The following is a 1,057,400-nucleotide window of genomic DNA, read 5'->3' as shown; positions in this document are numbered from 1 at the left end:
CAGGCAAGAAGGGGCTGGAAAGAAGTATTCCAAGTCATGAAATCCAAAGACCTACAGCCAAGATTGCTTTATCCAGCAAAACTTTCATTTAGAATGGAAGGACAGATAAAGTGCTTCTCAGATAAGGTCAAGTTCAAGGAGTTCATCATCACCAAGCCCTTATTATATGAAATGCTAAAGGGACTTATATAAGAAAAAGAAGATGAAAAAGATGAACAGTGAAAGGACAGCAAACACACAGTTATTAACAACCACACCTAAAACAAAAGCAAACCAAGAAGACAGCTAGATCAGGAGTGGAACCATAGAAATGAAGAACACATGGAGGGTTAGAAACAGGGGGGTGGGAGGGGGAGAAGAGGGGAGAAGGCACAGAAAATAGCATAGATGGTAGGCAGAAAATAGATGGGGGGAGGGCGAGAATAGTGGGGGAAATATAGAATCCAAAGAACTTGAGACACGTGGTTATAAACTAAGGGGGGGAGAATGGTGGGGGAGGGAGGATGTGGGTGGAGGGGATTGAAGGGGGGGAATAGAACAACTGTAATGGTATAATCAATAAAATATATATATATATAAAAAAGAAAATAAAAGTAAAGTGAAGATGTAAAAATAAATAAAATAAAAATACCATTAATGCCAATATGCAGAAAAGTTTAAGACAAAATGGACCTTATTTATTTATTTATTTTCAGAGAGAGGGGAAGGGAAGGAGAGAAATATCAATGTGTGGCTGCCTCTCATGTGTCCCCCACTGGGAACTGGCTTGCAACCCAGGCATGTGCCCTGACTGGGAATCGAACCTCAATCCTTTGCTTCACAGGCCTGCGCTCAATCCACTGAGCTACAACAGCCAGGGCAAAATAGACTTCTTAAAAATACAATTTACCAAAACAAATTAAAGAATAAGACTTATAACTAAAAAAGTTTAATCAACAATTATAAATCCACTCCAAACAAAAAGCCACCAGGCTCATATAGTTTTACAGGTGCATTTGATTAATTGTCCCAGAATTGATAATTAGGTAGTTCTAAACTTACACCTGTTCCAGAAATAAGAAAAGAGCAACTATATCCTAACATATTTTGAGGTTAGCAATACTTTGATACTAACACTGTCAAGAAAAGCAGGAAAAAAGTAAGTCCAGTCTCACTTGTCACCAAGGCCCTCTTACCAGCTGTTCTGTTGATAACAGAGTGTAGATGAGCATAGGGGAGCAAGAAGGCCAGTAAGAAGGCTGGCACAGAAGTAGCACCTCCTAGACTGGGATGAAAATGCAGTTAGCGGAAGTGCTTGGAATTGGGGTACATTTTAACAGTGGAGTCAATGAAAGTTATTGACAGAGTGATTAGATATGGGTAAAAAAGAAAAGTATTAAGAACAAAGAATGAGTCCAGTAGTCATTCCCTAAACAACTGGAGGAACAATAGTACCCTCTATATGATGAAAACAAAGAAATGAGTTCTATTAAATTTAAGATACTTATTAGACAACTCAGTGAAGTTATCCAGCAGGCAATTGGATACATGAATCTGGAGGTAAGAGGCAAAGTCCAAGATGAATATACAAATTCGACAGTCTTCAAGTACAAAAATATCCATCAACAAACCTCAAGTATTCTGGAAGTCTATGGTTAATATCATGGCTTTAGAAAAATTTTTTTATCTTCACCCAAAGACATATTTTCATAGCTTTTTAAAGGGTAGAGAGGGAAACATTGATACAAGACAGGAATTGGTTGCCTTCTGAATTGGGGACCGAACCTGCAAGCTGGGTGGTTATGTGCCCTGACCAGAAATCAAATCCATGACCTTTCAGTCTACAGGACAACACTCCAACCAACTGAACCACACCAGCCAGGGCAATATTGCTGCTTCGTAACAGGTGTATTACATAGCCAACTTCATAATTACACCTCTTGCTGTATTGTTGGTAACACCAGAACGGAAAGCTGACCTACACAAAAGGAGCCATAGTCCTGTATACCTGGTGAAGGACTAAGCCTTCTGATGATTCAGAACTGGCACTTCAAACATGTACAGGTCTTTACGATACAGTTTCCAAAGTACTTCAGAGAACTCAATGTTTCTTTTAATAATGACAATTCAAAAAAGCAATTTGCAGAGGGACCATTTTTCATTAATAGAGCTAGGCCTAACAAAGACAGATTGAGATTTAAGTGCTTTTGATGAGAGTCTCTGGCATAGTGCTTCTTCCTCACCCTGAGCTGAGCAGAGGCACTGGAGACCAACATACGATCCCAAGGATGAGACCCAGAAACTGAAACTGGCCTGTGGAAGTAAACTCCAGAAGGAAGTTCACTTGCCAACCAACATGTTTATTTTTCTTTCTTTTTTTTTTTTGACAGAGCTTATTAACAGGTGAGCAAACAAGAGCCAGAAAAAAAAATTTTCCTCAGTGTCTTCAGAGAGGCCAACAGCTTGCCCTTAACATTACAGATAAAAACAACATATTCCTTTAATCAACAGTAGGTTTATTACCATTAGCAAAATTTCAGTTTTCATTAACCAAGACCTGGTCACAAATGAGCCACCAGGGAAAAGGTTAACTTGTTTCTAAGAAAACAAACCACAAGAAAGATGAGAATTAGCACTCAAAACCATACAACAGAACTGCTAGAGGAGGAAGTGAAAATTTGGGGAGAAAACGACAAAGCAAAAGCAAGCACTTGAGACCTAAATGTCACAAAGACCTTAGCTTCTTTAGAAGTTAACATTTGACATGTAACATGTCGAATTACAAATTTTAATAAATAAATTAAAGGGAAAATGGTCACTGCCTCATTTGGGAAGTAGAATATTAGGTGCAAGAATTATGCCAAATTACAGAGCAGGGAAAAAATAGATGGAAATCACACATATACAAAAATTAGAGAACTGAAGAATAGATCCAATACAAAATGAATATTCTGTAAGTAGAAAAAAGAACAAATGGAAGTGTTAAATAAAAAATCCACAAATTCTTTGACACACCTCCCTGCATAAGGTAGGGCTTAATTTTCTTCCTCTGGAGTGCGGGCTGGACGTACTGACCGACTGCTTCAAAGAATAGAGTATGCAAAGAGGAAAAACAGACATTTACTTTAGAGAATCCCAGCAAACACAAACTGAACAAAGTAATCAAAGTCAGTATCACCAGCGTAAGTTACGTATGATCAGATGAGAAAGAACTTAAGTGGCATTCTTCCCAAAATCCCACCACCTCGGTCTGCACAAGGAAAGACAGAGAAACTGTCATAGCATTAAGAAGACATGACAACGAAATGCAAAGCTGTTGCAAACCTTGGAACATTTACATAACTTCATCAGTTATATAAATGTCTAATTACTATGTCCTACACCTAAAACTAATATATGTCAACTAAAAAACTGTTTAAGTCTGTAGTTTAAACATTATTGCGCCAAAGTTAATTTCTTAGTTTGGATAAGTGTACTATGATTATGTAACATGTTAATATTAGAAAAACTATAAATATAGGACATGCAGAAACTCACTACATTCTATTTGCAATAAAGTTTTAGAAAATCCTAATGAAGTTAGAAAAATACAACTCCCAAATATCACATTGCTGCAGAAATATGAAATATGTATATGTCCTACATGTAGATGTTCTACAGGGTATGGTTATTTTAATGGCTGCCCTGCCTCTCTTTTTATTGTTAATGATATGTGTTAAGTTCTGCCCAAGGTAAAACCAGTGAAGTATCAGATTATATATTTAAAGTTTAAAAGAGAAAGGTGTGCATGTCTCAAAAAGACTAAGTCTATAGATGAACAAGTGACAAAAAAGTTAAAACATACAATAAATTCAATTCTTCAGGAAAATTAATGACTTACCAGAACTGCAATCTGCATAAGCTGGCTGACACGACTGGAGAAATTCGTGCTAGAGAACTGAACTAAGGCCGTATCGGATGGATAAAACCTCTAGCTGTTCAAAAGCCTATATATTTGTCAGGATCCACTAAAGCGCTATAATGCTGAGACAAAGGCGGCATGCACTGTCCCAGCAACATGATAGATCCCTTTCCATCGAGAGCAAAATACAAAAACTGTAAAGAAAGCATACCAATTCGGTACTACAAAATTTAAACTAAAAAATAATCAAAGGAACAGACAATTATGCTTTAGAGGTTGTTTTTGGAAGTCAACTCTTTAAACTTTGAACTTAGGCTTCCATTTAATTGAGTGTCGCATTCTTGATCCTCAGCGTGCTTTAAAAGATTCTAGTTCTTAAGTGTGTATTTATAAAATAAAGTATTATTTCACGTTTGAGAAAATAGATGTAGTCGAGTAATATATACTATCAACTGAAGATCAAATAGCCTCCAAAGGTACTACAAAATGCGAGAGTTGGAAAGACGTTCAAACAGTGAAGACGGGACACAGTCACTGCACATGTTAGTCTGAGTGCTCCAGATGAGAGTAAGAATATACTTGCAAAGGCTTAGGACCAACTCATGATTTCGGCTGTGATTTAGTTTCTGCAAAATAATATCACTTAACACACTAATTCTTTTTAATGTGTAGTTTTATTTCGGTTTTAGAGTTTACACCTAATTTCACATTTAAGTAACACTGTATTTAAAAAAATTGCAAGAAAAAATAGAAAAGCACAAAGATCAAAAAGAAATCAATGGTCTCTACTTGCAGACACAATTGTCAGGTACAAAATCCTAGATGTTCTATTAGGACTACTAGACTTATTAAGTGAATTTAGCAAAGTCACATGATACAGGACATTTCTATAAACCAACTGGGAAGTAAAACTGAAAATGCCATTACAGTAATAATCAAAATACACTTAGCAATAAATTCAGCAAGACCCATGCTGGCCCTCAACACCACACACTACAAAAATGAAAGAAATGTCTGTCTGTCTAAGCAGACTGAGTTTTAAAAAGGAGGGGGGCTGTTTATCTTTAGTAACATTTAACATTTATCTGTTGAATAAATAAGGGAACCCTATATATGGCACTACAGGTTAACTAGACATGTGCTAAAATTCTCAAGGGGAAAAAAAACTGATCTGGGACCTGGTACACACACATAGGCGTTTGGAGCCAAAGCAAAGGAATCCATATGTAATTCTATTTTAAAGCCAGATTTCTGGAGTCTTTACAATAAAATTAAAATGATAAAATGATTACATTCCAGATTGTTGTTCACAAGCGAAACTGTCCACTAGTTGCTTTTATATCCTAGTTCTTTTATTATGTATCTGATAATATTATGTTGTTTCAATATTGACTGTCAACAAGTATAAGATACTTGAGTTAACACACCTGTCAAGTTTTCTACCAAGAGACAATGAAGTCAGTTTCACTCAGAAATTAGACTGTAATATATACACAATTCAGTGGAGATAAGTTCTGAGAAGCGCATCATGAAGTGAACTTGTCATGGTATATCAGAATGCATGTTATACAAACCTAGATGGTATAGCCCAGTGGTCCCCAATCTTTCACGAGCAGGGACAAAGCAGAATTCAGGTGGGGACTGCCAAAAGGCAGAGCTCAGGTGAGTTTCCCTCCCAGCCCAGTTCCCAACAGGCCACAGACTGGTACCATCCAGGTCCCAAGGGCAGAGGACCCCTGATATAGCCTACTACTATACACCTAAGCTATGTGGTATATAACCTACTGGTCCTAGGCTACAAACCTGTCCAGCACATTACTGTATTGAACACTGCAGGCAATTATTACACAAGGGTGTGTATTTGTATATCCAAACACAGAAAAGGTATTTGATATAAAAGGTAAAAGATGGTATACCTAGGCAGGGCACTTACTATGAATGGAACTTGCTCTGGGCAAGTCAGTGACTGAGCAATAAGTGAATGTGAAGGTCTAGGGTATTACTATACACTGCTGTGGACATTATAAACACCCTTCCACAAGCCCTCCACCTGCTTCCTCTGACAGAGCCAGAAATTAAAACACTGAAGCTGTCTATGCTGCTGCTCCATGAACAACAGGAGATATGGACTGGATTGATTAGCAGTATCAAGAAACCAAATAAAGCATACATCACCATAATAGTGACCATCAGGAGGAAGTGAAAGGTGGTCTGAGGATGAATAAGAAATCCAAGTTCAAGATGGAGAGATAAAGGAACACAGGGGATTGCCATGGCAATGCAGTTCTGGGTATTGCATGCTGGAGGAGTGGTCAAATTAAGGAACAAGCTCTGTGATATTCATAAAAAAGAGGGGAGGAGGTGTCTTAACATGGAAAGGACACAGAACTAAGAATTCAACAGCCTGACTTTGGAAATTTGTTTTTGGTTCCACTGACTCTGGCACAAAGGGGTTTCTCTAGAATTAAACTGATGTTAAAAATAAAATTTACCTATGCTTTACATCATTACAGTCTCAAAATACTTCCAAAGTATGAAGACACGCTGGCTCCACACTACAACAGGAAATGCAGCTGTTCTATAATCTCATGACAGCACTGTTATATATGCAGTCCACTGTTGATCGAAACACATGCACATGACTGGCTAGTAAACTTCTAAATTAAGAATTGTATGTCAAACTTCTAAAATAAACTATTAATGGGGAAGATAATTCAATAATGTAAACTGATTCCTGAAACAAAACTATTTCATATTACTTACAGTTAAATATATACGTATGTTCCTGGAGTGATCGTGTATTGTCTGCTGAAGAAAAATAAATGAAATAATTGAAACACCATCAGTTTAATGACTGTTCATACCACAGTAGGTATGAAATATCTCCCCAAAATATATAATTAATCCAGTAAACAGCTGGGTAGTTCATTTACTAAAAACCTCATAAAATTCTTTATCAACACTGGAACATAACACAGATACCATTAACTCTCCTATGGGTCAACAAAATTAATCTGAGAAAAGAAAAAAGAAACATTATAAATGTTAATTGAAGCACCTCCTCTTTTCCCACACCTGGCTCATCAAAAATATTTACCAAGTTCAGAATACAGTACCACTGCAATAAAAATGAAATTTTCTGGACTATTCAAAATATCACTCAATGTATTATCAAAGCTCACTTAAACATGTAATGAAAAAGCTAATGGTAGCAAGTGTGAGACATCCTGGACCAAAACCTATTTTAAAGAGAAATGTTTTTCAAAGTTTACAATAAAGATCAAAGGAAAAGCAAGATTTTATATACTGAATTTGTTTCTGTATGTCATAATCAATTTTTTAACTGAGAAATACAACCACAGAAAAGTTTACCAAAGGGCAATCGAATAAAGACTTCAACCTAAGAACTACAATGATTAACAGGAAAGCATTCTACTACATGTCCTACTTGAGAAAAAGGAAGTACAGATGGTCTCTAACAATGTTTGAGTTATAATTTTTTGATTTTACAAAGATAAAAAGCAATATGCATACTAAGTTATACTGAGTAGTATTTATTATTATAAAATAGGCTTTGCTTTAGATAATTCTGCCCAACTCTAGGCTAACATTCAGTGTTTGAGCACATTTAAGGTGGGCAGGCTATGACGCTGTGTCGGTTAGGTGTTTAAATGCATTTGCAACTTACAGTAGGTTAACTGGGATGAAACCCCACTGTACGTCAAGGAATATCTGTACCTACAGAACTGCTGCCACAGGTGTAATTGCTGTTGAAGTAATTTCTTATACATCAACAAAAACTTGCTAAGTTTGAGATAGACAACATCATCTCATCTCAGAATCAAAGTTATTACAATTATGGGAAAAATTCTATCAGGTGCTAAAATTTACTCTTTGGAAATACCCAACAATATAAAATCACATACATGACCAATATACCTAGAATATCCTAGAATTAAAACTATTTAATAGAGATGTTATTGTAATTATGCCTTGTCTGTCCCTGAGTAAGTTACAGGGTTTCCTCTCTTTCTGACAGAACAGGTATAGGTAAATGCCATATTTTGGAAGTTCATCTCAAAATTACAGGCAAGTGGAAACTTTATTCCTATATAAAATTAAAAGAGCTAAAAAATTCACCTCAGATTCTGTTTTCTGATTAATAAGGATTCATGAAAATCAAATAATACAATAGGATCTAAATGACTCATTCAGTACAACAAAAAGTGCAATTTCAGAGAACGGATAATTAGTCAAAAGTAGAATCTAATGCTACTTTGATTACTTGAATTTATAATGGACAAATACACCCAGGACATTATCAATTCTTTGTTTTTCCTTCATTTTCCAATTAAACCAGCTCTATCATCAGACACAATACAACATAAACATCAAGCTGAGGTTAAAAAAAAAAGCCCCCCCCCCAATCCCCCACTAACCTTTTCTATTTTACGTTCCTGTGCTGGGCTGCCACTGACTTGAAGTAGTACACTAACACATAAATTTCTTGATTTAACAATTCAGACACTATCAGTTCCCACTGTAGATAATGTGTAATTTATCCCAGCTGAATGTTTTATTCTCCTCTTCCTCCTCTCTACATTAGAAGCCATACTTAGTTTTAATGACTGTTCTTATGACTTTAAATATGCTTAATGCACAACTGCTTCTATCTGAAGAGATACATCATCTCTGTAAACAATTATGTTATCTCCAGAACAATGAGAAAGTTAGTGCATTAATTTACCATTCCTCACATCTTTCCTTCCTGCTCTCATAACATTCTATCTCCCTGTAATTAAATCTCTGACACACTATTGTCCATTTCTACCAGTGGAAAAACCCTTTATTTAACTTGAATGATCAAGCACATAGTTCCTAAATAAAGAAGTATGGCAACTAAACCAATAAAGAAAAATTCTATGGCATTCAAACATCCCCCTAAAAAAGATTTTTCTAAGCTTTTACTCATTTAACAAATGTTTATAAAACATCCATTATGTGCCGAGCATTAGGTTCTAGGGCTTCACCAGTAAAAAAAAAAAAAAGCAAGTCTTGCTCTCATAGGGATAGCTTATGGTCCAATGAGAAGATCAGACATTTTTCTTTTAAGCTCTCTTCACATCTCCAAGGTCAGTGGTTCCCAAGAAGGAAGCTCATTTCATTTGTCAGGCATCAAAGACCACAGTGCCTTTTTAACAGAAAGAACAGAGATGCTTACAGTATTGATACATACTACACTCACAATAAAGACCCATCTGATGCAAAATGCACCTGGAGCCGCCATTGAGAAATTTGTTCTAGTATAATCAGCCACCAGGTCTTATCTTTCTTGAATTTCTTTTTCACTCTGTTGAAATAGCTCAAGTGACTTTCTCATAAAAGACCTCTGGCTAAGCTCTCATACATCTGAAATCTTTATTTTGCATTGCTCTCAATCACAGACTTTGACACTCATCTTTAACAAAATAATGTACTCCATCCCCTCTGCTCCACAACAGATTTTACATGTGAGTATCCAGACCTGTAGATGAGAATTCCCATGAAGTCTGATTCTTTCTTTCTATTGCTCCACATTTTTAAATTTCATTGGTTCAATATCCTGGATGATCAACTAGATCTAAAATATGAGCATCTTTATTAATCTGCTTGTTCACTGCCTTTTCATTTTGAGAATCACAGTTCTCATTTCCAAGAATATTTTCTGGCTTTCTTTTCCTTTTACATATGAATTCTCCCTAAAGTCTTTGTACTTTAAATTAACTTCTGCTGTCTGAATTAAATATTTTAGTGGGTTTATCATGGTTGTTCTTTCAACAAGCTTGATATGTTCTCTTATCAAACATATCAAAACTACATGTTCAAATCTAAATGTGAAGAACCACTCAAATACTACAAAAACTGGTATGGATTTCTCCTACAGTTTTAAGTTTCCCCTATTCCCCTCACTATAAAACAGACAGCCTGACTTTGTACGTTTTATATAACAAGACAGGATATGTCTGGTGGGCTCCCCTACAGGGTGCTTTCCTGGCAAGGCAAGCTGGGGAATTCCTCTATTGCCCAAGTAACCAGAACAAAAAAGAAAAAGTCAATAGAAGACTCAGCAATGACAAGACAGAATTAGCTTTTTAACGTCCTCATCTATCATGAGTAAGCTTAAGAATTTACAAAGAAAAACATGAACACAGTAAAAAGAAATGTGAGAAAACTATAGTTAACCTTAATGTAAAATGTTAAAGTACAAAACTTCTAAGAAAACGCATAGGAAATAAATCTCCCCAAATTTGAGGAAGGCGATTATTTGAAGTCAGATTAGTATAAGCCTTCTAAAAATGTTATTATTCAAAACTGTTTTAGCTATTCTAGGCCCTACACTGGACCTTAGCTTGGAACCAACACACAAACAAAGAAAAAAATAAACAAACAACAAAAACACAGCTTGCAGGACATTTTGGATCAGCTAACAGAATACTGCAGTTATGTTAGGACATAAACAGTATACTTTTGGGGTATAAAGAGCCATGATGTACAAAACTCTCACATTGTTAAAAAATAATCATAAAGCAAACAAGGAAGAATGTTAACAGGTGAACCCGGATAAAAGGCATACTAGTATTTTACAGACTATCCTTATTCTTAAAAATAAATTATAAATTATATCCAGATAAAAAGATTAAAAACAGAGATTCACTCATATTGCCGCATGTCACTATAGTTCAATCATTCTACCATATTACTATAGTACCAATGTGTTTTGACCATTTTCCTGCTCACAGACACTTGTGGTTGTTCCTTTTTTAAAAAAATCATTATTGCCTGTGCTTTTAAGAACATTCTTGTTCATCTTCTGGGTACATGGAAAATTTTTCTTAGTTTTCTATCCTAAAGGAAAACTGCTGAATTACAGCGTCTATGAAACGTCCAGCTTCGTAAGAATACACAAAAGTGCTTCCACACATGGCTTTGTCAATTCAACATCCCCATCTGCGATTTTATAAAAGATTGTGTTAATCTGCAGTCTTCCAATACTACTGGATACTATCAAATTTCTTAATTTTGCCAAATAAATGAATATAAAATATTTTTTCATTATAGTCTTGACTTGCATTTTTCTAATTATTATTAAAACTGAGTATCTTTTTATATACACGTATCGGCCATTTTTGTTTCTCATGAAATGACTTGGCCCACTTTTCAACTAGATTATCTTAAACTGACTTATAGAAGTTCCTCATTATTTTTATTCTCGATACCAATCTTTGGTCAGTTGTGTTCAAATTTTTCCCAGTTCCTAATGTCTTTAAAAATCTTTTGATGAATAGGTTTCAATGTAGTTAAATTTTATCAATCTATTCTTTTATGATTACTGTTGTTGTCTTGTTTAGGAAACCTTCTTTATCCAAGATCTGAAGAATATGCATCTGAGAGAATGTAATCTTCACATACCAGAAGCTTTAAGGAATTTCAGCTACAATAAGACCAAAGGGGTCATGTTAAAAGAGAAGGCTAAAAAATAACTTTTATTTAAAAAATTAAAAAGCATAACAAGTAAAGAGAATCCTACCAAAACACCACTAATTTGTCCTTCGGATAGTGCCAAAGAGAATCTAGAATACATACCTTTCCTTCATCAATGGGATATCAAGAGTATTTTGAAAGCAGTTTTGCTGGAAAGCCAAAGTGCATGTATACCAAAAACCTATGAATAAAAATCTACAAATTCTACCTGGACAAGAGGTAACAGCCCACTGAAAAAAACTGGGCAAAGACACATTATAGATAACCCAAGTGTTTTAAATGCATGGCAAACTTTCCTGATATGGTGATTTCAAACTCAAAAGAGTGTCAAAATTCACCTTCCGGCTTATCCATTGTGCTGGTTTTCCCTGCATAGGCTGATGAATTGCTTATCTGGTGAAGTCACTCACATCATGCCTCTCCCATCTTATGCAACTAACAACAAGCATTAAAGTGCAAAACAAACACCAAGACCAACAAAACAAAACAAAACACCCGCACTACTTTGGGGCAAATATCTGACCTGGACGACCGATCCTCTTCTTTGTTCAGTGATGAGAAGGAGGAAAAAAGCCAAAATGAGTTAAAAGGATACTAACAAAACTATCATGAGTCCAGGTGATGGCTGCCAGATATTAGACTTGGGGGAAGAATGTAAATACAAAGGAATAGTACAAGACAGTTTTGAAAGAATAATGGAACCCATCTGTATCCTGGTTGTGGTGGTTATACAAATATACAAATGTGTTAAAATTCATAGAACTGTACAGGAACTACTCTGTATCCTGACTGTGGTTATTACACAAATACAAATGTGTTACATTTCACAGAACAGTACACACCCAGAATAGTGATTTTTACCCTATGATTAAAAAATTTTTTTAAAGATTTATAAAAAATATTTATAGAAGCTTTATTTACATGTTTCAAAAAACTGGAAACAATCCAGGTGTCCTTCAAAGAACTGGTGAATAAACTGGTAAATCCATATAATGAAATAGTACTTAGTGATAATTAAAAGGAAGAATTGATATACAAAAAAAACCACAAATAAAGAGATATCACTCTGAGTAAAAGAAGCCAGTCTTAAAAGATAACACACTGTAATTTCATTCATCTGACATTATGGAAAATGCCTTCTAGAGACATGACAGATCAGTGAATTAGGGGAAGGGGAAAGGGGGGCACTGGACTACAGAGCAGCAGCAAAAGGAAATTAACAATTTTACTGTATGCAAATATAATAAAAGAAACAAGTTTCAAGAATGTGAAAGAGAAAGAAGTTTCTAAAAGCCATCATTATAGGAAACAAAAACAAGCTGTGAACAGTCATCTTTGTACCCCGCCAAATCAAATGGACTCTGGATCAAGGAATTCAGTTAAGAAAACAACCAACAGATGTAAATGGGAGCTAAACTGATAACATAAGCAAACATGTCACACTGTAGAATTCAAAACCTCACAAATCACAGAATACAAAGAAAATTACATCAATACCATGGAAATTCAAATTTAAGAAATTCCCCAAATGCAGAAAATAATGAAGAACCAATGACACTGAAGGACAAATATTCAACATATTTTCATATTAGAAAAACTAAAACAAAAATAAAATCCTGGATTATAGACAAAAAATTTTAATAGAGACTCATATTGGACACATTCTACATACAGCTCTACATTGCAAGAATAAAGAAAAATCTTTTATGGACACAAACAGAAACAGCTATTTCAAAAGAAAGAAAACTTAGGCTGACCTCAGACATCTCCATAATAAAAAACTATAAATATACTTATACATGTAATAGAAATACAAAACTATAAAGCAAAACCTAAACGAAAAGACTGTGACCCCAAAATTCTATAGCCAGGTAAACTGTTGTTCACATATTGTGGCTAAAGAAAGATTTCTTTTTTTTGCACTAAGGGCTTAATAAATATATTATCAAATTATTCTCCCTAAAAAAAGTTAGTTAAATTAAGATTCAAAATAAATATGCGAAAGGTGGATTAGACATAAAAAACCGGCAGTAAACAAGTAATTTAAATGTCAAATTACTCTTATTTTAAAGTTTAAATCACTGTTGAATGTATGATTACAAAACAGTAATGTAATGGTCACAATTCCTAAAACATTTATATAATAAAAAATAAGAGTAGGATTAAATTTTTACATTGGGTGAAGAAACGTGGAGAGACATAAAAGGATGACCTCTTCTTAGCAGTGAGAAAGTAAAGTTAATAAGTATTTCCCTGCCTTGCATCTTTCGCCCTGACTAATCTCATCCCACTTCCACTGAATCATCTGTTGAAGAACAAGCAGCACCCAATCTGTGACTCCCACATCTAGCTACCTAATCAAAGAGATCTCAGTCTGTATTTCTCAAAGGCATTTTAAAATCAGCATATCCTAAAACAAAATCTTTATCTGTATCCCACCTTTCATATCCCAAATCATTTTTCTTGATCCACTATTTGTAATGGCAGTTACAAAAGGTTGAATGGGGACTTAAATATTAAATAGTCATTTGTTTAATTCCAAAGCAAAGTTTCTAATAATTCAGTTCAGGAATCACCAGCAGCAAAATCACCAAGGTACTTGACTAACAATGTACTCTACCAGATCCCTTATCAAATATATCAGTTTATCCTGGAGTGGGCCTCAAGAATCTGCATTTTCAAGAAGTACCCTGGTTGATGTTTTATGTGTCTTAAAATTTGGGAATTACTGCTCCAGGACCATTATATTCCAACATTATTCATCATTAACTGAAATAGTTCCCTTTCTATAAAGATCAAGAAGCCACAAGATGCTTATGCTCACACACACATATAGAAATCTACTTGAGTTCCTGTTTTACTTTAATTTCTACATACAAGCTTTCCACAGCAACTGCCATAATTTATTGGAGAAGCTTCTACTAACTTCACACCTTATTCACTTGAAAATAACTTTAAATGTATCACCTATGGAAAAACCTACTAGTAGCCTACTCTGTCGTTTCTCTCCTTTTCTCCTAAAAATAGCACCCTCTCCCCAAGTCCACACCAATTATCTTTTGAAGTTTGAAAAAAATAACATTCCCCAGCCTGTCTTGTTGTATGCTTTATGATCGAATCTGACCAGTGAGATGCAGGCATGAACAGTGAGTAAGTAACTTCTTGCGAAGTTTCCCTTCAAATCTCACTGAGGTAAATTAAGTGTCAGAAATCAAATCCTACAGTCTACATCTAAAGCCCGTCTTTCCAACTCTTGCATTGGCTGCCTTCCTAAGAGTCAAATCTTTACTGTATTTTGTACAAGTACTCTAACTACACAATTATAAAAATGCTTCAGGAGTTTTAGAGAAAAATATTTTATTTCTCATAAATACAAAATGAGTAATAGTCAAACATTGATTCAAAAGCTGTTTCAAACTCCAGACACATTTTCCCATAAAATTAATGTTTGAGATTGGAGTTCTTTGCCAGTTCTTAAGCCTGCTTAATTACAAATGCAGAATTCACTGAGCTTTGATGAACAGGACTCAATGATCTTTATCACCTGAGGAGTATGAAGAATAGGCAGGAAGCAAATTCAGAGTAAGAGTTACCCTTGGGAAGGAAAGAGGAAATGTTTCAAATATGGCATCATTGGCTTTCAAGGATGTTTATAAAGTTGTTTCTTAAAGAGTAAAGTTCTTAAACTCAGAATGTAGTATTAAAAGGCATTAAAGAACACTACCCATCCATGCACAGCACCCCAATAAAGACCCTACACACAAAAATTACTGTACTCTTACCCTACGCATGGCTTCCTCCTCTTCTTGACGCTTTTCATAATGTGCAAAGTCATCAAAGATTGAGGTGGTATGCTTGAAAGTAGCAATTATTTTAAGCACTTGCTTAGCTTTTTCTAGGGGTACCTCTTGAGTGTCCCTTGAATTGGTAACTGGTTTGTTGTCATTATTTTCTAAGCGAATATGCCGTAATTGGTTATTGGGAACATCTTTGACAAAGATCCACTTAACTTCAAATTTGCCCTTCCACTTATCCTGAGACCAGACACCAGCATATGCATTATAGTCCACAACAGACTTCATTTCAGCCACTCCACAAAAATGTCCACTGCCATTCACACTGAAGAGTAAATAGAGTGGGCCTTTCCCATTCAGGGAACGGTAAGCTGCATCCAAACGCTTATTACCATGCTCAGTACTACACCAGATAGAGTACTTAATGGAACGGTGAATGTCATCCTCAGAATAGCTTTTAATTATAAACACACGTCCATTCTTCAGGTTCCAGTCAAAGTCTTTGGGATTATAGTTGTTTATGGCCTTTAGCTTTTCCAGCACTGGATGCACTTCTACATTAGAAGGTGAAGCGCTGACAGGAACAACACCCAAACCAAAACTTTCACCGCCCGCTCCATTGTTCTGGTTGAAGCCAGCTCCCCTATTCCGAGGAGCTACCCAGCGGTTCTGCAGCTGTTGCTGTTGGGGCTGCACTTGGTGAGGCTGGGCCTGTGGCTGAGGTCCTTGTTGCTGCTGCGGTTGTGGTGGCTGAGGCTGCTGTTGAGGCAGTTGGCTTTGCACCAATGGTGGTGGTTGAATTAATGGCTGAGGCTGCTGGATTATAGTTTGAGGAGGCAGAACCGGTTGGGTTGGTGGAGCCTTTACCACAGACCCCTTTTCATCCCAAGTTCCAATATTCATGTTGTGTTTTATAGGAGGTGGTGGCACAGCAGAACCCCCAATTCCCACATTGCCCTTGGGTTTAAGTTTCGGTTGAGGTTTGGCAGGCTTTCTAGCAATGGCGGCCCAGGAGGTTGGTTTAGGTGCTGCACTGCTAACTGGGACACTATTGGTCGCAATGCTAGTCATACCACTGCTGCTCAAGGCTGTACCTACAGTTTTTGTCACTGCAGCTGTCAGGTCACCACCAATTTTCAGTCCAGTCATGCCTTGCTCAATACTGTTAATGCCGGGCACCTTACTCAAAGTATCATTGCCAAATCCAGCCTGTCCATCAGTAATAGCTCTCCCAAGAGAACTAGGTGGATAGCCGTAACTGCTACTATAAGCAGAACTTTGCGTTGATTGTCCCTGAGATCCACTTGTCCCCCATGTAGAGAAATCAGCATTACCAGGAAAAAAGTTAAATCCATGCTGACCAAGAAATGGAGGGGTATTTCCTAATGCCCCAGGTTGACTGAACACACCATCTGGTATATAATGATGTTCTCCATTACTCATTTGTCCATAGGTTGTCAGATATGGCATAGGCTGGTCTCCCGCCGTGGACCATGCTGCTTCCCCAAGAGAATATGGAAATCCAATGGATGGAGCATAGTAACTAGGCATGTATGGATCTGACATTGGTGGATAGCTGTTACTCTGGAAAACAAAAGATCATAATCAAGAGCGAAATTTCCTCTGAAGGGTAGGGGATAAAAGACATGTGAAAGATTAAAATCAAATAGTTTTAAGTAAATGAAAAACAAATCTACCTGTTCCAAATAGCTAAATTAAAATTTCACATCTAATCTTATCAACCAGAGAAAAAAAAAGGCTGATGACTATTTTTGTTTTAAAGTATTATATATAAAATCACAGGATTTTTATTTCAGAGCAGAGGGTAGTGGTAAGTTGATTATTTTTGTTTAAAGGGCCTGGTCCTGTACCACAATTTTAAAATACTGTAGTTTCAGTGTATCAAAGTTGATTTATACATTCTGCAGACAAGAAATGATCACTTACAGCCAGCTTTATTTTAAGTAATTGATGTATCCAAAAATTCATAAGCAAGAATTAAATTTGGAAATCATGCCATTAGGAGAGAAATTAGTCTATCTATATTATGGAATCCACTTCAGCAATTAAGTTTTCTATCTTTATTAAGAAAAAAACAGAGAAATACAGTCAAATAAAAAAAGATTCAAGATTGTAACTACAGCGTGATTCAAATCTGTTTTTGTTATTCCTTGCTCATTTTGAAAAATAAACAAAACCAAATCCTTACTATGGCTTCTTAATGGTGAGATAATAATTGCCTCTTCTTTGTACTAGGTTTTCCAAATTTTACACAATAAACTTATCACCCTCCTGATCAGAATTTTCATTTGAAAACAAATTCCTGTATTTTTTCCAGAATTACTGCAATTATATCAATGTTTATTTTGAATATTAACTACTCACTTAGTTATGTGCCAAAACCAAGGCATCAAATTCCATTTTAAAAACTCAAACTGTTACTACACAACATGAAAAATAAAGTATTATGAAGACTGCTTTGAAAAATGCATTTCTTATGTCAAAAACAGGTCTGACAGATTTTCACTCTTCGATATAGGTATGATTTTTAAAGCCTCAGACAGAGCTTTAGAATTGGGAGAATTAATAAGATAATATCCAGTTAGCACAACTAGTGTTCCCTTTGCAAGGGTCAAATTTTGAAGGCAATTATTCACTAAATTTCTAACAATATTAATATTCTAAATTCTCCAAAGTATGTAATCCACTTTTATTTTGCCATTACTCTCTCTTGGGACTATTCTAATACTGCTTTCTCACTCAAGAAAGTACATTAGTACAAATATGTGCCAAACATCAGTCATACTACTTAAGTTTCTTGTAACACACGCTACAACTGTTATAAGTACACTGAGAAGGCTAGTATTTTGTCTTTTAAAATGATTTTGATATAACTAAAATAAAAACAAGATAATCAAACAAAGGCTGCATTTAAATTAGTAATTATGACATAGTGTTATGGAATATTTCCAGTAAAGCCTGGACTTAACTCTCACTTCACACTACTTAAAGAAAAATAAGACTTTAAATACACTTGACATTAAGTATATTTTACTGCATTTAAAACTGAAACTATGTTACTATTTGTTAATTCAGCTGAAGATATTCTTTAACTATAATGGATAATTACTAACTATATTTGAAAATATATTAGTATAAAGGAAATGAAGAGCATCTTTGAATCAACCACAGTAGTGCCATCATTACAGAGATGAACAGTGTAAATATTGACAAATATATAAAGACAAATACTGGAAGAACTTGAGAAGTTCAAAGTAACAAACAATGGTTTCCAAGAACAACAAAAAAAAATTTAAAGAAATTGAGTAAACTTTACTAGCCACGAAGATGACTTACATACAAGTATAATCCAAGCATTAAATTATCTACTAAAAATTAAATGCCATAGTGTTTAAAGTCAATATAACTTTGAAAAGCTTTATGAAAATTAATAGACGTTCAGCCAGTATAATAGACAATAGATTAAAAGATTTTAGAAACTGTCTTTTTTTAGTTTAAAATTACTGAAGTATTCATTCCTCATTCATTCATTCGAACCTAACACTTACTGAACACCTACATCGTGAAAAACACTGGTAAGAGGTACTCTTTCTACAAGAAAACCTACAGCTAAAGACACATTAACACAGGAAAGTAAATAAATTCTACATGAGGAAAGAGTAGGAGAGCTGGGGTAAGCATGGAAACATTAAGTTTCAAAGTTTTAATTTAGAATGTTGGCAAGGAAATCTAGACTCAGTAAGTACTTATCAGGCTGTAGGAGAAGAAAAGCAGACCAGGTATAAAGTTTTACCCTTTTTCATAATGAAGTGTTTGCAAAACTATACCCATAACTTATTCTCAGTATTCTTATTTCATCACCACAAATGCTGAATTCTGTACAATAGTTACACATCAAGTTCCTAATTAATCTATACCCATTGTGCTAATTCAGGGGTCAGCCAACAAAAGACCAAAAAACAAATGCAGGGGTGGTAAAAGGAGGCTTAAAGTTGTTCATGTGGAAAAAAAGACATGTGGGTTATGATTATTATAACAGCCTCGTTCTTTATTTAATGTATTCATGACTGTAAACATACTTTTGCCTTCCATTATATTTTAAGCTTGCAAGCCAAATAGTCTCTTGGTTGCTGCCAATCTTTTTTTTTTCTTTTTTTTTAAACCCTTTTTGAAAAGGCTGCTAACTCAAGGGTTTTCTCAAAGTAAATGGCATGGACTGGATTTGGTCCCTGGGCCACAGTTTCTCAACTCTGTTTTAACTGGTTTGGTTACCTGTACCAATTCCTAAAAATAAAAAAATTCCCAACCTGTACCATTAGATTAATGGGGAACAAATTTCTGCCACTTCCATCTCCTCTGGGGCTGAAATAGGCCCAAACCCTTTTGGGTATGAAGGCTTTGATTATAGTTATCTTTTCAATTATTTTTTAAAATCATGATCTTTACTACTTCCCTGTACATTAGTGATTTTGTCAAGAGTAAGTTTAAATTACTTTAAAATGTGCTGCACTAGTCACACCTGCCTATCAGACAGACGGCTCAGGCCAACAAAGACGTGTTACTGCACACGTTGGACGGCACAGCTGGCCACAGTACTACCACCTAGAGCCCTGGAGTATACTGGATAAATGGCCTTTCTCTAGTTTATCAAATGCTAGCCATTTATTTCCCAGTTCTCTCAGGAGTTTTAGCTGAATGAGATATTTTGTTTCCTTAGCTCTATAAAAGCAACTTAAGCAATTTCCTTTCAAAAGACAATACTTCAGTTTGGATCCTAATAAAAACAAAATGGTGAAAAGGTAAAGGTAAAAAAGGTAAGGTAAAAAAAAGGTAAAAGGTAAAGGTAAAAAAAAAGATATGATCAACACATTTTGAATTGGTAGAGCTTTGATTATAATTGGAAATATGTTTAGATGTTTTGCTAAATTTTTAATCGCTAGCTAAGTGGCGTATCAATTAGAGAAATGCACTTTGGTAGTGGAGAAAACAGAATTTCCACCTACTGATAATGGAAAATAACTCAAAACTTACTTTCACCTTTTACTTAAAACTTGGTTATAATGAGACATAATCAATTTCAGTCTATGCAAAGTAATCACTTTAAATAGCTCATTTCATAATTTAGAAAGTGTTCAGTAATAGTGAAATCCTACCATGTTCTCTGAAATGCTACAACCTTTAAACAAAGCAATGTAAAGCTTTTATTTCCTCACATTCAAACTAATTGGAAGGGAAAATAATATATGCATAAAAAAGTGGTACAATAATCAATGGATATAATAAACATACTGGTGAAAACATGCAAAAACCCCTTTACCTACAGTGTAAACTTGAAAAAAACAACTGAATAGGTCATTGATAAAAGGCTGAAGTGAAACCATGAGGCAACTAAATTCTCATTCTAGCCCAGGCACTTACCATCATGAAGGTAACCAAGTTACAACTCTGAATTGTTTTTTCCTCTATTAAAAGAAAATAAAGATACACGCCTGGGACCTACAAAGTGTTCAATTAACAAGTTATATGTATTAATACAGCTTAACCTGTTTCTTTAAAATGTATCTTAACCATAACACACATCTGTATAATTTCAAAGCTAGTCCAGGCCTAAAAAGTATAGTCATCAATGATGTGATGTAGTAGGCAAGGGCTCAATCTTGTACTCTCACTTTCTATGTCAGTGAATTCTTCAGATCACTTAGTTTCTCTAACCCTGTTATTACTTCACTGGTAAATTGGGGATAACACTTGACACTCTAATTAATTGTAAAAACTTAGCGCTACATGGAAATACAGTTATGCATTTACCTTAATTTTTTATTTGGAAACTAAAATACAGAATATTAAAAGTTCTTCCTTAAAATTTTGAAACCATTTATAAATGTTATCCCTTAGCTGGTAGGTCAATTGTTTTTCTATTACTTCAAAGAAAACCTGAGGGATAATAAAATGTTTACGATCACTGTTCTGACCTCAGGGCATTTTAATACAAGTCAATTATAACTGAACCTTCCAGTTAAGGTAACTTAATATCCATTTTTCCTTCATATATATCCCAACTTCCATGAAATAACATTGTACAATGTTTCAGAAGTTCAATAAAAAGGTTGAGACATTATCCACCAATAGCACAGAGAAAAACAAAACTACTTTCCCTTAAGAGTTAGGTACTTCAGTCTCCAGAACTCACTTCTGAATTTTAAAAAAGTAAAGTTTAGTCTACTTTTAACGCTTATCTGTACATTCCTCTAATATTTTAAAATTACTGTACTTTTAAAAAACATGATTCATTCACACCTAATCATAAGAATGTCATAAGAACAATGTATATTATACTCAATGAACGTGGTGTTTCATCGACCATAATTCGTAATTCTCTAATTCTGAGGATAATCTAATCTATTCATTCAATAAGTACTTAATGAATGTCTCCTGTGTTAAAGTGCTAGTCATTGGAGACCATGAAAAACATGGTCTCTGACCTAGAGGACTTCACAGGTCTAGTAGAGAAGACATATTTACCCTACAATTTGGTAAGTACTGTAATGGAAGTATAAACAAACTGCCATTTGTTTGTACTTCCAAACAAAGCAAAACAAGCTACTCTAGCATAAAGAGAACAGTGCAAGTAACTGGGGAAGTCAGTAAAAACATTAGAAGTAACAGACACCTGAATGTGTCTGTGTGTGAAAATCATATATACTGAGATCATGAAATATTTATATTTTTAGAAAATAGTAATAAGCCCTTTTTCTTTGAATAATTAGACAGAGAAAGGTAACCAAAGTTGAGGCAGGAAGGAATGTGTTGTGAAGCTGAGGTAAAGCCTTTAATGTAACAATGCTACAGCCAAACTCCAACTATGATTAGAGACTCCTGAATGTAGAACTACCTATTAGGCAATCACTGGAACAGGCAGAGATAATGAAAACCTTAATTAGGGGCAGGGACAGAAAATAACAAAATTCAAAATATATTACTTTCTTAGTTGTTTACACCTCTTCCCTGATAAAACATGGCTAGGAATTTTTTCCCCCATATACACAAGCAGACAAATACAAACTTCATTTTTCTAATTTATTCTTAAACTTTATATGGCACCTTTAATAGTATCAAACGTGAATTTTCCAATCAACTTAATTGCCTCGTTATTCTGAGAAATTATAGAGAACTATTTTTTTTGTATTGCTAGACCTTTATTTTTACTTAAACGTAGTCATCTTTTGCCCTGGCTGGTGTGGCTCAGTGGATAAAGTGCTGGGCCTGCGAACCAAAGGGTTGTGAGTTTGATCCCCAGTCAGGGCACGTGCCTGGGTTGCAGGCCAGGTCGAAGGTAGAGGGAGTGGGAGAGGGAGGTACACACTGATGTTTTTCTCCCTTTCATTTTCCCTCCCTTCCCCTCTCTCTAAAAATAAATAAATAAAATCTTTAAATATATATAGTGATCTTTTAAGAGAACAAACAAAAAACGTTTACACAGCAAATATTTTACATTAGTGTAAACATGCACGGCTCCTTAATAATTAAGCAAAATAAATTTAATTTTAAGCACAAAAGTCTAAAAATCATTAAAGAATGACACATTAAACCCAAGATAGAATTAACAGAAGCAACAAAAACACACTTTTTGCCCTGGTTGGTGTAGCTCAGTGGATTAAGCACGGGCCTATGACCCAAACCACCACGGTTTGATTCCCAGTCAGGGCACATGCCTGGGTTGCAGGCCAGTTCCCAGCAGGGGACAAAAGAGAGGCAACCATGCATTGATATTTCTCTCCCTTTCACCTTCCCTTCCCCTCTAAAGATAAATAAATAAAATCTTACAAAAAAAAACCCTACACATTTTATAAAGCTTCAATTGGTCTTATCTTTCCAACTAACTGGTTAAGGCCTGAGTTTCAAAAATCCTACCTTCCTTGTCAAACAGAAACATCCAATATGGCTGTGCCTATTATATGAGAGGTAATTTTCAGACCTGAAGAACAGATATTCACTTGTAAATTACTATAAGAATTATTTCCTAGGGAAGTGAACAGTAGAAAATATAAGAAATATGCTGCGTCAGAAGCTCAATAACCTGGTTTGAAGTATCCCTGGGTTTGGTGTGAATAAGTAACAAAGCATTTTAACCAAAAACCTTAAATACCTTTTCAGGCAAAGGATTCATTTTTCTGATTTATAATACTAAAATCAGATGATGGCATTTAATTATAAAGTCATATTATGTGTTTTATTGAAATTTTAAAAAATCAAACAATTACTTCAACTAGGTCAGTACAAGGACCTACAACTACTTGCAGAACTTTAAATCTGCAAATAATTACCTGATATATTTCACCAGTAAATCCAGTTTCACTAATCTGCTTAAAAAGGTCAATTTTTATAAATTGTTCTATTTCAGCTAAATGATTATAAGTAACTTAAAGTCTTATAAAACTTAAAGATTAAGATAATTTTCCATAATCTCCAAAAGAGCCAGTTTTCAATATTTTTATAATTGTAGTGCTCTTTAAAAAGTAATTATGTACCCTGAGTACACCTAACTATTTTTAGTATTACAGAAAGGTAACTTCTGAAAACCTACTGGTCAGTACTCACAAGAAAAGAGAAGTAAAACACAGCCTTACTGGTATCAAATTTTAAAACCTCCCATTAGGGCATAAATATATTGATTCAAATATCATGAATCAAAATAATGGTTTGATTACTATATAGCACAAGACCTTCCATTTAAATAACACATTAAAACAAGTCTTTTACAGATGTTTCTCACAACATAAGGAAGTTTTTATGACACAATTTAAAAATCAGGTTCATTAAGATAAATGCACTTCTGTTCTTAAAAAATAACTTTCCGACCCTTAAAAATATTTCATTTTTTAAGTGAAATTCTGCAAAATCCCAATAAAAAAAAACAACAGATAAGCAGCAGAGCACAGCTCTGGCTGCACAAGGGTGGGGTCAAAGGCAGCACCCCCCCCCCCAAGTCTTCCCTAGGCAGACCTGAAACACCTCTGCGGAATGCCAAATAACCCATCTTCTATGCCCCTGTGACAAATGAATTATAAAATATCTGTTACCAAGTAAAACTAAGATTCTTACACAACAATTTTCAAACATCTACAATCCACTAAAATCCCCTGAAAACAGTTTGAACAATTAAGACAGAAGATCTATACTCTATATTCTTGTCTTAGAAATTCATTTACATTTTAATGAAGTATGAAATCAAGTAGCAAAAAAAACATTTTAATTATTTAGACCAAAAAACTCCTCAAACTAATCTGTTCATAAAGACCTTGTGGGGGGAATACCTACTATACTTTGTAATATCAGAATTTCTCAAAAGAAAAATTAGAAAACATCGCCAAAAGGAATAACTGACCCAAAGAGAATACTGTATTACTTTTAAATCTTGCATATACATCACACAACAAATGATCTTTCCCTATTTTCCAATGACACATTTTTTCACAATCTCTAGGTGGCAAGTAAATTTATTGAGATCATGAAGTAGATTATATAAATGTGAAATGAACTTTTCATTCTTAAGATTAGCCAAACTTTCTCAGAATTTATCATCGATTTTCCTTCTTTCTCATGTGTTTATTCCCTCTCAATATATTCTAGGAATGTAGATCAACAGATAGAAAGAGGGGTTCATAGAAATTACCAAGAGATTAATCAGTCTGAACATAACCATGGCTCTCCACAATCCTAAAAATAATTCTACATCCCACAAATGGAAAATACTTTTTCATCATATTTGCTCTAAAACTGTGAAGTTGTGTGATAACTTTTGGTTCCTTATACTTTTATAGTTTAAAAAAATAGAGGTTAAGATTTCAAGATATATTTTTTCATATTTTTTAAGCAAAGCAACAAAAGCGGATTTATTCCAGAATGTTCTCCTAAAGAAACTAGTTAATAATAAAACTTTATTTTTAAAATTTATTTCAAGTAGCAACATTTTTATTAAGCAGACACAAATGGTATGGAGACAAAATATTATTTTTTATATCTAAATCTTAATATTCCTGTATACAAATTCACAAGATTTATAAAAATCCAAATACACAAGAACCTCAAAAACCACCAATTTTATTGGATGAAATTCTCCATGGCTACAATATATACACAAGTGTTTATAAAGTATTTCATGTTTCTAGGTTACATTAAAACTTTACCAGTGAAATTCAAATTGGAATGCCTTATAAAGAAAACACTACACTGAATGAAAAATTTCAGGCACAAAGTAGTCCTCTCCCACAAATTTCTAGCTAATAAAACCTTGTAATTTGCTTTGGCTATGAAGATACGAGAGTGACACGAAAAGATTAAATTCGTTCAACATTAAAAAAAACTAACTACAACATAAACAAATAACGTTCAGCTTCAAATCTTTATATTTCATAATTTAGTTTCAGCTGTTTATAATTTTTAAGAACTCTCCTGTTCCATAAACCTGCAATTACCATTCACTATTATGCAGCTACACTAGATTTATTCATGTTATGGTTAGTCTCATTAGATTAAAATTTATATCTATTTGAAAAATCAAGTAATACTAATATATGCTAAATTTCCTAAATATGAAACTATCAAACTTACCTGATTTGTCTGGCTGCTTAAGTATGGCTCAAAATCATCATCATTTACAGCATCTTTTTGATGAATGGAACCGTTTTGTACTGAAACTAAAAAATACATTTGTATTAGATGTGGTGTAATTATCACTATGAGAATTACAGAACAATCTAACATTTTCAGCATTCTTCAAACCAAGTCACAAAAAGTTATCCCTGAGCTCTTTAGTCTTTTCACTTAAAAACTTTTTAAAAGATTAACTTAATTTAGGATAGAAATATTTGTGTCACCCAAAACTTACAAATCTTGTATAGATAAGGCCAAGATATTAGAGAAATACAAATTATACATATACTTTCCATTACCAAAAACATATGGTCAATATCTCAATTTCATAACTGTAGTAAGCAATTAAATAAAGATGTGCAAAGGATTCACTGTTATATTTGAATCTAAAATACTGTTTCAAATAGTGTTGCACACAGATTTCTGTGTGTTCTCTTTGTTAAATCTATGACTTAGTCCAATAAAGGTAAATAAAGTAACTTTGTGTAACTAAAGTTACAATAAGTATCTTAAATGTCTCCAGTTAAAGTGACTAAAATTAACTAGAACCAACATCACAGCGAATAAATTATGAAAAAAATCTAAATAAAAGGGGCCTTTATTCTAAACCAAAAGATTATGAAGACTTTCACGTGAAAGTACAAATAAAATTCAGACACTAAAGATAACCATGATTATTTTTGAAACACACAAGAAAACCAGTAAGAACAATTTACAATGCCGTATTTGTTCAGAGATAGTTTCCATAAATGCTCTACACCTACTATTCTCTTGACACTGTCTTAGGGTGCTCTGAACAGACTTGAAGTAAGAAGGTCTTGGGTTTGAATCCCAAGTCCAACACTGAGAAGCTGGGTGAGCCATCTCTAGTTAGTGACAGCCTCTGTAACTACTTCTCTGTTCAAGGAGGATATCAATAAGTACCTATCTACACATCAGGAGACGTATCAAAGGTTTCACTGATAACATGCAATTATCTTGAATATTATTACATAAAGTACTACAAGATCTAAGTAGGACTAAAAATTACTTTAGGACCCACAAGTTTTACTAGGCTGAAACTTGACGTGCTAGCACTATCTATGTAAATATACTGATAGGTAAGAAGATGAAACTTTCTGATGACTAATCTCAGCAACAACAACAACAAAAAACCCCTTAACATCTGGGATTCATTATTTAAAAAGTGTCATGAAATATTATAAATTAAGGCTGGGGGTCATGGATTTAAGTTGTGTTCCTTTATAGTAGCATACCATTTTTATTTCCCTAATGAGTTTAGATCATCTACTATGTAATACTGAGTTGACAATGACATGGGAGCAAAAATAGGCAATGTGCCTTAGTTCTTTGCATCCCACTAACAGCATGATCACTCAAAGAAATGATGATAGACTGTGAAGGCTTCAAAGTAAAACCTTAAAGACTACAAGAAAAACACAGTCAACTTGATCTGAATTGGTTTAACTCTGTATGATAAAGACAGCATCATCGCCAAGGTTGAGCTAAATGGACTCCCCAGTATTTAAATGTTAATAGCCACTAGAAATGTAAATAAAGAGGTGGGCATCCCAGGTTGTCTGGTGGGCTAATCATGTCACCCCAAGAGATTCTAGCATACCTGTTCTCCTTTACCACTGGGTTTACCTCTCCCTTATGGAAGAGAGTTATGCATAGTCTATTACCTCTTGAAAAAGAGTTCTTCACTACACTTTTGGATTATTACTCGAGTATATATTTGAAACAGCTACCCATTTCAAAATCACAACTCTCTATTTCTTGTATTTGTTAGATTCTCACAAATGTAATATATATTCCTAGTATAGTAAGAAGTGCCTACTTAAAATTTATTTAAATATATATTACACTGCTATTCTTATTTCCTGTTCTATCCTTTCCTTTCTTGTAAGGGTCACTGAGACTAAAAACAAAACATTCACACAAAGTTAATAGTCTACAGTCATTTATAAGTGATGCATTGTCTAAGAAATCCTAAAAAAAACTATTCAAGGAGTATGTCAATCTAAGGAAATGTTTAATTAAAAGTATTTTATGNTTTAAATATATATTACACTGCTATTCTTATTTCCTGTTCTATCCTTTCCTTTCTTGTAAGGGTCACTGAGACTAAAAACAAAACATTCACACAAAGTTAATAGTCTACAGTCATTTATAAGTGATGCATTGTCTAAGAAATCCTAAAAAAAAACTATTCAAGGAGTATGTCAATCTAAGGAAATGTTTAATTAAAAGTATTTTATGCATACTGACAGGTAATTTGCATTCAATTAAAATTTGAATAAGCAGCTAGCTCTTGATTTTCAGAACCACACATTTAAGAAATTCAACTGTCTTAGAAAAAGACTTTAGTTTTTGAACATTACTTAACGACAATCTAATGTCTTGGAGACTGAGAGCCATTAAACAGTAATGAAATCCAAGCCCGTTCCATAGTCTGTACAAGTTCTTCAGGGAAAAAAGAACAGATGACTTACATGATTCTTCGCCTGTTTCCTCTGCTCTATGAAGCAGAGTCAAATCAAGATAGAACATGGGCCTTAGGAGCCAGATGATTCTTTGCTCTGGTCTGACTACATCAAGTTAGGAAAGTCAACAGATCTGTGCATCATGTTTTCCCACCTACAAAAACAGCGACAATACCATATACCCTCTATCTCCTTATAGGAATGTTTTGAGGATTAATAATAAAATAAAACCTAAAATGACAGTTAGGTGCTTTGCAATCATTTCCAGAGGGGAGGTGGGAGAGGTTACAAAAGAATATTGCCAAAATACAAGGCATTTTCAACTACTTTTCTTGAAACACTGAAAGAGAGCCAAATTTAACCTAATTCTTTGAAACTGCAGTTGTACCAAGGCTGGGAGGGGAGGAGCAAAAAGATAAATTCCTTTCCATACACTTATCTATCTATAAACTTAAGGGATAGGAGGAAGCAAGCAACAAGGCCTAAGGCTACCTGGAGTGTAAGATCTGACACTTTTCTCTGTGATGCCTGCAGGAAAAGGAACAATACACTGATTCCTGCAAGTAAAAACTCTCATTAACAAACAAAAGTGATATAAAGTCATTTTTAAATTATGGATCAATGAGAAAACAATTAACCCTTAAATTTCTACTACCCGTCAGTACTACCTCGGCCAACAATATTAAAAATAATTCTAACAATTAACATAAAGACAACAGATGAATTTTTAAAAATGCAAACTTCTAAACAAGTAAACCAGGTACTATTTATATTACAAAAGCATTTTTGCCCTCCCAAGATACTGCTTTAGAAGTTTCTTTAAATTTTTGTTCCTTTGGTGCATTTATGTTATTAATGCAGAAAATCAAAGACACTAAAGCCAGGTATAAAGCCAATGCTGTCAACTAATGATAATTCAGGAAAGAAACACAGCATCTCTGAAATTACATTAACTGAACAGAATCCTGCTTTCAAAACTCTGACAACTGCTCAGACATGTATTTTTCCTAAGTTTGATAAGTTCTGAATTCAAGTTTAATATTCATGTTCTTACAATACTGAGGCCGTAGTTGAAGAAAACTTTTCTTTCTGCTTCATAAGTAAACAGAATAATTGTAAAACAATTTCGCTAGCTTGAAAACTGAGTCGGCTAAGGCAGAGTAGTTTTTCTCAAACACAAACATAGCTATTGGTATCAGTTCACTGGAGGTGTTCCCTTGTCCTTGCAATTCTCCCTGCACACGCATACAAATATAAGTAATGTATATGTATATTTGTGCACTTGTAGTATGACTTCCAATACTTTTAGGGCAGTAGAGTTTTTCCCTATCAACACATCTTAGGCAATAGTCTTCTGGCATCCTAAAAATAGATGAGGCAAAGGAAGGTGATAAGAAACCAGCAAATCCAGTGATTCCTGAAGTAGTGGACTATTGTAATCACAACAATCCTCATAACATAGAATAGGATTTACAATCAGAATTACCACTTTTGTCTAATAGATAGAAGGGAAATTCTGATCAAAAGAGGCACTGTGTTCAAGCTCACTTGGCAAGTCAGTGGCCACAAGCAGTATTAGAATACAGATCACCTAGGAATCCCAGTCCATCATTCTCTCCATGAATGAGATTACGAACTGAATAAAGGAGAAAGGAAAACTGCTGTAATGAAGAACCATCCAAATACATACTCTGTATGTGTATCTAAATACATCTAACAAACAAAAGTGATACTGATAAAACAATTTTAATGACCAAGAAGTATTTATGGCCAATATGCAGTATTATTTATATACAACTTACAATATCAAAGACTATATCATATATCAAGATTATATTAATGGCTTACTAAACAGATGCTTCTATTTTGTTTTGTCTAACAGTTACTTCATAGAACTTGCATACTTACCTTAAAGCAGGTAACACAAAACACTTAGCATTTCAAATAGCCTTGCAAAGTGCCACCTCCCCACAGATCTAGGATAAAATAATTTATGCTAGGCAATAGTAAGCACAAATTTTACATATCTCAAAGTCTGTATACTTCCTAACAGACTAGCAAAAAAGTAATAGATCATTCTTTTTAAATTTACAAGTTAGTTTATAAAAACTCAGTTAAAATCAACAATGCCAACTTCAGAGGTTTATGCTGACAACATAGAAAATGATTCTAAAATCAAAAAAATAACTCTAAAAATTAAATTCTAGAATTTAAAATTTGTGTGTACATACTCCAAGAAAATACATCTTTAACCAAAACAAAGCAATGTTACTTAAACAGTGCCATATACCTGGTATTCGTGAGTTCTCAAATAAATTGTACAACTCAATGAAAATTAACGAAGCTGTGTATACACTACCTATTCTTTTCAAATTTGCTATAGTGTATAAAAACCTGAAGATAAAAAAAACCCTGAAGAAACATTTTGCTACTGAAATAAAAAACAGGAAGCATTATTCTATTTCATCTAATTTCAAGCCCTATTTACAAACTTATAAATACATAATTCGCTGTAATGTTATTTAATTGGCATTGTCCCAAGAAAGCAGTTATTATTCTACGCTCACTCATGTCACATGATCAATGTCATGTTTCAGTCAGCTGACTGTACTACTCCAGACTTAGTAAACACAAAATACACTTATTTTAAAAAATGTTTTACCTTTAGTAGAACTTCTCTCTCTTTTTAACTAAATAGTAAATCACATAATCCTGGCAGGAAATTAGCCCTTTCTAAAATACCAAATTGAGTCTCACCTTGCCATCATAAATACATAACAAGATGGCATGCCTGGTCAGTCTTGATCTCTAATGTGAAAGACTTCAGCAGCATCAATGATTAACAGTACAATTTGCACTAGTATAACATAGACCACTATGGGATTTGCACGTTCCAGTGTAACCCAGACATGTCAGACAAAGTATCTACTTATCTACATCCGTCCAGAAGATTTCTTGTGGCAGAAGTTACATAATACAGATAAGATGCAAAATTAAAGAAATGTCACTGTATTCATAATAATAGTTCCTGAACTGAAATCTACTGTAAGTAGAAAACTATTTCGCGCACCAGTGTTCTTTCTATAAAAGTGGCATCAAAGCAAGGAGCTACCTAAGTTTTGGAGAGCATTTGGTTGCCTTAGCCATGATGAATGTTTCTCAAATCCTACATTTCAAAAAAATAAAAATAGAAAAGGAACAAAAACAAACAAAAAGGCCCTCACAGTTTAACAAATAACATCAAACCAACCTTGGTGAATTAGAGAAAGTTATCCAAACTCACCCTTATTTCCTTGCCCTTTAGGTCTCTGTGTAGCAAGACGAAAGGTGTCGTAATGAGAAGGGAAAAAAAAAAAGAAAAGGGAAAGTGTGTTAATCAAAGGCGTTATCGAAGACAAGTTATTTTAAACAATCCGCGTAGGAGTAAAAGCCACCATATCCTCCATAGCCACCGACTTCCCAACCACCCCCAGTCTTTAAACCTCCTACCGCCAGTCGGGTTCCGTCTACCGACCTCGCCCCGGGGTCAGCCCCACGTCTGCCGCCCTCAGGATGCGTCCTAAGGCCCGAAGAGCAGTCCTTCCCCCACCAGCCGCGGCCACCCGCCTCCACCCCAGACTGGGCCAGGGCGCGAGTCCCGGCCCGGGCGGCAGGACCGCAACTTGCGCCGGGGACACCGTTATGGGGCCGGCAGCGGCGGCGACGGGGAGGAGCCGAAGCCCCACGCGAGGGTGAAGCTCCGGGGCTCGGGCCTTCGCCGAGCCTGAAGCCTCGGCTCCCTCACCTGATCCACGCTAGTGGCTGACATTCTTCACCGCAACCCGAGAGCTGCCGCCGCCGCCGCTGCCGCCTGGGCCTCTCCCCGTGCACTCACAGCAGTTGGAAGCCGCCCGCGGCCGAGTTGACCGTTCCAGCCGCCGCCGCTGCCGCTGCTCGCTGAGAAGCCAGAGAGAGGGCCTCGCGCTCGGGAGCCGGTGGAGGAGGCCCGTCTCTTCCGCCTGCACGCTCGTCTTCCCCTCTTCCTCTCTGCTTCTCGGGTCCACAATGGCGGACAGACTCCCTAGTCTCACTTCCGCTCCGAGCCTCCCTGACCTTCCGCTCTCCACTCTGACGTCCGCGCTCACCTCGCTCTTCCTCCCCCACCCACCCGCCGCCGGTAGGGGCTCCGCCCCGCACGCCACGTCATCGGAGACGGGAGCCGCGTGGCCAACCCCCGGGCGCGAGCGCTGACGGGGACCTTGTGTGCTGGTGCGAGTGCCGAAGTTCAGAGTCGCTAGGTTCTTTCCTCCCGTCCAGCGCCAGGCGGTAGAACTCTTTTGGCGGGGGCGGGGGCGGCGGCGGGAATCGGGGCCACAGCGGGATTCGGGGCATTCTAGGCAGGAAGTGGGCCTGGGAGGGAGGCGCGGCTGCTGGGAATTGTAGTAGACAATTCCCGGGCGGCGGCGACCCCCCGGGCGGCGGAGTGGACGTTGGCCGTTTGGCACGCCTTAGCCGCGCCCTCCGACGATGGGCGAGCTGCGGTGGCCGGGCCTCCGCTGGAGCCTCCGGAGACTGTCTAAAGCCACGTGTGTGGCTTAGGAATTCAGCCACCCTCGCCCTCGGGACAGACTTGCTGGGTCGTCCGCACCGGGGAGCACGTGCAGCGAAAGTTACTGGGTTGGAGCTCTGGGCAATGCCATCTAAAAGCAAGTAGGAGGTGAGCTGGTAAATGTTTGTTCTCTCCAAGCCCCAGCTACGTGACAGGAATGTTTCACAAATCACCTGTAACCTGCGGGACAGACTTTGCCAGCCAATTCATGGATTTGTGTCCCCCTCCTGAGATGTTGATTTTGATGAATGAATAATTTGATGAAGATAAGTGTAGTTGCAAGACGTTGTTTTTCAACCCTTAAAGGACAGATGCTTGAACTAACTGGTCAAGTTACTTTTCTGCGAATTGGCAAAAGCAAAGCGCCAACAGTTTGAAATTTGTTGAAATAACATTTGTAATAAGAGCAAAGATTCCTTGCTTAACAGGCATGATGGGGATTCTATATAAAGTAATCATTTAAATGACCGACCAAATTCTTTCAAATTCATCAAATAGGTGATTATAAAGTATAAAGTTGCTAAATTGTAGGATTAATTCTGTGGTATACAATGCAACAAGATTTTAGAAGCACTGAATAATAGAACTGGAACTTAGGAGTCCGCTATTTCATATCTATCACCAAGAGATATTCTTCAGATCTGGTCAGCTTCCCATGCATTCCCATTTTGCTCATGTCCCAGGGACTCACTAAGTTTCAGTTCAGGCTGAGCTCTCTTTCCATTTCCCAAGAAATGGAAAAGAAATGGAACCTATAAATTCTCTTACTGACCTGAATGGACCTTCCAGTTGTTTCTTAATCTCCCCAGTCTACCCTCCTCCACTCCCATACAGACCTTTTTCGTTTGACAGAATTTGCTACTACATGTTATGAGTGGGGGAATTGAGAAAGGAAGCTTGTGAAACTTTTCAGGCCTTTGATCCTTAATTATCTGAGGTAAAAGGGGGGGCTTTGGAATCCAACCAGTCTAAGTTTGAATTCTGGCTTGGCTGGAATTAGTTGTAAAACCTGGGGAAAGGCACTGAAATTTTCTAAGCCTTAGTTTGCTCATGAGAACAGTAAGGTCAGGTATGTATACTTTCTGGCGCAGAGTAAGTTTTCAACCAGCAGTGGCCATGCAGGGCTAGTTTCTGGTTCCTTTGCTAAATCGCAGAAAGGTGATAATAGCTTGCATTTGCTCAGTGTTCATTATATGTTAGGCACTGTAGTAATCATTTAAGTCCTCGTAGCACCTTTGCGTGTTAAGTGCTATTTAAAAAAACTGGCACGCAGGGAAGTTAGCAAGATGCCCAAAATAACACAGCTAGTTCCTGTGAGAGCAAGGATTTGAACACAGACCACCTGGCTCTAGAGTTTGTAGCCCACACCACATTATGCTGCCTAATGGCATAATGCCCTGATAACTTTGTTTGCTTTCATTCCTGTCCCTCCCAAAACTCCTTATTTATTGTCCTTCCTAGCACTGAGGTCTGAACTGGTGCAATAGAGTGCTAACTATCATGAGATATAAAGCCACTTAATTTAATTTAATATTAAATACTTTTTCAAAGTATGTTTGGGAACTACCTAAAATCATCTCCGCTGCTTCCAGTAGTATGCAAGTGATATTCTGGAAAATGCTGATCTAGAGTCTATACAAAATTTCACTCTTTTATAGGGTCACTGATATACCAGCCTCCCCTGGTGAGCACAGCACTGTTCAAACCTTGGAAAGGAGTGGGCAAGCTGAGTTTCAGCCCCCTTTACCTTTCAGCCATCTTGGTTCCTTTATCCAATGAAGACCCTCCACAACTCTACACAATGACTCTGTACTTCTGCATGACTCCTTGTATCAGTTCAAATTAGGTTCAGCTGCAGGTCACATTGATTCCAAAATAATAGGAACTCAAGATAGAGATCTGTTTTGCTCTCATGCAGAAGAAGTCTAGTCAGTCTAGGGCTTGGGCTGCTGTCACAGTATAAGGTGGCTTCTAGCCTCTTGCTCTACCATCCTCACCTCCCCCAGTACAAGGTGACTTTCCTACTTGCAGCCATCATGATCATATTCCTACCTTCAAAAAGAGGTGAAAAAAGACACATCACTTCCCTTTATGGACATTTTATAGAAATTGCATTTCCTGCTTCTGCCTACCACCTACTAACTAAAAGACAGTCTCAAGAAAATACTTAGTTGAAGGAAACCTGGAAATATACCCTGGTATATTCTAGGTTGTCATGTACTCAGCTAAAAATCAAAGTTTACCACTAATGAAGACCGGGACAATGGGTAGTGAGAGATAAATATTAAAGTGATGTTTTCTCATGACTTAGATTGGGGTTACAGATTTTGGAAAGGCACAGATAAGGTACCTTTCTCACTGCATCATCGTATTGGGGCCATTTGGTTAAGGTGGTGTCTACCAGCAAAGTTACTATTTTCCACTTTACATAAGCTGGCCTTAAAAGGAGAGTCATCAAATTGAGCCCACAATCAACAGGAGAATTAAAATTACACTCCCTGGAGTAGCTACATGTATTTTTTTGGAATTCATGTACAAAGAAGATTTGTCACTTCTCCCATATTTGTATTATTCTCTGGGTTATATAACCCAATACTCTTGTTATTTATTGCTCACATCGGTCCAGGAGACTCCAGTTGGCTAACTGGAGATCATTTTGACATGCTTCCATTCTTTTTTTTTCAGCACCCCACTTTGAAGCACAACATTTCATTCATTCTCATGTTTAAGGAAATTTACAAAGACAGGGAAAATACAGCAAAAAAACATCAAGTGCCTCTTAAGTTTTCCCTAAAACAATGTAGATCAAAGTGTGGTCCTGGGAGGAGAGCATCAGGGCTGCCTGGGAATTTGTTAGAAACATAAAATCGCTAGGGCCCCAACCCAGAGTCACACAATGGAAAATGTTGCTGGTTTGTCAAGACCAACAGGTGATTCTGATGAACACTAACATTTTAGAACCATGTACTTAAGTTTCCTCAAAGATGCAGTTCAAAAATCTACCCAAAGAACCCATAAATTCTCTTACCTGAATGAAAGTATTTTTGAAGAACTGGTTATTTGCATTAAAAGCAAAGGTGACAAAACGTAGACAGATAATTTCACCAAGATACGCAGGTGGCAAATAAACACATGAAAAGATGCTCAACATCTTTAGTGATTAGAGAAATGGGAATTAAAGCCACAACGAGATATCCCTACACGCCTATTAGAATAGCTAAAATAAAGTGGCAGCACCGAGTGCTGATGAGGTTGAAGAGAAACTGCATCACTGACACATTGCCGGCGGGATTGTACACTAGTACAGCCACGATGGAAAACAGTTGGATGGTTTTCAATCAACTTGAACATGCTTCTACCAATGGTAGTTACACTCTTGGGCACTTACCCCATGGAAATGAAAACTTACGATTGGCCATATAATGGCCTGGCCATGATATCCGCATCCTAATCTTCAGAACTTGTGAATGTGTTACCTGCCTGACGTGGCATAAGGGTCTTTGCAGCTGTGATTGAATTCAGCATGTGCAGATTGTTAACTTAGAATTCAAAAGCCCAAATGAGAGGCAATAAGGGTTTATTTGGTATCAAAAAATTGGAATTTGGGAAGCACAAATTAACACAGAAACCTGAGCAATGACCTAACACTGAGTAAAGGTGTCGGCTTTTATGAGAAAAGGAAAGAAGTAATCATACAAAAGGAAAAATTCTTACTGGTACCGCAAGTTGAGTTACTCTTAAGCAATACAGGATTGGTTACTGATTCTGTCTTCAGATAGAGTCCACAGTCATCAGTCCTTGTGGTCAGGGTGTCTGCTTTCCTGCTTACTTCATAAAATAAGTGTTAGACAATTTTGGTTTGGCCCAGACCAAAGGTCTGGTTCAGTTCAAACAGTCCAAAGATTCAAGAAACAAAACACAAACTCGTGTTTAATAGGAGGGCAGGCTCCAGAGCAGGACCACCTGCGCGTGCATCCTGGCTTTAGCACTTACTAGCTGTGTGAGCTTGGGCTAGCACTTCACCATCTCTGGGCTTCTGGGTTGTATCTGCCTCCTAGAGTTCTTGGAAAGATTAAGGGAAGGATAATTATGTGAAGTGCTTGCACTCTCCTTGGCAAATCATAAATATTCAATAAAAATTAACAAGTATTACCATCATTTTCATCATCAGGTAAGTGTTACGATGTACCAAGATGTGTGACCAAAGCTCCAGAATTTTCCCCCAAAAATCTGGGTTTGTGTCCCAGGTCTGCCTCTTCAGAAGGCATGTCTTGAACAAGTATTTGACACTCTTAATTCCAATCTCTGAATTTTTTAAATACATAAAAAGATACTTGTTTTGAAGGTTAAATGAAAAATTACATCAAAAGAATAGTTTGTGAAACTTAAGTGCTTTACAAATATGCTGTATAAAGTGACTAAGAGGACACAACATGGAGGATAAATGAGTTTCATCTCAGCATCTTGGTTTTATGTAAATACTAGAGAGAAAGAGGAGAAGATACTAAATTAACCGAGACAAAATTGTTTCCATCCTGGTAGAATGATGTCTGGAAATAAAGTTGAATTTTGCAAGTTCAATTAAGTTTCTTACAAATGAGTTTGTAGGTGGAGATTGTAGCCTAATATACCTGATTTATGGGTTTGGCCTAAAAAGTTCAATATAATCCAATTAAAATGTATTGATGTCAATCAAGTACCAGACAATGCACTTGGCCGCATGATGTCTACCGTCCAGTGACATAGTGGGTGCTAAGAAAGAATTGTAAGTCAAATAAATGTTACCAAAGGGGAAGTATATGAGATCATATAACAAAACTACTTAAACTATATGGATAGTGGTGCTATAAATTCCTCCTTGAGAAAATTATGTTTAAGTTCAAACACCTCCTTGAGAAAATTATGAAAAATAAGGAATACACAACAGTAGGCTGTAATTAGGAGAAGAGTAAGAGAGGGAAAAGGGGGAAGAGTGTGTTTCGGAATCGACAGTGAAATCCAATACAATTGAAACATAGAGGACAAGACTGTCAGTTCCTAGGGCTTGAATAAGTTTTTAGACTTTTTAAAAATATTATTTTGGTTGCTAAATTGGCTGGAAAAATAAGATAATGTAGCATATTTAGGTCTAAAATGGAGGGCACAGAGTAGTGAAGTCTATTGAACATTCTATTACAATTTTCCAATTAACTTTCAACAACTGATAGTTTTAGAGTAAAAATATTTTCACTCCTGCACCTCATACCTAATTTTGGACATTATCTGTGCGTAGCTTTCTGTTGTGTCCAGATGGGAGTTTACTTAACATTTTAGACGGTACAAAGTATAAACTGAAGTACTCTTAAAACTATGTTACTGTCTCTCACAACATTTCATGATGTTTACAAGTATAAATGAATTCAGAACTTTCGATCACTTTTATTAGTCAACCATATTTTTTATAAAAAACCTACTTTTTTAGTTCATTACATTGTAAATGTTCTTTTGATCAGAATATTATAATTTGCTTTATTTCCGGGTTGGCAATGTCCAACTGCGTATTTGCTGTGTTACATGTGGGTGCACTGGACCATTGGAACTGAAAATGCGTTCTTGTGTTAAACCAATATTCTAAACAGTGGCTAACACAGGGGCATGCATCCTGCAATATTGCTGAATTAATTTATTCTGTATTTGACTTTTGATTTTGTACATCTGCTCTTGCTTCACAAGGCATTGATCTTTTTCATTCTGCCTGCATCCTCTTATTTCTATTCATTTTTCCTCTGGATTGCACAAATTGTCAGTTCACCAAGCCCTATCTATTTTACCTTCTAAATATCCCTTTCTTCCATTCCCATGGTTACATCCTACTCTAGCTCTTACCATTTCTCACTTTGACTAATGCCCCCTGAACTCCTTGCTTGCTCTCTCCTGTCCACCATCCTCCACTCTGATGCCAAAGGTTAGATCTTGTTGCAAAACTTGCCTCCTTCAAGCCCTTCAGTTTTCCTTTTCCTTTTCCTTTTCCTTTTCCTGGAGCGGTTGTCTCCAAATGTCCTTGAACTCATACCCTTAACCAGAAAAGCAATTCTGGGCATCACCTCCAATACAGCCAATTTTATTTTCTTACAGTTTATGATTTGCATTATTTCACTAATGTTAGGCCAATATAAATTCAATCATAACAAGAAATTTTAAAATACAAAATAAAATAGAAATAAAAATTACAATTTTTTACACTGGACCATATTGAGCACACTATCGAGCACATATTTGTAGACCATTATCTTATGTTCTTCCCTCCAAACCCCACATACAATACATATGCCACTACTTTCTGGCTTCAATATATCACTTAGAATTCTCTCAATGTACCAAACTCATTTTCGACTGTATCTTTGCATAGGTCATTGCCTCTGCCTGGAAATCCTTTTACACTTCCATCTCCCCACCCCCAGCCCTTTCTTTGCATAACTCATACTCATCCTCCAGGGCTCACTTACATTACTATCCTCCAGGATACCTTCCTGGCTCCTCTCAGGGGCAGATACCTTTCTCTGTGTTCCCATAGCAACCTGGGCATCCTTTCTGTTGCCTATGTCCTTTAGTAGTTTTTACACTCTCTAAGGATAAGGATCAGGTATTTCATTTTTATGTCAGTTGTTGCCTAGCATAGTGCTCAGTGCATGCTATAATATTACTATTCAGGTGAAAATAACATGACTAAAAGTAGTTTGGTGGAAAACAAGCTGGACAACCTGTCGTTTGGGTCATGTGGGTGGGTTTATAATATTTTATGCATCTACAAAAGAATTGATGCCCGCCCCACCAGACAGGATTGTACTTGTTTTGTACTAATTTATTTTCATCTAATTTTAACTGCTCTGCACTATTCATCATTTCAAAAATTTGGTATAACCTAGGTCTCCAATAATTGATAAATTGAAAAAGATGTGCATGATGCTAGATTGCAGAAAAAATAACCCTTATGTAAAACAATCTCAGAGGATTTAAGCTAAGGTATCAATAAAGATTTTATTACACTCATAAGTTTGCATTATTAAAACATTTTCTTCTCATTACAGAAAATCAGAAACTACAAACAAGGAAGTAAATATAAGAACAGTCAAGATAAGATTTCACCATCCTGAAGACAACTTCTGTGTGGGAGACAATGGGAGGAAAGGAGGTATGTACAGGAATTGATTAGTGACTGATTAGGAACAGGGTAGTCTTGATCAGATTCTTGGAGGGACACAAAAGAAGGTCAAACGAATTTAATGGAAACCTTGGAGGGTTAGACTGCAATAAATGAGGGATTCTTTTGAAGTAGGTAAACTCAAATTAAGCTTCAAATTAAAGTGCAGTATATTTAATTTTTTAGTCCAAAATCTGGATAAGTTAAGCATATATTCCTAAGACTTCATTTCCAGCTTTATTTTCTTCTACTGCTGTATTGCAACTCATTGGTACTCCTGATGTTTTCCCTAAATGTCTCTAACATTCTCTTGACTTTATGTCTATGTTCAAGTTGTTTATTATAACAAATGATACCAACATTGTCTGTTGAAATATGTCCACCTTTCAAAGCTCATCTGAAATGCCTCCTTCTCCATGAAGTCTTCACTTCTTCCCCCACCCACCCCTACCACCCAGCTACAAGAAACGTCTTCCTTTGGAACCTCCATAGCACTTTGTGTTTTGCCAATGGCCTCTTCATTCTGGTGGTGCAGAAACCAGTCAGAGCAGCAAATTTGAAACGTGACAATACTTTGTAAACTGAAAATTACTGAATATGTGCAAATATATGATGTTACTTTTGTCTCATTTTCAGAACTAGATTTTAACCTCCTAATTTAGGACAGAACCTATATTTTATTCAACTTTTTGTCCCCATTGTCTAACATGTTAGTCAGTGCACAGTTATTTAACAAATTCTGTTAAGTAACATATAGTAATTTTTTGGTTTCCTTTTTCTGTTTTCAAGGTGGCCATGGGTCTTAAAGAAGTGCTTCTTGTCCTTGTTTACCATAATCCACAAACTTTGCAAAAGCCTCTGTGCTGGTCATGGAGGAAGTTAAGACATGCATCTTCCCCATTGAGTTTGTGAGGTGTTGGAATATGGTTGTTTATTTCCAGGCAGAATACTCTTTGTTGAGTAGACATGAGTAATTTTCCTGGGCTTGGAGCAGGGTACACATTTGTGCTTGTCATATATAAGGGACTCTCCTGTGGTAAGAGGCAAGGCCTTCTATGACGCCCTCAGAATACAGGTAGAGCTACCCTAACTAGAAGTACACTGGTCCTCAGTGACACATTTCAGACATCTGCACTCACTTTGGAATAGCAGATTAGATCTTGAAGGCGATGAATGTCTTCCATGCCAGCATTTCAGATTATCTTATTGCTTACACTGGTTATGGATAGGCAGTGAGCAACTTTTCATGTGTTTATGTGGCATCCTCATTTCTCTTTTAGTGATGTGTCCAAGTCTTTTATGCCTGTACCCCTCCCCTTTTTAGATTGTCTGTCTTATTATTGACTTGTTAGGGTTCTTTATACACTCAGCATACAAGGCTTTAATTAGGTATGTGGTTTGGAAATATTTTTTCTCGGTTTGTGGCTTTTCTTTTAATTTTCATGGTAGTATCTTTGAGAGACCAGAAATTTCAATTTTTTATTGTCTCATTTATTAATTTTGTCTTTTATGGTTCATACTTATTTTATCTTAAGAAATCTTTACCTAAGTTGAGGTCATAAAGATTGTCTCCTATGTTTTCTCTATAAGTTTTATAGCTTTAGTTCTAACAATTAGATTAATTATCCTTATGGAGTTAATTATTTGTAAAAGGTGTATGTGTTAATTTTCAATAAAGTTTTTTATCCACTTCCAAGTGTGCTGACCTTTCTTTGGTAAGTGACTATTAGAATTACTCCACCTAGTGGATTCTTAAAAACACTCACATTTAATCTGTCCAGAGAATGAATGACGTTTTAACAATAAATTAAAAAGCATTTTTTAAAAAAAGTAAAAATATTTTGCAAAAAGTTTGGAAATAATAAGTTTATTTTATTTTTGAAACAAGCATAAATATATCACCTATAAAAGTTGTATCTCCACATTTAGAGACAAATTTTTCTAACTTATTTTAGAGTCATCGCTTTAAAAATGAAGTACTTCATCAGAATTCAAACTTTTTTTTTTAATTTGGAAGGATAGACCTTCCAATTACTTGTCAAGAACAATTAATTGACAATAGAAAAGGGGCATTTACTGAACATTTACAATTTTTCAATAAAAACTTTTAATATGTGGATGGAATTGGAAAATGAATATTGGAGCTACATACCCCTGTGAGTTATTTATTTTAACCAAATTTCAAGATAAGCTAAACTTAAAAGTCAACTTTTGGATTGCTGTATTAAAAAGTGATAAGCCAAGATTTAAAAAAATAATTATACATATTTATTTCGTACTCACCCAAAATATTAGTAATAGTAAAAGTAAAGAGGATTTTTGTACCATTAATAAAATAAAATGATTTTTAAATTATTCATTTCTAAATGCTTATCTATATTTTATAATGTATATGTTATAATTATATGACTATATAATAATTGGATATACTCTTGAACATATTACTTAACCTTTCTGGGTTTCTGCATTCTCATCTTTAAAATGAATGGTTTTGATTATTGAATCTCTTCAGCCTACTTGAAAATTCTTTGATTTTGTAATTCAATACGTAGAGACTTTTTTGGTTTGTATTTCTACATTTTTTAAAAGATACCATCGTAGAGTTTCTGTCGATATGTTTTAAAAAACATGTAAAACATGCATTTTCTTTATAATTCAGACAGCTTGTATTCATTCCCTCGCTTGATGTCAGTCCCAAAGTTATACGAATATCATTTGAGATAAAAATTAATGTTTTTCATACTGAAGACTCGGTTGATAGCTCTACTATGACTGAGTAATGAGAAGAGGGATTTATTTAAGACACTGGGGACTAAAAAACAGATGTGGAAATGAGAGGAATTTATTTTGAAGAAAGAAATCACAGAATCTGTTGATAGGTTGATATAAAAAGAATTTTGTAGAGAGAAGAGAGAAACAATTTAGAGGATTGTAGCTTTTGAGATTAGGAGAAGGGTGATATTATAGATAGATTTATGAGCATATTAAAATAACGCCAGTTTGTGATTAAAAAATGTTGAGCTCAGTTGCAAAAGTTGAATTTGAAGTAATTTTGGTACATCCAGTTATGATTTTTCTCCACATATTTATTTAAAAGTAAGTCACAGGTTAGGGGAAAATAAATTAATATCCCTCACAAATAAAGATAATGTACAAATCAATAGGAAAAAATATATATTTCCAATAGAAAAATGGGCAAAGACAATGGCCAGAAATTCACCAAAGCAGACACGTAAATGACCAATAAACATGAAATATGCTTAACCTCATAAATAATTTAAGAAGTGTAAGTTTAAATAATAATAATTTTTAATATCAGGATAGGCTTTAGCCATAATTATGCTGCTCCTTTGGAGGAATTGTTCTTCTCTTTTCTACAATTAAACTTGAACGTGCCTAGAATGTACTTGGAAGCTGTGACATGTATGTTAGCTTATGGCAATGAGAACCCGAGGGAGAGAGTAGGCAGGGAGCCTGGCTGGAGCACAGCAGGCTATCTCTTGTAACAGGTGGGGCAAGCAGGTTCTGAGAAGTGCTGACAATTGCAGGAAGTAATGATGACTACATGAAGTGCAAAAGACAGTCTTTTGTAAATTAAGTGATACAACTCATTTCCGAAGAAAAAGTGAGATACAGCTCTTTAAACCAGCTAGCCAGGATTCATTGAGGTAGTAATTCCAGAGTATCTTGAGAAGTTGAGAAAGCACCAGATAAGTATTGAAAAGAAGCAAAGGTGCAGAATCTTAGGTATATCAGTATAGAATGTAAAGTTTGTCATGTACATTCTAACGAACAGAATTGTTGTTTGGGATCCTAGAGCCTGCCCTAGGAATTCAGGGGAGAACGATAGATCCTGTTAGAGGAAAAACCAGAGAAACAGCAGAATTTGTCCAACTCCATTTGAAGTTGAAATCTATAGAAGAAATTATGGAACAAAACAATGATGAACAAACTTCATTTCACTTCACGAAAGCTTCATGACTCTACGGTGTATTTTATGACAAATGTTAACTCTTATAGTATTAATGAGTTAATTTTCTAATCTCCTGTATGTAATACTGCTGACTATGTATATGCCTTTCATGTCTATCTGCTATTCTAACTGAGTAAAGCTTAGAATCCTAGAAGTGCCTTCTCGTTTTGCAGGCTGAAATTTTTGAAGCCATATTACCATGCTAAGTAGAATAAAATTCCAGGGCCTACTTAGGCTCCCACTTATGCTTTAGAAAGAAATTTAGAAAGAAATAAACCTCCCACTTACACTTTAGAAAGAAATTTAAAAAAAAATTCTAAGGAGAGTCTGAACCTTCAATGTACTTTTTTAGATCCATCTTTCTCCTGGGAGAGGGAGTGGCCTTCATTCAGGAGCAATTTTTTTTTGTTAGGCTTCTCAATTTTCACAGAGCACATCATGAGTCTATACTTAAGTGACCACACAGAAAAGCTTGTAGTTGAGGTAATGTCGAAGCATAAAATATTAACTGATTACTGAGATGTTATCAGTGTCTTAGCTGAGAGAAAAAGTGTGTTTGGAAGCCCAGAAAATTTATGCTCTGCAGTGGACACTGCGGTGTGCTGCCCTGACCCCCCAGCAGGACCGAGGCCCTCATTCTCCTAGCTGCTCATGCTCACTGCCATGAATGACTCACAGTCCATTTCCCGGGATTGTCCTCAGTAACAGTTGCCTTCCCACAGATGGCTGGCTTCTAGTTACTGGCGGGGGTGGGACACAGGACCAGTCTATTTCCCTCCTCTATGAAGGGTGATCCAGTTCCAGAACTGTCTCTGCAATTGATTGATGTCTCTGAAGCAGCATTGCAATTCATCTGCTGCCCACTTTTACTTCTCTGATGCCCCTCATAAACCTCCAGCATGCAAATCACCATCTCAGAGAACATAGACTAAAACATACTCCAAATATTCTTTCAGATATTAACAATAACCTTTCCAACATTGTCAACTCAATTCTTGGGCCTCGTTAGATCATAAAACAGGCAGCTTTCTAGGTAAGTTAATATTGGACATCATCATAGATGACTATATTTTAATCTGAAGAAGATATGATAGACAATGAAGAACCTAGAAAAACCCATTTGACCAAAGTCCTCTCTGTCCAATTGCTTCAAGATGGCCCAATATACATCTTAGTGAAAACCTCAGTTACTTACTAAACATTAATTCCTTTCATTTCCCTGTGATTTGTCTTCTCCCTCCTTAGTTCTGAATGACATATATACCTCATTTTGCCTTACCATCTTTGGAATTTTTATGTTCATATGAATTCCCCATGTACATGTGTTAAAGCTGGATTCTCTCTTGCTAATCTGCTATGTGACATTTGAATTCTTCAACCACTCAGAAGAACTAAGAGGGAAATGGGAAAACTTCCCCATCCCTGATTAAAGGGTGGGGAGCAGGTGCATCATGGATTCATGTCCCCAGCAGGATAGCCTGGGACTCTACCGTGCTGCTCAGAGTGGCATGCACTTAAAAACTTAGGAATAATGGTATATTTCTGGAGTCTCCCAATGAATATTTTTGGACAATGGTTGACTACATGTAACTGCAACTGCAAAAAGGAAAATCTCAGCTAAGGGGGAGCTACTATAAAATGTTAAAAAACAAAATTCAACCAAGTAAATCTGAGGATCTAATTGACTTTAAGTGATTCACGACAGGCAGCATCCGACCCAGGAACCAGGAAAGTGCTGGAGGAGTTGTGCAAAATGGAATGTTTTTGTAGTCAGAGAGAGGGTGGAACTGAGAAGTAAAAAGAGTGAATTATTTCAGGCGAGGTCACCTTGTCTTAGGGGAAGGGAGGGGTGCTCTCAGGAAGGTTTTTATAGGAAGCAGGATGGGGCTAGAGAACTATTAGTGAAATAAAAGAAAGGATTATCTTGGGGCCAGGACACCTTTTCTTTGGGGAGAAGGGATTGGGAAGGATTTTCATCATGCAGGTTGGCTTTTCTTTCTATGGAGATGGACAAGACCCATGTGATAGATTATTTTACTGGTGCTTGACCAAAAAATTCCAGTCTGGTTGATGGAGATTACATTTCTGGAAGAAATTGAAACTGCAATTAGATCAGGTATTAAATCTGGGTTTGGTGTCTGGGCTCGCAGCCCAGAATGAGTGAAACCATTTGGGGCCTTTGGTTTTGTATTTAACGATATTAATTACCTACTTAGAGGCGAAAGTTGAAGCCACATCATTCTACAACTTCATAAAACTATATATACCTGAATTTTTAAAATTTAATTTCAGGAAGATTCTAATAAAATGTATATAAAAATTTAACATTTTAAGAATAGATAATGGAGCTCTCCCAGATGGCAGCCTAGGTAAACATGGCTCACTTCCTTATACAACAAGATCAAAATTACAACTAAAGTATAGAACAGCCATCACTCAGAACCAGCAGAAATCAAGTTAAATGGAGGTCCTGCAACCACAAAATTAAAGAAGAAACCACATCCATTTGGACTGGGAGGAGAGGTACTGATGTAGAACAGGCTGGTCCCTCACCCACATGTGGCAGATAAAAATGGAAGGTTTATCTCAGGAGCAAGAGGCTCCAGCTCCAAAGGAGACCCCCAAGCCCAGGGTTTCAGTGCCAGGAAGATAAGTCCTTATGGCTTCTGGCTGTAAAAACCAGTGGAGATTGAGTTGGTTGAAGAAACAGCTGGATTCCCAGGCAGTTCCTCCTAAAGGCCTGCAGACAGACTCACTCAAATTCAATCCCACTGAGGTCCAGCACCACAGTAGCAGCTTGAAAGACATGGGGAGGAACTAAAGCATGTGGTGGCATCAAGTTGAGAGCTGGGGGACAGCTTTCTCCAAGACAGAACAGCTGGCAGAGGCCATTGCTTCTCTTCTGAGCCCTCCAACCTACAGAGCCACAGAGCATGTGGGCACCATATCTGAGACTCCAACCTGGTTCACACTGTTTGCCATGCCCTGGTGACTCCCTGAGACTATGCCCTACCCAACTTATGATTCCAATCAAGTGGTTAACAGTGGCTTTTCCATATGAATGACTTGTCTTGGGACATGCTTTTGATCTTCCTAAATCCTCTCAAGAAACCGAAGCTGGTCTCAGCAAACCTCTGTACCTTGCAAAGTGGCCCCAGGCCTGGCATTAGCAATGGTTGGCCTTGGTTCACAACCTGGCCTCACTAGGGCACCCCCAAGCCAAGCACAAGAAGCAGCTAGCTGCAGATTGCTTTATAGCTTATGTCAAGTGGCCCCAGACAGAACTCAAGTGGGAAACAGAGCCCTGCTGAAGTAAGCCTTCCTCTGTGGAATGGGCTGCTGCACAGCTGATTCTCCATGGTGGGCAGAAGTTGGTGGTCAGTGGTCACAGCCAGTCCTTGCAGCTGACTGACGTGGGCAGATCCCTCCCAATGACATGCCAACAGCAATCAAGGCTCAACTGCAAGAGGTGGGTGCACTCAGGACACCTGGAGGGCACACCTCGAGAACCCAGCTTGGATGAGAGGGGAGGCTGTGCCACTGGACCCTATAGGACACCTACTACATTAGGGCTGTGCTACCAGGGACTCAACACAGGGACTCACAGCAGCTCTACCTAATACATAGAAACAAACACAAAGAGGCTGCCAAAATGAGGAGACAAAGAAACATGGCCCAAATAAAAGAACAAATCAAAACTCCAGAAAAAGAGCTGAACAAAATGGAGATAAGCAATCTTTCAGATGCGGAGTTCAAAACACTGGTTATAAATAAGTATGCTCAAGGAACTTAGTGAACACCTCAACAGCATAAAAAAGATCCAGTCAGAAACAAAGGATTCACTAATTGAAATAAAGAATAGTCTTGGCAGATGTGGCTCAGTGGATTGAGTGCCAGCCTATGAACCAAAGGGTCACCAGTTCAATTCCTAGTCAGGTCACATGCCTGGGTTGTGGGCCAGGTCCCCAGGAAGGGGTGTATGAGAGGCAATCACACATTGTTGTTTCTCTCCTCTTTCTTCCACCCTTCCCCTCTCTCTAAAAGTAAATAAATAAAATCTTAAAAAATAATTTACAGGGAAGCAACAGTAGAGTGGATGAAGCTGAAAATTAAATCAATGATTTGGGAAACAAGGGAGCAAAAAATAACCAACCAGAAAAGCAAGAAGAAAAAAGAATCCAAAAAATTAAGGATAATATAAGGAGCATCTGGGACATCCTCAAGCACTCCAAAATTTGCATCACAGGGATGCCAGAAGAAGAACAGAAAAAGCAAGAAACTGGAAATCTATTTGAAAAAATAATGAAAGAAAACTTCCCTAATTTGGTGAAAGAAATAGACAAGCAAGTCCAACACCAAGACATGTTATAATTAAAATGCCAAAGGTTAAAGATAAAGAGAAAATCTTAAAAGCAGCAAGAGAAAAATAGTTAATTAAGCACAAGGGAGCTCCCATAAAACTGTCAGCTGATTACTCAACAGAAACTTCTACAGGCTAGAAGGGACTGGCAAGGAATATTCATAGTAATGAAAAGCAAGGATCTACAGCAAGATTACTCTGTCTGGCAAAGCTATCATATAGAATCAAAGGGCAAATAAAAAGCTTCCCAGACAAGAAAAAGCCTAAAGAGTTCATTATCACCAAACCATTATTATATGAAATGTTAAAGGGACTTATTTAAGAAAAAGAAGAAGATCAACACTATGAACAATAAAATGGCAATAAATACATAACTATCAACAATTGAATCTAAAAACCAAACTAAGCAAACAGATTAGACTTCTAGCCAAGATGGAGGCATAGGTGGAAACACTGTGCCTCCTCACACAACCAAGTTTAAAGACAACAAAGTTTTAGTAACAAAAGCGCAACCAAAACACAGAAAATTTAACTGTATGGAAGTCCGACAACAACAAACCGTTCAACCAGACTGGTAAAAGGGGTGGAGCCAGTGGCTGGTGGAGCAGGTTTGCACAGAAAAAAGCAGCCAGACCGACCCAGGCACACAGGCGGCAGTTGGCAGAGTCCAGGCACAGGGTGACAACAGGTGGACCCAGTCAGGGCGCAAGGTGGCTGGCTGACCACAATCACACATTCACACTCAGATAAACCAGGCGCAGGAGCAAGCAGTGAGACAGACCACGCAGGCTAGGGCCCCAGCGATGGGAATTAAAACCTAAAAGCACCAACTGGAAAAACTTTTGGGGTCGAGGTGCTGGGAGAAGTTCCCAGGCTCACAGAGAGTTCATTGGAGAGACCCACAGGGTCCTGGAGGGTGCACAGGACCACACACTTGGGGGCCAGCACCGGTTTGCTTGCGGGAAGCAGCAGAGGGGACCGAAATCCAAGAGAGAATGGAACAAACTCCACTGCCCCTCTCTGACCCCACCCCCACATACAGCATCATAACCCAGCAACTGGGTTGCCACACCCTGGTGAACACCTGAGGCTCCACCCCCCATATATAACAGGTGCAAACACACCAAAACATTGTGGCTCAAGAAGAACAGCTCAAAGCCCCAGAGCCAGTACTTCTAAGCGACCAAGAGATAGCCAACCTGTCAGATGCACAGTTCAAAATACTGGTGATCGGGATGCTCACAGAACTGGTTGATTTTAGTCACAAATTAGAGGAACAAATGAAGGTTAAACTAAGTGAAATGAAGAAAAATGCACAGGAAATCAATAGTGATGGAAAAGAAACTGGGACTCAAATCAAGGGAGTGGACCAGAAAGAAGAAAAAAATGACCAAATAGAAAAGAATGAAGAAACAATAACTTTAAAAAATGAGGAGAGGCTTAGGAACCTCCAGGACATCTTTAAACATTTCAACATCCGAATTATAGGGGTACAAAAAGGGGAAGAGGAAGAGCAGCAAGTGTAAAACTTATTTGAACAAATAATAAAGGAGAACTTCCCCAATCTGGTAAAGGCAATAGACTTCCAGGAAGTCCAGGAAGCTCAGAGAGTCCCAAAGAAGTTGGACCCAAGGAGGAACACACCAAGGCACATCATAATTACATTAGCCAATATTAAAATGAAGGAGAGAATCCTAGAAGCAACAAGAGATAAGGGGACAGTCACATATAAAGGACTTCCCATCAGACTGTCAGCTGATTTCTCAAAAGAGACCTTACAGTCAAGAAGGGGTTGGAAAGAAGTATTCCGAGTCATGAAAGGCAAGGACCTCCATCCAAGATTGCTCTATCCAGCAGAGCTTTCATTTAGAATGGAAGGGCAGATAAAGTGCTTCTCAGATAAGGTCAAATTCAAGGAGGTCATCATCACCAAGCCCTTATTATATGAAATAAGTCCCTTTAACTTAACTTTAGATAAGTTACAAGGACTTATCTAAGAAAAAGAAGATGAAAAATATCAACAGTGAAAGGACAGCAAACTCACAGTTATTAACAACCACACCTAAAACAAAAGCAAACCAAGAGGAGAGCTAGATCAGGAGTGGAACCATAGAAATGGAGATCACATGGAAGGTTAGCAACAGGGGAGTGGGAGGAGAAGGGGGGAGAAGGTACAGAGAATAAGTAGCATAGATGGTAGGTAGAGAATAGACTGTGGAGAGGGCAAGAATAGTATGGGAAATATAGAATCTAAAGAACTTGTGACACATGGACATAAACTAAAGAGGGTGATGGTGGGGGAGGGGGTGTGCAGGGTGGAGGGGAATGAGGGGGAGAAATGAGACAACTGTAATGGCATAATCAATAAAATATATTAAAAAGAAAAAACAAACTAAGCAAACAGGCAGAACAGAAACAGAGTCATAGGTATAGAGAACAGTTTGATGGCAGCCAGACAGGAGGGAGTTTGGAGGAATAGGTGAAAAGGTGAAAGGATTAAAAGCATAAATTGGTAGTTATAGAATAGTAATGGGGGTGTAAAGTACAGTGTAGGAAATGAAGAAGCCAAAGAACTTACGTGCATGACCCATGGACATGAACAAAAGTGTGGGGATTGCTTGAGGAAGTGAGGGATGCTGGGTGGAGGGGGGCACAGGAGAAAAATTGTGACAACTTAATAATGTAATATATAAAATATAATTTAAAAATGAAGAAAGAAGAATAGATAAGGCTTTCACCAATTCTTGCATAATAAAAAGCCTTCTCAGAAGCATTACAAAAAAAAAACCCTTAACAATGTATTGAGTTTATATAATTTTTAAGCAAATTCTACTGATGTTATTTGTAATAAAGGAGTTTTGTCTTAGCTGTGATAGGCAGCTTGATTCCAATAACCATAAAACGAATTTTCAGCATAACTAAGTGACTCATACCTATTTAGTTTTCAGCAACAAACTTGTCATTGTTACTGACCCCACGTTTGTGTGCCTGATGCTTTGTAAGGCAAAAACTCAAAATACCAATTTGGAGTAAAGAAGCATTTATTGATTGAGAAGGTGCCAACCAAGAAGATGGGAGACCTAATGGTACCTCAAATCTACTTTGTTCACTGAACTAGGTTAGGGTATTTAAAGGGTTAGTGGGGGAAAAGCAGGCAGAAGTACGGGTGGGGCAAGTTTCCGTTAGAGGGCCTTCGAACTTGACCATTTATGGTAAAACGGTGTCAACACCAGATCTTCCTGGGAAACAAATCTTTGTCTTCTGAAAGGATTCTGGTGTCGAGCTCTGGTTGTGTCCTGGTCCTCTGGTTTCATGGGAGGATTAAGACTTTGGTTGCAGGTGCGGTTGGAGGTCAAAGTTACCTCCCTTGCACATGCTTTAGCTGGATGCCTTACAGATTTAGTCCATTGTCTCTGAGAAGCAACTCAGTATCTCATAAAACAGAATAAGACCATTTTGAACTGGTTTTTCAGTTGCACAGTCATTATTTACTGATCATCCCTCTGTACTAGTTATTATATTTTCACTATGTGTAATTTACTCCTATCAACATTATGAAGTCAACTGTGTTCTCATTTTATTGAGAAAAATGTATTTAAATTTTGGTACTAGTATCAGGTTGAATAAGTAATTCACGGAGTTTTCAGTCTGAAACTGAAGGCTGCCTTTTTCAAATTGTTTACTTCTAATTTTTCAAAGTATGTGTTCAATTCATATGTATTTTAGTGGACTCATTCATGAAATATTATTATAGATTGTGATACTGTGATTTGTAGTAAATATATATTTTAGACTTTGTTTACAGTTCTTGGTTCACAGCTACCAAAACTGTTTAGATTTCCTGAGTGATAAGAGCTTTGTAATCATCTTTAGGTATAACATTTGGTTTCTTGTCATCAGTTCCTGAAATCATGTCTAAGCCAGTAATCTAGTGAGTAAATTTTCCTGAATTTACTAGTTTCCTGAATTCTGTGAACTGCTCTAGAAAATTAATGGAACCCAAGGAGGGGAGTCACTGTAACCTGACTTACAGTGGTACTTCAGTACTCATTGTTAATTCTTTCCAGAACTGATGAGTGGTGAACCATAAAGCATTTTCTCTCTCAGGGTGGAATTGCGACTCATACAAGTTCTAGCAAGTGTGCTGAGTCCTGAACAACCACTGAGTGCTGAAAACATTTTTTTCTCAGCAGAACGCGACAAGTTTGTCGCTTTCTGACGCCAAGGAGTACCGAGGTATGAATGTATGTATAGCCAATTGGTCAGGAGCTCAGAAAACAGCAAAGGTTGGGCTTGCAATTTGCATCTGAAGTCGGGACAGTCTTGTTTGACTGAGCCTCTAACCTGTGAAACGTGGTCCTATATCATGTAGTTTGAGTTAGAATTAAGTTGAATTGTAGGGAAACTCAGCTGGGAGGGAAATCTCACACATCAGAATTGGTGACCACAGTTGTATATATATATAAATATTCAAAAGTTTGGTGTAACCAAAGAAGTGTTAAATGAAAACAAAACTACAACATAAACTCCATAAAATAAAAAAACAACATAAACATAGGAAAAATGTTTTAAATGATATACATTCCTGCAATAGCAGAATTATGAATGACTTTTACCCTAGTATGCCTTTTCTTATTTTGTAAAGTACACAAGATGAATATATCTCAATTTATAACCAAAATATTGAATTTTTTACAAATACAAAGTTGCTTCTTATTTTTAAATGGAGCATATTAGTGCCCTTGATCATTTAGAAAGTACAGTTTATATTGGGCTTACTTTTAAATGAATTTGGGTTCACTTTTCTTACTTCCTTGTTTTCCAGACTGATAGAAAACTGAACTGATTTCTTCTGAAGATCCACTAGGTGGTGTTATAGTGGAACTAATGAATTGTTTTGTTTTCTTTTGTTTCTACATCCACTAGTTCCTCAAACTTCTGATCATATTGTAGAGTTCAAGGTGTCATTTATTCCCCTCAATCAATCTGTTCATTGTGTTACTACAAATGAACAAAAACAGATCACCTCATTGCACCTCTAGTGCTGATTTAATGCAATATTTAAAAAGTGACATCTTTTAAGTGATAGAAAATTAACTGATTTATGCTACGTGATAATATAGACAATGATCCATTGTAAACATGAAATAGACATACATCCAAACCTGACAACCCTGAGAGCTTTAGAGATAACTGGAGGTGACTGGATCATATTTTGTGAACCACTAATTGACAGTATTTTAAGAAATTTGGCTCAGCCATTTTCTGATTACCAGTGGTTCTCAGCTTTCAGATATTCAGCTACTGTAACCCCAAACTGTGGTATGCTGATGATCACCGTCACGTTATCGCGTATGGCATTCAGCATGGTCTGCGTGAACATGGTCACCGAGCGCGCCCAGAGGCTCGGTGCAGTTTCCTCCTCTGCTGCACATTTATCCCCTGTCATCCCTCTGGCTCCTGGCTTCCTACTTTGCCTTCCATCAATTGGTTTTTCAGCTATTGTCCTGATAATGTTGTCAATAAATGCAAATGAACTTTAATTCCATTAATTGTAGTATTGTGTAGGCAACCGCTACACAAGGCATGGAAATGTAGCTCAGCACTTAGGTGGAAAAACAGAGCGGAGTGAGTCAGCTCACAGGGCCATGCCCGTGAAGAAGTTCTTCCGTGGGAAATCAGGCCTGCATTACACCTAGGCTGCTTTGTGACTTGCTCTTGCTAACACTCTCTCACCCTGAGTTCAGGCAGAAAATGCTTGGTGCATATCTTTAAAGTAACTTCCTGAATGAAGTGTAATCAGATCTGTTACTCTAATAATTCCCTTGCATTTGCAACAGTTTTTCCTTGTTAATCTGTGAGAAGTAATCAGTAATATCTCTTCCCTTGCTATCCATAAAAAGTAATTACCTAAAGCAAACCTAAGTATAATGAATGAAAACCTTCTTAGATGTATGCTATTAGAAAGCCAATAAAAGCTTGTCAAGTCAAGGGAGGGGGCACTCTCCTCTTGAGAGAGTGGCTAGGCTGCTCTGAGGCTTTTCTCCTCTTGAGAGAGTAGCTGTGCCGTCCCTTTTCCTCCACAGGACTTGGTAGTCCATGTGAATTTATCTCCTCTCATACAAAATGACGCAGACACTGCTGGCTGGTGCCTGAGTCAGTATTGTGCCTTTAGATAGATTTAGCAACTAAAAAACACATCCAAATTGATTACCTGGGAATAAATTCATGCAGTGTCTATAAAAGGTTGAAGTGGTAGGCTACATTATGACCTCCAAACACCCATGCCCAAATGCCTGGAATCTGTGAATGTTAACTAATACGACAAAAGGGACATTGCAGTTGTGATTCAAGGTTTTGAGATGGACCACTATGCTGGATGATCTGGGAAGGCCTGATGTAGTTACAACAGTCACTACAAGAGACCCAGGAGGAATCTAGATCAGAGGGGAAGTCAGTGTGCTGATGAGAGCAGAGATTAGAGTGATCTGCTTTGAAGACTAAGAAAGAGATCACAAACTGGAGAATATAGGCTAGGAGTTGAAAAATGCAAGGAAGTGAATTCTCTTTAAGAGCTTCCAGAATAAAGTAGCCCTGTAAACACTTTGACTTTAGCCCAGTAAAACTGATTTTGAACTTCTGGCCTCCAGAACTGTCAGTGAATAAATTTGTGTTGTTCTATGCCATTAAATTTGTGGCAATTTGTTAAAATGACTACAGGAAACTAACGTAGATTCCTGTCTGATTTTTGCTCAGTTACCTACCCCTATTAACCTAGCACTCATTCCTGTCTGTATTTTGAAATTCTAACCTACTTATTTTGTTACAGAAAACAACTCAGCCGCTTTCGGGTGTACAGAGTGGAACTTTATTTTACACACGCGGACCCAGAGGAGTCAGTCTCCAAATTCTGGGCCCTGAGCAGTGGGGGAGCAGTTATTTTTTTAGCGCAAGGGAAGGCCCATCCTTCAGACCATTACTTCTGGCGCGAAAGCAGGAGGTAGCTTACAGAAGCAGAAGGAGCAGAGTGTTATCTCTGGCATGCAGACGATAAACAGTCCAGAGAAGCCAAAAGAAAAACAAGCCACTGGGCTGCAAAACAAAAAAAAAAACTGGGCGGCAAAAACAAATCACTCTCTAGTCACTGTGTTGTGTCTTAAAATAGTTATCAGTTTCCCCCAATATTCCCCCCTTTGATGCTTGACAGTACTGTTAGCTGGTCTAGCATCACTATAAGGCTGGCCTATTAATCTTGGGGTATCTTCTGATAATGATATCTCTGGAGGGACAGGATCTTGGCAGTTTTCCTGCCAGTCACTGTGGCCTCTAGATTCTGGACTATGGTCTGTAGTATACAGGGGCCAAAATCAGGCCTAAGAAAATGATGATTAGGGGTCCCAGGAAAGGGAGCAACCACTGGAACCAGGCTTGAGGGTTTATTCCACAGTTCTCTAATTCTAACTTTCTGTTTCTTTGGTGTGGTGGTTTATATTCTCTCTGATTTCTTTAACTTTCTTTGCTATGATCTCTGACTGATTTACATAGTAACAACATTTCTCTCCTAGGAACGTACAGGTCCTCCCCCTTTCCCTGCATTCAGAGCATTAATGAGGTTTCTTTCCTCATCATTTTTCTCCTCCTGTGATTTACTATTAGGGAGGGGTTCTGAGATTTCTTTCTCCTTCTGGAATCATATAAAGGACAATGGATGAAGGTCTCATCTTCTTGTAATTACTTTCGGCTGGACATGGACATCATCCTACCTACCCTTGGGTCAGGGGTACCCTGAAAGAGGAGCGGGGGTGCAGCACGGAAGGAGTCCTTCCTGCAAGGGGAAGGACCTTACACGGTCCACCAGGAAGTCGCAGGCTTGGTGTTCAAAGGCTGGCATTACTGGACCATTGGCCTTCTGGTCAGGTCATATTCTGGAGGTGACAGATTAGGCAAGAAACTGGAAGCACAATTAAATCATAACTATTAAATGACAAAGACAAGGACTTCAGTAAAGAATGGCTTATCTAGAGGAAGGTGTACAAGGCATGCTACACCTATCCAAGACTCTTGTGGCCTGCTATACTTCATTTGGGCTGAGGGGAATACATAAAGATTTCCCTCCTTTCAGATTTCTGAGCCCTTTCTGTCTAAGCTATCAAGACAGAAAAGGGAAAATCAGTTCTAAAGTGAAGCCCACAGACCACTCCAACCCTTTATCAACCTAACTACCTAGTTCAATCAAACCACTGAGTCTCAGGGGGCAATGACAAAGATGGGCTCCTTAAGAGAGGCCTATATTGTAACTAATCATCCATAGGCATAGGCAGGTCATAGGCATACGCCCTGTGAAAACAGAAGAACACACTGGTGGATTCACACAATAATCCCCAAACCAGCCTCTGTGCCTGTGAGACTGTCTTTTGGGATGACATTCCATTGCAAGGTCCTTCCTGCAATGACATTTAACAGTGGCAATTTTACAGGTCCTTTGCCCCTGTAAATTGTACATCTTTGGTGCCATCACAAACCTGATTTCAACTCTTAAATGAAAATAAACTTTTAAGACAGTTAGCTGCGCCATTCTGATGTCCAATACTGAGCATAGTGATTTTCCTTGAACTATAATTTTTCCCCTTAAGATCACCCTTAATGTTATTACAGGGACTACTTTGAGTCCTGCTTTTGATTTTGACTGTTCATTTGCATAAACACACCAAGAGCAGCCTGGATCACTTATGATCCTTAAGTCCGCTTTGCTGGAACTCACACAGGGAACCTTCAGATTGACTTCTCACTCCACCCCTCAGGGCACAGAAGCAGAGCCACACATCTGCCATCTGGCTTCACCTGTGCCAGTCATTTCACTCAAATTCTTGAGCCTCCATTGTGCCTACAGGTTCCTTTTTAGCCATCTTTCAGGAAAGCAACCTTTGTTCCTTCCCTGGAAAGGCTGGCTGGAACCACACAACCAACCAAAGTACCAGGCTTTTCTCGTGGGCTTTCGCTAGCTTCACAGGTCAATCCCAGATCTTCTGAGCTTTCTGGTAATGACCAGAACCCATACATGCCTCCTTCAGGCGTGACATTCCAGTCAAAGTTCTGGTTAACAAAACCACTATTAATGACTGGTCTTATTGGTTTTATGCAACTAAACCTTACGTCATTATTCATTCCCTCAGAATGCCAAATTCTGGAGGGATCAGGTAGGGAGAAAAACAGAAAGCTTGAAGGAAAATCTTTCTCCTTCTAATACCCATCAAGATGCATCTCCATGCCTTATACCTTCTATTACTAACACCACATAATTTCTTTCCAAAACTTTCACATTTCCATTTATTTTTATAGCTTCCCACAGACTTTCTGCAATATTCCCAAACCTTCTATAGCCTTTTTACCTGTCCAGATTTATCCATAATTCACTTTTAATCCCTGTTCCTTTCCCACACTGGGAAGGAATATACTTAAACTCAGTATATGGCAGCTAAAAGTCCCTAGCACTATAGGCATCTTCTACTAAAAGTCCCTAGATTTGCAGGGACATGTTTCATCTTTCTGAAGCTTAGACCTTGCAAACACCCTATAAATCAGATGGTCACCCTTGGACCTCAGTTCATGACCTTCAAAACCAGAGCCATTCCTATCAGAACCAGTTGCACAGAGAACTTGACTGCTGCAGTGTCCACACAGCAGCAGCATACAGCTCATAATCTGAAAAGATTATGAAGCCTTAGCCAGTCCCAGAAGCCTTAGCCAGTTCCAAAATGGTGACACCCATGAATGCTCTGTCCTCCATGGTGGGGCATTCACGTAGCTCATCCATTTCACCCAAAATGGCAGCACCCTGACTCTGGTTCTGCCCACCTGCGTTGGCAGCCCTGAGACTCTGGCTCCAGTCTCCAGAGCTAAGGAGGCCCCAGAGGCCCCCAAGAGCCCTGGTGCAGCAGGTGAGCAGAGCGCACTCGCAGAGGCTGCGAATTCGTGGTGGATACTTCTCCCACTTGCAGGGTGGGAGAAACCACAGTGGGCCTCACCTCCCCAGAAGGTAACATCACCACAGGAGTTCCTGCTGTCTGGGGTCTCCCTCTATCTATTCTGAGGATGGAAGGAGGTCTCCCAAAGACTAACTCATATGGGGTATAGCCTGAAGGATTAGGGGCATTCCTAACCCTAAGTAGTGCCAGCAGCAGCAAATCAGTCCAAGGTAGTCCAGTCTCCTGGTAGAACTTAGCTAGAGTTTCCTTGAGAGTCTGGTTCATGCACTCTACTTTTCCCGAGCTCTGGGGTCAGTATGCAGTGTGCCCACTCTGTTTCAATTTGTGCCCCTTCTTTAAGGACATCCAGTACCCTGTCTTGGTTAGCAGTTCGAACAGCTGGCAAGGGCCCTCCCAGCACCCATCTCGTGTTGGTGTGGCTGAAAGGAGGTCATCTACACACAGAAGTAACACTGGGTCAGTCTCCTTCTCAGTGAATGATTTTAGATCTCTGGCCAGGGCCTCTCTGAGGGGAGTGGGAGAGTTTCTGAAGCTCTTTGACTGTCTGGTCTGGGTCTGAGCCAGATAGGCTGAGGACTGTAGGTGCCTGAAATCCTGGTCTTTGTCACCTGCCAGTGGGCTTTTTCTTTTTCCTTTTCAGAGCTGATACAGAGCAAAATCTGAAACACAGAGTTCCGAAACAATACACAGGTAGAGGCATTCTCTTACACCAATGCGTCCACTGGTGCCTTGCAGAGACATGCTCCTTCTGGCCCCGTCTCGTGGCAGAGACATGCTGCTTTGCCTCAGGCTGAAGCCCCTTCCTGGGTCCTGGGTAGCAAAGGCATTCTTTCCAACCGGCTACAGGTGACCTTTCCTAGGTCTTACAACACAGGTTTCTGATCAGAAACAGAACCACATGTGAGAAATTTGCTCTTTTCCCATGAAACCGGAAAACAAGTAGTTGAGGTTTCCTTTACTCCAGGTTTAAAACTTTCACATTCTTTATACACATTTCTACTTATCTAGATTTATCTATTATCCTTTTTACTCTTGGTTCCTCTGCTTAGGCAATCTGGTGGCTCCCTGCTCCCGGGAAGTATCTGGTTTCCCAAAGGATCCACTGCTGGGGCCACCAGCACAGGCCCAGGAGGTCTTCACAGCTCGCTCCCAGCTCAATCAAGGGGGCTCAGCTGGGGTAGCCCTGCTTGTCTCCTTGGTGACCCATTTAGCAGGACCAGGTGCAGGGGGCCATGCCAGCCTCAGCCGCCTCCCGTCCCTCCAGCAGGAAGGGGTCACTGCCTGCCGCCTCGCTGGGTGACTGCTCTGTCATACTGGGGCATATTTTACAGAGGCCAACCCTTTTGAACAGGGTCTCTACTCTGCCACCAGAGACCAGCAGGAGCCGGAATCTAGGCCGCAGATAAGGGTCTTTGCTTCCCTGGGTCTGGCAGAGAGTTTCCAGAGCATATAGGGGAGGCAGACCGAGGAACCGCAGGTTGGGGCCCACTCTTGCTCCATAGGTTTTTCACCCATGGAGCCACAAACACAGTCACTCCCAGAAATACACAAACATCCAAGAGTTTATACAGTCCCGCCCGAGTAAACCTGCCCAGGTGGGGATACATTTCTCTTTCCTGATGGCCAATTGACCTCCAGAGGTCTTGTGGCCAATTGCCTGAGAGATGATCAGTCTCCTTCCACCAAAAGCGGTGGCCCTGGTCTCCGGCTCTGGTCCCCAGGGCACTTACTGATCAGTGCCTTCTCAGGTCCACATAGTTCCAGTCTGCACCCCACCTGCCCAGGTGGAAGAGCGATCTGGAGGAGGACTTCCATGGAGCCCGGGGTGTCCGGGACCCGAAATCACCAGGACGAGCACTTCCCTTTGGCTGCCAGACTCCCTCTGGGTCACTCCCCTGTCGCCTTCACTGGAGGCAAAAAAAAAGAGGCCTGCTTGCATGAGTAGGTTTCTCCGTCAGGGAACCAAAATGTTACAGAAAACAACTCAGCCATTTTTGGGTATACGAAGTGGAACTTTATTTTATGCAGCAGACCCAGAGGAGTCAGTCTCCAAATTCTGGGACCTGAGCAGTGGGGGAGCAGTTATTTTTATAGAGCAAGGGAGGGCCCGTCCTTCAGACCCTTACTTCTGGTGTGAAAGCAGGAGGCAGTTACAGAAGCAGAATAAGCAGAATGTTATCTCTGGCATGCAGATGATAAGCAGTCCAAGAAAGCCAAAAGAAAAACAAGCCACTGGGCTGCAAAAAAAAAAAAAAAAAAAAATTGGGCTGCAAAAAACAAGTCACTCTCTAGTCACTGTGTTGTGTCTTAAAATAGCTATCTATTCCCCTCAACAATTTTATTGTATTATAAAACCTGTAATCCATTGGAAAAGTATGTGCTACTTCTGGTGTATTTATTAAATTGTTCAGTGTTTCTGGAAGAAGGTTTAGTAACATGTAACAATATTTCGAAGTGATCATACTCTTTGCACATAATTACATAGAAAGACCTCGATACAAGAATGGGCATTACAAGAAAATGATAAAGATTAAAGGAAATAATAGTCCAGTAGAAAAATAAAAGAGAAAATAAACAAATGATCCTTTTTCAATAATGAATACGATAGTGATGAATGTGTTAATTCACTAGAGGAGAGAAGTCCTTTCACAAGTTGTATGTATATAAAATTATCACAATGTACATTCTAAATATCTTACAATTTTATTTATGAATTATAACTCAATAAAGCTGATTTAAAAAAATTACAGAACATCTTTCAAAGGAACTGAAGACCTAAGTAAGTGGAACGACAGCCCATGATTATGTATCCAAAAACTTACATTGTTAAGAGGGTAATATTCTCCAAACTGGTCTGCAGAGTCAATGCAATCCTTATGAAAATCTTAACAGCACTTTTTGTAGAAGTTACAAATGATCTTAATTTAAAACTCACATGGAAATGTAAGGGACCCAGAATAGTCAAAACACTCTGAAAAAAGAAGGACAAAGTTGGAGGACTCATGCTTCCAAGTGTTAAAATGTAATATGGAGCCACAGCAGTCAAGGCAGTGCAGTGCTAACATGAGGTCAGATGTAGAGCTCAATGGAATAAAGTCCATAGTCCAGAAATAAACCCTTTAATTTATGGTCAATGGGTTTTCAACAAGGGTGTCAAGACAGTTCAATGGGAAAAAGGATAATCTTTCAACAAATGGTACTAAGACAACTGGATATCCACATGCAAAAGAATGACATTTGAGGATGGAGGAAGATGGGGGCTAGGTGAGAGGGAGCAGATTCCACTTCCCCCTACACACGGGAGAGAAACCTGGCTAATCTATGGAGGAACAGAGCAGACAGCCAACAATACTACAGCATATATGAAAATAGAAGATCAAAAATTGTAGCGGACATTGAAAAACCAGGCAGTAAGGACAGTGCTTCAGGACAATAAGGGCCCAGGGATCAGCTCGGGGACCAGGGAGGCTGCAGCTCCAGGCCCGGGCCAGCTGGGAGCTGTGTCAGTGCTCCCCCCTCAGCCCAGCAGGGTTTGAGCAGCACCAGGAGAGACCTTGTTGATTGAAGCCGAAGAGAGGGGAGTAAGGGCTGAGTGGCAAACACACATGGGCTGTGAGCATCCACTCATAACCCAGCGAAGAGTGTGTGCTGGAGCCGGTGTGACTGGAGGCAGCCTGATTGGGCATGCAATCACAACCCAGGGAGAGAGAGCTTTGTGGAACACCCAGGGACCACACCCGAGGACAGGAGAGTGCGCAGCCTCCAGAGAGCCGCCCACATCTGTAACCTGCCCCTCAGCCTGCCACAGCCAGCAAGAACAGAAAAACCAGTTTGGCCGGTTTGAAACCAGCAAGAGGGTTTGTGTGTGTGTGTGTGTGTGTGTGTGTGTGTGTGTGTGTGTGTGTGTTTTGTTTGTTTAATTTTCTAAAGTAATTTTTAATTTTTAAATTTTTATTATTTTTATCTCTCAATTCCTTTTGCTTCTCTTTCCTTCTTTCTTGTTTTATTCCTTCTTCCTTTCTTTCCAGTTTGATCTCTTATACCTTCCTAAGTCTCCTTTTTTTTTTAAATACCCACAAATGAAACAAAAAACCCGTAAATGTGAAAAGACCACAGTTAGACCCAAAGAGCAGGCATCCCAACAGCTGAGACACAGAGACAAATTTCACTTTTCTATTACAGAGAACCTGCAATGTATTGCATATTTGTATTATTTTTCAATATTCTTACATCTTTTATTTGAATAATATTTTTGTATTCCTCTTCCTTCTGTTTAGTTTTCTTTGCTTGGCTGGTTATATTGTATCATATGACAGGTTTCCCCTGTTCTCTCTTTCACAATGTATTGCTAATTTACTGTTCTTCATGTCACCTGTGTTCCTTCAGCACACTACTGAAGATCTGACACTCCCTATTCTTGGTATCTAGATCTCATAGATTCTGTCATACGATTGTTGCTCTAATATTATTGTAAATACTAGCTGTTCCATACTATTGTAAATATTACACAACAGTCCTCCCAGATCTCAGCCCACTTTATGGTTTCCCGAATTATATTACTGTAGTGGTTAACTCTACTCTCTCACACTACACCTATTTACTATCCTTTACTCTCACCTTACCTCAGAATCTGACCTCTAACAACCTCACTGCTTTCTAGATCCAACTCACAATCCTCCCCTCCACAGCAAGAGTCTTATCTTCTTTCCATTCTTTCTAAAAAGTGGCTAGTTGAGTGGAATATAGCGGTTAACACTATACGTAACCAAAGGATCTCCTATCTCTTCCTTATCAGCTGCTACTGTAAATAGCATAGAATACCCTCTTGCTGTCTTAAATGATTTTGCCTCCCCCTCCCCAAATGATTACAAAAAAAGAGTAGGTGGAAGCAGTGAACACCAGGATACCCAAAGGAGACTGCACCACTGAATCTCACAGGTATTCTACCACAGAAGTTCACGCCATAAACCCGGTGAGTCAGAACAGATCAATTTAAGAAGCTGAGGCCAACAAGAAGAGTCTCACAAACAATGGGGAGACAGAGAAACAATCCCCAAATGAAAGGAAAGGATGAAACCTCAGAACGAATGCTGAATGAAATAGAGGCACCTCAACTATCAGATAATGAGTTCAAAGCAATGGTTATCAGGAAGCTCCATGAGCTCACAATGAATTACCAGAAACTACAGGGAAACTACAATGAACTCGCTACAAACTATATCAACATGAAAAAGAAAATAGAAAATATCAACAAGGGTCAAGAGGAAATGGGAAATACAATATCTGAACTGAAGAACACAGTAGAAGGAGTCAAAAGTAGGATAGATGAAGCAGAAGATCGGATCAGGGAGCTGGAAGACAAAGTAGGAAAAAACACCCAGAAAGAGCAAGAAAAGGAAAAGAGACTCAGAAAGAATGATGAGGGATTAAGAGAAATGCAAGACAATCTGAAATGTAACAATATCTGAATAATAGGGATACCAGAAGAAGAAGAAGAAGAAGAGCAAGGGATAGCAAATGTATTTGAAAAAGTAGTGATGGAAAACTTCCCTAATCTGATGAGACAAAAAGTCACACAAAGCCAGGAAACACATAGTCCTAATTAAGAGGAACCCAAAGAGGCCCACTTCAAGGCACATTATAATTAAAATGACAAAATTCCAAGACAAATAGAGAATAATAAAGGCAGCAAGGGAGAAACAGGAAGTAACAAACAAGAGAGCCCTGATAAGGTTAGCAGCTGACTTTTCAGTGGAAATGCTCCAAGCCAGAAGAGAATGGCAAGAAATATTCCAAGTAATGAGAACCAGAGGCCTGCAACCAAGGCTACTTTACCCAGCAAGGCTCTCAATCAAGATAGAAGGCCAAATAAGGAGCTTTCCAGACAAAAGAACTCTAAAAGAATACACCGTCACCAAACCAGCTCTGCAAGACATGCTAAAGGGATTGCTTTAAGGAAAAGTAGGAAGAGAGAGAGAGAGAGAGAGAGAGGAACACAGGTACAAAAATGGCAATGAATAAGTACCCATCAATAATAACCTTAAAAATAAATGGAATAAATGCTCCAATTAAAAGACAAAGACATGCTAAAGGGATTGCTTTAAGGAAAAGTAGGAAGAGAGAGAGAGAGAGAGGAACACCGGTACAAAAATGGCAATGAATAAGTACCCATCAATAATAACCTTAAAAATAAATGGAATAAATGCTCCAATTAAAAGACATAGACTAGCTGAATGGATAAGAAGGCATAACCCACACATATGCTGCTTACAAGAGACCCACCTCAAGACAAAAGGCCTACACAGATTGAAAGTAAAGGGCTGGAAACAAATTTTCCAAGCCAATGGGCAAAAAAAAAAAGCCAGGGTAGCAATACTCATATCAGACAAAATAGACTTCAAAAAAGGGCCATAAAGAGAGACCCAGGAGGTCATGTCATAATACTCAAAGGAAGAATCCACCAAGAACACATAAATATTATAAATATATATGCACCCAACATAGGAGCACCCAAATACATAAAGAAAATCTTAGAGGACTTCAAGAAAGATATTGACAGCAACACAATTATAGTAGGGGATTTTAACACCCCACTGTCAAAAATGGACAGATCTTCCAAACAAAATATCAACAAAGATATAGCTGCACTAAACAACACCCTAGATGAAATGGACTTGACTGATATATATAGAGCGCTTCATCCCAAAGAAGCTAAATACACATTCTTTTCAAGTGGACATAGAACATTGTCAAAGATAGACCACATGATAGGACACAAAACAAGCCTCAACAAATTCAAGAAAATTGAAATCATACCAACCATTTTCTCCAGCCACAAGGGACTGAAACTAGAAACCAACCCCAAGGGAAAAAAACCCAAAACACTCAAAATCATGGAGATTGAATAGCATGCTATTAAATAATGAATGGGTCAAGAATGAAATTAGAGAAGAAATCAAAAAGTTTCTGGAAACAAATGAAAATGAACTAACAACAACTCAAAATTTATGGGACACAGTGAAGGCAGTCCTGAGAGGGAAGTTCATAGCAATACAGGCCTACCTAAAAATGATAGAAACATTTCAAACAAACAACCTAACCCTGCACCTACAGGTACTTGAGGAAAAACAACAAAGACAGCCCAGAGCAAGTAGGAGGAAGGAAATAACCAAGATCAGAGCAGAATTAGATGACATAGAGACTAAAAGCACAATTCTAAAAATCAATGAATCCAGGAGCTGGTTATTTGAAAAGATAAACAAAATCAACAAGTCTTTAAGCAGGCTCATCAAGAAAAAAGAGGGAGAAGACCCAAATAAACACAATCAGAAATGAAAGAGGAGAGATTACAACTGATACCACAGAAATAGAAGGGATTGTAAGGAACAGAACCTATGCACCCCAATGTTCATAGCAACACAATTTACAATAGCCAAGAGCTGGAAGCAACCTAGGTGCCCATCAGTACATGAATGGATCCAAAAACTATGGTACATTTACACAATGGAATTCTATGCAGCAGAAAGAAAGAAGGAGCTCCTACCCTTTGGACAACATGGATGGAACTAGAAAACATTATGCTAAGTGAAATAAGCCAGGTGGTAAAAGACAAATACCATATAACCTCACCTTTAACAGGAAGCTAAACAACAAAACAAACAAGGAAGCAAAATATAACCAAAGATACTGAAATTGAGAACAGGCTGACAGTGTGCAGAGGAGAGAGGAGAGGGAATCTCAGGGGAAAAGGGGAAGGGTTTACAGGAACAAGTATAAAAGACACATGGACAAAAACTAGGGGGGTGGAAATGGGAAGGAGTGGGGAGGACTGGGTGGGTGGGCTGGGATGGGAGTAAAAGACAGCAAACTGTACTTGAACAACAATTTAAAAAAATAAATAAAATAAAGTCTATTTTGCTAGGGGAAAAAAAGAATGACATTTGACACCTTTCTCACACCATATACAAAATTAGCTCAAAATGGACAGTAGGCCCAAATATAAAGGCTAGAAATATGTATAACTCTTAGAAGAAAATATGGGAGTAAATCTTGATGACCTCACACTAGACAAAGCCTTCTTAAATACAATACAGAAATCACGAGTGCCAAAATAAAATAGTAAATTGAATTTCAACAAAATCCATTACAAACTTTTGTGCTTCAAATGACACTATCAAGAGAGTAAAGAGACACTCAGAGAGTGGGACAAAATATTTGTAAATCATTTATCTGGTGAGGGACTTACATCTAGAATGTTTAAAGAACTCTTACACCTCACTAATAAAAAGACAACTCAATTTAAAAGTGGGCAAAGAATACACATAGACATTTTCCCAAAGAAGAGGTACAAATAACTAATAAGCACATGAAAATATCTTCAACATAGTTGGTCATTAAGGAAATGAAAATCAAAATTATAATAAGTCACCATTTCACACCCATTAAGAAGGTTATAATGAAACATCATATAATCAGTGTTGGCAAGGATGAAGAGACATTAGAATCCTTCTGCATTGCTTGTGAGAATATAAAATGTTGCACACACCATGCAGTAGTTCCATAGAAGTTAATTAGATGCAAACATGACATTGAATCAGTACCAATCCAGTGAGATTTTTCCTGCCTTCCTTACCTCACCCTTCAATGCTCCTCTCTTTCTGGCCCCCTTGAACTTTGGGCTGTAAAGAAGATGGTGTGGGGTGGGTGAAATTATCAGCTCATTCCCATCTCCCTGCCTGCCGAAAGGCCCAGCTGGTTTTTTTTTTTTAAGTCAAATTCACAATTTTGATTACTATATAAAATGAAACATTGTAATTGATAAGTTGACAGTGTTCTGGTGAAATTAAGCTATCATAGGAACTTTACTATCTGAGAATGATCAAAAAGTCTTCTAGAGGTTGAGGAAGGATTCTACCAATGGCCGTACTGTAAAGTCACAATGGGACACAGAAATGAAATTTCCTTTTGAATGTCTTCCTTGAGCCTTTCTATTCAATACATTGCGTACAATCATTACAGTTTTTCTATTGTGAGTTTAGTTCTATAATGTTGCAGTGCCCATCATTTTCTAATAGGTTTATTGAGATATAATTTGCATATAATCACCCATTTAAAGCATACAATGTTTTTAGTGTGCTGGTATACTCACAGTTGTGAGACCATCTCACAGTCATTATTTGGGCATACATTTAACACTGACTTTTTCCCTTTACTCCATGATATATACCAGGGTTTCTCAGCTTAGCACTCTTGCTATTTTGGGTCAGACAATTATTTGTTGTCCCGTGCATTGTAGGATGGAGGATATTTAACAGCACACCCAGCCTGTACCCAACAGTGCCAGTAACACACCGCTCATGTCCTATTGGGACAACCAAAAAAATCTTCAGACATTACCAAATGTCCCCAGAGGTATGAAATCATTCCTGGTTGAGAAACTGCTGACATGGATGATGTATTTTTCTCTAGTTGAACTCTGCCCTCTTAGCTCCTGTTCTCATCTTTATAGTCTGTATTACATGCAAAGCAGGTACAAGACACACTCACAGGTCCTAGGAGAGGCCCTCACTGCATCTCTATTAGTTCAAACCTGACAAGCACTGCGGCTTCAGCTACTCTTCCTGAGCATCTGCTGCCACAGCGGTGCTGCACCCGGATGTTGTTTATGGCCAAGGGCCTTCCCAGCCTTCTCAAGGATAATGCAACATGGCCAGCTCTCCTGGAGCTGGAGCCGGGAGAATGCCTCCCCTCCCACTTGTTATACTCAGTTAGGGGGAATCCCACGGCAGAAATCTCAGGCCTTGACTCTTAAATAAATGTTCGCCATGAAATCTTTGAGTTCATCCCCCGGTCCCACAATGAACAGTCTTGTGTGTTGCTCCTTGAATTCTTAACCAGTTATTTCCTCAGGATAAATCTCTGGGTCTAATAACACGTAGTTTTTTACCCAGTGGGTCTGAATGTAGATTGCCAAATCATCTGAAAATGTTGTCCCAATTTACACTCCCACCAGCGGTATGTGACAGTATTGATAACTAACTCAAAGGGCAAGACTCAGTAAACACAGGCCAGAGTTGGTCTTTGGATATTTACAACACTGGGTAATGGACTAAAGGCCACTTTGGAATAAACAGCAGATGCCTGATTGCCTCATTCCTTCTAAAAACTTTATATACAGACATTTATTCCTATTCCCAGAATAAGACAGTCTATACAAATGATTTTTATATAACAGGAGAATTATATATTAACATGTATCTATAAAACAAGACAAATGGGCATTTTTCCCCAATCTTAATCTGATGTTACATAATAACTGTAGCACAGGGTTTGCCCTCCCTCATGTAAAAAGATTTCTCAAGAAGATTGGTTGAAATTAGAATCTCAGTGTTAGCCACCCATTTATAATTATTTATCATAATTATAATTTGAGCCTGAAATTGAGCAATGTGGGCCAAAGTTATAAGCCAGCATTCCTAAGCAATTTGATGGTTCCTTTAACCCACTGTGGCTTGCAAGCACTTTCTTGTAGCTCTCTTTGATGAAATGAGCTCTAGGGTAACATCAACAGCCCCCCCAAAAAACCCAATTATGTATCTAAAGCCTTACAAAACAAGTTTATGTGCCTATATGAACAAAATTCAGGCTACCATATATTATGTTATGTTAACAGATGTAGATATAGGCTATTCTTATAGTCTCTTGTTCCTTAACCTGAGAGCATTTTAACAGAATTAAAAACTACCCACTGAGGATGTCAGTTCCTAGATTTAAGCCAAGAGGAACTTAGAAAAGCTAAACTTAATTTTTAAAGACAAGATTATTGAGCAAATCTCTTTTGAATAATTCAGACAGCTCCATGCTATCACCTTAATCAAAATGACAGCTCATCGTCCTGGCTGGTGTAGCTCAGTGGATTGAGCGCGGGCCTGCGAACCAGAGGATCGCGGTTCGATTCCCAGTCAGGGCACATGCCTGGGTTGCAGGCCACTTCCCGGCAGGGGACACACGATACATTGTGTGTCCTCAGCAGAGGCAACCATACATTGATATTTCTCTCCCTCTCTCCTTTCCTTCCCCTCTAAAGACAAATAAATAAAATATTTTAAAAAAATGACAGCTCATCAAGATGAGGGACAGATACTATGCCAATTTCATACTTACAAAGTCTGTAGGTGAGGGAGATAAAATAGACTTCGGTTTAGTGGTTCTCAAGCCCCCTGCAGTGTCTGTTACAAACCCAGTTTCTAGCCTTCTTCCCTGGAGATTTTGATTAATATGTCGGAAAGGGACTGGACATCTCCGTCTGTGGTCAAGTTTGGGAAATGCTGTCTTGTTCATCATCTGTTAGGTGGAAAAGCTGGACAAAAACTCCTGGCTGGGTCAGAAATCACCAGCGTTTGCAAAAAAAATTAGGTGACATCTAAACCTGAGCAGCAAAATATAGAGCTTGCATGGCCACCCCCAACCAGTGAAATGAAAGATTTAGTTGGTTCAGGCTATCAGGACTTCATGTTATACCTCTTAAGTAAAAGATCAAAACAGGAATAGATATCCTGGCGAGCAGGAGCTAAACTCATAATTTAGGAAGTGAGCAGAATCCAAAGTACAGATAAAGGAAATGGTACCATTAGTTTATATACCATTTATAAAGAAAAACAGTATAATATTCTGCTTTCTTATGATCCAAATACTTTATTTTACATTTATAGAAAGAGTGCTTTTAGACTTAATTAAAGACTTTTATTATAACAACTCACACACACTCTGCAGTCCTCATGCTTGCCTTTTCGATGTGTGCAAACAAAATCAACTATGTCCCCACTGGGGCCTGACTGAGAGCAATGACAGGAAGCCATTTAGGTGCAGTGCAAGTTCAGAGATCTCAAAGGTGAGAAGAGTGTATCTCAGAAGCAATAAAACAAGGTTCGTGTTACTTGGGTTAGAGTTAGATTTCACTATTTCAGATTAGACAAGGATAGCAATCAGAATACACTCCATGTGATCCTATGATAAATTCTTCTGAAGGCATGGGTAGCAAAGGAACAGACAATATTAGCTGATTTAAACTGGAAGTCAGGTAAATTAGAACTCAGTGCCAGAATCACAAAACAAAGACTACATGTGAGTATTTGGCACATTGAAGCAAAATATATATTATGAATCTCTCTGACAGGGAGTAGATATGAGCAAACAGACAGATGCTTGTTAGCCTACATTTGTATTTCCTACAGCACACTTTTACATATGTTTATCTCCTTTGATTTGACCCTGGCAACATCCCCGTGTGGTAAAGGAAGGAGCCCCATTCAGCAAAGAGGAAGCTGAGCTTCCACCATGAGGCACTTCATCCTAGAGTCACACATCTGGTGAGAATCCGAATCAGATTCCAGCCCTGGCTTTCTGACTCCACCGCCCAATGCATTTTGGCATTGCCACAGGAACAACTGTATCATCTGTTATCACTGAATATGACAACCAGCATGTGATTTGGTTCTGTGAGACCAGATGAGCTGAAGTTGTGCCCTTGAGGGAGCAGAGGCATTCTCAGATTCCTTCTTAGGTGTTGGGTTTTATGTGTAATCAGGGTCAAATACCATGTCCCAGAGGGAGTGGCCTACACAATCATCATGTTCCTAACAAGCCAGCAACCCAGGTAGGCAGACACTCAATGCCAAGAACTGGATTTAGGTTTCTTGCCCAGCACTCAAAGGCTGAGTGACATTAGGTTTCACAGCAACAGGCTCAAGATACCTAGTTTCCTCATTTCTAAACAGGGTGTGATCCACATTGCAGCACTGCTGTGAGATTAGAGATGATGTATGTAAAATATCTAGCACAGTATCCAACAAAGTGGTAGGTATTAGTAATACTAATATTTACTCAATGGTTTTACTTATAATGATAGCTACATTGATTCAGTGTACATTAATTCAATGTACGTCAATTCTATGTTAAACTAATAAAAATAATTGCACATTTGAGGCAACATAGAATGGTGATTAAGTACATGCACTTATAATCGCAAACAATTGTAACACACTGATTACCAGCTGTGTAATATTAGACAAGCTATATAACTTCTCTATTCCACCCTTTCCTAATTTATAACAGGGGAGTAATAGAATCTACTTTCTAGGATTATGGTGAAAATTAAATGACATGATATAAATAGCTTAGAATATTCCTTGGCACATAATAGGGATACCTGAGTCTTTGTTTAAGTGACTCAACTTTTATATAGGCTTTAACACACTTCATTTTCAAATGAATGATTGATAGCAATACGGGCCATTCCTCACCTATCGCGGGAGTTACGTTCCAGAGACCCCTGCAATAGGTGAGAATTCATGAAGTAGCGGTGTTATATTTGTTTTATTATTTATATATATTTTAAGGCTTTATAAACCCTTCCCACATTCCTATAAACCTTTCCCACTCTCTTATTAACCTTTCCCACACTCTTATAAACGCTCCATATGCTCTTAAACACTTTCTACACTTTCAAACCTACGTAATTTTAAGAACATATAAAATTCCATGTAGGTACTCACCAGTGAGGTATACAGTTATCCCTCACTATAGTGAGGTTCACTTATTGCAGCTTCACTGTATCGCAGGTGAATAGACTAGGTGAATAGGTATGTAGACTGGGACGACTACATACCTAACAGGGACAATTTTTACTTTTAGTAGCACACATGATTCTTAATGCATAGCTAAAGAAAAGAATGGGTGGAAATGGGAGGGAGGGGGGAGGATGGGGGGTGGGATGGGATGGGAGTAATAGACAGAAAACTGTACTTGAAAAATAATTAAATAAATTAAAAAAAAAAGAAAACTAGCAACATCTACTAAAGCTGATTATATATGTATTACTTGACCCAGCATTTCACTCCTTGTCAAAATAATACCACAATTCATGGTGGTATTATTTTTAATAACAAAAAAGCAGCCCTAATATCCATCAACAATACAATGGATACATTTTTGATAAACCCAAGCAATTGGAAACTATACAGTAATAAGAGTGAATTTGCTCCATGAAAAAACATGGATAAAACTCATGCATATGAAACTGATCAGAAGAAACCAGACACAAAAATCATACTATGTAATCCTGTTTATGTTATTTCCAAAAACGGACAAAAATTGATGATGATAGAGGCCAGAAGAGTCATTACCTTTGGAGAAGGACTGAATGGAGAAGTTACTAAGGGGTCTTCTAGGTGCACATAATGTTCTGCTTCCTGCAGTGGTCCTTAAATGGAGATGTTCACAATGGGAAAATTGGGCTGTACATTTATCATGTTTCACTTTTCTGCCTGAATGTTATACCTGAATAAAAACTTTAAATGAAAATAAAATAAAATAAAATAAAATAAAAAGAAAAGAAAAGAATGGTATGTGTGGTTCAAAAGTAGACAGATAAGTACCCAGTCTATACATCTAAATAAAGACCCAGTTCACAGACAGGTTGGGGCGCCTTCACTGAGGGGGAAGCTAGGTCCTTTAGGGGACAGTTTTGTTCTGTAGCAGATGTACCGCGTGAAGCTTTCCCCAAATCAAGCCCAGAAGGACCTAGATCCACTGCTAATAACATGATTGCCATCAGAGTAACAGAGCGATGGGCAAAGCTTCCAGGGGTTACCAGATACTACAAACCTAACCTGCAGAGTCCCCAACACCACTATGGCCTCCAGGCAGAATGGGGCTTATGGAGATCACCTGATAGGTAGATTATAGACCTGAGTTTATCTTCCAGTGGATCTGGTGGGAGGGAAGATTGGTCATTTCCTCTCACACCAAATATATTAAAGGAATAAACATACTTAGTATCTGGCAGAATCCACATACTGGTTTCCTGACCCATTAAGTAAATTATCTTTTAGTAGAAAGAGCCAAACAGTAGAGGCCCTTGAAACTGACTACCCTGCTCCTCCTTCCCCTTCCACATCTGTTCGCCTACTATCTCCCAGATAGTAAACCAAAAGCTGTACCACATTTCTAGATAACTGCAGAGATTAGGGCTATTTAACTCACCTCTTTGTTTAGCAATAGCCAGATGGGTTATAGAATATGACTGAATTTATTATAAACTTAATCAGGTGGGGAGGTCCATTGCAGCTAAGGTTCTAGATGTGATTTTCCCACCGGAGTAAATAAGCACTGAGCTATTGATCTAAATAAGGCTTCCTCATCCCTGTCAGTAATGATAGTCAGGGGCATGTTGCCTTCCTGCTGCAGAGATTACCCTCCGACCTCAGGTCTGTGCGACCTCTTCTGCTTTATGATACAACATAGCCTGGAGACCATGGCCACCCTGTAGGCCACAGTGGTTGGCCAGGCAGAATCCTGACCAGAAACAGGGTCCTGATCAGAAAACTACTCAGGCTGGCTAACTTAGGACAGTTTCACAGAAGGACTATTTACAGTGAAGGGACTGGAAACACAAGAGCATCACCATCCTTAGATGCACTGGGATGAATGGTGTCCCTCCAGAATTCATGTCCTTCCCAGAACCTCAGAACGCGACCTTATTTCGAAGTAGGGGTTTTGTAGATGTAATCAAGTTACGGTGAGGTCATATTTCTTAGAACGATTGTAATCCAATGGGACTGGTGTTTGTATAAGAAGAAGAAGATGGAAACACAAGGACGGAGACATAGGGAGAACTCCATGCGATGATGGAGGCAGAGACTGGAGGGATGTAGCCACCCAGCAAGGAGTGCCTAGGACGGCCGGCAGAGACCTGAAGCTGGGCACAGGCGTGGAGCAGGTTCTCCCTTGGATCCTCCAACAAAGGAACCAGTCCTTCCTATGTTTTAACTTTGACTTCTCTCAGAACTATGAAAATACATTTCTGGTGTTTAATCCACCTGATTGTGGTACTTTGGTACAGCAGTCCCAGAAAACTAATACAGACCGGAATGGACAAAGTAGTTATGGAAACCCAGAGAGAACAACCTTGGCTGCAAGGGAAGGCTGCCTGATGAACACTGGAGCCTTCAGCAGAGTGGTATGGCCAGTCAGCTGCAACCCCATGGTGAGGGCGCCAGGGGAATATAACTCTGACCCCAAACGTTCCTCAGCTCTGGCCACTGCATCCCATTGACCAAACACGAGTAGGAGCCAGAGGGCAAGGATCATACTGAGGAAATCAATCAATCAACCTCATGGCGCAAAGAATGAGATACAAGAGTGTAGGGTAAATCTGGGGTGAAAATGGGAAATTTTCAGCGTGGGGGTCCGTTATATTCTTAGGTGTTAATTGGGCCTGCCGAGAGAGCATAGTCGACAAACACTTTTATAAGAATGCTGCACTGCAGAGGACAGGAGATAAGCCCCATATCACTTCAGGTGCTGCCACATGGCTGACATCTCTAGTCGGAGGCACCTTGAGATGTTTCCCTCTTAAGTGAGAGACAAGTTCCTGCACCTGCTTTTCCCCCTGCAAAGAGAGAGGCGCACAATTTGATTGGCCCCTATGGATTTTGGAGGCTGCGTGTTACCCCGTTTGCCCATGCTACTCCAATTCATTTAGCATTCAGCTGGCAGGCTGCTGGTGTTGAGTGGGGCTTGAAGTAAGAAAAGCCTTGGCAGTAGGCTGAGGCTACATTGCCAACTGTCCTGACGTTTGGGCCATACGCCTACACAGGGTCTGGAAATGTCTACAGTAGTGAGCGATGCCCCATTAAGAGAATCACAGTGCAGACCTCTAGGGGTTTTTGTTAGGCAATGCCTTGTTCTGCTCACAACACGTCTTCATTCAACAAGCAGCTCCTGGTTTGCTGTTGGGCCTGGGTGAATTCAGTAGCCAACCATAGAATACTAAGTAATTGTGTAACTTGAATTGCCCATTGTCAACTGTGTGTTATATGATCTACTGAGTTATAAAGCTGGATGTGTGCTGCAGCATTCTATCTCGGTGAAAAGAATATAGTCACAGCTGGGCCCTTGCAGGTCAGGAAGCACAGGGAGATTTCATAAGCATGTAACCCACACTCCCATAGCACCTGCCCCTACCACCTTGCCACCTTTCCTGGAACTCACGTCTATGGTCTTACGGAAACTCCCTGTGCCCAGTTACCAGGGGAGGGAAAGCATGGCTTAGTTTGAGTGGGCTGAGCCTCAGAGGGCACCGGCTGGATGTGGACAAGTGCTTCACAACAGCAGTTGTGAACAACAGTGGCAAAGGACATCTTTTCAGAGGTCAGAACTTCAGATGGCACGTCTGGTTGTCAACCTCATGCTGGAGGAGAGAGGGCCTGAAATCCGCATCTACCCTGATTTATGGGAAGTGACAAAGGGGACCTGGAAAGAACAGCACTGAAGAACTTTCCCAGCAGGCCACGGGAAAGATAATGTGGATGTACCTCTTGAGATGGGCACAGACTGTGAATATAAATTCCCTTTGATAACAAACTTCACACGGGGTGTTTTGGGTCAGAGGCAAAGTTCTTATTGAATACTCTACAGTAAATAATAAGTCAGAGGCAAAGTTCTTATTGAATACTCTACAGTAAATAATACTCTATCAGTTCCCCTTGCCCCAGTCCCTAACTCCAGGGTAACTTATGTGAGCTAAAGGGAAATTCTCTTACAACAGTGACTGAACACCCCCACTGGAGAGGAAAAATAATGTGTAAAGAGAAAGTATAAAGTGTAAAGAGAAAATTTTTCTCTTTACATAAAGGGGGAAAAGGCAGCTGTCATTCTTACGTAATTCCATATTCTGGTAAGTAAATACAAACTGTCTGCCCTGGCTGGTGTGGTTCAATTGGTTGGAGTGTCATTCTTTAGGCCAAAAGTTCAATTCCTGGTCAGGGCACATACCCAGGTTGCGGGTTCAATACCTAATCTGGGTGCATACAAGAAGGCAACCAATGGATGTTTCTCTCTCACACTGATGCTGCTCTTTTTGTCTTTGTCCTACCCCTTCTTCCTCTCTATCTAAAACTGATAAAAATGTTTTTAAAAAAACTCTCTAGGAGCCAAATAGACTCACTAGTCTCTCTAGTCTCTCTCATTCCATCTCCTCTTTTCCTATTTAGAGACTCAGATATTAACCCCTTGATTACTTGGAACCTCTTCCTTCAGGAAGACAGGTATATGTCCTCAGAGAAAAGTTACGTATTTCATACATGGATACCTCCCAGTTCCCAAGCCTCTCCCCTTGAAAAAATAAATTCCTAGGAGGAAGTTCCAGTCTTGCTGGCACAGTGGGGACTTCACTTAGGAACTCAGACGTAGCCATTTGACTTTCTCCAGGAGGTAAGAGTTTTACTAGCTCTTCAGGTCAGGGCAATTAACTGGACACATGGCTCCATATCGAATTCTCATGGTATATGGAGATGTTTTTGGAGGTCTAGGACTTCTTATAGGAATGCTGAGCAATCTGGAAAAGTTTTATTTACCTATGGACATACCGTAAGGTCAAAAAGTATCACAAAGAAATCTTTAACATCATTCAATAGCCTTATTTTGGGTAGTATTATTGATATTGCCAATTTTAAATGTTTACATAAAATTATGTGATTAAAACAAGTAAGTAATTATGTTAATATCAATAGGTGCTACATTTTCAGTGTACAAAAGCAGAGATACAAGTATAACATCAACAATTAGTAATAACATGGCAATTCTAATTTGATTGGGAAAATTATTATGAACTCGTGATGTATTTTCTGCTTAAAAAAGCATTTTCTGTCTCTCTCCACTAACAACACCCAGTGACTAGGACAATCCAGCAGAAACAAGCAATCGTGGGAGTCCCTTTACCCCTCTAATCACTGCTCACACCCACAGGGACCCACCACCCAGATCTCTAACACACAGTAGCTCTGCTAGGTCTTGAGCTTGTTGTCCCAGGAGTGACATGGTACAAGTGCTTCTGTGCCTGTCTTCCTCACCTCCACCGTGTTTCTGAGATGCACGCATTTGCTGTGTCCACTTCCAGTTTGTCCATTCTCACTGTGCACATTCCTTGACTGTATCGACACACCACAAGCAGTTTATCCCTTCAACTCTTGGTGGGCTGTTTCGTTGTTTCCGATCCGGACTATAACAAATAGAGCGCCTATTTTTTATGTCTTTTATTGAATATATAATATATTTTGGCTGAACATGCATGTTCTATGCAGATTTCCACACATATTTGTTGTATACGCATCATACATGTGGAAGTACATTCATATATGTAGGAGAGACACAGCTGGTTATAGGCATGAATATTTTCTATTTTCAGCTTTAATAAATACTGCCAACCAGTTCATGAAAACAACCAAGCATTTATATTACCTTTCCTATAAAAACTGAATTTCAGGTTAGCAAAATAGTTCATAAGGGAAAGTTTCTATTCATAGAAAAACTCCTTCTAATAAATGAGCAGAGAATGATGAGTTAGGAGATGACTATTTTGCAATCCCTAGTAAAATCGTGGGCCTAAGCAACAATTGTCCTCAGGAAACACGGAAACCGTTGGGTTGAAGGGAAGATGGATTAGGGCAACAGCATTCAAACCAATCAGTATGAGCTCATGAATGGGGAGAACACAGATACGATGTCTGTTCTCGTGTGATATACAAAGAAGAGTCACCTCATGAAATAATCTTTCCAAAGATTGAACTCAAAGCTTATCAAAACTCTAGATCTAACTATTGTTTATAGAAAATGCAGGAAAAAAAGGGAAGGATTTAATGATATCACAAAAAAGCAATCAGCCAAATCTACAACATGGTAAATCCTAAGGAAAATTGACCCAGTTCCTTCAATGAATTAATGATATATATATAAAAAAGAGGGGGTTATTCTTAGCACTTCGGCTTACCACTCAGATATAATGTATAGATTAATGTGAATCTTACTTTGAATAACTTAAAAGAAATGTTTTTGAGACATTCAGGGAAATTTGAATACAGACTGGGTATTAGAGGATATTAGAGAATTGTTGCTAATATTTTTAGTTGTAAGAATGGTATTGTGGAGTGTTAAAAATGTACATTAAAGTATTTACATGAAAAATGATATGATACATAGGTATTCTTTAAAATATTTTATCTTATTAAAGAAGCAGGAGGGGCAGACAAATAAGATTGGCAAAATAACATTGATTGCTGAAGCAAGCTGTACGTTAGTTCTCATTATTATTCTCTATGTACGTTTTAAATTTTTTGTGATAAATATGACTTTAAAATGAGTTTCCTTAGTGATATAAGATGGAATCTGTACGTCACTAGAAAACTGTGCATTATGTAGACTCTAGCCAATCCCTTTGGATTACCTGACTGTGATTCTACCTGAGCTATAGCACAAGTCTGTAACTGTAGGTAACCAATAACAATGGTGAACAGCTCTTGTCTAAGAGCCTACAATTTCGTCCTACCTGGTACAGTTTCAACTGACCTCCCTCTCTTCCTACAGAGGTTACTTTCACCACCATTTGCAAATTTGTTTCAACATCCTCTGCTCCATATAAATGTGTGCTATCCTTATTTCTCCTTTATGACATCTGCCTGATTATTTGCTTATATTATATAAAATCTTTAACATGTGTTAACTTTTATATCTGTCCTAATTTACTCCCTTTTAAAAGTTATCTCCTAATAACATTAAATAGTATTTTTGTCTTTCTTGTAAAGCTTAAAGTAAATTTATTGGTATATTTATGAATTATTATGTGCTAATGATTAATAAACAATTTCAGCATAAATTGTAGGCTAGCTGAAATTTATAGCTGTACAAATATGAACCAACTTTTCCTTCCATTTTTTTATTTATTTATCTTTTTAGAGGGGAAGGGAAGGAGAGAGGAAAGAAACATCAATGTATGGTTGCTTCTCATGCATCCCCTTCAGGGAACTGGCCCCTGCCGGAAACTGGCCTGCAACCCAAGCATGTGCCCTGACTGGGAATTGAACCCCGATCATCTGGTTCGCAGGCCCACGCTCAATCCACTGAGCTACACAAGCCAGGGTCCATTTTTGTTTTTATTTCTTCATACCATTAGTTCCAGAAACCCCTTTGGAACCTTTGTACCAGAGGTCTGCTGGATGCATTTGCATTGAGCAGGAGAATTCAACAGAATAAAATATGAGCAGAGCAAAATTGAAAACACTACAAAACAACAACAGAGTAGTAACATCTCCTGAAAACTCATGCCAAGAATTCTAAACATTTTATGTATGCAGATCCAAGATACACTGTTGGAACACGCAAGCATGGTCTGCATTATTTAACAAAAAGTGATCACTCTTTTCAGTGCCTCTAACCGCAGGCGCTGGAATTGCTTCCCATTTTTGTGACAGGTGTCTGTGGCTACTGCTGCCGCCTCGGGGTGCATTTAGGAGCCATCTGTCCTGGCGGCCTGGGCTCCGTGTTGGCTCTATTTTCGTCAAGTTCAAAGGCAATTAGCTCAAAGGGCAATCAATTAGTAAACACTGTTTTCTGTTTCCACAAATGCAGAATAACAAATCTGGACTCTTTATGCACAGATAGCTCACTTCCATAAAAGGCTACTGTAACTGATATTATAGCTGTGTAAATGAGCTCTCACTGAACTTTCTGTCCAGCTTAAAAAAAAAAACACACTAGATGCTAATTGCTAAGAACAAGTAGAAGAATATGCTGGGAAAAATTAGAAGGAAAGAAAATATGCGATATATATGCTGTCCTGTTAATTTACTTTTAAACACTTTAAACTGCTAGAGAAGACTGGCTGCCCCTCTCTCTTTCACAGGGCCAGCTTCCCCAGCGCATCCCCCAAGGCCGAGTAAGTGTCCTCTCACTGCGAAGCCTGGAGGATGTCCTACCTACGCAGGGTCAGTCTTCCTCTGTGCTCTCGAAGCACTTCCCCCATGCCTCCTTCACAACAGGTTTCACGTTGAATTGTCAACTTCTGCCCCAACAGCTTTCCGGGTCATTCCAAGCAAAGATCAAAGCTCTTGCCCTCATTTGCAATAGGCTTTCTCATTGGACTCTATGTATCCTACTGGCTTCCTAGCTGCCCCAGAATAGGGCCAGGCATCCCAGGTGTCCCTGGGCCAGCTTCCGCAGCTCTTTCGGGTGTTTATTTAATCACCACTGTCGGTGTTATCAGGGAAAGGGGGAGGGAAGAGGAGAAAATGAAAAGAAAAAAAACAACAACTCCCTAGCAGATTTATTTGAAACATGCCAATCAACGTAGGCAAACTTTTTGACATCTTCCCTTGGCGTTGATAGCCAGTGAATTAATTCCCTTTGAGGTAGGTTCAAGTGAGTACTTATACTTTCGAAATTATTAGCACCCGTGGGGACACCACGTGGCTTCTTCGTGAGGCAGTGGCCAGGCGGGGCCGGAGGGTGGGCAAGCGCTGGGCAGTCGCCGCCGGGGGAGGGGCTGGAGGGTGGCGCGCAGCCCAAGCTCTTCCGGACAGCCAAGGCCACCCCAGCCGACGCGGCGGCGGCGGCGGGCATGGCAGAGGCGCGGCCGGGGCGGGCGACGGCGACCGGGCTGCAGCTGAGCGCGCTGCCCGACCACTCGCCGCTGCTGCAGCCCAGCCTGGCGGAGCTGCGGCGCAGGGCGCGGGCCGTGGGCTCTCGGCTAGCGACGCTGCCGCTCACCGACTCTTTCCTGCTGCGCTTCCTGCGCGCCCGGGACTTCGACCTCGACCTGGCCTGGAGGGTAAGCGTGCCTCGCCGCTGCGCTCCACCCTACGGACAGGGCTGCGTAACGCCGGTTGTGCTGTCCCGAGCCGGGGAAAGCCGAAGTGGCGAGACGGATCCCCGTGGGAACGCGCCCCTGGCGCGCTGGGCAGCGGGCTCGGTGGCTCTGGGTGTTCTGAGAAATCCAGCGCTGGCTCATTCACTTTCTCTGGGTCTTGGAAACGGAAAATCTGGCAAAGCCAGGGCTCTCTGGGGTGATGGCCCCTTTCACACTGGAACTCTGTCCTTGATGAGTTTCTGGAATTCCTTTGGGAAATTTCTCTGGAAAGAAATTCCTTGCTTCTCTAGAAGAAAGCTGGTGATGAGAGCGTGGGGAAACAGCTGAGAAGTTAGAAGCTTAGATTTATTACATTACATTTTAGCAGGTAACTCCACGTGTGGAGGGGAGAATGAAATTGCCAATAAGATAGAAGGTCTAAAGCCAAATTCTAGCGAAATAGTGTTATTATTAGTAATCCTAAGTGTCAAGACAGTAAAGTAGTCCAGTATATTTTGAGTGTAAGAATGAGGCTGTTCTTTTGTGTTTCCAGGTTGGGTAAGAGAAGAGGTGGTGGGAAGACAGGAATCAGAGAGATGCGGCCTTTAGTTTTGTGACTTTGAACTCAGCATTCTCACCTGTTAAATGATGGTGAGAATGCCTACCTCCTGGACTCCTTTCCACGACTGACCAGTTGAACCGAGTCAGACGTGCGCAGCGCAGAACAAGCAAGCACTGAGCAGCTGAACGCCCTTTCTCTGAGTGGCTTCTTCCACGTCAGGCAGCGGCGGCTAGAAAGGCAAGAGCAGTGTGGTAATAGCACAGAATCTCAACGTTTCTCCGTGTGAGGGTGTTGGGTTGCTGGTAACTAATTTTTAATTGAAACAGTAAAGACTACAGGTGGTAAGAATAATCCATAAATAATAAAAGAGTACAAAGGAAGTTTCTAAAAGTAACTTTCTAAAGGAAAAAAGTTCCCCATCCTATTCCTTAGTTTGTCAAGCCGTCTACCCAGGTAGTTACCTGTCTTGTTCCTGTTTCCAGGTAGAGCCGACTTGCACACAAGCATATGTATGTATTTTACACTGTGCCTTTTTAAAACCTAATGTATCATAGAGAGCATCGTATGTCAGCGTAGACGCATCTGTTGAAATGTGTATATACATTTGTTCTTTTGTGGGCCTTGTGCTCTTCCTTGTATGAATATACTGTGTTAACATTTATTGAGCAATCCCTGTTGTTGGACGTGGACGTGTCATCAGACAAGGGCAGAGATGCCATGCATGCTCATCATTCCGCGCTCAGTGGTTGGTTTTTGAACACTGACAATTTGCCTGGCCGTACACGAAATGCAGTGCACAAGACGAGTGGGATGTCTTCCATCACCAACCGAATATTCTGGTCTGTCTGCCCATTTGTCTTTGTGCAAAAATGGGACTATCTCCTTGTAAGACAAGGTCTACCTGCAGAATTGCCAGATGAAGTGAGATGTGTACTGGTGCTAATTCTGTCAATTTCGTGGTACACAATGGTGCCTTTTCCCACATATCACCACACACGCTCTGTTAACCAACTTTATGATCTGTGTGCCAACCTGCTGGGTGAGAAACTGGTTCTCATTATTGTAACGTGCATGTATGTAATTACAAGTGAGGTTAATTGTCTTCTATACATTTAAATGTTAAAATTCTTTTCTCAGTAACTCCTTGTTTTTGCCATTTATTTTTCCAGTTTGTTTATATAACATAACATACATACAATATCATATTTTTATTCATAAAACATCTTTATGTATAAAAGCAAATAGGCTGTTGTCCTAGTTTGTTGTGTCGATATTGCTGTTTTCTTTCTGTGCAGAATTTTAGTTTTCATGTAACAAATGTACTGGTGTGATTGTTCTCTTATTACCTCTGGGTTTTATGAGCTCTTCTTTCCAAAATTTTCTTAAGTAATTTACTACTTCTCTTTTTTTTTTTCTGATGTTGGACTTGTTGCTCTGCTAGGAATTCCTTGATGTCAGGAATGAACTAGGAATTTGACTTTATTTGTTTTCTTTTGTTAAATGGCTACCCAGGTGTCTCCACGTCATAAGTAATAAATTAATAATCATTCAGCAGATGCCAAATATTAGGGCACAATCTCAGGTCCTAGGGAGAGTACAGTTTGAGGCACTAAACATATATGAGGGGGACCCAAAATCATGCCCAGAATTTATTTATAAAACATTGTGTATTCTTACATCTTTAAACTTCAGACACCTTCACAATACTCTCCATTTGATGCAATACCCCATCAAGACCTTTTTTCTACTGCTCAGAACAGTTTTTTAATTCATCAATTTTGATGCCTTGTTGTGCTTCTGCCATTTTTGTTTCACCTCTTCCACATGGTAAAACATTTCCCTTTGAGGGCCTTTTTTCCTTTTGGGGAAAAAAGTTGTTTGGAGTGAGATTGAGTGAGTAAGGAGGGTGGGGCACAGGGTCATGTCATTTTTAGTTAAAAACTGCCAAACACTCAGCATGGGGTTGGCAGGAGCTCTTGTAAATCATGCCTCACGAAGATGTGTTGAAAAGAGTCTTTAAAAAAATTGACTGAAGCAGAACGTTGCCTCTTATAACCACAGCAGTTGGCACACTGATACAGATGGGTTCCTGGAACACTCACCTAGTGGGGGAAGCCTGTATTATAAGGGGGTCTCCCCTCCAGAAGATAATTCTGGTTTTTTGAGGGTCCCCCCTCATATGTTGTAGAGGTAACTAACTACAAAACGTTTACGGTTTGTTGTTGATTTCCTTTTGTTTGCTTTTTAAGAGGAATATCTTAAACACAGACAAATGTGGTACCAGTGCAAAGGAGTTGAGGGGGCTGAAGAGGGTAAAGGGGGTCAGATTTATAGTGACAGGGAGATGAGACTTTTGGCAGCGAGCACACACAATGCAATACACAGGTGATGTGCAGTTATAAAATTGTACACTTGAAACTTATACAGTGTTATGAATCACTGTCACCCCAATAATTTATAAATAAAAAAGACAAAAACAAAAACAACAAAATAGAAGAATAAAATTTACCTCCAGCCTTTGCATCATATATATATATATATATATATATATATATATATATATATTCTTTATGTTCCTGGATTGTTTTCATTGCACCCTATCCTTGAAGAATTTGCTGGTAAGGCTGTGTCTAAATCTACTGAAGAGAGTGGATCAAGTTCAGTTAATTCAACTCGAATTTCCTTGTTTATAATATAAAAGCCCTGTCGTTTTATTGTACAAAGAAACTTCAATAAGTCCCTCAGCTGTAATGTAATTTCTCATTTTCTCTGGTTTTTATATTTGAAGTGATAATGAATTAATGAGGTTTTTAGCACTTGAGTAGTTTTCAGAGTGCTGGTTACTTTGTAGGTAGTATTTGCTAGGGTTATCTCATTATTTTCTCATTTTAGAATAAACTGAGATGCAAAGAGTTAAGTGACTTGTCTGAAATCACAGTAAAGTGGTAGAGCCAGAATTTGAACTTGTGTTAAACTCAGGACAGACTGTGATCTCAGGTATACTACACTTGTCTGTTTTAAAAAAATGAACATAAAAACATGACTTAAGTTTTGTCTGTTCTACATATTCTCATGAATTTCTGCCTTTCACAAGTAAATAGTCCAGTTCCTTATATTTTTGCTCTATGTGGTAAGTTTTTTATCCTCTAGTTAGTTATGGTTTTCCCAAAGACTTGGACACTTTCAAGGCACCATTGACTCTCCCTGCTAATGTCCCACTAAATGTAGCTTCTTTTATAAATGTATCATATCATGGGAGTTTCAGTCTCCATTCTGCTCCTGTAGTTATTGCCCTTAAACTAATATATAACTAACTTCTCTGAGCTTTAGTCTTTTTAATACATAAAATGGGGTAACAATAGTTACCTCTCAGGCTGCTTGTGAGGACGAATCGGGAGTGATGCCAATAAAGGCTATGAAATCTTCACAAATATGGTTGTTATTTTGTTTGTACATGAAAATGTAAGAGGAAAGCTACTCTATTATAAAGCACAGTTAAAAGAAACCATAACTTTTTAATTTACTCATTCCTAATTGTGGTACAAATTGTGGTCCTTTTCAACAATGATATTTACTTGCACCCAGTTGTTTTGTTGTTGTGAGCTTTGGGTCATTTGTTCAATAGTTGCGTTGTAGCATTTTGTCATTTACATTATTTGCTATGTCAGTTGGATCTTTGAATTTATTTGTCAGTGGAAAAGTAATAATCAAAGATCCAGGTATAAGTATTTTAATTTTGCAAAAATTATAGGTCAAAGGCATGCAAGTTAATTGTGAGTCTTTACAAAAATCATCTTCTCAAGTGTGTGGATCCTGCTGGTTTCCTCAGGCAATACAGGGGTTCCCTTATGCTCAAGGGTACTTTTGGGGAACCCCAGGGATGCCTGAAAGTGTGGACTGTACCGAACCCTATATATATAGTACATTTTTCCATATGTATATGTTCCATATACATACTCCATATATATTCTATATATATTTTATATAAATATACATATTTATATATTTATGTATGATAAAGTTATTGTATAGGAAAATAAAATTGTTATTTCTATATAGGAGCTAATAGGCTGCTTCTAGCATTTTGCTTACATCAGAATTTAAGGAACTATTTTTATGCCTGTGAGAGCTATGAGAAATGTAATGAGCATTACCAAATGCTAGTAACACTTATTTTGATCCCCCCTAAGGGAGCATGAGAGTAGGTGTTACGTAAAGGAGGAGGGAGAGAAATTCATCTCATAGTACTAGGATGACTGTACCACAACCATCTACAAAGTGCCTTTCATTCATTCACTGCTTTAGGAGACTGCTATTTAGGTCACCAGTTATTTCTTGGTTGGCAAATTTATTGACTTTTTTTTTCTTACCTCTGTTGCATTTAACTCTTAGAAAGATACTCTTTTTAAAATTAGTTAAGAAAAGTTAATTAAGTGTAGAAATGAAAGAGAGGGAGGAAAAGATAGGGAGACAATATCAGAGAACGTGAATGAAAGGGGAAGATAGAGAGAGACACACACACACACACACACACAGGTGTCTTTTCCTCCCTTCTGTGCACCATAGCAATGTTTCTCCTAAAATCCAACCAGCTTCTCTCTTCTTCTTCTGGCCATTGGCATTTCCTGTGGCTTGGACTTTCACTCTCTAGTTGTTTTTTAGAATTTATATTTGTGGAATTCTGGCTAAGATAGAGGTGTAGGTAGAACTGCTTTGCTTCCTTGCACAACCAAAAGAAGGATAATAACCAACTAGAAACATTCATCCACACTGGTAGGAGGGTGGAGATGGGCAGCCTGGGAAGAGAGGACATAAGACAAGGTGGTGGACCCCATAGGTGAGGCTGTGGGTGATTGACTGAGTGGTCCCACATTTGCACAAAGATAAGCTGGGAAGAACAATTGAGGAGTAAAACCATGGAACCCAGGGTTTCAGAGTGGGAAACTAAAGACTCAAAACCTCTGGCTGTAAAAATCTAAGAGGGTTGTGGGGAGAGAAACTCCCAGTCTTACCGGAGAGGCCCACAGGGTCCTAGAATGTACATAAGCCAACCCACGTGGGAATCAGCACCCAGGGCACAATCTTCTTGTGGGAAGCACCCTGGGTGCTGACACTGGTAATCAGGATGCTCACAGAATTTATGGGAGTTCAGTCGAAAAATGAAGGGATAAATGAAGGCTATCCAAAATGAAAGAAAGGAAATAAACAGGGAACCAACAGGGAAGAGAAGGAAACTGGGACTCGAATCAATAATTTTGAACAAAAGGAAGGAATAAACATTCAACCAGAACAGAATAAAAAGACAAGAATTCAAAAATATGAGAAGAGGCTGAGGAACCTATGAAACAACTTCAAACATTCCAACATCTAAATCATAAGGGTGCCAGAAAGAGAAGAAAACGAGCAAGAAATTGAAGTTATTTGATCAAGTAATGAAATAAAACCTCTCCAATCTGACAAAGGAAATAGACTCCCAGGGAAGTCCAGGAAGCTGAGAAAGTCCCAAAGAAACTGGATCCAAGAAGAAACACACCAAGACACACCATAATTACATTACCCAAGATTAAAGATAAGGAGAGAATCTTAAAAGAAGCAAGAGGAGAGGAGAGAGTTACCTACAAAGGAGTTTCCATATGACTCTCAGCTGATTTCTCAAAAGAAACCTCACAGACAAGAAGGAGTTGGAAAGAAGTATTCCAAGTCATGAAAGGTAAGGACCTACATCCAAGATTGCTCTATTCAGCAAAACTATCATTTAGAATGGAAGGGCAGATAAAGTGCTTCCCAGATAAGGTCAAGTTAAAGGAGTTCATCATCACCAAATTCTTATTATATAAAATGTTAAAGGGACTTATCTAAGAAATAGAATAAGATCAAAGCTACGAACGGTTAAATGACAACAAACTCACAACTAGCAACAACTGAACCTAATAAACAAGTACAAAAAAATAACTAAGCAAACAACTAGAACAAGAACAGAATCGCCAAAATGGAGATCCCATGGAGGGTTATCAACAGGGAGGGGAGCGGGGAATGAGAGAAAAGGTACAGGGAGTAAGAAGCATAATTGTAGGTACAAACTAGACAGCAGGTGGTTAATAATAGTGTAGGAAACGAAGAAGCCAAAATCTTATGTGTACGACCCATGGATGTGAACTAAGGTGAGGGAATGCTGGTGGGAGGGGGAGTACAGGGCAGAGGGGGGTAAAGAGAAGGAAAAAAATGGGACAACTGTAATAGCATAATCAATAAAATATACTTTAAAAAATTTATATTTGTAATTTCTCCTCTGGTCATTTACTACTTTGTTATTACAGTTATAATGTTTATTCCAGTGACTCTGAAAAACTCTCAAATATAAAAATGTGTCCTTTCCTTTCATCTGAACTTTAGTTTCACATTTCTAATAGATCTTTTTAAATTCAAATACAGGGTCCAGCAGAAGTAATGCCTACTTGAGTGTGGTTGGTAGGGTAATAATATAAGTGTAATAATTTATCATTTTAATTTGGACATTTTACCCAAAATGTCATATTATGTACGTGCATGTGATATTATTATGACACATAATTACATGCTTATGATATTATAATAAAAGATTTTGTAATAAAAGGGGCATTATTGTGCCAGACCCTGTATATTGCCATTTTAGAAAAATTGAGAATGCTGAAAATCATAAAAAAGAAAATTAAAATAAAGTAAGTGTAATTTCATTTTAGTATTCTCCACAATATGCTGGCAATGTTTGTATTATTTGTAAATGTGGAGTAGCCATTATTGGTGGTTCTTTTAGAAAAAAAAAGGAGAAAACAGGATTCCTTCACACAATATTTTGTCAAGACCTAATATCCAGGCATAGAGTTTCATAGTCCCTCTGAATGAATACTACTATTAACGAAATTGATTTTTGTTTTTTTTCTATTAGTTGAAAGTATAGCAGTGGTATAGAGATGTTCCTTTGCATCTTTGATTGAGCTTTTTTTGTGGGAAAGAAAATAAAAAACAAAAAATTCTAGTTATCTTTAATGTAAACCTGCACTAAATACTTGGCTGAGCCAATGAACCCAAATAACTTTCCCTATTATAACAGAACTAACCACCACTCATTCTGCCTATGTATGCTTTCCACACACCATATTCTTTTGGACCATAAGATGCACCTAAGTTTTAGAGGAGGAAAATAGGGAAAAAATTTTTTGAAGTGTAAAATATTTAATAACATAAATAACATAATATTTCACCAATGTAAATGTAAACAGAACTCCACAGCAGCACTAACAATCATTATTCCTCCCAAATTTGGGGGGGGGGGAATATGCATCTTATAGTCCAAAAAATACAGTAACTCTAGAAAACAAGACTCATCAGTGTTAAATACTGAAGATCACACAGGTAATAAGTGGCAGTACCAAGGTTCTACTGAAGGGGCATCCTGGGAACTGAACCTTTCACTGTACGGCACGGCCCATGTGATCCAGTTGTCATCAGTATGTCACTTCCAATGAGATCAGGGGTTCACTGTGGTTGCTGCTTTAACTCAAGTGCCAAACACAGTGCGCGGAACACTGTAGATACTCAAAACGTATTTGTAGAGTTAATTTATTTGATCGATTTCTATTCTTCTCACAAAGACTAAATAAAGGTAGATGTTTCAGTTACCCATTGCCAGGTAACAAATCTCCCCAGAATCTGGCGGCACAGACCACAGCTTTGTCTGTGATTCTTTGTCTGTGGGCAAGGCTGAGTAGGGATGTTTGTCTCCGCTCCACAGAGCATCTAAGTAAGACAGCCTCTCTTCACAGACTTTGCATTGCATAACCTTATATGGTATCTGGATCCTGGATAGTAAGAACAGAAAGTCCCAGACTTCTCACACACCTAGAGGGTGTCATGTCAGGCCAAACTCTGTTAGTCAAAGCAAAATGTGAGGCCAGCATAGATTCAAGGGGAAGGAATCAAATGGATCCCACCCTTTGATGACACGTGTGCACCAGGGTGAGGGGTCGTTGGCAGCCATCTTTGGAGGCCATCCATCCATCACAGGAGACAAATAAGTGTTACTCAACTTTGAATTTTTGATGGACTTCTATCACTTGAAGTCCTTGATGAAAGAAACTTTTATTTTTTATGCTAAAAGGAAAACGGCAGATTAAGATCTTGACATGATGGGTGGCAGGGGCCACATTCAACGCCAAGGCTTTCCTACCATGTTTACAAAATGCCTACCAAGTATGCTGTCTGCTGACACTTTTTATTTTGTTTTTCAGTTACTGAAGAACTATTACAAGTGGAGAGAAGAGTGTCCAGAAATAAGTGCAGATCTACACCCTAGCAGTGTTCTTGGCCTCCTGAGGGCTGGCTACCTTGGGGTCCTGAGAGCCAGGGATCCCACCGGCAGCAGAGTTCTCATTTACAGAATCAGTAAGTCAGACAAAGCACTTCCACTCGATTTTCCTTGATTGCCATACAGAGGGCTCTGGTGAGACCATGTGTAAGCATATTTAGGTTTTTCAGGTTTAAATTTAGGTTTAACTCATATTTTAACGTCCCATAAGAGTAATAAAACTGGCAGTTGTGAGAAAATCAACAAAAACCAATGAAAATCCCACTTCTATTTTTCCACACCATCAACTGTATAAAATAGGAGAAAAAGAAAACACAGAAGAGAAACAGTAGGGGAACGATGAAAAAGATCAAGGGAAAATGTTGTAAAAACGTGTAGTGGGAAATGGAAATCAAAGTTCTGAACTGTAACAAAGTGGTAGACAAATTCTAAGTTGTCTACGTTTAGAAGCTCTGAACTTCTACCACATAGAAGCTGTCCATTCTGTTCCCTGACATACATACCAAGCACTGAATTAGGGCAGGTGGTAGGTGTTTATTAAGTATTTTAGAGTGAGTGAGTGAATGCGTAGTTGGATAGCACCCAAGCTGCAGAGCGAGGTGCTCATTCCCCCGGATGGAGAAAGAGGCAGTGGGGAAGCAGAAGACACTGTATTCCACGTGCTCTGCCTGCTCTTTACTGCTTCCCCTGCTCACTCTCAGGCCTCCCTAGTAGTTCCTGTAGTCTGGCAACCTACAATTCCTGCCCCTTCCTTCGACCTGCGTGGGATGAAAAATGGCACTCAAGGGAGAAGGGCACGCACCACCTGCAGCGTGTTCCCGTGGCCCAACATTTTATGATCAGAATCTTATGCATTATAATCTCACAGAAACTTGTATATTTTTAAAAATTTTAGGGAACTTTAAATTATGTACAGATTCTCTTTTCCTACCTGCTTATAGATAAGATGGGTGCCTGTTATTAGCTGTTTGATTTCTTGCAAGAAGACACTGCATTTAATCCTTGAAAAAGGGTCAGAAAACTGAGTAGAATGATTCTGTTTTGTTTTTTTTTTTTTGCTCCAGCTTCTGTGTGTCAAATGCAGCTGAGTTAGTCATGAAGTCACTGGACATCTGTTCAGAGACAATAATAGACATCGCTGTCTTATTGCTCCAGTGGCAGTACGGGATGTTGAATGAAGTTCTTTGAGTTCCTTGGGGCAGGGTTGCCAGATTTAGCATAGTACCTATGTTTTATATAGCAACTAAACCTTTATTTTATGAAAATAGAAAGTGTGCATTTACATTTGAACTTCAGATAAACAACAAGTAATTTTTGGTATGCATGAGGCATACTTAGACTAAATATATATATTCTGTTTACTGGACATTCAGCTTTAACTGGGCACCTTATATTTTACTGGCAACCCTGCACGGGGATTCCAGGAACGTAACACTAAAATCAACAGATGATTCTTTCTGCATGCATCTTGGCTCTGCACTGCCTGGCCGAAGTCTTCCTCGTTTGTCCATAAAGTAACTGGGGCAAATTAAGTCATAAAAATGACACCTTAATAATGAAAAAGCAAATGTGCTACTTTGATCATAAATGCCTTGGCACTGAATAAAGTCTTTTATTGTTAAGCAAGGGTCTCTTATAGTATGCTCATTTCTAAGTATACTGTTTAACTCCAGGAGATTTTAGAATCAGGAAAAACATGCAGGCGTACTGGTGGTCAGAGAGGGTATGCAGCAAATCTCCTGTGTGTCCTGTAGAATAATGTGTCATGTAGAATTACATGTTATTCTAGGGTAAGAAGGAGAAACTCAGAAGAGTGTTACAAATAAAATGAAAGGATGCAATAAAGATTTATAAATTTTCTAAATTTAATTGCATTAGTGGGAGGAACTGAAAAAGGGAATCTGTGGTAGAGCTTTTGGACAGAACGTTAGCCTAACTACTTTCCGACCAGGTACCAGTAAAAGCAGTGAAAAAGTGCCCAGAGCCTTTCCGCAGTTTGACAGGGCACCCCAAGACTACAGTTTTGCCATTTCTAGCATGAGAGGGTACACAGCTGACCCTCGGACAACATGGGTTTGAACTATGTGGAGCCACTTATACACGGATTTTTTTTCAATAAATATGTGCAGTACTGTAAATGTGTTTTCTTTTCCTCATGATTTTCTTAGGAACATTTTCTTTCCACTAGCTTACGTAGTAAGAAAACAGTGTATACTACTTATACCATACAAAATATGTGTTACTGGGCTGTTTATGCTAGTAGTAAGGCTTTCGGTCAATAGTAGCCTATTAGCGGTTAAATTGAGGGGGAATGAAAAGTTATACTCGAATTTTTGACTGCCTGAGGGTCAACACCCCTAACCCCTGTTTTTCAAGGGTCGGCTGTAATTCTAAGCCTTTTGAGACTCACTACTATACTAAAGCAGCAAAAGTAAAATTTAACATTAAGCTTTGATGATGGCTTAGTTCTTCTGAATACAGATTCTTAGGGATGCGTTGCCTGGTTGAAATCTCAGCTCTGCTGTGTTCTAGCTCCATGGAGAGCCATGTAGCCATAACACCAGTTTCTCATCTATCAAGTAGCACAGTATGAACCTAGCTCATAGGGTGACTGTGAGCATTAGTCCTGTGAGATATAGGATTACTGTGAGATATAAAAAAACATAATTAATGTATACTGCCATTACCTAGTATACAATAATGACCCGGTAAATGTTAGATACATGTTCGAGAAGGAATTAATATTTTAAGGCATGTTTTTCTTGTGCATTCAAAAAAAGTTGAGTCCAGACCAGAGCTATCCAATGTGACTATGACGATGAAATGTTCTACAGTAGCCACTAGACACCACAGGCTTTTGAGTACTTGAAATGTGGCTATTGCAACAGAGAAACTGAATTTTTAATTTTGTTTAATGTTAACTAATTTAAATTTAAATAGCCACATGCGATTAATGGCTACCATATTGGACAGCACAGGTCTTACCATGCTGGCTGGCGGAGAAATTCAGGAATATAACTATTTTCTGAACTGCAGACTTTCAGTTATTCTGTTTATGGGTTTCACCCTTGTCGTTGTCAGCCAGTGTCTGAAGCAGTATAGGACATATGAGTTGGACTGAGTACTCGAATTCAAATTACAGGAATCCGAGGCTTTTAAAACAAGGGGCAATTCTATTGGGCCTTCGTAGGAATATTTCTGATGATCCCTGTTCTTTCAACATCTTTACATTTTCAACATCCTTTACGTTTTCCCAATGGGTAGACCCTACCCATGGACATTTACATCTGTTCCGGGTCAGCCATCCAAAACGAAGCAAAAGGTCCTAGTCATTCCCTGGGGATCCTCCAGCCCCAGCCATCCCCCCACTCCCGTCACTCTCAGCCAAATCCGTGAGTTCCTGAGGTTCAGCATCCACATTTCCTCACAGTTCCTCTCAGCCGACCCTGGTTTCACTGGTTCCACTCCCACCTCTCTGCTGAAATGACCTCAACAAATTGTCAGTGACCTTCTTTTCACCAAATCCAGTGGACATTAAGGGGCATCCTGTTTTACTTGACCTCTCAACACATCAACATAGCAAACCAGTTCCTCTCTCTCTCTCTCTTTTTTAGCAAACAGATTTTACTTTAAGGGAAGTTTCATGTAAAGGATATTTTAAATCTAGTAATTTAAAAAAGGAGAAAATGAGGAGAGACAACTGATTTAAAAAAAAAAGAAGGTGTGTTTACACTCAGGCATCAAAAGAATAACATTATTATAATTCCTGGAAAAATTCAACAATGTCTCAAATTTGAAATAGTCTAGTACTTCTATAGAATTGTAAAATAGATATGTAATAACATGCAAATGTGAAATTTCTTACTCTGATTTAAATGAACAATGGATGTTTTAAGACTATTTTACCTGAATCTTTTATTTTGGGAATACAGTGTAGTTACATGAGTATTAGAACAGATATAGTAAAATTTTGTTGATTATAATCCTAAGGGGAGGAAAGGCTTTTATGAGAAAAAATTCATAATTACAAAAATTAAAAGAAAACATTTCCAAACTACTGATAGTAGCATTAAAACATCACAAAACTAAGTTTTAGTTTCAGTTTGGAGTAGATTTATTTTTGTTTAGGAGATCATTATCATTTAGATTTTATTCAAATTTAAAAATGTGTTATAAAAACTTTAATTTATGTTCTTACAATTATTGCAATCACAAGTATTATGTGTTTTAGAAGAATTACTACTGCATACACACCAATAACCATACTTTCTAGATCATTCCTCAGCATGCCCTCACTTTATATAATTTAGGTTGGTTCAGCGCTTTCTCTTTCTCGAGATACCCTCTTCTCGTGGCTTCTTTGACGCCAGGTTCTCCTGGTGGTGTTCTCCGATTTAACTGCCTCTTCTTAGTCTCCTTTGCTGGCGTCCCCTATTCTATTCACCCTTTAAATTCTGAAGTTCCTTAGGACACTGGACTCAGCCTTTTTTTCTCAGGCTACTTTTTCTCTCGACCACAGCAAAGATAAACATAAATCAAAGATAATCCCTGTCATAAGCTCTTATATAAATACAAACAATGCCCCAATATTTAACTACCCCCGTTACCTTTGTTCCCAAGGATTCATACAACCGACTCCCCGGTCTAGGTGCATCCAATCAGACATCACACAGCCACCATTTTAATATGTCCAAAATGACGTATCATTTTTCCAACCAAAATATTTTTTCCATTGTTTCCTATCTCAATAAGTGTTACCACCATTCCACCCAGTTGTCCAAGACAGACAATTTGGTATTTTGAAATTTTACTATTACTTAGTCATGAATTTTTTTCTCTTTTCTTTCACCCTGTTAGGCACTCCGTGGACCCTTCAGTCTGAAGACTCTCATATTTTTTTGGCTTTGGAAAATTTTTCCCTACTGCTATTCTTCCTCTCTCCTCTGTGTCACATTCTATGTAATATTGATTCCCAGAACTCCAGTTGGTTGGGTTTTCAAACTTCTGGATCTAGCTGCATGCTTCTCAGTTTGCTTCCTCTCTTTTTTGTGTGCCTGTGTTTCAAAAAATGTTACAATTCTTAGCTGATGCATGTTTGTTTGTTTTTAAGATTACCCGCTTGCCTGTCAGTCACTGTCCTTTCTGCATGCCATCCCAGGAATGCCGGGGCAGGGGAGAGGAGGAGAATGTCAGTAATTTCTCCTCTTAGCTTAGGCATTCCCTGTTTCTCCCAGGTGTGGGCAGCTACGTGAGCGCTTCTCTGACTTTGCTTTCCAAAGCCCACACTTACTGTTCTAGCCTGTCAGGGCATGACTCTGCTACATGCTGCTTGTCAGTGAGTGGTGTCAGAGACATCAGCCAGCCAGCCTGTCCTACTCCTCAGGGATTTCCTTTTGCAACCTCTCTGGTTACTATAGGGCCCCAGTCGCTCCTCGTGATGCAGGCCATGCTTTTCCCATTTGCAATATGTCTGAGTTCGGAGCTCAGCAAGAGGCATTGCCATCTTTAGCCACCACCGTCTCCTGCATGATTTGGGCTGTGGTTTCCTCTGGCAAACAAATGCAGCCTGCATTTATTCTTTTCTTTTTTTTAGTCACGTGCTTTTAAAAATCTGTTCTGTGCTAGAAGCAGGCACATGTTTTGAGGCCACCAGTTAGATGTGCTATTTAATTCATGATCTTTGTACATGTTCTTATTTTTATAGGTTAAGTCTAAAAAGAATTAGTTTCCTTTTGCTTTCTGATTTTTTACACAATGCTGAGACATGATCTTTTTTATTCTATTTTTTTAGCATACTGGGACCCCAAAGTTTTTACAGCTTATGATGTATTTCGTTTAAGTCTAATCACATCCGAGCTGATTGTGCAGGAGGTGGAAACCCAGCGGAACGGAATCAAGGTTGTCTTTGACCTGGAAGGCTGGCACTTCTCTCACGCTTTTCAAATTACCCCAAGTGTAGCCAAGAAGATTGCTGCTGTTCTGACAGTAAGTGCACAGTTGAACCTGTTGGGATTACGCGTCCGATCGATTTTAACTTAGTTATGTGTTATGTAAAGAGAAGAGTTAGTACATTTATTAGAAAATCAAATGAAATTTTAGAAATGATACATAGAATGCAATAATGCTAAGAGAAAGTAAAGTGTTTTTAATTCATAAAAGAAAGAATGTTGCAACACATTGTAAGAATATATTCAAATTTGTAATCACAGTATTTAAACATTCAAACAATAATTTGTGTGGTGACTTTTTCTTTCTGTCATTAAAGTTCTCTTTCTAAATTTTAAAAATTGAATAAAAGGTAATATTTATAGCAGTGATACAACAAAATGTCATAAGTCTGGTAGGTATAAATTGATACAGTTTTTATTTTTTTGATTGTTTTAGAAATCAAAAGCTTTTTTAAGTGGCCGTGATTTTTGACCTAGTAATCCTGTTTTGGTGAACAGAGCCGAGGAATCATCTTAAATGCAGGAAAGACCTTGTATATAATAATAATACTTGCGTACCGGTACTTGGCTAAATCCTCGGATGAATCACCATTCAATGGTCACACAGTCCTATGTTGTGTGACTATTACTTTCCCATTCTACAAATTAGCTAACTATAGCACAGAGGTGATAGCAATGCCCAAGCACATTCGTTTTGTCGGCAGGGAAGCAAAGGTTCCAGTCCCAACCATGTGAATTAAAAGCTGTGCTGGCAGCCAGCGTTGCCTCCTTTATGTAAAGATAGGTGCTATGGCATCAGTTCTTATAGGATAAAATTAGAAATAGCTTATTTGTTCAGAAATAGGAAAATGGCCACTTAAGTTATGGTACATCCATCTGATGGATTATTGCAATGCATTAAAACTCATGTTGTTTCTATAAATTATATCAGTGGGGTAAAACAGGATACAAGTTATTTAGAGAGCATGTTAGCAATTCTGTTTAAAATAAAATTATGCATAGGAAGAATCTGGAAGGAAAATTCTCCAATAGATAACACATCTCTAAAGGCTTTTCATAAAGGAAAAAAAAAAGAATTTTGTGTGAAAGAACCTTGGCAGGAAATGTTTGTATATACACTGTATATCTTTGGGTAGGGAAACTATTGACGAGATTTTTGTCTTTCAACTCTCAACCTTTTAAACCTTCTGAATAAGCCTATATTACTTTTATATTGAAGACTTATACCGGTGTCAAAAATTTAAGACTGTGTGTTTGTTGTACTATTCTTTAACTTTTATGAAACTTTAATTTTTTTCAAAATAAAAATTTGAGGGAAAAGTTTTCTTATTAACATCTAAATAACTCATTGATTTAAGTTGAACATTTGTATGTGATTGGGAAGAAATGTTTATGTCTTTTTAATGAAAAAATGCAGGTATTTCTTAAAGCACTTTGCCTAAACTACAAAATAAATACTTTTTAGGGAACTTTTCTTAATCTAGTGACAGTGAACTATAAAGCAGGCTATGTCGTGCTGATGGGATAAATAATTTGGGAAATGAAACACATGTAGGTGATGTTGTAAGTTTAGAAAATGTTCAAAGAAGGGACTTGTCAATAGAAATATATATTTATTCATGCTTTCTTATTAATAAGATTTTTCTTTATTTTCCAAAGGACTCCTTTCCATTAAAAGTTCGTGGTATCCACTTGGTAAATGCACCAATAATTTTTCATGCTGTCTTTTCCATGATTAAACCATTCCTGACTGAAAAAATTAAGAAACGGGTGAGTGAAGCATACTCAAGTAACGATTCCTCTCTACCAAATGTTCCAGTCCTTTCTCATTTAAGAACTACTTTATTAACCATCACATTGCCATTGGACTAATATTTTCTATTTATCTAACAAGCCAACTATGCTTATAAATTAAAATTTCTTTTCAATTTTGAAAAATCAAGTTAGTGATTCTAAGGGGTACTAACCTCCTGCACATAGCTGGTCAGAGTGCAGTATGGTATATTCCCCATAGAGGGCAGTGTAGTAATAGTTATCAAAATGACAGCCTTTGTGCTTCTGGGAATTCATCCTATTCACACATAAACAAAATTGTGTGTGTGTGTGTGTGTGTGTGTGTGGATTTATTGTAGCAAGAGACTGGAAATCACTATGTGTTCATTATCCAGGGACTGGTTAAATGAACTGTGAGATGTCGACACAATGCAATACAAGATTTTCAGGATTTATTGTAAAGTAAAACAAGCAAAATGCAGAAGAGTTTATGGTATCCTGCCTTTCGTATAAAAAGAGAAAAAATCAGGAGCTGTAGTTATAGATGCATTGAAAGTTCATTAAAAGGCTTAACAAGAAAGCAACCTCAGTGGTTATCTATGTAGAACAGAGGTGTGGACAGGGTGGATGAGGATAAGGTTGAGGAAAGATACACCTCATTGTGTATCTTTTATCTTGTTTTGATTTCTAGCCATGTGAATGTATTATCTATGCAAATAAAAAATAAGCATTTTAAATGATACATTTTAACTGAAAACCACAGTACCTGAAGTATGTGACTTAATGTCATGTTAGTTAAAGAAAAGAGGCTTGATTTTTTTAACCTACCTTGTTGAGCCTAATCTCAGGTGAAAATATAGTATCCTTAGGGTATTCATTAATCTTTAAAAGAGAATTTTTAAAGCATTTATCAAGAAAAACACTGGCAACATCTAATGCCTACAACCCCCCCCCCCCCCAGTTTTTAAAAGCTTCAACAATTTAAATCTCAAACATTATTTAAATACAAATGGTGATCATATAAGTTATAATACTATTTGGAATTTTCCTTATAAGTAAAATCATAGGTTATAATGCTTATTTAGAATTTTAAAAAGTAGTTTTTTATATTACAATGTAACATCTTACATGTGGTTAGAAAACTGTGACCCTAGAGATTTTTTGAGGTTATCCACTAGGTATTTGCATTTGTCTTCAACGAGAACCACATTTCTAAAGACAGCCCCTTTTCATTCTAGTATTTTTATAAAAGTTGATTCTTAAAATTTTTTTTTAATCTCTTCAATGTAGCCTGATAAAAGCTGGCTAACCTCTTTTTAACTCTGAAAGATCTAAAATTAGATACTTCTATTTGGGGTTATACTCTCGACAAAGAAAAACAAAAACAATAATAAACTGAACCTAATAAATAGGAGAAGATGAGCAAAAAAGAAGGAAAAATAAAAAATTGAGAAGTTAAGTAAAGCATTTCAGTAAGTCAATTGGTATGAAACAGACTTGCCAAAATGCAGGGGTTGGGGAGGATCCTAGTCCAGTCACTTTTCTCCTTTTCAATATTTTGGCAACACTCTACGAATGTTCTTATTTCCCACCCCCTGAGGAGAGGGTGGACTTTCTTCTCTATTAGCTGATGATATTCTAAACATTTCAGAACAAACCCAGGATCGAGGGCTGTGTGGCTCCTGAGGGCAGGAAGCTTGTTTCATTCACTTTTCAGTCCTCATGTCCTAGCACAGTGACTTTCAACTCCTCTGCCACAAGCATTTTTAAAACAAGCAACATCTGACTATTTAGTCAGGGACACTGACCTCTTTTCTCTTAGAGTGTCAAATAAAAAAATGGCAACAGCCAACACAACAATAGCTGGCTGATGTGAATGTCCTGTCCTACATGACCTATATATTTATATGAACATAAAAATTATGGTCATATAATAGAATTGCATCTTATTGGTCACATCACATAATAAAGTTGCATCTGATTGGTTAATTCTTGGTACCAGAAATCCTTATACACAAGTATAGGCACCTGATTTTTTAAGAAGTCACTTTGGAGCAAACAGGGTGGATAATTACTATTATTATTTTTCTAAATCTGTCCAAATTATACCTATTTTGTAGCAGATTAGCAAATAATATAATTCTTGGTGTGTGGCAGAATTTAAGTAATTAGTTTATGTGTGCCATGAGATGGAAATGGTTCGGAACCGCTCCCCCAGCACGTAATAGGCACTCACTAAATGATTGTTGAATGTTTTGGTGAACATTTTGCCCTGGCAGATGGAGAAAGGTTTTTTAAAAATATTTATATTTTAACAAGCTATGCTTTTAAGGTTGTAAATCTTTAATTTTGAGCACTATATGATTGATATTTATAGTTTAAAATATTTGAAAGTTTAAGGTTCTTTTTTTTATTTTAATTGTTGTTCAAGTACAGTTTTCTGCCTTTCACTCCCATCCCAGCCCACCCAGCCATCCCTCTCCCTTCCCCCCCATTTCCACCCTCCTCCTAGTTTTTGTCCATGTGTCCTTTATCCTTGTTCCTGCAAACCCTTCCCCTTTTCCCCTGAAATTCCCTCCCCTCTTTCCTCTGGTCACTGTCAGCCTGTTCTCTTAAGCAACATAATTGTCTCCTCATTTTGTACTAGCAAAGAATGTCCATCAAATGTACCATATAAATTATTTGCTATATACCTAATTTTGTGTGTAATATGTGCTTTTATCTCATATGACATAATATCAGTGGGACATGTTTATGATCTACAGAAAAGTCCTAGGATATCTGATATTTTGCTAATAATCACTTGTACATCAGGGAATAGAATATATAAACTATTTTTATTTAGACTTTTAAAAATCTACTTGTGAAAGAGGATAATAACTTTTTAAATAAATCTTATATAGTTGTAAGAATACAAATATAAGAAAACAGTAAGATGATCAGATTCATAAACAGCACAATCCAGACAAGTAAAATTCATAAGCAGAGGAATAAAGGATGTAGTATCTATACGTGCTCTCCTATCTTGCAAGTTTTTAGAGTACCTCATTTTATGGTGTTGATTTTCCATTGAAAATTCGCCTAATGTATCAAAAAGGCAGAGGACAAACCTCCTAAAACATTTTGGCTATTTCAGATTCATATGCATGGGGCCCATTACAAACAAAGCTTACTTCAGCATTTCCCGGCCATTCTTCCTCTGGAATATGGCGGCGAAGGATTCTCCATGGAGGACATTTGTCAAGAGTGGACACATTTTGTAATGAAGTCTGAAAATTATCTCAGCAGTATTTCGCAGACCACTTAATGAGAAGAGGTTATTTAATGTGAGTGCCTTGAGTGCCTTCTTAATTAAATGAGATCCTACCTGGTAACATGAATGAAAGAAGAAAAGTCTGTTTTAACTAATTAATGCTTGTCTGGCTGATCTTTTGTAATGAGCAACATAGGTATTTAGGAAACTACTTTTTAAGTGTATTTGCCTTTGAAGTAATTAAATGTTAATATACTTAAAAGCATAGAAGAGATTTCCTGATTTTTACACTTGAAAGTTCTCTGTAAAGTAGCTATTCATGGGTGCCTTTTTATGTTTCCAGAAAGTTTCATTTCAAACAAGTTCTTTTAGGACATTTGTTCAAAAACAAATGTATAAATAGTCCACTAAAAAGAATTATTAGCACAAATCAACTGATAATGAAAATCTATTAACAGCCATTTTGGGTAGGTGTCAGATTAGATTATAATTCAGATTAAAACCTGAATATGGTTTTACTATATTTACTTTTCTGTGAGCCAGCAGGATAGTTCATCTCAGGGAAATTCTATTTTAGCATATTTGCACAAAGAAACTCTTGATGGTAGAGTCTGTATATTATACATGGTTGCGTGTGAAATATATGGGCCTCTATGAAATGACTCGTGTTTATACAATTTTGAAAATATTCCAGGCAGAGTTAATGACTTTGTAATACAGTGTCTGCATTTTTATACAAATCAAGAATGTAATTTTGACTTCTGTTTTTGGTGATTCTTATCATGATTGCATAGATATTTAGAGACAGAACATTGTTTGGTAGTATGTATGGACTCTCTTTCTAATGGAACAATAACATGACAACAAAAGGAAAATCATATGTCTCCATTTTTTAAGTCGCTGTCACATACATCTGGAATTTTGGGGATTATGTATGAAATGATTTGAGTTTTATTATTATCTCAGAATATTCAAGCCAAATCATACAATTCACATTTACTTCAAAAAAATAAGTACTTGAGTTATAATGTATGTACCGCAGCTTATAACAAAAAATATTTCATTAATTGAGAAAGATATAAAGGTATGGCTTTCAACTTATGACAGTCTTTATAGTGTTTAATAATTTTAAATTCAAAAATCAAAGAACATACTGAAAATTTTGTTAGGCATTTGTTCAGCTTAGTTGGGTTTCTACATAAATCATAGAATAGTATCTTTGTGAAAGAGTATATAAAGGATGTTTTTCTTTATAAGAAAATTATTCTAATCAGGTCAGCTGATATTTATTTTTTGTACAGATATCTATGATAAAATTGAGAGTAATTGTGAATGTTCTTTAGAGAATGTGTTTTATTTTGATTTAGCTTTGGGAAATCTGACTTTACATTACAATTTTCATTAAAAATTAGGTGGTGCCTATTTTCTAAAGACAAAAGTTTTTCTTTGTTACAATAAAACCCTTTTAAAAGAGTAAAGAATAACTACAAAAAACTCGGGTTTACGCAGCTTTTATTCCTAGAAGGAGGTTCACATAGTAAAGTATCTTATCATTTATTCTGGGTTACTTAATACACTGACAAATAGCTCTGTAAAAGAATGATTATGTTAGCAGGTAAATAATGGACAACATTTAAGAATGTCTTTTAAATGGGATTCATTAGTGATGTCATTAGCAGTAAATAGTAATAAGTCAGTCAATAGAAGGACATTTTATTGTGGGACCTTGACATTTCTACAAAATGCAGCAATTCACTGAAGAACATTGGAAGAACAATGTGAAATGAGCAGGCAGTTTTGTGACGTGGGAAGGTAAACAGCCATCGAACTGTCCGTGTTACTTAACTGTAGAGGCACCACAGTACCTTTTGAAGATTATCACCACTTGCTCATTGTGTTACTGAACTGCATAATAATTTATGTTTTAATATTGTTCAAAAGAAAATAAAGATTTTTCACATAAACTATAGCTGTTTATTTTTTTATTTAAAATATAAATATTAGGCGTTTTTTTCCAAAACTGCTTTTCCTGAGAGAAGAGTTTAAGAAAAACCTACCACACCTAGTTGTCCACTATACAGAGTCCAGTTTTTTCTTCATCAGTTCTCATTTGCAGGCTGGTTTCCCCAACGGCTCTGTTCCACGCTACCTGCCACACTTTTGCTGTGCTTATCGGGACCACAAACTAATTTTATAAAACCGAGCCATGCGTACTCACTAAGTTAAAGCTTCTAGTGACAAAAGCCAGAATGTGCGACTTAATCAGATAATTTGATTTGGACACAATTTGCCCCTTAGCCTAGATTATGGTTTTACTTATCAAACTATATATTTTTCTTACACTGAAGTTCTAGAGCAAATATCTTTGTCACTCACCTAAATTAAGCCACAAAAGAGGTCAAACATACAAAAACACCAAAAACTCAGGAAACTGGTAAGGTGGTGTTGTCTGAAACACTCCTTATTGACCTGTATATGTTGAATTTTGCTATATTCAATACTCTGGAGGAACCATGAATTACAAAGACAGAACTAGAAATGATTGGATATAATCAGGGCTGACATCCCCACTACTTCTCTGGTTAGCAAGGACGCGGACGGGGGGGGGGGGGGGGGGGGGGGGGGAAGCACTCCAGTAACTGCTCTTTTCTATCCAAGTCAATTACATCAGTCTGATTTTACATACCAGTTGATATCTACTTTTGATATCACTGTTCATTGAAATAAGGACTATAGTGACTAGCAAAATTAACCAGATGCTACTTTGAAGAGTGAAAAAGATACTTCAATGTTAAATATACTTGGGCTGTCATAAAGAATAGAAAGCATGTATCTGAGCAAAGGAGGGATTGCAATGCAGGGCACAACTGAGGTAGCAACCTAAATTGTGGTCCAGGGAAGACAAAGAAAGGCGGGGCTTCTAATGGTTCGGGCGGCACTGCTGCCCTCTTTATGTAAAGAAAGGATTCTGGCTGAATTAATAGGGGCTGGCTTACCCCCATACACAAATGAAGGACGCTGGTTGGCAAAATGTGTTGCACCTTCCAGAGTAAGAAACAGATGATCTGGTTACCACATCGAGGGGGAGATGAAGTGTGGGCACAGCTGAAAAGTGCAAAAAGTTCATGGAAAAACATGCTGTTTGGAACGCAAGACAAACTTCTTCATGGTTTCCGAGCTCCATGGCAGTTCCTTGGACATAAATGACTCCACCTTGGCCATCTCTGTTCACAATATGCAAAATGGACAGGTAATATGCAGTGTAGTACCAAGTGCATTAGGATGGTTCCAATAAAGTGTTTTGGGTGGGTAACAGAAGGAAAGATCATTTCTACCTAAGAAAAAGGAGGAAGTGTCCTTAAAGGAAGTACACTTTAAAGCAGAGCCTTTAAAGAGAACTGACTTCCCCAGAGACCCATGAGAACTGAGGAGAAGAAGGATAGTCCAGGAAAAGAAATAGCATGAACAAAGACTTAGAGGTGAGGAATAAAAGGTCATATCCGAGAGACAGTAAACTTGTTGCCAATGGAAATCGGGCTCTTCCGTAGGTTCACAAGGAAAGCCTTCCAAAGACCTAGGCATGGGAGACTGTGGTGTGGCAAGGTTTATTTAGGTAGAAATCTGCCCCTGTATCCCATCTCCATCCATCATGCCCTGGAATAAGTCCAACTGTGTCCTCAGGAGGCAAACACAAAGGCCAGTGTCCAGAGTTTCTGTTTCACATTACAGCCTGGTCCTTTGGAGCCTGTGTGTCTACTGCAGGCCCACAGGCTACTAGACCCACGTGGTTGTGCATGTTCCCAGATGAGAGAGAGAACAAAACGAACAAATGGGGTGTGCAGATCACTGAGAGAGAGAGAGAAAGAGAGAGAGAAGGAGCTTCTTTGTTCTCCTGGGGTTACACCTAGGAGCTTTGTCAAAATAACCAAATAACTTCCCAAGCTTTTGTGGGCTTAGGATGGGTCCACTCCTAGTTAGACTGATAAGCCTCTATATTTGGTTCCAAAGCAGGGAAGGGAGTGTTAATCCTCCCGGTGGAGAAATGTTGAAATCCCCCGCAGTGTGTGGATCTGCAGCTTCCTGGCTAAGCAAACAGGCTCATGCTGCCCAGTGTATTAAGGTCAATGTGCAATTCTCTTTGCTCTCTTTCTTATTAACAATTAGCTAACTACCTATGGTAGCATAGAGTCCTCTATTTTTGAAGAGAAGGTGTGTGTACAGGAGTTTGGGCCTCTTGCCCAGAAAGAAGGCCCATGTATTTGCTCCACGTGGAACAAAATACAGGAGGTCTTGAATGCCAGCTGAAGGATACTCAAATACATGGATTTCTGGTTCTGTGCCAGCACTATATTAAATTCAATACATTGTTATACAATCTTGGTGGAAATAAAGGAGGTAGCATTACGTCTATTTTTACATAAGAGGACTGAACTCAAGAAATGTTCATGCTTTGCTCAGAGTCACGGAGCTAGTAAATGCCAGGGTCAGACCGAACCCGACAGGCCAGGCTGTGAAGTCCATATGCTCCACCACACCAACACCATCTTGTTCCCAATACACCCAATTCCACAGACCATCGGGATTGATGGCCATCAGATTCTGTCAGTCCTACATGGAAATGCCCAGTCCTGACCCATTTCTAAGGCTAATCATCTCTCAGCTAACCTGCTGCTGTAGCCTCCTCAACACACTAGCAGTTTCTCATTGTTCCTACCTGTTCACACCTCTTTCACTGCTACATAGTCATCTATCTGCAAGATTTTATTCCCAGAACTTCAGGAGAACAGCCTTGTGTGCAGGATAAACTGCTAATTGTCACCGAGGCCTTTCACAACCAGGCCCGACCTGTTTTTCCATCCTTACTTCGAGAACTCTTAACCCCACCCACACTCTAGGCACACCAACATTTCACCACTTAGAAAAATATTGCCTCTTCCACACAAGAAACCTCAGAATCAGTAGCAAGGAGGAGTGAGGGGCGAGAGATCAGAGATGTGTGAATTTTGTACTTCGAACATTTGCTCTTACAGTTTTCTCTGCTCCAGGCCCTCTGCTGCTGTATTTGTTCTTCTTCAAAGTCTCATTGTCACTAAGTTACTATGTCACTTCTGTAAAACAGTATCTGACCCTCCCAGTGAGAATTATTTGCTCCCACTCCTGTGGTTCTCTCTAGGAAGGTCAGACTTTATGACACTGAATTGAATGCTATTTACCTGCCAGCCTAGTCTTCCTGCTGAAAAGTGCTTCAAATGCAGACACTATCTTTTTCGTCTTTGTATACTCAGTACACAGCAGCCAGCATCAAGCACAGGCCCCATACTCACAGCACACAGACCTGCAGGAGGGATGTTTCTCATGGCAAAGCTAGGCAACAGCCACAGGGCCTGTGTTAAACAGAGTTCCGTTAGGGGAAGTTGGGATGACCTCAGCCGCCTCCTTAAAAAAGCCTTCGGAGTTGACCTCCCTTTGTTTTCTATCTTATCCTAAATATTAACTGTCTTACAGTGAACATATTGGCTTCATTTTTGTCTCAAACTTCATTTCTCAGTTTTAAGGATCTTAAGTAACTGAATTTCATTTTTCAGTTGGCTTTAAATGTCACTTATTTTTTGCCCTTATCATTTCCTTCTTGCCTGTTCCTCATTTTACCTACTCAAAACCTTTGGATGGCTTTTGTGGAGCTGATTACTCAATCTTAAAATCTTTCTTCAGACTGTTGCTTTAAAATTTTTTAAAATTATTATTATTGTTATTTTTGATTTTCACCTGAGGACATTTTTTCATTGCTTTTAGCCAGAGAGGAAGGGAGACAGAGAAAGATTGATGGGAGAGAGAAGTTTGCTCATCAGTTTGTTGCCTCCCAAATGCGCCCATACCAGGGGCAATCGGACGCACCCAGATGGGGGATCGAACCCAAAACCCAGGTAACTGTCCTGACTGGGAATCAAACCACAACCCTTTGGTTACAGGATGGTGCTCCAACCAGCTGAGCCACACTGGTTGGGGCTAAATTATTTTTTAAATTTAGTTTTCAATAGCCGTTGCCATATAATATTATATATTAGTTTCATGTGTACAACATAGTGATTAGACATTATATAGCTTACAAAGCAATCAATCATATTGAATAAGTCTAGTACCCATCTGTCACCATGGAGTTATTACAATGTCACAGAATTGTTGCTTTTGTTTACACTTTCCATTCAGCTCAACCCTCCTAAATTTTTCTTCCCATCCTTAAAACTTGCACAGTTTACTTTATTTCCCACACAGTGCTAGGGAATTTTCCTGTATTTTATACCAGCTAAATAATTATCCAAATCCAATCTGGAACACTTTTATAAAAAATCACGTTTATTTCTTTGGCAATTTCACAGGAATTTTTGTAGGTTTCAGGTTCCGTAAAGGCTGGTGACAATTCATATAACTATTCATCATTTTCCCAGAGAAAATGGAATTCTTAGTTATATTCGATAACTCCACCATGGGATGCTGCCACCTGAGGGGACTAAAGTTTTACATAAGGAAAAGTCCTAATCAGGACCCCCCCTTACAGCCACACCCTCTTCTCAGCGTCTGTGTGGTAGAAAGGACAACCCTCTGTGCAGAATTACTCACTCTTTCCAGTTGCCTAGAATGACAACTGTGTTTTTCACTTGTCAAAGCTGAGCCTACTGACAGCTCCTAGCACATTAGACAGACTCAGGTTACCTCACCGTCTTCTCAGTTCTTCCTGGATATGTCGTCTAACCAGCTTCTTAAACTATTTAAATTCCTCTCTGACCTCTTCAATGCCTATCGTTTGTCCCGACGGTCCACCAGTAACTGTCCTCCAAACTCCTGGAGACCTACACCAAGACGCTACCGAATTCTGGATCTAACAGCACCATTAAAGGGAAGCGAGAGCTTGGTGGGGGATTTTAAGGACTTCATCGCTGCATCTGATCACATCTGAGCCACCTTTTGCCCGAGGCACCTGAAGTATGGCTACTGGAGAATGAGTCAAAACTCTCACATCTCCCAGGAGATGACCGTTACTGTAAACCAGTGATTTTCAACCACTGTGCTGCAAGAATTTTTAAAACAGGCAACACCTGACTATTTAGTCGGGGGCCCTGACCTCTTTTCCCTCAGTTTGTCAAGTGAAAAAAGACAACAACCAACACAATAGCCATAAATGAATCAAAATGATATCTATGTTTTTGGTCAAATCAGCAAAAAATACATTTTCTGGTGTGCCACAGAACTTTAAGAATTAGTTCGTGTGTGCAATTGAAATCAAATGCGTGGGTTTGACCGCCTATGCCAGCGAAAGTCAAACTCGTGAGGCAGGTACTGGTGCAAAAGGAAAAAGGTTTATTTAGGTGCCCATGTAGGAGAATGGTGGACTCCTCTCTCAGAGACCATCAGCCCTTCTGGCTCAAGTCTGTGGTTCCTACAGGGGTAAGGAGGGGAGGGCTTTTTTCCTATCTAATTACCTTGCCAGCTTTTGCGTTGTATGTGGGTCTTGCCCATTCATTTCTAGCCTCTGGTGCGTTCAGTGTAAGAACTTCCCCCCTCACCATCCTGTCCAATGGGGGGGACTCTCAAGTGCCCTTTGGAATCTGGGTCAGTGGGCAGAGGGACTGCATGACCAGCATTAAGGAAGCCTGGAGATGCTGCAGCCCTCAGCCCACTTCCCAATGCTGGACACATGCCCACACATTTGGGGAAGCCGGGTAGAGTCCGGGGCTACCTTTAGATCCTGGCCCCTGCTCTGGATGACTGTCTATGGTAGCACCCTTAGGTGAGAAATGTTGAAAATTGTTGCTGCAAATGATGTCATGGAGAAGAACATTCTCACCCAAGAACTTCAAAAGGCTCAACATGAAGTGTTCCTTACTTAACTCACTGGCGATCTTACCTTGGAGCCCAGAGTGGGGACGTGTGCTGTGTTTGGAGGCAACTTCTGGACCCTGTTCCCCCAGATTTCTCTGACCTCTACATATAAACCAGAACANGGTGAGAAATGTTGAAAATTGTTGCTGCAAATGATGTCATGGAGAAGAACATTCTCACCCAAGAACTTCAAAAGGCTCAACATGAAGTGTTCCTTACTTAACTCACTGGCGATCTTATCTTGGAGCCCAGAGTGGGGACGTGTGCTGTGTTTGGAGGCAACTTCTGGACCCTGTTCCCCCAGATTTCTCTGACCTCTACATATAAACCAGAACACCAAGTTGCTAAAAAAAAATTCACCCTGTTTCCGCTGTAGTCCTAATCCCATTATGGAAGGACCTTTTCTGTACTAATTTCCTGGACTCCACTAGACTGGTTGCTGTATGGCCCGCAGTCTAGGTTTTATTCCTTATTACAGCCTCTAATAATCATTCCGCTGCTTGATCTCGAATGTATCCCCCGATCCAATGCCTTGTCTCCAGAACTCTTCTCAGTTCCAGAACACCGTCAGAGCACAGCAGATGGCTCAGCTGTTTCTCCAAGAACAGCATCAACAAGAAATGCTGACTCTGTGGGCTCTTTTGAGGGGCCTTCATCAGAATTCCACAGAAGTTCCTGGAATCTCAAAGACTGTTCTAAGGCAAACTATGTTTGTTGGAAAAGACCAACGGCAAACTCTCTCTTTTGCTCAAACTTGCTGGGAGAGCCATGCACAGACCCTCCCATTTCCCACTCTTAACCTTATCATTGACTAGGTAAGATTAAAACTGTTTGTCATGATTGATTAGCTAAGATTAGAAATTTTTGCCTTTATGAAACTTGCCAACTAGAGAGCACAACATTTCCTGTGTCAGATATCTGATTGAGACATCTCCTGCTTACAAAACAACCCGTACTCGAAGTTCCTAATGGGTTGCATGCTCATTCCTCTCCACAAGAGTCTAAGACAAAACCACCCTATTGAGAAACTCTGATACTCAGATCTGGGGTACTTTCCATATTGCAACAGCTGAAATAACATCCACCTCTTTACTTGTCCAGTTTCCGTCTTTGATTGAAGCCACCCAAGTATTCTCTGACAATTAGGTAGGTGTCTGGAATCAACAGACGATTTCTAGAAAAGGTTGTGAGCTACCAGTTAACCTCAACTTTTTTCAGCCCTTTGCTACAGGAATGTTTTATATAGATACACATAGGTATGTAACAGGGCCACCTTTAGCTGACTCTGCCCTAACCCTGTTACTGTGTTGAGGTATATTTCCCATCTGGAACACACATACAATATACATTTATGTATATATATACACAATAAAACATTAATAAATAGTGTAGACTTCTAGTATAGCTTTCATGTAGAAATGGAAAGGGATAAACTGCAGACCACCCAGCAAAACCTCAGTGTAACTTTTAATAGTCTTTTTCTTTTGCCCAAGTTCATTCCACCTTCCCCTCCTTTCTTTTCTCTCTTCCCTCATTATATCCCAGTTCAAGGTTCCTTTGGGGTATCTCTAAATGGCAGGAGGAATATCTCCAAGAAAGGAGGATAACCACCCTCCTGCCTTGGCAAAGAAAAGATTCCTTCTAGAACCCACTCTCCTTAAAAATTATGGAAATAGGGTGGGATGGATTGATAACTCTACATTATTTTTTGTTTTAATTCTACTCTTATGCTTTATTAAAAGGTTGGGGACAGTTTAGCTTGTGTTAATCCTTATTTTTGTTTATTTTAATTTGCATTAAATATGACACAACTTCAAATTAAAGTTTTGTTTTCCATTGTTCAAATACTTTAAATCATTTTCTTCTTTTACATATGTTCCCACTGGACTCTGGGCAAGCCACACTAGTTTTCTACCGTCTAGGGACTGACATAATAAGTGGAGGACTTTCAGAGCAATGCCTCTTCCTGACTTCTGTGAGGGAATGCTTGGCTTCAGGCATTCTGGTACACCTTCATAGGCAGTGACAGAGTAGAGACTCTGGTCAAATTCCAGCCACTTCCTTTGCTCTCATTTTACTAACTGCCAGGATGGTTTACTTCACCTTCCCAGCAGGGCCAGGAGAGAAAACCCCTGAGGTTTGCTTCTGTGAGCTTCTCTCCACCCTCCTGTGAACCAAGGGTAACTATCTAGAACAAGGTTAGGCTAAGGAATGCTGAAGTTATTCCTCTTGGTTGTGGTTTTCCAAAGCCTTTGGGCCCCCTTTTTAGTGACTAGAGCCCTGCCTGGGTAGGTACAAGAGATGGGCCCTTTCTTTTGTGGTTAATAAGCCACTGCCTGTCCCCAGAAATAAATGTCCTGTTTCACTAAACTTACTGGTTTCACTAAATGGAAACAGATGTCTAAAGAGTGACTTGATTGAACTTCTGGATGTCTGCCACATTTGCTCAGTTATCCTATCTTTATTCAGTTATCTCCTCCTCCTCCTCCTCTTCCTCGGTGGCCTCCTGAGTTCTAAGTAGGTTCTAAGTGGATTGCTCTCCCTTTGAAGAGATGAGTCATCTGAAATCTCCAACCCTCTTCCAACTACAGAGTGAGACCAGAGCAGTGGTAGGACGGTGCATTTGCTACTTCCCATTCCTATCCAAGGACTAATGCTCAAGCACTCCTTGCCATACCCCCACTACTGTTCTGGGTGGTAAGGGTTATGAAGAACGTGGGCAGAAAGGGGAAGTCAATGTCTAAACGGGGCAGTTGAGGTTGCCAGGTGAATCCTAGGGTGCAGCTAGACACCCTTTTGCTAGTTAAGCCATGAGTGATCTGCAAGCAGTGGATGACTAGAGACCTATATGTTATACCATTTAAAAGAATGGCACCCAGATCGCTGCTTGTGTGATAGCTGGCGGTGCTTCCAACAACAACTGGCCTGCAGGCATGTGGAGTCAAATACTGTTGCTGGCGGGTTTCTTTCAGGCAATGAAGAATATAAAAGTGGCCAGTTTTGAAAACCCTGGCCTGACCCTTAAGTAAAACATTGGCTTGAGGAACTCAGATATAAAAATTTTTAGGCCAATAATTGATGTAAAATTAGAATTGGAATGTCCAGCTAACTAATAGGTCTATACACAGAGGGGAATAAAGGGGTGCCTTTTTTTGAAGGTGGGAATATATATCTTAGGCCCAGTCAGAGGTGATCATACTATTATATTAGAATTATTTATAGAAAACAAGTTAGTAAAACATGATCATTTTAAGAGGTCCATAAACAGATCACCTTTAAATACCCACATGGTGGGAAGGAGAAGGTGAGGTTTTGTTTTGTGTGTTAGTTCTAGCAGTCTGTGTTTCTTTCTTTAGATTCCAATGGTAAGTTGTCTTTTGCTTTCTGAAAAATGTTTCTCTCATTTTTAAATGTATATTCTTTCTAGTTAGCAGAACATATGATGTTTATATTTATTCTTCGACGCATGTTGCTACCCTTATTTTAGTCTTAGCTCTACTATTAAATATATTACATGCTCACCGTCAGCTATTTTGATAAAATTTCCCAGTCATTGCTTGTTTAGATGAATTTAATTTTCTAGTCAGTTTTCCAGGAAGGTCATGTGGGAACATTATTCCCTCAGGTACACCATGTTCAAAAAACTGTGTTTCTGTGGCCATCATATTTGAAGTATAGCTTGGCTGCATATACTTGACTTAGAATTTACTTGAATTTTTCTTGAAATGGTGTTCCATTGCTGCCTTAATTTTATGTTGCTCTTGAAGTTTTTTTACCTTATTAAGTAAGTCAATTATTTGTTACTATGGCCTTAATTATTTTTTATTTTTCCTTAATGTCCAATAATTTTACTAAGTCAATAAGTTCAGGTCAATGTTTACCATTTTTCTTATTTACACAAAGTTCTGGAACTATAGCTATAAAGGCTGGTCCTGTTTCAGTACTTTCATTTCTTCTTCTTCCAGAACTCAAATAAGACGTATGTTGAAATTTTTTTTTGCCTATTTTCTTTTTTTTTAAGATTTTATTTATTTATCTTTAGAGGGGAAGGGAAGGAGAGAGGGAGAGAAATATCAATGTATGGTTGCCTCTCGTGAGTCCCCTGCTGGGAACTGGCCTGCAACCCAGGTATGTGCCCTGACTGGGAATCGAACGGCGATGCTCTGGTTCGCAGGCTTGTGCTCAATCCACTGAGCTACACCAGCCAGAGCTCCTTGTTCAGTGATTTTTATCAATATTCCCCTTGAATGTTGGGGACAGACAGTGGTAATCTAACCTTCATTTCTGAGATTGTTTTTTCTTCTCCTTTAAGTTGTTTTCTGATTTCACCACCATCTGTGACATTCCTTCCTCTTGTTGTCCATTTCTGTTCTTAGGCTTTGAACTTCTGACCTATATTTGGTAGGTATATATATATACACGCACATTTATCCTATGCTTGTTTGAGCATATTTAATTTTAATTTGGAACTTCTTGGGGTTTTTTTGAGGAAACATTTCCATTAAGTAAAAGTTTTTAATTTACTTTGTCTGTTTTCTTCTTGAAATAGTTTGGTATTGTATTGATTTGATTTTTTTTCAAAATAGGCCTTTTGTGGACCACTTCTTCATTGAGAAATGTGTTTATTCTGTCAGTATAGTGAAGTGCAAAGTCTTGGGATGTTTTTGAGGTGCTAGTGGTGTGTATACAGGATGAGGAGGGGTGGCTGGCATGACTTTTGTCTCGTACAGGATCCTTCATTTCCTCTGTGTATCCTTCTTTCCCTTCAGTGCCGTATCTTTAATAGACACTACTCCCTTGTCAGTGAAGCTGATTCTTCCTCAGAAGCAATACTTATCTGAAGCTGCCAATTCTGGTCCCATTTGCAAGCCTCTTTCCTGTCATTAGCACTGTAACCTACCTAGGTCCAGACTGTGTTCAGTATTTTAGCTTTTAATGTTTGACTTTTTTCTTTCAGGGTTTGATTTTTGCCCATGCTTTGTCTATATCTTCCCCTCACCTTTTCTCTTTATCAAAGATCTTTGAAGACTCGCCTCTCCAACTCTCAGTATCCAGGCTTCCAGCAGCGGAGGACTCCTTGTTGCAATGTGATACTTACCAATTTTCTAGTTATTTGATATTTGTGGTGTCCTCTTTTTCCTAGTATTGCTAAAGGCATGGATCATGTGTAAGTTCACTTGTACTACTTTTACATTTAATGATTTTTTGAAGATGTGTGGAGGGATTCTAGTTTAAGCAGATGCCATTATCCTCTCCTCATGCATAACTTACCTCTGCACCTCTTATTAATAGAACTGTATCTCTGTTGATAAGCAGTTCCGATTATTTCATTTCCATGCTTTCTAATAGTCTATTAATTATACAGTTTATTTATTCATTCTCTTATGGATGGCCATTTACATTGCATTTAGTATTTCACTATTACAAAAAATTCTGCCAAGAACATTTCTGTATAAATCTGTTCACGCGTGTAAGCATTTCTCTAGGGTAATACCTATACATACCAATAGGTGCTGAGTTACAGAATATATGCATATTCTGTAAGGCAACCTTTAACAGAAGTTGCCTAACTGCTATAAAAATGGTTGTAATAATTTACAATTCTACGAGCAGTGTCAAGACAGTTCTCATTTTTCTACACCCTTATTATTATAATCAAGGCTTACACTTTTGTCAATAGGATGGATGTGACATATTATCTTATCTTAATGTGCATTTTCCTGAAGACTAGTGAAGGTTTGTTTTGTCTTTTTATATTCTATTCCCATTTTCATACTGGGTTGTTGTGTTTTCTTAGTTCTTTGCATATACTAGAAAAGAGCACTTAAAATTATTGTTGTTCAGTTACAACAATAATTGTCCTGCCTTTTCCCCCATTGCTCACTGCAACCCAGTCACCCCCAACTCCCACAGTCAATCCTCCCATTGTCCTTGCCCATGAATCCTCTTTTCACATTCCTTTGTTTGCCCCTTCCCCTTCTTTCCTCCACTGTCCTCCTTCCTCCCCCCCTCTGGTCACTGTCAGTTCATTCTTTAGTTCCATGTCTCTGGTTCTATTTTGCTCATTTGTTTGATCAGGTTCCACTCATAGGTGATATCATGGTATTTGTCTTTCACAACCTGGCTTATATCATTTAGCATAATGCTCTGCAGTTCCCTCCATGCTGTCACGAGGGTAGGAATTCCTTCTTTCCTTCTGCATAGTATTCCGTTGTATAAGTGTACCATCGTTTTTGGATCCACTCTTTTACTAATGGGCACTTAGGTTGCTTCTAGTACTTGGTTATTGTAAATTGTGCTGCTGTGAACATTGGGGTGCATAGGTTCTTTTGAATTGGTGTTTCAGGGTTATTAGGGTATAGTCCCAGCAGTGGGATTGCTGTATTGCGGGGCAGCTCCATTTTTAGTCTTTTGAGGAAATTCCATACTGTTTTCCACAGTGGCTGCGCCAGTCTGCATTCCCACCAACAGTGCACTAGGGTTCCCTTTAGAAATGAACACTTTTGAAATTCTATATTTTGTAAACATATTTTCCAAGTTTGTGCTTTAGTTTTAATTTGCTCAAAGTTACATAGAAGTTTTAAAATTATATCATTAAATCTATCACTTTTTTCCAGTAACATTTGTATTTTTAATCCTTTGACTACCAAAGTCATGAATATATACTTTTGTATTTTTTTTATTAAAGTATATTATTTTGCCTTTCACACTTACCTGGAGTTTATTTTTGTGTATAATACCAGGTAATAATTTAATTTTTCCTCTGTGGACTTGACCTCCATAATCTCGAATTCATATGTACAAAGGCTCCTTGTCCAATTATGTTCAAAACCAGGTGATTAGGTAAGGCCTTTTGCAGTATCTTTCATCACACATTCTTTGGCCTTGTTTCTAACCACACCCTTCTACAGCAGCATTATTTTCTTGTCAAACCAGACTACTTACTACATTCACTCTTATTGAAACAGGCAAAAACTATGCTCTTTTTTATTCTTCTCGTAAGTCATGTTCTCTTCCTGTCTTTTTTCCTACTGAACTGTAAACTGCTTGTGAAAAAGACATGGTCTAATTCATTTTTGCATCTTCAGTACTTTGCAGTGATTGAGTAGATTTTCAAATCCAATTCAATTTTATGCTTCAGTTTTATTCTGAATTTATTTTGGGCCGTATTGGTGGAAACTTCCACCTAATGCTATCCATCTATACATTTAGGTTTTCACACAGAGAGAGAAAAAGGTTCCTACTCCCCATGAAAAGAGTGATTCCAAATCTCTTAACATTTTAAACAGAACTCTCTAAATACTTTTAATGAACTGGAACCAAAGCTGTCATGTCTGTCTCCCATTTATAGGACAAAGTCTGTGGTTGGGGTTAACAGTGACGACAGTAAGCACCTTTTGAGGGCTTGGCCTGGACTGGCCACTTTGCAGGGGATACAAGGAGTGGGTCCCTTCTTGACCCAGTTCTGAAGTGAGACAATGCTCCTTGGAACACATGCAAGGCCATCTACTTTCCCTTCCGCGGAGCTTCTTTCCTCCACATGCCTGAACCCTGAAAAGAAATAGCAGGATGTGGGAATCACTTCCGAAGTCACTGCCTATCCTTCCTTACATCCAAGGCTGGAGTGTCCATGTAGCTGTCAGCGTTGCTAACAACAGAGCTCTGGCCTTTTGGGCAGGAGCTGCAGTTGGCACAGAGGTCTCAGGCACTTTGTAGAATCTCTCTCCAGCCTCCCCTGCTGCCGGGTTAGCAATCGGGTTAGGCAAGGACCAGGATCCTCTTCAAAGTCTTGGCTTGGGCGCCCCAGCTCAATTGCGCGTGACCTCATCACATTGATTCACAGTTGAAAGGGAAGAGCTGAGGGTGCAGAGACCACTCCGCGCCCACCCAGCCGATTTCGCGGTCTCTGCAAGGGTTGTGGAGCCGGTGTGGGTCACTGGATCTCTAGAACGCATGGAGCAGAGCCACAGGCGCTGTGAGCGCGTTTCCTGAGCTGCACGCCCCCGCCCCACCAGCAGCGCACGCGCGCCGGGACTGCATTTCCCATAGGGCCCCGCGGTGGAGCGCCACAGCGCTGCAGGCGGCCTTTGGGACTTGTCAGCAGCTGTTGTGTCTTTGAAAGGCGGCGGGAGGCTGCCGGCGCCATGGCAAGCCTCGGCAGCCTGCTATGCTTGCTGGGCCTGCTGCAGTGCGTGGCGGCGAGCCCCCGGCTGTCTACTTCCTCTCCCTCCGAGGCCAAGAAGCCCATCATCGGTAAGAAGGAGGGGAGCTGGCCGGTATCCTCCTTGGCACCTCCGGCTGGGACCTCCAGCCGGTGCTCGGGTCTGGGAAACACCTAGGAGCAAGAGTGAGACTTGTACCCACAGGCACAGGAGAGAAGCGCACCGCGACACGGTCCTGCTGGAACGTAGCTTCTGCCTCAGTGATTTGACATGGCTTTAAAGTTGGGAGGGAGGAGGGAGCTCTGAAGAACCTTGTGGATTTTTTTGTTCTGTGTACACAGCGAGGAATTTCTTCTAATTAAACAGATTGTGTGCATGCATTATATTCATTGGAATTTCACTTTGGGGGCATATTTCAAGATACAATGCATTGTACATGTAAAAATCGAGTTGACCAGGTACTCAAGAAATTATGGTATGTGCCTTGGACTTTGTCATCTTGAGCAGTGGAGGGCAGCAGTAGGTAGTATGATGCTAATGTCCGTTCTCTTTGGTGTTAAAATGAAGCATGTAAATTTTCGTTGCCAACAAATTTATGATTTAAAAGGAGTAAAATCCGTTTGCATTGCCAAAACAGACATTTGAGACAGGGCAGGGGAAAGCTACCTAGGGGAAGTGAACCTGGAATTAAAATTTGCCAGAAGTAATTTATGTTGACAGTTACGATTGGTTTTATTGTAGCTTTAATAGTATGCCATTTATACTGTTTCTTTCCTTCCATTAAGCAGCGCACTGTGTTTTGTAACTAAATATGAAGTAAATGAGAATGTTTTCATTTATATTGGTAGTGCCCAATTTTCAAATGGGTTGTGTATCAATATTTGGAAATTGGAATGCCTTATGTCTTAGCTATTTAAAATAGAAGTTAAATTCTCCAAGGAGAATTAACTCAAAATATAATTCTATGTAGTGTTCTGGAAATTGTAGGTGCAGAGACGGGGAAATAAGGAAAGAGGAGAGAATTTCTTTTTCTAGAAATAGTGGTCGTCCAGGGTCAAATATAGAAAAAATGAGTATGTTTTTGGGCATCTTGATCCGTTAAGACAAAATAGTTCACTGAATACCTACTATGTGCAGAGCATTAAGTTAGGAAGAGCAAATTATTCAAAAAAAAGGAAGCCAGAAAAGTTGTGACATGGCTTTAAAGTACAGGTGACATTTTGGTCATATTTTGAGGGGCTGGGAATATAGTCTGAGCTCTTTGCCCAAGATGGAAAAGTGAGTATGTGTGGGCAATGGAATGGGGGATAAGTTGGTGGAACTTACCTGCTGTCTCTCATGTATGTATTTTTCTCCTTTCTTGTACCTTGTATTCACATGTCCCAAGCCTCCTTTGTGGCCCCTGATCTTTGCCTGTCCTATATCACTCCATGTCCTATGACACTCCCTAAATCTTTCCCTACCAAAATTTATTTTCTGTAATGAAGGTGATCCTATGCACAGGGAGGAAAACAGTTTGACTGAAGACATTGTGACCTTTGGTCTGTGTTAGCGCCATGCCCGATAAAATGCCAGCTGCTATAAGAAGTTTGGAATATGGAAACGATGTCTCATGCGGCCTACAGAGTCATAGAAAGCATTCCAAATGGTGGAGTAGTGATTGGTATGGGCACAGGTGTATTGTTGGAATAAACACGTTTTGATGTGACCGAGTACTCTGATGAGGGTGAGGTTTCAGGTATAAGACGAAGCCAGGGAGACAGGTGGGACAGAGCACACATGGGGTCTTGTAATGTTTATGAAAAGTTTCAGAACCCATTGAAGTGCTTAAGCAAGGAGGTACGCCCAGCCAATTTGTTATCTCTCGTTTTCTATGATCTCATTTTGTATTGCTTCTTCCCCTTGCTCACACAGAGCTCAGGGCTTTCAGACTCCTTGCAATGTGGCAGGCACACATCTGACTCAGAGCCTTTGCACTTGCTGTTTCCTCATCCCGGATCTCTCTTCCTCCAGACATCTGCATTTGGCTAGTTACTTCACCACCCTGAAGTTCTGGATCAAATGTCATGTTCTACCTTCTCAAGGATCTGGCAAACATATTTAAAAGAGGCTCTTCTTACCTATAGTTGGGACACCCTCTACCCGCAAACACACACTTTCTTCCTCTGCATTACTTTTCTCCCTAGCACTTAACCACCAGCCAACACACTATATATTTTACTTTTTTAATCTTGTTCATTTTCTCTTCATTCCCTCCCACACACTATCATTAAAGCTCACAGGACAGTGATTTTTGTTTTATTCATTTATGTGTCTGCAACACCTAGTTCAGTGCCCGGTATATAATATGATTCAGTAATAAGTGAATGAATGGATGAATGTTGAATGAATGTTGATATGATCAGATTTCTTTCCATGCAGAGAACTGGTTGGAGATGGTGGGGGTCGTTTAAGAAGGAATGTAGAGAGACCTTTTAAGAAGCTGTTGTAATAGCCTGGAGGGATGCTGCTTGGACTGAGGTAGTTTTGCTGATGGTGTTGGAAAGATGTGGATGGAAGATATTTCCAGTCTTGCTTTCTTGTCAAGGAAACAGTGTGTCTTTGAGTGTATGGGGCAAGGGAGAGGCCTCCTACCAGATTTAAGGATCTGTATGTACTGAGATCCATTTTAGGTCTAAAGCTGTGTGAAGGAGGCTGGTGCTATTGTAAACCTGCTTTGGGGGCTTGTTTAGCCTCCTGGATGAGGGCAGAGAGAGGAGGCTACTTAACACTCAGATTGGTCTCCACTACTTCTTTTCTAAAGTCTGTGGGTGTACTTGTGGGAGAAGCTTCATATATAATTCTGTGAGTTAAGTGAATAAAGCACAGTAGTCCCGCTGTATCCATGGGAGATACATTACAAGACATTATCATGTATGTATATATATATATACACATATAGACCTGAATATGTATATATATATGTGTGTTAAACTTTGTACATGATAAAGTTTAATTTATAAGTTAGGCCCAGTAAGAGATTAGCAACAATAACTCATAATAAAATAGAATAGTTATAAACAATACAGTTGTCCCATGCAGTTGGAAATTCACATGTAACTTAAGTTAACCCTTTGCATCTGTGGATTCCCAACCCTGGATTAAAAATACTGTTTTTGATCCGTGGTTGGTTGGATCTGTGAGTGTGAGAATACAGAGGGTCAAGTATATATTTATTGAAAAAAATCCATATATATAAGTGGACCCATGCAGTTGAAATCCACATTTAAGAGTCAATATGTGCTCTAATAGAAGTTACGTGAATGTGGTGTCTCTCTGAATATCGTTTTGTATACCCCTCAGCTTTATTTTTACTTAAGGAAGCACTTCGGAGCTTCTCTCAGCAGTGTTTGAATTGCCAGCAGGGTTTTCGCACTTTGGGGCCATTATTAGGGAAAGTAAGCATTACCTGAACACGGGTCCTGCAGGACCGTACAGTCGATCTGCGAACTGAGACGGCTACTAAGTGACAAGGTGGTCGGGGGGCATCTGCAGCGTGGAGATGCTGGACTGAGGGACGGATTCAGGTCTGGGGTGGGATGAGGTGGGACAGCTTGAGATTTCAGCACACCTCTCAGAATGGTAGGCAGTATAAAACTTATGAATTGTTTATTTCTAGAATTTTCCATTTACTGGTTGAGACCACAGGTGATCATGGGTAGCTAAAACCTCACAAAGTTAAATCTTGAAGAAGGGGTAACTACTGTAGTGATATTTTTACCATGGTAGCTTTCAGTTTCTGAGCGGGGTGGGGAGGAAAGGAAATTGATTGAAGCTTCTCCCCCCCCTTTTGTAATTTAGGTGTATTAATGCAAGGCTGCCTTTCTAAGGAAATGAAAAAGCTGGGAAGATATTATATTGCTGCATCCTATATAAAGTATCTGGAGTCTGCAGGTGCAAGGGTTGTACCAATAAGGTATGATTCAATATTTTTTACACTGTATAAATAAAAACTGTTTTACCTCTAAAATTAGCTTTTCTCTCTAGAATTAATGCTTTCCCTTTTGATTGCATCATGTAAGTGTGGTAACATTGCATGTGATTTTTGCCACAGCTCTGATGCTCAAAGTCTCTCTCTCTATATTGTTTAAAGTATGAAGTTATGTTTATCTATAATATCATTAGAGATATGTCATATCTTAGGTAGAGAAGAAGTGATAATTTCCTTTACCCCGAAAAAGGCGGTCCTCATTAGACGTCAGGAAAGTAACAGAGTGAAAAAATCTTCACCTTTACCAGCTTTGTTCTGTAATATTAGGATAATGGTACACTTAGGGCACGAAGGAGATTTAGAAGATGTCTTGAAATACCTTCACACTCTGTTTTAAAAACCTGCCCTGGCTGGTGTAGCTCAGTGGATTGAGCTTGGGCCTGTGAAGCAAAGGGTTGCTGGTGTGATTCCCAGTCAGGGCACGTGCCTGGGTTGCAGGCCAGGTCCCCAGTAGGGGACAAGAAGGGCACAGTAGGGCACAAGAAGCAACCATACACTGATGTTTCCCTCTCTTTCTCCTTACCTTCCCCTCTCTCTAGAAATAAATAAATAAATAAGTAAAACATTAAAAAAATAAAATAAAAATAACTTGTAAATGACTAACATAGCAGTGTTGCTTCAGTATCAATCACAGGTATTGTAGTTTTAAAAGAGATATATTAGTTTTGTTATATAATGGCCTATTAAAAATAAAATGATTAATGTCATATTGATTTGGAAAAAGTTGAATTTTTTAACACACAAAACCTTGTAAGTATTAATGATATCATCCAAAATAAGTGTATTTTAAAAGCTTCCAGTACCACTATCTAATCCATTATGGGTGATTTCATACACAGAATGCAACTTTTTGCTCAGGGCAACATGCTTTTGTAAATAGTTCTGCATTAAGAAAACTATAACCAAAAGTACTGTCCAAATGGGACATGCGCAATCAAAATTCAAATGCTACACTTTAGAGAATTACACCACAAAATGGTTTTATGTTTCTCTTCATAAGGATTGTCTTCTTGCTTGTTTGTTTGCATTTAACGGGTCTGTATCCCAAGATGAACATTTACTTTTGACGTTTGTCTTTAATTCTTTAGTAGCAGATCTAATTTTTCAAAGGAAATCTTACTTGGAACCGAGGTAACGCCAGAGCTTTAGAGCCGAGGAAGCATTTTGTGCAAGCCGTTCTTTTAGGACATGAGTGCCAATAGCATGGATGGGAAGTAGGAGAGACAGAAGGCAGGTGTACCAGTTCAGAGGTTGTTGCAGTAGGTTAACTGTGGAGTGATGAGGCCTTGTCTTAGATCATTGGTTGTGGGATTGATAGGTAAATGTTATTCAAGAGAAGAGAAATCAGCCCAAGTTGATGACTAATTGAAAAAAGGACATGGGGAGAAATAGGCAAGAAAGACAGAAGTGTTGAAACCGGGGAAGTTTTGACATCAGTGATTCACCAAATACTGCTCTGGATGACAGAGACACTGAAATTGTGACTGCCAACATAGAGGTTAATTTTCAGCTCGGTTTCCCAAAGTGCATTTTTTTTTAAAGATTTTATTTATTTATTTATTTTTAGAGGGGAAGGAAAGAGGGAGAGAAACATCAATGTATGGTTGCCTTTTGTGCGTCCTCTGCTGGTAGTTAGCCTGCAAGGAACCGGCCTGCAACCCAGGCATGTGCCCTGACTGGGAATCGAACCGCGATCGTCTGGTTCTCAGGCCCGTGCTCAATCCACTGAGCTACGCCAGCCAGGGCCCAAAGTGCATTTTAAGTGAATTGCTAAGAATTAGAACCATATGATCCTATAAAAACAACGTAGTATGTAGCAACTAAACCCCCAGGGTAACCTGCAAGGATTACCTAATGTAGAATGAGACAGAGGATCGCACTGATAATGTGGGGTTCGTTTCTGCATTTTGGATGCTGGGAGCCAACTGCTATAGTTTAGAAGGGAAAAGGAGGAGGATGGGAGATGTAGGCAAAACTCTGGAATAGGCAGAACAGTTTGTCTGTGGTCTCCTGCCTTCTTTCTGCCGCCTTGCTGTCAGGCGCCTGGTGCTCTCAGGCCATCAGAAATTCCTCCCGTGGGACTCGGGGACCCACAGAGCACCCCACCCTGAGAGGCAGCATGTGGCGCCCCCTGGGCTGCTTTTGGTTCAAGAATGTGTTTTGTTCATGCAGCATTTTAAAACATTTTAATCATTTACAAATCAGACAACTTCACAAAAGTCTGGATTTCTGGTCTCTCTCTCTCTCTCTCTCTCTCTCTCTTTTTAAAAGATAGTTGTCTGGAGCTGATTTGAAATGGAGCAAGTGCTCTTCAGTGGCATCCATGCCTGTCACTCCTTTTCATGCTGTGTCGTTTGTCATCATTACCAGGCTTCTCTGTTCTTCTAGTTAAAGAGAGAGCAAATTATTGAGAGGTTCTTTTGCTTCAGGAAAGTCTGACAAATGCAAATCACATCTGCATTCGAAGTATGGTTTTCCCTGGCAGGTCTCTGAGGCTCTTGAGTTTGTGACAATCCCCTCCACCAGCATTCAACAACTAAGGCCCTTAATAGTGCTAAGCAGGGGTCAGAAATTCAGTCATGGACAACACAGGAGGCATTTATTCAGAATTAATGAAATGAGTGAGGCTGGCCTGCATGGCTAGCTGTTAGAAGTCCCTGGGGTGCAGCTGAGTGACCCAAATCCATGGTTTCCTGATGGTGGTGGCTGTCCATCCTGGTTTAAATATCCACGGGGAAGATTCTGGGCCCCGAATGGTTCCCTTTTCCATTGGCACAATTTGGGCAGATTGAACTGGCAGAGCAGTGGGAACAGGCAAACTCGCATTTCTCCCCTGACCACTTCCCAGGTCTAGGCCACTGCCCATCATTCCTCCATGTGAGATGGTGGGAAGAATCCTTGCAGTGGTCTGTGCCTCTCTGCCAGAAAATGACTCTCAATTTCAAACACAGCTGATCTTGCAGAGCTCATTTGGACTTAGAGGAGAGCCCAGAGGGGTTTGCTGGCTTAGCAGTCAAGTTCAGGACAGCAGAGGTGTCTACTTAGTAATGTCAGACATTCTCTGACTCCCCCTAAAGCTTCCCTGGGGCCAAAATGGACTGTAGTTGGTATTTGATCACCAACTTACTTCTTCTGTGTCAGAGTGAGGGGGAATTATGCCTTCTGACTTTTTTACAGAACCACAAGACTGCCAAATGGAGGGATTTCATGAACAGGATGCCTTCTTCCCTCGTTCTTACATTTTTTTTTTGACCTTCTAGAAGAGAAAGTCCACCTTGCTGTGATTTAATTAAAGGTTGTCACTAATTGTCACAGATTACTCCCCTCCATATTTGCTAGAGAAGGGGATAAAATCATCAGTAACACAGTGATTGGTTAGGAGGTCTTCACGAGGTGTTTGCTGTAGGAACCTGAGAGTAGTTGCCCAGGCAGATGAGGCCAGTCTGCAGTGAGGCGTGTAGTCCGTCCCTAGTGCTCAGCTCCTCTGTCTTTTGAACACACAGCAGTCTGCAGACCTTTGCGGCTGGTGGTGAGGCGGGGACGAGTCAGGGCTTCGCTGTGCCTTGTTTTTATCTGCCGAGGCTGCCTGTGGTTCAGATAGGTGTATTTAGAAATCTCTTTATTTAAACTTCACATGAAAATACTAATTGATGAGCAGAGATATTTCTGGTGCTTAAATCCCTTTTTAAAAAAATTTGTTTTTCATTTTAACTACCGTTGATATATAAAATATTATATTAGTTTCAAGTGTACAACAACATAGTGATTCGGCATTTATGTAACTTAGAAGTGATCCCTGAGAAGCCTAGTTAGTGCCCGTCTGACACCATGTATAGTTAGTGCAGTATTGTTGACTCTGCTCCCTGTGCTGGACTTTCCATCCCGTGACTGTTTGTGTGTATGGCAGTGTGTACACGGTCTCACCCAGCCTCCCAGGCCCCTCCTGTTTGGCACCCGTCAGTGTGTCCTCTGTATCTCCAAGTTTCACGGCCTTTAATATTTTGCATACGAATACATCACAATATTAAATTATATTAGACCACAGACAAACATGCCTACTCCTCTGATAAGCAAAACAAGGATGTAATTATGTGACTGTTGTTTGAAAAGACTCCTCTAGGAAGGTAGAATGGTAATATTATCTAGAATTTAAGAATTATTTTTTCATCTGGCTTTTAAAAATTAATGTGATAACTTCCTTTAGAGCCTGACTGTTTTCTTAGGTTTGGGAAATAAGTGTTTTGTTACTGTTTTTCTCGTTTTCAGGCCTGATCTTACAAAGGCAAAGTACGAAAGACTTTTCCGGTCTATTAATGGGTAAGTTGGCAGCCCTGGCTAGACGCTGGTGTGAGGCCTGTGTAGTCTGCTCTTGCAAAGAAGAACATGTAAATATTCCACGTGTTTCTGTGTAACTATCTTATAGTGCTGTACCATTGGTTTCCTGAGTTCTTTTATAAGAATTATTTTGTTGAGAGAGAGATGCAGAAGTCCTAGAGAGAGGGAAGGTGAAGAAATAAATGTTACAAAGTGGACATATATGATTTCTTTTAATGTGTGACAAAGTCTTTCTTCTTTTAATGCCTGTCTTAACTATTTTGGAGACACTTAAACGGCGCGGCGCATACTGCTCGTCTAGGGGATTTATGTTGTCCTAAGCTAAAGGATGTTAATCGGTTCTCTTCCAGAAGCTAGTTTGCATAGAACTTGGAAAAAAGTTATCTATTCTCTGATATCGCCACAAAAGATATGATTGGTTAGCGCACAGAAAAAAAACTTCTAATAATATGAAAAAATGCTCACCATTACTCATAATAAAAAAACCTTTTTTAAAACTATCAAGTTGGCAAAGATCAGAAAATTTGCTGATATTGTTTGGTGAAGGTGTGAAGGAACCAATACTCTCATACTTTTCTTGTGGATGTGTAAATTGTATAGTCTTCTGGGGGACGGTTTTGCAATGTCTATTGAAATTACAAATGCATATACCTTTGGGCCAGGAAATCTTTTGCAAGTAATTGTATTTTACAAATATACTCCCACATGTGAAGTGTTGCACCCAAACATAAGCATTGTAGTATTGTTTGCAGTACACTCAATTTCCAAGTCAGCCATAAGTCCATCGGTTGGGAATTGAGTAAATAAAGGAGGCAGCGTATGATAGAATGTTGTGCCAGATTAAGGAGGAGGCTGTCTGTAGCTGCTGCTTTGAACCACTGCTGTTACCTGGACAATGTGACCTTGTTAGACAAAGGAGCAGGGCACGTAATGGCGTGTGCAGTGTGCTCCCATTTACTTTGGCTCACAGGTAGTGGCAAGGAGGTAAGTGTGACCTGTGTCCCTGGGTCAACACAGCCCACCTCAGCAGTGGCTGTTTCTGATTGGGAGTGGGATGGAGGGAACCTATCTCACTGTAAAGCTTTTATAAAAAGAGCTTCTTAAAAACTTTTTATAGCTTTTTAAAATTACTATCTTTTTAAAGAGGCCATGATTAAAACAATCGTGCCTTCAGTCTTCAGTTTGATTCAGTAAAATGTTTACTATAAAATCAGTTAAATTTAGTAAAACATTAAAAATGCCCATTATGTGCAGTGACCTTTGGCACAAAGATAAACAAGCGCAGATGAGAATGTGTGAGACGACCTCAGCACTTCACCAGGACTCAGCAGGGCTCTCTGCAGCCTCAGAGCGCCCTCTCTGAGCCCTGGGACGCAGTAGCCCCGTCCTGTTGCCATCCTGTTGCTGTCCTGTTGCCGGGGCGCACGGAGGGGAAGGGGCAGAGCCTGGCTTCACTGCAGTTGTCAACTGAGAGGGGCAGTTGAGTTGTGCTTTATGAAATTACTAAATTTCATGCTGAAAATACTAGATGTGATCAGATGAAGCTTTTTAAGTAATGAGTCAATGAGAAGGAAGATCTGCTGAGTCTTCATCAATCCACTTGGAATTGTAGGGTTTTCGGCACAGGGTCGTGGCAGGTGTTCTGCCGCCTTGTTTATATGTTTTCTACTAGACTGTGATTTTACTAACAGCACAAATTACTCATCTTTGGCCCTGCAGGCTAATACTGAGCCTGGCTCATGCAGGAAGTTCAATAGAGTAGAGCCAACAATCTCAAAAGCATTATGTCACGTATCTTGAATTCAAATTTAAGTGTTTTCAAAATGTCAGTACATTTAATCTGACTTTTATAATCTCTTCTGACCATCCTTGCTTATTTTAAACCCTGTTATAATGTTTAAAATGTATAGTTAATTTAAAAAGTTGATATGAAAACATAGTAGATATTTTTCTATATCTCACCTTTATGGGTAGAGTAAAATAAAATCAGATGTCTGTTACTCCTCCTTTTTGTCCCCTGTACTTTTTCTAGGTCTGCGATTGTGCTCTTTTCAAAATTCCCTAATCTCACGCCTGTTTCTGAAGAGATTACAGGGTGGTAATGAAAAATTGAATTCTCATGGATATATAATTCTAACCTACATGTAATTTTAGGATCAGGTTAGGAAAAACACCTGTGTGAACCAAAACTGACTCAGGATTATGGACTTTAATTGATTTTTGGCATCATGGATCACCTTAATTTAAACTTTCCTGTGCTTGCAATTTTGTCTCTACTTGATTTTTAGCTCTGTGTACTCTCTCCCCCTCCCCCGTTTATTTACCTTTAAGATATCCATATGAAAAATAAGCTTGTTTATCAAAGAAGTTTTGGAAGAATATGCACCAAATATTCTTAAGTACGGTAATTGACAAAGGGGTAGGATTATAAATATTTCATTTTTTGGCCATAGCTTTTTCATTTTCTGTAATGATCTTGCTGCTATGTCATAAGGAAAAAGTTGTTTTAAGTTCAGAAGGTTGGTGTCTGTGGGGGCAGGGTTGAAGTGTGCCCCCGTCTGGTGTTGTTTCAGGATCCTTTTCCCTGGAGGAAGTGCTGACCTCAGGAAGTCAGGCTATGCCCAAGCAGCCCAAATATTTTACAACCTTAGCATAAAGGTAAATATGAGTTGTTGCTTATTATTTCAGATGGGTTTTTTTGTAATTTTCCATGGGGATAGTTCCTTTATCGAGCATATGGTAATGCTTCTCTCACGGTTAACCCTGGCCTCCTCCCCCTTGCTTGCCCTTGGAGGTGCCTCTCTTAAGCAGCCAGTGGTGGCTATCACTGATTTTCTACTTAACTGAATCCTGGGCTCCAGGGGACCTTCAGAGCCCTGCTGACGGCCACTTGCTATTTGTGCTCACTAATATAAACCAGGTCCTCCAGGTGGCTTAATAAGCTGTTTTTGTTATGTACCAGGCATTGTTCATATGTTATTAATTTTCATCTCCTCTTGAAAGCTGCCGTTTCTCCGACTCATTCCAGCCTACTTGATGTTTCTTCACAGTTACCTTAACGTCACTTTCAGTTTCCAAGCAGAGCCTCTTGACTCCTTTGTAATGTCTCGCCTTTGCACCATCGCTCAGACCCTCACTATTTCTCCCCTGAACTATTAATAGGGGAGAGGCTCTATTAATAGTTAGAGCTCTATTAATAGAGCTCTATTAATTAGTTTTCTAATTAATAATGCTGGACCTAGTGTCTCCCCACTCCCCCATAAATATTTTCCTGAAGAACTGCATATTAGCATATGAAATACTTGTTTGAAAACTTTTTCATGGCTAGTCCCAATTACCAGTAGTCCTTCCGAGCCTTTTGCTGAAGACCGACAGTGTGTCCACAGCCCGCCTTTCTCAGCCTTTCCTTCTGTAGGTCACTGGAGCCAGGTTGGTATTTGCAGCACAGACTCTTTGTCCTCCTGCAATACTTTCCACCCTTGTTAGTCTGTTTCTACTCCATCCTCGATGTACATCCCCGTCGTCTCTCAAGGCTGAGGCTCTGTCCTTCTTTAGAGATTGCTCTGCCTCCTCCAGCCTCAGGCGCCCCACTCCCTCCTCACTTTTAGACTACTTTGTTGCAGAATTGTTCAAACACTTTTGTCTCCTACGCTGCACTATGACTGGGTCCATGACCTTATTAAGAGGCTTCTAGTTCAGAAGACAGACTATCTTGAAGTTGGCTCTTCATGTCTCATCTGATTTCGTGGTTCTGACACCCTTTGAGGTGTTCCTCATTTCATATTGTGTGGTTCGTGTGCTTAGTGCTTGCTCAAGATTTAAAAAAAAAGTGAACAAAATTGAAATTTTATAATATGATTTAAAATGAATCTGAGAAATATATAGCAACATTACAAATTAGTCATTTTTTGTTTTCCTTCTAGAGATTCATATAACTAGCTTGCTCAATTAAAAAAAGCCACATAACCTATAAGACACGAAGATCTATTTTAAAAAACCTTATCAGCTACTTGAAGATTTCAAAACAAAGGAAAAAGCTTGGCCACACCGAACTCCTTGGTTAGCACTGGTCACTGAGGGCCACCAGGCCCTCATTGCAGAGGCCCTGGGAAGTGGGCTCTCTGTTGGGTCTACTCAGTTCCCCTCTGGGCCCTCTGTCCTGCTAGGCTGTGCAGAGAATCAGGGCAAACAAAAGATGTGCTTCCAGTGAGCAGAGACTTTACGTTTAGTTGAGAAATTGTATCTGGTACATATGGAAACAGAGAACAGTCAAACCCTCTCTTGTGTTTATTATATGTAAATGCAGTAAAACCCTTCAATTTAACATATACAATTTTAACTTCTAGAAATAAAATTTTCCAGACCTGTAGATAAAATGTTAAAAATCCTACCTTGGGGCCCTGGTTGGATGACTTGGTTGTTTGGAGCATCGTACTGTACAGCAAAAGTTGTGGGTTCAATTCCTGGTCAGGGTACATACCTGGGTTGCAGGTTTGATCCCTGATCAAGGTGTGTCAGTTGTACACCGGATGTTGCTCACATTGATGTTTCTGTCTCCTCTTTCTCCCTTCCTCTCTCGCTAAACAAACAAACAAACAAACAAACAAATGAACAAACCCATATCCTCAAGTGAAGATTAAAAAATAATCCTACCTCGGAATGGAAAGTATAGGAATTAATGTAATTCTCTATTTCTGTCAGTGAGGAACAGAAAAAAAACCCCAACATTTTCCTCATTTGAAATGAGTTATCAGTAGGTTATATTGTATAGTTTATGCAGGAAAATAGCTGTTTTTAGAAAAGTTACAAAACTCATTTTTGTAACTATCAGTGCATGTGGTTTTAATCCGGTTAACCAGAACACTCAGGGGCTACAGTACTTTTTCCCCAGTCATGCTAGTTGTTGTGACCTCCTTTGAAGAAACCCAGTGCCAATAAGAAGCATAAGTGGTAGGTACAAGATAGACAGGGGGAGGTTAAGAATAGTATAGGAAATGGAGAAGCCAGAGAACTTATGTGTATGACCCATGGACATGGACTAAGGTGGGAAGGGGAGGACAGGCCAGAGGGGAATAAAGGGAAGAAAATAAATGGGACAACTGTAATAGCGTAATCAATAAAATATATTTTTAGAAAGAGAAGAAGAAAAACCTCCCTTGTTTAGGGAGGTTTTTGCACTTGTTTAGTTGACAACTTTTATTCTATAAAATTTTATTTTATTTTTGTTCAGCTTTTTCCTTCCTTACTGTGCCTTTCCTTTCAGATCATGAATTTCACCTAAGTTAAATCTAATTAGCTGAAGGTGGTATAATGCAGCTATTAGTATATATTCTGAAATAATGGAGGAAAGAGTGTGTTTAATACCAGACAACTATCCAGGCAACAAGATTTATAGGAGATTGAAAAATAGGCATTTATCAACCATCATCTTTGATATCTATAGCCCCTAATTATTACTTGTATTACTTGGTAGTGGACTGGCAGATGCCAGTCTCTTTCCTAGGACAGCTGAGGTTGGATAGTTTGGTTGATTAAAACTGAATTATTATGTGGGAGGCTGGCCTGAAGAGAGATGGTGATAGCCTACTTATGGAACCTGGAAAATTTTTGAGAAATCCATATATAACTCCGGTGCTTCCCTCGTAATGACATACCAAATGTATAATTTTTGTTTTGAAAAGTTTGAGTAAGATTCGTTTTCTCTTCCAAAGAGTTTTGATAGTGGAGACTATTTTCCTGTGTGGGGTACATGCCTTGGATTACAAGAGCTTTCATATCTGACCAGTGGAGAGTACTTATTAATCCACACAAATACTGATGGATTTGCAATGCCCCTGAACTTCACTGGAGGTAAGAATTGTCTTCTTGACCCTTTAACAATATTAATAGGGCAAGATTAGTAAGTGGTATATGTCAAGTAAAAAATGCTCATGCTCTTGCCCTGGTTGGGTGGCTCAGTCAGTTAGAGCATCATCCCATCCATACACCAAAAGGTTGTTGGTTTGATTCCCAGTCAGGGCACATACCCTGTCCAAGCACATTCGGGAAGCAACCTGTCAATGTGTCTTTCTCCTCTTTCTCACAATAATGTTTCTCTTTGTCTCTCTCTCACTCTTCCTCTCTCTCTAAAGTCAATAAACATATCTTTGGTTGAGGATTTAAAAAACACTCATAACACTTACTAATTTTAAATTATTTACATAGACTGAAAATGTGAATGGTCACCTTTGTACTCAAGTTATGAGGGTGGTTTTTAAGGAATTTCGAATTTTGAGAACTCATTGCTTCTAGTGTTATCAGGACAGGGCATGAATAAAACTAAAGTTGGACCTGGTTTCGAGTTCTAGCTTTGTTACTGTTACTGTGGGGAATCCCTTAACCAATCTTAACTTTAATTTCATGATTTATAACAAAGTTTTCCTCTTGAGTTTTTTTTTGGGTGGGGGTGGTGAGTATTAAATAAAGTTTATGTTTTCTGATACTGTGCTAAGCACTTTAAATACAATTCTCATAAATGTTAGCTGTTATTATTATAGTGCACCACTTCCCCCTTGGCTGCGTGCTCTACTTCAGCCCAGCCAGGGTGTACTGCAGTTCAGTACCAGCACTAAGCACCTGGAGCTATGGCAGACTCCACGGTTGAAGGGTATCTCCCCAACTAAACTGCCCTTATTTCAGACACTAGCCTCAGTTTATGCCACCCACACTTCTGATCAACTGGCCAAAGATTTGGGAATTCCCACGAACCTTCTAGGTCCCACAATTCATTAGAATGACTTGCAGAACTCAGGAAAGCACTGTATTTATGGTCAGTTTCGTTATAAAGGATACACCCGGGATGAGGTGTGGGGAGAGAATGCAGAGCTTCCAGGCCCTTTCCGTGTTGAGTCAGTGCCCTTCTGGCATAACAATGTATTCATTCACTGGGAAGCTCATGGCAGTGGGCTTCAGTGTTAAGAGTGCTTATTTGTGTTTCATTGCAATGATTTTGATTAAATCACTGGCTATGGGATTGAACTCAGTCTTTAGTCCCCCCTCTCATCCCTGGCTCAGATTCCTAACCTTTTCTAATCCTGGGATTAGTCTTTCTGGTGACCAGCCTCGTTCTGACTCTCTCAGGGGCTTACTGTGAGCCTCCGCATCAGCAAACATTACAGATACTGCTACCCCTCAGGAAAGCCCTAGGTTTAGGAAGCTCCCTGTCAGGAACTCAAGAAGCCAGACAAATTCTTTATTATACTACACTGTAAAAAGATAATGATTCTTGTAGGTTACTTGATCAGCACATCCTCAAAATTTAATACTACCAGCTGTTCTGTTCTCATAAGCATTTTGGATGGAAAGCGGTAGTAGTTATACATGGAACCTATAGAACGCTCTATACTTTTCAAAGCTCCTCCTCCCACCATCTCCCTTAAATCATTGTGAGAACCCTGTGGGAAGTGTATGTATTAGGTCAGTTAGTTTTGGTTGTGCGTGGTAAAAACCCAGATTTTACCGAAAAAGACATAAATTCCACTGAAGGGAGGTTTTTTCATTATCTGAGGTACTGGGATGCTGATGGAAGCCTTTAGCTTCCTGAATGAGGGCCTTGTTCAGGCGCAGCTGGCCTCAGCACCTTCAACACCGTCAGGAACTTTTTATCCCTTTGGTGGTACTTGTGTCTGGGTGTCAGACTCCAGAGGCTTCAGAGAGGTACATTGCTGTTTTTAATCTATTTACTGAATAGACATTTCTTGGCCTGGTAATTAGAAGAATATTATCTTTCTTTCAGTGTTGGTATAGTTAACCTTTTAAGTCCCAGGTGCCTTTGAAAATTTGTTGAAAGTTCTGGATAATTTCCTGGGAAAAGAAATACATAACAAATACATAAAATCTTCCCCGTTTTTCAGTGCTATCTACAGAACTCAGGATTCCTTTGCTCACTCTATGGCTAGCCTGATGTTTAGTATATCAGAACAGTTTTAGTTATTAATGTTGAATTTTTAGAAGAAAAGTACTTAAATATGAAGCATATTTGAATTGGTATGTTGAACTAACTCTATAATTGACTAGCATACCGCTGTGGAAATGATGTGTTTTGCTTAGTTATCTTGATTATATCTTAATGATGACCTGTCTTTGGCAATTAGTGACTTCAGTGGATTTAATTTTTTCTATGTTTAAATTGTACTTAAATTATTGTACTTAAATTATTCCCTTGTATTTAAATTATTTTAGATGCGTTGAAGAGCAGAATGTTCCAGAATTTTCCTGCTGACTTGTTGCAGTCATTAGCAGAAGAACCTCTGACTGCGAATTTCCACAACTGGAGCCTCTCCATGAAGGTAGCACATTAATTATATAATAAAAGTAATGCAGGGGATCCAAGATGGCAGAGCAGTAAGTGGAAGCTACACTAACCTCCTCCCAGGACCAGTGTGGAATTAACTAAATTGTAGAGCAAGCATCCTGAATAACCAACTGAACTTCTCTAAGGGAGCGAAACCTTCTAACCATGGGTAGACAGAAGAAACCACTTCACCACAGTGAGACTGGTAGGAAGTATGGCGACGTGAGAGGGCTAGCTGGGCTCCCAAGGGTGGCAGCTGAAGATCTGGAGCAATATTTTAATGGCCGGGAGCTTCCTCTGAGAAGTGTAAGGTCTAAACACCAAGCTGGGCTTTTAAGCCTATAGCACCAGAGCCAGAAAGGAACCCAGATAACATCCACCTGTGAAAAGCAACAGGGTTTCGGTCTACTAAAGAGAGATGTCTGGAGACTCAGAGTCTCTTAAAGGGCCAGTGCACAAAATTTCATTTGCAACTACTCACTGTGAGTTTCAGCAGTGAGAGGGCAGAGTGGACTAGAGACACTTGAGAAGAATTGGGGGTTGGTGGCTCTGGGGAGAGAACTGAAGGAACAGCCACCAGGATCCCTGTGCTGAGTCATTCCTCATACTGCAGGAGCCATCTTTCTCAGGCAGAGCTCTTGTCTCCAAGTGGCATCAACCTGAGGGGAAGCAATATCCCTGTTCACAGGAATTAGGCTGCCTCACCATGTGGTGCTTAAACCGGCTGTCAATTACATCTTGATTAGTTTAATGATTAACCAGTTTAAGGACTGATTAGTTTAACAACTCAGTCAGAAAATAGGAAGCAGCCAAAATGGGAAGACAAATAAATGGACTCCAAATGAAAGAACCAGAGAATCTCCAGTAGGACTAGATGAAATAGAGGCAAGCAATTTATCAGAGAGTTCAGTGATTATAAGGATACTAAAAGGCATGAGAAAGAACATAGAAACCATAAAAAATGACAAGTCAAAGAATGCAACATCTGAAAAAAATAATACACTGGAAGGAATAAACAGGTTAGGTGAAACAGAGGATCACATTAGTGATTTGGAAGACAGGGTATAAAAAAAACACACAGGCAGAGCAGCAAAAAAGAAAAAGAATTAAAAAAAACTGAAGCGGAACAACATCCTCATGATGAGAATACCAGAAGGAGAAGGGAGTAAGCAAGGGATCGAAACCTGTTTGAAGAAATAATAACCCCCAAACTTCCCTAACATGGTGAAGGAAAAGAACACACAAGCCCAGGAAGCTCAGAGAGTCCCAAACAAGTTGGACTCAAAGAGGCTAACACTGAGACACATCATAATTAAAATGGCAAAGCTTAAAGAAAGGGGAGAATCCTAAAAGCCTCAAGAGGAAAGCAGATAGTTATCTATAAAGGAGCACTGATTAGGCTGTCATCTGATTACTCACCAGAAACATTTCAGGCCAGAAAGGAGTGGCATGAAATATTCAAGGTGATGAAAAGCAAGGACCTACAGCCAAGGCTACTTTACCCAGCAAGGTTATCATTTAAAATTGAAGGAAAAATAAGGAGCTTCCCAGAAAAGAAAAAGCTGAAGAAGTTAACACCAAACCAGCACTGCAACAAATGTTAGAGGGGTGGCTTGAAGAAGAAGAAGAAAAGAGGAAAACAGTCTAACAATAAAATGGCACTACATACATATCTATCAATAATCACCTTAAATGTTAATGGCTTAAATGCTCCGACCAAAAGACAAAGGGTAGCTGAATGGATAAGAAAACAAGACATATATATGCTGCCTCCAAGAGACCCAGGTAAGATTGAACTTTACAGGGGCTAAAAGTAAAGGGTTGGAAAAAGATATTTCATGCTAATGAAGAAGGAAAAACACTGTGGTAGCAGTACTTTTATCAGACAAAGTAGACCTGAAAACCAAGGCTTTAGTAAGAGGCAAAGAAGAACAATACAAAATGATAAAGGGAACAATCCAAGAAGAGGATATTACCCTAGTATACATGTATGTACCCAACACAGGAGCACCTAAATATATAAAGCAAATCTTGTGGGTATAAAGGGAGAGCTCAACAGAAATACAGTCATAGTTAGGGATTTTAACACCCCATTGACTTCAATGGATGCATCTTCTGGGCAAAAAATCAACAGGGATACAGAGGCCTTAAACAGCACACTAGACCAAATGGATTTAATTTATGTCTTCAGAGCATTCCGCGCCACGGCAGCAAAACATATATACTTTCCAGGTGCACATGGAATGTTTCCTAGGATAGACCATATGTTAGGACACAAAGCAAGTGTCAATAAATTGAAGAGGACTGAAATCTATCAAACATCCTCTCTGGCCATAATGGTATGAAACTGGAAATCAATCACATGAAGAACACTGGAAAACACTCAAAGACATGGAATCTAAATAACATGTTATTAAACAGTGAGTAGGTCAACAGTGAGATCAAGGAAGAAACCTATAGAAACAAATGAAAATGAGGACACAACAATCCAAAATCTGTGGGACATGGGGAAAACAATCCTAAGAGGGAAATTCATAGCATTGGAGGCCTGTCTCAAAAAAACGAGAAAGAGCTCAAATAATCTAACTTTACACTTAAAGGAGCTTGAAAAAGAACAACAAACAAAGCCCAGAGTAAGTAAAAGGAAGGAAATGATGAAGATTAGAACAAAGATAAACAAAATAGAGTACACAAAACAATACAAAAGATCAGTGACGCCAAAAACTGATTCTTTGGAAAGATAAGCAAGATGGACAAAACTTTAACCAGACTCATCAAGAAAAGAAAGGACCCAAATAAATAAAATCAGAAATGAAAGACAAGAGATAACAATTGACACTGAAAAGATGCAGAGGATTGTAAGAAACTGTTATGAATAACTATATGCCACCAACTGGACAACCTGGATGAGATGGATGAATTCCTAGAAACATACAATATTCCAAATCTAAATCAGGAAGAATCAGAGAATCTGAACAAACAGATCATACCTAATGAAATTGAAGTGATATTGAAAAAAACTCCCAACGAACAAAAGCCCTGGACCAGATCACAGGGAATTTACCGAACATTCCAAGAACTAACTTCTCTGCTTCTCAAACTATTTCATAAAATTCAAGAGGAGAGAAGGCTTCCAAGGTCATTTATGAGACCAGCATTATCCTAATTCCAAAACCAGATAAAGACACCACAAAGAAAATTACAGTCCAATATCTGATGAACATAGATGCTAAAATCCTTAACAGAATATTAGCAAACTGTGTACAGTGATGCATCAAGAAGATCATACACCATGATCAAGTGGATTTTATTCTGGAAATGCAAGGTTCGTACAACATTCACAAATCAATAAATGTGACTCATCACATAAATAAAATGAAGGGTAAAACCCACATGATCATATTAATAAATACAGAAAAAGTGTTTAATAAAACCCAGCAACCATTTATGATAAAACTGTCAGCAAAGTGGGAATAGAAGGAACACACCTGAACATAATAAATGCCATATATGACCTTTAAGAAGCATTTCCTTAAGATCAGGAACAAGACAGGGATGTCCTCTTTCACCTCTTATTCAATACAGTACTGGAAGTCGTAGCCACAGCCAGACAAGAAGAAATGAAAGACATCCAAATTGGAAAGGAAGTAGTGAAACTGTCTATATGCAGATGACGTGATTCTGTACATAGAGAACCACAGGGATTCCACCAAGAATTTATCAGAACTGATAAATGAATTCAGCAAAGTATCAGGATACAAAATTAATATCCACAACTCAGTTGCATTTTTGTATGCCAATAACAAACTAACAGAAAGGGAAATTAAGAAAACAGTCCCATTCACAATTGCTTCAAAAAGAATAAAATACCTAGGAATAAGCCTAACCAAGGATGTAAAAGACGTGTATTCAGAAAATTATAAGACACTGAAGAAAGAAATTGAAGAGGATACAAATAAATGGAAGCACATACCGTGTTCATGGATAGGAAGAATTAATGTCATTAAAATGTCCATACTACTCAAAGCAATCTATAGATTCAACACAATTTTGATGAAGATTCCAATGATGTATTTCACAGAACTAGAATAAATATTCCACAGATTTATATAGAAGCACACAGGGCCCCATGTAGCAACAGAGATTCCGAGAAAGAACCAAGTTGAAAGAATCATGCTACCTAATATCAAACTGTATTATAAGACCATAGTAATCAAAACAGCATGGTACTGGCATAAAAATAGTCCCATAAAGCAATGGAACAGAATGTAGGGCCCAGAAATAACCCACACCTTTATAGTCAATTAATATTCAACAGAGGGAGCAAGCACATACAATAGACTAAAGATAGTTTATTCTATAAATGGTATTGGGAAAATTGGACAGATACATGCAGAAAAATGAAACTAGGCCACCTTCTTATACAAGAATAAATTCAAAATGGATCAAAGACTTAAATGTTACATCTGAAACCATAAAAATCCTAGAAGAAAACATAGGCAGCAAAATCTAGGACATTGCTCAGAGCAATTTTTTATGGGTTGTATCTCCCCAGGCAAGGGAAACAAAAGAAAAAAATAAACAAATGGGACTCTGTTAAACTCAAAAGTTTTTGCACAGCTAAGAAAATCATTAACAAAATATAAAGACAACCCACAGAATGGAGAACATATTCACCAATATATCTGTTAAGGGGTTAATATCCAAAATTTACAAAGTACTTGCAAAACCCAACACCAGAAAAACAAACAGCCCAATTACAAAATGGGCAAAGGACCTGAATAGACACGTTTCCCAAGAGGACATACATGTGGCTCATAGACATAGGAAAAGATTCTGAACATCATTAATTATCAGAGAAATGAAAATTAAAACCACAATGAAATACCATCTCACACCTGTCAGAATGGCTTATCATCAATAAATCAACAAACAACAGGTGCTGGTGAGGATGTGGAGAAGGGGGAACTCTTTTGCACTGCTGGTGGGAATGCAGACTGGTGCAGCCACTGTGGAAGACGGTATGGAGATACATGGAAAAATTAAAAAAGGATCTGCCTTTTGACCCAGCCCTCCCACTTCTTGAAATATATCTTAAGGAACCCAAAACACTAATTTGAAAGACATAAGCACCCCTGTGTTCATTGCAGCATAATTACAATCGCCAAGATATGGAAGCAGCCCAAATGTCCATCAGTGTATGAGAGGATAAAACAGCTATGGGATGTTTACACAATGGAATAAGCAGTAAAAAAGAAAAAAAATTACCGTTTCGAACAGCATGGATGGACCTGGCGAACATTATGCTAAGTGAAATAAGCCAGTCAGAGAAAGACAAATACCATGCAATTTCACTTATATGTGGAACCTAATGAACAGACTGAACTAACAAGAAAAATGGGGTCTAACAGACTCAGATGGAGAGCAGGATGACAGCTAGCTGGGGGTGGGGTGAGGGGGTGGAAGGATTGAGTGAAAGAGAAGGACTCATCGACATGGACAACAGCGTGGTGGTTGCGGGCACAGAGGGGTATAGGGGACTAAATTGTAATGTAAAAAAATAGAATAAATGTTAAGTTAAAAAAAGATATTAAAGCACTTAGATTAATTAAAGGAGTAATTATTTTTGTTTTATTTTTGTACTCCAGAATTTTACAATGAATGAAAAGTTGAAGGAGTTTTTCCATGTATTAACTACAAATACTGATGGCAAGATTGAGTTTATTTCTACAATGGAAGGTATGTATCACCCTACACAGACATTTTTTTCACATATTATGTTTATATTAATCTTGATTTTACAGTTGTCTTTTTTGTGAATAAAACCACATTAACTTTTGGGTCTTAAGAGAGAAGCAAAGACACTTTTGGAGATAGGAATTGTGTTTTCCTGTGTTTCAAAGCACGTGGTTTACCTGGGTCATCTTCCGGTGTGGGGTGGGGAAGAAGGGAAGCAGAGAGAGTGGTGAAGAGATAAATGGAGAAAGTGGCTTCTCCTTTTATTTTTATTGAATGTATTGGGATGACATTGGTCAATACAGTTATATAGGTTTTGAGTGTACAGTTCTCTAGTACATCATCTGTATTATGGCTTACGTGTTCACCACCCAAAGTCAAGTCCCCTTCTATTACCATTCACCCCGCCTTTACCCTCTAATACCTCCCCACACCCACTTTTCCCTCTTGTAGTTATCGTACTGTTGTGTGTGTCTGAGTTTTTCTCAATCTCCTCACCTTTTTCACCCAGTGGTATTGTGGATTCAGTGCCCTGACCGATTCTTCTCCAGACAGCAACAAAAGAAATGTTTAATGTTTATGTAACTGACGTACAGAAAAACATTTTCCTAAGTACATTGGTGGAGTGGCAAGACATAAAGAATACTTAGGCCTAAACCTCCAAGAGCTGAATGGAGTATTTAGGTAGGGCCGCCTAGAAGGAGATGGTGGGGTGATTTCTCCTGGAATCTGGAAGGCAGAGAGCACCAAATGTATGTCTCTCCTTGGTTTGAACCAAGGAGCTCTCAGGGGTTAGGCGAGCAAGACAACCACTACACCACAGAGCCCTGGCCCTGTGGGAGTGGGGTGCCTGAAGCATTCCTAGTGACAGGCTCGAGTGTGGCCTGTGTTGTACTGACTGGGAAGTTCGAGAAATCTCAAGTCAAACATTTTGTTTCTCAGACCGATAGTGACCCACCTCCTCTCACCTGTTGGCAGAAGCAAATAGTAAATACTTCTCTGTGGGGAACTTAGTTTTATCCCAGACTGTAAGGAATTACCATATTCTGAGGTTTTAAGAAAATGAGCAACTCATAGCCAGAAAATCACAAATGAATAAGGACGCAACATACCATGAATAAGAATTTGCAGAAACAATTGGCAGGCAGCCTTTGAGTTGTTGAGCCTGGTGAGTGCTAATGAGAGGCCAGGGTACTGGAGCAGAATAACCTGGAATAGATTGGAGGTACCTTGGGTTATTCAAAGATTGGCCACATCACTGTCTCAATTCTGTGGGNGCAGAAGCAAATAGTAAATACTTCTCTGTGGGGAACTTAGTTTTATCCCAGACTGTAAGGAATTACCATATTCTGAGGTTTTAAGAAAATGAGCAACTCATAGCCAGAAAATCACAAATGAATAAGGAAGCAACATACCATGAATGAGAATTTGCAGAAACAATTGGCAGGCAGCCTTTGAGTTGTTGAGCCTGGTGAGTGCTAATGAGAGGCCAGGGTACTGGAGCAGAATAACCTGGAATAGATTAGAGGTACCTTGGGTTATTCAAAGATTGGCCACATCACTGTCTCGATTCTGTGGGGAGGTCAGATAAGGGTTTAGATACAATATCTGGGGAATCCTGGGGAAGGTTGGTCAATCCAATCTGAAGTGGATGTATCACCTGAGTTTATCATCTTCTCTTTAGCTGTGTTTCCCCTCCTGTATTTGTTTGTTTGTTTGTTTGTTTCAATCAATAGCATTGGCATTCAGCAAATCATCCCAAATTAGAACCTGGGAGCTGTCTCTGACTTCTGCTCTCATTCCCCAAATCTAGAAAATTCACGCCATCTTCACTCCCCAAATTCTTCTTGGATATATGAAGAAGATATATTCTCCTCTGTCTCTGGTCCTCCCCATCCAACCTCGGCATTAACCACCTTGCACCTGGATCATCGCATTGGCCTCCTCACTAACTGCTCCACATTCCGCCTTCCAGCCCGCCGCTGCGGACACCCCCGAAGTGTCCATCTGATCACACTGCTTGGCGAGCACTCCGCAGTGGCTCCTCAGCTCTTGGAGGACAAAGTCTAGATTTCCCACGTCGTTTACTCCATGATGCCTCCCTGCCTGCATCACTAGGCTGTATTCCTGTTTGGCGAATGGCCCTCCACATAGCAGTGTTTCTTGCCCCTGCGTTTTTCCTTATGTCTATCCTCTCTGAAAAGCTTCCCTTCCTTCCTGCTCCCAATGAACTCTTGGCTGTCCTTGAAGGCTCAGGTCTGGTTTATCTCCTAGAGACTGCTTGTACCCATTATTCTCCCTCTCCACATATTCAGTACCCCTGCTTTCTACTTGCTCCATGCTACCTAGGAATATCTGGTTTTGCATTTATTTGCTGATGGTCTGTCTTTCCCCGGAGACTAAAAAGCTCACTGACGGCTTGGACTGTGTCTTACTATTCTGTGTACTTCCAGGACTTTGTATAAACCTCAGTAGATGTTGAATGAATGGCCGATCATTTAAATGAAGGGGTATTGGGTCAGCAGGCAGGGAATCCGGCTCCATGATGCTTCTGCTCCTGGCCGGGCCATCGTGCCGAGCTCCTCTGGACGTTTTATCATCTGAAAAATACCCGCACACCTGCTACATGGGAACACCCGAGATGCTCTATTATTTGCATATTTTCTTTTCATTCTTTACACTTTTGTTCTTGATTAGTGAGGTTAGGGCGTGATTCCTACAGTTTTCAGGAACCTACACTCTTCTTTTAATAATGCAGTTGACTAGAGTAACCCTCGCCTGTTTCTGTCAGTATATATCTGTAGCCATTCATTTATCACCCATTTGTCTGTCTGTCTGATAAATCCTTGTTACAATTTACTACTTAAGACATTTCTTATTCCTAATAATACACTTTATGTCTCAAAGAAATACATTAGGCCATCTTCCAGTTAACTGTGTGTAACCATTAATTTTCTAATCATCTCCCCTGTGGGTCACCCGCTGGTAGCTTCACATGTGGTCCTGGACAAGACAGAAAGAACGTGCAGTCACAAGGAGAGAGAGAGAGAGAGGAAGAGGGGTGGATGGACTGACCAGAGCTGCTGACCGGTGGGTGGTTTTCTCGTGTGAACCCCGAGAAGGCGAGGATAGAATGGGTTTCCTTCTTGTGACATGAGGTGCAGGGGTAGAACCTGTACTATGTGAGAAGACAGTGCTCTTTTCCCTGCGTTGTTCTGCTTTCAGCTAATTCTCTTCGTTTCTGCAAGTTTTCCCCCATGGTGGTCATAGTTATGATTTCAAAGCAAAAATAATAGATGAAAGGGTTTTTTTCAATTAAAATGAGAAAAGGAGTATGTGCAGAAGAAAAGATGAGCATATAAATTTTTCAGAAGGTAAATATTCATACTCATATTTTTTAAAAAATCATGGACTTTTTAAGACGTATAAAAATAGAGCCAGTAATATAATGACCCCCCCCCCACCAGGTACGTACCTTAGGTTTCAATGACTATCATCACTTATGTGGCTATTCTTGTTTCATACCTACTTTTTCCCCATTCTAGATTGCTTTTTTAAAAATATTTTATTTATTTATCTTTAGAGGGGAAGGGAAGCAGAGAGGGAGAGAAATATCAATGTATGGTTGCCTCTGCCGAGGACACGCAATGTATCGTGTGTCCCCTGCCGGGAACTGGCTTGCAACCCAAGCACGTGCCCTGACTGGGAATCGAACCACGATCCTCTGGTTCGCAGACCCGTGCTCAATCCACTGAGCTATACCAGCCAGGGCAGATTGCTTTTTGAAGTAAATGCTAGGGAAACATCATTTTTATCATGAAGATATTTAAGAGTCCTAAAAATAATTGAGCTATATCACCAAAAATCTTTCACACCAATTTTAACCTTTTACAAACTACTTTAACATTGCACCGTGAAGTCGTGAACTGAGAGAAAGCCACAGTTCAGACTGAGATGAGCTGGCTTGCATGAAAGGTACCAAACGTGCTGTTGTAGTTCATTCTCCCAGGAGTAAGGCATTATGGGAGGGGATGAAAATGCGGTATGAAGTCCGGGGAGACGAGACCCTTCAGGGAAGAAACTCAGTCACCACATGTGCAACTTGACTGGTGAACTAGGATATATTCAGAGGCACAACTGTTTCACGCTACTCTGGTTATCTAGTAAAATGAATAATATTACAAATTGCAAAAGGTTGAAAATCAGCAGAGTACTGTGTTGTGAATTTTCACATTGACTGTGAATGCACGTTCTTTATTTTGTGTCTGAGAGTGAGCACAGTTTTACTTTGTCTGATGTAGTGAGTTACAGTATTTTTACATCGGACAGAAAACATAAGTAACACTGTAGACATTCTCACCACTTAATTACCTACTAGTTTGTGTTCTTCATGCAGGGTACAAGTATCCAGTATATGGTGTCCAGTGGCATCCAGAGAAACCTCCTTACGAGTGGAAGAAATTAAAGGGCATTTCCCATGCACCTAATGCTGTGAAGGCTGCATTTTATTTTGCACAGTTCTTTGTTTCTGAAGGTAATATGTGGGTATATATTTTTATCACTCTACTGGCGTGGTTTTGAAGGTGTGGTTTTTCATCTGAACTTTTGTGTACTCTTGCTCCATAAATGCTGTGTTTTGAACTAAAAAAATCACGTGAAAGCCCTGAAATTGAGTTATTAGGCATTCAGGGAAAACCAGAACAGTGATTTCAATTCACAGAATTGTACACTCTAAAGTGGGCTGAATTCTTCAACAATAGCATGAGGAGTGTTGACTTGTTTTTTCTTTTTTCAATACTTTTTAAGATTCTCTCTCCCCAACTAGTCTTCTTTTTTTAATGCTTTAATTATAACATTTTCTGAGAATCAGATATTTTTTCGAGGCCATTATATGAACAGAGTATATATTCATGCTTCTGTGATTTTAAGGCTGCCTACCCATAGGCCTTGGCACGTTGGAAAAGTTAATAAGCTTTGCTTGTTTTTTTCATGATGAAAACAGACATTTTTATGCTGTTTGTGGGTAAAATTAAGAACTTACTTGTGAATGCTTATGTTTTAGCTGAGCGAGCCTGGAATAAGACAGAGCTATAAACAGAACTTTTGAGGGTCGGGCCTCACCCTGGCAAGGCATAGCCATTGAAAACATCCGCGAGCCTTGCTGGCGTCTATCCCCAAGCTTGGCCGAAGGTTTTAGCAACTCTCCTGCTGCACTGGCAAGCAAAGCACAATGCTTCTTCCAGAGTTCACTCTGGATTAGACCCCATATTAAAAAAAAGTTCTCCCACATGTAGCATTAGCCCCAAGAATCATTTTCATGCCCTGCGTGTTGGGGTAAAGGAGATCAGGGTGGAGCAGTTGGCTGTGGTATTTTCCCTTCTCAGGCTGCTACTTGGTCTTTGTTTTCCAATATCCTTTTTAAACCTGCCGTAAAAGCCTGTAGTTACTTTATCCTGACCTTAGGGTAAAACCTGAGCCTTTGCCTCCTTACACCCAAACTTGACCCTGTCCACTTCTGCGTGCCGCCGTGCCTCTCCTGTTTCTGCCTGATCTCTGCGAATTGCTGCAACTTTGCCCATTTCCCCATCCTCTTTACTCTTGAGACATCTCAGTGGAGATAGACTATAAAAACATTCCTATCTATGGCTCCGTGTGGTAAGTGGACCAGTGAGCATTGGGACCTTGCCCTATTTACAGGAGTACTTCCATCCCTAGGGAATGCATCAAATTTTACGTGCAGTAGGCACTTCGTAAGTGTTTGATGAATGGGGCGTGAGCAGCACCCCGTTGACTCTAGGACAGGGCCGGTGAGCTGCAGCGCCAGCGGGTGACTCCTCTACTTCAGGTGCCGCTTTCTCTGGGGGAGGTTCTTTCATAAGGCGTGTTTCCTCTTTGGTGGTATTTTCCAACTTAGTGCCAAGGATAGGACAAGACGTAGTAAAGTAGCCTTTTGAAAATTATGCTGGGGGACCCCTCACAGTGTGGAACTTATTTATAAAACATTGTGTATTCATTCTTACACGTTTGAACTTCAGCCACCTTCCAAGCTCTCTCCATTTGTTACAATGCCTATCAAGACGTTTTTCCACTGCTCAAACCAGTTTTTGAACTCATCGATTTTGGTGCCTTTTTGTGCTTCTGCTGTTTTTTGTTTCATCTCTTCCACACTGGCAAAACGTTTCTCTTTGAGGGCTTTTTTTCATCCAGGGAAACAAAAAAAAAAGTCACTCAGGGTGAGGTCAGGTGAATAGGGAGGGTGGCACATGGGAGTCATGCCTTTTCTGGTCAAAAACTGCCCAACACTCAGCATGGTGTACTTAGATGTGCTTGCAAGTCACCCATCATGAAATGGGCAAACGCTTTGAGGGTCTTCAAAAAAAATTCACTGAAGCCAAACGCAGCTTCGCACAATAGTGCCAACTGGTACGCCGATACAGGTAGGTTCCTAGGATGCTGACCTAGTGGGGGAAGCCTAGTACTACAAGGGGCCTGCCCTCCAGAAGATAATTCTATTTTGGGGGGGTCCCCTAGTATATCCCGACTTTAAAAAAACTCACATTTTCTTTCTCTTGCAGCTCAGAAAAACAGTCATCATTTTAAATCTGATGTTGAAGAGAAAAAAGCACTGATTTATCAGTTCCGTCCAGTTTACACTGGAAATATTTCTTCATTTCAACAAAGTTACATATTTGATTGAGAGCTTTCTGAATGTTAACAGAAATTTTCAATAATTCTATGATGAAATTGTTTTCCTAACTTGATACTTATGACAGTAATAGAAAGCCACATGAGATCTCTTTTCTGTGATTTTACTGGTTCTGAAGTGTCATTCAACATATTTTATTATTTATATCACATTTGATAATCAGTGAGGCAGATAATCATAATGTATTTCATGTAAAAGCTTATATCTCAAAATTAGAAAAAATGTATCAAAAATACAAATATTTTATTTTTTCCGATTGATTCTAGAAATAAATACCACCGCCTAACTAGCCAAACCATTCTTGCTGAAGCCTCGTTGAATCTCGCCTGCAGTGTGCCGTGTCTCCCTGAGTCTCAGGGGTATTCCGTGCGGTGCGTGTGCTGGGTGTGTATGTGTCTGTACATGTACCTGTGGTTCCCTTCCTGCTGTGGGCCCCACAGGGAAGGCAGAGTCTGCATCTTGAACTGTTTGATCTCCCACAATGTCCAGCCCAGTGGGCCCTCCGTGAGCACTTGTGACTGTCTGTGAATGAACTTTCTTCCATGGAAAATAATTTCCATTTGGTCATACATGTATTTGGGTAAATTTAAATAAATTTGTCAGTCTTTGCTTTCCTCTCTCACTGTTCACTATCCCATATACTCTCACAAATTCTGAGATTTAGGAATTCCTTGGGCCCAGCCAAGCAGTTGGAAGAGAGAGAGGAGTTTGGAGCCGTTTCTTTTTTTTAAATTTAATTTAAATTTTTAAATTTATTTAAGTTTTTAAAAATATATTTTATTGATTAGGCCATTACAGTTGTCCCATTGCCCCCTTCACTCTCCTCCACCCTGCACACCCCTCCCCCACCATCCCCCCCTTTATTCATGTCCATGAGTCACAAGTTCTTTAGATTCTGTATTTTCCATAGTATTCCTGCCCTCCCCCATCTATTTTCTACCTACCGTCTATGCTACTTATTCTCTGTACCTTCTCCCCCCTTCTCCTCCTCCCACTCCCCTGTTGCTGACCCTCCATGTGGTCTCCATTTCTATGTTTCCGCTCCTGATCTAGCTGTCCTCTTAGTTTGCTTTTGTTTTAGGTGTGGTTGTTAATAACTGTGTGTTTGCTGTCCTTTCACTGTTCATATTTTTTATCTTCTTTTTCTTAGATAAGTCCCTTTAACATTTTATATAATAAGGGCTTGGTGATGATGACCTCCTTGAATTTGACCTTATCTGAGAAGCACTTTATCTGTCCTTCCATTCTAAATGAAAGCTTTGCTGGATAGAGCAATCTTGGATGTAGGTCTTTGGATTTCATGACTTGGAATACTTCTTTCCAGCTCCTTCTTGCCTGTAAGGTCTCTTTTGAGAAATCCGCTGACAGTCTGATGGGTACTCCTTTGTAGGTGACTGTCCCCTTATCCCTTGCTGCTTCTAGGATTCTCTCCTTCATTTTGGTCTTGGCTAATGTAATTATGATGTGCCTTGGTGTGTTCCTTCTTGGGTCCAACTTCTTTGGGACTCTCTGAGCTTCCTGGATTTCCTGGAAGTCTATTTCCTTTGCCAGACTGGGGAAGTTCTCCTTTATTATTTGTTCAAATAAGTTTTCCACTCGTGGCTGTTTCTTTTCCCCTTCTGGTACCCCTATAATTCGGATGTTGGGACATTTAAAGATGTCCTGGAGGTTCCTAAGCCTCTCCTCATCTTTTTGAATTCTTGTTTCCTCCTCCTTTTCTGTTTGGTTGTTTTTTCTTCTTTCTGGTCCACTCCCTTGATTTGAGTCCCAGTTTCCTTTCCATCACTATTGGTTTCCTGTGCATTTCCCTTCTTTTCAATCAGTTTAGCATCCATATGTTTCTCTAATTTGTAGCTAAAATCTACCAATTCTGTGAGCATCCTGATCACCAGTGTTTTGAACTATGCACCTGAAAGTTTGGCTATTTCTTGGTCACTTAGAATTATAGGCTCTGGGGCTTTGAGCTGTTCTTGAGTCATAATGTTTGGTCTGTTTGCACCTGTTATGTATGAGGGGCAGAGCCTTAGGTGTTCACCAGGGCCAGGGGACCCAGTGACGCTGGGTTGTGACGCTGTATGTGGGGGCAGGGTTAGAGAGGGAAAAAAAATGGCACTTTGCTCCGCTCTGCTCTCTCCCAGATTTCTGTCCCCTCTGTGGCTTCCCACAAGCAAATTAGGCCCCTCTGGTGCTAGTTCCTGGGTGTGTGGGCCCATGTACTCTCCAGGACCCTGTGGGTCTCTCCAACGAACTCTCTGTGAGCCTGGGAGCCTCTCCCAGCCCCTCGACCCCGAGAAAGTCTTTCCAGTTGGTGCTTTCAGGCTCTAATTCACGTCGCTGGGGCCCTAGCCTGAGCGGTCTGTCTCACTGTTTGCTCTTTCGCTTCGTTTATCTGCGCGCGAATGTGTGACCACAGTCAGCCAGCCGCCCTGTGCCCTCATTGGGTCTGCCGGTCGCCACCCCACAGCTGGGATCCACCAACCGCCTCCGCCTCTGCTCCTGGGTCAGTTGGAGGGAACGATCTTTCCAGCCCGACCCTGCTCTGCCACTGACTCCGCCCCTCTTACCCGTCTGGCTGGGTGGGAGGGGGCACAGTGTTTCTATCTACACCTCCATCTTGGCCGGAAGTCCTGGAGCCATTTCTGAGAGACAGTGTTTGTGCACCTGTTCTCCTTGCTCCATCACCTCTCCATCACGCTGTCACAACTGCTGCTGGAGAGGTGGAAAGATGAGCAACAGAGAGGGATTGGGCAGGAGGTTCGAGGAGATTAGGAATGTTTTATGACGGAAAGGTAAGAACATAAAGCTTTGCTCTTAAGATAAACCATAGCTTTGACAATAAGGTGGGCAGAACATAGAAATTAAAAGGCATTAACACATTCAGCTAATACGGACTTTGGTAAAAGCATGGTGCATTTAGTTGGGTTTTTTTTCATAAGCATGACAAGTATTATTGTCAAGTGTGTCATTTCTGACTAGTTTCATGCCTTCCCCACTAGAAAAAGGTAGCAACACTATTATTATTCATACTGACTTGAGATATTATAGATCCGCTTGTCTCCGAAATTCCCTAATAACATACAATGCTGCCGATGCTGTGTCATCCATCCTTGGCCCAGGAGTCCTGGCTTCTAATTGCTCCCAGAGTTCTCACTGTGCTGTTGGTGATGGCCACAAGTGTGAGAAAACCTGAACCATTGTTTATCTTTCACTCATGTCAACTTTTCCATTTTTCCAACCATGTACATTTTTGAAGTCTTTATGCTGGAATCGCTTTATTCCAAGAGTGGAGTCTCTTTCAGAGTGGGCAGCACCGCCATCTGCCACACACTGCCACCTGCCAGAAGGCTGCGAAGAGGCCCGAGGGCAAGTGGGATGAGCAGTCCCATTCAGGCCAGGGACAGCGGCCCTCTGTCCCTCATCCGACTTGGCTGAACACTGACCCAAGGCAGACTGACATTGCTACGTCAGTGCAGGCAAGAGAGGATGTGGACTAGAGATGCTGGCTTATGTTACTGAGCCCTCGGAGATGGTGACAGCCACCACTGGAGGGACTGCCTGACACATCGTGTGGAGCCTGTGGAAGGAGTGGAGTGACTACTTTGGGTGCTGGTGGCTGGGGGCATGGAGGCTAAAAGATGGATGTTGCCACACCGCTGCCTTTGTGTGCTGTAAACCAGGGGTGGTGCCACCGCTGGGAATTGAGTAACAACTAACACATGGGCCCACGTCTGTTGCTCGAGCCTGGGGGTCATGGTAGCTCTCCCGTAGCCCAGATTCCTGAACTTGTCTGTGTCCATCATGAAAGTCACTTCAAATCAGCATATCAACACCATTCTGGCTGCCCAGTGTCATGCAATCCCATGAGAGAGAAATACTGTGCCTGCCAGGAGGCTTTTCTGGAACTAGAGTCTGGTCACAGGACCTGGCACAGTCCTGTAGGCAGGAATTCTGGAGCTGCTCAAGGCATCTTGCAGACCTTGAAGGGGAGACATGGGAATCAGGGCCCCTGGTGGTCTGGCTAGGCTCTGCCATGGTTGGCTTCTCACCACTGGGGGGCACTAAGGACATACTGAAGTGCTTCTTGTGACCAGGCCCCATGCAGGACCAGGTCCAAGCATGGTGTATCTAACACAGTTGCACTTCTGGCCTCCCCAGTCCCAGGCACTAGAAAGGGCCTCAGAGCACTTTGAGAGAGGCACTCCAACATGTGGGGACCCCTGATGGGCAAGATCTGGAGCGGGGGCTCCACTCGCCTAATTCTAAGGGGGGGCATACTGCTTAGTCCCTTAGTAGGGACCCAATGACACCTGCTGCTTGGAGAAGGAAACACTTAAGAGGTAGGTATTGGAAGGTTTGTTTCCGAACACCAAGTTTGGATGCCACAGTTTATACTCTCTGCTCGTAGAAGATGTCCCTTAAGTCCCAGGACTCTTGCATTAAGACAGTTCATGGCTCTAGACAGCCTGCTCCTGGAGTTGGTGTGTCAGCTGAAACTTATTTGCCACCGCTTCTGCTCTAGAGTGGCACTTTAACGACTTACGTGCATAGGAATCACCTAGGATCTTGTTAACATGCAGATTGATTCAGTAGCCTGGGTGGGGCCTGAGATCTGCACATGTAACCAGCTCCCAGACGCTGCTGATGCCGCTGGCCAGCGGGCCATGCTGAGTGTCAGGGAGCAGACTTGGTCAGCAGGGCAGGAGCAGAGGTTGGAAGACAGTGCGAGGGAGGGAACCTGTGGATTAGGAGAAGGAAAAGGAAGAAAGAAAAAGAGGAAGAAGGACTGGGTAAGGGTGGGGGCTTCCTTCTACTTGGAAGAGATAATGTGACTCATTCCCTTGGCCTTTTCTCTTACCTACCTGGAACACCTCAGATAGAATGGGAGGCAGATCTCTTCCTTCCTTCCTTCCTTCCTTCCTTCCTTCCTTCCTTTCCCTCCCTCCCTTCCTTCCTCTTTCTTTTCTTTCTCTTTCTTCCTTCCTCCCTCCTTTCCTTCCTTTTCTTTTTTCTTTTCTTTCTTCCTTTCCTTTCCTTTCTTTCCCCCTTTTTCCTTTTATAGAGAGAGGGAAAGAAACACTGATGTTCAAGAGAATGGTCACCTCTCACACGCCCCAAACTGGGGACCTGGCCTGCAACCCAGGCATGCACCCTGACTGGGAATCAAACCAGCAACCCTTTGGTTTGTAGGCTATCACTCAGTCCATTGAGCCACACCAGCCAGGGCTTAGCCAGGTATTTCTGAATACCCATAAGTGTTGTGACTGGTCTGGCAAGAGACATTTTATGAAGGAGATGTGGGCTGTGTCCATTTCCACACTGCAGAACAGGAAAATCTCAATACCTTGTCAGGCTGCGTTTCCATGGTTGGGATGGGGTTAGGATGGTCCTGTAGCTTCTAAAAGTACAGTGGTACATCATGCTAAAGTACTCAGGCCCAGAACTCTGCAATAATGGAACAACCCGACATACATGCTGTGTGAGTTATCAGAACAGGAAGGAAATATACCACTTTGCTCATATGGGAAGAATTACGAAACAAAGGTCTTTTGCTAATTAGAGACAGAGGCTTTGTTCTTATTTTGCTTGTAATTTTATTCCACTTCACTTTCTAAAATGAATTAAGTTTTTATTCTATACAACATTTTTCACCCTAATAGTGGTTTAAAATAAAGTTACTTTGCAGTAATAAGGCAGGAACACTAGATGTCAGGAGAGAACCAGCTGACAATGTTTAATAGGCTGTGTTTACATCCAAACATTTAAAACAGGAGATTTTAGGAGGTTGACAGAAACCTAAAGGAAATTGAGTAGTATAATTACTACATTTATTTAAATACTAATGGTATCTTGCATCATTATATTGTACACCAGAAGCTAATATGTGCCAATTATATCTCAATTACAAGATGCTAATGATTGTATAAATATAAATTTATACCTAGTGCCAGATGTTTTCTAGTCTGATTTATGAAGAGGCCCCAAAGGACTTGATTTTAAAAAAGCAAACACAATTTTAATAACTATTTAGGGTCAGGTACTCTTCGGTACATGAATTTGTGAACTGCCCACAAAATTCAAGTCCCCCTTCCCTGCTGTCTAACTGGGCAACTGCTAGGCTAGAGTAGTAATCTTTTGGATGAGTAAAGAACCAAAGTGTCATATAATGCAAGATGCCCTGGGGACACCCACAGGAGAGGCACTCTCCTGTGGCTTGGGAACATCTACTGTAAGCAAAACACAGGTGGACGTGCTCTGACCAAACACTGACCTGGCTGGAGATTTTCCCCTGTTAAGTTTCTCCACGGAATGTTCTCTAAATATCATCAAAATTTCACTTTCAAATTTAAGGAAAGTCTTTAATCATGAGTTTTTCTATCGGACGTGTTCATGTTCACATACATTGAGCGCACTTTTAGAGTTTCACTTTGTTCCCTTTCAATTCTCTGACATTTATTTTAATCTCATAATTCATCATAACCAAATTGTGCGCCAGCCTGTTCCACGGTGGAGACACTCTTCAGAAGCTCACCGTGGCCCTGGAAAATCTCCTTGTGTGGTTCTCGATTCAGATGCCCCGCTGCTGGCAGATGCCGGGTTTGCTCAGGTCTGTGAGCTCATGGTGCTCGCCCATCCTCTGCCTCTCCCCTTCCCTGCCTCTGTCTCCACCTCGCAGAAAACTGTCCGATGTAATTTTACTCACTTGCTCTTGTAATTATTCTCTGCCTCCTCACGGGAACATAATTCACGTGGAGGCGGAGACTTGACTTTGGCCTGCGTGTGTGGCTACTGCCGCTGAAGTAACTGCTGGGAGCTGTGTGCTCAGTGCCAAGAAACGCCTGACTGGCGGAACTTGAGTGTACAATTGGGTACTGTACTTTAGGGATGAATTACAGTATTTTAAATGGAAATTTTGACTACACTTGACTTTTGCTTTATGCAGTCTCTTTACAACGTAATCCCCTGAGTCAGATTTGACTCTAAGTTGTAGAAGGTGGTGCCCGTGAGGCCACGTTCATAAAATAAATAACAAAAACCTGGCAACCTGAAGGTCTTTAAAGCCTCTGATCACAATTAAAGTGCTGATGTCAACAACTTCTAACATCAAATATACTGAAAAAATGTACTGGGCTCACCATTTCAATTTTAATAATTCAGCCCAAATAACACGAGGCTTTCTTGCTTCCAATTCAAAACCCTTGTCAGCTCAGCATCATACACAGAAAAAACATGAATCTAACTCCAAGAAGCACTGAAGAATAAAATAGGTATTGAGTTGAAGCTTTGATTTTACTTTTGTATGAGGCTATGGGGGAGAAAGCGATTGCATTGCCACAGATACGCTCAGATTTCCTACTGAAGACATCTTTATTTGTAAATTCCTCGGTCGCTTTGGTCTCCTTTCCTTTCCGCCTTTCTAGCTCTCACCTAACCTTGCCTTTTCCCTCCTTTTTCCCATCTCCGCAGTCTTCTTTCTTTCATGACATTTCTAACATAGGTCAGTGTAGCTTTTCTTGGCTTTTAGTTGGGAAACAACCGTGCTTCCACCCTCTGGGCAGCAAGGCTGGGAAGTGTCCACCAGGAGTTCCTTTCTCTTTCAGGCTCAGGCTGAGCAGCCTCCCTCCGTGGGAGCCCTTGTCTGTGCCACATGGGAGCCCCCTCTGCTGTCTGGCTTCTCAGACTTGTCTCCTCCCCTTGGCTCCTGCCCTGCACGTGTGCCGCCATTGAAGGAACTGAAGGGTAGCGAGGACAAACATCTGAAATACCCGCCCCCCCAACACTGTGATTAAGCATGCCACATCCATCTGCTTGTGGTTTATTTGTTTAATATTAAAATGCTCTCAGATCTACATGAGCCTGCTGCTTCTCCTCCATGTTCACCAAGCCCCGTTGCACTGAGCACCTAGAATGCTATTTTTCTGTATGTCATTGAGGAGGGGAATGCACGGATGTAAATACCAATTAGAAAGGTTGAGTAGTTTTTCAATCATGCTGTTAGCTGCATTATTATTCTGGATCAGTCTACTCTTGGAACAGTTTTACAGTATCATCAAAGGCCTGCTCCAATATTTAGATCCCAAAGGACAGATTTAATGGCCTTAGTTAACACCCCAATGATGTAGGCTTAATTTTATGGCTCACCTGTTTTTGCTGTTTACTTTCCTGAGAAACTATGAAAACAGAGGTCGATTGTCCATGAAAGAAAATGGCATCTTCCCTAGTAAAAAGAAAACCTAGGGTCTCCTAACCTGGCACCTGAAAAGGACTCTCCACAGAGGGGTGGAGGAAATAAAGACCCCACGAGCACCATTCCCAAGCCCAGCCTCTAACAACCTCCCCACGAGATCACTTCTGCCGCTTCTTTCTCCCTCTGTTCACCTGGAGGCAGAGACTCCAAGGCTGTAGGGGAAGCCAGAGCACAGCAGGAGGCTGGGCCCCGAGTTCTGCTTGAGGAGAGCATCTCACGAGGGTCCGAGTTTGATGCTCTCACTGACTGGATGTTCGTTCTCGCCTCAAGTGGTGCCTGCCGGCAGGTGGCTGTCATACCCAGCTACGTACGTGCTTCTGGGCAAGAAGGTATAGGGTTCAACTTCACGACATAGCTTTCCCCTACTTTAAATAAAAATCCTGTCCTTAATTAGGTCAGAGGATTCTTTGTGAGACCTTGAAATGCAAGAAATAAAACAGAAGTTGGCTCTGCATGCTAGAGTGCACTTCCAAGTGCATTGAACTCTGTGTCCAAGGCCTCCAGCCCTTGGACCCCAGGTCAGGGGAGCCATGGCTAGAAGAACTGGTGTGGGCCTTTCGCATTGGCGAGGGTGGGGGAAGTAGGAAACACGGAGGGTCAAAGGAGGCTGGCGGAGTGAAGGAGACTAACATCAGTAGGGCACTTCCTAATATTCCGGGGCCTGTGCTATCTATCTGCTTCACTCGTATTGATATTTTCTCACCAACCCAATGGGACAGATGTCATCCTCCTCCTGTGGATGAGGAAACTCCGGCTCCGAGAAACGAAGGTGAGGAAGGCAAGTCAGAGAAGAGAGAGGAGGGGAGCGGTGGCTGAAGTGAAATCTGCTGTTACCCTAAGTCGTACCTCCTTCCCAACTACTCACTCCTCTTCCCTCTGAAGACATCTGCTCTGCAACAGCGCCTGCAACTCCAGGAAATCGCTCCAGCTGCTTTTATTCCCCAGGACACTTTGTCCTTTAAGAAACTGTTCAATTGAAGAGCCTAAAAGGATGGCCCTGGGTGCAGATATCCAGTTTCTTCCCATCCCAAGGACGGCAAAAGCTGTGCCAGGCATCATGAGTTCTGACGCTTCAGTTCATGTAGGTCTTCACAAGGCCCTTTCACAACGGCCACTAAACGAGACACAGGCTTCCGGGGAAATTCTTTTTGAAAGCAAACTTGCTGACTTTATTTCTGCACAATCTGGAAGCACAAATGTCTTTTATGATCGAATTTTCCTTTTCAACATATTGACTGATGTCAGGGGTTATTATGTATTACGGTGAGCTGAATAAGCACATGCTTCTCTCAGTGTTGGCGTATTCTTGAAGGATTAAGAAGGTAAAGGCAGGGAGGAGTAAAGTTAAATTCATGCTTAAGTACGAGGAATAGTTCAGTTCCCTCATTCGTTGCAGACAGTTCTGGTGTTCAAAGAGGCACCCAGTTTCTGGAATGTGCTGGGTTTTGTTACCCAAAGGCATTAGCATTAGAGGCGATTTGACTTCCCTCCCCACTTCCAATCAGGGCCCAATGCACCCCCCAGTGGATTCCCATTGAATAAAATCTCAACTTGCATTGCCTAAGCAACACCCTGAATCTATCACTCCCTACGTCCACCTCCTAACCTTTTCTTGGACCTCTCTTTCGCACTCACTCCAGTCATGCACTACAGAAGAACATTTCATCCAATGACAAGCCACATACAATGGAGGAGAAAATTTTCTATCATCCAGGGATGCTGTAGGCTTGGTAAGGTCGTAGGGCAGGGCAGGAGATTAAGATGAGGGCCGAAAAACACCACCTATGAGGGTGAATTCAGAATGGCTTCAAGCCCACTGGTACGATACATGAAGGGTACTTTCAAGCTTTTCTTTCTAAGATGTAATCCTTTTATTTATCATCAAACCCTACTAAAATCTAGTGGTTCCCAAAGTTTGTTTCAGCTTGGCATAGGTAATAAAGAGCACAAATTCCTGCTTTGGGAAGACGTTGTCTGGAGTGGGCTGCAAGGACAAGAAGCAGTGATGAAAATGTCATTACCTACCCCAGGACCCCTGGGTGGACTGTGCCGTCTCTGAAGTCCCCTCAGAGATGCTTTGAAATTCGTGGGGAAGACACGGGGCTTTCCCTGGACACGTGGCCTGAGACTTAATTTTTATTTGTGTGTGAAATAGAGGGGTCATCCCCCTTGAAATCAGAAGAAGGAAAGGAGCCTCAAGATGCATAGCTTTTCCAGGCTTCATATAATAAGTGCATCCTGTAATGTCGGAAACATCAAAAACAAAGGCCATCTTTTACTTCAATGTACATTTTTATTCATAACTGAAAAGAATATTATACTGCTAACTTATTGTAAATGCACCCAGAATCACAGGGTCCATAGTGACATAAAAACTGTGTGTCATTTCTATGAAAGAACACTCCCTGGTCACTTTAGAATGAGTATAATATACAGGTATTATATGCACAAAAATGTAAAAAAGAATTGTGAAAACATCTTGTTACCAGTTTGTATAAGAAAAAAGACGTCCATTTTTCACAGGCTATCGATATCATATAGGGTGGTTCCTAACAGGATTTGACTTTTTAAATTAATTCACCTGGTAGCTCAAAAATCTGTAGAAAAGAAGTTAATATACAGTGAAGCCACAACACAGTTATGGGGCAGTAGAAATTCATAGTGGTACAAAATATCATTCAGGATTTTTTACATTAAGTTGCAGTATCAAGATTGAGACGCATCTTGGTTGGCAAGCAATGTAAGAATTGTTCAAGACTGAAAGTTTATCTTTAATGACTTTTGCTGGTAAAATGTTAAAGGTTAAAAACACGTGGAAAACGACAGGCGGTGCCATGTCCTTGCCTTTCTGTCCTTACCAGCAGTTCCTTGCCATTGAAATAGAGTGAAATGCTATAGGTATTTCCAGTATTTTCCATCAGATGGCAGAGTTGGTAGTACAAACAGGAGCGCAAACCGAGTTCCATTCTGTTGGTCATGGCAGCAAGGAGACTTAAAGTCATTCTCTCCGTTTAAATACCGCTGTTGTGCTTTCAATAACAATACAACATAATGTCTAGTATGTTAGAAACAATGTCAAGAAGCAGTTATGTGTTGCATAAACCTTTGCGATTATGCTATAGTTGTGTGGGAACGGCTTTTAGCATTGCTTCTGCTCCTTGAGAGCATGGGTGGGGAACACGCGGCCGGCGGGTCGAACCGGGCCCTCCACCTTGTTTTATCCAGCCCGCACCTTGCTTAACTGTTAAGGAGCAGTTGCATTTATCCAGTCCTAATATTACATTTGGCCCTTTGAAGGCAACCTCGAGGCTAATGTGGCCCTCGGTGAAAATGAGTTTGACACCCCTGCTTTAGAGAGTCCCCTGACCTGTCTGGGCTTCATGTAAACACCAGCCCATCAAACAGGCCCTACAGCACCACCCTCAGATCACACAGGTGTGACTAGGAAATGTCTGTCAGTATCACCGACGCGCGAGGCAGCTTTTGGCTACTAGGAGCTTAGACTTGGTATTTTTAATGCCTACTCAGCGGTCCTTCAGACTTGCTTTTTGGTTTGTTGGTCATGGATGACTACAGTTCTGGCATCTATTATTAAGGTCCCAAGGCACAGGGGGCTCATTTGCTCAATTTGCCCTTTCATACGCAGTCACAACAGACGGTGGCACACATCTGCCCAGACGGACGTTGCGGTCTATGATCTGGGGTCAGTTCTATAGAGGAAACAGGTGTGGTATCCAGAGGTTGAAGTTAAGGGAAGTCATTTGTTGACCACCTGAAAGCTACTAGGATTGCTTCCGTAACTTTCTCAAGGCAAAGATATGTATCTGATCTGTTTTTGTCACTCCCCTAGCTTCTTGCACAAAGTGGATTCTCACTGAGTATTTGTTGAGTGCGTAGGGAGACAGAAGGAGTTGTGAATGGGCTCTTCATTCTCTTGGGGTTGCTGGGACTCAGACTTTGGAAGGAAGAAAGCCCAGCATCTCCCATCAGGGCCTGGCTGTGCAGAGCACTAGCCGGCATTGGCTTAGGAGCAGGAAGTTAATACTCCTCTCTACAACGGTGAGCTTTGTGTGGACAGACTCTCACACATGACTTGGCTTTGCATCTCTAGTGCCTGCGCAGTGCCTCACACACAGCCAGCTCTCAGCAGGGATGCACAGAAAAAAGGAGCAGCAGCCACAGCTTGCAGCCAATGGACACTGGCACATGGTGTGACTTGAAGGAAGTCCTCTAATCCCGTCTCGCCCACGAAACTCGTTTATCAACGATACTGTGGTAACTAGATTCAGAGGGACTTCAAGACTGGTTAGCATCTTCTGGGTATTGTCAGTTGTACACACCAAATAGCAAATCAGACTTAGCTGTGAATGAAGAAGAAACTATGTATCCCAATGTAGTATACGCTGCTACTCTGAAGTGAGAAGATTCCCCTTTATACAGTGATAATAGGCCAAGAATGCACCCGGAAAGAAGTTTGTTTTGGTAAATGTAGGCAGGGGGGTAACTACTTCCCAAGGAAAAAGCATGACACACTCACGCTTTCTACAAAGGCTTTCTTTTGCTGTGAAATATCCCGGGGCTTTGATGTCTTTGCAACTGGAAAAAAATCAGAGCATGCCACCAGAAGAGAAAATACGGCAACAAAAAAGCGGAGGAAAAGTTATCATAGGGGAACATTCCAGAGAACAATACCAAGGCCCTCGGTCTTGAAAGTCTAATCTAATTCCTTCCAGAGATAGTTTCTCACTTGAACATGTCTCCTATTCAGAACGTTCAGGGAATATCTTTGGTATTATTGATACTTTAACTTTTTAAATATCTACACATCTTTATTTTAATGATTTTGGATGGAGAGATTTCCGTATTGCTCACAGGGCAACATGATGTTGTGCAGGTTATGTGGGCACAGCAATGCCACGTTAAAAGGTTTGCCATTCACAATTCAGAAGAACCTAAGCACCCCAGTGTTCATAGCAGCAGCGTTTATACTAGCCAAGCGCTGCAAACAGTCTAAGTGTCCATCAGTAATATGAGTGGGTCAAAAAACTGTGGTACATATACCCAATGGAATTCTATGCAGCAGAAAGAAAAAAGGAGCTTCTACCCTTCGAGACAGCAAGGATGGAACAAGAGAACATTATGCTAAGTGAAATAAACCAGGTGGTGAAAGACAAATACCATATGATCTCACCTATAAGTGGAACCTAATCAACAAAACAAACAACTAAGCAAAATAGAACCAAAGACATAAAGAAAATAAAGAACAAATGAGAGTAACCAGAGGGGACGGAGGAGAAGAATAATTGGGGGAAAGAAGTAGAAGGGTGATCAAGAAACATGAATAAAGGACTCATGGACAAAGCCAAAGGGGGAGATGATTAAAAGTGGAGGGTGGGGGTAGGTAGGGCAGGGGAGAGTAATGGGGGGGGGATGGATACAACTGTAATTGAACAACAGTAAAAAAAATTTAAAGAAAATAAAAGGATTCCCATTCAAATTGTAGTCACTGAAGGTCCATATGGTTATTTGAACCATAGATAAGTTTTCATAGATAAAAGTAAAGTGTCTTATTTAAATAAAAATCAACAATTAACATAATTTGGGGACAGATGAAAGAAAAGTATCTTGAGTAAGGGGTTCCTGTTCCTAATTCACACAAGTGTTTTTTATTGATAATCTGGATTCACCAGAATACAAATAATATACTTTCCTTTCAAGCACCACAGTGTTGCCCACAGACTCTAAGGATGTTCATTCTCATCTTAAATGCCCCTGGACAACTGTGTGACAGAGCGTTCCACTAGTTTTCTATTTCTGTTCTTTTAGTTTGAGTGTGTTCAGTTGCTGCCTGTACTTTGCTTATCGTATAACATTACCTGCTTTTCTAATTTTCTGCTTGTAATGTGTCCTGTGATTGAAAACTATGTTTTAAAGATAATTATAAGTGTGAATAAATTAACAGTAAGTAGGACTAAAATAAAGGATGGAAAAGCTTTTCGATGGGGAGACACACCTCAGGAGTTTGAGTGTGGATTTTATAGAACTGATTGGGGTGGTCAGAGACCCGTTTTGTGCCTTGGCTCTTAGTTCTGCTGTGGACAGATGGGGGTGCCAGGCAGCAGAGTCCTTGTCACATGCAGGGGGTCTCAGAAAAATTGGAAAGGTAAGCACAACTGAGAAGACTTTTTTTTTTGTCTTTTTACTCACAAGGGCAGAGATTCCTCAGTGTTTTCAGATCAGAAGGTCTCAGTGGGAGTTCTCACCTTTGCATTTCTACCACAGGATGAGAAATAACTTTGTCCGAGGCAGGCATTTTGCTTTAGGAACTGATTTGTAAATTAGTACTTTTCACTTCGGATTTCCCCCTAAGGACTTACAAGCATTTTGAAATGCTAACACCAAATTCCCTTCCAGTTACACAGGATAAAATTGGGATATCTATGTCTTTTAAAGGAAATGAGACCTCGGCTTAGTGCAGTCATCGCTGACGCTCATAATCTTCCCTGCTGCCAGCGTTTTTCACATGGCAGCTTAGATGTTCAGGGAACCTTGAATGAAAGGTCCGTTTCTTAAGCGGCTGTAATTGTCATGAGGTCCCATATTTCTAGACACAGAAATGTGAAGTTCAGACAGAATGAAACTGAGGAGGGTGGGCGGCTTGGGCCCTGAAAGTAAGGAAAGAATCAAACAAGATCAGGAGTTCACCTTCTGAACCCTCCCCCTAAACTTCCTTTGACAAAGATTAATGGGACCAATGCGACCCAAGTTCAGAGACTTTAGACCAAAGACTCTGCAGGCCTAGGAGCACAAAGAGAAGTCCGCCGAGGGCCGAGCGATTTTGCTTTCTGGGTGAACTTTAGATATTTGAGTTTTGTAATCAATGATTTTCCCTGCGATGTTAAAAAATCCAAAGATCAACCAATGGACTTGTTAAAAAAATTCACCACACTAAACAAGAGGTATGAAAATAATAAACAAAATGGATTTAATGAGTACATTTGCTCTATAAAAGCAAGTTAAGCATGCCACATGAATTGCCCCAAATTCCATTCTTTAAAGTCACTTGACTTGGTCCTCTACACATTCTGTTCTGCCTAGAAATGTCTTGCACTGGAAACTATTTTTCTTGTTTAGAATGGTGGAAAAAATAAAAGCCGTAGAAGAACTTAGATACGTGTGTACAGCTGTTGGTTGAATGAATGGGTCTAACGTGACATTGTGCACCAGTAAAAAGCCTGGCTGGGCAAACAGGCAGCGGCAGGACACAAGTTCTGCGGGAGGAATCGCAAAGCTGACTGACATCCGCACACAACACTCCATTTGCATCACAGGATCTGAAGGTAACGGGACACACCGCACTCCCTAGACTCTTGGTTTCACGTTACATCAGTACCCAAGCGAACTCTTTTGTAAAACTGCATTCAACAACTGCCCTTCAAAGTTTAGAATAGATTCAAAAAGCCAGAAAGGGAAGGGATCAATTCCCTTTTAAAAAGAGGTTTCAAAGAAATGAAATATGCGAGGCAGTTAAAAAGTTACTTTCGACAATCATTCGTGAAATCATTTTGTGTTTCTCAGAAACTAAAGTCTTTAGAAAGACTGGCACCCAGCAGTTGAAAGTAAACTGTCTCTCTGCTGGTTGACAAAGAATCATGAGAAAGCTTGAGCTGGGCAGGAGGATAACGTTTAAACCATGAGTAAAGACAGAGGAAGGCAGGCAAGGTTGAGCTGTTTTGCCTTTTGGGAAGGAAGCAAGGAGCAGACATCTGAGACCTGGGGCTTCTCATTTGCCCCAGAAGACAGCATGGCATGACAAACGCCCACCAGAAGAGGAGTACACGACCATCTGACGCTCAGATCCCAGCGTGAGGGGAGGAGCCAACGGCAGGGGTCCTCCTCTGCGTCCCAAGCCTTGATAACCAGGGCCCGGAGCCCAGGTGAAGAAAGCATCTGACTACACAGTCAACAGCCAGCCCCCGGTTCAGTTGGAACTTGTGACAGCTGATGTAGAGGAAAGAAGTCTGGACTGAAGGCTTGCCTAGCAGAGCCAACGGGACACGGGCAAGCCACTGCAGCTACCCCCAGCCTCAGTCATCTCCTCTGCCAACTCAGCAAATGAATTGCTGAGGTCCCTTTCAACTCTGCATTCGACCCAGCAGAGAAACAGCATGTGGCCCTAGGCATCGTAGTTCTTTTACCTTTCCTTCCCTAAAATAATCTTATATTATTTATTGTTTAGAGAAGTGGGTGTGTGGCCCCCTCTAACAAAGTGATTGTTTGGAAAGGGCACGTCCCAGGGTTGAAGTGTGTGCACATGTGTGTGCACAACATGAGTAAGTCAGTCAGTCTTATCTCAGTCATCAGTGACAGCTGCCAGATTGGCAGGCAGAAGGTATTGGGAGAATGTAATCAACACTTTTCGGCGATTGAAATCCCTTCCTGGGATGTTTTAAATAAGTAGTGCCTGGAAGATTTTGAGATTTCTCTGTCTCTCTGCGGTTCTCTGATTCTTTGCCTCTGTTCCCCTCTGACTCTGTGTCTCTCTGACTATCACACACACACACACACACACACACACACACACACACCCTAGGAAGAATATATGATAAAACCTGATTACAAAAAAATTCCATGATTTCCCTCAATTGAATTTTTTCTTAGAGAAGCAGGCTTTGTGTCGGTGGTTTAAAATACTCATTCCACTCTAACTAACATTATGTTTTTGAAGAAAAACAGGTGATGGGAAACACAGGCCCAACTTTCACAAACAGAAAGCAACAGGAAGGCAGGATCACAAGATCTTTTCATGGATCTGTCCTGCCCCACCCTCCTAGGCAGCTGTGCCCACTGCGTATTTGTTGAGTTGCATAAAAAAGAAAATGCTGACACTACTTATCAATTCAGAAAAAAGGTGCTGCCGAGATAAAATAGCTAAAGAGTTATGACCATGGAAGGATTTATTTTTGTATCAGCACAGTGAGAACCAATTCTATTGGTTCTCCAGTTTAAAATTCAATTTTAAGTAAGGGAAAGCTAAAATATTCTCTGAAGAATTACAGAAACATAGAAGAATCTTGCATCATAATTTTTTTCTTTCTAAGAAAAAGGCTAGAAATTCTCATTTCACAAGGTTGATGATTAATTATTCATAGCATTGAAAAATATATGTATTTTTCTATAATGTATTATAATTGAAGTAGGTGAAAATATTCCAAAATTCACGTCAACTAGTTTGAAGTGTGTGACAAAAACTGCTAAGCAGTTTTTAATTTACATTTCCCACTCTTACTGAGAAACAACGCCTCTAACTTTTAGGTGGGCCTAAGGCCACCAAAATGAAGACTATAATTCTGGACTTTCCTTGCAGCTAAATTTGAGATGGAACAAATTTGTGCTAATGGAATATAAACAAAAATAGTGTGTGCAACTTCTGAGACATGGCCTTAAATGAAAGAAGGTCCTTCTGTGCCTCTTTTCTCCTTTTTGCCTGGAATACAAAAGCAATGGCTGGAACTTTGGCAGCTATGTTGACTCGTTATGACTTTGAGAATGTCAGGACACATAATGAAGCAACAAGAGGGAAGGAGCCTGGGTCCCTGTCTCTAGGGAGCCCAAGTTCAGCTCTTAGCTGATCATCTCCAAAATTTTGAAATATGAGGAAATAGAGACCCCTATCTTATTTAAACCACTGCCATTCCTCTCTTCTTTCTTTCTTTCTTTCTCTCTTTCTTTCCCTTCTTCCCCCCTTCCTTCCTTCCTTCCTTCCTCCCTCCCTCCCTCCCTTCCTTCCTTCCTTCTTTCCTTCCTTCTTTCATCAGTTTTATCCATCTACTAAAAATGGCATTTTTATCTTAACCCACAATAAAGTTTTTTTCAGGATGTAGAGAGAGATGCTCCCCACAAACTGTAAAAATTTTGAGAATTCTGTTTTTTGGAGCACTCCTTCCAATAAGTACCTTCTAATATTTAAAATAGATCTGCTCTCTTCCTGCACTGCACATCGTGCCACTACACAAGAAGTGTTTTCCTTTGCTAGTTCTCCTCTGCGGTCACAACACCCTTAAGTTGTGGGCCTGTTTATTGTGAACATCTGCACAGGGTATGTGGATACTGCCACAGACCTTCTATCTAGCAGAAATGACAGATGACTCTTCCATGGGAAGGAAGTGTGAAAAAACACAGATATTCAAAGTTTCTAAGTTTAAAAAGATCAGTTATTTGTATTTTTCTTACTTAATTCAGTGATCCTTTGAAAACAGCTACTACTACCTTGGGCTAAAATATCAAGTTAGAACATTTGAATTCTAATCAACTGTAAGGATTTGCCTAGTTACTTACTAAGGTAAATCAGAAATGATAAATTAGTGTTTGCTTTAAGAAATAATTAGCCAGAATATTCATTTTATAGTGAGTCCATATTTTAGGATACTATAATTTTTAAAATTAGGTCTGAAATGAAGATGTGTTAATTCTTGGCAAGATTCCTTTCTAATTTGCAAAGGTTGAAAAGAGCAATTTTGGTCTCTATTTGATAATCAGCTCAGCAGAGTCATGATAGTTTTCCTCAGCTTTGCAACCTACATTTTAGCTGATTCTAATGAAGACAAATTCCTCTCAATCATGAGTGTCCCATTCATTAAGTGAGACAGATGGCAGCCTTGCTATATTTTGTTAGATCCAGCCTCTTGAAGCTGTCTGCCTCCCTTATTTAGAAAATAGCAGGGCTTGTTTTTCTGAAGTAAAAAAAGAAAGAAGTCAATATTTTGCTAGGGCAAGATGTCAAGTAGTCTTCAAAACAAGTGAGCCAACAGCCTCTCATATTTAGAGTGGTACGAACATATGCTTTTGTTTCTGGGACACGTGCGCTCATATTGCACGGCAGGTGGAAGCCTAAGATACTTGGGGGCACGCTAACTTCCGAGTTTTGCCGAAAAGAGATGTTGGAGATTTGTCTGATGTAGACTGTAATCCACCCCTTACTCCCTGGGAATTCTCTAGCCAACCTCTTCCCCTGTGACCCTCCTGCTTAACTTTTGCTGCTTTAAAACATGACTGGGAGTGGAAATAGATGTCAGGTAAACTGGAGAGCATCCCAGCTGCCTGTGGCTCCACACAGTGTCAGCAGGAGTCACTTTAAGAAAGGACAGGTCATTGACACAAGATAGAAGACACAGCCTGGGGCAGAGTTGGCCAAGGTTTATAAGACACATAGCCAAGGAGGTTCAAAGAGCAAAGGAAACAGTTCTAATTTTTTTCTTCTGCACTCCAGTCAGCCCTAGGGGTTCCCAGGCAGTGCATGTCCTGTCTTCAGCTTTACCAGGACCACTTCTGAGGAGAGCACGAGTCTGGAGGTGCCTGTTTCAGGATGCTGAGAGGCTCTGACAAATGAGTACAGGCTAGGGGACATGTTCATTTCCCTTTCCTCTGACCACGTGCACACTTCCAATATGGCGAGAACATGGATGCAGGGAACATGTTTTTGTTGAAAGCCCTACTGCATGAGGTACAGTTTAGAGTGGATTCCCTGGAACACAGGCAAAAGCTGCAAGAACTGGAGATGCTCGTTCTGAAGTGAGCCTCGTGACATGTGACAGTACTGGTCCCAGGGGGGACCTGCGGCGTGTGACTGTACACTTCTACACTCTTTTTGTTCTTTTGTCTTTAGTAAGCAGGACCTCCAAGGAGTAGCCTGGATGAGGAGAGGTGTGGGGGAGAAAAGAGAGCCAGAGAGGGGGAGAAACCTAACTTGTTTCTGATGAGTGGCAAATGTTTCGGAAGTTCAGAATTACCATTATTGATTCCTGAAATTGGGGATTGAAACAGGTGTAACTTAATTATTCAAGTTATATTAAGTATTAAAGACCAAAATACACACACCATCTTAAGTAGTGCCTGTGTTGAGTTTCCATTGAAAAGTCACAAATGGAAGGATTCCTTCTCCCGTCTCCTGCCTGCACTTAGACAGGCTCCATGACTCCGTGGTGCACCTTAGAGGAATGTGCAAGTTTATAGGAAGACAGAACAGCAACAATATTTGTCCGGTGCTATTTCGTGAAATGTGAACTGGGTCTTGTTTGTGGGTGGAGGGCATAACAAAATAACAGTTTAGGATATTTAAGTATTATTTTTATTCTTCTGACTGACTTTCTATGTTTTTGACGTTCTATTAGCTTTCTCTACAATAATAATATGTATTCATCTTGGAATTTGAATATCAAAGTTATTTTTTAATTAAGAAGTGCAATTTCTACTCTGCACTATTTCTAATCACTCAGACACGGCAAATTTTTCCAGCGACTTTGTAGAAGATGTGGACGAGTTTGGCATTTCCATGGGCTTTGCACAGCACTTGGGCACATAGCAGGAGCGCCAGACAGGGTCCAGCCTACTGTTAGGCATTATAATAATGACTGCCTTTTCCGGTTGTGAGCACTTCACAGTTTACAGGGCATTTCGTACATTTTCATCTAACCGTCACCTCAACCTGGGGAGGTAGGCATTAGAGCATCACTTTACAGATGAGGAAAGCTCCAGGGCTGAGGTGTCCCATGCTGCCCGAGACCACAGTGGTGGACCTGGGATCCAAACCCCACCCTGTGTCTTCCAAGTTCTCTTTCCTTTGGCCATAGCTCTTGCTCCTCTGTGTACACACAGAACCCTGGACAAGTCCCCAGAGTTCCCTAGGCTTCAGCTTCCTCTACTGCACAACGACAACTTGGATTTGACCATCTCTCAGGTCCCTGCTAGCTCCTCTTCACTTTGGATTGGAGGCTATTCAGTAGGATGAAAAGTGAAGGGATTCAGTGGGACTCAGGGGACTGAAGGGGCACTGTCCAGAGGCCTCCCCAAAGCCCACCATGGTTGTCATGAACTTGGAGGAACCAGGGAAGAATTTGTTTCATAAGTTCTGATTCTTATGGGGTCTCATAAAATATATGGACTCCGCAGAAAAGAAGAAAAAACCTCTGCACACAAAACATTTTCATACAATTTTAGATGGTGTATAGACTGTCTTAGAAATATATAGGCCAAGTTAACAACTCCTGGATTAAATAGTGCACATACACCCCTTCTGGGGCCCTACAGGAGGACTCATCTTAGTATTCACACAAAGTGAGCCCAACTTATTTTCGCATGGGAAATAGTAGGTGAAAGACATGAATAGAAAAAAAACTGTGGTGTATTTTCAACATATATTTTCCCTCATGGGAAATTATGACTCCAACACTAATTTCTTGGTTTTGGGGATGGGGTAGGAGAAAGAAAAGTTGGTGCAGTACAAATACAAGTATCTCCTTGAGAGGTATTTATAGACAATTCCACATCATTTTAATGTCCCTTTTGACTATCTTCAGAGCAACATGGCTGATTACAGAGTTATGGCTGCCGAATACTCACAGGCTGTAGGTGTAGGGCCTACACCAGTGTTGGGACTGGGATAAAAAGTGGAAAAAGTGATCTTCAGAGATACTCATATTCCCTCCAAAGGGAAAAAGGTGTTTAACTATCATTTCACTCTTCCACACACCCGTAACATATATTTTTAGAACACAGGAAGAACAAAGTATCATGCAATGGGTATCTGAAATTTTTGATTGCCATAATATTGGGAAGTCTGGGTTTTGGGAAGTCTAGAACACAGGGGAACTTCATGCTAGTCTTGTGGTGTTGAAAAACAGGATCTACATTCGGTCTGAAAGCTGGGTTCACTATTTGTACCCATTTTCATCTGTTCCAGCATCTCACTTCCTGTCTGCTAACCCCGAGCAGTGTCTGCTAATGCCAACTCCATCAGGCCTAGGATAACCACGGCTGTCAGCAGCCCTGACTTAACATCTCCACAACACAAACTGGTATTTCTCACAGAACTGTCTGTAGGTTTTCACAGCATTTTTTTTTCATTTTGCATGCCTCATGTTAAATACTGTTAAAAAATTAAAAACCATTTTTTTTTACATTTTACAAGTATTCATATAAGAAAGAAACGACTAAAAAAATACCCACCCAAGCTCCTACAACTCATCTAGCGCACAATGCTAACAATACATAGGCTGTGACCGAAGAACTCCGTGATCGGTGGGAAAGCAGGGAAGCGCAGTCCATCCTCTGGAAGAAAGTGAGACATGATGCAGAGAGGAGCTGTCAACGGTGCTTTGCTTCCTAGGTCAAGTTCAGCAGCCGCATTTCAGAGTCAGTGTCATTACTTATTTCGACCTAAAACAGATAATAGGTATTGCTTTAAAGAACGTCAAAACCAACAGCGAAATATCAGAGTGACCATCAGAGTGCAGAACAGGTTTCTTGGGTTCAATGTGCCCACCACACAGTGATTGAGGAGTGTTATGAAGGTACTGCCTTCGGTTGCTGTGAGGTAAGGATGACAGAGTAGTAGTATGTCTCCAATCCACTAGCATACAGCCTTCGCCTCATCTTCCTACAGCATTGTGTTGGTTGGCTGATCAAGAAGAGTCCTGGTCTGGCTTTCACACCACCTGGCCACTGATCCCTGCATACACCCCATCCTGCGATGGGTCATTTTATGTGTCAGCTTGGCTGGACCACAGAACCCAAATATTTGGTCAAATACCGGTATGATGTCACTGTGATGGGGTTTTTATTTTTTTTAGATGCTATTAACTTTTAAATCAGTAGACTTTGAAGAAAGCAGTTTCCTACCATAATGCGAGTGGGTTTTATTCAATCAATTGAAGGCCTTCAGAGCAAAGACTGAGGTCACTTGGGGAAGAAGGAATTCTGCCTGGGTACTCAAGACACCAACATGAGCTCTTTCGTGGGTCTCTTAGTCTGCCAATTTTCCATGCCGGTTTCAGACTTGCCAGTCTCTGCAAACACTGCCTGTCTGTCTGTCTCCCCCCCTCCCTTCCTCTATACACATCCTATAGGTTCAGTTTCTCTGAAACACACACTGTCATCCCCGGTCACTCTTGTCCCTACATGTTTGACAAAGATCCTGTGCATATTCCTGATTTTATACCAGAAAGTCGCCTTTGCACGATACAAACCTCAACGCTCTGTCAGCCACATAGCTGGCACTTAATAAATATTTATTGAATACTTCTGTTCTCTTAGGCAGTCTAAATCTTATTTATCTTTGAGGTTCAGTTGACATTTCTTCTTCTCTGTCAAGACTTTGGCTTTGACCTCAGCCGCTTTGCTTTCTCATCCTGCTCACAGCAACTCTTACCCAACAGCTGAACCCCAGGCGGAGCTAATGGCATGCCACTTCACCATTAACTGTGCTCTGCTTGTCTCACTCAGGGAAGTGAACCTCCTCCTTCCCACTAAATTATGAGCCTCATACCTGCAGAGACTGTGTTTTACACCTATGCTATATCCCCACCTAGCAATTGTCTTCCATTAACTCAGTTCAGCGACGCTCTCTCTATGGCGTAGAATGGACTTTTAGTCATAAATCGAAACAGCTGAGAAAACGTCCAGCTTTCCAGTTTCCCTTTGGGTAGTGTTTCTCCCTGTAAATTCTGTTCCGTCCTGCACACCTTAGGAGCAAGAGTCCTTCATTCTCTCCCTCTCTTCCTATCCATACCCCCATGCTTTTATTTCTCTGTATTCTGGAAGATGTAGCCCAGTGTGCATCCTTTTCAGCTTTTTTTAGTTTAAAATAAATTTTTTTTGCCTTTTAAAAAATTTGTAATATATCTGCACCATCTTTTAAAAAACTTTAAAAAAATTTTTCAATCACAATTGACATACAATATTACATTAGTTTTGGACGAATACCCAGAGATTGGACATTATGTAACTTACCAAGTGATCACCCTGATAAAACTAGTACCCATCCGACACCATACATAGTTATTACAATATTATTGACTATATTCCCTATGTTGTACTTTACATCCCCATAACTATTCTGTACATACCAACTTGTACTTCTTAATCCCTTCACCTTTCCACCCATCTCCCCAACCCCCTCCCGTTTTCACCCAGTCTCCTAATCCCCCTTCTCTCTGGCAACCACCATTAACAGGGATTTGAACTAAAGGATACAAATATGAGATTAGGGTGGTGGAATTTTTGTACTTTTATACAACCCTCCAGTTAGCAGGCAGATTCAGAGTCCTTAAGTTTACTTATCCATCCACCAGGTGAACCTTTTCTACAATGGGGATAAGGCAGCAGGGGAAGGTATCTCTCTTTGTTAGGGATAGTATTGGTGAATGGTTGGAGGAACTTCTGGGTATCCACTGCTCTGTTCATAGATAATATTTTCTGCCTTGGGGCTTTAGCAACATGGGTTGGTAAAGCAGTGAAGTAGACTGGGTGTGTTCCTACGATGCCAGGTAGGAATTCTGGAGCATACTCCAGGCTTTGGGAAATGCACCTGCAAGGAGTTTCCCACGAAGACAGTGAAGCAACTTTGAGAGAAGGCATTAAAAGGAACCTATTAGCAATCCTGCCTTAGGCTTTAGCAACAGCTTGATATTTAAAAATAAAACCTACATAGAAGTAGAGAGAATGGTATTGTGAATCCCTATGTACTCACCATCCAGCTTCGACTGAAATAAAAACTATGCTAATCAAGTTTCATTTATCTACAACTATTTTTTTTGCTAGAGTATTTAAAAGCAAGTCCAGACATTATATATCACTTCATTCATCAACACATCTCTGTGATTTTCTAACCTAATGATTCTTAACCAGGGGACATTTACCAGCTGGTTATTGCCATTTGGCCAGGTGTGTGTGAGGGGGGTTCCACACTAAATGCCTTCTCCCCACTAAATGAGGGCATTTAGTGGGGAGAAGGCAACGATGCTGGTAGATATTCCCAAGCGCATGGGGCAGCCCTGACCACAAAGCAAGATCTGGCCCAGAGTTAACAGCACAGAGTTTGAGAAACACTGCTCAACTTACGAGAATTTCTTTTTTCTTTTGTTACCCATTCATTAACATACCTGTCAAAATAGGAAACAATTTCTTAATAGCTTTTACTATCTAGTCCGTATTTACATTTCTCCAATTGTCTAAAAACATCTCATTAGTCAGCTTGTTGAAATCAGAATCCAAAGAAGGTGTACATATTGTGCGTGACTAATACATCTCTCAAATCTCTTTGGATCAGTGGTACTCCCCTTCCCTCATTTCCACCTGCGCTACACTAGTTCCCACACTCTAGACTAGGCTGATCCCTTCTCTGTGGGGAAATTTAACTTATCCTGTTATTCTTATGTTTTCTACACTTCCAGTCCAAGGTCAGGCTTGACTCTGTGGCATGATAGTCATAGGTGGTCCTGTGTCTTCTTATTGTGCCACATCCAGAGACACATAATATCTAGTCGCCACTCTTTTAGGGATGCTTTGATTGATCAATAAGCCTAAATAGAGAAGAGTTTGAGTTTGGGGATCCTTAAGACCACTTTTTTTCAGGTTTTTCACTTTCTGCAGATCTTTGCAGATATGTTAGCAGTTACTTGAGATTCCTACCCTCAAGGGAAAATTAATGTAATAATGAGACAGTTACGTTATTTCAAAGCATGTCTCTTGGTAAGCCTGTCATTGTCTCTTTCTATTGCTTCTCCAAGTCTGTGTCACTTCTGATGTGTGCCTGAGTGTGTGTGTGTGTGTGCTTTTCTCTGTGTTTTTTATGTTCCTTCTTGTGTCTCATTTCTTCCCAGAACCTGTCATAACATAGAGTATAAATATTTTTTGATGTGAATATAAAACTTAAAACTATATAGGCAGCATAAAATTTGGTTTATATTCACTGCCTTAAGTTTTAACATCAGAGAATACTTTCCTTAGAAATGGGACAAAATGAAGTTTTTACTTATGCTGATTCCTTGTTCTGGTGGGGGAGTGCTCTCGACCACCACTCCACTACACATATCTGTCTCCTTGCCGCTGACATCAATGACAAGTGCAAGAAGAGAATTCTGGAAAGGACAGGAACCACCGCTTCCCTGGAGAAGCCCATTCGGACCCAGGATTTCTCTCTTTGGAAAAGGCCTCACGGGCTTCGTGTGGCAGCATGAAAAACAGACCAGGATGGACAAGGCTCTGGGGACAGTGTGTGAGGTCACACGTCAACTGAGGTCTCCGTGTTCCAATGACCACTGGTCATGGCAGACCGTCTCGCATGTGGCCGGCTGCACTACTGGGGCCATCGTTCCTGCCTAGGAAGGACTGTGGTGCCTGACTTAACTACTAGTACAGTCATGAGACTGAACTTCATGAGCCATATACACACAGCCATTTCACTGCTACCTAGTCAATGGGGTACATTCTTACATAGTCCCTAAAATGGTATAATCTTTTCCTATGATGGATCAAAAGTTACTAATACCAGTGACAAAGGGAAAGTACTCCACAGCTAGGCAAAGCTGGGGCCCTAAGAGCTGCCCCCCTTTGTGCTAAGTAAGGCCATGTGCAGGGAGGCCCCTCTCCCTTCAGGATAACCAGGAGGGAGCTGAGTCCATTCCAGTCCTGGCGCTCTGCACCCTTGAGACAGCCCAGAGAGTTCATGTGCCGTAAGTGCCTGCCATTTCCAGGGACCGATGCAAGCCCCCAGGCAACAGGACTCCACCCTCGGTGAAGGGAAAAGTGAGCCAGTTTGGCCGTGAGCAGGTTACAGACACCCTGCTCTGCATGTGACAGGGGACAGACAGCACCGGTAAATAAATGTGGAAGTGGGAAAGCCAGTCAAGACAAACAGAAACAGGGGAAAGACAGAGACCTATCGTTTTATTAGTGTTTAGGCACTTGGTCAAGAGGTGGAGGCATGATGGGTTAGATGCAGACGGCAGGCTCCTCCAGCTGGGGTGTGCTGATACATCGCTGGTGGTTCCTGGTGTTTAAATCAGGGTTGGAAAGCACATCATTCTCACCTCCTCGCCTCCTCCACACACAGCCCTGATTTGCCCTTCTCATTTTTACTCTAGATGCTATAAATGCAAAATGGCCTGACACCAAATTACAGGGACCCTGCGACAAAACAGCTGTTCTTAGGAAAGAGCAGATGGACAGGGCGACCTCCGGCTCTGCCTAGCAGCTGGCCATCAGAGGTCGATTTCCTCTGGGCCTGGACTATTGGAGCAGAGGACAGGAGTGAAGGTCCACGTGGGAGCTGACTGCAGAGCCGCCTAGAATGAGGGCCAGCCTCGCGTGCCTCCCAGTGCTTAGATGCAGCAGAGGGCCCCCAGCCTCTGAGCTGCAGACCCTCACTGGTCCAGACCTAATCGGAACTGGGCCGTACAACAGGAGGTGAGCTTGAATGTCATGCCCTTGAATCATCCCGAAACCATCCTTCATCCCCTGGTGCATGGAAAAATTGTCTTCCATGAAATCTGTCCCTGGTGCCAAAAAGGTTGAGGACCACTGAAATAGCAGAGACTTTACTCAGCAGTGGCCACAGAACGTGTAACATTAGCTGTGTGTGTGTATGTGTGTGTGTGTGTGTGTGTGTGTGTGAAGAAAAATTAGCCTCTAGCAAAGGTAATCAGAGAAGTCCAGATACCAGAAAAAAGTCAAGTGGTCATTGGAAACCTTAGCAAAAGATAGGTTAACAGTGACGGGAGAAGCTTTTCCCACCAGCGCTTTCTGCATGGCAGTCAGGCACTGTCCTCATGGACATTTCCAGCGCCACCGGGTCTCTTTGCCTCTACAGGGGAACTCAGTTCCGAAATTCCACAGCTGTCTTTCTTTGATAAACTGCCTTGGTCTAATTATTTCTAGGTGAAGAATCGCTGGTATATGAAGCATAGTTTTCCCACTACCTAGTTGCTACTCAGTTTGCTGATTTTGACAAACTTTAAAGTAATTTAGCCGCTCACAGTGATGCTCCCTGCTGTTCCGCGACTCTTTCAGAGCTGCATGGGTTTGAACCAAGCTATTGTTCTTCCTGAGTTGTAAATCTGTTTTTGCCAGCCCTCCCCTACTGGGGTCTCCCCCATAAGCTAGTTGCAGGGTAGGTGGTCCTTCAAAGCCACCGCTGACCACGTGGCTGTGTGCTCTAATGACAACTCTAATGAGCAGCCCTGGCTTCCCACACCCTCCTCTTAAATTGGGTATCAGTGTGTGGTGGCAGCAAATGGAGGAGATCCTGGTGAAGACCTAGGTTGTAGCTATGTTGAGAGTCCCAGCCCGTTACTGGAGGTGGTGGCAAGGTGATGGCCCTTAGCACAGGCTGTCACATATCCCCAAGCCAGCCCCAGAAGACAGTCACTGAAAGCATTGCTATAGTTTTACACAAAAAGACTGACATTGTTCCAGGGGTGTCCAACCTTTTGGCATCTCTGGGCCGCACTGGAAGAAGAGCTGTCTGGGGCCACACATTAAATACATTGCAACATGTAATCACAAAGAAATCTCATAAAGGTTTAAGTAAATTTACAATTTCAGGTTGGGCCACATTCACAGCCACCCTGGGCCACATGTATCCCCGGGCCAAGACAGCCCTGGGCCTTTAGATGGAGGGGCAATGGCTGCTGAGGAGCTCTGGGCCTCCCCACCCAGAGCCTTCGAGATTCCTATCCTGCTTAAACACCCGCTTTCTCATAGCTTTGCTCAGTTTATGGGAGATCTATGGCAAACCCCAGATTGGATAGTCACAAATTTCTTTATCCTCTCACAGAATGGCCAAGCAGATTAGCCTCTATGCAGAAGACACACATTTTCTTCTGCTTTTGACAAATTCCTCATCATCTTTCCAAAGTCAGTGCAGCCATCATCTCCCAGTAAAGCCTTCTCTCCCCAAGTGAGAAGTCCTTATTCCCCCTTGTGCAAAAGATTGAGGTGGGGACATTTTTTTTGCATCTGCATATTCTGTGAAGGTCTCTTCTTCTGGGTCATTGGCCACTGGAGGTCAAAGCTCAAGTATTATTCATTTTTATGTCTGCAGCATCCAGCTCAGGGTCTAATGTGCACTCTATAAATAATCAATAAATGTAAATGGAACTAAATCAATTTATTTAATCAGTTGTCCTTGATAGGTTGATATCATTACCGTAAAGAGAGAGAAAGCATGAAAGACTAATTTCATATGCGAACTGCCTTACTCCTATCCTATCACCCACCCCCCTGTATACACACTCTGACTGCGGGCCCTGGAAAGAAACTTCATGGCTATGAGCAATGACACAATCAAACACAAGAACCAAGACTTTCTGCACAAGTCTGCAGCATTGCCTGTGAATGGGCTTTCTGTCTGTACCTACCCACGTAGCGCTGAAAGTTACCCATCCACACTCACATGCCTGGGAATATGCTAAAGATTCTCCCGATCCCCTTAGTAAAGTGGCTTCCTCATAAAAGTGGCTTTGTCCTCTATGGAGATTACAGATTGAAAGAAAGTTACAAACCAGAGTTCACTCCCCTCTCTAACAATCGAGTACCGAGGACTGGCTTTTTCTCGGTCTGTTGCTGGGTGGTGATATGACACCACTGAACTGCGAACAACAGAATCCAACATAAAGGCCTTGTTAAAAGAAGTCAAGCAGCTGAGTGATGCCAACTGGATAAACTGGGCAATATTTGCATACCTGTGGGGGACACACATACTGACCTCTGAAATTGTTCCATGCATCATGATTTTTAATTCAGGTTTAGTTTGATCTTTCAGATTTCTGCTCCCTTCATGGTTGAAAGGCATTCCATATTCATCTGACATAATAATATGCATAATCTGTCAAAGCATAAACTTGTTCCATTATTTTATGCAGCCTGTAGTTTATGCTACATTCAGCTAAAAAGTGTGACGGTTCAGCAGTGAGCTGGGTGGTTGAGAAAGCCGTCTGAGGAGGTAGTGGAGTCGATCGAAGCCTTTTAGGTCATCTTAACAGGCTATTTTATGTGTTCCTGATGCACAGAGAAGGAATGGACCTTAGGAAACATAGATGGCAGTCACTTGCCTCTGGGCCACGACAGAGAACACTCTTCGAGCTACATGGATGCGCATTTGTCGTTCAAGAAAGGAGATTCTGGATCAACATTAATCAGCTGCAGTTTTTAACAACTTTCCTTAAAAGAAAGATCTTCATATGTCTGACCAACATTTTTTCCATATTGCAGTTTCTCTGCTGAGTTATTTTTTTTCACAGTGGAGATGAAAGAAATCATTCATCACCTTCTTACTGCATTACAAGTAGGTACAAGACTCTCCTCATCACCACCAGGCATTGTTTTACTTTGGTTTTTCCCTTCCAATGCACTGATCATCTTTATTATTGTCTCAGTCCTGGCCAAGTTCCCCAGATCCACAAATATCAGCCTTTGGAGTACGCCCTTTATGATCACTTGGTAGTATGAACAGTGAGGTGGTGACTGCTTTGTCCCGGAGTGTTATGCAGGGTGAATATTTTTCCAAATTGAATTTGCTTTAAAAAACCCAACATTTATTTCAACATCTATCATGTGACAAGTACAGTGCTGATTTATGGGGTACGTTTCCTTCAGGTCATTCTGCCAGAATACAATGAACTCAGCCTGGAGAGGCGGAGGAGGCTTCTCGGGGCTGCAGTCCCCAAAAGAGAGCTGAGGGCTGCAGACTTGGGAAAAACCACCACGGCCAAGAGGCAGCACGTGAAGACTTTCATACGGTTTCTTACACCATGGACTGTTTTACATACTTTCCTCTACTGCCATGGAATTATGGGACATTGGGCTGACATAATCAGAAGGTCACCAGAGCAAGTCCACAATATCAGGCTTGGTGATAGCTCACTACCATCCAGGAGAGATTTCAGTTCATCCACTTACTACTGGTGGGACTTTGGGAAAGTTATCTAATGTCTATGAACCTCAGTTTCCTTCCTTGTGAAGTAGGGACAAAATAGTACATTAGTGCATCATAGTACTTCCATGAGGATTATGTGAGATAATATATGTAAAGGCTTAACACAAGATAGCTGTTATTTTATACAGCTGTCTATTTGCTAGGTAGAGTTTTCTAGGAGTGGAGTCACTGTAACTATTTCCTTGTTTTCTAGCAAGTTATCAAGCAGGCGACTATGATTTCTTCCTTATACTCAACTGAAATCAGCCCAGTTTGAGGAGGCTTTTGTTGTAGTTGTTGACTTCCTTCCATGTCCTGTAGCAAGGGTTAGTCCAATATTTGAGTACTGGACACAGTCGTAGGGAGCTTTCCATATGTATTCATGCTTTATCCCATACAATCCATCCTCTGTCCTCTCTTATGAAACAGTGCTCCCTCAGTGCACCTATGTGACCTGGCTAGAGCCTTACCTTGCCTCAATTCTGTTTATCTCTGAGAGTTTGGCCTGTGGTTAATAGAAGGAGTCAGTTAACACCAGCCTAGACCAAGATGGCCATGGATTTGGCCTTCCAGAAGACCTCAAACCTCTTTGTAATTTATAACTAAATGGCACACCCAGCACCAGGACAGTTGACCATCACTATAATGACAACTGGAGGGGACCATAGAAACACACACACACACACACACAAAAGCCATGACCCTGTTTCTGAGAGGACTACCACCCATTCCCCCTTATCTGCCTAGGCCACCCCTTTGTTTCTGCCCTCCTATATCCACAGCTTCTAGTCCCAAACCCAGGCAAGGTTGATCTGAGAGCTACTTGTCTGCCACTTCTCCATTCTCTGGCCATTGAGTCACCAAAGAAAGCTTATGCTATTAATGCTCACTTTTGGTTTTGTATCTGGCTTTGCATCACCTAACGGAGCAAGAATCTCCTTGGGGTCCCAGAAAGGGGGATTTTGCCTCTTGGGCAATGAAACCACATTACAGGTGAGAGAACCAAGGCTCAGAGATGCCAAGGAAGGCTCCTGAGACTACACACGTGGAGCCCGGATTCTAACCTGACCCTTCTCCCTTTTCCCCCAGCCATGCTGCTCCTAAGATACAGATTTTGTCTCTTTCTGGTAGGCTAAATAATTTCTCATTTTCCTAATTGGCAATCAGGTACTGATGAAAAAAATATATAGCATTTTAGAAATATAAATCATGTTACCCATTTCAAATACTTTTTAGAATGAATAATAATGGTGATGTTGGGTTACAGGTGAAAGGTGTGTTTTAAATATGAGTGGAAAATTAAACCAATGATTAGTAGTAGCAGGTCAGTTTGTTCTCGTTAGTTTTGACCAAGTTAGAAGGATTAATGTTTTCCATCTCATGACACCTTTACTTACAGGTTAACTGGCTTTAACTCAACATGATCCTGGTAGTAGGAGTGCGCGTCAAGTCCGCCTATGAAATCAACTGGAAATATAACAGCCCAATGTGAATAAAGGTGTAGGTAAAGCACACATCACAGTAGGTGTTTAAAATAGAACACACACAAATAATACGAACAAAAATGTCTGCCTATCGCAAAATGGAAAAACACGTGTTTACTATAAAGGGCAGCTCAAAATATTATTGATGGTCAAAAATGGGAAAATTTTCAGGAATACAAAGAAGTTGGCATCTTAGGGACTAAAAATCACAGTTGTTATTGGTTTTAGTGAAAAATGAAGTCACATTAGATAACCTTAGATTTAAAATAATGAGTTTGTCCTTAGGCATACAGCTATGCATTTTTCCTCTATATATCAAAAGACATATCTTCTGATTTTATTGCTAGGATCCATTTTTATTCTTAAGAATATTTATTGCATCATTAGAAAGACCTTGGAGAAGTCACATAATCTATGTCCATGCTTTCTGTCCCCAGACCTTCCCTGACAAATGGGCGTCTGCCTGTTGCAAAGAAGGTTTTATCTCCTCTCTGGTAGTGCCACACTTGTCTCATAGCCTGTACAGAATCACTGTTCTGGGCGATAGTCATTCTAAGTTTTTCCTGTCTTGATCACAGCCTCTGTCTTTCTTTTCCAACCCTAATGTCCAAAGCTAATCTTAGTTTATTTTCTCCATTTTGGGGGTCCGTTACAATATTAATTACCTTATACCAAGCTTTGGTTTTATTATGGCACTTTAACATTAGCAGGTACATCAGCCTATAGGGACACTGGACTTGTGTGTGTGTGCGTGTGTGTGTGTAGGTTCACAGTATGAGAAGGATATATTATATCCTCAGCTCAACACAGGCATTTCAGTGAACACTGATTTAGAGAAGAGATGACTTAGCCTAGAAGCTCGACTCCATGATCCACTTAAGCTTCTAGCCACTCTTCTCAATCCCTGACCTGCTCTCTCCTCTGCATCTGCTGGAGAAGCAGGGGTAAGACCAGGTCAATCAAAGCTTCACCAGATCACCGTGTGGACAGAAGCCTTGGAGTCCCATGGGGTACATAACAACCAAGCTGAAAGAACCATCTCCAGATCATCACCCTGGAGACCAGAGAAGCCTGAAGCTGATCTTTTCCCTACCAGTACTGGACACTACCCTGGGCGAGAAGCAGTGAGAGGGGAGTCAAATAAAGGGGCTGAAAAGATTTTCCCTGGGGAGAGTAAGCAGTGCGTAAAGGGGCCACTTAAAGGGCCAGATTAGACCATGGTTGTTTTAATTATTTTTATTTTTGATCAGGTTAGATATTTAATCAAACATTTGTTCCTTCACTCTGCTGACCAATGGGTGAGAATTTAGAAGGAAGATAACACTGACTAAAAGTTGAATGAGTGTATCATTGACAAAGACACATTCAAAAATTAAAGGGGGTGTTAAAAATAAACACTTTTATAAATATGTAAATTTGTGAATAAGATGGTTGAGCTAAAAATTATATCCAAAATAAAATTATAAAAATAAAGGGAGGATATATATGTATGCTTTAAGCCAAAATAAAAACAGAATTTTCATTGATGATTTGAACATTAAAATGCAACATTAACAAAATCATTACTTTGGGTATAGATTCATGTAGCTGTTGAGTCTGCTCCTTAGCCATCCATGCCTTTCATCCACCATATCACCGGCATTTTTAGGGAAGGATATACATATAATATATTTGTCAATATGGTTCTATTTTCATAAATTTATTTATAATATTATTCAAAATTTGTTTTTATGATTATTAAATTTAAAATTATTGATACCTTAATGAACTGTAAATCATAGTATCTTTAATTGAGGAAATATTTTCCAAATAGATAAAAAAGTAAGTTTGCTAAAGAATGGAGACCATATATATATGGTCTGCCCAGAAGGTATCCAGCCATGTAATATGAAAAATAGAGACATTTATCGAAGAAGATACAAGAAACATTGTACAGAAGACAACGACACCTCAGTTTCCTTCAAAGTAGGCACCTTGGGACCTCACAGAGCTCTCCCAATTGCCATTAGCTGCCTGTCATATTTTCCTGAATCTCATCCATGCTCTGAAATCTCTTCCCTTTCAAAGCTGATTTTAGTTTTGGGAAAAACCAGAAGGCACAGAGCACCAAATCTGGGCTGGAGTGGGTGCTGAGTCACCTGCGGGATTTGATGTTTCACCAAAAGACTCTGCATGAGATGTGAGGCATGAGTAGGAGTGTTGTCATGAAGAAGCTGCCAATCACTAGTTGCCCATAGCTCTGGCCTTCTGAATCATCCATATAGTTTCCATGGAGAAATGTTCAAGCTTAATGCAAAATTTGATGCAGATTGGTTGCTCTACTCACTCAGTCATTTTTAATGCGATGGCCACAAGTACACAGGCTCATTCAATGGTGTCTACCGTTCCCACTGGCCAGTACAATGAAGTCATCCAGCCATTCTTGTTATACTAACAATGGCTGGACTTTTTCCAGAAAGTCCATATATATATATATATATATATATATGCACACACACACACACACACACATATATAATGTAGTTTAGCCCNATATATATATATGTGTGTATATATATATATATATATATATATATATATGCACACACGCATATATATAATGTAGTTTAGCCTAAATACTTTCCCAGGCACTGTTATTTTACTTCCATTCAGTGTACCTTTCTTTGCCAAAAGCTTTATGAGAAAAAACATAAATTATATCTATTTATTATTCTTTTCACCAAATATAGCTGCAAAATTTTTAGACCTTATCACAAATCAGTTTCTTTCTATTCTGATGCAGGATAGAATCTCTTCTTGAGTCAAGATAACTATTTCAAAGAGAATTATAAAATTGGCAATGGAATCTTGTGTAACATTTGAGTTCTCATTATTTCACGTGTCCAGTTCTCCTGCTTTCATGAGCATGGATTTGTAGGTTCTCCTTCTCCCAAGCTTTCAATTATTGCCATTTACTAAAAGCTGCAAAAGATGATTTTGAGGATGCTTCATTAGTTGAATAATTCAACTTAAATTTTTCATCTGATCTCGAATACCAAGCAACTAACATGGAGAAGTCTTCCTTATAAAAGTGCTCACAGCCATCGTAGGAAACTCAGATTAATTCACCAACGAGTTCTTTAAGGCTGAAGTGTTCCCAACTCTGACTGAAGGAGAGAAGCAAAGAGAGTAAGTGCATTTTCTCATCCCAAAGGCCTTTTTGTTTGTTTTCAGCACCAACCTCATTACAAAAGTATTCCCAGGGAAATGCAAATCAAAACCGCAGTGAAGCTCGACCTTTTCCCCACTAAGCCAGGTTTCAAAGAACAAAAACCAGATAATAACAAATGTTGGTGAAGAAGTGGAGAAGTTAGAACCTCACACGCTGCTGGTGGGAGTGGAGATGGTGCAGCAACTCGGGAACAGAGGCAGTGCCTCTGGTTAAACACAGCGCTGCCAGAGGACCCAGTCCTTTCACTCCTAGTGTATACCCAGGAGAAATGAAAACCTGTGTCCGCACAGACTTGTTCACAGTGTTATAGCAGCATTATTCATAATAGCCAAAAGGTGAAAAAATTTCATTTTATTTTTATTTTACCTTAGCATGCATGCGTGTATAGATAGATATAAATCTTGAAAACTTGAGTTTCTATTTTCATTGTTCTAATATTGCATACAGCTTTATTGGGAATCAATTATAAATTACCTGTGCACCTGAATTCCAGATGCATTTTTTTGTTTCACAAATTCTTAATTTAATAGGAAGTCTATGTTTTTTTAAACCCACAATATCATGCTCCACTAAAATTTGTATTAGGATCACAAAATAAATGATTTTATCTTTAGTATTCACTTCTTAACTGAATTAGCACACCATTTAAAGTAAAATTAGAAGTGTTAGCCTAGACAGAATGAATATCAAAAAGTTTTACTTTGATTCTATGAATTGGATTAAAAAATCAATCCATATTTGAAAAGTTCATTGGTTTTCTGCTGCAAGCATCTGGTGAACTGGTAAAATATTGTGTTTACCATTGGGGTTTTAGCTCTGTGAGAAATTCCCTCCCACGGTTGGTTGGAGGCAGCCCAGTGCCCTCCACTGACCCACATACCAGCCCTGGTCTGGGCCATTGGGATGCGGGTAGGAGCCTAAGCTTCCAGCACTTCCCCCACCTCCACTGGACGCAGGAAAGAATTAGCCATCTCTGCCACCCTGTCCTGGTTTCTACCTTTTTAATCCATTGTCCTACCCACTGTGCTTGAAGGGAAGGTGCTAATTACATTGTTCACTTAAAGATTTGGGAAGAAGAGGGTGGTGGTGTGGGTCTTCTCACAGATTTAACTATGCTCTAAAAAGAGAATTCTACTCATTGCATTAACATCTCACACACCTTGAGGAAACTAGTGCAGAAGCCTGAAGTACTGTCAGTTTAGCTGTCTTAGATCATCTTAATATAGCTATTCATAATAAAGCTTCATGCGTAAACTAAATAATCTAGCCCCAAATCTAAACCAGATAGTATGCCAGGGCAACTGGTGCAAACGGAGACTGTTTCAACCAAACCAGGACGTGTGGTCACCCCTGTGGACGGCACTGTGAATGAGCCACATTTTCTCTGCATGTCAGAATTCTAGTGTGATGTAAAATTTGCAAAAATCTAAAAACAAAACATTACGTATTGGTAAAAGTTACATTATCAAGCTTCTGGAAGCAGATAAGACTATAAAAATATGCTATTTTTAAAAGGAGGAATTAAGGAGCAATCATTGAAAAGTGGGCAATTAAGAAACTGAGAACATTAAGAACCTCTTATGGAAGGGACACAACAATGTGGCTTTTTTGGCAACAGAAACTTCTAAGTCCATGAGATCATGATGTTTAAATATTTTAAAAAAGAGTTTTTTTTTAATGCATATGCAAACACGTCTCATTTGCCAGAGTGGGAAGACAATTCAAGTAGAGTGGGAAATTGAAGTGTAAATGGGGGGCAAGTTTACAGATTCTGAAAGCTTTTTTTAACGACGTCAAGTGCTTTAAAAATATTGAAGACATTTTTTAAAAAGATGACAACAAAAGACTTCAAAACAACTCAGTAGGGAAGTCCTTCAGCTTGGAAGTTTGCAGGAAGGTAGTCATGCTTCACTGTTAAGGAAGTAAAGCAACTATGCATTCTAAAACTCGCTTAAATGCAAAAGATGCGAGATGACAAGGTGCTGAATTAAGCGATTTCTCCAGTCATAGGGTAAGGAGATGAATTCCAATAAATCACAAAAAGTAACAAAGAAGGCACGGTTGCATTTTAGAGGTACTCAGGAAGGACAGTTAGAAAGAAAGCACCCACCATACACGGACCTTTGGCACAAGAGTGGCCACGGAAGAGATGGGAAAACAGAACACCCAGGCAGGGTGCGGTGGGGGTTGGGGGACGGCTTGTTGGGTGGCCTGTAGGAAAATCAAGTTGAATTCCATATTCTCTGGCTATTAAATCTTGATTATTGTCAGGTGGGAGAGGGGTGCGAGGACGACTGAAAAGGTGAAGGAGATTAAGAAGTACAAACTGCCAATTAGAAAAACAGTCACAGGGATGTAAAGCATAGCATGGGGAATACAGTCAGTAATAGTGTAGTCACTGTGTACGGTGCCAGATGGGCACTAGACTCATTGGGATGCTCATTGTGTAAGTTACATAAATGTCTAATCGCTATGTTGCACACCAGAAACAAATATCATATGTCAACTGCAACTGAAAAGTAAAATTGAAAACAAGTCTTGAAATTTAGAACGAAAGATTTAGCACAATTAAGAGGTTACACCAATTGTGCACAAAAGTCAGTTATACAGAACATTACTCTTCACTCATTTCCCGAAACTGCGTGAGTATGAAAGACCCCACAGGGAGGGCCTGCAGCCAGGAAACCCCCGCTGTTTGCAATCCTTTCAAATGTATTTCCTGTGCCAGCTTCCAACAGCTCAGCCAAGCAACTTCTTGGAAGAAATTTATGCTACTTGTTACCAAATACCCTGATGAGGATTCTCACTGACCTGAAAGGATTAATTACAAAGCTACTTGGGATTTAAAGCAACATCTACCATACAAAAACAGACTTATTTTTCACTTGTAAAAGATACACAAGCAATTGCAACTGTTCCAGTTGAATACAGGGAACTTTCCGGTCATCAATAAAGTTTCCAATAGATAACTCAGTGCTAGTGGCCCTATTCTTTACTCAGATATTGCAAACCTGATGGACTTAATACACCAAAGCAAGAACCTGAGGCCCTTCCCAGTGAACCCTCAAGCTACCACTTCTGTCCCAGGTTTCAGTGTGTTCACTGAATATCTAATCAGATTGGAGGTGTTTGATTTCTGATCCAGCTGTGTTGCATGCTGCCTTGTCGCTGAACTGAGGAACACCGAGCCCCTGGAACACTGCCTTCAGCTCAGAATAATGAAAAGACTCAGGGCAATGGGGACCAATTAACATACTTACTCTGAATTTGCTTGCTTGTCTATCGTTGCTCCTGTTCTGTAGTTATTAGAGTGTTCTAATAAACATTTATTTTGCAAGTTGCCAGCAAAAATGTTTTAAGGAAGCATTGTTGATGTCTTAAATAACTCAAGTATTGGGGCTACCTTGAGATTTGCTTGTTCTGTGATATGATTTCCTGAGAGAAAAACCAGGGTGGAGGCTCAACACCAACTGAGTTCATGCAGAGAGACCGTAAAAGCCTGTAGGGAGGATTTTGCAGCACCCCACAGGTAATGAGGGCTTTCGGAGAGACTCGTTATTACAGAAAGGGCTGGCAACTAACCTGTGTCCATGTTACTAGGGTACGAGCTATGACTGGAAGAATCTGGGCTTTCAGAGAGCATGGTCCAGGCCATTGGGATGTTTCTGTGGCTTTCAGAGGGCATGGTCCAGTTGGGATGTTTCCAGGAGCGCAGTGATGGGTGCACTGGGCACGGCGAACTTGACAGTGCCCCGAAATACCCTTGCTGCCCAGAGAGGGTGGTTGGGGCTGTGTTGCTGCTTTCCCATGAGCACTTCGGGAACCCTAAGGGCCATTCACACGGCAGATGATACCCAAGTGCAAGTTTTATGGCTGTTCATTGCTGTTCTCTTTATCATGCTGAAAGTTTAAGATCTCCACCTTTTAGAATGCACAGGAAATTGAAGAAGGGAAGCACATGGGACCAAGGAGATGCTCCAGGAAAAGTTCTCCTGTGCAAGGGCAGAGTTTCTAGTCCTGTAGGTCAGGTTGTCCGGATCACAGCTTTCCAACAATTTTGCCTCTTCTGTATGGTAACATTCACGCAAAATGGACTCTCTTATTCTGTCTTGCTCCCCTCAGTCCCAGGACTGATAGCACTCAATTGTCCCTCATGACAGTTTGATCTGGAAAACACTGAAAATTGTCACTGGGAGGGTGTGGAGGGTCTGGAAGCAACTCCAGGACTCCTAGCCCCTCCTTGTACTGGGAAGAGAGGGGGGAGGCTGTAGATGGCAGTGGTTTTCAGCCTGGGGAAGGTACGCCCCGGCTGTGTGTGCACACTCCCCAAATGGTGTGTAGGTGCGCATAGTTTAAAGGAGTTAATTCCAAGGGCCTTCATTTCATAATTTATGTGTCCTGAGAAAGTCCGTGTGTCCCTTCTGGTTCTTGGTTCCCTCATTCTCTTCCACATTTGTATTCTCTCCATTTTGCAAGGAAAGGCATTAACCTCGGCCACTCAGAAAAGTTATCTTGGCACACTACCCTGGGGGAGTGTCCTCCAGGGCCTTAACCAAGGTGGCAGTTTTAATCTTCTGTAATGACAAAATAATAGCTACTCAGGACAATGTGGCTAGTTTCTGATTTTTTGTTTCCAAAATAATTGGAGCACCTACCTGATTTATTAGCTGTAGTACGTTCAAAATAATTTTTCATAATACATCATTGTGCACTTTTTAACCTAAATCTCAGCCACTTGATCTGTAATTTCACTCCTCCTACTTCTCCTTTCTCCTTCCCTGCTTCATTTTTCTCTCTCGTACTCACCACTCTTTAGCATACTATATATTTTACTTTAAAAATCTCATTTGTTGTCTGACTCCTCCACGACAATTTCAGCTTTATCACATGAGAAGTTTTGTTTGAGCTTTTCTGATTTTTTTCTCTGCCAGAACAGTGCTGGGCACAACACAAGCCCCCAAAGCTTACCGGGAACACAGGGAGCTGCAATGATTGAGCAAGACTGCTGTAACCAAATGTCTCTCACTCTCACATTGGTTTTCACATTGGTTTTCTCTCACTCTCACATTGGTTTTCCTTTCAGAGGGCATGGTCCAGTTGGGATGGACCAACTGGTCCATGGGATGGACCGTGTAGACACAACATCAGGGTCAAGTATNACTCCTCCACGACAATTTCAGCTTTATCACATGAGAAGTTTTGTTTGAGCTTTTCTGATTTTTTTCTCTGCCAGAACAGTGCTGGGCACAACACAAGCCCCCAAAGCTTACCGGGAACACAGGGAGCTGCAATGATTGAGCAAGACTGCTGTAACCAAATGTCTCTCACTCTCACATTGGTTTTCCTGCGAACAAGGTTCGTGTAGACACAACATCAGGGTCAAGTATTTGAAGGTAACTTGGGTGACCTATTCAGTCTAGCAATAACTAGCATTCACCCACAAACACGTGAGCTCATTGAAACAAAACTCTCCATTTCATTAAAAGGCGCCCTTCTTAGAAATGTTTCACTTTCTGTTTAAGTGTTTATTTGGATGGGGTTATAATTCCAAGTAGTGGAATTATCCACATGTGTGAGCAAACATAAATGTATTACATGTCTGGATGAATGGATTTATGTTTGCTCAGTCATGTCACTGGTCAATAACTATACAGCTGACCTTGCAGCAACATGGGTGCGGACTGTGTGGGTCCATTATATGCTGATGTTTTAAAATATAACTGTAAATGTATTTTCTTTTTCTTTTGATTTTCTTTTTTTTTAGACTTTATTTATTTATCTTTAGAGGGGAGGGGAAGGAGAGAAGGAGAGAAATGTCAATGGATGGTTGCCTCTCGTGAGTCCCCTGCTGGGAATTGGCCTGCAACCCAGGCATGTGCCCTGACTGGGAATCGAACCGCGATTGTATGGTTCACAGGCCCGCGCTCAATCCACTGAGCTACATTAGCCAGGCCTGATTTTCTTAATAATATTTTATTTCCTCTAGCTTACTCTATTGTAAGAATACCATTTATAATATATATAACACATACAATATCTGTTAATCGACAATCTGTGCAGGACATCTGGTCAACGATAGGCTATTAGGAGTTAAGTTTTGGGGGAGTCAAAAGTTGGAAGTAGATATTTAACTGTGCAGAGTGTTCAAGGGCCAACATTCATTATAAACTCATCCAAAGAAAAAAGTTTACCACAACATCTGGTCACAGGAAAAAAATTAAGTTTTATCCATAAAACTAAATAAAAATACTTGCAGATCTTCTAAACTGAATATAAAAAGATATACTGAGAGAAATTAGAGATATTGTAAGCAAATGGAAGAACATAAAAACACTTATAGATGGTGAAACTCAGTATTATAAAGATATAACTTGATCTGTAGATTAACTCGTCTATGGATTCAAAGCAAGCCCCATAAAACCTTGGCAATTTAATCAAAATGCTGCTTTTGATGCAAAGGCTCAAGTTTAGTTCAGACAATTTTGAAGAAGAGCAAACCATGAGAATTCCTAATTTAAGATTTAAGGTTGATAACTGGGTTACAGAATTAACAAGCTTTATTTATTAAAAATGAAATTGTAATTTATAAATAATTTCTCATTTAAGAAATGTATGATAGATTAAAAACTTAAGAATAAACATATGACATTAGGAAATAGTTCTATGGGTGAAGTGTAATGGCAGTATTAGTTCAAAAAGAAAAAAACCCCACAATTTACAGTTCCAACTGTTTGTAAATCTTTTTAAATGTATGATAATGATTATTAAATTGTTATGGCATTTAGATTCTATGGGATACATTCAAATGAGCAATGCCTTAGTTTTATGGTTACATATTATAGTGATTTTGCCGTGTGTCAATTTATCTCAGCTGGAGTTGTGTTTCCTGAATTCCCCTCTCAGTATGGTTCTGAGTCGGGATTGGTACAAGAGACACCTGTGTGATCTGGAAGACAGGTGTGAAGCAGAGTTGGTCCGGGGCTCCAGGCCCCACTGCAGCTTGACCTGGAGAGCTGACAGCCAAGAACAACCACTGAGACTGTGGGGGGCCACTCCCCAGCTCGGGGGTTGCCACCGGGAGAGATGGGGGAAATGTGGGTGGCCAGCCCTGCCCCGCACACCGTGCATCACTACATCACCTTGGCCTCAGAATCAGTGCGGGGACAAGGACAACCCTCTTGAACCAAACACCTGATACGGCTGAGAAATTGTTGACATGGTTGAGTTTTCCTGGAAGTGGCTACCATGAGGAAGAAATGCTAAGTCTGGTTTCGTGAAAATATGGGAAGTTACATTTTTACTTTTTTATAATCATACCCATGACATCTGTCTCGTATCAAATTCTCTTACATGTTCCTGAGCCTGATTTTAATAATGATGGATTCTTCCAGTTTCACTGTACGGTCATAGCGAATTTTACAGTTGTTAAAATTAAACACAGTTTGTGTGTGGGGGGGAGAAGCAGATGGGAAAGGTTTGTTTTCACAATTTTGTGGTATTTGAATTGGATCCTGAGATTCTGTTATTCTAATGATAAACTTTGCATATTGAGAATTTTGTGTTAAAACAAAGGCAATTGATTTGGAGCAAAATCATTGAGTATATTACATTACATGGGACTCCCATATTCACTTAAATTTCAGTGGGCTAGCCCATTCTTTTTCTCCACATTGTGCAAGTAATTTATATTCTCAATAATTAAACATGAACATTCTGGTATTAATTTAGTGAGTGATCAATATCTCTTTCTTTACCTATTTATAAAGAATTTAGTTCTTGTTGGGAAGGCACAACTGTATGTGGGAAACCGTATTGGCCTTTGGTACCTGACCAAGATGGATCACATATTCGTTCCACTTCTTCTAGGCCATGTGAGCTGGGACAAACCTCAGGGTACTGTGTACAGAATGAGGACAGTGACTGCCTCGCAGAGTGTGGCTGTCTAGATGAGCTAATGACCTTGGAGTATGGGGACACAAAAGCACAGAGCAAACAGCAAGCTGTTATTGATATTATTGACACATTTATCTTATTCTGACAACACATTCCCATGAACTATAGATTTCAAAAATTTCAAAAGCTTTGTTTGGCTGAGGATAACAATGATTTGCCAGAATTCCTGCACTTCCTTCCCCCTGGTTCCCAGAAGACTGTCTGTCCTTGAGAAACCTGTATTGAATTTGTGTCTAGTTGGATTTTCTCATATTGGGAAAGAGTAGCTACTTTGGAGGAGGGGAAATTGATCAGTGTGCCACATTTCGAAGCCTGAAGTTTCATCATTTATGAGCGCAAGTGAGAAAATAAAGCTGAGTGGAAGCAGAATGTGTGGGGTTAAATGTCAAGTGGAAGCGGGGGTCTCCCTCCGTCCGGGGCTGGTGCTGGGGATCGAGTCCTGGGCCAGTGACTCACCCAGTGCGCGTGTGACCAGGCTGAGTGCACGTGTGACACTCCCATCACCACTCGTTTAACTTTGACCAGCACTGCTTTTATTCTCTATTCCTTTCCCCCGACAATAGCACAAACACTGAGGGGAGATGTCTCTCTCTCTCTCCCCCCCACCCCCGCCCCTTGGTCTTTTAAGCCACTACATAGGATTCTTTGTAGGTAATACACACCCTTTGTGCACCTTTTCCCTAATGTTTTCAGTTCTCTTCTTTTAGATGCAGTGATGTGGCCATTCTAGTTATTCCGCAAGGATCCCTGGACTACCTTTAGTATTTCGTCTTTGATTCTTATCGGGGGGGGGGGGGAAGGCATTGGTTTGTATAGTGTCCCTACAGAGTGCTTTGGTGATAAGCAACTACTATTGTGACTGTATTCCAGGCTCTGAATTGCAAGTCATATCGCATTTCTAAGGACACTTGTAACATAGTGGTTCCCACCATCCTACCTCTTCAACACACACACATGTCTTAGTTTCTATTTTCCCGTATTTGTCATGAAAGTAGCTAGTTCCCCCCCTGCCCCTTTCTTATTTTGCTCATCTTTTACAGTACATTTTATATTCTCTTTAAAGTTACCCAGGTATTTTAAACCCATTCAAATTGTGCTCCCTCTTCCTACAGTGGCAGATCAATCCTTCAGTTAATCCTCATCAGTGATTGGATGGAACAGCTGTTGTCAGCTACAGCTTGCCTTTGAAAGTTTTTGTAATTTTTCAGTTAGCCTGTTCAGGATCACTGGTGGCTGAAGGCCATTTTGTCCCTACTGCTGGGCCTATTAGGAAGAACATTTTATTCTGGAAAAAACAAGATTTAAAAGAAATCATGAACACAACTCCCTTTTCATTTTTATTTGGCAACATTTCCAGCTTTTGTTCCTCTCGTGGGTTCAGATCTCTGGAATCAAATGTTCCCATAATCAGTGCTGACACTTTTTTCCCACTTAAAATTTTCTAACAGTGGATAATACTTAAATAGTGGAATAATAAATTTATAAAAAATCTCTTCAGGGTCAATAAACCAGAATGGCATGGCTCGGAGGAAAAATAATAGAAAGGTAAGCGCTAAAACCAGTTCTATGAATTTGTCTCAATAGTTATAACTTTCCACCTATGTAATACATTTTTTCTTGGTTATCCAGTTGTTTTCCCCAATACATTTGTATCATTCTCAGTTAAATATAGCCAATGTTTTACTTTGCTCTATAAATCAAGCGACAAACACTTCGAAATTTTCCTATATATAATTCCTTTTTTACTGTTTGCTTCTACAATTTCATATATTTCCTCTTTGACTATTATTTTATTTTTTAATGGCCTCTATTATTACTTTTGGAGTTCCCTTTCCTATTACAATCTTCATCCAAAAAATACTATTTCTTCTGAGATCACTACTACATTTTTCCTTTTCTGTGAATTACTAGTCAAAGAAAATTGAATCTACCATATTCTTCCCAAGATTAAATCCATTCATTGACTCCACATGATCTAGCAAAGCAACCCAACTGCTGTGACCTGAGTGGGTACAGATGCAGCAAGATATGGAGTCCCTCATTCCCTGGTGTTTGTGTGTTTTTGTTGGTGTGTGTGTGTGTGTGTGTGTGTGTGTGTGTGTGTGAGGCTTAGGGTAACTAGCCCTCTGTGCCAGTCAGTTCTTGCTGGGAAAAAAGTAATGTATTCACCACAGAGCGCTTTATGAATGTTAGCTCTCTGTGAGGGCCAAGACATGAAATAGGTTGGGAACCAGTGTTGTAGGACAGAACCCAAGGTCCCTGAAAGACTGATCTCACCACTCATTTAGTGAACCGAGCATACCATGACTCATTACTTCTTGTGTAATCCAAGCTTCTCTCAGGCCTTCTGAATATTCCATGGTTTTCCCAAGCTCTTTTGACACATTTCCCCCAGTATTTAAAATGCATTTTTTTGTTCTTTCTAGTGTGATCACATGTTCTTCATATAAGACCATGTTCACAGACTCTGAGCAGCCATGCTTGGTGTCCGGAGACACAGTCAGCCTCTGCTTACTTTTTCTGTGCACCCAATTCACTTTGCACAGCCCATTATCTGCACTCCCTTCTTCTGTAGTTATTTACATGCTTGGCTCACTTAATAGAGCGTAAGGTCTCCTGGGAAAGGGACCAAGTCTTATTTTGTCTGTACCCTTGTGGTCTAACACATAAACGTCTTTCGATAACTGCATCTTGAATAAGTGAATGAATTAATCAGTAAAAGATTGGTTATTTAAGCTTGTTTAAACACTACTAAAATTAAGCACTACTAGGCTAGATGTAGACTGTAAATACTTTTGGATCTGACCAGGTCACTGACTTCAGAACAAGAAGAGATATGAGAGAAATGCAGAATCCAATCAAACATTTAAATGTCTATGAGGATTGACAACATATCTAGAATGCAGAAAGAACAGAATTCTGAGCCAATGTGGTTGGAAGAAGCAAACAGAATGTCAACAAGGTGTTGAAAAGCAGGATGATAAGTATCTTTGAGGCACATGGAAGATATTAAAATGTTTTGAAGAGTTACTAAGTGTAAAACCAACCAAAAAGAAACTCTTAATAGGAGTAAATTCTTCTTTCTACTCAAATCTTTTTTAAATCCTCACCTAAGAATATGTTGATTCATTTTATTTATCTAGAACTATATATTTAATGTTACTGAATTTTATCAAATTATATATTATAATTTTATTACAAATTATATTTTATTGTTTATGCTATTATAGTTGTCCCAGTTTTTTCCACTTCGCCCCCTTCTACCCAGCCCCACCTTCCACTACCTGAGGCAATCCCCACACTATTGTCCATGTCCATGGGTCATGCATATATGGTCTTTGGCTACTCTATTCCCCATGCTGTACTTTACATCCCCATGACTATTCAGTAACAACCAATTTATCCTTCTTAATCCCTTCACCTTTTTCACCCATCCCCCTGGCCTCTCTCCCATCTGGCAACCATCAAAATGGTTTCTGTATCTATGATTCTGTTTCTGTTCTGCTTGTTTGTTCGTTTTGCTTTTTAGAATCACTTGCCAATAAATATGCATTTATTGACATTTTATTGTTCATATTTTCGATCTTCTTAAAGAAAACCTTTTGACATTACACATAATACTGATTTGGTGATGATGAACTCCTTTAGCTTTTTCTTGTCTGGGAAGCCCTTTATCTGTCCTTTAATTCTAAATGATGGCTTTGCTGGGTTTGTCATTTGAGTCCTTGTGTTGTAGGCTGCTGAATTAGTCACATTTGAAGGGTGTAGAAGGAGATTGCATCTTGTTCCACCAACTATTAAAAAAAGCTGTTAAATTTGTTAAAATAGTGGAAGTTAGAATCCCCTTGAAATTTAGGCTCTGCTTCCCAGCTGAAAATCCCCAAACATGTAGTGACCACGGATTGTTTGAGATGCTTATTTATTGGAGAAATGCATTTTCAACACAGGGAGCTGATAATAGAACAAAGTAAGCCAGTTCCACAATTTTAATATTCTTTTTTATGAAGTACAGATTAGGGCCTTGTAATCATTGGGATAATCTGTGTTTACCTGCTATGTAAAATCTTTCTGATTCTTAACATAATCAGAGAGATTACGTTAGACCTGGCAGATTCACGTTGTAAAACCAATTCACAATTTGAATGGGGTCATTAAATTTGCACTTGTGATTTTTAAGTTGAAAGACATGGGGAAAGTTCATTAAAGTTGTATACTCTCAAAGAAAATATTTAGATGATTGAGTTTAAGTAGATCATAATGTTACTGAAAGTTCAATAGAATACTGTTCAGTACATGCAGCTGTTTCAGAACTCTGAAACCACAGATGGCCTCTGTGAGATGAGTTATACACAAAAGGACAAACACTGTAGAAGGCCATCATCCGAGGTGCCCAGAGTTGGTAAATACACACAGGCGAACAGGAACTTCAGGGATGTGGAGAGGGGCCTGAGAAGTCCTGGTTCAGGGTCACAGAGCTTTTGTTCAGGAAGAAGTGGACAGTGCTGATGCTTGTACAAATTTTGAGTGCACTTAATGCTATTTAATTGCACACTTAAAAATGTTCAAAAGATTAATTTTACATTATGTATATTTTATCACAGTAAAAAGAAACAAGAAATTCTGAAGAAGCAGTTATTAAAATTTACTGGACTTTAAAATGAATACTGAAAGTCCTGTTTAGCACTTAAGGCTTAAGAAAACACAGGTTTGAAGAAAATTTGTCACTTGAAGAAATTGCATAGTGATTTCAACCCAGAGTAGCTATGAATAGAATGTTTTTTCTTCATGGGCATCGAAAATGTGCAGCGACACCTGAAAAAGGTTATCTGTGTGCAGTGTGCACTACAGACTCCTGTTGCTGAAGTTTCTGTCTTCTTCTCCTCCTCCCTCTCCCCCTTTCCTTCCCCCTTCTTCTTCTCCTCCTTCAGCATTCACAGCTGGTCTTATCAGGAAGGCTCATTTTACTTAGAATTAGTGGCACTTGCTTTTATTACAGAACAATTTTAAGAGCTGTAACTTTCTGAAATAACATGGCCTTTAGGGCATGAAGACAGATACTCATTGCAAGGACACCAGAAGCAATAAATTAGAAGGCTTCCTACCACCTGCTATTCAGGAATGTTTGCTGGGGATGGAGGAATAACCCATCAAAATGCAGTGTCTCACAAGAACATGGCCTTTGCTTGAAAAAAAATACCAAGGAATAGAAAACCGATTGTTGAAGCCTGACTTTGCTTTCAAAACGTGGAGAAAAAATGTGCAGTGACAAAGTGCTAAAGGAACTTGGCCCTTCGCCTGTTCTCTTGTGTCTTTGTTGTCTCAATTAGGAGGAAAACACAGTCAGTGTGACACCCATCCGGGCTTCAACCATAGGACCAGTGACTAAGAAGGGTCTGTATTTCCCTTACGTAAAAAAGGAACATTTAATTTACTTCTGCAAATAAATGTGTAGGAGAACGAATAGAAAATGAGGCAACTGTAGAATGATGAATAGAAAATATTTAAGTCTAAGCTGTGCACTTTTTGCCACTATGTGTAGAAATGGCCTATTCTTCATCACTTTCGCATGGCCTTCCTGGTGAACGAAGGGGTTAAAAGCTACATCCCAGACACAATCTGCCTTTTGATTCACCTCTCTTGTGAGAGTCAACAGGCCAGGAAAGTCCAGGTTACCTTTTGACCCTGCAGAACGCCCAGGAGGAAGCTGCTCTTGAAGTGAAAGCCTTTGTTTTGTCTGGAAGCTTCTTCCGGAAGGAAGCGATTCTTGCAGCCCCTTCAAGAAGGCTCTCCTCTTGCACCTCCCTCCCAGGCTCTCTTTTGTCCTCTTTGTCTGAGCTGCAGTGCCATCTCCTCCAAGAGACCTTCCCAGGACCCCAGGAGGCACCTGCGTGTTAAGTGGAAGGCTGGAGATGCTCCACCCCTTCAGTGGTAGGAAAACCGTGCGTGTTTCTACCGTAGGAGCTCCACCTCAGGGAGGGCCCTGACACACTGGTGGGTGTGCCTCAGCGCCTTGCACCTCAGAGGCACTATCCTCATATCCCAAGTTATGTGGCCACCTCTCCTCCAAGCAGGGGCTCAGCGACCAAGGTCCCTTCAATATTGTGGTTCCACCACTTCAACACGTGTCTACCAAAGCTTCTACGCTTGTCTGTGTCCTACAGGTAGAAAGGGGAAGAACATGGAGGATCACATGGGGAAGTCATTTAGGGATCAGGCCTGGCAGTGCACACATGTCTTCTGCTCACTGCCAGGATCTAGATGCAGTTTCATGGGAGCTGTACGAGGAGAATGAACAAGTGGGGTTAGTGACTAGCCGGCTAGTCTCTGACACAGGGGCGACACGCAGTTATTACACGATTGGTGAAGGTGGTATTGAGGAATAAGGACTAGGAAGCATTACACATTTTGCAATTGATTGAACTATATGTGACAAAGAAAACTGTCTTTGGGATGCACCACGAACTCCAGTGTAGGCTCTCTGTTCTTACAATCAAACGAAGAGCAAGAATAAGAAAGGACAAGAGAAGGGAGAGAGATTCTGCCACGAGGAAAAATGTGGACAAAACAAAAAGCCTATTAGGTATAATTTAGAATTAGTTTACTTTGTACCTCAAAAACTCAGAAGGAGAGAAATACCTTTTACTTTTCTCCAGCTTTATTTGCATGTCGGCAATGCTGACACTCAAGTTACGTGAGCACTCCCAAACAGTTCACTCAGATTCCAGGTTCAATTGTTGTTCCCAGGAACAAGACTACGTTATTTCTTTTCTCTTGGTTAATAGAGTACTTACTATAGAACACATAAAAATGTGTTCACACTTTTTTATTTATTTATTTTCTTTCTTTTTAAATTTTTGTTCATTTATTGTTGGTTGCTCGTGGGGCATTTCTTAAAGGAATTACAAAATCAGATTTCTATTAAATATTTGATCCAAGAATATATCTCTTATATCTAAAAGAAATAAATATCTGTTTTATTAGCTAATTTTACTTAAAATGCTTCACTGTAACACTGTGAGTATAAGCTATATACTGAGGAGGGCAAGTTAACATTTTTAGGACTTAATGAAAAACATCATCCCAAAAGTAGCCAGGGCAAGTATTCAAAATTTGTTACCATAGGTGCATCAGAAATCTGCTTCATTTGCATAAGGACATTAGAAATAATTTCTAATTGGTAAAATAAACACTATCTAGAGGTAGGATTGCCTGGCAAAACTCAAAAGGATGGAATTGCCTGGAAATCGTAGAAAAATTTTTTAAAGAGAGGGGAGTCAACAGTGACCAAAGCCACCTATTATAATGAAGCACGATAAGATCTAAGTAATTTTGACAATTAAAAGGTCATTGCTGGCTGCTGAGAGAGTATTTTCAGTGATAATATAGGACAGGAGGCCAGACGGCTGCGGACTAACAGTGGATGGGTGGTGAGAAAGTGAGCACTGAGCCTGGACTATGTTGCAAAAAGGTGAAGGGATTAAGCCATATAGACTGGCAATTAGTAAAATAGTCACAGGGATGTTAAGTACAGCATAAGGAACACAGCCGATGATATTGCAGTAATTATGCATGGTGTCAGATGGATGCTAGGCTTGTTGGGGAGGTTACTCTGTAAGTTATGTAAATGTCTAATCACTGTGCTCTATACCTGAAACTAATATAATATCGTAGGTTAACTGTAATGGAACAAAATTATTAAAAAAAGACCTGGCTGGTGTAGCTCAGTGGATTGAGCATGGGCCTGCAAACCAGAGGATCGCGGTTCAATTCCCAGTCAGGGCACATGCCTGGGTTGTAGTCCAGTTCCCTGCAGGCCAACTCCCAGCAGGGGACGCACAAAAGGCAACCATACATTGATGTTTCTCTCCCTCTCTCCTTCCCCTCTAAAGATAAATAAATAAATAAAATCTTTAAAAAAGAGAGAGAGAAAGGTCTGGATGTGGGAGGAAGAAAAGCACAAGAGACGGGGAAGCTAAATGCATTCTAGGAGGGGAGTCAGGGTAATTTCTTTTATTTTGTGACTTTATTTGTAAACTGAGGAAAAGGATTCCGTGGGAGGAAGAAGCTGGGCAGGGAGAAGGGAGACAGAGGGATCACTAAGGGAGTGGGAAGGAGAGAGAGAGAGAGAGAGAATAGTTAATGGAGCAAGGTGCCGGAATATGTGGGAGGGATGGACATAAAAGCCACAAAAGCCACCGGCAGAATGAAGGCCTCTTTTTCTACATGGGGAGATAATTACATGCAACTCATCAGAGTTACCAAAAGAAAAACTGTTTGAGAACCAGCAGATTTTTAATGGTTTATTGGATAAATACTGTGACTCCTTGGAAATGTTGGCTATGGCTACAGGATCAGCCTTAGCTGACTCGCGGGTATTTCTCCATCTTTGACTCAGAAAATTCCTCTGAACCTCCACTGTTAAATATGCAAATATCACAAGGCTCACAAGACGACCAACTGGTTTTCTACTCCGAAGATTATTTAGGCCTTTGCTGCTCTCACTGCTTCCCCTCCTGCCTGACCTTTGGGTCATTCTACATCTCTATGTCTTCTCCATACATTACAAAGCTAAGTTATTAGAAGGAGATTGAAGTTATTTTTATCTCCAATTCACATCATTTCTATGGTAATACCACCTTATCCTTTTAAAAAGCGGGCATGGGCAGACAGGCAAATGCATGAACACTAGCCTGCAGGAAGCCGGAAGAAACAGCAGATGCGTGGGATATTTTTCCAACAGTGACACTTCCTTCTACTGAAAAGTTCCCATAAAGTACTCTAGCAAGGGCCAGATGCCTGCACAAAGAGCTACTTGGAGCTGTTCAATGTGAAATATTGAACCACATGTGGGGGGTTCATTTCCTTTTAAAAATCGTTAGTGTCTTTAACATACTTTCCTGCCACCATTCAACATATATGTCCCAGACTGGCCTTTGTGCGTCCAAACAGATGTCCCAGGTGTAACTGGCAAGCTAATGTCACGAGTAGTGACAGCAACAGATTCTCTGGAAAATTCTGGCAACATTTGTATAAATCAATACTATTTTCATCATCTCTTGCCTCACCTTCACACTTCCCTGAATTAAAACACTCTTTTTAGTAAATTTGACGAGATAGTAACAAGCCCACCAGTTCATTTTCAGCAGTAGATGATTCACAAACAAGACGTTGACAGGCTTTTATGATTACACATTCCAAGTATCCTGCTCTCACCAAAGTGCTCATAGATATTGATAGATATTGCAGAAAGAAACAAAGAGACACAAACGAGCTTTTTCATTAGAATGAGCGATAGAGAGTATAGACCCCCACCTACCAGTATGCTTCCTTTTGTGAGCTTTTTATTTCATTGTCTCTGACCTACAGTCATGGTTTTTATAGGAAATGGTGAGCAAAAGAGGCTGAGAAGTAGTAACTAGGAAGATGGGCGGATGGAAATAAATATTTCCTCAAGCATTTAGTACCCTTCTGAAATGTCCATCACTGAAATGTTAGTCCCACAGAACTACTTAGAGGGGAAAAGCAGGTAGCTGCTATTAATTTTTAAGGCTGGCTGACAGCTTTCAGTCCAAGTACAAGGCTTAACTTTGCATTCTGAATAATACAGAGATTTTCATTAGTTAGAATAGGATTCAAAATGATAAATGATACATCGTCTGCCAAAATACTGTGACATTGCATTATACATTTGCAGTTACCTTTCAGAATAAGCTTTCCAGAAGTATACCCAGACAAATTGGAAAGCTAGCAGTATTGTTTCCTTATTTTATGTTTTGCGTTTAGAAAAACAATTCAAAAGACATGTCTTCTTGGCTGTGGGTTGGTAATATCTCATCCAAAGGGCAGTTCATTATTGCACCTAAAAGCTAAGTGTTGGCACAAATTGTACTAGTCCATGAGATCATTGCAATTGGTTTCATAGATTCCTTTTTGCGCACATCTGCCTTCTGAAGACTCTGAGACAATTCAATTACAAGTGCACTTTTGATTCCTACTTCTATCAATAAAAATATAAAATTACCCTTGCTTGAGAACTATCAGACTAAAAGGTTTCTGATTGCTTTCCACTGTCATCTCTCTTCCATCAGATTATCATGTCAGGTTTGTCTAGGGCGTATTTACTTTGTTTTGAGCATCCCAGACTCTTTCTGACTCTGAGTATTATTTGAACTGATGGCAACACAACTACTGTATCCAGATGTCTCTCGGTAACGTAATGGATGGCCCCAGTAAAAAACACTAGAATTAAACTGATAACGGAATAGGTTGTAACAGCTGCTTCAATCCTAGTTTGATGGGCATTAAAATAGCTGATTCAGAGATTTCTATAGAGAAACTTAAGCTAATTAAAGACACCAAAGTCATGGAACTACAGTATCTGCCAGTGGTATATAATCCATACACATTGACATTAATATTCTAAAAGAAGGCTAGTACAAGGTCAAAAAATGTTTACCTAATTTAGATGAGCCTTTTATTTTGCATGTCATTTTGCATTTCCCAGTTTTGCTTAAAATCACAGGCCTCAAAGAAAAGTCCTTTCTATATTTATGCTAATAGATAAAGAAGACTATTGATTATTCTATCTTTTCTCACACAATAAGGCAGGAAAGAGCATTTGCATCATTTGAGAGCCTTCAACTAATTCATTGAGGAGGAAAAGAAAGGATTCTTTTGGTGTTTACTCAAAAGTACCTCACAGGATTTAGTTGAGGTTTATCATTCATTGTCACAATTTTTTGAAGTATTTATTCATCCTCCATTCTAATCATTCCTGTTAGGTCCCGAGTCCAGTTAAAACTGCTCGTATTCAATCAATTGCTTTTGGCTGTGCAGCCTGTTTTAGCTGTGGGTCGGAGGCAGGCTGCTTTTTGTACATTAACATTGTCAGATTGTGGAAATAACTACTAATGGAACTCCCGAAAACAGGCTTTTTCATGTTAACCTCATAGTGGGAAGTATGTCATTACAGCTGCACTTTTGAAATGTCAGAAACTTTCCGGCTCATCTAGCATTAAAAAAAAAATACCCCCAAGCAAGCATGAAATATGTGGGGCAGTGTGTTTGCATGTTTTCATTGCCCGATGAATTTCATCTCAGGTCTAATAGTTATTCCACTCGGTCAAATAAATGGAGATGAGAGCTTATTGTCAACTGGATCCCAGTTTACGCATCATACACCACATCTGTTTGAAGGGAAGCATTCATCAGACCGCTTTGGAGTTGTATTCTAGAAAGTTACAATGGCTAGCTGGAGGTGGACCCTCGCTGCTGAGCCAACTTTGCGGCTCAGACCGTAACTGCAGTGATATAACTAAATCTCTGATATGGTTGTGTGTGATTGTTTACCCGATATTATTACTTTAAAATACATTAAAATTCCTTTTAGTATTACATGAGCCCATAACAGAGGTGTGCCAAGAAGTGCCTTGTACATTAGCAGGTAGGTGCTTAATAAATGCCAGTTGTTGGCCTATGTTGCAAAATCTCTACCTATGTAAGTTCAGGCTGTATATGTCTTTTCTGTTGTTTTTTTACTTTTAAAAAAGTTGTTGTATTATTCCATTACCATTTAGCTTCCTTATATGCCTCTCCCCCTGCAAACATGTATATGTCTCTTTTTTTGGGGTGTTCTGCTAAAATGTGATTACTTAGCTTCTTTAGCATCTCATTGTTTTTTACATCTTGCCTTGAAGGTTATTCAGTTTTAGTTTTCTCAGAGCACTTTATATAGTTTATATACATGTAGATCTTGCTATAATGTGTACTGCTTTTGCTATTAGTCAGATTTCAAAATTCTGCAGCCAGCGTGCTTACAGTTGGTGAAGGACAAAGCAGCCCAGAATCCTCTACTCAACAACCTGTTTAGGTCTCTGGTGAAGTTACTAAGATGCAATAGGACATCGACCTGTGGGCTTCTGCGTCTCTGGGAAGCTCCCCACACAACCGGGACTGTGAGTCTCAGCAATCAGTGCTATCTTATCTGAGTGCAGTTTGGTTTGTAAATGTGTGATTGTGACTTTACTACGGGGAGTTCAGTCACTTTAAATTCCAAATAGGAATGGCTTCAGAGCCCTGTAATGATTCGTTTTGGAAGCTGTATCTCAGGGACCATCAACCTGCAGGGAGACATAGCAGTGATACTTACAGGTGTCCTCTTCTTCCATGAAAATGCTGATCACATAACAGGCATACACAAAACCGACCAACTGCGAAGGAGAGAAGAAACATGCTTTAAGAATCTAGGCCCAATGTCCATAATTAAAGAGCATACACAATCCAAAAGATAAAGAATATATAAGAGTAACATCTAGAATTTGTGACAGCAAAAAATCTTGTTTTTGAACAATACCTGTGATTTTTAAGCAGGTTTTCCATTTCTACTCAACTTTAATAGCTTTCTAAAAAAGTATACAGGAATAGTGAAAAAAAAACACAATTCTTAGATAGTTTAAGTAAACTATAAAGAATCAAAATTTAAGTAATTTTGATTTGGGAAATACAGATCTTACATTTTAAGGTCACAGATTATTCAGAACATGTATTTTTAAATGTTAACTACTGATAGAGCAATTTGTAGCTGCAGTCATTATTACTACAACTATTTTAATGTTTAATAACCAAAAAGGAATAAAAAATATATTAATTACACATCAAACACCAATCATTTACTTAATTATTTAAAATGCTCAGAGAATATAAATTCTATTTAAATACCATGGTGTTTTTTTAATTATAGCACAAAAATGCATTGACTTTCAGGTGTTAGTCATAAAATCAAACAGGTGCGATGACTAGTACTTCGGATACTAGTGGTTAAAAGAATAAATGCAGGTGCTTATAGGCTTTCTAGCTTTTCACATTTTTTTTCACTTATACTGAGAAGACAATTTTTATTCTATGGAGCCAGCGACACTGTAATTCTTGGAGGACAAAACTGTCATTGAATCTAGTTGAGTCTAAAATTACTCCGATAAGTACTTTGATGAAAAAGACATTCCTCAATAGCTGTTATAGTCTGCCTTCTTACCTTTGTCTCCATTGTTAAAGTTCATTCCTCCTTCTTCTTTATAAAATAACATGGGCAAGGAAACTTTCCTGATAGTCCAGTGTGAGCAGCTGAATGAAGGGAATAATATATCTGGTGGTTGTGACTGCCCAGGTAGATGAGGACTCTGAACTCATAGCCCACTTCAGACTATCTAGACTAAGGCCAAGAAGTCCCTCAGAGGGTGAGAGGTTAGAGTGAGAAGGACTTACACAGAGAGAGTTGCTTGGGTACAGGAAGGTTCTCTCACCCCAAGTGAAGGGGTGTTTCAGGGAACCAGAAACATGGGGGAACATGGGTGCTTGGTACCTAACTCCCACTTGGAAAACTCAAAAGTTGGGAGGCTGTGGATAAATGGGCTTTTGGTGACAGAGTATGAAGAGATGGGGCTGAGCAGTCATGGCCAGTTGGGTGTATGGGTCCCCTCAGCCTGACAGGTAGAGCCTTTTGGAGAGAACCGGCTGTGCTCTTCTGGAGCGGGACCCCACTCAGAGGACTTCCTGCCATGGGCAGGTGGCCTCAGAAGAGTGATGCTGCTACTTGGTATATATATAGAAGATGCACCAGCAAGAGAGGCTGATCACCCAGAGAAATAGCCGAGAGGATCCTAAAAGATGGTTGGTGTGGGTTTTTGAAGAACTGGCAAAAGCCCCTACAGAAGGAGGAGTTGCAGTTGCAATCTGTTACACCCAGAGAGCACTTCCTGCTAGGTTACAACTGAACCAGCTGAGTGAGACCTGGTTCCTTCTCCCATGAGTCCTCCTCTCACTGCATCCCTGGACTGACCAGAAAGAGGGAAGTGGAGTGAGAAAAGGGAAAGCAGCGATCGGTCCCTTCCCCGCTGGTGTCTCCAAGTTGAGGTCAGACCCAGGCCTCAACCCAGGCCTGAGGAGGAAAGTTTAAATAGAGAAAAGTTTGTACTGGCCTGGGCTGGATTTTTTTAAATTGAGGTAAAATTGACATACAATATTGTAGAAGCTTTAGGTGTACAATGTTATAATTTGACATATATATGCATTACAAGTGATCACTGCCAAAAGTCCAGTCACCACCCATCACCATGCAATGACCCCTTTACCCATTTTTCACCCTCCTATGAAGCCCCTCCCCTCTGGCAACCACCCGTCTGTCCTCGGCATCTATGTTTGTTTTTGCTTCTTAGATTCCACATACGAATAAAAAGTCATAAGATATTGGTCTTTCTCCATCTGACTTATTTCACTTAGCATAACAGTCCTTGCACCCATGTTCTTCCAAATGGCAAGGTTTTGTTTTGTTATTTGTGTAGTATTTTAGTTTGTTATTTGTGTTATTTGAGTAGTATTGTTTATATACATTCACAGGTTCTTTATCCATTCTTCCATCATGGACACTTAGACTGTTTCCATATCTTGGCTTTTGTAAATAATGCTGCAGCGGATATGGGGCTGCACATATATTTTCAAATTAGTGTTATGGCATTCTTTGGATAAATACCCAGAAGAGAAATAGCTGGATCATATGATAGTTCTAGTTTTACGCTTTTGGAAAAATTTCCATATTGGTTTTGATAGTGCCTATACCAATTTACACTCCCACCAATAGTGTATGAGGGTTCCCTTTTCTTCATAACCTCTGCAACATTTTTATTTCTTATCTTTTTGATTGTTATGAGTTGAATTTTTAATATCCATGAGGAACCAAAAGAGCTGTAAGTTCAGCCTGAAATGGGATACAAAGGGTGGGATAGATTGAGGCTAAAAAGTGTGTTTGTGGGGCCAGTGGGAGAAGAAATAGAATGTCTTTAACTGTGTTTTACCTTGTCCAGCTCATTCAGTAAAGCAGCTACATGCAGAAGAGAGAAATGGCCTATGATCCTATTACAAAAAACTTCCTAATGGACTTCTTCCCGTCCTTTTTCTAATAGTTGCCGTATGCTATGGTTATATTCTTACGACTCATGTCAATACTTATCATAAACTGAATTATTAATAACTATATAAATTTGCATAATTTAAACATACTGTAATATATTTAGGCAATATACTATTATTGAACATTGTTTTCAAATTAAACATACTATTATAATTAATATGAATGCTTTTTCTATGTTTTGGATTATCCGATTCTCAGAAGTGACATAAGTAACACATTTCATCCTACTACAGCAGCGAATGACAATGCTTGCTTTGTCACGCCCTTAAAAATATATGCCCGTATAATAGATAAAATGGCATCTTTTCACTTATTTAATTTGCAATAGTTTTATTTCATCTGAAACATTTTCATATTTTATTAGACATTGATACATTTTTCCAAATTATTTGCAGAAAAGTTACTGTAATATATTTGCAAGAAAAGTTACTGTAATATATTTACAGTTACTGTAATAAGCCACCTGGTCATTTTGTGAGCATTAGTTTTCTTAAACAATAGGCAACATAGTGTGTAAACTTACTTAAATCAGCACAAAAAANAAATATATGCCCGTATAATAGATAAAATGGCATCTTTTCACTTATTTAATTTGCAATAGTTTTATTTCATCTGAAACATTTTCATATTTTATTAGACATTGATACATTTTTCCAAATTATTTGCAGAAGTCCTTTACCCACTTATTAACTTGCTGTCATTTTCATTAATTTGTGTGAGACCTTATGGTGTGTATATACAAGCTTTTGCTGTATTTATTGCATTTATTCCTTTATGTCACCAGGTGATAGTGATGGCTCCATAATTGTATAATATTATCCTAGTAAATCATATACTAGAAGGTATCTGCCTAGAAATAATTTTCGTATTTTCTTGGTGAGCTTTCTCTTAGTGCGGGTTTCTCTTAGGGCTTTTTCTTGTGTGTGTATGTGTACATGTAACTCAAGAGCCTTCTTGTGTTAATTTTCAGTTGGTGGTGCACAAATGAATACAAATGTGTGGGTTAACACAACATTTGTGTTCATTGATTACCCTACAGTTCTGGAGATCGGAAGCCCGAAGTGGGTCTCTGTAGGCTACAACAAAGGCATCAGCATGGCTGCACTCCTGGAAAATCTGGAAGATGTTTTGCAGCCTTTTTCAGTATCAAGAGGTGCCTCCATTCCTAGGCTTGGGGCCCCATTTCTTCATCCGTAAGGCCAGCAACAGCGAACTGATCCTTCGTTGCTGCCATGTCCCTGGTGCCCCTCTTCTGCCAGCCTGTTTCACTTTTAAGGACCTTTGTGATTCCACTGGACCCACCTGGATAATCCAGGATAATATCCTCATTTAAAGTCACCCGATTACCACTTTAATTCTGTCTGCAACCTCAGTTCATTTCTTTTTAAAGGTTAGTTCATGGACATCTTTGAGGGGCCATTATTCTGCCCATCACATCTGTGAACTTGTATTTTAAGTTCTCAGCTCCCTGCATGGTGGGCTACAACGGGAAGAAAAAAAGTGATATTGATGCAATTACTTAAATTTTAATGTATGAAGTAAAATCATATCTTGATTAAAAAAAAGACTTGAAAGGAAACTTTGAAAAGTCATCTTTTATATCAATTCATTCCCCTCAGGAAGTACCATTCTTTTCACTGGAGAAACCACTGCCAGCATCTATTTGGTGTTTGTGCATTAGTGTCTGCTTTCACACCTTTTCTATAAATATGTATCTATAAGCGGAACATAATTAATTTAAACAGCATTTATTTCTAATAGTTTTCTTGACAACTTAAATTCTGAAAATATTATGTTTTTAATTTGTTTAGGTCATCACTGTTCTTTATTTTGTATTACGGCTGACGGAGAGCATATACTTGGCTGAGGAGACCCGTCTGCTCTCTCTTTTCAAATTTTTTCATTCATGTGTTGATAACTAGTTTTATCTTCAATCCATGGATTCTTGCAAGAAAAGTTACAAGCCACCTGGTCATTTTGTGAGCATTAGTTTTCTTAAACAATAGGCAACATAGTGTGTAAACTTACTTAAATCAGCACAAAAAATGTAATTCAGCTCAATGTACTTGACATGCCTATCCCCATCAATCCCATCATGCAGTGGAGCTCCCGCCCCTCACAGGATAGTCTAGAAATTCAGTGACACACACCATTTCCTTACTTGTAGTCCTCGCGAGGCTGCCAGTTCTGAACCTCATGTTAGATATTGTTGAATGCCATTGTTTAGGTTATTGAATAAAAATAAATAGATATAGAAGCAATATTGTCTCCCTATACTCCCATGGATTATCTCCTTTCAACACACGTGTTCCATTTTGGACTACTTTATGTGCTTCTTTGCATGCATTTGCCCTCCTTTGGAGACTTACTTTGAAAATGACCCTTTTGGCTGAAAAACAGTTCAGTGAGTTTAGATAACATGAGTTTTAGTGACATAAACATAGGCAAACCAGATATCTTTTGAAGCCTACAGAGCCAGACCACGTGACAACTGAACAGATTAAGGTCTCCTGTCCAGTGTGACTGAGTGACTGGTACCAAGGGTCTCTTCCAGGGACTTTGCAAAGAGCAGGGCAGTAGAAAATTGAGTGAATGATATTATAATAGACACATTTCTGAACTAGCTTTGTTGCTTTGGTTACAGACTGAAATTTAGATGCTATATTTCGTATTTTACCTTGGAAGTTGCTTATTGAATACTTAGCCCAGTTACTTGATAGTTTTTTTTATTACGATAATATTTTTTACAGCAAACCCAGGTAAGTGAAATTCCACAAATCATTATTTTTTTCATTTGTATTAGTGTGAGGTAGGTAAAGATAAATAAAATATTTTGATTAAGTGCTATAGAACTCTTTTTAGTATAAGGCTAGGTCCTTGATGATAGCTAAACACTGTAATGAATATTATTTTTCTACTTTCATTATAGAGTACAATTCTTTAGAAAAAAATAACACATCTACCTACACCTTTATGTTGATTTAAATTAAGCTAAATTATTTTGTCTTCTCTGATATCTTTTGAGATGACAATGATACCTGAAGCATATATTAGTGTATTAGTAGCCTTTTTGACAGAGACTATCTTTTGGTGTCTTCGAACAGCAGCTCATGCTATTTGGCATGCTTGGCCCATCAGCATTTACTGGTTGGTTCATTGGCATTTACTGGAAGAAAGGGGGATTGATGAGCCAGAGGACTGATGAGAAGGCCCCTTGAGAGCCTACTCAGTGAACTTAATGCTGAAACACTGTTTTCACATGTCAATATGTAGAGTTGATTTGATGGGGTTGAAAAAATTCTATCCTGATAAAAAAACTCTGACCGAAAACAAAATCCACCCCACCAACCTCTGGTTTGCCTTCCAGCTGTTACAAGAGGCCTGGAAAATATTGACTACTAATGGGTATACCATACATTGTTCTGTTGCATTATTTATACATTTAAGGATACAAACCTAAGAACCCTCTAAGAAATCTTCATAATATAAAATACATTTTTATTTTTTTTAAGGAAACTTTTTAACAATCCCAGTGCAAGTTCCTTTCTAGGCTAAACAGAAAGAGGTTTGCCAGGTGGCTAACAATAAAAAGCAAGTGTAAGTCTGACTTTATCACTTTTGTAAGCGAAGTGATAGCATTAGGGTGAGACATTGAGCAAGTTAAAAGGATTGCATAAGATGATGACCATAAAAGTGTCGGTACTTTTCTAAAGGCAAAGGAGAGCAAACTCCTTTAAATGTTTTTTTAAAAGAAATACATTACTACTTATTTCATACAAGTATGTTACTTGTTTTTTCTCTGTAGTTTTAAGTCATGGGTTGTTCTAAAAATATTGGGTTACTGTGTTTTCTGAAAAGATTCATAATCTACATACTGAAGAGAACTGGTCAATATATTTATTTCTCCTTTGCCAAATAATTCTTTTGACTGACAAAAAGATCGAGTTCTTTATTGCAATGCTGCCACACTATCTTTTTGTATCCAGTGAGTTTTTTTATTAATGAAATGTGATAACACCCAGTTTTAAAAAACAACACTGCATAGCAAGAGAACATTTATCTGATCCAATGGTTCACTAATGGGCTTTAATAATCTCTTGAATAGATGACAAGAAAGGAATTCTGGCTAGGGAATTGAAATATATGGTACCATTAGCTGGAAACAGTAAGACAACACCATGCTATACTAGAAATATTAGATCACACTGTAGGTCCTCAAACAAATTTTGCCAACTGTAATCTCTGTAGCATAACAAACAAGTTAATTAAAACACATCCTTTTACTTTGCTTTATCGATAGGCACACTAATAAAATATTTATCCCCCAAATTACTTGGCTACCATGATTAACCAAACTGCTATTTAATTAATAACGTTATTCTCATGAGAACCTGTCCAAACATTGTGTTGATCACCAGTCTGTAGATGGCTGCGTGCTGCGTTGTGCTCTGGGTTTCCTAGGACACAAGCGGAAATAGTCCCTGTGGCTCTCTGTTCACGTTCAAGAAATGTAACATAATGCATTTTTGTTAGTAGCAAAGACACACAACATAGTAAATATACTAGGACAATAATCTTGATCATTTCTGCTTTTCATAAAGTTTTGAAAGTCATTTATTTTAGGGACACTTTTTTCCTCTTCCATTAAAGCCATCCATCTCTACAGTTATAACATTTACTTTTTTTCTTCTCTATTATAAATTCTGACTGCATAAAATTCTGACTGCATAAATTTCATCCTTCGGACATATTAAATGAATGCAAATGACATAAGAGCAGATTCCAACACCACTTTTTGTGTAAGGGATGGATTAACTTTTGCAAGTAGGACTCATATATAAGATTGATTTGTTTTGGCCTGCAAACCTCGTGTGAGGACTGGCAGGCTAAAGTTTCACACCTGTAGACATGAGGATGAGGACACTGGCTGTCTGTCCTAATTGTGGATGCTAGTAAGAATGAATCAAAGAAATGAGTCATCTCTAAAAGCCTGAGTGTCTTAGGGGAACACTTTAAGGTGAAACAGATGATGAGAAAAGCTCATCCAGGGAACTCGGAGAGAAAAGCTTGTTCACGTCTAGCCTTAGGGTGAGAGAATTGCTGAGTTTGAGGGAAGCATGAAGGATTCTTAAAGAAAAACAATTGCCCATCTACCTTCCTAAATTTTCCAGCATTCACACCAACATTTATTTATTTTTTAAATTCTTACCTGAGGACATTTTCCCATTGCTTTTTAGAGAGATAGGAAGGGAAGAGAGAAAAACATCAATGAGAGACAGAAGCATCTATTGGTTGCCTCCAATAGCACCTGGACAGGGTATGGAACCTATATCTCAGGCATGTGCCCTGACCAGGAATTGAACCTGCAACCTTTCAGTTACAGGATGGCATGCCAGCTGAGCCACACCAGCCAGGGCCACACCAACATTTAAACCTTAAAGTTTAAGAGAACCCATAAGGAATGACAGAATTTTCTCTATTTGGCACGCAGCTTCTAAAATGCTCTCTTAGTCGATTTTTCCTCAACTTCAAAATAACTCTATAAAAAGCCTTGGCCAAAACTGCCTGTGGGCGGCAGGCAGAGGAGGACACATTTTGTTCTGTGTAAAGCTTTATTCCTGTGAAAACATTAAGTTGAACATCTGTGAGTAGGAAGCTTCTGTAGGTGATTTCTTTGGGCTAAGGTATTAAGTTCTTCATAAAAGAAAGCATACTGCCTAATGTCAAGAACTGGGCCTGGTCTGAGACTTTACTTTTATATGCTAACAAGTTAGCCTGTTCTTGTTTCCTGGGTGCTGGTCAGAGACATAAGGCAAGCTACAGCTCCTTGTCTGTGCTGTATTCCCTGCCCTCCCAGGGGCCACGGTGGGCCCCTGCTCACACAGCGGGCTGTGCTTCAGGAGAGGGTGCCAGGCCACCGTCACAGCAAGGAAAGCAAGCCCACTCTGTGCCAAGGATGGGGTAGGGGTGGGGGGGGGGAAGAAGTAACCTTATCCCTAAAATTTGTTCACTAAAAATATAAACCTGAGAAATCGCTCAGAGCAGTTATAATTTTGGAGGTGATTAGTGTATCTATAGGTGGTATTTGAAGCCGTATGACTGCATTCAATCACCAAGGAAATGAATGAAGTCAGAGAAGGGACCCAGGGATGAATGAAGTCCTGAAACATTATGGTGTTTGGGGGTTGGAGAGAAGCAAAAAGGCTGAAAAGGACTGACCAGAGAGGTACAGTGATACAAGAAAGTGAGAGCCATCAGCTGTGCCCAAGACGGCTGAAAGGTCAAGGGCACTGAGCACTAAGCACTGACCACTGGACTGGGTCGTGGGAGGACATGAGTGACCTTGATGGGAATTGTTTTGGTGGAGGGTGGAGCCAAAACGTGGTCAGAGTGGGTTCAGGAGAAGAGAGGATTTCAACAGTGCTTTCAAGGAGATTTGCAGGAAAAGACAACGGGGAAAGGGAGAGGAGCTGGAAAAAAGATGCCAGGTCACTGAGGTGGTTTTGTTTGTCCTTGTTTTTATTTTAAGGTGGACATTACTACATCTTTGTATTCTGAGGGAATAAGCTCTTCCTTAAACCATGACTCACAATTTGGAGTAATGGAGGACAAAGATTATTTTGTCTGTCTAATCACATGCGAGCTTTCTGTCTACTTCTTTCTATAATCCTACCTCACCCGGGCTTTCAAGGCTCATCTTCCACCTTCTCTGCTGTGAACTTGCACCCCAGCTCCCTGAGCACATCCCGTCTTTCACCTGCCCAAGACCTGCTAACCCCTTCTCACAGCTCAGTCTCCAAAAACCTTCTCATCCTTTAAGCCATGTTGTAAAGGTCACTTCCTTTGATCTCTCCAGTGGCTACACTGCTCGTCTGAAATGTCTCAGCACTCCGTCCTTATATCTCTAATGGCATTTCCCAGTACTGCTTTGTATCATAGCTATATGTGCATTTGCTACCTCCAGGTAGTTCCTTAAAGACACGAACTTTTGAGAGAGTAAATAGAAAGGCCATGTCTTCTGAGAGTCCTGCCCTGGTTCTGTCAAGACCAGGATCTGCTCCCCCCAAACTTTGGCACAGCCTCATGTCCTGTGATTAAGGCACATTTTGCATGATTATACCCATTTATTTAGACCTCTGTCTCCATCACCAAACTTTCAAGGTGAGAACTTTTTCTCAACTCAGCTTTGCATTTCTGACACTCAGCACTTTGCCTGCTACAAAGAAGGTACTCATTAAATGTTTTTGACTGAACAAATGATGAGAAGCACTGTATTTCAAAGTGAAGTGTGGGAGGGGAACCAGTATGCCTGGGATAAAGTGGATGAATTTCAGAACTTCGGCATGCTAGCAACCATGAAATTCCTACACGGGTCACTCAGTCAAAGTAAAAGCCAGCTCTGCGAGTGTGCAATGATAACTATTGTCTTGCTTTGATAACTTGATAGATTTTTCTGCTTTGCTTTGATACTGTCTGAACCATGCAATAAACATGAGAACAGCCAAAGATTGTACCATCTTAGGCAGATGGAGGAAACAAACATGTAGACAGAAAAGAGATACTGGGCTATTTTCACTTGCGCAGAAACTATGAGCCAGGTTTACATGAAAACAAACAAATTTCCAGCCACTTTATTGAAGTGATAGGAGGTTTTTTACAAGAATTAGCAGTCTTCCTACTCTTGTGGCAAGCCTGCACTTGGCATGCCCTTTTGTCGGGTCAGGAGGGTAGACACCAAAACGTCCAGACACACAATACACAGTTTTTAATTTGAGATTCTTCTGACTCTTCTAGAAGGGGTAGGGTTCATCTTTGTGCCATGGCTCCCAGTGAGTTTGGGATTGGACAGCAGGCGAATCTTCGTGGGAAGTTATTGCAAACTCTGAGACTGAAGAACAGGCAGCAGGTGGACAATCTCCTGGCACCAGGCTGTGTGGACACATTTCTTTCTCTATGGCTCTCAGGAGGGCCTTTTCGGGCAACTGTCACCCATGCCCATCTGTTTTCTCTCGTGTGCCCAGTAAAACAGAAGTCCAGGATCTCAGGGCCCTCAGGGGAAGAAGTCCTAAGAGGAATTGGCCTTTTCTTTGTTTGGATCACTCTGGGAAGAGTGTGAATCCTGGTTAGCCCTAATCTATTTGTTTTTAATCAAGCAGCTCATACTTCTCCTTCAGGAATCCCAAATTAGAGTTATGTCTGTTTATGGAAGTGTCCTTTGCCAAGTGAAGCCTGAAATTATTTGAAGACATTTGGATCAATCTCTTAAGGGTCCCCCTGGCACCCTAGGCTCCAAATGAATCTATGAATATGGAAATAAGTTGTTTTCTCCCTGATGACCATAAAAATGCACAAGAGCAACACCATCACATTTAGTCAGGCTTTGGGATTTATTGCTGTTCCGTGTATGGGAAGCGCTTGTGTAGACAGTCAAAATGGAAAACAAATAGTTTTGGGCTTCTACCAAGGAAGATTCATCTTTTAACAACATGCTTTTGTGCTGCAGACATTCTGCACCGGCCAGCTCAGCACTATCGCAGGGGACACACACGTTACTCTAACTCACAGCTTTGTTCTCAGACAATGCACTTCCGGTGGCAATGATTTGAGGACTAAGAGCATTATTCAAGAATAAAAAAATAAAGGTACCTATTTAAATAGCTCATTGTATGTAGAACTTTTCTAAGTGTCCACTGCCAAATTTAATAATTTTTCAATAGTATCATTTGACTAGCTTGGTAGGATCATAGTATCTGAGTGTTATGAGGTAATTTGAAGGAAACTATTTCTCTTAAGAAAAATTTCATTTAGCTTTTACCTATTTTACAATACTAAATGTAAACTAAAACAGAATTTGTAAATGTGTGAGGTTAGCATAAACGTAGTTTGGGAGTAAAGAGTTGTTTTTATGACAGTGTCAGGGTGTCACAGGTGCGGTCTTGGGTGAACACACCTGTCTTTGTGCACATGGAGACCCATGAACAAGCTGGGTTACACAGAGCTCTGCCTCTCCCACACCTGACCCTCTGTGTGGAGTCAGGCCCAGGAAACTGGGGTGAAAGTTGGGCTAGGTTGGGAACCCTCTGCCTGTGTCCATTCAGGTTGGTCTCAGACTTCCTTGTCCCCATCTTCAGGTGTTGACTTCACTCTCTAGAAGCTCACACCTCCTGTCTTTATGACTCATTTTGGAATCTGCTCTCTGGCATGCTATAGCAGATTTACTCTGTGACTCTTTCATGTTGGGCACTCTTAGTGACTCCAGAGAGACGTTTCTGCCAATATACCCTCAAATCCAGCTTGCCACTGGGCCACGTGATACAACAGCTGGATGTTCCTCTCCAAATTTTATGTGTTAGAACTGAGATCCCAGAGCATCCATTGGAAGGCGGTGGATGGCAGAGCTGCTTGGCTCCAAGCTCTGAGCTTAGGCAGCCAGGCACTGCCCCAAGGGCATACGAATCCACCTGTCTATCCACTGCCTGTCTGCTTGTCAGTGAGGAGCTGGCTCTGCCAGTAATGGAGCTATTGAGGAGACATTTACAAAGGGCAATGTCTGGGGCCGTGACTATTGTGGACCCTGCTCTTGTTATCCAGGGACAGGCAGGTAACCGCCGCAGACTGCTCAGGCCCTTGTTGCAATGGAATTGTATGAAAATACATAGAATTTGTGGATCTCAGGAGAACTCAAGAGAAAGAGAGGCTTTCCTCTGCTCATACGTGTCCATGGAATTTGAGAGGATGTATTTTGCAATACACAACTAGAAGTCTACTTCTCTGTGATTAAGTGGGGTTTTCACAGGCTTTTTAATTTGTTTGGAAGATGCATTTGAGCCACCTAGCACAGTATGGCAGATATTGTAATTTTCTGGATTGGGTTAGCAGATGGAGCCAATTCTGCCTTAGTCCTATCGACTTGAACAGGAGTCAGAATGAGAGCGATGATGCTGTGACCCTGGTTTGAGAAGACCACAGGGAATTCTATGTGAGAAACTGGCCACAGTAGCAAAGTGTTCCAGCCTTTGTAACTAATGGACCTTTGAGTGAAGCCAGGTGCATAGCCTAAGACCTGCCTATACTGTCATTGCTGCAGCAGATCACTGACCCTCTCTGACAGTTGAGAATGGGAGGATCTCATATCATGAACCACCTGACCTTTCCTAAAGGTCAAGGTAAAATAAATGCTGATCACTACCACTTTATCTGTCTGGTATTCCCATCTTCTCCTTGATTATGAGCCTCTGTGTCTCTGCTCTTCCAACTGATGAAACCACTTCACCTTGTTCCTGGGGACTAATGATTTTCTTGGACACGGAAATTCAAGGAGTTCCACCTAGTGCCTGGGGAAGTAACAGGAGGCCACTCTTGCTGCTAGCCTTGCTCTGATGTGCCCAGGTCTCAGGATGGTTTCAGCTTTTTTTCCCCTGGGATCTGGTGCTTTCCTTACAGTTAATTGTTAGGGTCGTCAGGAGGCTAGCTTTGTGGTTGGAGAGATTTCAGTTCAAATTTTGGCTTTGCCAATACTATGTAAGTGAGCTTGGACAAAAGTATTTAACCTCTCTGTGCCTCATTTGTAAAATGGAAATAATGATCATATTACTTCATTGATTATTGTGGGAGTTACTGAGATAACGAACATTTAGTGCTTAGCACAGGGCTTTGCTGGACAGTAGTCTGGCACTGTATGGCCATTACTTCATTTAGTCATAATGTTACTAGAGCTAAGTTCTATTATTAACTCCATTCTATGGATGAGAAATTGAGGCACACAGTTTAATTAACTTGTCCCCAAGTCACTTCGGGAGGAAGTGACACTCTGGCTCTTTAGCTCATGGTGTTAACCCACGTCCTTACTGCCACTCCATATGCAGTTCTACAACCCAAAGCTGCATTCACTTCACAAAACAATGACAAACTCCCTCATATTATAATCTCCCAAGAAGACAATATAATTTTTCATAGCAATCTTTACTTAGAATTAAGCGCTATTCACCTATCCACTGAACACATTACTTACCACATACTGCATACTTTTTAAATGATGGTTTAAAATTTTAATAGCATGACAAGTACAAAGTTTGAGGCAAAAGCATGAAACAGCTCCACCATGCTTGTGTCTAATAATCTGGAATTTTTAGATTTGATCTTTGATTTTATTGGATGATTTTTCAATCCAATGGGCAACGACCATCTTTATTCTGAATAATATGTTGCAATCAATAAAAAGGAGGAACGTTTCACTAATGATACTCAACCCGAACACTCCTTTTCGAAGATAGCTTTGGCACGATGCCCGAACTTTATGGCTGTGATATTTCCTTTCAAATACTAGTGCCTTTCTGGGTCCAGGCACATTCATTATTATTGGAGTTTAAATGATTGCTAAAGGCTTTGTTGAAATTCAAGTGCACCATGTATTTGGATCTAAGCACAGTCTATTAACCACGACAAAAATAAAGTGAGGTTAATCTACTATGACTTACTCTCAGAGTCTATGTTGACTTCCAGGGGTTCTATCATCTTTGTTATTTATAGTTCTTATATAATGAGTTTAATAATTAATTCCATTTTGGGGTGGTGGAAAGATGGTGCTATGTTTTCTGCTCTATAATTGTATAATTCTTTTCTTTTTGAAAAATGGGGACAGTTGGCCAGGTCCAGGAAAGAAACTTAAAGAACCACCTTGGTAGCAATCTGGGTTCCCTGCTGTTGATGCAAGCCAGTTGTGCGATTCACGGAAGAGGGAGATGAGCTCTGGGTTGTGCAAGCCACAACAAAACTGTTACAATATAAATAGCTCAAATAGAGCCACACACTTCAGTGCAGAGGCAGCTGTGTCCCTGTGGTGCCAGAGCCTGCTCTTGGCGACCTTGGTTGCCCCGAGTTAGCCTTTTCAAGGTAGACATCCCAGTTGCCAACCTCCATCAGCCTGAAGAATGTTCATACCTAATGAAATTCTAGAAGGGACCTCCGGAAGGGATTTTATGGTGGGAGCCTTACTCAGAAAAGATATTTGAGCTGCTAAGGAGGGTCAGGGTAATGAAAAGAAATTTAACACCTTTTTGCAATTAATTTTTGGGGGAATTAAATATTTTACCCCAGGGACCAGTGAAAGTTAGAGACATCTTAAAGATCTAATTTATACTTTAAAATCTTTGTAGATATCCTGGACTCATACAAATCCTAAATAAAAATAGGTTATATTTTATGGAGTGTGAGTAAAAATAAGTGTCACCTCTGCTTCTAATTCAGGTGTTTAAAAGTGAAAAAAAAAGCTGACAATGGTCTGACTACTAGTTTCTTGTTTCAGTTCTGATTTATAAGTTATCAGACCCAAACTGGCCTGCTGGCTGGACAATGCAGGAGGAAGGCAAGGGTGTTCGTTCGGTATTGGTTGGAGCTGTGTGTCCCGACTCTGCCCTCACAGGTGGACATTGTGAGGGAAGAAGTTTTGGTGTCATGTAAACTCAGTGGGAGAGAACAGTGTTCAATGAGCTTTATAAATATGGCATCTAGAAATGGTATGACATTTCAAAGTCCCCCAAGCCTCTCCTCCTCAGAATCATTGACAGAAAGGGCCTGCTGCCTACCAAGTTTTCTGCTTTTCTACATGGTGGGAACTGAGTTGAAGGAATACTTAGATTCATTATAGAGAATTTAAAGAAGATCTTAATGGGAGTATATTAAATTTCTGGTTTTTATAGTAATAATTTGACACTTTGAGACAGATTATATTTCCTTAATACATTATGAGGCATGTTTATATCTGACTAGAAAAAGAGACCTATGGATACAACCATTTATGGCTACATTTTGAGTATGTTTGTCAGGCTAGTTATTTAGTGCTAAATTCTGGGTAATTTGCTTTTCACAACATATTTGTGAAGTGACTATTATTATCTCTCTTTTGCAGATGAGGAAACCAAGGATCGGAATAACTTATTTCTGATTACATAGCTAGTTAGTAGTGGAATTAAGACTCAACAACAAGTCTTCAGTTTACAAGGACCTATGACTTTGACACTCTTCTAACTGTCTTCACACTGGGCAAGACCTCAGAAGGCAAGAATTGGGTTCTATTAGAGATTCCCCGCTGATTGAGGTGCCATGCCCTCCCTACAGCCCTAGGCTCCCATTCATTCTTGCTCGTTCATGGACCACACTAAGTCCCAGCCCTGTATCACTTTTGTGCTCATTTCTTTGTCCCTGCTCTTGGGTCATAAGGTAGAACAGAAGCATAATACTCAGGCCCCATAAATAACAAATTAAATTTAACTTTTTTAGCCTCAGTGTTGGCCTCCATCTCTATGGTTTCATCTCTTCAGCTTCCCGTTGGCCTCAACCTTCACTTTAGCTTCACTTCTGATACTTGGCAAATTCTGTCCTCATCTCTCAGTGATGATCTTCTAGATAGTATTCAATCATGACAGCTACCATATTCCTTTAAACACATCTTGGGAAATCAGGTTACCTTATTCATTCATTATTCGTCGTCTCTTCAAATGAAGAGAATATATCAATAGGCTAATTGATAAGTTTTTCCTATAATAAAAATCTTTAACTTAAAGCCCCACATTCAACACAAACATTCCTTATCCTTACCTATGACTTTGTTGACCAAAAGACCATTGTGAAATAATTGTATATGCACAGAATACCTTACTGTACTTCCTTTATACACCCATTTCTTCATTCTTTCTTAATATGTCTGAGGATAAAGAGTCTTTCCTGTTTAAAGATAATCCCTCTCTCTTGAATGTTTTTTCCTTATCTTGATTTTCAAGATTTTTCTTTTGCTCTTTTGAGTTTGTCTCTAAATATCTCTTTTTCACAGACTCTTTTTCTTCTGCCTTCAAAAATGTTTAATTCCCCCTTATCTTATAAAGATGTCACTGGATTCTGTCTCACAGCTTCTTCTTTCTGCTCGCAAATGTCTAAAATGAATGTGTTATCAGCTGCCTCCTTCCCCTGATTTTCATTCCTTCCTTAATTCATGGCAAATTGGCTTCTGGCCCTACTTTTCTGCTGAGATTGCTCTTTTAAAGGTTAACAGCCTACATTTTGTCAAATGTAATAGCTGTTTTATCCATCCAAATTCACACGGTATTGACACTATGTTCCAACTAGACTGTGTTCCGTCCTGCCAGGCTCCCACCTGTCTGCCTGTCCCTCTCGGGCCACTTATTCTACTTCTGTGCTTCAGCCCGGTCCCAGCATCCAGAAGTGATTCTTGCTATGGCACCAGTGGACCGAAAGAGTCTAAGTCAATGGTGGGTCACTTTTTGCCATGAGCAGCATGGTCCTGTGTTGGTGCTATGTGGATTTCCACCCAGGTAGAAGAGAACAAGCAGGGACAATCTGGGCTTGGCAAAAACTTAGGGTGGTGACATATTCTCAGATTTCTTGGTTTTAAAGATTATTTAAGAAAGGAGGTCCATTGAAGAAGAGTTCAGGAAACTGGAGCTAAGGACAGATCTGTGAGTGAAGGTAGCACAGAAACCAGGGAAAGAGACAGCTAGAGTGGAAAGCTACTCTCCTTCCAGTTTAGGAGAGAGGGGGCAAGGAAAGGAGGAAGAAATGCAGCCCAAGGGATTAAAGCAGAAGGACCAGAACAGCTGACTGATGGCACAATTAGGAACAGATTACTGACTATACAGCTTGATGCTCACACTGGCCCTTGTTCACACCAGGGTTCTCACAGAACCTGGCTTAGGACACAAAAATACTTTCCCATTCTGACAGCTGGTTGGGAGATGGCTTCAATTAGACAAGCAGGCTTGGCTGTCACTCAGCTGAGACCTTAGAAGGACGAGGGGTACACTGCTTCTCAAACTCAAATGCTTGTGCTCATTATCTGGGATCTTGCTAAGCTGAAAATTCTGATGTACTAGGTTCCAGGTGGGGCCTGGATTCTGCATTTCTAGCATGCTCCCAGTGACAATGCTGGCTTGGGTCTTTGAGCAGCAAGGGGTTCAGGTCACAACTGTGTTATTAGTGTCTGGAGTTAGGTGGAACTTATGTTTAAGAGGAGTCAGCCCCAGGTTTTGTCCTTGGGATTTGGTCCAGATACAATCTAATGACTGGCAAATAGAGTCAAAAGCAATGTGACTTTGTGTAATATGCCACCACTTGTCTAAAAACATGGGTAAAGGAACACACATACATAAAATCTTGTATGCTGTGACAGATTGCTAGTTGCCTATTCACCACTTACCTTCCTTTTTAATATTTTTCCCCAATAGAACACCTATATTTGGCAGTGGCAAACTACCCATCTTAAAATTTACCCCCTCAGCCCTGGCTGGTGTGGCTCAGTGGATTGGGCACGGGCCCGCTAGCCTGGGGATCGAGGTTCGATTCCCAGTCAGGGCACATGCCTGGGTTGTAGGCCAGTTCCCGGCAGCAGACGCATGAGAGGCAACCATACATTGATGTTTCTCTCCCTCTCTCCTTCCCTTCCCCTCTAAAAATAAATGAATAAAATCTTTAAAAAAATTTACCCCCTCAGACAGGTCTAGTCAATTACATATGGTGTGGGAGTTTTGAGGAAAGCTCTTTAAAGAGAGCTGACTTTAGGGAGGCATGCCCTTCTGTTCTTCCTTCTTGGCTGGAACATTGATGTGATAAATTTCAACCTAGCCACCGTATTCTGATCACGAGAATGAAAATTGTGTCCCAAGACTGGTGAGGAAGAGAGATTAAAAAAGCCAGAGTCTCTCATGATGATGGAGTCACCATTATAGTCACCCTGCAGGGCCTGTCTCCAGATCCCACCAGATGAGAGAAAAATAGACCTCTGCCTTCTAAATAACTGTTGTATGGAGCTGAATTCAATTACTAACTGGTATGAAGTGCACATAATGTTTTTGGGAATTTAGCTATAGAACTGATGTCAGCGGTTGCCTTTGAGGAGGGGAACTGCTGATACACCCCAGTTTGGGGACTGGGAGGCAACTTTAAATTTTATAGTATTCCCTTCTGTCCTTTTTGGAGTTTCACTCTAAGGGTCAATAACAGTCACAGATGACAAGAAAAACAAACAGCAACAAAAGAGAAGCAAAGAAAGCACACGGTGAATCAGAAGCCACAGTTATATGAAAACCTTCGGTTCTTGGGAGTGCTCATGAAAAAAAACACTACAATTTTCAATCCCTGTTTTCACATCCTTTGAGCGATATTTTCTTTTCATTAAAGATGAAAATGGATCCAGCTGTGTTGAGGGAGTTTCACCAGGTATTTGTACATACATGGAAATTGTATGCGTATTTGACGTTCAACTCAGTGCTGATTTCCTACCTTGTCTTCTGCAGAATTTTACATTAGGATCACCACCCAAATAACTAAAGCCCCGGCATTTTCACCACTGAAATCAGATCTTCAGTATTCTGAATTCCTATTTATGACTGATAGTGAGTAATTGGCTAAGAAGGAAATGTCTTTTGAAATACGTGTCTTCGTTTGTTGGACTTGATGCATTTAATCTATCTAATTTTCATTGGTAGTGTCATTTTATGGCAAATATCCTAACTGGCATAAATCTTTCTATCTGGTCAAAATGCTGTTAATCAACGTTGTTCAGGAATTTTCTGTTTACACAAACATCTCCACTTGCCTTCAAGCTTTGTTTTACTACAAATTCAATCTTCTTTCTCCTCTAGCTGAAAGAAACCCCTGCTCTTTCAACCAAAGATTGCATACTTTCTCATTGTTCCGGCATTTGATTATAGGTCTTTCTAGTGTTTGAATGACTGCTTACCTACAAAACTTCCCCAGGTGTATATATCATTATGTATACATGGATGTGTATGCAAAAACACATCTCAATCTTTGTACATAATATTTTCTTCTCTTAATATTTGCACTTATTTTCACTTGAATGAATGATGGATAGATTTTGTTTATTTATTTTCTTTGGCGGTACATTCACATCTATATTTTCAAACATACAATTTGAGCATTTCACTAGGGGGGCTAATAAACACAGCCTGGAAAGTGTAAAGATAAATCTTCTTCACACTTCATTAGATCAAGGAACATTTTTTTTCACATCAGTTAATATTATAATACTTTTTAGAATGTCTGCCTTCTTCTCCCCGTGGTGTTGATGTGAAGTTAATCTAAGACCAGTCTGGAAGCAGATTTTAAAAGAGACTTTGCAGATGCCATTTGGAATGTTAACCCTTCTATATCAGGCTCTGGATATGATACTCTTGAGTACTGTGCCATTTCCTTTCTTTTTTAAAAATGTTTTTGAAAGGTTTTATCTCACACGATACCTAAAGATGTCTTTTCTCAAAAAAGTAAGTAAGTAATTGCAAAACAAAAAACTATTAAAATATAGTTAAGCCTTGCTAAAATGAGTAAAGTAGCCTATGAAATCTGTTGTAACTTCGACCTCACACATATTCATCAGTCCTGGTCTTGCTATTTTTAAAATAATTTTATTTCTTTATTTTTAGAGAGAGGGAGGGGAATGAGAAAGAGGGGGAGCGAAACATCAATGTGTGGTTGCCTCTTGCACACCCCCTACCGGGGACCTGGCCTGCAACCCAGACATATGCCCTGACTGGGAATTGGACTGGTGACTCTTTGGTTCACAGGCTATCACTCAATACATTGAGCCACCAGCCAGGGTATGGTCTTGCTATTTTTGATTTTGCTACTAGTTTTAATCCTGTGAATGGAAGGAATTTAAATTTCATTCCACTTGGATGAATGAATGGATTGATGGATTCTCAAATAAGTTTCATCAGGGACTTTCCTGACATCCTTTCTCTGCTCATTCCATTCAACTAATAATATTTATGTGTGATCTAATGAAGATGGAAGGGGAAAGGAGAAGAAAGGAAGAGGAAGAAGAAGAGGAAGAGGAAGCAACAGAAAAGGAAGAGCAAGATGTAGAGAAAGAGAGGAAGCCATATGCTTAAGGCTGGAACCACATCACAGGGCTTTGTAAGAATCGCATCTGCGTTTTAGAAAGAGCAGTCACCATGCGAATTGCTGAAGAATGGAGAAATTTTGTCTCTGCTCAAAAGGCTAATTAGGAACAGTGTTTCAATAGTTAATGGTGAAGTCAAACGGGCTCTGTTTCTTCTGAACTCCACTCTCTCCTCTGCTCGTTGTCCTCCAGGGGGGTCCATGTCACCATATTCTTCCATAATGCTCCTTTTAGATATTCTCAGATGCCTCGTTGGCATTAAAGAGTAAAATCACAGCCATCTGGCCCTGGCTGGTGTAGCTCAGTGGATTGAGCACGGGCCTTCGAACCAGAATATCATGGTTCAATTCCTAGTCAGGGCACATGCCTGGGAGGGGACAGTTCCCAGCAGGGGACGCACGGGAGGCAACCATACATTGATATTTCTCTCCCTCTCTCCTTCCCTTCCCCTCTAAAGATAAATAAATAAAATGTTTTTAAAAAGAAGGACTTTACTCTTCAGAAAAATCACAGCCATCTGGTAAAATATTGAAGGGATGAACCTGTCTGAAAGGAATGGAGGTTGTGAAATGGCATGTGAACTAGTGAGTGGGGAAGGACTTTATCTAGTGATGAGAGGTGATGAGCAATAGACATCACACCCAAAGGAGGTGGCACCCACTCCCCTTCTGGAAGGGGAGCCCTGAAACCTGTCTCACTTGTTGGCGAGAGGCTGTGTGTGAGTGTGCAAGCCTGTACATGCTGAGAACACAGACATCTAAGGGCACTCCAGTTAGAGTAGAAAAACCTCAACTAACGAGTTTAGAATGCTAATTATTCCTGTTTGAATACATTTTATACCTGGTTGTTTTTTTCTCTGTTATTCTACAAGGGATACATAAAAAATTAAATACTTTATTTGTGGGCAGACAAATTACCTTTCAATAAATTAGAAAATAGGTCCTGGGACTAGCTAGTATGAATAGTAAGTTTTTACCTGCATTGTGCATATAGGAGGTGGGTTTGAATGAAGAAACTACCTACATGACATATTCTTTCATCACCGTTCAAATAAACTAACAAAAAGAAAACTAGGAAAAAAGACACAGCTATTAATGCTCATTTGCTAAAGATCTATTTGGTGGTCAGCATACTTATTTGCTGTTAGAGCACTGAGGTGTTCCAGTAATCCCCTCGAAGGGCAGTGTTTTTAGAAGTCAAGAAATGTGGGCCTGCTCTCTTTCAAAGGGGCCTTATTAAAACATTTTATTGCTGCTTCAGACCAACTGACTCAAGAAGAGTAATGTGGATTACAATGGCTGGAACTGTCGGCTAAACTGAAAGACCTATTCAGCTGAAGAACATGTTTAAAATAAACTATTCCTATAGGCATCAAAACATACCATACTTTAATTGGGAAGGTGAATATACAGTGCATATTAATACATATTTCCAACCAAAATCCTATTGAAAGGAATTTTATTTGAGCTTTCCTCATGTTACTCCATTATGGTTTCTCAGCACGGAACTAGAAATATTAATAAGATGCATTTTCTTACTTTTCAAATCCAAGCCCAATTAAAATATCACACCATACTCAAAGCAATGCCAGGTCTCTGCTCATCAACTTCTCCTCTCTGGATTCTGGCCACTGCTCAAGGTTTATGCCAAGTGCTCTGGTAGAAGGCACTAAGATTTCCCTGAAATTCCATGTCATGTCTCTTCTGTCTCTACGAATTCTGGCACCAACTCCAACGTGTGGAGGTCTTCTCCCACACCACCAAGCAATTCTATGATATCAGCCGGGTGTCCTATACTTCAACTCGACTCTGACATCTGTACCTAGGGATAGCATCAAATCACACAGGTTAAGGGTTCAGTCCCCAAAGAGTGTCCCCACCTTCCCTTCAGATGCCAATTGCAAGTCCAGGTTTAATTTGCTACAGTGACTCACAGAACTCAGAGAAACATTTTGCATACCAGATAACTGGGCTAATGGATATATAGGATATAACTCAGGTACAGCTACATGGAAGAGATGCAGAGGAAAAGGGGTGGGGAAAGGGTGCAAAGGTTCCAGGCCCCTTCAGAGAGCACCACTCTCCTCAAATCTCCACATGTTCAAAACCTGGAAGTTCTTCTAACCCCATTTTTTCTTCAGGATTTCATGGAGGTTTCATTACATACACACATTTGATCAAGTGACTGGCCAATGTGGGGGTGCAGAGGTGGGGCTGAAAGTTCCAACCCTCTGATCACAGGGTTGCTTTCCCTGGCAACCAGCTCTCATCCTTAGGTGAGGTCCAAAAGTCACCCACTAACATACTAAAAAACGTTTTTAATCCTTTTCACCACTTTGGAAGTTCCAAGCATTAAGAACTCTGTGTCAGCAACGGGGTGGAGACCAAATGTCTATACATAAAATAAATCACAATATCCCAGTCTCTAAATGACATATCACCTTATTTGGTTTTCTTAATTTTAGGAAACCAGAACAAATTCTACCTCTTCTTTGGTTACTTTTTAATCATTAAAAAGATATTTAAACAATAACACATAACAGAGCTCAATAGTGGTTAGATGTTTTTTATCAGTAGAAAGTGGTGGTTTTCTCTTAGATAGAACCATAAGATTTACTATTTGGGTCCCTAGCTTGCTACCATTACATTATCATGGGGGTCTTTTGAAGGATGGCTTCTTTTTTAAAAAAATTTAATATATTTTATTGATTATACCATTACAGTTGTTCTATTCCCCCCCTTCATTCCCCTGCACCCGCACACTCCCTCCCCCACCATTCTCCCCCCCTTAGTTTATAACCACGTGTCTCAAGTTCTTTAGATTCTATATTTCCCCCACTATTCTCGCCCTCCCCCCTATCTATTTTCTACCTACCATCTATGCTATTTTCTGTGCCTTCTCCCCCCTTCTCCCCCTCCCACCCCCCTGTTTCTAACCCTCCATGTGTTCTTCATTTCTATGGTTCCACTCCTGATCTAGCTGTCCTCTTGGTTTGCTTTTGTTTTAGGTGTGGTTGTTAATAACTGTGTGTTTGCTGTCCTTTCACTGTTCATATTTTTCATCTTCTTTTTCTTATATAAGTCCCTTTAGCATTTCATATAATAAGGGCTTGGTGATGATGAACTCCTTGAACTTGACCTTATCTGAGAAGCACTTTATCTGTCCTTCCATTCTAAATGAAAGTTTTGCTGGATAAAGCAATCTTGGCTGTAGGTCTTTGGATTTCATGACTTGGAATACTTCTTTCCAGCCCCTTCTTGCCTGTAAGGTCTCTTTTGAGAAATCCGCTGACAGTCTGATGGGTACTCCTTTGTAGGTGACTGTCCCCTTATCCCTTGCTGCTTCTAGGATTCTCTCCTTCATTTTGGTCTTGGCTAATGTAATTATGATGTGCCTTGGTGTGTTCCTTCTTGGGTCCAACTTCTTTGGCACTCTCTGAGCTTCCTGGATTTCCTGGAAGTCTATTTCCTTTGCCAGACTGGGGAAGTTCTCCTTTATTATTTGTTCAAATACATTTTCCACTCGTGGCTGTTTCTTTTCCCCTTCTGGTACCCCTATAATCTGGATGTTGGAACGTTTAAAGATGTCCTGGAGGTTCCTAAGCCTCTCCTCATTTTTTTGAATTCTCATTTCTTCATTCCTTTCTGGTCGTTTGTTTCGTTCTTCCTTCTGGTCCATTCCATTGATTTGAGTCCCAGTTTCCTTTCCATCACTATTGGTTTCCTGGACATCTCCCTTCATTTCAATTAGTTTAGCCTTCATATGTTTCTCTAATTTGTGACTGTACTCTACCAATTCTGTGAGCATCCTAATAAATAGAGTTTTAAATTGGGCTTCTGAGAGCCTGGCAATCTGTTGGTCGCTTAGAGTTATTGGCTCTGGGACTTTGAGCTCTTCTTCAGCCATCCTTTGGGCTATTTGTGCCTGTTAAGTAGCAGGATCGGAGCCCTAGGTTTTCACTGGAGCAGGGCAACTCAGTCGCTGGGTTGTGACGTTGTATGTGGGGGCGGGGTCAAAGAGGGACAATGGCTTCTCTCCAGCGTCCGCCGCCGCCGCCTCCTCCGCCGCCGCCGAGACCCCCACCAGCACCGCAGCCACAACCGTCACCAGGGCCACGCGCCCCGCTCCTCGGCACGCGGGTGTGCCACCGCTGTCAGCCCTCCACCACTGGGTTTGCCCCCTGGGGCCTGCGTGGTCTCTCTCACTGTGCGCGAATGTGCCACCGCGGTCAGTCTGCCCCGCACCCCAACTGGTTCTGGGCTGCCTGCATGCCTAGGTCGGGGGATCTGTCCTGCCCGACCCTGCTCCGCTGCTGGCTCCGCCCCTCTTACCATCCCCGTTGAAGGGTTCGTAGTTGTCGGTCTTCCGTATAATTCCGTTTTCTGGTCTTTGGGTGTGTCCTATTTCTCCAAACCTTTGTTGTATTCAAACTTGGTTGTGGGAGAAGGCACAGTGTTTCCACCTATGCCTCCATCTTGGCGGAAGTCTGAAGGATGGCTTCTAAAGTTCAAAGGATTCTAACTTTTTATTCTGTAGTTACTTTTTCTTGGTAACTTTGTGACTAGTGCATTGCTGTTACACAGCATTTATTTAATAACCCACAATAAACAATTGAATATAGTTTTTAAATCCCTTGGATAAGTAGACATAAGAATAGACAAATAAATCAATGGAACAAATAGCCTAGAAATAAACCCACATAAATATAATCAATTCAATTTTTTAATCCTCATGTGAGGATTTTATAGATTTTAGAGAGAGGAAGGGAGGAAGAGAAAGAGAAACTTTGATGTTAGAGAAAACCTTTGACTGGTTGCCTCCTGTATATGCCCTGACAGGGAACTAAACCCACAACTTAGGAATGTACCCTGAAAAGGGATCGAACCCACAGCCTTTCGGTGTATGTGATGATGCTCCAACCAACTGAGCTGCCTGGCCAGGGTAATAGTCCATTGATGTTTTTATAAATATATGTTATTGATTATGCTGTTACAGTTGTCCCAATTCTTCCCCATTTTCCCCCTGCTGCCTGGTACTCCAATTCTCTCTGGCAAATCCCCATCCTTAGTTCATGTCCATGGGTAATGCATGTAAGTTCTTTCGCTTCTCTATTTCCTCTACTATTCTTAACCTCCCTCTGTCTATTTTGTACCTACAAATTTATGCTTCTTAATCCCTGTACCTTTTTCCCCACTCTCCCCCTTCTCCATCTCAGCTGATAACCCTCCAATGATCTCCATATCTATGATTCTGCTCCTGTTATGGTTGTTTGCTTAGTTTGTTCTTGTTTTTTAGATTCAGCTGTTGATAGTTGTGAATTTGTTGCTTTTTAATATTTTGGTTTTGATCTTCTTTTTCTTAAATAAGTCTCTTTAACACTTCATATAATAATGGCTGGGTGATGATGAACTTCTTTAGCTTTGCCTTGTTTGGAAAACACTTTATCTGTCCTTCCACTCTAAATGATAGCTTTGCTGGATAGAATAATTTAGGTTGAGGACCTTGCTTTTCATCACTTTGAATACTTCTTGCCAGCTCCTTCTTGCCTGCAAAACTTCTTTGAAGAAATCAGCCGACAGTCTTATGGGACTGTCTTCATAGGTAAATCTCTGCTTTTCTCTCTCTGCTTTAAGATTCTACCTTTATCTTTTACATTTGGCATTTTACTTGTGATGTCTCTTGGGGCGGTCCTCTATGGGTCCATCTTGTTTGGTCCTCTCTGTATGTCTATTGGACTTATATGCCTATTTCACCAAATTAAGGGAGTTTCCTTTCATTATTTTTTCAAATAAGTTCAATTTCCTGCTCTTCTTCTTCTCCTTCTGGCACCCCTATGATTCAGATGTTGGTGTGTTTGGAGATGCCCCAGAAGCTCCTTATTAAATCCTTATTTTTTTTAGTTCTTTTTTCTTTTTGCTGTTTTGGTTGAATGCTTATTTCTTCTTATGTTCCAAATTGTTGGTTTGAATCTAGGCTTCATCCCCTCCACTATGGCTCCCTGTAGATTTTTCATTATTTCACTTAATGCAACCTTCATTTCTGGATGGGTCTTTTTTATGGTGTTACTGTACTCAGTGAGTTCTTTGGACATCCGTATGACCAGTGTTTTGAACTCTGCATCTGATAGGTTGGTTATCTCTGCTTCATTGAGTTATTTTTCTTGGGCTTTGTTTTGTTCTTTCTTTTGTGCCATATTTCTTTGTCTCCTCAATTTGGCAGCCTCCCTGTGTTTGTTTCTGTATATTAGGTAGAGTTGCTTTGACTCCCTTGTAGTGTGGCCTATTGTACAAAAGGCACTTGTAAATTGTGTGGAGCAAGGCCTTAGGTAACCACCAGAACAGAGTAACCCATTTCCCTGCTCTGTGGCTGTCTGTGGCTCTCTGTGGGGGTAGGGCTCAGAGAGTGGACAGTGCTGCTGCCTCGCTTCTGGAGATTTGCCTTTCGCTCACTGTGTTTCCAGTCACTTCATTTTTTCCCTGTATGTGACTGATGCCCTTCCAGCTGTGGCTCTGGTGCAGAAGGGGTGGGTCTGTGTAAGTTCTAAGTCTCTACAGGCCCTTGAAGAGGAGTCCCCTGAAAATCTGGCAGTTTCTTCCACAGCCTCAAGCCCCACTGGTTTTTATAGGCAGAAGTCTTAGGGATTTGTCTTCCTGGCACTGGAAATCTCAGCTGGGTGGTCTAGTATGGGGCTGGGATCCCTTGCTCCAGAGTTATCCCTCCCAATTTTTGTTCACCTTGTGTAAATGTGGGACAGCCCATTCTGTTGCCTCTCTGTACCACATGGTGTCTCTGTGCCCCTCTGCTCATCTCTGTAGCTCGTTCCCTTCTACCCATCTAGATGAATGTGGCTTCTTAAACCCTCAGTCATCAGACTTCCACACAGCTCAATTTTCTGATGGTTCTGGGTGATATTTGTTTTGAGCTCTAGTTGTAATTTTTTTTGTAGTTGTGTGAGGAGATGAAGTGTGTTTACCTACAACTCCATTTTGACTAGAAGTCCTCAACTGATCTTCGACAGAGGAGCAAAGGTGATATAATAGATCAACGATAGCTTTTTCAACAAATGATGCCGAAACTACTAGCCAACCCCTGCAAACAAACTAATAGACCCTTCACACAAATTACTCAAAATAGATCATAGATCTAAGTGTGAAACTCAAAACTGTAACAGTCTTAGAAGATAACATAGAAGACAATCTGGGTGACTGTGGCTACGGTCATATTTCATTGGATATAACATCAAAGATAAAGAATTGATAAAATGGAACCCTGAGGGAGCCTGCACCTTCTCTCTAGACCCTGTTTTATACCAACACAGTAACTGAGTAAAGGCTTGACTATCACTTTCAGTTTGGCTTCTTGTCTAATCTACCACATAGACACCTGGCTGCCCAGCTCTCACTGTTTCTTGACAGGGAGCACATATGGACTCCCAGGTTACAACCCTTCCTCTCTGAGAAATATGCCACAATGCCATTTGGCAGGTTATTCCTTTCTTACCTACTCAGAAGACAAACAAAAAACACAGTATGATCGCAAATATTCAAATGTAGCTGTCAGGTCTGCTTCCTAATACTTGGGCAGGAAGGGGACCTGAACCTGAGTGTCAGCTTGGATGTTCCTATGTTTGCATTTCCAGCCATGCTGGTGTGAGTAGATCCCTGCCTGTTGTGCCTCACACACCCCAGCAGTGACTGGGGTCTCCCTGCCTCTCAGAGGTTTCAGATACCAGGCTCACTGCGAGCCCTAAGTCCTCCCGAGATCTACATGCGTTCCTTGTCCTACATCTCACACAGGGAGTTAGTTCTCTGTTCTATGCTGGCAGGTGCAAATTTTGCTCTATTTCAAATCCTTAAGTGGATTCTACTTATATTTTTCTAAAGTTAGATGTCATTAATTTCCCTTTTTTAATTAATTTGCCTCTTGGATAAAACACAGCTCAGCTTAGACATCCTATATGGAATGCAGATCTCTGATTCCTCGTCATTTTCCAGAAGAAAACTAGTAAAAAATGATCATGTTATTGAAGACACAAAGGGTTACAGGAAAAAGTCCCATCCTGAGCCTTCCACCACTTCCAGCTGTTCCCACGCCCTGATGCTGTCCTGGGACATGCTCTCCGGGGCTTGGCCCAAGGAAGGGCAGCCCATGTCTTCACTCCAACTGCCCCTGCAGAGCAGCCCTGCCCCCGCAGGCTGCACATTCCTTTATCTACGAAGGCTGGGAAAGGCATTTCTTCATCTAGTTATGTTTATTTTCTGAGATCTACCTAGGCCACTGCTTGACAGAGAAAAAGTAGACAGCAGGCCAGTCATGCAGAGTGAGTCTCCTGTTGCCTGTGTGTAGAATCATTCCAAAGCAGAGAGCTATACTGGAGAAATTCTCTCTGTGGATGATTGTTCAAATAAAAGTCAGTCTCTGACTCCAGTTCTCCCGGCATGGTTTTTGTTGTGCTACAGAAGTCATATCGAAAACCAACCTTTTCCTGCAACCACTTTCCAAAGATAAACAGGAATAGCAGATGGTGATTCCTAGTCTTCCTGATCTCAAATGAATAGTGGCTTCTCTTTAAAATCCTATTTAATTTTTGCATTATTTTTACTTTATTATCCGAAAATAATTTGCTACTCTTCCTTCATCCATTTTTAATTCAAAGGACTCTGTTTGATTTCAGTTCCCTCAATGACTTCTTACTTTATTCCACAGGTTAGTTACCATTAATCTTCCTTCTGAATTAATTTTCCCAATGAGAAAACACCACCACAAACTAACAGTTTTTCCCCTTTGATATTTTATCTTAAAAATATTTTTATAAGAAGTTTCCACATTTTTAGCCAAGGCCAATTCAGAGGCCATACACACAGACACATTCCACTCTCCCCCTCCACATTTCCAAGGTCGAATTTTTGTTTCTCTGCTTCTCACTCATTTCTTTCCCAGGCCCTGTTCCCATCAATAAAGTCTGTTTTCAGAATACTGCCAGGGCAAGAACAGATGTAATCTTTTAGATCTTTTTACTTTTTGCTCCATTCTGTTTACTTTTCTCCCCTGCCTCTTCTGTGAGCAACAGTGGGGAAGGTCTGAATATTAACTCAGGAGATATCTTTATTCAGGTACAGATCCATCACGTGAAGTCCACTGGCAGGCTATACAAATGTTACACACAATGTAATCATAAGGAGCACACCCAACAGCCTTTCTATTCGACACTCACTCGAGTATTTAGAAGCTGGGCTTATCAGGGCTTATACACATCGAATGCAAGCAGCTTTCCTTTGCTTTTTCAGAATGTATGAGTTGAGTAATCATGTTCAAAAGTAAATGTTCACAGAAATGATAACACTGTCATCATCACAAAGGGGTCCCAAAGCATAGATGGGACTCAGTGCACCAAATGGATCAAAGTCACAGGCCTGTGCCATCATCAATACACGATTTCATGTTGGACACCAAACCAGCTCTGCAGTTAATCCGAGCAAAAATTCTCTTCTGTCTAAAACATCTCACTAGTTCAGATATAAATCATTTCTGCCTGAATTATGGAAATAAAACCTCCTTGATCCATTTCTCTTTGCTAGCATAGTCTTAGCTTGTAATAGAAGCAAATACCAGGTCATGGGGAAAAATGAAAATAAAGCAAGAAAGAATGTGAAGGAAACACTAAGAAAAAAGAAAAGAATAGAAAAGGTACAGTATTTTCCATTTTTCATGAAGAAAAGGAAAATACTATGCCATTATTATGATAAAATGACTTTTTTGCTTTCATTACAGTTTAAAACTCTTATGCTGCACCACAGAAGTTTATTTAAAACTATTATAAAGCTTAAATGTTTCATAAGGTGGCTCTTTATTCTAGTGAGAACATCTGCTTCCTTTCTGATGGTCAAACTTCTCTTGTTTTTTCCCTTTAAAGATGTTTTTCAAACTCCAGACACCCTGGTCTCCTAATACATCCCAGTCAGATCCAATATATCCATTTCAGATTAACATGAAAATTGTGTACCTTGTTTCTTGTCAGTTAAATGACTTAGTTCCTAGTTTGCTATGTCTTAAAGTCATCTTATTCTTACACAGCTGGGTGTAGTACACTTTTCTGTGCACTTGTTTGTGAATATATGTATATATTTTCAGTGTAAATATACTCATACATATACAACTGAGTGTTCTATTTTGTTTTGAGAGATGGCGCAAAGGGAGGATTTTATTGTGTTTTTAGACTGCTAGTGAGTAGTTATTAAAAGTAGATAATAAGCTATGTTAAATATCTAAATTAAAAACTAGGGTATTGGATTCATCACCCTCAACTAATATTTCTTACTACTGGGCCGTGTGCTTTTGTACGCAATTTATTATGACAACTCACTATTCCTGGCCTCTGAGAAGATCATGTTTTTAACCATCAATCAGCTCTTTCTCCTCCTTTCTAAGTAAACAAACAAAAAAGGCTTTGTTATTTACTATTTCTTTGCTTTGCCCCTTCTTTGATTTCAGATATGTATGCTGTGAAGGATTGAGTTGTCCAGATTCTCCAGTATCTTGTGTACATACACATGCACATGTACATACAAGCATGTGCTTTCAGGCACACCTGTGGACACACCTACACATGTGCACAAAACACAAGCCCCCCATGCACATATACACAAAATAGACACTCAGACCAGGGATGTACCACTCCTGCAGTGTGGGATTACAAAAATCTCTTTTTATAGTTTATGAAAAAATAACTCCTTCTGCTTTTCCTCTGAGACACCAAAGCCATACTTGTATCTAACTCTCTTGGAATAGTCTTATTCTTTCTGCCGACTGTGTTATTTCTGTGTCTTTACTCTTCCTACTTCTTCAAGCCACGGACTTGTATCTTATCTCTCTTAAGAGCTATAAATCACCAATACTATTTTCTTTAATTCCAACATGATTTGCAGTGACCTTTATGAATTCTTGAGTGTATTTTACTTAGAACTAAGAATTTTTCATGATTTTCAGCACCCTTTGGCCTGATGAAAAGAAAACTCAGATATTATAATAAATGAAAAAAATTCCCTTCTTTTTTCTTCAAAAATGTTTAAATTATTTTTCAATTGCACCATTTTTTCAGGTTTTTAATATCTGATTCCCTTTCCAATAAACCAGTTTTCTTCTCTTTAAATTAAATTTAAAATTTTAATGGCATTTCTCCCATTACCATTTATTCCCTTTATACCCCCTCCTCCCATAATCACCACACTGTTGCCCATGTCCTAGGGTCCTCTTCCCTGTTTGCTCGATTCCTCCACCCCCTACTCCCTGCCCCAGAGCTGTCCACCAACTCTATGGGTCTGTTTCTGTTTTTCTTGTTAGTTCAGTTTGTTCATTAGGTCAGTTTTCTTCAATCTTGTTAACTTTAATATTAAAATATTTTAATCTTGATTTATTCTTAACTACAGGAATCACAATTTCCAATGTGACTTTATGACTGCATTCATCGGTTCCATAGCACATGTTTTTTTTTGCAAATTACTCACTACTTTCTGTCTAGGACCTGCTTTATTCCCTGTCACCTACATGAGCAGTTTCTTCTTCCCTTTGACCATATTTTACATGATGCATCGGGTCTGCCTTACAAATTGGAAGTCAAATCATTTTTTCCTGACTTAAAATATAAAGGCAGTCTAGTTTTATTAATATTGTTTTTATAATTGGATTCCTGGTGGTAAATTCACTTTTGGGCAATCAATATCATAGACAAACTGAACTGCAGATCAAACAGATTGTAATAAATGTAATATGGTAAATGTATAATATTGTCAGGACAAGCACAACCTTAAAAGACAAGAAAACCACTGGACTCCTAAACACACAACATGGGTATCAAGAGAGTCAATTTGTTTCACAAGTAATACCAGGGAAAGTTGAAGCAAGTCCTGTGCCAGCTCCTTTGTATTGCATTGAGATGAATCTACCTTCAGTATTCTTTCATTCATTTAAATTTATTTTAGAATAGAAACATAAGGCTGCTGATGCAAACCTGTCCATGGTGTAAACCTAAAATCACTCACAATACCAAACATTAATTAAATGCCAAACTACTACTAATAATAACAATATAGTTTGTAAGTAACAGATATGCTAATACCCTAGCATAATACAAACTACAAAATAGCATTAAAATTACACTAGCTGGAAAGAATGACTACGCTGTATTTTTCTGGGCAGTCAGTAAGTCAACTCTTTAAATAAACAATGAATTCTCACAGTATTTTGAAATTGATATAAACTGACAGCTCGTACGAGGTTGTTCTCATGCTAACAGACATGGGTGAACTTCCTGTGGGTCCTAACCCAGGGAAATGCCCCTTTCTGTGATCTTACTGTTGGCTCATCCGATCTTACCAAGGCAGATGCAGTTTGAGGTGGAGTAGAAGGGCAACAGGATTTGAGTCTGTGGTGAGGGAAGGGGAACTGAATCCCAACAGACTGATTGTGGAAAATGGGGCTTTGACAGAGTGAATAAGATGTAGTAGAGGGTGGGGCTCATCATGGTTCCTGGCAAGAGTAGGGGGTCAGAATCAGCCCGCATTGTCGGGGGTCAGGGCAGAGTACAAAGGTCCAGCAATGAAGAAGCTGGGACATTAGCTTTGGTCCAGGGAAGGAGGAAGGATCAAGAGGCAAAAGGGCTGAAGCTCAAGGTGAGCACCCAGAGAGCTGTAGGACAAGAGAGAGAACATAGGACGAGATCTAAAGCAAGATCTAAAACACATTTCTTCTCTTTGCAGGCAGCCCAAAGATCTACCCAACTGAACCTACCCTAGCATCTGTCAGAGTTGATCTAGTTCTGCAGAGTCAGGGATACGCCCTCAACTTCCTTGTGTCGGTGCTTAAGTTATGTCTGAGCAAATTTGGGGCTTTCATGGCAGGGGGCTTTTGTGTGTGTGCGTGTGTGTGCATGTTACATTGGATAACATAATGATCTGTGCTGCTCCCCAGTGCCCCCCAATAACCCACTTTCTCTGTGTTGTTTACATGAATTAAAATGTTGAATGGAAAATGAATTAAAATTCATTTCTATGGCCCTTCTGTGCCATAAAACAAGAAATGGAAAGCACGAAATGGACCATCAGGTTACCTGGGAGCTGCCTTTTGTATTTTCGAAATAGGCAATTTTTGAACCCCCCTAAAAGTTTGATGAAGTTGGCCTCCTATCAGCTTTGAGCAAGGTAGTCCAACATAGACCCGGAATGAACAGCCACATCCAGTGTCCTGTCTCAAGGATGTCCTCATGTTCACTGTTTGCATCATTCAGATGTGCTTGTTCCCTGGGCCTTAATGAATATTCTAAATGGCCATAAGTCCAATAAAGACGTACATCTTTTTTCATGACTAGGACTAGTTAGAGGCGTTCAGAAATCCCTGTTTGGTACACACTGTGGTACACCTGTGTTAACACAATAAGCCAGGAGTCAGTGGGAAAGTATTGACTCTAGGTAACGATTTTATTTAACACCTGGGGCTCACTGCACATATGTGCACCCTCGCTTCTCCTCTTGATGAGCAGGAGAGATGCAAGATGGGCAGATGGGACCTTTCTGTGGATTTCTTTCAATAAATTCTCTGTGGGATGCTATCACTGATTGACCATGAATACATGTGCCCCACTGAAGATCAATAGATCAAGCAGAGGAGTAGAAGGCATGCAGGATTTTGGAAAGTCTGAATACATTTTAGAGTCCTGTGGTTTCTGTGTTAGGAACGGTGCATTTTGTTTTCTTTTGTACTCCAATCTGTACGTTGCTGAAGGAGTCTGCTGGAAATGATGGTGAAGCTAACCTTGGCTTTGATGATTTTAAGTGATACTAGACAAGCCCTTGTATCTCTGGGATTAAAGATTCTGAGGGAGCAGGTAGTATTTAGGAATGTCTATTCTTGGTGACATTCAAAATTAGAGTGGATTTGGAACCTTTTCCAGTGCTGACCATACACCAAGACTGTCTTTGGATGCTGGGTTCACAGTGATATCACCCAACTGAAGGAATGACTCACCATGATAGAGCTCAGTGTGTGTGGATGTGACCATCTCCTGAATGACAGTCTGTGTCCATATTGCACTAAAGAAGCATTTTTAGGATTGTCCAAGAATGATTTTCAGTGCTGACATGTGTGCCCTCAATAACCTTCTCCAGTATCTGCTTGAATCCTCAGTGACAGAACATACATTTACACTGAGCCCAGAAGAGGCCTTGAAAGTCCATGCATAGCTCTCTAGGCAGCCACGACCACTAGCTGAGTTGTCTCACAGCATGAAACGGATTTGCTTTGCCTATAGTAGGCCTTGAGTAAGCCTCAGCAGTCCCACGAGGTAGGTGGTGTGATTATATTTTACAGATGACGAGAAGTGGAATTTCGAGGGTCTGCACACACTGCCTGAGGTCACAGTGGGAAGAGGCACATGAGATCACGTGTAGGTCTGTCCAGCATTCCTCCTTATTCTGTGTGGTACCGCTGCTACCACACCATATGGCCTATGCTGGGAAAGGAACATCTCCTGTTTCTTGAAAAATTTAAAAACTTCTTATTTCAGGTCCCCACCCTGGAGTTAGAGTTTAAACAGACTGATGAAACACTATCGTCCACCTGTCCAAACTTATAACCTGCCATTCATAATAATTCTGACATTTCTGAGGTCATCTCTCTTCCTCCCTTCAACAGACAGATGAGTCGGTTCCGTGATTCAAAATGAAAAAGCAAAATGGCAACAAATGTCAAATGCAACAGTGATTTTTTTCCAGACAAAGCACCAAGAGAGCAAAGCTATTAAAAATTTCATTTTCCTCTGCCCTTCCATTTACTGGCTGTACCCCCGTGCTCCTGAAGTCTGCACCATCCAAAGCAACATGGGCTGCCAGCACCTGGGACACAGCACTGTCTCTGTACATGTGAATCCCAGCAGAATGAGAACCACACACAGGCTGTTTCGTAGCAGGGGTTTGTAGGAGGGATTGAGTAAACCCTGTGTTATTATTTGTAAAAAATGGGGCAGGGATAGAGAAACAAGAGCTCATTATTTTAAAAAGCAATTTGAACTTTTATGTATTTATTTGATTTGGGCTAAATATAACTAGGCCCATTCCATTAAATATTGTTTTACTTGAAGGATATAAAAACGTTAACTGCAATAAGAAAATCTTGCTACTTTAAACGGGAACTAAATTTCCATTTAACAGGAAAAAGCAAGAAAATAATGCCTTCTTATATGCAATTTACATTTCATCATTGGCATCATTATTTCCTAAACTATGCATACTAAAATGTAATTAAGTTGTACCATGAGTACTAAAAAATAGCATAAGACTGAAACTGTTTTTAAAAAATTTGAATGTAATGTGAAGTAAATCAACTCTTCATGTTTACAAATAAAAAAGAGCTGAACCACTTTGTCACTTACACTTTTGTTAATGTTGCCCTGGTTGTCTCGTTATTGATTTGTACAAACATCCATTTGTCAAAGCTGCTTTAGTTCATGCCTCTCTTACACATTCATCATTTACCAGACTGAGAACACACAAGCTTTCTCTCCTTGCCCTTTATACATCACTTTAGTGTTTCTGATCTTCATTCTTCTTCGATAGCTGTGGGATTGATTATGTATAGATTTTGAAACACTCAAGTACTGAGTGAGATTTTTCTAGCTTCTGTGTTACCAGCAAGCCTTACAGATTTGACATGCTGAATTCAACCTATATCTTCCGAAAGAACTGGAGGCCCTGGTGAGTTGTGTGTTGATGAGAATCCCAAAGCAGGTGTATTTTCATAAAATAAAATAATATGATACAGAAAAACAGGGTGGAAATTGTATTTAGAAAAATTAAATCCACTCTGGTAGCATGTTGGGTGTATAGTAAACAAAACCAGTGTTTTTCTTCACCTGGGTGACTTTTTTTTCTGAACATATTGCCCAGTTCTTTTCAAAATCAGGCCAGTGTCCTCTTACTTCCAGGCCTGACCAGCACATATGTCTGTGTGGCCTATTATGTGAGTGTCTGCTTAAAATGTCCTTGTATTAGATTTTATTCCCCATCTTCTGGGGTAACTGTGATAAGCAAAGGCAGTAGATACAAATGCTAGACAATTCACTTAGAAAGTTTGCTATCTTATCACTCACTGTGTCCCTGCCCAGAGCTTCACTTCTGCGTAGGACTTGGATTCAGGGCTCATGGGATGGGGACCTAAAGAAGTGCTGGATCCCTTTGGTTGAACTTATTGTGGGGGAAAGAGAGATGGGGTTTGAGGTAGAGGAAGTAAATACATATAGGACAATGAATCAGTTGTGTTAGGTACAGGAATGAATTTATCAATTGAGTAGCAGGCCTACAAACCTGTGTTATGAAGAAGATTTGTAAAACATAACCAGTGTGGGGAAAAGAGAATTGAAACCATGTAAGTACAGAAGGCATCCCTGACCTTGGACAGCTGCTTTTACAGTAATTCTAAAAACTCTAGCACATAACAAAATATTTCTTCTTTATTTCTGATCAGATCCAAACATGTTCTAGGTCTAGGTTCTTGGATGGTTTATGGTTGTATACAACATACTTTGTGGGTAAAATTCATGTTACTTTACCCAAACTTCCTTTCAGATGTGGAACATGAGAGTCAGTGGCCCTGCCCAGAAGGACACAAAGTGCCACATGACCTCTTGTATCACGTCGCTCTGTGGGTTAAGGGTAGAGTCATGTGGATACATCCCCTAGAGCAAGGGACATAAAGGAAAGAATAAACAAATGGGATCTCATCAAAATTAAAAGCTTCTGCATGGCTAAGGCAAACAGTATCAAGATAAAAAGAGAAGCAACAGCTTGGGAAAACATATTTGCCAATGATACCTCAGATAAGGGTTTAATCTCCAAAATATACAAAGAACTCACTCGACTCCACTCAAAGAAGACAAGCAACCCAATTAAAAAATGGGCAGAGGACTTGAACAGACATTTCTCCAAGGAGGACATACAGAGAATCCAGAGACACATGAAAAGATGCTCGATATCGCTAGCTATCAGAGAGATGCAAATTAAAACCACAATGAGATACCACTTAACACCAGTCAGAATGGCTATCATAAACAAAGAAACAAACAACAAGTGCTGGAGAGGTTGTGGGGAAAAGGGGACCCTAGTTCACTGTTGGTGGGATTGCAGACTGGTACAACCACTATGGAAAACAGTATGGAATTTTCTAAGAAAGCTAAAAATGAACGTGCCTTTTGACCCAGCAATTCCACTGTTAGGAGTATATCCTAAGAACCCCGAAACACCAATCCAAAAGAACCTATGCACCCCGATGTTCATAGCAGCACAATTTACAATAGCCAAGAGTTGGAAGCAACCTAGGGGCCCATCAGTCAATGACTGGATCAAAAAGCTATGGTACATTTACACAATGGAATTCTATGCTGCAGAAAGGAAGAAGGAGCTCCTATCCTTTGCAACATCATGGATGGAACTGGAAAGCATTATGCTGAGTGAAATAAGCCAGGCGGTGAAAGACAAATACCATATGATATCACCGTTAACGGGAATCTAAACAACAAAACAAACAAGCAAGCAAAATGTGACCCAAGACACTGAAATACAGAATGTGCTGACAATGTCCAGAGGGGTGAGGGGAGAGAATCACAGGGGAAAAGGGGATGGACTCACATGAACAACTATAAAGGACACATTGACAATAATAAAGGTGGAGGGTGGAAATGGGAGGGAGGTGGGGAGCTCTGGTGGGGGCAGGGCTGGGAATATAAGACAGAAAACTGTACTTGAACAAGAATTAAATAAAGAAAAAAAATGCGGGGCGTGTCAGGGCGCTGTCACTCATCAACTTCCCAGCCCAATGCTTCCGTCTCCTGACAGACCACACAGTGACCTTTCACTGGTGCTTTTCTCTCTCATTCTTGTCTTTTTCCTTAATCTCTCTTTCACCTGCACTTCAAGACTGCATTCAATTTGAATGCACCAGCACTTAGGATTGATAAACTTAGAACAAGGAAACAAAGTGTTCCCATTAAGGCCCAGCTACTCATGCCTGATAATATTGAAGTCAGAGGCAATTAAATAGTATCTGGTGAGGGCAATGGTGTGAGGAGCTTCTTAGAAAATGAAAGGTTCTCTACTTCATTCTTGGATTAAAAATAAAAATTTCCTTTACCTTGATTTCATGTTTTGTTGTAAGCACTAACCAAAAGATATTATCATGGAAACACTTTTTTTTACACTAAAAATGTAGAGAGCAGGGTAAAAGGACAAGAGCCAGAAGAAGGAAAATCTTACTTTCTCTTTGAGTGCTTTTTTCTCTGACCCTCCATATTTAAGTAAGGCAAGCCCTAGAGACAAGGTAAAATCATGTTTCACAATGGAAAATTAATTTCTTAGAGAGTCTGATGAATATGTCTATGGCAGAACTAAGCAGATTTCATTAAACAGTGCTATATGCATTACAAACAGTAAGCATATAACCAGGCCACTAAATAAATCTGCATTCTTTTGAAATCTCTTTTTTCACGTGGAATAACAATTGAAAGATAATGTGGCTTAGGGAAGAGGTATGTCAGAAACATTCCTTCTCCACCCCAACCCCATGATAAAAGTGAGGCTTGGCTTACATTTATAAAAGCCATTCATTCATTCAAAAATACTTATTAAATGTAGCCTAAGAACAACGCTGTGAGGGAGTATGTACGTGGCTGTGAATACATGAGTGTGAAAATAAAATCCATCTGTTCTCTATCTAGTTTACAGTCTAGAGATAAAACACTGTCACTTGTGAGTGAGTCCTGGGCACAGGGAGGATGTTTCCTGTCTTAGCTCTCCTACACTTTGAAGCCCACTTCTGACTTCATTTATCTGATCCACACCAAGACATCAAAAAGAGGTCTCTAAAAACAGATCTATTTCCTTTATTTATAATTTTCATAGCCTGAAACCTCACCACTTGGAATATAAGTATTTTTTTTCTACTGATATGCAAGAGATTCTGCAGGAAAGCCAAATCCATTTGATAGAGCCGCAAGGCCATACCTATCACTCTGTGGTGGTGCAAAAGTCTATTTTTTCATAGAGGTGAAGAACCCTACCTACTTTAAACAAGATATGCTGTCAGGCTTAGCATATTTTAGGTTATTAAAAAAGGAAACTGTGCATAAATAAGAGAGGTAAAGTTAATGATAGATGAAGAATTCCCATTATTATGCCTTCAGGAGGAAAGAAGTGGAGTTGACAACCATGTGACACAGAAACTGTTTCGCTGTCGGACTTCTCTGCCTGCGAGAGAGCTGGGTTTGAATCTGATTTAGAAGCGGAATGAACTATGGCAGAAACATCCGCATTCCGTGGTGCTTGGGTGTGGAGCTCAGGCGTGGAGCCAAACCCTTACACCTCTTGCACTCCGGAGTGAGAAGATGCCCCCGTGCACATAGAAATCTCTCCCCTAGTTATCCAAACCTAAGAATGTTAATAAAAAGTCACTCATTTCCTTCCCATTTGAAGAGTCCAAGTTATCCTGGTAACCCCAGGGAGACGAATATCAGTTGAAGGATTTCAAATGAATATTTACATTTTACTCAAATGATTAGAAACTGGTATCTCAAATGCAAAGAAGTTTATTCTCTTGGATATAATCCTGATTATTCGTGTAAATTAAAATAAACACGAGATGGTGTTTCTAGCTCTCATACCTAAGGATTGTACCTCACTGATGTGACACCTTCCATATATGTAGTCAATAGCTCCCCCACCAACCAATAACCCGATCTGCTGGACCCGAAAGATGGGTTTTCTCCAGTTAAAACTTATGTAGACCACACTTGGGGGCAAAATAACATTTAAACACCTACTAGGAACAATTATGGAATAACTTGAGAGCTATTTTAGCTTCATGATTTTTCTTGATTACATCTTACATTTCTCAGTGTTTTCATCAAATTCCCAAGTCCCTTTGTACATACATGTCCCAGCTGTCTCCTCTGGTATTCAGAGAAGCATTCTGAGCTCTGCCTTCCCCATGTTTTCATTCCATAACACATTTGAAAAACTAGGATTTAATGACTTCCTCCATATACATTTTATTTTCCTAACAAAATTTTAAGAGTCAGGAGAGTTTATCCTTACTTTTATCGCTCTCATTAGTTTTTAGCGTATACTTTACATATAGTAGACGTTTAATAAACAAGTATACTACACAAACAAACCAATTTAAACAAAATGTAAGTTCAAGGTCTCTATTGATGACAGGATTCTTTTTGGTGGGAGGACATATTGGGTCTTGGGTAAGGTAAAGGGCATTTGTAATTTCAAATTGTTTTTGGCACAAAAGACAAGATGAATTGGTTCAGTGTCTTTTGTTTCTCATTAACCCCCAAGCATACTGAATTTAGAAAAAATAGTTAGACTATTATTTGATAGTGCATCCGTCTGTCAAATCTAGCTACCCCCAAAGTTATTCTGTTACAAATCAGCAGACAGATGGCCGATGCACACTCCTGAGGCATAGCGTTTGTATTGAAACACAAATACAATTCTCTGGTCATTAAAAACACCAGTTATATCTGACTATTATAATACAAAGTCATACACATAATTTTCATATTCAGAATTAACATTTTCCACTGAATAATTAAATATCACTTTAACATAACTCTAAAATCTCGTTAGAACGTTCAGTCACAACGACGAGATTCTTTTTAATGCCTGATATCAATCGTGGGGGTCTTTCCTTTACTGACTGTGTGACTCAATATCCAATACTTAGTTCAGCGGTTGTGTTCATTATTACATCATTAATCTCTGATTTTAAAATATTATGAAGTATAATGTTTTAACCTTAAGTTGAGATGGTGTTACCTTTTCTACCTTATAAAGATGTATAGAATCAACTGAGTTCAAACATCTCAATAAATTGCTAGTTTATGAAGACAGAAAGAAGATAACAGTCATTAAAAATAAATGGCAGTTTGTCATACATAATGACATTTACCAGGTCCTTACCCTGAGACAGCTGGTTACTTTTTGTTAATATTTTCTTAGAAAACAAATAGTGGAAACTTACAAAAATTTCAAACAGAGACGAGACTGCAAGTCTAGACTTCTCCGTGAGTGAATTTAACAGAAATTGCATGTACTACCTTTAGTGATAAATGTACCTATCACATTTTAACTTTCCAGGCAAACTTATCTTTTGTTAAAAGGTTTAGATTTCACTCTCTGCTCAACTCCTCATACAGGGATTTGTGTCTTTAAGTCCTTGAATTGAGTAAATGCTGCTTTAGTTCTTATGCTGTCCCCTGAATCCTGTTTCTTAATGATCTCTGGACGCTGTGCCCTGGCAGAGTTTTCTTCAGTGTGAATCACCATGGAGATCGGGAAGCTATCGGAGCTAAAGAATAGGAAGAAGACACAGGAAAAGGCCCTGCCCACTCCATCTGTGAGCAGGGTCTGCCCATGGCCCTGGCCTGGACCCATGCTGGGGTCTTTGCTCTCTGTTCTCATTGCTGTCAGAAAAAAATCAATGGAATTCTAGGCATTTGACAAGAGCAGCTGCTGCTTTGCATTTTTGTTTTACCAAAAGGGAATCTTGAAAACAGTCAGAGAAGGCCAAACTTACATTATGGGACTCAAAGTCCTGACGCTTAGAAGGAAAGATAAAATGATCCTTAACTTTGCTAAATATTTCTTATATTTCCCATCACAGGATATATGTATCATGCTAGAAATCTAGAGAGAAGGATATGTTACATGAAAACATTCCTTTTAGAGATGGGGGTGGAGTGGGAATTTTATGCTCTATTTTTCTAGCACAATGTTTCCAGCAATACTTTCATAGTTGTATGTACTGCTACGTCTATGGTTGTACCAAGTGAGGAAGGTGAAGATACATTCAAAAATCAGAAAAATGAATGATGGAGAGTGGGAGACACAAAAACAATTAACTTTAGAAGGATTTCAGGTGAATTACATTACTCAAGCCTTTGTTATAAGCCTTTGTTAAACTGAGTGTGGTCAGGTGTTTTTTTTTTTTTGATTATGCCATCCCTTAGTGTCACTAAGGGATAACCGACTGTTAGGGGTGTCCGATCTGCGGCCACAGGCCTCATGTGGCTCAGGATGGCTGTGAATGTGGCAACACAAAATCATAAGTTTACTTAACACATTATGAGATTTTTTTGTCATTATGTGTTGCAGTGTATTTAACGTGTGGCCCAAGACAACTCTTCTTCCAGTGTGGCCCAGAGACGCCAAAAGGCTGGGCACCCCTTGTACATTAACCCCAGAGTTTAATATTAAAACTCAGATTTAATTCTAGTACATGCACTTTAATTTACCAAGTACAGAGAAAAACTTTTGTATCTATTTATTTCGTCATGGTAGAAATCAGTAATAAATACGAATATTAGACATTACCTGATAAGGAATGACCAGAAGAACACTCAACTATTGAAAATGTTGTGCTAGGTAACTTATAGCCAGGACAGTCAATAAATAATCAATGAATAAATACATATAAAAATAAAAAAATGTTTTATAAAGTTATCTTTAGATTTTTGTCATAGATTTCAGATTTGTTCCAATTTTGTCCATTGACGCCTACTATGAGCACCTTGACGTTGAAATATATATCTGCAGTAGAAATCTGGCCCCTCCTTCGATAGATACTTTGCTTTAACTGCAACACAATGAGAATTTCTTCAAATGGTTCATTTCTCACTTCATTTTGAAGATCAATTTGGAGCAGATGTAGCGATTAAAAAGTCTCTCTCTCTAGCTTTCATTTTGTGATGGAGAGTGGAACGCATATTGTCTAGGAGTATACTTTAGACACAAATGGCTTTAATGACCAAACGTTAGTTTTTCTTTTTCTAAAGACTTTACTTATTTTTAGAGAATGGGGAAGGGAGAAAGAAAGAGAGGAAGGGAAGCATCGATGTGTGAGAGAAATATCAACTGGTTTGTTGCTGCTAACATGAACCCAAAAAGGGGCCTGGACCACAACCCGGGCATGTGTCCTGACTGGGAATTGAACTGGCGACCTTTCAGCTTCCAGGACGATGCTCAACCCACTGAGCCATATCAGTCAGGGCTGGTTATGATTTGTAAATGGATTTATTTTATTTACATATAGTATACATAGACATATAAATTATATAATTTTTTATATATTACACATATGTAAACACTAAACTACAGAACAAAGAACAAAACATTAGCCTTGTTACTTTGCCATATTTAGTCATTCTTAATTTATCAAAAATCATAAAATGATAGGACTTAGATACCCTATTCATACTACATGACTATTTGACAAACATCAGTGTTCCTAGCCATTCTCTGCAATGCACCTGGGTTATTACCTTTTGTCTCCATGCCCATTTGGACTCTATGCTCTGCTGTGCTCTATTTTCTCTCGTAGAACTAGCTTACTTCAGGAACGTCTCTCTACCCAGCTTGCTTGTAGCATTATTTTCTTCATGAATTTCTTTATCTTTGCTGGTAGAGGCATTTGATGTCACCTCCCTAGTCCAGCTATTTTCTTTCTTTATTTCTGTTTTCACTTTCAGCATCGCTTTTATTACAGTTAATTTACAATTCCCATTTTCTGTTATAGCCAAGCTTATTCAGAAAAACAATTAAGAAGGGCAAGAATCATTGCAAATACTGTATCTCACATGATATTCACAACTGAATAACCATCAAATCACATTTAAGAAGCTGATGATATGAACTTTAGCAGTTTTCAAGAAACATTGATCAAACCATAATAAATCTTCACGCATCAGTTAAGATCCACTGAGGACCTCCTCTTGTAGTCGGCATTATATCAGGTGCTTAGGATGGGTCGTTTGACTCGGTAAGTTTAAGAAGTATACGTTTACGATATAATACAATTCACAGAGTTGTATTTTGAGATTTCTATCAGTAGAAATATGAGGTTTGTGTTGTCTCTGGTTTAGTTCCCAAAGCTGTTTCTTTTTCTTTTCTTTTTTTAAAAATCTTCAACCAAAGATATGTCTATCAATTTTAGAGGAAGGAGGGGAGGGAGGGTGGGAGGAAGAGAGAGAGAGACAGACATGAGTTGGTTGCCTCCCATATGTGCCCCAATTGGGGATTACCCTGTAACCTAGTTACCTGCCCTAACCTGTGATCAAACATGCAACCATTTGGTGTATGGGAAAATGTTCCTGAGCCACATAGTAAGGCCCCAAAAGCTTTGCTTTGAATTCTCCAGGCTTTGGTGGCCAGGTGGTTGGTGGCACCCATCTTCCTGCAGCTGGTCCAGGACACCCCCATGGGCACGGTTGGTGGGTGCACGCCCACTGGCTCCATAGGTGCCCCAGATGAGACTGTCCCACGGAGTGCCTGGTCCAGCTGTTTCCAATGAATCTTTTCAGTGTGTCTGAAATGCTGGGGGTCAAAGCTTGGGATGCATGTGAATTACGTGGGCAACTTGCTAAAAGGTGGGTTTTTGAATCCCCACGTCAAGAGATTTTTATTCACTAGACTTGACAAAGAGGTGGGAGTTTGCTTTGTTTACAACACTGCAGACTGTGCTCATGCAGGTTTTTGAGGTTGACACATTAAAAAAACTTCAGTGAAGCAATGACTCAGGACTCGGACCCACAGCATTGTCCCAGGTACAACGGGGACACAGAACAGGTAGCACCTCAAAAAGCCTCTCTTGAGCCACCCCTTCATAATCAGACCCTTCCTCAGCCCATAACTCATGACAAATGCCGATTGATCTTCCATGACAATAGTTTTGTCTTTTGGGGAACGTCAAATAAATGGAATTACAGAGTATGTTACCTTTTGAGACTGGCTTCTCACACGTCTCTACATTCATTGTTGTTGTTGCGTTTATCGAGAGTTTGTGAGAACTCAAAGTCCTCACTCTCTTTGCCTTGCGTGTGAAAAGACCCTACTTCTTCTCAGCCTTTTCTTACTAAGGTCAGCAAATTGTAGAAAAACAATGGATAGAGACTTCAGAGTGGGTACGATTGTGCAATGCTGATGAAAGCAGCGGGTGACAATTTGCTCTCTTTGTCAGTGGCCCCTTGGTTTGGATCGGGAAATTATTTATTTACTACTTACTGTTATTTATTTATCTCTGACTTAACCTCTGTAAAAGAGAAATTAAACCTCCTAGATCAGCTTGGTTTGGCTTAAGTCTGCCAGGTGACACAGTTCTTTCCCTCTCACAATACTTGACCTTGATGGCCTATCGGAGACAAAGAGGAGAGACTGAGATTTGGGGTATAAAGGTGTCTCCACACCGGCCAAGGCACCAGATATGAAGCAAATGCTTCCAGTTTGTTACAATTTAGCACTTCTCAGCTATTTAAATTCTCACTCCCTCTGTTTTCCTAGCCTCAGTGCATGGAGAGCATTGTATTTCCAATAAATAATGTAAATTAATTAACATTTCCAAAAGCATAGTACCCTTCACATATAATTGTCTTCTGTCTCCCAAAACAGCAGGCACTAATGAGATCGGATTTTTGTCTTGGAGCAATCAGTTCCTGTTATTTGGCAATTATGGCGTGCTTAGGGAGTGGAACTCAATTTCTCTGGGTTCATCCATTTAAAATCAACCTTGCTGCTATGGAATGGATAGAATTCTTCTACACAGGAAATCTTAGGTAACAAAGTTAGACAGAAAGGACACTTGCTCTAAGGAAATTTAAATGTATACTGCCTCAGAGAACTTAATAATTCTGAATAAATAGAATAGAGAAGTCAGTAGAGACGCTGATCACATCCTTGAGTATGTCTTTGCCTGCTATTGTCATAAATATTTAGCTTTACTCAAGCGAGTTTAAATTAATAAAATTTGTTCATTGTATTTCTTAGATTGGATTTTTAAGTTCACACACACACACACACTTGTTAGAGATAAATAAACTCTCACTGTAATACCTATTTTATTTATGACCTCAAGGTCTAGAATTACCTTCAAGACGTATTGTTTCCTGAGGTGAGGAAATGAGACTGAAGCAACATAGGTCACTGACATGCAGGGGCGAGGCAATTTTAGACTGATAATTAGAGATGAGAGGAGGGGTTTGGGTGAGTGGCATGGTGATGACCACGGAGGGCCCCCCGAACCGGGAGCAGTATGTATTAACCTACAGGGTGAGAAGCATTTGTTATCATTCACCCTCCATGGTGTTGATGATACGGCATGTAAAATGTGTCCTTTGTTGTTTTTTGAGGCATGGCTGCTGCTGTGGCCTTCATTCTCTTACCCCTGGCCTCTCTGTGACGAGTGCAGCTGCCCGAAGCTGACGGCCGGTCGGGGCCAGAAGCGACCTGCAGCCACTTCATCCCCCGTGCTGGTACTCGGAGTGACTGAGCTCCGTCACCGCTCACCTTCCAAACCCGGCTGCACGTGAGGATCACCTGGGGACTGTTCATAGGTAGCTCTCTGAACCTATTTCATACAGTCACGGAAGGTCTCCAGAGAGTGGGACTCAGGGATCTTAACACAACCCTGCGCAATTCTGACTCAGCTCTGTCTGAGGGCCCAGTGTTTTACTCAGTTGGTTTAACTGGTTTGTTAGAGGAATGTATAAAGATACACACACACATTTAATCTAGTGGATTTTATCTCATGATGGCATAGAACCCAGGCACTGTTGGAGGCAGACTGCAGAGGTTAGAGAGAGAAAAATATTCTCAGTTCTCCATAATAGCTCAATTGGATATGCACACTGTTATTGTGGATTTCCCCAACCCCCCATTAAATCCATAATAAAAGACACATGTAGTAAAAGTGAAAAAGGCATAGGAATTATAAGGAAGATCACTAAGCTTGATAAAATTTGCCTATCATTTTGGGAAAAATTTACTTCTTAATGTGTACTTCAAAGTTTCTTTAAATTCGCTAAGACTGACAGTCATGAAATGTTTCATTCAGTGTAAGTCGGGGAATGGGAGTCCACTGACTTTGCCTTGGCAGCTGGGAGACTTCAAAAAAGTCACAATTTCCTTTCTTGGCTCCTCTCTACCCCCCATTTCGATACTTAGTCAAGACAGTCTCTAATGTCCCTTTGGGCTCTCTATTCTATGATGGTAATCATACACAGAGTAACTGCAAGGTGCTGGCCACTGTCGTATTGGTGTTTATCATTTAGGTGGGGCAACAGGACAACTCCATGAAATGGTAGGTGGTGTGTGGCATAGGAAGTAGCTGGTATATTGCAGAACAGAAGTCTCTAAGGTCCGAGGTGGGCTTGTGAAGAATGGCCTTGTGGTAGAGTTAGAACTGGGCCAGGGCCATAGAGAAGAGGATTTAAATGGGGGAATGGAGTCGGGGGCATTCTGGGTGGAGACAGAATCACGGAAGTCAGAATACACCTGCATTGAGCCAAGCTTTCCATCCCCTACAAAAGAATCTACAAACTGAATCTCCCCATAAAGTAAAACTTCTCTTCTGCATTCCCAAAGCTCGTTGCAATGATCATTATCATGGCACGCAATACTGTTTTTTTTTCCCTGTGTTTTTTGACTGCCAGACTGTGGAATCATTTTCCATTCACCTTTAGATTGCTAAGTCCCAGCAGATACCTTGTATCCAGAAAATGGAGTACCTCATAAATATAGGTTTCATTAATGGCTAAAAAGTGATGAGAATACAGGGTAGGTCAGGTTGGTATAGTGAATGTCGTGGCACATCACTCAAGTCCTACATGAGGTACCAACTCTGCATCCCTCCAGCTATGGGGAGAGTTGATAGAGTTGAGTCTCTGCTCAGTTACTTTCTGGGAATGGCTCTCAGCTAAAGAAAGCTGTCTCACCCTAGGTCAGGTTCTTTCCCCAGGAGGGGTCTATATCCAATGGCTGCTCAGTATAGCAGAATAAAACCTAGGCCTTTTCCCCTCAATGCAAATAATTTTGCAGGGCAACCCCAGCCCCAGCACTCCTTGGGGAATCGCTTAATATCTTTGCTGAGTGTGCATTGCAGTAAATTCTCTCCTTTGCTCAATCCTACTTCCTTCACTTCCTCCTGGTGTTTATCCTGAAGGCACACTCCATTAAATTTCTGGTTCACAAATATCCACCTCAGAGTCAGTTTCTCAGAGAAGCCAATTTAAGATAGCTGGTGTGAGAGTTTAATTTTGGATAAAATAGAGGATAAGTTTGTAACACGCCAGCCTTGAACCCAAATGACACCTTAATGAGAATTAGAAGAGTTTGCCCTTATTCGCCTGTTAGAGAATTATTGCCCTAAATACACAAAGCCGCAGTGATGGTAGAGGTGGAAGGCACTGCCCCAAGCTGAGCAGTGCTTAACCATCGAGCTATACAATGGAACACGACAACCTGAAGTGGAAAGGTAGATTTATATCAGGCTAGGAAGGGCTATGCTAATCAATCTGGGGATTTTATCTTCTCAAAGCTACACTCTCATTTTTGCACATGTGTAAGGGCCTTAGTGCCATGTTAGCTTTTAGACCAAACTAAAGAAATGATTCTTTCCATAGATGCTATACATGACTTTGCTTTCAGGCTTCAACTCCCTAACATCCTTGAAATATATCCCTGTGAATATTCTGTTTAGTGTTATATGCACTTTATGTATATTTAGCATTACTGTGTCAAGGGGAGGGAAATGATCTATGATTTCTCGTGTATATTTGTTCATGAAATTATCTTTAGCAGAAGAGAAAGTCTCCTAAATATGGTCTATGGGACTTCTCAGGCTACACATTACATCGTACGTAAGTTGAACACTTAGCCCAAGTGTGGCAAGTGTAACATAACACCAGCACCCACCAAGTCTGTGCAGAAAATGATAGTTGAGAATCGTTTCTCATATTTGGTTCCAGCATAAGTCTTCCTTAGATTTCCCTAGATGTGTTAACTTCAGCATATAGGCATCATCTGTGATTCTTTCCTTACAATATTAAACCACAAAAAATGTGTATGTATGTTAGGCACCTACAAGTCAACTGATAAGGGCACATGCTTTAAAGGTTGAATAGCACAGATTTTTACCCTATATTAATGCTTTTACTGAATACACTTGTCATATTCAGAACTTTTCAACTGTTTTCTACTTTTGTACTTTTATTAATAGAATATTCTCTTTACTCTGAATGCTTCAAGTCTCCCATTCCAGTGAGAGGGAATAAATATGCCCCAGTGCCCAGAAGATAAAATCAGCAATAGAACAACCAGTATAGATCAGTTGGTGACTTTTCCTTTTGACAATATGCTTCATTTTGATAACAGAAGGATTTGGCCACCTTGCTTAACCCAACGTAAACTTCACAGAGGGCCATCAACCAGTAATGAGAAACTGGGATTTTCACAATCACATCCTGGAGAGAATTTTTTCCAGCTCTAATCTGTTCCTTTGGTCATCAGCCTCTGTATAGTGGCTTTTCAATAGCCCACCTATAGGTGCATTGCATTAAAAAGTAGAGCTTCTGTGGGTTTCCTTTTCTAATGTGCAACAAATAAGAATTTTATTATCATCCCACCCTGACTGGTATGACTCAGTGGATTGAGCATGGACCTGCAAACCAGAAGGCTGATGGTTCAATTGCCCATCAGGGCACATGCGTGGGTATTGAGTTAGGTCCATAGTGGGAGGGTGTGAGAAGCAACCTGTCGATGTATCTCACACATGGATGTTTCCCTCCCTCTTTTTCTCCCACTCTTCCCATGTCTCTAAAAACAAACAAATAAATAAATAAATAAGAATTTTATTATCATCTCAAGTTTCCCTTTTCAATGACATTGTGTCACATAGTAAGGCACCTTTATGGGTACATGTTGTGTCCTCCAAATGAAGCAAAAATGAAAACTCAGGAGAAATATATTGTCTTTTATAATCTCAACTAACTAATATTTAAGTTTATGTGCTGAATATGTGGATCAGGACCTATAGGTACTTGTCCTTCATTTTATTATATGATTTTTAGAAATTCATGACCATTTCAAACATAATGAAATAGGAAGCAGTATTCTCTCTCTGTTTCTTGCTCAAAAAGTTCTCCTTATTCCCCTTGAAATCACCTATTATATGGATGGAAGGCATAGTCAGTGATCAACTGCTCTTTCTTCCTCTAAGGGTAGAATCTTTCTGGACAGAAACTTTTCTAGTGATGAGAAAGACATTTAATTGAGTATTAAAGCTGAACTTTGGTATGGAGACTGGACTTTAATCTTGGTATAGTAAAAGAGGAAATAAATAAACAATAAACAAAAAATAATAACCACCACTACCCTTTCTTTGTCCTGATTGTGCACTGTGAAACTTTGCCACAGATTGTCACCTGTTCAGCAGTTAGATATCTGAGAGTTGACCTTGTCAGTACACCAAGAAACGAAACATTTCCTACCAACGATGAGGGGAAAGATATAGGCAATAATTGTCACCATCCCTACTTCAGCTCATTTGCATAGAGACCAAAAGCTCAGGATCTGTAGTTGATTATTACAAAAGATAATTTAGCTTTTGAATTTTGCAGGTGTCTCAGGTAAAACGCAAACTGCATTAATTAAAATACTGCTTATAATCACGCCTATGATGAGTTCAGGAGAACAAAAACTACCATGAAACAACTACTGCAAATATCACGGAATGGAAAGCAGAGGCCCTGTAGACTCAGATTGCTTCAAACTATTTAGCTAAATATGCACATTCATGTTTATGTTTGTTTACTTAGAGTTTCTTGCTCATGGATTGTTACAGCTTCCTAGTGTGGCATTCTTCCATCATCGAGCAGTTCCGTAAATCTCAACTATCTCCTGAAGCTTTTCAGAAGCTGGCGATATGTCTACCATGTTCTCCTCGTGCCCATGGCCATGGCTTCTTAACCTGCACCTCCTTTATTCACACAGCAGTTTGTCGTTTTAACCAGAGTTCTTCCTCTGATCTTGTCCTCTTGTTTACAATGTTTTCCCTGGGTGATACCTTTTACTTCAATAAAGGAGCACTACCCTCTAGTCCTAAATTGTCATCCTCTGCTCTGCTTGGATGTCCTCGGACCATCAAACTGAACATGTCGGATGCTGTACGCATGACATCTGTCCTCACCAAATCTGCTCCAAATTTTGTATTCTCAACCTTGCGTATCATGTAATTATGAATTGAACCATTCTTCCTTTTCTTCTACTGAGCTTCCAAATCTTCATTCTGTCTCAGAGAAAGGATGCGCTTCCATTCCCAGTATCGCAGTTCAGTGCAGCCTCTCATCATCCCTGGTCTGGACCATTTCAGAAGCTTCCTCTTTTATATATTTCTGTCGCCAGATCATTCCCCCTTTATTCCACTTCTTAGTATTACTCCTCTTGCCTGGAATGCCTTTCTTTTTCTTCCTTCATTTAGTAGGTTTTAAACATAAATGTGATATTGAGACTATACGAAGTTTGTTATGTACATTATGTTTTATTTTTATAAGCTTTTTGGTAGAAAATTTAAAATCCTATAAGCTTGTTTTCAGAGTCAAAAGTGGGGGCTTACAATTTCAGAACTGATAAAATAATTTACAAGTCCAACAGTAATGGAGACAAAGAGATATTTCCCCTGGTATTTTTCTCTGAAAAAAATTTCCATCTTCCTCCAGTCCACAGAGGAAACACAAATGGCTCCAATAATTTCTTTTTCTCCCTCATGCCATGGCTGGTACCTAATTAGAATACAGAAGACTGTGACTCTGAAGAAAATATTACTATGGTGACTAAAAATTAATCAGTGCTGTCTATGATTCAGAATAGATTAAAATAAAGATTAGGTGTTAAATGTTCTGAAGCCGTTAGGTAAACCATTGATGATTAAGAAATACATTTTACTTTTTATTATGAAAATTACCAAGTATAGAATTTGCATAGAGAGAATAGTAGAAATGAATTCCCATTCACCAATCATCCAGCTTAAACAACTAGTGAATTTTTTCAATCATGTGTCACCTGTCACTCACAATTTTATTTTCCTAAAGTATTTGAAGGCAAATCCCACTCATTACGCCATTTTACTTGTGAATACCTCATTCAGTTTGTAACTTTGAAATAAAGGATTATTTTCAACTTAATAACAATGTAATTATATCACCCAATAAAATTAACAACAATTCCTTAGTTACCATGATTATTAACACATTACATATATATCCATATTAATTTATAATTAAATCATTAACAATTCCTTTCTACCCCATCCAATCTATTTTCAAATTTCTTTGATTATCTCATACATTTTTTACAGTTGTTTTATTCAAATGAGGTCTGATATATTTTATTTGGTATCTTTTAACCTATAACAATTCATTCAATTCCCTTTCAGTTGATACCACCTATTTGTTGAAAAATTAGGCCATTTATCCCACAGAATCTTCGGCATTCTGAAAAATCTCTACTTTTCCTTTAAGATTGAGCTTATATGTTCATTCCAAAATGACATCACTGATCCCCACCTCTGTATTCCTGATGCATTCAGCTAATGAAATCCTCAGGTTCTTTTATGGTTGTTTACCTGTCTTTATGTTCCAACAGATTAGAAGACCCTTGAAGACAAGAATATTACCTTATTCGTTTTGTATTTTCAGGGCTTACAGTCATACATAATACATAAATGGTTCTTCACACATTTTTGTTAAGCAAATTAGTAAATTAACAAATAAAAGAGAAGACAGGTGAAATTTGGAAAGAAAAGTTGGCATAGAAATACGATCACTAAGAATGGAGACAAATTTAGACTGCTAAAAATGTGAAGTTATATATATATATGTATGTATAAAAATTAAGGGTAGTAAAAAGCATATGGATTAGAAAAGAAGAAATAAAACTGGCTCCATTTGCAAATCATCTAATGGTCTTCATTTTATAAATCCCAAGGAATATATCACAAAACAAAACAAAAACAAATAACTCCTCCTAGAATTAATAAGGTAGCAGCATGTTCACAGATACTATGCACAAAAATCAATCATGTTTTTACGTACTAATATTGAACATGTGAAAACAAAACTGGAAAGCACAATATATGCACATATATATATATTATATATAATATATATATATAAATATGATCATCCAAAGGAAAATAAAATGCTTAGGTGTAAACTTAACAAGCAAGCACAGTGACCTGTATATAGCAAATTACAAGATGCTGAGGAAAGAACCATGTTTATACACACATGCTATTGGAATACTCAACAAAGATATCATTTCTCCCCAAATTAACATACAAATTTAATGTGATTCCCCCAAAGATCCTAGCAATTATTCTGCAGTTAAACAATTTATATTAACATTTATACAGAAATATATGGGCCCCAGAATAGGTAAATAATCCCCCCCCAGAGAAGAATCACTGTAATATGATATGCTAAGTCAGATGCTGCTGCAGTAATCAAGTCAGTGTGGTGTTGGTGGAGAAACTTATTCATAGATTGGTGGGAAAGAATATAGAATCCAGAAATAGACCCACACTCATATGCCCAAGTGATCTTTGGCAAAGATGCAAAAGCAATTCAAAGGAGGAAGACAGCCTTTGTACAAATGTTGTTAGAGCTACAGGCAAACAATGAAACTTTGACCTAAATCTCATACTTCATTCGAGAATTAACTCAACAGGAATGTACACTCGAATCTAAAATGTAAAAACTGTAAAACTTTTAGAAAAAAAGCATAGAAAAAAGTCTTTGGAGTTTACAGTTAGGCAAATACTTCTTAAACTTGATATGAAATGCATGATTCATAAAGGGAAAAATTGATAAACTGGACCTCATGGACATCAAAAGCTTTGTTCTGTGAAAGACTCTGTCAGAAGGATGAAAAGGTAAGTTATAGAGTTGGAGAAAATATTTGAAAGCCACATATTAAACAAAGAAGCAGTATCTGGAATATACAAAGAACTGTCTAAATTTGACAGTTAAAAAAAAGCAAACAATCCAGTTAAAGAAGGACAAAAGACAGGAAAAAACATTTCACTGCAGAGGATATATCAATGGCAAATACACCACAAAAAACTATTCAACATCATTAGTCATGAGGGATATGCAAATTAAAACCACAATAAGAATGGTAAAATAAAAAATAGTGACCATACCAAATGCTGGTGAGGATGTAGAGAAAGTAAATCATACATACATTGCTGGTCAGAATGTACAATGGTTCAGCCATTCTGGAAAACAGTTTGTTGGTTCCATTTAATATTATATATGAAACTACCACACCCAGCAATTACACTATGGAGGATTTATCCCAGAGAAATAAAAATTATATTTACATAAAAACTTATACAGAAAACTAGATATTAACTAAAATAAAAAACCTCAAAAACATAGAAGCTAAATTGCATGTTATTAAACAATGAATGGGTTAACAATGAGATCAAGGAAGAAACAAAAAATTACCTGAGACAAATGAAAATGAACACACAATAACCTAAATCTATGGCAAACAGTGAAAGCAGTCCTAAGATAGAAATTCATAGTATTACAGTCATACCTTAAGAAGAAAGAAAAATCTCAAATTAAAAAAAAATAACACTACACTTAAAAGAATTAGTAAAAGAATAACAAGCAAAGCCCAGAGTAAGTAGAGAGAAGGAAATAATGAAGATCAGAGCAGAAATGAATGGCATAGAGATTAACAGACAATACAAAAGATCAATGAAACCAAGAGCTGGTTCTTTGGAAAGAAGGAAGGTAACCAAGATTGACCAACTTTTAACCAGACTCAACAAGAAAAAATGAAAGAGAGAGAGATCGATCCCAGATAAATAAAATCATAAATTAAAGAGAGGTAACAACTGACATCACGGAAATACAAAAGACTAAAAAAATAATGTGAACAACTATACACCCACCAATTGGACAAAGTGGGTGGAAGGAACAAATTTCTAGAACATACAATTTTCCAAATTTCAAGCAGAAAGAATCAGAAACCTGAAGAGGCTGTATACAACTAATAAAATTGAGCCATAATAAAAAAAATCCCAGCAAACAAAAGTCCTAGATTGGATGGCTTCACAGGCAAGTTTTACCAAACATTCAAAGAAGAACAAACACATCTCCTCCTCAAACTATTCCAAAAAGTTTCAGAGGAGGGAAGCCTTCCAAGCTCTTTTTATGAGGCCAGCAATTTATCCTAATTCTAAAATCAGACAAACACACTACACAGAAAGAAAATTATAGGCCAATATCCCTGATGACACAGATGCTAAAATCCTCAACAAAATATTAGCAAACTGGATCCAGAAATATATTAAAAAGATCATACACTATGATCAAGTGGGAATTATTCTGGGGATGCAAGGCTGGTACAATATTTGCAAATTGATAAATGTGATATGTCACATAAGTAAAATGAAGGATAAAAATTACATGATCATATTAATAGATGGAGAAAGATAATTTGATAAAATCCAGCACCCATTTATGATAAAAACTTTCAGCCAAATGGGAAAGAGGGATTATACCTGAAAATAATGAAGGCCATATGTGAAAAACCTACTGCCAACATCATAATCAATGGGCAAAAACTGAAAGCATTTCTCTTAAGATCAGAACAAGACATGGATATCCACTTACGCCATCTTATTCACCATAGTACTGGAAGTTCTCACAGTGATCACATAAGAAGAAATAAAAGGCACCCAAATTGGAAAGGAAGAAGTAAAACTGTCATTGTTTGCAGATGACTTGATACTGTATGTACAAACATCAATTGCATTTGTATACACCAATAATGAACTACAGAAAGAGAAACTAAGAAAACAATCCTATTTACCATTGCAACAAAAAATATAAGATACTTAGGAATAAATTTAACCAAGGAGGTAAAAGACCTGTATCAATGTTTGGAAAACTATAGGTCATTGAAGAAAGAAACTGAGGGAGATACAAATGAGTGGAAGTGCCACGTCCAGTCCCAGCGCCAACCAAGCTGTCTGACAAAGTCCGAGCGTGGGGAGGACGACTTCAAAGAAGCGTGTTCCGGCTTGGCGGACATAGCATGAATGGATATGTGGTGTTGATCTTAGTCTTGCTGTCTCTTGGTGTTCTAACCTCTACTTTTCTGATAGTTTGGAATCTCCTAGAAATGCTGACCATTCTCAGAGCTGAACAGCAACCAAGTCAGGCTGAGAACAATATCACTTTGGCCTTTCCCCAAAATAACACCTCCTTCTCTGACCTGATTAAGCAGCTGTAGGATATGATAATATCAGCTAGTAGGGGGCCTGGAATACCCAAGGCAGGCCCCTTAAGTAAGTCCTGAGGCAAATCCCCTTTAATGAAATAGCCCCTGAATGTTTAAAGTTGTTAGAATAACAGCCCCTCCTTTACCTTGAATAGGGATATATATCTATGGTCAAAATAACTTTTGTTTAATATAATTGAAACTATGGGAACTTTCGTATTTTTCCTAATTACCTTTGTATTGATTTTTTCTGTTTAACTGATTATACTATGTATCTGTAAATGTTAATTATTACCAGAAATGAAAATATAAAAAACCTGCTTGTACTTGCAATAAACGGAACAGTGCTTCACCTGCCTTTGAGCTGTGTAGTTGCCTCTTACCCATTGCCGACGCCTATCCTTACCTCGAGGGACCCCTGGACCCTGCTGCGGCCGGACCCCGGCATAGAAGCATATATTATATGCATGGATTAAAAGAATTAATGTAATTAAACTGTCTATACTAACCAAAGCAATTTATAGATTCAATGCAATTCCTATGAAAAGAACAATGACATATCTCCCAGATCTAGAACAAATATCCCAAAAATTTATATGAAACCAGAAATAACCCTGAATAGCCTCAGCAATCTTGAGAAAGAAGAACAAAGTTGGAGGAATCACAATGCCTGATACCAAACTATTCTACAAGTCTTCTGTAATCAAAGCAGCCTGGTACTGGCATAAGAACAGGCATATAAATTGATGGAACAGAACAGAGAGCCTATAAATAAACACAAAACTTCATGGTCAATTAATATTTAACAAAGGAGGCTGGAGCATGCAATGGAATAAAGACAGTATCTTCCACAAATGATACTGGGAAAATTGGACAGGTATATGCAAAAAAATAAAATTAGGCCACCAACTTACACTATACACAAGAATAAACTCAAAATGGATAAAAGACTTAAACATAAGCCACAAAACCATAAAAGTCCTAGAAGAAAACATAGGCAGTAAAATCTCAGACATCTTTCATAGCAATGTTTTTGCTGATTTTTGTCCTAGGACAAGGAAAGTAAAGTAAAAAGTAAACAAATAGGACTAAAAACAGACAAAGATATCAACAAAAAAAGGGAACCCATATTTGTCAATGTTACATTTGATAAGGGGTTAGTTTTTTAAAAATATTTTATTTATTTATCTTTAGAGGGGGGGAAGGAGAGAGGAAGAGAAACATTAATGTATGGTTGCTTTTTGTGCATCCCCTGCTGGGAACTGGCCCCTGCCGGGAACTGGCCTTCAACCCAGGCATGTGCCCTGACTGGGAATCGAACTGCGATCGTCTGGCTCACAGGCCCGTGCTCAATTTACTGAGCTACACCAGCCAGGGCCTAGGGGTTAGTTTTCAAAAAATATTAAGAATTGATACAATTTAACACCATAAAGACAAACAATCCAGTTAAAAATTGGCAAAGGACATAAACACTTCTCCAAAGAGGATATACAGATAGCCAGTAGACATATGAAAATATGCTCAACGTCACTAATCACCAATGAGATGCAAATCAAAACCACAATGAGATATCACCTCACATCTATTAGAATGGCTATCATCAATAAATCGATGAATGAGTGCTTGTGAGGATGTGGAGAAAGGGGAACCCTAGTGCACAGTTGGTGTGAATGCAGAATGTTACAGACAGTGTGGGAAGCAGTAAAAAGTTTCCTCAAAAATTCAAAAATGGAACTTCCTTTTGATGCAGCAATCTCACTTCTGGGAATATATCCTAAGAACCCTGAAACACAATTTGAAAGAATACATGCATCCCTATGTTCATAGCAGCGCTATTTACGATAGCCAAGATTTGGGAACAACCTAAGTGTCCATCAGTAGATGAGTGCATGAAATAGTTGTGGTACATTTACACAACGCAATATTACTCAGCTGTGAAAAAGAAGAAACTCTTACCTTTTGTGACAGCATAGATGGACCTGGGGATTATTACGCTAAGTGAAATAAGCCAGTCAGAGAAAGATAAATACCATATGATCTCACCTGTATGTGGAATCTGTTGTACAAAATAAATTGATGGGCAAAATAGAAACAGAAGCATGGATACATGGAACAGACTGACAGGTGTCAGAGCGTGGGGGGTGGGGGACTGAATGAAAGAAGGTGAAGGGATAATCCAGAGAACACATACGCATACCTCATAGACACAGAAAACAGGTGGTGATGCCAGAGCGAAGGGTGGCAGGGACTGGGTGAAGGTGGGCAAATGGAGGGGAATGGAGTATCTGTAAGAGTGTCAACAATGAAAATAGAGTTATAAAAATACTATGCGCAAATGTTCATAAGAGTTTTATTTGTAATAGCCCCAAACTGGAAACAACCCACATGTTCTTCCACAGGCAAATGGTTAGACAAACTGTGGTATATCCTTATCAAAAAATACTACCAGTACAGCAATAAAAAGGAATAATTGGTATATGCAGCCACTGGATTACACCGAGTATGGGAATTATGCCCAGTAAAATGAAGCCAGTCCCAAACCTTTATATCCTGCGTGAGTCCATTTATAGAGAATTTTGAAATAACAAGATTATAGAAAGGGAGAACAGATTAGTAACTGTCAGAGATCAAGGATAAAGTGGGGGAGAGGAGTGGGGGAGGGTGGAAGGTGGGTGTGGCTTATAAAAGAGCTGTAGAGGCAGCCTGTAGTGGCTGGAGCTGCTCTGTGACTTCATTGCAACAATGTCAATATCCTGGTTGAGATTCTGGGCTACAGTTTTGCAAGATATAGTTACCACTGGGAGAAACTGGTAAAGTTATACAGGCTTGCTGTTCATGATTTCTTATAACTGTGTGTAAATCTACACTTATCTTAAAATACAAATTTAATTTAAAAAGTAGAAAAAATCCTAAGGGTAATATTTAATAGAAGAAAATATACGTGCAATTTCCAAGTGAACAGCAAATACTTACACAAGACCAAGAATATTTAAACCTTTATCAATCTAAGGGAAGTTAGGGTGGAAAAAGCAAAAATAAATGCCTACCTTCCCATGTATAGACATCTACCTACATACCTGCATACACAAATACCATGCTGAAGAAAAATATAAAGTGAAAAATCAAAGTTTGCCTGATAAATAGAAATGTATTCAGCTCACATACTCAAGGACAGACAGCTCCTTCAGAAATCACATTTTATAAAGGAGAAAACCAGCTCGTGGAGCCCAACTGACTTGGGGTGTTCCAAAGAAAATTGGATCCAGGGTTCAGACTGAAACCCAGTGCCCCTAATTCCCATGCTCGCATATTGTAAATAAAACAAAAACCAAAAAAACTTTTACTCCAGAAACGAACTACTCCACCAAATATATCCCAGTAGACTCACTGGCATGACTTGTGATATCCTCAAACCATAAAAGAAGTGAAATGCACCTGAAAATAGAATTACATTTTTCTCCAGAGTAAAAGGCTCTTCAGTATTTCAAAGGTCGTTTATTTTTCAATTTTGCCGGTTTTTCGATTTCTTAACATGTGGCTGAGGGAACCGATCCTGAATCTAACGCTGGCCCATGATTACTCAAGCAAGCAGCATGTTCTTAGCTTTCAGCCTTCAAAAGCAGAGTGGCTTCCCCAGCCCGCAGGCTGGTAGTGTCTGATCCTGGAGTTGACTACCACCGTCGACCCGTGAGGAAGGCGACATCATGAATGCCGTGATCATTAAATAAGAGTGACCAAGGGACCTATATCTTAGTTAGTATAATAGATCTACCTCGTTTTATTTTACTTCAGAAATCGCTTTTAAAAAACAACAAATTGAAGATATATGGCAATCTTGAATTTTTCCCAATAGCACGGTGCTTCATGTCTCCATGTCACATTCGGGTAATTCTTGCAATATTTCAAGCCTTTTCATTATTAGAACTTTTGTTATCGTGATTTGTGATCTTTGAGAACTTTTTCATGAAAGGAAGAGTCAATGGCAGCTGACTTCCCCATTGTCTTACAGGAAATGGCCCAGCCACGCTGCTGTTTAACCACCGGTCCTTCCGAAGCCATCCTCTCAAGGCAGGAGCCTAGCCAGCAAAAAGATTGCAGTTCACTGAGGGCTTAGATAATGGTTAGTATTTTTCAGTAATTGGTGTTTTGAAATTAAAGTAGGGGACTTTTTTTAGATACAACGCTATTGCACACTTAATAGAAACATAATATTTATAAACATTGGGAAACTGATATATTTGTGTGCCTTGCTTTATTGTGACGCTCACTTTATTTATATTTTTAAATTTATTTAATTCTTTTTCAAGTACAGTTTTCTGTCTATTACTCCCATCCCATCCCCCCCCCCTGTGCACCCCCCTCCCTCCTATTTCCACCCTTCTCAGTTGTTGTCCATGTATCCTTTATATATGTTCCTTTAAATCCCTCCCCTATTTCCCCTGAAATTCCCTCCCCTCTTCCCTCTGGTCACTGTCAGCCTTTTCTCTATTTCAGTGTCTTTGGTTATATTTTGCTTGCTTGTTTGTTTTGTTGTTTAGCTTCCTGTTAAAGGTGAGATCATATGGTATTTGTCCTTCAACACCTGGCTTATTTCACTCAGCATAATGCTTTCTAGTTCCATCCATGTTGTTGCAAAAGGTAGTCACTTTAATGTGGTAGTCTGGAACCGCTCCCTCACTATCTCTGAAGTGTGCCTGTATTTTATGTCTCCCACTGTCTTGACAGTAAGTGCAGGGATAGAAATAAATATTATCAATTCTAGAGGCAACCAGACAGATGTGGAACCTGAAGACCTAGGTTTGCATCCCATAATTGCCATTTCTTAGCTGTGGGATCAGGAGGAAATCATTTCTTCATCTGCAAAATGTGGAGCTATTAAAATTTCTAAGATTGTGAGATTCAATGAGATTTGAAAGCCTGTGACCTTCAATAGGCACTTAATACATTAAAAATTTAATTTGTGTTAATTTGAAAAGATAAATGTAGCAGTAGTGGAACTACCTGAATACTCTAAAATCATTTTCCCATGAAAATATCAAGTGATTCTGGGAATGCTTACCTCATTAGTGTGATTAACAATATTTGACAGTTTTAATAGATGCCAGAAGGTGATATGCTGAGTGAAAGAGCTGTTGACCTAGAATAACTGTTGAGCCAAAGTATTATTATAGAATGAGCAGAAATGAAGACGTGCAGGCCATGGCAGGGTGGCTCCGTTGGTTGGACATTGGTGTCCCTGTACAGCAAAAGGCTGAGGCTGGGGTATGATTCCTGGTTGGGGTGTGTATGGGAGGCAGCTAATGGGTATTTGCCTCTCACATTGATGTCTCTCCCTCTCTCTCTCTCAAAATCAAATAACATATCCTTGGATGACAATTAACAACAACAAAAAAGAAAGACATTCAGACCAACAAACACAGAGTTTACGGTTCACGAGTCCCATGAAAGTACTATTAAAGTACTTGAAGCATACACTTCAAGAACAGGATAATACTGAAACCAAAAAAATGGGTGCTATACAAGAAGCAAGAGTGAGCAAAAAAATTGATCAGTATGTCATCCAAATAAACAGTGGCTCAAAAAATTGTTAAATTGCGGTCACTATAAACAAGGCGCAACTAAAATACCAGACCAAGTTATATGGCAAATGGGGGAGGGATGATTTGCAGTAAAGTATAAAGGATTGTATGTCCTTTTTGTGTTTGAAGGGAAGATAAACATATAAATTAGGTTTAGATTTTAAAAATCAAGTACATATGTAAAACTTTAAGGGTAACTACTAAAAGACCAGAAATAGATACATAATTCCTTACCTAGCAGAAGGGGAATGATGAGAATAAAGAAAATTAATGAATCTCACCGAAAGCAGATAATGAAAAGATGGAAATAAAGGAAAAGACATGGTAAATAGGAGCCATTAAAAGAAACTATCATTTTTATGTGATGAGTAATTCCATACCCATTGGTAAGATAAGGGTATGAAGGAAAGGCTGCTCACCCACATTAGGATAATGACTACTTCTGAGGGGGCATGAAGAAAGTATGGTGCAACGGCACTTTAGTGATATCAATAATGTTTTCTTTAAAAACATGATGCCCTTTTCTTTAAAAACCTGATGCCCTGATGGTGTTCCTCAGTGGGTTGGGCGTCACCTCATAAACCCAAAGGTTAATGGTTTGATTCCCTGTCAGGGCACATGCCTGGGTTGTGGGCCAGGTCCCCAGTTGGGGGCGCTGCAAGAGACAAACACTCAATGTTTCTCTCTCACATCAATGTTTCTCTCCCTCTCTTTCTACCTTCCTTTCTCTCCATGTAAAAATAAATAGATACAATGTTTAAGAAAACTAAAAAATAGAAAATACCTGACACAAAATGACAAAGGGTTAGCATTTATTCTATCTTGGTACAAGGGTATCTGTTATATTATTTTCTGTTAACTTGAAATATATGATAATAAAAAATCCAGAAACTGTAAGTATTCAGAAGGGCATGTGTGTAATTAACAAAAAGAAAATGAACAAAATTAACAAATTCACAAAAAGAAAATCTATCCTTTGTTGTAACAGAGTTAAACAAAATAAATATCGGATTCATACCAGAGTAAAAAAAGTATAACGGGCACTTTGGGGAAAGTTCCAGTGCTAAGTTCACATAGCATCATCTGTTTCATTTTGCTTGTCACCAGGCCCCCATCCTGCAGAGGCCAGGCATTTGCCCCCAGAGCAACTTCTGCCTCGGCTAGTGTAGACAATTGGAAATAAGCATGCCATTGGTTTCCGGTGATTTTTGAAAGAATTAGGGCAGGTTTCCTGGAATTCTCGATGGTGAATTGATGGTAGAGAAAAATCCTTGAAAGCCCGACACTGCATGTCTTTTGACTGAAGGCATGATTTTTCGTTCAGTTTTCTGGGATTTCTTTTAGGAAAACACCTGAGCTTAAACAATAAAATCAGACACTTAAGTAGAACCCCATCACAATACTTCAGTGGCAGGGTAGTAGGCTTGGTCTTTGTTGAGTGAAGCTTGGTCTTCCTTCATAGTCCACTGCGCTAGACTCCTCCATATTACAAACAGAACCTACCAGAGGGCCTCACACAAACTCCTTCCCATATGCAGATGTGTCATTGCAAAAATGAATGGCTGAAACAACAGAAATTCATTGTCTCACAGTTCTGGAGGCTAGAGATCTGAGATCTCTGGGTCTGAGATCAAGGGGACTCTAGGGCTAAGCTCCCTCTAAAGGCGCCTGGGAAGGATCTGTTCCAGGTCCTTAGCTTCTGGCACTCCAATCTTCATGTGACATTCTTCTTGTGTGACTCCAGAGTTCCCTTTTTTTATAGTAACACTCGTCATATGACATCACAGGCCCATGCTACTCCAATTTTCCCTCATTATAATTGTATCAGCCTGGCTCTATTTCCAAATAAGGTCACACTCTGAGGTCCTGGAGGTTAGAACTTCAACATCAAGTTTTGGAGGACACAACCCAACCCATTGCACTATGGTTACTTTAACTGTTGGGACACTGTTACTCATTTAAAATATTTTTAATTCATTCTTTGTTTATTCATTCAATGGATATTTATTGAAAGCTACCCATATGTCAGACACTCTGCTAGACATTGGAAGAAACCAGGCAATGAGAGTGAAGGAACTAACTGTCATCAGGAGACGCAGGTGAACTACAGACGAACTCAGTTTGGATTCTCTCTTAATAATTTAACAAGGATGATGAAGTTTTCCCAAGAATTTTTAAAAAAAATAGTTGCAAAATTTCATTGTTAAGGAGATTTGGTCAAACATTAGACCGATGGTTGATTAGTGAAGATGTTCCAGGACAGAGGAACTTTAAGCCAAAATTGCGTAAGGAGGAAGCCTCATGTTCTAATGACGAAGGGAAACTATCCTTGCACAGGGACAGATTAGGCAAAGACTCAGAAGATACAGCTGAGGAGCACAGTGTCAGTTACAGAGCAGGGGTGATTTAATCCTCTTGCTGTGTGTTGTGGGCCCCTTTTTGAGTATTGATTATTGTCTATCATTAGATTCTGCAAGTAGTTCTTGTACGTTTCTTCTATATGCATAGTCTTTGTGTTCCTTCTTCTATCTTTTTTACAAATTTTATTTATTATCCCCCTTATATCCTCTCCCCACTACAATCACCATACCTGTCCACGAGGCCTTTTTCCTTTTTGCCTGATTCCTCCACCCTCTCACTTCCCCACCAGAGCCATCGGTCTGCTCACTATTTATGAGATGGCCTCTATCTTGCTTATTAGTTCAGTTTGTTCATTAGATTCCACATGTACATGCAATCGTATGGCATTTATCTTTCTCTGACTGGCTTATTTCATTCAGCATAATGTTCTCCAGGTCCCTCCATGCTATCTCAGAGTAAAATTTTCTTCTTCTTCTTTTTTTTACAGCGGAGTAGTATTCCATTGTGTAAATGTCCCATAGTTGTTTTATCCACTCATCTATTGATGGACACTTAGGCTGCTTCCATATCTTGGTGATTGTAAATAATGCTGCAATGAACATAGGGCTGCTGCCGATAAATTCTCAGAAGTGAGATCACTGGGTCAAAAAGCAGATCCATTTTTAATTTTTTGAGGCATCTCCAGACTGCTTTCCACCGTGGCTGCACCAGCCACCAGCATTGTAAAAGGGTTCCCCTTTCTTCACATCCTTGCCATCACTTGTTTTTTGTTGATTTATTGATGGCAGCCATTCTGCCAGGTGTGAAGTGATATCTTGTGATTTTAATTTGCATTTCTCTGATGATCAATGACGATGAACATTTTTTCACCTGTCTATTGACCATCTGCATGTCTTCTTTGGAGACATCTCTATTCAGGACCTTTGCCTGACTATTTTAACTGATGATAATTTGCCAGATTTTGATAGAATCATTTGTCATCTAACTTACATGCCCACAAATTTCCTTAAAGTGCCTGCTACTAAATTTACTTTTGAGCAAGGAATCTATTACACTGATTTCACCATTTGTTATTTGTAAACTGTATTTTCCTGACAAGAGGGCTCATTCATTTAAGTTTGGGGCCTGGAAAATCCATTTAGCATGCTATTGTTCATGGTAAAAGTGATTTTTGATAAGGAAAGAATTTTAAGCCTCTTGAACAGGGATCCTTCTGTGAAAGAAAACATTATGCCTGTTCCAGAGGACGAATTAAAAAGCAAGTCAGATGAAAAATATAGAAGAAGCAATAGAGAAGGTATTTTCATTCACCTCTTGTTATGCCAGCACGGAGCTTCCAGTCTCTAAACAAATTGCACTGGAGAGTACAGTATTCTCCTTTTAAACAGCCCCGAGTGAACTTCTGAGATAAACTGTTCCTTTGTTGGGGGGACCAGAATGTCCGGCCAAAGTGACACAAGGTGTCCAAGGGTGCTGGTCAGAATGGAAGCCTCTGCAGAGCAATTCCCTTCTAGTCTTGTTAGGTTCAGTGTGTGTGTTTGTGTGTGTGTGCATGCACACGTGTGTGTCAAATAAGGACTAATTTTCTCTCATAAAAATTAGGGGAGGTGGGGTGTTGGGTAGAGAAGGGGAGAGTAATGGGGGAAAATGGGGACAACTGTAATTGAGCAACAATAAAAAATACAGTACAGTATTGTTTGTTTGTTTATTTATTTATTTATTTATTTTTAAGTTGTTGTTCAATTACAGTTTTCTGTCTTTTACTCCCATCCTAGCCCAACCACCCAGCCCTTCCCCTTCTCTCCCATTTCCACCCTTCTTAGTTGTTCTCCATGTATCCTTTATATTTGTTCCTCTAAATCCCTCCCCTATTTCCCCTGAAATTCCCTCCCCTCTCCCCTCTGGTCACTGTCCCCCTGTTCTCTATTTCAGTGTCTTTGGTTATATTTTGCTTGTTTGATTGTTTTGTTGTTTAGGTTCCTGTTAAAGGTGAGATCATGTGGTATTTGTCTTTCACCACCTGACTTATTTCCCATGATGGAAAAGTGGAATATACATAAAAAACTATGCTTCCCTTCTACTAAATTAAATTACATAGTGCTCAGTAACCTGAACATACCTGTTTCTCGGCACAGTACCAGATAGTCTGGGGCTGAGGCCCTGGCTCAACCCTTTGAGATTCAAGTGGTGAGAGAAAACACTCTCTGCAAGTCCGGATCCCTGGATACATCAGGCATCATTGGCCTCCATATCAGGAATTCGGATGGGCTTTCTGCTGCTGGATAAATGCTGAGCTTCATGCATGTTTGCAGTGTAACCCAGTCTAATCATGCAGTTTTGTCCACTCTGCAGAGACTGGAGGCAGTATCTGTTGTCCACTGCTGACTTTAAAATCACCAGTAACTTCTGACTTGGTGAGCCTCAAACTAAAGGTGGAGAATTAAAGACTGTCATCTTGTTGCCCAAATTAGTGCACTTCTGAAATGGTCTTTGAAAGATTCGGAAGCTTGGTTGGGAACTGAACATTTGGTGGATTTATAAGGAATCACGAATTTCAGGAATGGGCTCAAACACACACACACACTTGCACGCACACATTTTAAAAATGCAATTAATGAACAGAAATTTCAACCGAATGCAGGACTTTCTGATGCAGTTAAAGTGAACTTATATAATATACATTTTCTGGGCCTAAGGATGTTGTAGGTAACTACTATTAACACGGAACAGATCGACAGATATACATTGAACATCCACAGCATCCCAGACTACTGTCTGTGTCATCTAATTAAATTTTAAAAGTATGAACTACTAGTATATAAAGTATTCATTTCATTTTAAATGAGTTTGAGAGCTGTAAAAAAACCTAAGACTTAGAGAAGTGAAGTCACTTCTAGATGAAGGTCCTAAAGCTAGTGGATTCTGAAGCGAGATCCAAACTTAAGACCGCTTGATTCTAAAATAGGTCAGTGCCTTTTCCACTCCATAACACTGCTTTAAAGTCTGTGTTTCCACTGTTAGGAGTATATCCTAAGAACCCTGAAACACCAATCCAAAAGAACCTATGCACCCGGATGTTCATAGCAGCACAATTTACAATAGCCAAGAGTTGGAAGCAACCTAGATGCCCGTCAGTAAATGAATGGATCAAAAAACTATGGTACATTTACACAATGAAATTCTATGCTGCAGAAAGGAAGAAGGAACTCCTACCCTTTGCAACATCATGGATGGAACTGGAAAGCATTATGCTAAGTGAAATAAGCCAGGCAGTGAAAGACAAATACCATATGATCTCACCTTTAACAGGAACCTAAACAACAAAACAAACAAGCAAGCAAAATATGACCAAAGACATTGAAATACAGAACAGCTGACAGGGACCAGAGGGGAGAGTGGAGAGAATCACGGAAAAAAAGGGGAAGGATTCACAGGAACAAGTATAAAGGACACATGGGCAATAACTAAGGTGGAAGGTGGAAATGGGAGGGATGTGAGGAGCACTTGGGGGTGGGGAGGGCTGGGAATATAGGACAAAAAACTGTACTTGAACAATAATTAAATTAAAAAATAAACAACACACACACACACACACACACACTCACACAAATAAAGTCTGTGTTTCGAGGTCTTTTCAATGTGAGGTCCAAAGACACTCAAGAGGTGTGTGGATGGAGCCCAGGGAAGTCCATGAACATGATGGGAAAATGACATCATTCTTTTAATTAACATTTAACTGAATTTTAGCATTCGTTTCAATGATAAATGTTAGAAACAAACCTTAGAAGTACTGGCTCTTGTTGTGGTTTGGTTTTGCACTTTGAAGGAGGCAGAGAATAGGGGTAGGATTTTAATAGGGAACAGGGAAAAGCAAAAGGGTGATACCCTTGGTGATAGGAATCCAGGTTGTACATATTTGTAATCTCTAAATAAGGTATACTCACACATGTCCAAGACTTGGAATTATCTGTAGAGTTTGTTAAATGGACTTTGTTCTCCAGGAGTTTTGATATGGCTGGTGTTGAGGCAAATCCTGGTCTTCTACACCATGATATACACACAGAAGGTATATAATAAGGGCCCTGAATGGGACGGATGAATGGATAGGTGGGCAGACACTTGAATGAATGAAATAGAAGGAAAAACAGACAGGAAAAGAAGAAGCAGGTACTAAGAGACAATGAGTGAAACTTCTGGCTTCGGCGAGGTGCTGTGTTCTGAAGGTCAGACACCACTGTGCCGGGGACCTCGTCTCCATTTCCACCAAGTTAGACCCTCCTTTAAGGCTGGAGACACATTATAGACAGTATCTGAGGGATGCCAGCAACTGTCAGGAAGTCTCACATTCCTGGCAACCCTCCTCTAAACAAATAAAATGTAGAAGATGAAGAGGAAAGAAAACGAGGCTAAGAGAACTCTAGCTCTCCTGCTTACCACCTTTCAACTTCTCTTCCTGGCTCCTCAGTGCAAGGAACAATTTAATAGATGTGAAAATAGCCTTTTAGGTAGATTTGCTGAGGAAGGAGACTATAGATTTCTCTGAGAGTAGCTTCAGGGATGAGGGCTATTTTGTAAAAACCGATACCAAGTTCTGATTTTGTCTGATGACATTTCATTTATTAAGAGCATTTATTAGTGACAGTTGAATGGATTTTTCTTGTACTTATACGCCACACAGGAAGTGAAAAAGAGTCTTCTATGACATTTATCTCATGCTCTATTTGATATTTATTGGAGCCAGACCAGAGTCTACACATGTTAACATAATCACTTCATTATGAGGCCATTTATTGCTAGTCAAGCCACCTTACTTCCTGCACAGAAATAACAGGCTCTGTGTGTAAAGGCTACTAATGGTGGCAAAAAATGACAAAGTTAATAAGAAGAAGCCACCGCCAGCTCTGCAGCTCACTTGTTTTTCTAGTAGCTACCGGCATTGTAAGAGAGACTTTTTTTATTTTACAAAACCAAAAAGCAGATATTCAAGTATGTCTAGTATGGTATATATAATAAGACAGGGCATGATACTGTTGCTACCTAATTAGTGCCTTTTCCTCATCCTTTGGGCTCAAACTTGAGCAATGATAGGAATTATTTAACCCAGAAATGTCAGGTTTGATGAGGATTTTAGAGTTCTGGGTGAGGATATTAAGCACACATTTCTTAGATGATCTTAGAGCTGAAAATGAAATGTTAGAGATTAGGACCTCCCAGACCTCTGGAACGCACCCCAAGGCCCTTATCTTAGCCTTACTGGGGGATGGGAGCCTGCCTGCCACATCCTCTTCTTAGGGAAGTGGTCTCACCCACACTTCTCACCACTGAATAGCCGATCTATTCCCATACCACAGATAACGGACCTGGCAGTGAGTAGTGGACCCAAAGGGAGATGGTCAGCTTAACTGGCCTGTGATCCTTAGCCTAGTACCCAAAGATGAGCTGGGCCAATCAGATTGACCCTCACAGGGTTTCAAGACATATGTGCACATTCTCAGCTGATGGAGAAAGCTGAGGCCACAAGGTCATGATTTGGAGAAGGGCTGGGGATGTCTTGTCTGCAGTAAGTTGAAGGCATGAAGGAGCGGACACCACGAGGAAGGCAAGGAAATCAACTGACAGAAAAGAACTGGAATAGATCAACAGGGAAAAAGCTGTGGTGAGGGCCGAGTGGAGGACATTTCTGTTTATTTTCCATGATGTTCAGCTGGATCCAGTTCTTGCTCCTGGACGTTTGGGAAAGCTATTTTCATTTGCTTTCAGTAAAAGCAAATTCTTTTACCATTCTTTACCTGAAAAATGTTAAGCAGGCTTCTTTTTCTCCCAAGCAAATGTGTCAGATTAGACAAAGCCACTTCAAAATGCCAGAGTTGAAGTTAGTTTAAGAGTCCAGCTGAATTTTAGTAGTTTGAACCCCTGAAATTCCAATACTTGATTCTTTTGATCTATTGAAGTAGTAGTTTCATGTGGTTCAACATGATATTGTGCCTTACGTGTGCCCTCTGGGGCATGCATAGAATAGGGGGCTCAGCGCCTTTCAGTCCCTCACCGTCTGCCATCTTTCCTGTTGAGTCTTCAGCTGAGCTGTGTCATTACACAGCCCCGGATCCTGCTGTTTCGCGTCTCCGTAAAATCCTGTGTGCTCTTCTCTCTGACGAGAGTGCTAGTCCCTAACTCACACATTTCTATTTATTTTTCAAGATTTATTTCAAATGCCAGCTCATTTGTGAAACGTTCCCTGGTTTCACCAGATTTAACCAATAGCTTCTCCATTTCCAGTTTCTTTGCGATCCAGCCCTCTTATTTGTCTCAGCAGGTACCATACTAAATTACTCTTACCTGTTAACGTCTGTCTGACAGACTACCTAAATGCCATGAGGTCCTTGAGAGCAAGGACCATGGTTTTAATTTTTTCCATCTCTGGAACAAGTCAGTGCTTGGTGTATGTGTGCTTTTAATTTACCTAAACACCTTGAATTTTAAAAGATGATCCCAAACAACTGGAAACTTCAAAATTTGAAAGGCACTCATCACATGGTAACATCACATATATTACTACCCACCACTAACATGAGGAATGAAATAGCTCAGAAAAAATAGAAATAAGCTCTAGTACCTTAAAATTTAAGACTCTAGGCACAACTTATATCCAATATTCCCACTGAAATAATTGTTGAACATGCTGTTTGAATTATAGCCAAGAAAATGAATAGTCTGGCCTTTGGAATAAAAATCAATTTCCTTTTAAATGTATCCTTCCTTCTACTGAAAATAATTTTAATTAATCTGTTAATTTTAAAATAAGTCATGGGGATGTAATAAACAGCATAGAGAAAATAGTCAATACTATCAGAATAACTTTGTAGGTGATGGATAGTTACTATATTTGTTTTGGTGAAAACACTGTAAAGAATATAATTTTTAAAAATATTTTATTTTAATATTTTATTAAATATTTTAATATTTTATTTAATATTTTTTAATATTTTATTTTTTACTTTAATCCTCATTTGAGGATATGTTTTTACTGATTTTTAGAGAGAGGAAGTGTAAGAGAGGGAAACGTTGATGTGAGAGAGATACACTGATTGGTTGCTTCCCGCATGTGCCCCCACTGGGGCTGAAATGAGAAACCTAAGTGGGTGCCCTGACCAAGAATCCAACCCACAGCCCTCTGGTGTACCAGGCGATTCTCCAACCAACTGAGCCACCTAGCCAGGGTCAGGAATATAATCTTCTTTTTTCTTTTTTAAAGATTTTATTTATTTATCTTTAGAGAAGAAAGGAAGGAGAGAGGGAGAGAAGTAACAATGTGTGGTTGCCTCTCGTGAGTCCCCTGCTGGGAACTGGCCTGCAACCCAGGCATGTGCCCTGGCTGGGAATCCAACCGCGATCCTCTGGGTTGCAGGCCTGCGCTCAATCCACTGAGCTATACTAGCCAGGGCAGGAATATAATCTTGAATCACTATATTGTATACCCGAAACTAATAAGATATTGTATGCCAAGTAGCCTTTAATAAAAATAAATTAGTTAATTTATTCTGAAATTCATTAAAATATTGTTTTGAAATGGACTCTGTGCACTCTGTAGAGATACTGACTTTTTTTAAGTGGAGAAATTCATAATGTGATTTGCATTAAAAAACATGTAGAGAATAGCACAAAGAGGGAGATACTATCGGTGTGAAGACCTATTAAGGAACTGTTCAGAGTGTAAATTAGGTCAGTGACTGTGGAGATAGAGAAAGACAGGAAGAGATACGTAGAAGTCACCATAGTAAAGCCACACAATTTTTACCTACATAGATATATATTCAATAATACTTACTTTCAAAGCCATTTGGAAAGTTAATACTCTAATTTGAAAAAATATTTTATTTATTTGTTTTTAGACAGAAGGGAAGGGAGGGAGAAAGAAAGAGGAGAGAAACATCAACGTGTGGTTGCCTTTCACATGCTCCCTACTAGAGACCTGGCCTGCAACCCAGGCATGTGCCCTGACTGGGAATCCAAGCAGCGACTCTTTGGTTCACAGGCCAGTACTCAATCCACTGAGCTACACCAGCCAGGGTGTTTTTGTTTTTTTTCTGGAATTTGTTTTATGAGTATGTACATCAGTTTTCTCACAGGGAAGCCATTAATCCATACACAAGTGTAATTCAAAACACCTACTTGAAATGAGCTAATTCTCACACATGAGGAATGGGCTCATTACACTTTCAGGCATGCCCCATTAAGAGAAGATGCCAACAGATTTTCCACCGCAGTTGCTAGGGAACTGGGGACACATGGAGAGTACCGAGAATCATTCATTTAGATACAGCTTTGTTGTATCTATTTCCTAGAAAGCCAAACATTCATGCTTTGTTCATAAACAAGAAGACAATTGGTATAAATCAGGGTATATGTGAGGCTCATTCTAATGGACCTAGTGTAACAGGTCTTAGTCTGCACACCGAGGAATACATTTTTAGCCCTGAGATAGAGTCAAAGCAAATTTGACAATATTTAAAAGCACCAAGGATTATGATTCTCAAAACAACTAAAGTTTCTGGTTAGTACTTTTGAAAAACCCTAGAATTTTGAAACTGTAGTAGAATTCGTGGGCTGATTCTCAATTCAGCACCAAGTGATTTGCAAAAATATCCACCTAGTGACTCGGGACAGGAAACTTGGAGTCCCCATTGGTTCCTTTCTTTTTTTCCCTTACATCCAAACAAACATTTGGATCTGTTGATTCTACATTCTAAATAGTCTTTTCACCCTGACTGCCATGCGGAAGTCTGTAAAAATGGCCACAGTGCTTCCCAACTCCTTTGATTAAGAAGTGGAATCCATTTCCCCATCCCTTCCATCTGGTTTGGTGTTTGTGATTAGCTTTGACTGGTGACATGCTGAGGAAGTGAAGTTCAAAAAATTCTAAGACTAGGACTCAAGAGACCGTGCAGCTTTTGCTAGCATGTTCTTGGAACTGTGTGACTGCCTCGAGAAGACTCCTCACTTTAATCCTCACAATAGTGTATTATCTAGGAGGTAGGTAATACCATTATCTCTATATTCATGATGAGGAACCTGGAACCGAGAGAGGCTAAGAAACTTGGCTGATGTTTAGAGCTAATTATTGGTCACATAGGCTAATTGTTGCCTGGGATTCAAACCCAGGCATTCTGATGCAGAACCTGCACTCTTAACTACCACACACTTAGTCAGAAATCAGTGTTCTCATTAACCAGGGACCGGTAGAATCTCTGCTCTTGGTGACAGGAATATGCATCCATCTCTTTAGGTAACATTCATCAGAGTTGCAATTATTTGGTCAAAAATGTCTTTCACAATAGCTTGTGTCTTGTCCTCTGAGTATCCTCAGTGTAGGGAAAGGTACCCGACATAGAGTAATTGTTTAAGAGAGAATTATTTCCCTTTTATAGCATTCCTGCATTAAAAATCCCAATCTTTAAATTCATAAGTATATTCTGAGTTTTCAGCTCAACTGTTAAACATGTTCATGTACCACACACACACCACACATGTGCTCACACATGAAGACAGTGAATTCATTTCCATTGCCCACTGGTACACAAGCCACCAAACACAGTGAGAGAGACAAGTGGTGTATTGATGTACGGTTCTAAGAGGGTGCCACAGCTTTTTAAAAGATGAGGATGGCAATATTTATTCATGGGTTTTCCTCTTTGTTCTGGTTGCAAAAGAAGTTCATAATGAAATATCTTATTTAGTTATCATAGATTTGGTCTTTTTTACTTTTGTGCTTTATTATTAGAAGCCTAAATTTTCTGGGGAGTAAACAGGATATGAAACCATCTGCAAACCCATCAGTGATATATTTTTATTTTTGTTTATTCAACAGTTACAGAATATAGAATTAGAAATAAAATGTATTTATTGCTTAAGTGATGCCATCCCTTTCAAAGGAAGTGTCAGTTTATTTCCTCCAAGCCACAGTGGAGGATTAACAACATGCAATGTGCACGCATACAGAATTATCCCGAGGAGAGGGCCCCACCCCCACCCACTTCTTTCTTCTTCGGTTCCTATGTTCGGTCTATTCATAAAGGATTAATCTTTATTCCAACAACTCAAGGTTAAATCTGCTAATCGGTGGCTTCCACATTGTCCCGCTTCAGGCTGGGGTTGAGAGCAGCTGGGACTGATAGCTGGCTGCCTGAAGCATATGTTCACCATTGCCCTCCGGGAGCGTGTCTCCAACTGGACTGCATTCAGTGTTTCCTTGCGCCAAGAGCAGTCTAGCCTTTAATATATTAAGAAGTAACCAAATCACCGGGTTTCATACTTCACTGCCATTGCATGGGTTATAAACCTTTCTCAAAGGGTAAAAGCTTATGCTGCTTTCTTTAGTTCAACAATAAATATTTATAGGATTACTAGCCCATTGTAAATGGGATAACCAAATGCATTCTAATGCAAAACTGCTGGCTGCTTATCTGTTGGACAGAATGAAATCACACGACCAATTCTCTTTCTTGTGCCCTTCTGCTACTGATCTTGGATCACCCATGATGGTGTTTTTTCTTTTTTCTTTTTTTAACTTTTGCAAACATTTGCTTAGAAACTATGTTACCTATCTCATAAGTACTGGGATATACATCATTCTGTTAATCTCTTGATATTTTCTCTGTCACAGAAAATTGTATTTAAAATCTATTGCTACTTAGTTCTTTGTTGCCAGGGAGAGACATCGCCTTTGCTGTTCTGTGTAGAATAATGTTATATGTAATGTCTACATTTAGGTAACGCTTTTCTGAGAGTAGTTCCATACAGCTTGTGAATTTTGGGCTAATTTTTCTGTATGGGCATACTGGTGCTTGTGACATCATTACTAATAACTAAAACTTATTGAATGCATATTATGTGCCAATCACTATGCTTGGTTCCTTACATGTATCATCTCCAAGTTTTGCAACACGCAGGAAAGGAACTTCTGAAAAGTTTGGCCAGGTTACAGCAGAGCAGGGATTCCACCCAGTACAAGTGTGTCTCATTCTACCGCTGACAAAAACGGATATGATGAGGGTTGAATTAACTCCCATAAGATCCAGCGGCAGAGATTATCTTTAAGTAACTAACTCATCATGCGTCCTTCTGAGTGATGAGAAGTGAGGCAGAACTTGGCCACTCTCTGCGATCCCATTTAACACTACACATCCCGAGAAGCAGGGGTTCACCTTTTAGGGATGTTGGGGTGAGGTAGGGTTTTATTACAAAGTCTTAATCACCTCCAAGCTGCCGCTCCATCAATATACAGAAATGGAGGGTATTTAAAAACTATCCCAGATGGGATAAAAACAACTCAGTACTACATTGTTAAATGCAATTATTCTTAATCACTTATGTATTCCATAAATATTTTTTTATGAAAATAAGAAAGATTCACTATGATTTTCCTGAGTCCAGCGGAAGGAGCTCTGCAAAACTACCTGAGTTTGTGGCACCTATCTCCGTTTCTTGTGGATACATTTCGAGGGATGAGCTTTTCTCTAGTGAGTTTTAGGAGCACTCGAGTTCAGTCCTTTTCCCTCGTTTCGAGGAGGGGTTTGGAGGTGGGGACGAGAGCCAGCCTCCCGGTAGAAAGCAGGCAGTGTGTGCTTTCTGCCGCTTATCTCAGTGTGGCCTGGTGGGCAGGAAGGCCTGGCTGTCCAGAACCGAGGGCGCCTCGTCTGGGAACAGGAGTTAGAGGGCACACTTAGCTGCCTGTCGAAAGCCACGGTCTTCAATTGGATTTATGAGCAACGAAGCTCACATTCCAATTTGCTTTTGTCTGTTTTCTGTATTATTTTCCTGTTGGACTTTTAAATCAAAAAGAAAAGAGAGGAATGATGTATTGTCTCTTAAAATATTTCTAAGATGATGATATCATTTCTATTTATCGCCATTAATTTTGGCAGAAGAACGCAGGGAAAGAGTATATTTTTGGATATTAACTAACTTGGCATTCCTGGGATTAACCCACCTCGGTCATAGTATATGGTACTTTTTAAAATAAAAAAAAATGGCTTTATTGTGACATAATTCACACAGCATTAAACTTCCCCATTTGGAGCGCAAAAGTCGGTGGTTTGGGTGTGTGACTACGGAACTGTGCCAACACCACCACAACCCAACTTCAGAGCCTTCACTTTGCTCCAATAGTCACTCCCTCCTCTTCTTGCTTCATCCTCCCACTGTCCGAAGGGCCACCAATCTACTTTCTCACTCTTGAAATTGACCTGTGGTGGACGATTTATATAAATAAAATATTTATATAATATGTGGTCTTTCGTGGCTGGCTCCCTAAACTTCGCATAATGTTTTTGACATTCGTCCATGGTGTATTGTCCATCACTTCAGTTCTCCGTATGGCTGAGTAATAGTCCATTGTGCTGTATGCAGTTCGTCAGTTGGTGGACATTACAGTTGATTCTGCTTTGTTGGCTCCTATAAGTAAGCTGCTATGAACACTTGTGTACAAGTTTTGTGTGGATGTGTGTACTATTTTTGGATATATACCTGAAATGCAAATGGTGGGTTTATATAGACACTCTACGCTTTATTGTGTGAAAAACTGACTGCTTTTCAAGCAGCTGCATCATTCACATTTCTACCAGTGCATAGGAAGGTTCCAGTTTCTTCACATCTTCACCAGCATTTATTGTTGTCTGTCTTTAAAAAAACAACCACGTTAGTTGAGGTGAAGTGCATATCTTACTGTGTTTTTCATTTGAAAATAATACTGTTAAATGTTGCTGGATTCATCACGCCAATATCTAACCGAGGATTTATGTGTCTATGTTCAGAGGAGATATTGGTCTGCAATTTTATTTTTTTGTGATATCTTTGTGTGGTTTGGGTGTCTTAGTAGTAGACTAATAGAACAAAAAGACAGTACTCCTTCCTATTCTATTTTCTGAAAACTTTTGTGAAGGATTGGTATTATATATTTTTTAAATATTTGATAGAATTTACCAGTAAAGCTGTCTAGGCCTAAGCCTAGATTGGGAGATTTTAAATTATTAACTCATTTTACTTATTCCTTCTTGGTTGGGCTACTCAGATTTTATAGTCCTTCTTGAGTCAATTTTGGTATTTTGTACATTTTATGTAAGTTATCTAAATTGTTTCCGTAAAGTTATTCATAGAATTCTCTTTTAATCCTTTTCATTTTTATAAGGTCAGAAGGAGAATCACTTTTTTTATTTCTAATTTTGGTAATTTGCACATTCTTTTACTTTTCTCCTAATCAATATATCTAATGGTTTATACATTTTGTAGATTTTTTTTAAGTACCAACGTTTGGTTATATTGATTTTTCCCTATTGTTTTTCTATTATTATTTCTTCTTTTATGCTTTGATCTTTGTTATCGCCTCACTTTTGCTTGCTTTGGGGTAGTCTGCTCTTCCTTTTCTAGTTTCTTCAGGTGAACACTTAAAGTGTTTGTTTAAATTGTTCTTAATTTTCGATGTGTCCATTTGTAGCTCTAAACTCCCTAGAATTTGTTGGCTGTCTACCATGATTTATAATATGTTATGAATTTGTTTCCATTACATTCAATTATCTGATGTTCAGAGAACATACTTTTAATAATTTCTTTTTTTTGTCATTCTGACCAGTTTTTTTATTTTAATATTTTTTATTTTATTTAATTCTTATTCAAGTACAGTTTTCTGTTTTATATTCCCTGCCCTGCCCCACCCCAAGTGCTCCCCACCTCCCTCCCATTTTACTTTTAATAATTTCAATGGAGACTTGTTTTATGGCCTAGCATATGGTCTGTCTTGCAAGATGTTCCATGTGCTCTTGCGAAGAATGGGCACACTGCTATGATGCGGGATGCTCTCTAAATGTCAGCTGGGTACAGTTGTGCTGGCCTTCTAGATGCTTGCTAATTCTCTGTGTGTTTGACCACTATTTTTGAGTAAGGTATTAAAATATCCAACCATATTTTCAGATTTTCTATTTGTCCTTTTAAGTCCTTCTGTTTTTACATATGTCTTTTGTGTTGTTTTGTTAGATGCGCATATATTGTCCCAATTTATTGATCTCTTTATCATTACAAAATTCCTTCATACTAATTATATATTTTTCTTAAAGTCTATTTCTTTCTGATATTAATTATAGCTCTATTATTATTACTATTTGGTTGGACTATCCTTTCCTCTTATTACTTTCAACTAATTTATCTTTTAATCTGAAGTGTGTCCCTCTAAGTTAGCATGTAGGTGGATCTTGTTCCTTTAAGAAAAAAGTCAATCTAGGCCTGGCTGGTATAGCTCAGTGGATTGAACGCAGGCCTGCGAACCACACGATTGTGGTTCGATTCCCAGCCAGGGCACATGCCTGGGTTGCAGGCCAGTTCCTGGTTCCTGGCAGGGGACCCACGAGAGGCAACCATACATTGATATTTCTCTCCCTCTCTCCTTCCCTTCCCCTCTACAGATAAATAAATAAATAAATTAATTAATTAATATCTTAAAAAAAAGAAAAAAGTCAATCTATTGATTAGATTGATTAGTGTTTCATCCATTCAAATTTACTATAATTTTTCACATACTTGGATTTACATATGCAATTTTTCCATTTTCCATATGTTTAACGTCATTTTGTTTATTTTTCCTCTTTAAGACCTTCTTTTGTGTTAAACAAGTATTTTATTTGTTTAGAAATCTTGTACCATCTAAAATTTTATATTGAATTTTTGACTATGTTTTAAAGGTAATTTTCTTCATGGTTCTTTTAAGGATTATGATATGCATCTTTACCACAGTCTACTTAACCTTCAAGTTAATATTGGCTCAACTCTGGTAAACTATAGAAACTTTGCTCCTGTATAGCTCTATTTCCTTTTTCCTCTCTTCTTGCTGTTATTGTCATACATTTTACATGGACACATCTTAAATGCCTAACAATGTAATGTTACAATTATTATTTATACAATCTCATGTTTTTAAAATAAATTAGGGGAAGAAATACATTTAGTCAGTCTTTTACATTTACTCACATATTTATCATTTCCGGTGCTCTTTGTTTCTTCCTTTAAATTCAAGTTACTATCTGGTGTTATTTTCTTTCAGTATGAAGAATTTTCTTTATTATCTCTTGTTGGAAATAGAATTCTTAGTTTACATTTTTCTTTTAGCACTTTTTAAAAAACAGTTTATTTATTTAGTTTTGAGAAAGAGGGGAAGGAAGAGAGAGAGAGAGGGGGAGAGAAACATCACTGTGAGAGAGAAATATACATCAATTGCCTCTTGTACATGCCCTGGATGGGGGACCAAACCCGCAACCCAGGCATGTGCCCTGACCAGGAATCACACCAGTGACCATTTGCTTTGTGGGATGACACCAAACCAACTGAACCATGCTGGTCAGGGCTCTTTTAGCACTTTAAATACACTGTTTCATTGCCTTCTGGCTTCCATTGCTCCTAATGGGAGGTCAGCAGTTAATTTTTAATGATTTCTCTGTACAGATGAGTTGTTTGTCTTTCACTGCTTTCAGGGCTTTGTCTTTGACTCTCAGCAGTTTGACTATGGTGCATCTAATGTGGATCTTCCTGTTTATTGTTTATCCCAGTTGGAGTTCTTTCAGCTTCTTAAGCCTGTAGAACATTTTTTATATTTAATTTGAGAAGTTGTGAGTCATTATTTTTTTTAAATTGCCATTATTTCTCTTATCTTTTCTTTTAGGACCCTAAGTAACATTTATGTTATGTTATGTTGTCTCCAGATCTCTGAGGTTCTGCCCATGTTTTCCCCCTGTGTTCATCAGATTGGGATAATGTCTATTTGTTTCTTGAAGCTTACTTAGTATTACTTCTGCCATTGCAAACCTCTGATTAAATACATTTAGTGAACTTTTCATTTATTATTATTCTTTTCAATTATTGAATATCTACTTGGTTGTTTTTATAATTTGTTTCCTTGAAATATCCCCTTGTTGAATCATTCCCACCACATTTTTTATGATTTAAACGTGATTTCTTTTAATTTTGAACAGTTTTATAATTAGTGCTTTGAAGCCTTTGTCTGCTAAATACATCCAAATGCAGTCAGAGAAAATTTTTCCTGGAGTTTGAGTCAAATTTTCCTGTTTTTTCGCATGACTTAATTTTTTAAATAAAACTGGTCATTTTAGATGATATATCATAGAAACTCTTAGTTCCACCTGAGGGTTATTTTGTTTTGTTTTAAATAACTTGTCTGGGATTAATCTTAATACATGGCTTTTAAAGCCTCTGCTCAGAAAGAGGAGAAGATGATGGAGGAGTCACACCAACCTCCTCCCAGGGCCAAATTGGAATTACAACTCATTGTGGAGAAACCACCCAGAACAAACAACTGAGTGATAGCATGAGAGAAGCCTTATAATCTCAGACAAACAGAAGAATCAGCTTTGGCACAACCTGTCTGCACCTGTACAACAGCACACAAGACATGGTGGGTGGAGTGACCCTCACTCAACCTGCTGAAGGGAAGGACCCACCAAAGAAAGACCCAACAACAATAAAAACCCAATTACATCCAGAGAACCAGCATAAACAACACAAAGGCATCCCAAAAGCATCAAGTTCAGGTGATCAAGGGTACTGCACCACTGAATCTCACATACCATACCGTACCAAATGCCTTGTACCATAGAAGTTCACACCACAGTCAGGGAGTCAAAACAGATCAATTTAAGAAGCAGACACAAACAAGAAGAGTCTTACAAATAATGGGAAGACAAAGAAACAACCCCCAAGTGAAAGGAAAGGAGGAATCCTCAGAAATAATGCCTAACAAAGCCTCTGCCCAGTTTTCTGAAAGCCAGAATTGTTCATTCTGGGGTCCTAGAGTACAGCACTGCACCTTCAAAGCCTAGCGGCTGGTCAATGATTGATTAAACATTTGCTTAGATACGTAATGCTAGGAATCTTCTACACTCTGTGGATGCATGTATGTATGAGTTGTGGAGTACATTAAAAATTGAGGCAATTTTCAGTTCTTGCCAGACTTTTACTTTCCTCTATGCCCTCCGATCTTTCTTTCACATATGTGAAGCCACTCAGTCAGCCAGGAATGTTTAGAGAGCTTGTACCCCTTGATTCTTTCCTGAACATGTGCAGTAGCCTGGTTTTATATAACATGACACAATCATGGGTGTGCCATCTCATCGCTTTTGTCATAGAATATAATGTATCATGAAACGGACATCTCATCATCTTTGCCATATTTCATTGGTTAGAAGTAGGTCCCAGGTGCTGCCCACACCTAAGGGGAGGGATTTATGTAAGGGCACAAGCACTGGAGGGAAAGAATTATTAGGGGTTCCTCAGGATTATCTATCACATAGAGAAAGGTCGTTGGGGACCTCAGTGCTTACCTGCTTTCTGGTGTAAAATAGTAGGATTTTTAGAGGATTACTGATCTTTAAATTTAGAGGAATGACTTTAACTCTTAATTCACTAGTCCAGAGACAACAATATTTTAGAAACTGGATTGGATGATGTAGATAAGGTTCATTGCACTGGGGTAAGAAAGAAACTATAGGATGCTGAAGGTGACTTTTTTAAGTGGAAGGAAGCAGTACAACTTATTGAAGGAATCATGGAATAAGATCAAAGCACTAGCTTCGCAGATTGTCTATACGACTGTCTTAGGTTGAACTATTTTAATTACTTTGGAAAAGTTAGCTTGTCAATTTGTTGATGACTATTTTTTTATCTTGAATTAACTGGGTTGAATAAATTGAACTAACTGAATGTTTCAGGCATCATGTAGACAGACTTTTAACCCATGGATATTGATAGAAATTGAAACAGGACAAATATAAGAATGGAAAGGGCACTGAAGTGCCTTAGCATTTATTGCTATTTTCATTAGATTCATCCCCACACAATTTATTACTTCTTAAGTTACTTGTTTGGGTAATCAAGCTATATTAATGTGTCCACAAGGCTGAATGCTCTAATTAGTGCCCATCACTAACTTGTCTCATTTAATCACCCTTAGACAAGAAAAACTTCAATTCAATCATTAGACTAAGATGTGGATTCTAGAGGTTAGTGATTAAAAATAAGAAATGTAAAAAGAGTTCGTTTTAAACAGATAAATATGTTTTTGTTTTTGAATGTCAGTATCCTGAATTAAAATAAATTTCATTATGATTTAATTTATCAGGGTTGCCCAAATGTTTTCAATAAATATACTTTGAAGGTGTTAAAATCACAGACAATAATAATATATAAACAATGATGTTTTATCTTGAAATATTTGAAATTTATATGATGGTAAAAAACAGGCATCGAGAACTTGAAACTTGAAATCTGCATGACATACTTAGCAATCTGCAGCCTCTTACCTACTTTTTGGATTTTTTTGAATTTAATAGGGAAATTACATTCCTTGATACTTCTTTATGGACAAGGAGGACAGAGAAAACATCTCGTCTCTTCTTACCACCAATCTGCCGTCAGGAAGCCTGGGTCGGAGCCTGCTGGCACAGTCTCTTGTCTGCCGAGGATGGACCGGCCAATCCCTTTTGACAGCTTCCCTCTCCTCAGCCCAAAGTCCACGTGCATTTCCCACAGCAGAACTCAGGGCAGGGAAAGCATTCCTGCTGGATGACTCAGCTTCTGCTTTTCTCCGGGTCACAGTTCGTGGGGCAGAGAGAGCTTCCCAGGTGGGGCAGAATTCCTTTCCGGGGCAGAATTCTATACCTTGTCTGTGGCTTCACAAGAAGGAGCAGGAGCCAGGTGTTGCATGAGGCAGAGAATGGTTGTGACTGAATAACTCATAGATCACCACCCAGCCCATTTCTCACTTTCCCATTTCCTGTGACATCACAGACGTTTTTGACTGGTGTCTGTTCATTAGCCACCGCTGCAAGTTTATTAAGTACACATGGTTATATATATAAACATATGTAGTTACATATGTATGTATAACTCTATGTACATATAGCTATGAATAGATGCAACTCTCTATACAATTTATATATATTTATATATTGGCAATTTGCTCATTTCTTACTACGTGAAAGTTGTCAAATTTTTAACTCCTCCTTTCTTACAGTGTAACTCCTGTACAAGTGAAAATCCTGACTCAATGGTCAGTAAGGAAAATAAAAATGAAATATACTACAACTACTCCGGGAAGGAAAGGATCACATGAAAGCACGTTTCTGAGTAGAGGTGGGTGATCTGTGCGCACAGGTCTTCCCAGCAACCCGAGAGCTACGGAGGCTGAAGAAATTCCTGACAGGCTGAGAAGGGTTCCAAGTTAAGAGACTGAAGTCTTTCTGCAAATTGAATCCTTACTCTCTGATCTCCCTATTTATTTTCATACAGTTCCAGACCTGGCATATTTTCATATTCACATGTAATCATAGAAAGTTCTTCCAAAGTTTGGCCTAAAATAATTATCTAGCAGTTTGGATTTTTGTCCTGATAATTCACTCCATGTATGGGAATCATTTGGAACAGCATTTGTTTCCTCTGTCCAGTTCATGTGGGACACAGATATCTCACATTTGAAGATTTTGATTTGCATGAAGTAACAAAATTTGCAAACAGACTCCTTAGAGCTCTAGTATCTTTACAAAGTATATACAAAAAGATACATTTATACCTATCTTGCTTTTTGTCCAATGTGTTCACACAGTATCCTCAGTAAGCACAGTAGTTTTGGGATCCACCCATCATGCTGAGTTTGAGGTCCCTTCCTGATCCCTCACCACAGGACCTTGGACAAGATACTGATTTTATGTCCCAGCTTCTTCCTATGTAAACCAAATCAATAAAACCTCACTTGCATTAAATACTTCAAAGGAAGATGCCAGCCACATAGTCTACACCTGGTAAATGTCAATTATAATTTTTTAAAATATTTTATTTATTTATTTTTAGAGATAGGGGAAGGGAAAGAGAAAGAGAGGGAAAGAAACATCAATGTGTGGTTGCCTCTCAAGTGTCCCCTACTGGGGACCTGGCCTGCAACCCAGGCATGTGCTCTGACTGGGAATCAAACCAGCGACCCTTTGCTTCATAGGCCCGTGCTCAATCCACTGCACTACACCAGTAAGGGCAATATAATTTTAAAAATTATTATCATTGGCTCTAAAGTCATTTACAGCCAATCCTTACAACAGTTTTCTATTTATTTGGATAACTTTAGCCAATGGGCAGGATACATAAACGTTTTTATGTATCCTGAAGATTTTAATTGTTTATATTTCATCATTTGCATGCCTTCCTGATTATTTTTGCATTTTGTGGAATTTCATGTAAATGCATTTGAAATGAAAGAGCTATTCATATTGATTTTATCTCAAACTTCCCTTTTCCAGCCAGTTATTGCATTGGAGAGGCCATACCAATTGAAAGAGCAAGAGAGGATAGTCTTTATCACAAACAGATAATTAGGTTTTAAAAGTAAATATGCAACTAAAAATGGCAAGAGCAATAATGGAGTCGAGATGCATTATGGGTCCAAATCTAAACTCATTTCTTCTCTCTGTGAACCCAGATCTCTCCCCCAGCTGCTGCAGGTTCCTCCTCAGCCACGTGGGCTGATGGGGACTCTCATCTCCCTCACCTCCCCTCACAGTCACACGCCCAGTCTCACCCATATTTCGGGGGACTATCCTCGCTATGCATCCTTAATTCTTAAATTACTTTTCCATTGAAAATATTCTTTTAAGCTCCATTTTGAAATAACTTCAGACTTACAGAAAATTTGAAAAAAATAGTTTGAAGATTCCTGTGTATCATTTATCCAGTCACCCTGAAATGTTAACACCTTACATTGCCACAGTAAAACAATAAAATCCAGGAACTCAACACTGGTACAATAATACTATCTAATTCACCAACTTTATTCAGTTTTCAACAACTATTCCATAATTGTCTTGGTTACTTTCTGGTCCAATATTACATGTTTTATTTAGTTGTCACGTCTCGTCAGTCGTCAGTCTCCCTTAATCTGGATGAGTCCTCAGCCTTTGTTTTTGACTAGATTTTTAACAGAGATTTCTTGGAAACTTTAATATGCTAATTCACATACTGAATCTCCAAGGAGTGAATATACCATGACATCAGTCAAACTTAAGTCATCAAAGAATCCTTCCTGGGGTTTAATTTGTAGGAGAGGTATTCCCAGGACATTCTGGGGCAGACGGCCCAGACTATTGTAAGAATATCCCTATAACATATTCTTCCGTATCTGATCCATCCATCTTTCACACACCTATCAGAATAGCCTTCTGAAATCAGAGTTCTGTGTATGCCATTTTCTTGCTTACAAACTAAAAACAGGCCTTTGTTTCTTTGAGGGCACAGACCCAAAGCTTTAACTTGGCATTCAATTGCCTCCATTAACCTTTGTTTTTCCATGTTAAGCCACTATTTCTGTGCATATCTCTGCTTAAGCCAAAGTGAACTACTCACTCTTCCCCTGGTTTATTTTTATTTCTCTGCTTATGCTGTTCCTTCCGTATAGAACACATGTGAGAAGGAACCAAAGGTTCTCTCTGTTGCAACTGCAGCCATGGGAAATCTGAGCCTCAGTGTTCTCTGAACTTGTCTCTGACTAATTGTAATGAGTTGTCTCAAAACCATGTCCAGACCTCTCTTTGGCCAAGGCAGCTCTTTTTCCTGGGACTATGAACCCCACCCAGAAAGCATCTATCTGACCTCTCGTTAGGACAATCAGCCTGTTGCTTAGTTTTGCTCTGCTGAATGCCTCCTTCTTTGCCCCTTGTGATATGCTTTAATATGTTGCATTTATAAACCCAAAGAAATAAGTGCTTTGACTTTCAGAATTGTTGATTCTCATTGTGCCAGCACGAATGTAAGCTTCTGCAATCCATTTGAGGTGTTCTTGAAATATTACAGTTTGGTCCATGAGGAGAAGTTCACTTCCTAGAGTAAACTCTTTAGGACTAAGTTAAATATCACGGCTTCCATGAACACTGCTTCCGGGATCCCGTGAGCTCCGGGGGCACTTAGAATATTAATTATGGACCTTTCATTTTCTGTCCATCCTATGGCACTTTGAGGGCCTGTCTGATCTCCCCTAGTAGACTGAAAGAAACCACGGGGTAGATCATGTCAAATTCAGCTTTGTTTAGTTTAATTCCATCCTCTCATCCCCAAAGCTCCTAGCACAGCAATTTGCACAGAGTAGGGACTTCCTGAGTACTTTTTTCTGAATGAATATTAATCTGCTTGTTTTCATTTAGAAAGAATGCAAAAATGACATAAGATTTTCTTTATGGAACTTATACAAAATTTGCCCTGGTTGGTGTGGATCAGTAGATTGAGTGCTGGCCTGCAAACCAAAGGGTCACTGGTTCAATTCCCAGTCAGGGCACATGCCTGGGTTGCAGGACAGGTCCCCGGCGGGGTGTACATGAGAGGCAACCACACAATGATGTTTCCTTCTTTCTCTCTCCCTTCCCCTCTCTTCAAAAATAAATTAATAAAGTCTTTAAAAAAGAATTTCTACAAAATTTGGTTAAAAGAAGAGTGGAAATGTTTTTGAATTAATTCTTGGTATTTTGAAAGCTAGTTTTTTCCAACCTAATCATTATTCCTACTTAGGGCTAAAGATAAAATGTCTGCCAGAATCTGAATGACATTAAATTACCCTAAATAAAGCATCAATAAAATTAACTTTCTTACTTCTAGTATCTTCATAAGCCTACGGTCACCATGTTTGTCCTGATTAATTATTAAACATTTCTCATATTTTCTATATTAATGTTTTTGTGCTAGATATTTCAAATTAAGCTTTGCATTTCTCTGATGAAATTGTATTTAAGTCTACTAAATGCCATAGTTCACTTTTGCATAGCATAGTCAATGTTTAGTAGATTATTTGAAAATAGTAGGGCAGTAATAATTTATGAAGCCCTGCAAACACGTGTGGGATAATTATGAGCATTTGGACCTTGGAAGACCTAATTCTGTTATTTGGAAATGGTATGGAATTTGTAGTTCGGACACAAATGTCTGTGATAAGTGATTAACATACAGAATAAAATCCACTGATACATGTACTATTAAAGAGAATATTATGGTATAAAAGGAACATGAATTTTAAATGCTAACATTTCAAGTTATTAAATCCCATAGATGCGATTTAGTGAACTTTTGTGACAAGTTCACTAAAAGTTGTACACAACTTTTGTGTACAAGTGACAGACATTAGCATTAGGTTTACATAAGACCAAAGACCTATGTAAGAGCTGGGAACAGGCCCTGGCTGGCGTAGCTCAGTGGATTGAGCACGAGCCTGCGAACCAGACGATCGAGGTTCGATTCCCAGTCAGGGTACATGCCTGGGTTTGCAGGCTGGTTCCCTGCAGGCCAACTCCCAGCAGGGGACGCACGAAAGGCAACGATACATTGATGTTTCTCTTCCTCTCTCCTTCCCCTCTAAAGATAAATAAATAAATTAAAAATCTAAAAAATTAAAAAAAAAAGAGCTGGGAACTGCTGTCCATAACTCATGTTACCAAAACATGGATCTGTATATAGACAAAATATATGGTGGATTGTCTAAATTCCCCTTAGGGTTTTTATTAGTGGCCAGGTAAGAGCTTTATACAATTGAATTGTAGTCCTAAAAATTTTGCTAAACTTTGCATGTGTATCTATAAGAGACAAAGTATTAAAATTATATATATGATAAAATGTTATTCAGTCATAAAAATCAGAAAAGCCCTGATACATGCTACATGAGTGAACCTTCAAAACATACTAAGTAAAAAAAAAAAACAGGCACAAAATCCTACATATTATATGAATTCTTTTACGTGGAATGTCCAGAAGAGGCAAGTCTATAGAGACAGAAAGCAGATTAGTTTTTGCTTACGGCTGGGGAGGAAGAGGAGGGTAAGTAGTGATAACTAAAGGGTTTAAGTTGCTTTATAAGGTGAATAATATGTTCTAAAATTGACTGTGGTGGTGGTGGTTGAAGATATCTGTGAATATACTGAAAACTATTGAATTGTGCACTTTCACTGGATGAATTGTATGGTGTGTGTATTGTATCTCAATGAAGCCTTTAAAAATGTATGTACATTTCAAAGACAGAATACACTGCATGGACATGACTGCTGAGAAAGAAATGACTGAAAATCAGTTCCCCAAACAAACACTTTCAAGTCCAGACAATTGTACTGACCAGGTATGCTTTGAACACAAATGTCTGTGCCAAAGGCTAATCAATATTATTGACATGGCAATTCTTCCCCTACAACCACACTCTCTTCTCAATGTTTTGATGGTTTAATAAATGGTTCCTTTATGGAACCTGAGGTAATCGGTCGATCAGTTTTCTGATGATGGAATTGAATACAGAGACCAGAGATGGTATAGGAAGTAACTGATCTAAATACTTAAGGGTCCTAGGTAGAACTTAGAAATTGCTTGAAATTTGGAACAGGGAGCAAACATCTATTTCACATATCAATAAACTCTCTGGGAAAAGGGTGATTCTGGGGAGAATTTCGGACAGGAGTTGGTTGACCATGATTGCTTTCCTCTTCCTCACCACTAGAAATCCCCAGCAAATAAGCAAGAACAAATAAATCTGGTAAACTTAACATTTTACAAATGTTGAAATCCTTTCTTTTCTAACAAGAAGGTGGTTAGGGAGTTTTTCAAGAGTGAAAGAAAACATTTTGAACTATTCACTCCACCGACCTTTAATCTATCAATTGCTCTCTGTGACTTTCAAATACTGGAGTGAGGAAGGCCCATCAGGGCAACAGGACTTTGCAGCCTTGCAGTTCTGGGAGGGTTTACCACTGAGGTCAGCTAGGAGCTGCAAGGAGGCTGGAGGTTCTCCTGATGTCAAATGAAAGTTCAGTGAGGTGGTTAAGACCATGGACTCTGGAGTCCAGCTGAAGTCCATTTGAGGACCAGCTTTACTCACTCACAGGCTCATGTGACCTCAGGCAAGCAATTTCACCTCTCTCTGTGTCTCAGTTTTCGCATTAAAAAAATAATACCTACTTCTTGGGTCACTTTGAGGATTAAATGAATTCTTATTTGCAAAGCACTCAGAGTGCTTGCAAGCACATACGAACAGTTTGTTAAATAAATGCAAATATTTACATAAAAATCAACTCTTCCCAAACACCACTTGCACTATATTTCCACTTTTGGAGCCGTATAATTAGCAGCATTGAAACTTATTTTAAAATCTTACCTTTGACTTTCATTCTTACACTGTGTGAGCTTGTTACTCAATGAGCAATAGTATTATCTGCTCCCACAGGCAGATGGAAGAGATACCCATTTTGGATAAAGATTCCAGAGGATACCTCGTGGTCTAATGTTACTTTTTGCTCTTTTCTGTTGAGATTTAATTTATCTTTAAGTTGAATGTGTCTGATATGAAGAGCAGAGAACAACGGTGGTGAATATTGATGTGACCAGACAGATGAAATTCAAAGAGCATGAGATGAGAGAAACCAATTCTCTGAGTTCTCTGATTTCCAGCACTGACTGTTGTGACAACCTCCAAAAACACTAAATACAACTTGTCACCTATCAGATATGAAGGAGAATATCTTGACGGTGAGAGTTCAAGGAAATGCAAAAGTGAAATTAGCTCAAAAAACTGGCAGAAGCATGAGTTGTAAAGACCTCTGCCAGGTTTAGTGATTAGAATTTGTCAGCTGGTTATAAAAATGAGCTCCTTTAAAATATATGTATGTTGCTTAATAGTTAACATGAGAATATGGATCTGTTTACCTACAAATAACTAACCTTGAAAAATTAAAAAGGGCTATAAAATACATATTCATTATTTACTTATTAATCTCAGAACTGGCAGTCCACTAAAATGGAATATCTAGTAATAACAAAGATTTAAGAGTATGTCTGATGTTCAAATAAATATTATGAGATTTGGGAATGTTTAATAATCTAAGAAAAACAATGATAATATCTCTTCTACTTGTCTACATAAATTATATGATGATTAAATGATATTGAAAATGTGATACAACATTTAAAAACCTTTTTGGGAAAAACACACATAATTCTACATCTTACTTTTGGCATCTTATCTTTCTTTCTTGACTGCTTATTTAAATTAAATTCCTTTCCATGTTTTATATATGCTCTTAAAATTAACATAGTTATTGCTATCTACATAGTGATCATGTTGATGTATTTTAAATTGTTAGTTATACCATGTGTTTAACAGTATGTTTTAGATATACTTAGGTTTGCTACTATAATAAACATGAACATAATTCAGGTAGTTCTTTGTTCCTGCCGAAACATTCTCCTGGGAGATATTCCACTGAGTAGGGTTATAGGGCCAAAAGGAACATTTTTTAAAAAGATTTTATTTACTTATTTTTAGAGAGAGGGGAAGGGAAGGAGAAAGAGGAAGAGAAACATCAATGTGGGGTCGCCTCTTGAGCGCCATGTCCTGGGGACCTGGCCCACAACCCAGGCATGTGCCCTAATAGAAATCGAACTGGCAACCCTTTGGTTTGCAAGTGGGTGCTCAAACCACCGAGCCACACCAGCCAGGGCCTAAAGGTACATTTGTAATGGTCCTTGCAGTAAAGAATGCTTTTTTGCCAATAACTTAGTGACAATTTACTCTAAATATTATTTGCTATTATTTTTAAAAGCTGTTAAATTAATAAAAATAATTTTACAATTTAATGTGCACATATTGAGTTACTATCAAGAATAACCATATTTCATACCTTTGTTTACAATTTGGATTCTCTTATGTGATTACATTTGTTCATATTTTTCATTGATTTAATTATTAAATTTTTATGTTATTATTCATTTAAATGATTTTATCACATGTTATGGATAATGAGCATTTGTCTGCCATATACGATGCTAATATAACCTTTAGATACTTGTTTTATTTTAGTTTTGTAAGACTTCACATTCAGGTGTTTGGGAATTAAATGAGTAAAATATAGCACAGTAGAATAAGATTAAAGGTCAAAGAGATTCTTTCCATTAGAAATATTTAATGCACACACTCTAGTAGAATAAGAACATGCTGTATTTGGGGTTGTAGTATTAATTTCAACACATGTTTCTTTAAACCTGTGGTGTTAAATTTCCAGAGGGAGTATCTGATTTGAAAATATGTTCAGCATAGTGCTTGGAATTTAAGTGGTCATAGTTTAAAATTTTCACCAGAAACTGTTTTGGTACTCCCCTTAATGGGAGCCAAGTTTAGCAATTAAGATAGGCTCAGCTTGTGAAGTCATTCTCAAAACAAAGAGTCTATGGATATGGAAGAAGAAATTCAGAGGTGCAGTCGAAGTCTTAAAGCAGCCTGACTTTCCTTCTGCCCGCACCTGGGCACCCTCACTGACCCAAAGAAACGGCATCTGCACCAGAAATAAAGTGGAGGCCTGTGTTCTAGATCGGCTGTCTTTACCAGAAGGTATGAAACAAAATCAAGTCATTGCTGTATTAAATTACAGGCAGTGTTTAGAAATTGTGCGCTTTGTGTTTGTAAATCTAAAATCCAGAAAATTACACAGCAGCTGACTCAAAAACTCTGAATGAGTGGCCACTGTGAGCGAAGCACAGCCCTCGGCCCTGGGGATAAGGGGGAAGTCAGAGTCACAGCCCTCAGTGGTTTCCTACCGACTTTGCTAACTGGCTGCTTCAGTCCTTGATCCCCTGTAGTAATTCCGCAAATTTTCATGAAAATATAAAATATATTCAGTCAGTCGAATGTACTTTAGAGAGGCAGATGTATGAAAGAATTCTAGGAAGCCAGAATGAGAAAAATAGATACATATTAAACAAAAGTTTGGCCTTCAGAATAGAGGTTTATGATGGCATGTCTTATGAAGACCATAGAAATGGCATTTTTCATGCAGGAAATGAATGTAAGGTGTATGATTAAAAACTGAGAGTTCAACAGATAGAGCACCACCAGGATGGAGCCCCTTAGCCTTTGAAGAAAGACCAGCCCAGCTGGAGAGAGACAGACAGAGAGCAGTTGGCGCAATAACAGCAGTCAGGACATACGCTCCAAGACCCTCAGTGGATGCCTGAAATAATGATACAGGGTGCAGCCAGGAGGGGGCCCAGAGAAGCTCTGGAATGGTGTCCAGAACTCAAAGTGTATAGGAATATTGGAGAGACATATAAGATGTCTTCAACCCCTCCCCCCACAGGTGTGAGTTGGGGGAAGGGACACATAGACCAGGAACATGCAGGGCTATTTTGTACAGCCACAACCCTGCAGCTAATCTATGGCATGGCCATTTAACATATCTATAGCCTTTGGCGGGTCCCTTGGATATGTTAAATGGCTGTGGCCAGGCTTGGAGCCAGGGGAATGAAGTCGCTTCCCTCCAAGATGTGACTTGGGGGCAGATCCCCTGAGTTACAGAGCCTGCGTGGGAGCTTGGAGATTGGCTCTAGGACATGGGGCCGTACCTGCCCAGCCTAACAATGGCAGCCCAGTAAACTTGTAATAATACAGAAATACTGGCAGGTGTAACTGATTGTGGGAAGAATCAGAAATAGGGGTACAGAGGAAGATGGGCACAGGGGGATTTAAACCCAGACACGGCAGCCATTGGGGAGAGAGACACGCGGTTTCAGCAGAGTTAGGACTCCCTCTTTCCCAGACAGAAAAGAGAAAACCATGCAGCTTTGCCGGAATGGAGATCCCTGCGGCCAGGTGAAGAAGAAAGACACGCGCTTTTGGTGGAGTGCGGCTTTGGTAGAAGCCCACTTGGCTTTGGTAGAAGAGGCCCACGCGGCTTTGGGGTGCTCTCTTTGGCCGAGTGGCCTGGAAAACAGGCGAGACTTTGACTGGAACTTGGTACAAAGAACTCTTGCCAGGGGAAGGTGCCACATGACTTTGGATTAATTGGAAATCCTGCCTGGACAGGCGACACAGCCCACAGTGCCAGTGGCCTGAAAAACGGACGTGTGCTCTTTTCCTGATTTACGGTACCCGGAGTTGGGACAGTGGGAGGAGGGACCGTTGTGAGTGTGTGTGTGTGTGTGTGTGTGTGTCTGTGTAGGTGTATACCCTAAAGGACTTCGATATTTTAAGGAAGGCATTAGGCCTGAATAGCATTAAATAAACATTTTGTTTCCTTTTCACAAATCTCTGGCATTGAGAGATGTCTTTCCAATTGGCAGCGGTGGACAGAAGAGCCCAATAGATATTAGTTTTCTGTAGCAGTTTTTTTGGCGTCCCTCGGTGGGCCAAGTATTGCCCCCCCTGGACCCCTTGTTTGGTAACAATAACAGATAGTATCAAATTCTGTTTATACTATGTTTTTTTTCCTACACATACCTCTGGTGAAGTTTATAAATTAGGCACAATAAGATATTAGCAATAACTAATAATAAAATAGAAAAATTATAATACTGTACTGCAGTGCAAGTTATGTAAATATGCTCTGTCTCTCAAAGTATTTTTTGTACTGTTCTCTCCCTTCTTCTTGTGATGATGTGAAATAAGATGCCAAACTATACGTAAAGCTGTGTCACCATTCCTCACAGTAAATGGCTTGGTGTCACTTGCCTCAGGGGATCCCTTGCTGAAGTTTTCCACGGGCTCAATACTTTCAGGAGACACACATGTGGTCAATCAGAACATGTTTTCTGTCCAAATCTTCCACCCTCAAATTAATGCCTTTCATCTCAGCTAAGCATTTATCAATGCACTGTGGCCCTGACTTTTGTACTTTGAGGTGCAACAGTGAAACTAGCATGAGTCTCTTTTCTTCTTCACAATTTTATATATAGAAGATTTGTTTTTTACTGTAAATCTTAGCAACCTCATCATACAATTTTTTCCCATTCCTTATTATGTCAAAAGCGTACACTTTTTCACTTAAAGGAAGAAATTTATGGCTTCTCTTTGGCGTATCGTAATTGCCAGCCTCACTTCTCTTGTGCTTTGGTGCCATTGTTAAGTAAAATAAGGGTGGCTGGAACACAAGCAGTGAGATACCCAGGCAGTCAATCTGATAACCCAGACAGCTACTAAGTGACTGAAGATGGTGAGTGTCTACAGCGTGAAGATGTCAGACAAAAAGATGATTCACGTTCCAAGCCGGATGGAGAGAAATCTCATCATTCTACTCAGAATACTGTGCAATGTTAAAACTTTGCACACTATTGTTTATTTCTGGAATTATCCATTTAATACTTTCAGACTTTGGTTGACTGCAGGTAACTGAAACTGGAGAAAGCAAAACCTCTGCTAAGGAGCTACAATGTACCAGCAGTACACTACTATTGAGTGTTTCTGTGCTACACACCATGCAGAATTTCACCTACAGTCCCTTCATTTCCCAGCGAAGGGCATCTTCTTTCTGATTGGTCTGCGCATTCATTCCAGCTGGTTTTTGATCAATGGATTTGTTCTTTTGTTTTTATCCACTTCTGACTTTGGAATCCCTGTTTTCTGGTCATTTATTCATTCAACAAATTTTATGTGCTAGTCACTAGGACTACAGAAATGAACAAATAACAAAAGAGTTCCAACTTTCAAGGAGCTTTCATTCTGATAGAGCAGAGGCTCAATCATAAAATGTTCCGTATAATAGTTTTATATATATATATATAATTATAATAGATAACTAATATCATGTTACACTATGTGCTATAGATTATGATATATAAATATATCTTTTATATAAATATGCAGGAGACCATTCTGCGCGGTGTGGGCTCAACCCCAGTGGCAAACATTTACTGCAAAGTTACTTCCTAAAATCCATGCTAAACTTTCGAAGGACAAGTGTAACCAGTTTAACCACTTTTGCCTTTTCATTTGCAAATATCCCTCTTCTATGATGTGATTAGTGGCATTGGCTCCTTTGTTTTCAGTAAAAGGTAACCACCTAAAGCAACCTGTGCATAGTAAATGAGGGCCATCAGGTAGAAACCCAATAGAAACCAGTCATAGCAAGGACCTCAGCTTTTGACCCTCTTGAGAGAAAAGCCATGCCTGCCCTTTACCTCCACAAAACTCTGTAGTCCTTGTGAATGTCTCATTTTATGCATAATGACATGGACACTGCGGGCTGGTGTCTGCATCATAAAATATATATATATATTTTTTGTGTATATATATATATATATATGTACACACACAAAATCATTGTTATATTTGGATGAGGCTAACAGTCCAAATATCCATCAATAAGGGATCATTAAATAAACAATGAAACACCGAGGTGCTGATATGAAAATAGCTCCAACATATATAAGTAAAAAGGGAGATTTTAGAAGTGTGCATATCATATGCTATCTTTTGTTGGGGGCAAATAACCATAAAAAGTCCTATTTTCCTGTATTTGCATAGAGATACTTAGATTCTCTGTAGTCACACACATAATGCTGAAGAACAAACAAAACACCACTGGTTGCCTGCTGGGGAGCAGAGATCGGGGAACCAGGTGAAAAGGTGGATGGGAGCTTTTCACTCAACAATTTTTTTTAATGTTTTTGAACAAAACGAACATATTATCTATTTAACAATTAATAATATTATTAAACCAGAATGAATGAAATCTTGCTATTTGCAACAACATGGATGGACCCTGAGGGCATTATGCTAAGTGAAATAGGTCAGACAGAGTAAGACAATACTGGATGATCTCACTTATGTGCGAAATCTAAAAACAGGTACAAACAAACAAAACCCCCTAAAACCCAAAATGAAGCTAAGAGATACAGATTGGTGGTTGGGCCCTGGCGCCCAAGGTGGTGATGAATAGGGTAAAGGGGGTCAAAGGTACAAACTCCCAGTTACAAAGTGCATAAGTGATACAGGGTGCAGCCAGGGGGGCCAGAAAAAGGATTTGGAATGGGGTCCAGAACTCAGGGTATCCAGGAAATATTATTAAAATGTCCTCACTCCCCACCCAGGTGTCAGTTGGAGGAAGGGACAAATGGAGCAGGGCCATTGAGAGTTGTTTTGCATAGCAACAGTTTTGCAGCTAACCTCTGGAATAGTCATTTAACATATCTAGAACCTTTAACTGGTTTCATAGATATGTTAAAAAGCTGTGGCCAAGCTCTGAGCCAGGGAGAAGCGAGTGGCTGCTACCCAGGATGTAACTGGGGGCTGATGCTCTGAGAGACGGTGCCTGCGTGAGAGCTTGGAATGGATTGGCTCTAGGACATGGGGCCATACTTGCCCAGGTGAAAAAGGGAGGGCCACGCGGTTTCGGAAGAAGGCAGACGCAGCAGCCATTAGAGAGAGAGAGCCACGTGGTTTCAACAGAGTTAGGACCCCCTTTTTCCCAGGTGAAAAGGGAAAACCACACAGTTTTGCCAGAATGGAGATCCCTGCAGCCAGGTGAAGAAGAAAGACACGCGCTTTTGGTGGAGTGCAGACCCCTGCAGCTTTGGTAGAAGAGGCCCACGCGGCTTTGGCGTGCTCCCTTTGGCCGAGTGGCCTGGAAAACAGGAAAGACTTTGACTGGAACTTGGTACAAAGAACTCTTGCCAGTGGAAGGTGCTGCATGACTTTGGATTAATTGGAGATCATGTGGACAGGCGACACAGCTCACAGTGCCAGTGGACTGAAAAAGGGACGTATGCTCTCTTCCTGATTTACGGTACCTGGAGTTGGGACAGTGGGAGAAAGGAGCGCTGTGTGTGTGTGTGTGTGTGTGTGTATAAGTGTATACCCTTAAACACTTTGATATTTTAATGAAGGCATTAAGCCTGAATAGCATTAAATAAACATTTTGTTTCCTTTTCACAAATCTCTGGCATTGAGAGATGTCTTTCCGATTGGCGGTGGTGGACAGAAGAGCCCAGTAGGTATTGGTATACCATCCTTGGGAGGGGCCCCTGTTGTTCTGTAGCAGTTTTTTGCATCCCTCGGTGGGCCAAGTATTGCCCTCCCCTTGGACCTCTGTTCGGTAACTTCAGTATGGTGACTATGGTCCATAATACTACATTACATATTTGAAAGTTCCTAGGAGAGTAATGGCCAGGTGGATGAAGAACTGAGAACCGGGAAGAGAGAGATAAGAGATGAATCCAAGAACCCATTCCAAGCAAAGGAGGTGGGGCGTGCTTCTGAAACATGCCTTGTTCTGTAGGGTGGGCGGATGGGCTCATCTGGGGCAATGTCAGGACTTGAGGGTGGGAGTCAGGCAGGGAGCAGTTTGATGAGAATCTCACATGTCAAGGTAAGAATTTGGATTTCAACTTGAAGGTGATGGAAATCACAGAAGGGCAATGAGAGGAAAGTGGGCGATGAGATGTGTATTTGTGACCATTTTCCCACAAAGAAAGTAAGTGCCTGTGTCATGGTGGACAGGGCAGAGCTGGGGTGGGGGAGACTGATTAGGAGGCTATTGGTCGTCCTTGGGGTGAGAAATGAGCAGATGAGGATGAGAGGAGGTCCTGATATCACCCTATAGCCTACTACTGGCTACGGTCTTTGATTTCTCATCTTCTCCCTGAGTTAAATTTTGTTCATCCCCTCAGACAGTCCACAGCATTTCTTTTGGATTTCATCCTGAACTTCAGCTGGGTGTTAATGATAATATTCAGGTCAACAAAAACATTCAGCTGCTGACAACGAAGGCAACGCGAACCTTCTCTGCTTTCCACTCTCCCTCTCAACCTGAGCGCCTGTGAAGGAAGCTCAGGTTGGGGCCATGGCGCCTGTGCTGGTGCCCATTGAGTGGGATGCAAAAGCATCTCCTCCTTTCTGAGTTCAATTTCCCCCCCTCCTTATTTCCACCAAGCTTGTACACAGATTCTACAGAAGGCTTATGTCGGGGGTTATGTTTCTGTCAGTTCAAACTCTTGTCCAAGTTGGGACAATGGTGTAGGCAGTATTAACCAGCATGGCTGCATCCGCAGTAAATAACTCAAACATTTCTCTTTCATTTGCTAGACAGCTGCTGCCCTGAAACCCCAAGGGGCCCCCTCCACTATCCTGGCCACCTCCCTCGCTCCCTTCCTTACAAACTTCTGGATATTATTGGGCCTCCAGCAATGAAAGGCATCTGGGACTTGCCCATCTCAAAGCCCGTTGTTTGCTAAGTTATAGCCCATGCAGCACAGGCAGTTAACTATTGCAGTCATCGCCCATGTTTTTCAGTAGTAAGGCTGGCATCTCATCCCATCATACACAAAGTGTTCCCTTATAAGGTTTAAAAACACAATTTTAATAATTGTGAATATCATATGAAGTAGAAAATATAAGAAACCCATATAAAATCAAAGACAACAATACATCATTTGAAGGTTGTCAAACATTCAGTATATATTTCATTTTAATATAAAAATGTCTTGGACATCTTGTCTCATAGGTATACTACATGAGAAAAGCCAGACATGAGCAACTAATCTCTTTTTTTTTTTGCCAGAAAACTGAACAATGTAGTCCTGACTATGTAAGCTTTGAGTGGACAGCTTTGAGTGTGGGCAGGTACTTTTAGGTGGTAACATACACTTCACTTAGTATTGCTCCAGTATAGGTTTTTATGTGACAGTTCAGCTCCTTATTAAAATGAATACTTCCACCTTGCTATTCTAGTGAATTGGAATTACTATGGGTAAATGACTTTTTGATTCATAGCAGTCTGCTGCATTATAAAGATTTGGACATCATGCCATCGTTCCTTTGAAATGGTTTAGCAACTCAATATGAATAATTTTTTAAAAGGAGGAGTATCTGTCCACATATGAAAGATTCTAGAAAAAAATGTTTCTATAAGAACCTTTAGAGTCAAGTATATGATAATAGAGTACTCTTTTTACCATGAAATAAACGGAAAATTTAAGAAAAAAAGTTGCTTCCACATTAAAAAAATACTATATATTATATACACACACATAGAAGGTGGGCAAAAGTAAGTTTACAGTTGTGAGTGACATTCCTTTGAGTGAATACAGTCATTGTAATAATCATAACCTGAATGTCCTTTTCTGTGTAAACAATTGTAAATCTACTTTTGCCCCACGTGTCTAACTATCTAGTATTAAAGGAAGACCAGAGAATAGAAAAATTTGATAAATATATATTAGCAAAAATAAACATTCCCTGTTGTTGCTCTGAATGAAAATTCCTTAGCACTGAGGTACAATCTGCTTTTTTGAACTCAGGGTCAAATTCAGCTTCTATTGAACGGAAACACTAACATATTTAATTAAAAAATTTTTTTGAATTGTTAGTCTTTCTAAAAATATTCTAATTAAAATGTGATCTAAAAAACACTGTCTTAAAACTGGACACATGCAGGTTGAAGACCAACAATTAACAGAGTAAGGAAATGAGGTGAGACAACTACACAAGTGGCCCCGAATAAGCCATGCTTCCCAATATCCTCACCTTTCCATAACCCCCTTCCAAAATGACTCCAGGCTTGGTCATATCAGTCATATGAGGGCTCGTAGCTAAATGGACCATAATAAGCATTACTCAAACACAGGAATATCTCAGAGATACTGGGGGTTTGTTCCAGACCACTGCACTAAAACAAGTCATGAAATGCTTGGTTTCCTACTACTTACAAAATTCATCTTTATACTATACGGTCACCTTTTAGGTATGCGATAGAATTCTGTCTAAAGAGATATTGTACATACCTTAACAAAAAAAGATTTTACTGTTAAAAAATTCTAACCAACCTCTGAGCCTATTAGAAAAAGGGTGCTGATAAACTTGCTCAGCGCAAGGTTGTCACAACTTTCGATTAGTAGAACATGGTATCTGCAAAGTGCAATAAGGTGGAATACAATAAAATGAGGTATGCTCAGAAAGGCTTGAAAAATGTTTGCATGCTGGGCTCCTCTCAGAACTCAGGTACCCGGCTGTAAGAAAGCTTGTCAAGTTTTCTGCAAAAAGAGAAGCTGTGTGTAGGAGAATTTTTCCAACAGCCAGCACCAGACATCCAAGTGAGGTTGTCCTGGATCTTCTATTCCCAGGAGAGCTCTTGGTCGAAAGGTTCACATGAGTGACTCTAGCCAATATCAGATGGAACAGAACTACTCAGCTGAGCCCTGCCCAAATTCTTGACCCACGGAACTCTAAGAAATGAACTGGTATTATTTTAAACAATTACATTTTGTAGTGTTTCATTACACAGCAGTAGATAACAAACACAGTAAATGATATCAAGGATTTCTCAAAATTTTTTTCTAGAAAGAATTCCATGGCACATTCTTCACTGACATATACCTCCTATATTTCTGTCATCTATTAATTTATTATTGAGCCTCTGTCTTTCATTCTGACTTTAACCAGATGGATAGGACTGAGGTGGTTAGTTTATGTGAAAAGCATGGTTAAGAATGGCTTTATTATATACTGACTCAAACGAATGCCTAGTATTTGCTGGATCACAAAGAAATAGCCTTCTCGATGATGGCATATATCTTAATTCTACTCCTCACTGTGAGCAAACTGTGGGTGGGACAGCATGATGGAAAGAAGTCAACTTTAAGGAACTTCAAGCACATAAACCTTCTGTGATCCAATCAAGCCATTATCTCTGCATTGCCCTATATGGAATTGTATCCTAACCCCAAAAGTTAGGTACTAGAATGTGTAAGAGTCTCTGGAAGAATTTTTTTTCTTAAGGAATAATTTTTTCAAAATATGAAGTTTATTAGACTGACCAAACCATTGGGTGTGTTTCCATCGTCTTCTTCTGGAACTAATGTTCATTAGTGAAAGAATGCATGAGAGGAGAAACTGTGATAGAAGTAGAAGACTCTGGGGCAGTGGGTGGCTAACACACTCTCCTGGGAAAACTATTTCATTGGTAGATTTTATCTCACGTAAGAAACTACAGCAACTAACTGGCTCTAAAGACAAAGCGGATATCAATTAGAAAAGATCTTACCTGCCAGTAAGTGTAACTAATTTTAGCATAAATTGCTGCTATTTCCATTGCTTAAAGCATGTTCTCTGTGTGCTTATTGATAGACTCACCTCCCAGGGGGGTGTGGACAAAAGGTTCAGATATAAAATGCCAATAGAAGAGCGACCTGATCAGACAATGGCACAAATGTGACACTTACGGAGAGTAGTATCTGGATGGCACTGTGGATGACCTCCAGGTACTGGAAGTCGACGATGCAGCCTGTGACAGAGACGTACGTGTAATCGTCCATCGCGCCATGGGCAGAAGGGGGCAGCACTCTCCGAACGCAGCCAGGCCCGTGTTCTCGCCACCATGACCGGTGCACGGAGATGTTGAATGTCATCAGATCTGTGTCCTAGGTGGGCAGGAGACAAAAGATCCAAAGCAAACAGTCACGTCACATCGAATCTTTGATTTTTACCTTTGGAGAATTCAGGATGGATGATATTATTGAAAGGATGACTTAAATTTCAAGTGAAAAGTAACAAAGATAACATAAGAAATAGTATGTGTATCATATGCCTAAAGTATGGGTAATATACTTGTTCGATGCAGAGATACAATGTTTTGCATGAGAACATTTTAAGGTTAGTTTACATCAACAACCCAGGGATGACCCCCTTCCACATATGTCCATGTTAAAAATTGTTTGGTTCATTTTGAGACTTTTTGTCTTCATTTTCTTGTTTCATCATCAATATCACCACAATGTGCCAACATTTATTGAGTGCTTGATAGTATGTAGACACTTTTCTAAGCATTTTCATATATTACGTCCTTTAATTTTTCTGTATATACTATGATCAACCCAATTTACAGCAGGCTAAATAATAGTCCTCCCAATACAAACGGAAGTCCTACTCCCTGGAACCTATGAATTTGACCTTCGATGGCAGTACTTTGCAAATGCCCTCGAGTTTTTAAAAACACTTTTGTTGTATTTTCTCCACTACCATTTAACCCCCTTACAGCCATCTCCCTACTGTAATCACCACATTGTTGTCCTTGTCCATGAGTCCTTTGCCATTGAGTTTTAAAGATCATGACACGGGGGGATTATCCTGGATTACCCGAGTAGGGCCCAAATGCAATACATATATCCTTACAAGAGGGAGGTAGAGGGAGTTTGGATGCAAGAAAGAAGAGGAGGAGGTAACGTAGCCATGGGAGCAGAGATTGGAGTGATGCAGGCAGAGCCCAGGAGTGCTGGCTGTCACCAGAAGCTGGGGAGACAAGAAAGAATTCTCCCCTAAAGCTTCAGAGGGAGCATGGCCCTGCCAACACCTGGATTTCCGCCCTGCGAAACTGACTTCAGACTCCTGGCCTACTGAACGGTGGGAGAATGAATTTCTGTTGATACACCAGGTTTGCGGTAATTTATAATAGGGAAGTCATAAGAAATTACTGCATATGAGGAAAGTAAGTCACAGGAAGGTAAAATAAAGTGCCCAATTTAGTTAATGCATAAATTAAATAAACTGACCAATTTAGTCAATGAATAAATTACATGAGTTGCTTATTTAGTGGCTGGCCCAGAAGTTGCTCCTGTGCAGCCCGTACCTGTTGGTATAGCCTGGCATTGTTCCACTGCTTACTGTGTACTCCTCTCAAACCCTTACAATCCTCCATACTCTGAAGGGAGCTGCGCCTTTCCTCCCCAGTTGTTTCCAGAAAATTCCATCACGGCCACAGTGAAAGAACAAAGAAGGCAATCCTCAACACATACCTGTCAAAATAAACTTTCAGAGCTCTTAGCAGAGACAACAGCACATCCTTGAGAGATGCCCTTTAGTGCTTGTGGAGTGTCAGACATGAAAGACTAAGACCATTGCGATTTTGTCACAATAATAGATGGAAAAGAATAGATATGGAACCAGGCTGTAGACCCCCAACATAAACTAAAGATGACCACTTCTTGCCCGAGCAGAGCAGGAGAGGAGCTGTGATGATAGAGACAGGGCAGGGGGACCTGGGGATCAGGACACCGGACCTGCAGGGAGGCTGTGCACATAGGAGCAGGGTCCACTTAAGTTGATTTCCCAGCCACCACTCGGTGCTAGCTCTGTTGTCACTAGTGCCCTGTGAACAGGTTGGAGTGGGCACCACCCATGGTTTTCACTCAGAGGCCGTGGCTGTCCAATGACAGTGGGATGCGAATGACATGTATGCCCACCTCAGGAGGGAGAGGACTGTCCCAACCTCAGTGCGTAGGGTGCTTCCAAGTGCCAGAAATTTGAGTTTGGAACTCAGAAAACATAGGGAAAGCCGGTATGAAATGCAAAGCCCTTTAACTTTACATGTGGCCAGGACTGAAAACTACCAGATGAGAGCTCTCTGAACAAGGACAGTGGGGAAACCCTTTCCTGTCATTCTCTGCTGTATATGCACGAGACTCATGAGGTTAGAAGCATTTCCAGTTCTCATCAGTAGGCAGTTACTCTACAGTTTTACATTTTCCTCAACTCAGAAATTCAAAGTGCCATTAAAGCATGCCTCAATTACATCAAGAATAAAACACTTTACCTCTTCTTTCTTTTTTTGGTTGTCGGTTTGCTACACATATCATTCAATTACTTTTCCAGTTACAGCACTTTATTGATAATAAAACATTTTATATCATTTTTGGTTGTTGGCTTGCTACATGAGTCATTTGCAGGAACCCTCTAAAGGGAAAATATTATAGAAAAATAATTGCTTTAGTTAGTGAATTAAGTTTAACACAAGGCAATTTACCTGCAGGCAAACTGTTCACTGACTGTCCCCTTTCCTGGTCATCAAGTTTAATCTCTTGCAGTTAGTCTTGATGACTACGGAAGAACTCTTATTTTCCATTTTAATAGAATTCATTGGATTCAGGATGAACTAGCATAATCTCAAAATTTACAGCAATTTCTATGGCATAACTGTAGGTTCCTTTCACTGTGAGTTGGATAAATTTAAATTATACAAATGAAACGAAAGTGAAATTTATGAACTAATAATATGTATTTGTTGCACTCATTAAATCTCTCAGTGTGGTTCTCACTTAATTTGTTGGCACTATAACATATTTATTAGCTGCACTATTCTTTGCAATGATTCTATAAAAATGTGAATGAGAACAACATTATGTTGGGGTTATGGGCAGGCCACCCCAAAACACGACAAATCAGCACATTGTTTTGAATTAAAGTTACTTGAGTAACAGTCAGTACAAGAAAAACATTCTGACCCTTCTCTCTGTCCTTTGAATGCAGAAAAGAAATCCCCCACGTGGAAGGTACCCTCAGCAAAGGTACTTCCTTATCAGCAAAGACAGGGAAGGAAGGGCCCAAAGTCTATGTAAACAAACCTGGCTACTTCTTTACTTACCACCCTAAGGTCAAACCCTGCTTAGATACTCCACTAGTTAAGCACCCATGCCTAAGTTTCTTTGCCCTGTCAATTCCTCACAAATTTATTTTTTCTTTGTCTAAAAGGTATAAAATGTACTTTATTTCAATGTCTTTAGTTGTATTTTGCTCACTTGTTTGTTTTGTTGATTAGGTTCCACTTACAGGTGAGAATGCTTGCTTCGGACATTTCTTTAGGTCCCATTTCTGGGGGACCTCCATATGTACGATTAAATTGTTTTTTCCCCTCCCGTTAATGTCTTGTGCCAATTTAATTACATAAGCCAAAAGAAAGAAGGGGTGTGGGGGAGTGATTTTTCCACCCCTACAACAGTATCCTATCTACTTACCATTCAAACTTCTTACTTAAGTTTGGTATAGAATTATATCATAAGTTTAGGTTTGATTTCTAACCTCTTCAAACACTAAAAAAACCCTTGACACATGATAACTGAGTTTCATATATAAGGCACATCAGAGGAAATATAACACAGAAAATGACAGCGAATTTTATTTTTTTTGTGTGTGTTTTATTTCTTTTTTAACTTTTTTATTGTTGTTCAAGTACAGTTGTATCCATTTTCACCCACCCATCCCTGCTTCCCACCCTCGAATCTTTTCCCCTTTGTCCATGTGTCCTTTATATATGTTCCTTGATGGCCCTTCCATGTTCTTTATTTCAATGAAGAACCAATTGACAGTAACCTAAGTAACCTAAGTGCCCATTGGTAAATGAGTGGAAGAAAAAACTGTGCTACCTTTACACAGTTTTTTTGTAATGAAATACTACACAGCAGAAAGAAAGAAGGAACTCCTACCCTTTGCAACAGCATGGATGGAACTGGAGAGCATTATGCTATTTGAAATAATCCAGGAGGTGAAAGACAAGTACCATATAATCTCACCTGTAAGTGGAACCTAATCAAGAAAACAAACAAGTGAGCAAAATACAACTAAAGACATTGAAATAAAGTACAACAAATTTTTATAAAGAAAACAAATAAATACAGATTACTTATTTTGTGGGAGCTTTTCATTACCACATCAATGCATGTACTTTGGAAATACATAGGTTGATACTTAACTATAGATCCACAAAGTAGTCTTAAAAATAATTTCGAGTAATTCAAATGTCATTTCTCTTACACTTCTTGGAATTAGACTATTATGTGATGACTTAAGCACACCATGGTTAAGAAATTCACAACTGATGTCCCATCCACTTTCTTTATAACTTAAATGATGGAACTGTACTTATAGAGGATATGTGATTACTAAGGGGACAGTTTGTAGAATAAGGAAGAAGAAAGTGAGGAGAGAGAAGAAAAACATGAAACAAAAACAGAAGGGCTGGAAGGTATGAGGGTAGCCTGGAGAGAGAGAGAGCACATCAAGGCCAACAGAAGAGAGAATTTCAGGGAAGATAGTTATACCATAGACTCAAAGCCTCCTAAAAAGGGAACATTGAATTTACTGATTGGTGGGGGAGTAGTGGCCTTACAAAATGCAAAGCCAGGAGTGTATTGGGAGTGAAAAACTGGGTTACAAGAGGAGGAAACTGAGAAGACGGGATTTTTTTTCTCATGAAATTTTTGAGTCAAGGTAGTGAGAATGTAGCAAGGTGTCTTCCAGGGTGGTCAAGGAGAACAGGAGTCAATATGCAGAGAAGCAGGTATTAGCTATGTCTGCTCACGTTTACTAAGCTCTGACTTCGCAGAATATCAGCTTTGCATCTAATGCATATTCCAGTAAATAGTAAATGTATAAAATTATTTTATCTCATNGTATTGGGAGTGAAAAACTGGGTTACAAGAGGAGGAAACTGAGAAGACGGGATTTTTTTTCTCATGAAATTTTTGAGTCAAGGTAGTGAGAATGTAGCAAGGTGTCTTCCAGGGTGGTCAAGGAGAACAGGAGTCAATATGCAGAGAAGCAGGTATTAGCTATGTCTGCTCACGTTTACTAAGCTCTGACTTCGCAGAATATCAGCTTTGCACCTAATGCATATTCCAGTAAATAGTAAATGTATAAAATTATTTTAGCTCATTAATGTAAATTACAAAGTTGTTCCTATTATATTTAAATGCTTGAATTTTAAAACAAGAATTTCCATATTTTTTCAAAAATGTTGTTCATTAGCCCTGGCTGGTGTGGCTCAATGGATTGAATGCCAGCCTGTGAGTGAAAGGTCGCTGGTTGGATTTCCAGTCAGAGCACATGTTTGGGTTGCAGGTTGGGTCTCCAGAAGGGGGCGTGCAAGAGACAATGGATTAATGTATCTCTCACACATTGGATATTTCTCTCTTTTGCCCTCCTTTCCCATCTCTGTAAAAATAAATAAATAAAATATTTTTAAAAAGAAATGCTGTTCATTGACTGTGTATGTACACAGGTCTGTCCATATTCTACTCATAAGGCGCAGCCACAGTATTGGAATCAGCTCACATCCTAAAAAAATTCAATAGTTTTTTCATAGTATACTGCTATATAATTTATCATTAATCAAGGAGCTACTCTCTTTCCCTTATTCTTCTTTGTTCTTTTAATCATCTGCTTTTTCATTATGAGTCTAATTTAACTTTAGCTAATCCTTTCTATTTCTCTGAATGGAGTACTAACTACTCATAATATTCACCTTTTTTCCTTTCTTTTTAATTGTGGCTCAAAGAGTTAAATTTGTTTTTCTATGGCTATCTATTTCCTTTGTCTTTTCACTTTCTTTTATTATAAGCCAGCCCACCTGGAAGTGAAAATGTGACCTTAAAGAGAAGTCTACCCGTATTTAAGAAAATAGATTTTGCTTAATTTGAAAATTAGCTTTCGGTTTATATTTATACAACAGAATTTATGACAGTTTACACTTCTTTTGAAATACTTGGTCATCTCTGAATATGAATTAGAAAAGTTAAAACAATCTTCTCATATTTCTAATTGTTTTCCTTCACTAAACATTTCAGAAAATACTGTAGATCTATATAATGAAGGACAAACACAGGACTTTGTAGTGAGGTCTAAGTGTTTGGAGCCCATAGGACAAAGATTTAGCACCAGTTCAAATACGCCAACAACTGAATGTTATTACAAGCAGCTTTTACAGACAGGCATAGAGGGTGGTCAAGCTCCCATTAGGAAGCATCTGTCATTTGCTCTTGCTTTCCGAAGGCCATGAAAGTTCCTGCAAGTAGAGAGCAGTCAGAGTGAGGAGTGGCCACTGATGGTTTTGGTTTCCTGTTTCTCTTTCTACAGCTAGGTCTTGCTGGGATTTTTCCACCTTCTACCACTTATCATAGCCCAGGGCCAGAGCTAAAAGTTACCAAGTTTTTTTGTCTTCCTTTTGGGGCTTAATTCCCCACACTGTCCCACTTTAGAAAGCAACAAAGTCTTATCAATCTATCCAACAGATACTTATGGAGTTTCTAATATGAGCTATGCAGTGGGATTTATGAGTGAACATAAAGTATTCTCCCAGCCCCCATGAAACATGTATTCTAGTGGAGAAGAAGGTAATGAAGTAAACGAGTAGACAAAAATAATGGCGCATTGCAGAAACTAGTATAAAGAGAGTGATGTGATGGAGAGTGGTCAAAGAAGGCTTCTCTAAGGCTGATACTTGGGCTAAGAGCTGTTAGATGAGTGAGAACTAGACATACGAAGACGTGGGAAGAGGGTTTTGCACACAGAGAGACTACAAGTGAAAAGACCATGAGACGGCAAAGAGGCCCGTATATTCCGAGAAACAACTGAAGGCCCACACAGCAGCGTGAAGCTGAGGTGAGTGCAGGAGTTGTGTAAGAGGTGGAGGACATAGGAAACAACACACGCAGAAGGGACTGGATTTTACCCAAAGTCACTTGGGAAATGAAACATGAGTATCACTTCTCGTGCATTTTTTACATCATCTGCTGGAAGGAACCAAACACAAACTCCCAGGCTTCTAATAATGGCTTTAGAAATGATTAGTCCCATTAGAGCAAATGATGTAAATGAAGCCTGCTTTTACTGAAGGGCCACCTTGAAGGTGAGCAGAGAAAGCACAGTGAGAAGTTAACAAAAACTTTCAATATTCAGGAAAACTTTTTTTCTCATATATGTCAATCTCCCCTTCTCTTACCATGTTTATTTTTTAGTTGTTTATTCACTAGTCATGTCCCCTTCTATGCTGGTCTGTCTACTTTCAATGCTTATCAGGTTCAAAGGGCAGAATCAGGAATGTACCTGGGACAACAGCCTTCTAAACGCTGAGCACTTGAGCACTGACATCATTTCTTGCCAGTGCTGTCTCAAATATTATTTGTGAAAGTATAACATACAGATAGTGACATTTATGGTATGTAATTGCCATAACTGAACACACTAAGATTTGCCTACAGATGATTTTTTAAAAATTAGTACATTTTACTTGTACTCTATGAATTTTAAACACCTGTAGTTTACTTAGTTCGTTACCACGCCCATTCAACACATCTGGCTTCTCTGTCTCTGTGTCAATCAATAATTATTTAATTACAGTGTTATGCTTTTTATGCTGATTAGAATTTGGGGACCATAAAAATATGCTACCTTTGTGTTTCATGCTGGCACTAATGGGTTGTATTTATAGTTCAATGTATTCATAAGTCATGCATGCATATACATGTAGCACACAGTTTGCTTCATTTGCACAACAGAAATTTTTCTATTGTCTTTTTGTTTTGTTTTGTTTTGTTTTGCTAAGTTTAATACTTGGAAGGAATTACCTTGATCCCCCCCCACACACACACACACAGTTTTGGTAGGAAAAGATTCCTTGTTTGACAAAAAACATTTTGGTTTTAATGAAATATAATTCTTTACAAAAAAGCATATAATTCTTTTAGCTGTTCCCTTTTTGAAAAGTAATTGGATAAATAGAGCGATGTTGGTCTTTTTTGACCTATGGATGTGGCTGCTCATGTGGTTTAAAACTGCAAAAAGACTGTTTTTCTTAATTGCTTCCTTTGCTAAAATCATTGTGAAGGCAGGAAATAGGTCCAATTAACTGCAGACTTGGATGTGGTAAAAACCTCTCTGGTAGGTTCTCATCTGTTGTCATCCATCTCAAGCTGGATGGCTTTCAGGAGGCAGCGTCTCGGGATCTGGACGTTTCACAGACAGTGACTCAAATGCAAGTCTCTGGGTGGGTTTTCACTGCAGAAGTGGGATGTGCATTAGCCCGTTCTCACTGCTTGACTCGTCATTAGAAACCCTAGGGTTCCATACAGATTTCAGCCTATATACATGAGTGAATGTGGGTGCTACTCCCTTTGCTGTGGGGAGGAGCTGAACTGAAAATAAAAGCCCACATCTATCCATGGTAGCTATCGATATTCACTCTGAAACTGTTCTCTCTTCAAGGACCACTTGATATGACTATAAGGAATCACACCAAATTTGTAGATGCTTTTTGCAAACATTGCTCTATACCCTTCCTCTAAATAAAATTAAATAACCACTAGCCACGTATTCAAAACTGCATAAAGTCCAATGGCCATGAAGGAATTACCTAACAATGAACAATGTTTTATTTTATTACTATTTAATTATTTTTAGAGCATGATAATGAGGGTCATTTTCTTTTCTTTTCTTTTTTAACCCATGTGGCTGAATCATGGGGTTATGTTTCACAGTGTTGTAAGGGGCTCAGGGTTCCTCCTCAAGTGTAAGGAGCTTCTAAGTTATTAATTAATTCATATTAGAAAGTAATTTCATTCTTACTAGGGATGATTAATCTCAATAATTTTAATTTCCTTTAGTGAAGGAAAGACCACTTTTAGCTCTTCCTCAATTAAAGTTGAATTTGAAGTTTTCCAAACAATACTCGGATCCTTTTCAATGGGCAGATCACGAGGGTTCCATTTCTTTTCATGGATCAATGGTCAATTTCCAGTTATTCTCTTTCCAGACAGTGGCTGCTCTGACGTCAAAACATCCAGTTTGTCCAAAAGCACACTTAACCATCCTTTCCATAAGCTCCTAGATGAACACACATGCTATTATACAACTGCCCTTCCCTTTCACAGACCCGCCTCTAGCCTCCAAACAGTCCTTCCACCGTGAGCTGCCATTATTTCCATGAGGAGAACTTGCCTGCTGGGCTCTTCCATGGACGTGGGGCAGTTTATTGTGGTTTCATCTTTGCATCTTTGTCTGAGGGACAGCAGGAGCAAGGCACAAGTTCCTGTCCATGCTCTGTCCTATTTCCCCTCCGCCAGAACATAAGGAGCCCTCAAACAGGACAGGTTCCCTCCTTATGAACAGAATAATCTCACTACACAGAGAGATCATTACAAATTTTAAAATCTTATTAGGTCCTGAAATTGTCTCTGACAATGAGGGCGTGAGTTTTTCCTTGCTCGTCTTTTGAACAGAAAAGCTGTTTAGAGTCATTATTCTCTATTCATCACAGTACAAAATTTTTGGATTTCCTTAATTAGCACTTTATAATCTAAAATATATATTCTATATCGACTAAAACATATTGGTGAATGAAGAACAAAGGTACTTAGAACTACTTTAATTCAGACCTGCTTATGTAGAAAGTTGCTCTTACAGTCTGATATAGCTTTCTTATCAAGATGCTTCAAGCACATTGATAACCAACAATGAGGCCTGGAGGCATCTTACTTGATATTTGGAACTAATATTGTTCATCAGGAGCTCTGTGCACACTGAAAAGCCAGTGCGGGGGCCAAAGGTAGGCAAAGTGGAGGGTGGACCAGTCAGTAAGCAGATATGATACCACATCTCACCAACCAAGCATCCAACTCTTTTTTTCTGAGTCTGGGAATGGAATAGACAGTTTTGGAGGAAGTCTAGCACTTTATAAGTTAGTATGGAGACTCTCCAGAAATGGATCAAACAGGAGATGATTTTTTCTCTTTCATGGTCACAACTATCATTCCTTGAAAGATCTGTTTTTTTCAGAGAAAGGCTCTGTATTTAAGGGTCTTTTTCTGTCTGAGGGGGAGGAAACCTGTAGCCCTGAAAGTCAGTAGGTGCAGCAGAGCCCGGCAAGTCAGGCTGAAAACGTAGAGTTTGCCTGGAAGTCTAATCAGAGTCTCATCATTAAGGAAAAAAAAAACCCTCAATCCGAGTAGGCTATTGGCTGATTTTTAAAAAACCTTTAATTAAGTTAGAAATGAAATAGTGGGCCTGGCACTGGCACTTTCCCCACATGCCGAAGGAGTTTAATTTTCATTCACCTGGTTAACACTCTAATTTTAGGCCATGTGCCAAGTAGCAGTACTGTCATGCTTTAGGGAAATTATATAAGAATTAAATTTCAATTTAGAAGTCCAGGCAGTCCCCTTATGTTTTAAAACCGAGGCATTCTTCAGCAAAAGATTATGCTATTTGGTACATCTACCTCTTTTTTTGGAAAAGTTATCTATTTAAATTTCCAGTTTCTAGATGTGATTCTGAGAAGAGATCTATTAGTCCAGGGCAGAAGGGGCCGTGTAGAAAGGCACTGCAATTAGCCTTTTTGTGTGACATAAATTCTATGAGGGCAGAAATCTTCCCGATCATCCCCTCCCATAATCTCATTTTATCAGAGACCAGTATGGGCTATTACCTGGTGCTCAGCAAAGATACATGAAAAAGAGAAGGGGTAAGACAGATGAATAGTATATACCAGATGCATTTTGGGTAAGGATGAATTGGTATCATGTAACTGTGATGTGAAATGAAGGCTGCTGCCATTCTCAGGGAAGAATTGACTGCCTGGACCCAGGAGAAAAGAGAAATTTATGGGAGCATTCAGTTAACTTGGAATCCACAGTCAGATCCATTAAATTACATACAATTAATGAAAGACAGAATCTGAATTACAAGTAATAATTCCATTGAGAATTTTTATAGCTATGTAATAATTCACGCTGTTCTTTAGTCATTTGTTTTCCTTATGGCTGTGAATACTGCTCTTGAATTCAGATAGCTATCACACACAATGCATATTATATATTTATTTATTAACATTTAGAAATAAAGCTGTTCCTGTAATTTAATGTAAATGCATAAATATGTGAGGGCTATTGTTTCATCGTAAAACACCAGGGATTATTATGGAAACATGCTAGGCCATTTATATAAGTATTCTTAGTATTGAAAAAAGTTGTCCTTTGGGGATATATAAATACACATGTTAGTCTGGTAGATACTCAATTTGGTCATAATTTCACATAAAACAAAGTCTTTGGTTTGTTGTTTTGTGTGGATTGTAATTTTTTTGCTAGGCTGTTTCTTGCCTTGGATAGATTTGTATGCAGAGGATTAGAGAGTGTCAACCAACCTACAGGACAGTGTTGGTGATGTTCAAAACTTACTTCTCAGTCAAAACATAAGACAAATGGATAATTTGTGGACATTTTGCTGAGAATCAATTGAGAACAAAGCCAGATGCTCAGAGAAAAAAAAGATTCCAGTTGATTGTAGGACAATGATTCAAACGGTAGCTATCCCAGAAATTCTTATAGCTCTCTCTGTGAACTAATATCTCAAAGACTAGCTCCCAAGAGAATCTGGCCAGGCTCCTAGTTAATGAAAGGAGTTGACAATGAACAAAACTAAGAACTTTAGCATCAAGAATGGGATCCATTCTTAGCAGGCTATTCGCTCCTGATGGCTTTTAGATTTGGGATGAAGTGAAGGCAGGCCCTCTGTGCCTTTCTTCTTCACCCGTGCTCCCTCTTCAACCATCTTCCCCACATGCCTCTGGTTCCACAACTGGGGCAAGCAGAATGGCGTGGGGGAGACTGTCAGGAGCTTGACTTGCACAGAAAAGGGGAAGGAGAGAAGGATTCCAAACAAGCCTTCTCTGATCTAAGTTTCCACATCATGCACAGGTTATTCATAGCATTGCAAAAGTTTTGAGGACCATTCTACACCTCCTATTTACCTGGATATCACTCATTATATTCTAATCTTTCTGAACTGTTGAGATAGGAGTAACAGCAGCAGCACCTACCCTAGGACATTTGTCTATTGTCTTTGTCTAGCTGAGACTGAGCGAGTTTGTAGTCAACATAACACCTGTTTTGTTTTTTTTTTTCTGCTAAAGGGAGTCCAGCTTTTTAATGAGAGTACTCATGAACTCAGCATCTGGTGCACCAAGAAGCAGAAACCTAGTCAATGGAGAAGCTACCACTATTGGCATAGCTGTCTCCTCTTGTTCTATAGCTCCTCTACACTGGGGTATAATGTATCTGTCTACAGCTTGCCTTGCCATTGAATTTATTTTTCTCTAAGCTGGCATGGATTCATTTTGTATACACAGTGCCTAGAACAGAGCCAAACTCATGGTGTGTATGTAATTAATGTTCATCAAATGGATTTACTGTTTTATTTATTTTTTAATTACTTTATTGTTTCCATTTACAGTTGTCTTGGAAAACTAAAAATGGAACTGCCTTTTGACCCAGCAGTTCCATTGCTGGGATTATACCCTAACAGCTCTGAAACACCTATTCAAAAGAACCTATGCACCCCAATGTTCATAGCAGCACAATTTACAATAGCCAAGTGCTGGAAGCAACCTAAATGTCCATCAGCAAATGAATGGATTAAAAAACTGTGGTACATTTACACAATGGAATTCTATGCAGCAGAGAGAAAGAAGGAGCTCCTACCCTTTGCAACAGCATGGATGGAACTAGAGAGCATTATGCTAAGTGAAATAAACCAGGCAGTGAGGGACACGTACCATATGATCTCATCTTTAACTGGAACATAATCAACAAAAGAAAAAAACAAACAAAATACCATCAGAGATACTGAAGTTAAGAGTAATCTAACAATAGCCAGAGGGGAGGAGGGACAGTGGGGAGAAGGTTTTTCAGGAACCACTATAAAGGACACATGGATAAAACCAAGGGGGAGGGTGGAAGCAAGGTGGGGAGAGGTGGGAATTATTAGTTTTTAATATAAAATAAATAGCATGCCCACTTTAAAATCAAATGATCAGTTCCATATGTATTAAAGAATTAAATGTAACATAGGTTATAAAAGAATTAGAGAAAACAACAACAAAATATTTATCTTAGAGTACTATATAAACAAAAGGTACTATGTAAACAAAAATAGTCAAGAAAGAAAACAAAGAAAATGGTTGTAATGCATATGATTAATTTGCTTTAAATGACAGCAATAAGAAGAGGAATTAGCATTGAAATACAAAGTTGACTGCCTCCTAGCATGTTAAGCTATGTTACTCTGAAAAATAGTTTTATCACAATTGAATATTGTCAACCACATGTTAATGGACAATATTCATGTAAATAACACTGTGTTTGCACAGATGCATCGGTTTAACTCATTAAGGAAAACGGTACATGAATTAAATAAGACATATTAAAATGTCTTTTATGAACATCAATGAATAATTGGATCAACTGCATTTTTCAGAGTTTAGTCAATTAACCTGGAGTCCCTTAGGTCTGATCCCAGAATTAAAATACTAAGGAATGGCTACATATTTAGTTTTAAAATATGTACAATTTTACAACTCCACAAAGGATATCACAAATAATGGCCTTTCTATTTACCACAGCCTTTTTGGCTGAGATTTTTTTTACAAGTGTTATTCCTATACCTACCAAGAAATTCCATGATTGTAAGTTAAGGAGCCTAAGAGAAAATCGGAAAAAGTCATAAACTTTATTCTTACACTTGGAATTATTGCTATCTGATTCACCATTACAAAAAAAAAATTGTGGGGCAGAAGTAAACAATTATTTCTGTAGCAAATTTAAAAGGTTTGAAATTTTACTTGCAAAGCTTATTTCTTATACTCACTCACAAACACATACTTATCACAAATTAAGAGAACTCTTTGTTCTTTAATAAGAATCTCAATCTAGCATATAAATATTGGACACCTAAAAATAATCAACTTAGAATTCAAACTTATCACGTGATCAAATCAGCTGGCTGATGATTATTCATTATTTGGTCTTGTAAAAATACAACTTGGATTACAATAAAGCATGCAACAAAAAATAAAACACACCACTTTGGTTTTATTAAAAGACTTGCATTCCAATGACAGACTTTTAACATATTTTAAATTACGGTTGACACAATGTTTATATTAGTTTCAGATGTACAGCACACTGAATAGACATTTAAATACCTTAAGAAATGATGTCAGTGTGGATAGGCAGAAATCATTAATTGATGAAGCAAAGAGTAAAGCATAAGTAGATACATATAAAAAATCAGCTTCCAAATTTGAGAAGCTTAATGCGCTATAGGATTGTCTGATGCTCTAGGAAAAAGACTGAGTAAAGTATATACAAAATGGAATAAAATACTTTAGCTAGAAAGTGAATATTTTTTCTATAGGTAAGTAGGACCATTTAGCAACACGAGTCACAGGATGATGGAACTGTGGTGGCTTCGCCTTTCACATCCTGCATGTGAAACTGCTCTCAGTTACAGTCACACCCCCATTTGTAGTACAATTCCGTGCTCGCTCTTGATCAAGTGCCCTTCTGCTGGGGAAATTTTTGAAGTAGCATTAAAACAATGATAATTTAACTGTTGGTATAGCCTCCTTGTTGATTTTGTGTATCACACATAGCTTCAGTTGCAGGTGTTAATTTCTAGGTAAATTTTATTTGGGCTTCTTACAACTGCTATTACCTAAATTTTTTTTCCTGAGAATTCCAGTTTCCAGGCCAAAGGGAGCAAATTCCCACGTGTTTACTGGTGTTCTGAGCCAGTTCATTAGAATGATATTAATCTCTATGCCACAGATTCCTGTGTTTTTTAGATCTACCTCAAGAACAAAAAGGATATAATGGCCCATTAGGAAACATTAAATCCTGATCATTTTGTGAATGTTCTTGCTAATATGTGTTCTATAAAGTTGCTCACTTTTATAACTAAGATTCTAGTGTCATGGGTTAATGAGCCACATAGCTTCTAATGTGGTACATTTGCCATTAATCCATTATCAGGAAGGGACTAATCTATCACTTTTAGCAAATGGATCAGAAGTCCTGTAAGGGTAAATCAACCCCCATCCTTTATTGCTGTGTCTTTCAGATTTATAGAACATTTTTGCACACTATTGTATTTGATTTTTAAAACCATTCTCTAAAGTCAGGAGGATTTTTATTATCATTCTCATTTGTTTGAGGGGCCTGGCAGGGAAGCGCAGCATCTTGTGTATTATTGACCAAAAAGGGCTGTGGGAGGAAGTCTCTTTTTATTGGGACACCCGACTGTGCAGCTTCCGGGCCCTAAGGGAGGAAGAGAACAGATACTCAGTAAGTCAAAGTGGCCCTGGTGGCCCAGCTAGGATTGTTGGATGACAGGTGAGTGTTTCCGCCCAACAGCAGTCACAGGGCAGAGGAAGGAGGCGAACTTGGGCTTCTTTGCTCTTTTTCTCCTTTGCCTTTTGTTTTGCTTGCCTTTTCTTAATTAACCCTCACCTGAGGATACTCTTAATGATTTTTTAGAGTAAGGAGGAAAGGTGGAAAGAGAGAGAGACAGAGAAACACTGATTGGTTGCCCCCCATACACCTTAACCAGGGATTGAACCTGTAATCTAGAGTATGTGCCCTTTCCAGGGATTTAACTGCCAACATTTGGTGTATGGGACATTGCTGCAATCAATGAGCAACCTGACCAGGGCAGCTCCTTGCCTTTTCCATTACAGCTTTGGTCAAGTTCTTTGGATGAACCAGTGCTAATAGCTTTTGCATCACTAAGTTCATGGTAGATGAGATCTGTTATTAAGGCTTGTTCCATTATCTCCATCCTTGCATGGCCCGGTGCCTCAGGAACAGTGATTCTGCCCTCAGCTCCAGGCTGTCCTGACTGTTAGTCTAAGAGTAAACCTGCTATGTTATCAGGTGATTGTTTCAGGAAAGGGCCTGAAACGCAACTCCCACAGGTAGGTAAGGAAACCTGCTGCAAGGACCAAATATGTTCATAACTAAGATGGCACCATCATTTCTCTTTCTGGACATTGTCACAACAGCATATATGAGAAACAGCAATGACATCTAACACATATGTAGTACTTATCATGCGCCAGCCATAATTCTTAGCACTGTATGCATTTTAACTGACTTTATCTTTGCAACCACCCCTGGAGGAGATGATATCATTTTCCTGACCTTGTAGATGAGGAAGCGGGTATCAATGTATGAAGTGGCAATATTCTTGCTTCCGGGTCTAAATCCACACTGCAAGGTGTCATTCTCAGTTACATTGAATATACTTGTGCTTAGTGAGGTTAAATAGCTTGCTTCAATCAATAGCCAGTAGGCGTATATCTGATTTTGCAAGCAGACTGATGTGGCAAAATAAAGACATGGTGATAACTTGGGTCCTTGATGACATCACTGCATCAACCAACCTTGAAACCTGCTTTGCTTTGAAGCTTTGGGATGTGAGATGCTAAATGCTCTTAACATCTGCAGCGCTTTGAGTCAGTTTTATTTTCTACTGGCAGCATAAAACTTCCCGAGTGATCCCAGAGTCATATTTTAGCACCAACGATGGATACAACTACTTGTTTTGGGTTTTGGCCTCATGATTTTGAGGTCACTTTTCATTTGTAAACAGGAATGATAACGGCACCCACTTCATATGCATGTGAATCAAAGGATAGAGCACGTGCAAAGCTCTTAAAAAAGTGCTCCAGATATGGTTTGTATTCACTGATATTTAGTGAGTGTTCAAGTGTTTTTTATTTTTGTTATCAATATTATTATTTTATGTTTTATTATTAAGTTTTGGCATTTTTTCTAATCTGTAAAATGTGAATTGCAATAAATGTATAGGATTATAAGGATTAAATGAAACCTATATAAAGTATTTAGAAGAACATCTGGCATATAGAAAATACTCAATAGAATTTGGTATATTCTTTCTAATTAATTTTTATTTAAATAGAAATAATCTACATAAGATGTAAAATAAATGCTACAGCCTGCAACCAAGAAAAGTGGTTCTTTCTATTTTGAGTTAAAGCTATGCTAATGTGTGATTTTCCTTTTAAAAAACCCTATACATGAAAAAATAGTACTGTCACCTTCTATGTCAAGGTTTACTCCTCAATAAACCAGTTTGAATACAAACTTCATATTTTCTTTTTATAAATGAAAACCAATTACAGTCTGTGCAAACTGTTACATGAGAAAGTCCATACTAGTGTGCTGGTATATCCAAAATGAAAAATGGACACATGTCTGGCAAATCATATTGCTTGGTGATCCATAAAATTGTACAGATCAGATATCCAAGTACAAAAATTAAATATCTAATCTTATACCAATAAGGAAATATTGTACTATCTGAATAAACCAAAACACTAATTTTTCAAAGCCCAGTGATTTAACTATAATTCTGGTTGAAGAAAATATTAGCAAAAGCAACCTGACTCTAAAAAAATTTCTAAATGCAGTACAATTAGTTTTCTAGCCCCCCTCAGAAGAGGCTGGAACTTTATACGGAAGCAATAAGCTAAAATTCCACTTGTATTAATAAATTTAGTAACAGAATGATGGCTCCTATATATCAGAGTTGTATATAGTTCCACAAATCATTGAAATATTTACTTCAATATTACAACATATCTTAACCTATAAAAACCCATTTAGAGGATCCTTCCACTAATTAAATGGTGTCCCTTTTATGATAGACATGCTGTGCAACAAAATGCAAACATTAATCTCAGTGATTGCTAGTAACATTGTGGCTTCTCAATAAATATCTTTAGAATAGATAAAACATAGGGCCCAGCCAGGTAGCTCAGTTGATTAGAGCATTATTCTGATATACCAAGGCTGTGGGTTCAATCCCCCATCAGGGCATATATAAGAATGAACCAGCAAATGTATAAGTAAGTGGTGCAACAAATCTGTCTCTGTCTCTCCCAAATCAATCAATAAAAAATAGATAAAACACAGGAGTAAATTATGTGACCATTCAAAGTTTTGATAACTTTTTCCAATGTAGATTTTTTACTTATAGAGTTTTATACATGTTGCATTGTTGGAGGGGAGAAGTATATGTGGCTTTACTAATTTGTCAAATACCTACATCTGTACCGTGTGAAGATTCTGTAGTACTATGTTTTGGATTGTTTAAAGTATTCATATATTCAATTTTACCACAGCAGTTTAGTGTCTACTATATGCAAGACATCGTTTTGTCTGAAGAGAGAGTCAAAATGTAAACTCTATCATCTTAGTTTCTTATTAAGATAGGGTACTGACAACACACTGACACAGACTATAGAGAAGTGCATATATTTAAAGACATAATCCATAAAAACAAGAGAAGGAAAAGACACTCAATTTTGAAAGATGGAAGTAAATGGATGAGAGGGAACAGATGTCAGTAGGGAGAGAGAGGGACAGACCTAAGTTACATTAGCAGAATCACAAAAAGCACTAGTTGCTTCTGAAGCGGAGCTGAAGAGGGTGGGTGTGAAATCAGGCATCCAGTGTAGAGCCTGTCAGAGAAGCAGTTAGATCTCTGCTATCTTCTGCTCCTCACTGCTACGTGCTCTGCTTCCCCAAAAGCCTGCCAATGCATAAGTTAGAGTGAGAAAACAGGATACTGACTGGCCAGTGCTGCACACAGCCGAGATGGTATGCGCCATGCTGAGGACATGGGGATAAATGATGGGATGCATTCCAGAGAATGAGTGCAAAGACCCTCACCTCTGACCCTGAATGGCTCTCAGTGTGCTGATGCCCGGATCCCGCCCCTTGAGGTAGACATTGGGAGATTGTTTTCTGGGGAATTTAATCTACTCCAAAGCAGAAAAGTCAAAGACACTTGACACTTGGAATTCCCCCCAAAATCGTTCCCATGGGTCAACTCACAGTGTAGTCCACAGTTGAAAAGCCCCTTTATGTGCTTAGCAGGGCTGGGGCAGTTTTAAAGCCCTCATTCACAATCATGCTCAGAAAACCAAGGATGAGAAAAATTTGAGGAAAGGCTCATAGATAAAGACCCAAACTTACAAGCAGAAAAACAACAAAGAAACTTCAAGGAAATAGATTACACAAAAAGGATAAAAACTTTAAAGACAAAAATCCCAAATGATTAGGAACATGTACAGACCTCAAATAGTATGCTATTAATGCAGAGTTCTTCTCTAGTGGCTAAGACTGTACAGAAATAAATTCTTGGTCAAGATGATCGTTTAAACAAACATATATATTTTAGTTCCCTTCTTGAACCTCACTAAAATAACAGTAAACATTTTAAGAAAAGTGTATACGTGGGCAAGGTGGAGCCAGGCTTTGCCTTTTAGGTGGGAAGCTAGAAGACCCTTTCTGGGTCATCAGACCTGCTGGAGGGTCAAGACATACCTATGACCTTGAGAGGAAGGAAGGAGACAGGAAGACTCATAGTCTACATTCAGAGGTTTTGAGAAATGTCTCCCCCACCTATTAAATATAAGCCTACAACTAAGAATTACTGGATATTTGAATTAAGCCACTAAGATGGGAGACAGAAACCACAGCAATCAGGGAAAAACAAAGGACATATCTGGAAGAAACAGACATGTAATGGCAAAGATAATTCTACTGTCATCCACATGCAGAAAAAGCAAAGAGAAAATATCGGAACTATGAAGTAAGATTAAGATTTCATAAAAAGGGAAAATTTGTGGAGAATAATCTTTGGGCTATTAAAATATTATGGTGTAAACAAAAGGGTCATTTAGAAGTGTTAAAAAATAAACCTGAAGAAATCTTCTAGAAGGTATATATTGTTAAAAGTGAAAATTGGGAAAAGATAAGGAAATTAGAGAGTCGGTAAGGCGGATACCCAAATATCAGTGTTCCTGAAATACAGAAGTGGAAAAATGGACCAGTGTCAAATCAAAACATCCAGACTTCAGAATCTGTGAACAGAAGACGCCACAAACTTCCAGGGTGAGTAGACCAGCCACAGAATACAGATTGGGATACAAAATGGCCTTGGCCTTCTCACGGGCAGCATTGCATGCTGAAGAATATGGAAAGAATATAAAAGAAACATGACTTCCTCTCTAGAATTTTATGTCCAGACAAATAATAGATCAAGTGCAAAATCTGAGTAAGATATTTCAGACAAGAAAGTTCTGTGAGCATTTACTCAGTATACTTGCAGTTGTGCTAACCAAGACATGATCCACTAAAATGAGAGAGTGAAGGAAGAAAGGGAGGGAGACATGGGTGGTGGAACAGAGAAGGAAAGACAACCTGCAAGATGCCTTTGAAAGGAGGTCCCGTCATGAAGAACCGGGCGTACAGGTTTCACACGTGCAGACTGAAGTGCATCAGAAGATTAGAGAAGAAGATTATGAGGAAATACAATTGAGAATTAGTTTCTGATTAACCAGTTAATGGCTGAATAATAATTGGTTAAATAGCTAAGGTTTCTAAATATGCCGAAATGCTACTTAGACAATTCGAGAAGAGTTTGGGAATAATTTAATGGTAAAGACAAGAAAAATTCAGCAACCAAAACCAATTGGAAACACTAAAGAAGTTTAAAAAGTTATTCAGGAAAAAAAAAGTACCCACATTTTACCATATTTTGGCTCTGAATACCATTTTTATAGTGATTATAAAACTAACATTGAATAATAAGAGTAAATTAAGATAAAATATAAAAAATTCATCATAATTTGCAAGAATAGATGCAGAAGCCTATAATTCAATGCTTCTTTTGTTGAAATGGTCTGTTGATCTTAAAAAGCCAGATTATAAAATATTATTAAAATGAAAATAAGAACTTGCTTCAGAGAATACCTAGTGAAAGATGACCAAAATGGTGGGTATTATGAGATTAAACAATGGTATGACTTGGTTAACTATGATTTCAGGTAATATATTTTTAACAAATTAAGGTAATGAATGTATGCACCGCTTGCAAGGTAGAGGCAATTAAACTTAGTAGCTCTGTCATGGAACAATAACCCTGTGCTCTAAGCCCGGAAATAATGAGCTCCTGCGGAATATATTATCCTAATGGTGCTCATTGCCGTGATGCTACAGAATAAAACATTGGTGAATATGGAAGTCATTATTAATGCTGACAGTTTGATTCAGTGCAGCATAATTCCCTTAGTTTTTATTTTGAATTCTTCTGTTATTATACGGCTTCATTGAAGTTTACGGGGTCTTGTAGTGGGGTCTTAATATGTCTTAAATGGGGCTTAGGAAGAAACATAAAACAACTAGCCACAATTTCTCCGTACAAAATTCTGGAAACAAAGCCTTAAATGTTGCTAAGTGGGGTATCAAATGACAGAACTATTTAAGAGATAAATTTAAAATCAAACCATCTAAAATTTTCAAAAATAGATCTGAGAATAATCCTAGAATATTGGTGACACTATACAAGTCATTAATATAAATTGCTAGTTCCTGACATCTAATTTGCAAAATGTAAACCATCTACAAGATGCCAAAAAAACATGTTTGGCTTAGTCACTTGTGTTCATCCTCAGTAATACAAATAAAATAATTAGTTAGAATAGAATATGAATTTTCCAGAGAGGTTTTCTATACAAACTTTCTGCATGAGAATCTAACTATGAAAATCCAAAATGGCAGTAGAGTTGCTAGATGTTACACTCACCTCCTCCCAGGACCAAACTTGAATTGCAAGTGAAATATAGGGCAATCAACCTGAATAACCAGCTAAATAGCGAGAGAGAAGTGTCATAACTAAGGACTTACAAGAAGCTATATCAAGACTGGTATAGGAAGGGCAGAAACAAAAGAAGGGCTGGCTTCTGTTCCCCTGGGGAGACTGAGATTCCAGAGTAATATCTCAGGTGCAAAGGTTCTTCCTGAGGAGCCTGGAGCCTGGGGTCTGAACTCCATGCCAGGGTCCCCTGCCCAGAGTACCAGAGCCAGGAAGAGATGTCCACAAAACATTTGGCTATGAAAACAAGGAAGGTTCTGCCCGATAGGGAGAGACAAGAGTCTGTTAGAGATACAGGCACCCTGGGAAAGGGCCAGTGCACAAAATCTCACTCACAGCTATTACTGTGGGCTCCAGCAGAGGGAGGGTGGATCAGACGAGAGTCACGTGAAAAGAGACTGGGGTTTGTTGCTCTCGGGAGAGAACTAAAGGGACAGCTGCCAGGATCATTCTGTTGATTCCCTTTCCCACTCTAAAGATGCCATCTTTCTTGGGTGGAGCACACCCCTCCATAAAATATTAGCCTGGAGAAATGCTATAGTTCCACCTCTGTACTCCCCCTTGTCCCAGCCAGGGGAGCTAGCTCGCATCCTGCTGAGGAGTCAGGTACCTGAGCTGGGATGCAGAGGACTGGGCAGACTCAGCAGGTGTCAATGATTGTGTTGTGTGGTTTGGGGGTGGGGACAATTTTTCCTACTTTCCAGTGAACCTGACTGGTGCCAGCCCCATATAGGACGTCTGCTACCTCCATTCTTCAGGCTCTAGGAATCCTGCCCTCCCGATTCCTGATGGCTCCACCCTGCCAAGGTTTGGGCAGAATCCCAGACAGACTGACTTCTGTGACTCTGGGGTTGAGGCCACTGCTCTCCCCTTCCAACCTGACAGCACCTCCTCCTCACAGGAGATACACTAGCCCTCTCTTTCCAACTCCCAGTGGCCCTTCCCTGTTGAGATCAGTCTCCTGACAAAATCCAGGACAGGCTGAGTTAGGTGGCCCCAGGATGGGGGACAATTTTCTCTCACAGCCTGACTGGTGCAGAGCCCACCCTTTTCATAGTCAAATCTTGGTCTGTTTGACTGTGAAAAAACTCTGCTGGCCTCACCCTGATTACTCCCTGAGACCTCATCCCACCAGAAAGGCCTGTAGGCAGCCGGTGGGTGACAGCTAGACTTGGTATATCCTGGAACATTTGCCAAGTGGCCTCAGACTCAATATTGGCTGGGACTTTGAACATGTATCAATCTGGTGAACATCACTAGCCCCTACCTGCTAGCCCCATCACTAGCCCCTACTTGCAACTCAAGTACCACACGTGCTCTTTCAGTGACTGAACCTAACAGGTAGCTTGCAGGTGGAAGCAGGCGATGGTGGACATCAGCATGCCTTGGAACTTTTGCTGAATTTCCCCCAGGCCCAGTGCTCATAAAAGCCAGTGTTGGTGCCCAGCTTGGCCTTTCCCATGCTTATCCAGGCCCAGCAGAGGCAGCAAAAAGTGGCAGATCACTCTGAGTTCTAGAGAACTTGTCCAAGGCCAGTCACAGGCAGTTTCTGACTTTAGTATGCACCAGAGTCCTTCCCAAGAAACTGCAAAACTAACATACCCAGTGGCCAGATTCAGAAAACATCAGGACAGGATTCAATTAGCTTCACAAGTAGCATGTCCAAAGGTAGATCTTGGCAGGCACCAGATCCTGCTAAAGTGAATTCCATTTTGTGTAGGGTCAGCATGTATACTATGGTACAGGCCAATCCTCACTTTCAGCCAGCCTGAGTGTCGACCCCACACGTGAAAGAGCTAATAGAAATCAACACTCAATTACAATAGGAGGACCCACATAGCACATACAAGAGACACTGCTGGAGCAGTAAGCTCAGGTGATCAAAGTAACTGAGGCACTGGGTCTCATAGGACAACTACTACACAAAGCAACCCTACAAAGACCAGGAGTCATGGAAGATCTACCTAACACATAGAAACAAATGTAAAGAGGCAGCCAAAATGGGGAGACAAAAAATGCTCTAAATTGAAAAAACCAGGAATAATCTCCAGAAAAAGAGCTAAAAGCAATGGAGGCAAGCAATTTACCAAATATAGAGTTCAAAAAATGGTTTTAAGAATGCTCAAGGAACTTAGTGAGATCTTCAATAAAGAGAGAGCATGCACATAAAAGTTAAAAAACCATAAAAACAGTCAGAAGTGAAGAACACAACATCTGAAATGAAGAATATACTAGAAAGAATAAACAGTGGGTTGGATGAAGCAGAGGATCAAATCAGAAATTTGGAAGGCAAGATAGCAGAAAACACCGAAACAGAGCAGCAAAAAGAAAAACAAAATTTCAATAATGAGGACAATTTAAAGGATCTTTAGGACAACAAAAGTATAACAATATCTGCATCATAGGGGCACCAGAAGGAGAAGAGAGAGAGTAAGGGATTGAGAACCTAACTGAAGAAATAATGGCTGAAAACGTCCTTAACCTGGCAAAAAATAAAAGACACAAAACTTCACGAAGTGCAGATTCCCAAAAGAGATGAAACCAAAGAGGGCCACATGAAGACACATTATAGTTAAAATGACAAAAGTTAAAGACAAAGAGAGAATCTTATAAGCAGCAGGTAACTATCTACTATCTAGTAGTTATCTACTAGAGACCTTCCATAAGACTGTTTTCCCAACAGAAACATTTTAGGCCAGAAGAGAGTGGCAGGAAATATTCAAGGTGATGAAAAGCAAGAACCTACAACCAAGACTACTACCTTACCCAGCAAGGTCACCATTAAAAAATTGGAGGAGAAATAGTTTCTCAGACCTCCCAAAAAGACTAAATAAGTTTATTACCATGAAATCAGTATTATAAGAAATGTTAAATGGTCTTGTTTAAGTAGGAAGAGAAGGAGAACCAGAAGCAGAGGGGGAAGGGGAAGAGATAGAGAAGGAGGAGGAGGAGGAGGAGGAAGAGAGAGACAAACAGAGGAACATATTTAAAAGAATAAAATGGCAATATATATGTACCTATCAATAATAGCTTTAAATGTAAATTGCTTCAATACTCCAATCAAAAGGCATAGGGTATTTGAGTGTATTTAAAAAAATAAGATTGATATAAATGCTATCTACAAGTTACCCACCCCAGAACAAGAAATACACCCATCCTAAAAATAAAGGGATAGGAAAAGATATGTCATGCAAATAGATATAGAAAAAAAGCTGGAGTGTCTATAATAATATCTGACAAAATAGTTCTTAAAACAAAGGCCATAGTAAGACACAAAGAGGAGTACTACATAATGATAAAGAGAATAATTCAACAAGAGGATACAACCCTTGTAAACATTTATGCACCTGACATAGGAATGCCTAAATATGTAAAGCAAATATTGATGAACATAAAGGGAGAAATCAACACTTATACAGTCACTGTAGGAGATTTTACTACCCTATTGACATTAATGGATAGATCTTCCAGACAGAAAGTCAACAAGGAAACAGTGGTCTTAAATTACACACTAGATCAGATGGATTTAATAGATATTTTCAGAGTATTTAATTTAGCCCTGGCTGGTGTAGTGGATTGAGTGCGGGCCTGCGAACCACACGATTGTGGTTTGATTCCCAGTCAGGGCACATGCCTGGGTTGCAGGCCAGTTCCCAGCAGGGGACTCATGAGAGGCAACCATACATTGATATTTCTCTCCTTTCCTTCCTTTCCTCTCTAAAGATAAATAAATAAATAAACAATTTAATTCCAGAGCAGCAGATGCACAATCTTTTCAAGTGCACATGGAACATTTTCTAGGATAGATCACCTGGTAAAACATAAAACATCTCAATAAATTTAAGGAAGAGAACCAACTGTATGGGAAAACATATTTGCCAATGATACCTCAGACAAGGGTTTAATCTCCAAAATATACAAAGAACTTATACAACTCCACTCTAAGAAGACAAGCAACCCAATTGAAAAGTGGGTGAAGGACTTGAACAGACACTTCTCCAAGGAGGACATACAGAGGATCCAGAGACACATGAAAAGATGCTCAATATCGCTAGCTATCAGAGAGATGCAAATTAAAATCACAATGAGATACCACTTTACACCAGTCAGAATGGCCATCATAAACAAAGCAACAAAGAACAAGTGTTGGAGAGGGTGTGGGGAAAAGGGGACCCTAGTTCACTGTTGGTGGGATTGCAGACTGGTACAATCACTATGGAAAACAGTATGGAATTTTCTAAGAAAGCTAAAAATGGATCTGCCTTTTGACCCAGCAATTCCACTGCTAGGATTATATCCTAACAGCCCCGAAACACCAATCCAAAAGACCCTATGCACCCCAATGTTCAAAGCAGCACAATTTACAATAGCTAAACTATGGTACATTTACACAATGGAATTCTGTGCAACAGAAAGGAAGGAGCTCCTACCCTTTGCAACAGCATGGATGGAACTGGAAAGCATTATGCTGAGTGAAATAAGCCAGGTGGTAAAAGACAAATACCATATGATCTCACCTTTAACAGGAACCTAAACAACAATACAAACAAGCAAGCAAAATATAACCAGAGACACTGAAATAGAGAACAGGTTGACAGTGACCAGAGAGGAGAGGGGAGGGAATTTCAGGGGGAAAGGGGTATGATTTACAGGAACAAGTATAAAGGACACATGGACAAAAACTAAGGAGGGCAGAAATGGGAGGGAGGTGGGGAGCACTAGGGGGGTGGGCTGGGATGGAAGTAAAAGTCAGAAAACTGTACTTGAAGAACAAATAAATAAATAAATAAATAAATAAATAAATAGAAATAAATTTAAGGAAATTGAAATCATATCAAGCATCTTCTCTGATTATAACGGTAGAAAACTAGAAATCAATCACAAGAAAAAAAACAAAAGCACACAAAGACATAGAGGCTAAATAATGTGTTACTAAATAATAAACAGACTAACAGTGAGATCAATGCAGACAGCAAAATATATGTTGAAACAAATGAAAATGACAAAAACAACCCCAAACTTGTGAAACACAGAGAAAGCTGTCCTGAAAGAAAACTTCATAGCATTCCAGGTCTGTCTCAAAAACAAATAACTGTAAGTATAGGCCAAGATATTGGACAATCTGGAAAAAATGGATAAATTCCTAGCATAAACAGTCTTCTAAAATTGAATCAGGAAGAATTAAACAATCAGAATACATTGAATACAACTAATGAAACTGAAGCAGTAATTAAAAAACTCCCAACACACAAAAGTCCTGGACCAAAGATTCAAAGGATAAGTGACATCTATCTTTCTCAAACTATTCCAAACCATTCAAGAGGTTGGAAGGTTCTCAAGCTCAATGAACAAAGCCAGCATTATCCTAATTCCAAAACCAGATGAAGACACTACACAGAAAGAAAAGTATAGGCCAATATCCCTGATGCTAAAATCCCCAACAAAGTATTAGCAAACCGGATCCCATAATATATTAAAAAGATCATATACCATGATCAAGTGGGATTTATCCTGGTGATGCAAGGTTGGTACAATATTCACAAATCAATAAATGTGATATATCACATAAAAAAAGATAAGAATCACATGATCATATCAATAGATGTAGAAAAAGCACCCAATAAAATCCAGCATCCATTTATAATAAAAATATTCAGCAAAGTGGGAATAGGAGGATTATATCTCAACATAATGAAGGCCATATATGACAAACCTATAGCTGACATCATTCTCAATGTACAAAAATTAAAAGTATTTCCCTTAAGATCAGTAATAAGACAAGGATGTCTCCTTTCACCACTCTTATTCAACATAGTACTGGAAGTCCTAGCCACAGCCATCAGACAAGAAGAGGAAATAATATGCATCCAAATTGGAAAGGAGGAAATAAAACTGTTTTTATTCATAGATGACTTGATATTGCACAGAGAAAGCAATAAAGACTCCACCAAAAAAGTACTAGATCGAATAAATGAACTTGGCAAAATAGAAGGACACAAAATTAATTTTCAGAAATCAGTGCCATTTTTAAACCCCAATAACAAACTATCAGAAAGAGAAACTAAGGAAACAATCCTATTCATTTACTATTGCAACAAAAAATAAATAAGGTACCAAGGAATGTAACTAAGGAGGTAAAAAAACCTTGTACTTCGAAAACTATGGGACACTGAAGAAAGAAATTGAGGAAGATACAAATAAGTGGAAGCATATACCATATTCCATGAGTTGGAATAATGAACATCATTAACATGTCCATACTACCCAAAGCAAGCTATAGATTCAATGTAATTCCTAGTAAGATACCAAAGGCTTATTTCAAAGAACTAGAACCAGTATTTCAACAATTTATATAGAACCACAAAAATCCCTGAGTAATCACAGCAATATTGAGAAAGAAGAACAAAGTTGGAGAAATTATGCCAGCTAATACCAAACTATACTATAAGGCCATATGAATCAAAACAGCATGGTACTGGCATAAAAACAGACTTACAGATCAATGGAACAGAATAGACAGCCCAGAAATACACCCATGTCTTTATGATTAATTAATATTTGACAAAGGAGCCAAGAACTTCAATGGGGTAAAACAGTCTATTCAATAAATGGTGTTGGAAATATTGGAGATATATGCAAAAAATAAAACTAGACTACCTACTTATGGTCTAGTTGTGTACAACATGCACATGAATAAACTTAAAATGAATTAAAAATTTAAATGTTAGATTTAAAACCATAACAGTCCTAAAAGAAAATAACAGTAGCAAAATCTCAGACATTTCCCATGGCATTATTTTTTTCTGATAAATCTACTTGAGCAAGGGAAACAAAAGAAAAAGTAAACAAATGGGACTCCATCAAACTAAAAAAGGTTTTGCACAGCAAAGGAAACAATCAGCAAAATGAAAAGCATCCCTGAATGAAAGAACATGTTAGCCAATGATACATCTCTGATAAGTGATTATATTCAAAGGTTATAAAGAACTTATATAGCAACTCAATACCAAAGAAACAAGCAATCCAATTTTTCCAAAAAAAAAATGGGCAAAGAACAGGAGTACATCCTTCTCCAAAAAGAACATACAGATGGCCAATAGACATAAAAAAAATGCTCAATGTCACTAATCATCAGAAAAATGCAAATTAAAATCACAACAAGGTATCGCCTCACACCTGTCAAAATGTCTGTCATCAATAAAACAACAAAAAACAAGTGTTGGTGAGGACGTGGAGAAAAGGGACCCTTTGTGCCCAGGTGATGGAAATGCAGACTGGTGCAGCCCCTGTGGAAAGCAGTATACCTCAAAAAATTAAAAGTGGAACTGCCTTATGACCTACCAATTCCACTTATGGGAACATATTCCAAGAAACCTAACACACTAATTTGAAAGAATCTGTGCATCCCTATGTTCACTGCAGCACTATTTACAAGAGCCAAGATCTGGAAGCAACCAAGTGCCCATACATAAATGAGTGGATAAAAATTGTGGTACTTGCAGGAAGTCTTACCTTTGGCAACAGCATGGATGGACCTAGAGAGTATTATGCTTAGTGAAATAAGTCAAATTAAGACAAATACCATATGACTTCACTTATGTATGGAATATAATGAACATAATAAACTAACAAACAAAATAGAAACAGACTCAGAGGTACAGAGAACAGACTGACAGATGTCGGAGGTGAGTGGTTTTGGGGGCTGGGTGAAAAAGGTAAATGAATGAAGCAAAAACAAAACAAAACAAAAAAACCAATAAACCTCATATACACAGACAATAGTATTTTGATTACTAGATAGAAATGGGGGTGGAAGAGGCAGAAGAGGGTAAAGGAGGATAAATGGTGACTGAATGGAGACGTGACTTGGGGTGGTGAACACACAATACAATATACAGATGATGTATTATAGAATTGTACACCTGGAATCCGTGGCTGGTGTAGCTCAGTGGATTGAGTGCCAGCCTGTGAACCAAAGAGTCACTGGTTCTGTTCCCAAGCAGGCCACATGCCTGGGTTGCTGCCGGCCAAGTTCCCTGGTACAGGGTACTGGGGTGAGCAAGAGGCAACCACAAGTTGCTGTTTCTCTGCCTCTCTTTCTCCCCATCTTCCCTTCTCTCTAAAAGTAAGTAAATAAAAATTTTTTAGAAAATGAATTGTACACCTGGAACCTATATAATTTTATTAACCAATGAGTTAATAACCATTGAGAAGCAGCTGACTTCTCAATGGAAATGCTCCAAGCCAGAAGAGAATGCAAGAAATGTTTCAAGTAATGAGAACCAGAGGCCTGCAACCAAGGCCACTTTCCCCAGCAAGGCTCTCAATCAAGATAGAAGGCCAAATAAGGAGCTTCCCAGACAAAAGAAGTCTAAAAGAATACACCTCCACCAAACCAGCTCTGCAAGAGATGCTAAAGGGATTGCTTTAAGGAAAGGAAGAAAAAGAGAGAGAGAGGAACACAGGTACGAAAATGTCCATTAATAAGTACCTATCAATAATAACCTTAAATGTAAATGGATTAAATGCTCCAATCAAAGGACACAGAATAGCTGAATGGATAAGAAAGCATGACCCACACATATGCTGCCTACCAGAGACCCACCTCAGGACAAAATATCCACACAGACTAAAAAGGAAAGGCTGGAAACAAATTTTCCAAGCAAATGGACAAGAAAAAAGAGCCAGGGTAGCAATACTCATATCAGACAAAATAGACTTTAAAAAAGGGCCATAAAGAGAGGCCCAGAAGGTCACTTCATAACAGTCAAGGGAAGATTCCACCAAGAAGACATAAACATTGTAAATATATATGCACCCAACATAAGAACACCCAAATACATAAAGAAAATCTTAGAGGACTTCAAGAAAGATATTGACAGCAACACAATTATAGTAGGGGATTTTAATACCCCACTGTCAAAAATGGACAGATCTTCTGAACAAAATATCAACAAAGATGTTGTGGCATTGAACAATGCCCTAGATGAAATGGACTTCACTACAATAAATTAAATAAATAAAATTGAAAAATAATCTAACTTTCAAGACCATAATAACAAAACTTTATTTTTAATGAATGTCTACAATTCCACATTTAAATATTTTCCCAATGCACTTGACACTTACCTCTCATTTTTAAAAGATATTGTATGTGTATACTCTAATGTCTTAAACTGAGAAGTTTTTGAGTGGAATGATACCACTAATATTAGTTTAGGAGTTTTATTGTTACGTTAAATACAATACACAATTAACATTTTTAATTTTTTAATTTTTAGTTTTTACATTTATTTATTTAATTGATGTTCAAGTAGTTTTCTGTCTTTTATTTCCATCCCAGACCACTCCTCCAGTGCTCCCACCTCCCTCCCATTTCCACCCCCCTTAGTTTTTGTCCATGTGTCCTTTATTACTAGTTCCTGTAAACCCTACCCCCTTTCCCCTGAAATTCCCTGCCCTCTCTCCTCTGGTCACTGTCAGCCTATTCTCTATTTCAGTGTCTTTGGTTATATTTTGCTTGCTTATTTGTTTTGTTGTTTAGGTTCCTGTCAAAGGTGAGATCATACGGTATCCTACCCTTTGCAACAGCATGGATGGAACTGGAAAGCATTATGCTGAGTGAAATAAGTCAAGTGGTGAAAGACAACTGACATTTTTAAAATCTAAAGTGAGCATGTGCAGCCATGGTGGAACTGAAAATTGCATAGTTTTTATTGGATATTCTACATTCATTGAACTTTTAACATTCTCTGTGGCAAAGTTTCAAGTGTAAAGACATTGTGAGGGTCACCTAGAGAAGTAAGGTATGGCCACTGACCTGAAGATGGCTGCTAATCTAGACCTGAAGGCAGGCACATAAAAGAAGGAGATCACCCAACAGAAGAATGAAGGAAGTGCTCACCAGATCCAGGAACATCCTTGGCTGCTGTTAGCCCATTGGGTGCCTGAGCAGGAGCTGCTGTGGATGGCTGCAGCCCTGTGCATCCCGTGCACAGGGGGCAAGTTGTTAGTGAAGGCTTTGGGACTACAACAGAAAAATTAGTTCCAAATGGGCAAGGTTCCAGGAAGGCTTCCAGGAAGAGGTGGCATTTGGATTTGGAAGAGTGTGTGGCATCTCAGCAAGTAGAGAAACCTGGGAAATACAGTCTGTTTTTCATGCTGGCCTGTCTCTAACTGATGAAATAGGGGTCCAGAGACTCATTTTGAAGGAAGATAACTTGAACAGCTGAGGTATTATATACCTTTCACATCAATTTGCCACACAGGACCCTGCTGCCTGTGACTCAGCACATTTAGTGTTCCCCATTTACTCAATGGCAAAAATAGGATTTTGCTTTTCTTTCAACAGAGACTGAACACGGGCATGATAGAAAATCACTGACCTGTGGGGAGTATCACTTGATGGGCATTTAACAGCCCACCAAGTTTTTCAACTCTCTGTCCATTTGAAGGAACCCCCATGTTTCCACAAGCCATAAAATATGTAATGGCTAAATTTGAGATTTTTCTAATTGGGAGTTACAAAGCATGACTGAAGCGTATGTGGTCCCAGTAAACTGTTGGATACAGGCTGTGAGATTCTGACAAATGGCTGGCTATATGTAATAAAGAGGGGGACATCAGACACTGCACCAAACTGAGACTCCACCTGTCTGAGGCCATGTTTTAAAACACCCAGATGGCCAAATTCATCGCTGCATGGAGTGGCATTGTGAATCCAATTGGGAGAAAAGATTCTACGGCCAAAAAGTGGTTCTAATACAATCAGATGAAAAGTTTACAATCTCACAGAGATTAATAAAAGGTAAATCTGGCTGGACTTAATGCTGACCTTTAATGAAATACTTTACCTTTCAGCAACCACAGATAAGCTATAGGAGAAAAGACTAGCTGTGTATAATATTACAGCTAAGATTAAGGATCAAAATGCAAATGTAATATTTAGAAATAAATTGTTTCTGGCCAGGAGCACCATGGAACTATTCGGGCCTATAAAGTAGATGGGTGGGAGACAGTGGTACAAAAATATAACATTTTTTTCAGTTTAGAAAACATGGCCTGATGATGATTTATTTTATTTTGTCTATAATTGAGAAAGTGCAGCATTTTCAAACTATAGTTGTTGAAAATCAATCAACTAAACGGCACAAAGCATTAATCTATTATACAGTTTTTAAAATATGCTAAGTTTATTTTTCAAAAAACTGGATAAATAAAAATGTGCTTTAGATCATGCATTTGAGCTTTTTATATAGGACTCATTATCTTTGCATCTCCAGTTGCTTGGCCAAATGTGACAATTAATGAGTGATTCCAGGTTTATTGATACATGTCCATTCAATTGACCATTTTGATTGAATTAGGGAATGATGGGAAAATATATTTTATCTGGGAGTCTGTGCAGTATTTCATAGTTCATAAAACACTTCCACATTTGAGTGAAATTATCCTGGGGCAACGCTGGAAAAATGCCACTTCTTCATTTTTTTAGCTTAGAAAACTGCCGTGCAGAGTCGGGACAACCTGACCCACAGCATCGGTGTTTAGGCTGTAGACCTGGGATTGGCTGGGTGTTCTGGTCTCCTGACTGGCACAGCTTCCCTGCACAGCTCCTCTGAATTATCAAGGAAATTCAAGCCAAAAAAGTTGCTTCAGAGATTTCTTCCCCTTTCCCTCAACTTCCTCAAATTGACTGTTTTAGTAGTAGAGAAGTAGCCTAAACGAACCTAGAGTCTTTCTGACTTTCAAAGCCATCACCAAGCAATTAAATAACTACATTTAAAACAAATCTTATTTTAAAAATATAAGAGTCTAAATCATAATTCATAGGTTATCTATTTTCCCCACTCTGCATGGTGGCTAAGTGTGAGGAGCATAAAGTACTGTGAGTGAGCTTTCTGTGGTATTCTACCACAAAGACCACAGTTCCTGACTAATCGTAATTTCAGGGAAGTTAATCACAGCAAACAGTTTAAAGACCTTCCTTTAGCAACAGCAAATGACAGACAAAGAAGAATAAATCATGGAAAAGGGAGGTTAGGCTTTTGAAGATCTTAAGTTCAACTAACAGATTCCTCATCTTCCCTGCCTTCTCCCCATTCAGTATGGAAAAGGAGGTAGAAAACAAGCAGATATTTAGAAGCATTCAGTATACAGTTTTCCAATTTGTTACAGCAGCAATAAGTTAATCCGAATGTCCACAGTATTAAAAGCAGTTTAACTCATTAGCACTAATTCCCTGTTGAAGGGTAATACCAATTAAAGATGCTTTTAATTGTTCATCACTCATAATTGAATATAGATTCTCAATGTAACTATTTAGAATTAGAAATATATTTATAGAGAAACCTAGCAATGTGCTTTAGAATAATGCAGCATGTCATTCTAATTTCCTTGAACTTGTTTGATCTTTTTAAAACAGATTTTGTGGGGTTATATCAAATTAATTTTCCAATTTTCAAAAAGTAGGAAGTGAAATGATACAAATTATTGGTAGTATTTTGAAAATATTTCAGTACAAATGAATAAGAAATGATGTGTCGCTATCCCGAGGAAGGTCATAAGGAATCCAGTCTGTGTCCAATGAGAATAACAGGGTATTTACTTCTCTGATGCGGTCGGGTTAGCAGACGGAGAATGCAGAGAAACAGTTGTGCAGGACTGGTTCTTAAATTGGCACAAACTTAGGCAATCTTCTTCGGGTAGAAAATTATGAAATTTGAACAACAGATAACCGACTTAATAACTACTTACAACATCCGCCCTCACCGGTGCTTATTAATAAATTATAAATAAATAAATAAAATCGATCACAAGAGAGGTTTTCAGAGTCCATCTCTTCACCTGTCTTCTTCGGTATTTTTCCAATCACTTATGTTTCTTAAGTAAAGAAATAAAGGGCATTCTTTCCCTCGATTAGTAATTAACTGCATGACTAATAAATACACTGAAATCAAAATTATCTTGACATGATGTAACCATCGGCTGAAATCTACCAAATTGCAGTTTAACTGGAAAACTGCAAGGTCCTACACTTGATTGTAAATGGTGGGGGAAGATGTAGACTAATAGTTTTAGGAATTAAATTTGATAGGAGCTACACATGAATCATGAATATAGCCTTTAAAAAGGCAAACATCTTAAACTGAATAAATACGAGCAAAACATCTGGAAGTGACAGGGTGGTTGTACTCTGCCCTGTGCTTCAGGGGCCTCCCAACTCTGAGTGTTGCTCTTGAAGAGGAGACAGAAAGGACTCAGATGGTAGATGAACTCGAACTTGTATCATATGTGCAACAACTCAATATTCACCCTTTCAGAATAGACTAAGCACTGGAGTGGAGCAGGACAACTCTTTTCAAGTATTTGAAGGCCTGTTATTTAGAAGCAAGGTTTATGCACAAGTAAGTAAGCGTTCTTCCCACTCCAGGGCAGGCATCATTTAAAACAATGTATGTTCTATTGACCGCATCTGTGGAAAAGGAAAACTGATTTGCAGCATTTTACTTTGTCCTTTCTATTTTCTTTGTGTTACTCAGTTTTCACTGATTTCATCTGCTTTTAGATCCAATTTATAATTAGTTTCATTATATGATGTTGGGTGTTGAGATGAATTAGTGAACAAAACAGACAAGGACCCCTTCCCTAAAGACTGTGTTCTAGTATGTGAGAGGTCCCGGAGGCTGGGAGGAGGACAGAGACAAGCAACAAAAAACTTAATACAATTAATAAGCAAGTTATTTAGTTTGTTAGAAAGTGACAGATTCTATTAAGAAAGAAACAATAGAGTTTATTAGGAGTGCAGGAAGTCTGCAATTTTAAATAGGGGGTGATAAGGACGGTCTTATTGAGAAAGTGATATATGAGAAAAATCTTAAAGAGGAGGGGGCAAGAAGTCATGAGAATAACTCATGGAAGAGAATACTAGGCAGAGGGAACAACATGTGCAAAGGTCCTGAGACCTTTTCCAGCAGAAGGCGTCCAGTGTGGCTAGAGCAGGGTGGGCAAATAGTAGGATAGAGGATGAGGATGAAGTGGTAATAGGGGGGTTGGGGAGGATGTTTCCATAGGTTACATAGTGCCTGTAGGCTGGTGTAAAACTTCGCTTTTACTCCAAGCAGAATAAGGACCCATGCAGAGTATGAAACAGAGGGCTGCTATGGTCTGATGTGTGTCTTAAAAACATCACTCTCGTTATGGCTTTGAAAATAGACTGTACAGGGGCTAGCACAAAGAAATTCAAGTCGAGTCTCAGCCTTCTTTTCCACAGTAAAATAAAAAGGAAGCAATTTAACAGTGTCATCTCCTATTTATTGGATACTTTATTAGCGTTTTACTGAGGAAAAATGTAACAGGGCAGATCACAGAGAAATCATTGAACTATATTACTGGAAAAAACCTTGAGAAATAATCTATTCCACCTTGCCTCAGTCAGACAGCATTCCAATAAGTGATTTCAGACATATATGAATCTGCTTTATGTTAGAACACTTCTAGTAAGATAAATTTAATAGCTCCTTATAATCCACACTCCAAAGCTTTACAGATGTCTCTATTGGAATTCTTCATTTTGTGCATTACAATGTATTCTTTTTTAGTTTCTTTATTTATTTAAATGAACACGTAGAACAAAGAGGACTAAATGTAGCACCAAAACTCCAGATTTCTAATCACATGGTATTCTCATCACACTGGCATCCTGTGTAACCTTTGTCACACCATCCCGTCCCCATGGACGATTAAAGGAACAGATGCAGACCCTTCCTCTAGCTCCTAGGAAGAAATGAGCTCCATAAATCCAAGATATAATTAGAATCATTGTTGGTATTATTCTATTCTCATTAGAAGTGAAGAATTAATCCAAACCCTCACTAGGATTTTAACTCAGCAAGACGGTGTGTGTTGCCTGCAGATATGAAGTCCTCAGGAAGCACTTAGTTGTGAATTCTGAGTCAGGAAGAAAACACTCAGAATTCACCATAAGCTTTTAATCCTGATTTAGATCCATTCTTACTCTATTACAACGAGTAAACGTTAAGGGAAAAAATCATGACAGTAATTTAAAAAATGTTTAACCGAACAGTTTAATATAGCTAACATAAAGTCCCTTGGAAAATACACTTTAGCTGTTCAATCACAGGGTTGAAATTAGATACTTATCTGAATGAAAATTTACTAGAAGACCATTAAAAACTAGGAGTCAACAGCTTAGGTTCTCAGTTTAAACACGAGATTGTGTGTGTGCATTGGGAGCTGGGAAACAATGTGATTTATAAAAATTCAAATCTCATGTGGCCTCGGATTCAGAGGAGTGATGGCAGAAACGGCAGCATTGGCCGTGATAATTCTAAGTGTCCTAGACAGGGTCATATAGTCAGCAATTCTGAAGCCTTCACTGTCCCTGAGTTCAGCTTTCAAAACTAAGAAGAGTCCAAAAAAAAAACAACAACCCAAACACCTGTGAACAATAGCTAACATTGTGCACAACATTGAGTCCATGTTGACCGTATGTGAAGTGGAGTTCTTCATCTTTGCTCCTTTATTCCCTAGGCTTGTTATTAAAACCATTCATAAAAACCATTCATTCTTAGATCCAGGCTCAATTTTGGATTTATTGTCCATTACTCCTCTGCCCTTTCAAGCCCACATCGAGTACTGGACATTCCATTCTTGGACATGCCCAATATTCTTCTCTGCTCTGTCCATTGACAATTTCTTGCTGCACCTTAATATTATTATTATTATTATAATTATTATTATTATCATCATCATCAACATCATCACCAGCCTAGATCTAGACAATCCCAGGACCTTCCCAACTGGTCATCTGTTGCAAAGGCTTTCCTCTAATGAATTCTCCATGCTGTTCCTGTCCTTATTTTCCTAAAGCTTTGCCTCTGTTGTTTGTTGGTCAAGTATCACTGAGCCAGAGCCAGATGTATGCACTGTGCTAGGTACTGGCAATGGGGAGGCAAATAAGACTTGGCCTTTTCACTTGTGGAAATTGCAATCAAGCTTGGCAGAGAGACATGGAATTAAATGATTATAATACAATATAATTAGTGACTCATTATGAGCATGCACAAAGTGCCATTGCCATAGAAGGAGGGGATCAAGGCCACCTAAGGTCATTAGGAAAATCTTGCACAGGAGAAGGTGATATGAAATCTGTGTACTGAGGGAGAGGTGGGCTTCCACCAGGCAGACACAAGGGAAATGCTGATTCTAGGCAGAGAGAACAATATTTGCAGAGACATAGAGATATGAAATATAGCAAGTTGGAAGAGCTTGAACTTTTCCAATATTTCTAAAGGGTAGGATGTGAATTTTAAAAAAGCAGAAAAATTGAAAACAGTGTCTGGGATGGGTTTCATGTGGAAGACTATGTGACTTTATTCCATATTTCATAGATAATGGAAGTGTGGAGCAATATTTAGGAAGATGGCTGTAGAACGTGTTTGTTGACTGGATGGGTCATGGACCATCAGGAAGGAGGCCAGCTACTCTCGTGCAGGAGTCCAGGGAAGAAACGATTAAGGCAGTCCAGGTCAGGGAAGAAATGGCAGGGGCTAGGCCCCATTCTAGAGTTGGTAACGTTGAGGCTTTTTACTGGAATTGGGGCAAATCTTCTGTCTCTTCACTTGCTTGGTCAAAGTTTAGTTATTGCAACTTTTTCTATTTGTTGTCCAGGACTGATCGGATATGGCCCACGTCCTTGTGTATTTCCATGTACATGACAGTTGCTCTTTTCCTAGATTATACATGTCCCATGTCTCCCCTTGGGTCATGGTTTTCACACTGGGTTCTTCAAGGCCTTAGGACTAGTTAGGGGTGACTCAGGGTCCTTACAAGAGGTGCTCAGACAGGACAGAGGGGAGATCAAAGGGCATTTTCTCATACCTCCACCCCACACTTTACAGAGCCAGTTCTGCTTTTATTTGTTTTGTGTGAGGTTCCCCATAAGATTTTGTTTGAAGAAAGCTGTTTAAACAACTTCTGCTCAAGGAAGTGGGTAAGATTTATGCATTTCAGTATTCCCTTAGCATTGATATCAGACTTGGAGGAATAGCTCAATCCATTTCATGCCAAGATGTAGAAAAAGGCTGGGCTGAGCCTTTGGTATGACCATGGAGAAATACTATATATCATATGACTGCAAGTCACACGATGATGCTATTCCTGATGCCAGATGTATAGAAAGGTCAAAAGTCCCATGGAGAAGCTTGCTCTTTCCAATGTTTCCAGATAAGAAAATGCCTCTTGTAATGGGGCACAGATTCTTAGGTCGTGGGGAACATAGTATAGAATGCTTCAAAGAGGAGATCGGGGAAGATGGCGGCGGAGTAGGACAAAGGATTTCGCTTCTCTCCACGCACCGGAGAAGGACCTGGCTGATCTGCGGAAGAGCACAGCAGATGCCAAACTGGGACCCAGCATATAAGAAGGCAGGACTCCAGAGACTGTAGCGGACACTGAATGACCAGAGGTTGAGGAGAGGAGCGACCGCAGATCAACAAGGGCGCAGATTGGAAAACACCATAAGAGATCGGTCTTCCAGTAGTGGCAGAGAGAGGAGTGAGCATTCGGAAGCAAGCTCCGATAACCCGTGGAGTCAGGTTGCTGGCTTGGGAGAACTGAGAGTTGCCAAAGCACTCCCTGCTTCGAGGGGCCCGTGCATGCCTGTGAGCAGTCCCGGGGAATCTCCGGCTGCTGTCAGGGCCTCCAGAAGTGGGTCAATGGCGAGCTCCATCCCTACTCAGCCGGCACAGACCACCTCCATCCCCGCTTGCCCGGCGGCTTGGCGGCTCGGGCCAGCTCCAGCCCTGCTCAGCTGGCGAAGACTAGGAGACACTGTGAGTCAAGCATTGATCTTCCGCTTGACCGGCTGCTAGACCCGCGCCATCGCCGGTGCCTGCTCCCTCAGCTGCGCGCACCTTCCCAGCCCCCCCCCGCCCNCCCTCCCCCCCCCCCCCCCCCCCCCCCCCCCCCCCCAGTTTCGTTGACCACCAGTCTCGAGGGCCTTCCGGGCCCCCGGTTTCGTCAACCGCTGGTCCCCCGCACCTTCCCGGCCCCCGAGGGGCCCCGAGCAGGCCGTCTACCCTCTACTCGGGGAACTTCCAGTCGCCCGTGCTTTTCCGGTGGGGCGGGGTCTGCGGCAACCCTCGGCTTGGGGAATTGAGAGTCGCCCAGGTGATCCCTGTGGCACAGGACCTGCACAGGCTGGCGAATAAATTCGGGGAGTCTCTGGCTGCTGGCTGGGCCCCTGGAAGAGGGCCAGTCACCAGCTTCACCCCTACTCAGTCGGCGCAGACAGGGAAACACAGGGAGTCAGGCTGTTGCTGTTGGTTTGGGAGAATTGTGAGTTGCCCTGTGTATTCAGCCACAACACAGGGAAAGGTCCACACCCAAGCCTACGAGAACAAGAAAGCCAGGCTGGGAGCTTGCACCCTCATTTCAGACCAGGGCTGGGAAGCCTGGGAGAAAATCTGCTCTCAGTAGGGTGCAGGTGAGAGGCGCCAGTCTGGATCTTGGGGGGTACTGGCAAGACCAGTTGAGTGTACCAAGGCGCGAGAAGAACCACAATAACAGCCCCTCGGGCTGCTGCAGTTAGTGAGACCAGACGGTTTGACTCGCTGGACACCAACCGGAGGAGTAGTGGGAGCAGAGAAGACCAAGATACCTACAGGAGACTGCACCGCTGAATTCCACAGGTATCCTCCACAGAAGTTCACGCCATAAACTCAGGGTACCAGAACAGATCAATCTAAGAAGCTGAGGCCAACGAGAAGAGCAGCACAAACAATGGGGAGACAAAGAAACAATCCCCAAATGAAAGAAAAGGAGGAAGCCACAGAAAGAATGTTAGATGAAATAGAGGCCAGTCAACTATCAGATGTGGAATTCAAAGCACTGGTTATCAGGAAATTCAAAGAGCTTACAACGAACTACCAGAAACTACAGGGGAGCTACAATGAACTCTCCACAAACTATACCAGCATGAAAAAGGAAATAGAAGCCATCAGCAAAGGCCAAGAGGAAATGAAAAATACAATTTCTGAATTGAAGAACACAGTAGAAGGTATGAAGAGTAGGATTGATGAGGCGGAGGACCGCATAAGCGAGCTCGAAGACAAGGTGGAAAGAATCTCCCAGACAGACGAGGTAATGGAAAAGAGAATCAGAAAAAATGAGGAGAGTCTAAGAGAAATACAAGACAATATGAAACGTAATAATATCCGAATAATAGGAATACCAGAAGGGGAAGAAGAAGAACAAGGGATAGAAAACCTACTTGAAAGAGTAATAACAGAAAATTTTCCTAAGATGAGGGGAGAGAAAGTCACACGAATCCAGGAATCGCAGAGAGTCCCAGGCAGGTGGAACCCAAAGAGGCCTACTGCAAGACACATCATCATTAAAATGGCAAAACTCCAGGACAAAGAGAGAATCCTAAAGGCAGCAAGGGAGAAAAAGGAAGTAACATACAAGGGGGTCCCAATAAGGTTGGCTAATGACTTCTCAACGGAAACATTCCAAGCAAGAAAAGAATGGCAGGAAATATTCCAAGTAATGAGAAACAGAGGCCTACAACCGAGACTGCTTTATCCAGCAAGGCTCTCAATCAAGATAGAAGGCCAAATAAAGAGCTTCCAAGACAAAAGAAGTCTAAAAGAATACGCCTCCACAAAACCTGCTCTACAAGAATTACTAAAAGGGCTGCTTTAAGGAAAGGAAGGAAAAGAGAGAGACAGAGAGGAACACAGGTACATAAATGGCAATGAATAAGTACCTTTCGATAATAACTTTAAACGTAAATGGATTAAATGCACCAATTAAGAGACATAGAATAGCTGAATGGATAAGAAAGCATGACCCACACATATGCTGCCTACAAGAGACTCACCTGAGGACAAAAGACCACCACAGACTGAAAGTGAAAGGATGGAAACAAATTTTCCAAGCAAATGGACATGAAAAAAAAGCCGGGGTAGCAATCCTCATATCAGACAAAATAGACTTCAAAAAAAAGGCTATAAAGAGAGACCCAGAAGGTCACTTCATAATACTCAAGGGAAGAATCCACCAAGAAGACATTAACATCATAAATATATATGCACCCAACACAGGAGCACCCAAATATATAAAGAAAATCCTAGAGGACCTCAAGAAAGATATTGACAGCAACACAATTATAGTAGGGGATTTTAACACCCCACTGTCAAAAATGGACAGATCTTCCAAACAAAATATCAACAAAGATATAGCAGCATTAAACGACACTCTAGAAGAAATGGACCTAATTGATATATATAGAGCCATCCATCCCAAAGAAACTAAATACACTTTCTTTTCAAACGCACATGGAACATTTTCAAAGATAGATCACATGATAGGACACAAAACCAGTCTCAACAACTTCAGGAAAATAGAAATCATACCAAGCATCTTCTCTGATCACAAGGGACTGAAATTGGAAACCAACCCCACAGGAAAAAACCCAAAACACCCAAAATCATGGAGACTGAATGGTAGGCTATTGAACAATGAATGGGTCAAGATTGAAATTAGGGAGGAAATCAAAAAACTCCTTGAAACAAATGAAAATGAACTCACCACAACCCAAAATTTATGGGACACAGTGAAGGCAGTCCTGAGAGGGAAGTTCATAGCGATACAGGCTCACCTAAAGAGGATAGAAACATTTCAAACAAACAACCTAACCCAACGCCTGCAAGAACTCGAGGAACAACAACAAAGACAGCCCAGAGCAAGTAGAAGGAAGGAAATAACCAAGATCAAAGCAGAATTAAATGACATAGAGACTAAAAGCACAATTCTAAAGATCAATGAATCCAGGAGTTGGTTTTTTGAAAAGATAAACAAAATAGACAAACCTTTAAGTAGGCTCATTAAGAAAAGAAGAGAGAGGACACAAATAAACACAATCAGAAATGAAAGAGGAGAGATTACAACTGATACCACAGAAATAGAAAGGATTGTAAGAAATTACTATGCGGAACTGTATGCCAAGAAATTTGAAAACCTGGGTGAAATGGACAAATTTCTAGAAAAATATAATCTTCCAAAACTCAATGAAAAAGAAGCAGAAAACCTGAACAGGCCAATAACAGCAAATGAAATTGAAGAAGTAATCAAAAAACTCCCATCACACAAAAGCCCTGGGCCAGATGGTTTCACAGGAGAATTCTACAAAGCTTTTAAGGAAGAGCTAACCCCTATTCTTCACAGACTATTCCAAAAAATCCAAAAGGAGGGAAAACTCCCCAACTCTTTCTATGAAGCCAGCATCACCCTAATCCCAAAGCCAGATAGAGACACAACAAAGAAAGAAAATTACAGACCAATATCACTGATGAACATAGATGCTAAAATCCTCAACAAAATATTGGCAAATCGCATCCAACAATACATCAAAAAGATCATACACCATGACCAAGTGGGATTCATCCCGGGGATGCAAGGATGGTTCAATATACGCAAATCAATAAATGTAATACACGAAATAAACAAAAGCAAAGACAAAAACCACATGGTCATATCAATAGATGCGGAAAAAGCTTTTGATAAGGTACAACACCCATTTATGATAAAGGTACTCAGCAAGGTGGGAATAGAGGGAACATTCCTCAATATAATAAAGGCCATATATGAAAGACCTACAGCCAACATCATACTCAATGGGCAAAAACTAAAAGCTTTTCCACTAAGATCAGGTACAAGACAAGGTTGCCCACTTTCACCACTTCTATTCAATATAGTATTAGAAGTTCTAGCTGCAGCGATCAGACAAGAAAAGGAAATAAAAGGCATCCAAATCGGAAAGGAGGAAACAAAACTGGCATTGTTTGCAGATGACATGATAGTGTACATGGAAAACCCTATAGCCTCTACCAAAAAACTGCTGGAACTAATAAATGAATTTGGCATAACAGCGGGATACAAAGTTAATATCCAGAAATCAAAGGCATTTTTGTATACCAACAATGAAGCAGCAGAAGCAGAAATCAGGAAAAAAATCCCATTCGATATAGCAAAAAGAAAAATAAAATATCTGGGAATAAACCTAACCAAGGAGGTAAAAGACCTGTATGCAGAAAACTACACAACACTGAAGAAAGAAATCAAGGAAGACACAAATAAATGGAAACATATACCGTGTTCATGGATTGGAAGAATTAACATCATCAAAATGTCCATACTACCCAAAGCAATTTACAGATTCAATGCAATACCTATTAAAGTACCAATGGCGTATTTCACAGACATAGAACAAACACTTCAAAAATTTATATGGAACCAGAAAAGACCCCGAATAGCTGCTGCAATTTTGAGAAAGAAGAACAAAGTAGGAGGGATCACAATACCTGATATCAAACTGTATTACAAGGCCACTGTAATCAAAACAGCCTGGTACTGGCACAAAAACAGGCACATAGACCAATGGAATAGAACAGAGAGCCCAGAAATAAACCCAACTCTCTACAGTCAATTAATATTCGACAAAGGGGGCAATAACATAAAATGGAGTAAAGACAGCCTTTTCAACAAATGGTGTTGGGAGAACTGGACAGCTACATGCAAAAAAATGAAACTTGAGCACCAACTTACACCATACACCAAAATAAATTCAAGGTGGATAAAAGACTTAAATATAAGCCGTGAAACCATTAAAACCCTAGAGGAGAGCCTTGGCAAGAAAATCTCAGATATTCCACGCAGCAATATTTTTACTGATACGTCCCCTAGAGCAAGGAACATAAAGGAAAGAATAAACAAATGGGATCTCATCAAAATTAAAAGCTTCTGCATGGCTAAGGAAAACAGTATCAAGATACAAAGAGAAGCAACAGCTTGGGAAAACATATTTGCCAATGATACCTCAGATAAGGGTTTAATCTCCAAAATATACAAAGAACTCATTCGGCTCCACTCAAAGAAGACAAGCAACCCAATCAAAAAATGGGCAGAGGACTTGAACAGACATTTCTCCAAGGAGGACATACAGAGAATCCAGAGACACATGAAAAGATGCTCGATATCACTAGCTATCAGAGAGATGCAAATTAAAACCGCAATGAGATACCACTTAACACCAGTCAGATTGGCTATCATAAACAAAGAAACAAACAACAAGTGCTGGAGAGGTTGTGGGGAAAAGGGGACTCTAGTTCACTGTTGGTGGGATTGCAGACTGGTACAACCACTATGGAAAACAGTATGGAATTTTCTAAGAAAACTAAAAATGAACGTACCTTTTGACCCAGCAATTCCACTCTTGGGAGTATATCCTAAGAACCCTGAAACACCAATCCAAAAGAACCTATGCACCCCGATGTTCATAGCAGCACAATTTACGATAGCCAAGAGTTGGAAGCAGCCTAGATGCCCATCGGTAAATGACTGGATCAAAAAACTATGGTACATTTACACAATGGAATTCTATGCTGCAGAAAGGAAGAAGGAACTACTACCCTTTGCAACATCATGGATGGAACTGGAAAGCATTATGCTGAGCGAAATAAGCCAGGCGGTGAAAGACAAATATCATATGATCTCACCGTTAACAGGAATCTAAACAAACAAAACAAGCAAGCAAAATACGACCAATGACACTCAAATATGGAACAGGCTGTCAGGGCCCAGAGGGGAGAGGGGAGAGAATCATAGGGGAAAAGGGAATGGACTCACATGAACAAGTATAAAAGACACATGGACAATAACAAAGGTGGGGGGTGGAAAGGGGAGGGAGGCGGGGAGCATGGGGTGGGGGGCGGCGGGCAGGGTTGGGAATATAAGACAGAAACCTGTACTTGAACAAGAATTAAATAAAAATTATATTAAAAAAAGAATGCTTCAAAGAGATATAAAGTGTTTTACTGAAATATGACTTGGTCAAGATACCATTGTGATATAGATGAAATCATCTCTCAGTTAAAATCAGGTAAGCTGAATTATCTCTGACCTTCTTACATAACACAAAGAACCCAAGGAACCACAGCCACAGCTCATAAATGGAGCATTCTAATAACACATTTGGTACTAGCAATGTAACAGGGTGCAGCCAGGGAGCCGCCCAAAGAGGGATTTGTACTGGGGTCCAGAACTCAGGGTGTCCAGGAAATATTAAAACTATGGGATGCCCTCATCCCCACAAGTTTGAACTGGGGGCTGGGACACATGGAGCAGGGCCACTGAGAGCTGTTTTGTGCAGCAAGTTTTGCAGCTAACCTCTGGCATGGTCATTTAACATATCTAAAACTTTTAACTGGTTTCATAGATACATCAAATAATTGTGGCTGTGCTTTGAAGCAGGGAGATGGGAGTGAGAACAACCCATGACCTAACTAGGAGACAACTCTCCATGGTTACAATGCCTGCGTGAGAGCTTGGAGATGATAGACTTCAAGCCATGGGGCCATGACTGCTTGGACTTATTATGGCAGCCCAGAAAGATGGAAAAATACGAGAATGCTGGCCAGTGTAGCTGATTGTGGGAGGAATCGGAAGTGGGGCTGCAGGGGAAGACTGGCACTGGGATTTAAACCCAGGCGCAGCAGCCCTGTGGGTCCAACCCACACAGCTTTGACGAGAAGAGAGAGCCATGGAACTTTGGGACTCTCTTTGCTTCCAAAAATGTAGCAGCGATGCAGATCTCTCTCTTAGCAGTTTGGAAGACTGCAGGAGTGATGCTGCGGGGAGGAAAGGGGTGAGAGGACTCTTGCTGGTGGGCCATGAGAAGGTTTTGGATGGAGAACTGGAGATTGTAGCGGTGACACAGCTGATGGTGCTGGGAGCCGAGGGAGGCCTGCCAGCTGAGCACGGATTACTGGGAAGAACTGGGTCTACTGGAGCCATAAACCTCTATTTCTTTTCCTGATATATGGTACCCCAGAATGGGATAAGGGGTGAAGGAAGGACTGTGTGGGTTTGTGGGTGTTTTAAGGGACTTTGGGATTTTAACAAAGACATTAAGTCATTACTCTTAAGTCTGTGTAACTTTTGAATAAATAATTCCTTTCCTTTTCACCAATCTCTGACATGGAGAGCTATAATTCCCTGGTGGCAGGCAAGGCAAACCTAGCACAGGGCGACGCCGGCAGAAGGGGGTCCACTTGATAACAGCATTTTGTCTTCCCCGTGTCTGTTCTGTAACAGTAACATATTAGGAAATAATAACTGACTTTTAGATTCATGTGGCTTGTTATGCAACAAAGCTAACTGATCCAGCAGTGTAACTCATATGCCATCAATTCCGTGCACTCTTCCCGGATGAATCTTGCTAGGAAAACAAAATAAAACACAATGCAAAGTCACTCTTTCCTTTTGTAGAGGAGAGTGACCTAAGATGAGGCAATAGAGAAAGACAGGGCCCAGAACAGGCAGGGCCTGAGGGGCCTTGTTAAGGATTTTTACATTTAACACTCTCAAACGTACCATTTTTTTCTCCCGTGGAGATTTCTCAAAATTATGTTTACAGTCACAACATTTTGAAATCTGGGGACAATTGAAAATCTCTGCGAAAACATTCCAGCGCCCTGGGTTTACGTGAACTCAGGCAGCACACACCCACCACCGGACTCCGCCTCCACTGGCCCCATTCTGCTTGTCATGCAAACTACACATTTGAAACCGGGCTTAGAATCCCAGACGACGGAGTGACTCTCTTTCTTGGGTCACATTCCAGAACGGAGGCACTTAAGACCCTCCCAGATCCACTGGAGTAGCCGCTCTCCAATAACACCTGCTTTGATAATCACTTCCACGAAGGAGGAGGTAAGGGGCAATGCCAGACGGGAAAGCACAGGTTGCTACTTTGCCTCAAGGACTTCTTTTTAAGGGAACTGAACTACTCACTTGAAACTGTGAAACTCTAAGAGATGTAAACGTTTTCAAAGGCCCCTGGGGGTCAGGCAACTTGATCCTCTATTATGGATGGCAAGGATCAGGAGTCTCGTGACAGCAGGAAAACAAATTGTTATCTTCGCAATGTATTCCATCGCTTTTGGTTTGGATCCAAAGCATCAGGGAAGACAATGGAAACCCGTGAAGCAGTTAACAAACGTAGTGTCTCCCTCCACCTGTGCGGAGCAATAACAAGGATAATTGCTTTTACATCTCCTGCCCCACAGACACTGTGCAGTGAGGTTCATGACTTTGCACCTTGCCCTGAGTGCAGCTTATTCAGACAATCTCAGGCTGCTGCCTCATCAGTGGAACGTTTTGTTTGTGTGAAATGTGTGCAGCTGTCGGGGGAAACCTAATCAGCTCTGTAAACTGAGAAACTGGTTGAGAGTCCCTCCGTCACCATGGTCGGCTTCCTACCCACCCGGCGTCTGGACAACTGTCTATACTCTCCAGGGCTGCCGGCCAGGCAGACGGAGACAGAGACAGAAGCTTCCGTGGAGGCGCTGAGGCTGAATACCTCGTGCTTTTCAGTGATGAATTTGGAAAACATCCCAGACTGTGCATCTGCCTTGGCATAATAGCTTGTACTTCAGAGAATGAGGCTTTCAAGGGAGACAGTGAGAACAAGCACTTCTATTCACAGAGGGAGGGTGACATTTCTTCCTTCTTTCAGGGACAAGTGCCTGCCTTGTTACGCTCTGCCCCCATCGTTGTAGCTGCTGGTGAATGTGTGGAGTCAGGAAGTGCCCACTTGGTGCACAAGCCCCGCTGAGGGGAGCCCCGCCAGCTCGTCCAAAGGAGGCTGCTTAGGCTGGGTGGGTGGGTCTCGAAGTGAGACCCCTGGATTCATGCAGCAAGGTCAAAGAGCTTGTTTCACTCTTACCCCTCTGGTCAGCTCGGAGTGCCAGTTTTTCCATTTTTGTTTTTTATTTTCTTGTTTGTTTTTCAGTGTGGGAGCCAGATACCAGATGCTAATGAGCTTCTTTTGATACCCCGGGAAGAAATTGAGATCTGGTGCGTTGTAGCTTTCCTGAGGGAATACAGAGACGCCCGTGGTACTGTGGAAATAAATCTCTTTACTGGGTTAGTCATCCTACTTCACGATCAAATCTCACATCCATGTTCAAACATGTATCATTTCAGGTTCAAAGAGTCATAAACACAGAAGAGGAAATCTTGTTATGGGCATAAGAATTCTGGCCACCCAAATGGGATTGGTAGAAAAAGCTGAACATACTTCAAAATGTGCTCTTCTGATAGAAAGGTATAGTGACATCCAAAGAGAAAGACATCCTTTGATAAAGACAGAGAAAGAGTCTTTTACAAACCAGCATATAACCTTCTAAGATTTTAAAACCAGGTTTATCAGGACAACACTGGCTGCTGAATGTACATTGACAGGGAAAATGGTCTAATGTAATTGTTTAGGAACATCTAATGGGGTCAAATCCTGAAAGGCAAAGTGTACCTGCAACGTCCAAGTGTAAATTCTTCTTGGAACCAGAAGAAAATGAATGATGTGTGATGAAATCAGACAGATGAGTTAAATACTGGAGTGAGTGGGAGGAAGGACAAAAAGGACCGGGTTTCTGCAGGGCATGTTTTATGACCAGAAGTACATAGTCAGCTAGACAGAATATTCATAAGACTAACAACTTTTATTTCAGGCATCTCATTAAAGGTATATACACACTTTTGGTCAATCTACAATAACACTAGGTCTAGGGATAAGTACACACTTACAAACTCTATCTACCTATCTTATAAGTAACTTATTAAAATAAGTTACCAAAAGGAAATGGATTATAGTTTCACTTAAGACTTATTTTCCTCTCAACATTACAAATGCAAATATAATAGCATATTAAAATTAATACATAGAATATGTGAGCTATAAAAAGAATGCATACTTACAGTTATTTACATGTTGAAAAGGACTTAAAAACATGAAAAAGAATTTTAAGGAATAGAAACTGTTTGTTATTAACCTAGAGGTTACTTAAGGAAAGATCTTTTAGTATCCCATATTTTATAAGGAAAAACTAAGCCACCCACAGCCATGCTGTCTGAAGAATGCATGAAAACATAGGAATGCTTATTATTGAGATAAGAAGACTTTGTAGAGAGAGATGATCACCTTGTTCCTGTGTGTGTGTGTGTGACAGAAAGTGGCCTTGTGTTTATGACTCCCCTTGTATGAGCTCTCTCAGGACCCCGGTGCTTTCTTTCTTACAACTTCTAAGATTTGTAATTCAATGCTGCTTTTGGACTCACTGTATATCCCCTTGAGACAAAGCACACATTTGCTGCACTCTCTGCTAGAATGCCAGGGTTTATTCCAAGGTTTGGAATGACATAAATGCTACCTCGATATTTTATGAGTGAATGAATGAATGAGTTTGGATCTATATGAGACAAACAAAATTTAGCAAACATTTACCATGAAACTACTATCTCATTATTTGTTTCATGTAATCTGCCCTGTAACTCTGACAGATATTTCTGTAGATGAAGCAGTGGAAGCTCACAGTGACTATCTGAACCACCTCTGTCTGTTTAGGTGCATGGCCACTATCTCTTGGACAATGAGGGCCATTCCCTGCTGTCCAAAAGAGACTCAGGTGCCAACTCAGTAGAAGATGGACTTCCGAAGAAGTCTAACAATTTGGGAATGCACCGTCTTGTGAGGAACTGAATTATCTGTGGCTGGAATTGTGGAGTCGGCTTGACCACATCAGGAACATAATAATAGAGAAGGAGGTTGGGAAAGGAGGTTGAATTAGAAAACCTGTAATGTTCCTTTCAATGTTAAAACTTTAATTTATTGTCTAGCCATATGCTGAAGTGGCAGAAAAATACAGTTCTCCCCCTCTCTGGGTATTTCCTGCTTTCTCTTTTCCTCTTCAAGCAGATGGTTGCTATTGTGTTCATTGCCCCAGGAGGAGAATGCACAGAAAAACAATTGGAAATCTGCTGTCTTTTGGCTTTTCTGTTTTGGAGGCCTAAACCTTCAGGGGAAGCTGGAGGCTCAGGGGCACAGCTGAAATATTGAAGAAAAATATAAAAAATGAGGACATGGTCCCTTATCTGTTTGAAAGAGATAATTCAAACTAGTGAATTAGAATTGGAAGAATTAAGCACAGAGCACTTAATGATAAGCAAGGTGCTGATGCTTCAAAGAAAGAGACACCCTCAAGCATCCTTTTTGGGTAGAGCCATGTGAGAGCAGAACTACCCCAGGAAGGGTGTGAGGGGCTTGGGAGCACAACAGATCATACATGTTCTCGGGTGAAACTCTACAGAGATACAAGAACCCAGGCAGGCGTTGTCTGAGAGGGGTATCTACAGCCACGAGAGCTCCCAGTGACCCTAGGATGAAACGAACACAACTGACCAAGGACCTTGGCCCTTTAAGTGACGTCCCAAGCTGAGACACTGCTCTGGGGAAGGAACTTTGTAGGAACAAATACAGTAGGGTAGGGGCCAAATACAGTAGGATTTGTTCTGAATCCTGAAGACTTTTCAAACCAAAAATCGAGGATTTCTTTGAATCCCTTGTCATTCCTGTGTTTTTCTCCTGCATTTACCAAGTTGAGATGAAACACACATTCTTCCAATGAGAAGTTTAATGTGTGTGTTCTGAATAATTCAAATGTGCTCTTGTGATGGAATTCACACTTTAACAGGGTTAACGTGATTGAAAGTCTGTTTTCATCACTTTTCCATTAATTCTCCTAGTCTTAAGTAGATATATAAAATAAAGATATATAATTATATTGAATAGATATAATCCTAAGAGGATATGGATATTAAATGTATATTCTCTAGGTTTAGGGCCCTATATAAAATCACACCCTTCTGTTTTCTGCAGAGGTAATGGTTTGGTGAAGTAGGAGAGGTGGTGGATACCATCTCTCCCTTCCTCTAATAACATGCTTTTTACATAGGTTGTACAGAGTTTGTCATGTCAGTCAGAGTCTTCATGAAACAGACACTAAAAGTGCAAGAGATTAAGCAGGGGGCATACTCATGAAGGGTAAGGTGCAGAGGGAGCAAGAATATGCAGGGTGAGCTTTCAGTCCACAATGAATATTGTAGTGCAGTTCCGAACAGAGGCTGACAAGGAGCCCCAGAGTAAAGACCGTGAAAGCAGTACTCTGTCTGGCAGAAATGGCTCAGCTCCAGTACCTCTACTGTGCTTAGCGATCAGCTGGGAGCAACCTCAGGAGATTGTGGTCTTGGCAAGAAAGCCGTGGTGGACCCTGATGGACAGCTGGAGGCTGTCAGCTAACTGGCTTATGTAAAGTGCACTTTCTCTTGTCTTGGCTGGGTTGCTCAGTTACTGAGCATGGCCCTGTACACCAAAAGGATGCAGGTTTGATTTGTGGACGAGGCACATACCTAGGTTTCTGGTTCAATCCTAGCCATGACTGTGGTGTGTGTGGGACCGATCAATGTCTCTCTTTCTCTCACATCAGTGTTTCTCCCTTCCTCTCTCTCTCTCCATCTTCCTCTCTCAGATCAATAAAAACATGTACTTGGGTAAAATTTTTTTAAAAAGTGGACTCTCTATTGAAAGGAGATCTGAGAGGCACAGATCTATGTAAGAACTATGGCTTCCACAATCACCACTGTTCATGTTTTAGAATGTAATTAATTTTTAGAATTGTATGGATACAGATATGGAGTATGCTCATGGGAGAATATTGGAGAGAAAAACAGAAAAGGCAATGGGTTAAACTATAGACAAGAAATGTGTGGCCTAAATAACCAACCAATCACCTGAGAACACTTTAAGTCTGAACGGTCACACTGTGGGAATGAGCCATTTTCCTTGTCCTCACTAGAGAGGGGACCTTAACACTTCATATATACAGTGGGCAGATGGCCTTTATATGGAGTCCTTTAGCATCCCAATTAAAGTTTTGGGGCAAGCATTTGAATGCCACTCTGATCACAAGTAGCAATAGAGCTTAGAAAATATAAAATTCTCCATTCGACTCAAAGGATAAGCAAAGAAAAATTAATGTTTGTGAACTTGCTTTGCTAAAAGGAAAGAACAAAGTCTTAGTGATTTATTTAAAATGATTGTTATTGATTAATTTTCAAAAGGGAGTGAACCAAGAAGGTGTTTTTGAATTAAAGAATTACAGCTTATTAAATTCAATCTTCTCAGTTGTAAGCGATAAAAAGGTAATGCAACTGAATAAAAGGGAGAGTGCTATACAAGTTAGTGACTAAAAATGAGAAATGAAGTCTTTTTCATATGATTTTTTTTCTAAACCAAATAGCATGATAGTAGAGACTGACTAGAAACTTTCACCTGTGTCCCAGTGTCCACGAGATCAATTCAATCCCTTGAGCTTTGGTGATTTTAAGCCATATGCTCTCCAGAGAGAGAGGATATGAAAAACCTTTTCCATCTGTTTTCTTATCCTAAATCTCACCAATGATGGACCTAGGCCTCCCTGGAAGGAAAACCATCCCCAGAGGTAAGAGCCTTTACAAAATCTCATCATACAGTCTTTTTTTGTAAAAAAAAATTATTGTATTTTTTCTATTACCATTTCATCCCCTATACACCTTCCCCAGCAATCGCCACACTGTTGTCCATGTCCGTATGTTCCTTTGCACTTTTGCTCAGTCCAGGCACCCCCTAACCTCCCCTGCCTTACTGTCATCCTGCTTTCATCTATGAGCATGGCCCCATTTTCCATGTTAGTTCAGCCTGTTCATTAAATTCAACACATGAGTGAAATCATATGGTATTTACCTTTCTCTGACTGGCTTATTTCACTTAGCATAATGTTCTTAGGATCCATCTATACTGACCCAAAAAGTAAATTTTTCTTCTTTTGTACAGCTGAATAGGATTCCATTCTGTAAATGTGCCACAGTTGTTTTATCCATTCATCTACTGATGGACACTTGGGCTGCTTCCTTATCTTGGTGATTTTAAGTAATTCTGCAATGAACATAGGGGTGCTTATGTTCTTTTGAATTAGTGTTTCGGATTCCTTTGGCTATATTCCAGAAGTGGGAGAGCTAGGTTGAAAGGCTAATCCATTATTAAGTTTTTGAGATATCTCCATACCGCTTTCCACAGAGGCTGCACCAATATGCATTCCTACCAACAGCGCAAAATAGTGCTCCTTTCTCCACATCCTTGCCAGCACTTGTTTGTTGACTTATTGATGATAGCCATTCTCATGGTGTCTCATCTCTACAGGTGTGAGATGATATCTAATTGTGGTTTTAATTTGCATTTCTCTAATAATCAGTGAGGTTGAACACCATTTCGTATGTCTGTTGGCTATCTATATGTTCTTTTTGGGTAAGTGCCTATTCAGGTCCTTTGCCCACTTTGCAGTTACGTTGTTTGTTTTTTGGTGTTGAGTTTTTTAGTATTTTGTAAATTTTGGTTATTAACCCCTTATCAGATATATTGGTTAATATATTCTCTCTTGTCTGTGGATTGGCTTTTCATTTTATTGATAATATTTTTTGCTGTGCAAAACCTTTTTAGTTAGATGTAGTCTCATTTGTTTATTTTTTTCTTTTGTTTCCCTTGCCTTGGGAGATATATCTGGTAAAATATTGCTATGGGCAATGTCTGAGATTTTGCTGCCAATATTTTCTTCTACAATTATCATGGTATTGGGCCTAATATTTAGGTCTTTAACCCATTTTGAATTTACTCTTGTGTATGGTATAAGGGGGTCTAGTTTCATTTTTCTGCATGTATCAGTCTGATCTTCCCAACACCATTTGTTGAATAAACTATCTTTAGCCCATGGTATATGCTTGCTTTCTCTCTTGAATATAAGTTGACTCTAAAAGTGTGGGTTTATTTCTGGGGACGTCTATTCTGTTCCACTGATCTAGATGGCCCAGCAGAAGTAAGGCCTGCTTGAGTGTGGTTGGTAGGGTAATAATATGGGTGTAATAATTTATAGTTTTAATTCAAACATTTCACCTAAAATGTTACATAGTATGTTTGAGTGTGATATTGTTGTTACAGAATTACATGCTTACATTTTTGTAACAAAAGATTTTGTAATAAAAATGGGGAATTATTTGTCCTGGACCCTGTGTTTGTGAGTTTGTGCCAATATCACACTTTCTTGATTACTATGGCTTTATAGTATATTTTGATATTAGGTAGTGTGATTCCTCCAATTTTGTTCCTCTTTCTCAGGATCACTGTTGCCATGTGGGACCTTTTGTAGTTCCATATAAGGTTTTGAAATATTTGTTCTAGTTCTGTGAAATACATCATTGGAATCTGGATAGGAATCATTGAATCTATAGAATGCTTTAGGTAGTATGAATATTTTAGGGATGTTAATTCTTCCCATCCACTAACATGGTATATGCTTCCACTTATTTGTATCTTCTTTAATGTCTTTCTTTTGTGCCTTATATATTTCCAAGTACAGGTCTTTTACATACTTGGTTCAGTTTATTCCTAGGTATTTATTCTTTTCATAGCAATTGTGAATGGGATTGTTTTCTTAATTTCCCTTTCTGTTAGTTCTTAATTGGCATATAAAATGAAACTGGTTTCTGGATATTAATTTTGTGTTCTGCTACCTTGCTGAATTAATTTACCAGTTCTAGGAGTTTCTTGCTGGAATCTTTGTGATGCTATACACAGTATCATGTTGTCTTCAAATACTGTCAGTTTTACTTCTCCTTTCCAATTTGGATGCCTTTTATTTCTTCTTGTCTGATTGCTTCTTGGCTAGGACTTCCAGTACTATGTTGACTAAGAGTGGTGAAAGTGACATCCTTGTCTTGTTTTAAGGGGAACACTTATAAGTCTTAAGGGGAACACTTATAGTTTTTGCTTGTTAAGTGCTATGCAAGCAGTGGGTTTGTCATATATGGCCTTTATTATGTTTAGGTGTGTTCCCTCTAATCCCACTTATGTCAGCAGTGTGACCATGCAAAATAAGCCCTGGCTACTGAGTCTCTTCTCCCTATGTCAGCACCCGTGTGACACATGTGGAGAGAGTCTTGTGAGAGCCAGACAAACTCCATGCTCTCCCCTCCATGCTCTCAAGGGCAGGACAGAATGGAGAAAGGAATTATGAAATGTTTATGAGACTCTGAAGCTTAACAACTCTGAGTGATATTTAATGACTGAATGAAAGTGAAAAGTTAAGGATCTAACTATGATTTTATTATGAGAGCTTGACCAATAAGTGCAAAAGGAAGATTCAACAGAGCACACTTGGAAGAGTTACTGACAAATATCTGCTTATTTTTATAGCCCAATACATTACTTCTCAATGAACCAGCTCCTCATGTAGATAAGGGGTTAATGATACCTACTGTCCTGCTGCATGAGAATATGACCTCTGGCAACTCTCTCTCTGTTATCCTGAGACTTAGTAAAGATAATATGTACCAACTGTATTATAAAATCACACTGAGTATGAATAAAAAGTGACCCATGACTGGAAAAGTACATCTGGATCAATATTATCTATTATAAATGCTAATAGGAAGTCATGATTTTTAGCTTTTCTAAGTAATTGTCATGGCCTTGATGGGGACTCTAGAAGCTATGCCTCTGGGGGTGCTAAAAAGATGTGGGCTCTTCTGACATATGTGCACCTCCTGAACCTGTTTGATGTAAAACTCATCTCAGATCTGACCTGCTGCATGGATTGTTTCAAAAACTCAGGGAAAAAGAGTACCTGACACCACTCTGTTGGCAAGCTCTTGTTCCTGTCTACGTCTTCTGAGTGCTGCTGCCAAGTGTGATCTATGATGGTCTTGAGTCTCAATGTTCACTCTAACGCAACAAGACTGCCCATGGGTATTGCTCCCATATAAAAGTGGTTGAAAAAACTGCAGCCACAACGGAGCAATTGGGAGAATGTTTATAAGTACCACCATCTACGTCTTGAGGTTATCCTTGGGGAATCAAATGTACTGCTTAGTGATTTTTCCAACATTATCAGTGGGGATAGCAATTCTCCCTTCCTCTCCACAACCTCCCACAAATAACCCAGCATTTTCTTGTGTGGATTCCTAATCTTTGTTCATTTTTCTTTTATTATCCATTGCAATTCTTACTAAAAAAATTGCTAATATTTTGGGGGGGAGCTAGCTACATTCCAGATACTTAAGTACTTTATCTAACATTATTTCATTTAATCCTCACAACAAAACAAGGTGGGTTTTATTCATTATAAAGACCAGGTAAATTTAAATAACTTCTCAAGATCAGAGAATTATTAAACCATATAACTATAATTCAAACATGTCATTAAGGAAGTGACTTAAAAATCATATTCTAATGATACAGAAAACCTTTCATCTTCTTTTTGGTATCTTATAAGAGTAAACTTATAGAGCAAATAGGTAAAGATAGATATTCTAATACTATTTTTTTGAAAACCTATTTCTTCCAACTTTAACCCTCCTGATTACTTACAGTGAAAAAGTAAAAAAGGTTGTTTTCCATATAATGTGTTTTTACTTACATTATTACTAAATAATTTTAATGGCAAAACACTATTGGGAAGGTGAAAGAGATTGAATTGAAAGTCCATGGCTATACAAATCACAGGTAAATTAACTGAATAGCAACTTTATGTCTAGACAGCCCTAGAGGAGACCATTCACTTTGAAGGAAGTCCAACTACATGAATTGAAACTTTTTTCTTGGTAAGGGAAGGGGAATGTGAAAGTTTATGTGCTAGAATTTCTCATCCAGTAATTTCAAAGTTTTCAAAATATAGCTGATCCAGATGAGATATCATTTAGTAATACTGTTAATAGAAAAAATACAATAATGATTAAATCAAAAAAGAAAAAAAAAACACTAGGGTTCCCTTTTCTCCACAACCTCTTCAACACTTGCTTTTTTGTTGATTTGTTTATTTACACAATGGAATACTGCACAGCTCCTACCCTTTGCAATAGCATGGATGGAAATGGAAAGCATTACGCTGAGTGAAGTAAGCCAGGCGGTGAAAGACAAATGCCATATGATTTCACCTATAAGTGGAACTTAATCAACAAAACAAACAAGCAAGCAAAATATAAACAGGGACACTGAAATAAAGAATAAACTGTAACCAGTAACCAGAGGGGACAGAGGAAGGGGATAACAGGGGAAAGAGTGGAAGAGTCATCAAAGAACAAGTATAAATATCCCATGGACAAAGCCAAAGATAGGTATGATTGAGGGTGGGGGGTAGGGGTGGATGGGAGGAAAGTGAAGACAACTGTGCTTGAACAACAATAAAAATATGCATACAAATAAAAAGAGTGAAAGAAAAACAAATGCAGTCTTGAAAGTATCAGCATTTCGTCCACTTCTTAAATGGACACTCAGAGAAAGTAATACCAATTTTTGATATAAAAATACAGGATGAGGCAAAAGTAGATTTACGGTGGTGAGTACATGAAGCACAGTTTATTCTTGTATTATTATTTATTATTTTATTATTTTCCATATAAAAAACTGTATACCTACTTTTGTGCCACCCTGTATGGTGAAGCATTTTTGCAAAGAAAGAATAAGGCAGGCAAAAAATCCAGCCATCACAAGTTTTAGTTCAGATCACATGTTGTATGTTACTTTACTAAATTTCAGGATTTAAGAGATCAGAAAATTCTATCACGAAATTTCAAAATTCTACAAAATATGCCCAATTAAAGTCATGTTTGACCCACTTCAGGTACTGGGTTTGCTGAATTCCCCAGCATCTTGAAAATTTGACCTTCCTTCCTTCCTTCCTTCCTTTTTCTCTCTCTCCTTCCTTCCTTCCTTTCTTTTTTTTTTTTTTTTGCCTACATAGAGAAATGAAGAGAAAAAATAGCCAAAATCCTTTCTAAGACTTTCATGTCTCTTGACAAATATAGGGTGTCTTTTGATATGTGTTTTAATTTCCTATGTCTCCCATAACAAATTACCTCAATTTGAGTGGTTTAAAACAACACAAATTTATTGTCTCACAATTCTGTAGTCCAGAAGACCAGGCGGACTCAGCTGGGAACTCAACTTAGAGACTGACAGGCTGAAATCAAAGCATTAGCAGGGCTGCATTTCTTATTAGTGGTTCTGAGTGGAATCCACTTCCAAACTCCTTCAGGTTGAGGGCAGAATTCAGTTCCATGTGGTTGTAGGACTGAGGTCCAGGTTTCCTTGATGGCTGCTGTGATTCTCAGCTTCTAAAGGCTACTGTATACCCTGGCTTGTAGTCTCCTTCATCGTCTAAGTCAGCAATGGTGGGTCAAGTCTCTTTTCTGCTTGAATCTTTCTGACCTCCCCTTCTGCCTTATTTCACTGACTGCCCTTCCCAGCAGAAGACAGCCCTGTGCTTTTCAGGGCTCATGTGGTTAACTAAGGCCCACCAGGATTACCCACCTATTTTAAGAACTTTTAACTTTTATTACATCTGAAAAGTCCCTTTTACTATGTAAGGTAATATATTTACAGGTTCTAAGGATTAGGGTCTGGACATCTTTGAGGGCTAGTTTGCTTACTGTGCTATTAAGAGCTGGCCGTAGCTCAGTCCTACTATACGCCATTCCTACCAGATGCATCCACCTACAGACCTTGGGTGTGTCCCCTAACTTACTTCTGTACAGGAAGCATGCAGTGATCTTCTCAGACGCGGCCTGTTTCCAAGATCCCATTCTTACCGAGTCCTCAAATCTAGTCTTCTGCAAGCTTTATCCTGCCCCTTCAATTCTGACAGGTAATCTCTTCCCTGCTATTTGTCTGGATGTCGGAGTATCTGATTTTTCTCTGTCCCATGGAAGGTCTGGATTGGTGAGCATGGCTTCCAAATTTGTCAGTCCCAAACTGGGATTTCCAAATATGTCTTTTTGGAAGGTTTCAAATCTTTCCATATTTTTTTTTTCATTCTTGCCTGGGTTACTCATCCTTACCCATGAGGTACTGTGGCTCTCATTTTTTATATTTACTGATAGCTATCATGACATATGGAATGTTAGTCAAATGTCTAGCACTTATTCACTAGAAATATGATACATTTATTAGTTATGGCTTGAGCTAGTATCCATGTGTTATGTGGTAAATCACAACACAAACACAATTATTTTCAAAAATCTATATACCTAGGTTAATTAAAAATTTATACAGTATATTCATCTTGGTCATTTGAGTCATTTAAATAACTGAACTGTATTAATGTTGTAGCAATCTAATAAGCTACTTGGCAATTGGTTATTTTACATCTGGAACCTATCTGTGGGTATTGGGTAGAATTGAGTAGTTACTGTCAAAATTCTTACTAGGCTATTTCAAATTTTATGTCACTTCAGAGGCTCAAATTACAAATATTTATTTTATGTCTACTGAGTGCAATTCACTACAATACAAATGAGACAGACATGGATTCTTCCCTCAAGGCACTTAAAGCCTATTAGAGGATAGCAAGTCCCCTGGTTCCTGGAATTCAAGATAGAAAGTAATAAATGCTCTTGCAATGGCACAGGTGAAGCATTAAAGACACTGAGAAGAGAAAAAATGACTCTACTATCAAGAAACACATATAGTACTTAGTCGAGGGCAGGTATTTAATATTATTCAATGTATTGAGCCCCTCATTTGATTTGGATCTTGATACGTTTGGACTCAGAAGGAAGATGAAACCAGCAGTTGTGTATCGAATGAAGAAATGCAAACCAGGCACAGAGATGTGAAAGTTCTCATGTGACAGCTTTAACCTCTGTTATTTAGGTCTCTGTCAACTAGCCATTCTCATCCTGGTTTCTATTACCTAGTCTTACCATCTCTCTCCTCTCCCCTCCCCACCCTGCACCCGTGGATGCATGAAATGTTACGTATCAAGAGCAGGAAACAGAATGTTGGCCATTCTCATCTTCCATCATCCCAGATAAGCAACCAGTCCCTATGCCTGGTTCATGTAATTGCTTCCCAGGTGGGGTTTTGTCTTTCCTGTTTTACATTTCTAAAACCCCCAGCTGCCACTTACACTTTCCATAGCATGACTCTGACCCTGTCATTCACTGCATCACAACTATTTGATATTTCCTGAATACAGTCTGATCCTTACCCTGGCTGTTAAACCCATGGTCTTCCAGTATTCCCCCCAGTTACCTATTACAATCCCTCTCCGTCTGCCAGCTAGCCTCCTTACCTTTTCCTCCTACCTGGAAGTCATTTTTGTTCACATCTGTCCATTTTAACTTTTTCTGTACTTTTCCTAGATCCATTACACACTGTCTCATGGTATAGTTAAAACCAGGTCTTAAGCCCCTTTGGGGAAGAGTATGCAATTTTTTCATTTTATGTCCTCATGATGGTTGCTTAACAAATGATCAGCAATGGTTTAATAAATGCAGGGTTGTCCCTTGGTCTTTGCGTGTTTTATTTCTCTGCAGAACATTCATTTACAATTTGATATTTTCTAGTTGGTTGCCAAGCCGATTAAATGAATCTCCTGACACTGGAAAGTAAGATTTATCCGAGAGAGCTTGTTTAATTTTTTTTCAACATGAAACCTCATTGTCTAGGATAGAGCCCAGCATACTCTAAGCACTCATCCAAAAAGTGTTGAATAAGTGAATGAATGGATAAAACTAAAAATTTAGGAAATAATATTGGTGTCTTCGTACAGTTTTTTTGTGATTCATTATCATTTTTATGCACCAGAAAGACACTTCCAAAGTAATATTTGCAGGCTGCATATAATATTTCCAGGCTCCTAAATACTTGTATGGAAAACACTAGGTAAACAGTCATTACCTCTAAAACATACTTACTATTGACATGAAGGAAAGTATAGAATTCTTCACAGTTAATTATTATGAAACATGGACATTTTGAAGCTTTCTTGGCACTAAAGTTTTTGAGATAGGAGAGCTAAGAAACTATCTACTAATATTTCTATTGCCTGAAACACTGTAATAGGACAATTGCTAACATACTCCTTTGTTATTCTCAACAATAAGACATTCCTCTTGGAAGAGAGGACTTGGATACCTCCTGTGTGGCACAGAGGACACTTAGAATCTACACTGAAATAATGAATCTTAAAATTGTAAAAGTGACTTCCGCTGGCAGGCAGAAAGGATAGAGCTCTCAGACTGTAACATCAGACAGGCTTGGACTTGCGAAAACGCTCGCTGGGTGTACTTGAACCATTCATCCCAACTCTTGTCTGTAAAATGAGGGTGATGACAGTAGCAATTTCAGAGAGCTGTGGCGAGGACAGAGTGCAACACTGCACAGAGGTACTAATCAGAGCTTGTGCTTCTTACGTGCTTCGCAATGTGCTAAGTGCTTAAAGTGAATTATCCCCACTTCATTCTCACAATAGTCCTTTAACATCCGTATCACTAGTATTCTTATTTTTTTCAGATGAAGAAAATGGGGCATAGAGCATTGTCTGGGAATTAGTAAGCCCTTATTAAATTATAGCCGACTTAAGAATTTGTATTAATCAATATATGCTATTGGCATATATTTTAATCAAATTGTATATGCCCAAATATACAATTTGATTAAAATGTATGCTAAACAAAGAAGAGTTCATGTTTAATCAGCATCACATTGCAGCTGATGCACTAACACTTTACATTGTCATCTAATTTAACCCTCGCAGTATGTCTCTGCAGTATGATTATTATCCCATTTTGTAGAAGAGGAAGCTGAGGTTTAAAAAGGTCAGGTCATGCATCTGGGGTCACACAGCTGGAAACTGTTAGAGCCAATATTTAAATCCAGGTTGTCTGACACCAGAACTCGTGTGAGAAACCCTACTTCTCCTATTCAATCTCCAGCCCAACTCCTAATATTTCTAGAGGTTTCATACATAAGTATAAAAAAGGAGGTGAAGTCAGTGGAGAGTTGGGTCTTGGGAGGAGCACTGTGCGTGCATTAGTCTCCTGTAGTTGCTATAACAAGTCACCACAAATTAGATGTCTTGAAACAATAAGAGTTTATTCTCTCAAAGTTCCAGAGGTAGATGAGTGATATCAAGGTGTCGGCAAGTTTATGCTCCCTCCAGAGGCCCTACGAGATGACCCACTGCTTGCCTCTCTGACTTTTGGCTGCTGCCAACATTTCTTGGCTTATGACCACTTCACTCTGATCTTAAGATCAATATATTCAAATCCATCTCTGCTCTGTTTTCACATAAGCTTCTCTTCTATGAGTGTGTAACCTTCCTCTGCCTGCCTCTTTTATGGACATTTGTGAAGAAATCTGGCACCCACCTGGATAACCCAGGATAATGCCTGGTTTCAAGGTCATTATTGTAACCACATTTGTAAAAACTTTACTATGTAACAGTCAAAGGTTCCTGTGATTAGGACATGGTATCAATGGGACACCATTTAACCCACTGCAGTGAGGAATATTTCATTAAATCCATAGCTTTATAGGTTGTGACACACAGTATTATTTTATATATCAAACACAGGAAAAATCTCCAACATGAGCAGTCTACTAGGAGACCCTTCACTGTAATGTAGACAAGGACTATACACTCAGGGTAGATATGATCCAGGAAAAAACCCACCACACAGAAAGAAAGAGACAGGCATCTTGCGCATGTTTAGGGGGAAAAGAAATTTCTGAGAATTTGAGCCCAGTTGATGCCCGGCTGGGGTCTGGTGCCCTGTAGTCATCCTCAGGTCATCCTATTGATGATACATTTCCAAGTGTGGCGTCATGGCCTGAAGAGGAGTCCAGAGATGCAAGTCTGGACTCTAATGGGTAAGCAGTTTGGGGGCAGAATGCTGGCTGGGGCAAGAGCTGCTTAGCAGGAAGAATAACTAGTGTCTGCTGTGGCACCAAGATCAGCACAGCAGTGGGGACTACAGTTTCCATCAACAGCTTTTCTTCTACAAATCATCCCAGGAAAGGAGACCGTCCAGAATCCTGGAGGAGCTGCTCCCATATCGGGTAGACTTTTGCAAATCAGCGGGCCCTGAGCACACAGGCGGGGCCCCCTTAATGACCAGGGCAATCTCATCTTTGTTGGGCCAGATGGCTCCCATTTCAGTCCTCTCCCAGGAGCAGCTGCCCTCTCTGGATGCTGCAAGGCCTCTATTGCACCTGTAACTCCTCTGAACAGCCCTCAGCTAGGCCTGCCTCTAGTCCATTTTACATGTTCCAATAGCCGTCCTTCATCCGATAATGTCCATCTCAGAGGTTGTTTCCTGGGGAATTCTACTTATGGGATATTTGGAAAATAAAAAAAAAACAGTAAAACAGAAAAAAACAAAAATATTACAGCCGCAGGGTTTGTCAGCTGTGTACCATCCTTAAAGGCCGTTACACACTGAACTGCCCCATTATTGGGTTATGGATATATACACTGTGTGCAACTCCATCATAAAGTTAGAGACATTACCAGCTTTAAAAACCTTTTGGTAATTTCATCGGGTCTACAAAATTGCGTATATTTAAGTATCTGCTCTGTTCTAATCTAGCAGGCATGTTTGTCGCAGTCCGACCAGGACATAAATTCCTGTCCTCTTACTGATGATGCAGCTTAGCACAAATGACTTGGTCTCTTTGAGCTTCTGTAAAGTAGGGATCATGTTACCTTCCTACCTCACAAGATTGTTGGTGACTGTTAAATTAAATACCCACCACGTAAAAACCTAGCATTATGATGGCCATGGAGAAGACAATTTATGAATGTCAGTTCCTCTTACTGTACCCATGGGGGTATCTGAAAACTTCCTCTCTTGCTCGTAGTCCTCTTTAAAGAACAACTGCAATAGGATAGCAGGAAATGCATTCTCTGTGGCTGAGTACTTTAAATAAACAAAGCTAATATACAGAGTAATAGGAAAAACGATGTCAAATAAATCCTCTCTTTTCTAACTTAAAAACACACTCGAAATAACAGAGCCCATATGTGGTCACCACAAGACATGGCTGGTTTGACTGTGCACTGTGCACTGCGGTAGGAGGATTCGACCAGCCTAAGATGACGCATCCCCTTGCCTCTGTGGGAACTTCCACCAGGCCAGTGTCACTTCCTGCCCCAGCAGCACCCCTTTGCCCGGGCGTCTAGGTTCATCTGGACACTGTGATGAGGGAGGGAGGGGAACAAAGCTGCTGCCCCACTTCACTGCCTTTCTAGCTCAGGCTGAAATCTTAGAATCCCTGACCATCATAAGTAATTTGTATTGTCTCAGTTATTAAAATAAAAATTCTGAAAAGAATACATCAAATGATAAACTGAATAACATCTTGGTATTAATATTTCTCAGAAAAATTAATATTGTTGTGCTTCCCAAATGAGCCCTCTCCATTCTTAAGTGACTTTCTGGTGTCATTAGGAAGAGATGCTTCTGGTACTCGCTTATTTGTGTTCTAAAGCCAATAAAATCTTGGCACTGACTTTTCAGTTTTAAGCTGCTAAATCTTCAACTATTGTCAAGAGAACCTGAAGAGTGTAACAGAATGTTCTTGGACCTGAATAGATTTTTTAGAAGAAAAAAGTTGCCAGGCAGCCTCGTAAAAGTCTCAAGTCATAAGAGACGTAAGATGCGTTCTCACCAGTCTCCTCTCCGGTGATCTTACTCCCACACAGGCCTAAAAGTTTCAAGTGTGTGAGCACGAGGTGGCACACCAAAACATTCTAAAAGAGGTGAGAGTCTAGAAGAAAGCAACATGAATCACTGACAGTCACTAAATATAGCTTCCTTTTTCATGAAAACATCTACTGTACCACTCTTCACACAAATACATGTTCAACGTTCAGGAACTGGGACAAATACACACCTCACTAGGGTTTTGCTTATCTGAATTTTTTTTAAATATGAGATTCAGAATCATGGCATCACTGTAATTAAGGTCTTTGCTGATAAGCATGAGAAAGCAACTCTAGCTACTTGAATAAAAAAGATTTACTGGGGAGGATATTAGGGTGGGGATGTACATAAGCAGACATGGGGCCTCGCAGAAATGGTCGGAGACTAGGGACCAGTCTTAGAAACAGGGGAAACCAAGGGAGCTATGGAGGGACAGAAACCAGGGGACAGGAACCACAGTGCCCTTGTTTTAATCTGCCCAGACCCCCCCCACAAACTGGCATTAGAATATCTGCACTCACTCCGTGAAGCCTTCGGTTGCTTGTTTTGAAGTCCCAGAAGAGAATTCCTTTTGGTCGCAAGCTTGCTAGTGGGTAGTGGGCACCTGGAATTGCCCACCTAAGAGGACCATACACAATATCAGAAAGACCCATTTCCAAAAGAAAATTAGGGCACTGGTAGGAAGGCATAAGCTCATGGCCAACCAATGAAGAGCACATTTTTATTAAGGTATGCACAGGTGTAGGGGTCTTGAGGCAAATTCCGGCCTCAGGCATAAGCCGAAGCAGTTAATAACACAATAAGTGCTTTGTGCAAGAATTCTAAAGCACTGGGGCTAGTAATATATTTCTCAAGGGTAAAATGCCAACACTTTTCAAGGTGCAAAGACTAAATGGAAGCAGTTTTAAAGGAAATGCCTATGGTTAGATGTTCTTTCTTTTGCAAGTGGAGGAAAATGGCATTGTGTGGAAGCCCTTTAAAGACAGTGAGCCCCCCCACCCCAATCGCACACAAACAACATAAAGTATAGCTCTCCTAAAGGAAAAGGGCTGGCTTCTTTAGTCCTTGGGCAAGAAATGGGGTAGAGGGTTTTTGCAAGTCTTCATTCTCTATGTCTGTCCTCAGCACAGGCAGTTTATTTTTTCCACGTATATTACAGACCCTGATTCTATTTGTGTTGCCTTTGGTAGTGGGTTATTCGAGGCTAGATGGCAAATACAGATTTTATTTAGACTAAAACTTTTGCGGACAAAAGCATTAGGAGTTTGCTTCCATTATAATTGAGTAGCACAAAACTGGCGATAAGAGGAAACGCACATACAACATTGTTTTTCTGTAAAGTGACTCTCCAGTAGCTGATTTCTTTAATATGCAGGGGAGCACACAGAAGAAGAGGCAATCACACCCTCCTTCAGTGCAGCTATTTGTATATGTAATACACTAGTGCAAAGTCTAAATACGCCATGAGATTCTCACAGCCCTTCCACCACAGTCCAGCTCTCACCATGTCACCAGTGCCCAGCTGTCCTAAGGAGCCAAAGGGAGGGAGAGGTGAACAGAATGTGAAACCACTGAAGTCCTTTGATATACCTTTGCAATGTGTGCCTTTTGTTCTCCTTTTCCTTTTGCTGGGTAGCCTGATGGGGAACATGCCAGCATGATTAGATACTATGTGAAACTGCATGTGATGAAATACCCTCCCCTGAAATGGAAGGAAAAGGGAATTTCAAAAATGTATTATTTTGGTTCTGGTGCAAACAGGTCCTTAGATAAAGGTAAGAATGCAAGAGGTTTATTAGGCATTAATGTTTGTGGGGATAAAAAAGGGAGGAAGGAGGAGTTAGCAGGGAAAGGGGTCAGGAGGAAATGCAGATCTCATAAAGTCTGGGCCAATCAAAAAGGGAGTTCCCAAGCGAGACTTGCCTATGACACTCTGCGTAGGGGAGAAATGGCCAGTGCTAGTATTCCAATCACGCTCATTCATTGGCAGGATGCTGCTGCGGTGAGTGAGGCCTTGGCTCTAATGATGAAGCAAACCTTGCAGAGCACTGTTTAGCTTATAGCCCTCCTTGAAGATAAACAGCAGGTGCCTGCTCGAAGGGAATTCCAAATGGTAAACTGTCCTGATTGCCATGAATAGGAGATGATTAGTCTAGAATTAGATACAGCTTTAGCTTCAGGATTAAAGTTAAAGAATGTGACACCTTCTAACTTTGTCATTTTTATAATTACTATCACAGGAGCACAGTCCTAAATGTGTAGGCAGAGGGAGTGAAGACATAACATTTAATTATAACAAGTAGTCTATTAAAGGAAAGCATTTAGGATTTGATGTAAACCAATTAAAAGTGACAAAAACACTGACATAGTTTGGGATGCTGTGACAGAATGTTACAGACCGAGTGCCCCAAATGACAAACATGTATCTCTCATAGTTCTGGAGATTAGGAAGTACAAATTGCCAGCGGGTCCTGTGTCTGGTGAGGACACTCTTCCTGGTTGGTGGTTGGCTGTCTTCTTGCTGTATCCTCACATGGCAAACAGAAGACAGATAATTTATCTCAGGTCTCCTCTTATAAGAGGCTAATCCCACTCATGAGGGCTCCTTCCTTATGACCTCCAAATACCATCACATTAGGGATTAGGCTTCAACACAGGAATCATGGGGGTGGGGGACCAGCACTGCACTGACAGCAAACATCTTTTTTAAGTAAAAAAATACAAATAAAAAATAAAATGTATAACCTAATAATCTCTTCTTTCCTCACCTGCCCTTTCATGGGTTTACTTTTAAGTAAATTGCTTTCAGTATAACAATAGTGTTGTCTGATATTGATTTAGTAGTTTTATCCCAGATATCTTATTACAGAGCATTAAACTAATGTGTGAAATCTTAAATAAATGTCTTTTTACTTACCATGTTGTCTAGGAAGTCAGCATGTATAGTGAAATAAATGTAATGCTGGCAGGAAGTGAGAAGACTTGAGCTCTGGTCTTGAATTCTTCTCAATGGCCAATTAATATTTAAATTCCAAATTTTCAAAAATTAATTTATTTTCTATTTCTTTGGTTACATTTTGCTTGGTTTTTTATGTTGTTGATTAGGTTCCAGTTAAAGGTGAGATCATATGGTATTTATCTTTCATTGCCTGACTTACTTCACTTAGCATAATGCTCTCCAATTCTATCCATGCTGTCACAAAGGGTAGGAGCTCCTTCTTTCTTTCTGCTGCGTAGAATTCCACTGTGTAAATGTACCATAGTTTTTTTGATCCATTCATTTACCGATGGTGCTTAGGTTGCTTCTAGCACTTGGCTATTGTAAATTGTGCTACTATGAACATTGGGGCACATAGGTTCTTTTGGATTGAAAACAAGCTGACAGTGAGCAGAAGGGAGAGGGGAGGAGATGATCGGGGAAAAGGGTAAAGGGTTTATAGGAACAATTATAAAGGATACATAGAAAATAACAAGGTGTGGGGTGGAAACAGGGGAAAGAGGTGGGGAGGGCTGGGTGGTAGGGAGGGGTAGAATTTGGAGAAGGCAGAAAACTGTACTTGAACAACAATAAAAATGTTAAAAATGAATTAATAAATAAATTAATTAACTTACTTTCTATTAATAATTACATTGTGAGTTTTACCTTATCAGTATTATAATAGACATTGCTAAAAATTTTTAAAGGCTATAAGGACATCCTTCCATTCACTCATCAAACAATTACTGAGTGCAGAACCCAGGTTAGGCACAGTCCAAGACACTGAGGATACAAAACAGTCTGTATCCTCCTGTAGTTTATGCTATAGTTGTAGAAACAAACAATCATCAAGGAAATGCAAATATAATTTGTGATATAAGTGTTGTGAACAAAGACAAGAGACAGAGAATGCCAGGGTGACTGTCTACCTGTGTGTGAGGGGTGGAAATCCTCCCATAAGGATTCACACAGGGTGGCCAAAGTCATCTACTTCCAACAAAGATGATGGAGTAGAAATGTGGACTACATGAAAGGGAAAGACAGAAGGAACAGCAAGGCTAAAACTCTAGGGCAGGGATGAGCTGTGAAAGAGTTGGGGGTGTGAGGTGGGGTAGGAAAGACAGGAACTGTTCAGGAGGAAATGCAGATCTCATAAAGTCTGGGCCAATCAAAAAGGGAGTTCCCAAGCAAGGTATATGAAATATACCTTTTCATACAAGGTATATGAAATATATCTTTTTGTATATTACATATACATATGTAAAGGTATATGTATTACATATACCTTTTCCAAGCACACACTTTTCTATGTGTGCTTGGAAAAGGTAAAGGCAAGGTAAGGAGTTTGAGGTTCATTATAAGCCTGAAGGGAAGTCCCAGGTGTTTTTAGGCAGAATGAGCTGATCTGATGCATGTTTCACACAGATGGCTATGACCTCTGAAGGGAAAACACCTGTAGGGTGGTGAGAATGGAAGCCAGAAGCTAATACATTAGCCTGGGTGAGCAATGAAGTAGGTTTAGACACTGAAGGTGGCAGTTGGTCTGCTTCATAATACCTTCTGAAGGTAGAGTTGCCTTGAGTTGCTACTGGAGCAGATGTTGGGTGTCTTATCCAAGAGAGGAGTGAAGAATGACTTCTAACCAGAGCTACTGCGTAAGTGTGCAGTTCAAATCTGGTATCAGGCATTTGACCAAAATCAGGGGTAATTGCCTTCTGTGGGCTAAGCCTAATTTTATGGTTCTATTAACATACATAAGTGGAAATTTCAGGATGTTGAAAGGGGTCTGCTTGTCCTCTACTTTTCACTCACTACTTTATTCTCTACTCACTAACAACTCAGCGATTGACTTTTTGTATGAATTAAATTTTTTATGTATCTGAATGGATCATTTTTTGGAGAGGTGGACTGGAGGCATTCAGACCATTATTGAGTATCTGCATCAGAGGAGAGGCTTTCTGATCCTCCCAATAACCCCTCTTAGGATGGAAGTGATTGGCAGTAATGACACCAATTAAATCCAATGCTGCTCATTGTGTGTGTTTAATGAGGAAGTCCCTTTCTGTTCCTTGGTATAATATAGAAGCACGAGTTGACACAGTGTTTAGATAAGGGTTTCTCAAGTTACTCAGTAGCATTACAAGTCCTAGTTGATATCATATTGTAAAAGATGCTTTTCTGAGAAGGGCAAATGGAAATAGTGGTGGGATTTGCAACAGAATAATAACTTAGAAAGACAACCAGCTTCTTTGTGGCCTGAAGCTTAAAAGGCTTAGGACACATTTTTAGTTCAGAAACAAATGACTACTAATAGCAAAATTAGAATGAGAACTTATTTAATATGAGAAGAAAGTTTACAAAATGATAAATATTTAAAGCTGATAATGCCAAATATCACATAGTACACATAGGCAACATTTTAAATAAATCGATTGCCTGACACCCCTCTGTAATAGTTTCCCTACCTTTCTTCAGGTTGCATAAACTTTGACTGCATTAACACAAAACGAAAATTACATTATTTTAAAATGGAGGGTATATCAAGATAATTGTTTTTACTCTGGCATGGATGGTGAGAGTTTCAAAAGTTTATACTTGGGATGCACAAAACATGTGTCTTATATAGATGTATTCACTCTTGTGAAAATTACGCCCCACAAACACAGAATTCTAATTAATTATATTTCACACCATTTTGGGGTAAAAATATCTTGTTTTAATGATTGAGACAATTTCAAAACACTAGCTTTGGGCTCCATACACTTCCAACATTATTCTTCCTCCCCTGCTTGTGCACACTTAGTGTCGGGCACACAAATACCATTGCATCATGGTACAGCCCTGCCCCTGCCCCTCTATGTTAGGTTAACATGTTGGGGGAGAAGGCACAGTGAGCCATCCAAGTACCCTTGGGAGCCATTCCTACCCTGGGAAGGCTTCACCAAGAATGATCTATGCAACTCATAAACACACTCCACTACATTAAAACAGTGTATTCTCAACTGAGTTTTCTGGTAGCCTAATGACCAAAATGCCCCTGTCCACTCCAATGCCTTCCTGTCACCCAGAAGTTTGATTAAACTGGATGTAAAACAAGACAGTTATATTAAACAATTTGCACAAACTACTTTGGGAAATTTTACTGAAACATACCGTGAACACATCACCAAGACCATCACCTTAGAAGAGGCCTGTGCAGTGAAGGGCTCTTATACTTAAGCGTTGTTTCCTCTATGGTAAGTCCTCTTTTAGTCAAGAGTCATGATTTGGTGTGCCCTTTTTTTAAACGAGTGACAGAGAAAATAACAAATAAGTGGTAAGCTATAAAAGAGCCCCAGACTCATAGAAGAGAAATTAGTTCAAGAATCTCTGAGCACAGTGAGGAGGAGCAAGGAGAAAATAAAGGATCTGTTTTTAGGGCATGTTAGGCTTTAAATATTGTAATCCAGTTTCTCTCAAACTTACATGTGAATCCTGGGGTTCCTGCTAAAATTCAGATTTTGACTGAATAATTTTGGAGCAGAGCCTGAGATTCTGCATTTCTGACAAGTTCCTCAGTTTTCCTAGTGCCCTCAGATCACAGTCTGAGTAATGAGATCTGAATAGTAGTTCAAGTGGTGATTTCAAGTCTGTAGAATGAAAAAGAGAGTTGGGGTCTAGAGACTGAGATTTTGGGTGTCATCACACGAGATCATCTTAGTAGTAAGGTAGTCAGAGATGAGAAAAGGGCCTGGAACTGGACTTTAGGGCACAGTGACCTTTAGAGCAGCTTTTCCCAACTGTGGTTCCTCATCCAACCCACAGAACAGGGCACAGGATTTCAGTGGTTCTCCATGGCAAGGATGGCACCTCATTAACCCATTCTACAACAGATGTGGAAGGAGAGCTAACCTCAGTGGATGCCTTTGACCATCGGAGCTTTATTTTCTGGTTGACAAAAGCTGACTTAAAATATAGTAAAAGGAGAAATGGCTCATCAGAGTAGACTCAGATAGACTGGCTGGGAAGTTAGAGTAATATCAGAAGCCTGACTTCATGGAAACTCAGTAAGAAAAATGTATCAAAAACGAAGGAGTGACCAAGTACATGAAGAGTTAAGATACCAAATAAAACCAAGACAGACTACTGCTAACTGTCCTCTACTCCCAAAAGCCAGCTTGCATTGACCTTGACAAGAGCAGTTTCAGAGAGTGGGACAGAAGGTTTCATATGAGTGGGTTCAGGAAAGAATGGAATGTAAGGAAGTTTGGATGCTGAGTATAAACACTCTCTTTTATAAAGGAGGGAGAAATGAATCTTAGTTGTACCCCCCAAAAGAAGGGGTTGGGAATATTTTTTGTTAAAAGATGGGAGCTAGTGTACCTTTATTTTGTATGCTCATCAAAATGATCTAGTTTAGAGGAACAATTGGGGATTTTGAAGGAAACAAGTGCCAATCTCGGGAGTAAAAGTTTCTACTAGGTTAAAGGCAATGGGGTCTACCAGGAGACAGAGCAGCTGGCTTCACAGAAGAGCACAGAACATGCAACAGGGAGGCAGAATACATGGACTTTGGTTTAGGGCCCAGGCACATGAAGAGATCAGTAAAAATATCAGCCAAGGGCAGGTATCCTCACCAAGACCCAATTTTCCTACTCTCTGCAATACTCCTTTGGGCTGTGTATGCAGCTCCCTACAACCACAGGGATTATCTTGTATTGTCTCAATCCATGCATTTAGCAAATACTCATAGAGGACCTGTCATCTGGGCATCAAACACTGTTGTCTCACATGGCTGACTGGATTTATCCACAAAGCCTCTTCTTCCTCTTCTATGGATGTCCTACCACACTCACTGAGGCTATTTTGTGAGCTTATTGGAAAAGAGTGGGCAGGTAAGTTCACATGGAAGACCCTGGTGAAGATTAAGATGTGTGAGACAGAGTTCTAGCATCGATGCAGAACTATAGCAAACCCTTTCCTGTGTGGGTGAATAACCCGAGAACTGTCGGTACTATATGATATCCTGTGAATGGGCTATCTGGAGGTGGTCATCTATTTCATAATCTCCCCTGTCCCAATACCATCTAACTCCCAGACAGTCCGGTTGGGACAATTCTGGACAACCCTGGCCCTTCCTTTAGCTGCTCACTAAAGTAACCATCCCATACTGTCAGCTCAACGTTTCCCAATGGCTCTTGCCTCTGGACCCTCGTTTTCATTTCTATACCTATATCTTCATCTCAGCCTCTTAGAATCAATCCATTGCCTAAACTGCCACCATAGGTAGTTCATCGGTCCCTGCTACTTCAAACCACTTCTGACTCTGCTCCCTAAACCACAGGCCAGGTCCACCACTCTCCTTCTCGGAAACTGCCATTTAAGGGGAGCCTGAACTGCAGATGGCATTTGGAGCTTCTGCATCTGACATTTCAACTTCATTCCTTCTTCCATTCATCAAGTCACACTCCGCTGGAACCATACAGGGCTGCTTGCCCCTCCTGAACTTTCTTGTGCCTTTTTGTGCACTTTCTGCCTTCTTCACGACTCCTACTCTGTTTTTCAAGTCTGAAATATAGTACTTATCTTGGCCTTTCAAATCATTTCAAGGATTCATCAAAAATTCTACATTCTTCAGAAAGCCTTCTGCACTATTTCATACAATAATGAATAATTCTTTTTTCTACACCTCCATAACAGTTAACTTATGCAGCCATTCTAGTACTTACCAATGCCTTTTGTAGCAGGTGTTTGCTTTTCTATGTTTCCGTGCCATAGTTGATTATCAGTTCTTTACAGAAAGGAAAAGTTTATTCATCACTGAATAGTCTCCCAAACACGTTTATACAATGTCTCCCAAAGTGCTTTGTACATAGTAGGTGTCCAAAGAATTTTGCTTGAATACATCAATCTACTAAGCTATTGAGTATTTCATAAAAAGTGGAATGAAAACAATTTTGGGCTATTCACCAGATTGTAAGTGCTGCAAGGGCAGAACCTTTTATTAACTTTTTTTATCCCCAGAACCAAGGACAAAGCTCAAGTCAACAAAAACGTGTTGCATCAATAATTCAAATGATTCTAAGGATCAATATATAGTGGGCCCATTTGATGGTTAAGGGGAAAGTAATATAACAAGAATAACTTCCAAACAAAAAGAACAGAAAAGGGGAGAACTGTGGAGTCTGTCACAGCTGGATTAGCAATGGTTGGGATGGACAGGAGAGATATACTTTCGAAAGAAGCTTAGAAAGATGCTATGATGTCATCTCTGGCTGAGGATGAGCACGAGAGAATGTTGACAGAAAATTTAAGTTGAGATGCTTCTGTTCACCCTTGTTTTGGACTGTCTGGAGAGACTGAGAGGCAAGGCTGTGATTTGTAGAAACCACAGCAAGTAACCGTGGTAGCTCTGTGTGCCTGGGCAGGAAGGGGCTGGATTGGCATTCCTAAGCCCGTCTGGGCTCTTGTGTAGCATAGAAGGGAGTAGAAAATACTGTTTCCTGTAGGACAAAGGACGGTCGTGAGGGCTGGGGAGCCTTCAAAGGCTCATTTTGGCATGAGCTAAATGACCTGAACCCAAAGGCTCCAGGCAAATTGTATACGTCAGAGCTGGAGAGGAGCCTGCTTCAGCAGTGGGGTGCTGGGCTCCCCAGGAGCATGGCCTGGTTGAGTGAATGCGCTGGGTGTTACACCAGTCAGGGCTGCAAAGGACACACAGGTAGGACCTCATAGTTAAGAAAAAATCCACCTCATCTCAGCAGAGACCAACCAGAAAGCAGCCAGGACTAAAACTGGTACATGGGAACCAGCTTAAGACCTTGCTCGCATGAGGCCAGGCCCGTCCCCCATCCTGACATCAGGAGGATGGGAAGTTTCCCCTACTGCCAGCAGCCCTCTGGGGAAGAAACAGGGATAGAAGGATGGAACACATTTGCTAGGACGACACCAATGGGCTTTGTTCGACAGGGATGATCTCACTGAAACAACAGGCTGTGGGACTGCTGTGTTTTCATCTGTCACACTTTCGGCCCCGGCCCAGGGAAGTGGAGGCTGGTGAGGAGGAGGAGATTAGCCAGAAAAAAATAAAAAGTTGCCATTTTATTCTGTTTTATGAACCCCATGTGCTAAATTGCAATCTGTCAACTTGGAGGTGAAGAGGCTGTGGGAAGACTAGCTTCGGATGGAAAACAAGTGGTGGCCTGTGGCTCAGACAGACCAGGACATTGCAGTTCTCCACAGCCATGATGGCCAAGGACTGACTGGGAAGCGGGGGAAGTCAGGCCAGCCTGGACCTGCAGAATATCCAGACACAGCCTGAGCTTGCTGACCCAGGGTGTAAAGCGAACAGACCTGGAAGAATGGTATGTGTACTTTCAATCTGCCTTCAACTAACTGCCTAAGGTAAGGGTCTGCGAAGACCCTAAATGTCAGAGCTCTAACTTTCCTAAACTGCTTGTGCTGAGTACCTAGACATGTGCTAGGAAGTGGGAGGAATACTTTCTGTGTGCCAACCCTGCCATTCTGAAGTGGAGCACAAGGTGTTCTTTTGGTAGAAGGGGTGGAGAGGGTCTATACAGCAAGGAGAGGAGTCTTTGATGTCCAGAAGGGCTGGGTGGACAGCTACTCACCCTAGCTGACCAGCCAGGCAGCTGCTCTCACTCTGAGTCACCCCTCTTCTTCCTTCAGCTGAGGAATGTGGGCACGGAGGACATGGGAGAAAACCTCGAGCCAGTTCTGAACAGTGTCTGAATGACCACTACTGTCAACATGACCACAGCCAGAAGTGGTGTTATTAGGATCCTCATCCTTTAATCTCAAACTAGTTTTGATCAATTTATTTTCTCAGTAAAACAGGAATCATTGATCATATGTTGCCTTTCATCTTGAACTATCTGATCTACCTTTCATCATTTCACCAACAGCTTTGGTATCATGCTCACCTGATGCAGTAAAACTCCCATAATAGCATCAGTGGAGTCTTCCAGGTCATCGTCTCTCCTAATGTAAGACCAAACATTGTTGGATTTTTTGCTTTTCTTAGGGAAAAAAAGCAAGGTCCAGCTCTTAAATGTCCAATTTGCATGTGGATAATTCCTTACTACTCATATACTTAATTATAGGTGAGAAAACTACCTCTGTGCTCTGTGGTGTTTCCTTCCTACCTGCTGCAGCTATTCTAAATTAACATTCACCCCACCTTTGGGAAGCCAAAAAGATGGATTATTTCCCTTTAATATAAAGACAAAGTGAGAAGTGGTCTGCCCAAGGTCACTTAGCAAATTTGCTCTGGGAGCACCCCACCTAGAGCTGAGGTCCTATGGTTCCTGCTCCTGTGCTCAGCCTAGGAAATCTGTTGTCCCCAACCCACGACACAGCCTCAGAAGTGACTGCAGTTGAGTTTAGCAGACAGACCTGCCCCTGAAGCATTCAGAGAGTCAGAGAGGAGGCAGTCCACCCCGTGGCCAAATCCATTCCTAACCTATCAGAAATCCCCACTGACTGGGTAGATCACAGGACAACAAAGAAGCAGTCTCCCATCTCCATCCAGAGTGGCCGTCTGTGGTGGAGCTCCTTGGTCTTGTAAACCCTTTGTCATCACATTAACAGCACAAGCAGAGGTGTAATATACTTGTCAGTCACATAAGTCTATTAAAAATTCAGAATTTGATACATGCAAGGCCCTAAGGCAGGGGTCCACAACCCCTGGGTCGCCACAGAAGGAGGTGAGTGGCAGGCAATCCAGCAAATCTGATGCCTGAGGATCTGAGGGGTGCTGGGGCGGTGATGCTAGTGTGGGGAGCGGCTGCAAATACAGATGATCATTAGCAGAGAGTTTGACTGCCCAGAGAGCATAAAAAGTCAATTGTTTGCAGACGCATATCAAAACGCTAACTAACAGCGAGTGGCAAGTGACAATTAAGCTGTATCTGGTGGCAGGCTTTGTAGTGGCAAGTGAGTTGATGCGCTTTATTTGTATAGCTGCTTCTGGCGGCAGGCTTTAAGTCAGAATCTGACACTTTAGTCTGAGTGGCCTGCCCATTATTTTATTTACCACTTCCATCCATGCCTCTTTCTTGCGCTGCACACTTGTCTCCGCCACAGATCTGGTAATCCCACAAGCTGGCCCCTGTCAAAATGAGCAGGAAGCAAACATTGCTGGAGAGCTTCTTTGAAAAGGGGGAAAGACCCAATGATGAGACAGCAGAAGACTACAAGACCACCAACAAAAAGAAAGCCACATTTAAAAGAAAATACCAAGAGTCTTACTTAAATTAACGGCTTCATTGCTACAGGTGGTTCACATTCTCCAGGCCCACGTTATATAATATGTGGTGACCAGCTATCCCACGAAGCTATGAAACCTTCAGAACTGCTTCACCACATGGAGACCAAGCCCCCTGCATAAAAAGACAAGGCTTTTGAGTCTTTCAAAAGAAAAAAAAAACCCACAAAACACGTGACCACGAAGAACAGAAGCAATTACGGAAGGCCACCACTTCCGCAAATGTGCACTGAGAGCATCATTCTCAGCGGCTAACTGAGAAGCCGTACAAGACAGAAAACTGTACTTGTACAAGAATTAAATAAAATAAAAAATAAAAATAATAAAAAAAGAAGCCCTTTACTATTGGTGCAGAGTGGATCCTGCCTGCTGCTAAAGGACATTTGTTACGAACTTTCAGGAGAGGTTGCAGTTCTAAGGTGGCCCGTGTTTCTCTCTTGGTTAGCGCCTTCATTAGATGAATCGAAGAAGCAGCAGAGGATACGGAGGCATGATTATTAGAGAGGATTAATGAGTCACCGTGGTGTGCAATCCAGGTAGATGAGTCTACTGATGTTGACAATAAGGCAACGATGCTCGCTTTTGTGCAACATATTTTTCAAGAGGATGTGCATGACGACATGTTATGTACACGTTTGTTGCCATTATCATTAGCAGAGCTGCAGAATTATTCAAGTCTTTGAATGCTTACATATCATAAAAACTGAATTAGTCACTTTGTGTCAGTATATTTATGGATGGAGTGGCTGCCATGACTGGAAGGCTTTCTGGTTTCACTACTCGGGTCAAAGAGGTCGTTTCTGAATGTGAGCCTATGTACTGTGCCACCCATAGAGAAATGCTGGCTGGCTGAAAAATGTCACCTGAACTTAACACTTTGCAGGATGGGGTTAAAACGATCAACCATGTTCAAGTGCATGCCCTTAACTCATGTCTGTTTGCGCAGCACTGTGAGGAGATAGAAGCAGAGCACACACATCCTCTCTTACACATGGAAATGAGATGGCTGTCTGAAGGTGGATCACTGGCCAGCGTTTCTGAGTTACAAGAGTCGCTCCAGAGATTTCTCTTAGAAAAACAGTCCCCACTACCAGCACATTTCAGTGACACACAATGGGTCTCAAAACCTACTTGCTTGTGTGACATATTCAACCTGCTCAATGAACTCCATCTGTGCCTCCAGGGAAGAACAACAACTGTGTTCAGGTTGGCAGATTAGGTGGCTGCATTCAAGGCCAAACCGGAATTATGGGGGTGATGAGTGAACAGCAGAGATTTTGAAAGAGACTGAGCCAGAGCCTTCTTTCTTCCAGCGGTTGCATGGTCACCTACCTCAGCTTTGAAAAGAGTTTGAGCATTACTTCCCAACATGAGAGACCCTGAAGTGGGAAGGAGTGGATTGTGCCCCATTTGTGAATAAACCAGATGAAACTGACCTTGTGCTAGAATAGGATCAACTGCTTGAGATCACACATGATGATGGCCTCAAAAATACGTTTGAGACAACTTCAAATCTGCATACATCCTGGATTAAAGTCAGGCGGAATATCCTGAGATTGCCACAAAAGCACCAAAAAGCCTGCTTCCATTTCCAACAGCCTATTATTGGGAAGCAGGGTTTTCTGCAGTGACAGCCACCAAAGCAAGATTACGGAGTAGACTGGACATAAGCAACACACTTCGGGCATCACTGTCTCTCGTCACCATGGGATGGGACTGTCTAGTTGCAGGTAAACAAGCTCAGGGGTCCCACTGATTCTGCATTATGGTGAGTTGTATTAATTATTTCATTATATATCAGAACATAATAATAATAACAAATAAAGTGCACATTACATTTAATGTGCTAGAATCTTCTCAATCCCCGTCCCCCGGCTCACCCACCAGACTTTGTCTCAACCCCCCTCAGAAAAATTGTCTTCCATGAAACTGGTTCCTGGTGCCAAAAAGGTTGGGGACTGCTCTCTTAAGGTATTTCTCATGTGTCATTCCATTTAATCCTTACAAAACACCGAGGTGCATGTAATTACCCCAATACTGCTGGTGAGTGCAAGAGCCAGGGTCTGAACCCAAGTCTAACATCAGTCTCTGTGGAGAGAGCAGGGGGCAGCATGAAGGTGAGCCCTCACAGAGCACGCCATTCCTACTGATGGGGTGGGAGAGAAAAAGCCAGGTAAGCCATCTCTGAAGCCAGCTCAGTGGGGGCTAGGAGATGGAGTGGAATGAGTGTCCCCCGGGTTACCTGTTGGCTATAGTGCTATTTTAACTCTGTGTTCTTGGCAGATTCAGGCCCAGTGTCCAAGTGAGGCCACAGAGATACACATGATTTCTGACAGAACAGATACTTGGAAGGTGGAGAATCATGAATTACAACAGGAAGAAGATTATAGGAATATACATCTCAAGTGATTTGGGCCTCACACGTTTTATCACTCTTTTCCTCAGCACTGCTCCATTTTAAGAGCCTTCAATAACCCCTGCATTCCAGAATATGGTCCGGTGTAAATACGCAGAACATTCTGACATTTAAAAATATGTCCAGAGCAAAGCAGGACAGGTTAGAATTACAGTGTAGCTTGTGGGCATGAGGGACAGAAATGAGCAGGTAATACTTCACTTCCCAAAGTTACAAGGAATCATTTCACCAGCCAGTAGCTGCACATGGAGGATACAATTCCTAACCACATCCACAAATGCAGAGACTAGAAAACAAATAAATTATGTCAACACTACTCCAAAACCCCACGTTTCACCAGTGATAAATCACTGAGTGGAAGGGGAGCTATGCATGCTGTATTCAGGATCTTCATGGTGTGATATATTCATTTACTCAAAAGTGCACCGCCAAGTTATCTGACTGGGTAAGCCTCATTTACATATAATATGCCAAGCAGTGATAAATTAGAATGCTGAACATCTACTGCCTCAATTCCCTGCTAATAAACTCAACTAATTTGTCCTGATAAAGCAGTCAAATAAACAGAACAACTGTTTCCAAAGATCACTGAAGAATCTTGCATCCTCCCTACCACACTTGCTTTTGTCAAAGGATGGCTGTGGTGCTGACGATGCTCACCTCGCCGCTGTCCCGGGGCTGGGCTGCTGATCAGCAGTCTCTAACGCACGGGAAGCTAGACTGTCCCACGTTTACCCCAAGCCACTGACATGGAACTGGGTCTTTACCGTGATTTCAGGGTTTGGGGAGAACTTTGGGAGGGTTCGTGGGATGTTACACAGAGCAATTAAATTCAAATTTAACTCCAAAGGCAAACATAGTGCTTAGGATTATTCATGACTTAGCTGCCCTTCATTATTGCCAAAAATTAATAGCTGACTGTAAACAGAGGGGCAGGTGGAGTGCTGAGATAAACCAAGAGATCTGTATTCTCTTCAGTCACTCTGTTTTCTTTTGTTCTTTTGGTTATTGGGATGTTTACAGAGGTTTCTCTGCTTGTTTGTTCTCCTCCATGCCTGCTAACAGACATGGTAGATTAGAGAAAATTTACCCCTCAAATGAGGAACCTCAGACTCAGAGGCACAGATGGCACCAAGGTCATCCCCCCAAATAGAAGAGATTCCAGCACGCCCGTTTCCCCGTGCACACCATCTCCACGGCACGTTTGCAGAATGCACCAACAGTTGGCCCCGTGCCTCATTCTGCAAGTGCATTCCCACAGCTCACTGTGTGCAGGGGGCTCTATCAGGTACTGCAGATAGAATGATGGGCAACAGAAACTTCCTACCTCCGTGACAGGAAGGGATTGGCAATACAATGTGTAAACCACAGAGATTTAGTCTTCTTCTTCTCTCAACTGTATAGCCATAAGAGAAATGAACAATTAGGGTATGGACTTTGGAAACAAGAGATGATAAAAAGAGTATACTTGCTTAGCTGTTGGTGTCTCAGATTCCTGTTACTGAGATTTAGCTGTGAGCACACCACGAGACAGGCTTTGCTTCTTGCATAATGCATATGTAAAATGGACCCAAATGAATATAATTAAATGTACATTATCGACCAACCAGTCTATTAAATTGAATATTATTGAATATATGTAATACTACATTATTTCAGTTTCCAAAATGAATTCTGACATCTTAAGAGGTTTCATTGTACACCTATGAAATATTTACAAAACTGGCTGAGTAGCTGATAAATAAGAGTAAACTTCAGACATGCTTACATAGCTATTTTGAAAAAAAGAATTCCATATATAAGTAGATCTTTCAAACAGTATGAAAGTTGAAATGTTTTAGATACTATTTCTAGTCTGGACAAAATAGCCAAAACAAGAAAAGTTATAAACAGAATAAACTGCAATATAGCTTTATAAATGGACCTTTTTGTAAATAGACCTTTCTAACGCTTGCATTCAGAAAACTCAAAGACTACCCTTTTATTTAAAAATGATTCATTTACACAAACGAATTTCTAATAAAATCTTCAATGATTTGGTAACACGTGGATTTACTAGTCACTTCCTTCCTCCTAGATTTCTTTATTGGCCCGACCAGTCTCAGCTGGAGGCCACCTCACAGTACAGAACACAATTACAGGCTTCCCTTTAAAACAAGAAAAGCTGTGGAGGCTGCCGTTATAATGCAGCTGATAGTTCGAGGATTAGGGGAGTAACTGGGATTAGACATTTAGAGTTGCCGTGAAAAACACTCTTACTCCAATTCACAAATTCAAAGCCTAAAATAAGTCATGCTCGGTGGAAGTAGGATTGTTAAGTATGAACACAGTTTACAAAGTGAAGCTCTAATTTATGACGCTGGTGGCCCTAAGCCACAGAATTCATACCTTGGGTTCTACAATTTGACCCACTTCGCTTATTTTGTTTCTTTAATTTGCTCAGCATTTCCAGGTATATGAAATAACAGCTGCTGAAATTCTGCAAGCCACACAAATAATATCAAGCTTAAAAAATCTATGCTCTGATTTTCAAAGTTGAGATAAGAACCAGCTGTTGTCCTGGCTGGCGTAGCTCAGTGGATTGAGCACGGGCCTGCGAACCACACGGTCGCGGTTTGATTCCCAGTCAGGGCACATGCCTGGGTTGCAGGCCAGTTCCCAGCAGGGGACTCACAAGAGGCAACCATACATCGACATTTCTCTCCCTCTCTCCTTCCCTTCCCCTCTAAAGATAAATAAATAAAATCTTAAAAAAAAAAGAACCAGTTGCTGAGCCAGATTTTTTCTTTTTTCTTTTAATTGGTGTTCAAGTACAGTTGTCTGTCTTTTACTCCCATCGCAGCCAACCCCCCAGTCTCCCCACCTCCCTCCATTTCCACCCCCCTAGATTTTCTAAATTGGAACCCGGGGAGTGCGATGGGGAATCAATTGCGGCCATGGTTCCGAGAGGCAGCAAATTCAGTTCCACACATGTGCCGCTGCTTTTTGTGACGGCAAGGCTACCACTTAAGGAAGGACGCTCATTGGGTCTTCTCTCACCTGCCACCTTCTCCCTGAGGTCCCCTCTGTGGAGTATTCCTTCTGGTGCCTCTAGGAGGCTGGGTCTGAAGTCTGGCCAGAGCAGATCATTTTTCTTTAAGTTGTAGAGTCAAAAGAAATGAGGCTTATTTTATTCACAGCATCATCTTTCCAAGACAGCAATTATTTCAGTGTTTCTAACTTCCCACACCCAATGTTTGCTCATGAACTACCATAATTTTATGTCCCTCTGGCCTTTTAACTTTGTGTATTCTTTTCATGTCCATGTTTATAATAATCTCTAGTTTAGGAAACCAAAATGCACACCCCTATCTCCCTCCAAAACTCCAAACTACATACCCTGCTGCTGACTGGACACCTCCACCTGGATGTTTCATGTCCAAAATGGACATCTCCATCTTCCTCTACTAATTGGCAATTTCTCCTGTATTTTCTTTGCATTTTGGCAGACAGACTACCATCAACACAGTTGCCTAAACCGTGACTCTGGGAGCCACGGTCATTCTCTCTCACCTTGACTCACCAAATTCTATATTGATTCTACCTATTTTTATATGGACACATTCTGTTCTCTTCGTCCACCTCCATTGTGCCTGTTGCAAGTATCTTGCCTGTACCACTGCAGCCTTGTGGGTGGTCTCCTGTCCTACTCTCCTCTGAGTTCCCTCTACTTGGTACTCAGCACTGAAGCCAAAGTTCTCCTTCTAAAATTCAGATCCCATTTTGTCACTCTCCTGCCGAGAAGACTTCAGTGACAACCTATGAAACAGAGTCATGATTTTCACTATTTTTGCCAGCAAATTTCACTCTGCATATGTACAATACATTCAAGAGGTGGAAGTGGACTTGTCCTGATTAAAGCCAAGGAGGTGGGTCCTCAGACACTGTGACTCAGGCTCCTGTCCCCTCCCCACACACCCCACAGAGTGGGAAAACAGGTGACTTGCCATCACAGCCTTCCATTCTTCTGTTTACCTCCTCATACTGATTCTTATCATCTCTCCCTACCACCAGCACCTGCATTTCCAAGTGTATGTGTGCCACCATGCTTGAGCTTTGAAGAAGAGTGACTATGAACAGAGTATAGAATACAGCAGTCCATGGCCGTAAACTCTCACCCGTGCTTCAATCTGGACTATGTCTGCGAGCAGCAATAATCCTGGGATCTCCCCTCATTACTTGGGGAATCCCATTACCTCTCTCCTGTCTTGAGATCTCCTATTCATTACCAGTTTTTTTTTTCGTTTGTGTGTTTATTTTGCTTTTGTTTGTTTTTTTCTTGTTTTTTGAAACAAAGACTCCAGTGTATCATGAGGAAAAGTGAGTGTGTGTACAAGTGTGATACACTTTTGTCGATTTGCTTGTCTAAAAATGTCTTATACCCTCACTTGATTGGTAGTTTGGCTTAGCTCATATTTTAAACAGGAGATAATTTTCCCTCTGATTTTTAATTTTAGGAGCTTTTGTCTCCTTTGTCCTCTAACTTCCTGTTCCTAAAGACATATAAAGTCATTCTCATCTTTGATCTTTTGTATTTGATCTGTGCTTTTCCTTTTCTAGAAGCTTGTAGCATCCTCTACTTATTACAGATGCTCCGAAATTCCACAGTGATGTGACTTAGTGTGAATGTATTAAGCCCATCGGTGCTTCTAAGTGTGATACTCTACTCACCTAGGAAATGTTCCTGAATTGTTTCACTGATGCCCCTCTCCCCTTTTTTTTGCAGAACTTCTATTATACGGATTTTGGAGTTGGATTTGCTTAATTATTCTTTTAACTTTATCTTTTATATTTTCCTTTCTTTTCCTTCAATTCTGTATGGGAAATTTTATCAACTCTTATTTGGTTTTTTATTTCCGCTATAATATTTTTAATTTCCAAAATCTCAGTGTTGATTTCTGCAGTATTTTAAGCATCTTTTTCTTGTTTTGGTTTCACTTTTTTTTTCTTATTTCTCTTAGGATGTTATTATTGTTTTTTTTTCTCCCTTCCTCTTTTACTTTTTTTTTTTGGCATTCCTTGTGTTTCTCTAAGGTTGATTTATTTGTTCTTTGTGTTGGTTACTATGCTTCACTTTAAAGGATTTCTTTAGGTAACTGTAATCCCTTGGATATCTGTTCATGATTAAATGTGAGAGATTAAAACAATGATTGTAACCACTGAGTCCATCTCAATTTTGAACTTCCCTTTAAGGTGATTTGATGTATATGGGTTCTCAACCCAGAACATTGTAAGTTTTCTTTTTTAAAAAAGCACACTGAACTAAGTGTCCTGATCATACAGGCAACAAAGCGAACTGTGTGCTACTCCAGTGGAACAGCAGAGCTGGTGGGACTCTCTACACTACTAGCCAACACTCGCACTTCCAGATTCAAAGTAAAAAGTCTCTTTTTTGTAAACCTGCTTTAATGCCAACCGGACCCTCAGACATGGCCATAATTAATTGCATCCTCCTTGGTGCTTTCAGATACTTATGAGTAGTAGGACTATGAGTAAATTCATCATTTTTCTGTGGCTGTTTCCTTTTCTGTAAAAGGGATTAAATAAATGTGTCTACTTCAAGGAGCTGTTTGGAGAATTAAAGGTACAGTGCTTATAAAAGCTCTGCAGAAATTATTTTCTCAAAAAAAGGCTAATATTTAACCACTAACATGCCATGAGAATTCTAACCAACAATCAGTGACTGACATACATGAGACTATTCCTGATTTACCCAAATAATCAGCCTCTTTAAAACATCCTCAGAAACATTCTTGATAATTGTCTAACTGGAAAGGAGACTGGATATTTTTCATGCTTTGTTTTTGTCTTAACATTTTGAAAATGAGAATCTTTTCTTGTTCTTCTAAAACATATTTCTTCTGAGAATAAATGTTTGTTCCATTTGCCTGCAGTGTTTTTGCTAAATTGCAGGACAGCGAGTGAAAAGATAGCCATTGGGTAGTATGTTAATTGATTTAAGTTCTAACTTCTTTTAAGAGATTGTTTAGACAATTTTTTTTTAATATTGAAGGCCAGAAGTTCTAGATGGCGATAATTCCACATAAAGCATCGAATGATATGACTGAGCTGTCACAAAAACTGCTGAGTGATATTCATCTCAAACCTTCCATAAGGGAGACAATCATTTGCCAATGAAACTTAATGAGATGAATATTAGAATTATGCAAATTGCTTCATTATGAGACTTGAAAATGGTTACTCCTCTCTGATTCCTTGGGTGCTTAAAAAGAAGATGTGGAATATTTTTATCATGCAAATATGAATATAAAATATGAATAAAAATCAAATTATAAGTTGAAGTAAAAGAAAATGTATCAGAGGTATTCTTAAAAAATATTCACTTTTCTCAAAGGAGAATAATCTTGCAAATGCATTCTCTTCTGCTTTCAAAAAGATGTTTTTCTTATTGCAGGTACATTCGGGAAATCAGAATTATATTCAAGTGAAGATTCATAAAAAATGCACATATTTTAGGTATTCTTTGAATTTGTATAACGGTTTGAAAGGTTTAATTAAGAACTTGCAAAAAGTAAAACGAAAATATTTCTGTTAGGACAAGGTAGCTGCACTGGTGAATGCCACCAAATATTTTTTTTTAATCCATAGGACTCAGTTTCAAACTCTTTCAAAAAATTAAAGATGCGAGACACTTCCAAGCTCATTTTACAAGGCCAGCATCACCTTTATATCAAAATCTGACAAGGGCACGACAAGAAAATAAAATTATAGGCCAATATTACTAATAAACATAGATGCAAAAAATCCTCAATTACACATTAGCAAATTAAATTCAACAATGCATCAAAAGGATCATACACTAAAATAAAATGGGATTTATTCCAGAGATGCAAGGATGGTTTGACACCCACTAACCAATCAGTGTGATACGCTGCATTAACACAATAAAGCATAAAAATAACTGACCATCTCAATAGATACAGAAAAAACATTGATAGAATTAATCTATTTTAGATAAAAACTCAACAGAGTGACTATAAAGGGGATTCACCTCAACACAATATGGGTCATGTATGACAAACTCCCGACGAACATCATAACAGTGAAAAGATGGAAGTGTTTCCCCTACAATCAGGAACAAGACAGAAATGCTCGTTTTTGCCACTTTTAGTCAACATAGTATTGAAAGGTACAGCCAGAGCACCAAGGAAGAAGAAGAAATAAAACGTACCCAAATTGGAAAGGAAGCAGTAAAACTATCACTCTTTGTGGATGACTTGATTTTATGTATAGAAACTCCTAAACAGTCCCCCCTAAAATCTTTTAGAAATAATGAATGCATTCTATTAAATTTCAGTATACAAAATCACTATATAAATATACAAAAACAAATGTGGTTTTTTACACTAACAACAAAATATCAGAAAAAGTACTTAAGAAAACAATGCCATTTACAAATGAATTTTAAAAATCACATACTTAGGAATAAATATAACCAAGGAGAAATATTTGTACACTAAAAACTACATGAGAGTGATGAAAGAAATTGAAGATGACACAAATAAATGGAAACATACCATGCTCATGGATTGGAATGATTAATATCACTAAAATGTCCCTACCAAACAGAGCAACCTACAGGTTCGATGCCATACTTATAAAAATACCAATGGCATTCTTCTCAGAACTAGAACATAATCCCAAAATTTATATGTAACCATAAAAGACCCAAATAGCCAAAGCAATCTTGAGAAAATAGAATAGAATTATAGAATAAAATCATGCTGCCTGATGTCAAACTATATTACAAATCCATAGTAATCAAAAGAACATGGTATAGACATAAAACACACAGACAGAACTGAGAACCCAGAAATAAACCCATGAATATATGGTCAATTAGTTTATGGTAAAGGAGGTTACGAGTATACAATGGGGAAAGAACAGTATTTTTTCACCAAAGGGAAACTGGGCAGCCACATGCAAAAGAATAAAAGGTGAGTATTATCTTATACTGTATAAACACTTAACTTAAAATTGATTAAAGACTTGAATGTAAGACCTGAAACCATAAAGCTCCTAGATGAAAACATAGGCAGTAAGCTTCTTCACTACTCCTTGACATTGGTTTTGGAAAAAAATTCTTGGATCTGACATAAAAAGCAAAGGCAACAAAAGCAAAAATAAACAAGTGGTATACTATACCAGACTAAAAAGTTTCTGCACAGCAAAGGAAATCATCAACAAAAATGAAAAGACAACCTATCAAATGAAAAAGAATATTTGCAAGTCATATATCCAATAAATGATTCATATCCAAAAATATATAAGGAACTCATACAACTTTAGCAAAAAAGAAAAATATCCAAATGAAAAATGGGCAGAGGACCTGACTAGATATTATTCCAAAGAAGACATACAGATGGCCAACAGGTACATGAAAAGACGCTCAGCATCACTAATCCTCAGGAAACATAAATCAAAAGCACAATGAGACGTCACTTCACACCTGTTAGAATTGCTATAATCGAAAGGGCAACAGATGTCAAATGCTGGAGAGGGTATGAAGAAAAGGGAAACTCTGTGCTCTATTGGTGAAAATGTAACTGGGGCACCCGCTATGAAAAACAGTATGTAGTTTCATCAAAAAATTAAAAGTAGAATTACCATACGATTCAGGAATTCTACTTTCTGGGTATTTATCTGAAGAAAATGAAAACACTAATTTGAAAAGATATGTGCACCAATGTTCCATCATATATATATACATATATATTATAGAATATTGCTCTGTCATAAAGTAATGGAATCTTGATAGATGGCAATGGATTTGTGACAACATGGATGGATTATGCCAAGTTAAATAAGTCAGACAGAGAAAGACAAATGGTGTATAATTTCACATATATGTGAAATACAAAACAAAACAAAGCAAAAAATCAAATCAAACCAAACCAAAACAAATAAACAAAAAAGAAGCTCATAGATATTAGAAACAGAGTGGTGGTCCCAGGGGAGGGGGAGGGGGTTGAAGGAAATCAAAAGGTAGAAACTTTCAGTTAGAACATAAATAAGTCATGAGAATATAATATACAGCATGGCAACTGCAGTTAATAATACTGTGTTGCATTTTCAAAGTTGCTAAAAGAGTAAAGCTTAAAAGTCCTCATTATGAGAAAAAACTGCAACTCTCCATGGTGTCAGACAGTAACTAGACATTATTTGTTTATTTTGCAGTGTATACAAATATTAAATCATTATGCTGTATACCTGACACTAAAAGAAAGTTATATGTCAATTAGACTCCAAAAAAGAGAACATATTTCCAAAAATTCATGTTAGAAAATCTTGTTGCAATGGGAAGGAAATAAAGATTTTTCATACAAAGAAAATATTACTTCAGCTAGTATTAAATCACTAAGTATTATTTTTCTATGACATGCTCAGTGGAGTTCATACCAATCTTATATTTTCTACATGTCTAAAATATGTTTAAAACAGTGGCATCAGGACTGACATTGATTTCCATGAAATGAGAAGAATAAGCAAAGAAATAGCAGGCCTTGGACCAGCGCTCATGGTCAATGTCCACACACCATACTTCGGTCCTTAATTGGTGATAACTGGAAACAGAGAACTCGACACCCATGTGCTGTGCACTGGTGTGCAATTAGTTACAGGAAATTTCTTTTCATTTAATTTACCTTACTCACGACATGAGACCTGCTGAAAATATCTCAACCTCAAGGAATGCATAATCACATCAGGAAGAATATTAGATAAAAAGCAGAAACTTATTCAACCAACAGTAATAAAGGTAGACTATATGCTCTTAAAACATAGAAATAAAATTTCTTACAGATATTTAGGGATGTGGTCTTTCACTGTGTGAATTTAACTGACAATGGGGCATTTAATTAATTTTGGGTTTATTCACCTGGTAGCTGGGTACACGATGATGGATTGGAGTAAACAGTGCTGCAGACACAGAATCAATTAGGGTGTTATTATTCTCTTCTAAGCTAGGGGTAGTGAGCATCTGAACTTTGTAATATATTTTGAATAGGAAAGAAGAGGGGATATGAGAAGGGTTGTGAAAGAAAATTGAGACTGGGTTGACGGACTTGTTACGAGTCCTTGGAAAGAAGAGACTGGTATAGCGAAGGATTACATGAAATTGATACAAACACTTCCATTTCTATAGCGACCAGGATGACCAGACATCGGAATTGAAATGTAATTTTATTCAACCATCAGAATGACAAAGGACACGGTCCCTGTAAAACTCCAGACTGAATGATCTCTGTGGGCTGCTCCTTGCCCAGGTAGGTTGGGCACCTTCAATGGATCTCTATTTAATAGATGTCTACAATGTAGCTGTCACAAGCTTAAGGACTTGGATTTGGAAAAACGGAAAATTAAACAAAATCTATTTCTTTTCATGGAGACTTGATAGCTCTTTAAATGGATGAGGGTCTGTCCAGACTCCAGCCCACCCAGACCCTGAGGAGCCCACGTGATGCAGCGTACCCACCCGTTCCCTGGATAAAGTCCAGAGCAACATGGCTCCAAGATGCCAAAACTTGTTTGTAGGTGTCATTTCTGCTTTCTCCCACTGGTTCTCTGAACATCCAGCTTGACTGTCTCTGTCCTTTCACAAGTCAGTGAAACTGCATTGTAAGGACAGAGGGAAGAGGATGAAGACGCGGTAAGCCTGTCCCTGACTCCTGCTGGCACTGCTACGCTGAGACCATCCTCACCCAAGGCCCCAACAACACTGGTCATTAAATCTAATGGATACCTTTTTGCTTCTGTAGGAAACCAATGTCTTTTTTTTAAAGATTTTATTTATTTATTTATCTTTAGAGGGGAAGGAGAGAGGGAGAGAAACATCAATATACGGTTGCCTTTTGTGCGTCCCCTGCTGGGAGTTGGCCTGCAGGGAACTGGACTACAACCCAGGCATGTGCCCTGACTGGGAATCGATCTGTGATCCTCTGGTTCGAAGGCCCGCGCTCAATCCACTGAGCTACACCAGCCAGGGATGGCAAACCAATGTCTTTTGGTTAAAAATGGTAAGAAAGCAACTCAAAGTGACATAAAAAAAGGCACTTGTGGCTCCCAAAATGTAAAAGTTGTTCCGGTGAAATTCCCAGCACAGAGTCCCATCAGCCTGGTTGGCTTACAGGCCTTCCCTGTGCTCAGAGAGGTCACACTCGGACTCCTTGCACCCGGGAACCATCGGCGGGCTGGCACAACTGAATCCAAAGGAATCAGCAGGAGAGGCATGGTTCCCATGGGAAAACTAAAGCACATTACCAGAGGCACAGGCAACTCACACATTTACACTTCAGCATTTATTTCATGTGACTTGAGAGAAACATTGGTACTGATGACCCATTCCAGAGACACGGCCTTTTCTCCCTATCTTTGACTTTGTTTTCCTTCACTTCTTTCACTCCTTCTCAGACTTCACAGAATATATCTGACGCAGGTTATACACCATATCAAATTGTTGCAGGCCATTGGTTGCTTGCTCTGGTTCCTAGCTGAAGAGAATCCACTGAGACTCATGTGCTCTATCAGGCACAACATCGCTACTGCTAAGGCCACAGCTTCCCTTCCTAGGATCACCCCTGTCTCAGTCTCTCCCAGGGCTACTGAATGAGCTCTGGCCAAGCTCTATCACATTGTCCATTTCTGGAGAGCACCGGAATCTCCAGCATTGAAGCTTGACTGGATCAAACCTATGATGATCTGGCTTTTCCCAGGGGCTGCCTAGAAAGGCTGGGGAATGCAGTATTCTAAGAGGCAAATCTTGGTTAATGAGACACAAAAAAACAGAAGGGGCTAAAAGACATGGTGCATGCTCTTTCTCAGCCTTATAGACTCATAGGGAGCAGGGCAACTCCATGGTGTCTCCCTGGAGATGTCTCCCGTGACTAAGAGCCAGGTTGTTGCCTCTGCTGCTAACTAGGTAAAGCACCACCATGTGTTTGCATTCCTGCCTTTCTTGCCTCACTGTTATTGTTCTCTTATTCCTATTGCCCTCCTGTGGCACCCTCTCCTTCAGTAAAAGGTGAGCATGTAGCTTTGCTTCTTCAGAAAGCAGGGCTCAGACACAGGGCCACCTTTCTCTGACCAATGCACATCAATGGTGCTCCTTACGGTTCTTCTGAGGTCACTTCTCATCACACAACGTCCCACTCCCACCGTTTCAATCTCTATTTGTAAACTGATGACTCCCAGATCTCCATCTCCATCCCAGACTCCTCGCCTGAGTTCTAGCTCTTCCTGGGCATCTCTGCTTGGAAGGCGCACAGGGATCCCCAACTCAACATGCTCCAAACTGACCCTCCAGTGCCAAACGCAAACCACTGTTCCCTCGATTCCTTTCTTAGTGAATGTCACCACAACCAGCACAACTGCCTAAATCAGAAACTGGGAATCTCGGTGATTCCCCATTCTCTCTTCCTCCTCACTATTCACATCCAGTCTCTCACCAGACCGTGACAGTTTTATCTTTTAAAAACACTTCGTTGTCACCAACTTTATTCCATCTGCGCTGTCATACATAACCTCTCTAAGCCATTTTCCTATCTTGTCTGCATTCCTCCAGTCCTTTTTCTACAGAGTAGTTTTTTAAAAGATTTTATTTATTTATTTTTAAAGAGAAGAAAGGGGAGAGAGAAGGAGAGAAACATCAATGTGTGGTTGCCTCTCACACACCCCCAACTAAGGACCTGGCCCACAATTCAGGCATGTGCCTCAACTGGGAATCAAACTGGTGACCCTTTAGTTCTCATGCCAGTACTCAATCCACTGAGCAATACCAGCCAGGGCTGGTGTTGTCTTCTTAATATATAGTTTTCCAGCTTTATTGAGGCATAGTTCACATACAATGCTCTGTGAGTTTAAGGGGCACAATGATACCTTTATATATTGATTTGATATATGCAGATTTGATACCCTTATATATTACAGAGTGATTAGAATCACTTTGGGACAGGGGTGGGAGGAAAGGGCAAGATGTTGGTCAAAGCACAAACTTCAGGTTGTAAGATGAACACGAGCAGTCTTTGAGTTCCTCTAACAGGGGTGTCAAACACTTTTCACCAGCGGCCACATCATCCTCGAGGTGGCCTTCAAAGGACCGAATGTGATTTTAGGACTGGATAAATGTAACTACTCCTCAACTAGGGGCAAGGAGCTCGGTGCTGCTGCTGGGTAGAAACAAGGTGCTGGGCTGGATAAAACAAGGTGGAGGTGTGGATTTGGCCCACGGGCCTTGTGTTTGACACCTTTGATTTAAAACATCTGTGTCAAAGGCTTTCTATTGTTTTAGATGAAGCTTCCTTACTGAAGCCTACTCTGACCTTTATGCCCCATGTCCTCCCCTTTTCTCCAGGTTCATTTTTTTTTGCCTCTCAGAAATCTAGGGGATTTAGTCTTCAGTCCTATTGAATTTTTATCTTCATATGGTTCCATGTTCTTGCTCACCTGTGAGTCTTCACATAAGGCTTTTTCCCCCCTTAAAACAATCTTCACTCTCCTCTTCATCTAGCTAACCTCTACTCATCCTCAGAATTCTCAGATCTCAGCTGAGATATCACTTCTTCCAGGAAGCCCTTCTTGATCTCCGCTCTTCTCCCAGTCTAGGTCAGCACCTATCGCCAATGGCCCCACTGCAGCTGCCAGTGTGCTCTCCCAGCACATACAGTGCTGAATCGGTCATACCCTTTCCTCTTCCTCTCCACACATGGAGGGGGCCTCTGTCAGTCTTGCTCATAATTGCTTTCCTCAGAACCTGGCCCGATGACTGATTTAAAAATACTCCTAGTGTATAAACACCGCAGGTAGTTTTGCCATCTTGCCTTTTATTTTGTGTCAAGTCCCAGAACAGCCAGTGTTTTGTCCCCAGAATTATAGACAGCTGTTGTGTGCAGCCTTGCCTTTAGGGACTCTTAACAGCTTTCCTTACAGAATCCCAAGTCCTGGTTTTAGAGTGAGTTTTAGCACGGCTGCTCTAAGGTAGGATATGTCATTGACTAGTCCAAAGAAAGAACACCCCGTAGATGTGAATAAAATTGTTATTACATATTTTAAAGTTTATCTCCTTTGTGACTTACAGAGTTTAAGAAAAGTCTTGAAGAATAGATTTCCTAGCAAGTGAATAAATTAAGCATTCATGGGCACTGCCTGCCAGGTACCATGTGCAGGGACCTAAGGCGACGTCACCTTTCTAGTCATTTATTTTTGAACTAAAATTCTTTGCTGTTTTTCACCACTGGCTCTCTGTCTTGGGGTTTTTGTGATTGGCTTAACCTGCTGTACCTTTAAAGTGTTTTTTTTTTTCATGATTTTTGCTTGTGTGTTTTAATTTCATTCTCTGCTACTTTCCATGCTCATGTGCATTGTTTTTTGTTTTATTTACAATTTATTGTCTACTGCATAGAAGTTGTTGATGGCAGTTTTTAGGGTTATAAAACATAATATGGGCTCATGTCATAAGTGGAATTTTAAAATTGAATAGATTTCCAAAGAAATCAACATTATGTGAAAGCTACGCCTGTTCAGAATGGATAAATACAATGGCTTATAAACATTAGGAACACAGAAATTAACCTCTACATTTAAATTTTATGTTCAGAACAAGCTATTAGAGGGTCAATATGGACATTTTTATGGCTAAACAATTATCTTTTACACTAATTTTCTTCAGTATCTTGATCTATTTGGAGTTGAGTGAGCGAATGAAAAGGCTTTACAAACACAGGTTCAAAACCTGACACTGTGCAGTTTTGCAGTTCTGTTTATAAATGAATGGCTCACACATTATTCATAGAAGGATCAGATCTCTAAAACATCACACTCTAAACCTTACTTCATTTAAACCTATAAATTCAGTTCAGTGTGGGGGCTGGGAGAATAAAACTGTCCAGCAGTCATGTGACCAACATCTAGTCAGTCACCCGTCTTCATCTACTTCCCTAACAGGTTGAAAAAATATCTTTTGATTTTTAGGCATTGCAACTGACCGGTCAATCTATCATCTAGGGAACCTATCTGTTCACCTATCTGTCTATCTATCTGTCCACCTACCTATCTATCTGTCTATCATCTATCTATCTCATGCTTCATCCTAAAAGCTTTTGGTATGTTTTTCAAAGCAGTAAGTTTCCAGCCTTAATTATAAAACAGAAAACAGCTTTAGAGAACTGTACTATTTGGAGGAAGTAGGGCATTTTTCACGTAAATAGGTCCTTAGAGTGACTAGAAAATACTTTTAAAAATTGCTTTGGGGGCTGAACAACTAAGAACTTGAACTTCAGGTGATCTGCATCACAAAACTGCACTAGTGACAAAGGCAGAATCGTTCTAATTGTCTGACACAAGGCTGGTGCTCAGCAGTAATGATGCCTTTTACATCAAACCCCAGAACAATTCTACTTTAGAAATGTGGGCTTTTGAACATTCAGAGAATCTATCTCTTCGTATCAATTTGGTTCATTCTTTCATCTTCAATCTAGTGTGATATTTGAGTAAAAAGGGGAGATTTTAAGTTTTGTGTGTTTGGGCTTGTGTAGATAATCTCTTTACCTATTGATTATTTGAAGGATATTTCTCCTCATTTGCACTGAAATAAAAGCTTGGAAAAATGAAGTACTCTCCCTCTTGTTACCCCTTTCCAAAAACAGTGTGACTTCATTACATTTATTACAGGGGGATAAATAAACACTGTCATTCACATATTACCCAGTAGGATTTTTCTCTCCTTAAAAACTGAAAAACTGGAGAGCAAAAATTTGAGGCAAATAGCTAAATTTTCCAAAACTATGAGCATGAATCTTCAAAGAGATGCAGATTCAGCTTCGCTCCCAAACTGTCCTGATTTTCATCTTATCCAACTCTGTGACCTGAAACCACTGAAAAGGGGCTCACTGTTTAGCAGTCACCCAAACTCTTTCTCACATTCCTTGGCTTCTCCTGCCCAGGGCTCTGATCAGCATTGGAATCAGCCATCAAGGGACTGCTATGATCTGACTTATGTGAGTGATCACCTAATTGGGCAAAGTTAAGGACCTTTCCAACAAATAATATTTGTTACACAATCTCCCTCTGGGTGTTCTTTTAACCTATCTGGTGAAAAATGCCACAACATTCACATTTTACAGAAATAATATAGCCACGGATGGCTGCCTACAAAAATCACAGCTGAATGTAGATAACTACATACATAATTAATTATGCAAACAAATTAATCAGCAATCAGCCGGTACTCCTCTGTTTTGTGCTCACTGCTGTGGATGATAAAGAATAAAGACCTTCCAAATGCATTTTAATTTCTGAGGAGCCATTTTAAAAGCCAAAAATATTCAGAAGGAAAAATGCCAAATTTAATACTTATAATCAATAGCCAGCAATTACTTACGTTTCAGTCATAACCCAAAATAGCTGATCTAGAGTCATCTCTTCCATAGACTTCACTATGTGAAAAATTGATTCACTTTATTTTAAAAGGTTTCCTGAAAGTCATCATTCTGAATTTCTAGGGAATTGGGACATGGGAATTCAAACACACAGGATGAGGTATGTTCAAAAAAGTATCCAGAGCCATATACTATGAAAAAGAGACATTTATTGAAAAAGATAAAAGATACAAGAAACACAGCACATGGAACAATGACGCCTCAGTCCCCTTCAAAGTTATGACCATCTTGAGGAAATCTGGTTCATTGCTCATGGTTTCAGTCAAGTCATTAGCAACTGCAGCACGATGTTCCTTCTGGTCTGGTGGCAGAAGCCATGGAATGAATTCTGCCAGGACATGTTTTGTGCCAAAATCCTGCATCAACATCTCTGAACAGTAGTTTTAGGAATCCCCGGATGGGCTTCTAGTTCCCACACTGTCAGTCACAGATCTTTGTTGATTCCAGCCCATACCTGTTCTATGTTCTCAGTCATTCTACTTGTTGCAGGCCTTCCAGAACATGGATCGCTTTCAACAGATTCTCAACCATTTTGGGAGCACTTTGACTTGTGCCACACTCATTACATTGCCCCCGAAAGCCTTCTGATTCATCCAAATAGTTTTCACAGAGGAATGTTCAAGATTAATGCAAAATCTGATGCAACTTTGTTGCTCTACTCACTCAGTCATTTTGAATGCAATGGCCACACAGTACACATGCTCACTCAGTGGAGTCTACTGCCCTCACTGACTAGTACAGTGAAGTCATCATCATTCACATATGCAAATTCCAGTCCACTGTCCCTGGCTGCTAGGTTAGGTAGATATTCTGCAATCCATTTTTGTTATGTTAACAGTGGCTGGAATTTTTCCAGACAGACCTTGAATAATAAAACTGGTTTCTATTTCAACAGGTTTGAAGTGGTTATCTCAGGGTAGATGGTTGTATAAATTATAAATAATTGCTTATTTTCACAAGTTTTAAACTTGCAATAATCAACATGTATTACGTTTATTATAACAAAGGTATCAGGCCCTCCCACACTCAAGAGTACAGTGTGGTTGCTGGTCTGACTCATCTCGTCCACATCTCTCCTGGCAGGGTTTTCCTAACACCCTCGGGACACATTACCTGGGGCTGCCCTTTCTTCTGGACATTCATATTAAGGGTCTCCTCTATGTCTACTATTCATTTCTGCATGAGATGAAAAATATTTGCCAAATGCACATGAGAACTGAGTAGAAAACAACTGTAGAGAAAAAACTCTGAAAGCACTTGTAAGATTTACAGCATAAAAGAAGCTGTATCTAAAATTTCCAATTATTTGTCCTTTTACACCTTTTCCTGGAAATAATTCTGGGATTTACATATTCAACAGTAGGGGAAACAAACCCCTTCCTGGACTTGCATCTTGCTTTACCCATGAATATTTAACTTGCTAAGTAGTGTTTTACTGCCCAAGACACATTTGCCTTCTGCAGGAATCAAGAGCCTGGTCAGGATTAGGCTTTTGAATAACACTGATGCAGCTGTCCTGAATGTCGGCTGTCCTCCCCGTCACTTACCTAGAGCCTGCGAAGATCAAATGTGCTACACAGCATGAATGGATTATTGAGAGAATTTTTGTAATTATACTAGGTATTTCGTGTTCAATCTCTTAGCTGCAATTTACATGAAAGAGTCAGCCTGTATTAAACAGAGTTCTGGTCTCCCAACAGTTATCAAAAACCCTTCCTGTTCCTTATTTGCCCACCAGAATACAGCAAAATTGTGTGCCTTATTTATGCACAAGAATTCATGCAATTTTTAAAATTTTCGTGTATTTTTGCAAAGCTTTCTGTTAGCACCATTACACGGCCTTGTTTGGGAGCTTCTCATCAGAAGAGTGCTTATCAAACTTTGGTGGCTGAGGAAGCACCTGAGCACCTTGTTAAAGTGTAGATTCCAGTGCAGATGCAGTAGGTGTGGCCTGGCCCAGACCTGGGCTGGCCTGCATTTCTAATGAGCTCTCAGACAATGTTGATGGTGCTGGTGCAAGGACCACACTTAGAGAAGCAAGCATTTAAAAAACATAAATGAGGCATTTCTCTTTTTTCCCCCCTAGGGCACAATCTGTGACTTTTGCTACCATAATGCTGAGGGTTAGACATTGTTGAGATTGAAGAATTTGAGCACCAGAATGTAAGTTAAAGGAACTGGCCCTAGTTTCCAGTTATAAAGAAAGAAACTAGTAGCAGACTTTACACTGGTGCTTCCACTGGCTCTAAACGAGATCAATTAGTAGAGGACATACTGATGTGGCTATGGAACTTCAGTGACATGAGGGCTCAGCCAGACTTTGTGTTTGCTACGCTCTGTGTGTGCAAGATGTATGTGAGCATCTATGTTAATAAGGTAGTGGGCAAAGGGAAGAGGTGTCAGAAACACTCCCTGAAGTGTTCCCTTCAGCTTATTCAACCTCAAATTCCACAAAACTTACGGGGCACCTACTTGCCAGGACACTAAAGTGTGCCGTGAAGCAGATACCAAGTAGTACAACCTTGACAGTCCACTTTTGAAAAACTTGCATGAAATTTGGGAAAATGAATATGATTTTCACATGCAACATAGTTAATAATAATGTAGCACAATATATGCTAAATACCAAATTGGAGATAGAGGCTAAATGTATGACTACAAATTTCAAATGGATAACTGCTGAAGCCAAGGGACCCTCCTGTAACTACCTATTGCATTTGGGCTCCAAATCTCCGAGGTGATTATTGATTTAGTTTTTTTTTCACCATGTCCAAACCTTCTCCTCATTTTTAGCTATGACCTCCTGCATTTTTGTCGATAAAAGAAAATCAATCAGAAAAGAATTACTTCACTTTCCAATCACTAAGTCAACTCCATCCAACACTTCTTGCCCCATAGTCCCTGCCTTTTCCTCTTTGTGCACAGTCCTGCTTCTGCCTGTGCCCAACCTCGCTACTTTTATCACCTCTGGTCCGCGACAGCATCTTGCTTTTCAATATTCTCCTCTCTCTGTTGCAAGGCTACTTCCTTCCTGTCAACTAGTGCCATTAGCATCAATTTGCAAATGTACCTTAATATTACTTAGATTAAAAAAAACTCCATTGATACTGTATCTTCTTCTGATCACTGCCTCACTTTCCAGCCTACTTTCAATACAACTTTTTGAAAAAGAGTCATTCCTTTTTCATTTTCTCCTCATCCACAAACTGTGTGAAATGCCTCCCCTTTAAACCTTGTGAGCTTCACTTCTCTTCACTTCACTTCTTCTCTTCCCATTAACATGGTTTTATTTTGTCAAATATGCTCCTCCAAGCACACCGAGACCTTCATAAAGTCATCATGGCAACTTAGAGGATGGCTAACATGGCTACGGAAGACCTGGAAAGGTGGAGATAAGCCACGTGATGACGACCCATGTCATCACCTGTCTCCAGCTTTACCTGCTTCTCTGTGTCTCTCATTTCCAGTTACTGTCCCACCACCAGCACCCAGAGCATCTAACTTTCCAATGTGGAGGAACTGGGCTGTGGCCAAGGATTAATGGGAAGAATGAAGAAACGTGTTTTATAAATTTTTAAAAATGATAATTGTGAGAAAAATACTGGAGATGACTTTTCATTCACAACCTTTTTCCTACCATCACGTTTTCAATAAAAGTTTGTCTAAGGAGGTGACAGACCTCATTAAGATGGGTCAGTCATTCATTTTATGTTGGGTCTAGAAGTCAACACTCTAGGAGTGCTCATATTTTGACAAAGCCATATTTTCAAGGTTTTCCATATGTCTATAAGGTAGAACATGATATTAGTATACTGGGAACTGTTCTAGCTTTAGAATACAAACTGAAACCTCAAAGTGTATGAACCTACCAGTTGTTGCTTTTGAACTGAATAAATAACTGTCATAGTTACATTTCCATGCCTTTCCAGGACGGGGCCCACATAAAATGGGTGGTGCATTTCACACTCTGGAAACCTGACCTTACATTTTCCTGTGTTTTCTTGTTCCTCATCCTTCCTTTTGCCCTTCACTCTCTTGGGCAAAACAGGAGGACTTCACCCCCAGACTCTGGTTCTGAAGGACTGAGGATTCCTTACAATGGAGCACCAAATGCAGATAATATCCCCTAGAGAAGCCTGTTAATCCTTCCTTCCCTTCCTTCCTTCCTTCCCTCCCTCCCCCCTCCCTCCTCCTTTTAAAATCTGTGCAGGAAACTCCAGGCTGGGAGAGCTTCTCATTTCTCAGAAGTAATCTGATTAGTGTCTTCACACTGGAGCGTACCTGTGGGGCAGGAAAAGAGCAGGAACCCCATGGTCCAGCAGGATTTGCAGAGAAGGGGAGCTCATTTGCATGCACATCCTACCACACAGGTGCTGTGTTTTTTTCACAGCTTGCCTGCTTGCTGTAACAAAGGAATATTGCTTTGAACTCTTCAAGCACACTTAGGGGTGCCCTTGAAAGACTCCAGGCAATGAAAAGCAAGAAAGGGCCTTTCAGTTAAATATTGGACTTTATTAATTAGATGAAAACATTTGTTTCACACCTGGTTATATCTGGTGTTAGCTTTTGTTATTTAAAAACGTCTGTACTGTATAGTCATACACTTGAAACCATACTTTTGTAAACCATACTAAAGTCGTATTTTTAAGAGGATACCGACAGCTATTGATACGTAAACAAAATAAAAAATATATTTTAGATAAATTATGGATGTTAATTCACTATAAATAACCCCAGAATCCTGCTTTAAAAATAATAAGCAGGAGAATATAAAGTTTATCATGGTGAAATGAGAATTGCTATTGTGTATTTTCAAAAATCAACTTATCATAGCTAATTACTGTCATTATAGAGTATGTATATAAGATTAATGGAGATTTCTGAGTTCTCTAATGAGGTTCTTTGCAGCAAAATTTTATACTAGTGACATGGTTTCCTTTTGTTTAGGGTACCAGTATAATCAATTTGGTTCTGTCATTACAAGGAAAAGTCTTTAATAGAGATAAAAGTTTCATCAATGAAAGTATGCCCACCCATGAATATGCTATGACAGACATAGTTGCAATTCAGACTAATGATTAGTCTCAACGTAGAGAATTTCATGTTCAGGTTGAGACTTCTTTTTCTTGGAACGGCCACAAACATGAATTTTCGAGTTCAATGTTATGTAGACACTCATATTTTAAAATATGCTCTTTACCATGCTAGATTTCATCTTTTGCAGGTAGAAGGAGAGACTTTAGTGTCCATTTCAAACTGTTTTGAATAAAATGCACCAGGAAAATTATGACCGGAGGAGCTATTGCTGTATTGGACACGTGTGTGTGTTCACAGGCTAAGCCATGTCTATAATTTCTAGAAGCTGTGAAAAATGAAAATTTCGGTTTCTTGAATCATGCGACTTTGATATAGACTATTCTGAGAATTGCTGCATCACAGATTAGATAGTTACTATTGTAAATAAGTGGATTACAAACAGGATTGGGAACTTGGCTTTCCCAGCCACAGTTCTCATCTTTAATCTACTTCTGAAACTGTACGAAGGAATAAAATCAGCCATAAGCATGTTTTCCTTTTTATTGCCATCTAGAATCATTTCCAACTTGTGCCACTTTGATTTGAGTTTCTAACCACACAGCTTAATTCTGATCATGGTGCAGACAAGTCATGTCTGTGGACCGTGTAGGGGCTAGCCTGTATGCTGTAGATAGGACTGCCATCCTCGCATATTTTTATTACATTTTCCCAAAGAACAGTATCGCTTCTGCTAGTATTCAATCACTGATAGTGTCACTGAAAAATTAAAGTTATATCTGCAACATTCCCAGACAGTTCCCAAACATAAATCTATCCACACGCGTTGTGAGGAGAGAGGGCCATTTTGCCTTCATTTCCGGGGCAACCTCTGCAGAATAAGGTGGAAGTGGAGGCTTGGCCCTTGGTAGAAAAAAATCTGTTAGAGGAATATGTTATTAAGTTTCCTTGAGTAATCAGGGTGTGAATTCATTCTCTCATTCTGTGAAATGAACAACTCTTCAAGGCCATTTAAATATAACTCCCACTTAAAGATACTTGAAAACCAACTGCTGTACAAGCCCACTATTCAAACACCTTTTCTACTTCAACCTCACAAAACCCTTCAGTTTTCTGCCTAGAATTGGAAGGAGAAAATAAGTTAAAGTTTTTGTTAATATTCATAACAGGTATCTTGGTGTTTTCATTTCATACCCTGCTCCAGCATTTCTCAAAAACATTTCTGAGGGTTAATAGGTACTTTAATTAAAAAAAAATCAGGTCCTTACTGGTGTGGTTCAGTGGGTTGGGTATCATCCTGCAAACTGAAGGGTCACCTGCTCAATTCCCCATTGGGTACATACTGGGGTTGCATGTCTGCTCCCCAGTCAGGGTGCATATAAGAGGCAACCAATCAATGTTACTCACACCAATGTCTCTCTCTCTCTCTCTCTTTCTCCCTCCCGTCCCCTCTCTCTAAAAATAAATAAATAAAATCTTTGAAAAATGAAAATAAAAACAAAGTAAACAATATGAAATTTTCTCAGAAAACTAAAAATGGATCTGCCTTTTGACCCAGCAATTCCACTGCTAGGATTATATCCTAAGAACCCTAAAACACCAATCCAAAAGAAGCTATGCATCCCAATGTTCATAGCAGCACAATTTACAATAGCCAAATGCTGGAAGCAGCCTAGGTATCTATCAGTAAATGAATGGATCCAAAAGCTATGGTACATTTACACAACAGAATTCTATGCAGCAGAAAGAAAGAAGGAGCTCCTACCCTTTGCACCAGCATGGATGAAACTGGAAAGCAGTATGCTAAGAGAAATAAAACAGGTGGTGAAAGACAAATACCATATGATCTCACTTTTAACAGGAACCTGAACAACAAAACAAACAAACAAACAAGCAAATTATAAGTAAAAACATTGAAACTGAGAACAGGCTGACAGTGTCCAGAGGGGAGAGGTGAGGGAAAAAGGCGAAGGGTTTACAGGAACAAGTATAAAGGACACATGGACAAAAACTAGGGGTGGGTGGAAATGGGAGGGAGGGAGGAGGGCTGGGTAGGTGAGTTTGGATGAGAGTAAAAGACAGAAAACTGTACTTGAACAACAATTAAATTAAAATTAAAAAATAAAATAAAATCAAGCAAGATCATCTACTAAAAAAACCCTTTAAAAATGGAAAATATCATGCAAATCATCATCAAGACTGAATTTCATAAGGGCCAAGGGATGAATCATCACCAATTCCAGGAATTCCTTAAAAGTATTGATGCTGACTATGGTAACATCACTTACTTTTCAGAAGCAAGATGGCTAAGTCAGAAACAAATGTTGAAAAGATTTTACAATTTGCAACATATTATCAAGTCGTTTATAGTATCGAAAAACAAATTTGTGCTGAAACTTGACGATGAAAACTAGCTTACAGATTCAGCAATTTTATGGACTTCACTGCTCATTTAAATGAGTTAAACATGTGTCTTCAAGGTGAAAACCAACTTTTCAGTCTCATGTTTCAAAGCATAACAGTGTTCCAAATGAAACTGAAATCACATCAAGCTCAAATTAAGGCAAACAATTTTATGCATTTTGACATATTGGCTAAACACAGTCCCATGAACAGTGAAAAATATGCAGTCTTACTTTTCAATTCGATACAAGAATTAGAAAACAGATTTCAAAATTTCCAGGAAAATAAGTAATATTTTGCTACATTTGCAACGCTATTTCTAGTCAACATAAATATGTTACCTGCCAATTTTCAAATGGAGAACATAGAGCTGCAATTTAATATTCAACTTAAAGAAAAATTTGATTGTGTCTCTTCACTGGACTTTCATAGGCCTTATATTCCGGGAGACAAATATCCTTTGTTTCACAATCATACCTTATTCATGTCTTCGTTACTTGGCGGCACCTAATTTGCCAGCAACTATTTTTAAGAATGAACACCCATTAAGAGTAAAATTAGAACCAAAATACCTGATGAGCACCTTGAGAACTCACTGAGAATTGCAGCTACTTCTATCAAACCACATACTGATGCACCATATTCTCAAATACAGTGTTAAACATCCCACTAGTTATATGTTGTCATCATTTACTTTTATAATAAAATATTTAAAAAAGGAATATATGTTATACGAAAACATAAAATATAGATATTAGAAACCACTAAGGCAATGTAAGTTGTTGCTCTTCCTTGTGTGATGAACTACATGTGCGAAAAGGAGAGTCAGTAAAGAAAAGGAGTCAGCCTCTGAGAGTCCAGCGCCTCCGCACCAGGCTAATGCCACGGTCCTTCTGCATGTGACATATCAGTGCCTTCTCAGCATTCACAAGTGGCGCTGTGTTTGTCTTTTCACCATCCACCCAATCATTGACAGGGTATTACAATTTCAGCATATAATAGCATCTGATGCCTAGCAGGACATTGAGATAGGCCCCATCATGAAAACATAGATAAGACATTATACTCACCCTTACATGACTTAAAACCTAGTTAGAGAGATGTTCAAGCCAACCACGTGAGCCTAACACGCAGATGTTAACAGATGTTCAGACAGCAGGAAGAAGGGCGGGGCTGGGAGCTCACAGCAGGAAAGCTGCAGCAGACAAGATTTCCTAGGGAGGGGGACTTTGAGGATGGGGGTAAGCGAGGCATCAGAGCGAGTGGCATTGTCTAGAGACAGGAGAGGACAGAGAAGTCTCCGGCAACTAAAAATAGTTTGGAATAAATGCAGTGAAAAATATTTGTGGAGGAAGGTCAAGAGGAGAAAGTGGAAAATTCAGCAAAGGTTAGTTCATGAAAGACTCAGAGTATCCCTTTTAATGTTTTGGCTTTTCTTTTAAAAGCTGTGAAAAAAAATCACTGAAAAGTTACAAATACAGGATTATTCTGGTACCAGGGCATCATAGGCATGGAAGAATGAGGAGAGTATAGAATCATTTCCATGTCTCTGGATTAGGTTTTAGGTGAAGGGGGACATTCCTCATCAGGTACAGAATATCAGAGAAGGAGCAAATGAGGAGAGGGGAACGCAAGGTCAGGTTCTGACATGTGACCCACCATGGACCTGCCACTGAGGAGGAAATGCCCAGGCAGGGCCAGGGGTCTCTGTGTGGGTCAGGAAAGATGCCCTCTGGGGCCATGAATTTTAAAGCGAGTTAAATAGAGTGTTGTCCAAAGTTTCCAATGCACAGAAAATCCCAGCAAAAAGGGACCTGATAGGTACTGACTTGAATTTGCAGGGAGCGGTCATCCTCTTACAGAGCAGTTCCATTGAAAAGACAAGTGGGGGGTGTTTAAGTGGAGACTATAAGGGCACATTTGTCCTTTTGAGACATGGTACGTGGCAAAGCGGCTGCAGTCAATAAAAGCTACAGGGACTGTTGACCAGGAAGTAAGACCACCCGCACTGGATTTATAATACGTTAGCATGCTAGACAATGAACCCTGGATGCTACGAATGGAAACAGAAAACCCATGGAAGGACACAGAATGGCTGATGGAGCTCTCCCGAAAAATCTCCACCTCCTTCCCTGGAACACCTTGAATACTAGGGAGTATTGTTGAATAGTCTTGTTGAATAGTCTTCACCCAACTGATTAAACAAACCTCAATAAAGGAAGCAAACCCACTCAAGTGCCCCAATTTCTACCTCACTGCTTCACTAAGAAACTCACTTGCACTTTAAACTTTATGCTGGCTTGTCCTTGAATTATTTCCCACAAGACGCCAACACTCACAGTGGGCTGCAAAATCTAGTTCCCAGACCCCTGGAATACTTGCATCACTCCGACCAACTTGGCTGTGTAAAGAGTGGTACAGGGCAGGATATAGATGAAAGCTGCCTTTCTCTTGGTATTGAAGGGGAGTCTTGAGCTTGTTTACACACCAAAACAAAAGATCGGGGGGGGGGGCAGGGGGTAGAATCAAAACAAAGATGCCATTTCTAGAAGAATAGAAGTTTTAGGTGGCAAAATAGGTGGCAATGCATCTATTTCTCTGAGTCACAGAGAAGTGCTAACAGAAAGAGAGAAAGTAAGGGGAGGGAAGTCACCACTGTCTGCCTCTATTTCGTTTTGGAATAACAAACGATGCCATCTGCAAGGCCGGATGGTGATGAGGATCCCACCAGTGACTTGAGCGATGTAACAGGGGTGGAGGATGCACAGCATCCTGAATATGCCTCCTCATGGTTTAGATACAATTTTGGTGACTCGCTGAATATATTTGGAGAATATAGAAGCACATTTTGTTGGGGGGTGGGGGTCAGATCTCCCATCAGCCTTTAAGAACCAAAGCTTCATCATTACATGATTGCGAAGTGCTACTTTTAATGAAGAGTCTTGGCTTTCTAACACTAATTAGGTTAAATCCCATTAGAACTGTCTGCTGTGTGGCTTATCTCATTTTACTGCAGAACATGATTTCTGTTCAGTTGGAAGAAAGGATCCATCTCACAGCATGTTTTTAGAGTTCAGACTCTATCTCTTGCTTAAACAATTTTTAAAGTAATTACAATGATTAGTATATACCCTGCTAAAAATCCAAAATGAATCCAACTCTTGGGTACAGATCCGTATATAAACTTCATAAACTCATATGTCTAATAAAAAGGAGAGAACTTGAAATACTTTAATTAGTATTTTCTAGTGTAAAAGAGCAAATGTTACTCCAAAATTCCTAGATCTATCACCATTCGACACTAATTTTTTAAAATGAGCAATGGATGTATTTATATGGAATTACTTGTTCTTCCTCTGTTTCCTTTTAATGAGGGGGAAACAATTATCTACTGTGTCATAATAAGGCCTAACATTTATTGAACGTCTTCTGTGTGTCAGTGTTTTTCTAGTTGATTTTACTTTTATCATCTCATTTAAGATTCCTACCTTGTGAGGTAAATACTATTATCAGTGCCACATCATGAAGGCAAGAATATTTTACCATTATGTCTGCTGCTATATTTCTTTTTTAAAAAGATTTCATTTATTTATTTTTAGAGAGGGAAAGGGAGGGAGAAAGAGAGAGAGAGAAACATCAATATGTGGTTGCCTCTCACATGGCCCCCACTGGGGACCTGGCCCGCAACCCAGGCATGTGCCCTGACTGGTAATCAAACCAGTGACTCTTTGGTTCGCAGCCCGCACTCAATCCACTGAACTATGCCAGCCGGGCTGCTGTATTTCTAATTCCTACAACACTATCTAGCACACAGTAGGCATGCATGCAAAACACATTTGTTCAATAAATAAAATTCCATTTGATAGATAATAAAATTGAGTCATAGAGATGCTAAATAACTTGACTTACTCCCTGGAGTTGGGAGGCAAATTAAATGAGCAACTACAAGAAAGCACTTAAGGCAATGAAGGATGAAATACATTCACACATGTGACCTACTAGAACAGAGCCTGGCACGGTAATACTGTCCAGGTGATTTGCCAACATTTCCGAGCATTCTCTGTTTACTTCTGTGTCTTCCTGCCTGATTAGGCAAGACTTTATTCATTCCTCTACCTCTAGCCTCTGGGCCAGTGTCTTACATAAGTTAAGTAGTATACCAATATGTTGTATGAAGAAAATGTTTTCAAATAGATGTTTCTGAGAGCTTAATGAATTATTTGTTTTAATAAAAACAAAATGAATTTAAGTCACATATTCAATATTCATTGTGCTGCTTTATGTTTGGAATAAAATGTTGAAGACAAACAAAAAAGCTCACTGCTGCCCGCATAGAAACTGTCATCTGGAGAGGGAGACACCAGTGTGTGTCTTCTTTTTTTATAGCCTTGAATGGGAAGCTGTCTAAAACCAGGACTTATGCATGTGAAATCTATAAAAACTTCGAGATAAGCCGAAACACAAGCTGCGGTGATCAAAGCCACGATTTATGCAAAAACATTAAGAACGTGGTGTATGAGTAGATTGCAGATAAGCAACGCAGAGGAAAGAACAACTACTTAGTAATATTTAAAACAGAACAACCGAGCGAGCTGGAAGACTTACCTAAGAGTATTCAGCACTGTAGAATAAGAAGTAACATTGTACCACCCCAATACGAAGTGTTTAGGTTGGAAATTAAAAAAATGGATGGTGATAAAATTGGTTAGATAATAGAATAATTTGTCAAGGAACATGGTATTTTCAAACACAGGTGATGGCAAAACGCGTGACATTTGCTAGGCAAACCACGTGTGCACCCAGTGGGAAAACAGCAGCGCATCAATAATGTATTTTGTTTTGCAGCAACATATACAAGCACTTAATTCTGCCTTCAGATAATGACATTTTAACATCTCACTGACATAAGCTTGGATACAGGCCCAGTCTTCTCTCCAGGCCCTGTGATTCGTGAGCTGTTTCCCAAAGATGATGCTCTAGAGGGCTTGACACTTTTGATCAAGCCCTTTGACCTTCGCGGGCTTTAGCATTCCCATCTATGTAGCAGGGTAATGATCTAACTCACAGTGAAAGGGGCAATAGCTGGCATTCAGAGATACCTCACCGTGTTACAGAGTGCAAGATGCTTTCACAGATGCACGAGACTGTGGTAATGATGGGCCCTGCTTACTCAGGGCTCTGAAGAAGGTGTGTTGTTTGCAGGATCTTTCCATTTATCTATCTATCTATCTATCTATCTATCTATCTATCTATCTGAGGGGAAGGGACAGAGAAAGAGAGGGAGAGAAACATTATTGCAAGAGAGAAACATCAATTGGATGCCTTCTGAACACACCCTCAACTGGGGACCCAACCCACAACTCAGACATGTATCATGAGCAGGAATTGAACAAGTGACCTTACAGTTTATGGACGGTACCCAACAAACTGAGCTACACTGGTCAGGGCTTGCAGGATCCTATTTAATCATATGGCCTTGAAGGGGGTGTTATTGTTCTTTTTTTCCTTTTTCAATTATAGTTTACATTCAATATTATTTTGTATTAGTGTCAGGTGTACAGCATAGTAGTTAGACAATCCTATACTTTACAAAGTGATGTCCTGATATTTCCAGTACCCACGTGGCACCATACATAGTTATTAGAATATTATTGACTATATTCTCTGTGCTGTACTTCACATCCTTGGGGTGTTATTGTTCTTACTCTGGGATTCAGGAGCTTGTCTAACAAAGGTAGAACCAAGGATGACCCTTCTGCCTCCAGAGTGCACGTTCTGTCCTCTGGACCCTGTTACCTCCTGCAAACTGGTCTTTCCCTCAAATCTCTGTGAAACCAGCAGCCTAAAGATGACAAAAGACACACCCTTTCCAGCCCTCTATCTTGCTATAGAGTTGTGATTTTTGCACGAGGTAAGGAGCTTTTTAAACTTGGAAAGGGCTGTGAAAAGGCAGGCTGTCCTACTTATTGCATTCACCACTATGTCATCATATAGATAGGCCGCCTGCAGTATCTTCAATTCAAAGCATGTGAAACTTGTAGCAGTCTACCACCTCTCTCTCTGGATCCCTCCCCGCCTCATCTCCCAAGTACTCTCTGTTCCAAGAAATATTGCTTTTTCCATCACCTTCGCCTCAGTACAAGGAAAGCTCACATTACCCAGCATCCCTGGTCCCAGCCGCGTCCAAGGGAAAAGTAGACTGATTGTCTCTTAAATTAATTCACAATAGCCTCTGAATAACCACTAGACCAACCCGGCCCTCCTGGGACATGGGCATTTTCATCACTGAACCAGTGTAGTAATAATAACTAGCATCTGCACAGAGCACTGTTTTTCACAAAGACATTCACAGCACATTTAATTCTGTGAGGGGCTGTTATCCATATTTCTCTAACAGGAAAACTAAATTTTAGAGATTGCTATTGACAGAGCCATTCTGCAGCTAAGTGGCCGAGCCACAACTTGGAGACACAACTTCTCATTCGTGATGGCGTGTCTGCCCATTACTTCTCACTGTTCTTCAAGGACACTAGCTTCCTCTGAAGGGGATAAACCTCTTCCTCGGCCCTGTCCTAGTTCTGGCCACCAGCACATCCCTTCTCTGAGCCTCGGCAGGCGCAAATCATGCAGTCAGTGATTTGGCCCACACCTTCAAAAACATGCTACCTTTTCTCCTGTGTTTCACTGACACGTTGGACAGAGTTAATAAGTAAACTTGGCAACATGGGGGCAAGAGTGAGTGACTTACTGCCTGGAACTAGTGCTTATGACCTATGGAAAGATGCTTTCAGCAAAAGTGCATTATTTCCTCATTGTTTCATTCAGTGGGTGGTAGGCATTGTTTCTGGCACTTTACACATACTGTCATTTAATACATAGGACCATCCTAAGATGAACTTGCTATTACTATGTGCATTTCATAGATGAGAACACTGAGGTGTAGCTAGGTAACTTGCCTAAGAGCTAGCAAACACCAAAAGTGTGTCCCCAGAGCTCCTGCCTTCATTCAGACCTGGTGCTCCACTCACTGCCTGCCATAGACCTCCCCCTTTCAGACTGGGGAATGCTGTAGAGGTTGGTGTTGAATGAGCGTACTGGCAGCCGTGTCCACATAGACCGAAGACAACCAGGACTTCATGCCTCCGATGCTTTCTCAGCATCTGTGCCCAAGTCCACATGATGTGTTTGCTCAGTAAGATCAATCTCCGGAACTTCACTGATCTGAATTCAACCTTCCTACTCACGGGAATTTTCTAGCCAAGCATGAAACAATAGGTGTCATTGATCACAGCCTGATGGGGCAGAAACTACAGTCACACATTGGGACTCATTGGCTTCATAACTTGTCAAACACGGTACTCACTGAATTTTGGTGAGAAAAATGTTTCAGGACTCGGTGCTTGTTTACCACTCATCACACTTGCTAGAACTTATGTGAGTCACATCGTGCTTGCTCGCCACTTGTTGGAACAGATTAACAACGAGTTCCAAGGTACACTCCATTATCACCCTCATTTTCTGATGAGAAAACTGAGGTTTAATGTTAAGCAATCTTCCTGAGTCACAAAGGTCATAAATGGTGGAGATAGGATTCAAATGCAGCCCAAATAAATCATTCGTTTTATGTAATTCAATGTAGTAATATGGTGATTAATTAGCTTTTGAGTGAGAAAAATCTGACTCACACTTGAGTAGGAGTCTAGGTTTCCCCATTTATTAGCCATCTGACCTTAGGAAAACCCCAGTTTCCTGAAACTGTGAATAATAGTGTCTATCTCTTGGGACTCTTGTCGGAATTAAATGAGATAGCACACACAGAGAATCAGTAGAACCTTAATTGCAGCGTTTGTTAGAATTATCTCTCACTACTAGACCTTGATCCCAGCTTTGTATCTCTATCACAATGTCCAGTATGTCATGGGTACTGATGGATCATGAATGAACAAATGGATGAATAGACATGAAGAATTAAGTTGGTCTGAGAACATTATGCTTTGAAATATCACACCAAAGCAGTGTTATACATCAGTTGTTCAGACCATGGTTAGTGCTTTTATTTTAACGTAAGTATATTCTCCAGCAGGCAGTCTAAGCATAAAGTAACAAAGCTAGAAGAAACCATATAGATGTACAAGTTAGACATTGCTATAAACTTATAAATGGCTCCACTGATTCACATTTCTGGGTACTATACAATGTCTGTACAAATGCATGAATATTTTTCTAATATCCATTTATAGTTACATTATCTGGAACACCTATTCATTATTTTACTGAAAAATCTACTACCAACCATTTATACTCCATAACATTTTTATTATGACTATTGTTCCTCAAATAAGAACCTCATAGTTTGGCACACGTTGTTCATCCATATAAAGTGCTGTAATTTTCTTTCTGGGATCATCGATCTAACAAGAGAACAAGAACCCCCTAAATCACGTGCCAGGCCTATGACAGAAAGAATACCTTTGGTTCCTGCCCAGAGGTTCCTCACTGCTGCTGGTCTTGAGGAACATTCCATGGCTCTTACCCAGATGGTAATATGGAGATTTTCTTTTCCTAAAGCTAATGGCCTCAGGTGCTCAACTTTCTCTTTCTTCTATCTCTCTGTCTCCAGAGAAGCTTTCTTTTCTTTTTGTTTCTTTTTCCTTTCTCCTCTGAAGCCATTTGGTCTTCTGCAAATCTTGTAGCCGACAAACATGTTTCCTCTATTTTCATCATTCCATTAATATGTTTGGTTAAAAAAAGAAATATTGACTCTGAGACATTTCCATTAGCCCCACAGTACACTGATAATTATGAGTTCAGCAATGGGAGAAGGGTTAAAAACAAAGTGTGTTTATAAGTCCCGCGAACCCAGATTCATGACTTTTCCCCACTTCTCTGTGTCTGACACTTTTCTGTCTTGAGCCTCTTGTTCCTGGTTCATAGCTTGCTAACCTAAATGACATTCTTTGAGATTATCTGCCTCCTAATCCAGACATCTATGTTAAATCTATCTGGATTCTAAACAAATACACATGTACTGTTTTATTGAAGCTTATTTTATGTTTACTTAGGAGGAAAATGCCATAGTGGTTATATACACACATTTTAATTGTAGGGAAGGTATTTCTCTTTGTAGATCATTTGATATTTGAATGCAGTCAACAATATTAGCACTAGGGTGATATTCCCTGTAACCAGAAAGAGAAATAACAAGTGGAAAGAAATAGGGGGAAGTCAAGTGGGTTTAGTGGCTCAAAGATTTCGATAGCTCCGCAGTAGGAATGAGGGAAGAAGAGGTAAGGGCGAATGTATGTTCTGGACTAGACCTTTAGAGAATTGGAAAAAGCAGACCACCAGGAAGGGGGGTCAGTCAAAGATTCCTTATGTCAAACTGGTTCAAATGGACTGAGATCATACTCAGTTAATATCCACTTATTATATATCTACTTTCCATTAGCCTCACTTTATCCATACATTTCTTGGTTTACCGTTAAGAAAAAAGTAAATGTTCTCCCAGTGTGTACATATTAATTCAATCCTATATAAGTAATAAAATCACAGCTAAATTAATCAACTAAAAATGGCTCACAGACTAAGATATAAAACATAAGCTATGAAACATTAAAAGTAAGACAACCTTCAGCATCTAGGGCTGGGCAATATATTCTTAGACATGACACCAAAGGCATTATTCATAAAAAGAAAATTTGATAAATTGGATCTCATCAAAATTAAAATTTGTTGCTCTGTTACAGAGTCTGTTTAGAAGGAAAAGAAGGCAAGGTGCACACTGGGAGAAAATATTTGGAAACCACGTGTCTGACAAAGTACTAGTATCCAGAACATATAAAGAAGTCTCAAAACTTAACATGAAGAGATATTTCCCCAAGGGCAAATCAGCACATCGGAAGATATTCAACATCATTAGCCATTAAGAAAATGCAAATTAAAACCACAATGAGATAATGCTACACACCTATCAGAATGACTAAAATAAGGAGCAGCGACAAGACCCAACGCTGATGAGGATAGAGAACAACTGGAGCACCTACACATCCATGGTAAGGATGTAAAGTGGTCCAGTGACTAGACATCAACTGGACAGCCTTCCGTGAAACTAAATATGCAACTACCAAAGGATCCAGCAATCTCACACTTGGGCATTTATCCCAGACAAGCGAAAACTTCTATTGACACAAAACTTACCTATAAATGTTCACAGCAGCTCCATTTATAATAACCAAGAGTTAGAAAAAAGCAGATACCCTTCCATGGGTGAATGCTTAAACAAACTGTGGCATAACCTTTTTTTTAATTTTATTTTTTTATCTTTAGAGAGGAAGGGAAGGAGAGAAGGAGAGAAATATCAATGTATGGTTGCCTCTCGTGAGTCCCCTGCTGAGAACTAGCCTGCAACCCAGGCATGTGCCCTGACTGGGAATCGAACCGCGATCGGGTGGTTCGCAGGCCTGCGCTCAATCCATGAGCTACACCAGCCAGGGCTCATAACCTTATTATGGATTGAATACTACACAATGAAAAGGAATGAATTATTGATATATGTAATAACTTGGATGAACCTCCACAGAATCCTGCTAAATGAAAAGTGCTAATCTCTAAAGGTTGTGATTAAATATACACAACACTCTTAAAATGGCAACATGACAAAAATGAAGAAGGCTAGTGGTTTTCAGAGGTTAAGGACAGAGGGAACTATGTTTGTCTACAAAAGGGTAAAATGAGGAATCCTCTGGTGATAGACATGTTCTATATCTTGAGTGTATCAGGCTGTGATATTTTACTATAGTTTTGCAAGCCAGTACCATTGTGGGCAATTGGGCAAAGGGATTACAGGCTCTGCATCATTCTTACAACTGTCTATGAATGTACAATTGCCTTAAAATAAGAATTTAATTAAGACATGGTTTTCAAAGGATATTAATTACACAGAAAAATGCTCTTATTATAACATGTGTAAAAGCAAAAAATGAAACTATATTTGAATTAATGACAACTTTAAAGAATGTGCATATTTAGCCTTGGCTGGTGTGGCTCAGTGGATTGAGTACCAGCCTACAAACCAAAGGGTTGACAGTTCGATTCCTAGTCGAGGGCACAGGCCTGGGTTGTAGGCCAGTTCCCCAGTAGGGGGCATGTGAGAGGCAACCACACATTGATGTTTCTCTTCTTCTTTTTCTCCCTCCCTTCCCCTCTCTAAAAATAAAGAAAGTCTTTAAAGAGTGCGTGTACATATATGCTGAGCTACATATAAACTCTCCCTATACTATATATGCACACACACACACACAATCTATATACACATATATACCAGGCTTAACAAACAGGAATACTAAAATACAATGAGTGGTAGAAGGAGGAAACATACATTTTTTCTTTATTAAAATTCAATATACTTTTCAGTTTTCTAAAAATGTCTACATATTACACTGACAATCACCAACCAGAAAACAAAACATCTGGGGCCGGGATCTCCCTGACAACTCATACTTCAGAACTTCATACCTTTTCCAGTAGGGCGTCAGGAGAAATGGCGACTTACTGAAAACCTGAATCTGATATTCAATAAATTATCTTTTCCTACTCTCCAAATGGATGACTTTTATAATTAATGGGCTGATTTAACTGCAAATCTCCAAGTCAGTAATATTAATTAAAAAAGAAGACATGTAAATGACCTTCTGAGAAGGACTCATCTCTTAATTTGCCCACAAATGAGCACTTGGCCATGGCTTCTTAATCAATACCAGGAAACTGGCTGGAATTAATGCCCGGCCTCTCAGTTTCAGCCACTTTTAAAAGCACTTAGAATCACCACACGCAGACTCCTCAAGACCAGCCCTATATTTTCCCTTAATTTATCTGACCTTTCTCAGGCGGTGAGTGAATTTAAAGCCTTTATATAGGCTTGGCATGGATAACTGGCACGTTTCATTACCTTAGTCACTGACCAAAAGCTTTGGGAAATGTCATCCTTTCCTATGCTATTGTTCAATATGTTAATAAGATCATTAACATCTTCTTTTGCTGAAAGAAACACCCGATCCAGAAAGTGGTAGGAAGGTGGAGGGGGAGGTGGATGAATAAGACTCTTTATTTCTAGGAGAAACTTGCAGATCTTTCCTCCCTGCCTTTCTTCGTGAAGTCAATGGAGCAAACATGAGGTTTGCTAGTAGGTTTCAAGAGCCGGCACGTCTAGGCAAAATGCACTTGCCTCTTACAGGGAGTTCTGCTTCTAAAGTATAAGGTGAAAATCAATTCTAATATGGTCCAAAATACTCCTTTAAATTGTCCAGAAAAGACATTGCTAGTACACCTTTGTATATGACACATCCCTGCAACTCTTCCTTTCAGGGTAGCCCTCTAGTAATTCTTTTTATTTCCTAGGAAGTTGTTGACTCTGTATTGGGTACATTTTAACAAGCATTTCATAATGTATCAATAGTTAGGAAGACCACCCCCTTAAAACCAGCAGCGTGTTCTTTCAGTAGGTTTTACCAACACGCACTGGCTGTTTCAGGCTTGAATGCCTCCATTGCCTTGACAAAATAACTGACCCACTATGGGAACTGACAGGTTGAATTCAGCTAAGGGGAATAAATGCTTGCACCATATGACTGCACAGTGACGGAGCGGTAAGGCTGAGTCTGTGCTCCGCATCTGTCTCTGCATCTGTCCTCCACAGCATCGTCTGTGTAGGAAGTCACTGTTTACATTTCACTGCTTAAATTATGACCTCAACAGCACCCAGCACTGTAGAAAAAAGTATAGGATATTTTAATTCTCAATATTTTTAGGAAGGGGAAAGCCTATAAAGTAAGTAAGTGGAAAAAACAAAAAATGAAAGCCACCACAACTAACTGTCCACTGCAAGGGAGGTATTCACAAGGAACTACACCTGTTGGCCGACACTGCGGATGAGAGAGGCTTTGAATCTGCTCAGCTTTCACACATACCCTCCTCATCTGGCTCATAGCTCAGCTGACCACTGTTTTGCTGAGGTGGTGACCGCATGATCCTGATAAATCAGTTAGATGTCCCCAGCCCTAAACCTGAATCACATCCCGGAAAACATCCATTACTTGTGCCGATGTTCTAAGTTTGACTCTCTCCCTTTAGCCACTCATTTCACGTGTGCTCATTACGGACTGTAAGTTTCCAGAGAAACGATATTTCCCCTGCAGAATGCGATGAAGGGCGTGGGCAGGACTGGATGGATCAGGTGGAGCGGCTGTAATTGCAAACTTCCATTACAGATGCTCCGATGAGAGTAACCAATACAAGCAGCAAGTGGGGTGGACATATTTCAGATCCTAATTACTGATCGGTGAGAATCTAATTTCTCAGCCTTCTCAGAGCTATATCCTTTCTGAAATCTGAAAATACACATGCTGATTTACAATCTTAGATGACTAAATTCACATGCTTACTGTGCTAAGTCTTCTTATCATTTTCTGTTAGGTAGCCCTGGTGTCCGCTGCTTGGACAGAGTGTCGTTTATTAATGGTTATGAATGGCTAGCAGGTTCCAGGCTTTCTGCATGTGTCAGGCTTTCAGGCAGCCTAGATAAGACAGAATACTCCTTCATGGCAGGGAAGAAGGTATGGATACAGTGACATGTTTGCCCTGGTTTCCTTTTTGGCCTCCCATTGTGTGTTTCTCTTACACACCTGAGGCAACTGTCAATAATGGATCTGATCTTGGTCTTGGAGAAAGCCAAGATTAAAACCCCCATTTGCCAGATGTCAGTTGCCTCATCAAGGGCAAACTGTTTACCATCTATTAACTTCTCATTTCATTTCTTTAAAAACATACTTTGAAAAGTGTTTTTAGCTTTACTTTTATTGCTGGCATTATACCAGATGCCCCCAATTTCCCCCCTCCTTTGCCCCCACCCACCCAGTCCCCAACCCCTCCCTCAGGCATCCCCGTGCTGTGGTCTGTGTCTGTGGGTGACACACCTGTGTTCTTTAGCCAATCCCTTCACCTGCTGTCATCCAGTCCCCATCTCCCTGCTCCCCTCTGACAGCCGTCTGTTCCATGTATCTATGCCTCTGTTTCTGTTTTGCTTATTAGCTTATTTAATTTATTAGGCTTCACATATAAGTAAATTACTTGTCTTTCTATGACTGGCTTATTTCACTTAGCATAATCAGGTCCAGGTACATCCATGCTGTTGTAAAAAGTAAGATTACCTTTTTTTAGCGGCCGTGCAGTATTCCACCGTGCAAATGTCAACCTCCCATTTTCTTATATGTGTAAGGGGAAGGCCACTTTCTTTGGAACAGTGATGTCAGGGTAAAATGAGTTGCCTCTGTGAACTTTTCTGACACCCACTGACCTTCAAGCCCTCGTTCTGTTGTATCAGCTTTATACCCTTTGTTCTCAGAGACAGCGTTTTGCTCCTTGTAGTCAAACCTTGGTACCTAAGTGTCACAGTCCTTCAGAAAATTCTTTCCTCAACAGAATAGTGATTAAAGAGGCCACGATTAATGTGGTTTAATAAAAAAAAATCTCCATTTGGTGTGTGTCAGCTCCTGGCACAGAGCTTCTAAAACCCTTGACATTTCCTCAGTGACAGGAGAGGCTTTTGCTATTCATAAAAAGGCCTTTTTCACCTCCACTGAGTTGATGTATCTAAGGTGACTCTTAAAGGTACAGGGCTCTAGAGAGATTCTGGATGGGAGCTGGTAGCCGGAGGAACCAACCGCACGAATAGAGGGCTGGAGCTTTCAGCCCCACTCCCTCTGGGGAGTGGACGGGGCTAAAAATTGAGTTCGATCACCAATGGTCGTTTATTTAATCACTCATGCCTACCTAATAAAAAACTTCCTTAAAAAGTCTTGCGCATCCAGGTTCAGGAAGTGCTTCTGGGTTGGTTACCACAGCAACACGTCAACATGCAGGAAGGTGGGCACACCGGGAGAGGGCACGAAGGCTCCACGCCCCCGTCCCTGCCCTCTCCTTTCCCTGTTCACCTCTTCCATTTCGCTGTGGCATTCGTATCTTTCATACAAACCAATAATCATAATTACAGTGCTTCCCTGAATTCTATGAGCTATTAAAACCGAGGAGGACTTACAGACATCCCTGAATATGCAGTAGTCTGGTCAGAAGTGCAAGTGGACTGGAAATCCCATGTACAGCTGGTGTGTGGAGTGAGGGCCATCTTGTGGGACTGAGCCCTGAACCTGTGGGATCTGTGCCAACTCTGGGTAGTTGGTGTTAGAACTGAATTGAACAGTTGGACACCCAGTTGGTGTTAGAAAACAATATAATTAATTAGTGTCAGAAAAAAACCCAAAATTACTCAAAAGACAAAATGCATTTAAATATGTCTAATTCTCATTGAAATTAGATTTTATGGTAAACATATACAACTTTGTAGGACAAACTACTTTCTAATTGACTCTCAGTTTCAAAAACACTTTCTTTTTTGCTTTCAATACTAAGGCCTATCTTTGGTTGAAAGAGAGGAAACTATGCCACATCTTGTTTTTTTGCCCTCACTGAAGTTTCAGACAAAGCTATTAGAAACACACCAACTATTCAGGCAAAGATTTTGATTAGAGTCTAAACATGCAGTGTGGACTCACCATGAAATTAAGAAAGATAGTCTTAGGACCCTTGCTTGAATAGACTCATTATCGCTGGAAGATAGACCAGCTGGCAAAGGCTTGGCATCCTGGATAGGACCATTGGGGGGGAAGGGCAATATACAATGAAGGAGAAGCAGAAGATGAGAGGAAGAAGAATGAGGAGTGTGAGGTAAGGAGAACATAAGAGAAGAAAGAAGGGATAGATGGGGAGGAGAGGGAGGCCCTTGGAAGGCATGGGGACTGTGTTTTCAGATGGGGTCTCCGTCTTCCCTGCTACACTCTGATACAGTTATGGTTGCTCTATGACTGGTGAGCAAAGCATGGCTCCCAGACAGCAGCCCACGGAGCAGAAACAGAATTTAATGCTCTGTCTTATACCACCCCTGATCCATGATTGAATTCTGTCAGTTTTGCCTTCCAACTGTACAGTAGCCCCCCTCTTATACATGGGGGATACTTTCCAAGACCCAGTGGATGCCTGAATTTAAGCCTTAAATTACATAGTATTATATACTATGTATTTTCCTATACGTACATGCCTATGATACAGTTTAACTTACACATTGGGCTCCATAAGAGATTAGCAATAAGAACAAATAACACAATAGAAAACTGTGACAACATACTATAATAAAATTCATATGAATGGCTTTGGGGCCATTGTGTTTTTTTTAAGATTTTATTTATTTATCTTTTAGAGGGGAAGGGAAGGAGAGAAGGAGAGAAATATCGATGTATGGTTGCCTCTCGTGAGTTCCCCGCTGGGAACTGGCCTGCAACCCAAGCATGTGCCCCAACTGGGAATCGAACCGCGATTATGTGGTTCGCAGGCCCACGCTCAATCCACTGAGCTACACCAGCCAGGGCTGGGGCCATTGTTAAGTGAAATAAGGGTTTCCTGAACACAGGTACTGCAATGCCGAGACAGTGGACCTGATAACCCAGATGGCCACCGAGTGACTGAAGAGTAGGGGGCGGTCTACAGCATGGGAACACAGGACAAAGGGTGATTCATACCCAGGGCAGGGCTGAGCAGTGTGTCATGAGATGTCATCAGGCTTCTGAGGACGGTGTGTAGTTGAAACCTTGTGAAATGTTTATTCCATTTCATAGTTTGAGACTGCGGTTGACTGTGGGTAACCGAAACCACAGAAAGCAAAACCGTGGATGGGGGGGACTACCATATTTTCCATCAAACTACCCTCCCCTTGGCCACTGCCACCACCCTAGTCAAAGCCACCTTTATGTCTTACCTGGACAGTCATCTCTCTATGGGTCCTCTTGCTTCCACTGTTGTCCCCTGCAACAGTCATACCAATTTTTGATCCTGTTATTCCCTCATGCTTAACCTTCCATCAAGTGACCATTATATTTAGACCGAAACCCAAATTCTTACCATGGCTTACCAGAGGTTCCTACAGAATCTTGCAATGACCCAGCTCTCCAGACACATGGCGTGCCCTCCTCACACTGTTCACGACATCCGGAGGACACCACACGACATCCCTGCTGCCTCTCTGCCTGCGGAGCATGCTCCGATCTTGGGGGCCTGGCCGTCCCCCACGTCCTTGCATGGCTCTCTTCTGCCATTTGGCCTCTTAGCTCTCTCCATTCTCATGAAGCCGCTCTCTATTCTTTATCTTTTTTTAAAATTTTATTTATTTATCTTTAGAGGGGAAGGGAAGGAGAGAAGGAGAGAAGTATCAATGTATGGTTGCCTCTCGTGAGTCCCCTGCTGGGAACTGGCCTGCAACCCAGGCATGTGCCCTGACTGGGAATCGAACCGCGATCGTGTGGTTTGCAGGCCCGCGCTCAATCCACGAGCTACACCAGCCAGGGCTCTATTCTTTATCTTGACCTTATTGTCTTGATATCACCTAACACAACGTGGTGATATATCACACATCTATTTATGTATCATGTCTTTTCTATTAGAAGAAAAGCTCCGCAAGAACAAGTTCTTTTCATAACCCGCCTATATTTTCAGAACCTACAGTACCTTAGCCCAAAGAAGCTACTCGATGAATGTGTTGAATACATGTGTGTGATACCAAAGATGATAAAAGAAATGTTTACAAAAGTTGAAACTTATTTCAAAAATAATCTCTAAAAATTATCTCTAAAAAAGATGGAGAAAATGAATCTTTTCCAGTAAGTGCCATGCCTTCGGCACATTTGTATCAGAGATATTTCTTGCCATACATTCCTGACAAAGTGCCCTGATGACTGATGTCATGTTTGGTAAAGCCCCTGGAGCTGTTTGGAGGAAAATACAATATAAATGCAAACTAATCACAAACCACCTCTCATAATACAGTACACAAGGCTCTCGATGGTTCAGTGAAAAATAAAGTAGGGAGTTTCTAAAGGTGAAGAAATAAATCAAGTCATAGTCATTACAGTCTGATCCAAACAGCTTAGACCTTAGAAATTCACTGCTTGATGTTTTCAGCAGAGACGAAACCCTCCTACACTCAAGCATCCTGTCAGGCTGCCGCCATTACTATACCCCAGCCTGGTCTTTAGGCAAACAGATAAAACCTTGATTTGACCAGCTATGAATACAGCTATCTCTAAAAAAGCCAACATTTTTTCCCTCCTGGAAGTGAAAGTATCTTTTCTTTTTTTACATAAGAATACTACAGACAAAGAATGAACCTATACAAGTTAACAGGTTAGACCCGCCCCAAAGCAACATTGTGTAAGTAATTAAATTTCTCTGTAATAATTCTGAATAGATGTTACTTTTACAATAAGGTTTAAGGGTATTAGATTCTAAGTGTACATGCTTTGATTATACATGCTGGGATGGCATAAAGGAGAGAGTTGAATGTAATTTTCTAGTGCCATTCCAAAGCCACGCTTCTGAAACTATCAGGTAAAATAACATGCACTGTGCACAGGTGTTTTCACTGCCTCACATGGCAAAACAATGAGTCTGCCGAGCCCCTTCAGAGCTGTGTCAGTCTTGAACGTACTGTTCTAAAAGTAGTCTCATTCATGTGGGCCATTGATTTTTTATAATACTTTACCCAGAAAACCTCTGGGTAAAGCCAGAATTATAGCCTAATATGAATCACTCTCTAGTAAATAGGTGGATTTTGAGCTTTTATGATAAATGTAGAGCATTTTCCATTTTCCTTTTAAAATTTGACATAGAAGCTAAGAAATTAATTTATTAAATGGTCGTCTTTTTTCCTCCTTTTTAGGAAAAAAATGATTAAACTAAAATGCGAGATCAACCATCAGTTTGGAAAGAGAAGTTTAAAGACTCAGCCAGGTGGGCAAACAGAGAAAGAGTGAGAAAAAGAAAGGGGGTATTTGTCTCAGTTTTCACATTAATGTTATTGCTAACAATGACACACCCAGGAAGTCTTGGTTCTCATGTGGAAATCTACATAGTCCTTTGAAAAAATTACGACTGGCCTATGTGATTCCAGAGTAGCAATTACAATAGCAACTTTGATTTGCAAGGTTTAAGCTTGGTAGAAATCCTTGGAGAAGTTCACAAATTAATGGACACATTGAAAATAAATTGCAAAATACATCAAAAGTCCTTTTTCTTCTTTGGCACACTCCAAAAATGATCAGTCGTAGGTTATACTTTATTGTGTTTAAACATGGAGATGCTCCATTTCTGGATGAGGCCCCTGGAGAGGGCATCCTTCGGGACGTTTTAGAGTCCCAAATTCCTGGGGGGCTCAGACTGCCTCCACTCTACATTTTCCACAAATTCAAATATGAGGAAAGTGTTGTTACTGACTTAATACCGATAAAGAACTGGAAAGACATTACACTAATAAAAATGGGATTTTCCTTTAATCAGCTTCTTATGAAGAACTGCAAAGTAAACTCCTGGTGCAGGATGAAAGAGATTACACCCCGTCCCACCTAATCTGGCAAAGGAGCCAAGCAATGAATGGGCAATGATTTCTGCTCCGTGAAATACAGGCTGGCACAGCGCTTTGTCCTGGACAAGGGCATTAAAACACCGAGGAATGCAAAGGTGTGATGATGGTTCCCAGAGAAGGTGCATCGCCCCGTCCCTGACAGCGCTCATTTGCATACACAAATGGAGTCCCAGCGAGAGAGAGAGTGCGCTCAGGGGTCTCTGGGAGCAGAAAGGCAGGCATCTTCAGGTAAAAGCAGCTCTTCACTAAACCTTACCACCTCATTCCAAAGTCCAGTTGTCAGTTAACAGCTCTCAGGATGACATCTTAAATCAAAAAAGTGACACACGTGTACAGTAACTGGCCTAATCTTTTCTGTAAATTGCTGCCCGTGGTTTTCAAAATCGTAGTAAATTGCTGGCAATTGACAATGTGTCTCCCTGCACGGCTAACTCCAGTTCTGCAGTTAACAAATCAGTCTTAAATTATTCATCAGATCCCCCAATGTCTAGGCTCTCCTGACTGTCATTGATTTCAGGGACCAGTAGCCAGCTTGCACTGGATACTGAAGTGAAATTCATATCATGGTCTCAGCTTGCAAGATTAACTGTGTGCAAAAAGTAATAACTCTGCTCTTTGTCTCAGTATCTCAGTTAACGGCGAGTGAGACCAACTTTGCACAGCCAGTGCTTCTGCTGTCCCACGCTGCCCTGACGCAGGACAGGGCATTTCCTCAGACTGACACGTAAAATAGCCTTAATGCCCCCTGACTCTTCACATACACAGAGGAAGTGTTTTCTCTATCAATTCTATAATTACAGGGCAAGAATAAGATGATGAATTATATGTACAAGCGAAAACATCAGATGGCCCATTTAGAAATTACACCATTAAACCTTTGTTCACTGTCCTAGAAACAGGGTTGAATCGACTCCCCACATAGCTCAACCAAGTTCCATTTTTGCTGCTAAAGTAAGTGTGGGTTTAGAATGTGGATTGCAGACTGGTACAACTACTATGGAAAACAGTATGGAATTTTCTAAGAAAACTAAAAATGGACCTGCCTTTTGACCCAGCAATTCCACTGTTAGGAGTATATCCTAAGAACCCTGACACACCAATCCAAAAGAACCTATGCACCCCGATGTTCATAGCAGCACAATTTACAATAGCCAAGAGTTGGAAGCAACCTAGATGCCCATCGGTCAATGACTGGATCAAAAAGCTATGGTACATTTACACAATGGAATTCTATGCTGCAGAAAGGAAGAAGGAGCTCCTACCCTTTGCAACATCATGGATGGAACTGGAAAGCATTATGCTGAGTGAAATAAGCCAGGCAGTGAAAGACAAATACCATATGATATCACCGTTAACGGGAATCTAAACGACAAAACAAACTAGCAAGCAAAATATGACCAACGACACTGAAATATGGAACAGGCTGACAGGAACCAGAGGGGAGAGTGGAGAGAATCACAGGGGAAAAGGGGAAGGTCTCACATGGACAACTATAAAGGACACATGGAGAATAACTAAGGTGGGGGGTGGAAATGAGAGGGAGGTGGGGAGCTCTGGGGGGGGGCAGGGCTGGGAATATAAGACAGAAAACTGTACTTGAACAAGAATTAAATAAAGAAAAAAAATGCGGGGCGTGTCAGGGCGCTCTCACTCATCAACTTCCCAGCCCAATGCTTCCGTCTCCTGATAGACCACACAGTGACCTTTCACTGGTGCTTTTCTCTCTCATTCTTGTCTTTTTCCTTAATCTCTCTTTCACCTGCACTTCAAGACTGCATTCAATTTGAATGCACCAGCATTTAGGATTGATAAACTTAGAACAAGGAAATAAAGTGTTCCCATTAAGGCCCAGCTACTCATGCCTGATAATATTGAAGTCAGAGGCAATTAAATAGTATCTGGTGAGGGCAATGGTGTGAGGAGCTTCTTAGAAAATGAAAGGTTCTCTACTTCATTCTTGAATTAAAAATAAAAATTTCCTTTACCTTGATTTCATGTTTTGTTGTAAGCACTAACCACTTGAACAAGAACTAAACAAAAATAAAAATTTAAAAAAAGAATGTGTGTTCTGAACGGACTTCTTATCACCATTTTTGTTTCAGCAGCATACATGGGATTGGGCAGGAAGAATATTTATTCTTCTCTGAAATACCTTTTGAATCAGTCTTGGCTCTAAATTGTGCAGTGAGTTGGTCTTTCTTGTTTTTTTTTAAAGAAGCACATTTGTCTATATACGTACAGGAAAATTAACTCCAGATCACCTGCAAAGTGCTCAGTATTCTCTCGTTTTCTCTTGCATCTGAACAGATATTTTTAGGCCGCTGGTAGTCACGGCCTGTAACACGATAGCCCCCTGTGTAGAGCATGTTCCTACAGGACCACCTCCCAATGGTAGTGACCTTTGCTCTGGTGCATGTAAACTCTGGAGCACTCCATCTGAGCATGGTGAAGAGTGTTTAGGAGAAGAGTGTGGGATGGAGGTGGGTGGATCAACACAAATTCATTGTAGAAAAAACAGTTTAAATGTAGTGATTCAAACCACTTTTTTTTCTCACGGATGGTAGGTCAGTAATAGCATCTGTGTTTGTGGAGGTCGGCACGGTTATTTTGTTACTCCTTTTCCCATCTTCCTCAGGGATCCTCCCTGATTCTGGTGCAGCCTACCTTCCCTGGTCTACGGTACCAGAGTCCTTTTTTTTCATCATCATAATACTGGTTACACGTTCTTGTTATGAGTCATTTACTGTTTGTCTTTCCTATGATACAGAACATCATATGAGTTCAGGAAGTGGATAAAACCTTAATGCCTGGCAGTGCTTTGAACCAAGTAAATACTAAATAAAATCATCTATAGAATTATATATGATTAGTTTGGTATTATTTTCAGCTTCATACTTCGAGCCCCCAAACAGTGGCTTAAACACTTTTCCAAATACAAAAGAAGCTTGTTGTGGGCAGCTCAGGCTGATATGAAAACTCCACAGAGTACCAGGATCCTTTTCTCTCTTTACTCTGGTCTTCTCGTGCAATTTACATTTTAAAGATCACTTCATGGTCAAAGACAGCTGCCACCATGCTGGTAGCAAAATTTTGGGTCCAAAGATGTTCATGTCCTAATCCTCAGAATCTGTAAATATACTAAACGTATTTGGAAAAGGGACTTTGTGGATGTGATTAAAGTGAAGGACCTCGGTATGCTGAGATTAGCTGGTATAAAGCAGGTGGGCCTAATCTAGTCACACGGGTCCTTAAGGCAGAGAACCTTTCTTGGGATGGCAGCATGATGAGGATTTGCTGGACCTCGTCTCCTGGCTTTGTGATGGAGCAAAAAACATGTGGGTGGTCACTAGACCCTGGGGAAGGGAAGGAAGCAGATGCTTCCCTAGAGCCTCCAAAATGCAATACCTTGACTGTATTTTACTTTATTTTTTCAGGTACTGAGTTATAGTTGACACACAATCTTGTGTTAGTTTTAGGTGCACAGCATCATGATTTGATTCAGTATATATTGTGAAAAGATCACAGCAATAAGTTCAGCTACCACCCATCACCTCACAGTTACAAATCTCTTTCTTGTGTGATGAGAACTTGGAAGAACTTCTCTCTTAACAACTTTCAAATACATAACATGAGATTGTTAACACTCGTCACCATGCTGTACATTATAACCCCGAGGCTTACTCGTCTCAGAGCTGGGAATTTGTACCTTCTGACCATCCTCACCTACTTCACCCACCACCTATGCCCCACCTCTGGCAACCACCGGTGTGTTCTCTGTATCTATGTGTTTTTTAAAGAAAATTCCACATATTAAGTGATCGTACAGTATTTGTGTTTCTCTGACTTCACTTAGCCTAATGTCCTCAAGTTCTACCCATGTGGTCGCAAATGCCAGGAATTCCTTCATTTTTATGGCGGAATAGTATTCCATTCTATACACGTGCACTTTCTTTATCCATTCATCTTGTCAGTGGCCACTTAGATGCGTCCGTGGCCTGGCTGTTGTAAATAACGCTGCAGACATGTAAATAACAGGGATGCAGACATTCTTTCAAGACAGTGATTTCATTTCCTTCAGATAAATGCTAGATTAGATGGTAGTTCTATTTTTAATATTTTGAGGAACAGGCATGTTTTTTCCCCCATCATAGCTAACACTTCGATTTTAGCCCATTGAGACTTGCTTTCTGATCTAAAGAAGAAGTATAAGACTTATATTCTTTAAGTCACTAAGTTTGGGCCTGCTTCTAAGCTGAAGTAGCTCTTAAGTAGCCTTTCCAGAAGTCCTTCTTCTGCTTCTCTCTCAATGACCGTCCTCAGATGACCAAACCTACTCGTATAGAGGTGAAAGGAATATCAGGACTCACTCATCAAATAAAAGCAGGGGTTCCCATGACTCTTATCCAGGAAAAGGGGGAATAGATCATGGAAGATAACCATAAACTTCTGTCACTATTTGTTTAATAAAAGAGTGATTAGATGCATATAATCAAACACCTAGAAAATTAGAAAATTTTGATATGATTTTTATAGAAAGTGATACTTCCTATCTGCAAATTAATTTAACAAATGAATATCCTTCCTTTTTCTTTTAAGTTAGTTAAATTTCATTCGATGTTTGTCCCTCCCAATGTAATTTTAATTTTGGAAACATGCTTTTAAAGATTCTATACTTTTAGGAAATGAAGACCTATTAATAACGAGAATCCATAAATTACATCTCAGAGAACTTGAGTCAGCCAGCTACTACAAGAATAAAGGAGAATTATTTTTTCAATGCCTTCAACTTCACTTGTTATTGGGTTGTGAGATGTTATATTTGGTTTCTGTAGCAGCTTGAAAGTTCTCAGAAAAAAAAAGCCAACCTTTCACTGAGTGTAGACAGCTGGATGCTTCAATGTTCTGATTTTAATATGTAAGCACACTGATGATTGCAACAAACACAACTGAATGTTGTCCCTTTGCTGTGCTTCCTTGTTCCTCCTGCGTCAGGAAAAAGGTCAAGGTGGGCAATGCTGAGGACTTCCAAGAGCCAGAGGAGACACAAGCTCATCTCTGACCAGACATGTAGTGTGGGGGCCCGCCAGGCCATAATGGGACCAAGGACAGAGTTCTCCACTGTGAGAATGGTGGATGAACTTGGTTTCTGGTCCCTGGAGCCGGCGGGTACCTTGACACTTTCCTAACCTTCTAGTTCCCAGCCTTGAAAGACACAACAAGACCCTGGCGCAGGTGTCATGTTCCCAGATGGTTATGAGAACTTCTTGCCCTTTTGATAGCTTAAGGGAGTGCACGAACTTTGAAAAACAACATTGTTTCTAGTTCCCTGCAGTCTTGCTTTAGGCATTAACAGTTTGTATTTAAGACAGCTGTTGCTTGAATAAATTCGCCATTTTGCCAGCAGAGCTTATGGTCCTCTCCATTTTTTAAGTCCCTCGCCTCACCTCGTGACCACGCTTGCTACAGCGGGCTGCGGCAATGTAGTTATCTCATGTATCTCTCCTTTTTCATTCTCTCACCTCTGCCTCTGTTCACTGGTGTCTGCAGGCACCAGCCAGCCAGTTCTGCCTCATCTTCTGGGCAATCCTTGCCCAGGCACTTTTTCTGTGTTTTCCTCTCTGTCAGCCTTCAGATCCTCAACAGCCCTGCTGGAGGACAGACGTGACTTATGAGAAGTTTCATTCTAAAGGGCATCTCATTAGGAGAATTTCTGAACTGTCCTTCTGCTAGCCTCTCCCTGCATCAAGAGAAAGCAAAACACGTCTCCCTTTCCACTTCTCATCTTTGATGTTCAACTTCAGGGCAAGCATGTTCAATTTTCATATCTTTCCTTGAACATTTCATTTGATTTCCTCACCATTCTGCTTGTCCTGCATTCTCCAGCTTACCCTGAGCCGGGGATCCAGAACTCTTGTGCTAAGGCAGCAACTATTACAACACTGGGTATCTACTGGCTGCGGTAGCAGACCAAATCATAGGTGGATGCATAGGGTCATCTATGTTCAAGGCTCTAAACTAGATCAGTCTGAAGTCTCAGGCCCATAATCTCTCATGCTGTGAAAGTATGGTTCAGAAAGAAATCTTCTCTGTGCAGAGAACTTTTTAGATATGATTATTGTTATTTGTGATCCCTCCCTCTCACAGGCTACCCAGGGAATTTTGATACGAAGCATTTAAATGAGTTTTGCTTGCCTCTCCCTGACAGCTTTGTCGAACCATTTTTATTGCAGGCTCCTCTGTTCCTGCAGGGCCCTTCAACTTAATGTTCATCAGTCGTAATTTGACTGCAGGATGCGATTATATTTTATAAAGCTACATGGTGGTAGATGCCGCTATTCTGGTTTTGAAAGTAAATTAATGGAACTAAACGTGTTTACTCGGCTTTCTTTTATAATCTGAGATCCACTGCAAATGTCATTGAGATTCTTCATCACCAAGGTTGAACCCTTCATTGGCATTTCTCAACAATGACATTGTATCTTCAGAACAAGATACTTAACATCACAAGAAAATCCAAGATCTTCAAGGCATCTACTCATGTTCTAACCACACATTGTTCTTCTAAAACGACCTTATGTTTACTGATTGCATCAAACATTCTCTCCTAGCATCTTTCAATTGTCTTTAAACACATCACACAGCATTAGAATATAAGCTATAAAAGTGTGGTTTCTCCTCAACAACATCATTTTCTGGAAACTAATGCTTACATAGAAATTCAGCAGCCACGGTCTGCTCAGAATGGCTTAATCTATGTGAGCAGTGGCTTCACAAACTTGTACCTATTGGATTAATTAAAATAAATATTATTTCACCAAAGTTAGTGAGGAAATAAATCATAGTTGGAGATTGCTACACCAGTAGAGGCCACTAGTAGTAGCCTGGAAAAGGCTGAGGCCAGCAGAAGTCCATGATGCCTGAAAAGCTCCACCGTCAGTCCAAGACTGGCTATGTGAGAAGTGGACTGATCCCTGCTTCCTCTCCCAAGGAGTGGAGGACAGAGAGGTAAAGTTCTCTTCCATGGTCAGCTTTGGTGAGGAGGGGCAGATTCCAATCAAACGAGACTAATTTTTAATGACCAAAGTTGTTACAGATTCTATACGCAATGTAATAACAAATGGTAGAGGGTTTGCAATGAAATAGTTGGAAGAAAGTTTATTCAAAGTAATAAAACTCATTCAATGAGTTGAGACAGTAAACTAGATGTATAGGTTAAATGTTTATTTTTCTTTAAAAATGATCTCAGGAAGGACTTCCAGTCAGGATGGTAGGGGAGGTAAATTGCATCAGCCTCCTCCACAACCACATCAGAATTATAACTAAATCATGGAATATTCATCATTGAGAATCACCTGAGGGCTAGCTGAACAAAAATCTTATTACTAAGGAAATCAGGGAGAAGCCACGTTGAGACTGGTAGAATAGGCAGGCCCCACACATATTGTGTGGTGATTCAAATCAGAAGGGATAGATGGGTTTTGGAAGTGCCCCCTGAGTAGTGAGGGGTCCCAGCCCCACACCTGGCTCCCTAGCCCAGGATGCCAGTGCTCGGAGGAAAAGTCCCCATAACATCTGTCTGTGAACACCAACAGGGATTGCATCTGAGTGAGGCAGAGGGCTGCTGGGGACTGAGACATCCTCTTAAAGGGTCCGAGCACAGATTCACTAGCTCATGAACTCACTCATTCTGTGCTCTTGCATAGGTGTAGCAGCACAAAAGGTGCCAGAAACATATGGGGAAGAACTAAACTGACTAGCTTCAGGGTGAGAGCTAAAGGGACATCTTTCTCCAGGACAGAAGAGGCAAAGACAGAAAGACAAAGACAGAAAGATGGCACCTGCCATCTTTCTCCTGGCAGGTGCCATTATTCCTTTGTTAAACTTTCTTCCCACCCAGCTGGCAGGTGCACGTGGGCACCAAAGTTGTGCACTCCATTAACTTCACTAGCCCTGTTGGCCCCACCCTGGTGCTTCCTTGAGGCCCCACCCCACCCTACTAGCACATCCAGCCTGAACATCTCCACACAAGTGGCCTGCCTCATTTTGTGCTGCAGACTTTCCTAAAAACTCTCAAAGGTCCACAAACACCAAACAAGTAGCAGCTGGCTTTAGCGTGCCTTGTACCTCCTGCTAAGTGGCACCAAGCCTGGCATAAACCATAACGAGTCATCTCCACTTGTACGGTAACCCCAACAGGTGCCTCTAGGCCTGGCATAAGCAGTGGCCAGTCTAGTCTGAAATGTAGTTTTAACTAAGTGGCCACAATCCTGATGCAAGTGGCAGCTGCCCTCAGCTCACATTGAGATGCCTACAAAGGACCCCAAGCCCAGCACTAGTGGAAGCTTACCTGGGTTCACAGCATACATTCTCCCAGTGTCTCTAAGTTCAGCACAAGCAGCAACCACCTCCAGACCCAGGTGGCCCCAGGCTGGGCACAAATGGCAGCTGACCTTGGCACACACCATAGTCTCTCCAGCTGCTCCCAGAATTGACATACCTGATGGCCAACTTCAGCCCACATCAGATCACCACCCAACCAACTCCACAAATGACATGGCTGAAGGCTGGACTCAGCACTAGATTCCCACTAAAGTGACTCCCACTCTGTACCGTCAGCCCTTGCACAGAAAATCATCCACGCAGTCACAGTCAGCCCTCACACCCCATCAGCCTGAAAGTCAATACCACCCACCGATGGAACAACAGCAATCAACACTCAACTACAACAGGAGGGTACACACAACCTACACAACAAACACCCCTGTGGCACTTGGCTTAGGTGACCAGGGAAACTATACCACTAGACCCTATGGCAGGCCACTCTGCCAATATCAGGAGATGTAGCAGATTTACCTAATACACAGGAATAAATACAGAGAGGCAGCCAAAGTGAAATAAACAAACATGTCCCAAAAGAAAGAACAGAATAAAACACCAGAAAAAGAACCAAACAAAATGGAGATAAGCAATCCACAAGATAAAGAGTTCAAAATACTGGTTCTATGGATGCTCAGTTAACTTAATGAGAAATTCAACAAAGAGATAAGAAACTTAAAAAAGAACCAGTCAGAAATGAGGAATACAATAACTGAAATAAAGAGCACACTGAGGAGAATCAACAGCAAATGAGACGAAGCAAAGAATCACACGTCAGCTACCTGGAAGACAGGTAGCAGAAAACACCCAGAGGAACAGCAAAACGAAAAAGAATGAAAATTTGCAGATAGTTTAAGGAACCTCTGGAACAACATCAAGTGTAACAACGTTCATCTCTCAGGGGTACCAGAAGGAAAAGAGAGAGCAAGGGGTTGAAACCCATTGGAAGAAATAATGACTGAAAACTTCCCCAACATGGTGAAAGAATTAGACATACAGATCCAAAAAGTGCCCAAACAAGATGAATCCAAAGAGGCCCACAACAAGACAATTATAATTAAAATGACAAAGGTTAAAACAAAGAGAGAATCTTGAAAGCAACAAGAGAAAAAGCCATTCATGATGTACAAAGGAGCTCTCAGAAGACTGTCAGCTGATTTCCCCATAGCACCTCTGCGGGCCAGAGGGACAGGCACGAAATGTCCAAAGTGATGAAAATCAAAGACCTAGAAACCACGATTACTCCACCCAGAAGGGCTACCCTGGAGAATCCAAGGACAGATAAAGAGCTTCCCAGGAGAGAAAAGGCTAAAGGAGTACATCTCCACTAAGCCAGTATTACGAGAAATGGTAAAGGGACTTCTTCAAAAAGAAAAGATGAAAAAATATGACTAAGAAACTATAGAAAAAGAAAAATGCTCACCAACGAAGGCAAACATTTAGTAAAAGCAGTGGATCAGCCAACTATAAAACTAGTACAAAGGTTAAAAGCTAGAAAGATCACATGTAATTACAAGTATATATCAAGAGATGCATACACACAACAGAAGTAAAAGAAATAAAGTTATAAGTATGGGGGTTGTGAATAAAAATTGTAGTGATTTTACAATGCGTTCAGACTTAAGCAGCCATCAACTAAAAATAGACAGCTATAACCATAGCTTGGCATCTACGAAGCACATGACAACTGCCAACCAAAAATCTACAAGTGATACACAGGAAATAAATAGAAACACAACACTATTGAGAGTCATAAACATACTCGAGAACAATAAAATAAGAAAGGAACTATGTTAAGTAAAATAAGTCAGAAAGAGAGAGACAGAAACCATATGATTTCACTTATATGTGGAATCTAAGAAACAAAAAACCCAAAATAAATGAACAAACAAAGCAAACGCAGTCACAGATGCAGAGAACTAGCGGATGGTTGCCAGATGGGAGGGGGGTTGCAGGGATCAGTGACAAAGGGGAAGAGATAAGGGGGTACAAATTGCCAGCTATAAAAATAGTCACAGGGATGTAAAGTACAGCATAGGGAATACAGTCAATACCATTTTAAAAACTTTGTATGGTGTCAGGTACTAGATTTATCAAGGATGATCACTTTGTAAGTTATGTAAATAATCACTATGTTGTACTTCTGAAACTAACATAATATTGTATTTCAACTGTGATTTTTAAAAAAATGGCTGCTGGGAAAAATACCCACAATGTTTGCGACAGGACCCAAGGAGGTCAAGGCCCACAAGTCCAGGTACAGAAGGGACATAGAAGCCATCAAACATGACAGGGATGTGGATAGGGATGACGGCAGGATGGTGCCAGGAGAGAGCAGGACTAAGCTTTTTGGTGATGGTCACCGTCACGGGGAAGAGGCAGACACCTGCACAGAGGGGACGGGTGCTGTCTAGGTGCTATGCCTCCAAGTTTTCAAGTGGGCAGCCTACTCCATCTCTCTATTGCCCTGGACCTTCAGGTGAGATGACCCTTCCTCTTCTGGGAGTCTTACCTCCACGGTCCTTGCCCCCCGCCACTTGTAGCCTGCTCACCTTGCACTTGATCTCTCTCCCTGGGGTCCAGCCCTCAGAACCAGCTCTCGGAAAGGAAAAGCTGAGGCAGCCAAGGGGCACTCACAATGCTAGGGTCTGTGAGAGCAGGATAGTCAGGGAATCACCTGCATGGGGCTTGGGCGAGGGGCGGGGCCCCAGGGAGGACTCACACCAGAAGAGGCGCAGGCTGCTGCCTGCCTGCTTCCAGGAACCCCCTCCCACACCAGTTGTTCCACTTGTGAAATAAAGGTACCATGCGGGGGGAGAGGGAACCAGGCTCTATAAGGGGCAGGAAGGGGCATTGGGCACAGTTCCCCAAGCAGAGAGTATCCATTAGTGACATCGAAAGCCCCTGCGAGAGCCGCCTGGTGATTGGCTAGGGGCGCGGTGGTGAGATGGGAGGGGCAGTGGACGCACTGGGAAGTTAGTCACGCTGGGCCGCTGGTGATAAAAGCCTGCTGCTGTCCAGGGTCTGTATTGAACAGAGATGGCTTTCCTTTGGGAACTCTGGCTGGGCTAGAGGCCAGGTTGCCCCGAGTACTCCTTGTCTTGTTTGCGCTAGTGCCTACGGCCCTCTGCCCTGCCCTGGGACCTTCAACCAGGGCCTCTGGGACACCTTTGTGTGGGCACCCACCTTCACGCCCTGCCAGCTGTTTCTACAGTCCATGCACAGACACCTGACACCTTCTAGAACACCACCCTGTGGTCAGGCTGACTGGGCTGCTAAGCCTATTCTCCAGGGGCAGTGGGGCACCCACAATCTAAGCACAAGGGACCTTCATCCAGCCAGGGAGGACGTGTCCAGCCTTTGGCATCACAACCTGAATTCGCCTAGGTTGGCAGAGTCCCTAGACATCCAGTCAACCTTGAAAGCTCTGACCCAGAGCCCTGGGTCAGGGCCTACCCTCAGAAGAGGGCAGCCACCTGCTCCTACTCAGACAGTCAACCTTGGATGGCTGCCAGACCCCAGACCCGAAGTCTCTGCCTTGGACTACCTGCTCCACAGAGGGCAGCCGCTGACTCACCTAGACAGTGCCCTGGACCTCTGCCCACCTCCATGCAAGCTCTCAACGGACTCTACATAGTCAAGGGCAACCACAGACCAGTAGTCGGAGCATCATGTACTCTGGTTTACCTAGGATCCTTCAAGCCAAGATCTTACCCTTGGACTTCAAGCAGGGAAGAGGTCATCCTGAGATTCCTGTGGCTCTACCCTAGCCTGGGGACTCTACATTTAATCTTGCTGCACTTGAACCTGCCCCCCAAAATGGTCAGTCACCAGCCAACAATCAGCGTCCCATGGTTGTCTGCACAACTGCAGGCCCTCCATCTGAGCTTCTTGCCTTAGATGCCTCACTGAGCAAAGGGACTACCATCTACCAGTATCAAGAGCCTCCCAGCTGTCTCTCATCTTGGGGAACTGAAATCCAAGGGCTCTGCTGTGGTCTCCCCACCTGGCAAAGGTGGAAAGTGCCTGGGACACCCGCCCACCTCCATCCACAGTCTACAGGCAAGTCTTCACTCAGGCAAGGGCAGTCTAGGACCAGAAATTAGAGGCCCACAAAACCCTGTATACCTTTGGACCCTAAGGGCAGGGACTCTGCTGTTGACTCCCTTATCAGGAAACAGCAACAGCCAACCTCCAGTCAGAGGCTGCCCCAACCCTCCGCAGTCTCACCTGCACACCCTTCGTCCCAGCTCTTACCAGTAACATCTCTCTGGGAAAAAAGTCAACTCAGCATGGTTGTTTGAGTCCCATGGCCCCACATGCACTTGCACACTTCCCATCCCAGCTTCCTGCACCCAACTGCACACAGTCCATAAGGAGCAATCTCCAGGAAGCCATGAACGAAAGCCACCTTCATTCCCTCATTCCATGGTTTCCAAAGTGGATTCCTTGCCCAGCTAAGGGAAGCCTCTGGCCCAGAGGGAGAGCCACCTGCATCTCCGTGCCCCTGCAAGACCCTCCAAATAGGCACTGAGGCTCCAACCCTCTAAGCAGCAAAGGACCCTCCCAGACCTCTAGGACTCCACATGCATACCAGGTGTCCAGCCTCAAGGTGTCCCCAGACAGTCCCCGACTTGTTGCCTACCTGTGGCTATCAGTGAGGTGGCTGGAAGAGGTGGCTACCTGGTAGAAGAGAAACACCTCATACCAGTCCTCATTACAGGGTGTCCTCAGAGGATCTGAACCCAGAAGTTGCAAGGAATGAGGAGAGTGGCCTCATAAGCCCCCATTGCCTCCTAGAAATCTTGGTGTCCTGGCCATGTCCCTGGCTCCCAGGTGATGCCCCAACTGCCAGAAAGGGAAGAACCAATCCTGGTGGCCCTTTCAGCCCTACCAGGAAATGGCAGAAAGAACAGCCACAGCCCAGAAGGAGGGGAGGGACATCTTGATGCAGACATGAGAATGCTAAGGCCACCAGACCAGGTGGAAATTTGTCAACCAGTACAGGGGGCAGGGCAGGGGCCGTTGCTGAAGGCTGAGGTTGCTGCATCACTCAGAGACAGGTTTGAAAATGTCAGAGGTCCATGGCCTGGTGCTGAGGCCTCGCCAGTGACTGGAGCCATTCAGAGCACAGTCCCCTGGATGAGTCACTGTGCCAGGGTGCTGGTGGGCCAGGGTGCTGGTGGGCCACGGCCTGAAGACCTTTGACCTTGGACCAACTTCAGCCTGATGCCCTGGTGGCGTGTCACTTGGGGAGCATTTTTCTTCTGGGGGGTTCTCTGGTTCAAAGGAAGCAAAAGATGCTGTGCCTTAGAACAGGAGAATGACCGGAAATTGGAGAAGCTGTCAGCAGAAATGAAACTCATAGATTACGCCTTGACAGAATTTAACAGAGCTTATATTTATAAAGTCATCTTTTAACATAAGTAGGGGAGGGAACAAAAACTCTCCAAAGAAGTATGTGAACTAAAGGATTCACTCAGTGTTCAAAGAAGAATATCAAATGTTGAGTATCTGCTTGTTAACTTAGCATCACAGCAAGGACATGAATTAAAGAACTTCCCAGAGGACCAGGCCTCCCTGGACAGGGCACCAGAGAACGGGGTGGGGACTGGGGGCATGTTCTGGAGGAGACCCAGGTCCTGAGCACAGAAGTACGTGTCCCTGGCTGAGCTGCTCCAGGATGACAGGTCCCCTGCCCTGGAGCAGGAGGTGGGGCATTACAAGGACAGGCCCAGCACCCAGAGTTCTATGGCAAGGTGCAGGGGCTCCTGGTAAAGCTTCTGCTGTGTTGGAAACAATTCCACAGTATGCAGGTGTGATGGTCGCATGCCCGCCCACCCCAGGGGGCACTGAAGGGGGATGGGGTGGAATGTGGATCATTCCCTGAGTTGAAGGTGACATGAGCTTCATCTGATGTATATGAATTTTAAATGTGTAAGAATGCAAAAAAGTCAGGCATATGTTCATTAAAAGAATAAACTATAAAATACAAATAGCAACAACGTTTCTGTCTATATTCGATTGTATTTGCACAGGTAGGCCTTGATCAATAGTGACTCTAGTCATACAGCAATAAGTAGAGCTGTTGTTGACAGAGTAATACAATCCATCCGCTCTTTTGAAAACTGTTTGAGTCCCCAGAGAAAGCCAAAAGATAATGACAAAATTCTGATTAAAAACTCCTAATGTCCCCTACGCTGCAGCAATTACTTAGTGGTTTACTATAGTTTCTATATGTCACTGGATTATAATGAAGCACCAAATTAGATTTTTGGAGCAAAGGTTTTCAAAATGTTTGTATTTGATAAAATTCATGAGAAATACAATACTAAATTTAAACTTGCTTATAATTTTTGTTGCTATGGAATAGAAGCCACAGGGGAGAACAAAGTTTTCACTATCCACAAAGGGTTACTGAGGACACTATTTTCAGAAGCTGTGTTCACTTACCCCACGCTGAAGGGAAGGCACAGTTTGTCCCTTAGAGTAAGAAATGCATAACAATATTTATGTTGCGTTGTTATTTTTTAAAGATCAAAACGGAGTCATTTTGGAGAAAGATTGTGTAGGAACCAAACATAATTTTTTTGATGTGGACACCGGCCCTCAGTGTCCGCGTCATTATGGATGAAATGAGACATTCCCACAGAATACCAAATCCGCTGGAGGAAAAGGGACAGCATGGCTTTTCTCTCAAGGGGAGCAAAAACCGCAGCCCTTGCCGTGACCAGCCTTTATTGGGTTTCTCGCACATAACAGGATGGCCCTCATTTACTATGCACAGGTTGCTTTAGGTGGTTACCTTTTACAGGAAACAAAGGAGCCGATGCTGCTAATCACATCACAGGAGAAGGATATTTGCAAATGAAAAGGGCAAAAGTGATTGAACGGGTTACACTCATCCTTGGAAGGTTTAGCATGGATTTTAGGAAGTTATTTTGCAGTAAATGTTTGCCACTGGGGCTTGGGTCCACACCATGCAAAAGGTCTCCTACATTTTTAAACTTTATGGTTTGCACTATTACCGATGTTCTGGTGCCCCCTACCCCAACTGCCTGTGCCTACCTCCTGCAGCCCCACCCCTGCCGCTGCCCCTGACATAAATTTTTACATTTACAAGTTTGGGGGTCTCATTTAGATTCAAGACCTGGAAGCAGATGATGACAGTCCCTCCTTTACAAATGTTTCGTAACTGAATAGATAGCACTCCTACCCCCACCAGCCCCCAGTCAATATCACAAAAACATTCTTGCAGGACAGCAGAATAAATACGTACTAACATGTTCAGAATCTATAGCATTTTGTTATTCTAGTAAAAAGAAACAGTTTATGCATTTTCCCAAGGGTCTCATTGATATGAATGTGCCACTTACTTCATGATATAGTTAATGAGATATCATTCCTGAGTTTTGAAAGTAGGCATAGTTTGAAGGTAGGCATGAGGCTATTGCTCTGTCATTTGCTGATACATTATTCTTGAATAAAGGTGCATTGTACCTAGCTTCAGCACTCTGTAGACATCACATGTCAAGGTTCCTTTTGAAAAATATCCATGTAGGAAGAAATCATCCAAAGAACAAGGTAAATTTAAGTTTAAAACTCATTACTAGATCCAGTAAGCTTTATTTGTTCAAATACAGAAAATAAACACACTATACCTCATTAATTTAGTTTGAAACTGCCACCAGAAAAAGGATTTTTTGACACACAGACTATTTAGAATGTTTATATAAATAACAGATGGACAGTGCACAGCTCAGGGGAGCTGAGACTTCTGCTTCCTGTGCAATTGTTTGCACAGAGGACTCTGAATCCATGGTCTGAAATTTCCCCCCTTGAAAGGAATTGCCCAAAGCCAAAGTTGGTGGAAGAATCCAACCCTGAAGGAAAATGAGTCTTCATCAGAGAAGAGAACTTTCCAAGTTTAAAGGAATGATTTTGGCCAGACAATAAGAATAAACCTTGCCAAAGAATCTCACCCTGTGCGGCTGTGCAGGTAAACTATCCAACTGAAGATTCTGGCAAAAGAAGAGGACCCTCGTGAACAGTGGTGTCTATGTGAGCCCCAAGGGGATGAGCAGTACTGTTACTGCCATTTTGGGAACCAGTGTAACTTTATTTAAGAGTCATAATGCCCATAAATCAGGTCACTGTGAAAAAATGCAGTCGGTGAAGCATGACCCAGGGAGGCAAATGCAGGGAGGTTTTCCTGGTGGGTGAAAGCAAAGTGTGGGCAGAGCGCGGAGCATCTGTGAAGCTGGTCCACTCCCCGCCCCGTCCCCTGCCTGTTGGTTGTCGGACAGACTGGAATCAAAGCTCACAATTAATGTGAGATAAAATTCCCTAAGATTTCTTTACATTCATTTTTTTTGTGTGTCTCAGCTGTGCTCATGTATAGCCATACACATTCTGAATTCTGCGTGTATGTGACTCATTGAATATGCTCCAGGATCGCTAATGTGTAAGTTCCATGCATCTTTCCAGAAAAATCCATTAGAAGAAATATGAGTCTAAAGTTTTTTTACAATTTGGAGTAATCAGAAAGATGCTATAAGACAACAGCCTAAGACCTGGGAACTGAGAAAGTACAACTTGAGTTCTCAATATAACTCATTTTTCAATGTCTTTAAATGTAGCAAATGAGCTGAGTTTTCATATATCTTCATTCTGAACATATTCCTAGGGAGGAAAAAGTGATTTCAAGTCCCACAACTTCCAAGGAAACAGCAATAACTTATTAATTGTGCCCTTGCTGATCTTAAAGTGTGGCAGGAAAAACAGCCTTAGAGACGTCTAAAGATGCGTCAAATTCTCCTGGGGAGAGCCGTCGGGACACGAGGGAAATTTAGCTATAGAAGCATTTCAAAATGGCTATTTACATGTTGAAAGAAAGAATTTAATTAACAGTGTTACAGCCATGAAGTCAATATGAAGATCTGAGGTCCTATCACAAGGGACTCTTACTTATTTTTTAAGCAAGTCACTCAGTGCTGCATTACTCCCTTTTACAGCTCTTGCGTATTAATATAGGTCTCAAAGGATTTCAGGATGAAGCTTGTGATGCCTGTTAATTTTTTCATTATTAATCAAGATGATGATGTTGGTGGCAATTATGAGAACCACCAGATACGGAAACCTCACAATGTGCCAAGATCCTCAGTCACTTTTATGCATTATTTAATTCTTTCATCAATCCAGTAAAATTAGTGCTGTGGTTTTCCTCATTTTGCTGAAAAGGAAGCTGAGGCTCCAGTAGGTTGTGTAAGTAAGCTTTGGTTAGCAGCTACCCACAGTCCTCCTGATCCCACCATACATGTACACATCCTCTAAAACATTCCTTTTCTTCAAGTTCTGGAAATGAATCAGTACCCTCAAGATCACAGTAACAGACATACAATGCAGAGCTGGCTGGAAGGTAACAACAAAGGGAACATTTGGAGGCTGTGATCAAGGGTCCCTGGGACAGGCCCGATGTTTGACTGTCTGTGACCACAAGAATGTATCCTTTCAGTTAGTAAGATTGGTCTGGAAATGCCTGTCATTGGAACGACACCCAAGTGCACAGAGTTGTTGGGGAAATTAATTCGAATCCAGTGTTTGGAGAAAGACTCACTATTTTATAATACACATTTTGGGCCAAAATCAGGGATCAAGGAGGCTTCTATTAATATGTTCAAGTGGGTAATTCCAAGAAATGTCGTCATGGACTAACAGGAAATAGAGAGCCCTCAAAAGTTAGTATAAGAACCAGCACAAATGGACAAGGAATTTCTTATGGAGCCCAACCTGGGCAAGTAGCAGGGGTGCTTGGGTTTGTCTGGGGCACTTTACTGGGCTCTGCTTTCCAGAATAGATTTCCTACAGACTGGAATTCAGGCTACACTGGCCAACCAGGGAAATGTCACCAGCCTTTGATATGGTAGGTAGAGGGAGACCAACAGAGAACCTTCAAGATGCTCCTTTTGGAGTTGTCTAACCTTTTAATGCCTAGCATACTTGACTGACTGCTTGATAGAATTTTAATGGATAATAAGATGAGCAATCAACACTCTTACATACATTTTTTTGTAATTTTGTACCCAAGGGAATGAGAAGAAAACCCCTTCACACGCACATCGATACCAGAAAAACAGTTTGAAAAAGAGACTTGGAGCAGAGGAAGAAAATCAGACTTGTGTGGAGCAAATGAATGCCATTATTATTATTATTATTATTCATTTTTATAACTTCACAGGCTTGTTTGGAAGCTTACCTGAGTTACCATGTAAGATACACTTAAAATAATGCTAAAAACCCAACCATTATATTGACTATCACTATTGGCAAAGCTGGTCCTGTTCTTATATTTCACAGAGACTCCGCGGGGTTAAGCGATTTGCCCAAGGGCCCAGAGTTAATAAGCACTAATGACAAGATTTGAACAAGACTTACGATTTCAAATTCAGCCTTCTTTCAACACACTGTGATGCCAATGCCACAGAATAAAACTCCTCTGTCTAATTCACTCTAAATCACTTTATGTGGAAGAAAATAAAAGAGAATTTCTATGCAGTGAAATAAATCATGATTTAAAATGACTCTCCCAATCACAAGATACAAAACGCTAGGTGTCGAAAAATGCTATGCTTATTATTCCATAATTATATTATTCATAAGATTTGCATTTGAAAATTGCTTTCTAATCTGCATGTTACAGATGATAACTGGGCACTCATTTAAGTATTTTTTTCTGTCTTAGAAATTAGTGGTGAAAGGCGATTAATAGCATAAATATTAAACACAGAGTTAGGAGTTTGTATGAACTCAGTATTAGAACTGTCATTTTGAGTTCCTGGAACATTTGCCAATAAGAGAAAATGATGACAAGTTCTAATTATAAAGTTATTACAATCTAGGGCAAAGGGTAACCTCCTGCGGAGTTCCTGGGGACAGTCTGTTAGGGATGTTTGCTGGCTGGCTAGGTAAAAAAATCCTTCCTTACCACATGGACTTCCTCGGAGCCTAACAATCCTGAAGACATCTGTGTTGGTCGCGGCAGATTTTCTAAGCTCAAAACCACAAATGCTAGTAGAAGACCACTGTGTCACTTAGAACATTTGAGACTCTCATATAACAGAGGGATAAGCACAAATACAGTTGATAAGAAAAATCTAACAGATTAATTACAGCTTTCTTATTCTTTTGTGATTAAACTGCTGAGTTTCTTTTCTTCTGTCTCTGTAAGTAAAAATTGCCCTGGTTTGTGAGAAAAATGTTTAAGAAACAAAACTAGAAACTTAACCCGAGATGCTTTATGTTTGGGTGGGAATTGAAAGACAGTTGGGCAGAGCTGTAGCGAAGACTGAGGTCTGCTGATACTGCTCCCATACAGGCGGCGATAATGTTTGCGTTGTGATTTTTAAGACAACTCCTCTCTCTGGTCAGGATTTCAAAGGAGGGAACACCACACTGAGGTACTTAGTTGTTAGTAAACATAGGTTCCACTTAAATATCTGCGGTTTTCATTCTTTGTCAAGCACTTTTTTTTAGAATTATTATTGAAGCAAAGGTAGAGACTTGCTTTTCATATTTGTTACATTAATATCTTAATTTATTCTCTCAGTTCATCCTTTAACTTCACATTGGGTACTGCGGACATCATGCCACTAGGCCTTTCTACAGTGGCCATGAGGACACACGGGGTTCACTCCAGCCTACAAACTAAACACCAGCCAGTGGTTTGGAGTTCCATTACATTACCACCCTCCCAAATCATGCCTTTCTGAATGGTATCCAGACTCATTTTTTATTAGCATTCCATTTGTAATGTTACTTAGATGACTCCACTTATGTATATAATAATACACAGCCATAATAATTATTTATTAGTGTACTCTTTCTACAGCGTATTTTAAAAGCATGATAAACTTACCTTAGAGAGCCCACCTACTTCCAAATAAAAGCAGATAATGAACACATTCCAGGTGACCCAGAGGGCAGTCCATACTGTATACTAGAGAGAGAGCAAGAGGGTGGGGGAAAAAAGAAGAAAAATATGGAGATGAAAGGCATGTATACTAAATAAATCAATAACAAAATGTCAGTAAGTCTGTCTTCTGGGAAGAAACAGGGCATGCTCAGGGAAGAAAGCTCCTTGTGAGGTCCCCTAAGATCTCTAGAAATTAAAAATCCAATACTTTCTAGTGCTTTCAGTAAATGCCAATAGAGCTAGATTTATTTTTAAAGGGTTTTGCTCACTTGCAGATACAGGTTACATTCACCACTGACTTGATTTTTGTTTTCTGAGTATTAGCTTTTCCAGGGAATGCAGTTATGTGAATTTTGGTGGCTATTTCTTTATCTATCTAATTTTTGGTTATAATATTAAATTGTCAAGTTTGGGGGAATGTCAGGCAAAACCCATCCCTTCCCTATCCCTAAGCGAGAAGAATCATGTTTGAAAATGGATGTGTTGTGTGGAGTAAAATTAACACACTTTCACCTGTTATACTATTTTATTAAGACTGAAATGTGTACCTCTAATATACTCTGGCAATGGAATATCATCGTGTAAAATATCTTTTAAAAGCACAGAAATAATACATAAGAATAAAAATGAGCAAACAAACAACACATTTAATAATAATGGGAAAACCCCTTCCAATCACATCCAGCAAACTCTAAATACGCCAGCCTTACTGACTCATTGCTTTTGTTAAGGTCGTATGAACTAAGAAGTGCCTTCCTCAAGCGTATTAGTCAGTTTGAATGAATGCAGAAGGTCTGAGGGCTCAATTCATCCAGTTATTTTTACGGAGACCCCAGAAAACTGACACATAAGGCAGCTTACATGGCTGAGCATGGTACTTACCGTGGGAACATCATCAGCAGACCAGACACAACAGCTTACTCATTTATTTTTACTTTACCGCAAAAATCTATGAATTCTTAATCTCTTAAAGGAGCATACTAATTACATGATTGCTTTTTATCCATGATTATAATCATCGCATACTATTGTCAAATTAAAATAAATATAGAAATAATTTCATTAGCTTATTCTTTGCTGTGTCAAAGAATATAACTATAAATTTAAAATTCCGTACAAAATAGCCGTGTTCTTATTAGAAATCTTATTGGAAGCCTTTAGTTATTTATAAAATTTAATTTACACTTTGTGCCTTTCTGTTATGTATAATTTTCTAAAGGCTTTCAAAATAATCACATGTAGTTGTGTAGTTCTATAATTGGGTACATTTGATATCTTTTTTCTTTCTGGACAAGTTTTGATTTTTTTAAAATAATGCAATTAAGTTAATGAGTTAAGGTCTCAAAAATCACTGGAAATTCAGAGAAGCTGGAAGTATGTTAAAAAGTGAAAACAAGTTAAACAATATATTGATACAAAGCTATAATGAATATATTTTTAGTATTTACCGATACATTGATTCTCTGTTGATATCTTCCGTTACTAGTCCCTTTTAATATAAGTGACCTTGGACATTTCAAAAATGTGCCAAATGCATTGAAATACACACGTTTGAACCACAACATATGCCCATGACTGTTGAAAATAGCTGAACTATATCTGCAGTGGACACTCTGCAAACTGACCAGGTCACAGTAACCATAGCAATGTTAAAACTGTTGCTAATACGATGGATTCTGGTAGCTGACGTTTTTCACTCTAAATCAATCTAATTATGAGTATGTTAGAATGAGAGAGATTGCAGACCACTAAGTAATTTTTTAAAAACCACCAATAAAGGTTAAGAAAAGGACATAAACTAAATCAAGACAAAAGGAAGAGATAAGCTGAATTAATTGCAAAGCCATATAATTTTTAATTTTTAGGACTACAAACCTAACCCGTAAGTATATTTTTTCGGAATGCCAATCAACTCGTAGTTACCACAAATGCATTACAAAATGAATCTGTTTAAAAATCAGAGCAAAGTGTAATGATTGAAGTGTAGGGTCTCTCTCCAGCTGCACTACTGATGCCACTTCTGAACGTTCAGCGGTGAAATCCCCAGACTGAACAGGCTCCAACCATCAGCTGCTAAATTGTTAATCACCAGAGTGATTACCATGCTGCTTTCTGTGTTCCTGGTACTGTGCTGAGCACGTTACACACATCAGTGTATTCAGTCATCACACTAAAACCGAGGTGGAAAGGGGATTGTTTTATAACTTTGTGTCACTGTTGGGACGGAAACTCAAACAGTTTGACGCCAGACCTGGGCGCTTGTGGAGTGCGTGATTTCATTTTAAAAAATCGTAAGAAAAGGACTGTAGATTAGTCTGAGAGTTAATGGATCACCTAATGTTGCAATTTATCAAGTAATCAATTCACTGAACTATCAGTTTACCAGAAATTTATTTCATTTGTATGTATTCTATAACTGGCAATGTTTTTGGAATGATGGTTTCTTTTGCATTTTGTGATTAATGTCTTTGTATGATACGAACATTATTTTTTAAAGAAGCAATGTAAGTTCTTTCTTCTCATACAAAGATAATTTGTGTGATTAACCCCTGGATTGTAATGAGGTGGAAACTGTATACCTCAGTGTGTACCTAAGACACGAGTCTTTACATGGAAACAAAGGGAAAGAAATCTCTAGCAACACAAATATGCCCATAAATAGTTTTACTTAGGCAAGAACTCTTAGGACAACATATGTATTCTTTTTAAAAAAATAATTCTTATGTTTTTATCAAGGACATTCTTTTTTTAAAAAGAATTTATTTATTTATTCTTAGAGAGGGGAAGGGAGGGAGTAAGAGAGGGAGAGAAACCAATGTGTGGTTGCCTCTTATGTGCCCCCTACTGGGAACCTGGCCTGCAACCCAGGCATGTGCCCTGACCGGGAATTGAACCGGTGACCCTGTGGTTTGCAGGCTGGTGCTCAATCCACTGAGCCACAGCAGCCAGGGCTATGCATTCTTTTTTGATGTGGGTTATTTTATTTATAATTCAATTGAAAGAAGAAGAATAAAGAAATAAAACTCCATTTTTAATGCTCTTTAATTATCATGGAGCATATCTTCATGTTCACATATCTAGATAAATATATTTACAGTATAGAAAACCTAACTTCCCAATAGAAAAGATAAAACAAAAACAAAAACAAAGCCACTCTATACTTATCTATCATCTATCTACCTATTTATCCTACTGTAAGTAAAGTACACATATTTTAAATCCTAATTCACATAGGCAAAGACTAAAGATTTTTTTAAAACAGCATGGATGGAACTGGAAAGCATTATGCTGAGTGAAATAAGCCAGGTGTTGAAGGACAAATACCATATGATCTCACCTTTAACAGGAAGCTAAACAACAAAACAAACAAGCAAGCAAAATAGAACCAGAGACACTGAAACAGAGAACAGGCTGACAGTGACCAGAGGGGAGAGGGGAGGGAATTTCAGGGGAAACAGGGGAGGGATTTAGAGGAACAAATATAAAGGATACATGGACAACAACTGAGAAGGGTGGAAATGGGAGGGGGGAGCACGGGGGTGGGAAGGGATGGGAGTAACAGACAGAAAACTGTACTTGAAAAATAATTAAATAAATTTTTAAAAGTTCATGTGATCTATGTGGTTTTGGAACTACTTTCCAGGTTTATGAAGATATTTCAGCATTTTTTAATTGAAATGAACTTCAGAAGTCTTGCAGTCTGTTTCTCTGTCATCGAGCAATTAGTCTGTAACATGATTTGTTTTTACTTCCTAACCTTGTTTGCTTTCCAATGGCTGGAAAGTCCACTCAATCATTCATTCATTCATTCATCCATAGGTGTGTCAATCAGATAAAATGTTATGTACAATAAGTTAGAAAAAAAGAAGGCCTTACACAGCTCAATTATTTATTAAGCACTATCTCTGTTAGGTTATACTAAGCAAGTCACGAACATTATAATTCTTAAAAACAACTATGAATCAGGTTTTTACAAATTAACTACGGTACAAAGAAAGCAAATAAATATCCTAAGTGTTCACAGCAATAACTGCTGGGGGAGGATTTAAATCTGGCACCAACAAAATGGAAAGCTAACACTCCTAACTGCCATATTGGGCAGTGGCCCAGGAAGGAGATGTATAATGACAAATGACATAGCAGGGAAATTTTCCTATAGAACTATTTAAATTTAAAGCAAGTGGCTGTCCTTTGTACGTGAGCATTGGCATATATGCCCAAATGACTAAACTCTGGGCCTAGAAAATTTACGTGGCTTTTTTTTTTATTTTAAAGGCAATTTTGAGTTACTTTTAACTTTGAAGTTAATCTTTCTTTAAAATATGTTATATTAGCTAATGTTTCTACCTTTAAATTAATTGAAAACTGCTTGATGAAATTAGCTTTTTGCCCAGGAAATAATAATGACTTAAATAATTCTAGAGCACAGTGTCCTTTTGGAATTCATAAGTAAGATGGTTGAACATCTGACATAGGAGTAAACAGGAGTGAACAGCTGATTATAGAGCAGTAATTTGTGACGGCCGAATAGGACTTCACAGCCCACACTCTGCTCCATTTTGGCTCTAGCTAAAGAAACACAAAGGTGCATTCAGGTGCTTCCACCACACCTGGTGTTCCCTAATGTGTATATGCCACCTGACGCCGTAGCTTCAAATGCATGTTAATCAGTAAAAGAGTGCTATATGACAAAGGTGTTTTATGTTCTAAAAAATACATGTAAAAATAGAAAATTATACCTTTTTAGCAGTGACAGTATCCAAGGGGAATTATTACTCTCTCCTTTTGTGATTTGGGCAACATTTTTTGATAGCCTGTGCTGTGAGACCTCCTTAATTACAGTGGCAGGAGTCCAAGATATTATAATGCTTGGGGAAAAATAAGTTGATTGACGTAGGTGCCGGCAGAGTAGCGCACACTATTTTTTCATGTGACTCCTCAAGTCAGATTGAGATGAGCAAGGCAGTAAGGCCAAGTTTTCTTGTTGAACTCAGACATGTTCTTGAATTAGAAATTGCTTCCTATTCATCCTGCAAAACCACTTCATCCAGTAACATCTAATTCACTTATTATTTGTTCAGTCAAGTATTGAGCACACTGGGATAGACCTGGAACACAGCAAGGGATATTCCTGGTCTGCTTGGGAGGAGAACCCTGTTGAAAGGGGTGAGGTGGGCCGGAGGCAAGGACGGTGACTGTATAGAAGAGGGGAGTCCAACTCATTTTCACTGGGGGCTACATCAGCTTTGCAGGTTGCCTTCAAAGGAGCAAATATAATTTTAGGGCTGTATAAACGTAACTACTCCTTAACTAGGAGCAAGGAGCTCGGGGCTGCTGCTGGGTAGAAACAGGGTGCCAGGCCAGATAAAACAAGGTGGAGGGCCGGATTTGGCCCTGGGGCCTTGTGTTTGGCACCTGTGGTGTAGAGAGGTGGGAGAGAAAGAGTCTAAAATCTAAGAGAGCAGAGAAGAAGTGGCACTTATCACCCCAGACAGGGGTGATCAGGTAAGGCTTTTAAGGGGTGACCATTCCGTTGAAAATGATTCCCCACTTCCTAAGTAGGTAAGGAGCACAAGGTGTCCCAGGGGTGTGCAGAGAAGGCAAACAACAGCATGTGGTCTGAGGAAAGCACACCTCACTCTGAGTGGCAGCAGGAGGTAGCGTGTGGAAAGAAGCGTGCATGCGAAGGAGAAGAGGTTGCTAGAACTGGGCGTGAACACCAGGCCCAGCTACACATGTGAGAGGCTGCAGAGCAGGTAGAAATGAGGGGTCCCGGATGCTAAGGGCAGAAACTCGCCGTCCTTTCACGTCTCTGAGGCTGGCGCACGCTCTCCCCAGGCCTCTGCCTCATCACTGTTCTCATCCTCCAGAGACCCTGCACCCTGTGCCTCCGCACACCTTACTTAGTGAGCTCCTGGAGCGCAGGGACCCTGGAATTTACATCCTTTTCTGTTTGTTCAACCCTGTCACAGTCCTGTAGGTTCTCAATAAATGCTTAGTGAGTGGATGGGAACTAGTGCTACTGACATCCTACTATGTGCCTTATAGTGCTTGCTGCCCAGAACCCCTCCAGTCCCTCTTTCCTGGTGAACTTAAACTCACACTGTAGTCCTCTGCTCTGCATTCACTGCTGCAGGATCAGATGGACGTCCACGTTACACACCTCATGGCATGTGTGCTCCTTGTCATGGTTACAGTATAACCATTTTGTGGATGATTACTTCATAAAGGCCCGCTTCTCCTCACCAGACTGTAGGTACCCAGGACAGAATAGTAATGTTTGTGTTTGCTCACCAATGTGCCCTGCACCTAAAACAATGCCAAGTACACAGCAGAAGCTCAACCCACAAGGTTTAAATGAATACATAAATACAGAGGAAGGAGCGAAGTCAAGAAAGAAACAAGAGAAGAAGGGTGAGTGGAAGGGGAGAAGAAAGGAATGAAAGAAGGGAAAGCTGATTGTGAGACCTGAGTTTGGTCAGTTTGGTCAACCGAGATTGTCCTTATATTTATCCTGCTGAGAGTTCGTGACGGCTTTTAAGCCAGTGGTTCAGGAAAAGAGCAAAGGACCCATTGGAAGGGAGGATGGCTGACTGCAAGCAAGAAGTACAGGAGAGAGAATGCAGATGCCTCAGCATAGATAGTTGTGTGAAGAGCAGGAAGAAATAAGGTTTAGAGGGGAGAGCATTCGGACTAGTTAATGTCATTAATGTATACCAAAAATTTCATCCCATAGAAGCCACTGGCTTCACAGCCCTCTGGCATTCTGTGCTCCAGCAGAACACCAACATCATAAAATAAAAGGTTCACACTAAATAAGAGTGCTCTGTGTTCACTGCAACAGACTAGAACATAAAATCCAACAATATTTGATATTATGTATATAAAGCATCTTGTACCGCAAGTCCAATTCCATGAGACACCTTTGTAGTATGTTATGCCACGGCTTAGCAGAGGCTCAGAGGAGAAATGGAGAACAAGAACACTGGGCTCCGCTGGCGGAGTGACGTCAGTCAGAGCCCCTGGGCAGCTATTCTGAGTGTGAAGTCTGTGCTGGGGGCCACCGACCTTCTTCACTTTGGGACATGATGAAAGGTATGAAAGGGCCAATTTTGAGATTCAAATTAGAGAAATAATGCATTTATGGGAAACTTTCTAACATTATTCTTTTCTATAGATGTGAGTGAATTAAATCAAAATGGAAAGATGGCATACTTTAAAGTCTAGGCTTTCTTCTCATGAGACAATATTACTACTGTATTACAAGAAAATATTGCATAATTCTACTGAATGCTGTATATTAATTCAGGCTCAGTGAGCATTTTAGAGCATGCCATTTCTATTTACAATTATTTATCTATGCTTGTTATTTCTCACAACCTTCTTATACATGCAGCCTAAAATATTGCCTTCTTTTCATAGAAAACTAATTACTGTGGAGAACTTCCACTTGACTTGGCTCACCAAATACACCTTGTCCAGTTGTCCCCCAAAGGAGGGGGGTGCTGACCCTGTGTGATGTAGTTTGCTGTGTGGATTCACGTTCCAAATTTCTTTGAACAAAATGGGAAGTGTTCAGTAACACACTATATAAAATATAGTAGAGGCAAGTACTGAATAACCTTTAATACATGCATTGGTAGTGTCCTAAATCAATTACGATTATATCACATTATTGTTTTCAGTTAACAAACAGTTATGGTTAGGTAGGTTAGCTTTGTAGAGTGTTACATGTCAATTTAAATGACAGCTAATGTATATTTACATCTTGTCGTAACATCAAGACCTTAACAGACCTTTTATTCTATCTACCCAAACTCCACTTTAAATGTAAAAACAGTTCCTTGTGAGACTTGAACTTAGCACTGTGAGTCTCATATTTACAGACATGTCACTTTGCTGTCTTTGTAAATATTCACTGTCACCCTGTCCACAGGTAATTGACTCCTAACAGAATTCAGTCTGTGATGGCTACAACGGCAACCCTGTGTCATTGCTGAGGGAGCAACTTCAATTATTCATCTCCTTACAGTAATTTTGTAGTGTTTATATGAACAGACATGGTAAAAATAAGACTTACCACCACGATGTATCGGGGTCTGTACTGAATTGTCCCGAACAAACCCAGTATGACCACTATTATATGTAGAAAATTTCCAAGAATAGGCGCCCACTGGAAACCAAGGAAGTCAAAGATCTGTCTCTCCAATGCCGAAAGCTAAAAAACAAAGCAAGGAGAGCCCATGAGCACCTCACCCAAGCATAATCATTCCATTGTCATCTTCATTTCACAGTTAGAGAAGTCTGCGTGTTCTTCTTCACAGTAACGGACAGCATTATTACTAGAGTTGTGATACCTATTTCATGTACTGTTTTATATAGCTTTTCTCAGAAAACTTACTAAGATAACTTTGAGCATTATGACTTCAAGTATCAGTAGGTTTTAAACCTACCTGGAGAGCTATACTCCTTAAATCATTTTCTGCAGTAGAAAAATCTAGACAGATATTTTATGATAGTAATCCATCATAAGTTTTAGTAAAATGGTTGGCTTAGTATAACATATTTTGAACAATAACCCCAGACTGGCGATGCTAAAATGAGTATTATTTTAAAAAAACAACCCTCCTACCACCCCTGCCTTCCTCTTGAAACATAAATGACCAAATATTCTGTTTTGTTTATTTTCCTCTCATTGGGCTCTCACTGATGATAATGACATGACCAACTACTTTTTTAAAATGAAGCTTATTTTATTGAGTTCCTCTGAGCTCAATGGCATCATGAAAAACTAAAGAATCCCTTTGAATCATATTTTTTGAGATTATATACCTTCATGAAAATCCATCTTAGGTTAGGTAGAATCATCATTCTTGAATATCCAAATAAATATTATGGAGCCACAGCAATTTTAGATATGCCATAGTTTATTGTATTTGCATGATACAAACTACATTTTTAAATAGTTCCAAAGTGTATTTAATATACACAGGGAAAGCACTTACGATGGAAGAGAGATGAATTTTGTATAGTCCAGTGAACACCAACAATGCCATTGTCATGTACACATAATATTTATTGTATTCTATATCTAAAAAATTTATGATTCCACCTGCTGTATTTGGACACTAATCTCACACATTTCAAGCATCTTTCTAGATTTACTTTGATATAATAGTAATTCTAATAAAATGATCCAACCATTAGCCATACTTATGGCCCTAGAAACTGCAGATTTGAAATGAAAATGGTACCCTAGGTATTTTTCTAGTTAGGTGGCAAATATATGCCTGAATAGCTTTAATTTCCTTGGACATAAAGACACGTCCACCATCCAGTAAGCAAATCTACCGTGGTTAAGATTCACCTTCAGTAAGCTGTGGACGAGAGAAGAGCAAATGCTACAGACAACCAACCGGAACCACATTCATTTCATGGATATTTCCTGATCGTCAAGTGATTTGTCGCCACCCCGCACTCACAGGTGGGAGGGGAGACACACAGGAATGGCCAAAAAGAAATAATCAGAGCACGATAAGGAGCGCCCACTGCGGTTCCAATCCTGTCCGTCTCTGCTTGGGACTCCAATTTGGTCCCAGGGATCTTTCCCTAGGACGCAGAAGCAACTGCAGGCAATTTATTTTGGGAAGCAACCTATTTTAAAGTTGTCGCACCTCACAGAAACCTTTAAAGTGAACTTTTCAAACAAAGAAAAACTCATTTTTTTTGGTCAGAAAAATTACAGATAGCATTCTCTTTTATGATATTAAAGAAAGCATGCCTGATGAATATAAGCCACATTAACAGCAATTATCAGAAAATCCATATTCCTTACTGAAGGCACTGTATGTCTCTATTAATTAATGTTTTTTCTCTGATAACTTAAAAATGGACCTATTGTGGCTTGAAAGGAGGGCACAAACACAAGACCATCAGGAAAATCAAATGGGGGATCATACCAGCCAGAACCATACCAGACCGGGCGAGAGGCAGCTACAATAACTGTACATGTGAACACTAGTTTGAGTATTGTATTGTATTATTATTTTAAAACCTTCACCTAAGGATATGTTTATTGATTTCAGAAAAAGAGGAAGGAGAGAGAGAGAGAGAGAGACAGACAGACAGAGAGACAGAGAGAGAGATCAATGTAATAGAGAAACATAGATTGGTTGCGTCAGGTACCTTGACAGTGGTTGAACCTACAACCAAGTTACGTGCCCCGACTGAGGATCGAACCTACACTTTTTGGTGGGTGGGACAACTCTCTAACCAACGGAGCCACCTAGCCATGGCTGAGTAGTGTATTTTTAAAAGTCCACTAATGACATCAAAAAGTCTTTCAAAAAATAAAATGCCACTGCAATTTTTACTTAATTTTTTCATCTAAATGTTATGTTAAGCTCTTTAGACATTTAGTTTATAAGCAAATATCTTCTCTCTATGTGTCATTCTCTTGAGACATCACTTTTCACCTCAGAGCCTGACATTAACGATAATGACCCAGAGCCACTAAATGAAATTAAATGATACTCTGATTGCTTTGTTAACTCAGGAGAAATATGAATATATCTTAGAAATCTCTCTGTCAAAATGGTTCTCACCAATGGTGTGCTGACGCTGCTGGCACAGGCCTGGGGACGTGGATCAGATGTATCTTTTCCTAACTCCAAGGTCAGTGACCTCAAGCTGGGAACTTGACATGGGCAATTATGGGAATATCTACAACATGAACATTGGGAAAGGCTAAAAATCAGGGTTTTGTGTGTGTTGTGAGAGCTTATTACTGTACATTTACCCACACACAATTGAATATGCTCTCTGGAAAACAGTGGTTCCGAGGAAGGAGAGCAGTGAGGGGAAGCGGCCACACATGGACTGTAGCCTAAAAGGAAAGCAACCATCCGGGCCAGAGTGGAAGGCGAGGGGCCCAAAGAGGGAAGCTGCAGAGAGGCTGTAGCAGAGAAGAGAATGGATGAGACATCTGCAGAACTTGAAGTTTAAATAAAAGTAGAAAAATCAAGAAATTATAAAGGTAACGAGACATCCCAGAGAAAGGAAAACCAACCAGTCACCAGTTTCAAATAGGAAGCAGTGATGTAAAGAACAATAAAATCGTTTCTTTTTTAAAAAATCCTCACCCAAGGATATGTTTATTGGGGAGAGAGAGGTTGGGGGGAGAGGGAGGGAGGGAAGAAGGGAATGTAAGAGATAGAGAGAGAAAGAGAGGGGTGGGGAGAGAAGCATTACCACAACCCAGGTATGTGACCTGAATGGAGACCAAACCCAGTATGACACACTTGTTATGATGTAAATGTTGCTTATGGATTGTAACTTTCATAATCAAAGTGTAGAAAGCTTGGCAGTCTTCATTACAGCTATGGAACAAAATATAAAGTATCATTGACCATGTAAAGTACAATGTTTATAACACAGGTTGGGAGAGGCTGAATGTTTTGTGCCTAAATTCTGTCGCTACATGGCAAGGGGAAAAGGATGAGTTTCAACAATTCTTATTTGGGGGTCAAGCATGTCCTTTTATCAGGCTCCAAGGTGAAACATTCCTCCAAATCTATGAATCTTAACCACACCTCACATTAACCACACATACTCCCAATAACTCAAGAAGTATCCCTGCTTGTTTATTTCAGGCCCAAAGAGTATAGAAACAAACAAATAGAAACACCTTCAAAACAGTAGTTTTCTTACTGATCCATATATTATGGTTAATGTTTCACATGTTTTTTTTGCACACTTGCTTATAATTATTGATATTTGTGGCAATTAATTTGCAGTAGTTAAAGAGCTGTGAAAACTCCAGTTGACCAAAATTTTCCTGAGCATCTATCTAGACTGTGTCTATGATAAGCTCCTGTGCCCCCTGCCCGCCCCCAAAAGCTGGGCAAGTGCTCATTCTTAAGGAGTGCGTGAGTGCCTTTGGAGATTCAACTTCACAGGACGATGAGCTGCCTTTCTTTCTGACTCTTGGACTCTCCCCCTGCTCACTAGAGGCCGAGGCACTAGAAAAAATCGAAACAGGGTTACTTGTGTTGGCACAATCATAAGAAAGCACTTGATCAAATGATAGTTTCTGAAAAGACTGGAAAATTAAAGCACATTGTGTGACTGACACCTTCATCTGTATAACTAGCAGTCTGGGATTTCATGAGATTGAATATTTTATATCCATAAAGATTCAAATCTTTTCTTAAAGTGGGAATTTAAAAGCTCTAATTAATATTCCTGTTAGCCAAGTTCATACATCCTGGGCCATGTCAAGCAGGTTTGGGGTTATAAGTGGGATTCTTTATGTCCGGGAAGGCCATGCAGCCTTTAGCTCCACCACCACCAGCCATGGTTCCTTTGCCCTAAAATCCCATAGCTCTCAGTTCCCCACAGACGTTTCATGCTTAAGGTTGATGATGCCCAACTTCTGTGTTCATGGATCTGGCCTTGGCCAAATTATGATCTTAAGTGTTAAGCTGCAATTTTTGAATATTTTTTATGGCTCTGATAAAAAAGGGCCATTGGCATTTGTATCATTATCCTACTTCACAGAGAGGCGAGATTGAGTCCTGGTAACCTGGAAATTTGCCACTCTCTTTTTTAAAAAATATTTTATTTATTTTAGTTTTAGACAGAGGGGAAGGAAGGGAGAGAGAGAAACATCATGTGTGTTTGCCTCTCATGCGCCCCCTACTGGAGACCTGGCCTCCAACTCAGACTTGTGCCCTGACTGGGAATGAAACCAGCAACCCCGTGGTTTGCAGGTCGGCACTCAATCCACTGAGCCACACCAGCCAGCTGCTGGTTTACCACTCTCTTAAAGCAGGTGCTATTTTAGAGCAGTTACTATGTATCCAGAGACAGGTGACCAGACATCAGGATATACACAAACTTGGACATATCCAGGAACTCCAGACCATAGGCTGGTCATGATTTGAATCATCCAACAGCGACAGTAATAGAGTTTCTGCAAACCATAGTCTCTGAATGGTTTTGTATTATTTTGGGTAGGGGTTAGATAGCAAAGGCTATTCCAACGAAATCAGAAACTGATCATTTAGTGAGACGAATAAAGTCAAATCAAGTTTAACACACCTCCTTTTTCTGTTGCTTGGTTTGTAGTACCACCTCCAGTGGCCTGAACGGCCTCCAGTGCGCACGCAGCTAGGTGAGGTAGTGCCCTGAGTGCTGAGATGAAAAATATTTTCCTCAGTGCCAAGTGTGATTATCTAAGGTCTTCTTTGAATTAGCTTTCCTATGTGAAATGATTGTCCCCAGAACACTGGAAAAGACTTCTTAAATTCTGTGTATACATTTTGAGTCTCTCTATCCCAGGGAAGTTAGGTGGGCATTTCTTATCTTGCAATTCAATAAGGAAGGTACAGATTACTCACTCAGGTAGATAGTACTGAACATCAGAAAACGGCTACATGTTGAGCTGCTAGACTACACTTTGAAGAATTAAGCTAATAGGTAACATATCACAGAAACTGTCCCATTAAAAGATGAACAGATACTATACCGCAAATGGAAAGATTTATGGAGGGTGATGGACAAGCCAAAAGAAGGCATGTGAAGGGCATTTATGTACCACAGGTTCACTCAGGAAAGTTATTCAGTATATTTTGTGCACTGACTTAGCACATCAACTGGTAGAATGACATCCCTTTCACCTACTTCTCAATATGTCAGACAATAAAACAATGTATTTAAAAAGTGCTCTAAAGCTCGAATGGATAGTAATACTGTGGATATGACATCTTTTAACACTTTCCTATTAATTATTCTAATTTGATGCTAACTAAATGGGATAAATATAACTACCCCTATTGTATAAATAAAGAAATTCAGAGTAATCAGCTAATTAGTATCAGAGATAAAACTAGCATCTTTATATCCCAATCCATTATTCTTTCTTCCATTCTACTCTGAGATTGCCCAATAAAACATGCATTGTTTAATGAGATTAAATTCTGAAATAAGCTATATCATAACAGAGAGATACAAGAAGTATAGTGGATCGGTCCTCTTTCCTCCTATCCCACCCATTTTCGAATGAGGCAAGCCCTTCCTCTGTTCTTCAGAAGGGGCCAGCTACACCTTTCAGAAACTAACCAGGTCTGCTATCTTAGTCAAGCTTCACTTTCTTCATTAACTCTGGATAACAATAATCTCCTAGACAATGGCCAGTCTAGTCCATCAACTTTCAACCTTTTTCATTTCATGGCACACATAACCTAATTACTAAAATTCTGTGGCACATCAAAAAATATATTTTTTGCTGATACGACAAAAAGTAGATATAATTTTGGTTTATTTACACTGGACAGCTATTGTTGTATTGGCTGTTGTCATCTTTATATTTGATAATCTAAGAAAAAAGAGGTCAATGCCCCTGACTAAATAGTCAGGTTGTTGTGTGTTTTAAAAATTCTTGAGGCACAGCAGTTGAAAATAGATTGTCTATTCTATTCTATTTCATTAACTCTGCTAGCTTAGATCAGCTATATTAATTGCTAACCTATCAGTGGGTCAAGAATTATAGTTCAGAAAAGCACAAGGTGGAGGGGAGTGTGCATAAGGGAAGAGGAGTGCAAGGTGTGCCTTTCCCTGCTGCGATTATTCCCTAAGAACCCTGAAACACCAATTCAAAATAACCTATGCATCCCAATGTTCACAGTAACACAACTTACAATAGCCAAATGCTGGAAACAGCCTAAGTGCCCATCAGTAAATGAGTGGATTAAAAAGCCATGGCACATTTATACAATGAAATTCTATGCAGCAGACAGAAAGAAGGAGCTCCTACCCTTTGTGACAGCATGGATGGAACTGGAGAGCATTATACTAAGTGAAATAAACCAGTCGGTGAAAGACAAATACCATGTGATATCACTTATAAGTGGAACCTAATCAACAGAACAAACAAGCAAGTAAAATATAACCAGAGACATTGAAATAAAGAATAAACTGACAGTACCTAGAGGGGTGGAGGGGGAAGGAAATAATGGGGGAAAGAAAGGGAAGGGTTGTCAAGGAATATGTACAAAGGATTCATGGACAAAGCCAAAGAGGGTAGGATGGAGGATGGGAGGCAGGGGTGGGGTGGGGGAAAGTGGAGACTACTGTGCTTGAACAACAATTTAAAAAATCTGAAAAAAAAGGGTCTTGGGATTTACTGTGCAGGTGTTCGGAGCCCACTGGAGCTTTATCTCATGCATAAAAAAGTTTCATAAAGAGCACCATGCTTTAGATTTTACAAAATCCTTCTGTCACAGTCTCCGGAGTGTTTTGATCTGGTTTTGTAAGGGGAGTAGGGCTGTAAGGCTGGGCTGCGGGTGGGACACCTGTTGGAAGCTGTTGCGATGATCAGACAACAGAGGATGGGGAACCTGACCTAAGATAGTGGCCAAGAGAACTCAGAAAAGGGACCATGAAGAAACATTCAAGAACCAAAACCTAAACCTAAACCTAAGGGTCAATTATATGTGACAGGTGAAGAATAAAACAGGTCATTTTGGCTTAAATTTTCACTCTGACCAAAGTAAAGATGCTGGATGGGTACTGTTACAATTACTGAAAGTGAGGAGGAACACTGGTTTTGAAGCTGATGCGTTGAAATTCCTTATAGAATATCTGACACAACCTCAGATTCCCTATTCCAATTGTGGGCTTTCTCTATCCACTTTTTTAAAATGCAGGTGAAAACCCAGGGTGGACACTCGTGGACTGTGAACTTTGATAAAGCCTCACAGAAAGGAGCCATGAAGGTTACTGGTGGACTCACAGCCCTTTTGTCAGGGGAGACCCTCTGGGGACCCTCTCCTCTCTTTCTGTCAATAGGTACACAAAAAGCCAAGTGATGTTCAATTTAGGGTAAGCCAACTATAATTAGAATAATTGAAAGAATACATAAGAACTGAGCACAAAACATGCTGTTGGGAAACCTAAAACTGACTAAAAAGAAATTTTAGTTTATTCACTGTTAGGGATTATTTTAATCACTACTCTTCTCAGATCAACTCAGTTGGCTTAACTCAGTATGCAAAGTTTCCAGCTGTGGGGGTTAATTAGGGGAAATGAGGTTCTTATAATTAAGCAAACTTTTAAAATATTTCCTTTGGCGGTGCATATTTTTTAAAACAAACTTATAATTTACCAATAGGTTTTGTCAAGAGGGCATTTTCAAACTTGTTTTCTAGCACTGCAGACACCGAAGCAGACAAAAAAAAAAAAAATAAAAAAAAAACACAACAAATCCTAAAGAAACTCAGTGGTGACTACCTTCATTCTCTCTTTCATACTAAGTCAGTAATATTCTGGGTTAGCATTTCACAAAAGTTAGGCAAAAGAAAATGATCTGTTAATATGTGTTTGAGGATATCCCTTGTTCTCTAAACAGGGTGATTTTATCCTACCATCTGATTTCTAAGTTTTCTTCACCTACCAGAAATTATTCTACAACCCAACTCCCCCCATGCTGCCAAGCAGAAGCCGACCTTACGAAATGCCGTACCATCCGTGAATAGCTCAAGCTGGGAGTAAGGCAACTATTTTAGCAAAAGTCCAAAGTAGCAATTTGTTACAGAACAGTGATTGAAGATTGAATTTCAACCTCCAGTGGAGCCATAACGGATCCAAGAATACTAAAGCTGAACCCCGAGGCTGGGTGACCTACACAATTCCACAAAGAGCTGGCAGGAACATGCCTGCCGTGGCATTTCAGACTCCCACGGAGGTTTGACTTAACAGCAACCCAGCATGAGAGGAGACAAGAGAGGATTGTGGACCAAAAGTTTCTTCATTTTTATTTGTTATTGAGACTACCTACAAGAATACCTTCTTTGGAGAATTCCTTTAAAATATACATATTCAGCAAGGGCTACATTTTTTTTCATTTGGAAAAGAAAGTGAATGCTTCTACTTTTGAAAATAATACAGGCAAAACTTGAAGCTGTCCAAATATTAAGGCTACGGAGAAGCCACTCTCTGAAAATCAGATGTTACATTAAACTCTTAAGTAATAAACTGTTGAAGGTGTTAATGTAGGTCATTTCTCCTTTAATGATTCTTCTCTCCTTCCTCTTGCTGCCCTAAGTCCACTGGGTTGCAGTGGCTCCAGTAGCCTGTTGCGTCCATATCCCAGGAGGGGCGCCAGTAACACAGCGAGCTACCAACCCTGGAACATGACCCTGGCAGTAGGACTAGTGAAAACCTGAGACAAAGGCTGAGGTATTTCTAGTGTAAACTTGCACCTCATTTTCTTCTTCAGTTGTCACTAACCAATGGTTATGACCTAATTTGGTGAAATGGTCTTCATCAGCTAGATATGGGCATCTTTCATCTACAGAGCCTCAAGGGACAGGCTGAATTAACCACTTTTTAATCATGCTCATACTTTTTGGACATTAACGTGTTTCTCAAAGGACCAGTGAGGCTTGATCAGCCTTGTAGTATCCAGGCTTTTAGAGTGTAAGTGTACAAACAGACTAAATAAAACAATACCTAGCATATGATCTGTCTTCTGGGTTTTCCTCTAGTGGCAGGGGTTGAATAAGTGTTAATTCTGATGAGCTCTTATACAGCTACACTTATCACACAGAGAGACACTGTCAACACCCCGAGCTGTCATCTCAGCCACACTCATTCCCCTCCTTCTAGTGATGGTCTGTATTTGTAAATTTTTTCGTAGGGATAATGCTTTCCCCACACATTTTCATTCGCAATAAGCACACTTAGTGTTCAATATTGCAGTCTGGAATAAGGTTAGTACCACAGAAGAACATATTTATGATGTTTCTGATCTCTGTTTCAGAGTGTCCTATTTTAAAGTAAAAAAAAAGACCGATGTTCTTCCAAATATGTTTCCATTTCTTGTAAGTTCAGGGGAAGAACAGGGAGCTGATATTTGCTCATTGCCTACTGTGTGCTATGCATTACGTACAGATTCTAATTAAATTTTAATAAAACCCCTACAAAGTGGGTATTTTATCCTCATTTTACAGAGGTGTAAAAGGCGCCCAGCACACTCAAAAACACCATTAGTAAGTGTTATAACCAGTATCAGAACCTAGCTCAGTCAGGCTCCAGAATCCAGATTCCTTACACCATAGTATGGCCTTTCCCTGAGGGTTCAGATTAATTCCTAATAGCTTAAATATTTCATATTATATATATATATATATAATGTGTGTGTATATATGTGTATATATGTACACACACATATATATACACACAGAGAGAGCTTGTAAAGTGCTTTATAGACATCTTCACATTTATGCCTCATTTTGATTTCCTGATCTATGGTTATAAAAATAAATCCAACAATTACAAGAATAAATTCAATAAAATACAGAGAAGATTTACCTGCGGGAAGATGGAAAAAACTTTTTGTACTTTTCCTGCTAAGTACATCCAAAAATCTTGGACACCAAATAAAAAACAAACACAAGAAGAATCTGAAAGGTGGAGAGAAGAAACCAGAGCAGCTGGCAACCTGAGGAATGAAGAGGTGGTGATTTCCAAAGGTTTTCTTTTTGCTGCATATACTCCAGACTTGGAACTGATGAGACTGGTAACTCAGAAATGCCAATTGGTGAAGACAAAAAAAAATTCCCCCCAAACCTTTGTAGCCGGAGAACCAGAAAAAGGGGGCCTAGCAAGAGAAAAGCTTTTTGGGCAATAATCACTCTACTCCAGTCAAATACCGGGGCATGGGGGTGGGTTGCTGGGGGGAGAGGAAGCATTCCCTTATTAATGCAATGAAAGGACAAGGAGGAAGCCTGAATTCTATCTACCCTAATAAGGATGTAATAAGGCAAGGATACTGTCAGAGAAGCCTAAATAGTTAAGGTGAGACTTTCGTTTCTGCCAGCCAATAGTGAGTGAGTGCAGAGACCATGGGAGGAGATGGACCTTCCACTCTCACCTGGCAGTAATGAGGCATCGCTCCCTTTCACCACTGGGGTGGGGTAAGATGAAGACGAGTGGAGAGTTAGGACTTTCATCCTCACCCGGAATTAATGAGGCTATTCCCACCATGGCGTCTGTGGAGGCCACGTAGGGGCATGAAACTCCCATTGACTCCCAGCAGTAATGAGAAATGCCCTACCTCAGGTATCAGTGGAGGATAAATGGGGCGTCTGTACTTCTACTTCCACCTGGCAGTATCGAGGTGATTCGCTCCCTCCCTTTGCTGGGTTAGTGTCAGAAAAAAATACAGTGAGAACAGAAGGTTTAAATGAGATCCAGAATCTCAAAACATAAAGCAAAAAATGTTTAGGCTTTGACCCAAATCACTTCTTACCAAGAACCAAAAAGGTCTCAAACTGAATAAAAGATAAGCAATAGATGCCAAAACCAAGAGGAGGGGGATGTTAAAATTAGTTGACAACGATTTTAAAGCAGCCGTGACACAAATGATTCAACAAGCAACTACAAGAATACTCGAAACAAATGAATAATTAGAAAACTTCAGCAAAACCCAAAAAAATCTCCACAAAAAATTGGAGTTATAAAAAAGCAAATGGAAATTTTAGGAGTCAAAATACAATAACTAGAACAAAAAGTCCAGTGAATGGACTCAGCAACAGAAAGGAGGAAACAGGAAAAATCAGTAAAATCAAAGATAGAACAGTAAATACTGCCCAAACTGAATATCATAAAGAAAATAGGTTATAAAAAAATGTGAACCAAGGACATGTGAGATGATAACAAAATATCTAACATTTCTGTTTTTCTGGGAGGAAAGGAGAAACAGGGTGCAACTGAAAAAAGAACTTGAAATAAATGGCTGGAAATTGCCCAAGTTTGACAAAAGAAACTTACAGACTCAAGAGGTTGAGTGAACCTCTGGTTGAGCAACAAAATGCATTGTAATTAAACCTCTAAAATCTAAAGACAAATTATCCTGATAAGAGCCGGAGAAAAATAACACCTCAATTATAAGGGAAAATAATTTTAATGACTAATTCATCACCAGAAACCATGGAGCCAGAACAAAGTGGCGTGATACTTTCCAAGTACTGAAAGAAAAAGAACTGTCCACTGAGAATCTCATACCCAGAACAAATATTCTTCAGGAATCGGTGGAAATCAAGACATTTTCAGATAAGTGACAATTGAGAGACTTTGTCACCAGCAGACTTACCCTAAAACATGACTAAAGAAAATTCTCTAAACAGGAAGAAAATGATCAATTAAGGACTCCTAGAACATCAGGATAGAAGAAAGAACATGGTAAGCAAAAAAATATCAGTAAACATGGTAGCTTTCCTTTTCCTCTCAAGCTTCCTAAATTATATTTGATGATTGAAGACAAACTTATAACATCTGTTGTCATTCGTACATATATATATATATATATGTGTGTGTGTGTGTGAAATAAATACTTAAAATAATTATATAAGGGGTAGGGTAGGACATAAGGGGTATTATATAAGGGGTAGGACATAAAGTGAAGTCAGATTTCTATCCTTTACTCTCACTGGTAAAATGATGACAACAATAGACTGTGATAAGTTTTGTCAGAACAAGAGAAACCATTAAAAAACTATACATGGAGATATACTCAAAATCACTATGAAACTCTGATTTGATAAATCAAATGAAACTCTGAAAAATGTTCAAGTAACCCACAGAAAGACAGGAAAATAAAATGGAAAATAATGAGAATAAAAAATACAAAATAAAATGTTCAAATTTTAGTCCTTACTATATGAAGACCCATATTACATGTAAATGGTCTACGTACATTCAAGACAGGAACTGGCAGGGTAGACTAGAAAATATGACCCATATTTATGCTGTCTATGAAAAACTCACTTCACATGAATAACATAAGTGTATGAGTAGAATGTCTTCTTTCATTTCAGCCTGAGAATCTCTATCTTTTAAATCAAGTATTTTGTCCACTAATGTTTATTGTGATTAATGATAATGCTTGGATTTGTTTCTACTACTCTAGTTTTATATTTCTTTTTCTTGCCATTTCTAGGCTTCTTTTTTCTACTTTCCTTCTTTTGAAATGGTTAGTGTTTTTCCCTTTTCATATTGTCCCTTTATTAGTTTCAAGTATATAGGCTTCACTTTTATAATAATTTACTTTTTAAATAATTACTCTAGATTTGTTAGAGTATGTACATGAGTTGTCCATAAAGTTAATCATTAGCTTTTCTTCCTTCCTGAACAAAACAATGACTTTAGAACTCTATAATTTCCCAATAGGTATTTTTTGTGTATAGTTTGATATTTTGACATTGTCATTGTTTTATTCAGTCAATGTCTGTATCTGATTTACCCACCCTCCTGCTCATGCTTTTTTATTATTGTCCAGACATTTTCTCTGGGAAAACCCTTTTCTTCCTGATGACTATTTGTTCAAATCTGTTAAACGAGGGTCTCTTAGTGGCAAACACTTTCCATCATTCTTCACCTGAAAATATCTCTCATTCAAATACTTAAAAGCATTTTCCATGAAACATGTTTTACTTTCTGCATATTTTTAAAAAATGTCCTGAATTGCAATGGCGCTAATAAGAACCGAGCAATCTGTTTCCTCTGAAAGCACTGTGTCCTCCACTGCCCGTCTCGATAGATTTTAAAATTTATGTTGTTGAAATTTCGAAGATTGACTATAATGTCTTTTAATTTATCTTTCCTGGTAATTTTTCACCTTCCAGAATCTGATGATTGGTGCTTTTCATTAGTTCTGGAAAAATTCTCAGCTAAACTTCTCTTTCAAATCTTACACCTGTAGTATTTTCTCTTTCTATTTTTTTCCTATCAGAACTCCATTCAGGCAAATAGAACTTCTTATTCAAACTTTCTGTCTTTTAGTCTTCCACATTTTCTAACTCTTGTTTTTCTGCACTGCATTCTGTACAATATCCTCAGAAAATGTGTTCTTGTTTATTATTTTCCCCATTCTTTTGAATCTGCTAAACTCATCTGTTGAGTTTTTAAACATCAGTATGATATATTTTTATTTTTGTTAATTCTGTATGTTTTTACTGCAAAAATACTCAGCCATTTTCTCTTTACTCATCTCAAACCTCTTCTTTATTTTTTGAGCACATTAATTTATATTTATCTCCTATTTTGATATATTTACAAGTTTAATTCAGCTATGTTTTTCCCATTGCTTTATAGATATGGCACCTCGGTTCTTTGCATATTCTGAATTGCTGACTGTGAGTCTAATTCCTTGGAACTCTATCTTTGGGACATTTTACGATTTATTTTAAAGGTAGATTTTTATTTGGTTTTGGATTTTCATGTAGACAGGCTAGGTGCCTTGAGACACTAATAGGCTATTACCACCTTAAAATAAATTCTTGGCGTATAGATTTTCTGGATCACGCAAGAGGTGTGAATTTAGTTTACAAATCCATGTAAGGTCTAATCTATGTTTTATTAATATTCAGGAAAAAATTATTTTTTATCCAACCAATAACAAGGTTGGAGGCTAAAGTCTTTGAGGGGTGAGTTTGGGTCTAGTTCTCGCCTTCACTTTGAAGCTGGACATGATTGAGTTTCCAGCTTTAAGAAAAGGTTCTTCTATTATACTCTTAACTTGGGTTGTCTTTTGGGATTTGTTTTTTCTTTCCCATTTTTGAACGTGGAAACTGAATCTCAAGTTTCTTAGAACTTAGTTTCTTGTTAGCTCATTGATGCAATGAAATATTTTTAAAATCGGACATTTTACAGTTGTTTTTAACAGCAGTGATGTTCAGGGAAATTATTTTACCATGCCAAAAATGTCTCTTCCAAAATATTTCTGATCTCCATGAGTATTCTTATTATTGAATTACAATAAAAAATGTCTTATTTCAAAGAAACAAAATTCCACTCATGTGCTCTAGTAGGAAACCCCTGACACAGGTCATCTGTATATTTTGAGGCAAAGTAGAAAATTGTATTCATCTAGCTCTTCATCAGATAAAATTATTGTTTAATGTTAAACACTGGAATAAATAAAAGTGGAAATCCTATTTTTTAAATAGTGACTAAAATCTAATTTTTCACAAGCTATGTATTTTTAGAACCTCAGGGAATTGACTGTGTTAAGTAGAAAAAATCCTGCATGTTCAGTTCTCAGCATATAAACATTAGAGGGCAAAACTGCTTGCAGCATAAGATAATAAAGCTTTAATAATTCTGGACCTGGGTTAGCTAATGTTTTATCAGATCGCATAGATACAAGGAATATAGCAGTGTTTTGCATATTGTGACTGTATAATGAGTATTTGTCAACATTCACTGTTCTTAAGAGAAAAAGAAGATATTTTTTGACAGAAAACTTGCAGTAACAATATTTGGTGGGTAATCTGGCTTTAAATCACTATAGATTTAGTAAAAAAAAATGGGTATTTACATGAGTGGAACAACAACAACAAAAGAAATGGTGTGACAAGTAAAGTGGGAGAGGTAATTCCTGACCTGAGAATTCAGTAGACAATTAATATGATGACTTGAATGGTATATTTTGGCATTAACATGGTAAAAGCAGTAATAAGCCTTCTAAGTACACACATCACATTCTTTCCTGCATTTTTGAATTCTGTGTAAGTTTTACACAGAAGGAGATATGGAGCTTTTATTTCTTTGTGTCCAACACAACTACCACCATCTGCTTTCCCCTTTTAGCCATTTCTCCATGGCAACGCATTATTGATTTACCAGTGTGATTGCAATTGTATGGCCAACTTTATGCAACCCCATACTGCCAACTACGAATCCAGCAATTTTCTCTTTCTACCTCTGCTTACAGAGCCACTGTCCAGTGCCATGTTGCTACATTTTAGGGCACCACACAGAGGGAAAAGGTGGAATTTTTTAAGGAAAGGAGCCTTTTATCCTAGTAGCTGTCACAGGGCCAAAACTTCTCCAGCAGTTCTTTTGTGCAAGTTAAGACCTGCCTGGCGACTGAAAGTGTACATAGTTCTAAGCAGCATTAACTGAGATTTCAAAATATCAAACCAGACAAAAGAGAAGCAGGGGAGCTGGCATCAAGTTCAAGTTCAAGGAATGGCACAGTTCTTTTTCATTTGCTCCACACAGTATCGTTCAGGATACGGTTTAGTAAGAACTGGATGCTTCTTCAGTCACTGAATAGTGAAATCCACAACAACTGAAAATGTGAATGGATTGCTTATCAACATCAGGCTTTCCTTCATCTTCATGGTTCCACTGAGAAGAACTTGCAGGCATTTCATTATGACAGTTTGCTGATGCAAAGATATCCTTAAACTCTCCATCAAGATAAGATGACTAAATGGGAATGGAAAAATACAATAAATTTTTTAAAAAGATATTATCAGATCCATGCTATAAACAGTTTGGCAAAATTATGAACTGGCATTTTTTTCAGTAGAGATATACTGTCAACATGCTATTTTTATTCTAATAACTACCAAGTTAATCAGAGTAAATCTTCAAATAAGTGACAAATCAAAGTCACACTTAAAGTAAAACATAGGAAATACTAGAACTGACTACGATATGGAAATGCAGCTCAATGTTCAACAAGGCCCTCCCTCCGTATTTCCTCAACAATTATATTTCTGTTGTACTACAATGTGTAGCGCATGCTGGTTTCAATAGTGGTATGTTGAGTAAATAAATTATGTCCTGTACCAACACATAAGAAATTCAATGGAAACACCAATTGCATCAACTACTTTGGTATGTTGCATGTAGTAAGACTTAATCAAAACCATCTACAAAGAGAGAGTTTTTCCACCCAAATAGAGTGAAGATATAGTAAGTATTTCCAAGAGAGTTTACTCAAGCCAAAAATGCAGGATTAAATAAAATGTATGTGACCAGCAATATCGCTGCTATCAATATCTATTGGCCAATATTGGAAGAATAAGCATCTTTTGACTATTTTCCCTCTGGCTCCTGCATGCAAAAGTTTTCTTGCTGAAACTACTAGCAGTGTGACTGGTATGATCTTCAATGACAAACCCCTGTTGTCTCTGAATTACAAATTCAAATCACAAACTCCTTTTCCAAAGGTCTCCAAACACCTTTTCAAACATAATAGCTTTTCTTTCTCTCTGACCTTCGTGGGCTGAGTTAAAAGTTTGTAAGTCAGGAGCAAGGCCTGTCCCAGCACCAAACACTAAAGTACACCATACTGAGCTCTCTCAGTTTTTAAGATTCTTCCTTATTTTTCTCTCTTGGAATAATTACTACACCACAAATAGGCATCATCTTCACGGCTCCTTTGATTTCCCTCTTCACCATGATTCCATTGCTCGGCTGCACTATTCCAAACTAGTCAGTAGTTGAACAAAAATGAAATAAAATGGTACGGTTGTATAACTCCCTGTTTAAATTACAGACAACCCAACAAAGGAGGGAATGAAAGATGAGGTTCAGGAGCCCAAAGACTCAGGTTTTGCCCTTTCCTTTCACCACCCCACCCCATTTGCCTTTTTTCACTGGGAAGGACTGCCGTTTAAAAAATACCAAGGTAGCTGATGAAATTATATCCATACACTCCAGAATAACCACTGATAGCTGTTTCCTCCTCTTTGAATCATTATGAACTATAGGACATTTCATAAACAATGCAATATAAAGATGTTTAGTCCTCTCCTCTGTGTCAAGGACTAAGTATGGGGCCAGAGTTCACCCAAAGCTCACAGTCAAATTGAGCAGATGGGGAAAGAAAGCAATCACAAAATAGTGTGGACCAGGGAAGGGCGAGAGTGACAGAGTGGCAGACATCACATCAGGACCTCTGGTAGGTGATGGGTAGATCCAACATGCTTCTGGGACACCAGAGTTGGGATTTATGAATAACATTAAAAATCTACATAGTTCTCTCTGCACCAGTCAAAGACATACTTGACCTGTTCTTATATAGTTACTTCCCTCCCATCCCTCCCATCCCCCATCCCAAGGAGAGTCTGTTTTGAGAATCCGTAAAAAGTCCCTTACAGTGTGAAGCACATCTAATTGTAGAGGAACATATTAAAAACACCAGTCTTTATTTTTGGAAAATATAATGCTCAGTTTTGCCTTAGAAAAGTTGAATAAATATGACTTTTTTCTTGAGAATCTCCCAAATTCTAAGTTCAATTCAGCCACTGTCAGTGACATTCTAGAAACCAGTCTCAGCAGAAAGAAATCATTATTTTCCTAAAAAGGCTTTAAAGCATTGTAGGAGTGATAAGTCAAGTTCCCAAATACAAAGCAGAACGAGATAAATGACCACAGAGAGGTATAAACCAGCTGCTGTCCTAGTTCAGAGGAGGAGATGGAATTACAGCTTCTTGGGGGTCATCTATTTGAAAGGAAAAGGGATCTGGTATGAACATAAAAAAGGGGACTACCTTTTAAAAGCCATGGATTTATGGCAGACAGTGAACCTAAAAAGAAATTTTTACCTACAATAGTTATATGATTGAAGATACTAGCAAGAGGTTAATCAATACGGACATACCAACTACAATTGTAAGGCTTTCTAAAACCATGTTGGTCTTCAACACTATTTCTTTACCCAAAACAGCATTCATTCGTTCCCTTTTTAAAATGTATTTTATCAATTATGCTACTACAGGTATCCTATTTTTCTCCTCTTTATTCCCCTCCGCACTGTTCCCCAGTACCACCTGCATTCCCTCCCCTTAGTGCATGTCAATGGGTTGTCCACATCAGTTATTTGGCTTCTCCATTTCCTATACTATGCTTAACCTCCTGCTGCCTATTTTGTACCTACCAGTTATGCTTCTTATTCTCTGTACCTTTCCCCACATTTTCCCCTCTGCCCCGCCCCACTGACAACCCTCCATGTGATCTCCATTTCTGTGATTGTATTCCCATTCCAATTGTTTCCTTAGTTTGCTTCTGTTTCTGTTTTCTTTTTTTTTAGGTTCAGTTGTTGATAGTTGTGAGTTTGTCATCATTTTACTGTTCATATTTTTTATCTTCTTTTTCTTAGATAAGTCCCTTTAACATTTTATATAATAAGGGCTTGGTGACTCCTTTAACCTTACCTTATCTGGGAAGAACTTTATCTGCCCTTCCGTTCTCAATGATAGCTTTGCTGGACAGAGTGATCTTGAATGTAAGTCCTTACCTTTCATAACTTGGAATACTTCTTTCCAGCCCCTTCTTGCCTGCAAGGTTTCTTTTGAGAAATCAGCTGATAGTTTTATGAGAACTGCTTTGTAGGTAACTGTCTCCTTTCCTGGTGCTGCTTTTAAGATTCTTTGTCTTTAACCTTAGGTAACTTAACGATGATGGGCCCTGGTGTGTGCTTCCTTAGATCCAACTTCTTTGGGACTCTTTGAGCTTCCTGGATGTCCTGGAAGTCTATTTCCTTTGCCAAATTAGGGAAGTCCTCCTTCATTATTTTTTTCTTGCTTTTCCTCTTCTCCTTCCAGCAGTCCTATGATTCGGATGTTGGAATGTTTAGTGTTCTCCCAGAGGTTCCTGAGTCTGTTTATTTTTTGGAATTCTTTTTTCTTCATTCTGTTTTGATTGAGTGTTTATTTCTTCCTTGTGCTCCAGATCTTTGATTTGAGTTCTGGTTTCATTCCCTGCACTGTTGGTTCCCTGTACATTTTCCTTTATTTCACTTTTCATAGCCCTCACTCTTTCCTCCATTTTGTGACCATATTCAACCATTTCTGTGAGCATCCTGATTACCAGTGTTGTGAGCTCTGCATCTGATAGGCTGGCTATCTCTGCATCACTTAGTTCTACTTTTGGAGATTTGATTTGTTTTTTTCATTTAGGGCCATATTTTTTATATTTTGGCTCAGCTGTTATGTTCTAAGGGGCAGAGCCTTAAGTATTCGCCAGTGCAGAGCAACCCATGTTGCTACGTTGTGGCACTGTATGTGGAAGAGGGGGAATAATGCCATTTGCTTGGTTCTCAGTGGGCTTTCAGTGACTTTCCCCACCATCGACAGGCAAATTGGGCCCTTCTGGTGCTGATTCCTTGGTGGGTGGGCTTGTGTACACTCTAGGATCCTGTGGGTCTCTCCAATGAACTCTCCTGTGAAATTGGAAGTTTTTCTTGCTGCCAATCCTCCCCACCACACACACACATTTTTACTGCCAGAGGTTTTGAGGCTTTATTTCCCCATGCTGGAACCCTGGATTGTGAGGTCTGTCTTGCCCTCCAGTTGTTCTTCCGAGTTATCCACATGCAAATGTGGGGCTGCCTGGTCTACCAGCCACCACCTTGCCACTCATTCTCTCTGCCCTGGCTACCCATCTCTGCCCCTCTGACCAGTCTGAATGAATGTTGCTTCTTTAACTCCATGATTGTTGGACTTCCATACAGCTCTATTTTCTAGCAGTTCTGGTTACTGCTTTTTAAAAATTTGCTGTTGTCCCTCTTTTGGTTGTACAAGGAGGCAAAGTGTATCTATGTACACCTCCATCTTGGCTGGAAGTTTCCTTCATTTCTAATTTATGTATTAATTCTTGCGATAAACATACTGAGTGATCCACTAGGCTCTAGAGGTGCAAAGCGAGCAGGGGAAGATTCACTATTTTTCTCACGAATGTTGCACAACCACAAGAGGACCACACACATACAGGTATGTAGTGTGAGTGTATGTATGTACACTTTTATACATGGAAATATAACCTCTCAAACATTTCAATAAAAACGAATTCTAAGACATTTACCCAGATGTGTAGGTCATTTAAGGGAGAAAAGAAGAGTCAGAGAAAGAGAGAGAGAGAAGCTGGTAGGCAGAGCCTGGGAAAGACTGATGAGAAGAGTGTTCGTCTGGATCAGAGAAAGGAGTCAGCAGACCAGTCTAAGGAAAAGAGTATCAGGAGAATCTTTCTTCTGCCATTAGTCTAACTACTTCAACAAGGGCTCATATTGCCAAATGTCTAAGCATTTTTTTACTTCTCAGTTAAAAATGCAAAGAGTTAAAGTGGCTGTATTAGCCTGTAGCTGATTGTACCTAATAGTATCATGTTCAAATTTTAAAGTTGTAAGCAGAAAGGCGAAGGGACATACCTCTTACTCAAGTGAGATTTTACACAAGATGAGAACAAAGACAATTTTACACTAGAAAGAAAACCACTTACGTAGTACAGTGGCCGAAAGAACAGCAGTGCAGTTGGGAAAATACTATACAGTCATACTTAAAGACGTGGGAGTTTTACTACACTCCGTCTGGTAATGTGAATTCCTAACAGTCTATGACTCATTTTACTAATGTCTGGATGAGGAGAGAATGAAATGAATAGGCCAAGAGCTCTTCCTTAAGGGCCCTGTGAGGTTCACAAAATTTTAGGGAATCTTCTAAAGTTTAAGAGAAAATTGGAAGCATTAATATAATCTATAACACTTCATTCACTCTTTTAATGAATTAAATGTTTTCAAAATCTGTCTTTAATTTCTCTAAAGGGAGTCTTAGATAGAGTGGGATTTTGTAATTAAGTACATCGAGGAAAGCAAGAATAATATCTAATGACGGTAAAACATTACTGATGGTGGTTTCTTTTTATATATAATTCACTGAAAACTGTAATATGAAAAGGAATACTTTAAGAGGAAGCTAAATCATTCATAGTATATATATCTTGACCAGCCTTCTGTTTTATTTTCCCATATTCCTTTTCATTATTTGTTCATTATTTATATATGAAAATTGCAAACACACAAAAATGCAGTTACAGTCAATTTTTTCATGTTTGCATAATATTATAAAACTTTCATGTTGTAATTGTCACAATTATTATTTCATGAGGTACATCTGGGAGCTTGTGAGAAATGCAGAACCCTAGGCCCCACAAGGACGCACAGAATCTGAACAGACACTTGAACATGACTTCCAGGAGACATGTATGCACATTCAAGTTTCAGAAGCAGTGCCCCAGAGACCGCCCTTACCGTGACTGCAGGCCACAGTGCCTGTCAATCCGTGTGGCAATGCCAGCAGTCCACCTGTGCTCTCTTCACAGCTTGGAGCCCATAAAAGCTGACCCTTCATGCTGTACTTTTTTGCAGGTGATTGGAGAAGCAGTTTTATCACATGCTTAGACCATCACTGACCTGGTGGCCAGGGGACATTTTAATTAGTGACCTTGAAATTATAGAAGAGAGAGATGTAGCAATGGAGTCTTCTTTAAGAACAGGGGTGAAATTTAAATGCTACTGTTGCAAGAGAAGTCAGGCATCTTGGATGAAGTGAAGATCACTAGGGACACTATCAAGTCATTTGATTGCGGCAATTGCTGGTGACATTTTTGGGCACAGCTGTAACTCATTAATAACTTCACCCCTGTCTGACTTCTTCGAGTGGGTCCCTCAATCCACCTTTTGACTTAGATACCATTGATGAAAAGGGTTGTCCCTGGTGCAGGCTCAGCTGCCCCAGGTCTCACAAACCCACTTTCCTCCCTGGCATCAAGCATCAGATAATAGAATATTCACTGTTCACATAAAACCATATGCTGCTTTGGCACAAATCCCATCACTCAATATTTAAAGCTGTGGTGAGTCCTCTGACACCCTCTGTCAGAATCCTAGGCACTGCATGCTAAATATAGTGGCAAGACTTAAACATGTACTATTGCCTTTCCTTTTGTTACATCTCCCAACAATTCCTAAGCTCATGATGAAATAGAATAAAAGTACATGAAACATGTCATCCAAAGGCAATGCAGAGAATTCTAATTTAAAATAGTGCCTGACCCTGACTGAGTGGTTCACGTGGTTGGGGTGTCAGCCCTTGCACCCAAAGGTTGAAGGTCCAGTCTCTCATCGGGGTGCATATGGGAGATAGCTGATTGATGTCTCTCTCTATATATACATACCTCATCACCTCCCTTTTTTTCTAAAATCAATAAACATATCCTTGGGTGAGGATTGAAAAAATAATAAGATAACCTAGTATCTGGTTTAGAACTGTGACATGGCCTTTTCAAATTCACACGGTGATAATGATGATGACATCAAAAAAGAAGAAAATTCAGAAAAGTGCACCACAAAGGGCCAGCCGCAGAACCCGGGAGAAATAAGCACTAAAATAACTGGACCAAAAAGCACAACTAATGTCCATTTGTGCTCATAGAGACACCACTCCTCCCATCACTTCAGCATCTTACTGTTTATTCCTGAGATCAGAAAGGCAAGATTCACAGCAACCCTGAAACTAGCTTCTGCTGTTTTTAGGTAACCAATGTAAAACGTCAATTTTGCCCCCGTAAATGCTTTTTCCTGCATCCATTCCAGCTATGATATCTGGAAAATGGCTGGGAGTGCAATATAAGCGATCTGACGAAGGTCTCTTGTATTTTACCCTCTAGTTTTGAGATGGGATGTGGGCATGCAATAGGTTAATGCATTAACCTACTATGGACAGAAGTAGAAATAAGACCTGCCCTGGATGCAGTGCATCCTGGGGAATGTAGTTTTTCTGCACAGACTGTCAGACACCCAGCAGCAAACAGCCCATCTGCTTGCAAATGAGCAGGTTTGGATGAATGCACAGGCAGTGGTCTGGGAAAACACACAACAGATTTTAAAGAAGCTAAACTTTAAGGAGTTTTAGGGCAAAATGAAGCTGAAAAGTGAAACCGAATTATTTATGCTCTATAACCCTATGTTATCTATATTTCTATATAAATAGTACTTTTTGATTAAAAATAAAAACTGAAGACTTAAAGAAATATATAACTATACAATTTAAAGTGGTTATGTCTGAATAATCAGATTCTGGGTTTAAATTTCTTATATATTTCTGTACTTTCCAAATTTTATATAGTGAACACATATTACCATTGTAATCACAAAAATATCTTAAATTTAGCATGTCAATTTTGTTTCCATTATCATGGTAAAGAAGAAAAATAGCTTGAAAAAATCCCACAAGTATTAACATTGTTTTTCTTTGGTTAATGACACCCTGGTGTTTTTTCGATTTCATTGCATTTAAATTGTTTTCCAGAAGTTATACTTTTTCACTGATAAAAAAATAAGAACATAAGATAAATGAAAATCTTCTAAACCCTAGAGATGCAGGCTGAAACAGTTATGTATTACCAAGCACCTAAAATAGATATTGTCAAGGACTTTGCCAAACTATCCAACAGTTAATGAGGCTACATTACAGCAGGTAAGAGATGAGCATTTTCTCTGGAGCTAAGAGTAGGGTGCCCATGACTCTCGCATTTTAGACAACCCAAGGCGTCTGAGGGCATCCCTGCTCAAATTCCTCCTGTGCTTCCATAAGCCCAGTGCGGTTCTGCAATGTGACCAACTGTGTCAATGGGGCCCTCACAGGGTTACATTGAAGCAATCAAGCAACATAGTCAAGTGCTGCCTGTGAACACTATTTACATAGAAACCAAATGGGGCATCTAATAGCAGGAGAAAGCACGGGCAGCCTGGCAGCCTGGAATGCTAGGAGGTCCAGGAAAGCAATGCTGGTATAGAACTTGCAAGCATCACCAGCAGTCTCAGGCAAGAGGGCAGTTCACCCACAGAAGCAAGTGGGCCGACAGCCACATGCAAACAGTTTATCCTCCGATGTATGTCTTTGCTGAAGAGATTGCCCCTTCTAGGATGCGTCATCTCACAGAGGGACTGTGAATATGGATAAAAAATACTTGCATGTTTAACAACATGCAAAATATATGTGGCTTAGGTGTGTACACATGTAGTGAAAATAAACAGAAAAGCAAAGGAGAGAGCGATTGAGGAAGGGATGCATGAGGGACATGCAACAGTACATTGAGGGTTCTCTATAACGTTTGGTAGTAGCTACATGAGTATACACAGTACCAGTTTTAACATATCTTTTAAAGACTTTTTAATTTATTTTTAGAGAGGGGGAGGGAGAGAAACATCAACACGCAGTTGTTTCTCATACGCCCCCTACTAGAAACCTGGCCTGCAGCTCAGGCATGTGCCCTGACTGGGAATCCAACCAGTGACCCTTTGGCTTACAGACTGGTGCTCAATCCACTGAGCCACACCAGCCAGGGTAGTTTTAACATATTTTCATGAGCTTTAAATATTGTGAAAATAACTACAAAGTAAAGCCGTTAGACCCCAGATCCTCTCCCTCACTCCAAACAGCAGAGTGACTGCCTCTTCTCAATTCTTGCAGAAGAAGAAACAGGTCCACGGTGGAGATGGTGATACAGAGAGAGCCTAAACTGAGGAACACAAAGCCTCATTAGGGGCAAGGGCTCCTGTAAAGAAAGCCAGGCCTGAAAATCTACAAACCTGATGTTATGGACAATCACTTCCTCAGCAGGGACTGAGGACACTGGGAGCGGGGCCTCCGGACAAGAGCCAACTGGGTGTTCCCTGAGGACAACAACCGGAATACCACACAGCGACGCTCACAGGTAGCAAGCACCTCCCACAGGCACGAGCTTTGTGTCAGCTCATTCTCCAACATGAGCAGGCAGGCAAGGACCTAGCACGTCAACGTCAACTCATCTTTAACATAAAAGACATGAAAAGCATTCAAAAAGCAACCCAGAAGAAAGACTTTGCAGAGTGAAGAAAAGTCCATGACAAGAATATGAAACAACCCCAAACCTATCATTTATATCCTTAAAGACATAAGAAAAGACTTAATAGATAAAGCAAGAATAGGATGCTATAAGGAGGAAAAGCTAGAAACACACAAAGAAAGAAGGTTTGGAAACTTAAACACGTAGCGGTAATAGAAAACTCATTTAGTAGGATAAATTGAGAAAATACCTCAGAAAACAATTAAAAATCAGGCAATAGGAGAAAAAGAAGGATGAGGGATACAATATCTAAATAATAGGAGTTCCCATAGAAGTAACAGAAAAAAAATAAAACAAAACGAAGTAATTTAACACAATGTCTCAGAGCTCAGGAAGAGAAGTTTTCAGATAAAAGAGGCTCCTCCCCAACCAAGAGCCCACACATCCTCCCCCCAGCCCTGCACTGTTCCAGGTGCTTGGAAGATGGTGGCGATAGATAAACAAAAAACAGACAAACAGCCCTGGCTGGCGTAGCTCAGTGGATTGAGTGCGGGCCTGCGAACCAGACGATCGAGGTTCGATTCCCAGCCAGGGCACGTGCCTGGGTTGCAGGCTGGTTCCTTGCAGGCTAACTACCAGCAGGGGACGCACGAAAGGCAACCATACATTGATGTTTCTCTCCCTCTCTCCTTCCCCTCTAAAGATAAATAAATAAATAAAAATCTTTAAAAAAAAACAGACAAACAAACAAACATTTAATAAGTGGGACAAGGCAAAGGAAAATGAAAGAGGGTAAGGGGACAGAGCAGTAGGCAGATGTTACTATTTCATTACCCACTTGAATGAACTTGTATCAGTTCACGTTCTCAAAATCAGTGTGAGCAAAGATCCACTAGGATTCAAGGTGGTAGGAAAAACTCAGAGCCACGTCATGTGGAGGAACAGTCAATGGCACAGGGACACAGAAATCAACAGTAATTCAGACACAGGGGCTGAGATTACATTCAGTGCTATGGAATACCGGACATTTGTCACTAGTAGAAAAATCCTCCTTTAATATAAACTCCAACAGAATCAGTTTTGGGGCTGAAAATAGGTGACGTGAATTTTATGGCCATAAGCACTCTGAAACTACTTTCTTTCTGAACTCTGTTTAAAATTTATCTTGTAGGGGAAAATAGACAACTATAAAGCTACTTTGTACTAGGAACTACCTTTCCAAGTGACATGTTTAAAGATCAAAGCAGACCTATAATTTCCCACAGGTCTTCAGGGCTCTGTTTTCCCGGCCCTTCTCCCTGTGCTGGGACACCTGCTGCCTGTCAGGAAGCAACTCCGGGCAGAGACACTGGGCTCACGGAGGTTACACTGTAATCACAGCTGCTGTCAACTGTGAGGAACGGCACAAAGACGACACAGCGTGGTCCTTGGCCTCGGCTTCTCCGAGGCTCTGTCACAAAGCCAAAATTAGCCTGTGCGAGGTTCTGGAAAGGCAGTGTTGAGCAGGTGTATCTTTCACAAGTGACCTGATCAAAGCGGCCTAGAAAGCGAAAGTCAAGTTTAAAAGTCACCAGCTCCACTTTATATGTGACTAGGCTCCTGGGTGTTCTCAGGCAGAATTCGCTTTCTGTGAATCCTAAGGAAGTCTGATTAGTCTCTGTAAAGCCATGCTTTAAGGCTCAAAGGAATCACTGATTGAGAACTGTTGGATGAAAAAAAAAATCAAGACAAAAGAGGGAAATCAATTTGAGCACTGGTAGATACAACAAGATGCAATTAGGGAGACATGGCCAGGAGTGAGGAAAACACATTAAGAGAAGGAGAATATTCTGGAAAGTGACACTGGAGAAGAATGTGTTTCTGTTGAAGCCATGTTTATCAGTGCGGCACCTTAAACGGACGCTGTGCACTTTACAGTGGGGCTTTATTATTTACATAAAAATATATTTTTTAAAATTCTCACCCAAGGATATGTTTACTGATTTTTAGAGGGAGAAGAAAGGAGAGAGAGAGAGAGAGAGATAAACATTGATGTGAGAAGTATTGATTGGTTGCCTCCTGTACATGCCCTGACTAGGAATCGAACCTACAACCTAGGCATGTGCCCTGAGAAGGGATCAAACCTGCAACCTTTTGGTGTAAGGGACGATGCTGCAACGGAGCCGTTAGCCAGGGTTAGGGTGAGAGGCTTCAACACCCCGAGAACTGGATTTGTTTCAAAACTGTTCAGTCATCATAAACAAAGACACACAGAGGAAAAAATACCTAAAATAGAAATAAAGTCATCTTTTTAAAATTTTTCCTGGCATTTCCTAAGTAATGCCAATGCATTTACTTGGCAAGCACAGATTCAAAACAAGTCCTGAAGCAATTCCTTCCAGCTAGATTGTTTCCCTGAGCCCCATTGATTCAGAAATTCTGGAGTAGCCCCCACTTGGTCAAACAGCCAATGACATAATGAATTCTTCCTAAGTCCGATTGCCAGGACACATTAACACTTTGTCCTCATTCGAAAGTGCCCTACCCAGAACTTACTCCACAGTAAAGGCACAAGGTAACTGTTCACATCTTTCCTTCTCTCTGCTGAAATGAGATAGCGCTTATTGCAAAAACCAGCATTTGAGCAGTACATGTTCCACGATGAATGTCCTTGCTCCCTAAGGAGATGCGCCTTGGTTCTGAAGGTCACTGCTGTCATTGGGACGTTCTTTCTCCGGATGAACCACTGGACTGCGGATCATCATTCTCCCTCCATGAGTGTCGGGATATTGCTGGAACATAGGTTGAGGATGGTTTGGATGTGTATATAGGGTATTTCAATTTCGAAGAAATGAATGGAGGCTTATTGTCAATATTCCAATACAATTTAAGAGACCCCGAGCAAGAAATCTCTCTAAACTCTAACTGCTTCCTTTGTCAAAGGAATTTAACTCAGGAGAGAAAACAAAGTAGCAACTGTTCCATCAGTTTCAGAGGTTCTGCTGGAGACAGCTTCATCAACAGACAGCCTGATCCTGTTGCATTTCCCCAGGCCCTCCTGGATGTGTGCAGGACCCATCACTCCAAGGGCCTTGGATAAACCACCGCTGGTCCACTGCTCCCCCCATCCAGTCTCTGCAGAGAATATACCAAGAGCAAATGCAAGCCCGTAAATCAATTGAGTAGGCTCTATCTTCCTAGAGAAAAAAGACATGGATTAACATCACTGTTAAATTAATGACTGACATGCACATAGCGGGTGTTTAGGTATTAAATGACTGTTCTATCTATTTATGCCTTAAATTTTTTTTCCTGATCTAATAGAGAAAGCAACTGGGCGATGCCACATTTCTCTTCTTCAGCCAGAGGCCTGGTGTTGTGGGAGCTTGCCGCTCCGCTTTCTGAAGGCGTTATTCTGAAACAATTATTATCAAATGATTTTTACTCCTAAAATGTTATTAAAAATTATTTATCCATGTCTCAAGTGACTTCTTGACTGATAATAATACTCAAAAAAACTTAGAGACATTCTCTTGAAGTTTTTAATGCACGTCCAAAGGAACTTGAGTTATACACACACACACACACACACACACACACACATAGATGCATTTTAAGATACATATACATGTGTCAATTTGTATATGTATATAAAATAGGACATATCATACGTATATGACTGAGGCTGCACATGCACCATGAAATATGCTGCTAGCACTTCAATGAGATGAAGAGTATATGCATTCAACTCAGTGCTCATCTGTTAGCTCTATTAATTTTGTATGCAGAGAGGAATCACTACTAAGTGAACTGAATGGTGCTAATGACTCCATAAGAGAGAGCCCAATCTCCAGTTTCATCAATAATGCTACTCATAAACAAAGCATGCGCACACACTGATTTGAATTTGAATATACATCTGTAATTGGGTATAGTGTTATTTATATAGCTGTGTTTCACAAGAAGCTGCTTATGAACACTTCTTTGGGGACCGTTTCTGACCATCTCAGGAACTCAGAAAATACACAGAGAGAAAAAAAATAATAAATGAAATGTGGTTACATTTCAGCCGTGAAGAAAAAATCATTTCCCTGATGGGGAGTGGTTTGCAAAGTGTGGTCCAGGAGCGGCAGCATCAACAAATGCAAAGTCTTCTAAACGACGTTAGAAACACATTCTTGGGCCCCATCCCAGACCCACACGGAGGAGATGTAGAGGCCGGGCCCCGCACTCAGTTTTAGCAAGTGCTGTGTTAGCTTGTCAGTGATGAAAAAATAGCCGCCAACTTTTACAGTTCACACGTGAGGCTCAGCCTAGGCTGGCGTTTTGGGGTGAAAAATACATTTAATTATGATCAAAGTTATACAATTTCCAACTACCAAATGAACTGTGTGTGCTTAAGGTGATGTTATACTTCAGTAATATCAGCACTGTCTAAGGAAAGTCCCATGCTGGGCTCAGCCCAGAAATGAGGCTGTCTACCAGGTCCCTGGTGGCTGGAATTACCTTCAGACAGGCCAAGGTGTTGCATCCCACTTAGCCTGATTTTCACTGACCTTCATTCAAGTCTTCCCACATGCGGTTGCCGTGGAGCTCAGAGTCAGGTTTCCTGTGCACACCCATTGGAACCAGCCTACTCAGGGGAAGAGCTTTCACATCATGATCGTGGTACTTAATAAAGAATGGCAGATGCAAGGAAAGAAAATCATCAGAGAATACGGAGATGCTCAGAAAATTCAGTGGCTGGAAAAAGCTCAGCCCACCCTTCTCTTTTTCATGCCATGGTGACGATGATGCAATTGAAGCTGAGGCCCATCATCCCTTTAACCCCCGTCCCCCACAAGGGTGTGGCAGCCCCTCTCAGGCTCCACGTTCTCCAGTGCGCTCCAGGTAGTTTCAATCTGCTGCCTTTCTTCCATGTCTAACAAGTTGCAAGTTCAGATGACATTGCAGAGTAATTATTATCATAACTTCATTTTCCACAATTCCATGATAGGGGAGTTCTGTCTATTCAGAATCCAGACAGAAAAGACTTAAAAAACCTAGGCATAATTACCATTCCTGTGAATATGGCAACACGAACTACCTATTTATATACATGGATATTTTTCTCTGTGTATATCCAATGCTCAATGAAGCAAAGAAAAGGGAGAACATGTTTAAAAGTTTAGAAAACTTCTAAGAACCATCTACAAAGGGAAGGAAATGTGGACGTTAATGGGGAAATCTTTACCTGGTTTTAAGACGAAGAAATTCTGTCTCCCAAATGTAATTAATGTTCCGCAAAGAATGATTCTCCCCATCCAAGCCTCCCGACACACTGGTTAGGGAGGTAGAATCAGAAGGTGACTGCAGAAGGGGCCTCCAAGCCAAATCAGAAACAGGAGAATTCTTTCTTGATGTCACCCTATAGAGTCCCAATCTAATTTCCCCAACATGTTTAACTTCAGTTGGGCCATGCCATAAGGTAATTTCCCGGAAGGTATCAAGTTTTAGTCATTACTGCTGAAACTCCATCTTTATACATTTTTTCCCTTGAGATAATCACTCTTTAATAGTATTTACTTGAAGTCACACTTTCGGGGGAGCCAACCCTGATCCAACTATAAATCACAGCATCCTTCCCAAACTCTCTCTTCCTCTACTGTTTCCCTTTCCCTCTCTGGCTCATATTGTCATTCCAAAATTATACATTCTATGCATTTATTTGATTTATTTTCCGCCTCTTTCAGAGGTTTTTGTTTGACAAACTGTTGTACCCACAGAACCCACAAGAATGAGTGGCACAGCTGAGGCCCTAAAAGATTTGTCAAATGCAGAAAATTCTGTGAGATAGTATCTTCTATATCCAAAACTGACTCATCAATTTTGGAATGTAATGCATCCAACCCAACAATGATGTGAATATGAAGTAGAATCTGTCCAAAAAGCCCTTCAAATCTTACGACCTCAACCACTTTATCTGGAATGAGGAGGAAACTCGAAGCTGTGGGGAGGAGAACCATGACTGTTATTGATTACATTAAGAAACTCCCCCATAGCGTGGAATTCAAACTCAGAGCCACATCACAAAGAGATTACAACCATACTGACTTTTAAAAAATAGACACTTCTTGTCGTATTTTTCCATTACCATTCATGTCCCTATACCCCTGCCCTACCACAATCATCACGCTGTTGTCCCTGTTCACGAGTCCTTTTCCTTTTTGCTCGATCCCTCCACTCCCTAACCAGCACCCCCATAGCTGTCAGCCTGCCCTCCATCTATGAGTCTGTCTCTGTTTTACTTATTAGTTCAGTTTGTTTTTTATTCCATATATGAGTGAAATCATATGGTATGTATCTTTTTTTGACTGGCTTATTTCACTCAGCATAATGTTCTCTAGGTCCATCCATGCTATCACAAAGGGTAAAATTTTCTTCTTTTTTATGGCTAATTAGTATTCCATTGTATAAATGCCCTATAGTTGTTTTACCTACTCACCTACTGATGGACACTAGGGCTGTTTCCATATCTTGGCGATTGCAAATAACACTGCAATGAACATATGGGTGCTTATGTTCTTTTGAATTATTGTTTCAGGTTTCTTTGCATAAATTCCCACAAAGTAATCTACCAACTGAATAAAAGACAACCCACTAAATGGGAAAATATATTTGCCAATACATTTGGGACGGGGTTATCATCCAAAATTATAAAGAAGTTATAAAATTCAACACCAATAAAACCAAACAATCCAATTAAAAAATGGGCAAAGGACCTGAATAGACACTTCTCCAAAGAGGACATACAGATGGCTAGTAGACATATGAAAAGATGCTCATCACTAATCATCAGAGAGATGCAAATTAAAACCACAGAGGGAGATCACCTCACATGAGTCAGAATGCCCAACATAAATCAACAAACAACAGGCACTGATGAAAATGCAGAAAAAGCGGAACCCTTTTGCACTGTTGGTGAGAATGTAGATTGATGCAGCCGCTATGGAAAGCAGTATGGAGATATCTCCAAAAATTAAAAGTGGAACTGCCTTACGATACTACACTGATTTCTAATAACTCATATACAAAAATATTTCCAATAGGGTCTTCATCCAGACAGGGCTGTCATGCTGACACACACACAAAAAAACACCATAAAGCTGTGCATCATCACAAAACAAATGCAAAATGCTGAGCCCGTCTGCTAGGGACACTAATTCTTAAAGAGATTAGCTTCCTAACTCTGTGACAACATAGATAATTATAGCATCATGTTTATTATGCTGTAGCTAGCAAAGCACACATTGATTATAATGCAATTCTCCCCCCTCTTGGGGCTTCAGTGTAAATAGAGATGTTATACATTGGATTGGATTAGGAAAGCACAAACCCTCAGTTTGGGGGGTGGAGCAGGGCACGCTCTGTGGAACCCGATGACAGCCTTGGCGTGGGCAAGTGGCTGTGTCTTTCTGCTGGGCCTTGTTGCCATCCCCTTTTCCCATGAGGCCGCCTTAACCTTCCCCTAACAGTGATGATCAGTGTGATGACATGGCACATGTTGGATGCACATGCCATTTCTTATGAATGTCACTAATAAACAATAGTTTAATAGAGCACCTGGCTAAATAGACCCGTGTTGAACAAAGCATCAAACCCGGAGCTTTAACCGAAGAACAGATGCCCAAATGAGTCAAAAGGACACGTCTGTTGGGGCTCACGCAGAGATTCTAAATGACAATGTGTTTCCCCAGACACGCTGAGGTGAGGTGTATTAAGTCCCGACTTCATTACTGTCAGCTGAGGGAATGGAACAGTCATGAAAGCACCTGGCAGGCAGCTGGACATATGGGATGGTCCAGACTTCTCCTTCCCCAGGAAGGAGCATGATTTTGTGCAGCTGAGAGAGGCATTCACCCCGGGAAGGCAGGCACTGCTGCTGCACAGCTGTGCAGAGTGTGGTGATTGCCCTTCCAGCTGTCTGTTCCTCTTCGGTGAGAGCAGGTGCCGTGTCAGCAGGGGGTTGGGAGAAAAAGCCCACTGGCCAGTTATTTACTTTAGACCATCTCTATGTCGATGTGTCTTAAACCACATCGTGGGCAACTTCTTCCTTCATTCCATTACTCAGAAAAACTGATGCCACCAGACAGTGGGCTGAGGATACAATGAGATCATGATCCCTGTGCTTGAACTGCCCGGCCTCGCTGGGAACACCAACATGTGATTCCATCCTTCCAAAGCAAAGTGAGAGTGTTGTCATTGTGGTAAAAACAAAACAAAACACATTAACAAAAGCCCAGTGGGCTGGGAGTACATGCAGGGGAAAATGAATACTATCTATGATTAGGAGGCAATAACTTAGGAATCATAGAATGCATCTCATGCCTTAAGGATAGATAAGTCAGCACCAGCCTATGGGACATGTTGGGCAAAGACTCAGCAGACTGTGGTCTGCTGTGCACAGGTAGAAAGAACGAGAGCCAGAGGCTCCTAATGATCACAATCACCTAATATTGATGATTGCCTAGGAAGACCTGAGGTGCCACCTGGTCTCTGGGGAGCTCTGGATGTGGCCAGAGGTATTTGTTACTGCGTGCCACAGAGAGACCCACATTCTCTTTTAGGTTCAGGAACCTTTTGTCTCTGGCCCCCTGACTCTGCTCCTCCCAACTGCACTGTCAGTGTGGAAGGCCGATGAGGCAGAGGGGCAGAACGTAGACAGAGACACCGACCCGGACTCCTGAAGTACGTGCAGTTCCTTGGAACAGGCTACTCTCAGGTAGTGACAGATTGAATTTAAGCAAAAACTCAAAGCCATAAAATGCAGAATTGAAAAGAAAGCAGAAGGCAATATTGTTTGCACTGTCTTACATGTGAAGTTATTTGCAGAGAAAACAATTTTCTGTTGTTTCAGTTAGAGCTTTTAGGCACTAGCAGTGGTAGAATCAGCGATGATCATGCTCCAGTCTGAATTCACATGGGTCTCCAGACAACTACGGAGACAGCAGGTCTTTCTTTCCTAATCTTCACCTGAGGATATGTTTATTGATTTTTTAGAGAGAGAGAGAGAAGGGGAAAGAGATTGAGAAAGAGATATGCATGTGAGAAACTGATCAGTTGCCTGCTGTACCTGGCCTGACCAGCGATCGAACCCCACAACCTAGGTAGATGCTCTGACCAGAAATTGAATGCACAAACTTTTGGTGTAGTGTACAACAGTCTAACTGACCATGTCCATGGCCAAGACATCAGTTCTTAAAATCATAGGCTAAAGACCTAATTTTAAAAAGTTACTTAGGCATGGCTTGTGATTGAGCTTTGGTGCTGCAGCATGTTTAACGGAGACTGTGTATGAAAGACACACGTCTGGCACAAATAACGCCCCTTTTTCATTACAAAACCTTCTATTAGAAAATCATAAGCATGTAATTCTGTAACATAACAAAGTCACACTCAAGTATGCTATAGGTGAAATGTATGCTATAGGTGACGTTTTGAGGTGAAATGTTCAAAGTAAAACTATAAATCATTATACCCATATCATTACCCTACCAGCCACACTCAAGCCGGTGTTACTTCTGCCAGACCCTGTATTTACTACAGTATCTTGCTAGAGTTTGGGACTGTCATGTGCAACCAGCAAACAATTCTGGTATTTGAGTCACATTTCGGAGTCACCTTCTGTTCTGCCTGTAAAGGACTCTCTTCAAGGTTTGCAATCATTCCTTCCCCCACTTCATAGCTCAATTCTTCACTTATTATCGTTCCATTTGTTTTCAATGACAAGTTTTATGACTCTATGGTAAGCTGTCCCAAGTCTTTTTGAATGTGGCAAGTAAATACATTTAATAAAAGCAAATTCCTCAGTGCAATGTCAACAGAGCAGCACAGACAGCCAGACCAAGAGCAGTGGGAACCGGCTGGTGCTGGAACCAGTGAGGGAGCCTCTAGCCCCACACCAAAGGTATTGTGGGATGTGACGATATCAAGAGCTCAGCTTGACACTTCTAACCTCCCAAACCCATTCTGCACCTGATTATAACTCATTACCCCACCCCCCTCATGCAAGAGGGCACATCCACTTTCTAAGCACAGTGGGAGGCGGGAAGGAGCAATGAGTCAGCAAAATTCAATGAGAATAATTCAAATTTAAACTACACTAAACCTTAGTTGGTTTGGGGTGATTTTTCCCCTCTTAAATTAATTACAAGGCTGTGATATAAGAATGCTACTCTGACTTGCATACTGATTTGCTTTCTTTTTTAAAAATATGTTTATCGATTTTAGAGACAGAGGAAGAGAAAGAGAGAGAAAAACATCAATGTGAAAGAAAAATATCGATTGGTTGCCTTCTGGTACCCCAACCAGGAGCTGAAACTGCAACCTAGGTGTGCACTGCAACTGGGAAGCCAACCTAATTTGCTTTCTTGAATAGCAGAAAAAGAGGTTAAATTCTGGGGAGAGGCCAAGAAGTGCATTCAACTCTAGGTATGTGCATGGGAGTGTGTTAGGACATGTCTCTCATCTGCTCTGTATGATAACAGAGGAATGGATTGAGAATTGCTGGTCCAGCAGAATGGAAATGGGCCTGGTGTCAGGTGGTTCTGATGATAACTCTGCCTTTGCCACTGTGACTTTGGTCAAATTCTGTAGACTCTATGTACCTTGGTTTTCTGATCTGTAAAAGTGGGAAAATGGTACCTTCCATTTAGTGGGATAAAATGACATGAAGTGTAGTACCTGGTATATGACTTAGTTCTTCCTTCTCCAAGTATTCTGGAGACTTACTATACAAGTTAGAAAGCTTTAGGTTGCAAGTAATAGAAAAATCAACTCAAACTGGCATAGACCACATGGAATGTTCTGGCCATATAAATGAAATGAAAACTTATGTAGGTCAAGATTCAGAGATGTTGTGATCTACTGGGTACTGGATCACAGGAGGGAGAGTGAGAAAGAGATGGAGAGGTCAATGTCACTCCAACGATGAGAACGCTACACAGAGGGAGGGCAGTGCTGTAGGTCACATGCCAGGGAGGCAAGCACATGGTCCACTATGGTGGCAAACTGGCATTTTAAAGTCCTTAGGAAAATATTTATGTTATGTCTATTATAAAATATGCAAAAATGTCACATTTATTTCACAACATGTAACACATAACCATTTCATACATATAGCAGTGAAATGGCACCAGGTATTAGACCTTAGTTCAACAACATTGGTACTTCAGTTCTGGCTAAGAAAAAGTTCAGAGCCAAGATTCAAACTGTAAGAGAAAGGTTATTTAGAAAATCACAGAGGTAGAAGAAGTGGGCCATAGAAGAAATGGGCTGAGGAAACCAGTTAAGAAGGCCAAAAAAGGGTTCTTGGAGCTGAGGAAAGAGAGAGATGCTCACCTTGAGAAACAGAAAAAGAGAGAAAGCACATGCAAGGTCCTTGTCTTAAGGGCTTTCATCTGGAAGTCTCAGGGGAGGGACTCAGTAGAATATTCCTCAGCTTTCCAGGTGTGCCCCCACTCAGGGTCGTCATCTCCATTGACCGGTGAGCACAAGGGTAGGGGGGTCTCGAGTCAGTGCAGTTGGTCCCAATGTCAGCCATGGTGTCACTCCATCTGATTTTGCTCCTTCTCTGGGTTTGGAGTGGAAACACAGCTCGGGCCTAGATGTCATCTCTGGGGCTTAATGCCTGCGAGAGTGGTTGTTCAAGGGCTTGCAGTTTGGCCAATTGCTAGGCACCCAGGCTTTCTGCCCTGCTGACCCTCTACTCATGCCTGTCTAACCACCTACTCACTACATTCCCCACCTGCACTCAGGGATTCTTGGTTCTGAACTTCGTAGCCAGAACTGAAGGACCAAGGTTTCTGAACTGAGGTCTCACACTCAGTGCTATTTCACCACCAACATAAACATAGATGCTTCTCAACTTACAACAGGATTCCAGCCTGATAAACCCATCACTAGTTGAAAATACTGTAAATCAAAAATGCCATTCAATACATCTGACCTAGCAAACATAACCGCTTAGCCTAGCCTACCTTAAACATGCTCAGAACACATACATTAAGCCCACAGTTGGGTAAATCATCTAATACAAAGCCTGTTTTACAATAAAGTATTGAATATCTCATATCATTTGTTATGCATATTGCTTTTACACTACCAGAAAGTCTGAAAATTGTAAGTCAATTCACTCTAAATTTGGGGCCCTCTGTATATTTGAAGAGAAGATTCTACTCTAAGGACACAGAGAGAAAACATAGACTGAGGTCTGCCCACTCTGACACAATCTCATCACATCTCGGACTGGAAGTCTGGAAATCAGGGATACTGTTTATTTTCCCTTTAGAATTCACCCAATGGTTTTACTCTTTCACAGAATTGCACAGGTAGATAACAATATCCAGTAAGAACTAGAAATGTTTACCACACACTCACACACACACACACCCTAAAGACAACACCAAAAATCCCTTCATCAAGTCCCTCATGAGCAACCAGTTTCATGTTGATATTATCAAGTCAAAACTCAGACGGAGTGAGAATCCCGAGGACCCGTTACACTGCTGACATTTCTGAATCAGTTTCACACGTGAAGCATGAACACTTCTGATCAATGTCTCATACTGGATCCAGACTGGGCTGGAGAGGCAGACATACTAATTAATTTTCTAAAACATTAGTTCTTCATCTGGCCATAGTGTTTACTGAAAAGCAGATACTTTTCACACCTGAAATATGGGAAAGAAAATTGAGGGTGAATTAACCCCCGAATATACAAGTATAGCAAATGTTCTGCTACTTATATAGGGATTCTATGTCCTTGAACTTTAAAAATAATCACAAATTCAAAAATCTTAGCTTGCTGCTTCAGATTAAATGCTTTATCCTCAATGGTTATTTTTTAAAGATGTGTCTCCTGTTTTGTTCTTGTTGAAGAAGAAAGTTTTGATAGCCTCAAATTTTAGTTAACAATGAGTTAATATATGTCACACTTAGACTCTAAGTAAGATAACATGCTTTGTCATTTTCAGCAATAGAAGAAACAGTAAACCTCACGGTAATGCTCAATAGAGTGGGTCTAACTGCTGCATTGGTTAACTTCAATCCAGGGTCCAGTCATCTGACCGCCGCGTCATCTGGATGCTGAGTCACTGGCTGAAACTGGGATGGGAGATTCTGGTATCCACCTCAGCCCAGGATGGGAGTCTGGTTGCTCAGGATTGTCAGGTAACCAGTCACGAGCTCCCCTCTCTCTGGATTGGGGACCATGATGGGATTCCAGCCTATGGAACTTAGGTTTTCCTCTTGGGGTCACATATGGAAAAGCCAGTGGCCAAGGGAAAATGGGATTAGGGTGATGCAGGCTCGGGATTCCCGGCGCTGCTTCATCTAGAGGGTGGGTGTCAGGAACAGCATCAGGGACTTCCATTGCTGTTACTGTGGTTGAACTACAGATAATCGTGAGCTGAGTCTCAACCACGTGGCGGAAACAAACAAGGAGTGGTAATCGAGGGCAGCGTTCTGTCTGTAGTAACCATACAGCTTCAGGAAAGGCTGAAAAATCGGAGCTTTTGCTTCTTATTTACAAAATGAACTCAAATATTTTAGTTTGATGTTCCCTAGTTCTACGGGTACACAGGATCAGGGCATTTTTGTTTCCCCCATCAAGTAAGGTTTTGATATTTCTTATAAAACTAAGCAGTGTTTTTTGAATATCTTAGACATTGATCTGATTTCTGAGGAGCATGTATTAAGCATAACAAAGAAATCAAGCAGTCCATTATTTTAAATGTCCTATATGTGAATAGATATGTAATGTTCACAGAGAATAAAGTTTGCCCTCTTTTTTGTAATAAAAAAATGCTCTCGATTAAGAGCAATAGCCAGCTTCTTACTATGATGGCCAATTTGCTATAAGGGCCCATTCCATTTTTGGAGCATGGTAAGTTAGAAGGTACTTATGTATTTGAGCTGAACTTCGGCTTATTAAATCCAAACTTTCCTCCTCGGCTGTTCTTTGTAGTAATCCTTCTCATATTTCTATTTGTGTTGCGTATCGTGTTGCTGTTATGTCCCTCTCAGCCTCTCCCTTTCTCATTCGCACTAATGCTCACTCCTTTATAGCCCTGCCTGCATCCCACAGTTCTCTGCTCCCCCTGATCCACTCTAAATGATCAATGCCTCTCATAAAGTGTGTCAGACACAATCTTCCAGATGGGGTATGGCCTCATAAACCTGGGCATGACCTACAGCTGAGCGCTACACTAGGGTATGCTGTGTCTTTTAAAAGCCGCATTGTAACTCGTGATCTGTTAAAACCCCCAGTTATTTAATGGGAACTGCTGTTTGCTTCCTATCCAAAAGTTTACTATAAGACACACACATTTCGCTAATTATAGATAAGCCGCCTGCCCTTGCCCTCTGTCAGACTAGAGCTAGATTCCTTAGACATCTCTGAATTCATAGAAAAGACCACATAATTGTGGTTCTGTCAAATAATTAACTCAGGTTTTTGAAACTTTAGATAAGAAAACCAACAAAAATAATCTTACAAACACCTAGAACTGTTTTAATACATGTAGATTTTAATTGCTTCACCAGCTTTATATAGTTGATTTAACCTTTATGAGACCATGTAAAAATCTGAATTTGAATATTTGGAGAAAAGTTATTAATGTGTAAATGATCTCACCACATTTTCTCTATTTTTATTTTATTTATGAATTACTTCAAATATATATAATGCACTTACTACTATATTTGCAGCAGAGTTCCATTTTATTTATTTATTTTTGAGGCACAGAGCACTGTGGATTCAGCTAACATCTCCTTCACAGTCCTTTCTCCTGGAGGCAAGCACTATGTGAAGTCAATGTCCATCATTCCCATGTCTATTTTATACTTTTACTCTAAATTCATGTATATATAAACCATGTATTGTTCTACTTTCAAAGTTTTAAACACCTATAAAAATGGCATCATGCTGTACCTGTCTTTTCTGTGATTTTTTTTTCTCATTCAGGATTATCTGTAGCTTTATTTACATTGATATGTGTGTATCTAGCACATTCATTTTGCTGTATCTTCGGTAAATCTCAGTCAGCCAGTTTAATTAGCAAACTTCTTATGAAAAGGTCAGTTGACTTTTTATCATTCTTCACTATTACAACCAATGCTGCAGTTAGAGCCACACATATCCATAATCTCCTTGGTATGTGAGAGTTTTCATAGAGTCTGCCCTTTGAAGCGGAACTGTGAAGTTAGGCTGAAGTTAGGCTGTATTTGGCTCTCTAGGAATTTCCAAATTCCTCTCCAAATGGTTACATTTATGTTCAAGAAGAAAAAAGCATCATTGTTTTATATAAAGATAAGGCAGAAATTTCCTTTTGTTGGACAAAAAGTCAAATGCCTAGAATATCCAATAAACCGACAGGTTAAAGAGATAAGTAAAAAAATACTTTCAAAAGATAAGTACAAACTCTAAGGTACTATTTGGTCAAATGTATGCTCTGAGGAACATTCTAAGAGAAGGTTTTATACAACTTTCCACTACAGTTAGTATGGGAAGAATGCTCTTGAGATGAGTGTCCACTGTATTACACAATGGCTCCTTGGCAGGTGCTCTGGGAATGATTCCTTTGTGGTGATTGCAGAAAAGCTGTACTTCTTAACGTCTGGTTTTATTTTATCCTCCATATTCTGTAAATTTTATAAATGTTGATATTTCCCTCTTTGCTTTGACCATGATCACACAACAAAGTACAGTACCACTGGCAACAACACAAAACAGAATGGCAGCACAAACTTGAGCTTGGCACTGTTTTCTTTTCTTACTCGTGTCCTCTCTCCAACCACATATTCCAATGAATTTATTCATGTAGTGATAATATTAGTATCTTTATAAGCTGTCCAACTTGAATTCCTTTTGAAAGGAAATGAACTGTGTAAAAATAAAGGGATAATGAAACACAGAAAAAGTGAGGGACTACATATATCTTTTTTTAAAAATTCTTGTTCAAGTACAGTTTTCTGTCTTGTATTCCCAGCCCTGCCCCACCAGTGCTCCCCATCTCCCTCCCATTTCCACCCCCCATCTTAGTTATTGTCCATGTGTCCTTTATACTTGTTCATGTGAGTCCTTTTCCTTTCCCCCTATGATTCTCTCCCCTCTCCCCTCTGGACCTTGTCAGCAGGTTCTGTATTTCAGTGTCTTTGGTCACATTTTGCTTGCTTGTTTGTTTTGCTGTTTAGATTCCCGTTAATGGTGATATCATATGATATTTGTCTTTCACCGCCTGGCTTATTTCGCTCAGCATAATGCTTTCCAGTTCCATCCATGATGTTGCAAAGGGTAGTAGTTCCTTCTTCCTTTCTGCAGCATAGAATTCCATTGTGTAAATGTACCATAGCTTTTTGATCCAGTCATTGACCGATGGGCATCTAGGTTGCTTCCAACTCTTGGCTATCGTAAATTGTGCTGCTATGAACATCGGGGTGCATAGGTTCTTTTGGATTGGTGTTTCAGGGTTCTTAGGATATACTCCTAAGAGTGGAATTGCTGGGTCAAAAGGCACGTTCATTTTTAGTTTTCTTAGAAAATTCCATACTGTTTTCCATAGTGGTTGTACCAGTCTGCAATCCCACCAACAGTGAACTAGAGTCCCCTTTTCCCCACAACCTCTCCAGCACTTGTTGTTTGTTTCTTTGTTTATGATAGCCAATCTGACTGGTGTTAAGTGGTATCTCATTGTGGTTTTAATTTGCATCTCTCTGATAGCTAGTGATATCGAGCATCTTTTCATGTGTCTCTGGATCCTCTGTATGTCCTCCTTGGAGAAATGTCTGTTCAAGTCCTCTGCCCATTTTTTAATTGGGTTGCTTGTCTTCTTTGAGTGGAGTCGAGTGAGTTCTTTGTATATTTTGGAGATTAAACCTTTGTCTGAGGTATCATTGGCAAATATGTTTTCCCAAACAGTTGCTTCTCTTTTTATCTTGATACTGTTTTCCTTAGCCATGCAGAAGCTTTTAATTTTGATGAGATCCCATTTGTTTATTCTTTCCTTTATGTCCCTTGCTCTAGGGGACGTATCAGTAAAAATATTGCTGCGTGGAATATCTGAGATTTTCTTGCCAAGGCTCTCCTCTAGGGTTTTAATGGTTTCACGGCTTATATTTAAGTCTTTTATCCACCTTGAATTTATTTTGGTGTATGGTGTAAGTTGGTGCTCAAGTTTCTTTTTTTTGCATGTAGCTGTCCAGTTCTCCCAACACCATTTGTTGAAGAGGCTATCTTTACTCCATTTTATGTTACTGCCCCCTTTGTTGAATATTAATTGACTGTAGAGAGTTGGGTTTATTTCTGGGCTCTCTGTTCTGTTCCATTGGTCTATGTGCCTGTTTTTGTGCCAGGACCAGGCTGTTTTGATTACAGTGGCCTTGTAATACTGTTTGATATCAAGTATTGTGATCCCTCTTGCTTTGTTCTTCTTTCTCAAAATTGCAGCTGGTATTCAGGGTCTTTTATGGTTCCATATAAATTTCTGAAGTGTTTGTTCTATGTCTGTGAAATACGCCATTGGTACTTTAATAGGTATTGCACTGAATCTGTAAATTGCTTTGGGTAGTATGGACATTTTGATGATGTTAATTCTTCCAATCCATGAACACGCTATATGTTTCCATTTGTTTGTGTCTCCCTTGATTTCTTTCTTTAGTGTTGCGTAGTTTTCTGAATACAGGTCTTTTACCTCCTTGGTTAGGTTTATTCCCAGATATTTTATTTTTGTTTTTGCTATGTTGAATGAGATTTTTTTCTTGATTCCTGCTTCTGCTGTTTCATTGTTGGTATACAAAAATGCCTTTGATTTCTGGATATTGACTTGAGACTACATATATCTTCACCACCACCTTTGAGTACAGTCTCAACCAGAAGCCCTGGGCTTGCTGTTTAAACTACTTTCTGCACATTTCCAGTTAAATAACCTACAACTGACTCAAACTCTTAAACGAAACCCAACGTCTTCTTCACAAAATAGCCCTCTCCTTCTGCTACTACATAAAAATGTTTTATTGGTTATTTTTCATGACAAAAGTAATTATACATATTATTGCTTGTGATAGGATGGATGGTGGAGAAGGGGGATTCCACCTTCATGACCTCCATTTGTCTCCTCTCATCTCACCTATAAAACATTATTATTTAATACAGAGATTTGAAGTTTTTCTCAATCTCATTTCAAATGTGAATAGGTTCTTTAGCATACATTTTATGTGTCTAGATGTGATGTGCACCCTATATGTTCAAGGCTAGACTGCAAGATGAGGAGGACACAATCCCTGCCCTCTAAGAAGTTTAAGCAGCTCTGGCTGGTGTAGCTCAGTGGATTGAGTGTGGGCCTACAAACCAAAGGATTGCAGTTCGATTCCCAGTCAGGGCACATGCCTGGATTGCAGGCCAGTTCCCAGCAGGGGACACATGAGAGGTAACCATACATTGATATTTCTCTCCCTCTCTCATTCCCTTCTCCTCTAAAGATAAATAAATAAAATCTTAAAAAAAAAGAAGTTTAAGCAGTCATCTTTGACCCCTTTATCCCCTTGCCCCACCTATTTAGTTACCAAATAAAATCGACCCTTCTTTTGCGATGTCTGCTGGGACCTGTCCTCCATTCTTGTACAACCACCCTCCCTTACAGTTCTTTCATCCCATTCTTAGACCTCTGTGATCTCTTCTTCATTGATTCGTCTAATCTTATCTCCCAACCCTGTCATCATCCTTGCTGCCCACTGCTGCCAGATGAATATTCCCTAACTACCACTAGGCTGTTGCTCTCCTGCTTCAGACAGCTCTCCTTCCCCATCTTTCCCATCAGGCCATCTGGGAGCCTTCCACAATCACCAGTTCAGCTCCTACCTGCCCTGCTCCCCACAGGAGCCTCTCCCACAATCCATCGTCCCCATGTCAAGGCAGTCCGCATCTCCTGCTTCCAAGAGAATGGAGAAGCCTGAGCTTCCTGTTACTCCTTACCTCTCCCATTGCACAACGGGCAACATGTCTACTTTCATTTACTTCCCCTTCATTCCTCCTTCCCAATTCTCAGTAAAATGTGCTCCTTCGTGCTTCCTGATTCCTGAGTCAGTATAGATAATATATGCTTTGGCAAAGCAGCCTGGGAAAATAGAAGAAAAAACATCACTAAATTCCTACTGGAGAAAGAGACAGAGAAGAGTGATGAGTGTGGTCAGCACAGTCACAGCCACAGCAGGAGCACGTTAACCATGGTAGACGTCTTCCATGTGTAATGGAGACGATGCTAAAAACTGACCTAGCTTAAACAGAAGCATTTACTTGAAAAGCCTGGAAAACACTCACTCAGGTTAAGTTTAATGGTAAGATGATTAAATTTTTAACAGAGAAAAGAAGGTCTGGATAAATAAATTCAATTAAGTATAACTTAATTATACAGTCAAAGACAGGAGGAACTCTTCCAATGAAACTTCCGACATGAATCTCTCTGATGAGCACCAAATCCTCATTCATTCCAAAGAGGAGCAAGGAGCTGAAGAAAACGAGAGAAGGGGGTGATGGCCTCCTGGGCGGCCTAGGCAGGTTTACCAGGAATGAGAGTGCCTTCTGATGTTATCCCTTCCTCCAGTTATGACACTGTTATGAAACTGTCGCTTCTACTGCCTCCTCCTTCTCCTCCCACGGCTCAATATTTGTTTCTTTTGAAATGTCAATTCTGAAAAGGTTACAATTTACTCTTAAGTATGCATCCCTGAGTAAGCATTTCAAAAATTTGTAATCAGCTCTCATTAGGGGGTTCTGTGGCAGAATTCTTGGTAAATAGCTCCCCATTAACGCTAATCTGAGTGTGGTTGATGGTTCACAGCAGGAGTTATAAAGCTGTTGCTAATTGAAGAAATTTATACGGAGTCATTTACCCTTTGAAGGTGTCTCCACACCAACCCCCACCACCACGGCCTCTGCAAAGGATGCAATGACAGAGCATTAGATGGCTCTGTGTGGGCTTTTTCCTATGGACCCTTCAGCAAAATCAATCCTTAGGTGCAATTAATACATCTTTAACATGACCATAACGCATCACCAAACTAATGAGGTATTAACCCAGAGTATCTTAGGAATTCTCTGAAGGGCTGAATTCATTTTATAAAACCCTAAGATATACTCATTAGTGACAGTCAACAAAGAACCAACACGAGATGGACAGAGTACTCTTAAGAACAAAGAGTGAAAACAACAGTGCTCAGTTTAAAACCTTTGCAAAAAAAATGCAAAATGAATTAGAAAAGTTCTGGATAGCTACCTTGAAGGATGGGGTGTGCCTGGAGATTTCAAATCATTGAAGAATGCCAGGAGGGTTAATTGATGTCAGTAGTGCAAGGCTGAGGAAGCCACTGACTGTTGATTGAAGGTGAGTAATGTGTTTGGTTCAGAACCCTTTTCTGAATAACTGATGCTGATTCCCATCAGCAGACAGAGGTAGTTATTACTGCCATGGTGTCCCTTCAGGGCCTGCTCATTTTTCAGCTCTCTGCCATTTGGTTGAGTTACTCCCTAAATGAATCAATTGCTAATTTATAATTAGATCCATTGACAGCATAAGTCTCTGTAGTGGAAAACTCCGAAAATTACAACATGAGTCTATAGACAAACCAGAGATAGAGCATGTTTATTATTCGTACCACTAATTGGCTTAAATCTTGGCTTAAAATCTCTTTCAAGATATATTAGCTAGATTTTTTTGAGGGGCTAAGCGTGATGAACTTAATACTTGTCTTGCTCATCCTTGTTTTTCATTAACATTCACAGTGACCATTCCAAAGTAGTGGATTTATTGGTGTCACGGACATAAAAAGTCTTGTCATCAGCTCTGTGTTATAGGGATCTTGATATGAAGGAAGCTGTGGTTACATTAAGGCCATGCAACTATGTGTGAGGGCCAAAGCACACAGGAGAAATTCCTTGTGGCTATGCTAAAACCCTAGAAAATAATGGACTATAAAATAATCAGGCCAGATAAGCCAGCCAGATTTCTAACTGATGCTCTTCTCTGGGCAGCTCGAAGCAGTCCTGGCCTTCAGTGTGCGGCTGAAGGCCACACTGGCACCGCAGTCGGAGCTCATTGCTGCTGCTTCTCCTGCGCCACATCACACCCCGGACAACTGTGCGTCTAAGTGGGAAACTAACCTGGTCTTGACGTAGTAAGTCCTTACCCTCTCCTGCTACTCAGAACCCTGACGCCTTTATGGTCAGAAGAAAGCCCAGTGATCTGCCACTGCGACGTCTCACGGGGAAGCTGTGCTCTCACAGTGTGGACCTCTCTGCCTCCCTGTCGCTGCAGCAGGAGAGTATTTCCCAGCCACTGCCATTCTGATTTCTAGTGCGCACCAGTGGGCACCAGTGGGCACCAGTGGGCTACTTAATCTCGGTCCTTCACAAATCTGCCAGCTCTTCCCTCCTCACCGAGCTGCCCTGGTGGTCTGCATGTGTTTCCGCGAGTCTAACAGCCATTGAGGAACACAGTCACTCCTGAGGAACTCGGTCACTGTGGTTTTGTGGTTCAAGGACCAATGTTCCCCAGCACTCCCTCACCAAACGCAGCATTTAAATGAATACAAGTTTTACATGTGAATATGATGAGATTCAACTGAGAGCAAGTCCTAGACTGCTGTCTTTTTAGGCTCTCTGCTTCCTATCCACCCTCAGGCCCACAGGAGGATGCGGGTAGCCATTGCCACCACTGCTCCCTGAGAACCCATCTCAGCCTAATCTCAACTAGAACCTCAAGAACCGCTAGTCAGTCAAAATGCTCTAAAAGCAGTTATGACATTGAAGAATTCAGACTTCCCCAGGCTAAGAAATAAAACAGTTTAGGAAAATCTTAACTAAATCTTATCCAGGAAAAAAGATTCTGATAGCAGCAGAAGAGATGTTTTCTAGTTTCCAGCATCATTCTTTCTTGAATTGACAACACTGAAGTGTTCTTTGTCCATGAGTCTCCTGAGATACATGAGAACTGCTGTGACGAAGAACTGGAGGCTAGAATCCAGGTCCAGGCCCAAGATGCTCTCCTGGTCCATGACTCGTCTACACTGTCAACAATCAAAGTGTCCCAACGTCATCTGCAAGTGGGGTCCACAGGCTGTATCCCGGTTTTGAATTCGATATGGATGTGTGCCTGGCCTCTGCAGCCTTCTGCAGTTTAAACAGAATGTACGTGGGATGTCCTGCCCATTGGCTGCAGTCACAGCCATGGCCATGGAGAGGACTCCCCCACCACTGCAGAACTTTCCTGCTTCATAACTAAGCACCTGCTCCATTACCAACACACTCGCAGGCAAGGAAAAAAAGTCAGACAACTTTAGAGAACTGGTCGTGTAATCCAAAGATGAATTGTTCTTCCAACAAGGACATCTGACAACAGCTGGCATGTCTACCCACAGGTTGGCCCAGGATTGCAGAACCAGAGTAGGAAGAGAGGGCATTGATGTTATCCCCCGGCCCTTCAGGAAGCCTGCAACTAGATCATCCCAGACAGAGGCACCGTTGCCCTAATTTTAATAAGCTCCAGGGACAGAGCTCACAGGACTTCCTGTTCTGAACAGAGGGAAGCCCTGCCTTCCCGTGGAGCAATCTCTCCCTTCAGAGCTGAAGCCAGTCCATTGTGTTGGCTGTGGCCAGTGATGGAAAAGGGTCTCTAACAATTCCGGTATCACACGCTCCTCACAAACAAAAGTTGGCTCATTCCTGGTGCATCGGATTTCCCCCAAACTTTTAAAATATTAAAATAATTTTTGCTACACTCTATGCTTAGCTCTTAAATCCAGACCTAAGAATCTGGTAAAGGCTGATCTCATTAGAGTAAAAGGGAAAGTCTCCGTGCTGTCCGGGAGGGCAGCCACCGGCCACACAGTCACTAGTGTGACTGCAAGACTGAAGTTTAAATGCCATTTAACTTTGCTTCAGTTTGCATCTAAAGACTGGTGTTTGCTAATGTGTTTGGAAGGTTTCGAGTATGTTTGGAACAACTTGAGTTGGTGAATTTACATTTCCAAATGTAAATTCCATGGCGTACAATGTTCAAGTGTTGCTGATGAAAACTTAGCACCCATTTTGAGATGTATTTTACTGAACATCTTTAGTGTACATGGAGGATTTTGAATCCTTAATATAACAAGAAAAATTCAAGTACCTCATTAATATGTTTATACAGATTCCATGTTGAAATTATAATATTTTGGATATACTGGTTATTATGGAATGAATGTTTGCCACCCCCTCAAAAAAGACTCACAAGTTGAAGTCCAAACAGAACTTGGACGTGGGGCCTTTGAGGGGTATCTAGGTCATAAGGGTCGATGTGTCACCAGGACAGACCGTGCTGGCTCCCTGTCCTTGGAATTCTCAGCCTCCAGAGCTGGGAGAAATAACTGTCTGCTGTTGAAGCCCTTCAGTCTACAGTGCTTTGTTATGGCACACAAAGCCAACTCAGACACAGGGCTAAATGAGACATAGTGTCAAAATTAATTTTCTTTTCTACTGTTTCTAATGTAGATAATCACAATCCTAAAAAATAATCCTGTAATGCAAATTCTATCTCTTAATATATTTGCCCTCATAAGCACCATTATTCTGACAGAGCATTAAAAGGTTGGTACAGGAAATGAAGGAAGTCAGAACAGCAGGGTCTGAAATGTTGTGGCACAAGGTCATGATCAAAAGCAGCCCAAGGAAGAGGATTTAAGGTCGTCTGTGTGGTTTCAGCGGTCCAGCTAGTTACAAATCTACATACAGCACAGGGACATGTTTCTAAGGTACACAAGTTAATTTTAAGGTTTTTTGGTTTATTTGCCTTTATTTGTTTGAAGTTTTGTGTATGATAAATGTGAAGTGGAAGTCTGAAAAAAATAAAAATGCACAAAAAGGAATTTTACATAATGTCAGATGTCTGGTGGGTGGGGAAACCTCAGACGAGCCCATCTGCAGAGGGCAGGCCTGGGCTACACGTGGTGTGAGGTCTGTGCGCTGGTTGATGGCTTGAGACTTGTATTCTAAGGACAACTGCACAGAGATAAGAGCTGTTGCAATTTGGAAAAGTAGGAAGCTATTTTGAATGCATCTGGCTATGAAAATATTAGCAGCATTATAACTTGGAAATGAATTTCTAAAGTGTTACTTCACGGGTTAGAGCTGAGAAAAAAGGCGAGTGGCCAGACCCAAGTCTGCCCAGGAGGAGGGAGGGTCACGCAGAGCTGCCCACAGAACGCTGCTGTGCAGGGAGGGTCACTGTTCACTTCTGTCACCTCAGATTAAAAGCTGCTTTGTACGTGCTCCTTGAACCCCCTTCAGGTGTCTTTTAATGGTGGCGCCAGACACGCTGTGTGTGTACTCCTGTGATTGTAGGCACTAATCTTGGATATGTTCTCACGGATTTGATCTAAGAAAGTAAGATGTGTAACAATCACAGCTATTCTCTGATGTGGAATGAATGTTTGCCACCCCCTCAAAAAAGACTCACAAGTTGAAGTCCAAACAGAACTTGGACGTGGGGCCTTTGAGGGGTATCTAGGTCATAAGGGTCGATGTGTCACCAGGACAGACCGTGCTGGCTCGGTGAATTCACGACCGCACCACTGTAATAAGGGTCAGGAAAGTGAACCTGGCCTGTTCTGACAGGAAGCACCCAGGAGGATTGAAACAGAAGGCAAGAGATTTCTGCTTCCTGAACTTTTAATGAATCTTCATGAGAATTTTAGCAAATCAATTCTCCCCTCCAACTTTTCCTTGACATTTCGAAATACTAACCTTTTGTTATTTCATTTGTTTTCAGTACGCTAACATGGCTAGGGATTTAACCGCACTGATGTTCGAAGCATGCTGAGGGCAGGAACCGCGTTGCCCCCTTCTTTGGTGCGTCCTAAGCCCTGCTGTGTATGTGACTGGGTGCAAAGGCCTACCTGACTGAGAATGCAGATCGCTGTAGCAAAACAGCCACGCGATGTAAAGTACAGCACAGGGGACATGGTCAGTCGTATTGTAATAACTGTGTATGGTGCCGGGTGGGTACTAGACTTCTCAGAAAATCACTTCGTAAATTATATAATTGTCTATCTACTATGCTGTGCACCTAAAACTAATATAAAAATATTGAACGTCGGCTGTAATTGAAAAATAACATAATTTTGTAATGATTCATAAGTTTTAAAAGAAGCCTACACGAACTGCTGTGAAATATTTCTTTTTACCCTTAGGAAAAATATGTCCAACTCACACATTGTTGAAGCTATTATATATTAAATTTGAATGCTGAAGTGACTCTCAGAGATTGCCTTATAAATCCCTTAATCGTAAAACTGACGAGGTTGGGACCCAGGCTTTAGTGTCACTTCTAAATCTCGTGGCTAGTTAGGAAGCTGCAGCTAGAATCCTGGTCACAGAAAGATTGGCTCCTTTATACTGTCTCTGCAACAGCCAAGGTTACTCAGGTGGACATATGTGAACAACGCAAATCCACAGACAAAATATTTTGAAATCTACTTTTTGGTCTCTCCTTTTAACTCTAAATAGCCACGATACAAAAAGTAATTTCTACTGCGTTTTAAGAAAAATGATTTTTAACTATTTCAATGTTTACTGTTTGTAATGCCAAAAGTCCCAACCAAATGTTTAATACACAATGAATTTGCATATCCCAATGCCTAGCATCACTTAGCATTCACTTTGTGCCAGAAACTGTGGCAAACACTTCATAGGCGTAGTCACACTGACTCCGCCCCCCCGCCCCCCCAGGAGAGAGATGCCAGTGATATTAACACTCTGCAATGAGGAAACTGATGCACAGAGAGGGCATCTAACGAGCCCAAAGTCCAACACGAAGCTCTTTCAATGCTGGGATCTGTCGGACACCTGCAGGTGCCGAGTTAGATAATATCTAAGTCTTCAACATCTGCTCTAACAATCAACTCATTTGGCTGAATATGACCAGCTGGCGAGCTCATGCTATCATTCCCACGCCGTTTGAAGTGGGAGACACAGACATTGGCATAAATAATAGATATTGTTCTCCTGGATGGTGCTTTTTTTTTCCCTAGTGAAATTTTGCAAAGCAAACATTAACAGAACAGACTCATTGTAAACAAACTGTTGACCACAAAACTTAAAGATCCATGGTCCTGGAAGAACAAAGTATAAACATCGCAAGATGCTAATACTGGAAGCAAAGATGAAGGATACCGGGGGTGGGGGGGTGGGGGTGAGGATATTCGCCTCTACTCTCTCAGTCACATATTGCCCACATCCCATTCCTCATGAGGGATTAAAATTCCCTGCCTCTTTGTAGTTAAATACCAGTTCTAGACAACGGTCAATGAGTAGAAATTAAATGTCACTTCCACCCAAAGCTTCTAACTACTGGTGAGAGGCCAGCGTAACATTGTCTTCCCCTTCCATGTTAACAAAAAGCTGTGAGTTTCAGGTTATGTGGCCACAGGACAGAGAAGACTCCATTCTCCGTTGCCACTGCAAACCATACGGAGAACCATTGTGCCAGATTAGCAGACTTTGCTTGGTAAGAAATAAACTTCCAGAATGTGTGAATATTTTTTAAAGATTTTATTTATTTATCTTTAGAGGGGAAGGGAAGGAGAGAGGAAGAGAAAGATCAATGTATGGTTGCCTCTCATGTGTCCCCTGCTGGGAACTGGCCTGCAACCCAGGCATGTGTCCTGACTGGGAATCGAACCACAGTTGTTTGGTTCGCAGGCCCGTGCTCAATCCACTGAGCTACACCAGCCAGGGCAGAATTTGGGAATATTTTTTACTATAGTATATCTTAGACTATTCATGTCCACTGTAGCTTTCAAGTATAAGCTTATTAGAAAAACAACTGTCCTTGGGACAAAGCATTATTTTATTCTACGCTCAAGCAAGAAAACCACTACTACCACCACAATCCAAAAGTCATAAAAGCAAACTGCATAATCAGAGGAAAGAAATGACAACAATTCACTCATTCATTCAATCAATATCGATGTACTCCTTTTGAAAAGCAACACTCATAAAACTTTTTGTCATTAAAATAAAACTTGATGATGAATTAGGTAAGCGGTGAGGAAGACAATAGTGCAGGTAGGAAATCAGTAAAGAATTTACGACCGGAAGGAAGGCGCGAGAGTGAAACCAACTACTAAACTGTGGCAGGCTCAGGTGGGAGGTGCTCTGGGTGTGAGGCAGAGGCCAAATTCCCAGTTAGGCAGACACAAAATTTTACATAATAAGAGGTTTCCAAAATGGAAAAGTCAAATTGGCCCTTTGGTACATATACAGGGCAGATTCTCAAAAGAAAGATTTGGATGATGATATAGAAAGACAACAGCAATACAATTAGTAAGTATATAGAAATTTACTGAACCAAAAACCCATAAGATTTTTACAGAGTGTATTTTTAAAACTATGTCAGGACACATCTCCATAGGTATTACAAGAGAAATATACTTTGTTAATGGATGGATGGTTTTACACTTTAAAGATCTTTATTTTTCTCAAGTTTATCTGTAAATTTGATATAATGTTAATTAAATTTGCAGAGGAGGCTTTTTGAGGACCTTGGACAACTTACTTAAAAGTAATGTGAAACTTAGGAGATGTGTACAAAGAAGAGAAAAAAACCAAAGATCTCACCTTATCATATATGAAGACGCATTGCAAAATTCTAGTCATAAGCAGATGCATGGTGATGGTGCAAGACAGAGAATTCCCAAAACACTTTGTAAGTTTGTTAACTTGATATACAACCATGCTGCGCCATTAATTAATGGGGAAAGGGAGACTGTTTAGTGGAAGGTATTGGGAGAAAACTTGCTTATCAAATAAAGGGGAAAAAAACCTACTCTGAATCCTAACCTCACACCACACAGAGAGGAGATCAGGATGAATTAGAAAGGTAAGTGTTATTAGAAATGGATTGTGAAAGATGGAAATGTAAAGTTAATACAAGAATATATAGAAGAACATGTTGAGACTCCCAAACACATAAACTATATGTCCAAAATGTTGAAGGACCTCAGTGTATCTATATTTTGACACTTCTTGTTCAATAGGATGTACCTTAGACCAAGCGGAGAGATAGTTCATAGACTGGGAAAGATTTACAATATCTAAAATAAATAAGGGCTAATAGCTTTAAAATATAAGGAAGTTTCTATAAATCAAGATGGCAAACTCAATAGAAAAGCAAGAAGATGATGTAAAAAGACAATTCATAGTGAAATCCAAATAGCTATTACATACATGAAGGACTGTTCAACCTCACTAACAATCTAACAAATGCAAATCAAAACAAGGCATGACTTTACTGCCATCAGATTGGCAAACATCAGAAAGTCCGATAAATCATATAATTTCAAACATCGGTGAAGATGTGGGGAAACAGAAACCCACGTGAAGTGTTGGTGATTATGTAAATTAACACACCCTCTCTGGAAAACAAGCTGGCACACTTGATTCTTCATGTTACCTATGGCCCGACAAACCACCCCTCCTGATGGAGATTTTTATATGTGTATACATTTCTCTCAAGACAAAAGGGAATAGGCAGAGGAATACTCAACACAGAGTTGTTGATAGCATGGGAGAGATAGTGGGAATTTAGGAAAAGGCTTACACTGTGGAACTTAGAAATATATGTGGAGTACATACAACAATTGGCATAGATTTTAAAAACAATGTTGAAGTAAAACAATGTTAAGCATCACGATGGCCCTTTGGCACAGTTTTATTCTCTTTAAATTTAGCATAATTTTGTTTTCTTGAAAACACGCACAGATAGAAACAACATCACAGTGGTATGTTCACATTCCAGGACACAATTCAAGAATATTCTAAGTAAATAAAAGATTTGAGCCCTCATTATTAGTAAATCTCTGAACTGGCATATACTTTGTTATACTTAATCCGATGGAGCAGACCCAAGTCCATAGGCATATCCCTCACTACACAAACAATTACTATGAAATAATAGAGAAACCTATCTGTACCGAAGCTGTATTCCAACAGGGAAATTTGGGTTAGAAAAGCAATATGTAAAATTTAGAATACGCAAATACACATGGATGTGCACTGCTGTATCTTTCCATAACCACACAGCTTTACTTCCAGAAAAATCAGAGGCGAGGGTCTGATGCAGAGCGTGAGCTGATGTGATAGAACGCAGCTTCGCAGATATGTTGCCTGAATCCTGCATGACATTTCATTGCAGTAATTGGCCTTAGCATCCTTCTTCCTAGCAAGGTATAAGCCATCTATTTATTATAACACATTTCTACTATTTACATATATGAGATTAAACAAGACCTCTGTTTTCTAGAAATACTAATGCTTTGACAAGAGACGTTTTTTCCCTAATAACTGTGTTGCAAAGGAAATGTACATGATGCTAACTGAGCTGTCCAATACAGTTTCTTTTGACATCCAAAAATGGATCTTACGATGCGAGAAGGAAAGCAAATAGTGTGATAAACTCATTTACTTAGTGAGTTTCTCATAGCCCCTGATGCCATATATTTTTGTGGTTAATTTCATTTGTTTCTAAATACTTGTTGGGAAGATGGTTATTTTTCTCTTGCTGGTAATGTGCCATCTGTTCAGAGCAAATGAAAAATGTGATACATAAAAGTTTTCCTGATCAGAAAGGAAAGCCAAGATGAGGCTGAACCTGAGGATTTACCTGAGCTTAAATATGCAGTTACATAATAGACGCCCCAGGGGAGGGGCACAGTTTTGTTTGTGGCAGCAGCGCAGATGCAAATGGTCTCAGTGCAGTTAGTTCATTGTAAACCAGGAGATCTCCCGGTGTCCTACTGCGGTGTGAACACGGCCCTTTAGGACCCTGTCTGTGGGGGTCCTGCGAAAGGCCTATTTTCCCACTGGAGCTTTCAGATGAAAGGATGAGCAAGTATAAAAATGGAATTGGAGATCGAGGAAGCTGTTCAGAGGATTAAAAAGCAAAATAAATGCCACCCTGGAAAAGAACTGACAAAAGCTGGGAAAGAAGTCTGAGGGATCTAACATGAACTCCTCTAAAACCAGGAAGAACACGGTCATGTATCAGAAGGGTCCAGTTTCCTTGGTCTGATCACAAAAGGCAGAGAAGATGAGAGTATGTTTCCATGCTCTAATTATTTATTTTAAAAAAGGAGTTTGGGGTAAAAAAAAGTGAGTTAGGAGCCTTAGAGAGAAGTGCTAGTTGGGAATAGCAGGGACTTGCTGGGTAGGGCAATGAACTCCTCACAAAGCCACAGACTCATTAGCCTGATATTCATAATCATTCATTTACCATTTACTAAATCAATTATCTGTTGATGACTTTTGTAACCTTCATATATAAGAACTCTTCAAGGTCCTGGAGATACCATGTTAAATCAGATTCTTTCAGTTCTCCAAATTTCATGGTATAAAAAAGCATGTCAATTCACCCATTCATTTTTTGCTAAGAGAATTATATTAGTTGAGCATCTACTATAGGCTAGGTACCAGGTAAGGCACTGGGAACATAGGCGTTAGCAAAATAGACCCAATTGATACTTTCACAGAAATTGCTATTAATACAGGAAAAGATATATTAATTAAATAATCATAACAACAACCCCATGGTCATAAGTAAAGTTAGGCTCAATGAATAAGGGAAACAGGTTCTCAGAACATGTGGACCTGAATAATAAGAAAGGCTTCCTCAGGGAAGTTCTTGAGTAGGAGTTAGTTTGGATAAGCTAGAGAGGATAACATTTCAAGCAAAGGGAAGAACATATGTAAAGGTTCTGTGAAGGAAGGAGATGACAGGGCATTTTTGAGTAAATGAGAGAACGCCTCTGGGATTTTGGTAGAAAAAGAAAGGGACAAATGTGCAGCAGGTTGATGAGAGAGGCCCCTTGTAGGGCTTTCTGTGAAATGAAGGACTTTTGTCCATCTGCTGAGAATAACAAGAGAACAGTCCTCATACTATTTTTATTTGGAAAGGGTCATTTTGCTGTAGCATAAAGCAAGGCTTGGAGAACAGCCAGGAGGATACAAGATTAATAAGATGACTTTTCCAGGGACGTGGGTGGGAGCTGATGGTGGCCTGGTGCGACTTAGAAAGTCATCAGTCACTGAATCAGAGATTAAATAGAGTAAGAAGAGCACTGTAAAATGGGGTGGAGGGAATGAGGAGCTCAAAGGAGAGTCATGGGAATTAGACTGCACCAAAGTGGCTGGAGAGCAATGCCTCTGACACGAAGTCGTGAGCGAGGAATTCTTCATTGAATAAAAACTAGGAAATGGATGTGGTATTCCAGGACATGTGGGAAGCATGAGGGGAGACACAGGCTGAAATGCGTGTGGGCAGCCAGACCAAGGGCAAAATGAACAGTCAGAAGATTGTGCCGGAGGTTTGCAGGCAATAGGCGTAAAGCTCGCAAGTTGGCGTGGGTTGCTTTAGAAGGGGTAGGGAGAGAGACTGGCCAGAAACCTTGGAACATTGCCATTTATGCGGTAAACAGGCAGTGGGGACCTGGAAACTGCACTGACAAGGAGCAGCCGGAGTTGTATGAGGAACACCCAGGAGGAAGAGTGACTCAGAGAAGGAGGGTGAGTCGAGTCAAATGCCAAGGAGGGTTTGCGTAAGGGGACTAAATGCTGACCATGAATTTTAGCAACATGGGGTTTTATCCATAAAATGGCCCCAAATATTTTCTGAACTGATCTCTCGCTATGCTACTAAAACTCAACTTTTAATGAAGCCATTTTTCTCTCTCTTCCTCATTCTTGTCTTTCGTTTTCCTCTGATTCTCCTCCATCTCCTCATTCCCCGTCTTCCCTCCCTCTCCTTGCTGTCAAACCTTGTCTTGGTAAGGGACAAAACCGGTCGAAGGTAACCACAGCCTATCCATTGTTTCTTCGTGACTGGCCTAGGGATGGGATGTGAGATTTGGTACCCATGTGAGTTGTCAGGGCAACCTGGATAAAAGAACCAATGTGCTGAGGGAGATGGAGCCACAGGAGAGAAGGCCAGGGCCTTGTGACACGGCCGGCCCTGAATGGACCCCAGGACTAGCTACTCCAGGCTTCCTGCAGAAGGCAGCCGATGTCCTTCCAGCAGCCCAGGTTTAGCAATGTTCTTGTTGGTGTCCTTTCCATCTGAAAGCTTTTCTAACTGATGGAACACGCAGTGCTTCCCTTCCGCAAACTGCACTTTATGTCCACTTTTCCTTTACTCATTCCGATTCCCCTGCCGATTCCCCGAGAGACTCTTGATGAAATCTTCATGTATCCCAAACCAGCCCAACTTTCAAGGCCCTTTCCATCACATCATTTTCCCTTTTCCCTAATCCTGAGAAATTACTCCCCCAGTCCCATCCCTCAACCATACCTTGTCCTTCCAGGAAATCTCTTTGACCACTTAAAATGTGGACATTTGTGCACATGTATGATGGTCCTTACATGTTCCTTGCTAGACCTTAATTTGCTCAATGTAAGATCCCTGCCCAAACTAATTTAACTTCCCAGCACCCAATACAATGTTTTATCCATAGTAGATCCTGAATAAATTGAGTAACTTAATAAAATGTTTAAAATTTCTCAGCATAAATGAAGCTAGTCGTGGAAATATATGGATACTGCAATATTGGGGAGAGTTATTGTCAGAGAGAAAATTTCTAGTGGGATCATCGAAGTCAGGGGAAACAGTTAATAGCAATTCAGCCACCGCTTCATTGCAAATGACATATTACTGAAATTGTGGGCTTGCATCTCATAGCAATTAAGTGATCACAGTACACGCTGGCACTTGGATGCTTATGGTGCTTAGCGATAAGAATGCAACCGCCGCTGCATTTCATTAAGAGCCCAGAGATCGGGAATAGCAAACTCAAGGCTGTTTTTGTTGTGGCAGGGACACAGAATATTGGCGAAAAAAGAAGGAAGTATGTAGAGTACAGACATAAGTGAAAGCGACAGATAAAGGATGTAAAGAACAAGGGCCACAAATCTTACTGGACGGGACCCTTCATCTGGGCAGATGGCAGGGCGGGTGGTCAGAGTTACTCTGAGACCGTAAAATATAGGCTCTGAGGTAGATATCAGGAGGGCAAGGAGAAGAGACGTGCCTATAAATGCCTTTCTCAGCCTTTGCTCAAGCCTTCCTTGACAAAACCCCCACTGCACTCCCCTCCCCGCCCCCTTTGATTGATGTCTTAGTGCTCACAGATACAGCTCATGCTGATCTAGCATGAATTTCAGCCGTTAGTTGTCCTGCCCTTGTTCTGGGTATTTTTGCTCTCAGGACAAGGCTAAATCCTAGACACCCTGGAGAAGCCGCTTCCTCCCGAAAAGCAGTACAGAATTGTGCATACGCTGTGGGAACCACACAAGATTGTGGAGAGAGGAAGTAAATACATTCCAAAAAGACCATTCTTTAAAAATGTATTGAATTATGAAGGGGCGTGAGGGGGCATTGGGAGACCAATGGTGATAATGCTGTCTCTCTTTTTCTGGATGTTAATTACATGAGTGTATTTACTTGGTGAAAATTCATCCCATTACATACAATGAGGGTATATTTCTGTGTGTATGCTATATACCAATAAAATTTTGCCTCGGAGAAAACTTATTGAAAAAGTTGTGCTGAAACAGCTCTATTCTAAAAGAAAAGCCAAAATAAAACTCACGTGAACACAAGAGTCTGGCTGAGAGGTGAGACAGTGGACTCAATCACCATTGTAGAATATTAACTACATCATCTTGGGATCATGCTTTGGAGCTGGCCAAACATTTTGAAACATGTTATTTTTTCTGGGCCGCTCCCCAAGCTCAGGAAGTAGGTATGTCTAAGTGGTCCCCAGAATACCAGGCTCTTGGTGTATGGCTCCAGTCTTGTTGCAGGAGCCACAACCTGGTGTGACAGTGATGGGACATTTGTGATGGATGCAAAGGAAAGCCGGTGGTTGTGACTTCGACTGAGCGAGCTAGAAATAAAGAAAGATCTAAAAGTGATGCCCAAGATGGAGGGAGGAGGGGCAAAAATGGGTCTAAAGCAAAGGGTTGAAACAGGGAATGTGCTGGAAGCCAACGAAAAATGTCCTTGGGTTGTGATGGTGTGGCCTGAACCATTCTTGCTTCTCTGAGAGAGTACCTTCCTCTTCCCTGTGCCTTTGTGGGGAGAAAACTCTGTTCTTTAATGAAAACCTCCCCAGATTTTCACGACCTGCTTTCTCCCCAGCTCAGTGCACAGCTTTCAATGACTCTCCAGGGAACTGGACACATAAGGCATTATTTCCTAGAAGCAATAGTGTATCACTTTCCTATAGAAGCCCCATCACTAAGTTACGTCTATCTCAGCCACGCTGGAGAAACAACACACCCAGATGGTTTTTAGCACTTTTTGTGCGTGGAACTACATATGGCACTTTCAGGCACCCATGCGTGGGCTAGCAGAATCTCTCCAAAGGTCACCTGAGATCATTTAGCCTCCATCTCTTCTTACAAGCCCTTTCTCCAAGTGCCTACTCTCCCACTGGCCCTTGCCATTGGTCAGCCAAAGACAGATCCCACGTGGAGCAGCTTTTAATCTTCTGAGTAATTTCTTCCAACTGTGGGATGTGGAAGCAGGTTTGTAACAGAAAGAAATCATATTAATAATGCCTTCTTAATCCATCATGAGACACTCATTTTTTTAAAAAGGCAGAGAAAAAATGATGGCCACTTTGTGGTTCTCAACCAGCAGAGCATAACTTTAACGTTTTGGGGGAAGGTAATAGCATTCAGCAGAAAGTCCTACGAGGAATTGGGAGTGAACATCAACTTGAGGCAGAGCACGGACACTGTACAATGAGGTACTACTCCGAGAATCGTGTCAGTCATTTCTACGTGAGTCACGTGAGATTGACTGGGAAGAAGACAAGCAAACAATTATTAACTGGGGTGGGAGGAAGTAGAACATGATTCTCATATTTAAACAGTTAGTATTTATTGAGTGTCCACTGTGTGTAGAACTAGAGTTGCTGAGGTACCGATTCCCTTGGTTTTAGATAAACCCCAGTGAGTAACGTGAAGTCCACAAGCAGCATTTTAAGCTTTGTTCACCTTCCAGATTCAAATCACAAATCTTCTTCCATCTGGTTGTAACCACAATATCCAAGATTGTTTCAATTTTGTAAAGTGCAACTGACAAACACAAAGTAGAATTAGTTTTTTTCTAGCCACTCACACACTTTGGACAAACAATGGGAAATTATTCACACAGTGCGAAATTATCTTTATTCAGAAGATCACATAAGCAATGTATTCACAATCAAAAACATTTTACATTAGCAATAAACACCAATCACTTCTGCAAGAGCTTCCCAGGGTTGGTAGATATTTTTATTGCTTCATTTGGTTTCCATCAAAGAAACGGAATAGATGCATTTTAACCTTAGCATTATCAGTTTTACATCAGGTGTAGAGTAGGGAAATGCAAAGATTTGGGAAGAGATGGGGGACCAAGGGGTACCTCCACTGTTCCCCGGAAACAGATTCAGAAACCCTCTTCTAATTTCTAAACTCGCCCTAAATCACACAAGCACATATGCCTTTAAGAATTAGCCATGGATTCTGAGGAAATGTAATATTTGTTGTTTTAGGGAAAAGGTGCAGAATGGCAGCATGCAACATGCTCCTTTGGAGAGGTGGTTGGGACATCACAGTCTCCAATGTACGTTAGAACATGCAAGTGAGATGGTATAGCAGGCAGAATAACTCCCCTTCCTCGAAAATGCCATCATCCCTAAAATCTGTTGGATATATTCCTTTATATGACAAAGGTGGCTTTATAGATGTGATTCCATTAAAGGCCTTAAAGTGAGGAGATTATTTTATATTATCCAGGTGTGCCCAATCTAATCACATGGGCCCTGAAAAGTGTAGAATCTTTTCCAGCTGTAGTCAGAGAAAGACACGATCCTGTAACAACAACCAGAGAAATGCAACGTCGCTGGCTTTAAATGTGTGGGGCACAAGCCTAGGAATGTGGGTGCCCTGTGACACCTGGGAAAGGTAACGGACAGGTTGTACCCCAGAGTCTCAAAGAACCCCAGCCCTGTCAGAAGACCGAATTCAGCCCAGCGAGAACTGTTGGGAACTTCTAACCTCCAGGACTGTAAGGCAATAAATTTGGCTGTTTTAAGTCACTTAGGTTGTGTTGTTTGTTATGGCAACAATAGGAAACTAATATGCAGGCTGGCAGAGAAAGATGTTTTAGTGTCAATGTCTCAAATAAATGCACAAAACCATTTTGACTAAGATGTCAATGATTCCATTAAATATGGTCGGGCAAAAAAGACTGACAAAATCAGATATCAGTGTTTGATGCCAACAACCACTTGGAACTGCCTGCTAGGAAATATTTGTTTATTTTCAATATAATGTCTTACTTAACAGTCATACAAAACTGTGCTTCTGGTTTTATTATCAAACCATTATTGAAGGTCTTACCCATTATTTTATTCAATATACCATATGTAATGTCCCAAATGAAAAATTTCTCTCAGCCCTGACTGGTGTGGCTTAGTGGGCTGGGCGATGTCCTACAGACCAAAAGGTCGCCAGTCCATTTCCAGGACAACACAGGCCTGGGTTGCAGGCCAGGCCCCCACTTGGGGGGGGGGTGCGAGAGGCAACCGGTTGATGTCTCTCTCACACATCGGCCTTTCTCTCCCTTTCTCTCAACTTCTCTTTCCCTCTCTCTAAAATAAATAAATGAAATATTTTTTAAACTTTGTCTCAAAGTTTAAAATTAGGGGATATTTTGTTCTTCATGATGAACATTTCAAGTATACAATTTATACCTAGCAATTTGTTGTGAGTAGAAGCCAGATCTATCTTGTACTTAGTTGTCTACCAAAACTTAGTGCTGGGCACAAAGGATTCACTCAAAATTATTTGTGAAGTGAACAAATTTGGGACTAGGTCTTGGCTGATAAGTGGTTAAAAGCTAGGTTTTATGCACAACTATAGTAATTACCTTTATTGTCATAGTGATACCATTATTGGCATTGGTTTTCTTAGTTCTTCCTTCAGCATTTTTAGTTTCTCTTTTATAGCATTGTTACATTTGTCATATCTGTTCTCAAAGGGCACAGTTTGTGGGGAAAGAGAACACTCATATACTAACTACAATAGAATAAAAATCACTAAACGGATACTCAAATGTTACAGGAACCTAAAGTAAAAAGTGGCTAAAAGTAACTGGCATTTTGTCCAGGGACAAAGGACATTCCAAAGTTGAGGGATGTCATTAACCCAGATGACCAGCTTGGAGACACTGAATAATCTAGCGTAGCTAGAGAGTACAGTAGTGGGAGAAATACCTGGGAAAGACAGCAGGACAGTGACCAATCAGTTTAGGACTGACAGCATCAGATTATATGCAACAAAGAGCTACTGATTACAGATTAACTCCAAAAGGGTTTTGAGAAGACTAACCTTTTTTATTGTAGTATCTAGGGAAAATAAGACAAAACTGAACTCTGATGACAAAATAATGATGGTTTGGAGGAATGGAAAACTAAAAGCAGATGCATTGATTTTAACCCAGGGAATAACCCAGGGAACAAATAATAAGGACCAAACCATAGCTGGGGATGAATTTAAGTAGAACCAACATTACATGACATGTGATTGGATATGAGGATTGGGAGAGAAAGGAAGAGAAAATGACTATGAGAATATGATATTTTGATTAAAATCAATAGTGATACAACAGGAGAAGGAGGCGTTGAAAAGAAGGTAATAATGCAGAATATTCCTTATGCGTTGAATGACAACCATTTGCCAAATTTTATTTCATATGTCTTATATTGACAGCTATTCTACAAAGTAGACTTTACAACCTTCATCTTATGGCTGCACAAACATTTTCATTATCTTCTCCGAGGTCCTTTAGAACTTAAGAGCCAGAAATCTAATCCTGGTCTGCTCCAGTTCAAAGTCATGCTCTTCCTGACAGTTGCATCTCATACTGAACCCACTGAATTTGGAAAGCCAGCAGACCAGCCATCTCCAGCAAGTAAATGAGCTAAATGTGCATGTGGTGTCTAGGAGTGTAACAGGCGCACACGGATTTCAAATTTTCTGAAGGTAGATAGATGGTGGCTGAGGAAGTGTCTGGGATCATTTAGGGGACACCGGTGGGAGCAGAGAAGACCAAGAATGTTGCACTGAAAGGCTGGTGGAGAGATGGGAGTCAGAAGAGGGAGCCGAGAGGAAGGAGAATGAGAAGTAAGAAGTGAAGAAGAGCACAGTGTCACCAAGGTCAAGAGGGAACGTGGTCAGTTGGAATAAATTAGAAAAATTGCATGAGGGTGAGAACCAGGAAGGCCTCCAGAGTTTGAAAATTCTAAATATTCAGGAAATTCATTTGGGATTCCAAGAGGGCAGCATCCTCAGGCAGTGACAGAGCTCAGCAGCAAGACCACAGGGCTGGGTGGGAAGGAGTAGTGAAGATATGAGGCCTGCTCCTCACGACATGTAGTAATGACAGGAAGACCAGAAACAGCGCAGAGGAGGCAGGAACAAGAAAAAATAAAGTTTAAAAAATATTTTAATGCCTATAAAAGGCTTGTTTGGGTATAAGAAGGCAGTGGAAGGAAAATAATACAAATATATGACAAGGAGATTTTTGTCTTGGTAGGTCATTTGGTGTCAGTGCAAGGGGGGCTGTGTCCCTTTGAGGGCCATCTTCTGTGATGGCCTGGCTTGTCAAAGGATGGGCTGCAGACATCTGGGCAGCTCCAGGGAATACCTACAAACTGGAACCATTCCCTCTTTAACTTCAATATAATATCCAACGAAGGTATAGCGGTATTTAAAATGCATCCACTGAGTAAAATGCTGCATCCCAGACATGACTCATCACTTAGCATAGCTAGAATGTTAATAAAATACCAAGGGTAGTCAGTCAAGTTTATGATTTCAGTGTGTGTGTTTACACTGATTAGAATACTTACAAACAGTAAATGTAAGTCCAGTGGCTTATGTTTGCTTTTGAAATCAATTTCATCGTTTAAGTGAGTGATCATAGAAGAAGCATTTGGAGGAGTAAGGGAAGAGTGTCTGCAGCAGTCCTGCCCCGAGTCATACAGAATGCACAGCAGCACAAAAGCGCACATTTTGCATAATGTCTAAACATTAAGGGAGGAGGAGACAATAGAACAGAATTTGACTCCAAAAAGGGAGCTACAAGAGCAACAAAAGCTTTGGAATCAACAGCAAACATGAGAAATGAGGAAACATGGAGAAGACAGGAGTAAACAGAACGCTTTCTAACTTGGAGGGGATTGAGAAAGCAAATGAAAGATAGCAAAGGAAGTGTGCTGGCTCTGAAGAAAAAGCCCCAAAAGGAACAAAATCAACGTGGCCTCCTAGATTACTCTGTACCAGAGGAATGATTTTAAAAGAGAAAAGGGCCCTGGCTGGTGTAGCTCAGTGGATCGAGTGCAGGCCTTCGAACCACAAGATCGCGGTTCAATTCCCAGTCAGGGCATGTGCCTGGGTTGCAGGCCAGTTCCCGGCAGGGGACTCATGAGAGGCAACATGCATTGATATTTCTCTCCTTCTCTCCTTCCATTCCTCTCTAAAAGATAAATAAATTAAATCTTTAAAAAAATAAATAAAAGAGAAAAGGGAGGCTAGGAAGAGTTAGTAGGCTTGCAGTGTGGAGATGGGGGTAAGACCCCCATAGCCACTCCTCACAGAGTGTCGGGGTGTGGTCTCGTCCTCTGTGGCCCACTCTTTCATATATTTGATGTGTTTTCAGATTGTATCCATAAAATAACACTAGGAGATTTGGGGATAAGGCAACTATGTTCTAAAAGTTCTTTGGCTTCCCCAAAGTCTCAACTCAGCTTAGTTGGAAACAGTATATATATATATATGTGTATGTGTATACACATACACACACACACACACACACACACACACACGGAATATATATAGATATATTCCGTGGGCCCCTCTCTTCAGTACTTCCCACTGCTCCATGGTACCACAGAGGTAATAACCAATCATTTTCTGGTCGTTTCTTACTTTTTATAATAAAGCCTGACAATTTTCTCCTGGGTTTTAAACCCATGTGGCGTTTGTCCTTAGGTAAGGCAGACATGATAAATGCCGTTACCTAAAGCTTTCAACTGCTGAAATAAATCTCCAAGAAGGCTGACAGGTTTCTAAGATCACAGGATTAGAGACAGGATATTTGGGTTGAAATCCAGAGGCTGACGCTGAATCACGGTACTTCCTAAAACACGACATTAACCTCAGGGGGTCTCCAAGTCCTCATAGGCAAAACACGGGGTTGAGGAGGGTAGCGGTCCCCGGCACACTGCCATCTCAGGGCCCCGTGAGCTTGCTCACTGGCAGGCGGCACCTACACTCAGACCCACGCAGACACGGTCTCTGAAGTGTTCTCTGAAGTTGCTGTCAACTTGAAAATGTTAGGTCTTATCTACTTCTTGAAACAAATCATCACTTCTCTCCTCCTGTTATCAGTTCTTTGAAGATGCTTCAACCATGACAAGACATAATAACGAGGGAGATTAATTGGTGAACTGGAAAACCCTTGGAGAGACAAGGACACTCGCACGGGAAGAAACCCCGGCCACTGCAGTGTTTGCAGGCTTTGTTTGTTTCAGGCTTCAAGGCTTTGTTAGTGGCATGGCCAGCTTATCTTCTTAAAAACATAAAGCCTAAATTGTTAATGAAGGGAAGTGTGTATGTCTAAATCTTGTCAGTAACTAAGCTTGATTAAAGCCCCTATTTATAATTACTTTCAACCCCTTGGAAGAGATGATACTGTATTCCTTTGCCACTTCCTTTCTCCTCCACACTGGTCCTTTCAACATCATTTTTTTCCAAAATGAACATAAATAAAATTTAAATTTGCTTGGAGACTTTAAGCAAAACACCTCTTGAATAAATTTAAGATACTATGAGTAATGTAAGTGTAAATATGGGAAGGGTTCAATGGCATTGTGTCCTAGACAGACAGCAGAAAGAACAGAAAGCACAGTTTCTGTATTCAAAAGCCATGAGACTGGCAGCTAACCTTTATCAAGTTCTCACCATGGGCCAGGGAGTCCCTCTTCATACTTACAGCTGTCTGTCTTTCGAGCAAGGGCCACGATAGCCCCCACCCTAGTTATGTTTAGAGAAAACCATCTGACAACTACTACTGAACATGGTGTTAACAAGGAACCCCGTCATGGGAAGGGAGAAGAATCCCAATGATGAGAGTGGGAGATCTCAGATTAAAAGGGATTAGAGTTGAAAAGCAAATTCCTAGAGAAGGTGACATTTGAGTCAGTCGCAAAACTGTTATTATATACAAATAAATGGTATTAAGGGGGAAGGACATGCTAGGAAAAAAGAATAGTGCATAGCAAGAGAAGTCTCATCACGATAATTAACACACCTGTACTTGACCTGCACCATGTCAGTCATCTGCACTGCAAAATAAAATCCATCAGCTCTGAGACTGCCTTGCTTAGCTTATAGCTGCAACTCCAACTACCAGGGTACAGTAATATAAGTTGAATGAAGGAAAGTACATGTAATGTTTCAGATCCTCCCTAAAATGGTAGAGTGTACTTTACTACTCTGTTATGAACTGAATGTTTATGTCTGTCCCCAAATTCATAGGTAGATGCTCTAACCCCCAATGTGATGGTATTTGGAAGTGGGGCTTTAGGGAGGTGACTAGATTAGATTAGGCCATGAGGGTAAGGGTGGGACCCCATGAGGGGTTTAGTGCCCTTATAGGAAAAGGCACAAGCATGGAGCAAAGGCCACCTGCCCACCCAAAGAGAAGGCAGCTCTCCCCAGGAACTGAAGTTGCCTGCGCCTTGATTCTCACACTTCCCAGCCTCTGGGACTGTGAGAAATAAGTGTCGTTTATACCACCCAGTCTATAGTATGTTGCCTATAGCATTTTGTTATGGCAGCCCAAGCCAGGTGATTTGCTTTGGCCAATGACGTTACAGTAGATGTGATCTAAGCAGAGGCTTGACATGTGCTTGTCTTGTCCCTGTGCCTCTGCCAGCACTGCAAGGAACACACAGCAGAGTGCATACGAGTGTGAGAGCTGAAGAGGCAGTAGGCAGAGTAACACAGCAAAGTCAAAACAGTGTAATGCTGTGTGTGCCAGAGAGTGGGGTTGGAGGGAGGAGTGAGATGAGGAGAAAGCAGTTGAAAAATAGTCTTTTTAATCAAATGCAAAAGTTAACATTTCAATAGGGAGTGTGAAAAGCAATTATATTATAAAATGTGTACAATGCAGTTGAGTAAAATAAACCAGAGACTAGAGGAAACAAAATGAAGCATCCTGTAGGGCAATTCTGCTTGCTCAATGACCAGGGTTGCACTCTGTTGTTTCTGTCACTGTCTTGGACAAAGTGACCAGGGATCTCCTTTTATAATGTGTTAGAATAACAACTCTCTGTAAATAATATTCTCAGTCCAACCCAAAGGCATGATGATTACCAACCTCCCTTACTGTGATGGTCATAATCAATGCATACCCCGCTCCCCTGCACACACACACCTGGCAATGACCCAAAAACCAAACAGAAGAAACTAAGAAAAAAGAGGATGTGAATTCATAAATGCCAAGTAAATTGGCTTTGCCACTTTCCCCTTACCCACTCAGCCACTTTACTGGGAAGTGCCAGAAGGCTTACTGACGTTAATCCTAAGATTTTTGTGACTAATAAACCCAAGCTGGCAATCCGAGAAACTCAGGCTGCAAAAGTTAATAAACTAAATTCCCTAAGGCTGGGAACCCAGCGGGCAATAAATGTCTAAAGGCATTAAAATCAGAGCCCCAGTTGCCCAGCACAGGACTCCCGGACTTCAACATCAAGTTCAAATTTGGCTCTCAGTACATTTTATTCAGCATCTTTTGGGCCTTCACTAGATTCTTAGGGTCCTCTACTAATTGGACTCTCTGAAACAGGATGAAAGTCTCTGGCATGTCTCCACTGGGAATAGGTTTGGACCCAAGCAGGGATGTGTAGGTAGGAAGTGAGTGGTAGGATTAGCAGATCATTTTCTATCCCGTAGTAAGAGTTTATTCTAAGTTAAACTGCCTGCAAGGCAGTAGACACCTTTACACCTTCTATCAGAAGCTCGATAGAAAATTTAGGCTATATCTAGAAGTTATTGTCCACATGTTTCATGATATATCAAACATTGCTTCAATTATCATTCTTCGTTTTTAGTGCTAAAACAGAATATATATCCTATTGCATTCTTACTTAATTTTCAAGTCTACAACTGCAACAGGCATTCTATGTTTAGTGGTTCATTTTCTATAATTTGTTATTTCCTTTATTTCTTTCAAATTCTAATTTTTATAACTCAAAGCTATTGAATTATGCATTTTGGTAGTTCCCCCCCCCCTGTTTTTATAAAACAACCAAAAACCATTTCAAACACTTTGAATTTGGTCAAGGCAAGAAATAAATTATTTATTTTAGCCTTAAAGCAGAAAAACAACTCCTTTTCTTGGTTATCAAGTCTTTAGTTGGCAGCTGGATCATTAGGAAAATGCCTTTCTTTTAAGACCTTGAACTTCAATGCTTTCTTAATTGCGAAACTCATTAAGTGTTCAGAAATGACATTATTTGCTAAAGCTCATACCCATTAAGCAAAGCACACCCACTGTAGTTATTAAAGTACTAGGGGATCACTGCCCCAGTAAGGAGGCAGGAAACTAGGAGGCCACAAAACCGAAATTAAAACATTCCCAGTAAGAAACTAATTACCTAACCAATGCAGAGCAAATGAAACCTCTACTCCCCGAAGAGGAGTTAAAGTCAATCCAATCTACTCTAATCATATCACACAACCCCTTGTAGCTCTACTTCTTCGAAGAGGGGTCTCTGGTAGCCTTTCAGAACTCTTCCCATATTCTCTGACTTCATTGGAATCTATTCTTCATGTTATCCTTATCATAAGGACTGTTGAATGCATGCATACGTGAAATAAACGAATGACTAGAGGAATACAAGCTTTGAACAAGAAACACTACAGTGACTTCTTTTAAACTTGTATCAGGTAAATTTATGGGCCAGCCAGAATCTGTGGGCAAGATGGTGATCTACAGAATCCTTCTCAATAGTTCAAATTGCTCTTTTCACCGTAGCTCTATTGTTCTCCCAACACCCAGCAAGGACACCCAGGATGAGCCTCAAAACCGAGAGCTTTCAATACCGTTTAGACAGGACTGTGGTAAAGACCAGAAAGTCCTTGGCGTTATTAAAACCTGGATTTTCCCCATATGGTGAATGAAGCTATGGCAAGAATGGTTATTGTAATGGGTTTTTAAATGCCTACTGGGAGGCAACATAAAAAGAGCATCCTTGTAGTCTAGTTTAAAACAGCTTATTTCTTCTTGTATGTATTGAGAGTTCTCTGCCTTTCCTGTTGTTTACATGTTATTAGCAGTACGTACATGTTTAACAGCTGTTTAATTAATAGGGAAAGATTTTAATAAAAACATACAAGTACAAATTATACTTCAAAATAAAAGGTGTTTCCAAACTCAGTACCCAGTAACTAGACTCAAAATTCTTGGCTTAGACTGAATGAATGGGCCAAGGCTGAATTAACTGTGCCGTGGAGTGAACCCTGGGCTGAAGTCAGCACAGCTGCGGCTCCATTGCTAAAGAACTCTCCAATGGCTAAGAGCAGGCTTGCTAGTTAGCCCTTGGCTTCGGTTGTTAGCTGTGTGACCCTGGACAAATCACCTAACTCCTATGATCCTCAGTTCTCTAATCCATAAGTTAGGACTGTTAGTTTATAGAGCTGTTGAGATGCTAAATCAGGTAATATGTGTAAATAGTACCGTAAGACATGAATGATAGTTAAAAATATCTATACTTTGGGTGCTTCAGCTAACTCTTCATAGTTCAGTTTTCTTTCTTTTTCTCATTTGTTAGAAAAATTTCAAGACCCATCTTATTCCATAAGAGAATATTTTAATATATTATTATACGTTCTCTGTTGGTTACCTAAGCGCAGATATCGGCTCTATTTTTGTATACTCCTTAACACTTGTATCATTGTCAAATGAATTCATTTTAAAGTCTATTTATCACTAAAGAAGTGTACTTGAATAATTCTCAAACACAGTGCTGGTTTTTAACTTTTAACTTTTAAGGCATATTCTGTATCTATCTATCTAATCTCTAGTTCTCAGCCATAGATTCACTTTCCTTTTGCTGGAAAAGCATCTATTTTTCTGACTATATAACCATGCTCTTGTTCTATTAAATTCAATGCCTCATTGAAATCTATTCTTAATTTTCAATTCAAAAATATTTAATAAGGATTTACATAACCCTCATGTAATTGAGCATGAAATGATTACAGCAAGACCACAGTGCAGCAAGCAAAGAGTTTTGACCAGAGCCGCCGCAGTCCAGTAAGATAACAAATGGACAGTGAGAGAGAGTAAGTAACCACGGCAAAAAGGGTATCTGATAATGGAGAGAGAGATTTCCAAGTAGCTCTTTTCAACCTGTCATTGCTTGTTCCCTCCAAAATTGCTACCAATTAACTTACTGAGAGCATTTCCAGTTATCCACATGCAGCTGCAAAAGTGTCATTTCAAACTTGGTAGAAAATTGTACTTGTGACATTTTCCCAGGTTTGTGAATGAAGAAGGCAGAACATTTGAACTAGTTACTACAATGGAGTAATGGTTGGAAGGTATGTGCCACGACTAAAATTGAGCAACTGCAGACAGAATTGGGAAACAACTTGAAATGAGCAAGTTAGCTCTGATATAAAGAAGACACCGATATGGTAGCACATGGATCATATATATGGTACCTGGTCAGATGAGAAGAAAACCACACTCAAAAAAGACCAACTTAATTCCTGAGTTACTGGTTTATGGATCTGAAGTGGGGCTTGGGCATCTATATTAACAGTAATTCAGGTACAGCAGCGAGACCAAATGGCACCAAATCCCAACATTACAGTTTCTAAACAAATACCATACTCTTCACTCCTGGCGAGAAGAAACTGCATCACATGTTTCACTGAACACCAGCACAGACCACTAAAACCTACTAAAATCCCCAACGTGACCCTCTCTCCAATCTTTCTGTCTTAGCCAAACTTCTTGAGAAAGCTTTCTACAATTTTCTATGTCCTCTCCTCACCAATCATCCCTGACTCAAGCTGTTGTAATCTACCTTTTATATTCACAACTCCAATTCAACTGTTCCCTTTAAGGTCATCAGCACCTCATTAATGAAGAAATCTAATGAGTGTTTTTAGTGCCAAATTTTCTTGGCTTCTCCCCTCAAAGGTAACCAACATGACTGACTACACTCTCTTTAAAGCATCACATTCTTCTCATCTCTTCTTCGGTCCTCCCTGGGCTTCTCTTCCTCTCCCTGCAGCTTAATATTTGGTATTCTTCAGGGTTCTGTTTTAAATCACCTTCTCTCCCCACTCTGTGTGCTTTTCCTAACTAGGGAAGGATATGGTGAGCATTCTCAGACAGTTCTCACTAGCCTAGACCTTTATCTCCTATAGTCACTGAAATAGGATTTAATGTCCAAGATGGGATAATCTCCACCATCCCCACCCTCCCACGCACAACATCTGCTCTTTCTCCTATATTTCTATGATTTTTAGTGCTTTTTAAATTTTACCTAGGCTATAGTAAACTGCTAGTATTTGTCTGTTTCATTGAATACCTAGAGGCTATTATTGGTGCTTTGCTCTATTAAAAAGAAGTCTAGAATAGGTCTTTCAAAAGATGATTCATATGTGGTGGTTAATTTACAAGAGCAAGGGAAGCCTCTACACTCAGTTTCTTATGAAGCATCTAATACATGAATAGGTAGGAATAAAAAGTGATCTAGGCATAATAGCAAAGGAAACCACACGGCCAAAGGCTGGAACAAAAGTCGACCGTAGGACTGTAGGGTTTGTGTGCAGTGAGCCTGCAGTGTTCATTATCCGGTAGTGATGTGGAGGAAACACACTGCCAGTGCATATGCTAAAGGTTCAGTTTATAATAAACCTTTCTACACAATTTTTGAAGCATGATCTGATGACTTTTCTTTGGATATTTACTATTGATTCATCCTTGTGGCACAATAAGCAGGGAATATCTGAACGCTCTTAAACAGTAAACAATTACCCACTAAAGATGCTTGCTCATCAATGTTGGTTCTTAGGATAAATTTCAGGAAGTGAGAATGGACATAGTGTGTTGAGAATCCACAGTCTCAAGGGAATGCTGTGAGCTCTATTTATTGTTTATTTTATGCTGGTCCTACCCATGCATTATCTCTTGATTTTTATGACATCTCTGAGAAAAAGGTATTATTCTCCCACATTTACATTAACAAGTAATATAAGTGAACTTCATAAACATTAAATAACTAGTTCAGGCGAGGCAACTAGCAATGATTCACCAAGGAATGATTCCAATCCAACTCTGCTGGACTCTAAAGCCCTTGTTCTTTCCACTTGGACTTGATACGCTGCCTCTCCTGCGATACCAGCATTGTGATTTGATTGATGGTTTGGGTCTTCTTTTTGCACCCATGCATCAACTCTGTGCTTTATGAAGCACACTTAAACATTCGATGCTCTGGTTTCTCTTCAGATTGCATAAATCTTTCACCTTTTACTTAAACATTCATGAATTTCTGTTTTTATACTGAGTTAACGATTATTCTTAAACTTTTGGATAAGTGCTTACTACTTTGATGGCCCTCCTTCCCACAAGACTGTCTGAAGAACGTTTTTATTATCATTAAGAATTCTTGGGGTATATAATATGGTTACTTCATCTTTGATTATCTTCTATATTTCCTCCCCACATTCCTTCTTCTCAAAGAGGTTAGTCATATAAATTACTACTCTCATCAACCAGGGAATTTGAATCAGAAGGAGATATACATTCAGAGATCTAGTGCAAGCAATTGGTCTATACAATTTTGAGGCTCAGAGAAGCAAATCTGAAATCCATGGGACAGGCCATAACAAAGGACAGGTTGGAACCCATGAGCAGGACACAAGTAGAATTTCTTCTTGGAAGCCTAGCTGTGCATCTAAGATCATTCAGCTGACTGAATCAGGCTCAATCGGATTATGTAAGATATTCTGTCCTACTTACAGTCCACTGATTATGGACTAAACCACATCTATGAAATACTATCCTGGTAACGCGAAGGTTAGCATTCGAATAACTAGGGACTGGACCCGTCAAAAGACTAACACAGCTACTATTACCACTTTTAATGTGAATAAATGGTATTTATTACATTTTACCTGTTTTCAGATTATTTGACATCTGACTCTCAAAACAGTGTGAAGAAAATTGGAGCAGGGCTTATATTGTGTGCAATTTATAAAAGAGCAAACTGAGACTCTGATAACTTGAACTTATCTAGGGTCACCCATGAGAAAACACTGTTGGACTTGAAGCCAGTCTATGGTGCCATGGGTTACTCCAGGCAGCACACCTTGGGGCAGATCATTGCTGCAGTTACTCACCAAAGGCAAGAGACAACGTTAGCATCGTAGGGAGGTTTTGTCTCAGGCAACTCTTATAAATTATTTTAAATTCAGTATATTACGTACTTGGCTTATTGTTTTCTGCACTGACTTGTTATTAGCAAAGAACAAAATAAAGATTCACAGCTCTTTTAATTATGCTAAATGTTTTATCTTCATCTTTCAAGCTTGTCAGTTCCTAGAACCTGTCTATAGTAGAGTTTGCTTTTTAAAAACTCACTGTTATTCAGATATTAAAAGCAAGACACAGAGAAACTTACACAGACCTTCAGAGATCTTTCATCTTTTCATTCACTCTCAGACACCTTCCTACATAACATGCAACAAATAATTGATGAAGTTACGTTTCAATATTTTAAGGGTTTACATAATTTTAAAGATTTCGAGATCTATTTTAATTCAATGCTATGAAGGCATAACTCAATTTCAGACTTAGACAAATGATGGTTTCACTTTTTAAATCTCAAATCAAAGAAACTGATGATGAAGTCATATAATTAATAGTAACAACAGCTAGCATGTATCAAACTCTAAGCACGCCTGCCATTTTGCCAGAATACTTCAATATGAAATACCACGTAATCCTCCCGGCAAACCTAGGTGGCAGCCACCATTACACAGAGGTTAAGGGGGCACAGCTGACAACGGCGGAGCCACAGTTTGAACCAGTCTAACTCCAGGCCTTGGTTCCTAGCCCCACAAGCCAACTGCCTCTCTTCTTAATGAAACCTACACACAGATATTCCTGAAAATCTCAAGCCTTACAAAAAATTTGTGTGGCCCCCAGAAGCCTATTGTTCTTTTCCTTCCACGAGTAGCAGCTCCTGCAGGTACCCCACTCTCCCTGTCCCGATCCCATCATGCTCCAGGCTGATAAGAAGCCTACACATGGCCAACTTTTCCCACAGCCTTCCACGAAATGAGAAGAAGAAGAGGACTCCTGGTAAATAACAACATAATTCATTCCTTAACTTATTCATTCATTCATAGTAAGTATTTACGGAGATGATGTGCTACCCATTCAGGTGGGCCATGATAGAGGTGAAAAAGTAAACCACTTCTGCTCTCAAAGGACTTGTCTATGGGGATGGCCAATGTAGCAATTATACAAAACGATCAGTCAAGCATCATGATAAAGAGGCAGATGGATGCTGTGTAATCACAGGGAAGTTAACACCTAGCTCATCTTGGGAGGACAGGTCAGAATTAGGAGGAATGAAGGAATGCTTTGAGTAGACATGCAACACTATGTGTGTAGCACCAACAGCCCCTTGGGGCTTTGCCAAACTCTGGGCCCATGAGCAGTGCACTGCTGTCCTTTTGCCACTGAGCAATCCCCTAATCCTGGGTTTCTGATGATTACGATAGAAGCACAGATTCTTTCAATTTCTTAGCACAACCTGTGCCATGTTGGAAATCAAACCCAGCATGTAAAACAATGCCACTCTGAAACTTGATCATTAAGATAATCCCAGGTAAATTCTATATTCAGTTCTGTACCTGAGACCAGGAAACAAAAACCACACCCCTGCTTTGACTAGCCGCTACCTGAAGTTTAGCATTTCTTTCCATTGTAAATGCAGTGACAGTAACACCCATGGCATCGTCTGCAGTACAAATCGGGGTTATTTTCACATGACACGACAGTTACAGAAATCACGGAATATTGTTTATGCTTATCTTGTCTTTGAAATTAGCCAGGCTGGGAGAACTGTCACTAGATGCTATTTCATACAATATTACAGAAGCACATATAGTCTGTATCACAATTTTTCTGAAAATATTTTGATAATTGTAGTTCATTCTGTCAGTCTTTTTGTCATCACATGTATTTTATTTTATGCATTTAAAAACAATCCTGAGACGGTTCATCAGACTGCCAAAATTCTCCATGTACAAAAGAGATGAAAATTTTTGTAAATTTTATATAAATAAAAAAGTTTTTTTCTGACTGCCCTTTGTATGAAGGAACAACTCTATGGGTGGGGGGAAGCAAACAAACAAACAAACAAAAACCAACTCTGCCTTCTGAAGCTCATCAATGCGCATGACCAAATAGCTGCCTGAGCTGCATGGGAACCTCACAGAGGCTAGTTAGTACAGTCTGTGTTATTTCCAATGGTTAGTCTTTTATTTTGATTATGGTGAACTCTCTGATCTGGCATGGTCTGCGAATCAGGTGTTCTAGTTAATAATGGCCCAACTGAGACAGAGAGAAAGTAAAGGTGTGAAAGATGTTGGTATTGGTAAATTCAGGCTGGGTTTGCACAAGATGAGTGATTTCTTTAGCCTGATTGCCTCTGTATTGCTGCACCACTGGGTATCTAAACAGCAGCTAGGAAACTTCCCAAACTGTTATCTACCCTATTGTAAATGCTCCCCCACCCCACTCTTCATTCTTCCTCTTTACAGCCTTTCCTTTAACAGAGAATGAAGTTGCCAGTCACCATTTATTGAGCCTTAAGATGATCACAAGGAGTAATAAGAACAGCAGAACTGCCCTGGGAAGATTAATAATATCTTTCTCAGTTTTCCAATCCACGGTGTGCATCAGAAGTTCTTTCTGTGTGTTTGTGAAATTGTAATAAAGGATATTACTTTTCCACATTGCTTTAGGTCAAAGAGACCATGTCAAAAGTCAAGTACAAGTGAGCTAGACATCCCACTCAGCTTGGGGTTGCCTACACCAGAGATGAAACTGGCTCCCAAGCTTAATTTGAGCAGTATTTCAAATTACCATGAGGAGATGTCCCAGCTATCTAATACGTTAACTGTTTGAGTACCAAACATTAAGATGAAAGAATTATACAAGGAAAATTAAGATGAAACAGCATATGAAGAAGGAAGAGAGACAGGGGAGGGGAGGGAGAAGGGAAAGAGGAAAAAGAATCCCTAAGCATGCACTAAGCATGCACTGAATTAACTTCTCATTCAATGTTTTTTCTTTGAAATGATGCTGAGTTACTGAGTTCCCCCTTCTTCTTGAGTTAAAGTTCTTCTCCTCTCCTTGAAACTTCTCCTCAACATTATTCTACCAGTCTCATCTGATTCTCTACTTGTCTGACTTTCCCAGTCCCCTTTGGTGGCTCATTTTATTTTGTCTGTGAAGTGCTGGTGTCCCCCTGTGACTCTGTCCTCGGCATTCTCTCTTCCTGTTTCTGTATCATCCCTTCACTTTGTGTGTCCATTAACAGGCCTCTTTGCTGGCAACTCTGTCTGCAAGGTGAAGGGAGAGATGGGCAAGACCACATCAGGGCTCTCAAGAAGCAGCTCACAGTTCTAGTGGGAGTGACTGAAATAGATAGTTAAAACGCAATGGGTTAGGTTAAATCCAATGACAAAGTCACGTACAGGGATTTTTATGTATATGTGAAATGGGTACATCATCTAAATGGGGGCCACCTTAGAGAAAGAACCACCTGGGAAGTATCTTAATGGATGAGTAAGAGACGGCTACACAAAGGGAGGAGGAAGGAAAGAGAGAGCACCAGGTTCAGAAGGGCAAGGAATTACCGGCAATTAGGTATTGCCGGACCACTGAGTATGAGAAGAGAATGGCAGTGGAAGATGTTTTGAATAATTATTACCACCCTTCAGGTAAGGTGGAATTAAAAGTGAATACGAATGCCTAAATCAAGAGATGGAACTCTTACCTGTCACCAACTTCATCAAAAAACATGCCATAACAATGGTATGATATGTAGAGCATGTGAGATGTTGGGTTTTTACATGACTACGCTTATCCATCCAGATCTTACAGTAACTGTCAGTCCAGGAAGGTAGGGCTGTTCAGACTTTCTCAGCATTAGTAGCATCGCTGTCTGGATCTGCTCTCCTGCCTTTTTTTCAGATCCCTTCTCAATTTTGCTTCTGTAACTTCTCCACTCTGTACGCACTGGAGAGGAAGCATCCCTAGTCCTCATTTCTTTCCCCACTGGGGTCTGTTGGCTCATCACTATTCAGTGGACTCCATAAGTCTATAACTTTGGTGTCTAGCTTCAAAGAAAGCCCTGAAGTTATTCGAGAAATGGTTTTCAGGGTACAGTTCAGGCTGTCCTTTAAAGAGAAACCCAGGGCTTTTCTCAACAAGCTCCGAAGCTTCCCTCCCCTAGACCACTTTGAAAGTGTCTTGCGCTGACTTTTTCTCTCTTCTGAAGACTTTGGAAAATCCCAACTTGATGTCCCCTAATTTCTATATCCAAACAGGAATGACAGTTTAATTACTTATTTTTTAACTCTGTCCTGAAAGCAAGCACTATGACCTGGCAAATTTTGAGTGACTGAATTTCCATTTAAATTCCTGTGAAAGGAAATATTTTATAACAACCAAGTATTGTGTTAAACACACGCACGCGCACACACACACACACACATTTGATTCAAAATAAAATTAAGCTAAATTCTAGAACATTCTCGGGAGGTGCCAGGATCTTTCTCATTGTCGTTCTTCATTCCTTTTCCTTCATCTTTCTCCCTCAAGTCCTGATTATTTAGAGTTGTACTGGGAGTCAAGGGGACAGAAATGTGCTGGCCAACACTGCACCAGCTGGAGCTTGTTAAATAACACTCTAAGGTTTATGCATTTCTAAAGTTTGCTCTGCACCCCTGAGGAGCAGAATTTTCCTTATCTTATCTCTTCTCCTAAAAGTCGTAACCCTCAGCATCAAAGCGACAGCAGGCACATCCCTCACCTTTGAATGAGGTTCCTGTAAAATGCATTCAGTGCTTCCAGAACCACCTCAATGACTCCCTGGTACTGCCCTTCCCTCAGGAACCAAAATTAATCTAGCATTATCAAGACTAAGGAAAATTTGGAGCCCAGACTGGAGGATGCGGCTAGTGGTAACGGTGGCTCACGCAGCTGCAGCGAAGACAGTACCAACGTGGTTCAGGGAGTGGGGGCTTTGGAGTGAGGATCTGGGCTCCACTTCAGACTTTACCACTTTGAAGATGCGTGCGTTTGGGCAGTGTGATTTCTCTCTGTATTGCCTTCTATACCTGCATAATTTGGATAATAAAACCTACCTTCCAGGGTTGTTTTGAAAATTAAATGAGACAATATATGTATATAGAACCTGGAATGGAATAAATTATTAATAAACTATAGTCCTAATAAGAGTGTTAAAAATAATAAAATTAATCCAAAAAGATTTAAGTCACTTCCTGCTAAAACACTCACATGTAGTGAGTACTCATTAGACTGCTCAGTTTCCTGAGTAATCAGCCCAAGTAATATATCAAACCCAGCACATGTTATGGTCTCTCATGACCCCGGAGAACAGCACCTGCAGACAACATGTGACACACAGCGAGAAAACAGACATGGAAGATTAGACAACGAAGTGCCCTGTCTGAAACCAGGCTGATCCCTGGGAAGCGGCGGTTCTGGGAGAACCTCCCTGATGTCTGGCACACCACCACACCCCGCTCACTGCCTTGGAGGGTGTGTGCATATCGGATGACCCACTCTATTCTTAATCCTGGCTGTACTTTAGAACTACCTGAGAGCTTTACAAAAACATCCACGAGCACCCCCACCCTCACTACTCCTCCTCCTGGTATTCTGGCTTCTTTGGTATGCTACTTAAACCTAGTAAATAAGTCATTTTAAAAAACTTTCTGGTCAATTTCAAGGACTTCCAGGTTGAGAAACATTGTGGGAAAAGTACTACTTACTTGTATTAACAATAAAGATTACTAATAATGATGATGACAACACTAATACCAATATGCATTACAGGTTTATTTTGTGCTGCTTACTGTGCTAAGTGAACGACCACACATTTTGTAGGTGGTGAATTCAGAATAAGAAGCTGGGTCGGAGTGACTTTGTAACTGAATCCAGGTCTGGATGCCTGTCACCACTCAAGCCAATACTTGAGGTGCAGGTGTTGATGGAAAGGAGAGTAGTTTATTTGCAGATGCTGGCCATCTGGAAGATAGGAGACTCATGTTTCAAAGCCCTTCTCCACCTCTCATTGGAGACAGAGGTTTTTATAAGGAGCTAGGGGGGGACAGAACAAAGAGATTAAAGGAGAGGATTGAAAAGTTCTCTGCACGCAGATGAGCACAGTCTGCTCTGATAAGGCAAGTGATGGTCTGGTGTGCGTCATCCTGTTTTAGTTCTCATGGATTCATGTCATCCTAACTTTACATCATCCTGGACCCACAACTGAAGGTCAGCAAATCTCCTGGAACTGGGATGCTTGAAGGTCAGAGTCTGTATTTTTGAAGCTAGTTCCTAGGATTCTTATATAAACATGTCCATCTATAAGCTACATATTAGTCAGAACGTGCATTTACAGAAACACTGTCAAAAGAATGGTGGGGTGGGTCACAATTTCCCACCATTACAATTTTTCCATTACAACTTCATGCTTGTATTTTTAATCAGTATCCCAGAGGTCACTTTTGTTAATTTTATATTTGATGGGCCATCCTTAGGGTATGATTGAAGATGGGTATACTGCATGAGTTTACCTTCTTCCAAGATAATGTACAGTTATTTTAGCCGTGGCCTTGGATTTGTATAAAGGCATCATAGAAGAGTGGTTAAAATCATGCAGGGATGCCCTGGCTGGTATAGCTCATGGCGAAGGCTTGCGAATTAAAGGATTGCGGTTCGATTCCCAGTCAGGGCACATGCCTGGGTTACAGGCCAGTTCCCAGCATGGGACACACAGGAGGCAACCATACATTGATATTTCTCTCCCTCTCTCCTTTCCTTCCCCTCTAAGGATAAATAAATAAAATCTTAAAAAAAGAGTTCCTTCTAAAAAAAAAATCATGCAGGGACTCTGGACCTAGATAGCCTTGGTTCAAATACTGGTCCTACCACTAACCAAATGAACATCTGACTCTACTAGCTAACATTTGCTTAACTCTTTGTTCCTTCATTTCCTCATCAGTAAAATGGGAATAATGATAATAACAACTTAAAGAGTTTCTTTTAAAGAAATTTAGTACTTAGAACAGCATCTGGCATATGGTAAGAGCTATATAAGTATTTGTTATTATATGTCAAATTGAGGCAATGACCAATGGTGGGAACTTGTGAATCATGAAAGCTTGTCTGGGAGACACTTTTGGATGGTCAACTCTGTACCACACAAGATCTATCTAGAAAGTACTCAACCGCATAATATGAAAAATAGAGACATTTGTTGAAGAAGGTACAAGATACAAGAAACACTATACACAGGACAATGAGGCCTCAGTCCCCTTTAAAGCAGGCATTTTAGGACCTCACACAGTTCTCCCTGTCATCATCAGCTGCCCCATCATGTTTTCCTGAATCTCATCGGTGGTCCGAAGTCTCTTTCCTTTCAAAGGTGATTTTAGTTTTGGGGAAAGCTAGAAGATGCAGGGCACCAAACCTAGGCTGCAGAGGGGCTGAGTCACCTGGGTGATTTGATGTTGCACCAAAACCCTCTGTACCAGATGTGATGCATGAGAGGGTACCCTGTCCTGATGAAGCTGCCACTCACCAGTTGCCCATAGCTGCAGCATTCTGAATCATTCAGATAGTTTTTGTGGAGGAACATTCAAGCTTAATGCAAAATTTGATGTAGATTCATTGCCCTACTTGCTCAGTCATTATGAATGTGACAGCCACACAGTACACATGCTCACTCAACAGTGTCCACCCCTACCAGTGTTGACTAGTACCGTGAAGTCATCCTTGTTTGCACATGCACATTCCAGTCCACTCTCCTTGGCTGTCAAGTTAGATTGATGTCTTGAAAACCATTCTCATTATATTAACAATGCCTGGACCTTTTCCAGACACTCTTCATATTTCTTAAATCATGTTATGTTGCTGGCAATTTGATTCTGAATCTTTGGCCCAGAGAGTGAATTATATGTATTAGTTACTCTTAGTGGGGAAGGTACTACCTTCTAAAGAGAATTTTGGAATGTGTGGGGACATTTTTATTTGTCATGAGGCAAGGGGGAGCCCTACTCACATGCAGTGGGTGAAAACCAAGGTTATTTCATGCTATACTCAAGGGAAAACTGGCCTTAATCCCCACTTGAGGAACATTCAGGGTATAGTCCAGAATAATTGTATATAAAATGATTTAATCATAAAGAGAGAAAAGGAGATATTGTAAGCAAATTTCTTTAAATTTGAAGAGGAAATGAAATGGAGAATACTTGGAGGATAAAGGAAGCATCCAGTGGAAATCCTACAGGATTTCCTACACTTTGTCCTACAGGATAGAGGGCACTGCAGGGGTCAAGGGTGAAGACACCTCTGCAATAACAGTAAGTCTGGAAGTTCAGGACCCAGGCTATAGCTAAGATACATTTTTTTAAAAAGTTATGCTATAATTATTATTGTGTCAGAATATGTATGCTTAAAAACAAAGAATAAAAGGAAAAAAGTAAAAACACACATTTTTAAAAAGTGGTAGGACAACAGGACTATGCATGATTTTTCTTTCTTTTAAGAATAAAACCATTGTGGAAAAATCCATAGAATGAAAAATGGACAAGCAGGTAACTTTCTAATCATACCGAGAATGAAACCAGTATTAAAAGTAGATTCTCCTTGACTGGAGAGCAACCCAAGAATGGAGATAATAGACAAGAAAAATATGGCTCCCTCTTTAAAAAAATATCAATAAACTTGGTTTTGGAAGTTTTAGTGACGAACTAATTTTATATTTTTGATTTGTCTTCTAATTACTCTAATGCATTTTTCATTTACCTTTTTATATCTGAGCACTTTAGAGTTCACAGTTCTCTAAGGAATTGGGTTACCCACCCCCGCTTGGATCTTGTGACTTTCACAGTGCTGACAGTTGATTTAGGAACACTGGACACCTCTGTGGCCACTTTAGTTCTTAATTTCCAATTCAGCTTACATTTAGTGAAGATATCCTTTGATTTAGACAGGGTCTGTCAGGGCTGGAAATCTTGGACTATTAAACCATTTTTCTAGTTCTATCCTGCTTTCATTTCTGAATTACTACTTGCCACAAAACTGGCTGCTTATCCTAAAAAAATAAAATGCTCTCCCCCACACCATTATCAAATGCCCAGAACAGATTTTATCCTATTGAATTTGGGATTACACAGTGCTATAGATAATGGAAAAGTACTCGCTCCGAAACTCAACATTTCTATAACCTTGATGTCTTTGAGTTGATCTGCTCAGTGCTTATATTTTTTCTGTGTGTGATACTCTCAAAAACTGCAAATACCTGGTTTTGACATATTTGCAACTTTAATTGGATTACTTCTGGCGATGAATCTGGAACTGTGTTTTCAAACACCTCGGTTATTTTTCCACCTTTTATTTGAAGTGGCATTTCCTTTCCCCTGTGGTGACCTCCTCTGCCGTCTGCTGCCCTTTCACCCGCTGTCCCTGTTGGACGTCACTTTTTATGGAGGCGCTTTCTGCTTTCCCCAAAGCACACGGTATATTGATTCATTTTATGACGTGCTTTTCTTTTCCCAATCTCATTTCTATGGAACAATTTTTGTTTCAGGTCTCAGGAGCATCTTAGGTATAAAGCAGGATGATCACAAAGCCCTGGTTATTTCTCATCCTTTCTCTTATTATATGACCCACGAAGTGCCATAGAACATGCAACATTCTTCTACCTTCTCTGCTTATCGAGTTTCAGATTTGGTTGGTGCAATAAAAGGTATGATGCTGATTGTTTTTTGGAGTTTTCCACTTTAGATGTTTCTATTATAAAAACAATCTAATTTGTGTATTAATTTTAGCTCATAGGAGTTAGTTTCCTAGGTACAAAGTAGGTTCCAAAAACTACTTAACATACCTTTTTTCTAGTATTTCCTTAGTCCACTGTGGGCCTGTTCTACTGCCCTAGTTCTTGCAATGTGATTTCTCTTTTTCTCAACTGGCCTGCTCCCACATGACTTCGTGCTCTATTGATTATATTGCAAGGGGGATCACAATGATTATTTTTCTTTTACTGCCGAATCCCTCTTTTCCATATTCTTTCTTCGTGAAACTTTCTAGCTCCTAAAATATGCACCTCCCAGAAACTCCCTTCACATGAGAAGTAAGCCCCTCTATTGCCTAGAAACAGTGTTTCTCTCACCCAGGGAAGTCCCATATGTCTAAATATAAAAGGGATAGCCATAAAACACCACACTCTGAGGGGAACTGTCTCCTGGGAAACATGGCCAGGACAGGAGGAGAGAGCAGCTGTGCTGTTTGAGAACAGCACATCAATGAAATAACAGCCCGGGCTGCTCTTAGTGAGCCCTCGGCTCCCCATTCACCCTGTCACCAGGTATGGTGTTTCTCACTAACACTGAAAAACGACGGGCTGTAGTCACTGTACTTGGCCAAGAACTCGGGAAGGTGCTGAAGCGCGCGTGTGTGTAAGTAGAAGGCCTGCCTTGCCCTTACTCCAGTCCTGAAGGAGACTGTTCTCATGCTGCTCAGCTCCAGGAATATTTGCTCACGTGATTGATACTCTTATTGTCTTTAACCAGCTGTTTCCTCCCCACGGGAGCATTTCCTGCCCCCACATTTTCCTCTCTGCTCAGGAGATCTGCAACAGTTTCCCCCGCTTGCTCTTGTACCTTCTGTATGTTTCCTCAACCAAAGCTGCTTCGACATTTGTAGTCAAGTCACTACTACGCTTCCCCTTCCCTTGTTTCCCTTTGTCTTCGTGCAGCAATCTATTTTAAAGTCCCTGTGACCACTTTAGAGTATCAGAGAGAAAGCAGCCTATTTTGTATAAAGCAAGACAAGGGGACAAACGTACGTTTTTGAAAATATAGCCAAAGGACGTATATGTGGGAGAAGGTACATGGTTTTTGGATTACTAAACAAACAGATACTAACTATACAACACGCATGTGCTTCGAACAGTCCTTTACCAATGAACAATACCAAGTTGGAGTTTGTGCTTCCACAATAACAGTTTCAAATGTATTTTGAAAATTATGGTTAAATAAAAATATATTCAGATCCACAAAAGATAGAGGCAGGGTTGCCAGCAGATTCACACTAAAAATCCTAATGAGAGTTTTCAGGCTGAAGGAAGAGCAGCAGATGGAAATTCAGATCTCCAATAAAGAGAAAAGGACCTTGAAAAAACTTAACTTCCCTGAATTCCATCAGAATAAAATGAACAATTTACTACCCTGCCACTTTCCTCTGTGTTTGCACATCTCTATTTCTCAGTGACAACATGCCCAGGAAATAAGTGCCACAGTTATAAAATTCTAAGGCACTGACTTGACCAAGAAATAGAGCAACAAAATGCTTCAAATGTCCTTGTACAAACCTAATCTGAAATTCTTAGTCACACACTATAATGGTGATTATAATAATTAACATATAGTGAGCGCTTACCATGTATCAGGCATTTTTCCCAATAACTGACTTCTTTTGTTTTATTTTATTCTCATCACAGCCACACGAAGGACATTCGTTACAGAGAGGGGACCTGAGGTTCTGTGACTGAGTAACTCACTCAAGTTCTCAGCCACCCACGATGTGACCTTATCAGGCTTTAGAGCTCTCGTTCTTAACCAGTGTTCTCCATGATGTTTTATATTAATTCACTAAAGTGTCTGTCCATGTTCTTTAGCAAGAGTTGTTCATTTTAAACCACTGTGAATTTTCATGGGCCCCTTAGCGGGCACCACTCCAGGGAGCCCATCACAAACAATGCAATGTAAGGCAGCCTCTGGAGTTGGGCAAGGCCAGAACCCCGGGCAGACTGTTCATTTCACTGAGATTTTTCTCACCATGCAATAACAAGACCTTTGTGAATTTCCTATATGTAATAAAGAGGCAAAGCGAAATAGATTTGGCTAGAAGAGAGCAGGGTTGCTGATGTGGCTGTCAAACGCTAGTGCTCTCCAAAGTCACCTGTGGGAGCTGGTCACACAGGCAGGGATCCGAGTCTACCAGCAGACCCCGGTTTCAGTGAGCTCCGGGTGGATCCCAGGATCCAGAATTTAGCAGACAGAGCACGTAAAGGAAAAGGGCTGCTAAGTACACGATTTTGGGGGGGGGGGGGTTGATGAAATAGTTTTACATCAGATTATTGTGATGGTTGCAAAATTCTGTAAATACATTAACAAGCACTGAATCATATCCTTTAAATGGGGGGCTGTGTACAATATGAATTGTATCAAGAATAAGGCTACTGAAGGAAAGTTCTGAGCAAAAATGACCACAGGGACACAGCCTTCCAGGCAAGTCCCTCTGACCACAGACTCCCAGAGGATCTCCCAGACAAGAGGACCAGGGTGGGTCCTTTCTCTAGCTGACCATGAAGATGGAGATCTTCAGAGGGATGTTGTTGTCCCTATTCTCTTGTTGGTCCTCTCTATTCCTTGTTCTTTCCTTTCATTTTGTACTTTATTTTCTGGAGGGGCTGTGTCATTTACACTCTCAGTGTAAATGAGAGTGTTTTATATCTATTTCCTCTACTGTCTTTTTAGTTATGCCTCTTTCAATTTTAATACTATATTTTATAAATTTATTAAATTTGCTCTATGATTATAACAAGCCTTCTTAATATGCTCTGATCAACCTTGAATTGATATTATGATTGTATATATAATGTAAGGCATTTTAAATTGACTTTTTAAAAATTTAAGAGAGAAAATAATGGCATATATTTACCCTTATGAAAGTTCTTTGTTCTTCATTGTAGATCCAAATTTCCAACTGCTACTCTCCCTTCAGAATAAAACCTCTCTTTAGAATTTTTTAGTGTGAACCTGCTTGAAACAGGGTGCAAAGCAAGGGTCCCAAAGTACAGGAAATAACCCCCACAGCCCATGACTGGGGGAAAGGGGAGTGAATGAGACTGCATTTAAGATACTTCGCATTACAATGGCAAGTGGGTATCCCTGTCCTTTCTGAAGTGCAGTGACACAGCCAGGGGAACTTATACAATGCCCGTGTGAGAGGTAGGGAGGCAGAGGCTCCTGTGTCACAGGGTACTCTTGCCCTGAGTAAAGATGGCAGCCGCGTGAAGGTAATGATACTGGAATCTGGCAAATGTAGCTCATTGTAAGAGGGGGCAGAGATGAGGCCGTGTAGGAAGCTCTGGGTCAGGATTTAAACTAAGGGTGGGCAAAGAGAGAGAGAGGCAGGTCAGCCATGAGGGCTGAAAGTGTAGGTGAAAGAGTAGGTAGCAGGCTGGTCTGTGGTAAAGAGGGAAGCCATAAGGGATTCTGCCGTGCTGCCTGTAATGAGCCAGGAGCCATATCTGCTCCTCCGAGAATTTGTCCAGGTGGCCCAAGCTGGTATGGGAGCTGGTCCACCACAGGAGAGAGAATAAGGTAGCCATTAGTGAGCAAGTAGCTATGTAGTTTGTAGTCAGGATTCAGCCATGTGGCCTGGTGTAGTAAGGAGGCAGAAGCCAAGAAGGAGAGAACGGCACGCTGCTGCTCTGATAGGCTGCTCTGGCTGACTCTGACCCTGAAGCCACCCGCCTTTCAAGATGCTGACCTGCTGCCTCATAGACCTGGACTCTTGGGACTTGGGACATAGGGAGGGGCCACTCTCTTGGAACTCGTGCCTTTCCTGAACTTCACCATGATCCAGGGCAGCACAGCACATGTTTTCCTGGACTACTACATGGAGGTTGAGGATGATGAACCCCAGATCCTGAAGGAGAGAGCTGCTGTGGAAGGAGGGCAACTTTGAAACCCATGGGTGTACTTCCCAGAGGAGATGGAGAGCTGTTCGTGCAGCCACTTAGGAACAGACAAGAATATGGGAAATTACTGGGCATGGTTTTGGCTTGTAGCCTGGTGGGGATCAAGAGAAGTGCTTTGAGCTGAGAAGGACTCCCAGCCCCCCCACCCAAGGTTGGAATCTTGTAAATGAAAACCTGTTTTGCTCAACCCTAACATTAGGCCATGCATCAAGGTGTCTTGTGCATGGGCCCTGCTTTCCTTGGCTATATGCTGGTAACCATTTCTATTATCTCTTGTGTACCTGGAAATATTTCTATTTAGACATAATTTTCGAAATACATTTTTAGCACATCAAGAATTCTATAGTTGACAGTATTGTTTACTTTTTGTGTTTTAGCCTTTAGGAGATTTTTTCTATTTTTTGCCTGCATACTTTTAAATTTTTATTGGATTATAAAATATAATTTATTGTCCAATTTTATATATTTTCATGAAACTAAGATATAAAAATTGGATTAAAATATACAAAATTCTCTTTGTGAGATAACTTGGGGGGGATTTATATCCAAGGAAAAGATATGTAATACTTCTATGATTATATCAACCCCTATAACTTTTCCATCTTGAAAAGTGTAAATAAAACCATGAGAAGTAGAGAAATGATGAAGAATAAACTTGGTCTTAGTGAAATGAAAATCAGCCCAATGTTTAGGTAAAGATGGGCATGGGCCAAGTTTTCTGCATTTTTATTGATGAAACATATTTCTACTTAAAAATCGCAAAGTGAAAAATGTTTTCTAATTCTGTTACCCTTGCTATAATTACACAGTTCATTAATATGGCTACAACTAAATTATAGACTGGAATGAATCTATTTAAATGATATGTTTAAAGCAAAAGAAATATAAGTCAACCAAGAGCTTCAATAATGAACTTCTTACCTAAGGAAAAATGTTAAATATTTCTTTATAACCAACAATGCCCAAAGTGCCTCCAAAATAAATACTAATAACATATTTCCATTTACTTTTTCATACCTTCCCTTTTCCTGATAGAATCAATGACCTACACTACCTTAATTTCCCTTCTGAAATAAATAGCCTCTCTGTTAGGAGCTGTCATTTTAAAAACAATCCTCTCTTAGTATGCCTTTTTGCACAATAATCATGATATAGTGAGAGGCTATTTTGAAACAAAGAAAAACATTCACTCCTGCTGATTATTCAAATTAGGTATCACTTATTTTCACCTAGAGAAAGTAAAGGCTTAGAGATATCTATTCATATGACCTAGAAATCCCATAGGGCATGAGCCATCTATCTCTAAAGAATTTATCATTGGAAAATATCAAGCCCACATTCTCTAAAATTAAAAAGGAAGTACTTTTAATTATGAAAAAGTTATGATAAATGTAACAGATGGGTGCGCTATTGCCTGCTCCTATAACAAAGACACTTGGAGATTTGAGTACACTCACTGCATCCTCTAGTTAAGTCTTCCTTTCTTTCCATCGTTTCTTGTAATGTCACACTTATTATTATTCCCCTGTAGCTACAAGACCATGAGGTCTTTTTCCACCTTCCATCCAGCTCCCAGCCTCAGCTAACTCAGAAAAATTTCCAGAGGAAAATTACTAGGCAGAGAGGATTATCTATGTTTTGGGTTTCCACCGGATGCATCACAACCTGGCAGCCCACAGATCTGCCCAGTATTTGCTGGTTTCTGCTGGTAAGAGCAAAGACAGCCCTTCTCTGATGGGTGGCTTTCTCCACACTCTGTGACCAGAAGTGGTCTCACCTCCATTAGCTTCTCCCACTGGTATTATCTCTCTAAAATGTCTTTGCACCCAAAGCAATTCTTCAATGGCTTTAAGAAAAATTATAGCGGTTTCTCATTGTACATTTGCCTGGTGCTTTCTGATTTTTATCAAACGATTGCAGGCTTGCACACTATTCTGTAGCCAAACTGAAAGTCAAACTCCTTTCTGTTTCCAAAAAACTTGAAATCTGATTAAAAACACACAACAGAATTTGGTTGGAAATGGCAGATAGAGAAAAGGATAAGGATAGTCAATCTCTCAAGAGTTCAGAGGAAGAAGTGGCGTTGCCAGACATGATCCAGGACATCCAATTGAACTTGAATTTCAGATATACATGGAATGTAGTTTTAGTAAAAGTATATCCCAAATGTTGTATTATATTGGAAAACATTGCTTCTTGATCTGGTATTCAAATTTAACTTGAAACCCTATGTTTTTCATAAACTTGTTACTAGGAGGAGAAGCACCCTAATGGGGAGAAGGCTCTGGAAGCAGGAAAAAATTGATTCAGGCTGTTAAGGAAGGACTGAGATGTGCAAAAACTACCACATAATGTGTATGCAGATAAGTAGTGGGAGAAAGGATCAGAGAAATGTGTCAAGTTCAAAACCCCTGAGAATTCTGAATGCCAATCTAAGAAGAACGGACTCTATTTTACTGGCAAAGATGAATAAGAAGGATTCATTGGAAGTCTTTCATTTTTGACCTCTTTAAAGGCAACAGTAGCAACAAGAATCAATTTTATGGTATAGGTCTTCCATAGCAAAGCCCTTTTCCGATTTTAAGGGGCTTTTTGCTTCAGTAAGATCCCATTTTCCTTTTCATGCTTTTCCATAGGCATTTATAGTCTCTCTTTGTTCAGGTATAAGACACGATGATGGCTCTGCCTTCAGCAACATGAAACAAATAAGAGTTTCTATTTCTGCCAAATAAATGAAAATCTAGATTGCATAGAAATTGACAAATGCCAAACAGACTTTTAACCATGTTTATTTGAAGCAACTTGCTGTACTTCAGTGCACAATTACAAATCATTCTTTCAAGCTCTTCAGCATCTCAGACCTGCCAAGAGCTAATTAACTGCTCTGACAGTGGAAAGATGTGGCAACAGAAGGCAGAGTTTCTGAATGACTGTAAGGTATTTAATTTGAATAAAAGGAGAATTAAAAAGCAGCAGTGAGCAAGAGTGGTAACAGATACAGAGTGCCTGTATTAAAGATTCCTCTTTGATTTCAAAATCATACACCGGAAATTTATTATTGGGATGAATGTTTTAAAGTGTTTAAGACAGCCTTCCATAGCAGACAGCAGTGATGGGGGCTGTGAGTTTGCGTTGGTGCAGCTTTCCCAGCAGAGACTGTGACCTGTCCTTCTTGAACACCTTTCCTGTACTTCTGACCATGCACATGAACATGAACAAGGTTCCTCAGTGCTTAACATCACGGTCAGAACAGCTAGTTTCTCATAACGTGTAACTGAATCAAGTGACTGCTGCATCCTGGCTAATACACTGAATACAACACATGCATAATCTAGTAAGTACCCTCATCATTGATTTACAACTGTTTTCTGTGCAGTCCAAGCCTTCCTCCCAATCCTACTCCCAAATATGAGAAGTGGCAGCAGAGATGGGATGTTTTTCTCAGATTCCTTCTGAGACAGCACTTCAGATCACTTCAGCTGAGGTCTCCTGGCTGGTTCTATCTCCTCCCTATTCAACCCCAATTACACTCAATGAGTGGAGAGGGACAAAAATTTTTCAGGTGCCAGGAACTTTCATGTGTTATTTCATTGATTGTTATAAAGAAGATCACCACAGTAAGGTTACTCCTATTTTCAAGATATGGAAACTAAATCATCAAAAAGCTTTAGTATCTTGCTCATCATTCAAACTCAGGTGGGCTGACTCGAGTCTCAGCGACTTTCTCCCACCCTAGCACACAATATCCACACACAGCCTTACTTTCTTTAAGATTCTTCAGGCCTGGTTTTCTTTGTAGCTTATCCCTAATTCAATTCTGATTTCGCATGAAATTAAAGGCCCTTATAACTTCCTTCCCACCCAAAGGTTGAGTTCTTTACCTTCTTTTTGTTTTATTACACCCCGCCCCTTCATTTATGGGTTATTATTTATTTTGTTAACACAGCTACCGAAGAATAAGAAACAAAAGTTCCTGCAAAACTTTTTTTTAAAGGGCACTGTGCCTCAGAGTTTTTCTTCCCCGATATTATTTTGTATTGGTTTCAGGTGTACAGCTTAGTGGGTCTACAATTGTAACTTTACACAAAGTATTGTCCTCAGTATTTCCAGTCCCCAACTGGCCCCAGACAGAGTTAGCACACTATTTTTTACTGTATTTCCCATGGCCTGGGTGAAAGAGGTAAAGAGACCAAGAAGCACAAATTGGTGGTTAAAAAATAGTCAGGACATGTGGTCGAGTCCTTTCTATAACCACGTCCAGTTCCTCCCAGGAATGAGGGTGAGTGGTCCTTATCAGGTCATGCGTGGGTCAGATTCCAGGCTGCTCAAGATTTCTAAGAGTTTCCCTAGCTTCAGACCTCGCCTACAGTGAGTCAAAGTAGAAAGTGCTATTTAGGTTCATAGCACATAAATTCTTCTGCTATGTTGGGTTTGACAATTTTTCACAGCCAGCTTTGCCAACTCATATGTACCTCCTCCCACAGGGGGCAGCTGAGTGCACACATATAATATTTTTTACCAATAACTCTAGTGCATTCACAGGACATACACGATTTTTCTTCTAAACAATATCCTGCAACTTTTCATAGAACTTAATTTTAAAAAACTCGTGAAACATTCCACTCGTGTTTGTAAGTGGGAGGAGAATACATCTACATAATTGTAACCAAGATTGAACAGATGTTAACGTACTATAATTTGCTCCAGATCACTTTTGTAAAGAAATATAATGTTATAGGCATTGCTAAAGTGCTACTTCTACCCTTTACCCCTTCCTTCCTAGATGTATCCACTCTTTTGTAGATGGTATGGATCATTTCCATGCATGTTTTTGAACTTCTGGAATACAAATAAAATGCATCCATAAACAATACAGCTGTGCGTTTGAAAGATTTATATAATTGGAATCCTACTACACATACCTTTTTACAACCTGTTTTTCTTTTACCTTTTATGGGTGTCTAGCCTAGAGAAATGAGATGAGCTCAAGGAAAAATGTACAAGGATTTCCATTGAATCACTGTATTCTAGTAAAACAAAACATGAAAACAACCTAATTGTCCCTCTGCTGTGCAATGTTTACATAAACGTGATTTATGTAATGGAATGCTACCAATGCCATCCAGCAGTTAGAATGGATCAACGGCACCTACACATATTCATAGAACTTAAGTTGCTTTTCTTAAAAATACATTTAGGCCCAGGAAAGCAATGAATATAAAGTGAGTTTTTACAACAGCAGGTTTCTGTTTGCTTATTTTTAAGATCGATCCCCTGATAATAAAAATACTGAAAGATTTAGTATATAAAAATTCTTAGCATTATCACTGGACAAAAAATAAGCCCAGTGTTTTAGTATTTTCTTTATCTAAACCTCTGCTCTATTCATCAGCTCACGTGTTCATCCCTGCAATGCAGATAAAAGAAAGATGCAGAATTTGAGACTAAATTAAGTCAATGTGTTAGCAAACTCTCATTCTATCCCTGTCATTAACTTGATTAAAAAACAAGATAAAGGAAGATATGTCTATCTTTCAGTCTTCAGAAATTATTCCCATTTACTCTATTTGGGGAAGGCGATCAGGTCATGGGGGTTTTCAGAGGCGTGGTCTCTCTTGCTATCTGGTTTATCAAGTTAGTGCTGAAAAGACTTTAGATAACTCATTGGTATGCAGACCAGAATTTCCAAATTGGCAGCTCTAACTACCACAGCCTTCTAACTGCCATATATAGATGACAGTAAATTACTTTCAATATTACCTTCAGACTATTAAGGCTATAGTGGTATGAGAATAATGTATGTGTGCATATTGCTACTGTCAGTAGGTACCCAATCAATAAAACAATATTGCTCAGTATCCCAGCAAAGAAGAGTTCTGATAACGTAATGGTAGCCTGAAATATGCTAATAAATATGTTTAGTAAAACCGCTATTACTGAAGATGAGGCTGCAGTGAACTGGGGAAACTGCAAAGCATGCCGGGACCTGTGCAGCTCAGAGCTGGCATTCTGTGGAACTTTATTGTGGTTGAGCCTGGAAGGGAAGTGATGTGTGAGCGAAAGAGAGAGTACGGAGCCATTCGACTAGGTTGGTGAGACAAAGCAGCAATTCTCTTACCCTTTGGAATAGGTCAGGTTATCCTGCTGTTAGGTTCTTGTTGCATTCTGCAATCTTCCATCACAACCCTAAGTATGCAATTTTTATAAAATTATGCAATTAGGTTTCTTTTCTCTGCCAGACACTAAGCTTGATGAAAGGGATGGTGCCTGTCTCCTCTGTTACATATCCCTATTCCCAAGATTCCCAAGCAAAACTCCTTGAACAAATTTAATAGTAGTCACAAAAATAATTAAAGAAACATGAGGGAGAAGGTGCCGATGTAAAGGTTTTATTGGGTACCATCATAAGACAAGTCTTTTCTGTATCTTCACCCCTCCCTGTGTCCACACCCAGCAAGGGCTGTAAATCGGGAGTTCCAGGGATAGCAATAGAACAGAGATCAAAGTGCTTGGTTCATACTCATCTACATTATTCACCTGCTGTGTGACTTTGAGCAAGTTACTTAACTTACCTAAGTCTCCGTTTTCCCATTCCCTCATTCCCTGAGGCAGGAATGAGTAAGGTATCTTTTAGGAAATAAATAATAGTTTCATAAATTGTTCTTAAGGATGAGATAATCCAGGTATTGCTTAGCATATAGTACTTGCTGAGAACATGTTTTCTATCATTACCATGGTTATTCAAGATTAGAACCCATCCCTAAGGAATGAAGGTTGATAAGAAATAAGAAGGTATGACACAAGCCCGAGCTGTTGGCACTGGTTCAGGATGGGAGTCCAGTCTCGGAATGTAAAGTCTCAGATGGAATCACTAATACGCTTTGGAAAACGACCCAAATTTATGGTCCAGGCCAACACAGAGATGATGGGCTGAGAGGGTGATGAAGTTCTAGGCCTCCAGGCTTGAAGAAAAGCAACAGAACACTGTGTTGAATAAGAACTGGTTTGATGATTGGGAAGAATGAAGAAATCCAATAGATTCCCGCTAAGTGTTGGGATTAGAGCTACCTTACTCAGAACTCGGTGATCCAATTTTGAGAAGCTGGCCATCAGAGGAAGCAAGTCAATAGTTGGGAAATTTATTCTGGTGGCAGCTATTACTATAGAAAGGCTTAACCTGAGCCATAAATACGACATTACGCAGCACTATGAAGGACATCAGGAAAGGGCAGTGGTGGCAACATAATTAGTATACATTTATTGGAATTAAATCTCAACAAAAGAGAAATCAACATGGATAAATAATAGATTTAGATTCTTTTTCATCTTTGGAAAATAGTTTTCACCACAGAGTAATAAGTTGTGCAAAAAACATGAAAAAACTTAAAAAGAATCACTGACAACTGGAAACTTGTCCAGGAATTGCCAATGCATGGTGTGTGTGCTGTCATTTCTGAATTCTGTGTCCTTGGCCAACCTCAGGGAATGATCTCCGTATTCTTCCCAGTAAGCCAATATATGGAATTACGATACTTCTTAATATAGAGTATGAATATAGAGTACATGGCAGCCTCTTCTAACCAAACTCGTCTGGCACACAAGAGAAGACCTGCCTGTCTTCCCTGACTTAGATGAACCCTTAGTATTTAAGTGAGGAAACTGAGGCCTAATGAAGTGAACCCACTTTCCCCTGCAAATCTCAGAGCCCACTACGGCACTTGTCCTGGTGATAGCTCCCCTTCTCTCTTCCTGATTCTCAATCCTATTGCTATTTCTATTCAGTTAACATCCTCATTACACAAAACACATTTAGGCAAAATATAAGACATAAAATAATTCATTAAATGAACTTTCTTGAAGTCACATGACTACTTGTTCATAGACTCAGGACTCTAGGCAAATACTAGGTGCTTGTGGCTGAATCCCCCAACCATGTTAAAAAAAGATGAATGGGGAAAATGTTGAGTAAACTCAAAACTCAAAACTCCTTTCAATGGAAGAGACATGATATTTGAGCATCATGGTAACTCCCCTTGTTGTAAAGAAAGTCATGGAGATAAAAAGAAGGCATCAATACAAACTCCTCTTGTAGCCTCCGAGAAAGATCTGGACCATCCAAACTATTGTGAATTCTAAGCAGTAAAAGTTATAGTTAATGAAATGAGCATGCTTTATTACTTAATGATTCCATACCGACTTCAGGTGAATTTATGAGAGAGACAATCATACTCTAGTATAAAGTACTTACTATATACACTGACCAGGAAGCAGCACCGATTTATAAGTTTTCGTGATAATTTAAACTGTTTACAGAGGTTTAGAGTGTCTGTAGTTTTATTTTCTAAGACTGCTGATCATGGCTATGATTTCTTAGTTAGAAGTTCTCTAATTCTTTTTTTAGGAAGGTAGAAGATCTATTTGTTGTTATGTAATTTCTAAGACATATGGAGAAGTCATATGAAGAAGACACTGCCTAGAATCTCTGACTTTTGTTGGGCTAGGGGTGGAGTTGGCTGAGGGAACAAGAGTCAGATTCCCAGACAGAAGCAGAAAGAACAAGTGCAAAGGCCTGAGATAAGGAGAAGTTAGGTACATTTTTTTTTTAAATTAAAGATTTTATTTATTTATTTTTAGAGAGAGGGGAAGGAAGGGAGAAAGAGAGGGACAGAAATATCAGTATGTGGGAGATACATTGATCAGTTGCCTCTCACACATCCCAATTGGTGACCTGGCCTGCAACCCAGGCCTGTGCCCTGACTGGGAACTGAACTGGCAATCTTTGGGTTCATAGGCTGGCACTCAACCCACTGAGCCACACCAGCCAGGGTGGAGTTGGGTACCTTTTAGGAATAAAAATGCACATCTTATGTTTGCTGCACAGTGGACCGGGAGAGCAGACATGTAATCTAGGGGAAAGCTCAGAGCCAGGTCAGGTAGATTTTTGTAGACTATACTTAGGAGTTGGATTTGAATGTAAGCACCAAGTAGATAAGTGTATGATTTGATTAACTTTTAAAAATGGTACATATTGTTCTTTGAATTAGTATTATTGAAGTAAGAAATGGATTCAGGACAGGGACTTATTCTGATTGATCTCTGACATTTCCACATTGTCCATTCATAACAGGATGAGGATATGTGTTTACTAAATAATAAGAGATTATATGGTTTACTGAGTAAATGAATGGCTATCAGAAAAGAATTATCAGTGCAGATAGAGTTCAAAACACATGGTGAAACAATTTTGGCCATGTCAAAGTCTGAGTTGAGTGGACAGGAAAAAGACTTTAAAATAGCATGCCTTTAAGATTTATTATTGGTGAAATAATTAGTCTTTGAATTTGTTCCTCTTTTAAAAGTTTGTTTATTCTGTAGTTGCTGTTGTGCTAACATTCTTGCTTTATTTAAGTGTTTTCTTCCTGAATAGCATGCATTTCTGTAGCTAGGATAATTAGGTTGAATTACATCAATTTGGAGAGGTTAAATTCTGGTAGTAATTATACATTTGCAATTTACAATTAGAGTATAAATCTGATGATGGTATATTACTTGCAATGCATATGATAATGGCAATTTAAGAAAGATGTAAACTTAGAATTCTGGATACTATTGACTTAAGCAATTAGTCTATAAAATGCTTGAGTTTAAATATTCTAGAAAAAGAAAGCTGTGAGTTGACACCTATCCATTTTATAATTGAAAATGCTACCCTTTGCAACATCATGGGTAGAACTGGAAAGCATTATGCCTAGTGAAATAAGCCAGGCGGTGAAAGATAAATACCATATGATATTCCCGTTAACAGGAATCTAAACAACAAAACAAACAAGCAAGCAAAATATGACCAATGACACTCAAATACGGAACAGGCTGACAGGGTCCAGAGGGGAGAGGGGAGAGAATCATAGGAGAAAAGGGGATGGACTCACAGGAACAAGTATAAAGGACACATGGACAATAACTAAGGTGGGGGGCGGAGATGGGAGGGAGGTGGGGAGCACTGGGGGGGCAGGGCTGGGAATATAAGACAGAAAACTGTACTTGAACAAGAATTAAATAAAAATTAAAATTTAAAAAAAGAAAATGCTATACTGTTTTGTTTTTTAAACTGTTTTCCAAATAGAAAGCCAGTTAAGAAACAATATTACAAAACAAAAATTCCTTCTACATGCTAAACTCACTATATTGAAATATCCATTTCATCTTCACATATTAATTATACACAAGTATTTTTGCAAAAAAATTGTAAGTCACATGGTTAAATAGCTATATGATGGATAATTCACATATATATCTCTGTTTCAAGGTGCAAATAAGTAAATTATATATTTAGGCATGTAAAATGACAATGGTATCAAAAAAGATTCCTCTTCTGACACTCCTCAGAGTCAGCTATGAATAACTGGAATGTTTAGTTGACAATAAACAACAAGTTAGCTTTTCAAAAATAGTTGTACCTGAAGATCCTCCTGACCCATCATGGGGCACTTATTATCAGAAGATGTACATAATCATTAGAATGTATTTGTGAATACTGTCAAATAGAGCACTGTAACTAGTGTTTAAGATGTATTTTTTAGCATTTCTTAGCATTGTACTAAGCATTAAAATGTCACTGAAAGAAATAAGAAAAAAAGGAAAGCCCACATATTGACTGATTATTTTTTAAAATGTTATTTTATGAATAAATAGCATGCCTCTTTTTAAGTTCCTTCTATGTGAACCCAAATACACACATACATGTATATGTGTACCTAGAGACATTATACATCAGTAATTATTTAATAGAATATACCGTTATCGAGAGCAATTCTTCTACTTCATGATCTAAGAAAAGTTCCAGGATGCATCAGTTTCCTGAGTTTTGAGAATACTTTCTGAAATACTGCACATTTCATCTATTTATTTTTATATAAAATTTCTTTTGGGATAATTGAAGATTTACAGAAGGTTGCAAAGGGAGTAAAGCGATTTCTCTCCTACCCCTCCCAGCTTCCCCTGACATTAACATCTTGTTTCTTGTTCTTTGTTCTTTGTTCTTTGGGATGTGGAAATATATAGGTTGACAATAGAGAGATGATAGATAGATACACAGAATGCACAAAACAAGGGAAAGATTACCCCAAAACGACCGCATTTGGGGATAAAGATTCAGCTTTAGAGGCAAAGAGAGCGAGCAAATCACTAAGAATTAATATAGTTTTCCAGTTGTGACATAGTTTCTCCATACCACAAAATTCAGTCCAAGGGCACAAGGTTTGATAGCAAATTTGCATTCAGCACACCTAGGTGCATTTAGAACATGTCTGCTAGCCTGCATTACAGGACTTTAAAAGCACTGCATTAACAATATTATAATAAAGTAGCTAGGCATTGCAAGGTAAATTGCATTGATCTTCAACATTTTCCAAGGTAACATCAATGCTAATTGCTAATAAGCCTTGTACTGTGCCTAAAATAAATTCAAAATTTGCTGTATTACTGGAAAGCAGAATTTTAACTGACAAACTTACTTTCATTGCACATTTTGTTGTTCTTACTTATACGGAAACATTTATTAGCTCTGAGTAGAATTATAAAAAAGGATAAAAACACCAGCTCTCCCTTTAAAGAGCTCAACTAAAATGAGAGACAGAAAGGAAGAACAAAGAAGATTTAATAAAAAGCCAAATATAAGAAGTGCTAAGGCTTTGAACCCATAAAATGCAGGGGCGGGGGATCCTGAGCACACACAAGGCTGGGAGAAGCAGCCTTTAGACTGCGGAGTGACCGACTGGAATGTTTCGAGCACTCGGGGTTATGAGAGAAGGTCGTTCTATAAAAAGAAAACGGTATGACTGAAGGTTTGCACATCTAGCATATGGACTGCATATGCCCTGTGATGAGGCAAGTTGTCAAATGTATAGTTAATGGTTTAGAAGCATCAGAAAGACCTTCCATCTGACAAATGATATTGTTCTACAGAGGCAAAGACTTAGAAAACCGTTTGCCTCAGCTGCTTTTCCAAATCAAGATGACCAGCAGGACGTGCTTTCTTCTCATCCTTCACAGTGTCAGCTGATTTAGGGTCTAGGGCTAAACTACCAACAGCCATTGTTGACAAAGTCAAAGGATTGGGTCGATGACCTCCACACCCAACCACGAATCCATCACACTCCAATCTTATTTTCTTGTGAAGATATGTTTTGACATGTTTGTATTTTTTAATGCCGTATTCTTTTTTATATAAACATCAATCTACTTAATATGATCACTTACATGCCCTCTCTATAATTTTTCTTACCCCTTAGCTTTGGCAAATAAGTCTGCAGCCACAGCACCAGGACTAAGTGATTATGTCAAAGGGCTGAATTTAAGAAGTGGGCTCCTTCAGAAGCAGCAGCCTCAACAAAGCAGCTGAAGAACAAAGAGAGCTTAATCTTGACAGTCAGAAGTGCAGACACTCAGACAAGAAGATGGTATGCTTTGAGGTGTCTATTGTAGCCCCGATATTTTTGTTTCATGTAAAACTGGAGCATTTGATGACCAGGTCCAACTGGACTAATGCACTAACAGTTCTGCCTGGGATCTACCTACAGACACAATCCAAACACAGAGACAGAAAATCTGTGAGTAATCAATAGTGAGCTATTTCACTGTAGTGGCTTAGGTAATTTGTCTGTATGCCTATTTTATCCACCTGCAAAAGACTGGAAAATTCTCCATGAACAAAAATTAATTGCATATAAGCAGCTGCAAATGGGCATGCTAAGAACAAGCTATTTATGACATATGACAGACCCAAACTGTTTCTGATTATGTTAATCAGAAATAACTTAATATACTAAGAACTCTTGGTGTAAATGTGAGTCAATGGTAAACTGTGCTTAAATCATGCTTTACTCAATATTTTAAATGAGTCATTATCTACCTAGAAAAAAGAATTCACAGATAAAAAGGAGAAGATAGATTTCTACATGAAGTTAGGAAGTGTCTTAAAAAGAAGAAAAATGAGAGTTACAAACCACAATTGGAAATCATTGTGTGCTTAATTACATTACAGCCACACAATCGCATACCTCAACAAAGCTGAAATAAAAAAGGAACATCAGACAAACCATTCCATGCCACCAAAAAGTCACAATCACAGGTGGAGAGGACTTCAAACGAAGCATGCCCATCTCCCCACAGATTGAGAGAATCTGCTCAATCACCCATTACTGCAAAGGGATTATCTCATCTCTGAACACTACTGGTGACAGAGAACTTGCTACTTTTCAAGACAGCTCTCTCTGTTCAGGTGTGAACATCCTAATTTAATTTTATCTGTAGCTTTAACTCAGCACCAGATCTCCACTTTGCCTACTGGAATAATGCAAACTTTCAAAGTTCCTGCTCCTTTCCAAAACCTTCCAAATATTTGAAGATGACTTTCCAACTCTTCCTAATGTGGCCCTGTCTTCATAAACAGTCCCAACTCAAAGGTCACTTCCCATGGGCACAATTTCCCTAACTTTCATCATTTTGGATTCCATCTTTATTCATTTAATGTATATTAACTGAGAACCCACTGCATGCCAGGCATGGGATATGCTGATGGATACAACAGTTCTGCATCTGCACTCACGGAGCTTAAAGGCTACTAAGAAAGGCAAATGCTTTAAGCAAGATAATGAAAGATGTGATAAGTGCTACCAAGGGGAAGGTCACGGGCATTACTCAGATCTTACAAAGTGTCTACATTTGTATACAAAACTCCAAGAACTGTTTCAATGAAGGCCAGGTGCATTAGGATGATTTATCACCTGGATTTAACCTATGATTCTTTTAATTTGGTCAAGATCACGCTAACTCAGGAATCACACCACAGAGTTGAAAATACTCATACTAAGACTGAGATAAACCAAAAACTGGGTATCGGTTTACAACAACTGCTGACTCCTGGGACTATGCCACGGTGTCCCAGGTGACAACACAAACTACCCTAAGAAAAAATTTCAAAGGAAGCTTCTTGGGCAGTTCATTAGTGCCCAGATCAGATCACCAAGGTGCATATTAGGAACAGGGTGCTCACACAGACAGAGAGAAGTTAGCTCCGCTTCCAATTCTTAAGACTCTCCGTGTATTAAAAACAATGTAGAACAGCCCAAATGAAATCTGCACATTAAACTATTTGCTGCTAACAAACTAGCAATTTTAAATCAACATAAAGATCGCTGCAAGTAAAATCATATTCCCTAGCAACTTCCCCCAGAATTTCATTCAGCTCCCTTCCAACTTCAACCTGCCCAGACAGAGCTCTTATCTTCAGTGTGTTGCTGCTGTACTTCCCTGAGCGTGCTGAATGGGATGCGTTATTCTGCGGAGCGGACCACATTGTGGAGTTCAAACGTTCTTAACTACTAATTGAGGTATCCTGGAAAATAAAGTAGGCAAGAAGCAGTATGAGTAACAGGTGGGGTTCTACTAAGCAGCTGGGTAACCTTTGTGCTCTGGTAGCTTTTCTGAACTCAAATATTTTGCTGAGCAAATGAGAGATCTATTCTGAAGACTTGGGTTACTTCCAGCTTTAACGTCCTATGAATCTGAATACTGTTTAATTAAGTTTAGATTAATTTCCTATCACCATTTCCATAAAGTATGGAGAAGAACCCTTACGTAATTAGGAGACTAATCAAAATATAAACTATAATATTTGTAAACTCTCAAGAATACCTGACTAAGAACGATACTCAGTAATCTATTTTCACTGTTCGAAACATTCAGTTCTTGTAACTTTACAAAATGTTTCTACAGTAGATTTTAGCAGAGATCTTTCCGTTAAACATCCACCAAACAGCATGAGTCTGGGACCATGTTGCTCACGTGGCACTGACGGCTTTTCTGGATGAGTGGCTGTCCAGCGTGGCTAAGGTAACTGTTGCTTGTGACATTCTGAAAGTGACAATAATTCAGAAAGATGGCAGATCGCATGAATGTTGGGTCTCCATCATGCATCACTTTGGCATTCGCTTGAATCCAGTTTTTGTTTTGCAAACTCAGTAACTTCTATATAGCTTCATTGCTAGCCCCGGTACTTTTGCTTTTCCTTGTAAGTTATCAGATATAAGTAGTAACCTAGCTGGCCAAGGCCAGTTGGAATACCTACCACTTTGGGAAAAAAGGAAACTGCTAATATCATTCACACACACACACACACATACATACATATATATGAGAGAGAATGTATTTATAATGTATACAAATGTGTATCTCAGGATGAGATCAGTGAGGGAAATACACAGAACTCAATGTCTTTTACAACAACCACTTAAAAATATTCATTTCCCTCAGATACTGGCAATATACATTATTTAGAAAATACATTGCAAATTTTGATTTGCTTGTCTTCTAAAAATCTCATAAGAAAACATGCCCTTCTGAGAATTCCAGCCTAATTTCTATGCAAATTATCTATATATCTATCTAATCTATAAATCTATAATCATACATTATGCATGCTTTGGATAATCATCTAAATAGTCACCCATTGATTTGGGGAATCCTTCGAGGCTCACTGCATCACCTTCTTTGACGCTCATGTTTCAGTGGCCAGCAGATTCTTAAGCTCAACTGACTTTTCAGCACCTGGGACTGTTTTCAAGGGGGAAGAGAAGGTGATCCAACACTGAGCACTTGATTTTTAGTTAATTCTACTTTATAAGTATATGCTCCTTCAAAATTATGGAAATTACACAGATGACAGCTGCTTTTTCCCAAACAAATGCAACCCAAACTAAAGAAAAATGTAATCATAGTTCTATTTAATATTTTTGAAACTGATGTCAAAATACAACGTAGCCACTCTACAGTGTATAAATGCCATTTATACAACCTTCAGGGGAAATTACTGTATCTTTCACTGTTCACTCTATCTATTTCCTCATCTACAAAGTGCATTAATCATCTCTATCCTACTCTTATACACGGTTGTCGATATGTGCTTTCAAAGTATATAACACCAAAATAATACAATACATTCTACCAAATAGCTTTAATTATTTAGGAATCAAAATCCTTCACCAGGGACTCAAGGTTCTCATTTTTAATCCTGAGCTATGTGGTGGCCATATGAGAAGACAACTTGGCAGAGACAAGTAGCCAAGACTCTCTAGCCACAAGGCCTGGGCTCCCTCTCCTACCTAGACAGGTCACGCTACCTTTCTGAACCTTCGTTCTGTGGGGTGTGGGTAATAACATCCTTCCCTCATCGGGGCCATTTCAAAAGTTACATGGATCATTATTTAAAGTGCTTAATGAAATGCCTGCACATAGCAAGCCCCAATATACACAGAAAGTATTACCATGATACTAAGTGGCATTTCCTTTGGGGCCTAAGGCAACTATTGTCTTGTTGTAAAATACTAGTTCTGAGACGTAATTGGAAGCAGAGTCCCAGCACTTGTCCCTCCAGTTCTCCTGGGTCTGTGACAGTCATACTTTTTGCCCTTTTCCTACCCTCCTACCTCACCTGTGCCCCGACACCAAGCATCTGCAGCCCCCATTAATAAAACTTTTTGAAGCAATGTTGATGTTAATGACCAAATAAAAAATAAGTAGGCAACTCCTTTGAATGTTGGCGATTAAGATTCAGGTTAAGTCAAACATCTTTCCCTTCAAACATCATTCTGATGGTTTTAATAAATCCAGATGATTTTGTTTTTTCTTGTACTTTTTTGCCAGTCCTTTAAGAAGGTTCTAGAAAATAGTGAAGACAAGCTAAACTTTCATCAGCTCTCTGGATCCTAACAGCAATAGAAAGAACTTTATTCAAACTAAAGACTACAATGTATTGATAGGGATGACAGACCTCGGTCATCTGATTTACGAGGACAGTGACTTTGCAGGTTTCGTGGAGTTTTTAAAGTACAGTTCGATACACTAAAGTACACTTTAGTGTACTTTAGGCTCAGGTTTTGATTTGTAAGGAGGCAACATTATGGTTTAACATACAAGGCCAAGTGGAAGGCTACAAACGACTGAATAAAGACTGAGCACAAATCAGTGTGCCCTTCGATAGCTCAGCTGGTAAAGACTGAGCACAAATCAGTCACCAAAAACACAAAATAATTATCCCCTACAGAGTTATAGGGAATAATAGACAAGCATTAAAACTCCCTAATAACCCATGCAAAAAATATTGGAATTCAAAATATATTATGTTGCTTCTCCTCGAGGCCCTGGCCACTGACATTGGTGCACATTTACCTTCTTGCTAAGATCCGCTCCCACCAAAGGCATTTACACCCACCACTGACAGAAGACACGGTGAGGAGGGGCCACCCGTGGCAGAGTTCCTAGTGCTGGGTGCCATGCCACGCTTTGATGTGCCTCATTAAATTTCAGTAAAGACAAACTTTCTGACAACTCAATCAGGCACACTCTCAACAGAAGGTAAGAGGAAGAGGTGAGGGACCCTAGGGAGTTGTTTTCTTTCTAAACCCAAAACACAACTTTAAGCTTTTCATATTTAAAAGTCACTCGTTCTGAAGATATATTCTACCTGTGTTGATCATGTGCACGTGACCTAGGGGCTGGAGGAGAAAGAAATAGCAAACAGAACGTGAACCGTATTTCAAAGTTTGTGGTTAGTTTTATGTTAGAACTCAGTGAATTCCAGGAGAGCGGTGACTGTAGCTATATTTTACATCAATGGACAAACCTGCCCTAAAAGCCCCAGCATAAGGCCGTGTCAGAAATAGATCACTTTGACAGTCCTGAGTGCTTCGAATGTCCTAAATATTTTATGCCTTCCCCCCTTGTCAATGCTTACAGTCGAATCCACATACAGAGTGGGATACACAGGGTATCGGGTCGGAAGTCAGACACAGGTGTGATAGACTATAGATAGAGTAAGTTTGGTGTCGAAAATTAGGTTTGTCTTCATTCACTTAAAAAGCATTTGTGGACACAACACTGTGCAACCCAGTAAAAGTACTCTGAATCGTGGGTCCCATAACATTTTAAGCACTGCCTCTAAAGACCAGCCGTTTTTCACTTAAATGAAGCTGTCTAACCCCAGATAAGAAAAGCCTGTTGAGATTGCTGGTGTGCTTTAAATATTCAGAATTTCTTTCAACAATCACATTACAAACATGTTCACACGGAAAAACCACTGAATTCGCAAGTATAAACTCCATAAAAAGAAGAAAAGATAAACAAGTTTGGACATCCTAAATTAACTTCTACTTCTGCAACAGGCATTGGGTAAAACAACATAAAAACTAGAAACTGTATTCTCTTTGGCCACAGCACCAAAGAGAAGGAGGAAGCTTTTAGAAAGACTGATTAAATTGGCATTTGAGAACTTTCTATGCATTTAAAAAATCCACGCAACATCACATCCTTTATAACCTTAGAAACTGACTGAGACTAAAGTTCGATGGCTACTGTTTAAAAAACTGAGATTCTTATAAAAATAGTGTCTCTTAGCTCTCCTGTCTTTTGCTGTCATTGTTCTAACATGTTTGTTCCAAAAGCACCGTTGAGAACATTTGTGAGAGTAGGAGAATAAAGCAAATTCTGAGACGTTCTGCATTGTGCAACCTCAGCTCTGCGGAAGGGCAGACAGAACAGAAGCTATTCTCTCTCTTCTTTGGACTTTTCTGCATTTTCTAAAACTTTTAAAAATGTATCAATATTATTTTTATCTACATATGTGAAACCTAAAATCTCTGAAAACAGAAAGCTTTTCATAATTTTAGTATTCCTTCACTTGGAGGCATAACTTGACCTGTGGCGCAAGAAACCAAGACCAGCACCACTGAGAGTTCAGATGTGACCTAGTAGAGACTCAATTTCATGATTAGATGGGTGATAACCAAGAAGATACCAGTAACTGTTCTTTCTTTAAGAGTATTGCAATAAGTTCTATTTGCTATAAGATCTACTAACTAGTTACCTCTGAAGGTCCTTATCATTTTGAAAATGCTATAATTAGATGTTATCTTACTTGAGGTTTACTTATGAGAGATTATCCTAGAGACACTGAACGAGCTATTCCTAAGTGCTAATGTTCAAAGAGATTATAGTCATCTATCCTGCTAATAACTGGCAAGACTCAAATTAGACCAGCTTTTCTGATCCCTATGATAATGTGTTTTGTTTTAAAGAATTTGAGAAAGAAAGCTTAAACCTAAAATTCATGGGGTAAAAATTAGTCATTCTCACATGTACCAAATCTGAGAATTTCTCTCACAACAAAACATTCTCTAAAAACACCCTTGAAGAGGGTAAGACAACGAGAAGGAAAAAAACTTTAAAAGGTACCACAAAACGTGAAATGTAAGAACGAATGAATACTCAAAGTTGATTACTGTCTAAATAAAAATTTGCTCCATCTACCAAGGAAGAAAATTATATCCACAAATACACCAAAATAAATTCTCAAATCTATGTTATCTAATACAGTAACCACTGGTCACATTTGATATTAAAATTAAAACTACTTTAAATTAAATTAAAGATTAGGTTCCTTAGTCAATCACAGCAGCCACCCTTTAAGTGTTCGACAGACCTGTGGCTGGTGGGGACTCATTCTTGGGCATCAGGAGTATAGAAAGCTCCCATTATCCCAGAGAAGTCTGTGTAACAGTGTTGTGGCAGACGGCAGGCGACACAGTGAGTGTGGGTTAGGGTTAGGAAGGCCGACTGAACAGAGGAGGATGAGAGTGTTTCAGGGCACATACCTTTTCAGGAGATGATGTGGATATTGATATACTCAAGACATTGATAAAAAAACTATAAATGCATTGTATTTAGGCCAATTGCAGATTAGTGAAAAACAAACATATAATTTCTACTATCAAAAACATATTTTCTCACAGGTAGTAAAAATTGTTTTTCGTAAAAATAAAAATCTGAAATAAGGTGGCAGAAATAAATTATATTTTAACTCTATTTGTAATAAATATAAATGGATAACAGTGACTCTTTGGATATTTTAAATTGATTCAGCAATATTATATTACTTTCCAGAGATATACATTATGACAAAAGATGCAAAAATGTAAAATTCAGTGATGAGAGAAGATTACAAAAATAAGAAAAAACCATAAATTAGTTGACAATTGTCATGGCACCTGAAATACCACACAGAATAGAACATACAACAAAAAGTAAACCAAAAGCAACATTGAAAGAGACAACATGTACTACTAAAAAGAATAACAGGTGAGAAAGTCATAATAATTATAAATATGAATGCCATATATATATACTTAAAATTAAAAATCCATCAACTATCACATTATTAAAAGTAGATTCATGAATAATCATGATTAAGATTTATAAGACAAGGCTTTCAAAAACTGGTACATAAAGATGAAAATACAAGAAAGCATCTAAAACTTTCAAATAGGGCTACTTATAAGCTTAAGTTAATAGGTACAGACATAATTTTATGACAAACCAACAGAACAGACATTTTAAGGACACGAGGAACATACACAAAAGTCAAAGATGAATGAGCTCTCAAAGGAAACCTTAATAAATGTCAAAGAATCAATATCATATATACTACGTTCACTGACCATATGCAGAAAACTTGAAATTAATAAAAAAGATAACTAAAAATGCATATATCTGTAAATGAAAAGACTTATGACTAAATAAAATGGTAGGTTATAGAATGGGCATAAGGAATAGTTTAGAGCTGAATGACAATTTAAAACTATATATTAATCATTGTGGGACTCAGCTAACAGAAGACCTATATAAAAATTACAGCTTTAAATATATGTATTGGAAAACAGAGGGAATAAAAACAAATTAGAAGAGAAACAAGAAAAGGAAAATATAACAAAGCCAAAAATAAAAAAGGAAGTAAAATTACATGGAATAATCTGTGAAATAAAAAGAAACACTAATAATTCAAAAAGATGAACAAACCAAAACTGATTATTTGAAAATACTAAAAGTTAGACAAACTTCTTTTAGTACTTATTTTTTAAATGTAGATGGGAAATGAAAAGATGAAAGTAAACAAATTACAGAATGTAATAAAAGAAATATCTCCAGATACGAGAGCTTAAAATAATATTTTGTATATCCATATGCTTATCAATTTAGAAATTTAAAAGAATAAGACATTAAAAAGGAAGTTTCAAATTTTAAGACCTTATTAACTCTACTGACAAATAAAATCCCGAATAAATGAAGCATTCCCCTCTATTCACTGATAGCATTGTAAAGATGTTAATTCTTCTCAAACACATTTATCATGAAGGCTCGAGGGAAGCAACTCACTAGTCGGACATAAAGACATACCTAAATAAATAATAAATAAATAACAAAACAAAATGCTATAGCTATAGTACTAAAATATTTAGGGCTTTAAATGTTTTGGGATTCATTTGTCTGAATCCTGACCAACTTTTCGTCCCCAGTGAAGGTTGGAGAAGGGTTGTTTGATTGGCATTAATTTCTGAACGAGATCAAAGAAGTCATAAAATTCACATCTGAAGGGCACTTTTTGTTTGGATTGGATTTTGTTCCAGTATTTGTCTTCGGGGTCCTTTGCTCACTATGGAAGGCAAATAAGAAGATTCCGACAAATCAATATTAGAGATAATGATGTTTTCCTAATTCGAGAACTGCCCTGACCTTGGACTTGTATAAAGGAGTACATAAAATGCACATTCTTAGTAAGAGGATCCATCCAAACTTAATTACAAAAAAGAAGACAGAATTCAATAAAAAAGTGGATCCTGAATGTCTTTCCATTACAGTCAACATCCAAATGCAAGCAAGAAAACATTTATCTTCATATTAATATCTGCTTCCCAACAGATAAGTAAAACAATAACAACAACAAACTATTATTGGAACAATAGTCAATCTGATGCAATTATGTAAAATGTTTGCCCTATATAAGCACGTGCGTGCTCGGAAGTTAACAAAAAACAAAAATGCTTCTGTGTTTACTGCACCTCATGTTCCATGGCAATGGCTCTTCTATGCAAATGAACTAGGGAAACTGTGAAAACCAAACATCTTTGATAACATCTGCCTGCAAATGTTCCGAACACTAGGCATTTGAATCCATGTGGCTAACTACAAATGTTAAGGATTCGGCATTAGATTGGATGGAGTGTTAAGATTCCCAGGTTTGACAGCGAGAGAAACAATCTGTGTATTGCTTAGTTTGCTTTTCTTCCCCGCTGTCCTACCGCCCAACCCCACCATCTCCACCCCGGCCCCACCCAGCTCAGAATAAATGCTGAAGTGCGGAAACACTTGAAAGGAATCTTTTCTTTAGCTAAAATGATGCTGGGTTTTTTTGTTTTTTTAAAATATATTTTATTGATTATGCCATTACAGTTGTCCCATTCTCCCCCTTCACTCTCCTCCACCCTGCACACCCCTCCCCCACCATTCTCCACCTTTTGTTCATGTCCATGTGTCACAAGTTCTTTAGATTCTGTATTTAGAATGGAAAGGCAGATAAAGTGCTTCTCAGATAAGGTCAAATTCAAGGGGTTCATCATCACCAAGCCCTTATTATATGAAATGTTAAAGGGACTTATCTAAGAAAAGGAAGATAAAAAATATGCACAGTGAAAGGACAGCAAACTCACAGTTATTAACAACCACACCAAAAACAAAAGCAAACTAAGAGGACAGCTAGATCAGGAGTGGAAGCATAGAAATGGAGATCACATGGAGGGTTAGCAACAGGGGAGTGGGAAGAGGAGAAGGGGGGGAGAAGGTACAGAGAATAAGTAGCATAGACGGTAGGTAGAAAATAGACAGGAGGGGAGGGCAGGGTGCTGGTATTTTTAATCTGCTTTCTTGCTTTCAGGCCCAAGCACCTACTAAGCTGATCTGATCTTCTGAAGAACTGAGAAGCATGGGCTGGCTGGGATCAAAATTACTCTAACAGATGAACTGGGGATGCATGGTAATGTCCTAATAGTCTCCTAAAACGTGGCAGCTCCCTTACAGTTTGTGAACTACAAGTTGCAGTCAACAGAGCCTTCTTTACAGAAGGGTCATTTCATATCCCAAGGACCTGGGCTCTCACCCTGGTGCATCACCGGCCAGCTGTGCACATGTGGACCTGAGCCAGAGTCATCATCTACTTGTCACATCAGATCACATTCCACTCTCCTGCTAAAAAAGTGCTACCTGCTGCCCTTGGATAAATCCTAACATCCTTAAGTAACAACCTCTGAAATTGTACGTGACGGGCCCTGCCTCTCTCTCCAGCCTCAGCTTGCTCCACACCCTTTAGCTCCTCCACCCTGCTCGCCATTCCCAACACCAGCATGGCTCTAGCACCGAAGCATCAGCAAGTCTAGGGATATCAGCAAATTTGGGAATATCAGCACTGCGGAACACAAATACAGTACTGAAATTTTAATGGTGGCACCCTGACACTGGACTCCAGAGCACCTTTTATAAGTGGCAGCCAAGGAGACAGGTAATATGCTAGGTAACCTGAGGTGATCCGGGGTGACAGACTGATGTGGGAGCTAAGAGACTCACTGATACCCCCGTGAGCCCCAGCGAGGGGGCAGGGGGGCTCACGGCAATTGTAATTGGGCAGAAAAGTGATGATACCCTAGTCGTTAACACAGCTTGCACCTGTCTTCAGCACACTGATTCTCCACACAAAGTATAGTTAAAGGAAGTGAAAACAAAAGCTGATCTCATTCTTTTCTTCAAATAAGGGTAAGACCTTACCTGTGGAAAGATATATGGTCTTCAACTGACGATGGTTTGATTTGTGATTTTTTGACTTCACGATGGTGTAAAACAGGTATGTGTTTAGTAGAAATCATACTTCGAATGTTGACTGCTGATCTTTCCCTGGGCTAGTGATCTGTGATACGATGCTCTCACGGGGCTGGGCCGCAGCCGCCACAACTCCCTGTCAGCCACGCAGCCACGAGGGTAAACACCCGAGACTATGCAGTATACTGCGCTGCCAGCGTTTCTTGGATATCGTGTCTACAAAACACCCCTCTGTGTCTCCCGCCCTTGGTGAGAAGAAGTAGAAGAGGAAGGCAAATACGCTCGAGATGTAATTCAGATAATTGCCCAACAGAAGGCTAATGTAACTGCTCTGAGCACATTTAAGGCAGGCTGGGCTGGGCTGTGTGATCTTTGGAAGGTTACCTGTAGTTAACACATTTTTTACTTTGGACATTTTGAAACTATGATGGGTTTATCAGGACAAAACCCCACTGTAGGTTGAAGAGCATATATATATATATATAAGAAATATGTGAAACCGGCTGCAGGCAACACAGAGAAGGGGGCTGAAAGGGAGGGAGGGGGTGGAGCAGAGAGGACAGGAGCAGAAGGAAGGAGCTGGCAGCCAAGTGTATCCCAGGCCCCTGTGAGAGGCACCGACTCCCCCACCACATGCCTGCTCATTGGATACATGACATGCTATTTTCAAACAAGAGAGTGTTATTTTATAAAATAATTAATATATGTTTAGAGAACATTTGGGAAATTAGAAATATAGACAGATAAGAAAAGAATCACCCACGGTCCAGGCAGAACAAACCAAGTAATGTCAAATTTCCGTTGTGTCTTCTTTCAGCCTTTTTGACAGATGTAGCTTTTAGAATTATTTTTTTGGTTTTCGCCTACTTGCCAATCTACCACTTTAACATCAGTTTCCCCTGTTGTCGTGGTTTTTAACTAGAGCTCAATTTAAATTACTATATTGCGCCCATTGGGAAGATGGACCATCATGTAATTACATAAGTTCCATACTTAGAGATTCCCTTCCAGTTTTTGGTACATATAGATCCTCAGCATGACAATTCTTTTTGCTGTTCCGTATTTCTTAGTTCATGCTGTAAGCATTACCTGAGGACTTCCAAAATGCTGTCTTGACTGTTCTCAGTAGCCCCCATCACTTAGAATTTTGCAGCCCCTTCCGCGCATGAGAAACAGGACCTCCCCTGCAGCACCTACAGTCAGTTAAGTCATTGTGACAGGTGACAGATCAGCACTGCCCAGCCAGCAGTCAACGCTTCAGGATGTCCACGCTCACAGCTCAAATGCACATGCAGGTACATAAAACATCTCAAAGCTCTGCTGTCTGTGTATGTCTGTAAGCCTGGGGGAGTTTGTTTAGCAAAGCAAATTTAACTGCTCTTTCTCTTAACTAAGAGTGTTAAAGCTTTGCTCTCACTCAAGAAAAATGTTATGATTCCTTGAGGAGAGTTCAGATAAGTTGGTCATAGCTATTTTCTTGTTTCATGGCTGTTCTGTGTGATATCGTAGACCATTAAAGGTCTCGAGGTTTTTCAAGTGGTAGGCCTCTCTATGCAAAAGAAAGCTGCGCTACTTCTCTGTCCATTCTAATAATTTTGAAAATATCACATCTAATAATAGTGATTTGTAATTACACATCTCTCCTTTCTAACTCATTTGCCTCTATTTTAACCTCATGAAACGAAGTGATTAGAAAAGCAATACATTGAAGAATCTAAAACAACCCCTCATTTACTTTGGCACGTTTTATCTAGATTTAAATATAATTATTAATTCATCTTAACAATCAGCCCTTTTTTTGATGTGTTCTACACATCAAAATCACATTATTTTTTTTCACTTGGCAGGGGTCTTGGTTCCCCATTTCTGTGTGCACAAAGTCTGATACTTTTTTGAGAGATGTGAGGAATGCTAACTGCTAAGTCATATGGTTTCTGCTGTGACGGCCCCATTCACCCACAATGAGGCAGATTTCTGATTCTACACTATTGTTATGAAAACCTCCTTGACATTCACATCATTGTTACTTTAAGAAGCTGGTCAACATGTGAGAATTCCTAAATAAGTGAACGAAACTTAGATTTCTGAAAAGGCTGTCTCCGATTTCCATGTGTTAATAATTGCTATACTGTGTATTTAACAAGTAATAATGAAAAGGGCGAAGATTAGAATCTACTGATAGTTAAGTTAAATTTCTGTATTCATTAAGCTGGTGCTCACAGCTGTTTTACAACCACTTAATCTGACAAGAAGGAATGTAATGGCTTTATTATACCTCATTCAAAATCTCCACATTAAATAAATGTTTAAATAAATAAAAGTTTAGGCTTAGAACGTACCTCATTGTAAAATTCTCAGCCATGAGTTCAACTCCACTCAGAAGCAAGAAAAACTTCACCTGATTGTCTTCATTGTAATGCAGCCAGAAAGAGTTGGGGTAAAATATGAGGGAAAGAGGACATTTAAAAACTCCTTGGTGCTTTAAAATCTCGATGTATTAATTTGGATGTGGAGATACTGGTTATTTTGGTGGACCTGTGAGATGCATAATATCTGAAGGTCAATTTGACAATCTGTGACATTATAGGTTTAAAATGTTCATATATTCTTACCCAGTTACCTGCACTTATGAATCTATCTTGAAGACAAAAACTAAAGGCAAGCAAAAGGATTTACACCTAAAATATTTATTTCAATGTTTCCTTACAATGTTAAAATAATGGGAATAAAATAGAAAATGGTTATATATGTTAAAGAATTACAGTATGTTCATATAAAGGTATACTCTGTATAATATTTGATGACTAGGGAAAGTAATATCATTACATTTTTTAATAAAGAAAACTTAGAAAACAGTTTTGTAGCCTAATATAGTTTTTAAAAGGTGTATTACTTAGATATATAGCTTAGAAAGATTTCCTGAAATGTTATACATCAAAATATCATTATTTAACACCAAAGGTGATTTTTGACATTATGTTTCCAACATTTCTAAAGAACATATATTACTTTGTAATTTTTTATAACAATACATAATAATTTCTAAGCATTACAAGGAATTAAAGGAGGTAAAATTTATCTCTGAGCCACATACATGTACTTAAGTACATAGACAGAACTAATTAAAAATTAGCATAGTTGTTTTTGTCAACAACTCCCTTTTAATAAGTTTATAAGGGATTAAAGTTATTTTTTGACTTTATATGTCTACTGAAGTTGACTATTTTTATTTTTTATATGATCCATTTGCCCAGCAATCTAATCCAATGCCCCTCAGATCATAACTATGTCAAGCTGGTGGTTTTTAGTGGGTACAAATAAAGAAAGCTTGTGTTGGAGGCATTTTATTTTGTCTGCAAGCTTTAGTTTTTAGATTCTGATGTTTCTGTGAATCAGAAACTAACTTATTAGGCCCCCCGGGAGAAATTGCCTGTACCCATCAGGAATCCTTGCCCGGAGGTCCTGTAACAGCCACACACTGACAATAGCCAACTGTGGCCACAAAGGCCAGCAAAGCCTAATGTAGTATTTCAGTCTGAATTATCTTACTCAGTAGCCAGAGGTGTTAGGGATGTCCAGAATTTGGTTTATTTATCAAAAGTTTCACATTATTTTCATCCTCCTTTCCTCTTGCCCCCTCTCCCTCCCTGTCCTCACCCTCCATCCTTCCATCTACAGCTCAGAGCTCAGCACCCTCAAGCACTCTCCTGGCTAAGGTCTGCCATTGGAGAAGGAGCATACCTCTATGCATAAGAATGATTTGTTGTAAAGCTCCTTCAGTGTTAAAAGATGGTCTATAAAAATTGGGGAAGAGAGAGATGTTTGATGATCAGCCCACTGTTTTTCAAACACAGGATTTCTTTTTTAAAAAAAAAATTATTTAATTTTAGACAGAGGGGCGAGGAGAGAGAAAGAGAGGAAGAGAAACATCAATGTGTGGTTGCCTCTCATGCGCCCCCTACTGGGGACTTGGACAGCAACCTAGGCTTGTGCCCTGACTGGGAACTGAACCAGAGACACTTTGGTTTTCAGGATGGCACTCAGTCCACTGAGCCACACCAGCCAGGGAAAGCATACGATTTCTAAGCTCCTTAATATGCATGTGTATTGATAATTTTCAAGAGATGTATAGACTGAGTGCTTCCACTAATTTAATCATATTGAAATCTTTTAACCGAAACACATATTCAGAACTCATGCTTTCTAAAGACATTTTTAAATGTCCTCTCCTAAGTCCAGAAGTATTTCCTTTTAAGTAGAGTTTGAAGAATACATAAAGGTATTATCTGATCGTGGTGTATCTTTATTCACTATCTGTATTAGGTACAGGGGCAGAGACTTGTGGAAGAAGAGGTCCTTTACCAAATTTTCCCTCAAATATGCATCACTGGGTCTTTATCTTAAGGAAAATTCTGGTTCTGATAAGGCAGAGCACTGTAACTAATCAGCAAGACCTACTCAGGGTTGAAAAGCTAGTAGCCACATTTGTAGGCACCTCCAATGTCATTGCCCCCAGGAACTGTTTCCCTAACTGTTCCCCAGGCCAGCAGCATCCCCATCTTTTGCATTCTCCTCCCCCACGCTGCCCATCATATTCTTACTTGTTTCATTCTCTCTCTCACCCCGAGATGTGAGAACAGAGGCCTTGGCTGACTCGCCTCTGTAGCACCCATAGCATCCTGCAAAATGTCTTTTACATCTTCCATTCCTCATGAGTGTTTTTGAATGAGTAAAATATGGAAGAAATAAGGTTGAGACATTCATGACTTCATGGCACAATGATAGATAGTAACAGGGTGAAAAAATCCCTCTCCGTTGTGAGACTCAGCTCAAATGTCATCTCTGAAGGACAACTTACTTCTCGGACTCTCTTAAGAAAGAATAAAACTCTTTTCCTACAAAGTTGATCTGAGTTTGTAACAGAGTACTTGTCCTAGACGGTAAGTATTTATTTTATATGCATCTTCTTCACTAGATCTTGTCCTATTCATGGTACATGCTCAGCATCATGCTCACACAGACTCCAAGGTCCATGAGGACAGGCAGTGCATCTGTCTTGCTCACATCCTTATCTCCTGGACTCCGCATAGACACCCACACTTGGAGAGTCCTTAATGAAGATAAGCTGGTGCACGAAGGAAGGCTGGAAATCAGAGACACAAAAGGATGACAAGTTGCTCAGACGATGACTCCATGTCCTTGCCTGACTTTCATACTCATTAAAGACTTACTTTGAAAAACCACAAAAGGGAGAAGCTATAGATATTCCTGCCAAAGAAGCTTTTTGACTCCTCTTTATCCAATTAACTTAATTAGTTAAACTTAATGTCAAATGAAATTTAAACCAATAACTCAGAAATTTAGGACTTGCTTAGGAAAAAAATTGCCATCATCTTATTTAAAAGGTGTAATAGATATCTAAATTTCCATCACTCATAGAGCCTTTAAAAATAGTTTCCTTGGACATGGGGCTTAAGAAATCATTATAAAATGCAAATAAAATTACACAACTATTTGAAGATTCTATTTTCTATAACTTTGCCTGTATTTTTTTCTAGTAATTTAAGAGATGGGTACTTGGGATTCTAGTTAATTTTACTAATGTCTGTAACCACTTAGCATCTTGCATTTTTAAAAGATTTTATTTTTTTAGAGCAGCAAAATGGAGAGGAAGATACAGAGTTCCCATACGTCCCTGCCCCACAGTCCCTGCCCCACACACGCTTAGCTTCCCCCATTGTCAACATGCCCTATTGCAGCGGCTGCCAATGTTTTTGGCACAGGGACTGGTTTTGTGGAAGGCAATTTTTCCATGAACTGGAGTTTGAAATGATTCAAACTCACCTCCTGCTTTGTGGCCTGGCTCCTAATAGACCACGGACAGGTACCAGTCTGCAGCCCGGGGTTGGAGACCTCCCACCTTATCATACTGAGACATTTGTTGCAAATGATAAACCTAATTTTCTCCTTTCTTAACCAAATTCTATGAGCTGACCATTACCGTTCCCCACTGCCAACCAAGAGACTGTCGATAATCTGACTTAATAAATGGAGTGTTTAGTAGAAACTGATGCTTCCGCTCAAAGGTGGCTCAACACTTGTGACTCAAAATTAGCAGGAAATGCCCTGCTAACAACACTACACACTCAGTTACATTGAACTGAAATCATTAAAATTTTATTTGAATAAAAAAGTATCAAAAATTGTTAAATCACACTCAAAAGGGCCACAGCATTTGTTAAACTTTCACTGATATAAAATGCTCTGTCAACATAATTAATTAAGAATTATTCCACTTGGGATTGAGGGGGCAAGAAACCACTCTGATCAGTTAGTGGGCTGTCACGTTACTCAGTGGGAGACAGATTCATTCCGTGGTTTAGAATGCACTGAGTTACCAGAGGACATAACGGGCCCTGGTGAACTAGATACGCTAAGTGCAAAAAGCACTGCTTTGGGGTCCATAGAACTGAGGTAGCGTGAAATGCACTGCGACTTTCTAAATGACGAGTCAGATTTCGAGGGATGGAACAGTCTCTGGTTCTTACACTGGTGACTGCATGCTCACGTTGAGAGATAAAGCAAATGTTTGCAGCAAATATGAAACCTATCTTCACAATGAAATGTACAGGCGAAGGGGGTTAATCTGGGATGCATTCTCTCTAGAACAGTGCATTATTCTCCAGGTAGGCTATTTCCCTGGAGACAGCCCTCAAGAAAGATCAAAGACAGCATGACACAAGATAATGTGCAGTATTACGACAGACATCAAAAATCATGGGAATGTACAGTTTTTGTCACTGATTAATTTGACGCATAAGCCCTTAGGTCACATCAACATCACAGAGGGTTTTCTGGGTCACAAATCTAAAAGTATTCTAACATCCTCAGCCCAATATAGAAGTAGTTCATTAAAATGATTGTCTAATTACCAGGAAATAATTTCCCTATTTCTTGAAGTTCTTCCAAGTGATAAAAGTGCTTTTAGGCTAAGTTCCGCCTTGGCTGGAAAAGCAATGCTCCACTGGGAAATTAAATAAAACCACTTCTTCCGGGATTTCCAGTCTCCGGTATTTCAGACTTGCAAAGGAACTTCATAATATCCCATTTCCCTCAGTATTTTTACAATGCCAAGGACCTTATTTTGCGTTTCTGTGGGTTATTTGGAGTGAATTTGGTATCTTTTAGGGATGAGCAAATTGAGAAGATATAAAGAGGAGTAATTAAATTAGAAGCTTTTTGAGGAAGACCCCACGTAGTTAATTTTTTGGTTCTCCATGACTTTCCTATTACTCATTTTATTTCCATTGTTAAAATGATTCTGTCTCATGTACTTAAATATCTAAAGGGTTATGTCATGGAATCACTACAGGTCAGTTATAGTTTAATCTGGGGGTTACAGTTGTTACAGTAAGTTAATTAACTTTTTCCTTTTTTATAAGCCTTTCCTTCAGTTATTCTCTGAGTACGGCAGGCAGATAATTAAGATTCCCTAAGGCACTTTCATATCCTTGTTACCATTGATTGCTAACAAGACTTAGCAGAAAATAAATCACCCTTTTTTTTAGGTCACCTGCAAACATAAAAAAAAATTCTTTGTTATTTTAGAATATGAGAAAATCAATTGCTATAGCAATAATGTTTTTCAGATACAAAGCATTGGGTAAGAACAAACACAAAGATGTAATCTGTTTCAATTTGTAATCATTTAGCCCATTTGTTAAAAGAAACTTTCACCTAAAATTATCATTGTTCGCCATTCACCTTCCTGAATTCACCATTTCAAATATAATATTGGCTTATTGTAGGTCATGTGTCTTAGTCAATTTAATACAAACCCGTTCTGGCAGAGCTCTGGGCAAATAAGAGAACAGGCACGCAGAAACAAAGTGCTATTAATATGTTTATTTTGAATACAAGCTACACTTAACTGAAAAAGTGGGCATGTAAGCAAACGGTCTACCAGCTACATGTTAGTTTTTTATGTTTTTTTAAATGTGTCATTTCTCAGTGAACCAGCTTCATGAAGCCACGTACGTTCATTTTGTACCCTACACCTGCGGTGCTTGCCCTGTCTACAAGAACCCCATCCATTAGTCAATATCCATGTGGGTTTCCACCCATTCCATGATTTGTTTCACCCCTTTCTAAACAGACTTCCCCCTACTTATAGTAAAACAAAGAAGGGTGTTTCTATAGCTTATAGATTATATTCAAAAAGTCCTTGAGGAATGTACTTAAACATCAACAAATGCCTCTACACAAAACTGAGGTGTGAATCATCTGTGATATAAACTATAATAGAAAATGAAAGACGCTGGAAGAGTAGACTCTAGATACACTTCATATTAGAATATTATGTCAGCTTTCCATGTATCATCAATCACTGTTACAAAATAAAAACATGTCTGGCCATGGTGTTCAGTTCCATTAAGACTGCACAGCGCTGATGATGACTATGTTGGTGATAAGGAAATGCCATTTATTTGGTGTTCTGATGATCCAGGCACTTCTAATAACTCTCTCTCTCTCTCTCTTTCTCACACACACACACACACACACACACACACACACACACTCTCTCACTCTCACATACACACACAGACACCCATCTAACAACTCATGTTTCACAAGCCAAAGAGGTAGAAGTAAATAATCCTTCTAAATAATTCCTAATTCACAGAAGAGTGACCTGGGTGATCTAGAGATGTGAGATGAGATTCAGGTCAAAATCTGGGAGATGCAAAACATTGGCTCCCTACCACTATACCCTGTATAAACACTACACACAGCACACTTGATTGGAAAATGTTCTGGTAAGTGCCCTTGTCAGTCTCCAGATTTCCACTGTGATAACATTTACAAGTCATTAATGCTAAACTACTACTTGTCTATAATTTGTTTCCTAATAGGTCAGCTTTTTCATATTACTTGTAACTGAAAGCAGGTAATGTTTTGTACATCATAGCTAAATTCTGCCTGCTGGCTAAGGTCCTCAGCCAAAATGAACAATCAGAGATTTCAGGTCATACAGTTCTTACTCCAAGGGGTTAGTCTACCTGAAACAAAAAACGAAAGGTCACAAAACTAAGAGTAAAATCATCAACAAACTCTCAGTGTAAACAGGGATAATTTGTGACAACAAAAACATAAAAGAGGAGGGGGTAAAGATCTGAATTTGCAAAGCAGGGAGGGGATAAATGCATTAAAAAGATAATGGATTACTGCATATGTGAAACTTTTTTTCATAGACCTAACGGTAACCACACATAAAACCCCGGAAACTGAAACCTTAAAAAAAGGGGAAAACAAAACGTATGGAATACCACCAAAGATGGGAAAACAGTTCTTTTTAGCTGTGTCTGCAATCTGTGAAGGCTTTGTAAGATAGTGAAATGCGTATTTGTTATGCGTAATTGAATCCAGTTTGCTGAAAATGACTAGAAAAGTTGAATAGTTTTTCATGTTTCTTTGCCTGCACTTATCAAACCTTCGGAATCCCTGTCATGAGAGCAGAATTGTGCTAATAGCTGTATCACACATTGTGTTAAGAAGTGATTATTCCTCGGAACCAAGCATCATAAGAGCAATCACACTGAATAATTTTTCTCCACCCTCCCCATATCTCAATTTAAGTAGTAAAATATCTGGAAAATAAATCCAAGCTTTCTTGAAAATAACACACTGTATTTACTTCACTGACAATGCAACTTGCTCTATTTAAACAGTGTGCAGAAAAGTCTATTAAAACAAGTAACATACTTAAAAAGAAAATCATGCTGTAGCTTAAAATAAAACAATATATTCTGAATATGGTCTGCATTGAAGTCAGGAAATGTGGAGAAAAAGAATGGGGATAATGTAGTTTACTTATCTAGAATGGTATTCACTTGGCTTAATTTTATAAAGTCCCAAATCAGACACATCTATATGCAAACTAAAGTATAAAAAGATATTCCTAAGATGTGTGAACATTTTTTGAGGTTTTGGTCATTGCTGATTTATTTGCTAAATGACAAATCAATAATTTGCTAGCTATATATGACAACACAAATAAATTCCTATTTTGTCTAATATTGTTGAAGAAAAGAATAATAAAGAACAAAAACACCTAAGGTTTTCTGTATACACTTCTATCAACAAAACTAGTGATTTCTAAGTTTATTAGAATAACAAATTATAAATTATTAATAATGCATAGATATTACACCATCTCCTGTTATAGCATTTATTTAAGGTATTATACTAAAGTAATAGAAAATGATTCCTATACTCCAGCATATTTTAATTCAATAAAATGTACATTTATTCTGAGATAGCTACATATTTTATTTCATTGAGAAAACAAGTGTAGCCCAAACTTTGTAAAGTTTTGATTTAAAATTTACCCATTTCTCACTTCCGCCAAGATGGAGGCATAGGTGGAAACACTGTGCCTTCTCCCACAACCAAGTTTGAATACAACAAAGGTTTGGAGAAACAAAGACACAACCAAAGGACAGAAAATTGAATTATACGGAAGTCCGACTACATCTAACCCTTCAACGGGGAGGGTAAGAGGGGCGGAGCCAGCAGCGAGCAGGGTCGGGCAGGACAGGTCCCCGGACCCAGGCGCGCAGGCAGATGGGAACCAGTTGGAGTGCGGGGCAGACTGACCGTGGGCGCACATTCGCGCTCAGTGAGACAGACCATGCAGGCCCCAGGGGGTGAGGGATGACGGTGGTGGCACACTCGCGGGCAGTGGGACGAAACGCGTGGGCCCGGTGATGGCAGCAACTGTGGCACCGGTGAGGGCCGAGGCGGCAGGCGGCAGACAGGACACCATAGTCCCTCTTTGACCCCGCCCCCACATACAGCGTCACAACCCAGCGACTTAGTTGCCATGTTCTAGCGAACACTTTAGGGCTCTGATCCTGCTACGGAAAAGGCATGAACAGCCCAAAAGATGGTGCAAGAAGAACTCAAAGTCCCAGAGCCAATAACTCTAAGTGACCGAGAAATTGCCAGCCTCTCAGAAGCACAATTCAAGACACTATTTATCAGGATGCTCACAGAACTGGTAGATTATAGTCACAAATTAGAGGAACATATGCACAAATTAGAGGAACATATGAAGGCTAAACTAATTGAAATGAAGGGAGATGCACAGGAAACCAATAGCGATGGAAAGGAAACTGGGACTCAAATCAATGGAATGGACCAGAAGGAAGAACAAAACATCCCACCAGAAAGGAATGAAGAAATGAGAATTCAAAAAAATGAGGAGAGGCTTAGGAACCTCCAGGACATCTTTAAACGTTCCAACATCCGAATTATAGGGGTACCAGAAGGGGGAAAAAAACAGCCACGAGTGGAAAACTTATTTGAACAAATAATAAAGGAGAACTTCCCCAGTCTGGCAAAGGAAATAGACTTCCAGGAAATCCAGGAAGCTCAGAGAGTGCCAAAGAAGTTGGACCCAAGAAGGAACACACCAAGGCACATCATAATTACATTAGCCAAGATGAAAATGAAGGAGAGAATCCTAGAAGCAGCAAGGGATAAGGGGACAGTCACCTACAAAGGAGTACCCATCAGACTGTCAGCGGATTTCTCAAAAGAGACCTTACAGGCAAGAAGGGGCTGGAAACAAGTATTCCAAGTCATGAAATCCAAAGACCTACAGCCAAGATTGCTTTATCCAGCAAAACTTTCATTTAGAATGGAAGGACAGATAAAGTGCTTCTCAGATAAGGTCAAGTTCAAGGAGTTCATCTTCACCAAGCCCTTATTATATGAAATGCTAAAGGGACTTATCTAAGAAAAAGAAGATGAAAAATATTAACAGTGAAAGGACAGCAAACACACAGTTATTAACAACCACACCTAAAACAAAAGCAAACCAAGAGGACAGCTAGATCAGGAGTGGAACCATAGAAATGAAGAACACATGGAGGGTTAGAAACGGGGGTGGAAGGGGGAGAAGGGCGGAGAAGGCACAGAAAATAGCATAGATGGTAGGTAGAAAATAGATGGGGGGGAGGGCGAGAATAGTGGGGGAAATATAGAATCCAAAGAACTTGAGACACGTGGTTATAAACTAAGGGGGGGAGAATGGTGGGGGAGGGAGTGTGCGGGTGGAGGGGAATGAAGGGGGGGAATAGAACAACTGTAATGGTATAATCAATAAAATATATTTTAAAAAAAGAAAAAAAAAGAAAGCTAAAATTTACCCATTTCTTTTCTCCTGTAATGCGTTTAGGAATTTTAAAAATATCAACTTTTAATGTTAGTTTCAATTTATTTAGTTTTTTTTTTACTAAAATTTAATTGGTGGAACATCATTTAAAAATGATGCTTTAGAATTTATCCATGTGTGAAGACTCTATTTTTGAAAAATTTTCATTCATTTAAGGCTGAGAAATTGCTGTATCCTCACTCCTTGGAGCTGAATGACAGAAATACTGTACAGCTTTCAGTGTAACCAGAAAAGACAGTCAAGGAGATTTTACTTTTTAATATTTTAAATCTGTATGTGACTAATTTTTAAGAATAAGAATGGAGTATCATCCAAACATAACTCTATTGGAACATTTACTAATTTAAACAGAAATTTCCCTGTTTTGAACAATACATGTATATGAACTATTTCCTTTGAAATAAACTAACTGCTCATCAACTTCCATGAACCTAAAACATATCCACCTTGTAAATTCTACTTCCAAATGTTAAATACATTTTAAATCTTTAATAGAGCTTCTCAAAACTTCTCATTCTTCTTGCCTTTGCACTGTCAAATTAACTTATTTTGAAAACTCTCAAGGTTTTTGCTGAGAGAAAAATTGAGTCCTTTGTTCCAAAATTGCAAAAACATTATTTTTAGATTTATACACACAAGTTAGTGAATTAAAGTGGTTAATCAATCAAATAGGTTTGTTTTCCCTTCTACGTTATTGAGTTCCTTTTCACCACCTTTGTATAGACACAGAATCTACTGAATCAGAACTCTGCGGATGGTGGCCAGCAATCTGTGAAATATTAGAAGGATTCCCACCAACACTAGGAAAAAAATTGGAAGATGGTATTGCCACTGTCATTTAACACCTTTCTGGAAGTTCTGGCCAAAATTTTAAGGCATGTAACAGAAATGAGAGATCAAGTTTCTTTAAAAAAAAAAGATAAAATGTGTAGTCAAGATAATTGATTGAGAAACTATTTTAATTGATAGGATGTTTCAGTAATGTGTCAGGTAAAAGGTATAATAATAACAAACAGCATTGTTTACAAGAGTTATATTGAAAGAAATATTTGACTTCCTAAAGTAATAAAATATACTAAAATTACTATAAAAGAAATGTGTGTTATGTACAGGTAAATAACTATAAGACTTCAATAAGACACGAAAGAATATTTGAATAGAATATAGACCCTTATAAATATAAAGGTGACATATTACAAATCAACCAATTCTTCCAAAGTTAGTTTAACATTTTAATGCAATCCCAATCAAAAGTAAATTAGCTGTTTAAAAATTTGACCATCCTTGCGTCTCTGGAATAAATCTTACTTGTTACTCCAGGGACGCAAGGAGGGTACAATATCTGCACATCAATAAACATGATACATCACATAAACAAAAGGGAAGAAAAAGTCACATGATCATATCAAAAGATGCAGAAAAGGTATTAGATAAAATCCAGCACACATTTATGACAAAAAACACTCGCCAAAGTAGGACTAGAGGGAGCATATCTCAACATAATAAAGGTCATGTGTGAAAAACCTACCACCAATGTCATACTCGGTGGGCAAAAAACTAAAAGCATTTTTTTAAGACGAGGAACAAGACCGGGATGTTCACTTCCACCACTCTTAGTCAACATAGTACTGGATCTCCTAGTGACGGTGATCAGAAAAGAAGAAGAAATAAAAGGCATCCAAATCGGAAAAGAGAGAGCAAAACTGTCATTATTCTCAGACAACATGATAGTGTAGTGGAGGAGACTGGTTTGTTTTAAGTTTGGCAAATATGACTCAGCTCTATACGGAAAACCTACAGGAGCAAAGCGGCGGGCAGGAGCCAGACCCTCAAATCAGGTTTTCCCATGAGAATCAGGCCTAGAAAAATGCATCCAGACTGTTATGGCTTCCTCTTGCTAAAACTCCCCCTCATCCTGGTCTGAAACAGTAGATGTTTATTGTCTGTCTTCAAGGTAATTTCCAAAGCCCGTGTAAATGTTCCCAAGAACAGCTCTTCTCCTCCCTTCTGAATTTGTTTTTTCATTTCCTTGATTGTACCTAATATGTAGACAACAATATTCTATGTAACAGATAATAAATCCTTCTTTGATGTAAGACCGTAGAAAAACAATAAAAGCCTGTCCAGGCGAGGGTCGGTGCACTCTCCCCTTGAGAGAAGTGGCCGCAGGACTCTCATCTTAAGAGAGTACTGTCCCGTCCCTTTTCCTCCACAGGACTCTGTAACCTGTGCATTTGTTTTTGTCTTCACTCACAACACACAGACTCTGTGGGCCAGAGTCTGCCACAGTGTAAAAAGAAACCCCAACAGGCTCCACCAAAAAAACTTCTCGACTTAGTAAGTGAATTCTCAAATTAGCAGGATACAAAGTCAATATGCAGAAATCAATGGCATTGTTATATATCAATAATGAACTATCAGAAGGAGAAACTAAGAAAACAATACCACTTATTATTGCAACAACAACAAAAAAGTATCTAGGAATAAATTTAACCATGGAGGTAAAAGACCTGTACTCAGAAAATTACAGGATACTGAAGAAAGAAATTGAGGAAGATACAAATAAATGTAAGCATATACCATGTTCCTAGACTGGAGGAATTAACATCATTAAAATGTCCATACTATGCAAAGCAATCTATAGATTCTACAAAATTCTTATTCAGATATGGATATCATATTTCACAAATCTAGGGTATTTCAAAAATTTATATGGAACCAAAAATGACCAGTAATAGCCTCAGCCATCCTGAGAAGGAAGAACAAAGTTGGAGGGACCACAATACCTGATATCAAACTCTACTACTAAGTCACTATAGTCAAAACAGGCTACTACTGCCATAAGAACTGATATAGCTCAATGGAACAGAATAGAGAGCCTAGAAATAAACCCATGTCTTTATGGTCAATTAATATTTGACAAAGGGGAAACAGCATATAATGAAGACAATCCCTTCAATAAATGGTGTTGGGAGAATTGGACTGGTACATGGAATAAAAAAAAACAAAGAAACTAGACCACCATCTTATACCATACACCAGAATAAACTCAAATGGAAAAAAGACTTAAACATAAGTTGTGATACCACAAAAATCATAGAGGAAAACGTAAACAGCAAAATTTCAGATATCTTGCACAGCATTATTTTTGCTGATACGTGGTATCCCCCAAAAGGTGGGAATCATGCTCTATAAAGAGTTCTTTTTTGTAATTAACTTAACATTACATTTAATTTATTATCTGACATACTTTTCAAAAATGTAAAGTACAGTGGCTATATTATAGTCTATAATCTTTATGTACCACAGTTTATAATATTTTCATAATTCATGTTAGGAATTAATTAAAATAATTTCATTTTTACATATATAATAAAACTTTGGACACAAGACTTTGAACATAGCTCTAGATATTTGTCACATTATTCAACATGATAGATTTCTGCTGTGCAAGCATGATCTCCTAAGACTCTTGATCAACACTTTCAAAATATATTTTTGAAGGTCATACAAGTCTATGCATCTATCCAGAGCCAATAAATATATTTGTGCACATAAGTTAATTACAATCTCTAGAGTTGTGCAGTGTATAAATTATATAACTGAACTAGCAATCCCTCCAGCCTGTATAGTAAGAGGTAATCCATCTCATTCATTGTCACTAATATTAAATACAATCACTTTTAGATTCACTAACACAATAGATGGAAATAAACATGTTTCTCACTGAGAATTAGTTGAGTTTCAGTTGCATTTACCAGGGTCTCAAAAACACCAAAAAAAAATCACCAAACCCTGTGGTTTAATGAAGAGAGAAGTTGATATTCCTTCCTATTTAGTGGTCCGATGTAAGCAAAACAGATCCATGTCAGGTAGGAGGGTTCTTCTCCACGGTGCTGTCCAAAGACCACCGTTGCTGTACTCATGTTTCTCCACCACAGCACCTTGCCCCCTCTACTCGGTTTGAGAGAGCACCGCACCATGACTCCCATGTTCCAAACAGCATAACAGAAGCCAGTGAAAGGAAGAGGCAGGGCTCTCTTCCCCGTTAAGGGCACACTGCAGAGTTTGCTTATGAAACCTCTTTACATATTCCATTAATCAGAACTCAGTCACCTGGCTGGAGCTCGCTGTTAGAGAAAGTGGAAGATACAGTGTTTATTTTGGCCCATTCCAGACCCAGCTAAGAAAACCCAGAAAATAATTTTGGCAAAAGGTCTATCTCACTCTGTAATACAGAGAATCTTAAATTTGCAATGTTTTATTACTGGTGTGGTTGATAATTTTCCACACATATAGTTTCTTCTGTGAAATACACTTTAGTGCCTTCTGCTAATTTTTCCCACAGGATTTGTTTTGTTTTGTTTTATAGGAGTTTTTACTAAAGGCATCTCATTGTGGTCTTATTTTGCATCTCTCTGATGCTTAGTGATGCTGAACATTTTTTCATATGTCTATTGCCCATCGTTATGTCCTCTTTGAAGGGTGTCTACTCTGGTCCTTTGTCCATTTTTTTAATTGGATTTTTTGTCTTCCTGGGGTTGAGTTGTATAAGTTCTTTACATATTTTGGAAATTAACCCTTTATCAGATGTATCATTGTTGAATATGTTTTCCAATTTATAGGGTTCCCTTTTCATTTTTGTTGATGGTTTCTTTTGCTGTGCAGAAGCTTTTTACTAAAATGGAATCCCAAACTGTATAAATATGAGATTGTTAAATAAATGCTTTAACATTGTAATTACAGGTTCTGTCACAGGGCCAGTGTTCAAGCAAAGTTTACAGCCCGGAAATTAGAGAACAACAGCTTTAGAGTGTAAATTAATATTATTTTAAGGTAAGAGTGACTGGTATCCTGATTTTATTTTTATGGGAAAGAAAGATTTAGCTCTATATCTTATATCCTGAGCAAGGTAGAATCCTATTTTCCTGTGTTTGGAAAACAAATTGTGGGCATCATATAAATTTTATGTATTTCTTAAATTTATCTAGGGTTTATCTTAAGAGCTCACACATGTGGTTCATGTATTACAGCAGACACTAATCCTTAGTGAGGCACAGCCTTCTCTATTTTATGATGTTGAAAATATATTCGATGAAATTATTTACATGCCTTACATATTTAATAGCTACCCATAGCTAGTCCACAAGCATTTGTTTCATATCTTGTATCTACTCAGTCATGTGTTAGGCACTGACAATAGAGACTAAATATAAGGCATGAATGACTTTCCCAAGAAAGACTCTGGAACAGTATTTCATTAAACACTTGTGGTGACTAAGATAAATTACTCTCGGTTATACTGTAGTGATCGATATTGATCAAAGAATTTATTGGAGAAAAGAGACTCATAAATTTCACACAATTGGATTCTGGTTCAAAATAATTTACAGTCACGTGCTAACTTGCACGGTGTAAATAATCAGTACCATACTTTGTTAGTTAAGAGAAGGGAGAAATTCAAGAGCTTCTGAAGGGAAAAAGACTCATCAAGAACATTTGAATTTCAAGTTCAAACATAAGCAAGACTAAGGTAGGGAGAAAAGGACAGAGGTTACAGATGAGAAGAACCGAAGAAAAATTGGGCAGCCAGAACCTGTGGAAGGAAGGTAAACCCGGGTGCTCCATTGTTTGGAGTAACATATGCAAGAGTTGTAATAAGGGTGATGTATTTTATTAGCACATTTTAGCCAAATATATATTAGTAATCTAATCTATATTATTACTTTAGAATCAGGAGGGAATATGCAAATGTGGCCTGGAAGCGGCCATGAAGTAATTAACCTGGGGTGAGAAAAATCAGCAGATAACCTGACCAGAGAAATGGAACTGACTTAGAGAAGTAACGGAGGCAACAGCAGACACAGCATCAGCAATAAACAAAGAAAGCCAGATCTAAGATTTGGGAGTAGCTTTAAGGAAGAGATCTTTTTAAAAAGTTGGTTGGAAGATTCTTATACTGTTGAGTCCAAATAAAAATACCTAATTGTGGCACTGCCACTTCTGTGTATTCCCCTTTCCCTGCCCACAGGTGGCCAGCCTAGTAACTGGCTTCTAACCAACAGAATAAGGCAAAAGGGATGGGATGTTGCTCCTGTGGTTAAGACACATCAATAGTTTGTCTTCTATCTTCTCATCAGACTCTCTCCCTTGCTGGCCTTGACGAAACGAGTTGCCATGTTGGGAGGGCTGACAAGGCAATGAACTGAGGGTGGCCTCAGGCCAATGGTCAGGTAGGAACTGAGTCCCTCAGTACAATAGCACTCGAGGAACTGAAATTCTGCCAACAACCATGTGAACTTGGAAATAGATCCTTCTCCCACAGCCTTCAGGAAAGACCTTGGCTCTGGGTGACACTGAGATCCAGGCTTGTGAGAAACACTGAAACAGATTCCTGGCCCACACCCTGAGGTAATAAAGGTGTGCTGTTTTAAGCCACTAAGATTTGAGGCACCATAGGCTATGAAAGGAATAAATAACTAATAGATTTATGTAGTTTTTCTTGCCCTGCCCTCTCCTTGTCCATTGAAGAGGAACATGGCTTTAGTTTCTTCTCCTTTTCTAACTTCTGAGAAAAATTCAACTGTTATTGGGACTATTCTCTTGGAGTTTATATTCAGAATCAAGAAGAAAAGGACAGAATAAAGAACAAGAAACACACAGAACTGGATCAGAAAAGAGGTTATTTGGAGGGGAGGTTAAGGGGGGAGATATGACGTCCAGGGTCAGAGGAACTCAGATGAGAAAGAAAAGGAAAATACGATTTAAAAGAAGTTATTTTGCCATTCTATTTTGGTGGTAGGGTTGTGCACTCTCATCACAGGCCTGACATAGGACCACGTGGCTTACAACATCAGTGGGGTAGATGAACACCTGCTCTAGTTTCCACTGTGGTATTTGCCAGAAGTCAAGGTAAAGGTAATAATCGTCACTGGTTTCTTCAAAACCCTAATCACTGAAGAGTTTCACAGAGCTTCCATCTTCCCCTAGACCTGTATTGGGGGCCACTCTGAAGTTTCTTTCTCATCCCACTCCATTGCAGGTCTCTCTCCTTCTGAAGAGAGAGAGGGGGGGGATGAGATTATGCAGGAAAGTTCCCATTCAATTAGGAGACAGGAATGGAGAAGCTGATGAGAGAAAAAAAATCCTACCAGTGACTGACCAATCCTGATGTAAAAGAATGGTAATAAAACCCGCTCTTCCAGTACCAAGGTTTTGTAAGTAAAGATATTGATCTTCAAGGGCACTAGACATCTCACTACAGGTCAGCAGAGTTCTGCCCAAAGTAGATAATAATAAAATAACTAACATGTTAAATGCTCATTATATGCTAGGATTCCTAGTGATGTGCGTATAGGAATTTCTTTGGTTATCACAACAACATATGAAAAAAGTTCCTGCCATTATGTATATTTCATAGATGAGAAAAAAGGCAACAAGATGTTATATAATTTGCCTAAGTTTACAAAACTACAAAGGATAGAGCCAGGATACAAACCTAGGCAGTTTATTTTTAGAGTATTTGTTATTAACAAATACTAATAAATATTAATTGACTAAAGATGATTTTGGAGAAATTTCCCCCAGGCATATCTGCACAGTAGTAAGTTTTATGAGAAATTTTTACAGTATGTACTTAAAAGTTTCAAGTATTAACATTTCCCTCATAATCAATGCAAACAATGATTATGAGTGATACATCTTTGCAAAGTTCTAAAACCAAAGTTTTTTTCTAGCATTCTACTTAAACTGCAAAATTTAGTTAAAGAGTTCATAGCACCCTTTCTTCTATCAGGATTTACTGTCAGTCAATGATTAGAAAGCCCTGCAACTCTGTCTCCCCAAAGAGATCCTGAATCCAGTCCCTCCTCATTGCTAAACCCAAGTCCAAGCCTCACCACCTCTTGCCGGGACTACTGTTAATAGCCCTCTTACCAGCTTCTCCACTTCCATTTTTATTTCCCTATTCTTCATTCTTTAAGTAATAACAAGAGTCATTTTATTAACACATAAATCGGATCATGCTCAAAATTCCCCAAGGGTTTCTAGAAGCAATTCACATGAAATTGAAACACTGCACACCATGAGCTACAATAGCTCGCTGATCCGTCTCCTGCCCACTCCCAGTTCTCATGACCTGTATCATTGCACCCATTGGTGTCTCTGCTCCAGCCCCAGTGGCTTGTTTTCATTCCTTGACTGTGCTTAGCTCATTTGCCTGGGACTTTACACAGGGAATCACCTTTGACTGGAATGCTCTATCTTCAGAGCATTACATGGCTATCTACTTGACATTATCAGCTCAAATTAAAGACTATGTTTATCTTATCCCTTCTTGATTTATTTTCTTGACAGGATTTATCACTTTTTGAAAACATCTTCTGTCTTGGCTGTCTATCTTCCTTACTACATTCATTAGGAAGGGATTTTAATTTACTACTGTACTGTCCATTCTTAAAGCAATGCCTATTATATTGATGCTCAATACATAATTGCTGAATGGGTTACTAATGAATGAATGAATAACTAATACAGGCCACTAACAGAGTTAGCAGCTCAGATTCAGGAATAAGTAAGAAGACATAGTATCTGACCTCAAATCTCAGGATCTACTTATCATCTCCCCAAGGGAGTAAAGCGTAAACTGAATCGTGAAGCACAGGCAGAATTCAGCCAGGAGGAGAGTGTGGAGAAAAGTTTTCGGCAAAGATGGGCTAAGAGACACCAAGGCCCAGACTGGAGCAGGGCTGGGCCTGTGGGAGGTGCTGGAAGAGAAGCAGTGGCTTGGCTGCCCTGGAGACAGCGTTGAGGCTGGAGGGTAGTCCACTGGCCAAAAAGTTCTTGTTAAGGGTATGGACTTTAGCCCTGGCTGGTGTAGCTCAGTGGATTGAGCACGGGCCTGCGAACCACAGGATCAAGGTTCAATTCCTAGTCAGAGCACATGCCTGGGTTGCAGGCCAGTTCCCAGCAGGGGACTCATGAGAGGCAACCACACATTGATGTTTCTCTCCTTCCCTTCCCCTTTAAAGATAAATAAGTAAAATCTTAAAAAAAAAAGAGTATGGACTTTATCAGGAGGGAATGGAGAACTCCAGGCAGGTTTTAAATGGAAAAGTGATAAAGATTGGAACCTGAATCCAGCCTGCTACCACTAAGTACATTTTGATAAAAAATAAAAATATAATCTTATGGGGTAATGCTACGAATTAGGGTGAGAAGAATTAACAGTGAATGGCAGGTTTCTATGACTGTACATAACGGTATGTCCAAGACCCACAGTATTATCACTCCCCTGAATGAACAGATGACTCAATGCTAGTCAGGGGGTTGAGTCCAATGGTGCTCAGTCCTTACATACCCAGGATGGGGAAAACTTAGGTTTATAGTTGTATGTGAAATATAGTTGGTTCTTGTATTATTATTACTTATTGTATTATTTTCCATACACACAATTGTGAAGCTTTTGCCCCACCTCTGTTTATTATTTTTAACTTATTTTCATAAAGCTCAGAAGTACTTTTTTGAGTTACTAAGGCTATTTCAGTTATGAGTTAGTCCCAGGTGTTATATTTTGCATTAATTGAAAGGGCTCAGTATTGTGTTTCCCCTTTATTAGGGGGATGCAATTCAGACTTGCTAATTGTATTTCTGGACACAACACTGGCATGGCTCTGTGTGTCCACTCACTCCTGCTAGCCAAGGTATGCAGGAGTGATCATTTATTCCTGGATATTTTTACTTTGTTTAGATTTTTTAACTTTATCTTCTCTTTGCATGAAACAAGTGTTCTCTGAAAGGAACGTTATGGAAAACAAATATATAATGATTGTTCACTCACAATTTTCCTGACTTTTTTTACAGATACTCATGGAAATCTTACCATGTAGAAGGTGTTGTGGTCATAGGTTTATCAAGCAGGAAGCTTATTATTTCAAAATAAAGTCAAAATTGAAGCCTTGAGAATCTGTAAACAATTGATCCAGGTAACTCACATTTTTGGGAAAGTGTTTACAATTGCTTTTGCCCATGTTCACTAGTATAGTAATTAAGTAACTGGATTCTTCACAGTCAGTTTTGTAAACCAAATGTGCTGAGATACAATGTGTGTGTGGGTTAGGGGGCAGAGTTGCCTATAAGCTCATCACTGTAGCCAGCAGTGGGGTCTCGTGCTTGTTTGTCATCCCAGCGCTCTGCCCAGTGCCTGGTATATAGTAGGCACTAACTAAACTTTTACTGAATAGAATATAGGGGGACACAATTTGGCATTTGGCTGTTAGACTTTACTATTTGTAATTTCTTTATTTAAATGTTGATGAAATTTACTGTTGCAAACCTGTTCTGTATTAAAGATAACCACGTACAAGTCTGCAATGTGCAATACACACCAAATCAACTTTTGTGTCCTTGTTCCTTTGTAGCTGTGTCCTCTTCAGTTTGTGTTTGTCTCACTTACACCTGTGGTACCCCAATGACCAGCTTTTGTAAATCAGTAATGTTCTGTTTGTATGTGAATAATTTATTCACATTCTGTTCCACCCACCAATTTCAGGGACATAGAAATTTGGCATAATCTCAGGCATATTGTAATTAATATTAAAGTAATGAAAAACAAGGGCAGAAGTCTATTTTGCATTAATAAAAGTCCTTATTGATGCAAAATATTTTCACAGTAATACAATTAGCAATGCAGAAATGCAAATCTGGTTCTCCCAGGACTCAAGAACTTATATTCACTACACTGCAGGTACCATTTCTGGGACTCCAGGAAAACTTTTGTTAAATATACTGACCTAGCAGATATGTGAACTTTAAGTAATCATTCTGTTTCTGGTTTAGCAGTTGTGAAAATTAAAATTAAAATTAATTAAATCACACTAGAAAATATCTATCGTTTTTCTTCTTTCACTTCCCTAAATAATTGAAAAAGAAATAGCTAACTTGAAGCTATACTCGCAAAGATAGTATCATAGGGTTATTAAAAGGAGAGTAACCACAATAACTTAATATTAAGATTTGTTATTGCATTTCATAAAGGGCTTTAGATACATAATGAAATGTGGATTCTGGCACAACCCTCAGGGTCCAGGTGTAAAAGAATTTATTTAGTATAAATAGCACATAAACAGAAATACAGTTGGTGCTTACATTAATCAATCTATTCTTTTAAAAAATCTTCATGTTGAATTTGCACAGATATACCTCTAGCTTAGATGCTCTTTCTAACTTGGGAGCAAACTATTGCACCCTTAATAATTCTGTGGTATTTTTTTCACATAGACCTGCCTTTATATATGGAGCAGTGGACTAACACGACGAATATTTACAATCAAGACAATATAAAGCTATAATCTGGTCTCATCTGAATATTTAACTAGTTTGAGTCTGGATGCAATTTATGCCACAATGTATGCTATGCTACTCTCCGTATCTTTATGTTGAACCCCCTGTCATTTGCCTCATTTACTGAAGACTCTGCTTCTTATTCCAGTCTTCCTCTCCCCCCAGACCCTGCCACTGAGATAGGGCATGTGGCCAAATGGCTATAACCAACAGAGACTGTCAAAGAGATAGTAAGACCAACCCCCAATCGATTTATGGCTTGGAACTGGCAGAAGACCAACTCGGTGCAACATGGCAACCAACGTCACCTTTCGGTAACCCAAGCTTCATTAACAATCATTGCAATACACTTGGAGACTAAAGGACAACCCCTGGAGTGATGATCAGAAACTGAAAGCCCATATAAGGACACAGATTGGCTGCCAGGGCTCTCACTAGAAGTCTCCAGCCCTGAATCACCATCACCTGGGTGACTTCTGTGACTGTGGGATGGCTCACTGGACATGGCAGTTCTACTGACCATTTCTAGGCCAACCTCTCCATCACCTTCTCCACTCCTCGGCCCCTCCCACTGTAGTGGCCTATAAGAACCCCCATCTCTGCTGATTCTGCCCCCATGAACTCATGCTCCACTCCTTCAAGCGGACTCCATTGTTCCCTGGCTCTCCTATTACACCACTCTCCTCTTATTCATGCTTTCTCCACATCTCTACTGTTAACACTTTCAGTCATTGTCCACAGAAGAGCTAATTTACAGAACATATCACATCCACCATGCAAAAACTTTCTCAACCAGCCTTAATTATCACCCCACCTTTTCCCTTTACTCATAAATGATCAGAAGGCATTCTTTCATCGGAAATTAACCTGCTACTTCTACTTGGGGCCCCACCCCCTCCTACCTGTTGAAGAACCTTGTCTTCTTGATAACCCCTCTCCCTCTGCTGTCATCCACTGGCTCTGCTCTATTAGACCCCTTTTCTCAGCTGATAACAATAGGTCTTGCATCTAAGAAAGAGTTCTTTCCTTTGTACTTCGAACACCTTAAATAATGTTCCTATGCTAATTTTTTTCTATTTCTTCATCTTCCTTGCATTCTGCAAGTCAGTGAAATCTGGATTCTCTGTATCATTCATTTAGACAGTTAACAGGTATTGACTGACAGCTGACTATGCATGAAGCACTGTTCCAGGTGCTGGGATATAGCAGTTAATGAGACACACATTCCCAGTCATCTAGAAAATTATGAAAAATCCCTTTCAGAGATCACAGAAGCCATTTCTATTTTCTTCAAGACACACCAGACTCTCCAGTATCCTTTTTATACAATTATCAGTTGCCGAATAAATCTCAGAAATGAATTTTTGAATATATATAAATATAAATATATATTTATATTTAATATATATAAATATATATTTATATAATATATATTTATATATATTTATATTTAATATATATAAATATATATATATTTATATATATTCATTTTGTCTTCTGAAAAAATAATTTGAATAGTTCCAGGCAAGAGGGACAAACAAATAGCTTTATCCCATATAAATATATATATTTATATATATATTATATATATATTTATATTTAATATATATAAATATATATATTTATATATTTTCATTTTGTCTTCTGAAAAAATAATTTGAATAGTTCCAGGCAAGAGGGACAAACAATCAAATAGCTTTATCCCATATAACTTGTGACTACAAATTTCTTATATTGAACAGCACCACTAACTCTAATCTTTAAGAAGATATGTTAGAACTCACTGAGAAATCAAAATAAAGATAATAATAAAAAAGGCAGCATGGTAATAATTCATTCTGCTCACTATGAACATGCTCCGGTTTTATTTTTTGAAGGTACCTTGACCAAACTATTATATGAAGTTGGAGAATTTCAAATGATCTCCCTGTTGAACCCTGTGACGTACCTGTTCTAACCGCCACCATTCCTGACTGGCAACCGATCCATGATTATCATATACCCTCAGGGCTGTCGTGACCTCGTATCAGAGATTCAACAGTTTACATGAAAGCTGCATGTGCATCTGGAAGGGCAGTGACCTTGTGGGACTGTGACAGCTCTGGCTTCAAACATGTCTTGCTGATGCTGTAGTTCAGATCTGCCATTTGTTTACTCAATGTCCATGTTTATATGTGAAAATGATAGAAAAGGATGGAATGTCGGGTCAATCACCACCCCTGTGCACACATAGAAGGGCAGTGTCCTCTTCACCATCCAAGTCTACAACTGTAATTCTGGTTCCTAAAACTTTTTAGTTTATATATTTCCCACACACGGTTCTTTTGTCTCCATTGTTGTCTTCCCGTTCGCCGTTCTTCCAGGCACTGCCACAGCTGCAATGAGACAGGTGACCTGAAGAATGCTGGTGGACCCCCCGTAACCAACTAGAGTCCTGATGTGACTGTAAACCAGGATGTGTAGATGCACATTATAAATGGTGGGTCACGGAGAGTTAGCTTCATATAAAATTTATCCTCTACTCGCCAGGGGCGGGTGGTGTGATCTAGTGCATGGAGGACTAATTGGGAGTCAAGAGACCCAGATTCCATTCTGAGTTCCAATATGGCTGTGCTCCGTGACTCAGAGCAATTCGCCACCTGACTATATTTCAATTGTCCACCCTGTAAATTGGATATACTATTTATTACCTACATCCCCCCCCACAGAATTTGAGGATCTCAATGAGTTATTGCCTGTAGAGTGATTTGCACTCCTAAGGAAAAAGAAGTTCACACTTCAAGTTAAAAATACCTTAATTTAAACAAAATAAACAACTCCAGCACTATCATATCATCATCATACAAAACCACGAAGTGTGGATTTTAGGAGCATAGGGGCTTTTGTTCAAGGAAATAAGTAATGAAAGGCACAGATGGGACGATGAGTTTATTTTCTACTCTAACTAAATGTCAGAATGGTAGTCACCTGGTGCTCAGGAATTTCGGAGCATCAAGGCCAATGGCAACCCTGTGAAACTTTAAAATATCCAAGATCTGTGAAGGATGCCACTGATAACAGAAATGTCATTTCCGAGCTGAGAATATGCCAAATATCCCAATACACAAAATATTGGTGGGCATCTGATGTGCATATGACCAGGTGGCAAAAAACTATCACTTTCTATTCAAGGGCTCCATTCTCTCCCTTGAACGACAAACCAAGGTTAAAGTCGTTTAAGCATCGCAGTCACTCAGCATAGCAAAGGCAAAGGAAGTCACTGCAACCTGGTGTTCAGGAAACAGAGTCACATGAAGAAGGTTCTCTGAAGTGGCAGATGAGGAACCTTCCCTAATGCCAATCAACACAAGAAGTCACAGGGGCGGAAGAAATGAAGGTCTTGTTCTGGAAGCGCTGTGTAAACAAATTTGGCTTCGTTTCCTGCAGCACAGGCTGGGTAAGCAGGGCTAACATAGTCAGAAGATTAAATAGTAGAAATCACAGGGAACTTCTTAGGTCCATCAGTGGTGATATTTTTTCATATTCCATTTGTAAGCGTGTGTGCTACTTGATCAGCTCGAAATGACTGCACTCTAGATATGGAGAACGCATGAAATCAAGGGTTGCTGCAATTTTGCTCAGATACCGGGTTAGCCAAAAAGCTCATTTGTTGTTTTACCATAAGCTGTCTCTAGTAGTGCTTAGTTGTCTTTAACTTCATTCAAAACAACTGTGTTGGACTGTATGGTGACAGCTGTTAGACCAGAGTGAATTTAAAAAAGACGTATCAAAATTGGTGAATTTTTGTGTAGGCATTTTAATACTGAGGATGAAGAAAATATGCAACATTTTCAGCATATTATGCCTTATTATTTCAAGAAAGGTAAAGACAAAACTGAAACACACACAAAAAGGATTGTGCAGGGTATGGAAAAGGTTCTGTGACTGATTGAATGTGTCAAAAGTGGTTTGTGAAGTTTCCTGTTGGAGATTTCTCACGGGACGATGCTCCACAGTTGGGTTGACCATTTGAGGCTGATAGCAGTCAAATCAAGACATTAACTGAGAACAATCAACATTATAATGCATGGCCAACACACTCCAAATATCCAAATCAATAAAGTTATTGGTGAAGATGAAAAACGTGTCTTTTATTTTGTGGAAAAAAACATATGGACATTTTGACCAACCCCATATTTCACTTACTCCCTTGTGTGTTTTCAGGCTCTCCATCCAAATAAAGTCCACAGGGGGCCCCAGGGGGATTTTAACTACATCAGCTTGCCTTACCAAGTCAGCCATTCTAATCACACTGTTCACTTTAGTAATGCTTTTCACTTGTTGCCCCATCACCAGGTTCGGTGGTAAAGCAAGACTTAACATACTGTAAATTAATTACTCTATTTAACATTTTTATTGTTCACATTTATCACTTATTTAAAAATTAGACAAATAAAATAATTGACTTGAAATCCCACATTGATGTAATGGAATAATCAGAAACTCAAATTCCCTGTTAGGAGAGAGAGATCATGTCGTTTCCATCTTTGTGGTTTTCGCCTATCAGTAACCTTTCCAGACACCCCGGGGATAGTCATAGCTACTCGTCGTCAGCAATAGCACTTTATTAGGAGCTTTCCATTTTAAACAATAAAATTTAATTTTCAAAAAAAATGTTATGAGATGAGTATTATTATGACTATCTTACAAATGAGTAAACCGAGATTTGGAGTGAGTAATAAGCAAGTTATCTGACTATGCAACTTTCAATGTGACTTTGTCACATGCCCTTAAGTAGAATCTATTTCTTTGTACCTGTGATTTTTGTGCTGGACAAGTGACTTTAGTGGGTCCATAGAATTGTAGCAAATTAGATGTCGGCAGAGGACAGAAAAATGGCTAATCAACCAACGGAAAGGAAGTGCCTGAGCACAGGCACTATTAGATCACTGAGATATTCATGTGAATGAGCCCAAGCTACTGCAGGAGAGTCCCTGGAAGAGACACGGGCTCTGGCCTATGGCCTGGTGACTGCTAGTTCTGGGAAAAGGCCAGCCTGGACTGTTGAATGGATAAACAAACTACAGTAAATGCACGAATCTGCTTCATCCGTGGAGATACACAAAGCAATGTGTGGGAGTCTCAAACGCCTTATGCTAAGTGAAAGAAGCCAGATCCAAACTGCCACATGCTGTAAATTCCATTTGTAAGCCTTTCTAGAAAAGGGCATAGAGACAGAGAACATATCAGTTGTTGGCAGAGGTTAGGGTATGAAAAGGTTTGACAACAAAGGGGGCACAAGGAGGAATTTGGGGGGATAATGGAACTACTCTGTACATTCATCATGGTTTTTGGCTGCATGAGACATGCATTTGTCAAAATGCACAGAACTGTAACCAAAAGAGGGTGAATTTTATTGCATGTAAGCTAAAACTAAACTTTAAAAACCCCCTTTTCCTCAACTGTGGAATTGTGCTATATTGGTGGAGTTAAAGTTAGAAGGAAGTACATTATTTAGGTTCTGGATCTGCACTTACTATCCGAGTGATTCAAGTAAATATCATAATGTCTCTAAGCCCCGGTTCACAACACATAAATGGAAATAATAATACCCATCTTAGGCTTCCATGTTTCTTGCATGAAATGAGGCAGTAATATTCTCCAGAGGTATGGCCGAGAGTCCAATGAGATAATGTGTGCAGGGGGCCAAGCACAAAGTAAGTACCCAACACAGGGAAATGGTTATGTGAGATGCTCATGCTGATGACCACTGTAATGATGATGGACATAATGATCTCCATTAGAAGAACACTATTTGGGGAGAATGTATGGCTTTAGAAAACTGCTAGGATTCTCGGAATTCTGATTCTAAATACACACTGTGTCCCATATCCTCCTATAAGACTCCGTATCCCATGGAGATTTTCAACAAACGGAGACTGCCTACATGAATAAACTTGGCAGATGTACAGTAGGCCCCTACCATGTACAAAACACTGTCAAACAGGTGTTCTATGTAGTAACCACATTCAGAATTTCTAAAAGTCTCTTCCAACAAATTACAATGCGATCTTATAGATCTCTAACTTATCCTTGATGTAGGAGGACCCTTGTAACCTTCCTTGTTGCCTTTGAGATTATACATTGGGATCCTTACTTATGAGACTTAAAGCTACGTAGAATCTTACAGTTTTTGCATCTCTAATTACGACTTTTTGATGAAATCTATTTATTTCATTCTGGTTTCCTTGCCTACATCAAATCCTTAGAATCAAGAAGACCATCTAGAGTCACTGAATCTTTAAATGACAGATGATCAAAATACTGAACATGGCTCTGCGTCACCCCCGAGTGCAGTGTAGTTCCAGGAGACAGAGGGAAATCATTCACTGCTGAGGGCAAGGAGGGGTCTCCAGCTTCCACGTCCTCCCTAACAGGAGAGCTACTTAGCTTAGAATCGACAAATTCTAACCAGAAATTAGAAGAGGGAAAGAGCCACCTGCACATGCAGATTGGTAAAAATGTCATAAATATGTTCATATCTTAGGAAGAACTCATCAATGTATATAAATGAATACATACCTACATGTATGTGTGTGTGCATATATATATATATATATATATATATATATATATACTCACTCATACTAACCAGATATATTGGAAAGAGCACCCCACTGGGAGTCAGGAGAACTGGGCTCTACTCCTAAAGGCACACCCAAGTCTGGTATTCCATCTATTATAAGGGCCCTAGACTTGAGTGAGTGCATTTAATTCAACTATGTAACTGCCATTTTACCTACTTTGCGGCAGGCATAGGGAAACGATGTACCTTTATTGGAAAATGACACCTTTTTCCTTGTTCTATTTAATGTATAAAGTTTTAAAAACATAAATAAAGCACCATCCTAGTAAAACAGTCCTTTCTAAACCTAAAAGATTCAGTATTTGACTCCTGGGGGTAGAGAATGAAATAGTAAAAGAACATTCTTGTGTAAAGCAGTCTCAAGCACCTTAAAGCTTTAGGTAAAGAGTAAAATCTTGCCTGAATTTGATTGCCAAGATAAAAATGTCCTGGTGAATGGGGAGAAAATGATTCGCAGTATGCTTAAAGGTTCTCACACAAAGAAAAAGTAGGTAAGAATTTTAACCCCAGGGAACACTGTCAGTGCCAAAAGGAAAAAAAAAAAAGCAGACTCATTAAAGTTCTAAATATTCAGAAATAATAAAGAGTCTTAGAAAGTATGGAAATAGTACCCTATTCACCTTTATGATTCTAGAAAATGTAATATGAAATAAAGCATAGTTAATTTATGCTCTTAATTGCAAAAGCGAGTAACTGATATTTTAAAAAACAGGGATACCGAAGAGCAGATCACAATGGGCTTCTCAATTGGCCCCATAAGAAGTAAAGTATAAAGTTCCTCTTGGTGCCTCTCAGGAAACAGAATAAACCAGTCCCCTTCGTTCTTTATTGACATAATAGTTCTTGAGAACAGCTTACAACTGAGCTTATGTTTCACACATGAACATTTGACGAAGCTCACCTGTTGCGATCTGTGTAAGTGCTCACATTCTCAGTAACAGCTGTAGGTTGCCCAAACCAGAGCTTTCACAAGGTTTTAAAATAATTGAGAGAGTTTTTCCTTTGTTTTGCTCTCACTTCATCGTCAAACAGAATGTACTCAAGTCTGGAAATTCAGGGGTTGCTCATTGAAACTTGCTTATCTCACAGAATTGTAGACTGCTTCTCCTACCTGTTTCTTTTTCTTTTTTTTAGATTTATTTATTTACCTTTAGAGGGGAAGGAGAGAGGGAGAGAAACATCAATGTATGGTTGCCTTTTGTGTGTCCCCTTCTGGGAGTTGGCCTGCAGGGAACTGGCCTGCAACCCAGGCATGTGCCCCGACTGGGACTCGAACTGCAACCCCCTGGTTCGCAGGCCTGTGCTCAATCCACTGAACTACGCCAGCCAGGGACTCCAACCTGTTTCTTTTGGCAAGGCTTTGCTAAGAACCAGCACAGTTGCTACTCGGCCCCGCCCGCTGTCACCTCTGTCCTACCCCAACATGGACACATGCTCAGCAGCTGGCGTAGTGAAAGCCCTGGGTGCTTGAGACCAGCGCTGGCAAGTGGGGCACCCACCTGCTATTTTGTCTGATAAGCCAGGAGATGTCGACATCCCTAGAATGCGCTAACCCATATTCCCATTGTCACCTGATAGGAGGAAGAGGTGGAAAGGCTCATCATTGAAAGTGGTAACCAAGGAAAATACAAACTACACTTAGGGCAAAACAGAAAGAATAGGGGTTGAAGCAGTCATCTTGGTTGTCCCACTGAAGCGTGAGAGTGAGTTCATTTTTATCTTTGGAAAGTGCAAAATATTCATTAATTTAAAATCTCTTCATAACATCCTAGCTTGTACTAAAGACTAGATAGTCTATTTTTCATTTCTCAGACAGAAGTCTACCTGATTTTTTCAAACAAAAATATTTTATTGTGTTTTTAAACCATGTTAGCACGCTACTTACCAAACTCCTTTACCGATTCATGTTACTATTCAACAACCTGAGCTGCCAAGGTATTTTTTCCTAAATCTAATTAATTGCCTCAGACAGTGAGATAGACTGGCAGGGAGATCTATACAGACTCAAGTCCCAGCAATATGGACTAAATGAACTGATGAGCCCCACCTGCATCTCATTGCTCTCATCTGTAACATGAGAATGTCTGCTGGAGGAGATAACCCAGGTGCGAGCTCCTAGTAGAGAAACACAGGTCGTTTCTACCCATGCTGCAGTCAGAGTCAATTACTTTGTGTTCTCTACTCCTTAAAGGCAGTGATACAGAATAACACATTAAGGCCCTGCATGGACTTGAAAATGCCACCCTTTTCAGCCTCTCCCTTTTGATCCCTTCTATTGCATATGTAGGTGCAGAGCCCATTAAAAATTAAAAGGACAATGTGCTTAATAATTGAACAGAAATTTTAAAGGAAACAGCTGCTACTCTGAAAACGGTTCTGAGACATAAAGCATTGAAAAGAAAAAAATGAGTCTAATAATTTTTAAAAGTATAAACAAGGGAATTTGGAAGATTCATTTTGAGAAGAGAATATGTGTTTTTGTGTAGGAAACTATGCATTTGTGTGTAAGGGGGTGGTATGAGACAGACACAGAGAATTATTTTTTAAAAGAAAAGTGTTTAGCAATCAACATTTTTCCATTGTAAAAATAAAAATTACACCCTAATTAAATGCTGATTAGATAGTAAGTAAAATGTGGTTTTATCCCACTGTTAATTTTCCATTACTTTAACCTTCTCATCAAAACTTATGTTTACACACTGAAGTTTTCTGAAGACAAAACTTCATGAAAACAGTTCAGAATGCTTTAGCTACATAAAAGTAGGTCTTCCTAGAGTTATTATTTTGTGCTCTATAAAAAATCAAGATACACATAAAATAAAACAAAGTAAAACATACATAAAAATTAAGTATAAAAGCAGCCACTATGACTTAAGTGACTTTCTTCTATCTTCCATAAAGATATCAGCTTAGTTAGGAGACTAGGTTTAGAGATGAATTTACCAATATTTAAAGAAAAAATGGTTTATATATTTTTGAAATTACCCTAGAACCTCATAAAAATGCCCTTTTACTTTGAATAAAGTCCAAATATATTAGCTTTTAAATGGTCCCTCTTATCCTTCCATATACGATTTCTAACTTGCCTTTCAGCGTCTGAAAAACAGAGAACTTTAGTCGTCTTTGTATTCCATCATCTAGCAGGAGCTTGGCTCACGGTTGCTACTCGGTAAGTATGTCAGAACCAAACAGGTCCCGCAGGGTTATCCTCCTTTTCCCAGTACAGCTGGTGCCTTTCTCCCCGACATTTATGCTCTTAAGATTTTGTCAACCATTTTTCTCTGCCCATTTCAATTCAATATGTTTCTAAGCATGGACTCAAGTACGAACTCCCTCACAAAGGTGACCACTGGGACCTCTCCTAGATGTGCACTGACTGTCCTGATGCTTCAGGGAGGAGATGGCACAGCCAGGTCATGAACATGGTCATGAAATGTCACAACAGTGTGGGCATGGCAGGGCCCCTCTGTTAGGCCGCCCACAGCAACCCTGGGCTGGACGCTTGGGTATGGGAGCAAGACAAAGGGGCAGTTAGCACAGCTTTTCACTTGGAAGCATGAGTCTGCACTAGCTCAGTCCACAGGGAAGACACCATGGGGGCATCACAGAGGGGCCGGGGTGCAGGATGGCCTCAGACTACAGGGGGGCACCTGCAAATTTTAAGAAAGTCACCTCAGAGTCTATCACAGAAAATCTGGTTTTTAAGGGTGGGGATTATAGTATAGTAAATTCTCATTTAATGGCTTTGATACATTCAGCTACTTTAAGTGAAAGGACCTGTAATAAAACCAACTTTCCCATAAGCTAAATGACTGAAACAACTGTTAAGTTCCTAGGGCATTATAAAATCCCATTCTTTGAGGATCTGCGGCACCTGGGAACACAGATGGACTAGAGGCAGCATTAAGGCATGGCGGGCCAGGAATGGACTAGATGCAGATGTACAAGTCGGGCCTGAACCTTTAGAAAGCACCCATTAAACAAGATGCAGTCACAGCAAAAAGAGTAAAAGACTTAGGCCTTTCTACAGAGATGGACGTTTTCTAAATTACACATCGGAGGTTAGTTGTGAAAATCCCACTCATACCTCATTGTATTTCACATGCATCGAATGTCTACTGACCTAGAAGAAACACTTGGGTTCCAGAATGGAGGGACAGAGCAGCCTGTTTCTGTCACTTCTTTGACAGGGAAGTTCTCAATGCCCAGTGTTCTGCTCTCCTACAGCTCTCCACATAACTGCAGTTCTTTGGGAGTGACGTTTGCATTTTATTTAAGTGAGTTTTATTACTGGCTGACTGTCAGCACCACAAAGGCGGGCATTGAATCTGTTGCTCTTTGCTCCCAGTGCCTATTGTGCCCGATAAGAGGTAGGAATCCCATGCGTGGACTTACGCAAACATGATCTCAAAGGAAGGGTAGCTCGGAGCAGCTGCACACAAAAATGACAAGGGACAGGGACACTAAGACACGTGAGCTGAAGTTCGGTCAAAAACAAATGCTGAGAATTTGCTGCTGTTGCTACACTATCTTGTTTTGGGGTGTTTTAAGTTGGCGTGTGAGTTAAGCATTTTTTTTTACAGCAATGTTTTGGCAATTGAGAGTGGCTTTAATTTCTTTATCAGAATCTCCTAGTTTTAAATTGACATGGTTTTAAATTGATATATAACATAGATAAAGAACAATGGACAAATCATGAGCATATAACTCAATGAATTTGTTTTTTAGTCATTGATGGTGATAATTCTAATCGTATGTATTTTGCTTTTTTCTACTATTTTCCTTTTGTAAAAGGAAGTAAGCTTTTTAACATTATAAAAAACCCTTTCTGAAACTGTTGGTCTACATCCCAAGTAGCTTCTCCAGGCAGTTGAATATGATCTGAATAGATTTTGCTTCTGAAATCCTACCCTTGGGCTCTTTACTGCATAAATCAGGTAGGAGCCTTGGCTTTTAACAGTCCTGAACAGAGCACTGTTATCAGTTCTAGGGATCAAAAACAATGGAAGATCAGAATGGCAAGATAAAGGACATGTGGGCTCAAGGCCACTAAGTGGCCTGGACAGTGTCTGAATCACTCTGACCCCCAAGTCTGAGTTCCCCCCAACAGCACTCGGCCAGGGGTCATTGTGGTGGCATGAGGCTCACACCTACTCATTTTCAGGGTGTGCTGGCTGTGGGTTTCAAACACGTTTTCAAAGGCAAACCAACAGCACTTATCAGTGCTTATGTACTATACTTCACAGTGTTCACAGACCCAATATAATTGATCTTCACAGTGTCTGAGGGACACAGGCAGGATTGCATCGCCCTGGTGTTATGATGAGCCGTCTGAATCTCAGCTGAAATGACTCACTTCTGATCAATCAGCTGGTGGGTGAAAAAAAAACCTGTTTGGTTCACTTAAAACTTGTAAGATAGGCTTTGAATTCAACATTGAGAATCATCAGTTGTTTCAAATAGTGTATGTCAGGTGTATGGAATATTTAAAACGGGGTGTGGAGAACAGGGTATTTACACATAAGAAACACCGAAAATGGAATACTTCAAGAATTAACAACCCACAGAAAGGACATAACATTTGCACAAACGCTGCCACCAAACTCTGTAGCTCTCTTCACGTGCGTGTGTGTGTGTGATGGTGGTGATCATGCTTCCTGACGGTCAATGTCTTGGGATCAAATGCCCCACTCATTCCACATCAGTCTATAAGCAGATAGGAACGCTGTACCACCGCCGACTAAAGACAGGTTCAAACGTTCACTTTAACACAATTGGCTTGAGTTTCCACTAACTCGGGCTTTGCCAGACTCCCTTCAGCTCTCCAGTCCTACTTCCCACTCCCACCTCTAGGATGGCTTCATTTGCCAAAATTTCCTTACTAGCCGACACTGAAGTTGCAAAGTAAAACCTCGGAAGCCAACTGCATCAGTGTGTAATGTGCCACTAAGAAGTCCTCCATCCATAGTTCATACGCACAAAACCACAATAGGATCCATGACAATGACAGCTGAGTAAAGTTTGATAAAGGTGGAACAGAGAGCCCAGAAATAAATCCATGTCTCCAGGGTCAATTAATATTCAACAAAGGCGGCAGAAGCATAAAATGGAGTAAAAACAGCCTCTTCAACAAATGGTGCTGGGAGATCTGGACAGCTACATGCAGAAAAGTGAAACTTGACCACCAACTTATACCATACACAAAAATAAACTCAAGATGGATAAAAAACTTAAATGTAAGTTGTGACACCATAAAAGTCCTAGAGGAGAACATAGAAAAATCTCGGGTATTCCACGCAGCAATATTTTCACCTATAAGTCCCCTTAGAGCAAGGGATGTAGAAGAAAGAATAAACAAATGGGAGTTCATCAAAATAAAAAGCTTTTATGCATCTCCAGGGAGGACATACAGAGGGTCCAGAGATATATGAAAGGATGCTCAGCATCACTAGCCATCAGAGAGATGCAAATTAAAAGCACAATGAGATACAACTTCACACTGGTCAGATGACCATCATTAATAAATCAACAAACAACAAGTGCTGACAAGGTTGTAGAGAAAAGGAAACTCGAAACTCTAGTTCACTGCTGGTGGGAATGCAGACTGGTGCAGCCGCTGTGGACAACAGTATGGAATTTCCTCAAAAACTAAAAATGAAACTGCCTTTTGACCCAGCAATTCCATTACTGGGATTATACCCTAAAAACCTGAAAAACCAATTCAAAAGAACCCATGCACCCCAATGTTTATAGCAGCACAATTTACAATAGTGAAGTGTTGGAGGCAACCTAAGTGCCCATCAGAAAATGAGGGGATCAGAAAACTGTGGTACATTTACCCAGTGGAATACTAAGCAGCAGAAAGAAATAAGGAGTTTCTACCCTTTGCAAAAGTGTGGATGAAACTGGAGAGCATAATGCTAAGTGAAATAAGTCAGGCAGTGAAAGACAAATACCATATGATCTCACCTCTAAGTGGAACCTAATCAACAAAATAAACAAGCAAGCAAAATATGACCAGAATAAAGAACACTTAATAAAGAACAAACTGACAGTAAACAGAGGGGATGGGGGAGGGGGAGAAAGAAGGAGAAGGGTTGTCAAGGAACATGTATAAAGGACCCAGGAACAAAGCCGAAGGAGGGTAGGATTAAGGATGGGAGGTGGAGGGAGGTGCAGGGGGTGGGGGTGGGGCCGGTGAAATGGAGACAAATGTAATTGAACAACAATTAAAAAAAAGAAACAAAAGAAAAAACTAGCAGCATCCTGGGTTAGGGGAGGCAGTAGGGAGAAACACTCTTTATTTTGCTTAAAACTGCTAAACAATCCTTTCTAGCCTGAACTCCTGAACCCTCAGGCACCAGAGGTATTGCCCTACTCCTGGGGAAACCAAAGCAAAACTCAACTTCATCTGTCAATTTAGGCTAACTAGAGTTAGGCTGCCATTGCCAATACTAATGAATTAGACTCCACAAATGGCCTGTGTTCCAGCAGTGAAAATATTTTAGGTGGAATATTTGTGAATAACACTAGCCAAAAGTCATTTTATTCTAAAGATGACCAATAATACCTTTCTCAGTTTGAGTGTGTATTTTAAGGTTGGCTTCTGCGGTCAAGAAGTATAATTTCTACAGAGGGCAGTAGGGGTCAAGCCAACAAATTACTGAAGTGACAATGCATACCTTTGTGATAAGAAAGTGACTCTGTAGCTGGAAGGTTGCAATTAATGACAACTCATTTCCTCAGTGCAATGCAACGTATAATGACTTGTTTTTTATTTGCTTTGCTTGCCTTGCAACCTTATATAAAATGAGCCGTTATTTCAAAACTGTAAAGGGCTGCCTGGAAACTAAGCTGTAAATCTGAAATAATTTATCCAAAAGACTTGCTCTAGAAGGGTTCTAAGTTTCCAGACTGGCAGAACACAATGAGACATGGGAGCAAAACAATTTAGATCTCTCCTCTCAGTGGGAATAAAGGGACCCCAAAAATATTGTAGGTAGGCAAGACTTCTCATATTTACTCTAAGAATTCTATAAACTCTTACAAAATCACATTGACTTTGAAAATAAAATAGGAGAATTTTGTACAGAAATCTTCTAAGTACAGAAAACTAGAAAAATTTTAAGCCATATTTCATTATTTAATGATAGAACATTCAACATAAAACTTTATTTTTCAAAATTCATCTAAAATTTAACAGTCCTTTCGAGTAACCTCTATTTTTCCAGACCAAAAAGGGATAATATCTTGGATGACACTCAGTAGTACCTCACACACATCCAGGCATTGAACTATTATAAATAGTTCCAATCTGACTCGCTTTCTAGTGATATTTTAGAACAACCTGGAGTTATTTTCTAAATTTTATAGAAGCAGAATTTCTTAGTCAAAGGGAGTGCGTGAATTCTGCAGTTTGTATGAAATGTTTTGCTAAATTGCTTTCCAGAATTCACCTGTACTATGGCAGGTATAAGAATGGTTACATTCCTAATAAATGATATGAACGAGCATATACAACCTAATTTATATATTTTAGAACTGTAAGAAAATACATCCTTGTTAAATAATATCTATTGCTTCAGCTATTTAATACCGAAACAAAATGTGTGATGTGAATATCCACACCCAGATAAATATCTAAAGATCCTCATTTAGCTGATGAAAGCTTTCTCTTCCTTCAAGCAGAAAACCACATATTTTGTTAAAATATGCAATAGAAATACAGTAATACAAAGTTCAAAGAAACATAATGAACTAATCCTCTGCCCATTAGAAAAAGAAAACCATTAAGAGAAAACAATATGCTGCCCATGTTTTTACAGAAATAATAGCAAAAATTAATAATGTGTCTTCTGTATATAACTAAATATTAGTTTAAGTAAATAGACGTGTATAAACTAAAATATATTTTTTCTTATTTAAGCAAATGCTCATATACACAGAGGCAAAAGACTTATGTGCATATCCACAGTCTTTATAAACTTTTAGTTACAATCCCCTGGGTCCCAGAGCTAATCGATATGGCATTCTTCAGCTCAAGAAAATCTAATTAAAATTAAGCCATTTTGTGATGATTGGCTAAATCAGGACTAAGATGTATCACTGACACATGTGTCTGGCAGCAAATGAGAAAACAGGGAAAAAGTGAAACATAAAAGCAATGAGATTTTGATAACACCCTGTCAAAGAAGTGAAGGAAAGCCTGGTCTGCAAGAACTAAAGTAGGGGAAGTCACTGAAGGTGATTTACCATAGAAATTGGGAGGAAATATCCTAAACTTCTTCAGCATTCTTACTGGTGCAGAGAAAGCACAGTGGGCTGAAATTAAAGACAACAGCAAGCAATAAGGTGGAGATATGTGACTTAAGGAATAAATTCAAGAAGTACAGTTACTACAAAAGGCAGAAGCAAAATTAAAATCCCTGTTGGAGAACAAAAATTCAAGTTGCAGAATGTGCATGGCAGAAAATAAAATCAGGAGCCTGGAGCAGATGGAAAGCCCTCTCAGAATTCAGAAGAGAAGTCAAAGGTAATGAAAACAAGAAAACTATGGTAAGTATGGTGAGCAGACACAGTGAGCTGACCTGTGGGGTTGTATTGTCCTTGAGGAAAAAGCGTTAACTGAAGTAGAGGTCATAATAAAAGAAAATGAAACTAAATTTTTATTTAAGAAATGTAAAAAATGTTCTGACCACGCATAAAAGTGTTAATTTCATTCCAGTTGAAAAGCAGAAGAATGTCACCCATATGTGAATGGATCTTAAAATGACAAGCAAAGTAAAAGTAACTAAATAAAACCAAAGACGACAAGAAGAGGAGGCAAGGAGAGAGAGAAAGAGGGAGGGGGGAGAGAATGAAGAAGCAGGCTGCCTTCAACATAGGAACACCAAAATTGTGTCTGGATTTGGCTTCCTGGGACATTAAAGTCAAGAGAACAGAAGCATAATGTTTTTTTTGTTTGTTTGTTTTTTTTATATTTTATTTATTTATCTTAGAGGGGAAGGGAAGGAGAGAGAGAGAGAGAGAGAGAAATATCAATGTATGGTTGCCTCTTGTGTGTCCCCCACCAGGAACTGGGAACTGGCCTGCAACCCAGGCATGTGCCCTGACTGGGAATCGAACCTCGATCGTGTGGTTCGCAGGCCCGCGCTCAATCCACTGAGCTACACCAGCCAGGGCTAGAAGCATAATGTTGACAGGTCTTTGCAGATAAGATGGCATGCAAGATGTCTGCGCCATTGTTATCGCCGAGTTAAAGCAACACGCAAGGGTAAACAAGGAATGTTGTTCCTCAAGACATTTACATGCTCCTGTTTACAGATGTTCCTTAAGGTTTACTGCATCCAATCTTGAAAAGAAACATTCACTACTCAGGGCTCAGATAAGGCTAGAATGGTGAAGCCATCTTTATAGGGTTTGAAACTCAGAGGGAACGACTAGCGGTATTTTGTTCAGCCAGGGGTGGCTGGTCTCTGCAGAATTCCTGCAGCTTCTCTCCTTGACCTGCTCCACACCCACTCCCAGGAAATGAGTTTCTTAAATGCATTCTTGTCCCTTGTTCAAATAGAATGTTTTGCAATTTTAATTAGTGTTTAATACAATAGATAGTGTTCCAGTCTCAGTAATGTCCCTTAATTAAACAACACTGAACAAGGTGCTAGGAGAATTTCTCATCAAAAAGCTGTTTGTTTGTTTTTTTATTTCACAAGAGCCAAACTGTCACAGTAATCAACACTGTCAGCACTTAAGAAATAATTTGTGTTCAAATCTGAAGCCTACTGAATGTCATATGTCATTTTTCTTTTATAGTGAGGGATAATAATTCATCCTGAAACAAATATTTTGTAACATCTTATCTTCCATACAGACCACGTGAATGTTACTGAGTTAATTCTGTTTAAAATCAATACATGATATGTAGTCATAAGCATGAATAACGATGTTCAAAGAAAAGAGAGATGGTAAGAACAATCATTAAAATGCAAAACACTAAGAGCAGTTATTTATAAATATTAAACCTCCAGACAATCTCTTCCTTCCTGAGTTTTCTTCTATCAATTTTTAAATGAGTACACTTTAATGACACATTTTTGAAAAATACATAAAGCAAATATCCAGCTGCTCAAGCTTATACTACTCAGACAAATTCAGATTAAATCAACAATGAGATACCAATTCATATTCAAAATACAGGCAAAAATTTATAGTCAGAAAGAACCGAGTGATGGTATAGTGATGTGTACCCTGGTTTCCTGGAGGAAGGAATGCAAATTGTGCCACCAGGACTTGTTAAAGCTGACAGTTTGTACCTATGCTATCATTTATCTACTTTGCTTCTATAAACTTAAAGAAATTCTTATAGCACGTGTATAAGGATATACATATCCTTATCCATATATATATATATATATATATAGGCTCACTGTGACAGAGCATGTAAGAATAAACTTGGAAATAACATAAATGCCCATTCTTCTACACACAATATCATATAAAAAGTGAACTAGAACTTCATGGATCAAAATGGATAAATCTCAAAATCACTGGGTTCAGCTGAAAAAGCAATAATGATATTTAAATTGTATGCACTGATATTTAAATAAAGCTTAAATATGCAAAATAATGCATTGTTTATGGGTCCATCAGTATGAAGTACGGAGTGATTGTTGGGGAAAATAAACACCAAAGGCTGCCATACGGAGCACACGAGGGAAAGGCATAGGCAAGAGAAACCCAGGGGTTTGGGGTTTTTCCCTATGCTTTTCTATATGATTGAAGTATATCAAAATAATAAAAAGACACTACCATAAGATCACATATTTTTGATTTAAATAACCCTTTTAATTGTGAAATGAAGGAAGGTGGTTTGAAAAACAAGATTTCTAGATTTTGACCAATTTTTAGATGTCATCTATTTGATTCTTCACCCTCTAATATCTTTATATAGAGAGTTACAAATCAGTTCTTTGTTAGATCTGATCTTTTAACAAATCACCTTTCAGCTCTAGAGGTCTACAGATTTGTCTTGAAGGTCAGCCTGGATAACGATTCTGCAAAGAAAGGTTTTTAACACAGGTCTATTTTAATTGATTGAAGCAAGAAAAACTTAGGTGAACTCTGTAATTGAAATGTCCCATAGATAATAAAACTGATTAGAATGGAAAGAACAGAAGCATAGAATTTCCCGTAATGATTTTGAAACTCTGAGGAAGAGAGAAGACGCCGTGTGAAAATGGAGTCAGTCTTGCAAGCTGCTACCTTTAAAAATAAATAAACTCCAACCTGAGGGTTCCATTCAATGTCTAAAATTACAAGGGCCTAGGTTCAGGGCAGATAAATATAGTTAAGAAGACCCCCTGGCTTTGCTAAAGTCTTCATGACATATTCCATAATTTTATTAATGTTGTTAAATTAGAGAAGTTGAATGAGTTGGGAATAATCTTTTACATGAGTTTTATAATCACCTTTAAGGCACTGCTATAAGTCTTGATTTGCTAATTGACTTTTTGTATGTTAACAGGCTGAATCTATTAACATATGCATTAAGTAATGCCTTAATGTGTTTTAGTGCTTTCATTTAATGGAATTACAATAGAGCACATATAGAAAACTCTTCCTCCACTCATTAACATGCATAATAAACACCCACTTTTCTTTATACTCCAATAGGTTTTAAAGAAAAGGGTACATGAACAATTTTACTCTCACAGAAACCTCTACAGAGAAAGAAAATCAAAGAGAAATATCCTCTGGCTAACTCTTCCCCATTACGGTTCGATGTATCATTCTTCGTAGGTTTTTCTATTATTGTATCTAATTTGTATTGAAAATAGAAAGAGAATGAGAACTGATTAAACACTTTTCTAATTTTAAACTAGCAATTCATGTCTTCTGCTTGAAAAAGAAACCATCTCTTTCTCTCAAAAAGCACTAGTTTTTGAGATAGTACATTCATCAAAAGAATTTTTGATAAATGTTGGCTTGCCCAGAGCTGAGATCGTGGGACACGAAATAATTGTCTTTAATCCTCGGCACCTGCCTTTGATCATTCCAGGCATAAATGATTCTTCCTATCTCTGACAAGTTCAGGCCCATGTAACACGCAGTTTCGTATTGTACTATTTGAATAATGTATCTTCTCTACCTCACTAGTAATCATTAACATTTGAGGAGTACCTTAGAACATCATTAGCCGATGACATGTTCCTTTGACAAGGCAGTGCTGCAGCTTCACCCAACTTCTCAAGGAGGAGGGCAGCGACAACACAGCACCAGGCCCACTGTGTCGAGGAGACACACTGAACGGTCTCCGTCACTGGCAGTTAGGTAACTGCCCACTATTGCCACTATACAGGCGCAGGTAAGAGGAACTGGGAACAGTGGGTGACAAAGCTAGAGAAAGCACATTCCAGAAGGTGACCTCTAGCGATAAGACCCTGGTCATTATCATGCTGATTGATAGTCAAGAGAATCAAAAGTCTCAGAAGATGCCTCATCAGGTGAACACAGAGGCATCACAAGAGAAGAATAGGAACAGGGTCACCACGTGAGCTGCCGGGCACTTCCCCACTGTCTTCAGAACAGACTCCAGTTACTGCTGTTTCTTTCCAAGCTTTACTGCCCTCTCTCTATGTTTTTACTCATATTCCTGTTTTTCCTGCCCTTTTCCTACGCTATTGTTCTACACAACTCTACCTTAGGGTGTCCTTCACTCTTTTCCCCCTGTACTGTACAGTTTCTCTTCTGTTACGTTGTTTCGCCTGACTGCCGTTCACGCAGTTTCCAATGCCTTCTGGGCTTTTTCTTCCAACTGGGACATTTCCTGAGTTAGACACACGGGGCTCTTTCTTCAGCTGCTGATTCCTCATCACAAGTCCTCTGTGCTCATTTTTCCTGGTGCTGTGTTCCACCCTCTCTGCTTCTGGAGTTCACATAGAAGGCTGGTGATTACCTGGCATGAGTGGATAGACACATGCCCAGCTCTTTAAAAGCCGGAAGCTGTAATAGCCATCCGAGTTATATTGAACATTCTGGTCTGTCCCTCTGATTCCTGCCTCCTGCTTTGATTCTGTTTGCCAAACTAATTCATGTCCTGTTACTTGAGCATAATTCTTCTAGCATGCCTACTTGATTGGCCCTTGGTGCTCATTCATTCACTCACTCATTCACTCATTCAATATTTTTGCAATTATTTGCTGTATCAGACCTGACACCAGCTACTGAGAATCTCAATCATCAAGAACTAGATGGTCTAGTTGGGGGAAACAGCCCAAACAATGAATGAGGTACAGCACATTATGAAAGGGGCCTGAGCAGGTGGTAGAGGATGTGTATTTGGCCCATCTCGGAGAACCTCGGATTGCCTCCTAGAGGAAGAGACATGGAAGCTAAGACCTGTAAGAAGACTAGGAGTGAACAAGGGTAAAGGGTAGAAAGTGGAAATGACAAGTACAGGAAGCCACATGTGCCAAGTGTAGAGGTAGAAAGAAAGAACGAGACTGCTTGTTTGTTATAGCATGGAGTGGAAAAAGAACATTTTATTTTTAAACACTTAACTCTTCACTGCTCACTTTACACCAATTAAAAATAAATAAGTATGTACTTATTTTAAGAATATGAATCATTATGCACACACTTGTATTAAGAATATGAGTCATTAAGTACAACACTTAATAAGATCACAGTCCTACAAGGGTTTTTGATGACTCATTTGTCTTATCTCCCTAACATTTTTTGAGTTATTAACAGTTATTCTCTGTTTAAAACTGCAGTGAGGAAAATGGGCCACTGTAGGCTAAATGAATAACTTTTAACTTCATTCACTCATATGATCATTGTGCAAGTATTTACTGAGTTCCCACCATCGCTAAGACTTCTCTGACGATGCTTATTTACTATGCCACGAAGGAAAGAAAAAAACAACACTTAAACAAGTAAACAACTAAATAAATCATGAAGTACTCCAAATAGAACCATTAAAGGCAACGCCGAGCAAATGATCCATAAACCGAAGATCAAATCATATAAAAAAGTCCATTTACGGAAAATGCTGTAGAAATTGAACCAAACGCTAAAACTTCTTTCTAATAAATGGCGTTAGTTATATTTCCTTTACAACATACTAAATAACCACCAGTCACAGGCTCACTTGCTAGAGTTGGACACAATTTATTAGGGATGACAGACGGTTATAGTACATTGGTGAGAGGTAGCTCCTTGCAGGGGTTCTGCGCAGTGGTAAAGACTGGCTCTCATCCTGGTTCTGCCTTTTTCCAACTGGATGGCTTTCAGCAGGCTATTTAACCTTATAAGAATCTCATTCTTTTGTTCATAATATGATGATATAAAAAAATACTGTTAGCACACACTTGTCGTGTTGCTTTGAGGCTCAGTATGAGTTCCTTCACATTAAGCAAGTCAATGCATGTTGAGCTCTGGGACCAGTGCCTGGCCCATTCTAAACATGTTAGCACCTGCCTTGTAATCTGTTAAGAGAACAGTAAAGACCCTTGATGTTCAGAACCATCATGAGGTTTATACACTATTTCTGTTTTCCCATGCCCACAATAGCTATCATGAAAGAGCTATTCCCTGCTCCGAATTGTAGAATGCTGATTTTATCTTAAAAGTGCTTCCTGGTTTTCTTCTGACTACAATTTTCTTTGACATTAAGTGATCAGGGGGTGAAGCACAAGCTGCTTGGGAACTGCCCCCAGTAACAAGGCTGTGTGTGTGTAGAGATGCCATGTGTGGACCCACAGATGTTCGATGGAAGACAAGAGTGGGCCCTAGCCTCACCCTCCTTTCCTCCACAGTGTGGAGTTGAGGAGTGAGCAGTTGGGGCCTGGCAGCCACTGGGCCTCCGGACTGGGTGGGGCATGGAGAATCTTGCCTCTATTTGCCCTCCTTCCCTGAACCAGAGAGAGGCAGCAAGTCTGGGGTGTGTCTCTGCGCTGCAGATCCAAGTCTTCCCTCCCAGGCAGGGTCTGCGGTCTAGCCTGGGGATCAAGTGTTAGGATGCCCACTTAACTTGCCAGCAGATACAAGCTGAGCTGTCTGCTCTAATAGCCTTCTTCCTATCAGTTAAAAAAACAAAAAGTGATATTTTGATCTCTATCTATCTATGCCTATGTCTCAATTGTTTCCAAACCAGATGATGAGATAATATAGAAGGGATGATATTGATCCATCTCCTCCCATCCTAACACCTAGTTCTTTAAAAAAAAAAGTAGTTTTAAAATGTAAAAGTGTTATCTAAGATACATGGGAACTAGCGAAGTGTAATCTCCCATGGGAACTGCCTGTGCACCTTTTTTTGATAGTTTTTTTTTTCCTGAGATATTACAGGAAAGGTGAGTGGCGGCCGCAGGTACTATGCTGACCTGTCAAAGTGTCTCCAGGTTGCTCTCACACAGTTGGAGATCCCATGGCTACAACAGCCACAGCTCTCGGAAACACGCTGTTGATAGTTTTTTTCATGTTCATTTTTTATTGTATTTTTTCCATTACCATTTAGTCCCCTTATTCCCCCCTCCCCACCACAATCACCACACTGTTGTCCATGTCCATGTCTTTTTTCTTTTTTGCTTAATCCCTCTACTCCCTAACCCCCTCCCTACCCTTAGCTGTCTTCCTGCTCTCTGTCTATGTCTGTCCTCATTTTCCTTGTGAGTTCAATTTGTTCATTAAATTCCACGTGCGAATAAATCATATGACATTTATCTTTCTCGGACTGGCTTAGTTCACTTAACACAATATTTTCCAGGTCCATCCAGACTGTTGCAAAGGGTACAATTTTCTTCTTTTTTATGGCGAGTAGTATTCCATTGCATAAATTTCCCATAGTTGTTTTATCCACTCATCTACTGATGGACGCTTAGGCTACTTCCATATCTTGGTGATGCAAGTATTATAATAGTATGTAAATTATTTTATGTTTATTAATAAATGTGAGAAAATGAGTGACATGAACTTTTACACCAGCAATTGACCTTATACCTTAAAGCACGATTTTTCAGCAACACAAATGCAGCTGACATGTTTTCCTCAATGTTCAGTGTAAGGACAGTTTGCACCTGAGGACCCTCAGGTACACTGTGGAAGAGGTGCTGGCCTCAGCACTGCCTGTCTCTCTCTCTCTCTGCCCATGTTCTGCTACTCACAGCTACAAGAAAATGTTTAATTTTTTAAGTTACTGCACAAAAATGCAAATGTGGGCTCATTTCTATCTATGTGTAACATGTAATTGAATAGAACTTCTTCTTTTGGCTTACATAGCGTTTTGCACCTTATCAACCACCATTAAAATGCATTAAATGTCTGTGATAATGCTGCACAATTGACCCGCCCAGGACCGCAGCATTCCTAGTCATGTCTAATTTCTGTCTGAAAATAAAGGACAGCTTAATTATCAAACTACGAACTTCAAGTCCTTTGAGTATTTTTTTTAAAAGGAAAAGAATATTAATTAGTTCAACTCTCAGTCTTATAAACGTGTGCACTTTCCTTGGGAACCCGGCGCTGGCCCATTCCAGCCCTTCCCCCACACGTGTGCCGCAGACTGAACGCAGAGGAGGCTTGAAAAGCTGGGGGCACTTCGGCTGCTTTTTCATTCATTATCCCATAGCGTAAATCCACAATGTATTTCAATACGTTTACTCGTGAAACAATGAAAATTAGAAACCCAGTACTTAACCCAGTCCTTTACAATATAGGTGCTACCTACAAAGGACAAAGAGCCTGATGGTGTCTGTGTGTATCAAAGAAAAAGACTCGGTGATGCGTTATTATCTACGAATAGTTATAACTGTACAGGACTAACAAATAATACCCTTATTAGCATTTTAAGAGTGCAGACCATACTTCAATTTCTGAGGAAATCAAACCCCTCTCTTTTTCTTACAAACTCTGCTGACAGTTACTAAAGTTTGTGGGCAAGGGGACCAGGACAGGTGAGAGCTGAGAATGGAGGAATGGGGCAGGCCCTGAACCAGGGTTAGGGGTTTGAGCTTCATTTTACAGGCCCGTATTGTCCTATGTGCCTTTCTTGGAGCAGTTAACAAATGTTCTGCCAATCAAAAGAATTTTACGATCAGGTAATTTGGGAATATAACATTATTTGGAAAAACAAAGAGATGTCTGTATTCCAGGACTTGTAACAGTCTTTAATATGCAAATGAGTATTTTTCAGCACCAAGAATTTTGAATACACTCTACAGAATTTCTAGTTGCCTTTTTGCTATCAAATCCTTTTTTTTAAAGATTTTATTTATTTATTTATTTTTAGAGGGGAAGGAGAGAGGGAGAGAAACATCAATGTATGGTTGCCTTTTGTGCATGCCCTGCTGGGAACTGGCCTGCAAGGAACCGGCCTGCAACCCAGGCATGTGCCCTGACTGGGAATCGAACTGCGATCATCTGGTTCGCAGGCCCAGGCTCAATCCACTGAGCTACGCCAGCCAGGGCTCAAATCCTTTTTTAAGAGAACATTTCTTTATAGAACTTGGTGTCACAAAATGTATTAAATACTTTAATTATGTTTAGACAAATGGGACACACTTAGAGATTTGAATCTTATGAGTGACGCGGTTTGACTTGCATGTTAGATAGATCATTCTGGTGGCTGTGGGAAAGAGGCTTGATGGCCCTGGAATCTGTCGAGACAAGATGTTTAAGGTCAGAATGAAGCAGTTGTAATCAGAAAAAGAGAGGTAGAAAGACTAAGAAACATCTAAGAGAAAAATTTGGCAGGACTTGGCAGTTAATGTGGAAAGTAAGTAGATCAAATCTACCTCCCAAATTTGAAATTTAGGTGACTGGGGGAATATATGTGCCACCATGATAGAGAATAGCAAGACAGAGAGTAATGGGAAAGACACATTATAAGGAAATATGCAAACACATATAAATTACAATTTATAAAGTTCTTTCAAACTCATTATTTTATTAAAAACTCATACCAACTCTAAGGCATAAACAATATACATATTTTTCTTATTTTCATGATGAGGAGAATGGGATCAGCATTTGAAATCACTCACTAAAGTAAGCTAATACCCCATGTATAATAATGGAAGGGTTCCACTCCACCCCTCAAATCATCTCTCAGTAAAGAAGGTAATTTTGCTATATGCAAGTTCTTTGAAAATCTCAAGGTTCGGGAACTGTGTAACTGTCTTTTGAAGAAATTGCTTTAGCGTGAAACATTTGCAGTCAGTCCTAATCATGAGAGGCTTCTGGAAGTCCACTGGATGAACTGATAGAAAGAAGGGCGAAGAAACAGAGCCGGGATTTAAGATTAATTCCTAGGTCTGCGTACCTGCCACTGTTGGATGCTGCCGTTCTCAGAGTTTTAACAAGAACTTCCGTTATATATTTATGATTTAAGATGAAATTTATAATAGCAAGCCCATACACAGAAACAAAAACTACTAAATTTTAAAGAACTTATTTGTATGTAGAAATAATGGTCCTAAAAAACTTCATACAATAATCCCAACATGGCTCTATATGTTGAAGATTCATGCAAAGCATTAAATTAAATTGTCTCATGAAATGCGAGAAGCAGCAGTTTTACTAATATACCAAATAAATGCATATGTGATTTGAAGTAGGCATCAGTAATTAAAATTATAAATTAGTGTTATGAATAAGCCATAAACTTTCCTCTACACCTCTAAATTACATTCTTAGACCTGCCGAAATAATAGTTCTACTTACTGAGAAAGTGAGAGAATCAGCCTTCACGCTGAGTTTCCTTCCATTCAGTTTTATTTGACGTTTAGATCCCACCCCATTTTTCATGGCCACCTTTGTTTCCATTGACTCAGGAGATGACTGATCAAATCCTCTCAAAGCTGAAATTGGGAAGCCAAGGACGACCTTGGAAGCAAGGGAGGCAGTGAATTAAAGTGAAATTAGGAATGACACATACAGTACTGATTCTAAATCTTGTCATGAAAGATTCAAACTTTGCTTCTGCAATCGGGAGGAACAAGGTTTCCAGGAAATGAAAAGCTATATGTCATAAACATGCTGGGGCTTGGGGTGTTTGCAGGGAAATAGTATGGCAGTGTGAAAAGAGCCGCAGGCTCACGGGCAGCCTCTACAAGAGATTCCTCGGCCCCTTTGGGAGACAATTCTTCATGGATCTCTCACATTTCTGCACATCTTGGCACTGAGGCACTGACTGCCACCTATTCTCGACGGTGTCTTCAAAGATGTTTGATAGCAAATAGCCTTTGAAGATGGAGACGGTGTCTTCCTCTGGAGAAAAGGATAGGTATATTTACTCCCCGATATAATAAAGACAAATCTCCTTGCAGAGGGAAGGTCAGACATGCTTTTCGCCCACTGGAAAAGATTCAGAGTCCCGAAGCTCTGGCTCCTCTCCAGCAGTCTCTCCTGTAATGCAGCACAGTGCACATGGAGGTGTCCCACGGCAGTCTCTGCACTCTCAGGTGGGGACTGAGGCCAGGGTTTGGGGTGCACAGATGCTAATACACTGGCTACTGTCATTCTTGTGTGTAATACACTGTCTTTAACCTCTTACCCAGGACTCTTCCAGGGTCTTCTACCAGCATCCATGACACTGTGACAAACCAATTTGCTCATTTGCAAGTAGAGTGAAATCTCGGAGGCTTCAGAATTTTTGAAACTTCTGCATTCCCTCCTTTGCTTGTCTAGAAAAAATGGCTGGGGGCTATATGATCATTAGTCCTCCTCAAGGCTTGATCAGTACACACAATTCATATTAGGATTGTGAAAAACCTTGGCAAAACAGTGCTTATTCTTTTATTATTTAAAAATTCCTAAAGTTGACTTTTCAAAATATTCCACATCAAATGCTATGAGTTTTGTTTCCTCATTAAAAAAAATATCAAGGACCTGAACAACTGGCTTTATTCAGTTAAAACTTAGCTCTTAAATGTATTGGACTGAGCTGTAACCAATCTCCTCTCAAATGCCTCATGCTCACTCACTTCCTTTAAGAAGTCATTCAATTGTAGCTTTAGTTTTGAAGATTCTACAGCACCTGAAAATGTCTATTAACACCATTCCTATGAAATATTAAACCAGTTAGTCTATTTGCACATCTAACTTTTGTCTTTGTGGCTATTTCCATTCCAGTGATGTTAGACACAAGAAATATTACTCTCCACATTTGACAAGAAAAAGTATTCACTCACACTTGGCAAACATTTCTCTATAAGAGTAGGAAATTTATTCATTCATTAGTAAGTATTTATTGAATTGCTATTATATTCCAGAAACTGTCACAAAGTTATGATACAAAAATTACTAAAACATGATTACTGCCTTCAGAAAGGGCCTGATAAAATAGCGGAGTCTGTAATGTAGTGTTAGACCCCGTAGCTTTAACTTCCTCAGAAAACGGAAAATATACCATTCAGACATTAACAAAAATTTTTGAATAACAGCTGAATGAATGAATGGGTGGATATTAAATGACTAAATACAAGTCTGCAAGCCGTGCAGAATCCTGGCTGTGCATCAAATATAGGCTCTGGCAGCCTGGGGATTTCTGAAACCATTTCAAATCAGTAGTGCTAATGAAAACTCATTTCTCTGCAGAAAGAAGAATTTAACTTCTAATTGCATTAAAATCCCTGAGCTATTACTTCTTACTAAGAATGCACATAGAAACGATTAAACTATACTTAAACTAACCCTATCATAGGGTTGACTGTCTCTGCCCTTTTTAAAGCAGACATTCGCCTGAGGCTCTATGCCAAACGCACCACTAACCTTTGTCCAAGATCTCCTAGACTGGATGCCACAGGCCCACCTAGACTGGACTGCACACTGAGGTGGCTTTGTGGTGTTTGTCCTAAGGGTACAGACTATACTGCATCCAGGGATTAGGCTGTTGATCTGATTTCAAGGCTGATCAAGTCATCAGAAAACAAATGGACTCTTGTTCTTCCTCATGGTAGAGAACCCCAAGTCATCCCTCTGCCTCACTGTTCTGAGATGGGAAGTCTCTGTCCTTGAAGCTAGAATAGAGTTATTATTATGCACCGGCTGTTGGTAAGGGTCTAAATCCTTGAAATTTTTATCGTTACCTCATTCTATTCACAATGACTAATGTGCAACCTATCTTACGTGAGCCACTGCCTTGGAAGGAAAGTTCTGGGAATGCAGCTGAGATGAATGGACTCTTTGTGGACCTGAGGCATCTACCTGCAGTGCAGAAGGGAGAAGGGCATGTTCCATGGGAACGTGACATGCAATGTCCTCATGGCAGCGGGGAGCTTAGTTAAGATTTAGGCAGTGTGAGAAAAAAAGCAACTGTTTTCTATCTGCTTCGTCAAGACCTGGATCAAATGCCAGTTATCTTTAACATTTGGGGCGGGGTGAGGGGTTAGGCCATTGAGGAAGATGACGTGCAGCTTCATCCTTTTCCCTCAAAGGCTCCTTCAGAGCATCTGACTGGCTCGCCCATTTCTCAGCCTCCTTTCCTGCTCGTCTTTGTTGGTTCATTCATTTATTTCCTAAGCCCTGTGGAGGCAGAGAAGATGTTGCCTCTTCCTACAAAGCCCTTTGAGTTCGATGAATAGATCAGAATCAGTGTAAGTACATAAACGGTTAAGTGTTATAAGAGAGATGTGGGTAGGTTGCTGAAGGGAGGTGGTAGTTCTATCTGGCTGTTGGGAAGGCTTCAGAGATCTTCATTAGAGCAACGAAAGAATAGTGGGTGCAGATGAGGAGATGAAAAACAGGAGCTTGAGCTTGGCAGCATGAAGGTATGAAATAAAGGTGTATCAGCACCTACAGGTTCCACCCTTACCCACCTTCCCTAAACATCCCTACCCCCGTAAGAAGTCCGACTTATTCCAGTAGCATAATTCTCTTTCCCTAATATGTCCTTTCTCTAATTCTTGGGTTATTCTGTGGTTTCAGTCCATCTCCCTGTCTGGTTAAGTGTCTCCCATCTTCATACCTGGTCTTTGACCAACCCACCAACTTCATCCTTATTTATTCATCCATTGCATGTACTGCCCTAGCCCACAAAGATCATCTTTGTCTCCATCCTGAAATGTGACTTCTGCAGCCCTGCTTCTTCCGTGGTTGTCCCCAATATCCTCATAATATCTCACGGTAAGTACATCATTACTTTTTGATGATGCTACCTTCTCTTCTGAAGAGTTGAAAGGTAATTTCCACTATGTTAAGACCAATAGAAACGATTATTTAACAGGTATTTGTTAAACTTCAAAAGTTCTGGATATTCTGGAAATCTCATATTTATCATATTATTTGGTTGCTCTCACATCTCTTCAATTTAGGAACTAATTTATATTTTATAAATCAGATACCGTGGGAGGAAGAAGTTCTAACGTGCCCAAAGACATACAGCTAGTAAGTGACTGAGCCAAGGTTCTCCTTCTAGTATCTCTAGATAAAAGGTATTTCTCAAAAACTCTATTTGCCACTAAATCTGTCTCTATCTATAGACCTATATATCTTGCCTCTGCTTGATCACTGCCAGTGATGAAAAGCTCACTATTCTCTAAAGCAACATATTTTGATATTTTTATTATGATTAAAATATACATGATATATGCAGCACTAGGAAGAAATGAGCTATCAAGCCATAAAAAGACACAGAGAAACCTTAAATGCATATTGCAAAGTGAGAAAAAAAGCCAATCTAAAAAGGCTTGATATGTGCTGTATGATTCCAAATATACGACACCCTGGGAAAGGCAAAACTATGGAGACAATGAAAAGATTAGTGGTTTCCTGGGTGGGGGCAGACAGATGAATCATCAGGGCAGGTAAGATTTTTAGAGCACGAACACTCTGTATATTATAATAATGGATACATGTCACTATACGTTTGTCCAAGCCCACGGGGTACACAACACCGAGAGTGAACCACCAGGTAAAGGATAGACTCTGGGTGATAATGATGTGTCGGTGTAGGTTTATCCTTGGTAAAAAGAAAAATGCACCATTGTGATGAGTAATGTTGATGATGGGTGAGGCTATGCACATATTGGGGGCAGGGGATATGTGGGAAATTTCTATATTCTCCTCTCAGTTTTGTCATAAATCTAAAACTGCTCCCTAAATATAAAGTCTTTAAATAAAAGAAACAAAATGCATACAGACATAAAATCTACCATTTATAAGTGTCATAAAGTACATTCACATTGTTTGTAACTATTACCACTGTCTGTCTCCAGAACTTTTCATTTTCCCAAACGGAAACTCGGCACCCCTTGAACAGTAACTTCCCATTCTCCCCCCTCCACTCAGCTCTTGGAAATCTACGTTGTACTTTCTTTTCTGCCTCCATAAATTCGACTACTCTAGGTACCTTAAATGAGTTGAAGCATATGATATTTTTCCTTTTGTATATACCGTATTTCATTTCACATTTTAACATTCATTCACGTTGTAGCAATTATCAGAATTTTGTTCTTCTTTAAAATATTTAATAACATTCCATTGTATTTATATGTCACACTTGTTTATCCATTCATCAATCAATGAACATTTGGGTTGTTCCCATCTTTTGACTATCGTGAATAATGTTGCTATGAACACAGGTGTTTAACTATCTCTTTGATAGCATGCTTTCCATTCTTTTGCTATATATCCAGAAGTGGAGTTGCTGTGTAGCAATGTGGCATTTAAGGTCTTTGAGGAAGTGCCATGGCGTTTTCCACAGCAGCTGTACCATTTTACACATCCACCAGCTCTGCACAGGAGTTGCGTAAGGTGATATGTTTTGGCCACACCAAATTACATGTAAATATTATGTATAGAACACAGTTGTTCCCATGCCAGAACACAACTCCAAACCTCACGGGAGTTAGAACATGGAGGGTTAGCATCTCTCCAGGTCCTGGAGAAGTGGAAGGTAGGCATGAAAAGGGTCCTGATAGATCTGGCTTCACTCTTTGGGACTGGAATGGGTTGAACAGCCATCTTCTGAGAGCCACATTCTCTGACTCACGCTCAGAAGAATGGCAGGAACTTCAGTGACCTTGTCTCTGAGCCTGCTTCCTCTCCCTAGGTAAACCCAGCCAGTTTTCTTGCGTGTTGGATCCCACTGGGACCCAGGGTCTACACCAATTACATACTTCGCTTTAGTGTTTGTGCCCACACCAAGTTTCAGCCTCTGTTTTTCCAATCACACTTTTCCTAAAGCTTCATCTTTTCCTCAGCTTTCCCTAAATCTTGTTTTCAGTCAGCTGTACCCACTAAGGGTGCACTGCTTTCTACCAGTTGAACAAACTGTACTCTGTCTTCTCTGACACCTGTGCTCAGTTCACATCTTTACTTGTCCACTTAGGTTTTTGCCCAGACCTAGGCATTACCTTTCCTGAATCCATCCTCTGTTCCAACGTCCCCAGTCTTAACTGCCCATCTACAGCGAAACAGCCTGCTCCAACAGCAGTGAATTAAAGTCTTTCTTACAATCCCATTGCTGCCCTTCTACATAAAGGCACCTGGACCAGCCTTGTGCACAGAGCTTCAGATGCACAATTAAGTAGGGCAGAAGAAATACAATAATGTTGCATTTTGAGAGATAAAATGAGAAATAATATGAGGCTCGGGGAATACTTGGACCTCTTCCTTGTCCATACGGAGTTATTTATAAAATGGTTACTGCTAGAATTACATATTGCAGGTCAGGTGTGTTCAAGTCATTGCCCATTCAAGGACTACATAGCCTCCCTCCAAGCGGAGGAGAACACCACTTCCATTAAAGCTAAAACAGAAAATCCGAAAATAGAGAGGAAACTATCTAAAGCATGTTGAAGGGGACAAATGGGTTCTGGCTCATATTTTTTGGTTAGCTCTACTTTTTGGATGAACAATGAGTAAATCAAATTATTTTTCTTGTGTTGGAATACAATCATCATACTTAATTGTTTCAAGTCTAATAACTCCAGCTGTTTCAATAGCTTCTCAAACACGTTTTTCATTCTCCTTGGGTGAAGAAATTCCAGCTTATTAGGGTCTCTCTTGAAACACGCAGCCCGAAAGCGAGGCATACCCCCCGGACAAGGGCTGCTTGGTGGGCAGTTCCGGTCCTTTGAGCACCCCATGCCCACAGAGCTGACTGAGACCGTGTTTGCCGTCTTTAGGGGCCAGAGTCACAGTGGGCCCCATACAAACTGTGAGCAGCTGGTACATCTGGCTATTTGCATGTTAATGTTGATAAATATATAATTCTCTCATCCTGTGCTCTGGAGGTTGATTTAAAAATATATCATCTTTTCAGTTTCTTTCCATTATGCAAGGCAACAGAAATATTCTTCAATTTTGTTAATGTCATTCAATGTATCTGCAATGCCTAAAAGGCCATATAACATACAGATTTGATAAGCATGCTTTCTGAGATTAGTAATCTTAAAAAAGAAAATTGTTTAAATTGGACAGTTTGTTTTTATTGAACATAGTGGGATGTTTTAGTGATTACTACATTCTTTTCAAGAATTCATCTATGTTCCCTGTTTAGGAACCCTCTGCTGGATATTAAAAGTATAATAACGTATAGTCACTTAAGCTTATTTTTTCCTTAATTTTGGAAATTAGGGTCAGGATTGCCTATCTCTAATAGCCTCGTATGTTCATGGACAATGAGATTTCTAAACAAACAAACAAAAAAAACCCTGACAATGAATCTAAAATCATGTCCTCAAACCCTTTTGAGACCTAAAAATACTTCTATTTGAGATTTGACTGATTTAAACAACCAAGCTCAATGTACGCTGCATATAATTCTTGGCTATATAGAATAGTCAAGACTTGGAAGCAGCCCAAGTGCCCATCAGTATGTGTAGAGAAAAAGCTACGGTACATTTACACAATGGAGTACTACTTGGCTGTAAAAAAGGAGAAATTCTTACCTTTTGCAACAGCATGGATGGATCTGGAGATTATTATGCTAAGGGAAATTAGTCAGAGTAAGACAAACACCATATGATTTCACTTACATGCAGACTCTAATGAACATAATAAACAATTACACAAAATAGAAACAGACTTTTAGATACAGAGAACAGACTGAAAGCCATCAGGGGGAAAGAGTATTGGGGGGCTGAGTGAAATAGGTGAAGAAATAAGAAAAAACTCACAGGCGCAGACAACTGTACAGTGATTACCAGATGTAAAAGGTAGGGGAGGAGACAGAGGAGGTATGGGAGGCCAAGTAGTGATGGAAGGAGACTTGACTTGAGGTAGTGAGCACACAATACAACATACAGATGATGTATTATAGAATTGTACACTTGTAAATATATAATTTTATTAACCAATGTAACCCCAATAAATTCAATTTTAAAAATAACAACCAAGTGCTTTCTCACTGTCCAATCCCTATGTAAATGATAGTTTCCTTCTTCTAGTTCAATAAAACAGAAATAAAGAGGATGTTGTTTGTAAACTCATCCTTATCTATCCCAGAAATGAGCCTATCACAACCTTCTTGTTATTTTTGCTCCAAGCTTTGCAAAAATGCCTAAGTCCTTTAGCATTTTTCAAAATGTCACCCTGGTCTAGGCATCAGACTGCCATTATTTTTAAGTGTTTGCTCTTTTTTAGGAATTCTTGTTTTAGGAAAAGATATGCACCTTTCCTTTGATCTTTTTATGCACATCTCCTTTCAAAAGGCTGATTTATTAGGGATATACTTGTATTCCCACCAAATTGTTTACTTTTTGATCTTCACTGGCATCATTTTTAATTAGTCAGGATTTGCTTTTCGAAACTCTCTTAATCACTCTCAGATAACCTTCCTTTTTAGAAGCTTTGAACACAAAAATGAATTTATATTTTCTACACTTTGCTCTTTTGTTACTTAGGAGAGCCAGAACTCATAGCTGGAGATGCCCAGAAGTTTTCCTTTCTCTCCAGTTTGACTTCTAAGTCAGTAGCATCAGGGACCCCTAACTGTCCCACAAGATCTAAAGTACCAATGTATTTTCCCCTTCGAATAGAATTAATTCAACAAAAGTTCCTATCTTCCTTCATAGAAACATCATTTTAAGTTATGCAGGACATAGATAAGCCAAGTACTCTGCTTGTAGAGAATTAAATTTACAGTATATGTCTTCACATAAAAATCCTCAGTTACTACTCTATCTTCCAAAACCAACTGAGTATTTGTTAAGGAAAGCATCACTTGTAACTACATCCGTCCACAGAAGATATTATTCAGTTCAAGAACGGGTGCAACTGTCACTTGTCTAAATGTCCTTGGTTCCCCTATTGTATGTTATCACTCATTGTTAGAGTTCTTAGCTGCACTACAACTAATGAAAAATAAATCGGGGTGTTACTGTATATCTTTCATTTGCTCCTGGAATAAAGCAGTGAATAGCTATTGTGTGCAACTGAAACACTGTGTGACTGGTCCCTGAATGACTGTACCCTGTGATCTCCCTGAGCCACGAGGAGCTCAGTCTAAGCCTCATGGTCTGCACAGTCTTTGTGAGTCCACAGAGAACTGCTAGTGTAGCATAAAGTGACTCACACCGCCCTTTCTGTGGCACGTGGAATGTGGAACGTCAAAGTAAAAGCCTCTGACAGACTCAGCAGTAGCCAAGTCTTGCCATTTCCTTACTTTCTAAAGTGATGGGGACTGATTTCAGACCTTCAGGATAAGAGGACTAACCACCTCCTTCATACGAGCATCAGTCACTTCTATATGTGTATAATTTTAAAGCCTTTGGATTGTATATGTGGTTAATTATTTTCAAGACAATTTTAATGAAGGAAACTAGGACCTGTTTAAGTAGTTGAATTACATTTCAAAATAATTAAAATTTCATATTTTACTGCCTAACATGGTATAGTACACAATTCCAAATTTCTCAGTATACCACCTGTTTACCAAACTGGAAAACTGACTTCAGTCAACACATACAAGCAACTGAGTTGCAGGATAAAAAAGATAGCAATTACAGCTATAAAATATTTATTAGATCATCCAGTTCCTGCCTTCCAACTGCCAAAGCATAAAGAAAAACAAAATGTAGAGAAGATAAAATATAATGCACTATTCTCAATGAAAAAACCTACATATAAATGTTAAACTTTCTGTTTGAAAAAAATTTGTAAAGCTGAGGGTAAGCTAATGTTCTCATTTTTAAAATGTGTTTTAAGGGATCTTCCTCATGTGAATACAACTTTGAAATACCATGAACATGACTATTGTTGCATTAACAATAATTCAAAACACAGACACCTAGAAATATAGTACACACATGCTTTTTGTATAATATGTGTACATAATGTGCATAAGTACCTGTCATACTTATGTACAGTATACTTGCCATTTACATAAACTATTTTAAATAGAAGTTATAGAGACAGGGCTACTTGACACTTAACATTTCTATAACTCACCTCAAAATGTGCTTTATTTATTTGGTTTACAGCAAAATCCATCAAGTTCCAGCTCAAAGACAATGGCACCCCAGACACCATGACTACAGACTCCGCCCACCAGCCTGGCTGTCAGATGTATTTCTGAATTTCAACAATTAATCCATACTTTCATGTCAAGATGAAAAGCTTTCATAAGTTATTTTTATTTCCTCAATCTTATTTTTATAATTCCCCAACTTAAGAATATTAATGTAAAAATATCAAGCAGCACTTGGACACTAAGTACAACTTGACCACAATGACCCCCCGATCATCTGTAAAGAATCAACACGTGGCGTCTGCACTGTAGCAGTTCTGTGCCCACTCTCAGAAGCTAGTCCTTGTAGACAGCACACTGAATATTGGTTTTGAAACATTTGTTTAAGTAAAAGGCAATGGGAATGTTCAACTGACACCAGAAGTAATTGCAAAAGATTTGCGAAAAAATAAAAAGGGAATCAGACCGTGGAAAATCACCAACCCACAATGGTATGCAACAAGAGGTAAGAAAAGTAACAATGAAATTATAAAACAGCCAGAAAGCAATTAAGAATATGGCATCAGTAAGGCCTCACATATCAGGGATCAGTCTAAGAGTAAATAGGATAAATTCTCCAATCATAAGTCAAAGAGTTGCTGGATGAAAACAAAACAAAAAACCACCCAACTGTGTATTGCCTATGAGACTCAGTTAATCTTTAAGGACGTGCATATATGTGCTCAAAGTAAAGGGATGAAAATGATATTCCATGCAAGTGGAAACCAAAGGAGAGTGGGGATGTGTAGCTACAATTATATTAGACTAAATACACTTTATGCCAAAAATGGTAACATGAAAAAAGAAGGTCATTATATAGTGAAAAAGGTATCAATCAGTCAAGCAGATATAACTACTGTAAATATATATATACATCCAACATTGGAACACCTACATATGTTAAGTAAATACCAGGAGAGCTAAAGGGAAAAAAATGACAAAAACACAATAGTTTGGAACTTTGGCATGAGATAGATCATCCAGACAGAAAAATGACAAGACTGTTATTTTTGGACTTGAACCATACATCAAAGGGACTGAAGAGACATATACAGAACATTCCAATCAATAGCAGCAGAACACACATTCTTCTCAAGTCCATAGGGAACATTCTATAGGACAGATCATATGATAGGCCACAAAATAAGTCTTACCAAATTTAAGGTTAAAATCACACCAAAAATTCTTACTGACCACAATGGTATGAAACTAAAAATCAACAAGAGAAAGCTGGAAAATGTATACACATGTGCAAACTAAACAACACACTCTTGAACAACCATTGAGTATAAAAGCAATCAAAATGAAAATTAAAAATCTTTTAAAACAAATAAAATTGGAAACACAACATACCAAACATATGGGACGTTGCAAAAGCAGTTCTTAAAGAAAGTTTATAGTGATAAAGGCATGTGCCATTTAATAACTGGAATATGTCCTGAGAAATGTAGCATTAGGCAATTCTGTCATTGTATCAGCAAGATATAGTGCATTTACACAAACCTCGATGGTATAGCCTACTACACATCCAGGCTACATGAGATACCACTATCGTACATATGAACATATGATGTGCAGTCCATCTTTGACCAAAACATTGTTACATGGCACATGACTAAAATAAGAAAAAAAAAAGATCTCAAGTGAACAACCTAACTTTATACCTCAAAGGACTAGAAAAAAATAGGAACAAACTAAGCACAAAGTTATCAGAAGAAAGCAACAAAAATCCAAAATAAAGACCAGAAAAACAATAGAAAATATCGACAAAATTAATAACTGGTTATTTGGAAAGAAAAATAAAATTGACAAACTTTTAGCTACACTAGCTAAGAAAAAAGAGAGGACTCATAAATAAAATCAGGAATTAAAAAGGAGACATATTACGACTGATACCATAAAAAATCAAGAGACTCCTACAAACAATTATATGCCAACAAACTGGACAACCTAAAAGAATGGATAAATTCCTAAAAACATACAATTTAACAATACTGAATCGTGAAAAAATAGAAAATCTGAACAGATGAATAATAAGAGGTTGAGTAAGTAATAAAAAATCTCCTAACAAGGACAAACCCAGGTCCAGATGGATTCACAGATGAATTTGGCCAAATATTTAAAAAAGAGTTAGGGCCTCTCAGGATCTTTCAAAAAAACTGAAAATGAGGAAATATTCACAAACTCATTTTATGAGGCTAGATTTACCCTGTTATGAAACCAGATAAGAACACTATAAGAAAAGATAACTACTGGCCAATATCCTTGATGATATAAAATATAGATGTAAAAATTCTGAAAAAATACCATCAAATTAAATTCACGAGCACATTAAAAGGATCATACACCATGACCAAGTGCCTGGGATGCAAGGATGCTCTCAAATCAATCAACATGATACACTACATTAATAGAATGGAAGATAAAAATCATATGGTCACCTCAGTAGATGCAGAAAAAGACCTTTGACAAAATTAAACATCCTATCATAGTAAGAGCTCCCAACGAATTCCCTATAGAGGAACATACTGCAGCATAATAAAGGGCATGTATAACATGCTCATAGCTAGTATCACACCCAACAGTGAAAGGTTGAAAGCTTTTCCTCTAAAGAAAGGAACAAAGAAGGGTGCACTCTCACCATTCTTTTTTTAGGGATATTTTATTTATTTTAAGATTTTATTTATTTACTTTTAGAGAGAGGGGAAGAGAAGACGAGAAGGAGAGAAACTTCAATGTGTGGTTGCCTCTTGCTCGCTCCCTATTGGAGACCTGGCCTGGAACCCAGGCATGTGCCCTGATTGGGAATCTAACCAGCAACTGCTTGGTTCACAGCTGGCGCTCAATCCACTGAGCTACACCAGCCAAGGCTAACCACTCTTACTTATCTAGTAATCGAAGTCCTATTTGGAGCAATTAGGCAAGGAAAATAAACAAAGGGCATCCAAATTGGAGACAAGTAAAACTGTCTCTGTTTGCACATGATATGATCTTATACAAAGTAAATCTTAAAGACCAGCAAAAAAATTTTTAGAACTAGCAAAGGAATTCACTACAGATGCAGGATATAAAATCAACACATAGAAATGGGTTATGTTTCTATACACTAATAACAGAATATCTGAAAGGAAATGAAACAATACCATTTATAATAGCATCATGAACAATAAAACACTGTTATATGTTAATTATAACAATAAAACTGGAATAAAAACAATAAGTACTTAGGAATAAATTTAAACAAGGAGGTTAAAGTCTGTACACTGAAATCTCTAAAATTTTTATGCAAGAACTTGAAGAAGACACAGACAAATGGAAAGACATCCAATATTTATGGATCAGAAGAATTGATATTTCTAAAATATTACACGAAGTTATCTATACATTCAAAACAAATGCTATCAAAATTCTAATGGTATTATTCTTAGAAATAGAAGAACTATTCTAAAATTTGCATGAAACCAAAAAAGAATCTAAATAGCCAGAGCAATTTTGATAAAAAAGAACAAAGCTGGAGGCATATTCTTCTTGATGTCAAACAATATTACGAAGCTATAGGGATAAAAATAGTATGGTACTGGCATAAAAACAGAATCAATGGAATAGTATCAAGAGCTCAAAAATATACTCTTACATATACATTCAACTAATACTTAACAAGGAAGCCATAAATACTCCATGGGAAAAGGCTAGTTAGGGATGTCCAACATTTTGGCATCTCTGGGCCCTACTGGAAGAAAAAGAGTTGTTTGGGGCTACATATTAAATACACAAACACTAACAAAAACAAAAAATCTCATGTTTTAAGTAAATTTACAATTTTGTGTTGGGCCACATTCACAGCCACCCTGGGCCACATGGGCTGTGGGTTAGACACTCCTGGCCTAGTCTTTTCAATAAATGATGTTGGGCAGCTGAATATTCATTTGAAAATGGATAAAACTGGAACCGAGTTTACACAAGTTACAAAAACTAACTCAAATTACATTAAAGATTTAAACATAAGACCTGAAACCATAAAGCTCCTAGAAGAAACAGGGAAAAAAACTCCTTGAATTGTTGTAAAAATGAGTAGAGGAACTAATAGACATTTTCTCAAAGAAGACACCCAAATGGCAACAGGTACATGGAAAGATGCTCAACATCATTAATCACCAGGGAAATGCAAATCCAAACCATAATGAGATATCACACCAGACTTGCTAAAATGCTATGATTAAGAAGACAAGAGATAACAGGGATTAATAAGAATGTGGCGAAAAAGGAACCCCTTGTGTACTGCTGGAAGGAATGTAAATTAATGCAGCCACTAAAGGAAATACTCTAGAGGTTCTTCAAAAACCTTAAAATGGAATTACCACATGATACAGCAATCTAACTTTTTGGTATATATCCAAAGGAAATAAAAATAGGATATCAAAAAAAGGTCCCTGTGATTCCATATTTCTTCAAATATTATTCACATTAGACAAGGTATGGAAATAACCTAAGTGTCTATCAAAAGGTGAATGAATGAAGAAGATGTGGTATATATGTACAATGGAATATTACTCAGCCATGAGAAAGAAAAAAATCCTGACATTTGTAACAACATGGATGGACCCTGAGAGCAAATGCCATGCAAGATACTGTATTTTTCGGACTATAAGATACATCACATAAACAAAAGCAAAGACAAAAACCACATGATCATATCAAGAGATGCAGAAAAAGCTTTTGATAAGGTACAATACCCATTTATGATAAAGGCACTCAGCAAAGTGGGAATAGAGGGAGCATTCCTCAATATAATAAAGGCCAAATATGAAAGACCTACAGCCAACATCATACTCAGTGGGCAAAAACTAAAAGCTTTTCCACTAAGATCAGGAACAAGACAAGGTTGTCCACTTTCACCACTTCTATTTAATGTAGTATTGGAAGTTTTAGCCTCAGCGATCAGGCAAGAAAAGGAAATAAAAGGCATTCAAATCGGAAAGGAGGAAACAAAACTGGCATTGTTTTCAGATGACATGTTAGTGTACATGGAAAATCCTATAGCCTCTACCAAAAAACTGAAAACTGATTATTCAAACTAATAAGTGAATTTGGCAAAACAGCGGGTTACAAAGTCAATATCCAGAAATCAAAAGCATTTTTGTATACTAACAATGAATCGGCAGAAGCAGAAATGAAGAAAAAAATCCCATTCCATATAGCAAAAACAAAAATAAAACATCTGGGAATAAATCTAACCAAGGAGGTAAAAGACCTGTATGCAGAAAACTACACAACATTGAAGAAAGAAATCAAGGAAGACACAAACAAATGGAAACATATACCGTGTTCATGGATTGGAAGAATTGACATCATCAAAATGTCCATACTACCCAAAGCAATTTACAGATTCAATGCAATACCTATTAAAGTACCAATGGCATATTGCACAGACATAGAACAAACACTTCAAAAATTTATATGGAACCATAAAAGACCCCGAATAGCAGCTGCAATGTTAAGAAAGAAGAACAAAGTAGGAGGGATCACAATACCTGATATCAAACTGTATTACAAGGCCACTGTAATCAAAACAGCCTGGTACTGGCATAAAAACAGGCACATAGACCAATGGAACAGAATAGAGAACCCAGAAATAAACCCAAATCTCTACAGTCAATTAATATTCGACAAAGGGGGCAGTATCATAAAATGGGGTAAAGATAGCCTCTTCAACAAATGGTGTTGGGAGAACTGGACAGCTACATGCAAAAAAATGAAACTCGAGCACCAACTTACATCATACACCAAAATAAATTCAAGGTGGATAAAAGACTTAAATATAAGCCATGACACCATTAAAGTCCTAGAGGAGAACATTGGCAGGAAAATCTCAGATATTTCACGCAGCAACATTTTTACTGATATGTCCCCTAGAGCAAGGACTATAAAGGAAAGAATAAACAAATGGGATCTCATCAAAATAAAAAGCTTCTGCGCAGCTAAAGAAAACAGCATTAAAATAAAAAGACAACCAACTGTATGGGAAAACATATTTGCCAATGATACCTCAGACAAAGGTTTAATCTCCAAAATATACAAAGAACTCACACGACTTCACTCTAAGAAGACAACTAACCCAATTAAAAAATGGGGAAAGGACTTGAACAGACACTTCTGCAAGGAGGACATACAGAGGATCCAGAGACACATGAAAAGATGCTCAATATCACTAGCTATCAGAGAGATGCAAATTAAAACTACAATGAGATACCACTTTACACCGGTGAGAATGGCTATCATAAACAAAGCAATAAACAACAAATGTTGGAGAGGGTGTGGGGAAAAGGGGACTCTGGTCCACTGTTGGTGGGATTGCAGACTGGTACAACCATTATGGAAAACAGTATGGAATTTTCTCAGAAAACTAAAATTGGACCTGCCTTTTGACCCAGCAATTCCACTGCTGGGATTGTATCCTAAGAACCCTAAAACACCAATCCCAAAGAACCTATGCACCCCAATGTTCATAGCAGCACAATTTACAATAGCCAAGAGTTGGAAGCAACCTAGGTGCCTGTCAGTAAATGAATAGATCAAAAAACTATGGTACATATACACAATGTAATTCTATGCAGCAGAAAGAAAGAAGGAGCTCCTACCTTTTGCAACAGCATGATGGAACTGGAAAGCATTATGCTGAGTGAAATAAGCTGGGTGGTGAAAGACAAATACCATATGATCTCACCTTTAACAGGAAGCTAAACAACAAAACAAACAAGCAAGCAAAATATAACCAAAGACACTGAAATAGAGAACAGGGGGACAGCTACCAGAGGAGAGAGGGGAGGGAATTTCAGGGGAAATAGGGGAGGGATTTAGAGGAACATATATAAAGGACACATGTACAACAACTAAGAAGGGTGGAAATGAGAGGGAGGGGGGAGTACGGGGGCTGGGATGGGATGGGAGTAATAGACAGAAAACTGTACTTGAAAAATAATTAAATAAATTAAAAAATTTTTTAAATAAAATAAAAAAGATGCAGCTTTCCCCCCAAATTGGGGAAGAATAATGTTTGTTAATGCTGCTGTTGTGTTCTGTTTACATTTACATTACTGAAATATTATGCTATTTATGTTATTGAATATTTTATCACATTTTTTGCTTCAAAATTGTTCTCACACTTTCTTCTAAAACCTAGGTGCATCTTATGGTCCGAAAAATATGGTAAGTCAGACAGCGAAAGACAAATACTGCATGATATCACTTACATGTGGAATCTATACCAAAAAATGAACTTGTAGAAACAGAGCAGAATGGTGATTGCCAGGGGCTGGGGAATAGAGGAATTAGGAAGATACTGATCAAAGGGTACCTACTTGCAAATAGAGGATGAATAAGCTCTGGGGATCTGACTGTGACCGTAGTCAACAATACTGTATTGTGTACTTGGAAGTGGCTAAGAGACTAGGTTTTAAGTGTTCTCATCACGGAAAAGGAATGATAATGATGTGACATAATGGAGGTGTTAGGTAATGTTATGGTGGTAAGCACAGTACAATGTCTCATACCAATGCACTTTACTTCTTAAACTTTTATGATTTTATATGTCAATTATGTCTCGATAAAAAAAGAAAGAATAAAACTAATAATAGGTAGAAAGCCAAATTTCTAAAAATAACCTATAGTGTAGGTAGAAAATAACCTATAATGGAGGTAGTGTACTAAGACGATGAGGCATAAAGACCTTGCACGGATACAGGTATCGGGGCAGCCCGGGCCAAGCATGCTGACTTAGAAAGCCCTTCTTTCTTCCTTCTCTGAGACTAGAAAGGGGTGAGTATTGGTCAATCTGGGATTAGAAGTGAGTCCATTACAGGGTTTGGATAGAATTTTTGGAGTCTGTCAACTTCGATGGGGAAGTAATATATTTTTATTTTTACTAACGTAATTAAAATGTATCATTACTGTTAATTAATGTCAACAGAAAACTAAAGTAATATTAGCAGTACCTGTGACTTCATTATAGATATTTTAATTTTATTTCATGTTGTAATTATTGTAGATATCTCAAATGTTGTTCATGCTCATCTTGACTTTGAAATTATAAAAGTTATCAGATATTCTAATCTTGTTTATTAGATTATTAATAAAGATGCACATACATTCCTATATCACATTTTAAAAACACTTTAATAATTGCATCACAACATCTTTGATTACCTTTGTAATCCATTGTGTTTTATATTGTAATTTTAAAAATAACATTCTGAGAAGCAGTTAATTAGCTTCCACAAATTGCCAATGCGGTCCTTGGACAAAAAAGGTCAAGAAACTGGCAGATGGTACAAAAAGGAGCAGACAGCTGGAGACACTCTTACCCTCTGAGAGGAAGGGGTTTTGGTCAAAGAGAAGAGTGAGAGAATTCTCTGGGAGGTGCCAGGACCAAAATACCTAGAATTTTGGCCACTCATTAGAGCTGCCGACTATTCCTGGGTGGTCGCAGGAACAAAGGATAGAGCAGGAAGGACTTTGGTCTCAGTAGAAAAAAAAAAGTTTTGTGATACTAGGTATATATAAGAGAATAATATTTTTTCAGAAAAATAATTTGTCACCTGATTAAATGGAATAATTCATGTAAAAATAATAACTACTCAAATAATATTAACCGTAAGCCAGGCAGTGTTTTGTGTGATGTATACATACTAGTCCCATCCATCCTCACGTCAATCCAACACAGCAGGCACTGTTATTGGCCCCATTTTGCAGAGGGAGCGGTGAAGCAAGTTGAGGTTCAGTTGCTCAGGGTAGGCCAGGAGTTCTGCCACAACCCCAGGGCTTGGAGGTAGCCAGGTGGACTCAGGACTATGTACCCTTATGCAGGCTGCAGGGTGACCTTCTAAAGTATTAATAATAATAACTAATGTTATTTGCTTGTACTCTGCAATAATAATGATAATAAATGAGATGTGATATATTATAGCTAGAAATAAAAAAATAACATTCCATGTTTGTATCTTCCACTCAGTTGTTCTCATCCAGTGTGCTTCCAATAAGCATACTATCAGTTTGTTACCCTAAGGTCTGCCATGACCTCCCCTCAGCCTTAGGGCTGAGGAAGCAAATCTGAACCTTTCAGGGGCAGTTCTTTCCAAGACTGATGGTCTAATGCAACTTTTGACATTATTAATATACTACTTTCAGAAAACATTCTCAGGTGTGTGGGCAGCTGTGCCATGCTGGCCGTAGCTGCTGCAGTAACCTTCTTCCCCACAGCACATCAGTGAGAGAGCAGCCCTGAGATCCTGCATCACCAGATGAGAAACACCAAGAGCATCAGGAGTTTATGCAGAAGTCTCAGGCTTCCCCACTGGGGAGGGAAGCTGAGGCCCGGCAAGCAGTATGTGTCCTGGTGATATTCAGGAAGCAAGAAATCAAACACTTTGTTGCAGAGATAAAGCTTGACTTACAAGGTTTTTACTGCCTTGGTCTCTGTGGATATTGTCCACAAAAGAATACCCAAATCTGTCTCAGATATCATTGTGAATATATAGCCATTCATAGAATACTATGAATAGTTCTGAGTGCCAATAAAATAATATGCTTCCATGTTTTCAAGGAAAATGGAAACTTTTTTACTTAGGAGTTGAGAGGTATGATTATGTTTTGAAATTTGAGTCAAAGCTGTAAGAGTGCAGATCTCTTTTGCTTCGTATCCTCCTTTTACGCAGCTCCATGTATTGGAAACTATTTTTCTCTAAAGGGAAAACTAGAGATATAAATGGTTTTCCAGTAATAACAGAATGAATCAAAATCTGGATTGAGAGTTGGAAGACCTGAATGATAGTACTGACTTAGTCCCTCATTTATTTCTGAATAGTTTGTAGTTCAACAGCTTTCAAAAGAAGTTCATAGGGTGACTTGCAATAAACACTTGCCTGGAAAAGAACATAAGAAAATTAAATGGAGAATCAGAAACAACATATAAAAAGGGAGAGGATTTCCTTAACCCACTTCACCTAACGCTGAGGAAATTGAACACAAAGTGAGAAGAAAGATGATGAACCTCATAAGCTTCACTCTCACTAAAGTCCTGTAGTTCTCAATAAAAGCAGATTCTGTTCTTTGTTGTTTTGTTTCCTGGGTCTAGATTTTATTTTAAAATTTTTTCTTGTGGACCTTTATATAAAAAGGCATCAAGTTAGACCACTCTTCTCAAAAAACACAAGAGTTTGGAATAAAAGTGAATGGCGTTTTATTGCACTGCACTTGAGCAAAGGTAATTTCTTTGGAGACTCAATCCACTGTAGTTCAGGTCAATCACCTTCGCTACGCCACGCGACAGAAGGAGCCACGGAGGAGCTCTGTAACCTCTCTTTCCTCTTAATTGGTAAAACAAACATGGTCATTAAGTGAACTCCAAAGTTCCTTCTAACTCACAAGTGACATTATTTCTAGGATTAATTTCATTTAGTCTTTCTATTCTTGTTAACACACCATCCAAGCTCACATGCTCACAGTGCAGGGATTCTCATGACCTTTTCAAATAAAATTTGCTTCAAGTAAGAAACAGGGTCTTCCACAGTACCTGAAAAAGCAATGCTTGTTGAATTAACCAGTGAATACAAATATTTCAGAGTCCTCACTGCCACTTTTATATCTTGTGTTTAAAAGGCTCACCTTCATTGAGTTGTCTGTATATCCTATGAACTCTAAAATCAACCACTCAAGAAATCTCTGTAGCCAATAGTAGTTCCAAGGGTAATCTAATAGCACCAAGGTACATGCTACAATCTCTAGATAAGTAAGAAGATGTAATGAAGGGGAGTGAAGGGGAGCAGAATATGCCACCCTATAATATGCCTCTTTGGCATATTGATTACTTGGAACTCAGTTATTTTTAAGAAATAGCTCTAAAAACTGAGATGTTACCCTTTTGTAAAAGACATTTACATTTTTAAGGGATATCTCCATTTGTAAGGGTCTCTCTCTCTCTCTCCAAGGAAGAGGAGAAGATTAAGTCTCTAGAGCTTCTTTTAATGGAGAAGACAGCAACTTAAATCTGCATAACAACCACACTTTTATTTAAAGGCATATGTTTCGCTTTATCGCATTATACAGATATTGCTTTTTTTTTTTTTTTTTTACAAATTGAAAGCAAGATCCTTCACCAGCAAAAAGATTAGAACTTGCTAAAGGCTCAGATGATGGTTGGCATTCTTAGCAATAAAGTATTTTTTATTACAAGATATACATTGATTTTTTGACATAATGCTACTGCACACTTAGATTACAGTGCAGTATAAACATAAATTTCATATGCACCAGGACACCAAAAAATTAGTGTGACTCGCTTTATTGCAATATTTGCTTTATTGTGGTATTCTGGAACTGAACCCCTGATATCTCAAAGGTGTATGCCTGTACTGGGCTTTGACAGAAGATTCCCCATAAGTGGCTAGCCCCACTGCCAATATTTTTGTTTTGTTTTTAGTTACAGATGGTATTTATGTTGCTGGCTTGGGCAATTTCAGGGAGTTATTCAATTTTCCTGGGTATCTCCCATGTATACAAGAGGTATGCTTGTTATTAAACTTTTATTTGTTTTTCTCATCTTCATCTGCCTTTTATTATGGGTGGAGGGAGTCTCAGCCAAGAACCCAGAAGAGTAGAGGAAAAATTATTTTTCCTCCCCCACAGTTTGCAAAGAATAAGGTTAGCATTGTCACTTAAATTTTGTTCCACTCCAGTTCTCTTTATATACAGTGGTGAAACTGAGCTTCTTACAACATAAATTTGACCATGCCCTCTCCTGCATAAACACATGAATAGCTTCTCTTGGGGCTAAGGAAAAAAGAAATACACGTTCTTTACATTGTCCTATGAGGCCTTGCTAGATGGGTTCCTGGACACTTGCCCCCTCCCGCCTCTCCTGACTTCCCAGCCTAACTTACTGGGCTTCACTTACCCTGGAGGTTTAGTTCCCTAAACACACCCACCACATCCTGACCCTGGAACCTCCACACACACTCAGGTCTGCTCTTCCCAGTGGGCTAATCACAGCCAGTGCCTTCCCTTCCCATCCTTTCATCTCACTGCCACCTTTTAAGAGAGACCCTCCCTCACCACCTTTAGTTAAGAGCTGATCCCAATATTTTATATTTCAGTTCATGTTTGTTCCTTTCATAACACTCCTCCAAACTCACAATTACTTTGTGGACACATTCTTCCTTCCGTCTGACATTGTGTAATGTAGGCTCCATGACAATGGACTTGTGCTGCCTCGTCTACTGTTGCATTTCAAGCCCTGACTGGGCCATGTTTAGTGAATAACTAAAAAATAACTGCATTTTATAATCATATCGTATTTATACAAATACCATATCTAGAGGAGGCTTTAGAGGAGGGAAATAGGAAAAACTTTGAAGCAAAAAATATTCAATAACGTACATAACATAATATTCCGCCAAGGTAAATGTAAGCAAAACTCAACAGCAGCATTAACAACCACTATTTCTCCTAAATTGAAGGGGTGCATTTTACAGTCTGAAAAATACAGTATATATCAAAAGATACTGGGCAAATATTTTGTCAAAGAAGCCACTGGGCCAAGAGTTGGTGTGGAAAGTTCCTTCATATTCCTCTACTAAATCAATTCCCCACTCTTCCTATAAAAATACATTTTAACAATAAGTTACTGCAGAACTGTGACCAACAAGACTTGTTCTTTGCCTCTTCTAGACAGTTGTTTTCATAAACTGTAGATGACAATCAATTCAGTAGACAATCACCAGAATTTCTAACTTTTCAATACAATAGAAAAAAAGAATGGAAAATATCAAAGTACATTTCACAGATATGGGGTAACAGCTATTCAAAGAAACTTGTTTGGGTTGCGTGTCTGAATGTACGTTACGCATGCTTATTCTGGGTCCGAATGTAAATCATAGGTTTCAATTAAAAACAGGCTGAAAACCACAAAACTTGGCAGTAAAAGAAATAGAAAGAAGGGTTAGCAACTACTTGGAAAGCATGTGCGTATATCCACATTCCTTATACCCCTATAAGGGTGCTAATGAGGTTCGGGAAGCTTTACCTCAAAATACAACACCTGGGCATACTAAGCGGAAGGAATCTGCAAACACAGCAGAAGCAGAGAGGTCACTCTGAGCTTCCCACCAACTCTCTTCTTCTGAAATGGCCCTAAAACCCTCGTGTGAGAGGCAGTCTCCTTCAACCCAGAAGGAAGGAGCATCCTCATCCTCACAAACAGGCCTTGCGGAGTTTACCCCAGTTCACTATACTAACCTCATGCTTTCTGGCCTATTGGATTTCTACATGACCGCCAAGCCTCCATTACACCTAGCGTAAAAATACTCAGGTCTAATTTTTACTTCGGGTCTTCATTTCCTTATGAAGGCTCTTGTGCCATGCAAAATTTATATTAAATAAATCTCTATGCTTTTCTCCTTTTAATGTGTCTTTGTCGGTTTCATTGCAGACCCAGCCAGGGACTCCAAGAAGATCAAGAAATATTTTTTCCTCCTCTAATGTACTCACATGCTTTCTTTGTTCCTGTCTTTGATAAGTTTCATTCTGCCTTGTATTTTAGATACTTGCTTTTATATCTGGTTCCAGTTAAGATGTAAAATTCTGGAGGGTAGAAAAATATCTTACTCATGAGTGAATTGAATTAAGGTCAAGCATTATGTTGCATTAAAGATGGCCACTGTTATCTGACACCCTTTCCATTAAGGGTGTCCAGAAACGGTCACATCTTTGCCCTCAGTCTGGGATGGGACGTCTGTGGTTGTGCTGACCAGTGAAAATGGCAGAAATGATGAAGTGATGTGCGTTTCCAGGCCTAAACCTTACAGAGCTCAGGGGAGGAGCAGCTTGGATGGGCACACCCTCAGGACACTCATTCTTGGAGACTGAGCCCTCACGCAGGAAGCTGAGTGGCTTGCTGGAAATACCAGGGAGGAGAGTCCTGTGACCACCTAGACAGGAGGAAAGCTGGGCTGAGCTCCCGACCTCTAGCATCATGGTGAAAGTCAAAGGCATGTATGTGAGGCCTTCTTGGGTCTTATAAACTCAAAACTAGGCACGGGCAAACTGTGGCCGGCAGGGTAGCTTCCTGCTTTTGTAAATAAAATTTTGTGAGAACATAACCAGTTATCTATTTGCATATTGTCAGTAGCTTTTTTCACATTATAACAGCAGGGCTTAGCAGATAGACACCATGCCCCACAAAGTCTGAAATATTTACGATCTAATCCTCCACAAAGAAAGTGTGTGACCCCTGTTCTAAACCATCCCAGACACCTCCGAATGACCACAGATGACAATACATAAAGCAGAAAAATCTCTCATTCTGCCTATATTTCTCATCTATAAAAATTGTCACGCAGAATACAATGGTTATCATTTTAAGCCACTTGCTTAAGGGTGGATTTTTATGCAATGGTAGGAAACTGAAAGAGAAGTTATGTCCCGAAAGTGTGGGGGTATCACATGAAACCTGTGACATGAGTCAAGAGCTTTGGAATCAGGCCATGGACAGGAGCTGAAAGGGCCTGATCATGACTGTCAGTGGAAAAATAAAGAGACTGTTAGTAAGGGCAGCAAGAACTATGAAAAGACTGTCAGTGAAGCTTTGAGGGACAGTGAAAATATGTTAGTGGAGGCTGGGGAACGTGAGCTACTCTTTCTGTATTGGCAAAAAAAAATTGACATTAGTGTTGTCTGTGGTAATGAAGCAAATGGTAAGAAACCTAATGAATGTGTGCCTCTGGCAAAAAGAAAAAAGAAAAAAAAAGATTAACAGGCAAAACAGAGAAAGCACCAACTGGCTTCTTGCTGCTGAGGATAAAATATGAGAAGAAAGATGAACTAGAAAAATAATAATAAAATAATCTGTTGCTTTGTGAGCAGAATATACAGGAAATATAAAGTAGCCAGAGCAGGGAGGGTATGAAAATGAAACTTTCTCATCCAGCATCTCCCAGCAATAGACTTGCAAAGTCAGACAAGGCCCCAGGACAAAGGTTACTTGCCAGCTTTCATCTGTCAAACTGGTTGTGGGTAAACAATCTCAATTCTTTTGCTGAGACCTCAAAAAGATTTGAGGGTGAACTTAATAGGGCTTCTAAGAATCTTAAGGAATGTACATCTTAGTCTTTCTCTGCCAGAAAAGAGGACCTCTATGAAACTTGAGATACACTTAGTAAACGCTTTCAACCAGACAAAAGGTCTTGGTACTATCTTCCCCGAGTAATCTAAATCTCAGCCCAGAGGAAGAAAAGGACACGTCACAAACAAATGTGCACGTGGCTTTTAGTTAATGAAATGGGTTATCACAGATACACAGGAGCCCTATAAAAATTTGTATAGAAAAGGAGGGGTGACTCAGAGAGTGTAACCAAGAGACACTTCAGGCACCTCTAGGGAATGGGACCAGACCCGAATCAGGAAACCGGTGACAGGTATCTGGTTGGGTTTCAGAATCGGTGTGGAACAGGAACTGCTCCCTCGTCCTGTTTTCTCCCTTTGAAAAGGAGGGTGTATGGTTATCCTTTCTTTATTTGGCCATCGCATGTTAAGAGGAGAGCAGATAAATTCTCCCAACAGTTCACAGATCTTCAGGTTGAGAGGAACCACACCCAAAGACCCTCATCCATACATGGTCTCAATTTTCATCATCAACCCTTTCAATTCAAGGCAATGTTACAACAGGGTGAGATTGTTTAATGTGGAAGGAATGTAAGTAATCTGTGGCCAGAAGATGAACAACACTCCTTCTACACAGCATCATCCATCTCCCCTTAAACCCGTGGGTGCTCCGTGACTATACGGCCGTTAGAACGCGGTGAAAGCTACGCTGTGCCAATTTTTAATCCTGGGCCTTAAGCGACTGAAAGTTCCTGGTTCCTAACTCTTGGGTTACTCACTTTTGGAGCCGTGAACTGCCATGTTAGGCCTCCAAAGACTCTGCTCAAGAGGGCAAGTGAAGGTTCTGAATCCAGTTTTCAAATTTCCCAGTTTGCATTTGTGAAGCCACCACTGACCCTCCAATAGAGCCACTAGCTAGATTCCAACACAGATGCCAATGAAAAAGAAATTGCCCAGACAAACCCTGTCTAAGTTTTCACTCACAAAATCCTAAGTAGTAACAAAATGGTTGTTGATTTAAAGCACTCAGTTATTGAGTGATTTGTTATTCAGCAATAGATAAGAAACATATATTTCATACTGCTACTAAAAATACACAATTATATTTTCAACATATCTGTTCTTCAAAGCCAATGAGTTTTAATAACTATAGTTTCTGTTATAAGTTGAATTGTGTCTCCCAAAAAGATAGATCAGAGTCCTAACCCCCAGCACTTGCGAATCTGAACTTATTTAGAAATAAGGTCTTTGCGGATGCAATCAAAGGTAGGCGAATAGTACAAAACTGGGCTGGGCCCTAATCCAATGACTGGAGTCCTTATAAGAAGGGGGAACTCTGGGCACAGACACACAGGGGAGGGACCATGTGAAGATGGGCAGCTGTAGAGACTCGAGCCGTGTGTGTCTCTCTCTACCCCAGGGACTGCCCAGGATTGCACAACCACCAGAAGCAAAGGAGAAATCCTCCCTCAGAACCTTTCAGGGAGACCATGGCCCTGCCAACATCTTGATTTTGGACTTCTAACCTCCAGGACTGGAGGTGAGAAAATAAACATCTGCTATTTTGAGACACCTGGTTTGTGATCCTTTGTTACTGCAGCCCTAGGTGGCTAGTACAGTCTCCTACAGCACGTGGTGTAGAACAGATTTTTTATGTCTATTACAAACATTCCTGATAACATATAATGCAGCTTTTGGAATATTATTAATGCTGCATAGTAATCTTCACATAGCCCAGCACATACAAATTCTTCCTGGTTCCCTCTGGTGCCAATGTTCTTTTTCATGCTGATTCTTAATGGCATGACGGTGGAGTATTCTGGGGCTTCACGCCTCCTCGCCCTTGAAATCCACTTGATGGCATATAGGCCACACCTGAGGAAGGGCCAGAACTGTAAAAAGGAATAAAAATCCAACAAGACAATGCCATCACCTGCCAGCAGTGTGATGACGGATGACTGCAATTCGTCCCATACACGGGATTTGGAAATTTGCTGTGGCTTTCAGGTTTTCATTATAAATACGTTCAGATAATGACACTTGGCCCCAAAACATAAGTGAAACATTTAGTCGAGCTGCATTTGTGTCTGTATCAATACTTCAGAATGCTTATCACTCTAAAAACAGGAGAAAAGTTTACACTGCTTATTCTTACTGTATGGATAATATGTGTACTTAAAGGAAAAGATACATTAAGTGGCTACTTAGGAAATCCTCTTCTAAAATGGTTGTTTATACCTGGATTCAGGAAAAGACCAGATAAATGTGATGATCACAAGATTTCAGTAAGGGCACTGCAGTATTTAATTGACATTAAACCTCACTTAAGTGGCCCCTGGCACCCCTCTACAGAATGTAGCATTACTGCATTATTATTAAAAATGTATTTCATATTTCCAGATTGTATTCATTTGGCTAGTGGGACATACACTATAATGAATTAGTACCAGATTCATCTGAGCTATAAAAATAAATAATAACTACATGATAATCTTTTGATGTACGGCCAAACTCATTTAATTTCTGGAGTCATAAAAAGATGAAATGAACCACAAATTCAAAAATGCCAATGAGTAGTTGAAGAAACTATTCTTTAGAGACAGGTAATTCTAGCTTTTTTATACAGTAAAAAATTTAATTGCTTAGGGGAAATTTGATAGTAAAATGACATATTTCTATACTAGTATAATAAGAAACCTAAAAATATACTTAACAGTATTGAGACTGGAAAGTAAGAACCTAAGAAAATTCCTTGGCAAGCGGAATAGGGAAATTCAACCAGATAGCTGGACACAGTGGCCGAGCAATTGACAACCAGGTGCAGCTGGTCACCTCCCTAGAGATAACATGGAGGCCTCAGTTGTATTTCAGCTCCAGGCCCAAAGCAGCAGCAAAACCAGCTGGACAAGGCCAGGACCAGCTGCAATGACTAAGGACTCCCTGCCCTGGCACTGACCAATCAGTGGAGACCATGACCGTGAAAGGACCTACCGGGAGAACTGATGAATATTCTGCCGAAAGCCTCCCCTGATGCCTCCTCTAAGATTTCCCATTACAAGAAAGAGATAAAAGCCTCAAGACAAGAAGGACTCAGCAAGCTGTCGCCTCTGGGGAGCAGTCCACGCCGTCCCCCCTCACTTCTTCTTTCCCTACAGCCAGGGACCCCTAAACTCTAAGGCAACAGGCAGCTGGCAGCTTGTCCCAGCCTAGTCCCCTGAACGTGTCCCCAAGACCCCCATTTTCTCTGGCTTCCCAGTGAGCTCAGGCAGCCCAACCCAGGATCCCCTGTTGCTTCCTCTATGCTAAGCCCTTCTTTGGTTTACAGTCCCAGCTTTAGTAAGTGTACCCTCATCTTTATGGGCTCATTGTGAAATCTCTCCCACATGAACTCAAGGACCCACACCCTACCGTCTGGCGCTAGGCAGACCTGCTCAGAGCCGGGGCTCCTCAGGGTCAGTAACAGCATTAGCTCTTGCTTTTTCATAGGCCATCTTGTAAATTGTGCTAGAAAACGTTCATGAAAAAACTAATAAAAACACAACCAGAGTCACCGTGTCATACGGAATAAAAGGAGCAGAGGTTTATGACTACAAATCTAAGTTCACATGGTCACCCATGCACAGCTTGGCGGGGTTACCGATGTCACCAAACACTCTCGGACTTCAGTCTCCTTATACATAGGTTTAAATTATTGTATCACCTATAACGAGGAATCACTGGGATGATGAATGAGAAAACTATACAGAAATGTTTCCTGTAAATTATAAAACATTATGCAGATGTTATGATATTTATTAGTCTAATGGGAAAAGTAACCCAAAATTACAAATTTTCATGTATATTCTTTCTAGCTTGAGGCGTTGAAATTTGGATTTCAATTTGGTTTATGCTGAATTCTTTTTTGATACAGAATTTTTGTTCTCAGAACATACCAAACCAGTCACTTATTAACAGTGGGCATTTAGAATGGAAACAACGTTTTCTCCTGGAAGACTACAGCGTAGCCTGTTAAAACATTCTCCCTGACCTTTACCAAAGTCTGTTAAGCAGAAACAAGGGGTTAAGAATGTCATGGAAGAAACATTTTCTTATTTCTGAAGCCTTTATGATGGTACATGTTCCCTTTTCACAGGCCTTTTAACAGCTCTGACATAAAGCTTCCTTGAAGTTTCAGCTAGAATATAGACAGGTTAAAAGGCATTCAAGGAAAAAGGCTTTACTAGTAGAATCAAAATGGAAATAGCGCCATAATTGTTCCCTTCACATTCACATCGGGATCAGTCAGAACATGTTCCTGCCCCAGTCATCCGGCTGGGGAGATCCCCGAACTTCAAAGAAATCTCCCCTCACAGAAGGCGTCAGCCGAATTATATCTGGAGACACAGTTGAACATGAAAAAAAAAGGGTTTTTTATTATTATAACGTCCTCTTGCCTAGCACTGTTTACTCGGGCTTTCATGAAGATGGAGATACAGTAGTCCCCCCTTATTCCTGGGGGGGCATGTTCCAGCACCCCAACTGGATGCCTGAAAGCTCAGAGACTACCAAACCCTCTACATACTATGTATTTTTTAGATGTCCATATGTATGATAGTTTAGTTTATAAATTAGGCATAGTAAGAGATTAACACCGATCACTGATAATAAAATGGTACAATTNGTACATGTTCCCTTTTCACAGGCCTTTTAACAGCTCTGACATAAAGCTTCCTTGAAGTTTCAGCTAGAATATAGACAGGTTAAAAGGCATTCAAGGAAAAAGGCTTTACTAGTAGAATCAAAATGGAAATAGCGCCATAATTGTTCCCTTCACATTCACATCGGGATCAGTCAGAACATGTTCCTGCCCCAGTCATCCGGCTGGGGAGATCCCCGAACTTCAAAGAAATCTCCCCTCACAGAAGGCGTCAGCCGAATTATATCTGGAGACACAGTTGAACATGAAAAAAAAAAAAGGGTTTTTTATTATTATAACGTCCTCTTGCCTAGCACTGTTTACTCGGGCTTTCATGAAGATGGAGATACAGTAGTCCCCCCTTATTCCTGGGGGGGCATGTTCCAGCACCCCAACTGGATACCTGAAAGCTCAGAGACTACCAAACCCTCTACATACTATGTATTTTTTAGATGTCCATATGTATGATAGTTTGGTTTATAAATTAGGCATAGTAAGAGATTAACACCGATAACTGATAATAAAATGGTACAATTATAACAACACGAAGGTCACTCCAGAAAAAGTCCAGCCGTTGTTAATATAAAGAGAACGATTTGCACAACATCGATGTAATCTGGTAGCCGAGGAGAGAGGACTGGAGTGTGCATGGGTGAACAATGGGTGTAGCGGACTGAAGTGTGCATGGGTGTACTAGTCAGTGGGGGTGGTAGATGCTGTTGAGTGAGTATGTGTCCTGTGTGGCTGTCACATTCAAAATGACTGACTGATGCTGTGGCTGGCGTGGCTCAGTGGACTGAGCACCAGCCTGTGAACCAAAGGGTCACTGGTTCAATTCCCAGTCAGGGCACTTGCCTGGGCTGCAGGCCAGGTCCCCCTGTAGGCGGCACGTCAGAGGCAACCACACAGTCATGTTTCTCTCCTTCTATTTCTCCCTCCCTTTCATTCTCTAAAAATAAATAAATTAAATCTTAAGAAAAAAAGACTGACTCAGTAGAGCAATGAATCTACAAAAGTTTTCTGGTGCAACATCAAATCGCCCAGGTGAATCGGACCCCCTACAGCCCAGCCCAGATTTGGCACCCTGTGACTTCTGGCTTTTCCTAAAACCAAAATCACCTTTGAAAGAGAAGAGATTTCAGACCACTGATGAGCTTCAGGAAAATAAGAGAGGGCAGCTGATGGTAATTGGGAGAACTGTGTGAGGTCCCAAGGTGCCTACTTTGAAGGGGACTGAGGTGTCATCGTCCTATGTATAATGTTTCTTGTATCTTCTTTGATAAATGTCTCTATTTTTCATAGTACATGGCTGAATAGTTTCAGGACAGACCTCATATACCTCTTATGTTATTACCATAAGATAAAAGTTATATCAATTTGGTTTCTCTAATAACTGATCTTATCATTTAACCAAGGTGGCTACTAACTGACGCACCAGTGGGGACTAATGGGAGGAGAGCACACACAGTGTGGGGATGACAGACAAAAGGGACAGCTCATATTCATGGTGGAATAGAGCAGAAATGAGCAAGATTTCATCTCACTACTTACAGTGGTGTGCAACTTAAAACTTAAAAATTCTTGAGGAAAGCTTTCAGTCTGGTCAAGGAGTAGGTGAACATGCTTACCTCCTTGCAAAACCACAACAAAAATTATAACTAGACTACAAAACAAATATCACCCAGAATCATTGGAAAATTGAGCTGTATGGAAGCCCAACAACTAAGGAATTAAAGTAGTCACATTAATCCAGATGGGCAGGAGGGAGAGAGATGCACAGATGTGTAGAGAGGCACCAAGACCCAGAGATGCTGAACAGGCAGCTCCACACCCACATGTGGTGGATCAAAACTGGAAGCATACCTTGGGAGCAAGGGATCTCAGCCTCACACCAGACCATCCAGTCCAGGATTCCACTGCCAGGAAGGTAGGTTCCCATAACTGCTGGCTGTGAAAATCAGTGGGAGTTGGAGTGGTGGAAGAAACTGCAGGATTCTCAGGAGTCTCCTTTTAAAGAGCGCTCACCAGACTTAGGACTTACTCAGACTCACTCCCTCTGGGCTTCAGCACTAGGGACACAGCTGAAAGGGTACCAGTGGCATATAGGGGGAAACTGAAATGTCTGGCATCAGGGTGAACGCCAAAGGACAGCTTCCTCCCAGACCTAACTCCAGAGGCCAGGCAGTGGCACGGTCCTATTTCTGAGCCCTTCCCCTCACAGAGCCACAGAGCAGCAAGACCATATTGGGGACTCCATCAGCCTGGTTCAAATGGGTTGCCCTGCCCTGGTGATTACCTAAGGCTCTCTCCCAACCAACTTATCAGTGCACTTTTCTACAATAAGCCACACTACAAAAATAGGGGGTCAAAGCAGCTCTACCTAATACATAGAAACAAACACAAGGAGGCTGCCAAAATGTGGACACAAAGAAATATGGCCCAAATGAAAGAACAGAATAAAACTCCAGAAAAATAACTAAACAAAATGGAGATATGCAATCCACTGGATGCAGAGTTCAAAACACTGGTTATTAGGATGCTCGAGGAACTCATTGGGTACTTAATGAGTTGGGAACAGCATAAGAAAGACCCAGGTGGAAATGAAGCTTACACTAAGTGAAATAAAGAAAAAAATTACAGGAAACCAACAGCAGAGTGGATAAAGCCAAGAATCAAGTCAATGATTTGAAAATAAAGAAGAAAAAATATTCCATCAAAACACCAGGAAATAAAAAGAATCCATAAAAACAAGGTTAGGCTAAGGAGCCTCTGGGACAACTTCAAACATATGAATATTTGAATCACAGGGGTGCTAGAAGAAGAGAAAGAGCAAGAAATTGAAAACCTATTTGAGAAAATAATGAAACAAAACTTCCCTAATTTGGTAAAGGAAATAGGCATGCAAGTCTAGGGAGCACAGAGTCCCAAACAAGTTGGACCCAAATAGGACACACCAAGACATACCACAATTAAAATGCCAAATGTTACAGATAAAGACAGAATCTTAAAAACGGCAAGAGGAAAGCAGTTATCTATAGGGGAGTTCCCATAAGACAGTCAGCTGACTTCTCAAAATAAACTGTGCAGGCTAGAAGGGAAGTATTCAAAGTGATGAAAGGCAAGAACCTACAACCCAGATTACTCTGTTCAGTAATCTGTTCAGATTACTCTGATAGCAAAGCTATCATGTAGAATAGAAGGGTGTGTAAAGTACTTCCCAGACAAGGTATAAAGCTAAAGGAGTTCATGATCACCAAGCCATTGGTATATGAAATGTTAAAGAGACTTATTTAAGAAAAAGAAGATCAAAACTATGAACATTAAAGTGGTAATAAATTCACAACTACCAACAATTGAAACTGAAAAATAAACAGCAAAGAACCAGGACAGAAACAGAATCACTTGGATTGGTATCAGTTGGGGGTGGTTCTCATTTGGGAGGGGAAAGGAGAGAATGGGGGGAAAGGTGCAGGGATGAGGAAGTACAGATGGGTACAGAATAGACAGGGGGATGTTAAGAACAGTATAGGAAATGGAGCATCCAAAGAACTTACATTCATGACCTATGGACATGAACTAATGGGAGGTACTGCTAAAGGGAATGAGGGTACCAAGAGGGAGGCAAAGAGGGCAAATTGGGACAACTGTAATATCATAACCAATAAAATATATTTAAAAAAAATAAAACTTAAGTATTGTTGCCCTGGCCTGGTGGCTCAGTGGGTAGAGCACATCATCCGATCCACCAAAAGGTTGTGGGTCTGATCCCAGTCAGGGCATATCTAGGTTGCTGGTTCAATCCCCGGTCAGGGCGTATACTGGAGGCAACTAATTGATGTTTCCCTCTCTCTTCCACCCCTCCCTCTCTCATCAGTAAACATGTTCTCGGGTAAAGATTAGAAAAAAGTTTTTTTTTTAAAAAAAAAGGTAAATAAAAAATAAAACAAGAAATTGTTGTTAATTTCTGAAATTTAAAAAAGATTTTATTTATTTATTTTGCGAGAGAGGGAAAAAGAGGGAGAAAGAGAGAGAGAGAAACATCAATATGTAGTTGCCTCTCATGTGCCCGCAACTGGGGACCTGGCCCACAACCCAGGCATGTGCCCTGACTGAGAATGGAACCAGCAACCCTTTGGTTCCTAGGGCAGCACTCAACCCACTGAGCCACATTAGCCAGGGTTTTTCCTTTTAATATTTTCAGGCCATTGTTGACTACAAGTAACTAATACCATGGGAAGCAAAATGCCGATGAGTGGGGACTAGTGCCCACAACAACCTACTGGTGTTGGAGATCTGTCAAAAGTTCATTTGGGAGATTTTTGCTCTTTAATACACTGGACCAGTTCATGAAGGATAAAAACCAGCTGATAAGAAGGAAATACCAAACTTCTTTCCATGGCATCCATGTGCCTTCTCCCATGCTCCCTCTCCATCCTGATTTCTTTCACTCCTTACTGCCCACATGAGCCCTATCCTCGGGAACTATTGTACTTGCTTCCACCTGCCCTGGGCCTTTGCTCACCCTCTGCCTTCCACCTGGAACATGGTGCCTCTCCTGCTCCAGGCTTTCCTGTGGCCGCCACCTCGTCCTTATCTTTTGAGCCACGGATCAGGCACCACTTCTTCAGCTGCTCCTGGCCTCCGATACCAACAGGTGCCGCTTCTGTGTGCTCTGACTGTACCCCCTTTCAGCCTCACAGTAAATCACCGCCTTTTCTGAACTAGAACATTCTGGGAGACAGGGACAGTATCTTCTTTATCCATGTGCCTTTGTATTAGTTTATCTATTGCAGTATAAAGGAAATTGTCCCAAAAACACAGGATAAAAGAAAAAACACTTCAATCACAGTTCTAAGCCCGGAGCGCTGGAGCAGGTTCTGTGTAGCTGGTGCTGCCTTTGGGCCTCCCAGGAGGCTGCAGCGCAGATGTTCACTGGGCAGAGGGGGGGAGGGAGAAGGCCGGGTGGGCAGATCCACTTCCCAGCTCTCACGTGGCTATTGGTAGGAGGATAAAGTTATGGGCTGCACCACAGACCACACACTTTCCCCAGAGAGAGGCATCCACGAGATATAAAGACCAGGATGAAAGCCACAGTACTTTGCCACCTAATCTCAGAAGTGACATGCCATACTTTCTGACATGCATTGTGGGATGGAACTGCACAAGAGTGTGAGCAGCAGGGGAGGCAGGCGTCACTGGAGACCATCTCAGAGGCTGGATCTCACAGTCCCCAGAGCCTAGCAGTCCAAGTAGCCTGTAAGAGGTGCTAACAGGTATCTCAGAGTGAGTTAATATATGAGTGAATAAATGAGTGGATAAAAATTAAGTAAGTTTATGCAAAGTTTGGGGCTAATATAAAAGATGCACTTTCTGTATTTGAAAGATTTTCTGCTATAAAAAAGAGTACACCATAACCTTTGCAATGTCACTGTCTTCTGTTGCATGGGATACCTGGTACAGTGAAACTGGTTTAATGGCATGGAGCTATTTATTCCCAGAGGGCTGAGCAGACAGGAAAGCTCTGTGAAATAACATCCACATCTCTTTACATCTTGAAAAGAAATTGCTACCCATAGATTCTCGTGCTTTGAGAATCTAGGCTTTACCACAGGACTTGTCTCATTATGGATATTTTGATACATTTAAGCCGATTAAAAGGTAAAGGAAAACAATGTCTGGAATAGCAGGTCCATTAAGCAAGAAAATGAGAACCATAAACAATGCAAAGGATATTAAACTATCTGCCTTTCATTAGACGTGTGAATTCTGTTGGAGATAAGGCTGAGCTTCATAAGATAGAACTTCAAAACTAAATTATTTTCATAATAGGCTGGTCTACTAGCTATACTATATTGCTTTCGAGCTATACTGCATTGAATGTCATTTAACTATTTTAATTAATTTTTGGCCCACAGGTAAAATTGATAAGCATTTCTCTACCTGCCTATAGATACAAAAACTGGCATAATAAATGGATCAATACAGCACAACATTGTAATGTGATGGTAATATGCTAAGGACTGAGTCAATAAAAAAATCATTATTAAGGTAATTGCTTTAAAATAATAACATTTAAAAAGACAGTTGTACAAAGGAAGCTATATAACATTGCTGAAAGAAATTAAAAAGGACAAATAAATGAAAAGGCATCCCACGTTCATAGATTGAAAGGCTTAACATTGTGAAAATGGCCACACCGCATAAAGCTATGCAGCCCTTACCAAAACCCCCACGGCAGTTTTTGCAGAAATAGAAAATCTATACAAAAATTCACAGAAAATCTCAAAGAACCTTGAATAGCCCACCCCCCAAAAAATTCTTAAAAAAGAACAGAGTTGGAAAACTCTTATAACCTAATTACAAAATGTACTACAAAGTTACAGTAATCAAAAGTGTGGAATAAGGACAATCATATAGACCCATAGAATAGAATACAGAGTCCAAAAATAAGCCCCCACATATACAGTCAAATAATTTTCAGATGAGATAGAGCATGTTCAGGGTGTATGGCCGTAGACAAATAATTTTCAATGAGGGAAACAAGTCCACTGGATGTGGAACAGACAGTCTTCACTGCTGGGAAAACAGTATCCACACGCAAAATAAAGCTGCACCCTCACCGAACACCATATACAGAAACATAATCTGAAAATGGACCAAAGATTTACATGTAAGAGCTATAACTACAAAACGTTTAAAAGAAAGCATGACAAAGACAATGGGGGGAGGACTGAATGTGGGAAGCGGGGGTGGGCAGGGTGGGGGAGAGTTACAGGGGGAAATGGGGACGAGTGTAATTGAACAACAATAAAAAAATAAACTATAAAAAAGAGAAATGAAGGCATGTGGCAAAAGCTTTATGACATTGGATTTGGCAATGGTTTCTTGGATATGTCACCAAAGACACAGGGAACCAGAAGAAAAAAAAGAAAAATTGTTCTTTAGGAAAACTTAAAATGTTTGTGCATCAAAGGACACTACTGACAGAGTGAAAAGTTAATCCATATAGCTGGAGGTAATATTTGCAAATAAATTACCTGATAAGGGATTAACATCCAGAATAGAGAGAGAACTCCTAAAACCCAACAATAAAATTCACAATTCAACCCAATTCAAAATTAAATGACTTAAATAGACTTTTCTCCAAAGAAGATCTGTAAAAGCCAATAAGCAGATAAAAATATGTTCAACATCACCAAGAATTAGGGAAATGCAAATCAGAACCATAATGAGAAATCACCCCTACACCCATTAGGATGACGACTATAAAAAAATATGGAGAAAATAACAGGTGTTGTGCAGGATGCGGAGAAACTGAAAACCTGTGGACTATTGGTAGGAATGTGAAACGGAACAGCCCCCGTGGAAAGGAGTGTGATTGCTCCTTAAAAGATTACAAATAGGTCTCTACGATCCAGCAATTCTCCTTCTCGTTCCAGACCCCGAACAAGGGAAAGCCAGATCCGAAAGGACCATCTCCACCCCCACCTTTGCTGCATTACTCACAGTAGAAAAACATACAATCTCTACATGTGTCTATCAACAGATGAAAGGAGGAGCAAAATGTGGTATATACATATGATGGAATATTAACTAGACTCTCAAAGGAAAGAAATTCTGATCCATGCTACTACATGCATATGTCTTGAAGACATTATGCTAAGCCAGTCACAAAAAAGCAAATATATGCCACTTACAAGAGTTACCTAACATAGTCAAAACTGTAGAGAAAGAAAGTAGAATGCTGGGGAGGGGAGTGGGCTGTAGCTGTTTAATGGGCACAGAGTTTCAGTTCTGCAGGATGGAAAGAGTTCTGGGGAGGGATGGTTTGATGGTTATTTAGCAATGTAAATGTATTTGATAACAATGAGCTATATACTTACAACTGATTGAGATGGCAAATGTTGTTATGTGTATTTTACTATAATTTTAAAATTGAAAAAATAAAAATGCCTAGGAAGAAGAAAGGCAGCAGGTGGGATCTCTGTGGTTATAGAAGTGCCTGTACCTTGACCCCTTCAATGTCAATGTCCTGGGTGGGACATTGCACTCTAGTGGTGTAAGACAGTGCCCCTGGAGGAGGCTGGGTAAACTGCACGTCAGCTCTCTCTTGCTACTTCTTACAACCGCATGTGAATCTACTGTAGTCTCGACATAAGAATTTTAATGGACACAAAGCTCGTTAAAATTAGTGGTTTATCATATGTTCATATTCACAGACCTGATTTTCACTCATTCATTCAACAAGCATTTTTTCAGCTCCTGCAATGTACGGGTTCTCATGGAGCTCACATTATTTTTTTAAACAAATTAGTTATCATAAGGTGAAGGCTAAAATTCCACAACTGTCCTATCAGATGTAAGTACATAAATAGCACTATGATGCTGTATGTAATAAACTACATTTTGTGTTCAGATACCAGAAGTGTCATACAGGACAATTTATTTAGAAATTACACTGCGTAGAATGAGTAATGTGGCAACAATCTTTTTCAAAATATTAAAAAGTACATTCACTTAGTGTCTTTGAACCAACTGCATCTGAATTCACTTTAATGGTAAAGTTGAAAATACCCATTACTATATTCTCTATACTTTAATAACGAGGGGGTTGGTGCAGGGGAGAAACACCGCAAGATGACATTTCCCTTTATTTTGTATCATTTTCTCTGGACTAGTAAAGGGCAGAAAGGTCCAAGATGGCCAAGCTTGCAGCCAAGAGAGAGAATAACCAATTTAGTACTTTGAACTATCAGCAAAACAGAAAGCCAGGTTTCATTTTCCCGGGTGGGATGCTGTGACTTGTCAAACTGTTAATCTTCTGAGACCCCACCCCTTTACCAGTGAGCCGTCACATGTTTTACATGTGCCCGGCAGCTCTGTTGACTTGTAGGGAATTCAGGGCTTTCTTTCTGTCTTTCTGCTTTTCTTGGCTTTTTTTCTAACTTAAGGCCATTTAAAAGAGACTAGCACTTCAGTTTTATCTTTATTTCTTAAGGAGGTTTTTTAAATATGCGCTAAATAACAACCAATAAACTAGCCTATCTCCAATATACATCTTATTAATTCAACACACTGTTATCAATCTCAGTTATGGATTACTGGTAGAAAGGTTGGTTTGAATTAGTGAGAAATGGAGATTATGCAATAAGGTTTTTCAATGGAATTTTATTATTCACAAGTATATTATTTAGATTGTGAAAGTTTCTATTTAGAAACTCAGCTGAGTCTGTTTAATAGAAATTTATACTCCCTTAAAAATATTATTTTGTAGCAGTTTTAAGTTTTCAGAAATATGAGCAGAGGTTACAGAGTACCCATTGACACCCCCTCAGTGTCCTGTATAATTAATACCTTGCATCAACGTAGAACACTTGCTGCAATTCATGAGTCTATATTGATGCTTTCCTGTTAACTGAAGTCTGCAGCTTACAGTGGAGTTGGCCCTTGGTGTTGCACAGCCTAGGTTTTGGCAAATGTGTAATGACATTCCTTGCAGCATCATGCAGAATCGCTTCACTGTCCTGAAACCCCCGCCCTCCACTTCCCCATCCCTTCCCCCGCACCCTGTCTCTGGCCACCATGATCTTTTACTGTGTCCACAGTTTTGACTTGTCCACACGTCACAGAGTTGGAATCACACAGTTCGTAGCCTTTCCAGTTTGGCCTCTTTTGCTCAGCAATATTTCACTCAGCATTTAAGGTTCCTGCATGTCTTTTAGTGGCTTGATGGATCTTTTCTTTTTAGTGCTGAATAACAAACATTCCACTATACAGATGTACCACCGTGTGTTTACTCCTTCGCCTATTGAAAGACATCTTGGTTACGTCCAAGTTTTTGGCAATTATGACTAAGCTGCTATAAACATTTGTGTGCAAGTTTTTGTGTGACATAAGTTTTTAACTCATTCGAGTAAACACCAAGGAGCATGATTGCTGGGTTATATAATAAGAGTATATTTCATTTTCTAGGCCACCGACAACATGGCTGTACTGTTTTGCATTCTCTCCAGCAACAAATGACAGTTCTGGGGGCTCCACATCCTCACCATCATTTTGTGTCATCTGTGTCCTGAATGCTACCCATTCTGACAGGCATGCAGTTTCCATTTGCACTTTCCCGATGACATAGGATGTTGAATACTTCATATGCGTATTGATCATTTGTCATTTGTATATCATCTTTGGTGAAATATCTGTTCAGATATTTTGCCCATTTTTAAATTGGATCTTTGGTTTTCTTAGTATTGAATTTGAAGAGTTCCTTGTATATTTTGGATACCAATCTTTTATCAAATACGGGTGACTCTTTGTGAACATTTTCTCTCCGTGTATGATAGGATCCTTTTTAAGTTGCTTAACTAGTTTGCTTTTTGATCTTTACATGACCTGTAAAACTTAGAATAGGCCCCTCATACAGTGTTTAGTCAGCTAGCATTTGAAGATGCCCATTTGCTGTGCTTCTCCCCCAAAATGTGGATTTAATTTGTTTTGTGCAGGCCCATTTTCAAACATTCTGCAGCAGTCATTGAGAATCAATGCTAATACATTCCCACCCACCTTCCTGAAACTAAATTTGAGTTTGCTTAGACCAAAGAGAAGCTGGATGAAAATACATCAACCAGCTTTCAAGCCTGCCCTCATTTTACCTCGTGTTACCTGCATTTCAGGTAAGAAAAACCATCGCTGGGACAAAAGGACCAAATTGCTGACTCGTGCCCATCCCCAGACTCTCCATACCTGCGTCTTTCAGGTGCATTTACATTTTAGGTATCAGAAGCAGGGTTACCCTCCCATTTAAGATAAACAAGCTCTTAAAAATATTTCCCTTGTTAAATCAATCCCACTCAAGTATTTGGGACAATTGGGTGACTCTAATGAAATCAAAGATCAACTATTCTTAGCATTTGCAAAAAAATCCTAAAGAATTCTTGAGGCTACCCTGGAAATTGAGGTCAAGACATTTAATAGATGGTGCAGCAGGAATCTGTGAAATGATCCCATTCATGGCGTGATGTTTATATTACAGTTTGTGCTTGTAGTTGAGCTCCGGAAATTGACTATGCAAGAGGTTTTTATGAATTCCCTTTTAGACAGTGTTTTCCTTTCTAGTTTCTTTTTACACAGCCGTAATGCACAGGTAAGCCGTGGCTGTTACCGAGATGACATGAGCTAAAATAATCGTTCATTCTTGTCAGGAAACGTGTCCCATGTAATGACTGTGGCTTAAAAATCTATTAAGTCTTCCTCTGTGATCTATTTCCACCAAACAACAGGCTCCTCTATCCCCAGTAAAGTCCTAGAAGCTGAACACAGCAAGTGAAACAGGCAAGCTTGGCCAATCATCCCACCTGCAACTTACACGAGTTAGAGCTCTGAAGATTTAACCTCCTGACATAAAAAATTTTTTTCACAAAGGAATTGTATGCAATGTTCATGCTTACAAGCCCTTGCCACATAAGCAATTGCTAGCATTAATTAACATGTAAAATGCATATTAAACAGTTGGCTGCAAAGAAAGCAGCATTTTGACTATTGGAGAATATGTGATTGGTCAACTTGTAGTCTTCATTAGAGCAGCTCAAATGGGCACGATTCTCTTCAACTACAGTCTGCTTTAACAAAGAAAGTTTCAAATCCTAACATAACGCAAGGGAGGGGTCGAATGCTGAGATGCTACTTCTCTGTGGTGCAGGCTGGCCTTGCACTTACAGTCAGGTACCTACCATTGACTGCAGAATCCTTTTCACAAGAAAAGAGCAGCTTCTATCAATAGAGTCAAGTCTGCTCTATCAGGGAACCATCAATCCAAAGTCAAGAATAAGAGTGTGGTTTCTTCACAAGTCCTGGAGCTCTCATCAGAGCAAGAAGGGGGCCTTTGCACTTGCACAACGCAATGGCAATAGTAAGACCCGACCACTGGCCTGGACAATGACACTGCCACGTGACATTGGCTGCCACCGTAGCCTTGCCATGACTGGACTATGTCAGCAGAATGACAGTTTTAATATAATATCCGAGGTGCTACTAAATATTGAAAGAGGCAATATTAGTGTAATAACTTAGGAATTTAGTATTTTTCACCCAACTGGATGATTTATACACTAATTCAATGTTGTATTAAATGCAGAATATTGTAAAGCTTTCCTTAACTTATTATCACCTTATTCTGAGTGGCTGGGTAGGAGCTTAAGATGTAGATAGTTATTCAAAAGATAGATTCACACACTAAAGGACACTTGTAATTGGTCTAACATAAGGAGGCAATTAGCTAAAGCAATTCTGATAAAAACGCAGACATATTTTATAGCATTTCTATTTCTGTGTCTCTCCTGTGATCTGTGGATGGGGTTATCTCACTGACTGCAATGTCTCCAGTGCTTTGTACAGGGTGTCCTCAAGGAATGTTTTGTGAATGAATGAATGAATGAATGAACAAGAGAATTCACAACCATAAGTTTTTTAGTGGGTCTGAATGTGGGCTTAGTGCACTCTGAACCATTTTGCTAATATTTATATACTTTCATTAAAATGCTGGAATTCTTATAACAGTTTTTGAAAGGATAGACTTTTATGCTTTTTGGGATCTGTGAGTGAAATATGTAGAAATTCACCCCACTAGACCCAAATACCTTCATCATTCAGCTCTTTGTGTCTACTATTCCTATCAGTAATATCTACTATTAACCCCTTTACTCCTTACAATTAATATTAGCTGTTTCAAAATTGTTGACATTTATGCCCTGAACACTTGCTTTTCCAAAGAAACCGTATAACTTACATCACAGGGAAGTTTATGTGCTGGCTGTGTCATCAGTACCTGCACGGCCATTTCTCTCTCACTTTTCAGAATAATGGAAAGAAACATCAGAATGCTAAATAAAATTCTGCAAAAAAAAATTCTGCAAATGTATAGGTATTTCAAAGATGTAACTTTCATTGCTTTTTTTTGGAAAGTAGAAACTTTTTCCTTTACATTTTTATTTATTTATTTTAATTGCTGATTATTATTGTTTTTATTTTTTAATTAAATGTACTGAAGTGACACTGGTTAACAAATTTATATAGGTCTCAAGTGTACCATTCTATGATTCATCACTGCATATTGCATTGTGTGCCTACCACCAGAAGTCAAATCTCCTTCCATCACTATATATCAGAATTTTCGTTGTTAAATGATGTAGAGCAGTGGGTGAACTTCTTTAAACCTGTAGAAATGATTTCCTGAAGAAACGTCTCCATTGTCTATTCAACCAATAATAGTCTTTGGTGCTTTTGACTCCTTCGAACTACATGCCATGGTAAAATTAGGGGGCAGTAATGCAAGCCTTTATTTTGCAGAGTGGGACAATGGAATTTGAGAATGGGGTGTGGGGAGTGTAGTGCATTTGAACCAAAGATCAGTTTTAAGGAAGATTGTAGGGAGGTCAAAGATCTGGACCCTGATCCTCCTGAAAGCCTTTGTGCACAGGTATAGCCTGGACAGTCTTCCTGTGCCCTGGGTGGCACACACATTCCTGTCCCCATCTGAAAGCCACCAAGCCAAAATCTCCCCGGCACCAAGACTCTCACACAGCCTTGAATTTCTCTGGAAAATGCCACAGATAAAAGGGTGGCCTCAATGAGTGTAACTTTTTAGGCCTAGCTCCTACATTTAGGCCCCCTTGGCCCATTGGCCCTTGAGTCATCCAGACAGCTTCACAGAGTGGTGAGCTCCTAGCCCACTTCTTGACCCCACACCTGAATGCACTGAAATGACCATGGAGTTGGCAGTCAGACAGACATGTGCTGACAGCTTAGGTCTGCCATCTGTTACCAGAATGCACTTAGACTACTCAAATCCTGGGCCCCATTTCCTCCTCTTGCAGATGAGGCTAACTGTACCCAGCTTGTGCTATGATTAAGTGCAGCAATACATTGTTTGAGGTGCCTAGCACAGCTCCCACAACTCACTGTTTCCTTTGACCTCTCTTAGTCTCCCCCGACTTTTCGCTCAATTCCCAACCAAGTGGCATTATGAGACCATGCTGAGTTTCAATACCAAAATTTGCTTTCACTTACATGGTAACAAATTCAACCTCATCTACACTTTTCTTTAAGCCTTGAGGTACAATTCTTTTCCACTAAATTCTCACTTAAAAGTTTCCCTTCCCTTTTAGCACATAATGGTCCCTCACACTTAAAGCATTTTGGAAGACTCAGAATAAAGAAAGCAATCTGATGCCCTGGCTGGTGTAGCTCAGTGGATTGAGCATGGGCCTGCGAACCACAGTCAGGGCACATGCCTGGGTTGCAGGCCAGTTCCCGGCAGGGGACACACCAGAGGCAACCATACATTGATATTTCTCTCCCTCTCTCCTTCTCCTCTCCTCTAAAGATAAATAAATAAAATCTTAAAAAAAGATAAAGTAATCTGAAAAAGAAGTACATACTATTTTATTTTCTAAACACAAGAAACGAGTTACATCACTGGGTCATGAGGCTGATGATACTGCATCACTAATCATGTTTTATTTCATAAAATATCACCCTGGAATTTTCTTCACATATCAGGGATTATAACATTATTTTATAACTGAAGCACAATGCAAGACATATACTTCCTAGCAGAATGGTGGGAAATAGACAAGATTCAGGGATATCCCATCTGGTCTATTTTAAGGTATGCAGTCTAAGCACCTCTTGGAAGTTTTGGAGACCTTCTGATATGTCAGAAGTTTCATTATAAGCCATTGAGGCTTCTTCCAAGAATGAAGAGTCTTTCTTTGCCTTTTTACTAAATTGTGAGGCAGAACGTATTTATTTCAGACAAAACAAAAAGGATCACACTTATCTACATGCATTAAAAATCATAAAAATACATAGTGAGGAGGGTCTGAAGATCCGTGCTGGAATTCTATGGGAAACAGACAACGGACTTGGGGAGACTATAGGCCCAGGAGCAGCATTCACATGGCAAACAAGTCTTTTCTTTTTCTCTTAAGATATAATGTAGACCCTGGTACCTACCAACGTCACGAAGCGTGCCCCAGACAAGGTGCGGGGTGCCTTCATCTTCTGCAGTGCATTTGAGTGGACTGGATCTGCAGTTCTTGACTTTTCAAACCCTCTGAATGGGACTTGTGTGTAAATGATCAAAATAGGAAGTATTTGGGCAGGGCCGTTTTTCTTCTCAATAAATATAAGATGCTTCTTAGAGAAATATATGGTTTGGAAATTCAAATGAAAGTTTTTCCAGCAATTTAAATATTTTTAATGCCATGCTTGCAATGTCTTGAATCACAATTAAACATATTCATTTCCATCTGGTCATCTAATAGATATGCAAATATTATTACATTTTTTAAATTCAAACTCCAAACTAAAATGAATCCCATTTTTATAAAACAAAGCAACTTTTGGTATATGGCTTGAGCACAGCTTCCTAATGGATGGATATTTTGAATTTTAAAATTTTATGTATTTTTTCTTTAGATAAAATACAAGAGGTTTTCTATGGAGTCTGAATCTCATTGACTTTCAAGATAACCTGAAAGGTTATTCCAATATAACCTTTCCAATATAACCTCCAAGATAACCTTTCAAATTCCAATATATGGTGCAGTAGATGACTCACTTTTCCAGGAGTGAGGGAAAATAACACATAGTTTATTGTAAAGGTAAACCAAGTAACCCCCTACTCCATTGGTCAATGGGCTATGCAGGCTGACTTTCAGCTGTGAAATGCAAGACTGCTCAGATCTAAAAATTTTATCTCCAAACCCATGTACTTGCTTATTTCCCTAGTTCCGCTAATGGCACCTTCTTTTTTAACAGAAGTTGGCTTATCGCCTGGATTCCAGCTCTTTGAATTGCATGCCTTTTGCTTCTCATCTGTTGTCCACAGCCAAATAATTGCCAAGTTCTGTTAGCTTTATTGCCACTGTGTCCTGTGAGGATGACCTTTCACACAGAGTACAATTATCTGAGTTGATCTTCCTCATACTTCTTCCAAAAGTGTTACAATATATCTGCAAATGTCCTCCTGTATCCAGATATGCTTTTGCAAGAATAATCTTCCTAAATACAGCTGTTGATCAACTCTTCATTGTCATATTAATTAACTTCTAATTCCTTAACTTGAAGGAAAGCTCTCACTAGTCCCATAGAATTCATATTACCCTATGCACTAGAGTAATGATATATACTTAAATGAAGTGCATATCATTCCTCACAGATACCAGCTCCTGAAGTTAGCAGACTATCCTCAGACACAAAGACGGAGGAAAGCTGGATGGCTGAGGACTCTGTCAAGTGAAGAAGACTTTGAGGTATAGCTGACTAGACCCTTCGGGGCTGTGTCCAGAAAAAAACGGAAAATTTAAAAGGTCTAATTTTCTTTGAGTAATTTTGGGAATAACTAGATTCTCACAGAGCTACCTCAGGACGCTTCTTTTGGATCTGGCTTTGACCTAGTTATCCAGCCAAGCCAGCCTTAGTGTTTCATTCTAGACCACAGCTCTAAGTCAGCGCTAGGTCCTCCTGGCCTGGACACGCGTACTGTCCTGCACTTGAGGGAACGTTATCTTTAAGCCGAAGCACCCCACTCAGATCTGACCAGCTCTATTCACTTATACTCTCTTCCCCATGACCCTTCCTTAAGCCCATTCCCTGATTTAACTCTCCATTCAATTTAAACTCAGTTCATATATTCCTACCGCACAGCCTAACACCGCTCACCTTATCCCAGAATACTTCAGCTAGAAATGTTATCTTTTCTTGCCTATAAAAACACTTTGCACAATTCACACAAGATTTTTCACATTCTGCCTAGAGTTGTTTTTCTTACTTTTCCTACACATTTAATATTACAGTAACTGGAGGTTGAACCTTATGCTTTTTGCATCTTCTATGAAACCCAAAATAGTGCTTTCATATAAGGGAAGCATAATATATAAGTATCTCTATAGTTGAATTTATGCTACAAATGAAAAAGGCATTCAACAGTTTACTGGGAATGTGATTAGGTGTCTCTTTCTTTGTATAAATTATAAGGATTTTTAATTCCTAAAATAATCTGGCACATAGTGGTATTCAAAAATACATGTTGAAGAAAGAAAAGAAGAAAAATAGAGAAAGAGAAGGAAGAAAGAGAGAAAAGGAGAAAAAGGAGATAAACAAAGGAAGAGAAAGAAAGAGAAGAAAAGAAAACAGAAAAAAAGGAGAGGAGAGAGAGTAAAGAGAGAGAAAATATTACACATTAAATGCTTAAAATTTTGGCTTGTTGATCTCCACTGAATTTCAGAACAATAAAGCTATTTGTGCAGCATTTTTAATAGAAGAGAGTGAATTAAACCATAAAGAAAAAAAGAGCTGTTCCTTTCCTTTAAAATGATCAGGTAAAATGACACTTAAAGTGGACTCACATGCAGGTACGTGAGTGGTACGTGTGTCACCAGGAGAAGCCCCCTGGATTGGCAGCAGCTGGACAAGGACAGGCCCCTCGGCTCCACAGGCTCAGAAATGTGAGCCCACCACAGCCCTGAATCATTTCTCAGGGGCGCATTCAAATTACAAAGCTCACCAAAATCAAAGGGGTGAAACTGGAATGCAACTTGACTCTTCCATTGTATACCAAGAACGAAACTGTTTCAGAACTGACGAGGTCATGAGCAGCAACGCATTCTCCCTGTGGACACATCCGTCTGGGGTGTCAAATATTAAGGTTAGCATTTCACCGTGAGCACTGGGATCAGAACCAGGCAAGGCTGTTACACGATTTGAAAAGGTAACAGCATTAGGCTAGGATGGTTTACCGTACCTATCAATGCAGAGTATGGAATTCTATCACCTAGCTCTCTGGCAAAACCTATCATCCCCTAAAACTATCAGTTGTTGAATGATCAGTATGAAGATGGGACTCTTTAACCTTGCTTTTCCACACTCTATTGCCGATGGATGTCTCCCTCTGCTCCCTCTCCCATCCCCAGACTGCCTTCCAATGATTGCCATGGCCTTGATTTTATGAATATATCCAATCAGGTATTTCTCCAGCTGGGAAAAATGCTCATTAAGGTTTTCAAAGCTTTGGTCTTACATATTGCATTCTGTTTAATAGTTTAACTTTCTGAGCTGTTTCATCACTCTTAATTTTAAATCCTTGGCAGACATCTTATTGCTCATCCATCCACCACATATAAAAGGCAAAAGAATTCTCCCTTCAGTATCCCCTAAAAGAACTCTGAACATGGCCAAAAGGTAAGAACTTCCAGTTAGAAAGTAAGTCACCCTGAGGATGTAAGATAGAACATGGTGACAGTAGCTAATACTGTATTACACATTTGAAAGTTGCTAAGACAGTATATGTTAAAAGATCTCATCACTTCTTGTGGAAGACAAATTTGTTACTGTGTGTGGTGAGGAATGCCAACTAGACCAACTGTGACATGTATGTGGTGACCATGTCACAATACATACATGTATCAAATCATGTTCTACTTGCAAAACTAATACAACACTCTATGTTAATTATATCTCAACAGAAAAGAACTGCTTGACAAGAACTTTTAAATGTAGTTCTCTCCCATATACTAAAAGTCAGCAATACAAATAATAAGAAAACAATTATTAGCACTTAAAATAATATGATTTAACAAAGCAAAAGTACATGTGGAATTGAATAATGTTAAATATAAACCAAATTTTTTAACACTGAAACAATTTAAAACTAATAAATGAAAAGGAACTTCAATCAAAATATCTGATTACCAACCACAGTTCCATCAAAGACAGAGTTTCAAAAAGACAAATAGGCTGGAAGTGCTGGGTTAGAAAGTGTCGCCACCTCCACCACATTCTTAGGTGTCACTCTGAGTGCTGTCCAACTTGCTCCCCCAGACCTCGAGGAAATGGCTGGGACAGCTGGGGACAGAGGTCAAATTCCCCATCTGCCCACTGGACAGGTGAGAATGAATCAGGGTTCTCAAACCCAAAATGTATTCAAGGACCATAAATTCTCAAAATCCAGATAGAGAGGACCAGTAGAGACCAGCTTGTTGTTCCTTTTCACCCATGACCACGCCCAGGCTCCTGTGGCTGGTTAGGGATCCGAGGAATGAATGTTCCATTGCCTACTTCTCTGTTCTTGGCAAATTTTTAAAAAGACAGCTGTAATCATATTTTATTATCTTAAAAAATCAAATGAAAAACAAGATAATTAAACACTTCCTTGGAAATTAAACGCATAAAATGGTAACAACTTTGCCATCTACCTTAGTTATTTTTATTCTATGCATTTATAATCCTATAATACTAAAATGAAGACATGAGATTTTGAGTTTTAGGTTCTGTATTTCTTTTATTGATCAGGCAATATTTTCAACAAGTATTTTTAAGTGTTCTGCTATCCCAACAACTTAGAGTTTGAAGTTATCTTATTTCTCAGTTAAAACTTTTGAAAAATTATTGATTCCTATTTAAGATGTATTATATACAAGTTGAGAGAAAGTAATTGCCTGTAAGTGCTGTTCTTTAGTAAGTCAACTATATTTTCTCATACCTTCCAAATTCTGCATGCAAAACCCTTTGCAACATTCAGCTACAGTTTCCAAAAAAGTCCTCATTTTAAGGCAATATATTCTGCAATTGGCATTATCTGGTCTGGATAAAACTCATTTGGGTAACTTAAAGTATAGTTAAGTATTCACACACACCTTTTGGGGGTGAGTCCTATCGAAAGTGCATGCGGTAGGAAATGAGGGGACTAGAAATTGGACCTTCAGTCATTGGCTGTTTTCAAGAGTCCCGCAATAACTTCAGCAAATTAGAACAGGGAGTTTTGCTCATGCAGTGGAGCACTTCCACGGTTATTAGGCTTATCCAAGGATCATTCATCAGTTCACACATTTCATTTTAATTTTCACAGAATTAGTAACCAAAGAGCACAGCTGTTTTCAAAAGAAACAGTGTATCAGCTATTGGAGAACACATTTTCCCAATGGCCTTTGCTTTGTTTGAATTCTGTGTCCTTTCTTTTAAGAGTTCCAAGGAGCCCATACCATGAGCAGGAAACAAAACTTCATTCTACACTCACTTCACCCATTTAGAGTTCAGGCATGCAGCTCGAGTTATTTGCAATATGATCTTGCCAGGACACCACTGTATTCTTAGGAGGCGCTAGTGGGAGGATTTCACAGCCTAAACCTCTATGTAATATGACTGTTGTGAAAGAAACCCCAGAGATGGTGAGCCACACAAAGCAGTAATCTTTTGACACAGATGTCCTAAATAATATTTTATTATCATCAGTTTAAACGCTACCAGCATTTAGTAACTAAGAAGAAAATGCACTCTGTACCACGTTCTCTGGAGGTCTACTGTTAGCTTTTCTCATCTCTGAAACAACATAGAGGATAAGATTTACATGGTTACGCAGTAAATAGCCATTGAGTGCCTTCTGTGTGCCTGACATTATGACAAAAGCCACAAATCACTACCAAACTTCCAATGGATACATTGACATCTCTTACGGTCACTAACTTGGGCAAGTTCTTTAACAAAGCATTAGGTTAGTTAATGCATTTTTAAATTAATGTTTTTGCTTTCCTTGTTAAGAATACATCATCTAAAGTGACGCCACAGAAAAACAGTTTTGAGTAATAAACTTTAATTATTTTTTTTCTGTGTGGCACCTAGAAATAATGCCTGCTCTTTGAAACGCTGACCTGTAAATTTCCCTTCGATACAAAGGACTACAAAAGAAGTTGGGAACCCAGCTGAGGTAAAAAAGAAAAGATGCCTTTTATTCAAGTGCTTTGGGGAAGTAGGAGAGACTAATGAGCCAGAATAGAGAAAGGCTTTCTTCCTAATGAATAGGTAACCTACATGAATGCCCTTGGTTTACCCATTTGGCAACCCAGAAATGGGAATCCTGCCAAGGCCTGCCTCGGTGAATAGCTTCATTTGAGAATTCCAAACATGTCAAGGGGCAGTTCTAGAGGAACATGTTTTCATTCATCTCAGGAGCCTTGTAGGGTCATTAGGGAAGAGAGAACATTCAGACTGAATAAGGAGTGGAGTCCAGGCTATTTTTAACATAGCCTGTGGTGTTAACTCCTGAAAACCACGAATTTTTCAAAATAGAATTCAAAGTGGAAGGCCATATTGACACCCCTGGTTTGACCTCAACTTTGGTTATGTGCAAGGTAACACATTTACTTCCATTGTTCTTTGTTCCATTATTCTCACTTACATGCTACCCTAAAATACTCACTCAAGTTGGAAACTAATTTTGGAGGGGATTTTTTTGTTGTTGTTGCTGTTTTTGCCACCCTACGGCTACTAGCAACCATAGAGCTTAAACGTGTATGTCTGTTTGTGAAAGATAGATGGGAGCTGGGGAGGGGAGAGAGAGATGAGAAATGAGAGAGACAAGGTGAGGAGGAACTGGTCTGAAATAAAAAACTCTCGGTATGCTCTCATTTCCCTGAGCAAGTGGAAGAGCTTTAGTTCTAATTTCAAGTTTTAATGAAGTGACTAAATCCTGATTCACACACACGTTTGCGTCTGAGGATCCACCGTCCAGTGTCATGGGAACTTACTGAGAGGTTGTTAATTGCATGAAGCCCTGGACTTCCTGGGAAAGGTAGCAGCCAACCATAGGGTGAGGTAGGCATTGTCCCTTCGTGAGAGCAGCATTCATGCCACAGCCAGCTCGGTTGGCTCTGCCTGTTGGACACGTGCCCAAACACTAGGAAAAAAGGATAGATATAACGAACACAAACAGCAATGTGCACTTCACAGCTTGCCAAAAGAGTCCTTTCTAGACAAAGGGTGACCACTCTGCTTATCCTACCGGTGGAGAAATCCAGGATCCCAAATCTATATAGTGAGGCCCTAAGAGTTCTAACCACTGCAGGACGAGCTATAACTCCTTGGCACTTAGGCCAGATGCCTTTCGGTCTGACAAGTCTAGCTGCATACTCCCACACATTGGGGCTACGATTAGAGGGCCCTGGACCAATGAGTATAAGGAACCCACCAAATGCCTGTGGACCCTAGAAGGCCTACTCATCACTGTCTCACTTCACCCTGTACATGTCTTGGTGGCGGTCTTTATCTCCTTGACCGCAGCAACATGTTTATTGACCTCTCTTCCTTGTCACAGGTGAGTTCATTGAACACAAAAGCTATGTGATACTCATCTTTCTAGAACCTCAATACATGGCATGACATGTGCACACAAAACATTTTGTGAAATGAATGAATGAATAAAGACTAAACCATACTTAGCTCCTCCTGAACACTTAGTCTCCCAAACAGCAAACAAAACCTTAGAAAGCCAGGCTGAGCTCACTGGAGAGGAAAGAGCATTGCAGAGTCTGAAAAGAGATGGAGAGTGATAAGACCAGAGTCAGAGACCTAGCAGGTCAAATTTCCCTCCACCACTAGCCATGTGTCTGGTATTACTTGCTTACCTTCTCTGTGTCTCATTTTACTAAACTATAAAATGCCTATTTCACAGAACTACTTGAGGTTTTAGACTAGATAACATTAACAAAATACCTTTACAGTGTCTGGTACGCGAAGGCACAAAATGTGTAAAGGATATCGTGTATACGATGCTTGAGGACAATGAAGGAGAAACGAGTCAAGGGAAACACGTTTGTGTCTGAGTTTCTGCGGTCCAATGGCATGAGGTTACTCCCTTGGGACCATTACTGCCTAGACCAAACGGCCAAGCTCTAGAGCCAAAGGGCGGTGACCTGCTAAATTAGTTTTACATGGAGAAGATTAAAGCCAAGTGCTAGGTAGGAAAGACTGCAATGTATTTCACCAAAACAATGAGAGGGATATGTTTAGGAATATTTACAGCCTTCTAGACCTGTGCTTCTTCAAAACTACTTTGTAGATAGTAGCATCATCTAAAATTTCGTATAGCTCATGATTCAAAAGGCAAGAATTACATATATCTGGTGTTATTAAAAGTAAGCACCACTTATGCATTAATTTGGTTATTCATTGATTTATTACCCTTATGTAACTTGTGAGCCATAGCACCAGGGATGAGCAATACCCAAAGGAATATGCAAGCCTATGTTCAATGAACTCTCAACTCCAGAGAGGAATTAGGCTTACAATTTATCATTGCAGTTTTACAAAGTGCAGTAGGTCAATTGTGGCCATGCTGTCCTCCCTTTAGGCTTCAGCATAAATATTGTTTCCATGGGAAAGCCTTCCCCATCCCCTACAACCTTCCAAACCAGTCTGGGACCTACTTATTCCCACAAAGCTTTGATCTGTCTCTTTGCATCCTGAGTCACATTCCACTTCTCCAGGGTCCATCTTCACCACTTGACCATGAATTCTATTAGGTTAAGTTCCATGCACCTGGAACACCACAGCTGTCCAGGAAGTTCAAATTGGACCAAAAGAAAAATGAAATCTAAAAGTATCTACGTGTGGCATTTTTCAGTAAGGAGGCCTTTGTTAAGACTAGCTTCAGGTGAATGAGGAGGGTAAAAGGAGATTGCGTTTATCGGAAAAGTAAATTAGAATAAAGAAAATAGGGATGGCAAGCAGACACATAGTTAAGAAAACAGATGGACAGCTAGAATCAGGTGAGGGAGTCCTCCACCCACACTGATTCAAAGTTAATAATTTGTTGGAAAAGCTGTTGCAGATTGATAAAAAAAAAGTATTGAAATGACTGGTGAAAGAACAGTTGAGCTATGGATTCACAGGAAATGGAAAAAAGAAAAATATTCCAAGATAAGTGAATAAACGGAAAGAAGAAGAAAGTGATGAGGAATACCTCAGAGACGTGTCATGGATACTTCAGTGAGGCTGAGAAGTAGGTATCGTGGGAGTTAAGCTTGAGAGAATGAGACCGTAGAGGCTGGGCGGGTGGCAGCGATGGTCGGAATGTGGTGAAGAGCCCGGGGACCACTGGAAGTATAGTTGGTCCCTGCAGAATGGGCATTAAAGGCTTGCATTACAGACTCAATAAGACAAAAGGGAAACTGATGGAGTGACTTGAAAATCAGATATTCTTTATTCACTTTGTTTTATTTTATTTTTAATAAGATTGACGAATGCTAGCTTGGGGCCCCCTCCGCGAAGGCCTTTCTGCCTGGTTCTCTGCACCAGGAAAGTCACACAGACACTCTACACTTTGGTTCCCTCACCTTAAAGCACAGGGGGCAAACCCAAGGCCTGAGAGCGGAATCCAGCCCTCCACCCTGTTTCATCCAGCCCAGCACCTTGTTTCTACCCAGCAGCAGCACTGAGCTCTCTCTTAACTGTTCCGGAGCAGTTACATTTACACAGTCCTAAAATTACATTCGGCCCTTTGAAGGCAACCGCAAGGCTGATGTGGCCCCCCATAAACATGAGTTTGACACCCCTGCCTTAAAGTATAACAATTGAATGGAAACTTTCATAGCTTCTCTGCAAGACTATGAATCAACTCAATAAGATAAATTCAAAAGCACATAGAAGCTGTTACTTTTATGTGTGTACTATATTATTACTAATTTGTTATACCTCATTAAAAGTTTTTTCATAAAGTATAATCATCAAATTAGAGACAAATCCTGACTTTTATTTCCTGGAAGACATGGTAGATAAGCTCTGATTTTACCAAATACATACCAAGCAATAAAAACTCATTTCTTCCGCAATTTACACACTGCTCCCAAATGGCAAGCCTCGGGCCATCTGTCCGCCCTCTCTGGCAGCGGGGAAGTGACAGGAAGGCTTAGGCTGAAACGTTCCTGCTGGAGAAATATGTTCTGAAGAAATGTGGCTGTGGTTATTGTTGTCACGATACCATTGTCATCGTTGTTAGTCACAGCCTCGAGTTATAGCTAAGGCGTTTAAAAACAAAACAAAACATCAATCCTGAGCAGAGTCAGGTAAAGTGCTCAGGCTCACTGCGGTGGGACAAGGAGAATGGTATCGAAGCGAGCAGCACTTCAAGAAGCCGTAAATCTTCATTATTCTCCAAGCGCACCCGTGAGTATTTCAGGTGGCCACGTCACCAAAATGAAGAGTAGTAGCCTACTTTCACGTTCCTTTAGACTCAAAACCCTAACTCATGTGGAACATGGAAACTTTTATACACCTCAATATCCAGTTCATCTCTAAACTAATGTCAGTTTGTGATTTCAAATTTTCCCTTTCAGCCTGTACTGTTTTGGATAATCTGTCCCCGGGGGCAGATGTAATAGAGACTGAGATTGATGAATCACTATTCTCTTTGCTACTTGATCAGCGTATCTCTCTTCAAAATCTGTTAAAGGAAAGTACCTTGGACACACATCACTTCTTTCCTGAGAAATGTCTATTAAAAGAGAAGGAAACACAATTCCTCAAAAGTTAGCTATTGAAAAGGTCTATTTACATTAATGTATATATAGATGTACACACTCCAGTACATTGAATATTATTGGAATAATAATAATGGTAATTATATCATTAACATATACAGATTCCCAACATATATCCTTCAAAGCAGAATAATATCTGGATTATTATGTTCATAGAGAAATCTTGGTCACCATTCCTAAAGCCATGATAAGTATTTTTTGTTTGGTCTGAACGTTTCTTGAAAGGCAGAGCCAATCAGAATACATATGACCAGGCCCTGGCTGGTGTGGCTCAGTGGACTAAGTGCCAGCCTGGGAACCAAACAGTCACTGGTTTGATCCCAATCAGGGCATATGCCTGGGTTGTGGGCCAGGTCCCCAGTAGGGGGAGTGCAAGAGGCAACTACACATTGATATTTCTCTCCTCTCTTTCTTCCTCCCTTGCCCTCGTCCAAAAATAAATAAATAAAATCTTAAAAAACAAAAACAAAAACAAAATACATATGACTGGTCCCATTGGCCAGCACACATATGGTATCTGAAGCAGCTCATTTAACTACTTGTCCATTCAAAGCTCACGTCCTGTTCAGACTTTCACACTCCATCACTCCAGGATCATCACTCTACCCCCAGCCCCGTCTCAGGTGTGCCTAGACTAGGTGATCAGAAAAATATTTGTGGAATAGATAAAAACACAAGTCATGTGCCTTCATGCTTTATTCTGCCTCTTGGGCCCTCTAGCCCATTTGATTAGAACCTGTTTTGATATAATCTTATCTCCTACCTCCCTAATCTGAATTCAGCTTTCTTTTCCACCTCTCCAACTTCCTCCTGGATTTAGCCTCTCCTCTCCTCTCCTTTGCCACTCTGGTATTTAGACTTAAGACTCCCTTACTAAGTGTCTGGATTAATCTGTAGCACAAAGATGCTCAGTCCAACTTCTTGGTCCTGTGGACACCAACCAGCATCTATCCCCAAGCAACCAGAGGGGCCCCAGGACATGTGAAAAACATCAAGAAGAGGAAAGAGATACAGAATAGGCGGAGCCAGGTTTCATTTCTGTGATTTTCTCCTGTTCAGATGAGCTGAACGACACAAGACACAGGGCACAGAACAAGAAAGCCAACAGCAGACTGTGCGGTGGGCCCTCTCACAGGAGCACAATCCGGCGGGTCCCCACTGGGAGCTGGCTCCGGGAGGAGCACGCCAGGAGTGGAAAAACAAGGAGCGCCCACAATAACCAGGCTGGACACCAAGGGCGCCTGACAAGAAAACCCTAACTAGCATAATCCTTTCTTATAATACCATGGAAAATCGGTTTAAATGAAACACAAAGTCATTGTCCTCTTAGTGCTAAATACATACTTAATCCTCCATTCCTAAAGATAGCTCTTGATTTTCTGGCACAATTTAAATATCTATTCCAAATTGATATTTAACACAATGTTAAAAAATATACGTGTGGAGTAAAACCTTATAGAATAAAAATAATTATAAAACATTTTGACTCTTTGCTTATTATTTTTAAAGTACATACATTTTTGCAAATTCATATTTTTAAACTTTATAAGTTTATTCTTCCTTTTAGAAATTATGAAGTGATAAAGTTTTTCAAGTAGAATAAAAATAAAGCATCCTGTTGTCTTTACATAATTTTTATAGTGCGTGTATATTCCCCTCTTGTGTTTTCAGACAATTTTTTAACCTCAGTAGAGTAAGAGTACATACAATTTGTGTCTTGAGTTTCATTCATCACTGCGCCTCAAGTGTTTTTCTTTGTGATTCCTGAATTACCTTTACCTTTACCTTTACTGTTACTTTAAGAGGCCTCCTATCTCTCTATCAAGAAGCTACCCTAGACTTTGAGTGTCCTTCTTATTGTTGGATAGTTTCTTATTTCCAGTTGTTTAGAAATGTAACAAACAGCTTTGGCATTAATTTGTGAAGTTTTAATAATTCTCTTATTAATTTTATGAACTCACTATAAGAACAGCTTCATTATATTGTTGCAAATATTTCCTGAATCTTTTTTTTCCCTAAACAGTTGCTACAGTTTTCACTCTTTATGTAATGATAGAGCCTTTCATGATCTCCCAACCTTAAAAAATAGAGACTTATCCTCCTGTAAAAACCGACAGCTTACGCAGAGGTTTCACGTTCATCTCTCCATCCATTTCTGATCAGTTACTGCACTTATTAAGTAATCCTCCTTTACCTTCATTGTTTTGCAATATTTCCTTTAATACTTATTAAATTCTCAAATATGAAGAAATATTTCTAGAAAACCTGCTCTATTTGAGAGTTCTACCTTTGGGGCCCAAACCAGAAAACCTTGTTTTAAATTAGTTTGTTTGTCTATACGTCTGTAGAAGCTATAGGTATATTCTCCTTAACCAACATTTTTAATTTTCTATCTTATTTACTACTGTTTACTTCAAGTGAACGTCAGAAAAAACGTTTTATAGTTACAAAATTTTCTGTTTAATTTGAATTTAATTTCATTAAATGTATGAATTGGATTGCAGAGAATATATATTTTTATACATTTAATATTTTCAAAATAGAGCAATATGCAGTTTCTTCACGTACTAAATCTTTATTCTTTATAATGTTTGGCTGTCTTCTGTTTGTGCCTACCCAACTTCTGCTGAGTTTACTGCTTCTATAATGTACATCTTATTTCCTTTAATACACTGTCCTTCATATTGTAATTTATACTTCATAATGATGTCTATGTTAAATGAGCTTCAAAATCCGGTGAAGTAGAAAAGAAAATACACATTTAAGGAAAATGTTAAATGATTCCATGGACTAAAAACACTCAGAGCACTTTCTAACTTCACACACTCTCTGCTCCACCATTTTTTTTTTGCCAGCCGACAATGACTTCTCTGAACCTATTAAATTATTTATATTAAAATGTCTTTTTAAAATTTTCCCCATTATATATCAAACTCAAAAATTTAAGACAAGCTCTAGAAATTATAATAAAGACTATTTTAACTGGATAAAGTAATTTTTAAGTTCCTCTGCTTTAGTTATCCTACCTGAAATATTAGTTCATGACTGATTTACTTTTAATTACTAGAATGTATATTTTTAATATTTAATAGACTGATAATTTTATTTATAATAATGGTATTGCAGTTATAGTTGCTTTTCTTTATTATTTTTAATTTTACTTTTTCATTCCCATTTATCTCCCTTATACCTCCTCCTGCCAGGAATCACCACACTATTGTCCTTGTCCATGAGTGCTTTTTAGAAATATATATTTTAAAGATGGTAATACTAGATTAAAAAGTACCATGATTTTTATTTTTATAATTAAAAATTAAAACTTTTACTGAAGTCTACCTTTGCTTTTCCCTTTGAGTGGATGTTCTCATTGTGATCTACGCCAACTTCCATCTAATTATGTTTTCTAGATAGAAATAAGTAACACATCAGTAGGATTAACATTTCATTTGTTGTTTCTCCTATAATTTAATTTTGTTTATACATCTGTTTCAAAAGAGCTCTTCTTGTCTATTTTGAATTAAAATAATACAATTGTGTTTCAGGTTATTATAAACATATTTTTTCAAATACTCTATGCTTCATAATTAAACCAACTTCTGGTCTCTTGGCCTAAGTATACTACCTCTCTGGATTAATTTCATAGTGTTCTATTCCACTTTACATAAAGATACATTTCATTAAAAGAAAAGCAGGAAAAAGTTTCCTTCGATAACTCTCTAAATGTGTTTATTTGGAGCAAAATATGACCCTCAAGAGTATCTTCAGTTTCAACTAAAAATCTAGAACTCGGTGGAATACCATCTCCTATCTACTGAGAGGAGAGAATGAAACTCAAAATCCTATACCATTTATCTGAAAATGTGGAAGGAAGATATTTGAGAACATTCAAAATTAAGGTAGTCCACCATTCAAGTTCTTTACAGGAGAAAAAAATACGTGAGTCAATTTAAATGAACAGCACATGAAGGAAAACAGAAATGCAGAGATGGAAGAACAGTAAGAGGAGCAGCCCGTGGGCCTGGCAGTCTCCCATTGAATATAAACAAGCTCACAGCACACCAACATCAGACAAGGGCCCTCTGTCTTTGATGGTCGAGACAAAAACTAGACCATACTGTAGTCACACGCAAACTGAGACAAAAAACATGAACATTGTCCAAACCACATAATACCAGACATCTTCCTCTTGCAGTGAACTGACTGCTGCTCCTTCACCACTTACAGCTCTAGCTTAACCTTAGTCTGCCCTCACTGTAGAATGGGCTTATTCAGATGCCAAATCAGAAGGCAGATTGGTACAGCCAATAAATAGAGATACAATAAATAAAGATACAATAAATAAGGCCATAAAGGTGTTTGCCCTCATGGAGTCTATGTAATTAAAATATATACATAATATATATTCATATGGTAATAGATATATGAAGTAAAATACAAGTGGGTAAGGAAATAGAACATGATGGAAGATATTATTACAATGTGTTGAAGCTACCACAGAGCAGAGACCTGAATAGAGTCAGGGAGCAAGCCATCCATATCTTGGGAAGGTTAACAAGGCTTGAGGAAGAGAGAGTATGTGTTCTGAAGTGGGACTTCCTTGCTGGCTTTGAGGTACAGCAAAAAGCCTGGTGTTGCTGGAGCACAGTGACAATGGGACAGAAGCCAGGGACAGGATCATGCAGGATTTGGGAGTGTGAACAAATAGAGCATTTTCTTACAGAACAAGAAGTCGTAAGGTTCAGTTGTTCAGAATGTCCATGAAATTTGTCTACCCTTCTTTTCCACCCTTAATGAAGGAAGGGTGTTGACTCTTCACTCTCAATTGTTGCCTCAATGTTGAAATAGGGTTGCTGCACCTCCTGGACTCATGTCCTTACACAAGAGACCGAGCAGGAATAAAGGTGGACATGTAAAAGCTTTCTATTCCTGAAGATTGTTTTTAAATCCAGGAAAAAGGATTCTCCTTAAGTCTCATTGACTTGACTAAGGTACCTGCCTGAACTTAGAAAACACTGATAAAAGGAAATGAAACACCAACTATGCCAATTCCAGGGGTGATACCATCCCTGGGGATGGGAGAGGCTACCCTTCCTGAGATTTAGGTAAAATTCAAGTTCTCTTTGCAGGAGAAAAAGGTAGAAGAAGGAATGGCTGTTGAGTAAACAACCTAAAACTCTGCTACCAAAATCCATGACGCCAACAAATTCAAGGAGGGAAACTCAGATGTCACATCGTGCTCTTTAGAACTTAAAAAATCAAATCAGCATTTAATCCCAGTGAAATGACTAAGGAAGAGAAGAAAATTAGCAAAGACTAACAGAATATATTATCCTCAAATTTAACTCAATATTATCTTTTATCTCATTTGAAATCAGATATTTGACAGCAATGACCAATATACCATGATTATTCATGTTCTCTTAGAAGTATTAGTGAATGCAGAATACATCAAAATGAAGTATTATATATACATAATACTTCAAAAGAAGTCTTTTTTTCAAAAGAAAATATTTTCATTTTTCAAAAGAAGATATAAGATACCACTTTTGCTGATAGGATTAGAAAATACATATTCTAACATAAAGAAACTGGCAGAATTAATATGCAATTTTGGTAGGATGGTGGGATAAAAGATCAAAATCAATAGTTTTTTTCTATTCACAATATAATTGAAATGTTAAAAAAATATAAAAACACTACACAATGTTAAAAAATATATTAACTAGAAAGAAATGGATTCAATGGAGAAAATCTTACTGATGGGAACCAATAGAAAAAAATCTAATCTTTCTTGGATGGGAAAATTTAATAATACACATACATATACATGCACAACAAGTTTTCGAAGACTAATGCAAAAATTTGTTCCAGTTTTTATTAGAAATCAATCAGTAGACAAGCTTTTTTCTTAGTATGTAAAGTGACCTTAAATTTTATATGGAAGAAGCACTCAGGAATGACTAGAAAGAGCTGTGAAACAGAAACATACACATCCTCAAAGGTCAGTGTTGATAGTCTTGTTTGTATAAATCACAGTGCTGAAGTGCAGAATTACTGCGTTGTCCTACAGCACGTGGCTAGGCAATGAGCCAGGATTCAAACCCAAGTCAGCCTAATTCCAAAGCACTTATCACTGCCATAGAGTCGGACTGAGTCTACAGTCATTAGGACGATTGGCTGACACATCTATCAGCTTCGTTATTGCTTTTTTTTTTTTTGCTGGATACTAGGAGTTAAACCTTATAAGTGTAAGTCAGAGATTAATCTTACTCTTACCTTTGCACAGCCCATAAGCTGTGGATCTACCATAAATCCCATTTATGGATCTACCATAAATCCCATGCTGCAGATGAGGTGATATTCCTCTACATCCATGTCCGGATTTGGTCTGCAAGGGCCTACAATGTCGAGACTGTGATTAGGCACAACAAAAACAAATTCAAGGAAGGAAACCATTCTATTTATGTTTTTGTCTCCTTTCTCTTCACACCAACCCTGGTCTTGCTAAGCTTCCTAAAATCTGGGGAGGATAAGAGGTCACATGGTTTCCAAAAGAGAGAAGTGATTCAAAGATCCATGCACCCGTAACAAGATGACGCTAATATTGGAACGTGACCTGAAAGAAAACAAGAACCTAAGAGGTGCATATTTTTGTTTTAGGAAGGGCAGAAGCTTTGGGTCCTCTGTAGAATCTAAATGATGCAATTCATAACTTACTTTGACTCAGTTTTTATAGGAGAATTTAAGAATAGAAAGGATTTACCTGTTAATCAACTCCAACTGATGAGGGTATTTAATGTTCATACAATTTTATTATAATATATTTTGTGCAATTCAATAAGAAATACTAAATATGAAGAAAAGATGCTATCTGTTAAAGCTCTTCAAATAAATTCACCTCAATTAATATTTTCTGTGTGTCTACTATGAGTAAGGAACTGGACTATGAATAATAAAAGCAGATTAAAATACTATTCTCTGGAGCTTACAAACTAGGATATAGGCAGGGATATACGCTCAAGGCAGAGTACACTATCAGATGCACTGTGGAAGCAGAAAGCAAGTGGAGAGATTTATTTTCCTGGGAGGTTTCATTGAGGAAAAATATATAAGCTGAGATTGGAAATCTCGATAGGCTATTGGCAGGTAAGGGTGGAAAGAAGAGAAGGAAGTCATTCAGTGAAAGAACACATGGAGACCAGAAAGTACAAGGCATGCCAAGGCTGGTACAGCAACGATATAGGAGCACAAACAGCAGGCATGTGGTGTGTGCTTTTCACAGCAGGAGGTGGGCAGGGAGGTCGTGGGAGTGAGGAGGGGAGGTAGAGAAAGACAGAGAGAGCAAGGGTAAAATCGAATCATGGAAGGACCATGCTAAGAATGCATACTTGTTTTTTAGCTACGGAGACCCACCAAAAGGCAGGTCAGGAGGGAATAACTCAGGAATTTCTGTGTCCCCCTTGAAATTCATTGAGACTGCCTTTTCATCCTTTCAAATGATATGTTGTAGTCATTAATATCCTAACTTCGCAGTGACAGGTGATTACTAGAATTATCATGGTATCACATGGTAAGGTATATAAATATGTTGAATCATATTGTACACTTGAAACTAATATAATATTGTATGTCATCTATACTTTAATACTTTTTTATTTTAAAGAGAAAAATCACTTTCAAACAAAAACAAAGACAAAGATGTTTTCTGAAAAGAGACCTGCAAGGAATTCAGAAATAGTCCCCAATAAATTTTCTAAAAGGAAACCAAACAATAATAAACATCTTTCCAAGCATCAACAGTCTAAGTACAGACAAATGTCACTGACCTGTTTCCATTAGCTCCCCCATGAAAGCTCTTTCCATGTCAATCTTGTACTGAAATGAACGGGCTCCTGTCCAGGTACAGTCAGGCTCCTAACCCACCCACCAATGAACTCCCACTTTGCCTCTTCACTATGAATGGTGTCTTTCATCAGAAAATAAAGAGTACCTGGGCTTTAGGCACTTGTTAAAAAATCACAAACTGATTCATACTGGAAAATTACTAAGAACCTGCTAAGAACAATAATATTAGAAACTGATAGTTAAATAGGAATTCGTTCACTTAAATTATAGAAGGGGTAGTATATTAAACTGGCATATAAGTAGAGAATCCCTAGACAGCATTAGCTCTGGCCTGTAGAAAATTCCATCATAGAAATTGTACTGTAGTTTTGTGCCATCTGCCTTTGAGAGTAGGGATGTGATACCTGCTCATTTAAATATATTTATGCCTCTTCTTTTATATAAAAGAAAACACCTAGTCAAGGATACTAACCACGGTAACTCATCATCTTTTTATATGACAACTGCTAAGATCAATTTTATACTTTTACTTTCAAGGTAAGGCTTATATGCTGTTTTGCAGAAACTAGATCCTGAACAATTGTTTACAAAGGGAATCGTGCGCTAAATTTAGGAAGCTCAGAGTCAAATTAATGGCACAATGACGACATTCTGTTGCATTCAGATGTCTGGTACGTAAGCTTCTTTCCTTTAAACCGTCTTTGCCCTATTTTAAATTCAGTTGGATGTAACAAATATTTATTGAGTATCCACAAGATACCAAACACTCGGCCGGACACTTGAGAGGCAGATATAAATCTCTTATCTTGCACTTTAAAAAATATGTGAGCCACCACAAGTCCAATAAATGGAAGAAAGTACATCATAAATAAAATGCACACATGCATTATACACAGATTTAATTTTCTAGGAAAGAAGTTGTATCTAATTTAGCCTTTCATTTTTTTTTCAATATACAAGAGTCAGTAAATCATATAAAACTCTAAAGAAAACCTGTAAGTGTTTTAGGCCGCCTGATATTTCCATAGGAATGTGTGTTAGGCCAGACTAACAATGCCAGAGGAAAAGGCACTAAACAGAGATTGAATGTGAATGCAGTTGGGTGCCAAGTTTCACCCAACATTCAGGAGGTGGCATGGAGAATGGGTAGTGGGGTCAACATGAGTTGTGCCCACACAGAGAGCTCCGAAAGGCACTCCGGGGAGAATCCAAAACCCTAATGCAGAGGCCAGCCAAGAACAAGAGAGGTCAGACCAGAGCAGTCGATAAAGCCCAGCTCAGGGAATCTCTCATGAACTGCTCCATGTAACCTGCTCCAGCCTTGGCCGGTTTTAGGTTCATTCTCTTAACTGTAATTCTCGTGCCAGAGACACCTTGAAAAAAGCACCAGAGCTCCTGATAATGAGAGACAACAAAGCCAGAATTTCCAAAAGGAAGTAGGTGCTATCTTTGTTGGTGAGCTCAATACACATTTGTGTATTGTCTCAACTTTTCTCCATCATAAAACATACAAGTTAGCAAGAGAATTATTTTGCCAACAGTTTATATCTGGCAACATCAGATCAATGGTGAAAGCAAACATTCTTGATTTTACAGTTATTTTTTTTCCTTCTCCAATGAACACCTATATTTGGGGGCATTTGTGAAGCTTGGAATATATCAGGAGAAAGGTTACAGGTGAAGTTTTATGATGAGTGTTGAAGGACCTAGGAAGGTGCTCTTTGCTTTCCAGAAATAGTAATGTACTTGAAATTATACAGTCATTCTAGTGCATTCCTGGACCACTATTTTAAAATAATGCCTTTCAGTAAAAAGAATCTGACAACTAAAAGGTCAGTTCTGCCCACCAGCTTGCTCACAGATGCATGACTAAACCACTGAACTCTGACGTCACCGAGGCCATCTGTATCGCACTTAACTAGGAATTCTTACTGGGTCATACTTAGGCAATTACATGTGTGAGATTTTCCACTTTCGGAGTTTATTTTTGCATCTTATTTACACCACAGTCACATCTTACCCACTTCTTCCTGTTCAAACTCTACCCACTGTGCTCATGGCCATTGGATCTTGAATGAGCGAGCCCTACACTCTGAAACGAAGCATCACAGTCTACCATGTTAACCGGAACAAAGGGGCAGCACCAACGCAAGGAGAAGAAGACTGAACACAAGAAGGAGAAGCCACCATCTTCCCCAAAGTCCTAGGCACAGGGATTACAATGACCAAAAGCAAACAGCTTCCCAAGTTCTACAGGTGATTTTCTAAGCCAGCGAGCCCCGTGGGTGCACCACACCTCATGGAGACCTTCTACTCTTACCCTTCCCTGTGTGAATCAAGGTGGCATTCTGGGCTGGGTGGTTTCAAGATCTAAGGAAAACAAAGAAGGAATTCATGGTGGGCAGATTTGTGAGCATCTCAGTTTTTCCCATACAACAACAGGATTTTCAAACTTTAACTTTCACAAATCACCTTCATAACTATTGTTACTTTTGTGCTGCCTGTTGTATGATTGCTCACCAAATGAACACATTATAAAAAATAAATAAATGCATCTCCAAAGATATTTTTTAAAGTGTCATGGGCTTATTATATTTCTAAAGTATGTGAAATACAAAAGTTTTATATTAAATTGTCCACCTATCACCTAGAATGTTGACTACTATAAATCATGGTTTGAAATTAAGTACTTTCCAATTTACAACCAAACCTGCAAGTGTGAAGCATAAATATTGTGTTTATGTGAAAATTCCAGGAACCAAAAGCATTACGGATTACTGGTTTTAGGCAGGTACTTTATAAGCGGCTTTTATTTGGTGTGGTTTCAGCACCCCTGCTCTGCGCTCCATCATCAGTCTGCGCTCCATCATCAGTCTCTGCTCCTTCTTGCAGGATGCACCGCCAGCAAGGCAGCCAGGCATCGTCCCCAAGCCGATTCCTGCCCATGACTATTCTGTAAAACAATTTACCTAATAAACAAGTTATCTGAAACTCTAACAAGGGTTGTGTGTGAGTGTTCCCTACAGTCAGAAATCCTCAGAACAAAGAAAAGCCAGACCTTGGAAAGAAAATAGTCTGATTACTTGTTTTCCAGGAGTGCGTGAGAAATTTATTAACCGTCAGTTGATGATTACAGAGAATGGACATCACGGCTAACAAAATGGAAGAAATGGCTTCGGCACTAGTGTGCCTCTTAGTGAAAGGACAAAACGCAGAACTGACTTAGGGTTACTGACAGCATCATTGCCGTGTGTAGTCATCAAAATGAGACACTGGGAAAGCTAATTAGCAGGTAACTGCAACACTTAAAAAATAATTTTTATTAAACGTAAAACACCAAATAAAAAATTCAGACCTTAGGGTATTGTTAGAGTACTGAAAGGGAATTTAAAACTAAACACTTTAAAATGTTTTGATTGAGGAAACATTTACACACTGAAACACTAAGATGTTACTGATACAGTTCCACGCGTTCTTGACAAATGTATGTGCTCCTTTAGTCAATGACTCTATGGAGATACAGAGCACTCTCACCACTCTGGAAAGTTCCAACCTGCCACCTTGCAGTCTACTTCTCTTCCCCTTCCTCCATCGGGAACCGCCATCCTGACTGCTGTCACATCAAAGGTCTCAAACTTCAAATAAGTACATTAGGCACAAGAACCTCCTGCTTCCTGGTTGAATTTTACATTCATTTCTTTCTGTCAATATACTATTTGAAACTCACTCATGTTACTGCATGCATCAGTAGTTCATTCTTTCTCTTCGGCGAGAGGAACTACAATATATTTATTCCTCTGTTAATGGACATTTGGGTTGTTTCCAGCTTAGGGATAGTATGAACGCAGCTACTGTAAAAATTGTCTACAAGTTTTTGTTTTGACATATGTTTTAATTTTTCTTGTGTAAACACCTAGGGGGAGAATTCCGATTGATTAAGGCTAGGTTTAAATTTCTGAGACACTGCCAATAAGTTCCTCAAAGTGTTTGTGTCATTTTGCATTCTGCCAACAACATGGAAGTGTTCCAGTTGCTCCACTTCCTCACCTCTCTGTGTGCTGTGAGTCTTCCAGTGTCAGTTACTCCAAAGGGTAAGAGCAGTTTTTTCACTGTGATCTCAACGTGCATTTTCTTGGTGAAAAATAACAGTGAGGATGTTTTTCATGTGTTTACTACCATCTGTATCCATTCTCAGATATCTCTTCAAGTTCTTTTTCCATTTTTTTANGTGTTTGTGTCATTTTGCATTCTGCCAACAACATGGAAGTGTTCCAGTTGCTCCACTTCCTCACCTCTCTGTGTGCTGTGAGTCTTCCAGTGTCGGTTACTCTAAAGGGTAAGAACAGTTTTTTCACTGTGATTTCAACGTGCATTTTCTTGGTGAAAAATAACAGTGAGGATGTTTTTCATGTGTTTACTACCATCTGTATCCATTCTCATAGATCTCTTCAAGTTCTTTTTCCATTTTTTTAATCAAGCTGTTTTTAATTACTGGTTTGTTCTTTAAATATTGTAAACTCGACTGCCTTGTCAGGAAGGTGTCATGCAGTATTTTCTGCAGTGGGTGTCCTGCCTTTCCATTTACAAAGTTTGGCTATTGACGAACAGAATGTTTTCATTTGACGAAGTACAATTTATCATTTTCTTTAAGATTAATGCTTTTGTATACTGCTTTTGTGTGTTCCAAGGTGGCAGTACTATTCTCCCATGTTCTCTTCTAAGAAGTTATGAGTCCAGCTTTTATACTTATGTCTACGATCCATTTTAAATTAACTTTGGTTAATGGAGTGAAATAGGAGTCAAAATTCATATTTCTTCCACATGTCTATCCAGTGTTCCGGTACCATCTGTTGAAAAGATTTTCTTTATCCCCTTAAACTGTCTTGGTGCCTTTGTCAAAATTAATAGACCGACTACATGTGGGTCTCTTGCTGCACAGTTTATGTTTCTTTAATCTGTGGCTATATTAATGCAAAGCAACATCATCTTGATTATTGCAGGTTTATAGCAAATCTTGAAATCATGTGGTATGGGTCCTCCAACTATGTTCTTCTTTTTCCAAGATCGCTTCAGATATTCTGGGTTCTTTACATTTCATATACATTATAGAATAATTTCTCAATTCATTTAAAAAAATTAAGATTCTTTTTGAATTTTTGTGTAACCACTTTCATACGGAAGATGGAAGAAAATTTGCAATATTTTCAGCATATTATGCTTCATCGTTTCAAAAAAGGTAAAAACACAATTGAAATGCAAAAAAAGATGTGTGCAGTGTATGGAGAAGGTGCTGTGGCTGATCAGATGTGTCAAAAGTGGTTTGAGAAGTTTCATGCTGGAGATTTCTTGCTGGATGATGCTCCATGGTCAGGCAGACCAGTTGAAGTTGATAGAGATCAAATTGAGGCATTAAAAACAATCAATATTTATACCACACAGAAGATAGCCAACATACTCAAAATATTTAAATCAATCAAGTTATTGGTAAAAATAAAAAACGTATTTATTTTAATCATTTTTTATTGTTATTCTATTATGGTTGTCCCAATTTTTCCCCCTTTGCCCTCCCAACTCCTGCTCCCAGAGCCAATGCCCACACTGTTGCCCATAGGTGTGGGTCATTCATACATGTTCTTTGTCTAATTCCTTCCCCTTCTTTCCTCCATCCTCCCCCTCTTTCTGCCACTCTGGTCACTTTCAGTCTGTTCCCTGTTTCCATGCCTGTGGTTCTATTTTGTTCATTAGTTTATTTTGTTCATTAGATTCCTCCTACAGGTGAGATCAGATGGTATTTATCTTTCACCAACTGGCTTACTTCACTTAGCATAATATTCTCCAGTTTCACCCATGATTTTTTTTTGTTTGTTTTTTTTCACCCATGATTTTTGAATGGGAATGTGTCGATTCTATATTCTATAGTTTTTGAGTGTACTGTTTTATAAATATTGGTTATATCTATTGGGTTCAAAGTGTGGTTTAAATGTTTTACATCCTTAGAGAGTTTCTTTTTGTCTGATTTTCTTACTGAGAGCTATTAAAATTGCTGACTGTGAATTTATCTATGTTTTCCCTTTAATTCTGTCAGTTTTGCTTAATACATTTTGAAGATTTTTAAATAGTTGACAGCACATTAGAATTTTTTATATTGACTATTTTATCATTGTAAAAATAAGTTCCCCTTGGCCACTAGTAATACTCTTGTTCTCATTTCCATTTTGTCTAATATTCGTAAACACACTAGTTCAGATGCGTGTTGTTGGCATAGTATATCTATCCCCATCTTTATTTTTAGTAGTATATACCAAAGTTTTTATTTTTTATCTAGTCTGACAATGTGCATATTTTAATTGGAATGTTTAATCCATTGATATTTGATGCAATTATTGATTTTGGGGGGATTTTCTATAGTACCACAGTATATTTGCTAATTTGTCAGTTATGAGTTTTATATAATTGTCCCTCCTCTCTTGTTTTCTTTAGAGTCATTATAATTATTCTTCCAATTTTATTTTCTCTAGTTGGCTTCAAAGCTGCACCACCTTGAACTATCTAATGTTTTCTGTAGGAATTACAATATACATCCTTTACTTAGGCTACTTAAAAATTAATCCTGTACTACTTCATGTACAATATAAGAATCTTACAGCAATGTTTATTCATGTCATCCCTTTCTCATATATTTTACATCTAAGGTGATATAATACCCATAATATAATGCTATTGTTTTATTTGTATTGTCTTTTAAAGAAATAAAAAGTATTTATCCACATATTTAAAATGTCTGGCGCTAGTTTTGCTATTTTTGGATCTGATTTTCTCTCTATTATTTCTGTCAAGCTTCAAGAGTTTCCTTTACCATTTACTGAGGTGTAGTTCTGCTAGCAACAGATTCCTTTAGATTTTGTATGAAAATTGTCTTTATCTTATCATGACTTTTTAAAAAATTTATTTTAACTGTTGTTCAAGTACAGTTTTCTGTCTTTTACTCCCATCACAGCCCACCCACCCAGTCCTCCCCACCTCTCTCCCATTACCACCCTCCTCAGTTGTTGTCCATGTGTCCTTTATACTTGTTCCTGTAAATCCTTCCCCTTTTCCCCTGATATTCCCTCCCTTCTCCCCTCTGGACCCTGTCAGCCTGTTCTCTATCTCAGTGTCTTTGGTTATATTTTGCTTGCTTATTAGTTTGGTTGTTTAGGTCCTGTTAAAGGTGAGATCATATGGTATTTGTCTTTCACTGCCTGGCTTATTTCACTCAGCATAATGCTTTCCAGTTTCATCCATGTTGCTGGAAAGAGTAGAAGCTCCTTCTTTCTTTCTGCTGCATAGAATTCTACTGTGTAAATGTACCATAGTTTTTTTATCCATTCATTTACTGATGGGTGCACCTATGTTGCTTCCAACTCTTGGCTATTGTAAATTGTGCTGCTATGAACATCGGGGTGCATAAGTTCTTCTGGATTGGTGTTTCAGGGTTCTTAGGATATACTCCTAGCAGTGGAATTGCTGGGTCAAAAGGCAGATCCATTTTTAGTTTTCTTAGAAAATTCCATACTGTTTTCCATAGTGGTTGTACCAGTCTGCAATCCCACCAGCAGTGAACTAGGGTTCCCTTTCCCCCATAACTCTCCAACATTTGTTGTTTATTGCTTTGTTTATGATAGCCACTCTGACCGGTGTAAAGTGGTATCTCATTGTGGTTTTAATTTGCATGACTTTTGAAGGACATTTTTAATGTGGTATAGCATGTTAAATTATTACATGACTTTTTTTCCTCCCAAAAATTTAAAGATGACATCAATTGTCTTTCTGGTCTCAATTATTATTGATAAAATGTTATCCATAATTTTTTATTATTGTTTACCTATATGTGATGTGTGTGTTTTTTCTGGCTATTTTGGAAACTTTAAGTAATCAGCAGTTTATGTTGTAAGGTAATTTTCTTCTTTTTTTGGTATTTAGCCTACTTTGAGTTTATTAATATCTTGAATTTATAAGGATTTTTTCATGACATTGTAAAATTTTCTGCCATTATTTCTTTAAAAATTATTTCTTTTCCATTCCCTTTTCTATATCTATTTTATATCACTCCACAGATAATCAGAATTCTTCATTTAAAAATGTGTTCTTTCTTTTTTTAATTTTTGAAGTCTTTAAGTTCACTGGCTCTTTTTACTTCAATGCTCAATCTGCTGGTAAGCCCATGTAAGAATTTTTCATTTCCATATAGTATTTTTAAGTTTTGGAATTTCTGTTTGGTTCTTTTTTCACTTTCACATTCTCTTTTGAACTTCCTTCTCTATTTCGTTCATCTTTTATATATTTTCCTTAAATCCCTGAACATATTTATAATACAGTTTTTTAATTCCTTGACTATTCATCCTAATATCTTGATCATCTTTTTTTTAAGGTTTTATTTATTTATTTTTAGAGAGAGGGGGAGGGAAGGAGAAAAAGAGGGAGAGAAACATCAATGTGTGGTTGCCTACTGGGGACCTCGCCTGCAACCCAGGCACATGCCCTAGACTGGGAATGGAACCAGCAACCCTTTGGTTCACAGGCCCATGTTCAACCAACTGAGCTACATCAGCCAGGGCATATCTTGATCATCTTGAAATCTGTTTCTATTGAGTACATTTTCTTTAATTAAGGATCATGCTTTTGTTTGATGTGTTGGTTCTCTGCATATCTCATAATTTTAAATTTTATTCTGGACATCATACAGTATAATCACATTGAGTGTGAAACATTATCCTCCTTTGAAGAGCATTCTTATTTGTCCCAGAAGCCCATCACACTGACAGAAGGATCTCCATACCCTGCCAGGCATGGTTTTATGCTTTATGTAGTAGATGTATTTAGTTTCATTACTTAATTCTAGCGTGTGACCCTTACTCTAAGGTGCAGTGACTCTTACTCCTGAGCATAGCTTTTTATGGTACCAACTGTTTGGGTATTCAGTGAGGTCTTTTCAACTCTGCTTCGCCAGAAATCCAACAGCCCTGAAAACTGCATGGCCTTCATCTCTATGCCCATCTCTCAGTCCTGCAGCAGTGTCACTGTGCTGGGCTTCACAAAGTCTCACTCAGAGCTTGTGTGGCCCAGCTCAGAGCCAATGGCTTGAAATGTAACCATACCAACTCCTTATTCCCCACCGTGAAACTCCCTCTTGGTTACTTGCTCAACCAACTTCAATTCTGACCTCCAGTGCCTGCCTCCTCATATCAGCGAGACCACCACTCTCTCGGTAGGCTCCCTACCCAGCTTCACATCCAGAAAGTAGCCTTTAGCATCTTCCCCCAAGGTCATACTCTTCCACTGCCTGTTGTCCAATGCTTGAAAATACTGCCTCAGCTATTCTGTCCAATATTAGAGTTGTTTATGTCAAAAGAGTACATTTAATACCAGATACGTCATCTGACAGAAGCATAAGTCTACAGGTAATTAAGGGGGGATTTTAAAAACAAATAAAGTGAAAGTTATTCAAGGACATATCCTAAACCCATCTTAACCCTTTTTGTAAAACAGAAAGTTTTAAATTCTGCCTGTTTTGAATTTCTAATTAGAAAAATAGCTTTATATAAAGACATTTCATCTTAACTTTAAGGATGACTATGTCTTAGAAAGTTTCAGAGAGGATGATAAACTCTCTGAAATACCACACAAGCTATGCTACATAAAGGATAACGATTCATCTTCCTTTCAGATGAGAGTTCTTTTACCACCCACAGCCCACAGCACACGGGAGAGTTTACACTTCCGGGCAGTCCAAAGGGTCAAGACTGTGAGTAACTGACATTAGCAGTCATCAGAAAATCCTGTCTACTTATACCTGTATGCATCCCCCACAAAGCTGCCAGGTCCAAGTTTACTTACAGAGAAAATCAGATGCGCTAAAATGCAAACTTCCTTCTGTCTAGTTACAAGCTGGTAATTACACAAATTCAGAAAATGCCTAAAGAAAATGGTATTTTGTTTATATAATTTTCTATACAATAATCCTTTGAAAAGACTCAGCAAATATTTAGCTGACATATACTTGTTCTTTAATAACAATCTTTTATATTTAGTAATATCTATGCTTGACTTTCAAAACTTGTTCATTTTTAAACATTTTCTGAACATACATACATAATTACTAAAATTGAAATTTAGTGACCAATAAAATTTAAGCACTATTAATAATTAAATTTTACAAACCAAAAGGAAAAATATATGTCAAAGATCAAAAGAATAGGACCTGATGTGGCAAAAGTATGCAGTATTAAGAAAAACAAAATTTAGGAAAATGAGAATATGCATTTATTCACCATTGAAAATAAAGCATAGAAATATTCATTAAATTCTAAAAAGAATCAAAATAATTACATTTTGTAGTGATTGACTTACACAAATTGAAATTATTCCAATCGAAAAAAAGGCATTGAAAGTTGCCATTCTTATTAATTTAAGCATGATAGCTAGTAATTACAAATTCCTGGTCTTTTAATCTTAGCCATTCTTAGCAATCTACTGAATACTGCCTGAAAAAAAAAGCAGATGAACTAATAAATTGGGATTGCCAAGCTAATCCCAGAAAAAGTGATTTCAATAGATAAAACTGAAGGTATAGCTAAATTAAAATTTTATATGAAGTATATGCATGTTTTACCTCACATTTCTCATTTTTATAACTGGTCACTGGGATAGAACTTGAGGTCATTAGAAGCACAATAATTGCTTTTTCTAGTTTCCCTTCTTAAACCCAGTGGTGTTGCCTAGCAATGCAGAGCCTTGCCACTGCTCTGAAGTACATCTCCCCAATTACTAATTTCAAAAATAATAATCAGAACTGGTATAACAGNGACTTGATCTGGCAAAAGTATGCAGTATTAAGAAAAACAAAATTTAGGAAAATGAGAATATGCATTTATTCACCATTGAAAATAAAGCATAGAAATATTCATTGAATTCTAAAAAGAATCAAAATAATTACGTTTTGTAGTGATTGACTTACACAAATTGAAATTATTCCAATCGAAAAAAAGGCATTGAAAGTTGCCATTCTTATTAATTTAAGCATGACAGCTAGTAATTACAAATTCCCGGTCTTTTAATCTTAGCCATTCTTAGCAATCTACTGAATACTGCCTGAAAAAAAAAAAGCAGATGAACTAATAAATTGGGATTGCCAAGCTAATCCCAGAAAAAGTGATTTTAATAGATAAAACTGAAGGTATAGCTAAATTAAAATTTTATATGAAGTATATGCATGTTTTACCTCACATTTCTCATTTTTATAACTGGTCATTGGGATAGAACTTGAGGTCATTAGAAGCACAATAATTGCTTTTTCTAGTTTCCCTTCTTAAACCCAGTGGTGTTGCCTAGCAATGCAGAGCCTTGCCACTGCTCTGAAGTACATCTCCCCAATTACTAATTTCAAAAATAATAATCAGAACTGGTATAACAGGCCTATACTAGTAACCTACCTTGCTCTCAAATATGAATATTTTCCCTCGATTTCCAATCTAATGGGATTTCTTTTCACTCAAGTAAAGGACATTCTGAGTTTCTTCTACATAGCTAAGGCATAGCTTTGAATAACTTATCTTTCTTCGGCATCTAAAAAGTCATGGGAAATTCCAAGAAGAAAATGGTAAGCTTCAAATTCAGAAGCGTGAATATTGTTCAATATAGTTTCTCCATTTCAGCATTAAAATAGTTAAAATGTTCACATAAAGGTAATATTAATAGAAATAACTTTCTGATAATAGAATTATGTAAGAAAAATGGTATATTACAAAAAAGTACATTTCAATTCACTAAATTATACTAAGTAATACTTTAAATATAAATTACAAAAGATTGTCCTATACCTTAAACATAATTAATATTTGACTATGTTTCACAGCGTTTAAATGCTTTATTAGTTCTTTATCCTAACTGGCCTCTAGAAGAAAAAGGCAGGATTTATGTAATTTAAAAATACTTAAGTAATAATAGACTTACAACTTGTGAGAAATGGCAGAGAAAACTCAGAGGAAATCTCGGATCTCACTAAATTTTATCACAGTGCAGATTCCAAAGAGTTCTATGACCACAGCTCACTCACAGGAAGCAGATCACACATAGCACCCAAGTTCGCTAATGATTAGTGAAGGGCACTGACAAAGAGTCTCTCTTTGAAAACCCTAGCCAGACTCTTTGAGACTGCTTCTTGAATAGGCTCATCAACCTTGGCCTATAAAGACTCAAACAAACACTAACCTAGTGTCTTAACAACTCAAGGCTGCATCCCTGGGATGACCTTACCCCCTCTGTACAATTCCTGCCAGAGAAAACTCAAGGCTGTCAAAGAGTTTACTGTTTGTTCCATCCAACACCTGAAAGGTAGGGCCCCTGCCTCCCCGTCTCTGTGGGAAGATTAGGGTTAAACTACAATTTGCCAGTTGGCAAATCCACATGGCTTTCACATGGAAATTCCAATGTTCTGTTGTTTAGCCACCGGTTCCTGCCTCACTAGCCACACCTTTTCATGAATTGCTCAGCTGAGCTACACACATAGACCAGCACTTCCGTCCAGCAAGCCTGCTTCCAAACAACCACAGCAGGAGAGCAAACTGCCCTGGGCTCACTGCGGATCCTCCTAGACTTCCTAACTGGAGAACAAAGCTGAAGAACCACAGGATTTCAGCGTCCAAGCACCCTCTCTGAAGAAACAGGGGAGCTGAAATCAATTCTCTCTCTTCTGAGAAGAAAGAGATTATGGTAAATGATCTCTAAAGCATAATCAAAACCAAACAAGATCCTAAGTCCTTTCCAGTGCTATCACATCAATGGAACCCTTAGAATCACGAAAGAATTAAAATACACCTCTTGGCAAATTCACCTACATGGGATAAACAGCATTGAAAAAACCATTACATTAATGGCTGAGACATAGTATAATTGAAATGATTAGCTTACACTGCCTTGTAAGCCCCCTAATACTGCCAGTCCAGACTTATCCACCTCTTCCTTTATACACATCAGCTCGTAGGCACATACTGATACTTTTTCACAGACAACAAAACCAACCTTTTTTTCAATTCTCTCCCTGAGTCAGTTGCATGTAAAACTTTCCTTCTAAAATCCCCAGTTTCAGACCTGTCACAAATTTAGGGCTTAAAGACAATGGTAAGAACAGACAAGTGAAATAGGTTATTGCAATAAAAATCTTGATTTATGGCCCTATCTTACTGTCATGAACTATTCTGTTAAAAGTTTAGGTCACAGTAAATCTTATTTATTCCTTATCCCAACTGTGGCAGAAAGAAATCCACTTAGACTTATAATTTCAGTCTTTGACTTTCTGTATTTATTCTTACTAAAACTAAAGCACTCTATAAAAATATTTTGAAAAACTTTTCCAGTCAAGATGGCATATGTAAATGCAGCACTCATAGCCTCCCAAAGCCACATCAAAATTACAATTAAACAACAGACCAACCATCCTTCAGAACTGCATGAAATCTAGCAGAATGGAAGTCTAACAACTAAGGATATAAAGAAGGAGTCACACTGAGACTGGTAGGAGGGGCAGAAAAAAGAACAGGCTGGCCCCACATACACATGTGGCAGATAAAAATCAGGAGAGATATCTCAGCTGCAGAGGTCCCTCTTAAAGAGTGATGGGTCTCATCCCCATATCAGGCACCCCAGTCCAAGTTTCCAGTTCCAGAAAGAGAAGTCCCTATAACTTCTGGCTGTAAAAACCAGTGGGGATTGATGCTGAGGGAGATGAAGGGCTTCTGGAGTCCAGGCAGTTACTCTTAAAGAGCAGGCACAAACTTACTCTGACTTACTCGCTCTGAACTCCAGCACTGGGGCAGCAGCTCAAAAGGTATCAAGGACAAACATGGAGGAACTGAACGGTCTGGAATCAGGCTAAGAGCTAGAGGATACCTTTCTCCCAGACAGAAGTGCCAGCAGAGGCAAGTGTTCCTTTTCTGAGCCCTCCCCATCAGGGCCAGCAGGTGGACACCATATCTGAGACTCCACCAACCTGGCTATCACTGATAGCCGTGTCCTGGTGAATCCCTGGGACACTGCCCCACCCACCTTGCCAGCCACCCAAGCTATTTCCAGTGACTTTCCCATACAAATTCCCTATCTTGGCTTATGCTTCAGACTTTCCTGAAATCTCTCAAATAAGCAGCCTATGATTTCAGCAAGCCCCATACCTCCTGTTAACTGGCCCCAAGCCCAGCACTAGGGGCAGCTGCCTTGCTTTGCAGCTTGGCCTCTCCTTTTTTTAAAAATATATTTTATTGAGTATACCATTACAGTTGTTCTATTCCCCCCTTTCATTGCCCTCCACCCTCACACTCCCTCCCCCACCATTCTCCCCCCCTTAGTTTATAACCACGTGTCTCAAGTTCTGTAGATTCTATATTTCCCCCACTATTCTCACCCTCCCCCCTATCTATTTTCTACCTACCATCTATGCTATTTTCTGTGCCTTCTCCGCCCTTCTCCCCCTTCCACCCCCGTTTCTAACCCTCCATGTGTTCTTCATTTCTATGGTTCCACTCCTGATCTAGCTGTCCTCTTGGTTTGCTTTTGTTTTAGGTGTGGTTGTTAATAACTGTGTGTTTGCTGTCCTTTCACTGTTCATATTTTTCATCTTCTTTTTCTTATATAAGTCCCTTTAGCATTTCATATAATAAGGGCTTGGTGATGATGAACTCCTTGAACTTGACCTTATCTGAGAAGCACTTTATCTGTCCTTCCATTCTAAATGAAAGTTTTGCTGGATAAAGCAATCTTGGCTGTAGGTCTTTGGATTTCATGACTTGGAATACTTCTTTCCAGCCCCTTCTTGCCTGTAAGGTCTCTTTTGAGAAATCCGCTGACAGTCTGATGGGTACTCCTTTGTAGGTGACTGTCCCCTTATCCCTTGCTGCTTCTAGGATTCTCTCCTTCATTTTAGTCTTGGCTAATGTAATTATGATGTGCCTTGGTGTGTTCCTTCTCGGGTCCAACTTCTTTGGGACTCTCTGAGCTTCCTGGATTTCCTGGAAGTCTATTTCCTTTGCCAGACTGGGGAAGTTCTCCTTTATTATTTGTTCAAATACGTTTTCCACTCGTGGCTGTTTCTTGCCCCGTTCTGGTACCCCTATAATCCGGATGTTGGAACATTTAAAGATGTCCTGGAGGTTCCTAAGCCTCTCCTCATTTTTTTGAATTCTCATTTCTTCATTCCTTTCTGGTGGGATGTTTCGTTCTTCCTTCTGGTCCATTCCATTGATTTGAGTCCCAGTTTCTTTTCCATCGCTATTGGTTTCCTGGACATCTCCCTTCATTTCAATTAGTTTAGCCTTCATACGTTCCTCTAATTTGTGACTATAATCTACCAATTCTGTGAGCATCCTGATAAATAGTGTCTTGAATTGTGCTTCTGAGAGGCTGGCAATTTGTCGGTCACTTAGAGTTATTGGCTCTGGGACTTTTGAGTTCTTCTTGTGCCATCTTTTGGGCTGTTCATGCCTGTTCCGTAGCAGGATCAGAGCCCTAAAGTGTTCACTAGAGCAGGGCAACTAGGTCACTGGGTTGTGACATTGTATGTGGGGGCGGGGTCAAAGAGGGACAATGGCTTCCCTCTGCTGCCTGCTGCCGTGGCCCCCACCGGCACCGCAGCCACCACCGTCACCAGGCCCACTCGTTTCGTTCCACTGCACACGAGTGTGCCACCGCCATCAGCCCTCCACCACTGGGTTCACCCCCTGGGGCCTGCGTGGTCCATCTCACTGTGCGTGAATGTGCGACCGCGGTCAGTCTGCCCCACACCCCGACTGGTTCCGGGCTGCCTGTGCGCCTAGGTCGGGGGATCTGTCCTGCCCGACCCTGCTCCACTGCTGGCTCCGCCTCTCTTACCGTCCTGTTGAACGGTTCGTAGTTGTCGAACTTCTGTATAATTCAATTTTCTTGTCTTTGGGTGTGTCCTATTTCTCCAAACCTTTGTTGCATTCAAACTTGGTTGTGGAAGAAGGCACAGTGTTTCCACCTATGCCTCCATCTTGGCGGAAGTCAGCTTGGCCTCTCCTGGGCACCTCCAAGCCCACTATAAGTAGCAACCATTTGCAGAACACTTTGTAGCTCATGCCAAGTGGCCCCAGGTAGGACCTTTGTGACAGCTGACATGGGCCTGAACCTCCCGGGAGGCCCCACAGTGAGCACACCTGGTAGACAGCTTCAGATCATGTAGAAGCATCACCACCCAACCCCTTCCACAAGCGACACACTCAGTGGGCTCCAGAGCACTGTTGAAATAAGTCCTGCTCTGTGGTGGGGGGACCCCTGTATACTTGATCCTCCATGGTGGTCATAGTTAGTCCTTGCATCTGAATGATTTCAGGGTAAATCCCTCCCACTGATGTGTCAACAGCAATTCAGGCTCAACTACAACAGGGGGTATACAGAGCCCACACGGGAGGGGCACAACTGGAATGCCCAGCTCGGGTGAATGAGGAGGCTATGCCACTGGACCCCAGAGGACGCATACAACATTAGGCCACTCTGCCGAGCATAAGAGATGCAGCAACTCTACCTAATACATAGAAACCAACAAAGGGAGGCTGCCAAAAATGAGGAAATGCAGAAACATGTCCCAAATGAAAGAACAGAACAAAACTCCAGAAAAAGAATTAGACAAAATGGATACAAGCAATCTACTAGATGCGGAGTTCAAAACACTGGTTATAAGGATGCTCAGTGAACTTAGAGGAAGGGTAGATGAATTTAGAGAGAAAATTTCAACAGTACAAAAAAGGACATTAAAAACAGTAGAAAATGAAGGATACACTAACTGAAATGAAAAATAATTATAGGGAATCAGTAATAAAGTAGATGAAGCTGATAATCAAAACAGCAATTTTGAATATAAGGAAGAAAAAAATAATCAGAACAGCAAAAAGAAAATATTATCCAAAAAATGAGGACAGTGTAAGAAACCTCTGAGATAATGTCAAGCACACCAACATTCACATTATGGGGGTGCTGGAAGGAGAAGAAAGAAAGCAAGAAATTGAAAACCTATTTGAAAAAATAATACTGGGAAACCCCTCACCTGGTGCAGTAAACAGTCATACAAGTCCAGGAAGCACAGAAAATCGCAAACAAGATGAGCCCAAAGAAGCCCATATTGAAAAACATCATAATTAATACACATAACATTAAAGACAATGAGAAAATCTTAAAAGCAACAAAAGTAAAATAGTTAGTTACCTACAAGGAGGTTCTCATGAGGCTGTCAGCTAATTCTCAACAGAAACTTTGGAGGCCAAAAGGAAGTAGCAGCAAATATTTAAAGTGATAAAATGCAAGGACCTACAACCAAGGATACTCTACCCAGGAAAGCTATCATTTAGAATTCAAGGAAATAAAAAGAGCTTCCCAGATCAGAAAAAGCTGAGTTTATCACTACCAAACCAGTAACATACTAACAGTTAAAGCATATTCTTTATGAAGAAGAAAAGATAAAAAATATAAACAATAAAATGTCAATAAATACATATCTATCAACATGTGAATCTAAAAAACAAGTGAACAAGCAGAACAGAAGCAGACTTATAGATACAAAGAATATTTTAAGAGATGGCAGATAAGAGGGATTTGGAGGGATGGATGAAAAAGATGAAAAGATTATAAAATAAAAATTGGTAGTTTTCACAGTAGTCATGGGGATGTAAAGTACAACATAGTGGATATAGTCAGTAATATTCTAGTAACTATGTATGGTGTAAGATGGGTATGAGATTTATCAGAATCATCACTTAAGTGGCATAATGCCCAATCACTGGGTGTACACCTGAAACTAATATAGCTATGTCAACTATAATTGAAAAATGAAAAATTGAGTAAAATGCTTTGAAAAAATTTCAGAGAGAAGACTTTGAATGTGTTTCATGTTTAGTGCTAAGAAAACAGAAGAAATATGTGTGTTCTTATAAATGACATCTAAAAATATTAGTTATGTTTTAATGCTAATTTTTCATCTTTTCACACACTTTCAAAAGAACAGTAAGAATAAACTACTTCACAAAGCACCCTACACGTCCATGTTGCCACCCATCGATACTGCAATGCCAATACTGCAGTGTGTTCTCCCAGGAAAAATTTGGTATTTAGGTTACCAAACAATAGGGGGGAAAAAGCATGAAGCCCTGGCCAGGTGACTCAGTTGGTTGGAGCATCGTCCATACACCAAAAGGCTGCATGTTTGATCCCTGGTCAGGGCACATGCCTAGGCTGTGGGTTCAATCCCCAGTCGGGGCATATATAGGAGGCAACTGATCAATGTTTCTCTATGACACTGATGTTTCTTTCTCTCTCTCTCTCCCCACTTCCTTGTTCCCTCTCTAAAATTAATAAAACATATCCTTGAATAAAGAATTTTTTTAAAGCATGAAGACCTCCACATGAGCTAAAATAAGATTTATTATACTGTTTTCCATTATTCATACTTCATTATAAAGTATTACTTTTATTTTACTTAACCTAAAGGACATAGAAATTTTTAGAAGGCTAGATTAACTTGTTTTGAACCAAGTGTTATGACTTCTCATGACATGGTGACTGTGATGAGAATGTGTGGTTATGTATTACATACATGTGGGGGTTTCCATCCAAAGGCCATGTCAGCAACATTAGTGAGCAGTATCAAATGCCGTATAGGTCAAATTGCTGACCTACAGTATACCCAAATAGAACCAACACTATATCGCTGTGACAGGAAAAATATCTTAAGGTAGACCATAGAGCTTGCTAAGTGCTAAAATTTCCAGAACCGTGAAACTAGAATCTGCATATTTGGGCATTAAAGATAAATGTCCCAAAGCTTACTATCATAGCCCTGTAAACTCTGTTATGCTACATACATTAACCAGAACCGACTAACACCTGCAGAAAGTAACATGGTCAAAGATGATTATGAGTGTGCCCAGCTCAGCAGTAAAATGAAAAAAAAAAATGAACCACTCTAGAGATATATTGTCTAACCTTTTTCAAAAGCAATTTTCTAGGGAATTGGAATATGAAAAACTATAGAATCGAGAGAGAATCACTCAGTCAGTCTCCCGGAATCGGATCTACCCCAGTTTCTGACATCATGCATACCATCTGGTCACCCAGTATACACCGAACAAAAAGACTCCTTGTGGAACAATACAGAGAACCTGGGTCTAGATAACCGGCTCTGCTTTCATGCCCGGTGATATGACCTTGGATGAGATACTTCACCCCCCTGTGTCTCATTTTCCCAGTCTGTAAAATAGGGGTAACACTATGTGTAGAATAATTGTATAAACTATGAACAATTATACAAAATCCCTAATATAATAGGTTTTACATGAGGTAGAGCTATTATTACACCTCCCTACTTATTAAAACTTTCTCTGTGCTGATGTCAATTTCTGATAATTTTAGGTCTCTAGAGAAATGAGCAGGACATGCATTCTCCAGACCTTCTTGCTAATACAACTGTGGCGCTGTTCACATCACTAGGTGTCCTGCCCAGAGGATAAGTCACGCAGCACGAGGCCTTGACAGTTGTCAGGGCTGGTGCGGGGACTGGAGCAGGCAGGACAGGGGACCTAATACTGGTTGATTGTGTATGGGGAGAAATCTGAAAAAGATTTGCAGTGCAGATGAAACGAGAGCCATAAAAGAGGAAAGGATCTTATTTTATGAGCCCATCTCCTTCCAGAGTTAAATGTTTTCATGTGAAAACATGAGACCTGGAACTGCTAAAGGCATATTGTAACGGGGGTCAAAGACCAACAGAATTCCACAAACAGCAACCTAGAGCCATAGTATTGTTATACCTATAACCCAACCCGAACAAGTATTTCCTCTCAATTTCTCATTATGTGAAATTTATTAATAAACACTCAGTGTCTGAACTCGAGTTTCTCAAACACTGTAATAAGAGAACTTTTAAAAAATTTCAACCAGTTATGGACAAAAACATTTGTAAAGTACAATATAAATGAATTCTCAAGATTATGGTCTTGAATGTCATGATGAAGTCAAATTGCTATAAATGTTTCTAAATGCTTACCTGACTTCTGTGTTTTTCAGACCATAAGACACACCTATGTTTTAGAGGAGGAAAAAATTTTTTGAAGTAAAAAATGTGGTAAAATGTGTAATAATATAAATAACATAATATTTCACCAATGTAAATGTAAACGGAACTCAGCAGCAGTATTAACAACCATTATTGCTCCCAAATTTGGGAGGGGGAAGTGCATCTTATAGTCCAAAAAATATGGTACTTAGAAATCTCTTCCTAAATAAAGTCTTATTTAGATTTCAAAGTTTTTAAAAAGATTTTATTTATTTATTTTTAGAGAGAAAGGAATGGAGGCAGAAAGAGAGGGAAGGAAACATCAATGTGTGGTTGCCTCCCGTGCGCCCCTTACTGGGAACCTGGCCTGCAACCCAGGCATGAGCCCTGACAGGGAATCCAACCAGTGACCTTTTGGTTTGCAGGCTGGTGCTCAATCCACTGAGCCACACCAGCCAGGGCTAGACTCTGCTGAGAGTGCTCTGAGACTTCGTTTCCTGCTGAACAGGTTCTGGAGCGGAGCGCAGGGCCCTGCTTCTGGTCCCCTTGTTGCTCCCTCAGAGGAACCTGAACCTCTGGCTCCTGAGGACATCTTAGCACATATGCGACAGGAGCACACTGCTGTGGTGACACATTTTTGTCATGTTCATACCTGTCATTCCTCTACTGGAGAAGGCGAGGTAGATTGTTTTGTCACCAGTAAACTATTTCTTATTGGCATTCCTCATTATTTTAAATACTGCTGATGTTCCATGTGGTGGAACCTTCCATTTTGTTCACAGTGATACTGTGCATAAATTATTTACTCATGAATATATGGACCCGTTAATCGTACCCAGATTGGTTGACACTGCCCACCACCCTTCGCACTTTGTTCCAGCATGACTTCGTTCTGGAAGACTCCATGTCTTCCCTCAGGTTGGGTTAAATGCCCACTCAGGACCCCAGAGTTTACAAGGCTTAGCTCTGCATTATAACCCATTACATTGACATTATCTATTTACCCAACTGTCTCCAGCCAGAAGACTATAACCTTCTCAGAACAAGGATAGTTTTTAATTCATCTCACAGGCAATCAGAAATAAAGAATGGAAAGTAGTAAAGAAAAATTATTTCAAACATTTTGTTAGGTAATCTTAATAATTAAACACAACCACACTACTAGCATTAGCACACACACACACACACACACAACCCTCAGATATACACTGTAATAGTTACTGTGCTTCAGAGATTTACTGTGACTAAGTCACGTTTCACTATCACACAAACCACACTGCACACCCCATTCGGCCAGGGTCTGGCACTGAACAGGCCACACGATCAGCCTTCAGTTAATACCCCTGAACGAATTTATGAACAAATGAACAGATGGAGGGAAGAGTGAATAAAGGAATGAAATGGCTTCTGAAATTCAGTTTACAACTATCTAATCACAATTCTCTGTTGTGATTCCATAGGTGAGGCTCTAGAAAGCCTTACAAATAATCATGCTGGTGCAAGTGAGTTCATTTTAAATGTTACAAGTATCTCAAATGGAAACAATAATGTTCCAAAATGAATCTGCACTGAGGAAATATATGTGCTACTATATAATACAGGGTCCAGCACAAATGATGCCCCTTTTTATTAAAAAATCTTTTATTACAAAATCATAAGCATGTAATCCTGAAACATAATATCACACTCAAGTACACTGTACAACATTTTAGATGAAATGTTCAAATTAAAACTATAAATTATCACACCAATAGTATTACCCTACCAACCGCACTGAAGCTGGCCTTACTTCTGCCAGGCCCTGGATATATTAACCTCTCAAACTCACTTTTCTCTACACAAAGTTAATAGAAGGCAGGTAGACAGGAAAAAGCAGAAAGAAGGACAGAGAGAGAGAGGAGTGGGTAGTGAAAGGGGAGAGGCAGGAGGCAGAGAAAGAAAGAATGCGTTTCCTTTGAAATAAAGGAAAACTCAATTTAAATCAGTTGTGTGGGGCATAAATTTCTTATGAAATGTGTCCTCAGGGTGCTATGTATTTTCACAGTGGTCATATATGATAAATGCAAAAATCACACTATATACTTGAACCCACTGACTTTTAGATAAAATCTCAAGCCAAACAAACTGGATGGCATCGTGCAATATTAAAACTTTGTAACTGTTTTAAGTTTCCTCATGCCTCCAAGTCTGAAGCCACTTCATTATAGCTTTGATGCTGCATATAAAATGAAAATGTGTACTGGAAAAAATGCAAGCAAAGAACTTCCACCAATGTACAGCTGCCCACAGACTGTAAATTAGGGTGTTAAAAATTTAAGTGTGGCTCTGGCTAGTGCGGCTCAGTTGGCTGGAGTGTCATCCCATAAACTGAAAGGTCGCGGATTCAATTCCCAGTTGGGACATATGCCTAGGTTGTGGGTTCAGTTCCCGGCCAGGGCGCAAATGGGAGGTAACTGGCCGATTTTTTTCACTCACATTGATGTTTCTCTCCCTCTATCTCTTCCTCTCTCTCTCTTTCTCTTCCCCCTTTCTAAAATCAATATGCATTGTCCTCAGGGAATGGTAAAAAAGAAAATTAAATGTGAATAGAAAGAAAAGAGAAGAGGCTCAAAGACATGATTAAAAGAGAAAATGTTTTATATCCTATTTAAATTGAATTACAGTAATTCAAATTTATAACTTTAAAAATAAACAAATGTCACAGCTGTTTACTTTGCAGTGGCACGTACCCAGTGAGTGCCTGTAAAGGTTTACTGAGAGCTCCTTGGTTCACTGCTCTGCTTCCAATAACGGCTGTGTGATGGCTAATTTTAATTTTGGCCCAACTTGACTGGACCACTGGATGCCCCAACGGTGGATAAAACATTATTTCCAATGTTTACAATGCGCCTGTGAGGGTGTCTCTGGGAAGAGAGGTTAGCATTTGCACCTGCAGACGGATCACCTTTAGGAATGCTGGTGGCATCGGCCATTCAGCTGATGACCCAAACAGAACAGAAGGGTGGAGGGAGAATTTGCCGCCTCTGTTTGAGCCGAGGCATCTGTCTCCTCCTGCCCTTGGACATCAGCCCTCCTGCTTCATAGACCCTCAGACTCAGACTGAATTACACCACCAGCCCTCCTGGTCCTCCAGCTTGTAGATGGCAGATGGTGGGATTTCTCAGCCTCCATTACCATGTAAGCCAATTCCTATAACGAATCTCCTGACACATACTGTATTTTGCCATATAAAATGCGTACCTACGTTTTTCTGCACATTATACATGGGTTTATTATGCCCGTTACTATATCCATGGCATGTAATCATCATACCTATGTATAATGTGCATCCGTATTTGTCCCTCATAAATTTGGGCAAAAAAGGGCACATTACACACAGCAACATTCTGATCCTCTGGAGAACACTGGCCGTAGAGGCTGTATCTCTCTCTCCTTTTAGACAAAAGTAGCCCCGAACTAGTCCGTTCTTCAAATCTTCCTAGAAATGATTTTGAAAACCTTCTTCCATAAACTTCACAGCATATCTTCTTCAGAGAAAGTGTTTATGGAATTTCATCCGGCCTGCCATTTTATAGGAAGGAATAATAATGCAGCAGTCCCTGGCCGAGTTACTATGGAGAGAAAGGAAAATGGAGGAGTAGAGGAGACATGCGTCCACTCTGAAGCTGCAGGTAGTAATTTGAAAAACCGATGTGAGAAGTAGACAGTTAAGAACTGATGACTGGTACACCTAAATTAACACCCCACTCGTTTTCCATGCTGGCCCCTTTTCTGCACCTGTTTCATCCACCACGTAGTGCAAGTTTCCCATCACTTTTCTCTGACATCAAGGAAGTGGCTGCGTTGGGAACGTCGCACGGCTCCTTTCTCAGCCCTGTGGATGGAAAAGGCCAGATCACAAAACTCACTGCTCCAGGTGGCCTTTGAGAGTCTCCATAAGAGTGTCACACTCAGGAAAATAACAACTGCAGAGATGACTCGTGGCCTGACCCAGGTGGACTGCGGCGGTTACAGAAGCAGCGGCACAGGCAGTTTCATTTTGCAATTTTACAATCACAATGGACAGCTGACCAGGTCGAGATCCAGCTGGGATTTGCAGGGTGAGGGTGCTCTATAATGAAATCAGCCTATAAACCTCAGTGGATGCATCTTTTCCAGTAGTAAGAGAACAACGTGGGCAACACAAGTAACAGATGTAGCTAAACGTGGTGCTACCTTAGCATCGATTGCATCTTAATATCAGGTAAGCCCACTCTTCTAATGGGGAAGAACCATGAGTTAGCAGTTATCACACATTGGGAACCACCAAGAAAGCTTGGCAACCAACTGTATAAGGACCACAGGGACCACTTTTCTAAGCTGTCCAAGTTTCTCTAATAAGCCACCATAATATATTGTTGTCTTTCATTCTTTCCTATGTATGTGATTTAAAGTTTTACCAATTGAAGAGCTGACGATAATATCTACATACTATCCTGACTCAGTCGACATCAGCTTGGTAACTTGCGGGGGCCAGAACACACAGCGTAGAGCAACGATTGTAGGAATAAAGACTCAGGGGGCACTAGGGTGAGGGGACGATATTTACCTTTCCACATTCCGAGACCGCTCCTGCGATACCAGTAATCCACCATTAAGGCTAATCTGAATCCCTTCATTTTTCCTTCTGAACTATTTCCAAATTAGCATTCCCTTTAGCTTTGATTGTATCTTTCACAAGATACATCACTAAGAGAAAGATGAAACTATCACATTCCTTTGCTTAAATATATCTGATCATTGCTGACAAGAGTGGATTACTGCACATCGGGCTTCTATTTATGCATTCCAATACTGATGCTTAAAGAACATGACATTGATGCCTCATCTTTTGTCTGTGGTTGATTACTGCTCAAATCTCTTATCTCCAGGACTTTTTCCTGCAAAGTGTTATCGCACACACTGTAGTCTATACAGGAATCAGTAGTTTAAACCTGCCAAAAACGCTGCTCCCCCTACGCTTGATTGTAATAGGAGAAAATAACTTAACGTCTCAGGAACTCTCAGAAATGTTTGATGATCTTATTTCTTAGGCTCATAGATGAAACTTCTAAAATTTGCTACGATTCCCTACATCACGTTTTTTCATATACACTGAGTTCAGTCCAGATGACCTATTTCTGATGTCATCTGACTTGCTGCTGCTACGTTGGTTTAAGTTGTATAACGTGAAAAGTTTCCCTTAAAGCACCCATCACGCCTGCCAGTTGTGAGTGCCCCCGTGGAGTCAGCCTCCAGTACCACTTTGGAGGAGAGCATGGTTACGGAGCAGCTAACCCTCCACAGCATCCTTCTGATGCCTCCGGGACTTCTCTATCGCCTTTCCTTCATTTCCGGTCACAAGAAGCATGTAGCCATTGCAGGTGATGCCTGGCCCAAATCTAAATTTCTGATTACCTCTTAATTAAATATAATGTAAGACAAATATTGGCTACAAAAGTGTATTTCTATTTATAAATTTTTAAGTGCCCTTGTCCTAAGGACATTTTAAACCTTTCATTAGTAGAATGGCAATTAATCGACAGTTCAAAATCAAATGAAATTTTATAATGGCTAAAAATATAAGAAATATAAACTTTAGATCTCTGTAAATATAATACCTGTTCAGCTTTGGCATGGTCCTCTAAAATATGAATATATTATTTCTTCAATATAATGGGATGAAAATAAAGCATCTCGAATGAGAATCCATGCATATTTTTCAACTATCAAACCCGTTTCTCACCAATAAAAAAATACACTACAAAATCAATGGTCTGTACTTTGTGTTGTCTTGAAAGAAAATCGAGCCATGACTTTTATCTTCAGCCAAACTCCTCAGAACCTCTGCCCTCCCATAAAAGCATCATCAGTAGTGAAGGAGTTAAAAAGTACGGATAATGACAATTCTGGACTAGTCACACAAACGTATTAATAATAGATGGCCAACACTCCTCTGTATGGTGTGGCCTGTGAAATGTTGCAAAATGTTACGTCTCCTCCTTGTGAAATGCTTCCAGAGAACCATGCATGAAGGACAGAACCCTGAAGATGATGCCCTCTGTGTACATCCAACCACAACCCCCCTTGGAAGCAAAGACGGCTGGGGGTTCCCTGCAGGCTTCCTAATGGTTCCGAGGCTTCCCCTAATGCTTTCCTCTAACTGGCCCTGCATTTAGAACGCTCTGTCAAGGGTATGGCTGCCACATTCAGGTCTTTAACAATCATACACTCTGAGGCCAATGTAGAGTTTCCCATCGGACAGCAAAAAGAATCTGAGGTTTAAAGTCTTATGGAAAGAGAGGATAGTTCTGAGCAGAGGTCCCCATGGTATTAGAAGATTGTATCTGGACAATGAAAGCATTGCCAGAAGTGGTTCATCTGCTGGAGAAAATAGAGCATGCAATAATTGCAGAATATTTGCTCTGCAGAATGCTTGCATTTCATTCTTTTGTTTCAGGGTAAATTGGGGAGCCTCCTGAGAGACCAAAAATAGGTATCAATCATGAGGAAAGCTATCTTCTCCCAACAGAAATGGAAGGGAAGGGAACTGTTTCAAGGCTAACGACATCTCTTCTTGTTACTCCAGTCGTCTGGATCATAATTTTAAAATTGCACTTTATGTAGAGAAATTGCTGCTTAAATAATTATTCTTTCCAACTGGTTTGGCCTCAGTCCAGAAGGAAAAAAAACTCTCTTTTAATCCAGTCATGAGGTAGCAGACACAAAATTCTGTTACCTCCATTTCTCCACTTCTGAGGGCTTAAGTCACATCGTAACATATGGTTTCAGTATACTGCTTAATTTTCCACATTTCAGTTTTCTCACCTGTAAATAGGAATATATTAACATCTGCCTCATGGAGATGTTATAAGAATAAAACAAGGAAATTGAGATGCTATAAACTTTATTGCATATTGTCACAAGGATTACACTTTAAATTCAGAAAGTACATTTCAAGAGCCAAATATCTTTTAGTGTATTCTCAAATAAGTCACCTGCTCATAGCTTCCTTAATGATTGGATATTTAGTCTTTCAATGTGGGGACAATGGCAAATTGTAGCACGGAAGCCTAGAAGAACCAGCAGTGGTGTAGGAAAAGTGTTTTGATCTATTTGCCATTGATCACTTGCCATCCCTGTGGAAGGAGCTAATTAGGACCAATAATGTAGACAGGTGGAGGAGCTGGGCACTGGAGGAAGTCCTGGCCCATTCACGGGAATCAATCAACACCCATTAGGCAAAAATGACTTTCCCTCAGTGAGGGAGTCGAGAGTCTCACCAATCACCTAGAAGTAAATCCTATGAACCACCATCAATTCTGGACCATTTAGTCACAAGTCAGTTATCCACGACTATGTTCAGGAGATTCTAAAGGTACTAAATAAAAGGAGTTAATGTTGGCACTTTGACTATAAAGGCCGATGCCTTGCCAGTAATTGGGTAATAACCGAGGGGTGTGGAAGAACAGCCTGATTCGTGGTGTTAGCGGATTCTCATGATGTAAATACTTCCACTCCAACAGAGTTTTGGCTACCTGTGTAACATCACAAGATGCAGAGTTGGAAAGAGATGCTCCACAGTACAGTTACATATAATTTCTACCATACAGATACAACAGGTACCGCATATCCCCTGGAGCGCAGATGAAGTACAGTACAATGAAGTAACAATAATTAGGAAGGGTTGCGCTTCAGATATTTATTACCTTTGTTTTTAATTTAAAATATATACAATTACTGTTTAATACAGGCTGTGTTTAACAACTGGCTCACAGAATTTCTGGAAATGTAACAGTGAAGTCTCCCCAGACGGTACAAGCAGGCTCCAGTACATCACGGCCTCCATCTGCTACTCACCATCCAGATGAAAGGCAAAGGCACAGGAGATCGGATGAAAATCAAAGCACGAGAAATTCTATTTAAACATGAGGGACTTTCCTGACAGTGAAAACTCCCGCTCTCAGAGATATTTAGGAGTCAACAGGAGCATCTTTTGCATCAAACATCCACCCAGTCGAGCCACGGCACTGAAGACGGGTCTAGGTAATTTCCTGAGGTCCCCTCAAATCCGAGCTATGTTACCTTTCAAAAACTATAGTTCGAAAGTGCCCCCTTATCAAGGCTCTATATTTTAAGTACGAGTTGATAAAGAACTGCCATCAATGAGAAGTTTATATTATCTGCACTACGATCAGTTACAGCTAGTTACCAGGACAGGAAATATAACTGGAGCACAGAGCATTTCTCCTTGTCCCTTAATGAACTGAGCTAACCAGTCAACTTCACAGTCTGGGGCTTCCCACACACAAGCACTTATCATACTACGTATTAATCAATACCGAAGTATAACCAAGTCTCAAATTACTGGAATAGACAGAAACTGTCAGAAACATATTTACGACTTATCATCACATCCACTGAGCTCATATCTCTTACGAGAATGTGAGAGCTGAAATTCTATTCCAATACCTTGTTAATGAAGGAACTGGGCATCTATATGAAAGCATTCGTAATGCAAATACCTATGGAGGGAGTAGAGAAAAGAAATTCAAACATGTAATTCTACTTGATAATTCAGGAATGCCATTAATCAGGAAACACATTCTAAAGAGTGTTTCTCCATGCACAAAACACCAAAAAAAAAAACCTAGGAAAAAAAGAACAAAATCATTAACAGCTGCCATGATCTTGCCCTTGCTTCTCTCAACAATGGACCACCTAACTTTTACAAGCAGAACCCTTGTCAATACCTCCAACCCCTACTGCCCACAAGCCTGCACCTTCATCTCCCTTTCCCAATATGACAGGTGCTTCTCTTCCAAATCAGGGAACAGGTGACTCTCTGGCCAAGTCAAAGAGAACAGCAATCGACTACTTCAAGTGTTTCACCTTCCCAAATTGGTGTCATTGAGTAATACTCAATGTTTTCACCAAAACTTTTTGTACTATACCCATCTCAAAATACCTATTTTCCAATATTTCACTTAGCCCAAAGATAAGAGTATTGCTTTCCAGGGCGTGGGGGCTATCCCCCATTTTATTTTAGTGGCTTTGCAAAATAGATCAAATTAGAAATGTAAATTCGGTAGTTTGTGTTATGTGTCATTGGCTTGCACTTCCATTTAACTGGCATTTTGAACACCAATCATTGATGAAATCTTATCTTTCAGTCAAATGTTATATTCTGTTGTAAATGCATGACAAATTACAGACATTAACACCAATTAGTGTTGATGGGGGTTAAAAGCATGCATTTTTGATTCTCCTTACAAAGCAGGTCCACTTTCACCTTATCCATTATAAAGTAGTCTCCCCCAAACAACATGCAAAACATTGAGTCCTGTTTTTAGCACTATTCTCATCTATCTTTACACTGTCTCTTGAGGCGATCTCATCCAGGGCTTTAAATATCAATATTGCTCATGATTCCCGATTCTGAACATTTAGTCCAGTCGTCCTCCGAGTTCCAAACTCATATACCTGACAGCTACTTGGCCTCACCTATCAGAATCTTAAAGTGTCTAAAACAGAACTTTATGTCTCCAAACACTCCTGCTCCACCTCCACACCCACAAGACCAAATTTTCCCACTTTCAGTAAAAAGCACCACCATCACATTCTCTTATACGAGATGTGTAGGTCAGCCCCTGATCCAGTCCTAGGATTTCTGCTCCTAAATCCCGTCTCAGGTTTATCCTTCCCCCTGCCTGTTGTTATTACGTGTGTCTGACTCATATGATCTCTTGCTCATAGTAACAGAAGAGCACCCTGTCTCCATTTCCTCTGGTTTTTCCTTTTTCCCTTCTCATCTCAGCACTAGTCAGATGGCATCATAACTCTGTTTAAAATGCTCCTGTGGGTCCACTTTGCTTTCTGAAAAAATCGGGCGTCAGTGCATATGTCCAGCGCTGCCCCACTGGGTGTGCTCTCTCTCTCTCTGACTGCCCCCTAGACACCCCAGACCCTTGTCACATCTAGAACACGGCAAGCTCTTTCCAAACTGTAAACTTTGTATACTTCGTTTCTCTTGCTTAGAATGGTTCCCTTCTCTTTTGCATGCTGACTCCTGGTCATCCTTTCAGACTAAGCTTCTAATTTCCAGGAAGTCTTCCCAACCACCCCATCTAAAAAGGGCCCCCTAAGTTTTTTAGTGTGTTAAACTTTCATCTCCTTAATAGCACTTCACAGTATTTGCAATCAGATAATCATTATTTACATATTTGTTGACAGCCCTTCTAGCCTCAGATGTAAACTTCATAAGAGCAGGTCTGCATCCGAGCAGCTCACACCTGTACACTCAGGGCTCAGGGACTCTATGAATATTTGATGAGCGTTTTTTTATTTCAAGTGCATGAATCACAGAATACCGTAAAGAGAGTAGAGACTCAAGATTTCAACGTCCATCCTGTTATAACTGAAGTCTCATTATTAGCCAGAATTGTAATTTCCCTAACGTTTTTGAAGTATCATAAGATGAACCAGAGCATTTAAACATACTAGAAAAAGAACATAAACTAAATAATCAAGAATTATATTGCACAGGAGAAGGGTAGGAGCTATTAAAATTAAAAATGTGTTAAATAAAGCAAAAGTATCAACAATGTATCTACACAGTACAAGAAATGTATTTTAGCATTCACTGCCAAATATTATGAAAGGCGAGAGGTACCGTTCATAAAACTTAGTTTGAACACTTGTCACTGCGACGACAGCACCACCATCCCCACACCTCCCAACACGTGGTCACAAGATGGTGGCAATGTGGTACGGAGAGAAAGTTAAGTCAAGTTGATAGTCACTGGGGAAAAAACTGTTTCTAGTTTTCTTTAATCTGAGCGTATGTTCTCTCAAACAAAATCATAGAGCCCATCCATGAGCTCAAAGTTGCTTGTTCAACTCCTTTAAAGGTCCTTGTTACTGCAGAATGGAAAGCAGAAGTTTTTAATTTTGTTTCACGGGTTTTTCATTTTAATAGGAACGTGGCCGGGAGTGTTCCGTGAAGTGACACAAGATGAAACAAAGCTCCCCGGAAAAAACGACATGTGGGACAAGCTTTCACTGAGTGTGTTCTAGAGTCTGACCTGTGTGGTGTCAAGAAGATGTGGAAAGCTCTGTGGGGACCATCTCTAAGGACCTAGGTTGGATCCTTCGCTGAGACTACTATAAGAAAATGACACTTAAATGACATTGGAGTACATTTTCAACCTTAAAAATATGCAATTAAGACTCACTTACATTTGGCAACTAAAACTAACTTTTTAAAAGCAGATGATCAAGTGCTACTTTTTATTTCTAGATTAGACATATTTAATAACTGAATATACACACATTACTCAAAAACAAGTAAAACCAAAAGCATCCTTACCAAAATATATTTAAAAGTTCTTGGATGACTTGATGAGTCTGTTACACAGTGACAAAATGCTTTTCAAAAAGATTTACTTTGCACAGTTTTCTGTGAGCACGCATTCGTGTTTCCCACTTTGTTCTTCAAATTCACCTAGCAGAATTAAGAATCTGGGGGAAGCACACCAATTTGCCTTAGGATAGAAGCACGGAGAAAAAGTAGCGATGGGAGACGGCCAGAGCAGTGGGAGAAAGTATGTGGAGAGAAGACTGAGATTACAAATCACAGCTCATTCGAATACACTCCCCTAAAACTGGTGAGTCCTCTCTGGTTGCATTCGCCAATCTGATGTTTCACTCCAGAGAGTGGTTGGGATAAAATGTGAATGAGCTCATATGAACCTTTTGTCTGTTTCTTTAACTTTGAGAAGAAGCTAATATGTCATCTTTGAAGGACCTGCACAGTCATTTCTTGTCATTAGCATGTATTTGCTTTGGCAAATGTATTCTGTGAGTTGCATTCCTCTCTCAACACCCACACTTATTTACTGCTTCATAACCTCCTCCCTCCAAGAGTTTGTGGGAGTGGAAGAAAAACATGAAAGGGGGGAAAAGACAGCTGGTTTCCACAGAAAAAACACCCGATCTGGGAGTCCTACCCTGTGGTAAGCTAGAGAATGCTCTACTGGCTCAGGGAGTCAGTTAAATTGGTAGGAATTCGCAAGCCAGTTGATAAACACGTCCATTATTAAAAATCAAATATTATAAAGTTAAATATAAGTAAATCATATTAAAGACGGAGGTACTAAATATTGAAAACACATCCCTTCCTAATTATTTTACTGTGTTTTACTTTATGCTTTTGAGGTTATTTGTGCCTATTTTACCTGTTTGACAGAAATAGTACTTCAGCTTGGCCAGCGTGGGAGTATTTACACCAAAGAAATTGGCAAATGCTAAAAATCCACATGTAACATTGTTTTGTTGATAGTCTGGGGTGAAGAAAGCAATGGAGAATCTTTTTTCTAATAATGCTTATTAACCCTAAATGTGTCGTGCCATTATTGTCGGTAGCACACCCAAAATTAATAAATGATTTTCCAGTATTTGAAAACTTACTCAATTCAGCTAAGAATCTCCTCAGGTACAGGAGAAGGTCATGGCGGGGGCGGGGGGTGGGGGAATGACCTCCAGCTGACCCTTGAGCAGCACCAAGACAATCAGAGGGTCCTCCCACTCTCCTGTCCTGGGAATGTACATTCGGTCCACTGTGTTCACAGTAGGAGCCATTTCAAGGACAAAGCCTTGAGAGCCCCATGTGTTGTTGAGACCATCTGGATGCTATGTGTGACTGAAACCCATTAAGGCCTCTATACAAACTTTAAAGATTCTGGCAGGGGAAGGAAGGAACAGAAATCAACTCGCCTTGCAGCTGCCCAAGACACGCGTCCCTGGAAGTCCCCTTGCTAATCGAACCTGCCCCCGCCAATCTGAGTGGTCTGCTTCTTTTTTCAGTGTCACCTTGCCCTCTGGGAGGAGGGCCAGTTGCAAATTGCACCAGGGGAAGTTTCCCTGGTTGCAAACCATCACCATGTCATTGGTAGAGAGAAGTTCCAATGTTGCCTTCCTTGTTACTCCTCAGAGTAAATAAACATATTAATCAGCATTCATGTCAGCACTAGGGAGCCAAGAGCTCATCAAATTCAACAAAAATGGTTCTGCCACAAGTAACTGGCTATACTGAACTTACAATTAAGAGTGTTATATATTTTATCATTACTATTCATCAAATGAGTGCTACACATCCTATGTATTACACAGTGAGGTAATACACACATACATGTTTTGTTTGATATCCAATTACTAAGTGTATACTGTCTCTACCATACAAAAACCATTGATCTGGAAAAGTTTTTCACTATGAGTATCACCTTCCTCATCTGCCAACTAGTGAAATGGGGGCCTTCCTCAGATGATCATTTTAAGAGTAAAATAAAATAGTGTGTATGGAAAAACCTTATGTGGGTTGCAAGTGCTAATTATTATCATCAATTGAGCAAATATGTTTCACCTCCTAATATGAGTTCTCCTAGGGACTTGCAGGGTTTGCAAAGATGAATACTGTTTGATCATTATCCTCAGGTTACTTACAGACTAGCGATGAGAGATATGTGTATATAACAAAATAATTTGAGGGGGTGAAGTGCATTCAAGCAGAGGAAAAAGCAAAGTGCTATGCTATTTAAGAAAAAGATGTGATTGATTTTTGCCTGGAGCACCAAGGAAGATTTCATAGATAAAGTGGAATTTTGAGATAAGCTTTGAAGAGTAAGATGCATTTGTTGCAACTAAGATGCATTTCCCTGTATACGGGGAAAGAAGGGGCATTTCAGGATGAAAGATGAAACACCAAACACAGTATCATCACAAATATTACAATACCAGCTAAGGAAATCATGAATGGGTTGATAAATCCCCTACACCAAAAACCCTTACCAGCCGTGTAAAATGGAAAGAATTATGTTATTATAGATCATACAACCCAATGTGTCTATCTATATAGTCTTGCATATATAAAGGTTTACTAACTATTATGTTTTTACAACTTATAAGTCATGTCTATTTCTCATAACTAAAGTATAAATTATCCTCTGGGATTTTTTTAAAGAAAAGATGTTCTAGTGAATTGTAAATTATCTCTCAAGAAAATGCTATAAAATGTGTCCTATTTAACAGGACAGAAGGAACTGTCCCTTTGATTTAAAGAAAAGTAGCCACTGATTTCAAGTCTATGAATACATAAATTATGCACTTATTAAGTGAACACTGAAGACTACATCTAATTTGAGGTTTTTATGGGAGAGTGGACCACTGAGGCCAGGGGAAGCTGAAACCTTTTACAACATCCACGGGAACAAGGACTAACTATTAAAAGAAGAGCATAATTTCAACCTTCAGTTAATGAGTCTCACAAGGGTTGACATTCCTCATTCAACTTCACTGAAAAGCATTTTCCTCTTGCTAGTCAAAATATGCTAGTTAATGTTTGTGACTTTAAAAAACAAACAACACTTTGAAGCTTTGGCAAAGCATCTACAGAGTAGGTCTTAAGTTTAACACAAGGAAAACGTCTATTAATCTCTCATACACAAAAGTCTGACACAAAAGGTCTGTGGCCTTGACCTGAAGTGACAACGCAATAGACCCCAGGGCCAGTCTAGGTCCCACCAGGACATGTGTTAAGAAAAGCATTCGCTTCACACTGCAGGCCCTTTTACTCTCCCCTAGCCACCGCGCGCCACCGGAGCCTTTCAGTCTACTCTCTCCCTAATGACAGCTGTCAGTCTGTCGCAATCTGAACATGCAGCATTTCAACAAAATCTAAAGCGAAATTGTAAGGGCAACGGTTGCAATACTTTTTTTTAAGAACGCACCACCAGACCTCAGTTCTTGGAGATCAGAGTCCTCAAGCACCACTTTCCAACCTGATAAAGGTAAGAACCACCTCACTGTGAACTAAGTGTTGAAGCTGCTCCTGTGTCTTCAGAACCTGGACATTCCCAGGCACCTTCCCGTGGAACAACGTTACTGGGAATACCCGAAGAAAAAAACAGCCCACGAGTCCCCCAGTGAAACTTCAGCTGGGATGTAGCGGGTGCTAACGCCAGTTTTGCAACCTAGGAGCGGGGAAACCGCTCACACCCTGGCGGCTGGGCAGCAGCCACAGGACCTCGTGGCGACACCCGGCGGACGCGATGAACCCCAACGCGAGAGACCAAAAGGGCAACCGCGCCCTCCCTCAGGGCAGGAGTGGCCCGGTGAGTGCCCGCGGCGGGAGGGCAGTGTGAGTCCTGGCTGCATGGAGGCTGGGAGATGGCAGGAGCGCCAGGTTCGCGGGCCAGCCCCGCGCCCGGAGCAGCGGCTCTGCGGAAGGAGCCGGAGAGGCCGGTCCCAGGGCCGGGACAGTCAGGGGTTAGGGCTCGCGTGGCACTCACCAGCTGCAACGCGCAGAGGCAGATGAGTGAGCAGCGCCCGGTGCAGCAGCCCATGGTGCCCGCGGCGACCGAGCGGCGCGCGCGGCCAGAGATCCGCGTCTTCCGGCGCCGCCGACTCCGGAGCAGCCCCCGCCCGGGGCTCGCCGGCCCGGCCCAGGCTCGCCCTCCCCGCGGACGCCGCTTTCCGCGCTCGGGTCTGCGCTCGGCTCGCCGCCTTTGTTAGTTTCCCGGGCGGACAGAGGTCAGTACGGCGCGCACAACGCGAGCGTCTGGCGGAGGTTCCTGCCTCCCACGGTGCGGGTCCGCTTCTTGGGGAGGGGGAGCCGAGCGGGTAGGGCGGGGGGCGGAAGGGAGGCTACAGATGGTGAGTGGGTGGAAGTCTGTTTAGGGGAGGGGAGTATGTAGGAGGTGGGCGTCTGAAAAGTGGAGTGGGCTGTCTGCGTAGAGGAGAGAGAGAGAGAGAGAGAAAGAGAGAGAGAGTGTGTGTATGAATGAAAGGGAGTGCCGCTGAAAAGGATGGCCTGTGTCCTAAGAGTCTTTGAAGGGAGAGAATGAAGGGATTAAGAATAAGGAGGGAAAACTCGTAGGCACAGATCGCAGCATGGTGATCACCAGAGGGAAAGGGTGTGGGGGGAGGTAAAAGAGGGTGAGGGGGGGATAGAGGGTAATGTAAGGAGACTTTACTTAAGGTAGTGAACACACAATACAATGTACAGATGATGTATTATAGAATTGTACACCTGAACATATATAATTTTATTAGCCAATGTCATCCTAATAAATTCAATTAAAAAAAAGAAAGTGAATATGAATGAGAGTGAAGTAGGGCATCTGGTGGTGATGGAAACCATCCGCTGTCCCTGTAACTGGGTAGACCCCGGCTGCGCTTTCTCGCTTGGGGTGTTCGGGTGTTGGGAGGGTGATCAGAGGAGTGTGCAAAGGAAGGGACAGGATTTTGCTGAGCTGCCCCGTTGCTAGAGAGGGTAGGAGTTGAGGTGGATTGGTGTCCGGAACGTAGGGCCCACAGGCGAGCAGCTCCGGGCGGGCGAACGCGGTGGAGCGCCAGTGGAGCGCAGGCGGAGCTCCGAGACCGGGGTGGGTGGGTGGGGGGGGTTCCTAGCGCTGGCGGCCGGAGAGGGACTGCGGGCGCTAGGCACACGAGTCCGCTCCGCCCGGCGCTCGGCGCTCAGCTCTGGGGATTCGCGGACTGGGTCTCTCCTACCGCAGTCGGTTGCCCAAAGGGCTTCCGCTGGAGTCTGGGTGGGAAAGTTGGATTTGGATCCTGACGGTTTGGAGAGGCGATGAGCCGTTGTTACGCGCCGGCTCGGAGTGTGGCCGGAAAAAAACAGGAACGTCCGGCGGAACCTTTTGAAATTGACAACAAGATTGAAAGGAGAAAAGCCGAGAAAGAAGAGGATTGGTGGCTTGTTTTACGAATTGAAATTCTGTCCCGGGGTGAGGATAAACATGATTTCTTCCCAGGGAGAATCAAGTTGTTTGAAAAGAGCCTGAAGATAAGAACTGGTCCCGGATAGTGAAGAACTGAGCATAGGAAGTCTGCAGACAATGATGACATTTCATCAGGGCTCAGCGTCAGATTTGCTGGGTTCCATTGTCCTACTAGATGGGACTAAGCAAGGAGCTCCAGCACGCCAGAAGAGCTGGGACAAGCCTCCTGGCCGTTTGTCTCAAAAGAGGCTTCTTCGTGACTTGGCACAGAAACCCCGTTTCTAACCCGCTGCTGCCCTCCTGGGTCCTTAGTGTTAGGTTAGTAAGTAAAGCAAGAGATTTTTACCTTACCTTATAAAACATTCTCTCCATACCTGGAAACTCTGCTCAAACCATCCTTTAGGAATTCAAGGGAGTTCTGTTTTTATTTATTTTATTTTATTTTATTTTTGCAAGTAACTGGCTTTTTCTGAACGATTTCTTCGGGACTTATGCTTATAACTTAAAACAGAGTTCTCAGGAAAACCCTTGCATGATGTATTTAAAATCTTAGTAGAGACACATCAAATCATTTCAGACCTTGGGTCAGTAAAAGGGTCAAGAACATTCATTGTTTTGGTTCCTCCTCTGTCCGTTACTTTGGAGAAAGGGGGAAAAAAGAGTCAGAAGCCTTTTTTTAACCCAGTCTTTAAAGAATCAATGAGCAAGGATCATGAGGGCGTGCTTCTTGTACACTGAGAACATAACCATCACCAGTCATGGTAGATGAACACAATAGGAAAACATGGACTCTGGAAAATAAATAACTTACCATATAAAAAAGAACAGTGAAGAAAGTTTGAGGCCATAGGCCCCTCTGAAAGCGGAAGAGAAGGAGACATGAACAAGACTTATCTACAGCTTCCAGAAATTAGTGCAGCCTGTTCTCCAGAGATGGTACTGAATTATGATAATGAACATAATGATTCTTCCTCCCCTCTACATTATATATGTTTACCCCAAATACATGTTTTCTTTTATCATTTTACTTATTTATTTATTTATTTATTTGAGAAATACCAAATTTTGCAGCTAACATGTATTGGGTCCTGGCCAGATACCAGTCTAAGTGTTTTATGTATATTCACTTCATTTAATCCTACAACAGCCAGGAACCTGGGTGCTGTGAGCATCCCCAGTGAAAATGTACAAATGGAAACAGGGACTTTGTGGCTATTAAATGGGTGAAGAGGAATGCAAAGCCAGGTGATCTGATTTAAGATCTCCTGGATTGAGGCATTTACCATGCTGCCTCTGCAATTTAGGATGCCAGTAACACCTCCGCTCCACCTCACTGCTCCAGTGGCAAGTGGGTAGCAATTTGCCTTGATCCTTCCTCCAGAGTCAGTGCCACCCTGTGCTGTGGTTTCTGGGGCTGAGGAGAGTCCTCCTGTACCTTTCCCTTTCCCACTGCCCCCTCTACTGATCCACTCAGATTGCAGTTTCTTTCTTGTATAATTTAAGTCAGTTGAAAATGCATTTAACTTCCAAAGGGAGGAAGAGGGGAGAAGCAGAGATAACAATGCTAGTAACAACTCTGTACATTACAGGAAGCTGTCTTTATTTGTTTCTGCAATCTCTTATTCTCATTATATAAATCAAACTACATCCTGAACTGAAAATCTTCATCCCTTCCTTGTTCCGTGCCTTCTTCCATATCTCCCTCAGATGTTTCTTACTTCCTCCATTTCTTTATTTTGTTTAGGGTTATGCTGGTTGCTAGGTTCCCAACGGTAAATAAATGACTCCTTCCTTTTTCTTCAAGGGCTTGGAGGTGGGAAGGGAGAGCAAACACGTCAATGAAACAGAGCCCACTCTGAAAGAGATTGGTACCAAGTATTTGTCATCAGTCTATCTTCTTGTGAGGATAAGGGAAAGTTTAAAAGAGGATTATATGTTTCTCAGGGAGAGAAACAGAGGAGGATTTCTTCCCTGAGGAGGAAGATTAGAAAATGACAGAAAGGGTGGGGTCAGGGAAGGGTTCAAAAAAGTTGTTTTAGGAAATAATAATCTAAGTAGAACAGGCAATCTGATGTATGGTGGGTTATGCCATTTCTTAGCTGTAGAATCTCAGAAAGTCACTTTACTTCCCTGCAAGGCTTTTTCCTAATTGAAGTGNGGGAGAGAAACAGAGGAGGATTTCTTCCCTGAGGAGGAAGATTAGAAAATGACAGAAAGGGTGGGGTCAGGGAAGGGTTCAAAAAAGTTGTTTTAGGAAATAATAATCTAAGTAGAACAGCCAATCTGATGTATGGTGGGTTATGCCATTTCTTAGCTGTAGAATCTCAGAAAGTCACTTTACTTCCCTGCAAGGCTTTTTCCTAATTGAAGTGAGTCTGACAATATGACTTTCTCCATGGGACTAAGCCTAACATCTGTTCTTCATGCCCCACCTTTGTGTGTCTTGCACCATCACCTCGTGCAGGTCTCAGCCTCATGTCACATGCCATAGAGGCCTTCACTGACTTCCACATCTGAGAGTGACTCCAGTCACTATGTTGTATTTTCACTCAAAACATTGATTTGTTTACTTTACAATTTGCTGTCTCCCTACTTAATATACTTAATATTTCTTGAATGAAGATAATGTGTGTATATTTTGGCATAATGCTTCACACATAGTGTTGATATATATGTACATATGTATATGTAGCATATAGTAAGTATTAAACATGTATGTATATACATGCACACAGACCCCAATGACATTCAAGTCCATGCTTTATTCCTTTTATCTTTTTTTATTTATCCATTTCTTGGTAAAATGCCTTTTGAGAAACTCCAATTCTGTCTTCCTTAAAGTTGAGTGAGAAGCAAATTATTAATACCAGCGAGATTCAACCTTTGTTATTTCATGGCATACATAAACTAATTACTAAAATTCTGTGGCATGCTGAAAACATATTATATATTCAGCTGATCTGACAGAAAATATAGGTATAATTTTGATTGACTTATAAAAATAGTAATAGCCCTGGCTGGTGTAGCTCAGTGGATTGAGCACAGGCCTGCAAACCAGAGGATCTTGGTTTGATTCCCAGTCAGGGCACATGCCTGGGTTGCAGGTCGGTTCCCTGCAGGCCAACTCCCAGCAGGGGATGCATGAAAGGCAACCATACATTGATGTTTCTCTTCCTCTCTCCTTCCTCTCTAAAGATAAATAAATAAATAAATAAAATCTAAAAAAATAAATTAAAAATAGATAAAATAAAATAATAAATAGTAATTACCTATTCTTTTTGCTCCAAAGTGACTTTTTAAAAAGTCAGGTGCCCGTACTAGTATGTAAGAATTTCTGGGACCAAGAGCTAACCAATCAAATGCAACTTTATTATCAGATGTGACCAATAAGCCCTGGCTGGTGTGGCTCAGTGGATTGAGCACCAGCCTGAGAACCAAAGGATGGCTGGTTTGATTCCCAGTCAGGGCACATGCCTGGGTTGCAGGCCAAGTCCCCAGTAGGGAGTGCATGAGAGCAAATCACACATTGATGTTTCTCTCTCCCTCTTTCTCTCTCCCTTCTCCTCTATCTAAAAATACATAGATTAAAAAAATTTTTAAAAACGTGACCAATAAGATGCAACTCGATTATATGACATGTATGTATGGTTCAGGACCTGGCATTCACACTGGATGATTATTATTGTGTTGGCTGTTGCCATTTTTTAGCTTGCCAACCTAAGGGGGAAAGATCAGTGCTTCTGACTAAATAGTCAGGTTTTCCATGGTGTATGAACTCTTGCAGCAGGGGGGTTGAAGATCCCTGGCCTATATACCAAGACCAATAGTAACTAGGTAGAAGAGAGCACACCTAGAGTCCAGACCTGGAACTGCAGATTTCTAGAATCCACTGGATTTCAGACACCGGGGTTTGAGACCACAGCTTGAAGGAGTTCAAGTTCCTCCTTAATTAAGTCACAGTTGTTGTTGTTTTTTAACCTTCCATTTTGGCATTTTTGTTTGAGTGAATAGGGTACAATCTGATCAAGTATCTTTCTATCACCATTGAGGAAATTTCCTAAACGTGTCACTAAGTAAGTACTTTTTCTCTGGTGCTGCCGTCTTGGAATAAGCAAATTCTGATCTAATTCTCTACACCTCCTCCTTCTCCTCCTCCTACAACTGGCTTAACTTCATGATTCTCTGACAAACATTGCAAAACAGTATGGCTGCTCTCAAGGATCACACTGGAGCAAAGATAAGGTTCACACTGGAGCAAAGCTGGGAGACACACCTGTGGAGAGGCTAACACGTGGTGCAGAGGCTACAGAGCATCAGTGTGCGGCCCAGTGCCTGCTGAGACCACACGGCTGGTTAGAATTGATTCACTTGTTGTGCCTAGCAACAAATGTCCCAGAATGTTGGGGACCTGGCAAGGAGATGGCAATTATAATTCAATATTTTCTCACTCCATGAGACATACTTCCTGCTACTATAAGCACTTTACATCATAACATTTAAAAGTGACACTCGCCCCTGCCCAGAGGGTTGTTTTATTGGGAGGTAAAGTGAGAAAGAAGTAGGCGATGGGTGTGTGACGTGGGAGGGATTTTAAGGATGCTGGAAAGCCCGGAGGACATGACAATTATAAAAAGAGAAAGAATGGGAAAATTTCTTTGGTGAATTTTTGTTTCAAGAAATGGTAATGATAACTAGTTTTAAAATTTAAAAAGCACCATCTCTTTTGTTCCTGTTTGGGTTATTTTTACGCTTAGGAAAATACGCCTAAGTCTAATAGGAGTCTAATAACTCTGATTAGAGTAACTCAGAGTCTAATAACTCTGATCGTGTTACTATTATCATAATTATTATTACAATGATATGCTTTTGGAGTTTTTCTGGTGTCATGTACTGAGAGCAGCGCCAACTGACCCAGACAAGTTCGAGCACTTCTTAAACACAGAATGGATGGCCAGGTGTTAATAACCATTGGAGATTTCTACACAAGAAACATCGCTGCATACCACCTATGTCAGAGTCCGTATATTGGAGACACGCACATGGCCTTCCCACCATTCATTCACTCCCCTGCCCTCTGCCTTTCTCAGCAGTCCAGAGATCAGAGCAGACTGCTCTGCCTTGTGGCTTAATCAGACCCCTAACAACTGGCCATAATGAAGAAAGAGAAAAGGTAGCATGGCCGAAAGTGAAAAGGAAAACATTAATACGAAGTCTTAGTGAATCCTGAGGCCACCAACGTGGCTTTTGCATCCATCTATCTACCTGGCCACTGGATTTCATTAAGTGTTCCAAGGTAAAGAGAAGATACTTTCCTTTTATCCCCCATTTTTAAACCAAAAAAATATTTTAAAGTTTTTATCCATTATAGTACCATTCATAGAGAGGACATCTCTTTAGGTGATGAACCTTTGCATTAGATTTCCTTGTATCTGTCTGGTTCTAGGATCAGTCCTAAATTACTATCTAATGCTCACATAAGATTTAACATACGGAGGGTCTATGGGATCTCTGTAATTCACTTTGGCACCTTTCTTAATCTAAGTTTATTTTTAAATAAGTAGTTAAAAATAATGAATGCAGTACTGACCAGGTTGCCACAGGAAATGTAAAATCTAACATAAAGTACATTAGTGCAGGATAATATGGAACAAACTACTTTTTAGTCATATGTGAATGAGAGATACTTTTTATTTGTCACTGGTATTTTAGTATGCAGAGAAAATCCTCCCAAATTATACCAATGCACATAAATATACATGTATTTTATTTTTAACATCAGTGACACAAACTTACATTTCACAGTGAATGTGCCACTGCTTTTCCTATGCATTTATTCCAGAAATGTAAAGAAGTTTAAACAACCATTAAAGACAGTACAACCATATAATTTCCCTTTATATTTTTGAATGGGAAAATAAGAAAATGAAACTGCTAGTGAGAGAAGAGGAGCAGTCATTTGTAAAATCACTGTGATATCTTAAGGCAGTCTTAGAAATTAGAAGCAGCAATCGAGGTGAAAAGCCATAGATTCCCCTTGCATTTACTAGATCCCACGTGTGCCCTCTGTAAGGCCTTGGTCTCACCTGAAAAGATGCAGCTCACACAGGAAAGCAGGCTGTGCCATGCAGCATCCTTCCCCCTTAGGTTGGCTGTATGGTTTCCATAGGCTGCATATACTGAACAGTGGTAGGAAACGGACAGGCTCTGAGTACGGTTGTAAACACAGCTCACTTTTTAATACGTCAAATTTAAAAAGAAGTTCACTAAAATAAAAGGTAAAAAGCAAAGAAGGCCAATTTCTTGTTATAAACAATACGGGGTACACAAACGGGTCTTCAGGTTTGTACCCAAACCCCCGGTGCTGAGACCAAGGGGGAAACGCACAGGAGTGATTTTCCCAGCAGCGCACCCAGTCTGGGGAAAGCTGTGTTAAGAGAGCATCCAACAGAGATTGGAGTCAAGGGTCTGGCTGTCCCACTCACATCCCTTTGTCCGCATCATTTTGGCGCATGGGGGTCCACCTACTCCTGGCAGCACCTCTGTCTTACATGCAGGCCAAGATGCAGATTTGGAGAATTAACCACATCCCAGGAGCAACTCTGGAATCCCAACTGGAAGAAGTTGCTACATAAACGCCTGAGCTGCCCGGCCCCAGAGAAGATGACTCGGGTGCATATTCCATATCATTTTCAGAGTTCCCCAGCTGGGGTGGTCTACTGGGGTGATTTGTTTCATGATCCACCTTTTACTGGCCCTCCTCCTTCTTGGTTTCATGTCCACACTCCTTGACTGTGGTTTCCGGGGATCATCTCCCAGACAAACTGCTTACTCCAATTCCTATCTCAGGGTCTGCTTCCATGAAAGCCTAAACAAAGCCATGGTTATTCTCACCTGGTCTCCCATTCTTGACACCAGCATCTGGAGCAAATAATCAGTAGGATTCTATCCTATTTTTTATGAATTAAAACAACTTGAAGGAGTCTTTAAATCCAGATTTCATAAAGAAAACAAAAGAATTTAGTGGATATGACTTAGCCCACAACATAGGATCAAAACTGCATGTGACTCCTGGTCACTAAACCAAACATTACAATACACCATGTATTAGAGATTTCACACAGTCAGAAAGCTGATGTGAAATTCCCCATTTCCTGCTCACTAAAGATTAGGAACACTCCTGGGAGAAGTTGACTAGAAGAACTAACTCTGTTTTGATTGTGTCTGTCTTTCTCTTCCTGCACTGACAAACTCTGCCAAGCTTACTTGGAAATATTCTGTATCATCATGGTCCCCAATGATGTAGGCTTGCCCATGCATCAACAGCCTTATTCTAATTGTATGTCCGATACTCTCAGTCTCTGCTTATGGGTAGTTCAAAATCGATTATCAGGACAAAGTTATCTTTACATCCCCAAAACGTTGCTGCTGACAAGGGTTTTCTCCAGCTGGCCTCTCATGAGCTCCTCGTATTACCAGTGAGAGCTTTTTTCTTTGTTTGCAGAGCTCAGTGCTCTCTCTGTGTGTCCTCATTTTGAAAAGAAAAGAGGAGCCCTCATGTGTCTACTCCCTTGGCAGGAAGAACAACTCCCAGATGGTGTCTTGCTTCGAACTGCAAGCAGAAAGTGACACCTGTGATACTCGCTATCGCGTCAACCCAGAGGTTTTACTGCTTTACTATTTAATTCCAGTCATGTGATGACACACTGATTAATGACTTGGATTTTCTTCCTTAACTGTCCTTGAATGACAGACACTTCCAAGGGTGAAAGACATAGATAGAGGCCCGTCTCGGTTACAGTTAAACTTGAACCTGTGGGAACACATGTCAAAGCACATTAGAAACAAGAAAGCTGCATGGTCCTTCTGCCATTAGTACTTGCTACAAATGACTGTGCTTGGCAGACCATCCTGACAGTGTAAATCACCCCTGAACATTGATGCTCGGCCCAGATGTATAGTTCTAAGTTGCAATATCTTGTAATTCACTTGGTTCTCAAAATAACCACAGAGGTATCTAGAACAAGTGACTCAGCTAGTCAGTGGCTGTTATCTCTTTCTCGGACCCATAGCCATTGCTTACCATCAACAAAACACTTGTAGTCTATATTAAGGCAAGTAGTAACTTGCCTTGACTCATTAGCGGCTGTAACAAACCAATCCTAAATCTTAGTGGCTTTACACAATAAAATTTATCTTTCCCTCACACAAACATTCCTCATTGGTGGGAAAAGATTACCCACCGAGCACGATCATCTGCTGACTCAGCTCCTCCTTCCTCCCATTCAGTTAATTGAAGAGGAAAGGGTGAGAGAATTTAGCTTTGCAGGTAGGAGGTTTTCAATGGCCAGACTCGAAAAGAGTACATCATTCTTGGCTTATTCGTCGGTGCATACTCTCCCATATGACCACACCCAACTGCAAGGGAGGCTGGAAAATGCTATCTAGCTCCGGGACCAAGAAGAAAAAGAAGAGGATTTGGATGGCACTCTGTCAAATGTGATAGGCTGCTTCTAAACTCATTTCATCCTGTAATCCCCACCGAGAATACCCTCTCTCCTCCGTGCACTTCCCTTCTCTAGAGAATGTTCATCCATCCTGGTTGCTGAGCTCAGATGTTGCCTCCTCTGTGGACACCCTTATTCCCATCCTGAATTTGTGTAAGGTGCCCCCCTTTCTTGTTTGCTTCTCATTCTTAATTATCCTCTGTTACTGAATTACAGAAGCTCTACTAACACTTTCTATCTTTGAATAGTGTGCATAATAATGACAGTACATATTTGTTGAGCTACTAAACAATGGTCCCCTCCTTTGCTGTTATGTCCCTAGTGGTACCAACATGGCAATCCTCCAACAGGTGCTAGACTGACTTCATACGAATCCCCTGCAGAGTCTGCTATACCTAGTCTAGTCCCTCAGTGCCAACCCCAATGGATCAGATCTCCTTCCTTCCCCCTCACGGCAGAGTGTGCAGCCCAACCTCACTGACATTGGGCTCAGTCAGTCATGTGATGGGCTTTGACCAGTGGAATGTGGGCAGAGGGTGGGTCAATTTTAAGGGGTTTTAAGGGGCATCACATGTTTTTGTTCGCCTTATGCTTCTGCCATCTGCCATGAAAAGAGTGGCCCCAGGGGGTCGCTGTTCCTTCCTTGTATGCTAGAATGAGAGGCATGAGGAGCCAACCTGGACCCGGGCCTAGCCCAGCCCAGCTGAGTCACATCCAGCTCGTACACCTGTCGGCAAGAAATGAAGGTTGGTAAGCCACTGAGCTTTTTAGCAGTGTTTCTTACACGGCATTACTGAAACCAAAGCTAACTAATACATCTTCCCACCCCAATTCTTTTGTAATTGGTCAGGGTGGGACCTAGGCATCGGTATTTTTTTTTATGTTCAGCCACCTCAAAGGACACTATGGTATACATTTGTCCCCTATTCAGCAGAAGGGAAAGCTAATATTTAAGCCCATGGAACAGAGCAGCCATTTCCCCAATCACATTCCAGGGCATATGACTTTAGATAGATCCCCAGCAGTCGTCCAGTGGCAGTTGGTCATGAGCCCTGATGCAGGGGCATTGGGAGGCAGAAGAAACCTGGACATGAGCACTGACGTCCCCTTTCAACCTCAAGGTGGGTGGCGGTGCTGTGAGAGCCTCTTTAGGATGCAAGTCGGTCTATTTTTTTCTTTCAACCAGAATTCATTGTTTCATCTCATTATTAATATTTAAAATGAGCCACATTGCCAAATTTTATATGATCAGTTTATTCTCTCTAACCATTAGGTAATATAATTTAAAGGTAGCCCTGGCTGGTGTAGCTCAGTGGATTGAGCATGGGCCTGTGAACCTCATGATCGTGGTTCGATTCCCAGTCAGGGCACATGCCTGGGTTGCAGGCCAGTTCCCAGCAGGGGACACATGAAAAGCAACCATACATTGATGTTTCTCTCCTTCTCTCCTTCCCTTCCCTTCCCTTCTAAAGATAAATAAACAAAATTAAAAAAATAAAGGTAAAATAATTATAGTCTATAGATAGTCTATAGGAATGAGAGACGAGGTTAACTTTGAATACTATAGTTAATGTTTCCTATGTCTAAAAGAATTTTTTTCCTACATGTCTGGCATGTAGGATGTTATTGTTGGCTATTTTTTAAAAGATGTTAAAGTGTTTTAGGGAATGTATCGGCAAAAATATTGCTATGTGGAATATCTGAGGTTTTACTGTGTATGTTTCCTTCTTGGAATTGTATGATTTCATTGCATACATTTAAGTCTTTTATCTATTTTGAGTTTGTTTTTGTGTATGGTGTAGTTGGTGGTCTAGTTTTATTTTTTGCAGGTACCAGTCCAGTTCTCCTAACACCCTTTATTGAAGAGATGGTCTTTGTTCCATTGTATGCTCTTGCCAACTTTGTCAAATATCAACTGATCATACAGGCATGGGTTTATCCTGCGCCTTCTGTTCTGTTCCATTGGTCTATACGTCTGTTCTTATGCCGGAACCAGGCTGTCTTTATTACAGTGGCCTTGTAATATAGTTTGATGTCAGGAGTTGTGATACCTCCAGCTTTGTGCTTCTTTCACAAGTTTGCTGAAGCTCTTTGGGTTTATTTCTTTGGTTCCATATAAATTTTTGGAATATATGTTAACCATGGACATGGACAACAATGTGGAGATTGACTTCGAAAGGGGAGAAGGTGGGGCTGGGCGGTGGAGGGGGAAGGGAGAAAAGGCGGGAATAACTGTAACAGAATAAACAATAAAAATAAATTTAAAAATAAAAGATGTTAAAGTGATTTTATACCTCTTTTTTAGCTCTAAAAATATCACCACATATTGTTTCTCCAGTTATGCAAGCTCTCTGTTCATGAATTAAGGATATGCAGTAGGTGAAAAGAACCTGACTTCATGTAGCTGTGCTTATATCTTATGGTTGAATAAGTAACAAAGGAATTTGACTTTTGCTATTTCTTTGGCAGAGTAGGGAAGGTGTAAGGAGAAGGAATACATTTATCTCTACAAATACAAGGTCTTGTTTCCTTCTATTCTAGTAGGAAAGGAAGAAGAGATAGTCATAAGAACCCTGGGAAATTTGTCCCATCCGTGAATCACATTAGGCAGGGAGATTAGAATACTTTTCAGAAAAATAATTGACAATAACCTTCATTTCAAATACAGAATTATAATCCCAAAGGACAGCCACTTTACGTCAGAATCCTCTAGGAGTCCTTTTGAGTTGGCCACAGGCAGGAGTCCCAGTCATTCTCTGTGCTTGCTCTGGTAGTTCCTAACGTCATGCTTGTTGAATAAATGGATGGGCAGATGGCCAGTGGTGGGGAGGGGAGTTTTCTGCTGAGCAAAAGTGGGAATCTTTGAGGAGTCTAATCCAAAAAGTTATGCATGTGATTAAACAAGCACTTGCTACCAGAAACGATGCCCTTGGTCCCTGTCCAAGGAGGGCTTCATGCTCCAGCTGACAGCCTGGGGCTTGTTGAGATGCTCATGCAGATAAGGCTTCTGGGTCAGCCCGTCACTTCCAAATGCTGGCTGACCCTGTTTCTGATACAAGTGCTTCAGAAGATTTTGCCTGCTGCTTTCTTTTGTACGGATGCCATTGAATATTTTATAGTATCGTGGGCATTTTTTTAGCAAATTCTATTTTCAGTATATCCTTGAAAAGACAAACATAAAGATGAGCTCATTTTAAATTCATATAGCTCATGCTAAGAAAGGACATTCTTCAATGAAATTGAAGCTGTTTATGTAAAATGACTAAGTCACTAAGTATTTGTAAGCAAACTGCGAGGAAGAATATTATCTAAATGCTCTGCAAGAAGGATAGCACAGAAGCAGCTCAGCCTTCTTATCATAACTAATATATGAGCCTGCCATTAATCTGTGTTAAGTTTAACTTATTCTGCAGAAAAAAGAAGTGACTCCTCTGAGCTTAACCAATAAAAGACAGGCAATTTTTTCACTCATTATTACTTGGCCTAAGGCACAGGAGTTCAGGCAAAATTTCTTCTCATTGAGTCTATGTCCTAGGATGAGATGAAACGGAAAGACCACAAATATTCTACAGTACATCGCCATCACTTTAAGAATAAACATCATTAGATGATCATAAAAAGGAAATGCAGATGGCTTAGTCTTTATATTGGAAAGCACATAGTAATACTAATTTTGATCTTAAATGAGAAAGGAAAACTCTGGGTACTCTAAGCCAGGTTCTAAGTGCAAGTTTGACCTCAATCTTAATGTTCCTAATCATTTTCTAATGCTGAGCAAAAGCTTGGTTAATGATGTCCAGCAGCTCTCTGCCCAGAAGACATCTATTTCTAAAACATTTGGTGAAAGAGAGCCTGGCTTTCCCCCACTAGTTCAGAGTTGTCACGAAGGTTCTCAACGGGATGCAAGCTTCTCCAGAGTAGGCCTGGCTGAACTTTTGCCTTCCCTATAGGAAACTAGAAACAACATCATCTTAGCGACCTCCTTTAAGATCCAAGACCTTTCAGGACACTTCTCCAAGCTCAACTGCCTCTCTTTTCTAAAATTTTCAGTACCAAAAGCTACTGGAAATCTGGCTTCCTCTATCTCCATGCCTCTTTCTGATCATGGAGATGATATGGCTTAAGGGGAGAGACCATAAGCTTTGCAGACACATCTGTGTGTGATTCCTTTCTTCCACTGACTGGCCATGTGAGGGCCCCATGAATGATAGCCATAGCCGTCTTCAAATCCTGTTGTTCTTCCTTGGTCCCCGTTTCTTCTGAATCCACTGTTGACCATCTCCTCGTTCACTGGTCTCATTGCCTACCTGTCAGAACATTCTTTGCTAGTATGATCCAATGCAGTTTTAATAAAAATAATGTAATGAAAATAATAGCAAGTCCAATATTTATTGAGACTTTATAATGACCCAAACACTGTAGTGGGTGTTGGGGATAAAACCTTGCCCTGCCCTTAGCGAGCTTACTGCCCGAAGGGAAAAACGAGATTGCAAGGAAATAATTGCAAACCTCACAACACAGTAGTAGTAGTCGTAGTACCAGTACCAGTAGCAAGAAACTGGGTTATTAAAGTTCTGGAATGCTTGCATGAACATCTTAAGCTTTATTGCCTAGGTCAGTTGTATCTACACATGTTTTGTTAGGCATCATTATCACTAAAACATGAGAATACACCAACGACTATACATACACCTACGTGCACACAACATAAACAGCCAATCCTCGTTATTCACAGAATCTGCAGTTGCAAATTCACCTACCAGATAAAATCCATTTGTAACATTCCAAGCAATACTCACAGCACTTTCACAGTCATTCACGGACACATGCAGAGCAGGGAGAAAATTTGAGTGCCTGAAGGGCAGGTTGCCAGCTAAAGTCAAACAAGTTTCTCTTACTGTAAACAAGTGTTCTTTTTGCAAAAGAACAGTAAGTGTTCTTTTTGCAAAAGAACACTTGTTTTTGTGCCATATTTCCTACATTTCTATGATTTATTTGGGAAATTTTGCTGTTTAAATGGCCCTAAAGTGTAGTGCTAAAGTGTTCCTAAGCACAGAAGGCTGTGATGTGCCTTATGGAGAAAGCACATGCATGTTAAATAAGCTGTGTTGGGACATGTGCTATAGTTCTGTGGACTGTGGTTAATGAATCAACAATACATGTTAAACAAAGTGTCTTTAAAAAATAAAACACATAAAACCTCAGCAAGGCCAAGTAGGATAGATTGTAATGAGTTGAGTAGACAATTCACATTTTTTCCATGTTCAGTTGACTCTGAGGCCAAAATAAACATACCTTTGAGTTTAAAAAGTTAATATAGGCTCAACAGAGCCAGACTGGAATTTCACCAGTTGTTACCTCCCGTAATATGTGCTTTACAATGTCACCATCCTAAGCCATTATCCCAATTTTATAAGATATTTATCCTCTGGTATGCAATTTCTATTAGGATAGTATTATGAAAAACCATTGCTGGTTGCTGGAGACTATATAGGAAATATGACCACAGTCCTCAAGAAATGGAGTCAGAGAGATCCCAGAAGAAGGCTTTCAGGAATGAGAGACCTGTTGGCAAAATGAGTCAGAAAGGCCAGTATGTCAGTCTGAAGAAGACTAGAGATTATCCTTAACAAGATCAATTTCTATTGAGTGTTAGATCCAGAGGGCGGCCTATAGGAGTTTGAGATGTCAAAGATGAAGGGATGCTGGCTGATATAAGCGTCCGGATCACAGTCACAGGAGGGAGTAGAAAAAATGTTGTTTGAAAGTGAAATAGACATTGAGTGGTCAAAGAACTCCACTTCCCTGAAAATGAAAGAAATTGGGATGGGGGGGCGGGGAACCTATGAAATGAACAAGCACTAAAATTCTCCCTAAATGTAGAAAAGTGCCCCAGAGACTGAAGATCATATAGAAGTAGAGAAAAAAGGTGGAATTATAGCCCGATGCTGTAGACTTCAGTGCATTTCTATTAAGAATGAAACACCAATCCAAAAGAACCTATGCACCCCGATGTTCATAGCAGCACAATTCACAATAGCCAAGAGTTGGAAGCAACCTAGATGCCCATCAGTAAATGACTGGATCAAAAAACTATGGTACATTTACACAATGGAATTCTATGCTGCAGAAAGGAAGAAGGAGCTCCTACCTTTTGCAACAGCATGGATGGAACTGGAAAGCATTATGCTGAGTGAAATAAGCCAGGTGGTGAAAGACAAATACCATATGATATCACCATTAACAGGGATCTAAACAAAACAAACAAGCAAGCAAAATATGACCAAAGACACTCAAATATGGGTGACACTCAAATGTGGGCTGACAGGTTCTAGAGGGGAGAGGGGAGAGAATCATAGGGGAAAAGGGGATGGACTTCCATGAACAAGTATAAAGGACACATGGACAATAACTAAGGTGAGGGGGTGGAAATGGGAGGGAGGAGGGGAGCATGGGGCAGGGGGTGGGCAGGGTTGGGAATATAAGACAGAAAGCTGTACTTGAACAAGAATTAAATTAAAAAATTATTTTAAAAAAAATAAAAATAATTACAAGATAAAAAAAGAATGAAACAGTAATTGTTCACATAGACTTAGGGTAGATGGCTCGAGGTTCAGAAATGGGCAACAACATGGTGGTGTGGGCTGGGTGGAGGGAAGCAGGTGCCACCTACCAGGAAATCTTCATCTTCTTGGGGATGCAAGGATGTGATAGGAGAGTACTGTGAGGATAATGAAAATATACAACTCATTCACAATGATGTGAGATTCCACTGGGCACAGTCTAATGAGTGAGGATAAAGAGTGACAGTATTTGAGAATGTGTCAAAGGGTGTAAGAGGAGAGCGACAGATGTGGCCAGAGAGACCTGACTTTTGGTTCAGGCCCAAGTCTTGCTAAGATGAGAAGAATGGAAGGAATTTTACCAGCCAGGGAAGGTTCTTAGAGTTGATAGTAACATTATCTTATTGCTAGAATTGACTGTATGTCTCAGATGTCATCAGGGACTAGTCTATGCAGGGCTTCCCTTAGTATCCCGTATCGTGTGGAAAGATTTGGCTGCAGCATGCCTGGCTGAACTGTGGCCCAGGCGTGGGTGAGGTGCTAAGGATGGTTTACAAAGCTTTTTATCATCCATCTTCCTCTCCTATTTCTTCCTGGTATGATTAAATGTCCAACAAAATTCTCTTCCACAACTGAGCTCTACATGGGCACATTGCATATGTCCTCTTCACTCTACCTGGAGAAGTCATAATCAAATTAAAGCATCAATTGAATGTCCACTGCTCTATGAAGTCTAATCCAACTGCTCCACCTGACTCCAAACTTTACCAAACTCTTCCTTCAGTCCCGAAGTTGCCAGTGCACTTCAGTCAAACTGAAGATAAAATGGAGCAGCAGAATTACACAGAATTCGATGGAATCAGGTAGAACTGATATGCCCCGAGAACTTTAAAGACATGTGTAATGTCTATGTTTAGGGAAGAAAGCATTGGCTGAGTTTAATTGTAAATCAACATGTAAACATAGGCATCGGGCAAACAAGAGCCAGACGGGAGGTTTCTCGTGCTGTGGTGACACCTCCAGACCCCAATCGCCCGGGGCCAAATCCTGCTCTACCAGGGATTCACTCCATTGCGTTGAGAAATTGATACTATTTCCTTTTTTTTTTTGCTGTAAAATGAGGAACATGATGAAGGTATTAACACAGAAGTGCTATGGGAATTAAATGAGTAAATGCATATAAAGCTGTTGGAGATGTCCCAGACTCATGGTGAATGTTCAGTAATAGGCTGGTATTACCTTGATTGGTACAATTTATAAAATTCTCTTGATTTTAACTGAAAATTGATGTTGAATTTGGTTGCAGTCTGAGTCTGGGCTTTTCTTTGTGTTTGTTCATTATTTTAAACTTTTTTTTCCTCTTTCTTTTTGGAGAATTTAAGCAATGAAGAGTAAATTAAAGAAAACTACTAGGAAACACTAATTTCCCCTAAGCTCCATACAGCTTATGCTTTTCAAATTATTTGATTTTTTATACTTAAGAACTCATACACACATGCATGATAATCATTTAAACATAATTTTAATTAGTTTTTATTTAATTAATTTTATTTAAATTAAAGCCAAAATTAATTAAATTAATTTTAATTTTATTTAACAACTTATCTCATTATATTCTATTCCTTATCCTTGAAAGACATTTCTATGAAGTATTTTATTTTATTTATTTATCTTTAGAGGGGAAAGGAAGGAGAGAGGGAGAGAAATATCAATGTATGGTTGCCTCTCATGCGTCCTCTGCTGGGAACCGGCCTGCAACCCAGGCATGTGCCCTGACTGGGAATCAAACCGTGATCCTTTGGTTCACAGGCTCGAGTGCAATCCACTGAGCTACACCAGCCAGGGCTATGAAGTATTTTTAAATGGGTAAGGCAAAATAGAAATATGATTAGACTGTATTATTTAAATTTGCATGAAACTCTGCTTCTTTTACTTGCCCATTCTTGCTCTTATTAGTCTGTATATTATTTTAGAGAAGGATTCCTTACTTGTGCTTCTTACTAGAATCATGAGGGAATGTAAATGCAGGTAGCTTTTCAAATGAAAATGAAATGTGAAATGTATTCTGCCCTATAGTGGAGATTTACTCTACTCTTAAAATACAATAGCAAGTGGAAGAGTTTAAAGCCCGCAGTCTATTTATTAGCAGGCTGCTTAGGACAGCATTTGTACTGTCATTTCCTGGAAATCTTACTAACTCAACACCAGCCAATGCATCATGGCTTCACAAAGGAGGTGATGAAAAGGGTGCCTGTCTCCTGCACTTAAAATTGAAATTAGCCTGACTGGATTGCACAAAGGGCTCTCCACAGTCAGCCTTGGTTGACTTCAAAGAATTCACATACTTGGAAGAAAAAAGAATCCAAAGCTACAAAGAGTTGAGAATCTGGGACAAATAATGTCATATTTTACTTAAAGCTAGAAAAGCAAAAAAGCAAGAAACAACAACCAAAGCCCTTGATGTTTCCAAACAATTAATTTGAAAGCTACACTTATTTGATTAGTCTATTTGTCACTTAATATTACAAGTGGTTCCCAATGTTACTACTCAAGCATAAGTCAATTATCTTTATGTAACTTATAAGATCCAGCTTGCATTGGTAAGTGAAGACAATAGATAATATCCTTGAAACATCCAGTTATGCTTGCTTACTATTTGCATTAGATGTGGCAAAATAAATGTGTGAGGGTTAAGCAGGAGGTGTGAAGGAAGGAAGCAGTCTGGATGGGGAGTGAGTGAACTGGGGAGCACAGTCTTGTTTAAAGGGGGCCGCAATTGTGTACAATTGCTGTCTTGGAAGGGAACAAATCAGCACGGGCAGCTCTAAAGATTACCAAGGGGAGGTTGTGAACTGGATTTGTATGTAAGCTCTTCCACCTTTTCCACAATTGCAATTAGTTTAAAAATTAAAACGCTGTGAAGGCTAATAAAACAAGTGTGTCATATTTAACGTATCTCACGAAAACAATCAGTTACAAGGTGTGTGAGGCAAAGATGAACATGTTGGGTTGTTCAACAAGTAGTAAGTACAGGGAATCTCTGCTTTTTCTCAGTTGGAGAGGTAAAAGTCTTGCCCAGAGCCTCAGTGGCAGGTGCCACAAGGCTTCAGATACCAAGTTCAGCTTCATAAGCAAGAGCCTAGGAAGTTGCACTTTTGAAACTAGGTCATTACCCACTGTCCATGAAGCTGCCACCGTGAGGACTCTCACATCAGCTGCTACAGTTGCAATTAATACTGTCATTACTTTCTATATTATTCTAATTGCTGCCCCATGGCCTTCGACATAGATAATGTCTCGATGCTTCTGCTGCTTCTGAAATCAATGATCTTAATACTTCTAGAATCACTGCCATTGCATCATTATCACTGCAGCTACCACTGAAGAAGGCTTCAGAGAGTGGGTGCCGCGAAGAGAGTCACATCGCTTCTCCCCGTCTCTAGCTGTATGACTTTCCATCAATTCCTGCCATAAGCAGATAACATAGAAACGATATGCCAACTTCTTTAAGAGTATAGATGTAAAATTCTCCTGAAAATATTAGAAAACTAAGTCAACCAGTATATTGAAAAATGCATCACTAATTCACAACAATGGCATTGGTTTTATCTACTAAAGCAAAAAATGGCTTTAACAATAGGAAGTCTCAACGTTATCCACCAAATTAACAGGTGGAGGGAGGATTATCTGGGAAGATGCAAGAAAAAAATAATACAATGCAATAATCATTTATATTAAACAACTTTATCAAAAGAAATAGAAGATAACTATCTTAACCTGATCTGTTTATAGCAAAACCATCAACACTATCCTATAGACTGTTGAAACATAATCAGTATTTTCTATAAAAACTAGAAGAGAGAAAGAGATGTCTGCTGGCACTGGTTGCACTTATTACTGTCTCAGAGCTCCTGGCCAGTGTAGTAGGACATCACAAAAAAAGTTATAAAATTAAGAACAGGAAAAAGGACACACATTGTCATTGCTTGGAGGTTTTAAAATTACCTATGGAGATTTTAAAATCAAGAAAATCTACAGATGGCACTATTTAAATCAGCAAGATTTTTAGATATAGTGTCGAAGTGAAAAATCTCAATGAAACTGTTATAAAATAGCAGCAACCAATTAAAAACATTACTTTATTAATTGTGCTGCTCTGAACATTGGGGTGCATAGGCTCTTTTGGATTGGTGTTTCAGGGCTCTTAGGCTATAATCCCAGCAGCAGAATTGATGGGTTGAGAGGCAGTTCCATTTTTAGCTTTTTGAGGAAATTTGGTACTGTCTTCCACAGTGGCTACACCGGTCTGCATTCCCACCAACAGTGCACTAGGGTCCCCTTTTTTCCTCATCCTCTCCAACACTTGTTAGTAGATGTGTTTATGTTGGCCATTCTGACTGCTGGAAGCAACCCATCAGCAAATTAGTGGATCAAAAAACTATGGTACATATACACAATGGAATTCTATGCAACAGAGAGAAAGAAGAAGCTTATACCCTTTGAAACAGCATTGATGGAACTGGAGAACATTATGCTAATGAAATAAGCCAGGCAGTGAGGGACAAATACCATATGATCTCACCTTCAACCGGAACATAATCAACAAAAGAAAAAACCAAACAAAATATAACCAGAGTCATTGAAGTGAGAACAATCTAACAATAGCCAGAGGGGTGGGGGACAGTGGGAAGAGGGGTTTTCAGGAACTACTGTAAAGGACACATGGACAAAACCAAGGGAGAGGGTGGAAGCAAGGGAGGGAGGTGGGTTTGGAGGGGGCAAGGGGGAGGCATGGGGAAAAAATACAGACAACCATAATTGAACAACAATGNAACAGCATGGATGGAACTGGAGAACATTATGCTAATGAAATAAGCCAGGCAGTGAGGGACAAATACCATATGATCTCACCTTCAACCGGAACATAATCAACAAAAGAAAAAAACAAACAAAATATAACCAGAGTCATTGAAGTGAGAACAATCTAACAATAGCCAGAGGGGTGGGGGACAGTGGGAAGAAGGGTTTTCAGGAACTACTGTAAAGGACACATGGACAAAACCAAGGGAGAGGGTGGAAGCAAGGGAGGGAGGTGGGTTTGAGGGGGCAAGGGGGAGGCATGGGGAAAAAATACAGACAACCATAATTGAACAACAATGAAATAATTTAAATTAAAAAATATATTACTTTAAAAATATAACATTTACAACAGCATAAAACATGAATGGACCTAAGAACTAATCCAGGAAACATGTGTAAGACTTTTTATTTAATTTATTGAGTGACATAAACACATAAATATACCTAAATTTAAAATAAAATATGAGTATACCATATTCATGGATAAAAAGGCACAGACTCATAAAGATGACAGTCTATAAATGTACAATTATTCTAATAAAAACTATACTAGTAGTTTTCTTAGAACTTGGTCTGAAAGCCATATTGAAAAAAAAATTAATGGAAAGGAAGAACCAAGATTATTTTAAAGAATAATACTCTGTCAAATATTTGAACTTTTTATAATTATAATAATTAAAGTTGTTTGGTTTGGGTAGTAATACACTGATAAACCATTGGGAAAAAATGCAGCATGAAGAAATAGAATTATGGCTGGTGTAGCTCAGTGGATTGAGCATGGGCCTGCGAACCACACAATCGAGGTTCGATTCCCAGTCAGNAGTAGTTTTCTTAGAACTTGGTCTGAAAGCCATATTGAAAAAAAAATTAATGGAAAGGAAGAACCAAGATTATTTTAAAGAATAATACTCTGTCAAATATTTGAACTTTTTATAATTATAATAATTAAAGTTGTTTGGTTTGGGTAGTAATGCACTGATAAACCATTGGGAAAAAATGCAGCATGAAGAAATAGAATTATGGCTGGTGTAGCTCAGTGGATTGAGCATGGGCCTGCGAACCACACAATCGCGGTTCGATTCCCAGTCAGGGCACATGCCTGGGTTGCAGGAGCAGTTCCCAGCAGGGGACTCACGAGAAGCAACCATACATTGATAATAAATAAAATCTTAAAAAATAAAATAAAATAAAAAGAAATAGAATTATGGAGATTCCTTAAGATGGCAGCAGAGTTGGTGGAAGCTACGCTTACCTCCTCCAGAGAACAATGGGAATTACAACTAAAATATAAACAATCAACCTGAAAAACCAGCTGAAGATTGCTGAACAGAAATCTTGTACTCAAAGACTTACGGAAGGAGTCACATTGAGACGGGGAGGAAGAGATGAGGCAGAAAAGGCCTGGCCCCACTCCCACAGACGGCAACTGAGGTCCTGACGAAATGTCTCAGCTACAAAGTTTACCCGTGAGGATCATGGAGTCTCAACCCCATGCCAGGGTCTCTGGCCCAGAGCCAGGAAGAGGCATTCTGTCTACCAGAGAAAGACAGAATCTGCTAGAGACACAGGAGTGCTCTGAAAGGGCCAACACACAAAATCTTGTTTGCAGCTACGCACCCTGGGCCCTGGCAGAGAGAGAGTGCAGCAGGCTGAAATCACGTGAGGAGAGGCTGAGGTTTCTGACTCTGGGGACACACCTAAAGGGACAGTTGCCAGGACCTCTGTACTTAGCCCCCCTCCCACACCACAAACACCATCTTTCTTGGGTGGAGCAATCACCTCTGTGGGGCATCAGCCTGAGGAATGCAACAGCCCCACCCTCCAGACCCATGTCGACTCCCCGCCAGGAGCTCACACCCTGATGAGCAGTCGGTCAGCTGCCTTGGTAGGGGTGCAGAAAGCTGGGCAGACTCAGGGGGTGTCAGTGATAGGGCTGTGTGGCCCTGGGGCGCGGGCCACTCCTCCCTTCCTCCCCTAAACTTGACCAGTGCTTCCCCTCAAGAGATATCCACTAGCCCCACCTTCCCAACTCCATACATATATATTTGTCTTATATTACATACATTTACATATTTTTTATATTTTTTCAAATTTACTATATATGGCCAAGTTGCTCTCCAGACAGACCCACCCTGATGAACTAGGGTTCCCGACAGAATCTGGGACAGGCTGAGTTGTGCGGCTCTAGGACACCTGGGCAGGCACAGCCCTCTCTTCACGGGGCCGAATTTTGTCCTGCTTGGGCCTTATGAACTCTGCTGGCCTCACCCTGAAGACCCCCCCCCAAAGGTCTGTGGGACCCCAGTGGGTGGCAGCTAAACTTGGGGTACCCTCAGACTTTTTTTGAGTAGCCTCAGACCCAGCACTGACACCATAAAGAACACTAATGATTTTTCTATGGAAGGATTTATTAAGTAAATACAAGAAAACATGAAGTATAGAAAAAGAAAGCAATAAACTGGACTATGTGAAAAATAAAATTCATAGGTACTCTAAATAAAAGCTGAATGCAAGCCAGAAAACTGAATAAGATATTTGTAAAATATGGACCACAAAATATGCAATTTATTATCTAGAGACGATCCCTGTAAATAAATAATTCAACAGAAAAAAAGGTTAAAGACTGACAGAATATTTTTCTATTTTAGGAGTATCAAATGAATTCCTGAATAAAATTTAAGGCACTAGTTTAATCTGATTCAATAAAAGGAATAGTACCCTTTTACCATTTCTGATGAAGAAAATTAATTACTTAGCATATTTAAAATGTCAGAATTTACACCCAAGAGTTCTATGAACTTGAATTAACTGCTAACGAGCAGTAAAGGGAAAAAAACTGAAATAGTCGTGTTATCAAAGGGGTTATAAGATAATGATTTCCATTTCATGGAGATTTTTGTGTATTTTCATAAAAACAAAGTTTTCAAGGAAAATAGAATGTTTCATGAACACGGGAGAAAACACTCAAATGGAATAAATGAATTACTTTTCCTCTTTTGAATAAAATAAATGTCAGTTACTTGGTCCATGTTATGTCAAGCTAGATACACAGAAGAGGATGTGATTAAACAGCTTCTCATTTGGTGCATTGTTTATGAATCAGTCTTTTTTTAAATTTATTTTATTTATTTATCTTTTTAGAGGGGAGGGGAAGGGAAGGAGAGAGGAAAGAAACATCTATGTATGGTTGCTTCTCATGCATCCCCTGCAGGGAACTGCCCCCTGCCTGAAACTGGCCTGCAACCCAGGCATGTGCCCTGACTGGGAATCGAACTGCGATTGTCTGGTTTGCAGGCCCGCGCTCAATCCACTCAGCTACACCAGCCAGGGCTATGAATCAGTCTGGATGATAATGCACTCAACCCCAATCTATCAGCGATGTAAATGTCCTGTATTGTGTTACAGCAGATGAAAAGGGAAGAGAATGGAACAGGGGTTGGTTAGCCAACCTGTGCACCATCTCTCCATCCAGATGACATGCACAGTGTGTTCTTTACAGCATGAGTTTGGCAAAGCAGCAGTGCCCACCTCGCCTGGTCCATGCAGTTCAGAGAGCACCTTTCCTAGGAGATGGAGTTAGAAAGGACTCACTGCCTCACCTTTTCTGTATGAAGGGATTATAAAGCAATGTGCTTCATTTTCATGAGTCACATAATACAAAACAGTCTCATATTCTGCATGTATTACATGTTCTAAAAATCACAAGATCAATAATACCTTAACACTACCAGGAACTCAATGATCAAAGGTATATTTGTTGAAACTTTTCATTATAATTAGTTTAAAATTGTTGGTTCTTTCTTTCTCTTTCTCTCTTTTTTAACCATGCAAATGTTCATCAGAATTTATAGTACAAAATGAATGAAATTATTGTGTAGAGGTAAGGACACTAACTAAGTGTTTCTTCATTAATTTGAATGTTTTCTACAAGAATAGAGTAAAACCTAACAAAGTGATTTGTAATTAAACATCTGGAATTTCTTAAGCTTTATGTCCAATGAGAATTTAGGGTTTTTAAGCCTTTTATTTGGCACCCAGGTTTACTACTCAAGCACCATCAGTCCTGAAATCCCTTAGCTTAAGAAATTGTTTCCACCTAATCAACAAAACAAATGAGGAAAATAGAACCATAGACATGGAAATAAAGAACAAACTGACAGTGACCAGAGGGGAGGAAGTGGGGGGATAACGGGGGGGGGGCGGGGGGGGAGGGTCATGTAAAAAAAACATGTATAAAGGACCCATGGACAAGGACAATGGGGTGGGGGATTGACTGTGGGGGGAGGTGGACGGGGCAGGGGAGAGCAATGGAGGGGTGGCAGGGACTGGGACAACAGGAACTGAACAACAATAAAAAAAGAGAAACTTCTTCAAAAATGCTTTTCCTGGGAGTTCATACATACAAATTCTTATCTTGGACCTTCATCAATACATCTAGAAAATGGGTTTAAACAGTAAAGTATTTGGTGACCAAATACTTTTGGAGGTTCCTATGGAAAGGCAAGGCAGAACAGGGTAGACAGTTTAGGGTTGGCTAGTTGGTGGCCCTAGTTGCCTGATCCCTGACTTTGGATGATTAAGGCAGGAGTATATGGCCACTGAACAGAGGAGGTCAGACTCTGGATTGGTTAGTTTGCATATCAAAGGCTCCAGGAGGGGCAGTCTCTCCCCAGCCAGAAAGGTTTTTAAGATGCCCAAACACTATAATATAAAAAATTATAAACAATACACACATCCTCATGAAAGGGCTCTTTCAAGTCAAGAAGCCAGGAAAGCAGTGGTCTGTCATTTTAGGGTCATGGCCGCTTCTCTGTATCACTGTCTATCTTTTATTTCCTTTCCTAGTCCGAAACCTCTTAAGTGGTTGCTCTCACTTATCCTCCATCTCCATGTCACGGGTGCACAGCGGGATGAGAAAAGCAGGCTGAGTGGCGCACAGTCATGGGAGTGGGCAGGGAGATTTAGCAGATTCGGTGGAGGTGCACTATGGGGTAGAAATGGGGATTTCACATGTGACACTCTCTTCATCTTGTGGATGTCACAGCTCCTTTTTTTCCAGTACCATCGACTAAAGAAGTAATGTATGGAATCTGGTGAAGTGAGCTGAGTTTATCCTGGAATCGCAGTGAGGTCTTGTGTCCCAGACCACTAGCAGCAAGGACAATGGAGAGGTGATTTCTCCATTTTCATTTTTTCATGAGCTCAGTAGCCCAGCCAGGACACTCTTTTCCACTCTATCAAAGCCATCTAGTTCAGGAACCTGCTTCTCCACACATCCATTAGCTCTGTCAACCGCCCCCAAAGCAGTTGCAGACCCAGATGACCTGTTCCATGGCCTGGCACTTCCCTGCCTATGGAGAACAGGACCAATAAAATGGCATTGGTCCGATCAAGATAGCATAAAGTATATAAAACAAAGTGGAGTCACTCATGTCAACTAAAATGGCTATCAGCCCACCATGACACTTTGGTTCAAGAAGGAAACTACCTAAGTCAGAGCAGACACTTCCGACAAGGAGACACACTGAGATACCTGCACACATGGCTAGAGCAGCTATGTCTGCAGAGAGGGACCACCCGTAGACAGACTCCTAGGGAAATTCCACACTTGCCAGCAGGGTGTCAAGCAGAATAGCCATGTACCACCCATAGGCTCCTGGGGAAATTCCATACTAACACCAGGGGTGCCAAGACACTTATCAAAAAGACCCAGAAGGATGGAGTATACCACTTCAAGGTATAACTGAGGCAGGCTCCAGACCACTGCTGAGACAGCCAAGCTCCACACACCAGAGAGCTCCTCCATTCCCTGCTGATCTTCTTTGGCATCAGCCACCAGAGGCTCTGCCATGCTGGACTGGGGACTTTGTCTGCCCCACTGCCCACATGGCTCCAGAGATCCTTCCTTGCAAGATGCTGACAGTCCCCTTGTCCACTGTGCCGGTCTCCCGCACCTGCAGACTGAGACTCTGGGACTCAGTTTGTTATCCCCCATTGATTGCTCTGTGTGTGTGTGTGTGTGTGTGTGTGTGTGTGTGTGTTATATTCTTCTTAGATTGTTAGGGTGTAAGTATGATATTAATTTCTGTTGATGTTCTACTTTGAGTGAACCTGCATTCAACAAAAGTTGAGTGAATAGCGTAGTTACTGCGTGTGACTCTGTTCTATTCTTTGGTGCTGGGTTGCTCAGCAGGCAGCTAGATGAGCAGTTGCCCAGCTGACTTATAGGAAAGATTTTATTGTGAACATATGCTTGTGACCCCCGCCCCCATGCTTACTGTGTTCTGTAGAGCTGCTACTCTCCTCCACTGTCCACCTTTGAAACCATTGCTGACGGCCTGAATGGCCCCTGGCACACAGGTGTTGTCATCTGTGTATGTGTCCATTAAATATCCTAGCCACACCCAGATTCCTCTTTTCGGATATTGTGGGACATCAGCTGTTATTTTTGTATTGTTTCCATTTGGTGTTTTACTCTACTGCAAGGGATTACATGTCAGAATGCTTGCCTTCCCCAAACCATTACTGATCTAAAAAAAAATTATTCTATAACAAAGTGGAAAGGAGAATAAAGAGTAAATGCCCACGAATAAATGTCTTATTCTTCCCTCTCTTCTACTGGACTGTTTTCAGGAAAGCCTTCAGCCTGAATATTTTGTCTCTGCTGCCCTGTGTCTGAGCCAGTACTTGTGATGTCAAGTGTGTGTGCCTTTCAAACCTGCTCCTAGTTTAAACTCTAATGCATTGAGAATATTTTAAAGAAGATTAATTCTAAAACGTATGGTTTTTAGGAAGTAAAACCACCATGGAAAATTAAAATCCACTTCAGTGTATAAAAATAGTTCAGTAGTTAGAACAGACTTCCCTCAGTTCTCACTTCAAGGACAGATGATAGAACAACAAACAGGCGAGTCCAAGGTCGCAGATGGCTGCTCCAGCCTCACCGTCGAGTCCAAGGTCGCAGATGGCTGCTCCGGCCTCACCGTGGACCCTGGAAACCAGGTTTAGAATGGAACTGAAACCTATTGCAATCAATAATAATAATCATCATGAAAGTGTGCCCCTATAACTCCATGGAACTACTTTCCATAAATTTTTACTTAATGGAATTGAACTGAAAGCAGTTCTGAGACATTCATAGCACTTTTGTTGGCAGGCAGGGACACAGTGCAAGAAGCCCCTGTAAAAATCAGATCTCAAGGTCAAGGAGAGGAGAAAGACTGCTTTTGTGTTTCCTCCTGTCTTAAAATGTCGCAGTGTGCTGTGTGGCTACCCTGACGGAAGACGAGAAACAAAGATATGAAATAGCAGACAGCCCTGGGAAAAGCAGGCAAAACATGCAATAGGACAGATAGGAAATGTATACAAAGAAAGGGGAAAAGACCTCTCTTTTCTTGTAATAAATAAAATAAAATAAAATAGCCAGCAGGAAAAAGTGTACACACAAGGGAAGGCACTCTGTAATGTGTGATTTATTAAGTACGTAATTTTCTTAGTGAAACACTTCTCTTTGATTCTATACACCAGACAATCGGTACCTCGTTAAAAATAAGAGTGTTTAGAAAAAGAAAGGTGAAGACAAGTTTTAGGTAGAATGATCCAACCTCTTGGTGTAAGTTGAAGTGCACCAATAATTGCTTTAAATCACCACCTCAGACTTTGTAGAGATTACGCCTTTAAGCTTCCATTTCCTTTCCTACCTCACACACTGATTTGAGGAAGATTGAATTGCTGTTTATACAGCACGTGTATCCTTAAATACTGGTTGTAATAAGAAGGCAGGTGATGGTCAACAAAAGAGGTGTTCTTTTCAGAGCTGAACAGTTTATTTTTTGAATAGATAAACCAATTGTAATACAGATGTCCCCGCCCCCACCCGTGCTCTTTGCTTCCCTCCCTCCACCCAGCCGTCCTTCCCTCCTTCACACAGTGTTGTCTGTGTCCCTGGGCCATGCATATACGCACGCATGTTCCTTGTCTGATCCCTTCCATTCCACCCATCCCCTTCCCTCTGAACCTTGTCAGTCTGTTCCACGTGAACGGGTTTTATCAAGTGACACACTCTCTGAGACTTCGGCTGCCTAGGCTGAGACGACGTTCTCAGACATGGACCTCATCTCCTGGGAAGTGGTGCAGTCACCCACAGCAGCCCGCAGACACTGAATACTTGTTCTCACTGTCAGAGCAAAGCTGCCGCCCTCGGCTCTCTCTTGAGAGATAAAATCAAGAGTCATTTGTGTGTCCTCACTTCAAAAATGGAAAATTAGTTAACTATGTCACTCCACCTGGAAGAGAAAACTCAGGGCATTCAGTCTGTCACAGTATAGGATGTTGGAGAGGAAAACCCTGCCTGGCTCCTGGGTTACGGAAAAGAACAAACAGATAAATTGCAACTGGCTAACGCTGGAGTGTCAGAAGTCTCAAACGTGCCAAGTTGTCTTTATTTCCTTCAGTGCTTTTAATGCTAAATTAGAAAAGATATAGACAGCATTGGAACTGACAGGGGTAGAAAGTGGTATCAACAAAACTACTCAGAAAGAGAAGGGAAAAGTCTTAATGTCGTTCAAGTCTTAGCTTTGAACGTCAAATCCAAATTGATCTGTAGACAGAGAAAGACTCTCGCCTGGAAAAAGAATTGCAGCCAAATGCTCATCAACAGAGACAAAAGATGAGCCTGGCAAACTCGTTATACTGCCAGGGAAGCTGTTTGATAAACCACAGGACAGAGACACAGCTCTGTCAGAAGAGCCGTATGAGGCTCTCCACTCAACCTGCCAGCTGCAGCCAACGTGAACATCTCTTAACAAGAAATGTGTGGGGGGTGGAAAAATGAAGGAGCGATTCGCCGAATGAGACAGAAAGCTCCAGATCCGTCAACGGCACTGCCTGAACTGCCTGGGGTTGGTTAGATGCCCAAACCCAAAGATGCGGCAAAAAATTCCACAATTAGCTGCTCAGAAGAGATCAGCATTGAGCCTACCCAGAATGTAGCTGACTGCTGTTAAAAATTCTGCACATCTGGGGCTGGGTAAGACTGAACAGCTGGGCCAAATGTCACCCATGGACAAGATCATGAGTGCTGACTGTTAAAACAACCACACCTTCCTACCTGACTCCAAACATCATTGCAGATGAAGCCTCGTTCGCAGCATTTGGGACTTTGTATGGGATCTAGATGTGTGAGCTTACACCCTTTGCTCTAAATGAGTCCAAGTTTGCTGGCCTTGACAAATTTTACCCCAAGCCATTGAGAGAATTGGGGTAAGAAGTTGTACATGCTCATAGATTTGAATTGGGATAGTGCTGTGTGGCAGAGAGAGAGGTTTGTGATGTCCACAGAGAGGACTAGGAGCCTCCAGCTCTGCACCCCGAGTGCACTCAAGTACACGTGCTGAGGCCCTGCTTCCCCGGCTGCTCCCATCATTGACTGAGCACAGCAAGACTCCAAGAGCGGGCCACGGGTGCCTGATGTGGGTCTCCTGTCACAGCACTCTTTGCTTGGGGATGAACTCTCAGCTTGGTGACACTATCACAGGACTGCAGAGGCCTAAGGCCCTCCCCACCCAATACTTTTGTTCCCTTCTCTTACAGGTGCCATCCCGGTGTGACATTCTAGAAGCTCTCTTCTCCTATTCCTATTCTCTCCCTCTTTGTCCTTCATGGCATTTCCTCAGTAAGTCACCTACATGGCTAACCCTGCTTGGGTAACTGTTCCTTTAAGGACCTGAATTACCATAAGCATGTATCTACCAACTATAATGGCCAGTCTTTCATTAAATTATTGATTCTACCCATGGAAGAGACTAGAGAGATTGATCACAATGCATGTTTACAGTTACAGAAGTATAGCATGGATTTCCTAGCTTTAAGTCATGTCGTATTTAAATGATCTTCCTTGTCAATATGGTTGCTAAAGTGATACAAGGGTGGGGTAGAATGTGAAAGACATTTGTGTTTTCACAAAGCATCTGACAGTGTCTCAGGTATGGCTACATTTGGTCTAGGAATGTCATTGTGCACTGTGTGGTGACTGCCTAAGTCCATCAAAGGACACTTCAGAGGGAAGACAGAGAAGACTGGGCAGGGACCCAGCAGTCTAAGAGCTACAGTCCACTAGGATCCTTTCAGGGCGATTACTATGCACCAGGCAGTGTATTAAGCACATTGCATACTATATGGATATGAACACATAAAACCAAACACAGTCCTTCAGATAAGCCTGTGAAAGAGATGGTTTCCCCTTGCTGAAGATGGGGGAGGCCAAGCACGAGCAGTATAACTTAACAAATAATTCATCATTTGTTGAGGGCCAGGATCTAAACATGGGTGGATCACGCTCAAGCTCTGAGCTAACCCAACCCCCTGCCTCCTGTCTTCAGGGAGGGATGTCAAGTTCATCGTAGCCAGACTTTGAAATGTGAGAACTCCTGGGAGACAGGGGTACCCACTATACACCGCAAGGGCACAGTATACAAAAAGCTCTGCAGGCCTTTTTTTATGTGCAGTGGCATCCTCTGCAGTGTCATCTGTGAAAGTGCTGGAGAATGTGCTGTGGGCCCCTGGCTGCTCTCCAAGACTAACAGTCACCTCCTTGAGGGGAGGTGTCCGGGCTGAGTGACTAGCAGAAGAAGGTTCGGCACAGGGTGGGTATGGGTTAGGTCAGGTGATGAGATCACGCCTTCCCTGTAATGTCACATTGTGGTAGACACATCACATGCTCCTTTTACAACTCAGCCTACTTACGATTTCAGTTCTAACTGCAGCAGACTGTTCCAATGGAGCTCCGCCTGCTTTTATGCTGCCAGCATCCCAATTAACTGAGCATCTTGCCTTTTTGCCATTCTCTCTTTAAGACCTTATCCAACTTAGTGGGATCGTATTTCACTCTAGACTCATAAGCAGCCTAGAAGTGCAGAAAATTTAGCAGCTCCATTAGGGGAAGAAAGCCATCGGACAATTCTGGGGGCATTCACTCTGCCTCTGAATAGTCATGACAGAATGGAGCCACTGTGAGTTAGAGTAGCATCCTAGATAATGTATCCTCATAGTGACTTTGCATTTTTCCTCATCTCAATTTTCCTGCTTCTTCACCCCCCTGTGATTGATCACCTTTCAAAAACATAGCTGCACTCTTTGTCCTTGTCACAGGTTCTCCCATAGGGGAACTTAAACTGAGACAGTTGGGTACAGGAAGTGATCCTAGAGAGAAGTCAGGATAGGATTCTGGAACTAGGTCTATGAGAGATCATCACCCCATTTTTGATGATTAGAGGGGTGCATGATCCCTGGGGTGCCTAGCATTGCAGTGAATAAATCGTATGAGTGGTGAGACTGGGATGAGGAACAGGAGGGAAGGGCAAGCATTGGGTTACACTGTAGTTCTGCACTTGAACAGTAGGGGGCAATGGTAAGTCCAAAGTTTATAAGGCTGGAGTAGGCTGACTTTTGCTAACTGTCAAGGAGACCTCAAAAGAGAATCCAAGCTCAGATTAGTCAACTGTCTACTCAGGACATGCCATGACAACTAGAGGGAATCATGGCAACAGTTAAATATCCCCTGCAGCCAGGGCAAAATGTGCTAAAAATGCAGCCCAGAATTAAATTACAAGGACAATAGAGAATGAACATATAACCTGAAAAGGTGTCATCTGCTAAAGGAAATAATAGTACCTTGAGGCCTGGGATGAGGGCTATTAAAAGTCAGCATCAAACAGAGGTCTGAATAGAACTGCCTGGTTCCCCGTCACTTCCCGCAATGCACCTGTACCCTGTGTGTGACACAGATCTTAGGCCCCACGGGATTAAATGTCTAGGAGAAAAGAATAACAAACACCACATTCCACCAAGGTACAATAAGGAACAGTTTCTGTTGAAACTGGAGCTCTGATTGGCTATTTTGGACTCCTCATTTTGCCACAAAAAGGAATGATTGTATCTTTGAGTGTAACTGACTCTGATTACCTTCAGGAGCTAAGGAGGGAGTGTGGCTGTGACGTAGGGATCCCCAGGGTTCTCTGGTGCTTCTCTGCCTGATGATTAATGAACACATTTGTACCAACCATTGCACAAAAAGGGCAAGGCAATCAAGAATGCAGGTCCCTCTGGGATGAAGGCCTGTGTCCCTCTACCAGGTAAGCACTTTGATTCTGCAGCAGCACAGGGTGAGGGTGAGGGAAATCAGAAGGGGCGGGTGTGGAGGGAGATGCTGACTTTCAACTGTGGCCTTCAGAGGGGTTGCCGCAGGGACGACCGCAGTTCGTCCTATTAAACTGGCTCGTATGAGGTGTTTGATGAAATTGCAGCCCCTGTCCATATTGGAAATGTAGTGACATATTGGAAATATAGTGACACACTGGCATAATGTGAAGAGCGCAATAGGATGGACTACAGCAGATGCCACTTGGTTCTCCGAATTTTGAGCCTTGTCTGTGGTGGGTGGTGGCATATAAGCTCTGTGTCACCTTGCTGTCCCTCAAACAAGCATGGTCTGAACCAATGCATTGTGTTCCAGGGCTTTCTGGGATACCAACAGGACTTGCTTGGCCTCCTGTAGGCACAACCTGAAGGTCACATACTCTTGGCAGTGACCTTCAGCTCATGGGAGATGTATGGCAGTGGATGAAGGCTTCAGGCCCCTGACTTTCATGAGGATATTTCTGGGACGCAGATCCTGTTCATTTCTCAGAGGTTCTGGATGAACTGTCTAATGACCTTCACAATGGAAATAATAATGCACAATTCTACGTGCTTCTCCCTTTCCTGTGCCTTTCTCTCTTCCTCCCTCCCTCCCTCACTTCTGCTTCCTGAGAGCATCTCTCAGACAAGTCACCTGCCCTGAAACCCCTTCTCAAGCTCTACTTTTGGGGGAAATCAAACTAAAACACACAAAATATCTCCCAAAACTTTATGTTTTCTGCTTTATGAAAAATAAACTCACTCCTGCTGGAAGAGTAGCCGGATTGAATATTGGATACATAATATTTCCTATTCAGAGCCCAAAAGCAGAATGAGTATGGGGTATGTGCCAGTTTTCACATTTCTAATGCCTTGCAGGGTTTTCACTATACAACTTGGTGGAGATGCTGAACACTCACAGTCACAGCCAGACGAGTTATTGCTGCTGGAATTTTTAAGTGACTCAGATAACATATTTTTAGAGAAAATTCACCCCAGAGCAAAATTGGAATCATTGGAGGGAGTGCACCTTATAGGCCTATAATTTTTCACCTTTCAGATTCTCTTACATATCCAGTTTAAGCTATCATTAATATTGCTTTGGGGCATTCCTAGCTGTCCCCAGTGAGCAGTCTACTACTAGCTCTCACCACTTTCTGAGAAACATGAAGTTCAAGCAGTGTCTAAAAGCTTAGATCAATGAGTCATGAAGAAGCTAAATGGGATGACTAGCCTTCACTGAACTCCTGGATCCCACAGCTCAAGCCTGGGGAATGCTGATGGATGCTCTCTGATGCACGGCAGTTAAAAAAAAAACACTTAGCACTTTAGCAATTTCCAGTCCCAAATAATTTACTGAAATCTTATATATCCCATAACCATGTCTTTGAAAAATATGTGATAGAGCCCTCATTTTTCTACATAGGAAAAAAATAGATTAAAAATGGCGTTTAATAAGGTAGCAGTCAAAGATACAAATTGAAATTCAGTAGTTCCTGAGTTCAGGAATACTTTGTTTGGCTATTTATTTTAAGTTTGAAGAATTCAAACTGGACCGATGTGTCATCCAAGAAGTTAATTTTGTCTGGGTGCTGTTTCTTACGGTGTTCCCGAAGCAAATGACATCAGTGAGTTCTTTGAATGGAAGACTTGGGCTTCTAGCTCCGGAGTGCAAAAGATGTTGTGTGGCACTCAACAGACCATTGAGGTTGCAAAGACTCACAAAAACATTGTTGAAGAAGTAAAAGAATATTTAGCAACCTTTACTTATTTCTGAACAGACAAAAGAAGAGATGCAAACTACAGGTGATTGACAGAGAGGGACAGGGAAGGGAACTGACATCACTTGTGTGTCCCCTAGTAATCCAAAGTTAGGCACTGTGCCTTTATTGTGCTACTGAGTCTAATAGCTTTTCATTCAGAGTCCTCACTGCAGAATGTGAGTGTAAGGAAATCATCTTTCATATATTACAAAATTTCCTTTGGAATGTGAAAATTAAGCCATTAATTAAATTATTTAAAATTATGTTTTCAGGTAGACACAATTTCCAGAATTCTAGGCAGCACTATAGCCCCCCTCCACAAAATGACAATTTTCTCAACATTTTCTAATGAAAACTGGAGTTTAGCAGAAGTATATTCATATGAAGTAAATTCTCATAAAGTCTGAAACTGAAAACACTGACACTTGAGGCCATTTTCTCAAAAACCCTTGGGAGGCTTATTAAAAATATAGGCTTCTGGACTTTGTGCACAATCACTGAATCAGAATGTCTTAGGATAGAGTACAGGTATTTATACTTTTAAGCAAATTCTAGTCTCTCCTTCCCCAGTCAGCATGTGACTTACCAACTGAGTCCTAGGAAGTTTCTAGAAACAACACTCTGCACATTACATTTCTGATGTGCACGTTTGGACAGCAGCAATTTGCAGGCAGTCTGATTACAAAAGCACACTCAAGCAGGGATTTGTTTTACTCATTTATCCAGAAGGTCGCATGTAGGTGCCTGGCGGCTTTGCTCCAATGGTGCTGGGAAGCCCCGGGCAGGCTTAGACCGACGTCTGCCGGTCCCCTTGGCCTCTAGCTCATGAATGTCACCTCACACCTCACCTTGAAAGCTCCTCAAAGAGTGCAGCCGAGGGCAAGCTCACATCATCCAGGGAGGAAGTTGCGTTAGTCTCCGATGTCTCTGTGCAGCCGCCTCCCCACACCGTGTCCTCTGTAGCTCCCAGGCTGCTCCACTAGCTTCCCGATCACTCTGTTGTTTGCAGCAATGTCCTGGAACACAAATTTCTCAAAGGTCTAATATCCTTTGCAGGGACATTTTTTGAGGTTAGTGTATGAGTTTGTTGTGGTCCAGAAGACTTTTTTTTTTTCCTTTGGCCGTCTCTGGCAAAGTAGCTGGCCTTCCATTTAGATACGTTTTCTCGTGTAGCTACCAACCCTGTCTTAATAGCTTTCCACAAAAACCTCCGTTGCTTCTGAAAGCAGCCTTGAGCTTAAATGTGCCCACATTCAGGTCAGCTTTGAAGCTCCACGTGTGAGCGATCTAGGGGGAAGGTGATTAGAACCTGAGTAGAGGTTCTGCCCTGTAAGTTGGGGCTGTGAGAGGAGGAGCCCGAACATCCGAGGCTCTCTTGGAATTCAGCCTCTGCACCACGCAGCTGGGTGACAGTAAGAAATCCTGGCAGCCTGTTCCTTCTGGAAGTATAACGTAGTCATTGACAGGAGCTGTGAGGACAGAGAGCTCGATTCTGAACCGCGTTTACCTGAGGGGTGGGGCTTCCACCTGAGTTGGGTGGGGAGTGAGGGTGCAGGTTATGGTCAAATGATACAGACTCTGTGCTAACACAGATTTAGTAGATTTTTTTCTGAAAAATAGAAAGGTTTATTTTCTGTATACCCTTACCACAATTTCCAGAGGCTTTGCTTTTTTTCCCTTAAATTAATATTCTCCAGTTATGGTTATGTTGCTGCAGAATGGGTCTGTGGAGCTCCTCGCTCCCCCCGCCGGTGGTCATCTCTGTGCTCGATGTATTCGACCTGTGAACACGTCACAGAACTGCTATTTCCATCCGCAGTGTATGGGTTGCAAGTATTTCCTCCCAGTTCGCTCTTTGCCTTTTTACATCACTTGTACTGTGTAGTGTTTTTGGCATAGAAGTTTAAAATACAATGGCATGCAGCTTGCTTAGCTATTTCCCCCTTATTAGATTTTGAGTCTTGGTTGGAAAAGCATTCTTTACTCCCATGTTATGAAATAATTCACTCTTTCCCCCCCCTAGTACTTGTATGATTTAATTTTTACATTTAGATCTCCAATCATTCATTTATTGAAATGGGTTCAGTGAAATATAATTTCTAAATTACCTTGTTCTAAATGGCTATTTAAGCATTCTAAACTAATGATTAAAAATTCTATCTTCTTGTCAGGTACTTGATACTGAACCTGTATCAGTTTAAAAGTTTTCCACATATATTTTAGTTGTTTTCAGACTCCATTCTGTTTTATTTTTTATTTTTCAAATATTTTAACATACCTTTTATTTATTTTTTTAAAATATTTTATTTATTTATTTTTAGAGAGAGGGGAAGGGAAGGTGAGAGGGAGAGAAACATCAATGTGTGGTTGCCTCTCATGCGCCCCCTACTGGGGACTTGGCCAGCAACCTAGGCTTGTGCTCTGACTAGGAATCGAACCAGCAACCCTTTGCTTCACAGGTCCATGCTCAATCCACTGAGCTATGACAGCCAGGGCTCCATTCTGTTTTATTGGTATATTAATCTACTTGTGAGCTACTACTACACTCTTTTAATTATAGAAGCTTTATATTATGTTTTTAAATGGCCAACTTCCCAAAACTCAATTACTCTCATTTTTTAGGGTTTTCTGGACAGTTTTTGCTTATTTATATTTTAATTTTATTAACTTTACAATCAGCTTGGACAGCTCCAGACCAGAAAAATAAAATAAAGTTTGTTGGATTGTGTTATCATTTTAAATCTATACATTAACTTGCGAAGTATCAATATCTTTTACTTGAGTTCTTTTCAAAATCACAGGTGGTCTGCCCACTTGGCTGAGCCTACTTCTTCTGCTTTTCAGTGGGATTTTAGATTTTTCCTCATTTAGACTTTGCATGTGTCTTGCTAAAACTATTTCTGGATATTTGTTGCTGTTGTTGTTACTGTAATGAGTGGTGGTTTCTTCTTCCAACATATTTTATACATTGTTACTTTTGGTCTATAAAAGGGCTATTAATTTTTTTTAAATTCATAACTTGATAAATTACTGGTTATCTATTTGTATTAATTTTTCACTAATTGTATTTGGTTTTCATGGTATATTATTATAATAGTGTATGAATAAAAATAATCTTTTCTCTAATTGTTATTGTCTTAAATTATTAACCTTGTCTGAAGGACTATCTAATAATAATAAGTAATAATGGAGATTATAGCAATTCCTGCCTTGTTCATGATTTTAGCGAGAATGGGAAAGATGTTTCCTTGTCAGTTAAGATGATTATGTTGTTTTGTCTTTATTTTCCTGGAATAAACCCACTTAGTCGTGGTTCATCTTTACAGTGTTGTTGGGTTCTACTTGCAAATTCTTTATTTGTAACTATCACTGTCTGTGAGGTTAGTCTGCACTTCAGTCATCGTGTGGCTGTGACCAGTGCAGCCGTTGTCAGGTTTGGGGTCACTGTTACAGTCTCCTCGTGAAATGAATTAGGAGGTTTTTCTTATTGTATAAACCCTGGATGGGTTTAAGTAGCAACAGCAATATTTGTGCTTTGAAGGTTTGATGGAAGTCCCTGTGAGAACATATAAGTGGATCCTTTTATGGGGGTGAGGGGGTCTTGCACTTTGATATAATTCTTTATTTGACATTGAAATTCAAATTTTCTTCTTTGGGGCAATTTGGGCAAAATTTGTTTTCCTAGAAATTTACCTTTTTAATCAAAGTTTCAAACTTATTTACAACAATTGTATAAAGCCATCTCTTAGGAATGTTTTTAAATTCTTATAATTTCAAAAGGTTTTTTCCCTGTCGTTTTTTATTTTGTATGTTAATGTTGTCTTTCTTTTTTCCTCATTATTTTAGCTACTAGTGTGTCCATTAGATCGATAAGTTCAAAACACTACTTTGTGTACTTCCGTATTAGTTATATCTTCTTGTTTCTAATTTCTTAAGTTCTGCTTTTATGCTTATTAGTTTATTCTTTCTCCTTTCTTCATATTTATTTTATTATTTTACTTGCTTTATGATGTGGATCCTCCTTTCATTGTTATTAGTTATATTAAGGGCCATTCGTTTTTCCTCTGAATATCATTTCAATTATATTCTACAGATTCTCTTTTGTATATTTTTAATCATTTCTAAAAGAAATTCTTTAATTTCTTAAATAATTTAAGAAATATTTATAAGTAACTTTTCATAAGTAACTAGAGATATTTATAACTAACTTTTCAAGTTGTGGTTGTCAAGGCTTCCACCCTCTTTAAACATTAACTTCTACTTTAATGTGCCATAAGCAGAGAATGTTGTTGCATTATTTTCTTTTTATAAAATGTATTCAGATTTATCTTTTTTATATGTTTAAGCTTATATACCCTTACTTGTTCATTTTTGTTTCAATTACTTACTTGTCTTCAATTGCCAATATTTTGTTCAGATCTCTTATTACTGGTAGGATTCTGTGAGAAGGCTTGTCTGCTCAGTGACTGCATAAGAAAATTTGAGGCGGGGGTGGCTGATGGAAGGGTCTGTATCTTAATCGTGATAGTAGTGGCACAACTCTATGCAGTTGTCAAAACTCATAAAACCTTGCACTAATAAGAGTGTGTGCATTGCACATAAATATAAAAAATGTAAAGAAAGTGGCTAGGAAGGTATAAAGTTAAATAATTCAAGAAAATAAAATAAATATTTTGGATATCTCTCGTTATTTTGCTAAAAATCATTCTTATCTCTTCACACCCCTCTGTCTAACAGCAGGCTGACTTTTTGAGGCCACTTCAACAAGACTAATTACCATTAGTCTTGTGTGTGGACGGGCACCCCCATCAAGAGATTAGAGGAGGGAGGAAGGGGAAGCTAAGGCATTGATTCTCCGGGCTCCTATCCCGGGCAACTCCCTCCGGATGGCTATGACCTTTGACCCTTCACCAGGAACACCTGTATCACTATGAATCTACCCTTGCACTTTTTAAAAAAATTTTTAAACAGTACTTTTAAAAAAAAATTTATTTATTTATCTTTAGAGGGGAAGGGAAGGAGAGAGGAAGAGAAACATCAATGTATGGTAGCTTCTCATGCATCCCCTGCTGGGAACTGGTCCCTGCAAGGAACTGGCCTGCAACCCAGGCATGTGCCCTGACTGGGAATCGAACCTCGATCATCTGGTTTTCAGGCCTGTGCTCAATCCACTGAGCTACACCAGCCAGGGCTACCCTTGCACTTTTTAGTACTTACTTCTTCCTCTAATCCCTTTTGATCTTGAGATGGTAAGGATCCTCACTGTTACCAGCCCCAGGACACTACACTATTTGGTGGTTCCCTTAATTGTGTTCATGCTTTCCTAAGATTCCTATATGGAAATCTCTCAAACGATCTACTTTGAATTTGCCATCCATTTTATGCAGAAACACTTACTAGTGTAGTGAGTGAAGACTCATGAGAATCAACCTAGCATATTCTCAGGGAAGTGAGAAGGCCAGCGTGACAGGAAAAGAAGGAGTAGTTCGAGTAACTGAGAAATAAGGCAGAATATATAGAGTGACACTGTGGCTGGCAAGGTCACAGTATCTAAAACTAGGTGAATCTTAATTTCATCAGGAAAAATAAAACTATTGGAAATGTTTAAACAGAAAGTTAATGCTATTAAAGTAATATTTCATAAAGATGAACTGGAATGTGAGGGATGGATTGGGGCAGGAAACATGGAGTTTAGCAGGACAATTAGAAGAATGGTATATGTCATGTAAGGTGAGGGAACCTATGCAATAACTATGCAGTGGGAAGACAAGCATAAACAGTTAGATCTTGGAAAGTAAGTGGATATAAGACAAGGGTGAATGAGATGAGCCAAAGATGATTTTGAAGTCTGGGTGCCTGGAAGAATAATGATATCATTAAAGGGTGACATTTGTTGGAAAAGCTGACTGATTTGTAAAGGAAGATAGAATTTGAAAGGTAACTGTCACACCCCTATTTCGGAAATTAGCTTTACATGGTGGGTTTGATTTCAGCTTGGAAATTATTTTTCTCCCTATGTTATGGAAAAATCTGAAGTCATAAATCTCCATTGAGAACCAGCCGATGGTAGAATTCAAAGAGTCTGATTCCAGAGATCACTGGGAAGAAAAGCTTCAACTTCAGGAAAAAAATTAAATAATTTCTGTGACTTGACTCAACATAATGAGTCAGGCAGATTGGTGGTTGGAATTGGAGGAATGTTACTTGGAAAACGGAAACACTACCCAAATGGAATGGAAGACGGATAATGACAGCTTAACTAGCAGAAGCTGTACCACACGCAGGGGTAAAGGCAGGGGGAATCACTGCCCCAGACAATTTATTTATGTAGTGATTTACCAGGCAGACTAAGGCTAATTACTTAAATGTAAGTAGCCTGGGAGGGAGCTGGTGTTGGGATTCAAAGACCACAGGTGGTATCACTTCTACCCCAGTTCTTGCCTCTGATTAGCAGTAACCTGTACTTCGTGAGGTTTGGGAGGGAACAGCCTACTGACCCCGTTAGGATTAGACTACTGGATCTGACCTTCGAGGAGCACAGTTTAATAGTAAGCATAGGTTCCTTGTGCAGTTATTGATGATTTTGCTGAGGATGTGAAATTTGACTTGAGAATTGGGGTAAGAGAAAAGATACAGATGGAGGACTTCTTTGAACTCCATCTGTATCTTTGAGAAAACAGAATCTGCAAAGGGAATATACCCCAGACTGAGACTTGTGAGGAGGCCCAAGATTTTTCTTCTTTTCTGGTCTCATCTAAGAGCCTACCTAACGCAAAACTGGATTTAGAGAAGATGCTCATTAAATAAATGTTGAATCAAACTGGTACTAACCCAGGATGTAGGTAGTCCTACATTCAAACTCTTCTATTATTGCTTGAAAAGCCAAAGTTGTATGATTCAGGGACCTCAAAAAGATGTTTAAGGTCTAAAAACTCCAATATGCTTTAGGAGGTATGAAGTGGGATGCTCACATAGATAGGAGCAAGTACATGCTTTTAGATAAAGGCAGCTTATATGGCAAGGCAATATATATTGCTCAAAAATACAAAAGGAATAAGAATGGATAGGCAGACTAGGAGTTAATATTCTATATTTTTCAAGGAAGTCCCCGTGGCGATGAAGATNGCCAAAGATGATTTTGAAGTCTGGGTGCCTGGAAGAATAATGATATCATTAAAGGGTGACATTTGTTGGAAAAGCTGACTGATTTGTAAAGGAAGATAGAATTTGAAAGGTAACTGTCACACCCCTATTTCGGAAATTAGCTTTACATGGTGGGTTTGATTTCAGCTTGGAAATTATTTTTCTCCCTATGTTATGGAAAAATCTGAAGTCATAAATCTCCATTGAGAACCAGCCGATGGTAGAATTCAAAGAGTCTGATTCCAGAGATCACTGGGAAGAAAAGCTTCAATCTCAGGAAAAAAAATTAAATAATTTCTGTGACTTGACTCAACATAATGAGTCAGGCAGATTGGTGGTTGGAATTGGAGGAATGTTACTTGGATAACGGAAACACTACCCAAATGGAATGGAAGACGGATAATGAGAGCTTAACTAGCAGAAGCTGTACCACACGCAGGGGTAAAGGCAGGGGGAATCACTGCCCCAGACAATTTATTTATGTAGTGATTTACCAGGCAGACTAAGGCTAATTACTTAAATGTAAGTAGCCTGGGAGGGAGCTGGTGTTGGGATTCAAAGACCACAGGTGGTATCACTTCTACTCCAGTTCTTGCCTCTGATTAGTAGTAACCTGTACTTGGTGAGGTGTGGGAGGGAACAGCCTAAAATTTGACTCAAGAATTGGGGTAAGAGAAAAGATACAGATGGAGGACTTCTTTGAACTCCATCTGTATCTTTGAGAAAACAGAATCTGCAGAGGGAATATACCCCAGACTGAGACTTGTGAGGAAGCCCAAGATTTTTCTTCTTTTCTGGTCTTATCCAAGAGCTTACCTAACACAAAACTGGATTTAGAGAAGATGCTCACTAAATAAATGTTGAATCAAAATGGTACTAACCCAGGATGTAGGTAGTCCTACATTCAAACTATTACATTATTGCTTGAAAAGCCAAAGTTGTATGATTCGGGGACCTCAAAAAGATGTTTAAGGTCTAAAAACTCCAATATGCTTTAGGAGGTATGAAGTGGGATGCTCACATAGATAGGGGCAAGTACATGCTTTTAGATAAAGGCAGCTTATATGACAAGGCAATATATATTGCTCAAAAATACAAAAGGAATAAGAATGGATAGGCAGACTAGGAGTTAATATTCTATATTTTTCAAAGAAGTCCCAGTGGCGATGAAGATTAGAGTTAAGAAAAGACATATCACAGAGGGCTCAGCACCTCAGCGATTTCTCCAACTTGAAATGGAGACAAGTAAAGGGCGGTGGATGCGCTCCCACAGTGAGCCCGAAATGCCCGAAGTACAGTACAGTGCATGTGCTCCCACATGCCTCCCTGATAAGTTTCTCTCACCTCAAAACACTAAAGGCTGATATTAAGGAAGCATTTCAATGACTGATTTAAATGTCATCACCTTCAAGCGGGGAAAGTCGCTGTAACGAAACATACGTAAAGACCAGCTTCTGCAGTGCATCACAGAACAAGTTCTCTCTTAGATGAGCTTCCCGGCAGTGGGCCAGTGGTCAGAATTTCATGATTCAAAGTTGACAGTGAAATCTTGAGTTCGCATTTTCATCATTGAATCAGAAGCTCAGAGAAGTTGTTAATAGAAACTTTGAAAAAAAATCCTAACAAAAACCTGCCTGCATTTCCGGAATCACTTGTTAGTTCATTAGAAAATATATATCTCTATGATGCTAGATTTCTCAACTGCAAAAGACATCACTGTGTTGACGCTTTATCCTTAGGTTTGGCTCATCGTCCTTGTCCATGGGAGTTAAGTAACATTACACAGGCAATTTACAGTGGGTAACCCCCAGAAAAAATAATAAAAGAACACTCTACTCTTTAAACTGTATTTTAATTGCCCATAATGTATTGTAAATGGATGCCTCTGTATTCCTAATAACAAGGTTGATTATTGATATTTTAGTTATTTGTTAACTATACTGACATGAAAATTGAGGCCTGGTTATAAAGTGAAATGCCCCAAGTCACAGAACAAGCAGTTCCCACTCTAAGCAATAAGTTCATCCAATTTTCAAATGTGAAAACTCATTTTTCACAAAGTATATGCAAAAGAATAATGGTTTTTATTTTATTTTTTATCTTTAGAGGGGAAGGGAAGGAGAGAGGGAGAGAAACATCAGTGTGTGGTTGCCTCTCATGGGTCCCCTGCTGGGAAGTGGCCTGCAACCCAGGCATGTACCCTGACTGGGAATCGAACCTATCGAACCTATGGAACCGATCGTGTGGTTCGCAGGCCCACACTCAATCCACTGAGCTACACCAGCCAGGTGGTTTTTACTTTTACACCATCAATAGTAGTAAACATGTGAGCTATACTAAGGTATTTATAAGACTCACTATAGAATATAATGAAGCAGCACCTCAATATCAATATATTATACCAGGTAATCAGGGAAATTTTAGGGGATAGACAGGCAGCTACTTATTCACTTCTCGATATTTCATGAAAGTATTTAAGTGACAAATAAGCTATAATAAGCACTTCCTATAAGAGACAGAATAAATAAAGTAACTTCACTGAAGGGGACATGTCATTTAATTATTTTGTGTGTGTGTGTGTTTGTGTGTGTGTGCCGAGAAGGTTTTTATTTTTAAGTTTATTTTAGTTTTATTTTATATTTTGTATTAAAGTATAGTCTACATACAATGTGATGTTAGTTTCAAATGTACAACATAGTTATTCAATATTTATATACCTTATGAAGTGATCAGCATGACAAATCTAGTAACCATCTGTCACCATACAAAGTCATTCCATTATTAATGACCATGTTCCCTGTGCTGAGCATTCCATCCCCGTGACCTATTTGTTTTATCACTGGATGTTTGTGCCTCTTATTCTCCTTCATGTTTTTCTGCCCATTACCTCACCCTCCTCTTCTCCAGCAACCATCGGTTTGTTCTCTACACCTACGAGTCTGTTTCTGGTTTGTTTTACTTACTTGATTTGATTTTAGATTCCATGTATCAGTGAAACCATTAGGTATTTGTTCTTCTCTGTCTGATATATTAAAACTTAGCATAATACCCTCTAGCTTTATCACTAGTGTCACAAATGGAAAGATTTCATTTTTATGTATGGCTAGGTAATATTCATTATATATAATCTACTTCTTTATCCATTTGTCTGTTGATGGACACTTAGGTTGCTTCCATAACTTGCCTATTGTAAATAATGCTGAAATGTTGGCTATATGGAGAAGGCGTCCCATGGGGCCCAGTGGTAGAATCCATCCTGGTCAACAAAGCCAAGTGCTCCAGGGGGGTCCCTTCGTGGGCTGTGCGCACCCCCCTGTTGTAGCTGGGTCACAGACACTGAGGGCGTGCTGGTGGGATGGGCTGGCTGCCAGACACTGGCTGGTTGTGAGGCCCAGCAGCAATGACTGTGGGTGGGCTTGTGTGGGGGGCTGGCTCCCCAGCAAGTTGCTGTTTGGGGGTAAGTCCCAGTGATACCCTGGGGCCATGCACCAGGTACTGGGGGGTGGGCCTGCTGCTTTGGAAAGGCCTGACCTTTTATTTTAAAAAATACACTCATTATGTTGTTTAAAAGTTGATTGACAGATATTCTGAATTGGTTCTTTTCTTCGAGCTCAAGACAAGCATAAAAACTCCCTTGAGAAATTTTTCTGCTTTCCTCAAGGCTGAAGAACTTGGTTTTACATAGATTAATATCTTTAGAATTTTATTCTGAAAGAAATGTTTAATAACCTAATGCATTATGGTATAGTGCGAGTGATTTCTATGAAATGCTATTTTTAACTTGTTTTCAGCGAAGCCAAAAGTGACCTCATAGAATGGTAATCTCCCTTCCTCAATGTATTTCCATCACTCTCTGAGTTTATCATGAAAAATAGTGATGCTTTGATTAAAAAAAAAAGTCACCCTACTGGAGTCAGACCTCACCAAGGGCAGGGCTGTACATCTTTCTTTTCCCCTTTCCCCCTTAAACACGACAGAAAACAATGGTAAAATGCAAGAATTGCTACATGTCTTTAGTGCCTCACGAAACATCCTCCGAGTGTTCCTGACCATTGCCGTGTGAATAGGCATCTTCCGTTTCCCCTCTTTACAAAGATGTGGAGCTGCGCTAAAAGAGGTGAGCTCTGTCAGCCTGTATGGAGCCCATCAGCCCAGACTTATTAACTCATTAGCGTGGTTCTAAGAGCTAAGTAGAGAAAGGGCCACAGGAGACATTGAATCTGTTCTATATTTCCTGTTCATATTTTTCCCCCTCACTATCACTCCTTTGATTCAGTTTCTTACCAGGCCTAACGTGATTTATTGTGATGGTCTTCCCGCTGCTGTGCCCGCCTTGCCTCCGAACCCATTCTTCACATGCTTCAGGCCTGCACTCTGCTCTCCCCCTGACCAGGGTTTCCTGACCATCTGGGTTGTTGTTCCAGTCTACCCCCTACCACCCCTCCCCCCATCTATAGGGAGTATCCTCTGCCCCTAGTTCTGCCTCCAGTCTCTCTAGATTTCAAGGCCATCTGGGTTCGGCCTCCTTTGCCCTTTCCACCATCCTGCTAGTCTGCAATTTATGTTGTTTCCTACCCAGGTCACGTGATTGTGACTTGATGAGAACCCTTTGTTTATAAAACTTAATAAGTTTCCAGGGGATTCAAGGTAATTCCTCTTGCAGAAATATTCACGGCAATTATAAAATATTTTGTCCTCTCTCTGTCTTAAATCTTTAATGCCATTTCTTTCACATTATTCCAATGAGATAATTTCTGGTACTTTTAAAGGCTAACACTCCATATATTTTTAATCAGTTTAAACATAGAAAAGACAATTTGACTGTTCACAATGCATTGTCAGAGTATTTTGAACACTGGAAACATTTCTGGGCAGAGTGAAGTGTTCTGTGGCCTAAACTGACATTGATGTTCCTTTTAAAATTATTACTAATGTAGAGAGTACTGTGAATATCCTCTGTGTGTGGGGTTCTGCATGTGGCCGTAAGAAATCATGTGAGTGCAAACTGAGTCCTGTAGACCCATTGCTTAGGGCCTGCATTTGGAAACGGTCCATGTGTAAGTGATTAGTCCTGCCCTTATGGAATAAAGTGGGTGATAAAAATCCCATTTGCTTGCCTTTGCCTGTAGATAAAGAAGGTTCACAAAACTAAGCCTGAATAAAAACTGACTTCTCTGCTCCCTTTACTATATTTTTCCTCGTCAAAGCAAGATTTTGAAAGCCACATAGACGTATTTGCTCAACAGCATAGAATTTGCTGTTGCATGCTATTCTGTCTCTAAGCATATGCCGCGCCAAACGGTGTCTGTACACAGCCCTTAATTTAAACTCTTGGGACCAGATATATTCCAAAGGCAGAATTTTTTAAATTTTAGGGAAGTAAAACAGTGCATGCATCTTCCATTAAAAAATATTTGCAGGAGAACCCCTAGCAGTTTTCTATAATCAAACACATTAATGTGTCAGAAGTGAAAACGTGACTGTTTACTTAGGAATAATGAAGTTTAAAAGTCTCACACCAAGATGGACATGGTTTTGAAGCCAACTGAGTTACAGGGACAAGTTTTATTTTTTTACAGCTTTTGGGGTTTCAGAATTATAGATAAAGGCTCGTGTACCTGTGGTGTCTAATAAAAAAATAGAACATAGTTTCTACTCTCAAGAAATCCAACAAGTGTTTCTGTTGAGCTGATTCATACTGTCAGGCCCATGCTGATGTTAAAATATTGGAATATTTTTCCCAAGAATTAAGTGTCCATTGTCCCAGGCCATTGAAGGGCTCTCTCCTCCACCCCACCCACCCGCTGGATTCCTGGTATGTCTCCAGCCACGACCCAACACCTGCAGGATTACCCCCTGTTTCACAGCCAAACTGTGTGGGTAACAGCCATACCACTTATCCAAAATTTTGAATATCACCCCTGAAGTCACAGGACAATGTATTGCCAGGAAGGCGAGAGGATTTTGACAGAAAGAGGAGAGGTTGGGGAAACTTTGGAGTCCCGCTTTTATAAACCAGAGTTTTAGGAAAGCAGAAAGCCAATGAAATCATCTATCACACATAAAGCTAAGTCTCTACAGGGAAAACCAGTCCCAAGAGAGTAAGTAGGAAAAACAGCCCTGGGAAGGAGTCGCCCCCAGGATTTATCATCATCACTGGCTTTTCTAGTCATAATCGTTATCTTTACCGCAAATGTGGGAAATTCCATATAGGCTCATGGCTATTTTTTCAACAGATGCTAATTTTCTCCATGGCAGAATTGAAAGAGCATGACTCGATGCGCGCCCTGTTGCAGAGAACGTCTCCTTTACCTCAAAGTAATAACCTCCCCCCGCCAAAGCCAACCTCACTGCTTAGTTTTTGTTTTTCATCTGTAAAGTGGGTATAGTAATTCCTATGTGATGCCAGGATGTTGGCAAACATTGAGTGGGATGGCATAGGTCACTAGACAAATACAAGGTATTATCTTTTTTATCAGACTGAAAAAGGCTCGTTATGATTTCTGCTTTTATTTTTTATTTTTACTTTAATTCCACTTTTTACCGAGGGTGGTCAGTACTGTTTGATAGGCTATAACTATTGCATGAGAATGCATTGACCTACCCCTCCACCTACCCCGTTGGCCAGAGGTCCACGACTGGAGTGGCTACCATTTAGGGCTTTCATAAAAATACTTGCTATTCTAATTTAGTGTGAGAGGCAGTGCCACACAGTGACTGAGAGCATGGGGTCTAGAACGTGATTCCCCTGATTGAGATCCCAGCTCTGGCACCTACTAGCCTGAGCAAATAGCTTAATCTCTTTGTTCTTCAATTTTCTCATTGGTAAAAATAAAAGTAATAATTATACCTATCTCATAATATCATTATAACTATTAAATGATTTAATGGATGTGTAACATCTAGTATAGTGCCTGGCAAAGATGAATCTTCCATTAGGCGTTGGCCATTCCTGGAACAATGCCTGCCTCCAGGGGGCGCCCTTCCCACAGCTGCTACTTTCCGTTTCTCCTCTTTGGAAATTGAAGATTCTATTACTCATCTGTGGAGATATTTCACCAAGGCTTGGTGTCAATCTTTTTCTTTTTTTAGGTGAACAGATGCAACCCGCAAAATAAGATATTGAGAAATACTAACAATGTGTCATATTCAGAACACAAATGGTACAAATGATACCTGTGTTAGTCCAAGAACCATATAAATTTTCAGTGTTCACTTGCATCATTCCTTTGAGATGTACACATCAGGAAATTTTCTACTACCCCCCAAACTACATGACCCTTTATCTCTACTTCTTTGGGTATCACTCTTTCAATATATTGCATTGCAATTATTTCCCTTTTTTTTACAATAAATATTGGTTGACAAATATTTACTGAGTACCTACATTGCGCCAGATAGGCCTTGCATCGTAAAACAGTTAAAATTAGAAACTTTCTCTAAGTTATTCCTGAGTCCATCAAAGGGTCTGAACCATGGTCTCATACTTATGTAGATGATAGGAAATGCTTACTGAATTAAAAATAACTGAAGTTACTTTAATGCTGGCATATTCATGCTTCCATCCAATAATTAGCAGAGATAACAGCTGAAAGTGCTAAGCTTTTCTCATAATTTGTGTCTCTTAATCTTCATGCAGGCTTGTCGATTTGGTTATCTTTATTTTATCGTTGAACACACTTAGCTTTAAAAAGGTTAAATAATTTACTCAAAGTTAACACACCTAATAAGGACTCTGATCCATAAGGACTCTGATCCATCTTCTGGAAGATGATCCGGAAGTACTTCAATTGCATAATTACAAATAATACACTGGTATTATGAGAAAAATAACAAACTTCTGCAGGGTGTCTGTTGGTGAAGCCCCCTTTAGCTTGCAAGGCACCAACATTCAGCAGAACCTTGGCTCGGCTTGTCCTTAATCTGCTCATAGTGTGTTGCTGAGGTCGGCCCGAAATGCCTATCTGTGTGAGTAACCCATTACCCACACAGCTTGACCACAATTTGTCCGACACCTTGTCATGCTCAGCTTGTCTTTTGACTTCAGTTTTGGCCCTGGTGTTTATAAGACCCCTGGGGGGCTCTGCCAGTGCCCTTCGATGGCAGTCACCCAGCTGACTGCAGCGTTGTGGGGAGTCGGGGAACACTTGATTGAAAATTACTTATTCCATCCCTGAAAAGTAATGTTTTCAGTTTCTTTCACTCAGACATCACTTTTCCAAGTTCAGAATGGATGTCTGTTTCCATAGCACAGGTAATTTACTCCAGCTACTTAAGATTGAATTCTAAATCCATGTGCCATTGGTTATTTAGGAAGGATATAAGGAGGACTTTCCTGAGAGCCTTATGGGTTATTAAACACTGAAATGTGAAGACAATTGAAGAATCCTTTTCCTGAAAAGGTCTTTAAAAGTGGGATCAATGAACATTACCCAGGGTGGGCTAGAGTGGGCTTATACAAAGGCAGAGACATGGAATAGATGACTTCTCAGGGCCTGGCATTCTATGACTCATGCTTTAAAATCAATGATCTGTGTTGAGAAAAATTATATCTTAGTGTGTGAAGAAAGCAAACATAAAATATTCTAGAGGCAATAATAAGCATTTATAGTGTACTAAACCTAAAGAATTGCCTTAGAATATATTTAGCAAGTCTCACTGATTGCAAACATGGCAGTCAGATTACAACCCTGGTGGGGGGAGGGGGGAGACCTACAGTTTATAATGCAGCACTTAAAACTCACATAGTAAAAATGCAGATAATCTTCCAAAAATACATTCATTTACTGTCTACATTCAGGAACATGGTTTGAAACCTTCCAAAATGCTGTTCCTGCACTCATATTATAAAATAAACTGAAGATATAAGTAGCTCTCAAAGATTGTACTATGCCAGTATTAAATGACATTTCAACTATTTATTTTTTCCATACTTATAGATTACTCAGGCAGTACTTCATTTAACATGATTGTGCCTCAAATATTTGGACTTTGGGAAGTAAGAATGTATTTTTCTTGATGAACAACATTGATTTATCTGTCTGCTTAGCTTCCGAAGGGTTATTTAGCCCGATAAATGAAAGTAATGATGATTTAATCTTAACTATAAAAAAATGAATGAGTTGGAAAGAGGTGTATTGTGTTCCATTTCTTCATCTTGAACATTGGAATCGGGGAAGATTGAAGGGCGTTCATGTAGAAATGCCACAAAGAATTTCTGTGCATTTTTTACAGATTTTATTTATTTATTTTTAGAGAGAGGGTAAGGGAGGAAGAAAGAGAAGGAGAGAAACATTAATGTGTGGTTGCCTCTCACCTGCCCCTGCTGGGGATCTGGCCTGCAACCCAGGCACGTGCCCTAAGTGGGAATTGAACTGGTGACCCTTCGATTTGCAGGCTGACACTCAATCCACTGAACCACACCAGCCAGGTGAATTTCTGTGATTTTTATAGACTTTGGTATTTGGTGTGACACCGACTACCATTTATAATTTCATTAACACCTTGACTTCTTTTCCCTGTTGAGAAATAGATCATTATTGCTAATTTTTCCCTTAAGTTGTATGGCATTCATATTTCCATTTATTGATTAAACAAATGTGTACCAGGTATTCTGCTGGCTGCTGACATACAGCAGTGATCCAGAAAATGAGGCCCTTGTCTTCACGGATCTTACAATCCACTGGAGGAGACATGGTGACAAGGTAAGATCATCACCATTCGAGATTGTTTCGAGTGTACACACACGTGTTAGGCAGGGAGAGCCTCCCAAGTGTAAAAAGGTGTGGCAGGAATCTAGAGAGCAAAGTGGAAGTTGCACGGGACGTGGCTGGAGAATAGGCCCTAGAAGCAGTGAGGACACATGGAAGAGTGGCAGAATATTCTGTTTAGCACACAGAGAACAAAGGCAGAAAAGAGAGGAGAAGTGGATAGATTTCCTTAAGTTAGCTAGGGTAAATTGGGAAGAGGAGAAGAAAAAATGAGTTATATATGAAAAAAAAGATGGATTGATTATTGGCAAAGAAGCATGAGACAGCATGAAACTTATTATACATAAAAATACTGGAGGAGCACGCTTCTAAAATTGAGGCCGCCAGGACCTTGAGGTGCACGCCTTTTGGAAATTCATATGCCTGACTCATAGCATGACATAAGATTATGCTAGTGAACATTTTGGGAAGAATAAGATCAGGGGCTGTAGAGTCTTTCACACTCCTTCCTATCAGCTCTATTTCCTTTTCTTTTGAATCTGGGCTGAAGTGAGACTATTTGACTAATAAAGTAGAAGTGATACTGTGAGAGTTTGGGGTAACCCATTAAGAAAACTAGCAATTTATGCCTTTTATCTTAGATTCCTAAGCCAACACATTAAGAAATCTAGCTGCCCTGCTGTAAAAAAAGTGGGCGAGAGGCTCTAGGGCCACCTAGAGAGGAAGAGGGGCCCACCAAGTGAGCCCACTGTTCCCCACAGCCCTCCCACGTTCTTGGGATGTGAGTGAAACTGACCTGGACCCTCCAGATAAGTCTTCCCAATGGTTAAACACCATGGAAGAGGTCCCAGCTGATGGCCCCTAGAGAAGGAAAATCCCCTAGCTGAGCCCTGCCAAATCCCTGATCCAGACAGTTGTGAAGGATCAGTAAATGGTTGTTACCTCAAGCCATCAAGCTTGGGTACTTCGTGGCAGAGCGATGTTGCCAGGAGTGAGGTACCATATTTAACCATGTATAAGTTTTTGCCCAAACTTTTGAGGGAAAAAATAAGGATGTGCATTGCACATGAGTATAATAATGACATACCATGGGTATAATAATCCCATGTATAATGCACACAAAACCGTGGGTGTGCATTATGCTGGGAGTGCATTATACACAGCAAAACATGGTACTGCCCTACAAATACCTGAAGCCAGTGACAGAGGAACTGGGTAGCAAGAAGCTGGAGGAGCCTCTAGGAGACTATCTGTGAAAGCTGGAGGGGCCTTGAGGAAGTTGTTCACGAGGAGAACGCTACTGGAACTGAAGAAAAGGGAACCCTAGTTACGTAGTGCGAGAAAGTTCGGCAACCCTTAACGACTTGTTCTCTTCCACCATTGCTGGATGGGCGAGCCTATCTCCCTACACCCTCCTCTGACCTTGTCACCATGGTTGTCTTTACACACATTCACTTTCCTACTCTCCAATTTCATAGCCAAATCCTGGTAACTCCCATGCTGATTTTTCCATCACAAGCATTATATAGCCTCCCTTCGGGCACAGTCCTAGTGGGAAGCTATGGCTCAATAAATGCCCACTATATAAGTGGAGATGCTGGTAAAAGTAAACCCCCAAAACCTGAGTTTTAGAAGCATGCTTATATGCAGAAATCATTGTTTTGACTACATCTCCTTTTGCTCCCTAAACAACTGTGTTTGGTTTATAAACTCTTAGAATTATGGACCTGCAGTGATTTTTATCTCTCTCATCTTTTTACTGATCTTCTCAGCTTCATTAACTGTAGCTTTTAAAGCAACCTTTCCCTATTACTTTCTTTTTGACTTGCAACATTTCCCTGGTATTGACCTAGTCTGCATCATGGCAACCGTTTGGCACATTCTTTCACTGTCAGAAAGAAATGTGTCTTAGAATACATTTCATTCATGTATTCTTTTGTGTGTGTATACACACACATACACACACAGACACACACATCACGGTGAGCCCTAGAAAGTTGCTAGAATCCTGCCAGCATCTCTGGTGTGCTCCTACTGCCTGGCATTTCTGAGGAATCCCAGGGGTCGTTAGTAAGTAACCAATGGCATTTTATTGCTCCTATTCACCTTGGGCTGTGTTTTTTCTTGCTCAGTGTCTGCTACAGAGTGTGAGAGAGCCCCAAGGAAAATTTATGTCCCTTTCTCTCACTCTAGTCTGAAACCATACTATTAATATCATCATCTTCTTACAGGGTCCAGCACAAATAAAGCCCCTTTCGATTACAAAATATTTTATTACAAACGTATAAGCATGTAATTCTGTAACATGGCAATATCATACTCAGGCGCACTATATGGTATTTTAGGTGCAATGTTCAAATTAAAACTATTAACTATCATACCCATATTGGTACCCTACCAACCACACTCAAGCAGGCCTTGCATCTGCGGGACGCTGTATATTTTATTTGAAAATAAGTATGTAACATTATCTACCAAGACTTTTTTCCATGTGTTTTTATTGTAACATTAAGCAATGATTACATTAATTTCTAAACTTATCTCATTAATTATCCAATTTATAACAGATGTGACCAACATCAATGCTCACGGCGTTACATGGCATTGTAAGTTGTGTCGCCATAACAACCCTACAAACGCCCCGAACGGTTTCTGCATCCTTTTCTCGCCAGTCAACCTTTTATTTAAATAGCCTAATATTTAAATGTTAGTTATATCTTGTGAGTGCTTGAGTTGGAGATAAAAAGGATGCTCAAAACTACAGTCAGCGTGATGAAAGAAACCCTGGGACCCCCCTAGAGACTGATCTTCCAAGAGCTGAAGATCTAAAGAGAGTTGGTTCAATTCTCGAGACTGGTCTCAGAGCAGGTAACTGGTCATTCTTAAAATATTCAGGGGACCTCAGAGATTCCAGCCCTGTTTCAGGAGCACAAGGGGAGTCTAAAATATGAAGATGAGTCTCGGGGCCATGAGGCAGGCCTGGAACCAGGGCAGATGCCTAATCTTTTAAATTAGCACCCGTGGGCAGACAAGGTGTGCTCAACTCAGGGGCTACAGGTGTCAGAACAGGGTGCTAATCCGAGACACTCAATCCGAGTGCCTTGTGAAAGGGACTGAATGCCTTGTGTTCCAGGAAAGATCACGTCTTGACTAGGTTTTATTACCAGTCGGCTAGTGGCCAGGATTCAGTGCTTTCTTCTAGGGCTTAGATGTTAAATCATGCTGAATCATTGCTAAACTGGGGAGAGCTGGGGCAGAGAAAATGAGGCTCAGTATTGGCTAAGGAGTCGGGCCAGGCCTGGATTTGCAGGTGAACTCATGGGGTCGTACTTCTGAGAAGCCAGCAAGGCACAAAAGGGCCTATAAAAGTGTGTCTTTGGTTCTGCGTTTGGCTTCACCCAGCTCTTCCTTTTCTTTCTATATACGAGGGAATTTGTTTGATAAGACCACAGCAAGCTCTGTCTGAATGTGGTTTATTTCCCCATTCACATTTCTTCAAGCCAATTGGCCCTAAGAGCACTATTGCCAGGTTTCTGAAGAGACTGGTTAGTCATGCAGCCTGTTTCAATCCACTGAGGGCTTGCTACTGTAAGGTACTACCCAGGGCACTGTAAGACAGGATCCCTTAAGGAGCTAAAACATAGTCAAGTAGCTGAAACACAAGCATGTAAACTACAGTACAAAGCAATATGTAACCATATTGTATGAACAGAAAACATTTTAATTTTCATAGAAAAACTCTGATTATTTTTGGTGATGGTAACAAGTACTCTCAGATCTGGTATTAAACTATTCTATTTGATCATGGACAGATTTTAATTGGAAATCACACTTCTGGGTGCCAGGCATTTTGTGACAGGCTCATGCTTCTGGAAGTATCAGCAATAGCTATATTCAATAGTCAACTCTCTACGGCTAAAGCTCATGGGTCCCTAAATGTCTCACTTCTGTACATCACCAATACTGAACTCCAGACTTCTCCAAATCCTACATACGAGCATGTTTGCTTTGTTCAGGGAGATGGCACCCTGCAACCAGAATTTCTCATTTTTTCAAAAGCAACACATTTACATTTCTGTTTTAGATTCTGAGTGATGATTTTTATTCTTTGACATCCTTGATTAAAGTCAGTTGGTCTCTTGGGTCAAGCGTGTTTCCCCTGGAGTCATAAGCTCTCAGGGAGCGAGCAGGCCATGGGAGATACGTTCCAGGTCTAGACTGACAATCATAAGTCTTTACTAACGCCATTGCCAAGTCTGGGGCTCTGATCTTGGGAACTAATTATGCCAGTTGTCAGAATATAGATGATACCACAGACAGAAGCTTTCCTTGTAAAGGCAAATTACTGGACAATTTTGGCAGGAGTGTCAGAATCAAAAAGGGAAAAATATAAAATGTTTACCTGAGTCTATGATGTCAGTGAGAATCTGCTAGCCACCCCCTGCCCCGCCCCCAATACTCATCTCCTGGGCATCTTGTCTCTCCTATATATTTTCCTTTTTAGCCAGAGAGGAGAAAGCCATAAGTCTTAAAGAAAGGAAATTTATTTTTTAAGATCTAGGTATATTAGGGTATATAAACATTAGGGTTAAAAAGGTAAGTTAAAAGATCTGGATTTTTATATTAAATGTTAGTTACAGGGAAGTATAAGCTGAGAGTCTCTCTCCTATGAAAATAACCTACCTCTCACTCTAGAGATACCCTGAAACTGAAAATGGGTAAGTATGGCTGACAGACGTCACTGCTCACTGAGTGCGGAAGGTGTGATGCAGGCTGAGCTATCTCATGTTTAACCCATTCTTTGGGTGGAAAAAGAACCTCGCTTCTAGACCAGCTTTCACGCGTGGGTGCATGGCAAACTGAGAAGGAAGTCAGCGGAGGAGAAGGATCAGATACAGCTCTGACACTTGCATGACTGATAATGAATGCCAGTAACCAAGGATCTGTAGTCCTGCAGGAGAGAGGGCATTCAGAGGGACAATTATATTGTCAGACAGAGGGGAAAATATCCTGCAGTGAGGGAGGAAGCTGGTTGGACTGACTGGGGGGAAGAGATTCCCCTGTAGCGGGACCCAGACTGCCATGATGATGTGTTACCACTGCTGGGTTACGATGACCTGTCCCCTGCATGCTATATGGCTAACTTTGCAAAGACAAGAGTATTTTTTTTTAAGTTGTTTTTTCTGAAGTCGCAGTGTAACTCTGAAGTAGTCTACCCTTCTTCTAGGACAGCTGTTTAAGAGATGAAACAAGGATTCTTTTTGTTCTAGAATATCAGACAAGGCCATGCTTCCTGGTTTTTGTTTGTTTTTGTGGGAGAGGGGCGGCAATAAGGGTATTAGGTTCTGTCACAAAGAAGAAAATGTCTTCATTCCAAAAATTATATAGTGAGGAGCTTTGGTTCTAGCCAACCTCCCTTAGTATACAGCAATGTGAAAAAAGAGTCCCCCGAATCTCATGAGTATTTATTGTTTGATTAAATTAATGGAGAAGGGAGGCACCTTCCTGGAATAGAATTAATGAGCTGACCTTTCACTTCTTTTAAACAGCCACACATTGCATGACTTCTTTTACGACTCGTGATTGCATAAGCAAAGACCACGGATTTTAGATTACATACTTTGCTACAAAAAGGGTTGCAAAGGGCCAAAAATCCATTAAAGGCCAAATGAAGGAATGAAAATGTTCAGGCTGGGGCATCTGTTGAAATACCCACTCCTAATATATTTTCTGCTAATCAAAATAAGGAAAGCTAAAAATAAATACAGCAATACTAAAAATATGAAAGGTATTAAAGACAATAGTGAAAATAAGAAGATATGAGAAATTTAAAAATTCAAAAGAGCTTACAACTTTTTAAAATAAACAAGAAATAAAATGTCAAAAATGAACCCAAGATAATTTCAAATGTTGTTGAAAATTCACATTAGAAAATCTACCAAATGCTTACAGTTTAAAAAGAAACAACAATATGACCTGGTAAAAAATAATGCAAAATGATACCTTGACTGGGGTAGCTTAGTTGCTTGGGCATCAGCCCACAAAGCAAGGGGTCACTGGTTTCATTTCTGGTCAGGGCACATTCTTGGGTTGTGCGTTTGGTTTTCGGTTGTGGCACATATAAGAGGCAATCAATTGAGATTCTCTTTCACTTCAATGTTTCTCACCCTCTTCTTCTCCCTCCCTCCCCCTATCTCTTAAAATAAATAAATAAAATCTTTTAAAAATAATGTAAAATGAATACTATTCAAAAGACTAGATTCAAGAAGAAAAGCAAATGAAGCAAAAGGAAAGAGTTAAATGATGTGATACTATTCTCAGTTTATTTTTTTATTTTATTTTATTTTTTTTAAGATTTTATTTATTTATCTTTAGAGGGTAAGGGAAGGAGAGAGGGAGAGAAACATCAATGTATGGTTGCCTTTCGTGCATCCCCTGCTGGGAGTTGGCCTGCAGGGAACTGGCCTGCAACCCAGGCATGTGCCCTGACTGAGAATCGAACCGCAATCCTCTGAGTCGCAGGCTCGCGCTCAATCCACTGAGCTATACCAGCCAGGGCCACTATTCTCAGTTTAGTATCATGACACCATGGCACGTGTCCTCATAACAGAACGCCAATGAGCACAGCACAAAGTGCTTTGCATATATACCTATACATATGCGTGTGTGCAAAGATCTTTGTTTTCTTAGTTTTTAAATTAAGGTATTCTATTTTTATAAAGTAAAAATTATCTAATATATGGATGCAATTTTCTTTAATTAAAATAATCATCATGCGTATAGTAGTAAAATATCAGAAACACAGCTATAAACACAGTTTTCAAGCTGTGCATGGTATGGCCACAATGAACCAGCTTCTCCTACTAGATGGGTTTTATCCCCTACTGCCCACATAATTTTTATTTTGTAATGTGAATCACTAAATTATTCCTCACATATACAAATGTACTTTAATATCTTCCGTATCTTAAAATAGCCTTTGCCCAGTAAATATAACATTGATACCCAGAACTTAAAAACAATGAAGTTTTTAAGTCCCTTTCTTCACAAGTCCATGAAGAAAAGGGAGCCAACCAAAGAAAGAAATGGGTAACTGTACCCACTGTACTGACACGTCTCACTGGTTCTGCCCAACTGGCTAATAAACATGTAAATTCATTGATCTTAAGAAAAATGCAAATTACAGCCATATCACAATGGATAAAACTAAATTTTAAAAAAGCAAGTATTGGCAAAATTAATCAGCAACTGGAACTTGTGCACACTATTTTAGGAAAAAACATTGCATAAAGCACACTGGCTGTAATCATTTAATATGAGTGTTGTCTATGATGCAGTGATCTCATTCCTGGGTAAATTCAGACATGAATTTACAAGAATGGCATAGCTTGAATTCACAGAACACTGCAAATTTCAAACGACCTGAAAGTACAAAAGTCACCACCACCTTGTGGCAGAACCTTGCCTCCAGCTTTGCAGACAGCCCTGGTGGGGGAGGGGAGCTTGGAAAAACTGCGGAGGGGAAGGCAGTGGAGAAGAAATGGTACCATCGATCTGATGTCCTCACAGAAAGAGAAAGTCCACTGTGAGTGTGAAAATGCTGAAAACTGCTTCAGGTAAGTCAGCCGTGCCAGCAGAGAAGGGACACAACGGTGTATGGGGCTCATGGTGAGGACAAGACTGTTTCGGAAGGATGAGGGTACAAGAAAGAGAGCAGCATCCTTTGGGGACAGGAAGTGAAGGGATAAAAGAAGCAGGGTGGTGAAAATGATGATACTGCCAGAAAATGAATGAAATACAGAATCAGGGCATATGATCTGTTCTCACAGTAACCACAAAAACAAACGGAGGACTTCCTGGTTTTAGAATCGGTGTGTTGTAACCCATCTCACCAGAACCCTGTTCACAAGTCATGAGGATGCAGGTTGTCCCCTCTACACAGCACAGCTATGGAAGGGGTGGGGAGCAAAGGGCAGGAACCGGACACTTTACCTGGTGCAAATGCTGTCTCAGGAAACCAACCACAAAGCAGAAGGAAACTCAAAGATGATATCCAAACTGAATTACATATCCTCAGGCAACCATCTGTGGACACATAGCCAAAATAAGAAATGTACACATTAAGGAAAAAGTGAAATGGAAAGCTGACTGAACTCAGCAGAGATGGACAAGGAGGAGAAAAAAATTGTACCAGCAGTAATGAATAAATTACAAAGTACCACTGGCTTAAACAAAAATTTAATAAAGGACTTTGGGCAAAGGTAGGAAAATACCCAAAAGAAATGAGTTAACATAACTAAAAGGAGTTAGGAGAAAAGTGCTTAAAATAGAAAACAGACAAGTATATATTTTTAAATCATGTAATATGGAGTCTCCCACAATGAAAACAAAATAAGAAAACAGAACTAGCACTTAGTTCTTTAATATAAAAAATCCAGGAAATAAGAAAAAGAACTCTTTCTAAATATAGAAGATACCCAATAGTCCCTGAGAACTTTTCTGGAAATGACTGTGGAGAAATAAAGTTGGAAGCAATAAATAACTCTCAGCAAAATGACAGCTAAATTGTTATCACCTACAGGGTTAGCATCAGACACTGCAGCCCAACACAATACTGCTCTGCTTCCTTCTCCATCTTCCCCATACTACAACTACTGCTAGAAATTTGTCCACTCTCAGCCTTATTCGAAAGTCCCCTGTGGGCTCCTGTCACATGTATATAACCAGGACCTCTGTGTCGAAAGTTCCCGCCCAGAGACTTCTTTGTCTTTGCACTTGCCTGACTGAGGAACCTTTGAATGACCTGCAGACTGGCTGTGGTCAGGTGGTTTGACATCTGATACCTCTAAAGGCAAGAGAGTTTGCTGGGTTTGACCTCGACAACAGTGAACTCCAAAATGTATGTTAATAAATCCATATGACTTTAGTGATTGAAAAATCTTTAGGACATACAGGCAAATCCTCTTGACTTATAGACAAAGGGATCAATCATTTAAAAGGATAAGAGGATCAGACTGACATCAGATTTCTCAAAAGCAACATAAAAAGTAAAACAATAGGGCAGCATTTCCAATAAAAAAAGTGAATCAAAGATTCTATACTCAGAAAAACTGTCATTTAACTACCAAGACCACAGAAAAATGGTTTTCAGCATGTGAGAACCCAAGTTACACTGCACTCTGAAGCTCCCCTTGAAGAATCTTCTGGAGAAGGAGACAAGCAAGAACTCACTGGAGGAATCTTCAGGAAAGGAATCAGGATAAGCATGAAGGTGAGGGGCTGAGGTTCTCTGCAGAGCACAGCCACCACCAGTATTTTGAAAGGCCCCTCTTCAGCCAGACAGGATCAGAGGTTTAAATCCCGGAGGCAAATGGAAATAGTTCCCGTGTCATAGTTCCGCCTGGTACTCAGTTTGTGACTGTGAATGAGTGAGTTAACCCTTCCAGCTTCAGTTTTACTACCTGTAAACTGTGGATCACAAAATAAACATTTTTTTCATTGCTGTGAAAGTTAATGAAATGATATGCTTGGCATGATACCCAGTATACGTAACAGTCAATTGTACCTTATTCTTTTCTTCGTCTCCCTTATTAACACATAACACTCCATGTATGTATGTAACTCAGTGTATAAATATATCAAAACTTACATAGATACAAAGTACATGGAATAAAAAATTGAGAAAGAATTGTTCACTAAACAGATCCTAGCAAGACCATCTTAAATAGTATGTCACTGTAATACATTTAATTTTTTTAAAATATATTTTATTGATTATGCCATTACAGTTGTTCTAATTCTCCCCCTTCATTCCCCTCCACCCTGCACACCCCCACCCCCACCATCCCCCCCTTTAGTTTATGTCCACATGTCTCAAGTTCTTTAGATTCTATATTTCTTTTACTATTCTTGCCCTCCCCCTATCTATTTTCTACCTACCGTCTATGCTACTTATTCTCTGTACCTTCTCCACCCTTCTCCTCCTCCCACTCCCCTGTTGCTAACTCTCCATGTGATCTCCATTTCTATGGTTCCACTCCTGATCTAGCTGTCCTCTTGGTTTGCTTTTGTTTTAGGTGTGGTTGTTAATAACTGTGAGTTTGCTGTCCTTTCACTGTTCATATTTTTACCTTCTTTTTCTTAGATAAATCCCTTTAACATTTCATATAATAAGTGCTTGGTGATGATGAACTCCTTGAATTTGATCTTATCTGAGAAGCACTTTATCTAACCTTCCATTCTAAATGAAAGCTTTGCTGGATAAAGCAATCTTGACTGTAGGTCTTTGGATTTCATGACTTGGAATACTTCTTTCCAGCCCCTTCTTGCCTGTAAGGTCTTTTTTGAGAAATCCACTGACGGTCTGATGGGAACTCCTTTGTAGGTGACTGTCCCCTTATCTCTTGCTGCTTCTAGGATTCTCTCCTTCATTTTAGTCTTGGCTAATGTAATTATGATGTGCCTTGGTGTGTTCCTTCTTGGGTCCAACTTCTTTGGGACTCTCTGAGCTTCCTGGATTTCCTGGAAGTCTATTTTCTTTGCCAGATTGGGGAAGTCCTCCTTTATTATTTGTTCAAATAAGTTTTCCACTTGCTCTTTTGCTTCCCCTTCTGGTACCCCTATAATTCAGATGTTGGTAATTCCCAAGAGACTTTTAAGATATATATTAAAATTGCTTTGTTTCTATATATAATATATGTTTATATACTATACACATGATGTGGGTTATCCAAAATAATGCCAAAGTATTTTATTATTTGATATCAGTGGTGTGTTCTTGATTATAATCAGGGGTAGGGCAGGCAAAGGCTTTATTTAATTTGACTTCTTCCTTGGCCTGTAAAATATGTTAAAATGTATTAATGTCCACGAGCTGATTGATGTTCCCCAGGTGACTCTAAGGGGGCACAGGGCGGTTCCACCTCCTCAGGCTGGATGGACAAGCCTGTCAAGATTGAGAGGAGAGAGTGTGACCCTCCCACGGTGCAGAAAGCCAGGGACGAGGGGCAGCTCAGGATCAAGACAAAGGGAAGGAAACGTGCCTCACCTGGTTAAAGAGTGGTTGGTGAATAAAAGTGGAAGTAGTTCTGAGAAATGCACTCTTGACTTAAAAAATAATAATTCTAGTACGTTTCTAACCTTGCCATTAGGAGAGAAGGCAGAGGCCTTCTATCAAAAAGATTAGATGAATGCAGAGGTTTTCCCTGTTTTATCAGCAGCATCAGAAAAAGAGAGTTCACCTCCCAGCTGTGTCTGTGAAGAGTCATCACTTTCTGTATAGAAGGAAGCAGCCTACCTATCTGGGTCTGAAAAGATGCTCTGGAGAGAACAAAACATTGATGCGGAATTTAAAGGGCCACGGAAACAATAAAAACACATAAGAGGTCAATTGATCCAGACAGTCTGGCAGCCCGGGCTCCCAGTCCCTGAGAGCTGGGAGAGAGCAGAGGCAGTTACAAAGCACACTGGGTCAGGGCATGCTTGAAGTGACTGACAGAAAAACAGCTGGTCTGCCTGGAGCTCAATGTCCCTGTCTCACCCACAGGAACCACACTTTGGAATGTCTTCGCTGTCCTCTACACAGTGTCTTGGCCTTCCATCGAGTCACTCTTCAGGTAAAAACCGTCACAGACAGATGGCCAATTACCTTGGCTTTTTGAAAAGGGGATAATTTCTTGAGGAACCTCTTCTGTCAGGGGATAAAAATGACTTAAAGATCCATAGGCAGGATCTTACACTGGCAAAAATAAAAAGACAGTGGCTATGAGCTAGGCACCTGTGAGCTAAATGAATGAATGGGACACACACACACAGAGGATTTTTCTTTCCTGTAGGGGCTAGAGGTTCTAGTCGTGAATACAATTTATCTGTTTATATTTTCTTAGAGACCAGTTCTATTTTTATGGCCCGTGAAGCTTAATGTTCTCCAGCCTGCTCTTTGACCTTCAGCCCCATCATCAAGCCCCTCCCTGCTCTATTTTAGATTACTGGTGGGAGGTGAAATAATTTGCTAACTTTAAGGAAAATCATATTGTGTATATTTCTGTATATACCTGTTGCACTGGCTGTGTATAAGGTGTGTATGTACTTTTAGTAAGCTAACACACAAATATGAATATTTGAGCCTAATAGATGTTAAAGTGATGTTAAACTCATTAGAAGAATAACCTTAAAATGGATGCTATTAATTTCCCATACTTACAATTGCATTTGTTTGATGTGCAAGGTTATTTTGAGTTTATGGCAAATTGTTGTTTTTGTCACAATACCTGTAATTCCACAGGGGAGAAAAAGAGAAAAGGATGAAGAAACAAGGAAGAGTTAGAAAAATGTACACAACAATGGCAAATTTAGGTAAAGGTAATGTAGATTGCCAACTGTTGTTATTTTGCTATTATTTTCAAAAGATCTGTTAAACTTTGTTTTGTAGTAGAGGCTTTAGAAACATTAAAAGTATTTTTAATTCCTTATTTTTTTAATTTATAGGGAAAATCTCTTATTTAGTCTTCTTATTCATTGTTGAAAAAGTGTGAATGAGTAATCTATCAGTACAGTATAACAGAACTTCAGAAGACAGAGTTTAAAAAATCTAAATAGCCGAGGTACCCAGAATACCCTGTGCGGTTCATAATAGCAAACAGGACTATTCTTAGCCTGACCTCTAGTGTTAGCAGCAAATAAGTGTGGAGTCTGGCAATAGTAGACCAAAATAAATTGTTTAGAATGAAACACATGACAATATTTTTATTGTAAAATAATTCATCCTTACTTCATAGGGAGCCCAAAAGTATCAATCCAGAGGTGTTCGAAGAGTAACACCCTCAATTGGTGGAAGGAAAACCTGACCCCACTGATTTTTGGGGGGGGGGATCACAGAATCCATCTGAATCAGTTGACCGAGCCGAGTTTCAGTCTTTGCATCCACTCCACCGGCTAATGGTCTGTTTCACAGCAATGGGAAGACCAGCACTGGCTTTTAATCCTGCCATCGCCACTCGATGAACGGGGCTATCACTAAGACCCCGGTCTTGCTCTGAAGTTGGAGGGCACGTTCTAGTTACTCAAAGGGCACCGCAGAGAGGGGCAGAGAAAGAATTTATTTTTTATTAATCCAGTCTAGTTCAGAGTTGTCTGACTTTTCTCCAGTCAACCGAAACCATCTGAGTAATTATCACCAATTTACAAGACATTTCTAATGTAGCTCATTAAATTTAACTTACTCAAGTGTTTCCCTCTTTTCTCTGGCAGCAGGAGCCCTCTGAGGCTTTAAACAGAGTGTCTCACCATATGAAGTTATAAGCCTGAGATTAATTTTTATCCATGACTTCAGTGATATGTTCTTCACAAATAAAGAAGAACTGTGAGTTGTCTGCTTATTTTTCTTAAGATCTGAACAGTCAGCTCTTCCGGTTTCCTTTGCCCTTACATACTTTGTCTTAATACCAGGGACTTGTTACTCTGGATAAGACATACACTACTAAGTAGATTTTTCACCAGAAGTCACAGTAGCTAACATTCCAATTATCACTTGGTTTCTTACCTTGGGAATATTTATAAGCTTATTTAAAAAGGTCCTACTTAGAGGTAACAATTCCTAGTGCTCTTAAAATGGCAGAATTTGCATTGACTTGCGTTTTTTGTCTTTTAGTGTGGCAATGGAAATATTTTAACTAAAATGATTTTAGAAATGTCAAAATAAACTTGCAGTAAACCTTTGCAAAAATTCTGATGGAGCAATTGCTGATGATGCATGCTATATATACACATATATATGAGTTGTAGAACTCTTCCACTTCGTTTCTTCATTTCATGGAGCACCGCATCCCTCTCTGGGTTTCCAGGCAGAAATAGTCTTGGCTGCTGGCCTATTCCATCTGCAACCAATTCCAGCTCTGCTTGGTACCTATATTATTACTAATCTGGGTTAGTTCAGGTTTTTGGGTGCAAGCAACAACAAAAAATATTAAACAAAAAAGGTGATTTATCAGAATACAATTAGAAGAGCTCATAGAATAAACCCACATTGTTATGGTCAATTAGTATTCAACAAAAGAGGCAAGAACATCAATGGGGTAACGATGGTTTATTCATTGAATGAAGGTCTATCCAATAAATTGTGTTGGGGAAGCTGGACAGATAGATATATGCAAAAAATGAAACACCTTCTTATACCATGCACGGGAATAAACTCAAAATGAAGTAAAAACTCAAATGTTAGACTCGAAATCATAAAAAAATCCTAAAAGAAAACACAGGCAGTACAATCTCAGACATTTTTTTGTAGCAATAATTTTTCTGATACATCTTCTCAAGCAAGGGAAACAAAAGAAAAATTGAACAAATGGGTCTACCTCAAACTAAAAAGTTTTTGCACAGCAAAGGAAACCATCAATAAAGTGAAAAGACAACTCATGGAATGGGAGAACATATTTGCAAATGATAAGGGGTTAATATCCAAAATTTATCAAGAACTTATATAACCCAGCACACACAAAAATATCCAATTTAAAAATGGACAGAGGACCTATCTGAATAGACACGTCTCCAAAGACGACATACAGATAGCCAACAGACATATGGAAAAATGTACAATGCTACTAATCATCAGAGAAATGCAAATGAAACCCACAATGAGGTACTACCTCACACCAGTCAGAATGGCTATCATCAAGAAACCAATAAACAACAAGTGCAGGCAAGGGGGTGGAGAAAGGGAAACCCTACTGCAGTGTTGGTGGCAATTCAGATTGGTGTAGCCACTGTGGAAAGCAGTATGGAAATTAAAAATGGAACTGCCTTATGACCCAGTTATCCCACTTACGGGAATATATTCAAAGAAACTGAAACACTGATTTGAAAGAATATTCTCCTCTATGTTCATTGCAGTGTTATTTATAATAGCCAAGATTTGGAAGCTGCTCAAGTGTCCAGCAGTAGATGAGTGAATAAAAATGGTCATACACAATGAAATACTGCTCAGCTATAAGAAAAAGAAGGAAGTCTTACCTTTTTTAAAATTTAATTATTGTTCAAGTACAGTTTTCTGTCTTTTACTCCCATCCCAGCCCACCCTCCAGTGCTTCGCACCTCCCTCCCATTTCCACCCCTGTTAGTTTTTATCCATGTGTCCTTTATACTTGTTCCTGTGAATCCTTCTCCTTTTCCCCTGAAATTCCCTCCCCTCTCCCCCCTGGTCCCTGTCAGCCTGTTTTCTATTCAGTGTCTTTGGTTATATTTTGCTTGCTTGTTTGTTTTGTTGTTTAGCTTCCTATTAAAGGTGAGATCATATGGTATTTGTCTTTCACTGCCTGGCTTATTTCACTCAGGATAATGCTTCCCAATTCCATCCATGCTGTTGGAAAGGGTAGGAGCTCCTTCTTTCTTTCTGCTGCATAGAATTCCATTGTGTAAATATACCATAGTTTTTGGATCCATTCATTTACTGATGGGCACCCAGGTTGCTTCCAACTCTTGGCTATTGTAAATTGTGCTGCTAGAAGTCTGACCTTTTGAAACAGCTTGAAACAACCTGGAGAGTAGAATGCTAAGTGAAGTAACTCAGTCAGACTAAGACAAGTAGAATTAATGAATAAAATACACAAACAAAATAGAAACAGACTCACAGATACAGAGAACAGACTGACATTTGTCAGAGGAGACTGGGGTTGGGGGGCTGGGTGAAAAAGATGAAGGAATTAAGCAAAAGCCAAAAAAAAAAAGCCCTCACAGACATAGGTAATGATATGGTGATTACCAGAGGGAAAGGGGAGTGAGAGAAGGTAAAAGAAGGTGAAGGGGGATAAATGGTGATGGAAGGAAACCTGATTTTGGGTGGTAAACACACAATGCAATGTAAAGATGATGGGTTATAGATTGTATCCCTGAAACCTATATAATTTTATTAACCAATATCACCCTAATAAAATCAATTTAAAAATATCAAACAGCAAAAAAACAAAACAAAAGGACCACCTGTGCTCATCCAAAATCAAATTCCTATTTATGGCTAGATTTTAAGACCTTGCACTGCTTCTACCAAAAAGAATAAGAGGTTTTCCCGACCCCAGGGGAATGAACACGGAGCTGCAGCACTGTCGGAGGCCAGCGTGGTGGTCATCAGCAGTGGCCGCACTGGCATAATAAACACATCTCAACTCACAATGTTGCCATGGCCAATTGAACTGGAGTTTCCTGAAAGCGAATGAAAATAAAAACTCAGGTCTGGGGAACAAAAGCCTGTCTGGAGCCACAATAACAAATTGTTTCAGCCCTCTCTCAATTCCCAGACCTGAAACACTTTACAGACAAAAGCTTCTTGAATAAAGGAAGGCAAAGTGAACTTCAGAATGAACCTTGCAATACATCAATTGTGTGTACTCTGTGAATTTTCTCCTAACCATAATGAAAGGGTCATAAAACTATTTACCAGGGTAATTTTTCTATGAAATGAAAATACCAAGTCTTTTAAGGATTATCAGTAACCGCCTCTGAGCTGATTCTTGGGACCCCAAAACACTGCTGTGTACCCCCCATCTTACATGGGCCTTATGGGCTACAAAACAGTGGGGTTTGCACATTATCCTCCTAGAAACATTGAAGAATCTCAATCCCATTTGTGGTCATTTTAACAGCACCTGAGTGTATAGTTCGGACAAACACCTTTAGAAGCAGGCAGCATCTCTACCTTGATGCCTCCACCCACCGAGGAGAACCAGTGGTGATGCAGGACCAAGTGGCAGTTTGGGGGGCTCTCTCTCCCCATTGAGCAGCACATCTTGAATCTCAATCTTCTACCTTTTAGGGGTAGCAGCAAAGAGTAGGGTGACCAGTGTGAACTTAAAAAGTTTAGGGGGATAATTTCTCTCAATCTCAATTTAATTATGCAAGTTAGCTGATGCAAAAGTGAACAGGTCTAAACTAACACACTTTTGGGGGCTTTTGTTTACCTGAAAAATGCTTATTTTGCTTCGCGATTAGGCATCACTTTCTTCTAGCACATTAGAGGTATTCTTCTGTCTGCTACCTGACATTTATGCTTCAGAGAAGTCATTTGTCAATCTAAAGGCTGCTACTGGGATTTTTTTTCTTTGATTCTCCAGTTTCACTTGAATGATTTTGGCATATGTTTCTTTTTTATTTAAGCTGCTTGGGGTTTGTTGGGAGTTGGAATGTGAGGATTGAGATGGTTCATCCGTGTGGGAACATTATAAACCATTATCTTTTGAAACATTGCTTCTATCTAATTTGTTCTTTTCTCTCCTTCAGAAATTCATGTTTAGATCTTCTCCCTCCCTCTGTTTTTTTAAATTTTTATTTATTGATTTGAGAGAGAGAGAAACATTGATTTGTTGTTCCACATATTTATGCATTCATTAGTTGATTCTTGTATATGCCCTGACAGGGGATCAAACCCGTAACCTTGCCTTCTCAGGACAAGTGGTCTAAATAAATGAACTACTTGGCCAGGGACCTTCCTCTCTTTTAATAGTTTCTTAACCTCATTTCTATTCTATATCAGCTTGTCTTCTTATTCTTTATTCTGAATGATAACTTCTCATCTGTCTTGATGTTCTGATCTCCCATTGATTTTCTCTCAGTCATAGCTAATCTACAATATTATTAACATGTTCATTGAATATTTAATGTAGTTAATTTATTTTAAGTTAACTTTAAATTTACTTTGAATACAATTTATAAATTTTTGAGAGTAATACTTAGCTTATATACTTAAGCCTTCCTATTATTTCTAGAATATTCACCTACAACCATACATCTTTTTCTAAATGACTTTAGCTACATACTACAATTCTCATAATGTAATATCATTCAGTTCAAATTATTTTTAATTTACATTGCAACTTTTCTTTAGTTCAAGAGTTAGTGATTATATTGCACAAGTGCCAAATAATGGCAATTTTTGTTTAACTCGACATGGTCAAATAACAAATTGTTTGTATGAGAGGTTGCCCAAAGTATACCAAAATTTTGTAAATATTTCACATGCACTATGATTGTGAATTTATCTATTTTATTTTTTAATGTAAATACTAGCTTTATGCATTGTGTGACTATACTGTGTTGTATGTGTACGTATATATATTTCTGATGTAATAACTTGTTCATTAATTCTCTCTATGGCCATGTCTAATTGGTTTTTACAAGTTGTTGATTACATTTTTGTTTTCAGTTATTGTATGTTTTTATTTTAGAATTTCTACTTAGTCATTTTTATAGTTATTCAGCTAAATTCTCAATCTTCTGTTTTATTTCCCTGAGTGTGCTAGTCATAGTTATTTCAATGTAAATAGAAATAATAGTAACTTTGGTAACTCTCTTATCTGAATTTCTCATTGATTAGTTTCTATTGCTCATTATTTTTCTTGTTTATGGATCATGTTTTCTAATATGCAGGGCTATTTATGTACTTATTTATATTTACTGACTACTAAATGTTAGACATGAAGAACTGGAAGAATCACTGGAACTGGTAATGGTGTATCTTTCTCTAAAGAGGATTTACATTGATTTCTGACAGGAGCTTAATGACAAAAGAAATCCCATATCATCTCAATCTAATTGGAAAGGGAAAGGATTCTCACTGCTAAGAATGATTTATTTTCAGTAGAGCTTATCTTTTAAGGTATAGACTTTCAGAGTGAGCCCTGGGCACTTACCAAGAACTTTAATGGGCCTTGAATTCCAATTTTTATTTCTAAACCTGGAACTAATTGAAGATATTTTCAGGGTCTTAGACTTCAGGATCTACAAGAAAATTGTTCCTTCTAAAATCCAGAGTCACCTTTTGGGTATTTTTGTTTTCTTACACATTGGTTCCTTCATTCTTCATACACTTGATTGCTCTCTGAGATCATTAAATAATTTTAAAAATACCTTGCACATCGTCTTTACTTCCTCTTCAGTGTCTGAATGACTTAGAAACTCAGTATTTGAATGACAGTGATTTCCATGAGGCAAACATGTTTTTTTTTCCCTGAGTTGATAAAAAATGTTTGATATGTCACACTGCATTTTCTTCTGACACAAGAATAAAAGAATTTAAATGACAGATGAAAATGAAGTGTTAATTCCATCAGTATTTGAAATATTAACAAGGATATCTCTCTAGATTATAAAATGTGTTCAGAATGCAAAGAAACTATTGTCAGTTCATACATAAGATTTTTGTATCTAATTTATCATTTTTCCTCCTCTTAAACTTATAGAGAACTGGAAATGTAAAGGCAGAAAGGGTAGAAGAGAGTAAGAAGGACTTTTATGTATCATTTCTCATTAATCATCTATAGATTAATATGAAGTATCAAGCAACTAATTTAGAATAGCTAAATTTAGATGGTTTCTAAAAGCTGGTTTTGTAGAAAAAAATTCTTTACAGAAAAATAATAACACAGAACAGTTATGTTTTAATACTTAAAGTTCACAATGTAATAACCTGATGAATCAGATATCTTTTATTATTTTATATTGGTAATTTTACTTTTAACTGCTTAAAAGTACTTAGGAGATCCAGGGGACGTAATATTAGTGTAGGAGCCAGCTACGATAAGAGCCAGCTGCAAGTAGAAATTCCAACAGGATATAGTTAGGCCCCCACCCCAGAATGTAGTCAGTGTACAAGGCCAGTCAGGCATGAAGCTAGATAAGGAGAATGTGGAAGGCCAGTAGGAGGAAAAAAAAAAGAAAAATATGTTCTGCCTTCCAACAAGAGGGTCCCACCAATGAGTAAGGAGGCTATTGTTCAATGGCACCAATCGCTAACAGCCACATCTGCTTCTGTATATTGCTTGCTTGCAGTATTCTATAAAAACCCTTTAGTCTGTAAGCCAGGCGCGACTTCCACTTTGGGCTCCCCGGAGCTACGTGACCTCGGTCACATTGGGAAGTTCGCCCCTGCGCAGGTTAAAAGTTTGGCCAATAAATAACATCTAAATGCTCTAAGTGCCTGGACATTTGGTTACTCGCTCTTCGAATGTAACAATTAGAACTGGTATATTCATGCTTTAATCACCTACAAAGTTAAGTTGGATTGAATTTGCACACTATTCTGTCTTGGAAGTTGTATACTTGGGATTAAAATTCAAATTAAATAGTATCTTCTGTTTTTTTATTATAGAAGAACTAAAAGTCACAGATCATTAATATAATATACATAAATTATTCTAATTCATAATTATTTTATTATTTTCCAAACTGTATTCAGTTTGCCCTCTATGTTTGAATTCTGTCAGCAAAAAGAAAGAAAACTCAGAAAGACCAGTACAAAATATAGTATTTAAGCAGTATACCTTATCACAGAAATTATGGAATTTCTGCAACAGAGAAACCACAACACACGGTGAACTTTAACAATGTAATCACCTTGATGGCCCCAGTGCCTGATAGCACAGCAGCCAAGGGCTTTCTGTTAGTCATTTTTAAATATGGATCAGCACCCGCCCTGGCTGGTGTAGCTCAGTGGATTGAGCGCGGGCCTGCGAACCAGAGGATCGCAGTTCGATTCCCAGTCAGGGCACATGCTTGGGTTGCAGGCCAGTTTCTGGAAGGGGCCAGTTCCCTGCAGGGGATGCAGGAGAAGCAACCATACATTGATGTTTCTTTCCTCTCTCCTTCCTTTCCCCTCTAAAAAGATAAATAAATAAAATATAAATAAATAAATAAATAAATACGGATCAGTGCTCAATGTGACCATGAGAAAAATCCTTCATAAAGGAAGTTCAAAGCCTCCCTGCTAAAGAGATGCCATGTTCAGGGCAGGAGTGGGGATTCTCTAATGTCTTTCTGACTGCCGGGGGAGAGATTGAAGAGAGAATTCAGAAGACTATTTTCCTCTACAGTTCCTATAGCAATGCCAATTTTTCTCAGTTTTGTACTTCTATTAAGCCTTTAGCTGCCCCCAAACATCATTTTATCCACATATTAATATTGTTCGTATAATAGCATAAAGAATTTTGTGGAAAGTACTTGAAATACGGATACATTCTACATTCCCATATCAAGCACTACTACTTTAAGATATTTAGTTTATGAATTAAATGATCTGTATATTTTCTTACTTGAAAATATTATTTAAAAGTGATGAAAACCATAATAATTTAGAAGCCCACGGAGGGCTTTTCAAAATTAAAAGTGAAATATTGGGAATTAAGATTTCTGAGTTGTAATTCTGATTTGCCCATTAATTTACAACAAAGTGCTTTCCAAGGTACTTAATCCTTTCCAGTATAATTTTCTCATTTGAAAACGAAGTGGATTGGACTTGAATATTTCTTAGATTTCTTATACTTCAAATCATGTATTTGAGGTATAGTCCATTGAAAGATTGGAGGAATTCCCCATCTTCTGGAGGACTATGGCAAAACTGAAGCGTGTCACTTTACGTGCAGTGGACCAGGACCCGGGGACTGACGTCATGCCTCCTTAGGCCTTCATCAGCATAAGTAAAACTTGGGTCTACTCAATTGCTGTAACAACGGGTTTTTTCAAAAGTCAGTTTCATCAATGAGAGCGCAGCCAAAGCCCACACACTCCACGAGCAGCTCCTTCTCCCCAGCGGGGATCACAAGTTGGTTGGATGGCGGGACGAAGAACGTGCTGCCCCTAGAGCTTCTGCACCCTCATCAGAGGTGAAGAGAGCCAGGAGCTACTGCTCCCAGTTCCCCAGACTCTCAGCCTTTCCACCACTACCTCTTCTGAACCAATGGGAACTGACTGGTAAACTTGATACTCCTGTCTTCAGTCACAGGAAGCACAAGACCTAGGACATCGGTCACCCTCCAGTGTCTTATCACCAAAAGGCTCTGTCCTTCCATTTACTCTCCCCTTTTTCCATCTCTAACTTCAGAAAAGCTTCCAATGTGCCCTCTGGCTTCACCTTCCATCAGCAACAAATCTCCTTGCATTCTTACCCTCTCCTCTAAATGTTCCATTTATATTCTTGGTGTAGCCAAACCTGACTCACCCTTGAGGACCTTCCTTTTTCTTCACCCTCTCAAATGTTTTCTTTCACTTTGTTCTGATGAAAAGGAGGGCAAATGGTTGATCTGTTCTTCCTAGCTATTTTCAAACTGTTCTTCCCTTCCTTCTGAAGACCACTCAGGCTTTGAGTCTCACGTATCAGATAATCTTTTTATAACTCTATTTACTTATTTTATTCATTTCTATTGATACTAGATCCTCAATTCTATCATTTCTTTTAAGAAACAAGAGACTTTCTCCAAATTGTGGGCATTTCAGTATACAAGTAGCTAATCCTTCCCATTCTCTGCCTTTTACTTGTTTGATTTCCTCTTTACAATGAATCCACCACTACTCTCAGACCCTAACTTTTATGGCCATACTCAAGATCTTGCCATCAACATCTATAGAACAAAATGACAACCCTGATTTAGATGCTGATCTGTGGCACCAAATATAAAGGCAATCAGCTGCTCTGATCACCAACAAAAACTTATTCAATGACAGCCAAGACTAGGCTCCTAAGACACTGAAAACGCACAGTGGCCTGAAATATCCCCCCTGTTGAAACATAAGAGATGGAGTCACTGTGTCTTTTGCTTTTAATCGAGGAAACCAAACAAAGATGCATATTAAGTCTATCTGTAGTATTTCCACCTGTGCTGTTTTAATGTGAACTATAAAATCCATAAACTTTCTAATACACAGACATGTACCCTGCAAGCATTGAAAAAATAAAAAATAAACCTATGGGTGATGGAAAGAGTAAAAGATTCCTATGTTAATAAAAATAAATAAATAAAATAAGAGCTCCTAGAAAAGTCGACTAAAGAAAATAGTAATTTTGAATTTAGCTTTTCTAAGGTACTTAAATAGCATTGACAAGGTCAGCGTGTTCAGCTATGGCCATAATTACCTAGGTTATTTAAATTTAATTTCTGAGCACAAGTTATTGTCAAAATACAAGGGGTTTAGTTTGTCCCAGCAAAAACACTCTGCTAATTACAGGCTGACTGTTACATTAGGTCCTATTTCTCTGTAGCAGCAAAGTATTCAGACAAGAATCCCACATCTCTATTAAACATTCACACTAGAACTGCCTAATTAGACCAGGATTTGCTTGGGTAGCACTGGAAGGTGTTCTGAAAGGCTGTGGAAAGTGCAGTCACTGTTTCACTATAGGACATGGGCACCCATTTCTGACTATCCTAACATCAGATGAGGGCACACGAGGACATGTGTCAATCAAGAAATGTAATGCATGCTTCTCAGTATAATTCAGCATCATCGTCAATAGCCTGAGTACCTGTAATAAAGGTTATTTGTTTTCCAACTGCCTCAGGAAAATATTGCAAGGATTCATAAAAGAAGTCCAGAAAACTTTTAGTTTTTTTTTTTAACTCAGTGTTATGGAAACAGAAAGCTATTCAAATCATTATAATCAGAGTTTTAATGTTAAAAAATCCACGTAAGTTTCCTGTATGCTAATAGAACGCACATTTCCCAGATTGGACAGGAAGAAAGAAAACAACTCTATTTGCAGATGACATGATCTTGTATACAGAAAATGCTAAGGAATCCACTGAAAAACATTAGAACTACTACACAAGTTCACCAGTGTTGTAGGAAAATCAACACACTAAAATCAGCGCTTTACACACTTGCAAAGAACAACTGGAAAATGAAATTTAAAAAGCAATTCCATTTACAATAGCAGCAAAAATAATAAAATACTTAAAAACAAATTTAACAAAAATATTACAAGACTTATCCCAGAAAACTACAGTATATTGTGGAAAATACAGAATTACATAAAAAGCTTAATATTCTTAAGATAATAGTACTCCCTAAATTGATAAAGATATTTAATACAATTCCTATCAAAAACACAATTGCTTCTTTGAGGAAATCAACAAGCTGACCTTAAAATTTACATAAAAATGTAAGAAGAAGAAGAGCAGAGAAGAACAAAGTTTTTTTTAAAAAAGAATAAAGTTGTACTGAATTTGTTGTACACTTCAAGAAATTTGATCATAATTCTTGGTGTTCATATTGACTACAAACTACAGTGGTCAAGACAGAGTGGTACTTACACAAATAAAGATTAAAGGTATAGAGTTAAACACCCAGAAATAAAGTCTAAAATTTAAACATGGTTACCAGATGGCCCAGGAATTTCTCTCCTAGATATATATCCAAGATAAATGAAAACATAAGTCCCCAAGAAACCTTGTGCAAAATATATAGATAAAAGTATTATTCATGATTCTAAAATGTAAAAGTATCCAAAATGTCTATCATTTGATTGATGGATAAATGAAATGTGATACATCCAACAGGAGAATATTATTCAGAAAATTAAAGAAATAAAGTATTGATACATGATCAACATGAATGGCCCTTTAAAACATATGCTAAGGTAAAGAAGCCAGTCACAAAGACTACATATATCATTTCATTTCTAGGAAATGTCTAGAATAGGAGAATCTACCTAGAAAAAAAGTTAGCTAGTTGCTGCACTGAGCAGTAATTACAGAAGAATGGGCAGTGACTGCGACTGGGTGTCAAGTTTTTTAGGGGGGCAATGAGAATGTCTTGAAAGTGATTATGTTAGTGGTTTCAGTATTTTGTGTATATACTCAAAACACTGAATTGCATACTTTAAATGTGTGAATATTAATATATGTGAATTATATCTCAATAATGCTCTTATATGGAAATTTTTAAAATATATAACTGTAGTCTGAACTAGTTGAACAATGTAGCAGAGTAAAAACTACAAACCCATTGTTCAACGGAATAAAATGTTGGCATTGGCATAAAAATGTTAAATATTTTTATACAAAGCAGGATAGACTCAAGCAGACAGTGAGGAAATTAGAGTTTTCTACATTGTGTGAAGCAGGAATCGCTGCCTGGTCTTTTTTGAACAATCTGAGCTTTTATGAAAGCAGCAGACTTCCTCGGGGTGTTGGTATATTAGGTGAAAAAGCTTAGTAACTGAAAAGAAAATGCTTCCAAGCTTCGGAGAAGAGTCTGTCCCAGAAAAAGAAAGTCAGATAATGGGCAGGCTCTTGCAAAAGGCGTAAGAAGTAAGGTTCAGAAACTTCACTGTAGAAGGGAAGGAGAAGAAAAGAAATGGCACTTTTTTAAAGTTTAAAAAATAAATAAAATGCTATGTGTGTGACTTTAGGAGTGCATTTCAGGGATTGACTGGGCAAGGTATTTGGGGAGGCATAATCTGGACGGGACAGAAATGTCAGCCTGCGTTGGAGGTGCAGTTGTGAAGCTACAGGGGACACGAGGGCCAGAAGCCCAGTGCCACCTGGGTGTAATGGTACACGGGACAAGGGGAAGGAGAGGGTCATGCTGTCACTGTGGCCAGTGCTTCCTCGCAGGGGTCAACAGACCACTGTGGGCACATCAGCTAATTTTGGATCATACCAGACTTTTAAAATGTATGTACTTTTATGCTTCATGTATTTATAACTAGTATCTAATACACAATCTTACTATCCTAGTGCTTAGAGGATGGCTAAAGGAAGCAGAGTTGAGCGGACCCATCTGACAGAGAGGGCATCTACCATAGGTGGTCCTGAGATGGGACACAGGTCTACGGCTCAATCAAAATGAGAGTAAAAGAAGAAATGGAATTTGAGAAAAATGTCTCAGAATGACAGCTCCCCAAAGAAGTACTCTAGCTGTACTAAAACCCTAAGAATTTTTTTATAACCGAACCTCTTGTCATGCGGTGCTTAGCTTTGAGAGAAAGCTGGTATACCTGGGTATACAACGGGTTGCACTGGGAATACGTCAAGTGAGTGGAAGTAATCATCTACTCAGGCAAATATGAGTCTTTCTGGTACTTTTCTATCCATATGTGAAAGGAAAAAAATAATTCATTTATACAGGCATTTTGAATACAAAATAAGAGAGAAATAGAATTCTGAACGTACCTATACTTGCAGTACACAATAAGATACTTAAGATTACTGATTATGAGAGAAAAAACATTGTGTCAATAGATATTTCATCAGATAAGTAGTGTTTAAAGGCTTTCGGTTTCATAGTCTCCTTAAGAAGAAAACTTCCTTCCCCTAGTGGGGACCCTCTTGGAGAGCAGACAGCCTGCTGTGGCTTCTCCACCTACATCTGAGGAGGAAAGTGTAACTCGGGCTGTCAGAGAGTCCTGGACTTGTGGGTTCACTGCAGCATTAATTACAGTAGCCAAGATCTGGAAACAGCCCTGGTGCCCATCAGCAGATAGATGAGTGGATTGAAAAAAAAAGCACACAAAAAAATGCTGGTACATTTACACAGTGAAATACTACTGAGCTGTGAAAGGAAATGAAATGAAGTGAAAGGAAAGAAAGAAAGAAAGAAGAAAAAAGAAGAAAGGAAGAAAGAAAAAGGAAAAGAACATCTTACCTTTTGTGACAGTGAGGATGAACCTGGAAATTATTATGCTAAGTGAATTAAGCTGATCAGAGAAAGACAAATACTGTATGACCTCACTTATATGTAGAATCTAATGGACAAAATAAACTGATGAATAAGATAGAAGAGGAAGCATGGATATGTGCAGACTGACAGCTGTCAGAGCAGAGGAGGGTTTAGTGGCTGATGAAAGACGGTGAAGAGAGTAAGCAAAAAACCCCTAATATTTATATGTATACACTTACATATATGCATATATAATATATAATGTGTGTTTGTGTGTGTATACATGTAGGTGGAGGTGGACAAAGTGGGCATACATGGGGACAGAAAGAGACTTGTTTTGGGTGATGGGCGCATGAAGCAGTGTGCATATTATATTTTGTTGGGTTGTGCACCAAAAACTTGTATGATTCCTTAAAGCAGTGTCACCCTAATAAATTCAATAAAAATAAGAATAAACACTCTGCAATGCATATTTCATGTAGTATTTTTGATTATCATGATTGATAATCAAAATGCTTATTTTGCAAAGTGATCATTATCTGTATTTTTCCAAATACAACAGTATTTTTCAAAATACAGCTCAAATAAAAAGTAATGTTAGAGTCAATTGGGAAATATATATAGTGAGAAAGCAATTTATCCCAAATATGTTTTAAATAAATTATCTTTTATAGTTACTTGGCTTATTCTGGCTAACAGCTCTAAGATATTTTAATCAGTAATGTATGATCTTTTTTTTGTACTTACACAAAGCATTTAAGAGTGAATGAGAAACTCTACAAAATTACTTTGGAGAAATGAAAAACGGTAAGTTTAATAATCACCACCTGATATAATATTTCAGTTTTTTAATGGGGAAAGCTTTGAGAAGCTTTGTGGAACACCAATAATTTTAATAATGTTGTTTTTACTGAATATTTTAAATCCAAGAAAGAGTTAAACTTGAAATGAAATAAATATGTAACGTAAGCAGAGAAATAGATGTATTCCTCATTGTAAGTGAACATTGTCAACTGTATAATTTTTAAAATACTTATCCAACTAGCAAGGTATAATTGGCAAATAAAGTTATTAGATATTTAAAGTGTACAATGTGAGGATTTGATGTGTACATCCTAAAGGCGTCCCCCTAAGTTAATACACACATTCATCGCCTCACAAATTTACCTTATTTTTGTGGATAACATTTAAATTCTATTCTCTTAGCAAATATTAATTATATAATGCAGTGTCAACTATCATTGTGATGTTACAAATTAAATCCTGAGACCTAATGCATTTTATAAGTGAAAATTTATATTGTTTTTTAAAGTACAAATGTTACTGAGGAGATTCATTCAGTGGATTAAAGCTCATTTTCAGAGTTAGACTGCTAGTTTACAGAGAGAATTTAGAATGCAATTTTCATAATAATAATGGAAATGTGAAATATTTTAATTGTTTTGGGAGCCTCTGAGCATATAAACTTAAAAAGTTATTTTACTTACTGGATCACTTTGTTATGTAAAATAATCACAAGTGTATTATAATCATGGTACCATTAAAGGAGAGTCCAGTATGCTATGAAAATTAATTGTTCAGCAAGGACTATGCTAGACATAAGAGTGAAAAACTAACAAGAAAACAAGAAAATCTAAGGAGATTAACTGTCAAGTTCTGCATCTGTTTGTCAAGGTGAATGGAGAAGCAGCATTTTGGACTTGCCTTTCCATTTTTATCCATTAAAATTCATGTGTGGCTGTGTTCTTTAAGTGACGCTGATCAGAATTAAATGGAAGTTTGATAACCACCTTCTTCAATGGTATTTCTAATCAATTTTGGGACTTGAAGTTATGGAAATCGATTTCATATGCAGCACTGTGGTCTCTAGAACTTCAACACTAGAGGGTACAAGTGCCGTGCCTCTTCATCCCAAATGCAAGTGCAGAGATGCTGATGTATCAACATAAAAGCCCCAAGTGAATGACTAGGGTGGAAATGAACTTTTCGGGGTATAGACTCCTATATGCTGCTTCACAGAGGTTGAGCTTGGGGAAAGCGTACTATAAACAATAGTAAATTGTTTACTATCTAAGTTTAGATAGTAAATAAGGCACTTGTGTGTAAGGCCCTCTCATGCTTTTTGAGAGATGAAAATGTCTGAAATGTAATTCAATATTCCACAGATGGAATTTAAGCCAAATTATCTTGGGAGTTTTTTGAGTTTGGGGTCTTCTCCCTTGCTTTATTCCTTCCATTCCTTCCTCCCCCTTTCCCCTCCCTTTAGCTCTCTTTCTCTCTTACCCTTTCTGTCTTTATTTTTGGCTAGGACAAAATTCTTTCTAATGTTATTTTACTATTTTAATAATAGTTGTGGAATTTTTGGTTTCCAATTTTTGTATCATGAAAGTTTGTAAAGGAAGTCTCCACAAAAACTTGTGGTTACCAGAGGTCATAGGGATGAGTGGCTGTGTTCTCACTGAGGGAAGTATGTCACTGTGACTAGGCAAACAGCTATAGATGAAGGTCTCTGTGTGGCCCAGAAAACACACACGTGAACTCATCCACATAGCCACAGACAGAACCATACACACATGCATGAGAATGAATCACAAGTCAGTGAGTGTTTATGATGTTCTTAACAGACCTATAACTTAAAAAGTTTTTACCTGACATTTATGTTTTATGCCTTGAGATTTATTTTTGATTGCATCCTTAGAAATTGCATAAGACATCTTTAAAAAAAACCAAAAACATCTTACTTTTCAGAGGTGCTAGTTCTGGTGCCACACACACACACACACACACACACACACACACACAAATCAGCTCCTCTTTTCGGGATTCCTTGACTTCAAAGCTTGCCTCACATAAAGGATAGCTTCAATCTTTCTCTGGAAGCATTTCCACAAACTACTTGAAAGGATCAGTTAAGGTTACACCAACATCTCCAACCAACTCTCTTTGCCTTCTATATTGATACACTTTTTGTCTGCCCTGAGAGAAAAAATGACAGCCTTCTTTATTTGCTTGGTTTCTTCTCTCATGGAACATTTTCTAACTTTCATGTCATAAAAAATACAACATACATCATCAGCAACTTGCATTCCAGGTGTTCTTTGCCACAATGGTTGCAAGGAGGAAAAGGAGGGAGCCATCTGGAACAGAGTCTGCTGAGCATCTTCACAGCAGTAGAACCAAACAACTGAGCATGGAGACTGACAATATTGTTCTTAAAACAACAACAACAAAAATCACAACAAAAATAAAAATATCTACTGAGGATAATTTTAAAATTAAAAAAAAAACAGGAAACTTAGAAAGAAAAGATGGAAGAAAGGAGGAAAGGAGAAAGAGAAAGAAGTAAATAAATATGAAAACAGATAGTACCAATGTATAAATTACATATCTAACATATAAATATAGATATAGATATTCCCTATTTTTAGATGTTATAAAGACAGTGATAAAAATTTCAAATGTGTGTGTAAGACATCGAGATAAAAGACATTGTATGTGTGACGTGAACAAAATGAAGAAACAAGAATTCAAAAAAAATGAGGAGAGGCTTAGGAAACTCCGGGACAACTTTAAACTCTCTAACATCAGAATCATAGGGATGCCAGAAGGAGAAGAACAAGACCAAGAAGTTGAAAACTTATTTGAACAAATAATGAAGGAAAACTTCCTCAACCTAGCAAAGGAAATAGACTTTCAGGAAGTCCAGGAAGCTCAGAGATTCCCAATAAAACTGAATCCAAAGAGGGACACACCAAGGCACATCATCAGTAAGTTACCCAAATTAAAGATAAACAGAGAATATTAAAAGCAGCGACAGGAAAGGAGAGAGTTGCTTATAAAGGAATGCCCATAAGACTATCAGCTGATTTCTCCAAAGAAACCCTACAGGCAAGAAAGAGCTGGAAAGAAGTATTCGAAGTCATAAAAGGCAAGGACCTATATCCAAGGTTACTCTTGGCTGCAAAGCTATCATTTAGAATAGAAGGCAGATAAAGTGCTTCCCAGATAAGGTCAACTTAAAAGAGTTCATCATCACCAAGCCCTTATTAGATGAAATGTTAAAAGGAAGTTACTTAAAAAATAGAAGAAGATCAAAAACTATGAACAGTAAAATGACAACAAACTCACAACTTTCAACAACTAAACCTAAAAAAGCGAAAGCAAAAACTGAGCAAACAACTACAACAGGAAGAGAATCAGAGAAATGGACGTCACATGGAGTGTTTTCAGTGGGGAATGGAAGGGGAACAATAGGAGGGGGAAGGTACAGGGAATAAGAAGCATAATTGGTAGTCATAAAATAGATGGGGAGAGGTTTAGAATGGTTTATGAAATGGAGAAGTCAAAGGACTTATATGTACAACCCGTGCATATGAACTAAGGGTGGGGGAATGCTGGAGGGTTGGGGATGCAAGGAGGAGGGGGTATAAAGGGAAAAAAATGGAAAACTGTAATAGCATAATCAATAAAATATACTAAAAACCAAAAAAAGCAAAACGAAAAAAAGTTATTATATGTGTGTTGTGTACTGCTCTCCAATGTTACCCTTGGGATATGCAAGAAATATATTTTTTTTACCATGAGATTTAAGTTTCCTGTTTTTCTGATGCAGAAAAATTAATGTCACTGATTGATGTTCTCAAATTCAGTAATTTCTCAGTCAATTCAGTTTTAAACCCAATTACTTTAAAGCTCTGCCCAAACACCACACCTCTGGACTTGTCTCTTAGAGTGTTCTTGGCTCCTGCTCAACAGTTTCAGGCAATACTCTGTCTTCTGCAGACATCCACTAACAGTGGCCCTCAAACTGGAGTCTTGAATCTGCATCAAAATCCTCCGGAGGGCTTGTTAAAATGTAGACTGCTACCCCTTTACCCAGAATTTCTGAGTCAGTATGTCTAGAGAAGGATCTACCCTCACAAAGTACCCATCGATGCTGATTCTGCTAGTTAGGGACCACACTTTGAGAACCACTGCATTAAGGCATATTTTGTATGTGCTGATCTTTCTTTTACTGATCCTATTATTGAAGATGTTTCACTAGGTCGGTGCCACACCTAAATCCCTATAGAATCATGAGAGACTGTCCTAGACTGTCTCTTTACTTTGGGTGAAATCAGAGCATTGAGGAGCCTGGCATATGCCCCTCTGGCCTGGCCATATTTACTACCCTTTCTGTTTGCTCCCCATCCTTCCCACTGTATGTCTAAACTTCAGTAAGAAAATGGGACCAAGATCCTACTCACCTCTAAAATATATCTAAGAGCCTCATTATTCTCTTATCCACCCATGGGGGCTATGCCCAGAAAAGGAAAGGAAACCCTAACTCTTGTCCTCCTGAAGTCTATTTCTTGTTGCTGTGAGTGTTATCTCTGGAGAAGCAGTCATTCTCATAGCATTCTTTATCAAGGTGTGCTCTTGTTTATTTGTGCCCTCAGCACTGGGGGTTTCAGAACTATTTCTTCCAAGAAAAGCCTAATGATTAAGCTATTAAGATTGATGCTTGAAATTTTATCTGATATGATTTTAAGGCCTATTTTATAGATCGAAACCAAATTTTCACTTTTTATTGTATATTTTCAGTTCCTCTGAGAAAATAAGGCCCAGTTTAAGATCTAATTTGAATTATGGTAAGGACACAGGAGAGAGGAACAGCAGGAAAAAATAAATCAGTTAAATTTCACAATGTTACCCAGCTTAGATACATCTGCTTAGTTTTCTGGTGGAATGGCACACTTGCTATCTTTGTGCTTTTGGTGAAATGTTACTGATGTCCACTATTGAAAGAAAAAAGAAACGCATTTCCACCGGCCATTGTTAGAATTTCTCTTGTCATTTTAAGAGTCATATCCAGCACATGCGATTATAAGGATGTTGCAGGTATCATGATGCTCCCTCTGGGGCACAGTCACTTGTATGCTCAGGTGACCATCCCTGTCACACCTGAACAGAAGGCTCATGCGCAGAATCTCTCAGTTTTTTCTTCAGAATCCACTCACTGGGGGTCCTGAGTGAAGAGCCTGAGGAAGCCAGAGGCCAGAGGGGTTGTATTTAAATGAAGTTACCCTGAATCTAATTTGGCTGCTCTTTATATACTTAGAATCCCAGCACTGTATGTTAAGTATGAAACGGTAGGTTAATTAGCATATATATCTTCACAAATACTGTACACTAAAAAGGCTACATATTTAGTGGAAATATAAGATAACCTTCATGCTGCCTTCAGAGTATCTACTAAGACTTCAATTTTAAGAGGACAGAAAATTAATACTCTATAGTGACTTCAGGAATGCTTATGTTGAAAGAAAACTCCATAGTCTATAGTTCATAAAATGACCCCAAGCTTAAAAACTCTTTTAAAGGAGTGATCTGTTAGTAATTAAAACTCAAATGGCATACATGCGAGTGTAAACTTGATTCAAGTATACACACATTTGTATGTGTATAATCACTCTTGTCCTTTTGTTTCATTTTATTATATTAAGAGCTACCACTCATTAGGTGCAACTATAAGTAAAGCCTCGATAATGTGTCCTTAATGTATTATGCCTGTGAAGCAGAGATTATTACCCGAACTGAGTGGATGAGGAAACTGAAACTCAGAAAGTTTAAGGACGGTATTGTCCCCAAGTTCCTGAGCATGGTTTCAAACCTTTCCTTGTCTAAATCCAGAAGTTCCATAATTTTCTTTTCTTAACTCAGGCTCTTCAATTTTTCTTTGTTTTTTTTAAATAAAAATATAGCATTCATCCAACTGTTATAATTGCCCATGGACACCATGTGCCAATTCTAAGGAATTATCTGTCATGCAAGAGAAGCCTGGGGTTAAATGAGCCTCCAGCATTAGAAGAACAGAAAGAGGATAAAATTTTTTTAAATCTTTATTTATTTTAATATATTGTATTGATTATGCCACACAGTTGTTCTATTCCCCCCTTCATTCCCCTCCACCCTGCACACCCCCTCCCCCACCATTCCCCCCTTTAGTTTATGACCACGTGTCTCAAGTTCTTTAGATTCTATATTTCCCCTACTATTCTTGTCCTCCCCCCTATCGATTTTCTACCTACCATCTATGCTATTTTCTGTGCCTTCTCCCCCCTTCTCCTCCTCCCACTCCCCTGTTGCTAACCCTCCATGTGATCTTCATTTCTATGGTTCTGCTCCTGATCTAGCTGTCCTCTTAGTTTGCTTTTGTTTTAGGTGTGGTTGTTAATAACTGTGAATTTGCTGTCCTTTCATTGTTCATATTTTTTATCTTCTTTTTCTTATATAAGTCCCTTTAACATTCCATATAATAGGGGCTTGGTGATGATGAACTCCTTGAATTTGATCTTATCTGAGAAGCACTTTATCTGTCCTTCCATTCTAAATGAAAGCTCTGCTGGATAGAGCAATCTTGGCTGTAGGTCTTTGGATTTCATGACTTGGAATACTTCTTTCCAGCTCCTTCTTGCGTGTAAGGTCTCAGAAAGAGGATAAATCTTAAGTGTTCTCATGAGCTAGAGCTAGAGTTAGAGCTAGAGCTAAAGATAGAGCTAGAGCTAGAGAGAGAAAGAGAGAGAAAGAGAGAGGTGGGGGAGAGAGAGAGCATGGCGGCTACGTGATGAATACAATAATTAACTTGACTGTTGTGATCAAACGTTGAATTGTGTACCTTAAGTACTTACAATTTGTTAATTATACCTTAGTAAAGTTGAAAAGGAAAATGAAAACAAAAAAAGGAATGAAGGCCCCTGTGGCCAGGGTGTCCTTTATAAAGAGAGGCATTTAGTGAGGTTGCCGAGATGAGATTGTGTAAGGTCAAGGTTTGCATTCTATTCTAAGTGAGATAAGGAGCCATTGGAATGTGTTGGCCAGAGGAATGTGATCTAATCTAATCTATTAAATAGTTGCACTGTCCATTTAAGAATGGTACAAGACTGAAACTAGAGAGGCCAGTTTGGAGGTCATTGCCATATGAAAGATATCAATGAGTTGGCAGTGGATCTGAGATAGAAAGTCGATAAATGAGAACTGTATTTGGAAGCAGATTTAACAGGACTTGCTGGTAACAGTATCAAAGTGGATAAAATAAATTTTATTAGGTTTTACTAAATATCTCTGATATTTAAAGCCCTGGTTTTACTGAACTGAGATGATTATTAATGTTCAGGTAAGTAAAAAGTGAGAAGCGTTTTAAAAATAAGAGACAACTTAGCATTTATCAAAGGTGGTAAACAATGTCAGCGTTTCCATTCTGGCCATGCTGGCGTCACTGGCACTGCTCTTATTCTCTTCACATTAACAACCAGCTCACTGGTCGCATGTCTCTGATTCACACCGACAAAGCTTTAGAAGACAGGCTTTAATGATTCAAGAGGACCCATAAGTAACTCTGCCAAAACAAAGTCCAGAACTCTTCAAAGGAGGACCCAAACTTCAATGACCTAGCATTCTCAAATTTAAGGAGTAAGTCAAAAAGACTAGACACCTGGGAAAGCAAAAATATTATCCATAACCAGGAAAGAGAGTGAAGGATAAAGGATGGGCAGGGTTCCAAGAAGGCTGAAGGAGAAGCAGCCCTGAGTAGAGTGAATTAGCTCTTCAATTCTACCAAGAGTAAAAGATACAGCATAGGTCACAATTAGGGACAGTTGGTAGCCATTGAATGAGAGAGTTTCTGTGCTGTGGATTTTGTATTTTTCTGTGAATTAGGCCTTTGCTGACAGTGACTTAAATAATACTAAGGAATGTGGAGAAAGAATAGACTGGAGAATGTAACAGTCTTGCCAGGGGATGTCAATATTCTACTTAGAGCCTGGGAACACGAAGGCACTAATCTGCAGATGTCTGGGCTCTCCCAGGTGAGGACAAGGAAAATGGGTGGTTGCTCCAGAGTTGGGACAGGGAGGCACAGATAGGATAGGGCATTTCATCCACACTGAAGTCACCCAGATACCACGCAGAGCTTGGGATGGGAAGGAGTTGTGCTAACCCGTAAGAAAGTTTTAAATGCTTATAAGGGCAAACGAAGGAGGAATAGAAAATAGAGTTAAGGGACTAATCCAAATTGGAACAAATGTAAGAAATACATGAATACTAAGAATTTAAGTGAGTTAAATATTAAGAATCGTTTAACTATTTAAAATATTTAGATGATAAACAAGGAAAAAGCTTCACCCTGAATTATCAGACATCCTTATATGCTTTTCTTGGTAGGTGTCACTTCAGCCCTCTTTCCTTTATAAATGAAAGTTTTAAAAACAGAACATGAATATTGTTATATATATCTAGCATTTTTGCAAGTGAGTTAGAAACAGTTACTAAAACTTTATTAGTTTAATACAACCATGTGTACCATTGCCTTATGTGTCTTTTTATGTAAATGACTGATTTTCCACATGTCCCAGGGGTGCTGAGAAAACTCAAACTTGACAATTCATTACTTTTGTAAATAGATTTATGAAACTCAATAATGATCTTAAATAGTAACATTATAATATATAATATCATATTATATAAACATATCTATAATTCTTTAAATATAGCTTCCAATAAGGTATTATTTAATCAATTATGTGGACAAATAAAAGAAGAAAATATATAAGTATTTTGCTGAGTTTGAAATTTGGAAGTTTTCATTTTGTTTTGTTTTCCTTCAGTCTGACAGATTTATTTTTTCACATCTACTTAACCTATAATCTAAATCTTACATCAATATTTAAACATTTGTTAAGTATATTTTTTCAGCAAAAGGTTATCAGCTACCAAATGTTGACATTGCCATATGTTCAAGTTCATGAATCCTTGTAGAACAATGTTTTGCATTTCTGCATTACTAATTTGACAATAGGAAAGTCAAATAGGCTATTTGACAATAGCCCTTAGCCCCTGGCTAAGGGCTTCACTATGCAAAGCAAACTTTTATCTTAGCTTCATACTATTTTAATATTAACAATGATATGCATTAAATTGTCCACATTTCACCAGTGAAACAGATGAACAAAATGTGAAAATGAAATTATACATACAAAGCAGTCATGACATTGCAAAAACTAATATTTGGGGAATCACAGGTGTTACTGTGACAGAAATGACTGAGTAGGGGACTTACACAATGGAAAAAATGACACTGTTCTTGGTTTTGTAAGTAGCAAATGTTGCTAACTGTAATGAGGATGTAATTAAAGTTAAAACAGTTTTCAAAACAAGATTTCATAGACATTTAAGTAAATAACTCAACTATCAAATTTAACAACCAATGACTTTCAGGGGAAAAAGGCAATTATTTCTACTCCATTCTATTAAAAAAAAATTTTGCATCTATTCTGTGCCCAGCACTGTGCTAGATATAGAAAAGATAAAGGTGAGACTCAGTGTCAAGTACAAAACAAATATAGCTACAGAAATGCATGCACTAAGTGTAAATCATTTTTAAAACTACGCTCATATGCAAATAATTTTTACATTAATTTTGACTTACAAAGTAAACAATAAGAAAAATGATTTATTAATAATTTTATGAAGGTGGTCAAACCGGCTTCCATATTCCCCCCAAAATCTAAATTGGACCCTGAATTATCTGCATTACTTTTCAGCCGACATCTGAGTCACTGTTTAGTGTGTGTTTCACAAACAATTATGATCTTGCTGTTTGTTGTGCCCACTGCAACAGTACCTTGCAGGTAGTGGAAAATACATAAATATTGTCAAACAAATAAAAGAAACAATGAGCAAATACTGAATATTGAATTATAAAAGAGTCCTCCTGAGATCTTGCTAAAGTGATACAAAATGATTTCATTTTCTAAATGGAAGGCAAATTAAAATGATCTCAGATAAAAAGTAATTACTTAGAGCCCTGGCGTGTATGAATGAATCTGATCATTTTTCTTTTCATGAAACATAATTTAGCATATCTGCACATGAAGAGCAGAGGAAAAATTAAATCAATTTATTTCAAATGGAAAATTCTGAAAGAATTCACAACTGAAGTAATCTTGCTAGTTAAAAAAACATGTCTTTTGCAATTAGTAAAACGTTCAATATATTGCAGAAGAGAGTGTCATCTGACCCAAAGTTTCCTTCTCTGACTGGCACGTAGCCATTCTGTCACTCACTCAGTGTGAGGCCTGAATGGGGAGTTATAAACATTAGCAGGAGCCTTCCACTCACTACCTACTCGTCTACTTACCTGAATTATGATTCACTGTTTATACAAACGTGGTTTAGTTGCAATCTTGAATAATTCAGTTTCCATTCTTTGAACAGTATGCAATATGATCACATTACCTACTGATTTAAAATGCTTCTAGGATCCTCCAGTCCCTCATGATAAAAGCAATACTCTTAACAAAGTTTATATGGCCCTGTGATCTACCTTTTCACCCTTTGGACTCAACTCTGGACCCGCCCTGCCTGTTTTCAGAACAGCCCAGCCCTCCTTTTTCAGTGCCTTCAAATGCCTCAGCTGGCTCTTAACTCTGAGCCTCAGTGGTTCAGGTCCATCTACATAGAAACCTCTTTTCCTCACTCTCCACCTGGGCAATTTCTTCTTGTTCTTTGAATGTCATTTTATAGTTTAGTCCCCTGAGGAGAAGTGACCATATCCTAAATTGGTAGATAGGTTACTGTGTTTACCTTATGGAATCTATGACATTAAGCAAGTTCCTAACCTTGAGATTTCATTCATTCTTTTGGTTATTCGCTAATTGTTCAACAAATGTTGATTAATCATCTATTACAAAGTCAAGCATTCTGCTAGACATGGAGAAATGCAGTAGTGATGTAAGACAAAGTCCCTTCCATCTGAGGCTTACCCTCTTGCAATTAATATAGACAATGGAGACACAAAGATGCAAAATCATTACAGAAAGTGATAAATAGTATTAGGAAAATCAGTCATGGGTCAGAGATAAGGCTTGTTGAAGAAAATTTCTTTGGAGCTGGGTCCTAAAGAATGAAAAAGAAAAGCCATGTCAAACTCAGGAGAGAGAGAGAGTATTCTAGTCAGAGGCAATACAGGTGCAGGGCCCTAAGGTTAGGATGAGCTTGTCTGATCCATGGGATAAAGTAGGGAGCAGTGCGCCTGGAAACTAGTGAAAAAAAAAGCCTCATGGGTAGTAACAATGGAGCAAATTCTGCAGCATATTGAAATTTGGATTTGATTATAAGCCCTAAAGTGAGCCTCTGGAGGATTTGGAGCAGAGAGGGACAATGATCTTATTTAGAAAAATTACAGTTACAAGTGAAATGTAGGAGGTTGGAGGAGTGAGAATGGAAGCAGAAACGTGAGTGGGGAGATGGAGTGACCTGGGGTTTAAAGAAATCATTGGTAGGATTCAGGATCTAACTTGGGAAATTAGAGTCCTGGGGCCCTCTGATAGCTGAAAAGCAGAAGGTGGAAGAAAGAGAGAAATCAGAAAATAATCAATTACATAAATTCTATTATTTTATTACAAGAAAAACGAAAAGAGAACACCTTTAGATTACATCATGGCTTCTTGGCCTTCCTGACGTTTGATCTGGATCATTAGTCGTTGTGGGAAGGGTCCTGTGCTTTGCAGGATGTTTAGCAACATCCCTGGCCCCAGTCCATTAGACGCTAATAGCAAGCCTTGGTTTTTACAAGTAGCAATATCTGAGAATATTTTAAGATGCGTCATTCATCAGCTAATATTTATTTTATTATTTAGGGCAAGAAATCTGTAGTAGATAGCCTTACGGTAAATCCTGCCCATGCCATTTGCTAGCTGGGGTATACATAATTGATGACCATTTTTTAGCTTTCTTCCTTTTCTTATTCACATAAATCTCTTATATTTCGTGGTTTGTTAGCCCCCAAATGTGTCCCCTAGTCCAATCCCACCCATCTCTTTTCTTCTATTACCCCCATCTCATCTTCAGTCTGCAACATAACATTTGAAAAGATGCATATGATAGGTAAGGTGAAAAACCAAACCAGACAGGGAAGGCCAACCAACTCCTGATGGTCAAATGGTAAAACTATGTGATGATGATGAATGGATATATTTTTTTCTGGCCTCAGAGTATCCAATTTGCCATACTGTTTTCTGCTTTTCTAAAGTCATTCTAATGTTTTACATTTACCTCTTGTTGGTCAAAGCAAGGGTCAGTTGGCACATATGTGTATTATGGCCCCAAGAGTTTCTTCTGTCTTGTTCCAGTCTCTTGGCCAGACTCCACTGCTCTTCGCCAGCCTCAGAGTAATTAGCAAATGTGACCATTTCAGATTACATTTGCAATCCCTTCATGATTTATGGGCTATACAGTGTTCATGTAGTTAAACTACTAATATAAGCACACTTAAATTATCTTAATATTTAACATAATTAAACTCTTAGTCCACTCACCATTTCTTCAGCTAAATATCCACCTTGTCCCCTTGTGCATGTGCTCATCTCCATCTTCTTACCATTATACTTATATTCTCTTCCTTATCTAAACCCTCCGCCTCTCCTGTCTATAACACAGTTTTATTCATGTTTAATGCTAATTTCAAGTGTTTCCAATGAAGCCTTCTTAGTCTTTTAACTCATAATCATTCCTCTAGTGTAACAAATGAAGCATTGATAATTTATACTACACAAGATGTCACTTGACTGAAAATTATTTTGTACGAATTACTAATTATTTCTACTTTGTAAGCCTCATTTCCTCAATAAGATGGTGAGATAGTCAATCAATCAACAGAGCTTGCTAGAGTTTAACTAAAAAGGATTTATCTTAATCATGACAAATGATAAATGAATTGTCATTTTGATGTCTTTCTTAGAAAAAATCTGTCCTGTCCCCTAGCACCTAATATTTGAGTGGATACACACTAAGTATCTGATAATTACCTGTTGACTTAGTATGGCAAGTATTTAAATAATTTCCTTATGTATTTTAAATTTATTTGTATTATATTTTATTGATAGTGCTATTAGCATCGTCCTGATTTCTCTCTCTTTGCCCGCGCCCCCCCGCCAAGCTCCCCCTACTCCCTCAGTCAATCCCCTCACCATTGTGTGTGTACATGTCTTTGGTTACTCCGTCTCCTATACTGTACATTGCATCCCTATGGATACTCTGCAACTACCCATCCATAAGCCTCAATCCCCTCACCTCGTCACCCATTCTCCCCCTCCCCACTGCCATCTGGCAACCATTTGGTAACTCTACTTCTTTCTCTTGCTGCTTTTAAGAGCGTCTCTTTATCTTTAATCTTTAGCCTTTTAATTATGACGTATCTTGGAGTGGGCCTTTTGCGTTCATCATAACTGGGACTCTCTGTGCTTCCTGGACTTGCATGTCTATTTCTTTCACCAAACTAAGAAAGTTTCCTTTTACTACTTTTTCATATACATTTCCGATTTCTTGCTCTTTCTTTTCTCCTTCTGGCACCCCTGTGTTGTGAACGTTGGACCTCTTAAAGTTGTCTCAGGGGCTGCTTATACTATCCCCATTTTTAAAAATTTTTTTCTTGTTGTTCTGCATGGTTGTTCTTTGCTTCGTTATATTCTAAATCATTGATTTGATTCTCAGTTTTATTGACTCTACTGCTGTTTCCCTGTATATTGTTCTTTATTCAATGAGTGTATCCTTTATTTCTGACTGGGTCCTTTTTATGCTGCTGAAGTCCTTGTAAAGTTCCTTGAGCATCCTTATAAACTGTTTTTAGCTCTGCATATGATAGATTGCTTATCTCCATTTCATTTAGCTCTTTTTCTGGAGTTTTGATCTGTTCTTTCATTTGGGCCATGTTTCTTTGTCTCCTCATTTTGGCAGCCCCCCTATGTTGGTTTCTATGTACTACATGGATCTGCTCTGACACCATGTCTTGGTAGTGTGGCCTCATGTAGTAGGTGTCCTGTAGGTCCAGTGGCACAGACTCCCCTATAACCCAAGCAGGGTACTTGAGGCATGCCTTTCATGTTGTCTGAGTACACCCTCTTGTAGTTGAGCCTTGGTTGTTGTTTGCAGATCAATGGGAGGGATTTACCCAGGCCTGCAGCTGCAAGGATTGGCTGTGACCACTTAGCACCAACCTCTGCCACCTGTGGGGGATCAGCTGTGCAGGGGCAGGGTGGTGGTGCTCCAACAGGGTCTGTAGCTGCCCACTGGGTGTGTTTTTCCCAGGGCACCATGCCTGAGCTACAAAGCAATCTGAGATGAATACTACTTGTGCTGGGCTTGAAGATTTCCAAGTGAAGCCAAACTGTGAGTCTAATTTGGCTGCCATCTGGCTGTTGCCAGGGCTCAGTCAAGCCAGCTTTTGCTTCTTTGATAGGATTTAGGAGCCAAGACCAGCCATTCTTATGGAACAGCAGCTTGAGTGGGCCTATAAGTTGGGAGGGGCAGACCCTCTGCGGAGCTCCAAAGTGGGTCAAACAGTGTTAACCAGGTTGATGGAGCCTCAGATATGGCACCAGTTTACCAGCTCTATGGAGGGAGGGTTTAGCAAAGTGACAATGGCCTCTACTCAACTTGATGCGAGACACTTCAGTTTCTCCCTATGTACCACTGGTAACTTTAGAACTTCTACCCCAGTGCTAGAACTCAAAGGAGTGACTCTGAGTGGGTGAGTCCATATGTGAGTTCTTTAAGAAGAACTGCTGGGAGATCCAGAAGTTTCTTCCACTGATTCAATCCCCACTGGCTTTTGCAACTTGAAGTTTGGGGGTCTTATCATCCTGTCACTGGGAGGGGGTTGGCTACTGTGCTGCTGGGACTCCTTGTTCACAAAATATTCCTCCTGAATTTTCATCCACCATACATGGGTGAGGGGCCAGCCTGTACTGTCTTTGCTTGCCTCCTACCAGTCTGTGCAGATGTAGTTGCTTTAATTCTGCAGATGTAGTTGTCAGACATCCATTCAACTTGATTCCTGGTGGTTCTGAGTGATGGTTGTTTTATATTTTATTTTATCTTATTTTTAAAAGATTTTATTTTTAGACAGAGGGGAAGGGAGGGAGAAAGAGAGGGAGAGAAACATTAATGTGTGGTTGCCTCTTACACGTTCCCTACTGGGAACCTGTGCCCTGCAACCCAGGCATGTGCCATGACTGGAAATCAAACCAATAACCCTTTGGTTCATAGGTCAGTACTCAATCCACTGAGCCACACAAGCCAGGGCTGTTTTATATTTTAGATGTAATTCTGATGTGGTCCTACAAAGAAGCTAGTCATGTGTGCTTACACTGCCATCTTGACCAGCAGCCTCTTTCCTATGTATTTTAATGACAAAATAAAATAATACTCCTCACCAGAGATCACATATGACTATAATATATGAACAGTGCATGTGAGGTTAGAAGAACTCTACATAATTTTTAAAAAACATAACATTTAATTAATGCTAAAGACTTTTTCTTCTTAATCTGGAGAAATCAGAATGTAAGTTACTCAGGTAGAATTTAAGTAGCGGTTCTTAAAATTTGGCAGGATTCAGAATCTCTGGGAGAGGTTAAAACAAAGTGCTGTCCCTATCCCCAGAGTTTCCGATGCAGCAGGCCTAGGGTGGGGCCCGATAATTTGCATTTCTAACAAGTATTCTGGTGGTACAGATGCTACTGTTCCTACATACATACTTTGAGAATCACTCTGGAAAGCATTTTTCCTCCTAAAAAGAAAAGCCAAATACTTTAGTTACACTTCCACCATGCTTCAAGAACCATAACAGAGGAAGATAGAACAGTCAAAGGAGACAATACTCATAATTATTTTATTACAACAATATATTCAAACAAGAGAGATTAATTTTTCTCAGGAACAAGAGAGCCTGTTGTTCTCACTGACAAAGGAGAATTAGAGTGACTGGGGTTCTTCAGCTTCATCTAGTCTACCCAGATGTCCTCATTCTAAATCTCAGGGTCTCATATTTTCCAAATGATAACCCTCACTTTTACATGAAAAGCTTGACAAGACTATGATTCCAACTTGTAGTTCTACAACTTTCACAATTAAAGTCTTGTTTGTTTTTCCCCTGTGGCTTTCTAAATAAGAAATTCTTCCAGGTTTCCTTCAGTAGTTTTTTGGTTCTCTGATCACAACTTGATCAGAGAGTTTACAGACTGAGTTTGTCATTGTTTTTGTAAGAATCCCAGTGCAGTCAGTGTGGTCCCCAGCACACTTGCTTGAGAAGGCACTTCATCCAAATCAGCCCAAGGGGATTACAGGTAATTCAACAGTATGCCATGACTAACTGGTCTCTCATTTCCTATTGGAAAGGAATCTGGGTTTGTGCTCAAGCTCCAAGACATGAACAAGTCAACATCCAAACCCCATCTTTGAGAGACCATTTCCTAGGACCACTCCTGATAAAAACATCTATCTCAGTAGTTTGTTAAGTAAACAGAAATTACAGCAATTATTTTAAAAGAGAATGTAACATGAGCAATTGTTAACTTGCAATACAGAATTGTTAAATAGGTAACAAAATGCAAATATATATATATTTTATATATATATATTAAAGTATCATAGCAACATGTATTAGGTATATTATATATTGATACCTAAGGAGAATTGGAATCCTTAAATCTTAGAAGCTTGGGAAATTAGCCCCACTAAGACGAAACTCAGACCACTGAGAAGGTGGTTGATTCTGTTAAACTGGTGCTGGTGTTTCTGAGCATGAAAGAAGGGACCTTCATTGTGGGACCCTTTTGACTAAAGAGAGGGTCATGTTGGGCCAACGCTGGTGTCTTTGTCATGATGCCTCAGAAGAACAGGTGTAAAGTCTAAACCATGAGGAAATAGATAGTACAACAGAAGCATTGCTAAACCATGGTAAAATATGCCTGGAAGTTGATTCCAAGATATTAGACAAAGGGGAATGCAATATAACTGTGAATCGGACCAAAATTAACAATCTGGGTGCACTTATAGCAATTTTGGGTTTAAGTATTCATGTATTTAAAAGTTTATGATTATATGACTGAAACTTGGACTCTGGGATAGTCTATTTTTAAAGACGTTGAGAGGCAAAGACTTGTCTGACATAATTGAGAGGATGGAATGCAAAGATAAGGGCAGTTCACCAGGGGCCATAGTCTTTCCCTGGGATATCTCTCTGTCCCTCACCTGGAATTTGGTAGTTCACGATTCAATTATCACTTCTTCAATAAAGTGTTCCCTCATCACATGAACTTATTTTTATGGTTTTGACCACAATGGGAATTAACTAATGGTGATGATTGTTTAATGTTTCTCCCTCTCATTAGTCTGCTTATGAGAGCAGGGGTCATTTCTGTATTGTTAATGGCATTACCTTATTAGATGCTCAGTATATACATACCTGTAGGATTAATGAATGGATATCATGTAAAGTATCTGACACAGGTAGCTAAGCAATGTGATAATCTTATTCATCATTCTTGGTTTTATTTTATAATTGATATATTTTACAGTGATGCCTTTAATGAAAATCTGTTATGACATTATTTCGTGCAGTGACCTTTCTCTGTTTCACAGAGATTAGAGACTAGAGCATAAAAATCAAAGGGCAAATTTTATTATTTCATCAGATGGATATGTTGGATCTTATTTACCTATAGAGTTTCATAGATACGAGAGTTCTTAGAGTAGAAAGTTTTCCTAATATTCCTATGCAGAAAAATGTTGACATTCTCTTTGGTTTATACCCAAAGCTAAATACTTTTTTAAAACAATTCACTGCTGACTGTAGGCACAAGTGTTAAATCATAGTGAATGTCCACTTAGCATGTCCAGGCATTCTCTCTGTCTACGTGGCTATCTGTACTTACATACCTCTGAGAGTTAGAGGTCATAACCCAAAGCAGCCAGATGGCCAAGAGTCATCTCCCCTCCAAAGCAGACCTTTCGGCCCATCTCCCTGGTCCCAGACAGGCCACTGTCAGGTTGTTTGAGCCCATGAGCACTTACCTGGCATCTGCTTAGCCAGGTCAGTATTTGCAAGAGGACAGATGACTATTCTTGTAAGACTCACTCCCTCAGGATCCTTGACTCCTACTCCACAAAGGACTCATGCAGATGGGAATCTCACTAACAGATTAATTCCCTGTCTTGCAAAGCTAAGATGGCTCCCCTAATGAGGACTGAGCAATAAAGGACGTGAGTCTCTTTAAAAGTACTAAGATCCTGACTTACACAAAATTACTGAACAGAAAGGAAGTACAGGTCATATTCCAAGTGTTACTCAATTGTTTTTGACACGAAAATCGTATAAATTTACTGTAGAAAATTTAGAAAATAGAGTTAAACCTAATGACACTGCCTGCTGATAACCCCTGCCAAAGGCAGTTTTCATTAGATCTGTCCAGACCCCTTTGAAGTGTGAGAGTGTGTGTTAATTTATGATCTAGATGGATAAATTTTTATTCTAACTTGATGTATATCAAATAAATGTAAAACATGACTATACCACAATATTTTATGAGCATCCTTGTGATTTTTGATTATTGAAGATTATAATTTTATTGATTCTATAATATTCCATTTCATGGAAATAAAATATTCCTCTTGTTAGAACATTTATGTGGTAACCTTGTTGTTTGACACTGTATAGTGTTACTTCTTTCTTTTTTAAAATTTTATTTTAATTGTTGCTCAAGTACAGTTTTCTGTCTTTTACTTCAATCCCGGCCCCCACCCCCCAGCCCTCCCCACATCCCTCCCATTTCCAACCCCCCTAGTTTTTCTCCATGTCTCTTATACTTGTTCCTGTAAACCCTTCCCCTTTTCCCCTGAAATTCCCTCCCCTCTTCCCTTTGGACCCTGTCAGCCTGTTCTCTATTTCTGTGTCTTTCATTATATTTTGCTTGTTTGTTTGTTTTGTTGTTTAGCTTCCTGTTAAAGGTGAGATCATATGGTATTTGTCTTTCACCGTCTGGCTTATTTCACTCAGCGTAATGCTTTCCAGTGCCATCCATGATGTTGCAAAGGTTAGGAGCTCCTTCTTTCTTTCTGCCGCATAGAATTCCATTGTGTAAATGTACCATAGTTTTTGGATCCATTCATTTACTGATGGGCACCTAGGTTGCTTCTACCACTTGGCTATTGTAAATTGAGCTGTGATGAACATTGGGGTGCATAGGTTCTTTTGGATTGGTGAGTCAGGGTTCTTAGGATGTAATCCTAGCAGTGAAATTGCTGGGTCAAAAGGCAGATTGATTTTTAGTTTTCTGAAAAAATTCTATACTGTTTTCCATAGTGGTTGTACCAGTCTGCAATCCCACCAACAGTGTACTAGTGTCCCCTTTTCCCCACAACCTCTCCAACACTTGTTGTTTGTTGCTTTGTTTTGATGGCCATTTTGACTGGTGTGAAGTGGTATCTCATTGTGGTTTTAATTTGCATCTCTCTGATAACTACTGATATTGTGCATCTTTTCTTTCATGTGTCTCTGGATCCTCAGTATCCTCCTTGGAGAAATGTCTGTTCAAGTCCTTTGCCCATTTTTTAATTGGGTTACTTGTTTTCTTAGAGTGGAGTCATGTAAGTTCTTGATACCTCATTGTCTGAGGTATCATTGGCGACTATGTTCTCCCATATGGTTGGTTCTCTTTTTATTTTAATACTGTTTTCTTTATTTAAGCTTCTTTCTTTATTTAAGCTTTTTATTTTGATGAGATCCCATTTGTTTATTCTTTCTTTTATGTCCCTTGCCCTATGGGACATACCAATAAAAATGTTGCTGAGTAAAATATCTGAGATTTTCATGCCAATGTTCTCCTCTAGGACTTTAATGGTGTCACAGCTTATATTTAAGTCTTTTATCCACCTTGAATTTATTTTTGTATATGGTGTAAGTTGGTGCTCAAGTTTCATTTTTTTGCATGTAGCTGTCCCAACACCATTTGTTGAAGAGGCTATTTTTACTCCATTTTATGTTGTTGCCCCCTTTGTCAAATATTTTCCTGAGCTCTCTGTTTATTAGTTATTCCTGGTTATTAGTTTATTCCTGAGCTCTCTGTTCTGTTCCATTGGTCTATGTGCCTGTTTTTATGCCAGTACCAGGCTGTTTAGATTACAGTGGCCTTGTAACAGTTTGGTATCAGGTATTGTGATTCCTTCTACTTTGTTCTTCTTTCTCAAAATTGCAGCAGCAATTTGGGGTTGTTTATGGTTCTATATAAATTTTTGAAGTGTTTTGTCTCTGTCTGTGAAATATGCCATTGGTTATTTAATAGGTATTGCATTGAATCTGTAAATTGCTTTGGGTAGTATGGACATTATGATGATGTTAATTATTCTGATCCATGAACACAGTATATGTTTCCATTTATTTGTGTCTTCCTTGATTTCTTTCTTCAGTGTTGTATAGTTTTCTACATACAGGTCTTTTACCTCTTTGGTTAGGTTTATTCCTAAATATTTTTTTTTCTTTTTGCTATATTGAATGGGATTTTTTTCTTGATTTCTCCTTCTGCTGTTTCATTGTTGGTATACAAAAATGCCTTTGATTTCTGGATATTGACTTTGTATGCCACTGTTTTGCCAAATTCGTTTATTAGGTTGAGCAGTTTTGGGGTGGAGTCTATAGGATTTTCTATGTATACTATCATGTCATCTACAAACAGTGACAGTTTTATTTTCCTTCCAATTTGGATGCCTTTTATTTCCTTTTCTTGTCTGATCACTGGTAATTCTCTGTGAGCTCATTGAGCTTCCTTATAATTGTTGCTTGAACTCAATATCTGATAGTTGAGTTACCTCTATTTCATTTAGCATTCTTTCTGAGGCTTCCTCCTTTCCTTTCATTTGGGGATTATTTCTTTGCCTTCCCATATGTTTATGAGAGACTCTTCTTGTTAGCTTCAGCTTCTTAAATTGATCTGTTCTGGCTCCCTGGATTTATGGTGTGAACTTCTGTGGTAGAATACCTGTGAGTTTCAGTGATGCAGTCTCCATAGAGTATCCTGGTGTTCACAGCTTCTACCTATTCTTTTTTGTGATCGGTTAGAGGGGTAAGGCAAAATGGTTTAAGACAGCAGGAGAGTATTCTATGCTATTTACAATAGCAGCTGGTAGAGAAGAGATAGGAAATCCTTTGGCTATGCATAGTGTTAACTGTGATATTCCACCCAACTAGCCACTTTTTGGAAAGGATGGAACGAAGACAAGACTCTTATTGGGGAGGGAAGGATTGTGAGTTGGATCTAGAAAGCAGTGAGGTTGTGGGAGGTCAGATTATGAGATATAATGAGAGTAAAGGATAGAAAATAGGTGTAGTGTGTAAGAGAATAGAATTAACCACTATGGCAATAGATTTTAGGAAATTGTGAAGTGGGTTAAGATTTGGGAGGGGTATTGTGTAGTATTTACAATTGTGTGGAATAGCTATTATTTACAATAATATTAGAGCAATGATGACAGAATGACAGAATCTATGAGATCTAGATAACAACATTAGGGAGTATAGGCCTTTGAGTAGTGTGCTAATGGAACACAAGTGAAGTGAAGGACAGTAAATTAGCAATATACTATGAAAGATAGAACAGGGGAAACATGTCAAATGCTACCATATAACCAGCCAAGCAAAGAAGACTAAACAAAAGTAAGAGGAATACAAAAATACTATTAAAATAAAAGATGTAATAATAATGAAAAAATAATATTACAAATAGGCAATAATTTGCAGGTTCTGTGTAATATCAAAGTGAAATTTGTCTCAGCTGTTGGGATGCCTACTCTTTCCGTCCAACTCTGGTCTTTTCACAATTCCAAGTTTTTTAGTCTCACTTGTGGGTATTTAAAAAGAAAAAGAAAAAAGAAACGCAGAAGAAGGAAGGAAGAAGAAATAAAATTGGAAAGAAAGGAAGCAGGAATAAAATTAGAAAAAAGGAAAGAGAAGCAAAAAGACTTGAGAGATATAAAAATAATAAGGATTTAAAAATTAAAAAAAATACTTAAAAAATCAAACAAACAAACAAACAAAAACCTCTTGCTGGTTTCAACCTGGCCAAACTGTTTTTTCTGGTCTTGCTGGCTGCAGCAGGCTAAGGGGTGATTGGTATTGCTTTTCTCGCTTCCCGTTCAGTACTCAGTCAGCCTGGTGTACTCTCCCCGGAGCTAGCTTGGCGCCTCTTGCAGGGCCTTGTTTTGGAGATCCGGGCACACGCTCACCCCGGGTTTACAGGTGCGGGCTCTGAATCTTCCACAAAGCACACTCTCCCCAGGTTGTGGGCCCAGGCTTGTGGCCAGGCCACCACTGGACTCCTGGGCTCAGGTACGCACTCTTCCCTGGGTTATCTGTGGATGCTCACAGCCCCTGTGTGTTTACCACTCAGTCCTTATTTCCCTCTCTGTGACTTCAAGTGACCATGTCTCTCTTGGTGCTGCCCAAACTTTGTATGGCCCGGGAGGAAGCGGTTGACCCAGCTCTCTCCCAAGAGCCCTGTGGCTGGCCCAGTAGCCTGGGCCTGAAGCTGCAGCCTCCCTGGTTGCCATGCTGATCCCCGGGCCCTTATTGTCCTGAAGCACTGCACTCTCCTTACTGTCTGGTTTCTCAGTGTCCACTACAATTTTTGGTCTCCTATTTCCATATATGCTGTGCTGTTGTTGGCTGTCTGCTCTGTTCCTCTGTAGATCGGCTAGCTTTCTCTCCTGTGTGTAGGGGGAAGTGAAATCCGCTCCCTCCTACCATGCTGCCATCTTCCCTCCAGTACCCTTCTTTCTCTATATGAATAAATCTCTAGTATTCTGCCCTGGCTGGTGTAGCTCAATGGATTGAGCTTGGGCCTGTGAACCAAACAACTGCGGTTCAATTCCCAGTCAGGTCACCTGCCTGGGTTGCAGGCCAGGTCCCAACAGGGGATGCATGAGAGGCAACAACACATTGCTATTTCTCTCCCTCTCTCCTTCCCTTCCCCTCTAAAGATGAATAAATAAAATCTTTAAAATTTTTTTTAAAAATCTCTAGTATTCTTTTATACCTATTTACATACAAGATTGATGACTTTATCAAGATAGAGCTCTAAAAGTGCAAATCAAGTGTACGTATGCAAATCTTCAAAGATAGCGACACATATTGCCAAACCATTATCCAAAGTGTTTGTACTAATTTATATTTTTATTAACGTGTATGAGTGGATCTATTTCCAGGTACCTTCTCAAACTCCAATTGGTTAATTAAACTTTAAATGCATTGTGCAGCATTGGTGCCAGAAAAGAATCTGATGTCTCATTGTTTTGCACTTGGAAAAAGTAGCCTGTTTGGGTAACATTGCCCCATCTGTTTTGAGGCAGACTTTAATTTTTTAAACCAACTGACACAGCTCCCAAAGGCCTTTCTCTCCACGGTTGCTTTTTCCTAGTTTTGAATTTGCCTGTGGATATGGAGCCACAGAATTTCTCTTCCTAATAGCTCATGCATATTCAATACTTACAATGTGCTTTATATTTATATAACTTAATGTTTATAGTTACCTTATAACATAGCTACTACTATCCCCAATTTCCAGAATAACTGGAATTAGCCCCAATTTCTAAAAGGGAAAAGTGAGGCACAGTGGAGTTAAAGAAATAACTTGTACATTCTTCACTGCTATAAGTGGTGATAAGTGGGAATTTATATTTCTGCCTGATGTGTATATTTATATAAATGAAAAGATGAATTTATTTAACTAGTCAGAGACACATGCCAGGCTTTTAACATGCAGATCAACCCATAGAATGGTCAGCTGCACTAATATTAGGGATGTCCAGGAAAGACTTAATGAATGAGGTGAGCTTGAACTCAGTCTTGAGTGATGAATGTGCTTACCAGGCAGATGTGATGTGGTGCAGAGAGACTGATGAACGCCTGCCAAGTGGAGGAGCAGTTGGGCGAAAGCATGAAGTTGTGAAGCAGCACGACGCAGCCACCACAACAGCACGTACCAGGACATTGGCTTTGTGGGAAGTAGTTCTCGAGCTGTTTGCTTCACTTCCCTTCTCTGGGCTGGAAAGCACAGCTTCTGCTTCCCATGCATAGCGTTTAAAGGCTGGGCAGAGGTTTCCTGATATGTGTCAAATTTCTTCATCAAAAATTCCATAGGAGGGACAGATTACTCTAGACAAGCATCTGTGAAATGAATAAATGCATGGTTGCATCCAAGTGTAGGAATTGCCAGGTGAAATAAGAAAACAGAAAAAATGGGGAATTTAAAGGCTTTTCTTGATTTGGTTTGGAGAGACTTAAAGTGGCATTTTCTTACTATAAATGTTTTTGTGGTTCTTTATTATAAAAATGTCTTCTAAGTATGCTGACATTTTTATTCAATCAGCTAAAATGCTTATTCAAAAGAGGATTATGAATTAATATAAATGTATCAAGTTGTCCACTCCTACAGTTAAATGTAACCTGTACATAACTCAAAATAAAAATAATAAGAATATTAATAACACCTTTTCCTGTGGTACCCATATTTTTTATATATTTTATTGATTATGCTATTACAGTTTTCCCATTTCCCCCTTCATTCCCCTCCACCCTGAATACCTCCTCCCACCCATATTATCCCACTTTACTTCATGTCCATGTGTCATAAGTTCTTTAGCTTCTACATTTCCCATACTATTCTTGCCCTCACCCTATTTTCTACCTACCATCTATGCTACTTATTCTCTGTACCTTTTCCCCCTCTCTCTTCCGCCCACTCCCATGTTGCTAACCCTCCATGTGATCTCCATTTCTGTGGTTCTGTTTCTGTTTTAGTTGTTTGCTTTTGTTTTAGGTGTGGTTGTTAATAACTATGAGTTTGCTGTCTTTTTACTGTTCGTATTTTTTATCTTCTTTTCTAAGATAAGGCCCTTTAACGTTTCATATAGGAAGGACTTGGTGACGATGAACTCCTTGAACTTGACTTTATCTGAGAAGCCCTTTATCTGCCCTTCCATTCTAAATGAAAGCTTTGCTGGATAGAGCAATCTTGGATGTAGGTCCATGCCTTTCATGACTTGGAATAGTTCTTTCCAGCCCTTTCTTGCCTGTAAGGTCTATTTTGGGAAATCACCTGACAGTCTGATGAGAACTCCTTTGTAGGTGACTGTCCCCCTATCTCTTGCTGCTTCTAGAATTCTCTCCTTCATTTTAATCTTGGCTAATGTAATTATGATGTGCCTTGGTGTGTTCCTTCNCTTTAACATTTCATATAGGAAGGACTTGGTGACGATGAACTCCTTGAACTTGACTTTATCTGAGAAGCCCTTTATCTGCCCTTCCATTCTAAATGAAAGCTTTGCTGGATAGAGCAATCTTGGATGTAGGTCCGTGCCTTTCATGACTTGGAATAGTTCTTTCCAGCCCTTTCTTGCCTGTAAGGTCTCTTTTGGGAAATCACCTGAGAGTCTGATGAGAACTCCTTTGTAGGTGACTGTCCCCCTATCTCTTGCTGCTTCTAGAATTCTCTCTTTCATTTTAATCTTGGCTAATGTAATTATGATGTGCCTTGGTGTGTTCCTTCTCGGGTCCAACTTCTTTGGGACTCTCTGAGCTTCCTGGACTTCCTGGAAGTCTATTTCCTTTGCCAGACTGGGGAAGTTCTCCTTTATTATTTGTTCAAATAAGTTTTCCACTTGTTGCGCTTCCCCTTCTGGTACCCCTATAATTCAGATGTTGGAACGTTTAAAGATGTCCTGGAGGTTTGTAAGCTTCTCCTCATTTTTTTGAATTCTTGTTCCTTCATTCTTTTCTGTTTGGTTGCAAATTAGATGAGAAAATGAAGGCTACACTAAGTGAAATGAAGGAAAATGCACAGGAAATCAATAGTGATGATAAGAAAAACTGGGACTCAAATCAATGGAGTGGACCAGAAGGAAGAAGGAAACCATATTCTTTTATATGCCTGGAACTCATTTATTAACATATGAAACTTACAGTGACCAGTATTGTATATGAACTTGTGAGTTCTGAAATGTGAATGGTGGTGGGGAAACACCATGAATTTCATGTACAGTGGGGGGACAAAAGTAGGCTTACAGCTGTATCTACTTTCAAATACAACAATTAATAAATGAATGATAATACAGAAACAAACTGTAAGCCTAGTTTTGCCCCACCCGGTGTAGATAAGCCTGATGACACACAGATTCAAACATAACAGAAGAGAGCACAGGGCCAGTGTTTGCTCTGACTCCAGCTTGAGTCTGAAAGCATCATTGATGTAGTAATTGATTTTATCACACCCCCAAATAACAGACTTTTCAAAAAGTATTCTGTTAACCTGAGAAAAAGGTGAATTACTTCTGCTGTCTTATTAGCAATCAATGGTAATAAAGACTGTGAAAGTGCCTTAGAGAATCCTTAATTATCATTTTGAGATCCTCTGAGAACAAATGAAAGAGGCTTATAAAAAAGGAAAGTTAATTAACTTGTCCCAAGGACTACATTCATCCAATTAAAGCATAAATAAAATATTGCTAACTCACCGTAGGTTGTTTGACATGTGGTAATTTATTCAAGAGAAAGAAATAAGCAATATAGAGCATTGAAAACTGCTTACATTACCTTACCTACTTCCCTTAAAAAGTATGTCCTCTGGTTTGAAAGTTTCTCTTTATTTTCCCATTACATGATTTCCCCTAAGAAGATAGATACGTGGCCCGCAATAACCCACCACGGTGCACAGAAAGGTCTCTGACCTTGAAAAGATGCTCAGGGAAAGTAGGGTCATTATAATGGCTGTTTGCAAGTCGGAATCATCACCAACTGCTGGATATGTATCCTTCCAGACATTTTATGTAATTTCCCAACTCAGTCTTACCTTCCCAGTTAAGGAAAAACTGAGCCAAAGCGTTCTTTTTTTTTAAAAAAAAAAGAATTATACATTTTTATTCTATTTTTCCATTGTCATTTATCACCCTTAGGATTTTTAAGCATTTTGAAATCCTTAAACAAAAAAGTTGGGAGTATATTTTAAATTACCCACTTCTATATAATTATTTTAGTGGATGGCTTTGTAAAAAGAAAGGGTTGTCACCTAAGATATTGTCTGTGTCACTGATGTGAATGAAGGACAGGTGCTTCGGAGTGAAATGAGAAAGGCCGGGTGTGCATCAGCGAGGTTTTTATGCCTTGCCCAAAGGTTCTGGGCTGACGCAGTACGGCGGGAAGGCTGCCAGCCAGAATGGGTGGTGTAGGGGCCTGGGGAGGCACATGTCTACAGCAGCCACTACTTGTGCAAATGACCTTTTTCTTGGTTGAGAAGAAAAAAAAATATTCTGTATTATATTTTGTCATGTTCTCTTTGATCTTCTCCAAGGGAATTGCTTTTCTGAAGTGTATTGTACTTTAAAGATGACTTGCTTGTTCTGGACCATGTCATCTGAGCGTGTTTTTTGTATCATCGCCAAAGATTAGATGATGTCTCAGTGTGAGCATGCAGCAATGACTTTAAGAAGTAATGAGCACTATGTCCCCTAATGTTGCCACCTAGCTCACTGCAATGAACTTTAGGCTTCCTTGGTACTCTTATCTCCTCAGTGTTTTTGCATTTGATCAGAGGTCAGTATTAACCACTACTCTATATACTGTAAGCCTCATTTGACGAGGTGGTACATATTGAGCTGCAAAATGAAACCTCTCACTCAAGGATAGGCAAGAGATCATTCACCATTCTTCCAGCAGAATGTTAGACTCAGAGGAAAAATGCTTAATTTATGATCTCATAAAACCATTTATATTTGCAACAGTGTACAAATATTGACCTGACTGGTGTGGCACAGCTGGTTGGGTGTTGTCCTGCAAACCAAAAGGTCACAGGTTTGATTCCTGGTCAGGGCACACATCTGGGATTTGGGCTGGTCCCCAGTTAGGGCGTGTGGGAGAGGCAGCCAATCAATGTTTCGCTCACACATTGATGTTTCTCTCACACATTGGTGTGCCTCTTCCTTTCTTCCTTCCCCACTCCCCCCTCTCTAAAAATAAATAAATAAATCCTTTAAAAAAGTTTACAAGTACCGTAGTCCTGATTTCTGCATCTAGCTAGAAGGTTAAAGGACTCAGGAGACTGTTTTTTTTATTGTAATAATGAGAATAAGCACCCCCCAAAAGCTGTAAAATCACAGTAAGCCATTTTAGAGTAACAAATATCAAATTTTGCTTCACGGTGTAAAAGAAGTAGAAAAACAATTGAGCAAAACACATAAAGCAGTTGGTTTTATACATTGTACAACTGGCAGTGCAGAACTGTCATCCCTGAGAAAATTAAAATAAACAAAGCTTATCCCTTGAAACCTCATAGAGGCACCTTCAGAATCAGGGTATAAGAGCAGACTCAGAGATTTTGCTGAGCTGAAGAGGCAGAAATTGTGTATTGATGAGTCCCTAGCAGCTGAAATCTGAAGGACAGAGTACTGGCAATGAGGGAGCTATGCAGAAAGCAGAGCTCCAGAAATCTGCATACATTGCACTTGAGCTTGGTACTGAATGTTAACTTGTTCATGTGTAGCATAAATACCCTGCAGCCAAGAGAAGACATGCTCTTTATTGTAAGATAAACAAGTCCCAGAGAGTACCCAGAGCTGTAAGACTGACTCTCTGCTGGAGTTACGACCTGCATTAGTAGAGGTGTCTCACCGAACAATCAGGATGTTCAGTAGAGAATCAGGAGGATCATATCTCAGCACTCAGGTCAATCTAAACCTACAGTAACCCTAGTCCAGGCCCACCTGAAAAAGCTTTCAAAAGAAGCCTCAAAAGGTTAAGCTGCCCCACAAATAACTGGACTATTAAAACAAACTTCAATATTTCCAAAGAATGCCAAACCACTCCAGATAAAAATGCAAGCAAAATATACAGCAACCAGCTAAAATTTACTAGAATATGAATGATCAGGAGGAAAGCGTTCCCCAGAATCATACGAAAAGTAACACTGTAGAAACAACCAAATAGGACAGAGGTGATGGATTAAGTAGAACAGGACCTTATCAAAATCACAAGCATAATTAAGAGGGCTTTCTTTTAAAAAGGAAACTGAAAGTCAAGAGAAATAAAATTTATAAAGATCAAAATATTTCTTCTAGACAAGAAAAATAACATATGGCAATTAAAAATTTCTTTAGAGGCTTAACAGGTTATTAGATGTTTATAAAACTATTGAGTAAACTTGAAGAGACAGAAATCATCTCTTCATAGTAAAAGTCAATAGGTAGATGGACAAGCACAGAAAGAAAAAAGTTTAAAAATTAAAAAAGGACTCAACAACCTGTGGGAAAATATAGAGCAATCTAACATGTTTAATTAGAGTCTCCAAAATAAAGGAAAGCCAAAATATATTTGGAGAAATAATTTTGCTATAATTGCTATTAGAACTAGAATACTTTTTTTCTATTTTGGGGGATTTTATGCATAAAGAATTATGTCATCAGTGGTTAAAGACAGTTTTAATTCTTTTTTCCCCATTCTAAAAATTTTCCTTGTCTTTTATCATTAAAGTAGCTTGCACTTCCAGGACAATGGTGAATAGGAGTATGGAAAGAGGATATCCTTGTTTTGTCCCTGATCACTAGGGGAGCTGTTTAGTGTCTCACCTTTAAGTATGATGTAAGCTGTACGTTTTTTGTAGATACTCTATCAAATTGAGGAAGTCTGCCTCTAACCTCGGTTTTCTGAAATCTTTTATAATGGAAGGTTTTAAAATTGTGTGACATCCTTCTTCTGTATCAAATAATACAACCATAACATTTTTCTTTTAAGCCTGTTAGTAGGTGGGTTGAATAGATTTATTTTCAAATGTTGAATCAGCCTCACATGACTGGAATAAATACCAACTGGTAATATTATATGATTATTTGCATACATTGTTGAAATCAATTTGCGAATGTTTTGTTGAAAATTTTTGCATCTATATTCATGAGAGATATTGGTCTGAAGTTTTACTTCTTATAATGTCATTAATCTGGTTTTAGTATTAAATTAATACTGGATAGAATGAATTAGGAAATGTTCACTTTACTTCTATTATCTGGATGAGATTGTGGAGAATTTCTATAAATTCTTTTTTAAATATCTGGTAGAATTCACCCATAAAACCATCCGGGCTTGGTGCTTTCTTTTGGGGGGAGGTTTTAAATTATTATTTTATTTGGTTTAACAAGTATACATCTATTCAGATTATCTAGTTATCTTTGTGTAAGTTTTTGTAGGACGCTTTGAGGCCACTGGTTCATTTCATGTAAGTTATTAAATGTGTAGGCATAAGGTTCTTGATATTACCTCTTTATTATTCTTCTAATGTCCATGGGACCAGTAGTGATAAAACCTATCAGATTTTTGGTATTATTTGCGTACTCTCCTTTTTTCTTATTATTTCCCTATTTGCACTTTCATTGATATCTGCTCTAATTTTATCATTTATTTTCTACTGCTTGCTTTAGATGTAAATTCTTTTTCTTTTCTCCAGTTTTCTAAGGCAGAATATAAATGATTGGTTTTACATATTTTTTTCTTTTCTAATATATTTCTCCAATGCTATAAAAATAGAATAACTTTCTCTCAAAATAATACTTTCAATTCATCATACAAATTTTGACAAGCCTTATTTTCTTTTTTTCTGTATTTTATATTGTTGTTCAGTTACAGTTGTCCCCATTTTCCCCCCATTAGTCTCCCCTGCCTTATCCACCCCCACCTCCCCCATTCAATCCTCCCTCCCCTCCATGGCCTTTGTCCATGGGTCCTTTGTACATGTTATATTTTCATTTTTGTTTAGCTCAAAATATTTTTAAATTACTCTTGAGACTTCTTTGACCCATGTGTTTTAGGTACATTTATTACTTTCCAAACAGTTGAGATTATTCCAGCTATTTTTCATTATTGGCTTCCAGTTCAATTATGTGGTGATCTGAAACACATTTCTGTATTATTTCTATTTTAAATGTTTTACAGGTTTTTCATGGTCAAGAATGAGGCCCATCTTGATAAACGTTCCACATGAGCTTGAGAAAAATGTTCACTCTGCTATTTCTAGGGGCAGTCGCATTTTAATGTCAGTTAGATCCAGTTGATCAATATTGTTTTACAGGTCAGTTATATCTTAAACATTTCCTGCCTGCTTTACTTTATTGATACAGAAAGACTTGTGTTGAAATCTCCCATTGGAGTAGTAGAATTATATGTTTTTTCCTGAAGTTCTGTCAACTGTTGCCTCACGTACTTGGACAGCCTGCTGTTGGGTGAATATACATTTAAGATTGTTTGTCTCTTTGTTTTGTGTAAAGACAGGGTGATGGCTTCTAGGGTCTTCTCATGAAGAACGTAAATCAATGGCCAATTTTACTTCAGCTTTGAACAATTCTTCTATCCCTGAAAGCTTGGAATGCAATAAATATCCTCTGTGATCTCTAATAGGGTGAGAGTTATATCAAATCACAGTTCTGGAAGTGTCCCACTTTATCCTTTCCATATGCATAAGCACATAAGTCACTTGAAATTCTCTGAGCTCCCTAGACCGATGTCAGTCAGAGCCACCTCAAAACACCTACAGAGTGGGGCAAATGTAGGTTTACAGTTGTTTGGATAGAAAACAATACAGGAATGAATAAATAAAAACACGAAAGTAAACTCTGAGTTCTGTATCTACCTTTGCCCCACACGGTTTGTTCTCCCTCTCCTCTGTGTCTCACACTAATTAAATCTGCTACAAAGCCAGCCTCAGAAGTGCCTCTGCTGCCATAGGTGAGACCATGGCCATCCTGAGACCAGCATCTGTTCCTGAAGTGTTGTTACTTGGTATTTCCAAGGTGTCTTACCCTTAGAATGCTGGAGGAGTGTTGAGGTGTGGGGAACTGAAGGAAGGCTGATGTGGTTGGGCTACAAAAATTAAGTGATTGTATGGCCCAAATTAGACTGGAGAGAGACACCATCTTGTAGAACATGGTAAAGAATCTCACGAAGGCCTTGGGAAAGGTTTCCATTTTAAGATATCTGCTAATGTGCATATGGTCAAACTCGACTAGCTGGCAAAGGATACATGGGCTTTGATTCAAGGCCACTACATTCTAAAATGTGCTCGCTTTCTACAGGGAAAACTCACACATGTACAATGTACTATTCATAAGCCTAGTAATAGCAGAGGTGGTGCATTTTGAGAGATTGTTCAGACAATGATCATGCAACTCCAACTTTACCATTAATTTTATTTTGACCCCGGTCTGGCCCTTCTCTTCAGTACACAGAAAGACCAAACTTAACAATGTGTGTACATAAAATAAAAAGCCCGCATTAAGACACAGGCACCCCTGCATGGTTGACAGACATGCCTCTCAAAGGTCTTTGCATGTGCATCGTCCTGGGGGAAATGTTCTGCACAGAGATTGCACCTCCCTCGTGTTACACCCCCAGGTTGCGCTTGGCAGTCTCCACGCTCCTTCAGGGAACTCAGACATGTGCCCGTGCTCTTACCCACAGGGAGTCAAACACTGAATGCTCCTAATGTTTTCAGACAGATGTTATCAAACGTTTTCCTGTCACAGGTTTCTCTGGCAATTTGCATAGAGCAACCACTGTCACGGAAAATGAGGTGCAATAAAAAGAGAAACAATTTTGTTTCTCACTAACATCTGGGAATATACCTGTGTCTAGTGAGACTATTTCCTTCTTGGCACTAAAAACATTTTTGTCCCAACAATATTTTATGTTTAATCTGATGTATGGGTATTTCAGAATAAACATATATACTATATAGAAAGTGCATTCTTTATATATACTTTAATATATATCTACTTTTCAGTTTATCAGATTAAGTGTATATACACATATATAATTTTCACCCTTGATACCCCCAATTCCTCTCTACATGGCATATTATCTTTTTCTTTTCCCATTAAGAAAGCTGGGATCAAACTTCTACTTCTGGTTAGTATTTAAAACGTTGCAAGAGGCTGTAACTCTCAGTATGACAATTTAAAAAATTGCGTGTTTAAAAAAGTCGTAGTATTTTCTCAAATCCATTAGAAATCTGAAGATGTACAGCATGGACAAAGAGAAATGTGTACTTCCTAGGAGAAAAGAAATTCCTGGTTATTTTCATGCCTAGGGCAGAGTGGACCGAGGATAAAACCTCCAGGAGGCAAGGGGCATTCCTCAGGTAGCAAGAAACCGCCCAACTTCCTAATGGAACATGTGGGATGGCAAGAAAGATTGGATTCCAAAAAGCACCAGCAGGAAAGTCTTTTTTTGAATCATCCACAAAGTGTTTCCAGTGAGGGCTCCACAGGTATAGAAACATCACTGGGACCAAAACAGGAAGTCAGGGGGCTGTCCCCTGAGGGCACCAAGCAGGACAAAGCGTGATGGGAGAACTCACCAGCAGCCCAAAAGCTGCCTATAAATAATAACAGGATCTCAAGTGTCTCACATTGCTTAAATCCTGAATCCTTCTGAAATGCAGAGTCCTGATCTTACCCTCAAAACGTGTATTTGAAGCCAGGAGCAAACTCAAGTGAATGAAGGCTCCAACCCTTAATAAATCTAGGTCAGCAAGAGCTTAGGTCAGATCTCACAGAGAAAGGGTATGTTCTGCTTTGAAATTAAATACCGATTTCTGACCTACTATTTCTTAATAAAGAAATTAAGTATCATTGATTCTTGCCTACTATTTTTAATAAAGAAATTAATTATCATTGATTTCTTGCCTACTATTTTTAATACAATAAGACATTACATGGATTGTAAAAACAAAACAAGACACAAATATCAGAAAATATGATTAAAAATTCAGGTTAAAAATTTTGAAGAGTAGAACCACCTATTGGTTTTAACAAAAAAAGAACATTAAAGTAATAACTTCAAAGTATGTTAAAGAAAAATGTTGTGGTAAGAGCACAAAAGTAATAGAAATTCCAGCAGAAAAATTACAGCATTGAAGAAAATATCTGAAGTGAAGAATTTATCCAATGAGCTTAACAACATACTGGACATAGGAAAAAAAGCCATACATTTGAAGGGAAATTATTGAAACACATAAAAGGAGATGCAAAGAGGAAATCTCAGATGACTGCAAAAAAAAATAGCAGAACAACAGAGGTATGTGGTACAGTACCGTGTGATCTATCATGCTTGAAATTCGTGATCTATCATGCTTAAAATTTAAGTCCCAAAAGATCTAGAAAAGAGGGCAGAAGAACTGTGTAAAAATATAATGGCTATAAGTGATTAAGGACAGCAACACGGTAACAAAAACACTCAGCAAAACTCAAGCAGAATAAACATGAGGAAAAACATGCCTTTGATCTCACAGAGGAGACTAGCTGAAGAGACACATGCATATAAACATAGCCCATGCATCGTGACAACAATGTGGTGAAGGTGGGGAAGGGGCTTTGGGCAGAGGGGGACAAAGAGAAGGCGTGGGGGACATCTGTAACAGTGTCAACAACAGCAACAAAAGAAAATCATGCCTTGACAAATCAAACCGCAGAGAATGAAAGCCAATGAGGCATTTGTTAAGAACCCACATCAGGACTTCTGGAATTTCGGAGTATAGAGCTTTGAAAATTCTCTCCCCTCCAAAAGCAATAATTAAAAAATTTGCAGTCAAAATTAACTATCCCAGGGCCCTAAAAGAGGGCAAAAGTAACCATTTGAGAGTTGTTTATTCAAGAAAAACTGAACTTCTACAAGTGTAACAGGATCTGTGGTGGATTGCCCCTGGACGGTTGCCCTCCTCCCAAGCTCTGTGGTGGAACAAGCTGGGAGAATGGGCAGTTCTGCTGTTGAGGGTGACAGCTTAATTGGAAGAAGAGTGAGGAAAAACTACATGCACAGGAATGTTGCCAAAAACAATAATTTCCTTGGCAAACAACCAGGAAGTCCAACATTAAGGCTGCCTGAGGCCTCAGTGTAGGTTGAGGTAAGGAAGGACACATCAGTCAGAAACGCAATAGGGAAACTGGGGAATAAGACAGCTTTCATGAGACTTGAAAAGCTTCAGGAAATTCTTGGTGGTCAGGAATGCTGTGTGTGTGCTCAGGAGAGAGCAGAGAACCCAGCTTTCTGCTCATCATGGACGGAACATGAGACCCAGTATAAGCCACAAATAAAAGCTGGAATAGACTTATAAACTGCCTACTTTCCATGGGTTCCCTAATTCTCATTGACTAAAGGTGTTTAAGTGGAAACTTTGATTAATCATTGGCTAACCACTGAGCCATTTAACTCAAGGAGAAAATGTAGGAATCTAGGTTTTAAAATAGAGACAATAACAAAAATAGCTCAGCGGAGAATGATTCCAGTACAGACAAGTTTTTAAATAAAGAAGTAGCAAACAAAATCAACAAAAATAAAGTTACAAGGGTAGGGACTAGAAAAACCTGGCATTGCCACATACATTATCTAAATTTCATGTCTGATTCTCAACAAAAACTGAGACAGGCAAAGAGATAAGGAAGCATGGCTAAGAGAGAGGAGAGAGAGAGAGAGAAGTATTAAGTAGAAACTGTGAGAGATTTTAGATGTTGGATTTAGTACACAAAGACTACAAAACATCTGTTATGGATATTTTTAAAAAACTAAAGTATATATTTAGAAAACAAAAGAAAGTATAATGACAAAAAGATGGAGAAATTGTCACAGTCAGTAATAGACTAACAAGACATGAAGATTAAATACAATGTAGCACCCAGATTATATTCGGAAATGGGAAAAAATACATTAATGGAAACACTGAATATAAAATCTGTAGCTTAGTTAATGCTATTGAACCAATACACATATTTTTTATTTTGATACCTTTAATGATAAATAAAGCTATTCAAGCAATAGAAAACAATATCTGAATTCCTCTTTAACCCTGAAGTAGAGAAAACCTTTCTACAAAGACTTTCTAGAATTAACTTGGAAAAGATTGGTAAATTTTATAAATAAAATTTTTAAAAAATAATCAAAGAATAGCTTGCAACCTGGGCTAAATTACTTACAATATATATAAAACAGGAGACTACAATAGCTAATGTATATTCAGATAGCCTCCTAAAAATTAGAGAATATAGAATCAATAACCCTATGGAAAAAATGGGAAGCAGAAATTCACAACAAATGATATAAAAATGGTCTTCAACCAATCATAATAAGGATATTCAAAATATCATTAAAATATCCCTAAGCATATGAAATTGTTGAAATTCATTCATAACTAGAGACATGTAAGTTAAAACAACATTCTTTACTCGTCTCAACTATCAGACTAGCAAAAACTGTAAACAATGACAACATGTTCAACATGGTAATGCAAATGTACAGTCCTACAAGGAAATTTGGCAATATGTAGCAAAACTACATGTGCAATTACCTTTTATGCAGCAAATTTGCTTGTAGGAGTCTGCTCTAAAGATACTGCTCCAACATCATAAATATACATGTGAACAAAGTTATCCCTCACAGCATTTTTATGGATACAAATATTGGAAACAACCTTAATGTTTGTACATTAGGATGTACTATAATACATCCATTGGCGTATGATGCAGTTCTATGAAAGAAGAATGAGGAAGGTCTCTATTAACTGGTATAGAATAATTTTCAGATATTGTTTGCTGAGTGAGAACAACTGAGAAAAGACTATCTTTATCACGTTACCCTTCACGTAAGAGAAAGGGATATATAAGAAAATACTCATACATATGCTTATTTATCCAAAGAAATCCTGGAGGAAAAAACAAAAAGGAAGGAGAAGTTGGATGCCTAACGGGGCAGGTAGGAAAGAAAAGAAGAATGAAAATAAATTAGTAGAAATGGAAAAAGAGTAACACTCCTCGGAGCCCATTTTTTGTACATTTAATCATTAGAAGCACACCGATGTTTCACATACATCCAGCCATAATTAAATGAAAAGTATGCCCATAAATAAACTGACCAATTAATGAAATTAAATGGGATGTGGAGGAGTCTAAAATGTTCAAACAGCATGGATATGCTAGTCTCACTTCCAGACTAGCAAAAATTGTAAACTGAACAGCACATTCTACACAGCAAGGTTGTGAGGGAACAAGTGTTGTCATACCGTAATGATGGAAATGAAAACATACAGTCAAAATGCCTAACAAAACTTACAGCACCAACAGGAACAAATGGACCCATGTACTCAGAAACAAATATCATAATCTCACTGAAGAATATGGCAAAGAAGAGAATTAACCTACTCAAGTTTGAGAAACAGTATGTTAAGTGGGTTCTACAACGCTAAAGAAAAAAAAAGGTACACAGAAGTATAGCACCCAGTTCTGGCTGGTGTAGCTCAGTGGATTCAGCACAGGCCTGCGAACAACATTTTGATTCCCAGTCAGGGCACATGCCTGGGTTGCAGGCCAGTTCTCAGGTCCCAGTTCCAGGTAGGGGATGCACAAGAGGCAACCATACACTGATATTTCTCTCCCTCTCTCCTTCCCTTCCCCTCTAAAGATAAACAAATAAAATCTTTAAAAAAAAAAGTATAGCACCCAATACAGCTGTTTCTCACAGAAGTATATATTAGCCACATTGTAACTACCTTGTTTACTAGCATGAAACAAATAAGTGAATACAGTAACAGGTAATGAGAGCCAGTGTTTTCTTTTTTTAACAAAGAAATTAGAAATAAAGGGAAAGGAAAGAAATCTAGAAGAAATTTTGTGTTACTGATTTAAACCAGAGGTTATCAGTGTTAAGTTATATGAACACACACACAGAGTCCTTACTTAATATTGATAACTTCCAAATTCATCAAATATACACATATACACATATACTAAAGGGGACCCTCCAAAAGAGAAACAGAATTATCTTCCGGAGGGCGGGCCCCTTGCAGTACAGACTCCTCCCACGAGGTGAGCGTTCTAGGAACCCATCTTCTGTGTCAGTGTAGTGGCTGGCACTGCTGAGAAAGGCTGCATTCAGCGTCAGAGAATTTTCCTGAAGACTCTTTCAACACGTTTGCCCGCTTCAGGATGGGTGATTTATGAGCACACCTGCCCATACCACGCTGAGTGTTCAGCAGTTTTTGATCAGAACCACACGACTCCCAGGCTCCAGCCTCCCTACTCACCCAGTCTCACCCTGAGAGACTTTCTTTGTTTACCCCGATGAAAAAAGCCCTCAAAGGGAAATGTTTTTGCTGATGTGGAAGAGGTGAAACAAAAAACAGTAGAAGCACTGAAAAGCATCAGAATCCATGAGTTCAAAAACTGTTTTGAGCAGTGGGAAAAACATCTTGATAGGCGTATTGCATCAAATGGAGAGTACTTTGAAAGTAACTGAAGTTTAAACATGTAAGAATAAACACATAAATTTTTTTAAGATTTATTTATTTATTTATTTTTAGAGGGGAAGGAGAGAGGGAGAGTAACATCAATGTATGGTTGCCTTTCGTGCGTCCCCTGCTGGGAGTTGGCCTGCAGGGAACTGGCCTGCAACCCAGGCATGTGCCCTGACTGAGAATCAAACCACGATCCTCTGGTTTGCAAGCCTGTGCTCAATCCACTGAGCTACGCCAGCCAGGGCTAAACACATAACTTTTATAAATACATTTGCACTTCCATCATTGTTGTATATGTGTGTATGTGTGTACACATATACATACTTGTGCATGATACATGTGTGAAATACCTATATGTTCATATACATATATATTTATGTGTGTGCACGCATGCATGGAGGTTATTCTATTTGTGTATATTTCTTGTTCTGATCCCTGAGGGACCTATGAGAAATGCTGCTCCTGCTGAATGAGCATGTAATTGGCCAGATCTTGGTTTCTAAATACGATTCTCCAGTAAAAGGAAGCTGTGCTACTCGGAGACCTGGTTGCTTTCAGGACTGGGGCAGGAAAAGTGCAAGATAAGCCTGAAACATCTTATGATGCCAAAAAATAAGCAACTACTTGAAGAAGCCCAATGGCAGGGGAAAGTACATAGAAGCCAAATAAAATGAGCTACCATTGGCCAAAACTTGAAAAATTTGATCAACAATGTAATGATATTATTGTATGTTAACCAACAGAACCAAACAAATATCTGTGAGTCCATAGACATACATGAATGAATGAGTGAATGAATAATGGAGAAGAGGCAGTTCTTCCTTACAAAAGAATTCCAATTAACAGATGTAGAAGAAATGAGCAAGGCACAAAATCACAAAATACAAAATGAGGGAATCACCACAGTAATGATTTTACAGACAAGATCATGCATGGATCTTGAAGTTAATTTTTTTAGAGAAAAGTATTTCCCCCGTATATTTATTAGTTAACAAATGGCATGTTATGGTAGAGAAAGCCAGGCGACATCTCCTTACTCAAGTGACTAAGGTTAACATCGTCACTGAGGACAGTCCCGTCAGCATCACAGGCCATCTGATCTCCTGCAACAGGAGGGCAAAGGTCACTTCTGTGGTTTTACTGACAAAACATGTAGCCCTCAGTGTAATTATGAGAAAATATCACACAGATCTAAACTAAGAAGAAATTACAAAAAACACGTGACCAGTAACATTAAAAGTCTCAAGGTCACGAAAGACAATGAAAGAAGGAAGAACTATAACAGATTGGAGGAGACTAAGGAGACACATGATTTCATCCATTCTGCGATACTGGATTCAATTCAGGATAAGGAAAAAAAGACATGAGGGAGAAAAACAGATTAAATGTAAGTAATGCCCATAGCATAGTTTATAATACTGTGCTCATGTTAATTTATTGGTTTTAGTGATTGGACCATGATTATGTGAGTAGATAACATCAGAGGAAACTGGGTAAAGGATACACATGGACTGTCTGTGCTATTTTGTAACCCTGATGTAAATCTAAAATTGTTTCAAAATAAAATTTAAAATGTTAAAGATAGATCTTTTGGCCCTAACATAGAAATCTATATAATAAATTAAATAAAAAGATAATTAAATGAAAAAAAACAATTTCAGAAGTAGAGTTTGTAATATTACTTAAAAAAAACACATATATAACCATGGCACATCCAAACAATTGAATATTATTCAATGTTGAAAAGAAATGAGCTACCAAGCCATGAAAATATATGGAAGAAACTTAAATGCATATTACTAAGTGAAAGAATCCAATCTGAAAATGCTATGTACTTTATAATTCCAACTACATGGCACTCTGGGAAAGGCAAAACTGTGGAGACTAAAAAATCCAGGGACTAGGAGGGAGAGAGTGATGGATGGGGGGACTTTTAGGGCAGTGAATTTATGCTACTGCTATGGTGGATACACGTCATTACACATTTGTACAAATCCACAGACTGGAACAGGAGTGAATCCTAATGTAAGGCATGAACTCTGGGTAACAGTGATGCATCGATGTAGGTGCATCACTTGCAGCAAATGCACCGCCCTGGTGGGGGCTGTTGGTAATGGGAGAAGCTATGCGTGTCAGCGGGGAGGGGGTATAAGACATGGGGAATCTCCGGACCTTCTCCTCAACTTTGCTGTGAACCTTAAACTGCCCTAAAAAATAGTCTGTTGCTAAAACATGTATATATACAAATGTATTTCTATATGTATGCATATATATTTTCACATTTATATTTATATTCGTATGTGCTTCACAACTTAGTGTATGCCAACTGTTGCCAGTTATTTTTCCGACTGGGAGAAAGGAGTGGGGAATCAAAGGGGTTTTACTATTTCTACTTTATATAGTTTATATTTTTCTGTCATGTTTGAATTTCTGTAATGAAGATACATTTGGAAAAACACCATAGTTATAAAATTGTAACAAAAGACTATATTTGAAAAATAGGGCAATGGAAACCAGTTTAGAAAATGTTTGCTTTATCCATAGTCCATTGAATACACGTCTGGTTTCCTGAAGCAGCGCCCCAGTCAACCTGCTACACGCGAATTCGTATCTGCGTTCGGGAAGATTAGCAATAGGGAGGGTATAAAGTATTTATGCCTGTGGAGCACTTAGAACTGTGAGAGCGATCCATTTCTCACACACAGCCTTATGCTACAGCTTTGAGGTCGGAATCGCCCATTTATGTTAGCTGTAGTTACAGGGCTGCTTTCTGATATAGTTATATCATAAAAGTAACAATAAACTTTGATACATATTAAAGTTTGTTTTATTTCTCTCCTTCAGGTCATATGCAATGATTTATAGTGGCAGATTATGTTCTGAGTATTTTTAAGTATTAAAAACACCTGGAAAATACATTTATAGTTTAAGTTAGAAAATTACCTTCACATTAGCCCCGCCTCCAAGCCCACTTAATTTCTGCTGATGTTGTACCTTGATGTGTTGTGAGAGTGAACTAAACTTCTGTTTATTCAAACTCCTGGTGAGCCACAGTGAGGTCACTCACTTTCCTCCTGGATCACAAGTAAAGCCATCCCCACTGCCCACCTGGTCCTTCCATGCTGGGACTGCCCCCCGTCAATAATGCATTTGCATAACCTGGACTGAGTGCAACTGACAAAAGAAATTACTGGGAATCAGCATCTCTTAAAACAGGGTCTCTGGGACATTTGAACTGAGGTAATTTTAACTTCAGTATTCTTTGCATTTAGATTCCTGGTGAGTTCTTAAGTCTATGTGGTATTTTATGTAGCAATTACATCCTACCATAGACATCTATATTTTTCAGTCCTTCCTTCACGCATAAGTAGCTACCCACTCAGGGAGATGGTGTGACCTGCCCAGAGTCTCCTAGCTACTAAATGCCAAGCTAAAACCAAGTATTATGTCCTCTGCTCTTGTCCTTTTTTATGCTATAATATTACTATTTAAACATAAACTAACAGCTCTATGATATTTATAATATCTGTACTTTCTGGACTTTATAGTTCAATATTCAGGAGGATGTAAATTATATTGGAAAGTGTGCACAAATGAATTAATGAAGCCCTTTATGACTCAGATACTGCTGGTGCTTTTCCTTTCACATGACTTTTCTCCAAGGACATGAGAAATACAACTCTTAATCTGAAGATTAAGTGTAATTATTAAAGAGCACCGTCACTGAAGGTTAAGTATAATGATTAAAGAGAACAGATGCCAATCCTAATGCAAGTAAAGAATCTTGCCTTTAAGATATTGTTTGTATCTTAAGGCAAAGTATACAAAAAATCAGTCTTATTGTAAGGTAGAGTCAACTTCATGACAAAGAAATTAACATGACAGTCATGAAGGATTATGAAATGAGAAAAATGCCGGCTAAGGTGGTACTGGGGTAGCAAAAACAATAGCCCCTCACAGTTCCACCTTGAGACATAGGCATCTAATTTGTGCAGCTGCCAGAATATGGAGAGAGCAAAACCCAACATGTGTCAATTTAATGAAGGCCCCTGGCCACTCCCATGCATTGAGTGTGTGCTCTTGGCCCACTCACTGGGGCTCCCGGGACTGTGGAAAAGTAGTTCCACAGTTTTCTGGTACTTTCTGCTATCCTCAGTGAACTCCAGACACTGTAAGGGTGAGGTTAATATCCTAAATACGGTACATGTTTATTAAGTGTTCTTCGATTTTTATGTAAAATTTCCCAGGGAACTGGATCTAAGACAAAATAGTTAGTCCATATTCATGTAAAGTAATTTCTAATATTATGGAGAACTGTATTTCCCCATAAGGCTACACCAGGCCCCCCCATCCCATAAACTCTTCCTACAATGTGGATTAGCATTTCTCCCAGCCAGTGGTGGGTCTGGGGTTCCCTTCCCTAAGATCTGGGTGGGCCTCTGATGACAGCAGAAATGACATGTAAAGTGACTTCCAGGCTAGGTTGGAGGCAGGCTACAACTCCTTCCTCCCCCAACTACATTACATCCTTCTGGGCACCAGAAACTTGACTCTCTGCTGCATCACCCCCGCAGGACCGTTTTCCTCCCGTTTCCATTTTCCTGTGCTGGCGTCTCCACAGCACTCCTAGACAGAAAGCTCAGGCAAATGGAACACTCCCCTCGTGCACTCCCTTCTCTCGGACTTCAGGCTTGTGCTGCCTGTAGTCCAAGGCTGAAAATAGTTGCTTAATTAGCTATTTAATAGCATTGGATAGTTGTTTAGGGTGGGAAGGTAAGTCCAATCCCCATGACTCCATCATGGCCAAAATGCGAGTTGGTTTGTCTGTTGTACATACAAAATATGTTTAGGTTTTTGTCCTGTTAAAAAGTAGAACTTATTATCTTAATGGCGGTGAACTTATTGTTAGGTTACCAACGTAGGCAAGTTTACATTTTCATAGAAACCAACCAAGTCCTGCCTCTAATTAATGTTCCATTGCTTACATCTGCCGGGATGTCATGCACATCATGCTGAAGAGAAAAGCAAATCCTTACTTCTGGAGCTCAGCTCCTTCCCTCTAGTGAATGTAAGAGGGAAAGCAGTTGAGTCCTAACTGACTCCCTCCTTGGAAAGTTAGTCTGTCTTTGAGAGCCTTAATCTCATCAATTATCGAAGGGTCAGGCTGCAGGAAACCAGTGGCCTCACCTGGGCCTGATGCCTGCCCTCGTCCTGGTCCTTCAGACAAGGTAGACCGGCATTTCGTGAAACCCCAGGTGGGATTTTTCCTTTCCAAGCATTACTTTATTGATGCAACAAATTTTTATTGGTACCTGCCATGTCCCAGGGGATTTGGCAGTAAAGAGCAGATGACGACGTTGTTTTGGAGGGAGCCAAACCTTAAACTAAATATACTGTTGCTTAAATATGTGATCTGTAAGGGAATCGTAAGGGCTAGGGAGGAAATAACTCAAAATAGGAGACTAGACTGCAAGAGAATAGAAAAGCAGGAGGCAGAAATTGCCAGGCTAGAAAAAGTCGGTGCCCTTCCCTGATGCACAGCACCACTTCCTTCACACTCTGTTGGCCTAAGCAGTCCCGGGGCTGCCCAGGTTCAAGGGGAGGGAGGAAGAGATTCTGCCTCTTGATGGGGAAAGGCTAGGCCACGCACAGAAGGGTGCATGCGGTGAAACCACCTTCGGAAAATGCACTTAGCTACGGTTTCCATGCCTAGATACACAAATTATTGACACATGGTGGCAGGAATGCTTTTGTAAATTACTTATCATAACACCATTAAACAGGGGAAACAAAAATCTGCAAACATATCTGAGGCTATTATTTACATTTGGAAATGCCGTGAGAATATTTTAATGTACTGATTTCACCACTTAAAGGAAATTTGGAAGTGTTTGAAAAGCATTTGAATTACATTGTTACCCTTTTGGAAAAACACTTAGGTGGGGAAAATACAGTATATTTGAAGAGTTAACTAAGAAGTTACTACTCTGCAGCTTTTATTTTTGAAAATATTTGAGCTCAAGTCAATAGTACTTAATATTCCTAGTGTATAACACTTTATCAAACTGCCACTATCCTATCTTTGTCACTTGTATAACATAATCACATTTATTTTACAGTCGTATGTTACAAATATACAATTACAATAATTTAACCTCACCGTAAAGATGTAACTTAACAAATTATTCTGTCTATTTAATGCATGCTAATCAGAAAGAGTTTACTTAAATATAACACGACGATTAACACAAGAAATAGAAAATAAACTTTCCAGGAGAGGCAGGATAAGTGTAGGGACTAATCATATCTGCAACAATACATTGTAAATGTATATTAATATCAAGACTTGTTCCTTTCCATTCAGATTTTGGAGGTTGCCAATATGTGTTTTAGTACTACCCAAATTGACACTTCTGTTCTTGTATTAATTTATTTATTTAGTAATCCATTCATTCTTCACACTTTCACAGATTCAAGGAATATTCACTCTTGCTCATAATTCTGTTATGAGTAGTATATTAGGGATCTCCAGAAAAACAGAACTAACGGGGTGTGCGTGTGCATGTGTGTGCGTGTGTGTGTGTGTGTGTGTGCAAATATGGAACTAGCCAAACTCTGAAGACCTAGAGCCAGGAGAGATGACGGTATAAGTAAGTTTCAGTCTTAGTATGAGGCCAAAAGCAGGAGAAAGTCAATGTTCTATGTCAAAGACAGTTTAACAGAGATAAAGATTTTTTCCCCCAGTCTTTTGGTTTATTCTGACCTTCAATGGATTAGATGAAGCTCACTAACGTCGGGTAAGAAAATCGGCTTTCCTTAGTCCACCAATTCAAATATTAATCTCATCCAGAAATACTCTTACAGACACACCCAGAAATAATGTTTGGCTAGGTTTCTGGGCATCCTGTGGCCTAGTCAAGTTTACACATAAAATTAACCACCATAAATAATTATGAGTAGAAGAGTCAGAGCTTAATCAAAGCCTGTTCCCATCACTTGCTTGCTTTTGTTTTTCTTCTTTCATAGTTGCCCCATTCATTTTTTGTTTGTCAGACAGAGAAATTGCCACCCAAGCAACCTCGCTGTCGGTATGCCCGGTCAGGATAGCCTCCTCCCCCCTAAGTATTCTTTCTAGACTCGTCTTTCCAGTTCTTCTATTTGATCTCAAAAGCAGCTCTGTGTTATTTGCACTCACTCTCCATGGGAGCTGAGAATCAACTGTAAACATAGTTTTGGTCCAAGCCTTGACAATCAGCATCAAATAACTTATTAAATATCCTTTATCCTTATATTTAAGATGTTGTGTTAGGTGCTATGCAAAAAAAAAGTTGTCAAACACACACACAGAGAAAAAGATAGAAAGAAAGAGAGTGTCTGTCCTTGAGAAATGAAATTAGGAAAAGATGGTAGATAGATACCACCGAAGTAAATTCTGGTCATTTCATCAGATGATACACATATTTTAAAGATTAGAGAGCAAGTCAGAAGTTCTAATACATCATGAACAAAAGTTCTAGAAAGCAGAAAAAAGAGAAAATGGGAGGGGAACAAAAACACCTGTTCCTGACCTTGAGATATTTACTGACCAGTTTGCAAGCAAGTTACTTACTAAAGTAACAGTAATTCGAAATTAAAACGGCTAAAATCATTTTAAAAGGTAAATCAGATCATGTCACTTCACCACCTAAAAACTCAGTTTTGGCTTCCCAATAGGTTCATATTAACAGCCCAAATCTTAGATTGGGCCCGGACAGTCTTCTCTGGCTCTCTGACCTCACCGCCACACCACAGCACTGGGTTCACTGCTATGACCAGGGCAAAGCTGTCCGTTCCAAAGGATGCCAACCTCTTATCACAGGGCCTTTCCCCTTGGCGTCCTCCCTCTGCCTAAAAGGCTGGCTCTTGCCCCACCCTCTCCCCTGCCATCCCCAAGCCCTTAACAGGTCTAAGATTTAGGCAGCTCTCTCCTTGCACAACTTTGATATGTCTAGAAACTGCATTACAATAGATCATACTTTTTTGTAGGTAAACAATTGGAGCAATTATGACTAATATTCATAGCAAATAATCATAGTCGTGACTAAACATGATATTGTATGACTATGTATAGTAAACATAGCAAGACTATGTCTACTATAATCCGCTGTAAGCATTTTAATGAGCTTAAATACTACAAAGTTGCAACTCATTGAATCAAAGTATAAATTAAATATCTGATTAAAACCATAATTTTCTCTGTAATAAATCTCATCCAAATTCAACCAGAAAGCTAAAATCAGTATTTAATGGTAATTACCTATTATTTTTATTGCTTCAAATTTATAAGAGTTTGGTAAAAATAATTTGTAATGTCCAGATGTCTCCTAAAAGCTGCTCATGGTAGCTTGCACGTAGGCCTTTATGTTCAGTAACGTTCATTTTTAAATTATTTTTTAGATTTTTAAAAGATTTTATTTATTTATTTTCAGAGAGGGAAAGGGAGAGAAAAAGAAAAGGAGAGAAGCATCAATGTGGTTACATCTTACCCGTCCTCCATTGGGGACCTGGCCTGAAACCCAGGCATGTGCCCTGACAAGGAATTGAACCAGTGACCCTTTGGTTCACAGGCCCGCACTCAATCCACTGAGCCACACCAGCCAGGGCATATGTTCAATAATGTTCTAAGCATCAACAAAAGACAGTGAAAATTCTCAAATGTTGTGTCTGTCCAATTTAGAGGCATTTAAAAACCAACTAACCCAACATATTCCTTTTCATGCTTGCTCACTCAGTTAGTGTATTCACCATCACAAACACAGCCACTTAGTATTTGACTAGAGTTTTGACTTACTAACAACTAGTTAGGCGACTTTTAGGAAAATTGTGATATCTACCGACTGTCATACACTGGCATTTTTCTTACCCAAACTTGAGAATGATTCTAACTATAAAGTTCACTGAACAAGCATAGAACTGGAAATTGGGATCACAAAAAGGGGAAAGGTACTAACGAGATGAGTTGCGACGAGAGCTGGCTCTGAGCTTCTACAGGGAAGAGGTCCTGCTTGTCCAGATCTGGGGTGCCGAAGAACCGCGGCTGGAAGAGGCTGCTGCACTGTGATGGGGATGTGAGAGAGGCCGGCCACCTTTGGGCTCACCACGGCAGATTGCCCATTGGTCTGCAAGGTCCACCAGAGTCACAGCATGGGGGGCAGTAGCAATAGACATGCCGTGCATTGGCCATTTCTGAACAAGATTATGGTTGTCTGTGACTTCCAAGTGTCTTCAGCCTGTTTGCATAATTTCTTCTTTTGCAGTAATGAACTCTTTGCAAATGAATAAAAATCTGATTTGTTATGATATTCATGGACACCACTGATCTGAATTATTTTAGTTAATGTATTTATTCCCCTTGCTTCCCTTTTCTGACATTTGGGGCATCTTAGCATGGTCCTTGACCTCATCCAGCTGAGTGTCTGGTAGAAAAGAAAAACTTTAATCAAATAATCACGCAAATAACTATGGGGTTTTCTTGTGATGAGCTCTGTCAAGGGAGAATAGTGCACAGCTGGCCTGTGCCGGGAGGTCTGGGAATGGCTGCAGTGCCCCATCCTTTGAATCGGATGCCACACTCCTTGTTCTCTGACTCACACAGGTACTCGCTTCCATGTGTGAAATTCATTTTACATTTACTCATTAATGTATTTCAGGCTGCCATTACCTTATTAGATGGCTCTATTAAAGCGATGTCGTCTGATTGATTGTGGGCCTACTGAGAGTAGCAGTGTGCACACATGCATTACTATCACACCACGATAGCTTTTCCATTCTGAAGATAATGGTGAAAATCATATACTGTTTCTTGTGTATGGCAATTTAGATGCTGTAATAGCTAGAACGGGCAATTTGGAAATGTATCCAAGTTATCTAAAGCCTTTGCAGGACTAAGTTGACACATCAATCAAGATGATAAAAAAGACTAAGTTTCTAAAATCATCCCTTATCTGATTATTATTTGCAGCTATAGTATATGGAAATGATTCTTGGAAATTACAAACAAAAGTTCTTTTATCTCTACTTTCTTGGGAGAGTCAATGGCAAAGTTTGGATGAGGTTTTACTAACGTGTTGCCTTATTGCATTATTGAAGTCCTGCATTCTTCACCAGATTTTAATACCAGGTTCCACATGTGAACCGAAGGATTTGCATGGAAAAAATAGTCATAGCACCAAGAAAATTTTTAAAATAAAAGTATGCAATATTTTATATTATTTTTTAAAGATTTTATTTATTTATCTTTAGAGAGGAAGGGAAGGAGAGAAGGAGAGAAATATCAATGTATGGTTGCCTCTCGTGAGTCCCCTGCTGGGAAGTGGCCTGCAATCCAGGCATGTGCCCTGACTGGGAATCGAACTGGGATCGTGTGGTTCGCAGGCCCGCCCTCAACACTGAGCTACACCAGCCAGGGCTATATTACTAAGGAAGAAGTATTCTAAAACATAGACAATTTTTAAGAAATAATTTCACATGCATTTCTCTTTTATTTTTTAATTTAAATTCTGTTCATCTTATTCAAATATTTTAATTGCTAGATAGTATATTTAGTTGATAAAACATTTTATTTATATTTACCCTAAGGTCAGATAATTACTGTATTTTTAGGACTATGAGACACACCAGACCATAACATGCACCTAGGTTTTAGAGGAGGAAAATAGGAAAAAAATTTTTGAAGCAAAAACATGTGGTAACATATTTAGTAACATAAATAACATAATATTTCACCAATATAAACATAAACTACATTTACTAGCCAGGTAAGCTACATTCAGACTATAAGACACACCCCATTTTCCTCCCAGATTTGGGGGTAGTGCATCTTATAGTCTGAAAAATATGGTATTTTGTTTGCAATTTTTTCCATTCTTGTATAAAGTGCTATAGTAAAAATTCTTATACATATGTTGTGCACAATTAGATTTTCTAGGGTGAACAACAAGGAGGAATCAATAAAATATTTGCAGAGGAATGGGTATGGTAGAAACAATTGATATAAATTTTTATAACTAAATTATTTTACAGATAGAGTTTTTATTAAAAAGAGGCACCAAAGTGCGTAGGAATGATTTGTTCTAGCTTCAGGGTGGTAGTTCCTTTGGGGAGGAAGGACGTTACAAGGGGTGCAGTCCAGGCCTAGCTGTCTCTTTGCCTTTTCCTCTTTAAAACTAATCAAAAAAGAAAAAGTGATAATAGCTGTTTAGTTGTGGTGCTTAAGTATATGTTTTATTGTTCCTCACCCTTTTCTGTATGCTTGAAATATTTCATAATTTAAAAAATAATCTTAAATTCTATGAACTGGTTTGTGATGTTCTTTAAAATGAGAAAATCTTATATTCTAAGTGCATTCAAGTCACAGAGAAAATGATCTATTTCATCACATCCAATTGCCTCATTTGAGAGAACTATAAGGTTTAAAAAAAAACAGCCATGGGCCCTGGCTGGTGTAGCTCAGTGGATTGAGTGCGGGCCTGCGAACCAGAGGATCGCGGTTCACTTCCCAGTCAGGGCACATGCCTGGGTTGCAGGCTGGTTCCTTGCAGGCCAACTCCCAGCAGGGGACGCACGAAAGGCAACCATACATTGATGTTTCTCTCCCTCTCCTTCCCCTCTAAACATAAATAAATAAATAAAATCTTTAAAAAAAAAAAAAAACAGCCATGAAGAAATAACGTTAACAGTAAGATTTACATAGTTAAGGAACTAAACAGCATTATTTTGAATTGAAGAGTATCCCTCCAAATTTCTGTCTACCGAGAACCTCGGAATGTGACCTTGTTTGGAAATCTGATCTTTGCAGATGTAATTAGTTAAATTCAGATATAGTCATACTGGATTAGGGTGGATCCTAAATCCAATGCCTGGTGTCCTTAAAAGAGGAGAGGACCCACAGAGACACCCCCCCATACACACACACAGAGGGAACACAAAGATAAGAGGCAGAAATTGGAGTGATGCACGTAGGTCAAGAAAGACCGAGGATGGCTAGCAAACACGGGAAGGTAGGAAGAGGCACGGAAAAAGTCTGCTCTACTGCGTGTTAATAGATTCCGACCATAGTGTCCAATTTGTAGAGATAATTGTAGGTGGGCTGGTATTGTCCTTTCCTTCTTTGCATCGACTTAGCACAACCGGGCTGTTCTTGCCATAAACCACTCACGCCCATTCTCATGTTGCCACTGATGGAAACACTGCATTCACTTTTCCAATGCAGAATCACAGAGGAATGGCTTCCCTTGCTGGTGTTTGCAATGTTAGATTCCCTTAATTAGCGAAAAAATCTCAACATAAATCTTCAGGCAATTCATTTTGAAATTGAATAAGAACGTTTAGGCAGCATACTCTATGTGCTGATACTCTTGCTAAGGGCAGCCCTTAAATTCTTCTATTGTTCAAATGAAATACCTTGGAGCCCTTCAGAAACAGTGAAAGGTGTGGCCGCACCTCCCCGCTGCCAAAGCAGTTAATCAGCTCCTGGCAGGTCTGAATAGGGAAGACTGAAAGGAGGGCTTCTAATTGCTACTGAAGAGCAGGTTGCTAACCATCTTTCCCTCAGCAATTACTGTCCCTACACCATTCAGATGTTCATTTATCTGAGAGAAAACACAAAACAGCTTCCCATATTCCTAATAGCGCCATCATCATTCTTTTAGGTGCATGAAAGGAAAACAAAAATTGAATATTACCAAAGCAAACAGCTTTATAAAATGAGGAGGACTTCTTTAAGGAAGGCCTATAGCGTAAGATTTATTCTTCATGCTACTGAAAACTTCCAAGCGGTCAAATTTGAAGGATTTACTGAAAGAGCCTTCTGAGCGTTCTTTGACAGTGAAATTAAGTTCATTATTTTTATATTTATACTGGCACTTAAGAACCTGGACAGTTTTATTAACTTGGCAGGTAGATTTCTCTGATCATTTTTCTTCCACTTTTCTATGTATTCATTAGATGACAATGCAGTAGAATATCTTGGGATTCTTTTTCCAAATTATTTTCATCCTTCAGAGCTCAACTCAATTTTATCTCCTTTCTGAACCCTTTTGGGACTGTTTTGTTTTTTCCAGCTTCTCTGAAATTCTGTGATGCATAGCATCTGTACTTGTCACCTCTTATTTTCCAGCAAGTTTCGTGTTACAGCCTCCGTCAGCCTTACCAGGCTTATTGAGAATAGAAATTCTTTGTGTCTTCTATTTGCGATATGCTGTTTTATTCTTCATCGGTGAGTAAGAAAACAATCTTTTTGTTCTAAAAGCCATCTTTCTCTCTCTCTACAATCAGAAAAAAATTTCTAAAGGCAGCGTCTTTAAAGAATGTTTGCCCAAGTCCTTTACTATGTCCTTGGAATATGCATCTATCCGTAGGAAAAAAAAATATGACAAACTGGAATAAAAAAAAAAGGACATTTTACTTCTCTCTGTTGTCTCTTCTAGGCGTGCTGGGTGGTAGAGATACTAGCTCCAGAGGCTGACTGCCTTCTAGAAAAACCAGGTCAAGGCACCGGGGGAGAGCTGCTACCTGGAAAGGATGATAAGCTTGGCATGTTAGGCAAAACACAGAACAAGGGAAAGTCACTGGGGACTGTCTTGATCAGGGAGGCCTCCTGCAGTCACCAGGGAGAAGGCGGCAGGAAATAAAAACCTCATCCATTAGTCACTGGCCTGGGTTCCATGTAGGCTGGAATTTCAGTCATGACCCCAAAGGACTGGGGGCATAATAAAAGAATGCTGGCTAAGAGAAAATTAGCACCACAGCCCAGTCCTTTGACAAGGACCAAACCTTGGTCCTTGCTGTTTTAGACAGCAAGGCAACAATAAACCTGGAGCCTCCCTGAGCAGACAAACATGAAGGCTGATTGGCCTAAGTTGACAAGGGTGATGTTGTTGATTTACTTTCTGCCCAGACCGCGGCAGCCACTGACCAATGGGAAAGCAAGGGTGGAAAGTAGGCACATTATTAAGCTTCATAATGATGGAGTTGATAAAGAAGGGGGAAATAATACCAGAAATGACAAAATAACTCCTGCTTACTGCTGTCCTCTCCTGTCCCCTCCCCTACAAACACGTCATCTCTTGTTCATTCCAGGGACTGCCTGGGTCGGCAGTATTATAGATCATCGTTAGCCTTCCCACCATCACAGAACACTGGGAGCTGGACTCAGAAATCTGGGTGTTTGAACAGAGGTGGAGAAGCATGACACCAAATCTCGTCATCTAACAAAAACTGAATTTTCTTTTACCTGTTTATTAGACTTTAGAAGTTTAGAGGTATTGTGATAGTGAGGACAATTCCATGGAAATTTTATGCTACACTGAAGCCTTTATTGCAGCAATTTTCAGTCTTTTTCATCTTATGGCACACAGACTAATTACTAAAATTCTGCAGCATATCAAAAAATATATTTTTTGCTGATCAGACAAAATAGGGATAATTTTGAGTCACTCATACCTATAGCTATTGTTGTGTTGGCTGTTGTCATTATTTTATTTGACAATCTAAGGGCGAAGAGGTCAGTGCCCCTGACTGAACAGTGAGGTATTGCAATTAAAAATTCTTGTAGTACTCTGGTTGAAAAATTGCCACTCAGCCCTGACCTGGTAGCTCAGTTGGTTAGAGCAACCACTTGACATGCCAAGGTTGTGGTTTCACTCTCAGTCAAATCATGCATGCATAAATAAGTGGAACTACAAATTGATCTCTCTCTCTCCCCCTTTCCTTTCTCTAAAAAAAATCAATAAAAAGGTTTTTTTTAAAGAAAAGAAAAATCACTGCCCCATTGCCATCCATCCCCTAGGTGCACGATTCCCACTGTATTGATGTGTGTGGTGCCCCCTAGTGTTGTACAACATGTTTGTCCTGGGTAAACTCAGGTTGGTTTAAACATAAAACGTCATAGTAAAGAATATCAGGCAGTGTAGTTTGTCAAGATTTGCATAAAGGCGTGGTCAAGAGCAATAGTTCTGTAGTTTGATTCCCTGCAGGCAAATCATGGTTCTGCCCTGTAACTGACTGAGGAACTTAGACAAATGACTCACACTCTGTGCCTCAATTCACTCAACTGTAACAATGAGTGTATTTAAAAAAAAAACTGTACATACAAAAAAGCTTAAAGAGACTTAAAAGAAACAAAACAAGCAATGTGCTTAGAAGTGTGACTGGCTCATGGCGGGAACTCCATAGGTATTTGTTACTGTTATCGTTGTGGATTGTAGTTACGAATTCACTGATTAGACTCCCACCAACGCCAACTGAAAGCATCTTGCTGCTCTGTCCCAGGATTGAATGAGAAGGCTTAGTGTTTAGAACCAGTACAAGGATACTTCTTTCATATGAGTATTGGGCCCCTGAGAAATGGACTTATGAAATCAGAAGGAAATATCAAGAGGATAATGTAGCTCTTCCTTCCGATAGGCTTTAGAACACAGGAGTCGGCAGGTGTGCAGACTTGTGTGGTGGAAGAACCTAACGACGCTCCTGAACTTGTATTGTGCAAACATGGCTATGTGTGTGCACACTGTATACTAGGTGTAGTAGCTCTAAAAATGCATACAATAGGTTGGCTATTTTATGGTTAGAGCATTGTCCTGCTATGCCAGGGTTGTAACTTTGATCCCTGGTCAGGGCACCTACAAGAATCAACCAATGGTCCTGGCCCTGCAAAGTGAAGTGTTGCCAGTTTGATTCCCATTCAGGTCACACACTTGGATTGTGAGCCTGGCCCTGGCTGGGGCATGTGCAAGAGGCAACTGATCGGTGTTTCTCTCCCTCTCTTTCTCCTTCCCTCCTCCCTATCCAAAATTAAATTGATTAAATTTTTAAAAAGGTAATCAACCAAGAATGCATAAGTAAGTGAAATGACACACCTCTCTCTCTGCCTCTCTCTCTCACAAATCAATAAATAAAAATTTTTAAACACTAAATATAAATACATAAAATATTTCCCCACATTTTTCTTTTTGGTAATTTATATGTTACTTTCTTCTCTGTGTCCCTGTCTCCTTTCACCTCTTTCATAAATAATATATAGCCTCTCCCTGTCATTCTACAGGGGTCATGGGGACTTTAAACTAAATTGATATGGCTGTAAAGAAGGAAATGAGAGGCAAGGGAATACACTGTGACTTTAGGACGGAAAGATATGTGGTTTAACTGCAAATGTAAAGGCAGCTTTGACTGAGGTGAAATGTAAGAAAGATTCAAGAACAATCAGGGGGAACTATTACAGATCTCCTGGGCAGAGGAAAAACTCAGCGGAAGAAATGTCCCTGCAGAGGAAACAGCTGGCCGAAACGTTAGAGGATCAATCACATGGGGAAATACGCAGGAGCTGAGCCAGGTAGCAGTACAGGCTCTTTGCCAGGAACGGAATGAGGACAGGGATGGGCAGAGGTTGACAGACTCACACAAACGTACACACAGGCATTCGCACTTAAGGGTTCTCTAACAAGGACAGCATCAGCAGCACACCCATGCTCCCCTGGCACTGACAGAAGTAGCCTGGTGAGTGGGATGGACGGGGAGCTGTGGGCTGTCCTAGTGCAGAGCCCCACAGAGGCAAGCAAGGCAAAGAACAACACCAGCTGTTATTTTCAGTTCCCACACATCAGACTCTGATGGATGTGCTCTGAGCACTCCTTTTGTCTGCCCCATCACGTGCTGTGACTTTTCTCCTGTGGTCCCTGAAAGTGAGACCTCAGACTTGGTCTTGCCACCAGCCTTGGACTGATCTCTTTTCTCCCCAAGGGCACCAGTGCTCACTTACTGGCCCTGAGGCAGGGAAGCGATTTCCATGTGGATGGTAGTTCCAGGCTGTCATTTTCACACTCCCAAGGCTCTAGTGTTTGGGTTTTTGAAGCAGCGTTACACACAGACAAGGATGTAGGCTTCTTAGGCAACAGGAAGAGCAACAGAAGGGTGTTTCCTGAGCTTCCAGGAAGCCCCACAGAGAGACGGAAGCTATTGGTGAACAGGAGATGAATGAATAAATGCAGGAAATCAGTGGAGGAGCATAGAGAATAGTTGTGACACCTGAGATAAAGTATACAAAGGGGAGGAATTATAAAACCAACTGAGGGCAATCTGAAACTAGGGAATAAGAGGAATGGCATATGGGAGCTGGGGAAGGAGAAACCTCTCTAGTAAATCGGGAACTGAGCTACTACCAAAGAAAAATTGTTTGTTTCCTTTGCCTAATGTGAATCCAGTCAAGAGGAATGAACTAGTATTCATGGGCTAAGAAGAAAAGCATGATTTAAAAAAAAATTTAATAGCCCTGGCTGGTGTAGCTCAGTGGATTGAGCGCAGGCCTGCGAACCAAAGGATAGATGTTCGATTCCCAGTCAGGGCACATGCCTGGGTTGCAGGCCAGTTCCCAGCAGGGGACTCATGAGAGGCAACCATACATTGATATTTCTCTCCTTCCCTTCCCCTCTAAATATAAATAAATAAAATATTTTTAAAAAATTTTAATAGACAGGTCTAAACAGGAAAATGAAAATACCAGCATTATGCACTCTACAACTCTGAAGGAACATGACCACTGACAAGAAGAAACGGTAAAAGGAGAGGGTATATATATGTTTTAGTGTAGCTTGTGTGTAATATAATATGACAAAAAATGAAGAATAATCTGGCTTTTGTGGGCATAAGATTTTATTATATCTGAGATTCTCTTGTGACCTGCAAGAGAAATTGCTGCACATGAATCAAGATTGAGGAAGGAAGAGCTCACAAAACCTAAATGTCATTGAGAGGAAAAACTATGCAAACCTAACATCACACTAGAGACAGTAAGTGGAAGGGCAGGCAGTCTAAGACCAGAGCAATAAATGATACTGAGGAAAAACTGTCACGTAATAGATATTTCACCAGGGAAGATATGGAAATGGCCAACAAGCACATGAAAGGACTGTCAAAATCATGAGTCTTCAGGAAAATAGAAATCACAACCACAGTGAGATACTACTTCATATCCAGTAGGATGGCGAGAATCAAGAAGTCGGGCCATAACAAGTGTTGACAAGTATGTTGAGCAATTGGAGCCCTTGTACATCGCTGGTGGAAATAGAAAGTGGTGAAGCCAATTCAGAGAAAGAGTTTCTACATTTCTTAAAAGATAAAACGTATAGTTTTCATTTGATCTAAAAATTTTACTCCTGGTTATATACCCAAAAGAAGTAAAAGCACATGTCCGCACAAAATCTTATATACAACTGACTATGGCACTTTTATTCATTATAATTAAGAAAGGATGGAAAGAATTCAATATCCATCAATACACAGATGGATTAAGAAGGGTGATAGATTCCATACAATGAAATAGCATTAAACCATTGAAAGAAGTAAAGTACTGGTAGATACTATAATGCAGATGAACCTTGAAATCATCGTGCTAAGTGAAAAGAGCTAGTCAGAAAAGACCACATGCTACATGACTCTGTGCGTATCAAAGTCCAGAATACGACATATATACAGACAGAAAGTAGATTAAGTTGCTTGGGGCTGCGGGAAGGAGTGGCGGCTACAGGGTGATAACTAAGGAGTGTGAGGCTTCTTTCTGAGGTGATGAAAATGTATTAAGGTGGACGGTGGTAATGGTTACATATATACTGTGAGTATACTAAAAATCATTGACTTGTCTGGTTAAATGGGTGAATTGTATGGTGTGTGACTTATATTTCAATCAAACTGTACATAAGTAAATATAAACAAAATAGGAAGAAACTGAGTAAAGAAAGAAAGAAAAAAATTGAGATTTTTGGAAAAATAAGGATACATTTTAATATTTTTGCAAAAGATACTACAATTAAAAGGACAAATATCTCAGTGACAATATTTGTGCATGAACTATTGGGACACATACACTAAAATAAAAATGTTGCCCCCAAAATCTCCAGGCCAGGATGGCCATGCTAGATAATTTTACAAACCATTTAAAAAAGAATTAACATCAACTTTCCACAGTCTTTTTAAGAAAAAAAATAATACGAATAAGCACTTTCCAACTCATTTACAAGCAAGTAGTAACCTGATTCAAACAAAGCAAAGGTAATTCAACAACAACACAACTATACACCATTATCTCTTGTGAGATCGGACACAAAAATCCTCAACAAAATAGTGACTGAAATGCCACAATGTACAGAAAGAATTATATACCATGACCAAATGGAATTTACTCCAGGTATGCCAGGATTGTTTAACATTTGAAAATAAGTCCTAGTAACAGGACAAAGAAAAAAGTCTGTAATTATGTGAACTGACACAAAAGAAAGCAGTGACGGCCCAAACAGGCAAGGGTGCGGAGAACCCGCACTGTGTCAGAGTAGATAGAATGTAGGCATGCGGCCGCCTGGGAAATGTCTTTGCCCTTTCTTATAATATGAACATATGCCTATTGTATGATCTCTAAAATGCACTCTTGGGCATTTGTTTCACAGGAACAAAAATGTACATTTACACAAATACCTGTACACAAATATTCACAGTAGCTTCATTCATGATAGCCCCCAACCGGGAGGAACCCTGACGTCCTTCAGAGAGCGAATGGTTAAACAAACAGGGATGTGTTCGAACTGGAATGGTGCCCTGCAGTAAAAAAGAGCTCTCCTCCCTTAGGTAAAGCCTGGGAGAACTTTCTGGCCGAGGTGCTCTATCTCAGCTCTGTGCTGAGTTGAGTTGGGAGGAATGATGTGTGTGAAGGGAACTGTTCTTACCTTTCTCAATTTATCTCCCCTTCTTTCCATGTTCCACTGAGGTGCTGTATCTCTCATCTGGACTCCACAGGTGTCATAAAGGTGTTTTCATCTGTGGGTAGCTGGGAAATTTGTGTTTTGGGGGCAGGGGGTGAATCTTTTAAATAAGTTATTAAAAATGAAGAAAATTTGGGCATTACAAATCGCTTTTTTACATTTATTGAATTCCTCCTTTCTTCTGTTCCTTATTCCTCCCTGGAGATGTAGGGTACCGCACAACATCATTTCTCTTCAACCTAAAGATATTCTTTAAGCCTCTGTTGTATGGCAGATCTGTGGGCTATCAATTGTCTGTCTGAGAATGTCTTTATTTCACTACCCACTTTACAGGATATTTTCACTGGGTGTAAAATTCCCAGGGGTGGACAGCGCTGTGACTGTTTCTGGGTTGCAACCTTGGTCTGTGGAGCACGTGAAGCCCAGGTAACTCCTTGTTGCTGGTTCTGTTGTCATAAGTTTAGAGTGAGGGTGAAAACCCTGCAGAGAGCTATTGGCAGCGGTGGTGGTGAGGACTCAAGAATTAACTCTAAACCACAATCTCTTAAGGTTTATGTTTTAGAAGGTGTTGGGAAGCGTATGGAGTCTATAGATATGACTTAATATCAAATGAGTTAAGCTCTTCCAATCTGTTTTTATCATAGAAGAGATCAAGATTAGGTGCATATTTTAGGCTCAGATTTTGAAGAACTTTTCATACTGTGCCGGAAAAACTTGGGCTTCACTCTGTGACACTGGAGAACCACTAACTCAGGGGACAGACATAGTAATATCTTGTAACAAAAAGATGACCCTGGGAGAAGCATTTAGGATGGTGGGAACCAGAGAACAGACAGGCATCAGAGAGGTCAGTTTGTGCTTTAGCTTTTAGAATGTAGCCAAAAACTCACAGTGAAGAACCGAAACTTACGCTAGGGCTGTGATCACTGGAAAGTAAGAGAGGCAATTGGAGGATGATCTGACGAGACTTAGCAACACATCGGTTTTGAAGTATATGGAGATGTTTCTAACTCGAATGACCAGATGACTATAGTGCATTAACTGATTTATGAAATATAAGCAGATGTGCAGAGTGGAGGGGTGACAAAACCCCACATTTATACTATTTAGCTAATGTGTGTTTGCATTTGGGGCTCTCACTGAGGAGACAGGTCAGAAATGGAGATCAGATTAGATTTGAGAATTTTATTAGTGCAAAGTAATTGAAGCTGTACAAAAAGTGTATGTCGCCTGAGTAGATAGCAGAATGTAAACAAGAAAGAGCTGAGGACGAAGTCCAGGGACGGCAGTATTTAACAGTCAAGAGGAGGAAAATGAACAAGCAAAGGAGGCTGAGAAAGCCAGACAGGCAGACGAGCAGGTGAGACTGGCTCAGCACAGGCCCCAGGAGGAGTTTCAAGAACGGAGGTGCACAGCTGGGTCAAGAGGAACCTGGGCTTCCCTGAGCTGATACCTTGATCTGGGACACAGTCTTGTAGGAAAGCAATTCATTGCACTCTCAGCTCAGAGTCACAGTGTTTCTTAAACTACATTTAAAAATCGTTTGTAGATATTTTAATTTAAAATGATGCTTAAAAATATATATTAGATATGTGGAACAGGGTACCAAGGAAACATGAAATAATGTTCAAATTAATGTTCAAACTTGGGAGCAAGTTTTACCTTTTGCACTGATAACCAGAATGGGGCATCTTGATCACTTATATTTGATTTTTGACATGGAATTCTTGACCAAAAACATTATTGTTTATTACAGCTTGAAAAACACACAGAGAAAACATCCTAGATAGCATGGCTGGAGAAATGAGAAAGACATTGTTAATCTTCCCAGGTAGTTCCACTGCTATTTCTATTACTGCTTCATGTTGTGTCAAGGCTCAATAAAGGCTGACTGCCAAGGAGTTTATTCTCACATTCTTTTTTCTAAGGAAAGGTTGTAAATCGGAAGATGGAAAGAATATGTGGCATCATTTAAACCAGGGTTGGTAAATAATGATAATTTGGTGTATTTCATTCTTGGCAATGTTTCATGATAATTTTCACTTTTATTTTTATGACTAAGTATTGCATCTTTAATTTGGAACTTTATAAAACTTAAAGCATGTTAACTGGAATTGAATGCAGTGATGTCATTATTTGGCAATAACTCATCCATGTGTAAGTTCAACTTCTCCAGGGTCCAAAGACCTTGTCTCTGAGTTATCCAAAAACCTCATTGTGTGCTATTCTCTTCATCCATAGAGAGAGAGCATTTACTCTTGAGTACATCCTCATTTACATGCTTTGAAGTTATCCCTTCATTAGGCTGCTGAATTATATTTCATCCTCCAAGGATGAAGGAAAACGCAGCAGAGGGAATATAGTCAATAACAGTGTAATAATTATGGTGCCAGGTGAGTACTAGACTTCAGGGAGGATCAGTTTGTAAGTTATATAAATGTCTAACCTCTATGCTATACATCTGAAGTGAAAATAATCAATGTCAACTGTAATTAAAAAATAAAAAGTCATTGCCAAATGAAAACTAAGAATAAGCTTAAATGATACCTTCCCATAAAAGAAGACTTTGTAGATTCCCTCAAGCCTTATTATTCTCTAGCACCTGTCTGCAATCTCCTACAACATATGTGTGTGTTTATTAAACTTGTTAATCACTGTGCATATGGTCTACTGTCCAGCACACACTCGGCAGACACCCAGCTCTCTCATAGCAGAGATTCTTTCTTGCTCATCTCAGTGGCTTTACTGCTTACTTGAGTGTGGCCCATTAAGTCAATAATGTTTGTTATAAGTGAATTACTGTATTTTGCTGTGTATAATGTGCATTTTTTTTGTCCAAATTGTTTAGGGAAAATAAGGATGTGCATTATACATTGGTAGTAGCTGAAAAACCTTGCATCTCTTCTTGTGTTTTCTAATTAATTGTTACATACACCTTCTTGTACCATAATATGTTCAAAAAGAAATGCTAAATTCTTTTATAATACCAAAAACAACTGTCTAAATATAAATAAATAAATAAATAAATAAATAAATAATTGAATTAAAAAATTAAAACAAAAGACTTTTTCCCTGAAAGCTTGGGCCAAAAACATGGGTACACGTTATATACTGCAGCGCACTACACATGGCAAAATATAGTAATATGTGAGTTAATGACTTAAGAATGTTATTTATTGGGAGTTGTGTTCTTTTTGGAATTTCATGGACAACCTTTGGGAAAAGTTCTTAGAATATAGACCTATCTTAACAAGGAAGAATGGAACAGATAAAAGATACAGAAAGAGCTGGAAGGCTATTTAGCAGATGCAAAAACAACAGGTTGCCAAGAGCAAGACAGAATCTTTGTAGAACTTGAACTTTTAGAGGGGTGCACATAAGGCAGCATTGATCAGAGAAGTAATAGAGCCAGAAGGGCTGAGAACATTGGCCTGTCAGTCAGTTAAATGCTTTCCTTAAACTGTGGCTTTGCCACTTACCAACAGAGCTAAATTTTAACCTAAGTCTCATTAGCTTCTCTTATAATAACCTTCTAAATGTGGGGGACCTCCTTAGTCCATTTGCCTGCTATAACAAAATACCACAGATAAATTATAAGGAATATCAAGAAAGAAAAATGATATGAAGCACTTAGCCTTCTTTAAAGTATTAGAAGTTAGTATCATATTTTATATGTGTTCTTTTCAGAAAAGAAATGGCAAAAAGCAATCACTAAACTAAAGATATAATTTACTGAATTTAAAATAGGCCCCAAATTATTGCCTGAGACAAACTGTAAATTGAAGCTTTCGCATTGCCCCTTTATAAATATTTCCACGTACCTCAAGTGAAGAATTAAAGTGGTGACCTCTATCGGGAGGTGGTGGCAAAAGCAGATATGAGATCAAGTACCAGCTCTTCTGTTGTCTAATTTGTGACCATCTACACCATCAGAGTGTCAGTAACCTTCTTCCTATTACCTTGGAGTTGTTTTTAAGAATTACTACTAATAATAATAGGATTTTATCACATCTGTCTTCTTTGTAGAGAAAGCAATGATGGAAAACCCAGACAACATGAGACGAAAGGTTGGTGATAGAAACCTCCCCTAGAAGTTACAGTGGGTGGGACTGCAAGGAAAGATAACACAAATAAGTAACAGTCAGCAGTTTAGTTATGTGGTGCTGGGCTTAATCACTAAATGACAGACGTTCATAAATGTCTATGAGGTGATCCTGGAAGCTGAGGGAAGGTTCCGTCTGCCAATCACGTCACAGTGCTGGTGTCCTCACAGAGGTAGCCCATCGTCATGGGAAGAACAGGGCTTGAAGGCAGATGGGCCTGGGGAGGAATCCTCTTTTCGTGAATTACTATTGCTGTCTGCCCTTCCAAGTTTTAAAATCTTTTAAAGGAAACTGGGAATAATAATATTTGTCTTCTGGAAGGCTGTGAGAATCAAAGGAGATAATGCGTGTGGAGCTCTGGATGCACACTGAGCACCCTCTAATTGCTAATCCCTTTGTTACGGAGAGATCTGATCAGTTCACTGAGGAAGAGTAGGGAGGGGCTGTAGGAGGAGGTTGCTGGAGGCAATGGGAAACAGTCAAGGATGGGATTGGCGGAGAAAACAGAATGCCTCCTGAGCGCCTGGAATTATGGGCAAAAAAGATTTGAAATAAAAGAAGGGCACTCAGGCAGCTGGCTGTCACCAGCTCTCTGGCTCCTGCACTGGCTGGTTCTGGCTCTCTGGCCCTCTTCCTGGAGTGTACCTGGATAATGGTGCTACAGCTGCCGGTTTCCCAACAGAAGGTATTTGGGGTGGGAAGGCACAACCTAGGTTTGGGCTGGCCTGGCAGAGGGTGGCAGGTTTATCCTTCTTTGGGTGTTCTAGAGGGGATGACCTTTGAGGCAGAAGCCAGCCATTCTTCAAAAACTTGTGTAGCTTTTTATCTTATGTTGTTTTCATTTGTAAACTAACCCTATAGAAATAAGATCTTTAAAAAAGATCTAAACTTGTTAAACTAACAGGGGGAAATGATAGGAGAACTCAGATATTGAAGAGTTTATCCTCGCCTTCATTGATAGGTCCAGGTGACTATCATATTTTGCCATGTATAATGCCCACTTTTTTGGCCAAATTTTTGAGGAAAAAATAAGAAGGCACATTATACATAGGTAGTACTAATTCTGTACCTGTATAAATGTTTTCATTCTTTTATTTATGCATATGTGTTGAAAGTATAGCTCTAGAAAGCAGTAACAATATACTTATGCAAAATAATACCCCGGAATATGATCATCAGTTTTGTTTCTAAATATAAATAAATAAAAATTGAATCGAAACATTAAAATAAAAGATTTTTTCCTGAAAATTTGGGACAAAAATGTGGGTGCTCACTACACACAGAAGCACATGATATACAGCAAAATACAGTCATTCCTGTGGAAAGCTGTTATCCCCAACTTGTGGAGCTTTTGAATGAAGATTCCTTTCCTTTATGACCTAACCTTTGCCTCTGAGTTCAGCCTGGAGGGTGGCAGCGGGCAGCGGGGCCCCACTTGCTGTTCGATAACGCCTTTGTCCAGTTGGTGCACTGCCCTTTTCCTCATTGATCATATTCTTACCACGACAATCATCCATTTCCCTAGCAGAGCTCATCTTTTTCTGTTATTTTCAGTCACCTATTCTCTGACTATTTTGTCAAAAAAAGAGGAGATATGTTAAATATCTGAGGAAGAGTATTTCAGATTAAGTTCCTCAGATTGGTAGAACAATGTGTTATGAATATGCTGACCTAACCCTTGACCATGTAATATGTAATATCACCATATTCTGGTGATAATATCACCATATTCTGGTAATATCACCATATTCTGGTGATAACCCTTGATCATCGTTATCACTGCTTTTATGTCTCACCACTTTTCAGTGTTGATATTGGAGATAATGGAAGAAAGGGAGGGCTACACCCCATTTTTTCTCAAACTAGCCACTTTAAGTCGGAAAACTTTGTGACTTCTATGTTCTTGGCAGAGTATTTTTGGGGCTTACTTTAACTGGAATGTATTTATGATAATATTGGAATACCATTCAAAAACATTACCCATTAACTTGGATGGAAGAGTTTTATGAATCTGATATAACTTGAGAAAAATACACTCATATTTTCAAATTGAGATTTGCATGAAGATAATCGTGTGTATTAAAAAAAAGAAGAGTGGGGGGAATAAATGGTGATGGAAGGAGACCTGACTTGGGGTGGTGAACACAATACAATACACAGTTGATGGATTACAGAATTGTACACCCGAAACCTATACAATTTTATTAACCAATACCACCCCAATGAATTCAATTTTTTAAAAAAGAATCTAGATAGAACCTATGTAGTTTCAGGATATACTGTTTTACACACATGAAATCCTTGCATAGCAGTATAACTTCAATTTAAATTAAAATTAAATTTTGAAGGTTAATGCAAATGCTTAGTTTATAGAAAGTTGTGTACTTTGGGAAAAACTAGACTTTTTGCTTCACAGAGTAGACACTTAGTTTTATGACTACTAAACATCTGTGCTCCTTCCTGTCTTGTGCTGAAGCTTCTTTATCGTCATTTTCTTTTTGAGGGATTACTCTCCATAAAGACAAAACAATAATGCCGGTGGCCATAGTATCAATTGAGATAGCCTGCCTTCCAAAAGCCTGGGCATTAACATGTGGCCCGAAGCAAACCAGCTGGACCCTGTGTCCTGTGATTTTGAAACATGAATAAAATAATGTCAATACAGAAAAAAAAAACAATTGGAGCCAATTCATTTAACTGCCCAGGTTCAGTAATTCAGTGGCTCAGTTATGTCACTAAGGACCCAGATTCTCTCTGTTGCATCTCTATACTCACAGGTCACAGACCCAGCTTTTGTAGCCATTTCCTCCCATGCTCCCAAGGTGGCTGCTTAATTCCAGGTCCCACAAGATAATATGATTCTGTAAAGTGGCTATTCGATCAGGGCTTAGCGCGACAGCTCATTTCTGCAGCAATGGTGTAATCTAGGCTTGGTCATCCTGCTAAATAAATAAATACACACCACCTGTAATTATGTGGCTCTAGGTTTTCAAATATTCTGATTTATTAATTCCCAGGTCTGTGAAAACATCCTAAATGGGATAGTTCCCTAATTTACAGTGATGCCTTCCAAAATTGTACTTAGTGACAGAGAATACTTGCATTGACTTTTTTGGTAGCACTTTGGGAAGGAAGAGAGAAACATCTTTTCCCCGTTACTCAGAAACCCTTTACTCTATCTCCTTTTATGTTTTTCTTGATATAAAATCCCTCCATCTATAGCAACTGTAGCTAAAATTGTTTGCTTGATGCTACACTGGGACTTGGCTTTTTCACTCCCCTGTGCCCACTTACATCTCAGATACTGCAATTTTCATTAAATGTGTGCTGAATTAATAATTGCAAATAAATTATCCAAGGCAATTACTACACCATGAGCATAATCAGCTGGTCACTACATACAGTAACAGCAACATGGACATGACTCCATGGGGAGAAAAAGAAATGTATAGCTGAGATTTAGAAAAATGAAGGACAATGGAATATGAGCTGCATATTGAAAATACCACTGTCTTGGGATTTATAAGACTTGGGTCTGAGCATTTGGAAAATCACTCAGATACATATTCTGGACAGTGAGCAATTAACATTTGTTTTTATATTTTTCTTTATAATAACATTAGTTCAGTCAATACTATCCCTGATAAAATAGAGAAGTAGAAATTGTTTCTATTCTTGGTATACTACCTAGTAAGAAGTATATCCAATTTACTTCTTACTTGTAGGATTAGAAAAGCCTAAATTTATTTTTCTGTCTACCTTGTTTATTTTATAAATGAAAAGATTGAACTATGAAGAGATTCAACTAATCCATAGTGTTTTAATAGCACCTATGAATCTGTTATTCTGTTGCCTTGTATCATTTATGTACCTTCTCTTATTTAATGCTCTCAGTAATTTATTACGTAAGAGCCCCAGTGTCGGGATCAGGTTACTTGAGGTTAAGTTCAGTGAGGTTAAGTAACTTGTCCAAGGTCAAAGAGCAGTGCTTATCCTGGGCAATGAGGCCCAGCTCTGTTGGTTCTTGCTGGAGAGCACCCCCGGCACTGGCAGCCGCTGCCTGGACCTGGGGAGCAAAGTAACTGGGGAACTGGGGCTCAGGAGTTGGGCAGAGAGGTTTAGGTGGCCCTAATGTGTAGATTGTGATGTATGATTATATGCCTTTAATGAGATCATCACGCCCTATTAATTTAACAGCTTTAATAATATGCTGTTTACAAATATAAACATAAATGAAATGATAAAAATCATGAAACTGTGCCTAATGAAAATCTAATGAAACAAGCTATTTGAAGCGAGATCACTAAATTGCATTCTAATCAGAATGAAAAACAGCCAACATTCCTAATGTAGCATAACCAGGTGGGGTTGGGGCGGGGGCAGAGGGCATCACAATGAATAACTCCTTTATGTTTCTATCTAAATCGTCTTGAGAGCGTTGAGTATGGAGGCATGGCCAGAGTGTCCCTATGAGGTCCCGAGAAATTGACCAGGCTCTTGCAAGAAGAGCCACAGCCATATGGGAAGGACTGCCATTCACTGTCCTCTTTCCCACTGATTCTGGTTAACCCGTGACATGTCTGCAATGAGTTCAGCAGGCGGCCTCTCTGCCACATTCAAAGTTAGAACTATGTGTTAATGTGTTTATGCATTCATTTATCCAACTTGTTAACATGACTGAGCCCATATAATTAGTAGGTTGAAACTGTGGCAGGAAATAGGGAGAAAGTCTACTTTCTCAGGAAATAGTTCTGAGAGTCTACTAATATTGCATGATTTCACTTATATGAGGAATCTAAAAAACAAAACAGAACAGAATCAAACTCATAGATACAGAGGAAAAACTGATCATTGCTGAGCAGAGTGGGGTAGGGGGATTAAATGGATAAGGGGGAGGGAATTAAGAAATACAAACTTCTAGTTATAACCTTAGTCCCAGGGATGTAGCATACAGCATGGGGAATACCATCAATGGTACCGAGATACCCATGTGCAGTGACAGATGCTTACTAGGCTGACTGTGCTCACCACTTTGTACGGTATGTAAATGTTGAATCACTACAGTGGTCCCTGAAACTCATATAATATTGTGTGTCAACTATAATTAAAATGAACTTAAAAAACAGATCCCCTTTCAAAGAATCAGAGTTAAAATATGGTGGGTAATGTAGTTAGAGTGGATTAGACTAACTTCAGATTCTCCTCTTTCTAGAGACAGAAGCTGCATGTTTCTATATTGCTCTGGGTAATTAGTTTCCTAGCCATAAATGTTTTAGTTTTGTTCAACAGTCTCTCATTTCCCTGTGTCTTTTCCAGGACAGAATTTCCTGGTATGTCAATAGGGACAGTGCAATGACTATGTTCTGCTTATTGGATCTGAGCTTTAGAAAATAATGTCGTTTATAAACACTTAGCAAATTTCATAGTTAAGAAGCGGATGAAATTAGTCTTGCGTTTTGAAAAGACACTGTCCTCATCATAACATTGCCATCGGAGTTACTAATCCAAGAAGTCTTTTTCTTCTAATTTAGGGCTCAGAGACGTTGATTTATTCCTATTTCTTCTTGACCTTGAAATAATTCAACATGTGAAATGCTATTTGACTAACTACACACAAAAACTATTATGTATATGCATGTATGCATGTGTGTGTATATATATATCTGTATAAAACACTGAGCATGGTATGGCATAATATACATGATACAGAAATAGTAAATTATGTGCCATCTAGACAGAAATAAGTACATATACGGCAGTTCGGGTAATGATTGTCAAACAGCCACATGTATTATGTCAGTCATAGGATGATATGTCTGTATCTACTATGCTGTAGGTAGATACATGTTAATGTACATAATCTCCTTTTAACTATTAATAAGAGATACTTTCAAGAAGAAAAGTCAGAATTTTTCAAGACTGAACCAATAACATAGGTATTCTGTTTTTAATGTAGACTAAAATATTAGTAATACATTGTGCAACACATATTCTTTTCCCTTCGAGAAATAAGGAGAATTGTACCGATCTTCTCAAAAGGATGCTTGGTAGAATGTGTGGTACTTGGGCGGTCACGACGAGATTATTCTGAATTTCTTGTCAAGCACCTATTAGATCACAGGGGTCTGTATCCAGCCCTTCAAGCAGCCTGATTAGAGTAGATTCTCATTATGGGAAAAATCCTGTGCTAATCCTAAAGTCACTTCCCACCTCCAAGACCCTGCATACGTCCGGTGGAAAGTCCTGTCCCCAGGTACTGTTTTCCATTACAAGATGCTTTTTTAATTTGCAGAGTATCCTATACATCTAGCCCAGGCAAAATGTCATTCCTATCAAAATACTCTGAGAGAGGAATTTGAATTTAAGTCTAGCTGCCCTCCAGTGTGGACTCAGGACTTTTACACTGACACCCTTGGACTTCTGTTCTGCCCAGGTTTTCACTCAGCGTGGGCTTATTACCTATAAAAGGCTTAATAGTAACCTTGGTAATTCTTGGCACATAACTGCCTGAAGTGGTTATGTGATTAACAAGGTAAATGGCTAATGCCCTCTACTTGGCACGGTCAATTGAAATTCTCTGTCATTGCTTGGTTACTTTTATTTAGTTTTTAGAATGTGCCCGACAATCAGTGTGCTGGTTAATAAATACTTGTTCATGATGGCTGTAACTACCATCATTATTAAGGAATTGGTCAGTCATTAGGCTCCGGATTCAATTGAATGAGAGTAACATTTAGTCAAGGTAATTTGTAGAATCATACATGGAGTACATGCCATAATCTAAGATCTTTGGGCTTTGCCAAAGAAAAATAGTGAATTATAATCCTTATTCTTCAGCACAGCAGTATTCTTTAAAACTATTTTATTTCTGCAGCCTCTAGTTTCTGAGTTCATGTCACTCAACTCCATTTTAAACAGACTATTTCTATCATTTTATTCTGTTTCCCCACAAATTCCCCTTTGAAATAGGAACTTTTCAACTTATTCTCAATTGCTCTGTCCTTGCCTTATTGCTGAACTCTTCCAGACACACACATACAGCAGCAAAGCTCTTCGAGGTCATTACACTCCTCCTAAATGCGTCGGCAGGTTCCATAGTAAACCTGCCCGTACTGGGTATGGTATCTGTTCCTTACTGCTTTATAACAAACTCTTCAAAACTTCAGGCATACAATGGTAAACATGTTCCCCGCCTGAGGCAGTGGGTTGGAAGGAATAACAACTTCAGGCCACAGTTACTAGCACTGGTCATTTTGGCTCTCATGCTGGCCCTGGCACCATCAGGCTATCTGGTATCCCTTTCACATAAAAGAAATCAAAACAAGGACAGGAAACAAGCCCCACTGTATAAGCTCCTTTCAAGCTTCTTGTATCACAACTGCATACAACATATTGCACAAAGTATTGAGTGAGTCACATGGCCAAGTCAAAGTTGAAGATATTAATGTTTAAGGGCACACTGCCAAGTTACCTGACAAAGAGCAGAAACCAGGAGGGGTGAAGAAGGTGGTACAATATCTCAATCTGCCACAAGAGGTGAGGCAATGTACACCTTTTCATGGACCCAGTCTGCATTGGGTGTTATCTACTGTCTCCTAACACTTAGAATTTAAACAAAAATGAGTTCAGAGAATATGGCTAGAGCATCATCTGCACCCTGGGTGTGACACTTGTCACAGGTGATTTGTGAGGCGGGAGTTATAATTTGTTATTCCTAAACTAATGATAAAGCAAATGGAAGGCAAACATTGCACTTAATTTTGAGAAAAATCAAGAGTGGACATAACAGCAACCTACTAAATAAAAATGGGAGTGGTTCTTTTATGTTGCTGATGAATGTCGATGAATAAATGCCATGGGTTTTCTTTCATTTCAAACTAGATTAGAACTGTGAAATTGTAAAGAATGTCACTTCTGCTTTATCTTTCATTATCTTAAAACCACCCAGTGTTATGCTATTATGTTAAAAATACTGAATGCACTCAACATGCATATTGGAATGGCCACATTTAAAAAACCCTGCACATATCAAGACTGATGAGGGTGCAGAGTGAGCGGAGCTCTGCTCTGTGGCTGGTGGGGATACGAAATGGTCCAACCCCTTTGGAAACACTTTGTGGTTTCTTATGAAGTGAAACACAGACCCTGACAAACAGCAATCTCACTGGTAGGAATCTTTCACTATCTTTTATCTAGGATGCAACAATGGTTTTCATCCTCTGGGGCTTCTTTTTGGGGGATGCCATATTTGTTTTGCTGTCTTTTGTTTGTTTTTCAGTCCCTCTGCAAAATATCAAACTAGGCTTTCTGTTTATGAAATTCCTTTTCTGTTTTCTTCATTTCTCATGATTTCAAAGAGAGAGGATTCAAGAACTGAGGAATTCAAACATCAGGAACCAGACTTAGCCCTCACCAAGCAACAGTCCCTGTGCCTGGATTAGGGGCTGTAAACACATTTTCCTTCTTAGATTTCATATAAACTAGCCATTGGCCACCACATGGAAGATGGGAGGACGCGTGGCCATCTTGGACCATCTACCTCAGATGACTTCCCAGTAAGAATGATGCTATCCCACAACACACAAAGACCTACACCGCCGAGACCATGCATCTCATAACATTGTGACAAGTTACACCTTAGTGCTGTTTCACAAGGTGCTACATTGTGTAGTGGTTTTACAGTAGGTTACTGAAAAACAAGGCTATTTTTTACTTGTGTCCTTTACTCCTCTCAATCTCATCCATTATTCCAAATTTTTGCCATTGTACTCATTGACTTTTTGTGTCTAGAAACCACAGGAAAAATGGCATTTTTCAGCAGTATTACAGATTAAGATACTACATTGCAAGAGTGTGCCAAAGTTGTCTCTCCATGAAAATCTGTACTTTGCAGTGAACAGCCTGTGTATTCCATCATAATTTTTGTATTTGAGCCACTGCATCAGTTACAGATGTGGCTCTCACCTGTGTGGCCTCCGGGTGTAAACACCCATAAATGTGAGTAAATTCTTGGTTATAACCTTATCCCGACTTCCTTTTCCTCATCAAAAAAACTTTCATTTATCATTTTTATTTTTACTTTTCTGAACACTTAGTATATTACCAGCAATTATAGACATGTCAATTTTTACAAAGCTGTGGCAGCATGATGTACATACAATGTCATTATGAAACTGACTTTATCACACCGTTGGCCTCTTTTGACATCATGAAAGCCATTAGGGAAAACATAAAATGTTAAATGAAATGATTTGGATAGCATATCTCCTTTCCAACACAGTTGGGAAACTAATCTTTTCTTGTCAAAGCATTGATACACACAGGCAAGAGCATTGCTGTTAACCCCCGTGTAAATATTGCAATGCATTATGATAAATAGATGCCTCAGACTTTCCTAAGAGAAAAAAGTAAGTAATTTGTTGCAACCAATTGTAATGCAGATTTCTTTCACTCATCTACAAAATTGCATTCTATCACATTAGCTTGTATAGCATCAAACGTACCGGAGGGAAGAAATGAGAATGTTTACATTTAAACTGAATTAGCTTTAGTTCACCCATGGCTAGAAGACATGGTGTATATCCACTTGAATTTCTCCTTTCTGTGTTTTTAAGATACTACTTCTTCTCTCTTAGAATACAGCTAAAGGCGCACATGGTTTCCTGCCAAGATCTCTTTAATAATATATTTGTATAGTGAGGTGAGGTAGAGCCTGGCCTATTCAATTATGCTAATTACTTACATCACATTCTGTCTCTTAGATCCACTTGTATTAGTAGATTAAATTGTTTTTGCAAGGTATATCCATTAAAATATGACCTCTTGGAAGGAAAATGTCTAAATATCTTATGTGTGTAGGCTCCAAGTAAGAATTTAGTAAAATTTTAATTAATTAAAATGGTCAGTATTGATTGACTGATATACTTTAATCCTTTGTGAACAATAATTTAGGGTGGTTTTTAATTGTTCTTAAATATTTTTATGGAGTAAGTTAAGGCAAAATAGAAATAGGAAGTCTGGCAGCATTAATGAGTAGCCTTTGTTTCTTTTACTCTAACACATTAATTACTTGTATTGTTTGCCATACTCTGCTAGTGATTTATTGACAATGCTACAACTTCTGTTCTCTGAAATATTCCATCCTGTATGTGGAATACTGAACTGAGCCCTGTGCCCCTGGAAGCAGAAATGATAAAGAGATCTCTCTACCGGCTTGTGTTCCTGGAAACAGTTAGTCACAAAGGACCGCCCTCCGCTCTGTTACTCAGAGACGGGGCCCACCTCCATCCTACCTCATGGCTCCCATGAGACTCATTGCGCACCCTTCTTCATAGTCACGTTGTTTAGCTGCCTCCATAAGACCCCAAGTTTTCTCTTTTTTCCTCTGAGATATTTTGCACCAATGAATATTTTTCCCTACTGCAGTAACCTAAATAAAATCATCCCCTTAACCAAAGTATCATTAGCAAATATATTTTCCCATACAGTTGGTGCCCTTTTCATTTTGCTGATGTTCTCTTTAGCTGAGCAGAAGCTTTTTATTTTGATGTGGTCCCATTTGTTTACTCTTTCCTTTATGCCCCTTGCTCTAGGGGACATATTGATGAAAATATTGCTGTGTGGAATATCTGAGATTTTCCTCCTTATGTTCTCCTCTAGGACTTTTATGGTGCTGTGACTTATATTTAAGTCTTTTATCTGTCTTGAGTTTATTTTCTTGTATGGTATAAAGTGGTGGTCAAGTTTTATTTTTTTACATGTAGCTGTCCAGCTTTCCCAATACCATTTGTTGAAGAGGCAAGTTTTACCCCATTTTATGCTCCTGCCCCCTTTGTTGAATATTAATTGACCATAGAAATTTTGATTAATTTCTGGGCTCTGTAGTCTGTTGCACTGATCTATGTCTGTTCTTATGCCAGTACCAAACTGTTTTGATCACTGTGGTCTTGTAATATACTTTGATGTCAGGTATTGTGATCCCTCCTACTTTGTTCTTCTTTCTCAAATTGCTGTAGCTATTCAGGGTTGCTTATGGTTCCATACAAATTTTTGAAATGTTTGTCCTATATATGTGAAATATGTCTGTATTTTAAAAGGTTTGATCTCCAAAATATATAAAAAACTCACAGTACTCCACTCCAGGAAGACAAACAACCCAGTTAAAAAATGGGCAAACGGCCCGGACAGACGCTTCTCCAAGGAGGACATACAAAGGACCCAGAAACATATGAAAGGATGCTCAGCATCACTAGCCATCAGAGAGATGCGAATTAAAACCACGATGAGATACCACTTCACACCCGTCAGAATGGTCATCATGAATAAAACAAACAACAAGAACTGGTGATGTTGTGGAGAAAAGAGAACCCTAGTGCACTGTTGGTGGGATTGCAGACTGGTACAGACACTGTGGAAAACAGTATGGAATTTCCTCAGGAAACTAAAAATGGAACTGCCTTTTTGATGACTGGGTCCAAAGATGACTGGGTCCAGTGATTCCACTGCTGGGATTATACCCCAAGAATCCAAAAAATCCTGAAACACCAATCCAAAAGAACCTATGCACCCCCATGTTCATAGCAGCACAATTTACAATAGCCAAAGGTTGGAAGCAACCTAAGTACCCATCAGGGTCAAAAAACTATGGTACATTTACACACTGGAATACTACACAGTGATGCGAAAGAAGGAGTTCCTACCCTTCACTACAATGTGGATGGAACTGGAGAGCATTATGCTAAGTGAAATAAGCCAGAAGGTAAAAGACAAATACCATATGATCTCAACTATTAGTGGAACCTAATCAAAAAAGCAAGCAAGCAAGCAAAATATGCCCAGAGACTTTGAAATTAAAAACAAACTGACAGTAACCAGAGGGGAGGTGGGAGGGCATAGCAGTGGGGGGTGAAGGGTCATCAGGAACACATACAAAGGACACATGGACAGAGCCGAAAAGGGGTAGGATTAAGGGTGGGAGGTGGAGATGGCTGGAGTAGGGGGAAATGGTGGGGGTGGGGGGTGAGGGATGGAGACAACTAGACTTAAACACCAATAAAAAAGGGAGAGAGAATAAAAAATCATCCCCTGAATTATTCAGTGCATTTCATCTTTCACATGAGAGGTATATTGGAATTGAAATACATGATTAGGATAAAATAAATAAGATAAGTAAATGAAGACATTAAAAACTTTATTTACTGATATTCTATTTCAAAGTGTATACATACATAATACAGGTATTTAATAACATATCTTAGAGAGAAAAGTGAAATTTAACACCTTAATGAGTGAAAATAGTCTTAGTAATAGATTATTCTAATTTTTCAGGTAGATACCCAGAAATGAGATGCTGGGTCACGTGATGCCTTTATTCCTATTTATTTTATGAGCCTCCATATAGTTTTCCATAGTGGTTGTACCATTTTATATTTCTACCAGCATTGAAGAAGGATTTCTTTTTTCTACAACCTCTCCAACACTTGATATTACTTGTCTTGTTGCTAATAGCAATTCTAATATGTGTGAGGTGGCATCTCATCATAGTTTTCATTGGCATTTCCCTCATAGCTGGTGATGTTGAATATCTTTTCATTCGTCTTTTGCTATTTGTATGTCTTCTTGGGCGAGGTGTCTGTTCAGGTCATCTGCCCACATTTTAATTGGATTGTTTGTTTGGTGTTGAGTTGTATGAATTCTTCATGTATTTTGGATATTAACCCCTTGTTGGAGCTGTTCACAAAGATATAGGCACCCTATGTTCATTGCAGCACCATTCGCAGTGATCAAGACATAGAAACAACTGAAGAGTCCTTCAGTAGATGATTGTGGTAAAGAAGATGCGGTACATACATACAGTGGAACCTACTCAGCCATAAGAAAAAAATGCAATACTGTCCTTTGTGACAACATGTGTAGACCTTAAGGATATCATGTTAAGCACAGTAAGTCAGACAGAAAAATGTTAAGAACCATATGATTTTCCTCATATGTAGAATATAAAACTGAAAGCAAGGAATGAACAGTTGAGAAAAACAAACAAAAACTCCTAGACACTTCCCTTAGGTATGATGATTACCTAAGGGAAGGGTGTATGGGGGTAGGAGAGGGTAAAGGAGGTCAAATAGATGGTGACAGAAGATGATCTGACTTTGGATAGTGGGCACATAAAGCAATACGAAGATCATGTATCATAGAAATGTAGGTTTGAAAGCTCTATAATCTTATTAGGTAATGTCACCTCAATAAAGTTAATAAAAAGTAAAATAAATAAATACTAGTACAGTAAGAAGTCAAAGAACATAAAATTACTATATTTTCTATGTTTTTAGATAGTTCACTATTAAAATATAGACAGCTATGAGTTTACACTCATTTCAGTGATAACAAGCTATATAAACATAGAGTAATAATAGTTCAAGTGCATTTAAAACTACTTGGGTAGTGTATTCATTTCCTATTACTTGCTGTAACAAAGTATCACAAAGTTACTGACTCTAACCACCAAATTTACTATCTAACAGTTCTGGACACCAGAAGTCCAAAATGGGTCTCATTGTCTCATTGTCTCACTGTACTAAAATCAAGGAGTGAGTAGTGTTGCGTTCCTTCTGGAGGCTTAGAGGATAATCTGTTTCCTTGCCTTCTCCAACACCTAGAAAATGGGCATAATACTTGGCCTATGCCTCCCTTCCCCCATTTTCAAAGCCAGCAGTGGTGGGTTGAGGCTTTATTACATTGCACTATTACATCTCCTTTGCCACTTTTTCTACTTTAAAGGACCCTTGTAACTACTTTTGGACCAAGTGTACAATCAAAGATGACATCCCCATCTTAAGGTCAGCTGAATAGCAATCTTAATTCCTCTTTGTCAGGCAACACGACATATTCACCAAGTTTTGGGGATTAGTACTTGAGTGACTTTAGGTAGCCATTACTCATTTTTCTGCCTACCACAAATAATGTATTCAAATATTAGCCTAAATGAAAATAGGTTACATTTTTCTGGCAGGAACAATCCTAGAAAACTGTGCTTTAGACAATGTTTCTCTGCTCTTGTGAAAAATCATTTTCTTTCCTTTATCCAGGCTTGCTCCTGCCCCAGCTGGGCCTTTAGTTCAGCTACTGTCTTCATAATTCCTCTGCAAAACCTGCTATAAAGAAAGGAGCAAATGGTCCTGGCCAGTGTGTCAGTTAGTTGAGGTGTGGCCTGTAACTGAAAGGTTGTGGGTTTGATTCTTACTCAGGGCATATACCTAGGTTTCAGATTTGATCCCTGGTCGGCGGAGCATAAGGGGAGGCAAACAATCAGTGCTTCTCTCTCACATTGATATTGCTCTCTCTGCCTTCCTCTCTCTCTGAAAGCAATAAAAACAGTGTCCTCTGGTGAGGATTAAAAACAAAACAAACTGAACAAAAAAAAAAGGCTAATGAGTTCAGTCCTAGTACAGATATATGTAGCTAGTGGTCTAATTCATTGCAGGTCTCCCCTCCCTAGTATTTACAATCTAACAGATGTTATCATGTCTCATTTCAGAGCTAAACATGTGGATGTGGGAAGCATGGTGCCGCTAGATGTGTTTCTTTGGGCTCTGGGACTGTGCTGTGCTCAAAGCGAGACATGTAAATGAGAGTAGTAGGATTGTGCTCTCATTAAATTCGCAGCAGAAAAGAGATTTCAGTTTGGGACCTCAGCAAGGGAGTAAGGAAATGATTGCCCTAGATGCTTACCTTAATCTGAGGTCTCCATGTGGCACACAAAAATATAGATACGTAATAAAATGAAATAAAACAGAAACTTTTAAATCTGCATTGTCCATAGTCAGTGTTCCTCATCTAGGTCTTATTCAAATTGTCACCTGAAAAAAATTAAAAATTCTAAATACGAGGGGTAAAAAAGAGGACCTCACTACATCCCAAACCTCAAATCAAAAAAGAAAAAAAAATGCTATGAACTATACTTTATTTCATTAAACTCAACAACTTAAATGAAACAAATACATATTAGAAAGATATTTTTATGTTCATTGATGTGAAAATATAAAAATATTAATAACCATATATTTATTTAAAAATTCCTAATTATAAATACTTCCATACAGAAAATTTCAGACCAGAGAGTGTTTTTGGTGAATATTCCCAAGAAATAATGTTCTACATAAAACCATTCAAAAATTTTTTTAAAATTTCCTATTCATTTTAATGAGGCAGCATTATCATATCAAAGCATTGAACGTTCTAAGTAAATAAAACTATATATAGATAGTACCTCTCAAGGACGTAGATGGAAAATTCTATTACAAAATGTTATCCGATTAAATATAAAATAGTAATTCACAACTTTTTTGACAAATGGTCCTGAAACAAGTATATATCCACATATAAAATAATAAAAGTTGTGCGACCAAACACAGGTCTGGCTGCCTGCCACTTTGAAAGCCAATACTCGACCAGTGCTGGTGTGAAGGAAAGTGGCTTATTCAGGTGCTGGCCACCTGGAAGATGCGGCACTCGGGTCTCAAAGTCCACCTTAGCATCTCCAGTCAAGCCAGTGATTCTTATGGGTCGTTGCTGGGAACGCAGGAAGGGAAAATTCCTAGGGTGAGCACAGATGCGCCATTTCTCTTGGGAATAAGTGGAGGATGGACTGAAAGGGGAGCGCATGGCTTCTGTGCAGGCTCACTCCCTTGAGATTCTGGTGTTCTCCTTCTCGTTGCATTAGCATTCCCCAGGGGTTTATGGCCTGCACAAAGCTGCAACAAGAACTGAAGCAGAGGGTTGACATAACTTTGATTCCTAGCTGGGATATTTACAACTGCACATCTTAGTGCATGCAGAGGTTTCAAAGAGGAGAGAAGAGGGGGAAAGCTGATCAAAGGGATTGGGGAAGGATTTGTGGATGTGCACGCAGGGTCCTTGCTGGTCCTCCAATGGATCTTTCTGGTCAGCCTCCTTGAGTCAGCGGGACTCCAAGGTCAGACTGTTTCTTAGGTTTACACAGGAGTTAAACCTGTTGATTCTAGTACAGTATACTTAGAAAACAAACTTATAACATATAAACTCCAGCCTTGAGGGAAAAATCAGGTTAGAGTAACAAGCTATGTTTACTGTTTACTCAGATTAATGTAGATAGCTTTATATAAATCGAGTGTATTAATTCCCCATTACATTTGGAACCTAATGTCACCTCATACACAAAAATTAAATTGGAGTAAATACCAAAATATAACAGGTGAAACTATCAAACACTTAGAAGAAAGCATAGGATTAAATCTGCATATCAAATTTGGAACTAGATACTTAGATACGGCACTACAGCATGAACAACAACAAAAAAATAGATAAATTAAACTTCATCAAAATGTATAACTTTTGTGCTTCAAAGGACAATAACAAGAAAGTGAAAACCAACCAACAATATAGGAAAAAAGACTTGCAAATCACGTATCTGGTGAAGGATTTTTATCTCGAATATATAACAAAGTCTTACAAATAAAAATGCAAATCACAATGAGATACAGCATCGCAAACACAAGGATCGCTATAATCAAAGAGCGATAAGTGTACATTTTGGTGGGGATGTGAAGGAAATGGAACTGTCATACCCTGTTGGTCAGAATGTAAAGTAGGACAGCCACCTTGAAAAACGGTCCGGCAGTTTTCAAACTGCAAACTTAGAATTAAATAGATCCTCGCAACTCCACTCCTAGGAATATATTTAACAACAATCAAAAGATATGCCCACAAAAAAACTTGTGCATGAATATTTATAGCAACATTGTTCATGATAACCAAAAGGCAAAACAATTCAAGTGTCCATAAACGGATTAATCAGTAAATAAAATGTATACATTCATACAAAGGAACACTCATTATTTGCTTATATGAAAACAGAAGCTAAGTTGTAAAACAGAAATTTTGAAAGTTATATGCCTGGTGAAAGAAGCTAGTCACAAAATATAACTTTATTGTGATTTACTAAATAAACTATTCAGAACTGGCAAAGCTCTACTGAAAGAAAATAGATTGGTGATAACTTAGATAAGAGGAGGATGGAAGAAGGATTTGAGGGTAAAACTAAAGAGTATACGTTTTTCACTGATGTGATACAAACATAAAATTGATTGTGGTGATGGTCGCATAACTGCACATACGATTGATAAAAGCCCTAACTGAATATTTTCAATGGTTGAATTAAATGATATGTGAATTATAACTCAATGACGTTGGTAACTGCCTTCTTTCCTAGCTACTGTCTGAGGGTCCTGCATTTTAGAGCGGGGGGGGGGGGGTCCTGCCCAAAAGAGACAGTGGGCGTGCTGCCCCCACCCCCCCCCCAACCCCTGAAAAAGTCTCCAGCTTTTAAAAAAAAAAGCTTGTCCATATATCTATCACCCCATTTGTTATGGTTACCATCTGAGTGACTGTTACTTAAATCTTCTAGCTCTGTATGCCTATGGGGCTCAGCATTCATGGGTCCTTGGGAAAACAACGTCCTATTCAGAAGCAAAATTACTCCCAGGAACTATGCCCTCTGGCTAAGCACAGCGTGAGTTGGCAAAAATACCAACTTACACTTCCTCCATATTGTGTTTACAAGAAGCAAACTGGAAAACACCACTATGAGAAGATTAAACAACATGGTCCTGAGCAACCAATGAGTTAAAGAAGAAACTGAAACAGTATAAAGCTGAAAGTTTTACTCTAAGATCATGAGCAAGACAAGGGTACCCATTCTCTCCATTTTTATTCAACGTAGTACTGAAGTCCTAGTCCGAGCAAACTAGGTAAGGAAAAAAAGGCATCTAAACTAGAGAGGAAGTAAAATTGTCTCTTCTTGCAGACAACATGATATATATTAAAAACCCTAAAGATTCCATGAAAAAACTGTTAGAACTAATAAATTCAATAAAGTTACAGGATATAAAATCAGTATACAACAATCTATTGCATTTCTAAACATTAAAAATAAAATGTCATAAAGAGAAATTAGACAAGAGTCCCATTATCAGTAGCATCCAAAAGAATAAAATACTTAGGAATAAATTTAACCAAGAAAGTGAAAGTACTGTACACTGAAAACTATTGTATAAAACAGGGGTCCCCAACCTCAGGGCCACAGACTAGTACCAGTCCTGGTAGGGACTAGACCACACAGTAGCAGGTGAGCTTGAATGTAATGAGTTTGAATCATCCCAAAATCATCCCCCCTCACCCCTGGTCTGTGGGAAAATTGTCTTTCATGAAATCAGTCTCTGGTACCCAAAAGTTTTGGGACTGCTGGTATAAAACATTGATCAAAAAAATGGAAAGAAGACACAAATAAATGGAAATATATTCTGTGCTCATGAATTAGAAAAATTAATATTGTTAAAATTTCCATATTACCCTGGCAAGCAACAGATTCAATGTTATCTCTATCAAAATCTCAATGGCACTTTTCACAAAAATAGAAAAACAGTCCCAAAGTTGGTATGGAACCACAGAAACCCCGAATAGGCAAAGCAATCTTGAGAGAAAGAACAAAGTTGAAATCATCACATTTCTTCATTTCAAATTACACTGCAAAGTTACAGAACCAAAATAGTAAGGTATTGGTATAAAAAACACACATGCATAGATATCATATTTTGCTGTGTATAATTGGCACCCATGTTTCAGTACTAATTCCTATGCATAATTCATATCCTTATTTTTCCCTCAAAAAAGTGTGCATTATACATGGCAAAATATGGTCACACATAGATCAAGGTGTCAGAATAGAGAAACCAGCTGAAAATGATCATGCAGGTACGGATTAATTTTCAACAATGGTGCCAAAAATATACAATGGGGGAAGGGCAGTCACTTCAATAAATGGTATTGAGAAAAACCAGATATCCAAAGGAAAGAAACAGGCTTTTATCTTACATTTTATGCAAAAATCAACTCAAAATAGATTACAGATTTGAACAAAAGGCTGAATCCATAAAACTTCTAGAAGAATAAAGAGGGGCTAAACTCTTTGATGTTTTTGGATTTGACACTGAAAGCAAAAGCCACAACAACAACCAAAAAAACCCATAAATAGACATTTTTTCCAAAGAAGACACACAAATAACAGGTGCGTGAAAAGGTGCTCAACATCACTAATCACCAGGGAAATGCAAATCAGACCCACATGAGTGTCGCAGAACCACTGTTAAGATGTCCATTATCAAAAAGACAAGAGACAATGAAATCTGGTGAGGACGTGAAGAAAAAGGGGCTCTTGTGCGATCTTGGTAGGAACACAAACTGGTATAGCCACTATGGAGGTTAGATAAGAAAGCTCAGGCGCTTCCTCCTTACGTAGCTGTGTGGGAGCCAAAATACACGAGTCTGAAATAGGGGAGGGATTTAGAGGAACATATATAAAGGATACATGGACAACAACTGAGAAGGGTGGAAATGGGAGGGAGGGGGGAGCATGGGGGTGGGATGGGATGGGAGTAATAGACAGAAAACTGTACTTGAAAAATAACTAAACAAAAAAAATGGAAGAACAAAACAAAACCAAAATACACGAGTCTGCTCAGCCACACGCAGTGATCCTCACATCAGCCCCACCTACTGACCAGAATTAAGCCCCTGCCCTCTCCAGCCATTTTCTGGCTGGCTTGCAAAGCCTGCCTTGACCTCTGTAGAAAGCTTCATTATGTTAGTAATGAAGGTAGAAAGTTAGTAGAAAGCTTCATTATGTTAGTAATGTTAGAATGAAAAAGTTAGTAAACCTTTTCATTCCCTCTTGGGGTGTGTGTGTGTGTACGTGTGTGTGTGACATCATCAGTGTTGGCATCCAGACCAAATTTTAGTGAGGACACCCCTGATTATGCAGAGTGCCAGCCACAGCACCATGTAGTCTCAAGGACATGGGGACTCTGAATATTAGAAGAGGGGAAGGGACTAGGGACCAAAGACAGTTTTGTCTGTTTTACCCTTTGTGTAGCTTTAACTATATATGTTTATGTGCCAGAGTGAAAGAAAACCAGATGTGGAAATTTTCAGTTGGACACCAATAGCAGTAACCTAAGGGCTGAAATTCTAGCAAACCCTTTAGACTGAGAGATTAAAGAGAATTCTGGCTGGCGTATTTCATCCATGAGGTGTTATAGTAACTTCAAGCAATTTCTTGTGGATAGCTTTGATAATCAAGAGTGATGACAGAATCTTAAAGGCTTATTTTAAACTTTTAACTTTACGGAATATTTTTTGGTAAACTTGATGTAACGTACCTGAATTGAGAGATATTTTATATTAGCAATATTGAAAAATCCACTATTCTTTAACCATATCTTTGCCTGTACACAAAAAATAGAAGAAATTGAAAGAAAAAGAATTAAATTTCTCAGACCGCATCCATCCTAATAAAATCCTTGCCAATTTTTCCCCATAGACTGATTTAAGGGCAATTATGATTTGGCACTATATTAGGGATAAAGTATTTTGCTTATAAAATGCAAACATGGTATTTTTCCTGATTTTTAAGTATTTCCAGTGTCATCAACAAGGTTTTTTATTATGAAGATTTATGCTGCCACTTGATCTAATTATGAATTAATAATTGGATTCATTTAGAGATTAATAAAATAAACATTTATGAAGAGCAATTATCAGTGATAACTAAACCTGGATTGATGATCAAACAGGGATGAAAGAAAAATATTATGCACCTTCAATTCACCACCTTTATTCCATTGCATTAATAATTTTGGTGGCTTCTTCAGTTAATAACATTTCCATACTTAGTATAGTTATCCATAATTTTTCAAGTCTGTGTTCTTTGCAAAAGTTTTAATTATGACAACTGTGATATTTAAACTCTCTTTTATTTAAACTCTTTATTCTTAAAAGCACTCTAATTCACTTGAAGCTTAGTTATTCTACACTCACCACTGAGCACATCTTGACATTTAGGGAATGAAGACAGGCCCCAAGAGCAATTTACCTGGGTCTAACAGCTTCTCTCATTCGGTGACATATGTGGTCATATTGAAGATGTATTAATTGCGCTTCAGGAGTGACTCTGACTGAAGGGTCTGTGGAAAGAGCCCACACTTAATCACTTACACGGCTCTGTCATCTTATCGTTTGCAGAAGCTCCTCCTGCGAGGTGGGGAAAGGGAATTAGCCAATAAAGGGTAAATAAATTCGCACGCAATTTTAAAAGTTAGCAACAACTTTACTCTCATTGCCACAAGCCATCAAATATAGTAGATTGGCTTCAACAGGGAGCTGTGTACCAAGAATTCTGCTGCAGAAACTCCTAATTAGAGCTGATTACATTTTTCAAATGCTTATTCAAGGAGGCATACTTAATGGTGCATTATAACCTTTCAGAACTGAAATCACAAAATAACTGAGGAGTAGCAGAAGATTGGGGTGGGGGACGCAGAAGAAGAGGCAGTTTTGTAACTAGAAAAGGGTAGCGTCAGGAGCCCTTCTCCTGGTAAGCCTGAGGACAGTCCTAGGGGCAGGCTTCAGAGTCTCTTCTGCTTGGGACACCAGTGTCTTGCTCCTCTTGAGAGAGCAAAAGGCTCTGAGTTAGTCTGAGTTATTTACATCAGAAGCTTTGAAAATTTGATGGTGTTCCTGTAGCCTTTTGGCATGTAAGTTATTGCCGAAGCCTTTTGTCTCAGTTATTGGTTCGGCCCCTGACTTCTCTCTCAGCAATTTAATCTTGTTAATCTTTCAGTTTAACCTGAATGAATCGCCAGTGTTAAGATCCTTTAGGTAAATTGATCTTTCATAAGTTAGGTCAGTCCCCAATATTTTCTCTGTAACAACATACACGGAAGATGACTTTAACATGCAGCACACTTTCTTTGGGGTGCTGTAGCCAGCGCCTGGCATGCCAACTGTAACTCCACACCATCTTCTTTGCAACCTGAAAGAGTACATAGAAGCAAGTGATAAACAGTGATAGTATTGACTTTGCTCTACTAGATTTCAATCTTTCACAACTTAAAAATTTATCTAATATCAGAAATAAAATACATCTTAGAGCTGACGAGTATGTCACAATGACCAGAACAGGATATGAGGCCATAACTTAGGAAGCCATCAGTGAGTAAGTAGCATTCGTGTTATAGGGGAAAGGAAAGCCTTGACCTCACAGGGCAGTGTTGGCAACTCAGAGCACTCTCCACATGTTTGTGAGGTAGGTGTGGATGTTGAGGGAGAGTTTTGAGAGTGCAAAGGATTTCTCCAAGCCACTCATTCCTGGTGCTATTATGAATAAAAGGACACAAACAGCCTCACGATTTTGTCCAGAACTTAGATGATATATGTCTCCAATCAAAAAAAAAAATTCTCCAGTATTACTTCTCAGAAAGATTCTTCTTAGTTCAATTTAATTTTCCCTGACAACGTCTATCTAATCTCAATATGTTTAGAAAACTCGTAGTTGCTTTGTCTCTTTTTATATCACCCCTTTACTACAACAGCGCCTCCATCAGTGACTCCCTTAAACTTTGTGTGCAGTTGCACAGAGGCAATTGTAACTTCTTCTGGAATCTCAGAAAGTTAATTCTGGTGGAAAAGATACAAGAGCTTCATCAAGGGAAGCTGGTGACTTTTAAAGTCGACTCACTTGTTCTGAGCCACTGCGATCAGATCGCTTTACTGCACATGCGCTGCTTCACGCTGAGCTTTTAGAACCTTAGCCAGGGTAGCGGATGTTTTAAATATGCAGAACTCCATTTTAATTTTTTTATTTAAGCATACTTAGCATACAATCTTCTATTGGTTATATTAGTTTTAGATGTACAATGATTCCACATTTCTATACCTCGCAACGTCATCGCCCCACTCAGTTTAATCATCTGTTACTGTGTAAACTTACCACAGTAATATTGACGGCATACCCCTTCCCGTTTTTATCTATCCTTTACTCCCTCCCTTCTGGTCACTGCGGTCTCCATTTCTATGAGTTTGCTTTTGTTTGGTTTTGTTTTTAGAGCCTGCACAGACAGGAAACAATACGTGAATGTTCACTTCTTGACACCACCTCAGAGAAGCTCAGTTCAAGGGCCCATCTGTGTCTTCCTTGTGCCGCACTTTGTAGTGATGGCAACTGTCATTTTGCAGCCCAGCTTCCCCAGAGCGCAGTGTCCTTGCCAGGAGCTGCTTCCCTGGAGAAAGAGCAGCCTGTCTGAGCTCAGACCAGAGAAGGGGGAGGATGTCCCCCCTGGGAGCATCAGAAAACAGTAGTTCTGGCCTGACCTGTAAACTCGTACTTTGCAGTAGTTGTCCTTGCTGCAGGTTAGAGGGTACACTTTTCTCTTCCCTTTTTTATTTTCGTTGTCCCCTAGTAGGTTAAGAATGGATGTTCAGAGAAGGAGCATTTTCAGAATGAATGTTATTGCCATCAAATTCACATTCATTTCAGCCACAAAAGGGATTCTTAGATTTGTGGCATTGTGATATTGTAAGCAGGCTTCTCTACTCCTTACTAATTTCAAGTAATTTATAACTCTGAATATGACTGCAACCCTGGGCATTTGGTTAAAGTTAATGATTTCTCTTGCCTTTGTCATTAAGATTCCTCTGTACAAACTCTTTATAATTCTTTGTTATCTAGTGAAATTCTGCACCTTCCAATTTACAGACTTTGAACCAAGAACAAGAAAGAAAGAGAAGATAAAAAAGAACTTATTCATGTGCATTTAAGGGGTCATGAAATATAAAATATCTTTTCCCTGCCCCCTTTTACACTTTATTCCACCTAAAATACTACACACTTACTGTAGCCTCCATTAAAGCGAGTTTTTTTTTAATGCCTCTCCCCAGCATTTAAAGTGGTGCCTCGGACAGAGGAGGTGTTTAAGACATGTTTGTTGAAAGGGTGAGCAAGATTGATGTGGCGTCTAGTGTTTAAGTCGGTGTTTAAATCCGATACACATTACACACCAGTTCCGCTCTCTCTGACATTATACATGCGTTATTCTCACGATGGTCTTTGAACTATCCTAACTGATCAGCTAGTCCTTTTATGTAGCAAGGTAAACTAGCAACACCACAGAACAAAATAACATTATGCAGATTAATTTTTGTTTGAATAATTGAATAAGCATGGGGAACTCTACAGGAACTATAAAATATAAATATTAGATGCTCCTTTCAGAATCGAAGCAGGGAAGTCAAAAGTTTAATGTTGAAAGTTTTAATGTTTAATGTTGTTGACCTTAAACATCTGAAAGGTCAAACTGTAAAACTGACAGGAACAAGGGTTGCGATTTATTTCAGGTCCCCTGCAGTATGAAGCTGGCCATCTGTCATAGACTCTTGTTGAAAATCACCGAGATCTGAGATACAGGCCTCATAGATGATAAGCAGGAGGGACTCCGACTGGCTGACGAGAGGTTCTCTGGGCGAGCTCTCTTTCCGCCCCTCCCCAGAGGACACATTCCCACATGTACTGTTTAGTCACCAGCCACATTCAAATCAAAGACAATCAACAGTCGTCAAATGGCAGCATTTTCTGTTTACAAATATTGAATCAGCTTTACCTTAAGAGGAGCAATAATATACTCTTGAGGAGTTTATGCTATTTGATGAATTTCTAAAAGTTTTACCAGAGAATTGCATTTATGTGTCTTAGAAATTACCACTTTCACAATGCTGGTGACAAAAAGCAGTCTCTTGCCTACATTTATTCCTAATTCTTGTTTTCCATAGAAAGAACTTAGGAAATTTTAGACATTTAACTATTTTTACCTACTCCCTGCCAATTTTATATGGTCAAACTTCACATTTTCCTGCATGGGTGTGCCTACTGCTTGTTTAAACATGGCACACTTTAATCAGCATTATTTTGGAAAGTAACTATTTCTATTCTTATTCTATTTATTTACGCTGCAATCTTTATTCCCTTGCATCTGCCTGCTTTCATTTTGACTTGCTATTTTTCTGTTGTTAATTCGTATTATCCTTTTGAGTGCATCCTGCCATGCATTTATCTACTTTGTTCTCGACAGGTATTCCAGTTGCATTTTTTCCTTTACAAACAGTGCTGCTGTAAATGTTGCTATTCATATCTTCAGGTATGTGCACTTTACAGTTCTTCCGAGCTACATACTTAGGAACGGAATTTCTGCACTGTAAAGTATGTGCATTTGCCCCTTTAGTAGAGGTTAACCATTTGTTTTCCAAAGTAGTGGTGTTGAGGCACTAAATGTCCCTTAGCTTCAAATCCTTGACAACACCCGGTAAGGTCAGAAGATTCTCCGATGTTCTTTACAACCATCCTGGTGCTCCACTGTACCCCACCTCCCCAGGGGTACCTGAGAGGGCAACACGAATCAGGTTACTGTGGTCTTTCTCCACTCACTGCTTTGATTCCAGTTTCCTTGGATCTGTCATATAAGCTCCTCCTTGTCCTTCTGCTTTCCAGCTTACAACGTTTGGTGCTTCACTTGTATTTTCTTTGTTTTGGTGGAGTTATCCTTTATTAAGCTATAATATTTTTATTTTAGTGGAGATTCAAGCAGGAATCTAGATAAACCTGTGTGCTCAGTGTCTTTAGAAGCTGTTCATAGTGTTTTATTTGCATACACATGAGTCTCTGTTGCAACTACTCAACTTGGTTTAATTGTAGCTTAAAGCAGCAACAGACAATAATAAGTGAATGGGCATAGCTGTGCTCAAAGGAAGCAATATTTACAAAACAGTGAACTGTATTTGGCCCATAAGCCCTGTTTTTCTGACCCCTAATATAAACCCACCTGCATGTCTGACATAAGGATAGTATATGAAAAATACATTCCTCAATATGCATTGCTTCCAGGACTTGTCTTGGCTATGCATCTTCCATTAATACATTAGCTATGAGACCTTATTCCTCACAAATGAAAATTCAAGAAATTTCTCTCAGTCCACTCTCAATCCCAAGTTTTTCAGCCACTGCATCTGAACAGAGGTGAGGTAGAAGAGGCTGGCACAGAATCCTGGCTGCCTCTGAAAAGCAGTCAGTTTTACAGTTGAACTCAATCACGCCTGAACTCAGGAGCAGCCAGTAAAGCAGGTAGCACTGGGCACCTTAAATTCCTTTCACATATTCATGGCTGGTTTTTCTCCAGGTGCAATCGGGTGCAGGCCACCAATTGTGTTTTTTATCTAGTTACGTAATTCCAAGTCAGTGGCCATCAGATACCAGAAATTTTAGTCATTTATGACTAAATGACAAAAGCAAAGTATTTGTCATTTTCCTTCCATTTAAGTGTAAACTTTAAGCATGTTGAAAGCTTGCTGTACCCTTAACGTTCCATCCCCAGGATTCTGTATAGGAGGCAGTACAGCCATAAATATTGATGATGGGATTTACGCCAATGCGGCACAGGCTTTTACATGAACGATAAATATTCTATTATGTGATGTGTGATGCCAGGGAGAATGTGGGTGTGGAGAGACCTGGGGCAGCTGGGCAAGTGCTATAGGCTACCCTTTGGTCATCATTGCTCTTTAAGGTTTAAAGCTGGATGGAGGGACTATTTTGAGTTAGGCAGACAAGAGTGAGGCTGTTAATGAGTTACAGCTGTGCCCAAAAATGCATCTACAATTGCTACAGTCAAATACATTTTGAATGACTTTCTAGTGTCCCCAGGGATCCACATTTTAACTGAGCTATATGGATGCCTGGACTTTTAACATGGGGTCCTGGTGTTGTAATTTCTGAACCTAAAGGTATCTCCATTATTAGCTTCACTTCTACCTTCTGATTAGTCATTGAAGGATTAAGATATTCCCATTTTCTTGCATATAGTATATATAATATAAAATATGTGTCCTCATGTGTATACATATACATATACACATGATATATATACACATGATATATGCATGCACATGTGTATATGCATACACATGATATGTATACACATGATATATATTAAATGTGTTCTCGTGTGTATACATATACGTGTAAATATATGCATATATGTGAACACACACACACACACATACATTTCTCCGTCACAAGTTTCCCAAAAGTGAGATTCTAATTAAATCAAAAGGATATTTGTTCAAAGAATATCATTCACATCTAGTAAAAATAAAGTTTCAGTTTATGGTGGCTTTAGTGGACTCGCAGGGCTTCTTGCCGGCCTGCCCACTCATTTCTGGTCAAGTACATAGCCTGGACACAGTCAAGTAGGAAAACTCAGTCTGGTGGTCTAACCATGAGGACTAATACAAGACTATGTTCTTTAACCTCAGTAACTGGAAACATTCTAATGCCTCTGTCTTAAAATATACAAGGAATTCCCATGATGGTTAACTTAAAATGGCCCCTGAGCTCAATAGTTATCTGAACTGAAATAACAGCATGTTGGGAAATAAAATTGCTTCTCTCTGATAACCAGCCAACAAAACCCTTCAGTGGCCTCAACTCTGCTGGGCTTCAGAGTGCAAAGTCATGAGTTGCTTCCTGAATTGCCATAGAGTGTGGCATGGGATGGAGTCCATAAAGGAGTCCTCTATGATGGAGCTTTTCAAATTTTAATATGTATACCAATCACCTGGGATCCTGTTAAAATGCAGATTCTCATTCAGTAAGTCTGAGAGCGAGTTCAAAATTCTGCAGCTCTAACAAGTTCCCGGGTGGTGCTTATGCTGCTGGTTACAGCCCACAATTAGAGTAGCAATGTTGTTCGGAACCAATGGCCCAGAAGAATAATGGCTTCCTGTGCTTTGTCAATTACTACAAGCTACGCCCTGGAAACTTTTCACATGAGAAGAGCATCCTTGGTCCTAAAGACAAACTTGTTAGCAGAAAAGCAGGATAGATATGTTAGCTTAGACATTTGTGTGGCTGCCACCTAGGTTTTGATAGATAGCATATGTCTATCTGAAGCGGGTCTTGCAGATGGTAACGGTACCACTGTTGCAGAAGGTCATTGTGGTTTCTGGATGCTGTGAAGCCTGGGATTAAAGAAAAAAATGTGATAGTCTAGGTTAAACTACCAGGTCATATGGCATTATGTAAATATATGTAACCTCATCATTCTGTAGTATGTCTTTTGTTTTCATTTTCTGTATTTGTACCTTATGTCATTCTTCAAAAAAACTATAGCAGTTGTCATTTGCTTTTACACACCTTTTAGAAGTTTAATTTATTATAGTTATAAGACAGATCTTATGTGCAATACCTATATGAATCTAAACTGAATCAATGAAATGTAATGTGAAAGAAATAATATTATATTTTTCACTTTTATATCCAGTCATTTGTTCTCACAAATACTTGTAAGTCACTTCCTATGGGCCAAGCTTCACAGTAGGAACCACAAGGATACATGTGGGAATGTAAGGAGAAGTAAAATTAGGTTCCTTTCCTCAAAACCGCAGATAGATAATTTAATTATTTACTAAAATAGCATATCGTAAAAAAGTTTTCTGCAAGGGAACAACTGACCTATGGCAGCACGTGGTTGGTGGTTAGAGGGACTGAGGTTGCTGTTTCAGCATTTGCATCTCTGTAAGAACCTCTCATCGGTCCAGGCACTGGATCCACCTGGCATATATATCATAGATTTTATTTAAAGTCCCTGTCTGATAATTAGAACGCTGGTGTATATATGAATCTGATTTTCTTGGTTGCTTTATCTTTTGGCAGCATGTTATTTTCTTTCTGTGTGCGTATCTTGTTAACTTATATTGAATCGTAGATACAATATGTAAACCAACAGTGGAAACTTAGGTAAATAACGCTTGCACTTGAAACTGGGCATTCCTTTTCTTTTTCTAGGACGTTAGAAAGTTGAGTCAGTCTGCTCAGATGTTGAGCTGTGTTTCGGTGTTATTGTTGCTATTGTTATCCTCTGCAAACCACAAGCTTTCATTTTTCCAGTTATTATCATTGGCTTAGTGTAGGGCTTGAGGTACTTGAAGTTATTTTTTACTGTTCCTATAATTAAACTCAGTTTTTATGAGGCCTTGAATAACTTGAACAAGAGGGGGTTCTCCCCATGCTCTTGCTCCATTGCTGGAAGTACTCAGCTGCTGCTTATTATTGGATTCTGGGAACACAGCAGAGGTGGGGTGAAGGTTCTTCGGCCTTGTGGCTCAGTCTAAAATTGAGGCAGGCTCTGTGAACCTGGGACATAGGAGTGTGGCTTTCTAAGTAGAGACTCATGAGAGGAACTCAATAACAGATTTAAACTAGCATAACAAAGAATTGCTGAACTTAAAATAGGTTAATTAAAATTACCTAATCTGAGGAACAGAAATAGAAAAGAATAATGAAAAATCAACAACGTATAAGGAACCTGTGCAACATCATCTATTATGCCAATAAAAGTATAATGGGTGTCCCAGAAAGAGAAGATGGAGAAAGGAGTAAAGGACTATTTGAAGAAATAATGGCTGAATATTTACCAAATTTAATAGATACATCAGAAAAGTACAATGAACTCCAAGTGGAATAAATTCAAAGAAATATACACCAAGATACATTATAATCAAAATATGAAAGCTGAGAAGAAAGAAAGAATATTGAAGGCAGCAAAAGAGAAGTAACTCATCACATGCAAAGGAGGCTTAATAAGATTAACAGCTGGTTTTTCATCAAAAATGATGGGAGCCAGAAGGACGACATAGTCATAGTACTAAAAAAATGTTAATAAAAATTCTATATACTTCAAAAATGCCCTTTAAAGATGAAGGAAAAACTAAGACATTCCCACATAAAAAGAAACAAGGGTTATTTGTTAGCAGACCTGTGTACAAGGAATGCTAGAGATTCCTTTAGGCTAAATTGCAAGGTACCAACACAACAATCCAAAACCCACACACAAAAATAAAGAACTCCAGTCAAAGTAATGACATCGATAAATATAAACTACAATACTAATTTATGTTTTTTTTCATAACTTCTTTATTTTCCTTATGTAAAAAATGACTGTAGAAAACAATAATAACTTTGTTGATGGGCACGCAATGTATAAATATGTATTTTAAAATTTTCTTCATGCTCTTTTCATGTCGTTATCATAAATTACATTTAACAAGAGTGCAAAGACCTTTAATATGTGGTTTGGTTAAAATAATCTTGATATGTGAATAATCCAAAGTACTAGATGCTAAAATGCATATCAAGCTTCCTAATATGATCTCTCATGTCCATTGTGAATAGCTATTTAACTCTTTCTATTTATGTTTATATTCAGTCAAGAGATTGAAGTACATTTAACTTTTCTATGAACACACTGAAAGAAAGGAAGAAGCAGGGCTAATACTGAGCAGGATGAGGATGCTCAAAGCATCTAGCTCTGAGGCTTCTGGATGTGATAATCCACCTGTGGACAGTCCACAGGAGCCTCCCATTGTCCTTAAACAGAAGATGGAGAATGTCTATCATTGCTTCTGTGTTTAACACTCAGCCCTTCCCTCATCTCCTTTAAAAGATCATTGCAATAGATGCAACCAATACCCTATTTCCAGTGCAAACCCTTCTGCATCAAAACAAAACAAAAACAACACCCTTCAAAACTACTGTAAGGGTGATTTTTCTAAAGCACAATGGTGGTCATGACACCACCTAGTTAAATGCTATCAGCAGTTTCTTCCCTGGCACCATAACTCCCAAACTCACAGCCAAGGCCAACTGTCCTCTCCACTGGGCCACCAAACTATCTTTCCAGGATCATGTGTGAGTACCAATGTTTTTTAAACAGCAATTCATGATCCAGCTGTTCCTAATACCGAACCCAAATCAGAGTGAGGAGGACATTGTGGAGAGCAGGAGAAATAATGTCCTAACAGATACACTGATGTTCATAAATGATCAGTACATAAGGTAGAAAATGTGTGCAAAAATATTCCTTACTATTATATATAGTAGCAAAAAAAGATAACTACTTAGATGTTTAAGTGAAAATGGCACAGTAAATTTTTATGCATTCATACAACCTTAATGCCTATGGGCATTAAAAATCATTTCTGAATGCTTTTTAATGTTTATGCCTATTAGTGATAAAGTGAGGCAACAAACTAGATACTTTTGATCATATTTACAAAGAATATACAAACTACATGCCATAAACTTACATGCCATAAACATGTAAGACATGTGCTACATATGCATTTAAATATGGGATGAAATTGTGCTAACAAAATAACAGTGTCTATGGATAATGGAGTTGGGAGTTATTTATGTGATTTTTATTTTCCTTTTGCAATGTCTTTGTAGTGTCACATTTTGACAGTAAAGACACCTGCTACTTTTACATAAACAATACAGTTTACAATTGATACCATTGGCATTAGTTCCTAAAATGATCCATCATCACGTGATTTGTGTGAAATGCATGCCTATGCCATTCACATCCTGGAATCTGGAGTGACAGCTTTTCATCCCATGGATTTTTGGGAGAGAAAATGACATCACCTAAATTCGTTTAATGCCAGTAAAGTGGTTCGAAGATAAAAACTACTACATAAGCGCTAAGTATTGTTATTGATCATTAAAAATCATTCAACATATCACCCATGATTCTCTTCATTACTGGCATGAAAGCCATTTTCTCCAAGCAAAGGGTAAGGATGTACTCACATTATTGACATTTAAAAAAGTGTATTACTGGGAGATATGGAGTGCTAGAAATACTTATCTTTCCTTTCATTTCAGTCCTGTTGTGAGAACTAGATATTTTTGTGGTGTCAGCTCCGTATATATTTATGTCAAATGCTAATACTATTGCTACATCATAAATTTTGCAGAAAAGTGTTATCAAGTAAATTTTCAGTGAGCAATGGTCCCCGTTACCATGAATGGCGTAGGTGGAGGTAGGGTTGGTGAAGGGCTGGTCCCCTCAGGACTGGATTGGTGACACCTACATCCAGAAAAGATGACGTTAACGCAGATATAGATTTTTAGGATTGAGAGAGCAGTGGGGGGTGGGGGGTATAGATTTTGCTGGGGCTGGTGTTGGCCTCCTGAGGAAAAGATGTTTTCTGAGTTCGCCCCCCGGATTATGGTGATATGGACATCTTCCCTGGTACCATCCAAGAAGGATCTTTGGTTTAGCAGGCAACAGGTACCATCTTTCCCTTATTGATTTTCATCTGTGTTTCACAGACATTTAATTACTAATAACCACCTGCAAGGCAAGGATTACCGTTATATATATTTGACAAAGGAACTAAAGCTCAGGGGTTGTTGCTTGATCAAGCTAACACAGATAATAAGTTTCCAAAAAGTGCTGTAGTACCCTTCTGAAGGACAGGGAGATCTGCACTGCCCCGCTGAGGTGTTAATGCAATGGGAGAGTGAAGAGGATTGAATGAGGGAAAGCTCCATTATGCTTCTTGTGTCATCTCTACCTCTGGTGCCAAAGTTGATCTCAAAATTAACTTTCATTTAACAAGAGCTTTTTCTGCCTGATTTCCGGTGGTGTGATAGAAATAAAATAGGATAAAAAATGAAATTCATGTTCTTAGCTCTGTTGCTAATTAGTTGATTGTTCTTATTTGTCACAGATTCAGTAGGGATCATAACGTATTCCATATCTTCATTAGCATCATTTGAGATTAATAGATGTGAAAAAAAATTAAAGTGTTAAGTAATTTCTTATCCATGGTATTGCTATTCTTACAGCTTTTAGAGCACAGGTGGCGAACACAAGGCCCATGGGCCCTGCCCTCCACCTTGTTTTATCTGTCAGGGCGCCTTGTCTCTACATAGCAAGGGAGCAGCGTCAAGCCCTTTGCTCCTACTTGAGGAGTAGTTACATTTACACAGCCCTAAAATTGCATTTGACCCTTAGAAGGCAACTGCGAGGCTGATGTGGCCCCTAGTGAAAATGAGTTTGACACCCTGTTTTAGAGAATTTCTTAAATACTTTTCACTCACTCCCTGACATTGAGAAGTTGGTGAATAGTTGTCACCGGTTTCCTACGGTTTCATCTGTCAGATGATTGCTGAGTCGATCGATGCACAGCATGCTCTAAGGACCAGTCTGAGTGTGTTTGTAGTATGCAATACCATTCATGTACACTCTTTAAGCTCTTCAGTCTCCATAAATTTGTCGATTTACAATAAGGTATGTGTTTTGAAAGAGACAACTACTTCCCAGTTCTTATTTCCTTAGAGAGAATGTTTGTAACACCTCATTTAACTTTTCTCCATGTTCCAAAATCATTACCAGCATCACATGTTGTTCACACATGTGTTATGAGTCCTTGATCAAATTCGAGGAGGAGGTTATGTCCAAACTGCCTGAGGTATGTAAACTCAACATTTAGAAATAACTTACAGGAACCTATCTCAAATATACCACAATAGCTACTTCAATGTTATTTCAAAGAATAATTTATGATTATGTTTGGTATGTTTTATCTTATTTGAGTATTGTTTCAGATGCGGAAGAGTAGTTTAACATTAGAAAATCACGAAGTGTATCTATGGAATACAACTCAAGATAAAAACCACATGATCATCAGAACAGATAGGGAAGATGCCTTTCCTACAATTCAAAACACATTCATGACTAAAAACTCTTGATTGAATAGGACAAAGTAGAAACTTTACTAACCTGGTTAAAGAGATTTAAAAAATTGCATTAGCATCATTTATAAAAATATGAAAACATTAAAACATTTCTTTAAAATAATAATAAGTATATTCTATTATCACTATTTCTTTTGTTTGTTTGTTTTCCAAATACAGCTGTCCCACATTTTTCCCCCGTTGCTGTCCCCTGCCCTGCCTATCCTCCCCTAGTCAATCTCCACCCAATTGTCCATGACCATGGGTTGGTCCTTTATAAAGGTTCCTTGACTTGTCCTTTCCCCCTTCTTCCTCATTATTTTCCTCCCCTCTCCCCCTGCTCATTGTGTGCTCTTTATTCCATGTTTCTGATTCTATTTTACTCATTTGTTTGTTTTGTTGATTAGGTTCTACTTATACATGAGATTATATGGTATTTGCCTTTCACTGCCTGGCTTATTTCTTTTAGCATAATGTTCTTCAGTTCCATCCATGCTCTTGCAAAGAGTATAAGCTCCTTCTTACTTTCTGTTGCATAGTATTCCATTGTGTAAATGTACTATAGATTTTTTTTTATCTATTCATTTACCGATGGGTACCTAGGTTGCTTCCAGCACTTGGCTTTTGAAAATAACAATGTTATGAAAATTGGGGTGCCTAGGTTCTTTTGCATAGGCGTTTCAGGGTTCTTAGGGTATGATCCCAGCAGTGGAATCACTTGATCAAAAAAAGTTCCATTTTTAGTTCTTTGAGGAAATTTCTACTGTTTTCCACATTGGCTACACCAGTCTGCATCCCCACCAACAATGTACTAGACAGAGTTCCCTTCTCTCCACAACCTCACCAGCACTTGTTCTTTGTTGATTTATTCAAATGGCCATTCTGACCAGTGTGACGTGGTATCTCATTGTGGTTTTAATTTGCCTCTCTCTGATGGCTAGTGATGAGCATTCTTCCATGTGTCTATGCATCCTTTGTATTTGGTATTTTGAAAAAGTCCCTCCTCCATGTCCTCACTTACTCATAAGCACAGCACCGAGACTAAAGTAAAAGTCACAAAACAGGAAAAAGAGGTGATGTGTTGAATTATTTTGTCCTTTACTACTTTATTTACTTTCACCCAATGTTTGATTTGTGTTTCAGTGACATAACTTTTGCAGTTAAATCGAAGCAAAAGAATCTAAAGGCATGGAATCTGGGAGGTCCTTCACCATCACTATTTTTGTTACATAAAAAAAAAATTGTAAGTGGCCCAAACGGAATACCTGGATATCCATATCTTTACCAAAAAAGAAATGTATGTGCACCCTTACATAAAAAGTTCTCCAGATTTGAACCCACATCACATCTCCAAGTAAATAATTTCCAAGTTATTAGAATACTTCATTGTATCCTCAAATTATTGAATTGAATACATCAAAAAAGAGAAAATTTTTCTGGAAAGAGGGCAGAGAGTAAATAATTTTAGACTTTGTAAATCATTGAGTTATTGCATCTACTCAAATTGGCCTCTATAGCACAAAAGCATCCGTAGGTAATATGTAAATGACTGGGTGTGGCTAATAGGCCAATGGTCCCATTATTCTCTTTGTATAAATAATCTAATGTCATCTTCCTAATATCCCTCCATTCTTCTACTCTAATCTGGGCTGGTTGCTTCCTCTCAGGTTTAATTACTGTACACTAGTGACTGACTTTTATTGCTCTCCTATTTTTAGAGCTCATATCTTCATCTTCTCGATTTACTGCCTCAATTTGCTGTATTATCAAGTAATAAATCAATAAAAGGGTATTAGTGTTTTTTTCCGGCTCCTCACTTATTTGAAATATCTTTATTCTGTGTTCATAATTTGATTGGTAATTTAGCTAATTATCAAATTTTAGATTGAATATAAATTTTCCCCTCAGAATATTGACACCATTGCTCCATTTTATTCTGATCTCGGAGTGCTAAAGAGAAGTCGAATATTGGTCTAAATTTAGGTCTCTGTGTGTAATATGTTTCTTTTTCCTCTTGGAAAATTTCAAAATCTTTTTACTGTAAAAGTTCTGGAATAAAACAATGATGTGCCTACATGTGGGTCATTTTTATTCAGACTAATCTCCATTCAGAAGGACATTTAAATTCAAAGAGTAGTGTTCCTTGTATTTCAGGAAAATTTTTACTGTAATTATATGAAAATTTCCACTCCTTCATTTTTCTCTTTTACTTTTTTGGAACTTCTACTAGTGTAAATGGAATTCTTTGATTGTTGCTTTATGTTTTTCATTAGTTACCTTAAACTTTAATCCTTGTTAATTTGTGTTTCCAAAATATTAAATCCCTAACCTTTAGATTGTCTATTTCATCACATTTCTAGTGCCTAAGTCCTTTTATATTCTCCAATTCTCCATTTTTTGTATGACCTATTATACTTACAGGCATGAAATAGCTTTCTGGCACTCTAGGAAATATATATACATACTTTGAAAAGTGACTTTCCATGAAATTTCTGCTTCCTCCAGAGCTATATTTCTTTTCATGTGCTTGGTCTTACTCTGCTGTGCTTTGGGCTTTCTTCTGTTGGCAACTGAGCCTTGATTATTGGCTCATCACTACATCGAGAGGCACTTGAGAAACAGACAGGGAGCTCAGCCCACGCAGGCAGACTGCGTCACCTAGCACACTGCTTCGAGCTGAACGTGCAAGGATCTAGTCTCCTGGGAAGGGACTCAAATCTTGGACCAAGGAGAGTTTTAGTTGAAGACACCACCCTCTACCCTGGCCTCTATTGTTCTCTTCGTAAAGCTCATTCAATTTTGAGAGAGAGATTCAAAGAGGGAGAAATAGAAAGACTGAGACAGAAATACGGGAAGTAGGTAAAGGAGGCGGGGCCGCCAGTGCAGCACACAGGCCGAGGTGTGGGACTTTCCCAGCCTTTTCATTTAGCCTTCTGTTTCCAGCCAGGCTTTTCATGACCAGCCACTGTGGCACTTGCTGTTTTGAATCTCAAACTCTTTGGGGTTCCTCTAGCCAGTTCTCATCATTTGCCAACCACTTCCATCTGCTCTCTGTTTTCCAGTCAGGAAGTTCAATTTCTCATCTGGCGATAGGCACCCGTCACTCATTTCATTGTTATCAAAGCAAACCCTTTCAATTCCTACACTAAGTTTTGGAGCCTGCCATGGAAGGATCACTTACAAATACCTATTTTCAGTCTGAATGCTAACCTGGAAATGCTGATTAGTATTTCTGGGATTGAATAAGGTCTCTGGAGTTCATACTCTCTTATAGTCTGTATATTAATACCTGTTTCTCACACCTTTTAATTTCTGAAATATGTTTGGAATCATTAGCCAATATTATGGATACCTTATTGTTAATGGCCAATAACTTACAAAATCTATTTTGTCCCTCAAATGTATCACCTTTTTTAAGATTATGCCAAAGGGTTAAAACTCTGTCCAACTCAGTAAGAACTGATTCTACAACCAAGTAATCTTGCGTGAATATGCTGCAGAAGTCAAGGAAATAAAAGAATCAGCGTTTCTCGAATACAAACCCCAATTATTGCTTCTCTCCCGTGAATCCAAACACAATTTGATCTCAAGGATTAAAGAGATAAAGCACCTGGTATTACTAATTAGTGGCCTTTAATTTATGTGCTAGAATCTGGATATCATTTTATTTTTCTTGAGCAAGTAGAAGTGCACTCACAGCAGCCTCATTGTTTATGGCTTAGCCTCCAAATCTTACTAAGGTGGAATGCAGGGAAAGTGGTTTTTCTGAGTGGTTGTATCTGTGCATGGCATGAATACACTCGTGATTCTGAGAAATGATTCTGCAAAGCACGAATATTTTATTTCTCTTCTAGCATTGTTTGACACAAAATTTATAGCTAAGTTTTCATTCTTTTTTTCAAACTTTGTTTATTTTTCTCTGAGATTTTGCTATTTATGTTAGTTTTTAGCATTAGAAAATTTAAAACTCAGGAAATGCTTTCATCTGAAGTTAGGAGAACCTTCGTTTTCCAAGGCTTTAGAAATTCTTCTTTTCAGTGATGTAAGATTTGTACATATATAGATAGATGTGTATATGCATATAAATTTATATACATGTAAAATGTACATATATACATGATTAACTAGTAATGCGGTAGGCTTAAATTGTTTTAAATTTGCAAAATGTTTTTCAGTCCATGATCTTTTTAATTCTATAGTTTTGTGGTGATATTGTGTCAGAGTTCGAAAGTATATGTTCACTGGAAATATTTGTTGCTAAGAAATTTATAGAGTAGATCAGTGCTGAATAATTGATAACATATAATCAGTTGATAAATTAGTTTTAACAGTAAATTAAGTTTACTCATTAACTTCAGTTTTATTGTAACCATATGACAAAAGTATTTCCAATTTCTATTTAAAGCTCTTTCTGAGCTAACAAAGCAATAGGATTTTTTTTCTTACTCCAGTGTAATAAATTGGTGTCTTCAGACAGGTTTGCAAGTATAGAGATAACTTTGCTGAAAAATTACTTGACTAAATGACCCAAGAGATTTTAAAAGGTTACATTTTTTTGTCTGTTCCATTTTCGTTGGTGGTAGTTTGCGTCTTAAAATATAGCTCCCAAATACACTTTTAATAGATTTTATAGCATCTCTTATTATAGGTTTTCTCAGTGAGGCTGCTTTTTGATATATGATTTGCTCCCTTCGTTTCCTATTATTCTGTTTCTTACTATGCATAACTTTTTTATTATGTGTTCTTATTGCAAGACACCTCTAACATATTTTTGAGGTATTCATGGAATAAATTGACGGATAAAAGAGAGAGAGCCAGAGATAAAAATCTTCCTCAGTAAAAAATACAGATCTCCCAATGGGTGCCATTATTTACGGTCGCTTTCATCATGGGTCTTAATAACATAAAATGAAACTTTACCCATGCATATTCTGACAGACAGAAAATTGTGGTTTTATGTGTTCAAAAGTTTACCTTGAATGTTTTGTCTTACACGACAACTTTAAAATGACGCTGCTTTGCAGACCATGTTGCCTGCAGCTGTGGCTCTTCCAGCTCTTTCTTTCTGTGCATGGCACTCGTGTTTGCACCTTCATGCTGTAACAGAGCAAATCTAGGACAGGGGGCGAATGGTATACCATTACTGAATGGACCCCCTTTTTTGCTCTAATGATCCCCCTACCCCATACTAGGTTTTCCTTGACCACCACCAGGGAAAGACGTATCTTAGTGCCAGAGATTTGTGAAAAGGAAAGGAATTATTTATTCACCAAGTAATACAGACTTAGAGTAATGATTTCATGTCTTCATTAAAATACTAAAGTCCTTTAGAATACTCACAAATGTACACAGTCCTTCCTTCTCCCTTTGCCCAGTCCAGCGTACCATATCTCAGGGAAAGGAAGTAGAAGTCTGTGGCTCAGGTAGCTCCTTGGTTCCCGGCACCGTAGGCTGTGTTGCTGCCGTGCTGTCCAGTTAATCCAAAACCATGTGACACCTTCTCATGACCCACCGGCAAAAAAATTCTTTTACCCCTTTCCTTCCCAGCAAGGCCTCTCCTGCTTCCTAAGCCACGTGGCAAAAGGGAGCACCCTAAAGCCACATGGTCCGAACCCTCCCACATGGCTGCTGCACCTGGGTTGTAATACCAGCACCAATCTTCCTTTGTATCCCCATTTCCGACTCTTCCCACAATCAGTTACACCTGCCAAAATTCCCATGTCTTTCCAGCTTTTCTTGGCGGCCATAGTAAGCCCAGGCAGGCATGGCCCCATGGCATGGAGCTGATCATTTCCAAGCTCTCACGCAGGCGCTGTAATCAGGGAGAGTTGCCTCCCAGTTATATCCTGGGTGGAAGTTACTCCCATCCCTCTGGCCCAAAGTATGGCCATAGCTATTTAACATATCCATGAAACCAGTTAAAACTTATACATATGTTAAATGACCATGTCTGAGGTTATTTGAAAAATTGTTGCTGTATCAAACAACTCTCAAGGGCCCTGCTCTATGTGTCCCAGCCCCCAGTTCAGACCTCTGGGGGTGAGGACATCCCATAGTTTTAATATTTCCTGAACACTTGGAGTTCTGGACCCTTTTACAAACCCTTCTTTGTCGAGGGGACCCTGGCTGCACCCTGTATCAGTGCCACATGTGGGTCCAGAATCTAACAGCCGTGTTTCTCGTGGACTGTTCCTGGCAGCTGAGTAGGATCACAAGCAGAGATGTGCAGGGAATTGGAAGGTTGTCCTTTCAGCAATGTCGTCCTGACCACTTTGCTCTTCGGGCAGTTCTACACATTTCTACGTATCATAATTGTTTAACGATGTCACTTAGATCATGAAAATGGACTAACATCGACATACCTGCAGACTCTCGTGGCTCTGTCATTTTTATTTGACTATTCCAAAAGATTCTTACTTAATTTTAGAAAAATTTTCTTGTATGGGTTAGATCTCTGCGAATGCGTTTTTATTTTTTTAAAGATTTTTTATTTATTTATCTTTAGAGGGGAAGGGAAGGACAGAAGGAGAGAAACATCAATGTATGGTTGCCTCTTGTGAGTCCCCTGCTGGGAACTGGCCTGCAACCCAGGCATGTGCCCTGACTGGGAATCGAACCTGGTTCTCAGGCCCACGTTCAATCCACCGAGCTACACCAGCCAGGGTCTGCGAATGTGTTTTTAAAGGCATGGCTTTCCTCCAGTTTGCACTAGGGCTTGAGAACACAGTAAGTAATAAAGAAGCTTTGTTTTTAGTGAGTGATAACTCATCATCAAAACTGTCATTGTTTAAAAAAAATGAAAAACGAAGACAGAATGTATTTGCACATAGGGAGACAATAATGAGAAATTTCCTCTACCTGGTATTAGCTCTGATATTATAAGCTTGAAGTTACTGTTCAGAATAATAAGTCAATATTATCAAGATGATAAATTTAAATAATTTCTTCCCAAATTTGGCTAATATGGACAATAACTTAAGCACATATTTCTCCATGTAGCCAAAACATCTATTTTATACTTGAAATTATAATCTTCACAAGCTCCTTGGCACATCCTGAGAGGAGTTGCATATAGAGTATATGAAATTGGTAACAAACACCTGTTATTATTGTGCATAATATAAAACTGAATATGCAGACCTCACTGGCTATTTCAGTTATTATGATTATAAAATTTAGGCTTAAGCAACCATTTATTATGTTCACAAATTTGGTCATAAGACATTCAATTAGGATCCCACGGAGATGCCTTCCTTCTGCTCCATAATGTTGGGGCCTCAGCTGGTAGATTCAAAGGCTGGAAAATAGGGCATCTGAGGGCTCACCAACACACACAGCTGTCAGCTGGTGCCACCTGTGGGCTGGACCTTGGCTGGTGCTCTTCATCAAAACTGCTGTGATAAGCCTCACCTTGTGGCCTGGACTTCTTCACGTCACTGTGTCTAGGTCCAAGGAAGAGCATTCAATGTTTGGAAGGAGCCAGACGGAAGTCATAGAGCTTACTGTGATCTAGCCTCAGAATTTTTAAAGCACCAATTCTGTTATATTCTCCTTATCAAGGCAGCCACAGGCCACTCTAATTTCAAGGGGAGGGGAAACTGACTCCACTTCTCGATGGGCGAGTGGCAAGGTTCTGCAATAGCATGTCAGACAAGAAATACTGTGTGGTCGTTTTGGGGAACTATAATCCGCCACATTAACTATGAAAGAAATATCAAAATAGTATGAGTATACATAATTAAACACTACTAGATTGTCATGTTGGTTTTTTTTAATTAAAATTTTCAGCCTCTTCAAGAGATATACCTTTGATTTCCTTGACTTTCCCTGGGTTCCTATTATTGATAATTTCCCACACTTAATAATTGCTTTTGGGTTTGTTTAGAACCACTCAAAATAATTCTTAACACATAGTAATTGGAAGGATCTTATTCTCATCATGTCTTTTTTATGAAAACACTGTCAAATTGTTAGGAGAAGATAAGTGAAATAATTTGTTATTCACTTAGACCTATTATTACAGAGCCTTTGTTCCAGAACTCAAATGTCAATATTAAGAAAAGACTGTCTCCCAGACGAAGACACTGGATTCCGCATACTGAATGTTTTTTTAGTGAGAACAAAACAACAGGACACTAAACATAAAGTGTCCCAATTTGCCTGACAAAACACACGGCTGAATTCAAGTTGTGCCTGGGGAATTAAAATGGAGTCCGACTCGACCCAGAGGACAGATTCTGGCTGTGCAAAAGAAAGGCGCAGGGTGTGGATCCAAATGTAAATTATGTGTCTAAAAGCCAAAGCCCTGAAAACGTATTTAAAATCATTCCCATCTGAAGATTGAAACAACATGTCATTTAAACTATAATTGATTTGATAAATTACAAATACATATACTAAATTTAATCTCGACACATTCATAATAAATCTAGCCTTATATATTATTGAGCACTGTTCCAAATCATTAGGTTAATTTTGAGGGGAAAAAGAAAAGGCAAAAACTCCCTGTTCGAACTCTCCCAAAGATGACTGACCCATGCTGCATTCCAGCCAGCATAAAGGACATGTACAATGAGCCGCCACCAGTTAATTACTTATGGTACTTACTATGCTTTTCTATAAAGACAGCCTCTAAGATGACTTGTACAAAAGATGTGTAAAATAGCAAATGTTATCAGTTAATGTCAATAAAATTCTCAGTTAAACTATTTAAACATATAGTGTTCAGTTTAGTTATATAGTTACTGTTTTCCTCTACGCAGCAATGGTTTTCTAGAATAATTTTTGTGCCACAAGCATGCCAGTGGGTAGTGCTAATTTAAATTCATCTCTGCCTGCGCCTTGGCTGGTGTAGCTCAGTGGATTGAGCGCAGGCCTGTGAACCAGACGATCGCGGTTCAATTCTCAGTCAGGGCACATGCCTGGGTTGCAGGCCAGTTCCCAGCAGGGGACACATGAGAGGCAACCATACATTGATATTTCTCTCTCTCTCTCCTTCCTTTCCCCTCTAAAGATAAATAAATAAAATATTTAAATTCATCTCTGGCTGAAAAATAAAGCTACAAAGAATTCCCCCAAAGCGACAACTTCCTTCTCTGAAACTCAAACCTTATCTTCTATCCATCCTACAGGTAAAGATAAGTGGACAACAGAATAGCCTCTGTGTTCAAAATACCCACCGTGGGTGCACACTGAGGACTTGGACATCAGCTGTCTCATTTCCTGGGTGAATTAGGTTCTGTCTTTTTTTAATCCTGCAAAAGCTGTATTTCACAACATTCAGCATAAGCTACTGAATAGGTGCCCCATGGTATTAGAGTTGGGGGTATGTTGATGCCTTTCGGAATATCAAACTACTATTAAATTCCGAATATGTTGTGCTTTGTTAGCAGGAACATAAAGCACATTTCCTTATCAGTAACTTTTTATTTCATGAGTATTCTGCTCAGAAACTAAATGCCAGAGGGCTCTGAAGCCAATTGCTTCTATTGGGTGGAGAGCGCGTGTGCCAGTACTCGTTTGCAAGCCCTGTTGCTTTTACCCTCTACGTAGCGGCCCTTCACAATGCTTACACAGCCGTTGCCTTGATTCTTGCTTGTCTTTTCTTTCCTAGATTATTATTTGCTCTTTGTGCTCAGCAACCTCCCACTAGCCACAATTCATTTTTTATTGTTTCCTAAACCATACTGCTCTTTGCCTAAAAGTATTTATTGACTCTTTGTTATCAGCAGGATAAAGAAAATAAAATCCCACAGTACTCTTTCCTGGCAGACTTACAAGACCAAACGCTTCTCACATCACTCTTTCCCCTTCCCTTCCTCCTTCTTCCCTCCCTCCCTTCCTCTCCTCCTCCAGTCTTTCTTCCTTCTTTTATTATTCATTCCAGAAATATGTGTCGTGGTCCCACTGCATGCTAGACACTATATATCCTCTGGAATACATTTATAAGTAAAGAAAGCAATGTCATCTCAGGCAAATAGACCAAGGCTGGTGGATGTTGGGAAACACACTTCCACCAAAAAATCATTACCATAAACGTTAAATTGCAACATTGACACATAGCCACAAAGAGTACATTGTATGAACACAATATTCAATGGGAGAGTTTGACCTTGATAATAGGGATCTGGGTGGGAGGATTTTACAAGCTTTATTCTATAACCCGGCACAAAGTAGGCAGTTTTCCTTTATTTGATGGAGGGCCTAGTAGAGGGAAGGAGCTGGGTGGAGAGGTCACATACAGACAGACGGTGACTGGGCTCCCTGAACTGCTGTGGGAAAGCCCCACAAGGATGCTGAGAGAGCAGGAGATTATTTTGTCTTCTCTTTTTTCTTTTTTTTTTCATTTGCAAAACCAACCAAAGTTTAGCTAATGATTTTATTCCTTTTATATTTAAAAATATTTTAAATGCTATGCTTTGCAATTTCAAACATTTATTAAGTAGTGCTTTTTAAAAAATATATATTTATTTATTTATCTTTGGAGGGGAAGGGAAGGAGAGAGGGAGAGAAATATCAATGTATGGTTGCCTCTCGAGTGCCCCCTGCTGGGAACTGCATCCCCTGCTGGGAACTGGCCCGCAACCCAGGCATATGCCCTGACTGGGAATCGNGGAGGGCCTAGTAGAGGGAAGGAGCTGGGTGGAGAGGTCACATACAGACAGACGGTGACTGGGCTCCCTGAACTGCTGTGGGAAAGCCCCACAAGGATGCTGAGAGAGCAGGAGATTATTTTGTCTTCTCTTTTTTCTTTTTTTTTTTTCATTTGCAAAACCAACCAAAGTTTAGCTAATGATTTTATTCCTTTTATATTTAAAAATATGTTAAATGCTATGCTTTGCAATTTCAAACATTTATTAAGTAGTGCTTTTTTAAAAAACATTTATTTATTTATTTATCTTTGGAGGGGAAGGGAAGGAGAGAGGGAGAGAAATATCAATGTATGGTTGCCTCTCGAGTGCCCCCTGCTGGGAACTTCATCCCCTGCCGGAAACTGGCCCACAACCCGGGCATGTGCCCTGACTGGGAATCGAACCGAGATCCTCTGGTTCACAGGCCTGTGCTCAATCCACTGAGCTACATCAGCCAGGGCTTAAGTAGTTCTTTTTTAAAACTTTTTTATTGTTGTTCAAGTACAATTGTCTCCATTTTCCTCCCACCACTCCCCCTACCCCAGCTATCCCCACCTCCCAGTCTTGATCCTACCCCTCTTTGCTTGCATCCATGTGTCCTATATACATGTTCCTGAAAACCTTCCCCCTGTTTTCCCCCATGGTAAGTCTGACAAGAGATTAATGAATTGCATTGTATTACCAAACATTCAGTTTTTGGTTTCATTGCTTTTTCTGTATTTTTCCTTTATTTCAATTTTGTTGATTCATGCTATATTTAAAAATTATTATTTCCTTTCCTCCGTTGGCTTTAGCTTTGATTTGTTCTTTTCCTACTTTCCTAAGGGGTGAGATTCGATCATTAGTTTTAGTTCTTTCTTCATTCCCAATATATACATTTAACATTGTAAAATTCCTCTAAGTGTTGCCAGTGGAAGTAGGGCTCTTTCACAGGATTGTGAGAAAAGCATTCCACGGACCCACTCAAGGGGGATTGTGGTGTGGTAAGATTCATCGGGGTGGAAATAGAAGGCTGCCCTTGTGTTCCATCTCTGTCCATCCCGCCATGGAAAAAGCCCAACTGTGTCCTCAGCAAGGCCCAAACAAAGTCCAGTGTCCACAGTTTCTGTTTCATATTAAAGCTTAGTCCTTCAGAGCCCACGGGTGGCTGCTAAGCCGTCTCAGTCCCCATCCAGGTAGGTTAGGGCTGTTCCTGGCTCTGCTGCTGTGCCCAGGCTGCTGCCTGCTGCCTGGAGCCTGCATTTAGAGTGCAAACTCAGCTGCTGAGTTTGGGGCTGCTAGGCCTCGTGGTTACCATGGAGAGAACACACTAACATATGGGAGGGGGGGAGAGAGAGAAACAGAGAGAGAGGACACTTCTTTGTTAAGCTGGGTTATATTATCTCCAGTTTGGGATGGAGGAGGTACTTTTTCAAAATAACCAGTCAACTTCTCAACCTTTTGTGAGCTTTCTGTGGGTCCACCTCTTAGCCAATTGATCCCTCCCTCAGGTTAAACTGAAAGGCCTCCATGGTGGAGGATTTCCCCCTGCACATGTGCTCACCCTCCCCCTTGAAAATGCTTACTTCCCCCCTATAGGACGGGCAAGTGGGCCAGGGAGATTTAAAAGGTGGTCCTTCCTCCCTGTACTGGGAAAGGGAAGGCTGTTAACTGTTAACCCCCTCTGCCTGACGATGCTGCAGTCCCTGGGGAGGGTGTGAAGCTGTCTGTAACTTCCTGGTGAAACAAGCTTACAATGTCTGATTCCTTTCCTTTCCTTCCTTTATTAATAATAGCTAACTACCTACGGTAACAGAAGCACTGGTTTTACTGTATCCCACAAAATTTAACGTTTCATGTGTATTATCTACTTGATAATTTCCACATCTATATGTCATATCTGGGTCTGGAACTCAGTCTGTGTTGTGATGGTTGCCACATCTCTTCAGAGAGTAGTTTTTCTTGACTGTTGCATGCCCTGTGATGTTCCCCCCCCCCCGCCCCCCAAAGCTAGGTTGTTTTCAGTAGTAGGAACCAAAGTAAACACACCTTTCACCTGAGGAGTTATTTTAATCTGGCAGAGTAGTTTAATGTTTGTTGTAACTATAGTTACCAGAGACTTTGAATTCCTTTAGTTAGCATCTTTGTATTTGCCCCCTTGACTTGGCCCTCTTTGTAATTCACCTCTGATATCCAGTGTCTCTTTTGATCACGGGGGAGCGGAAGTGTTCCAGAATCTTCTAATTAAGCTTTAGTCTCTTAGTGAGCCGGTGACTCAGGACTGACACACAGATATTTCCGCAGTTGTACAGTCCACCCCATCCTCTCCATATCGCCTACTCCCTCCCCTACTGTCCGTCTCCTTTTCTGACATACTGACCCCTGCTCTATTTTTCCCCTCTTTGTTGAAGCTAGAAATCTGGATGGGGCTATAATGAGGAGGAATCCTCTTCCCCAAGCTGGAATAAGACTCTGGGCAAGTTCTTGTCCCCAAGCAGGTTCTGTTTTGGAGAGGGCTCTGGGCATATTTCACAGTGGTTACTCCTCCCCACTCCCTACCCTCACGGTGCTCATTCACGTATCTCCACATGACAACCTCATGGGTTTCCCGGAGGAAAAGCCCATGGAAGTGTGGGAACCCCCTACAACTCTTGCCCCATAGAGTTTTCATGCTGGTCCACACTCCTCCTTCAACAATTGGTCAAAACCACCATTTAAGTGTCTCTCCTGGTTTGTGGAAGCTGAACTGGGAAATCGCCTCAACCTATTTACATTATCCGTCTTCACCACATCTCCATAGTCAAGAGCCTGGGACAGTTTTATAGTTTTGTGGCCCCCTAAAAATAAGTTGGACCAGGAAAAGCTCAACTTCAAAGGCAAAATAAGTGCTATGACATCAAACTTAACCAATGAAAAAAACTACACATTAAAAATAAATCACAAAAAACTTGTGGATTATAAATTAAATTTCATGACGATGATGAGCCTATTGTTAGCGTTGGTAGCTGCATATTAACAAAAGAGAAGAGAGCAAAACTGGCTAAGCTTCCTGAGGTAGGAAGCTACAGCTTTGCACACCCCTGGGTACCACTGCATTCTCTCTGGAAGGGATTTAACATTGTCGAGCCCAGTGGTAGGTATCAGGAGGAGAAGCAGGGGAAATTGCTAGGTGCATCTGTACTAGGGGCCACAATGGCGGCCATAAAGGGTAGTTCTCCAGCCTGATAAAAGGATAGGACTGGATAAGAGACACGGAACCTCAGAATATCTAGGGAATGGATTGGTTAGGAAGAAAGCCTAGTACAAGCCCAGGAAGGACTGGGAAAAAGATTGGTCCGTTTGAAAGCCTGAGATAATATAATCGAAGCTTAATGGAGGGCCCGGGCTGGTGTGGCTCAGTGGGTTGAGTGCCAGCCTGTGAACCAAAGGGTAAGGATTTGATCCCAGTTTGGGCACGTGCCTGGGTGGTTGCAGGCCAGGTTCCCAGTAGGGGGCGCACAAGAGGCAATTACACATTGATGTTTCTCTCTCTCCTTCCTTTCCCCTCTCTCTAAAAATAAATAAATAAAATCTTTAAAACAAAAAGCTTAACGAAGACCCACGTCTCAGTAAATGTACGTTTTCTCACCTGTTCATTTGCATGTTCTCTCTGTAGCAGCCACGCGAACTGGGCAGACGCACAGGCCCACGCGTGGGCTCCAGGTGCAAACCTGGGCGCATTCATGGCAGCGCAGCCGAGAGCCGAGACTACGCAAGCAGGATGGGGACGGAGACGGAACTGGACTAAGCTTTGGCATGGACGAAAGCAGTGGCACAGAATTTCCGGATCCGGGCCCCTCTGTGCTTGACGAAGATAGGCTGGCTTTCTCCCACAGTGGGGCAGAAACAGATGAGACACCAGGAACCTGGGGGCAGTCTTTCATTTTTACTCCCAACAAATCTTACCATTACACCTCATCACCCCCTCTGTGGGTCCCCAGAGATGCTTTTCTTGTGACTTCGTGGAAGGACCTCATTTTCATTGGTGACATCGTGAGAAGACTTCTAATAATGACTATTAACTGACCCTACCCAGAATGCATAATTCTAAAAATGGGTAGATTATAAAATAACATAAATAAATAAATATCATAAAATAAATATAATATTCTTTATCATTTTAGATTACTTAAAAGCCATTTCTTATCATAACTGATAGAAAACAAAAATATTGCCTGTCTATAATGAAAACTAAGAAAATCAAAAACTCATGGACTTTTTGGATAAAAACTGGTGGGAAAACTATTGTATTTACCATGGTGACTTTTTTCTGAGGAAACTATAATTCTCAGTGATCCAAGCTGCTCTACAGTTAAGTGCTCTTGGGTTCAGTTTCTTTATCTGAATCTAAAAGTGGCTGTTGAGTTCTAAAGTCTCTATCTGGGGCTCACTGGTTAAATTAAAGATAGCCAAGGCTTTTAAATAACTAGGTATGTTCAAATTGAAAAAGAGTCACTAATAAAAACCCCTTAACCTGGGGTGTCAACGGGTTTACAGGTTGCTGGGTTTCATTGGAAGGCTTTTCTTCAAGATGGTAACCTGCTTTAAATTTACTCACCCTAATTCCATTCACTGAAGTTCCAGGTCCATTTTAGTTTATATTCTTCACCACATGACTCACAGAAAGCACATTTGCTAATTTCATTAAGAGGAGAATAAACTTGTCTTACTTAAGTCCAAATATAGTTTTTTAGAACTAACTTTCTATCAGGGTTATAGAAGTGCTGTCATTTACTATCCCTAGTCCTGACAGTTTATAATTTGTTTTCGATATTATGGGTGGCCTTGCAGAAAATTTGCATAACATCACAAAAAGAGGATACTCACAAAATAGTAATCAAGTCAGCACTTGGGATAGTTATAGTTTCAAGCCATCAAAGCACTTTAAAAATAAATTTAATTTTCCTGGCAGGCACTGAAAGTGGTAGAAGCCATTGAACTTGGATGTTTGAAAGATCTTGGTGGACTTTAGAAGAGCACAGCTTCCTGAATGTTCCCTGTCCTTCTTCCCAAATTTAAACTTACTGACATTTTTATTATTGGTCTGTTTCTAATATATGCCTTTCATCCCCACAAATTGCTTCTTTTCATTTTATGTACAGCGGGAACTGCCCTTGGAATCACCCAAACATTTTTTGCCTATTTGGATCTGGAAGTGAAACTGGACAAGGACTGTCCCAGAGCAGGTCTGCCTCAGGCTGGTCTGTAGAGTGTGCGTTCTTGACCTTGTATAGGAAAGATTTCACAACAAGAGCCCAGGTGATTTTGAGAGTTTGTTTCTTGAAGCTGGGGACAGTGAAAACAAGGAAGGACTTAGGGAGAAGAAACAACAGGAGTGAGCCTGGGCAGTGCTCTACTTTGGCTCCCTAGAAAAGTTACTGGCATTATGCAAAGTGAAGTAAGCCAGGCAGTGAAAGACAAATACCGTATGATCTCACCTGTAAGTGGAACCTAATCAACAAAACAAGCAAGCAAGCAAAATAGAACCAGAGACATTGAAATAAAGAACAAACTGGTGGTAACTAGAGGGGAAGGGGGAGAACGTAGGAAAAAGAAGGGAAAGGACAATCAAAAAAGAACATGTATAAAGGACCGATGGACAAAGTCAAAAGGGAGAAGGATGGAGGGTGAGAGGTGGGGGTAGATGGGATAGAAAAAGGGGCAGTGGGAAAATGGAGATAACTATATTTGAACAATAAAAAATGATAAAAAAGAAAGAAAAAAATAAAAGTTATAGGAAAATAGTGAGGCCAGGAGGGACTGCTTTTAGCTCGCTGGGAGGTCAGAGAAAAGGGGAGCCCTGGACACAGAGAGTAAGCACCAGTCAAGCAGCTGCTGATCACTGCTCCCTTAGAGTGTAGGAGGAAATAAAAAATTCACACCCAGGGAGGAGTAAGGGCAGGGGTGTCGAACCCACAGCATGCAGGCTGCATGCTGCCGGGGATGGCGATGAATGCGGCTCAACACAAAACTGTAAATTTACTTAAAACCTCTTTTTGTTTGCTCATCAGTTTTCATTTGTGTTTGTGTGTTTAACATGTGGCCTAAGACAACTCCTTCCAATGTGGCTCAGAGATGCCAAAAGGTTGGACACCCCTGAGTCTGCCCTGCGTCTTTGTCTTGAGGGCTCTTTATCTTCTTCAACCCATGGGTGAGAATCTTAGGGGAAGGTTTCAGCAGAATACTCATCAGCTTTCCAGGTGCGTTTTTAATATGCTGATGCATTAAAATGAGCACATAGGGAGATTCTGGATTTTTCTTTGGTCTACTATATTGTTTTGCTTTTTTCTAGGGTCAGTCTAGCTTTTAATGGTGTTTTTGGTATTTGTTCCCTTGACTTCATTTGCGCTTGGGTTTAGCTGGTACGAATGGCATTGATTGGGTCTCTGTTCTCTATATCCCAGTTCAGGGTGATCTATGTATTCTCTAGTAAGGGAGAAGAGGTATGAACTAGTTGGTCTCAAGTGTCTTTGGTGCTGGAGTATAAGGTCTTGTGATTCACCAGCTGGCTGGAAGTTGTTCAGATCATTTGGCCTTTGTTTAATTTTCTTGTCTTGGTTTCCCGATTCCATTGGCCCCAACATTTTCCTAGCTTTTACTATCCTGTCACAGAAAGATGTAGTATGCCTAAGGTAAGTTTACAATGCTGTTTATGATACTATTGGTATGAAAAAAGTACACTTACAAATTATTATGACACACATTATTGTTAATGTAAGAATCAAGATAATCTTATAAAAAATTTACAAAACTCAACACCCAAAAAACCAAACAATCCAATTTAAAAAATGGGTAAAGGACCTGAGTAGGCACTTCTCAAAAGAGGACATACAGATGGCCAATAGACATATTAAAAAAATGCTTAATGTCACTAATATCAAAGAGATGCAAATTAAAACCATAATGAAATATTACCTCACACCTGTTGGAATTACTACCATCAAGAAATCAAGCCCTGGCTGGTCTAGCTCAGTGGATTGAGCGCGGACCTGAGAAACAGAGAATCACGGATCGATTCCCAGTCAGGGCACATGCCTGGATTGCAGGCCAGTTCCCAGCAGGGGACTCACGAGAGGCAACCATACATTGATATTTCTCTCCTTCTCTCTCCTTTTCTTCTCCTCTAAAGATAAATAAATAAAATCTTTAAAAAAAGAATGTTAATTTAAAAAATTAAAAAAGAAAAGGAAATCAACAAACAAGCGTGGGTGAGGAGGCGGAGAAAGGGGAACCATTTTGGACTGTTGGTGGGAATGCAGACTGGTGCAGGCACTATAGAAAGTAGTATGCCTGGCTGGTGTAGCTCAGTGGATTGAGCACGGGCCTGCAAACCAGAGAATCGAGGTTCGATTCCCAGTCAGGGCACATGCCTGGGTTGCAGGCTGGTTCCCTGCAGGCCAACTCCCAGCAGGGGATGCACGAAAGGCAACCATACATTGATGTTTCTCTCCTTCCCCTCTAAAGATAAATAAATAAATAAAATCTTTAAAAAAAAAAAAAAGAAAGTAGTATGGAGATACCTCAAAAAATTAAAAATGGGACTGCCTTATGACCCAGTGATTCTACTTCTGGGAATATTTCTAAAGAAATCTGAAACACTAATTCAGGAGAATATATGCATCCCTATGTTTATTGCAGCATTATTTATAATAGCCAAGACTTTGAAGCAGCCCAAGTGTCCATCATCAGTAGATGAATGCATAAAAGAGCTGTGGTACATTTACACAATGGAATACTACTTAGCTATAAAAAAAAGAAGGAAATCTTACCTTTGCAATAGCATGGATGGACCTGGAGAGTATTATGCTAAGTGTAATAAGCTGGTCAGAGAAAAACAAAGACCACATGATCTCACTTCTATGTGGAATCAAATGAACAAAATAAACTAATGAACAAAATAAACTTATAAACAAAATAAAAGCAGCCTCATAGATATAGAGAACACACTGACAGTTGTCAGAGGGGAGGGACTGGGATTGGGTGGAGCTGGGTAAGAAAGGTGAAAGGATTAAGACAAAATTCCTAAGGCTAGACAACAGTTTGATGATTGCCAGAGAAAAGGGGGCATGGGAGGAAGTAGACAGGGGCGGGGAAGGGGGGTGATGGGGGAAGGGGGTATAAATGATGGTGGAAGGAGATTTGACTTGGGGTGGTGAACACATCATATAATGTACAGATGACGTATTGTAGAATTGTACATTTGAAACCTATATCATTTTATCAACCAGAATCACTCCAATAAATTTGTTTAAAAATTATGACATAAAAACAAGCCTTAACAGGAGTTTATTTGAACCAAATTCATAACAATGCCCAGAAGCAATCACAGTGGATTGAGAAAATGTTCTGAAGAACGGCAGTTTTATAGCTTATTTTATACATTTGAATAAAAGGATGAAACCTAAGGAGTGTTACGTAAGTTTCCTTGGCAGTAGTTAGGGTGGTAGGAGAAGCGAAGCTGGGGAATCTCTGAGATTGGATACGGCGTGAAGAGACACATGCTTCTTTTCATGGGTGGGTGCAGGACAATGAACATTTACAGCACGTAAAGACGGTATGTGGGGAACACGACAACAATCGGGTTCTGTGGTCTCCTGCTCTAGTAGAAGATTGTGCCCTGGAGGGGTCCGAAAAAGATTCCTCTGATATTTCAAAGGTGTGTGATCTTAGATACACAAAGACAGGCTCACTTTGGACCTTTGTCAAAGAAGCTACAGGTCTAGCACCTGACTACCTGTCATGGCTCACTTTTAATTAGGCATTTTTATGTTCAGACTATCCTGTGTGATCATTTCCAGTCTCTGAATTTGTAAGGCCGCCATGCAGGCCTCCCCTGAGCTTGTCAGAGTTAGTACACGGCCCCTTTTCAATCCATACCCGTAAACTAACATTTCTCTTTAATAAGGTATTCCTATGTCAATAGTTGCCAGTCTTTGCTCATACAGAGGTTACAAAATAAATTCAGATTTTATGAATAAAATAATTATATACACTAAGTTTTATGCTTTATTTCAACCCATTTTGGATCTCATACTTTGAATTTGCTTTTTTTAAAAAAATATGAGAGTTGATATAGATCGTCAATTAAGGGAGGTATGCCCTGGGGATAATAAGCCCAGTTTTCTGCTGTGATTAAGTTCCTCATTGTCACTTCCAGTGTCCTGAGATACTGTCCCTCTTCTACTTCACTTTCTCAGACACCACAGCCACAGGACTGCTGCCCACAGCAGACACTTATGGAAGACTTGTGATAAAAAAGGAAACGGCAGAACAGCACAGTTGACTCGCACATTAGGCACCAGTGGTCCTTGACCATCTCTTGACAGGACATTGATCACCAGCCATTTTTTTTCTCCAGAGGATTCGGTGTGTCACCGTTTTAGGTGTGACCCTTCAGCATTTCTCAGTTTGTACCTGATTTCATATTTATAATAAGATTGTAAATTCCCACTCTGCTAATTTTAACATCAGGGTCATCTTGAGTTCTTTTTTTCTTGATATGGTTCATATTTTTTCACTTACCCATGTAACGTATAACTTTATTGTATGCATAACAATCTCAACGAGACATTGCAAGGATTTTAAATTTTGTTGCCTTTCTTTGCATAGTGTTGGTTTTGTTTTGGCAGGAAGTTAATTGCTGGAAAATCCTCTTGTCCTTCTGTTCTTGTAAAGTTTGGTTTAATTAGGGGCTGGAGCAGATCTTAATCATAGGGCATGGCCTTCTTCTTTGGCAGTGATTTTCAACCAGTGTGCCGCAAGGATTTGTTGTTTCTAGATGTTTTATTGTTTCTGCTATTACCGATGTCCCATTTTCCCCTTCCCCCCTTCCCCCCACCCCATCCCCCACTTCCATAGTCAGTCCCCTCACCATTGTCCATGTCCATGGGTCCTTCATGTATGTTCTTCGACTAGTCACTTCACCTGTTTCAATCAGTCCCCTTCTCCTCTCTCCCCTCTCAGAGCTATCAGTCTATTCCGTGATCCCATGATTCTGATTCTATTTTGTTCATTAGTTTATTTTGTTCATTACATTCCTCTTATAAGTGAGATCATATGATATTTATTGTTCATTGACTGGCTTATTTCACTTAGCATATAGTCTCCAGTTCCACCCATGCTGTTGCAAAAGGCAGGGATTCCTTCTTTTTCCCCCTGCTGTGTAGTATTATGTTGTATAAACATACCACAGTTTTTTGATCTACTCATCTACTGATGGGAACTTAGGCTGTTTCCAAACCTTGGCTGTTGTAGATTGTGCTGCTACAAACATAGAGGTAAGTTCTTGTAAATTGGTATTTCAGGATTCTTAGGGTATATGCCATGGAGTCTCTGGGCCAAAGGCAGTTCCATTTTTAATTTTTTGAGGAAACTTCACTCTGTTTTTCACAGTGGCTGCACCAAATTGCATTTCTACCAACAGTGCACTAGGGTTCCCTTTTCTCCACATCCTCACCAGAACTTGCTGTTTGTTGATTCATTAATAATAGCCATTTTGGCAGATGTGAGGTGATATCTCGTTGTGGTTTTAATTGCATCTCTCTGATGGTTAGTGATGTTGAGCTTCTTTTCATATGTTCTATGGGCCCTTTGTATGTCCTTGGACACATGTCTATTCAAGTCCTTTGCCCATTTTTTAGTTGGATTGTTTGTCTTCCTGGTGTTGAGTCATATGAGTTCTTTATATATTTTGGAGATTAAACCTTGTCTGATGTATTGTTGGCAAATAAGAACAAAGTTGGGGAAATCACAATACCCAATATCAAACTATATTACAAGGCCACTGTATTCAAAATAGTCTGGTACTGATATAAGAATAGACACATAGATCAATGGAACAGAATAGAGAGCCCAGAAATAAACCCATGTCTTTATGGTCAATTAATATTTGACAAAGGGGGCATGAGCATACACAATGGAGTAAAGAAAGTCTCTTCAATAAATGGTGTTGGGAGAACTGGACTGGTACATGCAAAAAAATGAAACTAGACCACCAACTTATACCATACACCAGCATAAACTTAAAATAGGTAAAAGACTTAAATATAAGTTGGGACACCATGAAAGTCCTAGAGGAAAACATAGGCAGTAAAATTTCAGGTATCTCACACAGCGATATTTTTGCCAATATATCTCCTAGGACAAGGGAAATAAAGGAAAAAATAATAAGAGGAACTACATCAAATTAAAAAGCTTCTGCATGGCCAAAGAAGCCATCATCAAAATGAAAAGGACTTTTAAAGCATGCAATATCTGACTAGTCAGGAACACTGACCCTATGATTGTCCAAATAAAAAATAACAACAGCCAACACAACAATACCCATCCAGTTTGAATGAATCAAAATTATACTTATTTTTGTCAGATTGGCCAAAAATACAATTTGGGGGGTGCACTGCAGAATTTTAGTAGTTTATGTATGTCATGAGATGAAAAAAGTTTAAGATCACTGCTGTAGGGCATGCTTTCTGCTTCTAAGACACACTTTTTCTGGAGCTTTAAATGAATGTTCAAGGTACTCGGTTAAGTCTCTTAATCCTGGCTAAATCAGAGCCAGAAGTCTCCCAGGCCCTCTTGACCTCCAGCAGCACTTCTCTGAGCCCCAGGGCCCGTGATCTTGGCTAGATTTCCTGCTGAGTAGCCTTGCATATATGCCTTGTAACTCTTGGCCACCGATCTGCAGAGAATACCCACAAAAACTTCTACCCTCCCTCCCACTCCCGCCTTCCTTCCCTTTTCTCAGATACTGCACACAAATTGCTAGCATTTCAACAACCCGAATATTCAATGTTTTCCCTCCAGTCAGTAAGAACAAGGTCCAAAGCAGAAAAGTGTCACTACTCAAAAAAACAAAACCAAAACAAAAATGGGCTAACCTACTTTGGGTATCATATTTTGTATTTTCCTTTTTTCAAGAATCATATTTCTAAGCTGCCTGATGTTGAATGACAAAGAACAGTTTCTTCATATATTGTCCAGTTTTTCTGTTTTTGTTATTAAAAGGACAATTCTAATACCAATTAACGTGGCGTGGCCAGAAGCACGCATGTTCAGATTCTTAGATTACTGTAATATTGGGGATAAACTTTAATACTGAATTTCTCATTTTATATAATGCAAACATTTCTCATATCATTATAAATTCTCTATGTTTAATCATTACCTAATATTGATTTTTAAATATATATAATTTTCTTAACTATTTCACTGTTTTCAAAAATTATGTTGTTTCCAAAGTTACTATTATAAATAATGATATCATGAAAATTATTAGTTTGAGGTACATTTATCTTATCTATTAGAATTCCAGAACTGAAATTATGAACTTATACAGAATGTATATTTAAAGGTTCCTGATAAATTTTTACTAAATCCTCTAAAAAAAGTGCAATTGTTTAAAAACATGTCCCCAAAGTCATTGACGTTTTCTCTTGACGTTTGGCCAGACTTGCTGATTTGCTTCTAACGAACAGCGTATTATGGCACTGACATTAGCTTCACAGCTATACTATTAATTAAGTCCTGTCTCTTAGCATGCAAATAGCTTTTTTGATAAACACATTTGCAGCTAGATTATCCTGGTGTCCCTAGGCGATGCTCCTCTTAGGAGTATTTTAGGCATCTTTGGGAGTCTCCAAGGCTGCTTGTTATTCATGCTACATTTTAAGATCAACAGGGGCACAACTAAGTTAGTGCTGCTTTCTTGGAAGCAACATGACTTGCAATCATTTTCTTTCCAAGTAATACACTGAGGGTGTAAATATGAAACCTTATTTTATCTGGCACTTTTAAGATTCCAAGAAAGGATTTAAATCATACTTTTGTTTTCCAGAGGAATTAGCCTGGCATTGTAGTACCATCTTGATGATGACTAAAATTATAGGCTAATTTCCTATTTGTTTTTATTGAGAGGTGCAGAATTTAGTGATCCTAGACCGTTTCTGTGTGTCAACTTCTCAAAGTATAATTATACATAAACAGATTCAGTCAATGCAAAGAAATTTTCTAGATTTACCTTATATTGGCCATGAACTTGGATCAGAAGCTTTTAAAAGCAGCAGTAAGACAGATGGCTCACATTTACTGACTGCTAGTCTACACACATTATTTTACATTTATATTTTATTCTTACAACAACCCCTAGAGGCAAATGCTGTTTTCCTTGTTCTATGAGGAACTTTAACTCCAAAAGTCTAAGAAGGTGCCAAGAAGACATATAGTTAGGAAAGAAGGGGAGATTTATTTCCAGGTCTTGCACCCAAAAGCTCTGTGCCTCATACACCATAGCTACACCCACTCAGACTTGGTCTATCACTGATACATTTCATCAAATATGGGTTTTTAAGTGTGTAGTTATTTGGGGGGTTATATACAATGTGATCTCTTCCTATAGAGACTGGATCCACTAATATTTTGATTCTGTAAGAAACTTAATCGTTCATTGGGGCAACAATAGAACCTTATTATCCTGTTCTAACTGAACACCATTACCCGTGAGGGCTGTCTTTCCCCACGAAATACTTCAGCTGCATATTTCCCCTGAGGAGCCAGGCAGGATCAAAAAAATAATTCTTCTTTTTCAACTCATTCTTATTATCTAATATAAACTCTGCCTCTAAACAGGGTTGGGAAAACTATTTGTTTTTCTCAAGTGTGATGTCTTTCTAACTCCCAACGTTTGGCCATTCTTGCTGTTGGTCATAGTATTTGAGTTAAAAATATTTTAGAGAGCCAATTCGAGTTCTAAACACAGGACAACAAAATCCTAGTAGATCGGGCCCTGGCTGCTGTAGCTCAGTGGATTTAGCGCGGGCCTGTGAAGCAAAGGATTGCCAGTTCGATTCCCAGTCAGGGCACATGCCTGGGTTGCAAGCCAGGTCCCCAGTAGGGGATAGGTGAGAGGCAACCACACATTGATGTTTCTCTCCCACTTTCTTCTTCCCTTCCCCTCTCTCTAAAATAAACAAATAAACAAATAAAATATTTTTTAAAAAATCCTAGTAGATCGGGCGTACACTATTATTTCCACCATAATGGAAAGCCATGTGTGAGTTGAAGTCTGTATTGTATTTCATTACAATGTTTAATGCAAATACGAAGATTTAGGAATCTTTTCTGAAGACACAGCAGGGAATGTCATTAACTGCTTGCTTACACAGTCTAATAGCAAACAGAAACGATCTAAAATTTGGCCTGTGGCCTGTGGCTACTGTGCGTGAGAAACCCGTGGGGTGATATGCCTCTCTTTAGTGGTTGCCAGTAGGTTTTAGTTCTGTGGTTTTTTTTTAAAGCAGTTGGCTCATTTTTTTTATGTACAGTAGCTTCATTTATTGCTGCATGTTAAAGTCACCATATTGAACAGGTCTGCTCAAAACTAATATATAATTATACTGAAATATATATTTTGTGTCATTTTTGTTTTATGCTATGTTCTGCCTCCAATCAATGTATGAACAATTTTTAAATAAAAATAAATGCTTTTCTGTATGTTTTTTCATCGTTTTAGTTTGAGTATAAATATGAAATGATTATATTAGATTTTCTCTAAAAGCTCCCTCCCTAACTCTCCTGTGCCAAATCTTTCTTTCCAAGTTTTTAATACACCATGCAGATTCTGCACCAACTTTGCTGTTCAACTTTGTTGTTAAAGCTCAGTCTCGTGTCTTCTCTCCTGGCCAAGCAAACCACACTGAGGGCTTGTGGCTGGAGGGTTCTCTTCCCTCCCTGCTACCTCCCCCAGACTCAGCCTTCTGGCCAGGACTGGATGGAGCAGGTGGTCATCTTCCCCAGCCAGCCCAAAGCTGGTGGGAGGTTGGAAGGCGACCCTGCTCTCACTCAGCTCTCCGGTGTTTCCAGGGCTCTACTGCTGTGATGGTCTTCAGATTTATCCACTTCTCCTACATGCATTAATAGAAACAACATTTCTTTTAAAATAAATCTCAAATTATTTCAATATATGAAAGTCAATTAGACCATTGTTTCCAAAAAATAAGCCCCTGAGAGTAGGCTATAGCTCTAAATTTCAATGAAAGCAGTATAGTTCTCCAGAGAAAATGACTCTCATAGCATCTAGTGTGATGTGCTGTTGAGCTTTTTAAAAGAAAATGTAAACAACATGGGTGGAATTCTTGCTAGAGCGTATTGAACAGAAGGTCACTGTAGAGCAAACGTGTGCAGAACAAATAGAACACCAGTAAACGCCATTAACGTCATGGATTCTCTTGCTCTGGTGTTAATGTGTGTCCTTAATGGATACAATCTCATGGTGAGAAACTTCAATCCAGAGGAAAATCCAAATGAAGAATGTTAGATGACATTGACAATGGTTCATAAGACTATAAAAGAGAGGCTGATAAGCATGTTTATTTGCATGCTGCTTATAGCTTTGCTCACCAGAATCGCAATTGATGCCTTGGAGAAACTTTATACAACAACAAAGAATACTACCACGAGATGATTAGATGGTAAATGATGAACATGCAGCTGAAGATCCTTGCAGCCACTGAGCTTACAATATGATTCTGCAGCACCACCTTCTGAGATGCTATCATGCAAAAGAAGTCGTTGAATTGTGATACAAATTTGCCTCTGTAACTCATTTGACAAAACATTCACACTTACAGACATATCTGAAAAAACTCTCTTTCCCCAGAGAAACTTTATTGCTGATGCATGAGAAGCTGTGGGGAAAGGCTGTGGAGCCGCCTTGAACACAAGAGGCTCCAGAGTTGCCGTGCGTTTGATCTGTGATTTGACTGGCACAGCAGTCACAGGGCGCCGCAGAGTCCTACATTTCTCCCTGGGAAAGGGTAAGGTTGAGAATGCTGTTTAAGAGAAGATAACGAAATCAAATCAGTAACATAGGGAGAGATGGGGAAAAGGATTAGCTGGAGCCTGATCAGCCAGTTTCAACTATGAGAAAACCTTGAGCGGACAAGTTATTACTGATTAGGATAATAAAACAGAAGGAGAAGAGAGCAGGGGGCAGCCTACGTTTGTGGAGCTGTTGTATCATCGATGGACTGCCTAGCACTGGGTCTGTTTTATATGAGGAAACGTGGTTAGGCCATTGTTTTGGAGATTTTCTGTAGTGAAGAACCCAGCCTAACACAAACCAGTACACACAAATGTTAATTTAGAACTCAGGAACATGGCAACGGGAACAAAAGAATATACCAGTCAGCTTCTGTTCCCATGAAATATTCTCTATAATGGGAAACACAGACAATTAAATAAATAAAAAGAATAGAATGGAAATGTGTTGTAATAAGGGAATTTTCTTAGAATTCTGAGTACACAGAGCAGGATAAGCAAGGACTTCCCCAAAATGTGATGGGTTTGTGTATTACTGTACCGGGTGGGGCAAAAGGAAGTTTACAGTTGTGAGTATGCAAAACACCGTTTATTCTTATAGTTTCACTTATTAATTATTGTATTATTTATTTGTATTACGACTGTAAACCTCCTTTTGCCCCACCCTGTGTTCAAGAACCAGGAGAGTACATCCTTAACACTTAATGCTGATATTCACGTGAGGACCATGTTCATGACTGACCACGTGTGAGAAATTTTTTTCTATTCTCTGCAATGAATTTGTGTTGCTCTATCTTCCATACTCTCCCTTTAGACTCTTCTTTTACCTGCCGTTTCTACTTGAACTGCACACTATCAGGGATGGGGATCAGAGCATGAATCACAATCCTTAGAAGGTGGCCTTGTAGAAACTAGAAATGTCCTAAACCACAGAGCTTTCCACAGAGCTACAGTTTCACAGACCAGAGTAAGTGGAACACGCCTTCTGGTGGGACACACCTTCTGGTTCTTAGGTGCTCTGAAGTCCTCTCCTGAGCTCTTTGGATCACAATCCTTAGCGTGGCCTTTGTAGAAACTAGAAACGTGCTCGAAACGTGCTCTAAACCACAGAGCTACAGTTTCACAGACCAGAGCAACGCAAGTGGTACACGCCTTCCTGCCTGCCTTCCTGCTGGTTGCTGGTTCTTGGTTCTTAGGTGCCCTGAAGTCCTCTCCTGAGGAGATATGGAGGAGTGATATGGAGGAGAGTGGAGGAGTGCTTAGAGGGGAAGGGAAGGAGAGAGGGAGAGAAATATCAATGTATGGTTGCCTCCTGTGCGTCCCCTGCCAGGAACCGGCCTGCAACCCAGGCATGTGCCCTGACTGGGAATTGAACCTCAATCTGGTTCGCAGGCCCATGCTCAATCCACTGAGCTACACCAGCCAGGGCAACTAATGTGCTTCTTAAAGAGAAGACTCCTTTGTGGCCCAAGGGTGTTATTTAGCTTAGAACCAGTACTTATTGAAACACTGTTTCAAGAAAGGGGAGCTCTGTTTTAAGAAAGTATAATGCTGCAGCTAAAAATAATGGTAAGAGGTCTTTACAGAACATAGTACTATGTCCCTAAAGTTATTTTAGGAACAAAAGTTTTGTGTGAGCTGTTTGAGGTGCTCTAGTTTTGTTTTCTAGGAAAATGTGCAATGGTATAAGAGTAACATTTCTTAATGGGCCATCTGATGTTTTAGTTTCTAAAACATAATTAATCACTTTGTTGTGTTCTATAATTATGGAGTTAGAGAAAATTTCCTCTTTATTTGAAATGTTAGGGGACATTAGGAGAGAACAACATCTCCCATTTCAGAGTAGCAGAGGACAGCAGAAGCCCTAATTGAGTAGTGAACAGTGCACTGGGTGATGTGATAAATAATTTAAGACTGATTTGTTAACTGTGCAGAAGTGAAGTTAGTCATGCAGGGAGACACATTGTCAATTGCCAGCAACATACTAGGTTTTTCAAAACCACCAGCAACAATTTACAGAAAAGATTAAGCCAGATACTGCACACGTGTGACATTTTCTTGATTTAAGATGTCAATCTGGAAAGCTGTAAACTGACAACTGAAGTTTAGAATGAGGCGATACAGTTTTTGAAGAGCTGCTTTTATCTGAGGATGCCTGCCTTTCTGCTCCAGGAGACCCCTGAGCGCACTCTCCCGCTGGGACTCGATGCGTGTATGCAAATGAGCGCTGTCAGAGACGGGTGATGCACCTTCTCTGGGAACCATTATCACACCTTCTCATTATTCGGTGTTTTAATGCACTTGTTCACGAGAAAGTATGGTGATGGCCTGTATTTGTTAGAGCTGATGTTATTTCACAGAAAATACTATAAATACATTTTATTTATTCCTAAACCAACTTGATGGATATAATTACTTTCATCGTGCCCCAGAATCCTTATTTTTTAGTTCCTTTTCAAAAGAATGTGTCATGAGCATTGAAGAAAATTCCCTTTGGATACCAAAGTGATAATTGCTGCAGGCAAGATCCACTGATGAACGATAAAATAACTGGGCAAGACTTTAAGGAGACACAGGTTGTCTGTATATTCTCAAAGTATTGACCCCCGATGTATTTACTAATGACTCTGTTGGAGTTAACTTTCATCTATGAATTATTTTGTATTTCCCTTCCTTCCAGGAGGTGAAACTTTATTTTCCTTCCTTTCGGTATGGGCTGTGCTTAGTGAATAACTTGCAAAGAAAGACGTGAAAAGAGGAAGATTATTACTCTACTGTGGAGAACCCTGTCAGACTGCACCAACCCAATAACCCAGGCCCGCGTCACTCCGAACAAGCCATGTTGGCATCCCGTACCCTGACGTGATTCCCCGGGTGTGTCGTGATACACGGGACACTTTGCTTCTGTGATAGCCTTCCTAAAAATTCATAATCCTAATCTAACTATGAAAAAACATTAGAGTAACCCATTCTCCAAAAGGAGGAGGATGTTCCACAAAATATTTAGGCGGTGCTCTTCGAAAGTCTCTACGCCAAGTGCATAAAAATCCAATGAAAACTGAAAAGCTGTCACAGACTGAAGACATGACAAAGTCGATTAAATGAAGCTTGAAGTCATCAGTCAGATCATGGAACAAAAAATAAATTTAAACAGGCATTAGTGAAAAGAAAGTAAAATGCAAATAAAGTCTTTAGTTAATAGAGTTTTGTCAATATTAATTTTTTAGTTTTGGTACCATGGTTATGAAAATTATGGAGACAACTATACTTGAACAACAATAAAAAATTTAAAAATACAAAAAACAAAACAAAAAAGGAAAAAATAGTGATGTCTTTATAACAATACATATATTTACATTTGTAAACCATATATTTTTTATATATATTATATATAGAAATGCACAAATAATTTATATATTTTAACAATAAATATATTTACATATATTTAAATTAAAAATGAAAGTCATAAATATTAGTAGAAGCTATATGGGACTCTTCCCTATTATCTTGAAAATTTACATATACTAACACTTTCAAAGTGACAAGTAAAAAGAAAGAAAATTTTACAGAAGAAATGGTCAATGGATGCTTTGAGTTACAGTGGGTTCCACAAAAGACGTGTTGAAGTCCTGACCCCCAGGACTTCAGAATGTGACCTTCTTTGGAAGTAGGGTCCTTGCGGATGTAATTAGGTGAGATGTAGTATGTATGACTCATGTCCTTTTAAGAAGATGACACACAAGAGGCGGAGATGACAGTGCTTCAGCTGCAAACCAAGGAACACCAAGGATCGCCGCTACAGAGGGGTGCGGGGGAAGATGGGAAGAACAAAGTTTCTCCCTTCGGGTTTCAGAGCAAGCATAGCTCGGCAGACACCTGGATTTTGAACTCATTGGCCTCCAGAATTATGCAACTGTTTTCCACTCTTTTAAGCCACAAAGTTTGTAGTACTTTATTACATTAGTAAATGAATACAACTGAGAACTACAATAACTTCTATACATGTTTTTGATTAGTATGAACTATTTAGATATCACTCTTAATCAGTGTTAAGGTTAGAAACAAAAAAATACTTTTCCTTGAATTTTTAAAAAATGCTTCATTTTCAATAAAAATTGTAAACTCCAAGATACCCTGAAGGATGGTGACTTCTTGAAGAATATTTATGGGACAAGAATTCCATCCATAATTCAAATGCAGTGAGATGTACTCTGTGTTTGATTATCTTCTGTGCTTTAGAAAAATATAAACAGTATATACTTCTAAATTTATTTTCATGTTACTTTACATTAACTTATTAATTCTTTAATATTCCCAGGTTTAGATCTTGCAAGCCAGGGATTTTGTTGTAATTCCTACGTTGAAATTGTATATACTGATAGTCATCAGTTAAAATAAAAGTGGATGTTTCGTTTTTAGAACAGGCAACACACCCTTTTTATTAGTGATGAACTACAGGTATNAGAAAAATATAAACAGTATATACTTCTAAATTTATTTTCATGTTACTTTATATTAACTTATTAATTCTTTAATATTCCCAGGTTTAGATCTTGCAAGCCAGGGATTTTGTTGTAATTCCTACGCTGAAATTGTATATACTGATAGTCATCAGTTAAAATAAAAGTGGATGTTTCGTTTTTAGAACAGGCAACACACCCTTTTTATTAGTGATGAACTACAGGTATATCTTTTTATCTGAAGAGTGGTACTTAGAGCTTCTTGTGTCTTATGAAATTTAATGCCAACTCTGATGATTCATTTCAAACATTCTTTTTCTATACATTTTTTATCAAAAGGGAAAAGAGAGAAGACTGTTTAATAAATTACTTTTTTATCTTCGAACTCAATTTTCAAGAGTGGAATATAAAATGGTAGATTTGATGGTAGATGTCAAACACAAGGGGCTTGTGAATAGAAATGATTATTCGACCACTATCCTGCCTTCACTAGGGATTTGTTTATTTATTTATTTTTTGCTGTTGCCAAAAGACACAATTATTTGTTAAAAACAAATCATCGGAACAGATCCAAGATGGCAGCAGAGTTGGCAGATGTTACACTCATCTCCTTCCAGGACCAAACTGGAATTACAACCAATTTGGGAATCAACCTGAATTATCATCTTAAGACTAGCTGGAGAACAGTCTATAACCAAGGATTTACAAAAGAAGCCACGTTGAGACTAGTAGGAGGGCAGAGGCTCAGAAAAGGCTGGCTCCACTCCCAGAGGCAGCAGCTGTAGTTCCAGAGGGATATATGAGCTGCAAAGATTCCCACTGAGAAGCTGGGCTCCCTGGCCCAGAGCTCCAGAGCCAGAAAGAGGCACCCACATAATATTGGGCTGTGAAAATTACCAGGGATTCTGTATTCCAGAGAGAGAGAGAGAGAAGTCTGCTAGAGACACAGGTGTACTCTTAAATGGCCAATACACAAAAATCTTGTTTGCAGCTACTTACCCTGGGTTCCAGCCAAGGGAAGGCTGAGCAGACAAGACTCATGTGAGTAGAGACTGGGGTTTGTGGCTTTGGGGAAACAACTGAAGGGCCAGCTGCCAGGACTTGGTGTTTATTCCCTCTCCCACACCACAGAAACCATATTTCTAGGGTGGGGCACTCCCCTCCACACTACATCAGCCTAAGGGGATGCCCTACTCTCTGAACTCCCTCTCACCCAGCCCTGTGGAGCCTTTGCCCTGCTGAGGAGTCAGTTGCCTGGGCATGGATGTAGAAGTCTGGGCAGAATCAGGAGGTATCAGTGACTGAGTGGTGTGTCTTTGGGGTGGCAGTCATTCCCACCACTTTCCCATGAACCTGACCTTTACCTCCGCATCACAGGAGATCTACTAGGCCCATCCTCTGATTTCCTGGAAGTCTCAAACTCCCAAATCCTGGTGGCCCTGCCCTGCCAAGGTCTGGGCAGGATCTGAGATAGACTAGTTGCGTGGCTCTGGGTTGGGGGCTACTTCTTTCACCTTCCCCCAGTCTGACTAGCATCTTCCCATCAGGAGAGATGCACTAGCTCCACCCTCCTGACTCCCAGAGGCTAGCCCTGCTGAGCTTTGACCTCCCAGCAGAATCTTGGACAGAATGAGTTGTGTGGGTTCTAGGACAAGAGCCATTTTTCCCTCACATCCTGACTGGGGCAGAGCCCTCCCATGCATGTAGTCAATCTTAATCTGTTCAGGCCTGATAAATAGTTCTAGTCTCACACTTACTACTCCCTGAGATCTTGGTCCTCCACAAAGGTCTCCCAGCACCCAGAAGGTAGCAGCTAGATGTGGTCTATACTGGGACATTTCCTGAGTGGCCTCAAACTCAGCATTGGCAAGGACCTTGAACCTGTGTCAGTCTGGTGAACACCACTCACCCCTACCTGGTGACTCACTGAGAACCTTGCAACTCAAGGTTCTTTCAGGGACCGAACCTACAGACAGCTGGCAGACAGAGGCAGGTAGTTGTGGATCTTGAGGTGACTTGGGACTGTTGCTGACCTGCCCCTTGGTGCTGTGCTGGTAAAAGGTGGCTATGGCATGCAGCTTGGTTCTTCTCACGCATACCCATTGGTTCTTGTCACACATACCCAGGCACAGCAGAGACAGACACGAACTGTGGATCACTTTGTACCTCCAATAGTCTGCCCAGGGTCAGTCACAGGCAGCATCTGAGACTGACCAACATCAGAGTCTTTCCAAAAAGGCTCCAGTATCAACACACCGGTGACCCACTTCAGACACCATCAGAGCAGGATCTAACTAGCTTCACGGGCAGCATATTCAAAGGTAGGTCTCAGCCGGCACTGGACTCTGTTGAGGTGAATTCTGCTTCATGTGGTCAGAGCTGGCAGAGCAGTTCACACATTGTGCTTGGGGTTGATGCTCACAGTCAGCCAGCCCGAAAGTCTACTCGCCGCACACACAAATGGGACAATAGAAAGTCAGACTCAGTTACAACAGGAGGGTCTATATAACCCAAACAAGGGTCATTTCTGGAGCACTCAGTTTGGGTGATCGAGACTGCACCACTAAGTCCCACAGGGCACCTATACATCAGGTAACCCTAACAAAACTTAAAGTCATAAAAGATCTACCTAATACATGGAAAAATGCAAAAAGAAGCGGCCAAAATGGGAAGAAAAAGAAAGAGGCCCCAAATGAAAGAATAAGAGAAATCTTCAGAAAAATGGCTAAATGAAATGGAGGGAAGAAATTTATCATATATAGAGTTAAAATATAGTTATAAGGATGTTCAAGAAACTTAGTGAGAACTTAGTAAGAAGTGAAACTGTCACTATTTGCAGATGACACAATACCGTATATGGAGAACCCCAAAGATGCCACCAAAAAACTGCTAGAACTGATGAATGGATTCAGCAAAGTATCAAGATACAAAATCAATTGAATTTTTGTACACCAATAATAAATTATCAGAAATAAAAACTAAGAAACAATCTTATTTACAATTGTATCAAAAATACCTAGGAATAAATTTAACTAACATTGTAAAATACCTGTACTGTGAAAATTATGACACTGAAGAAGGAAATTGAAAAAGGTACAAATAAGTGGAAGCCCATGTTCATGGATTGGAAGAGTTGATATCATTAACATGTCCATATACCCAAAGCAATCTATAGATTCAACTCAGTTTCTATCATGACTTCCATGGTGCATTTCACAACTAGAACAAATATTCCAAAAATGCATATGGAACCACAAAAGGCTCTGTATAGCCACAACAACAGTGATGTAAAAAAAAAAAAATTTAGAGGAATAAGGCTCCCTGATATCAAACTGTATAACCAGGTCATAATAATCAAAATGGCATGATACTGGCATAAAAACAGACCTATAGATCAATGTAACAGAATGGAAAGGCCTGGGGAAATAAACCCATGCCTTTATGGTCAATTAATATTTGAAAAAGAAGAAGAACCAGACAATAAGGTAAAGATAGTCTATTCAATAAATGGTGGGAAAATTGGACAAATACATGCAAAAAATGAAATTAAACCTCCTTCTTACATCATACACAACATTAAACTCAAAATGGGTAAAAGACTTAAATATAAGGCTCAAAACTATAACGATTCTAGAAGAACTCATAGACAGTAAGCTCTTGGACATTTCTCATAATAATTTTTTTCTGATACATCTATTTGGGCAAGGGAAATAAATACATAAACAAACAAACAAGCAAACAAATGGGACTACATCAAACAAAGGATTTTCACAGCAAAGAAAACTATTAACAAAATAAAAAGAAAATCCACTGATACATCTGTTAAGGGGTTAATATCCAAAATTTATAAGAATTTATAAACTTAACACCAAAAAACAAACAATCCAATTAAGAAATGGGCAAAGGACTTGAGTAGACACTTATTCAAAAAGGACATACAGATAGGCAATAGATATGTGAAAAATGCTCAATCTCACCAATCATCAATGAAATGCAAATTTAAACCACAATGAGATACCACCCCACACCTGTCAGGATGTGAATAATAAATAGATTATTATAAACAATAAATCAACAAACTAAAGTGTTGGTGAGGATGTGGAAAAAAATAACGCTCATGCACTGTTGGTGGGAATGCAGATTGGAGCAACCACTCGGGAAAGTGTTATGGAATTACCTCAAAAAAATTAAAAATGGAACTGCCCTATGACAGTGATTCCACTTCTTGGACTATATCTGAAGAAACCCAACACACTCATTTGAAACAATATATGCGCCCCTATGTTCATTGCAGTGCTATTTACAATGGCCAAGATATGGAAGCAGCCCAAGTGTCCCTCAGTAGGTGACTGGATAAAAAAGTTGTGGTATGTTTACACAATGAAATACTACTCAGCCATAAAAAAAGAAGGAAATCTTACCTTTTCTAACAGTGTGGATGGTCCTGAAAAGCATTTCACTAAGTAAAATAAGTTGGTCATAGAAAGAGAAATATTATATGATTTAACTTATATGTGGAATCTAATAAACAAAGTAAGTTAACAAACAAAGTAGAAACAAACTCATAGATACAGAGAACAAACTGAAAGTTTTGGGGGTGGTGATTGAGTGGCTGTTTGAAAAAAGTAAAGGGAGTAAGCCAAAAAAGGAAAGAAAGAAAACTTCACAGATACAGACAACAGTATGGTGATTACCAAGGGGAAAAGGGGGTGGAGGGAGGAGAAGGAGCATAAACAGATGATAAATGATGACAGAAGGTGACGTGGGGTGGTGAACACAATACGCAGATGATGTATTAGAGAACTCTACACTTGAGAAATATATAATTTTCACACCAATAAACTCAACTAAATTTTTAAAAAATCATCAGAGTTGACCTTACACTGTGCAAGATGAATTATACACCCAGGAAAGTGGGCAGACACACCAAAAATATAGGATGCATATAAATGAGCTGAGGATTTTTAGTCTACTTTTAAAACACTACTTTGAAGACTGACAAATTCAGTTCTAAATTGTCTCAGCTGTCATTTTTATTTTTCCATGTTGGGCTTTCTATCATGAAAGATTCTAGGTTGCATGTTACCAGCATACTTGTGTTACATTAGGTAAAAACTCAGCATGCTTTTGGAATGACAATTGGAAATGCCATTCCATTTTTCATAATAAACTTAGTAATACTGATCATCTACAATGATGGCGAACAAAGCTTAGATTTCATCACCTCGAATCCTCTTAATCCGTAAAGATAACAAATAAATACATTTAACATTATTAGAAATAAAATGTATTCTAAAATTCTTTATACTAACTTAAGTTTGGTGAGTAATTGGTTAAGGAATCTGCTTTCAAGTATTGTAGAGGGGAAATGCTGGCTTATTTAGAGGTAGCCTGCGTGTGTTTCATCCCTGATTTTTTATCTTTCCAACCCCCGTTCAAGCACGACTTTCCTGTCCTGTCGGTGCGTGGACGCTGACATCACTAGACTCTAGTGCGGGTTGGTTCACTGTCTCTGACCACCTGCCGGGCTTCCGCGGCGAGCAAGTTCAATGATTTCTTTGTCTTTATAATCCTGGGACATATAAAGGGATTGGCACAAAGGAGACAACAAGGAAAGTCACAATTACATCTTTAAATTATGCCGCAAATATGCAGCAGACTTACATAGCCACGGATACAGAAAAGACCAGGACAGGGCCACCTTCACGAGATACTGGAAACGTGGCTTATACTTCGCACCCAGGGTTCTTTTCATCTGAGGGTCTTTCAGGTGGTGCTCCCTTCTCTTAAAACAAGCCATCACGTACATTTCTTAAAATGTAAACTTGTTGAGTAGTTTTTGCATTGTGTATATATAAGAGTTCATTGGTAATAAGAACTTCATTAGGAAAAATACACTAATAATATATGGTACTCTACACACACATGTGTGTTTATACACATGCATGTGCATACGCATACACAAACACACACACACATCTGTATGCGTATGCATGCATGCACAAAATATATGCATGGGCATCGTGTACACATATGTGTGCCTATATGCATGCATGTGCAAATGTGTGTATGTACACGTGTATGTGTGTAGAGTACCATATATTATTAGTGTATTTTTTCCTAATGAAGATCTTATTACCGATGAACTCTTAAGAAACACTGGTGTCCCCCAGAATACTGGTGAAATGTTGAGCCAAGGTTTAAAACGAGTATAGCAACCTTCCTTTCCCATATACCAATGTGAAGTTGAAAGTGCTTTTCTCTTTTGAGTTCTGTGGGTTTGAAAACATGTTCTGCTAGATTGAAAGGGAGTTTGAAGGGCAAAGTATCCACTAATACAATTTCAGTGCAAAATCTTTAATTATGAAATAGGAATTAAATGGCCCTGAAGGATTGTGGCACTGACAATAAATCCATGCCCTTATTGGAATGGAAATTTTACTCAAATTTAATTAAAATGCACCCGTCAGGTTTTCCCTACGGGGCAGAGGGTGGGTGGGAGAAGTGTTCTACCACATTCTGCAGTGGGAGGTCGAGGACCTGAGGCAGAATGGCCCTCGGCTGCAGGGGCAGAGCAGGGGCATCCTGGAAGATCCCCAGATGATGTGCATGGAGGTTCCAAGTGCAGGGTCAGCACACAGCTCCGCTAGGGAGCCTGCTACCCCTGACTCCAAACCCTCACTCTGCTGCCTGCCACCTGGGTCAGTGAGCAAGTCATCCATCTTCGATGAGCTGTAGTTTCTGCTTTTGTAAAAATTGGTTCCTACCTCACCGGGTTGCTGTGAGCATTATTTGGAGGATAAAGTTTATTACATAGTAAATCTTTGTTATTCTTATTTTAAATTAAAGGTGAAATCATTTCCAGGAACATACATTCCTATTCTTCTTACTCTCTTTGATTTTTCTTCTGTGTTTCTATTACCAACTCTATTTCTCACCATTTGGAGGAAATAAATTCCCTCATCAACACTGGGCCTTCTATCTTGGAAATGTGACAGTATTTTGGTTGTTGTCCAGTAATTCACTGACACTGATTGAATTCTTCAGGACCTTTTTTAGGCCCTAGACTGTACTTCTAACAGTGTGGTTGACAAGCACTAGAGAAATACATAATTTATACATTTTTCAGTGCATTTGATTTTTCTGAGAGGAAACTATGCCATGACGTAAATTCTACTACAAAAGACTGTGTAAGAGAACTAAATATGTTATTTTTAAATTCATACTGTATAATGAAGTCTAAAGCACAGTTGGAGGTTGGACCTAGGCACAAGCATGTTTGAAGTGGGAGGGAAGAAACTACGGGTGAAGGAGATGTAGGGAAGTAGGTTTGTTGATGGGAAAACACAATGATTTTTATTTCTAGTTGCTGTTATATTAAGACAGAACTACTCCTGTCATGCAAGGTATAAAGTCCCTAGATCTCTTTTTGTTCTAACAGGAATAGCTGTAATGATATAAAAAAAGCAATTTTTTTGTCATTTTCTGGGTGTCCTCCATTCATCCTTCCAGGCCCACTCGCTGCATTTCTCCACCCATAAACATCCACCTCAAATTGTAAGAACAGAAAAGAGCTCAGTTGTTCTCAGCCTTTCAGGTTAGATTTGATGAATGGGGAGCTGTCAATAGATCAGAGAAAAAGGAGAATGAGGAGAGAGGGTTTACGTATCTTCCTGCCCAGGTCCTGTGAGTTCACTTCCCACTGGCTGAGTGTCCCCCTCACTCAGCCCCTCTAAGGTTACTGCCCCTCTAAGACTGACCTTCACTAAAGGACTCTTTCCTCCTGTATGTCAACAGTTCTCCCTCTTTCCTACCGTGCAAGGGCAACGTGTTCACTGCTATTCCCTATTCCTGCACTAACCTGTGTGGTTCACTACCCCCAGCCCCGCACCTTAGTAATTGTTTCCTTTGTCAATGAAACATTTTCAACAGGTCTTAACTTCAGTATGCCATCTATTTCCTCTTGACTGATACAAATGTCAGTATTTGATAACTATATCTTTATTAGAGACTACTGAGGCCTCACGGGCTTCAAGTAGGACATGAAAATGTTTTGTGTTTGTTTCCTTGTTTGGAATGTGGCTATTCAAGAGCTGGATCCGTCTTACTGGCATTCCCAGGCAGGCTATTTCTCTGACTCTATCCCAGTTACTAGGCATTTGGGTTTATGGCTCTTAGGGCCTTTGAAGGAGTAAGTGAATCATAGTCAGACTTTGGAAAGAGCAACTACTTCAGAAAACAGCACTGTCGGTCATTACTAACAGCTAAATAATGGCTACATATTGGTTTTAAATATTGATCCTTTTGTCTGAATGATTTTATGATGTTTATTTAAAATAGTTTCCCAAAACCCAGCATAAATTTTAAAGGTCTTCATTCTGCATTATCAAAAGCACCTAGTCTGTTGTGATTTCCATTCCCTACTTCTATTTTGGGACCATAAAAAATCAATTTTGTGATGCAAAATCACCATTAACTGAGGCTTAAGACCTGAAGTTATACCAAAATGATTTTAATAATCATATTTCTCATCGAATCTAAAATTCATTTGTATATAGCCAACAAATTAACATTATTCTTTCCCAAGATGTTATTGTTCTCTAAAGCTTTTCCTTGTATTATAATTAATTCTTAAAAATTATTACTTTGACATGAAGGAAAGACCTTTGGGGATAAATCATTTTACCTGTTAGGCATATTTCAAATAATCAAAACAAACTACAACGTAGATAAGATAATGGAGACAGAGATTAATATTAGTTTATATTTCCTTTTCTTTTTATTTTTAAATTATTTTTATTAATTATGCTATTACAGTGGCCCTGATTTTCCCCCCTTTGTCCCCTGCCACTCAGCAGCCCCAGCTTCTTCAAACAGACAATCCCCCCACCATTGTTCATGGCCACAGGTCATGCATATAAGTTCTTTGGCAATACCATTTCCTTTACATTTTTATACTTTATATTACCATGGGTATCCTGTAACTACCTATTTGTAGTTTTTAATCCTTCTACCTCTTTACTCATTCCCCCACGTACCCCCTCCTATCTGGCAACCATCAAAATGCTCTCTATATCCGTGATTCTGTCGCTTTTCTTCTTGTTTGCTTAGTTTGTTTTTTAGATTCAGTTGTTAATAGATATGTATTTTGGCCATGTTGTTGTTCATAGTTTTGATCTTTTTCTTAAATAAGTCCCCTTAACATTTCATATAATAATGTTTTGATAATGGTCATCTCCTTTAGCTTTTTTCTTGCCTGGGAAGCTCCTGTTCTACCCTTCCATTCTAAATGATAGCTTCGCTGGGTAGAGGAGTCTTGGCTGTAAATCCCTGCTTTTCATGACTTTGAATATTTCTTGCCAATCCCTTCTAGCCTGCAAAATATATTTTGAGAAATCAGATGACAGCCTTATGCTAATTCCCCTATGGGTAGCTAACTTCTTTTCTCTTTCTGCTTTTAAGATTCTCTCTTTATCTTTAATCTTTAGTATTTTAATTATGATGTGTCTTGGATTTGGCCTCTTGTCATCCATCTTGTTTGGGATTCTTGGTGCCTCCTGAATTTGTGTGAATACTTCATTTGTGAAATTAGGGAAGTTTCCTTTCATTATTTTTTCAAATAGATTTACAATTTCTAGCTCTTTTTCTTCTCATTCTAGCATCCTATGATGTGAATGTTGGCCCTTTTGAAGTTGCCCCAGAAGCTGCTTATAATCTCATTTTTTAATTCTTTTTTCTTCTTCTTGTTCTGCACGCTCATTTTTTGTTTGCTTGTACTCCAGATCATTGATTTGATTCTTGGCTTCATCAGCTCTACTGTTGTTTCCGTGTAAATTGTTCTTTATTTCAATTCATGTGTCTTTCATTACTGACTGAATCTTTTTTATGTGGCAGAGGTCCTCACTAAGTTCCTTGAGCATTTTTGTAACTAGTGTTTTGAACTTTGCATCCGTTAGATTGTTTATCTCCATTTCATTTAGCTCTTTTTTTGGAGTTTTGATCTGTTCTTTCATTTGGGCCATGTTTCTTTGTCTCCTCATTTTGACAGCTTGACTGTGTTTTTTTCTGTGTATGAGGTAGAGCTCTTTGACTCTGTGTCTTGGTAGTGTGTCCTAATGTAGTAGGTGTCCTCTAGTGTCCAGTGGCACAGCCTCCCCTTATGACCCAAGCTGGGTCCTTGAGGTGTGCTATTGTGGTCTGAGTAAACCCTCCTCCTGTAGTTGAGCCTTGGTTGCTGTTGGCAGATCACTGGGAGGGATTCACCCAGGCCCGTAAACTGCAAGGATTGGCTGTGACCACTTACTGCCAATCTCAGCCCTCCATGGAGGATCAGCTGTGCAGGGGCAGGGTGATGGCACTCCAACTTGGTCTGGAGCTGTCCACTGGGTACGCTGGCCATGTGGTTTCCCAAGTGGTGTAGGCAAAGTCAGCTTCCAACTATTTTAGGGGTATCAAACTCATTTTCACTGGGGGCCACATCGGCTTCGCAGTTGACTTCAAACGGCCGAATGTAATTTTAGGACTGTATACATGTAACTGCTCCTTAACTAGAGTCAAGGAGCTGTGCACTGCCACTGGGTAGAAACAAGGTGCTGGGCCAGATAAAACGAGGCGGAGCACCAAATTCGGTCTGCAAGCTGAAAATTTGTGTTTGCCACCTGTGACATATGTTTTGCCCGAGGCCACCATGCTTGAGCTATAAATCAATCTGAGATGGCTGCTCCTTTTGTTGGGCCTGGAGATTCCCAGGTGAAGCCAAGCTGTGAATCTACACTGGCTGCTGCTAGTGCCAGGCCTGGGGCTCACTAAGGCCAGCTGCTGCTTGCTTGAGAGGATTTAGGAAGTAGTGCAACATGAGCCAGAGCAACCATTCATATAGAAAAGCAGCTTGGGTGGGCCTGTAAGTTAGGTTGAGTGGAGTCTCTGGGTATCTCCAAGCTTGGTTGAACAGTGTTAGGTTGGTGGAGTCTCAGATATGGCACTCATTTATCGGCTCTGTGTGGGGAGGGTTTAGAAAAGAGACAATGGCATCTGCTCACCTTGATGCCAGACCTGTCAGTTCCTCCCTGTATACCATGGTGCCTTTCAAGCTGCTACCCCCGTGCTGGAGCTCAGAGGCAGTGCACCTAGGCAGGTGAGTCTGTGTGTGCGTTCTTAAAAGTTTTTTTAAATATTTTATTTATTTATCTTTAGAGGTGAAGGGGAGGAGAGAGGGAAGGAAATATCAATGTATGGTTGCCTCATGTGCATTCCCTGCTGAGAACTTGCCTGCATCCCAGGCATGTGTCCTGCCTGGGAATCAAAGCACAATCCTGTGGTTCTCAGGCCTGCGCTCAATCCACTGAGCTGCACCAGCCAGGGTTGTGTGTGTATTTTTAAAGAGGAACTGCTTGGGGCTCCAGAAGTCTCTTCCACTAACTCAGCCCCCACTGGTTTATGTAGCCAGAAGTTGCGGGACTTGTCTTTCTGACACTAGAACCCTGAGATAGGGGGCCTGTTGTGCTGTGGGGACTCCTAGTTCACAAAATATCTCTCCTGAATTTTTATCCACCAACACACAGTGTGGAACCAGCCGATTCTGCATCTGCGCCCCTCCTGCCAGTCTGGATGGATACAGTTTCTTTAATTCCATTGTTGTCAGAGTTCCATTCAACTTGATTTCTGATAGTTCTGAGTGATGGTTGTTCTATATTTTAGTTATAATTTTGATGTGGTTGTGGGAAGAGGTGAGCCATGTTTGCCTATGCCTCCATCTTGACTGGACTTGGAAGTCCAGTTTATACTTTAAAATACATATTATTATAGAATCCTGATGATCTCAATATTTGGTTTTCTAGTAAAGAGCATCTAGAAGAGGCCTTTAAAATTATCATCTGTCATCCTACATACATTTATTACCTACAGAGTGCCTGACACTGTGCTTGACCCAGGGCTACAAAGAGGAACAAAATACGGTCCCCTCCCATTGAAGTACTCCAACTCTAAATGGGGAGGAGAGGTGTGGGAAGCCGTGACCCCGGTTTCCAAGAGCCACAGGAGCAGCTGTCTGGAGTACATCTGCCGCGGAAGTTGAGAGAGTAGGCTCATAGGAGGCATAGCGATTGAGCTGTCCTGGAAGATGGAGTTAATCTTGGGGATGAAAAGGGCATTAATTTGAATTATTCTCCATAGAAAGCTGTATCAACAGAGTTATTTGTAGATGCGGTGGTCTAAAATTCAGAGTCATTTTTCTCATCTGGTAGGAAAATGGATGTAGAAGTTGTTGGCTAACATCGTTTTTTGGTCATATGTCTCTTAGGCAGTTTAATTTCTGCAGCCCAGCTTAATTTAGAGAAATAAATAAAATAGAGCTTAGAGGATAATTTTCAAAGACTGAAAGCAATTCTCTTCATAATACATAAAATATCTATTTGCATTTAAAACTACAGAACAGTGCACAGGACAGGGTTTTTTATCTGTCTTATTGTGCCTTAGCCTGTTTTCCCCATTTACTTTTAAATGCCAAGAGGGGCACTCAAACACAAAAGAGAAAGCAATTCTAAGAGATAATATGCTAAGATATGTAAAAGCCCTTGCTGAGAATTTAGTGCTGGCCCCCATTGAACTACCATGTTGAAGGTGCATTTATATATTTCTAATATTTATAACCTAAAGTTATACTAGAATATTTACCATACTTTACCATATATAATGCATACCTTTTTTCCCAAAATTTTTAGGGGAAAATAAGGATGCACATTATACATGAGTATAATGACTACATATCATAGGTATAAAAATGGGTAGAATAATCCCATGTATAATGGACACAACATATGGGTGTACATTATACACAGCAAAATACAGTATATTCTACAACACTGTATCATTTTAACATACTGAGAGTTTATTGCATCTGATATCTTTGGAAACTTATTACATTTTTTGAATTCTCACATTTTTATGAACCTGCAGTTCATTTCATAACCCTACAAACCACCATCATTAATTTCTTTTCAAAGGATGGTAAATTGTGAATGCAGCAAAATGCAAAATGGAAATAATGCTTGTGCTCACATTAGGTAGCAAAGAAGCACAAAAACTAGATCAACTAATTAACCACTGTGGTTATGTGCTCTAGTGCAATGAGAGCAGACATACACGGCAATGAGAACCTCCTGAACTAGGGGAAAGGGAGATTGGGAAGGGCTTCCTAAAGTGACAGACAGTCTGAGATCTGAAGAGTGAGTAGAAGTCAACAAAGGGAAGAGGAGAGAGAAGACTGTCTTAAGCAGAGAAAATAACTTATGTAAAGACTCAGAGGTGAGGTGGATCATGGAACTATGAGAAAAACAAAAATAATAGGGCTGGAGCCTAGATTTCATAAATCAAAAAAATAGCTAGAAAGATACACAGGAGTAAATTAATAGATCCAGATTATGTAACATTAAGGGATATTTACAGGAAAAAGTAGCCTTTCAAATGTTTTACCATGATCACTCTAATGAATGGGCTGGCGGGAGGAACACAGAGGAGATGGGAGAAGGACTTGGGGAGGTTGTGACAGTGGAGATAAAATGAAGCTGGATAAGAGTGGGGTGCACTTAGGAGATGGAATTGCACAGGGTTGGCAAGAGAGTGGCTATGCAGATGGGAAGTGAAAGAATGAGGGATCAGGAATGATTCTGATTTCTGATTTGAGCAACTGACTGCACAGTGATATCATTCACAAGATAGGGAGTGTAGAAGCATGAGAAAATTATGATGGCAAGTGGGAGATTCTATTATTTAAATTTTTGAACATGTCGAGTTTGAATACCTATAGCTTTCAAGTAGTGACGTCTACTGGATCCCTAGTTCTGGACCTCAGGAGAGAAGCCTAGGATAGATATCTGAAAATCCTCAATAATTCAAATCATGAGAGTGGATGAAGTCTCCAGGCAGAATATGAGTTGTGAGAAAAGAAGACCTGCAAAGCACCCCAGGAAATAGCAAATCTGAGAGATAGGCAAAGAAAGACAGTCTTGTACCTATGCCAAGTTCTCTAGCAAGGAAAGCCTGAGACAAAAGCTATGTGTTGATGCTTTCTTTGGGATGTCATGCCTGCGCAAGTTCAATAAGTACAAAGCACAAGTGAGTCAAGGAAGAATGGAGATCAAGTAGAAGGTGATGCATTGCCCGACTAGCCAGAGCCTCACAGGATAACAGAGCCCAGTGCTACTGCTTATTCACATGGAAGCCGATCAAACAGGTTTTTTTTCTTTTTCAGGGTAAGGAAAGGCAAGCAATTTATCTGCTGAGTTTTCCCCATTGCTCGTCTTCTCAAGCAGCCGCTGGGAAAGCCGGTGTCCTCAGGGGGTCTGTTGGGTAAAACTTGGCCACTGCAGCTGCTGCAGCCCCCATGGCAGCCATCATACAGGCCATACCCAGGTCAGGCCCTTGTTCCCACTGCAGAGGCAAGAGCAGGTGACAGGAGACAAAGCAATGGCAGTGGCAGCCAGGACTTTACAACTGTTGGAAGTCACCATTGGGCTTATCTAGCCTGACATCAGGGGAAGCTGCTAAGGCTAGGGAGGGAGGTGGTCTGAGCAAATCTGGGTACCAGTTTACCAACTGTAAAGAGTACGTCCTGTGAGGAAGTCTGATAGAAATGGCCCAACATGGATGAAAGGTAAATAATGTTAAAGAAGGCAAAGGAAAAAGTGTTTCATCTATGCCAAATGCTTCTGACAAAGGCAGACAGGGTAAGAACTGTAGTGGATTTGAATGGGTTATCTCTTATTCTGACAAAGGCACTTTAACCTCCCTAGGGGTGTCCACAGTTCCTCTAATCTTGGCTCATGAGCCCTGGATGAGTTAACTCCAAGTGCTGGCCCCAGAGGGAGAACATAAGCCAGGTACACACCAAAAGATATTCATCTCCATGGTCACCCTACTGGGTCATTTCATGATTTTTGCAGGAAGAATTGGAAAACAGCTATAAACACAGATTTTTCAATTATATAATCCAAATTCTCCTTTTTTCTAAGCCAGTGTGAGCTGGATTTCCACCACTTATAACTAAGAGGTTCCTAATAACTCTTAGAAATTTTTCACCCTGTTTTACCAAAATACCACTTAACACAGGGTTCTGTACCCAGAGTCTTTTGGTACTGGAAATGTAACCATCAGTCTTTGTAGAGAGTCCGAGGTGCTGTTCTGATTTTGTGGTTTCCTTTCACTATGTTAATGCCACAGCTATGCATGAGTTAAACTACCTCAGTTGTCATCTTCTTCCATGTGGTTATTTACACAGACATCCACCTGCCTTACCCAAGGATCTACTAAAGGGAGTACTCCAAGCAAACAAAAATAAAGATACAAAAGGAAACCTAAGAAACCCATGAAAGAGCAAAGGCAGAGTGTCTAATGCTGTACTAAAGAAGGACCTCTCATCTTTAGAAAGAACACTGGGGTCCCAGGGAATAATTTTTTCTCCGTGAACATCCCATGTTAGAAATCTTTCACACAGTGGTTGGATGAGAGATTTTGTCACCAGTTTCCCACCAGATGTGTATGTCACTGAGAAAATAAAGCAGTTCCACTTATAAAAACACTACACTGCTCCATGTTAAGTAAAACATACGTGATGTTAAATAGGTTGTCTTAGTGAAAATTCTAGAAGGAACTATTGATATAAGCTTGTTTTTAAATGCAAGACATGGGTCTGAATTGCTCAACAACACACAATAAATGAACAGAACTTAATTAACCCTTACCAGTAGTTTCTATCTAACAAAAATTTCATTGTGATGTACTATAATTAGTAGTATTTCTCACAAAAAAAGTGTGGAATAAGTATGCCACTTCTCTTAAAATGTGCTAATAAAATCACATTTTGAAATTATCATGGGTCTTGACTATGTTATACATTTAGTTCTACTTAGTGCTTAATCTTTGACTTGAGTGAGTAACGTTCACTTAGTCCCTGAGGACCCTTTTCTAAACATCTTTAACTGTCACAAGGTTCATTCTCCACTCTTAATATTTACTTACTCAAAAATTGACAGCATTTTAAAAGCAGTCTATTTAAAATGTGTTGTCCCCAATTTAGCTATTGTTAGCTATGAGTAACTAAAAATTAGTGTGCTTAATGCTATTTCCTTTTTTTTAAATTTTATTTATTTATCTTTAGAAGGGAAGGGAAGGAAAGGAGGGAGAGAAATATCAATGTATGGTTGCTTCTCATGCCTGCCCTGCTGGGAACTGGCCCCTGCTGGGAACTGGCCTGCAACCCAGGCATGTGCCCTGACTGGGAATCGAACCTCGATCTTTTGGTTCACAGGCCCGTGCTCAATCCATTGAGCTATACCAGCCAGGGCTTAATGCTATTTCTTACGTTAGTTCATTTTAATGCTTTTCTGGTATCAGTGCTACTCACCGAAATTCCTAAATGACATTTATAATTGATCATTTTGAATTCTTTTCAACTATATAATTATAGTTCTTTTCATTTCCAACATGTTGAGAGTTAAGAACTTACTATGTCTTTCATGACTTGTATAAATCAGTTTTAAAATCCTTCTTAGTGTCTGATGTGGCCATTAGTTATACTGACAAACTATTTTGAATGCAGATTTCTGTTTAAAAAAATTAATTAAAAGCATTAGAAAGTGTTGCGTGCTTAAATAACCTGTAAAAATTCAGAAATTTAAAGAACAAATAATTAACGAATAATTGACTGAAGTTTGCTGCTCTTTGACTATTGACTTTTGCCAGTGGATTCTAAAGTCAGACCACTCAAGATGGTCTTCCAAAGTACATTCACAAAGTTGGATTCTAATTTTAGTGTTTCTCTGTTTAAAGTCTTTGGAAAAATAATTAAAATTTTAATTCCCATTCGACTTACCAATAGTATCCAAGCACATCAAAATAGAATCACTTTTACACTTTCCATAAGATTAACAACTTTCCTGGTGTTTCCGTGGCTTCTAGGGGAACCACACTTTGGAAAACACATGGACCTAGTTTATCATTTACTATTGAATATCCTGAATTCCAGAAGAGACTTTGTAAGTGTAATAATATTAAAATATACGTCAGTGGCCAATATTTAATATTTTAAAATATGATAAACTTTGGCATTAAATATCCTAAGTTGCTATTTCATAGCTTTGGGGTATGATTTTTTCATTTCCTGTAGTCTACCAAGCGTCATTCATGCCAAGTCTGGCACTGTTGTCAATGAAAGGATCTCTAACTTGATTTGCTGGATTTTTTTATGGCAAGTTTTGCTTCTTCATTTAAGTTTTTGGTTCATTAGCCACTTTCTTTGACAATTTAAAGTCCTTTGTTCACAGACTTTTTATTTCCATCATAATGAACTTCTATTTTCTAGCTACTCTTAATGCTGCCTTCACAAAGTTAATTTGGGTGCTGCTGTTAGTGAGATTAGAATTTTTATTACTTACTGAAAACTTCTAATCAAGAAGTTTAGGTTTCCCATGAGATTGAAAGTAGTGAGGAAGATGCCTGCCCTAGCCTGAGAACTAACATTGTAAACTTATGACAGATGTGCAGCCATTAAAAATTAAAGTTATTTAGGTTGTTTCCTCCTGCTGCCCTTCTCTCTCCAAAAGTAGAACTCCTTTGCCTCGTTTCTCTGTCTTTAGAGTGGGCTTTTCCTGGAAATCGATGGAAGGAATCTGGGGGACAGCTGTAGTGCAGTTTCTGCCAAAGGTCTCCTCTAGTGATTGAAAACTTGAGCTACATTTATATACCAAAATTGAAATAGAAATTTTAGTGCATATTTGTATAAGAAATCTTACTTCTCCTTAGGGAAACCCACTCTAAAACCAGTTGAATGATGCTCTATTTAAGTTCCTTTATCTCAAGTATTCAGTTTATATTGGTTAAATTTAAATAACTGTTCAAGCCCTTGCAAATTACTAATCTACATTAGCAATTATTAGAGAGAAATTAATCTTAGCATTAAGTAGTGCGCTATATAACACTCAATATTTATGTGCTGGATTTTTAAAATGTGTAAATGAATATTTTTAAAAAGAGCCTAGTGACTTGCTTAAGTAAAAATAGTATTTTATAGAAATGTTTTTTGTTTGTTATTTGAGAGAGAATCATTGATTAGTTGTTCTACTTATTTATGCATTCATTGGTTGAGTCTTATATGTGCCCTGACCTAGAATTGAACCCACACCTTACTGTATCTGGACGATGCTCTAACCAACTGAGCTACCTGGCCAGAGCCTAGAAATGATTTTAAATGCTTTTAGGCCATTTTTAAGTAACAGATTTAAACTACTGCATAAAATAATTATCATGCTAAAAATTACCAAAAAGGAAAAAACTTTTATGAGGTTAGGCTGATTGCAAAATAAGAAGTCCAAGACAAAGAAAAAGAGAGAGGGGTAAAAATGTCTACACTATACAATAAGTGTATAAAAATGTGACCTGTGTCCTGGGTTCTCTATGCACAGTGACAGACTCTGGAAGGCAATAAAAATGAGTGCTTCGTTTATTCAATTGATGTGAAATAAATTCTTAAAAATTGTAGGTTTTAAGTTCTATATTTCAAAAAAAGAAACAGAAGGTAAGCCGAAAGCATAAAAACTTTAAAACATGTAATAAGGATTTTATTCATATCTATGTGGTAACATTCCTTCACAGTTGATGGTATAATCTAGCTAAGAGCTTAGTGTCTTAAAAGTCCTCGTGACACTATCTCCTATACTTCTGTAAAGAACGTTGTTGAAAGAATCGGCAAAGACAAGTTAGCACATACCAGTTTTCTAAAACTCTTGGGGAAGAAAACTCGATGTTTGGACTTGAGAAGATGTGAAAAGACAAAAATATTTACAAATGTTTATACATACATTGGACATATTTTAAAGCCTGTCCAGAAGGGACAACTGAAGAGCCCCTCTCGTAAATGCATGCTGTACATGCTCAGCGAGAGTCCGAGCAGTAACCCCTGACCTGACTAGGAGACAGAGTGAAGTTCAGGAGGTCTTCCTGAAGGAAGTGACATCTAGGTGAAACTTAAAAGATGAATAGAAGTTAGTTAAGCAAGGTAAAGAGGAGAGAAAAGATTCTTTCAAGCAGAGAACACAGCTGAAGAAATAAAAGCTGAGTAGGGCTGAGACTAAAACGTGCTAGGCTGTTGAGAGGCAAGAAATAGTTCTGAAAGTTAGGTAGACAATAGAGGACATGAAAGGCAGACTTCAGAACAGGAGAGAATATTTGCATAAGAACAACAAGAGGCCTTTGCAATACGTGTTTTTCGGGGGTCATTCTCTGAAGGATGGCTTGGAGAACTGCAGGCAGAGTAGGAGGATGGCTTGGAGAAGTTAGAGCAGTAGAGACAGAATGAAGTCAGTGAGAGCGAAGCATATTTAGAAGAACTGTCAAGGTCTGATCAGAGACTGGGTCTGAGCAGTGAGGAGTAAGAGAGAGCGAGGGATCACAGAGATTCTAGGTCTCTGATCTGGGCAGCTGGGGGCGTGGTGGCGCCTTTCCTAAGGAATGTCAGTGGAATCATGCTTTGGGTGTGGCAGGAGAGAATACTGAGGTTTGGATAACAGACGTCAGAAATTTGACACACGCAGCCTGCCTGGCACCTTTGACCTTTGGGTCTGGACCTCCCTTGGAGTAGGGGGCTGCTTCTCAGTGGGCTCCAGAGCGCCACCAGAACACAGCAGACCCCCGTCAGTTATAACAGCTTGCAAGGCCTTTATGACAATGAATTCATTTGGTCTTAATTTATATTTCTCCCAAGTTTCTAAATCCGGTACCAGGTGGAGAGGGAAGTTCTATCAAATATGAGTTCATGTAAGGTGCCAGACCTACGCGAGCAAGGGGCGGGGCTAGAGGAATCACTCAATCTGAAGTTTCACGGAAGATAGGGCCCTTCTTAGAGCTGAACACGATTTATACTTGGGTCACATTTCCAAAGTCTGGGCACTCTAAGACTATAGAAGTAGAAATTGTTAGATCCATTTTATGATTCTTTCCTTCATGTCAATTCTTTTCCTTAGGAAACAAATCTGTCATTCCAACTGCAGACTTCTCTTACAATATTTCTCATCTATTCTCCTCTTATTCAAACTGCATTCCCCGATTCAGATGATCATCTCCTCTGACCTAGAATAGAGCAACAACATCCTAATTGGTCTTTGTGCTCCAGTCACCATCTGCTCTTACGCGTCATTCTGTATCTTATCACCAGGTATTTCATTTTATAATGTTATCAAGTGTCTGAGCCTTCATTAAAGCGGAAGCATGGAATGACCCTGTAACTACGGAGTGTGTATAACCCTGTAATGACCCTGTTGGTGTATAACTTAAGTGTACCACAGAGGTACCACTACCTCTGTTAGTGGTAACTTAAAAGTTACCGGCCCTGGCTGGTGTAGCTCAGTGGATTGAGCACGGGCCTGCGAACCACAGGATCGCGGTTCGATTCCCAGTCAGGGCACATGCCTGGGTTGCAGGCCAGTTCCCAGCAGGGGACTCACAAGAGGCAACCATACATTGATATTTCTCTGCTTCTCTCCTTCCCTTCCTCTCTAGAAATAAATAAATAAATAAATCTTTTTTAAAAAGTTACCATGTAGAAGAGGTCATTTTTATTACAATTAGTTGTAGGTATTTGCATCTTTCTGTTTATTTGTCAGTCTTCCACAAACTTTTGAAGTTGGAAGGTGAGTCAGTGGGCCTCAATTCACTTATAAGAGCACAGGACAGTTCAATAGAAAAAGGCCTCCTTAATACTGCCATATGGCAGGTAGAGTTCGAGTTCTGAGTTAGCTGTGGGAAGCATGGTCCGAGAGCTGACATTGTTTTGCCCATCATTGCATTTCATGGACCTAGTCAAAAAAACACAATGTCACTTGCAGTCCTATGTTTTAATAAGTTCAATAACCACAGGTTTGGATGATGAAAAATTGCTGTGAGCACAAGTCACAGTGCTGATGGACTGAAATACTTTTTTTTTTTAAATGAAACAGTCTTTCTGCAATGTACTTTCGCAGGATCTTGATTGAGGCTCTGCAGTCTTCAATGTCACAGAATAAAAGGTAAACAATAAGAAGTTTTCTGATCACAATTTCTGATTTTCCATCTGCACCTACAAAAAATACAATTTTTTCAAAAGGCAACACATTTGTGAGGTTAATTTCCTCTGGGAAAAGTGGGATTTTCAGAACAACTTTAATGTGTTTTTTATAATGTGTAACTTGCGATTTCATTTTTGTTCACATTGTATATTCATGTTTGCATGATAAAGAGATACCATGCCACTTTAAAAACACCTCTTTATCATCTGGATTGCTTAAGGAAGAGTGTTAAAGGATAAAACAGAGCAAGGATTTTCAAATCTCATCGGATCAACTTCCCTAATCCCCCAATATTCAGCACTAATTAGTAGTGGCAGACAACCAGCTTCCTTGTTGAAGTTTGGAATGAACATTTATCCCAATTTTCGGATTTTTGTGGCAGCTCAATAATGCCATCTCATCCTTTCTTTAATCAGCATCACCTCTGTTGAAAGCCTGGGCTTTCAGTGATAGGAATGATCCATCGAATTTCCTCTTAGCAGAATCAGCATTAACAGAGTAAGACTGGCTCATGATCCCAAAGCTCCCCTTTCCTGTCAGACCCAGCAGCTTTATCTACAACACCACCAGGCAAAGTCTGGCAAACCCACCCTCTTGGTCAACAGTGATCAAGGCTTTTCCATCAGGGTAAGTGTCCCTTCCAAAACTGGTAAGATGAAGATAAAGCTCCAAAATGATCTTTATTCTTTTTTAGCCTTTCAATTTTGCAAAATATTTCTGGGGATGTTATGAAGAGGTTGGTCATGTGGGGTAATGAGGAGTGGCCTGGAACTTGCCAAGCCTCGTCCCCATTTTTAATTATGCTGGTGGCAGAGGGTTGATGTGGAGAATCACACTATGGTTCTAGGGGGCAGTTCTTGTATGCCAGACCTCTGCCATGCACTCTACACACATGACCCTCTCGTGTGATTCTACAGCGCACACCACAAAAGTAGGGCAGTTGTACCTTTTTAGAGAAGGAAAATTAGTCTCATTTTCTTAACTTTAAGAGAGTCAAGTCAAATACAAAGGATGAAAATTTAGAATTTCTTCAGGTTTCCCAGTAATCACAGTAGAAGACAGTGGAGAGATGACTTCAAAATTTGGCAGGAAAACTATTTCTTACTTTGGCTGTATTCTAGTCAATCTACAAATTAAGCCAGAGCAAAATAAAGATATTTTAAACAGGAAAATTCTCAAAAACATCATTTCTTAAGAGGACATGACTAACAAATAAAATGAAATTAGAAAAGAAAAAGATAAACTTATGGGCTCTAGGCAACAGGAGATGACAAAGATGAAGAAGAGCTTTCTCTGTGGCCCTTGAACCTGGACTTGCCTATGACCTTCTTAGGATCATGAGACAGGAGCAAAAATGACACAAGCAGAAGTTTTAAAATGCTTTTGTATTAGAGCCTTCTCCTTATGCTCATGAGAGACCCCTGCCATCTCCAATGTGTGGAACAGCTTGGACTCCCCCACCAGATGGGGAAAATACATGGCCCAGCCATGCCCCCCGTTACCATGTCCAGCCAGTTAACCCCAGAAGCAGAGGTCCTAGCCGAGTGCCATTCGGACCCAGGGGTGAATGGATGCCACTGAGACAAGCAAAAAACCACGTGGTTGGTCCAATCCAAGCTGCAGATCCACAAACTTTTAAGTCAAATGGATGGTGATTGTTTTAAGCAACTGAGTTTTGGGGTAGTTTATATGCTGTAAGACATAACAGATCATGAAACTGGAAGCTAGATGTGGGGTGATGCCCAAAGACAATGTTAAAATATGTGGCATTGACTTTGAGGTAGGCAGAAACGTTGTTTGCAAATTTATTAGAATGGTGATCTGACAAAAATAGACCAAACTAATACCTGCAACCTTGAAAAAGAGGCAGTAACTAATGAACGTCTAGATTTCCTAATGAGATCACCAGACAGAATCTTAAAGTGCCATTTCATTTCTTTCATAATAAAATGTGGGAAGAAGGAAATGAGTTCAAGAAAAATTGTTTAATTTTAAAGCAGAATTTAGAGGCAACTTAGAAGGCTTGGGGCCTACTAACTTCCTCACATTTTACTTCTTCATGTGGTAAAAAATTCCTTTCTTAAAGTATATTTTCTTGATTATGCTACTACAGTTGTCCCAATTTTTCCCCCTTTGCCCCCATCTGCCTGGTTTCCCCCTTCTCTTCAGTGACCCCCCCGACCTTAGTTCATGTCCATGGGTTATCCATGTGAGTTCTCTGGTTTTTCCATTGCCTTGCTGTTCTTAACATTCTCCTGTTTATTCTGTATGTACCCAATGGTCCTTTTAAATCCCTATACATTTTCTCCCATTCTTTTCCTTCCCCCTCCCAGCTATAACCCTCCAAATGATCTCCATATCTATAATGATAAAAATCAAATCAAAAGTGTGGATATAGCCCTGACCAGGTGGCTCAGTTGGAATGTTATCCTATACACCAAAACTTTGCAGGTTTGATTCCTAGTCAGGGCACATAGGTAGGTTGTGGGTTCGATCCCCAGTTGGGGATACTACAGGAGGCAACCTATCAATGTTTCTCTCTCTCTCTCCCACTCCGTATCTCACCCCATTCTCTATCTTCCCCCCTTTCTTTAATATCAATATAAGGATACCCTCAGATGAGGATTAAAAGAAGTGTGGCTATAAAATAATTGTTAAGATCTATAAAATTTTATGGCAGTGCCTAGAAATATTTTTCAAGTAGATAAAAAGGATTCTAAGAAACATAAAGACAGGTTTTAAGGGTTTTATTCAAGCAAAAGAGTCATCAGCTTTAACTTACAGAAATAACTTTGAATTCTCCAAATTGCAGTAGCAGAGAGCAGGTTGAGATAGCTGCTCACCTGCAGAATGGGCCATTTTTCCCATGAGAGGAAAGGGACATTTCAGGAGCCAAGAGCCCAAGAGATAGAGCCACCCGCTCTGGTGAGCAGTGGATCAGGCTGCCTCTACGGAGGAGCAGAACCAAGCTCTAGTCAAGGAGTGTCTTCCGCCTCCAGAGTGGGAAATCTGACATATTAGTCCTGCAGGATTCCAGAATTCTTGTGAACTGGTGACTAATTTCTGATTAGAAGTATCTGTTATGATATATTATATCAATATAGCTTGGATGTAGGTCGTTGTGTAATGGGGGCATATATCTTATCTTAGTTCACTGGCCTCTGACTATAGAAGACTCATCAGATGATGTGCTGGGATCATCGATTTGAAATCTGATGCCATAATCAATTGAGACTTTTAAAGGATCTGAAGTAAGGGACATATTTCACAGAGGAATGTAAGTTACTATGGCCAGAAAGCACAGGTAAATTGCAAAAACATCCATAATGCTTCGTAGCTCCCCCCATCAAAGGTAACATTTTCTCCACCTCCATGAGTCTAGGCTGGCCTTGTGGTTTGCTTTGGCTAATTGATCAGAAGTAAACATGAAACAAACAAAAAATGAAGAAAGTGCAAGTACACTGGGAATTCCTCTCTTGCTGCTTTTGGGACCACGTGAAGAAGTCCGAGCTACCTGGCTGCATAAACATGCATGTGGTCCAATCAACATCTGTGCACAGCTGAATAGACAGCCCTGGGGACTCTGAGAAGCTAAGCCACCTGTGTGACAAGCAGCTACTGAAGACTGTATACAAGGGAGAGACAAGAGAAGACCAAGAGAGGAAATACTCAGCTGATTCCAGACCAATTTACCAGCTCACAGATTATACGCTAAATAAAGAGTTCTTTGGGGAAATTTGGTGGCACAAAAATGGATGACATACTCACCATGCAGCAACTGGCTGATGATTCGTGCTACACTTCATAAGGTGACCTATTACTCACTCATTTCTCTTCTTTATCCCTCTTGGCCACATTTTCATTTCAACCTGCCCCAGTTTGGAAGAACACATTTTTAAGTGTCAGAATATACTGCATATTTATGCTGCAGCAGGTCTGGAAGCAGTGGTTGTGCAATGTTTTCAGGAAAAGATTAGTGATGCCTTGAAAGATAGCTAAAATTTAAGAGAGCAAACCGTTGGAGAGACATATAGGTCCATGTATTCCTCCCTGATAAGGATATTTGTAATTATTGCATTTCTCTATTGTCTGTTTTGTTTAAGTATCCGGTGTGTCTCTGTGGCCTCACTTTGACACTGGGCTTGACTATGCCAAGGTCACAAAGTCAAATTAGTGCTATAGCTAACAGGTAACCTGAGGGGACACTCATTCCACTCCATCTCCTAGCCCCCACTGAGCTGGCTTCAGAGATGGCTTACCTGGCTTTTTCTCTCCCACCCCATCAGTAGCAATGGCATGCTCTGTGAGGGCTCACCTTCGTGCTGCCCCCTGCTCTCTCCATGGAGACTGACATTAGATTTGGGTCCAGACCCTGGCTCTGGTGCTCACCAGCAGTTTTAGGGTAATTACATGCACCTCAATGTTTTATAAGGGTTAAATGGAATGACACGTGAGAAACTCTCAATTTTTTAATAGATTTATGTGACTGACAGTATATTTCATTTCTGCTTGTGCTGTCTTTGTGAGGACAGAGGGTGTACAAGACCGAGGAGCTCCAGTACAGATGGTCATGCTTCATGGAGATGGGAGGAGGTTGCTGCTTTGCTCTCCTGTGAGCTGTGCAATCTGTGCAACTTTCTGTCCAATAGGTTAGGAATGGGTTTGGCCATGGGGTGGACTGCCTCCTCTCTGGCTAGCCAAATGCCTCTAGGGGGGAGGTCTGCCTGCTCAGCCCAACTGCAGTCACTTCTGAGGCAGCATCGTGGGTTTGAGGCAGCAGGGGGTCCTGAACTGAGCACAGGAGCAGGAACCATGTGGTCTGGGCTTTATGCCGCGTCCAGCACTAACTTGCTGAGTGACCTTGGGCAAACCACTTCCCTCCTCTTCTTTCTCTAAAAGGGAAATAATCAGTACTTCACAAAGACATAGTAAAGATTAATTTAGAATATCTAGAGCAATTTCAGAGGGAAATACCACAGGGATCATAATTAGTTTTATAATCTATAATTAAGTCTATAAATAGTGAGAAGTAGCCATACCTGAATTACACATTTGAATATGAAGCTTCACTTTTTTAAAAAATCTTTTTGGGAAAATGAAGATCAGTTATTTGGTCACATTTGCAGAGATGACAAACTGGAAAACATGAAGATCATGGCCTCAATGCAGCCTTGAACTTGTTTTCTCTCCAATGAGAAAACAAACCAACTGATGGAGACCAACTTGCATATCAGATGTTCCAGACTAAAGGTCCCAAAGATAACTCGCAAAGGAAAGGAATCTAGGGCATTTACAGAAGAAAGGACTGGGATCTTAACCCAATTCCGGGGATGGGGATTTTATAATGAAATGATAATTGTGGAGCCTTCAAAACACACTAGGGAATCCATTTTCCTAAACCTTCTCTCACGTCCTTTAGGCCCGTGTGCCTCAACCCAGGTGAGAGGAGATGGTGCAGAAATAAGGAGACTTCCCAGTGGGGGCCAGGAGCCTGTGCAGTCACTTCCTTCTTGGGAAACTTGTACGTTATACTCTCTGGGCATCAGAAGATTTTCCCTTTTGGCCTTTCCACCTTCCATTCCTCCAACTGAGCACCCACTGTGAACTGCACAGTAGAGCTCAGTGTCAAGTACACACTTTGACCCCACCATCCTTTCAAGAATTTCGGAACACTCAGTGGAGGCAGTTTAGATAAAATATACCTGCAAAGTTTAGTGTAGTTGCAGAAACATGCTTACATTATTCAGCTAGTTGAAAGCAGTTTTTATCGGGTTGATCAGCTTCACTCCTGAGGTTGGCAAGCATGTGCCATGATTCACACCTTCCGTTGTTTTCTCTTTCTCCATCAGTTTTTGGTTGAGGACCACAATGCCTTTTTCTGTCTGAGCCACAGGCCCCCACTTACTTTCCAGCTGAAACTGGTCTTCTCACAGACCCTTGACCTCCCGGCAGACAGGTCAAAGTTTCAGCACACTGGGTTCATAAAAGCAAGTAAAATGGCAACTTATTTTTTTCTGGCTAAGCTCCTCCTCCTTACCAGCCTCTGATTCCCTGGGCTGGGGCCAAAAACGTGGGGGATGGAAACTGAGCAGTTCCACAGTTTATTAGTCCTGTGAGATCATCTCTGTTGGGTGCTGTAGATTTATTTCTCACCTAAGAAGATGAAAGTAACAAACTGTGACCTTTGGCTGAAAGAGACTTATCAGAAAGCCAATGAAGCTTAAGCTTCTAGGCCCTGCACCATACTAGCCCCTTTTGAGGCACTGTGATGGGCCATACGTGTCTGTGAAACTTGTCTAAGGCAGATGTTCTAGCCATAATAGGTAATGGAACTCTGTCTCTCTGCACTCCTAGTTCATCTCTGCCACCTTTGTTCCAGTGGCAGGTGATGTGAGAGAAGATGTTAGCCTATGAGGAAGTTGGGTTGGGGATACACTTAGTTTGAGTTCAGTACCATGCATCTATGTAGTTTACACACTCTTACGAGTTCTATTAAACTATGTTTTGTTCCAGGATAGAGCTAACTTCCAGGACTTTTCCTCTATTGCCTTCTTCCCCCGACATCACTTACTTTCTCCTTCAAAATTCTTCTGCCCTCAACCCTGCACCCATATTGGCATTTTCACTCCTGTTAACTTATTTTATTTTCTTCATTGCACTTGCCTACCGCAAATAATGTCACTCATTATTATCTTATTGACTTTCGCCTTCTCCACTAGAACTTATGCTCCCAGCTGTCAAGGTCTTTGTCAAGTTCATTGATGTATTCCAGTGTTTATGATTGAACCAAGAAAATATTTGGTGAATGAATGAAAGAATATCCATAAAGGTTTTTTGATAGAAGAACATTTTAATATTAGCAAAATCAAATTCATATTAAATATGCAATGGGACATAGAAGTTATATTTTGAAATTTAGATATTAACTAGTTTCATGAGCTATAAAAGAAACTCTTTTTACTTTCTACCTGGTTTTATTTCTGTTGTACTACTCAAGCTATCTTACACAATGATATGTTAAATAAAAATGTGTCTGAGATTCTATACATTTATGTAATAGTATACAATAAGATATCTGGATCAAAAATTAAATTTATTACTAAATCAACTAAAGTCATACAAAATATTGATATATATGTATAATTTATTTAAAAATAAACATAAAAAAGAAAGGGAGAAGGTGGGACTTTCAGTTTATTTTTATTTTATTTAACTTTTTAATTATAGCTATATAGCTGCATATAATCATATAAATACCTGTTTTGCTGTGAATCTATAAACTCTTTCCTTAATTTGCATATAAAGGTAGTTAATATTTTTGGTAGAACTATTGCAAAAAAAATTATAATAAATGCTATAACTGTTTTACTTTTAGATGGCACCTGCCTATACATTTTAGACTGTGCTCCTTAATGGCGATAAGGAAAAAAACAAAGTGAAGAAGTGACACTACTTTTTTAACCTTAGCTTCAAACTAATCCTGCTTGTGCCAGAATCTGAACCAACTTTAATGTAGCTAAAGCCTCTTCTAAGTTTACATTTTTCTGTTTTAGGGAAAAGATTTTTGTTGAGCAAACTGGTATAGAGTTGTGTAATCGTGCTGGCTTGTACACACACACAACGAAGTACAGGCAGAAAGATACACATTACAAAGCTGTATCCAAGGGCCAAAGTGACTCTACATGCATTTCCCTGGCTCCTTCCATTTGTCTAGTTGAATGACTGTCATTTTGTACCTATTCGTCTGAGGCAATGACATGGTGAGGGCTGTACTGTGATGGATGGAACTGTCAGAACCCATAGAATTTAGGTATTGCACTAGTGAATTACATTTACAAAGGGCTGTGTTACAGGATAGTGTGATTGCTCCTTTATAACTATTCTGAATGTTTAGGAAATAGGCTGGTTGTTAAGGGACAATAATGCATTCTCCCCTTCTGTATGCTACCATTTCCTTTGTGTCACTTTGATATAGTTGACACAAACAAAACCCAAGACTTGTGTCCACAGGATTCTAGTCTAAGGATGAAATCTCTCTTCTTCAGCTAGCTTCAAATAATCCAATATAGCAAAGGCTGGGCACTTGGAAATCGGGTTCAGCATGTTGAAGGGGTGGAAATATTTTCCCTTAGTCCTTCTACGTTCTTTGGCTGGTCTAATAATTAAACTGGCATAAGACAGATTTACAGGAGAAAAACAAACAATTACATAAATACAGGGGCCCCATAAAGTAGGAAGAATAAATCACCTTGTTTGCTAGAAATCGAAAGAACAAAGACTTAACATTAACACACTCATTTTCTTGTTCAATGTAATACTTCTAATAAACGCATTTTTTTGTGTGAATTTATTCCTTCAGCTTCTTTTTCCTCCTTAAAGGTGAATGTAGGATGTCAACCCATTTCTCTTAGGAAGCCTGCCCTTTATTATTTGCATGGGACCAGAGGCGCCAATCTCTTCAAGTGGCAGAGCTTAGCTTGCAGGCTCAGGGCTTCCTCCTCCTCCTCCATTTCAGGGAGCCACACAACATGATCACAAATATTACCTCCAAGTTATTCCTTCCCCAAAATTGTCCCCCGGAGTCATGGCATTTTACCTTTGAGATATATGTTTCTAGAAACATCTTAGTTTTCTGACCAGCTTAAAATACCAAAACAAAAAGATAATAACAATGTTGTTTATGCCTTTAGTATCCTGGTTATTTGAGAGACTGAGGATTACTTTGGATTCCTGTTTATAGACAGTTCAGTTGCCAGTTAATCCATTTTGTTTGGATGGAGTCTAGGCTCCTTCCTGCTGGTACCCCAATTTCTTTGAGGGAGAGTAACTCCAGGTGTCTACTTCTCATTACAGAAGCAAAAGCCAGAAAGACCAGTTGCTTTCTTTTCTGCATGTTGCCTCCATTTGACCATATTGTCACTGGAAAAGGAGCAGGACTAAGGCAGGTCTGTTCCAGAACATTCCAGAATGTGTGTGTTCCTGACTCCATGCAGGAAAGATTTATGACACAAGTCCAAGTGATTTAGAGAGTACGTTTATTAAAGCTGGGGACAGTGAAACAAAGGAAGGGCTTAAGATAGAAGACGTAAGATCCTGACAAGAGGAGTGAGCCTAGGTGGAGCTGCTTTGGCCCTTTGGAAACATGAGAAAGAGTCAAGTCTTGGAAAAGCTGCCTTGGACCTCTAGAAAGCAAGTCAAAGAGGGAGAAGTGAGCCAGCTGGGCTACATGGACTCCAGAAACAAGTTACAGGGCCCTTGGAGACAGATTCAGCATCTCAGTCCAGGATGAGAAGCTGCTGCCTGCTGATCCCCACAGTTGCAAGTCTCCTGGGAACACTTAGAGCTTAGAAGATAAGCAAAGATACACACCTGAGGAAAGAAGGAGCAGGTACCAGGGCCTCCAAAGAAAGCACTCACTGGGTCCTTTGTCTTAAGGGTTGTTATCTGTTTTCTACAGGTGGAAATTTTAGGGGAAATCTCAGGGGGCAATCTCAATAGAATATTCATCAACTTTCCAAGTGTGTCCTCTGATGTATTGATGCATCAAAATGAATGCATAAAGGGGTCAAGGTCCTTCTCTGGTTAGCTTCCCCTTCAAAGAATGTCATCAGAGAGGGACTAGGACCAAGGTGGGTCTGCCCCGGCATGGTCTGGAGTGTGTAAGGCATTTACTCCTAGGTGTCCTTGGTCAGGAGAGGTAAGACCTTGTGATTTATTATCTGCCTGTAAATCACTGAGCCATTTAACTATATGTCTCAATTTCCCAGCTCTACTTGTGAAGGAATTGTCCTAACTTCTTACTATCCTGCCTCTATATGACCCATATCTACTGGGGTTTTGCATCGTGACCAAGTGAGGTGGTAAATGGGAAAGCCAGAGGCTTCCACCCCTTACAGGGTTCCTGCCCAGGATGTTAATGTTTAGAGATGTATGTGTGTGTGTGTCCTTATGTTTCTCCCTTGGCGTCTTCCTGTTTCCATGCCTGCTGTGTTAGCCTCCTATCAACTCTGTGAGACCCCACACTTAGGTTTACACACACTCACACACACACACACACACATACACACACGCATGCACATTCTGATATCCTTTCTCATAAGCAAATCCCTTCTGCTCGCATCGGAACTAATTTCTGTTGTTTGTAGCCAAAAAACCCTAATTGATATTTAAGTCATGATTTTGAATCTTATAGAAAAGTAGATAACCAAAATCCTAGGAGGTATGTATTTGATTCAGTCCTCAAAAGTTAAACATTCATAATTAAATTTGTGAATGATGAAAGTGTAATATTACCAGTGTTATAGAATAAAAGAGTTCAGGTAGGATCTTAGGATACAATTATGTTTGCATTGATACTTTTACCTTTATATGAAATGTTTTATTGAGCTGCCTTCCTTCTCAAAAATCCAAAATGTTAAATCTACATGGGATATGTAGAAAATACTCAACAATATTTGCATAATACCAAATGCAGTTAGGCTCCCTCTTATTCTACTTTCCCCGTGGGATTGAGTCTTCAGTTTCTTCCTTCCTTTCTTCCTCTTTATTCCTTTGCTTGCTTTTCTCTCCTTTCCTTTCCTTTTTCCTTCCTTCCTTTCTTCCTTTTTCTCTCTCTCTCCTTTCCTCCCTCCCCCTCTTTCTTTCTTTCTTTCTTTCTTTCTTTCTTTCTTTCTTTCTTTCTTTCTTTCTTTCTAGAGCTATCTGGAAAATTTGTAGTTTTAAGAAATATGTTTATTTCCTTCAGGGGCTCTTGATAGTAGTTTAACATTAAACTGTGTACAACTGAAATTTTGGTGCCAAGATTATAATGATTTAATGGTATAGATAAGTTAGCACTTGTACTGGTAGAAGATTTTTCAGACTGTGTTAGAATCTTTGCTGAAAAAATTGTTTGTTGAAAAATTAGGACACTAAAAATTAATGTGGGCTTAAAAATTTCTATTTGCCTCTGAATGTCTTTATTTAAAAAATAGAGAAAATAAATATCTATTCATAATAAAGTGGTATTAACAAAGCATACAGTACATTTCTATAATAATATTGATACCTTATGTTACAAACAAAAACATTAACTCACCTGAACTAAACAATACATAAAAATGTATTAGCTTATATGAACAAGATGGGCAGACACAGATTCATTTTAAGACAAGGTTTGATCTCTAGGGCTGTGATGTCATTGGAGCCATGTCTCTGTGACTTTACAATTCTTTGGTTCGTTCTTTCTTCCTGTTGGCATTTCTAAAAATGGCAGCTGCAGTCCCAGGCCTCATATCTGCACCCCAGGTCATTTGCATGAGAGTCATATGCCCATGTTATCCCACAATTCTAAGCCAAATTTGGAGATTCGCTCCTGTTCAATTGAATTAAATCACATGTCCACTCCAAAATCAATCACTGTAGCCAGAGTAATGAGGAGTAGTGCTTGGCTAATACTGCATTATTTATTCCATTCTAGCAGCAATGGCATCTGGGCACAGCTCCCCCAGAGCATATTAATCCCCAAAATAAAATTGGGAGCTATTGAAAAGGAGGAAGGAAGAGGGGAGGAAAAATGGAAACTTCGCAGGTAACTGGCAAGTGTCCAGTTTCCCTGCATTATGAGGCTATTGTAAGGGAACATGAATGACATCTAGATGTTTTGTGTAAAGTTTACCTTCATCATCCATCACTTGTTATGTGAACCAACAAAAATATACTCCATATTGAATAGATGGGCAGAGATGCAAAATGACAAAGACCTAACTGTTTTTAATATTTCCAGGACATTTTAGTTAACTTTAGTAATATCAAGGTCATAATATTGGTCATCATAATATCAAAGCTGTGAAGCACTCAGCAGAAACCTTTCTCTTCTCTTTTGTCCTTTCCGCTAAGTTACATTTGTAGATGCAGTCTTCGTGGAATGGGCCTAACCTACTTCACACAGCGTAAAAGGCAAAACAAATTGACTTAGTATTTTGTCAGCTGAAAAGAATAACTGACCAATCAAGTTACTTCAGGGTGGGAATTGAAATTTTAATATCTATTACCTCAAATCCTCTCTACTCCTCCCTTCCCCTCAGTAATATTATAACACTTGCATGGTATCTTCTAAAGTCTGCTTCATTTTTTGAAATGTGACACAGCTGAGTTTAGACCGTTCTCACCAGTGGTGGACCAGAGGCATGTAGCATCTGTTTCTAAACTTCATTATAGAGATCCTGAAATGTTACTGGGCTAAAAGTGGGGGAAGCAGGTCCGCAGCCACTGTCCCCTCATTGTGCATGAGGCTGTCAGGTTCACTCTTAGGACCATGCAAAGGCATGCTGTGGTAGGAGGTGACTGTGGCCTGTAGAAAGTTCCCATGGAAGCAGAGGGGCCATGTCATCTCCAGCTCATCGAATTCACCTGGCATCCTGTATAAAGCCCAGTCCGGGAAAGTACACCTATTAGTAGTTATTTAGGCCACTTTCTACAGATGCTACTGTTCCTCTTGGGTGTTATCTTTCATTCACTCTATGGACACTTGTGGTGCAAGATGGTCCAAAAAATTAAAATTTAAAAATAAAATAATCAGACTCTGACCCTCATGCTAAGATATTTTCAGTCTATTAGGTAATGGTTGTACACACCGCGAATATAATACACAACAGAGTGAAAAAATAACTGGAATAGAGAGCAAGGAGAAGGAGAGTCGGGGGAAGAACATTTCTGCCTTGAGTGGTACTGGGAGGGAACTGGGAACCATGCCACAGTTTCACTAGATTCAGGGTAAAATTGTTCTCTCCGTCCATCACTGTGGGCTGTAACTAAAACAACTAGTGACACATATTAGTGATTTACTACAGACAATGTGTTACATCTTAGGTTTACCATGCATCGGCTACATTCTGAAATAACCTTGGCCACATTCTGTGTTTTTACGGAGTTGAGGTATCTTACTCAACTTGAAACATCACCCCTTGGTATACTTTTCTTAATCCCAAAATACAAGTTACTTGGTTACTTTAAAAAATCGCAAAATCCAATATTTTTCATTGTTTTATGATTGTTGCTTTGCATAATTTATGTAATCAAGAATATATAGGTAATAGAATCCACTTTTAATTAGGCATTGAGAGGGCTACAGGGAAAAAACCTGCATCTCTTTGAGCTTCAGTTTTCTCATCTCTAAATACATATATATTGCCTTTAAAATATAATATATGGCATATATATTGCCTAACTCGGACTTAGGGGAAATAATAGTTGTTCAATAAATTGCAGCTATTAGGAAAGGACATACTGTGGTATAATTTCACTGTTTACTCAACTGTTCCACCTAATAAGATAACTTGTAGGATGAGATAGTGTATTATTCATCATTTTGTGCTTAGCTCTCAGCACAGTGTCTGACATGTAGCAGCTATTTAGTGCTTGTTAGTTGGTCCATTGATTGATCAGGTGGCTAATGGAATAAATGAATAAATTGTTATCATTTTCATTCCCAATTCCTCACCTTAGCCTTCTATTAAAAGTCTTCAACAATATCGGCCCAATAGGACTTTCTAGACCTACCCACCAATACAAGTCTCCCCTCCAGCCACACTGCTCTCCTCTTTCCCTCTGACCTAAAAATACTGAAATTTAATTTCATTTTCCTACACATCTGCAACATTGATTTTGCACTTTGATGTAATGAATTGTGCTGCTGTTTGTATTTTATCTTGTTAATCATAGTGAGATTAGATGTTTCTGAACTCTTTTAAGGCAGAAAGCACAGCTCCTACCCTTTTTCATTCATTCCGAGATGCATTTTTCGCGTTTTGATTTCCCTGAAATCAGAATGCAATTCAGAATCAATGGCAATTCAAATCATCATAGGCTTGAACTGCAGTGAGTTCTTGCAGAGGGCAGTTGAGTTTGCTTCTGTCAGAAATTACCATCCTGAAACCAGTTTACATTAAATTTGTACTGTATGTATAGACCACAAAGACGGTTGAGTACCAGCTTTAAATGTTCAGGTGACATTTGTTTTATCTCTCTTGCCAGTGGTGAGATTAAGACAAGCAACCTTCCTTGTCCTTTATACCTTTGTCAGGTTCATATCTTGTTTACTCTTATACGAAGTGTACAGCCTGTGTCTCAACTTAATATAGGGTCTCCCATTACACCTATGTCATCTTGGACACTTTTCCACAATTGAAAATAAAATAATGATCCACATTACAAATGGTGGCGATGTATTGGTATTTACTGAGTGTTGGCAGAGGGTTATTGGGAGATTAATATGAACATGCTAAAGTGAATTAATGTCCTTCTGCATGCTCTTTTCTCTTATTCCACAACTTACCTCTTTGTTGAAGGCATTGCCTTTTACTTATTGAATAACTGGAATATTAGGTAAAGGTTTAGAGTTAGTACAGAGTAACACAGGCTACTTTTACAGTCTTTGAAATCAGGCTGCTGTGTTTGTATCTTGGCCTTTTTTGCTTTCTGCCTCTAATACCTAAGACGTATAACTTAAAGTCTTTAAACCTCAATTTGCTCATTTGCAAAATGGGGTAACAAGTAGTATTGCAAAGGGATAATGTTAGGGTTAATTCAGGAAATCATTTAAAGTGTTCAGCCTAGTTCCCAGGTTAATATAGTATTGGCTGACTATATTTTTAGTATATTTTTAGTCAAGTAATACATATGTTTTCTGTGTATACCAACCAAAATAATAATATTTAGTAAGATCTCACTATGTACTAGTCAATCATTGATGCCTTGGCTGCTTCTTCTGAGAAAAGCACTATTGGGAGGCTTTGGTGCCATGCTGTGTGCCATGTGACTTGTTATTGGTACCACTATCTATTATCGCATTTCATCCCCTCCACAGCCCTTTCAAATTGCTACTACTCTTACCCCCAATGAGAGCAGAGCTGGAATACCTTCCTCATGGTTCTTGTTGTCTGAGCCAGGAGTCAAGCCCAGGTCTGTCTGAGATCAGAGTCTGAGAACTCCATCATTTCTACCTGCCACAGAACGTAGTTGTGAAGTGCGCCTTGCCATTTTAAGCTTTTTCTGCTCAACACATATACTATATGTGTATGGCCTCTACCAAGTGTTAGCAGAAAAATGAGGAATTGAACATCATGTGGTGTCGTTTTTCTCTCTGAGAAATGGGTGAGGTTATAAATATTGCTGTAGTTTAAACTGAGGACATATGGAAATGATTTAAGTGTGAATACAGCAAGTAAAAGAAAACAAGCTAGCAATAAGGAAGAACTTGAAGTAGAAACTCCTGTTTTTCTGACATTTTGCAACAAATGACTGGCCAGGAGCCTCTCGCCTTCATCTTTGCAGCCGTGTTGTCTGTGGGCCGTGGCAGTGCTTCTCCGTTTGAAGCGCTGTGTTTCCAGGGTCGTGATGAGAGTCCAGCAGATTTAATTCAGCAAGTGGGTGCTTTTGTGCATAATGAACTGGTTCCTCTATCTGCTAATCAGATCAGGGAAGAATAATTGCCTAGAAATTTCTTGTCCATTATGGTTTATCATTAAGAATAATAATGGAGCATATTAGCAATTATCTTATTAAAACTTATCAGGCAGTAGGAAGCATTAGTAGATAATTATCCACTTTCCCAATCTCCTGAACTCCAGCATCAGTACAAAACCTTTAAAAATGCTCATATTTTATAATAATTAATCTTGAAGAATGCTAAGCCCTCTTAGAGTTAAAGTGATGTATAAATTTAAAGACTTGATGACTTCGAATTTGCGTGCTATGTCCCATATCATTATTTAGAAACCTGTAAATATTACAATGCTATCTCATGGATAATTTGAGATTCTTATTAGGGTTACTACTAAACATCAAATAAAACTATTCTCTGCATGCAGATACTACCATTACTTTCTGAAAGTACAGGTTTAGGATTTCATTCATTCACTCAATCAACTCAACACATTTTGATTGAGCCTTTAAGATGTACTAGGAGGTGGCCATAAAGATGGAAAAGACAAACAAGGTCCCAAATCAAATGATGTCTATGGACTGGTGGTGGGACATAGTCCTTTAACAAAACAATCAATAAGAAAATATCAGAGAACAGTAAAACCCTGCAAAGAGTTAAAATGGGGACAGGACAGGTGTCAGCAGTCATTCATTACATCCTCACTGACCATCACCCCTCCTTGTTCAAACAAGTTAACCATCAACTTTGCCCCTCGTAGTTCATTGTACCAATAAAAGAACAATGTATATGTGTGAAATGTCACATGAGAAAATTGTGAATAAAGGTTAGAGAAGAAAAATGCCAGAGAAATTGCTCCCAAAAATAAGGACAAGGAGAGAAGGCTGTATGAGAATAAAATAATATTTTGTGTGAATCTTGAAGGATGGGTAAGATCCCAGAGGTGGACAGTGGGAAGAGAATGACGAGGCGTTCAATAAAATCAGTGAGTGTGAGCCAAGCAACAGAATGGGAGTTTCGAGGAAAGGAGCAAGAAGACTTTTTGGATGGACTATAGGGAGCAACTGAAGATAAGTGGGGATGCAGAGGAACCTAGGGGAAGGCAACATTGCTTTGTTGTACTTGGCTGAATAGCCAAATATAAGTATCCTCTCCCAAGTTCAAATATTTCAAGGTTCAAATCAAATAATAGCTTCAATATATATTCAATAACACTTATTAAGTGTCTAATCTACAATAGGCATCTTTCTTAATGCCTGGAATGTCTCTTATTTTCTTCACATTTCCTTTAAGGATTTACCTGTGACATTGCTATTTGCACCTATGACATTATAATAGACCAGAGGTTGGCAATCCTTTTCTAAAAAGTGAGATGTATCTGTACATATTTAGGCTTTGCAAGTGATAGAGTCTCTGTCTCAACTATCCTTGCAGCATGAGAGCAGCCATAGACAATAATACATAAATAAGTGTAGCTGTGTTCCAATAAAACTGTATTCATAAAAACAGATGCTTTGCCAATGCCTGAAAGAGACTGTAAACCTACGAAAGTAGAATCCATGCAGTGAATTTTGTACAGTGGATATATGCTGAATATTTTTAAATTGCATACAGTCATGTAACACTTGACATCATCCTTTATGAAATTTTTAGCAGTGTCTTTTGCACTACCCACTTACCAATAATAACCAATTATTAAATAGCCCATTAAATTAGTACACTATTGCTCCAGCTTGTTTATTAAAATAACCTAAATAACTAGGCTGAGTATTTTACATCCTATTTGTTTCTGACATGTTAATAACAATTATTGGTGTAACTACAAGGTTATTCAACTACTTATTCAAAAACATTTTATAATTAGTTGACCCCAATGTATGCATTTTGTTTGTTTTCATAATAATTCAGACATAAAAATTTTGCACAATAATTGAGAATTTACATTATTGTTCCATAGTAAGATACAAATACTTGTTTAAAGTATATTTAACAAATATGTCAAAAGGCTGATGAATAATACTTCCAGGAATAGGAGAAGGAGCCAGCCCAGAGAAATGAAAGTGCACCTTGAGGAAGCACCTTGATCATCAGGGAGGGAGACCTTCTGAAAATTTTATTGGGAGATCCCAGGATGGGGTCCAGAGGTTCAGAAGCCTTGCTGACCAACCAGGAGTGGGCAAGACAACCAGATATTCTAATATCCAAGCAGACAGAGCACAGTCTAGGCACTTGAGAGCATGTGTTTAAGAGAGATTAGGGGCAGCTGTCGTGGAACACCCCGCCCCACCCCCCAACCCAGTCTGAAGTAGCAATGGCTGCTACAGTGACAATGGGGTCACACCCCTGACAGCAGGGCCTCTCCAGCCAGAAAGCAAGGCTAGTGCCTTCGTCCCGGGTGGGGCATCTACGGACTCTAGCACAGTGCTTGGTGTAGATCTACCATCTGCTTTGTCGTCTTCAGTGACACAACCACTTAAAGTCTTCATCAACTTATAACCACCGCCAAGTTTATCGGTTAGGGACAGTGTATGGGCTTTACTCAGTGCTGTCTACTACATATCTTCGCACCTTCAAATAGTTCGAGACTGAATAAATACATTAATTCGTAATTTAATAAAGATGTCAATAATCTACTCCTGGAAGTCAATCTGCAGAAATACTATAATCTGTTTTCAATATTCTTACATTAAAATGGGTGGAGAGTCTAAATAATTGATCAGAAGAAATTAGTTAAATAATGATGCATCTACTTGAGAGGTTATTATCTCACTTTTATTTTTTAAAGATTTTATTTATTTATTTTTAGACAGAGGGGAAGGGAGAGAGAAAGAGAGGAAGAGAAATATCAGTGTGTGGTTGCCTCTCATGCACCCCTATTGGGGACCTGGCCTGAAACCTAGGCATGTACCTTGAATGGGAATTGAATCAGTGACCCTTTGGTTCACAGGATGGTGCTCAATCTACTGAGCCACACCTGCCAGAGAATCTTTTTATTTTTTAAATATATGTCATTGATTATGCTGTTACAGTTGTTCCTTTTTTCTCACCTCTATTCCCCTCAGCCCTGTATGCCCCTCCCACTAGCATTCCCCTACTTTAGTTCATGCCCATGGGTCATACATATAAGTTCTTTGGTTTCTCCATTTCCCATACTATTCTTAACCTCCCCCTGTCTATTTTGTACCTACCATTTCTGCTTCTTATTCCCTATACTTTTTACCCTATTATCCCCCCTCCTCCTCCCTGCTGATAACCCTCCATGTGATCTTTATTTCTGTGAATCTGTTCCTGTTCTAGTTGTTTGCCTAGTTCCCTTTTGTTTTTTGTTCTTTTTAGGTTCAGTTGTTGATAGTTGTGAGTTTATCGTCATTTTACTGTGCATATTTTTGATCTCCTTCTTTTTCTTAGATAAGTCCCTTTAACATTTCATATAGTAAGGGCTTGGTGATGATGAACTCCTTCAACTTGACTTTATCTGGGAAGCACTTTATCTGCTCTTTCATTCTAAATGAAAGCTTTTGCTGGATAGAGTAATCTTGGATGTAGGTTCTTCTTGCCCTTCATGACTCTGAATACTTCTTTCCAGCCCCTTCTTGCCTGTAAGGTTTCTTTTGAGAAATCAGCTGATAGTCTTATGGGAACTCCTTTGTAGGTAACTATTACCTCACCTTTAAAAAGATAATTATTTGCCCTGGCTGGTATAGCTCAGTGGATTGAGCTCAGGCCTGCGAACCACACGATTGCAGTTCCATTCCCAGTCAAGGGCACATGCCTGGGTTGCAGGCCAGTTCCCGGTTCCCGGCAGGAGACACACGAGAGGCAACCATACATTGATATTTCTCTCCCCCTCTCCTTCCCTTCCCCTCTAAAGATAAATAAATAAAATCTTTAAAAAAAAGATAATTATTTCACAATTTAGCAAAATGGGGGAAGTGCTAATGACATAAAATTAAGCTAGAAAAATGGCATGCAACACTTTCAAATTCTGATTCAAAATTGTGTTGGTCAAGAGAGGCTAGGTCACACAGCAATACAAAACGACATTAAAAATGTCAAAGGTTTAGGACAATAAAAGTTCATTTACTGCTCATAAATAATCAGCTACATGTTAAGGAGGTTCTCCCAGCCACTGTTCCATGTATTGTCCATTATTCTTGCTACATTGTTGGATGAATGGCACCTTTCTCTGAACCACTATCAGTCCAGTTACTGGACTTTCAACCTGTTCCTATAGACAATATGACTATCCACAATCAGAAATCATAAGATTTGTCAGGGTCAAACATCAGGCAAACTATCATTTGGAAAACAAGCAGGAAAAAAAAAGTTCTGCCTTACCTGCCTTAGAAATACCTCACAAGGCTAGGTACTGATGGTAAGGAAACTCACAGTGGTAACAGGGTAGGCACTGATGGTAAGGGATCTCATAGTGGTAATAAGGTAGACACTGATGGTAAGGGATCTGCTCAGGTGGCAGAAGCACCAATAAGAAGCTTGCCTTAGCCCATACTCCTGCACAGATGCAATGCGCATGCTGAGATCAGCTTGGAATGCCTGCCTGTGTGTATAACTCATCACACACACAACTACACACAGCAAAACTGCAATTTGTTTGACTCTTATCATAGCTCATCTCGTACTGTCAATTTATGTCCTAGTACTAATATCACTCATGAGAGTCCAAGAAGGTTGCAGCTGAAAAGATTTGATGAGAATTGCCCGGCTTACTGCAGCATAAACACTTTGTGGAGTTGGGCCCTTGATTGAAAACCTCTTGCCCCAGCCCAGAAAGGTAATATTTTTAGTTTATTTCACGTAGGCAGCACTTCTTCAGATCTTAGGTAGATGTCTGCTTCCCTAGAAAAGGTAATTTATTCCAGTTACTTAGGATTGAAATTCAAAATGACGGACCATTGATATTTTAAGATGGGTATAAGAAAAGTTTTCTAAGAATCTTATGGGTTATCAAACACTAAAACGTGTTTCTGAAGAAGATCACAGGGCATCTCTGTGCCAAATTCTCCGGTTCTCTGTGGAGCCAGGGGTACTGAATAGTTGCTTCTCAAGGTATTTCCGAGGCCTGAGACTTTATGATAAGTGCTATAAAATCAATACCTTCGGTTGCAAAAATTAAATTTCTCCAGTCTGTGAAGAAATAAATAAATCTAAAATATTCTAGATTATATTTCTAGTGCACTAAACAAGTATTGCTGCCTTAGCAAAGGCTTGCCTAGTTTTCTTTTGCAATTGCAAGGACTGCAGAAAGGCAACACCCCTGGAATAAAGTTGAAGTGCACAGAGCATTTAGTACAATACTGAACGTGGCAAAGATGGGGAAAGTCATTTTTAAAGGAAATTATAGCATTAAGTCCAATTCTAATCTTCTTTGAGCAAAACTATAGTTTAAAAGATTGCTTAAAGGGATAGCACTAAATTCATACTATATAAATATGATTATATAAATGGACTGTAAATATCATGCTATATATTTAAAATAACATAATTTTCTAATATTTTATATTCACACCAACTATTGCAGCAGTTACCCATTTATACATGAATTGTGATCTGAAAATTTCTTTGTAACTTGGCTGTTAGGAAGTAAAAATGCACTTTACCTCCAATATTTATTTAACTCATATTATAAAAGTGTAGCACATTTGCAGTGAAAGAAATTCTTTAGCCTTATTTTTCAACAAAATTAAGTTAAACTCAATAAAATAATTCAGTGATAGAGAAGAATATTAAATTAATATAAGAGGGTCAATAGCCTTGTATACTCAAACAATAACCAGTTAGAAGATATAATATTGGAAAGAGCCCCATTCCCAATAGCAAAATAAGATTTAAAATACTTAGAAATAAACTTAACAAAAAATTTATAAAACCTATGTATGTAAACTTTAAAATGTTCCTGAAAGAGACAAAAGAGGACTTGAACAAATAGGAGACACCATTTGCTCTTGAGATAGGATGACTTAATTCATCACTAAAATGTCATTTCTTTTCCCATTAATTTATACATTTAAATCGATTTAAAAAATAAATAACAGGCATTTTCACCAGCTACACAATTAAATACCAACGTGTATAATGAAAAATAGAATGCAAGAAAAGCCATGATGACTTTAAAAAGAAAAACTATAAGGAAGTGTAATCTAGCGATACAAAAACATACTTTGAAGTCCCTATAATTCAAACTGTGTGGTACTGGCACCTGAGTAGACTGACCAGCCAAATAGAATAGTCTGAATGTTGACCAAAGAACAAATGGAAGTTTAATAAATGATGAAGAAGATGTCTCAAATCACTGAGGCAAAATTTTTTGTTATTTTTTAAAAACATAAAATTGGATCCTTAACTCATTCTATGCACAATAATAAACTCAAACCTATATAAAAAATGAATGTTAATAGTGATAACATGTGTGTACTACAAGTATACATGGGAAGAACATATTCTTCCATAATCCAAGGATGAGCAAAGACTCTATTATGAGTCAAATCCAGATGCAATAAAAGAAAATATCAATAATTTTGACCATATAATTATGTATTCTGCATATTTATGTAAAATATATTGTGTATAATTATGTAAATAAATACTTCAAAATAATTTGATGTTGCAAAAATATGTAAGTCATGGAAAACTGGATGAAAATATTTGCAGGAAGTATGCAGTAGAGATCTAGGTAAAGGGTCTCCCTGAGATTTAAGAAGCAAGAAATGGAGTAGCAAGAAAGAAAAACAACATGACACTAAGGTCTGTATGCTATTACAGAGACTGATTCTGTCTGAGGCCTAGATATTATACTGTCTATATTCTAAGCCAAGTAAGTACTAGAGTCTACATTTGGAAGGAACTACAAGTGAGTGCCGAATGACTCAGTTAGGAAAAGTATAGGGCTACATAACATTAGAGCCAGGAACATCAGATGAGACATCAGCAATTTCATTACTGTCGATGTGATGTCACTGTCCAGAGTTGCAATGAAATTGCTGTAGGGTATTGACTGGTAGAGCTGGATAGACTTTGTCCATTACCTTACAGTGGATGAGATCTGCTGTTTAAACCCTGGGCCAGTGCTGTACTTGCGTTCACTCCTGCCCTCTTGTTTTCATCCAATCCCTGTCCTCCTACAAAGGCACTGTGTCCTGAATCTCTGCTGACTTCTCTCTCAGCTCAAAATCTTCTCTAACACAGAGTTCTCATCTTCCTAAAAGATGATGAAAACTTTCCTGTTGGAAACTTACCTTCCTGATAGGCTCCAGCTGGTTGGAGTTCCCATGGTGATAAAAAGAGCGCACCTTGTGGTGCTTTATTGCTCCAGTTCCCTTTGACTTTGATTTAGCATCACTCACACAAAGGATGAGTAAGATGAGAAAAATTTATAATCTCTTTTACATCCTAAAGCCACACTATTCATCTTGTCTTAGAGCTTTTTTATTGCATAGAGGTATTTGACCACAGCTATTAAGCCTTATTTCTTTTCATTTCCCTGGGGCATTAACTAATGATTAACTTTTCTTATTCACTATTCAGAATGTTCACATTGAGTATCACCTACATACGTATACAACCTTATAAATGCAGTACCCAAACCATTTTTTCTTTGTCTCATCTGTCTCTTGATCCCTTTTCAATATTCATGTGCTTGTTGTGACTTGGGAATGTTTCCTACTGAAGAGGATGAGCATTTGAATGTCACACCCACTGAGCACCTGCTGGCTGCAAGATGTTGTATTAGGTGCTATGAAGGAGACAAAGTGTACAAAACATATTACATGGTTATTCGATGAGCTGAAATCTATTCAAGCTGATGGAGGAAACAATAACGGTGTGGTATGGGAATAAACTACACCGACTATAATAAACTCTGCCTGTCTAAACAAAGAAGGAATTTGCTCAAGTGTGTGCCACTTGGAGCCATACCACTATCCAAAGGAGAGTGATCCCGAGGAAAGCAACCTCCCTATCCACTCCGGGCCTACATAGGCATTGGTAATGGCATGACAATCTTGATACTCTGGTCTCTAGAAACAATGAGATCTGTTGTCAGGAATATAGATGGTACAATAGGAGAAAGCATCCATATGAATTGACATTAATGTAGCTATATTCATTTGTCAGGGTCACAGACCAATTGCCTTAAAGAACAGAAATGTATTCTTTCCTAGGTCTGGAGGTGAAAGTCTGAAATCAAGTGTCAGCAGGGTTGGTTTCTTTGGGGAGTTCTAAGGGAGAATCTCTTCCACATACACCTTTCTCGTAGCTTCTGGTGGTTGCTGGAAATCAATGGCATAACTTGCCTCACAGACTTACCACTCTATTCTCTGCTCCTCTCTCCACATGGCCTTCTCCCCTATGTGTTGCACTGTCTTTTCTTCTTCTTATAAGGACACCTGTTATTAGATTTAGGGCTAACCCTAAATCTAGAATGATCAAATTCATAGGTACTAAGGGTTGGGACTTAGACATATCTTGTTAGACACCAATATTTAATCCACCACAATAGCCAAGCTCTCTTATCTCTATTGTATTTTTTCATCATAGTAGAGAATAAAGAGTTCTAAAGCACTACAACACATGGGAATTTATTTTTTTAATCTAGGCATCTTGGAAAAAAACAATTTGTGAACCTAAGAATATCAGGATGTTACAAATGAAAGATACACTCCAGGAGCCTGCTGGATGTAAGAGCATCCATCACTTGCTTTAGAAAGGTCTGGAAGATGTAGATATGTGATTGTTGTTTCAAAGATTCTACTGTAATGGAAGTGCCTGGAATAAAAGTGTTGTGAGCCTTCCAGGCTAGGTTTTATTTGGAGATGCCTCCTTGACTGGGGAGTCACTTATTATTTGCAGCCTTCACATGTAGGGCTGGGAGGTGTAGTGCAGGTGTGCACTGACGAACCTAGGGGTCTCTAAGAACTTGGTTGAGGAGAAACTGGGGCAAGAGAATTAACCTGGGAGGCACAGTGGGAAGAAGAACTTGGGAGATGGACGGATGGAAAGATATTGCCCCTGAAGGATGCCCTAAGGAGCAAATGGATAGAAGACAGAAGGTGTTAGACATTCATGCACTAGAACACCTAGAGTCATGCACTGAATGCTATTTGGTTTACAAGTCAGGAACATTAAAATATGAAAAAACAAACAAACAAGAGAAATCTGTTCTCTCTCTACAGGAGTCCATCATGTAAGAAAGAGTTAAGAAAAGGAATGAAATGAGGATTTATGATACTTGTCATCCCTCTTGTCATATATTTTCTAAATTAAAAACAGCATTTAGATCAATAGTCACACTTGATATTTTTCAAGGCTGCAAGGATGCAAGATATGATGAAGAAAAATCTTAAATAGCCCTTTGTTTTGACTTCAGCTCCCCCACAAACTTGAATTCTTTGCTGTGGCACAGTGACACGGGCCCCTCCCCCAGGGAGGCAGAGAGAACAACATCCCCACTGAGACTCAGAGATCCTGGTGGTGGGATTGCTCGGGAACAAGAGTAAAATGAAAGCGTCTTGCCTCATTATCAAATTTGAGGTAAGGAGAATAACAAGTGTGGAAAATGTGCTAAAAATGTGTTCTTGGCTGACCTAGTGTAGTCCCCCTGATCTTCAGAGGATACATTCCAAGATTCCTGAAACTGCTGGAAGTTCTGAACTCTATTTGTACTACGTATGTTTTCTGTATGTACGTACCTATGATAAACTTCAGTTTATAAATTAGGCACAATAAAAGATTAATTACAATAACTAAACAGAACAACTGTAACAATATATTATAATAAAACAGGCAAATATGGGCTTTTTTCACAAATTATCTTATTGTACTCTATTCACCTTTTCACTTAAAGGAAGTACTTTATCGCTTCTCTCTGGCATGACTGAATTTCCAGCATCACTACCCTTGCACTTTAGGGTCATTATTAAACAAAATAAGAATGACTTGAGTATAAGCACTGTGATACCCGGACTGTCGATCTGATAATGAAGACGGCACTCAATGACTCATGGAGGGAAGCGCCTGCACTACAGAGAAGCTGGACAAAGGGATGGATGGATCCATGTCCTGGGTGGGATAGAGCTGGGCGGCAGATTTCATCACACTACTCAGAACGGCATGCAGTTTAAAACTTATGTTTATTTTTGGAATTTTCCATATAACATTTTCAGAATACAGTGGACCATGGTGGAACATAGATAACAAACCACAAAGGAAAACCACAGATAAGGGGATTACTAGAGAGAAAGAAATAGAGAGAAAGAGATATAGTTCAACTTTGAATTATGACCTTGCTATTCAAATAAAAACAACAGAGATACACCCCAAAGCAAAAACACCTATACAGGGTTTTTTTCTTTTTGTATCAGTGAATCAGGAAGAGGGAGGGACTGTCTTACCTACTCGTAGGCCCCAGCCCAGGACCTTCGTGCCCACCTCTGGACTGATAAGAACCAGCATTTTCCTTAGGCAAAGAGGCATCCTACCTGTCTAGGTCTGAAAAGATCCCTGCACTAGAGGGGGTTTTTTGTTTGTTTGTTTTAAAGATAATGGTGGATGATTTAAAGGGCAGTGTAAACAATAAAATCACTAAAGGTCGGTTGATTGGAACACAGTGAGTATGGCCGCAGTGACAAATCGCGGGGCAGTGCAGCCTGAGGTGACTGACAGGGAAGACCGTTCCTCCCGGGCTCACTGTGCCAACGCCGAGAACAGCATCAGGAAAAGCTCTCTGTACAGCGACTGGACGATTCTTTAGCAAATGATCCTTCAGGTAGAGACCCTCTAATTTAGACACAGTTGATTATTCGGGTCAACCAATATCATTGGAAAGTGAGGATTTTCTCGATTCGTTCTCCCTTTTAGAGGAGCACAGACATCTTAAGGATCCATGTATGTGTGGCATTGTGTTGGCAAAATATAAATGACAAGCACTCCTCTCTAGGAATAATTTTATAACTATAATTTAATTGAGAGAAGAAAATATGCGTAGTTTTTAAATGAAAACAGGCTTTAACATTATTTTGTTCAATTTAGAAATTATTTTCATACAAGGCAATAAGTGCATTTTATCTGCACTGAAACTTTTTCCACAGGGGTGTGACCCACATCAGCCTTGTTCACAGAGGGCCATGGGAATGTGAAGTTCCCATTTGCTCTTTGGGATAAACCTAACCATAGTTTTATTTTTTGAAAGTTTTTCTCCAGTGTGCTTTCACTCTCTTTTAATATTCTTCCGCTGCTGCTATTTTGGATTCATTGGTTTAACCAGCAATGGATTAATTGATCTTGGTCAGCAATGGAACAATTAAGAACCCAAATGCAGAGTTTATCGATTCCCGTGTGTAGTGTATGGCCAGGCATGCCGTACACTAAAATAAGGATGCAAGGCTCACTTATTAGTAGCACTGAATAAGTTAAAATACCCACGTAGTGCACCACAATCTATAGGTTAAAATCAATTAGGAAATAAGTTTAATAAGAATTTTGTTGATTCTGCCTCATTATGATTTATTTTTACTTGGTTTTAAGGGTTTCCCGAGAATGTGGGAAATTATAGTTGGTGTTCTTGCTGCACTTGTTATTTTATCATTAAGTAATATGAAAAAGTGAAGGGAAAAGAATGGGGGCAGCTAGCCTAGGGAAAAATACATTGAATATTTAGGTGTAGAGAATGTGGATTGTCAATGGTTATTTGAGTCTAAGATTCATATTTAAACTTTCCTTAAACTATTACTTGTATTGTGTGATGCTTTTAGGAAAACACTATGGTATAAGTATTAAAAGTACATTTTTACCATGTTAATTTTTAACCTATTGAGAAATATTTTTCATTATGAACAAATTGTGAATGTATGTTACATCAATAAAAATGAGAATTTAGAAGACTTTATTTTCTAAAAAAGCCTCGTGTCTAAATTTCCACAGTGCATGTAATACAGCGTATAGAAGAATCTTTACACCAGGGGAGGGAACACCAACTGAAGTTTCGGCTTGACTGGAAAAACACAGCTATTCTTTGTCTGACCCCTACTGCTTCAAGCAGGTAAGTGTCCAGTCCAAAAATACCAAACGAGAAAAAAAGGTAGCAGTTTTGTTTAAGAAACAGCATTTTGTTTCTTTTAAAACAGGGTAAAAAATGTGTTCCAGAAAAATAATTCCCCCTTAGTAAGCTTTATTATTAGCACAGAAACACAAACCTAAGAGAAATCTTAGGTATTTTCCAGTTCAGCCTTTGCTTCTGATAGAAGGGAAGAGAAAGGCAGTTTGCAGAGCCAAGGAGCCCAGTTTGAATTGGTTTGTGGGGGCCACACTTCTTTCTTCAATCACTCCACTGGTCTCGGATCTGTTTTACAAGAGCAGAGCGGTGATATTTTGGTTTTCAAGCCTTTCCACTGCTACCCAACCACCAGCTGCATCACTGCCATGACCAGCACCGATGTGGACATCCACCAGGACCATCCCCTTTCCCAGAAATGGGCAGTCTCTCCTCCCTGAGGCTGTGAGGACAAACGCTTGTTCCTCAAATAAAGTGAAAGGCAGAAACAGGTACACAATTCCCTTTCTTTTCTTCTTCTCCTCCTCCTCCTCTTTCTTCTAGAATTCTCTTCCTCGGCCCAAACTCAGTTCACACTTTTGTGTTTTCTTTTGACATCGAGCTTCTCACTGTTTTACCAATTACGTTTTCTCTGCCATTTTCTGCGCTAGCGGATAATCTCTTCTAGTTGGAAGCGCTCTGAGACTGAGTGTGGAATGCCACACCATGCAAAATCACCCTGGCTTCAAAAACAAAAAAGGAGAATATGTTCCATTAATTTTACTTATTTGTTTGTAGTTCTTGGTTGTTTTTTTCCCATATGACGTGAAGCATCCATTACTTTTGGTTTCTTTGCACCTTCATACTTCATACATCTTCAATTTAATTCCCCATATCTTAAAACACTTTTTATCAAATACTTATCCTCTTTACTGGATACTTAACTCAACCAGTCCATAAATGCTTCCCCAAAGGTGTATGTGTCTACTTTTAGATCTTCAAATAACTCAGCTTTGTTTCCAAATTAATAAGAACATTTGTCCTAATTAACTTCTCTAATTCTAAACCAGAAAGTTGTCCCTCAGGTATTTTAAGATATTTTAGACAAGAATGTCTACATATCTCATGACCCCTTGCAGTCAACACTCTCTGATACCAGGTTACAAGCAAATACTGATCTGTTTTCAGTTAGTGTAGATGAGAGTCCAAATTAAACATTAAATATTAGATGAGAAATAAGTCATTTTATAAAACCAACTCTGTAAAGGATAACAAATATTTGTTGCACTCATTTGAGAAACCAAGTTCAATACCCTAAAATAACCCTCACAGGCATGCCTAAAATAATTCTCATAAACCAAGCACACTGTGTTTTCAGGGCTACCACCCCAGGGGCCAGCCCACAGAACGCTTGTTGGCACTCCATTTCGACAGATATGTAGGATTTATGAGTAGCTGCTCAGAAACTTTTATAGCAGTTTGAGATTACTATGTCATCCAATGGCATGATCATTTTTCTTAGAAGTTCAATTTTACTGTATTTTATAAAAGCACTAGTTGGCCACAGGGTGGAAGTTTAAAAACAAAGCAAAAGCTGGTCCTTCACCACAAACCGTCAGAAAAACACTGCTCACACAATTCTCCATCCGCCCCCACCAGCAATCAGTTTTCTCTGTTTTGTCTTTTGAGTAGTAACTTTGAGGCTTTTAAAAGCTGTGCACTGAATCTAGTGGAAAAAAATGTATTTATCAAGATTTTAAAAAATATATAAGGAGAGAAAGAAATCCTCAGTGACTCAGCTAGTCCAAAAAAAGTATCCAAGCCAGAAAAAACCTCACCCTTAAAAAAATGGCTGAGGAAATTGCTGTTGCCCATTAGTTGATTTAAGTTAATGATGCAAGTAGCCATTAGTTCGACTAATGGTAATGGACCTTCTGATGAGTAATTTGGCGAAAATGTCCCAGATGCTTCCATTCTGAAAAAGGCTCAGAAGAGGTGAAAAAAAAGTATTTATTTTCTAAATCAGCAATGAACAGGTATTGAACAGGTATCTGTATGTATTTAAATACATACAGATATTTATCAATTATAACTAATAAACATTTCTTAAAACCTCTAAAATGTTGTATCTAGTAAAATTATTTACCACTAATAAAATTGACAAACACGTATAACTTATCATATAATTGCATTATATACCAGATACTGTTTACAGTATTTGACATATATTATTTCATTTAACCCTCATACCCACTTTGTGAGGCAACCACTATTATTATTTTAGAGATAAACTAAGAGTTGAGTGACTTGCCCAGTATTATACACCTAGATGCAGCCAAGTCTTTGTGTCTCACTACTGTTTGCAGCAAACTTGAACCTGCAGCACAGAAGCCACTGAATAAGGGAGCCGGAAAAAAAAGAGAAGTAAATCAGTGCTCTATCCAAGACATGTTCCTTCAAATCCATTGTATCACTCGGTAAATGAAGGCTTTGCGCATTAACTTCTTTTTCTTTTCTAGGATATTTTCCCAGGGACTTAGATAATCATGCTTGGATTATATAATGTCATCACAATCAACTGAAAAATTAAAGAAAAAATAAACCAGCAACCAAACTTTTTAAATACTCGCCCAAGGATATGTTCATTGATTTTTAGAGAGAGAAGAAGGATGAGAGAGAGAAACATGGATGTAAGAGAGAAACGTTGACCAGTTCCCTTCTGTATGTACCTTGACTGGAGATTGAACCCACAACCTAGGCACGTGCCCTGACAGGGAATTGAACCTGAAATTTTGTGTATAGGATGACATTCCAACCAACAGAGCAACCTGGCCAGGGCCACCAATTGTTTATTTAATGAGCTTAAACAACTATTTATTTTCCCTATGTAAATAACCATCTATTTTGAGTTCTATTAAGTCATGGTCTGCTTTGATAATGGTATACACTCTTATCCAGAAAGAAATTAAACATAATACTGCTGATATTATGCTTTCCTTTTGGTGGAGCAAAGTACCCACTCTACAGTTAAATTCCTTCTCTCATTTTACACACTCCACATCCAAGTATCATACTCCCAGTACATTAGGAAGACATTCCAGTTTACATAAAATTTATAGAAAGCACTGAATTTTGATAATATTCAAGAAATTCTATGACTTTAATTTTAAAATCTAGAAGGTTTTGAGGGAGTGAAGAACATTTAGAGAACAGTTTTTTCCATGCTGTGTCCACTAAGATAGGACGATTACTTCTGCTATCAATAGAAATGAGATATTTAGCTTCTTGATATTGCATATATGTGTATATTTATTTTCCATCAATCAAAACCTAGACTAAAAAATACCTTTCAAATATGTTAGCACCAAAGAAAGTACATCTTCCCAGAGTTCCAGAGTTTTCCATCATGGAGAATGCCTTCCATGCAGATCCCCATCTAGATTCTCCCGAAAGTTTAAGCAGTCACTTGATTAAAAGAAAAGTATGAAACTTTACATCACCTCTTTTCTGAGGTTCATGCACAGGCTATTCTGTAAGGCTTTTGACATCCATCATGAACATAACACAGATACACATTCTGAATCAAGAAAAAAGTACAATTGGGGTTTTATGAAGACGACCTGGAAAGTCCATTCATTGCATTTGCAGAACATCATTGGACATATGCCATGTGCTGTAAGAAAAATGCATTATTTCTTTTTGCACAGTATTTTTTATTTGAAGAATGGCAAAGCACAAAATGCGAATCTTAAAACATTTATACCTGAAGCTGCGAGACATGTTCTTGACAAAGGCAACAAGAAATGTTTGTACACAAGATTAGTGACAGACAAGTCCCACAAACATGTAGTCCTCTGACAGCTGATGGTTTTGAATCGATCACAGCTGACCAAGAAGTCGTTTCTTCCAACATGCATAGAAGTATATTAAAATAACAATGGATGCTAAAATATAGAGGGCACGTCAGTACTGGTTTGAAATATCACATATTTTAGTTGAGATTTATAGAAATGACAAAGGCTGTTTTTTCTCATTGTTATCACTAAGCATGAAAGAATTACGATATTTAGACATTTCTTAAAGAGGCAGTCATTCATGTTTACTTAAATAAATTGCCCTATCCTCAAATTTGCCTTGATGTTTTTACCGACTGAATGCTATGTGTCGACCACAGTGCTAGCTTACTGTGAATAAAATGGTAAACAAGATATAGTTTCTGCCTCTAAAGATGTATTGGTAGAGACAAATAAGTAAAGAGCTAACATTTAAATGATTTTAATCATCAATACATACTCAGCATAATTAAATACGTCTACAAACACATCAACACATTATTTGACTGGCTTCTGTGTGGGAAAAACTCCAAAAGAACGACTATTTTTATATTTTGTTAGACAAAAATTCTTTTAAAATTATAGCTCAAAAAGTAAAAGTAAAAGGTAGTGGGCTAAACCCATAAAAGAAGTCTTAAAAATGAAATGTCCTCACTGAAATAGAGAACAGGCTGACAGTGACCAAAGGGGAGAGGGGAGGGAATTTCAGGGGGGAAAGGGTGGGGTTTACAGGAACAAATATAAAGAACACATGGACAAAAACTAGGGGGGTGGAAATGGGAGGGAGGTGGAGAGGGATGTGTGGCTGGGAAGGAATGGGAATAAAAGACAGAAAGCTATACTTGAACAACAATTAAAATAAAATTTTAAAAAAATGAAATGTCCTTAGTGGTCTTTGAGAAGCTCTGACATGTTCATGAGAGTTTGGAAAGCCACATGCATGTGTAAAGCTGTGTGTACATCAAGAAAAGACATGAGAAGCTCTAACATCTCCCCTGTGGCTGATCTTGAAGCTCTTTAAAAACAGGAATGAAAGATAAGGCAAAGTTATGAACTGTCATTTAAGGTATTCTCTAACACACACAAAGTCCCTTGACAAAGTACAGGAAACTTACTGGGTCAAAGCATTTAAGGGCTTTCCTGTTCAATCATTAGCTGCCCACTAAGTCAACCAAGCACAGAGATGACAAACATTGCAGAACTAGCCAAGAGTCACTAAACCAACAATGGTAACAAAAAGTAATGGTAAGAGAGGGGTCACATTTCCAGAACTGCCACATGTTATTTCAAATGCCAAGTTTTTAAAAAAATGTTATAATACATGCAAAGAAATAAGAAACTATAACCCTTATACAGGGGCAGGGGGTGGGGGAAAACACAGTCAACAAAATATTCTACTAGGACACCCAAATGTTAGACTTATTAGACAAATAAATATAGCAGCTATTAAAAATATGGTTAAAGACTAAAGGGAACTATGTCTAAAGAATTATAGGGAAGTATGAGAATGATGTCTCACCAGATAAAAAGCATCAATAAAGACACAGAAATTATTTTTAAAAAGTAAACAACTAACAATACTAGAGTTGAAGTGTATAATAATTGAAATGAGAAATTTGTCAAGAGAGTCTCAAGGGCATATGCAAGCTGGCAAAGAGAGAATCAAGAAAACTTTAATATAGACCTAGTCTATATTAAGCACCCAGTTTGTATTAAAGGACATTAAAAAAAGAATTTAAAAAAAGGGAACAGAGCATTCCAATATATGCACAACAGGAGTACCAAAACTAGAAGAGAAAGGGGGAAAGGCCAGAAAACAATCATTGAAAATATAATGGCTAAAAACATTGCAAATTTGGTGAATATTTCTATCTATACATTTAAGCAGGTTAATGAACTCATAAAAGGATAATCTTAAAGACATTCATACATAGACACATCATAATCAAACTATCCAAACCGAGAGGAAAAAAAATCTTGAAAGTAAGAAAAGAAAAACAACTTATCACAATACAAGGTATTCCTGATAAGATTAACAGCTAACTTTGGCATTGATGAAAATGTCCTAATAGTAGGTAATGTTGATCACTGCATACCTCTTTATTATTCTAAATATTTCTATATATCATATGCACTAACAAACAAATTTTATACTTTCAATGGCTAAATTTTGGGGTATGTGCATTATATGTCAATAAAGCTATTGTTTAAAATGTAGGATAGATAAATTTTTCCACCTAATTCTTTACAGTCTTTGTGTCCTTGTATATCTCTTAACCTTCATATGTTTGAATCCTTCCTACAAAGAAAGAGATGAGTTCAAAATATAGTATCATCAAAGAAAGCATTCTAACAATAAAGTTTCCTTAGATTCTTCACACTTTAACTATTCTATGCCCCTGTGAATTCAAAGAATAATTCAAATTCTAGACAGTTCTAGCTGTATAACATAGTATTGCAGTCTTTTTTAAAAATTTATTTAATTATTTTTCAAGTGCAGTTTTCTGTCTATTACTCCCATCCCACCCCGTGCTCCCCCCCTCCCTCCCATTTCCACCCTTCTTAGTTATTGTCCATATATCCTTTATATTGTTCCTCTAAATCCCTCTCCTATTTCTCCTGAAATTCCCTCCCCTCTCCTCTCTGGTCGCTGTCCCCTGTTCTCTATTTCAGTGTCTTTGGTTATATTTTGCTTGCTTGTTTGTTTTGTTGTTTAGCTTCCTGTTAAAGGTGAGATCACATGGTATTTGTCCTTCAACACCTGGCTTATTTCATTCAGCATAATGCTTTTCAGTATTGCAGAGTCTTAAATGAACCAGGGCACAGGACACAAAGCCACACCACCTAAGACTTCAATCCCCATCATCAGTCATAGAAAGTTCTGGCTGTGTGGAATACATTTGGAATCCCCAGAAATTTCCCTTCCACCTATAGAAATCAAGATAGAAGATACACATTTCCTCCTTCGTCAACAAGAATTACAAGTGAGTCAGGCCCTCCTTCTTTAGATCTTATACCCCCTCAACACGAACACAGAGGGAGCTCCTGAAAGGCACCTTTTTTAATCTGTCAATATACCACTCTGCCTTGATTATCCATGGGAACTAAACTCATTCCACATTTTATTCCTTTTTTACCTCTTTACCAGTCATGACTAGAAGCCTTGGACTCCTAATAATCCCTCATCCATCCTCCAGTCCCCAGTCCCTGTGTGACTCCACACTGTCCCTTTTCTTTCTCATTCTCTCACGTCTCTCCATCTCTAATTCCGGAAATCCTTCCTTGGTGCCCTTCAGAACTCACCATCAAACATCAGTAAACTCTTCCATATTCTCAGCCTCAATCATAAATCTTCTCTTTACCTTCTTTGTAGACAGAAGCCTGGGCTCCCCTGAAGATTCCACTTTTCCTGTAATGCCTTCAAGAAATGGCCGCTTGTCTCCCACCATCCTTGTGCAGCTCCACTCAGAAGTGGAGCACATACCCTCTTTCTCACTTTTAAATTATTCCTTCTCTGTTCTCCAGAGCCTCCCAGATTTGAAGATCATATCATAAAAGAATACCACTTTTAACTCCTCGTTTTTCCTGCCACCTGTGGACCTCTTAATCACTGCCCCTACATTTCCCAGGGGCTATAGTATCTCAATCACTATCATTGTCACCTAGAACAGAAACTCTGTTGTGACGTGATTCTTGGAAATGTCTATGTACAACACGAATCTCTCGGTTCCTAGATCTCCTTTCTGTATCCGTCTCTCCCACCCAGTCACTTCCTCGCGGTGATCCCAGATCTGCCGTTACCAGGCAGCGCTGCAGAACAGGACAGCTGCCTTGCTCCACCCACAGGCTGCAGCCCCCAGGGACTTGAGAAGAGAGCTTCTCTGGTCATCAAAAACAGTCCTTACAGCAGCACCTAAGATAAACGTTCAAGAACTTGGAGACACTAATGTGGCCAAACTTCTCTTATTTGAAAATATGAGATGGAGGGTCTTTTTGTTCCATATGGAGAAGCCCCATGAAGATGAATGTCAGGGTATATTACTTACAACATTGATCTCTTAGATAAATAAAATACGTAGGTTATCTAGTACCCACTCACATTACCCACAAGTGCATCTAAATAAATCAACAAGTAAGCAAGTATAAATAAATAAGCTGGAAGGAGTAAGAGGTCCTGATCCAAACAGACACAAAGTTACAGCTCTCTCATTAAGTCAACTAGAGAGCATTGTGATTTAAATGTACTTTTTGAACAGTGTGCATGAGATTGACCCAGTGTGCCACCTGAAAGTAGAGTTATGATTTTCTAGCTTATTTAATTTCAATTCTGAATACAAGTCATAATCAAAATGCAAGAGGTTTTGGTTACCCTAACAAAAGAGCCCTATTTGCTAATTTCAGGCTTAATGTAAAATTAGGTCCTGTTTCTCTGTAGCAGCAAAGTAATCAGACAAGAATCCCATGTCTCTATTAAACATTTACATTATAACTGCCTAATTCGACCAGGATTTGCTTGGGTAGCACTGGCAGATGTTCTGAAAGGCTGTGGAAAATGCAGCCACCATTTCATTGGAGATGGGCATCCACTCAAACCCATCTTGACATCCGATCAGGGCACATGAGTGCATGTGTCAATCAAGAAATGTGCTGGGTACTTCTCAAATAATTCAGTACAATACACTGCCTGAGCACCTATAATGAAGGTATTTGTTCTCCCTTGGCTCTGAAAAATACTGTAAGAATTCACAAAGGAAGTCCAGAAATTTTAATATTTCCACAATTAAGTCTTAGGGAATCACAGAGTTATTTAGATTATTGTAATCGAAGTTTGAATATCATAAAAAAGTAATAAACCCACTTAGACATCCATTGTGCTGGCTGACAGTACATTTTCTAAGACTTCTTTACACAACTTAATGCATGAGATTTGAGAGACTGTGAGATTTTTCCTGGTAGTCCATAGTTGAGTGGGTGGCACCCTGCCAGCCATGTCTGCTTAACAAAGGACTGAACAGAGCTGGGCTCTGTCTTCTGTATTTCGTGCGTGCTGGCATACTTGACCAGGCAATGTGGGCCAGACAAGTGACAGATGGCACGTTTGCACCAATGAGATTTGCCAGAGCAGGAGGCTCTTCCCTCACCGCCCTCCTCAGAAACAGCCATGGCTGCACATACGTATGAGATTGCTCCTGGGGTGCAGGCCTATGGCACAGTTGCCTGGGTGGGCTGGTTTGGCATTAAGTCTGAGTTTGGCAAATGACATGGGTGCCCCACATTTGGCTTATCATAGTTCTAAGTTGTCCCTGGAGATATATCAGGACATTAAACTCTTTCCCGCTAGAACCAAGAACTCCCAGCACTGATCTTTCCTTTCTTTTAAGTCAATTATTCCTGGGAATTAAAAAGAAACATTCTTGTGTCTGGAAGAACAAAATCCTTCCTTATGAGCAGTTTTTGAAAAACTGAAAATGTAATCCCGCTTCCTTTCCAACCTACCTTACCACGTCACTGGCTTTCCACTGCCATCCTTCCTACCACACTCTATTGTCTTTCCTGTTGTCTTTCTTCCCCTTCCTGTTGTCTGTCTTAGCTGTCTTTCTTCCCCTTCCTCCCTCACTCATGTACTCTTCCTCTGATTTTATAGGTAAGAAAAGAGAACATTTCTTAAAAACAGTGATTGGTCTTAGTATCACCATATTCCCAGCATCCAGCACAATGCCAAGAATATAATAAGTACCTAATAAATACTTATCATATACATTTTGAAAAACTTATGTGATATCAAAAAAACAAGAAGAAAGAACTGGGACTATCTGTGTAACACACTGTATATCCACAAAAGAGATAAACCTATTAAGACAAATCCTCTGTGCATCATTAGATTGTTATAATGATAGTCCCCAATAAATTGTATTTCCCCGAACCCACAGTCCTTTACAATGCTCTGCTGCTTCTCTTCCCATCAGAAGGCAGAGCCCATTTCTCTATTTTCCTTGAATCTGGTCTGCTTCTGTAAATTTCTGGAACCAATAAAAAAATCAGGAAAGAGCCCTGGCTGGTGTAGCTCATTGGATTGAGCGCAGGCCTGCGAACCAAAGGATCATGGTTTGATTCCTGGTCAGGGTGCATGCCTGGGTTGCAGGCCAGTTCCCAGCAGGGGACATATACATTGTGAGGCAACCATACATTGATGTTTCTCTCCTCTCCTTCCTTTCCCCTCTAAAGATAAATGAATAAATAAAATCTTTAAAAAAAATAAGGAAAGACACATCCTGTCCATTACAAAGCCCAGTTCTTAAACAATTTTGCAGATTCTGCTCTTGTTCTCTTGGGAGCCCAAAGCCAGTATGTAATGAAGAAGCTGGGTTTGGTCTGCTGGAGGATAAGAGGCCACATGGAGGAGAGCCAAACTGGCCTGCTCAACAGCCAGCACCAACTCCCAGACATATGAGTGAGGCCAGCTTGGACATTTCAACTCTAGCCAAGCCATCCACAGTCAACAAAGGAAACTCCCACATTGGAACCCAGCAGGATCATGAGAAATAGTCAATCACTGTTGCTGGGATTATACCTAAGAACCCTGAAACACCACTTCAAAAGAACCTACATACCCCTGTGTTCATAGCAGCACAATTTACAATAACCAAGTGCTGGAAGCAACCTAGGTGCCTATCAGTAAATGAGTGGATAAAAAAACTGTGGTACATTTACATAATGGAATACTATGCAGCAGAAAGAAAGGAGCTCCTACCCTTCACGACAGCATGGGTGGAACTGGAAAGCATTATGCTAAGTGAAATAAGCCAGGTGGTGAAAGACATTTACCATATGGTCTCACCTATAAGTGGAACTTAATCAACAAAACAAACAAGCAATAGAACCAGAGACATGAATAAAGAACAAACTGACAGTGACCAGAGAGGAGGTGGATAATGAGGGAAAGAAGGGAAGGGTCATCAAGGAACATGTATAAAAGACCCATGGACAAAGCCAAAGGGGTTAAAGATTGAGGGTGGGAGGTGGCTGGGGAAGGGGAAAGTGGTGGCAGAAAAATGGGGATAACTGTAATTGAACAAAATTTTTTTAACATTTTTAATTTAAAAAATCACTGTTGCCTTGTTGGAGGTCAGTTGCCCAGCCCTAGATTACAGAAACACTCTATAACTTCCAGCTTAGCAGTGCCTCTCCTCCCACCGGCAGCACTTGACACTGATGGTCCTCCGTAACAAGGCTGTGGCTGCTTTCTCAGGTTCAGGGTATTCCTCAGGGTCCCCCAGGCAGCCACTACTTGGAGTCCACTTGCTTTCATCCATTTTCCTAGATTCTGCACCTTTGCTTCATTCCTAGATCCAATTTTTTTATCTATCTCTCTCTGACAAATACATTGGTTGGATGGTCTACTTAACTTTTTATTTGAAATTCTTCCCCATGAACCTGCTTCTTGGGTCATCTTCCTGGTCTCGCATGGTACAGCCCACAGAGGAATAACCCTATTCACGTACACCCACTTCTCACTGAACCTGACCAGATCCCTGGGACTTTACCAAGACTCTGCTTCTTCAGGAAATAAAAGCATTGGACCTGTGGATAATAGCTCACATGATAGAGACATAATTATGAAACATTATTTTGAACAAAAAGCTACACCTTCTCTCTATGTTTCATTAGGGTTTTTACTACTATTTGTAGTAAATGCTTAGATTTTGTATTTGCAAATACTCAACTTTTAGGAATCTCTTAACAGAGCGTAATCTGTACCCTGTGTGACACCCATATTTGATTTTGTCATTACTTATTATCCCAGGAGTAGCCTTATCTGTTTACTTGGCTCTGTGTGATCTTTACAAGCCAAATGCCCTTTGACCTGGGTCTAGAGTCTGCTTTTATGGGGACCTTCTTCTCTTATTAGCTGTCTAGATATTTTGGAACTAATACTCATTTCAAGTTCTCCTTGGTGGAAATATTTATTATCTGGTTGGGATCCCTGAGGAAAGTGACAACAAAACCTTTCCAGAATTCCAGAGTTCCCACATTAATGTGACTCTTAACCTGCCCCCCCCCCCCCCCCCCCCCCCCCCCCCCCCCCCCCCCCCNCCCCCCCCCCCCCCCCCCCCCGCTCCCAGCTGCTGCTGCCGCTGCCAAGCAGGGCTGCATTTCTGTCTAATCCTTCACAGTCACAATCTCCGCACACACAGAGTCGCTGTTCTGCCTGTGGCAGCCCCTTGTGGCAGGCGACAGTGGCAATCCCTCCAGCTCTTCCTTGGTAACCAGCTCTGTGTCCAGGCCATGTGCTCCCTCCCAAACATTTACTTGCAAACCAGGGTCGGGATTTAGGCTCCAAACTGAGTACTAACCATTCAAGTTAGCCCTATCAATTGACTGTCACTCACCAGAAGAGTGACAGAGGCTGAAAGTTTTCCCAGAAAAAGTATGAGTCACTCTGTGGCAGTGATCATCCTGGAGAGACAACGTGCTTCCAGGTCAACAGGAAAGGAGAGGGCATGGCTCAGTGCGGCCCAAGTCCATGTGTCTGATGGAGTACATAATCCCCTTTTGACTGAAATTCTAGTGTTTCATATCATGATAGTAATGTAAAACAATGCTTAGGAAGGCACTAGCAGGGATACGCTACAGTTACGGTTCAAGTACAATCTTTACATTTTCTTGGCTCTAGAATTTTGATGTTCTCTGTGAGGACAGTATTTTTCATTAAGTCTTAATAAAACTTAAAACAGAGAAGAGGCAACAAAGAAGAGGAAGAAGTGAGAAGAAATGAGAGGTTGTTCCTCTCCTTTCACTGCCCCAAGACCGAACCAGAGAAGACGCTGTGATCTGTACCTCTCTGCTGCCCATATTCGGTCAAACTCCCCAGAAAGAGAGGGCGCTGAGCGGAATGCGTGCTCTGTGCCAAAGCTGCATCCAAGGACCACTGTGACCTCAGACTGCTGAAAGCCATTGCAGAGCCTTTCTGAACTACTAGAGCTGAAATAATGACAATGGCATCAGCAACCCCCACTGAATATTGAGTGCTGACGATACAATAGGCATTGCAGTAAGGGTTTTATGTTCATCATCAACTCTTATCCCCTAGTGACCCTATAAGGCATAATTACCCTTGTTTTTCAGAGAGATAATTTGAAGCTTCAATGATTTAAAACAACCAAAGCCACACAGCTAGATAATGAAGGAGTCAGGATTTAAATCCTGGCTTTGAATCCATTTTATTCTGTTTTTTCAAATTCTTTCTCAGGAGCAAATGCCTTTTATCTAACTATTTATTAACCAGATCTCTAATAAACAAAAGCAACAGCCTCAGCTGGTATAGTTTAACTAGTGCGCAGGCGCTAAGAAACCCCCCAGGACCCTGGGATCCACGGAACCACACGGTGAAATTCACTCACTGCACTGCCTCTCAACGGTGTGCATGAGAGTCCTGAGCAACATCAAGTGCCTCAGAGTGCTCATGAAAAGGCTAAAGTAACAGAAGTGAAGGTGTTGCTGTGTAGGGAGGCCCAGTAGGCTGGGTGGTCTTTCCCACTGTAGGTTTAGTCAAAGAGCCTCGTCCTTCCGTTGGAACATTTTTTCTGATAACAGAAGAACCCTTCACACAACTACTACCAAGGAGGGGGATAAAAGCATGAATCATTCATCCACTCCCCTGCTGGGTTGGCTACCAGAGAAGAGACTGTCAGAAAGAAGATTCAGGAACAGGAATGTTCCCAAACAGAAGTGATGGCTTCAGCTGTCTATACACACACCTATGGAGTCCCTGTGATGGTCTGACCCCAGCCGGCCACAGGGAGACAGTGGGACTCTGCGTGCAGCTGACACCTGAACGAGGGACACTTGTGGAGCGCTCGCCTCACACGGCTTTGGTCCAGGCCCACCGACTTGGGCATTGCAGATTTATTCCTGGACACTTCGGTCATCCGTGTGGTCTACTTCAATCTGTCTCCATTTCCACTGCTTTTCTCAACTTCAGCATTTTTGGCATTTAATGAAAAGAGTCATTTTATTGGAAGCTGGCATTTTCAGATTATCTCTGAAAAGTGTCGGTTTACTGAAAGAGGCTTTAGTCTCCATGAGGGTCCAGGGGGGTTAGCTCTGTTTATTTGATGAGCACATAAAAGGCCCTTCTCCATGGTCTGTTAATTAGGTATATTTTGGTGATTACTTTCTGGAATGGTGTTGGCGTTGATAGTTCTCAGCTGAGGGATCCTGCTGACCCGCCCTCCTGTACCCTGAATAACAATCTCTTACAGATAGTGATAAAGTGGTGTAAGTTCTAATAGCTCCTGTGCACACTTTTACATTTTTCTTTACTTTTTTTTTATTAAGGTGGCCAAAAAATATCAGAAGTAAAAGGTGAATTTTGCTGAGAAAGAAATCTACAATGAAGTCACGATTATACCCCATGTGAGACACACGTTGTGACCTCCTTCTCGAGATTCAATTGCCCAGGCACCACAGGAACCAGCAACAGTCAAAATTCCAGACTTCTTGAAGCTGGAAAATGTCAAGGAGAAATATGCGCGTACAGGCAGTACATGCATTTAAATATTCTCCCTCTTCATCATTGTCATGCACTTCTAAAATAGAGCATATAGCTGGCGCATTACCAGAGTATTCTTCTTAACTTTTAAGCAATGTCTTTTAGGACACGTAGGATTTGTTTAGTAGTCTTTTTCACGTACCCTAGCTGGGAAGCTTTCCAAACTGTTCCGCTCTGCTTACCTATAATCTGCATCTTCTCTGTAAACATACCAGGACTGTTCGCTTGAAAAATAAGCACCAAGTTGGATTCTAAAGTAATCAAATGATTTCTTCATCGGGAAACATAATGTGAAAAGAAAAAATATTAAGCCCATTAAAACATTAGTAGAACTTAAAAAAAAAAATTCTCACTCGAGGGTATGTTTCTTGATTTAGAGAGACAGAAAGGGGGAGAGAGCAACATCCACGTGAAAGAGAGGCGCATCCATTGGTTGCCTCTGTACAGCCCCAACTGGGAATCAAACCCACAACCTATATATACACCCTGACTGGGAATAAAACCCTCGGCCTTTGGTGTACAGGGTGATGCTTCAACCAACTGAGCAACTCAGCCAGGACTAAAATATTAGTAGAACCTCTAAAATAGTAATTAAGTTATGGGAATAAAAACCATGCTTTCCATTACAATAACTATTCTAGCAAGGCAAATATATCTATTTTTTAAAAAACACTTTAATAAAACCCTGAAGTGAGAATTCAGAGGAAATTATTTCTAGCAAAATATTACTCTACATTTCACATAAGATTTTACCATAACTTATAGGATTGTTCTCCTATCACATTTAAGATACCATTTAAGATATAAAACTGGAGGTAAAATACCGTTGCATCGATATGAACGCTAAAAAGAACAAATCTGATGTATAGTTCTGACAAGCACATTAGCAGTTGCCCGGGCTGGGGAACACAGACAGTGGATAATTGACGAGGGGACCAAATAAACTTCTGAGGGTGATGAGTATGTTCTGTATCTTGACTGAGGTCGTAGTTCGTGGGTGCATACGTTTGTCAAAGCCCACTGAGTTTTCACTTAAAAGGGATACCTTTTATTAAATGTAAATTATGCTTCCATCAATAGGACAAAAAAACAAACAAAAGGTATGCACATTTTTAAGTCATATATAGTATTTAACCAAGTTATATCACTAACTTAATTGTGAGAATCATACATAAGAACCTTAGTATGTCCCTGGTTTCTTCATATTTATTGTTTTCATGGCTTCCTCTTTTTCTGCCATGCTCCATTACTGACCTCTACTGAGCATTAAGTAGATTGTACAAGAAAATTTAGAAGGCATTATCTTAATAGTTTTTCTTTGTAGTAGTTACTGCTTCTCTACACACATGTATGTTAATGAAGATTATTGCATCTAAATAATACATTTCAACTAGAATGGCTACTAAAGCAATCTGCAGGGTCAGCATAACCATAGGCCCATTGGAGGTGCTTAGTGGCCTTAAAATTTACTTGCCTTAGAGTATAGCTTATTAAAATCATTCTCTCACTATTTCCCAATAGGTTTTAAATTTTATCATACTTTTAAAATAAATCTTTTGTCTTCAAAAATACTGGATCAGTATTAGTTTCCTATTGCTGTTGTAAAAATTATCACAAACTTAGTGGCCTGAAACAAAATAAATTTATAATCTTACAACTCCGGAGGTTGGAGGTCAGACATGGGTTTTACGGGGCTAAAACCCATAGGGTGGCAGGGCCGTGTTTCTTTGTGGGCGCTCCATGGGAGAATCCGTTTCTTTGCCTTTTCCAGCCTCTAGAGGGTTCCTGTCGCAGCCCCTTTATGTCTTCAAAGCAGGTCACTCCATCCTGCGCTTCCGTTGCCACATTCCCTTCTCCCACTCTGATGCTCTTACCTCCCTCTTACAAGGACCCATTGGGCTGATGCAGAGAATCCAGGATCATCATCCCATCTCAAGATCCTTAACTTAATCACATCTGCTGAGGCCCTGTCTCTCTGTCCCGCAGCGTGCTCACAGGTTGGGGGATTAGGACGTGGACTTTGAGAGACCACTCCACCTATCCCAGTATCCAAAGACAATTGCAATACATTTCTCTTTCTTAAAACTAAATGGATTCAACGACTGAAGACAAACAACTTCATTTAAAAATAGATAAGTGATTTGAATAGACATTTCTTCAAAAGAAATGTGCAAATGATCAACAAACATGAAGAGATGTTTGTATAATATACATAGTACCATTACTCACAATAAGCAAAAGGTGGGACCCAAATGTCCATTAATGGATGAATGGATAAACAGAACGTATATACATGCAATGGAATATTTTCCAGCCATAACAAGGAATGAAGTACTGATATATGCTACAATATGGATGAATCTTAAAAGCATTTTGTTAAGTGCAAGAAACTATACCCAGAAGGCTACATATTGTATATAACTCTATTTATTCAAAATACCCAGAATAAGCAAACCCAAGGACTCAGAAAGCAAATTAGTGGTGGCTGGGGCCTTGAAGGAGAGAAAAATGAGGAGTAACTGCTTAACAGGTGAGGGACTTCCATTTGGGGTGATAAAAATTTCTGGAACTAGATAGTGGTGATGGTTGCACAACACTGTGCATTCACTTTATGCCACTGAACTGTACATTTTAAAATCATTAAAATGGTCCCTGCCTGGGTGGCTCTGTTGGTTGGAGTGTCATCCATGCACCAAAAGTTTATGGGTTCGATTCCCAGGGGAAACCAATTGATGTTTCTCTCTCACATCAATGTTTCTCTCTCTCTTCCTTTGTCTCTAAAATCAAGGAACATATCCTTGATTGAGGATATCCTTGGGTGAGGATTTTTTTTTAATTGGTAAAAATGGTAAATTTATGTTGTGTGTATTTTGCCACAACTTAAAACTGAAATAGAAGTTCCTTAATTCCTGTCTTCCAAAGCTCTTTTTATAAATATTTACACATTTGTATCTTGTCGGTCTCACCCATTAAAAATTTTCAAACCCTAAGTCAGTCTTTCCTTCACACCTGAGAGAGCTTACTCAGCATGAGTATGATTCCAAGTTTGATTCTTAGAGTAACGCTTGAGTTATTTTTCTATTGTGAGTCATTAAATGTTTAATTGATATGCAAATAAAACACCCCAAATCACTTGGAACAGTAATACCTAATAAATAATTTTATAAAGATGGAGAGAAGCTGTGTTTTTTGGACACAAGCAGAGGTTCCGAGCTGCCCTGGGTAAGGGGTCACCAGCCCACAAGCAGCACACGTGATGTTTGCGGGTGCACTTCTTACAGGATGCAAATGAAGAGCTGCTCTTTGCAAACTTGGCCTTTTATCTGCAAGTAAAGTTTACAGATTACATCTGAGATGACAGTTATGCTTTTTATAAGAATGGATAAAAAAAGATTCTGAAAAAGAACAGTATGTCTTGGGTGTTATGTGTTTTTGTGCTTGTGAATCCAATTGGCCGGACAGGCCTCCTGGGTTTCTAACAGGCAGTGTGATTATCCCCACTTCACCAAAGAGAAACGACAGCCCAGGGAACACAGAGAAAGTCCAAGCATCCGGTTCCACGCTGAGAGAGCACTGCTTTCCATGTATATTCTGTGAATAATCAGCCAGGTTTGTTTTTGTAAGTAAACATTCCTAGAATAAATGAAGGTTGGAAAATATTAAACACCATGGTCTTCCTTAGACATTTGGCCATTCCTATGAGCATATCAAAGGCCCTGAGAATGTCTGTGGTAGAGAAACATGTTAGAATTTTGTTGAACTTAGCATATGGTTGATTCTAAAATTCATTCTTACAACTGAGGCTGTTTGTATGCTATAGGAAACTCTTAAGAAATCATATTCTAACAGACAGGTACTTACCAGGATTTCATGTACACTTAGGTATTTATTTCTATCTTGCCTTTAATAATTAACCTACAGGCAGTAATGTGGCCTAGTGTAACTTAGAACCCTGGAGCTCATTTTCGTCCAGTCCCCAAATAATATCCTATCATCTGCCAATTATAGTTATAAACAGGCAAATTACATGACTATCGACTCTCAGAATCACATTAACCTCATTAAATTTTACCACTAATTACACATTTACTAGAGAAAGCAGGTGTCCATAAAAGCAAGGAAAGGAACAAATGCCCATCCTTTATAGGATCCCAGTGAATTATAGGAGAGAGAAGAGCCACTACCAGAAACACATACTTGCAGTCACACCCACAGACCAGGAGTTCTGCTGGGGCAGGTGGTCAAAGGGACTCCTACCCCAGGACTGGCCTGTAGGGACCCACGGGGAATAGGTAGCTGAGGGTATCTAGAGAGAAGAAAAGATGTTCTCTCTGGCAGCAGTGGCTTGAGTTTTCCCATCTCTGTGAGGTAAAGACTAACCTGGGTGGACTAGCACCTCCATTATTCTGGAAGAGGCCTGGCAGCAAAGGGAGAGAATCGAAGGGCACTGTGTATGTGTGTGTGTGTGAGTGAGTGTGTGTGTGTATGTGTGTATGTGTGTGAGAGAGAGAGAGAGAGAGATCAAGCACACCTGTAACACTATTGGACATTCAATATCTGCTTCTCTTAATTTGTCTAATTAATATCTAAAATAATTGGTCACCATGAAAAACAAACAAAAACAGCCTGTTAGACCAGGGGTGTCTACACTTTTGGCATCTCTGGGCCACACTGGAAGAAGAAGAGTTGTCCTGGGCCACACATGAAATACACAAACACTAACAAAAACAAAAACATCTCATAACGTTTTAAATAAATTTATAATTTGGGGGGGGGGGCGCAGTCCTAGCCATCCTGGGCCACAGGAGGCCTGTGATCCAGTTTGGACACCCCTGTGACCATTTTTACTACAGATCAACAGGAGACGTACCTCACTGCTTCACGGTTGTCTGTGTGAAATGAAGTATGTGCGCCCTTCCGACCTAACACTTGACAGGAGCAAATGGCTTCCTTCATGGACCACGGATGTGGAAATAAATACTGTAAGTAAATGAAAGCACGTAGAGTGTACATCGTTAGAGCCATACATTCAGATAGCATGGCAAGTTGGTAGGGACCACAAAACAACAGTACCAACAGAAATATATTTTTAATTCTTGTGAGAGCATATATTTATAATAATTTGATTTTATTTAAAATGCCCACAGCTCTCTAAATCTGTTTTAAGACATTCCAGGCTAACCTGATTAACTCAGAGATACTGTTATCTCTGAGTTAACAGGACATTTAAGTGTCCTGTTAAAATAGGACATTTTAAGTGTCGAATGGAACACAATACTACTCAATATCTGCCAGTCACCTTGCAAACTAATTCCTTGAGTGAATAGACATTTCCAATATTTTATTATGCTACATTCCTTTAAACATTATTATATCTTTGCAAAGCTGTGTTTTCTAGAGTGGCTATGATAAAAAAACAAGTACCTTGACAAAAATCAATGTGGAACAGATTACGAGGGTGTTTTGATTTGGTTCTCAGCTAAATGCAGAGGTTTCTTTCTCCTACTGAGAACAGGGATTCTATCTTACCTCTCTGTACAATGTCCAGGAGGAATGCAATGCTTGACCTACAGCAGGTGCTCCATGCCTATTTGTGGCACAGAATTGTTGCCTGATGCAACAGAGGGCAGCATATCACTACAGAGCAAGGTACTTACCTTGTGTCTGCAACAGCCCTGAATGCAGTTATGGAAAGCTGGGCCTATGCTAAGGAGACTGTGGAGAAATCCATTTTGTCCATATGAGATGAAGCAAGAAAATCCACCAAGTTTTTCTGGTCCATCTGAGATGCTACACAGGCCATGGGGGTCAGCCACCACCAAATAGGCCACTCAAAGTTAAGAACAGGATAAAGGAGGCACCAAGGGTCCAAATGTTCCAAACGCCCTGTGTCCCAGGAAAAAGGGACAATGTGCAACCCTCGGGGGAAATGAGTAAGGAATGAAAGTGACAGAGACCCCACTGTGAAAAGGGAGGGACAGGAAAAGAAGGGACATTATTAAAAAATAAAAAGTAATGAGTATATGCATGTCTTCACTAGCCACATCAGCAGGAGGAAGTTGTTGACTCAGAGGGAACTGGCACCTGGCCTGAGGCTCCTGTGGTTAAGAAAGGAAAGGAACTCAGCCTCACTCTGGACAGGAAGGCAGGAAGGAGGTAGCCACACTATCACTAAGATCAATGTTCTTGTAAATGTGCTAAACAGACCACTGTAGGCACTGGAGGGAATTCAGCTAGTCGTGGTGAGATGCCTTTTTTATTATAATGACTATATACATATTTTCATGCATTTCCATTCATTTTAACTCTACACCTAGCATCAAATGCACAGTTTCACATTATTGTTGACAAGAAGGCTGAAGGAGTAAGCTTGCCTACGTGACACAGAGGTTGTTGCCTACGTGACACAGACCGCATGGACTGCAGGTCAGCCATGGAGCTCCTAGATGGCTACGTCTGAGCTCAGCAAGTAAATGCTGAAAATTGGAGAAACACCATTAGCAATAATTCCCAAGAAGCTGGTCCCATATTTCCTCAAACTTTGCAGGGATTATACAAGCTATTTTACAAGCTATTTTAACATGCAAAGCCTAACTTTGGGGAAAAGGAGCTTGTTTGCTGATGTGTCTGGGCAAGAGAGAAGTTGCTTGGAAAATTGTGAGGAAGAAAGGTAAACGTTTCATGTCCAGGCAAACACAGGCCAGTGCTTCCCAGATGTATGGGGGAAAGACCCCATAGGTGTGCGTAGTAGTGGTACCAGGCATTTGCATATCTTCAATACCTAATGTGGCACCCATCTCACAGGGGGAAAAGTCTCATTAATTATACATTGTATCATTTTCTGCCTGATCTTTTTTTTAGCACAATGAAGGAAAATTACATTTGCTAGAGTAAGTTAGTCATTCCAAAGGAGTAACATAATAATTAAACTCAAGTTGAAAAATAGATGGCCAGGCATGTTGGTGGCGTTAGGTAAGGGTGGCACGCACCTCGTCCCACAACCACATCAAAATCACAACTAAACTAAACTACAAAACAACCATCAATCAGAACCACCTGAAATCTAACACAGGGAAAGTCTACAACTAGGGAATTAAAGAAGAAGCCACATTGAGACTGGTAAGAGGGGTAGAGGTGCAGAACTGGCGGGTCCCGCACCCATGTGTGGTGGATAAAAGTTGGGAGGGATATCTCTGCTGTGGAGGTTCCCCCTGAGGAACAATGTGTCCCAGACCCACATCAGGACCCCAGCACAGAGTTCCAGTGCCAAGGAGTTAAGTCCCCATAACTTTTAGCTATAAAACCAGCAGGAACTGAGGTTGAGGGAAACAGAGGGCTCTGGAATCCCCGCAGTTCCACCCAAAAGGCCCACGCACGGACTTACTCAGACTCAATCCCTCTGAGGCCCAGCTCTGGACAGCAGCTTGAAAGGCACCAAAGGCATATGAAGACCTGAATTGTCTGGCATCTGGGAGAGAGCTGGAGGGACAGCTTTCTCCCAGGCAGAAATGCTAATAGAGGTCATTGTACCTTTGATGAGCCCTTTCCCCACAGAGCTGGAAGGGGAGTGCCATATCTGAGTCTCCATCAACCTGGCTCACACCGTTTTCCCTGCAACATGGGTTTCCCTGCCCTGGTGAACACCTAAGTCTCTGCCCCTTACTACATAACAGGCATACTGAGACCAAAAAAAAAAAAAAAAAAAAAGGCCCAAATGAAAAAATACAGCTAAGTGATGAAGAGATAGCCAATATAACAGATGTACAGTTCAAAACACTGGTAATCAGAATGCTCATAGAATTGGTTGAGTGCAGTCACAAAACTGAGGAAAAAGTGAAGGCTAAGAAAAGTGAAATAAAGGAAAATGTACAGGGAACCAACAGTGACAGGAAGTAAACCAGGACTCAAATAGATGGTTTAGACCAGAAGGAAGAAATAAACATTTAACCAGAGCAGAATGAAGAAACAAAAATTCAAAACATGAGGACAGGCTTAGGGAACACCCAGGACAACTCTAAACTTTCCAACATCTGAATCGTAGGGGTGCCAGAAGGAGAAGAGGAAGAGCAAGAAATTGAAAACTTATTTGAACAAATAATGGAGAACTTCCCTATTCTGGCAAAGGAAATAGACTTCCAGGAAGTCCAGGAAGCTCAGAGAGTCCCAAAGAAGTTGGACCCAAGGAAGCACACACCAGGGCACATCATACTTACATCACCCAAGATTAAAGATAAGGAGAGAATCTTAAAAGCAGCAAGGGGAAAAAAGGAGACAGTTACCTATGAAGGAGTTCCCAGAAGACTATGAGCTGATTTCTCAAAAGAAACTTTACAGGCAAGAAGGGGCTGAAAAGAAGTATCCTGAAAGGCAAGGACCTACGTCCAAGATTGCTCTATCCAACAAAGCTATCCTTTAAAATGGAAGGGCAGATAAAGTATTTCCCAGATAAGGTCAAGTTAAAGGAGATCATCATCACCAAGCACACATTTTTAATATATGAAATGTTAAAAGGACTTCTCTAAGAAAAAGAAGGTGATCAAAATTATGAACAGTAAAATGATGACAAATTCACAACTATCAACAACCAAACCTAGACAAAACAAAACTAAAAAGGAACTAGGCAAACAACTAGAACAGGAACAGATTCACAGAAATGGAGATCAAATGGAGGGTATCAGCAGGGAGGGGGTGAGGGTAGAATAAGTAAAAAGGTACAGGGAATAAGAAGCATAAATAGTAGGTACAAAATAGTCAGGGGGAGGTTAAGAATAGTATACAGTACGTAATGTAGAAACCAAAGAACTTATATGTATGACCCATGGACATGAACTATGGGGGTGAATGTGGGTGGGGGGCACAGGGTGAGGGGAAATAAAGGGGGTAAAATGGGACAACTGTAATGGCATAATCAATAAAATATGTTTAAAAAATAAATAAAGCAATAATCTTTAAGAAAAAGAGCTTCCCAGACAAGAAAAAGCTAAAGGAGTTCATTATCACCAAAGCAGTATATGAAATGTTAAAGGGTCTTCTTTAAGAGGAAGAAGGGAAAAAAGAAAAAAATATGAACAGTAAAATGGCAATAAATGCATATCTATCAACAATTGCATGGGGAAGAAAAACAGACCAACAAGCAGAACAGAAACAGACTCTAGATACAGAGAACATTTTGACAGTTGCCGCATGAGAGGGGGGTTGGGGAGGTGTGTGAAAAAGGCAATGGGATTAAGAAGTGGGAATTGCTTGTTACAGAATAGTCATGGGAATGTAAAGTACAGTGTAGGGAATATAATCCGTAATATTCTAATACTATGTATGGTGTCAGGTGAGTGTGAGACTCATTGCAATGTCTCTTAGTAAGTTATGTAATGTCTAATTACTAGGGTGTACACCTGAAACTAATATAATAATGTATGTCGACAGTAATTGAAAAGTTTTAAAAAGATGAAAAAATATTTTATTATTTTATTCCCTAAAGCATACTCTTCAGAAAAAATTTAAGAGTCATACTTTGTGTTATTTGTTTCCCACACTGATTTTCAACAATTTCAAAGTATTTTCTGGTTTTAGTGCTATAATCCACTTATATTTTCCTCAGGGAAAAAGATGATCAAGGAACATTTCTTGGTAAATGCTCTAAATTTATTGCAGCTTGTTTTGTAATAAAGAAAACACCCCTGAAACGTATTAGCTGGTAGAAAGGAAACAGGGATGGTAGCTTCTTTAGCAAGAACATATTCCATATGTGGGTCTTGTTGAGAATTAATAGGAACATTGTGTGTCTGTATGTCTGTGTGTCTGTGTGTCTGTGTGTCTGTGTGTGGAGAGAAAGATATCTCAAATTTGTAAACATGAATTTACTTTTAGTACTAGAAATACTTCAAGTATTCTCATTTACCACTAAATAATTTTCCCCCAGGAGAAGTAAATAGTGCAATAGAGGACTTGTTGATATAATGAATTACTACGGAATTAATTAAACTGCAAATAAATGCATGTCTCTGTTGATACAAGGGCTTTTATTCAACACAAAGAAATCATAAGAGCATCTACAAGTCCAAATCTAAATGTATGTGAAAATTACACTTGATCTTTGCCAAAAGACTGAGAAGCAATAAATGTATGTGAAAATTGAAAGCAGAAGCTACCTATGATATTTAGAAACTAACTTCAGAATTCACTTAGAAAGTACACTAATGTGTGTAAATGAAAGTCATAAAACACGGTAAGACCCACACTTGCCCGTGTGAAGCATATGTAGATGAGATCAGAACCCAAGGTGGAAAACGGTGCGTTGTGAAATGGGATTATAAGTGAAGAGTGGTGCAAGTTGAGAAAGTTGGATCCTGAGGAGCAGCATGACGGAGACACGCAGAAATGAACAGGAATGAGAGAAAGAAATTCTAGAAAAAAGGGCCCAGAATAAACAGAGCAACAAAGATGGAAAAAAATATGAGCTGTACAGCCTTCAGGAAAATGAAATCAATTTGGAAAAGCCAACTTATGAAGGAAATTCCTCACCATAGCTAAAATTGGATGTATGTGAGACACTGTTACAAATATTTTATATGCAATATGTCATTTAATGTTGGGAACTGCTCTGCCTGGTTTCAGGAATTGTAACTACCCCCCATGGCTAAGGATGAGTGAGTGACTTCTGGAATTCGAACCGCAGGAGACAAAAGCTTGTCTCTGGTAGCAAACGCTGCCTCAGTTTCCTCTCCCTGCCCCCAAAGCATGGTTGGCATTCAGAGATGGGTAAGACTCCTTACAGCACGGGGCAACCTAAGCCAGACATGATCATTTGGGAAGCCATCATGGAAGGACTCGGCGGGGGGGCTTCGACAAAGAGGGAGCAATGGACCCTTGCCCCCCAGCTATGTGACATAGCCCGAGTCCTCACGTCCTCTGGGAGAAGTGCTTCCTGGCTCTAATTCACTTAAGCCTGAAAACCTGATGGGGAGGGGTGCAGGTCCTTACCTTGCTAGAGCAGATCCAGTAAAATCTGGCATAAGAAAGAGTTACTAAAAATCCCGTGAAACCCGCTTTGCTAAGAGTATTTTCATTCATATGTTAAGGGTCTGAGCAGGGAATGAGTATGTCTCCCAAAGTTTCTGCAAACCCCCTTTCCTGACAGACTCTGACTCATACTAAGCCTTCAGATTCCTTTGAAATGTTATCTATTGTTTGATCCTTGCCACCCTGTATTCCTGTGTATTACAACCCAATAAAATCTCCTGGAGGAAGAGGCTCCTGGCCTTATTCCTTTGAAAACCGGCCACCTCTCCTCCCCAAGCAGATCATGTCTTGGTAGTATTTACTTTCATCCATGGTGAACAGGGGGACTTAAGGGCAAAGACGTCCCCACAATTTAACCCTCTCCACAATCCTACCAGGTACATTTATTTCTATTATGATGTTAAAATGAGGAAATGAGTGTAGGGAGTTTAAGGGAGTTGTTTGAAGTTCTCTAGGTGGGAATAGACAAAATCCAAGAAGTCTCAGTTCAGAGACTGTGTTCTTCACTGAAGCATTGTATTTGGGAGTAGAGGGTGGAAAGCCATTTTAAATACTGTTATCACACACAAAAAGTTTTAAAAAAAGTAAACCACCAATTAAAAAATTAAGTGAAGTAAGTAGTATTTCCTACCTTAGTTCCACTCCCCAGGGGTAATTACATGAAAGCATTTTCTGGGTGTCTTCCCCAGCCTTTTCCTTTGCTCATTCACAAAGAACCTAGTAAGTAGTACACTCCAGCCTCAAAGATCCATACCCTTCCAATTCGTTCTCCATCAACATTTAACAAATGCTAGTGGGAAACGGATTCCTGAACTCAGAAGCACACAAACTCGTACTTGTGGTTGTGTGGAAGGAAACGTATACAACATTAGAGTGCCAAATTTATTGGACTGAAGTACCTCATTAACATGTAGAATTTTTAAACCATACACTCAAATATTCACATGCCATTTTTAATGGAGAAAAAGAATTTTGAGTATCATACTAATGAAGCATTTCAGTATTTCAGATGGCTGATTTCATGCAATTTTAGTTGCTTAGCCTTCTATAAATATTGAAAACCAAAATAATTACAATGAAAAACATACAGAAGCTTTCATGAAATTAGCCTTTTCCAGTGGAGTGAGAGTTATAAACATCCAATGAAAATACTTGGATCATTAGAGTGGCCCCCAGTCCAACAGTGGGGAGAAGCAGCTCACAGGTCAGCTTTTGGATGGCACAGAGCCAATAAAGAATGTTGACTCATGCAGATAAAGACTCCCTTTATAGCGGCAAAGTAGTATCCAGGAGAGTCATACACTTCAAAAGAAAAAAGTATTGATTTGTTCTACCATTATGATGAGTAGCTAATGTCTGTCCTGTTCGAACATAATTTCCATGAGGATGGTTTTGTGCTGTCTTTTTTTCTGTTTTATACCCAGGCTTCAGTGACGTTGCACAAAGTAGATATCAATACTGGTGGAAGGAAGGAGAAAAGGAAGGAGGGAGAAAAGTACAGAGGGAGAGAAGGAGGGGAGAGGCCTCCCCATTTGGACGCACTATGCAAGCCAGACCACCTCAGACTACCTTCAGGTACATTCTTAATGGTAGGTCCTCATACTCTTCACTCTGTATTTTGAAGAGGAGGAAGGAAGTTCTAATTCCCTGGGAGCACACCCTCCCAGCGTGGTATAACCAGGAAGCTAAGTTTGGCCATACTTTGGAAAGCAGCTTCCCAAGTTTCAGGATGTAATAAATGGTTACCCCAGGAATAAGAACATGTCTCACATAGAGAGGATATCGACAAGGCCTCAGAGCCCTTTGATTTATACCATAAGCAGTGCTAGTATTGTCTCTGGCTGACACGGTATTGAAACATGCTAACTTAGGAGTGAAATTATCTTGGTAAACAATTCACAAATTTTTGCATAGAAAATATTTATATTCCTGAGAAACAGATAAGTATTGCATCAGACTGATATTTCTTACTTATGCATAATTAACAAAAAAGATGAAATTTCTCTTTATTATAATCTTAAATTTGGTAGACAAAAATTTCTCCAATATTTGCCATTAAAATTTGGGGAATACCTCAAAAAGTATGTTTATTATATTTTATATTATAAAACGAAGAGGTCAATTTTTCATATTATCAGTGACCATTCCAGAAAACTAAAAGACAATTGGGGTTTAAAGAGCATCTTAAGAATTTGATTATTTTGAATTTAGGGACTAAATTTGGGAAAGACAAAATCAAGACCAGTTGTCAAAGGAAACAAAATACAAATGTAAGTCATAAAATTCAAAGGCGAGAAATAGTTACATGCAATATTTTGAAAACACAGAAGAAAAGTAGCAATAATCCTTAGAAACTTAATGTTTTACAAACTTAACTTTTGTTAAAATGATCAGGAGGCAACAAATTAGTGTTCTCAGACTATTTTGTGAAAAGGACTCTCTCTCTGTTATCTGGGCAGAGAATAACTTAGTCATTTTTTTAAAGATTTTATTTATTTATCTTTAGAGGGAAAGGGAAGGAGAGAAGGAGAGAAAACACCAATGTATGGTTGCCTCTAGTGAGTCCCCTGCTAGGAACTGGCCTGCAACCCAGGCATGTGCCCTGATTGGGAATTGAACCGCGATCATGTGGTTTGCAGGCCCACGCTCAATGCACTGAGCTACACCAGCCATAACTTAGTCATTTTATAGTGAAAAAAAAGCCCTCATATTCCAATAATATTTTTTGTATATCATCCATTTTACAATTGGTACTAAAGTATACATAGTCCTTCTCTTTATGACTAGATCTATTAACACGAAGCCAATTTTGTCCAAACACATACAAAAAGAACTTTTAACACAATTTATTGTTCTCTTCAGTCAGCATCTTGGGTATTAGAAACCTATATCATCATCTCTTTTAGAAATTTTACACTTAGATTATGCTCTCAAACTTGTCTATTATTTTAGTTTTTACTTATAAACTTTTAAAAGTAATCTAAAGATATTTTACATTTATGACTTTAACTATATGTTTATATGTATTACTATATGTTTATATGTATTACCATATATTTTTATGTGTAACAATATATAACTATGCAAACAAATGACGAAATTAAAGGTATTAAAATTAGTTGTCTAAAATACACCTATCAGCATATTTATTTTAAAATGGTGTATATAAATATTTACATATACATAAATGATGGAATTTTCCATCTTAAGAAACAATAACAATTTCTTTAACAAGGAAACAGACAAAGTATTGATATATTTATTGTCTTACATACTCATTTGTATTTATCTGTAATAGCATAATCCCAAGTATTTATATTAACTTCCACTATTAATCAAAGTAATCAACGTTTGTTTTTCTGGACTCAAGAGAAAACTAGAAAATGATGCACTGTGAAATGTCTATCTAATATTTTTCCTTCAGAACACATTTTACATAATTTTAATGAACATGATATACATACATTCACACATGTACAAGTCAAAGACATTTCAATGACCTGTTAATCTGTAACATTCTGTATGTAAAGATTAGGAACAAGTGAAATTCAAAATAGTGTTTCCTGAAAAGTAATTGTCCTTTTAGTTTTTACTTAGAAATGATTGAGCTATAAATATATTTATAAATTAGCTTAATTTAACTTTAGTTTAAGGTCTTGCAGCTAATTAAAGATCTGAAAATTACAAAATTTACCAACACATTAAGACCTTATGATTTCACAAGGCTCACAGGATTCATAATTAAAATTTAATTGGACTAAGCACAACTTGAAAGCCTTAACATTAAATATTTTGTGGGGGACTTCCACCAAGATGGAGGCATAGGTAGAAACACTGTGCCTTCTCCCACAACCAAGTTTGAATACAACAAAGGTTTGGAGAACAAAGACACACCCAAAGACCAGAAAATTGAATTATACGGAAGTCCCACAACAACAAACTGTTCAACCTGGACGGTAAGTGGGGCAGAGCCAGCAGCGAGCAGGGTCCGGCTGGAAGGATCCCACGACCTAGGCACGCAGGCAGCCCGGACCCAGTCATGGTGTGGGGCAGACTGCCCGCGGTTGCACTTTCATGCACAGTGAGACGGACCACACAGGCCCCAGGGGGCAAACCCAGTGGTGGAGGGCTGACAGCCCTGGCACACTCGCGTGCAGTGGGACGAAACGCGCAGGCCCCAAAGACGGTGGCAGCTGCAACACCTGTGGCGTCGGCAGGAGGTGGCAGACGGGACGCCATTGCTCCTTGTTGACCCCGCCCCCACATACAGCGTCACAACCCAGCAACTGAGTTGCCCTGCTCTGGTGAACACCTAGGGCTCCGATCCTGCTACTTAACAGGCACAAACAGCCCAAAAGATGGTGCAAGAAGAACTCAAAGTCCCAGAGCCGATAACTCTCAGTGACCAAGAAATTGCCAGCCTCTCAGAAGCACAGTTCAAGACACTGTTTATCAGGATGCTCACAGAACTGGTTGATTATAGTCACAAATTAGAGGAACATATGAAGGCTAAACTAATTGAAATGAAGGGAGATACATAGGAAACCAATAGTGATGGAAAGGAAACTGGGACTCAAATCAATGGAATGGACCAGAAGGAAGAATGAACGAAACATCCAACCAGAAAGGAATGAAGAAGTGAGAATTCAAAAAAAATGAGGAGAGGCTTAGGAACCTCCAGGACATCTTTAAACGTTCCAACATCCGGATTATAGGGGTACCAGAAGGGGGAAAGAAACAGCCATGAGTGGAAAACTTATTTGAACAAATACTAAAGGAGAACTTCCCCAGTCTGGCAAAGGAAATAGACTTCCAGGAAATCCAGGAAGCTCAGAGAGTGCCAAAGAAGTTGGACCCAAGAAGGAACACACCAAGGCACATCATAATTACATTAGCCAAGACTAAAATGAAGGAGAGAATCCTAGAAGCAGCAAGGGATAAGGGGACAGTCACCTACAAAGGAGTACCCATCAGACTGTCAGCGGATTTCTCAAAAGAGACCTTACAGGCAAGAAGGGGCTGGAAAGAAGTATTCCAAGTCATGAAATCCAAAGACCTACAGCCAAGATTGCTTTATCCAGCAAAACTTTCATTTAGAATGGAAGGACAGATAAAGTGCTTCTCAGATAAGGTCAAGTTGAAGGAGTTCATCACCAAGTCCTTATTATATGAAATGCTAAAGGGACTTATCTAAGAAAAAGAAGATGAAAAATATTAACAGTGAAAGGACAGCAAACTCACAGTTATTAACAACCACACCTAAAACAAAAGCAAACCAAGAGGACAGCTAGATCAGGAGTGGAACCATAGAAATGAAGAACACATGGAGGGTTAGAAACAGGGGGGTGGGAGGAGGAGAAGGGGGGAGAAGGTACAGAAAATAGTATAGACAGTAGGTAGAAAATAGATAGGGGGGGCAAGAATAGTAGGGGAAATATAGAATCTAGAGAACTTGAGACACATGGTTATAAACTAAGGGGGGGAGAATGGTGGGGGAGGGAGTGTGTGGGTGGAGGGGAATGAAGGGGGAGAATAGAACAACTGTAATGGTATAATCAATAAAATATATTTTAAAAAATAAATAAATATTTTGTGGGTACAATAATAACTCATGGAGCCCATAAAACTAATATAGAATTTGTATCAAATTTTAATTATGAGAAATTGTACCCAAATCTTGTCTTATCTAAAATATTACACTAACATTTTTATGTAGTAATAAGATCAAAGAAAAACCTGCGGAGTTACTATAAACTAAAATTAAATTATTCATTCTTATTTGGTTAGAGAGTCCTCTTTTCAGTATGAATGAACCTCTGTAATATATCACACAATTTTTCACTGATCTCCAAAGTTTTCTGAGAGAAAATGAAGATGGAGAGGAGGGAGAAGAATACATGAGAGAACTGACCTCAAATATGAAATCATCACTGTAAAAGCCTAATTACCTGACTACACGCACAAGTCGAGGGCTTGCTATACAAGTACCCTGGCGCTTTGTATCCATTATCTAGTTTAATGCTCACTCAGCCCTGTGAGATGGGCACTATTATTGCTCCCACTGTAAAGATGAACAAATTGAGGTATGGCGAGGTTAAGTGCTTGCCCTGAGTCCTTGCAGCTGAGTCAATCACACAGTTAACAAAATCCCTGGTCCAGAATTTGGCCCCCCGCAGCTTGGCTCCAGAGTTTGTGCTCGTACCCACTTTGCAATAATACTGCAATGGGAACATGGGTAGTTCAGCTACTTCCAGCTAGTGTGGCTTGTGCTCTACTCCTAAAGGAGCTGAGTTCCACTGGGCCTACTTTATCAAATGTAAGAATGCCATTATCCAGAGTCTCTATATTCTCACTTAGTTTTGGCTGCTTGGTCTGTCAGCAACATATAAAGCTGTGCTACATCATTCTCTTTCTCTGGGTTTTAAAACTTTTTCTTTCTGTGGCCCTTGTACAAAAGTATTTTCTTGCATATGTCAATGACATGGTAGTCCTTGCATGTATATCTCTGACACTTACATGGATAAGGTGCCTTGTACTTTTTGTCGAAATAAAATGACCTCCATCAATTTAAGAGGAATGAAGGAAGGGAGAGAGAGAAAAGAAGAAAAGGAGGAAGAGAGGGAGAAAAAAGAATGAAGTTCATTTTCCACCAGACTTGTGTTATGTAGATCAGCCCAGAAAGCAAGGGGTCTGAATACACTTCTTCCAAGAATACATAAGTCACAGTGTCCCAAGGAGATGTCTATAGTTGGGGATGAGAAAGATCTGAAACAGAAGCTAGCAGAAAGAAAATAAAGAGGCAGCATTTCAATGACACTTGGTGATGCTTCCTAAATGGCATATATTCAGTTAAATACAGACAGGACTTGCTGCAAGCTAAGAGAAAAAGGCAGAGCAAAGATCCAGGCAAATTTAAAGGGATGTGGGGAAGATTAAAAGGCAAAATGTTGACCTTGTGAAAGTAAAGGTAATGGTAGAGATAAATCAGAGCAAAAGAGCGTCGGCACAGAGCTGGCACAGGACAAACACGAGCTGACTAACTGCTGGTGAGTGGCATTGAAATGCTCTTAGTGGACATTTCATCATGAAATGACCTAATTGTCTCCCAGGAAACAACCAGGAGCTCCTGTCTCTAACAGCGTGACAGAAATATTTTAGTAGAACACAGAGTAGGCAGGACAGTGACAGGCCAAAGAAGTCATCCAATGTGGGTAGAACATACTTGTAAAAATCTGGTGTGATAGTGAGGAGTATTATTCACTGCTGGCTTTTTTGAAGAGATGTGAGCATAAACCTATTCAGGGTAGAAGCTGAGCCCCAGGGCCTGACTACCAGCTAGAACTCAGGCTTCAGAGCAGAAAGGAAGCCACTCTGCACAGGGGAGAGGAGAGGAACTTGGCCTCTGTGGGGAATTCAGAGGGCAAGAGAGAAAAGTCTGCAGGAGAGCTGGGGGAGGAGGCAGAAAGGGAGCCTTCATGGCCAAGGCCAGCAGGTGACTTTACAGGAGAGGCTAATGGGGACTGTGGAGATGTTCCTCCACATTGATGTGGAGGGAGTGATGTGATGCCCTCCATCACCCTGGAGAAAGCCTTGGAAAGGATCACAGTGCTCACTAGGAGGCTCTTTTGCTGCTCCAGTCACATGCCTGGGATCCTCGGATCCCAGCCAGCTCCGTAATGGACTCAGCCAGTGTGGGACCTGGAAGCACAAGACAATTTGTGCTCCAAGGAGCCAGAGGTGACTGCCCTATTGTGAAAGATTCTTGGAGGCACTGTAGTTTCACAGAAGACCTGCCAGAATGGGGCCTTGCAGTCTGCAGCAGCGTCCCTGATCTCACACCATTTGACTTTTCTCCCTTTTGTCACTCCCTACTCATTCTGAGATCATCTCCCAAATGAGCTTCCTGTACTGAAGTCTTGTCTCAGTTTGCTTTGGGGAGAACCCAAATCTAAAATAGTGCCCCCTGTGTTTGTGTGACTGAATTGTGAAGACATCAAGAGCTACATCCTCAGTTCAGTCCAACAAAGAGCAACTAAAAAGTGCCGATCTAGATGCAGAGTTTTGTGGACTAAGAGAGAGTGATATCCAGGTGACTCTAGCACTTGCTCTCACAAATACGCGTCTCCTGCTGCCTGTGCCTCCCTTTCTTTTATTCTTTCTATCTTTCCATCAGAGTATCTGGCTGCCTTTTCCCCATGACCTATAATAATGATACTAACTGTACAGTAGTCCAGCTAAAAAACAGGCAGAAAGATTTGAATAGATGCTTCACAAAGGAAGATATGCAAATTGCCAATGAGCACATAAAATTTCTTAGCACCACTAGCCATCAGGGAAATGGAAGTTAATACCACAAGGAGATACCACACTATTCACTCACTAGAGAGGCTAAAATTTAGAAAGAAGAACAACATCAAATTCTGATCTGCATGTAGAGCAACTATTGGTGGAAATATAAAATTTTACAACCACTTTGGAAAACCAGTTTGGAAATTTTGTATAAAACATAAAACTAAACAGATACTTACGGTCCACTAATTTCACTTGAGAAATCTTCCCCCAAAGAAATGAAAACATGCAAAAGATTTATACAAGAATGTTTGTTCATAGCACCTTTATTCATAGTAGATAAAAACGGAAGCCATGCAGGTGTCCATCAGTAAGAGAATAGATAAACCAATGTTAGCATATTTCTATAAAGTAATAGACATGCATGAGTATGAAACTATTATGCTGAGTAATAGGGGTCGTGTCAAAAGAGAACATAACGTATTTGTATTCCATTTGTAGAAAGTTCCAGAATACACAAAACTATAATCTGTAGTGTTGGAAAAAATGAAACAGAAGAGTTGCCTTGTCAGTGGTAAGGATAACAATTGGATTGGATTGGACAGAGTGAAAGAACTTTCTGGTATGAAGAAAAAGTTCTGTACCTTGAGGAGGTTTTGAGTAACACAGCTTTATGCATCTGCCAAAAGCCACAGAAATTAAATTAAATGTACCCCACATTAAATGGTACATTTAAGATTTGTGTATTTTATACACATAAAAAAATTATGTGTATAAAAATTTATGTTACTACATAAATTTTACTTCAAAGAAAAAAAAGAGCCATGAACAATACTGAACTCTAATTAATGACACATATAATAAAGCATTTAGTGGGAAGTGTCCATAACTCAGTATGAAANAGATAAACCAATGTTAGCATATTTATATAAAGTAATAGACATGCATGAGTATGAAACTATTATGCTGAGTAATAGGGGTTGTGTCAAAAGAGAACATAATGTATTTGTATTCCATTTGTAGAAAGTTCCAGAATACACAAAACTATAATCTGTAGTGTTGGAAAAAATGAAACAGAAGAGTTGCCTTGTCAGTGGTAAGGATAACGATTGATTAGACAGAGTGAAAGAACTTTCTGGTATGAAGAAAAAGTTCTGTACCTTGAGGAGGTTTTGAGTAACACAGCTTTATGCATCTGCCAAAAACCACAGAATGGTACATTTAAGATTTGTGTATTTTATTCTACATAAATTTTACTTCAAAGAAAAAAAAGAGCCATAAACAATACTGAACTCTAATTAATGACACATATAATAAAGCATTTAGTGGGAAGTGTCCATAACTCAGGAATATATATATTTGCAAATATGAAATGCATTAAAATGGATTCATGTGTGGATAGAGAGGGGATAGAGTACAAGGGAGAAAATGTGAACTGTGGGATCTAGGATTTGGTGTCTGGATGCTCATTTTCTTTCACCTTTTTGTTGGGTTTGAGTCAGTCATGAGTGGTGGGTATCATTACCCTCATTATCTTTAGGGAAAAAACTAACACTGAGAGAGGTTAAATTAACTTTTCAAAAATCAAATGCAGAATACAAAATGATGCAACCCCTTTGGAAAGAGTTTGACAGCTTTATATAAACTTAAATACTTATGGCCCTTACACTTAATTTTTTGAGAAGTTCCACTCAAGCAATCATTCCCCAAAGAAATAAAAATATATGCTCACCAAAAAAAACTCAGCCAAGGATGCCTAGAGCAGCTTTATTTATAATAAAGGATTCAAATCCAAATTTATACTCTTAACTTTCATGATATCCTGCATTTTTGAAAAAGGAGAACCATCTTTACCCTCAAGCGGCTCCTGTTTAGAGTCACAGTTAATGAACCTACATTGACCAACACACCATTGTCGCCCAAAGTCCATAGTATATATTAGGGTCCACTGCTGGTGCTCTTCTATGGGTTTGAGCAAGTATATAATGACCATTCTATATAAGCTACCATTATAGTATCATACAGAATAGTTTCACTGCCCTAAAAATTTTCTGTGCTCTTCCTGTTCACCCCACCCTTACCTCTAACTCCTGGTAACCAACCATCTTTTTAATGTCATGTAGTTAAAATCGTACAACACGTAACCTTTTCAGATGGGCTTCTTTCAGTTAGTAATATACATTTAAGTTCCCTCCATGTTATTTTGTGGCTTGATGGTCTATTTCTTTTTAGCACTGAAAAATATTTCATTGTCTGACTGCACCACAAGTTAATTCATCCATTCACCTACTGAAAGGCATCTTGGTTGCTTCCAGGTTCGGGCAGTTTTGGATGAAGATGCTGTAAACATCCATGTGCATGTTTTGTGTGGACATAAATTTTCAGCTCCTTTGGGTAAATAATAAGGAGCAATATTGGTGGATTGTGTGGTTGGGGTACATTTAATTTTTCAAGCAACTTCCAGTCTTCCAAAGTGACTGTACCATTTTGCATTCCCACCAGCAATGCACAAACATTCTTGCTGCTTCACATCCTCACCAGCATCTGGTGTTGTCCGTGTTCCAAACTGTGGCCATTCTAATGGTGCATAGTGGTACCTCACTGTTTTAATTTGCAGTTCCCTGATGGCATACAACATTGAGCATCTTTTCATATGCTTATTTGTCATCTATATATTTTCCTTGGTGAAATGTCTGTGCAAGTCTTTGGCACATTTTCTAATTAGATTGTTTGTTTTCTTATTCTTAAGAGTTTTCTACATATTTCAGGAAACTATCTGTTATCAGATATATTTATATATCTGATATATATATAGTTGCAAATATTTTCTCTCTCCCAACCTGTAGTTTGTCTTTTCATTCTTTTGATTGAGTCTTTTACACAGCAGGAGGTTTTAATTTTAATGAACTCCAGCTTATCAATTATTTTTTCACACATTATGCCTTTGAGGTTATATCTAAAAAATCATCACCATACCCAGGGTCGTCTGGATACTCTCCATAGGGCTGAAGGATACTGGAATATAGCACCCTCAAATATTCCTCTTTGGTGTAAGGATTATTTTGTGAGCCAAAGGCTATTGAGAACTAGCAGATGCAGAAAAAACTGTAAAAACAGGGCACAACTTTTCCTGACCTGCCACTATTAGCTGTGTGATGTTGAGAAGTCACTTACCCTCTCTGAGTTTCAGTTACCTTAGCTATAAAATGAGGATAATACGAGGCATCTCTTAGCGCTGTTGCCAAACTTAAATAAAATAATTACCTTAAATATTTTATTAATATATGTATAATATTTTAAAAATACTTACTACACAGCCGGTCTTATGAAATGCTAGCAAAGCCTTTTTAAGTCAAATGATTTTAACTTTGATTTGTCATTTTTATACACATCTGAACGTTGGGTAGTACCAAAGCTTTCCTAAATATCTTTAATTCCTTAGCTATGTGTACAATAAAGGTAGTTTTGTCACTGACTATTTCACGTGACTGATGAGCATTGTCTCTCCTGTTCATGCGTGTGAATTATTTGATCTGGAGCTGGTGTGTCCCTGAACTGGGGCAAGGATTTTGAGCCCTGTTATCATGCATGACTAGGAAGAGATCAAAGTAGCCTTTATTTTCCTTTCTGAAACATAATACAAACTGACAGCCCCTAAGCAGGAATTCCTGCATTCTGTGTCATTTCCAAGGAGCGAACCATACTGCCCGACCTCCCCAGACCCAGGCTTTCCGCCATTCCTCCAGACACTAAAAGAAGTTTAGTGTCTACCATTCCTCCAGACAGAAGTTTCCTTCCCTTTACTTTACCCTCTGATCTGATAAATGAAAGTGTCAACATTCTGAGTCCCTTTCAAAATATTATATAGTAACTGTCTGTTGGAAGAAAGAGAGGAAGGAAGGAAGGAAGGAAGGAAGGAAGGAAGGAAGGAAGGAAGGAAGGAAGGAAGGGAGGGAGGAAGGAAGGAAGGGAGGAAGGGAGAAAAGAAAGAAAGAAAAGAAAAGAGATGAAAGGAAGAAAGGGAAGGAAAGAAAGAAAGAAAGATCCTCACTTCTGAGAAGCAGCTGACAGCTGAGACCACCACACAGCCCAGTAGGTGGTGTGCAACTCCCAGAAAGGATGTTAGCTGAAGACCACTTTGGATTTGTTTAGGATGAGTGGACACCTGAGATACATCTAATTATTTCCATCTCGTGTGGTTACTGAACTGATCAGGCAGAGGAGAAACTTTCAGCTCAGTCCTGTGTGTATGAAAAAAGGAGTTCTGTGCCAAGTAACCCTACAAGGTGATCTGATCACAAATTCTTAACAAACCAGGTTACAGAGGGTAATCACTCTTCAGGAATATAACTTTTTTTTTAACAAGAGGCCTATCTTCATCTTAAGGAAGTCTTGTTCGCTGTTTCTGTGCATCAAGGTTACACACCTTTTTTGAAATAAATCATAACCACCCTGAAGAGAACACATAATCTTTCTAACTATCCTGTAATACAGTCTCTTTCTCCCACCTCCATGTAATCTTCTTTACGTTCCCTCCTTAATCTCACACATATAAAAGAAACTGCAAAACTGTTATTCTCAGAGGAATTTAACACCTTGCTCCCCTTCATACGTCATCAGTGCTGTTCAAATTCTCTAAAGGTTTGGACATTCTTACGTTGACACATGGGAAAAATTGCGGGGAATTGTATGAGCTTGGACAAATTGCATATGATAGCCCAATATGATAGTGGGCATAGGACTATTACTGTAGGCAGTTAATTATTAATAAGAAAGAGAGCAAAGGGAATTAGAATTGAGCTTAATAAACTGGGGAGCATACACCTGTTTGCTTATCCAGGAAGCTACAGACTCAATCGCACACTCCAGAGGACTGCCACCAAGGAAACACAATCCTAGGAGCACAGGAGATTTCCCCAGAGCGCTGCCCACCCTCCGGTACAGAACTGTTCAGTGCAGGCCCATCAGCTCAGCTAGGGGCTGGACCCACCCTAAGCCTATGAGAGCTTTCAAAGTTTATTGTTGATTTGTTATTTGGTTATTTTGAAAATGCTCCTGGTTATAACTGCAGGGGAACAAAGAAGCACGCTGTCTCTCTCCATCTCTCCCTGTAGTCCAAACTCACCCTGTCATTCAAACACCTTCTCTCCTGGGAGCACAAGACCACATGGGTGTAGCAGTCTAAAGGTCTAATGTCTGCAATGAATATAAGTCACTTAAAACAACATATTAAAAATTGAAAAAGTCTTCATAGTAAAATTTTCAGAAAAGCATGGCTAAAAAACATGAAAAAAAAAGGAAAATGCAAAAAAGTAATTGAAATCTTATTGTACCTGTGAGGGATAAAAAAAAAATATTACTTTTTCTCCCACATTCTAAGTTCTTCTAGTTAGGCTACTGATTAAATTGACAGAGACAGATTACCTGAAGGAAATCAAAATTTTAATGCATGTATGTGGGAAAATTCACACAAACATAAAAATTCTAAAGACATTGAGACAAACTTGGGCATATATGATATTTTAGACAAAAGAGGGAAGATGGGATCTTAAATTCCAAAAGTGAGAATGGGCAATTTACAGCTAATTGAGGAAGAGGAAAACGCAGGAGGCAGGTACATTTTTGCTGGGAAACCCAGAGAGGGCGAGACACAGTCTATTCAAATAAGCCTGCTATGGTGAACATCTTAAGTTTCTTCTGGAAGTAAGCCTTTCCCTCTGAATCTCCTAGGCAGGAAATAGAGGAGAGGGTTAAAGGTTATTTCTGAATCTGTTGTTTCTTAATTACCAGCTGAAAAATCAATGTCTCAAAAGGCAAAACTTTAGGTCCCTTTCATATGCATCAGGATGACACTCTCAAGTGCCAAACTAGAAAAGTGACAGCATTTCACCCCATTTCAGATAGCTCAGTGGGACTTGTAGCTCCATACGCACCCTAAGAACGTTGTGTCAGAGTCGTTTGAGAAGAATAAAGAGGGGTGTCCTGTTTCATCCCTAACTAATGTTCTGAAATTAGTTGTGACACAAACCACCTGGAGTCAGTGAAGGCTCCACAGGTCCAAGTTCAGGTCCTCCACAGGCTTGCCCCACTTCAGACACCAGCCACAATTTCAAGGGGACTCCAAGGTCTTTAAATAAATTTATTCATTATCATTTTATTGTTTTTAATCCTTCCCCAGGTATATGTTTATTGATCTGATCACCTCCAATATGCCCCTGACCAGGGATCGAACCTGTAACCTTTTGATATACAAGATGACACTCCAACCGACCAAGCCACCCAGTCAGGACAAGGGTCTGTCTCCAGATTCTTATCACTTCTGGCTGACTGGCTACAAATTTGAAAGTTCCCCAAACCCCCTCTATTTCAATAATTCACTAGAACAGAATTTAAGAAATTGCTATACTTGTGATTACAGTTTAATTATAAAGGACAAAACTCAAAAACGGCCAAATAATGAGATACATAGAGCAGGGTTGGAGGGAATCTGAAACACAAAACTTTGTGCTCTCTCTAGGAGGCACTGAAGCAGGTCACCCTCCCAGTATAGGGATGTGTTCACCAATCAGGAAGGTTCACTGAGCTTTGATGTTCAGAGTTCTTACGAGGTTTCATTATATAGGTGCAATGGATCAAACCACTGGCATGAGATTGAACTCAATCTCCAGCCACCTCCCCTTTTTCAGAAGTCAGACAGCTGAAAATCCCAACCCTGTACTTCATCTTTCTGGGGACCAGCTCCCATCCTGTTGATCTGGGGGCCAAAGGTGAGTCACCTCATTAGCATAAACTCAGGTGTGATCCAAAGAGCTCATGAATAACAGACACTTCTACTACCTGGGAAATTTCAAAGGTTTCAGAAGCTTCATGCCAGAGACAGGGAAAAGGGAAAGGGAGAAAACTGGACAAATTCTTTTTTTTTTAAATTTATTTAATTCTTATTCAAGTACAGTTTTGTGTGGACAAATTCTTTATTAAACAACAAAAGGGAGAAGTAAACAGCAAATATTTGAAAGGGTAAAATTCTCTAGATCAATGTTTTCCAAACTTGAGGTCATGGCCCATTCATGAATAAAAAGTTTGGTCCACTGGGAAACAGTATTGTTTTAACAGAATATAATTTAGAATAGAATAGAATAGAATAGAACAGAATAGAATAGAATAGAATAGAATAGAATAGAATAGAATAGAATAGAATAGAATAGAATATCATGTAGGGTAAGGATAAGTATTATTTTGTGAAATTTTGCTTCAGGTCTTCAGGTAGATGGAGATATAGTGATGTAGCTAGCTGTCATCACTTAGATGTATATACACAGACTATATATAGCTATATCTATGTAGATAGAGTGATAGATAGATAAATAGATAGATATAGATAGATAGATAGATAGATAGATAGATAAAATGGATTCTTACTGTACTAAAAAAAGTTTTATTTTTAAGGCCAGTGCCCAAATGAACAGATAACATTTCTAAATATTTTTAAGATACCATGTGAATTACAATGTTGTTTTATTCACGTAGTTTTCACTATCAATTACTAGTAGCACTTTAATTAGCATACAAGCTAGCTATAAATAACTCAGCTCATGTGATAAATGGTACTCATGTGTCTTAACACTCACTAAAGTATCTTGTTAACTTTTAGTTTTGCCACCCAAGGACCTAGCTGAAGTTGTAAATCCACCCTGCTCTGTGGAAATGAGGCCATTAAATCATCAAAATAAGAAAGTTTTCAAGAAAGAGTCCCTTTTAAATTATAATGCTGTTGTGAAATTCATTTCCAGATTTCCTGCATTAGTTGAATTCCTTTCACAACTGCTAGGTCTAAAGGAACATTAATTCGTCTATATCACAGGTATTTCTTGCTCTGGGTCCCCTGCTGGGCACTGGGGATACGGCAGTAAACAGGCATATGTCGTCTCTAGCAGATGCAAGTTTTATAATCAGAGACACCAAGCCTGGCCTGGGTGGTGACAGAGGTCACCCTAAGGAAGCAAAGGTTAAACTGACATCTGAAGATTAGCCAAGCGGAGGGAGAAGCAATGGGCCCAAAGGCAGGAGGGAGCCAAAGAGACTGAAAGAACCACAGTGTAACTGGAGGAGCAGGTAAGGAGAGGAGAGTCAGTAAGAGGTGCAGTCCAAGACATAGGCAGGAGCCATATTTTGGGAAATTTAAAAGCCATGTTATGTAGACCATTTCAAAGACAGCTCCTATAAAGTGATTAGATCTTTCTATTTGATTTACTCTTCTAAATAGCTCTACTGGGCAAAGTATAGAATTCTACAAAATTTTAGTACAGAATTCAAAATAGCTGTTGACCTGGAATTTCTAATGTATGAGCATTTATTGTCTAGTGGAGGAAGGCCAAGGTCACTCAGGCAGGTTAGGGCTCTAGGGTTGGAATCGAGAGCATTTTGAAGACAGAATTGAAATATGTGTTGAGACAACTGGTCATTCTAGAAATAGGAGCCAAAGAGAACATTTAAATTAGAGTGTCAACAAAAAAAGACAATGAAAGCAGAAGAGAACAGAAAAACATTATACATATATTTTAACAAGTTGCACTTTAAAAGCTGCAGCAGCTGTCACTTTGTTTCAGAATTTGATGTTTATCCCTTCATTTGCTGCTTATGAAGTATATGTGTGTGTGTGTGTGTGTGTGTGTGCGTACATATACCCAAGTTCATTTCCATTTTTAATTTTAGCACAATGTAATATTTAACACAAAGCTGGTACAATTAATTCAGGATGAGGGATTGCAACTTTCAAAGGTCCTCTTTTACATCTGCTTTGCTTTAGCTATAATGTATCTTAAAAAGAACCAATGTTTGGAACGGAATCATTTTAACACTATAAAAATAGAGTCTGGTACTTGGAGACAAGAGTAGTAAACCCCAAGCTTGACTTAAAATAAAATTCCCACTTTTGACATCTGAGACTAATTTACACTTTTTTCTTAGAGTGTTTTGAAGCATTGCTGTATTTTAAAATAGACTTGAAATGAATTCTGATGCTATACACGTATTTCTGTCATTCATAATCATTCTTTTCCCTTTTCGTTAGCATCTTATTTTCATTTTGCCTTTACTTCATAAGTTAGATAGAATTTTATTTTTAGGAAAATCTACCCTAGAAGAGCATATATGCCATATAAATGCCATATATAGACCCCATAACTCAATTATTTGGAACTCACATGATTGCAAGTGATAGAAACCCAGCTCAAATTAATTTAAGCAGAAAAGGAGAATTTTATTGGCTTGCATGCCTCAATCACATGATGCATGACTTTAGGTGTGAGGAGAACTAACGACTAAAAGTGTATCAGGAAGTTACCTCTGTCTCTTGTTTCTGATTCACTCTGCAAGTTCTCTGTAGCTGCAGGCGGGCTTCTTCACGTGACAGAGAACGTGGCTGTCAGCCATTCACAGCACACACACGGGTAGCTCTGCAACCAGGGAGGGAGGAGTGCTCTCTCCCCAGACCTATGGTGAAAAATCTTCCCAGGGAGAATTCAGATTGATCTGATTTTGGTCATGTGATCATCTCTAGTCCAATTACTGTACCTGAGGTAGTGTACCGTGACTGGTGCCTGCCACTAGAACCACATGGATTGAAGAAATGTTTTGGATAAAATAAAGTCGGTAATATAATAAACAAAAAAAAATGTTAAATTCTGTTCTGACTAGAAAATGTGAACAGGAACATTTTGTTTGACAATAAAATTTATTATTTTAAATCAAACATATCTTCTGCCATCCAAAACTCCTTTTAACATACTACAGTCTATCGACATCACCTTTTCCCCATTTGTCTCTTCCATGGAACGACAAAGAACCAATTCTATAATATACAGATTTGTGTGGCTGGTGTCTAACATTGTACCCTGCACATAGCAGATGATCAAGAAATGTTTGTTGAAGTGAGCAGATAAACACACATTAAAAAGTCATCTATAGAGAGCGAGAAAAGCAGGGTGCATTGGCCCACTCACAAGCTCAACTCTAGACACCTCCAAAGCACGCACCCATGAAAACACACAAAAAAGCACACAAAAACACTTCCTGACCTTCAGTCTTCTGGGGCCGAGGAATATTGACTAAGGTGGGAAAACCTTTTATTACTCATCAAAGTCATTCATTATTTGTTCCTTCTGCCTGGATACATAGCTAAACCGCATTTCTCAGACTCCCTTGTATTTGAGGGTGGCCATGTGACTTAAGTTCTCACAGTGGAAATTATAAATACATGTGACTTCGTGTGAGGCTTTGGACCCTCTCCTCAATGTTCTATTTCCCACGTTCTGTCTACTAAAAGTCAGAGTAACCAAACTTCAGTCATGCAGATGATGACGGCGTCTCAGGAGGCGACGGAGTTGTGCAATGGAGGGACCTGGATGCCACATGGATCAGAGCGGCCTCTGGAAGCATTCGTCTCAGAGTTGTTAACGTGAGAAAAAATGTTAGTATCTTCACTCTTTAAACTGTGGGGTTGTTGGGGCTCTTTGTTGTAGAAGTTAATGTCCAATTCCAACTTTTAAAAAGTGAGAAAAATTTTAGAATTGGGGCAATCCAGTAGATGGGAGGTAGAAGGGAGGAAAAGCTGATTTTAAAATGGGGGAAACACTCTCTCTCTCTCTCTCTCTCTCTCTCTCTCTCTCTTGGATTTTGGTCCCCTCTGCTGCTTCCCGTAAGCAAACTGGGCCTTTCTGGTGCTGGTTCCCAGATGCGTGGGCCTGTGCACCCTCCAGTACCCTGTGGGTCTCTCCAATGAACTCTCTGTGAGCCTGAGAGCCTCTCCCAGCACCTCGACCCCCCGAAGTTTTTCCAATTGATGCTTTTAGGCTTTATTTCCCTTCACTGGGGCCCTGGGTTGTGCTGTCTGTCTCACTGCTCATTTTTTTGCTTGGTTTATCTGAGTGTGAATGTGTGACCGCGGTCAGCCAGCCGCCTTGCTAAAGAACTTGTGACACATGGACATAAACTAAAGGGGGGAAGTGGTGGGGGAGGGGGTGTACAGGGTGGAGGGGAATGAAGGGGGAAATGGGACAACTGTAATGGCATAATCAATAAAATATTTTTAAAAATAATAATTACACAATTATATTTCCAAGTATTCAAATTTTTCAACTATGGAATTAGAATATTTCTATGGGATCAAATGATTCCAGCCTTAAAAAGTTTTATATTTCTTTTAAGGTAGATTAGCTAGCCAAATTCACTCATCTTTTTTGTTTTGTTTTGTTTTGTTTTTAAACCTGTAATGTGTTTTTTGGCACTTACTTTGTAAAGATAGTTTTCTTTTTTTTTTTAAGATTTTATGTATTTATTTTATTTATATTTAGAGGGGAAGGAGAGAGGGACAGAAACATCAATGTATGGTTGCCTTTTGTATGTCCCCTGCTGGGAGTTGGCCTGCAAGGAACCGGCCTGCAACCCAGGCATGTGCCCTGACTGGGAATCGAACCGCGATCGTCTGGTTCACAGGCCCGCGCTCAATCCACTGAGCTACACCAGCCAGGGCTAGATAGTTTTCTTAAACTGAATAAAATATCTCGGTAGGAAAAATAAAATAAAATAAAATAAAATAAAATAAAATGGGGGAAACAGCATGGAGCATGAGCCAGCCTTGGGACTGAGAAGTGAAAGATGTTTCCGGTTGTGAGAAGCACCCTGGCGTTTGTCGAATGTGTGGGTGACACCAAGAGACAGCTGGAGGGGCATTTTAAAAACTTGTTAGTTTGAATTGCATTTCTTTTTAGCCTTTCTTTGACAATAGAAATATTAAAATATTCAAAATTTATTCTTGGCCACAATGTTATATTAAGTTAACTGTGATATTAAGTAAATGGACTGGCCCTAGCCATAGTAAAATTGAATCAGCTTGTACATATTTCCATAAGAATTAGGCAAATTCTTATGAAAATAAAAATTCCCATTGTGATTGAGACTATTAAATCACTTTTGAATTTTAACTTTTATCCTCCTGGCAACAAAGCTTTTTAACTTGGATATTGAGCCAAGCGTAGTGGTACTGGTTTTGAACAAGCATACTAATAAGTATCTCCAGAAGTGCAGCAGGGCTAGGGAGTAATTTAAAAAGGGGGGAAACTACTGTGTCTTTTTAGTTGCTGATCATTGTCCTTTTGTTTATTTGTCTTCACATTTTTTGTTTTGATAAATTTTAAATTGTTGACAAATAGTGCGATGACACTGACACAGCCTCGCTAGCTTCACCCTCATTTAACATTCTCTCTCTATTGTCTCCTTTGTTCCAGAGACTATGTTTTACCTTTCACCATCAAATTAAAAATCTGGGAGGTGGGAGAGGGTGTGACGGGGTAAAGGTGATAGAAGGAGACTCAACTTGGGTATTGAACGCACTATACAATATACAGATGATATATTATAGAATTGTACACCCCAAACCTATATAATTTTATTAACCAATGTCACCCCAATAAGTTCAATGAAAAAGTAAAAAAATTAAAAAATAGATCAATAAGGGCAAAATCAGTAAGATATTCAAATAACCATATCAGCATCACTAATGAAAAAGTACCAAAAAAAATCTGTCTGAGCCCTGGCTGGTGTAGCTCAGTGGATTGAGTGTGGGCCTGCGAACCACACGATCGCGGTCCGATTCCCAGTCAGGGCTCATGCCTGGGTTGCAGGCCAGTTCCCAGCAGGGGACTCACAAGAGGCAACCATCCATTGATATTTGTCTCCTTCTCTCCTTCCCTTCCTTTCTAAAGATAAATAAAATCTTTTAAAAAAATCTATCTGGCATAGGTTTCGTGTACATGTGGTGGGCGTCAAGCTTCATTTTTAAATGTCAATGTCGGTGCTATCTGGTAAGCTGTTTTCTGGACCATAAACCCTCCTTTTTTATGCTCTGCTTTGTGATGTTGGGTGGGACCCCATAAACCCCTCTCCTTTGCCCTCCTGCTCCCCCTGCTATCCCACCACTAGGAAGCCTTGGAGGGAGACTCAAAGTTTGAGATGCACCAGGGACATGCTCCTTCCTGCTGGCTTTGTCACTGTCACTCCCTGCAGCAATGACCCTGCAGCACAGCAATGGCCTTGTTTTCAGTAACAGTTGGTGTCCAGTTTCCAGTCAATTCCACACCCTCCGAACCCACTTCATGGTGCCCTTCAGAGAAATCAGCAGCAGGCAACTGGTACCCCTCCGTTTGAGATCCAGGTCCCCACTCTGATGGCTCCTTCAGGCTCCCAGGTTCTAATAACCACAACCCTTCTTTTCCGATGGCTACGCCCTGGCAGCGGCAGCTGCTTCCCATATACTGTTTGCTACCTGACGGTGCCCTTTGTGTTACGGCAGTTAGCCAGCACTCCAGACTTACACCATTTCCTACATCCAGTGCTCTCTGTGGAAATAAGTGGAGTAATTTCTGCCTTGGAGTAATAAATGACCCAATATCACTTATTCCGCATAAAAGACCCTTTTCTCTCTCAATGTACTGCCGGACCATTTTGCATGAATCAAATTGCCATACATGGGTCTATTTTGAACCCTTTTCGTTCCAATAAAATACTTGTCCATCTTTATGCCAACATCTTACTTTGTTACTATGGTTTTATAATAAAACTAAATACCCAGTATCATTAGTCTTTGCATCTTTGCTCATTTTCTTCCAGATTTAGTTTTGGGAGTTTCCTGCTGTCAGCCCCTGTAGAGTCTCTCTCAGCTCTAGGGAAACACTTTGCTCAAGGTCAAGTCCCTCCTGAAGTAGCCTGCATATACTGACAGTGAGAGGCAAATGCGTAACTCCCGCTCTCCCTACCAGATTGGCTGAGACTTCATTGGTAGTTTGACATTTTCCTCCGCTTATCCATCACAGATGTCAATCCCTGATGTTCGATGCCCATCTCAGCAATTCCTTCAGGGGACCCCAACCTTCAACAAGACCTTATCCCAATACCTGCTGCTCTCCTGCTTTCTATGCTGAGAACTGAAAGTGATATCTTTGACTAACAGGTCTGTTTGCTCCCTGGGATAAAGGGAAGTGAGTCATGAGCACTGTGGCCAAAAAATAGTCCACAAACTCAGAATATAACACAGGACTTTGTAACTAATAACTGCAATGCAGGAAGAAAAGAAGGAAGGATTCAAAAGCTAGAAGCTGGGGGCCACCGCACAGACCATAATATTTCAGTTCTTTCACAATATTGTTTGCAGCCTAATCTTTTAAAGAAATATTTATTGGTTCTAGAGAGAGAGGGAAAGAAACATCAACCTGCCACTCCACCCATTCACACATTAGCTGGTTGACTCCTCATGTACCCTGACAAGGATCAAACTGGCAACCCTGGCACTCCAACCAAGAAGCTAGCTGGCCAGAGCTTCTCTCTGCTTATCTTTATGAGATTTTGTATTTTAGTTAGCTTTTCATATAAGCCACTTTAAGTTTTGTTGATTGTCATATATTTGTTTTCCACTGTATTGATTCTACCTCTAATTTTTCTCTTTTTTCCCCTACTTTTTGGGTTTATTCTGCTGTTCATTGTTTCAGTTCTAAAGATGGACTTGTGGCTCATTAATTTTGATGATTAGCTCTTCTCTAATGGAAGTATTTAAAGGTATGAATTTTTCTCAAAGTACCACCTTTTATATAGTCTTTTCATTCTCCACTTTAAGGGCAGGCTGTCCATAGCAACTTCTTTGGACAGAGTACCCCATACAAAGGCTGGGAGTGTAGCTTCACAACCAGTGAATAAACCTGAGAAGCACTACCTTAGCCAGGTGATCAAGGTCAACCTCAGCTGTGGTACATCATGTTGATAGTAGTTACCACTGATGCAATATGATAGAAATGACACTTCACTTCTGCAGTCTTTCAAACATAACCCCTGTCTAACCACGAAAGGAACAGTGGAGTCCAACAGTGGGACATCCGACAAAACACGTGACTACCATTCCTCAAAACTGCCAAAGTCAAATACCATGTGATCTCACCCTTAACTGGAACATAATCAACAAAAGAAAAAAGCAAACAAAACACAACCAGAGACATTGAAATTAAGAGCAATCTAACAATAGCCAGAGGAGGGGGGGACAGTGGGGAGAAGGGTTTTCAGGAGCTACTTACTATAAAGGACACATGGACAAAACCAAGGGGGAGGGTGGAAGCAAGGGAGCGAGGTGGGTTTGGCTGAGGGGGGGGGCGGAGAGTGGTGGGGAGAAAATGCAGACAACTGTAATTGAACAACAGTAAAGTAATGTGTGAAACAAAAAAAAAATACAAATAAATAAATAAATAAAATCTTTTAAAAAACTGTCAAAGTCAGCAAAACCAAGGAAAGTCTGAGGACTGTTGCAGCTACAGGGAGCTTAAAGGGACATGACCACCAAATGGAACCTGATATCTTGGACTGGATTCTGAAACAGAAAAAGAACAGCAGGAACAAACTGAGAAAATCATAATAATAATGTATTAATTCATTTATTATTTGAGGCAAAAGTACTAGTTTAAGAATTAAGTAACAAGGGAAAATGGGTGTGGGGTATATTGGGAATTCTCTGTACGATCTTCCCATTATGTTTGTAAATATAAAACCGTTTTTATTTGTCTAGGTTCTCCAGAGAATCAGAACTAATAGTATACATAGATAGCCATAGGCAGAGAGATAGACAGAGGTAGAGATAGAGATCAGGTAAAGTTAGAAAGAGATAAAGAAAAGGAGAGTTATTACAGGGATTGGCTCACACATTTGTGGAGGCCAGGAAATCCCAGGATCCGCTGTAAGCAAGCTGGAGAACCAGGAAAGACATGGGATTGGCAGCTGTGTGGGAGCACGAGTTTAAGTCCCTGAATCTGAGGATCTGGGAATCAGGAGCTCTGATGTCCAAGGGCAGAAGATGGACATCTCAGCTCAAGAAAAAAGGAAGAGCCCTGGCTGGATGGCTTAGTTGTTTGGAGGATGGTCTAGTACAGCAAACGGCTGCGGGTTAGATTCCTGGTCAGGGCACATACCTAGATTGCAAGTTCAATGCCCAGCTAGGACACATATGGGAAGCAACTGACCTATCTCTCTCTCTCTCTCTCTCTCTCTCTCTCTCTCTCTCACAAAAGAAGGAGGAATTTGCCCTTCCTCTCTGTCTTTCAGTTCTATTCAGGCCCTCAATGCCTTGGATGATGCTCATCCACATTAGTGACAGCACATCTTCATTACTTAGTCGACCAACTCAAATGCTAATCTCTTCTCCAAATATCCTCCCAGACACACCCAGAAATAATGTTTTACTAGCTCTCTGGGTGACCCTTGGCACAGCTAAGTTGACATAAAATTAACCATTACATGGTTCTTAAAAAAATAATAGCACAAATAAACATGTAGTTGTAGTATAAGTTGGTACTAAGTATTTTAAATTTTCACTATGATTTCCTCTTTAACTTATGTACCATGCGGTGGTGTTATTTTTAATTTACAGACATTGGAGAATTTTTAATTCACATAAGGTAGAAACCTTATGTGAATTATAACATCTGTCTTGAAATTCGGGGGGCTTTCTTTATGGCTGAGTATAAGGACATTTTTATGTATGCTTTGTGTTTGCTAGGAAAATATAAGTATTTTATACTTAGGAGAAGCAGAACTCCTGAAAGTGCACTAGGTCAAACTTGATGTTTTTGTTGTTTAGATCTTCTAGTTAGGACAGGTGAACTGAAACCTCCCATTGTATGGTGATTTTAGCAATAGCTTCCTACTGTTGTATCAATTTTTACCTGACATATTTTGAAGTTCTTGTTAGGTGTTTAATAACCTGAACATTTTCTCACTATGCAGTTACAGTCTTTATCTTTTTGTCTTAATATAATATCTCTGTTAATATGAATTCATCAACATGGAGTTAGTATTTTTAATATATTTTATAAAGATTTTTATTTATTTATTTTTAGAAAGAAAGGAAGGGAAGGAGAAAGAGGGAGAGAAACATCAATGTGTGGTTGCTTCTTGCATGCTCCCCTGGGGTTGTGGCCTGCAACCCAGGCATGTGCCCTGGATGGGAACTGAACCTGTGATCCTGTGGTTCTCAGGCCAGCCCTCAATCCACTGAGCCACACCAGCAGGGGCTAGTTAGTATCTTTATGACAAGTTTTATACATTCTTCTACCTTCAGACTTTGTATCCAATATGTTTAGGCATTTCTTTGTAAACTGCATGTATCTGTCAACATTTGTTAACTGGCATGTTTAGTTCATTTGCTTTATTGTAATAAACTGTTCTATGTTTCTCTTCTACCATTTTTATTTATTATTTCAATTTGTTCTCCCTTTTCCTTTTTTAGTGAATCAAAATTACTTTTACTTTTATTTTATAGAGTGCTAAAATGAAAGCTGTATACACACTGAATGAATTATATACTAAATTTTAACCATGAAGAGCAATGAGGACAAACAACTTGTTACCTTGTGAAGAAAAGCTAATTGGTACATCTGATGATATTAGAATGAGCAGAGCTCTGTGCACAGTGAGTTTTCTAATGAGCACATCTCCACTGAGTATTGTGCTGGGCTCAGGATCACACAAGAACTGGTACCACATGCTGGTGCTTGCCACCCAGCTGTGTGGTAATGCACACTGGAGACATTTTAGACACAACTTAAGTATTGGATTCAGGGCTTTTTGTTTTATTTGTTCAGGACGTTGATCTCTTATATTTTACTCCGTGGCTTTGCCATGACCTTGTGTGAGAAGGGGGCGGTGTGCCATCTAAATTTGTCATAGAGAGCTCTATTGGTGACAGACACAAAGAATGAGCTCTTTGAATAGAAAAACAAGGCATAAAACACCAATCATAGTCCTCTGCACATTACAAGTACTCGAATATAAGTCCTTTATTCTTGTTTTTATTGTTATTATTTTATTTCAAAGTTGAATCCAACCCCTGCCCTGAAGGAGATGCTCTTCAGGCTGTTTCTAACCTCCTGGGTGCCGTGTCCTCATGGAAGCACCACCTGTCCAGAAAGTGCCCAGCCACACACTGTGAAAAATACATTTATTGAAGAAGATAAAAGATGCAAAAATATTGTACCTAGGACAAGAATGCCTCAGTCCCCTTCAGAGCAGGCACCCATGATTAATCTCTGGTTGTGACCTTGAGGAAATCTGGTTCATTGGTAGAGGTTTGAATCAAATCATTAGCAACTGCAACACGATGTTTTTTTCTGCTCTGGTAGCAGAAGCCGTGGGATGAATTTTGCCACAACACCTTTGCCTGCCAAGATCCCGCATCAAAATCTTGGAAACAGTAGGGTCCGGAATCCCCAGATCAGCTTCTAGTTCTCACACTGTCAGTCTCTGATCTTTGTTAATTGCAGCCCGTACGCGTTCAACATTCTCAGTTGTTCTGCTTGTTGCAGGCCTTCCAGAATGTGGATCGCTTTCAATAGATTCTCGACCATCTTGGAAGCATTTGTGCCACAATTTGTTTGTGCTGCACTCATAGCATCATTCCTGAAGCCGGTGAATCATCCTGTGGAGGAATGTTCAAGCTTAATGCAAAATTTGACCCAGATCCATTGCTCTCCTCGCTCAGTCATTTTGAATGTGACAGCCACACACAGTGCACATGCTCACTCAACAGCATCCACCACCCCTACCCACTAGTACAGTGAGTCATCATGGCTCAGGCATGCGCATTCCATCCACTCTCCTTGGCTGCCAGGTTACAACAATGTCGCACAAACTGTTCTCATTATTTTAACAATGACTGGCCTTTTTCTGGACGTACCTCATATGTATATGGTTTGTACTCTTCTGTAAATTTTTTAAGGCATTCAGAATACAATCATTGCAAGGACTTTCATGTGTATATGTTTTAAAAACAGTTTTCATGAAAATCCTTAAGAAATATATTAGTTTTTTTACTTCAAGAGGGTCTCTCTAGGCATAATTTAGCTTCTTTTTTAAAAATTTATTTAACTATAGCCCTGGCTGGCATAGCTCAGTGGATTGAGCGCGGGCCTGCGAACCACACAATCGCGGTTCGATTCCCAATCAGGGCATGTGCCTGGGTTGCGGGCCAGTTCCCAGCAGGGGACTCACGAGAGGCAACCATACATTGATGTTTCTCTCCCTCTCTCCTTCCCTTCCCCTCTAAAGACAAATAAATAAAATCTTTAAAAAAATTATTTAATTATTTTTCTTATGCATTACCATTTCACTATTTGAAACATCATTTGCAGTTCTGTGTTGTAATACAAGGACTTCCTCAGGTACCATACAGCAACATAAGTCTGTTCCAACACTAGCTGACCCCAGACTGTTGTGTTGGATATTGGCTTACTCTGTCTGCTCCCAATGTTGAGTTCCCCTTTCTGCGTTCAGATGGTCACAGCTCCTTTACTACAATCTGCTTGCTTGCTTCAAACTAGTTATTCTTGGCCTTCTCGACCCTTTTTAAATCAAATACAGTTTTCTGAACTTGGTTAAATTTCAAATCTACCAAGACCCTTGTTAAGGGTGCAAATTTCCTGGAAGCTTCCCGGTGATTGCAATTCACTAGCTCTGAGGTGGAACCTAGAAACGTGTATTTTTAGTAAATAGCCCAAGTAATGGAAAAGCACAAAAACAATGAAGAAATCTGGCTTATAAGCAACTAATCTTAAGCATATAAGCAAGCTTGTTTATTTGATTTTATTTATTTTAATTGAATTTATTGGGGTGACATTGGTTAATAAAATTACATAGGTTTCAGGTATACAATTCTACATCACATCATCTGTATATTGTATTGTGAGTTCACCACCCCATCTTCTCCCTTCGTCAATGATTCATTTGAATAATGCGAAAGGCAAGAATGTTAGCGTGTTCCAACATCCCTTGGCCTACTCTGCCCCCAGAACTCATCAGGTTAGTACCATGCAAACCTTTGGTGCTTGGTCATTGCATCTGTAAGAAAAAGAAATGCTATCACTGTATTTGAGCGTCTTTTCTTCACACTATCTCTTGCAACATCTCCTAGATTTATCTTTCATTTAAATATTTCATATAAACATTTTCAATGAGGACTTTTATATTGCGAGGTGTCTAAACGATTGCATGCCTGAGAATTTATTTCGCCCCCTCACTTCATATTTGAATGACAGTAGACCTGGATTTAAAATTCTATGCTTTAAGCTTTTTTCAGTACTTTAAAACACGACTCTACTTGCTACGGTAATCTGATTGTGTTCTTTTGTATTCTTCTTTCTATATGTAGTTTTTAGAATTTACTTTTTGTCCTCGGTATGATTCAATTTCACTGTAAGATGTGGGTATTTTTTCTTCTTTCTCCTCTTTGGTACCCTATATGTGCTTTTAATCTAAGATGTATTTTTTAAAATTGATTCTAGAAAATTTATTTATTACTTATGAATGTAAAATAAAATTAAATTAAAGTTTTATGAAGAAATAAAAATGTAATTAACCATTAAGTTACTATTTTTTCAAATATTTTTTTAATATTCCACCTATTCATTTTTAAATTTTTCCTCTCTTTCTGGGAACTTGTTACTTCGCTATTCTACTTCTACCCCCCATACCCTGTAACTTCACTTTCATAAGGTTTAATGAAAGCTTTCTTATCTTCTGGGAGATTTTCCCAGTCTGGTCTTTCAATTTCTTAATTCATTCCTAAATTGTATCCATTCTGTTACTCTTCACGCTATGTGCTCTTAATTAAAATTATAATTGTGGAGATAAGCATTTCTGCTTGGTTCTCATTTTCTTTTTCTTATTCTTATTGCCAATACCTTTTCTTATCTCATTTTTTGTGCTTATCAGACTGCAAATTCATGGCCCATCTGTTGAGTTCCCCCTCTTATGGGAACCATAATACAGAATGTTTTTCTTTGGACACGCTGCTCAAACATCCTGCAGTTTTGTTTACTGAGCTCCTATTTACTCTGAATGTACGGGGCAGTGCATCAGACCCCAGCAGCAAGCCCAGGGACCTAAGGTGGAGGAGTGGATGGGCCCTGAGTGGAGAACCCCAGCCACTAACACATTCATCAGCTAGTCCTCACGCTTCAAGCCAACTCCTCAGCTCCGAGCTTGCTTGGTCTTCCTCACCCTGCCTGCTCTACACACTCCATGTAGTGGGGATTATAATTCCCCACCTGGGGATTTGGGGGCACAGAGGTGGGGAAAGCACTGTCCAAAGTCAGTCCCCATTTGCGTTTTCCCTGTTCCTCTTAAGCGCAGGACCGGTGAAGCCCTGATTTTCCTCCCGAGGATCTCTGAACCACAGCTCTAGGTTTCTGCAGACGTCCACACAGACACTGTCCAGCCTGAGGCACAGCAACAAGAGCAAAAAACAGAATTCTACAATGTCCTTCCTATTTTATCCTCCACCACTTCAGCATCACAGCTACGTTCCCCATGCACACAACACCCCAGTTCTTCCCCATCCCTGCACCATCCTAGTTTTTTTGGTGGTGTTTTCCTTCCATCATTCCTTTAAGGTTGACCTTTGTGTGGGAGATAACAAAATCAGCATTTGGATAGAACCTGGACGCTGATCAGCCTAGTTCCTTAACCCATCCAAATGAAAAGCTTACTTTTACACACAAGCACAATGTGACACCCTTCCCTGACACGTCTGGGGACAGCAGAAGAGGGCAGGGCAGCGAAGAGGGCTCTCAGCATGAGCAGCAATGATACTCTTTAGTCATGAGATTGAAACTTGAAGGAGCTGTTTGAATGGGGTGAGGAGAAGCACCCTGAAGCCAGTGTTTGCCCAGTAAAATGTTAAGAGTCTGTCACGGCCTTGAGACATTTAACTTACTTTCTAGAGATACTTACCTGATGTACTTCCTTATTTCAGGATTTCAGAAGCATGCAGCAAGAAAACCATTTTTTCTTCCTTTGGTTTTGTCTGATTATTTGTTTGTTTTTTAAGCAACACAGATGTTCAGAAAGCATTTGGAGCTACCTGCCTGCAGCTAATTTCGGGGATGCTTGGGTTCCACTTCAGGTTATAAAGAACAGTGAGAGCCATGGCAACAGGTGAAATTCCTAAGAGGAGTCCCCAGGGTTGGAGGAAGAGAAGGTGAGGGTGGAAGTGTGGAGGACCCCGCCATCCGTGATGAAGAGTGGGGAGCATTGAGAGAAGGAAGCAAAGCCACGAACAGAGGGACTAGAGAAACAGGGAACGCAAGTGTCTCATGGGGCGAAAAACAGCCATAGTGTCAACATGCTGGTCAGCTCAAGTACAACAGGGGATGAAGTGCCATCGATTTTAGATACAAGGAGTTTATGGAATTCAGAGTGCTGGGAGCAGAAAGAGAACCTGAATTGGGCATGAATGATAGTGAGGGAGGCAGAGAGAATGGGCAACTGTCCCAAGACATTTGGTTGCAAAGTACAGGCGATGGGGGGCAAAGGAGGGGGGGTTCATGCATTAAAGAATCAAGCATGTTAGCCCTGGCTGGTGTGGCTCAGTAGATTGCATGCCAGCTTGCAAGTCAAAGGGTCACTGGTTCTATTCCCAGTCAGGGCACATGCCTGGGTTGCAGGTCAGGTCCCCAGTAGGGGACACGTGAGAGGCAACCACCCACTGATATATTTCTCCCTCGCTTTCTCCTCCCTTTCCCTTCTCTCTAAAATAAATAAAATCTTTTTTAAAAAAGAATCAAGCATGTTAAATATTATCAGAGATCTCATCCATGGCCTTCAAGTAAATACCACCTGAGAAGCTTTAAAAAATACCTGTGGCTGGACTCTTTCCAGGGGTATTCGGATTCAATGACTCTGGAGTGAGGTCCAGTTATCAGTACTTTTCCAAATGCTCCCTAGGGAAGTCTAAGGCTCAGGTAGATTTGGAGCCACTGGTGAAAGGGAAGGACCCAGGAGAGAGGGAGAAAAAATGTAAGAGAGAAACAAGATAATATTGGATATAAAAGAGGCTCAAGCTGGGGCAGAGGACTTGGTCTTAAGCAACACGGACATTTCTTCTGCTGGGAAGAGAAAGGGAGGAAAGGGTGGGTTCAGAAGCAGACAAGTGTGCAGCAGAGATATGGAAGGAAGAGAAGTTCCAGTGTGGCAGGCTGCACTTCCGCTGTGAAGTGGGAAGAAAGGCCACTTGCTGAGGGGCACGAAGGAGAGTTGAGGATAGCAGAGGAGGGTTGGCATGGTTGCTATACTGGGACCCTGAAACACCTTGCTAAGGACCCATTTGAGGCTGGTGGAACCAGCTGATGTCCTTAGGTGACTTCTTCTGGCAGTGAGACTCCAGGTGTGCCTTGACTGGCAAAGTGGACATTTATAGTTATATTTGTTCATGAGTGGGAGACTAAGGGACACAATAGGGGAAAATGCCAGTAAAGGAAGTTATAGATGTGGACTGCAGAATCCGGGCAAGAGAGAGAAGGAATTGCAGAGAAAGTGGAAATGGCAGGATATAAAGTTCAAGAGACTGGAAGTCTCGATAAGATCGAAAAGTTATGTATCGAGAGCAGCTGAATACTACCAGGAGAAGAATACAATGTTGTAACCTGAGAGCAGCTGTTGGAATTTGAGTCTTCCTACGGATAGGCGTGAAGAACTAGTTGACAGCCCTGTCTGGGTAGGACTCAGAGTGTGCACAGCTGAGGCAAAACAGGGTAAAGCACCAGAACTTTGAATTTTCTGGAATACCCACTCCCCCAAATATTTTAATTGTCTTGCTTATAATCTATAAGTATATGTATGATTATACTATAAAGTACATATAGTACAACACGGACATTTCTTCTGCTGGGAAGAGAAAGGGAGGAAAGGGTGGGTTCAGAAGCAGACAAGTGTGCAGCCGAGATATGGAAGGAAGAGAAGTTCCAGTGTGGCAGGCTGCACTTTCGCTGTGAAGTGGGAAGAAAGGCCACTTGCTGAGGGGCACGAAGGAGAGTTGAGGATAGCAGAGGAGGGTTGGCATGGTTGCTATACTGGGACCCTGAAACACCTTGCTAAGGACCCATTTGAGGCTGGTGGAACCAGCTGATGTCCTTAGGTGATTTCCTCCTGCATGTAATATATTTTTATAATTATAGTTTTCCTAGCATGTCTATGATGTTTTTGAAAACATGAGAGGGAGGAAAAAAAGGAAAAGGCCCCCACATATGTGTACACAAATAAAAGGGACTCGATAAATAGGAACCAAAATATTAACAGCAAGATCAGCTTTTCCTTTTTTGTTTTCCAAATGTTGTGCAACAGTCAAATCATCTTAAAAGACAGCATAATAAAATTTATATTTTAGAAGAAAATGGTTTTTACCACAAAATAAATTTTGCTCTTTCAGGATATCTTAGTCTATAAAGGAAGTAATATTCTGAACTGCGGAACACGTGTGTTAGCAGAGAGTAGCAAAGGCAAACAGTCATTTCAATGAGTTACTTTCTTTCCGGTTTGTTTTAAATGATGAGATAGCCATCAGGCCAAATTATTTAGATTTATAAATATTTACTCTTAAGACAAGTTCCTTATGTCCATAATGTTGACTTAATAAGTGCAAATTGACATTGACATATTACAAGACTTCCTTCTCTTCAGTTATGTATTATATTAAAAGAACTTCAGGAAGGAGAACAAGAAAACAGTGAGCAAAGAAGGCCATCTCTGACTAACCATTTTTAATGTGAATCTTCTCCAAGATTCAAGAATACACATACATTTCCTATTCCCCTTTCACTCTTTGTTTCTTCCATAGCACTTAGTAACATACTATTTATATTGCTGGTACCTGTGAAATCTTCTATAATACATACACACATAAGTATTCATGTGTCTTTATATATATTAAATCAGAAATTCTGATACACCTGGTCTAAGGTAAGATGTGAGCATTGCTATTTTTTAAAGTTGATATTTGCCAGCAACCAGCATTCTCTCAAAATGGAATTGTTGGAGGCTTGTCCCCTTGTTCCCTGAAAATCAAGACATTCTCTTGTCCATCAACACTCCTGTCACCTTTGATGTCATAGTCACCCTGAACACCTGGTTGTTCCGTTCCCAGCTCATCACTGGCTAGTAAAACACTGTCTCTCCTTTGGGAAATTTAACTAAAAAGCCAACTAAAAAATGAGAAAGATTCATGCCTAAGGCTCTTTGTAACATAAACAGAGGGCAGACTACATCTCTTAGGTACTTCCGATGGAAGAGTCATGTCTGCAACAAAGTGCGGAAGGCTGCTTTTAAACGTCTAATGGTGTGCGTGGAGCCACACCTGGCGAGGCGCTGGCGGAGCGCTGCAACGACGGCCACCAGAAACCCTGGAGCAGCAGCTGGTAAGGCTGGCAGAGGGCCACTCTGCGAAGTGCATCCGGGACTCTGCAGCAGCAGCTGGCAGGGCGACTCCCAGTGTAATCAACTCAGATGACATCAGCTATACTTTAAAAATCACTTCCTGAACCAGCAGCATCTCTTTTTCCAACTTTTGCTTCTGAAATAATTATTGACTTAGAGAGCATTTCAAGGATAATACAGAGAAGTCCCATGTACCATTGCCTCAGGTTTGCCCGATGGTTGTATCTCATGTAACTATAGTCGAATGTCAAGCCCAGGAAACTGACACTGTTACAATGTGTGCCTAGTTCCATGTCATTTTTATCAAATATGTAATTCATATAACCATCACTACAGCTGAGATAAAAAAAATCATTCCATCATTTTTACTTTCTCTGGGATGAAGACCTGGAGGGCAATTGCCGGATGTCCCTGGAGGGCTGGCCTTTCTATTGCTATGGTCCTCCCTGTACCCAGTCATTTCCTTTGCTCTCCAGTCTATTTATCTGAGTTCTTCTGTTTGCCTGCTTTGCCTTTTTCTACTCTCTTACTTTCAGCCTGTCTATATTGTTATACCTTCACCGAAGTTATTATAGACAGCATATAATTGTGTCATTTTAAAAAACTTCAAAATTAATAGATTTTTTTTTAGAATCTTGAGGTTTATAGAAAATTTGAGCAGTGAGCGGAGATCCTATATACTCTCCTCTCAGTCCCTTTCCCCAGTTGCTCATTGTTTAACATCTACAACTAGTGAGGAACATTTGTTATAATTAGTGGACCATATTGATACATTATTATCAATCAAAGTGCACAATTTACATTGGGGTTCGCTCTGTGTTGTGTATTCCATGAGTCTGACAAATGCATCTGCCGTTAAATTGTCATTGAGAATAATTTCCCTGACTTTAAAATCCCCTGTGCTCTCTCTGGTCGTTACTCCCTCCCTCTGACCTAAGTCCTCAGCAACTACCTACCGTTTCACTTGTCTGCATAGTTTTACCTGTTCCAGAATGTCATAGAATGGGTATCATACAATATGTAGCCTTTTCAGATTGGCTTCTTCTCCCTACTGATAAGCATTTAAGATCCCTCCAAGTCTTTTGTGACTTTGGTGATTCTTTGATTCTTCAAAGTCTTTTTGTGACTTTGGTGATTCCTGAATAATATTTCATTACCTGGGTACATAATGATACGGGTATATCACTCACTGAAGGATGTTTTGCTTCTCTTTTGGTGAATATGCATAAAGCTTCTGTAAACATTCCTGGGCAATTTTTGTGTACTCATAGTTTTCAATTCATTTTGGTAAATACCAAGGAAAATTACATTTATTTCATCGTTCTGGCGGGAGAAGTTCCCTCGTCAGCCCTGTTTAAGAATAAATGAATGTACTGTTAATCAGTAAGTGATTATCTTTTTTATCCTGACCATAGTTTATTTTTAATTACCATATGGACACATCAAGCCTGCTCTCTTTAGTCAAAAGATAGAGAAAGAGGTAACCTAGACAGACCGAATATCTTTTTAGTATTAGCAATCATCAGACATCAATTAAAGTATCACTAGACCCAGAGGGCTAAGGTAAATATGGTTTAAAAATTAGAGATAACCTCTGTACAAAGACCTCTCACATTCAAAACAAATGAGTAGATCTCATCACTCAATACAAACTTCTGCAATACTTCTGCTATATAACTGCATTCATATTTTAGTGGTAAAAATGTAGAGATTTTTTTTTAAAGTATCATCTGACTGCTATAGGGAATCATAAACCACCAAACTGTAGAAGAAAATTGAGAAAATTACATGAAGTTAACTGAGAAATAGCTCAGTGGGATCAAATTTCAAAAAGCAAAGTTAATACAGCAAATGATGAGTTTCTTGAATGAAAAATTCTCACCCTACTTTGAACTCACTTTAAGTTTGACATAAATATTTTCGCCTAATGAATACCTCTTGAACCACGAATTAATACTTTTCTCCAACTGCCATAGTCTCTGTTTGCCTAATTACAGACAGGCAATAGACTTTCCAAATGTGAAGGCACAGGGTGTTCATCGGCTTCTAATGTGTTAACGTTTCTAGTCACTTTAGCTCAGGGAAAGGTGACTTTGCCACCTCTTACATAATTTACATCTGTGCTGTTTTCGGCTATTAATATTTTGTACAACCAAGAGCAAAATATTTCTCATTGTTTAAAGTACACAGAGCAATATAAATATAGGTTCATCTTAAAACTGGTTGGAACTTTAATAGAAGGGTAGTTTTTATAAATAATAAAGTTTGTTTGCTTGTATAATACAACGCAAAAGACTTTCAGGGAAATATGCAGATCCCACCCATCAGTCTCAACCATCCCAGATCTTCAGTTTATTAATAGGATCTGATATGTACTCAGTGTCTGCTTTGTACCACAGGTCAATTCTCCCCATACCCTTTTCTTCCCAGCTGTCCACATGAAGCACTGTGTCAAGATGTATCCAGTGTATTGGTGACTAGCTAATACCCAGGATTTCCAAGGGCCAGGAAACCCTCAGGTTGACCTAGGAGAAGAAATGGGACTGGCACCCCTAACCAAGTCCACCATGATCTACCACAGATTTTTGAGCCTGAGCAATCGGGTCAATGGTAGTGCCATTTTCTGATGTGGGGAACACTTAAGGAGAAGCAAGTCTCTAGAGAGAAAGTGAGAAATCTTAGTACAGTAGATGTTTATCCTTAACATTTTTTGAGGTAGATAGGACCTTTAAGGATCCCCCAAATTCATCATACCACCTATAATATTTTCCATAAAGTACACTGTAGTGGAAAAAGAGACCTTTTTTTTTGTCCCTTAAAGATCTCTCTCCTGCTTGAGAACCATTGAAATGGTGTCACAAATGCCTTTTTCCTTTATTGTTCTGCAGGACCACACAGTGTACCCATCTAGGGTTCCACAGATAAATATGACATTTCACTAGATTCCCCATAACTTTGAATTGTTAGCTCAAGGTTTTTCCAGGCATCAAATGTCATTATCAGCATTGCAATTAGTTTCTTTTTTTGGCCACTTCCAAAAACAAATAGAATTGGTTTCACTTCCTGAATGTTTCTGAATATGAGACAATGACTCAAAGTAAGAAAGCCAAGTCAAGACAAGATTGCAAAGTAAGCTATGAACATCTCTCACTGGTTAAGCAGATTATTCAGGAATAACAACATGCCCATCCCTAAAGTATTAATGGTGTGAATCAGTACAATTTGAGAATCTTTCAAGTTATGAATCAGAGAGTCTTACAACTGGTTAAAATCATAAATTTTAAATCCAAGAAAGTCAATGATGTACCTGAATTGATCACATCCATCTTCTACTAAATTGTTTTTCTACCCTATATGTTGTCAGCGAAGTTTCCCAATTCTGTGCTTTGAGACCCCTCACTCTGCCCTGTGGTAATGCAAAGCTTTGCCTGTCTACTTTTAAGATTTATTCAGAGCCTTGATGGAGTTTCGGATACCCTAAAGAGGACATGTTCGAAACAAACAGAAAATCTCGGTTCAAATCTTGTCTCTGCCATTTACAAACTGTGTGACTTCTGGAGAGTTGCTTAGTCTCTCTGAAAAGTGTTTCTCAATGTCTAAAAATGGCCCAGAGTAAGTGCCTTCATTGGTCATGGAGATAGATGCACCCCGCAGATCACCCTTTAAGAGATCCTGCTGTGAGGAGCTCAGTTAGCCAGTGGTTCTGGCTGCCACACCTTTGAATTTGCTGTGACATTTTCTGGAGGTCACTCCCCCCAGCCCACAGCTGAGCAAGGAAGGAGTATTAGAGCTGGCCCATTTGACCTCTAAAGGTCAAACTCTGCTGTGGATTCCCACTGGCCTGTCTGAGATGGCCTCACAGGTACTCTGAACAACTTACTATTAGTTTTCCCCAATCATCTTTCCTTCCTCTCTCCTTTCACAATGGTCAGATGGCATCATTGGCTGAAGGTGCCCACTGCCTACTCCTGCTTTCTAGCCATTTATCCTGCACAGGTTTTTCCCTCAATATACCTCTTGAGTAACTAACTGTATCTTGGAGGCTGCCTTTCATAAGACCCTAACTTGCTGTCTCTAATGGAGACCAGTGAAGATCTTGAGCATTCCATCATGTCTTTCAAACAGGACATAAAGCATACACTTGCATCTCTGCAAGAAGTCACTTGTGTGTAGCTAGTTCAACATTAGCCAGGCTTAAAAATTTCTGTTCCTGCCTTGGCTGGTATGGCTCAGTGGACTGAGTGCCAGCCTGAGAACTGAAGGGTCTCTGGTTCGATTCCCGGCCAGGGCACATGTCTGGGTTGTGGGCCAGGTCCACAGTTGGTGGCACACAAGGGGCAACCACACACTGATGTTTCTCTCCCTCTCTTTCTCTCTCCCTTTCCTCTCTCAAAAAATAAAATCTTTAAAAAAGGAAACTGTAAGACAGTGTATTTTTAAAACATTTTTCCCTTACTGCTCCTGACCTACGACCTCTGGAGTATGTGGTATCAACTTCTTAGCATGGTCTTGCCTGTACTCTTCAGAATTCTTCACTCCACCTTTGTGTGATGGTTCATCCAATCCCCCTCCCACTACCCATTGTTCTTCCAGCTTCTAAGACTTTGTACGGTTTTAGAAATATCCATACAGATGACTTCAAGAACTATGTCATATTCCCCTGTATTAATGTTACCAGGGAAACAAGAACTCAGATGTGCAAACACGCAGATGGCCACCAAGCCCGGGTGATAATCATCAGTGTAGTGTAGAGAGTAAAGCCTGCGCTCTTGAGCCAGACTGCCAGGGGGATCTGGACAATTCTGAATCTGCCACTTAGGAGATAGTTGGTCCAGACTAGTAGATGTGTGACACTTAATTGGTACCTCAATTCCTATGTTTTGCAAAATTTAGATAATATCACATAGTAAATGCATATTATTCATTAATGAGTATGTGTGTATGGCCATAAGTATTTTTCCAGTAAATTAGGATGCCTTTATAAATTTGGTTTTAAAATGTAAATTTTTTAGAGAATAAAATTAAAGTTAAGGGATTGTATTTTCCTACAACTATTACTTTACCCAAGTTTCACGGCAGTAGTTAAGCCTTATCAGAGTGCATAGTGCTGGAATATAAGTAATCCACTAAAAATAATAGCCTTCATAGACTTTAATGGTTGGATGGAAGGAAGGAAGAATTAAAGAAAAGGGGAAAGAATGGAGAGGGGAAGGGAAGAAAGAAAGCTAGACAATAAGTAAAATAACATACGGGACCGTGGAGTAAAGATGAGGTACCAGGGAAGAATGTTTTATTTCCGAATTTGTGAAGTGGAGCAGTAGCTAGAACTGTGGTCTGGCTGTAAGGCAGTGTTTCTCAACATGTTAAAACAAGTTTTATTGAAGTCTAAGTGCTGTACTGAAAATTGCACTTACTTAACTTGTACAATTTGATGAGTTCAGACATATACCCATGGAATCAAAACAATCAAGTCAAAAAAATTATTGTCCCCCAGCACATAAGGGACCTTTTTAGATATTTCCTTTTCTGTAATGATCCCTCCACCCCATGACAATTTAATACCACAGATCTACATATCTATTTGTGTGCTAGGCCCTTTAGAGGTGATCGTTGTATTATCTAAATTTTTTTGCTCCCCAGAACCAACTTTTACCTCACACTGCCCTTGCTGAGAAGGCATGCTGGAAGGTAACTGAGTTCCAGTGCTGCACGGACCCATCATTCAATGTTTTCTAAGTCACTCACTCTTTGAGGCCCATTTTCCTCATTTGTGAAATGAAGAGGTTGAACAACAAGCTCTTGAAGACTTCATCATGGTCCTGGAGCCCCGCAACTTTTATGTGGTATGCATGGACCCACTGTAGCTTGCTCCTCTGGCCCTCCCTACCCCCTTACCCACCCACCTTTGCAGGCAGAAACTGTGGGTAGCACCCTGTATTGGGATTGGTAGCTTGTGTGTCAGGCTCCCTCCAAAATGACAGGAGCTCCTGAAGACAACGTCCATATGCGTTTGGTACCATACCTGGCAGGATAGGCACTTGGTGGACCTTTGTAGGATGGGCCACACAGAGTACTTACAGGTTGAACTAGATAAGCTTGGCCAGTGTTAGCCCTTTTGCCATCAAATATACAGGTTAACCTAGGCATCGTGGAATTAAATGACACTTGGCTTGTACTGTGTTCCACAGGGCAGTGTCTGGCAACTCAAAAGGTCAAAGAATACTTAAGAAAGGAAAGAAATTTGAGAGCAATAGAGGGAAAACCATGGAAGTCATATTGTTACCAACCTACATTTCTTTCAAAATGCCCAGTAGCTTTTAGCTGTAGCAGATTGTTCTGACCAAGACTCGGCAAGACAGTTAAACAGTTTTGTCAAAATTGGGCATGTAGGGATATTGCCATTAAAATTTTTTATGCCGTTTATAGTATAAATCTGTCATAAAAAGTAAGAAGGAAATGATTGGCTACATTTGTAAAGCACTCTCATTTCCAAGGGGCTTTGTCATGAATTACCTCGTTGCAGGCTCCAGAAAAGTTTCATATAATGCAAAAGATGCTCAAACTAAGTGAATGCACTGAACCAGCAAAGGAGCATTCCTTTGCCAGTCATGTTGATATCTTATATGGATGTCTTAAGCATTCTCTTCACAGACTGGTTTATAATATTTAAAGTTGCTATAGATACAAGAAAGCTATATAACCCATTTGCCATTTCTCATCTTCCACCACCAAATTTGTCAATAATTAACTGAAACAAATTATAAGAAACAACTTCCATTAACAACTACCAAGACTTAACATTATAGAATGCAAGGAATAAAGGGAACTTTATCTTCTGATGCAAATATGCGTAACCTTTGGTACATGGTCCCTAAAATTGACTGGAAAATGTCATGGCTACCAGAGTGTCTCTCATAATAGTCCATAGCTTTCATTAGATTATGAAGGTGGATGGGCCTGATCGTGATAGCCCAATTACATCTGAGACAACTGAGACTGGAGAGGTCAACTGCATTATTGGGGTTCCACACCACAATTAGAACCAGAATTTGTGCCTTCTCCTGTCATTGAAGTGCCTTGAAGAACTGTAAATTTTTGAGCCCAATCAGGAATTAGTTATATCTGTGAGATTCTAAAGTTTGAATATAAAAGAATCTTGCACATGCTTGCCTAATTTTTCTTGAGATTACAGCCTTTAATTTGGATTAGTTAGCATTGCCTTAATGATACAATCTCAACAATAAAATGTATAGAAAAGGAATCATTTCACAAGGAGAAACTGTGGTGAGTGTGCATTAAAACTTGAAGAGAACTGATAATGTTGCATGATTACAGAGTGATACATATACTGATTCCCTGGAAACGGTTAAGGCAGAGGCCCCTATTTAAAAATTAAGAAACTGAGAGCAGATCTCATTAGTAGCCTGAAAAAGCAGTATAGATGCTGAACAAGCTTATGTGAATGTCAAGGACAAAGTTTTTTAAAGGCAACAACATACATGTTATAAATGAATAGATAGGGAATGTTAGTAGAATTATGTGAAATAAGATTTCCCTTAGTTTTTTTTAATGTGGGAATTTGCTCAAATTATCTGACTTGTTTTATTTAAAAAATATAGTTCTTATTAGCAATAAGAATAAGAATAAGTAATCAATTGGATGCCTAGCTTAGGTAAGAACAAGAAAACGGTTGTAACTGGTTTTAAAAAATGGCATTTTACACCTATTTTATCACAGTGTCTTCTCCTTGCTTCCTCCAGTCAGCTCTCAGATGCCATAGAGTGTCCCTCTCCCCATGAAAAGATCAGGACATTGAAAGATAAAGCCCAACCCAGTTACCATGTCTGTGTAGCAAACAGTGCAACATCTCAAAAAATGCAGAAGGAGGAAAAAACCCAGACGCACATATTACCACTCTATTTGCAAATACCCAAAATGATTCTGAAAATGGGAAGTGGATTTGAAGAAAGGAAAGCACTGCTCCAAAGTGCAGGAGAGCGCCATGAGTGCACTATTTGGTGACCAGGCAGCCAACAAAGTCCCCCCAAGTGTGGTAGGAAGCACCACTCCCCATCCTTCCAAAGCATCCAGATCAGCCCAGAGGGAAACATAGAGAGGGAGGCGGAGAAGAGAGAGGCCTTGGACCTCAAGGTTTCTAAGCAGCAGGGAGGGTGCTGGGGGATGCAGCAGTGAAGCTGGCTTCTCTAGTCCCCTGACTCTGCTCCCTGACTCTTTAGAAGAAAGGGAGTGATAGTGGCAGCCGCCCAAAGCCCCACAAACTAAGGCTTGCACCTCTGGAAACCTTCCTTACAGTTCTTCTGACTGGACTGGGGCTCTTTGAATGGGATGAGTCGGAAATAAGGAAGTAAGCAAATGGCAGGGGAGAGTCACACGTGTGGGGAAGCCATTCATTAGTCATAGGACGCACACTGCAGGAAGGAGGGAAATGCCACTTCCCTCTCCTGTTTATTGCTCTAGCTTCTAGGCATCCAGAAATCAAGTGAAGAGTGTTCAGAGCAGCTACAGAGCATGGCCTTGGGGACTGGTAATTTTTTTGCATCAGGGAATCTAAAATTTTAGAGAAAGGATCACAAAGAGCTGTTCCTTTAGCCACCAATGACTCAATGCCGGCCTACTATGTATAGGGCCCCGTGGTAAGTGCTGAGAGAAAGAACAACAGCTGTAACATGAAGTTCTCTCCCTAACTATCTTGAATTCTGATTATACCCTGCTAATGGTAGCAGAAAAAAACAAAAACAAAAAACCAAAATATGTCCACTCCTGCTGGCACCGCTGAGGAGAGGGGTACCCAGTCCGGAGTGAGGACTTCTGAGATGATCACTGTGCTGGCCTTGGACAAAGCGATGGGCCCTAGAGCGATGGTTTGTACCAGTCACGCTTCACTTGCTCCATTGTCTGTTGGTAGGGTCTCCCCATCCCCCACTCCCAAGAGTAAACTATTTTGGCCATTCTCCTTGGCTGGCGCCTTATTTATTTGCAGAGTTGTTATTCTGTGGGATCAGGGCCAACTGTTTGCCAGTCATGCTGAATCTGCCATCCTTTCATCCTCACAATTTGCATTTCTAACGTGAGTCCTAAGGGTGGGGAAGGAGCAAGGATTGGCAGAGAGTCTTCCTAATGACTATAGGACTTTTCCCCTGCTCTCTAAGTCCTAGCCACGCAAAGCATTTTTACCTCTGAGTCCACTGTATCTCCCAGGAGGAAATGATTTAGGCCTGCCTTGTTGACAGACCAGGGAGGAAGGTGTCAGGAGGTAAGGGACCAGCAGGCAAGCACACTCTGCACAATGCCCTTTCCTTTTGTGCCCAGAATGTGTACTGAGTGGAACTGCATTGCTATCGTGGGTGGTTTTGAAGAGAGAAAGTCATTAGAGAATAGCTGAGGGTGGGGCCAAGGTGTCTGACACATCCTTCCTTGATGCTTTGAGGCAAAGGATGATAAAAGGGTGAGGAACACATCACAGTGCTCTGTAACGGTCGAACCACCCCCAGCTGCCTGTGTTATGGATCATACCGCGTACACAAACAGGAATTCAACTTGAATAAGCGTAATTCAGTGAGAGTTGCTGCTTGTAAGATCTGCTTCTGAGAATGTGAATTTGAAGTCCAATGAGTCATTATATGTCTTTAATACTTGAAGTGATCCTTTTAACTTGAGACTGACTTTCTTTTTTTAAAGATTAGATGAAAATCTGAATTGAGAGTACACAATAACCTATGTAAAATTTATCAGCTTCTTAATGTATGGGCACACATGCCCAACTGACTATAATAATAATATTGATAACAAATCTGGTGACAGATCCAACATCTGCTAACTTAGAAATAGAAAAAAGGGGAGGCGGGGTGCAAATCTAGCTAAAAGGATAAAACTTTGTTTCTCTTTTTTACATCCTAGTCTTATACCATCCACAGATTATCTTCTCTGTCCCATTTGGTCTGATTTGGAAGTCACATCACTATTTTGAGGGTCTAATTGCTGTCAGTTTAATCTGTTCTTAATTGGTCTCACTTCAGGTGTTACGTAGGCTTTAACTGTCATTCTCTACTTCAGGATTCCATGTTTCCTAAGTGATTACCGCGCAGCTTTGTACCCTGGTTCCTTCCCTTCCTAGGCTTGCTTTTTAAGGGTCTATGTTAGTTATTCATGGCTGCTCACAGTTTTATGATAGGATAAACGCTAAAAGGGGTACCCTACCTATTCTGAAGAAAATAAAATTTGAGGTTGTGCACACTTGAAAAGATCTCTCCTTCTGTCAAAAACACATTTATTTTAATGATTTGTATGAATATCAAATATAAGCCCTTGCCTGACAAATATAAGCAGCTTATCTTACAAATATAAACATATCGGCTTGAAAGATATGAAGCAGTTGGGCTGAATCAAGAGGTGGCCTTGTGGGCCAGTAAAACCACTCCCCGGGCAGAGGAAGACTGAGTTCCAAGAGCCTGAGATGCAAATACTTATTCATACCCACTCTGCGCCACAGGGACATGCAGACGAGACCGCTGGCTGTCCTCAGCCTGGTCAAGATGCCTGCGTGTGGCTTCCTAAATACTGTTTGTGACTTTGTTTTCTCATAGGCCCAAGCACAACAGCAGGCTGTTTATATTTGATTTCAATGTCCTCAAATTTGGGATGAATATATATATTTTAAATTTTTATTATTGAACATTGTCATTTACTTCTGTTTATTTATTTATCTTTGTATTTTATTTAATGTTTAAACGAAGTGCAATACGAATACCATCAAGAAGCTGAGAAACCAGAATTACGTAATTTGTGAGACAGCTCCTTGGAAATGATTTCCACATAGCCGCACTAGGTTCACATGCTCTCTGGTGCTTGGAGCAGCAGCTTCGGCGACACTCTCTGCATCGGTGTCTGTCTCTAGGCTCACAGGGATCCAGCCACAGAGAGATGATTTCATCAAGTGATGAAGTCAGCGCTGTAGCAGTTCCTCAAAGGATTAAAAAAAATATTTGGGACTACTAGCCATGAACACTAAAGTTTTTTTAAATTGATTTTTGGGGTGGGTAAAGAGGGATAGAGATAGAGATAGAGAGAGAGAGAGAGAGAGAGAGAGATTTGTTGTTCCATTTATTGATACATTCATTGGTTGCCTCTTGTATGTGCCCTCATGAGAGATTGAACCTGCAATTTTGGTGTTTTGGAACAATGCTCCAACCGACTAAGCTACTCATCCGCGGCCAAACGAAACAAGTTTTTAAAGTAATAAATTGCGTAGTTCTTCAAGTAAAGATGTACTGTAGAGTTATAATCATATTAGCAGTGGTCTTTAGGTTAATAAAAATCTTTTTTAAACTTTATTTTATAGCTGACACTATTACAGATGTTCCCCTTTTTCCTCCCTTTGCCCACCTCCACCCAGATAGGCTAATAAAATCTTGCTGCAATGGTAAAGGGAGACCTCCCTATTTTCCATGCCAGCAAGTTCTTCAGCAAAGCCTCTGAGGATTTGTTTTTCCTAGTATGGGCTGAGTAATATTTGTCATGTGTTTATAAAATTGCAGAATAGATTCAAGTCCACTGATGGCATTGTGAAAAAGGCGAAGTCAGTGCCAATTTATGTAGGGCACACATGATTTCTCATCAACTATCAAGAAGTTAAGTTGACTAAATGATTTAATTTTGCAGATAATTACAAGGCAAGTTCATTGCTTAATGTATTTAGACTTGATGAAACTGGTGGATCCAAGAAACTAGATACTTCTCTCTGGATCAGGGAACCATCTCTATCAAAGACTAGTAGTTATTTCCATAAGACATAGAAATAATTGCTTTTATTATACACACACAAATTCTTGAGTTAAGGATAGAATCCTTGAGATTCCTTCATTCCCCCTTTCTTGATTACTTTCTACACACTCATAAATCACATTAATATCTCCTTTCATATGCCATAGAATTGCCAAGCCTATATAATAAGTTGTTACTCTCATTATTTGACCTTTTCTCCATGTTTAAGCTTTTTTTCTGGCATTCTGTTTAAAAGTTAAAAAGAAAATCAATTCTATCAGTACCCTGTACTACGAAACTTAAGACCCAGCAATAACCATTAATTACATGCTATTTATTAGGCAAGAAATTCAGCACTAAGATGTATCAATCCTGATAGAAAAACATGTAAAGAACAGGGATGAAAAGAGAAATGACAGGTTTCTTAGCTAGAGTTTTCAGACTATTTTTATTACAACAAATTATTTCCAAAATAATATATTTGACTAGATTGAAAATTACTTCCGCTAATATAAATTCATTCTATCTATTTATAATGTAGATACTAGCCAGAATTGTTTTCAGTGGTAATATAAAGTCAAGTGTTTTGATGAAAATGAAAGTTTATTTATTTGTTAAGAAATAACTCACATGGGAATAATTGCTTTGAAGACACTTCGCCTCCAGAGTGCCTTCGAAGTGCCCTGGCACTGAGCAGCATAGCCTTCAGTTCAAAAAATTCCACTACTGTACAATAAAAACATACAACTGAATCACAAGCAGTTGAAATTTATTTATTTTTCACTGTGGCAGTAAATAAAGGATGAGGAAATGCCTTTAGTTTGCAATAATAGCATTTCACATTAGGAAGACAGCATGTAAATAAGAAGCACTTTCTAGGAAGCAGATTAAAAATGCAACTTTAAAACAGTATTCTAGTGGGTATAAATAATCCAGGAAGACCTAATTTAGAAAGCATTCGACTGGAGGTTGAAAGGTCAATACACACACACACAAAACTAGGACAAATCTTGTCCTCAAGTTCTCACTTGCAAATCCCTCTGAAAGCAATGGAAAGTTTATGGAAATATCTGAAAGGCACATTTGGCCCAGTTTAAAAGCTCTATTAAAGTAGTATTTTAACACATTGTCCTAGTTAAGTCTTGTCTTTATAGTCCTTTTCACATCACTGCACCAAGGGTTCAATTGTAGCTTACTCAGAAACCATAGAAATGAGGTTAGGCTAGTAGGAATAGTTGACCTTTTGTTTAATTTCAAGGATGCTTTGACTCCCTAACCCTAATCCTAACCCTCCCCCAATGCTAAGAAAAAGACTTATGTCAGAAGTTCATGGATCTAAGGTAAGTTTTGTGTTTTTGAATGCTCATAAAAAGGAAAGCATGAACAGAGATGTAAGATGTGTAATATTGATACTTACCTTGGGGAAATTTTCTCCCTTACACTAAACTATATAGGTAGCCAATGGTATCTGATGCCATAAGCATTGCTATACATTTGTGTAATACTGATAAATGTCATTGTAGCTGTTTTCTTGTGGTACTAGGAGGAAGTCAGGTAACCTCTAACTTCCTGTGCTCTGTATTTACCTGTCAATGTTACTAGATTTGCTTTCTGGAAATGCAGAAACAGAGCGTCACTTCAGGGCATTTTGCAGTTAGTTATCAAAGAAACTTGATTTCCTCAAAGTGGTGGACTTTGCTAAGCATCCACCATTAGGCTTCAGACCTATCTTCGCAGGGAGCACCAATGGGGCTTCAGGGAGACATCTACTAAGAGAAGAGGGAGCCAGGTGAGACATTCCCTGCTCAAAACCAAGCCTTGCCCTGAAAGAAAAATTTGGACCATGGACACTGGAGCCAGATGGTTTGAGTTTTTATCCTTGCTCCTTCACTTACCAGTTCTGTGACCTCAGATGCTTTGTTTAACCTCCTTGGGCCTCAGTTACTTCATCCCTCCAAATGGACACAGCAACAGAATTTTGTGATAATTTGGGAGTTCTGTAATCTTGAGCATTGTTTTTCTCGGCTTAGCTCTCATGATTTTATATTAAATACTATCACTTAGATTTCTCTTAGCCCAGTTCCCCCACCTCCCACTGAAAGGGGGTCCATTTGGGAGAAAGGATATATGGAAGTAGGAGATGCTGTTTGATGAAAACAAAGAGCTACTTCAGTAAAAAGTCTATGAGCCTCCCTGCCCCTGCTTTATCTTAATAACTAATATTATTTCATGAAAAGGAGAGAGAGGCCTTCTCCCCATTATGCAACACAACCAGTTGTGTTGAGCCATTCACAGCAGAAGAGAAGGTGGCCTAGGGTACTGGACAATGGAGGTGGGGTGCTGGGGCTGAAGAAAAGAAATAAAACCAGATGCTGCGCTGTAACTGCTGTATCTGGGTCCTGAGCCCTGTTGAGACACTCCAGAGAGGTTATCTGAAACATGGTCAAGAATTAGGGGAAAGTCTTAATAAATTGCCAGAAATGTATCAAACCACCAAACATTTCTCTGTTTGTCTCGTAGGCACCAGACATCCTTGGCAAGGGTAGATACAAAGATGAAGATGATGTTCCTGACTTCAGGTCCCGGTTTGGTTCACCCATGGGCCCAGATATTTTTTAGGTAACATGTAGAATATAGAGGCAGAATAGGTTCACGGACTGTGACTGTACAGGGGACTCATGCTTGGGGCATCAAAAAAAGATGAATGTAGGCATGGCTTGGCGGGGATAAATTTCAGGTAGATGGTGCCATCCAGTACAAGAAAATGAATTTTTTAATTTACATTTACATTTGCACCGATTAACTATGATTCTCTGAAAATACTGATGGCATAAATAAAATGAAGTCATGCTTTAAAATGGAACCTATCACTGTGTATTGCTTAAGCATTGAACTACTAACAACACCATTTCAGATATGTCTTAATATTAACACTGACAAGAAACACATCTCTTTCGCAAGAAGCAGGGCTGCATTCCTTGGTGTGTGTACGTAGAAGGAAGTGGGACGTGAACAAATTCCCAGTGAAAGGCCAAGCTCCGGTGCGCTCAGTCCCGACGCCGCACACGTGTCTGCCGGCCCCAGCCCCGCCCCCGAGCCCCGCCCCTGCCCGATCTTGCGGGGTCCTCCAACACTCGCGAGAGCCCTCTCGGCTTCCACGTTTGCCACGTTCCAAAAGGCCGGGAATGCTTGGAAAGTTGCAAGCGTCTCGCGCTTACTGGCTGCTGTGTGGTGCCAGAACAGCCCCAAGTCTGCAGGGGGAGGGGAAGTGCAGCAGGATTCCACCCCATCATAGAATCCCTGGTGATAGGTTCTAACCCCCATCACTCAGTGTTGCTGGGCGGGAGGGAGGAGGGGCTAGGCTAGGAAGGGGCGTGGCCTAAAGGGCCGTGGAGTCTTGCTCTGGCCTCTGGAGGGAGTCAAAGGGTTCGGCGTTGTAAAGGGCCGGGCGCGCGCAGCCGGCACGCGACCGAAAGTCCCCCAGTGCGCAGCGGGAGGTGCTGAGGTGCAGGGGCTGCTATAGGAGCCGCAGCTCGCACTCGCCACCGCGCCCGCCGCCGTCAACGGCCCCCGCAACCCCTGGTTCTCCACGCACTGAGGGAGTCCTACGCCCCTCGCCTGCTCCAGAGGTGCGCGCGATGGCTCCACGTAAGAATGCCAAGGGCGGCGGCGGCGGCAACAACAGCAGCAACAACAGCAGCAGCAGCAGCAGCAGCAGCAGTAGTGGCTCCAGCAGTAGCAGCGGCGGCAGCAGCAGCCCTGGGGCCCGGAGAGGTGAGAGACGCCTGCGGCGGGGATACGGGACTGGCCCCAGGGGTGCAGTCCGGACCGCGGGCGTTCCCGTCCTCTCTCTCCAGGTTCCTCCGTGCGTCTCTTCCATCCTCTGCCTTCCTCCTCCAATTGGCGTGGGCAGAGTCCGCGCTTAGTGGGCCTGGCGGGCAGATTGGAGGGGCCCGGTGATCAGGGTCCACGGCCTCGGGTTGGTGATGCGGGGGGAGCCCCTATTTGATTGATCCCTGCTGATCCCTCATCTGCAGGGCACAGCCGAGACGGAGGTTATTGATCGAGACTTTCTTGGTTTTCCATGGGACTGAAGATGGGAGTGAGAGAAACAATTTACCTTTGCCTTGCATATATTAGGGAGTTTGGAAATGAGCCAAAGTCAGAGAAAATAAATTCCTGCCAAATCAACCTCTTCTAAGAGCAACTCAAAGGAAAATCTGTGGGGGTGTGTAGAGTGTATGTGGGGGGAGTGATTTGATTATTCTTGGCAATTATTTTAAATAGTTTTGCCTTAATGTAGCTTTCTTAACATGCCTTGTAGTTGCTTTTAAACTATTACGGAATACCATAGAATACTGGGCGAGCTTCTCTACTTTTTCCCATTGTGTGTGTGTGTGTGTTTAAGTCTTACTTTTCTACACTATGTGTTTACCAACCAGAGAGAGAGCAGATGTTTTAAATCTGTTTCATCTCATATTTCAGTGGTTCTCGGTTTCAATTATACTTCCTTTAACTCCTCGGATATTGAAACTGCAATACACATCTGTATTGGCTGTGAGCTGCAGACTTTTTGAAAATCATCATTTGAAATGATTTAGAATAGATCTGTGTCCTGAAATCTACATGTAATGTATTCATATTTATCAAGAAAATAAATCAGATAACTATATCCCTACTTCAAAGAACTCTTTGTTTTATCACTTATTACTATCTGAAATTATCATATTTATTTTCATGTGTATTGTTTTCCTATTTTACTCCTTCCTCATGTTTATTTCTATTCACAACTCCTAAAATATTCCTGGCCCTTAATAGGTGCTCAATAAATATTTGATCAGTGAATGAATGAATATATTTAAATGGTGCGATTAAAGTTATTGCACACATTTACCTTCTGAGAACTAGTATTTGTGTTGGTGGTAGAAAAAGACAGCTTGACATTCAAAGCAATGATATTAACTTAAGAAAAACTTTGTATACTTTTGTCACTTGTCCTCCAGTGCTGGTCAGTGACTTACAGGCCAAAGAGTAGATAGATTAACTGGCTCCGGTCGCTCTGGCTACTCTTTTCCAAGGTAATAAATGAGAAGAGACATTGTGTGGCTCATGCACCAGCAGAGAAGGCTGGTGAACAAGACTTGGGTGTCAATTGTTTTCAGAAGTTTTTCTGTAGCTATTTACAAAGGAAGCACATCTTTATTTCATTTTTTTAAAAAGTTATTTTCAGTCGTGAGTCAAGAGGACTGATTGCACCTGAGGAAATCCCTTTATATGGCCTGTTTCTGGTAAGAATTGCTATTGGGAAATCTGTATATATTGTGTTTCCACCCCCACTGAACCGAACCGATAACTGAACCAGTTTTAATAGGCAGTTAATAAATTTAGGAAACGTTATGACCTAAATGAATGTATTCTGATTTTCATTTTCAGGCATCATAGGGCAACCTCTGCCCATATTTGAAGATCTACAGCCTTCTAAGCACTTTCCATGTTGATTCCATAATTGTCACGAAACAGACATAGTATGTGAAAGAGAATGTATTAAAAAGTATCAGTATTAGCCCTGGCTGGCATAGCTCAGTGGATTGAGCGCAGGCCTGTGAACCACACGATCGCGGTTCGATTCCCAGTCAGGGCACATGCCTGGGTTGCAGGCCAGTTCCCAGCAGGAGACTCACGAGAAGCAACCATACACTGATATTTCTCTCCTTCTCTCCTTCTCTCCTTCCTTTCCCCTCTAGAGATTAATAAATGAAAAAAATCTAAAAAAAAAAAAACAACCCAAAAGTACCACTATTACATAAAAACAATAAAAAATAAAAAAGCCTGAAAGCATTTAAAGAGTTGGTATTGGAGTCTTTCATGTTACATAATGAGTAGTCTCTTTCTGCAGGCATTATTTTGTTCAGTAAATACTGAATTCTGGGCGTGTGCCAGGTAGAAGGCACTGGAAATGGAAATGAGGATTCTTTTAGTCAAAAAGTTACATGGTAGTGCTGACAGTGTGATTTTATTTATATTGTTTTCTTGTAGCCTAATATACCCCATAGATAAAGCCAACTTCTCTTTTGTTGCTCTGTTTTTTGGGTCATTGACGTATAGACGTTTGATGCCTAAACCTTTCCCATCTGCTGCAGAAATCATAGAAGACTAAGACATTTTAGCAGTGGGCTTACTGTTCTCCCTCTGTCTTAGAGATGAGGGAATTAATAGTCGGATAAGTTGTCTAGTTCATTAAAAGTTGTGATGTTCTTGAAAACCCAACCAGTTAATGGAAGATCCAAGGCTAAAACTCAGGTTTTTCTGTCGTTCATTTATTATTCCACAATGCTTGCATTTTAGATTGTCTAATTTGCAAGATTTTATGAGAGTCTTGGCATTAAAATAGATTATTTTTTAAATTTCCCCCTGGGTCTCTCTCTGGCACAGTACAGCTAGTTATTTAGGAAAAGTGTGCTTTTGTCATTTTGTCAATTAAATTTCCTGGGGCCCTAAAACTATTTGAAACAGTACATTTGAAAAAAGTAGGTTGAGAAGTCCAAGTGCTCAAATAGTGAGGTGTTTCCCTTTTTTTTTTTTTTTTTTAGTGTTTTGCATTGAGAGTCTGAAGCTGATGATGATATCGGTCACATTCAACATTTTTATTGCTTCGTTGTTTTATAAAAGTACGGGATAAAAAGGACCCAGTCTTTTGAAGCATGTGTTTTAGGGAAGAGAGGGGCATGTTGAAAAACAGTATCTGGAAACTGAAACTCTGGGGATTTATGTAACACTTAGATTTGTAAAGCAAGTGTCTGCTTTTCATTTTGCTTAACTTAAATTGAAGCGTACTAAAATGTCTAGTTTCCTATAAAGCTCAATTTTACCTGTTTCAGTTTTACTCCTTAAGATATAAAAGTGATATGAGTGAATTGGACCTTTAACTTACATATAAAAATTTGACTTGTATAGTCAATTGGGGCCTGAGGAAACCTCTTTCAGATTTATTGATTTAAATCTTTGGTTATCAAGGATCATGATGTCCTTTGTGCTTATTTTGTAGTATACAGACACTGGTGTGTGTAATGTTTTTGTTTAGCTTTTCCCTTCTGATTATCATTCAGTCTTTACCTGTAGCTTCTAATATGCGACAGGGATGTAGCATTTGTTCTATTTTATCTAATAGTATCATGCTGCTCCACTGCCCTTGACCAGTAGGTGTCACTGTAGAACATTATTTCCTTCAATCTGAAGCTTTGGATTATATAACACCAATTAGTATTTTTTTTTAAATTTAATCAGTCCTGTACATACTCAAAACTATCGATGGACAACTACTGAAAAACTTAGCCACTGCTCTCAAAGTCTTCAACAGCATATTTTGAAATTTAATAGTAACAGTTTGTCCCTAGCACCCTTGCTTATTTAGGCTCCTCTTTTGTAGAATTAAATGCATTTGTACACTATCAGCAAAATTTATGCATTTGCAGATTCATTTGTTGGATATTGATCATTTTGAAATGTTTTTGTTTTTTACTTTTAGTGTCTCTTAGGCTACTAAGTAACTAACAAATATGATACACTGCTGATTGCTTTCTGGCTTCCTTTGAATGACCAGGCCTGGGCGAAATTCCATTTTCTTTGCCCACTCTCAAGGCCAGTTGCCTAATCCTCCATTAGTTATTCTGGGATGAAAAGATAGGAAGGCCACAATTATTCCACTTCGAGAATGTGCACTATTTTATGTTCAATGTGTTCAGTGGAGCAGCACTCTGTCTACCCAGCCAGGTCCCATGAAAGCAAGTACTAACCAAGGTTCTGAGCAAATTTGCGAACATGTTTTAAAAAGACCAAACATATTAACCTGTACTGGGTTTAGGAAATAGAAGGAAAGAGCTATATGTTAGCCTTGTTTTAAAGTCATGTATCTCTTGAGGGGTTATAGAAAATGAGAGGTTTTCATTTTCTGTTGATTACGAGTAGAGTAACTTTGTCGGAGGCTTATGTGGACTCTCCTCCTAATTTTGAGTGAGCATGGCATTTAACCCCTTGGCTCTCTGGTTCTGATAGAATAAACTTTTTAAACATTTCTTTAGAAAGGCAATGTAATGTGGGAGAGAGTGTTGACCTGGATTCATATCCAAGAACTGTGTGGTAAGTCATTGAAAACTCTCTAATGTCCGTCTCCTTAAACAGAAGAATTACTCTCTCCTTTCGGAGGTAAGACAGCTCTAAAGCCAATTTTATATGCCTCTCTGTCTTTAGATGTTTTCCTTAATGTATTTTTAATCTAAGAGTACAAAAATTTGAAGACTATAAGGCTAATAGAACTGAGCAGGCTATTAATTGCATGCTTGTAATTTTTATTTTTATTTTTTTTACATATTTTATTTATTTATTTTTAGAGAGAGGGGAAGGGAAGGAGAAAGAGTGGGAGAGAAGCATCAATGTGTGGTTGCCTCTCATGTGTCCCCTACTGGGGGCTTGGCCTGTAACCCAGGCATGTGTCCTGACTGGGAATCGAACCAGTGACCCTTTGCTTCACAGGCCCATGCTAAATCCACTGAGCTACACTAGCCAGGGCTAATTTTTAGATAAATTGTAAAAAAAAAAAGTCATGTTTTGTTATAGTATTCTGTAGCATCTGTGTTTTAAGTAAAATGGATGTTCTGGAGGTGGTTTTGAGTACCGCTAGACACATTTTGATACTGTGGCTTTGAGTCCTGCTAGACACATTTCTGTTTCCTTCTTGGGGTGTATAAGTATCCCATTTGCCCGTCAACCTTCGAGTTGCTGATTTACCCTCTAATCCGTTGGAGGTTTGTAACATTATTTTATTTTACTAGAGCTCAGACACATTTTAGTATTTCGATGCTCTTCCAGAATGCCATTTTAATGTCATGAAACTATGCAACTTAGTTTGTGTCTTGGATACTTCTGCATCTTCTAAGTGATCTGTCCTCATTCGATACCACCGATTCAACCTTTTTCATATCATGGCACATATAAGCTAATTACTAAAATTCTGTAGCACACCAAAAAAATGTATTTTTCTGCCTATCTGACCAAAAATAGGTATGATTTTGATTCATTCACACCAATGCCTATTGTTGTGTTGGCTGTTGTCTTTTTTTTTTTTTTAACAATCTAAGGGAAAAGAGGTCGGTGCCTCTGACTAAATAGTCAGGTATTGCATGTTTTAAAAATTCTTGCAGCACACAGGTTGGAAATCGCTGTTCTTTATCAAGATCCAAAACAAACAAACAAGCAAACCCATTGTTAAATGTAACTTCCCTTAACTAAAACCTGTGTGTACATAGGACCAGTCTACAGTGTAGCCATATCTTTGGGGGAAGCCTAGGCCACCTGTAGGGAAACTTGGGGTAGCCAGGGCCCCCTGATGTTTCAGTGCCTGCTGCCCAGAGTCTGCCTAGCGCTGTGCACGTGCATGGCGTATCTGTCGGGGGTACACAAGTCTGGAGTTTGGTCCTACAGTTCTGGCTGTTTGTATTAGACAACTGGAGATGAGGTTGTTCATGTCTTCCTTCTCTCAGTCCCTGTGCGCCTCTGGAGATGTACATTCTAGAGCCTTTTACCTTTTAAACTTTCTCACTCTGCTGGTAGTACTGGGAGCCAGATGGTCTTTTCTTGTGAGTCATTATTATTTTTAAAATTTTTTATTTACTTTATTTTTCTGCATTGAGGGTGCTTTCGGCATTTGGTCTTCATTTAATACTTGTTTTTAAGGGATGTATCTTTGTTGCCTTTAGCTGATATGGTTCCCTTCTAATGGCAAACCACTGAAGATAATTTAGTTCTGAGCAGGTAATGCCTGAGGACTAGTTTGCTGTAGGTAACCTGTTAGACTCAAAGGAACTTTTGAGCTCACTTGGTGAATAAATCTTTTAAAAAATAGTTACATAAGATCTTTTGCAGGATCAGGGCTGTTCCCTGGCCCTATTGCGAGTTCCATGTGACCTGCCTGGCCATTCTGGCTGCAGCATGACTGTCATCATCGATCACAGATGCTCTCTGTGCCGTTTCATAGTGAATGCATTCAACAGGGCCCAGGATATTGGAGGGGCGTCCAGTCAGACCAGAGTGGAAGCCACTGCTGCTGGACTTGGAGCAGGGCCAGCGCTTCTCTTCCTCCTGTTTGCCTACAGATTTAACCCATTCTGTATGGAAACCAGCCAGCATCAGTCTTAATTTTACAGTGAGGGTATTGTCTGATACAATAATTTTAGTCCATAACCGGTATTGTGTAACTGCCTTTTCTCATATTGCGTAGAAGTTTGGCAGCCTTTTCTGCCATTCCATTTGCAGACTCACTGTCTGTTCTGTCTCCAACTTCTGTTTCTTGTTTATTATCCTGCCAGTATACATGATTTCTGCCATATCTTTCAAACCCTGTTTTAAATTTTAATTTTCCCTGAAATGGTATGATGAAAAGACTTTTTTTTAAAAAAGATTTTATTTATTTATCTTTAGAGGGGAAGGGAAGGAGAGAAGGAGAGAAATATCAATGTATGGTTGCTTCTTGTGAGTCCCCTGCTGGGAACGGGCCTGCAACCCAGGCATGTGCGCTGACTGGGAATCGAACCACGATTGTGTGGTTCACAGGCCTGCGCTCAATCCACTGAGCTACACCAGCCACGGATGATGGAAAGACTTTTTGATCTTAGGTTCACATGTAAATTTTATTTAGGAGCAGTGAGATTTTTTTCTTACATGAAAATAAAAATCTGTGTTGTAAATGTTTTTTGTTTGAACGAATAACATTAATTTTACCTTCCCATAAATCAGTGTGAATAAGATATTTGTCACTGAGTTTTAGAAATTATTCCATGCCTTTTTCCAGTGAGTCACCTCTCTGACTTCTAGAATGCTAATATTTCTATGTGCTTCTCTTTAAAACTCTATTAAAATAGTACATACTTATGATCTAGAAATAGGTATAAGAGTAATATAATAAATACCCACCCATATCCACCATACAGGTGAAGAAATAAAATGTTACCAAATTCCTGGTTTCTTCTCTCCTGTGTTCTCTCTTCCCAGCCACTCTTATACATTTTGTGATAATCATGCCTTAATCAAGGCATTCTTATGCTTTTATAATATATAATATTAGAAATACAAGTAATATTATATAATGTTCTGCTACACATATATTTTCTATTTGTTCATGTAAAATCTACCATTAAAAGCAATATATGTGAAAACTGCTTAGAAAGTATTCCTGTTTATAGAAATATATGTATATTTGTTTAGGACATGTTGACAGTTTTGTGAATTGGCTCACCCTTGGCATATGAGTTTGACCCCACTTATTTGAGTTTTACCAAACTCTGGCTCTCCATTTTCATGCAGGGTGGACAAAAGTAGGTTTATGGTTGTAAGTGTGCAAGACACAGTTTGTTCTTCTATTATTACTTATTAATTATTGAATTATTTATTTGTATTATGTAAACCTACTTCAGCCCACCCCCATATATATAGTTCTTCTCTGTAGGAACATGCCGTTTTTTTGTTTAGCCATACTGTTGTGAAAGAACAGTTGACTTGGTTTTTTCCCCCCAAACTGCTGCCGTGAACACTCTTGTACTGGCCTGTCTCCTGCATTGTTTCTGGAGCGTGATTCCGGATGGGAATTGTTGGGGCACAGCAAACACACCTACTGAACTCTACTAGATATTATAATTTTTTGAATCCCAAAGTGGTTGTATCACTTCTCACTCCTGCCCACAATGAATAGAGCTCCCTTTGGGCTGCGCCTAGGGAAGGTTTACTGTTTGCAAGTTCAGTGGATGTGAAGTAGTACATTGTGGTTTAAACTTGAACTTTCCTGGTCACCTTTGAACTTACTAGTGAGAATAGCCATTCATGGTTCCTTTTCTGTGAATTGCCTCTTCATATATTTTGCTTACTTTTCTGTTTTTTTTTTTAATATTTATATTTTTTACTTGTTAGGCTTTCTTCCTGAACCTTTTGAGTATTTTTTGTGGTAAAAGACTTTTCCTGTCTGATTGTTCACATTGTCATCTTCTTTATTTCTTTTTCTTTTTTATCACATTGTCATATTTTGTATTTTGTTGAACAAAATTTTTTAGATTTTTAAGATATAAGTAAATATATTTTATGCTTTCATCCACAATGTGTAGTAAGTTGTTTCACATCTGTACTAACATTTGGTGTTGTTGGTCTTCTTACTTTTAGCCATTCTGCTATAGGCTTTGTGGCTTCTCATTATAGTTTAAAATTCTGTGACTAATACTGTCATATCCTTTTTCTTGTGCTTATTGGCCATATACATTGTCTTTCTGTGCAAAAATTCTGTTTAGCTCTTTTATCCATCTTTGTTGGCTTTTTGTCTTTGTGTTATTTTTCTACACTTTTCATATGTTCTGGTTAGAAATTATTTGCAGATAAATATTACAAATATGTCTTCCAGTCTGTTACTAACCTTTTCATTTTCTTAACATATCTTTGGAAGTACACATATTTTTAATGTTGACATTTATTTTGTGTTTTATATATCTTTAGGATTGGGGAATACAAATTCCTTTGTATTTCTAAGTTGAGAATTTTGTCAGATGTTTTTTCTCTAATCAGAATGATCATGTGGCCTTTCATCTTTATATTGTTAATGTGGTCAATTGTATGTATTGGTGCTTTGAATGTTAAATCACCTTGCATTCCTAACATAAGCCTCACTTGGTCATGATGAATTATCTTTTTTATAGAGTGCTTTATTTTTATTTTATTATTTTATTAATTTATTTTTAGAGATGGGGGAGAGGGAAAGGAGGGAGAAAGGGAAACATCAAAGTGTGGTTGCCTCTCACACACCTGCTCCTGGGGACCTGGCCCACAACCCAGGCATGTGCCCTGACTGGGAATCCAACTGGTGACCCTTTGGCTTGCAGGCCGGCACTCAGTCCACTGAGCCACACCAGCCAGGGCATATTCGCTAATATTTTGTCAGCGGTTTTGCATCTGTGTTCATGATGGATGTGGCTCCACAATTTTCTTTCTTTTCCTTCCCTTTTCCTCCTGTTCCTTCCTTCTTCCCTCGCCCCTTTCTGCCAGTGATGATTAGTACTCAGTTTTCTGTGCATGTGTGGATTATAATTTATAATAACAGACATCCTAATTTAAACTCACTCTTACATTTCTGGGGAAAATGAAGCCATGTGATATTACATATTTCTCAATATTATTGGATTCATTTTGTTAATAGGTTCATAAGTAAAATTGCCTATAATTTTCTTTGCTGGTTTTGTTATCAAGGTCATATTAGCCACATGAATGAGTTTAGGAAGATTTCTTCTTTCTTTATTTTTGTGCGGTAGCTTTATAAGATTAGTTATTTGGCATAACTCATTTGAACCTTTTTGCTATTTGTCCTCGTTACAGAGGGCGTGGGGTAAAGAGAAGGGGAAACTGCTTCACATTTTAAACATTTATGTGACCATTTAAATCTTCTCTTTCTTATTAAGTCAGATTGGCTAAGTTACATTTTTGTTTCTTCTTAGGCACATTGCATTTATTGAGGATGTATTACTTGTTTCTGCCGTTGAATTTTCAAACTTACTGTCAAAAGTTGTTTACAGTTTTAGCTGTAACTCTTGAAAACAGAACGTAGCTATTACCTTTGCAGTACAGTAAAATCGTTTCAAAAATCACCAAGTATAGCCTCTTGACATCATAGCTAGATTTTAGACACAAAAGTGTTTTCGGAGTTTATTGAAATGGTAAGTCTTTATAAACTAGATTGGCTGTCCTGGTATCGGTGAGAATGGAAGCCCTCAAATACTGGTAGTCGGGTTGGATTGACGTGGCTGGGTGACCTCCTTTCTCCTCCCGTGGCTGTGACTGACACTGGGTGCCTTGCTTTGTTCGGAGGTGAACTGGCTCTGTTCATGAATAAAACACAGAACTTGTTTTCTGGAACTTTCCGATTTATTCGATCATTCTGTGGGTTGTAGCTACTCGGTCTATTTAGATATGATCAGTAAATAAGTACGCCTGAAGGCCAAGGGTGTCTGATGTAGGTCTAAGACACAGTTACTGATGGGCTCGGGCTCGCATGACAGGTGCTAGTAGGTTCATGTGCCAAACACAGCCCAGTGTTCCAGTTACCCTTTTGCTCTGCACGATTCTAGAACGAGGACATTTTTAAGGTGAAATCATGTATAATGAAGTTGCAAGGCTGATAGGCAACTTGAATTTATTTCATTTTATTTTCCCAGAGGTAAGGCATTATTTGTGTTAATAAGTCCCAAGCCAAGTTTTAGAATTCTCTTGTGATCAGTAGGATGATTGCATAGAGACGATTGCATAAGAATAGAGTGAGATTGAGTGAGCTAGAGCACAGTTCACCAGCTTAAGTAAGTTCTGGCTTGGAATAAACATGGAACTGTGTGCATTCCAGATCTTCTCCCTCAGCCCGTCCCTCAGCAAAGCCTTGCAGTCTATCTTTGTGTTCTCAGTTGATGTTTACCCATGTTTTCACCACCAGTGATTTCAGTCTTCAACTCCTTCGGCTCAGTGCCTTACTGCTTCCCACTCAGTTTTGACTGGTGATTTTTTCCCCATTGTGAGAGGAAATCAGAGAATGGCCTTCAGGAGTTGCTCCTCTCCTGTGTGCTGGAGGGTGATTGGTCTGTGAGTTGAATGACGTTGGGAGTTAACTGACATGAGGCTGATTACCCCCTTAGTGGGCAGACAGGGTCTAGGACCTAGAGTGGTGGCCACAGCCAGTGCAGCTGAGAACCATGAAGAGATACTGCTCTCATTTGGAAAAATCACAACAGTTCAGCTGGTGAGGTGTATGTACCTTTAATGTGTAGTTTGGTAAAGCCCCTCCTCTTTCTTTAGCCTGAAGAGGCCCCACTAGGGTGGTGAGAATAGAAAATGTTGGCATTCACAGCTGTTATGGAACTTTGGGTGTCCACCTACCTAAGAGAAAAACCAAGGCTAGGCAAGAAATCCTGAGCCTCTCCAGGTGTTATTCTAAGTGAACATCACTTTGTCAGGGACTGTGAGCCATACTTACCTTCTCCCCAACAACTCTTCTCCACCCCCTCACATCCCTTTCTTTAGTCTTTCTCAGGTAATCTAAAACAAAACAAAAACCAGAAAAACCTCTTCCTAATCTGCCTGCCCTACCCAGTGAATAATACAAATGATTAATATGGGCTCACTTTCTTTTCTCTTGTACTTCTGGTCTTTCTGGCCAGAGTCAACAAAGACTGCCTTGACCCTAAATCTGCTGGGCTCTTGTTCTTCTGCTTTATCTGCTCCCTAAAGGATAGTCTTCCCAGGATTCTTTGCCTGGCCTTGCTTTGATCCCATGCTACACACTCTTCGTAACTGTTAACTATTGATGGCTCCCGATTCTAAAGTGCTCCTGAGCTGTAGACTTGACATATAACGATAATGGCAGGGAAAATATTGACTACCACTTATTGAGTGCTAGCTGTATGTCAGAGATTGTGTACATTTTTACATTTAATTCTCATAGTAATTCTCTAAATTCTCTGTTTGTAGATGAAGAAATGGAAGTTTGATTTGTCAAAGCTCATGGCGTTAGGAAAATTCAGAGAAGTGTGGGTCCCAGTTCCCACTGTGAAGGCACTTTAGCTGAGCATTTCGGATTCTCACAACTGGTCCTGCCTCATCCTGCTGTCACACGAGTTTTATCAAGTGGAAATTCGATCATGTTCATGTCCTTATTTGAAAACCCAGTACCCAAGATAGATTTTAAATCCCTCAGCTTGATCTAGGAGGCCTTCATGGTCTTGCTCTTTTTACCCTCATTAGCCATATTCTGCCTCTCTCTCTCTCTGTTTATATTAGTTGAGCCATATCAAATCTCTTTCTGTAGTCTCCGTATTTCCACATGCTGTTTCTTTTTCAGAACAGCTTCTCACTTTCCTTTTCCCTGTGTGACTCCTGTGTATCCTTCAAGATTTAGCTCCTTCACCAGCTCTTCGTTCCTCTCCCTTCGTTATCTTCCTGTCGACGGTTTTTTTCCTCCCCCGCCCCCAATGTGGGCTCTTACATATAGCACCCTCTGCATATTGCTATTGTAGCATCCTCATTCACTTACAGGTTCCTTCATGATACTAGACAACAAAATGTGATCAGACTGAACTAGGGGTTCGGACAGTTTCTCCTTAATGTTTGATCTGGTAAACACCATGCTTTGTTTTTTTATCTTGTGCTTAAATAATTGTCTGGACTTAGTAGGTACTCAGTGAATATTGGAATGAACAAATATGGGTAAAAAGTCTTCCCTGTAGTAGACCAAACGGGCAGTGAGGGTAGGGGCTGTTGTTTTGTGTCTTCTAGGCTTTGACTGTAATAAGTGCTCAAAAGGTATGTGTTGCATGGTAGATTTTGTAGGTTTGTGTTACGGACGAGAACACAGATCAGAAAGTCTTACTGATGTCTATAAGCGTCCAAGCTAGAGAAGCAAACAGTAGAGTTATTAGGAATGTGTATACTTCATTGGTGTAGAATTTTTTACTTAGATCGGGCCCTTTAACAGGTACTGGTGAGGCGCTGTGCTGGTTATGTCAACACGGTAGCTTTTGGAGTTACACCTATAGGAAGCTATTCTGAAGCCGTGAGAGGCCTTCCTCATAATCTCATTCATGGTTCATTCTGACTGCAA

The 1,057,400-nt window shown here is 39.5% G+C and overlaps 5 protein-coding genes, 1 long non-coding RNA gene and 1 pseudogene across 13 annotated transcripts in view; 3 read left to right on the top strand and 4 right to left on the bottom strand.

The window, feature by feature from the left end:
• The window catches only part of YTHDF3 (YTH N6-methyladenosine RNA binding protein F3), a 39,139-nt gene extending 6,732 nt beyond the window's left edge, over positions 1–32,407 (bottom strand). Inside the window, exons 1-6 of one of the 7 annotated variants that reach the window (XM_037058622.1) lie at positions 32,140–32,329; positions 31,639–31,663; positions 28,365–28,509; positions 25,828–25,913; positions 15,184–16,779; positions 6,644–6,688 (exon numbers count right to left, since the gene is read on the bottom strand). In XM_037058622.1, coding sequence (XP_036914517.1) covers positions 6,644–6,688; positions 15,184–16,779; positions 25,828–25,913; positions 28,365–28,422 — 1,785 coding nt within the window. In that variant the 5' untranslated portion in view covers positions 28,423–28,509; positions 31,639–31,663; positions 32,140–32,329. Of the gene's footprint in view, positions 1–6,643; positions 6,689–11,234; positions 11,352–15,183; positions 16,780–25,827; positions 25,934–28,364; positions 28,510–31,638; positions 31,664–31,844; positions 31,977–32,139 lie in introns of those variants that run through there. The other 6 variants (XM_037058624.1, XM_037058629.1, XM_037058625.1 and 3 more) reach the window with 6 other exon arrangements.
• A 48,440-nt stretch (positions 32,408–80,847) lies between these two features.
• On the top strand, positions 80,848–102,940 carry TTPA (alpha tocopherol transfer protein). The gene is made up of 5 exons (XM_037058621.1): positions 80,848–81,102; positions 89,950–90,103; positions 95,818–96,011; positions 97,634–97,744; positions 100,884–102,940. The coding sequence occupies exons 1-5, from the start codon at positions 80,893–80,895 to the stop codon at positions 101,052–101,054; spliced, it is 840 nt and encodes a 279-aa protein (XP_036914516.1). The 5' UTR covers positions 80,848–80,892; the 3' UTR covers positions 101,055–102,940.
• A 13,989-nt stretch (positions 102,941–116,929) lies between these two features.
• GGH (gamma-glutamyl hydrolase) lies at positions 116,930–146,785 on the top strand. The gene is made up of 9 exons (XM_037058620.1): positions 116,930–117,131; positions 120,881–120,995; positions 125,337–125,387; positions 127,979–128,063; positions 131,117–131,255; positions 133,626–133,732; positions 139,386–139,476; positions 143,870–144,007; positions 146,049–146,785. The coding sequence occupies exons 1-9, from the start codon at positions 117,023–117,025 to the stop codon at positions 146,168–146,170; spliced, it is 957 nt and encodes a 318-aa protein (XP_036914515.1). The 5' UTR covers positions 116,930–117,022; the 3' UTR covers positions 146,171–146,785.
• A 17,466-nt stretch (positions 146,786–164,251) lies between these two features.
• NKAIN3 (sodium/potassium transporting ATPase interacting 3) lies at positions 164,252–715,409 on the bottom strand. Of its 2 annotated transcripts, XM_037058618.1 has the most exons (7): positions 715,344–715,409; positions 455,794–455,931; positions 447,657–447,737; positions 303,865–304,062; positions 201,971–202,031; positions 178,572–178,641; positions 164,252–168,638 (listed from the first exon to the last, which is right to left on the bottom strand). In XM_037058618.1, exons 1-7 carry the CDS (start codon positions 715,395–715,397, stop codon positions 168,629–168,631), a joined length of 612 nt encoding a protein of 203 aa, XP_036914513.1. In that variant the 5' UTR covers positions 715,398–715,409; the 3' UTR covers positions 164,252–168,628. The 2 variants fall into 2 exon arrangements, with proteins under 2 accessions (XP_036914513.1, XP_036914514.1); XM_037058619.1 differs by lacking the exon at positions 178,572–178,641.
• Positions 613,746–613,868, bottom strand: LOC118995597 (uncharacterized; annotated as a pseudogene).
• A 67,993-nt stretch (positions 715,410–783,402) lies between the features above and the next one.
• On the bottom strand, positions 783,403–805,220 carry LOC118995284 (uncharacterized). Its single transcript, XR_005068248.1, has 4 exons — positions 805,101–805,220; positions 786,184–786,271; positions 784,194–784,299; positions 783,403–783,700 (listed from the first exon to the last, which is right to left on the bottom strand). It is a non-coding gene; the product is annotated as an uncharacterized LOC118995284 (long non-coding RNA).
• Positions 805,221–1,044,121: 238,901 nt separating this feature from the next.
• LOC118995504 (aspartyl/asparaginyl beta-hydroxylase-like) lies at positions 1,044,122–1,044,961 on the top strand. The gene has a single exon (XM_037058617.1). The coding sequence runs from the start codon at positions 1,044,373–1,044,375 to the stop codon at positions 1,044,658–1,044,660; it is 288 nt and encodes a 95-aa protein (XP_036914512.1). The 5' UTR covers positions 1,044,122–1,044,372; the 3' UTR covers positions 1,044,661–1,044,961.
• Positions 1,044,962–1,057,400: the final 12,439 nt, after the last annotated feature.

The sequence above is a fragment of the Sturnira hondurensis genome, unplaced genomic scaffold (assembly GCF_014824575.4).
Source record: "Sturnira hondurensis isolate 20B ecotype Veracruz unplaced genomic scaffold, ASM1482457v3 Scaffold0010128, whole genome shotgun sequence".
In the NCBI taxonomy this organism is placed as follows: Eukaryota; Metazoa; Chordata; class Mammalia; order Chiroptera; family Phyllostomidae; genus Sturnira; species Sturnira hondurensis.
The sequence above is the reverse complement of the archived record's forward strand: the minus strand, read 5'-3'. Positions and strand labels throughout refer to the sequence as shown.

What these genes read in the sequence shown, in the direction of transcription:
- TTPA (XM_037058621.1), top strand. Translation starts at nt 80,893, where the DNA reads ATGGCAGAGGCGCGGCCGGGGCGGGCGACGGCGACCGGGCTGCAGCTG. An exon ending in AGTTCTCATTTACAGAATCA is followed by an intron (nt 90,104 to 95,817) that starts GTAAGTCAGACA and finishes CTATTTTTTTAG; the next exon opens with CATACTGGGACCCCAAAGTT. An exon ending in CTGAAAAAATTAAGAAACGG is followed by an intron (nt 97,745 to 100,883) that starts GTGAGTGAAGCA and finishes TGGCTATTTCAG; the next exon opens with ATTCATATGCATGGGGCCCA.
- GGH (XM_037058620.1), top strand. Translation starts at nt 117,023, where the DNA reads ATGGCAAGCCTCGGCAGCCTGCTATGCTTGCTGGGCCTGCTGCAGTGC. An exon ending in GCCCCTGAACTTCACTGGAG is followed by an intron (nt 131,256 to 133,625) that starts GTAAGAATTGTC and finishes AAATTATTTTAG; the next exon opens with ATGCGTTGAAGAGCAGAATG. An exon ending in GTTTATTTCTACAATGGAAG is followed by an intron (nt 139,477 to 143,869) that starts GTATGTATCACC and finishes TTCTTCATGCAG; the next exon opens with GGTACAAGTATCCAGTATAT.
- NKAIN3 (XM_037058618.1), bottom strand. Translation starts at nt 715,397, where the DNA reads ATGGGCTGCTGCACCGGGCGCTGCTCACTCATCTGCCTCTGCGCGTTG. An exon ending in CCATCCAGATACTACTCTCC is followed by an intron (nt 202,032 to 303,864) that starts GTAAGTGTCACA and finishes TCTCCTTCGCAG; the next exon opens with TTGGTCGGTTTTGTGTATGC. An exon ending in CATGGAAGAAGAGGACACCT is followed by an intron (nt 178,642 to 201,970) that starts GTAAGTATCACT and finishes TTATATTTCCAG; the next exon opens with TTGATTTCATAGGCGGACTT.
- LOC118995504 (XM_037058617.1), top strand. Translation starts at nt 1,044,373, where the DNA reads ATGGCTCCACGTAAGAATGCCAAGGGCGGCGGCGGCGGCAACAACAGC.